Here is a 979,687-nt window from a genome sequence, read left to right as displayed (position 1 = left end):
AGGCCAAACTACGTGTGTAAAAGTTTTCTCACAAGAATCATGGTCCTTCATTGGAAGGTAAAACTCAAACTGTGACCCCGTTAACTTAATGCAGCTCTTGATGGAGGGTCTGGGTCATGACTCTCTTCAATGTTTCCTTACTGATGTATTTCGAGTAGCTGATCCCTAGCATAAGGACATTACCACGGCTGCGTGAAATATAATTATGCAAACCTACTTCAGACAGTCAGAAATGATAACGCACAGTGTAAGGCTTTAGGGATACAATCTTTTTTTTAGTCTGAATTGTTGCTGTGTTATGATGCAATCGTGTTGTTCTGCTTACACTTCTCTTTCAGATAAAGATAACACCTTGGTAATAAAAAAGATGCAAATTCACTCAGATACTCTTTGATCAAAATATTGAAGTACCCTTATCCATACTTTGTGGTGTTAGGTGATCATTTTATTTCATTTCTTGCTATTCCAAGAGATTTATTTCATATATGTTACTTCAGTGTATTTCACTGAAAACGGCTATGCACTACCAAACCCGGAACAGAAAAAGAGCTATCAATCTGTCACTCTTTACCCTTCCATTAGATTTTTCCCACCTACAAAACATCTGTTCTCGACTTACACAGATTTTTATACACTGTTGATCCTCTTGCTTAAGCAACATCAGATGCACCACTGATGAAGGCCTTTGCTTATATCCGCCTTGTAATATTGATCATCCCTACACACAGTCTGTAGAGTATGTACAAAAACATTTTTTTTCACATTCTTAACCATGGGAAACAGATAGATTATTTTTTTTTTTTAAATTAATGATTTGAAAAACAAAGCCTAGTGGTATAGCTGGACAAGGGACTTGAGTCAGAAGGCTGTTTCTTCTCTTTTCTACTTATCTGAGGGTTTTGATGAGTATTTATATGTAGAGATAAGTAAAAATACTTATCTCTACATATAAACATACACTTACTTATGCCTTTCAAACGATAAATATGAATGAAATTGTCTATGTTAGAAAACAAATTATTTGTTTGTTACATTTTCAAAGAATCAGGATTTGATTGTTTTACGTTGATGGGATTGTTCATATGCTTAAAGTTAAGCAGAGAATTCTGAACCCTGTTGAAATTTTAGGTACGAAAAAAAACCCAAGCTAATTTGTAGTTCATATTAAGCCCTCATTTAAAGTGCATTGACATAATGGAAAAAGAAAAATTTTAAGTTCTACTACTGCAGTTGATATCCATATACATTTAAAAACTACCCTTAGGGCTTTTTCAATGTGATAAAAGCAGGCTCAAATCAGGTGATGTGTTTGTTTATATAGATGCTTAAGCAAGTTTGGGAGTCTTTTTGGGTAAACATAAATCAGCTGTAACCACAACTTACCAACAGAATCAGACCCTTCAGTTAGGAAGTGGAATTTTTTCTGTGAATGTACCACTTACTACTCTAGAAGCAGCATGACAGTTCTGGGAGAAAATATTAAACATTTTAATGATCAGATATTAAAAAAAAATCCAGTGGAGCCTTCTTAAAGCAGAACTGGTGCAACCTCTCTACATAGTACAAGTCCATATCTAAAGGGAATGTTTCTGAAAACTAGAGAGACAGAGCAAGGGTTGCAATACAAAATATAAGGAGATATTTGCACACTAGAAAAATCTTCTCGGTGGAGCAATTTCTGGTTCATAACCTCTATATGGATTTGAAAAACCAACAGATATGACAATTGCCACATCCATCAGATTCTCACAAATAGTTATAGTTAAGATCTCATCTTGTAGTTAAGATCAATCAGAATAGGTTTTCCATCCCCAGGGATCATAGTGAGACCTTCAGGTAAGTTTATTGATGCCCTGCCTTCAGAGGGGCAGGATTACTTATGCAGAAATCCTCAACAGTCCTCCCTGAGTATTTCAAGCACAGGATTGAGGACAAAACCCCCTGTAACTAGGGTAATGATTTGCTGGTAATGAAGGTAACAAAAATGGCAAATTCAAAAATATTTCACAGCTGTACAAAATGCAAGTGACAGCTGGGCCTACTGAGAATCTCAGATTTACTGGAAGTTTATGCTGATAAAAGTTACTTTTTTTTTTTCTTTTCTTTAAATACAGAGAGATATTTTAAGTACATTTAAAAAAAAAACAAACTAAAAAACATTTCAAAAAAATTTCAATAATTAAATTCCTTTACCATCACCTTTGCAACAACAAGAGATCCTTGAAGAAGATAATTAGATCCAGACAGTTGCTCTAGACTGAAAATCAACTGCAAATCTCAGGCCCCTCAGAAAGCGCAGATATCCACTGTCTTTTCTACCACAAGGACTCAGTATTATGTCCATCGCAGCAGATACACAAGCTGGACAGATCATCATTGAGGAAGCAAGAGCCAAACAGAGAGAGTTTATTAGGTCAAAACCAGCACATGGCATTTTTATCTTTAAAAAAATAAATATTAGCAAGATATGTTCTGCAGCTGCTGAAATTTCCAAATGGTCTTAGAAGTGCTCTATGTAGGACATGTTAAACTCAGTTTAAAGGTATCATGGTCTGCGTGATTGGAGTATGTCCTTCTCATAAGGGATCTCTGCCAACTTCTTGCTGACCAGAGAACATTAAAATATATCCTGGAAATGATGCTGTGTGTTTCTCCAATCTGGGAGAAGACCTCCACTGTTACTTTCAATGTACTTTTTCACTCAATACTGCCTACTTCATCTAGCACAAGCTTCAAACAGCAATATCTCCTCCAGAAAAAAATCAGGCCATAGGACATTTCATTAATTAATGAGTTCAGATATAGAACTTACACTTTCGAAACACTACAAACATCTGTAAGAAGACTCCCTTAGATTTTTTGCTCCAGGTATTTAGTTCAAAGTTTTGTTGGAGGTCACTGTTACTCTACTGGACTTCATTTATGACCAACGTAGATATACAAAGAGTTTTGCAGGTGTTTTTTGGTTTTTTTTTTGCTTTTGAGCATGAAGGGGAAAAAACCCAAATACATGTGCTATGGATCATGAACTGGCATTTTTGCTAGGTCGAATCTTTTCTTGCCTTTTCTCTAAACCTGGAAAGATTTCTGAATTCAGAGATCTCCTATATATAAACTGAGACCAGTTGGATTAAAGGCCACAATCTCAATCGTCAGGTGACTTAGTATACTCTAACTGAAGTCAATGTTGTACTAATCAAACCAGTGGAGACATGGCACAACTGTTATGTCATATAAACTACAGTACTAATCTGTAAATAACTTATTTTTATTAGTTTGCAGAGGATACTGTGTATTTAACAGTATAAAGTGAATCAGTTAGCTCAGGCAGAAATCACGGCTTCCAAATGGGCTTTTAGGAAAATTTTTAGGCAGTGACTGCAATGAACTTGTAGGACAAACATGAATATCCTAGGGTAAGCTTTCAAATGCTTATCCAAACCTCATGTGAACATTTTAGTCTGAATATACTCTTTCAAAATTTCCAGAAAAAAAGGACACATAAGCAAAGCCCTTCATTTATGTGGACATGTGTATTTTGAAATGAAAAGCAATAAAGTTAAAGGTAAGGGTCTGGATTAAAAAAAAAGAGAAATCTATTCCAGCTGTTTCATTTTGCGTATAAAGGATCAGCCTGTCTTTAAAAGGTAGTAGAAATTTATGTTGCAGGATGCTTTCAGATGCTGCTAATTAGCCTAAATAGAGGAAAGGTTTGTAGTAAGCCTTCTTGCTTTGGTGTGAACAAGCACACAGCTTGAACTTCATTCATGCTCACAATGTATACCAAAAAACCCTTCCCACTACTCTGAAAGCCAAATATAAGAACAGTACTGGACAAGGTTTTCCTTCCATCTTAATCATTTATGACCAGGGTTAGCCCTAGCATGTTATTGTATTTATAAACACATCTTGTAGAAGAACTCTAGTAAGGGAAGTAAGGGTAAGTCTAGAGATAATATACCATTTAAGGTGTGGCTCTATTAAATTACTAAAAAATATTTAGGGCACAGATCTAACGTTTCTTTTGCTAGGCGATTGTTTCAAAAAATGGAACATTGCTTCAAATGGAAACAGCTTTTCTTTGGGGACTTCCTCCTCCTTAAAATGCCCTCTCTCACACCAAAAAGTATGGAAGTAACAAGAAGCAATTTTCAGTAGAAATTTTACAGTTATACTTTGTTGTACAGAAACATATAAAAAAAGGAAAAAAGGTACACCCATGGAAAAAATAATAAGTGCCTTTTCCCCCTGGTGTCATGTCTTTGGATATGTACAGCCTTGGAGAAATGTATAAATCATTTCATACATGGAACTCTTAAAAAACTAGAGATTTTTAGTACAAAGGAATCCACTGAAAGAATGTCCACATGCTGTTGCTTTATGATTTACTATATACACGAGGATCAAACAAATGACCTCTGTTTTACAGTTACTGCTGTACTGTACATTAACATGTGGCTAATACCCTTCTCTGGGTGAGATTTACACTTAGTATTACAAATAACATAGCAATGCTGAAAATACTGATATAAAACAGCTTCAAGATGACATTTTAAAAATATCCCTCACTTTAATTGAACTGTTTTCTCCAGTTTTTTTAAGTTTCAGCTTTATAAAAGATTTTCCAAGAAAATAGTAGCATTTAAAATGTACTTTTTGAAATGTATAGATGGATTTTTTTAATAAAGTGTAATCCAAAAGTCTATTTTTCCAGGAAAAAAACAACTATAGATACAGTACATAAGTTAAAATTGAAGAGTTTTTTAGTTTTTGTTTTTTAATGTAGTATAGTACATTTGTATCCTGGAAAAAAAATTCCTTGATTACAGTGTATGTTAATTTATTTACAGATCTGAAATATAATTGCATACATCAACTCTTGAGATGAGCAAGACTGAAATGTATTTTTAGTAAGAACAAACTGTCCTTTCAATCTGCCATAACCTTAAGAGATTGCTCACATGAAATAGTAGTAGTGAAATTCTGTCACTAATATTTTTAACTTTTTTGATAGACTTTAAACTACGAGTTTCAATGCAGGACTGGAAGTCTTGAATACCCATAGGTAATTCGATCAAGCTGTGTTTGCAATTTTTTCACATTCTGTTTTGGCAGTAGCAACGCACACAGGAACACAAAGAAGTTTGGCAAATGTTTGTCTTGATTCTTATGTATTCAGCTCTGGATACCTAATATTACCACTACAGAATATGTAGACAAAACCTGCTCTCTTCAACATCAGATAATGTCATAAAAATTGCTCTATCCAAATTAAAATCCTCAATAAATAGAATCCTGAAAGTTCAGGCTGCTGAAACGGCTTTGCAGAATATCTGCCAAGCTCACAAACTAATTTTTTCTTAATCTAACCAATCCCTCTATTAATCCAAATATTAAGTAGTTAAGCAGATATATTTAACACTAGGTAAAACGTGTATAATTAATTCATTTTATATGCTCTATGTGACTTACCTTTTAAAAGTTACAGCATTTTTAGTGGCTACAGAAGCTTCATTTTTCATTGTATGCTACTTCAGTTAAATCACACTGGTTTGTTGCTTTGTGTGAGTATGTGCTGCGCCCTTGTCTTTTGTAACTAACCACCAGCTAAAGAGAGAGGTGACTTGTCTCAGATCTGCCTCAGTCGTACTGAAATGTGCCAGATTATTTGTAAACTACTAACTATATGTCCTATTATCATTCAAACAGATTACTCTCCATCAGAGAGGTTGTAAACTAAGTGTCATGTTTAGTATATGCCACATGTTTAGAGTAACTTGACTGAGATGCCTGTTTTCAAACCTTCTGAAAGAGGAAAACAGGATCTTTTGTTACTGACAACTCTACAAATTCCATGGTGTGATCAGATGATTTCATATTCCCATGAGACCAGCATGCTGCACATCAGGTAGCATTAGATTCATCTCACTTGTGTGTTAATATGTTCAAACTAGCAAACCCGCTGAGTTGGTATAAACCAGGTTGTTAAGTGCAGATGATACAGTCATCAGAAACGACGACTTGTACAGGTAATTTGGACTGGGTAATAAGACAATTTCTCTTACTTTAGTCTTTCACCCATTTTTGGTTTGGGAAGTGAAATGAAATTATGTGATGCATTACACAACACAGAATGTCACATTGTGTCATGAGTGACACAGTGCCTGTAAAGCACAAACATCACCACAACTTGACATGTCCTCATAGACCAAAAATACCACAACAAATATAGTCAAATAAAGGTGGGGAGACGGAAGGGAAGGTTGAGGAAATGAGTTAACACCCACAGCTTGAGACCCAATTGCTGACTCAAATACCTGGTGAGCCTCTATGAACCTTGCTGTTAGAGGAAAATTAGTCACTTCCTCTAATGCGGCATGAGGCATTCATGATATACATACAGCAGGAAGCGGTAATGTACCTCCACAAGCAAGCAAATTTCATTGCATTTTTTTAAAAAAAAAGTGTAAAAAAAAGGTCTTCAAAGATTTCTGACTCCTTATTTCCCTAGTCTCTATGAAATTCAAGAGGGTTTACTAATTACTTATCTATTCATTCCTCACATCTACTTTAACAGTAACATTATTAGACATACACAGTATTATTTAAGATCACCTTCTAGAACTTCAGGGAATGATAGTGGCTTATAGAGGAAAAATTAAAAATAAAAAAATATATGTAGCCAATATTGAACTAGCTATGCCAACCAAATGGTCCCATTTACTATGCCCATGGTGACTTTTGCATGACAAATCAATCTAGTTATTTAACAATCTAGTTCATCCTTTTGCCACAGTCCCAGATGGGAAAGTATGAAACCTACAGACAATAATTTTACTTTTTTTTTTTTTTCAGGTGAAAGTAGCAGCAGATGAAAACTGAAGACCGAGCTCTAAGTGAGCGTATGTTCCTCTTTAATCAATTCTCCTTCCATGGCAAGAATAGAAGCACCTTGTTACCCATCTTGTTGACCTAAAGTCTGTAGCTCTGCTGTGTGTAAATTGTGGTGGAGAAAAACATTTTTTCTGCTGTACATGTGTAAAGAGATGGGTCCCCTCGGAGGCTGCCCGAGTCTCCCTGTGAAAGTTGTATGCTGCCGAGGGACAGCAGCTTGGTCTTTTGGAGCTCCTGAGAACATTGGGTAGCTGTCTGCCTTGGATGCTGGCTTTGATGTACTTGATGTCATGGTTGCCAAACCATTCTGAGTGACCTCTGAAGTGAGGGTTTCGTATGTGCCTCTGGTATGCTTGATGACTTCCACAATCTCCTTCTCTTTCAGGAGGTTGCTCAGACACAAATTAGACAGCTGACAGCTTTTGCTTTCATAGGCTGTTGCTTGGTTGCCTGATGAGTATCTAAAAGGGTCCTCGGTGGGAGTATGTGCTGACTTTCTGTCCCTTGTGTTGAGATTTTGGCTCACCATTCTGTTTGGATATATAGCCTGGGGAAATAAAATTTAAAAAATGTATTAGTAACAGAACAATAGGAAAGTGGTGTAGAGTATATAAAACACTCCTCACTACAGATGTACAGCACATGGGGCTAGCAGATTAAAATGAAAGATGAATCTCAAATGCTGGTAAAATTCCCAAAGCACTGCTAGCATAAAACAGCAGCATTGTACCTTCATGTTTAACAGAACTAATATTGAAAAATGCTTATTATAGAAAATGATTTGGGCATTTTCTTTAAGAAAATAGCTTAAATCAAAGGAGAATTTTTTTCAGAACATAATAAATGGATAAAAAGATTCCATGAATTGTAAACAGATTTTCAAAAGCATTTCACACGATGAAACAACAAGAATTTTGATTGCATAGAGTTCAGCTCTTAATAATCTCAAATACTCACAAAATGTAAAGAAAGTCTTTTGTGAATATCTTCATGCCTCAGTTAAGCTCAGAACACACTCAATTTTCATTATCCCTTGAATCTAGGTGTTTTGTTGTGCACTTACAGTTAAATACATGCCAAAATGCTCTGCCAGAGCCAAGCAATAATTTTATTTCCTGTCCGGGAAAAATACAACGTAAGAAGGATTCCAGCATGTTAGTAACTTTTGATGCTATATGAGTTTGCATGCATTTGTATTTGTTTAGATAAGGGGAATTTATCTGTACACAGCAAGCCAGATCATTGCAGATTTCCAGTGTGCGCTTAGTGCGATGCTTCGTTTTGTCCTCCACAGAACACCCAGCTGGGGAGGAGATGATGGGGTTGTGCAACCTTCTCTCACACATTCAAAAAATATACCCTCAATGTATAAAGTAAAATAAGTAAAAAAAAGTGTTGAGGGGAAAATGCTAATACAGTCAAAGCAGAATTCTGCCTGTTCCATGACTGACTGTGCTAGGTACCTTCTAGAGGTGATGCCCAGGAACGCAGCTCACAGAGAGATGTGCTTGTGGCTGAAGAACAGCCACATTCATCAGCTGTGAATGTTCAGCAGTCTGGTCCCTAGAGGAACTTGAGCTTTGAGCCTATATAGCTTTGTAAGAAAGCTTCATCTCTTTATATATTGTTACGAAACATACATGACAGCAATTTGTCCAATAAGAATTAAATACCTGAAAGCTGTATGTGAGTTTCAAAGGTTGTTGATGTAACCTACTTAAACACTAAAGTCCTTCGTCAACCAATATTGGGGAGGGGGGGGGAAGGGTGGGTGAATATGTTTCATTAACTTCTCTAAATACATATCCATACAATGTTTCAAGGAAATCTTTAACTTACACTGCAATTAGTGCACCTCTGATTTTTTTTTTTTTTCTTTTGTTTTAACTAGTCAGGTTATGGTAACTAAGCTGCAGACATATGAAGAAGGATTCCAATAATAACATCAACTGTACTTTATTTAAAAAGTTATTTTGGAATTTGCCTGTCTTTTATCCCTGTGACACTTTCCCAGGTACTGATCAAAGCACCTGGTTCTGACATTCATTTATAACAAAAGTTCAATTTTAATTCACATAGGTGTTCTGCAATGGAACTCTGAAAAGACATAGTAGCAGCTCCTTGACATTTACATTGCTGTACAGGCTCTGATATTGCAGAACAAAGCTGAGAAAATCAAAAATGCTCCCAAGCTTTACAACAATACTTTGCTAAAAATATTTCAGGATGTTTCCATGATTCCATAGGAAACTTGTATATATTGTTTCAGGACAATCTGTATCACTTCACATGCATTTCTATTTTAAGCAACACAGTAGAATGATACAGTCAATATTCACAGCTTACATTCTTTTTTTTTAGTGCAGGCAGGCTAATGGTCACACTTTTACGCAGATTCATACGCAGGTTTGGATATAAGTATTGCAGTGCATTTTAGGCATCAGAGATGGCATTTTGAAAAATTATTAGTACCGGAGTACATTTTTCACACTTAATTCTGTGCTGATTGCATCCAGACTCATAAATGGGAGTAGAACACTCCTGGAAAATATCACTGAAGTTTTCATGCCTACAGCACATAGATTTTGAGATGAAATTCAATTTAATTCCTAGGAAATGATTCTTAGGGAGATCTGTCTGTAAGTTCAATCACTTTTTAAAAATTTATTTATTTCTATGCCAGTAAATAAAATCTTCCTACTGGGACAAGAAAGTCAAATTCAATACCTTGCCAAAAATCTCTGCTTTTGTTGTAAAGGAATGTTTCTGGAGTTACCATATATCGCCCTATGCCCTTAGACAACCTAAAGATTGATATCATAGAACTGGGAGGAACTTTATGATGCGACATCTAGTCTATTCTACGCTTCAGGTTAGCATCAGCTTATCTCTATGTTGTTCCTGACGTATTTTTTTTAACCCGCTGTTAAGGACCTTCATCGATGTAGTCTGTACCGCCTCCTCAGCTAACCTTATCCGCTACATTACCTTTACTTTTAGGAAAGGTCTTCCTAATGTCTAAACTGAATCTTTCTGGCTGCCAATCTATTCCTTCTATCTCTCTCTACCATGGAAATGAAGAAAGAATTGCTGTTTGATCTTTGAATACTTGTTTATGTCTTTGAAGAACGCTGACAAGCTACCCCTTCATCTTCTCTGCTCTAGAATAAAAAATACCACATTGATCTTTTTTCATAGGACTCATCTTCTAGACTTTGAGTCATTCACACTTGTCTTCTCTATAGACTCTCTTCAGTAATTCCACATTTTTTCTTGAAGTCGATGGCCCAGGAGTACAGTACTTAAGGTAAACCCTACCACTACCAAGGAGAAGAAACACTATTAATCTTATGAAGGATTTCTTCACCTGCTTCTTTTTAATTCACTCCAGTACAAGGTCAGTAATTTTATTTTGCAACAGCATGAAATTGTTCACTCATGTTCATCTGGTTGTCCACAATAGTTCCAAGATTCTTTCCTACAAAATTATTAGTAAATTGTTCAGCTGATTATTTTCACATATACATAATTCCTCATTTGCCTCTGTTGAATTTCATCATTTTTCCTCTGATCTTTTATCTAATGTATCAAGATCATTCTGAATTCCAGTTTTAGTCATTAACATGTCTTCCACCCCATCCAACTCCATGTAAGCTGTAAATTTAATGAAAATATTTTCTAGTCCATCACTCAGGTACACGAATACTATTGAACACTACAAACCCCTGCTTACTATAGCCTTCTAACATTGGGCCATTAGTAAGTAATTTCCAAGGACAGTTTTCCGATTTGGTTCATTTTTGTTATATGTATGTCCATTTACGTATGTTTATAAAACAGTATCCAAAGCCTTACCAAAAGCAAGAAATCTGACATCTACAGCATTTCTTCTAGCCAGAAGGCCTCTTACTGTGCTGTTGAATGAAATTAGGTGGGTTTGACAACTGGTTTGATTTGTAATCCATGTTGGCGCTTGTTCATCTCGTTTCTTCTATGTGCTTATAAACAGTTTATTTGCCTCAACTTTTTGTCTGAGAATTGAAGTTACATTGAAGTTATATTACAATATATTTAAGAGGAATCATAAGCTCCTCCCAACACTGACAAAAACAGACATTGATATTGCACTCTGATCAGTATATACTGGTGTTAATAAAAACGCCTCAGAGCTTTTCATGGTGGTACACACAGCTCAGCAAAAAGTCTAGGAACTAAGAACTGTTGTTCCTCATAGAGCTGCTATTGAAGTGCCAGCAAAAGCATATAATTTATCTGTTAAATCAGCAATTGCCCTTGTTCTTGTCTTTTTTTTCTCAGTGAGATTACTCAGTCATAAGCAGCATAACATGTGAATAATCAGAATATAAGCATGTTGCTGCAGACGTTTGTAGCCTTGGATACTGCGGCCACTTCAAGTGAGAAGCCTCACCATTGCTGGAGGTCTTGGATACAAGTTGACTTACTGTCTTAAGAATGGCTTAGCAGATACTTTTCTCTCTTGAAATAGAATAAAAAATAAAAACCTGTAGGGAAGAAATTCTTATGAAAGGAGTTATAACAACGAGGTAGGTTTTAAAGCAAATACAGAAGAATCAACGGGTTTTGAAAATGAGGAGTGCAGAAGCATGTTCAAAGTAAGGCATATTGTTGAAACTGGGTACCAGAAAAAGGTACAAGGCACGATTACATGATGTTTTATATTGCTATTTTAACTTAACCTTAATGAAATCCTCTGGTTTGACTATCTGGCACTGTGGTGTTTCTTTCCTCTTCCTTATCAAGGTTATATTTCACACGAAATATTTTCATTTTAGGAAATACATGCTGGGTTTGTAGGTCTCCAAAATAATTGCTTCTGTTTTTTGGCCAATGGGCAGAGACAGTGCGTGTGTATGTACCAATAAATACTTAATAATATATATGTGGCAAAGGAAGGTCTTAGCTTTGTGAAGCAGTAACTTGCTGAAATTTCCCTCCTATTGAATAATTAAACTAATATTAGGTGATGACAAATTAAGAGCTAATTTACCTAAATTTTAAAACATCAGTAGAAATTTAGAATATGCCATCAGTATTCTAAGACATTGGTTTGACTCTGTCTCCAGCAACAAGACACAGGTGGTTAACAAGGAGAGAGAGTCATGGAATGAACACAGAGTTTAACAGAAACATTGCCAAAAAGCAATAGTGTCACTGCTATCTACGACAATTTACTGAACAGTTTCTAACCAGTAAAAGACAGAACTGGTCAGATGGGATTCAAATCAACAAGAAATACTCTCCCCCCACCCCAGTCCAAATGAAATTATTCTTCCCAAAAAATATTGTCAATAAAAAGTCTAATGCTACTTTGAATTTCATGTGAGTTTTTCTTCGCTATAATTCAAACATTTTTATAAAAACTATGATATACAGATTTGAAAATAATTGTACGTTGTTGTTTATTTGCTGAATTCAAGTAGTTCAGCTTTAAAGAATCTAGTCCCACTGAGTTTTCTTCCTGGCCCATTTTACAGTTATTTAGACTCCTCGTGATCTGGTCAGAACAAGAAAAATATCCCAGAATGACATCCAGAAAAGCAAAAACCACACATGCAGCACCAACAAGAAAAATACTTTGGAAAAACTTGAATTTTTGTTTTAACCTATTTCTTATCTTCCTGTTTCATGCAAAATTTTCTGCTGTGGACTTTTAGGTACCAACTGCATTCTATGAGCATTCGACGTGAGCGAGCAAAGCCACAATCCCAACGCATCTGTTTGCCAATTTGAAGGCTGAGTCCTTGTCCAAAGCTGAAGGTGGCTTCATGCCAGTCATGTTCCAGCCTGGCCTAGAGCAGCTGCAGGGCTGCTGTAAACTGCTGCTTGGCAGTTCTCCAAGGAGCCGATCTGCCAGCTGGTGACTGCTGAAGCTAAAAATCCATTCATCTCTTTCCCTTTTATTTTTCAGTAGCTCAGCTAGAACCAACAACTTCTCTGCCCCAGAAATCCCCCAAAGCCATCCTAGTCTGCCTAATTGTGGACCCAGGAAATGGGCTGCAATTAGGATCCAAATGTGGCTCTGAAATTTCTTTCAAAAGTAGCCGATTTTAAATATATGGAGAGGAAAAAAAATAAAAAGCCTATTTTGTTGTTTCAAATACATCTCAAAGTTTAAGAAAATAACTGGATTTTAATTTTCTTGATCAGATCAAACATAAAAAAGTGCATGCTTCCTTGTGTGAGTCTACTTCTCTATTCTTATTTGATTGGCTGTAAAATTTTGATAGGTTTGTATCATGATCACTGGTGTTTTAAGGTACACAAATACGAGAAAGATCTAAATATTTTAGGTTTGATTATTCCACACTGGTGCTAAATACATGAAGACTGAACACAAAATGGGAACTTAATATTCTTAAAATATTTTTTTCCACAAATTATTTTGAGAGTTCCTCTCTGTGATAGTCATTCTGGCAAATTTTTCTTATATTAATAAAAAAAACCAAACCCCCTCAATGACCACTTTAAAGTAATGAAAACTGACTGCTCTTACAGAAGGCTCCAGAATGGGACATGTTATTAAAAAAACCACTGCAGCCATTCATCACTTTCCATTTTCAAACGCAATGAGTGAAATATGACAAGAGTTAACGACAAGACAATACTGCTGCAGGACATTAAAAAATGGATATTGCTGCTGACTGTCTTGTGATGAACTACTGATACAAAATGACAGAAAAAGACATGAATTACAAAAACACCCAAAAAAGGGTGCAGATTTTTAAGATGCCTGTGCCCAGAGGCATCTGGGAGTCTTAGATGCCTATAATGTAATTTTTCCAAGTAGAGCAACTTTCCAAAATATATCATTCTGACAATACGCACAGAGAATAAAATCAAACAAAACACTCTCTCACCAGTGTACCCAGTGCATCCTGACAACTGACCAACAGCAGCGTATTTGAAGAACAAGGTTTTACCACCCCAAAGGATTTTTTCTTTCGGAGGTGTTAATGGAAGCGCACTCTAGAGAGAATAATTATTCTGACAGAAACCTGAAGGCTTTCTGGATTCCCTCAAGTTTTCTACTGCTTAATTATTTTGTGTTTACAGGTATACGAGGAATGTAAAATGTGTCCTCTGATGTAAATTAACTATAGAGCCCAGCAAAGCTTACTTGGCCCTTGTCAGGTCTCAGCTGGACTGCAGCACCTTCTGCAGAACTGCCTCCATTTCCAGCCTAGCCCAGTATTCATAAAATATCGAGCAACATAAAGAAGTCCAGAAACAAAACAAGGTGCTATAGCTCTATATTTCTTTGAAGGCTGAAAACAACGAAACCTTGCATCACGCTTTTGAATTTATATCCCTTCAGATGCCTTTCACAGTTCTGACAGTTTATATAAGTGCAGATCTAATTTACCAAAACACAGGTTAACTCAGTAGTTTGGTATGCCACATCTGTCACTATGTCAGCTCCTTAATTTCTACACCTCCTCACTTCTGTGCTTACCAGCTTCCAGCCTAGAGATGATCCAACAAAAAAAGGTAATTTAGCTGCAGCAGGTAATTGTTCTTCATTCAAGTCTTTTAAAAAGCACTCACTCTTATTGATTTCACGAGCACCTGAACCATGAGAGTAGCTTTCACAACCTAGATCTGCACCTATTGATCAACTGATGCTGCCTTCTGGCAATATGCAGCACATGAAAGAAATAAAGCCCAGTGTGTCAAGATAAGGCATGGACTAGTATCAACAGGTTACGGGTAAGAACCAGCTGCTGATCAATTTGCAAGCTCTGCTGTCATCTGTTACAAAATGAATATAGTCAACATAAATCAGAAACATTTCTCTTTCTGCCTTTCAAACATATTTATTTGCTTACTGAAAGCAAAAACTAGTACATGCTAAAATGCATCCCTCTTCCCCATAACGCTCTTTTAACCAACAAGCCAGCTGAATACAAGTGAACTATAGTGGTGGGTTTATGTCCAAAAAGGATTTTTGTAAAGGATTTTGGTTTTAAGTAAACCAGAGGGCTTAAATAAGATATTAATCTTCTCACAAGAAAGAATTATCCTTGAAAAATTTAATTTATGTAAGTAATAATGCACAGTTAAAGTAACGAGGTGTAAAAGGATGTAATGCTATTTTATAAAGCAGGAAGAAAACAGAGAACTTCCCATTCATCTCTAGCAACTTCCAGTTAATCACTACACTGCATTCTCAATACTGCACTTCAAGGGTTAACTAAAGGATTTTTCTCATTAGTAAAGATAATAGAAGATTTTGCATTTTACAGCTGTTTACCATGCCTTCTGAATTAAACATTTGGAATTTTAGAGCTGTTCACCAATGTTAGTCATATTCTTCAAAAATGCTACAAAATTCATGTATATGATACTGAATACTCCTCGTTATATCTTATGGCTTAATTCTAAATAGCTATAAAACTACTAATGAAAATTAAAAGCTACTAAATAGTATGGATCTTTCAATGATGTGACTACAGAACAGCAGGACGTACGATGTGAGATAAAAAATCTTATTTTACTCAGTCTGTATCTAAGACTTCCCCAGATCAGAAAGTCAATCCAGAAAATACAATTTTTAGCAGATGGACTTTTCTTAGTTTGGACATGGGGACAAAATGGTAAGAAAGACATAATGGACTTTTACCCTCATTTAAAAAAATCTGTTAAATCCCTAATCTTGGAAACATCCTGTTTAGTAAAGACTAGATCTCCCACCTCCAGCCATTGTCATAACACCTCTATCTCTCTTGATGCCTTTGGCATCTTTTTTTACCGACCTCCTTATCCTCTCAGCTTCTTTGGGTAGCCACAGCTACTGCATCCAATGATGAGGAAAATATCTTCATTAAGCTTTCGTTTTACACAGGCTGCACCTTTGGTTACAGGCAGCAGAGCCTAGAATAAGATGCACAAGGCAGACTTGCTCATAGACCTTCTAGGCTCCGTTCAAGGGGACTGGATGGGCCCCATGTTCACCCAGCACTTTGGGTCTCGCTTTCTCTGTGCAACCCAAGAATTAATTGACACTTGTGCCATGCTTTTAGCTGCAGTCATATAGAAAGTCATAGGTATCTACACTTAAAGTCCTCTTTTGCATAAGTAATGCAAAATAAACTGATAGAAAATGGAGAAGTGGATCCATGGGAACATCAGGGTCACTTCAAAAGACTATAGTTCATGTGGTGTGAGCAGTAAAGTATGACACAAAGGTCCTGAGGAAACACTAAGGGAGCTTGCTCTGGAATTACAAGCAGGAAAACTGCACAAGTGCTAATTAGCCCTAACTCAGCAGACATTTATTGCTATGCTAACACAGGTGTTCTGGCTTTGCAAGACAAACTAGTATTTCTGTACAGCATTTGATGTGTAGACATAACAAGTTGTTCAAAGATCTCTGCCATGTGCCTTATCTTTTTTTTTGATGACCAGCTGCCTGAAAGCCGTAAAGTCCATTTCTAGCCTCAGGCCTGACATGTGGTCACCAAAACCTGATTATTATATCTGTAGATCATCTGAATTAAAAATGATTTCTAGATGGCAATTACCTTTGACAACTAACTTTTATTATATACATGTTTAGGTTTAGGTTATGTTTAGGTTATGTTTATATGTTTCTAATTATACAGTTATTTATCTTCCTACTCCAATGTCATCTAACATGATTTCCTACTGTAACAGAAATTCCATATGTAAAACGAAATTCATACTACTATGTATTCAGTCAGATAAGATACCAAGATACAGTTGTCTTAGACATAGTAGTCTCAAAAACATTTAAATATGCAATGTTCAATTGTCTCTATATTATATAGTTCTATATCTGAGACATACTTTTAGGAAAAGAAAGAAATATATAACCTCCATTTTAATTGCTTATAAATTCCCATTTAAGAAGTGGAGGAATGCATTAAACATCACACTTACAGAAGTATTCCTGTTACATTTAGAATGAGAATCTTAAACATTTTGACATATGAAGCTTTTGCTCTATCAGCTGGACAAATAGGAACTCAAATCTCTGCTGTGCCTCTGTATATTTTTATTATATTACCTCCTGTGAACAAAATAATTATATATACTTATCTTTAAGTTCAGGGTTTTCTTGTCTCACTTTCAATTAGTGAATGTCACAAATCAGATTTCTAATGAACATGTGCCTTCTGAAAAAAGGCACTGCTCGCTCTTTCATAAAAAAACCCACCAAACCCAGATGAATTGTACTTAGCCAACACTCATCTTTTTACATTACACTGTTTAATAACAACAAAAAATACTTCCATTAAACTGAGTTCCATAAATTATCATCCTTACTTTTGAAAACAATTGAGGTTAAACTCATAAGAACGGCGGGGGAAATTGCATACACTGACAAATGGTGTTCAGCTACTGTCATGTTAATCAGTGCCACTGTCCCTCTATATACAGTCTACAAAGGATAAATCCAAGGACTGAAAAACAGAGCAAATCTTATCCTGATGACAAGAAAAAAAATCCTATTTGCCCTTTAATTGACTTGACCTTTTATTTTTATAACAAGATTACTAAGACCAAGACATCCTTGAAGAGAAAGCGAAAATAGAATTTTTATTTTAATATATATTTATGTATGAGGACACCTGTTTTAGGAATGAAATATCACAAAGCAGCCAGATTCTTTTATACCCTAAAGTAAATTTGCATAATTGAGCCTTTTTAGTGGTTAGACAAAAACATTATGAGATACCTACACTCAATCCCTAGCCTTAACTGGTCAGGTTCAATGTGTTCAACAAGATGCAGAAATAGTTTAGACTCCTACAACAGGATGAAGCAATACTATTCCAGAAAGATATTGACTCCCAGCTGTAAGATTCAGTCAGCAAAAAAACCCTGTGTGAACTTTGTACCATAGAATGATGGTCAGTGAATCAGATTTCATTCATAATAGAGAAATGTCAATTATAATATTTTCTTCAAAGATCTTACTATCTACGATAGCTTTAAATCTATGCTATGTGAACCATTCCATGTCTAAGTTTTTCATAGATATTGACAATCTTAGAAATAGGGAAAGAACTAACAGTTTTCTCTTGGAGTAGGGAATAACTCTACTTTTTTTTTTCCTTTTTTTTTTTTTTTTTTCTGTTAAACCAATGACCCAAGAAAGTATTGCCTTTGTTAGTATGGCATTAGTGCATATAAATTCTGCTCTCTGATCTCCATCTATCAGTAGCAAATATATTTACAGTAAGAAATCTTGTCAGAGAGAGGAAGGAGGCCTACAGCCAAGAGGTATAAGTAGTTGTACAGGAAATGTGACCCCTATGAGGAATCCATGAAACTGATTTACCTGAAGGAGGTATTGCTCTAACAAAACAGTTAGTGTTTGTAGTTGAATGACATAATTTCCCTCATATTCAAAAAAAAAAAAATTAAAAAAAAATCCAAACCGCTATCTCCTGTCATTTCAAAATTGTGTGTAGTTGGCAGGGATAGAAATTTTCCCTTACTGTGTAATTTCAAACAAATCAAGTTTCACATAGATAAGATAGCCCATCAGATAAGTACACAATAACCTCTTCTCGCCCATACCAATGGCTTCCACAAAAGAAGAAAAATATTTCATAGCATCTTTACTCTATAATGGTCCATTCAGTTCAGCTCTCTTTAGAGTAACTACTGTAGCATGGTGTTCGTTACAAGATACACTACTTAGTGTTTGGGAAAGTTGGCTCTAACAAGGTAAAACTATTTCATATTTCACATATTTTAAGGTCAGTAAAAATCATTATTATGATAATCTTGTCTGACCTCTGCAGCAGAAGCCATAGATTCCTCTTGGTGAAATTCTGCAATCCAAAAAAGGGAGTAGAATTAAAGCATAATTTAAAAGGCTTAAAGTAATGGACAATGTATTTTATTTCTTCATAATCCACTAAAATACTTTCATAACAATGTAATCCAGGTTCTTACTGGAAATGTTGCTATATTTTGGTAACAAATCCTGAATTAGTATTTGAACAAAAACAGGCAATATCTGCTGTCAAAATTGTGGCTAAAATACTTGAGGAGATAAAGCGTCTTGAAAGAGCAGAGGAGACTAGTGTCTGAGACATTTAGGAATAGGCAATTCTTGGAAAGTGCTGGTTGGGTTTGGAGTTATCCCTGTTTGGGCAAAATTTTGGTCATGTAAGTAGTCACATGTACGATTTCAAGGTCCTATTTTCTTTTATAAATCATTATACAGGATGCATGACCATGAGCCCATTACAACCTGTCAAATGACAAAGAACCTAACATTTCATAAGAACCTTGTTCTACCAAGATCATATTACTTGGAAAAATAACTTTCTTTCCATCTTACTTCCCTAGAAACATGCAAACAATGCAGCTATTTCAAAATATTTGGCATACCATCTCCTTATTTCCTTCAGCAAAACTATATTACACAAACTTAGCAAGGGAAAACGAATGAAAGGAAATAGAAGCATAAATAAGCACCCACTGAAAGGAAGGATAGCAAGATTATATTTCTTATTATACCTCCAAATTTCTGTAACAATGCACTCAGGGAGGCATTTACCTACCGCCTGCTGCAGCATACCTTTTCTCTGTAAATGCAAGAGTTTGTATTTGTTCTTTACAGCTCATACTGTGGGTCTCTCACTTGAAAAAGTCACAGAAGATTATTTGCTCACTTCGGTTTATAGGTTATTCAGCTGTAAATTAATGCAGTATTGCTGACTTACCAGTTGCTGTGTAATAGCTGTTAAAAAGGTTCAGATTTTGAGGCTTCTTGTGACATAAGCATCAGCTCAACTCTTAACCTCTGCTGTTTGCCATTCTATTTCATTAAGCACCATTTTAATGGAACTCCTAAATTCTGAAAGGTTTAAGTGAAATCATGGTCCCCTTGAATCCACTAGCAAAACTTCCACTTGCTTTACTGTACTGTCTTGAGCAGAAATGAACTTAAGCATGTGTCTGAAGGCTATTTAGTACTATATAAATTAGGGACCAGTGTGGTTTTGCCTTGTCTGAGCACCACATGCTGTTGTGATGGCAGCCTTTCATCCCTCCCTCCTGCCAAGTTAAGGATTTAAGTTACTTTAAATAACTCATAACGAAAGTGATTTTTTCAAAAGTACTGTTTCACAAAAAGAAGATTTTTTAATACATTTTAAGAAAAAAAATAAAATACATCTTCTAATTAACAGTCTTGAAAGATAAATATCTGTTTGGTTAAAGCTATATAGACTCATAGAATGGTTAGGGTTGGACGGGACCTCAAAAGATCATCTAGTTCCAACACCCCTGCCATGGGCAGGGAAACCCTCCACTACACCAGGTTGCCCAAAGCCTCATCCAACCTGGCCTTGAACACTTCCAGGGATGGGGCATCCACAACTTCTCTAGGCAACCTGTTCCAGTGCCTCACCACCCTCTGAGTGAAAAATTTCTTCCTTATATCTAATCTAAATCTGCCCTCTTTCAATTTAAAGCCATTGCCCCTTGTCCTATCACTACACGCCCTTGTAAAAAGTCCCTCCCCAGCTTTTCTGTAGGTCCCCTTTAAGTACTGGAAGGCTGCAATAAGATCACCTTCTCTTCAGCCTTCTCTTCTCCAGGCTGAACAGTCCCAACTCTCTCAGCCTGTCTTATATATCAAAGACATTTTAAAAATACAAGGTATTCCCCAGGGATCAATACCAGCTCCAGTCCTGTTTAACATATTAATTAATGATCTGGATCATGGGGTAGACTGTATTCTCAGCAAGTTTGCAGATGAGCATAAAACTGGGAGGAGTGGCTGATATGCCAGAGGGTTGTGCTGCCATCCAGAGGGACCTTGACAGGCTTGAGAAATGGGCCAACAGGAACCTCATGAAGTTTAACAAGGGGAAGTGCAAAGCCCTGCACTTGACGAAGTGCAGTACCTTATGCACCAGTACATGCTGAAGGCCAGCATGGAAAGCATGTTTTTCCGGTTGGAAAGTAGCTTGGCAGAAGAGGACCTGGGAGTCCTGGTTGACACCATGTTGAATATGGGCCAGAAATGTGCCCTTGCTGCGAAGACAGCAAATGGTATCCTTGGCTGCCTTAGACAAAGCACTGCCAGCAGGAGGAGGGAGGTGATCCTTCCTCTTTATTCAAAGCAGGCGAGGCCACACCTGGAGTACTGTGTCTGGTTCTGGGCTCCTCAGTACAAGTGAGATATGGGCATAGTGGAGAGAGTTCAACAAAGAGCCTCAAGGATGATTAAGGACTGGAGCGTCTCTCCTGCAAGGAAAGTCTAAGCGGGCTGAGACTGTTCAGCTTGGAAAAGAGAAAGCTCAAAGGGACCTCAATGATGTGTATAAATACCAGAAGGGAGAGTGCAAAGAGGACATAGCCAGACTCTTTTCAGTGGTGCCCAGTGACAGGACCAGAGGCAATGGGCACACAATGAAACACAGGAGGTTCCCTCTGAACATCAGGAAACACTTTTTCCCTGTGAGGGTGACTGAGCACCGGAGCAGGTTGCCAGGGAGGTTTTGGAGTCTCCATTTTTGGAAAAAGCCATCAAAAGCTGTCTGGACATGATCCTGGGCAACTGTCTCTAGGCGGCCCTGCTTGAGCAAGGGGTTTGGACAAGATGAATTGCCAAACTCAGCCACTCATTCTGTGAAGGTATTTGCTAGTCTGAGATCAGAGTAAGAGCACAGGTGAGAAGCAAAAGTCTGAACAGGATAGGGTTTAGGAAGTCACATACACATAAAGCCTGAAACTCACTTTATACCTTCTCATTTTATTTACACCCTATCACCAGGGTTGAAGCTCTGAAGTCTGTTGATCCCGTGCTTTGGTCCTAAGTAAGATCAGAAGAGCTTACAGTTAAATCTGGCAAGATACACAATTTTTTCCAGGAGGTGAGTCCTTTGACTAGTTTAAGCACTGGCTTGCAGCCATGCCACTCCAGCAACAAATAGCTCTTAAGCCACTCTCAAGAGGAGAGATCTTCAACCCGACCATTACACTTCCTGTCGTAAGCTCAAATGCTCATGAAGCTGAACTCCTCATAGTATTATTAGTGTTGCAAATGTTCTTAGTGTTTTCCCCCATCAGCCAAAACAGTACTGTTTTAAAACTGTGATTTATCTATAAAGGATCCATTTAATATAATCCACAGGCAAAGAACCTGCCTATTGGTTGGGAGGGCCCAACGCAAACCGGCTAGAAATGTAGACAATGTAGCTAAAAAGGCACCAGGCTTAAAACTCATGAAAGCCCTAAAAGCAGGATATCAAAACTTTTCACATAGACAACAAAGCTGTCTGAGGCAACATAGCAGACACTCCAATTCACTGAACACTGAAAAATAAAAGACAGGCAATGTTTGAAATTCATGGAGAAGGACAATGTGCGCGCACACGCTCACACACACCCTGGGGATTGATAAAAGGTAGCCTCACATTTGACTGGCATCCTCCAACTCATAAAAGCCTACAAAGCACACACAAACAACTCCCCAGAATATCCCAACAGCACACCTGAAGTAGGCTATGTAGGCTATGCTTACAATGCATTCTAGGCGATCAATATTTGGGAGGGGATATGCTACAAGCTGCACATTTCACCTCTGGATTTCTGCCTCTCAGCCATTGGCAAATCTTTCCTCACACTTTCATAATCCTTGCAGGAAACAGGGAATACAGTCATAATTCAGCGCACACATCCACTCTGCTGCCTCCAGACGTCCAGCTAGTCCATGTCCTCATGGAGTTTCAGTCTCTCAAACATAATCTATCTTGTGATCTGGAAGACAGTTAGGCACTAGTTTGGCAGTTCTCTGCTCTGGTCCCAGAGAAAAGCCTTCCTCTCTGTGGAAAGAGAGATTAAGCAAGGTATCCTGCAGTTAAAACTAATATAGTGATGCCATTCATGCCTATACTGCTATGTGTGCTGAAAAAGCACTCTTGTCTCATTAGGAATATCAAGCAGAAATTTTGAAAACCCCAATTCGCACAAAATTTCCATATCAACCAGGAGTAAATATGAGGAATCAAGCGTTTCTTGGGCATTGGAGCACAACTCGGCATATTCATCCTAACACATACCTAATTTACTGTTGCCAGGATAGTCCCAAGATTACATTTCCCTGCAACTGGCTGAGCAATTGCATGCAGAGCCACTAGTAACCTCAGGAAGACTGGCAAGCAGTAGGACACCCACCAACTGCTACCTGCCACATGCAATAAGCAGCACAAAGCCACCCTGTCAGAGCAGTCTCAACAGTTCACCTCCCCAGGCCAAACAGGTTAACAGCTGCCTTGCAGCTTTTCATGTAGGAATAATTACATGCTTCCATGCTTCGCAGCAGAAAAACTCTTGTGCTGCTATGCTGCCTGTGTAGTGGTAGGGAAGGAAACCAAATGCAGAAGCTCTACACAAAGTCTGATTACTCCAAAACTGCAACACAGCCCTTTTTTTTTGTTTTCTTTTTTCTTTTTTTCTTCTTCTTTTTTTTTTTTTTTTTTTTTTTACCACAAGCAGTTGTCTCTTAGTGCACAGTATATTGCTGTTTGTGAAAATTCAGGTCCAAGCAGCATCTCTGTTTCATCTTTCTCTTCCTTGTCCTTCCTTTCTTCCACTTGCTTGTTTTCCTGGAAGTGCAGCTACAAGGAAGAGGAACTTACAGCAGTTGCTTCTATGCCAAAAAACAATTTGTCAAACAGTCACAGTGACAGTATGTCGAATTGCCAACAGACAGTGTTGAACATGCCTGAGAACCAGGCTGCAGTGCAGAGAACTGCTCCTCCCCTGAGCTCCAAAGAATTTGAATGCTGGTGCTGGAAAAGGAGGAGATTAACAACGCAGGAGTCATAACCTTTCTGCAAGCTTGACCTGTGATGTGGCACTCTGTGGTTCCCTTTCCATGAACTATCCTGCCTTGGAAAGAAGGAAACACAGAGTGGCTTCAAATCCTTTCACAAGACACAGTGACATACAGAGTAAATCATGTTGCAAAAAAAAAAGTTCCCTGACTGACTCCTTTGCAAACTGGTTTTGAATTGAAATGGGGATCTTAACTTTTCAGACCACTTCTCTTTAAATACAGAAAAGCATGTGTTAGAAAATAAATAGGAATTGGCTGCTATGTGGAAAGAAAAGCACTCTCCTTTCACTACCTGAAGATGAATGATGAAAGTGTGCATGAATATCAAGCTTTATATGGGAACAAAAATAGGTCACATGCCCATGCAAAATGAAACTGCTCTTAAATAGCAGAAATGTATGTTCTCCTTTTTCTACAGACATTACTTAATTGAAAAATAGTCCACATTTAACATCTTTCATTTTAAGACGGAGCAGCATTGCTTTCAAATCTTAATAGTGGATTTAAGAAAATCCATGCTGTAAGTTCAATACACATTGTTACTGCACTCTGTAACCAGAAGGTCTCATTATAAGTTCTCATTAATCTTAAACCGCATCCTCTCGAAAACTCTGATAAGGGCATCTAATTTTCTTTTTTTTTTTTTACCTTATAACATAGTCACAAAGCTTTGTTTTAATAGGATTTAAATATCACAATATCATCTTAAAATAAAATCAAGCAGACTTGTATGACCACATAAAGGAAAATAAAATTTAAACTTATACCTGCAGTACAAACATAGAAACTTTTCTCTATGTTCAGTATATATTTACACAGAAAAAATATTAATGATTGTTATTTACGACCCTATTTAATGAAAATATTTCTACTTCCTTCCATGGAGCTTTTACTATTAAATAATTTTCAAACAATTTTGCCTATAATAAATCTCACAAATGCGGAGAAGGAAAGAACTTGCATAGATATCAAAAAGCAAAAAGGAAAAAGGGAAAAACAAAAGAAAATCAACACTGAAAAAAATAACAAATTCCTCACCCACAAGAAGGATAAGAAAGTCAGGTCAGACTAGATCCACATGTATGTGTGCACATGTTTGGTCTTGTGTCTATGGCGTCATCAAAATACAGATGTCCCAATATGAAACCTATAGGCAATATTCCCATAACATTGCTAGAAATGTCGACATGATGTACTGGCTGAATTTGACCATTTCTGATTTACATAGCCAGTGCATACATGAAGGAAAAAGCACACTAAATCTAACTAGTCCACAATGCCACAAACAATACCTATTATACTTTATTTCATTCTCTTGGGGAAAAAAAAATACGGTAATTCCCTATGCTATTTTCACTTCATTCCTAACATTTATGGCTACTACTAGTAGAAAGCAACAACAGCTTGACTTTTTATCATGCAAAACGCTAGATCAGAAAAACACATATAAAAGAAAAATATGTGCTACTCTCCATTTGTACTGTGTCAGCAAAGCCTTTAACTAGGTATTCTTAGTAGAGTTTGCTAATTATAGGTGATTTCCAGTTCTTACGAATTGCCAGGGGAAGATAAGGAAATGAGGTTTGAGAATATGATGATTTATAGGGGTGTGGCAGTAAAAAAGCTAATGTCCCTGCCTTGCCAATGTTTTGCCTCTGAATTATGGCAAATGCATAGTATTCCAAAGCCTATTGCAGAAGTGTCCCATATTTAACATCTGTATCTCTATTTAGACTATATGTTGCTGTTTCACTGCGGTCATTATTGTTTCCTTCTCAAACATGAGGCAACAGGATGTCTACACTCTAGGGAATTACCTCAAGCTCTTACTAAAAAGCAGGGTATAACTTCCACAGAGCATTATTTAAACTTCTACCCTAAAGGCTTGGGGTTTTCTGCAGAATATTTCTCTTGGGAACCACGTTTTTGAAAACAATATCAAATAAAATGGCCACTGCTATGGTAGCCAATATGGAGCACAACCCCATATGTGCAAAACTTACCCCACTATGTTAAGTTTTGCACCTTTGTCATCTCTACTTTTTAACTTTGAGTAAATATTTCCTGCTGCTTCAGGGGAGAGGCCTCACTCCCAGCTATCCCTGCCTGCTAATTCCATTGTGCTGGTGTCAGGTTTTGAGTGGCTACACCGTGAATTAGATAAGGTAGCTGGCATGGCTGAAAACGACATCTTTCAAATCTCTCTAGGTGTAAAGCTGTTTTTTGACCAGAACAGTTCACTGATCAAGTTCACCGGGTGGTCGTACAAATGCTTTGGATCCACACCAGGAAAGCAGCCAGAACAATCAGTCAAAGAGGGAGACCAAGATCTCTTTTTTTTTTTGATGAGAGGGCAGCAATGTGGCAAGTGAGAGTGGGTTATGCAAAAAAGTTTGGTGGGGATCCATCTCCTCCTTTGCTCAAGCTCTGCTGCCAGATGCACAGTACTTCTGCTTCTGTTGCCCTGCGATGTTAGCAAATGCATCACAGCGAGACTCCTGTAGACAGAAGGGATTATAAAGCTCTAGTGAGGATGGATCCTGTCCATGTCCAGTGATAGAACTGTCCCTGTGCATAACTATAAGCTTCGTACTCCTAGTGCGACGTCACTGCCACCTCCACCCAGCCTGCCTGGCTACTCGATTTGCCACGTTCATCTCTGAGACTTATGTTCCTAGTTCTTGTTTCTCAAGGCACGGAAGTAGCTGCAAGTACTGGCTAAACTTTCTCCTACATGTGACATCAGTGGGAGTTATCAACTTTGCAATTTCACAAGGTCACCATCTAACTATTAATTTTGCTGTTGCTGTTAAAGAACTTTTTATTCCCTACTTCAGTACGAAAAAGCCATAAATACCAAGCTATCTTAGGTCCTAATAGGCCATTATATGAAAGCCATCAACATGGTAAATTTTCTTGCCTTCAAGTAAATAATGACAAAAGCCACAATCAAACCCGAAAACATATAAACAGCTTTTCATTTTCTTTCTAGCATGTAAATTATTAATAAACATATTCCATTGGAATAAACACGTTTGCATGGCTTTTGCATGGGTTCTACATCTCAACACACTAACTGGCCAATTGACTTCTGCTCTGAGATCAGATTTGTCCAAAGACAGCCAAACAACATCGTTCTGTATGGTGATTCTTTTTAAATTAAAAAGTTACCTGCAAAAGTGTAATATTCTTATATTTTCCAGGTTTTAAAAAGAAAATGTAAAGATAAAACTTATTACTAAATTTGAGAGAGAAAATGATTCAGTAAATGCTGCTTTGAAAACGTACTGGTCGTAGCAGGTCGTAAAACATTCTTATCCACGTCATGGAAATGTGAGTTGCAAGGATGATATCAGGAATAAAGTACTGGAATGCAGTTTGGCTTTGATCTTTTTTTCCATTTGAATTTTCCCTCATTTTAACTTCTCCACTCAGACAACCACTGCCCTCCTTTATACGATCATTTCACAAATATTAATACAATTATTCTTCTGACAATCAAGGGAGAAAAGGAAGAATTATCAGCTTATAGGCAAATGAAAGACAGAGGATTAATGATTTCCTAATTTTACACAAGGATCTTTTGAACCCAGGATTGGCTTAGGTTTTCTGAATTCCAGTCCAGAACAACATGGTTGTCTCCCCTTTGCACCCTGAGAAAGATACTTGTTTTTACACAGAGCCAATAAAAGGTTCATCATTTGTTATTACACAAAAGATAATGAAATTATTAATGCACTCTCATACTGCAACACCTGAGTTCATCTGTTTTGATTTGGCAGGCATTTGCTTATTTTTAAAATGTGACAGATTCTGTATTGGATTATTATATATCACCTTTAATGTTATTCTCAGACATACTATTCAACATAGGACAAATAAATCAGCATCACTTCTATGTCCTGTTACATATACTGAAAAATGTTTTTCCAAAATTTTTAAAACTTTCAATTCCTTCAATATTTCTATCTTGAGAGGGAAGATATTAGGTTTTTTGCTTATTCACATTGCTCACAATTGGGTGATGTAATGGCCCAGACAAAGCCTTTTTTCATAATTAAACCTTTCTTTTCTTTACAGATTTCTGGGAGGAGATTTTGAATTTAAACAAATGATTGCAGATGGTGACATAAAGCTGTACAGAAGATGAATGGTAGCTGTGGCTTTCAGGTGAAACTCTCTATTTTATACAGAGCCCTTGTAGGTCTCCAGAACACTTTATCCCTGAAAATAGAGCTTAGCTCAGATTTAAGTCTTTTGTACACACTTGTGCTAGCTACTTACAAAGAGCAGTTATTCAGTGGATCTATTTCTGTAGTCAAGCATACACCTACATGACTCTTGCTGTAGGTTTGGGGCTTTAAGGAATATGCTTAAAAGGCGTGGTGTGTTTTTTTTTTTTTTTTCCTTCTGATATCCTTTGAGTAATGGGAAACGTGAGAGATGTAAAATCCCACAAGTATCCAGTGAGAATTTATTGTCTCTGGCTTTATAGATAGCATGTCAGGTAATTTAGAAGGAAGAAATTATTTTCCTTCTTCATTATACATAGTGAAATGTATACATTCAGATTTTAGAGGTGGATATTTTTATCAAAGTATATTTTAAGCACACAATCATAGTTTTTGAGCTTTTAAGCAAGGATGCAAAGTGGAAATTCTCATTCACCCCCTATATTCTGTGTTATGATGGAAGCTCAGACACTGCAGTGGAGAAGTTGCCACAATACAAGAATCCTTTGCTCCTCATTTTTATTTCAAGTCTCTGAACTCTGCACAAAAGGCAGCAGAACAGTTTCTTGATCTTTGAACAATTACATCTTTTGATCTTTGAACAACTGTACAAGGTATATCTATTCCATAAATATATCCTTTATGCATTGCACATACTGTTTTCGAAACAATCCTACAGGCTTATTTTAATGCCACATGTTTAAGCTATGAATTTTCTGACAACCTTGTTTGAGACCTAAACTAAAGCTCTCGGAAGTCAGTGTATATCTCCATCAGTGGTCTGAGAAGATTTCTTAAAAACATCTTTAAACTTACTTCAAATTTCTAGTCGTCTTTGTCTTCCTTTCCCACTCCATCTCCACTCCCCCTTTTCTTTTAATGATTCATATAAATTCATAGCTAGTTTTACTGTCTCTTCATTCATTCAGGACTGCTTTCCTGTCTGAAATAGGTAACTTCTGCCCTCCTCAGCATTGCTAACTATCACATATATTAACATTAAAAAACATGCAGAAATAATCTCATTTATATTTCCAGGTGCACTTATATAAAATTCTTAAGCCAATTCTTAGGCTCTAGTTCAGCCCTTAAATGATATAACTCGGCAGGTTCTTATCAAGGAATTTACAAATTGACCCACTAACTTCAGAGTGCTCTGAATTATGCCCTTAGAAATTGGGATTTATTTCTGAATTTTTCAGTGTGTTTTAGGGAGTTCCACAGCGCATTATATCCCTGCTGGAAAGAAGGCTCATTAATACTATAATAATATATTAGACATTTTAAAAGAGAAGCTCATACTACTACTCTGATCCTGCAGTGATACATCTCAAGTAAGACTGAGTGCTTACCTGGAAATAAGCAAAATATCATTCCTCCCTTCAAATTGAGCTCCAGTATTCTTGCCAAAATGTACCATTATCATAAGGCAGGACAGCAGGCTGAATTTCAATGGAAATAATATCCCCACTAAAATTTATTACATAAAAGAAAAATCTCAAAAGGTTTCTCCAATGATTGAGGCTTGAGCTTTGTCATATGAAAGCTCTAAATTAAAATTTTGTACAAATCCTTAAAAAATGTCTGGAGGAATTACAAAGGACCTTTTGCTATTTCAGTATGTGTGTAACTGCAGTTGACCCTTTTTGAAAGGGAGATCATGGTACTTTGTCTTTTGAAAAGACCCAATAAAATGTAATGATGTAGCATTTAAATTCAGTTTAGGGAGTCTTTAAGTAAACACGTTTTTTTCATGTTATTATTTCCTGTTGCTGTTTTAATAAAAATTTAAAAAGGAAGCTAATTAATTTGTAACAGAAAGCCATTTCATTTTTGTTAAATTTATTCATGAAGCTGTTTGTTTACATTCAACCTAATTCCATCCTCATTGAAACAAATGAAAAAAACTTAATTTGATTTCACTGGGCTTTGAGTCAGGATCCCAGTGGGTTGTTGTAATTCAGCAGTTTTTGTTTCTTCCTTCTCCTTCATCACAGACTGCAATGGAACAGGAAAAGATTGTGTATAACGTGGAGCACAATCATCTATTGTACTCTCAATTTAAATCCGGGATCAGTATTTCACTGAAAATTGTCACAGTTCTCTAATTCTACAGCACATGGAATTTAGTTTGCCATGTTTTATACGGAAAAAAAGTTTTCATTAAAAAGACATTACATCTTTAGGACACAATGCAGGGGGTTTTGGCATATCCTAATGTCTTTAAAAGTAGACATCTCTAGAAATTTCAGATCTTAAAATTCTTTTGTTTGTGCTACCAAGGTAGGGATACCTACCCACCTCAGAAGTTCTGTTAAAGCTAGAAAGAACTGCCCATCTTAAGGTTGCAACTATTCAATGTCTGTATAATGACAACCTTAGCCACCGATTCTTCGTCACCCACATGACAGAGGATGGGAGGATGGGGAGTTGTTTAGATAGCTGTGGTTTATGAGCAGCTCCCTGTGGTCAACACTCTCTCTTACAACCAAGAATCAAAATCCAGCCTTTTCCTTCTTGAAGACAAGAGATTCATTAGCACTGAAAAGAACAACTGATTTAAAGCAAGAGATTTGGCTCTTTGAAACTGTTCAGACTACAAAGCACTGGAAATAGTACCAAAACATTGGAAAAGCAAAAAATGTAGACTAAAAACTCAAATTAGTAGCAGTCCCATGAAAAACTGTAGAATCATATGATTTAAGTTATTTTTGAAGTATATTATACATGTCAAACTGTTTTATGAAACACTAATTTACTAGTACAGCATTATACTGTACATTTCATCATAGATAACACTTTTAAGCTTCATTTTTGAAAAAGCTACAGAATATTTTCAGCCCATTTCTTTCTCAGCAAGTGCACAAAGTGTCTCATTCTGTTCATAAGACTGCTGTACAGCAGCGTAGTCAACAACCCTCAGAAGAAAACAATGTGGATTTTAATGGTAAAGTTTGTATAAAATTTTACTGTATTTTAAACAGTAAAGCTGCAAACCCATCATCTTGTGGGAGTCAAAATTAAATCTAGATTCAAACTTCTTCAAAACTGAGAGCTTTGAGCCCATATATCACTCCTAATATTCGTTATGAAAAGCAACATTCACATTTCCAGTTTAACATTATGGTTCAAATTTGCCAGGGGAAAGACTGAGAAACCACCTCTGTATTTTCAAGGAAACACCAAGATAGACTGTAACTTACAGCCACTTATTTTGCTATTTTCTTAATTTTGTTCACTTGAGTAGTAATGAGAAACATATTGTAATTCTTATAACTAATCAATATCCTGTAATGACCTCATTCAAAAAACCTCACAAGAAACAGAAGTCCCAGTTAGCTTACACTGTGTAATAAAACGATCAATGCAGGCGTATTTCCATTTCCAGCCTTATAACGACGCATTACTAACAAAGCATTAGTAAAGATTACATTACGTTGCATTCTGCGATTTCATTAGGGAACATTCATCTTTGAATCAGCAGTCCTCAGGTTTTATGCTTTTCACCAGCCAATGAATTAGAAGCTAAGAGGGCCACACCACTGGGAAGTCTGAAGGCGCTTGTTGCATCCCTGCATGGAGGGAGGGCTTTGCCTACCTCTACTATTCCATGAGAGGAAGCAAACAGGAAGGCAATGAAGCTTAAATGGACCCTGTTTTGCAAAATCCTTCTGCCTGTACTGGGTGCAGTTATGCAGGTTTTGGTAGCAATGGCGGTCCTACAAGGTAGTCTCTGTGAGAAGAGGCCAGGGCTCGTTCCAGCCGATTCCAGCTGACTCCCTGCAGGCACAATTGAGCTCCTCAGCCAAGATGGTGGTGCCTCAGGGAAAGTGTGTTTAAGAAAGTGCAGAAAATGCTGGGCAAAGAGAGAATGCCCCAAAAAACCTATAGTGTTCAATACAAAGGTCAATATCATTATGGGAGGAAGGGAGGGAGGAAGGAGAATGAACAGAGAGACGGACAGACAGAAGGAAAGAAAGAGGGAGGCAAATAAGAGAAAAAATTATTAAGTATCAATAATTCAACAGAACTTTTTTCCATCTCTGTGTCTGTTCATAAAGCTATGAATAAATATGCTTTGCATAGCTGTGCTATTTACATGATGCACAAAAAGACACTAAAAGCTGATCTTCACTGGGCATGTTCATCACTTGCAACGAATAACGAGATGTACTTTTTTGGTGTATCTAAATTCTAGTTGTTTTACTTGAATACATTAATAACATTCAGAGAAGGAAGTGACTCGTAGTACACTCTTTGAAATTAAAAAAGTCAGCAGAGTATTAGCATGAAATAATTCCTTTAGAGGTATTTTCAAACTATATTTCACTGAAGTACATTACTTACAGATCTATTACCAGAACCATAGCAGCATTTCAAATCTCACAGTTTCCTTGTTTTATCAGTGTGATTAATAAAACAACAAATAAGCTGCTCGTAAGCCTTCCATTCCTGACTTAGTGGTTTTTTTCGTCATACTCGTAGAAGAACAAAGTCTTGCAGCAATGTAAGTACATAGGCCTTTGTTTTCCAGATTTGTTGCCTTAAAAATGTCGTTTTTGTTCTTAATCTGAAAAGCAGTCTCAGTTTTCAGTGGGTATGAAAATGATTCATAAAGGAAAGGAAAACACTCTTGGGATATGAAGTGCTTCAGGGAAGAGATGTAATATACATACAAAAAGTAAATAAATTCCCTCTTGCTACCCTCTGATGTGAATTTTTGTAAATATCTACAACCTGTTCTGTCAATTCTAATGTTCAGAACATGTATCAAGCATGCGACACAGAAAAAAAGGAACCCAAGTAAAATTCATTAAAAAGTCTATTTTTTAGCCTAGACCAAGGAAAATGAAGCAATGGCTTTCTCATTAACAGAGACAGCAATTCTCATGTTGCTCTGGTAGCTTCTCATTCCAGTGAGTCGTTTCCTGATCCTCTACAAAAAATAACCTTGCTAAACAGACTCTGGTTATAGATTCTTTTTAATTCTATTTCCAAGACGAAGCAATAACAGGAGTAGCATTGCAAATTGTCTTTGCAGGTTCTAATATTTTCACGATAAGTCCCACCACAACATCTAATACATTTCCCATCACAACATACATTCATATAATGCTTATGCAAAATAAAGCTAAAATTGATGCAAATATAGAACAATCAATTCACGTTAGTTTGCCACATTTGATTTAAACAAACAGTTTTTATATGAATCTATGGGACTTCATAATCACTTAAATAGCACATACTCAAGAAGTTTAATTGAATAATGACAGGACTAGGCAGATTTTTAAGGCAAGCTTTTGCTAAAATAATTCAGTATAGCAGGACCATATGCAAATACAGATTACTTCTCATATTATGAGGGTCCAATACAGTAGGTAGTCATGTGACATGACTTGACACTGAAAATCACATGCATGAATCTTAGGGATTTCTCAAAGCTCCTAACTCCATGGTTACTATTAGGAAACCATCCAAGAATTCACAAAGACTCACAGTGTAACATTATATCTGTTCTATACACATATGTACATATGTACTGAGCACTGAAAATCAGTACATAACCAAATTTGCTTGTTTCTTTATCCTCCTCCCCGGTTTCTCCTTGTAATGTCATTTGCTGAAAGCAGCGGTCTTAGTTTTTCATGGTATATGTCCACTATTTTAAACGGCCTTATACCTAAGAACGAAGTCAGCCTGCCAAATTTTAATGAAGGCTATAACATAGAGTGACAAATAGAGGTGTAAGGACTCCAAAGGGCATATGAATTGAGTCTGCTGAACTGTTGTCATAAGCAGACATTTTCTCTTATTCTTACAATGTTAATTTGTTGGCAGCATCACAGTCATTAAATTATTTTATTAGAGCTAAAAACACTAATAAAATTAATGTCTTCTACCTTTAGAGCTTTTTGCCTTTTAGTACAATTTTGAAATTTCTCATATTCCTCTTGTAAGACTGATGTTACTCTGTGCTGCACCAGAAGACTAAAATGTGAAATTTCAGTCTGTTGATTTAATGGACTGTAGGTAACACATTTTCATATTAATGTTGCTGATATCACGGGGTTTTTTCATGTATTTTTTGTTCCAAGTCAATCATTCAACAGAAAAGTTATTTTAAATTTGATACCTAAAAACTTACTTACTACTTCTCATTCCTCCCTTTACTGATAATCATTTGAATGACACCTATACTTCTGCAAAGACCCTTCTTTAAAATACCATACCTATGCTGACATTTTCTACATTCTTCCTGTTGGATATATATCTAATTTAAAACCAAGAAAGAAAAAATAATAATTTTGGCCATCACTTCTGCAGCTTTATACATCATAAGACCTCTGTGAATCTTCAAAACTGTTTTATAGTGCCACATTGCAATGAGTAGATAACTAATGACTACATGAATGTAAATAAATCTGATTCCTGAAAGCTCACATCTAGAGACTACAGGTGCATTGCAGTATTTGATTTGCATGTGCTTCCTAAATACAAAGTTGTAGGTAACATGGGCATGTTAACATAGGTAGACAGGTGACTCCAATTTTGAAAACCTGACTTAATATGCAGGAAATACATTGATGTCCACTAGAGACATGTCACTCTCAGATTTTTTTTTTTTTTTTCCCACGGTAGCTCTGCCAGAAGACAGAACAAGAGCATTACACATCCCAGAGAAGAGCTACAGTTTATTTGGATTGCAACAAAGGTTCCAATCTTTCAGCCTTCACTAAAGCTAAACTTGCATTTCTTTCAGTGAGTCATGATAACAGAACTGGATCAGACAAGAGTGAAATTGCTTCTCATTAGTAAAAAAAAGGTGCTCATTACAAGTTCCACATACAGGTTGTCAATATTGAGATGCCTTCTCAAAACACAAGCAACTCTTGAAGTGATAAGGAGAGTTGTTTCAGTATTTCATTTCTATAATAGATTAGGCAGATCATAAAGATCTCTACAATAAAGAAAATCAAACTATGCAATCTTGTTGAGTTGAATAAAAAGAGACAAAGAAATCAAAGTAATGAAACAGTAACATGAAAATTTCTAAGAGAAGAGTTTGTCTAGTTCCTGACTGTTTAAAAGATGTGTTTCTCTGAATTCTTTTGACTTTTTGAATATACAGCTTTGACAATAGCAATCTCCTTACAGAAGTGAGATCCGTCATTTTTGCTGAAAGACTTCTGCTTAGCAAAACTGAATTTTCACCTTCAAGGGCACTGTGAAATATTGCCATAGAGACCACCTATTTTTAGAAAGAACTATCAAACGTGCATCTAGAGCTCTGCACTTGCTTTTTCTTGATCTGCATAATGTGGAGAATAACATTTTGGAAGCCAGAAGGGAAGTATTGTTGATATTAAGCACTGAGAGAAAAACAAAACAAAACAAAAAATTCAAACCCAGAAGGGGAAGGGTATAAAGAGCAGGGAAGAGTAGAATGGAAGAGAGATATTTGTTTCATTGGGTTTTAATTTTAGTGGCAAGCTTTTGTCTTCTCACTAGTTTGGAAAATGTTACTTTCCTCACATGCAGAATTTTGATGTGTGTAATTAAAGTTCAGCTCATTCTAATTGCATAAATGGCAATCATTCCCTTGAAGGGGATGAACACCAATACTACTCCTTGTATGCTTGAATGCTAAACCAGTGGAATATTTGCCATCATTTTGTGCTTTTGCTTACTTATTTTAGCAAGTAATTCCTTGACTATAGACTTTTTCATCAGCTTTTCTGGCATCCATTCCACTGGAGCTTGGTGAAGGAAAAGCCACAAAAGACTTAGCAAGTATTAATAAGCAAACCTGTAGTGCTTGCAACCCCTGCAGTTTGGAACTAGCACAGCATGATTAATTAGAAACAGCTAGGCATTGCAACAAGCCCCTATCTATATTGCCCTGGTTGGGTTAGCTTTGTGGATATGAGGATTTTCTGTAGCTGAAAATCTCCTCTAAGCTGATTTGTGTAACTACTCTAGGTTGATTTTGGAAGAAAAGTGATTTTCCACCACCTATGCCATCAAAGCGTAACTTCATATACTTCCCCTTCTCCTGTTCACCAACAACGCCAGCAAAGCCAAGAATAAATGGTGCACATGATAGAAAGAAGAGAAAAAAAGATGACAGAAAGTAAGGAAAAAACTCAGAAATCTCTTTTTGCATTTTGTTCTCCTAATAGAACTTGTATTAGATGCCAGCTATGCCTTATGATTGGTCTGAAGACCAAAGGCTTTTTAAAGATTCATGGAATAATGAATCAAATCCATCTGCTCTATCGTAAAGGTCTATTAAAAAAAACCCAAACCTTCCTCTTTCAAATTTTATGTTTTTATCACCTACATATGTGGCATATTAACATCTATTTCTTGCAGGAGATAAATACATAAAAAGATAGACTGTTTTAGTAGCCCATAACAGCAAAGACATGAATTACTACTAATGTGACTTACTGTTCATGGTCCAAAATAAATTCTAAATTATTATATTCAAAGCTGTCTTCACTTACTGTTGTTTTTAACCACCATCATATGAATTGCCTTTTATTGTTTCAGATCATTCATAGACCAATAACAATTTTATTAAACCTATCCTCTCTTATGTAAAAATCTTTTATAGTAATTTTGAACTTCTTTACTGTCTCAATGAGTGTCATTAAATTCTAACATATTGAGTAAGGTGTTATTTGATGTAAACAGAATATTAGGCTCCAGCTCCAGATTTTTCTTGTTTCTCTACATATACCATGTTCATCAAGATCAGATTTTTATCTTTTCTTTACTCCTCTCCCGTTCCCACACATACTTGTCTTCTTGGAATCCAAGAGAAATAGTTTCAATACCAAAAAAATCACAGTGCACGTTTCTAACAACAAGCAATATCACTGGAACAAAAATTTGTAAACTGATGGGGTAAGACCAGGAAGACTGATTTTTTGATTTTTTTTTAGATGAAATTTCATTTGCCACAATTTGAATGCATGTCACACCTGGAACAGGCAGTGAACTTCACACCAGGTGCTGGTTCTGGTGAGTGGTGCCCACACAGAGGAAATAAGGTGCCAGAAGACCCCGTCTCCACATTGCAAACAGCCCTTGAGCACAAAATCAGCTGCAGTTACACCAGGAGGAAAGTCAGCTCAAACACACCCTCAAACATGCATCTCAAGACTCAGAGGTAAGACTTAGACACACAAGACAAAATTGTCACTGCAGGAACTCTTGGAACTTCACTCTTGGGAATATGAGGTTGCTTTGGGGTTACTTTAGCTTAGTATCAGAGGTATAATATAGTCTTGCTTAAAAAAATCATTAGAATTCTGTTTTTTAAATGACACAAATGGAGATGAGGCACCTGGAACAGTTTTTCCACTGTTTCTCAAAATTTTCTTTGCAAGTTTCTAATGCTGAATTGATTCATCCAATTCAACTGTCAGTGTGTCAGCTACAAAATTTCCTTAACAAAAATTAAACAGCATGTAGCCTTTGTTCTACTATCTGCTTCTAGAGACAAAAAATGTCTCCTGTTCAATAATAAAGTCACAGGGAAGTTGGGAACTAACTTTTTTTCTTTTTCCTTTCTTTCTTTTCCTTGTAAAAAATAATAATAATCTTCTCAGGCTTATGTCAAAAATTACCCTGGAAAACACATAGCACATCAAGAGCTGTGGCAATGTTATTTATAAATCAGAACTCTAGAATAGAAAATAGTATTGCATTACCACTATTTATATATAAAAATGATATTAATAAGAAACCATGAAACATGTTATTTGGGAATTCAGCTGATGGTATTTGCATTACAGAACGTCCATTACAGGAATTCACACTACAAAAAGAGAAGGCGAGGACTAAACAGGTTGGCAAATAATTTTCAATCTATGGATAAATCTGCTGATTGATATTTTTGGGAGGGTGAAAGACAACAGCATCTATCATAAATAAAATTCTTCAGCTTTTCATCTGAAACATCACATTATCACCAACGAAAGAAATTGAAAAACACTACACTGCAAAGGCTGATAGCAATAACTCACACAAATGTCAGTGGTGTTGCGGCACAATGCTGCTCTGACTCGCAACCATGAGAAAAAATTCTAATGACACAGAACTGTGAAACCTGAAACACTAGTTGAGAACGCAGAGGTAAAAAACTAGGAAAGTTTTCTGTGAGGTGACAGAAAGGTACAAATTCAGAATCTGCTGAAAGAGCTTCCCAGGTGACAACACATCATATTCATAACAATGCAATAATAATGCTACAGATAAGAAAACCTGAAAGAAACAACTTTCTATACAACACAAAGCTCCTGAACAAGAAACACACAGGAAATTTACGCACTAAAAATAATAAGCAGTAAGGTCAGCATGGCAGAGCAGTAAATATTTTAAGTTCAATGTAATTAGAAATAACCATTTCATGTATTTTACTGTGTGGTTTCTAATATCCTAAATTTAGTATTAAATGTGGTGACTACTGGTAGGTATATGATATTTTTATTGGAGAGATTATAAAAGATGCGCATTTAAGTGTACCCTCTCCAGTAATGATATTGTGTGCAACATAACGTTTATTTTGGGAGATTACACCTTGGGTTTATATGGGGTAAGGCTGAAATCCATGGGGCTGGGCTCAGCAGGATGAACACACTGCCAAATTCGTAACTCTCTGTGGAAGATGAGACAAACCCAGCAGACTGGGTTTTTTTCCATGGCAAATAATAATTTATCATGAAGGAGTTTTGAGAAAAATGATCCTTCAGTTTGCATTAGTGCACATGAATATGGAGTGTTTCATGCTTTCCAAATGCACTCTGTTTAGTTCTCATGCTTACACCAAAATGATCACTTCTTTCTCTTTCAGTACAATTTCCACCTGCATTCATTGTTCTGTGATTAGAGACAGAAACAAATACAATGTAAATCATATCACTCCCACTGCATGAAGCATACTGCACAATACTAATAACAATAAAAAGAGATAAGAGTAAGCAGAAATGGCAAGACTTTGAGAAGTCATTTAATCTCTGTGCCTAGGAAGGAAGATTGGTGCTTAAATCATACTCAATACTGCTAACATTTTTAATGGAAGCTCTCAGTAGAGCACCACACTCTTGAGTGACTCCTCCCACACATTGATAGGAATTTGCCAGTGCTGTGAAGATGTTTTCTTGTTTTCTGGGATTATTCAGTATTTGGAACTATCGTTTTGTACTGAAAGCTTCTCTGAATAAAGATTTTCTCTCTTCCTTCCCAGAGTATCAATAAAGATTCCACTCAAAATATTTTATCTCAACAAGAAGATGTTGCCACTACAGCTCTCCACCACCAGCAGTTCTTGTGCCTTTTGTAGTCTATAGGTAACAGTAACAACTAAATTGTATGGTCTTTGAAAGTAAAGTAAGAAGAAGCCATTACCCTCACTCTGTAACATTTGCTCTTCCTTCTCCAATACCTGAAGCCTTTATACAGTCTGCTTAGGCATATCACACAGGGACTATGTACTTCTCTCTTTAAATAGAAAACCTGAACAACTCATTTCCTTCATGACTGAGGACAATTATGAAGGCACCAGAAAGCAAAATTAGATAGTACATGTTTAGGCCTCTGATTTAAAATAGATCAAAATAATTTAACCATTCCACATTTCAAAACAAATAGCTTTCAACTATTTATTGCTGCCTTCATGAGAAATCACTAGACTAATGATATTTTCTGATCAAATCTTTATTTCCATTTCCAAGTCTTTTTAAAAGCCTCACAAGGAATAATCTCATATAGCTCCAGTGAATTCATGATGCTTCATCAAACTCATACAGGGGAGAATCTATCTGGGCCACAATTTTCTGGTAACATTGCCTACAGTTTGAAGACCAAAGCTTATGAAAATTTCTTATAATTTCAAAATTTTATCAGGCTTCACGAAGCATGTTGAGTTATGATAGCATCTGACGTTTGAGAATCTACACAATATAAAGAAGGAGCTTATTTATGTACCCTACCTGTCACATCTGAGGGTCTTGAATCAAGGCAATCTTGAGTGGTAGAACACTGGAATAGGTTGCCCAGAGAGGTGGTGGATGCTCCATCCCTGGAGACGTTCAAGGCCAGGTTGGACAAGGCCCTGAGCAACCTGATCTAGTAGGAGATATCCCTGTTCCTTGCAGGGGGGTTGGACTAGATGACCTTTGAAGGTCCCTTCCAGCCCTAACCATTCTATGATTCTATGATAAGGCCCTTCTTAGTAGCCAGTAACGAGGAGTGTTCATACAGCTATATATGTGGTTATAATTTGCAGAAAAAAACTATAGCCAGTCTTGTCCTACACTAACCTATCTTAAGGTGATTTGCGACCACCATCTGCTCAAATACTAGGACTCATATCCACAGAAATTCTTTCATTTGCTTTGATGGAAGAAGGAATTGACCTCCGAGAAGAAATAAAGATAATGATGTTCAAGGCAAATTCTGAAGAAAAAGAATTCCATACAAGACGGTAGAATTTTGTCTCAATTTACTACTAAATCCTTTAATGCAGATCTTAAACATGAACCACCTGGAGTAAGAAGGTAGAGTTTTCTGCACTAAGATTTCCTTTCAGGTACATGGTACAAATGCAGGACAACATGTGACCACACAAAAATTCATACTAATGGCAGAATGAGGTGAAATAAAAAATGAAAGCAATGATTGTTTGACAATTGAAACACGATTCTCTAGAGATAGTCAATTCATTTCATATCTATGGAAAACCCCTTGAATTTCCATCCCACACTTCGCATCCAGCCATCTGTGACTGCCCAAAGCTGCAACTAAATATGCCACCTTAACAAACTGAACAAGAAATATGATGATAAAAGTAATTAATAGTGTCCATACAAACCACCATGCCACATAAGAATTAATTCTACTCACTGGCTCTATTACGCTAAATTTTGCAGTAGTTCTCTTGATTTGTATAAAATTGTTTTTTGTTTAACATCCTACCAGAGGACACTATCAATAAAGAAGTCAGTCACTGACATGGTGATTTGTACTGGATTATATAAATGAAGTTTCTCTTCTTATTCCTCTTTTTTTTTGTTTTGTTTTTGCTTTAATGTTCTGTGTGAGATGTGTGCTTATACAACACACTCCTGAAATATGCAGGCAGGAAGACAATCTTTCTAGCAGCTGACAAAGACCTATAGGAGAAAATTCATCATACATGGAGGCTCCACAGATGGGGACGTCATCTATGATCTGGTACATTTTATGGGATAAACACTGACAATGACATAGTCAAGCTGCTAAGGTTACGTCAGTTCTTCAAACGTGATGAATGTTTTTGTATTCCTACTGACAAGATGGCTAACAATTCTCTGATGATTTTTTTTTCATTCCCATAACAACTGGGGTTTTCTCTTAGTGTTGTATGTTCAGTTGCTTATTTATTGTTATTGTTAAACAAAGCAAAAAAAGAATGCCAAATGAAAAAAAGGATATGTTTGATATTGCAAATAGGGAATTATCCCAGTAGGGTGATGCTGAAACAGTGCATTTCAGATGCCACCGTAAGAATAAGCCGACAAGCTGCAGAAGTCATATGAGAACACAAACACACTGAACAAAATGTTGTTTTTATATACGCATGCATGTGTACACACGTGTATATACATACATGAGAGAGATCTTATTCACAGTAATTATCATAGATCTGGAAATAATTATTTTGAAGCTATAGTACTTGCTGAAAGAAGTGCTAGATTGCTTCATGTGTATTCTTATAAGGAAAATTTTTATTTAAAAGTCCTAGGGTTTTACCAAGTAGACTGCACATTAGTCCCTCATATTTACAGGTAACACTGCAGCTTCCCATGCTAGAAATCATTGGTAAAAATACTTTTTTCTATAGGCGTGCTGTGATTTTTGAATCCTCATACAATCTGTCAAAGCAGAACCATTTTCCATAAGAAAACTTAGTGGCGACTGTCCTGCGCAACTGAGATCTGTGACCTCTGACTACCAAGCAGCATCAGTGACACACTGCCATGATTGGGGCTCTGTTTCACAGCAAGCTCCAGCAGGCTGCTTCCAGGCAGTTTGATGGTGAAGCTGTTGGCAGAAATGATATTTTTTTTCCTTTTCTTTGAAATGACAAAAAGGTTTTTCACTTTCACCTCTCTTCAAAGCGGATGACACACATTTGGCCAAACATCTTGTAAAAACTTGAAATAGCAGATTCACACATTACAGAAATCAGAAAAGCCAAAATGGAAGACAAGATAGTTTAATTTTGACTTGATTTTCAGAAGGGTGGTGTAAATGGGAAGACTCAATTGAGGATGTGATTTCATATATTGAATGCGATGAGTGGAAATGAAAAGTAACTGGAATATACTGAAGAAGATGAGACATGCAGAAACTAAGGGACTGTCCAAGAGAGTGGAAAGCAAGTGAGTATTTTAGATTGACACTTATGTAACGGATATATAATGTAGGAAAGTGTGTAAGTACTGCTAAGGCAGCAGTCACAGAGGGTAAGACAAGGAGAACTCAGGAAGAAGCACTTAAGGACATTACAATGGACTTAAGCTAGGAGGAGGTGATCTCACATTGTCAATCACAGAAAAGTGAATGAACAGAAGACAGGAACAAAAGCAAGATAAAGCAGTAATCACAGCCTCAAGACAAAGAGCTGAGCTTTAACGATCATAAATGCTCATTTTGGGGAAAACTTTCAAACTATGTCAATCCATAGGCATTTCCTATCTAGAATCAAGTACTACAAATAATGCGTTAGTGGAGAGAAGGTGTTCAGAGACTGTATGCGATATTAGATTAAAAATCTTTTGTACTGCAAGAAAAGGATTGCATCTGCATTGTATACCAGAAGCTGAAATTATGCAGATATTACAATTCAACCCATTATCCTTAGAGTTCCTCATATAGAGTATGGAATATAGAGTTTCTCTGTGAAGATCAACGTGACAGTGAGTTATCACCAGATACTCTGCACGGAACACCAAATTGTACAGTACAGATACTGTGTTTTTCATATAGCAATAGCTACACTTTGTTCTTAAAATATCCTGGAAAATGCAGACTGCTGTTGAAAAGTGCTGCTCAGAAATTCACATATATGTTTTTTCTCAGACTGTCCTTTAAAATGAGTAAATTCAGGGTAAATATTAAGGGATGCTGTGCCTCTGGCAAACTTAATCTGCAGGATTACCAGACGTTGCTTATTTGAAAGGGACTCTGTGATTCAGAGAAGACCCTAGCAGAAGGTTATCTAAATGAGTTATTAAGAAAACAGACACTAAAATGAACAAAATTAATGCAGGGAGGGAAAAATATAAGAGTGATAATTCTAGGCTTGTATTGCATCTGGGATTAAAGATGAAAATGCTTTAATAACAGATTTTTGGTGAAAATCTCATTCTAGGTTAAGGATTTAATATTTAAATCTTCATCTCAACTCAAAAACTAAGTGCAAAAGTTCAACTCGAACCCAGCCTTGCTCTCCAAACAGTTTGTGTTGTAAGACAGCAACTGGATTCAGCAGTTCAAAGGCAGTGTTTTGTTGCAGAGGCATGGCTGCTGGCGAACGGGTTTTCCGAAGAAAAGCAATGGACTGGAACGGAGGCCTAACACGCTGCCCTGGCAGCTTGATTAGCCATGAGATCTTGAGCAGTAATCAATTGCTGCTTTGTAATGATTCTTATTAGTACCCTCTTCAGGTTCCAGCCTCACTCAAAACTAATAGGATGCAAATTCACCTGTTACTTTGTATATGTAACTATAGCTGCGCAAAACACTGTTTCCCTTCACCTGGTTTAATTATATTAGAAGATGAAAGTTATATGCTATTTTCAAGTCTGTGTAGCTTTATGCATGAGCAGAAACGTACCCATCTGTGAATTAAGCAAATGTTTTAACATCTAGTTGAATAATTTAGGGGGAAAAAGAGTCAGGACAGAGAAAGGGAGGTTCTCTCATTAATACTGTTCTCATACTTAAAGAATTGATATCTTCTAACTGAATTAAGAGCTAAGTTCATCCAATGAGGCTGGTCTTGCTCCAAAATAAAGGAGGTAAACGATTAGGAAAACAAGTTCAAGAGTACTGCAGCTTGAGTTTGGCAATTGGAAGTAAATGTCACCTGACATCGTGGTCAAACAAAGAGCTTGACTTGTAAATTTGATTTTGTCTGCAATTGTGGAAAAAGACATTTCTGGGGCATTAGAAACAGCCTAAAGTGGCTTGGGGAAAGTGAAGATTGACTGTTCCCTAGAAAGCCTTTAGTGCAGAGGAATAATTTCAAGCAAATGTTTTTTCCTATTTATTTGTACAAATGTTTGGCAGGTCTTACTGCTGTTGCCCTAAATTCTTCATCTTTTGCTGTGCTCTCCTTCTCCAGAAAAGTATCACCTTTTGAACTTACAGATTCTAGTGCATTTAGGAATGCTCCAGGTTTTTAGCATCCCTAGCTACCGTAAGGAAAGCTACAATTGCTTCTTATTTCCCAATTACCCAACCTCAGTTCTCATTTAACTCCTAAGGGGCATAGAAAATTTTAAATGCAAAGTCAAACCACTGACTTCTTACCATCATTGCTAACGTACCTTCCCTCTTAGAAGTTACTAAAAATAGAGCCTATACAGAAAAAAGGAAAACACACATTTGTGATCTCAAAATACAAGGTCAGTGCTGCTTCTGAGTGTTATCTGGAAAATGTGAAGGGCATATGCTGCGCTAGGGACGTGTTGCTGGACAAAGATTACAGTAAACAGGTGAGGAAGTGAAAAAGAGCAGATGACCGAGTCGGAGATAAGGTAGGTGTGCTAGCATCTGCTAACCTTGTAACACCAAAGCACTAACAGACTATTTCTAAATAAAATTAACACGACATAATAAACCATCTGCTCAATGGGAAGACTAAATGCAGCCTTTTGCCATTTAAAACAAAAACATTATAGGCAAGGTGAAAGAGCAGGCAAGCTGCTGGCAGCAAATCTAAATGTAAGATGCGCAAATAAGCAATGTATTAAACACAATTTATAACTAGATAGAAGAAGCCAATGAATACCATAGATTTTACAGAGAAAATCATATACATAACTATAATGTTCATATTTACAATAATTTCAGGCATCCACTAAAAAATTGTCTTTTCAAAGGTAATGAACACTGAAAACATTAAAAAGAGGGTTCTGTTTTCTTGCAAGAAATAAACAGGCCATTAAGTAATTAAATATAGACACTGATTTGACTGTGGGGTTTTATAAACTATTCTATGATCATCCAATACTGGTACTAAAAGCAGCATTTCGGGAAGCCAAGAAGAAAACACATCTGCAGATTACTTAATAGAAAAGGCCACAATTCTTATAAACAGAATCCATCTTCTTAGCTACCAAAAAAAAAAAAAAAAAAGCCAAAATACTGAGCATCAAAAAGGACAATGTATTCGTTACACTGGGAATTGCAAGACCAGGGTTTCAAAGGGAGACTGTGAGCATACACACCACATACACATGTGAAGTACATAAAGGTTTTGCAGTTCAACCTACTGTTCCATTACATCTCTTTACAGAGAGAAGGGGACTGGACTGGCAGAGCAGGATGGAGTTTAAGTTAAAAGCACGATACAATTTTGGTCCAGGTTTCACAATCTGATATTTAACATCTGTAAGACATTCTGCCTCAGAGAGGCAGATTCTTATGATTCTATGGCAGGGGGAAGCTTTATGTTTCCTTTTAATTTATGATTTATTGCTGTCTTTAGTAATACATTCATTAGATCTGTCCTAAGCCACTTATTTCTCATGTGCGAAGGGCAGCAAAAAGACAGAAAAAATAACTCAAAGAATAAACAGCCTCACTACTTGGGCACCATAACCTGATGCACCACACACATAACCTGAAGTGCCACACTATGGGTGTTAAAAACAGGCTAATGGATAGAAACACAGAGTTCAGTGCAAAAGTCTGGATCTAATACACACACTATCAGCAATAATCCACTGCTTTGGCACAATCAGAGAAATTCCATGCACATCCTTGACAGAATCATGCAATAACCGCTAAAGACAGAAAAGTCTTCTTTCTAGAAGCTCAGTTGAACACAGGGATTTAAAGCACAGGTTAGAACATTATCCACTGCAATAATATAAGTGAACTTCTTAGTCCAATTGCTAAATAAGCTTTTTTCATGTTTTGCTTTTTTAATTAAAAAAATCAAGAAACAATACAAAAGGTGTTGCTTTCCCCTCATAATTTAAATAAAATATACAGTGGAATATTTTTATTTGCAGACAATGTGGGCTTCTCTCTCTAACCTGAATGTATCTACTGAATTTGATCTATCTGCATGAACTGAACATTTGCTGAACTTGTTCATTGACATTTTGTCAAGTTCTACTTCTTATGTAGGGCTTTTATATTAAGTTGAATCATTTGCTGAGAAAGTAGCATGCTTCTTGTAGCATTTTCTCACCCTTCCTCCCCCAGCTAAATCCCCACTTCTGTCAAGATGCTGAGCTGCACCACGTTAGCTGCTATTACATAAATTCTTTTTGTAGGTATTTTTTATAATGACTTCTATAAAATCAGTCTATTTTTCCTGATCTGCTGTGCATTAGAGGTTATATATGCCTTGTTTACTTTCATTCTTCTGAAAACATATTTGTTTAACCAACATTAGTTCTTTTCTGGTACATAATTAATTATTAAAATTAAATATGTATACAAACATTTCTGCATAAGTATTTACTACTGCAAATAAGGAACTTTTCAAGCAGAAGCAGTCAAAGATTATTTGTTATCACTACATCTCTATCTACAGATAGCTGAATTATTTGAACAAAAATAAACAAAAGTTCATATGAAAAGTTCATTTTAATTATCAGATGCTTATTTGTTTTTAATGGTCATCATGGGTCTTTTATTTCAGATGTCCTTTGGCATAAAAATAACAAAGATTTACTGTTTGATGGATATGGTGTCATGCAATTTAGTAATGACTTGTTCTCCTCTAGAAACGCACTTAAACAACAGCCTTTATCTGAAGCATTTTAGCAACTGTCATTGACTTCAGTGAGACTACCTATGTGCTTAAGATTACAGTGATATTAAGAATTGTTGAACTGGGAACTTTCACTGATTATTTTACTCACAGAAAACCAAACCAAAATTCATGTTCTTTCTAAAACTTTATGAAATGCTTTTGAAATCTGGAAGTCCTGGTATTGCTTCTAATTGATAGAGAAAAAATTCAGAAAAGCATTTAGGCAAGCTGAAGGTTTTCTATGAGTTAGCACTGTGTTGAACCACTGTTATGCCATATGAGAGTTCAGCTCTTCCTAAATTAAACTTCTGCCAATGACAGATCAAAAAGAAGGCAAAATCTTTTGATTCTTCTGTAATACAGGAAAAGAAACCTGCAATTCCCTGTCCTTCATATTAATAATTCTTTAAGCTGTTTGTATAATTTGACACTTGACTGAATTCCATGTTAGGTAAGTTAGCTGAAAAACAGGGCCAAATCAAAAGGACTGAAACTCTCTTCGTTAGCATTTGCCTGTATAATAATCTAGTTACTTATCATGTCAGAACAGTTCACCTCTGGCTTTTCCCATTCCCTGTATATTTATTGGTTTGCATGTAGATTATGTAGGAACATTTTCAAGTTCTATTCACAAGAGAAGAATATGTCGTAGCAATTTCTGTATCTAATGATTGCAGTAGGTGTACTACTATTATGCCCCTTAGTTCCCAAGCCTCCCTCTGGTATTTTTAAAAGCTGCCGTTGCTAGTAACCAAAAACTCTCTTATGCATTAGTGGAAAGGAACTATGAGAAACCGAGGTAGAATTTTTTAAATGCTGCAACAAAGTGAAAGAAAGCTCAAAGGAAAATAGTGAAAGATAAGAATCCAAGCTCCATTAATAGCCAAATAAAGATAGTGGAAGTCTGCAAAAACAATGGGGTCCCTTGCTCAAACAGCTATTTTTAGGGGAGTTTAATTAAAAACTGACACGGTCTGCTTTGAGCACAGCTTTGACTTGTTTCAATTTCAGTGGCACAGCATTCATTCATGGCATAACTTTTTAGAGCAGATTAGCTCCAAATGACATGGCAAAATCCATTATTCTATTTCTGCTGCAGAAAGGCGCAGAAATTTCAGACCAAAGCTCCTTCCACGACGATCTTCTTACCCTTTCAGAGTCTAGAAGCACTAGCTCAAGCAGATAGCTAAGCTAAGGTACCTTCTTAAAAGAGATAGTGGAACCGAAAACTATTCTTCACAGTTGAAACGCCCGTTATTGCACACAGAAATGCCTTATCTAACACTTTGTTCAGTATCCCCACTACTATCTCTTTGGACTATGGCTTGCAGATTTGTATGTTAAAGAGCTCTTGCCAGTCTCCCTTACTTTCTTGCTAAACACAATCCTCGTCATTATTTAAAGAGGTACCAAATAAATAAATAAAAGTTAGAACAATAAAAGAATATAAAAATTAACTTCTCAGTGAATGATGTTTGGGGAAAGCAGAACATGTACTTGCAGTGAAAGAAAATCATTTAATGTACTAATTGTGCTAGATGTTGGAATGGTTCCAATGATCAGGACCATTACAGCAAATAAAACTGCTTCCAAAACACCAAAGAAAAGGCAAACATATTACTTGTTACAGTACTGCTAAAGAGTCACTGGAGCATATGAAACTGAAGAGTAACAGCTAAAGAGTAGCACACTATCACGCTTAGTGCATAGTATTTTTCTCCTTCTTCATACATTAAAAATGTATTTGTCAGAGTTGCCCATGACTTCATGAAAATATAGTTTCACTTTTCCCTATCATTTTGTAACAAAGATGCAAGCAAAAAGGGGACAAATTTATTAGTTAATATACGGAAATATTTAAGCTATAAATCTGTCATGATTCAGATATGTAAATTCACTCCTTCCCATATTGTCCCATTCCCCCCACAATCCATAGCTTTTCTGAGCTTGTCAAATCATCCTTTTGTCCTCTAAAGTATTCTGGAACAATATCTTCTGATGACAGTGACATTTAGTGATGACAGTAAAACTGATAAACTGATTATTGGGTTGCTATCATTTCCTATTCTCCTCCTCCACTTCTATAAAGCTGGAATAAAGAAAGTCTAGTATCTGTGCTGCATTAAGTAGTCCTCTCAGCCTTCCCTGTAATATTAGTCTCAGTAAAACTGAGCCATCTACAGACTGAAGAACAATGACGCTACCATGAATTGTTGCTTCTTGTCCATGTAAAAGTGTACTCATGTCTACATTATATCAAGGAGAACACTGTGCTGCTAATATTGGAATTCATGAGCAAGAGGTTCAAAGCTGATTTCTGTTATTTATAATGTACACGTTGGTTATCTTGGTCGTCAAGGAAGAGACCTTTTTAATGCTGCAACTTGACTTGGAATGGAATAGAATGGAACAGAAAAGAACAGAACAGAACAAAACATTTCAGTTGGAAGGGACCTACAATGAGCATCCAGTCCCACTGCCAAACCACTTCAGGACTGATCAAAAGTTAAAGCATGCAAATGCTTATTAAACACTGACAGGCTTGGGGCATCAATCACCTCTCTAGGAAGCCTGTGTCAGTGTTTGACCACCCTCTCAGTAAAGAAATGCTCCTTAACATCCAGCCTAAACCTCCCCTGGCACAGCTTTGAACCATTCCCACACACTCTATCACTGGATACCAGGCAGAAGAGATTGACACCTTCCTCTCCACTTCGTCTCCTCAGGAAGCTGTAGAGAACGACAAGGTCACCCCTCAGCCTCCTTTTCTCCAGACTAGACCAACCCAGAGTCCTTAGCCACTCCTCAAAGGACATGTCTTCCAGCCCTTTCACCAGCTTTGTTGCCCTCCTCTGGATGCATTCAAGGACCTTCACACCCTTCTTAAATTGTAGGGGCCAGAACTGCACACAGTACTCAAGAAGAGGCCGTGCCAGTGCTGAATACAGCGGGATAATCACCTCTTTTGACTGGCTGGTCGTGCTGTGTTTGATGCACCCCTGGATGTGTTTTTCTGTCTTGGCTGCCAGGGCACACTGCTAACTCCTGTTGAGCCTGCTGTCGACCAGCACTTTCAGATCCCTTTCTGCAGGGCTGCTCTCCAGCCACTCCTCTCTCAATTTGTACTTGTGTCTGGAATAGTTTCCTGCTAGTCTTTCCTCCAAAATCCTTCTGTGTACCAGTGAAGACCGAAATCTCTTGTACCTTTTTTGCAACTGCGTATCATCGTATCTTTGACAAGTATTCTTAAAACAGATAAAACAACATGCAAGTCAACTACTTTTAATTTCTTTCTGAAGACTGTTAGTTTCATACTTGCAAATGTTCCCTTTTTCCTTCTACTAAGCTTAAGTTTCATCTTGTTCATAGTCAATTAAGTGTAGTAGGTCACAATCTAAGTTTTAAAGTCAAGTTAAAATGTGGCAAAAGTAACTGTTTGAGAAGGCATGTCTTACCATATTTCTAATAGTTCGGTAAATATTACTTACTCTTCATAAGGGAAATGCAGGCAGAAGGAGAATCTGACTCATCCAAAGTAGCCTGCAAGTCATTAGATCATCTAGGAACAGAACAAATTAATCCCAGCTCCCCACTGTTTCCAATCTACTATATAATACACTGGTTAAGTTGTACTTTTGAAGTGCTTGATTAATGAGCCCATAGGCAGGAAGACTTAATCAAATCTTCCCTTTTCTCCATCTTATCCTTTGGCTAAGTGAACTTTTTTCCTCCATGGAGCATTGGGGAGGAGAGTGAGAAAAAAGCTGCAGCACTATTTGGCATTGTTCTCTTGCGCATCAGAAGACAGTATTTCTCATGCATAGTTCTAGAAGCCTGACTTCACGGTCTTCTTGGTCGGTGTGTATGCTTTCTAAAGAAAGCACATCAATTTCTATCAGTTACTAGTCTAGTCCACTCCATGAGTTTAAACAGAAAAGAGTCTTCTACATCTTCTCATGGTAAGAATCCTACTTAGTATGAGATCTCTATGTAATGGGATGTCAATTATGGACTCGTGAAAGTTAAAAGTAAGTTTGCTGTCTTCTGTGGAAGCACATCAAGACATCAAGAGATCCTACTTTACGCTTCGACACCTTTAACTCTTGTTTCTGTAGCACTATTGACTTCAGTGGAATGAGATACAGGTAAGTATAAGTCAGGATATTAAATCTGGTTCTTATTTAATATGTATCTTCTAGCTATACACCTTAGCAGTTCCTGTATTTCAAAAATGCTATAAAATTTTATGATGTCATTTTAATCAATTTTAAACTTAGGAAATGACAATAGATGTCCTACTTCTTTCCCAGAAGATCAAAATCAGAAAAGTAACATGTACTTGCCCTGGCAAAGGTGAATCATCAGGATGTGTCCATCTGAGTGAACACTGAATGGTCAAAACTGCAAATAGCTTTTAACATACACTTGAGGCTTGGCGAACAATGGAGACGGTATTCCATTCCTGTAGTCTTCTCTTGTGTGTGTACTCTGTCCCAGCATCCCACTTCAGCTTTCTGGAATTTTCACACTTTACGTTTCCAACTTGCAAGTTTCCCTTTTTCTAATAAAAGTATCAATGCTGATAACTTTTTTTTTTCCCCAAGACTCTCTTCTCTTGACAAATACCAGAAAAGGAACGTATTCTGTTTCTCAAAACTTGGATCTGTCTGTTAGAAAAAAACCACATCTTTAAGCTTTATTTCCCTGTTCATACAAAACATAACTGGTCCTGTCATGAAAGATGATGTAAACACACAAACATGAATAAAACCCTACATGACATTTACCACTGCTTTCATGCATCCAAGAAAATCCAAACATCTTGCTCCTTTCTCTATTTATTATACCTCACTTCTCCTCAAATCCCTTCTTCCCTTCCCCTGCATATGCATAATTTTTCAATAGTTTTCAGTATTCCACGTTTAATAACCAGCATGCAGAGAATTTTGCTTTCTCAGAATTGCGCTATTCCTTGAGTGACTCAAACTACTTTTCTAATGACTGGAAGATCCTCCATTAATTGTTGTAAATACGATTTTTTCTACCTACTTTATATTCTTCAACCAAAGCAAATTGAATGAGAGTTGTCCTGTGTTTCTTTCCCTCTCTTTGTCTAATAGATTGAGACATATAAATAACGACTGGTGTGATGTCTATAACTGTGCAAAATAACATTCTTAGATGTACTGCCAGACATTAAAAAAAAAAAAAAAAAAAGCAGTGAACTTGCAACTACTTTGTGAAAAGTGACTACAATCAAAACAAAACTGTTCTGGTGGTATTGGCATCCTTTTTTCATTTAATTCTTTAGAGCATTCATTCACAACATCAGACACACACTAGAGTAAGACCTCAAAATTTATCTCTAGATAATCTAATTCATTTTTAACAACACTTCAATAAAATAAAAATAAAGTCAACATAGCACAGAGACTAAGAGTGTCTAAGAATTCAATGAAATTATAATCTAGTAATGTTTTTTAACCACAACCAATACCCAGCTCTTCAAAAATGTTTGAAGATGTGAAGGCATCCTGAAAAGGGTCAACCAGTCATTCCTGTTTAGTGGACAGATAGAGAAGCTGAACATAAAAGTAAATCGGATTCTTCATCCAGCTGCCATTTACTACGTGACCTTGCCAACTGAATGTTGTACAAAGTGTAAAGTGACTGAATATTCAGACTTTCTGAAGCTGAAGCACCAGAAATTGAGATGGGAATGGCAGAAGTAAATGTAAATGAATCTCTTTTTCATACATGTGGGTACACATAATGTACCTGCTCTCCAATGGATCACAGTATACGGATCACTATTCTAGTAGTCTGAGTCCATAGCTAAGGAAGCAATCGGCCTTCTTGTTCCCACTTCAATCCAGTATTACTCAGTACTGCTCATTTTGAAGCTCTTCAACTAACTCTTGCAGAAAAAGCTTTATATTGGTATCCTGATTATGCTTCCACAGAAAAGGTGAATGAATTAATCTAAATGACTAAAAAAAACCCCAGAAAAACAGCAAAAAACAAAATACAAAGAACTGCAAGTAAAATATCAGTATAAAGAAGACCATGTACCGGGCATCTTTTGTGAATGTTCCACTAGCACTTTGTTCAAGCAAACAGCACACTAAGGAAGTGGCTGCTTCAGAAGGCCTGGTGTAGGTTTTCTATGCACAGGTAAATTTGCACATCAGAATAAACAGCAACAAATATTAAAAATGATTTTTTTAATAAAGTAAAATATTTCCCTGAATGTAGTGCTGAATTTTATTTCTGAATTGCAAATTTTACTCCTATCTCAAAGTATCATATAAGAACTTGACAGGGCTGCCACAAAGATGACCTGACTTGGTAAACATACTGACAAAGAGGGACATGTCCTTAGCTGGGAGCCTGAGAGATCCCTGATAAGCTCTGCTGAAACCTTCTTGACAGGGAGTAGCTGGCAGGACCAAACCTTGATGGGTGCAGGACAAAGAAACAGTGATAAGGACCTGACCTTCCAGGAAAATAGGAGTCAGCAACAATTATTCTGGGAACTGATGTCCTACATTACACCAAAAGGGATAAAAAGTAAATAGCTACCTACCTGAAATGAGCTTCTGTGCACAAGATCTCCCATACAGCCCAGACCCCGTCTGGGGACACCTGGCTGACTCTGGACTCCGAGAGACAGGTCATCTTTGAAGTGAGACTTTTCTGCCATTGATAAGCCCCACTGCTGGGAGCGGTCTGGTCAATGTCATACCGGTAACGCCTCATGTAATATATTTATAGGTGCGCACACAGGTATACGCTTGCTTCACTAGTGGGAATTCTGGAATAACTTTTAATAAACATATATTTGCTCTCCTAGTGGTAATTTTATAATGACTTGTAGTGTGAATACATATATATTTACTAACAGTAGCTTTGTAGTAATTTATAATAAGGAAATTCCCAGAAACCCAGACCTCTGGGTCCTTGTATATTGCAGACTCCTGAGAACCCCATGATCTTTACACACCTGTGGGTTAAGCAATCCTCACAGACCAAGTCCATGACCACTACAGAGCTAAGAAACTATCCACCAACAGTTCGGCATCCATTTATCTCTTGGTACTCAGGGCCAACATTTAAAGCTCGTACTGACTATCAATGTCCTGTCCTGGAAACATAAACAGCAGGTCTGGACTAAGCATTTCACTTTCACCAGGGATGTGGATCTTCTGCGAACTTCACTGTCAATGCTTTAGCAGACATTTTACTACCTCTTTGAAAATCTGTAGCATCATGGCCCTACAAAAAGTCCAATTATCACAATTTGACTGAGAAACCCTGAAGTTAAAATTACACAAGTTGGTAAAGTCAAAAATTGTCCAAATATTATGGAAAAGAAAACTAGCTAAGTGAATAAATACAATGTCTAAAAATGCAGAACATCTAAATACAGATAGTCATTACATACTGAAAAAGTATTTGTCTGAAGATGATTATAAAATATGTCACTCTCTTTTATTACTCAATAATAAACCAGACATGGCATAATAATTACTATTACTGTTGACTGTTTGAACTGCTTTTATTCTGTGCTGACTGTATGTAAAATAATCCTGCCTCCAAGAATCTCTTCACTCAGAAGTCAAAATAAATGCCACTTCTGTGTATAGTTACTTATCCTCTCAAATCTTTTCTTTAGCCTTTTATCCATCAAGGTCCTGAGCAACTTTCCAGGAGCTTCTGTACTCCGGTCATCTCCAACACAATGGTGGCTCTCTCCCTCAGGCAAGCTCCCTCTCTTGTATCCTTTAATTTAAAATACTCTTTATCCATATTACCTTTTAAGCCTGGAGCTTCTTGGTTAAACTCAGTCTGGAGTAAGGGTTTGCAGGACCAAGTCCAGGGACCACACACTGGACTAGGGCAATGACTGACACGTGTTTAATTTTTTGTGTGTTCATTATTGTCTTTTCATAGGTTTGATACATGACATGATCAGAAGCTGTGTTATGAAATTAGAGATAAGAGAACATAAGTAACAGAAAATATTAATTCCCTTCATCTATTTGTGTAAAAAATGCTATTTTCTATACTGGAGATTCTCTCTTAGGCTTGATGCTATTACCTGGGTAGGTGAAAGAGAGAAACTTGCCAGATCTCCGATTACATTTATCATGTCAGCCTGCTTCAGCCAAGATGTTACCCTGCACTTTTCTCACCAGAACTTCCACATTTCTTCAGGAAGACGTGTTTCTTAATTTCAGATGGATTCAAGACACTCCTTCCATCGTTCTTGTCAGTGGTTAGTGGGTTAGCTTTCACTCAGCCTTCCTCCGCACTTCTCCAATCTTCTAAGAATATTATTTCTTCTTACTGAGTCAGACCATGCCTTCTGTATTTCAGGGATAAAAACCTGATGCAAAAGCCCTAAGTAATCATTCTGCATGTAAACACAATATTCCTAGTGCCAGTGAAAAAGAGGTGGTACAAGAGATGTATCAGGAAAAGAAACACACCTTGAATATAAAGACTTCTGCATTATTTTATGAAGGATAGAATGTAATTAGAATGTAATTAGCAAATCCTCAGCTATCTTTCCTGAACTTTCTGTTCTTCATTCAGTCATATTAAAATTCAGGAGTTTTCTTCTCCCTTGGAAGTAATGTAAGATTCCCTAGCAAGTGATCACACATCCCAGCATGGTGCATGTCAGCCCTATAGGAGATCACTACAAATTAAATCCATTTAATTCTGCCTGTTCTTTTATTTCCCTAAACACTTAGGGAAAAAAAACCTCAACTCTGCCAATGGAGGGACAGTATATTGATAATTTCTTGGGAAAGTGGTTATGGAAATAATGATGGTTACTGTAACTGACTACAGTTTTTTGTTCTCGGGGAAGTCAAGGAAGAATGCAGTTGGATGAATTGCCATAATGTTATGGTTTAGGTGCATTAGGAAAGTCTTCATATGTATGCAAATTATCTTCTTTCAAAGCATGTAAGATATAGAAACACTTCTGTACCCCAAAATGCTCTACAGAGTTGAGCAAACAAATAATGGGGGAGGGCAGCACAGGGAGAGATGATAGAAGAAAAACAATTTCTACAATGCTGATTAAGAAAAAGCTTAATTTGCATGTTGTCCAAAGACTCTCTAGATTGATAGGAAAAGACCTCAATCAACTTTAGCAAGAACTTTAAACTTCTACAGCTGTCTCTAAAAGAAGGGAAACAAGTTGCTGTGAGATAAGCAGTGGTGCAGAGTATAGAAAGGAAAGAAAGTTCTACAATACAGAGAAATACTCTCATGGTTGAGAAAACTATGTTTGAACCAAAGTCTGTCTGAAGCCACAGTCTTTTTTATGCCACATACAGTTATTTCTACCGATGTTTCTGTATTCATGCCAGTTACAGTCAAGTATTTACTGCAATGTCTTTCAATGCTGATAACATGCCAAAGGCTTTTAAAGTTAATGAAAGTCTTGCTGCTAAAAAATGTAATTTCTGTAATTACTTACAACTGTTAGTAATAATTGCCTTCATGCTGATTTGAAGATGTATATCTGACATGTTTTCAAAGGCAAACTTGAATTAAAATTTGACACGAAATACAGATATTATGGAAAAGAGGATTTTTTTAATCTAAGACTAAGAAGTATTTTACTATATTTTCCATAATCATTTCAAGAGAAAAAGACTTTAAACAAAATATTAAGTAATTTATCTAATTAACAATCATTTTTTTCTTTATTTTGAAAAAAATTGAGTGTTTTGTACATTTTGATGCGTGAAGATTGTTCTTAAACATAGTAATCATAAATTTCATCTTTTAATTAGTTTTCCGCATTCTTTTTGGTCAGAAGTAAACTTTGGCCATAAATTATGGACATACCTGTTTAAGTTGTGCGTATGAAGAAACAGCAATTTTTTTAACAATTACAAATAATACTTTTTTTAAATGTTGAGCTTCTTCAAACAAAAAAAAACCCCTATTCATTACTTGCAGTTCAATATTGCCACACGGACAATTTGAAAATGAAGCTGTCTATGAACAAAAATTGATATTTGATTATCATCATTCTGTTTCTAATGAAAAGACTCACATAAATAAAATGAACACATATTAAATTCAGCCTAAACAGTAAGTACACTTGAATGCAGAAAACCAGTCTATTTTAACAATACTGGTGTGAAGTGCATGTAAAATTAACTCTGAACTGCCAAGTTTTTCTAAAAATGAACTTTGTTGTGGACAGCTTTCTCTAAATGAATAATCATAAAATGCTAAGTAATTTATTTGTCAAAGCAAAACAGAAAAAAAAAAAATATTCTGGTATCTTCTAACTTCTGATGCTTTACCTGATCTTGTACACTTCCTGAAACCAATGTTACAGCTACCATCCTTAATAAGAGGCATCAGAATGTGATTCTCTACCATTTTTAGTCCAGATGCTATCTGACATACATACAGTCCTGTTTATTTCTACCAATATTGGTCAAAACATTAGAAAAATGATTCACTTTCTTTTAAGTTCTTCCTTAGGGTGTTATTTTAACAAACCAGATGTGAGGCACAAACAAATGTTCAACTTTGCCTTCCAGCTGCAAGTAAATTCCCATTGAGTCAGTTTTTTGTCGTATAAATGAGGCAAGTAGGTGTTAAATACAAAGAATAGCCCAGATGAACAATTTCCTTCTCTGGAAAGTCAGATTAATTGCAATTCAGCAAATTTATTATGCCTATAACAAAGGTAGGGCTATTTAAGCTGACTGGGAAATACTATATGTGGAACATAATTTCCTTCCACCATTGCTTTAAAGTTATATAAAATATACATGCCAAATTCATTTACTCTAAATGATGACTCACTGCAACCCGATAATTCTTCTGACCTGTCATTTAGGCAGTATCTTTCCTTACTCCCAGCAGTATCTCAAAAGCATGCTGTGCAATGGCCTATACGCAGTGATGCTTCATCTTAAACGTATGTTGAATATCGAAGTGTTTCACTTCTTTGGTACAAACGAAGCTGAAAATTTTATTTACATAGGCAGTGCACTGCTTTCATTGTAGATCTGGAGAGAACAAGACGACACCTACTTTTCATGCTACCACAGCACAAACCTTAGCCTTGCTCCCTCAAAAAAGTTTTCCTTTAATGCACTGTGTTAATGTGATCCATTAAAGTGTAAGTGTTCTGGTTTTACCTATTTAGCTTAATATCATGTGAAAAAAAGATATATTGAGGTTGAGCAAATTGATTTAGTCTCAAATTAATCTATCCAATGGATAGATTTAATGCTGCTTATGCAAAAACAGTAGTTATGTGCGTCAGTGCTGAGTTTATTTTAGTCTGTTCCCTGCACCGATATAAAAAAACTCCTAGAAGCCTACATACTATTTACATAGCACTGAAGGAGATAGTAGGTAAACAATTAGAGGGTTACATTTTTAGAAGTCAAAGGGTAACTGAAAAAATTTAGAAACTTTGAAATAGGCTTTCTTTCTGTTTTTCTTATAGCAAATTTTTTTCCTTTTCCTTTTTATTACTATGAACAAAAATGTAAGCATCGTTTTGATAAAAACGTTCTCTGTTTTTTTCCTATCCACGAGACTGTGTATATTTCACCACTAACGTTTGGATGGAAACCAGAGTACTTTTCAAGTTTTGTTAAGAACTGAACAAAAAAGATCCATATTTGCTGAGCTTTATAAATCACAACTATACTCTAGTAGTGTACTTAGCTGCCCAGAAAAGTATAGAAATTGCAACTTGGAGAGAGGTGAAAAAAGAAGAGACTGGCAGTGACGCTGCATTGTAAATACACAAACTGGAAATAACACAAATATTTTTCCACAGTAGAAAAAAAGTTCAGTCACTGTTTTTTCAAAAGTTACATCCCTTACGCTCTTGCTGCTACCAAACCAAGTGTAGACCCCATTTGGCTGCCCTGTACATGCTAAACACATGGATCATCTTAAGAAATGACAGCAGGGAAACGAACACAGGTAAACGTGGTGCAGGTCAAGCAACAAATATTGGCAGTGGTTGCAGAGAAGTAGACAGGAGGTAGCAATCATGTAAACATAATTAATAAAATAAAACATGAAAAAAAGCATGTACTTCTGGTTCTTTAAGCCTCCCATCTGGCTTACACAAAAGAAAAGGGCTATTCTAAAATCACAAGGAAACCTGTTTAGACAGAGGTGTTCCCATTCTGTTTGCACACAAGCATATCCTTGGGTCAGCACAAAACTTTTGTGAAATACAGCCATACTAAACACTAAGTCCATTCTGAGTCCTGTCAAGTACATACTGTCCTCATAGGACTTCACATTATGCCTGCTGGTGCACCCATACTTAGAAAAAGTGCTAATACTTTATATAAAGTAAATATAATGTGTAAATTCTACTTAAAAGTATGCTTTATAAGTAAATCAGTCAAGTTCAGACTTGAAAGTAGATTATTACATTTATTTTATAATGGAAGCATCTGATGCTACAACTTTGCTACGGAAGGTGCTCATCTTTGAGCTCCAGAAATGTGTCTGTTCAACTGGTCTCTTTTATTTCCATTGTCCCTCAGTGCAAAGCCTTTTATAGACTACAGCATGCAACTTATTCTTAATGAGCCACAGCTCTGGAGCTAAGACCCTGTTAAATCACCACATGTATTTTCCCTAGATGTACTGGTTTTGGCTGGGATAGAGATAAATTTCTTCACAGTAGCTTGTACAGTGCTGTTTTGGATTTGTGACCAAAACAGTGTTGATCAAACAAGGATGTTTTGGCTATCACTGAGCAGTGCTTGCACAGCATCAAGGTCTTTTCTGCTTCTTACACTACCTTACCAGTGAGTAGGCTGGGAGTGGCAAGAACCTGGGAGGGGACACAGTTGGGACAGCTGACCCCAACAGATCAAAGGGATATTCCACACCATATGATATTGTACTCAGCCACAAAAGCTGTGGGGAAGGAGGAAAGGGCAGACATCTGGAATCATGAAGTTTGTCTTCCCAAGTACCCGTTAACGCATGATGAAGCCCTGCTTTCCTGGAGATAGCTGAACACCTGCCTGCAGACAGGAAGTGGTGAATGAATTCTTGATTGTGCTTTTCTCACGTGCATAGCCTTTGCTTTACCTATTAAATTGTCTTTATCTCAACCCATGAGTTTTCTCACTTTCACCCTTCTAATTCTCTCCCTCATCCCACTGAGGGGAAGTGAGTGAGCAGCTGGGAAGGGGCTCAGCTGCTCATTGGGGTTACACCACGACACTAATGCTACCACTAACAGGCTGCATTCAGTCAACATGACAGTACTTGTTACAGCAATTTTTAGTATTTATGATACTGGCTCTAGGTGGTTCCGAGTTTTGTTATAGAGTTTGAGTTTCTCTTAATTGAAGTAAATAGTTCAAATTAGTATCCTCAGGTAACTAATTTAAACTATTACAGTGACAGTGGAATGCCATAAAACAAAAGTTGAAGCTACAGTGTGATTTCACTAACAATACTAGATGTACAACCCTTTATTTAAGCCTTTCTGCTCCCGCCCCTTAATAAAACTGCAGAAATTACCCTTAACCTTTGATATTTCTATGAGAACAAATCAGAGGAAAGCACGACCTGATTCTACTCAGCACTCTACAAAAAAACATCCTGAAATGGTTTATGCCTTAAAGATCTCATAAATTTGGATGTTAAAAAAGTGCAACAGGAGAGACCAGTAAATTGGAGGACAGCCACGTTAAGTACTGACATCCAAGCAACCCTGTGTCAGATGGCAGTCTGTCAACAGAACAGGAACAGAATTGAAGTACAGCGCTAAGAATTACTCTTTAGAGAACAAATGAGTAGCTTTGTGATTTCTGATGTAGAGAGAAAGATATGAAAAGGAGTTGTTGGATGTTGACTTGAGAGTTATTCTAGCACATTCTAGAATGTAAGATGATCTGAGTTTCCACTCTTGTTATCATGCATAGCCTAGGTCTTACGCAGAACAGACGATATTTGAATTCCCTTTCCATTCAGGTACGTTGACTTCCCAATTAAAAACTGCAAGGATTTCAAGGATTTCTCTTTATCATATGATGACAAAAACTGTCTGGAAGATACTCAGAATTATATTCCAGAAAATCGGAATATGGATATATGCTACATAGCTAACAACAAAGAAAAAGAGAGAGTCTGATTTATCAAGGAGGATTTAGAAGTCCTTCAGAAACGAACAGCAGAGAAATGAGTACAGAAAAGAACTAGTATGGATGGTGGCTGAATATGCTTCAGGTGGAGAGTTAGTTATAGGGATAGATTGTTGGTTTAATTCTTGGCAGAAAGAACAACTGGACTATGAACTGACTGTACTAATAAAATAGCATTTTAAAAGGTTAAAATGACAGCAGTGTAAAATTTAAATTATCCAGAGAAATAGAGCCTAGATTGCATCTATTTGAAGTAATAAGACCACGGGGCACAATATGCTAGACTATCTGGAATGTGACTAAATTCAAGATATACATCAAATTGCAAGGGAATAGAAAGAAAGTGACAGAATAGGTGTGATTTAGGTAGAGAAGAATCTCAGCAACACAAATTTGATTTAAAAAAAGTTAAATTGGGAAGAAGACATATACTGTCAAGGCTGGGTACAGTCAAAACCATACAGAAGTAAACAGAATGAGGCAGAAAAGTAAGAATAAGTGAAAAGGAAAAATTGAGAATGATTAACTGAATGTACAGATAGTATTGACACTGATTATAGGAGTTGGAAAGTAAATAACACATTGCTGCAATGCCACAGCTCTGTGACATTTGGTTGGAAAGGTAGATTGACAAAAGGATTGAGAAAAAGTCTTACTGGAACTTATAAATATCAGTGAAGGAGGCTGAGTGAAAGATATACAAACAGAAATTAAATTAGAATCTCAGCATGGATGAGGAGGAATAAAAGCAGCCAGCGAAATAAAAATAGCACGGAAAATAAAGATGAATTGCAGGCAAGTCTTTAAAATACACAGGATATAAGCAGCTCGATAAAGAGACAGTGGGACCATTAAGGGACAAGAGTGACATCACGGTGACAATCGAAATCAAGCTGCTGAGAGGTTGCATGAATTATCTGCCTGTTTTTTAAACACCAAAAGCTGATGCTGATCCCTGAGAGACAGATCTTTCTGACAGAGAAGTGCCTTACTTAACTATTTTCATTGCCACAGGGTAAAAGAACACTTGATAATGGGGCACGACTTGAGGCATAGAGTAAATATTTAATATCCTGGAATGAATTAAAAAGTTCAGCGTGCTGGTAACCAAGACCTGAAAGGTGCACTGAAACATTCGTAGGGCACAGGCCCAAAAGTTAATGAGGGAAACACATAAACCTTTGGTGGATGGTTTTGTCATTCACGCAACACTGAATGAGTTCTAGGAGATGGCTGATATGTGCTGATTTCCCTGAAGGTAAGAAAAAAACCCAACAAGATCAAGATATGATTTTGTCTTCAGCTGCAAGGACACACTAATAAGAGAAAAGGATTATATACAACATGCAGTGAAGTAAGGGCCAGCCAGCCTAGATCCATGAAAAGAGGATGTCACCTGTCAGGCATGCTTGAGTTCCTCCAAGCACATTATTGAACTGGAAGGCAAAAAGTTGAAATAATGGATATGATTTGTCTGAAGTGAAAAACAGTCCCACAATGTAATGTCTCTTCAGTGAGGTTTGATTGCTTGTGTCAGAGTGCCGCAGCAGAGAAGAAATATTAAAACGAATTAAAGCCTACTTACAGAGAAAAGAAAAGGTCTTAGCAAGAAGTAACTATTAGCAATGGACGAAGATAAAAGGTGAACGTACCTGTGCCACAAAACTTAGTCTTTGGTTTGGGTTTTTATACCTTAAATATGAGCAATCTGGGAGATAACATCATTTCCAAGTACAATGGAACAAAGGAAATCCTTTCAAGAAGTGAATGCAATACCTGCATTGGCTAGGCAGGGTTAAGAGGTGAAGTGAAAGTCCTTCCTTACCTGTCAAAATATGTAGATGATAGGTCTCACAAGAAAATGTGCAGTAAATCAAAAATTATTAGCAATGTAAGAAAAGAGAAAGTGACTGACATAGGAACGATGAAAGCCCTCTTCAAAAGAAAATATAGGTGGTACTGCAAATGAGATCATCTTTCTTCTGTCAGTTATAAGATAGCAAACAACCATACATATGTACCCTTCCAACCCTCACACTGATAATTACTTCCAGCCCATGCAAGTGTTACAGAGAACGTGATCCTTCTCAAGGTATTCTTACAGAATAGTCAACTGAAACATTGCACTGAGTGTAGCTTGTTTTAAATATCCAAGATACCCTTAAATTAATTAGAACAAGTATCAGTAGTTACACAGCTACTGTTTTCCTTAATCACAATTTGAGCTGCTCCCATCCCAATGATCCATGTTACAGTTACAAACATGGCAATTAAAGCTGTGTGTGTATCTCAGAGAAATGTAAAGTCAAGGGTTATCGAAACTCGAGTCCATTTTTTAATCTGGTCCACAAGTTTTAAACCACATTGTAATTCAACTTCATTTCAATCACAGCAAAACTTTCAGTGCTTCATAGACAGGAAAGTTAAGGGAAAAAAAAAGTAACAAAAGAAAAAAAAGAAAAAGAGAAAACATCAGCTGCAGCAGGTTCTTGACTTTCACTTCTCATCCTTCAATCTTCCACGAAAAGTTGAAGGAAAGACTGATTAAACTGTTTGCAACTAACTCTTGCTGATTGCTGTAAGAAAATAAGATCAATTTTTAAAGAAGAGAGCAAAGACTCAGATAATATAGTAAAAGAAGTGATCCTGTCCTGACAGCAGGAAGGCCCATAAGACCAGATAAGCTACACCTTTTATTTCTGTAATACTGCACTAAATTTATCCAAAGCACCTTTGAGAAGGGTGGATGTCTCAGGCAAACTGGAAAGTATAGCAGGCACAGATTTTCTTCTCTATCATTTACAGGCGGTTATAATTTTTGTAACAGAGAAGTTAGAAGTTAGATTTTCATCAGAAAAAAAAAATTAATTCCCTTTTTCTGATAATGTAATTTTTTTCTGATAATGTAATTCTGAATATTTAACCCATCATTTAGACATCATTTTTGATAGCTGTAAAAGATACTTAAGTGTAACACTATTATGATTTTAGCATAATGTAAATGTGAAAAAAAAACCAATAAAAAATAACCATTTTCAGTTTGTGATTAAAAATAGTCAGAAGTTTTATTCTGTAGAAATTTTAATCTTATTTTTCCAGTTTGGAATGAAAATTAAAGTTTTCTGCATTTGAAATCCCAGGCATATAAAAAGCACCACTTCTTCCTTGAAAAGAATGCAAATGCTCACATAAACAGCTGTAAGAAAAAGCAAAAAGTATAGGAAACAAGAGCGAGGGAAAATAAATAAAAAGAGGCATAGCACGAAGATGAACTGAAACCAGTTATCAAGTACAGTAGAAAGGGAGAAAGAAAAGACAGCATAAGATCAGTCAAATGTGAGGAGAGAAAAACAAGTAAAAAATGCATATACCAAATAATGACAAAAAACTTCCCATCTTCATCACTCATTAAAAATTTGAGGCCTAAATCATTTATAAGAAACTGTTCCCATCTGGTTTTCACAATATCAAGGTGGAATTACCACTTTTGTTTCTCTTTATTTATGCCAGCTTAAGTAAGAGAAGAATTTTAAACGCTGAGCCATGAAATGAGATCACCTGACTGAAATCTCAGTGCAGAACTGTAAAAATATAATACATAACTCTACGTTTATGAAAAGAAAGTTATATTTTGTTTCTCTGGATTATCTCTCCAACTTTATTTTAAACCCTGTATGTGAAATTTGTCATATTTTTGTTCTCACAACCCCAATGAACACAAGTGTGCTGATTTTAAACAGGTGAAAGTGATCTAATTTGACGTTCTCCTGCATATCCCTTAAGGTAAAACACACTGCAGAACTCGGATGCAATGCTCACAAAGTGCCTACTTTCTGAAAAGAGAAATTAAATCCTAGTACCACTTTTACATTAAGTAGATAATTTTGCTATGAGCTAGATTTTTGTGTGAGCTGTATCCCTTTATAAGGTCAAAAGAAATGACCCTCTCTTAAATGCAGAGTAGTACATATTTAGCAAACAATTGGCATTCTGCACCTGGGCTGTTCAGCTGGCATTTGATAATAGATATCTAACTTTAGATTAGATTTCTATTTATTTAGATAAATCACAGTATCCAAACTATCTGAGCCAGCAGTTTCTTTAGTAGTGATGCTGCTGCTATACATTGGCCCCAAAATCTTGCTTTGCAAAACCAGGTGAGACTGGGAAAGGATATAAAACCCAAATTCCTTGGAACACTTCTAAAGGCCACCAATGTAGCAAAATCTGATCTTATACTCTTGTATAAGAAGGTCATTCATACCTGTGAACGTTGACTGACCTAATACGCTCAAGCCGTCTAGAATTAAACTATAAATCTAGGCCCATGATGCTCATAGCAAACCTCTCCCTACATCACTGGCTTTCATCAACACACGATGACACTGAATCATCCGAGGTGCCTTTTCGCGTCATGTTGGAAAACATTTAATGTTCACAGCAACATGAACGCTAAAATACTACTACTGAAAATACACAGTATGACAAACAAATCAAAAGCACACTAGTGTTTTCTACTTTATGTGGTACAGTTATAATAATTAAATATAATAAGCCTTTGTATATTATTTTCCAATGACTTCTGAACATGATGTTTGAAGAATTTAATATTTTCAAGAATATCATCAGCTTGAGAGCAAGTAAAGCTACATTAATGGCTGACATTCTTTTTAAGAGAAAAACAGCTTGTGTCTATATTGTTCATCACTCCTCATCTGCACAAGCCTGGAAAGAAGCATCATTTTCCAGATTATCACCCTGTCAGCACAAGGAAGGAGAAAGCATAATGTATCATAGATTATAAAATATAATTAAAGCTTGCACAGAAGAAACATCATTAAAATTATGTCAGCCTGCTGTAAAAAAAAAAAAAGCCCATTAATTATAATGGGGTGGAGGGATGAGAAGAAAGTGGCAAGTAACAAACTTATCTTTAGATGCTCCAATTAATTTCACCCATAAAACTGTCAGTACATCATGGCACATATAAATTCCATAAATACAATTTGGATGACTTTGCAATGATGGCAGTCATGAATAATGTGAACACTAAGTATCCTACGACCGCATATGAAGATTAAAGCCTAAGGTCACAAGTTATGATCATGGACCAAGTACTGAGTGTGGTATTTGCATAAATGCTAGGTTCAATTTTGAGCCCCTAGAGAAGAGACTGAAATGAATATGGAGATGTTGTTACAGAAGAATACCTGGAATAGGTAAAAATGTCTTTTCTGGCATAAAAGGATTTTAGGCAGACGATCATAGATTCTATACTACATTATAGTATGTATTAAATTACATACAATCTATTCTTGTATGCAGCTGAAAATCTTTATGCATTTTAACTTCCAGTAGAGCACTACAAAACTGGAAGAAATGTACACAAGCATGTTATCTATGGATGAATGCATATAGCCAAGCTTCCTTTCTTCAAGGAACGAGGAGATCTAACATAATGGAATAATTTCTTTTGAACTAGCTATGAAAAAATGTGGCACAGTTTTACAAATAACAAATAACTATAATAATCAAAAGAAACACTAAGGTTCAAGAAAATGAAACATTCTCACATAAGCTAAAACATTTCTGAGAGGAAATGCTCGAATATTTTCTTTTAAATGCTGTACCACGAAATCTATTAAAACCTTGTCACTCTGCACTTTGATTTCACTTTTTCTACCTAGTTAAACTTATGTTAGGAAGTCTTATCCAGTTCTTCATTACCATTTCCAAACATACCAAGAATTTAATCACATACTCTGGTGAAATGAGACACAAATATCATAGAAAATGTTGAACACTGTATAAAGTATTTATCTTCATGGTAGCCTTATTTATCTGAGAAACTGTAGCCATGAGGGTCCCTATCAGAGACAATACTCATACTTCAACCTTGGAGAAAGGGAAAATAGTGGTTTAAATTTAAAACCAAAAAAACCAACCCTACATATCACTTCAGGAGAAGATAACTTCCAGACACTTCTTTTGTTCAGCACAAAACATTTTTTCTGAGAATAGTGGAGAGTATCAAATAGCTCCAGCTCAAGATAAAACAGATTTGAATCTTTATATCAAAAAGAATGAATGTGAAGTCCCATATCTGAGCAAAGGTCAACCAGAGGGCTACACAATAGTCTGAGATAAGACTCATCATTTTTTCGTGTTGGTATTTCTTCATTAAAAAACTTGAAAATGTGCTGAAATAGGGACTGAAATACAGGCATTACTTTCCAAAGTTTTCACAGCCACTTCTATACCCTCTTTTTCCTTCCTCAATGACAAAAAGAAATCCACACCAAAGCGTGCTTGCAATAGCCCAGAGAAAAGAATCAACAGGAAAACCTGAAAGTAAGTCACCCCATAATATATGATAACTCTATAGCTAGGATGGAAGAAGGAAACTGTGATTTCAAATTTTTCAGTCAAGTTAAAAATTCAATCCCGGTGCCAATTGCCCAGGCTGCACATTACCTAAACTGAGAGCATGATGTCCTCTTGCTTTCTGGCACGGTGACCAACTTTAAAGGTTAGCCCTACATTTCTGTTGCTTTATTTTTATTAAAAAAAAAAAAAAAAAAAAATCTTGAAATGAAAAAAACTCCCACAATTCTATTTTAAATAAAATTAACATTAGTTTTTAATTAAAAAGAACATAATTTCAAGATTTTTACTTCAAGAAAAAAAGGGAAAACATTCATTTTCATTGGATTGAAAAAAAGTTAGGTTTTGTCCCAGGGGAGCAAAAAAGAGTACACTTTAGGCTACAAAGGCAACCCAGAAGGTAATGAAACAATTTCTAGAGTAATTATAAGGACATGTTTTTACAGCATAAAATGTCATACCACTAAAGAGGTGTATTGGACAAAACAACCAATGCGCACGCACAGAAACAAAACATAAACATAAATACGTGATTTTAAGCAAACTTTCAGAGCAAGGAAAAATACCGTAAAGTTACAAAACCCAATCTTTATTTTGTAAAGAAGTGAACAATGTCCTATTTCTGTCATGTGATTATTCAAGTTCTAAACCACTGATCTCTCCCATACAAACTTTTATCTCAAATCAAAATGTTATTTATCAAACTTGTATCTACAAACACATTAAACGAAACTTGAATTGTGATGCACAGCGCACTCTTCTGTTCCAGATTTCCTACTCCCAGAAACTCAAAATGATTTTCAGAAAATCTGCTATTTATTTATTTTTAATGAGGAATATGAAAGTGCTAACATATGCTCCTTTAAAAGAGTTGAGTAACAGGGATCTGCAGGGAGGGAATTAAAATTATCTCCTCTGGAGTAACACTCGAGATAATATAATCATTGATAATATAATCTAGATAATATAATCACTAGATAATAATCACTGCTAGAACAGTCTGCCACGCAGGTTAATGCTGAGCAAGACCTGTCCACAGAGGGCCACCTGCAGCACATCAGTACCTTACACATCACGATCTTCTCCAGGGAAACATGGGGCAACACATCATACCAGCACTACATACCTTCAGCCTCCTGCACACCTCCATAACCAGGATGAAACCAGTGTTAAGAACTGAGGAAGATACCAATGTGAAAAACTACAATGTTACACATTTACGAATGCAGTATATCCTGAGTATTGCTCTATGATGTCACATTTCCCACCTCAGAATTTGTCTAAATTTAAGTAAACTCTCTGTAATATCCTTGAATCTGTCCTTATTGGCCTGCCTCTGTCTCCTCTGACTTGAGGTTACACTATGCATGGAATCTTCAAACACTTGCACAATGTAACACTCCAAAATTATGAAAGTTTGGAGTTAGTATCTCAATTTCAGCATGAAAAAGAGCAACCCAGACAATTAAGGAAGTGATTTTAGCTGTTTGATTGTGCCTTGCACACTAAACACCCATCATTTTTGGAGTGCACTGAGTTTATAAAATTCAAATTGCCTGTAACCAGGAGTGTCAGAGCAAGGCAGCCAGTGCCATTCTAGTCACTGCGTTGCTTTGAGTTTCTGCGATGGTACCACATGCTCAATGACCTTCATATGACCTCAGGAATGATGCTCATACAATAAATCACTTGCCCAAACAAACACAACTTGTTATTGCTATACCAAAACACACGGCAGCCAAAAGCTTTGCTCTTCTTTCACGCTACACCCAAGGTTAGTATAGCTGGCCAGTGAAATTAGCTGCAGAAACCAGGGCGAGAGATACGCTACATAACCACTCTGAGAGAAGACTTCGGTTCATTTGGAACAACTTCCTAAACATAGGTAATTTCAAATCCCTGAAGAAGATCTGAATGAGCAGCAGGCAGCATTTTCCCCTCCTCCTTTTCCTTGACATGCCTCCATACAATCTTCTTTCTCTTTTTTTTCAGTCTATCAAGAACTTGGCATCAAGATTCTTTTCTACTAACAAAAGTCAGAAATAAACAACAGAAAATAAAAGGGATGCAGCTATATCCGAGGACGACAGATAGAACAAAGAGTACTAGAGCAATTATAAATGGCATCTTCATTTAAAAAGGGACCTCTCTAAGTCAGGAACCAATCATAAGTAATGAAAGATGAAATCTCAAAAGTGTCCTCAATTGCTGTTAACTCTTAATTTACATTTTAACACTGAGCACAAAATATAGATGTTTAGGAGTAAATAAAAGTAATCAAAAGCTTAACTAACTCTCTCCTTTTTACCAGGCTGTATGCAATGTATTTCAGTTTTGCTTGCAGGAGTAGCCTTTTATTGTGCTATGTATACTTTCATAATGCTCTCATCACAGCAGTATCCATCTATATTTACACTCTGTTCCAGCAACATTTGCTCTACAGCAAAAAATAAGAGTCATCCCTCTATTCTCTACAGTGCCTCACAAGAGTTGGGCTTCAAGTACTTTAGTCAGGGACAGAAGAGAAGCTCTTACTACTTGAAGACTTCTGCAAGAGCTAATGAAAACTAGAAACAGTATAGCAAACAATATCTGAAGTTCAATACCAGCATGTCAGTGCAGGGATGCAGCCATGTGAACTTCTTTTGCTTCAACAGAAGGAAATAGCAATACTTCATCTTCTGACAGCATCTTTTTTTCTTGAAGCTCTTATGTGGTCTTCATGGCACTGAGATTTGAGTGGCTAACATATGTTGCACAATTGTGCCTGTCAAAGGATAAATTTTGGCTCAAGAATTAATGTATTTATTGTCAAATTAAAAAAAAAAAAAGAAGAAAGAAGTTGAGCTGGAGAAACAGCATCCTCTTAAGGAGCTGTGAAGTGAGAATGACTGGTTGTCCCACTGCACGTCTACAGAAAGAGAAAAGGACCTTTACCAAGGAGAAGAATGAATTTCTCTAATTTGTACCTGTATTTCTAACATTATATCAGAGCATGCTAGAAACACCATGCACAGATGTCCCTCCAAAAGTCCACGCATCCACTAAGGATTTCTCAGTACCCGACTGCTTATCATTTGATAATGAAAGAGCTTCAGTCATGTCAGATGCACTGCATGATGCACAATTTCATACATACTACTTGAAGACTTCTGCAAGAGCTGATAAAAAAAGTTCAAAGCAAATCTGTGTTGTACACTCTTCTACTCACACCATAAAAATAAAATGCTAGAGATCACCATCGCCATTAAGGATGCAAATAACAATTTTGCAGCTAGTGCTAGTGATCCTATTTTTGAGTTGAGAACATCTTATACTCAAACATCTAATAAATCATAATGTTTTGCTACTATCATCTCTAACTCCTCAAATAATTTTTAAAAGTGGAAGGGATTTTCTAGCAGACTTCTGCCTAACTAAAAAACTTTTCTTTAAAGCACAAGCTTCCACGATGTACTCTGAAAGTATTTTTTCCTGAATAATGCTATAATCTAAAATTTTATTGCTGTGCTTGTACAGCTAGGCTATAGCTAAAAAAAAATGAGGAGAATAGCTGGTTAAGACCTTTCTACTTGTCTCCAAGGCATCTCTACTAGAAGCCCTAGTCATGACAAAAGTTTTTACTATTTTTTCCTTTAATAACTGTGAAATAAACACAAAAAATGCTTAAATTAGCTGTCAAACAGTATGATGAACCTAATTTTGACTGTTTTCATTGTACTCTTACTAGCATTTGGCAATCAATGATACTACATTTAGTGGAAGACTGTTAAAAGAATAGCTGAACCATATATGAAGGAAGTCCAGAAACACCTCAACATTAAATGTCAGTTTTACAGCAGCTTATCGAGTAGATTTTTTTTTGTTTAGCTAGAAAAATGCATTCAAATCAATTCTTGTCAAAGTTTTCCACCTGCTATTAGATGCAGAATACGTATTGAAAGTGCGGTTTAGCAATATGGTGTTTTGCTTAATTTCTCTTTATATTTTACAATATTTTGTTCAATTGCACAGATAGACTTCCTTTTGTCTGGCCCTGTTATTGCTTATGCTGGTAACACAGCCATCCTCTTCTAATATTGTGGAGTCTGACTCTTTTTCACTAATGCTAATTGACCTAAAAAAAGAAAAAGCACTAGCTTATTGTACCTGGTACAAATCATTGGTAAGGTGCATCACAGTCTCATAACCTCATATATTTCCTTCTTTACAGACAAAGAGTAAAAAATAATGCTTACCTCAAATGCTTGATTTATTCCTATTGGCTTTACATTACATAGTATCAAGAACAATAGGAAGCACTAAATTAAATAAAAAGTGCTAAAGTTTAAATGAGTTTGTCACTTTTTCTGGTGTTTTTGGAAGACGACAAGAAGATCACCTAAGGGGCTGGTCAGGCTGGGTTTTTGCTGGCTTTATTACCCAGCAGATGGAATGGCAAATGTGTGACATACGGAGAAAGCTATCTTATATGCCAGTTTGTTAAACAGATTGTCTTCATCATCTGACCACTGTTAGAAAGGCAATTGAAAACCACAGGCTTCTAGCTTCTCCATAATGAATGTTAAAAATGCAAATATGGAGCCATTTCTCACTCTTCAAAACGACTGTCAAAACTACACACACAGTTAAAAACTCTAGACAAGCCAAGGTGAGCTGGTATCGGCAACAATCGCCATCCTGAAATCCCTCCACGGGACCTGGTGAGAATCTAAACCTTAAGAACTCCTTGGTTCTCTTTTCATGGCTATTCAGTGGGAAAAGCCTTTAAAAGTCTGTAAGTGCACACCAACAATTAACACTGCTTTCAGCTTAAAAAACAGAAAAGGAAAATGTTCTTTGTCTCTTGTCCTGCACATCAGATTTCAGTGCTGGAAAATCAGGGAGACAATTTCTATTGCATTGTATGTGCTTATAACGTACAAGTTGTGGTGGTTTGGGCCACTCCAGCAACTAAACTCCTCACAGCCGCTCGCTCACCTTCCCCCACCCCCCAGGAGCGAGGAAGGGAATTAAAGGAGAAAAGGAAAAGAGACCTGTGGGTTGAGATAAGAACAATTTAATACTACTACTACTAATATATGAATATTTACGTATATGTATGACAAATACATACAAACGAGTGATGTACGGTGTAATTGCTACCACCCCTTGACCGAGGCCTGTCTCATCCCAAATTAACGATCCCGAAACAGATAAATCCTGACACCGCTTTCCCGAGCAAGTGACCCGAAAATAGAGAGTGAGACAGAGCGAGCACTCTGAGAGTCCGAGAGTCCCGGAAGAGCAAAAGCTCTTCATTCCGGCTGTCCCTCACTTTTATACTGGGCATGATGCTGCATGATATGGAATACTAATTGGCCATTTTGGCCCTCAATCCTAAGTGTAAGTACAAATCATAAGGAGAGTTGTGGACCCTCCGTCCCGGCCATGCTCCCCCCTATCCTGTTGTGCTCCTGAACACTGGCAAGAACACGGCAGACTGAAAAGTCCTTGAGGCCTCGGTGCCAACTACGAACATCAACTTGCTATCAACATTCTTCTCAGAGCGAGCCTCTGAGAAAAACCAAAACGCAGAGCTCTTCTAGCTGTTAAAAAGAAAAGCTAACTGTCCCAGCTGAAACCAGGACACTAGTATACCACACTGACAGGTCCCATGCATTAAACAGGCTGCACCACTATTAGCATTCCTATTATTATTATTAATAACATAGCTTTATATTATCATATACATATATATTCCCTTTTAGTTTTTGCAGTTGGTATGATCAGGTGACAACTGCAAGTGAAATGACAGTGTATAAGTGGTCAAATACTTTGATACACTATACACAGTCTGATTTTCAATGTACTAAAACCAGTTAGTCTTGCAATATATTTAGATTAGAAAAGAGAAGAAAGGAGATTTGGAACTGTCCTGCAAACAGCGCAGCAAGGCAGGAAAAATTAGCGTTTTAAGTTGGAACTTGAGAAATTCATGGGAAGAACAGTGAAAATCTGTACCACGTTTTTGTTGTATGATTTGCACCTGTCTTTATTTCTGCTGGTTCTGCACAGGGAAACATGGTGGTGGTAGGAATTAATACTTTTCCCCTTTCTGAAGCATAGTTTACCTTCAATTGCTACAACAGCTACAATTGCAAACAGGATGTAAAGCAAGGTAAACTTATATGAGTTAGTGGTACAAACATTTCTGGGGTACTTGATGCATACCTGCTCTCACTCTTGTCAAACCAATTGCTAGTTTTGGGGACAGCAGGGACTCCTTCACTCCCATCAGGTCAGCAGCATCACTGGGGCTTTGGTACACTCCATGGGGTTACATAAGGCAATTTTAATTAAAGCAGGCAGTTACACTGCAGAGAGTCGGGACATAAGCGAATTCTTGTCCTCTCACCTAGGGGCATGTTAAAGGTTCTGCTTTGAGTATTCTACTACAAGTTTCGAGACTGAGACAGTTGCACCCGTCGTACACGCAGAGTTGGGACTTTTTGGGCATCACTAGCCTTTCCCAGGGCACTGTGTTCAGTAGCAGACATATTCAGATATATTCACAGATATGTTTGTGCCATTGCTGAAATTAACATTGATATTATTTTTTAAAAAAAGACATTTAAAATAGAACTCTTTATCCTCATTAGTGAATTTCATCTTTAAAGCTTCCTTCTTCCCATTAAGCCCAGGGAGCTGACAACTGCAAGTCCTGCAAGAAGGACAAAATGCACAGCTATGCTCAGAAAGGTACTTGGAAATATTAATGTGTAAGAGATGCAACTTTCCTGTGAGCCTACAGCAATCTCTCTAATGCATGTGTTGCTTAGCATGTGAACAGTTGTAATACACTTTAAATCAAGAGAACACTTCCTTTCCCTCGAGGAATCTCAAAGGTTAGCATTGGTTCAAACACTTGCAAAGCAAGCTACACACAGCTTACAGCCACTTGGTTCAAAGCTGAACATAATGCTGGCTTAAGTGTCAGTTAGATGTATTTTACTGAGAAATGTACCATTTCTTTCTAGCATCATTAAGCTACAAACGCAAACAATTAGCAGAACTACAACTGCTAGAATCATGCTGTCTTACCATTTACATGAATAGAGCCCAACGTCGTGATACAGTTACAGCCTGTTCCACTGGAAGGTATTCATTAATTTTCACTTCTATCCATTCACTCATGCTCCTAGATAATATAATGAATTTTTTATATTTTTATTTTTTAATTTTGATATAATTCCCACTGTGCTTTCTTTGGCACATATTTTAACTGAACCTATACCTTCTGAAAAAAATGAAATAAACAATTTGTCAGTTTGAAACTTGAGCTTTTACTTTATGAAGACATTTAAAACCAAATTATACTATTTACTGCTTTTAAAGATCCTTCCTTTCAGCTGTTTTCTGATTCCTCACAATACTTTGATACAATTAAACCTTATTACTCTGCCTTTAAAGAAGGGGGAAAAGACAAAGAGATTAAGGGAATCTCTCAAGGCAATGTCAATGGGAAAGAAGGAATAAGAATGAAGGCTAATTAATATCTTCAAAGCTTTTTTAAAGGAAAACCTGGTTTTGATTTTTTCTTTTAAAAAATATATTTGCTTCTTTTGAGTTTTTCTTATAAAACTAAAAACAAGACATTGCTTCTTCCTTTGGTTTCAGATGAAATATTTCTCTTTTTTTAATGAGGTGGCACAATTTTCTGCTGTGTAATGAATACAGAGATATTTTCTGTTCAGCTATGTTTAGATTTGTAGTTCAGTACTCCAGCTTCAGCTTCACACTCGCAAGGTCTGAATTTGAGATGCTCCAGTAAAATGCACAAACACATCCAATGCCCAAATACCTTCTCTTTTGAATACTGACTGATGCTGTATTTTCACCTATTTCCAAGAACAAATGGAAACACTCTGTTTCAAAAACAAACCATGAGCTTGAGAGCTCAGCAAACGTGACAGGTGAATAAAAAAGCCCACTGAACCCAACAGGAGACTGCCAGGCTTGATGTGCACACTATGGGAATCTCTGGTACACTCTTGCAAACCACAGCATAGAAATTGAACCTATATGAAATCAAAGATAGACAGACAGACATTCTTAATTTAATATAAAACAGAAAGAAAAATAAATATTGTGTGTGTGTAAGTTTGGATTCTAACAGCCCAATCTGGAGAACTACGGAGAACTAGGCAATCAAATGCCATTTCTTATTTTGAATTAGGTTGAACAGCTTTTCAATGCTTCTGCAGTGTGTAAAATTGTTATAGTCCCATATCAGACTCAGATCAGAAATCCTTAGTGCAGTTAAGGCAGAGATTACTTCTCAGGTTTATTTCCACTGAATTTATTGAGATTATTTTGAAGCAAGATATTATGCACCATAAATAAAGATATCATAATATAAAATATTATCAACTTCATGAAGAATTACTCATTCCATTCCTTCTTAAGTAGCGTATGTTCATAAGCAACAAGAACCAATAGTGATCCCCAGGATTTGCATGAACAGTTTAAAGCATCTCAAAGACAGGAGAAGAAACTCAGAAGTAGATTAGTCTAATCTTCGATCCTAAATAAAGGGGAATTTCCAAAATCACTTACAAGCCTCGAAGTTTATCTTTTTATTTCATTTTCCTCCTTCATAGGTACTCTATTGTCCATGAATTATAACAGAAGTACTGCTTCCAGGTCACTTAGTTGATTTTGTAAACCCTTTCTAAAGGCTAGATTTTCAAAGCAGCCTGACAATCAACACATGTAAATCTCAGTGAAATAAACACAAACTACACCAAACTTCTATGGCTTCCTTCAAAAATCCTGTTAGAAAAGTGAAATGTCAAATGACACATGTATAAAACTTCATCTTTTCTAATGCATTTCAGTTACCCACTATAATGAATTCACCTCAAGAATAGAGTAGTAGTGGAGTTCACTGTCACTTGGAAAACCAGTAGTTGAGCCAATTGCTATTTGCAATAAGAGACCAGGTTAATCATGAGGGGGGAAATAAATAAATAAATATATGTTTCTTCTAGTATACTAACTTAGTAGAGGCCCCAGGAGGTAATATTCACTATTCCAAACGCATATAACTTTTCTAGAAGGCACTAAGGACACATGGTGTAACTTCGATGGCAGAAAGTGAAATACATCAATATTTGCCTCTCAGGTAAGCAGGCTTTAATATTTCCAACGCTAACTTTAACAGCATTACCTTTATTTTTAACTGTTAGTGAAATGTTTCCATCATAAATGCTGATCCCTGACAACTGATGCAGTTGCAAGTAAACCTCTCTTCTTGCTTTGAAGCTGTTAACATGTGCTATGTTAAAAGGATTAAGCTAAGATGCTGCGAAGAATGCACCCTCTTTTTAACTGGAATTTTAATTGCCTTTTGCCTCTTTAAAATTACATTCTACATATTTTCAAATGGTTTAAATTAACTTAAGGAACTACAAAAATAATTAACATCACTCAATCCATTCATGGATACACCTCCCACCTCCATGCTAAATTGCACAGATAGGACTGAGCAGAGCCACCTTTGCCTTAAAACGTGGTTAGAATTCACAATGATTTTATTAGGAGCTGAATTAGGTCAATGCTGAACAAATCTGGAAATCTGACCTCAATTATTCATCATCAGACTCAGTATAAATTGTAACAGAGGAGAGAAAGCAAGAAAACTAAATTCTCCCCATTTTTTTTTTTTTTAAATCCCATTGCACCTGCCAATGAATCTTCATAATTAATAAATATTCACTTCTCTGAATACTGTATCTTGGTCGAAGCTGTCATCAAAACCTCATGCAGAAGTTGTTAACCTTTAAAGTCTGCCCTTCAGTGCGGCTTAAATTACTTTGCTCATTGTTAACCCAAGGCGCTAAATATTACAAGTGCTTTAATCACTTAAATTAAAATCGTCCACTATCAGAAGACAAAAAGTTTTTTCTGATTTAGACACTTAGGTTCTTTTACATGTGTTGTTTATGAACAGATCAACATATCACCTGAGAGTCTTTTCTCCATTATACCTTCTATTGCTGCCGTAGCTGGCCATAGTAAGTAACAGATCTGACAGAGGAAGTTAAGAAAAGGTACTTACTACATAATGTCCTATGCTGCACTGGGTCCAGTGAGAAAACCAGCAATTCTGAAGTGAATGATACAAAATGGCACATTTCAAAATTAGCATAATTACTGTAAGATGGTTCCTATGGATAGCACGGATTACCAAGTCATGCTAACAGCTGCATTCCAAACAGCAGCAGGTCAATATAGCCTCACATATTTGTAAGTGTGTATTAGCTAACAAACTGGTACTTCTGTGCCCATTGCAATACTCTCTTTTTGGCCCTCATACCAATCTTCCACGGGATTTTATTGTTCTTAAGTAAAGGCATCAACTGAGTCAATAAAGCACCACTTACTGGATCTGCAACAAATTTTCAAGCATTCATCAGAATTCTATTAAATCAGGAGATTGTCTTTAAACTTGTATGGTTCTCACAGGAAAACAGATACAATAAATTTTAGGCTTATTCAATGACCTACTGTAACAAGTGAGCAGCTTGTGAGTAGGATGGAGGGTATGAATCTGATAAATTAATGAGAAAACTCTTTCTCACAAAACAGGAGCCAAGTACGACTCTGCCATTAGATCATTTATTTGTGTGTTGCTTTATATAAAACAGCTCCTTCTAAAAGGAAAGATCCTGAAAAGTATGTATTGGTGTGCAAACATTAGTGGTAGGCAGCTTGTTATGGGCAGATGCTATCAGGGAACAGACACATGCACTAAGGATCAAATCTGTATATCTGACTGGTGTGGAGTGAAATCCTTCACGCTATCTGATGAAAAATATAAGGATTTGGTCCAACAGACGCAGATATCCCAGAATAGGAACCAAGGACCAAATCTTAGACTCTTTTATTGAGTCTAAATGTAATCCTTGTAGCTAAGCTACCAAAGGAAATCAGGATACAGCTACCTGAATGGCTACCTGTTGATGCCGGAGACTTCCTCTCCTGTAATTAAGAGAATGAACAAATTCTGAAGATCTAAAAAAAAGTAATGTTATTTAAATAGTTCTGTTTCTATACAGAAATAGTAAGCTTTAAAAAATTAGTATGTACTGGCTACTGCTTTCTTCATATATCCTAAAAATTCTTCAAGATTTTTAAATTACGAGGAAAATAATATATTCATTTGCGTGTGGAAAATTGTGTCTTGCTGTCAACAGTGAACACGCCACAGGTCTCCTGGCTACTAGCAAACACTAAACCTGCGTGTGCTCTGGGGTTAACAGTGTAGAAGCTGCAACGCTGCTCTTTGCACCCATGTTAGTGCACTCACTGTTACAGGGATGCCACATTGCTATGTTACTAAAAAGTGGGACTTCTACAGTAGCAATGTTTTGTAATCAGCACAAGTATGGCTATCAACAACCAGAGCAATGGGTAATGGAGCAGAGACGTAACACAGATGAGAAAAACCAGACGAGTTAAAGTATGTAAGCATAATCGCTTTACTGAAAGTTACACTTTTAAATGTATACAAAGTTTTAGAGAGAAAAAACCCACAAACATGAGGCTAAAAACATGAACACAAAAGGAATTCATGCACTTACTGAAGAGAATCACTTCTGACTATTTTGTTGCATGCACGTTTGCCACTGACTCATACACAGGATAGGCGTTAAGGTCAGTAAGATGACACAAATCATGAGAAGTGAGGAGGTCATTACCATAATGTTGTTCTCCAAAAAGCTGGTATTATTTGGAGGATAAAAATTTTAAATAACCCTTTGAACAGAGATTTCACTATGCTTCCACTAAAGTCGTTAAACAAAAAATGGTTAAAGAGATCAATCACACAAAATCAGTAGCAACAGCCAGTGCAAAAACCTTGCAAAACTCTTTTTATTGCTATATGAATCTACTTTCTTTTATTTCCTCTACCTCTGAAGGAATAAAGAATGACAGTAAACTAACTATTTGTACTTATAAAAATAGTGACTTCTACCAGTTATAACTTGGAACTGGTGTCCCAACAACTTGCATGCTCGATGAGATATGATCAGGAGAATATAATTATGTAATGTGATGTTTAAAGTCACTTTTCACTAAAATACTTTTAAAATGCCCATACTAATATGCCAGCCCAACAGTACATGCTAAGTATACCCAGAGAATAAGAAGATTTGAAAATTTTTGGAACATTATCTGGAATATTTTTTCCACTTTGGAGAGCTCTAGAGGACTAGTATCTGAGCATTGCCACCCACAAATGAGAACATTACTAAGACAAGCAGCAAGGAAGATTTAATAGCAGATAATATTTAGGCAATGATATCAAGAGTCTGGGGAAAAAAAAAATACAAAATGAGAGTGCAGCTGTTCCCATTTTTAGCCTGAAGTATCTGAGCAAAAATTAAAAATTTCAGAAGTGATTACGTGACACCTCATGGCACCATGTATCTATATTTTTATGTAACTTTGATTTTTTTTTTTTTAATCTAAGTATCTATTCAATTATCCACTGCAATATACAGTCGAGACATTGTCAAAAGAAGGTTTCACTGAAAATATCAACCGGCAGACTGAACCATTCAATCATTTTCAGGAATATTAAATACACTTTATTCCTAAATAAGTACTTCTAAACTTTGTGAACTAATACACTAAATAAGTAAGCTTCACACTTTATCTTACCCTGCCTGATTCTTTCCATTTAGGAAAACCCTAAAAAATTAAATCTTTTGAGGCATATTGGGAGAAGTTGCACTGCTAGTATATAAATTGTTAAATTGCTTTAGAAAAGATTTTTCCTAGCAACTTGTCAACAATATTTTTTTTCATGTGGAAGAGGAGGAACAAAAACTTATATTTAAATATATCTTGAGCTCTAGCAAATAATTTAGCAGCTGAGGTCTTGTAGTGGTACTCAGAAAAAAACAGAACTTCTCACAAATCTGCAGACATGGGCAGCTCGTCTGTAGCCAGAAGTTTTCTTTAGTTAGGAGAATCAAATTCCATTGGTTTCATCACAGAGGAAAAAAAATATGATTTTAAGTTATACTTTTAGTACTTAATTATATTTCCTCTTCGATCGCTGTTAAAATTTATTTTTCCCAGAGAAGCAGCACTTTTGAAATGGATATTATCTTTTTCCTGTGAAAAACTCCAACTGTAAAATGTTTGTCTGACAAGTTGGTGACTGAGAAAAAGTTGAAATTTTAGTTTAAATGTCAACAGATTTTCAGCTTCAGAAGAGTCCAAATGATTGATCCACTGAAACAAAATTAATAGCAAGGAAGCCCACAGGAAATTATTTTTTAAATAATGTCTTCCAATATAGGAGCTTTTTTTTTATTATTTAATCATTGCAGGCAATTGCTCCTAACGAACACACTCGTAATTAAGGTAAGGTTAAGGTTAAGTAGCGTGATGATAAACACCTTTTATTATTCACTGAAGACAATAATCCCTTCTATTTGCAATTGTTTCAAATGGTTGTGGTTAACCCTATCACCCACTTTTCTACAAGAACTAAACCTGGGCTCAGAACATAACCTAGATCCCTAAATCCCACTGACTGCAAGGGTACTCAGGTTCCCAAATGCTTCTGGTATTCGAGGAAAAATCTCTGCCTTCTGGTGTAAAACTAGACTGAGAAATGAACCACTTTTCACACCATGTTGACTAAAAAAGTCCTCACTTTTCCAATGTGGACAACCCCTCTGAATAGAATGTTAAAAACCATTGCTTCCCCTGCTGACCCTTCAGCACATAATTAGCTTTTAGTGAATTAAAGAGTGTGTGAACTAACAAGTTGTAAAACCTTTTGACAATTAGAGGTAAGGTAAGTTTGTTCATATTTTGTCACACTGGACACGTTAGAGGCACATGCAGATGATCTACCCGCCTGCAATCATCCTAAGTACACCCATGCAGACATTAAGCCTCCTAAATGCAGGACTCAATGGTTCCATTTCTCACCATAATATATGCTTTATTTAGGTACATACACATGCTCATGACCTTTAAAGATCACACCCACAGCACTCTGTAACTTCGATGTATTTCTGAACTCTTAACCACACATTGACGGACATAGTTGTAACACAATAGGGCTTGCCTGATAAAAAAAAAAATGTAGACTCCTTTTAACAATCCATTTTAATTTAGGAGAGATGGGGAGGGCTTATTACACACACACGAGGTTTGCTAAAACAATTTGTACAGATATTTTCTTTCTTTCAGTCATTTATTTTTGCTTGTATGTATCTTAGGAAAGGCCAAGCATGAAATTGGAGCTGTTAAGCAAGTCAGAATTTATTGATACGACGCTGCTCTGAGAGCTCAATAGGTGTGCAGCAAAGCAAGAAGGGTAAAGGGGCTGAATTATTCATTGAACCTTTAAGCATCAACAAATAACACTTACAGTGAAGAATGCCTGTTTTGCAACAGTAGGTGTGAGGTGTACACATAAAAGAAAACAGATGTTCCAAAACCCATCTTATAAGACCATCATAGAATCTTTTTCTTATTGGTAATTCTGAGGGAAAAGAACACTAGCAAGTTATTTACAGGAGGTGCATGGCACAAATGGAGTTTTTATTTTACTTAGCATAACATCTTCAACACTGTACCTACTGTATCAGCTTAAAGAGAAAAGAAAAACTGATGAAAAATTGATAAAAGGAAAAGCCTTTCTTACCAAGCAATTACAGCGCTGCAATAAGGCAGCTATTATTAGCATAAACCTAGTATAACAAATGAAAATACGTCAACTACACCTAACAAGCTATATATACAAAAATATAGATAACAGATACTATATTTACTGCACGTAGGTTGGGGCAATCCCAAGCACACATACAGGCTGGACAGAGAATGCATTGAGAGCAGCCTGGAGGAAAATGACTTGGGAGTGCTGGTGGATGAGAAGCTCAACATGAGCCGGCAATGTGCAATGGCAGCCCAGCAAGCCAACCGTATCCTGGGCTGTATCAAAAGAAGCGTGGCCAGCAGGTCGAGGGAGGTGATTCTGCCCCTCTACTTTGCCCTCGTGAGACCCAATCTGTAATACTGCGTTCAGCTCTGGAGTCCCCAGTACAAGGACATGGAGCTGCCGGAGCGAGTCCAGAGGAGGGCCACGAAGATGATCAGAGCGCTGGAACATCTCTCCTATGAAGACAGGCTGAAAGAGGTGGGACTGCTCAGCCTGGAGAAGAGAAGGCTCTGGGGTGATCTTATAGCAGCCTTCTAGTACCTAAAGGGGGCCTACAGGCTGAAATTCAAGGGCAATACTCATGGAGCGGCATTTCTCATGTATCAGATGTTAGACCACGTGTTGGAAAGACATTTAAGACCCATACTGCTTTCTGTTTTCAGCAAAAACTTCATAAAAAATGTTTCCAAAACTATCTTTATTTCATCGTGGCACAGCTTCCCTCATGTGACAGAAGTAATTTCCTTAGTGAGTTATCATCTGTAAATACTCACTTGCTCTTTTCTTATGCCAGCCCCACATACCAACAAAAAGTTCAAGAGTTTCTAGTTTGAAGCTCAGAATAAAACAAGGTTGTGATGAATTCTCCTCTCATTTCCTAATAACTTATGTACACCTTTATATAAAAGAAATTATCTCTATTGTTTTGAAGTTTGTACAAAATAAATAGCGTTTCCAGAGAATGGAATAATTAAATGGTACTTCTACTTTCAATTAACTCCAGAATTATTTATTATTTTGCTCTATCACAAAGGATGAGAGCTATGTATGAAATGAAAGCCACGTAAAATTAAAGCTTTAAATTTAATTCAGTGTTATTCCTTCAGCACAAATTTTGTAAACTCCTGGATACCATTGTGAAAACAAACAATTGGCTTTTACAGAAAGATTCTGTAAATGAAAGTAGTACCTACACATCTCAAGGAAGACCAGAGTCCTATTGTCATAGGACTTGTGTAAGTCATGGCAAGGAGCCGTCTTTATCTGAATACCTTTCAGTTTGGTAGCCAAGACGATACAGATACACAAAAGCGCAAAGCAAAATCATAAAGCAAGTCAGGGGCAAAATAGCCATGGACAGCTGATTTACCATTGCATCCACTGAAATGCTCTGCCCTCCTGCTCCTAGCCCTCACTGATAAGCCCAGGATTGCTTTTAAAAGGACCAGCTCTTCCTAGATGTTTGCCTGCTGCTCAAGATGATGCTTCAGGACTGTACTGCCTTAAGAAAGTTTATTACAACAACTAAGAGAACTGGAGCAGAAACTCCCAGGGAGCAAATTCTGCTTTTGCGGAAAGGTGTGAATGACCTATCACTGAGCCACACAGCCAGGTGGGCACCATGTGGACCCTGCTATGCCTCAGGAATCCTTTTGGAATAAACTGAACTGGAACTAAACTGTAGGAAAAGGTCATGTGAAATTACTTCATGAGGAAGTATCGTGCTTTCCCTCTTTTCTTTATCTTTGCACTCTATGTAACGCTTCAAACATAAGTCTCCTCTGCTAGGAAGAAGCCAAACAACGAACAATCTGTATTAGAACTTATTTTCAGCCAGCAGTTAGACCCACAAGGAGAATGCAGCCTCATTACTCTTTCCTCTCCACAGCACAGGGATTTTACAATTGCGTCTACTCCTATCTCGAGATTGACATCCTGCTCAATATTTATTAACTTCTGGCTAGCGAGTGCATGTTCCTCTTTGATGTCCTTTATCCCATGCTATTGTTATTCTATATTTCTCTATGTGGAACTGGAAATCCATCTATCCAACTTGAAGCCAAGCCTGTCTAAATCACTCCCAAGTTCATTGCTTGCTTTGGCAGTTCCAGCTCAACAGAGGATTTCATCACATTTAAAGTTCTTTCTCTTAAGTCTTTAAACACATACCAAACAAAATCCTTCTTAATAGCTTCCTATCCAGAACACAATCAGTTCACCTCCCTTGTATCAAACTGTGTCCACTCATGTACTTTCTGGCTGCTAGTCTCTGACATGACCCTCTGTCCTCTGCTACAATTTCTAACTGTGGACTTCAGTTATTTCAGGCTGAATCTCAATTAATCAGATAACTTCCCCCGGTGTCAACCCAGAGAGAAGAGAAATCTTTTAACATCTCTCCACAAAGTTCACTGTATAAAATCCTCCAAAACTTCAGGGGAAAAAAAATAAAAATGGAAAAGAGGAAAAACTACATGCAGCGAATCGTTCACTGCCAGAGATGTCTATCAAAGGGATCACTCTCTAAGCTCCAGATGGCAGGTCTCCTACAGGAAGCAGCTGGTCCTTTGGCAGCATGTCCTCAAAAAGTGCCAATGGCTAAGTCCGTCTGTGGTAATTCAGGGCCACCACAGGAATTTTATGCTGAAACTATTTCAGCTGTACAAGCTAAGCCTTTGCTCTTCAGTGGACCAGAGATGGTAGCCAGACCCACTGCTTTATCACATACCACCCATCATGCCAGAGATGCTCTCTTCTCAGTGAGGGGGAACATGGGTGTACCCTGTGCTTTGAACTGCTTTTAACATAACCATAAAAGTTGGTGAACTTGATTTATTATTTGGGCCACTGTCTGCCATTTCTTCAAGCAGTGACATATATCACTGCACGTGTAAAATAGCTAGCAAACCTATGGTACTAAAGTGTGCAAAAAAAAGAACAGTATATCATCTTTTGTACATAGTGGATGATACCCTCGATTTCTCACTTGATTTTATTCGGCCCTTAAGAAGAAGAACTCATATACTGTAAGTTCAATACTACTTGATTCATTACCATTTCTAAACTTAATACATTCCATACCTAATAAGCTAACCCTAAATAGATTTTGTGTTCAAATTTCTCTTATTTCTAATCAGCATATTGATGCATAACTTCAGCTTATTTCCTCCTTTCCTTCACTCTCCCAGTCCTCCAGAATCTCCTGAGGACAGGAGGCAGGTAACTTGCTTTCAATCACACTTTTAAAGCCAGACAAAACACAGCTCCTCTCCCTTCTACGTAAAACTCTCCTCAACATTTTTAAGATGCTGATCAGCGATTCCTCATTACACTGTTGGTGAGATGACCACCTAACTTCTCCAAAGAGCAGTTAAACTCAGCGGGTGTTCAGCAGACTTTTTCTGCACTAGTGTGCAATACACTTATCGTTCATAGCCTTGATATTCCTACACCAGCTATATCGGTCGACAGAGAATGCAATTCCCTAAAAATTAGAACACCTTCTAACTTACATAATTACAATAATAGCTTAGGAAACAGACAATGACACACAATGTCAAGATTACCAGTCAGACTGCAAAGCCCTGCACGCTCCACACATCAATAGCACCAGCTGTAGCCCAATTAAACTCAACAGTGCACAGGTGTTCCCAGAAATGAGTAACAAAAGCACACTTTCCTTTAAGGTTCTGAACAAAATTAGAGTTCTTTAACTTTTTCAGGTCTCCAAGCATCGAACAGAATAAGGAAGCTGGAAAGAGAGAGAAAATTCCATAGAGAGGAATAACAATAATCTGAATTATAAATTAATTAAATTTAACATACATTTATACTAGAAAATACATACGCTTATGGTTTACCTGTATAAACCAAGACTCATGAAACATTTTAGGACTTTGACACAAGTGTCAACTTTTGGTTTAGCTCTGTGTTAAAGAAGTTCTTCCAACCTGAGAAAATAGCATGTATCATCCAAAAGACAAAATGTAATACATCTAAATAATATTGTAAAGCTTCATCTTTTATTGACATTTAAAGCTATCTACAGCAAAGACAATTTGGGATAAAAGTAACTCAACTAACGGTTTCCAATTTTGGCAACATTTCAGTGTGTCTGTGAACAGAGTGGAATTAATTCACATAAAAAATCAAATAGAAAATGTGTCCACCTCATTTTAAAAACTTGAAAAAGCTCACAACTGTAATATTCCAAAGAGCTAATTTAAAGATGAAAACAAGGGAAATAATTATCTGGAAAGGTATTAATGGAAAAAAACCCACATTAAATTCTCGTTAGAATAACCTGTATGATAAAAGAAATCCACTTCATTTTCATGCTAAGAAATTAATCAAGATTTAGAGAGTTTCATTCATCAGTAAAACATTATTTCATTATACCAATAAACTCGCTCTGACAAAATGAGCAAATGTATGTTTATTAATTAAACTACTAGAGAGCCAAGATACTACAGTACAGTTGTCAGCATGTAAGATTCATAGATTAACATTCCCTTATTAAAAATAAGAGCACTTATACTGAGTAATTGATTTTATTTTATTAATAGAATCTCTATGAGAAGCTGTGGGGCTGTACAGAGAGCACAAACAATAAAAATTTAATTATACTATGTATGACAGTCTTTTCAATTGGAGGCAATATTTACCTTTATTGATACGACCAGCCAATATCATAGAATATCACTGGCAGATGGTCGATTGTCTTATAAATTATTCTAATATACTAACTGGAAACACAGCAGATTTTCAGCTCATAAAAAGATATTCATTAGTAATATTGTTAATACTTACTCACTGAGGAAAAAATTTGTTATTTTATAACGTAACAATGGTCCTACAAAATCCATAGGTCAATAAAGGAAAAGTGGATGTTCAAAAACTCAAGACACTCAAAATAATAAAAGTCCATAATGCAGCTGCATTTGCTACATCTTGGGACAACATTAACTCCTAAAATAGTAATTACAACTGCAGCATGATAATGTGGGGTATTTTTGGTCCTGCAGTTTCTAAATGGGTAGATTTAACCATCTCATTCACAGATACCATTTTAAGTAGTTTTTCTTACCTGACATTTTATTGGTTGAGAAAGATAAAAGAAACTACAAGCACATTGCTCTTTAATTAATTAACATTGGAGCACAAAAAGGGAGCTGGCCCAAAAAGAGATTTTACAAGCCTTCAGAAACAGTTTGGAAAAGTTATGATTCTGGCTAATATATCTGATGTATTCAGCCAAACACTGTCATGTTTTACAGGTTTATTTTAAGTTGAAATTTAAGAATGAAATAAGGCAGGACAAACAATACCTTGTGAACTAAAGCTGGAAAATGGATCACTGAGTCTCTGGAATCAGAAACTTCAATCTTATACTATGCGTTTGTTATGCCAGTGTTTTTGACTGTTTACTGTCCCCTGTCTAATGCATCAAATCAAAGCACTTCAAAAGAGACAAAAAGAGACATAAAGTTCTACACATTCCATGAAAAAATCTATTAACATAAATTCGTTCTATTTACTCTGGAGAGAACGACTCAGAGACAGGATTGAAGCTTTCCGTGCTGAGCTCAGATCATATCCCTCCTTTGCAAATGGCTGATTCGAATCACAATACTGATACAGAAAAAAAAATTCAAAGCAATAGCCATTCATACTTTTTTTTCAAACTGCATGCAAAACTTATGATCCCTGTTTCTCATTCTTAATAGGATAGCAGATGCTGCTTGATGACAATTGCACTTGTGAAAAACTTTTTTTCCTTTTTTTTTTTTTTTTTTAAATTAGAGTTGCATGGAAATAGAAACCTGAATGTGAAAATCTGCGGTTTGTCTGCAGGCTTTGCAAGACTTTGTCCATTACATTGCTGATACAGTCTGAAGGTCAGTTAGGGAGCTGGCTTTTCAAGAAGCATTTCATAAGCTTGGCCCTGTTCCCAGTCAAGTGCCAAACCAAACTGCAACCTTACAAATTATGGAAAATCAGTGCTGTAGACACCCCAGAACTTCTGCCTAGGTCCAGTTTGAAAAAGTCCCTTTGCAGGGCTTCTGTGCTTTCACTAAGACTCAAATGATCAAAGGCATGGTAATCAATCACAACGGTGAAAGCCAAGAGATGGCCACAGGATGCCACGACAATTGTCGTAAGTAGTGACAGTTTTGCTATTGATAGTTTGGAAAGGCTGGTACACTGCTAAAGAAATGCAGCGTTGTAAGTCTGCTTTCTGAAGCCACTCTGAACTAAGAGTTGTGGGACAGCTCTTTTTTAAAAACATGCTTAATACTGGGGAATAACCGTACAAAAGTGACCAAGAAAGAAATTAATTTTTTTCAACCTTTGAACTCATTACTTTTTTTCTTGATGCCCTGTTAACCTAATTAATGCACTCTGGAAAGTGCATGGAGCTGACATTTTCAGAGAAGAAAATGCAGAAACTTCATTTTCCCTCTTTGCTAGTTCGTCAGATTTTGGTAAAATGGCTGTAATCAAATCTAGACTTCGCAGACCTCAGATTAAAAAACTCTAGGTGCAGATGTGCCCTTTGACATTTTCACTACAAATATTTTTTGATAACACTAGTAAAAATTCTGGAGAGATTACATTAGGATGAGAAAGTATTTTCCGAAATGTTACAAGCTTTAGGAAAACAAACAATAAAGAAAAGCTACAGGTAGCCTTAAGTATGTCGCACTTGTTGCCTGACAAGTACTCTACTTGTTGTGATATGAGCACATGGATTATATAAAAGTTGGATTATATTTTCACAATAAATTTAAGGCAACAACTGTCAGGTAAACACTAATTGTTCTGTGGTTGCTGGTTTTTTTTGTAACAATCCCTGGGCAAGAGGCTGAGGGCAGATAGGAGAACACAGCTCAAAACAGTTCAGTCATAACACTCCTAGGCACGAGAGACCAAGTGATTAGTATTAACCTTAACTGTGCTACCAAAAATTTCTCAATAAGAGAGAAAACAGAAGTAAGCTCCACCATTATCTGCTCTCCTGAGACCCCACCTGGAATACTGCATTCAGCTCTGGGATCCCCAACACAAGAAGGACATGGAGCTACTGGAACGGGTCCAGAGGAGGGCCACGCAGATGATCCGAGGGCTGGAGCACCAATCCTATGAAGACAGACTCAGAGAGTTGGGGCTGTTCAGCCTGGAGAAGAGACGGTTCCAGGGTGATCTTATAGCAGCCTTCTAGTAATTAAAGGGGGCCTACAGGAAAGCTGGAGAGGGACGTTTTACAAGGCCATGTAGTGATAGGACAAGGGGCAATGGCTTTAAACTGAAAGAGGACAGATTTACATTAGATATAAGGAAGAAATTCTTCACTCAGAGTGGTGAGGCACTGGAGCAGTTTGCCCAGAGAAGTTGTGGATGCCCCATCCCTGGAAGTGTTCAAGGCCAGGTTGGATGAGGCTTTGGGCAACCTGGTGTAGTGGAGGGTTTCCCTGCCCATGGCAGGGGGGTTGGAACTAGATGATCTTTGAGGTTCCTTCCAACCCAAACCGTTCTATGATTCTACGATTAAACACAAATCTTGGGGAACAAAGGAGCCTTAACAGACTCGTAGATTTTTCCAGAGACATACAGTAGCGTGACAATTTGGTCCTTAATTTCAGGAACACCCTACTAGTTTCTCCTAGTTTCATTCCACTGGTCTGGAGGGCTTTTCTACAAAGGCTGGAGATGAAACAGAAATAAAAATATAAAAATCCTTCTGATTGCAAGTATAACCAAGGGAGAACTCAATTTCAGAAAGCCTTGAAAGGCATTAAAATGTTATAATGAGATTTCTTTTCCCTCTTCTCATACAACAGTGGATAATCCTCTGAATTACAAGTCTCTTTTTACATATAGCCATAAATTACGTTGTTAAAATATTGATATAGTCAGACCTGGTTAATTCAAGCCAGTTTTGCTTCTCATTAAGATTTAACAGAGGCTGAAGCATTTATGGTATAATGTCATGCAGACTTTGGGACACAAAGAACACAGCAAGCGTGAATTAGACGGGAATATAACAAGAACTGAATTGCATTAGAAATAAAGAGAATATTTGATGGGGAGAAAACAATTTTCTCTTGGGCTAATGGTAAGGGATGGAGACATGGCCAGTCAACCTCCACTGAGACGTTACACACGAGTAAGACTTCGGTGGCTCCTTCTCATCTGCGACCTTCTTTGCCCAGTGGGTGCCACCAGTGCTTATCAGAACACCTCCCTGCATGTGAAACAGCCCGTTTCGACTGCAGTCATCCATCACGGCTGCGTGACAGGGCTTGGGCTCTAGGCCATGCAAACAGACAACGTGGTAAATCTAAATGTACTTCTAAACCTATTGTGAAATAAAGGAGCAGTTCAAAGTAACTGCATTAAAAAACACTTTACAAAGTCATCACTTTGCAGAGTGACAGTACATGCACTGTAGCTTTAGATTAATATAAGATCCAACTTTATTTAATCCAGAAGAAACACCAGCATGCAGTAATTTTGACAACGATAACAAATGTGTTCTTGAGAAGTGTTGAAAAGATGTAACTCTTTCCAGGCAATTTTAAGTTGTCTGTACTATCAGAAACTGCAGACCAGCCAACAGCAGCAAAATATCTTTTGAGTAAGAAGTTCAATGAGGAAAAATAAGCAAAAAGATTCAAGAGCTCAGACCTAGTCCCAAGATATTCAGCTGAAGCATTACTATGATGATGGCTGTTATTTACTATCAGAAAATTGCCTAACCTGAGGCTAAGTGACACAATATGAACTTAGGCAAAAAATAACAATTTTTTCGGTCTTATGGAATCCAAGTTCCCAATGGTGAATAAACCTCTTGTAAAGAAAATTCTTTGTTACAAAATATCTAAGTTGGAAAGTCCAGACAATTGCAAAGAAAAAAACATCCTCGATCACATTCCTACAACATCACATGTCTTGACGAAAAATATCTGTTAATACAAATCAAGCATTAAATATAGTAGATAAGAGAACCTACTACATTGCAACCATGTATTATTATTCCCAAGTAGTTGGGGAATATCAAGAAGGAGAAGATAAACATTCCTACTAACATTTTGAATAAATGATTATTAAATTCCAGAGGGAAACAGCAAATACTATCTTTAACACCAGGCAAGCGAAAACGACAAAAATTTTTATTTGGAATTAAATTACTGCGTTTATTTAAAAACAAAATTAGATAGAATAACTTTTCTTAGTATTTCTGAGTTCTTGGAAAAGACACCTCTTTCTGGGTTCCAGCAACAGGAGTCAAACATGCAGTAAATCTTACACACAATGCTTTAAATTTGGAAAATCTGTGATCAAATCCAAATTTTTCTGTTATGGCCAGTTATAGATCTGTGGTATAGAGTATATATGTATGTTGGGAGCTTCACGGGATTGCTTAAACGAAATGACATAGCTCCAGGAAGACAGAGGCTTTCTCCACAGCTGAAAAGTCTGCTCCCTGTCTGAAATGACAAAACCAGAATTTCCCTGATGATACATTTATCCTTCAACTGCCCTGTTGCCTTTTTACCAGCACAGATGATGAACACATCCTCCCATAATGTCAGACTACACCATCCGTCTAACTAATAATCAAAGAGCGGACAAATGGTTCCTTTTTTACTGTACATCAGAACTAGAGTTCTTAAAAATGAAAAAATCAAAGAATATAACTCATACTAGCCATACTAAGTCCAATTACGTTTGAAGGTATTTCTGGGCCTTACAGCAGAATTAAAACGTAACTCTTCAATCTGTTTCACAAAAGGAGCTTGATAATATAACTCCATCATTTCCGAGTGTGGTAGCACTGCACAGTTCTACAGAGGTTAAGAGAACTAGAGAATAAAATCTTGCAAAATTAAGCAAAAAGCTACACTGCTGCTATGGTTTAACTGTGATGAGGTAAAGAAAATGTTATGGTGACACAGGACTCTTCACTTGCACTTTTACTTCTGACAAACACAGAGTATATAAATAGCAAATAAATCATAGGTCTCTATTATTTATCATGCAGCAACCTGGAACTTCCTTCTCTGACATCAACAGAAAAGTAACTGAAATATTCAGAAGTGTCCTAGTTTACAATATTCACTACGATTATAGTGTATAACTACAACTGCAACTGAACTCTGCTAGTCTTGCTTAGAAGGTGCAAGTCTTAGCCTGAGGAATCCTGATGGTTGGTTCCCTCAGAGAGAAGCAAGGCACCATCAGAGGAGGGGCATTCTCCATGAAGGCGCTCTGCTGCCCAGCTATTTGCACTTCCTCTGGTTTTACTGGGTAGTACAACACTGTCATGGGATTAAGCTTTCTACAAACCCTCCACCTGGTATTTCAGACATCGAAATAAAACTACAGTTTTTCACTACGGTTACAATTTGCATTTCTATCATAATGAAAATGGTAACATGTTTGGAAGCAGAGGTCTAGCCTCATCAAGAAACGTGCAAAGATACTTACCATCGTATGCTAAGCAGTATGTATGTATGTACGCAGTAAAGGAAGGGCTATTTAAACCTTAGTTACAATACATTCCCTATCTGTGTCTAAAACTGTTGCTGTGAGATGGGATAGAAAGTCCAGAGGAGATTCCAAAGCAGATACAGGTCTATACTTGAAAAAAAAGTTCCCTAAAGTTAAAGCCTTATTCAAAATTAGGTTTTCTGACTGAGTGACCATCTTGTATCGCTTCTTTGAGAAAGTGGCACAAGATAAGTTTAAACAAAACCAGGAGGCAATATCTATTGTTTATTTCTTTTTCATAGACCTGAAAACTAACAACCCTTCCCTTCCTTAACTATGTGAGTGAGAGAAGAGAAAAAGGGAATTCAGCTAAATGGCAAAGAGACTCTGATACTAAAATACAAAGTAAATATAGAAGCTCAAAGATAATCGTAAAGAATCCCTCTGAGAAATTCAGAATTAAGGCTACAAATGTGGCCACAAGGACAATAGTGAAAGGTCCAGTAAATGGCTTCAATATACACTGGTGAAATTAATGAGAAAAATGTTATCACTGTCAAAATAGATTCCTACTACTTAGAAGTAATTAAGTGAAACACTGAGAGAACATATTCTTCAGATTTATGGGACAGACTCATTAAAAAGTTGTGAACAACACACCAAATTAGATGACAGAAATTACATTAAAATACTGAAAATACAATGTTTGTGGGTTTTACGGAAAGAAACTATCCATCACTGAGATAATCGTTCAGAACTGCATGTTCTTTTTACAGCTTCTTTGCTTAGTGACTCAGGCTACTACGTGTTAGGTGGGAGGACAGATCCTCCATCCAATTATTATTATTATTACTACTACTACTACTATTATTATTGTTAAATCAAACCTTGCTTTTACAAATTATCATTTGGTAGCAACAGAGGCAGCCTCTCAGATCTGAACAAAAGAAAGAGGTTTGTAGCCAATGAGCAATGAAGCAGATCTGAAAAAAAGATTAGCAAGTACTAAAATCCTCAAGTCATCTGTAGGAGGTTGTTGGCATGGGAAATCTCACAAAGCAAAGCAGACAACGTTATGGGACGTTCTGCTGAATCAGGTGGGCAAGCCAGGCCTCTTTCATATTGGATCTGGCTAGATTAGAGATGGTTAAAAACAAAAGGACTAAATTAAAGTTTTTGAATATCCTACTAAATGAAAATGACGAAATACTACTGACAAAGTGTCATCTAGAAAGAACGTCATTTATTTTTAAAAAAGCCAAGATTTTAAAAACGTATAATGAGATGTCACTTATTCTGCTTCAGCCTTTTTAGAAGAGGTTTATTCTTTTACCTTGGTTAGCCACATGAACAAAATGGCTGATGTAAACTTGGTGCTACCTGCAAGTCCCATTCTTAAGCCTCCCCTTTTGGTTCCCTGTAACTTTTCTTAACAACCATGACAACTCCCAGATCACCTAGTTATGCAAATTTGGTAAACACCTGATACAAGTCCAAGACCATATTTTAATTGAAATGCATAACACAGCAGAAATGGTAGTTTTAATATCTTTATGCTGGCTTTATATCAGTTAGGGTCAGGCCATGACTAAACCCACATAGGGCTTTCCAGGTAAAATTAACCTATCGAGATTATTTGAGTCAAACAGTGAGTTTATACTGGATTGGCACTTTACTAGATGTAGCTGTAACATTTCTGATTGGTATACTAAGAGGTCCATACACACTGCTACAGCTTTTCTAACTAGAAGTCCATAGTTCAGGACCTGCTTGGGCAGAGATGCTTAGCTCCAGATGTTGGCCACTTCACAAAAGGAATTTTCCTTCTCTGGTCACTACTGCCCCCAAAACACTCAATTTTCTGTCTTCCAGAGACAAGGGACTGCAAATGAAGAATGATTCTCCAATCAGTTCCCCCCAAAGGATTTAGTGGGATGAGACATGCAGAGGCACTAATAGACTGTGAAAGAAGTGTTGGATAAACTAATTGAGTAGTATTGATCCACTAGTGCCAGGGAGATTATCATGACTAGCTGCAAAGTCCTCACAATATGGAAGACTTCAGATGGAGTGAGCAAATCAGAAAAATTCAACCCTTCAACTGACTCTCAATCCTGTGTTTAGCAAGCTTGTTGCAGTAATACTTAACACACACATTGCATAGCCTGATTTATCTTGAGAGCTTCACAAATATTAGCTAATTAATCTTTCACCATTGTAGTTTCACTCCACAGCACATCTTAATTTTTCTTTTTAATTAAAGCCAAAGATTTTAACTGGCACAGAACTATGTACTATTTCTAAGGAGCAAGCTCCATGACCTCATCCTACCTAGTTTGTATCATATCGCAGTTAAAAAACAAAAATATCGATAGAGGAAATATACATATTTATAGAACGAACTACAATAATTTTTCTGATTACTATTTAAAATAAAATGCATGTTGATGGTCATAACAGTCAGTAATCCTGTTTTACTGGAAATTTAATGAGGGATTTGTGGTTGAAACTGGTACTTTTGCATTGCAGCCAGTTGAGGTGCTAGAATGTCAAGCACTGACTGACTGCTGTCTAATTACAGACCCATAAACAAATTTATATGGCTACAGAATTACTCCCTTAGGTCTTCACAGTGTTGTCATCAAGACTAATTTCGAGAGAGGTGCTTAACTTCTTCACTGTATTTGACATAAAATTTTCTTGTTGGACATTTTGGCATTAGCGTTGGTTAAAATCTGGATGAAGCTTTCCAAGCTTTGCCTCTAAAAATCGTTTATTCATTTAATTTTACTTCTAGCCTTTACTTGCCATTAAAGCTGAAAATTGCATCAGATATGGTGATTTTGTGAACATGTAAACTTTAGCTCAAGACAAGGAAGAAACCATTAATTCACTGCAACTCAGTTGTGAAGGGGTAGAAAGTGGAGTGTGTATGCTTAGTGTATTTCTTCTTCAAAGCACTCAAAAAATAACATAGTTTTTAATTATTTACAAATTTATTTGTCCCTGTAAGGGTGCAAAACCCTTCTGAGCTCCTTTGAAATCACACACGACCTCTGTCTTTTTTACAATATAGCAAATGGGCAAGGCGAAGTTTGAACTGCATAAAACTATGACTCTTCCCTCCAGCACAAAGGGGATATAAAAGAGGAAAGAAATAATTAGAATGAGCCATGAGTGAAAGGCACAAGGAAAATGGTTTCCCATGGAGGAGAAGAAAAAGGTAGATGTTTGTTTCCAATGGCTCGATTTTGGAATTATCTTATGAAATCTTTGCCTATAGCTTTAGATTGTCTAACTTCCTGAGATATAAATGACAACACAGACAAGCATAAGTTCATTTGGATGAGAATTATTAGAGGATTAGTGTGTCATAAAGCTCTGAAAATATAAATTGCTCTCAAGAACACAAAATGTAGGGTTTAGTAATAAAGAAGTCTCTTATTACACATTTTACTAACATTGTAAGTTATTAATACAATTGATATGATTCTTACTAATATCTCATCACTCATTGGAAAACTAATTTAAATGAAAAAGGACACACTGTAGTGCATCCCTCTTTAAGGACACTTCTTCACCTGTTTTACACTACATAGACTGATTCATTGTTTATTAACACATCTGTTACTTATTTCCAAATGCCTTATTAAACAGCCCATCTCATTACCTAAATACATCACACACATTTTAACACCACCACACCGTGAGGTCAATTAAAGACTTTGTTGAAACAACACAAGAAGTAAAGTATATGTTTTCCTTGGTGTACACTTTAAAAGCCAGTTTGATTATTTTGTGTTTCATGCAAATAAGCCATTAAGCTCTCAAGGAAAATTTAACATTTCCCAACACGCTTTCAACTCATTTGTCTAATCTGAAAGTGTAAATTTATTTTGAGAAGTGTATTGTTTCAGTACCACTACTGAGTATAATGCATTTCCTTCATATTGAAAGTGATTCTCCCTCATTTTTCTAATAAATAGCCTATTGTATTTATTACATATTACATTTTTGTTTGTATCTCAGCATATTTTACTTCACATAAAAATAACAACATTTTCACTGCCCTTTTAAGAGCTCAGTACATTTTCTTAAGAACTTGGTTGTCTGAACAGCTTAAGAAAATGCTGAACATTTGAAATAACATTGCTTTCTGTACTGCTGAATGTCCTGTAAATCTACAGCTTTCACTGTAAATTTGCACAGTTCAGTACATTTTTAAGATTTTACTGTTACGTTTGCTTCTCTTTTCTGCTCCCCCCAAAAGACTGCTTTACAACTCTGAAAAAAACCAAAACCCCACAACTGGTCTTGACTACTAAGCCCACTAAGACAGGTTTGCATTGAGTAGTAGCCTTGGTGGCCTGCAGTGCTGTCACAACACTCCTATTTCAGTCTTACTCAGTGTTTTAATCCTGGCAGCTTCACTGAACTCACATACTCACCTAAATCTCATACCTCTGCGGTCCTTTCCACAATCTTATTCTAGGTTTGTGTACACATAGTAGAGAAATACTTCTTCCCCCTTTTTCCCCCTCTGAGCATGTAAAATCACATTGGTTTTGTGACTGACAATGAAGCTGTTTCCTCCATTGGTCAGAGAATGCAGAGAAGCATTACTGCCAATAATAAGATACTCAACTGAAGGGCTTTTTAATCTAATTTGTAGAATTATTTAAATGCCATAGTTTTGCTTTTCCTAAGAGTAGAAAAGTGATCTTACTGGTTTTGTTCATCCTACACTGGAAATATAAAAAAAAATCCATCTGAAAACATACCGTTATCATAGATGATAGTATTATCACAGGTTCAGGTTATATTCTGAGTTTTACTCTTTTATTTGACCATTTTAATTCACCCTATGATTTCTGGGCCTTCAACATTTGGAATCAAATATGTACTTGTGAGCTCAAGATCTTTCTTTTGCTCCTCTATTACCTCATCTTCTTCACAACTTTTGAAATTTTTCCTTCCTGCTTACAGATATTTCCTTGACAGTAGCTAATAAATCATAGTCCCTTTAACAATTTGCTGCAGTTTCCATAAAGCTGGAGCTTCCTAAATTAGTATATAAATACACGTATCATCTTTACACTCTGCATGTCTGTTTCTGAAATTAACAGGAATAATGTGATAAAATCCTCTGAAGAGTATTGCAATGATCTCTTCTCCCAAATACCACCATTTTAACTCCTCAGCACTGATTTGCTGTCGAGTTCTGTACCACAGTACGATGCAAGAATGCTTGTTGAAAAACAATGTTCTTCATCCTAAGTGCTACAGAGGTGAATTTTACCCATGAATTTCCTTTTAGATTCCTCTCAGAATTCTTTTCACTCCCGTTCTTTCCTTCTCTAGTTGTTTTGCCTCCTGTAACTTTTTGCATCTGACTGCAAGCTAGTCTCTAAGAAAGATGGACAAGTTGGCAAGTCGTTTTCAAATGCCTAGCCCTGAAGAAAATCCATAATCCTTAATTAGGCACCCGGATTCCTTATTTAGTTCTTAAGAGTGCTTCATAAACTGCCTGCTGAAGGGGGAGATAACCCTCTCTCACACTAGGGCTGCTGACTCAGAACTGCAACATTCGCACCCATGGGGTACCCCAGGACACAGCATCCTCCCTGGAAAAGGAGAAATCCCCATCAGCTCTCGGAGAAAAAGGCAGAGGCCTCTCACTCTTGGTGCAAAACAGGAGGAGAAGGGAAAGGTAGACACCTAGGGGGTCATTTTTTTTTTTTTTTAAATATTGTTTTCATGCGCTCCTCAGCTGCGTGACTGAGGTCGCTCATCTCCAAACTCCTACTAAGTGGCCCCGGTACTGACAGAGGGTCAGAGAGAGCAGAACTCTTGCTGCTCACCCCAGTGATGCTGTGCCACTGCAAAAGGCAAGATTTATGGGCTCAGAAAGAATGCAGGTGATATAGAGCATAATTTAGGACCTTTGAAGTGAGGGCACTCAGTAGACATTAGTCTTAAACTGGCATTATAAAGACCAGCAATTGACTAAAACAAGAAACTGCATTTTCAGAGAGGCAGGCCACACTAGAGCCAAGTGCAACCGTGGAGAGAACAACAACTGCAAGGGGGAAGAGAGTAAAAGTTTGAATAATAGTATGGATGTTGAGATCTTGATTATACCTAAAATCCTCCTTAAAATACCTATAGTGCCAACTTTCATTTTGCTCCTTATGCTTACAATCTCTTCATATCCTAGGCAGGTCAGGTGGATTACCAATAACAACTTTCTCCCTATCCTGGTTACCCTCTGTCATATTCCTCAGTTAATTTTTTTATTTTTTCCCAATTACTGACAAATACATTTGACTACATTTAACTGTTACATCTCTTGTTGATTTCTCACCAACTTATTACTTATTTGAAGCAAGTGCTATATCTCCAAGCAGACATATTATTATATTATAGAATTATTATATTATTTCTATATGTGGGTTTTTTTCTGCTTTATGATTAGACTCGATGATCTTAAGGGTCTTATCCAATCTAAATGATTCCATGGTAAATACACATTAAAATACTTGAGGAAAATGAGAAAGCTTGATTAGACAAGCTAGTAGAAGCACATTTTCCTAGATTAAAAATCTGAAAAAAAACCCCAAATAAATAATGTTTAAGAAATGAAACAAAAGAAACTAAAATAAGACAGAATTTCAACTTTGGAAAGTTCTAAATATAGACAATTTCAAAGGCCCATCAGCACTCTGAGGATATTGTAAGTAGTGAGCATGGAAGAAGGCAGTACATTTCCCCAGAAAAAAGTTTTATTCATATTGATCCTGCTTAAACTCACTGATCCCCTCTTTCCAGGAAATGACCCACACTTGAAGGTGCACAAGTCCATGGGACCTGATGAGATCCATCCGCGGGTCCTGAAGGAACTGGCGGATGAAGTTGCCAAGCCACCTGCCATTGTATTTGAGAAGTCGTGGCGGTCTGGCGAGGTCCCCGATGACTGGAAGAGAGGGAACATAACCCCCATTTTTAAAAAGGGGAACAAGGAGGACCCGGGCAACTACAGGCCGGTCAGCCTCACCTCTGTGCCTGGCAAGGTCATGGAGCAGATTCTCCTGGGAATCATGCTAAGGCACATGGAGAGCAAGGAGGTGGTGACAGCCAACATGGCTTCACCAAAGGCAGATCGTGCCTGACCAACTTGGTGGCCTTTTATGAACGGGTGACAGCATCGGTGGACAAGGGTCGACCAACGGATATCATCTACCTGGACTTGTGCAAAGCTTTTGACACTGTCCTGCACGACATTCTTCTCTCTAAACTAGAGAGACATGGGTTTGATGGATGGACCACTCAGTGGATAAGGAATTGGCTCAATGGCCGCACTCAGAGAGTAGTAGTCAACGGCTTGATGTCCAAGTGGAGACCGGTCACGAGTGGCGTCCCTCAGGGGTCCGTGTTGGGCCTGGCCCTCTTCAACATCTTTGTCGGTGACGTGGACAGTGGCATGGAGTGCACCCTCAGCAAGTTCGCCGATGACACCAAGCTGTGTGGTGCCGTCGACACGCTGGAAGGGAGGGATGCCATCCAGAGGGACCTCGACAGGCTGGAGAGGTGGGCCCGTGTCAACGTCATGAAGTTCAACCAGGCCAAATGCAAGGTCCTACATCTGGGTCATGGCAATCCCAGGCACAAATACAGACTGGGTGGTGAATGGATCGAGAGCAGCCCTGAGGAGAAGGATTTGGGAGTACTGGTGGATGAGAAGCTCAATATGAGCCGGCAATGTGCTCTTGCGGCCCAGAAGGCCAACCGCATCCTGGGCTGCATCAAGAGGAGCGTGGCCAGCAGGTCGAGAGAGGTGATTCTCTCCCTCTACTCTGCCCTCGTGAGACCTCACCTGGAGTACTGCGTCCAGTTCTGGAGCCCCCAACATAAGAAGGACATGGACCAGTTGGAGAGGGTCCAGAGGAGGGCCACGAAGATGATAAGAGGGCTGGAGCACCTTTCCTATGAGGACAGGCTGAAAGAGTTGGGGCTGTTCAGCCTGCAGAAGAGGAGGCTCCGGGGTGACCTTATAGCGGTCTTCCAGTACCTCAAGGGGGACTACAGGAAGGATGGGGAGAGGCTGTTCAGGAGGGCCTGTTGTGATAGGACAAGGGGTAATGGTTTTAAAATAGAGGGAGGTAGATTCAGATTGGATATTAGGAAAAAATTTTTTACCATGAGAGTTGTAGAACACTGGAACAGGTTGCCCAGAGAGGTGGTGGATGCTCCATCTCTGGAGACATTCAAGGCCAGGTTGGATGAGGCCCTGAGCAACCTGATCTAGTTGGAGATATCCCTGTTCCTTGCAGGGGGGTTGGACTAGATGACCTTTGAAGGTCCCTTCCAGCCCTAACCATTCTATGATTCTATGATTAAAAGCCACAAACACCCATGGCACTATTCTTATCGTAAAATGAAAATTATTACTGAAAGACAGAATGTCCCATTGAGGAGCAGGAGACCTGGGGCCTTGGACACAGATGTTCTTGTCCCTACTTTAAGACCTCCTGTGGTGTCATGCACATGGATCCGTTCTTCTCCAGTGGAAAAAAAAAATCTCGATGGCTAAGTAGCAGTATGCATAAATAACTTCTGTGGGAGAGACACGTTTTGGAACTAGTACTTGACACACTGTCTAGCTTTGAGCTGCAGTTATATTGCATGACAGACATATGGCTGGAAAGAAGAAAACATTCACTGCCTCAGCCTGGTGTAGTATCTTCTTAAATAGCTCAGACGAGTGAAAATGGAAATAAAGTGATTATTCCAATCATCAAAGGCTCACAGGAACACACTGAGCCATGAGAAATTTACCCTCATTAAACAAACTCCTTGAAATTAGAACTGTAAAAAGCAGTAAGAGTCAAAAGCTGTATGAAGTTCAGCCGACCTAACTGCAGCAGCGCAGGGCAGCAGAACGTACCAAGCAAAGAGGGACACATTCCTCTTCCCAGTCTATGCTGACAAACACCAATTACGATCTCTAAAGGGCCCCGACTAGATTTGAAAACAACAAGAATGACATTTAAATTGACTTCAAATACCATCTATCTATTGTTTAGATTTACTGAAAAACACTGCCCTTTGTTTCTGTCCTCTGGTATTTGTCTATTACAGTGGTGTACCTAAAGTGAATCGTTTCATTAAAATCTGAAACAAAAGCGACCGATGCTTTGAGTTACAAAAACTTATCTTTTTAAAAGATACTACTTGTTAATAGAGGACATTTGATCACCATTATACAGCATCTGCACTTAATTCCTATAAGCATTCATATTCCCAGTGCATTTCAAATTCACCCACAAGCACACTTACAGAGAAACTCAAGTAGTATTTTCTTTAAAAAATAAAATTATAGATAGATTTTACTTCTGGCTTTTCCACAAAATTATAACTGTGTAGAATATCAGTTGCTTCATGAGTGGAATTATGGAGATCTCCTTTAACTTAAGTATTTGGGGTTTTGGGGTTTTTTTAGAACTTAATATATCCTGTGTAAATCTAAAACAGTCTCATAAGAAAGTCCTCTGTCAGATTTTTAATGATCTGGGTGAAAAATATTTTGAAATTTCACAATTTCATCACAAAATAACATCTGTATATAACCTGAAATATCAACATTTTACTTTTTAATAAAAAAGTACGTTATTAATTATATGGCATTCGATTGTTATGAACAAATATATTTATTATATGTCTTAGAAACTAAATAAAAGCAGCACTGATAAAAATATAAAGTATTTAATGTCAATAGTCATATCCATACAATCTCAGTAAGGTAGCTCAAATTGCCAAGACGTGACCAAAGAAAAAGGTTTTACAAGTGAAAACATACAGAACAAAAAGCTCAGGAGCGTGAGTCAGATACAAAAAGTACCCCTTGCATAACCTCATTTAGTGCTGATTATGTCTAAAAAGTGTTAGCCTATTCTACACAGCCATTTAAGGGATGTTTGTGATAAATAATATAATACTAACTAATATAATCAGAAAAGGCTTAGATTACCAAGATTAGAATTTAAACAACAGAAGCTAAACATAACTTTTCTTTTTCTCAACTCACTGCAAATTCATGATCAATACAGTATAATAATGCTTTTGCATGAATTGCTCTACTACCTTACTAGCAACATATGACGCAGAAATTAGGCAGAATTATTTTGTAGATTTTGTTACCACTGTTGTGAGCAGCGCTACAAGATGAGGCTTTGCTGTTCTCAGGCTGTTCCCAGGAACAAAATACAGACCTGCACTCCTCCTGCATTATTGTATATCTTCAATTTCCAAATGATTTTCAATACCTACAATTTACTGAACTTTGACCAAGAGACAAGAGGTTATGCTAAAAAAACCACACACCCCACAAATAGCTGCTGGAATTGTATAGTCCTCATAAATCAGAAAAAAAGCTGCTTGAACTTCAGGCGTGATCCTGAGATTGCAAAACCCCAGTGAGATTGGAATGTGTAAATTCACAAACAGATTTAAATCTTTTTTTAAGTACATGACAGGTATACTGTACACTTTTGTGACCCGAATACTGTTTATAATGCAGAACTGTCTCTACTAATTTGAATCCAAGAATGAATCCAGTGGGATTAGGCCCACAGTCATACAACTATTTGTATCTTTAGTTATCGCAGCGTTTCCAGTTCTTCCTTCTTGAGGAAGCTCACTGTTCAAAACAAATCAATTTTTAATTATTTAAAATCAAATTACATTTGTGCTTTTGCAAAACGTGATTCGACAGCAGGTGCCCCACGTGATTACCATAACTAAACCATGATCCTTATCCATTGGCTTAATTGAGGCAATTAATAGCTAATTTTATATCCAACATCTTTTACCTTACTAACAAGTAGGGAATCCATTAAGGTAATGTAATTGTACAGGTTGGAACATAACAAAGAAGCAATGATAGTTCATTTAGGTTTGACCTCACCACAACGTACCTTGCAGTTCGCATGCTACAAAGCTACGGCTTGCAGCTATTTAGGATCACATCTTCTTTATGGCAATTTACATTCTGAATACCTCTAATGTAAGCTTGGGAATGAGGTACTAAGACAAACCTTAGCAGTCCTATATGTTGTTATCAGTCAATGTAAGACAAAGTTATACACATCAATCCAGCTGTATCAGAGTATTACTTTAAAAAGAAGTACTTGCCACTTCCCTTTTTTGACTTCCTAATATTTATTACCATTTTACAGTCTGAAGTTGAGGGGATAGATAAAACAGCTCCTACTGTCCCAGCAAAAGAGAAACTTATACAGTAAGTTAATTATATTCACATAGGAAAATGATTATACTGTTAAGGTTGTTGCAGAGAGACTGGAGATGAGAATGGAAAAGCTGAGAGATGACTAAAAAGCCTAGAAATGGTCACAGCTTCATTTCCCAGATTTTTTTTCCTTATTCAGAAAAAGTTATACCTCTAGGTACACTGCAGCTTAGAGAGTCATAAGGACTGCAAGATGTTCCAATACAAATGTTAAATAGAAAGGACTGACATTTCAAATAGTCTGAGATATGTCACCAGCAGAAGCAACTGGGTTATATTCATTTTCACCAGCTCTGGATTTGCTAACTTGCATTTAGAAAGAACTCTTGTTCTTTCTTATTGCTTGTAAGAAGAATGCTTAGAAATACATCTTTCATGTTTAACATGTCTACGTATAATAAATGTGCATAAACTCATGAACTCACATTCATTATATTAATTTTTATTCTTGAAAAACAGGCTGTAAAACATGGTTTTCCACTATCACCAACAATAGTTTACTTGCAACAGCTCTTTAATGAAATTTTCTTCTGCCAATGTACAAAAGTAATCAAGCTAGAAGCCAGTGATGTTTAGAAACATCATTAGAAAGTTATAAAAACTTGCATGTAAATAAGCATCTTCAGGATCTTGCTACTTTCTAAAAAAAAATAATAAATAAAAAAATCAGCTAGCCATATAGCAATCTGCACATAGCATGTCTCTGAAAGCCACATAAACACTGAGGAGTGATAGTTTTGTTACATTCATCATGTTACCATAACAGAGGTGAAAACTACAGCTGACTATCAAGCATTTAATATAAACCACTCACAATCACAATAAAAAACTTAACTGAACAATGCAGCTCAGGGATTTTTCAAAAACGTAAGTTCATAGTAGATGTTAATCTAAAAAGATTACAGTACCTCTTTGTTCCAGAGCATTAATTTTTTTAAAAATAAATTAATTTTAAAAATCACTTTCCTGCAGAAATCTTAGTTCATATCCAATGGGAAATAAATAAAGAAAAAAAAGAAGTTAATGTAAAAGAAATTTGCTATGATGATGCACAACACTGGAAAGGTTTGAAAACACACATCCATGTTTCCAGAGACACATGACATCATACCTGGTGATGTGGTGAATTGCCTTCACACGGTGGTAACGACTACACAGACTGTAATCAAGAAGGCAATATGTGACAACGGATGGATGGAAGGAAAAAGAAAGGAAAAAAAGAGAGAAGGAATGAGAATGACATTAAAACAAATATAACAAAGATGAACAACTAGAAAACTTCATGGACGTATTGAAGAATGAAATGCCCCCTCCAACGCGCTTTTGAGTTCTAAACTAAACTGATCATCTTTACAGACCTCACCCTGACATTTGGTTTCTTTCCACTTGTAACTGCAGTAAAGAAAACTGGTCTCCTGTGGATATAACATTTCAGTTGATATTAACCTTCATTGTTAGAGTATTACAGACTGTGGAAACAAGTCCCACCACTGTTGCCAGAGTGCAATCAGATTTTTGTTGTTGAGTATCTTGACGTTACACATTATGTTAGGTTATGAACACATGGAGTGAGATGTTTAAAGCTTTCACAATCCCCAGAGAAAAAAAAACAAACCCTTGGTTAAATCAACAGAAGAGCTGTTTAAAATTTATCTTAAACTTCCAAAGGATAAATGATGTGTATACATATACACACATATAAACCATGTTCAAACTAAAATTTCCACTAAAATTTCACCCTCTGACTATATCTTCTGTTTTACAGCATCAGTCCCACTCTTTTGTGAGGAAGAAACAAATGAGAGGTAAGAGAAGCACAGATCACACCAAGTGCTGACTCTGGTTCCGTGTGGTACCCAAGGGGAGCTAAACAACAGTGGTGGGATTCATCTGCTTTCAGAAAGCCTAGTCCAGGTGTTATTTGGCCTTGTGTGAATTTAGTTCCTCATAATGTATTTTTCAGCCATACACCACTGAGGAGGTTCCTGTTGTTTCTTTCTTGTTCTTCCTTCACTGGTGGGCTTAGGATCTCTCCCCACGAAAAACGCCATAGCGTAACTGAAGGGAAGGGATCTGCTGCAGTTCGGAGGAGCAGGGATGTGACATCGCAAAGGGAGGGGACCTCTTTAAACCACTGTTGTCAACGAGGCAAGGGCAATCTTAAACAGTAGCAAGACTTCACAACTCCCATATTCAGCCTTTCAAGTGATACTCGGCCAGAAAAAATAAAACTGCAGATAACCTCAGACTACAGTAAACCAGCAATTTTAACCTGTCATTTATATGTAGTGTTTTAATTACCTCTGTCACACTGAAAATCAATGTACAAATTTTCTGACACTTGGTCTGCTTAAGGAGTAGACTCAATTGCCAAGATGTAATCACTGATGAAAGCCATTTACAGAAAGAGATATAAAAGAAATTACACTATAAGGATCTGTTGCTGTTATTTATTGTATCTTTCTTGCTTTCTTTCCTTCTTTCTGTAAGGGTAAATAGCCGGATTACAGACTGTGGGGAAGGAAAGGGTTGCATATTTAACTGCGATGCCCTCTAATGCATAGACAGTGCTCAATATGAAAGAAGCTGAGGGACCGCGTTTCACAATTAGAAATACAGCTGTAAGAACTGGGCTCCCACTATGTTCCTTTTTTTTTTTTGGATAGTATACACGTTCATGAGAAATTAAAGATATTAATATTACTTGGATTGCAGAACCTTTGAATCTTTTGAATAATCTTTCATTCTGATCATAGCAATTTCTTAGAGAGGAAAATACTAACCTAAATATAATAAAAAATCACTAGTGCACGTGCTAATAATAAAAAATTGTTTAATTGATACTCCTTTGTTTACCAATGTTATCTGTATGTCCTCTGTTACTTTCACGTTATTCTATGTGTATGCTATACATACATTGTATATCTTGTGTATTTTGTGTATACACAGATCATGTTCATTTTCTGAACATTACCTACCTATGACAATTTGGCAATGAATGTAAAACTTACGACACGGGTCCTTTAAGCTGACAAGCAAACAATCAATAAATTAATGATAAACAATTACACAATTCTATTTAGTAAGAACTGAGTTTGTATATACCTTCCGTATTTTTTTAAAAAATTATTTTATTTTTTAAGGAAACTATAATTTAAGTGCTTTGTAGGAGTTTTGGTTCATATATTCTACTAGTCTAATTTGAAAAGCATAACAAATGAATAAAACTGAGAAATCAAATACAAATAAAGCAACCATATAATGATGAAAAATAGCATCCATTTTTCCTGTTATTCAGCTGATTTATCTGAAAAATCATTAATACTATTTTCAAAATAATTTAAATTAATTTCTAAGTCAGCAATAATTAGATTATAGACTGAAATCCCATGCTTTACAGCAAAATTGCTATATATCGTGCAGTCAACCGCTGGTTCAAAGAAGTGAAATGTTGGAATAACTGCAAGTTGGTTCTTTTATGCTACTGTTCTCCTTAGTGCACCATCACAGCTTTCAATTACTGAGAAAATATGTCTAAAAATAAAATGCAGAACGAAAACCTAGGTTTGTGCAAAAAAAATATGTTCTAAAACTCCATATAAATCAATGAAGTGAAAGCGATTGTAATAACATATGAAGTTCAAGGCACCAGGATGAAACAGCAGTTGAATCTACTGATGCGGGCAGAAAAGTTACTGTGTTATCCCACCTCTTTCTAATATTTTCATCAAAATTGGGAAACTTGGCAGTAGTTTCAGACACAGATTCTGCTAAAAATTTGATGGTAGGTCAGTAAAGCCATAGTTTACTGATAGAAGTTAAATGCCTTCTACTACTAATTGGATACTGATAAGGACTGAAGGAAAACCCTAAACAAATGGTGTTTAAACCAAGACGCCTATTACTCAAACTAAAAATTCTTTTAAAAAATTCTGCTGAGGGCTGATAACACAGGTGATCCCATAACATGAATAAAAATAATCCTAAATGCAAACCAACACCGGAATCGAGATTCAGAATTTAGCAAACTGCTGAGCACAAGTGGTCCCACTGAAGCCACCCAAAGCTCCGCCACAGTTCACTTGGCTCCCTGTACAGTCGGGCTTCATCCTGGACTGAGAACGTAACCACAGGTAAACCCACTGTCATTTAAATACACATCACATTCCTAGCCTTTGGGTTCCACCTTAAGTTTTATTACAATTTCAATAAAAAGATGAGACCAGGGAATAATTTAGATAAGCGTCCATTAATCCCCCTATTCCTTCATCCTTTGCATGAGGACCTATCTCATATTCCTACATGGATATATCAATACTCTAGAGGGGCTAGGACATCTTTTTATGTGCTGTTGAAATTCACTCATAGAGAAGTTGTGCCATCTAATCGCTGGTTTCGGTAGTCTGGAGGAATAACCAGGAAGCCATTTTTTCCTCTCTCCCCACAGCCCTTCACAGTCTTGGGACAAACTGTTCTCACTGCTGATGTGGGCATAGTTTGCAGCTGTAAGATGTAAAAGGCAAACGCTGACATGAAAAGGTACAAAATGCTAAGGAAGGAGAAAAGAAAAATTAAAAAAGAGCAGAGGACCAAGGGAGAGCCACCCAGCAGCAGGATCAGCTGCTCCAAGGTGCAACTGAGGAGGACCTTCCCCCACCTGACTGGCCAAAAGGAACTGAAAACAGTATGGGACTGATTTTTCTGAGTTTTTTTTTTGTGTGACACCCTTTCAGCTCTGTCAGTAAGCAATGTTCTGTGTTCAGTGCATCAAGTGGCAACTTCTTTCAGTAATTTGTGCTGGGTAAACTCTGTTCTTCCACATGTCCCTTCCCACTCCCTTGCATTGATTCCCACCCATTTGCCTATGAATTAATTCAGGATCCTTGTTCCTACTGTCCTACATTGTAAACTACTTTTCCCAGATGAAACTCTAAAAGGTGGTTGTCTCAAAAATATACAGCTTGTTTCCTGAAGAAAGACAATTTGTTCTTTTCCTTGTATTTTCATGCAATTTCCCTCATGCATATCAGCAGTACTACATTTGTTGGTATATCCTAATTCCAACGGTTCACAGTTGTCTTGGCTATGTCTCTTTATTGGGGAAGCAAAATGTTTTTATCTGGAAACATCCAATAACCACTTGGAAACCTTCCATAAGAATTGTTGTAAAATGAATATTTATAAATGCTTTTGTGATATAAATAGATTTCCTGACACTTCCTAACAAACCTCCAAATTAAAAATATAGCCCTAAATAAATATCTAACAATTGGTAAAATAATTCGTATTATCTCTTCAATGGAGTATGTGTAATAAGTCTTTTGGCATGAAAGGGAATAGTTACAATTAATTATTCCTATGATGGTTAACCATCATGCAAGTACTGCACATTTAATCTTTTGCCAACAGATTTTATAGGGCACTGTAAGAGAGAGATTTATAGGAAGACTGGGAAAAAACTTGCATTAGTAAACCTTCATGGGGGTTACCTCCACATGTAGTGACATCACAGAAACAGAAGGTTAAGGGAAGGGATTTGTGAGTTTAGTTCCACTGAAAGTTTTGAATGCTTGGAGAAAGTGACAGGACACAATGTAACAGAGGCAGGCTCATGAGGATTTGTATTCATCCTCGAGACAGAATAAGACTTTTACATTTAATTCTCAAAGCAAAGGATCAAAGAATCTGGAGCAGTAACTCCTCATATATGTTATACTCAGGTAGCTTACTTCAAGAGAAGACATACCGATCTTATTTAATCAACCCATTTATTTCCAGTCATTTTGCTGACTGGAAAAATCCTCCTTTCCAAACTCACTAATTTCCTCCTTCAATTTGCCTTTTTACATAAAAGTAGGAGTGCTTTTGGCATCAGAGATACGTATACAAGATACCCTTTAATTACGCACAGCCTCAGCAAAACACAACAGTGATCCAACTGTCCTGTGAAGCAGGAGTCAGGTCCCAGATACCTTCAACAAACGACAAGCGAAGCAGGTAAACATTGTCCTTTATACACTGTTTCGGCAAGCACCCATGTTTGGCATCTTCTGTCTGGCCCTGTTGGAACCCACAGGGTCTGATGACATCGCTGTACTAAAGCTATATCTGAAATCTAAAGTTTGCTTAGCAGCTTTGTCAGCATAGTGATTAACGGTACTCCGGAGTTGTTCTGGGCAAAGAACAAACCTCAAGGCTGCTACCTAAATTCACTGGTCCGCTGAAGCAGCTCTTCAAGAGGATGAATTAGTTTTACAAAGACTTTTACAGGGATTTCATTTCATCAGAATTATTCCCTCCACCCACTTAACAATAGTACATACTTTCCTACTGAAACACTGTATTGCTTCTCAACATATAAAACCTAAACTCGACAGCAGCATAATTACAAAATAATATCTAATATTTCATCTTCCGCCAACCCAGAACATAAATGTAGAAAATCATATCTATCACTGGTTCATCCCAAACTATTACTGTTTTAATTTAAAAGAAACAAAGTTGTTATACCATCAGAAACAAGACTGACTGAAGAAGACAGGGATAAGAAAATAGGATTCCATGTGGACCCTGGTATACGTCAAGTCGTCCTTGCATTGCAAGGGATGATGAGTACAATTTTTTTTGAGAAGCTCAGCATTTTCCAGTGTGGCTAGACTCTCATCTGTGTTAAATACAGCAAATTCTTTGAAACCACTTCAAAATTTTCAGCAATAAAAGCCTGTGGAAATCATGAAAGACGCAGTTAGGTATTCTTGATTACCCTACGCTAGAGTAGTGGTCAGGAATTACTGCAAAATGCTACTAACAGGCTTGTGGGTTTTATTAAACTACTCAGGGGAGAAAGACAAAGCTGCAGAATAGCCCTCTTCCAGCTTCCACACTGGTGTGGTCCTACCACAGACCTGCTTACGAGAAACGTGAACTTTTTAAATAGATTCCGAAGCCCAGTAGAGCCTGTTGACCATTGTGCATTATTTGTTAATACATAAAAAGGACCAACTCTGCCATAGAAAAATGATCTAATGCAATGTAAATATATTAAAAAAAAAACAATGGTGGCGATAAGAATAATAATGGAAAAATAACAAAACACCTCAATATTTAACACAGGTATAGGAGACTCCAGCACATCAGCCTGAATGAACGTGTGAACTTCTGAGAGAAGACTTGAGCTAAAGCAAGGGATGTTCACCATCTCAATACCCTCAACACCTTGAAGAATTGGTCCTTGAGGGATTTTTGTTTGGTTTGCAGAAAATTCCTAATTGGGAGTGAATGACAAATTGGAGACACAAGGGACGCTAATGGGTGAATTTTGTACTTTTAACTTGTACAACATGCCTAAACATTCAGCTTACAACAATTATTTCATCACCTTTAGTACAAGAGCTTGTCTTCTTACTGTCCTAATGAGTTGAGCAGATGTAAATAAAAAGATATTGCTCAGAAATAAAATATGTCTCATTTGTCTCTGAGGATACTGATCCGAAAAAAACCCCACACCACCACAAACAAAAAAAAAACGAAACAAACAAACCAACCCAACCCCCCCTCAAAAGCTTTCCCTTTCACAGATTTATTCATCCTTGCTATAGCATAAAATCTTAGTTATGATTTTTAAGTCATAAAAATTTGCCAGGATTTTTTGATATTGTATTGGACCTTGCATTAATCATATGTAATAAGGATGGTTATGGACCAGTTATAGTTCTGTGTTCTCTAACCATTAAAAAAGAGAACAATAATATCAGAAAGAAAAACAGGAGAGCGTTATTCATAAAAACTGAAAAGACTTTTTTTGCAGATATCTTCCAAAAGATCATACAACGGCATACCATCGAAAACTATTAATCAATATCAACATGGAAGTGTCATGCATATACATTTTAAATAATTCCATAATTGTTATAACATTTCAATTTACATGTGTACACCTCATGTCCTCCATGGAGGAGGTCAGAACGTGACAATTAGTTAAATCTGTCAAACTGCGTGGCTTCATGTACAACAGCATGCCCTGTTATTAGCTCAATTATTTGTGACCTAGAAGGCCACAGTAGGCACATTTGCTTTTTTTTACTGAAAGAGATACACACTCACACGCTCTCTCTCTCTTTGAACTTGTCTTCCAAGTCTGGGCTTAAGAAAAAGCCATCTGGGTTTACAAAGTCTTTTAAAAGCTCACGAGGACTTCCTTACATAAAAATAATCAAGGTTGCTTACTGAATAACAGGTGGCACAGATTTGCAAAAATGCAGGTACAAACATTTTGAAAGGTATTCAAGTTTTTACTTCTAGATTTCTTACTGAAAATCATCCAAGAATTACGGCAATATGTATACTGTGATTTGTACCATCTTGCTAATTCTTCTGTTCAGCCTCATGGCTAAAGCAGAAGTTTTCAACACAAAAGTTTCAGAAATTGGCAATGTCCAAGACTTTGAAGTAAATGTCATTTTCATCCTTGATGATGCTGTCAGTTTTATGAGCTGTGGCACACACAGAATATATTGTACACTTAGAGCATGCTCAACAGTGTTATTTTGAAACCATGACAGATGTACAGCCCCAGCAGGATCTCACATTACAGAAGCCACAGCAACCCTGCCATACAGCTGATCCCTTTGTTCAAGGAGGCAGAGCATCAACCAGGAAAGCAAATTGCCCAAACCCATACAGTTCCTCCACCTATTAAGTTCCTACTGAATTCCAGCTCAATTTCTACATTTCATCCTGCAACTTGTAAGGTCTTCATGAGACTGACACAATTATTGGAGATGCTTTTCATTTACCAAGTGTTCGTCTGTAACAACAAGAACAAAAGCATACAGAGTAACACTGTTCATAGTACAGAAGATTGGTCACTTGACTTGGTATAGTATGACTAATTTGCTGAACAGGTCTGAAAAGCTCTGAAGTTCACCACCCTCAGAACAACTTGCAAACCCACTTCTTTCTTCAAGCCCATCCATGATAAAGGCAACAAAAAAGACTGAGTGGGAATCCACTCTATATATTTCCCATGAAAATTTGATGTAATCAAATGCCAAGGGTGATAAATGCATAAAAGATGAACTGCTATAATTGAGAGAACATTATGGTAGGATCTTTAGTTAGTGTCTCTCCCATACATTTTCTTTTCTTTTTTTTTTTAAGACATATGCAATCTTTAAAACAAGTTTTTAATATATCCAATTATACATCAAACAATAATCTCTCCATCTCCTGGTGAGAAAAATGAAATTGTGCATCCATATAAAACAAAAAGTCATATGAAAAGCAATCTAACCTTCTGAAATGACAGTTCTGTTATGACAAACTATTTATTCGACGAGAAGGAATTATTCTTTTTAAGCATTTTGCTAGTTTTTTCTAACCCAAGCAGACTTTCTTGAGCTGGCTTTTCACTTGTAGGGAAAAACATCAGCTGTCTTTGCAATGTTAAGAGGTGCTTTTTTTTTTTTTTTCTTCTGTTTTCTTCTTTTCTTTTTTTTTTTTTTTTCTCCATTGCTTGTTACATCATATGTCAGATAGCCCCAAGGATGTTTGTTCACAATATGGAACTTCACTTCTGAAAGCAAGAATTTTTGAACTTCCTATGGAGACAGCAGGACTGGACAGGTATTTAAAGTTATTGTAAGCAGAAGGATAAAATACGTTTCTCTTCAGGTCCCTCTTTCATGAAGGAGATGCAAATATTCCTTATCTCACCTATGAGCCAATGCAGTGGTGAGCGTTTCTGACCTATCAAAAGTATCACCGTTTATGCAGAAAATCCAAAGAAAATAGCTGTAGTTGTAGTTTCTTTTCTTAGAAAGAGTACAGATTCCAGGATATTTGGCTCAGTAGCCTACCGCCATAAACATCATTTTAACCCTGCTGCAAAGCTATTACTCTAAGGTAAGGTAGCAAATTAGACCAAGAATAAAATTGGTGAGAAAGGTGGTTCAGAGCTACATTAACATGTAATATAGACAATCTTAAAGACAGACACCTGAAGAAAGAAATTCCACTAGTAGCAAAACAATAGAATGTGTCTTATAACTGTCAGAGACAAAACAATTGTCCTGATGGACCTTATATCATTCTCACACCTAGAGTCAAAAAAGGCCAAATACTACAAGCCTAAGAGCTTAGTCACGTTTCAAGGCTTCAGTTTTTATGAAGTGAAACCAAAGCAGCTGTCATTAACTTCAGGTTTTACTCCATATTTGCCAAAAAAAATTCACGATAGAAAATTGAGATTTACTCAAAACTGAAGAGGAGTTGAAAGCACAGAGCTCCAACTGTAGTAGGAATATATTCAAACAACAAAGGATGAAGGGACAAGACTAGCTTCAGTTTTGACTCAGATGTATGTACAGAGAGATGATAAGGTTAGAAACTTCATATGTTAACTTTCCTCGAATTTGAGCAGCTTTCAAATATTTTTTAAAGTTTTGTCTTTTAGCCAGAATTGCCTAAGTTACATCCAGAAAGCTTCAGTCAAAGTCCTGGCACCATCTGCCATCACCTGAAATATAGCCAAGGTATAATATTATATAATTTCAGGTGTACACGGCCTGTCTTCATTAGAAACTGGGTCATTAATGCGCCTTTCAACTTTGCTGAACTACATTCAGGCGAGCTTCGTGTACTTCTGGGTTTCTTTGGGAATGATTTGTCCATCTCTGTTCAGAAGCTGCACTGGTTAATCGGATGCTCTCTCCTCTTCGACAGCAACCCTCAGCCAGCCAGATCTGCCATTTTATATTAGTCTTCCACTGAGTAACAAACACAAACAGACTTAATGGACCAAAGAATTTGCTCGATTGATTCCCAGACAGGGCTAGGATGGTAAGATGACAGCATACTGGCAAGGCCATGCCCAGGCTCTCCGAAGAGGAGATGGTTAAGTGGCAGCATTTATTGATTCAAGGAAATCCAACAGCATAAACTTATTCACATTTAAAGAGGAGAAATTATTTTCAAACTAAATTACCGGGCACACAGCAAGGAGTTTGCTCCAATTCAAAGACAGAATTGGAAATGTCTACCATAGGAAGGAACCGCAGAAGAAAGTTATTTTCAAAATTATTTTTCTTCCCAATACTATGTAGTGGTAGTTTGATGTGGAGGGGGGGTGTTCTGGTGGCAGGAGAGGGGATTTGCTCCCTGTGCCACCAGATCTGAGTCCCATCCCCCCTCGGGGGTTGAGCCAAATTGGCACCTCTGCGAATTGCCCTATTTAAGTTGGGACAAAGGGGTGGGAAAGGGCTTTTTGCTCAGGAGCGAGGAGAGAGCAGGAGGGTGTTGCCCTCGCTCCCGGCCGGGCGACTGCCCGGGCCCGGGCCGGCGCCATGTGCTCACGATGGCGCCGGGGAAGCCGCATGGGGGGCTCGGGAAGCACCTCGCTCCCAGGGTGCCTGCCGGGCCGATCTCCTCTAGAGGGGATTAAGATCTAAGAGAAAACAACCACAACGACCGGGTCAGTCAAGATGGAGCAGGAGGAGGTGTGCTGGAGCTGAGGTTTCCCTTGCAATCGGTGTGAAGATGGCAGGCGGCCCCCCTGCAGCCAGGGTGTACTCGGCGGAGCAGAGACCCACTCGTGGCCCGTGGAGAAACCCACGTCGGAAAAGAGATGCCTGAGCCCAGGAGAGGTCGTGGAGCAGGGGATGCGCGACCAGGTACTGTTAATAATGGGGCATGGAATGCACGACGAGGTCGTGGAGGCATCTGGAATCCGTGGGACGACCCACACCGACGCGAGTGGCAACAGCTCCCTAAGAGGCCGAGACTGGTAAAGCCCGAACTAGTACAATCCATAGGGAAGGATTGCAAACCTGCGGGCAGGACTTACGCTGGAAAAGTTTGGAGACTTTTTCCTCCTGAGTAGGGGATCCACCGAAGCAAGGGAAAAATGGTGTAAAGACTCCTTCTCCTTTAAGAAAGGAGCGGCAGTAACAACATGGATGAACTGACCTGCACTCCCCATTCCCTGTCCCCCTGCGCCACTGGGGGGGAGGTAGAGCCAGGAACGAAAGAAAATAGGGGGGTGGGGAGGTGTTGTTTTAAGATCTGGCCTTGTTTTCTCTTTCTCCTCTCAAGTAACCGGTTTCATTCCCTTATGTCTCCTGTTAAGTAACTGTTAATAAATTGTTTTGTTTTATGAAGAAAGCCTGAGTCATGTTTTGCCCGGGACCATGTTTGGTGGGTGCTCCCTTTCGGTTCTTGTCTCGACCCTCAGTCCAAAAACCACGACATATGTTGAAACAAAAGTTAGAGAAATAGTAAGTAGTGCAACCCTCTGTAGCTTATAAGTTAGTTTGAAAAGAGTACATTATCATTTGTAACTGCCGTAACCAACTTCTATTTTAATTTAGGTGCTGCTTTGGTAAACAAGTAAGTGGCTGACATGCCGTGACAGCTGATTAAGATTATGTATTGTACAGTATTCAAAATTCTCTTCCCAGGCTATCAATTCAAGCATAATGGTATGTGTTTCAAAAACATGCACACTTGGACAATTTCTTTGATAACAATAGTATCCCAAATGTTTATGCAGCTGTTTAGCAAAGATGCTCTTTTTGACAAGAATGACTGGTTAGACACGAGCATAGAGAGACAATTTCTTTGTGATACAACTATCCTTAAAGATTTGTTGAGTCAAAAAATAGTTTAAATGTGGGTGCCCTGGTTTTGGATAGGATAGAGCTAATTTTCTTCTTAGTAGCTGGTATACTGCTATGTCTTCTGATTTAGCATGAGAACAATACTGACACTACACTGTATCATGGAGTTTTTTTTGTCACTAAGCAATCAAGGACTCTCAGCTTCCCATACTCTACCAGGTGCACAAGAAGCTAGGATGGAGTATAACCAGGACAGCTGACCCAAACTGGCCCAATGGAATATTCCATACCATAAAACATCATGCTTAGTACATAAACTGGGGGAGTTGGCCAAGGGCAGTGCAGTCGCTGCTCAGGAACAGGCTGGGCATCAGTCAGAGGCTGGTGAGCAATTGTATTGTGCATCATTTGTTTTCTATATTCTTTTATTATCATTGCTATTTTTTTTCCCTGTTCTATTAAACTGTCTTTACCTCAACCTACATGTTTTGTTTCAATTCTCCTCCCCATCCCATTAGGCGCAGGGGGAGTGTGTGAGCATGGTGCTTAGTTTTGGCTGGAGTTAAACCACTACAGGGGTTTTAAAATTCAGACAACTTTTAGTTCAGCAAAAAGAGCTACATGTTATCAGGCCATAATTAATTTCACAAAATGTTTCATTTTGCCAAAAGATAAATTTAGAAAGATTTATAAAAACAACTAGTAAATATTATGTTAATAATTATGATAACATATTAAAAGAAAAATATACTAATAATTATATTTTTAGCCTATTGGACCACTTGTTTCTCTTTTATCTGTTTTGATAGCTTGCTTCTGAAATTTTTTTGTACAGCAGTAGGAGAATCAAGGTTACCCAAAACGCTTTATATTACTTGCTTTTAAATAACACTGTATACATTTATTTAATTCCTACTAGAATTTTAGTTCTTTATGACAGGACTGAAAATAATCTCCAAGTTTCTTGAGTTCTACAAAAAGTTGAGATTAACCTATTTGGTTTTTGCTAAAGTAAAAAGTAATCCCTATACATGTTTAGAAAAGTAAACTTTGTTTACAATATATTACAGAAAATATTCTGATGTTTGGATAATTTAGACCTTTGTATTAGTAAATTTACTTCAGCAATGTAACTAAAATGCTAAATTTGAAATCTTAAATATCACCAAAAATACAGTCTACTTATCCCTACCTATCAATATATCCTTTCATTTTGAAGTTTTTATTTTAAAATATAAAGCTCAAATACAAATATTTTTTGAGTTCAAGTAACTCCTGGTTATCTTTGTTGGTACCATTACCTGTTTCAGTCTGCAAACCTTGCAATGAGAACTTCAATCTAATCCTTTGAGATAAACTGACAAACTCTCATGAAAGTAAATAAGTTTTGAATCCAGTACAAATTTTCAGTTTTTCAAAAACTATCAGAAACACTTAAAATGCCATTTTTCCTCTTCTTTGGTCTCAAAATAGGAAAACTCTTTTCCCTCTGACTTAAGGGAAAAATAAATACGATCAACAAGAAACATGTCCAAGATCAGGTATTTTCATGTTTGTGATTGTCTTCCAGCCTCAACAAAGCTACCCAAATCAAGCTAAAGGTTTGGCATTGCATTTTCACTGTGAAAACATCAGGTTGTTTTATTTAGCACCAGCAAAGACAAAATTTGAATACATGTTTTTCTGTATTAGGGAGAAAGGTTCAACACCCACCAGCTATCGAACACTAACATACAAGGAAACCAGAACTGCAGCATCAGGTCTATAATTTCTATAAGACATAAAACCTCATAAAAAAAAGCATGTTCAGTGAAATTTTCATATCATATATGACCAATAAAATCTGTTGACAGTCTTTAACTTCTGAAGTATCTTAAATAACTAACACAGCATGGCTCCCAAACAATTGCTACACAATTGACCAGCATGAGTTAACCATGAAACTCCTTTCAATAGGAATAACCCATCTTTCTGCAGTAAGAGGAGGAGGAAACAGGCAACACTATGACTATTCATTAAAGACATGTGACTCATTAGAAACAGGCTTTCTGTTTGGAAAAAAATACACACCTACATAAACCCCCAAAACAACAAAAAAATCCCTAACAGGTAAGTAGTCTAGTAAGTTCGAGTATAAAATTAAGAAAAAAGACGGACATGGAAGAACATCTTGGGCAGAAGAAGAGGGGAAAAAATAACAGAGGCAGGAGCTCAGCAGCACTCAAGAAAACAAAAGATACACTGGGAATTTTAAGAAATGGAGAAAATCCAAAGAAAGGTAACACGGACTACCAGAATATGGAAAAGTTTCCTGTGCAAGGAACAACTGAAAGAAATTACAATAAGACATGGAAAAAGTGGCTAGGAATGAACTATCACTTAGGATAATCAAACGAACAAGCAAAAGGAGATGGCTCTTCACACAGCACATTGCAAGCCATAAATATGTCCTACACAATCAGTGGGAGGACGCAAAGTCACCCAGACCAATAGCTCGTAGGGAGGGGTCTGAGGAAAGCTGATCTTGCAATGTGTTTAACTCAACTCGGTGATAACATAAGCCAGATCAAGGCAGTTTGAAAGCTACAGCGAGGAGGTGAAAATGCGATGTGAGGGTTGACTATGACGCGATGGAACCTCTGACTGAAGGGTTATTTTTGCACAGCCCTTATATGCCTGTAAAAAGTGATGGATGCGTGTATGGAAACAAAGAGGTGGGAGAGGAGGAAGAAAAAAGAAAGGTCCTGACTTCACTACAGCAAAGAACACCACCAAGACCAAAGAAGGAACGTGAGGTCACAAATTCCCTTGTTAAGACACCTAAAATCTCATCAAGTCTCAACTATATCTACGTTTATCGTTAGTAGATACGAAGTTAATTTAACACAATCTGTAGTTGTTAACTAAGTCATAACTTCAGCTACAGGTAACATACAGAGTCCCTCTGTGCTGTGAAGCACCGTTCCAAGCCGCATTATTCATTTGCCCTCACTGTAGGGATTACTTTGCATACTGCCTTTGAACATGAACAGGATCGCTATGGAAAAAAAAATGACATAAGAGCACGCATGAATTGGAGGTGAAAATACCTGGGCTATGGGACAGTACTATTACCACCACTGGAGACAACACAGGGCAAGTTGACATTCATATGCCCTTATTTAGAAAAAAATACTGCAGAAAGCAGCCCAGAATTGGAGCAATGAGGTCCTCAGATCCCTTTTAACAATCAGGTCGAGTTGTATTCAGGGGGTTAAGCTGAGGAATACTCATTGCTAAGTCAATCCATGACTTTAAATAACATCAGACTCTCACACCAACACAGTAAGCAAGATTCTTGATATGACTAATTTTCTGCGTGTGTAGTTTAGCCAAAGAATTGAAAGCTCTTTTACGCAGCCTGAGTGAAGTCTTCATCTAGTTCTATTCTTCAACATAATTAGGTTCTATTGTTGGGTGTATGTGTGAAAACACTCTGCCCTTTTCCTATACACGACTAAGAATCACATACTAAAGACTTAGTTGCTTTTAGTGCAACTAGTTGCTCCTATGAAAGAATTCAAGTTTCTCTTGTACTTTTTCTCATATTTAGAGAGCTGGATTTTAATCAAAAGAATGTCAAACAATTACTTTTCAAAAGAAAAAAAATTAGATTAATTTCCCATTAAACAATTGATTCATAAAGTTGTGACTAATGAATAAACATCTCCATTTTCCAAGATAAAGCTAATGAATCATTTTCCCATCCCCAGTATTCTAGACTGTTAATATTTAATTGCGATTTCAGCTTGTTTTTCTTGTCTAGGACTGAAAAAGAAACAGAATAGTGCCAAGTACTAAAGATGTGCATGCACATTATTCCTAGCAAAGAAAAATTGAAGTAATAGAGGAAAAAGATCTGTGAATTCTCTCATGTACTAACCATATGGAGTGCTGCCAATGCAAGTAAGCAATGTTCAGCATAAAAAATGGGTGAGACCATGAGTCTGATTCGAGACATCACACTACAAGGCTCTGCCACGTACTTTAATCTCTGCTTTTCTGTGGAATGCTAACAACTCTGAAAGCAACCTTGACCAACAAAATATTTCTGTCATGGTCTTTTATCTGTCTCAAAGTTGATGATAAAAAAAGACTCCTCTGTTTTTACTGGAATCATAATTAAAAAGGTGACAGGAACAGCAGAACAGAGGATTAACTGAATAAAAGGATGGACAATCTAACTAAAGCATCGTTAATTTCTGTGGGCTGTTTTTGGTGCTCCATTGCTATAACACATCTTTGCATTTTAGCAGGAGGTCAAGCAGCATAATCCCACCCAACAAATGTCAGAGTTACTGTGGTAGAGCATTCCAGTAAGCTGAGTTTCAAATATACTTGGGATATAGTTTTTCCTCATAAAATAAACACTCTTTTCTAAATGTACAGTAGACCAAAAGCAGAAGTAGTTCATGTACACATTCATATAGCCTCATTTTACTTTTTTCAAATGTTATATTGTCTAGACTTCCTCTGTTTTAACTCAAACCACTAGGAAATACAGAAATAATTACTCGTAGAACCTGAGAAAAATATCTGGAAAGAACCACCATGAGCCAGTGAACAGCTTGGTGAATAAGCTTTCACTTTTCTCTCCAAGACATAGGAAATCAGCATATACAAAACAGTAATGAGTAAAGGCATTGCTTCACTATACCATGACCTACAGAATATCTGAAAAATCTTGTGCTCTGAAGTGGTTAGGCCTCATAATACTGTAAAGAATCTGGCAGGAACGAAAGAAGCAATCAGGTGCAATCATGGGCACTTAGGGGTACTAGATCATTCATGCAACTAGTACACCAGTGAAATAAAAATCAGATTTCAGCACACTGAGATGCCATGAATATCTTCACAATAAGAGCAATGACCTGCCAAGACAACTGGTAGGTAACCTTTTGGTTTGTCTCTGAAAACTGCCCTAAATGCTCCACAGTGGCCATTTTCGTTTTAAATATCATGTTGTTGCTCTTTCATCAAAACTCACTGGTATATATTGCTGCATCTCCTATTTAAAACTTTGCAAAAATGAGTTGAACAAATATTACTTATGTATATGAAGAGCTTCTTATTAGCTGTCAAATGCCTATTAGAGGCCAAAATGTATTAGTAAAACAGAGGCGAATTTTGGAACCAAAACTAAATGCTAACTATACTTGATCAGTGTTTCCTTTAAGTGTCTTTAAGTCTTTAACCATATTTTTTAAGCGTCTTCCATTGCTAGTAAAAACAAGGATGGAAACACTGAAACCTGAAATAACTGTCAGATTTTACAAGTTGTATGAAGACAAGCCTCAAAAGCATAAGCTTCAGGAATTATTGTCTCTACCTGTATCTGTACTTCACTTACTTGATTGGTGCTCAGAACTGTAATTACTGATATTTTCCTACCCTCAGGCCTATTTGAAATACCAAATTGCTCTGTTGCACCAGAGAGAAGAAAGAATGAAAATGCCCACTTCTACATTTAAGGGAGCTATACAAGAGACAGGTTAGCCTTTTTGCTGACCCATAATGAAGAAGCCATACATTGAAAATAGGTGTGGAAACAACATGACTATGACCAGCTCCACTTGTCTGTCCTATGGTTACCCTAGCTTGTTTTTAAAAGTGATAGGGGAAAATTAAGACCTCTGCTGAACAAATATACTTACAAAACATATTCCATTGTGTGTCTGAGACAATACAACCACATCAGACTTTTCAGCAGCGGGTTTGTTCGAATTCGGTCAATGTAGCACAGCGTAGCAGCATCTACTTTATGTTCTCCCACCACATTGTTCAAGACAAGTATACACTCAGAAACCAGCACATAGAAGGAATTGCAGTATGACGACATCAAGAAAGATCAATTATAAGTTCGATTATCTGCAATTTATAGCACAAACATTTGCTGACTACAGCCAGGAATTAACTGGTGTGATCTACCCCTAAGAGATGCACAACGTCGTTAATGTGCACGCCTGCTTGTGCCTGAGCACCTGTCTGCATGGTGCTCCATCCATGCAAGCAGGGAAAGAAAATGTTATTCTGGAAATCTGATATGCTGCGTGCGACTTAGATATTTTCAGTTGATTCTTATTAAGGAGCCTACCATTATTGGCACAAAAGTAGCAATAAAAAAAAAATGAGACGAGTGTGATAAAACTACAGGGATTCATATAACAAAAGGTCATTAAATGCCTCACAGAAAGTAGTCAAGCCATGTAGAAATATGAGATATCTATACAGAATGCTTTCACAGTCCTGACTTTCGTATACCAGAGTATACAATATCTCCATAATCCTCTTTTAAGGCTATGTAATAAAAAAGGTTACCTTTGTGATTTTTTTTTTCACCCTGATATGGAAGGATTATTTATATTTCAAGCTGCAAAACTCATTACAGTAACTACTTCTATGTAATCAGATACGTTTTATAGTAATTGATTACTATAATTAATAATTTCAATATAAGAAATTTATTATACCCATCTGAAAATAATGGATTTTTTAACATATCAAACAAACACTGTCACTGAAAATTATTGGTTTGCAAATATTACCATTACTTTATCACATTACTTTCTGAATTTATGATGAAGCAACTATATTTTTTTGAAATCAAATCTTTACAGAAAAAGTTCTCAACTGCCAGGCAAAAAGCCATGTTGTTAGTACTTCTGCAAGGCTTCAGAGCACCTGTACATCAACCAGCAATCACAGCTGGACTCCGAAGTACTTGCCAGATTTGGTACTTAAACTTGAACAAATGCGATTTTGTACGTGAAACTTGTCTGCATAGTTTCTGCTACTGTTTCATGGCCTGAATAGTCAGTTTGAAAAATTGAAATAGATACTATATATTAGAGAATATTCATATTCAGAATTTGACTGGAGCGCTGACAGTGTCCTTTTTTCAATGGAAAGATACTGTCAGTCACTAAGGTTTGGTATTTCCAAACCCATGTTTTTTCTTAGTAACAAATAAACGAATGGATTTCTGAAGAGTTGCTTCATGAAACTATTCCTAGGGCCTAATTAATCACAAAACAAATAACAGAAGGCAAAAATTTCTCAACTACATTGCTATGAGGAACAAACTCATTGTATTCAGAGGTGATTTTTTTCCTAGTCTTGAAAATACCAAGTGATTCCAAACTTATTGCTCCACACATGGAGAAATTAAAAAAAAAAAAAAGCAGCGAAACTGAGTTAATGTGGTCAATGCTTACTTATTTTTTCAGTGCCCTTAGTGTTTGAAGACTATGAAGTAAAAGAAATGGCAGTGTTCCTAATCTCCCTAGAGGAAGCAGTGAGGGCAGCAGCATCATCCTGAAACCTCCTGGAGTCAGGAGACATAAGCACAGGCTCTGCTTCCATTTCCTAGAAGCACAGCGTGCTGTGGGGACCAGAAACCAGCTCATGCACCTCTCCTGGCATCAGACAGGCAGGCAGCTGAACTTTCTGGCCTTTCTTCTGTCTTGGGTGTGTCTCACGACTGACTTCAGTAAAAGAAAATTTCTGTGTTTTCTTGTGCTATCTCTTGAGAAACTTGGTTCTAGCTCTCCCCAATTAACACCAAAATTCAAGAGGCTTCTAATTATTATAAAAATATTGCAGTATTATCTTCCTTTTACTTGTTAAGGTACAATACTTTTAATTTAAAAGATGAATGAGAAGTTTTTTATTTGTTTTTCATTATTATAATACAGTACCTCTTCCCCAAATTTTTTCTTTAATTTTATAGTGAAACATTTTTAATCCCTTAACACTACCACCACCTATAATGAATTTCTTAACATGTAATGAAAAGCTTAATCCAAAGGCTACAACATTCTGAAAGTCAGATAATACAAAATTATCATTGCATTACAATTGTAGACGGCTGAACTCTCACTGTTAGTCAGACAGTCCTCCACGAGCATGAAGGTAGCAGTCTCAAAGTGAAACAGCTCACCCCTGAGCTTTGACTATGCGTTTTAGCCCTACTTTCTTCTTCTTTCACGCTCTGGTATTCCACAGGCAATGTCTGGCACTGCATGTATCATCAAGGTGCCTATTACCACGACTTAACACTTTAATATATAATTGAACTCAAGTTGGTGAGCCTTATTATTTCTGGACGTGGGAAACTGCTCAGAGCTGACTCAGTCACTGGTTCCCACAGCACCTTATCCACTCCTCCGTGTGTGGTTTGCTTTATCCACAAAATGCAATCAAATTATGACATTATAGACTGGGAATAACTTTGTCCTAGAATTCTACTCTGTAAGATAACAAATTTTCATAATGTGCTCAGGAAAACCATGGAACAAAGGAAACATATTAGGGATGATTTATACATGCACCCTTTGTCTACATATGAAGCTACAGAACTGCATCCTACATCACAGCAGGAGCTGGGCACACAGGATACAGCTATTCATTTATCTAGCTATGCTACGGATGGACTAATTGGAATAATGCTAAGCAATAAGTAATATACTGAACTCTGCAGGCTTAACAACTTGCTGGAGAAGCTTAATCCTTCACAGGAATTTCTCTGTGAAAGGGGAGAAGTATAAATCACATTACCACGGTAAGTCTAGAATATAACATCCTTTACCAATTAAGATGAACTTTGCTGCATTCACTGTCCAAGAAATCAGAACCGATAAAAGCTTCTACAAAATGGGAAAAAAAAGTACCTGTATTTAACCCTTGCCTTTACAAACTAACATTTAGTGGTGGTGAAAAGATATTAAACTTTGGGTGCCATCTATATCTGCCACCCTACATTATAATTTTAAAAATGCAAATTATATAGCTTTGTGTAAATAAACACACAAATAATATGAAGCACTTCTGGTCTCAGAAGTGCTACCTTCACCCGTCTGAAGCACTCCTATAGGAGAACAGGTAGCATTTTTGTGAGAACCACCTGAATAACACACTGAAATTTACTGTAATGGACTGTTAGTGACTGTACACCCTGGATGCCATATATTATCCTATCCTAGCACCTATACCAAAAGTAACTGAACAATTACACCTAGCACCTGAAGATGTCTTCAAATAAACCTTCCCAGAGCCATGCTTTCTGTAATTCAAGCAGATCACTATCCTGACTAAGCTCACCATCAAAAGCATGTTCTGTGAGAACCAACATGCATCAAGAACAGGTAGGCCTTGAGTATTGTCTGTGTGTAAAGCCATATGTACATAATTTGTTGACCTTTTTCCTCTATCACTGGAGTAACTACTTCCCAGACAGTTCTCTTTCCTTTTTTCCTAGGAGAACTAATACACAATTACGACATAACGATCTCCTTGCTGTCTCCGTGGTGAATGAAGCATATAGGGTTTTTTTGTCTCTTTTCCTTAGACACTAAACATCTTACTGCATCTTTTGCTACTAACATCTCCTCTGCCTCAGAAGTACCAGTTACCATTCTACTCGCATAAACTGATGCGTCTAAATAAACTTATAGCAGCTGGTTTTAGGCTCATATATTGATTTGAAATTTGCTGTCTGTGGAGCCTTTCATAGACTTAGAACACTGTTGTTGAATATGATATCACCTATGACACAGTACCGTGATTCCAACAGAGAATAAATGCCACTCTCCGCTTCTCTTGCAAAACTAATATTAAATAAAGGTGTAATTTTAATGCTCAGGTTGGTATTTAAAAGGGCAAGCTCCCCTGAGAGATTGTCTTTCTGCTTTTCAGCATTAAAATCAATAGCGCCAGCAATCTGTATTGCTTTCCACAGATGAAGAACACAGCAGTTTATCAGCTAAGTTCACTCCAGGTTCAAATGATTGGCATTGACTTTGAAGCCTTTGAGCACTTAAGTAATGCTATCTGAATACCACCTAATGACTGTATTATATCAGAACCCACAATTTTCTTGTATTAAAGTTCACATATCACATGTAATGACATTCCTCAGACACTGAAGTTTTCTAAATATAAAACAGCGTTATTTCTTAGAAGGCAGCATGAAAAAAACAATAAAGTATGCTACTTCAAACATACAAGCACAAGTACAGGCTGGGTGAAGAATGCATTGAGAGCAGCCTGGAGGAAAAGGACTTGGGAGTGCCGGTGGATGAGAAGCTCAACATGAGCCGGCAATGTGCACTGGCAGCCCAGAAAGCCAACTGTATCCTGGGCTGTATCAAAAGAAGTGTGGCCAGCAGGTCGAGGGAAGTGATTCTGCCCCTCTACTCAGCTCTCGTGAGACCCCACCTGCAATACTGCGTTCAGCTCTGGAGTCCCCAACACAAGAAGGACATGGAGCTGCTGAAGCAAGTCCAGAGGAGGGCCACAAAGATGATCTGCTATGAAAACAGGCCGAGAGTTGGGGCTGTTCAGCCTGGAGAAGAGAAGGCTCCAGGGTGATCTTATTGCAGCCTTCCAGTACTTAAAGGGGACCTACAGAAAAGCTGGAGAGGGACTTCTTACAAGGGCATGTAGTGATAGGACAAGGGGCAATGGCTTTAAATTGAAAGAGGGCAGATTTAGATTAGATATAAGGAAGAAATTTTTCACTCAGAGGGTGGTGAGGCACTGGAACAGGTTGCCCAGAGAAGTTGTGGATGCCCCATCCCTGGAGGTGTTCAAGGCCAGGTTGGATGAGGCTTTGGGCAACCTGGTGTAGTGGAGGGTTTCCCTGCCCATGGCAGGGGGGTTGGAACTAGATGATCTTCGAGGTCCCTTCCAACCCTAACCATTCTATGATTCTATGATTTTATTCTTTTTTCCTCTCATTTCTTACATTCTTCTTGTGTTTACTTATAGTTCATACGAGAAAGATTGCAAACAAACAACTTCCTTTTAAATACCCAGATCATTCCAGGATCACATTCTGAGAGACACTACCTCACTTGTGCTTCGGACAAAGAGAATGCTATGAGAGGTTTGATCAGTTATTATAATTAAATGGAATTTACAACATTATGAATTCAGCATGGCAGAACGGCTTAGGTATTTTATAGTCTGTCATATAGGACTTGAACTTATGCCTTGAGGAGTTTCTGGTTTAAATCACAAATAAATAAAATAAACATAAAATAAAAAACCCAAAGCAAACAGAAGACAAAAAGTGAATGCTCAAAATAATACTGTGTTTGTGAGGTCTGTTATATTAGAATAAACATAATTAAATTCCTTGGGTTTTAAAGGGAAAAAAAATAGTGCACACCTAAAACTGAGAATACTGGTGCTTTAAAAAACATGAAAAGGGAAGATACATAGAAGTTAGGAGGTGATGCAGCAGATGAACTAGTTGTGATTTTGTTCTGTTTGCCTTACACTCAGACATACCTGAATGACCTAGGGTAGGAAGCAATGTATTTTGCAGTAGCTCTTTTTTTTGGTACAAAAATAGTAAAACTAACGTAATTTCAGCCTGCAACTGTTAAAATTAACCAGATGACTTGCAGTCAGTCAAAAAACACTTAATGCTGGCCTCAATGAGCCAGATTAGATCCGCACACAGGAGATAACACCCATCTGGACAAGTCCAAATAGCAGTAGTTGAGCATAAATAATTACTTGAGGTTTTGATACTTGCGAGGTGTCTCACTCTCAGAATACAGCCCTCACAGCAATGTCCAGTTCCCTACTAATAACAGCGGCACTAAAGATACTGAAAGAGTTAAACATGTTAAATTTATAGGTGAATGTACATTTCTAAAACACGTTAAAGGTTCAAATCCAATTCAGTCTTGTCTTAGTGGAAAAATGATACGCTCCATTTTATGGTGCAATAAAGGAATCCATTAATTTTTCTATATATTACTATTCTGCATTCTTTAACACTGTGCACAATGGAAAGCTTGTCCTGGAATAAGTCACAGCAAGAAGGAAAACTTTCACGAGAATATAAAGTACTGTGGCTTGAAGTTACTATGTTTTACCAAGAAAACTCTAAAACCACTGAGTCCTCATATGAATTATTTAAACTTCACTGACAACCAGAAATATTTCTTCCACTGAACACTTAAGTCCGCTTTACAAAACTAGTTTCTTTGTGATGCTAAATGTAAACTTTCATTGCACACAATGTGGCATGACTACTGCTTACACACACACTGTAGGTGGGCTAAGTGTTATCTCAAACAGATCTGCAGCAAGGATATGAAAGACGGTCTTTCATCTTTTTTCTCCCTTTTCATCTTGTTAAAAGACCCCAGGTTAACGTATGCTTAATGGCATCCAATAATTATATCAAATTATTTATAAGGGATTGGGAAAGTACTAAAATTATTTCTCATGTCAATAGACTTTCAAGACCAGTCATACAAGCATAGTCTCACTTTTTGGCTTGACCTAGGGCTGGGCACAACCTAGTAACATAGTTTGAAGGTGTTAAGCCTCATCCACAATTGTATTTAAATGATTTTATTTAAAATATCTTACCATTCATACTTCAAAGCTCTCCAGCTAAATCAGAAGGAGAAGAACATTTTTCTCTCTCCTTCAACTTAGTTGCTCAGTGATCAGAGAGTTGTCCTTGCACCATAATGTCATTGCATAAACTGTATACTAATAGCAATCCTATACATCATAATTTATTTTAAATCATAAGCTTATTCCAACTTTACAAAAAGATGACAATGTTTAATTACATTACTTATTATGAATCAAGTTGGTCTTAAGCAAGTAGGTGACTTCAAACATAGCAAACATATTTATAAATGTCAAGCATCTCAAAATTACTCCCACAGATGCAAACAATAAAGAAAAAATTATAATTAAAAAAAAAAGTAATAAACCCCTTGGTAAAGTCATGAATGTCAGTGGACCAAATGGTAAAATCATTTGTATCAGTGGGCCAGCATTTCAGTATCCAGGAAAAGCAACAAAACCAAGCACTTCAATTTTTTCATTAGGGAAATTATAGTTACACTTCTATTTACATAAATTTACAATGAACTTAAAAAATTCAAAGCAAAACTAACATCTCTGAGTCTATCTGATAAATAAAAGGTTAGGAGAATTTAAGCTAAGTCTGAAAAAAGCTGTTCATGTTTGTCTGAAGCACACAGAAGCATTTAATACTTCTGATGTCAGGATCTCAAGGTGAAACTAGCATGCAAAATTTTACAGTGTGGATCATCCTGAAACCTTTGCAAAATGTGTGTTGGAAACAAGATTGTAACAAATCTATCTGTTTTTACAGATCTGCATTCGTACCACTGATTTCAGTTGCAAATGCAAAACCACACGACGTATTTCATGTTTCCCTTCAGTTGTCTGACTGTACACTCTTCTGTTCACCTATGGGCACTTGCATTGTTTTCTGAGTGATGGCTGGTGATCAAGAAGGTTAAAAAAAAAAGCTGTGATAAGGTGACATAATCCAGTATTTGCCCAAGCTTGAGGAAGTCCCCTTTTTAAACTTGGCCCAAAAATACTTTAAGTGGAAGATTGCACTGTAAAATTACAGATCATAGAATCATAGAATCATAGAATGGTTAGGGCTGGAAGGGACCTTCAAAGGTCATCTAGTCCAACCCCCCTGCAAGGAACAGGGATATCTCCAACTAGATCAGGTTGCTCAGGGCCTTGTCCAACCTGGCCTTGAACGTCTCCAGGGATGGAGCATCCACCACCTCTCTGGGCAACCTGTTCCAGTGTTCTACCACTCTCATGGTAAAAAATTTTTTCCTAATATCCAATCTGAACCTACCTCCCTCTATTTTAAAACCGTTACCCCTTGTCCTATCATAACTGGCCCTCCTGAACAGCCTCTCCCCATCTTTCCTGTAGGCCCCCTTGAGGTACTGGAAGACCGCTATAAGGTCACCCCGGAGCCTCCTCTTCTCCAGGCTGAACAGCCCCAACTCTTTCAGCCTGTCCTCATAGGAAAGGTGCTCCAGCCCTCTTATCATCTTCGTGGCCCTCCTCTGGACCCTCTCCAACTGGTCCATGTCCTTCTTATGTTGGGGACTCCAGAACTGGACGCAGTACTCCAAGTGAGGTCTCACGAGGGCAGAGTAGAGGGGGAGAATCACCTCCCTCGACCTGCTGGCCACGCTCCTCTTGATGCAGCCCAGGACGCGGTTGGCCTTCTGGGCCGCAAGAGCACATTGCCGGCTCATATTGAGCTTCTCGTCCACCAGTACTCCCAAGTCCTTCTCCTCAGGGCTGCTCTCGATCCATTCACCACCCAGTCTGTATTTATGCCTGGGATTGCCACGACCCAGATGTAGGACCTTGCATTTGGCCTGGTTAAACTTCATGAGGTTGGTACGGGCCCACCTCTCCAGCCTGTCGAGGTCCCTCTGGATGGCATCCCTCCCTTCCAGCGTGTCGACGGCACCACACAGCTTGGTGTCATCGGCGAACTTGCTGAGGGTGCACTCCATGCCACTGTCCACGTCACCGACAAAGATGTTGAAGAGGGCCGGGCCCAACACGGACCCCTGAGGGACGCCACTCGTGACCGGTCTCCACTTGGACATTGAGCCGTTGACCACTACTCTCTGAGTGCGGCCATTGAGCCAATTCCTTATCCACCGAGTGGTCCATCCATCAAACCCATGACTCTCTAGTTTAGAGAGAAGAATGTCGTGCGGGACAGTGTCAAAAGCTTTGCACAAGTCCAAGTAGATGACATCCATTGGTCGACCCTTGTCCACCGATGTTGTCACCCCATCGTAAAAGGCCACCAAGTTGGTCAGGCACGATCTGCCTTTGGTGAAGCCATGTTGGCTGTCACCCACCACCTCCTTGCTCTCCATGTGCCTTAGCATGGTTCCCAGGAGAATCTGCTCCATGACCTTGCCAGGCACAGAGGTGAGGCTGACCGGTCTGTAGTTGCCCGGGTCCTCCTTGTTCCCCTTTTTAAAAATGGGGGTTATGTTCCCTCTCTTCCAGTCATCGGGGACCTCGCCAGACCGCCACGACTTCTCGAATACAATAGCCAGTGGCTTGGCAACTTCATCCGCCAGTTCCTTCAGGACCCGCGGATGGATCTCATCAGGTCCCATGGACTTGTGCACCTTCAAGTTCCTCAGATGTTCTCGAACCTGGTCTTCAAGTACAGTGGGCGGTGGTTCATCCTCACAGTCCCTGCTAGTTCTTTCCACAGCTTGGGTGGTAAGACAAGAGGCTTTACCAGTGAAGACTGAGGCAAAAAATTCATTGAGTACCTCAGCCTTCTCTATGTCCCGGGTAACCAGAGCACCAAATGTGCTTCCTGGTATGAGATGAATGGCGTTGCCACTATTCACATGAAAAAACCCCACACATTCTCTTAAGAAAAATTCCTGAGAGAACTAAGAGTTGATCCCAAAGCCTGTCTTTATGCTTCTAAGATGTCCGTCTCCATGTGTAACTTTAAGGTTAACTGTATAAGCTTTAGATTAACATCTTAAGCTTCTTTAGCAGGACTCAAATTTACATAAGTCTTGGTAGATGTAGTGAGCCAGTGAGTTGACTGCAGCATGAAGTTAAACAAGGAAATCTTTCTTTCTTTTTTTTTTATTTTTTTTAAAGTAAAATGGTCAGATGCCCCGTTTTATAACCTCACCAGCTGTTTCCACCAGGAGGAGGATTTGACCTTGCAAGACAAGCCAGTTGTGGAGCCAAAAGCACAGCCATGCAGATCTGGACTGATGGGAACAAGAAGTGGCATTTTGCCTCTTATCCTCCCTTTCACCCTAAGTGAAAGGGCATAGCTTAAACTATGCTCAGTTTAGATCAAGATGCAGTATAATGTAACGCAAAAAGAGCTTGAATCTGTGGCTTTGCCCAGAGTCCTGCAAGAAGAGTAACATCATGACAACATGGTTTCACCTCTCACTTTCGTCTTTGAAATGTAAAATGGTAATTCATTTCTAGTAACTGATATGCTAGTCAATACTTACTGGCTTGTTTTTTGGCAACAAATGATGCAGCATTAGTACCAACTGCTTTTTTTTTCTGGTAAAACTCACTCTTCTGAAAGAATTACCATTGAAGCCATAGAATTTCTCATGGTAACAACAAGAGTAAACAGATATTAACTTCCCTTGTGGCTTTTCTCATTGTTTTAATTAATTACGTATCTTCCCAATGCTTACTAAAATCATTCAGCCGGCGCACTAAAGTTATTTGGCCTACAAGAAAACGCAAACAATTACAAGAACATGGAAAGTTATTTCTTCTACAAAACGTATTTACATACCTACACTTTTCCAAACTATAGAAACCAAAGCTAAATTCTGTCAATCTGATTTTTTTATTTTTGCTGCCGATATAGAACAGTTAACATATAACGCACAATATCTTCAAATACATGAATGTCAAGTTGTACCAGAAAAAGAGTAAAAACAGCAATGATGTGTCATTTTGAAAGCCCTTGGTAAGGCTAGTAGGGTGACAGAGGGGAAGTAAACAGCCAAACTACCAGGAGAATATTTTGCATTCTGATTTTTTCCTTCCTTCCTTTTCATCTTATGAGGTCATTGGCCCAATATTTCCTCATTTTCTGCTCAGATTGAACTACTTAAAAAAAATGAATCGATTTTAACCAAGTTTTGATGTGTATTTTTTTCAAGAGTTCTCTAATTCTATTTCAAGTGAATATATTATCATAAAATAGATGTTTTACTCCAAACAAACCTATTTCGAGGGCTTGCATAAACACGTATTATGAATCTAAATGAAGAGGTCTGGTATTACATTAAGAAATAGGATAAGCAATAGTCAGTCATTTCAAGTTATTTTAACTGCTATGATAATAGTTCTTCCATATAGTCAGAAAGCCTTATTAGAGTAAAATTACTCGTTGCACTATGTTTGTAAATGTAGCACGTATTTTCATTGACATTTATTTTGTAATAACCTACACGTTTATGCTATAAATGAAAAATGAAGACTATTGTCATACGAGTTCTGATACAGCAGATACACTTTTAGAGATACTGAATGCGCCTGGGAATTTCACAGGGCGCAGGAACAAGCCTCACCACAGCTCACGCAGGTGCTGGACAGCACAGCTGCTTGAAGGGTAGCTGGACAATAGTCAATAGGCAACCAACAGTGTAGCACGGACTGTTGACTATCACAGTAACACAAGCACAACTCTGTTTGCTATATGAACTTAAGCCACTTCAAATTACTGGCGGGGGCAGGAATCCAGCTCAAAACCAAAACCAGCCATTGGAACATTCTACGAACTGATTTCTGCTTGCGCTTTATTTAGTAGACATTTCTGCACAGTCAGAAATGTCCATACACTGATTCCCAGTCATTGAATCTCTTTTGTATTTCCATACCACAATAGACAGAAAAACATTTAAAGAAATCTTTATTATCCTTTGTTAGGCAACCCTGATAGGTTAACCTAGGAGCCAGGAAAAGACTGAAATCACATGACGGCACGGCAATAAGTTACTTTTAAATACAATTATTAAGCTTACTTTGGCTTATGGATGTCAAAATAAACATATTTTATTCAATAATAGCTTTAAAACGGCTCCAGATAAGTGCCCTTTCAGAAAGGTTTAGTTGTTCACTTAAAGTCCAGCCAGATGAATAAAAGGATGAGCAAAATGAAAGAAGTATCTAAACTGAATTTATTTACTACTACGTCTTTAGATATCCAGGAAGCATCACTTAGCTTTAAATATTCGTTTTGTTTAAAATTTTCTCCATTTTACTTTACTTGGAGATCCTGTATCTATCTTTCTCAAGCAAGATTAACTTGAATGGCTGAAGCAGATTAGCTTAATTTCAGAATTAAGCTAGATGCTACACAGCAGTGTAATTTCATGTAAACTCAGTATCACAAGTGCGGAGTTTGGGGGAAGACAACATCTGACATATGTTGTTATTGAGATACTACAAACAAAAGAGAGCTTGTACCTTCAAAGTTTTACAAGAAAGCAGGAAAGATGATCTCACTTCTGAGAAAATAACTCTTTGTAACTTCAATATTCACTCTATCAGTAGCTGCCTACATCAAAACTATTCAGTTATTTGCTAGGTAATTCACTCTAACAAGAGCAAGAAATAGAGTTTGGCATATTTGCTTAATTAGCAATGAATGCATAGAAGTATTTTATAACACAAAGAGTGTTTTTCCCCCCCCATATATATAATTGGAACAAGTCCAAAATCCATTAACGACAGCGGAAAGTAAACATAGGCAACAGGTCTAAACAATCAAGGGATTAGCCTATAAAGCTCGTTATTATCTAAATCAGTCTTTGTAAAAAAATACTGGCAAATCCATATGAACCATATGTAGATTGAATTATTTTCCTCAAATTGGCTATTTAATTTTTATAATTTTATACCTTTTCTTTGCGAGTGTGCATTCTCAAACTACTGCTTATTTACTGATGAGTAATTGAGGTTGAGCTACTGCCTAAAATCCCAGCCAACAACTTCACACTGATCTTGTACATCTAGTCCTGGATTTTCTCTTCTGAAGAAAACAGTTTTGCATCTGAGCATCATCAGCATACTTTGCCCACAGCTTACCTCTCACTAGGACATAGAATCATAGAATCGTTAGGGCTGGAAGGGACCTTCAAAAGTCATCTAGTCCAACCCCCCTGCAAGGAACAGGGATATCTCCAACTAGATCAGGTTGCTGAGGGCCTCATCCAACCTGGCCTTGAACGTCTCCAGGGATGGAGCATCCACCACCTCTCTGGGCAAACTCTTCCAGTGTTCTACAACTCTCATGGTAAAAAATTTTTTCCTAATATCCAATCTGAATCTACCTCCCTCTATTTTAAAACCATTACCCCTTGTCCTATCACAACAGGCCCTCCTGAACAGCCTCTCCCCATCTTTCTTGTAGGCCCCCTTGAGCTACTGGAAGACCGCTATAAGGTCACCCCGGAGCCTCCTCTTCTGCAGGCTGAACAGCCCCAACTCTTTCAGCCTGTCCTCATAGGAAAGGTGCTCCAGCCCTCTTATCATCTTCGTGGCCCTCCTCTGGACCCTCTCCAACTGGTCCATGTCCTTCTTATGTTGGGGACTCCAGAACTGGACGCAATACTCCAAGTGAGGTCTCAATGCATGACCATGTTGTCCAATAAACATACATATGTAGAATATGACTACATGGTTGCAGAATCCCATGGGGAAAAAAAGAACAAAAACCTGCCTTTTGCATTTCTTGACATTTTGATTGAGATTCTAGGGGGGCTAAATGGCCATTTGTACTTGCACTACAGCTGTACTGCCATTGAGGAAATCAGTTAAGCACAGCAGAGTCCCTCCAGTGCCATTGATTCTTCTCCAAAAGCATTAATAAAAACAGAATGGGAAAAACACACTGTACCTGGGGTGGGACTCCACCTTGTCAGCAGTCACAAGGATTTATATAAATCATATAATATTCGGTTTGTATTATTTAGGCTAAGGGTAAGGCTTGATATGCCACTGGGTTGTGATTCCTGTTGTGCCTTCCCAAAGGGAAGCTTGCAGACTTCCTTTGTAGCAAAAGACTTGGCCACTGAAATCTGGACGTCCTAGAAATAGTTTTGTAGAATCTCTTGGCATTTCATATCAAATCAACACAGGAAAGTAACATTTTTACTTTGCAGCTGAAACTAGAATTAGACCTCATACCTGCTAAAAGCCACATTTGGATGGTGAGGGTCAGCGTATGCAAATCCCTTAGTGGGATCAGAATGTTAATTGCTACATGCTCAAATTATTTGCTTTCAGCTGCTTTAAATACATCATCCATCAAAGATAAATTACAGTATTTAAATTGCCTTCTGCCTGTTGTTTTTCAAAGGAAAAAAAAAAGTCTTCCAATAGTTACAAAATAAGCAATATGAAGATTTACTCCATATTTGCCTTTCTTGATTTTCTACCTATTTCAGAAGCAGGGCAACTGGTTAAACAGTATACTTGGAAAACTACAATATAGCACCTCATTCTGTAATTATTTAGTTAAGTATTTTTAGGGAATCTTTGTTCCATGACATAAGTCCATTAGGAAATAATATTATTAGTCTGCTTCCTGCAGTGGTTCCTTTTGTACTTTATAGCTGAACACAGAATCTGTAGCAAGGCATCCTACGCTTACGGCAATGAAACATACATTTGGCACACAGAAGTACTCACACTCAGTAGTTTTCCTTCTCAGACGAATTAATACTGTGGGATATTTTTCACACTATTGTTTTATTCCATATGACTTATTGCACGAATTGCTTTTAAATTTACTTTAGTGCTGAAGTCAAAATGAACTGTAAAGTACCCAGATGCGATTCTCATTTTATTCCGTGGCTATGTTTGACAGTTCCTTTAAAAATATTTGAAATACTTATACTACCATAAACATAATCTTTAACATCATATTCAATAAATTCTAAAAGAGATTGTGTTTTCATCCAAAGACAGATTACAGACTCCAAAGATGAGCAGACAAATAATTTTTCAAAACAATCAAGACTTGTTCTCATATTCGACCTGGACATCTAACTGAAATTATTCTATTGTTGAAGCTTTCAGTAAAGGAGCAGCTGCATTGATCGTAACAGATCATTTGGATGTGCAACTCGCTGGAAAGTTTGGCAGTTGGATGTGATCTTTCAAGTTTTTATAAGCCTTTCATAAATTAATAAAACTCTTCATTGTCACAGGAAGTCCTTCTAATTGCCCTGATCTTCCCGCTATGTGGTTAGTGCTGAGGCAAGGAAACAAAAAAAAATCCATCATAGGACGGAAACACTCCCACCTCTGCTCCAGGAAAACAGACACATTTAGTCAGAATTGGGAACAGTCTCATTTTGTTCCATTCACATTCATGAAGTTAAGCACTTACAAAACTGCCTGTCTGGCTGAAGGGCATGTTACCCAAAAAAAAGAATCTCATATGTAGAAGTTGAGATGGGAGACTCACAGCTCTCCAGGTGAGCATCTCACCTCTCAGGTCTCTGTGTTCTGCTCTCACTGAATGCTTGAGGTGCCAAGCCAAGGAGTGCCAGTAGAAAAAAAACTAAATACATGACTGCTATTGCTAGCATCCAGTCATTACACCTCTATCACTAATTCACATCCCATGAGGATGCTGACAATTTGAAACAAAAAATCTGCAACATTTTCTACTGTCTCAGTGGGGGTAATTTAAGATACAAAGAAAAAAGGAGGTACTGCTCTTTTTTTAACACACTCTTTCACATTATGCTAAAGAATACCCAGATTGATCCCAACCTAGAGTAGCAGTTGCTTTATTTTGTTTTAATTACCTTGGCTTTTTTTTTTTTTAAACTATTGGAATGCTATTTACATTGTAATCCAAAGAATAAATGACCAAAGACTTTTTTTAGACCTGAGTTAAGATCAAACATTTTAAGTATAATTTCCAGCTTATGAACAATCACTGCTGCTGAAAGACAAACTACAGGTGCTTACAGTTAGGTGATAGAAGCCTAGCTTTACCATTTTTTGTATAGTATGATTAACTTGCAGTCTTTGGAATTTCACAGCAAAGGAACATGAACAGGCCCACAGAAATCTTTAACTGAGCTTCTCCTACCAAAGTCAGTATATGCTCACACATCATTACCTAAGAAAGGGTTGACATAGCTGGTGAAGCTAAAATAACGTCTGTAATTTTACTTACAGCCATAAACTGGAAAGCAAGAGTATTATCCAGTATGCAGGCATAACCATACATGCCATAGTTGAGGGCTACCAAACAGTGTGAGGAGACAAGAGATTTGGTTCACTCAGTCACCTCAAGATCAGAGGTCATCACCTGGCAACTCTTTTCCTTCTCAAGGCTAGCCCTGGCTGCTAGCAGAAAAGTAAACCAAAATCCTGTTTGGCCTCAACGTGTATGTTCTTTACAAGAGTCTACTTCACCCTTTCTAATGAAGGCTGAGTAGATATTATGTTGTTTATAATTCATTCAGGTAGGAGTGAGAAGAAAGGTTAAGCTGATGCTAGCAGATACGCTGCACATAGCCAAGATAGCCAACACCCAAATAACTTCAAAAGCTTTCTGCAAGCCCCAGTGAGAAAAATCACAACATGGTGAAGATTTTCGTCAAGGTTTTATCTATAAAAGGAGTAGCTTATGGGGTGGAAATTCAGATGCAAGTTGTAAGCTAGTAAGGTTTATTAAACACTGGCTAGCGACAAGTACGGACCAAGCTGATTTCCTAGTAGTACTGTTTCTTTTCTCAACCTCCACAGATTTTGATTTCTTTTTTGAAAAGATTCTATGAATAAAATAAATACAATAATAAGACTTCACATCAGGAACTATTGTTGATGTTATAGGAGATACAACACAGCCAGATAGAATAGGTTGCATTCAAAGGACAACCCAGAAGCTGGCAGGGACCCATGGTTGACACGGAAAAAACGAGGATTATTCTGTACGTAAACCCATGACTAGTGCAAGCTGATCTAGCCTCAATCCTCCTGGAAGGAATACCAAAAGTCTCGAACTCATATGTCTGGATCACTTCTATATCTAGCTAGAGAACCACATATCTTTGTACTGCTGTCTATGCTTGTCTTCCAAACACCTGCATTTGTGTGCATGATGGCATTTTTCTTGTTTGAAGTCATGCTTCAGTTAGCTTAAGTACTTGATTGCTTAATTTCAATGTCTTAAACCTACACGTAAAAACTAAATATAAGCAGCCCAGAGGGTAATGATGATAACCTGATGACTAAAATATTAAACACCAGCATATGGCTGAACTTACACGTATACTCACTATCCTAAAAAACAATGGTCTCTGTTAATCCTTCTTACAGGTTTTTACCTGTAAAAGCCATGGAATACTGTATATCCTTTTGTTAGAGAAGGAGAGGGAGACTCAATTACCTGTACAATACAAGTCACAGAGTGTTTCTACTTTCCAGTTGCCCCACTCAGGTCTGGAGTCATTCCCAGAGTAAAGTCGAGAGAGCTGGCAGGAGACTGTGGTAGAAGAATGAAAGTGACCACAGGACTCCACAAGTAAAATAGAACAACTCTTTCCACCAGGGAATGACCACTGGCTTTCTTCAGCTATCTTGTTATCACAGAGGATGAGAATTTTCACTGCCCAAACCTGTGATCTCAAAATAAGTAATAAAATCCCAGTATATCTTTACCACGTATGGTAGAGTTTATTTTTACTACATTAATTTTTACATCTATTTTCTTTAGAATTATGGTCTTTTAAAACCCCAAAGATCAGATATGCAGACAAACATTAACAAATATCAATTATTTTTTAAATAAAATTCTGGAAGCAGTAAACTTAATATAATATGCTATTTTAACAACAAAACTAAGGCAATTATCAGCATTTTGAAAAGAAGGGATGTAAAAATTATTGTTGCTTTATAGAAAAGCTTAATGAGGTTTTGTAGTGAGTACTGCTTTTATTATATTTTCTTATAACAAATGCTTGAAATAGCTTCCAGAAAACATTCAGCAGATATTTATTTCCCAACAACAGATGACTAACAAAGCACATACAAACCTCTCATTCTCTTCCCATATGTTTGAGCTTCAGCAACATGACCATATGACAAAAATGAATTGATTTTTCCTTAACAGTAAAGCAGTATACACTTTTCCAGATGTTAGAAATGAGTGGATGAAAAGGAGGGAAAATTGATTAGAAAAATAACTGAAAGAGGAATGAACTTGAATAAATTTAGTTGATATATAAAGTATTATATATATTGCTACTTAAAATTGCATGATACCAAATGTTCACTTTCAACAAACCATACCACATTATTTGTATCTATAGTTCCTATGGGTGAACTTGATAAATACCCATGAATAATTAAAGCAATAACAATGTCTTGGGTCGTCACTACGTAATTCTAATTAGTGGTCTATGAAGCACATAAAGTCCATGGATTTTGTGAGAAAATGACAAAATGAACAACAAAGGGAAAAGGAGAGGGAACCACAGAGTGGATCATTTATCTACTTCTCTCTAGAAAAATACAGATTGTCTTACGTCTGCAAAAGAGAGAACAGCAAAGGATGCATTCACAAGCCTGCTCACGTGGCACAGAGAAATAGTGAATATTTTTAGTCCAATTTCTAACTCTTTTCAATCATCTGAAGTAAAACGTCTCTCAGTCTGCTTTTCTCCCTGTTGCATTGTTTGCAGTGATAAAATGCAAAAGTAATTGCAATAATTGCACATGCCTAATCTTAGAAGGGAAGTCTGGAAAAAAAAAGTCATGTCTTCTGTACTAGGAGTTGATTAAAGGCAGCACTTTTTAACCTATCCAAAGGATTTAAATACAATACAGAAACCTTTCAATGGTTTAATAGCTATATCAGAAAAGCAAATGGCATCATTCATTATTCAGCCTATACACATCTGTGGTTATGTCAAAGCAAAACATGATCATGATATCTCTAGTCATATATGCAACAAACAGCAGTATGCCAAAAAACAGCTTCATAGAATTTCTCCACTGTGTTTAACATACTCTAATGGGAATGGCTTGAAAACTTTTTAATATTGACTTGCCTATTAAGCCATTCAGTAATTTAAATAACCACTTTCAGCAGTCCCAAATTTCATTAATCCCCTGAAGACACAACTACTGCCCAAAACAATGAATACAATAGTTTTTAATTTAACTACATATGAGAGAAAAGCACTATCCATTACAACGATGAATCAAAAAGCAAATTCAGTCTCTGCGATTGTAAATGCTGAATGTCACCCAAGGTAACTAAATACAAGGTTGCAAGTCCTCATCATAAAATAATGTTATAATTCCTCATATCATGAAATAACTTTTTTTTTTTCAAGACTGGATATATTCTAAAGCAGAAAAACATGGGTAAATATTGTCTTTATTTTAAATTCTGCCTGAGACTGCTTCACTTAAGTCTGTTCTAACATCCATGATAAGATGAGTACCTGAAGCCGTGAAGTCTCTTGACACTCACATGTCCTGAGAAAGAGTCTTTTAGCTGCAGGTTTTACATTTTCTCAGCAGATAATGTTCATTGTTCATGTTCACCCTAATGCAGATAATGTTCATTGTTCATGTTCATCCTAATGCATCCTTTCTCTACCACAGTCTCTTTCACTGGAAGCTTTATCTGTAACTGCTATGTACTTTACTACCCTACTATACTCATTAATGAGCTATAGCATCATTTTTTCTGCAAGTAATTTTTCTTCCTTTTCCTGACGCTTTCTGAATAAAGACATCTGGTAACTATGCGATCAAGAGATTATTTACAATAATCGAACAACCAAGCTGCTGGTAGGAAAAGTTTTTACAGGAATATTTAAAAATAGTGAATCTGAAAATGGGCATCATTATTATTATAGCACAGTAGATGGTCAATTGTGGGAAACAAAGGGGTTTTTTTGTCTGGAAGAGTCCAGGAACAGAAGCAATATTATAGTGGTCAGAAGGAGAAGTACTGAATGAGGGAGATTACTCCATTGACAAAGCATAAGCTAACATATCTGTATACTCATAATTCATTACAATTCCAAAATAGTTAAAAAAATCACTGTCAGGTTTTAGATAATTCACAAATAGGAAATAGGATCGCTTTGACAGGTAACTTATTCAGAATACATGAATCACTGAGTTTACTCCTGATGGAGATCTATCAGAGACGCAATTTCACTACACAAAATAGAGTTAGGTAAATAAGAGACTCTTCAGTTTGATGCCTGAAAGAAAAAGATCAAATCAATCAGAAATATTTTGTTAGGCCTAAAATGAAATATTACTTTAATTCAAGAATTATTTACTGTATTATCCTTATTTTTAGGTTAAAAAGAAAAAAAAATTATCACCACTTTGAAAAGTCCATCCTATTTGGAGAATTAGAAGCCAAACTAACTTATTTTTTAAAAAATATAAATTAGTGTTTTTAGCAGCTGATGTTTCTCAGATTAACTGCACATTAATTCACAAAGAGAAAACAAATGCTAAAAGATGCAGCTTCAGAGGAGTGCATTTTTTCCCTTCTTTTCATTCTCACTAATGCCCCGTAAATTTCAGACTCGGAGAAACATTGGCTGGAAGGAGCCTCTGGAGGTCATTTTACCTTACCTCCTGTTTGAGACTTCCATCAACTCTAGGTGAGCTCAGTCACATCTCTGCCTGGCCAAGTCCTGACAGTCTTTGAGGATGGAGATTTTACAGCCCCAGAGACCTGTTCCAGAGCTGCACTACCCTGCCTAAGAAAAGTTCTTCCTAATGGTCATTTTGTACCTGCCAAGCTGTAATTTATGGCCTGTGCCCCTTGCCATATCGTCTGGCACTGTCAAGAAGATTAACTCTCACCCAGCTAGTAAGCTGTCACAAACAGCTTTTTAACTATAGTTAAAAGCCACCTTTTTGTAGGCACAAGCTCTAGCATTAGAGACAGGGAACTGACAATCCCCTGAGTTCATGAATTTTCCGAGAAAATATAGAGCTCAGTCTTTAAGAATTTGAATTAGGTATATTTTTCTAAGATGTTAAAGCAAGAGAGGTGTTACAGACCTTCTTTCCTCTTGTAGTGACCACAGACAGTCACTGCAGAAATTACTAATGGAAAAAAAAAAAAAAAAAAAAAAAAATAGGGTTTGAACAACTACGTTTGTTGGAGGCCAGACCATTTTGCCTTTTCTGGCAAATGGCCAGACCATTTCTGCTCATTTTCATAGGAAAAAAAGAAGCTTACAAAATAGCCCAGAAGACAAGGGTTTCATAGAAATTAATTTACAACATTTTTATAATAATGAATTATATTTTACAGATGTTTTGAAATACTCAGCAGAACTTCCAAAATCATACAATTACAGCTACTTGATGTATTTAGAGAAGCCAAGAGTAGAACACTTTCTTTTTTAAAGCATTAGACAACTTAAAATTAATTTAGCAAGAGTCTACCTAATTTCAATGGATTCCCTCAGTTTTCATCTTTTAATCTTCAAAAGAAGTGTAAAAGAACGTATCTCATTTTTACACACTATAATGGTAGTGAAAGTAGAAACAGCAAACAGAAGAAGCAATTCCTCAGCCTATGGCTTCTGTGCTGTGCTTTCCCTTGATTAAGGCGTAATCAAATCTGTGAACGTAAAGCAGGACAGGAAAAACTGATTAGGTCTGAATTTGGTGAATCTCACTCTGATAGACTATTCATTTCTATGATGATTTACTAGGGTTTTGAAGGGCTATTTTATTTAAAGAGGAATCAGTATCTGATTTTTAATAAAATTATGACCATGGTATTTTTTCTGAGCTCAAGGATAAGATAGCAACAACATATTTGCTTTATTTCTTATTCCATATTCAGGTGTAGTATGCAAACCAAACGTGAAGATTTTTAATGCACTGCTGTACATACTAGACTAATAAATACTATTCTCCCATATCAAGCACAAGCTGATGAAAACAAAAACTCATTTTTCTAAATTCCTCAGTGCTCCTAGGTAGAGAAACACATCCCTCAGTGTAATACCCTTCTTGGGGAGTTGTGTACTAGCACAATATAAATGCAATAAAATGCAATTTTTATTTTTTTTTTCAAGAAATGCTTCTTTTCAGTCATGGAATTAAGAAACAAAGACAAATAAAACTTACATGCTAAGCTATAACATAAAATCTTTTTATTACTGTTCTATAAGCTCCATGGTTTTTTGAGTGGGTTCCAAATTTGCTTAAATGAATTCTCCAGTCCCAAATGTTTTAAAATAATCACTTTTTAAAAACTTTCACCATGCTAATGTTTGTTTCCATAGAAACAGGACTGAAAGCAAGAGCTGCTGTTAAAAGAATTAGAATTCTCTCCCACAAATGAAAGACTTAAAAATAATAATATATTAATAAAACTATTTTCAGAATATATATTTTCTCATTTTGCAAAAACAGAGCATGATCTTACATCCAGTGCAGTTAATAGGACTATAACTTGTGATTACAATAGAATAAGCCTAAATCACTAAGAATGTATTACTGAGTTAAAAAAAAACTGATCAAAAGCCTATTCAGTTAAATAGATAATTTTATAATGAATTTTTAAATTAAATTTAGGAGGTGACTGTCAGATGAGACCATTTTTAGAAATAATAGAATGAAGAATTACGAACCAAAAATGTAAAACAATAGCTACTAAAGATTATTACTATTTACATAATTTATTTCTATTACTGTTGCTTAATTTTTTGAGACCAAATTATTTCGTTAGAACCTGATTGGAAGTCTTTTACAGTTAGTCAGATATGTTTCTAAACTTCAGCTAGACAGTAATTGAATCTATGGTCATCAGCCTGGCATAAATAAACCTAAACTTCTATAGGATTAAGAACCTATTAATTTCACAGTAATTAAGAGGTTTGTATTTTTCTTCACAAAAGCAGTTCTAAGTGCACCTCTCTGTGCACCTTGTAAACATTTAAACACCTCCCCCATAAGAAAATTAGTAACTTAAGAATAATTTACTTCCCCCAAAACCATAACTTCAGTCAAAATCTGGAAGAGAGAATCTATCCAAGACTCCTGAACTCACAAAAATCTTACCTCTGCAGAGTCCTACTGAGTTAAGACACAGAGTTATTCAGATGCATTGCTGCCCTACTATAATATTTTAGTCTGAAATAATAGACACAAAGACAACTTTTCCTCCTTTGTGTCAGCTCTAACCACTTCACCCTCTGGATCAGCTTCTGCTATACTACATTGAGGCAAACACAGCCTTTGATAGCTCAGGTTTGCACAAAGCTTGGGAATTTCCCATCTGCACAGCTTAGAGAGGCCCAATGAATCAATATTGGTCACAGTGACAGCAGCACCAGGGTTTAGCAGGATAATTGTCATCCAGTTCAGAAGGAATCATGGCAAAGAACTTCTGAACAGCTTCAGACTTTGAGCATTCTTCCAGACTTCCCACCCTTGAGGAATGAAACACAGTCATTGTTGCAGCTCTCCTACACAAGGTATTACTGTGTACATAGTTTTTTTCTGGAGCAGATCAAAAATGCCTATTCTGTGACACACCAAATAATTTAATCTCCTCATTATTTACAGTGCAGTTCTCAATAATCTGCCATCCTGCTGCACACGCCTGGTAAAACCTCTCAAGTTCTCCTGAAGCCCCCCGCCTAGTTAGGTTGACTAACTTGAATAGTGCTGTAAATTTTACTATGTGAATACCTTTGTCATTATGCTGAAAGATGACAGGTTTTTGCATTATTTCAAGCTGAAAACCATCACACAACTGATACCAGTCTTACTATAGACTTTGAGAGCCACTACCGAAATTGGTGGCTCTGCATGAGATAATAAACATTTAATGTTTAAAGCTCAGTCAGCTGTTCAGTCTGGAGAACTCATTGCATCTGGCCTATGGTTGTGGGGAGAGTTTTGCACCCTTCTGTGAGGGTAAAACTTCCTTAATAAAGCTCAAAATACACCAATTTATTTTCCCATGCTCACAATTTTTATCATAGAGAGAAGAGAATTCTGATAGATAAAACTTGGCAGAAAACATCATGGTTGGACTTTTACAAATGTGCAGGCATTATTTTAACCAAACTATTACTTACATCTCGACTCCATGTATTTTGATCAACTCTACAAGAAAATGACTACAAGTACTTTTTCTAAGAGAATCTATTTTCACTAGTAGCTTAGTCTGCCCATTTCTAAATTCCTTTAAAATTCTGAAAGAAGACATTTTAAATCTCTTCATTCACAACTTACATATTTACCATTACCACCCTAGGTTTCTCTCTACATTAGAAAACCACTCCAAGGAAACAGGTTTCTTCCTCCCTATTGCATCATGATTCAAGAAAACAATTAACTTCTCAGTGTTGAATCTACCTTCCTTGTTTTCACCCTCTGGTTGACCAAAGAAGCCATCCACTCCGTTGAAATATCTTGAGAGTGGGCAAGTATTTCTTTAAGATTGTTTTATCACTTGAACTGTCTATGCTAGGAATTTAACTGTTGTAATTACTATCCTACATATTTCTACTGTAATTTATGTAATAAGAAAATCACTACAGCTGAATTTAAAACTCTGAAGTATTTCTGTTTGGCTCAGCAATTAAACTTTGCTTGTGAGATCATAACATTAAAGTGCCATTTATCGACAAACTAAGGATTTTGCTTCCTTTAATTTTGATTTTAGGTTGGTTTATTTTTAACAGTGAATTCTTCATTGTGTGAAATCTCCTGCCTAAAGGTTAGTTTAACTGCGTTAGATTTTGGCACTTTTCTTATTAGATGGGATGAAAATCTTTGGATATAATACGGCTATTTCAAGTGTCTGATCCAATTTGTTCTGTCTGTTAAGTTGACTGTCAGGTACCACATAACTGTATTGATTTTTGTTGAGATTCTACTGTGTTTCACCAACATCTATTACAGCAAGGCTATTTCTATGATATTTCTTCTCATTGATTTCTTCTTCTAAGTAGTCTTAATCAAAACTGGTAAGCATATTTCATTCCCCAAATTACATGTAAATGATAATACGTTTTCTTAAAAAGTATTGCCCACTATCATCCTCAATTAGCAATTACTCAGTTTGAAATATTTCAGGTTAAACAATGAAAATGTTTGGAATAAAATCTTGATAAAAAATATCATCAATATAAAAAAGTAAAAGCTTTGTCACTTGCTGCAAGGCCTACTAGCTTAATCTGATAGTTTAATAGAGGATATAAATTTTAAACTCTAATACATACTTTTTCAGGAGAAAAGCGCAGTTTAAAAGAAGTCTGGCAACGAACATGTGTATTTTCAGCATTGCAGGGTTTACTCTTCTTCATGTAATATGCAAATAAAATATTCCAGCAGTATAAATTGCACAGTATACCAGTTTCACTGGTGTATTTGTTATCCTGTTCCATGTACTGGACAAGTGACAGGAGAAAACATGACAGCTTTTTTCTACCGAGGGCAATGATATTGCAATTCCGCCCAAAAGTCTGGAGCTGGTTTTTGTTTTGATACAACATGGGATCAAGCGCACCCTCAGCAAGTTTGCTGACAACATGAAGCTGTGCAGTATGGTCGACACGCTGGAGGGAAAGGATTTCATCCAAAGGAACCTTGACAGGCTTGAAAGGTGGGCCTGTATGAACCTCACAAGATTCAACAAGGCCAAGTGCAAGGTCCTGCACGTGGGCCGAGGCAACTCCAAGCACAAATACAAGCTGGGTGGAGAATGGATTGAGAGCAGCCCTAAGGAGGACTTGGAGGTCTTAGCTGATAAGCTAAACATGAGCCGGCAATGTGCGCTTGCAGCCCAGAAAGCCAACCATATCCTGGGCTGCATCCAAAGAAGCACGGACAGCAGGTCGAGGGAGGTGATTCTGCCCCTCTACTTTGCTCTCGTGAGACCCCACCTGGAATACTGCATCCAGCTCTGGAGTCCCCAACATAAGAAGGACATGGACCTGTTGGAGTGAGTCCAGAGGAGGGTGACAAAGATGATCCAAGGGCTGGAGCATCTCTCCTATGAAGACAGGCTGAGAGAGTTGGGGTTGTTCAGCCTGGAGAAGAGAAGACTCTGGGGAGACCTTAGAGCAGCCTTCCAGTACCTGAAGAGGGCCTACAAGAAAGCTGGAGAGGGACTTTTTACAAGGTCATGCAGTGATAGGACAAGAGGGAACGGATTTAAACTGAAAGAGGGTAGAATACGATTAGAAATACAGAAGAACTTCACTCTGTGGGTGGTGAGGCACTAGAAGAGGTTTCCCAGAGAAGTGGGGGATGCTCCATCCCTAGTAGTATTCAAGGCCAGGCTGGTTGAGGCTTCAAGCAACCTGATCTAGGGGAAACTGTCCCCATCTATGGCAGCAGGGTTGGAACTAGATGATCTTTAAGGCTCCTTCCAACGCAAATCATTCCATGATTCTATGATTTTATTTAGTCATAACTGTATTTTGTACATCTCTATTTGCTTTCAGATCAGCAGTACTCCAATGAACAAAGCTGGGCCATATAGCTATTGTAATGGACTTCTAACAACATCTATATTCACTTTGGACTCCCCATTCAGTTTTTCCTCTGTCTTTGCATCTTATTTTGTTGCTAATTACAGACAATTTCATATTTACAGTCAGTTTGGATTGTACGTTCCTTTATTTCCACTTCTGTTAGTATCTTCATTGTAAACCAGAAACAAAGTCACAATCTACTCAATTTCAAAAGGCTAGTTTTCGTCTTGTGGAAAGGAGTCAACTCCCACACTGGAATTTTTTATTTATCCTTGTACTCAGTGTCTCAGTCTATAGCCAGAGTGTTAAAATGCCCCATTAGTAGAAACTTGTTATTTTAAAATGTTATATGAACAGCATCTTAGTTTCAATCACTCATTACTTTGCCATATTTCACCAGCACTTCTCTAGATCCGGGGCTACAAGAGGATATGTCATAACACAGCATTGGCACAGGTGCCACTCAATGTCTATGACATCTTCAGATGCCCAGAGGTGCATGACTTTCCAGTGAGTTTCAACACCAACATCGAGCCTACTCTGCTCGCTCTGAAGGTGAAGCATCCACAAGTCCTCATTAGTCTAAAACATCTCACATGAACTCATCAAATTAATCTTGCCTCTTTTACTGCAGCAGCCTTATGGTAGGATCACTGGTAACATCAATTGGAAGTAAACAGATTACCTTTGAGTTTCTGTTTGATAGGACACAGCATTTGTCCAGTAGCATTCCCATTCCGGATTCCCAGACGTCCTCATTTCCCACTTTGTACGTGAACGATAATAACAACATTCAATGCTTTGCAAGGACCAGAAAAGTTACCACCAATGACCAGAAGACAAGACTAGGAAGTTCAAGCTCCAATTTTAGCTTCCTGTTAGAATGTGCCACAACATATTCATAGTTCCATATAATCTTTCCTCCCAGTGCACATAAAAGTAGAAAATCGCTGGCTGAAATATTCTTTTTCCTTTTTTTTCTCCAATGTTACAGATTCCCTTATTAATGTATTTCTTTTACTTCTACCCACTTTACAGTTCAGCCGCTGACACACTCTATATATGCAGTTTTAAAGCTACTTCTCCTAACTCATCATTTCAGTGATGTTAGTTTTACTGTTATTTCATCAGCTAATCAGAGATTCTGACCACTTCTTCCAACCCATTCATCCACATATTTAACCTAACCATTATTCATTCTTCTGTTTACTTCACAGCTCTGTCCCTTCATTTAGGTACACAAACTCTATTCTGTTGTTCCCACACCTTCCCTTATGTTCAAATCCCAGACACTTCATCACATGACACTTCATCATTCATCTGAAACAGGGACTCCATACGAGGAAGGAAACTATCAACAGCGGTACCATGTACACTTCTGATTATTTATAACTAAGCATGCTAAAGCATGTTATCATGTTGGTGTACTTCCAAAGTCTTCACTGATTTTGTTAATCATGTAGACCAGTGCCAGAATTAACTTCAATGAAGTAAGTCAGACAGCAATTTGAATTTTCATTTTAGCAGAGTGCTAAGTGTCATACGTATTAGATAAAAAAATAATAACTTCAGCATTGTTTTTCTGAAGGATTCAATAAGAATATTAATTCATTCCACCATACCTTAAATAATAATAATTGGAGCACAATGATATTTCATGAACAGTGTTTCATCTTGATATTTTTTGTCCCCTTAGATAACCCCAGTAGAATAGGAACATCTTAGATAATTGCACAAAAGAAAGGACAGTCATATACAGATAATACTTTTTGTTACTTCTGCAAGACCCACACTCATAGACAAATGCTGTATGTTTTCCTATGAATACACAAGAGCAGCACTGGTGAATTTACGCAAGCAACACGTTTCAAGACTGCCAACAATGAAGCATCATTCCAACTGCACTGTATTTTATGAATAAGCCCGTAATGTTATATTATGATGAATTTATTTGACATTCAGCGGTGTGATGCAGTGCATAGTAATTATAATAATGCAGTGCATGGCTGTAGCTTATTATATGCATATGGAAGACACCAATGCCTTTAGGATGGATATTTAACTCAAGGTAGGAGGAGACTCAAGGAATGTAAAAAAGTCCTCATCTCAAAGTCTGATGGTATTCTGAGAATCTATGCATTCAATATACGCACTCACACGCACACACTGTTAAAGCAGTAGAGAGATAATCTTGAACTAGAATGTAAGCCTTTCTCTTTTTTCCAAAACCAAAATATATATAGATATATATATAACATTATGTTTGTGATTTCACGGAGTTTTGGGCAAACAACAGGGGGATTTTTTTTTTATTTATTTAAAAGAAATATTATCTATTGTCAATATTTCCAATGGATTTAAGGAAAAAAAATTAATGAGATTCCCCTATAAAAGTTCCCTTTCCTCTCTAACGCAGGGGATAAACTTGTTCTTCAGATTAATTGGAAGGAAAATCTTACAAGAAATATAGCTGGTCTCAGTAACATCTACCTTACACCATATTGTTTCATTTTCCATTTCTTAATTTATTGAGATCCAGATTCTTTTTCATTTGTTTGCACAATGGAGAGATAAATTTGAAGAATAGGAAAGAGAATTTCTTTGGTTTTAACAATACTACTCATTAACATGTTGAACGCATGATCTGAGGATATTCTTATTCCCCTCCAGACTTTGAGTCATTACGGTATTTATTTCCTTTCTTGCAACTCTATAGTGCACAGTGCAGCCCCAATTTATGACGTGTTGAACAAAACACAACAAAGAAATAGAGAAGGGGTCAATAGAAGCTGTTAGCTACAAACACGTTACAGGCAATATACAACACTAGCGGTTGAATATTGACCTCAGGGCATTAGGTCTATATTGGCATGCCATGCTACAGCACATGAACACATAGTCATCTTTACAACACAGAGTGGAATTTAAGAGACTCACATAATTGCCTGCGAGAAGGTACAGGAGCACTTCCAAATGCTGTGCCCTGTAAATAAAACACATTTTTTTTTTGGAGCAAAGGATGTCAGATTACAGTAGCAGCAAATGAAAAAAATGACAAGACATGAAGAAAATGAAGGCAGTGAAAGGAAATAGAGACTGTTTAGATAGAGTAGCTTGTTACTATTAAAGAACTGTAGTTTCTATTTTCAGATAAATGTAAGTTGTAGCGAGGAACGTTCTATGAGTAATCCTCCCATCAGTGGATAGAATGAACCAAAAAGGGAGAAAAAAGAGAGAAAGAAAGAAGACAGAAAAAAAAAGTATCAGCATAAGACAGGCATGCTCACACTTGTCAGAAATTAAATTTGATGGAACAGACAACATACGGAGTATATATTAAAATGAATTCCTTTACAAAAATAAGAAGACTCAATTACATCAATGCCTTAGCTGATACTATCACTGAAGGTAAAGTACATTTCAAAGAGGAAGGAAGGAGAGCGAGTGTAGTACAGTTTGGTTCCTGCCACTTCCTCCTCATCTTTCCCAAACTCTTTAACAAGTCCTCACTGGGTCAGTTTGATGACAGGTGATAGGAAGCAGCTTTATTAAATCCCCTGTCAATATATGCAGTGTGCTCTTTCAGTACATAGAGTGCTTCATCTTTTGTATATTATGCCAGTAATTACCACACATCTCTGAAACACCAACTGTGCATGTAAAGAAAATATAAATCAAATGCCAAGCAAGTCACACTGGTTGGAATCAGTAGTTAAGCTTCTTCCCAATGCAATCTCCTATCTCCATTCTCCCTCCCTCCAAAAAAAAACAAAAAACAAACCAAAACCATAAACCCAAATCGCAGAAAAGCAAACTAATAACCAAAAGAGATTAAGAGGATGACTAGATAAAGAAAAACTCTAGAGTATAAAATTTGAAGAGGAGTGTTAAAACAAACTACTTTGTCTCATTCTGAATGTAGATCATGAATCACAGCTTTGTTTCAAGTTTGTGTTCAAGACTCTATCCTCCTTCCCAGTGTAAAAGGGCACACTGATCATTTGGACTGAGTAGTCAAGGATGACTAATTACAGTAATATTTAGATTGCACTTATTGCCTTAAAAATACCACAACCAAAAATTTCCCAAAACAATCAACCACCTGAAACTTATGAGACTTGAACGGAGCTTGGCTTCCTTTGAAGTCATTTTGACTCCCACCATCTTTTTGAATTCAAGGCTAGGAACTGATTTACCAGGCATTTAGACAGTGCTAGGCATTTATTCTTTGAGATAATTTTCTCTTTCAGGTCTTGTAAAATTCTGATTTCCTTTACCTAGGAAGAGTGAAGCATATATATGCATGTCTAGAAAGCCCCACAGAGAAACCAGCTTTACACCACTGCTCCCATACCACTTTATTCAAAGAAAATCAGAATAATTAGCATTATTCGTCACTTCAGATGCTGTGGCTGTGCCTATGAGACCACAGCTTGCTACCTTGCGGCCACATGCAGTGTTGGGTAGCTCGCTCTGCAGAAGCCATTTGTATCACTACGCCCCAAGCTTGTCACTCTCCGACTAACTCCTTCCTGCAACTGTAGTAAGAAGTCACGGTCACTGCAAGTAGCCAGCAGGGCAAGCTGCAGTCAACTTGTGTTGGGGTGGCAAAAAAACTTGTCTTGAGGCAGCAAAAAACCCACTAGCTGCATCCCTTGTTTCCAAGGTTGCATATGATGTCAGGAAAAGGCAGTAAGCTCTTCTATCCACCAGGAAAACAACAGGCAGCATGCTCAAAGCCCTTTCCTTCAGGACACGCAGTGCCTCGCAAGTGCACTATCCCCCCAACCCCATAGTTATTTGTGGAGTTATTTCAGCACAGCCAAAGTCCACTTTATCTCCAACTAAGTTCTCAAAAGAGCCAAAGGACAAGTTGGTTTGGGTACCAAATCTAATTGTACATTTGGCACTTAAACCAGTTCTTCAGTGACTACTAAGGCTTTACCAATTATTTCCAGTGCTCCCTGAAGTCTTTTGGAAACCAAACACAGTTATTTGAGACACTAAGAACGCACGTATTCATGTAAGGCAAAGCCAGAGGTATTGAAGAATACACATTGCACGAGGGCAGGGCCACAGCCTCCGCAGTCTGCCAACTATATGCTATTCTGATTTGCTTAAAGGCAGCTTTCTAGCAAAGCTGAGGTATGCAGTGGTACCTTAATATAAGGCACCTCCTAAAATTATGTTTTCAGTTCATCATTTAAAGACATTTGTGAAACTGTGTATAAAAACCAAAAGCACAAAGTAAATTGGTCTGACAACGGTTAGCTGACTCCTTGCTTATTTAGTCAAAAGCACTTTTTTCTACACTTTGTATATGTAGCATCTACGTATTTTCCCCCCATGAATCAAAAAGAAAATATTTAAACCGTCTCAACTTACGCAAATCCATCAACCAAACAACTGGGAATTCAATTATTCATAGTTAGTTATTATTATTACTACCGACACCAATTAAGTAATGTATTTCTAATGACATAATGCTCCTTTGAAAAGCAAGATGCCAATGAATTTGATTGCACACTTCTTCATGTTTCTGATTTTCAGAGTAAATGGCTTTTTGGGAGGTAAAGGGATATATGTCCTTATCTTTTAACAAGCCTTTCCTTTCCTTTTTTCCCCTCCTTCTCTAGAAATAAACATTATCCTTCAGTATCATCTGGCACAATGATAAACAGCATTTTTCAAAGTTAAGCCAAGTTTCAGACATTCTCCATGGAAAATCTGGGCTCTGCTGGAAGTTTTAGTAGTTCTACAGTTTTAATCAAATACAGCTGTTTTCTTGTTCTGTTTTGTTTTGTTTTGTTTTTTTTTCTTGTTCCCCCACCCCCCACCCCGTCTTCTCTGTGTGGTATAACACCTAATCCTAAAGGTGTCTAGGCTTCTATGATAGCTTCAGTGGTAAATACTGTGTTGAGTTTTCCACATGCCCTGTGATTCCTAGTAATGTAGGCTTACACAGGGATAAGATAATGCTATTAATAATGTAGAGTCATTGCAGCTGACTAGTTATCTTGTAGCTACTAAGTTAATGATTTATAAAAGCATACTCATCTGAAGCTTCTAAGGGGGCTAACCCTTCGCAGCCTTTTTGCTGCGTAATTTTAACTAAGAGATCACTTACAGAATAGCATCTCTCAAAATACTGCTCTTAGTGTACAGAAAAGTTTGAATTTGGATTCATCTTTAAATACTGTTGCGTGCATCAGGTTCACCACAGGACACTGATCAATGTTAAGCATTTCCATACATTTTAAATGTATGTAACTCATTTTCATTTAAAACGTTTTGAAGTTCTTTTAGAGGGTACATAAAAAAAATGTTATGGATGGCATATTCTAAACCTTTATTATGTAAATGTACAGAACTGAGGTGCAGATTCAACATCTTGGGATCACTGTGCAAACATATTTTTTTTTTGGTGATCACTGACTGTATCAGCTCAATGTCACTTCATTTTTCAATGCCAAAATCTCAGCAAGTCCATGCTATCGCTGACGAGAAGAGGGAAAAAAGTTTTCATGACTGTATATTTTTTTTTTACTTTTTTCTTTTCCACTTCAATTAGTTCTAAAGATCTTTTTGACTTAACATACATGAATAAATCTCTGTCTAATTCATTTAACATGGAATAAATTTTAAAAATTATATTCTTGGTATTACTACACACATTATGCTTCCAACAAATACCAGAATAGTCTAATAAGCGCATTAAGTTACACTTCCTCATCCGTCAATTAATGTGCCAGTGTAACGAAACTGAAAAAAAAAAGGGTTTTTTTTTGTGATCAGAGACCTTTCTGGAAGAAAGGTCTAAAAACAGACAGCCTCTACATTTGACCTCTGAATATACAAGTGAGGAGAAAACAGTCATTGGTACCTGAAAAGTCAGAGCTTGGCAGCCAAGAAAGAATTCGTCAAGATCCAGAAGCCCCTAAAAGCGAAGCTGTCAGGATGCCTCATTTACAACACCTGGCCTAGTCAGTGGACCGATGAGGGAAACAGTTTTTAGAACTGCTTTGCACATGAACAGAGTATGATGAGAAAAAGCACCTGCTCAGGTCCTCATTCCTGTCTACTTCTTACATCCCGTGACACAAAAAACCAATTTTTGACATTTCAGTCGGAGGTGTTGCTGGCCTGCTTGTCCTGGGAGGGTCACAGCACATCCTCCAGGATTGAACTGCTAAACCAGTCAGCATTTATTTACCTGCAGTATCTATCCACTCTGTCGATGCAAGGCACATTCAGACACTTTCTGCAATTTAAAAAGAAAAAAACAAACAAACAAACAAAACCCACCACCACATTCATTTGTTTAATATTTACCATAGCATCCAATGCTGAACTAAGCACTAATCAGACAGTTAATTCATGCTTAGGATAGATTCTCTAGGAGGTAGGTTCCCTTTTTAAGCAAGGCACAAACTAATTTTTCTATACATTCCTGTGTCATGCAATTCAGTGCTACAGTCTCTGTTCCTCACGAGGAAAAAATGAGAGGCTTTTATTTTATCTTTTCCGCCTCCATATAACATACCCTCAGCATTCTCTCATTGTTAATGCGGGAATATTTGATTACTCAAGACATCTCTGAAGTGAATTTTATGTACCAGGCAAGCAGATACACTGTGGTTCTGTTTACATTCCTTTGGTCAGTCATTTATAATTTCTTTACACTTAGCTTTCAGAAATGCAATCAGAATATTACAAAACTCAGTTCTTTTTGAAAACACTACCAATTTTTAATCTTGGCGAGGTAAGAGTATAGCATAGTCTCTGTCAGAAGTCACAGTTAAGTATTCACTGGAAGCTCCAATGAACTCACCAAGGGAATCTGGCATTTAGTTCCCACAGCTATTTTATTTCTCACATCCCCGCATTAAACAAAATCAGTTTCTGTCAATTTTTTAAAGTAATGACCACAAATGCCAGCCAGCCTAAATGTTTGTGACTGTAGCTATTCTGAGACAACAGTAGCAAGGAAGTCTGAACGAAAAGGGTTCATAACGCAACCTATCCAATGAAGCAAAACATCCAAGTACGATGTACTAGTTTGCTGTTCAAATGAAGCCTGTCAGTAAAAATACTTTAGCAATTGCATACATTTCCTACATCTCTCTGAACTCTGCAGTTATGAGGTCATCTGTTATTAACTGTATGTAGTGACTGAAGTCCTCTGGGTTCACCTTGTGCAACCTCGAAGTCTGGGTACTGCAACGTATGAAATGATCAAAACATTTCAGCTGAACTGAATACTCTCTCTGCAGCATAACTACAACAAATATCGCTGTTCTTTTTGTGCCACTTTCTATGAGGAATCTCCTAAAAGATGTGTATTGACAACAGACCAATCCACGTCAGAAGAAAGTAAGAGTGCTCCCTACTCAACAAATGATTGTTTTTCCAATAAATGCTCTCCTTTCTCTTAGAGCACAAAACCTATCTATTGCATGGTTAAAAAGGCACTAATTAAAAAAAAAAACCACCAAACTCAAAACTCCAAAACAAACCCTACCCCACTCAACACCTGATAATGATTTTTAAAGAGGCTTCTCATGGTAGGCAACATTTGCCCTAGTCAAAGCACATAGTTCTTTGACATGAACTCTGAAAATGAAAAAAAGGGATATGTTCATCATAGACATGAGACTGATACCTCAGAATACTAAGAATAAAAAGCACAGTCTTAAATGACAGACTATACTGAAGTCTTAGTTATTACCACATAGGAAACGTTAAACTGATCTCTCAAGAGTTCTGAAAGATAACTCCTTCTCAATACACAATGCCATAATCAATACACTGATGCATAAGACCGCCCAGAGACAGAAAAACTTGCTGGATCACTACCACATTCTCCTGTAAGGGCAAAACAAGTTTCTTGAACAGAGTAAATATTAAAACAGGAAAACGTACTCTGATACAATAGCTTTCACTTGTATCACATATCAGTTCACTAGTCAAGTACATCAATGAAATGATGCACAGAGTAGCGTGCTGCTACTCTGAGTTCAGTAAAGACTGACTCAGATCTACTATTTTTCCAATGCAATAGAACTTCTAAATGGTTCTAAAAAAAAAAAAATTAATTCAATATAATGACATTAACATGTCTCCAGATATCATGGTGCCACCATCTTCTAAAACATGCAGACTTCTACCAAACTTAAGTGTTCTTTCTCCAAAGTTTCAGTCTTGGTGCAAGAAACTTACTCATTAATACCTTCTTGATCACTGGGTTTTACAGTGCACACTCAATCATCCTGAGCACAAACATCTCAAAAGGCCTTGAACAACTAAAGACCTATGTCTAGCTCTCTAGTATCTCCTCACTACCTCAATATGATCCACAGCCCCCTTGACGTAAGTATTGCCTCTTCCAACTACAGTTAGAAAGCAGCTTGAAACAGCTGATTTTACCATGAGTCCCTACTCAACTCTTCACCTTGGTAGTAATGTCCCATCATTTATTCTTCCATAAAAGCCTGAGATACCTGCTGTAGGTTTCTTCATTTCAGGTCATGGAAATTCACTCATTTTGGTTTTAAGATTTTTAACATTTTGATAAAAAACCTTGCTCTTTGTCACATCACCTATTTTCTGTAAGCTGATTCAATGGGACTATGTTTGTTAGGATAACCCCACCTTGTTTTCAACTTGAAATTCGTATACTGTGTTTTAGCCTTCACTTGATTTCTCATTTAAAAAAAATCTCATTTAAAATTTTACGTTGAGACCATTTCTGCTTATGTAGAACTCATCTATTCTTTAGGCTCATTTTGACAAGTTGAAGAAATGATCATTTGAATATAGAAAGGTGGAGAGTTTGATACTTTGGAAGAATAATTATCTGCATAAATATAAATGAAAAATGCTAGTCAAAGTAGTAGTACTAAAGAGGAAGACCAAGGCTTTAAAGAAAATTCAAGCAAAACAGGAATTCTTACTCCTTTTGGAAAGACGGAATAAGAAAATGCTAAAAACATGCAAGCAAACAAAACCCGCACTACTTTTCACAAATAATTGTTTACAACTTAATGTCTTTTATAGCATTATTCGACTTTAATACAGCCAATATTGTCTTTACAATCCCTCTGATAAAAAAGTGATTATCATTTGTGTCTTTTTCCTTAATTAGATTTCAGATTTCATAGATTTCATAGATTTCTAGGTTGGAAAAGACCTTTGAGATCATCCAGTCCAACCGTCCCTAATCCCCATTAAACCATATCCCTAAGTAGATCATCCACCCTATTCTTAAACACATCCAGGGATGGGGACTCAACCACCTCCCTGGGCATCCTATTCCAGTGGCTGACAACCCTTTCAGAGACTTCCTAACATCCGACCTGAATCTCCCCTGACTAAGCTTATACCTGCAATGTTTTTTACCTTAAATAAAGAAGAAAAAATATTTTGCTCCTATGGTGGCCTGAAATAAAAAAAGGCCTTCATACAACTCCAAAATATTTAAACCTACGTGCAATTGAAGATGATAGTATGGTAATCACACATATTTATTTTCCTTTTTTTTTTAAGCTATGCCAGGCATGAACAAAATTACTAAATGAAAATAGCCTTAAGAGCAAATGCAGTTCCATTGTCTATAGATATATTAATATAAGTATGTTCTTCCTCCAAACGTCTTCCAAACTGAAGTTACAGCTCAGTAAGAAAGACATATTTCCATCTTAAAGTTATCAGTAAATATTTTACTAGCAGTCTCTTGGCCCATTTTCAACTTTGAATCACTATTTACATGCACTTTTCAGCAATCTGCTTCCACATATAAGTGAAAGATCCCAAAATACACTTTCACACCACAGTTTGGATTACAATCTCATAAAGCCAAATTAAAGATAGTATGTAAGATTTAGATACAATCAAACACAGTAGTAACAGTCTTGCTGGGTACCTACAGTCCCTTACGTGATAACAATAGGATGATTGTTTCAAATGGATAATACAACTAATGTTTCTGTATAGCTAGTTTGCATTTGTTAATTGGATGCTTTCTCACAACTATCTTACTAGAGACAACAATCTGCTCAAAGTGCTTAGGTAGAAGTTTCTTATAAATCGTGAATTCCTGCACACATTAATATCTGCTGAAATACTGTTCTCCCCTTTAAAAGAAAAAAAGTATTTGTAAACTTAAAAAAAAAAAGCATGTAACAGGAAAATATTAACTCATTTGCAGACATCTAATTCATAGAATGGTTTGGGTTGGAAGAAACCTTAAAGATCACCTAGTTCCAACCCTGCTGCCATGGGAAGGGACACCTTCCCCTAGATCAGGTTGCTCAAAGTCTCATTCAGCCTGGCCTTGAACACTTCCAGGGATGGGGCCTGATTCACAATAGAGATGTTATGTCACATTAATTTCTTGATCACTTTATGACCTGTCTGATTCTTATCCTCTCAGTGGACTTGACTTCAGAGAACCTGAATTTAGGTACCCCTGCCTTCAAGCTTGTACAAGTTATTTTAAAGCCACTCTGCTTTGCTCCTTTAAGTCTTTCATTAACTTGGTCTTACAAGCCTCTTAGTGCTCTTGCCTACGACATCTTTCATTTAGAGCATGTTAACTGTTCAGTAAAATTGTTTCTATTTCAGGGCTGAGCACTGGAAATTCATACTGAAACTGCTGGGCAGCCTCAGTACTTAGTCAACTTCCACCGCTTCTCATGTTCTCATCAGCCCCTTGTTCCTGACAAAATCCATCCTTCTGCTGACAGTGTGATCTGGGCTGATACCATACATGTAGGTCCTCTTACTTGCACTGTTTTCTACAAATGACCACTTTTTGTCTGTTTGTAACTGGTTCGTAACTATGATATCCAGCCTGCAAAGTGATGCTCAGCCATTGTTTGGCACGCATAAAAGATCTCATTAAAAACAACAACCGAAAAAAAAGGAATTCATTGCATTATATAGCAAGCCAATTTGGCATACGTTTTAAGGACAAATAGAAGACTTCAATGCAAGACATTGTCACATACATTAGACATTGTGTCCCAGATGAATAAAAGAAGCACCATTTAAGGTTGTTTAATGTCAAAAAAACCCCAAACTTTTTCCTGATATTACATTTAGTACAGGACTGTAAATGGCTTAAAGAGTAAAGGGTGCCTCACCACCTCTCAGAGTCTGTTAACTTTCCAAGTGGAGTGGATGTCATTTCTGATGTGAACAATTTGGCAGGAAGCAACCCCTGGGGTGTTTCTGATCTTGTTCAGGAATACGTGTAATGATCCTGAGACATGGCTATACAGGGGGTGTTCTTGAAGACTGGTCTTATTTACCCCTAAATTACTCCCTACTCCAACCATAGGAAAATTTCTTCACTAGATTCAAAGGGAGACAAAAAGGCAAATGATTCCGTTCATGAAGGTAATTCTTTTTGCTTCCTATTTTTAGCTGCTTTTGCTTCTCTCTACACAACTGTCTTCATATATATGGATACAGATGCAAAATGTGTCTGGAAGCTACAAGTTAACACTTCAAAAACACATACAGAGTAGTTATATATGCATCCTATTGGCTGATTATCACAGATTCAGCACCATTCTGTTTGGAAGAGACCTCAGCTGGTCACCTAGTTCCCCTTCCTGCTCAAAGCAAGGTGTCAACAATGAATTCTGATAATTATCCCTAAATTAAACATTCAATACAGAGAAGGGCAGAGACCACTGGATGATTTTATCTAGATCAGAATATAACACTGCAGTAAATGTTTGTAGAAAGTTAAACTGAATGCCTAGGGATTCTCATTCCAATTTTAATTTAGAGTCAGAACCTAATACTGAAACACTTGTTTACCACTATCTTTTCAACTCATATTTCCACTAGATCTCATTTATTTCTTAAGAAACCCTCTTGCACTTTCATAGAAAACAGTGTTAATACTAAAATGAAATATATGCCAATGAACAAAATGCATGAAATTCAGACTTTTCTCCCTATTGCAAACTGTAAATCTATTCACATGCTCAGAAAGTGCAGACCTGCAACATTTGTTTTGCCACATGAAATAAATACTTCCACAGTTCTGTATACTATTCCCGTAATGGTCTCTGTTTGAAATATCCCAGCAAGCCAAAGTAATTTTATTTTTAAGCGACGAATATTAAGTTCATAAAAAATAACCATGAATGCAATTTAGCACTGTAGGTTTCAACGTGATTACATTATAGGTCTGACCAAAAGTCGCTGGAAATCTTTCACCTCCCAAAGTACTTTCTTCTTGTGTAAGCTCAAATACAGCATGGAGCTGTCTACATAGTAGTTGTCCACATGAAGTCAGGCATCCACATTCCTCAAGCTGTATGAGAATATTTTAAAAACTTCTTGCTTAAATGAGTTTATTTTAATTTTATCTGTCACAAATAACATCAGTAGATAACATGAATAATATCATAACACAAACAACACAAATCATTTTTTTAGGTGAGTTTTTGCTTAATTAAACTGACTTTACGGCTCAATCATAGAATCATAGAATGGTTAGGGCTGGAAGGGACCTTCAAAGGTCATCTAGTCCAACCCCCCTGCAAGGAACAGGGATATCTCCAACTCGATCAGGTTGCTCAGGGCCTCATCCAACCTGGCCTTGAACGTCTCCAGGGATGGAGCATCCACCACCTCTCTGGGCAACCTGTTCCAGTGTTCTACAACTCTCATGGTAAAAAATTTTTTCCTAATATCCAACCTGAATCTACCTCCCTCTATTTTAAAACCATTACCCCTTGTCCTATCACAACTGGCCCTCCTGAACAGCCTCTCCCCATCTTTCTTGTAGGCCCCCTTGAGGTACTGGAAGACTGCTATAAGGTCACCCCGGAGCCTCCTCTTCTCCAGGCTGAACAGCCCCAACTCTTTCAGCCTGTCCTCATAGGAAAGGTGCTCCAGCCCTCTTATCATCTTCATGGCCCATGAAAATGAGGATTATCCTGAAAAATATATATCTATAAAAAAAGAAATCACATGATTGTACACAAGAAAAAAGTGTTTGTCAAGCAAAAAAAAAGGAATAGTTATTAGAAGCTGTAGTTTTTATCAAGAAAAATCTCATTCGGTATGAAAGCAATTGCCATCAAATCAATGCTTGATGGCTCTCATGAAATGGTGTTAGTACTCCTGAATCTAAGTGGTAAATGCTCACATTACAACAAAACTCTACTGCAGAGGGGTGGGGATGGGGGAGGCAGGGAGGTTGAAAACATTGCGTTTGCTTAATAGAAAAATCAAAAATTGATTGGACACAAGCTCTCCTCTTACATCCCAGAGCTGAAGCAAACCATTATTTGAGAAAGATTTTGCTCTTGAGATCTATATTAATTTGTATCACCTTCAAACAGAAGGCTTCTTTTTTTTCAGACTGGTGATTCAACTTTGCTTCAAAACCAAATTAAAATATAAATAAAACACACACCATACAAGAAAAGGGACATGATTCTGGATACATCACATTTTGATTTTTATTTTACAGGCAGCAAGACAAGCTCTCAGAATTTAATTTCAAACCGCCTGGTAGCAAATGTCTTATTTCTTAGCTCCTGAAGACAGTTATCTTTCCTGTCTATTCTTTTCCCTTCAAAAGAAAATCTCTTTTTGTTTTCGAAATAGGTAGATAAGAGCATCTTGGCAGTTGAACCTTACAAAGAATAATGAAAAAAACCCAACAGGTTAATTAAAATCACAAAACTTTTTATGATTCCCACATCTAAACCATAGTCTGATTGATGTGTTCATGGTTTGGATCCACGTCTTTCAGAATCTGAGCTTCTGAATGGATATAATAAAACATGATTTTTATTGAATGGATTGTCAATCGTGGACTTTTGCTATCAGATCTAGCTTTGCTATCTGTTTCTTGTCTTTGTTTTCAGGTAGTTATATATATTATATATATATAAAAATAGGACCTATGTCCACCTGAGCAATATAGTATTTCACCTTTTTGGCATATGATACAGGCTAACCATCATCTTTTACAGAAGCCTTTTAGCATAGTGTTTCAGTAGCATCTTAGCTGTTCAAGGAGTTGACTGCAAAAAAACCACACAACCTTTAACATGACTGCAGAGAATTACTCTATTAAAAACCCATGTGGTGCTATTACTACCTGAATATTTCTGTTGCTACTTGATTTTATACTTTGTTCAGTACTAAGGGCTGGCACACCTTCCAGAAACACTCTATTCTATTTAGTCCTGTCCCTTCCTCAAAATTCACCTTGAAATTCTTCAGTTGAATACTATTTTATCTAACCTCTTATAGCAAAGTGATTTCAAAAAAGTGAACGCCTTGTAACTACATAAAACATTCTGAATGCAGCTCAGTCTCTTGCCTTTGTTCCTTATCAGATGGCCTGACATCTTATAAATGCATATTTCCCTAAGAATACAATGCTGCATGCCTCATGCAAAGGGTGTGTGGCATAACAAAACTTAATTTGACTCCAAATATTTTTTCCTTCCCACACTCTGCAATTGAACTAATATTTTTACACAATTGTAATAGGGAAAAGTCTTTTTACCATTTGATGGATTAAAATTCATTATTATAATTAGATTTACTGGTAGTGCCATAATAAATTCCTACTTTTTCCTGAATGGACAGTAGGCTATGAGAGGAAAAAAAAATAAATTACTAAATACTTTCATCAATGAAGAATAAAAAAAGAGAAAACTAAAGGCAGGGGAGTGAGGACAGAAATGGGGAAACAGAAGAAATGGGGAAAAATGGGTAGAAGTCGATGGACTAAACGTCTACTTCTCTTATCAGAATCACTAATAATGCCAATGTCAAGAAAATCTCAGTTATAGCATATGGATGATGCCAGTAGCTATGTGGAAGTTACTTCTAATAAACATAGCTTCAAATATGACTAAAAATAAAGCAGGTGACATTTCTACTTTGAACTCCAAACTGCTGAAGACATTTTGGATTTAGGTTTGGGGATCTTTGAAATTCACATTTGATTGTGGCTGATCCACAGTAACATCTAACACAGCTTTGTGCATCTGGAGATATATTCAAGCTGTGTCTAGTCTTCTAATTGAAGACTACTTCTAACTGGTTACTACTCAAAAAGGAAATTCTGGAGGCACAGGAGCGAGCTGTCCCTGTGTGCCTGAAATCGAGCCGCCGGGGTAGAAAACCGGCTTGGATGTTTTGGAAACCAGTTGGAAACTGGTAACTGCTGGCCTGGATAGGCACACCCTCCTTTGGGTTAAAAACTCGCTGGATGGCCGGGCCCAAAGAGTGGTGGTAAATGGGGCTAAATCCGGCTGGAGGCCGGTCACCAGTGGGGTTCCCCAGGGCTCAGTGCTGGGTCCAGTTCTGTTTAACATCTTTATGACCTGGATGAGGGGATTGAATGTACCCTCAGTAAATTTGCGGACGACACCAAGCTGGGAGGCTGTGTCGATCTGCTCGAGGGTAGGGAGGCCCTTCAGAGGGATTTGAACAGACTGGATCGTTGGGCTGAGGCCAATGGCATGAGCTTTAATAAGGCCAAGTGCAGAGTCCTTCACTTGGGGTATAAAAACCCCAAGCATCGCTATAGGCTCGGGGAAGAGTGGCTGGAGAGCTGCCTGGCGGAGAAGGACCTGGGGGTCTTGGTTGACTACCGGCTTGATATGAGCCAGCAGTGTGCCCAGGTGGCCAAAAACGCCAATGGGATACTGGCGTGTATCAAGAATAGTATAACCAGCAGGAGCAGGGAAGTGATCCTGCCCCTGTACTCGGCACTGGTGAGGCCGCACCTGGAATATTGTGTCCAGTTTTGGGCCCCTCGCTTTAAGAGAGATATTGAGCTCCTGGAGCGAGTCCAAAGAAGGGCAACTAAACTGGTCAAGGGGCTGGAAAATAAAACTTATGAGGAGCGGCTGAGGGAGTTGGGGCTGTTTAGCCTAGAGAAGAGGAGGCTGAGGAGAGACCTGATTACAGCCTACAAATACTTGAGAAGGGATGGTGGGAGGTGGGGGAAGGGCTCTTTACATTAGTGTTGGGTGATAGAACAAGAGGAAATGGGTATAAGCTTAGTCAGGGGAGATTCAGGTTGGATGTTAGGAAGTATTTCTTCTCTGAAAGGGTTGTCAGCCACTGGAATAGGCTGCCCAGGGAGGTGGTTGAGTCCCCATCCCTGGATGTGTTTAAGAAAAGGGTGGATGAACTACTTAAGGATATGTTTTAATGGGAGATTAGGGACGGTTGGACTGGATGATCTCTAAGGTCTTTTCCAACCTAGAAATCTATGAAGTTTCATAACTTTCCAAAGCATATTTATAACTACAACAAAACAGATAGATGAGACTAAATATGAAAAAAATAGTAACTATTGGAAAGGAGGTTATTACACACGGTAGAATTCAAACCTGAATGACAAGGCAAGATGTTACAAGGGGTCTTTTGGTGAGGGGAGTGTTAAGACACATGCTTACACATGGGATTTCATACCATACCAAAGTTTTCAGAAGTAGCACAAAACCGACAGTAAAATCTGTTTGTTTTCAGTATCACTTACAAGAGTCACCTTGACTTTTCCTTATTATTTTTGGATGTTTTGTTGTTTTTACTTCTTTCTTTCTTTTTTTTTTTTTTTTTTACATAGCCTTCGGGCTATGTTACTCTCAAAGAAAGGAAACCAACTATTAAGAACTAACGATGACAGACAAAACTGTCCTAGAGTGATAGTTGCAAAGATAGTGACAAACATGGGTTTTCAAAACATTTTCTCTCTCCCTTTAAATAATGTCTACTATAGTAAGAAGGAGATGTTGCCAAGAGCATGAAATATACATACAGCAGCTTGTCTGGGGTTTGAGGACACGCTTTTTCTGTCTCTGATTTTAACTAACATTTAAATTGAAATGTAAAGGAAAAATCAAAGAAAAAAACCCTTCCTTTCACTTTGAATACGCTCTATGCATCAGAACTCAAAAGTTTCTCATAACACCACCAATGAGCTATTTGTCATCCCATCAAAGAACTTTTAACTCTGAGTACTTGTCAGATTATGCATTTCATTAAAACGTAAGTTTGACTATTATAAACAAACAAAAATTATAACTCCAAAAGCTATTTTAAAAGATGTCAAGGAGTAATTAATTACTAATGTCACATTTAGAAATCAAATCCTCATTTACAGATCATCCATTGCCCAAATGATAACACCTCCAAATAGAGATCCCATCTTTACAGAATTGCTTTTTTTGAAGTGAAGGCCATAGGATCAAAATGGCTTATTTCACTACTCACTACGAATGCTTGAGAATGAAAAATTATTAACAATTTTATGGCACATAGTACTTCAGTATTTTGACATACAACTACATAATTAGCTCACAGTGAAAAGTGGCCTGGCTCTAAATGAGCTTTGTGTAACTTAAAGCCTTCACGAACACCCACAAGTGAAACTTCTCTATGTGGCTCATGTACCTAAGCCTACAAAACCAGAATATTCTTTCTCTCCAGCAGAATACATAGGGCACACTTACACTGCCACTGTGCCTTCCTCAGACATATAGCAGGGAAATATTTCCCACTATCCTTGCTTTGAGAAGCTCTTCAACTTCTTTTTCAGAAACTCAAAAAAGCTCTAACAGAGAAAAGGCAGAGGATGGATACTGAAGAGATAACACCTGCCAAGGAACCATAGTTACTCTTAAGCAACCCTTCTCTCCCTTTCACATAGTACCTACAGTAACAGAACAAAGAGTGGATGGAAAGGCCATCTAAAACGTAGAGGTGGGCAGGGGGAAAGCAAGGAGATTTGAAACTGTTGTTCATTTTCAAAGTCTACTAACCTCCAAGACTTCAAAATCTTCACAAAATCCAGGTCAAGTAGAGAAGGAAAGAAAAAAAAAGAAAAAAAGGAAGAAAAAAGAGAAGAGTTTTGCACAGAAACCTCTACCTTTCAAAGCTCAAAAAGGGAACAAGGTGGTTAAAATATGAAAATCCTCCAGTTTGCAGCATGTCAGTGGAGCTCCATCCTACTGTGAAGCTGATGCAAAGAGGCACTGAAAGGAAAACCTAAATTGCCCAGAAAATAAATGTTACATTGTACATGGATGTAACTTCACTGACACAAGTCTCAACAAACATTCACTGCAGAAATCAAAGGAAAAAGCAGAAAACACGTCAAGGAAAGTGGAGTTCAAAGGTTTTGGAGATAAGCAAAGAAACACATCACCCACCTAAATATAAGCAACAAAGAGAGTAGATTGAGCCAGTTGCAAAGCAGTCTGAAAAGGAAAAGCACGTGAGTTTGTTGAACCTGCAGCAACCGATACAGTCAAAATAGAAAAGAAGAATGAGAACTGAAGGACTGGAGCTCAGAATTTCAGCAATTTCCTGTTTTCTTTCGCTTCACTAACATGGATGAGGCCACCAAGGTCTCACTTGTGCTCCCAGAGAGAATCTGGTTTATGCCCAGGGCCACAAAGGTGGAAGGTTAATGTACTGACTCACAGCATCAGCTCACCATTTCCACACAAACCTTCACATGTCTCATTTGAATAGCTTTGTGTCTAGCTGAGCTAGTGCTAGTTAAAAAGTGCCAAAACCAATTAGTGAATAAAGATGCTGCTATAGCAACAGCATCTAATTTTCCAATTAGTAATAATTGCTGAAACACCTGCCATAAAATATAAATACATTTGGATTAAGGGTCTCTGAAACAAACTTTAAAGCAAAGTTTGTTGTTTGTTTTTTTTTTTTTTTAAATGACCTTTGTCATGATAATGAAAGAGAAGAAAGTGCCAGTTCTCTTTTTCCTGCTATCAAATGTAACACAAATAGACAAAGTAGTACTTATTTTTAAGAGAGTCCAAAGAATGTGTCCTAAACTCTTAAACTAATTAACTACACTGTGCTTAGAGATTCCCAGGGCGGAAAAATTCCAGATGGCAGTCAGTTACAATGAAGAGCAGTGTCATGAATGCAATATTGAAATACCACCTCTAAGATGCAAATGCTCTGATTCGCAGAGGAAAAGACAAATAATATAGTAGTGCTAAACAGTCATGGCATCAGGGAAGATATAAATGACCAAGTCCACCCTAGGTGTGTTCTGAACTATCAATATATATATCTTTACATGTGATTTTGAGTATATATGTACTGTGTGTTTCCAGTCACAAATGGAAACGGGACTCATATTTGCCCTATGTGGCACCTAGAATGTTTTTAGCACTCTCATAGCAGCCGCTATCCAGCTACGCACTGGAAGTATCTTAAGTCAGTAAACAGATGCTTATTTCCTCTCTTAGATAGCAGCAGTGGATAAGAATAAATTCCCATGGCCTTCACATATTTAAATATTCTGTATTTCCAACATGTACCCTTGCTCCCCACCTATGTAAGCAGGGATCATATAGTTTTCCAGTATTACTTAACATTTTTTTTTTAAAATACCACCTTGTTTTCCCCACTTTTTGATAGGATTCATCTGATTATATAGACTTAACTGTGATTGGCCCCTAAGTACATTCTCATACACACTGAATTCAGAATAACATGAATAATGCAATGGAAACACATGGTCAAAACACACTGATATTTGTAATTTTTTTTTTAAACACACATTAAGTATGGGCAACATGCAACCCTTGAGGAAAGAGGAGAAAAGTGTGTGTGGGAGTATTATTTACTATACAATAGCTGTGCCCCAACTTTTTTTTTTTTCCCCAAAGAACTCTAAAACCCACAGCAACTCTACTGTTAAGAAATACTAGTTGTTTAGCTTAAATCAGTCAGTTTTAAATAGAATTAATCACTCAGAGTCAATCATTTAGCATGAGGATGCAGGGCATACTACTATTGTGCAACGTGGTGTACTGTTAGTCTAGCATTACTTAGCATGAGCAGCTAGATTTGCTGAAGCCTTAGGCTGCAAGCTGTGAATTTTCACCTACATATGCTTTTAGCTTGGTCAGAGTTAATTTTCTTCTTAGTAGCTGGTACAGTGCTGTGTTTTGGATTTAGCATGAGAATAGTGTTGATAACACACTGATGTTTTGGTCGTTGCTAAGTAGCATTTATCCTAAGTCTAGACTTTTCAGTGCAAAGATAAGGAGGCTACAACCATCAGCAGAAGCTGCAACTTGGCAAGATAAGAACAGTTAAGGCCTGCCTGGAGACAGAGAAAGAATCCAATAAGGTGTTAGAAGACTCCAGACCAGAGGTCACCATTGAACCAAAAGGACATGTGAAGAACATGTGAAAAGCATGTGAGAGGCAGGTGCACAGATTGGAAGGGTACCATTGTCCAGGGATTTCTTTGTTCAAGATCGCTCACTGGAGGCACATAGCTCAAGTTGTGGGTTTTTTTGTGTTTGTTTTTTTTTTTTCTTTTTCCCCAGCTGTACCATCTGAATAAATTATTTTATTTTAATATTCGATGCCTGAGACTCTGCTACAGGAAACTTCAGGTTGAGCTTGAAAGAAGAGTAAGTGCCCAAGTGTGTTTGAACGAGGAGTCAAAAGGGGCACCCGTCAGCTCACTGGAGTCACCTGCTGTGAAGGGATTCTGGTCCTAGCACCCAAGTCTCAGCTCCTGTGTGTGCGACTCCTTGAATGGTGTGTGGATGCTTGGGCAGCAGCTTCTCCTTTAACACTATGATCAAGCTCTTATAGGTTTGAAAGAGGGAGAAGAAAGCGTGGTATTTTCTCCTCCATAGTGAAATGCTTGCTCATACAACAGAGCAAGAGCATTTCATATTCATCAGATTGTAAAAGACCAGCTACACATCAGTCCCCAGCTTCTAAAAGCCTAAAATCACACATAAGGATTCCCATTTAAGCCTCTTCAGAGATCCTAATCAGTCTGCACATAAGCAGTTAATCAGAAAGGCAGGTTCCACAACAAATGTAATAAATTCCCAAATGGTCAAGCCCAGCAGTGCTTCTTGAAACAGCAGCAGCAGTAACTGCAGCAAACAGATGTTGTTGTTTCACAAAGATAAGTTTTAACAAACACTTTAAGACACGGCTCAAAACCAATGTTTCTATATCACAACAGAGTTTTGACTTGTTTTTTGATTTGAACAGAAAAGGAGAACAGTGGGAAAGACAAATTTACACTTTTAGTGATGTACATTGCTCACTGTATTTACATTTGTAAACTGGTTATGCCATCTGTTGAGACCAACAGAAACAATTTGTAGCTTTTTTTTCTGAAGGTTTTTAACTTACAAAAATAAGTTGTTTTTCATTGCATTTTTTTTTTAATAGAAAAGAATAATTTAGCACTTTAAATTCAAGTATTTGACATAGAAAAAACAGTTGTGACTACAGCGGATAGTCAAGTGCAGGAGAAACTAATGGTGTTTTAACATTCTATTTCTGCAAATGACCTAATTAACTTTTTACAAAAACGTCCTCTAAGTTACATACTAGTATACTGTGCTTCAGAATTTCCGTAATGTGTTAATTTCAATAATTTATACAAAATCATGGTCCTTGCCCAGTTATTATTCCTGAACTCCAAAGGGACATCTTTGGATAGAGGGATTTATCTAAAAATTACTATTTCATTAAACAATTCACTTTCATTTCACCTTTGAAAGGTGATGTCTCAGTAACAAATACATTTTGAGAGAACAAAATTTGTGATAAAGGCTCTTGCAGCATTAATTACACTCACACTCTGAATGCTTAAAAATAAGATATGCTTCCTTTATAAGCCTAAGCTATATTAAGGCACATAAGATGCCACGGAAGCTATCAGAAATCTTACCATTGAAAGGAATGTAAAATTATGTCAAGATTGAAGAAAAGCCTCAATGGTTCCACTAAATGGCATGAGTTTGCAATTTTTTTTGTTTTGTTTTTCCTGATTTATTTCAGCCTCTGCAGAACGGGTTTTTCATCCTGATGCCAATTCCTAGGACTTCTATGTGCCAAAAGAACATGTAGATTTTAAAAAAATATAAAAAATAAAAAAAAACCCCAAGCAAACAAAAGACCTCCAAAATGGCCAGCTTCAAACCATCAAATCATCCTATTATACAGCAAACAGAACCCTCTACACCATAATTCTAGTTTATGACCAGCTGTTCATAGAAGATCTTCCTCCTGTATTTCTAAATCAGGTAGGAAACCAAATATGCTTGAAATGCCAGGAGAACTCCTTCAACTCATGTTTTCTGATAGTTTTTAAAATAATTGTATTTACAATAAAATACATAAAAACATTTCCGGAACCTTCACACCAGTGTAGGACATAAGTACGCTTGCTTTTAAGCACTGGTAATCTCATTGACACTGATAAAATTATTCATGCTTTGAAACGTAAGTGATTAAGCATATTCTGAATTTTTTTCCTGGGCTGGACCTCTAGGTAATAGACTTAACACACTGCACAGGCTGCACAAGGCTTTCACCACAAAATCAAGTATACTGTTTATCTCTAGTCCTTTTGAGCATGTTAGTCTTTCAGGGGGACAATTATCAACCACGGTCTCTGGAAATGACCAGGCTAGCATGAGAATTAAAGGAGGTAGAAGATATGCAATTACTTCACAAAAGGACAGATCTACAAAGAATCGACAACAGGCTACACTGCAGGGAATGAGCAGAGTTAAGATTTGTATTGTGAATTAAGGTTTAATGAATCCCAGGGCAAGTTTCATCAAAGAAACTAAAGGAAAGGGAAAAGAAAAAGAAGACTGCTTGATCATAGATTAGCTAAATGAAAACGCTATGTATGTTAAAAATAAAATCCATCCAAGACAGAGTGACCTTGAACATTTAGCTATAGCACTAATCATCAGGAGGTAAAATGCTCTGTTATTTCAAGGTAATGATGAATTGACTGCCATGAAAAAAAACTATGTTGTAAGAGTATTTAAAAATCACAGTGGCATAGTTCTAATATGCATTTTCTGATAATAACAGATTGCAAAATATGTTTCTTTCTTTATAGAAAGGTTAAAAAAGGGAGCAGCCTTCTAAAACAACTAAAATGATCAATTAAGTGTACAAAACTTCCAGCAGAACCCCTCTCTCTCTTTTTTTACTTATATTCCTTCCAGAATCAGTAATCTTAAATTAGACGGGCACTATATCATATCCAATACACAAATAACTATCAAACACAATTATCTAAATGATGGTAAGAGTTCACTGCAGAAAGTGATTTTTTTCCTTTGATAACTATGCTAAGGAACTGTTTTTCAGGACAGAGCAAATAGAGTTTACGGACTGATGCAGATATATTATAGGCATAAAGTGGTTATTTGGATAAACATTTCAATCAGACTGTCACAGAAGTAGTTCCATTTCCTATTCCAACTGATGATAATTTTAAATGTAATTGATGGTAAATTATTTGTGGTGCTGAGAACTAGAGCTTTCAAAATCGTAAGTTTAAGGGCATTTTTAACAGTTTTTATTCTACATTAGACAAACTTCCACAAAGAACTGTGGGGAATGTTCTGTTCCTAACAAATTGAACTTGACCATGCAAGATGTAATCATAGCCCTAATCTCAAGCACCAAAATTGCTGACTAAGAATGCAGCTACTAAGGAGAAAAAGTGTGATCCAATGTCTTGTGAAAGAGCTCATCGAACATTGCACATTCCACATAATAATAGCAACAATAGCGATTTTATTCTGTTTAAGAGACTCAATGTTCTTCTGTAAAATTGCAGGACAGAAAGCTCCCTATGGGAAGGCAAAGAATTTCAAAAGACTCAATTCCTGTGACTATGGTCATAGTCAAAGTTGAGGCTGGGGCATAAACCCGATCAGAAGCATTACAGTTCATCCCCATGACTTGATGGAAGCCATAGGAGTGTATTTGATCATGCTCAAGCCCGGATTAGCCAGAGAAGACTAGGTCCTCCCTTCTGTTCCTCAGTAAGAATCATGAAGATGCAACCTCTACGATATCCTTGGCATCAGCAAGCATTTAAGGCTGCAGAAACATTTTCAGAAACAAAGTATTTCATAGTTTTAAGGATGGATCTCTCAGGATCTCTCACAAATTATTACGGAAAAGAAGATTTTTAAAATGTCTGATTTAAGTAACAGAATAGGCAGAATCTTCACTTTTTTTTCCCCTCAGAGTTTAGTTTTTCTTTAGAAATGAGACCCTAAGGGATTAGCTCCTTTGTGCATTAAACAAATACAAAATTTTAACATTATTGAAGCTACTTTTCTATTGTATAAACACTGTATTACTACACGATAGTATAATAACTAAAGTTACAGTAATGAGAGAATAGCAGAGGACTGAAAATGTCTATCTACAAATGAGATAAGAAAGAAGTAGTAAAGAAAGCGGCCATCTTCATAATTTCATGAAAAACACTACTATTAGACTACATCTCAAATTCTGTATTTTGTTTTCCTTCATCTGCACTTGAAATAGTCAGAAAAAAAAGCTCATTTTTAATTCTTATGAGAACCATGGGCCAGTAAGCTAAGAATTCAAAATTCCCACTGAGATATGGCCTACTAAGAATAATAAAGAGCTTAATCCCTTCCCTAAAATGATACTTTCTCAGTACACAAGAATATAGTTATGTTTCTCCTCTATTCAGAACACATATTTACTAGTAAATGAAAAAATAATTCTACTCATTCAATACAAGAAAAATACTTTTTAAGGCAGTCTTCAAAAAACAAGAAATACTTATGCATGAATAGAGTTAGTAATTTGTGGCCTTGATCTAAGTCCTTTGGCTTTCAGCTTTGCCTTCTGCTTTCTATCTTCATAAGTAGCTGCTAGCAGCTGCCCTTTATTCCAATACACTTTTGGGTACGTATATATCCTTCCTGACAGTCAACATAAAAACTCTTTAGAGGAAGACAAGGTGGAATCACAGAATCACAGAACGTCAGGGATTGGAAGGGACCTCAAGGGATCATCTAGTCCAATCCTCCTGCCCGAGCAGGACCACGTAGATCAGATCACGCAAGAACACGTCCAGGCGGGTTCGGAACATCTCCAGAGAAAGAGACTCCACAACCTCTCTGGGCAGCCTGTTCCAGTGTTCTGTTACCCTTACCGGGAAGAAGTTCTTCCCCATGTTTAAGCGGAACCTCCTGTGTTCCAGCTTATATCCATTTCCCCTTGTCCTATCATTGGATGCCACTGAGAAGAGCCTGGCTCCATCCTCATGGCAGTCACCCTTTCCATATTTATAAACATTCATGAGGTCCCCCCTCAGTCTCCTCTTCTCCAAGGTAAAGAGACCCAGCTCCCTCAGCCTTTCCTCATAAGGGAGATGCTCCACTCCCTTAATCATCCTTGTGGCCCTGCGCTGGGCTCTCTCAAGCAGTTCCTTGTCCTTCTTGAACTGAGGGGCGCAGAGCTGTGTAAAAAAAATGTCGAAAAAAGAGAGAGTTTTGTTCTGGTTTATCTCCCGTGGTCAGGGAGGGTGTCACATCTGTGCAGCACAATGTAAACTGACTGTGCCAAACTGCAGCGCAGAAGCTGACTGGTTTAGCTTGAATCAACTGGAAATGGAAGCGTGAGAAAAATAAGCCATTCTTAACGAAAAGGGCCACGTTCGCTGAGCCGTTTTTTTTGGAAGAAAATCCAAGCAGCATGAGAACCACTGATGTCAACAGCAAAACTTCTATTTCTGTGTGTCCAGTGCATCATCTCCATGAGCTTCCCGAGAGAGAGGTAAAGTGGTCTAATGGTTACACTGCAAGTCAGAAAATGTGCAAAACTGCCAGATTTCAGGTATGACACTGAGCAAACCACACAGCTGCTCTCAATTTCCTCATTTGTAACAGGCAGATAATAAAACTGGCAAAAATGTAGGCTGCCATAAGATAACTAAGCATGATTATTGATTTTTGCCCTATAAAAGGCAACAGTACAGATCCCAAATTAAGAACATTGTCGCCCAGTGCTAGTGAGCAGGAGAACCTGGGAGGAAGATGATTGTCTCCTTTTACAATTATTGATTTTTATAGGGTACATATCACTTTATTACCTTGACACTCTTTAAATATGGAACTTCATAAGCAATTAACAAACCAAATACAAGAACAAATGGATCTCATATAAATGCCAGCAGCAGACCTGCTCTAAAGGACAAAAATTAAAGAAATGCTATTACGCAGGCTCAATGTCAGAGTGCTTACACTTAATTAGAGGCAGACATTGTTTTAGTAACATATTCTTAATCTAAGAGAGTTCATAGTTAGTTTTATACCTGCGAGGAACAATCTCCATGGATTTCTGAATTCCTTAAGTATAAAAACTGAAGGAGGCTTTTTTGTGTACATCCTATCGGGGAGATGTGTGAAGAACAGCTAAACACCTTCCCATATATATCAAACTTAAAAACTACTTTTGGAGCTTCTCCTAAAAGAAAATACAGTTTCGTAGTTAGTAGTTTGCCACTGGAACTTTAATCCCACAAACTTCGCACAGAAGCTCCCACTGCATGTCACCTACTTATACTTTACCTACATTAAGCTCATTATTTATGTGAATAGGAGACCGCTGACTAGGAAAACACAATTCGCTGAGACTCTTCCAACCAGCTAGCAAGAAAAATACTAGTAACCGTGTAAACTGAACTCCTGGTCTTCTCTCTCACAGGACTGCAATGATTAAGGACAGTACAGAATGGAGGAAACCACTGAGGACTGCCAAAACAACTGTTAAAGGGGAAAAAGAGTAAGACTGATCAACAGATATATTTTTTTTTCATGGAAACTAAGGTATAAACCACACAATAAATCATTTTACAACAGATTATTTTTAAAAAGTCTACTGATATTTGCCCCTAGCTCCACCTTGTTCCAGCCTCTCACCACTCCCTGCATTTCACCATTTAAATCATGGGTGGCAGTTGTTGCCACTGTAGCTGAGACAGGACCTGGTAACAAGCACAGGAAAAATGCAAGGGACCATAACCTTTTAGATCACCCTTTTCAGAAGCAAAATCATGATACTGCTAGGTACTGTCAAATATAAAACATCTTTACTGCAAAACACCAGAAAGGTTGCTGCTTCTACCGATCATAAAAAAATAATCAGCAGCACTGACACTTTATATCTCTCTGTGGCAAGCCAAGGATCAACAGTGTTTGCCACCTCATGGACAAACTGTAAAATACAGACAGTGTGTACTCATGACTGGCAGCATCTGAAAGCAGGATTAGAGGCTTTCAGATGAGAATTTGTTCTCTTCAGACGAACAGGATTTGTAGTCTTCCACAACGCTAGTGAATATTGACTACAGACACCTGTACTTGGATCTAGCATTTTCAAATCCCTTGTAAGTAGAGGAAAATTGTATCTTCCTAAACACACTTGTTTGTTTCAAAAGGCAAGGTAGAAATAATAAGAAATCAGAAAAAGAAAAGAAAGGAGAGACATTATTATCAAGTCTTCTGGATCAAAGATGTTTCTAATGTGCAATTTATACAACGAGTTTACTTGCATATGGCTTAACAAAAGTAAAAATCTTCCATACTAACACAGAAACTAATTTTCACATACACAACACCACTGTTCATCACAGACCACATTTATTAGGGAAACTAACATGCATTATTATTGAATATCACAATAGAGCACACAATGGGAGTTTCTCTCCCTCCTCCCTCAACAATGTTTAGTACCATTGTTTTCTTTCAGTCTAACATATTTGTGATTTGTCAATCAACCAGCTCCAAATTCCCAACCCTTGCCCTAAGAAGTTCCCAAACCCGACCTGCCTCTCCTCATTCCAGTCACTGTGACTATGTAGAACATTTGTTCAGCCTCTCACTTTTCTTCTCAGTCTGTGACTAGTTTGTTTGAAAAACCCATTGCTAAGCTGCGAATTTCTGCCACTTGTCTTAAGAGAGGTGTTAACTTTAAAGGCCAAGCTCAGCCATTTGAATGCTAGCACTGTTAAGCTACTAGATGAAATACAAAGACTCAACCCAAGTCATTAAGATTTCATTATTCAGAAAATGTTTAGACTAATTTCGTTTTAAATCTCAGGACCAATATACAATAAAAATCAACCATACATTCAGTGATATACCAATAAACCTCACATTTTCAGGGAGACAAGCTAGATGGCTTCCTTAGTCTCTACCTTATCTAGGGTTCTCCTCTCAAAAATGAGCAAGTGTCTCATTTCGTATGATATTCAAGTAGTATTTTGATTTGTATAAAAACTGGAGTAAGAGAATTGAGGATTAGTGAATGTAAACTAACAACTGTACTCTATAACCTAAATTAGTTGGAGTTCTTAATTTATTCTCACTTCTAAAACTTTTTAGAAAAGCTAGTTGGAGAAGGGAGTCAGACACTGAAGTCCAGTCTGGTTAGGTACTGTCCCAGGCAGAGTAATCGTACTTAGCAAAGTGTGTTGGGTTTGCTTGGCAAGGTTTTGGTAGCAGAGGAGTACCAGGGGTGGTTTCTGTAAGAAACTGTTAGAAGCTTCTCCTGTGTCTGATAGAGCCAATGCCAGTTGGCTGCAAGACGGACTCGCTTCTGGCCAACGCCGAACCTATCGGTGATGGTGGTAGCGCCTCTGGGATAACAAGTTTAATAAGTTTAAGAAGGGGGCGAGGGGAAGGGGGGAACCTGCACAATGGCAATTGCAGCCAGAGAAAGGAATGAGAATACGACACAGAAACAACTCTGCAGACACCAAGGTCAGTGAAGAAAGAGGGGGAGGAGGTGCTCCGGGCGCCAGAACAGAGATTCCCCTACAGCCCATGGTGAAGACCATGGTGAGGCAGGCTGTGCCCATGCAGCCCATGGAGGTTAAAGGTGGAGCAGAGATCCACCTGCAGCCTGTGGAGGACCCCATGCTGAGCAAGCGGAGGCTGTGATCCTGCGGGAAACCTGCACTGGAGCAGGATCCTGGTAGGATCTGCGGGCCTGTGGAGCGAGGAGTCCATGCTGGAGCAGATTTGCTGGTAGGACTTGTGATTCCATGAGAAATTCCACACTGGAGCAACCTGTTCCTGAAGGACTACACCCCATGGAAGGGACCCACAGAGGAGCAGTTTGTGAAGAACTGCAGCCTAAGGGAAGGACTCACATTGGAGAAGTTCATGGGGGACTGTCTCCCATAGGAAGGACTCTATTCTGGAGCAGGGGAAGAGTGTGAGGAATCCTCCCCCTGAGGAAGGAGGGGCAGAAACAACGTGTGATGAACTGACCGCAACCTCCATTCCCTGTCCACCTGAGGGGAGGGGGAAGAGAAATGAAGAGCAAAGGTGATCCCTGCAAGAAGGGGTAGAAGGTGTTTAAAGATTTAGATTTTATTTCTCATTATCCTACTCTGATTTGCTCGTTAATAAGTTAAACTAATTTCCCCAAGCTGAGTCTGTTTTGCTCATGACACTCGTTAATGAGTGATCTCTCCCTGTCCTGATCTCAACCCATAAGCCTTTTGTTATATTTTCTCTTCCCTGTCCAGCTGAGGAGAGGAGTAATACAGCGGCTTTGGTGGGCACCTGGTGTCCAGCTGGGGTCAACCCACTACACAAAGACAGAATAAAAATATCCACTTTCAAGTGCAAACTGTTATTTATAATGCATGTTAAAAACTTAAAAAAAAAATCTTAAATCAATAAAACTTAAACCAAATCTTAAATCAAAACTCTGCAGATCTTTTTGCCTTACTTTTATATTCTGGCAGTTCACTGCACTTGGTTATACAATTCTCTTCAGCAGGTTTCAGCAGTTTGGAGATGGTTAGAGTGCCCAACAGCTGACTGTCCAAGAGACTGTGGTTTCAGGTCTTGCTCAGAATCAGATATGCAGAAGTTGGATAATATTTATTTTTTTTTAACTAGTAACTAATAAATACCAAAGCATATCCCTTCCTGCTCAAATCATAACACTAGATATTACATTTAGACCTTTGCAGCAGTGTTTCTTCCTAGAACTCAATGGCATTGCAACTCAGTGAACTTTCCTCCAGCTGAAAAGGGAAAACAAGGACAAAATCATGGCAAGAGCTGCATCTTGTTTTTTAAATACAGAGCTTAATCAAAGGGAAAATACTCCATGAAGAAGGGGAGAATGAATAAGAGTAGAACAAAAGCATTTATGAGGATTCGGAACAGTCTGCTTCAGTGCTACCCAGAATAAACTAAACATAGAATTTAATTTGTAGCAAGATGGTAGAATTTATATACTGCCAATAAATCAAATCTTCCATCCTTCTATATAAAAGAGAAAAATCAAGAGAGTAAACATGATATATTTTATACTCATTACCTTAAAAGCCAGCCTTACAAAACCCATCAAGAAGGAAGGTGAAACAAATTCAAGACCTCTCACCAAACACATCTCGCCAAATTGAACAAAACACCTGCAAGCAAACGAGCCTGCAGACTTGTTCTGATGGGAGCAGCATGTAGACAATTGCACTTTTCCTCCTTATTTTACTCATTTAAGGCCAGCTTACTGATGTTGATACAGAAACTCCCATAGAAACTCCAGTTCCAAGCAGAGTTAAACTATTGGCTATTAATCTTACTTTCCTTTGTATTTTCCCACTTCCTTTAGATATCATGTGAACTATTTCATTAAAAGACAAAATGAAACCAGACTAGATTTATGTAAATTTGTTTCTTCTGAGAAAGAATCCAAAAGGCTGACTGGCTTTTGTGCCATGAATAACGCTACTTTGCTTCCTGCAACCAGCTAGTTTGAGACCATGAAATTTGAGAAACACCATATAGCAAAAATAGGAAAGATCTTTTTTCTTGCAGTCCTAACGGTTACAGCGTTTTTTCTGTCTATTAGAGCTACTGATTATATTTAACTTTTTTGTTTTTCAATTGAAAGTGACAGGAAGGAAAAAATATCTTCATAAAAATCAGCATAATCAAAACAAATTAACCTAGACAGCACTTTTTCCAAGTGAGTTGCTAGCACATTAGCAACAATAGAAAAAAGAAGATCACAGTCACAAGCCATCAGCCTGTATTGGAAATGGTTAGAAATAACTGTCCTCCAATCCCATTTTGCAAAGAAATCCACATCAAATGCTCTCTCATGCGTTGAAAAAAAACGCAATATCAGGACTGAAGTATTTGTTTCCTTTCTGTTTCTAAAACTCTCTGACACACTCTGCAGGTCACAAGGCATCATGTCATCGTGTTACATTCTCAGTGGAACAGGGGAAAGTGCATCAGGACCTAAGGGAAGGGAAAAAGCCTCCTCAAAAGGGGAACAGAAAATAATTTAAAAAAAAGTTGTAAAATGCAAAAAACTTCAGCAGGTATAATTCAAGAGTTTGCTCTTCAAAGATGAAATTTCCTGCTTGCATGGAAATTTAAACAGTTTTGAAAGTTTTCTCAAATATGTTATTTTACTGCTATATTAGAGTAACAGCTTTCCTTTCCATGGCCACATCTCTCTCCTTGTGTCAGAGAAGCACCAGGATAGTGATGGAGCCAGAGGCAAGGCCGGGGGGGATCAGTGCAGAGGGGGCACAAAGGCACTCAGTAGAGCACAAGAAGGTTTGCGAGAGAAAAGACGGGCAGGAAGGAGATTCTCCAGCTTCCAAGCGTGGTGACCACATCCTGGCGGCCTGGGGATCCGCTCCCGTGAAAACACTAACAGCCATACAGCAACCCATGACCCTTGCAATTACACTTGCACTGGCCCACGTAAAGAGCGCTTTCTTCTATCCCACCAGAGCTTCCTGGTGCTCCTCCACCTCTCTAGCTGGCTGTACAGTATCAGAAACTGGATAAGGAGTCTATTGTTTTGCCAAGTATGCTGCTGGTGTCCACTCTCCCACGATCAAACTGGCTGCTAAAGAAGGAAACAGAAAGATGTGCAGCACAATAACATACACATGGTTTACAGATTCGAGTAATGAGTAGAAAGAGGAGAGACTGAATCAAACTCCAACATGTCTTGAAGCTTACATTTGAGAACAGAAACAAATAGTGAATTTAACCACGTGTGTGTGTGGGGGGGAGGGTGGAGAGGAGAAGTGAACATCACAAAGCAGCCACAACATTCAAATTAAACAGTTCTGCGATACCCACAAAGCCTAGAATTACTTCCCGATGTAATTCCCGATGCCAATTAGCACACTGTAGGTGCTGCTAGAGTAAATATGTACTTTCACATGCAGGTGTGAGTTTTAAGACCACAGGCTATGCCACTGCTTCTTTCTTGAGATGAGCTCTCTCAACCATGACAACTGGCTCCTTGTACTATCTATAATTGTTCTCTCCATATAAGTGATGTCTGTTCCACATCTCAACAGAAGCGACTGCCCACGAATACGGAACAAAGAAGTCAAAGTATTTTCAACTTCTTTAGTAGTAATGGAAAAAAATTTTCCAAGGGTTTATTTTACATTTCTAGCTTACCCAGCCCCTGGAAAAGTAAGCTCAGCTACAAGCAGCAATGTTGCTTAAAACTTAAGAGTCCTTAAACCAAACAATCAAGTTTTACAAGCGTGGCTGGTACTGGTACCTACTGATTCACCAATACTGATTTTCATTTCAGAAGTACAAATTTCAAAGTGTTCATAACTGACTATAAATGCAATTCATTAACATTTATTTTAGCATGACATTTTCTAGCTATGAGAATTGGTCTGCCCATCAAAAATATCTTGATGAGACCTACTGAACAGTGTCTTCCCCCAGTGATTTCAGTAAGACACCAGATAGAAAAATCGCTATTAAAAAGGTAGGCACAAGGTACCCTTATGCTACAGCATTCCTTGTTAAAAACTCTTTCCATGTATATCCTTCTCTCAGAAATGAACCCTTGTGCATGATGTATCATTCACAATTTCAGAGATTAGTTTATTGTGGGAGAATCTTGGAGGCTGGTTAAAAAAATAAGATTGACATAATGGAAAGTTTGATTCAAGCTTAAGTATTGGGATAGCTACTGCTGCATTACAATCAAGATGGATGACTGGATAAAGAAGTACTGAAAAAATGCAGAAGGGCTTTATAAGAAGGCAGTCAAACATTAATGTTGAAATAATGGAATCTAAGTCCTGCTGAACTACTTGAAAGGATAGGAAACTTATCATTACAGAAACAAGATAAATCTAAATAATAAAGATATATTAAAATGCAGTAAAGCTGTCTCGTTTTAATTCTTCTTCCAACACTGACAGTTTTATGATGTATATGTAATCAAAAAACGTTTGTTTGGGTTTTTTTTAAATTCCAGGTTATTTGATTTGAAACAACAGACACATTCAAATCTTGTCATAATATTTCTTCTTCCTTCCAAGTCCATCATGACTACATTTTGTGAATATATATGTAACAAAAATATTACTTTTTCTAAATGAAAGAAATAAGCTTTGAGCAATCAAATTATATAACAACTGACATATCATTTCAAAATACCATATTTATTATATATTATGCAGCTAGCTTAATTAGACTAATTAGTTAAGCTGACAATCATTTAAGTAAGGATGAGCTAAATGACTTGGTGATTATGTTCACTAATAAACATGCCTTTTTGTTTGGGTTTGGGTTTTTGTTTCGGTTTTCTTTCTGCCAGCTTTCAGTATTAACTTCTGATGCTAAACTCCTCCAGAGAAATCTTTACAAAAGTAAGCAAGCAGCTGGCAGCTAAAAGCTACCTTCTACTAAGCAATTATTTACACCAAACAGCTAAGAAATAGAATGTAAACAGTATTTCAACCATCTAAGTTCCTACACAGAATTACATACAATGCTCCGATTAACCTTTTATGAGAAAAAAAATTAATGATTAAAGAACTCTGTGAATGCACACTATCTCATGCAGCAATAATATTGACAAGGCAGAGCACAAGCCCTCTTTGGAAGCACGTTCCTGATCTTTAGTCATGCTGTCCAGTGTCAAATCTCACGGATGCTGAGGAAATTTCACGCTTACCTGGCTATGCTGGGTTCACAAACACCGTAGTTCCACCCTTTACTATCCATAAAGCACTTTGCAAACTTTATTGAGTCTTTAAATGCACTGACTTCTATGGAAAAATCACAACTATAATATTTCTTGAATACAGTTTATTTGTACTAAATTTTCAAGTTTGGTGGGGAAAATAAAAAACAAAACTATGGAGCAATGTCTTCTTTTGACTATTTAATAGTCAAGCAAAGAAACGGGTGTGTGATTTAGCAGTGCCATAGTTACATAAGCATACATTTGAACACACATCCAATTCAAAACCTCTACCCTCTGGGAATCTGTGCCCTAGTTTTCCTGGTAGCCTACAGCACATGCCAGATTTGAAATTGAAATATTTCCCTAATCAGCTAAATCTGGGTCAAAACGTCAACTCAGTTTATGTCCAAGTCATTGCCACTTGTGATCTCTAGAACGGCCATAATGAATACTTGTGTGGCATGAGGGACTCCAGACATCAACGGTGGGGCACGGTCTCCTAACAGCTACTACAAAGCAAGAAATATATATATGCTTATGCCTTCCTTTGGCACACATGGGTCTGACTGCTCATCTTAGGAAAGTAAGCAGCAGGACAGAAACACTGCACTTGTCTCCATTGCCTTTGTGCCCTGTCAAAGCCTACATGATAGTTCTCATTCCATAAAAAGGCACTTTTCAATCACGATTCTTGTTGGGATGCAGCTAATTTTCACAGTAGCAGCTTTTGCACTGCAGCTATAGCAAAATAAAGGCACTTAACTTTTAGTCAGTCAACTAAGCTACCTTGACTAAAAAACATAATATACCTAACACTTCCAGATAAAAGCCCCCTTGCAAGGAAGGGGCAGACACACAATACTTAATGGGAATGGCTCAACTGTGCTGAAGAGGAGGCTGGTGCCAATAGCCAAACTCAGGGGTAAGCAAGTGGTTCTCTCACTGACAACTACTGAGCCCCTTGCCATCTGTAGTCAGCAGCTACTGATATTTTGCAAACTAAGAGAGCACAGACATTATTAGCTGTTCCTGATCAATTACATTTTATTAAAAGAAAACAACAAACAAAAAAACTGATATCAAAGTAGAACACTACACAAGAAAGTAAGGTCTTCACTATGCAAACTGCTAAAAAAGGTGGTGATTCAGTAATTACTGAAAAACCCTGTGCTCATGCAATTATTATCTTTAATGAGTTATACAGACCAAGAGGACAAAACTAACTCCAAGTCTTAAAGCTAGTCTATTTTACTAGGCTTATACCAATTTACACCAGCAGCATGCTAGCTCTTCCTTATGGCACTTCCATTCTTTTAAGCCACTAACGCATAATATCAGCATTCATTTCAGATAATCTTTCTAGTTTGTGGAAAAAAGCTACATACATTTCATGTGTATGAATACATGCACATACATGTATTAATTGTACTATAGATGAAGATATGTTACAGAAATTTTAATTAAGTTATAATGTGTTCAAAACCACCTTCCCTTACTTTGCAAACGGTTCCCATTTTGATCTAACTGGCCCGTTAGTCAACAGAAAGCAGACCCAGTACAGTAAAACTGCGTTACATGATTGCCTAGGACTACATCATTACATAGTCTGGAAGTAAGACACCAAAACCTATAGAAGGCTATGCCCTTCACCTAAACCTGATGTTTTTGCACATTACGTATCTTTTGTTGAAAACTGACTTTTGTGGGGGGATATCTTCTGCACCTGAGGCAATCCTCCATAAGTTCCTGTGCTCCACCTAACCTGGTGCCAAGAGCAGGCAAGCAGCTTTCCTTAGCCACGGAGAGTATTGTTTCAGGGGTTAATCATCAGGGATTGTTTAAACAGAGGGACATCTGGCACACCTCTCCACAGAGACCAAACAAATCATTTCTAATCTCCCTCTACTGTATCAGGGTCTGGGTTTCATCCAGTGCTAATTTGCAATTTTACTGTGCATTCCATCATTTCCATAATACTGTGTAGTAAAAAGACCCAGCTTTACATTTATTCCAGCAGAGAGAAAAAACACAGAACTGTAACCAGAAGAGCTTTAAACTGCCAAAAGACAAAAGAAAGTTTATTTTTCTAAAAAACACTCATATAGTACTGTTGGTATTGTTTTTAAGAATACATTTGTGGTATTTGGCAAAGCTCCTGAATTGTGCAAAACCAAGAGTTTGAAGAATAAACAGAGCAAAATGTGGCAATACAAAAAGTATGTAATTTGAGATAATAGAAAGGGTGAAATGAAAAATGATTCTCTTAGAAGTACCAGTTCTATAAAAATTTCAAACCATCAATTTTACGTAGTGAAATGAACAAAGCAACTCTACAAGCAACGCAATTAGTTATTTCTCTTTGTACTAAATGGAGAAGAAATGGAATTAAGTAGAAACAAAGTTTTTGCACTGAGAACATAAAAGCTTGAAGTTTCACATGTGAAAAGACTTTAAGCCTTTTTTCCTCCTTTATTATTTTTTAATTGTTCTACTCTCACTTTTCATCTGAATACTTCAATGTAAATGAGAAAGAGGATCTCAGGTCTTCCACCAAGGGGCCTCAGTAGTGGAAATACACAGGTGGAACTTTGACTAGGATAAAATCCATTACATTCTATTTGAAAGATGAAGAGGTATAAAGAAAAAAATGATCCTCCGAGAAGTATATCGTAAGGCATCTGTGTCAAGCAGGGTACGAAATATGACTATATTACCCAGCTGTGCTAGGCAGAGTATCATAAAACAATTTGAGATTCTATCTTTTAGTTTCATCTGTTAGCAATATGTCCTGTTTTTCAGGGAATAACCTAATACAATACAAGTAATTTAGAGGTAATTAACTGTAAAAGCCTTTGAATGGATTATCACTTCAACAAAGAAATCAAGTCATTATCTATAGTCAGATATTCAGGGACTCTTTCATCATAGAGCAATATTACTGCTATGGATCTTGGGAGGTAAATTGCATTTTAAAACCTCTCTGCATATTTCAGCCTTAGGACAGTAATCTAAGATTTATAATTATATTCAAATTATCATTTTAAGTTGTTTTTACAGACTGACAATGTTATAAAAAAAAATACAGGGAAGGTGTGTCTATCAAGGATTCAAGATGTTGCTGTTCTTAAACTGGACTTATGTGATAGTGAAGAAGCAGGCTGAGGGCCTCTGCTGAATCGCTAAGCCATGGCAATGCCATCAGTCAATAAACAAAACTCCCTAGCCTTTCTGAAATTTACATATTTTTGCTACCAAACCAAGCAGTAATCAGCCTGGGCAGTTTAAGTATGGAAGATAAGTCAGTGAAACCTCTAAACTCAGTTTACTTAGTTTGTATGCATATGTCCTCATGCCCATTTTGTTAGTATGAAGAAATGATGATCATGGTAAATATTATGATACACATAAAGGTCATGTCTGGCAAAAAGTTCTGTTGTAGCCCAAAATATTTAGTAAATCCTAATTATTTTTCAGGAGAAAATGTAACTGGCCTTTTTATCTCCACCCTAACAGCTGCAACAACCCTACCTTCACCTTCAAGAGACCTAAACATTAAGAGTTAGTTATGCAAATATTACTGAACACAATTCAAGCCATTACTCACACTTTAGACTAAGAAGACTGAAAAAAGCTATAATAATGTGATACTAAGATTCGAAAGTCGAAGAGATAAATGACATTTACTCAGCAACACCACAGCCTCTGTATATTTAATGATACACATTAGAGAACCCGCCAACATCTGCCAAGGAAGTGATGTATTAAGCAAAAAATCACTCAAGTTAATATTACTAAGGGTTTGTAATTTAACCTTTGAAACTTCGCTATTACTGGAAGGCATTTATATACAAATAAATACATACACACATATTCCAAATGGGCCCATACATAATGCTAGGCCATACTAGTGCTTGTCAGGGCAGCTAAATTATACAGTATCATTTCTGTGTAATTGTCTACAAGAAGAAACAATTTACACCAGAACATTTACATTTCTATTGATTTACATATACAGCTTATTCACACATTATTAACTGCGAACGTCCCGATGTTTATAATTTTTTCTGTCTATGCAATTATATCTCACATTATTTTTACATGTATGTGTATCTATATACATCCTGTAGACTACAAACACATATATATTATAAATAAAAATATGTACAAACAAAGACAGCGTGTATTTATGTTTTATTGCTAATTTGATGTGAGCCAAGTTTCTGATAGTGCAAACCATTTAATTCTCACAAAAAAATTCCATCCTGAAATCTTGGCATACTTAAACGAATGACAGTTTATCTTCAGTTCTTTAACTCTTATTAATATGATTTCTACATATGTTTAAACTAATTATACATCATTCTGACCTAAAGCTTTTGAGCAAAACCATTTCAGATCAATTCCTATACCTAGTGATATCTTGGTTAATAAGTTGCAGTAATGTGGGGTCACTTTGTTCTGAACTGGAGCAGCCAGTGGAAGGAAAAGTCAGTTTGGCACAGGGACATTTCATTCATCCTGCCTCGCAGATATAAAGCCTCAGTCATTTCAGCCACACTTCAAATTGTCTTATGTATCAGATATCTATTTAAATACTTTACACTATTGAAAGACATTAGCATTTTAGCCAGGTTGGATGAGGCTTTGGGCAACCTGGTGTAGTGGAGGGTTTCCCTGCCTATGGCAGGGGGGTTGGAACTAGATGATCTTTGAGGTCCCTTCCAACCCTAACCATTCTATGATTCTATGATTTATAATGACTTTAAAAATGCCTGTATACACTTGGGAGCAATAAATGTTAATTAACTACATTTCTAAGACTGTACAACCTCTTCTTGAAAAACAGTTTCCATTTCCTGGGGCTTCCTAAGCACCATCAAAGAATATGAAATTATATGTCTGCATTTCCTCCAATATAACCATTCTACCAGCCCAGTTGTAGCAGGGAATGGGTTTGATCCATTTAACAGTCAGTCTTTACACTTTCCAAAAGACATGCAAGAGCCCTGGAAAAGGCAGAGTTAATGGTGTAATAATTACAGGCAGGATTTTATTTTCTAGGAACCGTCTGGAGAAGATCCATATGCACGATAGACAGCGACCTCAGACTGGGCACCACATGCTAGTAATCAAGTTTGGCATCTCATTTGCAATAAATGCTACATATACTGGAAAAGACCAACTCACAGTCCCTAAATGTGGTTCATGATGTTAACATATAGATTGAGAACTACTGCAAATTTTTTTTAATAGAAATCTTTTTATGTTTAGATAATTTTAATTTTGAATGATTTACATTTGGAAGCATAGTAAATTTATTCTGAAATCTTTGCATGCGTGATGACCTTTCAGATGCTGAAGAGCTAGTATAAATACAGTGTTATAGATGTAATAATCAAAAAAACAGGCATTTGCTCTGAAACTGTAAACAATTATTTTATTCATAGTTTCAAAAGATTCACAAAAATTTAAACTTGCTGAAAACAATTCACAGCTATGAATGATAACTGAACAAATACCTTGCTAATTTGTTAATGCGAGATGGGTTCAATGTGCTCTAGAGGATTTTTGAAAACTGTAGAGTAAGTACTTGGAATGTGCTTTGTTTTTTTGGTTTGGTTTGGTTTTTAAAATGCTGCCTTTTGAATAGGAGTAGTTTTGGGTTTAACCAAGATGAAAATTTTGGCAGGTATTTCCACAAAAGAGATGCCCCTCACTGTCACTGCCTTCCATTGCTGCCTCCAAGTCTGCACGCAGCAGTCGTTACTATGGACTTTGAGCACGCTGCGTACTCTGTGAGTGTCCAGTTAGGAAACCAGATAACCAAACCAGAGCCTAAAGTATAAGTACAGGGTATGTCTTGCTTATCTTGTTGCATCTCAAAGGCCCACGGCTCTTGCTTCCAAAAAGCAGGAAGTATTAAAGCCTAACACCACCCATTTGAGAAAGATGAAAACAAGGGAACTTTACTTGGTTTTAAGCCTCTATGCAAAAAAAAGTAGCATAGGAGCATAGTTAAAAATCAAATTTTGGACTACAGAACACTGATCTTATCTAATCACAGTTTTTCATTAATACTATATTTACAAGTGTCATTTTTATCATGAAATTATATAAAAATAATCCCTGATCAGCACTCCTTAGGTCTTAATAGTGCCAAACAAAAGCACTTCAAAATAGAAATATTTGTTGCCACTGGCTGGTACATGTGAACTTGTATTTAATTGTATTGGAACAGTTAAAAATGAGTTTTATTTCAATATCAGCTTCTTTTTCTACCATTTACAAATAAACAGGAATAGCCAAAAGTCAACAATGCTTATAAAGTTTTCAGAAGAGAGACCTCTTTTCAAGTGAATGCTGCATCCTTTAAAGACTGTTCATGGTTTCTAACCCGACATCACAGCAATACTTCTCATACTCTGTAAGATCTTAGCACTACAGCATAGAATGTAACAGAAGGAAAAAAAAAAAAAACCAAAGACAAAATGCATGTTCATGAAGGAGCAGATTTTTTTTTTTTGGGTGGCAGCTACATAAAATAAGAAACAGGAATGGAGGTAGAAGTGAAGGTAAGAACTTAGATGAACTGCTCAGGTGAAAGCTGAGCAGTCACAAAAATGCTTAGAAATAAAAATCTGTTTTGTTTACAATACAGAAAATATTTTGGTAGAGAGCTGTACTTTAGTCCTGTGCAGCCAAAGCTTCAACTCCTAAAATGGTGTATGCTGTACTGACTGAAATGGAGTGATGTCATGTTACGTTGCAGAAATACCTGCCTGGTGTATTTTTAGATACCTATGAAGTTCATTGTTGCTAAAGAACAGAATAATGATGGTATATAAAAGGAATACTGGTTTACAGAGCAACATTAAGATGAACTTTATATAATCACTGAGCCCTATGGTATCATATACAGCATATAAATATAATATGCTTATTGCTGGAGCTATCATTTTAAAGAAATAATCACTCAAAGTGTTTTAAAGTTTTTCAACTGAAGCATTTCCATTTTTATCTCTGAAAGATAGTGTTTCAAATATGCCATTTTTAATATCAAATTTCAGAAATTTTGTCAAGAAACAGAAAATTTATTTCATATTAAAAAAAAGGAAATGCTTGCAATGCTTTTTTTCAAACTTTAACTTCAATATTTGCTATGCAAATAGTTTTATAATGTGATTTTTTTCAGTGTTAAAAAGCAAATGCTTTACTTTGTGAATTTCTCATCTCTCATCAGAACTGAATCATACCGTTACCTCTGTGACCTCCCTCATTCAGTCATCTTTTTGACAGTTACATCAGCAAGCATCGGTATTAAAGTATTCCAAGTAAGGCCATAATACTCATTCACAGATGTAATATTTTCTGTATTTGTCTTTACCCTCTTCTCTTCTGGAAGAGGGTAGGGGGGGCTTCATACTCTATTTCAGACCTTTCTCCTCAGTGTCTGTGTTCTGAGTTCTTGTACAGTTAGCAGAAAGAGCTAAGGTCCAAGTTTACGTGATGAGGACAGAAGGCACACAGATCTTAACGAGATTCAAAATTATGACAGGAAAAGCAGGCAAACAAATGTATTTTTTCTAATGCTCTGAATGACAATAATAAGGTTAATGGCAATACAAAAATCTTAAATCTGATAGATAAAATAAACCAAAAATGACTCTGCAAATCATCAGAAGGTGTTTGTGCTATAAAGATTCTAAATACAGTTTAATTTTAAGCTTAAGACTTGGAAGTCCACAAAAGCACCAGAAAGACACTTCTATGACCTTCCATTATTTCCTTTACTGCTCTTTCCAGAGAGCACATGCAAACTGTAACATCTTCATGCAACTATCTTCTGTTAGTTGTTTACTACACAGGGGTCTCATTTCAATTAGGATCTTACTGTTTTCTGCTTCTTGAAAGCAAAAGTAAGAAGCAAGATTGTAGAAGATTCAAGAAGATCAGTGTGACATATCCTTACATCCCCTGCTTTGTTGCTGTCTTTGGTCTTGTGTTAGTTACCTATTTACCTCCATAGGGTAACAGGGCATCCACGGAGCACCCAACATGCCAAGATATGATAATGGCATGAGTCACACGCATCCTAAGAGCATCTAATGACTTGCATCCTAGGAGCAGTAGTAGGTTGCGAGACGAATGTAAAATGCACTTATTAACAAAGTACAGAAGCTGCTTCTGCGAGAGGCAGAAAGCCACTCGTCACATCTACTAACGCTAGACAGGAACAATTTTCTCATTTCTAGGTTCTGGAAAATGCCTTGTGAAACTACAGGGAAGGCATGTCACACAGACAGCAGGTACATCAACTACATCTGCCCATTCCTGGGAGACTCCTATTGGGCAGATAATACACAAATAAGTAGCAAAGGCTAACCACTAAAAAGCCATCAAACCAGCCTGAATAAGCCTAAAGAAGTTGAATGTTCATTCCAGTACCATACTTTGAAAGGGTACAATTGCTGGGGAGACCAGTCTTATATTAGCCTTGAGAAAATATTTTAATTGCCTTTTGTACGGGAAACTTAGCATTCTCAATTCTGATGAAAAACATGTCACAAAACCACTTATAAACAGGCTAACAAACAAGCTATTTTTTTCCAGGAAGATTATTCTGCCTAAAGCTAATTTTAATATGAAACTTTCTCTGATATAATCCCACGAATTATACTTCTTGTTTAAAACTAAGAAGGAAGATTACGTACTTTTTTTTCTTCAAGCTTGATACATATGTGAAGATTTTAAATATCTCTTCATCTAAAATTCTATCTCTGTAAAGGGCTGAACTGCATCTATTCTAACAGATAACATTGTTTTCCAGACTGAATGTGTTTAACTATTGCTCTACAGGTGAGTGTTTGGGTTTTTTTTTTTTATTTTCTGTGGCACATCTGTGTGGGCTGAAATGGGATTTAGATTGCTTAATCAATAACAGGTTATAAAAGCACTTCATTAGGAATGGAGTTTACTTGAAGGGAGGAGGCCATCAAAAGCTACTAGTATAATAGCATGGTCAGCTGCTCACCCTCTTGGGGCTAAGACCAGCATCAACTCAAATAATAAACTACTTCAAGGGAGAGACACAAATAGCAAGCACAGCAAATGGCTCTATCATCAAAATGCTGGATTACTATATATTTGCATTTCATGAATTCTGGGCTTTTTATTATTATTATTAGAAAAACACAAGAGAAGAGAGACCTGCTGAGAAAAACAAAATTGTATTTCACAAGTTGTAATGTGAGAGAAAACAGCAAAGACCTTCATTTCCAAAACAGAACTCAAACCTGAAGAGGAGAATTACTAAGCTATACAGCATGCATCTTTTACCATGTATAATACATCTTGTTAGCAGATTTCATGAAGAGCGAGAAATGACTACTAAAGCTGGGAAAACTCCTTCATTTTGCAGTCTAAATTTGGAGGATGTAGAGCAAATATCTGAGACCAGCTACTCTGGTATAGCCTATTTTTTATTTATTGAGAGCAGCCCTGGGGAAAAGGACTTGGGAGTGCTGGTGGATGAGAAGCTCAACATGAGCCGGCAATGTGCGCTGGCAGCCCAGAAAGCCAACTGTGTCCTGGGCTGCATCAAAAGAAGCGTGGCCAGCAGGTCGAGGGAAGTGATTCTGCCCCTCTACTCTGCTCTCGTGAGACCCCACCTGAAATAACTGTGTTCAGCTCTGGAGTCCCCGACACAAGAAGGACATGGAGCTACTGGAACGAGTCCAGAGGAGGGCCACGAAGATGATCAGAGGGCTGGAGCACCTCTCCTGTGAAGACAGGCTGAGAGAGTTGGGGCTGTTCAGCCTGGAGAAGAGAAGGCTCCGCAGTGATCTTATAGCAGCTTTCCAGTACCTAAAGGGGGCCTACAGGAAAGCTGGGGAGGGACTTTTTACAAGGGCACGTAGTGACAGGACAAGGTGCAATGGATTTAAACTGAAAGAGGGGAGATTGAGATTGGATATAAGGAAGAAATTTTTCACTCAGAGGGTGGTGAGGCACTGAAACAGGTTGCCCAGAGAAGTTGTGGATGCCCCATCCCTGGAAGTGTTCAAGGCCAGGTTGGATGAGGCTTTGGGCAACCTGGTGTAGTGGAGGGTTTCCCTGCCTATGGCAGGGGGGTTGGAACTAGATGATCTTTGAGGTCCCTTCCAACCCTAACCATTCTGTGATACTATAAAAATACTTCCACATACATAAATACCATATTTTATAGGATAAAGCTTGAACTGGGTCTTTAGAACACTGCAGCATTAGCAACAGCGTAAAGGCAGCCACAGAAAGTAGATTAACTCTCCTATGTTTTTCCAAAGTGAGATTTTACAATACTGTGACACTCCAAGTCTTCTAGGGAAGGAAAGTGTGTGGCACTGAAAATATTTTGCGTGCCACCACAATAACAATACCAGCAGCAAAGACTTTTGGACTCAATCCAAGTGACAGGTTGAACTATCTTCTGAGTGAGAGGAAATCTAAGCTTTAAAGCTTAACATTTGCTCAGATAGCAACAACATTAATAGGATGTGAACTTTCCTTCTGAAAACAGTTTGTAACTGCTTCAAAAATAACCGTCTCAGCTTCATCTCAGCATTCATCTGTCAAAGCTGAATAACATTAAGAGAAACACACACTTGTATTGTATTATCTTTTAATTACATGGACAATGTTTACTGTCAGAAGGTACCATATACATGAGGCTTTTATCCTCTTCCAGAGCAGGACAGCTTGCAATGCATTTGACAGCTGCAGTGGGATGTTCCTGCTCCACCTTTTCTCCTCTTCCTTTCCCTTTCATAGGTAAACAAAGAACAAGCGGAAAACTAAAAGTAATTTTAGATATAGTACCCTCAATTGACCACTTGGAGAACACAGGACTAAATAATTTCACGTAGAAAACAACTGGAGAAATTGCATCCTGACAGGGCTTCCATTAGTGTTACAATTTGCTTCTACTCCTTTCACAAGCCTGTTTACACCTGCTGAATTTCCAGCTGATTTCATATTTTTAAAGCAATTCCCAAGTTTGATTCATTGCAAAAATCTTCCACTCATCTTTGTTTATGATGTCTGTCTTATTTACTTATGAGGTCTTCCATAAATATTTTACTAATGCACAACAATACTAAACTGTAATGGGACTGCCTAAACTCATTTCTTCAGGATAAATTTCATCAGCACAAGGCACTTTTATAGGTAAAAGAAAATATTATGGCATGTCTTAATGACATGCTGCACACTGCTTTGATCTCTTAAAAAGGCATTTCAGTATAATGACTCCTGTAACATAAAACACATTTGCTAAAGCACTACAAAAAATTTGAAAGGATCACTAAGTGATCTTCATTGTTTTAAGTGGCTGTTTCTTCTCACTTTTGGGTAGAAATATAAATACACGTAAAAGCCCTTCTGTTCTATTCTGGACAGAATCTAAGAATTTCTTGGAATATGCGTTTGCCTGTTTAACCACAGCATCCATTAAGGTAATGAGAAAAACATATTTTGGACCTGGGAAAACCACAAGGTGTATATATGAAAGAGAGAGTAAAAAAAAAACCCACATAAAAAGTCCTAAAATAACTGAAATGTTCCTAAACCATAATTCTACTACTGTTCTTAAATCCTAGCTCCCAGAGGAAGTGACTTGGATTTAAAATTATCTGTAATATAAACTGATAATTTAAATTGCCTCAGCACTGGCTTATTCTCTTAAGTAATTACAGCAAACTGAAGCATCCTTTAGTGTTTCTCAAATAAGAAAATAGTTTGTAGACTCAGCAATTCTGTTCATCTTCAGTATAGAGTAAACCAGACTTGAATTAGAAGTAATTCCTGAACACACGAATAATTTTATCTACATCTTACATATAAATGTATTGTATCATCCTTCCTCAAAAAACATACAGCTAAAAATACATTAGGAGGGTATTCAGACATAAGGCTTACCCTGGCCAGCCTGCATTTTGATACCAACAGAAGTAAATTTATGAGCTCTGTAGAATACGTAGAATACTTACTACCTTTTTGGTGTACATACACACATTAGAACTAATCCTTTAGGCTGAAAAACAATCTATAGGATTCTACAACCACAACATAAAGAGAATAATGAGGGCTTCGAAAGGCTCTTTTTCAGTAGAGAAAGACTTCATATAACTGAGAAAAAGAAAATTGTCTTAGCAGAACACAGTGTTTAGAGTCAAGTCTTTTATTTCATCTAAGTAATTTATTAATATATTACTCTTCCTCTGCCTCATGAACTACTCAATAGTTGTTTAGGAATGTCACTGGATTTTCAAGTCATCTAACTTTCAAAATTTCACAACACTTTCCTTTTAAAGTAAGTAGGAGAAAAATAGGCTGATCATCCTCAGGAGGAAGACAGGAGAGGGGGGCCAGAAAAAAGGATGTAATTGAGGTTATAAGCGAAGCTGGCTGCTACCCAAGAATTCTACCAGCTGAACCACTGAATTAATTGTTGGCCTGAATTCTCATTATATAGTGCTGCAAAATTATACTGCCCAATTAGGCTGGTAATCTAATATTCTAACTACACCTTAGATTTTTTTGTACAGTACCCAGCAGTGAATTCCAAGAACTAATTAGATAGTCAATTTGAACCCTTGTTCATAGTTTTAATAACTTTTAATTCAAGTTTTTGTTATTTTGCTGCTGTCTTAACTCCCCTCCAATTTGAAGAAACACGGCGGGAGGATGGCATACGAGCGATATAAAAACATTTTGACATAAGCTACAAATGATTCATTAATTCTTGGTCAATAATTCAAAGTGAAGTTTCCAAGCTAATAGTCACAAGTTTTCAGATTTTATTGGAAAACCACTCAAATTAGAGATGTGTCCAATTATGTGACGCAGGCCTGGTAATTCTTAGCTGCACAACAAGCAATCTAACACACTTTTGTGAACAATCACTGGAACTTTTTCAGATTGCATTTACTTTAGTACCAGCCCATCAGCACACCTTTCCACCCCTCAAATAGCTGCCTGTTAAATAATGGTTTAGTTCAGCATCTGGGCAGAAGTTAGACGCCACACATTAGTCTGCTAGGCCAACATGGTTACAAATGTGTTTCCAAATGCTTGCTGACAACATGGCAAATGTCTCAAGTCTGTTAGGTACCTTCATCAAAGAACATGAAGGTTCTTAATGGCAGTGGAAATATAAGGTAAATGAAAACTGTCAATTCAAAATGACTTTTCCTTTTATAAATTAAACTCTGTATGAATGAATGGATTGGTACTTGCTTTCTTTCTTCCACACTTAGTCAACAACTGTACTTCCATGTTCTGGGCTGTGGTCAGGCTGAAAAGAGTAGCAGTGGGGAAGAAAGGAAAAAAAAAGGAAGGGTAGGAAAAAAGACTGCAATAAAGCAGTCCTCTAAATACATGGCGAGTAAGCCTTTGTCTGCTAATGCACCTGCTGTGCATTGTTCCTGTTAGAGGACAACATGTATCAGAAAAAAACCAAAGTTAAAGACACATTTTAACCTAAAAATCTAAAGACAACAATGCTAGAAAATCCACAGAACAAAGCAAAACCACGTAACGTAGATATAAAAAGTCCTGGCTGAGTTGAAATCTTGATTTTGGGAGGTGTGAGATCTAACCCTGATCAGCAGATCTGATCTGGCCCTAGTCACAACCTCTGCATATTGTGTGACAGACTAGCTCAGAAATCCCAAGGTACATCAGTAGGTTTCTTGTAGTAGTAGTAGTTTACACTCAAACAGTACAAGTAGGGAGCAGTAAGGTCCCAAAAGAGTCTGCCTAGTCAATTTTTACTGGAGTTACCACATTCACAAAGGACCCCTCAAAAAGTGATCCTTAAAAGCAAATTTTAACCTCTACAAGAATAGAACAGGTCTTTTAGCGAGCTGCTTTAATAGCTAAATCAAAACTGAACTTGCTGTCTTTTTTTCCAAGACTGACTGATATGTTGCTCATCCTAATATCGTAGTGTTTAGAATTAAATCAAGATGTCTTTCATTAGGACATCTACATAGCAAGGGAGAAATAAAACAATTTGTTCTAAAATAAAATAGACCAGACAGATAAGTACAGAGATGACACTTTAAGCAGAAAGCAAAGTCTGTAAATGTGATTAGCTCCTCATAGAAGGAGGTTGGAAATTTAAGTAACAACATAAAGCCAAGGAATTATGCTTCACTCGTTTAACAGGTCCAAACTGACAAGCCCAGAAATGAAGCAGGTTTGTTTCCTGGTGCACATTCTGCGTAGAAACACAGAATTCCACCACGGTCTCTTGCACTGTTGCGACTTGTCTCTTGGCTACTTTAAACTGCACTCTACTGCTAAAACAAAAGAAGAAACCGAGAGCCTGGCATAAACACCAAAAGCTAAATGAAATAATCAGCATTTATAGAGGTTTAACACTAGTGATGCCCCACCTAGACATTGGCAAGAGGAAATATTTCCTTTTGATGCATTTGGAACTGTTGAGAGAGAGACTGGGATTCCAAATCCTCCATAATTTTCCTGCCATCGATGGCTTTCCAGTCATCCTGTGAAGTCAGTAAACTTTCACAGGCCTACTAACAATTGAACAACACATTAAAAGGAAATAACATAACTTCACAGAACTTGCTCTCTGCTTTGGTTAAGTAACATGAAAAGTATATTCCACTCCCTAACATAAGCACAAAAGCAGTAGTATGTACAAGACCACTGACACAAATGTATTTTTATCACCCTACTGATCAAACATAATGAAATCTGAAAGAATTTAACTGGAATTAAGAATTTTACTAAACAGCGTGTGCTTAGTAAGAGGATCTGGTTTACAGTGTTTTCTACATCTTTAAATAGATTCCAGTTCTTCTGTGTCCCAAGTAGAAAGAGCACAGCGCTCAAGATTACACATAACAACTACTCCTTGTTAAATAATCTCTATGTTTTTGTACACACTGTTCTCTTAGAGGTCCACACATTTCAGTTATAAAAGCAGCTTTCTCTGGAAGCTTTGATCAACAACCCTATTGGTTTTTGGTGGTTGGGCTTTTTAGGGAGCAAAGGAAGAAAGCAGTTTCGTTTCCAAACCAACAATATAAACCACTCGGCACTCGGTGCTTTACTTGAAGCTCATTCTCACTCTAGCTAGTTTGAAATGAACTAGCATGGGTACCTGAGCAGCGTCATTAGCCTCACAGAGGCTACCCAAGCCCATTCAAGTGCCTGCATACTCAGACAATGCTGATACTCCCTAAAATGTGAAATGATATCTTGTAGTCCCAGAGCAGCACCTAGTACAAATAATTCACCATTCAGATTTACTGTATCAGCTCCTGTATATTTATTTTGAATAGAAACCTAAAGATGCATAGATAATACAAATCAGTTCCCTGCCTCGCTTCATATGCTCTCCGATATCACTTCAGGTGGATCCTAGATGCGACTTTCCCCTGGAGCCACTTGCAGCTCTACCTTCAGCCTTGCCCTTGAAAGGGAGGCACAGTTTAATGACCCTGCTCACCTTTGCTTCCCCCACTGCAGCTGTGCCTCTCTGAGGCAGCTTGACACAGCCCCCAGCAACCGAGGTCAAGTCAGAGGCCATGTTCCGTTAAATGCTGCATCCCCTGGGGCCGCTTTTTGGGGCTGATGAGGACTCTGAAGTTGGAAAATATGGCAGTACACGTACCTATACATGTGTCATGGTTTGATGTGGAGGGGGGGTGGTTCTGGTGGCAGGAGAGGGGTTTTGCTCCCTGCGACCTCCCCGGTTTTGGAACCGGGTTAGGCTTAGTTCTGGCCACCAGATCAGACTGCCATCCCCCTCGGGGTTGAGCCAATAGGGCGCCTCTGCGAATTGCCCTATTTAAGTCAGGACAAAGGAAACGGAAAAGGTGCTTTGCCCAGGATCGAGCAGAGAAGGGAGGAGGGCACTGCCCCTGCTCCCTGGCTCCCGGCCGGGCAGCTGCCTGCGTCGGGCCGGCGCCGCCCACGGAGAATGGCGGCGGCGGAGCCAGCTGGGGAACTCGGGGGCACTCCACTCCCGGGGTGCCCACTGGGCTGAGTTCACCTGGAGAGGACTGAGATCTGAGAGAAACAGCTGCATCGACACCAGGTCAGTGAGGATGGAGCGGGAGGAGGTGTGCCGGAGCTGAGTTTCCCCTGCGGCTGATGGTGAGATAGCAGGCGGCCCCCCTGCAACCAGGACGGCCTCGGTGGAGCAGAGACCCACTCGCAGCCTGTGGGGAGAAGATGCCCGAGCCTGAGGATGGTCGTGTTGGGGTGCACGGCAAGGCGGAGAGGCATCTGGAGTCTGAGTGACGACCCACGCCGGAGCGAGTGGCTACAGCTCCCTAAGTACCCGAGACTGTGGTAAAGCCCACACCGGAGCAATCTGTGGGGAAGGATTGTTTCTAGTGGGCTGGACTCACGCTGGAGAAGTTGTGGATTTTTCCTCGTGGGTAGGGGATCCATTGGAGCAGGGGAAAAGGGTGTAAGGACTCCTTCTCCTTTAAGAAAGAAGCAGCAGTAACAGCACGGAATGAACTGACCTGCACTCCCCCAGTCCCTGCCCCCTGTGCTGCTGGGGGGAGGAGGTAGAGCCGGGAGGAAAAGGAGGCGGGGGGGGAAGGTGTCGGTTTTAAGATCTGGTTTTGTTTCTTTCTGTCCTCTCGAGTAATCGGTTTTTGTTTCCCTTTGTCCTTCTAAGTAATCATTAATAAACTGTTTTGCTTTGAGAAAAGCTCTGCCTGTTTTGCCCAGGACCATGGTTGGTGGGTGCTCCCTCTGTTCTTGTCTCAACCCTCAGTCCCTTTGGTTTTTTTTTCTCTCCACTCTACTTTACTGGAGAAGGAGGGACTGTGTGAGTTTTAGTTGCTGGATCAGCCTAAAACCACGACAACGTGTGCGCGCATGTGTGGATATACCTGTGTACAAGCGACATGCAGGGACGTTAGCATGGCATGAGCTGGTCGTGCACCGGCATCGTGAGACAGTCAGTGTCACTATCACTTGTTGAATTTGTGCTTTCCAAGCAATCTCTAATAAGAATTATCAGCTTTCATCTAATCTACGGACGAGATGAAGCAGGTGATGGGGGAATTGTCTATCCTCTTCTTTTTGGAGGAGAAAAAACACACCCCAGAGTCTATAGTCTCTCTATTACTATGAATGTAACCATGCACCTGAGACTGGCATGGTCCTGCTGTTTGGGGCAAAGGAGGGAGAGAAAGCACAGTGAATTTTAATTTTTGTGCAGAGGCCAAAGCCATGCTTGGAAAAAAATAATCTAGTCTCCCAGTAAGATTTTTTTTCCTTGATAATAATACTTTGAGTATTTGCTCTTTGCTGTCCTACTGAATTTATTTAGTGCATGCATTGGTGAATTTATTTTAAATTTATACTCTTCTACTTGTAGTCTGAAAGCAGGAGAGTATTTTTCTATGTCGATCATGTCTTTTTCTGAGAACATAAAAAATAAACATTGAAGTTAATTTGGAATAAACAAACACTGAAAACAGGATTCTTAATTTCCTTTAAAAGATATATTACCCTAAAGTACAGAAGCTGAATTGAAGCACATTGACTTTTCCCAATACTACTATAATTTTGAAAGTTTTCCTACTGCTACACACGAATAACCTTACACAGAAGCCAGCTATGGCATTTCATACTGTCCAAAACTCCTTCACAACCAATAAAAACGTTGTAACTATGTTCTTTCATTTAAATAAAAAAAGAAAGAAAAGGACCTTGTGATGTAGGTCCATGGCTACCTTGCATTCCACTGCAGAGCATATGTGTCAAAAATTCAAGCTTAGCTGCTCAGTATGCTTTCCCTTGGAAATCACTCTGAACAGTATCTAGGCCTGGACCTTCCACATGGTGAAAAGCTCCTCTCAGGTTTGAACTTGCTCAGTTCTGGTGAAAGACAGCAAGTTTTGAAAAGCTCAGGCTTGAGGTTAAGTTCCCACTATGATACAGTGACAGATCTGCCACACTGCAAAACTCACAAGGTCTTCCAAGTGGGCAAAGTTACCTGATGGCATGAAGTAATTTCTCTCAACTAATTCAAGCACTTTAAAGCCAACTGGACTCTTGGGGAAGAGAGGAAGAGGAGAAAAAGGGGACAGGGGTGTAAATTCTTACATGACTATAATGGAAACACTTGCTATTTTCCTGATTGGTTCAAAAGATTCCATTGAAAGCAGGAAAAAAAAAAAAAAAAAGATAAGGTAATTATCACAGAGACTGCCAACAGTGTTTTAAGAAATAATCGGAAAAATATGTTTAAGAAAAATATTTGCAAGTGTAGCTCCTTCTAGGTTGGTACAGTTTGTGTTTCTCCAGGAACAAAGAGGATACAAGCTATGGCATCGATGAGAGAGGAAATTAGTGGACTGGGCAAACAATGAAATGTGAAACAATCCCAAAAAATGAGAAAACCATGCAGTCTTGGATGCTGATCTAGAAGCATGGCTATCTGTTACCAACTTCTTGATTCAGAAGCAAGGCTAATCTGGCCAAAATTGGGCTCAATTTGTAAGTTTTGCTGTTCACTACGCATTCTGGGCTGAATTAATTGCTTTCAAGGGCATTGGAAGGAAGCATCAATCACAACTGGGTCACACTTGGAAAACCCAAGGGATCACACCTCGGAACTCATCTTTACAAGAGCCAAATAGCTGGTTTCCATTTTGAAAGAGCTGCAGAAAGCCCATCCTGCTATACATGTGAAACGGACATTCAAAGAGATCCAGGGCAGAAACTCATTTGAGGATCCCCCAGCACATTGCACGTAACAACTGAAGACAATTAGTTCACTAACCTCAGTCCAAAATGTCAAAATCATGTTTATTACGTGATTTAGAAAACATATGTTAAAAATCTCACATAACTAAACCTATTTTTTTGACCCTATAGATCCTACTGCACTTTCTTTTATTCAAAACCAAGCAACTTATCATATTCATGTCCCATCTTATGAAAGTTACTACCTAAGGTCAGGGCTAGCTTCTGAGGTAGGCATAGCAGGTAGCAACCCAATAGGAAATGAAACCAGCAAAAGGTCAGCTAGCCTAGACACCTTAACCCCAGCCATGGCTCAAGGTACAAAATACCTGAACCACTCCCCAGGCCAAGAAACAGGCAGCCAGAGCTCTGCTAGAAAATGGTCATAGCAACTTTCACTTCAGTTACATCTTCAACAACTCCCCAAAAAAGCCTTGTTAAAACAGTAATAGGAAAAGAGTTTCTTACACACAGGACTGTAATAAACAAAACAAAGCAAAAAAAATTCAGAGCGAAAATAGAGTTTATCATGTCTGTCTTCTTTTCCTTTTCTGATCTGCAGTTTTGCTGGTGTCACCACAAGGTCAATTCCTATTTCATCATCACATAGCATTTTCTCCTAATCACTCTGCCCACTCCCCTACCCCCACAACAGTATTATTATGGTGGGAAAACAGGGAAAAAGGGGAGCAGGAGCCTGAAGATGTGACTGGTATATGTCAGTAGTGAAGATACAGACAAGCAGCCATCACAGGAACTGTTGGTAGGAAAAGCATCCACACAGACTAACATTCATCCACTGGTCATCCCACTCAGGCTGTGCCAAATGAAAAATTGTACCTTTTGTAAACATCTGGCTCTGAAGCATAATGTTATGGGAAACTTCTGCCACAAAACACATGCAGACAGTAAACAAGTTAATGAAACCAGTACAAAGCCACGGGGACCGTGTTTTCTCTGCAGTGTAAGTCATGCTTCCATTAAAAGGAACAATAAAATCGCAATACTTGTTGCCTGTATATCACCTCTCATCAGACATCATTTTCAGTAAATGAATTATTCAAGCTCCACAACACTCTCGAATTCCAGAGTATTCAAATTGAAGCTTGTTTTGCCACTGTAAGCTGATTTGACCATTTCCACAGCTAGTTTCTCAAGAGAATCTCATTGCGAATTTGGTCCCAAATTTGATTTTTTTTTTATTGCTTAAGATCATCATAAATGAATGAAGAACGCTTTCTCATATGTATTTGTGAGACATGTTCATAAAATTCAAAAGGAAACAGTTATGTAAAATAAATATATCTTCAGCAATAGACAACTCCAAAATTTGAGCTTTGTACAGGAAAACCTGAAATCAACAAATGTATCTCAGTATCCCTGTAGATGAAGATGAAGGAAATAAATTAACTACATATAAATGAGGAGAGAAACAATAGATTATGGTTAGAAGAAAACTCTGATGATTAATTATCCATATCTAACCTCGATATGGCAACTTTTCTGCTGATCCTAAATATAAACATATTTTGACTTAAACCGAAGCAAAATATTTCTCTGGATTAGTCTTTGAAAATGTTTTATAATATGACTACACAGTAAGAATAGCTATCACCTGATTTGCCTGTTTCTTTTAGATGAAGGAAAGAATATTCAAATGCACATGAGAAATTATCCATGATGGAAAAAAATGGAAATTTTTTTATTACTCAAATCAGTTTATTCTTGCCTGAAGAGAGTCACAGTATCAGATGATTATGTTCAGTTAACTCAGCAAAAGAAAAATTACTAAATTTTAAACTTCTATGCTATTTTTAACCTCATATTCTTAACATGATGTATATAAATCACTGAATTGATCAGTATAGTAGCATCTTTTTTGAAGAAAAAACCACCAAAACTAACAAATCATAAAAAGTAATTATTGTATGTCATATAAAGCGTAGCAAATACTAAGAATTAGTCATTTATATCGAGAGAAAATATTCTGGAGATGCATCTCTATGTAAACAGATAAACAAAGTAAAAATGTACTGATGTGGGCACTTAATTATTTCTCTGTATTCAACTATAGAGACTAATACATGAATGTCAACTCAAATATATTTGCTTTAACTTAGTTTAGAAATTTCAGTCTCTGCCAGTTACTACACAACCTGATTTAAAATGTACTAGATAGAGAAAGCACGTAAGTAGGAGATCTCGTTGATATTTTTTCCCCACTAAATTATAGTACTTACATGTAGAATATATTATTAAAAGGATGCCAATTTGAGTGCTAGCTCCACTTAAAAAATGTCAAAGTATTGACTGTTTTACAGCGCTTCAAAGGAAAAGAAATTTTTTAAATTATTATGCTTTCATCTGGTGGTTTCCACAGTTAACTAAAGGTATTCCCTACTGTAAGACAACTATTGTGTGCAGAATTAAGTTCATATTAGTTAGATGGCAATGTTTTTAAAAATGACACCAACCACAGAACAGAAAAAAGTTATTGCGCTTCATGAGAAGCTACTCCTTGCAAAGAAACTCTGTTGGTTTCCCTAACACTAAATAGGCATTTGCTTTGGTAGTAGCAGGAAGTAAACCACCCGTAAGTACAAACCAGCATATTAGTTAAAGTGAATTTCATGAATCTTGTATACATTTTGGTTGTTGTTGGCATAGGTATGCCTAATAGGGGCAGGGGAAGCATTTTACAGCTAAGCAGCAGTTATCTGAGTCATTTCAACAGCATAACATAGATGTGGGGAGAATGAGTTAAACTGTTTCTCATGTATTCCATTCTCTCCTGCTTTTCAGTAGGAATTTTAACCTTCAAAGAAATCAAGCAGATATAAGTGGCAAGAGCTTAACCTATATCCACAAACATGGAACATTATCCTCTATACTCACACTGCAGAGTACAAGCAGTGCAGCTTAGATGGACCTTAAAAATGCACACGTTGCTTTGGTTATGCAGGAGGAGACCTACAGTAACGCTACAGAAGTTCAAGAATGATTGTAACATTATCACGATGCTATGATCAACGTGAAGACTATGCATGCTTTCATCATAGAGCTACTGGTATCTGATACTACAAAGAACAAAAGATTTCAAGAAAAAATTTAAGATATTAACATGGTAACCCACGAATGAACAATTCGCTACCCATACAAAAAAAACCCCCACCAAAACCAAAAAACGAACAGAAGCTTGTTAAAAAGAATGGTGTAAGATATAAAGGAAAAAATGACATCAAGCCCAGAATTTGTGAAGGGCTTTTACTACATTTACGGAGCTCTTCAGGGAGAAGGGGTGGTTTACACTACGAAATAGGCAGAAAGGCAATGCCAGTTTGCAGTTATCTATAAGTCTGCAGAATACAACAGTACAACTGTGGCAAAGAAATTCCTCTGTTAACCCTGATTTCTTGCTTGTCTGAAGAATACAATCGAAAAATTCAGTATCCACAGCAAGATGGAAGGGAAAGAAGAGTCACTGGTTTTAGGGCTTAAGTTGAAAGCCTTTACGTTCCTAGGAAGAATATTTTATTCAACCAGCACATCCAGATGATATGAATAATAGAATGGTTAGAGTCGGAAGGGACCTCAAAGATCATCTAGTTCCAACTCCCCTGCCATGGGTAGGTGTCATGGTTTGATGGGGGGGAGGGTGGGGTGGGGTTCTGGTGGCAGGAGAGGGGCTTTGCTCCCTGTGACCTCCCTGGTTTTGGAACTGGGTTAGACCTGGTTCTGGCCACCAGATTGTACTCCCATCCCCCTCGGGGTTGAGCCAATCAGTGCCTCTGCAAATTGCCCTATTTAAGTTGGGACAAAGGAACCGGAAAAGGTGCTTTGCCCAGGAGCGAGGAGAGAAGGGAGGAGGGCACTGCCCCTGCTCCCCAGCTCCTGGCTGGGCAGCTGCCTGCGTCGGGCTGGCGCCACCCACTGAGGATGGCGGCAGCAGAGTCGGCTGGGGAACCCGGGGAGCGCCCCGCTCCCGGGGTGCCCGCTGGGCTGGGTTCATCCGGAAAGGACTGAGAGAAACAGCCACACTGACACCAGGTCAGTGAGGATGGAGCGGGAGGAGGTGTGCCGGAGCTGAGTTTCCCCTGCAACCGGTGGCGAGACAGCAGGCAGCTCCCCTGCAACCAGGACGGCCTCAGTGGAGCAGAGACCCACTCGCAGCCCGTGGAGAGGAGATGCCTGAGCCTGGGGACGGTCATGTTGGGGTGCACGACAAGGCAGAGAGGCATCTGGAGTCTGTGTGACGACCCACGCCAGAACGAGTGGCAACAACTCCCTAAGAATCCGAGACTGTGGTAAAGCCCACACCGGGGCAATCTGTGGGGAAGGACTGTTTCCTGTGGGTAGGACTCATACTGGAGAAGTTTGTGGATTCTTCCTCATGAGTAGGGGATCCACTGGAGCAAGGGAAAAGGGTGTAAGGACTCCTCCTCCTTTAAGAGAGAAGCGGCAGTAACAGCATGGGATGAACTGACCCGCACTCCCCCAGTCCCTGCCCCCTGCGCCACTGGGGGGAGGAGGTAGAGCCGGGAGGAAAAGAAAAGGCGGGGGGAGGAAGGTGTCAGTTTTAAGATCTGGCTTTGTTTCTTTTTACCCTCTCAAGTAACTGGTTTTGTTTCCCTTTGTCCTTTTAAGTAACCGTTAATAAATTGTTTTGCTTTGAGAAAACCGAGTCTGTTTTGCCCAGGGCCATGGTTGGCGGGTGCTCCCTCTGTTTTTGTCTTGACCCTCAGTCCCTTTATTACATTCTTCTCTTCTCCACTTTACTGGAGAAGAACTGAGAGAGTGGATGTGTGGAGTTCAGTTGCCGGATCGGCCTAAACCACTACAGCAGGGAAACCCTCCACTGCACCAGGTTGCCCAAAGCCTCATCCAAACTGGCCTTGAACACTTCCAGGGATGGGGCACCTACAACTTCTCTGGGTAAACTGTTCCAGTGCCTCACCACCCTCTGAGTGAAAAATTTCTTCCTTAGATCCAATCTAAATCTCCCCTCTTTCAGTTTAAAGCCATTACCCCTTGTCCTATCACTACATGCCCTTGTAAAAAGTCTCTCTCCAGCTTTTCTGTAGGCTCCCTTTAAGTACTGGAAGGCTTGAAGACAGAGAGAAACTCTTTTTACTCCCAACCCACGTGTATTTTTTTTTTTTTTTCTCGAAAAGTTGAAGATCACAGTGCTTAGTACTGTAATCCAGCATAGTTCTTAAAATACTACCTGCGGGTATACAGAGACATAAAAATACTTGCATATATTTTTCAAGACCAGGACAATACATTTAAATGACAAATGGAGTCAGTGAAGAGGCAGAGATTATGATTATATAGTCTACTTCTGACAGAAAGTTTTGCATTTTTTGTATCATAACAAATGCCATGGAAACATAGCATATGCTGAGAAACAAAACAAACAAAAAGCAACAAGCGTGTAACAATAAAGCCTACTAATTTGTTGCTAAGGGAAAAGTCTCAGCCAAGGGGCAGAAAAATTGGCTGAAGTACTCAACGAGAGACATGCGACTGTAAATTATCCATTTAAAAACAGCCCTGAGTGACGCTGTTAGCTAGATTTTCCTTTTTGCCACACAACGCCTTCTCTTATAACGCTATTTACACAATTATCACTGGAAAACTGTCTGGGAAAGTCTGCTAAGGACTAATTAAAGGGATCACTCATCAAAGACGGCACAACGTCAGTTTGACCTACCTCCTCCATTTTTACACTTCCCTCCCAAAAGTTGCTGCTTTTCTGATTTGTGTCATAATCATATCATTTAAATATAATTACATATGTGAAAGTAATCTTTCCACATCATGTATAAAGAAAGCATAAATATTAAAAAAGCAGATGATTGCAAATGACTTGAAAGAGTAAGTGATTAAGCTTAATGCTTGTAATTTACAAGGCACAGGCAAAGCACATTCACCTACACACTTGCAGAGCTCTCTTGAGCAAATACAAGCCAACACAGCTCACTAGGCAATTTTAGTGTTATTTATCCTATCAAGAGTACTACAGAAGGGAAAAAAACCCACAAAACACCACCACAAAAAAACCCAACAAAACAAATAATGCCTGCCTCCTATGGTGGCCAAATTTTGATGGCATATGTTCACGAGTATTACATGGATAGTACAAGGATCAACAAAAATCAGCTTTGAACTGAGTATATGATACACAACCCTTTTAGGTTAGGCTGTTATTTGAATATGTTTAAGCAGTACTTGCACTGAATTCTGTATGTTGTTGTTATGCAGTAAAATATATTTAAAGCCTTACATACCCTCTGAGAGTAAGAACAGCAGCATTCTCTTTCTTTTTAGTACAGAATATAATTTCACATATCATTATGCATATTCAGTGTTGGATATGGTTTTCTGTCAGCATTTTTCCTTTTATTTATGTTTCATATTTTTCACTTGCAACATCCAGGTGTATTACATGAATCTGGTTTGCATATAGTGTGGCAAACATTCTGCTTGTTAACTTGCTTTGCCCTGATTATTGGCTGCAGCTGGTCATATCCCTCACTTAGTCCCAGCAGAATAGTGTGGCAAAAGTGCTGGAAGTCATAGCAATTAGTCACAGTTTGATAAGAGCAAAAGATGCGTTTCTTTCAAAAAAAAACCCACAACAAAACAACTTTTTTTTTTTCTTAATGGAAAACAAACTCCCAAACACAAACTGCAACAAAATTCTCTGCATTTGGGAGTTAGCTGATTATCTCTGGGGAGATGCTGAATATAATATTCACATAGCACACTTGGAAAGAAGCTCGGAGCTGGCTGCAAAAAAAAGAACAGGAGAATTTCAGTGCCACATAGAGGCATGGATCTGAAAATGAAGTTTACTACTTCACCTCAGCTTGTCAATTCTCTCTGAAATAAGAAACAATAATGCAGACTATACTCCAATTACAGTGAGTATTCAATAAAGAGAGAAGTTGGCTTAAGTAAATGTGTGTGTTTAATTGACCATTTACAACTTTAAAAAAGTATTTATCTCAGCTGCTTCCTCTGAATGAGTTCTATGAATAGAATAGCCCCGTCTGTAAATGTAAAGGGTTTGAATCAGAATAAATTTCTCTTTAATGGTTAGATTGCAGGTTTAGACATATGTGAAAGTCAACAGGTTTGATTGAAAGTGCTTTGATTCAGCTTTTACATCCTCATCATGAGATTAATAATGAGCTGTTTTGTTTACTACTGATCTAACTGTAGGTGTCTATGTAGAGGAACTGAAATGTCCTAATCAGCAGGAGAAAGAAGCCAATTACTATGGCAGCAAAGCCTCTGAAAGCATTCCTCTGAATTTCAAATTACATATACAGTTGAAGTTAGCAGGAGCAATTGTGCATTTTTTTTTTTTTTTTTTTTTTCCTGTTTTAAACACTAACCTCTTGACTGGCAAATGAGTGAAGATGTGCTCTATTATAGACCTTTCTGACATGCACTGGAGAGGTTCTTGACTTTGCTTGGCCAAAAGGAACTACTGCCTTACTGGAGAGTGGTTCACCTTTTTTGGGGGTGATGGTCTTTAAGATTCTTGTTGCATATGTGAAATAGAAAATCATGCCTCCTTACTCAGCCTTCACTGGCTGGTAATCTCTCTCTCTCTCATGCTTGACATTTTCCTTTTATTGAGTACTTGAGAGTATTGCTGACATACAGTTTTAGGATGGGTCAAAGAAAGTGGTTAAATTGCCAAAAACATTGTCACTGATATCTATGTGCCCACAGAGATGTTCAATGTTACGTACCAAAACTCGACAGCCTTGAGGCTTAAAGAATTTGTTGTTCTTTTTCTAAAGAATTCCTGCTTTTCCTAGTTATCATTATCTTTCTTAAACATCTGTCACACTGAGGATATTCATGCACAGTAACACCATTATGGAAGTGTGAAGCATTGAACTATTCTTCTGTACAGACAGACATCAATTAAGGTCTGATCTGGGGACATCATGAGCACACCTATCTTCCACCGAGTTCACTAGAGTTTTGTAAAGCAGGAAGCGAGTCAGAACAAAGGGACAGATTCAGATGTCAACAGATTTCACATGAATGCCTGTGATCTCAAACCATTCTCAGCCTGTCACTGAAATATATAAAGATCCACACCTCTGAGATCATGGATGTTCCTTTAGAAGAGTTTGGGGAAGAGCAGATCTCAGCTCCAATCACAAGCAAAACATCAGTCAGTGAGTAAGACTAAGTTAGTTAAAGCCATTTATCTTGCATAGGAATATAATATTAGGAAAGAAACTGAGAAGCTTTTTTTTTTTTTCCCCCATTCTCCTCTGGAATTAGTGTAACTAAATAGTTATTGTGTATTTAATATAGGCTTTTTATTTTTATTTTCTAATCTTTGGGAAAATCCTTTTCAGTAATATATGCTAATGCACAGGATAAAACAGATTATACGCTGAGCTGATAGTTCATTTCTATGTACTGTTCTGGTTGCTAAACACTTCCTTATATAAAAGTTTTTTCAAGCACTTACTGCTAAATTTTAAACCGTCTTGGGCTGATACTTCCCATCCCTTAAGCTGACTTCTTAAAAATGTGAAGTTGAAATAAGTTGGCTAAGTTTGAGAATGGTGTCAAAGTAAAACTCTCCAAGATAGAGTTCCCAAATCAACATCATTTATCTCAAAGTTTTAGTGCCTCAGAGTTAGGAAGTTAGAGAATCCTTCTCTCGGTTTCTTGGGTATGTCCTTTGTCTTTCCTACGGACAGGAATCCAAACTTGGGCAAATTACAAGCAATTGAAAAGCCTTCTTCACACAGCTTCATGGTAGGCACAATGGTATTTGGCCTCTATGTTTTCTTAATATTTTTTCTATGTGCAAAACAAACCCTACTTTCTCATGTTCCAAATATGCCCTCCAATGCCACAGGCAGCTGAGGAGAACTTCACTGGTACTCACTCCTCCCACCAGACATCCAGTTTTTTTTCTGCAGTCCTTAACATGCTGTCAACCCCCTCCCTAACCCCCAATTATTCTTTTACTCTGAAATGAAAAAGCACTTGGTTTAAGTACAAGAATCAAGGGGAAAGCCAGAAGACAAGCCACAAAGTTGAAGAGAAAACAAAAAGAAGATCCTGTAACTACTGGACTCCCTATTCTGGGACAGCAGATCTGTGAAATTTCTTTATGCCAAGCAAATTTCTATTTTGTTCCCTGGTGAAATAAAAAGTTTCATCAGAAGTCACTGGCATTACAAAGTCAAACTTTGTCACTAGAGGAGATGCTGAATTTTAGGTACTTGGTATAGCCTCAATGTGCAGCACATTGAGGTGAATCATAATGCAGAACCTGATAACGACTCACCTTTCCCTGTACCACCTCTTTGATTCAGTGCCCAGGGCAGGTACTGTCCAGTGAATGATCACATCGTATAATGAATGAACCTCTTATCTATAACTATCTCTGATAAGCAGCAAATTGACGATGCAAAATGAATGAGATAATGAAATTACTGAAGAGTACCTATAGAATCAGGTCCTATATACCCCAAGACTTCACTTCCAGCTACCCAGGAGTCTGTACATTCTATATTTTCAGGGTTACATGAGGCATTTAGAGTTTGATTTGATACAGTACAGAATACTGAGGATTGCAAATTAACTCGGATCCATGCTTTGAAAATTACAAAAGTGAAACCAAAGAACAGTAAAAAAAATTGTTCACATACGAAACCTATGCATTTTTGACAATTCGAAATGTCACCACCCCTTTGATTCAGCTTTCTACATGCGAAACAGGCATACAGCATGTTGTGATAAAGTCATTAATTTTGGGTTACTACAGAATAGCATTAGAGGACCAAGTTATGGTTGCAAGAACTCTAATTCCACCAGTTCTAACCAAATTCGAAGCTGTAATAATCTTTTAATATTAGTTATTGAAATGCAATTTCTGAACACATTAACATACTAAACATAATAATGTGTCATTAACTTTTGTAATCTAGGCATATTAGATATACATGCATATTCTAATAATGAGCCCTAATATGATAATCATTATGTATTACTGGAATCTGCAGACAGGAGTTTAAGCTAGTACCTAACAACAACAACAAAAGTTTACTATCATAAAATGACAAAAATTCATTCATTTGCAACAGGTTTCTAAATGCATATGGCATATTTCTACCTAACATTTTCAAAGCACTGTGTTGATTGCATTCTGAAGCCTCAGAATGGAAATAAAAGTGATGGTTTATCTTTTGGCAAACTTGAGTTTTGTGCAAACCAGCACACTTTCCAGACTGCTTAGGAGAGGAAAAAGCTGATGTAATCTGATTAGAAATTTAATGAGGTTATATACGCACAAATACATATGATTTCTATTTAACTGAGGGGAAAAAAAAAAAAGATATCTATCTTGCCACTAACACCTATCAATGAAAAATAATAAAAAATTATTTTCTGTGTGCCCTTCCAAAAAGCAATCAAGAATGAAATCATGTATCTAGCTGCAACTTCTACTAAAGTACAAAATGACAATAAAATAAATAGCTGCTCTGGCTGTCAAACTAATTACACAATTTGCCTTTGTGGTAGCAGCATCAAACATTTGTCTGTATTTCCCAAGAGCTATCAGGAAGGACAGGTAACTCCAGAACTTCAAACTTACCATTGGCTTAATGATAAAATGCCAGAGGTTTGGAGCAAAAATTTCTTACACTGCCTTTACAGTGTCATCTGTCTGTGAACAGGAACTGGAAATTAATGAATTTTCTCACTGTCCTAATGAAGGAAGATGAAGATGGAATTATGTTCTCTTGGCTAATGTTTTAGCCAGGAGGCACTGTTTCTAATGACAAAAGTAAATGAGATAGAGCCCCAGAAAAATCTAGTTTTCTCTTCGAGCAATAATCAGTGCAACATCATGCTAAAAAAAAAATCCTAAGTCTGAGGAGGAAAAAAAAAAAAGGCAATTAGCACACATTAAGTTTCTTCATGATTCTAGTTAATGATAAAATATAATGACAAGAAGTTGAGTATGACAGGTAGTATCTTAATTCCCATTCAAAAGCATTACAAATAATTGGGGATCTAAACAATCCAAATTCAAGACTTGAAATAAACCTAAAATAAAAAAATCTAACTTCCTCAAAACGCTATTTTTCCCATTCATTTTACATGAATACCACACCCCAAACATTTCATTGTTCACAGGTGGTCTTGACTACACATTTCAGCTCTGATCTATTTTTCCTCAAAGCTTCATTTTGTTTGCTTTTTAGACAAAGTTTTACTTCAACCCTATATAGAAATAAGAGTTTGTCATTCGTTTGAGATTGCGCAAAGACTAAGTAATGTTTTGGTTTTTAAAAAATGTTAGTTCTGCTCCAACACTAAATAACAGCGCCTTAAAAGACACGGTTTGAAGTCCACAACATGCTTTGAATTCCCAAAATTTCACCTTTGTGAAATTACACTTTACTGGTTTTATTGCAGATGGGGAAGAGAAGGAAATAACATAAAAACCAGTCCAGTCCTAATAGTTTATGCCATATGAATGATTCTTTGAACCATGGTTTCCCTTTGAATCCTGTCGGAAAACAGTCAATTCAGAACAGTGTTCAATGAAAATAAACTGGGGTTTTATTCCTCTTAAAGGCATATCAAATTGCAAATTATAGTCAGAGAAATCCAATCCCTTGAAAATGGAATTTTTAAATATTATTTTTAAAATCGATTTGCAAATGCAACTAGAGTATCAAGTACACTCTACTTAAGGTGCTGGGAAAGAAAACCATAATCATGCATAAAACATTAATATTCAAACTAGTACAGTGATGACAAAATGACACAACATAGTTCTAAAACTAATTATTATCTAGTTGTAAAATTAATGCTACAACCTGAGGCCACCACAAGATCAGAGCACTTTCAAGTCTGAACTGAGGTAGTAATCCACATCTCTAAAATCACTTGCAAACCTTGCATGATCCAGCAGCCTCTTTCAAGGCTGTGGATAGAAATCTGCTTTAGATGATCACAGCTCGTCAAAGATCGTGCTTCCTGTAACAGAAAGTATTTTCTGAGTGGAATAGACAGGTGAAATATTTGAAATCTTCTCTACACAATTCCTTGAGAATCGGCAGCTAAGAAGCTTCCTCAGCTATGGAAAAGCAACTGTTTCCACAGCACTGCTAGAGAGCTGTTCAGTGCAGCACAAGTCTTGTACACTTGTATCTCACTTGTAGATGAAGACATTTTCTACCTTTCATGACAGCTCCATGAAAGATTTTCATTCATGCTTTGTTAGCTGAAAAACTCACTGCATATTAATGAAAATACATAGCGACTGTTTGAACGGACCAATATTTATCATTACCCACAGAAAATTAAAAAATGCTAAAATCTAAATAAAAACCAACAATGTGACTACTATAAGCACAGTCCTCGTATTTACATGAAGTACAATATATTATGCAAGTCAGTAGCTTTTATATTTGAAGATTGTTTGCATAATCCCTTTCCTAGGTATCCGCTAAACTGTCTCACATAGCCACTACCAAAAAACATCAGGAACTTCCACTGACTATAGATATAATGTTATTACCTTTCAAACTATCTTTTAGATAGCTTATCACTTAGAATGTCAATATAGTATCATTATATATTGAAATCTGAAACCTGGTAAAAACAGGATTACTAAGGATGGGCAAAGACAGATGGCCATGAAAGGTACTAGTTGTGTCACAAAATTTTATTACCTATTCTATATTTTAGTCCCCCAGGAATCTGCCCAATTTCTGAAATCACCACAGTACTTTGGACACAGCAGACATGACATTAGGTAAAGAAGGATGCAGGCAAGTATCTTTAGCTTGCACTTTTACTAGTATTGTCTTTTTTTTTTTCATAAAAAGTAAACATGTTACCTTGCCTTCAGTTTGAAATATTATACTGTTTAAAGCTGTTCTAGTCCAGTTTTTATTTCTAAATTACATCATTGTGCATTTATAGTATCGAGAGCCAGCTATTGGAACCTAAAGCTGATACAAAATAACTGCTTTATTCCTAAAATTGTATTTAGCTTGAGTTGATACAGAAAAAAAGTACTTGTTAAAACAATGGATTGTCTCAAACCAAAACGTATTTTAAATTTGATTCCTCTCAATGCAAGGGCATCAGATGTTCTGCAAATAGGCCAAGTAAGTATTTTATAAAGAGAAACACCTCTTTAAAGCACAAATACCAGCCAACAGTTGATCCAAAGACTATAGGCATTTCTTTGGCTGGGCTGAATTGTCATGCACTTACACTGTAAATTAGCAGTGATACGCAGAGAGATCTTTAGGCCAGAATCTACAAGTTTCCAAGGAAACTTTCAGCTTAATCCATCTGAATAGAGACTATGCCAACCCTGAAATCAGAAGAGCAGTAACAGGGTGTAGATACGTCCAAACTACCATTCACTTACCTAGCACATATATGCATAGTAATTAAAGAACGGCCACACTGACTGTAGCTTTCATTGTGTAACTAGGGTGTGTCAGACATTTACTGCTGTTCCAGCTCTGATAGCAGGAAACACACAGTGGCTCAAGCTAGAAATCCAACTTTGGCACAGTGTACAGTCACCGCTGAGAATTAGTCATATTTCCCTGGATGAAAAGGACTCGCAGAGTATTAAATATAATGGACCTGAATAGTAATTTTTGAGAAAAAAAACTGGGCTTCCACTAACATCTGTCTTGGTAAATAACAGGCAGTAATAGGAATTTTTGATAACATACATGAAAGAAGCTTTTGACTGTCCTGTGAAATATTCTTTGAAGAGCTCTTGAGAATAAAAAAATCTGTATGAGTTTTTAAGTAAGAGACAGACACAGATATTGAAGAGGAAAAAACGGCAATCCAGAGAGTATGTGATCTTAAAGTTATTTTAGAATTTTTATTTTGCACTGTTTTTCAATTAAAAAAATATGTCTAATTTACAATGTGACAATAAAACTTTCAGGGTGCAAAAACCTATGCCCTGCTAAATCACTGCAGATTATCTTTCTACAGCTCCTAGACACAGCACAACAGGAAAACTCTTTCTCTTATAAACTGGCAATCATCAGAAGAAGGTATCAGTTCCAAAGAAAGCATGTCCACTTAAATGTTACTTTTATTATTTCAAGCAGGAGAATAGTAAGTTTGCCTGTATTTATCACTTTTCCTGGAAACCCCAAATACCTCTACGAATGTTACCGGAAGGGAGTAAAAACAGAAAGTCCTACAAATTAAATTTTCTGAAGGTTTTTAAAGTTCCACCTAAACTTCCACTTTTACTTGACTACAATTCATACAATACAAAGTGTTACAGAACTTGTATTTTAGGTTAAATATCTTCCTCTATTAAAATCAGTTATTTTCAGCTTTGTAAGCATCACTTGCTGAAGCAAAAATGCTGTTGAAACCTAAGTAAGCTTTCTAACCTCCCACTTATGCAGCTGATAAAGCTCATTCTCCTAATGACAACACTTAAGTATGAGTGTCAGCGATACAAAGCCAATTAATTGGTTTTCCCTGTAGCTTGTTCCCCCTCTCCTAACTCTGTTTCTGTCCTCTCCTCTCATTTCTGTAGTACTAGTGCTTTGCTAAATAACTTGAGCTCTGAGTACGTTCTGAGCTTTATCACAAGAGCTGATACTTGAACTTAAAACTTTAATGGCACACTTGCAGTCTTATAATTCAGAGATAATTTCATTGAGCGTAGTTCACTACAATCAATCAGATCTAAAAAAAGATAGGGTGGGGAAAGAAAAAATGAAACCACCAAGCAATTTACCAATGAGACACTCTTTAATAGAACACCTTTCATTAATGTGTATTTCTAATTAACCATTGAACACCTGCAAATCATGGACACTAAACATTTACCAATGAACTAAAAAGAAAAAAGCCACTGAGCTTGCCAAGGAGATCGCCTATTAGGTTGTGTAATCTGACCTAATATACTATATGCAGATGTTTCTGTGTATGTAGGAACCAAAACTTGAATGTCAAGCATCACCAAAGCTTTGGATTCTCATTTGTCATTTTTCATGTCTGTATTAACTTTCTTCTCTAAATTATCCCTCTGCGTTTACTGTAAGTTATGCAGAATGACTTCCAAATTGAAACAAGCTCAGCAGTTTCCCCGCTGGTTTCGCCAGAGGCAGGTTTTGTTCTGGCTCACCTGGCAGAGCTGTACTGATGCCTGCGCCTCCGGACAACAGCAGGTCTCAGTCTCCGCTCTCGTAATGTGCAAATCCTATACTCTGAGGAGTTTGTGAAGGATACTGTAACCTAAATAATTACACGGTCAATCATTCCTCAGTAATCATCAAAAAAGTGCTTAGCATCTCACTTCTCTATTATTACTTTACTTTGCTTCAACAACTGTAGCTTAGATTTTACCCTCGTTTTCCCCTCTTGCACTGCCTAAAACCAAAACACCACTAATATCTAGTCTTGACTTATTTGAAATTCAAAATATGAAAGGAAAAATACTCAGAAACATGGACTGGGCCAAGGAGAGGGTAAAAGTCCATTACCCAAGTGTGAGAACACATCCAAAGTCATCACAAAAGCAACACATCTCATTACACACAACAAACACGTAGAGCACAGGCTCTTCGTGCTACATCCACCTGGGAAAAAGAAAGTGGAAAATAACATTCTTGCTCACCTCTTAAGAGAATCTTTTGCATAGATGCAATTTTTCCTTTCTCTTTTCTAGATGGACTTTAGCAGAAGACACAGCAGTTAGCCTTAGGAACCAAAACTGGAAGCATCAATGGAGTTTCACAGTCTGCCCTTTGATTTCTGATCCCACAAAGTAGAAACAGAAGCTCACAGTCATCCTTTATACCTGATATGTTTCAGCTGAGAAGGCTTTTCCACATGCTTGCATAATGGGATAAGGATACTTGTAAATAGTGATGTTTTCATATAATAACTAATGTTTTATTAGAGAACTGAAAATGATAGGAACTACAGACTCTGCATGGTAAGAAGCAAACTGTTGAACTGTTGTATTTTTCCTAAGGGAAGAGAAAGTTGATGTGTCCTATAATAAATAAAGCACCCAGCTGTTAAGACCAAGGATGATTTAATCTTGTGGTTTTTTTTTAAAAAAAAAAAAAAACTTAAGAGAGAACAGGTGGCACACTGATTTGCAATGAAGTTAACTTCATAAACCTGTGCAGTTCCCTCTCTCTGCAACAGTGCTGGAAGGTCCTTCCCCACACCCACCCACACCAGTGGCTTCGCTGCTTTTGTAACAAGGACCCTGGTTCTGATAGAGCCCAGCTGTATCACCTTGATTCAGGGAGCTAAACCAGACCTGTAAGAAAAATCTGTAGAGAGATAGGAAGGGTAAAATTACAGCCAGAGGACAGGCTCGTTGAGAGGGGATCACTGTCGACTTTGTGATTCAACAGGGAAAGCACCAGCACGGAAAGGACAGCTGGGTCTGGTGGGGATGGAGTCAGCCCTTGGTCACAGCAGCCCATATGGTGCCGTGCTTCACATCTGTGCCCAAAATGGTGCTGGTAACACACCAGTGTTTTGGCTGTAGCTGAATAGTGCCAAGGCTTTCTGCTTTCTCCTAGTGAGTAGGCTGGGGGGGCACAAGAAGTTGGGAGGGGACACAGCTGGGTCAGCTGACCCAAACTGACCTAAGGGGTATCCCATACCATAAGACATCATGGTCAACAATAAAAGCTCAGGGAAGGAAAGTGTAAGGGGGGATGATGACATTTGTGGTTATGGTGCTTGTCTTGCCAAGCAAGCCTTATGCATACTGAGGTGCTGCTTCCCAGGAAGTGACTTGACATCTGCCTGCCAAGGGGAAGCAGTGAATTAATTCTTTTTGCTTTGATTGCATGCACAGCTTTTGCTTTCCCTATTAAACTGTCATTATTTTGATCCTTGAGTCTTCTTGCCTTCATCCTATTTCACTTTCAAGCAAGAAAATGGCTGGGGTCAACCTGTCACAAAAGGAATAAAATCCTCAAAAGAAAATAAAAAACAAAGCCTATTTGTCTCTGCCAATGGAGCTGGAGAGATACGGCAACTCAGTAACCTGAGGATGCAATCCAGAAAGCTGTGGAAGCCAAACCTTCCCTGTCTGACTGACACCTTCCTGGTCAGCAAAGGCTCTTTGGGTGCCTTATTAGCAGTGGTGAGGTTACGAGCTCAGTAAATCCTTGCCATCTTATTTGTGTGTCAGCTAATAAATAATTGCTTTAGCTTTTAAAAGTTGTGCATATCCTGGTTGTAGAAGACTCTGCATCAGGCCAAAGATGCCTGGATAAACTGACACATGCTGCTATATAAATCTCAGATATTTTGACAAGCTGCACGCAAAAAATTCACACTTACATGTACAGATACTACGTAGGAAAGCTTGATCTGTTCTGTGCAGGCAGTAGCTATTGGGCATTCTAGCATCTCAAAAAAACATATCCTACATGGCCAAGTTATGCTCTTCCAAACCAACCAGTTTATAAACAATAATGACGCGGTGCGCTGCAGGTCTGCTATGAATGGAGTAATGGACAAACTACACAAGAATATACCTCGTGAAATTCTGCTGCCAATATTCCACAACTCACTCCAGCTAATCAGACTGCTCCGCTTACTATCGCACCAACGCTTTTCACCAAGGGGCTAAGAATGAGATAATTTTTCCATTATGTCAACATTTGTTTTATGTCAGCTAAGAATCTCTTAATGAAAAAAAGAAGGCAAAAGAGCTTCATTTGGATACGCAACAGCTGAGGGTTCAATGCTTCCCTGGGAAATATGAGCACAGTTCCAGATCTGCTGCCTTGAGACAGACACTGGCTTTGCTGCCACCCACATTGCACAGCAGTTCCCTGGGATGCAGCTACAGGATACTCCAAGGAGAGTCCTAGTTTCTCCTGAGAGCTCATTGAATATGTAAATGAATATTCATTAGAATAGATAACTGAATCTTGATCTCTCACTTTGTGGGTGACTACCGTGAAAAGCAGGAGAGAGTCACACCTCTCTCCACTGCTCTAGCTGTTCTTTTACATATAAATAATTAGAAAGTAATTTTAAAAAGCTTTATCAGAATATTCCTACCTGTTCCAAGTCATTAGCCTTCCACTGCCCCCACCAAGACTGGAGTTTATAACTGTTCCTGTCTCTCTGGTTTACTCACTCGTAACAGATCCATTTAATCTCCTGAGCCCACGGAAAGTTTTAGTGGTGAAAGGATGGGGGAGAAAGAGGTTTGACAAAGGCAATAGTAGAATATAACAATTTTGCAGTTGAGATTTTAAAACTTTTCTATGGATTTGGACACTCAAATCCCTGTTAATTTTTACAGGATCTTAAGGAAAATGGAAAGCCTTTGGAAAAGCATCATCTAATTTTCTAGATATGCAGTTTGCACCATTTAATCAAGCTCATAAGAGAAAGAGTGCTGAGATGAACAAGGAAATGAACTAGAATTTACTTCCTGATTTATCCATATGTTTTCTGTGAAAGCTACTTGCATTTAAGCCTGAACATAAATTTACATTTTCCCTTTTATAGATTGTAAATTTAAGCATAGGATATATTTAGTAATTTTCTGCAGACTATGTAGTAGACCTGTAAAATAACAAAACCAGTATCTTACAGGGACGAGGAAAATGATGGCACTCAGCTTTATGGTGATGAAACAGGTAAGTTATACCATAACATAAATGATGTGATTTTAACAAATTACATTTGAAGGTACAATAATAGACTAACAACACCATTCCTCTCAGATACTTAAGACATTATAGGTAATACTTATTTTCGTAAAAGACATCGGTAATATAAGGACACATCTTTCTACTTACAAGTTATAATGCAAGTGACACGGAAAGCACCATTTAATGTTATTAAAATTGATATGCTAATGAACCAATGTACTATTCTCCACTTCTAAAATAAATTAAACTACATTTTAATATTTTCTTCTTAATTTACATTGGAACTCAGCACGGTGTGTTCAGAGTTTGATATGCTGTCGAGTAATTGGTTCTCTAGCAGTATTTACCAGTTAGCTAATAGTATACTACTGCCTGCTTTTATTTTCCAAGCTTACCTCAACTGTTGTCATTTCCTCCAAAAAGCAAACAGAACTTCTTTTTGCATTGACAGTCAGCAGTCATCTTAAAACCATCTGCTAATAGATGCTTTGTAATATACCCAAGACTGTCCCATGGGAAACAGCTGCAGTTTGAACTAGAGTGAATCAGTGCACCATAACAGGCAATTATTGCGACAAAGCTCTGAAATTAAAACATACAATTCTACAGTGTGAGGTTTGGCCCAAGCGCCAGGCCAGAGTTGCATGCTGTTCAGCTCAACGTCTCTCTATCAATCCTGAACCTGGGGCACATCTGGATGGTAAGCTACAAACCAACTTACTGTACAAGTCAGTCAGTGTCCTGAAAGGAAATCCACAGACAGACCTTGCTTACAGCAGGCCATGAGGAACCACGGCTTCTCGTGGAAAGATTTGGGCTAATCAATTTTTTGGATGTCACACTTGATGCCACTCTCTGTGGATGTGCATCGTGAGCCACGCTGTCAGCTACCACAATTACAAATCACGGCTGGTCTATGTAATCAGTAAAGTACATCCAACTAACGGCCATTCTATGATGAGGTTCAAACTCGATAGGACTTCTTAGGATCCTACCAGGTGGGCAACAGACTAACTTGCTTTTCTGACTCCTTTCAGCAAATCTACCCAGTAACCATACAATTTCTTGATGTTACATACCAGCATAATCATTACTAATTTCTCAGAATGGAGTCCCATATCTTCTTCAGAGTTGGTGTTACATTAAGGTCTTTTCCCCATCAAATTTAAAAATCAATACATGGCATAATTATCAGTCATGAGGATGTTATGGATAATATCAAAAGAAATTTTTATCAAAATGGAAGCAGTGACTTGTGGTATCTTTTGTAAGCCAGTTTTAGGCTGAAAGATCATATCCATGCTATAAAAATATCTTATGTCCTATAAAAAAGCATTTATGTGCTAGTCTTGCATGTGTTTTGTTCCCATGTTCACTAAAAGTCACCTCTATGATAGTACGTGATTTCCCTTGTACCTAAAATAGTGGCAAAGAGTGTTCCTTTGCCGCATCTGAAAGTTGGACTGAAGTAAAATGTCAGAGAAGCTTACACACGTAGTTTTGGCTTACATGTCCTTTTTCTTCTTATCCTTTCTCCTGACCTATTTATGGCCTTTCTTGCAATAAAGTTTGAGCTACCTGTACAGCTACACTTACCTCATTACCAAGATAGGTACCACAGATATTTGTACCCTTTACCAATGGCACAAAAGGGACAGTTAGACCCAGGAGAAGCAGCATCTGCAGTGGCCTGCTGTGTCTACACTGGGTTTTGAACTAATGTTACCTGCATTACTGAAACACTTTGAACAAGAGTATAACTTGTGAGTATCTATCTTTTGTAAGTAACTATCTTCCAGCAAAACAATGACAGTCCATATTTTAATAACATTTCAGCTGTAGAAAGAAATCCAGAAAATGTCAAAAGCTCTACTTAAGAAAAGCCCTGAATAAATTTGAATCTATCTTTTTTGACTGCATCAACATCATCCCACATTAATTCTCCTGTAAATGGATTCTGTGTGTCATCTGAACCATCTTCTATGAAAGCCATATCAGAAACCAGGCCTTACCTAGTTATTATGAGAGTTATTTCACCAGAAACATCCCCATCTCACCTCAAGGCACTTGGGTAAACTTATCAGAAAAAAAAAAATCAAGACAAGAAGTATGTGTGTAGCTTAACGATAGCACTCCCATTACAGTGAGGAATGCTATCATGTCAGTTCCTGCCTTCTCCCTGCTCCAAATCTATCAATCAGAGATGTCTGGTCCTTCACATAAACTGGGACAGAATTCAATGGGTTTGTGTTTGTGAAACACAGACTAGGACATTAGTCAGATCTTCCCGGGTCTTATTTTAAAGGAAATTAACTATAAAGGAAAAATACATATCTGAAAACCTGAATATAAAGTATTTTTTAAAATTTCTATTACAACACCAAGAAAAAAAGAGAAAGGCAATGTAGAATTTTTCACAGCATATTTTAAAATGAACTAGAAAAATTGTGAACAGTCTAAACTCAGGAAGCACTAATTTTAAAAAATATTATTGGTGTGACTTTTTGAGGCAGTAAGATTCTACTAAGGGTAACCTAAGAAAGGTTCATGTTACACTGCATATTAAGATACAGGGTCTAGATGCTACATATGACAGTGCACAAGTCAATTGAAAACCAGACTACTTTGTTAATGAAACAAAAAACCCCATGATGTCCAACAGTTAAATAATACAGACTGTTCCACTTCTGTGCAATTTCACAGAATGCAGTGCAATTTATCATTACTCTGTCACACTCAGCCCACAGGAGAAATGCCACATCTCATCAAAATAGACTACTGAGATTAAATAAAATATCCAAAAAACGTAAGGAAAAAAAATTCACATATCATTATCATAAATAGATCTAGTTAGATAACGGGGCCCAGAAATACTAAATCATCTGACCAACATCACACAGGAAATCTATGGCAAATCTGGGACACTAACACAGATATGCCAAATCCCAGTTTGGTATCTTACCACGTAAAAATTTCCTATCACTAATTTTATACCTGTGCAAATCTTTAGAGAAGTAGTTTAACATTAAGAGAAAAGGCAAAAAATATATATTAAGTTGTTCAGCCTGGACAGTATTTTAGACACGCCTTAACCTGCTTTGCTTGAATACTTGATATCTTTTGTTTTAAAACACCTGTTTCGGGAAGACACTATTTTCACAGTAACTAATCAAAATTGGAACCTGTTCAGGATGGGGTTTTATTAAATAACTCTATTAAAAAAAAATACGTATTACTCAGCCTGTCTGCATTGATACTTCTAGCTCTCTGTTTAAACAGGCAGGCAGAAAGAACTGTTCATACTTCTTATTCAGTGGGAAAAAGAGAAGAATGCTAACTTGTGCCAAATATTTTAAGTGTTATGAATTTACATCAGCTCAGAAGTATATGCTTTTGAACGCTGAATTTTAAAGTGGGTTAGATTTTTCCTCTGTTCTTTAAAATGTTTTTTCTCCATAAAAAAAAAAAAAGAAAAATATGATGTCACAGTGTGAAAATGAAAATACAACAGACTGACTTATAATCCAGTATGCATGACACTTACATCTTCATGATGAAAGCTGCAAACTGCTGTCTGCTTATGCTTAAATTTTTCATTAACAGAAAATGACTTATAGGTCTTGTCTGTGAGTAACACCAGTTCTGGTAATTCTGAGACAGGAACATTACCTAGATGAAAAGACAGATACTGAGATGTTCCTTGTTTCTCCTCCCATTTTTGTCTCCAAAATGAAGTTATTTTTATCTTGCTCCATCACAATGAAAAAAATAAGAGTTTGCCTATTGTGTACTCTACAATTCCTTTTGCAATCAATACCAAAGATTCAGTATGTCAGTCATATGAAGAGATCCAACCATTTTGAAAATGACAGTGTTTAAAAAAAATATATATGCACAAAACAAACCTGGCTTTTAGCTGGCATCTTTGCTGACAACATTAAAAAGGTAAACATCAGTGTGGATAATGGATGAACTAAAAATAGCACATACTGGGTGCCCAAAACACCTACAGAGCCAAAGAGAAAACTGAGAACTCAAACCAAAGAAATAATTACAATATGCAGTCAAAAACGCCAAATGGACAATGAACGTAACATCTGACTGGGTTAAAACGAGCTTTGATTCCAGAGAAACATATTGGCACAACAGTGATATTTTATTTATTTATTTTTAATTTTTGACTACTATATGAAGTCTTTCTATATGAAAAAAAATAAAACAAAATTCTAGGTAAGTATGGAGAATACAATGCCCAAAGAAAAACATCATTATATAGCTGAGATTTTCTGTACTCTTTTAGTATTTTAGTTTCACTTATTACAAAAGCCGTTCTTACAGAAAAAAAAATGCAGTCATACATAATAGAAACCTTCTATGTTTTTAATAGCATAAATAATCCCAAGCTTCAGCTCACTTTCTTGGGCAAAAGGGGATGGCAGGCAGCAATCCCTTCTGCACATTGCTTACGTTACAGAACATGGGAACTGCATTATGTCAGTTGTTTTGCTCAGGAATTCATAGATTCATAGATTTCTAGGTTGGAAAAGACCTTAGAGATCATCCAGTCCAACCGTCCCTAATCCCCCATTAAACCATATCCCTAAGTAGTTCATATTGATTGAATTAATCAATATTGGCAGAAGGGTCAGACCAGTATATTGAGATAATATTTATTCTCCTATCTGTCATTCTCCTCTCTACTCTCACATAGCCAAACCATAGAAAAAATGGTGAATCGCAGTGAATTTATGCACGAGGCTGATGTTGCCACCAAATGATAACTCAAAGCCAAGGCAAGTGCTAAAGCAGCATTGCTCACTCTGGAAGGTGCCTTCGGCTGCGGCCCCTCTCCCTCCCATACCCACACCTACCCAGTCTAAAGGAGATTCCATCCATTTCATTTTCAGATGATCTGGTTTCTGAGATCGTAAGTCAGAGCAAACGAGGCTGGCACTTAGGTTAAATAAGAGTATAGAAATGTTTTTTTTCTTAAATTGCTTATTTATTTTTTAAATTGCTATGATGGGGGGATTACATGCTTTGTTGATCTGTCACATTTCTATTTGTAATATTTTAATGTAATTATTTAATGGCCTGATGCCAACAGGAGATAAGTTTGCATGCAAACACAGCAACACCCACAAACAAAAGTACACAACTTGCCTTGTGATTTTATACGCTTAAAGCCCAGCAAAAACTGAGTATTCATTTCAGTAGCATTTTGATGTTAGCTGAATATCTGTCTTATTCCCATTTTATAAAACACGATGCCACTTTGATCCTACAGGGTGACGGAGACCGCAACCCCAGATGCTCGCTTATTTGCAGGGTTAAAAGTTTATTAACTTCTGTTTCTACAGCTCCACAGTAAACAGGCACAGTTTACAGGCAGGATAATCTCCCTGCAGATGCCTGTTGCTGTAGCAACCTGTTGGAACAGCCGGGATGTCCAAGTGACCACACCATGCGTGCACACAACATACAATAGTTCCAGGAGAACTGAGTTGAAACAACAGAACAAATCCAGCTGCAGCACTACCGAATGGAGTATTTCTGCCGTTACAATACTGTTTAGGTAGTTAAATCCACCTAGAATTAGTCTCTTTGTACAGGTGAGAACGTCCGAAGACCTCAAATATAGATGGAAATTGGCATAAGTGCAGTTTATTCACTTCTGGTGAGTTTCTCCCTACTACAAAACGTAGTCCTGGATTCATCAGAGACTACCTAAACGTGGGCTTATTACCCCGCTGACTCATTTTCAGGGCAGCTGGCACCTAGATACTCTTGGCAGCCAGGTCTTAAAGTGACCTTGACTATGTCATAGTTATGGCATACTTCCAATGCTAAGTTTGAACGTTTGGGTATTTACTATAACTATTTTCTGTTACTAATGAAATACCAGTTTAATTTGTACTTTAATAAATTAAACACAGAAAAAGGATAGTTACATGCTGATAACTGGGATCAGTACAACTCACGTGATAAAAACCCCCATATCCTTCATGTATTAGCCAGTGTAGTTAAAAATTCATATTTATGTATTTCTCAAATTTGGTAAACCTAGATACAAAACGCTGTCTAAAACAGTGTCTCCTTACAACTTTTGGCAGCAGTCTTGGCTTTGGAAACTGCACAACCTCACTTCCCTGACTACAATCAACTCTAGTAGTCTTCTAAGAAACATGCAAAATATATTAAAATACATAGAGTTACAATATTTATACTGACTGCACATGTAGGAACAGGGATATGATCAAATATGTTTATTCAAAGCAGAATAAAACTTTAGATATAATTCCATATTGAAACTGAGAGAGGAAACATATTTCCATTTGCAAGCAAGCAGACATACCAGGATGCATTTAACATGCTTGTTTTCTATGTGTGTATTAATTACGCCTTAATTACAGAAACACAGAGTGGTTGAGGTTGGAAGGGATCTCTGGAGGCCATCTTATCCAACTCCCCTGCTCAAGCAGGGCCACCTACAGCCAGTTTCCCAGAACCACGTTCAGACGGCTTTTGAATATCTCCAAGGATGGAGACTCCACAACCTCCCTGGGCAGCCTGTGTCAGTGCTCAGTCACCCTCACAGGTAAAAAAAGTGTTTCCTCGATGTTCAGAGGGAACCTCCTGTGTTTCAGGTTGTGCCCACTGCCTCTGGTCCCGTCACTGGGCACTACTGAAAAGAGTCTGGCTATGTCCTCTTTGTGCTCTCCCTTCAGGTACTTATACACATGGACAAGATTCTCCCTCGAGCCTTTCTAGGCTAAACAGTCCCAGCTTTCTCAGACTTTGCTCATAGGAGAGATGCTCCAGTTCCTTCATCATCTTGGTGGCCCTTCGTCGGACACTCTCCAATATGTCCATGTCTCTCTTGTTTGGGGGGGCCCAAAACTGCTCCCAGCACTCCAGGTGTGGCCTCACCAGTGCTCAACAGATGGGAAGGATCCCCTCCCTTGACCTAGTCAATAATTTGCCTTAGGTGGCCCAGGATACCATCAGCCTTCACTGTGGTTAGGGCATGTTGCTGGCTCCTGGTCAACCTGGTGTACACCAGAATCCCCAGGTCCTTTTCTGCAAAGCTGCTTTCCAGATGGCACCTCTCCCAATTGTCATGATGATTCAAAAATTAACCGAGAGTGGCCTCACAGTGGTAACCGCCATTTCCCCCAGCACTTGTGAGTGCATCCCATGAGGGCCCATGGGTTTATCTATGTCCAGTCTGCTTAAGTATTCTCTAACTTAATCCTCTTCTACCAAGGGTAGCAGTTGTAGTAAATTAGTTACACAGAGATAATTAGTGGATGTATACGTAATTAGTATCTTTGTACAGATCAGAAACCAAATCACAGGTTACAGAAGTTATCTAAATTTAAAAAAAAAAAAAACAACAACCTAAACCAAAACCAGAAGAGGAGTTTTAATCCTAAAACAGAGTCCCAACCTACTGCTGCTATTCTGTTCTTGAAGGCACTTCTTTCCAGGCAGCAGGGGTCCTTTCTTGCTTAGAACATTTTTCTGTATTTGTTTAATCAATAGATTCATTTTAAGTAACAAAACACAATCTGTACTTTTCTGCAAGCTGATTTAAGATCCTGCTTCTAATTATAACCAGATAAACAATCATAACCACTGGAAGTTAGAGGAGGTATAAAAGATAGCCTAATTTGACTCATTTTCTTCCTAAAACAAAAATGTTGTATTTTCTAGCTTATCTTGCATTGTATCAGCATCAACATCTGTACATCCAGTACATATTTTCATGTCAATATTTTAATAACATTAAAGTCCTTCTTAATTACAACAGCACAGATCAGTTTTCCCCTGATTTGTATTACCAAAAATGCTTCTCAAACATCGTTGCCAAATGGCTTGTTCAAATCTCTACAGAACGGGCACTGCTCATTGAGAAACAGTGTCAGATCTTTGCTGTCAAAATTACCCACAGGGGACACATTTTACCATCTCATAACGTTTCTAAACCTTTTGAAACACTTCTGTGGTCTCATAAAGATTTCCCTTGATACCCTGTAAACAAAAGGTCAGATCTGCATTTACCCAGGTTCCACAGTTATGGGAGATTTATCACTGCAATATCTAAAGATATGGCATGGGCAAGCAAGCTACAGCACTGTATTTCATTTCAAGCAGTTGAGGCCTCCAGCTCTTATTTTGCCTTTTTTTGGTGTGTTTTGTTTTTTTTTTCCTCTTAGCAGAACTGAAAACAAGGGTTAATAGAACATTTTGGTTTGTTTTCTAGATCACCTAAACCATTCAATAAAAAAATTAGAGATAAAACAAGGTATTCATGTAAAGAAGCACTAGCAAGAATTTTTTATTCTTTTGCTAGGTTTGGCTGATGAACAGTCGTGAACTAGCTATCTGCAGATACATTTTTGGCACAGAAATTAGTCCTGATTATCAAGCACCGAAGGAGCAGTAACAGTTCAAACATCATTAGTGAGCCTGGAGAAGCTTTACATAGTAGAGTACAGTTATTCTAAATCAAACAGCAAAGAAACAATATTTGTCCTTTCCCATTTGTTTACTTTGGGCATTTGACAGAACTTTCTGTGCAGTTTGTTTTCTCTGCAGTGTCAATTCTCTTCGCTGTCTCTACCAGCAGCCAGCACCAGGCACAAGCGAAAGACCAGTAGCTATTTTTAAGTTTTTCCTTCCATCTCTCAACCCGCTTCCCTTAATTGGCTAGGTTCAGGTCCACATTTTCCCTTCAAGCTAGAAATTGCTTGAGTTCTTAGTGTTAGGTTTTAGCAACAGATGGTACACTTCCCTCTGAGTTAATTCTGAACCAGTATCTCAGGGTTGAGATTGCTAGAGGTGTTATCTTTCAGCAGAGATCCTGATTTTATAATCATTACCAATCCAAAGCCTACTTTAAAGAAAAAGTTGTTAAGCTGTGCTGTGGCATTATTCTGTGTCAAACAGCTGCTTCAATCCAAGAGAAAGATGCTACCAGAATGCTGAAGACGCAACAGTGAAATAAAGTATTAAATGAAGAGTTCTTTGTTATTTGCTGTGGAGTAAAACATCCTCTCCCAAACTCTCTCACAAACAACCAAGTTTCTGCAAGCTCTTTCCAATACCAATGAAGCAGCTTTCCTCAACCTGGGGTGCAGGCAAAAGTAATAAAATAAGACTGAAATTAAAAATAAATAAATAAATGAAAAGGGGTAGAATCTCATGGAACGGGGAAAAGCAGGAAAGAAAACTGGGTAAAAAAAAAAAGCATTGAACAACTGTGAGGGTAAAGCTGGAGAGAAGGTTAAGACAATCTGATAAAGTTAAAAAGAGAACAGGAGACAGCTCTTAGCTAATAAAAATGGGGAAAGCAGCATAAGGAATGCATGGAAGCTTGACAGGGTGAGTGAAACTGTGAAAGGAAGGGAGCAGCAATGGGAAGGGCAGAGAACACAAAATCACCTAGTCAGGAAAACATCACTAGACCGAACTGAGAAACCAAGATCTGATGTTAGGAAATTCAATAAACTCTAGAAAGATGTCAGGAATTCAGCAGATGGGTACAATAAATACACATTTTTAATTTAACATGTTCTTACAATAACTCCAGTATTAGCACCATGGGTCATGAATCTATTAAAAATATGGAAATAAAGGGAAAATGAAAGGAAATGAGCTTGGCTTGCAGTACTCTTGATTCCTTGCATGAAGAGCAAAATTCAATTGAAATGTTTCCTGGGGCAGAGAAAGATTAAAAGAAAATTAATGGTACTCTATGGGCATAAATAATGTTTCATAGGGTTTGTCTATGGTTATCATAGCTAAAGGCTAAATAAAATATTAAGTTTGAGTGAAAGCTCAAATCAAACGACATGCAGCTGCTCTTACTTCTTGTTGCCTAAATAAATTCCATTGCACCAATAAGTTAAGAGCTGAAACTTTAACCTCTTGACAAAAATCTTTATGTTTAGGTATGAAAAGGTTAGATAACCTGTTTGATGGTTGTGTTCGGTTTTTTTTTCCCTCCAAGAGATGCTCTGGATGCTTAGTTTGCAGAGATCTTTTATACAGCAACCTCTGATTTCTCCCAAAGGCAAACTCATTTGCCCTTCAGCTACTGTCTTTTGAGCATATTGACCTTTATCCTTATTTATGCACAATACTTTCAACCTAGCATAATGTTATGCAGAATTTATTTTGTAAGGCATCCTTAAATTTGTCTGTAAGTAGGACATTTCTCTACAGTAATTTCAAATCAAAATTCAGCCACTTATTCCCATTAATTAGATTTGTGGAACAACTGGGAACTATTAAAACATGTATGGCATGATGAATAACCTTTGCGCTAAACATTACTCTTTGGTCTCCTTTACTCCTTTCAACCAAAAATTCACCATGTCATCACTACTCACTTTAGCAGGAGTTCTCCTTCTCTTCCTCCCTCCCTCCCTCCCTTCCTCCCTCCCTCTCTCCCCTGCTCATATATCCTCTAATTCATCCACTAGCTAAAATTCTGCCTTTTTTCTACACGACATATAATTCAGGAGAAAGTCCCAATAAAACACACACAGAAGAAGAAAATAAAGATATTGCTGCTTGTAGTTAGTGTGCACCTGATTGCTAGCTTGTTTTCTCTCTGGCAGAGCCTGATATTTTCTAAGAGGAATAACGTCTTTGTATTTGTTGCCGTTTCATAATGTAAAGTGTTAAAATAACTATATTCATATTCTTGTATAAAAACGTACAAAAATGAACAATCATTGTCAAAAATACAGACTATAAAACAACATTACATCTACTGTACAAAACCAGGAGGCATTCAAACATGCTTCTTTTGTTTAGGCAGATAAGCTCTTGCTCCCTTTCTCACTAGACAACATGAAAATCAAGGAGGCTTTTTCTGGGGAGGAATGGCATATTTTTACTGATATAACATACAATTGCAACACCCTGAAGCATATAAACTCCTGGCCTTGGAGGACAGGATTAGGAACACACCATCTGTCTGACAGCTGATTCCCATAGGAGGAGAGCGGGGCACACAGGCTGGAAAGCAGCTACAATTCGTTGTAAGAGGGTCTCCACTCAGGCAAACCAGGACGATGGTAGCATGGCACTGTGCATGTCCTGCAAGCTAGACACAACCTCAGACACCCAAATTATCTGCTGATGTTTAACAGAGATGTTCCATCAGTAAGTATTTTGCCCAGAATTAGTTCAATAGTTTTCTCCAAAGATGTTTGCAAGACAAATAGGCTAATGGCTAATTAAATCAGTATTGATAGTTAATACTTGCTTTTAAATCACTGCCATAGCCTGTACTCCAGTCTGACCATTTTGCGTCTAAAATGCAAAACCTTTGGGAAATAAAAAAATAAATGTCAGAAAATGTGCAGCATAAATTAATTAAAACTATTTTTCCCAAATTCAGTTCAGCTTTGACCTCCCTGTTTATCTCCCTATTTTATTTCCTAGTTAGCTACAAATTGCACGATTATATACTTTGAACACAGAACTGCATTCATGGAGAACCAGACACAATGCTCCAGTCCCATTCCCTGGAAGTACTTAAAGGCTATTACACAGTACACAATATTAAAATTGAAGGGTTTCCATTTCTTTCCTGTATACCCTATCATAGCACAGCTGAATAAGGCTGTGATCCTCTTCAGAAGATCTCCCTAGAAACCAGATGTTTGTTGAGGTTTTTAACTGTTACTTACCGTACTGGACTGAAAATATCATGCTATAAGAAACACATGTGCTTATGCCCTGACATTTACTTACTGAACCAGGACCTCTAAATATGTTCTTATTAGCATTTACTTTGGAAACAGCAGCAAGAAAAATAACACACCCCTTAATTCAACATTTAGGATTAAATGGATTAAGGAACACTTGTGTTTATATCTGATCTCCTTTAAAGACATCTGGGCCAAGTCCTGTTGCCCTGCCCAGAGCTAGCAGATAATCAGGAGGACTAGAAATTTTCACTGAATAAGATCCCCGTCCCGGGCAGGAATTTCCTTTTCCGAAAATATATGTTTTCATACAAAAAAAAATATATGTTTTCATTCATACCTTTGAATGGGCAAGTTCTGACCTCTCTTCTACACTGAGGGTCTGATTTAGGGTTAGGGTTGACAGTGTCTGGCCTATTTTAGTCAATACAGTACAAGAGACTAGACAGAAATGAGAAGTCTTCCGGAATTATGAGCAATTTATACTGTCCACTGAACTATATATGATGCAGTAAAGAGTAACATTAGACTTCAAATCTCTTTACTTAAAAGCAGTAGGGTGTGCATGTATCCATGCCTATCATGGATTGTAACAGCCTGTTTTAAAATAACTTTGTTTTTTGAAGTGGAGATATAGGAACAGAGCAATGCAGGTGCACAGACAAACATCAGCCAAGATGACTTCAGTCTGGTAGAAAATATCTCACAAAGTTATAAAGTTAAAAACTATTATTACTGAAAGTGGATAATGCTTGTTTACTTTAAAATAATGTCTATTTATTCTAATAGCAGATAACCACAGTATTCTGGAAACATATTAGTGTAGAATATCTTGTATAACTTTTCCTTGCATACGGAGAAGATTTAAGAATCAGTACAGCTTCACCTCCTCTCCACCAAAGTCTTAAAATTTCTCATTTTGGACATTGGACTGCTTACCAGCCAGCTTTGGTCAGGTAAACAACATAAAGCTCCCAGTGGCAGCCCTCTCAAGGCTGACTATCTCTCCTCCCTGTACGTTGAACTTTTAGGTCTAAATACACTACGAAGAGTTCTGAATATTTAAGCAGAACAGATAACCAACGTGGAAGACATGCAGTGCTTAAAGTCAATTTTTGCCTCTGTAGTATGTGCAAAAAGCTTATTCAATCTATGTGTAGTGCTGGCCCATTTCTAAATGGCTCCAATTCTGGAATGAACTCCATCTCATTCAGTTGGTGTTTCCAGAACTTAACTAGAAAAATCATTATGATGTTTAGAATATATACGAAAAAATAGATTAAACCATAAAAAATGTTACTCAAAGCTCATACACTTGGAACCCAATCTGGACTTAAATTTAATTACACTCACAACAAATTATTTCACCCTTTCATAGTTTGGCAAAGAAGGTGAGATCTACAAAGTGTTAATAACTAGAGAAAAGCCAGTATAAAGAAGAGAGGAATGTGACATCCTAGATCAAGGAGAACATCTTGGAGAATGTCTCCAGGCTGTTTGGATAGTCTTTGCAAGCTGCAGTCAGATTGCATAGGATGAACAAGCTCAGCTTTTTAAAATCAATCTCACTATTTTTTGTAACAAGGCCACACTTCTGAAGATGTTTAGGTACTTCATTCCCAGTAAAATCATAAATCACAAAAGTGCTCAAAATGCCTTCGAGGATGTCACCAGCAACCTAACAGTATAAGCACATAGGCTTTTTGTTGAGGGCGTGAACATCTGGAACATCTGGGTGGAACCCACAAAAGGCAGGGTGCTGAACAAAAATTTTCCCCAACAAGACAGCAGAAACAGAGAGGCTTTAGCCTGAGCCCTAAGAACTCATAACCAAAAGTTAAGTTGTTAGAACATGCACCCAGAATGTGAGAAAGCAGTTTGTTTTCCCTGTTCAGCTTCAGGAGATCTGATTCTCCCAGCAGGGTGCTGTAATTAGCAAGCTGTCCCCTATTGCGGAGTGGGAAGCTTTGATCTCTCCCACTGAAGCTATTTGACTTTTTAGAGAACAGGAACACTGCTGTTGCACTGTGCAGAGAGACTAGAGTTCCTCCCCCCTGGTCCAATGGCTGTTCAAAACACCTGAAAGGCATTAAAGAATAGACCAGATCTTTCACTTTCTCTCCCAGGCATGTGTCTCAATGGCTATATTCATAGAATCGTAGACTCACAGAACGTTGGGAGGTTGTGTTGGAAAGGACCTTTAAAGGTAATCTAGTTCAACCCCTCTGCAATGAGGAGGGACATCAACTAGATCAGGTGGCTCAGAGCTCCCTCCAAACTGACTTTGAATGTTTCCAGGGATGGAGCATCTCCAGCCTGTCTGGGCAACCTCTTCCAGTGTTTCACCATCCTTATCGTAAAAAATGTCTTCCTTATATCTAGTTTGAAATTCCACAAATTCTCCTTACTGGTCAAACAAGTCTTTCAAATGCTATGAAAAATACAACAGCTTCAACAGAGGGATTGGCTGGGAGCATCACAGGCATCCAATAGGGTGGCAGGTAGGTCACCTTCTGGGAGATAAGTGATAGGCAGTCTCACCTCCACAAGCAGAAAGGTGCACAGATACTTGTTTTCCTGAATCCTGGGGGACAGCTTTATTTCCTGGAAGAGGTAGCAGCAGACTGTGAAAAAGAGGGTCACAATCCAATGCACATGCTGCAAGAATGACCGCTGCAGTGGTTGTTGCAGGAAAGATGGAAGAACACTGCCTAATTCATGGGGCATGAAAGAAGAGAAAGAATGAGTAAGTACCAGGCTCCTCAGAATTGCATCCCATAATATCTAATTTCAGAAATGTATCTACCCCTCCAGGAAATAACAAAACAGGCTTTTGAGGATAAACCTTGCACTCAGATGTACAAAGAAGCTTTTAAAGTACTTGTGGCTTTTGTGGATCTCCCTTCCCGGCTCCTAGACCTCACGTGAGAATTTACATTAAGTGTCTGTCTATCAACTGCTGCTGGCACAGGAGCAGACAGACCAACCTGTTAAATACTCGGTATCTAAGAATATGAACCCCTGAAGTTTTTATTTAAGGGTTGACTAGCCAAGGATATAAGAATGGTTTCAGACCTTTGATGGAAGATAAAAGGAGACATTTGCATTCGTTACACTGATGCATAAACGTAAATGTCCCTTTGTGTTTATGAGGCAACACAGATATTACATGTTTACAAAATTGAAAAGAAGGTTCTCATGTTAAAGTCCCAGTGACAGGTATGAAGCTAAACATGCACACGCATGACCGTATGATCATGGCCCTAGGGAAACTACAACAAAGAAGTATTAACAACTAACGTAACTCCTGAGTAATAAGCAAACATCTTATATATGATGATGAAAACTTTTAAACGTCATCCCGTGTACTAATATTTTTGCTTTGCTTTTCCTTTTTGCATTATGTTCTTTCTTTTTTCTATTCTAAGATATGGCACTTCAATATCGAAACTTGTTTTGTGGTTTGACCTCCAAATAGCCACCTTCAAACTTCAATTCCATTAATTCTTATTCGACACGGTGGGAACCAACCTGGTTTGCAAAGGAGGCCAGGTGAATCCCGAAGGTTTAGTGTTCTGTTTCATTTCTATACCCAGTCACTAACTGTGAGAGCATTTGGCAGCAGCAGTCTTAAAGCCTTCAAATAATTAGTTCTTGCTAAGATAGGCGGAGATTGTAGGAAGAACATAATATGGAAGACTATAACCAAAAAAATCCCCGATCAACCCAACAACCCATACTTCTGCAATGTGCCCTACTTCAAAACAGTTGAAGAAAACTTTGTCAGCTAACTTTGTACCTCTATATATCCTTATATTCCAACTGAAAGTGGTTCAAGAGAAAGAAAAATCTTTCAGAACTAGGATGTGTACAAAGGAAAAAAAAAAAACAATTAATCTCAGCAATTAAAACTGGCAGTAAACAAAAGAGAATTGAGGAGGGGGCACAGTTTTCTCTTTAAATGTTCTGTACAGCTCCACAGTAGTATTTTCCCAGATCACTTTGAAGAAATGTTAACATAGAGAAATATATTTTTAAAATATCTTTTAAAAACTCTTGCTTGCTTAAAAAAAAAAAAAAAGCTGTAATATTTTTCCATAATCAGATCTGTGGGTTTTTTGTTTGTTTGTCTGTTTGGGTTTTTTTTTGATCAGTATTTTCAGTTCTCATTCACATCTAAGAAACAACACAACTTGTCTGAAATCGACAGGAATTTCCCTGCTGGCATTGTCTGGAGGCAAGATCTAGTACCTGTATCTTAGTTTTCTAGTTCTGAAGAAAGTGGTCTTCAATGACACTAGCCACTGAACTGAGTATATCTCAATGTCAAACACACAAAAAAAGAGAGGACTGGGGATGACAAGAATAGACAACCCACTAGATGACCTTTACATCTTAGAAATTACCTGTGAGACTGGGGAGCGGTAGCTAGACCCTGTCAGCAACTAAGAGACTGCAGATGGGATAAAGGGTCTTAAAAAGCTACAGATCTACCTAGAAATGATGCCAGAAATGGGGAGATGTTCTTCAGAACTGACTATTCCCTTGTTTGCCTGCTAACATACATTTCAACTGTACAGCTGGACACAGCATCATGCTGAGTATAAAAGACTCTTGGAAGATATTCCTCTCCCACACAATTGACACTCAGCATGTTGACAGCTTCTGTCCACCCCTGAGCGTTACCAGTCAATTACCAACGTATTATTTTTTTAAGTAATTCAAATCTAATTCCTTTCTCTGCGCTCACCACTGTTTTTACTCCCTTTTTCATCTCCAGAAAGTAGAAGTATGATAATATCTATAAAGTTAGATAACAGTTATTCCTTTTTTCATTTTCTTTTTTCTTTTTTTTTTGTTTGGTATTAATATTTGCCTTTTAAAACTATTATTAAAATATTTGCTTGTGAAAAATCAGAGATAGTGAGATGGAATTGCTTTGATGTGTCACCAAGCTGGAAACTGATAACATTCTCACAGCAACAAGCTGTCCTAATTTTTCTGTTTTATGTGAAAGATAATGGAAAAGGTGAAAGGACAAATGGTCAAAAGTTACTCTTTCCTGCTGTCTCTCAAGTGTAAATCCGTGCTTTGATGCCTCAGCTTCTGAGTTGTCTCCCTGCCCCTCCACCCCACTGGTATATCAAAATGCAGAAAGAGCCCACAGTTGGAAGTGGCCTTACTGGTTCCTGCCGGTGCTATTTACAGTTTAGATAAACTGTTTCCGTGGGCAAGAGCATTGTCCACCATCTTTCAGCTTTCCTGTCTGTGTTTGAACAACATCAAAATTCACGAAATACACAAAATCTCAGATGATTTCTATGATATACTCAGCGCAGCAGAACCAAAAGTCCAAGTTTTCCAATGACCTTTTCTAGAATAAGGAGAGCAAGATATTTTTCTTTTATAAATAGCTGTTACGTATTCCGTTAACTTCATATTCCATCTGGGGCACGAGACCTAAAGGTTTTGCCAATGCTGACAATACTCGAAATACCGATAACTTCACTATAATAATCTAACGTTATTGATAACTTTGGGACGTAAAAACCAGCCACACCCACAAAGACACTTCCTCAAACCCCTTTGTCTGTTGTGACCATCAAGGTACAGGAATGAACTTTGGAAATAAGCATACAATGCTGACACTGCTATGATAATGAGATGATTACATTATAATCTTCCTCTTACACTTAATACAACAAATTTCAAGTCTCTGGAGAAAAATAATGCACCTGTAAAAGAAAACCCCAGCACTCCTCCTCTCACATGATCCTTCTGCACCTAAAAGTCAGATGTAATTTGACAAACAATTTCTTTTAAGGCACACACGCAATAAAGAACAAACTAGCCCATGCCTGGAGGGGGTGGGAAGTGGGGGAGGAAGAGAGAGAGAGGAACACACAAAAAATAATGATGCTGCAATAAAAAAGTTGTTCATTTAAAACTGTTGGCTGCTGCATTATCAACAGATGGCAATCTACCCATGTCAAACTCATCCTGCTTAAGTCCATTACTTATATCTCCTTAAGCTCTCATTTGCTATTCCACATAGAGTCAGATACTTTACAGAATCATGAATGTGGGTTTTAAAAATACATAAAAGATATTTTAGGTATTCGAAATTTGAGTCATGATTTATGTTTAGCTAAGTTTAGGTAATGAAAATATTCCACGTTGATGTTTGGAGCTGGGAAGTAGTGAAAAGCTATCTCTTATGACATAAGTAGTCAGAGAATAGTTTCAAACTACTGATTTGGGGATGTTCAACTCAGGACATCATGTTATTTTCAACGTTTTGTAAAATCAGCTAGAAGTGAAGGATTTTAAACAACATCCGGGAAATCACCAGCAACCCTATAGAAGTCTCCGATTCTGCTTGTATATCTACACAGCTACAAAGTCTCAGTTTAGAATTTTGTTATATTTATATAAAAACAGGAGGATGTCATTGGTTCAAGCTTGCACATGGCCACAGGCGGGAAAAAAAAATAAATTAAAAATATTGTTCTGGAAATTGTTCTTTTTAAAACAGGTGAATAGGTTTTTGCTTTAATAACCACAATGAGCTCAGAAGAGTGGTCAGAAATATTGAAGATCACATCACATATTTTCCACAGTGTACATCTCAGTTCAGTGTGTGCAACATGCCTACACACAAATATCCCCATATACCTTGTCTTTATATGAAACCATTCAGTATTGTTTGTAGCCCTGGGCAACTTTAAATACAGGTTTTAAAAGTGAGAATCAATTTAACAATAAAATATATAGATATGACTGAATTGATTATCATCTACAAAATAATTAGCTTTCCAACTTCACTTTAGGAATACTGGAATACTCTTAATATAGGCCAAGTATAGTGGAGGAGGATTTTGTCTGTTTGATATAGCTGGTCAAATTCTTTCCCATAAAATGCCTGAATTATGATATTTATATAAATTAATCCTTCCCATATATATCATAGCAGCTAATAGTCAACTATACTATTATATGTTCTATGGGTGATATAATAAATATTAATGCATGTTATTCAATTACCAACTAATTAGACGTATTTACTGTGTTTAACTATCATACTGTGTGATAGCAGAGTGGTGATTTCAATGAATGCATGAACATATTTTATTAATCATATGGTAATTATTGTAATAAATTTAAATAAAAATTATATTAGGGGATTATAATTCTAATCACCAGCCTTTATTAAAAGTCTTGTTCGAATCAGACAATTATCAACAATCAAGAGGAGATACTCTGCTAATTGTTCATGGTGAAAACATAGTATGAGTCCACAAAAAATCAAAACACATCCCCTGCCTCTATTCAGAAGTTTCTGAGGAGGAGACAGCTGTTGTTGGTGACAGCAGCCGTGAATGAGACGGCTCCTGCTCCTCAGCCCTGGCAAAGCCAGCGAGCTCATCAGAGCAGGAACGAGTCTCGCAATAATTACACACTGACATTGCTACTCTGCCAGGCCCGCAAGAATATGACTCTCAGGAGTCACTACACAGCTTTATTTGCTTTATGTTCATTTATATCACTGCTGTTAAAAAGCACAACAAAAAAAGGTCACAGAAGTGGCTAGGTAAGTAACTCTTCAGGTTCATGTCAGCAACAAAAAGTAATAACCAAAAATTATGACTTTCAGCAACTTGTTTTGGTAGCAAACTGCCCATCTCCATGTGTTATTTATTGTTTTCAGGTGAATGAAACAACAGATCTGGCCGTAGAGTTGTGATTTTACCTTGCTTTAGAGATGGCAGGCTCCAACAGAAAAACTATAGTGCTTTTAAACGAGATGAGGGTTACACAGGTTGCTGCTACAGCTCCACACAAAGCTTTCATACAAACAAATGCAAACCATCATACTTATGGAGCCGTTCCCACAGTCTTGAAGCTGTTTGCAAAGCCAAGCATTTGTATGCTAAAGTATCTGATGGGCCAGCATCAAATTTTGTCAGTTTGATGGCACTTGCTTAGTTGCAAGTAGTGGGACAGTTTGGTTCAGGTAGATTCTGCACCACAGAAGAAGGAGGAAAAAAAAAAAAAATTACTTGAAGGAACAACATGAGCACATCCTGGCAAGTGTGTACTATGGTCTTCCAGAAACCACAAATAAATACATGCAGGAGCAATTTACACGTGCAATTTGTCATTGGCATGCTTTGTTTCCCACGCATCCCAGTCTCATCACCTAGCAACTAACTGAAAATTATCGGATTTCTGCATCATAAATTATTATAATACCAATATTACGTAAAAAACTCTTAAAAACCCTACAGTTGCCTGATACCTCGTGGTGTAACAACTATAGGCTGGCAGGCCTTCACCAAAGTTAATGAAGTCAAAACAGCATGGAACTGGTGCAAAGTAAAGGCGAATGATGCTCCCTTTTAAAATACAGCAATCCAAGAACTTGAAATGCTCAGGAGAATCATTTTAGGAGCTGAAACCACAGAGAACAGTCATTGTGTGCACCAGCCTACAGGAGAAGGCTGCAGCAGCCTGCATTAGCATTTTAGAATTCCTCCAGTAGAAACAAACAGCCTAGTTTGCATGCTAAAATTAAAGTCCAGGATAGCAAACAACACATAATTTACCCAGCTGAAAGTCAAAAGGCAAAAAGCCTCAAGGAAGTTCTATAATCACAACCTTATCAACTAAGAAACACAATTTTATGAGAAATATCTGTGTAGGTGTTCACGGTTTCCAGAAGAGGAAATAATGCAAGCTATTAAATAGATTCTAGAAGAACTATACTATGCAGTTTGCATAAAGCAGGTAATTTTAAAACAAGACACTAATATAGTGAGTTTAGTTTCAAATAAGGTAATAGAACTTTTCCTCTCCTATATCCATGAAAAATAAAATAAAATACAGCCAGGATTAGGCACGCAAGACTGATATTGTACTATAATGAGACATTCAAAAATCAGTTATATTTTAGTACTCATTTTGCAGTAAGCATTCAAAAAGAAACACCAATATATGACATGGCTTCTATACTATGGAGCTTATAAAAGCCAGTAAAAACTCTGCCTGTATATTTGCAGCAAAACTAGGGAATAAAAGAAGTGTTCAATTATTTACATGTTCCAGGAAAAGCACAAAGGTTGACTTAGAAAAAGAATCCACATCTTACATACTTAAAACATTGTATTAGACATCTATTTCATGAACATACTGTATTTTTATCTAAAGTACATTCTAAGCTGCTCAGTTTTAAATTAACATAGTTTTAAATTAACTTAAAGCTTCACTTTCAGGAACTTAGCTAAATCTCTCTGTTGTTAGTGAGCAGATGCAACATACTTTTATTAAAGAAAAAACAAACATTTTCAACCTATGTTATATTTCCTCTGTACTGAAGCAAATTATCTAACCCTTAGCTACACAGCAGCTGGGATTTACTTTTCTGAACAGAAATTTTATGCTGGCAGCATCAGTTCTGCTTCATTTGTGAGAGACCCACAGATTTATTTATTTTGTCTATGAAAACAAATGGAAATGGAACACCTGGTAGCTGTCATGTCAAAACAGTGTATTTCAACCCATCCTCTATACCTAGGGACTTCTTGCATAACGACATGAGAACTCTTCAGTTTTACTCTTCTAGTCCTCCTCCTGCAAGAGCTCTGCAATAGTCTGCTGCTCATAATTTTATATAAATACTAGGCTATTATTGCCTCACTATTAAACCATTCTGGATTTTCATCCAATAACAAATGAAATTGAGAAATTATTCTATTGAATCAGATCCTTGCAATCCTTGAAAAAATTGGTCTCCTACACCTTTCTATTTTTGTGTTTACTAAGTTTGCAAAAACTACTTAAGAATATATTCCTACCTACAACTTCTTGCCTCAGAAAACATCCTTTTTTTTTTTTTTTTTCATTTTAAAAACATACAGACTTTCCTGGTCACAGAATACAAGAGAAATTCTCCAGAATTTAGGTTACCACAAATAAGTGACACTCAAGTGGTTTACGTTATTATTTTAACTTCTTGGAGTTTTAACTTTGGAATTTTACTCCTTATTTCTCTTTCTATTCCCCCTACCCCCACCTCCGCAAGAGCTGATCACTGGCATCAACAGCAGCAACTTGTGTTTTCTAACATTTGCGCTAAGTCAGCTCTATTGTTGGCCAGTAACAGAAAGCTGCCATCATTTAAGTGCTCTAGGTCTGGGAAAAATACCAGATAACATCCTTATTAAGGTTTATTAGTTATTAAAAAAAATGTATCTCATTCATTCATGAGAAAGCATCATTAAATCACTGAACTCACTTAATTTGTCTAAGTAAGAAAGAACAAGTACTGTGGATTCTGACTCCAGTTGTAAAAATTGAAAAAAAAAAATCAACCATAAAGGGACAGTGTTTTATTTTTGAGATCACAATCTACACTTTAAATACTGTCTGCTACATTTCCTAGGAATTTAAAACAGCAAAGCATTTTTAGTGACCCCTCCCTTTCCAAGCTTTGCACAAAATAAAAACAATCTTGTACATATGAAAATAAAAACAATCTGTTTTTCTTTGATAGCAAACTTTATAAAATACCATGAAGAAAATAAAGAGATGGCAGCATTTCTAAAAGTATCAGTGTAACAGCCAGCAAAAAAAAAAATGCTGATAGTCAGATCTATAATTGCTATATCCTTTTGTGCTCCTACTTCTTTCTTACAGCTAAACTTTGGACCAGTTAAACACTGACACCAGTAGCAATTTGATAATTTACTATGAGAATTACAAAGACACATATCTTCAAAGACATTGTAGAAACACAGCTAGCTAGTTTGAGAAAAATATAGATGTAAATAGAAGTGTTAAAGAGCTCTGTTATATTTTTCCATTTTTCTTGGACTATGTCCCTCTCTGCTCAAGCAAACCAACAAGCATACACAACACATGCAAGTACATTTACAGACAACAAAATCATAGTCAAATTTTCCTAAGTCACTCAATGTGAAATCTGGACTCAAAAGCTGGGAAAATACATACTGTTTTGAGTAAGATATTTCTGAGAACTGAAAACAGGTTTTTTTCCTTTTTTCTCTAGTAGTGTCTGACTTGATACAATGCAAAACCAGGCAACACCTTTAAAGTCTTCTTTAATAGGACTATTAAGATTTTTGAAGTAGAACATTTATCTGTTTTTCAGTAAGTTATGAGTAAATAAATTAAAAATACATTAAACAACATAAGGATTCATCCTAACCTGAGAGGATAGTACAGTTCAACTTTGCAGGAAACCTCCACATAAGAAATTAGAAAGCTAAATTCATAGCAAGCAAAAAGCAAACTGCCTGTGCAGAGCAGTAGCAATCAGCTTTCCAGTTCTGCTTGGATCTGTAAGTCACCAATGGCTAGGTGACCTTCACAGGTTCCTTCCCAAGTTAATTTGACAGTGATTCTAGGGAGCCCTGGACCCAGAAGTCACAAGAACACCAAGGAAAAATAGATAGATAGTACATGGACTTTAACAGCGAAAACTGCTGAGATTAACTGTAGAGTGTTGAAAGACAAATTTCTTCATCAGGCTTTTAGAGATAACTGCAAACACATTTGAAAGGGACTGTCCCATGATCTCTCCAAACAATTCAGCAGCAATAATTGTTAAATGTGCTTTAAAAGTAAGCAGTTTATATTACTTTTTTCAGTACTAGAACAATACAATCTGTCTTTAATTTAAATTCTGCGATGAAATCCTGAGTCACATTAATGGATTGCTCAGCCTGGAATTTAAATTCCTAGTTCTCATCCTTTTATACCTTCTCTCTCTGGTATTTTCCCCACACGCAAGAGAGAACATCTTAAAATGTGTTTGCATAGCGCAAAGAACAAGTCACAGTACAAAAAAGAATCAGATTCCAAAAATCAGCACCACCATCTAAATTCATTCTTATATTGAGAGCCATCAGCACCCCAAGTCATCTTCACTCCAGCGTGCCACCACTCTGACATCTCACCTTTGATGTTCCCTCGGATGCTCTTTCTTGCTTTGATGTTAATGTAATTAGAGTTTCTAACAGAATAAATGTTTCACCCGTCACTGGGTCTCAAACTCCCCTTCTCCCCTTTGGTATATACGATTTTTTACATCCAAAATACAGTAGACAAACCAGGGGAAATACTGCTTCTCCTAACTCATTGCTGAGTTCCTTGTGATGCAGGACCTGTAACAACACTCTCTTTCCAGAATGTCTCTATTGGGCACGGAAGAAGCATTCATCCACCTGCCTCTGGCAAAAAGTCAGGCAATTTCACTTTCCTTATTATCCTAACATTATTTTGCCAGAACCGATTAAAAAAAAATCCCTCTACCAACCTGTAAGTGAACTGTCCTACTTAATTTTTCTACATAAACACTTAAAGAAAACACCTTCCGCTCAGAAGATGAAGACTTTGAGGAATACTGTGTATCCCAGACTCACTGTGTGCATTTGTAATACAGGTGTGCTTTAGCCTCATGACTTTACCGGGGTCAATCACCCTCATATAAAGCCACTGTAAAATGCAACACCATCAGCAACTTCGTAAAAATACATGTAGCAGTCAGAAAAAGTGCTTGAATGATATCATGAGATCCCAGAAATGGTGCCTCAGCTACGCAGCTCCAGCAATCCTTGTCTAAAGCAGAAATCCATTGATCAATAAAGTATTTAAAGAAATAGTATGAGGTCTATTCATTACAATTTTTCCCAGGAAATGAAGACAAGGTCAAAACCACCCATGTAACATACTCCACCGAGTGAGACCTCATTTAGATAAGATGAAAAGAGGAAATCTCTTAAAATTGACAACTGCATGTGCATGTTGAAAAGGAAGTCTAATAAACTTCTTTCTCTAACATATACATCAGTCTTTCTTTAGCAGGCTGCTACTACTAACATTTAATGTTACTCTGGTGTTCTTCTGAATTATTTCACACCAATGCCATTTTTAAGTGGCAAAATTTCCTGTGGGACAGTGGTACGAGAGATGGCTTTTGGTTGTATTACGGCAGTATTTCAATTTAAAACAAAAAAAAAGATAGGGTAAAAAAAATATACATAGGGCAGCATTCTACACTAAAAATAGCCATAGCTCATGAATAGATTCATGATCTGACAAGAGATTTATCTGCACTTATGAAGACTGAGTAACAGATGGGATTACCCTCTTCTGTTAGACTCTGAAAAAAAGGGCAAAAAAATCTTTTATTTTTTATTTCAAATTATTGCTGACATGTGCCACTAGCACTATTTAGCTTGGCACAATATAACCTTTATTTTAATGAGGAAAAAAAAAAGAACATCTGTTGCAGCCAAAGTGTTAACAGTAAGGAATGTGTATCAGCGAATATAAAAAGAACACTGTCCTTGAGATAAGAAGGCAGGTTGAAGCTGTGAAAAACACACTGTCCCTGGGAAAAAAACAAGAAGGATGAAACTATGAAAAACAAGATTCTGAGCAAAACATACTAACTGCAAAAATATTAAAATATTGTAACAAATATAGAAATCTGTATCCAATCACCGTGTGTATCATACTCGTGCTTGTCGCGTGAACAGTAGTGCTAGACCAATTAGCTTGCTAAGTACAGCGCATGAAAGCGTGCACAGAACCGAGCTATGCTATAAAAAGAGCAGTGTCACAGAATAAAGCGGAAGCCTTTTTACTCATCATATTGATGCGTCTTGCTTCCCCGTCCTCGGCCGCAACATCTGGTGACCCCGACGTGATCAAGAGGGTTTTCAACGACCACAACGCGGACGAGAGAGAGGACGGCCATCCCGGCGCCCAAGAGAGGCGGATAGCCCGAGAGAGGCGGATAGCCCGAGAGAGGCGGAATAGCCCGAGAGGCGGACGACCCGAGAGAGGCGGAATCGTAGCGCTACGGACTGACCGGTGAGTCAGGCAGACCGAGGTCTGGTTCGGGATGGGGAATGCTTCAATGACAGCCTGGGAATGAGATGATGGAATGGGACGTTGCATTGTCGTTGTTGAAAAGCTTCTTAGAGGAGCGTGGACTAAAACTTGGAAAAAGATATTGGCCCCTGATTGCAGGGGGGTATGCAAAAGAAGTAAGCGACTGAAAAACAAAAAAACAAAAAAAGAAAAAAAAAAAAAAAAAGAAAAAAAAAAAAAAAAAAAAAAAAAAGCAACAACTGCCTCAACAGGAGGAGGTAAGCGACTGGGACAAAGTGCTAGAGAAACCAGCACTACTAACAGTTCTAACTTGATAAAACTCCCAGTACTCCTGGTTTGGGTATCAGCCCATGTACCGGAGGCAAGCTCTTCAAATACATACCTGACAAGGACTTGGGACACTATAGACGTTAAACTTTGGCGTGCAGCCACCTGTGAGGATGCTGCCGGCCTGGAAAAGTCATCATCGAATCTTTTGATCCAGGGCCCCGAACGAAAGACAGACTTATTGCTTTCCCCCTCTTCCAACGAAGTCGGTACACCGGCACCCCCGCGCCGCGCCGCCCACCGCGCCCGGCGGCGCCCCGGGAACGCCGCTGCTGCTGCCGGCCGGGGCCGCGGGCAACGTTTGTTTCGGCGCTGCCGCCCGTGTGCAGGAACGAACCGCGGCTGGAAAGGACGGAGACGCGCGGCGGGCCCCGCTGCGCCGGTTCGTTCGCGGCTGATGGTCTCCTCGGCGGGAGGGGGCGGCGGCGCTTACGGAGCGCGAGCGGCCGGAGCTGCGGCAACAACAACAAGAGCAACAACAACAACAACAACAGCGACAACAACAAGGGGGGGGCGGCACAGGACTGCTGGGTCGTCATCGCCACCCCGCCCCCCCGCCCGGCTGAGGCGAGGGAGGGCTGACCCCCCCCCCCCCCCCCCCGCCCGGCCGCTGCCTGTGGCCCAGGTTGTACCGAGAGAGAGCACATCGTAACTTGGATCGTCTCGATCAGCATCGCGGGAAATAACTAATCCTCTTTTGTTCCAGCAATTTCAACAGTTAATATCAGTGTTGCAAAACCGTAAACATGCACATTCCATTGTACATCTGCGAGCGCACACCACGCTTCCAGGGCCTATAGCAGAAGGGAACAGGCGAGCTGAGCCTCTCACGAGTGCAGCTCTTGTACCAAACTCGTTAATACAGGCAAAATCTTGCAGGACTTCTACCATCAGAATGCTAATGCTATTAGGTGACAATTTGGTATAACAAGAGAGCAAGCCCGCTCAATTGTACAATTGTGTAGTACCTGTCAAAATACGATCCTGCCACCAGTGAATGGTGTTAATCTTCGTGGTTTACGCTCGCAGGAAGGCATACACTTCTTATCAGACATATGTATTTTTGTCATCATAAAGTATTGAGCATGTTGCTGGTATTTCTTACAATCCTACTGGGCAACCGATCATAGAATACGCACATGGTACTTTGGAGAATATGCTTTTGAAACAAGAAAGAGGAATGATGGGGAAATCTCCCAATGAAACAATAGCTAAAGTGTTATAGGTGTTAAATCTCTTAAATTGAGAGCTAAACATTTTGGGATGAATAAAATGTCACTCATGTCAAAATTAGGCACAGGCAGGGTTACAGCAAGTAGCTTTCCAACAGCTGACTGAATTGGCTACGAGAGCATTAAGACGTGTCCCTGATTTTTGGGACAGGGGAGGCTTCCTTTGCTTCCATTCGGCAGGGAGCACAGGAACCTTATGAGCATTTCTTTGATCAGCTACAAATGGCAGTTCAGAGATAAACAGAAAATCCGGCTACTGCAGATGTGTTGGTATTCCAGTCAGCCATTGAAAATGCTAACACAGACTGCCAACAAGCTCTTGATCTTATCAGAAATCGGGCAAAAACGATTGCAGATTTAGTAAAGGTGTGTCACAATGTAGGCTCGAAACACTATAAACCAAAATTTTGGGAACCAGCTAAAATCATTGCAGCTTCAATATTTGCACCAGGAGTTGGAGTGGCACAGGTGTTAACTACACTGAATAAGTTGGGTTGTTAGCTTGCAAAACAAACTAATGCTACAGCTTCTGCTTTATCAATGCTCTTAATTGACAGGATGGTTAAAATCTTTAATAAAGCAGACATTATATTGCTAGTAGTTCTTTTATGCATAGCAATAATCACCCCCTGCCTATTGTCACAATCCCAGCAGACGGTACAGAGTACGGTTCATCAAGTAATGATCACAGAAAAACAAAAAAGGGGGGAGTTGTTGTGGCATCATACACACAGCTACAGTTGAGGTTTGACCTTGATGATTTAAGCCTGTGCTCTTTTCTGAAGTTGGGAAACACCGATAAAGAGGATGAGAAAGAAAAGGGAGTGTGAACAGCTGGTGCAGGGAGTGTGAGAAGTTGACATGAGGAGTTTGGGAAGTTGATATAGAGTGTGTGAGAAAATGATGTTTAGTTTAGCAAGTAAAAAATAGCTCCTTTTTAGGCATAGCCAATAGTAAAATTAAAATAGGTGCGTGCACTATTGTTTGTAATCAATCACAGTTGGGTGAGGGCCGCATAGACACATCGTGGCCAGAGTAATAATCTATAAAAGCTGCGTGTATAACAACAATAAAGGTCACTCTGCTATCACAAAAAAAAAAATTTTGGACACAGACAATCACAGCTGCACAGCCTCCTTTAACAGTAATCATTAATGGGAAGGCTTTTCTGGCCTAGTTGACACAGGGGCTGATGTATCTATAGTGAAAGATCCTGACTGGCCGCCCTCTCGGCCTCTGATCAAGCCCTGGCAGCTGTGATCGGAGTAGGTGGAACACAGATCCCACAGCAGAGTGCACAGATCTTGTTAGTAGTAGGCCCAGGTAACAAACAAGCTGTTTTGAAACCATATGTTTTTGATGTCCCATGTACATTATGAGGTCGGGATTTGTTGAATCAGTGGAATATGAGGCTAACCTCAAATTTTTAGCACGTCACTGATGTCCAACCCTGACTCAAGCTGGCAAGCCGGTCTGGGTCGATCAGTGGCCATTAAAAAGCGAGCGGCTGGAGTGAGCTCAAAAATTAGTCGACGAACAGCTCAAATTAGGACATATAATTCTCTCCACTAGCCCATAGAATACTCCAAAATTTGTTATCTCAAAGAAATCAGGAAAGTGGATATTTATGTTAAAAGATTTAAGAGCTATTAATACAATCATTTCACCAATGGGTGCATTACAACCGGGTGTACCAAATCCTACTATGATTCCAGAATGTTAGCATTTGATGGCGATTGATTTAAAAGATTGGGTTATTTCACCTTTTTACTTTTTTATTTATTTGCACCCTAACGATTGTCCTAGATTTGCCTTTTCAGTTCCAGTGCTTAACAATGAACGACCCACGCAACAATATCATTGGATTGTACTGCTTCAAGGAATGATGAATAGGCCTACAGTTTGTCAATTGGTAGTAGATGATGCTCTCTGTCAGGTCAGACAGTAAATCAAGCTTAGCAAATTGTACGTGCCTACCCTGACCGTCAACGTATTGTGCCTTCAAATACTCCAGCAGGAGTAAATCCAACAGGTTTATGTGCCAATGAATTATGGCAAACTGATATTACTTATATTCAATTGTCTAATTGATCTAAATATGTGCATGTAACTGTTGATATGTTTTCTGCCCTTGTTGTTGCTACTGCTCACACTGAAGAAAACCATGGGAGTACCAAAGAAAATTGGGACAAACAGTGATCCAGTATGGTGCCTTTTTACAGGATTGGAGAGTGACTCACACTACCGGCATCCCTCATTCACCTATGGGACAAGCTGTTATTGAACGAACTCATTTAATGTTAAAACAAATGTTTGATAAACAAAAAGGGGCAGTCTTCCGTATATTTCCCCGCAAGAATCCTTGGACAAAGCCACATATGTTTTAAATTTTCTTAATTTGTCTGCTTCTAGGCAACATACTATGGCTGTGGATCACAATTTTAAACCCAGTGCCATTTTTGCAGAAAAATCAACAGCATGTTATAAGAAGCTGGACTCAACTCATGGGATGGCCCTGCGCCTCTGCTTACATGGGGAAGAGGGTATGTTTGTGTTCTTCCCACAGGTCCATACTGGTTACCAGCAAGAAACGTAAAGCCAACCAGGACTTTTGAAACTACAAATAGAGAAGGGGAGATCCAAGAATTAGCAGAGCAAGCAGAGATCACAGAAACACCGAATGAAGAGAATGGTTCAAATGGACAGACTTGTAAGATTTCATGTTAATATATCAACTGTTCTTATGTTTCTCATTGTTAGGTATATTATGTGTGTGAAAGTTGCTTGTATATATGCTTTGTGTCTTTTCTCCGATCGGAAAGTGTATGGATTCCACCCGTAGCTACTGGAAGGAAAAGAATTAACTGGTACCAAATTAATGACAAAGAATTACTAACTGGACTTAGTTGTAAGCACGTAACTTTGAAAAGAGAAGCTAGGAGGATTGTTATTGAACAACATGTTGCGATTCGCAAAAACCGCTGTTAGCCGGCAGAGCATATACTGGGCAGCCTTGTTGCACGCACTGGCCACGCGTGCGGCAACGCCGTGTCAGTACCTTTGTCGTAGACTCTGCTAAGGGTGAAAAGAGATGGCTCAGAGCGGAGCTGAGGGAGGCTGCAGAGCACACTGTGTGGATAAACAGGGGACGCCCTGAAGGTGCCGTGCCTGCCTCCCTTCTCCGCAACGACCCTGCCGATTGACACCCTCCTGCTCAGCGAAATCTTGGGTATAGTGGAAATAGTAAGGCCCTCGGAAAGGGAAGTAGTATACTAGAAACTGCTTTTGCAAGGCTGTACCAAAACAATATGCTAGTAACTGAAATTGCCAATCTCCTACACAGAGTTTTATTCGTGCGAGAAAAAAAAAAGGGGGCAACGCTGTCACTGATCGATCACACAAATTTTTTCACCAATCTGCTCGACCTCTTCAGAAAGAGTTTGCACTGTCGCGAGCACAAGCCCGTGCCATCGTCGCTGCAAGGCACCAACCCTCGAGGATTGCAACCAAGAGGAGTGTGGCAAACTGATGTAACTGAGTTTCCCACCTTTGGTCCACTGCGCCATATCCACGTCACCGTGGACACTTGCAGCAGAGCTGTATGGGCAACACCAGCGCCTTCTACCGCCTTCCGATGTGTAAAACAACATTGGCTTTCAGCATTTGCTGCCCTTGGCTTACCACAAGTCATCAAAACAGACAATGCTCCTGCATACGCAGGAACAGCATGTGCTGCATTTTTAGCAGATTGGGGAATTGAACATAGAAAAGGTGTTCCGTACAACAGTGCGGGTCAGGCTATTATTGAACGGTGCCATCAAAATGTAAAGCGACTCGCTGCCATTTTGAAAAAAGAGGGGGAGATGTCCCCCAACGCGCGAACTGAAAGGCGAAGGCAATCCAGGAGTTCCCAAAGACTCGGACCTTTCTGCAGAAGAATAGAAGAAGTGCTAAATCTTCCAAAGAATATATTAGACGACTCTGATCCAGACGAGATAGATTTTGCCTTTATCCGTAGTCTGATACGCACGCGCAAAGCTGCAAAATTATACCCGCTAACGCACTGTAGGGGTAGATGTAGAAATTTACAGGCTATAACTATAGAGTGTGGAGGTTGTAGTCGCATATGTCATGAATCGCAACGTGATGCAGTGCAAGGCTGTACAGATTGTAGACACGCTTTAGATATTAATCCATACCAGGCATTCGCTACTTGGCTTAGAATAGAGAACGCGTCACGACAAAGGTTAACTGCGTTGTTTGAGAGTGCAGAAGAAGCTATATTAGCACACGCAGCTTTTAGGTTACAAAAACTATTGACTGTTGTAGAAGTAGCACAAAAGACACAAGTGTTGGGTACCAGATATCAGAAGCAGTGTAGACATCATGACAGGGATGGAGGAATTTATTGGTAAGATAATACCTATAGTAACAGGAATCTTAGTGTGGTGCCAAATGGCCTACGGAATCAACTCCATTAGCCCGAGAGACAACATATGGGTAACCATTGCTAACAAAACAAACCAGTCATCAATTTGCCTAGCCCTGGGTGGTATTGGAAACCCATTCCGTACCTGTCTCATAGGAGTACCAACATGGAAAGTGGCAGCCTTTAGAGGGCTAGTAAACACCACTAACCTAACATATAGCAACTTCAATACCACAACGATCTATAGAGCGACCCCTCAACAGTATGACGGAGCAGTACAATGCCGGCTTATTCATGCACTTGATGCTTCCCTCCAGTCTGACTCCCTCCAGTCTGATCTAGAAGAACTAGACCTGCTTGTTAGTGTGCATGCAAACACTACCGCTGGGAAAATAGGAGGATGGTTTTCATTTTTGCCATTAGACCCAAACAACTTGAATAAAAACAGGAAACTATGGGCAACCTTAGATTCTAATCTTGACAGCGCATCGGTACTTCGCTTTCTATACTCGAGCTGCAATGGCAGCAACATTACTGAACCTCGAAGGTTGCCCGAAGGAATTTTCTTAATTTGTGGAGACAGGGCATGGAATGGCATTCCAAAACAACCAGAAGGAGGTCCTTGTTATTTAGGCCAACTAGCCTTATTCCATCCCAATATATCCCTATTAAGAAAATGGAGTGAAAATCACACCAGGAGAAAAAGAAGCCTACATGATCTAGACTGTAGCAGTGTAGGCAATCCCACGTTTTGGAGTGAATTTGGACGAGTAGTTGCCTCCACACTTTTCCCAGGGTTAGCAGCAGCAAAAGCGCTTACCTTAGCAAAACAACTAGGTTGCTGGGCTCGCGACGAGATAAACTTAACATCCAGCATTCTAGATGAATTAACGAAAGATGTAGAAAGTGTCAATCATGCAGTATTGCAAAACAGAGCAGCGATTGACTATTTGCTTTTAGCCCATGGGCATGGTTGCGAAGAGATCGAAGGAATGTGTTGTATGAATTTAACAGGTCCAGGAGAGTCAGTGCATAGAAAACTTAAACAACTAAAGGACAAACTACATGCCTTGAAAGAGGTAGATGGCATCAATGGATGGTTGACTTCCTGGGGAATAGATGGTTGGGTGAGAGATCTCATCAAAACGTGCTTGGGGCCTCCTTTGTTGTTAGGCTTTCTCTTGCTTTTTGGACCATGCTTAATGCAATGTGTGACCCAACGCTTGTCAGCTATAGCGCACGCCGTTTTTGAAAAAAGAGGGGGAGATGTTGCAGCCAAAGTGTTAACAGTAAGGAATGTGTATCAGCGAATATAAAAAGAACACTGTCCTTGAGATAAGAAGGCAGGTTGAAGCTGTGAAAAACACACTGTCCCTGGGAAAAAAACAAGAAGGATGAAACTATGAAAAACAAGATTCTGAGCAAAACATACTAACTGCAAAAATATTAAAATATTGTAACAAATATAGAAATCTGTATCCAATCACCGTGTGTATCATACTCGTGCTTGTCGCGTGAACAGTAGTGCTAGACCAATTAGCTTGCTAAGTACAGCGCATGAAAGCGTGCACAGAACCGAGCTATGCTATAAAAAGAGCAGTGTCACAGAATAAAGCGGAAGCCTTTTTACTCATCATATTGATGCGTCTTGCTTCCCCGTCCTCGGCCGCAACAAACATCAGTTAGAAAAGATTTAGTCACACTATATACAATTGTTCTTGAGAAGTTTAAGTCTATGTAATCAAAGAAAATCAAAGCAAGTGTTGAAGTTACTCAAATTATAGTAACACAGCCTTTGTTTCACAGATAGCTAAATATCTCTTTTCCACACTTTTTTTTTTTTTAAAGCTCTCAGTATGGATCATGTTCTCTAAGTAGCAATCTGACTCAGTGCCAACCTCATTAGTAATTTATATGTTCCTTTTCTAAAGAATCCTGATTTCTCCATCAGATTCAATGAAATGTATATACCTTTCATAAGCTTCCATTACATGCTTATGAAAGACTTTTGATTACATGATGAGAAGTAGAAAACATCACACGATGTGTAGGCTAGAGATTAGAGATAAGAACTTACTAGAAATAAAGAACTCTCTTCATCTGCCATTGATCTAGGATGAATAATTTACTTTATCACTATTTACCCATATGTAATAATGTTTGTCTGTTTCATACTCACAAGTTTCCTTTCATCTAACCGTTAGTTTTGCTTCACATTATTTGGAGACACCTCTTACCAGTGATTTCCTCCCCCAGGCCTATTAATTATTAGAATTAACAAAATATCTTAAGAACACTGCTAAAAAAGAATTTTTTGTTTCTACTGGAATGGAAAATGTAAAAATTCAAATAAACATATCAAATCATTTCCCTAGTTAAACATATCCTTAAACTTGTCTTACTTAAGAATAGGATTAGGACAGGATTAATCAAGTCACAGAATCATAGAATCATCTGGTTGGAAGAGACCCTCAAGATCATCGTGTCCAACCATTTACCCTGCGCTGTCAGGGTCCCTAAACCATGTTCCTCAACACCAAATCCACACGGTTTTTAAACACTTCCAGGGATGGGGACTCCACCACCTCCCTGGGCAGCCTGTTCCAATACTTCACAACCCTCTCTGTAAAGAAATTCTTCCTGATATCTAACCTAAATTTCCCCTGGTGCAACTTGAGGCCATTCCCTCTCGTCCTATCATTCATAACATGGGAGAAGAGACCGACCTCCATCTCCCTACAACTTCCTTTCAGGTAACTGGTGAGAGTGATAAGTTCCCCCCGAGCCTCCTCTTCTCCAGACTAAACAGTCCCAGCTCCCTCAGCCGCTCCTCACAGGACAAGTTCTCTAAACCCTTCACTAGTTTCGTTGTTCTTCTCTGAACCCGCTCCAGCACCTCAACGTCCTTCTTGAAGTGAGAGGCCCAAAACTGGACACGGTACTCAAGGTGTGGCCTCACCAGTGCTGAGTATAGGGGCACAATCACTTCCATGCTCCTGCCAGGATTCCGTTGGCTTTCTTGGCTGCTTGGGCACACTGCTGGCTCCTGTTCAATCGGCTGTTGATCAGGTCCTTCTCTGCAGTGCAGCTTTCCAGCCACACTTCCCCAAGCCTATAACGCTGCAGGGGGCTGTTGTGGCCCAAGTGCAGGACCTGGCACAAAGTCACTCAAACTAATACTTTAATGCTTTTCTGAAGCATCAGTGCAATCCAATGACATGCCATGGAATCTCATCACATTAATACATCATTAGTTAATAAAAGTATTCAGTTAAAGAGATCTCACCTATCATGCATATGGATTTGAGGTTTCAGTCCTCAAATGAGGATATATAAAATCCAGATGTGCGATGTGGTTTACATCGTTTCATTATTGTTTTTTTTTATTGTTTAAATAACATTTACACAGTTTACAGTGCCATCTTCAACCAGAACAAGGTTAACAAGAACTAGCCTGTGAAGTGCTTTCTCTTTGAGACAGAGGTTTATTTTTATTTATTTTTATTTTCATGTTGTAATACATCTTGAAGAATAAAAATAATATTTGCTAGATCACAACTAGCATGTGCCACTTTATTTTGAAACAGGTCTGAAATGAAATAATTGCCTAATTTACCTCCTAAACCATAATTTTCAACTTCGGGTGATGCAGTTCTTTACAAACACACAGTATTCATGACACAGGGACTATTCATGTGCTTATGGACAAAATTTCTTGCAGATATACCCCCCTGCTCTCCAAAAAGGATGGATGCACGTGCAGGCACATGCGCACATACACCACCACCCACCCCCCCCAAGTAGAAACGAGCTGACACCAGGGGACAGACTAAATTTGAGCAAAAATGACAGGATAAAAAAAATCTTATACTAGAAAGTCTCATGTAACAAAAAAATAATGAACTTCCTTCACATCCCTTCAAGTGAAGGACAGTTTTACAGTTCCTCATACTCTCCTGTCCTTGTCCTTCCCTTGCAGTCAGCAATGCAGCATCACCTGGCAGAGGCTGGCACCACAATGCTGTCTCTAACTGAGCAACACAGATTTATATCTGACCTTTTGCTCTTCAGTTTCTTTCCCTGTTTGGAGTTTTAATTATCACTCCCATGCTCACAATTTGGAAAATTCAGCCCTTCTCCATCGCCACTGCTTGTACATTATTTCTCCGTGTTTACAGCTCAAGCATAAATTTTATAAACATCCTGCCACCCAACAACTGCACTAAATTATAACAACATTGCAGTATGTATAGAAGGGTGAAAAGAAGCACTGCATAAAGTGTTCATCTGCTAGCACTATATGATCTGAAAAAAAAAATAATCTGAAGAAACTGAATGGAAAGAATAAAGTTATTTTAATCCCAGTCATCAATAAATCCCAAATTAAAACAAGTTAGGCAAAAAAATGCTCAGCCTTCTTGCAAAACATACTAATAATCTGATCATTCCTTTAGTTGCATGGCATACAATTCAAGTAATTAAATCTCCCCGTTTTTAAAAATACTGCATTTCATTTTTTTCTGTTCTAAAATAATTGTAAAGTAAGCCTTGCCCTGAGTTACTATTGTGCCTGGATCTTTATCATCTTCCTATTGCTTGAGCTAAAAATTGTTTCTAACACATTAATAATGTGCATTAAAGACTCTTAGATGCTTAAATGATTTGCTGTGACACTTTAAAAGCATTCCTCCTAGACCAAACTCTTATCTTTGCAAACAACATCATTTTCAGATCTTTTGGGAGACAATGCACATTACATTCACGGGGACTGGAGCTTTCTGCCTTCATTTTCTGTGCACGTATAAATAATCGGAGACTATTTACATGCGTGGAGAATACAAACAAACAAACAAGATGTTATACTACTACACTGCCTAATGCGGTTTCAGTAGTGAAAAAAAAAACATTTAAATAAATAAATAATCTCTATAAGCAGATATATACTTGTGTGTGCTATTTTTTTGTAAGCTATTTTGTAGTTGCTAAAGAATTTCTAGCTCAAATGCAAGTATTGAAGAAGTACCACTCTTTTCCCCCCAACAAAAAAACCCCACTTTTCATTTAATTTCAAACCCTTTTCTAGTGGTTACCTTGGAATTCATTCTGCTGTGTTCTTTGAAATATGTTCATGAAATGGAACAAAACATAATGAAATAAAGACCCTTTCCAAAAACATGCTGAAGGATGCCGCTTTCATGAGTTCTTATGCTTGACACACCACTGCCAGCTTATTTCACAGTACATTAAAAGGACACATGTGGAAATGCAATTACAGTGTTTTATTATAAAAGAGAGAGTTGTTTGAATGCAAGATGCACTGTACTAAAAGACTGCACTGCAAATCCATATCAAAGGGTGCTTACTAGTCCACTAGAAAGTGATGTCAAGAACTGGAACAAGCCCTGCACCTACACAGAGTTTTGTGGGATATACTGTGCTGACAAAGCTAGGCCACCTTTCCCTGAGGAAAAGAGGTGACAAGGAAATCGTAGCAACATCAACAGCACTGGGAAGGGACTCTGATCTGAAATCAGGTTCACACAAGCTGGGCTCTGGCTACAGGCCAAACACACGCTTGAACACTTTTTCCAGGAAACTAGAATAAATATCTTCTTCTTCTTTCATCATTATTGCCCAATAAACTATACTTTTTATTACACATACCTTCCAGCTAATGGTGTGCAAAAACATGGCTTCGCACTTCAAATAGGAGAGTTTAAATCTGTTTAATAGCCTTTAGAATTTTATGATAGGTATTAACTCAGAAAGTACTTATAAAGTTTTATATTCTTACAAAGTCAAGTACAACTGAGGCAAAATTAAAAAATTTGACCAGTCACTATATTTGACACTGGTTGTTTGTTTCTATTTTTTAAAAAGTCACATATAGAATTTGCAGCACTGCAATCCCAGGCTATCAGGCCAGCAATGCTTTACACTTATGGATTGTAAGGCCAGGAGGACACAGTGGTTTTACAGTGAGTGTTTAAATAGCTACTATCATTTCAATATATTGAAGAGAATACATGCAGTAAGAAAAGTCTATGTAATTAATGAAATTTCTTCCCTGACATATCTCAAATAATCTAGTATTGATGCAGATCTATAAGCATGGTATGGTCAAATTTCATATTCATATGAATATTTCATATTCATCTCTGTTTTGGGGACAGAAGTTCACAGTATGTAAATGGAAGGTAAAAAGACACAGTGCCTGAAAGAAAATTAAAAATAGATCTTTTCTTTGGATAGTGCATCTTGGGTAATTGTCAAATAAAGTAAATGAGATGGATGATGTTTATCTCTTAAGACCCAGGATACCATTTTAAAGTATTATGGCTACATTTCTAGCTCTTCTATAAATTCCCTTTCTTGCCTTAGGATGGACGGTTTAGTGTCTCCAATCCAACTCAACAAAACTCCAAAGAGTGTGTGCACTTCTATCTAGGTTATGTTTCTACCAAATGAACACAGCTCACAAATACATTAAATATGTTATTGAATTACAGGCTCTGATTTCAGACACCCCTCCTACCTCTCTGGGCTTCTTAAGGGCTTACCTCAACGAGCAAAGATAAGTGTATACCCTCAACTCATGTAAGTTTTCCTACATACATAACTGAATAATCAAATTTCTTGGAGAAAGACAAACATTTAACATATATCTATAAGGTGGAGAAATACTGCTAACTCTTTCAAATTTAGAAAGCTAAAGCTGTTAGAAAAAGTGGAGGAGAGAAAATATTTTAATAATAACTATATATAGAAGATCCATACATAGATGCAGGATCAACGAGACCTATTTTAATCACTCCAATTTCTTTTATTTAGGAGAAAAAAAAGCCCTAGAAATTCTCTAAACTTGGTTAGGCTGAATCAAGGCACAATACTTAGAGAGAAAATAAGCATGTGAGTGAGGTTCTTCATCTTCCTGTATTTTCTTCGGTAAATACTTGGCTTATTAGTGTTAAGACAGCAAAAACGGACCACAAAAATTTAAAGATGGCCAAACTAGAGTCTCTTAAAATAAATTAATTGAATTTAATCTCTTTATTCATCAAATTAAAAATAAACCAATTCAGGCCATTAAGTCTTCTAATTACTTGAAACTTTCGAATTACTGACAACCACAAAGAGCTTAAAAAGTATATAAATGTAAACATAATTTATAAATATATATTCATAGTCACAGACAAGGAACTTTTGTGCTGCTCTTCTCCAGTACTACTTTTGTCATTTAATACAGAAGACAACACTGCTTCTATTCATGGTACATTTAAACCAGATAAATTGAGATACACGCTTTGAATACTTCTAAGGCAGCGTTTAGGGTCACTGGATCTTAGACTTTGTTTGTTTGAAGATTTTTCTAATCTGCTTTCTGTCTAACTGGATGCTTGTAAAATGTTTAATTTTCACAAGTCACTTAAAAATATGTAAAAACGTATGGAATTACTCATGTTCTTGATCTGAGACATTTTATTACATTTAATAAGCAATATAATGTGACTGGTAAATCATGTCAGGAAGTTTAACAACAAAATTAAACTAACTTGGCTTGAAAATATCACTAGATTAATCACAACCAGTGGCAAACATCAGTAAAATTGATCATAACAGAATTCCATCTAGTGTAGACGAAAAACCTACTCCAGTAGTGGCTGGAGTAGGAGTGTTAAAATTTCAGCAGACTTATGGCAAGTAGTCATAAAATGAAGAAGTCACTAATTAAATCTGCAAATGATGCAACACGTGGGAAGACAGTTAAGTGCTGGACACATGAAAAGAAAAGGTGGGCCTATGTTGGTAAGAATTACCAAAATGAGAATGAAAAAAAATTCTACTTAACATCTCTAAGGGAGAAAAGCTAAACTTTACAAGTATAAAAGGCATTAGATTTATGTTTCTATATAAATGCAAAGTAGCATCAACAATGCACTGAAAGATCTAAGACTGAAAATGGAACCGATAGCTAACCACCTCTCCTCCTAAATATTAAAACTCTCAAAATCCGCAAAAGCAATTCTGAAAACTGAAAAGCAGGGTGATGCTCTATAGCAGAGACTGCTCCTTGGTTTATAGCATGGAATATATTGAAAAGTCTCCCTAGAAAATTTGGTAGTATTTCACAAGTCACCTAAAGGAAAAAAGTTTAGAAAAACATTAGTTGCTCTAGTTCACCTCTAACTTATTCAGACAGACAGACTCATGTTTATCAGTCTCTGGGGTATCTCAAGACTCACAGGGTACAGTCAAAGAAAAACAGCCAGCACAGACCACTAGCTTAGCTCTCAAATTCCTATCATCACCAGAAATTTGTATTGTTATCGTCAGCTAATGAAACTTCAATAAAAACCGTGCTGTTTTTATGCTGCCCTACTGAGCAAGATTCCAGTGATATTTCTTTCTGGGAATGAAGTGAACTATTCTGATATACGGACAGGCTCTTGCTATATCTCCACACAATCAACAAACCTATCACCAACTGGCATGAATCAAAATTGCTGTCTTTTCATATGGTCAATCAGTTAAATGTTTGGGTTTGTTCTTTACAGAATACAAGTTACAGGATCAAAGTAAACAAATGACTGTAGCATAAACAGCTATCTGTTTATAGTGGGGTTTCATTGTACCCTTTTTTTTAAAGCAGAAGTAAAAATTTCTTTCATTTTATGTTATTTTATGTTAATATTGCTGTTTCTTTTATGGTGTAACTCTGATTTTATAGGACATTACTATTCTGTGTTTCAAGAATAGCATCCAGATCTTCACCAATCCCCCACAGTGTCTTACATAAAGCTGCATATTTTATTCCATCTTACTTGCCATTCATGCCCACCCACATGAGACACATTACTGAGATTCAAAGATTATAGCATTGTTATGCTGATGATACCTAGATTTATTTCTCTATTAAACATTAACGATGCAGTATCCTGGCATAAATTTAGAGTGTATTTTTAGATGTATAAACCTGAAATACCCATGAAATACTGTTCTGCGAAACAAATTTTATACTGTCTATATATAGTTAACTGTTACTATTTTACCTTTTTACCTATTTCTACCAAATAATTAACCACAAAAAAACCCACATTTCTGTCTGTATTTTCAGCTTGTCTTGGTAACACTGTAAATCAGCAGAAAAAAGTGACCAAAATATTTTATAGGAATTAATACTTCTGTAAAGATTATATAGAAATTAGTTATGTACGGCTTATTGCTCAAGTTCGCACTCATGTTGGAACATTAATTTTCTAATATCCTTTAAAAACAGAATTAGACTTTTGATAGACACTTATACAAGATGACATCGCATTGCAAAAAAAAACACCCAACAACTCAATTTTTGCATAAGAAATGACAATTTTCACAATGAAGTTAAAATTGAAACCCCAGACTTGGTCAGACACCCGAAGGACTAACCAGTACAGTACTTACCAATCCTTCACTGCTGAGTACAGAGAGAGAGACACAAGACATGTAAAACAGTGCAAGCTGGTTTTGGATATCACCATTTCTAGCCTTGTCAATAGAGGACACTTAGTAAGATGATTCCTGTTATCTATCATTCAGCACATCTCTCACAATTAAACAATCTGCTGCCTCAGAAAAATGGTTTACTTGCAGCTTGCTGGCTCACTTTCACAATGTAGCTCATGTTCTCCACCATGGGATCTATATCACACTGAAAAAGTAGAGGTCCTTCCAAAGACAACAGCAAACTTTGAAGTCAAGTGAAGAAAGTGAAATAGTTGCTGCCTTTCCACAGCATTCTGCATTTTCTTTATCCCCAACAATGCTGTTGCAGAGGTCAGTTTTAGAGTCACCGCTTGTTCTAACGAAACCGGACGCTTTTTTGGAACAGTATTTCAAGCAAATGCTAAACTTCTCACTAAACTGGCTGCTACATTAAGATATGTACTACATCAAAATATTTTTGAAATACATAGATAGAAATTGAGACCAAACACCCTACCGTTCTCTATATAGCGTGTTCTTGAAAAGAACCAGGCAATAAGACATAAGCGCAGGCTTTAGGTTTTTACAGTGTTTGCATTTTAGTGGAGTGATAGTAACACAGACTATTTGAGGAAGGTGTGATCTGAGTTGGGCGTGTTTGAAGACAACGAACCTTTCTACACTTCAAGAGGAAAAAGAAACTCAAAATACTACCACAAAATGGCCTGCAAAATTTAAACATAGTGTCCTGAAATCTTTACAAAGTAACACAAAAATGTGTCTATCTGCAATCAGAAAGTTCTTAATTAATATGCCAAGTTATTTTGCTGAAATATTGCAGAAAGCAAACAGCACACCTTTAACACAAATCCAACAGAAGGGTAGAAATGGAAAAGTGCAAGCCAATTGACTGATCATCCATAACAAAAAACTAGGACTCACTGGTTACAAGCAAATTCTGTCTTTTTGAGTTATATCTCACTTTTCCATTAAAGTCTGATATTTTAGAAGCTCACCCTTGCTATGCAATAGTAGGCTATGGCAGCCCACAGAGAAAATAAGACACATTACATACCGAAAATGATGAATTTGAGAACATCATAAAGCTCATGAGGTAGGTTGCTGCCCAGCTGGCCCACATTTTGTGATACATTAATCAAAATAGTGTCAACGACAGTAGAAGTTAATCTTATCATAACACACTAAGGCAAAACAAGCTGCATTCCTGTTCCATGCCATGCTCACACACACCTTTGGTAAAATAATACTACACACAAAGCCGCAACTATTCTAAACATTATATAACTCTCCGCATGTGCTTGTAACAGTAATTCATACTAAAAATCAAGGGATGGGTGTCACAAATGTCAATAGAACTTTTTGAGTAATAATGCAAAAGTTATTTCTGCACATGCACTACTCTTACTGGAGAAAAATTCACTATGTTTTCTGTTGTGCTATGAAACAGCTTATTCATTAATGAAAATTTTTAAAAATTAAGCATTCAAAACCATATAGGCAGTAATCTAAATCAAAATAAATTCTGTTTTCAGAAACCTACTCTCGTTTTTCTGTAATAGATGAATTTTGTCTCAGCAATCAGTATTAGCTTGATCTAATCTCAGCACTACAGAATGTTCTTTTGAATGAAAATCCTCTAGGTTTATGAGAAAATAAATATTTTGCCTACAAGGGAGAAAATAACAAACCATATTGCAAAGTGTTCATAATGTAGCTCCATGAACCCCGTTGTGTGTCGTGTCCCCCTCAAAAAAACCCAACCGAAACAAAAAAAACAATCAACAAAAAACAAATAAACCAACCAACCAACCCAGAATACCCACTAAAAACTGCTTTGGTTATATAGCATGTGAATCTTTGATAAACATTCCAGTTGTGCTGGTTTGGGCTGGGATAGAGTTAATTTTCTTCCCAGTAGCTACTATGGGGCTGTGTTTTGGATTTGTGCTGAAAACAGTGTTTGATAACACAGGAATGATTTAGTTACTGCTGAGCAGTGGTTGCACAGAGTCAAGGTCTTTTCTGCTTCTCACCCCACCCCACCAGTGATGAGGCTGGGGGTGCACAAGAAGTGGCAGGGGACACAGCTGGGACAGCTGACCCCAACTGACCAAAGGGATATGGCACACTATATGACGTCATGCTCAGCATATAAAGCTGGGGGAAGAAGAAAGACGGGGGGGGACGACATTCTGAGTGATGGCATTTGTCTTCCCAAGTATCTGTTAGGAATGACGAAGCCGTTTTCCTGGAGATGGCTGAAAACCTGCCTGCCAATGGGAAGTAGTGAATGAATTCCCTGCTTTGATTCACTTGCATGAACAGCTTTTGCTTTACCTATTAAATGGTCTTTATCTCAGCTCGCAAGTTTTCTCACTTTAACTTCTGATTCTCTTCCTCATCCCACTGGGGAGGGGTGAGTGAGCAGCTGGGTGAGGCTGAGTCACCAGCTGGGGTTTAACCACAACACAGTTCAAACAGAAGGAACAAAATTAGGGTAGCTTTAGACTAGATCTAAGAAGAAATTCTTCACTCTGAGGGTGGTGAGGCACTGGAACAGGTTGCCCAGAGAAGATGTGGATGCCTCATCCCTGGAAGCGTTCAAGGCCGGGTTGGATGAGGCTCTGAGCAACCTGATCTAGTGGAAAGTGTCCCTGCCCATGGCAGAGGAGTTGGAACTAGATGATCTTTAAGGTCCCTTCCAACCCAAAACATTCTATGATTCTATGAAAAATAATTATCTTCATCCTTCCATTCCTGCATTTTTGAAAATACTGTCCTTTTCAGAACTGAGGGTTTTCTTGGTTTTGTTTTGCAAAAAGTTCCAATTTGTTCAAACAACCTTGCACAGTGTCGTGGGTTAGGCTGACCCTCCCACACAGCCGGTCACTCCCCCTCCCCCACCCCCAGGAATGAGGGAGAGAATTAAAGGATAAATGGGAAACCCATGGGTTGAGATAAGAACAATTTAATACAGATGATTTAATACACAGTGTAGGTGCTCACCACCCCCTCATATGCGAAGCCCGTCTCGTCCTGAAGCTGCAATCCCGGATGAACGCGAGGCCCCGAAATAGAGAGGGGCAGAGAGAGAGAGAGAGCACTCCGAGAGTGGGAGTACTGGGAGACAGAGGGGGAAAAAAGAGGCAATAGAGCAAAAGCGCAGCAAGCGCAAAAGAGCAAAAGCGGTGAAAGAGCCAAAAGCGGCGAAAGAGTCAAAAGCGGCGAAAGGGCCACAGCGCAAAAGCCCTTCTTTCTGGCTGACCCTCACTTTTATACTGGGCATGACGCTGCATGATATGGAATACTAATTGGCCAGTTTGGCCCTCAATCTTAAGTTCCTCCACAAATCACAAGGGGAATCGTGTTCCCCTTGTCCCAACTATGCTCCCCCCTTATCCCACCGTGCTTCTGCACTCCGGCACACTGAAAAGTCCTTGGAGTTTCACGTCCAACCACAAACATCAACTTGATATCAGCATTCTTCTCAGAGCGAGCCTCTGAGTAAAACCAAAACACGGAGCTCTTCTAGCTGTTAAAAAGAAGAGCTAACTGTCCCAGCTAAAACTGGGACACACAGGAACAGCTATACTAATTCTTTTATATACTACATTACTGTCAAAACTCAGTAATTCTCTCTTCTCATGGTATAGGCACGATACAGATGTTCTTAACAGACAATGGTGGTGGTGACAGGTACAGTCCAGTGACACATACTAAACAGCAGATCAATTTCTGTTTCACGGTTTAATAGTAGCAGCATATAAAATTAAGAACAATGGCATTTAAACCATGCCAATATATGATCCACTAAGAATCTCTATGTGTTACTTTTCAAACTAGGTAAAGACAGATAAGGGTTTTAAAATTACCTATTTAAACTGTTAATAACAATCTGATTAGCTAATGGCTTTTGTGTTATGGACATTCATTTTTACTTTGAAATGTTGATAGAAAGCCATCACACTTGTTACCAGTACAAACCAATAATGCAGTATCACAAATTTAAATATTTTATGCAAATATTAACAAAGAAAGCTGATATATTTTCCCAATAAAGAATAATTCTTGATTTTCAGACAATTAGAAGCACTTCGATAAATGGCAAATAAGGAAACCAAGGTACAGAAAGGAAAAATGACCTAGGTGAGATAATACAGAACATCAGTGGACGCATGAGGTCAGAAAACACATTTTCTTATTATGAATTCAGAAGTTTCACTGCTAAATGATACCATGATGAAAAAAGAAAAAAAAAAAAAAAGTGGGTACAGAAAGGTAAAGCAGAAATTCCAGAACAATCCTCAAAACACTGAGTGACATTATAGCTACATAGACATCATAAGATGGCAATGACACTGAAAAAGCAAAAATATCAATATTAAGATATCATCAATTCATTGCTCCCTTCAGGGTTGTAAAATATATTACCGCATTTTATCTTCAACAAGTACCTAATTAACATGCAGAACTACTTCTGCATTTTTCCAAAAGCTATCAATTGATTTGAGTGGTAATTCTGCACAAATGGCAAAATGAAAATTTTGATATACTTTGGTAATAGCACCTACCAGCCAGGCATGGCCTGTTTCTGTTTGAATATGCTAATTTAGACTTCTGGATCATTTTGAGATGAAAAGAAATGCTCTTGACAAGACTGAACTTCAATTGCAGTATCCCTATGTAAGTTTTTCCCTCTTCTGATACTTTCTTTTCTTTTTTTTTTTTTTTTATTTTTCCTTACCACAAATAACACTGTGCATGCTCTTTTTTTTTTTTTTTTTTTTTTTGCCTGGTGGAGTGTAAGGATTGTTTTTTTTAAGCATCACACTTTACAGAAAAGAACTTTTAATGTTTGCATGTCTCAGACAGAATTATCGTGTCACCATTCTTAAGGTATTTACACCATTGATCACATCATCAAGAACGTGGGCTGTCAACTGCTAGTGTGTCACTAGTTGCACCCATCAGTGGCGCTCAACGTTTGCAGCATGGCTTTCTAGGACCACGCTTGCAGCATTCCCTCTCCAGGAAGGTCTGCACTAGCATGAGACACATTCTCTGGGAACTCTGGGTATACCAGCATGTTTCTCCAAGACTTGCCACACATGAGAGTATTCTGCTTATGACCATCCACCAGAAAAAAACTTTTGACTCCAGTGAGAAATTTCATTCCTATATTGCCACTGGCTCTTGACCCTGCCCATGGAGCATCTCTGTTAGTTACCACTGACAGTCACACTCTGCTGACTGTGCTGGGAAGCTGAGTGTCAGCTTGCTTCAGTCTGTGTTTTCCCTGTCACTACTCAAGGTATAGTTTTTTCTTTAGCCACAACTAACCTGCTGCAGGGGCATGCTGCACTGAAAGAGAAGCCAAAGGCTTCTTGCATCCTTCCACCCCTTTATGCCAGCTCTAGAGATAAGGACGCTGCAGAACAAGCTGGTGCAGGTGGACCTCACTTGTCATGTCAATTGACACACTGTGGCTCCCTGATCACTATACTCAATGCCACATGGAAAGCAGAAACCATTTCAGTTAGCATCTTGCAGTTAGAGCACCATAAGCGTAGTGTCATGATACTATTATTAGTTACTACTTCTCTTCCCTCCCTTCCTTCAGCCTAAAGAAAAAAAAAAATCCATTCATTCCATAAGGTCTATAACACTTGACTGAATAGCTGTCAAGAAAAGAAAGAAATCAACATTTGGAGCTCATATACTATATAAGCATCTTCTTACTCCTATACGTGGCGATTTGCAGGATGCTAGATTAAGGATAGAACACAAAGACACTTCCGTTGAGTTTGGGGAATATATCTAAGGATGAGTGCTTCTGAAAACATCAAGATAAATTTGTCTAAATGAAATATTGATGAGTAGATATTTATCTCTTGTCTGCCTTACATTAATAGCATTGAGTTTTCTCAGCAAACAAATTACATCTTTAAGGCTTCCCTTTCAGTAGCTTCAGGGTTTCGGCACTATGGTACATATGGTAACTGAACTATTTTTAATGACCCAGTAGAAAACACAGTTAAAAAATTACTACTTTGACTGCTGTTTATTTAAAAAAAGCAAGTCTATCAGCTAACTACACTACATGGAACTTTGAGATTGATTATTCAAGGATTTAAAGCATTAGAAAGGCTGGCAAGAATATATACTCACCCGTACACAAACCTGAGCACGCACATACTCTTGCCATGGACTGAACTCAGACTATTTGCACCACATTTAAAATTCAAACTGGTTTCCACTTTTCCCTGTGAATTCACAAGCCACGGTCAGGACTCTTCTGACCCCACATTTAAAAACCTGTTGGATCAACAGAGTATCAGGTTAAGCTTGAGTTCAGTTCTTCACTGAAGATACCAATTCTCCACAGCACATGAAGTTGGTCAAAGTTTCAGCTCCACAGGGTTCATGTTCTGCAGCCCTACTCACTCTTACGCAAGCAGCAGCGGTTGTGTCAGAGGTTACTGGCGTGATGAGCTCTCTGAGACAACGGACTACCCAGACATCTGAAAAATCACTGTCCACTGGGGGGAACATAGAAAAGCTGCACAGTGAGGACTATGTTGTCCCTGGGCCCTCTGCATTCATGGAGACCTGAAGTGATACAGCAGCCAGCTGCAGCCTGCAGCAATGGTCTTGTTGGGCCTCCTGCTGCTCCTTTCTTACCAGCACTGGCACATCTCTGATACCTCAGGAACCCAGGTCAGGAGTTCAGTCAGTGGCAACCAACCTACAGAGAAGTGAACACCTTCCTGAACTGGCTCACCAGGCTGTCTGGTGAGAACTGGTGCAAATTCTGTTGCAAACTGCCACTGACAGGCTTAGCTGGAGTAAATCACATCTTTAGGGAGGAGTTAGGCTTCCCTGTAATCACCTACTGTTCCCAATTGCACGATATCACCAGCCCTGGCACTAAACAACTCTAGAGTAGGGACATCCATCAGAAAATTGTTCACTTTTTGCAGAGTTAAGATGTAGGTCCGTAGTACGAGTGAGCGGTTGAGCACCACTGAAAGGGGCAGCAAGAGAACACAAATCTGTTCTGTGATGGAACGGAATCCCAGGGGTGACACTTCTCAGGTAACCTTAGCTCTGAATCATTGAAGGATGCTTTGCTAATAAATCTTCTTGTTTCCCAGGTTCCTATTAATAAAGAATTATTGATATTTTTCTCCTTTCCACTTAGCTTCAATTAACTATGTCAAATTCACCGTTTCTTATATGCGGTATCCAAGCTGCAAAACAACTGATACGCAAACAGTTTTTGTAGAAACCCTTAGCTTAGAGATCCACATTGAACAGTTTCTAACATGGCTTCTTTTCCTTAAGCTATCCAGATTCCAGAAAATTCTCTGAACAAGAGATGGTTTCTAGACTTTTGCTCATCCCTTTCTGCGTCCTTCAGACTTTCACAAATTGATTCATTTCTGGTCTTAAAACACAAACCCAAAACACAGCAGCAATCTCAGGAGGCTTTACCAGCACCAAATCATAGAATCATAGAATGGTTAGAGTTGGAAGGGACCTTAAAGATCACCTAGTTCCAATCCCCCTGCCATGGGCAGGGAAACCCTCCACTACACCAGGTTGCCCAAAGCCTCATCCAACCTGGCCTTGAACACTTCTAGGGATGGGGCATCTACAACTTCTCTGGGCAACCTGTTCCACTGCCTCACCACCCTCTGAGTGAAGAACTTCTTCCTTATATCTAATCTAAATCTGCCCTCTTTCAGTTTAAAGCCATTGCACCTTGTCCTATCACTACACACCCTTGTAAAAAGTCCCTCCCCAGCTTTCCTGTAGGCCCCCTTTAAGTACTGGAAGGCTGCGATAAGATCACCCCAGAGCCTTCTCTTCTCCAGGCTGAACAGCCCCAACTCTCTCAGCCTGTCTTCATAGCAGAGGTGCTCCAGCCCTCGGATCATCTTCGTGGCCCTCCTCTGGACCCAGTCCAGCAGCAACATGTCCTTCTTGTGTCGGGGACTCCAGAGCTGAACACAGTATTCCAGGTGGGCTCTCATGAGAGCAGAGTAGAGGGGCAGAATCACCTCCCTCGACCTGCTGGCCATTCTTCTCGGGATGCAGCCCAGGACACAGTTGGCTTTCTGGGCTGCCAGCGCACATTGCCGGCTCATGTTGAGCTTCTCATCCACCAGCACTCCCAAGTCCTTTTCCTCAGGGCTGCTCTTAATCCATTCTCCGTCCAGCCTGTACTTGTGCTTGGACAACAAGTATAGGCTTGTACTTGGACAACAAGGATTATTTTGAGTGTCTTACTGATAAATTTCTGATTCACTTGTGTGTATATACATATATACAAATTAAAGTGACTTCTTACTGAAATCTGTCTGGTACATGCAATCATGCCGATTTATCTGAACTTTTATCAAGAGGAGGAATAGCTAGGGTGGAAAACGCTGTAGTGATCCAGGTTCTGGTGGTAATTCAGAATCCCTCCCTGCAGATAACTGGTGTTGCCACTGCAATCATTCTGCTTTCTTAAGGCCTTGGAAAAGATGAAATGTTTAAATGTGACATTCAAGTAATTATGACAACACTAATGAATACCTCAAATGAGGACACACAGGGAGACTCAAAGTGCCTTAGCAGTGATTGCTCCTGGCTCTCATAAGTCTCTGGAACACGTTATTATATAAATTACCTTTGGATCACATCTTGTGGACAGTCCTTGATGTTCAATAGCGACATCACTTTAAGAATAAATTACATATTTTAAGTTTTAAAAATAACGGAGAAATAGGGATCTACTGAATAACTGTAATTTATCTAAATTGAATCCCCGTGAAGGGAAGGTTGCTGTATTTATTATGCAATATGCTTTGATTTTTTAAGACCTTTTTTCCAGAAAATCTTTAAACAGACAAAAATAAATAAATTTTAGAGTAACAATCGTCAGTACTTAAAAATCAAATTTGCACCTGTGAATAAGATCTATCTCTTAGTTTTCAAGCTAGGACTTTGAGTAAATGATACACGTTATGTGAGGTAGGCAACTGAACAGAAAACTGTACAAATTTCAGCAACACAGCAGTATCACCACACATGAATTTGGATTAATATGCTTTTCATGGACCAGGAAAATTAATATAATGTTAAGAGCAAAGGGTTTCATTTCAGAACTTAAAATAAGGGAAGAAGCAGGAAGGCTAAAAAGATGCAACTAATAACAAAAACTTACAAGCCAACGATTAAGTTCAAGTTTTCTGAAATAAAGGTAAACAAAAACCAACCAGTTTATTAGAATCATAGAATCGTTAGGGTTGGAAGGGACCTTAAAGATCATCTAGTTCTAACCCCCCTGCCATGGGGGGGGGCGGTATTTATTAAATAATAAATTATTTAATAAATTTAATTTATTTATTAAATAATTTGAGAGAACCTTGTCTTGCTACTTCAATCTCAATGTTTTGTTGCTGCATACAGAATCTTTGTCGTTTTCTGGCCCCAAAGATGCATTAGATCACAAACTTTAAAAAATAATGTGCATACACAAATGTGATAGTGCCTCAACAGTTACAGATGGATCAAGAGCTACTAAGAAATCAGACCTGGAAATATCAGGTCAGTCTCAGTAAGTAAAATAGTTTTTGCTTTTGCTGTTATCCATTCAATTCTTTTCCCACCCTCTTCAATAACGATTATATTTGTTTAACATCTAAAGACTCACCCTCCAATGAAAGTATCTCAAAAGCTTTCCTTGGAGACTTTTTTCAAGCAATTAATGAAGAAATAAAAAGCACATACATGTAAATAGTTATCATATTCATGAAAATCCTACAAAAGTAAATCTGTTCATTACAACTGATGTTCATTTTTGATTCAGGAGAATGTATAAAACACATTATAACCTGAAAAATGATAATAAAAGTGGCACTTTTTAAAATATTAACAAGTATAACTACAAGCCCTTCAGTATCATCCCTAAGTTGAACTTCATAGACAGACAGGAAAACGGTCCAAGGAAAAACATCGTATTGTCATCATATCTCTACAACTAAGGTTATCCTGAAACAGATAAATTCTGACACCTCAATCCCAGACGAGCCAGAGGCCCAAAAAGAAAAAAAAAAAAAAAAAAAAAAAAAAGAGAAACAGCACTCCAAGAGTCCAAGAGTGAGAGCGCCAGAAGAGCAAAGGCTCTTCCTTCCGGCTGACCCTCATTTTATACTGGGCATGACGTTGTGTGATATGGAATACTTATTGGCCAGTTTGGCCTCAATCCTAAGTGTAAGTTCAAATCCTAAGGGGAGTTGTGGACCCTTAGCCCTGACAATGCTCCTCCCTATCCTGTTGTGCTCCTGCACGCTGGCAAGAACACGGGAAGCTGAAAAGTCCTTCAGACCTCAGTGCCAGCCATAAACATCAGTGCGCTGTCAGTGTTCTTCTCAGAGCAAGTCTCAGACTAAAACCAAAACACAGAGCTCTTCTGGCTGCTAAAAAGAAGAGCTGACTCTGTCTCAGCTGAAACCAGGACAACAGGTTACATCACTGACCTGCATTCCATCCCAGTACGAAACCCAGTGGCAGCGCTGTCAAGATCTTGCGTGATCTGGAATCCTCTACTTATTTAAATTAGAAACTCACACTACTATTGTAGAAAATATTATAACTGTAACAGTTTTTAAAATGTCTGAGGTGAAATGTATTTGCAAGTCTTCCCCAGTCATAATGAAGTGAGTTTTTTGTTATGACAGCAGGTATAACCAATAAACAAAACAACAAATATTACACTAAGCAGCATAAAATCACCAACTACTGTTAAGTGGCTATCATTTTATGAGATGGTTGTAATGTAACTCTTTTATAACTATTATTAGTACATGTTTATGAATAACATTTTTTGACTCAATGTAGGAAACAAAAAAAAAGAAAATTATTCAAAAGTAGTCAATGGATTTAAATAAAAGATAATAATTAGGTTTCAGGCTATGAGTTTTACTTTAATTTAGAAAGAGGTAGCTTGTAATAGACCAACTATATAAATAAGATCTGCTAAATTTTATTTTTAGCTTATCATGGTTGAAAGTTAAAACTTAGCTTAAACTATCACATTATACAAATTACATATTTCATCACAATGTGCATATGTATTTTTTAATCTGCCTCTGAAAACAGAACTAAAATTAAAACCTCCAGGAAATTTTCTTCTCTTTCAGAATTTTAGATTGCCCAGATTTTAAATTCTGCTCGTACATAGGAACAGACCAAAAAAAAAAAATCAATTAAAATCTTAAAGATATTTATTACTATTATTAGCACAAGAAATTTGTTATATTGTGTACTGACCCATACATTATTTGTAAATCATGATCAAGTTTACTACCACATTAAGATTTAGCCTCCCAAGAATAAAAAGGAGATAGTCATCAAAATTGTAAAACGAAACAAGAAATTCCAGAATTCCTCTTCCTTTTATGTCCAGGTAAATTTAACTGAATTAATAGTGATTGCTAAGTAAAACACCACTAACTAGTTCAATTCATCAAAAGACGAATCTACATTTAAAATCAGGTTTAAGATGTACATTTTGGATCTGTGCCAAAAATGGGATGTTATTTTCCTCTGTTCACAGAGCACTAAGTTGAGTAATGAGAACAAAACCTGTTTGCAAATGTAAATACAATGAAGCAGTCCCTAATTAGCACATGCAAATGTAAGTTCAGAAAATTGCTTATTATCTACAATGTTCAAAATTATAACTTGTATTTATACAAATTTAGAGATTATATTCTGTGTAATTAGGTGTAAGTTTTAAGGATATGCATTAATCATAATTTGTCTTTGCAAATAGGATTAATTAGTGTTTGTAATAGCATATGCAAGTGGAGATTAACTGTGAATCACACTCGTTCAAGTAATAGACTAAATGAAGTCAGTATCACCTTTTAAAATTTTTTCTTTTTTTAAGAAAGGGAACTACATACTCCAGTGTCATTTCAGAAACTTTGATAGTAAAAAGAAAATACACAAAAGCACAGACCATACCCACGCAAAAGACACTGCAATGCATGTTGCTTAAGATGGACCAGGACACCGTGGTGGGGTGCTATTGATTTGCACAGATCAGGATCCCTCAGTTCAGTGTGCTGAAGAGAGGTCATAAAAAGTCAAAAAGTGAGAGAAAACTGCTTTCTGATAAAACTGCATCACATTGTACTTTATGTATGGTTACCACACTATACTTAACATTTGAATGTTTTCCTCGAGCGCTTTGTAGGTAGAAAAATTCAGATTCATTTTGGCAAGATAATAAGATTTTCTAAATTCTGAATGAGCAGTCCCCTGCTCTCCTGTCATAGCGCAAGGAATAATAAAAATGAATATTACCTGTTTATCTCATCCCGACTGAGAATGTGGCCTTTAAGCTCCATGGAAGAGAAGCAAGGCATAACTTTTAAATAATTTCTGGATTTGGAGAGCTAAACTAAGGAAACAGCAAGCAATTGCTTCCCCCCCCACCCCCTCCCCCCCACCCCCGTAGTTCTCACAATTTATAAATAGCTTTTACTTCAATCTTGATAAATGTGTTCATATGAAATGTGCAAGAAATGTCACACTATTCTATTCATGCCTCACAAATGAATGAACAATATATTCAATTTCTAATCTCATTATTAAAAAAAAATATTGATAGATGCCATCTCTTACACCTTTCACGACAGCCTATCTGCACCTTTTAAAGGCAAAGCAGACTTCTGTTCTACCAATGGTGAAATATCTTCCAGGCAGGTAGGGTGGAAAGTCCTTGCTTCTAGGATGCAACAATTTCATGCATTCATACAAAGTGACACAGCAATTAACAGTCATTAGTAGAAGACTTGTACTAATTGTACTAATACATTGGAACATTTCACGTACAAAAGGTTCACACTGGAAAACCTTCTTTATGTCAATTGAGAATACAATGGTGGAAAAAGGGAGATGCACTAATGAAAAAGAGCTCTATTAAAACAAAAAACCAAAAACAAAAAAAACACCCAAAAACCAAACACCAAAAAACAAAAAAAAACTTTAAAATAATTATTATTTCTTCCACAAAACCTACCAGCTCCTCATATTTGCATAAGAAGTTGTGCTTGGGTCATTTAATAACAAAGATATTTAAAATTCCAACAGTTACCTTGATCCAAATCCACAAAATATATTATTTTTTTTGAGTATATTGCTTGCAGCTGATACTTCATACTTCTCTGTATTTGGACCGATGTGTTACAAAATTTATCATATTAAGGTGTCTCCTAATAAGTTCCACGTGTTTGCAAAATCATCAGGGAAGATCAGGATCTGTGTACTGATCTGACCCTATTCACAAATGTCTGTGCTGATTGGTTTTAGAAACCAATTTAATTATTTTTGAAGATACTGTTCAAGATGTTTTTTTTCACGTTTTGTTAAAATGAGGCTCCAGATCTTAAACGAGCCCACTGGTAGAAGTGTACTACATTGCTCAAACTAATTGTTTTCCTGAAACAAGAAAATACAGTAAAATGTTGAGGTATTGAAGTTAAAATTTGTTGCAGGAAGCAACTTAACCTTTTTGAAAAAGGTAACGTTATTAAAACATATTAAAAAAACACTTTGGATATTTCACATTAACACTATATTAGCCTTAAAGATCCTTTTCCATGGTATGTTGTGATTTGTATTTTGTTTCCATTTACGACCAGTGATGGAATTGTAAACCTCATGCAGGTAGTATAGCCATGTAAAATCATAAATTAGTTTGCCAACTATGTCTAACTAAAGGCATCATAAATAATTTAGACAGACACTGCAATTCTATGACAGCTATACAATTATCAAAAACTGGGCTAACTGGCAGAGCTTTTCGCTATAGTTTGAGGACCAAAGCAACACCAATTTGAAACATTGCCTCCAGAAACCTCTATTGTAGAAGTTTTAATTTGAGTCCCAGGTCTGCCATGTGGATCCTCTAGTTGCCAAACGTAGCCAAAACTGTTGGCACAGATGTTGACTATGTAGTCAGATGTTGCCTTCTAAAGACAAAGCAGGTGAAAGTGATAGCAAATATTAGGGAAAAGTGTCAGGACATTTAAATATTCTTATTTCTGAAGTGCCCATGCACTATCTGAAGCTTCTTGCATCAACTAACACTAGTGTAGTAATTCAATATTCATTGAGGAAATCTGCAGCTGATACAGTAACTCAAGAATAACCAAGAGCCTTGGTTTTGGGACAAAAAAAGATAAAACGGCTAAGGATTTTGTGACAATCCTTGGATTTAACTTATTTTCTTAACATGGGCATACAGCCTATTTTGTGGTAACTGATACAGATGTTTACTAACATATGTCAGTAAAAATTAAGCAATAACTTTTTCCAATTGAAAATTTTATTCTACAGCCAGAAGTTTTCCCTTTTGACTTCACTGGTACCTTCATATAAACTTGCACACCCAGTTATTGATTCTGCACTATCAATATGACTACAAAGAAAATAAAAAAGAGGAAATTTCAAGGAAAGATTTCAAACAAGAATAAAAATTGCAGATGGAGAAGACAACGGTTCACAAATAAGCACAGAAGTAGCATGGAAACCAAAGCGCTGACAAAGAAAAGGTCTGGGAACTAAAGAAATAGGAAAAAAAATACAGGAAGGAATAGAGACTAGGGATTTAAGGAACTGTAACGGGCCAACAGGACAAGTTTGCAAGAATAGAAAGTGAAAGCACTGAAAGTTTTCAGAGAACATTTCAAGGAAAGATAGAATAAAAATATGAAAAAAATGAACATTTCATTAAAGATATTGTATGGTCTTCATTCCTGCTCCCCTCCCCAATGCCTCCACCCTTGCCTCTTCTAAATGAAAATAAAGTTTCCTGTAGGTAGCAGACCTTTTTCAGAAATAATGTATTTGTTACTCTGTACGAACTGACCTAGACTCCAGTCTTGGGAGAGGTGTAAGAGTGAATAATTGTCACGTAGTGGGAGGTTTCTCTACTACTTATTTGAAACATCATCTCTTACAAACACACAGAGTGGATCAAATTTATGCAACTACTAGTTACAGAATAAAATGTCATATTACTGTTGTGGTAATATTTAATGAGTTTTGGCAATGTGCTTAGCAAAAAGGAAAAAAAATCTAAAATCCATTATGTTCAAAAGAAAACCCAAATACTAAGAAAATGTGCAGAAGAGATTTTGAGTGACTCTAATGCCTCAGCATAGTTCTACAGAATGTTCTGGTATCCCAAATTGAACATTGAAGTTGAATCAGGCTGTCCACACTTCCTTGTTTTTCAATGAGAACACAGCTTCCCCTGGCTATAGATATTGAGCTGTACACTGTAAATACTTTTGTAGAAGTTTTCTCTATGTCTGATGGCTAAGAAAATCTGAAGCAGCAGCATGCTTCCCCCGGGCAAGAATTCTCTAGACAACAGGGAGTTCAGTGATTCCTTTAAACTGGCCTTTAAAAAGTCTTCCATTAAAAGAAGGTGAAATCTTGCCATGCAAAATCTCCAATGGGCATGCTTTCCCAAGTGTATTTAATAAGATATTTATTTGGTCCTGCAATAATCTACTCAAATTAATTCAGGAACAAGCTGAGTATTTTATGAGCACATGGCCTCAAGTCTTTGAACATGTTTTTTATGCTTAAGCAGAAATACTGGTACTAATCATAGATTAATTAAATTTATCAGAAGTAAAGCAGCACATTACATTCATTACCTACAACCAAAGAGCAAGGGCAAGCAACAGCTGGAACAATGCACGATAGAAACAAAGCTGAAATGAGTGTCTTCAGCAGAAGGAAAGTTGCTGAATATTGTTAAAATACTAAATTCTCCTATCTTTGCCATAACAGTAACTCACCTAGAGTTTTAAAAGTCAACTTTAAGAATTTTATAGGTATTTGTATTTAACAACTATGAGATCTGTATTGAAGAGAACAGACTAGCAATATGGAAGAGGAATATATCACGTCAGTGCTCTCTCTGCACCCTCTAATTTACTACGCTAGGATCTTCCACCAATGTGTCACATGATAAACATACAAAAACCATTCTGTTTTTAGAATGGTGGCATGTGTGTTCAGAACAGTGGCACAACCTACTGAAAATTCATTACATTATGAAATATCCGGTACTGCAAAGCACTAATGCAAAATAAGCCTTCTGGTAGTCTAAAGTTTTCTGTAGATGACCAAAAGAATTTATAAGTATTTTAAATATCATGATTATTATTCCTGTCCCAGTTGACTGGAAGTTAGCAAATGTGATGCCCATCTACGAGAAGGGCTGGAAGGAGGATCTGGGGAACTACAGGCCTGTCTGTCTGACCTCAGTGCCAGGGAAGGTTATGGAGCAGATTTGCTTGAGTACCATCATGTGGCACATATAGGACAATCAGGTGATCAGTCCGAGTCTGCATGGGTTTATGAAAGGCAGGTCCTGCTGGACTAACCTAATCTCCTATGACAAGGTCATTCGCTTTGTGGATGAGGGAAAGGTTGTAAGTGTTGCCTACCTAGACTTTAGTAAAGATTCTGACACTGTTTCCCACGGCATTCTCCTGAAGAAACTGGCTGCTCATGGCTTTGATGAGTGTATGCTTCGCTAGGGAAAAAACTGGCTGGACTCAAAGAGTTGTGGTGAATGGACTTAAATCCAGTTGGCAGCCAGTCACAAGTGGTGTTCCCCAGGGCTTAGTAGTGGGGCCAGTGCTGTTTAATATCTTTATTGATGATCTGGATGAGGGGATCGAGTGCACTCTCAGTAAATTTGCAGATGACACCAAGTTGGGCAGGAGTGCTCGAGGGTAGGAAGGCTCTACAGAGGGATCTGAACAGGCTGGATCGAAGGGCTGAGGCCAATTGTATGAGGTTCAACAAGGCTCAGTGCTGGGTCCTGCACTTGGGTCATCACAACCCCATGTAATGCTATAGGCTTGGGGAAGAGTGGCTGCAAATCTACCCAGCGGAAAAGGACCTGAGGGTATTGGTCAATAGCCAACTGAATACGAGCCAGCAGTGTGCTCAGATGGCCAAGGCGGCCAACAGCATCCTGGCTTGTATCAGACATAGTGTGGCCAGCAAGACTAGGGAAGCAACTGTCCCCCTGTGCTTGGCACTAATGAGTTGCACCTCAAATACTGTGTTTGATTTTGGGCCCCTCAGTACAAGAAAGACATTGAGGTGCTGGAGTGTGTCCAAAGAAGAGCAATGAAGCTGGTGAAGGGTCTACAGCACAAGTCTTACAAGAAGTGGTTGAGAGAACTGGAGTTGTTTAGCCTGGAGAAATAGAGGCTCAGGGGAGACCTTATCACTCTCTACAATTACCTGAAAGAAGGTTGTGGTGAGGTGGGTATCAGTCTCTTCTCTCAAGTAACAAGCGATAAGATGAAAGGAATTGGCCTCAAGTTGCATCAGGGGAGGTTTAGATTGGAAATTAGGAAAAACATTGTCACTGAAAGGCTCGTCAAGCATTGGAACAGGCTGCCCAGGGAAGTGGTGGACTCACCATCCCTGCAGGTATTTAAAAGACATGTAGGTGTGGCACTTAGGGACATGGTTTAGTGGCGGACTTGGCAGTGTTAGGTTTACGGTTGGACTTGATGATCTTAAAGGTCTCTTCCAACCTAAATGATTCTATGATTCTAACTAAACTGTATATCTGCATGGTCAGCTGAAAATAGGTGTTCTTTATGCAGTCCAAGTTGACAGCACGTAGTCAAGCTCTTGATATTTGCCACCCAAAACCTGTTACAAATAGTTCAAGAAAATGAAAGAGTGGGTAAACAAGTTTTATGAGATTTCTTACTTGATACAAGATGGAATAAACCAATATAATTTTCTAGACATTTAAAAAGTTATTTAAAGTTACCTTAACATCCACAGAATTGAAGGTGGCATTATTTTCTTTTTACATGTTTTGAACACAGCAGCTAGCATTCTGAACTACAGGAAAAATATCACTTCCTAGTCCCGGAGAATTATTCAGTATGGGCAGTTTGTCTTAGATGTCTTTTTTTTTTTCTTTTCCCTTCCATTTAAAAACAAGAAAAAGACTGAGGAAAAACAGAAGTTAAAAGAAAAAGTGTGACTTCCTGGTTTCTGTTATTGTTGAAGTTTTAGAAGCATGCTTTATGGGTGATAAAAATGATGTTTATAGAAAAGAAAGAAAGGAGAAGATGAGTCAAATGGGACTGTAATGTGGAGACAAAACAAAAACAGTATAGCAAGATAAAAGGAAATGCGCAAAGGAGCAACAGCAGGGGAAAATAATGAGCCAGAACAAAAGCCCCACCACTAACAGTTTGCAAATCTTCCCAACAGTAAGAGAAATTTGCAGATGTGGCAACATGAGATTTGAGAAAGACAGACAGAAAAATCTGGCGTTTAGGAATGGAGTCAGCTAACTAATTTCTTCCCTTCCTGCTTAGGAAACTATAAAAAGCTCTTAGATTCAAGCATTTGGCACCTTCTTTTGGCAATATATGCCCCATTATATATAATATCCACTTAATCTGTTTCTCAGCATAAATATGTTCAACGAAGACCTATAATGGTAGTGAACTACTGAAAAAGACCTATAAAAAAATCATGAACATTGGATACTAGTTTTATCACCACTGTAGATGGTGAGAAGCATGTTAATTAAATTAATATCATAAAGAAAATAATCAAACTAAACCCAAAACAGAACATGTTCCTTTAAGGATGTTGTCAGCATAAAGAATCATAAGGGAAATAAACTCATAAAAAATAGGTCTATCAGCAATTTCAGGTTACGGAAATCCCTAACCTCCTTTCATAAACTGGCATGTTTACCAGTAACATCACTATACACTTGATTTTCCTTTTACCTTTTCTCTACTACTGGTCAATATCAGGAAAGAGCATTAAGCTACAAAGACCTTCAGAAGAAAATCTATTGCTCTCCCTGGATATTAGTTGAAAAGGGAAATTTTTTTAAAAAAGTAAAGAAAATACTGGATGGATACAGGTGCAGGCTGATAGGTTCATAAAGGGTTTGTTTTCCTCCTTGTTCTCACTAGTTTCCTTCTTGTTTTGTCTTTCACACTACTTGTCCATGCTATTTTATCAGTTAGATCACTTAAATCACATCTACGAATTCCGTAACAAGAAAATTTTTAAAGGTTTTCTATTTAAGTTACTGCTGAGTTCACACTTGTACTTTTTTAAAAAGATTAGAAAACTTACTTCTCAAGCAGTATAAGAGCAGGTATACACAATGTATGTATATAAATTTTACTCAAATTTCTATAAGAGAGTATTATTATTTTGCCAAGTACTTTATTCTCACAGATGAAATTGCTATTGTTCAACAGATACTTGTGAAATGGCTATCACAGAATTTGTTGCCCAAATTTGAAAGGTAAACTCTATCTGCTGTTCAACTCCTATTTTGTTGACATCAAGTGTGCACACTCTCAAGTGTTGTCTGGATTTAACAGAAAACTTGATGAAGAACCTGGACTGCTAATGAAGATGTGGCAGACCACTTGGTCAAAGATTTTCCAAAACAGTAACACTAAATGCAACACTAATCCACTGCCAATACAAGGACAGAATTGCCACCTTAAAAATATGCTATCTTTAATTTGGTCTTATTTATAAAAAATTTGATTGCTAGAATATTTTGAATGAGAATAGGGGAAGGCTGCGTCCCAACAGAACATGGAGTAAATACTGATTTCTGTATTTTTTTAAATTAGGCCTTTACACTGACATTGAAGATCACTTTCTCCAAATAAATTTAACCCAGTCTCAGTTGCACCCAATGACCTCTAATCAAAACATTTGTTCTTAACTCCATACTACCAAGAAAGAATTCCAGTATTAATGCAATTTAATACAGTATCCCAATCAATTTATTGATTTTTCAGGCCAGCTTGCAAGCAAAACTCCAATTTTTGTGTAAGTCACGAAGGCTAATTGTTCTGAGAATATAATTAAATAGGAACAATGCTATTTGTAAAGCTTCTTTTTGAGGCTTGGACCATCTGTCTGACACACTCAATGCAATGCCCAGCTCCTGTAGCAAAAAAAGGGTCTCTTGGCCCGAGGCACTAATGGAAATTCTGTCAACATTGTCTCTCTCACTCTAAGGATGAAATCACATAGTCATCACCAACACCACCAGTCTCAGTGTATCCAGGTATTTTAGAACAAAAGTTATGCTAAGTTTCATCAGTTTCTGAATTTGCTACAAATCTAAATTCACACATCTAGTCAACCTTTTTATAATACTCACTCCTCACATTAACAGATCTGTAAGTCCAGGGAAGTATTTTCCTAATGTGAAAAACAGTTATAAGATTATTAACATTCATCCCATTTAGGTCAACTTTGAGGCTGTGCTTTGGTTTTGTTTGCTTTTGCAAAGAGTTTATGTGACGACTCTCTGCAGGAGAGCTGCAGAGTGGCCTCTGTGAGGAGAGATCAGGGGCTGCCCCGTGCCAGACACAGATACTCCCAGCCAGATCTACAATGGACCCACCATTGAGGTGGATCCACAAACATCACAGTGAGCATCAGTAAAGCCAGTGGCACCTCTGTGAAAACATATTTAAGAAAGAGCAAAACACCACAGAGCAAAGGAGCAAAGGAAAAGAAAGTGACAAAAAGCCCTGTGAACATGAAGGTCAGTGAAGAAGGGAGAGGAGGTGCTCCAGGCACCAGAGCAGATATCCACACTGTGGCCTGTGGAGAACACTGCTTTAGAGCAGGTGGATAGGCCCTGAAAGAACTGCGGCCCACGGAGAGCTCAGGCTGGAGTAGCTCCTGGAGCATAGTCAGCCCCTCAGCTCCAGATTCCAATTAATAAAAGAGGAAAGAACAAATGAAACAATCTCATAGTCCTGCCTCAAGTTCACTGAGATGCTCTCATCATTTCCAAAGAGTCCCTTAAATAACATTATCTGTGGCTTCAGCTCATCTTATATTTAGTTTTGCAATTCAGAGAGCTTTTCACATAGAAAAAGTATGCTCACTTCTGTCCAGTTACCGCAATGATTAAAAATTCATGGATTTATTTTGCTATACACATATATAAAACAGTCTTTGGCAGGCAACTAACTTGTTGGCTACTATTTTTCTAGTAATCACCTTCCAACATCAGGGAACAATTCCACAAGCCTTCAAAAATATTGTGAGACCAGGAGTATGAATAGATATGGGACAACATCTGGAAAGGCAATTTTTCACCGTTAGTCTCAGGACTTTTATTCATGTTCTGCAATTATTTGTGGTTTTTTTTAGGGTACCTGGATGCTTGCAAAACATACAGAATCTTAAAAGCTGACTCCACTGGAGCCAAATAGAACCACTGAACTGGTCCTTTCACAAACTTCCACTCTAACCAGCAAAACTTGTCTTCGTGTTGTCTTTAATTCTGTAATACCTGAAATTTGTAAATTTCTTAGGAGTCCTCTTTGAAGAATTTATTCATAACCTGACAGGACTCCTGTAGTACATTTGTCTCTGTTTTAATCTTTTCTTCTCAATCATGTAACAGACTGGAAAATGAAATACAGATGTACACAGATGCAGAAATATATATTCACATGGATACCTCATAATATTTGCACATTCGGAAGCTCATGTCTCTGATGTGTGCACTTAAAATTGTTTCATATGTTTAAGGTATGAAGAGCATAGTGCCTCTATCATCTATACCTCTCATGCACTTGTGCTTTCCTCATTTTTCACTTAAAACATAGTATCATGTCAGTGAAGTTGTTGGCATTTGTCTCCAAATATTGGATAGAACATATGCACCATTACACAATACAGGTCAAGCCCTCCTATTTTAGCATCAAATACAAAGCTATCACTTAATTTCATCATGATAGTTAACATTAACAGCACCACCAAGTTTTTCCTGGAGGTTTTCAGATGAATAAAAATTTCCCTGAAAGTAACGAAGCTGGTACTGAATATAAAGTTGTGATATGGTATCTAATTCATGTGTTTTCAAATTCAGCGTGATTTAATATATGTGCACACAGAAATATATCTTTGCAAGAGTTTTTGCAGTGCATTTGCTAGTAACCACAGAACTTTTTTTTTTCCTTTTATTGCCAGTATCCAGTAGATTCTGTTTTCAATTTAATGCCTTTAATGCTACTACAAAAGAAACATATTACTATTCCCCAAATCTCACTTATTATCCTTTCCCTTCGTGTTCCTTCTTGCTGTTTTATCATTAATGTTAATATTCTATTGACTCTTAAGAAGTAGAAACTTCCATTACTAAAAATGAATAACTGAATACTAAAAGAGCACTGTAGGGTACACAGCCTGGATGTAGCTTTCACTGCATTTCTATTGAAAAGTATTAGTAATAGGTCAGGGATAGAAATGGCATTTTCTATTATTGGTATAACATAGGTCATATATTGTATGCTAACTTTTTCCTCCTAAGCTCTTTCAGTTTTAATGCTTATATAAAATTAAAAAGCATATTGAAAATTTTAAATGGTAATCTAAATGACCAGATAGTGTACATATACCTAAAAAACACTGGTTAGCACTATGTAAACTCAGCTCCAAAAGATAAGCCACTGATCTCCTAACTATTTAAAACCATTTCCAGCCTTTTCACCATGCTCACAGTACCTATGTCCTCAAACAGTCTCAACGATTATGTTTCAAATTATTTTAGAGACATGTTGTTAACATTGTAAGTTATAGGAATTCTTTATTGGCCCAAATGCATAATGAGGTATAGTAGAATAATTTATATGCCAGTATTTATAATGTTCTGCATGTTTCACACTGAAATTACTTCAGAAGATTAATTTTTTTTAAAAAGCACTGACATGAAAAAAAATCTCAGTTCAATTTAGCAGGATGTAACCTTTCTGACTCTCTATCCCACCCCAGGCTTTCTGAGACTTGTCTGCCTCTCTGACTGCTTATAACTGTTAAATTCACTCGTGTTCCTTCTCGGCCTCTCAAGAGTTACAACAGAATATTTACTTTAGCTATAACATTTTTACACCTGTGTTAATTTTAAATCCAGTGACTCAATTTCTACTTTTTCCTCTCTTACGCTGTATCAAACAGCACTGCACTTGCACATTTGGAAATCCCTGGAGGAAAGCGCAGAAAGCAAACTCAGGTTATCCAGTAGCACTTGCAAAGCATCAAACGGAGAAAGAACAATGTGTGCTAGTTAAAACAACAAACCTCTGCACTCGTTACATGTCAATGCTCAGAAAGAGAACAAAGTATTTTGCCAATACTGTCTTACTACTGTATCCCAGTTAACACAGTGTTGCCATTGCTTGTAACGAGTAACAAGACACAGGCTTTGGATTAAGCTAACAACATAGGCATCAGGATTTGTTTTTGTCTGGCCTGCCTGGATATTCGCTCTAGCTCTTAGGAGCAACTATCTAATGACTAGGTTACCATTGCCTTTTCTGCACCAGCTGTTGTTCAGCTTTTCACAGCAGCATGGCCTAACACTGTATTGGGCTTACATGGCAAGGTTTTGGTAGGAGGAGTGTGAAGGGGTGCCCTTGTCAGCCAAATATTTATTTATATCTTACTGATATCGGTAACAAGCACTTACTCTGTGAAGAATAATCTTCCAGTAATGAGCAATCCAAATAATTATGGGCACCAGAGACCCCAGGAGTATGAACAACTCACCATCAAAGGAAAGAAACGGCTGGAATGTGGTAAAACCAGTTTTAAGAATAACAGAGATGTCATGTGATCTTGAAATCAATGATAAAGAGCAAGGTGTACAACATGTTAACAAACATATCAGTGAGATCTCAAATGGATTTCAGAATGAGGAGAAAGAAATCATCAACATTAACATCATATTCCTGCCATGGCGTTGTGATACCAGATTTACTGTAATTCTACCACTTCCGTGACTGCCCTGAAGCCAATGACCTTCAGATCACAAGAGGATGTGCAAGAGTGAGCAATACATCAAAGAAAGGGGTAGGTACTAGGAACTTTATGTACATTTAATTTTTGACTGTTTGAACTAGATGTGCTAGTATCACTGTAACTGGAATAATAATTAAAAAAAAACCCACACTTTGATCAGACTGTTAAGACTTTAATTAAACTAACATTAAGTTCTTGCTTATGCATACAAAATGTGGGCTTTGCCCACACTGATCATGTCTCCTTGAAGTCTGAATAGTACTTGTCAATCATGATTTTCTTCCAGACCATCCGAATGCTACGTGAGTGAAAAACCAAACCTAAGTAATTTCTTATTGGTTCATATTGTTTTGTAAAGTTATTGAAAAATGAAAGTAAAACTAGTAAATTGCAAAACAGGTATTGGAAATAACTGAGTAACTTCATGGGGAAGTTAAAATCCCAATTCTTACACACTATACCTCCCAAAGTCCAAGGGCCATATTCAGTTTTGCACGGAAATGACAGCTGCTAGCAACATGTCTATCAGGTGACAGGTTTAGAAATACAATAGCTGTTTGAGCATTTTAAGTATTGTTTTACAGACTTGGGAGGAACAGGTAAAAAGGTTGTTCACTTAGGAAGTGAAACTAGTTTTCTTCCCATTGGAATCCTGAAAACATTTTTTTTCTTCCACTTCTTCTTTCCTGACTTACATAGTTTTTTCACAACCATCTCCATTCCCAATACATATTTCTTCAAACAAAATACAGATCTCTCTGCCAAAGCATCACAATGAAAAATGTTCTATCAACTTCCAGATAACAGTATCCTACAAGGACTGGAAATATTACCATAATAAAGACAGTGATGAAAAAAGCAAGCATGACAGACAGCAAGAGGCAGACATTTCTGTGCTTGCCAATGATCACAAAGAAGGATTTCTAGCACCAAGGAAGAGAAAGAAGAATGGTAACAGATGAGGTTCAACAAAGAAGGTGAAGTTCAAAAGGATAATATTCACATGCTTATTTCAATTAGTTTTTTAAATTATGTAGTTGCTACTTAATTGGTTTTTCAAGATACTTCCAACAAATACAGTAAGAACTATGCAATTACACCTGCAACGAAGTTTCAGGAAGCCTGACCAAAAGAGCGAGAGAGGATGCTGAAGATATCTGTTACAAACAGAATAAGGAAAAATGATATGAAGAGTGATTAACAGTAACACCATATTAAGTGGTACAGCCAACACAATGCCAAATCACCTGTGCAGAAGGTTCAATCACTTTAAAGACCTGCATGAATATTTAATTGATAGCTTTTATTTTCAGTTTAGATCCATTTAAGAATAACTGTTGAAATGTTATTTTTAAATGAGAGTTGTATGTCCTCTGTTTGAAATCAAAGCTACAGGTGCTAAACAGCTGCTTCAGTTGAATAACTGTTCTTATTATACACTATGAGGCCTGATCGAAATGGCTTAGTAATAAGGTTTAAGTATCATCTGCTGTTAGTAAGAAAAAGCATTAGCAGGAAAGTTTTAAAAATACTGCTGGCACAAGCACATTATCTTACCTCGTAAGGGTGGGTGTAGAGTGCATCCTCGGGTGAATGAAGTCAATCCTGGGTAAAGTAACTAAGAGGGGTGACAGGGTTTGTGCTGAACTCTCCAGTTTGCTTCTGATTTCTCGCTTAATAAAGCCATAAACCAGGAATTACCTCCTCTCCACCTCCCGGCCCTCCTTTGGACAAAACCAGCTATCCACTCAAGTAGCACAACCACATCCAGCAAACACAATATTTTGCTCACATTGGTGCTGTCTTAGCAATGCCTCTTAGAAGCTGAAGAAAACAAGATAAAAAGTAGAGCAAAGCTATGATTCTAATAGATTAAAAAATCAGAGTGTAAGTTTTTAGGATCAGATCTCCTATTTCCTGGGATAAAGTTGGGTAAATTCTGACCTTGTAAAAGCTCACCAAATTCCCTGCAGAAACGTCCCTTGAATCACACATAACAATTACCTACATAATTATGAACATTCATCAAATAGACCACATATTGAAAGGTGCTGACCCTGTATTCACCATTGGTGCAAAAGTATTATTACCAGAAGATGAAAAACACAGGTTTTAAAAACTAATAGTTTCCTTAGGTCTCCAGATCTTGAGGACGCATTTTTTCAGTCTCAGAGAAAAGCATCACTGAAGGATTTTCTTACTTGTAGTGAATCACCAACAGATGATTATGTGCACAAAATGGTAAGAATAATTGAGTTTTATTTCAGATAATAACTTTGAGATAGCTTGCTAATAATTTATTCATAGACATATTTAATAATAAAGACATTACTGCCAAAAAAGTGATGTTTGACTGTCGATAATACAAATATTATGTTAAGTAGTAGAATTTTGCCAGTAATGGTAACTTGCAGCTCATTTCATATACAGCAGTATTTAATTAAATCCATAAGTGCAGGGCATCCAGATGTTGTTTTTTAATTTAATAATGATGGAACCAATGAGATGCTGATAGGTTTGTAAACTAAGCCTTCAGAACATGGAGAATTCCACAGGGCCTTTAAAAAAAACAAAAAAAAAAAGAAAAAAAGAAGAGAAAAATGAAATGAAATGAAATCTTAGAGATGCATGGTTTGATGGCAACACAAAGTCAAATGAAAAATGATCATTTCTGCTGTATGCATTCATGCAGGCAGCATGTAATAATAAAGCTTCTTTCATGCTAATGATCAACATAACAAGGAATTAAGTGACAATGCATACAAATACAGAAATACGACTCATCAGCTTGTGCATGACACAGTTCTAGTTAGAAAACAGTTATTTACAACAGATGCCATGTCTGTACAGGGAAAAGGTCATCAGAGTGAGCCTGTTTATGCTAATATAGGGTATCTACATGCAGCATGCACACAACATGACAACATTTCCATATTATGATAAAACTGGGTAAGCAGATCATTCTGCATTAAAAAGCACTCATTATGACAAAAAGCACATACGTTGCTTTATAATAAAGTGGCTTTCTTCAAGGTGAATCCAAGTTTTTATCATTTTTAAGAAAATATGCTGAAAGCCTATTGCAAAATATTGCTATGTAAGAGAATTTCTGATTGTTATTGAAAGCACCTTACTAAATTCTTAGTTCTTTTTTTTTAAGAAAATTCAAAATATTTCAGTGCTGCTATGATATCCCCAAACCATTCTCTGGCCTTACAAATAAGACTGCTAGTATTCAGCATAATGCATGAACAGTCAGCAAGGTATAATCTAGTGGGACAAGGATGGCTGCTTAATTTCAATCAAATAAAACCTATTGAAAAGTCTTGTTTCTAAGTGTCCTACTTCCTTCTATCCTTAGTGTAACAGGTCAGACTGGATGTAGTAAAAAGATGTTATTAATTCCAGGGATAACTGCTCATTTAATTAATACTTAGAGTATGTCATGAACTGGCTGGTAGCATCTTTGTGATAGAAACAATGTAACTATAACATGCTGAAAATATACTACTGCAGTAACATTTTGGTAAGTCATACTCATGACTACTACACAGAAATTAAAATAACAACAAGAAATGAGACAAAATATCCAGATGGATATGCTCGAGTGGAAAAATATACTTCTGGAGAACTCTAAGGAGAAGACAGTGACAGAGCTGAAGTAGAAAAAGTGGGAAAAGCACTCTTTTCAAGAAAAGAATTCCTAGGATGAATAAGTAGTAATAACTAAACACTCTGCTTTACTTCTTCCCTTTCTTCTCTCCCCCATCTCAAGACATCTAAGCAAAAGTTGGTGACAGTAAGTCTGGTCAATATTTCTAAGTAGTTCATATTTTACTGCACTTTAAAGGCAAGATAGCAACAGCGTAACGACAGGTATAACTGCAGAAGTAGTTTATGACAGAGAAATGTAGAGTAAGTAGAAAGAAAACTTAACAGGGAAGAAAAAAACTATTGCACTGTTATAGCAGAGTATATTACAGGAAAGCAATATTTTTAAAGATACAGAGACCACAGTGTTACATTAAGTTCTGGTCTATGAGGACACTCAGCTATTATATCATCAAGCCACATATTACAACAAATATTTAAACAGCACGCAGTTTATTTATACAAGCAGCCAGAAGCCAACTTGCATTCCACAAATCAAAACTGAAGATCATCAATACTAACTGAGCACTACTAAAGAATGTAAATTTTACTGTTCTTTATTCTTAGAGATGGCAAAATTAAATGTATAATACCTGTTGATAATCAGCCACAGAATTAAAGTGGAAGTCTATCTTTTCCATATGGCAAGTCTCAGTTTCCACCCCAGAACCCAGCTACTTTTGAAGTTCATTTATGTGAAAACCTGTATCACTTTTTGTATAGTCCCATAGGCACCAAACCCTCAGCACAAGCAAGCATCCTCTGGCAAGTTCAGCACTGGCAACTTGAACTGCTCATCCCTGTAATCAAGCAGTACGAGGTGTAACGATTCATTCATGCTTATGAGTTTGTGGCTCAGTGGAATTCAAACAGCAAGTACCTAGGGGTTTGATGGTGACGCAGTATGTTTGGCAAGGGTTGGTGGGAGGCAGTCATTAAATTAAAAAAGTTTCAGAATAATGTTTCACTATTAATGAATGAAAAGTTTGACAGAATTTTCACATGTAGATTCTGAAATGGTATTTTTAAATTGTAAACTAAAAAAAGAAAATTGGACATGAGAAGAAGAGAAAATTATTGCTAGAGGAAGCGGTGGGAAAAGAATTAGCATGCCAAGAACAACTTGAATATCCAGATATGAATAGGTACACAGCAGCACAAGCAAAGCAAAGACTGAAATGGTTAATGCAAGGACCACTAAACTGGAAAGGATTCTCCTTAAATGGGGACTGAGTTAAGGACCAATTCAGAAACTGTTTACATCAGCTTAACTCTCAGTATGAAAGACAAAGAACAAACAGAATAGTAGTTTTGAGATGTGAAACCTATAATATCAGCAAAAGGCAAACATAGAAAAGCCATTGTAGAAATCCTGTCAGCTCTTAGGAATTTCTACTCTGTGTAGAATAAAATTAAGTACAAATTCTGTTCATCTAAAGACTGATAAAGATTGACAAAGTGGTGCTGAGTTGGACTTCTTTTGGTGACAGAAACAGAACGCTGTACCGTGATTGTTTAATTCTGCTTTTGAGACACAATTTAATGAAAACTCATTAGCAATAGCACGTGCTGCGGAGCGTTTGGATTGCAAATACTTTGGACCACCTATTTAGCTAGTGGCTGTTACTAGACTTGTATCATTTAACAAGATCTTGTAACCAGTTGCAATGCTAGTTGACTGTATCTATTCATCTTCTGGTCTGTTTTAGTAACCTGATCGACATGTAATTAATTATTCCTTGATTTCTCACTAAAACAAGGCTTTGAAAACAAAGGAAGGTGAAGGAGGTTAAATTGGCATTGATCATTTAAGACACATTAATCATTTATTATTTAGCAGTCTGCCACATCAATCTGTTGCGCACATGGCTCTTTCTGTAAGTCTCCCAACATGTTTTAAAGGATTCTCAGTACACATATTGGAAAACAGAATAAATTTAGAACTATCATAAGGTGGAGATCCCTTGACATTCTGCAGTTGAAAGCAATTTGCTTTCTAAGAAACCTGGATTACTTTCTAATGTCTTCCCTTGAATACATACAGCAGCTGGCTTGGTATTTTACTTTCAATTTAGTCAAGTGGCAAAGCAGTCATGTTAATCACTTAAGGAAACTGCAGCATTTCTCATCATGGAAGACCTTTTTCCTCCTTATCAAACCTTATTTTAAAATTTATGTTTTAATTCCGTAATTAATTTTGTATTAGATTGTTGTTATACAGAAAAGAGATTAAGCAGTGTGCTTCCCAGTTCAAACAATTCTTTATGACAAACATTATCTTTACTGCTATAGACCTTAGCTTCCACTTGCTTGCTAATACAGTACTCTTAACGTAATTTCAGTTGAAAAATCTCAGCATGCCACATGGGAGAAAATAGAGGAATCTATCAGAAGTAGTATCCAAGAATTTACAGCTATTGCACAAGATTGCGCGATCTAAACTTTGCTGTTCATTTTGATAGCCAGAATCTGACTATAATTATGTTATATCCATTAACATAAAATACACTATATTAACTTCCATTCTGTTAACCTCCGAAATACTTACCCAAAACATTCAGTCCACGTTGTTTAAACCTTTTCAGAGCAGCTCCACAAAGACAAGATGACCTCTTCCCTTTGAAACATTGCATTTCTTCCTTCTTCACTCATTCCTTCCTAAACATAGACTAGCCTCTAGCCTTTTTTCATTACTGTACATCCCGTGGACGAAAGGATTAATTCCTCATCTAAGTACAAGTCAGAGCTTCCATTTACTTTTAATGACGCATCTAAATGAACTCCAAGGCTATAGAATAGTCTCTCAACTACTGGAGACAATGTCCAGAAGTCAAATAAAACAGACTATTTTTAATAGTGCTTTAATTATGGGGCTAACCTGTCTCAGGTTTTTTTGCATTGCAAAATAGACAACTATTAAGTTTCTACTGAGAAATAAAAGAATATGAAAGAATATAAAACAATTTACAGAAGTATTAACTGAAGGATTTCTGAAATACTACATTCTGAAGTGTATATCAATATTTGTACAACATTGATGAAATAATGCTATGCAAATTCCTGATAACTCTTTAATCCGACTATTGCTAGATTCTAAAGTTGCATTAAGGAGAAACAAAACAGGTGACTTTTTGTTTGTTTGTTTGGAATTACAGCAGAAAATCTGTAGTGATGAAGAATGAACTTAAATTTGCTGCCTACCTGTTAAACTAGATATTTCATGTATTCATTGTATGCTATTCTCAGAATGTGTGACCAATGCGGGGAAAATTTTATCTAGCATTCTCTAATCTATTTTGTGTTTTCTGTTTTATCCAATTTCACATTAGCACAATATTCTTGTAGTTATAAACATACACATCCTGAATAAAATGACTTACAGATACTACTTGCCAGGGTTAAAACTTGCTCTTTAAAATCTCACAAAAAAGCGACAAATACAAATGTAATTGCCACTTGGTTTTCAACAGAAACATAGTTGAACCTATCATTACCTGTAATAGCTATCCTTTAAAGAAAAGCTACACAATCTAGTAAGTGACCAGAAGTTTTTAACAATATTATGAAAAGTGTCACTGCTATTTATTTGCATGTTCTTCTTCACTGAATTCCAATCATGATGATTATAGTAAGCATGTCTTATTCCTGTAGATTAGTTCGGCTTTCTCTGTAATCAATTCCTTGTAATGCAAATTTCACAATTACTCTGTACAAGATAAATACACACGGATGTGTTGCTCCACACAAAAACATTCCACACTTCTGCATTGCATTATACTATATAAGAAAATATATGACTGCAATCATGATATGGTAGAAGCATTTTACCAGGGAAGGTTGAAAAATGTGTTCCACTAATGTTGAAGAGAAAGTTGCTAAAGAAGATTATTTTTAAAAATTGTTGTTACTATTATCCCAACCCTACAAATTGCTTATTCTCATTTTTAGTGGAAGACTTTTATTTAACATCTAAGATGTAATAAAGCAGGTTTTAAGAATAATTAGTCCCAAAAGAAAGGGATATAGCACTGCAACACACAAAATCGTTTTCAAGTATTTTTGAATATCATAGGATTTTCACCATTAATATATGCACCTCACAGTTTAAGTAAATTCCAATAGACATTATTTCACAGACACAGTAGAATTTAAGGGTTCATATTTGGCGGCCCATGAACAAGAAATTAGTGCAGACAGGTGCACCGAGTAAAAGTACTGACTGACTTGCCCAAAATAAAAAAAAATTCTAAAGAAAAAAAATCCAAAACAGCCCACAAGTGTTGAGTAATGATATAAAAAATAATAATGATAACTACATTTTTCTCTAAAGTGTTTTACTTTTTTAAAAAAAAGTTAGTACTCCTGTTTTGAACCATCTTAAAAGACAGTCTGAATAAACACCAAAGTGTAGTTTTTCTCAGGAACTTTTCAGATTAAAATGTGACATTTTTATGTTTTTATTTTCAGAAGACTATCCAGAGACTCAGATGACAAAATTTTAATGATCCAATGATACAAAACATCCTGAAAGGAAGGTTTCAAAACCTGCTTTAATTATGTTCTATTTATAAATTTCAAGCAGCATGTTGATACATACACACCAATGCAGAACCACTGCCTTATTTCGCAGAAGAGTCTTTGGTAAGAGCTATTATTAGGTTTTACTCAAATCACAGAACAGAATCATGCTAAATATTCCACATCGTGGCATTCTTAATCAAAGATTACTCAAGAAAGCTCATACAATACAAGTGAATCTCTCAGACATGTTCAACCAATGTCTCACAGACAGAATACTTTCATTTAAAAAAACTGGGGAGAAAAAAAATGTATTTCTACAGTTAAGGAATCTTTCTTGACTACGTTCCTGCATGAGGATACATACTATCAATTCACCTTCTAGCAGAAATTCTGACAGATGCTCTTCAGGAAACAGAATTTTAATATCACTTGACAAAATGATATTTATTCCATTATCTTCCAAAATTCAAATATTGTTTGGACAGCATATGGTGATTATAAACATAATAATCTCAGTAAATTGTCAATAAGTGTGTAAATGAATACTAAAAAAAAAAAATTACAATCCACTAATATATATCCTCCACATTCACTTAGGCTAATTCTCAGCTCTTTATAAAGCTTAAAATTAATAGAGCATTGGTATGTTGGCAGGTAGTTGTAATTATCTTCTCATGTTTCAGAAGTTATTATAGAATCATTTAAGAGCAAAGGATGAATGGTGTTCCAGTAAGTCCCACTAAACCAAAGCATGGACACAACAGCAGCAGAGGCAGACAGGCTGACAGAAGTCTGAAGACCCACAAAGATGATAAAAAGTATTGTTCGATACAGCTACTTACATCATGGCCGACGAGCTCTGTCTGCGTGGATTTATCTGCTTGGGAAGCCAGAGCCTTCTGAAAGCACTGAGCCTTTTCCTGCAAAACAAAATAACATATCACAGGTGAGTCATGTTTTTTCTCACTGGCTTTCCAGAGTTCAAAACTTATGCATGGAGAGCTGTTCAAAATAGATTTCTTATGGTGCTGCTCTCACTGGGAGGATGATTTCCTTACTGCTATGTCCTTTTATCATCTTTTCTTTCTTTTAGACAGTGGACTCCAAAAGCCTGACTATGTGGTAGAGCTGGGCCCACAAGAAGAATACCACTAAAATGTGATGCAAAGCAATCTTCTTCCACAGCAGATACAGGTACAAAGCACTGAGCAGCAGCAGTGACTCTTGCAAACACCAGCACTGTTTCAACAGCAAATAAACCACCTGTTTAAGAAACGTTAAGGAACATGCAAACTCCACCACAGATCACAACACTGAGATGACTTCCCCCTGGCCTGATGCAAACACATTAGCAAAGCCTAAACATTCCTTGGGTATTGTACTGACTTCTGCTTTTCCCATCCTTGTCTCTCTGTACCTCAATCATTTTTCGAACTGTGGTGTGGAATCTCTGAGACAAGCTTGAGCAAAGAAATCTGGATGCTTTGACACAATTACGCTTCACCAAAAAAAGGTATTTTGATACTTCATTTGAGACTCATCACTAAGTAGAAATGTTGATTCCCACCAAGCCCTTACACATACGATATTATTATCCAGGAGAAAGTATACAATGAAACAACTGTAAATACATGGAATAAGGGAGGAAAAGGCACACATGAGGTTCCATGAATAGAGAATGCAAAGTCCTTTACTACACTGATTTATGGTTTCCTATCTACTGATTCAGTTTTATTTTTCAGTTATATCCATAGAAAATTCTTACTTTTGACTCAAATTCCTCAAGACCTACAATGTTACTCATATGTATTAAAGTAAAACAGAATTTGTGTAAACTGAATTTCAAGTTAATTGAATCTACAGTTGAATGAAACTCAGTTTTTACTGAAATAAAGACTTAGAAATGTTATTATTTTCAGCTATTTTCTGAGTTGTGTTTTCCTTTATAAATATATCCTCTATGTATTTTAAAAAACAAATGTTATTCATTTCAAGGCAATATGCACATACCACGTTAAGTGAATTTTGGCCAAAAGCGTGTAAACAGCAGGAAGAAGAAAACACCTAAATGACTCTATCTCTTGTATTTCAACTCTTCAAATATGGGGGTGGAGGCATGTTGAATTCAGACTGATCACTTCATTGGTATGAGACAGTTGGCCCAAACTTGCTGATGTAACTACTGAGCTAAAACTGAATTCATAGCAAAGGTAATCTCAGTTCCAACAGAAAAGCTTCATCTTCTCAAGGTTTGAATTTACTAGTCCACTGCCCACAGCATTTTTACACGTTTAGAAAACAGACATTGTTATATATCTACCTTCTTATTTAGACAATTACATTTTACTGCTCGGAAGCTCCATAAATTTTCTAGTTACAAACCCAGACATTCACAGAGACTGAATGTTCATGTAACACTATGATTGGATCAAAACCAGTATTAAACTATGTATCTGATCAAATTTAACATTTGCATACTTTCTCTGTGGATTCACAAATATATATTTTGAAGTAACTGGGGAAAAACAAACAAACAAACAAAAAAAAACCAACAAAAAAACCCCAAACAACCAGCCAAACAAACAAAACCAGAAATCAAAACCTTCATTAAGGCAACCAATTAACTGGGAAAGCTAGGAAGGTTGGAATAACCAAACCATTTTTTTCTGTGAGCTACTCATTTAACTGTGTATTTGCAGTGAGATTCCTTTTTAAATCATCCAAGTTCTGATTTCACATTATCATCTTTACCAGAAGAAGTTAAACATATCCATGTTGACAAGTAGTATCTTCTCTTTACTCTACAAAAAGAATACTTTCAATTGTGTTGATATGACACAATATTCATAGTATGAATTACTTATTTTCAAAATTATTAAATGTAATAAGAATACAGTATATTTTATCTTATTTCCAGTGATGCAGCAAAAATCTGCAAAAAGTTTAAAATCCTGGAGGTAAATATTTTTCATGCGGTAATGTAGACAAATTACAGTTTGTCATGAAACAGCATCCTACTAGAAGAGGCTACTTACACTTAAAAGTCATTCAACTTTATCTCAGTTATGTTTCTCTAACTTGCACTACTTTATTTCTAGAATTCTTTTTGTCAAAGTAGCTGTTCCAAAAGACATACCTTTGTTTATGAAATAATTTTAGTAGTATTAAAGGTATTAGATATCAAAAACAACTATAAAATGTTCTTTCCAGTATAAAAACACTTATTAAAATTATAAGTTGGTACTTTAAATATAATTTCATGCTGCATTGATTATATCAATGCACTTTATAATGAACTAAGGTGGCAAAATGCTGGAAAAAAAAAGTTACACTACAATGTGAATTTTAAATCTATAAAGTATAGCATACTATACAAAGCAAGATAAATGTGAAACTTCAGTGTAACTGTTTCTGTAAAACTGTCACATAAAAAATCATATTAAACCTACTCTACACCAAAAAAAAGTATAAACAGACTTTTTTTTACTACATAATAAACTATTGTAAATATTTGGCAACATCTGCTAGATATTTACAAAACTGTCTGCTTTTGGCCACAGATTTACTGTTCCTATGCATGTACAGGACAACACTCCAGACATGAATCCCAGCTCCTAGCTCCAACGCAAGGAGGTTGTGTTTTCTAAGGAACAAAGACTGCTTCCAGGAGATTTGCATCTTTGCCCAAATACTTTCTTTTAAAAAATCTTACTAAGACTAGTCGCTTTAAAAGAACTGATGTCCAGGTATCAATTACTTTTGATTCTGCAAATGTGTTGCCTAGTATGCTGCTTGATATGTCTGAGTCCACACAGTTACTTTGGTCTTCGGCACTGGAACAGGCAGCAACCCAGCAGTGCTGCCATGAATGCAACAGCCTGTGGCACTAAGCAAGAGACAATCTGAAAAGGAAGGCAATCCTTTTTATTTGCTTTTTATTAAGCTAACTAAGAAAGCAAATGAGAAAGACTGACAAACTTCCAGGTGCCCAGATACTGGAAAAGGACTTTCGGAAGTAAAAACCTTTCCCTTTTTCTCAATTATAGCAAATCAGCCAAATACAAGATCTTTACAAGTAGCACGCTTTAACATCAATTCATAACAAAGAAGTTACCTGGACATATACTCCTTAATTTGCCATCACATCACTACTCCTAGAGACAGTTACTATTATAAAGTGACATTTTAAAGCAATTTTTCAAGTATTGAAACTTCATCGAGACCTGCCTGCCATTTTGAAACACCAAAGTTACCTTCTTTCAGATGGTTCCTAGTGAAATTGAATAATTAGTGACTTTCTCCATACATGACCCAGTCTTCATAGTACTAACTGCATATGCTGCACCGTATCACCTTCTCAACTACTAAAAGCTTCCAAAAACTTTTTCATAAGTCTATGTTGAAATGTAAGGATTTTAAGAAAGTCAAAATGCAGCATAGGTGCTTCCTTAATGCTCCCATTTTTCGTTTGAGATACTTCATAGAATCACAGAAGATTAAGTAGCCCATCCTCCTGTTTTCTGTCTTTTGATTTTGCATATCTGAGAAGAGTTGGCTCCACCTTCTCTGTAAGATATTAGACAGCAAAAAAAAAAAAAAAAGTTCCTTCTTTATCCTCCTTCTTTTCAGGGTAAACAAAACAGGTGCCTTTGCCTCTCCTTGTAACATCATATGGTCTGGCCCCCTAAGCATCTTAGAGGTCCAGTGAAAGGAATCTCTCTAAAGACCAAGAAGGGACCAAATAATTTATTTATGAGATACTTTTAGATTTTTAAAATCAGACAAACAAAGTACTTCCAAGGCCACTTTTAAAAACAGAGCATAAACGAACACCTTTTCTTACTCTTCTGTGTGTTGCTATTCCCTCTGACTAAAACAAATAGCATTAAGAGTACACTTGCAAGGTGACAGGGATAACAGCATGAAAAATTTTCATTCCCTGGTTTCATCCTCATTAGTGAAAAGGCAAGAAGAGCTGTTGGTGATTTTTAAGTCAGATAACTCACAGCAATGTTGCTTGCAACATTCATCGTAACTCCTCTTTGCTGTATGTGTGTGTATTGGTGGAAGAGAGCTAGAAGCTATGTGGAAGGACATTTTCTCCATCATTTGCTGTTGTTTAAATTACTGAGATTACTAACTGAAGTATCTAGTGAAAAGTATTAGACCATGATCAATAAAGCCAGTCTTCCACATGGGCGTAAGTTCACACGCTGTTTATATCTCAAACCACCAATAGTACAAGAGTGTCGCTATTTATATACGTATTATTTTGTTACTACATTTGTAATAAGTCACTGAGAGGTGCTGAAATAGGAAGATAGCAGGCATCAGCTCATCATATGTGTGTAAAAACATTACAGATAAAATAGGTAAGTGAAATATAAGATAAAATAGTAAGTTAAAAATGGGGTTAGTCTTTTCCACTGAAAGACAGCTAGTAGACAAAAAGTGGAGTCAGTTAATACCAGACTACACATATTTAGGGCGTCAGTACATATGACTGGCTTTTTACAACATTCCTTCTCTGAACATTAAAACAATTTTCATAGCTTTGACTGTAAACAGGTGAAAGTTATTTTTTGTGACCATTCTCTTACCCAGTTCCCCATCAGTGACAACACGGTGACCACTTGTGGTGCTTTGTTTAATTGCAAATTCCAAAAAGAAAATGCTTGAAAATTACCTTAAACAGTCATACTAAATCAAACAGCAAAACTTACCATTCCAGCAGTACTGGAGGAATCAGAAGTCTGTTAGCTAGTACAGTGTGGCTTTCATCAAGGAATCTATTTTTTCTAGTTGATAACATATCAAAGATTATTTTTTTTCTAACAGCTGTTTCACCTTTATTCTTACTTAGATTTAAAAAATCTCACAACGTAACTTTTTGTGTTACTCCTATAGTCTGTACAGATTATTGTATGACCTCATAAAGACAAAACTGTTTTGTGTGGGTTTTCTCTCAGCATACATTCAAAACAGCTACGAGTGTCTGCATCAGCACTGCAGTCAGACTTACAATTTATTTGCAATTGCTTCCCTTGCTTCAGGCATTTACCCCACTGCAAATAACAACTTATGTTTGTGACAGAACTCAGGGAGAAAAGCCTTTCTTCAGAAGACTTATAAAAATGCTAAGTCTTTTAATTCTGATGTGCTTTGGGTTTAAATTTAACCAACAGCAGCAGTTAAGTAGTGAGAGCAAGGGGATAACAAGTAGCATAAAAAAAACTGCTCTCCAACATCTATTCTATCTAATTTGCAGACTACAATAAGCTACAGAATTGACTATATGACAGCTATTTCCATAGAAATTGAGTCCCTATTGGTTTGAATCTCAGTTTGAGAAGAAAATATAACATATATAGCATAACTCTAGTGATCAGCTGTGGTACAGCTGAACCACATCACACTTGAAAATGCTTTGTGAAGCCCAGCAAAGAGCCCAGCTGTCTTTTGAGCACAGGCTAAGAAAGCAGCTACAGCATGGTCCAACACTCAACAGATAAAGTTCTAAGAACTAAGGTGCTAAAAAGCCACAACAAAATTTAAGGCATTACTTTGAAGTCACAGTGGTGAATGGGTGCAACCATCCCCAAGGGGACTACCCAATCATTATGGAGAAAAACAAGGGAGAACTTGGTGGGAATGTACCCAGGTATGCCCAATTAGAGGTTTCCATGAGGGTTATAGTTCTGTCAAACCATTGTAAACAACAAAGACCAAAACAATATGGAATTTCAGTGAACGTTTCATAGCTTTCACATAGGACTCTTATACAAACCAAAATAGTTTTTCAGTCATTATATTATAATGTTTTTGAAAAACACAAAAGCAAAGTCCCATGCATATGCTAAGTACGGCATCTGGAATGAAAGACCATGTCCCCTTCTGCTTTGATTTCTATTAAAACACATATTCAGGTGTGAATCACAAAAGACTAAGACAAGCCTGTCTCCAAGTAGCTTGCAATACTTTAATAATTAGTTACTGTCAAAGTCTGAATACGTTTAATAAAAAAAAAAAAACAAAACAAAAACTTCAAAGAGCTACGAGGAAGTGTGACACTTTTAGAAGATGAACAATATTTAGGAAGATTGCAAATCTTAATAGAATTGCAAGTCCCACTATAGCGATGCCAGCTATCTTTACTCACAGTAACGCAAAGGTTTACTAGATCCTAGCCTGAGAAGTTTATTACTATGACTTTTTCTTAAGTTTTGAAATCCTTATAATCCCAAGTATTTTCTTAAACTTAACATCCTCAAACTCTATAAGAGAAAAATTCTGTTTTGCCAAGTGCTGTACGACCTTACCAATAAAAAGAAGACTCCAAGCTTTGAGAGCACAGGCTAACTAATCAGGAACAGGAAACACGAAGAAGTGAATCTCCTAGTCCGCTGAGCTGATGAATGCCAGACAGGAAAAGAGCTTTAACAATTGTATCCTCTGACTCCCATTTATTTGACCAGACCATGCTGCATCCTAAACATTACCATTACCACTTGTGTATGTATTGCAAAATTAAAACTAAATGTTTATAGGGACGTGTGACCACCACATAATTTCAGGATGAGGATTTAGTAAACATATCTGAGCTTTTAACTTTATTTTTTAAAAGCATCTTTAGAAGATGCTTTAAGCTATAGCATTAAACAATGGCAGATATCTGTTCATGCTATATTAAAAAAATAACATTGCATTTCTTGGACTAGGGGAATTTTTTCAAAAAAGAAATGTATCTTGATTAATTATTTCCTGTTTTATCTTTTGCATCAACAGAAAGTAAAAGACTCAATTTCCAGGTGGTATTACAATTTATAATTTATATTTTAAAGCAACATTTGGTTATTGTTTATTACTGTCATTCACTCATTCAGTAAAGCTGTATAGCAAGCAATTCTTACTGACTATGTTACCCATAATAAATCAATACTACTGTAAGACATAAGATTATGCACACACATCACTGAAAATATAAAGGAAATTTTTCTAGTCATCAAATCTCTGAAATAAAAAAATCACAAGTCACATATTCATATACAGCCCAGACATGGCCATGCATGCTTTGAATAATGCAATACAATAAAAAAATTTATATGGTCACACTCAATGAATAATACGGCCACAAGTGATGCCAATCTTAACACCCTTTTTCTCCTAACAACAACAACAACAAAAAAAGAAAGGTATTGAAAAGGAAGAAAAAACAAGCAGTAGTGCAGCCACGAAAACCGTCGAAAGGCTGACACATCAAGTGTAGTCATTCCTGCAGAAATTATTTCTGCAAGTACAGTTTTGAACTTTTAGTAAGCAGTGTTGCTAGTCTTAATTTCTGTTATGGTTATATTCAGAAGTCCAAGAAGACATCCTAAGTCTTACACTAGCTTGTCTAATAAAGATTTAGCTCTCTCTCAACCCGTGATTCTATATGTCCTTAGATTATGACTGCTACAGCTTTGCTAGGACCACCTAGACAAATACAATCCTGTCCCAAAATGGAAGACATCCAACAGACAAGTCTAGGAGACAATATTATCCCAGTTTGATAATGCAGAAATTGTGATGTAGGGACACTAAGCCTTACAGCAGCAAAACACAAAGAAACAGTAGCGCTATTGACTTGATCTTCCTACAAATATTTGAAGAAAAACAGTCAACAGGTGATTTATTTTTCAAGGTCATGCATGAAGTCACCTGCACACTTACGGAATGCTGCATAGATCCACAGCCCAAGTCTTATGTCCTATGCACAAACACAGTCTTTCTCATACCTTTAAACTTCAATATATTCACTTTAGATATGAATTTCTGGGCTCAGAGAGATATGAATTTCAGGACTCTTCTCAGAGTCCACAACGGTGAGCAGTATTCAGTATAATTATGTACGAGATTACTGCAAAACAGGACTAAACGTTTGGGTTCAAAAACCCAACTCCAACACCTTCGATTCATAATATTTCAGCATTTTTTTCTCAATGGACATCACAGACACCAGTGAAATCCTCTTCAGTTAGAGCTCTCATTTGCTTGACCATACAGTATTAAATAGCCCCACTGAAGATGTGAAACTGGTTACTGTTCTTTTACACAGCAATTGTTAACCCGCACGCTGTAAAATACTTGATCATCAAGAATAACAAGGTTTTACCTCATTTAAGTTGTGCTTTTCCTAAGTTTACTAACTGAAAATGGAGATGAGACATGTAAAGTCTCTAATTAAATTGCTTATAAGCCAAGCAAACCTGTGTTCAGTTTTTTTCAGAAACAACTACAAGTTAGAAATTTACAATCTTAAATGTTAAATGAGGATATAAACGTTTTTATTTAAAGTATTTGTCTCATGGGAGTAGCACACTACCTTTTTCATAGTATAGTTAGAATTAACTCTTCCAAGAAAGTGGATTAAATAAATTAATCCTGCATTTCTACTTTCATTAAGATATACTGCCACAACATCGCTTCTAGTCGGTATGCTCATGATTCAGACGGCAGAGTTGTGCTGACACACAAACACTAACATGAAAAGGAACACAACCCTATAACTCTGGTAAACAAAGGAAGCACACAGTTTTTATAACCCTGGGTTTTTTCCTTCCTTTATCCCTTTTTAGAGCAACCACATTTATCACTTTCACAGCACACATTATTTTGAATGCTGCCACGTTCTGGATTGGTACATGAACAGAATTTCCCAGTCTGTTCCAAAACATCTGTGTTGGAAGGCTTTTTTTCTTTCCGTGACTTTTTCCATGTTTTTTTGGTGAACATCAATTGAAGGAAAAACTCTCTGGTTAAACAAACACATTACAAAATAACAGCCATATAAAAATCCTGTAGCAATAACTAACAGAGGATTCTGCAACACATTTAAAACAAAATTTTACTTAGGGAAATTATTTCATTAAATTTCAAAATTATCAAAGGCACTCCTTAACTTTTTGTTATGTTTTTCTTCCCTGCCATGTGAAATGATAACCTTAGGCATTTTGTCCTTTAGGCCCCTAAGTGGAGACGTTTAAGTGCATTGCCTGTCAAATGTTTCTGTTGGATTGCGGTCTCCTTTCCCTCTGCGCACGCAGGGACATTCGTGAGACGTGATTAATGTCAGCGCCAGCCACTTTACACACAGATTTAACGGCACGTGCATTAGGCAGAGTGCAGGAATCATTAACTCAGCACATTCCAAATTGCAACTGATGTTTATTGAAGGCTTCTGGCATTAATTAAACCTCACACAGCTAAGTGTTTACAATAATTTTACAGATCACTGTCCTGAGCAATGAGATTCATGATTGTGTCATTAGAAGCGTATACTACAAACACAACCAAAGAGTCCTTTTCAAGTTGTCCCAGCAACGACTGCGTGGGGCAGATTTTGATCATTTGTTGGTCAAATGGATAGAAAAAAACCCCAAATCATAGCAATCAAATAACTGCTGCCACTATAGAAATCAACGAAAACCACGTCCCAGTCTTTGTGAGTAATAAGGCTGCAGTTATATTCACTGGTATCAACAACATACGATCCCTGTATCACTGTAAATTTACCTAGCAATACTGAAAACAACCCACACCTGCCATTCTTTGAGCTGTCCCTGTGTCACACAATGCCAATTACTCAATAAATTATCTGTACGTGTTGGCAAGTATTTTGGATACAATCATCAGCTTGGGTTTAGCACTGCCAGAACAGGACAACTATGTCATTTGCTTTTGTCCGGCACTCATATGCAGCCTGTTCAGCGTGCATATTCATGTGCACGCACTGGAAGTGATCAGATTGCCTGTCCATCTATTTCTCAGTAATATTTTTTTAATACAATAGTCAACACTAACTAGTCCAAGCAAAAGAGTTAGAAAAGTAAAATTTCTGTAGGAAACAGGAGGCCAGAAGGATGTTTAGGGACTGTATGGGAAAGCAGAGCAGGTAGAATTACAGTGAAACAGGCTCAGAGAGTTTTTTTCTTACTATTTCTAGAAGCATTACAGGATCTTAATTAAAGAGTACTGAAAAAATGTCTCCTTTTTTCTCCCTTTAAAAAATACAATCTCTCACTAAGGAAATGGTGACTAGACCTTTATTTCCCACTGACATATATCATAAGTAAAATACATTGCTATGGTCCTCTGATTATTGCTATAATGGAATCAAAAAGATGACTTAGAATCGTGACCACAACCAGTTGTCACATAAAACTGTTTGAAGAGGGGAAATAACAACTCAAACTATAATATATTCATAAAAGCATAAGAATTATGTTATACAAGTCTAAAGAGATACTCTGATACTATCGTATAGAGTTTTCATACAAAACAGGAATAAATTCTAATTTTGCCTTAGAAAACAAAAAGTGAAAAAGAGATAAAGTTGAACCTATGGCACTTGAGAAACATTAATAGTCAGTTTACACCATAATATAAATTCAATGTACCGAATAAACCCTCTTTATTGGCTCATAATCAGCCTGTTGGCACATTATTGTTGATAAAATTCTTGCGCTAAAATTTTTACAAGTGTTCTTTAATGCTGCCCCAGTGCTTTTTCAGCTCATAATGTGTACCTACTATCAAAAATGGATTTGTTTGTAAACACTGCTTTTAGACAAGCCAGCATTCCCTAGGAAGATGCCTCCTTTCTCAACACATGCTACATCCTATAGTATGCTTTAAAGATCCAGAAGAGAGCTGAATCCAGAGACCAACGGCTCCCTCTGATCTCTAAGTGTAAACCAATAAAGTCAGCTTTGAAACAAATGCACTTTGAAACTGGGCTTGTTAAAAGATGCAACCAATGGCTGAAGTAGGAGGTATAAGACTACAACCATTGTAAAATTGGATCAGCTAAGTGAGCAGGAGAGATACTTTGGGAGTTAACAAATTAACAGGTTACAAGCAGATCAGGAGCTTCCTTGAACTGCAAAGTGTTGGACTGGGAAAGCATTGAGGAAAATATCACGTGCTTTCATGTACCAGCTTTTTTGCAAGAATCTGCTTGTGGCTGCCAGTGGAGACAGACAGCTCAAGGGCTGGATAAACCCTTGCACGGACCTGGTACAATTTTTCTTATTTCATATTCTAAAGTCTAAACCAAATCCACCCTGTTTTGAAATAGTGCAATAACAGCCTCCCAAGTACCCAGCTCACACTATTTCAATGGACAGGAAAACTGGTTGCTTATAATAACATTCAGTTATTCCTTGTTGCTTAATAAGGAAAAGATACTTCGTGTAGAGTTATCCCCCTCCTTCAGTTAAGCTTGTAAAACTAGGAGCTGAGGGAAAAATAAAAATGAGCAAAAGCTACCAAATGGCACATATTGGAGAGAACTTTGTAGTGAACTAATGTAAGCTCAAAGAAAATGGTAATCTTTGTGATTATATTTCAGTAATGTTTGCAACGTGGTCTAACAATGGTATATATTCTCAAACTGGACATTATAAAAATAGTCTACACGGTGTTATAGACTTTGGAAAATAAGCCTTGTCTACATATTTTTATATACAAATCCAAACCTGACTATACTTTGAAGATCCAGAATCCAGAGCTTAAATCAGGAATACTTAAAAACATAGGAAAAAAAAATTAAAGATTACCAGAAACAAAGACTAATGTGGCAGATAAGGGTGTATTTTATGATTAGGTGGTGGGTTGTGGATGGGAAGGGAAGAGGCTACACTTCAGTAAACCAAAATTAATGGCAACGTACAGTGAGAAAGTACTAAGTCAATGTTATAATCCATTGGTGATTTTACCAATGTAAAATGATGTCATGTTAAAAAAAATAGACTGTCAAAACTAATACTATTTATATCATCATAAAAACACTCAAACACTCAGTGGATGGTTTGAACTTGAGTTATAAATATTTAGAAATCACACAACAATATCCAGGGATAAGTACTTGCTAACACCTTTAGAATACAACAACAAACATCTGTTTAATCTAAAAAAACCCTAAACAACTTATTTTAACATACAACTCTTTGTATTAATTTTCAAAATTTCAAACTGAACGAAAGTTATAAAACATGCTAAAGAAACAGGCATTTTATTAATGCAGAAGTGAGAAGAAAGTCTACAAGAGCCTCTAAAACTAGTGGCAAAAGCAATTTAGAATTTACTTGTGACACCCTGGAGTAGGGTAACAACCTGTGCCTCTAACCAGACTTCTGCTACTTGGATTTCTGTTTTCTTCAGAAACTTCCTGCAGTGTCCACTGTAACAAGATATCCATGGATTTAGGAACCACTGTAACCCAGACAGCACCTACCATCATCAAGCATAAGCTGTGCAAAAAGCTCAGCCCTCATTTTTGTTTATTGCTTATTTAACAAAATCAAATAAGGCAAAAATCCCATTTTGCTCTGTTCATTAAACAGGTTTTGCAGAACGTAAATCTGACAAAGTTTTTTTGTTTGTGTTTGGTTTTTTCCTTCTACTAGGACATCAATCCATTGTTTCCCAGTTTCCTATACATTTTCTTGTAACTGAACCTGACTCAACAGACTCAACAATTCAGAAAATCACTGAGCTCTCAATCAGGTGTATATTGACAAACTGGTTTAGATTGTTGCATATTTGATAATCAGAGAAGGTTTGCAGTCTTCATGTTGAGCATTTAGGGCATGTTATTCCATTCACGGTAACAAAAAGCCTCATTCCTCCGAATTCAACGATACATTTACAGTAGGCCATCACGTCTATTTTGAAATTGCATAAAACATGAAATACAAAAGTAAAAAATAAAACAGAACTGAAAAAATATAATTTCAAAGTATAGATATTATCAGAATTGGTAGATGTATCTTGTCTTTTATGGAAAGATAGCTGAGTTTTTCACGAGTTCCACAGAAATTCTCAAGTAGGTCATCTTAAACTTTCAGGTTATCCTAGCTATATATTCAAGAAATACTGCAGTCAAAATTGACTTGTTATTCACAAGCATCACTCTATGTCAAAAGAGTGGCAAACTTCTTGAAAAGTGATGCAGTGCTCAACATTTTTAGGAAGAGATGCTCAGTTTATTCTGTATACGTTGACTTTTCTAGCATCACTTAGAGAGGCAGCATTTGCTTTCCTATCAGAATTTGCACACAAGTGAAAGTGAAGAAAGACAGACACTATTTTTTTGAAGTGCCAAAACCGCACCAAACCTGTGAAAGGCTTAATTGTTTTTGGCAGTCTAAGTCTCCAATTCTACCACAGGGACTATGGTAGACATTACAAATAGATAAATTTTCCTCATTTGTGTTCTTCTGAGTGCATTTAATTTATATCCTAGTCTTAGTTTGTTCTCCTGACACACTACAGAGATCTTCCATGGCATCTGGTCTGATATAGTCAGCTCAGCTCCATTCATCTGCAAAGTTTTATCTGCTGCTCAGACTATAATGTTCCATTAGTTGTTTATTTTATATTCATCAGTCCTGATGGCAGTCGCTACATAGACTCTCAACTAGAAGGAAATCGCACCACACAGACACCTAGCCAAAGTACCCACACACAAAACACACAGCAAAGGAAATAGGCAACATGAAGGGACCATTAATGTCTCAGCGGATATCAAAACTGAGGTTATAAGAGGACTACATCCAAACGACCACCTTTAGCCCAATGGCTGGTCTCCCAGAGGCTCAGGTGGTACCACTGAAGCTTTCCTTGCTTAGGCTGGAAATGGTATGTGTAATCTTTACCTGGCTATAGATAGTAACCCAATAGTGCAGTCTATTCCACTACTGATATGAACCAGGAAGTTTCATAGGGAAAAGACAAAAAAAACCCAAACCAAAACAAAACATAAAAAAGTCAAACAAAATTGCCCAGACAACTTCTTTATCATCAGGATAGCGAAGAATACGACCCAAACACTACAAAACGAAACTTCTGAAGCAAAATTCTCAGTTCTATCCAGCTAAGTTAATCTCCTCTTGTCTTTCTTCATCAGCATTAGATTTGAGATAACCACCTTTGCATTCTTTCCTTTCCACTCACATATTCTCCTAGTAGATCTATTTATTCCTTATGTGAGATGTTTTCTGGTCCTTTCCTTCCCTGCTACAGAATGACTAAGAATCTCTGTTCTTTTTCTGCCAGAGAGATTTTGTTCTTCCCTTTGGACTTTGGCTTCCAACACGCATGATCCAAGGTCTCTCCTCATTGCAACAACTCCAGGTTCAGGAGCACTCACAACAATTGGCTGCTAAAGTGCCGGGGCTGGTACCTTCTTCAGAGTTCTTACTGAAGAAGAAAAGATGTCACAGGGAGGACAAAAATGGAACTCACTTCACTGTAAAATTAATCTTTGAACTGATACATTTATGGCCTTAGAACATCCTGACACATGAAAATACAAATATATAGCATCTTTGTTAAACCTCTTTACCTTTTTTTTTCTTCACAGCTAGGGAAGTACTAGTTTTCTCCATCACAGAATAACTTAGAAACTGCATACACTTGCTTCATCCTAAATATTCATCTAGACTTTTAAGTCAAGGTCAGCGATCCTCCAGAGGGTGGGATGATGCCTCTCACTTTCTGCTTCATCTTCCAAACACTGTCTCACATAGGATGTTTCTGTTTCTCCGTCTGGCTGCACTGCAACCAACAGTGAAGCTGCAGCTAAGTCTGTTTCTGTAGCTGGGACTCCATGAAATCACCTAGAATACAGGACTTCCTAGTCAGTCTAATGGCAGAGCAGTACAGCCTCACCACACTGCATGGCACCAGTCTTCACCCTACTTTCTTACACCTTCCCTGCCTCCAGAACTCCTCTGGTTCAGCAAAGCAGCCCAGACAGCTCAGGAAAGCTGAAAAGACTGGGTTGTTAGACAGGTGAACGTGGAGGACATAGCTAATGTCACTTGTCAATACACACACCTGTATTACCAAGTTCTCAAAAGAGAAAATAAGACGACTCTTTTCATTAACTTGCCATCCCCACAGCTGGCACATTCAACATAGCGGGCTGTCAGAGACAGGTAAGAATGCTTTTTGTGAAAGGGAAATTTAGCTTATCATGGCAAGAAAAAATACAGCTCTATGCTGCGTGCTGACCCTGCATGGTGCAGAGTGGACAGGATTAAATTTGTTATAAAATTTTGTTAAATACATACATATATATGTATGTACATTAACACAGGTGAAAAAGATCACCCCTCTGATGGCGGGTGACGGGTAGTGCCTTACATTGATCAAAGTCATGCACCATTACATCTTCCTGTACCTGATATAACCAAATGTAAAGAGAAAACCACTCCTGAAAAGATCCAATCCAAATCTCTTTCAGCTGCAAAGACACCCTTAGACAATCCAGTTGCATATGTATTGCAAGATGACCTTAGCTTTCAACAGTTTTGCATCCTTCTCACATGATGAAAAATTTGTTGTCACTAATTACTCAGTCACTATGAGCCAGCAGGAGATACACTCTGCAGTTGAAGTGCCTCTGGACAAGTGGAATGCATGAGCAGGACAAAAGTGTATTGCTGCACTGTGCCTTTACTGGTCGAGGTTAGAATTCTGGAAAATTTAGTTGCAGCCAAAGAAATGTTGAAAAATCTTATATGAACATAACATCATTATTACAACAGTCTCAACTACTTTAGTTACACTCGCTAGAGTGTAAGTATCTATTTTGCACTCTAGGAAAAGCCCAAAGATTTTAAATTTAACTTAACATACGTTTTTAGCAGTACATTCTCAAGGGGGGAAAAAAATGCTCCAAAGCATTGGCTTTGATGCTACCTTTCCAGGGAAATCTTTAAAATGGGCATAATGAGATCCAAGGTCGAAAGGGAAAGAGGGAGTTGTGCTGTACTGTACTTCTCTCATGCACCCTTTCCTCTTATATTTTCATTCATTTTGCAGTTCAAAAAGGTAGTCACTAGAAATTCAATGTTCTATACCAATGATTCTTACCAAATTGCCTTGCAGTACAGGTCACACAGTTCATATACTCCCCTCTGTTAGATCTGCTCTTGTGTTTTGACTGACTGCTTTACACAGATGGTTTCTCTATCCATCTCTGAATTTCTGTTCCCTACAGTTACTGACTGGTAGTATCAGGATGCTATTCTGCAAAGAACAACAATTCTGATTTCCCCAAGTGTAGTGTGTCGTTACAATCTGCCAGGTTAGCATATCCAGCTCATCACTTCATTCCCTGTCCAAAAAGGAAGCTTCAAAATCACATATACCCTTTAGACTTCTTTTGCAAATGAGAACCATGAGCACAACATCATGTTTTAGTCACAAGCACAAATGACAGAATACTTCACTGCAAAATCAAATTAAAAACATTTGTGGAAAATCTGGAGAAAAACATGAACTTCTTCCTGCATGCTTGAATAAATATAATTATTTATACAATTCAGGATGTCACAAAATTAGTTGTCTAGGCCTTGTAATCTATTGTGAAACTCTTTCATAGCAATGTGGTAGTAGGAACATGTTCCTTAAAATGCTTTGGCACCTGTGGGCAATCAAGTATAGTCAGACATTAATTCACATGAAATATCCTGGTGAATCAGGTAACAAAGATTACATGCAACAAAAAGTAATTTTTTTTTTTTAAACAGAAGAAGTTCATTTATACTGTAGAAAGTTATAAGAAGATTTTTGTAGGTGATGGACAGAATTTTTAGTATTATAGAGATCACTGCTTTCTAAATCCAGGTTTTGATTTGTTTTTTTAATTGAACACCACCATATAAACACATATTTCCCTCTTATTTTTTCCTTACTAGTAACAACCTTACAAAATGCTGGGCAATCTTTGCTATATCTCAAAAGAGATCATTTTTCCTCAGCAATACCTTCACTGAAGTTCAACTTTCTCAGTGTTTCTCTTACCAGATATTTTGTTTTGGGACCTAAAAAAATGTGTTTAATGTGTTATCAAAAATTAATCCATGTAAAATATAACTTTTTGATTGATTTCCAAGGCCTTCACGCTTCAGCAGCAACTTCTGGCAGCAAGGCGGAAATTTCCAAGGCTTAGACATGCTATTCCAAGGATTTAGCTCACAAGGAAATAAATTTTGTGTTTGGCTGAAAAGAGGAAACAAAACCTGAGCTGCATAACAAACAATGACTACATTAAAAGCAATAAACTCTCATCAGAAGATTAATTTCTCCCTCTTTTGGGGGCTGGGGTGAGGAATGGGGAGGCAGGAAGGTGGCTCATGTAACTGGAAATTTTATCACTGCCAGCAGGAACATGAGCAGAAACAAAGGCAATCTTCACTGCGGTACTTCCCACGGGAGCGCTTTATTTTGCAGCCTTCATTTTCCTTCAAGGTTTTGTAATTATATTTCCATAATTTAGTCATATAAACAATATTATGATTTAGGTACTTCTCCTTAATTTTATCCCATAAAAAGAGCAGAATTGAATTTTTCACTTATCGGTGTAATAGCTGGCTTATTAAAATAAAAACATGTGGCAGAACTAAGTGAAAATAGGATATCCTTGCTTTCCAATATTGCTTTCAGAAACAGCTTTTACATGTCTCCTTGGGACAGAGCTTCTTGAACAATATGGCTCTCTTCATTGTAAAGTGATTATATCAAATTGAAATTCATATATCTGGTTGGTGGACTTGCTTGTAGTTCAACAACTACCTAATGTAACTGTTGATCTTTTAAATAAAAACAAATTTGTGGTGATCACTTTACCCTATTACTGAAAACAGACTGTTCTCAATCATATTTCCCTGTGATCAGCACAGAAAATACTGATGTTCAGTCTCAGAGACCAGTTTTTATAGAATTAAAATTTATTTCTTATGAATTACTGTCAACTAAACTATTATTCCTGATGAGGATGTCTACCACTAGCTCTCCAAAGCATCCACATCTGCACCAAGACTTCTGAAGTGCTTTATTTAACAGCTGACATACTCACAAATTTTCGTGGGGATTTTTTTGTTTGGTTGTTTTTTTGTGGGGTTGTGTTTTGTGTTTTTTTAATAGAATGCAGCTCTAGATTAAGATATTAAGCCCATAAACAAACTTTTTTTTCACATGCTGGAAGCACCCAATGGTTAGTACTGACTTCTGTGAGACTCTCAAATACCATTTGCATTCAAAGACTCATGCAATTTTCAAGGTAAGGACCCAGATGCCTACCTTTAATGAGAAGAAAAAAAAGATGAAAAACCCATTTAGTCTCTGAAACTTGGCTGTATGACAAATTCATGCCCTCAAACCAAAAGAGAAGAGGACTTAAGTCCTTTACTTTCTACAGCATCAGATTAAAATAACATTTACATATTCACAGCACAACATACTGTCACCAGCTGAATTAAGTTTTCAAATGAGCAACAATTGTTGCTGTCAACTTGTCAAGTAAGGCTAAATTAAATGAAAACCTGAAGCACTAGCACAGAAGTAGAGCCATTAAAAAAATAAACATGAATACAAAAAATTAAGTTGCAGGAAATGAAGGATATTTTAAAAAATATTATGAAAACCATATCCTGGAGATTGCAGAAGAGGTGCTTTGTGGAAAAACTAATTCTAATGAATATAACAGGCTGTTTATTTTTATTTATGTAAATATTTAGGAGATATTATTAGAGGTATGTAACTTTTCTTTTATAGATCGAAGTCAATCAAAGAATTACTTAATTAATGTACCTTTTATTTCTTATTAAGACAGTAACTTTCAATGAAATTCTCTATGATTAAAATGGTGGAAAGAAACAGAATGAAAATGTTTTAATGCCACATTACCTTAGGTCATTAATTTATGTTATGGCAACAAGTCTTGTATCTATAAATGTTGAAGCTAATTAAGGTTAACATATTATAAATACTGAGTTTTCACCACATTTGATTTTGGGCACCACAGTATGAATCCAAACATTATGAATCAAAATCGCTAAATCACAACCAGAGTTTTAAGTGTAAAACAGGAAAAAAGGTATGCTTCATTTCACACAGGTGACAAGTAATTTAAGGACCATATTCCTAATATGACATCAGTATTAAAGTGGAAGGATAAACTTGCAAGGACTTGCAATTTAATAAACAGAGGCTTAACTTTACAGTCAGAGGGATTTAGTTTCTCAATAATTATTCCTGCTATGCATTATTACACAGCATTAATCAGCTAATCACATGATTTTAGTGTTTTCTTGAGTTCCTTTTAAGATGACATATCTGGAGAAAAAGGAAAACCATACTTGGTTATGCAAGAGCAGAAAAATGAGAAAGCTGAAATAAAGTACAGAAGTAGCAGAGAAAAAAAAAAGCCATTTTAACGGTATAGGAAAAAAAGCTTTACAAAATTATTAAAGCACATATCTGGAAATTCAGGGAACCATGGAAGATGGTAATGAAGGAGATACAGTTATTGCTTATTAACTGAATGCATAAATGTATTCTACCAAGAACACTAGCTGCTAACTGCAGAAAACCTATCAGCAACAGTACTTGTATGGAATTTCCTTAGTAATAAAGAGTTGCTGTATGAACTGGGATGTTTCCACAGATCAATACATGTATCATAGATGCAAGAACACCGACAATTTAGATCAGAAGACCATATAATGAGAAAGGCATGATTAAAACTTTGATGTTGGGTGAAGGAAGAACACTGAGTAACTTAACTGGATATTCAAAAAATTTGAATTCATTTAAATGTATAACAATACATTTCTTACAAGAAATAACACCAGCACGAGCCTCAGTTTCTGTCTCAGACAAGCAAGGTAGTAGCCAAATGAAAAACAATACAGACAAGCAAACTGAACCAACAGATTTCTAACAGTATTTCTTCAGTCTAAAGGCTCCATAGGGCTTGCTTCTCAAAGGACAAGTCATTACCTTTGGTATAAACCAGATCAAACTCCTAAAGCACATAAAAGTTAGAATTATCTGCTGCTTAGGTGAGTGAAAACTGCTGGATAGTGTTTTTCAGCTTCCTGTAGAGGTATGTACACCAAGTATGGTTACAGATGAATTACCAGCTATATGGATTTTGGGTGTATATTAAAAAGAAAGTCTACAGAGGATTCCAGTATAAGTATTAAACATCCTGTATTTTGAGGGATGCCCAGACTTCCTTCATTTCCTTTGTGGTAGCTCAATACAATGTTTTCTATTACATAGATATGAATTCTCAACATTGACTCACATTGAATAGATAGGGAGCAATGGCAGCTGCTTTGCATTCCAGGCCTTTTTGAATACAGAATGATGCATTTTCTCAGTCAGCTTGAAACACAGCTATAGATTAGATACCTCTAGATGCTTAGATTTCTCGTGTTCTACTAAAGAAATCCCCTAAATGTGGATGGGATAGCAGCCATACTGACTATGTTACAGAATCAAAGACTGTTCTTAAAAAGCCATAGTTGAATGGGATAAATTATACGAAATACATATTTCTATACAAACATGTTTGAAAAAATCCAGAAGGACTGGCTATCCAGAAGATATTCTGGTTTTAATTTCCTTCTGAAAATTTGAGACAGCTATACTATTTTGTACTTCCTTATTATATTGTATTATTTTTAAGAGAAACTGATTGAACATCCTTTGCTAATCTGTTCTACTCTGTCAAATTCTATTCCTCTAAGATAAGTTCCACAGAATACATTTAATATATCCAAATAAAGAAAATTTGCAAATCACTAGGCACCATGTGCATTGACCTTCGCTCTTCTTTTGAATTTGCAGTATGGTTCATTTTAGTCAAGCTGTTGAAACATTTGTGCTATAATGCATCAAATTAAGGCAACCAGCTGTGATGTTTAATTTAAGCTAAAAGTTTATGATCTACAACTACACAATACCTTAGGGAATAACTGATATTTCATGTTACTAAACTAAATACAGTTACAAAATGGTTACAATCTTCCCCACATTTTACTCAGAGCACAGTCATTTAAGCTTTGGGTCTATAAAGAGCACAAGCATTCAGTCGAACCTGTGTATTATACAGAATAAATGAACACCCAGTTCTAGCCTTTGCTGAATACACAGATTCAAAGCCGCCTTTGTTGTTGTTAGATTACTCCTATATTTTATCCTTCATTATGTGTAATGGAGTTTCTCCATTTGTGAGAAAGTGAGAATTAGGAAAAGGCATTAACTACTTTGTAATAATGCACCGTTTTTAGCAGATATTTTGTCCAAACAGATACCGTACAGAGTTGAATAATTGGAACAAAACCACCACCACCAACAAGCAACTCCTAGCATTTTCTACCCATGAAGCACTCTTGAAAGAAAATCCCCTCCAGCAATGGTTAAACCATTGTACTGTTCTTGACAATGGCAATGTATACAAGGAGAAACAAATGACACTTTACGAATGATTAAGTAATGGTATCTTTTGGAATGTCTTGAGAGATTAATAAAGGTGAGAAAAACTAAGGTATGGCTATATATCAGACACAAAAGAGTGCGAAAGCTAATGTAATGGAAGTTGAAACTTCAGGTTAACTGTCTAGAGAGGAAAAAAGTCAGCTAGAATATTGATATATGGCAAAACCATCATGCATAGTAACTAGCTTACGATTTTGCAGGAGTTGGCTGTTTGTTTAAAAAGCGTAAGTGATAGATGTGACGGTTTACAAACAAAGGATACACAAGGCACATGCTCCAACTAGAAAGATACATTGATAACTCCTACTGACATTGACAACGACAATGTGCCTCCAGTAAATTTAAAGCTGATCTTCCTTGATTTTGATTTCTTAGTTACAACTGACTTTAGCAATCTTCTGCAAGAGTCAAAACACCCAGACAATATCAGCAAAACAAAAGATAAGATCTTTGTGCTTACTGCAGCCTTCTGGTAGCAAGTTATGTCATGGGCAAAGAGGTTCCAGTATAAGGATGTTCCATAATGGACGCAGCTCCACCATAGGGGTGCACTGGAGCCTCTAGTTATTTCTTTCCTAGCACAGGTCCTATATGAAGGCAGGCAGCTATAAGAAATCAAAATGTATTAAATGAAGCTTTTTGTAGATTCATTCTATGTGGGTTAGTGCAGCTTTCCTTACTGGAAACTGGGAAATTACTACTACATCAACAAAATATCTCTAGTAGAACTTGGTTCGACTAAAAAAAAGAGAAAAAATTATCTATTATCTATTTTTCTTATTACTGCAAGAACAATGAGACAGTGTCCATCTTTAACATCCAGAAACTTCCAGAAATTTTAAATACATGTTAATAAAATAGATTCACTTCTTAATTTTTCTAAATTCATTTTAATCACCACCCTGCTTCCGTGCCATATTTCAATCTTGCATGATTGCAGTTAGCAATTTCATCAAAGGGTCACGCAAGTGAGAAAGCCATGCTGTTTGAAAGCTGATTGCTACTGCAACATCCTTGTGATAAAAACTATTAAGATCTAGTGAAGGATAAAAGCAAGCACAGAATCTGCTGCTTTCAACTATATGATGTTTGATACCTCTCTGGAATCAGAAGAGTTTGCTGTATTATCATTTGAAAACTGGATATTACCTAGTACAACATAAATGTCTGTTTTCCACAACAATATTTCAAAGTCTTTCCTCAAGAGTCAGGAAAAAACTCACAAAACTCAAAATGAAAAAAAAAGTCAATCTTAGCCTAAGGTGGTTTATAGTGTTCTAAACAATTGCTTACAGGATTTTAAAAGTGAAAACCTGCTGCTGAATACTTTGCTCTATCTTTAATAACACAATTATGAAGTGACAATCATTAAAACACTCATATAAAAGATTATGCAAACCATATGCCATCTGTACAACTTTAAACAAGCACTATAATTTCACAGTGAGAACTAGAAACTGTGAAAACGCTAAGTACTTTGTAGATACAAGATGTTGGAAGGTATAGGTCTAATATCTACAACATTTTCAACTGATCTCCTCAGTTCTTCAGACTTCTTAGAGTCTTTCATTCAAGCAGACACTAGTTACAACCCAGACAGGAAGAAAACCAACCCAACAAACAATAAAACAAAGATCCACAGATCCACAATAATTACACTCAAACACTAAATACTTGACAGTCAATTCCTCCTTTGTTTGCCTGCCAAATACTGAAGTCAGAGTTTTATGTTACTCTGGCAACAGTGAATTAGATCAAGTGACTGTAAAAGTAGGCTTCAAATTCTGTCACAAGAATACACTACAACAAGAGTTGCAAAAAAAAAGAAAAAACAACCCAGAAAATGAATCCATAATTTACAGTTTTCAAGGTAAAAAACACCCACATTGAAGCATTTTGTCTTAAAATGCAATTTATTATGCTTAACAAACACTTAGGAAATGCTAATCATGAGTGATTTTGTTATGCTTTTAACAGTTATTGTACAGTATTTCAACCTCAGTAGCACTTATCTTAGTAGCCATGGGAATATCAGCAAAAAATACTGAAACAACAATGCCAATTTCTCTCCCTAAGAACCAGCTGTGTTAGACACTTCCTGGAGACACTGGCATCTTTAAAATTCAACCAGAGTCTTGTCCACAGATGACCATGAATGATTTGAGACTGCTGTTGCTTCCACAATTTTTCTACTATTTTCTCCCAAAGATACTACAATAAAAAAGGTAAATGTAAGCATAGTTACCCGCATGCTGAGAAAACAATTTATTTTATTCCATACTGGGAATTCAGATGTGCAAGACTGTTGCATGCAGAGCTAAACTCTTGCTACTACGACTAGACAGTGTTCTTTGAGTTAGTGGCTTCCCATCCATCAGTATAATTGCTCAGATGTTTGCTCTATTTTTTGATCCATGTAATTGAGTTCCTACAAATATTACTACTTTATTATTCCAGGTTAGCAAAGTAATAAAGCATGTGTTTAACAATTAACATGAACATACACCAGAATATCACTTGAATTTCATTTTAGAGTTAACTTTATCTTTCCTCATCTATGCTGATGACCAAAATTGGAGGAACTTGCAGGGATAAGCATTTGAAAATGTAAATCTCACTTCTGTGTATCAAAAATTATACATGCAGCATGTAACACTTAAGTGTTGCTAATAAATGGTGAACTTGGTGGAGTATCACTTGAATTTGTATTTTGCAGCAACATTATAGTGTGTAAAATGGTATTTTCTGTCAGAAGCAACTGAGAACTTGCCAACATTGATAGATGCATGTTTGAAAGACTGGACAATGCTACAGAAGTATGCCTTCAAGGGTCTTGATATATCTGCAAAAGCAGTATTATACAAGTTGTTCTTGTGGAACAGAAAAAAACACACAAGAAAGTTTTCTGGAAAAAGTTAATCTTCTGCAACTTTTACTGTAATATTTTACTAAAGTATTACCTATCAAAGAACAGTAATGTTCTGCATTCTGCTCTGTAGCAGCTTTGCTGACTACGGGTTTCCTACATACTATTCCCTGATATATTAGTTCAGTGTTTTCCCCCTTTCTGTTTCTCTTTTACACTCTAGAAAGACAAGGGTTTTTATAATTTTTAAGATTTACCTTGACGTTCATTTTTACTAAGCATATGCATACAACTTTCTCAAAAGTTTTTATTTTTGACAACCCAATTAGGAAAAAAATACACATGGTATTTTGTAAGGATAACTATTAAATATCAACACCTAAGATTTGAGCCTAAGATTTTTGGAAGGGAAGACAGCAAGGGAAAGAGGGTGGCAATACTTAGATTTTCCACTAATCAAAACATACCTGCTTTACGTGAAACAACAGGGATGGTTCATGAAAATGTAAGTTCTGGTAATACCAAGAATTACATAGTCAAAGAGTTTGGGGTAAATTCATATGAAAAATATTTCCTTTTCTCACCATGGACTATACTACAATCAGAACTGAAATTATTTATATCATAATCCATACAATCTCTTTCTAAAACACCTTAGAGCTGTGTTCAACAAAATCTTACATCTACACATTTAAAGTTTTTGTAGAAAATCTCAAGAAACTAGTAATTCCTAATAACTCTCATGTAAATCTGGCCAACAGGATTTTCAAGCAGACACACACATGGATTTACAGCTTTAGAACTGTATCCTGCCGAATAAATTCCTGCAAGGAAAATCCCTTTTATCCTAAAGTTTCAGGACACTACCAAGTGCAAAAGTACTTAAGCAGTTTGTACATTCAGTAAAAAGACCCACAGAATAATGGAAATATTGTATTTTCTCACTTTCAAAATAAAAGCTTTGCTTGTCATTGGGCTTTTATTTCTGTTCAATAAATTAATAAATTACATTTTAATTACAAGGAAGGCTACTGTTTGGTGGGCATGGAAAATGTTTTTTGAAGAAAATCATTGTCTTCATGGCAAGTTTCATTTGCATGGCTGAAAAGCCCTTCTGGACATCAAGTCAATAATTGCCAGCAACTGCAGAAGTGGCTTGCCAAACACAGAAACATATGGCCAAACACAGAAAGCACCTACTCTTCTAGAGAAAAAGGATTTGAAAGCTTCAAGACCTCTTACTGGCCAGTGTGTCATACTTCCTCTTTCTCTAGTTCAAGGAGAGCAAGAAAGCTCTGGAAAGGAGTGGGAATCAGCTCCCTGCTTCACTAGGGACAGCCTAGGAGACCTCCAGCAAGCTTCTGGGGAAGAGGGCAACAGAACTCACAAGCCCTGACACGAGCAGTGTTGGTTTTACACACGAAACATTGGCACTCCAATGTATAATAGACATTTCCAAGCCTAATTTAAATGCACAGCCTAATCAGCCTATGAGAGACAGATCACAGTGAATTGCTAATACTGATGTGCATATTTTATTCTCATCTACACATCTGAAGGAAGATTAAAACTTTATTGTGAGAACATATGAATACTTATGAGACATATTAGTACATATCATTACCCGTGGAGTCAGTGTTAATTTCTTAATTCCACGTTAATGGAAGCAAGGAAATGGTAAGTGACACAAATTAGTCATGCTGAATATTGATGGAATTTGGGTAGGAATATAAAGTAATATTGAAAATATTTGCATATGTATGTAAATAAATAAATATCCACATCTAAGTTAACAATATAATAGATAGAAGGATCCAAAAGGAAGGAACTAATTAGATTTCTTTTATACAGCTTATAAAATATTAATACCTTGTCAATATTTTAGTAAATGAACTTTGTTTGTATTTAATTCTATTATGCTCAAAATAGAGAAATACATTATCTTCAGTCAGTAGAAGTCTAATTTTTTTTTTTCTTTTGTCTTAGGCAAAAACAAACAGTGAAATTACCACAGGAATGTTGGGTTTTTTCTAATTTATTTTGGTAGACACCTCCAAAGAATATATCTAGAAACAAATTTTAAGACAAAAAAATGTTTTTTAAAAAGTCTCTAATTCACCTGAGACAATACTGGAGACCTTGAAAGGTGACCTCAACAAAGAGACAATTTCTTCAGTATCCAGAATGTTAAACAAACACCATGAGTTGAAGATTTCTCCTAAGCACAGGAGCATCTTGACACATACCAATTTGGTCGAATCCAAATTTCAGACAAAAGACTGGCAATCTATAAATGTCAATGTCATACTAATATAAGATGCTAATACTGGCTGCATACATGTGCATATGGGAGCAGAGAATTTATTCTCTCTAGAAATCTGAAGTTTGTATTAGCCAGACTAATGGTTGAACTTCACATTACACCTAACCTGTAAGAGGCATCGTTATCTATCCTTCCTCTCCTCCCTCAAACCTCCACTGTCCAGCTGCTCATTTCCACTGCATCTCTCGCATCCCATCTAGCACTTATGTGACCATCTGATGAGGTGATGTGAGAGCAAACTCATAATATTTATTTTATTTATTTTTTTATTTTATTTCGGTTTTGTCAGATCAGTTTTCCATTATATTCAGATCAATGCTGTTCAGTTACTAGCCCTTACATTGGAAAGGAAGAAGGAAAATGCGCAAAGGCACTCCTCGCAGAAGCAGATTCTGCAGATTCAGTGAAATTGACTGACAGAAGTGTGATACCTACAGAAACCAAGGATACATTTGGAAGGACTGGATATTATTCTTTCAACCCCTGGTCCATTCAAAAATTGGGAGAAAGGCTCAGGTGGGAAGCAAAATGCAAAGGAGGGTATTTCTGCACACACGTTGCTAAACAAAGTCACTCATGGATAGGGCATATTCTGGATGTAAAAAGTGTAGATTAATTCAAAGATTTGTTTGGCAGATTTGGAGAAGGAAAAAAATATAAATCCATCAGTGTTTACAAAACATAAAGATAAAACTTCAACTCAGAATGCTCAAATCCAGCAAATTACTGTAAAATGTGAAGCTCTGCTAGGAAAAGCGGTAGCGTGGCGTCTTTCGCAAGGCATCTGCTACTGACCACTATTAGAGATAGGACTCTGTGAGACAAACGGTTCAGTTGAACAAACTGATGATGGTTCTCATATTGCTAGAAATAAGTGATTGCTCTTTAATTCTTATATTTTTATGACCTTATGGAGAAAGCTGCAAGCATTACAACGGAGCAGGCAACATAGCTCACAATGAAATTTCAGAAAAATTAAAGCCTAATTTCTGGCCAAGCATTTAAACACATGCCTAATTTTAAAGTCATGTATAATTCAGGTCACTTGAAAACCCCTATGTATTTAAATCACACATAATGCTCAAGCACTTTGCTGCAGCAGGAAAATGATCCAGAGGATGGTCTCAAACTGCTCACAACCATCCTTACTTTTCAGTTTTCAGTGAACCTCTGGTTTCTTATAAAGAATAGTTTTTGAATACAATTGACTCTGTCACTGTCTTGGAGATGGGATGCAATTTTAACATACTGACAACACCACTAATGCTTTTTGAAAACTAAACCCAGTAATTTCTGTCACTTTTTAATAAAGATAAAGGGGGATCACTGAAGTCATTAAAGGAGAGTATGAAATGCATAAATTTGTTCTAATATCGTTAAAATAGTCATTTTACAGATGTCAGTCTTTAAAGGGGTTAGAGTTAGGCTATTTATCTGGAAGATAGCATTTCCTATGTAGCCTGTAATATGAAAATGAAGTCTTACTGGTCCCTCACATTATGAGTGTGCTGTGCTTAAACAAAACCGGTCTCTCTGGTGCCATCTCCTAAAGACAGGGCTAACAAAACATACAAAGAAAACCACTTCTCAGTGAGCAAAAATGGGGGAAATCTCTATTGCCAGCAAGACTGAAGAAGCTCTTAGACATTGATAAGGAATTGATCAGATCCAAACTTCAAGTTAAACAGAACCTTAGGCAGCCTGCAGCTTCTAAGAGCAGAAATTTACCCCACCTGGAATACTGCATTCAGCTTTGGAGTCCCCACCATAAGAAGGACATGGAGCTGCTGGAGCGGGTCCAGAGGAGGGCCACGAAGATGATCCAAGGGCTGGAGCACCTCTGCTATGAAGACAGGCTGAGAGAGTTGGGGCTGTTCAGCCTGGAGAAGAGAAGGCTCTGGGGTGATCTTATTGCAGCCTTCCAGTACTTAAAGGAAAGCTGGAGAGGGACTTTTTACAAGGGTATGTAGCAATAGGACAAGAGGTAATGGCTTTAAACTGAAAGAGGGTAGATTTAGATTAGATATAAGGAAGAAGTTTTTCACTCAGAGGGTGGTGAGGCACTGGAACAGGTTGCTCAGAGAAGTTGTGGATGCCCCATCCCTGGAAGCGTTCAAGGCCAGGTTGGATGAGGCTTTGGGCAACCTGGTGTAGTGAAGGGTTTCCCTGTCCATGGCAGGGGGTTGGAACTAGATGATCTTTGAGGTCCCTTCCAACCCAAACCATTCTATGATTCTATGATTCTATAATTAATGCATGCTTGGAAGTAGGTACTTCCACTTCGGAAGAGGAATAAGCTAGTACAACAGATGTTCACTTTTGTATGTTTCAAAGGAGGTTATTTAGCTTGGTCCATAATAATAAGGTCTTCAACATCAAAATGTTATTTTCCTTTACATTACAAAAAGGTAGGAGAGTTACAGAGATGTAAGAAATTTAAGTACCCAGAAACACACTCACTAGATAACTTCCTTGTGTTTCTGTACTCGCCTCTCGGCGGTAAAGTATATTTGCTCTCTCATTCATGGTCTTATAAACTCTCCTTCCCCACATGGCAGTAACTTTATTATCCCCGTTAAGACAATAAGGAGATGTTCAAATACCTCCCTTCAAAATCAGTTTGATCACACTTAACTGGCCATTAATTATCCTATTTGGTAATTTATTAAACTTCCATAATTGGGTAAGCCTTTAAATAGGGTAATTGAAAGAGATATAGCACACCTTGGCAAAAACAATGAGTTCTGATGCTTCAGCTCCTCAGAATAGAGGCTGTTGATTGCTGCACGTCTGCACTCTAACACACTGTCTACTCTTAGATCGCCCCTTTTAAAGTAACACAAATAGATAATAACAAAGTTTTCTGTGGATAAGCTGGCAAAAACAAGATTAGATGCTTGTAAAACCACTGTAAAACACAATAATTTCTGAAAAACCTATTTGAATAGTTTTGCTGTGGTTATTTTATTTAATAAAAACAGTTATTCATGTTGTTCAGTAAATGGGAAAATTTATGGCTTCAAAACATGGATTTTCATTTCAGAAGTTGTTTCCCAACAACTGAAACAAGGAAAATAAGGAAAAAAAATAAAACCAAGAACTACATAATTACATGTGTTCATCTGTACAAACCACAGTCAAGAAAGAGATCTTGATTTCCAACACAGATCAGCTGTATCTTGATTTCCAATGTATTCTTTCCCTTATATCACAGAATCATGGAATCATTTAAGTTGGAAAAGATCTTTAAGATTATGAAGTCCATCGGTAAACCTAACACTGTCAAATCCACCACTAAACCATGTCCTTAAGCACCACATCTCCATGTCTTTTAAATATCCCCAGGGATAATGACTCCACCACTTCCCTGGGCAGCCTATTCCTGTACTTGACAAACCTTTCAGTGAAGAAAAGCAAAAAAAAATCTAAACCTCCCTTGGCATAACTTGAGGTCATTTCCTCTTGTCCTGTCCCTTGTTACTTGGGAGAAGAAATCGACCCCCACGTCACTACAACGGCCTTTCAAGTAGTTGTAGAGAGAAGTAAGGTCTCCCCTCAGCTGCCTCCTTTTCTCCAATCTAAACAACCCCAGTTCCCTCAGCTGCTCCTCATAAGACTTTTTCTCCAGACTCTTCACCAGCTTCATAGCCCTTGTTTGGGCACGCTCCAGCACCTCAATATTTTTCTAGTAATGGGGGGCTCAAAACTGAACATGGTATTCATTAAACATCTGTATGCTACCATTTCATAAATCATACAACCATAGAATGGTTTGGGCTGGAAGGGACCTCAAAGATCATCTACTTCCAATCCCCCTGCTGTGGGCAGAGAAACCCTCCACTACACCAGGTTGCCCAAAGCCTCATCCAACCTGGCCTTGAACACCTCCAGGGATGGGGCATCCACAACTTCTCTGGACAACCTGTTCAGCCTCACCACCCTCTGAGTGAAAAATTTCTTCCTTATATCTAATCGAAATCTCCTCTCTTTCAGTTTAAATCCATTGCCCCTTGTCCTATCACTACATGACCTTGTAAAAAGTCTCTCTCCAGCTTTCCTGTAGGCCCTCTTTAAGTACTGGAAGGCTGCAATAAGATCACCCCAGAGCCTTCTCTTCTCCAGGCTGAACAGCCCCAACTCTCTCAGCTCGTCTTCATAGCAGAGGTGCTCCAGCCCTCGGATCCTCTTCTTGGCCCTCCTCTGGACTCGCTCCAGCAGCTCCATGTCCTTCTTGTGTTGAGGACTTCAGAGTCACCAATGAATTACATTAATTGTCATGCATAGGCAATTTCCACAGTAATTCTTTGTGTAGAGTATACTAAAAGGTCTTAATCCCTAAGGTACTTTATCATAAAAAGTGTCCTTAAAAATATATATATCTTTTTTTCAGTGCTATAAAATGCTCTTCCCTTTGAACCAGCAGAAGACAGCTACTGAAAGCGTTTAAGTCCTATAAACAATCTGTATTCTGTGCTATGTTTAGACACATTTCTTGTAATAAGGAAATTTCTCCCGATGCATAGAAAACCAGAAGTAATATCGGGCAAACAAAAACAATTTAAAAATTATTCCACTTTCTTTGCTTGTTACGTTAGTTGCCACCTCTCTGAAATCCTATTTGAAATCCCAGTCAATGGGAACATTAGAAGAGACACAAAAACTTCAAGGTTAAAAATTCAGCGGCAACCAACTAAGCTGTTCCTCACCTACACAGCGTGTTAGTTAGGCAACCTACTTCTTACTGAAGCAGACAAACCTGCATATTGTGGCTTTTCTTACAACTGCATTTACCCTGATGAGAAAAGCCAACTGCTTCGTTTGGGTGCATAAAATTTGTATAACTCATACCATAGTGAGAGCAGCAGGCAGCCCCCGCTGACAGAACCTGCACTCGTGAAGCTTATGTGTACCTGGAACATAAAGGAACAACGGTTGTTTTTAAAGCACCGATTAGTTTGCTGCTGTAGGTAGAAGCCAGCTGCATCCAGCAGCTCTGTCTCTCAGATGTACTCTGTAGAGACTTCTGCACACTCATGCTGCAACAAATAAACTCTGCTACAAACACCGCTCCGCTCAGAGAGCAAGCTCTGCTGGCATAAGAGCTTTTGAACAGCAGTAAATGGATCTGAACTAGGATTTGTATTGTATAAAATTAAGTTTAATGATTTTTTAGAGAAGAAACTGTAGAAGCACAACAAAATTTCAAAGCAACTGTAGCTTCTATATTGCAAAACACATCTGGAAGGGTTTAAGGGTACACCAATTTGAACTTAAATTGACTGAACTAGATGAGTAGATCTACACAAAACACAGACTAAGGTTATACTCTGATGCCCTTGCTATACTTTAACTCCACAATCATGGCCCTTCAACTTATGGAGCTAGGTAAAAGCACATCCCCAGAACCTCTCCAGATATGGCTACATCCTGGTAATATTCACTCATAATGAAACAGTCCATTCAAAGCTTTGCGGAAAAAAAAAAAAAAAGCTACTTCCCATTCTAACAAAGAAAAACATTTGCAATCTCAAAGTGAACATCTTACATTTTACACATTAAATTAAACACTGGAACAGTGATGATAGTCAGCTCTGTTTTGTAACAGGTGGCTTAATGGAAAATCTTACTTAATGAGAAGACAATTTTCTGTCCCACTAACTCATTTTTGCAGTAATTCAGGACCACTGTACATACTTAATAACAGTTGTCATTAACAGTTTCCCATCTAATGTCAATTGGAAAATCACATATTTCCTGCTTGTGATAGCAGGTACTACATGTCACACAGATACCATTTTTAACCTTTCAATAAAATATATGGAGTGCATTTACAGCTTCATTCAAGCTGTTCCAGTGAAGGACAATACGAAATAACAGCTTCAAAGAACAGGATTGAGAATAGCACTATATAGTGACAATGCCTCCATAACCATACTTATAGCCTGAGAAGAAATAGGCAATTAATAATCCTGGATAGCATAAAAAAATAATTCTACAACAATCAGCAATTCACTTCAGATTAAGGAGAAAACTTAATTTCCTCAACCTTTTATGAAAAGAAATAACTCATAGCTACACAAGTATTTTGACAATAACTGCAAAATCTTGGGGAAAAGTGAAAAAGCTTATCCAAAGGACATTTCTGAAAATTTTGTTGAATTTTATTTAGGCTAATATGAGTTGTCATAATGGCACATCAAAAACAAGAACATCAAAACTATGCTAATGTCTTTAATGCACGTGAGAAACAAAAACGACTGTATTTTGAAGCACTTCCCTCAGTCTTCCTTCAATTATTGGACTAAAGCATATGGAGGTCTCATAAGTGATATTAGGACATAGTTGTCCTGTTCATTATTAACACACAAGTGATTTCACTTTCTTCATAACTGAAAGTTTGTAATGTTTGAGAAAATGGTCAAAGATTTAGCATAACCTGTCCTGAGTGTGACCTCCCATTCCAGAGCTGAGAATAACACAGTGAGAGACAGACTTTCAACAAAGCTCTTTAGGTGCCTGCAGATTCGGTTAAAGTTACCCAGGTGGAATAAACTTAACTGCCAGATGCGTCATTTCCCCAAACTTTTAGTAAATATAATGCCTGCGAGAGGCTCAATGACTTCCCTAAAATTATTGTGCTTTATCTTAAAGAGATTGTTCACTCTGCGAAGTAAAGATTGAAGGCAGACATTTACACTTGGACGTCCCATTTTTAAGTACCCTCTATCAAACTAAGCAATGTTTAGCTATTCAAGGTTTTAATTTGTTTTCATTATTATAATTTCAACACATAGCTTTAAAAATTTATTCTGTATAGCAACATATTCTACACACAGTATCAATTTTGGAAGTAAGCATCACTCAGTATAAATACAGAAATCAGATTTGAACTTCTGAGAGATGTAAACAGAATAGAGATACAAAAAGATCTATTTAATCAATATATTTAGAGGAAATGTACAATGAGAAACAACATTCAGTGAGACAGAAGACAGAGCTATCTGCAGGAAATTGAGTTTAAATGGGAGCAAAGTCCAATAATCATCACAAAATAGCAGCATCAACCTCTTCCACAGCCAATTTGTTTTCTTTGTATCCATAATCACATGGGACAAATCTGACCTAATCAAAAATAACAGAAATTTTGTCATCAACTTCTAGAAGCGACTGATATCTGCTTGCTTGAAATTGCAGAACTGCAGAGGTTTTTAATATGATGAATCATTCAGAGATAATCAGAGAGAATTAAATGAATTCTGTGCTAGTTCATTCATTAACAGCAAAACTTTATGCTATCATTCTGCATTGAAGACCTCATTCTCTCTTTAGATTTAGACTGATGATATCACAATGGCATAAATGCCACAATAATGGGACTAGCAAGACTTTCATAAACTGATTAGGTGCTGTAAGGGAGGAATAACAATTTTTCCACTTGTAACCTGTGCAGTTTTCAGTGATTCACAGTCACCGAAAAGCAGCAAAACATGGAATTCAAGTGAACATTTCAGTCACTTCTTAGAGAAAAGAGGAGAGTTCAAAACACTAACAGAACACTTCATGGTGCTTTCTTCAAATATCAAAGAAATAACATTTTTAGTGCTTACCGAAGTCACACATGACATGTTAAAGTTGTGCAAACAATCCATTTCAGACCACCTTAAAAAGGAAATATAACTACATAGGACATTACAGCACTGGTTGATGTGGGTAAAGCAACGGATGTCATTTTCCTGGACTTGTGCAAGGCGTTTGACACTGTCCCACATGACATTCTTGTCTCTAAAATGGAGAGACATCAGATTTGTGTGATGTCTACATGGAGACCAGTGTCAAGCGGTGTCCCTCAGAGGTCTGTTCTGGGTCCAGTGCTGTTCAACATCTTTGTCAGCAACATGGATGACAGCATTGAGTGCACCCTCAGTAAGTTTGCTGATGACACCAAGTTGTGTGGTGCTGTGGACTCACTTGAGGAAAGAGATGCCATCCAGAGGGACCTTGATAGGCTTGAGAAATAGGCCAGAGCAAACTGCATGAGCTTCAACAAGTCAAAATGCAAGGTCCTTCACCTGGGTCGGGCCAATCCTAGGCACAAATACAAACTGGGCACAGAGTGGGTTGAGAGTAGCCCTGAAGAGAAGGATTTGGGGGTGTCTACAGATGAGAAGCTCAACATGAGCCAGCAGTGTGCTCATGCAGCTCAGAAGGCCAACCGCATCCTGGGATGTATCAAGAGAAGCGTGGTCAGCAGGTCAAGAGAGGTGATTTTCCCCCTTTACTCTGCTCTTGTGAGACTCCACCTCAAATACTGCATCCAGTTCTGGTGTCCCCACCATAAGAGAGACACAGATTTATTGGAGTGTGTTCAGAGGAGGGCCACAAAGATGATCCAGGGGCTGGAGCACCTCTGCTACGAGGACAGGTTGCGGGAGCTGGGATTGTTCAGCCTTGAAAAGAGAAGACTTCGGGGGGACCTAATAGCTGCCTTCCAATACCTGAAGGGAACCTACAGGAAGGCTGAGGAGGGACTTTTTACAAGAGTGTCCACTGATAGGACAAGGAGAAATGGGTTTAAGTTGAAGGAGAACAGATATAGATTAGATCTTCGGAAGAAATTCTTCAGTACGAGTGTGGTAAGACTTCGGAATAAATTGCCCAGAGAAGTTGTGGATGCCCCCTCCCTGGAGGTGTTCAAGGCCAGGTTGGACAGAGCCTTGAGTAGCCTGATCTAGTTGAGAGGCATCCCTGCCCATGGCAGGGAGGTTGGATTAGATGATCTCTGAGGTCCCTTCCAGCCTATGCCATTCTATGATTCTATGATTAAACAGCTGCTCATATAAGGCGGCCCTTGAATATATCCAATTCATATCATATCTCCAAGATGAGAGGAAAAGTTTGTAGTCTTTAAATCTTTTGACAGGAACCATAGTATCCTCATGGTTAAGAGTCAGTAGAAGTCCACTTCCACTTTATTCCATGATTCATACTTAGTCCAAATCCAGAATCACATGCAAGCCATTTAGCTTAATCCCACAAAACAAATCACCAAAACCTGAACCCATCTAGGGGTGCATCCATATAGACATTCAAGTTCAGATAGGGACTCTCCTAAGAACTTTTGATTCATGACAGATAATAGGCTCTGAGTGCACAAACTCAACTCCTTTCAGATCAAACTGAAAAAAAAACTTGTGCTTGAGGAACACACTAGGTATGCTTCAACTCCTAATGAGGGTCCGATCCAGAGGACTAGATTTAGGATTGAAACTCCATGAAACTGCATAGAGTGGATACTGGATCATCAGAACCAAGTGCTATAATCTTCAGATCCATTCCTACTCACGCTGGTAAGTACTACCTGATAGTACAGAAACAGCAGATATTTACAGACTCATGAGATAAGCAATGCAGACAACTTCCCTGGCTACAAATAACTGTTCTAAAAACAGTGATTTCAATGCTGCCTATGTTAAGAAGTCTTTGTATCTTAGCATCATTTTTCTTTTGTCAGGTTTTTAAAAAATGAGAAAAAAGAATACAGTGCTACCGAAGTTAATTCTGAAACTTTCAAACAACTTCAAACAGAAACCACAAATGCATTTCCTTGAATTTGATTTGGAATTTAATCCCATTTCTGACTAACAAATTATTTCTGTCTTGAAATAAGAGAAGTTTGAATCTTTAAGTTTTTCCTCTTTGAGACCTTCAAGAGAATTTTAAACTGAAATTAGCTGCCTTAATTTGGTCATAGAAGTGAAACCAAAGATGCTTCAAGTCACTAGACCTGCCTTGCCCTTGCTGACCTGGAGGTAATCTTCTGGATATTCATTTGAGCAGAGTCAAAACTTAGACATACTCCCAGAAATGTGATAGAAGTCCTTAAAAAAAAAGGATAGCGTGTAATGGATAGCCTTACAAAGGAGGCCCAATAAACCATCAGTTCTTTCTGGTTCTACTTGGAATGAAAGTGAGCCCTTCTGAAACCCTCAAAATGACAATAAAAAAATATTTTTGATAAAAATTGTCTACTGCATAAAAGGTTGCACTAATTTTTTTAGAATCTAGTGCCATGACACCAGGGAAAGAAAAAACTTCTCACTTTCACTTTCAGAAGTCATCTGCAGAAAAGTATTAAACCCCTGTAGAACTGCACACAAAAAGCCTAGAACTGCTGAACTTTCATTCCTGCTGAAGAAGAGAAGTCCCCACAGTGGTTTAAATGGAGTTTACCACTATTTTTAACAGTATTTTAAAAGAATGGCCTGAACGGCATGGTATGTTCAGCCATACTTTTTTAAGAAGGAATAAAAAATACTTGAGTTAAATAGACTGTAGGGGCTTCTCTGATGATCATTTGGAACTCGTCTTCTAAAGCTTAAACGGTAATGTACTGTTTTAAACCCCTGTGACATCGTGTTGCACACCTCTCCTTACAAAGCTAGCTTTATATCTCTCTAGGTACTCAGTACAGTATATTCTGTATATATACAAAAAATGCCACCTATTAAACTACAAAACTGTACTCTGCTCTTAGTGATTTAACTGTCTCTGCCCCAAGAGAAAATCTCTCTTGGGTTTTTTGTGTGGTTTCCCTCCCCCCCGAAAATAAAATTGCAGTCTACCAAATTTGTGAAGACAGTAATACAATTTTGGTAGGGTGAGACTCCTTTGGATGACCATGGAAAGTTAGAGATATGAAAGAGTACAAATGTTCTTTCTTTCATTCTTGTTAATCTCCCTCAAGCCTCAGTGGACATAAATATATGTAATTCTCCTATTTCATCAAGAGAGTCTGCAATAAAAGTAGTGTCTGATTTCTTTTCACAAAAACAAATCTCATACCATATGTAGCTCTTTAGTAACCCCTCTGTCAAAGCTAACATTCTTACTTGGTAAAACCTTTTTTTCAGTACAACTGAAACATCCCTTTAAGCTGATGTCTAAAATCTAAGTGGTGTCTAAAAACCACTCCAAGTAATTTCCTACCTAAGTTTCCTTAAAGCTCATATGTGTTTTAATGCATTTCTGATTCCTCTTGGTGACAAAAATATTACAGGATTCACAGCAGTTGCAGTAAAAAGGACAGTAATAATCACCTCCAACAGATGACCTTGTGAATAGAAGAGAAATTTTCTCCAACGTTCACGCACAATTTTTTCAAATCTTCCCTAAAGGCCATCTGCCATTCTCCTTGATTTTGAGATTGCGTTCTTATAGCTGCTATTGTGTACTTCAGCTACCATAGAACAAAAAAGTCTCAGAAAACAAAAAGAATTACTAAACCTTCAAAATTATTCTCTTGTCTTCATTTTCACCATGTGAAGTCTGAGACACACTGTTGTTATTTTACTTCAGAAAGATTAGCTTTCCATATTCTAAACAGCTAAGGGGAGGGGGGTGCATGTGAGATAGCATATGGCATAATCAATCTTATCCTTTCTTCATTTCCACGCTGATGTTAAAAATAACACCTTGTTCTTTTGGTTATTTGGTTAAGGAGGTCACACCATTAATCACAAGGAAGACATGCAACTTAGTTAACAGTGGCCTTTTTTGCACTCATCTATTTCCAGTGCAATACACAAATCATCTTTAAATCAAAAGACACAATCTGATCTGATGAATGACAAAGTAAATTGCCAAAAATCTTCACCATGTGAGGTATTACATTAATATACCTGTCCATCAAAAGCATGTTATTAAGTAAATTAGGGATTCTATTATTCTCCTACAAAATGGACACTTACACTTTTCCCCTCTAGGCATACCACAGGACTTGCTGTAAATCAGCACAGCTCATCAGCACATCAAGTAGCTCCGTTTATGCACGCCCGCTAAAGACCTAGCCCTTATTGACACATAAATCATCATGCACAGAAATTAAAGATTTTTTTCCTTTTATCATTTCACACTGAAATTTTGCAGAGAAAAAGCATAAGTCACAAAAAAAATACATTTTTTTCTACATTATAAAATGGCTCAATTATGATTACAGTAGACAGACTCTCACTTAGAATTTGTTTTGTTTATTTGCCTATTTTTTTATAGACTTCTTGCCTCTGCTAAACAACATATGTGTTTATTAATGCAACCAAAGACGGTTGCCAGAAATGAAGCCTACACACAAGAGCTTTCACGGCACGATTTCAGGTGCTTCCCAACATGGCGCGAGAAACAGAAAACAGTTACTCTGAGGCTGGCACAGGGGAATGAGGAAAAGACTGCATTATTACTTCAAGTCCTACAAGGGAATAAGAGATTACACGGCTCTAACCTTAGACATGAATGAGATGCTATCAACTTGTTTTCTATACCACATTCAAGTTCAAAGCAGACACAATAGGGAATCAAGTTCAATGTTCACGGTGACACACAGTTGACAACTGGAATTGTTAAATGCTATTTTTTTTAAACAGTAAAGAACCATGGATAAGCCTGTCCATGCAATTCTCTCACAATAATTACATATGAAAAATCAAAGCAGCCAACATTTCACAGAAAAAGGAAGGACAGTTATTTTCCCTTATTTTAGCATAAAAACAGATGAGCTGTGAAAGTTGTCTCCTTGTACATGATCACTCTCAATTGCATTAATTAGTCATAAGTATAAAATTCTGCTCCCATGCCTTCTGAGAAGTATAGCACTATTTATAGCACAATTCAGGAGCTATTTCACTTCACTGAGTGTCTAGTGGGAGACTAGTAACATTACGGGGCTCTGGAACATGATTCTGTGCTTTATTTACTCACATCAGTGTATACAAGTATAAGGACTCTAGCACTACAAAACACGAAGAGAGATGCTAATGATTAATAGATCTCTACCAAAAAAAGTGAAAATGCTAAGGAAATGTTAATTAACTGGATTCGACACTTCTTTTAACATTTTTCACCAATAAACACTTCTAATTCTGCAGCCTGAAGTAATTACCAAGAAAGCTGATCGAGAAACGCTGCAGCATTGACAGAACTAAACTCATGTGATGAGTAAATGTGAGGCCCTTAAGACCCCTTTGAAGATGCTGTTCCAAAAGTTAGACATATGGTACAATACTGTTACGAAGAGATCTTCAGCAAACTAAATGAGCAAACTTTTATTAACATTTTATGCTGACACTTTTAATGCACACTTCTGCAAGTATACATAAAAGCCTGAAAAGTATTCCAAAAGTTACCTCACACAAAAGCCTCTTCCCGTGTACTAGTAGCTACCTGGGCAACGACTCTCCAGGGAGAGGTAAATAACTTCTTATCTTTCTAAACCAACTTCTTTGTGTTGATCAACTCTATTAGCATGAGATGTCCCTTCTGTTAATTACATTATGTCAAGTCAAAAAAGGATTAAACTACAAAGCATTCTGTGCAAATGGATGATGCTGATCACAAAAATTGTAACAGCAAGACATAACCATCAAAAACATTTTTTTGAGCCGGGCATTAATAACTATCTATACATACTGAATAAAATGGTAAAATTAAAGCAACATCAACAACAGTCCCCAAATTTTACAAATTGTATTGGTCAAAGCTGTGGAAAAAGAAAGTAAGAATAAGTCTGTCCTGAAAATGGATCCCGTAAGCCTTCAGTGCCTTACTTTAAGAAGGAATAATTATGGAGTAATTGTATCCTGGTTTAACTGTAACAAAGCACAGAAACATCTAGTTGGTGCATTGCAGGGCAACTTGAGCCTGCTGCTTATCTGAGTTGCATGGTCCCATGTAGTTCTGAAATTCTGTGCTGTAATCACTAATCACTGTAATACAGTCCTCCCCTTCCTCCTTCTTATTCTTTTTTATTATTTCCATCTACTTTAGTTTTATACTGTTACATGTCCTTGACATGAAAAATATTTTCCACAAACTAATTTTACTCAAAGTCTTATTCTTAAAAATATATCCTATTTTCTTAAAGATATATCCCATTTCAACGCTGCATACTGTAGTTACTCAGGCATTCCTGAAGATTAAACTAAACAGAGGCGATGATGGATTCTCAGCTCTATAGGACACCTTCTACTAGGTCTTTGTGTGATTAGCCCAACGGCCAGCGTCTGTGCAGAGATTTTTTAATATATATATATATATATATAGTCTTCTTGGGATATTCACTTACAATGCCTACCCTCAAACTGGAGTTCACTGAATTACTCAAACTCACAGTTAAGAGTCCTTGCTTAAGAAAAATCAAATTGATGCTCACCAGCCTTTTTACACTTAAAAGAGACAGAAAGAAGGAGGAGAAAGGAAAAAAAAAAAAAAAAACTAAACTAAAAAAAACCACCTCAAAACCCCGTAACACAACATAGAATCATAGAATCATAGAATGGTTAGGGCTGGAAGGGACCTTCAAAGGTCATCTAGTCCAACCCCCCTGCAAGGAACAGGGATATCTCCAACTAGATCAGGTTGCTCAGGGCCTCGTCCAACCTGGCCTTGGACATAAAAAACAAGCTTCTCCATGGGTAAGTTTCTCACATTTTAAGAGGTAGAATACTAGACAGTAGAAACACTGAAGTATTTCACCGGTACTTCATCAAATCAAATCTAGCTCAAACCCACAGTGAGTCAAAGCCCTTACTATCTAGTAGATGATTACTACCTCATGTAAAACGAGCTAAATCCTGCTCCTACTGGGCAGGCATCACCACCAAATCAACGTTTGTCATTAATGTCCACCCTTCATACAGCCTAAGCAACCTGATGAAAGATTAAATGGACAAGCAGGCTGGACTTGACTCTTCCATGTCGGGTGATAATCCTCAGTCCAGGGCTCAGTCATATCAATAATGCCGTATAGAAAAAGACAGAAGAGAACACAATTAAGACACAATTTTTGGTGCTTTTGATAAACAGGTTGATTTTTTTAATCTATATTCGTTACTTTCCAAAGGCATCTGGATGGCTAAGTAGAGCTAAAAATACAACTGTAATTAAAATTTGCACAAATACCAAATCAATACAACTGATAGATGCTTCCTTGAAGCAGAACTCCTTTCTCATTATTTAATCTCTCTTTACTCAAATTTTCTCTGATGTGCCATTGATCATTTCATAAGGTATTTTTTAAAGCAGATCTTAATATTGAACACATATGCATGAAAGAATAGCTCTGTACTATTAGGGCTTATTTATATTTCTAGACAGACTCTTTTTTCTATTTTACTTAACCGTATATCTAACAATCATAACACTTTGTACTTTTAACCCTTTCCACAGGCACAGCAGTACATATAGGAGAATGCAGGCCTGTCTCAAGTCTTCATTTTTCTGTGTTTGTTTCATTATGTTAAAGTACATGAATCTATTTAGAGAAGGAAACACTATGGCATCTGGTAGAAAAGGTGGTGCTTGTGGTGATTGTTTCTGGGAGATGTTAATGCCTCAGTCTCACAGTTAAACATTAATCTGGATTTCAGGCATCTTTCCCAAGTGAAAGAGAAAGTACCTTATCCATTAACAGGCAAATGTTATTCAGTAATACGTCACACATGGTCTCAATTCCCTATCCTGGCCTGAATCCATATTTTGCCATTTCTTAAATAGTAAGTTCCTAAATAGTAGTTTGACATCTGATATCATCAGAAGACATGCTAGGAATCTGATAAATAGTTAGATTTTTAGATAACACCCATACAAGAGAAAGATCATGATTTCAATTAGCTCAGCATTCCTTCAAATACAGTAATGTAAATAATAATTTGATTATGATATTGAATAATAATATGATTTATGGTCAGACTCTAGGACCAGAAGTTTAACAGTATGCTGGGCTACCATGCCAAGAACACAACCAGAAAATGGCTCGAACTATTTTTTCCCCTCTAATCAGTGTTGCGGAGGCTGCATCGGAAAATAACACACATGGTTTTGAGGGCCTCAGTATAAGAGGTGGATGCAAACTGGAGAGAGCGCAGGCCACTAAGATGGTGGATCAAATGAAATACAGGGAGAAGCTAAGGGATCTAGGTATGTTTAGTTCAGAGAAGGAAGTCTAAAGGGTTATCTATTCGCTTTCTTCCACTATCAAGCAGGGTATGGAGAAAAAGCAGTCAGATCCTTCCCAAATGAGCGTACAGAAAAGCAAAGAGCAACAACACATGCCACGATGACAGAAACTCCTGACGGACACAAGGAAAAAAAAAAAAAAGATCTTCACAGGACTGATTAGATGGGTCGTCCAAGGAGGCTGCAGAATTGTCCCTGGAGAATTTTAACACATGGCTAGAAACGGCCCTGAACAACGTGGTCCAACTTTGAAGTGAACCCTTATTTGAGTCAGGAGGTAGGACTAGAGCACCCTTGAGGTTCTTCTCACCTAAATTACCCATCATTTTAAGTTACTTGCTTTTGTTCTAGTAGTCTCTACTAAGAAGCTCGTGTGGTAGGATACACACAGTTTTTATTTGCATATGTTTTTTTGGTACATTTTTGAAACACTGTTTCCAGTCTCTATGCCAACACATACAGAGTATTAAATGCTATACAATATAACGTACCAATAAATAGCGAGATGACAGAGAGGTAAAAAAATGAACATCAGAAGACCTGGACTTTAGAATTTGCTATTTGAGGCTGTTGGAAGATGTGAGAGCTAATAAATTGCCTTATGTTTCTATTTATTATGTTCTGCGACTGGTTTTCCTGGGCAACAGCGGGTTTTCTTTTATGTTATTTTTTTATCTCAGTAGGCCTCGGATAAGGATTCATATTCAACTGAACACAGTAATTGAACAAATAGCGCATGGGAAAAGATGGATCAGCCCAAACTTTAAATGTTTGGAGCTCGGCACTATTCACAGGCAGAACTGCAAATTAACAGACTGCCTGTACTAACAACTCTCTGGCAATATGGCCACTGCTACTCCTGTATCTACTTCTTCTCGTGCTGGATTTTATGTACTGGTTATCAGACCAGTCTCTCTGTTTCATTAAATTCCCTATCAGGGACTTCATGTATACAGGAGGTTTTAATAACTCATGAATAATGAAAATAAAGTACCAAAAATTAATAAAAACGGGGAAAAAAAAAGCTGAAATGAATTTAAGAAAACACTTTCTAAGATCCTCTTTTCTGAAGACGTGTTTCCCTGCTGATTCTAGGCATTATTAAAGACATTACCTCAGCTTTGCCACTCTTTTAGGGTTCTCTCTTTCTCTGCAGACAAACAGATAGCTGGATGAGCATGCAATGTGTAGCTTCCCAATTCCCCACAGGTTATGTATATTTTGCACTTCCCAATTGTCACCTTACTAGTTAAGAACTAGCACTCTCTCTCTCCCCTCCTCAATCTGTTTACACGATTTTGCAGAAAAAACTATTTTGGTAATAACATACATGAAAAAAGCTCTCTGCTTGGATACTTCTCAAATTTTGCTGGATAAGTAGAATGGGCCGTGAATTTTAGGTTTAAAGATCAAGAGAAACTGACATAGGTTACTAGCTCTGATTTGACAAACAAAAATCAAACAGTACTAGAGAAGACGTCTTAAACTTGTCTAGTAGAAAGAAAGGGAGAGAGAAGCATAGAGAGAAAGGAGCTGATGAACCACATCATTCCAGTGTTTCTGTACTGGAGGGGAGAAAAAAGGCAAAGATCTTAATTCCATTTCCATAAATTAAATAAGATGTAACAAAATAAAATCCAGAAGATTCCAGAAACTGATCTAAGCTTCCTTATTCACACTGGCTAAGTGAGAAAGGATCATTTGCACAGCAAGTTCTATAGGCTGAGCACACCTCTGTTTGCAGTGATCTTAAAAGGTGGGTCTAGTGACAATTTGAAAATTCTCAGTCCTCTCTATACCACCCTTCCCTTCAGAATCAGTCACCCTGCTCTTGAAAGTAATACAATATATAGGCAGTTCAGCTGAAAAATAAAATGAGGTCTCCTGGTGCTTTAGATCATCCTTTAATTGCACCACTTTTTATTTTTCCAGCCTATTAATCTGAACTCCTCCAGAAGCACACCAACCACACTGAAGCAAGTTCACATAAAGATAGTTTAATTATATTTCCTTCTCTTCACCATATTACTAGCACAATAGCTCCACTTGTTCTTTCCAAAACCATAACAATAGAGTATCCTATTGCCCAACTAGCATTGTTTGGTGAAACCTTCATTTGTAAGCTGGACTACAAATATCCCACTGTGAGAAAGTCTGATTTTATAAGAGACTGTGTTGATAATCGGTGAATTCTGATAAATATTACAGCCTGCAAACTCCATTGCTCTTCTGGTAAATCATGAGAGCTCCCTTTGAGAAAAACAATCTCATCTGTAAATCAAATTGGGAAATGTAAGATAAACGTCTTGCATTATTACTAGAAAACTCCAAAATATGTTAAGTACATTTCAAACATACTGAATAATTCATAAACAATAGCTCTGAGAAAAAAAAAAAACAACAACCAAACCTGGAAAAAAGTATTTTCACTCTATATTCTGAATTCAACAATGAATAGTAAGAAACAGTTTATTGCTTTTATTTTACTAGCCATAGGGAACAACCTAATGAAAAGATATTCAAAACTGAACACTCCAGATAAACCAAATAAATGTAAAATGAGTGAGATTAAGTTAATTTACTATTAATCAGTACCTATTTTCTTTTCCTTGTAATTTAAACATAATATATGGTTAAAAGTCAGTAAGATAACTGTTTTTTATTTGATTTTCTAACAATGTCCATATATTACCTTTCTATCTTCTTCTAAATCAAGAAAGAAAGGAGTATAAAAAGCTCATCCAGTTAAACTGTCAAAGGAGCCAAAATATGAGAGGAGATTACTTGAGCAATATTTTTTGGAAAGAATTTACCAATGGAAGTAGAAATTTGCAAGCTAGCTTTCTGCTAGAACACTAGTCAGGCTTTTGTATATTCTTGTAACACGCTGTTTATCAATGATATCCCATATGGCACTTTTTATTACCTCTCAGCATGAACACATTAGAGCGCTTCGGTCAACTGCCTCCTTCCTGAAGAGTGGTGAAACACTTGTATAGACCACTGTCTATCTCACCAAACCACCAGTTTAAATACAGGGCAATAAGCAGGTCATTTATGAAAGCTTTGCCAGAGAATCTATCCCCTTCTTGTTATATTTGGATACTGGTGAAATCTCATCGAGAATCAAAGGTATTACAGCTGAACATCAACCTGAATGACAGAGCTTGAAAATAATAGTAACCTCCACCCTAAAACCAGAATCAGGCATCAAGTCAAACTTCTCAAACAATGGATAAAACATGCAAAGGACATTAAAAGAAATGCACACCGTGTGTAGTTTCTATAGAAGGAAGAGGAAACAATATTTCAAAACATGAAGAAAGACGCAGGAAATCAAACCAGCGAAAGACAGACTTGAAGTGAAGCATTAAAGAGCTGGATGTAAAACAGAGGCTTGGCACGGTGACCAAAACCTACCTCTTGCTGTCAGATTTCTACTATGCACAAAACCCACAGGATTTTATCTAAATTCTCTAAAAAAATGGCACCACTTCCAGTAGCTAGCTATCTAGCATCAGCATCCTTCTCTCCCATCTTAGCAAAAACAACACAGGACATCCAAGATGTTGATTAGCTACTCAAATCTAGGCGATCAATTACACTTTATTCTATCACTTATGGGAAATGTATCACCTTGATCTCTCCACTCCATCCACTTCCTGGCCTCTAGACCAAATCAACTTAAAACAGCTATGGAAAAGGACATAACAAAAACACATTCTCAATTTCAGAGTTAAGACTTCACACAGACAAATTTGGTATACAGCAGTACCCTCTATGAAAGTTACAGTAAAACTCCACATCCCAGCTCCAACACAACTTAAAATCACTAAAGACTGTGTCTCAAAGAAAGCAGAGCACCTGAGGAAGTGTTCGATCACCCTTTGAACCATGCAATATTCATAATGCCACAGTATAAAAAGTATCTTCAGTCATAAAGTGCTCAGTCTCTGAAACAGAGCTTAAATGAAAACTCTTAAATCTCTTGCATCTCAAATAATACTTATTCTTTACATACAAACTGAAATTAAGTAATAAGAGAACAACAAAAAAGCATACAAAACTTGGAGAGAATCTACGGAGTCAGCTTCTGTGAAGCAATATTAGTGAGATTTAACAAATACTTCAATATAGCTAATTTCTTGTTAGGTTATTTATTTAGGAAAGGACAGAGATTGCATTCCGCTTTTCAGTGTCTTAAGAAGTTTCCCAGTCCTTACATCAAAGTATTTACAAATAAATGTTTACTAATTTTCTTTCTAAAAATTCTCATTTATTAACAAAAATATTAAAAAATATTTACTGTCTTTAAATGCTAGAATATACTGTGAGTGAAGGAAAAAATATTTCACAAAATATAAAAAAAATGATTATGAAAACTGTATAACACTGCTGTTTCCTTACAGAACTTCACTAGAACGCAAACAAAAATGATGTTTTGCTATTAAGATACAGATGATTCATTATTTGTGATGTTTGCTCTACCAACATGTATACACAGACTTTTCTGTGAATCATGTCCACGTACAGCAAAGAAAACTGGAGAAGACACTAAATTATAACCGAGGAAAAGAAAAAAAAAAAAGGTAAGCAAAATATTATTCTTATATTAGATCTCTAGTGAATTGCACAGACAGACATCCCCACATCTTCAAAAGCAGAAATATTTCCCCAACCAGAAAATTAATTATTAGAAGAAACAACAGTACCAGTTGATTCATTAAACATTGCTGCGTAGAGCTGAGATTAAAGCATTTATTAATCTGAAACTCATCCACATCAGATGACTACAGTAAAAATGTCACACAGATGCCTTTAACAACATACTGAAGTTGTGAAGTCATACAAATTAAACCGCTGATCTTCAGGAGCAGAACAAGCTCTCCAGCATATGTGCATTTGTTTTTAAGCAACATTACTCTTCTTTTTGCTTGTATAAACACACATAACACAATAGCACGTCACTAGATGATACTGACAGAAGCCATTTTCACGCAAGCCAAACTCTTAAGTACTTCTTTGAGAATTTCTCCAATATCCAGAATTTAGGGCCATGTCAAGTAACAGCAAATTTCCATATTTTTAGCCAACTTTCCTTTTATAACCTTCTTTATCATAAAAATGTTTGCAATTCTTAAGTAACTACCAAGAAGCACACTGAATAAGAGAGACAGTGCACACGTGTGTGAACACGTGCATGTTTCTGTGTATCTATATATACCTATTTCTGTCTATACATATTTATACGTGTGTGGACACACGTGTGTATATACAAAAAACGGAAACTGAATTTTTTTAAAAATCCAGGATTTTGAGCAATCAAAACTATACAAAAAACACACTGGATCTTTGCTGCCTTCTTCATATATTTTATTCCTAGCACTTATAACACAACACAGATTTTCCTTTTCCTCAATTACCCAGCAAGCCCTGGTACAAATCCTGTTTTGCACCATGAAAACTCCTTTTGCAAGTCTTAGGTGAGAACTGCTCCAGTGAGCCCCTCAGGCAAGGTACAGCAACTTAGCTCCACAGAGCTCCAAGGACATGAGTTAATGCTCTAGTTTGACCTTGACACAGTCATGGTATAAAATGAACACTATGCTATATGCTGCTTCATAGGAAATATAATCTACCATCATTCATCTAAGGAGAAATTTCAGTCTCTAAAAATATATGTCAGTCAAATGTATGTAACATTTACAAAGCCAATGAACTACAACATACAAAGTCTTCCTTCCCACCATGCCTCCAAGATGCTGCCATTTCCATTTGTCCTAACATTGATCTGTAGTAGGGTATCTTTATATCTTGATTAAAGTTAAAATTGGTTAAAAGAAATAAAGTAAAAAAAGGAATGGTGACATTGAGACCTCTTTTTGTCTTTCATATAAACCCAAACCTGAAGTTCTCTCAGATTTCAGAGTAAGTCCTGCTTGCACTAAAAGACCTGTCAGTAAAATGCTACATGTCTCACGAAGCCAGCAGTCTACAAGTGACACTGCTGCCAAAGACAAGCACATTCAGGGCATTACTATTAAAGGAGCATAAGCCTCAGCACTGTATCTCAAGGGAGACTTAGGACAAATTTTGTATTTCAGATTCGCTCGTTTCTGCAGTGTTATTTTTATGAAATACTCAGGAGTAGAATCTTAGTGAGATCAGGAAGACACTGTTCTACACCAACGACATAATAGTTTATCTAGGCCAAACATTATGATACGACAATGGTTTGTGGTAGGGGCTTAAAGTCATAGGCAGAATGACCTCCACAGGCACCAAGGAATACTAAAGATGCTATCTGACTGGCAGCTTCTCATCGAGGGACTGGTGTAGAGGAGGAATTGGAGCCTAAGCCCCATTGTGTGTCATAGGATATTGCTACTTGCACACTCCATGTCTGTGTCGTGGAACTGATTCAGAGAACAATTACAGCTCAGACAAGCATTTTCTGGAATAGTGCAGTTAATTCTTCTGTAAAAAGGAGGGAAAAAAGTCTGACACTTTAATAATGTTTCAGTACACCTAATGTATTTCTGCTCCTAATTTTCCTAAACATGAGGAAGAAAGGGTATTTGAAAGTATTAACAACTGCCTGTTCTTATGTAAATCATCCATGGGTCTGTAGTATCCTCTCTTAAAATAGCCAACATAGCTACAAATCAGCAGAATGTAGAGCAAGTGGGTAAAGATTATGTAGATTCTGTTAATTTGTATTGTCTTTAATATAAGGACTATTATTCCTTTCAACTAGGAATTACCTCATTTCTTCAAAATTTCAAGGACAACTTTTTTAAAACTTTGAAAATAGACTAGACTAATCAAAATTTCTCTTTTTCCTAACAATTCAAAAAATGCTATTCACCATAAGTTCACTGATTTAATTTTCCAAATCTCATTGTCAAAACAAAACAAGTTGTGATTCTAGGACTACACAATTCCAGGCATCTATACGGGCATAACTACATTTCAAGGTGATTTTTACACTTAATCCAACTGTCTTTCATAAACAGTTCATCAGCAGGACACAAGCGCATTTCAGGCTTTCTGTTGCACTTCAAAGCTGGATAACAAGTACTCATCTTCACAATACTTCTAAACTGCAGCAGTTGACTAATTGCCCATCATTGACATCAACCTACAGAAAAGAGCTATGCTTGCCATCATTCTGTCCTCCAGGAATACACTATATTTAGGGGAAAAAAAAACCAAACCACAAAAAAACTCTGAAACACCCCTCCAAACAAACAAACAAACAAAAAAACCCCACCAAACCAACATAACCAAAAAAAACCCCAAAACCAAACCCCACAAATCATTTAACATAGGTTTTGGACAAGGAGGTAGAACTTGTTTATGATATGCAGACAAAAAAAAAAAAAAAAGACAAAAAGAAAAAAAAGAACAATTTTGTTTTGCTGAGCTGATCCAGATTATCTAGTCCTAACACACTAATTTCTACAGCTTGAGGTAAAGCTCACTTACCTAGCTATTCCAGAAACATAAAAAGTCTAACATTTGATAAAAAGCCACCTCCACAGCAGAAAAATATCTTCAACAGCTGGGCTATTAGGCGGATTCATTTCCTGACCTTATTTTGCCTCCAGTTTCACTCAGAATCTACTCAAACCATCTCACTACATTTTTTATTTCGATAGGACAACACATATGACTCAAGTTACACAGGGACATCAAGGCTGAAAGGATAATGTTGTTAACACTCATTTTTCAGTGCTAATGTCGGTGTTCCAATGACAGCAGTAGAATAAATGTTACTGTAAGCAGCACTCAGTTATTTTTGTCACTATACCATGAAAATATTTCTGCTTAAACTCGTTTTAAGTGCTCACACTGCAGTGGGGAAAGATTGATTTGGAAAACATACAAAAAGATGCAGTGTCAGGTAGATCTGAGTAGGAGACAGCTGATATTTCAAACGTCTTTCTATATCCAATGAAAACTGAGACTTCCATTTATTTTGTTTATTTTAGGGGGAAAAAAAAGAGAACAAGAGCAAGCAAATGACTCCTACCACCAAACCCTGCAGAATGGACTTACTTCGTTTCTTTGATCTTCTGGATAAAAGGACCTTTTCACAAACAAGTACAGCACAGAGACAAAGCAATGCTTTGAACCCAAATTCTAAGTTCCTGCTCAGGTTCATCATTTCCAAAGAAATTTAGAGCAGTTTTGGGTGTCTGACATCTTGCAAGTCAAACTCTCCACCAATTCCTGAAATGGGTATTTTCAGGAGATAACGAGAGAATAGAGGAATTAATCCCACTACTCTGTCTACCTATATTTATTCCTTCAAAGAAGACAGATACACTGCTGATGACCAAGGCAGTCAATCTAAAATTATCACTAAAAAGAGAACAAACAAAAAAAATTGTCGAGGGAGTACTTTTCTAAGGTCATCTTTGTTTGCTCAGAGGTAGATGAGGGCTCTTTGCATTTTATCTTTTGTACCTGGGTCTTGTAACTGAACATCTAAATCCCTGTTTTCATTCCTCAAAGATTTACCCTTTTCTCCCTTGAAGAGTTAGGTAGTACGAGTGACCAGGGATCAAGTGAGGAAGGCTAAAGCCCTGAAGGAATTAAATTTGGCAAGGGATATAAAAAGCAATAAGAAAAGCTTCTATAGGTATGTAGGGGACAAAAGGAAGTCCAAGGAGAACGTAGGCCCCCTCCGGAAGGATACTGGTGCTCTGGTTACCCGGGACATAGAGAAGGCTGAGGTACTCAATGACTTTTTCGCCTCAGTTTTCACTGATAAAGCCTCTTGTCTTACTGCCCAAGCTGTGGAAAGAACTAGCAGGGACTGTGAGGATGAACCACCGCCCACTGTACTTGAAGAGCAGGTTCGGGAACATCTGAGGAACTTGAAGGTGCACAAGTCCATGGGACCTGATGAGATCCATCCGTGGGTCCTGAAGGAACTGGCGGATGAAGTTGCCAAGCCACTATTGGCTATTGTATTTGAGAAGTCGTGGCGGTCTGGCGAGGTCCCCGATGACTGGAAGAGAGGGAACATAACCCCCATTTTTAAAAAGGCGAACAAGGAGGACCTGGGCAACTACAGGCCGGTCAGCCTCACCTCTGTGCCTGGCAAGGTCATGGAGCAGATTCTCCTGGGAACCATGCTAAGGCACATGGAGAGCAAGGAGGTGGTGGGTGACAGCCAGCATGGCTTCACCAAAGGCAGATCGTGCCTGACCAACTTGGTGGCCTTTTATGATGGGGTGACAGCATCGGTGGACAAGGGTCGACCAATGGATATCATCTACCTGGACTTGTGCAAAGCTTTTGACACTGTCCCGCACGACATTCTTCTCTCTAAACTAGAGAGGCATGGGTTTGATGGATGGACCACTCGGTGGATAAGGAATTGGCTCAATGGCCGCACTCAGAGAGTAGTGGTCAACGGCTCGATGTCCAAGTGGAGACCGGTCACGAGTGGCGTCCCTCAGGGGTCCGTGTTGGGCCCGGCCCTCTTCAACGTCTTTGTCGGTGACGTGGACAGTGGCATGGAGTGCACCCTCAGCAAGTTCGCCGATGACACCAAGCTGTGTGGTGCTGTCGACACGCTGGAAGGGAGGGATGCCATCCAGAGGGACCTCGACAGGCTGGAGAGGTGGGCCCGTACCAACCTCATGAAGTTCAACCAGGCCAAATGCAAGGTCCTACATCTGGGTCATGGCAATCCCAGGCACAAATACAGACTGGGCGGAGAATGGATCGAGAGCAGCCCTGAGGAGAAGGACTTGGGAGTACTGGTGGACGAGAAGCTCAATATGAGCCGGCAATGTGCTCTTGCGGCCCAGAAGGCCAACCGCATCCTGGGCTACATCAAGAGGAGCGTGGCCAGCAGGTCGAGAGAGGTGATTCTTCCCCTCTACTCTGCCCTCGTGAGACCTCACCTGGAGTACTGCGTCCAGTTCTGGAGCCCCCAACATAAGAAGGACATGGACCAGTTGGAGAGGGTCCAGAGAAGGGCCACGAAGATGATAAGAGGGCTGGAGCACCTTTCCTATGAGGACAGGCTGAAAGAGTTGGGGCTGTTCAGCCTGGAGAAGAGGAGGCTCCGGGGTGACCTTATAGCGGTCTTCCAGTACCTCAAGGGGGCCTACAGGAAAGATGGGGAGAGGCTATTCAGGAGGGCCAGTTGTGACAGGACAAGGGGTAATGGTTTTAAAATAGAGGGAGATAGATTCAGATTGGATATTAGGAAAAAATTTTTTACCATGAGAGTTGTAGAACACTGGAACAGGTTGACCAGAGAGGTGGTGGATGCTCCATCCCTGGAGACGTTCAAGGCCAGGTTGGACAAGGCCCTGAGCAACCTGATCTAGTTGGAGATATCCCTGTTCCTTGCAGGGGGGTTGGACTAGATGACCTTTGAAGGTCCCTTCCAGCCCTAACCATTCTATGATTCTATGATTCTACTTAGGAGACAGAACAGTTTCAGGTGCTCTTCAACTTCATCAGCTTACAGCAAGCCAGCTCACACTCCATCCATGTATTCCACCCTGAGCTCCATTCAAGGTCTCTTTCAAAATGCGCTCATATGTGGTAGAAATACTTTTTAAAAAGTATTTGAAAATTAAAAAGATCAAAGGAGGGAGGCAAATACTGCTAGGAAACTCTAGAAAAAAAACAGAGAAGAGAAACAAACAAAAGCTCCTGAAGAGTCAAAACTTACCTGAAGTTCACTTTAGGTTAGTTGCAGGGTCCTGCAGAAAACTAATTAACCAAGCATTTTAAATCTACATGTAAGCATCCAATTTAAAGGAAAACCACAAGGAAAATACAGATTTTCATATACCTCTCTCAAGAAGTACAAAACCGACTCCCACACAAATTGATTTTTATGTCCAAGTGCTATCTCTGAATTAACATCGTGATGTCAAGATTTTAAGGCAGGCAGGTTGTATTTACAACTACTAAATTTCTGTATTCAAAATGACAACTTTCTGAACATGGGTTGCCCTAAGATACAAGAATAAAAATGGTAGTTATCCGTCAAGTGCTATATCCACAGTATATTGTAGCTAAGTGAAGAAGCATATAGTTTCGTTAGCCAAAATTACTGTTTTACTTATCTTTTGTAAACATTCACTTTCCTAATATTTACAGTCTTACAAACACATAAATAACTGTAGGACTTTATTAAAGTATGTTTTGCAAGAATTTTTGGCTGATTTTCTATCAGTGAAGTGAAGAAAACATTTTTATCAGCGTTTTCTAGCAGTCATTTCAAATTTACTTCATTCTTAATAGCTCTAAGTAGAGAGCTTCTATTCCCTGAATAGTCCACTGCATCCAGCTCCTTAAATCACCTCAAGCAATGAGGAGCAAACTGCAAGAAGCTCCTGTTGGGAGGACAGAGAAACGCTAAAAGAGGATTGCAACAACCACCTGGCACCTGGAGTGGCTTCCTTATAGCCTGCAGGATGGTGGGCAAAGCTGCAGCAGGGGCTTCCCCCAAGAGCCTGGGGCCCTGCAAAAACCCCAGAGCAAACCAGAGAAAGGGAACCCCAGATGTGTTTTTTGGTGTGTCCCAATATTCAGTAGCGCCTAGTGGCAGTGCCCAGGGCACCTTCATGGACACTGGATGCGCAGTGTGAGAGGTGGTGGCCAGGGGGACTGGAGCCCTGCTGCTCTTCAGAGGACTTCAAGTTGCATCCTCAGCCTCATTCAGGCTTCTTATGGGCACCAGGGAAACAACAGGGGCTCCCTATAAGCATATTGAGTCTTTTTAGGTGTTTAATATGTTTAAGATCAAAACCATGGTTGGAAAGAGCTGTTCTGTAGCTGCCTAAATTCAGAGAAGCCTAAGATGAGTGGGTGCTTCCCCTGTTCAACTGCCAAGGTCCTTGATTAAGTAAACTTTAGTGTAGTGATCCCCTGGACGCTGACAAAGCGATACAGTTGCTTCGTTGTGGGGAGATTGTCAAAATGTTCAGTTCTGGCACAAGTTCCAAGTGTGTTTCAGGAAGCTTTTTTACTAGACTGACACTTTAATTCTATCTTCTCTAGAAGCCCTGGCAGCTCTCACAAAACCGCATTCTTAAACAAACCAGCTCCCAAACTTTTTACAGATAAATAGTATTGCAGAAGAATACACAGTAGAGATTAAAGAGTACACAGATGGACGAAGCTAGCGTACTGACTCCATGCTTACACACCTCACACACAAGAATCTTTTATTCCAATACTGTGGGCACCTACTAATTATTTTTTTAATAAGGTTCATAATCTTAAATCCAGCTTCTGTGATACTCACCTCCTAATCTGGCTTTATTTACATCAGTAGAAGTAAATGAGATATACTGAGTCTTTTCAAAGTTTAATTTCAAATGACTAGATATGGTCTTAAGACTCTCATCCATCCTCTCTTTTACAAGTCCTACAGTATAAAAACTGAAGTCAGGTAATCACTGATAAAATCCATGATACTTACTTTCACTCATACGGAAATCCTTATTTCACGACCCTAGGAAGATGTACTTTTCCGTCTATTATGAGGTACAAGAACTAAATTCCCTGTGGGATTTTTTTCTGTAACTGACATATACAGATGAACTTTGACAGCAGTTAACAGCAAATGAGCTACAGCTCGTTGTATCAATAAGGATAATTTTACACTGACAAAATTGTTGACCAGTCAAATAGCATATGTTCTGAACCTGACTGACATAAAACTAATGCTCTAGGACTGTGCAGAAGCTTGATGTTCCCGGTGTCCCATTTTGTCATTTAATTTTAGATAGTAATTACATAATATATCATTTCTTAATGTAGCCAAATATGAAACAAAGAATATTGATGACCTGTATTTATTTTGCAGATGTTAATATAGCAAAGGAATCTTTCATCCTTGAGCAGCATTACATTTTTCCCAAGCAACTTGAAACTTAGCTATTTGTGCTGATGCAAAAATATACTGGTGGTTTTGGTTAGTATATAAAAAATGCAGTAATGGATACACCTGAATTCATTCTGCCCAAGTTCTGAGCTATCCATCAGGCATAAGACAGAAAGGTACAAAAAGCCCCTGAGCTGGGTCAGCTAATTAGGATCTAATCAGGGAAACAAACCACCTCCTAAAGGATGCTTATATAAAAATCTTAGGTGCCTGCACACTTGCAACTTCCATGGAAGCAATGTACGTGCTGAATGCCTTCCCGAATGTGGTAACTCTAAATGTTTTCTCTGTAGAGTCTTTAAGTTCTCTGTTTGTAAGAGAGGATGTGGAAAAATCTCCCTCCTTTAATTAAGAATACCGAAGACATACATGCTTTAGTCATGTTCCATCAGAAACGCAATGTTAAAATTGTTAGTACAGTCTGAACAGCAAACTAAAATGCATTTTCATGTGCTTAGTTTTTTTAATTGCTACGTCACATATTTTACCTCACTCAGTGACTTGAGAATATTCTGTCTATCCTTAAAATGGTACTACTCAAGCACTAGTAGCTCATATGCTAAGGAAAGGTTCAGCAAGCATAAGAATATTATTTTTATTTAAATTAAAGACATCTATTATGGAGAAAAAAGTATTTCATTTTCTTCTGAACAATCTTGTAGATGTGAAAAGCAGCTCATGGGAGAAGTATTCACAATTTATCAGGACATGTGTGTGGCCCTTCAAGATTTCTAGCATATGCATACAGTGCTGTGCTACCTCTCTGCCTCTTTGATACTGCAAGACAACTGTCAACACAATCTTTTAAAAGAAACTTCTACTAGCAATGCATCTAGATGGTAGCCGCTTCAGAGGCTGACAAGTCCCTGGAAATGCACAGTCAGTGTTATCAGTGTTTATCAAAATGATTAACATAGCCTTAGGCCAGCTATTCTGTAGCGGGTGTGAAATTGTATTTCTTTAGTTTCTGTTCTTGATGACTGACATTATCAGGTAAATGAAGTTAAAAAATAAAAATTGCTTCTGCTTACCAGCTCCTCACGAAGTTGGGCTATGAGTTCATCTCTCTCCTTCAGCTGCAGCTTCAGGACCGAGCATTCATCTTTTATTCCATCCTATAAAAACATCAAAAGACATAATAGACTTAATGCTTTTATTTTGCTGTTGACAAGAAAAGGCTGTTTCACATAGCGTGAGATAATTACATTCAAGCAATGAAACTCAATTCTCCTTTGTCATGTGTGGTATTTTCAACAACATTTTAAGTTGCTGCATAAACAAATTAATGCATCCAAAGACATTACATAGAAATGTGAATAGCTCCCTGCACAGAAGTCCATTTCATTATTTTCTGAATCTTTGAAGTCTTTTTACTGAAGATCCTATCAGGTCATTCCTTTTCAGTTAAGAAACGGCTATGAAATGTTATAATTTTACTAATACAAAACAATATTGGAGAAATATCAATTTAGAAGCATTACTGTAGAGCTCTTGATCTTGGAGAGGATGAAAAGAAAGCACAACAGGAATTCACAGAAAAAGTAAAGCACCCTTCCCATGCATATGTCTTTTGTCTCACATCAGCCAGAACAGCAGCAATTCTGGTATTAACAGGGCGGAGGAAAGAAAATAGTTACCACTTGGCAATATAACCATTGACTATAACTCAGTTTGACTTGCATGAAAACGAACCTAATATCTAAGGCTGTAGCCAAACCCAGGTTCATGAGACACCCTGCAAGTTGTCCCCAGGCAATTTGTGAGTTCATGTAAGTCTAAACACCTTATTTGGAGACGAAATGTCAATCACATATTTTTGTCTTGTTTTGATAAACATCCAAGAGGAGAAACTCAAATGAAATGACTGAACTGTTGAAGAACAAAAAACCCCAAAAACTAAGCAGCCAACTGGCTGGTCGTACAACTATAAACGAAGCACTGTATCTTTACATCCTTCTTGTACAGAGACATATTAACAATGTTTAGGAAACAGACTGGTTTGGAGTACTGCTATTTTCCAAACTTGCACAACGCTTTTGTTCTTAGTTTAAAAACAAGAAAATTGGACCTCTAGCTAACAGATAACAAGTGTAAAAGTGCAGAATTTATTCAGACCATGAAGAGCTCAGGCTTTCAAAAGGGTATAACCAGTCTGATAAATTCTGTCAGTACTAATGTGCTTATAACTCTAAATGAACACACAAATATAAGACAAAAAAGTAGAAATCCATTCTCCTCAGTTAAATGTTCAGTTACAATAATTACCTTTCAAAGTAACTATATTGCTCATCATCCACTCTAACAGAATTGGAAGAAGAAACAAGAACATATAAACTCCCAAATATTTACAACTGTAATAAAAAGAAATACTGTTTCTGGCACACAGATAATGAACCTGCTGACATACTACTTCAGTATTATGTACAGATCTCCTGAAATATTCAAGTTTACTAAAAATCCAGGACTTGCACTATATCCTTCAAGGAAAAACTCAAAGGAATAAAAGAGAAAAAAGTACTCAACTGCAGAAAGGGTGATTTCAATATCCCATACATCTGTCTGAACGTAATATTAGCAGAACAAAAAATAAATCAAAAATGTTACAGAACCAACTATCTGTTGCCAAAATGTGAACAAGACATTTGTTGAGAAAAGTTTCTAAAAGTGAATGAGGAATAGGAGACACAGTCCAATGGGGAATTATAGTTGTACTGGGTTTATTTGGCAAGGTTTTGATAGCGGACAGGCTACAGGGTGGCTTCTGCAAGAAGCTGCTAGAAGCTTTCCCCATGTCCAATAGAGCCAATGCCAGCTGGTTCCAAGACAGATCTGTTGCTGGCCAAGGCTGAGCCCATCAGCGATGGTGGGAGCACCTCCGGGATAACATAGTTAAGAAGCAGGGGGGAAAAACCAAACCATGCAATTGCAGCTGGAGGTAGGAGTAAGAATATGTGAGAGAAACAGCCCTGCAGACACCAAGGTCAGTGAAGAAAGAGGGGGAGGAGGTGCTCCAGGTGCTGAAGCAGAGATTCCCCTGCAGCCTGTGGTGAAGACCATGGTGAGGCAGGCTGTGGCCCTGTAGCACATAGAGGCCAGCAGTGGAGCAGAGATCCACCTGCAGTCCGTGAAGGAACCCACACCAGAGCAGGTGGATGCACCTGAAAGAGGCCGTGGCCCCATCAGAAGCCCACACTGGAGCAGGCTTCTGGGAAGACCTGTGCACCCATGGAGAGAGGAGCCCATGCTGAAGCAGGTTTGCTGGCAGGACTTGTGACCCTATGGGGGACCCACGCTGGAGCAGTCTGTTCCTGAAGGACTGCACCCCATGGAAGGGATCCACGGTGGAGCAGTTTGTGAAGAACTGAAGCCTGTGGGAAGGGCTCACATTGGAGAAGTTCATGGAGGACTGTCTCCCATTATTTATAATGCTGGTTATGATAACATATGCAAAATATTTCTCATGTTTTTGTAGCCCTTATAATATTATATTTACAGAGCAGAAGAGAATATCATATTAGCATGTAAGTATAGCTGAGTTCAAGTGCCATCCAGAATCAATTATATGATCATAGACGTAAAATTCTGCTAGGTAACATTTACCATTTCTAGTTACTAAGTCAATATCCTTGGACACTCTGGTTCTTTAGTGTTCTGCAAAATGAGTTTACACCTGTACGTTTTATCAAGCCTATCAGTCCAATGAGAATATGGATGTTACAAAAATATTAGTCACCACTGCAAATAATTGAATCCTATGCTCTGTAAATGTGTCCATAAGGTATTTGCATACACTATAGCTTTGAGGCCATTTTGTTTTGCTTAATAAATTATTACATATAGCACTAGGTATTATAATGATATCATAATTATTGTTGTATTTGCATTGATCAGAAAGGTAAGAACTCGGCTCTCCATTGCAGTGAGCATGTTCATAACAGGCTTGTCCAAGACTCTAGAAATACTTGATAAAAAGAGAAGTTAATTAACAGCTCATTCTTAAAGAGAACTGTTAGACACAGCATACCCTGTAAATAAAATACTGTGTCTTTAAACTACTTTCTTTTATTAAATGGAGGTAATCAAAAAGGTTTATAGCCTAAATTCCAGTTGTACTTCATAAAAATGCAAAAGCAGACGTGCCAAAATGTCCACTGTATTTTCCTCACTTATAGTATCTGATATTGTAAAAAAAATTCCAGGATTCAGCTGCACATTCACTACAGATCTGCTGTTATTATTGTACATGTTTATGGTCAGAATGTTCTTCAAATAATCATCTTTTTACTTCTTCAAATTATCACCCTTTTACTTACTTTCAGTTGTTGGCTATGACAGCAATTGCTATGTCTCAGTGCTATTATTTTCCTATTTTACTTTAATTCTGTCCATCTGGGAAAATGCTAAACATAATAGCAAATCTGTTTCTCATCGGATCGGGTCACAAGATGACAAATTGTACTGCGTGTGTGAAGACAGCTGCAGCAGGTTATGGGTAAGTGCCAAAAAGCATAATCATTTCCATTTTGAAAACTTACTTTATACCTCTTCATACTTCACAACAAATAGGCATATTGTGCTTACTGTAATCTAAGTGCTATAAACAGAACTAAACAAGTATTATGGAAGATAAATTCTCTGCAATTTCACTTTGATAACAGATAAACAGAATATGCTGCCAAAATGGTACCATAAAATTAGAATTTTATAAAACTCATTTGATAAATGTGCTGAATTTCAGACGCGAAGCAGATTGTTTACCAACTTAGAGTAAAGTAAGAACCAGCAATTACTTAGAATGTAGTTTCTTTAAAAATATCATCCTGGAACAAAGCAAACTAAGAAACAAAACTGAATATCGGGGCCAGAAAGCTACATAAATGCCATAATAGTTGAAGCTTCCTTTAAGTTATGCAGAAGATTCATACAGCAAAATTAATAAATTTCTGGATAACTACCTAGAACATTGAAAGAAAACACAGGTTATTTTAAAATGTGCAGGATTTTTATGCCAGCAGTGTAGGAGTCTAGGCTACGTACAGGGTTATGGATGTCATCTACGGTTTACTTTATACCACCTGGCATCTGAAAAGCCCCAAGTGCTTTTGTGGCTCTTGCATGAAATTTGTAGAGAAGCACCATTATCTGTCTCCCCACTTGTGTTAATAGGTATCATGTTGACACACAGAGTTTTATTAAAAGGAAAAGCATCTGCATATTTGAGATTACTCATGTGAGAAGACTTCTGGATATTACAGACTGTTTTCAGAAACAGGTTTTTTGTCACATCATGAGTAGTTTTATTGATTATTGTTTTAATGACAGTCTTAATGATTTTAGCATGAGGCAAAGAACCTGAGGCTGCATAATTTCCTTCAGGTGTCAAAATGAAGTCACTGGTCCATCTTTGAGAGATGGGCCCCTGATGTATTTACACCATGTTATTGTATATACACGGTGTGACTGCTCAGTGTTTTATTTTCCCTTTCTATGTTCGCTCTAGTTGTACACACTGTACCAATTTATATTTGTCATGTTAATTCCTTTCAATCATACCAAGAGAGAAATGAACTGGCTGGCTGCAATGCTTCACGTGTGCAAGGCACGTAGATTTTTCTTCTTTGGCTCATCTGTTGTTTTGGTGCTGTGCCAGTCCAGTTAGCCTTGGCTGGAATCCTGACAAGGCTCCCAAAGAGTGGCCGCTGACTGCAGGCAATGGTCATACTTAACTCCCCTGCTTCTCACCTCACACTGCCGTGCCAGCTGTTGCTCAAGCCCAGCACAAGGGCGAGGGCAAGTCCACGCTTCAGAAATTCTCGTTAAAGTATAACATGGCAACAAAAAGCAATCTCCCAAGTCCACCTCAAGAAAAACAGAGTCTCACTACTGGGTATCTTTCCAAAGGAACAAAACAAATCAATAAAATCCTGAATCAGCTTTGGAAGCTTTGGTCACATCAGAAAGAGACGGCATTACGTACATCGTTTTTCAATGCAACTACAGCATTCAAACAACACATCTAAAGGAACGGCTCTATGTTTCATTTCTTGATCATGAAATCAAACGGAGTTTGGAGAGCACAGGATATGATCTTATGATGAGAAATAAGGGTGATTAAGCATCATAAAACCTTATTGCAATTCTATATCATGTTCTACCTAAGTTCAATTACATAGAATACGTCAATAAATATTCTACTGGAACAATTTAAGGAGGCTATATCCATGAATGCTAGAATTCAACTGATATTTTACTATGAAGGTAACACTCAAAAAGACTATATAGGCTATGCTACTTAGCCTCAGATATTTATGAATACAGAGCTAAACAAATGTATTCTTCATAAATGTTTTCTTCATAGTGATGCAATTGTCAGTTAACTGTGAAATACAGATAGAGCGAATTAACAGGTATTTTTTTGCTTCAGCTGAATTTTGCTCTCTTCAGCAGCAATGAAAAAAAAAAAAACCATGGAGTTTAAAGGAGTGCAGCTTGATCAATAAACTGCAAAACATAAAACTGAATGATCATACCAAGCGAAGCCCAAGATGTATCTAACCTGCAGCGATCGTGAACGGCAGCCAGGAGCGGAAACGTCTGGCAAACATATAAATCCATTTTTCCAGATATAACCACTCCATTTACTCTCTCCTTACGGCTCTTCCTGAGCCAGAATTCAGATTCACAGTACCAAGCCTTCTTTGGCGATATTTCTAAAAAAATTATACATTCATGAAAAGAAAACAAACCAAGCAAGCAAAACAAAAAACCCAACTCCCTAAACCTTCCTTTTGTTTCAAACACACTGCTGAACAATGTCATTCTTGCTATCCTAAGAAAAGGCAGGAGTGTTTCCTATTCATCTTCCCTGTGTCTCCCATAGTTTGACATGTCTGCATGATTACTGTGCAACTCCTGTCATCTCCATTTGAAGCTTGAGAATCGTTGTCTATATAATCTTTCTCACATAAACCACCTTGTATCCCTGAGCAAAGCCTGTGATCCACCTTTTCTAGTTGAACTATATCACTCATTCGAACTGGGTAATCAGGATTCCACGTGGCACTCGAACAGTGGCTTAGCCATCCATTCACAGAACTGCACTATGATATTTTGGTTTGTATTCATTTTTAAGTACTTAGTCAAAATAATTATTAAGGCCTAGATTTAAAGAAAAAACCCATGTCATCTACGTTTTCTAAAGAAGAGGGAAAAATTCCATCACAAGCCCTTCTGTAAAACTAAAATCTTGGTCACAAACTTCAGAACAAACAGGCTTTGGGAACAGTGTCCTTGTATCTAATTCATCAAGAGCTCTTGAAGAACAATTAAGCATAACTACTCAGCTGTATGCACCTTTTTTATTTTAATAAGTACTAAGCTGGTTTTCAGGGAACTATCCACAATGTCTGAAAGATCTCTTTCCTCATTTAGAAAAACAGGTTTGTTCTTCCCCATGTGTATTCCTCTGTGTCTGCTGACATTGAATCACAACTGCCTTTCATCTTTAAATCATTTGGTATGATGAGATCTTTCTGTAATGTTTCACACTCCATTTTAATTCTGATTATTCTACACCCTTCTGGAAATAAAATTCTTCCTTTATTAAATGACTACTTACTCACATCTTTTGTACTCTATACCTAATCTGCCATTAATCCGAGAGAAGACTTCCCCACTCATCCTCTTATTTTTTAAAAGCCTTTGATGAAAGGCCTTGTTGAAAGCTTTTTGGAAATTATGTTAACTACACAAACAGATCATCCTTATTCACATGCTAATGACTCTTCCAGCAGACTTCTGAGGTATGATTAAAATCTCAGAAAGTCAAGTCAGCTCTTCCCCATTTATTATATTTATTCATGGGCCAACTAAATCTGTTTTCCAGAACACTAACTAGTAATTTACCTGGTAATGAAGCCAAATTAAAAGAACATTAAAAAAAAAACAACACACAAAAAATCTCCACCTAAACAAAATATCCCTACCAAAACTCCACACCCTCAACTCTTATTTCTATCTGTCATTTCACTAACAAGAACATTTAAACAACAGATAATGGGCAAGAGTTAGTAGTTCAACGATTTCTTGTATCAGTTTCTTTAGCATATTTGAATGAGTAGCTGGCACAAGAGATTTCTTATTTCTATGTTATTCTATTCTATTTTCAGTTATCTTCAACTGACATTTCAACACTCATTTCTCAGACCAGTTATCCCATTGCTGCTGGTGTATCTACTTATGTGGAAGTTTATTTTACGATAACTTTATTAGCCAGGACTTGTTCCCTACACAACAATTACCTTTCAGCATTGCAAATTCTCTGGAAGACATTATGCCACTTACTAATTTGAAGAAAACCTTTTATAATCAGAGTGCGGATTTTGTTGCTTGTTTTAGTATTTTGGCCTTGCTTATTGTAAACATGAAGTTCAACAATTTAATATTCTCCTATTAACTCCTATTATCAAGGGAAAATATCCTATTCATATTTAATTTTTCTGCCCTAGTACCAAATCAGCAAAACCAAAACCCCTTCACACTCTTACACACAAACAGCCTTAATCACAAAATACATATAGACTGATTCACGCCAAAGAATATCCATAAAAATCTATAACCTTCTACAGACATATACTGGGTTTGCGTGGCGGGATCACAGGGCGGCTGTCCCAGCATTGATCAGGGGCTGTCACTACCCTGAACTGAGACTGTGGAGGATCCCATGCTGGAGCAGGCAGATGCCTGAAGGAGGCTTTGGCGACACCAGAAGCCCACGCTGGAGCAGGCTCCTGGCAGGACCTGTGCACCCATGGAGAGAGGAGCCCATGCTGAAGCAGGTTTGCTGGCAGGACTTGTGACCCTGCGGGGGACCCACGATGGAGCAGTCTGTTCCTGAAGGACTGCACCCCGTGGAAGGGACCCACAGTGCAGCAGGTTGTGAAGAACTATGGCCTGTGGGAAGGACTCACATTGGAGAAGTTCATGGAGGACTGTCTCCCATGGGAGGGACCCCATTCTGGGGTAGGGGAAGAGTGTGAGGAGTCCTCGCCCTGAGGAGGAAGCTGTGGCAGAGACAATATATGATAAACTGACCGCAACCCCCATTCCCCATCCCACAGCGCTGCTGTGGGGGAGGAAGTAAAGAATTCAGGAGTAAAGTTAAACTCAGGAAGAAGGAAGAGGGAAGGTGTTTTTAAGATTTGATTTTCTTCCTAATTATCCTACTCTGTTTTGATAGGTAACAAATTAAATTAATTTTTTCCCCAAGTCGAGTCTGTTTCACCCATGATGGTAACTGGTGGGAGATCCCTCCCTGTCCTCGTCTCGACCCCCAGCCCTTCGGTTGTATTTCCTCCTCCCCGTTCCACTGCGGGAGGAGAAGCCAGCTAGCAGCCGCATGGTGCCTGGCTGCCGGCTGGGCCTGAACCATGACAAGAAAATTCCACTCACAATCGAAACGCAGCCACTTTTTCACTGCTATGTCGCAGTTTCTTTCTGCCAAGCAGCGTGACAAATGTTTTACGCCAAGAAGTAAAGTAAAAATATCTGCCAACTGCTGCATTTTTGTAAAAGTTCCATTACCACCAAGCCAGTAAATGCATTTCTTCATATTCAGAGAATAATGCTCTACACAAAATCTCATTTCTCTAAAAGGAAAGAGACTCAGCCCAAATTAGACCCTGGTTCTCCTGAGAGGAGATCAACAGCAAAGTTCCTTCTGGCTCCAGCATAGCACAGGCCACTGAGTAGGTCTCACCCGAGTCCACTGTAGTCTTCTACCATCAGCTTGAAAATGTGACAGCATTTCCATTACCTTATGTTGAGTTCAACATTTATGCTTTAAGATGTTCTTTCTCCTGCTTCTTGGAATCACAAGAAAATTTTCAACAGAAGCCAAGCCTTAAAAAATAGTGAGTTCAGCTTTTCCAGTTGTGAGGAAAAACATGACAAAAACATCTTGTGCACAATGACCAAAAGACTAAATATATTTTATAGTGCAGGTCTGGAGTAGAAGTGAGAAGAATGTGAAAGCTCATGGTGGCAGGGTACCTGGTTCACTGCCATGTAGTTAAGAAAATTATTAATTATCCCTATTTACAAATACTACGAAGTCTTCAATTTATATAAGTAAGATGTTTTCATGAGAAAGACTAGAAATTTTTCATGCATCACGTTTTATCTTTGTATAAAATTGAAAATATGCTACACAGACAAATGCAACTTCTGAGGAAAGAGGCGTCTAAAGAATATATACGCTAGTAGAACAGCAGAGGACACACAAATATACTTTGGAAATAAAAAGTTTACTCCATATTAACCTCAATGTTTCCTTCACTATTTTGGACTCTAAAGTTTCATTTGACTGCTAATACTTTATGATATTAAGAGATCAAAATTATTAATTCTAAACACCACCTCTATTCTGGCAGGTAGACTGGGGAAAAAGATGATTTAGAAAATATCTATTCCCTAATCAAGGTTAAGCACACTACTATATATAAAGAATAGTACTATTTTGTAGGTAGGCACATGTCCATTTGTAATTTTGAATAAAACTTTTATTTTGACTGTACTTAGACCACCTTTAGTCCAAGTGGCTTTTAAATTGTCCATCAAGAAAAGGATGAAAATAAGCCTACTATTAAATAGACTACAAAGGTTCTGCATCTTCTTTGGTAAATGTTTATAGGAACCAATATTTATTTCATTACTAAAAGAGACACCTAAAAATTTCCCCTTACTTTATTCTACTAATCATCCTGTGTAAATTCCTGCATTCTAGTTTAAATATTGTGATTTCAGTGACTAACATAGGCATTCTAGAGTAGTGATGTTATGAATGAGATCAAACTAGTGGCAAGATTGACAATTTAAAAAAAGGCATCAAATCCAGCAAAACTCTATTTCTGTGTGTCCAATCTGAAAACAATTTATTTCCAGAGACAGTCAAGTTCTGGAGCAGTGACCCAAACCAAATTTGAAGAAATCAGTACCTCTAAAAAGGTCGTAGGTTTGTGGGTTTTTTCCTTAATTGGGGCCCTATTAAAGGATGAATAGATCAAAAATTACTTTATAACACATAATATAAACTAAATTTTCAAAAGCATATTTATTTCACTTTGTGCAATGTTTTTGTTCTTATACTGTTAAAAGAATACTGCAAGTATTGAGGCAGCCATGTATTTTTAAGTATAGTCAATTTGGTAATTTTTTTACACTTCAGTGGATTACAAATTGCTTCTTCATTTCCCCTTCTGCCTCCCAATTCCCATGTATACAATATTTTGAACTATGGGTACTGTAGATTCCAGATAACTTCCATACAAAGAGCATCATGCCACTCCCATTTTTTTTATATTTTTTCAGAGTATAAAATTCAGACTTACAAAAGGGAGGTAAGTGTTTGCCTGGGGTACCCAGAAGAACTTGCAATAGGTGAGAGGTTTCCTGAGCTTTGTGCCTACCAAAAACAACTTCTTTGTTCATATCACACGAGATACCATGTAAACATGAATTCGTGTTAATGCCTAATGACATGTCTACTTATGGGCACATTCATTTAAATTGAAAAAAAAAATTCAAAACATAGTAGCTTTTCTTTGGCAATTCTTAGAGTACTTTCATGCCAGTCTAACTCCGTTTATTTCAAAAGGCTTCCTAGATCTATAATGGTAACATAGAAAAGACCCTCATATTTAGATAAAATGAGAGTACAGAAGTACCATAGACTGTGTTTATTTTTATATCATATAAGGGGCATTAAGAGAGGACATCATGTTCTCCACAAACTATATATAATACTTATAATTTGCTACTGCTTACAGACTATCAAATGTATGATTCTATCAATAAACATACTACATAATATTACTGACCAACTAAATAAAATAGGAGTGAATAGGAAAATGAAGCACAGCAGGTGAGCAAATCAGTAAATGATTTTGATATTTCAGAACATCTTGCTACACTTTATGTAAAACTTGCAGGTATAAAGCATGAAGATTGTTTCCTGCCTTTATCACACTTGCTAAACACAGCTGTATTCATTTCTCTAGATGAGGAATTTTACAAATTATTGACAAATCCTCTTTCACCTACTGCCATTTAGTATCTGGAGGTCTTGGACATTCATTTCTTCTATAAAAGCACTGAGATTTTTATCCTTTCTTACCAGGCAGGCAAGAGTAGATTTTGAATTACAGTGAACATACTTCTCACTGAGTACAGAAGTATAAAGTCAATCACTAGGCCCCTCACATACATAAACATATATAAGAAAATTTCATGGTAATGAAAGGATGTCATTTTCAATACATATCTTAAAAAAAGGATAATTGGCTGTGATTAATTTTTATTGAAACTATCCGTATTACTCATTATTTTGATGCTTTCAATGAAATATTTTGCCTTTTTTTTTTAAACACTTCAAGTGGTTACATATCCATCAGCTTCTTAGATTCTCGAAAAGAGAATCCTTTATTTTGCACGTCCAGTCAATGTTCAATCTAGGTGGTCACGGAAAAATTAAAACAAAAGTCTAAGAAGACTTAACTAGATTATACATTCAGTGCGACTCCTTCAAAAACTGCATACCTACTTATTTACTGATCTTAATTGAAAAATGCATTTTTTATTCAAGAGTAAACCTCTGTTGAACCACTGTGACATTTTGCTGGTAGTTTTCATGCAGCTGTATCAATCTTTAAATACCACCAAGTTTGTACACATATAGAAAATCTAATTTCTGGACTGACAATACAATCATTGCAAAAGAAAAGATGTCTTTATCTTAATGAGTTTTTAAGCTAAAATTAAATAAAAAAGGTTTTGTTAGATAACTGAGACACACTAAACTCAGCTATGAGAAGACAGCTATGCTGCCACAGGACAATTACAAAATTTAAGTCTGTTAAAAGAATACAGTACCAACTATAAATATTTACTTAGTTTGGCCAGTACAGAAAACAATACAATCTAATCAGTACAACACTCGTTGGCATAATCAACATGCTAACACAGAACTGCTCTTCATGTTCCTGAGCTACTGTGTATGGAGAGACATCACTGCATTATACCAAGCAGAAAACAAATTCTATTCATAAAATAGAATAATACTGAAATAGAAAGGATTAGGTTTTGTTTGTGTGTTTGGTTTGGTTTTGGGGTGTTTTTTTATACTTAGATCGCTCTACATTGCATATTTTAAATTGGAATATTTCAAGTATACACCTTCGCCTTTCTTTGTTACAGAGAAGAAAAGAGCGCTGAGTCTGCAGTGGTGAAGACACCGATGGAAGTTTAGTGTTACGTATGGCTGCTGCCTCTGCTGCGGAACAGCATATTTATTTTAACTTCTTTGCATATGCTGCGAGCATATGTTTTGCAGAACCTTTTATTAATATTAAATACTTGAAATGAACGGAGGTAAACTAACGATTAATTTGCCTCGCAATAACGTTGTAATTATGCCTGTGGGCTTTGAATTAAAAGCATCCAAATGCTAATAAGAACTAGTTAATTCCAGTGGGTAGCTGTGATTAGCTATTACTAGACTTGATCTTCTACATATGGGGAAAGTTGCAGGGTTAAAATCTAAGAAAAATAGGTGGTACTTCTGTATGGATATTCATATGAGTCATCTCTTTCCTCTCATAAATCCTACCATTTATTTCTTTAATATTTGTCATTACAGAATTGGGAAGCCTAACCTTGCAACCTCTTCTCTGCTCATTTTGAACAAACAAAGAAAAATGCCAAGAAACTCAGCCAAAACCGAGCTTGATGTTATTTTCTTTAGGCAGCCTCCCAGAGATCCAGTTACTATAACATTATTTGTAAGTCATATTTTAAGTTAATTATGTGTGCCATAGAGGCATGAATTATGCTGTCACTTGCAGGACAATACTACACCTAGTTAAGTTCCTGCATGATTCTTCCTTTGCTACCGTGGCAGGGTCTTAGCTATATACCCTTTCCCATGCTGACCATTAAAAACGATATTCCACTTAGAGCAGACTTCTGCTGTTGCCTGGTTTTGGTTTGTTTGTTGGGTTTTTTTTTTTTACAAAAAAAAAAGGAAAACATGTATTTCAGTGTCCGTTTTTTCCTGAACAAGAGTTCTATCCCGACATACGCCCAGAGAAGTTTAGCCAATAGATGTGGTGAGTGAGACCGGACAGATTAATGAGCTCATTATAATTCATTAAAGAGTGATGTGGGGATGACTGCCCACTTTAATTAGCTTTATTACTGCAGGAAATTGTTTCATATGCCAAGCTCATCACCAAGCATGCCTGGAAAACATTAGAGTGGTAATCAGACTTGATACGAGAACCTTTCATTAGCCTGTAAGGCTAAAGGCACTTATAATGACAAGGAAAGTATTAAAAAGATAGACATGAGAGTGGCTAGCATGAAATAATTTATCATGTCTAATAATTCAGTGATACACAGCACAATGGTGATTTCAAGTTAAAAATTTGGTGGAACAGCTGTGTTGCTATGGCACACCGTGTACTCTTCCTGTAATCATGACATTAGCTGACAGTAATACATTTAGAAGGTTTAATAGGTCAGGTTTGCTCAGATAATAAATCCTAATGCAAATTAACTATGACTCAAATATTTTAATGAAAATGTTAATTGGTGACTGGAATTTCTTCAGAAATATGTGGGCCTCTTCTCAGTCATCCCCGAGATTAGCAAACACATTTCCACACATTTCTTGACAATTGTAAGTTGCAGGTAACCAACAGGTGAACATTTTTTGCAGATAACAACAGATTAAAAAAAACAGGTAAAATAATAGTAGATTTGGATGGAGAGAAAAGGAAAATTAGCTTAAGAGCTTTGTTTGGTCTGCAAAAGTCCGACTGAAGAAAGGATTATGCTCTAGGATCCATTTTTTCAACATTTAAAGGCCTAGAACATATTCACATTTAAGGTCTCTTCATCATTACACAAATGGTTTAAGGTCTAATCTCTGTAACCTCAGTAATTTATTACAATCATGACTACCTTATCGTCATTTTAATTACACTCTCTTTCACTCTAAGCAACAGTAAATCTTCCTAAACCCTAAATTCCTGATTAGTTGTATTTTGAATATAATGTTTAGTATTATCAGGCTCTATAAATTAACAAGAGTTAGGTACAGGTTTTAATACAAATGTGAAGGGAATACTTACAAATGCCCCTGTTCTATTCATGAGCAGAAGAAGGTGATAGAACTATAATCTAAATTGGTCATTGATAAGATCATGGATGATCAAACTTCTCAATAGTAGATCATAATGAAGTATGGCAAATTATGGATGAGCATATCTTTAGTGATAGGAATTCTTTCCACTTTGAGATCATTTTCAGGTGGTTTTAGGGTAGCATAATATAAGATTTTTTTCCTTTCCTCCCACTCCCCCAAATACATGAAGTAACTAAAGAATGTAAAATAAAACTGCTTCTAAAGTCATCTCAGTTCTCAAACATAACATTGTATTTTCACAACTTGCATTATTCAGCCGCTCCAAACACCTACTACCTCAAAGCCATTCTTTCTCCTCAAATTTTCACAAACAAATCACTGGTTACTCTTGAATTTTCTAGTGCAAAAGAGCAGGTTTAATTCTGATTACACAACAGAACAACTGTTGTGATTACACATCAGTCCACTGTTATTTTGCTACTTGTAAGAAAATACGTGTCACTGGCACCTTGCTCCTTTGCATGGGCTTTGCAACATTTCCCTTGGCAAGCAGGCCCCCTGGTTATTACTTGAGTATGAGGCTTTTGAGATTGACAGGGCCACAGCATCTGGCTGTCCGATATTTTCACATTCCTATTGGAAATATGGTACATACAAGTATCACAAAAGGAGGGTTAACAAAGACAGATAGCAAACACGCAGATTTCTGTTATGTCTTCTGCGCAGTTCTGTGTGCTATTATCTTAAGGGCTGTCCTTGCTACTGAGCTGTGGGTCATGGTACTAGTAAAATAAGTCTTACAAAAGTCTTCTGACACAGGTTGTTGTTATGATCTTACAGAAGGGGAAGCTGAACAAAAAGGATGATGAAAAATCTCTGAATAAAACTCTTGAGTTTTTTATTTTCCATTTGTTGCCATGATCATAACTCAATTCTCTCTTTTGCTTGTTATTGCTCTCAGACCCCTTAATCCTCCTTATCCTTGTATTACACCAGGGCTAGGCATAATTAAGGGTGTATACTTTTTCCAAGCCACACTGATTCTGAGCCTAGGACTTCATATTCCTGAAAAATTTCCAGTTACTCGAGAGTGGGTAGGATGAACCAATACTACCAAAACAAAATATTTACCAATAAGATTCCTTGGTATACTTTCAATCGTTGAAACAGATGGAGGGATTTTTGTGGGTTTTATTTCAGAAGTGATAAATACTGATTTCCCAGTCAGTTAGTATTTGCATGTTTTGTCCTCTTGTACATAATCTTTTTGAGGCTCAACAGTATCCTTAGCAACTGAACTGGAATACCTAGTCCAACATGTGAACTGAGAATCATTTTATATTTTAATAGTTCAATGTAAGGAGAAACATCTTCTGCAGTTTAAGCCATGGCACAGTGAAAAGAGAAATAAAACAAACCCACCCCAACATACCACTCCTCTTTCAAATCTAGGTGGGAGGATTTGAGCAGATTTCAGCATAGTCATTTGACAATTGTATGCAGTGGATTTATGGGAGCTACAGAAAAAAGAGTAATTTCAGCAATGCAAGATACAACAAATTCATCTATTCAAGTAAAATTTGTTGAACATCACCATTGTTTATGTATATAGGATAACGCTAACTGTAGCTTAACTAATCCATGCAGACTGATCATTCTGCACATTTTGATGACTGCCAAATTACTGTCATCTCACCTCGTTCTCACTTGTATCACATACTGACTATTTGCAGTTTTCCGGGAGCTGTGGAGTGGAACTGGGGTTAAGAATCAAATCGAAGCAAGGCAGTAATATAAAAGAGACATTGCAGAGCAGTTCTGTCTTGCTGCTTTGAGTTGGTTCTCTATGAAGTACAATTGCCCTTGACAGGACAAAATTAATGTAAAGGCTGGTTTTTGTCTGTTTGTTTGAAAAGCCACTCAACGTACTAAAATGTTGTGTTTGCTCTGGAGTATGACCTCTTTGTTTGATTTCATAGTTTTCTTTAGCAAGGAGATTATCTTGCCTTTTAACTCAAAAGGCTTATCACTTATCGGAATAAGGCTCCGTTTGGTGGAAAAAAGTCTAAGAAGATTCTGGAGTTTGAGATTTTATTTATTTATTTATTTATTTAGTAAAGAGAGAAAAGAAGTAGAGGAATACTGCATGCAAGCGAGGACACTTCTTGTATCCTTCTGGATTACAGTTTAAATACTTGGAAAAGTTTCATTTTCTTTACTAAGTATGCTTTATTTATTGTTGTACCATAATACTATCTTAACACCATTTTAAAGCACTTCCCTGAGATATTACAAGACTGATTTGAATGCCTTCCGTTTTCTTTTTATAAGGCTACACACCAAAACCTATTTGTACAGCTAATGCTTAAAATTCTTACAAGAAACCTGTTATTTAGATGTTTTATAAATTACTACGTCATGCACCATAAAGACAGAGTAGGAAAATAATTTGTTTACTTGTGAAGAGAATACTTTGAAAATCCCTGTTGAACCGGTCACTGAATCTGTAAATGATGCTCATGTTGTTCTTTGTCGTCTCTGAATATTCTACATATACCAGTCTGGCTGTGGAAAGAGTACAGTCATACTTGTGCCATTCGCTACGAAAACTGTTGCTGAAGTACTTGGCCACATACACAAGAACCTTAGTTTAGTTTTAAAAACTAATAGCAATGGGATTCTTCAGATATCCAAAATTATACATGGATCTACCAAAACACGAGCTACACTTTCAAAATAAATGTACAATTTCAGTTCCTTCACTTTTTGAGTACCTGACAGGTACTCCAAACAGGGCTCCAATTTTGAGAAAACACTTGAAAATCTTCAGTGTGAATAAGCAAGAGTCACTGAAAATTATGGTGACTTTTGCTGTGTTTGGACCAATTGTATTAATCAAACTACTATGTTCGTAAAAATAAATATTTGTTTGAAGAAACACAGTCCAACTCATTTAAAACCAATTATAAATGAAAGCACAAATTAAATTTCCCTGTTTCTCAAGATCTATTTAGCTTTAATAACCAATTTCAATGTCTTTTAAAGATAACACATTCCTTCAGCATGTTATTAGCACTTTATTCACTGTAGTTTATTTCATTATATTTTCTATAGCATGTGTTTCTAAAATCCATATTGAAAGCCATGGAATCAATCATACCATTCTCCTTGGAGGAAAAATAAACCTACATTTTTCATCAGTATAACCGGTTCATGACAAATGACTTACCCCAATAACATCAGTGATCTTCATCAATCTATTGTCAAATTCAGTCTTTGGGACTCCCACTTCAAAGATGTGCAAGATCTCAGTCATTCACCGCTATTTATTTTTAAGAAAAAGTACTTACTGTCCTATACTTCATACTCTTTCTACACACATTTTGAAAAAAGGTCAAACCCAAGCACCAGTCCCATCCCTGAAAAGCAGTAACAAGGCAGAGAGTAACATATTTAGTATGACCACATATTTATGCATCTAAAATAAGAAGCAGATTACGCCTATGTCCTGGTTTTGGCTGGAATTTAGTATGAAACTTGTTATGAGAAGAATGTTGACGACGCACTGATGTTTATAGTTGGTAATGAGACATCAAGGACCTTTCAGTGCCCTGCAACAGGACATCAAAAAGGTCTGTTGGGGTTTAAATCAGCCAGCAACTAAATACCGTACAGCCACTCACACATCCCCTCATTTCTCCAGGAAATGGGGGAGAGAAATAAAGGGGAAAAGGAAAGGAGACTCAGGGGTTGAGATAAGAAAAAAAGAAATAGTTATAATAATATAAAAATAAAAGTAATAACGATGATAATAATAATATATGAATATATATAATGACATATACAAAGAAGTGATGCACACTGTCATTTCTCATCAATCACTGACCAACACCTGTCCCATCTCAGCAAGTAATCCCGAAACAGATATATCCCAACACCCCAATCCTGGACGAGTGAGAGGTCTGAAAAAAGAGCAAGAGCAAGAGAGACGGAGAGTGTCGCACAGAAGAGAGTTTTCCAACTTCCCGCTCAACCCTCATCTATATACTGGGCATGATGTCACATGATATGGAATACTCCATTGGCCTATTAAACCCTTAATCCTAAATCTCAATTCAAATCATCGGGGGAGTTGTGGGCCCTTTGTCCCGGCCATGCTCCTCCCGCAGCCTATTGTGCTCCTGCACACTGGCAAAACCTGGGAAGCTGAAAGGTCCTTGAGGCCTCAGTACTACCTATACACATCAGTGCGCTACCAACATTCTTCGCATAACAAATCCCATACTAAATCCAAAACACAGAGCTCTTCCACCTACTAAAAACTAACTCCATCCCAGTTGAAATCAGTGCAGCCTTTTAACCTAAACTCTGATTTTTCTAGCACATATGTTTAGCAACTTTTAGCATTGACTTGTATAGCTAATTATGTGTTTTCAGGCTTAAAAGTTCTCTGTCGTCTTGCTCAATTTAAATTACACACAACAATTACCTAATGTCAGCAAGTTAGAAATGGAAGAAAGGGTTATTTCCTTCTCAGTTAGAGATTAAACAAAAATACGAACGAAAGATGATGGCTCTCAGGTTAACTCTAGCCGATGGACGCTGGCAGACTGTTCCTGAGAGTGTATCTGCTATTGTCAATGCTTCGAACACTGGGTATTCAAAGATCTTCAGTTTGACAGAAAAGCAAGTAGAATTTAGACTGAACTATTCTTTCTCAGCTGCTGCTATATTCATGCACCATTGGAATTAACTTTGTCCTATAAAAGCCAAATGCTGTCTCCTGAAAATACAAAATTGCTGATTTTGCAGCAAAATAACAGAAGTTTTAACTAAAATTAGCAGAGAAAATCATCTGAGTGTAAAACTGCTGTGGAAATACACATGAATACACATAGTTTCATCTGATTATTTCCCCCCTCCAAGGAATTTATGTATGTGAAAATCCTATGACAACAATTACAGAATGACTTAAAAATGATGTAGTCCTGGACATCTTGTCCTTCAGTGCCTTTCAGATTGTGGACAAGGAGTTTAATTAAGGCTATAAACTAGGGATAGAGATGATTTCCATATCTATATATATGATTAAACACCTGTCCTAATGAGGTCCTGATCTTTAAAGATGGTATTAAGCACTCTATCTCATGGGTTAAATCTTTGAGGCAAACGTCAGAATTTACTGTCATTGTTGATCGAATGACTCATTTTCACAGGAAGTTTTCATCATGTTAAAAGTACCCCAAAGAATATCTCCTTTACTCTATGGAGAGACACTGCTTTGCTTCCTTTGCCTGCCATATATACAACAAGAACTCATACAAAAAGCTACGAAAACAGTAACACCACATCTGGAGTCTATAACAAAGAAGCCAATTACATCTGATATGGGGCATGCTCACACTTCGAGCCAAACTGCAAAAAATTAGAAAATTTACTATCGTTCTAATAAGCTTACGTAATACAAAACCAAGCAAAAGTCATGAACTTTTAACTTTTTTTTTTTTTAATAAACTTGAGAATTTGCAGTTAAACAAGTTTGCCGGTGCATTTAACAGATACAGATGTAGTTTCATGCAATACCAGTAGTGCTGCAGCACAGCCTTCCTTCCATGTACGTGGAAGCAGATCCTGCCCAGATAAAGACTGCTGCATGCACTGTCACTAACAAACCAAAAACCAAAACAATTACTTTTGCACAAAATTCACCCTTCTCCCCTCCATCAAAAGACCCTTGCCATGATATTCATGGAACTGGATTCTCATCCTCTATATACCTCCTCATTTGTATGGAGATGGAAGATTTCCCCACGTATTTGCCCAAGAGCTGTTCGTAACTTCAGTCACTGATAGCCTGAATCAGTAAAAATAGGCTTAGTACTTACTACTAGGTGTTACAAAAATTAATGGGAGTATGCAAAGTAGTAAGCCTGTGTTATACACCTACAGAAGTGAGCAGTAATTTTTTATATCCTGCAGAGAGATGACTTCAGAGAACAGAAAAAGCCAGACTGATTTTGCAGAGATATCAAATAGGATGAAAACCCCAGAGCAGAACTCCATTAAAACACAGGCATAGATTTTCTTGATTCAAAGGAAAGAAGCAACTTATGGGAGAAACACAATGGTTTATGCTATCGTAAAAACCAATCTGGGCAACCCCTATTTTGCTCTCTACAAGAGCAATGTGTGTTCTACTAGGCATCTTATTGCCTGGCTGGGTTATAGTTTTTTACTCTCACCCCCCCAACTTTTAAAGTTCTTGGTATGTAGCCAAACCTGTCAACAAAAGGATGAAGTTATTTCACTCTTCATAAAACATCAGATGAGTTATTTATTGTTTAACCCTATTGTCAATTTTCTACTAAACCTCACAACAGGGAAAATCCTTTTGCACTAATACAAATCAGCTTTGTAAAATCAGCTATTGTAAAATGCTTTAGGAATGCTATTAGCCTTTGTAATCCAGTCCATTAAAAGCAAAGTAGCATATATGCATTAAATATGAATGAGATCAAAAGGCATTAAACTTCTAGTCACCAAAAGTAAATCAAATTCAAATTTATTAGCAAAAGAATCATTTGCTGACCATTTGCTGCACAGCAAGTTTGCTGACTCAATCACCTTTCTCAATGATAAAGAAGGTGCCAATACATATTAGAAAAAAAAATATATATGGCAACTGAAGAAGAAAAGATGTATAAACCAGCTTATTTCTACAGAGCATAACCTGTTATATACAATACAAATTTATGCATTTGAATGCGGACATGAAGTAGACAATCCTCTCCAGTGGTTGTAACTGAAATCTTACATTTCTTCCAATAAAAAAAAAAAAAAAAAAAAGAGTCCATGCAGTTCCTTACTGGATATAGGTGACAAAAGATGCATCAAGTAAGGATTGCCTTTTTTAACTTACTCTTATCTTACATCTTTTGATAAAAAAACATGATTTAAATGAAAAAAAGAGTAACAAAGAATAAATGCCACAGAAAATCTGAAAATAACTTTTTCAGGTATAATTCATAATAATCAACACCAAAACCTATACAGTAATGTAAATAGTGCCTTATTATGTATAAGCAGAATATAATTTTCTTGTACAAGAACCCAAAATTAATGTTTTATCAAGTGTCCAAACTTTTGATACTTAAAAAAGTAATTTGCTGGAAGACTGTATGCAGTATTCATCTTTCATTCTTGCCTTGGAAAGAAAGGCAATCCTGTGGAAATCATCTAGAAGAAATAATGACCTAAGGAATGAAGTCAGGGTTACGTCGAGAAATGTCCACGGTTGGAAAATTCTGAGTATTCAATAATTTTTAAAGAGGCAGCCCCACTGGAAAATCGCTGTTCCAGCAGGAAAAGAGCCTCAAATCAATGAAAAGACAGCAAAAGAAAGAGTTTGATGTTACAAACTATAAGAGACAAGACTTTAATGAGTTAGAAAAAAAAAAACAACCCAAAAATCAACTGGACCTTGAGTTGACAGCGCATCTGGACAGGAACATAACCTAAGAATCATTTCCCACTGGGGGAAGTTGAGAAATACAGACAGAAAATAAAAGGCCCAGAGCAAGTGAGGCAGCACGAGGAGGTGAGACAGCCATAGCACTGGATGCTGGGTGAAAAGTGTGAGGTTTGATGGAAAGGCAAATATGCCTAACACTTTTTAGTCTTTTTTTTTTTTTTTTCCCCAGACAATGCCATGATCACTATACATTATTTCTGTATCATTTCCAGTCTCTGGATTCAGATAAAAGTCAGCCCCACACACGGCTCACAGAGCACTTCTTCACCTATGCCTCTTCAGTTCAACCCGTGTCTTAAAATAGTCGTGCATTGTGCTCATACTCCTAAGACAAAAAGGATGGATCACCATCTCATACAAGCTTCACTAGTTGAGATTTCATAAATGTTTTATGGCTTTATATGGTACCTATTTCAGTATCAACAGAATGGTAATCATAATGAATGTGATTTAATGAAGGAATGTGTATATCCTGAGACAGATTTGACAGAAAATAATAAAAATTTACTCTAAGCTTGATATAATAATCAAAATTAAATATCAGATTGTATTATTTTTGCACCGACAAAAATATTCTATCTATGCTTTATGTCACTATAATAATCTTCTTGATAGAAAATAAATTAAAATATTGATTTTTTTTTCTTTTAATGCTGGCAAAACTATTATAAGATATCTGGTTTACTTTTAAACACAGACTAGCCAGAGCAATCTAGCTGATCAGAGGACAATGCTGAGATGCTCAGCCTAGAAAGCAAGAAGGGGGTTACACCTCATTTTATTCCCTTCTCAAGCTTTTTGCTGTTGAAAGCCAGGACGATGTCATTCAGGGAGGGCTATCAAAGGGAGCACAGCCATGAAAAACACACAGGCAGCTAAGAACAGGGAGCAAGGGACGACATTAATCCAAGGGGTGGTCTCCTATTTCATGGGAGAACTAGCTAGGCAGCTCAGTAGTCCAGTACTAAAAAAAAAAAAAAAGAAAAAAAAAAAAAAAAAAAAAAAAAAAAGGACTATTATTACTCTGTCCAGAAAGAAAGCCAATGGGCAATCCAGGTTTCAAAAACAGAAGTAACCCTGAAAACAGTTAAGCGTGGGAGACTACACGCCTTGGTATTTAGGGTTTCCAGAGCTCAAAGCTCACAGTGGAGGCCGGTACAATTGCTTATTTCCCTTCACAGAAAAAATGTGGCAACTTTTATTGCAACAAAAAGGATAAGAGGTTTACAAAGATATGGAACTTGGGTCCGGAAAGACAGGTCCACAAAGTTCCTGATGTTTCAGCATGGATCTAGGAGCTTTTTACCTGTCAGGAAAGCAGCCCTTGTTAGAAGGTGAGGAGGATTCAGGGACTGACTCACGCTGAAGGTGGAGTGGGTTTCCGTAAACTTCTGAGGGATAATATTATGCAGATCAGATTGAGTGCAGTGCCATCTCACAGTGAGGGATGCTCTGGATTACATGCTAATACAGTCAGATATATGATATGACAACTAATTTCTAAAAATAACGAGTTTATGAGCAGCCATAAAACTTGGATCTTTCATTACTTGAGCTACAGCTAAACTGTTCTTAAAAGTACATGTAAAAACCACTTTATAATTCAGCTGCACAATAAAACATTTTAAAATACATAATTTCAATATATAATTTCAACTTTTCAAAAAGCATTAATGCTATGTAACCTTGGCTAATAAAGTCATAATAAACAGAGGATCAAAATAGGGAGATGCCAGTATGGCATATGTGAACAAATGCAACAGGAATCAATCTCTAATGATATCATTTTGAAAAAGTTTGGTAAAAATCAGGGTATTTTCTTAGTCAAAGTCACCCGACTCTAATCAGCATTAAATTAAAACAATTTATGCTCATTTATACTGTTAAGTCAAGCACTTCTTGAATCTAATTTTTGTTTTTGGAAATCTTTAGAAATTAATGAGGATTTGACAGATCTTTTATCTGTATAACTACGTTCCCAGGGTGTAAAATACATGTTATGCATTACTCAAATTAAATAATATTGTATCCCAAAGATCTATTAATCATGTAACTTTTCATGAATTAAAAAGGAACATGTATCTTTTTTGAAATATTAGGTTGCAGTTGTATCCCTATCAGAAAGGTTAAACAGATTTATCTTTCAAGTACAAATAGGATGGTCTTGATATTCATCAAACATTCCTTTTGGGATCACAGGTCTGCGCTTTCTTTCAGCAGACATTCATTACTGTACACTCGCTTGGCAGATGCACAATATCCAAACTGTCTAGTTGCCATGTTATGGCTATTCATTCTGATACATCGAGTTTGTTAAAGTTATTTCCCTACATATCCGAGGGCATGACACCACTTCAGCACTGCTATTTTTTTAAGCTCTGTTTGTACAATAGCGCTCCCAGACAAAGATAGTGGCAGTAAAGATGGCATATTATCACATTTTCTTCTGAATTTGGCATGGCCATATAATAAAGGAATGCTAGATAATCCATTTTTCTTTAAGGGAAATAATTACTATTACTACAACACTTACAATCAGAATATTGTTATATTATAAACATGTAAAAGATTTTTAGTTGCTGAATTGTCTGAGTGCTGGTGAAATCTGCTTTTATGTATCATGTTCCAATTATTAGGACTCTTCCTCAAGAATGCACTCCTGTTCAGTATGGCTGCTGCTTTTGTTTTGAAGACCACACTTTTAGTGACTCTTCAATTTCATTTCTCCAGCACTGAAAATGCCAGAGGTAAGCACTAATGAACCCAAGTATATGCGCAAAAATAAGCACATGCTTATATTAGACCTACTTTTAAGACCACGAAAGGAAGTTACTGCAGTTGAAGTTACATTTTTAAAAATATTAATTGAAGAAGTGTAGTATGTCAAAGTGTCTTCAAAGACCATGTGCAGAAAACTTCTTATGTTTTAAGTAAGACATCAGAGGTATAGAAATAACTTTTCATGAAAATTGAAGGTTACTTGATTAATACATCTGGGGGAACTACTCTAAAATCAATATATTGACAAAGACACCACGGTTATATGGACATTTCTAGCAGCCTCTTATAATTCAGTTGATAAATTTATTCAGTAAAATGAAGAAAGTGATTTACATATTGTGATGGCTTTACAAATCAGGAAAAAAATACATGAACTATAATGAATATGGACTTGAGCAAGTCTTTTTTTTTGTACAGGAGATGCTTACCAGTGACTTTTAATTAATTTTTAATTTTAGGTACCAGCAATTCTTAAAAGATCTGACTGGCAGAAAGTGCTGATATTTTGCACTCAAAATACCATTCTTTACATGTCTTATGCTAAGAAGCACAAAGTAAGGAGCTTACGTCAGTGGGCACTCTTGAGAACTTCAGCTAAAAACAGTTTTGAGTAACAAAACTACATCTGGAAGAGCTACACTTAAGAAAGAATCTCCTTCTTGAAATCAGCAAACCATTCCTGTCTAAACTTTTTCACTTTACACACACTTAGAAATGGGGGTGGAGTGTCTGTGAGAAAAAAAATAAAAAAACTCATGTATTTCTTTTAATTCTGATAACCCTGAAACTTCAGCCACAGCTATATTCTTCTGATTTATCTTAGCATTGAACTGAATATTTGACTCTAAATACTCAGTTACTCTTCTGTCTCTCTGCCCCTTCCTCCCCCATGGAAAATCCAATGATGAAGTATATTTTCAGGTTAGAAAATAATTTAGTGATATTCATATGATTGGGCAGAACTTTTTTGTAGACACTGCTGATGCATCCTGTTTTGCCCAGGTAGAATTTCACAATTCAAATACAATGCTTTCCCAAGAGCAAGAGAAAACAAATGTTTCTGCAGAAGCTTACTCTCTAAAAGCTCTTGGAAAGGGACACTGAACTAATTTTGGTTTATCTTCTTATTAGGGAAAAGAATATCCCAAATAATTTGGCTGGAAATGGACAAAGTGCTGAGGATATATTATTTAGTGTCACTCTCCACTCAAAGAATTTAATAGATGCAAGCTGATGTGACTATAATGGAAAGACAGAATTCTTCCTCCCTTAGCATCAGCACAAAGAAAAGAATTGAAAAAGACAGCTGCAAGTATGCTGTTGATGAACCCAGGAAAAACACAGCAGTTGGCTTTGCAGCTAGCTGAAACCTTCACGTCAAGTAATCTTTCTCCTTTAATCTTGATTGCTTAGATCAGGGTTGGCCAGCTTCTGTTCTGGAGTCAACTTGTATGTTCAGGTGAATTTTGGACAACCTATCGTTTCCCAAAATATTAAGTAGGTCTAGCATACTCCAAGTAATGGAGAAAATACTGGGTACTACAGGACCCATCAGTGAGAGAACCTGCAGCTCAGGGAGGTCTCAGGGACCCTGCTCAACCCTCTGCCCATGAGTGCTTTTCTCATGTTAATACAGACCCCCAGCTGGAACGATCCTGCTCCGAGCGCAGGAGCATCTCCTATGTAGCCATTCTTTTCCACAGAAATGACCAGAGTAAAACTGCCTCTGCATCACCGTTCTGAGTGACACTGCCCTCCAACCCATGCAGCAGCTTCTCACTAGTCTCCTTCTCCAAATCTAGTCCTTGCTGCCTGAAGGGGTTCCCTAGCCCAGCCCAGTCTCTACCAGTCCCTGCACAACAGAGCCTGGATAGAGGGGAATTTGGCAGCAGCAAGACAGCTACTTTCCCATATGGACGAAACTCTGCATCAGAAAACTAATCTTGCTCCTTTGAGTCCACAGATACAAGTCAGTCAAACCAGCGTTATCGAACTGCTAAGCAATGCCATTTCCATACAGATCTGACAACTAGCAAGAGAACACCAAAGCCTTGACCTCTCCTGCCCCTGTTCAGACTTCCTTGCAGGTGCAGTACAGCTCATCAGCCATTTGGTGACTATCATTAATTTAGGTATCTGCTACTACTCTTTGCCATGTGGCTTTCCTGCTACTTAATATCTTTCTGCTGTTCTCAAAAAAACATTCATGCCTTATGTAGTGTATCATCACCTCATATCTGTAATCTTTCTATTATGACACATTTAAAGTTTTCTTTTTTTCCCTCTATCTTTTTAATTGCTTTACTAAAATTTAATTTTGCCTGATTAACTGAAACATTGTTATCACGCTGCAGAAATCTGATGGATATATTTAGGAGTAAGAAATTAGTGTCACTGTAACAGAATTTGAACATGGATCTAGCTGTCTTCACAGGCAGTTTCATCTGTCTAGTGATGTACTCTTGCTTTTCATACAAAAATTATCTTTTCCTTTTCACTTCTGAGTAAAGCATTAGCTCCAAGCTTATTCTCTACTGAAAATAAATAGTACCAAGTTTGAGTTGTTTGTTTTTTTTGTGTTTTTTTTTTTTAAATGAAGTTGTTGGAAAGATGAAACCATATGTCATCCTTACTATTATGTGACATCTCTACCCCTCTGCCTGTTCCTAGCCTCTCATCCACCTGGGTGACAGGAAAATGAAGGGATAAAACCAGTAATTTGCTTAATGGATTTTTCATTTGTATTTGAATTTCATATTCATTATCATTATCTGTTAAAATGGAGAGAAGTGTTTGCTTCCTCTTGTGATATGAGGGGAAGGGGAATAGACTCGAAGAGAGAAAAACTGGTAATGAAATGTTGCTTAGAATTAAATGTATTAAACAACAAAGACTCTTATCCTAAACTTTCAGACTTTATGTACATAATGTAATAGATGACTACTAAGAATTTAATAAACAAAAATTTTAAGATTAGCAGTCTTTTTTCAAAATTTATTCATTTTATGTTATTTAAAGCAGCTCTCGATCTAAATGTATTCATGAGGGGACAATGCTACTTAGCAGGGAACAACCTAATTTTCACTGAACCTGTCAAATAGGCAGATTTTTTATTCTCATCATATGCATGAGATTAAAAAGAACTAGAGCAAGGTGATTCCGTGTTTCCTGTAATGTAAGGTCTCAGTCCTTCTGAAGCTCTGTTATGTTCACGATAGGGAAGAACTAATTAAGACATAGCTGTATTAAAGAAGACATTGCTTATCCCTCTCATGCACACCAGATCTAATCTTACCAGTTTGATGGAACATGCTCAAACCTGCCAAAAAGCAGTAATTAAATCACAACATTCACAACAGCCAAACAGGCAGATGCCAGTCTGGACTATTTGATGTGAATTAATGTTCTTATTACCAATCAGCACTCCCATAGTTTTCAGTATGCAGCCTGCAGTATCATGTTCACTGCCCTATTCTTACGTATTTTTGGCATCTAGAATATTTGCGAGTACTAATATTTTACACATCTACCACAGCTGCCTTCTGAGCACTTCAAAGGATTAATAAAATTAGTCTCACTATGCCACTAAAAAGAATAAACGTACTCTGGCAGTTCTGCAGATAGAAATTAAATCACCTACATTATCTCCCCTAAGAAGACATGCAGCTTCTGGGACAGAAGTTCCACATCCTCTGATTTTCACTTTTGTACCTTAAACCCAAGGCCATCTTTCTCTATAAATAATCTACTAAAATAGCACAAGGCTTGCACTCGTTGCAATTTAAACACATTTTTGTAAACAACAAAGGAAAATTCCCACCCCTGCAATCTTCTCCCTTTTGTCCACCCAGAAAGAGAAAGAAAAATCCAGTGCTACTTTTGAAAAAAAAAAAATCACAGGTAAATGCAGTCCTTTCTTCTTCTGAGGCACTTGATAAGAACCTTTGATTGACATTTGATTTACTTTTTTCCCCCCTTTTCCTTTATTGCCCTTTTCTCTCATGAATCAAAAGGAGAAAGAGAGGATGAGTAGGCTGCTGTTCATCAAGAGCTACACAGATGCAGCTCAGAATAAGAGCAGGTGTAATTAAAAAAAAAAAAAGCCTAGGAACTGACAGCATGTTTATAGTAAGTACTTCTGCAAGAAATATAAACCTGTATCTGTGGGTGGGTATATATCAGAGCGAAATCAGCTCGCAAGTGAGCCTGCTAGTAAACTATATAGTAAAATAAACTTTATATTAAACTTCTGAAAAACTCCCTAAAGAGGTCTGAAGGGCCTTTAACTCACACAACCCAAAGGCTCTGTTAGGATTGAAACAAGAACACATATTTTCTCAAGACAAGAAAACTGAGTTTTCTAGGGAGAACTGAATGAAACCACAGTCACTTCACAGCTGCCCCCATGCCATGGGAGATATCTTTACCTCTTTGCTGGCCAGCGGCCCAAGAGTGCCTGCGGAGGCCAGCTGGCCACCCTCACTATAGCCCCCAGATCCCTGCGACCTTCCTCATCTGCCCCTGTATAATGCTTATTTGTTTATATGGACTTAGGTAAAAATTGTTCTGTTTTCTTGAGCAGAAAAGCATCAGTCATCTCACACAACACTCGACTACCTCCTGCACTTAGTTATTACATTGCATTTGCTCAGTGACAGTGGTGCAAAGCTGAACTCTCAGTGCCTAGTCCAGTCCTGCCACCTATAATGCTTCTCAGGTAAGTCTTCTGGGGCTTCTCTTTATGTACCAGAGTCCCATTGTCTGAGAAACTACATTCTCATTCCTGGCATCTTTGCTCTCCATTGGTTATCATTACACTGGGAGCATATTCTAGTCGAAGCTGGATGCTTAGATGATCTTTCTTGACCAGACCAGGTCATTGTCACCTACAAAGTTACTGAAAGTTGTTTCATTTAGATAATTTTGCTCAAGCTTGTCACACAAGGAAAAAGAAAGTCTTGTTTAACTGATGACGTAAAAGACCGCCACTTACTGTAAGTGACTTGTCTCGGGTTTACAGTTCAATTAATAGCTTACTGGAAAGAGCAGGTCCTGCGTCCAAGAGACACGGTCCTGCCCTTTCCTCATCCCAGCTCATGTCCCACCTGTATGCAAGCAAGTAGAGTCAAATTAAAACAGGGAGCTCACATATAAACAGGTGTGAAGGCAGAAGAGAAGTGAGGCTGGGAATGTGACTGCCTCTTCTGGGAGCTTGAAATTATACCAAGTTTGAAATGAGATTAAACTAGAGAAGCACCAAGCAGCAAAGTGAAAGATCATGAGATGTGGATTTTCTTTCACTGACAAGCTGTTTAAGTCACTTCTTCACTGCTCTGTGGCGTAATTTCTCCTTTTGCTTTATTACTTTAGAGAATTTTCAAACTCCTGCTCCCCCTTAAATCAAAGAATGATAATCTATTTTTAAAGAAAAGAACTAGGGAAGTTCACACCTCCTGAGTGGTTTATGACCTTGAAAACATTCAACAACTTCATGCCTGCCCAACAGAGCACAGCAGACCTGACAATCTGTATTATATATACATTGTTGTGGTGACTTTTTTTTTTTTAATACTTTTAAGAATTTCACACCTGTAATAAAGATTGGCAAGCATACGATTCATTCTGAAGGTCATCTGCTACACAGATGTATCTTCCATTCCTCCTCTTAACAACTTTTTTTGGTTAAAACAAGGTCATTTTGGATTATCAAATTCTATTCTGGATTAAGTCATCTTCGCAGTTCAAATTATAATGGACAGTATCAATCCCTGACCTTCACATTTATATATGCTTTCAGAATGTTTTTCACACAACTCTCAAATACAATGAAGAAAGCAGCCATATTCCACCTCTACGAGAAAACAGCATAGGTCTTTCACAAAACTGAGGATCCTTGCTCACATACCAAGCATCCACTGTTGAATAGAGCTCAGCAGAACTCAGAACATCAAAAAATCTGCCTAAATTTGTTACGTGCATGAAGTTTAAAACATAAAAAATTACTTCAAGGCTAATAATTGTAGCCTAATAGTTATTTAAATAAGCTCTAGCCTAATAACATATATTGATTTGGTTCACAAATGCAAGAGATCTGTTGCCCTAAAACTACGCATTTTTACTTTTCCTGGATAATTCTTGTTTGTCTGCAATTCATTGAATAACGACTTCTTTCAGTCTCTGACAAGAAAAGTAAATTAGCAAGTTCAACCAAATGGAACTTCAGTGCATACAAAAGACAAATCAGAAATGAGTATCATGTTAGGACAAATTGTCACGTCATGCTAGCTTTCTTCTAGTGACCATATGTGCTGCCCATCGGAATATGTCTCTTAGCTTTTCTTGGCTTATCGGCTTGTTCTTATAATGCTCCTATCTGGCATATAAATAACAGTTGACACTCCTAAAAAAAAACATGTAGGAAATTATGCAGGTACAGTAATGCTTGCTGTATCCTTCTTCAGATTAGGAATGAAACAGTTAACAATATGAACTTTTAAATTGAATTTTAAAGTGACAATGGGTGTCCTCAGTTGACTCTTCACAGTGAGATGATAGCTGTCATAAAAGTAATAGCATCCCTACAAGTATATCATTTTGCTAAGGCTGTAACACCAATGTATTCCTGGATAACTGACTAGGAGTTTGTACCTTTTTAAAGCTACTTTGTAGTCATTTTATCTATCAGATTTTTATTCAGCACTTTTAAATGATTTTACAGATAAAGTTGCAGCTTAAATAAATTTCCATAATTTCTGTAAGGTGTTTCTTTGGAGTCTGTTGCATTACTGCTGTTTTGTTTATATCATCATGATACCAGTAAATACTAATTTTCATGCCAAATGGTTTTAATATCAGAAATGGCTATCACAATTCGTCAAGAGCAGTGAGCATGTTCCTCTTTGCTGAACAATACCGTAACAAGTGGAGTTCAACCTCCTCTGCAGGAGAATCCTAATGACACCACCGGGAAAAAGGCTACACTGTGGCCCAAAGAACTGCAGTCTGAAATATAATTGTCTCTCCATAAAAATCCCAACAAGCCCCCAAATCATTACTTTTAAAAATTTAATTTCCTAAAAGATTGCAAAGGAGTACGAGTCAATCTACAAGAAGCTGGTATGACAGAGTAAAATCTCGTAAGATGCTCATATTTCTCATGATCTCTTTTTTCCAGGGGTGCAAAAGAAATCCTCCCCTCTATGCATACAAGCAGTGTTTCTCTCTCATCATATTGTGCATAAGCATTTTTATTTATAAACAGGACTAACATCAACTGTCACATCACAAACTGTATTTGAATCCTTTTTTTTAGGTAAAATATTTATAGGGGAGAGCTTTTCTGGTGCTAGTCATGTAGTATTTTATGCAATAATTTTGCTCTGTTACAATTGATATCACAGAGTCAAAACCAAGTCAAGAGGGTGAAATGATGAACATGTTATTTAAGACAAGATAGGAAAAAAAAAAACAGATGGAAAGAGTCACCTGATAAACAGAACTCATGCAGGGCAAAGAAAGATGGCTTCTGTGTTGAGTTAACCTAAAAATTGGCAAATTCCACTAAACATCTTGGTTGTAAACAGTTTGGTTATGCTGCCAAATTCTTGGTTTTGCTCAACAGCCTAATGCTCCATTAGCCACAGCATGATAGTCAGGTGGTTTTGCTTTTTTTTTTTCCATTCTAATAACATCCACATACCAAGGAATGAAGATGTTACTTGATTCATTTAAAGAAAATGTACTTCCTTAACCCAAGAGACTCGTAGGTAACTTCCTTTAATCATTCTTAAGCCTTAATTGAGCCTATGAAAACTACATCTCAACTGAAAAAAAAAAAAAAAAATTGCTGATAACAGGCCGGTATGGCTGAAAAGCAGAATAGCACAGCTTATGTATATTGTATATCTGCAGGGATATCTTTCCAGCTGAACCTTTTGATGAATTTCCCTAGCAGCACTCTAAGTTTTGTAATGCAGAAAAGTCAGGTTAAAAGTATCTCTTTTACATTAATCTGCCTTCAGACTAATTTAATGCAGGTACAAAGTACAACATTAGTCAAATTGAGTAGGATGGTAATTTTAATTGCTGCTTCAGTCACTGGTCCAAACTATACGTCAGTGGTGTCCCACAGTGCACATATTACGCTTTGGAAGGGACCTGGGAGGCATCATTCCTTCATTACACAGGAGAGAGTGGCACGATCCATTTGACATTATCTAACATCCACCCATCTGTCCATACATTCACCCATCTATCCATCCATCCTGAATTGTGCATTTTTGGCAGAACTGATTGCCCAGAAACCCTGCAACTGCAGGACTTGGACTCCCTTTGGCTTTGGCTAAGTGAAATAACAAGCCTCAAACCTCTGGCCTGCAAGAGCCTACAGAATCACCATACCGAGCTCTTCAAACACACAGAGCAGGCACTTCGTTTGCTTCTGATCTTCTATTTGACTTAAGTCACATCACTATTTCTTGACTACTTGTTTCTCTGCCGTTAGACTTGCACTGACATTAAATGCTGCCTTCGTTTGCAGTCATATATTTCTTACCTTTGTCCTGACAAGTCACCTACAATCAGAGTGATACAAGCACCTGACAAAGTGATCAGCTGCACTCTGGTTCGCAACATGTTTAGTCATATTTTTCAGCCTGCCAATACAGCCTGAAAGGATGAAGCTGCTGCAATTGGACAGTCAAATAACAGCTTCTTAGATACATCACAAAAGAACATTTGATGCACTTTAAATCATAAGCATAAGCCAATTTAACTTAATCTGTTCCCTGGTGAGGCATGCTCTTGCTCAGATTCAGTTAGTTTTGACTTTTTGCACCCTTCTGGGAATACTCTTTTAAGCTAACTGCATCACAAAGCTGCCTGCACTGTTGATCTGAATGATTCATGGAGGTATGCAAGATATTCCTATAAACAGGTGAGCAATTATGACTTCCATAAACCACAAAAAAAGAATTATGAAAATATTAGAGAAGGGACTGAATACAATTGGACATTTATACCTCATCTCATCTCCTTGTGGCAGAAAAGTGACTAAATTTTTTTTAGCAAATAGTTGCCATTTTTATTTCCACACTTAAAGCCCTTGGTGTACAGACCAGAGGAGAAACAACATAAAACAGAAAAAAATATGAAACTCACTTCCATAGGACATGAGAAGGACTCTGTAGATAGAAAATAATAAGAACTGTACAAAGGAATATTTAACACTCTACATTTCCCATCAAATAATATGATGCAAACTTGAGAGTTTTTACAAGCTATCTTTCAATTCCTTTAAGCATTTTTAGTATTATACAGGGAACAGACGTGTCACATAGTACCAATTACTTCTCTATTTAATGCCATACTGAATTGAAAGTTATCTTAAATGATAATCAATATCCTTCTCATACCACTTCTTTATTTAAAGAATAATTCTCATTTCCTACATATGATTGTGAATGGGAAAATACGTTTGCAGAGAGGGCTTGGCTCCCCTGTTTGGGTAGCAAAGGAGTTGCAGAATTCTTGTTTTAAGTGGGAAGATTAGCCCTTTGAGTTAGATACAGTTCAGTGAGGAATAACTAACAGCTGGAAATTGAAACCGGGAAAAACAGAATCAGTTTCCCAGCCTGAGACCAGGACAGCATGCAGTATCACCAAAATAGTGGAAATACCTCGAGCCTCTTTCTGTGAAAGGAAGATAACGCCTCTTCATCCTATAAGACTGTTGTGAGGATTAGCTCTTGCAAGAGCTTCAACACCTCAGAATTAATGACTATTTATGATGATCAGTCCCCTGCATGCTGAAGATATCTAGGTGATATGTGAGTAGCATTTATATGATTGCAGTACTGATATATATAAAAAAAAGACAGCTTCATAACATTTGTTAATTTTTTCCCAATTAATTTCATTTACTCTAAGGACCTCTTTATGTCTCAGATATAAGTGGATACTGCTTTATAAAGCAGTTTAAACCCAATAATAATGTTGGTTTAATCTATTGGCAGATATCGGTGTTGTTTTTTTTTTTCTTGTAATGATAAGGAATTATCATTTTGCTAACAAATTTGCATTCATCCTTATGCATCACATCACTGAGAATAATTATGGAAATCAGATGAAGACTACTGGAATCAACCATTCTGTGGTTGTAGAGGGAGAGAGAATAAAGATAGTCAAAAGAGGAGACTGAAGCAAAAAGCTTAAAGGATGAATAACTTAGAGGCCTGTATATATTATTCATTCAAAATGCTTGTAAGCATACTAATAAACATCAAATATGCAAATTTGCAATTAAAGGAGTGTCCTCAATAATATAGCAGAGTGTTAAGCAAAACAATGAAGATACGAAGAAGCCACAAGTACCATTCTGGTCATTTCCAATTATGACAAATACCTTACTATCACAGCTAAAAGGTTTGACGCTTATAACTAAGGGTGGGCAAACAACTTAGTTTATAATCTGCTTGTTTCATGCCTGTGCAAAACAGAAGAACGTCTGAAGTGTCTGACATTTCCATGGGACAGAAAAAACGTTTCTTCTCCAAATTTAATTCTATATCAATATGACGACTAGAATTCAAGTGGTCAGGTTTGACAAACTCCTTTCCTTTCTGCAAAATCCCTTCTCTTAGTGCTTCTCAGTGAGCAGAGCACACTGTGGACAGAGCAGCGAATGCATATCCAGAACTGCTTGCAGAAAGACGCTGGGCTATCGAACTTGCAAATACTGGAACACTTACTTTATGTCCAAAGACACTGAAAATTCGATCAAACAAAGAAAATTGACCTATAGCAATCCAAACAATCACACAGAAACAATAACAAGCCAACTCTACATTCCGAGCTCACCTTTCAAACAGTATCCTAACTTCATCCTACTTCACAGTTGCAATAACAGCATGAAAACAATATTTAGTATCTTCAGAATTTTTCTTTTATAGTACAAAAAAAAGTTAATTTGTGCATGTGTGTGTATTTGTGCGTGTGTAAAAGGTGAGGGTCCAGGAATTTTAGCGAAAGGTAAAGAAAAAACTTCAGCAATAGTATTTGTTTGATGTTGCTTGTAAAAAAAAAAAAAAGAAAAAAAAGATATTTAATTGCCTTTGAAAACACCTCTTTATTCCTCAGACCCAATCTTCCCTTTGTTCAGTTTTCAGATACACCAATTTTCTTCCTGAACCATACTTCTAGTTACTGGTTTAAAGATTCGCTCTATAAAGTCACATAAATATGAAACTTCACTCTGTTTTGGAAGGATCCTGCCATATGGAAGGGAGAATAAAAATAAATAAAACCAATCATGCTTTTTCATTCTTTTCTTGGTTACTGATGACATCCAGAAATGTACCAATTACAGCAAACAGAAATGTTGATGTCAAGCAACGGAGATAGACGCCAAAGAAACAAAACCATTAGGGGATGAAAACACTGTCTAAGGTGACTTTAATCAAATTATGATTGGGACTAAAAAATACTGCTGAGAGTAAATACTAAAAGAACTGGCAGGGAGGCAGAGGAGGTCCCTCTCATTCCCAACTCCTAACACACAGCAACCCTGCTGCTGACAGTGATGAACTTCATTATCTGCTGCCTGGGAACTGAACTGAACTACTCATCACCAATGGTAAAACATTTCTCCTATCCTTTTTCAAATCCTCAGTTCTGTACTTAAGGATACCTATCCATTCATTGGTCATACATCTTGATCCGCGATGTCCTTACTAATCTTAATCCCATTAAAAGCTACAATTATTTTGAGATAAATGTTCATTGTTTTTTGCTCAAACCAAGATCAAAAATTGTTCAGAATTAACTACAAAGCCAGATCCTATGAAGTGAAATTATAAGCTAGATCCTGTGAAGTGAAATATTCATTATCCTATGAAGTGCCTTTTATGAGAACAAACAAACATCAAATTTTACAGATACAGATCTGGGAATCAGACATGTCTACAATCTGTCATGTACCTAAAGAGAACTTTTTTCCACTAAGCCCTCATTAGCCTTAATTTAATCTTCCAGAACTCATTTAAAATTCTAAAATCTATCACAAGGCTACGCGTAACAGTGTACAGCTCTTCCCCTCATAGCTGTGCAAGTTTAAAACACTGAGAAAGCCTTATCCAAATTAAAATTGGGTTATTTCTTCTCATCTATAGGACTCATCCTTCCTATAAAATATCAAATCAAAGAGAAAAAAAAAATTCTTCCTTGGTTCATGTGTTCCTCATGAATTCATGTCAGACAATCCACTGAATATTTTGTTCCTTAATAACCTGACCAGAATCAAGTGACTTAGTCCATTTACGGGCTTTTTTCCAACCCTTCCATTATCAACTCCTTTAACCACAAAGGCAGTGCTCTTTTTTTCCCTTTGGTCTTTTTTCTTTCTTTTAAACAGCAATTTGTAAGTGAATCATATCCACACCTGTTTATGAAAAAAGTGTTTAGAAATGTATATAATCTAAAGATTACAGTATTTTATAAAATTGTCAGTTACCTGTAAGCTTCTTGAAGTAGGAATGGCATTTTCCTATACATGTTCCCCATGACACCAATGCAACATACCCACAGCCTAGAGACTAGATTTTCGACCTTTTACAAAGAAATAAAACTGACACTTTCCATTATCTCCATCCTCAATATTTTTCAGGACTCTTATCAATCTCTGATAAATGAAGAAGCCTGAATAAAGAGATTACTTATTCTACACATCTGATGAGTCTTTCCTGGACTACTATTAAGAGCCAGATCGTTCAGCCATATATAAGAACCTTACAACAAACAGATAAAATGTCTTTTACTTGTCCTATTTTTAAAAAAAATTGTGTTAAAAAGGCAAAAGACAACTTGATGATTCTCAAAAAAAAATGATGAGGCATGGAAAGGTCACCTTAAACACACAAATACATTTCACTACCAATCATCAGTGTACTGAACTGTACTGGAAGCAAAGAAAAGGGCAGAGAGTAAATGAAATGCACATTATGGGTTAAAATCAGAGTACATCACACCTTTCAGAAACAAGAAACTTACCCCAATAATACCAGAATCATATTATATTTTTAATATTTAAATACAGAGACTTTTTTTTTTTCTCCCCACAAAATTAGCTTCAACATTATACAACCACACAAAGGTTGGTGGGAAGAGGAAAAGCATTTGGAAAGTCCCAACCGAGCATTGTAAGTCATCTAGATCAGTTGTATCACACAATCAAAGCCTCCCATACAAGCCAGTTTCCTAAGCAAAATTAAATAGCCCAGCATACACGCATGGCTTGCAACAGAGATTATAACCTACCAAGAGACACAGCATAACCAAGGGACAAACTCAAAGAGGAAAAAAAAAACAGGAACATGACAAAAATCAAACTATAGCAATGCAGCACTCACCATATCTCAATACTTTGTCTGCTCTACTAAAGAGGCAGCAGAAGAAAAAGCAAGATCTAGCTGCATTTCTGAAGTGGCACAAGGTGTCTGTGCTTCAGCAGTTAAATCTTGCCTTTAATTTCAGGTGATTAAAATTAACAGAATATATCCCACTCTCCTTAATGGCAGTCTAAATTGCTCACCAAAATATCTGTCTCTCTAAACTCTAGGAGAGCGTTATCAAAATCAGTCAGTAATTTTTAGTGTCATACTTTTGAGACATCTAACTTGATAAGAATTTCAAAACGTGAAACCTGTATTTCCCACAGTAATGGATTATGTTTGAAAACATGTAGCTGGATCATTAACATTACTTATTCAGACACTGAGAAATTTGTTTATACTGTTTTAATAGAAGAGTCAAGGAACTTTTTAACAGATGTCTTCCATTTGAAAACTTTTATTTGATGAAGCTGATTTTTTAATTTTCCCAAAAACATGGTAAGTTTCCATGCAAGTGTTTTTGAAAGGTTTTCTAGGTGGAAAATGCAATCACTGGACAGAAAGAGAGAAAGAGACCAGACCACCTGTTCCTGTGAGAATACTTATCTGAGATGTAGGAAATCCATTTTTAAGTCCCTGGCTTGTTTATTTAGTCTAGGAAGAAAATATCTATCGCTCTAACACATATTGGAAACTGAATCATTACTATTAAATAAATTCTTGCATTGCAAACAGTCCTACCTTTTAATTGTATTGAATGACATTTATTCGAACACTCCAATTTTATCTTATTTACAAAAATACAACCATAAAAATACTCTTGGGTTGGAATGGTCAATATAGATTTACATTTTCACCTCTAAAATAATTGATGGGGTTAAAACGGTCAGTAGAGAGTTACATTTTCACTTCTAAAGTAATCAATGCTTCTGACATAATTCATGACCCGAAGGTACATGCCACTGTAGTCAGTGGGCACTGTACCATTGATTTAAACAGAATTTCTCTCCAAAACCATTGGAATAATTCTGCTCACTAAAAGAATGTTCATCACATTTTCCAAATGCCAATGCCCTCTCCCAGATTTACTTATGTATATCTGTCCCTAGCCAAGGAGGATTTACTATCTGTATTGAGATTATTAGGATGAACTTTTAAGTGCTCTTACTGGGGATATCCTGAGCTTCCATGAAGCTTCAAGAAATTTTTTTTTCATAGTTGTAGTGATAACATGTTTTCAGCAACCTATAATGCTACAGGTTTTATGACTTTTTAATCTTAGAGTACTCAGCAGGAAAAACTTACCCTGCAGATATGTATCAGAATTCATTGTGTGATTGTGTGTCTGCCTGAGGGAAGAAACCTCAATGAACCTAATATTTTGTAGTACTGATTACATTAATTTTTAAGTTATGCTGGAAATCCTGTTAACTGAAAAAAAAAAAAAGTAATGATACTTACTCTGCATGCTTTTGGTTGAAGTATCATTTGAGTTTCTGGTTGCTTTTGGAGATTTTAGTAAGACAGACACTACTCCTTTTTCTGTATGTGCCTTGCTGAGAAAATAACTAAATGTATAGCATTAAAAGCATCAATTTTTGCGTAAGCCAATGGCTTCCAATTTTGAAATATTGAACGAATCCTCACTCTAAGAAGAAAGTTTCAATAAATTAAGGAAAACTTACTAAAATAAAAGAGAACGCATGTTCACAAAATTCGGGAAAGGCAGGCAGCTATGATCAAGGAATAGAGGCAGAAAGAAATCAGGCAACTCAGGCGTAGTTCCCAGTCTCATTCTTGATTTTTTCAGTAATTATATCAGTGACAATGGGAAATTACATACATTGTACCTGCAGTTCCCGCAACAACAATTACTTTTTTTGAAAAAAAAAAAAAAAAAAAGGAAAAAAGAAAATTAATAGAGGGGGAAAAAAAGCTAAATCTTGTAAAATGTCCTCATACCAGGACAAACGTACTTCTGAGCTCACACAGGTTTTCTTGAATGATCCCGCATTTCGGGTGTTAGGGCCTTCAGCTATTACCTCCCTTTGTGTATTTTGTTTTTCCACCTAACTTGGAGCTGCAAGCCCTGAAGGAAATGGTAATCTCAGGAAATAGCATCTTCTGTTCAGAATGTGTAAATATTTGTCTGTCTTCTCCATACATGAAACCTGGCAGGTATAGTTACCCACAGGCACTCAAGACAACTTCTGTCTTGGTCTGGTGATAAATTCTTCCTTAACTATAAGTCAGTCATTCAGAAAAGAATATCCATTGACGGGTTCTTTGTGTTCACTCTCTTCTACAGTCTGGTTTTTAATGCTTCATTACACTTAGATTGGTTAATTAGTGCCACTAACCAAACAAAGTTGGAGCCCCAGCCTTGGAGGCAATCTTCCATCCTGATCTTTACTCTGCCTTGGGAGATAACTTATTTAGTCTATTTGTTTCTTCTTGCTCATCCCATTTCCCCTAAGAGAGGTAAATCAAATACTTTCACGTAGGGAAGTCTAAACTGAAATAGTTAAGCAGTAACATTACCTGAATGATTAACTCACATACAGTATTCCTAAAATTGTATAGCAGTATTTTTAGATTATACAGTAGCTCCATTGTCTTCTGTATCTCGTCCTTTCAAAACTTGCAGGAAGAGATAGACATTTCTGGTTCCACAGTGTACAGGACAGCTTGTTCAATGGACACTTATAAGGTACATACAGATGTGTTCAAATTTGGCCACAAACATAGTGTATTTTCAACACGAGCAAGAAGTCAGAATCAACAGCAGACAGAGGGCCTGTTGGGAGAGAGACAACTTGTTTCCTAGACTCAATTTACAGGCCAGGATAAACAAGACTTGAAAGAAATTATTAGGTCAAGGGAAAACTGGGCAAACATGATTTTTTAAAGCTTCCATTGAGCTCTGTTTTGATGATGTTTTTCTTTGTCACTCTGTTTCAGGTGAGTCAAAGCTCAGGAGGAGAATTTCCCAGCCACATCCCCAGCCTGCTGGATGAGCTGATCCAAATATTACTGATGAAACAGGTGATGTCGTTCTACTCAAGACAGACTTGCTGGCAGAGCCCTGTTCCTTAGGAAAAGTGCACAGAGCTGCTGAGCAAAAGGAAAAGACAGCAAATAGGTGCATAGATGCTTCTTACAATAGGACCCATAATACCTACTTCTCACTCCTACCTTCAGAAAAAATTCAGTGCTTCTGCAGATCTCATATACTACAATGATAAACTGTGAAAAAAATCAGATGTGTAAGTCTTCCCAGAAATTACAAAATTGAAGGCTTTCATCAAAGGCAGAAAGCCGCTCTGATGACGTGACTTTTGAAAGTCTGTGCTACACCAGTAAGACATAAGGAGTCATAGAGAAAAGTGAATACTGATACAGGAAATAAAAGTAAGAGTGGGAGGAATCGATTAAACCACTGAGGAACAATGAGACTGGTTTAAAATAAGCTGGAGATCAGGGCGGGTAGATTAGGAGAGGTGGGGTTGACTGAGTCATACTTCTATAACTCCATACTCCTATAACACTTTAATAAAAATACAAAAATTTCTATAATAAACAAAACCCACAGAGGTTTCCGATCCTACGTGCTACTCAGTGGAGGCAGAAACTCACATGCAGGGTGGAATGAGAGGGACAAGAGTTAATGAGGCCTCCAGCCTATGGAGGAGGATCACTGAACCTGTATCTGCCCATGACTCATAATGTCTATGTGATTATTACAGTCTGTTCTGAAAACAAAACGAAACAAAACAAATCGTCTTATTCAAAGAAGTGCCAGCAAATACTTAAAATTTTGGAAATAATGTATTTAAGGAAGAGGGAGTAAATAGGCTGGCTATGTGTCAACTAGTATAAAAAGCTTTTTGAACTACAGGTGCAATTTGCTGTCATCATTGCTCACTAATTTCGGACAAGACTTCATTCTCTATCTAGATATGTAAAGTCACAGTCTCAACAATAACTTGCCTTGGCCAACCAGCAATCATTACTGTGACTGTCATATTGATTATTCCAAACATCTGCCCTAAAAATATTCATCTGATTATTGACTAGACAGAAATTTTTTCTCTTGTTAAAGTTGTATGCACAAATGTAATCAGCTGCCAGAGAGTCATGCCCATTATTGACTGCAAAGATCCGTGTTTAAGGAGCCTGTAGAGCTACAGGATGAACAGCAGAACTATTAGTACAGGCCTAATTTAGTAGAGATCTATACCTTATTAGACCTACAGCAGTGGTAACACTGCTAAGGTCTGTTAGCTTTTGCTACTTGTGTCAGCACTTCCATTTCTTACTCAGGGAATTGGCATCAAGAGTATTAATTACAGAAGGCAGAACACAGTAAGATAATAAATGCTGAAGGAAATTCTCAGCTCCCTCAAAGTAGAAAGGAAAGAATGTAAGGATTTTTTTTCTTATCTTTAATGCCAATTAGTAAAGCCTGGTTGAGATCAATCATGGAATTCAAATGTAATTAAACATTGCTACAATAAATTACTATTATGGTTATTATTTACAACTTGGTCGTGGTTAATAACCAGTGAGACCTGTGCTCATTATAACAGATAATGTATAATTAGGTAACATTAGATACCTTATGCACTAAATGGCTGTCACAGGTACCTTCTTAAAAGTGCCTGTCACTATATTTTAGAATAATATAAAAAAAAATACTATTATAATAAAGCACAGTATAATGAGTAGGAGAAAGGAACAGGTTCTAAAAAACAGATGAGACATTGCTTGGTAAGTTGACATTTCAGAAATGCCCTCCCCTTCACTCATCTTCTAAATGAAAGGCAAGATTACTTTTAATTGCATCTTATGAGCATAGATGTAAGTAGTCGTAACTAAAAGTCACCACATTTGAGCCAGCTACAGTTTTGCTATTACAATGTAGAATAACACTTGAATTAAGGTTGCATCACAAATACCATTCTGCTCTGTTGCATTTCAAATTCTTAATTCTGAAATTTTTCAACTGGAACATAACTTTTTTGCCCCAAGATAAGGCTCTAATTCTTCACAAAATATTGTACAGGGACAGACAGATAAAGTGCTGTTCAAAGGAAGTTTCCTCCCTATAGAAAAGTTTAAGTAAAAAACCACTAACAAAGAAGATGTTCTTTTGTGAGAGAAGAAATAAACTTTTCCCATAATACAGAAAAAGATCTTGCTTTTTTAAATAGCTTAAACCACCGAAAACAGCAGAGGATTCAAAGCTGAAATTTGACATAAAAATAACCCTCACTAAAATGAAATGCCTATGAGTGTTTTATCAAAAATTGGTTTAGAAAAGCTTTTCAAAAGTGCACTGTCTGCATACATGTCTGAACGGGATTTTTTTTCTAAGCTTTTTAAGAGCACAGCTAGGGAAGACTGCTCCTAACGCGTGCGTGTCGTCAACTCCACAGGGAGGAAGAAACCCGAAGCCACACGAAAAATTGCTTATACTTCTGGTACTGTGTGAAGTTGTTTTTTCCTCAAGGAAAATCAACTTCCATTGCTATTTCACTATTTATAACAGTTCTGGAGCAAAGTTGCTGAATGGCATTAATGGTACTTTTATGTTTTCATTTTCTCAGGGTTGCTTTAAGGATTCAATAGCACTGGAGTTGGCTACTCTTATTTCTTACTCAAAAGTTTCTACTCCTTTTGCTGGACAGCACTGACACTCCTTTAAAGGTACCATCTTAACACAAAAACCCCATAAAGATTCCATGAATATAATAGTATACGATGGACTAAGCTGGAGTATCTCTTGCTGTACTGGAAAGGACTTTCTTTCAAATATTCCCGAGTACGGTCTCAGATGATTTGGATCTTCTGGCAGTGCTGCATGTCACAGCATGCACAATATACTGTGAAAACAGTAGCTGAGTTCAGTGTTACCAGAGCTAAGATGCAACATGCAGGTACTGTCATGAGAATCTTGCTTCTGACTTTTTTCAGATTAAATTCAAAATCTTAAAAATGTTATTGAACAAGCTTAGGTTCTCCTTCATATTTATAGAACACATACCCTGTGGGATTAAAAATCATAAGCATCTGCTTCAGTGAAGTTGGATGTAATAAGAGTATGATAACAGGATTTGGATTCTTTATGCAGAAATGCAGACTTTGTTTTGATGACGAATTGATAAAATCCAAGAAAGGACAGCTCTTTTTCTTTGTATAAAACCAGGTACAATTGAGAACAGGGGCTTGATTTCATTTCACAGTCTAATATAAAAGCTCATTAGCTCAGCGATCTTCAACTATCCCAAAGAGACGCAGCGTTTATACTGCCCTGCTTCGTTACATCTGTGTTTTCAGAACCACAGAATGGAATTTCGTTTTCAATCTTCATTTCTACAGCAAGGAGGTGTGAAAGGTTATTATCGTGTTGCTAAGGGAAATGCATCATCCCGTCATCAAAAGCCAATATTATAGACTGACAGTATTTGGAGAGGGTTATGGCTTGTAAAACTAGTCATTCACATTACTTCTGGAACAATATTGCTCTCTCTTGGAGTGAGTCGGGGAGAAATAACAGAAACTGTTACATTTTATATTACTTTCCTTTCTACTTCAGGGCATTGGCTGTAAGATGTATTTGACTTTTTCTTGGTCTGGCCTCCATTTTATTTGAATTCCAAAGGAAAATGTTTCCCGTTTTGAAAACTGACCAAAACCGAAAGATGAAATAATGCTTCCTGCCCTTTTTTTTCAGTTTCTTATACCATTTTCTACTATAAAATATAAAGGAAAGAGACTTTTAATATGAAGCCATACCTCCGTTTTTTTGTATTAGAGCAGCTATTCCACTTCAAAGAAGTAATTTACAACCCATTTGAGTTATACAACCACCATTTCCTTTAAAAATAAATAAAGGCTCTATGGTGTATTTGTCAGAGTGCTCCTAATGCAAATAGAACAGTGTTTACTTACTTCAGCTGATAAATTAAGCATGAGAGTTTATTGTAACTATTTCAAGTTAGATTTTCGTACCTCTTACACCTTTACCTGAGCAGAGCAGCCTCTTTCTTTGTATGTGATGTTTCTTAGGGGTATCCCAGGCACAAGGAGAAACAGTAACTACCGGATCTGCCTTATAATGTTGAGTAGACTTCAGTGTGCATTTAATGGGGTTTCCCAAGGAAAAAAGACAAGTGGGCTCTAGTATCTTGGCACACAATTGCTCAATTTCAGCCATATCTGATTGAGAGCTAGGGGTCTTGAAAACATTAAACCCCAAAAGTGGTATAAGAATCAGTGAACAGCTGACCACGGATATATCACCTGTATCTCCATTGATGAAACCCATCGAGCAAGCACAGTCCTTAACCGTTCTAGTAACAGGAATCACACAAATATGGGAAAAAGAAGAAAGAAAAAAAAAGTTTTTTAACGAGGTTGGCCCAGTCTGAAGGAGGCTGGTATTTTCTGTGCTGGATGCATGTGCAGGAGAGATGCAAACTTTACATTATCAAACTTCATTAATTCTACTTCCTCAGCCTTAATTCAGTGTCACCACAAAGCTACTGAAAACGAAACTCGAGCTACGAATTGTTTTCATACAGTAGGTGGAAAGTTACTGGGGAAAGGGCAAGTTTTAAAAGGGATGTTCCTGTGAGTGTAACTTTGTCCATATTATGACACACATTTAAGACAACAGAGCTGAAAACCCAACTTCCTTCTTCCTTGTCTGAGCAAACAACTGGCAAGGAAACCACTTTGCTTGCAGCCGCAGCACCACTCTGAATACCCAGGTGGCCTCAGGAGACCTCTTCCAAGAGTCAGGCTCTGCTTAAGGCCATTGAATGTCCTGGCACTGCATACCGTGAAGTCAAGAGAAAAAGTGACACAGGGCCACCACTTGATTCTCACAGCTTTAACCTTACGAAGTTACAGATATTGTCCCATCATTTATTATTAAAACTAACTGCAATGACAGGCCTGTGGTTTACACTGTATTTAAATCAAAACTGTTCTTTGACACATCTTTAATATCACCTGTATCCTTCTGGTAACTAATCATTGTTTCTTAAAACATGTACTTGAAATGCAACATAAAGAGAAATCTGTTGACCGAAACTTACATACACGCATATACAGGAATGCACACATCAAAATGTATCACCAACAGATGAGATGGATACACACAGTCTTATTAATGGTTTATAGCTCTAGTCTACCGGAAAAATAATCCTCTCAATACCAATAATGTTTTATTCTAGGTATTTATTGCAAAACGCATGGTATATATATAAGAACATCTGCTGAAATCACAGTAATTTAACTAAAAGGAAGCAGCAATAATAATACTTCATACTATGCCAGATAACATGATAAACCAAAATTCATATGCAATATTTATTATGAAATTAATTAACTGTACCTTGAAAAATAATGGCTCCTCAGGAAGAGGGCTAACAGGGAGTGAGGTGGTACTACTAGCTGGACTCATGTCCGTACTCTGAAAGAAAAGCACACAGGAGTTTGCATTCCAATCAAGTTCTGCAGACATCTTTTTACATTTTGGGGAATAAATAATAAAAATAAAAAAACAACCTCAAAACCAACACTGACAATCCAACAGAATTAGACTGACAAAGCAACTTCAATTAGCAAAAGTATTTCACTAATGAGCAAGTACTTTGCATTTTCTTCACTTTAAATGAACTCCCCATTCAAAGACTGAAATATATGCACAAATACTAAAACATGCTGTGTCTACAAGAGTAATACTAGAGGATAACTGAGAACACAAAACTTTGTTCATATAGAATAAACTATGATATATATATTTTTTAAATTTTTATTATTTATTGGATGGCCCAATAGTAAAGTTTGAAGGCAAAATTAACAGGTAAGAAATATATTGCAGGAAAGTATTTGGATCAAAGTTTAAAAAAAAGATCACTTTCATATGAGTCAATATATCTTACAAATGAGCATTACTATATGAAAAGAAACAGTGAACAACAAAGTTAATGAAAATAAGTCAGTATACTTCAATGGATCTATCCAGTCAAAATGCTTGAAAGAATGATCTAAAAACCTACATAACTTTTTTAGATAGTATTTCAGTAACCTGTTGATTAGCATGGTCATTACTTCTATAGATGTGACAGATATGAAAAGAAGTGTGGAAACTCTAAATAATTTGGAATGCTAATAATACTAAAATAATAAAATCTGGATTTAAAAAAAATACACAAACAATACCAAGATTGTTCTGGAGAAAACTAGAATATATGATACTTCTTGGGAAATAAGTCCTTAAGTGCTAAAATTTAAAAACCCACCACCACCAATAAAACAGAAAAGATGTAATGGAGAATATAAAAAAAACAAGTTTGCATGGGCCAGAAGTTCACTTCCTTTTCACACTGTGGCATTGCAATGCAGAATAATTTAATGAATTCAAATTATGCAATTAACTAATCAGATATCTGGTTTTGCATTGCTATGAATCTATTATGACCCCTTCGATAAGCCCAAATTCTGCAAGTGAAGAATACTGCTCCACCCAAGAAATTCTAACAGTTCATTCATCCGAAGATTTTTATGCAGAGATATCATATTTTATTCAACCAACTGGTACAGGATGAAAATTGAGACAAAAGTTTGGGTACAAAATCCCTGTGTCAGATCTCAAATAGAGGGCACAGACTTCAAAGTTAAGACCCTCTGAGAAAATCGCTGAGTTTAATTCGATACATATCAGTTACACCATACCTGAAAGAAAAGACAACAGTTACTTCCTAAATAAAAGGGACGCAAGTAAAGGAGAAAGGAAGAGGCCATGGTAATTATTTCCTAAGGGAAGGAGAGAGGCAGGTAATTTATAACCTATGAAACACAGAGAAGTTGTTGAGGAGCAAGGGAGATTATAACACGTCAGAAAGCCAGTATCCCTGTTGAATCCCTCGCTTTGGTATTCATAAACACTACAGATTTTAACACGGACTCCTGCATTTGATCATCAAGGAAATTGGCTGATAATATTTACTAAAAGGAAGTGACACATAGCTCTCAGGTTAAACTCAGAGTGCAGACAAAACTGGAGACCTCCTCTGTTAGAAGGTTCTGCCTCAAAAGCCAACAGTTCAGCTGAGGACTATTTATCTTTTAATTCACACACAATAGAATAAACCTATGAGCGAAAAAAAAAAACCAACAAGTAGCTGCTTTCTGAACCAAATCAAGTGCCCTGTGGCAGGAAGGCAGTCCAATCTTTTAAGCATTGAAACAGCACCAGTATGAAAATCTGCAAAGGAGATCAGTACCTGTACGCTACATGAGCTGCAAGTTCTTCAGTGATAGCTGGAACCTAAGAAATGTCGAACAGCTCTGAGGATGATGAAATTGCTTTGACAAAACTTCTCAGGGCACATCCACATGACGGCCTCAGGAAAACACCCACTCTACCGTGATGACTGGACACAAGCCAGCCGAGGTCGGGACGCCACGCTGATGTGGCACCGTGCCTGAACTAGAAAGGCTGCTGAGAGGTGGGGGATATTAGTAGGGGCATCATGACTATATAACTTCTGGATGCAAATAGTCTGTGTCTGGCCAGATAGGAGCATTGGCAGAAGAGCCCATGTCGGGCTACAGCTGTCCACATATACATACCCTCAGTGGCCCCTCTGACAACTTCAGTAATTTTCCTCTCTAAGAAATACAGAGCAGCTTCTCTCTCACTGTAAATTAATTAAATCCAGTGGCGCTAACAGTTTATTACAGCAGAGAATTTAGTGAGACAGTACCAAAAGGGTTGTTTCTCAACCTATTTAAAAATAACCTTGCAAACTAATCACTGCTTTGAGAGATGTTGTCAGCTTGCCCTCCTGAAGGGACATATTAACAATTTCAAACAACATCACACCTCCCACCTAAATTTACTGTCCATGGGGTATCTGTCATAATCACACTTTGCAGTTTAAAGCCCCCTATACACAAAAAAAAAAAAACCAACTACCTCTGTGATGAATTCACCCAACAAGGACTTTTTATTTGATGCTGCCTAAATCAACGCTGTTCTCATAAAAGCAGCATTCACTTGAAGTCTGGCTTAAAGTTGATAGATTTTAGTTATAAATTAACTAGAAGATGCTACACCATTCAGCTATAATCATATCTTACAAATTGTAGTAGATGTTAAACATAATCTGTACCATAATTATACATATTAGGCAAAATTAGGTAAATTAGGACATTTCTTAATTTTGCACTACCTTGTGATGCAACTGTAAAATTTTAAAATGTATTTTTGATGCACAGAGATACCATAGCTGGGTTTTGTAGACTGAGCCTTTTCCCTGTATCGCTGGAAACCTCTGAGTGTTCTGGAGGACACAGAATGTTGCAAAGCTTTAATCACCTAAACTCCACTTCTGATATGTCTGAATAGCAGGCAATTAAAGTATTTCTCAGAAAAACAGTTTAGAAAATAGTGTCTTGCCCATGTCAAAAACAACCTTGTGAGCTTTGCTTTCAGTGTTTCTAGGCCATTTTTTAATTTGGAGCAAGCTGTCAAAATCCAGCAAATGGACATTATTAAAATTTTGCCAATAATTGCTGCGTGATTACAATGATCAATGCTTAAGTTTCCTTCTAATTTCTAGAGTAAGTAAACATCATCCTCATTGCACAACTGAACACGTACCATGGTGTCCTGGTTTCAGCTGAGATTGTGTCAATTTGCTTCCTAGTAGCTGGTATAGTGTTGCGTTTCCAATTTAGAATAAGAACAATGTTGATAACACACTGATGTTTTAGTTGTTGCTAAGCAGTGCTTATACCAAATCAAGGACTTTTCAGCTTCCCATGCTCTGGCCAACGAAGAGGTGCACAAGAAGCTGGGAGGGAGCATAGCCGACGCAAACTGGCCAAAGGGACATTCCATACCATATGACGCCATGCTCAGTATATAAACCGGGGAGAGCTGGCCGGGGGGAGTGGGATTGCTGCTCGCGGATGGGCTAGGCATCGGTCAGCGGGTGGTGAGCAATTGCACTGTGCATCACCCGTTTGATATATTCTAATAGTAGTAATAGTAGTAGTATCTCTTCCTTTGCTGTCCTATTAAATTGTCTTTATCTCAACCCATGAGTTTTACTTTTTTTCAATTCCCCTCCCCATCCTACTGGGCAGGGGGGAAAGAGTGAGCAAGTGGCTGCGTGGTGCTTAGTTGCCAGCTGGGGTTAAACTATGACACATGGAGTCACTACCAGGCCATGCTCATCATTTATCTTCAAGATTAATGTTACAAATATGATTAACTATCAGGAAATTTCTTGACAACAGGGCAAAGGAAGAAAAGAAGTCTAAGAGAAAAAAAACTTTTCCCATTTCTGCATCCTGTTTGGAGACCAAGGATCAGGATCCTGCTTGAGGACAGATTCCCATCATTTTAGTCTGTCCTAGTTTTAGCTGGGACAGAGGTTTTTTTTTTAACAGCTAGAAAAACTCCATGTTTTGGTTTTACTCAGAGGCTCGCTCTGAGAAGAACGCTGATAACAAGCTGCCAAGGACTTTTCAGTGTGCCGGAGTGCAGAAGCACAGCGGGATAAGGGGGGAGCATAGCTGGGACAAGGGGGACACGATTCCCCTTGCGATTTGTGTGGAACTTAAGACTGAGGGCCAAACTGCCCAATTAGTATTCCATATCATGCAGCGTCATGCCCAGTATAAAAGCGAGGGTCAGCCGGGAAGAAGGGCTTTTGCGCTTTTGCTTTTTTTTTTTTTTTGCACTTTTGCTCTTTTGCACTTGCTGCGCTGTTGCTCTGCTGTTTTTTTTTTTCTTTCTTCTCTCTCTCTCTCTCTCTCAGCCCCTCTCTATTTCGGGGCCTCACGTTCGTCCGGGATTTGCAGTTTTTGGGACGAGACGAGCTTCGCATACGAGGGGGTGGTGAGCATCTATACTGTATTAAATCATCTGTATTAAATCATTCTTATCTCAACCCACGGGTTTCCCGTTTATCCCTTAATTCTCTTCCTCATTCCTGGGGGTGGGGGAGGGGGAGTGACTGGCTGTGTGTTGGGGGGAGGAAGTTTTCAACCTAACCCACGACACAGTCAAAGAGAAGGCAGCTCTTTCTGAAGCTGTTTTAAAGTAGTCACAGGCGTGGTTTTGTTTTCTTTTTTTCCAGTTGTGTATACCTGCCTCAAAACAGAATGCTTCATAAACCTGCATACTGATGTAAATTGTCTAACGGCAAATCGGAGAACGTAGTCAGTGTTTTTCCAGCAATACAGAAGATCACGTACATATAAATGCACATTGTTAAACCCATGCTCCTTTGAAAACAATAGTCATCTTCCAGTCTTCAGCAACTGTTCTTTAAATGAAAACAGATTCACCTCACCTCACAAACTGGGATTTTTCTTGCTACGAACCCTTGTTGTTAATCTGATTTTCTCTAGGAAGAGGCCTATCTATCAACCTTCATTAATTGTACCATAAAATACGGACCATCCACTGTATATTACCCACTGACAGAAGCCAATTTAATTCACTACAACTGCTTTTCAACAAGGGTAAATACTGCAATGATAGTTGGCAGACATTGACTTCTCAGGAGATCAGTATCGCAATTTATTGATCTAAGAAGTTAATACTGACAGAGAAAACCTTCAGCAGATATTAGAGCTAGAGATCAAATAAATCTTTATAATAACTGAAGAAAAGAAAAGGAAAGACAAGACAATCTGTGTACTTTATAGCTTCTCCTAAGAAGTAGTGGATGAGTGTTGAACTTTCAGGGTGATAGTTTTAGTCGTATCATAAGTTATGCCACTAAGCATCATTTTATATTCTAAAAGTTGAGTAGAACTAGGAAATTAAAATAAGTGCAGTCCGCAAACTCAGTGACATTTTGATATACTGAATGTAATTATGGCCTGCAAATGGATTTATTAATGGGTCTGCACAACACTTTCATGAAATGTTGTGCTTAAATATTATTATCCCGTTTTATCCACAATAGTGAAAAAGAAGGCAAAGTGATTTGCTCAAAGCTATGAAGGGCTGTTAGAAACAAAGATAGAAATCAGGAACTCACAAGTCTAAGCACTCCAGTTGTTCATGTAGAGTGTGCAATGCTCCCCTGCATACTTTTGGAGTGCTGTGATTTCTATAGTAGTTTCTATATTATTTAACAACATAAAGAGTTTTTGCTGATACATACACTTCCTGTAAATAAAATTACTGTAAACAATTGAGGCCAGCAAAGTCAAAATTAATTTTGGTAACTAAAAATAGCAGACACACTAAATGAGCTTTCACCTCCCATACCCCCCCCTCCGCATTTTAGTTATTTTTTTCCCAATATGTTCACTCTCACTCACTAAGCTTGGAAGTGCCTCCTTACAATGTGTTTAGACCTATTTTCTAACACATTTGAATACAATCCAGGTGGTTATTCATAAACCTACTTTATGTGTCTTTTATTAGTAAGTATAGTTAATTATTCTTACTAATCACTACTATGTGCAATTATCAGCTGAGACATTTGATTATTGTTTTCAGGTACTTGCCCGGTACATCGCCCAGGGCTTGCAGATCCCGTAACTTAGAAGGCTGCGGGAGTCTTGGATCTGACCTTAGTTACTGTAGCTCCAGTCGCAGGGGAGAACCATAAATTACTGCTTCTTGCTACCTCTTTTTATGCTAGAACATGAGGTGTGGGTAGCAAAATAAATTTATAGTAGTTCAATTATCTACTGGTTCTCAACCAGCACTTACTTTACAGGCAGAGAGATTAGCCTTGATTCCTCTTACGAACTAAGCAAAACTAATCAGCTGAGCTGTCAAATGCCAGCAGGAAATTTCACCTCATTTAGGATACAATGCTGATCTGTCACTGAACAGCATTTGTATGTCTCGTACTGTTTATTTTAGAAGACAGTGAGTTCTCAGGAACTCCGAGCAAACACATTAAATGTAATATTTGGCACAATAATTTTTTTCAGTGAGGAGGGATCGGGATGAAGGATATTTCGTTGACTTCTATTTGTTTCTACTTTGAAAAGTAGCTGGAAAGATGCTCTTTTAGCCTTTTAATTAGGCTAAATTAATTATAAATGCCATAATCAACAAGCAACATAAAGAGTGTATAACCAGTCCATGGTTTGTTGCAGGGCTACAGTGTTTGAAATAGTTTAGATTCAGATTATACTTTCACATCGTTTACTTTAAATTTAATATATATTTAATTTACTTAAATATTTAAATTTACTAAGCTAGATATCTCTCCTCTCCTTACATTAAATGCAGAAGTGTAAGAATACCAAAGTACCAGACACAAATTGCTATTTTTATCTGCTTTTCAGTTTCTAAAAGTGGCAATATGAGAACACTTAACATATAAAACATCTGGTAGCTGGCATAAGGACAACACCTTATTAAACATGTTTTTAAACTTGTAAACAAAGTAGAAAGCTGAACTAAGCCTCTAAATAGAGGCTCAAGAATTGGAGGTTGCTGGTTTGCAATTGAGTACATAGAGAGGGAAAAAAATGGTCTGTTTTTATAAGCATATAAATGTTACATTTCTCATAATAGAAAATGACATATATATCACTACATAACTAGCAGATTTATTTAATGGCAAATGTCCCTTCCTTTCTGCTGTTTATTTTCGCCTTGATTTTTCATTGCTCATCCTTCCAGTTGGTCTTTATTCCCCACTTTGCTTCACAAGACTCATAATAAACAGAGACACGAGTTTCCTTGGTCAGATCACTCCCCGGCACACAGAGGTTAAGTGAAGGGTCCATTCATATGTAGGAGAAAACCACTTTCACCTCCCCAAACAGTAAATTCAGCTGGAGTTTATCTCTGAAAACTCCCTTCACTTCTATCCGCAAGCAGAATGTAATTTCAAAAGTAATTTGGACAACGACTTTGGGGTTAACATGTCTTTGTGACGAGTACCACAGGATCACCAACGACTGTCACTGTGTGAGTTAGGACTGCTACTATGACACATTATATTAAGTGCAACTCCAGCCATATTTTTACCCTAATGAAAACCAGGGGGTTTCTCTAGCAGATGCAAACGCTTTGTTGACAACACAGTGGAGAAATGATTTCCTTGAGCAAAACTCTACTCCCTCTTCAGTTTCTATTGTTTCTTTCATACTTCATTGACTATACTATCCAGCCTTGACATTTTGTTATTGTATATTCTTCCCCAATAATATCATATAACATCAGCTTTTTCTGCTCTTTCAGCAGTCAATTGAGAGAACCAAGTACTCTCCTGGGATTTTAATCTGCAGGCTGCCTATTTCAATTGCTTTTCTCTCCTCGCAGGAGATCTTTCAGGTTCAAATATACACTTTTTTTTTTTTTCTCAAACTGCATTCAGTGTTTTAGTAAATATGACAGTTTGTACTGGTTTTGGCTGGGATGGAGTTAATTTTATTCACAGCAGCTAGTATGGGGCTATGTTTTGGATTTGTGCTGAAAACAGTGTTTATAATACAGGGATGTTTTGGATACTGCTGAGCAGCACTTACACAGAGTCAGGGCCTTTTCTGCTTCTCACAACACCCCAGGCTGGGGGGCACAAGAAGGTGGGAGGGAACACAGCTGGGACAGCTGACCCCAACTGATCAAAGGGATATTCCACACCATACGCCGTCATGCTCAGCATATAAAGCTGGGGGAAAGAAAAAGGAAGGGTTGATATTTGCAGTTATGGCATCTGTCCTCCCAAGTACCCATTATGCATGGTGGAGCCCTGCTTTCCTGGAGGTGGCTGAACACCTGCCTGCCTATGGGAAGCAGTGATTGAATTCCTTGTTTTGCTTTGCTGGCGTGCACAGCTTTTGTTTTACCTGTTAAACTGCCTTTATCTCAATCCACAAGTTTTCTCATGAATCATAGAATCGTTTGGATTGGAAGGCACTTTAAAGATCATGTAGTTCCGAGTTACAACATCCTGCCATGGGCACTTTTCTGATTCTCTTCTCCATCCCACCAAGAAAGAAGTGAGTGAGTGAGTGGCTGTATGGTGCTTAGTTTCCGGCTGGGGTTAAACCACGACGTAGTTGTCTTATACAGCAGGTTCAGTGACTTTTTTTTTAACTCCAGTCACAAAGACATTTTCTTTCTCCAAAGCCTGCATCACAGCACTAAGAGTAACGACGCTGATACTCCATACTACAGCCATAGCCTGAATCTGGAAGAAAATGTCTGTATCCACTCAAAGAGTCTATCAGCAAAGTATCTCCTACATCTCCCTGCATATAGATCCATCAGTTTTCTGTCTTTCCAAATAGAACACTTAGAAAAGAAGTAAACAATTCATTAAACTGAGAAGGATCAAATCCAATAATAGAATTGCCCCTTCTCTCTCCCTTACATGTTCATGCATGTTCTGCATCATTACTTACAACATACTGAGACTGAGATATAAGCTGGAGCCAAAAAGATATTGATACAAACAACAGATGCACCTACAATTACAATTAAGAGGATAAAAACATACACAGGATACACCTACATGTGCTTCTGGATATGTGGAAATAACTGTCTTGAAGTGTTAGGAAAAAAGTGCTCCTGAAAACAGGTTGCTCTGTAAGTTCATCTGAAGCATCCACAGATGGCCACTGTTGAAGCTAGAGATGGATTTAGGCGCCAATTTCAGCAAAACAGTTCCTATGCTCACATACTCATACAATTAACTGTTTTCCATGAAGCTCTAAAAGATGCTTATGATCTCCCTACAGCCTGTGTAACAACTTTTTTTAGTCTACAAGAGAAAGACACAATTCTTTCGAGACAAACATCTATTTGCATTTGCTATTAACAAATATTATTCTTTAAGGTATACATTTTCTCATACATTACACTCATGTCCAAAAAAACAACACTTGCTTTACTGTTCAGTACATCCCTATCCCATATTTACGTATGGATATCAGTGATATCTCAAGCAAAACTGTGGTCAATTTCCTTTCCAGTTTCCAGAACACATATTTTTTAACATGAATGAAGACAATGTTTCATAACAGTAATAAAATTTATTTTTAAATGTGAACATAATGAAGCCAGCCTGATTTTGATTAATAATTTGCTGCTCAACTGTCCAGTTGTTTTTTACCTTTGTTTTACTTTGTAAGCATCACGAACAACAATACTAGATTTTCACACTGGGGTTTTAAATGTGAGGCTATGCTTTATTTTTCTGCATATCTCAAAGTTTCAGATGCCTTCAATTGCTATGCATTTCACTGAGGTTTTAACAAGCCACTTTGCACTTTCTAAATGTTGTGACTGCAATTATTCTCACTTCTTCATTAGTTCTCAGAAGAGTTTTTACAATTTCAGCACTGAACCACTTCTGACAGGGTATTTCAACTTATTTTGATGCAGAGGCTTCACTCTCAAAACTGTCTTGAATTCCCAATAACAGCTTAAAGGAAAGATGTTAAACATCTGTATGTGTCTGCTGCTAAACCAAGGCAGACAGATTTTTTTTTTTTTCCCCACTGCAAGAAAAGAAGCAAGTGACATTTAACAATTTGAAATACACTTTCCCTGGCTGCAGCACTTCTGTATGATGTTGTTAGAAATAAAAGGTAAACAATCAGTACATAAGTTTTACCATATTACTTGATTCACAGTGTTTTTTATAGTAACATTCTTTAATGCTTTTAGCAAGTGCAATCCCATTGTGTAAAACAAGGCAATATTGCAGCTTCTGAAATGTAGCAATTCTGATTACCTTAGACAGTTTCAAAGCATGCTAAGCTTGCTTTTTGGTTCAGCAAGTGGGTTTCATGGTGGCATCGGCCAAGGCAGAACAAATATCCCTTGATTTTGTAAATATGTGGTACTTTGAGTTTCTACCTTCAGACAGGAGCTTTCATTCTGAAGGGAAAGATTAAGAAGGGTAAGGCACAATGGGAACTTTAACTCCTGCCTTGGCAGAGGGTTCAACTGAAACTACCCCAACTGCAGTAAGCTCTCCCCAGTCTTTCTAGCTCTACTTGCTCTTCCTCCCTTCCCCACTCTAATATTTACTTCTCTTCCCACCCGCTCAAATCAAGATCTGTCAAGATTGTCTCCTCTTTCTGACCTCACAGGGTAACTGCACAGCATCTTCTCTTCACCATGCTTCCCACTCCCGCACCCGTCCTCTCACCAGTACTACTCCTGTTGTGCCATCCATCTGAACCTGAAAGTCTTCCCACCTTCTCTACCTTTCTCCCCTTTTTTGGTCCATGCCCATCCCCTTCAGCCCATATATATAGGCCGATATACATAATATTAATATCTATATATACAGTACATGGAATACCTATTACTATATATTTTAATACCTATTTACATACAAAAAAACACACAGAAAATTAACTGAAGGAATCTCTTTATGTAGTTGCTGTGACGCCGCAGCCATACAATTGGTTTGCTACTGAAAAGATACACAGTGAAGCTGGTCAAATACTGCCCGTCTGAAAAATATGTCAAGTTTCTTTTCAGTGAACCTTCATTTTGACAAAGCTTCTCAGCCTCAAGCTCTGTACAGTCTGGGGAGGCCATAGTGTGTTACTTAAGAAACTGATGCAACTTGCAAAGGAATGGTGGAGTTAAAGTTGCCTGTACTAGTACTTAAGCATTGCATTATTGTTATTTTTAGAGCTCTCAGCTGAGCATTTTTCTTTCATTTTTGTGTTTTGCAATGGAATTATATACTAAACTTGCTGAGATATTTGCAATGGAATTATATATTAAACTTGCTGAGATATCTGAATAGCATTTTATAAAGCCATTAGCAATAAAATATTCATTTTTCATTTATATTATGTCCAGGAATACAAATGAGTATAATTTCTTCCTACCCTTCAACATTAATAGGGTAACCAGGGAGAAAAATTGAACACACCTTTCACATACATTTAACTAAAATAAAATATAAAGAGCTTTTAAAATGAAAAAATACTTAAAAAAATGAAATACTGTTTTGTTTTCTTTGGCAGTATTGTTACATGCATCTCCACTATTTATCGATTTTATTTATTTTCCAGTTTGGTACTTCTACAAAGCAAGGTTAAGGTACTGGCTCAATCACCAATGTGATAAATCAGTACTCCTTGAAATAGTTTCAGTAGAACTATCACAAAAATGAATCAGCAAGAGTCAAAGCAAATGAGGAGGCATGTCAGAAAACTCCAAGGCTCAAGCTACAGGCTAGGAGTTTATTCACATTCATGTTATTCCACGAAGCAGCTGGCACCCTGGCTTATCTGACGGCAATCTCTCTACATGGCTCCATTTAGGTTCTTTTATCTGCTCCTTTTCCCTTCCCCTTGCATCCTCCACTACAATTTTAGCTCTCAGCAGCTGCCACTGCTTACAAGAATCTCTGTAGGCTCAGTTACAGTAAAAACAGAAGTTTTTCTTGGCGTCGTCATTGCATCTTTCACTCCTCAGCACCACAGAGGTGATGGCAGGTGCTAACACCACTTGGCTGCCGCAGGGATGCTGTGTGCTTCTCACTGCACCAGCTGCTTCCAGAGGCAAGCTCGTGAAGAGCAAACCACACGTGACTACCTCGTCCCAGGCCTGAGCTGTCATCTCAGTTATAAGCAAAAGCTAGTTCCCCAGCTTCTTCCTAAAACGCCCAAGAACTCCCAGGGAAATTGATATCTGAAAGGATATAAAACAACACCCAGAGAGATCATAGGATCTGCAAGCAGGAGACACATTTTGGGTGTAAGCGACGTCCCTCAGCAGAGCTGGGCTGAAAAGCCTGTCTCATGTTATTCCTTTTGTACTCTGGCTCTTATCCTACTGCTGCTCCCAACCTTTCAGGGGTGCTAAGTTCAGTACAAAAACTCCATCAGTCTGCTTTTCATGCCTCTTAAAGTTGGGAAAATTTTCTATTCGTCTGCATCAGATACTGCATACAAAGGACAATCTCGGAAAGGACGTTGCTCCGAGAGAATAGACACGAAGGTTTTTTGGCAAAGAGTTTGCACTGGAATACAGGAAATGAACAGATCAAATATAAGAAACTTTTAGCACATACACTGCAGATGCAAAAACGTAGTTATGGAACACCGTATTTTCAACAGAAGACATCAATATTGAGGGAATGCTGAAATTGCTATCACCCATGACCATCTATTTTATTATACCTTTCGATTAAAGACCACATGCTTTTCTTGCCAGAAGTTCTGCTTCAGTCAGAGCACATGATGATGGCTTTAACATACAATACTCATATTGCAACACTGGGATGTTGCAAAGGGTCTGGAAGCTGCCCACAGGATCAGAAGAAATTTCTGCTGTCAGGTTTTAATCCTTTCTATTCTAATGGCTCTATTTCTTTCACTCAGTTATGCTTGTCCTTCAGTAGTATAAAGTCTAATTGGTTTCTGTATTAGAAGGGTGATGGATAGGTGCCCAGAAGCAGTTTTAACCCTTGTCGTAGCCAGTGACACAGAGTTCAGTACCAGGAGTCCAGGGAAATCCTACATTAAACAAAACTACATTACTACACTTTTTCAAAATAAGGAGAATTTGCACCTTTTACTGATGTCTCTTGAAGACAATATATTAACAGTGAATATAAATGGCTTGTACATCACTTCTCATTTGTTTTCTGCAAAGAAGTTAGAGAATATCATGTCTAGTAAGAAGGGAAAAAAAATGCCATTCTGTAGCTTTTTAATGGATGCATCCAAAAATCCAACAGAAAATTTTCATTGTTTCATTCATGAATGAGAACAACAATTTTCATAGCACTATTGCCGAATGTTTTCTACTGGTTATTGAAGGCAGGTACCTAAACTTAAATTTAGGTAAAAGTACTCCAGTTAGGAAAGCTAATTGCAGGCATATATTTTCCATGTCTACAACATCACACAAACTAGAAAATAATGAATACCATTATTTCCATCTGTTTACCCCAACTTTCCTAAAGCAAAGAATTTTGTTTTTAAAACATCACTAGTAAACCCTTATATTGGGAACATGTGAAAAATGAGCCTAATTGCCTGAAAGTCAGACTGTGTTATTTTAGAAAATATGATATCCAGCATCCCAAAACCAGGAACTAAAACCACCCAGACATACAACTGTATGGATTTTGTAGGAAAACGATGGACTATGCCATTCTTCATGAATTATGATCCGGCCATGCCAGAAAGGAACCATCTCACCAAATGCAAACTGAATCTAGGTCAAATACATGTATTGAATATATGTAGTAAAAGTAAGAAAAATCATAAACCTGAACTCAACTATCAATATTGTTAAACTGTTTTCAGGGGAAGCTAGCACAGCTTAAAGCTTAATTAGCAGAAGGAAACTGCTCTTCAACGATTGCTAGAGCCCCAGAAGACACCTCCCTTCCCAGTTTCCAGTTTGGAAACTGGCTTCCAAATGCCTACAAATGTCTTCCCGATGTCTTGTTTCCACATGGATTTCTAACCAATCCTAAATATTAGAAAAGAAAAAAATGCACAAGATGTCCAAGTATTATATGAACAAGCAAATAATCTCAATCTATTTTGAAAACACACTCGTTCCACTGAGCAGCAAAAGTAACAAACCTTTTGAAACAATTCTGGCGAGAAAAGGGAGTTTTTCTTTGAACGTAGGATGTCATATAATGCCAAATCATCAGACACACATGTATTGGCCTTCAATAGATTCACATAGCAGTGAATTACAGCCAACAGTCACAAATTTAAGTGAATGATGTTCCTGTTTTGCAAGCCATTTCAGGTAGATGAAGGGTACTGCCTGCGTGGAGTGTCATGTAGAATTGGGGCCTGAAGTAGTGGATCACAGCTAATAAAGTTCAATTTATGAAATCAACACCAATGGGAAAAGACAAGGAAAAATTAAGTGGGGAAAAAACGTAAAAATGCATGAACATTAAAATAGCATTGACAACTTTATTTTCTTCTTTGAGCAGTGTGATTGTCACGGACCGCAGGTATCTCGTCTTCAGGAATCAACCCAAAAGGCCGTTGTGATTCCCCTCGTATATCAGAAGGCTCTTTCCAACAGAGAGCTTCAACTCACTGCTCTCCAGCTTCGCTGAGCTTGAACTCCACCGCAGTTCACCTTGCGGTCCAGACGGTTCGCGTTTCGACAAATCACATCGGGGTCACCAATTGTCGCGGACCACTGGTATCTCGTCTTCAGGAATCACAACTCAAAAGGCCATTGTGATTCCCCTCGTACATCAGAAGGCTCTTATCTCAATTCTTAAGGGGCTCAATCCCAATCAAAGCCTATCCAACAGAGAGCTCTGACTCACCGCTCTCCCAAGGCTCCTACCTCTCCAATCTCCAGGAGGGAACTGCCCCACTCCCAGGAGGCAGTGGCCCACCTTTAACCACCCATGGGTCACGTGGTCTCCGGCTGACCAACGTGACTCACAGCACCTGTCTTGATGAGGCACAGGTGCTTTCTATTCAGCCCATGTAGCAGCCAGAAAACTTCCCCGACATGTGATCACTTCTACATTCACATTTGAATTAATTTAGAATTAAAGCGAATTAATGGTTTATAGTAGAAAATGAATACAAATTTCAATTCTCACAATCATTTAAATATTTTTCAAGAGAAACAGGGCTTTCTTCTGCTGCTTCTCATTAAAATCTGTGCCTCGGGTGCACAAATGTTATGTTCACCTTACAGCCGGTTCCTCCCTGACTAAAGTATCTTCTGCCCTATGGACTGTCCAGGCAGGATGCTACTACACAGTTGGTTAGGACATGAACATACTCAGTGAATAATCTGTTCTGGTCTAACTTCCCACACGAAAACTCTTCACACAATTGCCAGTGTGAAATATAACTAAACTCTATTTTAAAACTGGGAGAAACCCATTGCTCTGTAAACGCAAATTGTAACTGTGCAGTAAGCATCTCTGGATAAATCCCAAGTTTCTTCTCATGTTTTACATTTACAAAGCAAAACAGGAAAACTGGAGATTTGAAAAGGTCAAAGCCTTCTGTATATCATCATGCAATTCTCCAGCTAAGAGTACTGTACTCGTAACAACTCAGCTTAAAGTCTGCTGAGTGATTATTATCAGAAAAATTTCCTAAAATAGCACCAATTGCTAGATGCTGGGAGGAAAGAGAACAGGGTGTGAATGCTGAAAAACAAGCCTGAGAAAAAGAACCTATGTCTTTTGTGCTTATTTTGACACGAGCCTTAAAGTATTTGACTTACTGAATCTCAGCTACCTACACAAAGATACACCACTCATTTGATGTATTATGTTTAAAAGAAACGTTCCATATTTTTACACGTTTTGTGAAATACAGAATCTGTTTTCTTTATCCTAAGCAGTCAGACTAAAGAATAAAATTTAACAGTATGTCAAGCAATAAAATAATAAGATATTGTGTTGCTATAGGAATCTGAGAAATTCTGAGGACAAAAGTCGTATCTCTCAGATTTCCATTGTATATTAAATGTTAAGAGTAATTTGCATAAAATACTGTATTGTTTTTCATGCATGAAAAAGTCACAGATGGAATGTGAAATAATTCACATCATACAAAAAAAATTGCCTTACAACTCGATCAAGAGCTAGAATAAACTGTTGATTAATAACACTAACTCTAGAGATCTACTTTTTGTTTACTCTTTGTGACGAATTCTTTATGAAGAATGGGTGGGAGTGGTCTTCTAATGTCGCCTGATTGTCTTGCGAAACAAATGACTTTTCAACTGTGTTCTTGAAGGCCATCAGACAAGAAGGGATACATTTTGTTTCTGGTTGCCAGGGGATACAGAAGATCATTTTCACATAGTGAATCATCACTGCATTTAAAAAATGGTGTTAGCAGGAATTTCTATCACCAATGTGTGGATGAGTCTGTCTGTCACCTTCAGTGATCCTGCAGTGATCTACAGTCCTGATGTAGGATGAGATACTTGGGGTTTTTATTTTCAGTAATTATCATATCCTCCTGGCCTTTACAAAGTGTCTATTGCCATTAATACATAGCAAAACTCCTAAGCATGATTACGCAGGGGCTGAAACACTTCTTTGGAACAACATGTTGTACAATTCACTATCTAATCAATTCTATAATAATGTATACATTCAGAGTAAGGTTTGGTACGACTAAAGCCTCGTATGACTCGATTTTCACCCAGTTAAATGACAGCTGACAACTTTGCAGGCAGTGGGGAAAAAACAATTGTATCTGATAATTTACTCTACTGTAGTGATTGGAATTTGCATTCTGACGCATGATTTTTGTGCAAATCCATTTGTACGCCACATATGGAAGTCTCCATAAGAAGAAACATCAGTTGCAGTTAATTTCCAATGAGCAACACAGCCTGGAGGAGGGAAGGGAAGCCTTCAATAGGTAAAGTCTCTGACATGAAAAGTACTATGCTATACATAAAAAAAATGTTGCAGCTTACTAAAGGATTGCCTCAATAAAATACAATTCTTGAAAAAAGTCCCAGTGGTATATCATCAACAAGAGTTTTGGTATCTGATTTCCATTAATACTTATGTAGATTTTGTATATTTTGTTTTAAGAAAGAGGAATTACTATATTTCTAAATGTAAACATTAACGAGACAGTCTTTGTTATGGCCTCAGTTCAGCTGATGCCTGAACTGTTTGCTGTGATGAGATGTGCTCCTGAAATGAGGAATCACTCAGAAGAACTTTGAACTAAGGCATTTTACTGGAAGATTTTCTTGAGAGGGTGAAAAATCAGGAAGCCAAATGCACCCAGTTTATCAATAGTGTCTGAATGCATTTTCAAATTGGTCAAAAAATGCCACTTCAGCAATGTGGAAATGTTACCAAGGCAATTTTGCACATAAAAACTAATTCCATAACTTTGTAAATAAATAACAAAACTCTTGAAAGCATCTTAACAGTGTAATTGATCCCAGAAGAAACTACAACAGTGCCATAAGTAATTTCAGAGGTATGTTGCAAGGTATAGTTAGGCTGGATTGATATTGATATGAGGGCAATAACCATCACATGTGACTATACAGGAGTTTTATCTCTGGACCTACTCAGGTTTAGTTTGATCAAAATGAAACATGTCTGGAGAAGATTATGAAAGCTCTGAGTTAACATTTTATCCGACAGATTAATGTAGTCAGATAAGATAATTCAATGATGTGTGAATGAAGAAGAAAAGGACACGAAAGCGATTGATGGCATCCAACAGCATGCTGATGAGAGAGTCAGGGCATGCTGCACTGAAGAAACCACCAAAGAATCAGAAGCAAAAGAGTCAAATACCCACTGATGCCAAAAAGGAGAAGACCTAAAGAAAAATGTTTCGACATAAGTGATTGGGTCTAAAATAAAGGGAAAGGAATATTGCTTGTAACTTGTTGCTAGGAAACAGTCATTAGAAACTGAAGGGTTTTGAGCAATGGAGATGAAGGATGGACTCTAGGAAGAGTAGGACTGGAGAAGCAGAAGTCTAAGCACAGTCTAAGAGGACTTAGTAAATCTGAAAGAAGTCATTAAAGTGGTACCAAAGTTGTCTTCAGTTAAGACAGAACACATTAAAGAAGGCTTGTCTTGTGACAAGTAAGACATGGAAAAGGTTGATGAGGACAAGTAGGCGAAAGGATTTACATTAGGATTTCTGACAAAGGCTAATTGAAATACAGTGGGCTGACTGGGGCAAGTGAGGAGACTGGAGAATAAGATCGAGTAAGGATCTTGATATGGGCTGAACAAAGAGAAGGATGGAAGTGTCAAAAGAAAGGAATTCTTTGGAAGAGGGAGGTAGAAGAAAGTAATGCACAATTTCTTCTCTCTGAAGGGGAAAAAAAAAACAGCAAGAAATGAAGCAACACACCACCCTCACTATTATTTAGTTTGTTCCAGGGATGGCCTTTTCCTGTTTCAGAGTGCTACACCAACTACAATCTGAGGCCAAAAAAGAAGAAACTCATACAAGAAAAGAGAAAGGTCTTGCTATTCCTGGTTAGATAACAGTAGTTTTCTTTTACAGTTCCATGCGTGTGCTCTAACAGGGCTTTTGCATGTAACTGTAGTCTTGTTATATCTACTAGTAAAGAAAAAAAAAAAGCCAAAATAAAATAAAATAAAGATAAGCATTGAAATCAGCCCAAGCCACTACCCAGAATGAAGGACAAAATCATTTCATGTGCTTAGAATTAATACAAAGAAAGTCAAACCAAACCAAATTAAAACAGACTACATCAATGCACGAAACTGCTGCTTTCCACCTTGACATACAATTTTTTTGACTGATAAAAAAAACCATGGCCATCTGTTTGTCTGTCTATCCATTCTCAATACATACACTCATGTGAAGCATGTGTGCTTCACTATCCACTGACGTTCAAACAAAGCAATAGAAGCGTTTTCACTTTCCTGCAGGAGCATTCTATAAGATAGATGATAAAACAGATGAAATACGATGTCTTGTGAGACAGTTTACAGTGTCTAGTGCAATATACAGACAAATGTAACTAACCAGGTAATTATAGATCAATTTCATTTCCCAGCAGAGCCCACTGTTGTTTTTTTTCTCTCAGTTAATGCGTTGATATTATATGCAAACCACTTAGATTATAATACATATGAACATGGATTACAATCTTTTCTCCAAACTCAAAAAAGCAAATGAAGTGTCAATTTAAGACCAAAAAGTATATCACAGAAAGCAACAGAAAACAGAAACCATGATAACTATTTGTCCAGGTATTGATATGCTTAGCAACATAATCCTATTGAGATCACAAACCAAAAAAGCACAAGTATTATGTAAAAGAGCTCTTCAGCATCTTGCAGTATAACACTAAACCTGTATTAGACAAGTTCCCCAAATTTCATTTACAGGGTTTTGTTCTAACAGCTGAAGGGAAACCTGTAAATGAAAGTTCTTAAAAATGCTGAAAGACTTCCGTTTTTCTTATTGATTTGTCAAGAGAACAATTAAAGTTACTCACATGTCTGCACTTAATTGTTTAGAAGATTAGGCCTCCTGGAACACACAAGACAGCTTATAATGACACCTACAGGCAGCCTGCCTAATGTTTTTCATTATAAAGAATGCCCGTGACCTTTTCTTCAAAGCTTTCATGCACACCCTCTTCTCTGCAGGTCTTTTATATTTAGTGCAGAAAACAGCCTTGAACTGAAGAATTGGCTTTTCTTTGTCTCAAGAAATCTTGCTGAGGTATAAACCACTTTAAAGTACAATTTCTCTACGCTTTTTCACATTCCTTGGGAAAATGTTGGCAGTCTATCTAAAACAGTAACCCATCAAAGCAAAAACCATACAACTTAGCCCATTGAACTACTAAACTTGTATTGGGTGCTACTAAATCCACAAAGGAATAGCTGTGAGCTGCCAGTGAGAGGAAACTGTTCATTTGCTGTATGATACAAAACAGTTTCTACTGGGAAATAAAGAACCTTTCACCTGAATTGAACCGTAGGGAGAAATTCATGGAAGCAGAAAAAAACTTTAACATGAAATTTCAACAAACGCATCACCCCTAGAGTATATGGACTGACATGTGACTTTTATCACCTAGAACTGCAGTAGCACATACTGGATGCAACACCTACTTACAAGGAGAATATTCAAGACAGTCATTCTGTATTAAAAAAAAAACACAACCTGTTCAGGTTCCAGTTGTGCTCGCTGACTGCTGAAGTAACTGACTGTTAACTACAAATGTGGGCACCTGCTGTGAGAGAGCAGGCAGGAGACACAGGAAATTTCTGAGAACCACGCACTACATGTACAAAGAGGTTAGAAGCAAAACGTGCCCGCTGCATCTGCCAGCAGAGCTATCTGTCCTTATCTGATGGGATATAGAATGTGTTTTCTGATGCACATCTGGGAACTTAGGAGGAAATTCTCTGAAGATGAAACGCTATAGCAGTTTCTCGTGGGTTGGTATGGAAAGACACCAATGCTGCCTTCAGTTAGAGACTGTAGTTTGAAGGGCAGCCGGGGAAAAGGCAGCAGTGTACTGAAGTTCCCCTGTGCCTTATTACTGGTGACCCTGAGATCAATAATGGCAAACAGAGCAGTTTTGTCCTAATATCCCCTGCTTGTTTCCTACAAAGCCACTATTTCACAAAAAAAAAAAAAAAGTGTTGGAAAGTTACGTAGACACCTCAACTATCTGACAATGTTCTTTCAGTCTCAAAATGTGGGCAAAATAAATAAGACTAGCCTCGAGAGATCTCACAAAAGATACATAAATGTTGTGAAAGCATAAACAACAACCATAAAGCTCTGTCTACTACAGTTTAGCATTATTCAGGAGTCACTAACAGGCTCATTTATTCAGCATCATAAGTGTTCTTTCTTTCATTGCTCTTTAATATACAAAAGAGATTGGCTGTGATTCCTTTCGAAGACAAAAGCGGTTACTATCAAGACTTGTCTGGTGATCCGAAGCCAGATGGTGTTATTGGTGGCTCAGAGTCTCAGGTCTGTGCTGGCTGGAAAGCAAAGCTTCACCTGATCGCATCATTTTTCATTCCCAAGTGACAAGCTTTCTGGAAGCATCACTGGGGAGAGAGCGAGACATAGGAGGACAGAAAGGAAGCCGGCACCAGGGAAGTGATGGAGATTGATGGCGGTTGCGGCAGACAGACCACAGTTCAAGGTGGTTCACACGCTTCTTTGCTCAGGCAGACCTCACAACTTGGTAACATATAGTCTGTTTGCCATGGGTATGCTAAAGCTATGGTTTTCATTTATAGCAGAAGAACTAGAAATACTTATTGGTAACAATACAATCACGGTGCTAGCTTTCTGTGTGATTAATCCTGCATATTGCCTTTTCTAACCACCATCCTCCTGCTTACACTACAAACAGCAATGCACAGCTCACAAAAAAAGAAAAAAAAAAAAACCAACAACGCAAAAACCTGACTGCATGTAGCATGGAAGAAACGTTATATTCGTGCCATCTCTCTTAAAAGCATAAACAAAAGTTGCCTTCACTTCACAATTTATGCAAATGGAAAACACCGTAATGGTGAATCTAACTCTCTTGTCTAAAAAACGGCACCTCTTCTCAGACATTTTACTGGCATCCTAAGAAAACCCTCCTCCAAAATCAGATACACCAGCAAGTATAAGAATGATTTTCAGCAAAACATTTCCTCAGTTTTGCAAGTAGCAACATAAAGTAAAACAAAAGACAATGTAACACTGCTTTAAAGTTTGTCTATAAACCTTCTATTTTCTTCTAAAAATACTCCTCAATCTCTCTTCTTTCTTTCCCCGAGACATTTGTCACAATACCTTTAGCATCTCCATGATAGAATATATACCACTTACGCATGGCATTGCACACATATTTTTAAGTGCAGATGTCTCTCTGAACTGGTCTATATAACAGATGTGCGGGATATTAATACGCTGTTCTCATTTAAGATGAGGTTTATATTTCACTGCCTTGAAATGAGTATACAACTTCAGCAAAAAGCATTCAAGATGAACTACCCCCTTAGTGGTAGCTGCAGGGAATCAAAGAAACTGGGAAAGAATTAGTAGCAGTCTGCAATCAAAATGAAAGAATATGTAGAATTATTTCTGTATTTTTTGCAGACTATCAAGAAGTTACAGGGCTTTTTGCAGAATCAAAAGAAGTCAAGGAAGGAAAAAAATCAAAGTTAATTCAGTAAGCCTTCATAGCAAGCAGTGTCAAGTAAAATAGCACAAATCACAGATTTTGAGAGAGGTTTTGCTGCCCTGTTGGTTTTGCCCCATAGAAATTGTGAGGAACGAAGAACTCAAAAGAGGGTAAGTTTAGAATTGAAAAGAAGCCAAAGACCTGAAAGTCTTTCTCCTTTGACTGATTCCTACAATATGTCTGAGCAGCCCTTCAGATCTGATAAATGAAGATTTAGGCTCAAGTATCAATTACGTGGTGCAGATTCAAGCACTCTTGGCTAGTGCCAGGGAAACGGAGAGAGTGTGCCAGACTCACTGTCCTAATCAACACATATCAACTCAAATAAACTGAATAATAGCTGCTTATGCCACAACTGAATTGAGCAAATACCTTCAGACTGCTTCTTAGCTAACCAGCACTTACTGGTTCTTGTCTGTAAGTATTTCAGAGACTCAGAACCAATAACCCTTATCCTACTTGTTATCCTTTTGATTAAGACAGGGCTAACTGCAGTATAACAAAAACAAGGATAATTGAGTCTAAGACCAATTCAGTCATTTTCACAACAGTCTATGACAGTAAGATGCAAAGAGTAAACAGATGGCCCAAGAGTTAAAGACTCCATGGCTGATGCAGGCACTAATCTCATATTTGCCAATATCTCAAATTTGAGCTTCACCCACACAACCTGCTTTCATAGACTCATAGAACGGTTAAGCTTGAAAGGGACCTCAGAGATCATCTAGTTCCAACCCCCCTGCCATGGGCAGGGACATCCTCCACTACACCAGGTTGCCCAAAGCCTCATCCAACCTGACCTCATCCAACCTGCCCAGGGATGGGGAATCTACAACTTCTCTCGGCAACCTGTTCCACTGCCTCACCACCCTCTGAGTGAAAAATTTCTTCCTTTTATCTAATCTAAATCTCCCCTCTTCCAGTTTAAATCCATTGCCCCTTGTCCTGTCACTACACGCCCTTGTAAAAAGTCCCTCCCCAGCTTTCCTGGAGGCCCCCTTTAAGTACTGGAAGGCTGCTATAAGGTCACCCCGGAGCCTTCTCTTCTCCAGGCTGAACAGCCCCAACTCTTTCAGTCTTTCACCCTTATCTGCTTTAATCACTTGCTCATTGACCATAAACAAAGAGCTTACCAAGAAAAATAAACAATAAGAGCACTGCAAACACATTGCTATAATATAAACAGTTTCTCCCTGACAACAAAGTATTTCACAGAGATTACAGGCTAAAGAGAATTAAAGTAAACTAAGAGGCTGAGTGGAGAAAATGAGAAATACAGAGGCAGTACATATTTACTACACAGCTATCATGATAATATACTTTCATATTCTACTATCTCAGTAGGGCATTAGAGTTTTCTGTAAGATATTGGGATGTTTTTTACTGAATTTTGAAAATTTTAATATGATAACTAAAGCTATTGGTATTTTCTAAGTAGAAAGACTAAATCACTGCTATCTTCCCCTGAATTGCCATGGACAAGAAAAGAACCAAAGAGGAGGGATTATAAAGCACAACCCCTTCATCTCCTGCTCAGCTCACAAAGCAGCTTGCTCAAGAAGTAGTTAGGGATAGTTAATGATATGTCACACTCTTCTGCAGCAGGTATGGCAAAGAAGTTTTACGAGCTGACAGATTTTGAGATCCCAAACTCAAACACACAACCTACAAGCAGTAAAGGAGGACCATGCTGATTCTCATCTCGGCAAATCTAGGTACTTGTAAAGCTAACATGAAGTGTGCAGCCTTAACTTGTAAAGGGTGATTAGTTAGCTTTAGCTCTTTCCAAATTAATATTGCATAATATTGCAATCACACCGATTTTCTCAGGCTTTGGCATGGCATTCTGCATGGTTCCTCTCAGAGCTTGGCAGTCTTTCCTCTGGCAGCCGTTTCTTGCAAACTGTAAAACTCCTGTTCTTCTCCACTCTCCAGGGATGGTCAGAGCCGTGTTCCAACCATTCTGGGTGGTCATGGATGCAGCAGAGCCCTTTTCTCATAATTCATCCTCATTCCCACCAAGTTTGGATTTTTAAAAATTCCCCCTTCAGTTAGACACTAATGGTACTTAACCACTAGAGCAGAACCTATTCAAATAGCCCAAATAAAAAATTTCTATACAAATACACTACAACATAAAAACAACGAGTTCTATTGACTTCTTGACATGATGCAGGTAGGTCTGAAAAATGTACTGACACAAAGGGTAAAACCACAAATAGCTTTCATTACGGCAAGTTCCAATGTCCTGGAGTCTCTCTCTCCACTGCTTTCAACTGCTGATGCCAGCCATAAGCATGTATTCAAATTGTTGTGAATTTCAAGGATGGTGTGAGAGGAACACGTATTCAGGTTTTAGGTGTCTTGGACACAAATCAAAAGCACAAATATTTTTGTTAAGACAGGTGTTTCAGTCAAAGCTTTTTTAACAAATACATTAAAAAAATACTTTACTTCTCAGTGATGTCAAAGCCATTTAGAAACTTCTCTTTCATCAAAATTCCCTGCTCAACAGGCCACACTAGTTGTATAACAGAAATAAATGCAGCACAATTCAGCATACATACCTGCACAAGGGGTGCAATATCATATTAAATAGAAACCCACAGCTGTGTGTACTTAGTCTGAGGCTCTACACAAGCCATTCCATCACTGACTTGTGTTTAGGGATACTCTTGACACAAGGTCAAGAGTAGTACGTAGTCTGACTGAAGTTCCTAAATGCAGAAATTGACAATAATGTCCTAGGGAAGAAGGGAAAGGGCTGGCGAGAAAAACAGAATACAAGAAGGAAAGGAAATCAAGCTCCAGACACTTCATACCTTGAAGCAAAATTCCATATGAAAATAAAAAGTTTATAGAAGGCAGCAGAGCATTGATTCTTTTAATTAAACAGCTTTGCCCCCAACTGTTTGTAGCTGCTAATATTGTTGTTAATATGGTATTTCCCTCCATCGTACATCCTGATTTTTTAATACTTGTATTGGGTTTACATGCCAAGGTTTTGGTAGTAGAAAGGGAGCACTGAAGAAGCTGCTCCCACGTAGAAGAGAGCCAGTTCCAGATGGTTCCAAGACAGATCCACTGCTGGCCAACGCCAGACCCATCAGAAACACTGGTACTGCCTCTGTGATAACATGTTTAAGAAAGGGTAAAAAAAGCTGTGCAGCAGCTGTGAAGGAGGAGTAAGAACGTGTGAGAGAAACAACTATGCAGACATCAAGGCCAGTAGAGAAGGAGGGGAAGGAGGTGCTTCAAGTGCCAGATCAGAGATTCCCCTGCAGCCCATGGTGAAGATCATGGTGATTCAGGTTTTCCTCCTGCAGCCCATGGAGGACCACATCAGAGCAGATATCCAACCTGCCCACCCATGGAGGTCTCAACACTGGAGCAGGTTTCTGGCAGGACCTGTGACCCCTTGGGCAACCCACACTGGAGCTGTCCTTTCCTGAAGGACTGCATCCTGTGGAAAGGACCCATGCAGAAGCAATTCATGATGAACTGAAGCTCGTGAGAAGGACCCATGCTGGAAAAGTTCGTGAAGGACTGTATCCCATGGGAAGAACCCTATGCTGGAGCAGGGGAAGAGCGTGACAAGGAAAAAGCAGCAGAGAAGAAGCGTTAATGATCTGACCACAATCCTAAATTCCTGTCCCCCCATGCCACTTGAGGGGAGGAGGAAGAAGAGTTGGGAGGAAGTTGAGCCTGAGAAGAAGGGAGGGATAGAAGGAAAGTATTTTTAGTTTTGCTTTATTCCTCACTATTCTACTTTGTCACAATCAATTTCCTTGAGTCAAATCTGTTTCACCTGGACAGTAATTGGTAAGATATCTCTCTGCCCTTATTTTGACCCACAAGATTTTCATTGCATTTTTCTCCCTCTGTCCTGTTGATGGAGAGGGAGTAACAGAGCAGCTTCATGGGCACTTGGCAGTCAGTCAAGGGCAACTCACAAAAATATTGCACCATGTCAAAAAAAAAAAAAATCAGTATTAGGAATCTACAGAGCTGAAGAAATTCAGAATTGCTGTGTAAAGACTGGAATAGGCCCTCTTTATTTGGAAAGATCTTTGACAAAGCCTCAATTGACAGATGTCTGCTTTCACCATCAGCTACACTGTAGAAAACAACAAAATAATATTTGAAAGGAACTATGTCCAAAGTGGATGCAATGTTGAGCGTCATTCCAAGGGAGAGTATCTAGACAGATGGCCAATTGTACTTGAGTGAAATGGACTGGCAACATGAAATCATGAAGGGGAACATGAAAATAATATAGATAAAATTCCAAAGACTTAAAATGCTGTTCCTCATGAAAAATTAAAATTAAAGTAACTATTTAAGGAGCATAATGTATTAAAACTAAACATTAAAATGATGACGTTTAAAGAAATGAAAGTGCAAAAGTGTGTTTTCACTAACTCATCAACTGAATCAGCACTCACTTTCACCAGCATACTTCAAGATAGAAATCTTGAAAACTAATTTTACAACTAAGGACCTCAAATGCATGTTGACAAGGTTCTGTTGTTTGATGCACTGAAAGAGCAGCAAGAATTGACTGGATAGCGGACATAACATTATTACATGAGGTCTATAAAAACAAAATGAAAAGATCAGGCCCTACGGCTGTTAGCTGTAAACTTGTGCACACAAAAATGCTTTTAAATTGTGTCTTGTTTTGAAAATTCATTTATTTTATAAAGAGTGAAATAATCCTGCCCTTTCTACCTGAAGTTTATTCACTACTATAAATGTTGAAATTTTAGCTTATTTCCCTAGCGCAAGCAGGATCAGTAAGCGTTCTCAGACAACTGCAGCCTACACACAATTTATAGAACACGTACAACATATATAATCATTAAAAAAATAATCAAAATGCATGACAATGTGTAGTTATATGTTCCATAACTTCCATAATTCATATACCAAACGAATAATGGGACCAAACTAATGTATAATGTGACATTGTCTTGACTCTGCCTTAAAAGAATAATGAACATTCTGGTTCATTTTTTCTTGTTACATAAGCACATTTGCATCGCATTTATAATCTGGCTTCTACATATAAATATGTTACTGCCATATTCCTACTACACATTGTACATCCTAGGGTACATAGCTTATGGTTATTATTTTTAATTGTTCTTTGAAGTACAGTACAGTCATAAGACTTCCCAGTTTTTACTAGTTACAGAAATAGACCCCAATTCCTAGGCAGGTCAGCTTTCATTTCCTCTCACTCTTGAACTGTCAAGACCAAAGCCTTATAATGTTCTGGAAAGAAGAGTGCAGAGCGAATGATGTAATTGTAGTTAGACTACTTTTTTTTCTTTAAGACATCCAAATACGCTACAGCTGTGTAGCAATGTAACTTTAATTGTGCAAATGCCCCAAACATTCCATAACTCACTTAAAGAAAATGCCTTATCTTCACCAGAAACCTTATTTGGAGAAAAGGTAGAGTTTTCCAACAGAGCAAAAGGAAATTTTATTTCTTTCAACGACATAGGTCTTTTTCAGTGGACATCTAACAATGCTTACACATGTCAATCTTTGGTCAAGGAGGGTGACCTTAATAACCGTGATCAATAAGACAACAGAAAGATCGATAGAAGAGGGGAAAACTATACATCAGATGAGTAAATGCCTCCAGGTTATGGGAACAAAACAGGGGCAGTGGCAGCGAGGGAAGGAAGGAGAGAGTGAAGCTGCTGCCAGCAGCTTTGAGGGACATAAAAAAGACAAGAAACTTGATCTTAAAACTGATCTGCTTTAGAACAAGAGAGGAAAATCAATAAAAATAAGAACAAATGCTTCCACAGAAAACGCTCCTAGGAACTGTGGACTATACAGATTCCCTTGGCAGGACACATCAGATCAGTAAGAGGAACCATGAGTTTCAAATCACAGGGTTTAGCACAGGGCCACTCAGGAGGCAGACCATAAAGGGAGGCTTTCTGCTTCTTTTCAGTTCTGCTTGATGCCAAGCACTTCTAGAAATTCCACTGACAGCCTCTGCATCTGTATTTAATGCATTGCAGGATGGTTTCCAGTACAGTACTGTCAGGTTTCATACATTTTTTGCCCACAAAATGAGTGTGTACTTGGGGAACAGGGAGAAGGTGCTATGGAGATTCACATTTGATCATGGAGAGGCTTAAGGGGATTATAAAGAAGTAGGGGAGAACTGATGCTGAAAATGCAAAGTTGTGCACAGTTAAGATAGATTCTCACTCTTCCTGGTGAGGGGAAGTGAGGAGACTCTTCAAGAAATTTGTATGCATATATTACTTTATCTTCCTACTTCAAGTCAATTAAATTGAAACCTTAAGTCCTGTGAGTTGTCCATTTCCTAAAACCTGTATATCACTACTACATCAAAATAAAGGCTATGACAAAATCTCCGCCAGTTAGTACAGAAACTACACATTATGGGATATTTTTCACTTCTTTAGGAACCTGAGATTCAATTTCAGTGACCAATTTAATGCTTCAGACCAGGAGAAAAAGCAGTAATTCTCCCAGAATTGATGAAACTGCCAAATGAATGAGCGTATCAGCTAGAGGCATCTCTCCTTAGGTGGAAGTTAATGAAGTCGAGATCCTGACTTAGGTATTAGACTATGTTCATAATACATGACCCGCAGTTAGCGAAGTGCCAAGGGAAAACCGGAAGGCAAGACAGACCAAAATAACAGTTTCTAAGATCCTTGCTTAGGAAATAGGGAACTTAAAATTGTTCTTCTAAGAACTGGATTTCTGAGGAATTTTTTGCTTTTTTGTTACTCATCTCACTGAAAAAGGCTTATTAACTTCCAATGCCAATATATTAACATTTTACTTGAAGCCAGCTGTCTGCTTTCCACATTAGTCTAGTACAGCGATCCAAAATAATTTCTGCAATGAATTAAATTACTTCAGTATTTTTATAGTAACTCTTCTCAATATGTTAGCCATTCCTAAGAACATAATTTACATAAAATACACTGCACTAAATAGAGATAGTCCCTGGATCCAAAACCAAAAAGACCTTTCCCCCCTAGACAAGCGTTAACAAAGACCAACGCAAAATCACACTCATCAATACTCACATGATACTCATTGTTTTGTTTTTTTTTCTCTCTCTGAACCAAGAATCTTGGACATTTTTCTGCACAGAGGAACAATGTTGAAAGGAGGAGTAGACAGCATTTGCCTCCTGCCTTCATGAGCCACTTGCCCAGTCACCAGAAGTGGGTCTGAATTTTCTTGGGTACAAGAAGGACAAAAATCACAGGCTTCCAGCATCCCTCCCACCCTGCTGTTGTGAAAAGAGGTGCTACTGCTACCACTTTCACTGGTTGCTTACTAAAAAGATCATCAATGGGATTATTGAGGAGACCTATTTTATTGCTGTTTGGCAAACACAGGCACGGAAAACAGGTATGAGAGGCCTTTGAGTACAGTTAGATGAAGACGTGCTTCATTTCCCAGCCTTGAGCTAGGCCTTGCATGAACAAGGGCAGCATTCTGGCAATCTCATAATATGGTGGAAAATATTTGCTAGATTTCAGTTTAGCATTTCAGCAACAAAATTCCCAAGTCACTCTTAAATGATTTAAGTTTCTTTGAATCTGGACCATTAACAGTTCTGCACAACCAGTAAGAGCTAGCTTTATAAACACAGAAGTGCTTACAACTACATAAACATATCTGGAAATGGTGAAATATATATGTAAATATCTGTCAACACCTAATCAAATAGAGATTTTTGCTTTTCCACATGACTAGCAAACTGTACTAGCCATTTGGCAGGGCACATGCTTGATTCGAAATATGCCTACATAATCCAAACTCAAGTATGCAATAAAAATAAGTTTAGTATTATTCCCAGTTACAAAGTTACCCACTTAAAATGGTTAATAATTTTAGAGCCAAAATGTGATTTTCTAATACACCTACTATACAAGCAACAGTATACACCTTGCTCTGTACTGTATTTTGAAAGAATATGAGTAATTTGGTGAAGAGAAGGCACCAGAGTGATATTCTAGCAGCCTTCTAGTATCCAAAGGGAGCCTACAAGAAAGCTGGAGAGGGACTTTTTACAAGGGTATATGGTGATAAGACAAGGGGCAATGGCTTTAAACTGAAATAAGGTAGATTTTGATTAGATATAAGGAAGAAATTTTTTGCATTGAGGGTGGTGAGGCACTGGAACATGCTGGCCAGAGAAGCTGTGGATGCCCCATCCCTGGAAGTGTTCAAGGCCAGGTTCGATGAGGCTTTGAGCAACCTGATCTAGCGAAAGGTGTCTCTGCCCATGGCAGGGGTTTGGAACTGGATGATCTCTGAGGTCCCTTCCAACCCTAACTGTTCTATGATTCTATGATTTTGCATGCACACACACTGATGCACATGCACAAGCTTTAAACATGTTTTTCACACTTTGAGCTATATGACATATAAGTCAAATATTACTGTTCCTTTATTTTAAAACAATTCAGAAAATCAAAACACTTTTTTGTTTTGATGTTAAATTTTATAACCTTGAATACAGCTAGTTATTCTTATTGCCAGCAATAGCCATGTAATTAAACTGCTTTGAAAGTCATACAATTGCATCTCAAAATAGACATAAGATTTTGTGTTTTGGATTTTAGATTCAACTTAATGAAGTTTAGATTAAAATAATTTATTGAAGGTCCAGTAGGTGTTCCTATAAATAAGTTACCTACTTACATATCTGCATCAAATTTCTGTTTTACTTTATGCAGACACGTTTTGATTTTACTCTTTTGTCGAACAGTCAGCAATAGCCAGGATAGATCTGAACCCTGTATTCTTTAAAACAAATCCAGAAATGGAGAAAAATCTTCTTTCTAATAATGGCTAATCACTGCATCACATTCACATCATTCATATGTGCCACAGCTAAAAACAACTCCTTCACAAAAATCTCACAGTCCTGGAGGGGCATGCCAAGGTTAACTTCATCTCCATGCCATCAGATGGCACCACAGTAATATGGAGACCTGGTTGGGCACTGTTGCAAGCCTACTTTGGCTTGTTCCAAACCCCAGATTTTAGGACAGCAGCTACTTAGGCAAGGCAGTTCAGCAGGAAGGAAGCACTCCTCAGGCACCAGGGAAATCTGTAACAAGCACAAGGCATTCTCCAGGCTTGATTAACAGACACGCATGAAGCTCTGCAGAGAACACGGATGCAAAGATCACTTTTATACACAACTGGCAAAACAGAAAGGCCTCCAAATCTGCCTCCTTTTTTGGAGGGGAGTTACATAACAGTTTTTAATTCCTGACAAAAGTGTTAGTTATTTGAGAAGCAGAAGCGAGATGCATTTCAGGGCTAAAAAAGGAAGGGCCACTTTTACCTGGAATATTAGCATCACAATAAAGAATACTTTTCATTGCCTTCAAACATTAACCTCAGGATAGACAGGATAGGGTTTGGTTTCTTTCTTGAATATACTACGGTAAAGAGGGACAGGTTAGGACAATTTTTTCCTGATTTTCTGGAGGTTTCACAAACCACAAGTAACTCCCTCCTGTTCCAGGTAAACAACTATCAATTTTGCGTCAGTACTTTACAGGTAACTCTTCAGACGCAATACCAAAAAATACCTAATACTAAGGTGCAGTCACTAATGTGACTGCAATATTGTCATATTTTGACATCTTCAGACAGCACTCTTAATTTTTAAGATACGAGTAGATTTGCCTGTATTAACATATTTATCTTAATTTCAGATAATCTTTTCCTCAAAAAGATGCTTCATTATTGACTTTCTGAACTTTAAAGAAAGGAAGAAGAAAATACAAGACTCTACAGAGATAATGAGACCAATAAACAGCACGTCCTTTCTTCCTTGTGGTACATTAATTCCTGCAGGCTGAAGTTAAGATGCTTATAGTATCAAAGTTCGCATAAACAGGTTCCTGGTTAGTGGGCAGGCCCTTCCTGTATGAAATCATAAACTGAGGTCCCTGTTTCAGAATAAGAGTAAAATAATGATTAACATTACTCCCTTTTCAGATAAACAAATTAAATCTAAGCAAACGTTTGCATCCCATTGACTTCCAAAAGACCTTAAAACATGTTCACATACTACTTTAAACAAAAGCATTTTTGAGAATTGCGTGGAATATACATGTGGCCATATATCTGGTAAAGGACACAGAATTGACCTCTGTAGTGTTACCTAGATACATAAAGATCATGCTCTATGTAACTCCATGAATTCCAGAGAAGAAATCTGAAAATAAGCCAGGGTCTGAGTAGTTATTCCAAGTCTAGCTCACTATCACCGTTGCTTTGACTTTCCATCCTCCTGTCTCATAAAGACAGTGGAATAGACTGTTTCAAGTTAAATTCAGCATGACATTCAGCTCTGGCAATCAGTAATTTATAAAACATACTAAAAAGGATCTTTGGGACTTAATTCTCTATTACATAGGCTTTATTTTCAATAGACAAACAGAAATCAAAAAGCATTTGCCTACTTTACTGTGACATTTATAATGCAGGAAGGTGAGCTATTAGATCTCAGATTAAAAGGTTGAGAAAAATACATAAAATTAGTAACAAATATGTAAAATTAGTAACTACTACACACTTGTGTTATCCAGAAAAGCTACTGAAAATTTTACTTCTGATCAATTTGATGGACTGGCTTGGACCAGCTGCTGTCATTAGCCTGTATACTACTCAACACTAATAGCACACACTTATTCTAATCAACCAATGCCATCTGGTTGCTGGAACAATTCAGGTTAGAGGAGAATCTTCGTTATAAGCACACACAAGGAGGAGAGGTGAGCTGGCATCACGAGGCTCAGAGCCTTGTCCAACCCTACGCCCACTCCCTCCTCCAGCAAAGAGCCTGGCTTTGACTTCAGCACTTGAACATAACCCCAGAGAGTCTGAGCCAGTTACAGTTTGCAGATCAACACCCCAGCTACTGCGTAATTTCAAGACTGGATTTAGGAGACTGGTTTGGGTCCAATTCTCAGAATAAATTTAAATAACTATGCATAAGTGCAACTTTCTTGCTTTATATTACTCACAGATAAATAATCATGAGAGTGCCTCAGAATAATTCAATACTAATTTCTTTCCATAAAACTATTTTAATCAGATGGCAATTGTTTGCATATTTAGAAAGACTAAATTAAGCAAAGTGGTTTAAAAGACAAAGCAAGAGGAGAGGTACTTAGGGATCTGTAAGACAGACAATGTGAGTTTATGGGCAGCTGCTGAGAGTCTAGACCTACATGTCCCATAAAACTTGCAAAAAGTTAGCACTTCCTCTTGAATAAATATAAACCACCACTGAACTATGTTTCCTCTTTCAGAATTCAAATTTTAGACTTCTAAATTGCTGTAGACTCCTAAATTATGTTTAAGAAGATAACTCACACTACAAGTTTCTTTAGCATGAAAACTCTATACATTATTTTAAACTTTTTGTGTTTAAAAAGCTTTGTTGGCATTTTTCTAAATGCTGGTTTATGCCACACTTTCACTCAAAATGTAAAACATTTTTGCTCTTCTAGGAAAATGAACTGAATATACAAGGACTCTGTTGTTTGCAAGATGAAAAGTGAAGGTATAAAACAAGAGACAGTTTCAGGTCTTCTTGACAAGCAACACTAAACCCATAATTTCTTAATTTTCCCATATTGCAAATGGTGTAGGCAAAGTGAAAGACATCCAAGCTATTATTATGTCACACTGAATGATAGCAAAGGGCACACTGGCAAGCTGAACATAAAATGCATCCTTCATTTCAGCAGATGAGCCCTGTTCAGTTAAGAAGATAAGATATCCTAGCACAACACTAAAAATGAATGAAAATTACACTTCTTTTTCAGGATCAAGAATAAAAGATGCCATCACAGGAACACAGCATCTTCTAATTTACAGTAATTTATACCCATAGCATCCAGATGGAGGAGAAAAAAGCTTTTCTATACACATGCAAAGGGAAATGTCATTGCCAAATGCTTCCAATTTGACTTAATTTATGGGAAAACATTCTATTATTTTCCAGGAGCCACTATCCTGAAATATTAAAAAATAAACTGTCGAGGATATCCATCTCGCCTACATAGACAGCAAGAGCTGTGAGACAGATCTAGTTTTTAAGAAGGAGGGAGAAAAAAAAAAAAAAAGGCAGCAAAAACCACTTTAGGGATTGATCTGAATTAAGAGAAAACCCATAATCTGCATCACACCAAGAAGTGTTACTCCTCGGACTGTTAATTCCTCCCAGGTAGCCACCAGGTAATGAGAATGAGAGGGGAAAGGAGAAGGAAATTAGAAAGGAAGATTGATTGTTGGCAGTCTGCACTTGTTTCTTTATTAATAAAATACAATGAAAACCAGGATACTTAATTTCTTTTAATGCTTTTAAACACTATGAAAAATCATTGCCAAAAAAAGTGATACTTCCCATGTCAACTAAGGAATAGTAGTGAGTGTCAGAGCACACGTGGGGGTGTGTGTGTGCATAAATGTACACACAGAAGATACATTGTGGATTCACACTGCCTAAAGGCCTATTCGTACGGCACAGATCCAGTTTTCCTCACTGCTGGGGGAAGCAGAGCATTCTGAAACAGAAATCAGGGGACGTACCAGTGTTCAGACTCTTAGGAACAACACGTTAGCATGCTGTACGTCATGGTCTGATGCTTACCTGCTAAGCCACGGTACCTGGAGGAGGGGAAGGTTGCCCTTGGCTCCCTTTGGATGGTACCAGCACTCAAACACAAACCCATCACAGCTCACAGGCAGCAGCTGGGAGACCACGTGCCTTTGCAAAATGCCAGCTGGTTGGTTTAAAACCACTAACTCAACTTAAGAAAATAAAGGAAAAGAGACAGGAGCTTCAGATGTGACAGGCAGAGGATCGTACAAGCCAATTTACTTCTTCACTAGCTTGGATTTTGTTCTGATTTTTCAGTTATAACTTTTGGCCTGATTTGTGGCCTTCACCCAAGCTAGAGGCATATAAGCTATTTTAGACATAAAATTACTTTGCACTACAGGCAATTAGTGAGGCCAAGAGGCCACCAGAGAGCTGCATATGATGAATGTAATTGCTAGTGGGAAATCTTGGAGCGTTTTTGACCTTGTTGCTATCTTTTTTTTTTTTTTCTTTCTTTCTTTGGGAATATCCTGAAAAGATCACACTGCTGGGACAACACTGGTTCCTCAGAAAGAAACAATGAGGCAATTTACTTACTATGGAATTAACAGCTTCAGAGGCTAAAGAGTTTATGAACAAGAACATTAAAAGGATCTTAGTACCAATACATAGGAAATTGTTAATAGCAGTCTGGCCAACTTAAAATCTAGTAGGCTTTATGTCCTTTGCAAAGAATCCCCAACATTTAAATCTCTCAGAAAGGAGGACTCAGCCACATACATTACCAGAGAGCTGCAGAAACACAGACCAACGTGAGGTGGGGAGCACCTGCTGCATTGCGAGTAACATTGTTCAACATAGATAAAAATAACAGAACTGAAAAAAAACACAACACGTTTGTATGCTTCGCTTTCATATTTCTTTCCAAAAAATGAAAAGGGAAGTTCCTTAAAGCAAGACAGCATTGAAGCCATCGGGAAGGCTGCGCTGAAATCACTGTTGCTCAGCAGGACGCCTCCGCCTCCAGCATTCAACGAGCTAATGTGGGCACCACCAGCAAGGAGGCTGGAGCAGCCTGAATTTCACGCCTGCGCTACGGCTGCCTTAGAGCCTTTTCAAAGTCTCCGGCAGCTTTTGAAACTCACGTCGTGCTTAATGGTGCAGCAGCTACATTACGAGATACTTCAAGTTTAAAACAAGCTCCGTTGCGTCTACCCCAGCTGCAGCCACTGCACTGCAGACATATCCTACGTCTGCTCCTCTCCAGTTGAGCGCTGACAGTTCTTTTAGACAGGTTTGTAATTTTTGGTGAGCAGGGAGCTGCTCTGAGGAGGTTACGCCTCCTACATAGGAAGGAGGATTAACTGGCTAAGAGAGTGCTCCTTCATTTGGTGTAGAGAGAAACCGATAAAAACAAGTGCTAGACAAAAAAAAAAAAAGCATCAAAGGCTAACCGGAAATGTAGTAACGCCACTCCTTGGGTAACCACGAGGAACGCTCAGAGCTTCACTGGAGCTTGTCACCAGACACAGTGATAAATAGGTATTCACATAAATCATTATGCCCGCACTGATGGATAATACTCTACTCCAGCTGCCTATTACACGGAAGGTATTTCAACATCCTCTTGCAGAGCCTCAGTAAAAGGAGCATCAAACGGAAGGTTTAATTTTTCATCATCGTACGAACACTCTGATTCCCGCGGGAGTGCTCTCTGCAAAGGCAGGCGGATTGTGCAGTCGGAGAAACGCAGCAGACCTATGCCTTGTAATGAAATCAAACAGCTCACTAAATCTAATACACACTCTAGCTGAAATTTGAGCTTCAAAAGCAACAGCCCACAACTTCAGAGATTAAATCTAGCAGAAAAGCACTGATGGTGCTGTTAGATGAACTATTTTAGTGTCATTCTTGCCTCACACGAAAAGTTTCTTCTGAAAGATAGCGCCAAGCTGTGTGGGCTTGATACTGTCATTAAGGCTAGTAACTGCATTATTTTACTGCATGCTTAACAATACTGAAAAATGGAGATTTAGCTTTTCTTGTCTAAAAGGTAAGGAGACTTCTACGTAAACCGGACATGATTTTTTCGCTTGCGCTTTTTCGTTTTTAGGGTTTGATTGTTTTTTTTAATGTCTGTTCAACATATTTTTCTTTAAAAAAAAAAAGGCTACAATGAAAGGGAAAACATAGAAGAGAAAATAAAGGAAAACAATTATCTCTTTCTTTTTTTGTATATGGAAAATAGAACACATACCTCCGTGTGAGTAGCCCTATCACAGCAAACACATTTAGATCAAACATTACTCCAGCTTTATATTCTGTTGCTCTCTACAGTACTACAAAAATACAAACACAGTAGGATGCAGTTCTCTTGACCTGTTTGGTTTCTGATTTAAGATTCTGGAGCATTTCAGTTGCCTAAATAAAAGCGTCTCTGAGATATCCTAAGGTATTTAAGACATTTGCTTAGGCCGGCAGATATGACATTGGACCTGTAGGAGACTCATGCTCTTCAAGAGCTGGAGCTAGAAGGTAGATAGATTACCGTAAGACATCTTAAATGGCACTCAACATCTACAGTAAAGGAACTGAATCAAGCCCTTTCAATATTTAAAAATATCTACTTTAAAAATAACTACTTTATGCCTTGCTAATGTACATAACTTCAAAGAGTGCAGTTTATGATAAGGTAGAAGTTTGCAAGAACCTTTGTGGGAAGACAGGGTTCTTCCCCTAAAACATCCTGAACTTGGAGTGAGGTTTTGCCGCCTCAGAAGGTGCACCTAGGAAGCTCTCCTCAAAACTGAAACAACGTGGGAAACTATGACACTACCTACTTCCAAGAGAAAACTTAAGAATAGCTAATCAAAAAGAATAATACTCACTGAGGCTTATAGTATATTATTCATTATGCCTTTGTCTTCATCTATTCATTTTTCACTGCCTGTTGTGTAAGGAATTATGAAAATATAGCACAAAATCTCATTTCGCTCACGCTCCCTCTTCAATCCTTATACACAGACATGCAGGGCTCACGTTACACTCCAGAAGCCAGTGGAAGCTCTGGACTTCCAGAAGAAATTGAAGGTGACTGAACCATCAAGGTGTTTGTTCAAGTTTATGTATTCTTGGTTACAGCAAACCAGGGTAATTCCACCCAAATCTGTCAGAGTTCCAGCAGGACCACAGCCTAAAAGCAGCACTGGCATAGCATTTCTCACAGAAGGATGAACTCAAAATGCCATTGTCACTCAATCCTGTAATACGTTGGTTTTTACTTACACAAATCATGCGAGAAAGCCTGAGGACACACACTACCACCCCTAACATTGTGTTTCTCAGAATTCACTTTATTATGTCTGAATATAAACAAATGGTTCCACCGTTGCTATTACACTTTAATACTACTCAAAAAAATCTCTTTCAGTTCTTGTATTCTCATTTTCTTTCCATGTACACATTAGTGAACTGCTCCAGGAAGGATGGTTCCTATTCTTTGTAGTCTGATACTGATAGATATATTTAATTTTCCATTTTCCACACTTTAGTACTCCTATGTAGTGCCTATAACATTCTCTTTCCCCTCACATGCACTTGGGTATTGTCCTCTCCATTCTCTCTGATAAATGGAAAGTACCATCTATCACATTTAAAATGAAACCCACCTATCCTTTCATCTTTGGGAGACTCCTCTCAGTGAGGGAAGCAGCTATAAGAAGAGCTTTTACTGTTCTTGAACCTGTCATTAAAAACAGCCAAAGAAGATCTAATTTTATTCTTTTTTAGGAAGGATAAAAAGTTTGTCTTCCATTTCCTACCACAATTTTGATTTAGTATCAAAATTAAATATCCTTTCAATAATCTTTCACATAGTCTGCCAGACAGCAGTACACATTAGTTATTCTCTATCCTCCCTCACTGTACTACTTTATTAATGTGAACTCAAGGTCTCTTGCCCTCTTTCATAATTTCTAATTACCTATAGGCAATATTATAAGGAATGTCCATTAGCATAAAGATTATTTTTGGCATGATAAGACACATTTTAAGGCTATCAATCTTTCTCCAGACTGAAAATGATATATTTTGCCACCTCTGGGTTTTTCCTTATAACTTTTAAAAAGTAGTATTCCATGCAAAGAGTTTAGATTCACTATATTATGTTTTAATTCTATTCCGAGCTATTTTTATTCCACTATGTTCCAATTTAAAGTTGAAACTTGTCATCACGTGTAATGACTGACAGAAATTTTAAAAAGGATAATTTCATCTTCCTTCTATGTTCGGCAACAGTGTTTAGAGTTTGGTCTGTCATGCTGTGAAACTTGCTTGGCTCTGCAATCTGCAAATGCGCTTCTAAGTACCAGAAAATGTCTGTGTGAGCATCAGGCAGAAAACAAGTTCACCATTTGAAAAGGCTTGTCATTTGAAAATACAAGTAGGACATATGTGGCTCGTAAACGCTAGCCCTCCTCGTAGGAAGAAACGTCTAGTCAGTTGTCTGTTCTAGTTCATGTATTCTTCAATATTTAAAGGTAAACTTGCATGTGAAAAATATGAGATCATTCACAGAGGCATTGTAAAACACACACATATTTATATTACACATTGAAAGGTAAATGCAAAAAAGCCGTCTTTCTTGTTATATGTGTTTGCAAAATGCTAGTAAATGTTGCCTGATTTGAACATAAAGACAGGCTTTTTTTAGTACACGGAAACCGCAGAAGTCAGAATTTGCTGATGCACTCTCAGCCCCATAAAAGAAAAAATTACTTCCTCCTCCAGCCTTACTTGTCCTACTCAGAAATTGCTCTGGTCTCATGACTCCTTTGGTGACTGCCCTGTGGATTCTCCCTTCCTGCCATAGAGGTGTTGAAGCTATACATCAAGACAAAGCAGAGGTTTGGTTTTCCTGACTTGCAGCCAGTGCAGCAGCACAGGTGCGAGGCAGGAAATGAGATTCCCTCTTTGAAGAACTGTACTAGTTTCTTTCTCTTTCCTGATCTTCCCTTGCCCAAAGAAGAGTAAGGCAGGAAATGAAACATCATTTCTTCCTTGGGCATCCTCTAAAAAGAGCAGTTACCATCTGCTGCTTGTGTTGACACGTGCTGAAAGACTGATGCTATCCCAATTCATCTATTGTGGTCTTGGTATAGAGCAAAATGTATTTTATATGAAAGAATAAGAAAGCACTAGATGAAAATCTCCTGGGTTTCTATCATCTTTTCAGAATGAAAAACTAAGACTACAGGAAACATTTGCTAGAAGTTTTCAAACAGAAAGAAGCAGCAGCTCGGCAGAATAAATCACCAAAATCTTGCCATTCTGTATATTGTTTCTAAAACAACTGCTTCTGCTCCCTAAAGGCGTTTAACAGTGGACATATTTTAACAGTTGCTAAGCATGTAAAACTGTCTACTCAAAAATGCCTCTTGGAAGTTTTATACAACTTTCTCATCTCCCACACAAACGTATTTCATTTAAAAAAAAAAAAAAAACACAAACAAAAAAAACCCCAACCTATTCCCCCAAGAAATCAGCTCAGAGGTAATCTCAGGTAATCTGAGAAGCCTTTTCTTCTCTGCATGCTATAACTTTTTCTTCCTTCTTTCCAAAGTCATGTTTGCCTTTTTTTTTGCAGGTCTATTGCTTCTTAAAATTATTAGCTGGTTAAGTCAGTCTATTAAAAAAAAAGCTAACAGTACACAAAGACAAATAAACAACTGTACATTTTTCAAGCAGATTGGAAGACTGAACTTAAAGGTATGATTTCATTTGAAACTATATATTAATTCTGAATACATACAGCAGTTTTTATCGTGCTTTTACTGGAACTTAAGACAACCTTGTTTCTACTTCCAAACGTCATTCTATATATATGCATGCACTTTAAAATCACCGCAGTTTTGTCTTTGAAAGCAATCAGTGTTACCATTTCTATACAAAACTATGTGAATGTTTTGGCAATATGGCTTGCAAAACCTAAAAACCGTAAATATTTTACAGGGTGTAGGATTGTTAGGCACACAACAGAGCTGTATGACCTTAATGACTGATCTGTTTCTGTCTTCTAACAATTAAGTTGAAAACATCATAAAGCCAATGTACGAGGTTCCACAGAAAATGCTACATTGTTAATACTCTTTCAAGTCCTACACAACTCTATAGTAACTGTACAGTAATCTATTCATTTTTAGAGGAAGATAAAAAAATCTTAACAAAGGCTTATCATCTACATTAAACCCCATAAAATTTCTTTGAAAGGAGATGGAAAGACTCTTTTGGAGTCTCTCTCAATTGGCATCTATTACAGTTAATGGAAAGACTTGAACTGATGTTCTATATGCCAGATAGTCACTGAAAAAGATGGATATTACAAAAAGCGATATGCATACGCAGAGCAAGAGGCCACTGATACACAGGAGTAGAAATTTACTATGAATAAATCCATCCTTGGATGGAGTAAAACAAAAGAAAAATATTGATATCTTGCAATCTTCACAAAATATTCACAAACTTTCACAACATCTAGGAGCATTCATGGGAGAAAAAAAGAAAAAAAAGGAACGTTTTAAAGCACAGATGACAAACACAGATCAAGAACAGCATGATCCATATGTCTGAAAGCACACTTAATGAGACTTTTGTCCAGTCCTATCTGGGATGTAGTGGAGCATTAGAAGTACAGGCGAGAGCCACATGATCAACATGAACTTACATTTGCAAACATTTAACTTTTGGAGTTGATTTGGGTTGAGAAAGTCTTAAGATTACATTAAGGCATGACAATTTGTACTCTAGTTATAAGCAAAGATTGATTTTTTAAATAGAATTAGCCTGTGCTAACTTGTACTGTATCACTTCTGTGCTATAATCAATCAAATGACAACAGCAACAAAAAAAGTTTTTTAATTTTCACAGCCAAGGATCTTTTCATGGTATAGTCAACTACAAAACAATTGCAACAGGCAGACTTCCAAAATGAAACTGATGACTGCACTGTTCTCTGTTAGCATGTGAAAGAATGGAGTTATAAACGTAGCACCACTCAGAATACATCTGTGCTGCAAAGAGAAGTAGAAGCTTCTTGTTGCCCACAGAGGGCTCGTATGTGAAAACTCTGTCAAGCTGTTGAGATCCCTAGCTCTCAAAATTTAAACTAGGTCTTCAGTGCTTCTTAAGAAAAAGTACCTTTGGGGAGTGGAGAAAACATTTAGCAGGAGACCAGTTAAATTAATGTAACTGTAAATTCATACAGCCATTATTTTCTTTTTATCTACTGCAGTAGAAGTTGAAGTATCACAATCACTGGTGTAAATCCACTATTTAATGTTACTGAAATCTAAGTTGCTTCAAAAACAATATTTTCTAGATAGATAGAGTCTATGCAGAAAAACGTCACTGTTACCAGAAAAGCCAGTGCATGCGTTTTCTTTATGTACAAGAACGGACGCAGGAGGTTTTGTCAGCAGAAGTGCCTGCTGTGCAGCACCCCAATTATTTCATGTCATGGTCCAGCTTGGATGGCTGGTCCAGGCAGGCTCTACAGGCCCTTCTAGATGGTCAGTGCGTGAGGAGTGCCTCCATCTGCTGTGCACTGGTTATTTTACAACTTGCAAATTCAAGTTGCCAGATTGACTTCATCTGTTTCATGAAGGCCTGTACATCATCCTGCGACTGAGCTGATGTGTGTTGGACTCAAGCACAAAACTGGAATTCAGGCATCCATGAGAAAAATTGCACTAGCTATTTGATCACTTATGCTGGGAGACCATGCCATAAGGCAGACTCATATTTGAAACTAAGAAGAATGGCAGATTTCAAATTTGTTGATTTCAGTGAAAATTAAGAATTGTTGGAATGAGTTCACATAAAAATCAGCAACATACACAAACTACAATAGAGTTTACTTTAAAATTTAGCTCACTTTTCATTAATGTCATTACTTTAATTTCAGCTGTACTTTGTCAGTCTCAGTGTGAAACTAAACACTGTGCTTCGGTACAAGCACCTTCTTTGCTGGTATCCAGCAGTACACAATGCCCTCTCCTCTAACAGCCAATATTACAAGTTATCAATGCATTCTGCTGGGCAGAAACCTCTTTAAATAAAGCTCTGCCTTTAAAAACCTAATATAGGAAAGGAAAAAAACACACATCTCGTTTTAAGTTGATTCTCACATCTCACTACCAGCACCATCCCAATCCAGAATAAATCCTGTATGTTATATAATTGTAAACACCTCTTTTTTTTTTCCTTGCTCACAACTTCTAAGATTTTTTTTTCCTTCAAAAACAGGTGAGTCAACTTGTTATCGTAGTGCTGATGAACAAGAAGAACCTGAATAATATCATGGGCCAAAGCATACTTTCAGGATAATTTGAGAATTTCAGCAGACAGTATATTAATATCTTTATGCTACTGCTCCAAAAGCCGTCTGGAATAATGGCTACTCCAAGCCTTTGTCTCCTTGCTTTCTCTTGCAGTTGGAGTTCAGAGTCTTACAACAGGAGACAGTATTAAGGAGAAAAAAAACCCAGTCCTTGATATGCTACAGTGATAAAACTTTAAATACCAGCGGTAATGGGGGCAGCAGACCAGAGGTTCAACTCTCCCATGATGCAATGTTGCCTTCTCAAACAAAAAACAAACAAACAAAAAGGACTTCAGAGAGCTAAGAAGCTCAGCTGCTAGATCTGATTTCTGGAGCTCATGAAAAGCATCTGCTAAAGCGTGCACATAAAAACCACAGCAAGACCAGTTAAGACAGATGACAAGATCCAGAAACAAGAAATAAAGCATATTTGTTCTTAGAAACCAGGGAGAAGGTGTTAATCTTATTGAAATAGAAATCCTACAGTACTGGCAAAGTTACTGTCAGGATAAATTACTTGCTTCAGCAAATAGCAAATAGAGAAGCAGGCCTGTCAGGGTGCCAGACTAGCTCAACCAACTGCCCTTCCAGTGAAGCATTTCTATTGCACACATTTAGTTCATATTTCACCACTTTTCTCCTGTTCCTATTTTTGCGTCTTTGCTTCATGACCTCTCCTTTGTGCAGCCATGTTCCAGATCACAGCAAGAATTTGCAATTTAACATTAAAACCAAGATGGATGCAATGAAGGGGTTTTTTTTGGTCTAACTTGCACAGAATACTTTCCTGAATGAAGTACATGAATAAAGCTATCACCGCTGGTACTGCATTTCCCAAAAAGAAGATAAGAATAGACAACGGCTATGTAAATTTTGGTTATTCTGACACATTGAAACAACTCTAGAAGAACACACATTTTCAGTTCCCAGTATGTCAAAAAGGTTCATTTCTATTTTATTCCACTGAAAATTGAATGAAGTTTTAAATTGTAACCACAGCACAGACAAAACTAAGTGAGATCTTAAAAGATAAAATTCAGCACTTGAAGACTCACTACATATTTATTTATATCCTGGTCCTACTACACGAACAAAGACAAACAATGAAAGAAAGCACTGGCTTTGAAGACCTCGGGTGATTCTGCCACCATACTACATGCTCCAGGTGCCGCCTTCCAACTCTGATGAAAATATATTCCATAAGACACTTACTCTATCAAACTGCCAAAATCTCAATTGTTTTCCAGTAGCATCTGAAAGACCACACTGCATTTCAGCTATCTGCCCACAGTTCTGAAAATCACTTATAAACAGTGTCACTAGTATTGTGGTATGACAGTATTACAGGACCAAAGTTCATCCAAGTTTGCTTAAGGATACAACGTGTTTTGGTGTTTATACAATTCAATTTTTTCTATCTTTAAATGCTGTCAAGATACTAAAAAATGCTTCTCTAAGATCCTCTACAGTATTCAGATGGAAATGTATGGGGAGAAGGAACCAAAATGATATCAAAATAATGAGAAGAATATTGTGTACTAGTTCTAATACTAGTATACTAATTCTTACTAATTCTAGCCAATTAACTTGCACATAACACAAGTCCTAAAGTGACTAGAACACAAGAAAATAATTTATCCAAATAACACTACATAATTATATTTCCAGAAAAGCTGGAATATAAATAGTAAACAGTTATATTTTTATCAGATAAATTGTTCAAGAAGCTGCCAAAACATGCCATAACCATGAGATAAACAGAGAGATCGCTAAGTTGTGAAAAAAAGGTTCAATTATATGAACATATAAACAAACAGTCAAATATTGTATCCTATGAGCAAACTACAGTATATGGTAAAATACAGCCTCCAAAACTGCCAGACAAAATATACTTATGAAGCCTGCATGGTCCAAATATAATGGTATCTCAATAAAAAAAGACATAACTAAGAAAGAAATTAATCACAAAAGTGAAAAGAAATATTCACATTCTTTAGAAAAATCAGTTATGAAAGACTAGTCCTATGAGAGATGAAATGACGTGCAGTAGGAAAGATCAGTATCTGAACAACAGTCTAAGAAACACAGACAAGTAGAAAGACTTCCTACTTGGAATTATGTTGCAGGTTTTTAGTATGGTTTCAGTTTTTAGCAGCAAATTCAGTACTACCATCAATGTAATTAGCAAGAGACAGTGGGCTTATTTTAGGTATATCTGTAAGAACCGTATGCTTACATGTGCATTATAATGGCACATCTATCTTCTTCACTAATTTATCGTAAAAATATATAAATAATATACAGCTATATATCCACATTTTACCCGCAGACACGCACACACAACCACAACAAAAAAAGGCAGTTCGGCACCACCAGGATGTGAATTATAACGACAACCACACACAAATAGAAACTACGACTACAAATTCCTTTTGATGTCACTGTCTTCAGGGAGTTATCCAAAGCTCACTAGCATCAACGCGGAGCTCTCCATTGCCTCAATGAGCTTTGAAAGAGATCTTTAACAAGAAAGAGAACTAGCCAGCAGATACTTATGACAGTTGACTGGTTTTACAAAGGTTAGTATGATTAGCAGTATTTTTACCCTGGGTTATCTTAAACTTTACCTCAAATGTTCATTTTGAGTCCTCCAAACAAGCTAACCTTCTGTTTAAATGTCAAAGTAACCTACACAAAGGGAACACAAAGTTCTTCCTTCTGATGGGGCAAATCAGGAAACGTCCCACATGCGTGCGATCAAACAGTTAAAAACTCTGATTTGCTTAGATATCAAGTGATCATTTTGGTTAAATCTTTTATGCATAAAATATCCAGACACATTAAATTATGTCTGTCTACATGCACCATGCTAGTCTTATTTTGAAAGCAACCGTTGCTCCGTAGCACTGTGCATGAACGTGTTGGGTTTATGCTGTGGGGTTTTGGTAGCAGAAGAGGGGCTGCAGGGATAGCCCCTGTAAGAAGCTGCAAGAAGATACCACAGCTCCAGGCAGGACTCACCTCTGGCCAGGGCCAAGCCAATCAGCACCTCTGTGAACAACATTTTGGACAAACGTTATACAAATTTTTTTTTTGACAAAAACTTTGCACCTGTGCCATGTGCGAAGTGCAGCAAAGCGAGCGGGAAGGTGAGGGCAGCTGTCTGTGCTGGGCCACCCTGTCCCCCTTGTCTGGCAAGGACAGGGGGGCAGCAGGGCAGCTTGGAGTGCTCCAAAGCTCCTCACTCCCAGGGTGACCACTGGGTGGAACTTATCCCACCAGGGTTCATTGGGCCAGTCAGGCCCAGTGTGGCTGCAGTGAAGAGAGAAGTGGTATGTGACAGAAACCACTACCAAGGTCAATGGAGACAAGAGTGGGAGGCGGTGTGCTGGAGCTGAGATTCCCCTGCAGCCCGCAGCGAAACAGCAGGCTGTCCTCCTGCAGTCCGTGGAGATTAACAGTGGAGCAGTCCATGCCGGAGCAGGTGGCTGTGCCTAAATAAGGCCATGACTCTGTGAGAAGCCCATGCTGGAGCTGGAGATTAACAGTGGGCCACTCCCTGAAGATCTGAGGCCATGGAAGACCCCATGCCAGATCAGGTGGCTACACCTGAAGAAGCCATGACTCCATGGGCAGCCCACGCTGAAGCAGTCTGTTGCTGAAGGACTACACCTCATGGGAAGGATTCACATCGGAGAGGTTCATGCAGAATGGTCTCCCATGGGGAAGGACTCCACGTTGGAGCAGAGGAAGAGTATGAGGAGTCCTCTTCCTGAGGAGGAAGGAGTGGCAGAAACAATGTGTGACGAACTGATCACAACCCTCATTCCCCATCCCCCATTCTCCATCCCTGTGCGCTGCTGGCAGGGAGAAGGTAGAGCCAGGAGAAAGGGAGCAGTGGGGGAAAGGTGTTTTTAAGATCTGGCTTTATTTCTCATTATCCTCTCCGATGTGATGGGTAATGAACTAAATTTTTTTTTTTTTTTTTTCCCCCAAGTCGAGTCTGATTTGCCGGTGACCATAACTGGTGATCCCTCCCTGTCCTTGTCTCGACTCTCGAGACTTTTGTTATACTTTCTCCTCCCCATCCCACCGGGGGCAGGGGAAGAGTGAGCAAGGCAGTTGCATGGTGCTTAGTTGCCAGCTGAACTAAACCACAAAAATGAGAAACTAAAAATCAGACAGGCTAGGAGTTCAAGTTTAAAAAGCTGCATCACTAAGTATAGGTGGGGGAAAAAAAAAAAAAAAAGAGACTGCTAGGTCTTCTAACTCAACAGGGGGTTGGGGACTGGAGAGAAAAAGAAATGCTCATTCTCCTCATAGCAGAAGGACTGACAGAAACACTGCTTGTTTTCTTTGCACTATTGCCAGAAGTTTAATAGCAGCAAACATCTTACACAGATGAGCAAGGCTGGCACAGCTATACACAAGAGATTCAAGCATTTATTTCATCACTGATCTATATTAATAACATAGTTTAAATCAAAAGTGAAGAACAAGTTTTAGAAAAGATTTTGCATGGGGTGGCAAGTAATAGAAACCTGGTCTTTTTTTCCATGGTGGCATTTTGTAGCTGTTACCTAAGAGCTGTTTTCCTCATATATTAAAAAAAAAAAAAAAAACAACAACGATTTGTCCAATAGGAACAGGAAAAATAGAGCCACATAAGAGAAATAAAAATCCTAGAATATAAGTGATCCTTGGCTAGTCGTTCATTCTAGTTATCTCTATCCTTCTTAAAAGGGGTAACCTGTCAAACTGTATCCCTGCTTAGCTGCTTTATGATGTGGCCAGTTTCTACTGAGGCAACATCAGTTATTTCTGAACATATCTTTGTTCCTATCTAGATTATCTTCACACTGACTTGACATTAAGAACTGTTGATAAACAGAAAAATACTCTTTTTTAAGCTCATAAATTAGGATACTGCTTTTACCTGACAACTTCCCTTTTTTTTTTATTGAGTCCAGGAGTGAAAACCGAGGAGAGTTTCAATTTAAATTAAAAATAAATAAATAAATAAAGCATAGGCTTGAGCTAACATTGCAGTTTTCATCCATGAGCTCTTAATCACATGGACAATAACTGTCTCTGTAAGGGGAACTCACCATGAACGTGAAAAGCTAACAAGAAAGAAAGATGAAGAAAGCAGCTTTCTGAGAAGGCACCAAGTACCAGCTGGATTAAATGGCTTTATGCTATTTCACACCCAGCTGAGGCTCTGACCGGAGGCACAGAAGTGCCATATTTATAATATCAGGTATACAAAGGAGAGAAATACAGATTGTTGGACACACAATGTTTCTGTATATATATACCAAGTGTTCATGAAAAAAATACATGTACCTACCAACCGGCTCCGGACAATTACAAAACCTGGTGTAGGATATGTCCCTGATGCGTGATTTCTAAATCCTTTTCCAAAAAAAAAAGTTTCTTTTTCTGTCACTGGGAAGCATCATGTCACCCTTGAAATAAATCACTTCATCTTCATGAGTTACAGTGGAGCCAGACTGCACGAAGTCAACTGCATTATTTTGGCCAAAAATCACATGATCTTAGAATGGTTTGGGTTGCAAGGGACCTTAAAGATCATGAATTTATGTAAGCATGCTATATCAACAGTCTTCATATCTTTCTTTCTTCCACTAGGAAAATGATCAGCACTGTTCTGATAACCTGGGCTACAAAGTAACGGCATGCACTGTGCAGAGAAAACATTAAATAAATCTGTAGCATAGAGCTATGCCAAGATCCACGCTGTGAACTGTGAGAATTCCTCTGCAACTATACTAGCACTTGTTTCATAAATTCTGGCTGATCAAGGGTAAGGGATAATTAGTTAAGAGATTAGATTTAAATTCTGCCAAATCATCTATATGCTCATATACAAACAGAAATATTGAAATGCGTAACTACATGCACAGTTGGCACTCTGCTACCTGAATACCAGACCTACATTTTATCTATTACATTTTTACTCTTCTTGTACAATCATTTACAGCAATAGTTGCATATCATCAGTTTTACTGCTTTATCTATACAAACAGTCATTTTCCCAAGTCAGGAAATTCCTGAAACCTGTCACAAGGAAGAAAAAAAACTCAACAGAGCAGGAATACCGGACCGTGAAACTTCAAAAGTTGAGAAACTATTTAAATGAGGATAATTCTTTTTGGTTCTAACCTACTGGACTTAAAGGCAATGGCACCAGCTTTAAGCCTCATAACTAAACATTCCTTTGTAAGTTACAAAACTGTTTGACAAGTTAGTACTTTCATATCAACCACCTCAGTAGATTTGCAGAAAATTCAACTATAGTGCTGCTTGGGTGGTGTGCACTCATCTTCATCCCACTCCTATTTCCAATTGCTTTGTTAAAAGAACTAGATAACTCATCGGGAAATTTGTTAGATCTGGCAGTTGTATCCATTTTCTTACCAGAAACTCTTCCATCTACCCTCTGTAATAAATGCACCATTTAACTCAAAATTACTCATGAGCTCTAACAACTAAGTATAATCAATTCCTTCTATAGACTTTTACAGACGTTCTGGATTTCTTCCATTGCTTGCTCATTATTTTGCAATGCACTTTTCAGTATTTGCAGATTTATCAGAAAATGTAATCGGTGAGATCAGCTCCATTGCCAAGGAGTGTTGGGTGGCATTTAGCTGACTGACCTGCAGCAACCAATCAAAACCATGGAAGTACTAAATGGGAAAATGGTTTCGTTTTTGTAACTGTTAATTTTATGGTCTTCAGTCACAAGTTAATCACAGCCCATTGCACAGAACTGCTGACTTTGGGACATTACATATTAATGGGGTTGCTATTTTTAATGCTTCTCTGCAAGGTGCTATTAAGACTTGGCTGTTGAGGAGGCCAGGGCAGCACGCTATGCAAATCCGTGCTGACCTGGAGCACGTGACACTGTCGTATGAAAACGTTCCATTCAGGCAACCATGGGAGAAGTAAGAAAGCAGCTAAACAATTACCTTCTGGATACATGGAGTAGACACATGTATCAGTGTGTATCAGTATAATCTCTACATGTGGGAGCACGTGTTTCATGGTGAATCTGGTTTCAATAAGGCTGCAAGATGGACACATGTAGTCTACAAAGATTAAGCCACTAGTCAGCAATGGAACAAACAGAACAAATGGAGGAGAGAAACTTTTCAGTTCTCAGTATTAAAAGTTAAGTGTATTCGAGACTGATAATCTCAAAGTGTGGCTCAAAAACTCTCTGAATGTGACCGTGGACAATGACATGAACTCAGAGCTTTTTGTTGAGCTGAGATTAGTGTGACTCCGCAGGACCCCGGGGCTGTGTGCCAGTCCCAGCCTGTAACCTCACACTCGTTAAGTGTACTTAGAGTGTCAGGAAATGAGCACACTGTCAAGAGCACCTGTTGTAAAGTATGAAGATCCTGAAGAGCAAAGGAGTCCAGGAAGGCTGGATGTTCTTCAAGAAGGAACTCTTAAAGGCACAGAAACAGGCCATCCTCTTGTGCTGAAAGGTGTCAGTGGGGGAAGAAAAGTGGCCTGGCTGAACAGAGAGCTTTGGCTGGAACTTGACACAGGCTGGGGAGGTGAAGAGAGAGAGCTTATGACCTTTGGAAGAAGGGGCAGGCAACTAAGAAGGACTACAGGATGTTGTGAGGTTATGCAGGGAGAAAATGAGAAAGGCCAATGCCTGGCTAGAACTTAATCTGGCTACTGCCATAAAAGACGATAAAAAATATTTCTATAAATACATTAGCAATAAAAGGAAGGCTAAGGAAAATTTCCATCCTTTATTGGATGCAGGGGGAAGCATGGTGACAAAGGATGAGGAAAAGGCTGAGGTACTTAATGTCTTCTTTGTCTCAGTCTTTAATAGTAAGGCCAGTTGTTCTTGGGGTACCCAGCCCCCTGAGCTGGAAGACAGGGAGTGGAATGAAGCTGGTGAAGGGTCTGGAGAACAAGTCTTACGATGAGCAGATGAGGGAACTGGCATTGTTTAGGATGAAGAAAAGGAGCCTGAGGGGAGAACTTATCACTCTCTACAACTACCTGAAAGAAGGTTGCAGCAAGGTGGATGTCAGTCTCTTCTCCCAAGTAACAAGCGATAAGACGAGAGGAAACAGCCTCCAGTTGCACCGGGGAGGTTTAGATTGGATATTAGGAAAAATTTCTTCACTAAAGGGTTTGTGAAGCACTGGAACAGGCTGCCCAGGAAGAGCCACCATCCGGGGCGGGGCGGGGGGAGCGGTATTTAAAAGACATGTAGACATGATGCTTAGGGACATGGTTTAGTGGTGGACTTGTCAGTGTTAGGTTAACAGTTGGACTAAATGGTCTTCAAGGTTTTTTCCAACCTAAATGATTCCATGATTCTAAGACACAGACATATACAACCTTTTTCTTCACCCTTCATCTTTAAAATCATTCTCCTAACTGCTCAACTTCTACCAAACAAGGCCTGCTAAATGAATCAGTGGTGAACACACCTCCATCTGCCAGGTAAAAGGATTTCTCAAGTACCATTAAAATTTCTTGTAATTGTTAACAGTTGTTTAAACATTGCACACACTGAAATCTATATTGCATGCACTGAAATAGTATGAGAGCTCTCCAGCACCTTTTTTATTATCTGAACTAAGGCTTGTTCAGCTAAGAAACCTAAGCAATAGGATTGGGACTGGAATGACAGCACTACAACCTATTTCAGAGTACTATATATGCTAAGTTCAGCACACATGATGACAATGTTGGAGACGGTATTTGCCCTATGAAGCTTGCCTAAAAAACACAGGGGAAAAAGGTTTTCTTGCACCTTGAGAATGCCTCGCTAAATAACAAACACTGGGTTTGTTTGTTCCTGTTAAATACCTTACAGTGGATAATCTTAGAATAAAACATCTTCACTGCCAAAGAGAAGATCTGATTACATCCACCAGCTCCCAGTATTCTCCATTACCCTGAGATACACTCCTAGAAAATACACATAAAATGTGTCAATGGAGCGTTCTGCTCATTCTTTGCAAGCAGCTGGGCAAGGGTATGTCCATGTATACTTCCAACTGAAAAAGCAGTTTAATACGATAAAGTTAAATCCTATTACTAAATCTAGTACATTTTTATTATTATTTAAATTTATGGGTATATGCAGTGTCAAGAAACCATGAAATGAAGGAATTACCAATTTCCAGCATGAATTACTTGATAAAAGGACTGCATTAAATGTAGAGTTGTTGAATAAATCAGTAATGCTACAGTGGTTAATTACAAAGTTACTTAAAGGAAGAAAACCTGCAGTATTTTACAGTGTATTAAACTTGCAATTGCTTCCTAAGTGGCTAACAGACAATATTAGTAAACACAATACATTTCATAGTGGACTCCAGGAAACACTTTAATGTCTTTAAAAAACACAGTTTAAGGCCAATTCCATATTGCCTAGCAATCAGGCTACGAAATATCGCGAACAACACTTAGCTTTCTCTTAGTGCTTTCCATTAGTAGATTGCAAGTGCAGCATTAAAGACAACTCTATAATTATGCTCATTTTACTGATGAGGTGAAAGATGCATGGCAAGAAGTAATGTAGCCAGTGATATCTGGCAGGCTAATTGCAGACGGAGTAGTCTCACTCTGTCCCCCAAGTCTCAGGCAACTGTCATGGCCAGTGTCACAGTGCTTTTGACATAATTTTTCACATTTCTCATTTCTTCAAGTGCAATCTCAACCCACTGTATTGGGCACATTAAGTTTTAACACCAGCCACAGACAGCTGCAATTTCCCTCAGTAAAACAAATGATTAATTAGTAAAACACAGTATGCAATACATGTCCAGAGTAACTTATCCCTATTGCTAATCATAGCAATTAGCTTCAATTTCTAAAGCTCCACAGCCTGCATGGTGTTTTGCAGAGCTGTGGAAGAAGCATGGGCATGCACTGAATAATTTATATTCTAAATTTCACAAACATACAGACAATGTATCTTAATTTTCTAGATTAGTAACCACTAAGGTCACTTCTGATAGCCCCATAAAAATATCTAAAAGTAGACTTATGTAGTTGATAACCTATGTATTTCATAAAGGACAGAGGAAAAATGTGACCTGTAGAAATAAGTCTAAATGTGGGAAAGATTTTCTTTTTACTGAGACATTCAGTAAAATTAATCAACAAGCTCAACATCTAAAGCTTGAACAAAAACTGATCACCACTGACTAAATGGATTTCTTCCCAAAATCGCTGTATTTTTTCCACTATGCTTATTTAAGTATAAAGACCATCTCTTGCCAGGCACAAAACCAAAACCGTATTGAGTTTTCCTCATATGTCTCTGCCTGAAATGTTCTACCAACAATTTCAACAAAGGCAAAGTCCTTAAATGTCCTCTCAACTAGCCAGCCCTCGAAATTGCCTCAGTTGGCTATAACTCAAACTAAAAAAAGTTAATAGATGGAAATACTTTCAGTATTTCACTGAAGAGTGCAGAAAAGCCCAAATATTGTTTGGGAAAAAGGCATTATATATTCATTACTGTTGATAGCACTAAGTGAGGAGGAAGCTATAGCCTAATTTTTAGAAGCTCATTGACTACACGCATTCTATTAGTGCCCAGAGATGTAATAAAATGCAGAAAGTACAGCACAGCATATGGGAGAGAAAAGACAACACAGACTCTGAGTTGGAGACCAGTTCGGAGCAGAAAGGTCTGTCTGAAGTCAGAAAGCCAAGAATTCATTTCTTCAGAGAGGGCAAATCTACCAGTTTCATCCATCCAACTCCCCATTGTCTTGTCTTTTTTTTTTGTTATTACCGAGAAAAAGGTCAACATCAAGTAGACTTTGAGGGGAAAAAAAAGTTTGATAAACATCAGTGAGATGGAGAGAAAAGGGAGACCAAGATGCACTTATAAATCACAGACAGGCTGCATGACAGCTTGTATTGGTTTATATGCCAGAGTGGCTTTCATCAAGCTGCCCACACTGCTAATCTCTGGTCACACTTTTACATGAAACTTTGCGGCCTACAAGTCTTGGTTACTCCATTTATTGCAGATTTGTCTGTCAGAAATGGAACACTCATGAGAAAAAACTGTTGAACAGATTCAGACATACTTTCTGGATCGATTTCTAGTGGATCACTGAGTTTCCTCATGTGCCAGGGTCCTCCAGACTACCTTCAGCTTGGTTCAATGAGGTTCTCAAACCATTAGGGGACAATCTGCCTTAGGAGACTTGCATGGCCAAAGCTATAAAGAATTATTAGTAGACATTTTCAAGGCTTTTTCACTGAGACTGAAATGGTAATTAATTCTCTTAATTGAACAATCATTCATTAGTCTTTTACTAAATACATTACCTAATAACATTCTCAATCTTGCAAGTTACTGCCATGTCTTCAATTTCCCTTTTCATGATAAGACTAATAACAAGCTAAACTCACAGCTTTATAAATCTACAGCACAGTACAGCAAATATTGTATGCAGTTTTTCCATTTAGATTCTTCAATTACAAGCAACTGCAAAAAAAAAAAAAGAGAAAAGCGTATTGTACTAGCTAGTATTACACTTTGTCAGATCATAATTAAATTATTCCTTAGAAGCAGTGCTCAGGAAGAAGGATTATATTGAATAACAGGGCTAATATTTTAACTCAATTAACACGTTATTTTTCAATAAAGAGGTACACAGTACTGGAATTTCTTTTTCTATGGGTAACATCAGCTATAAAACAGAAATACTGCAGCTTTTTTTCTGATAACTTCTGTGTAATTTTACTCCATGTAGACTGTATGCTTTGTATATTTTTAGTAGTGGATGAAAACATGTGACATTTTCATAAATAAATATACTTTTTTTTATACTGTTATAGGCATCAAATATACTTCTATACCATATAAGCCTGCTAGACGTGTTTCACTACATCTAAAAATACATGAGCTTTCCATAGTTAAGAAAATAATTTTTTATTTTATGTCTTAATTCTGTACTGTTTTGAGTTTGATTTATAATATTGGTTGCGGCGGAAGTGACTTTTGGATGAAGAAATTACATCTACTTACAATGGAAGCAGAGTACCTTCTCTGTGGAAACTGCCTGCCAAATATGCTCAAATGACTTATTTATCAGATTCTTCAACACAATATTTCAATTTGATGGAATTATATTTTCCTGGAGTCATTCACTAATAATTTAAAAGTGACATAAACTTTTATTCACTAATAATTTAAAAGTGACATAAACATATAATTGTCTGTATTTCTGATGATAATCAAGTTGTATCACTCCAATATCAATTTGTAATATATTTCAAGGTCACCTTCTCTTTGGTTGTTCAGACTAGCTACTCATGGTTTTTTGATTCATATTCTCATTTTGATTTCATGCCTAATATTTTAACGTGTTTTAAAGACAGTTTCTGAATACTTTGCTGTTATTGGTCTTTCACTTTCTTGCAATTATACACTGGATGAAGCCCACTGTATAAAGGACAGGTTTGTTAAGTTTTTATGGAGATAGGGAAACTATGTAGTTTAACAATGACTTTGAAAAGTCTTTTTTTTTGTTGTTTCAAGAATCACTAAGTGTATTTGTATCAGTAGAACTGGAATACTACACTACATATCAAACAGCTATTTCTCAGATGGGGCTACTAAAAAGTACACCCCCATCCCATTTTACAGCATTCTCCATGTCTTTTCTGTCATTGATGTTATACAAATCGCTAATCAAAAAGAAAATACAAACAACAATAACTCAAAGCAGCAAAAGTTTTCAATAATAATCAGATTAGTCATTTCATAGGAGTCATGCAAGAGTTTTGATTAGCTGTGTACTAGAACAATGTGTACTATTACTAGGATATTCCATCTCAAAGGTGCTGAAAAACAGGAAGGTAAGTTACAGCACATAGATATTATATCCACATCGTATACCGCATCCAACTGTAGAAGTAGAAAATGGCTATTTTGGTTTCATAAGGAAGGCAAGACAAAAAGAAAAGGAAAGGACAGAGGAGGAGATGGAAATTATATGGTACAAAGGAACAATTAAGTAGAAGACTGAATGATTAAAATGAAAAAATAAAATCAATATGAGCTACAAATGGAGGTATAAGTTACTGAACTTGAAATTCCAGTGAGTCGCGTGAAACATCTTGTGTTCCTTTTGTGGAGATCACCTGATGAATGTTTTTAACAATGAAGGACTATAAGGTGCAACAGGTCTCCATATAGAAAAATCACAGCTGATTCTTATACAAGTTTAATGAACTTGGTAAGATAAAAACAAAATTCTTAAGCTTGCCATCATGATAAGAATGAACTTTTCTGACCAAACATAGAATTACTCACACCAGAAGCAACAGAGCATTCTACCAATGTTACAACTGCTATGTCATGTAATATTATAATTCTTATTATTTATTTCCATATATAATAGGGTTACAAATCCTTCCCAGTGGACAAGAACCTTTAAATTCACTCTATATTCTGACATTATATAAGCAGGAACTGTTGCAGAATTAATGATTTCAATTCCGGATTCAGCAAAACAGAAGTCCATTAAGAAGCCCAACAGCACACATAAAGCTTCCAGTGAACTGAAGGAAACTGAAAGGGATGAGGCTTGCCACCCAGCAAAATCATGCTATTGAGGAGGACTAATGGATAACTATCATGGCTAAACTTTTGACAAACCTTCTCAGACAGGACAACAATTGGTTGAATTTAGATACAGACTATCAAGAAGCAAGTAGTCAAAAAAACAAACTTGCCAAAGCCTTCTTTTGGTATTTAAATGCCTCAGTTAAGTGACTAGCACTTCATCATACAATGAAGGGAAATTCTGATTATAACTTAGGGAAAAAAAATTATAATGATGTAGTCAAATATTGGAACAGTTGCCCAGAGACGATCTGGAAATCTCATTAAGGTAACAAAAACTTAAGTGGACAAGGACCTGAGCAAGTTGGTCTTGCTTTGAGTAGAGTGATTGGACTTCCAAGGAGCCCTCTGAAGCTGAGTTATTCTGTAATTCTATGAACTTACAGATAAAAAATGAACCAAAAAAGTTATCTGTCTTGTAGATCTCAAAGAAGATGCACGCTGCAGTTCACTAACACGAAGATGAAAGCTTGTCAAAAAAGTATCTGAGTCAAAGCTCCACAGCTGTAAAGTGTCAAAAAAAAAGAAAAGAACCCAATATTAATTCATTTTCTTCTAAGATCCTAAAGGGAACTGGATGTAAAAGAAAATTTTCAAAGAAACACCAGCAATCCATGGGGGAAGCAGGAGAATATAGCAGGACAGGACAAGTCAAGACTCTTGAAATTGTTAGAATGGCCTAAGAAATCTTATTTCTGTCATTGTTTACAAACTCAGGCTAGTAACCTTTAGTTTTAATACTGTTAGTTAAGAGAACTTTTTTTTTCCTTTGCATCTCTCCTCTGAATAAATTGCATGTGACTTCATACCAATTAACAAATGTAGTAGGAAAACTGAAAAGCTCTAAAATACTAGAGGAAAACAATACAATTTATTTTGATCTAAAGCAGTCGGGTCTCCCTTGCCCTCTTTTCAGTAAAAGCTCAAGAGAAGCTTTACGCTCTGCACACCAAAATGGCAGTATCAGTTAAATTCTGCTATAGTATAATCTTTCTGACCTCCACCATGTTGAGGCACTACTATTTATACTTAGACATCAATTCCATATATTCAAGACATATTAAAAGACATAAAGTCCATAAACTTTTCTGACCCTTTTCTGCTGCTTAGCTCATTAATGCTGAAAGCTATCAATTTAACAAACGAGTGGGTGATTACCTCTTGAAGAACCCTCTTCATTTTCAGAAGCAATGTCTTCACGGCTGTGCAATCTTGCAGCATCAATCTGAACGGCAAAGATTCAATTCCTCCACCTTCTTCCAGACCAGTAAAAGGCCACTCCACGGATGGACTGCCAGCCAGCTGGCTAACACGAGGGTACCTGGCTTCTCCTTGGTCTACCTCCTTCGACAGCTTCAGAGATAGGTTCCTTACAAAAGAAAACAGAGATCAATACTGAAATATGAAAAAGTCAATAATTTTTGGCTTTTAATTCCTTTGAGTTTAAAGGTACATTACACATTCACTTTTTGAGCCTGCCAGCATAAATGGCCTTCATAATGTACATGAAGACATATGGTGCTAGCAATAAAATATGCATTTATAAATGTACCATTTTCTACAGGAATTGAAACCATGCTCTACCCCATGCCCTTCAAAATAAAAACATTTTCTTAAACCAAAATATCCTATGGGAAAAACTTATTTCAGTTCAGTTTTATGAAAAAATGAATGTCATGCACTCTTGAAAGCTAAATCACATCTTCCATATGCTTTGACTTAGAACTCAAAAAGAAAAGAAAAGAGAAGCAAACTGCCAAAGAAAATACTCCCCGCTTTGGGCTGTCCCAGTGACATAAGATGAACCTGCTATTCTATAAAACAGAATTTGAAATGTAATTAATCTGTACTCACTCTGAAATGTAGTTACTAATGAAGCTATTTAAGCAGAACATGAAGCAAAACAAAATTAAGTTGTGGTTGAGAATCCATTAAAGACAAGAGAAAGATTTGGAAGGATTTTGATGGACTTTGGAGGTAACAGAATACCATTATTTTGCTGCATACATACTATCGTTCATAGAATCATAGAATGGTTAGGGTTGGAAGGGACCTCAAAGATCATCTAGTTCCAACCCCTCCTGCCTCCACAACATCAGATTGCCCAAAGCCTCATCCATCCTGGCCTTGGACACTTCCAGGGATGGGGCATCTACAACTTCTCTGGGCAACCTCTTCCAGTGCCTCACCACCCTCTGAGTGAAAAATTTCTTTCTTATATCCAATCTAAATTTACACTCTCCCAGTTTAAAGCCCTTGTCCTATCACTACACACCCTTGTAAAAAGTCCCTCTCCAACTTTCTTGTAGGTGCCCTTTAAGTACTGGAAGACTACAGTAAGATCACCCTGGAGCCTTCTCTTCTCCAGGCTGAACAGCCTCAACTCTCTCAGCCTGTCTTCATAGCAGAGGTGTTCCAGCCCTCAGATCATCTTCATGGCCCTCCTCTGAACCTGCTCCAGCAGCTCCATGTCCTTCTTGTGTTGGGGACTCCAGACCTGAACGCAGTATTCCAGATGAGGTCTCACGAGAGCAGAGTAGAGGGGCAGAATCACCTCCCTCGACCTGCTGGCCGTGCTTCTTTTGATGCAGCCCATGACATGGTTGGCTTTCTGGGCTGCCAGCGCACATTGCCGGCTCATATTTCTTCAATATTAGAGCAAAATACGTGTAAGACTTCGTGATGCTGGAATAAGCCCAGCAAAGACCAACGAGATGGTGAGGGGGCTGGAATGTACAATAAATGAAGAGAGTCTAAGAGTGCCAGCTTTGCTCAGGTTTCCACCAGGAAAACAAAGGCAATCTCATTTCTGACCAGAGCAATGTGTTCATTTAGATGGTACAGAGACAATGGAGCTAGGCTATCCTTAGGGATGCACAGCAGCAATAGCATGAAAGGCAATGGAGAGAAGCTGGAATACAGGAAATTGTGACCAGATGTAAGAACTTTATTTACTTACTTACTCATTACCATAAGGGTGGTCAAACAAAGAAACAGGGGCTCAGATATGCTATGGGACATCCATCCTTGGAGATATTCGCAATATGATGGGGCAAGACTCTAAGTAACCTGCTTTAATTGGACCTGCTTTGAGCAGAGCTTGGAACACAGACCCGCAGAGGTCCCTTCCCACTTGTGTGATTCCATGATCTAGAGGTCAGAGATTCAATCAGCCAAAATCAGCCACAATCAGCCAACAGTTTAATAGTAGAAAAATAATTTAAATAGAGACTGCTTGACATTTTGGTGGAACACAATGTAACTGAAAGCACTAAGGATTTTTCTGGCATGAAAGCATTCACAATTTAATGTTGTACCTATTTATTTTCTCTTCAACTAGCAAGGAAAAAAGAAGAAATCTGCATGGAGAATAAACCTGAGAATATGGCTGGACCATGCAATAGTAGTATATTAATTACTAGTAAATTACCAAAGTGTTGTAACAGCAATGCATGAATCCAAATTCATAATAAATTAATTCACTACAATTAAAGATGTTAGTATAAGTGGTGAATGAAGAAAATGACAATTATTCATTTAATGTATAGTTCCAATTTTCTGTTCCATTTGAATTTTCATGCAACACAAAACTCATTCTGAATTTTTATCACGGCCGTATTTTGGAAGGACAAAGAATATTTTCCACGTGAAAATTTCCTTAGTTAACTTTGGTTTCACAGGAACCACATACAAAAGGGATTAATGCGATTTCTCAAGACAAACAATTCCCAATGCCATACTAACAAATTGGAAATGATGCTACTAGAATCATCTTTTACGGATGGTTCACTTCTATATTTTGCAAGCTATGTAATGTGCAGCAGGGACATGTTAGATCAAGCAATGTACCACAGAGATCACGGATATGGACAGATGCTCGTGATGGTCAATCGAACCAAATTTTCTAATCCAGGCTTTTCAAGACTCTTCAAAAACAATGAAATCAGTCCGTTTCTATTTTTAAATACATCGAAACAACTTTGTAAGTAGAATATCTCGTATCCTTTAAAACAGTAATCTGCGGTGGATGGTAAAGGTGCTCTTGACTGAAAGATGTTAAGCCACTGCGGATTCACAGCCTTTATTAAAGAAGTCTCAGGTATAAATGAAAAGAAAAACCAACTTTTAACTGAAGTTTCATAACATAGGCAACCTCTAAATGTTTACAAAAGAAGCCATATTCAGACCATTGGAATCTACACTTGAATAAGATTTATGTAGCCAGAAAAGCATATTTAAATCGAGTAAGATGAAACAACAAGGTCCTCTTCTTTCCTGACCAGTGCCTGCAGGCTGGGAGGTGAATTATTCCTTAGAATATTCTGCATGTTCACTTTGCAAGTCCTACCAAAGTTTCATCTTCCTCATGCTCCTGAACTGGCATCTTATGTGGGTAACATCCTAACACCAACTCAAGATGTAATGCCTCCCTGAAGGAGTCTTTTTCAGCACATTATCAGGGAGAAGAACTTGGTATCAACAGCAATACCCTGCTGCCTCAGTGTCAAGGAAACAAGGAGTCCTCTTGGAGAGCTATCATCCTCCGTTACATGGAAGAGATACCTCGTTTATGTATAAGCTATAAATATATTGGAAATACAGCAAATTTTAATTTCAACTGAAAAAAATATCTTCAGTGACTTCAGTGGGCTTTATGTTAACATCACACTGCTCAACACACAAAATTACCATATTTTCAAATACAGAACCTTGTACTAAAGTATGAAAAGCACCATAATAACGTATCACCACTCACAGTCATAAGAGTTTAAAATCCTACTCAATTGCTACTGGAAAATGGCGACTTCGAGTTGTTACAGTGAGCACTCAGATCATACAGTACCTCTCAGCTATCTGAAAAGAATATAACTGATCTGCAACAGAAAATCTCTTCACTGTCTCATACAAGTCCTTCTACTCACTGCAGGAAAAAGCTCATTTTAAATTCATTGCAGAATTGATATTTCATCAAGTTCATTATTAACAATGTCCAGGTGGTCTATTACAGTATTATTATGGTAATCCACTGCAATTCATCTCCAAGCAGCAGTAGGGATTTAGAAAGGAGAAGCAAAAAAGTTCTTACTAAAATTAGAAGTTTCCCCTTATGAGTAAAACACCTCTTTACCTCTGAAGTTGGAGAAGGGGCTGGTTTCTCGACTGGCAGTGCAGGAGCTCTTTACAGGTGGCCAGCCCCTTCTACCTTCCAAAGATGCTTTTATTGTAATAAAAACATTTCACAGGCACATGTTATCTATGACAAACTTCTGAAACTGTGGATAAAAAAAACTCAAAAGGTCTATTTTAATGACTAAAGACAATGTATTTCATTTACATGGCAATATTAATTCTATAATATTATCAACATAAAATATTTCGGAAAAGTAATTTGGTCAATTTTAGATATACGGCTCCTGTCTGAGATCTAAATTTGCCTGACACACACACACACTGAGTCTATCTCCCTACTTTAATAAAACCATACCTGAAATTATTCCTGGATACTCGAAGTCAGTCAGTGATGAAGCGCTTTTGAAACAGCTTGACCCAACCCAGGTATCTCTCTTTCAAATGACTCCCTGGCATGGTTTGGTTGTCAGAATAGGAAAATTGGATGAGACTGCTCCATTCTGGAGGATGTCAGTGGTGCAGATGCACACTAAGGAACCATCCCATGTAGATGTCACCTCAAATCTCTGAGTATGGCTATGGAGCCATGAAGCTCCAAGCTTGAGATGTGACTCCTAGGCAAGAGAAGAGCCAGTCTGTTTTGAAATATCCGAGGTGAACTGTGGATGCAGTGGCAAATCACAGCTGAGAAGAGTGGTAGGAAGCCACTCTTAATTTTCTCCTAGGTATTACAGACTTTGCTTCCCAGATAACAAGTGGTTCTCATGTTCTGCTTGATGAAGATCAGACAAAGTCTGACAGATGATATACTTGAAACTCTGCCTAGTCTTCTTGATCAATGTCATAGGGAAACAGGGTAATTCAAATTGCTCAAGTGATGTCAATCTAAAGCCTGTGGAATACTTACTATACAGCTGCATGTTACATTTAAGGAGACTACAAATGACAGTAGAGGAAAACAAGCTTAATGTCAGTAGAATTACTGTCACCATAAGGTCTGAAAATCCACAGAAAATTTGTTACAAATTTTTAAATGTTAAATAGGGTGAAAACCTGTGTAAGCTGATGGTACTTAGAGCCTGCTGGCTTGTTTCTGTTGTATCCGGGTATATCCCCTGAACACCGTGAATATATTTCCTCATTTCTAATGGATACAAAAATCAGAAGCTACAATATTCACATTTAGCAAAATGCTACTGCCATTAAGACACAGTTCTATTTCAAAAGCCATCTTTATTGAAATAGTGAGATAGCATTAAAATAATCAATCAGTGACTTTTAGCATTTTAACAGCCTCCATAAATCCAATGCAACTGCATGTTAACTGATGAAGAGACACAATTGTGCAGCTCCTTTTTTCCGAGCTTCTTTCCCTTAAGAAGGTAGAACAAGAACAACTTTCTAATTCCAAAGCATCTTTAAAGGGTTTTACTAAAAAAAAATAAAAGGAAGAGGGAAAAAAAAAAAAAGACCCAAAGATTTGCAACTTGAGCTGGTTTGAGTTATCCTTTCCTTCTTACTGATCCTCAGATCAATGATTTGAAGAGCTTATGGTAATTTGAACTTCACTTACATAAAGATCCCCAGATTATGTGGAGTTTAATCTTCTTAGTTTTCATCAGCAGTGCTCAAGATGTTGCTATAGCAGAATTAGCCTACACTAATACAATTGGTCCCACAGAGTCTGCACTTCTTGATACCAGCTTAGCAGAAGAGAATCCATGTAACACTGTGGGCATCACAAAGGCTCTGCAAGCAAAGTAAAAGACCCCAGCCTCTATGGGAAGAGCTGAAAGTTATCTTCTTTCTTCCCTGAGGGCTTATCTTCTAAAGCAGGGTCTTAGAAAAAGCCTTAAATCACTTATTTTCAGTGTTTAAGAGTGCAACTGTAGGTGTATATATTCACAAATACATCATGTAAATACATACACACATATATTTTTATATCTGCATAATTATAAAATTCATATATACAGTTATAAACACATAAATTTGATCTTCATAATTCTTTCAGAAAAGCAACTCTTACTTGTTCATAACTTGGCCCACCAGGAAACATATGCCCTTTTACACTAGAAAAACATTATTAGCTTCATACAGAGGTTATGTCCAGAAATTCTTTTTCATACAAATCTAGATAGCCTTCAATCCATGCTTTTTTTCCCCTCACATCCAGAATTTTCTTTTATCTCACCAACAGCAAATAGATTAAAGGGATCCTGTATTAGAACAAAAATCACTAATTACTATTTTGAGAAAGGTCCCTCAGCTGGACCATATAAGACACTTAAAAACAATTACTCCTGACATTTTAGAGAAAAATCTGCCTGGCTCAAGCACCTCCAAAATTCAGTTCAAAGCACTCTGTGGCTCTCTTACAATCATGTACATTATAGTCAAGCCCTACAATCATCCCAGACTGAATCGTCATCTCTGAGCAATCTCTTACTAATCTCATTTATTAAGAGACATGTTATATCCCAAACAGTTTACAACTGGAATATATGGACACAGTTGGGGGGAAGAAAAAAAAAAAGCCTTCCCCATATCTAGTAGAACTGAGGCATAGACTTTTAAAAGCATGTTCCTAAATATTCGAATGGGCATATCAAATAACGTACGCTAGGTGCCTGAACAGTCTCAATCTCTGGTCAAGGAGAATAAAAATTGCCAGACTCCTCACTCAGTTCTGACAACGCAGCCTTTGCAATACTGAGAAGATAAAAAGGTAATCGGAACATAAACATTTGGCTAATCACCCATATTAACATACTTTGGCATCAAAATTTATACCTCTCTCTGTCTCATACAATTTCTCAACATTATTTCTGTTCTAACAGAGAATGCTTCAGAAGTTATAGGGATGACATCTCAGAATATTAAATCGCACCATGTCATAAGGTACATATTGTTTGACATTTTACAGCTTTTAGAACTGTGTATCATTTATTGGTACTCTGATGCTATGATTTTTCAAGGTCAGCCTTTTAGAAAAATGACGTTCAGTATCTGCCACTATCACACTATGTACCCACACAAAAATGTGCACACAAACTCTAATGGCTAGTGCTACCATAAGTTAAGAGACTGTCAGCCTTTTCCATTATAACCCCTTTTCTTTCAAGGTTTATATCAGAGCCATAAAGATTTCCTTTGTGCTAGAACCTGGTGATCATGAAATACGGAATAAAATTGAAAAAAAGAAAAAAGGCAAAAAAAAACCCAACCTCTCCATTTTTCAGCTGCTGGTAAAGCACAGCTGATAAGGGCATGTCAAGTATTTCTTTCTCTAAATTCTACAAGAGTCAAGAGCTCTGTGTTTATAGCCCCTGATCTAGCACACAAAAACACAACACTGGAGATTTCAGTCCTTTTCCTCCTCCTGGAATCTATTAGGAAAATTTAAATGTGATACAAATAAGATAATGTAACATCATACAGTAATCAGATGATGTCAAAAAAAAATAGCTACTTGGAAAGGATCAGCAGCGCTTATTTAATTTCAAGTACTTACAGTGTAGTAGTAAATAAGGCATTACAGACAAACCAGAAAGAGTAAATGATACTGTCTGGGCATCGAGAGTTTGGTAGAGTTTGAGTCTCTCTTTTTATTTTTTTTTATTTTTTCAATAATTCAGCAGGGTATCATTCTTGAAACTATTTTACAACTGGTATATAAATATGAATTGCAGTCTAATTATCCACAAAAGCAAGCAGTAACTCACATTACATCTCTGGTTGGGATTTAAACACAAGGAGGCTTACCTTGTATTTGGACAAAGGACAAGTCTACCTGCAGTCTGACTGGACACTGCCTCAGCACAGATAAAAGCTAAAGGCACTTGCCGTCCTCTCCAAATGAACTCCATGGAGCTGACCAACTCAGCTGACCCAGGACTACCACAACAAAATTTTGATCTAATCTATTAAAGACAGGCATTCAAGCGTGCCCAGCAAACTTTGTAGTATTGGTGGAAAGGAGAAATATAAATCTGTTTTGCCACTGTCACCTTCTAGATCAAAACAACATTTCTCCTCACCTTCGCTCTCTGCTATAAATGCTTGAGGCTTCTTTTAGAAATTGTGTAAATGGAACATAAAAATCTCAAGTTTTTACAAGGTTCAAAAAATGTTAAACAAACCTGGAAAATTGCAATGGGTATTGGATATGATGACTGCCTTCCAAGAAGCACAAGAAGTGCACTCCTTCAGTTACTAAAACAGTTTCCCTCTCAAAAACAAATTGTCAAATACTTCCTCCTACAGGTCAGCATTTTTTTGCTACTGAGACTTTTCAAAATTCTGCTCAAAATGATGTATATTTCAAATAAGAAAGAAAAAAAAAAGCTTTTGTTTTTTTCTGTGCCCAATAAGAAACTACAGAGCTGTTAGTATAGGCTTCATTGGGAAGATAGGTATGTTAACAAGTAAGGTTAAATCTACTAAAAGACAAAAGGACAGTAGGGTTTGCAACTAATACTTGCTTAGTGCCTGGCAGAATTCACAGACAGGAGTACAACGGACTTCCAATGAGATCAGAAAATGAAGTGAAAAATTCATGTACTTTATAAAGGAGACATGCTGCTCGCTTCTGCCTGGCTTGGTTTTTAAACATTTGGAAGCACCTAACCACATTACTACTGTGTAAACCAATATGTTATCTTCTGATGAAGCTATTAAGCATTAAGAACACTTTTGTGAAGCAAGCAGGCAATTCATTATACCTGTGTTGGCTGAGAGGTTCATCTGAGATGCATAACAGTCAGTTTTAAAGATCTAATTAATATTTACTAAAACGCTCAAAGTGGAATACTTTCCGCATTCCGCTTGCTTCCCTTACATCCCAACCCCTACCTGCCTTCATCCTGGGCAGGGATTCAGTCAACTCTTTCTGGATTGGGTCCAATTATAGAAAAGTTCTGTCTTCCAACCATGCCAGGGCTTGATAAAAGATACAGACATCTAAACAATCATCCTGTAGGCCATCATGCTATAGGCACATACATTCCTCCAATAGCAAAAAAAACGCACATGCCTACAGGATTAGATAGCAGCTGAATGCCAGCGAGTACAAGAGGACTAAAATATCAGTGGAGCTGAGCAGTTAGACCAATTAGGTAGCAGTACAGCAATTAGGTAGCTAGAACCTGTGGGTGGTCAGAGATTTCCAACTAGCAATCCTAAAATGTATCACTAGCTTTGTACATTTCCACACAGTGAAATATATAATCAGCAATATAATATAATCACCAAAATAATCAGTCATTACAAACACAGCTTTCCAAGTGAAGATAACATTCAATACTCTTTAATGGAATCAACATAATGGACCTTCATTTTGGTGAAAGTATATGATTAAATAAACTTATCCCTTCCCATTGCCCTCTAACAGTTTAAGAATAATGAGTAGAAAAGAGTTGTGTTTAAATTCAGAGGATACCTTCCACCTGCTCTATGTAGGAAATTTGATTAATAAGTCAGGAAGAAACCACAACTTTAAAATCCATCCCATTTCATTACCACATAAAGTAGTTGGAACCTAATGCTATTGTTGAAAGAGCTTTCATGTTAAATCCTCTTTTATGACCAATAACTGAAAGCATGTAATGGATTTAGGGTCATAATTTATAAAGAAATCCAGAACATGCATGTTACTACATACCCATTCTTGAAAGACAGCAATCTACTAGAGTTTTTTAATGCTTAAACTGGATTCTTCTATAAGATTTTTCAGGAAACATTATGGAGTAAATCTTTTGTAAAGTTTCCAATTCCAATGGCAAACATATGAACAGCCACAGTGACTTCGAAAGCCTGATTTAAACAGAAGTAAGGAAACAACATGAGAAATCCAGCACCAACGCTAATTAAAATACACCTGTTATTTAGTGAAGTTTGCTGATAAAAACCTTCAAGCTGTTCCTGGCACAGCAGTTGCAAATAGCGTGTTTTCTTGCTAGCTATGTGTCTATGTGTGCATGTGCATACACATATTTGTTTTATATTATCAAGGAGACTCATAGAATGTCCCGAGTTAGAAGAGATCCAAGAGGATCATCGAGTCCGATGCCTGACTCAACACAACGCAACCTAAAAGTTAAACCATATATCCAGAAGTTGTTGAACTTCTAAAAAGCAGTGTTTCCAGGCAAGAATGAGAAAGAAATCTTCCTCAGTCCATTCACTGATGTGAAATCTGTTGCTTCATGATTAACAGTTCCTTGCAGACCTGGATGCAAAATAATATGTATTCTTCACACAGTTAAATAATACACATGTTCCAGGCTCCAGCCAAAATTGGTCGTTAAGCGAAGCATATAGAACAGCACAAATACAGAAAGTTCCTTTTAGAATAACTGCATAAAAGCTACCCAAGAACTGCAGGTCTAACACTCTGAGCTAAAGCATTAGCTGAACCTCGTCTATGATGAGTGACAGATACCAACATGAAATAAGTAGCTCACATCCAGATGAATGCCACAAGCACAAAATAGTTTTAGGAACCACTCACCTTCCAGAGGCTCAACGCCTCCCCTTCTCTCCGAAATACTGCACAGCTTGACACATCAACTTACAAAAACTGCCACTGGCATAAACAGAGGCTAATAATTCGCCAAGAACAAATTCCCAGCTATATATGGGGATGAAAGTCCTTCAGGTGTTATTTCCTTGTGAGTGTCCTCTCAGACTACCAGAGGGCTTGTATTCATTCGGATGGGTTTCACTTACCAGGCAGGTGTTGCAATGTGTGCACTCGGATTTTAATTAGTGAAATTAAACTCCTCCAAAAGCACATGCTGGATTTTTTAAACAAAGGCATTAGAGACCAAACAACAAGAAAGCAATAAACTAATTAATGTGCAAATTAACCTAATTGCTTTGTTCTTACATGACATAATCAATCACTAAGTGCCACAGCAGAAATGTGTTATTTTATCATATGGTGAAACTTGTCCACCTATAGGAGATTTCTCTGCCTATACTAGTATGGTCTTCCATGTTTTTCTTTTTGATTGTAAATAACTCGTTAAAAATAATCAGAATATTTATTTTAATTTGAGTAACACACTGCAATAGCATTTCCATACTGCTCTCTTATAGAAGAAAACAGTCCTCCTCCCTCCTTTCCCCCATAATGTGACCTGCGATGAAAAAGTAAATGTAAAAAATTGGTAAACTGAGGCCAGAGGCAGATGAAAAAGAAATGCCTGGTTTGGTTGACTATGAAGGACCAAAGCTTAGATCTCTGAATCATAGAATCATAGATGGTTAGGGTTGGAAGGGACCTTAAAGATCATCTAATTCCAACCCCCCTGCCATGGGCAGGAAAATCCTCCACTACACCAGGTTGCCCAAAGCCTCATCCAACCTGGCCTTGAACACTTCCAGGGATGGGACATCCACAACTTCTCTGGGCAACCTCTTCCAGTGCCTCACCACTCTCAATGTAAAAAATTTCTTCCTTATATCTAATCTAAATCTGCCCTCTTTCAGTTTAAAGCCATTGCCCCTTGTCCTATCACTACACGCCCTTGTAGAAAGTCCGTCTCCAGCTTTCCTGCAGGCTCCCCACCGAAGGAAGCAGCATGCTCAAACTTCAATACGAGCACTGAGCTGTTTGTTGCTTACAATATTTTTGTGTTGATGCAGCGTTACTTGATACATAGGTGCTTGCAAACCATGCCCCCTCGGAAGTTTTATTCTCTCTACGATCCTTCATCTCCCTCTTCACTTCCAGGACACTAGGTCCCCTGCCTTTTAACTTTTTTGGGTCGTTACACTAAAATTCAATGTTTATTTCAGTTGTTTACTGTCTGGTTGTTATATTCTCTACTTTGGGGACTCTGCTTGAACCACCTGAATATTTGGAGTTACTGTAACTGCCTCTAGTTGAAGGTTGAGAATAACATGAAGATCAGTATTGTGCAAAACTGTGCAAGTTTAGAAAAGGTGCATCTCACTAAAAACATATGGCCCATGATTTGAATTTAATGTCCAATGTCTGAATTCTTTTACACTGCACATACTCAAATTTTAAGCAGTAAATAACAGTAATATTCAGAATACAATTTATTTTAACTTAAGAGCAGTGTTCATTTATTCAAGGTTGCAACAAATATGATAATGAAAAAACACACTTGAAAATGTGGCTTTAAGGAAGTAACTAAAAATTCAGTAAAATTATTAATTTAAAATAGAATTCATAGTATTTCCTAGTTCTATAGTAGTTCCTGTACATTACATAAAAGAGTAATTAATATTTTTAGTTACTAGTTTTGCAAACTCTTTGTCAAGAGATCATGAATAACATGCAGCCTTGATAACTGTTGGAGTGTGTCCTTGCTATCCACAGCTCCATCTAGACTGAGAATAAAACTGGACTTGCCAACTTATTTATTTCCAAAGCAATATCACTCCAGCTTTTGAGATAAGTTGAATGTTTTAAAATAAGATGAAAGTTGCACAAAATGTTGATTTCTGGCCTGCGTTGTTGCCAGATACAGCTTGAAATTTTGATTTAATAGATTTTGAAACCAGAAGAAGACAAAGAACTCAAAAGATATGCCTGTGCACATACAGACATCGTACAATCCTTGAAGTTTGGTATCACTTGACTTATGACTCTGAACTTTCCGTGCTGCTAATGCAAGGCCAGTCTCCCGCCTTTGCTTTCAAGGATCAGAAATCCATCAGGCACTTGCATTAGCACACATACTACTGGCCAGGCTGTCTGTCTCTACATCTGACACACAAAGCCTCAGGAACACTTTAGGGTGTGCATGCATCGATAGAGAAGATGTCACACAACTATGCATTGGACACTGGCAGAAGAGAAAAGAAGAGAGACACGATTAATTAGGAGGGGGTAACAGAAGGACGAACAAGAAATTTGTCTACTATTACCAGAATGTTTTTTCTTTATTTTTTTCTTATCTTTTTTTCACTTGAGTAGGGTTTTTTTTTTATTTTTGTGTGTCTTTTTTTTTTTAAGAAAAGAACTTTGTCTTACGGATTTGAACAAGAAATTAGACATTTTGAGAAAAACTGTAATAAAAAGACAAGCAGAAAACATGCCTAGAAATAAAGAGGCTTTCTCTGGGCCTGTAACTAGGCATGTAATTAGTCTGGAGCGTCTCAGCTTTAAGACTAATGTCACAACTTCAGTACAATATCAACAGAACAGACTGTGTTCAGAGATGCTCTCTGTGGGGCATTTGGGGTAGTGTCCTTCTCAAGGCCTGCACAGAGGTGTGAATATCCATCTCCTGGAGCCATACCTCTGTTTCCAGCACCAGCCTGTGTGAATGCTATCTCATCTTCTTTTTGTGTGCACTGAAGGATACTTGACATTTAAAACCAGATAAGGCTGGCTGGTAGCAAAGGGGAAGGTTTCTATTCATACTAAGCTGCATAAACACAGATCACTATCTTCGCTCAATTGTCTTTTAAACAAAGCCCAGAACCAAATACTGCTCTGTCCAAAGATGGTAAAAATGATAAAAGTCTTCCTCTCCCCTGTGACATCTTCCAGGAAAGACAATCTCATTCCGGTGAGTAAAGTGAAGGCCACTGGTCAAAAAGGGATAAAGTTCATTTTTTCTGACAAGACTGAAAAATATTATCTATTTGACAAATATGGGCTGTTTTCACTTCCTTTGCGGGGAGTTGATAGACAAAGATGAGCCAGATATCAAATTGCCTCTTAAAAAAATCTTGATGTCACAAAACCATAGGGAAGCTAGCAGCACTCACTTAAATCTACAGCTCTTAGGCCCCAAAAATCAAAATGTCATGCCTTTGAGTCTGCATCTAGCCATTTAAGGAAATTTTTTACCACCTAACTAAAAAGTTCTTTTATTGGTTAAAATAGGAAGTTAAAGTGTGGTCAAAGTTTCAGACAGTGAAGAGAGCACTAAAGGCCTATGGCATGCAGAACAAATATTTTTGGTTGTTTCTTTGAGTGGCCAGAAATTGTTCATATTGCTGCAATGCAATATAGAGGAGTAGGGATATCTGTCCTTGAAATTTTTGATTCCATCTCACTTCCTTGGTCTCCTAATATCCCTTCTCCCTCAGTCTGTGCACCTGCATCTCCCACACTTTTCACTCCTGGCAGCAACCTCTCAAAACTACTACAGAGATATTTCCACAAAGGAAAGAGATTATCTGTCTACACTCAGCCCCAAGAAGCCACTACCCTTCTTCTTCTGGAAGGCTTCCTGCAGCCAGCATAATAAATTGACATAATTAAGCACAGTCAAGCTAAACTGAAAACAGACCCATTTAGAAGATGCTTTGACCGTCACTAGTACCAGGGTTTCAACAAAACTAAGTTTTACTCCTCCCCAATAGAACCACTGTCTATCTTTTGCTGAAATAAATGTTCATCTTGGCCAGGGTCATACGGCAAAACACAATGTTTGCCAGCAAAATCTGGCAGCAGACAATTAAATAAATAAGTCTTCCCTTAGAGACATTTTTATTAGTTCTAGAAGCAGCTTTTTGAAATTTTAGTATCATCCATCAGACAAAATGAACCCTGATGGGCTGCAGCCTGCATTTTTTCACACAACATCATTTGTCAAGCTTTCTGTTTAATTTTCAAGAACAAATGCAATGTCGGAAAAAGACAAGGAAACAAATTCCTGGATCAGAGCACAATGTAAGTAAAAATAACTTTATAAGTCCTGTAATGTTAAAAATTATCTTCACAAAACAGAAAACACAGTAAGAATTCATTAACCTAATGCAGATGCTTCCTCCCTCATCCCATCACTCCTCAATAAAGCCCTTCACAGGAATAACTAAGAGACAAAGGAAGCACCTCATCTAAATGAAGGCAAAACTGTAAGCAGACAATTAACACCTTTATCTATGTGTCAGAAAACAGGGAAGAGCCAGTCCAAACCTACTGGACCTCTGATTTGTGCTTGCAAAGCTCTCCAAAACGCATGCTGAAAGGTAGGAGATCTTTACTCTTGCTCCTCAGGGTAAGACACTAAGAGTTTTTGACATGCAAAGCTTGCAGGTCACAAGCCATGTGCTCTTGCCACAGCAATAACAGAGAGAAGAGAAAACGTGAAAACCTAAAGCAGAAGGTACAGGAATATTAACTTCATTTTTAAAGGAAATTAAGTGAGGATAACCAAAGAAATAACTGTGATTCTCTAAACCTGCTTTTTACAAATTGTGATCAGCTCACTACCAACAGAGAGGAACCCTGTGGATCCTACAAGGACGATTAAGCTACACAAGAATAAATGATCGTCCCTTCAGAACACGAACCAGAGAAGTCACTTGGATATTTACCGCAGAGACTGCAGTATCAATATAATTGCTGAGGCAGCCACTGAAACAAACAAAAGTTTTAAGTAAGAAAGTTTAAGATGGTGTATCTTTATTAGTCTCTACTATTCTTTGTTTTCATCTTGCTTGGCTGATTAAGTGAGACAACTGGTAATGTTATTTGTGTAGATGACATTTTTCCCCACAGCATCATCTAAAACAACAGGCTGAGCATTCTATACTTAATTACCTTATTTCCAGTTTTTTATGTGCTACACTTTTTTTTTTAAATAAGTTTGGTATTTTAATCAGCATTAAATTCCAATGCTTCAAGACACACACTGCATAACTACTGTTGAAAATGGCAAGGAATAACCAAGGTGACAAAACAGCAATTCCGCACCTTGATTGATACGTTTATGCCTGTCTCTCTATATATCTCTCTATACTCATCTCTGAAAAACCAGTGAGTACTGTGGAAGGTTGGAAAAGACATACATACACAATCTACAAGATTCCTGGAATTTAACTAAACTAAACTCAATTGAAAGTGCTTTTGTTTATAGGCCTACAAGACTATCAGTAGAAACAGGCACAAAATGAGTATTGGAGATGTGTGGTAGCCAGCAGTTGTGTCATTTTGTGAATAACTGGTACATGCTCCCTCTTTTATTCTTGATATTGGCAGCAAAAGCAATTGAAGCCTTGCATAGGTGCACTGCTTATTACAGTACATGTAAGTTAAAACACATAAACCTAACTTAGGCAAGAATTCTACTTTATATCCCTGCTTTAGTTGGCACATTTTATCATCATACTAAACTATTCCTTAAATGTGAAAAGAAAGTACTGAGCCTCTCATTAGCACTCGTGGCTACAGGGGCAGTAAACTCCATGGCAGTCATACGTCCCAATGTTGGTAAAAACACATAAAATATGTCCTGATAAGTTTTTAGAGGGGAAGAGAAATAATGCAGAGTGAATGTATAGGGAGGTACTGTTGAAGGACATCCTCTTCCCAGCCCAGGGGATATTATTTCACCTGTGTTCCAGCAGTATACCTCTATGCACATTCATTCATGTTCCAATTCAGAAGGAGATCAAAAGCAATTTCATATTCTGCTGAGGCATTTCAGAGCTTATCACACCACTTGTGTAACTTCAACTGTGGTCTCTCCTAACTCTCTCCACTGAATTTCAAAATTCAACATCTAAGCAGAAAAAAAATTCCATTTTCAGTTAGCTTACCATCAGCATCAAAGCAGGGGACTTTCAAAAAAAGTATCTTCTAAAAAGCCCGAAAAGTAGGGGCAGCTCTTAAACTGGGGATTGCAGGGTCCATCCCTACCAGAACATTAGCGGGTCAGCTTGGTCAAGTATTTTTCAATCGTTTTGTTCGTGTATTAAAGGCCCAATGGAGATGCCAATGCCAAACCCAACACCACAGTACACCAGAACCAGAAGCGTATTGTGCCTGCGCAGTAGCTTCAGGGCAGGGGGAGGTAGGGACAGGGTGAAGCCATCCCAGCTAAGAAGAATGAGCTACTCCCGCTCTAGGAGTGAACTAATCCTGACACATTTTTGAACAGATATTCTGAAGCTCTAGAAGAGTATTCCTGCTAAAATATTTTTATTGCGTCCCTCTATTTCATAGTTGCAAAATTAGGATAAAGATTTAGATATGTAAGAGAAGGAGCTTCATGTAGCAGAACACTGGGATCTATCTGTTATGTCAAAGGCTACTGCTAATGAATGGAACTATTGAGATGAAAAAAAAGTTTCACTTATGTAAAGGTGTAGGTTTTACCACACACCATCTCAACACATTGTATTCACTGCATGAGGTAATTAATGCTGTTCTCGGCCAGTCAGATTCCTGTCACAGATGAACAAATTGCACTTAGGTAGTTGAGAGTAGGAGGAAGCACTCAGCCACCCACAGCAAGAATGCAAGAGCTCAGGCAAAAACGTGCAGAATAGGAGAAAGGGCAGATAATAAAAAAATACTCCCTTCCTCAAGGACTTGTATGTGAAAGCAGAGGGTATAGAAAAGAAGTTATCACCTCATTTCATGCAGTGAATCCCCCAAACTATCCTTCCAAATGCATTCCAGTAACACCAGACAGATGGCAGAGTGATTTCAGTGGTTCTAGGTGAACACACCTGACTAAAAGCCTTATTATTCATTTGCTTCCTCGATCCTTTCAAAGACATTCAAGAACAGTTTGCCCTGCTAATGTTTTCTAACGCTTATGAATACTTCCCCCATTGCACTTGTTTTCAAGAGACAAAACCTTGCAAATGGACAAAGGATAGGAAGAGGCTTCTGCATTAGAACTCACAGGAGCAACAGAAAATATAAATGTCGTTTGAAAATATAAGTGATATTTTTTTCCTACTCTTTAGGGAGAGCTGCTTGGAAGCAAAGAAGGGCAACAACGGTGTCTATTCTTTGCTGCCTGAATACAAAAACCAGGGAACACTTCTTCTGTTTCGGATAGTATTTCCAAATCTGTGATGATAAGACCTGTTATTGCTGTGCTTTGAAAATCCTACCAGGCGTCAAAGTCCAAGAGCCACACCATGTCACCAGTTCACTACTCGCCACTGCTTCTTAGTAGAACTAATGACTGGAAAGAGAAATAAACATGAAGAAAGGCATCTCACAAGGAAGTGGAGCACAGAAGCTGAAATAAAAACCCTGAAATAAATACATGATGAACCATTCATGGAAAAGAGAATCTATAACTGAAAGGTGAAATTTACAGTAAGAGCAGTTTGACTGTCTAACACAGAGAATGACAGCTCTGAAGAGCAACAGAAAGAAATTATAAATATGTACAATACACTGAGTACTCAGTGATGAGAGACAACTGGAACAATACTCAAATCTGTGCTTTACTTTATCACTCATGATGACCCAAAATCCATGAAGAGTGAACGACGATCCTGCTTTACAAGCTACATACCCTGGCCCTGCAGTCCAAGCACACGTAAGCGACGGGATAAAGCAGACTAAATGTAGGTATTTTAGGCTCAACTTCAGTTTAGCATTACCTGTGATATTATATAGTTCCAGGCAGCCCAAGGGAGAACTACAAGGTAACTACACAGCTGAAGGCAAGCGCTGACTGACAGCCAAGAAAAATGGTGAATTACTGTCACCCGCATACAGATGGAAAACTCGGGCACAGACAGATTATGTTTCTCGTCAAAGCTGACTTGAAGAAGTTTGATGTCAGACCTTGAAAAAGAAATCAAAGTATATCAACAAGACAAGCAAGTTAATCAGTGAAAACTAGTTCACAGAATTTATTTGTGCTCATTTGCGTTTGTACTTCAGAACAAACAAGGGGAGAGTTTAACTGGCATGTTTATACCTTTTCATCCCTTTAGGAAAAAAAAAAAGAAAAAGTAAGAATTCCTAGTAAGATCCTTAAGTTATCTTCATATATTGGGTTTGTGCGGTGGGGCTTTGGCAGCAAGAGAGGGGCTACAGGGGTGGCTCCTGCGAGAAGCTCCTGGAAGCTTCCCTGGCTCCAAGCGGGACCCCCCTCCGGCCAGGGCCGAGCCAGTCAGGGACGGTGGTCATGCCTCTGGGATAACATAGTTAAAAAAAGGGAAAAAAATAAACAGCAGTGGAACTTGTGGCAGGGAGAGGGGGCCCCCACCTGTGCGGGCTGCTGCCTGCACTGACCACGGCCCCTCTGCGCTGGACCACCACCCCACCACCCACCCAGATGCAGGACAGCAGCTGCAGCGCGGCCGGGCTCCCCGCGGGCCCACGCACAGCCCCGGGCTGGGAAGCGGCTCCTCACAGCCCGGCGGTGGCAGCCGAGGGCCTTCACTCCCCCTAAACCGAGAGTCAAGGAGTCCAAAACCCCCTGCTCCCAGAGCGCCTGCTGGGGGGAGCTCACTGTCCACGGCCACCAGGGCACAACGGGCTGGCCAAGTCCAGCATCACCGCAGCAGAGAGGAGCGGGACCTGAGAGGAACAGCTCTGCAGACATCTAGGTCAGTGAGGGAGGAGGAGAAGAAGGAGCGCTGGAGATAAGACTCCCCTGCAGCCTGTGGAGGACCCCATGCCAGAGCAGGTGTCTGCACCAACGAAGAATGTGACTCCGTGGGAAGCCCATGCTGGACCAGTCTGTTGGTGAAGGACTGCACTCCGCAGGAGGGACCCATGCAGGAGCAGTTCATGAAGAGCTGCAGCCCATGGGAAGGACTCATGTTGGAGAAGTTCAGGGACAACTGTCTCCTGTGGAAGGGACCCCACAGTGAAGCAGAAGAAGAGTGTGAGGAGTCCTCCCCCTGAGGAGGAAGGAGCACCAGAAACAACATGTGACAAACTGACCACAACCCCCATTCCTCATCCCCCTGTGCCGCAGCAGTGGGAGGAGGTAGAGAAATCGGCAGCAAAGTTGAGCCCAGGAAGAAGGGAGGGGTGGGGGAAAGGTCTTTTTAAGATTTGGTTTCATTTCTGATTAGCCTACTCCAATTTGATTGATAGCAAATTAAACCGATTTTTCCCCAAGTTGAGTCTCTTTTGCCCGTGACCATAATTGGTGGGTGATCCCTCCCTGTCCTTGTCTCGACCTACGAGTGAGCCTTTTCTTGTATTTTCTCCTCTACATCCCACCGGGGCAGAGGGAGTGAGTGAGCGGCCACATGGCGCTTAGTTGCCAGCTGGGCCTAAATCATGACACTTCAGAACTAATTTATCCAGGTTTATGGCTTTTATGAAACCTTCAGATTCACTTGATTTCAGTATACATTCTAGAAAATTTACAAAATAAATAAGCCTTAGTCTAGAAAACCAAAAAGTTCTCAAATACATAATCAGGTAATATATTAAAAAACCCAAAAGGCATGAATTAGGAAAATAGGGATTTGAACTATGCTAGGAATTAGCCTTTTTCCAAGCTGTCAGTTAAGGTTTTTCTAAGGCAGCTCTTCCACAGATAAGGGCCACTATGATGCACTCATGCCTCAAGGAAGGTGCCTTTGGGAAGGGATAAAGATTTATTTTAATCTAGCTGAAAGTTTATCTGGGCTACAGTGTTTGAAAATAACTCCTGGAACCAAAACCTGAAACTCTTACTCTTCCTGCTAATTAATTTAGCTAAATTTTAATGCTTAGGTCAAACCGCTTGTAAGAATTCTAAATTCACTCTCCTGCCTACAAAGTTAATTAAAACACAGTCTCTCAGACTCACTCTTTCCCAGACAAGCTTCGTAGTAACTTGCAACTTGCATGCTATAAATAATAACATGAATACAACTGTTACAATGTTCTCAATTAGAGAAACAAAACATTTGACATATTAAAAGTACACTACTGACCTGACATTTGGCATGTGTAGTTCCTTCTCTATTCTTCCTTTGTTGGTTTGTCTGGTTTTTGTTTGTTTGGTTGGGTTTTTTTTCAGATTACAGCCATCACATTAATCTTCTAAATACACTGTAATATGTTTCATAGAATCATAGAACCATAGAATGGTTAGGGTTGGAAGGGACCTTAAAGATCATCTAATTCCAACCCCCCTGCCATGGGCAGGAAAATCCTCCACTCCACCAGGTTGCCCAAAGCCTCATCCAACCTGGCCTTGAACACTTCCAGGGATGGGGCATCTACAACTTCTCTGGGCAACCTCTTCCAGTGCCTCACCACCCTCTGAGCGAAAAATTTCCTCCTTATATCTAATTGAAATCTGCCCTCTTTCAGTTTAAACCCATTGCCCCTTGTCCTATCACTACATGCCCTTGTAAAAAGTCCTTCCCCAGCTTTCCTGTAGGCCCCCTTTAAGTACTGGAAGGCTGCAATAAGATCACCCCGGAGCCTTCTCTCCTCTAGGCTGAACAGCCCCAACTCTCTCAGCCTGTCTTCATAGCAGAGGTGCTCCAGCCCTCGGATCATCTTCGTGGCCCTCCTCTGGACTCGCTCCAGTAGCTCCATGTCCTTCTTATGCTGGGGACTCCAGAGCTGAACACAGTATTCTAGGTGGGGTCTCACGAGAGTTGAGTAGAGGGGCAGAATCACTTCCCTTGACCTGCTGGCCACGCTCCTTTTGATACAGCCCAGTATACGGTTGGCTTTCTGGGCTGCCAGCACACATTGCCGGCTCATGTTGAGCTTCTCATCCACCAGCGCTCCCAAGTCCTTTTCCTCAGGGCTGCTCTCGAGGAAATATGTTTAGCTCATATCTAGAATGACTCAGTCATATATTTGTTTATTTTCTTTAAATACCCTCCTACATAGTAAAAACAAAACGATGGACAAAACATTATTCTCACAAATGGGACAAAATGGGCAGAAATAGCCACTCAACTGAGGATTTTTTTTTTTTAATAGAAATAATATGGAGGAAGAATAGAAGAAATATCTACATGGGAATAACCTTAGAAACTTCAACAAATAGCTAATTGCTGTTGTAATCATAATTGTATTATCAGTAAAAGATTTTAATTTGATGAAGAAATTAATGGAAGACTCTCTGCCACACAGTGTTTCTTCACAGAATTGACATTTACACCTGTCTTTTTAAACCCTTGTAGTGAAAGTGCACAAAAGCAATATGTGACACAAGCCACTCTATACAATCTCATTCTGAATAAAATCCAATTATTTTATTTCACTTAATGTGAAAATCCTTTCTAACTGTTAATGTTTTCATAAAGAGTTCAGTTTCCACTGTCAGAAAAATTTAAACCCCAGAGGGAACTTCTGAAGCATAAACAGGATTAAGATTTCTTGATGCTTTTTATATAACATATTTCATACCCCAAGATGAAAAATCTCAGTGTATGAACAGTTCCCATAAGCCTTTTCTATGCAGATGCTATTCTTTTTTATCCCAAAGCACAAATACAGTATAAATAGCAATGACAGAGTTTCAGCCTTCATAATGTTAGCTTATAAAATAAATATTAAAGATCACATAAAGGGACACTTCCCATTATAATAATGTACAGCAGACAGCAGGCTTTGGTTCACTCCCTGTGGAAAATGTGCCAAACGTGCTCTTCTGTATAAAGTACATAGCTGAGAAATTCAAATTGTGAAACCTTTGTTCTCTTGCATGTAAATTGCCTTCTCAGTATTGTGTGCCAGAAGGGCTTGCTACGCCAAAAAGAAAGCAGTCGGGAGGAAAAGGAAACAGCAGGAAGCAGAATGTGAATTTGGTGTTACTATAAAATGTATAGAATGCATTTAAAATGTGAAAATCAGTAAGACAAAGAACTGAGTAAGCTACTGCTGCGGCTACCAGATGTGGCAGGTATCTCTGAAACTCAGGCAAGCTTGGCAAAGTTGTTGCTATTCTTCCAAACGTAGGTTCACGGGGCAATAACCAGGCTGACCTGCTGGCAAAAATACAAGAAATGGCTTCCTCGTGGTGACCTCCTTGCCTCCTTCAGCTCCGTGAACAGACATGGTCACACATCTTTGCATGAACCATTTTCACCAGAACACGTTCTGATGGACCTCAGTTCTCCCAAATATACATGGCTGTCTGCACTTAAAAGGGTCCTCTTTCAAAAAAGTTCAGCTCTGGGTCAATCTTATCGGCCAGGTCAACATTATCTTTGAGTGCTTTCTTAGAGGGGAGGTGAACCGTTAGCAAATATACAACACCTGAAATAGTCTGCTGTTTCATTTTTCTTTCTTTATTGCTCAGTTGCAACAGCAGTTGTTTAATACTACTTGAATTAGCTCATTTTTCACTGTAAAAGCAAGCGTTCAAGTTGGTGTTGTAATTAAACAGTTGGAGCTAACTTTTTGGAGCCTCTGTTCCATTGGAAATGTAAAAAAAAGTTTTCAGTATTGAATCGGACTAAACATACACTGAAGAATTCAAGGCAACCCATGAATGGAGTCTGCCATGTTCTGCCATCATCATTGCTCTGGTGATAAAGAAACAGCAATTTAATTGTGTGAACTAAGTTCCAGCTTTGGACTAGTATAAGGCCACTGGAGCAAGCAGGGAACACACTTCAGAGCTTCCAACTCTTCACTCAGCTTTGTTTCCTGCTTTTTGCAGAGAGATTTTGCTTTCTTTCCTGGACAAAAATATTAGTATTTTCTAAACTGAAAGCTGTCTCCTTGACTATACAAACATTTTTAGAGTGTGTTTACCCCCACAAAGCCTAAATTTTAGTCAATGGCACAGGCATCACTTTTATCGCATCAACATCCTATCAGAAACACACTCACAGCCAGACAAAAGTATAAACTCTGCTGCTCTCAGCTTAACGACTCTCAAGCGTGTTCAAAATACGTATATTTTCTTGGAGTGCTTAGAAAAAAATAAAAGATCTTTATAAAAATCTGTCCTATATTTGCAAGAATGAACACCTTTGGCTTTTTTATTAATTCTCTTTTTGCACTAAATCTTTGTCATCACATCTGTAAGACACACATGAAGAACAACTGAAAATAACTTTGTTCAGAGCAGAGTCTGTATGAGTAGGATTTGTGTTTCGCTGTCAGCAGTTACTCATTCAGTACACAGAAAAACAAAAATAGAATAGAAAAACCAAAGAGCAATAGCCACTGGCCACACAGGATGGCTTTGTGTGCTACAAAATCTGAAAACCCTTTACAGGTGATGACATGGCTAAAATTCTAATTGCTCACAGAATTCATAGAACCACAGAATATCTCGAGTGGGAAGGGACTCATAAAGATCATCGAGTCCAACTCCCTGCTCCTCACAGGACAAGCTAAAATTAAACCACATGACTAAAAGCATCAACCAGACGCTCCTGACAGGCTTTGTGCCTTGACCACTTCCCTGGAGAGCCTGTTCCAATGACTGGCCACCCTCTGCATGAAGAACCTTTTCCTAATGTCCAACCTGAGCTTTCCCTGATGGCAGATTCGTAATATTTCCTCATGTCCTATCACTGCTTCCCGACAGGGGAGTAAAGCACCTCTCCCTCCACTGCTCGCCTTGAGGAAGTCACAGACTGCAATGAGGTCTCCCCTAAGAATTCTATTCTCCAACTTGCACAAATCAAGTGAGCTCAGACACCCCTAATTCACCATCTTGGTTGCTGTCCTCTGGACACACTCTAATAGTTTGATGTCCTTCCGATATTGATTAGCCCAAAACTGCACACAGTACTTGAAGTGGGGCTGCACGAGTGCAGAGTGGGACAAACACCTCCCTCGGGCATCCAGCTCCTTCTTGTTTATTCCTCGTGCTGCGTGGGTTACTATAGAGACATTTCAAATGTGCTCCAGTGTACTCAGCACATCATGGAGTAGACTGAAGGAGCTCACTAGCACACTGTCCCTCAAACACTGGCATGCCATCCCATGGCTTATCACTAGCGAGCCTGGTTTTACCCCTTTCTCCCTTCAAATCTAGTTTCAAGCTCTTTCAATGAGCCCTGCTAACTTTTGCATGAAGATCCTTTTCCCCCTTTGAGTAAGGTGTACACCATCTGTTGCTAGCAAGCCTGGTGTCATGTAGACCATCCGTTATCAAAAAAAAACAAATTTCTGCCACTGACATCAGTCACAGAGCCAGGTATTGATCAACTGGGTCTGCCCGTTTCTTCCAACATCATTTCCTGCAACTGGAAGAAGAGAGAAAAACAATATTTGTGCTCCTGAATCCTTAACCAGTCATCCCAAGGCCCTGAAGTCTCTTTTGATTGCCCTCAGACTTGTTGCAATTTCATCACTGCTTACATGAAAAAGCAATAATGGACAATAATCTGAGTGCCATACCAGGGTAGGAAGTTTTCTCATCACATCTTTAACCCAGGCCCCAGAGAGGCGGCAGACTTCCCTAAGAAGTGAGTCAGGTCAGCAAACTGGGCCTTCTGTTACCCTCAGAAGACCCCTATGACAATAACTCACCTATTTTTTCTTAGGAAAAGTGGTTTTGATGCAGGACATAGGCTGACTTCACCTTGGCGACACCTCCAACCTAGATGGACCGTCATCCTTGTCATTGTTTCCTTCCGCTTCCAGAGTCTCATCTCTATCGCACCAGGGCATTTGGGAAGGTGAGGTAGTCACAGAGGAGATGAACCTGCTGTGCTGGGCAGGAACTCGTGACCATGCTCCCTCCCACTGTCCCTTAACTCACCACCTTCTGCTGGGTGGAGAGAGGATAGGGCATCCTCCGTATCATGTCCCAAGGACTGTAGGGTGCAGTTCCAGTAGTCTCTCTCCTTCCCAGACTCCCTGATACTCCTCAACCTACCCACCTCCTCCTGGAGCTCTGTCACTAAGCTAAGGAGTTCCTCTCCTGGGGCGCACCTCCCACAGGTATACTCACTGCTGCCATCAGGTCCTGGCACAGGAGTTGGGCACACCCTGCAGCCTGACACCTGGCTGGCAGCACATTACCTTAGGAGCTCTGTCTGGGAAGCTCCATCTGAGAAGCTGCAGACCCAGCCTTCTGCTGGGTAGATCCCTTCCTACCCGCCGACTGCCCCTGCTCGCGGGTGCTCCCCGGTGGCTTCTGCCAGTGGTGGGTATGGCGAGAGCTGCGGGCTCCTGTCAGGTGTCCCCGGTTCAGGAACCCACCTCCTACACCATGCTGGGGGCTCTGCTGACAACGGTGCCTCGGCGACAGCTCCCAATTTGAGTGAATTCACCGAATAAACTCAAACCATATTTCTTCACCCAGGAAAACAGCTTGTCAGTATTTAATATTACTTTAAAAAAAAAAGAGGAGTGAATCGCAAAAATCTTCACGTCCTCTCCCCGCCTTGTCAGCAGTGTGAATTCGCACCTTGAACGATGTAGCTGCTTATTGTATATGTGGGAAATGAATAATGAAACCCTATGTGCTGTACAGTAAAATGTAAGCACCTCCTAAATAAGAGCCTTTACAAAGCCACTTAGGATATGCACATTACATGCCTCTGGACATACGATAAAATAAAATTTTATAATGTGAGAATAAAACTTCTACCAAGCTTTATCTCTACCAAAACGGGGAACAATAAAGCGGTTGATGTTTGAGATTTTCAAATCCAAACATATTTTGCCTGGGGAGAAAAGGCCATCCCTGATACTTTTGCATTATGACTGAGTTGATCTATTTGCATCCTAGATTAACCCTCATGTCTTCAGATGCCCCCTGTATTATTTCTGAATTGAGAAATGCATACACCAGTGATCGTTATTACCTCTGACAGACACCATAATTTCAGGAAATGAACCATCAAATTAGAATTTATTTTTTTTTTTTGCAACTTTTCTATGCAGCTGGTTTGGTGTGAAATGATGTGTAATGCTCCAAGAATGAAAGTAATAATGAACCATTTATATTACATATCAGGAAGGGTAATTTTCTCAAATTCATAAGAATGAAAAAGTAAGAAATTGAACATTTACTCCAACATAGACACAATTGTTGGGGGAGTTCCTGGCTACTACAATAGAAAGCACCTGTGCCTCGTTAGGACAGGTGCTGTGAGTCACGTTGGTCAGCCGGAAACCACGTGACTCATGGATGAATAAAGGTGGGGCACTCCCAAGAGGGAGTGGGGCAGTTCCTTCCTGGAGACTGGAGTGATAGGAGCCCCTGGAGAGCAGCATCTTGAAGCTCTCTGTTGGAAGCCTTTAGTTGTGACAAGGACCTTTGGAGTGAGTGTGACAAAGCCTTCTGATATACGAGGAAGATCACAACAACCTTCTGGGTTGTGATCCCCGAAGATTGAGACACCAGTAGTCCGCAACAATTGGTGACCCCGACGTGATTCGTCGGAACAGGAACCACTGGGACTGCAGAACGAAGCTTGAGAGCGGCAGGAGCTGCAGACTGACCAGTTCTGACTTAGACACCTGGAACAAGGTGAGCCACTGGGAGTGAACATGGGTCAGAATTTTGTAAAGGAAAGCCAGACCTTCACCTTTCTCAAATCTGCAGGAATGGCTGCGGGGCTCAGTATAAGTAATGAGGATTTATATTACCTACTCAACTGGGCAGCGGGACATGAAGATCTAGTCAACCTCACCTTTACCTTTAACCTAGAACTTTGGAAAAGGTTGGGGGATAAGTTACTCTATGAAGCTGTGGTTAAGCAAAAGGGCCGGACCGACCTGCTGTGTACATGGGAGGCCCTAGATAATATAATTCAAAAGGGGTCAGCAGAAGAGGAGGAAGAGGAATCAACAGATTATGTATCTGCAAGCAAGGGGTATGAAGGGAACAACGAACTATCTGAAGGAAGACTAACCCCAGACAGCGTGGACAGCGAGTTAGACGTATCCTCGCTGTTCACAGAGATCAATAAAGTTGCGGGGACTATGCAGGGACTCTACCCCACCCTGTAGGAAATATTGGAGCGTCCCCCACCCTTTGCCCCAGCAACCCTCCCTTCCTCCTCAGGATGCGTTATGCCTACGGCTCCGCCATTTGAGCAATTGGCCCCACCCTTGGCAACTTCATATCCCGCGGTATCTGGTTATCCGGCCCAGGTACATTTGGCGCAGCCAGCACTAGTGCGCCAGGCCGTGACAATGCTCCAAGGAGTATCTCAGCAGCTAGCAGCTGTAGTGGAGATACTGCATCAGGCTATGACCCCCCCTGTAGCAAAAGAAATCTCCAAAACAAGTAACAGCCCAGCTGAGGAGTTACCACCGAGGGAAAAGTAACTAGAATCTGTCTGTTTATTAAATCCAAACCCCTTGGGAACCCCTACAGTGACAGTTCAACGCCGTGACCCGGTCCGTTTTTGGAACGAAATAAAAATGAAAGCAATAGAGGCTGGGGATTGGGACTTGGCTCAAGTCTTGGGGCTGCCAGTCAATAACGAAAAATTATCCATGATGGAAATAGGGGAAAGGCCAAATGTATTCCCTGTGGAATTGACCCTCCCGGGTTCTAACCAGCCCAATCAATACCTGGGCTGGTCATGGAAAGTCGTACGAGACATACAAAAAGCGGTAGCACAGTATGGGCCAAACTCCCCAGCAGTAACACAATTATTACGATTACTAAACTTGGAAATATTGGTGCCGTATGACTTTCAACATCTAGCTCAGATTATGTTCCAGCCGGTACAACGCTCCATTTTTATGAGCACATGGAGGCAGTTGGCTGACCGTCAGGCACTACAAAATATACAGTTACCCCAAGGTGACCCATGTTATGCCGTAGGTGCAGATGTCCTGATGGGAACGGGTCAGGTATTTAGTAATCCGGCGGTACAGGCCCAATGGCATCCCCAAATTCTTGGGCAGATCAAACAAATAGGAATGCAGGCCCTCATGCGGACCACAGAAATGGCGAAACCCCAAGCGAGGTATTCCACAATTAAACAAGGAATCAAGGAGCCTTTCTTACAATTTGTAGAAAGATTGCAAGGGGCTATAGAAAAACAAGTTTATGACGGCAATCTACGGGCCCTGTTGACAAAACAACTCGCAAGGGATAACGCCAACGCTGACTGCCAAAGAGCTATTGAAGTACTCCCAGGGGACCCCTCCCTAGAGGAGATGGTCATTGCATGTGCTAAGGTCGGGTCCGTGGAACATGAAATGACCGCGCTAGCCACCACCTTGATGGCCTCAGATAATAAGAAACTGAAGTGTTATAAGTGCGGGAGAATAGGTCATCTCGCAAAAAACTGCAAATCCAATGGCCGGCCGAGGAGCAGCAGAAAGAGAAAGTATGCACAGATGTCTTATACTCCAGGCAAGCCCTTTGCGGGAACACTGCAACAATCGCAAACTAATCCGGAAAAGACCCCTGAAGGAATGTTGCGTCAGCCGCAGATTAAGCAGCCAGAACAACCAGGGTGGATGTATCCAACCTCATCAGAACAGTGGATATATCCACCACCGACGTGGTATGACAGGAAAACATAAGAACGACTCCCCCACGGTTTTGTTCCAAGGCACCTGACAAATGGCAATGAAAAATGGAACTGGAACATTAGAAAGCCCTAAATGCTATTAGGTATTTTTTCAAAAAAGAAAGGGGGAATTGTTGGGGGAGTTCCTGGCTACTACAATAGAAAGCACCTGTGCCTCGTTAGGACAGGTGCTGTGAGTCACGTTGGTCAGCCGGAAACCACATGACTCATGGATGAATAAAGGTGGGGCACTCCCAAGAGGGAGTGGGGCAGTTCCCTCCTGGAGACTGGAGTGATAGGAGCCCCTGGAGAGCAGCATCTTGAAGCTCTCTGTTGGAAGCCTTTAGTTGTGACAAGGACCTTTGGAGTGAGTGTGACAAAGCCTTCTGATATACGAGGAAGATCACAACAACCTTCTGGGTTGTGATCCCCGAAGATTGAGACACCAGTAGTCCGCAACACACAATGACAGATAATACAACAATATATCCAAGAGAAAAGAGACATACATGACTTATTTTTACTGCAGGTGTTTGAACTACTCTTCCTATACAGGAGCCTATTTAAATGGAAGAATACAATGCATGTAAATTCTGCAGTCCACAAGCTTTTTTTGACAAATGAGAACACTTCAAAAGCTTGATTCAGTGCAAGGAAATACATGTAAAGAAGACTAGAAAATAAAGGCTAATATGTCAAGTCCACACTATATTCATAGCAGCAGTCTTCAGGAGTACCATTTGTAAGCAGTTACAGTACTAGATTTCATAGATTTCTACGTTGGAAAAGACCTTAGAGATCATCGAGTCCAACCGTCCCTAATCCCCATTAAACCATATCGCTAAGTAGATCACCCACCCTATTCTTAAACACATCCAGGGATGGGGACTCAACCACCTCCCTGGGCAGCCTATTCCAGTGGCTGACAACCCTTTCAGAGAAGAAATACTTCCTAACATCCAACCTGAATCTGCCCTGACTAAGCTTATACCCATTTCCTCTTGTTCTATCACCCAACACTAATGTAAAGAGCCCTTCCCCTACCTCCCCACCATCCCTTCTCAAGTATTTGTAGGCCGTAATCAGGTCTCCCCTCAGCCTCCTCTTCTCCAGGCTAAACAGCCCCAACTCCCTCAGCCGCTCCTCATAAGTTTTATTTTCCAGCCCCTTGACCAGTTTAGTCGCCCTTCTCTGGACTCGCTCCAGGACCTCAATATCTCTCTTAAAGTGAGGGGCCCAAAACTGGACACAATATTCCACGTGCGGCCTCAGTTTGTGGAAGAAAAAAGTTCTCTTAAATAAAAAAAAAAGAATAAGTTTATGTGTGAATTCAGCTGAAAATGTTCTGGTAACAAGATTGGAGTTAGTTTGCTTTTAACAAGCATACCATAACAACGGCTTCAAAATTATTACTTTTTTTTCCCTGTCAAGTAAATTTTGTTGTTTCTTCACAGGAGGTATTAGATCCTGGATTGAAAGGGATCATGGCAGGATGTGGCTGAACAAAGCCCAATGAGAGACAGTAAATCTCTCACATCCCATTTACCATTTTGAGGCTACTGAGGAAGGAAGGAAGATGAATTTGTGCCAGGTAAGAGGTTAATCCTTATCCTTATCTTTATAAGTTTAAAATCCATTTCTAGGCTTATTTCCTTAGTTTTTGATTAATCACCTCTGCTCTAAAGCATTTTTTGTGGTTTTATTTCCTTTCCTTTTAGTTCCTTCCTCTTCACTTCTACCAAATCTTCACTGTCTACTTCCATCAATATTCTTTTGATTTCTTCCCTCATTTTCTTTCCCCAGTTCTACCTCATGAAATGCAGTGCTGTTCTTTACATTGCCAATCTTGTGTCATCTGATACCTTTCAAGACAGACATTCAGCCACCTAAGTGGCAGCAGAAATTTACTGGTCTTTGTTTCAGAATTTCTATCAGGTCTCTGACATTTTCCTAGGCCAGACTGTATCTACAATACCTAGTGACTTTACAATCTTTAATTTCACCTTCTGCTGCTGTTCTTCTCATAACTAAATCTTTCCGGTTTAAAGTGCACAGACACTTTTCAATTTTAACTTGATTCCTCTCCTTTCATCACTGTATCCTATCCAACCAGTATCATATCCCCTTTCCACTTAAGACACCAATTCTCAAGTGTTTGCCCTGCTCTACCTCTTAATATGCCCTGGTTGCACATTCATACCTTCCAGATTTGGTCTCCTTCCTTCGGCTTCCAAAAATGCTTTTGTATTCCAAGTCTTAGAAGAAATGTACATCATTTAATGTACATTGTCTTTCGATGACTTTGTATACCATTTACTACACTGCCTTTTTCCCACAGTACACCTTGTATGTATGCCTGTATGCATTTACCAGTACGGGGAAAAAAAATTCCCCATGCCCAACAAAGCCCTAGGTGTGGCAGTGGAATATCTGACCAACACCTTCATTCTACCTCCTAATTACCTTTACCTTTCATTCTACCAGATTCCCCTTACCAAAGACTTCTATAAAGACCTTCATTTTCCCAAATGACAGCCATGTTCATTACAAGCAACTGTCTTCCCCAACTACGTTTCCCCTAAATGCCAAAATACTCCCAGCTTTCCAGGCTGGAGACTGCACATGCCCAGTTAAACAGAAGTATCATTTAACCTCGGAGCTTTGGCCGGAAGAATTCCTTAGAGATATAAGTGTTTCTAAATTAATTTGGATGAACAATTCTGTACTGATTTTAAATAATTACTTTATCAGTAGCTAATTTATCTAACTGGATTGAGAAAGAACTTCAATTTAACACTGATTTGTGACTGTCGTGTAACCAGTTTTCCCCAAAGAGCTGTTTTCAGATAAAAGAGAAAGACCACCCATTTTGGTCTGATGCTAGTTCATAACTTTAACATCGATATTTACTTCAACATTCAGCTAATCTGTAGCTTCTTCCCATTGTGTTAACAAAATCTTATTTTTCTTCTTTATATATCAATAATATCAATAAAGTCACAGGGGAGAGATTTTACAGAACGTCTATAAAAAATGCTTTCTTACATTAACTTGCAATTTCACATTTCAGAAAGCTCAGCAATTTATCTTTAAATAGAAAAGAAAACCTAATCTAAACAAGGAAACAAAAAACCTATACAGCACTTTGTAAAGAGATGCTTACAATAATACAATTTCTGTAAAAAACTATGACCAGAAGTGGGTTTCCATAAGCAGCAAAATAGCAGAAGTTTCGAATGGATTTTCTTACCAATATTTTAAAGGCATTTAAATGCTGTTGATTATATCATTATAACAGTAAACATTTACACAGCTATTTCCTTCTCAGGACAAAACACCTCTCCCAAAAAGCCCAGCTCCTCACGAGTGATCTTTCTTTCAAAGTTTACACCATGAAATGGAAAACTGAGTTGAATTCCAGGACATGCTCCACCAACAAAGTTCAATTAGCTGTTTATTATGGATTATTTTTTGATTCTTGACCCTTGTTCCCTCTCTTTCTCCCATATTTTTCCTTACCACAGTTTGAAACAAGAGTCAGATGTTTCCACTTGTAGTACTCTGTTACAAACAAAATCCACAATCACGACACACCTTTTGGATCTCTTCACTTTTCCCCCATCATGAGCTAGAGGATTACAAAAGAGAGTAAAGAAAGTGGCTGGTGATAACTGTTATAAAGAAAGACAAAGCATCCGGGACACCAACAGTTTTAAATACTTCTTTTAAAGCTTAGCTTTCACTGCATTTCCCTCATAAACTCAAAATCAGTGCAAAAGGGGAAGATTTGCAAAGGCTGCAACTAGTTCTTATTAAAAATAGAAATTAAATGCCTAGATTTTTTTCCTAGACATCAGTGTTTTACAGGATTTATAGAGTACTGCAAAATAGTTCTTTATTTCTGTTTCATATTGCAAAAGACAATCCACCTTTTCACAAGAAATTTGAAAATCGGGTCATGGAAGGAATTACTACTCTTGTTTCCAAATTACTTCGAATTAATTTTCTGCCTCCTGATTTCTAGGTTCCCAAAGGTGCCACTTTGGATACTGTAAACTTATCTGCTTTATTGATAACCAGGCACACATTACAGAACCATGCTACTTATCAGTAATTTCTCCTTTTTTTTTTAATGCATCCACCAATATACTAATAGAACTTATCACAATGAACTATAAATCTTCTCCAGTTATTGTAGAAATCTGAAAAATTGCCTGGAGTCTACATGACATATTTGGGATATCATCTATCAAGTATCAACTTCATCTACCCAAGTTAATTTCTTTATAACTTCTAGAGTTACTGCCTCAAAGCAACCCATTTCAGTTGGCTTTTGTAACAACATGGGACTCACGCAGCAACAACTAACTGCTAATTTTTTGAGCAGTTACAGGGATCTGCATTGAATGCCTTGTGCTATTACTTTTTAATATGACATGTTGGAATACCTGCAGCTCTGCACAGAAGGAATTTGGTTAACTGTCTCATAGTTGATTTAAAAGAACTACAATAGATGAGAAAGTTGGTTCCTAAAACATGCAATCCCAGCTTGTAACCTCATTATTACAAACTTAATCAATCTGTTCCTAGCCTTGTTAGATCAGCTTCCTGATCTGTTCACATGAAACTAGTTGTTCTGCTCTTCATTTGCATTGTGACAAAATCAGAATCATGCCTAATATTGCAAGAAAAAAGCCTCTCCATCCCATCTTGTAAATCTGGGGGTTTCCTATCTTTCTAGGCTCTTAGTACTGGTCTTTTAGTGCCTGCAGGTGTCAGTGCTTATTTTGACTTACAGGGTAAACCTGGCTATTTTCTACAAGCAGTGGAATGGGTTATTGCTAAACCTCTTATCAACTGCCTTCTGTAACAGTCCAAACCTTGGCCAAGTCATTCATCTTCCATGCTCCCAGGCAATGGCTTAGAGAGGGAACCATAATCTTGGAACATTTGGTGTCATTTTACAAAGGTCATCTTGGGTTTCCCCAGACTTTCACAGCCCAACAAGTGTGTCTTGTTAGTGCCATCGGAGAATGCCCCAATTTCTGTTTGTATAGATTCTATGGACTTAAAGAAAAAGCGCAAATTGACTACAAAAAATTTGCGACAGTTAATTAGGCTTGGGTCTGATTCACAAAATGCACATGCCTCAGTTTCTCTGTTTTGACTGTGCTTTCTGCTTGCAATTCAGTGCTACGGAGCCATATCACTTAGAAAGAAGCACCTCAAACAACATGAGAGCACTGCACACATTTTCTAGGTGCATCCTTGTAAACTGGCAATAAATTCAGTTCCATAAACTTTAAATTGACTGGAGACAACAAGTACTGGAAGGGTCTTGCCACAGCACTGTAAGAGCTTGAGGGAACAATGCCATACCCCACGGTGTTCAGCAGGGAAAGCAACAGCACTGCTAAGCGATACCTCCCATCTTGGAATTTTCTGCACAGAGAATGGGACAGCAGAGGCTGTAGCAAAGAAAATATCTGCAAGTCCTTTAAGATCCAAACAGTATTCTTCTTTCTGATCACAGCTTTAATAGACCAGCACTTTTAGTCTTGATAATTTATAAGTCAAGCCCAACCTGGGCAAATAGAATTCATGTAGCCATGCCAGCCATCCCAGTTTTACCAGCTGGTGTAAGTCAATGAATGCACACACCTACACAATTGAGGAAGGGGCACCTGGAAGACAGAATGATAAAAGCAAACTGAATTCTGACATTATTAGTTCCAGTAATGCTTTTTAGTCCAAAAAATCCTACTCATCTTTTAAAAAGTCTTAACAAGTAGTGTGCACATATTTCAGGACAGATAGAGAGAGAGAATGAGAGGCAGAAGGAAAGATATTGATTTCATTATGAAGTTACCACATATATAGACTTAAAATTAACTGTCCTTTTCTATGAAAAAATATGCTTTGGGTGGTTCTTCTAGTAAATTTTTTCTGGACTTTCTCTTCCAACTCTTCCAACTTCCAAATTTTTAATGTAAAACCTGAACACTTAAGGCAATATATCTTCATGTCATACGCAAATAACATACATCTTACACATTCTGTCACACAGTCACGGCTTTTCAAAATTGACACATCCACACAGGCACACATGCATGTATGTAATGAATAAATTTAATGATTTCACTTCATCTAAGTTCTATTAAGGCTAATTGTACAGAAGAATTCAGAACCAGTGGAAGCACACCCATCACTGAGATCAAGCCTCCGCTATAACTGATAAACCAATTCTGTAACAGAAAACAGCTACAGTAAGGACAGGGCAAAGGATGAATTTTAATGACCACCATTCTGCAGTGCAATTAACACCTTGCTGTGCTGGGTTCCACAGTTACTGAATTGGGCTCCATAATTATCGACATGGCATGGTGCATTATCTTACCATTATCTCTCGCATACTGGTTAAGAGACACAGCTCAAAATGTGTGCCCAGAAAACTCTTCCATTATGTATTATCAGCACAATCTGTTCCCTGTCTATCACCAGTCAAGAGACCGGATTTTCACAAAAAGACAACCAGGCAGTATTTAGTTTTATGGATGTACTGTGTCTTACCAAAGTCTAGGGCCTAGGATGAAGGCCATATGTTTATTTTCGGTTAAGCACTCTTACCTCAGCTAATGTGGTCATGTACCCTTGTGAAGCTGAAGAGTGCTTCCAATAGCAATTTTAAGCATTGTATATAAAACAATTCATTCCACACACCTAGCAATGGTACGTAATATTCTGAGCTTTTAGAAAGGGAATTGCTTTCCTTGTTTTCTACGATCAGGGTGAATAAGTAGGTTCAAACATTCGTTGTCTACTTAGCAACCTATTTATAGAAAATAGAAAAGGTTTACTAGCCACTAGCACAGAGAATAGAATTTAACTACAGAAAATTCATGACACTAAATCTGACAGAAGAAACAAATGAAATTAACCCAGGAAGGGTCTCATACGTATTACAGAGGTCAATTTTGATTTTAAGTGCCATACAGTGTAACAAGTGCTTTTTTGGCAGATCTCTGCTAGTTTCTTAAATGGCATCAAGTGCCTTTCTACAATGAAAAGAAATTAAACAGCAAGAAGCACAGAGTAAGTTGTACCAACAGTTTGTGAGAACCAATCTTCCAGAAGCAGTTTAAGTTCTTCAGCTGCTTATCAGGAAGCAACAAAAATTTGAATTAAATTGCCTAACACTAGTTCTGACTCATGCCTGAATGGCAACAAAAACCCTTTAAAAAGCAAACTTAACGCCCATCTAATTTCGACTAATTTTTTTCATACTCTTGTACCAACAATACTAATTAAACCAAATGGCTGAATCATGGTTCACTTTTGTTTTAAAAAACCTTCATGTAAATGATGATATAAAGCCAAATGTTTCACAGTTAGAAATTTATGGCAGCATATCATTTTATTGGCACAGTAAAAGACCACAGTCATGTTAACATCTCTGTATAAAATGCTGATCTGCTTTTTAACGTCCATTCTCCTCTACCCCCTTCTATTGAGAACCATGAAAATCAGTCTTTTGCTGGCTTTTGGACAATCGTTAAGCTCCTTTAGCTCAAAAAATTTAATTTACTTCCCTTCTCTCCCACATTTGGGGCCAGCTATAAGTAGTCCAGGAGCAGTTATAGTGCAGCACTTGAAGGGTTATGAGACTATTTATTTACTCATTTCTATGCCTTCTCAAAATTTGTGTGCCATTACTAAGATATAATGGGGGCAAAAAGGTGGTTTAGCAAAACTGAACAGTGTAATAACAAACGTCTCAAGCATCCACAGCACAACGAAGGAAAGATAAGAGCTTATACTGTTCAAGTGACTCAAAACTTGATTCTTCATCTCCAGAGCTGATGCTTTTTCCCTATGCTGTGCAGTGGGAAGGGCAAAGTTGCTGTCAGCCACACGGACAGCATTACACCCCCAAGGTCTACTCCAGACGGCACAAGTACTCACCAGAAGTCAATTTACACTCCTTCCCTCCTCCAGCTGGGAAGAGTCATTCTGCTAGACCTCTGGTAAAGCACTCTGTCTTTCAGCTCTGGCAGCTCAGCTGTATGAACTAAAGAGGTTTCACCTGATCTACAGCTACAAGAAGTACACCATAGCTTTTGACCCCAGCACTTCACAAAAACTTTTATAGCTACTGGGGAATATCTTACCTCCCTGTCACTTCCGACAGTAACTGAGCCCCTTGTAGACAGAGCTCATAAGCTGTGGCGGAAATGAGACTGTGATAGCAATGATCATAAGAGAAACGATATTAGAAGAGACTGATACCACAGGCAGTAATGCAATAATGTGCTGTGCAGAAGACACTGCATGACAATTCCTGTGTGATCAACTAAAAAGGTCAGAAGATGTAATGCTAAAATTATACAGCAATTTTCAGTTGCTATTAGTAAAATTATTGCTTTAGGAAAGTACCTCAGAAACAACCATTCAAAAAAATGATAAAAAATTATGGCCTTGCAAAGCTGGAATCGCACTGCTCCATCTGTCCTGGAGGGAATTGGAAGAGGACACATTTTACAGTCCAAGTCTGAAGTATCAACAGCCTGGAAAGCACCATATGGAATTTAGCATTCCTTAGTTTAAAAAAAAATAAAATTGAGAGTATAAATCATTAAAAAGACAGACCAATGTTGTTGGGGTTTTTTTTATTGTGAAAAAGTACATCTATATGACTGAAAATGTTTAAAAATAACAGAAATTTTCACATACCACAGTTACTCTGAAAGCGTACCAGAAGCCCTGAAATTTTCTATTACCTTTTCTTAAATTTCTACAAGTATTACAGTATTTGCAACAGAAAATGGCAATTGCCAAGTAAAATTGACTAGGTTATAATATTTGGTGTATAAATAATCTTGTCATTAAAATATAATCTAAAGACATTTGTCTTTAGAATTCTATTTGTATTGAGCTTCAAAACAGTAAATACCGAGATACGATTCATAGATTCATAGATTTCTAGGTTGGAAAAGACCTTAGAGATCATCGAGTCCAACCATCCCTAATCCTCATTAAACCATATCGCTAAGTAGATCATCCACCCTATTCTTAAACACATCCAGGGATGGGGACTCAACCACCTCCCTGGGCAGCCTATTCCAGTGGCTGACAACCCTTTCAGAGAAGAACAACCTTTGCTCAGAGAAGTTGTGGATGCCCCCTCCCTGGAGGTGTTCAAGGCCAGGTTGGACAGAGCCTTGAGTAGCCTGGTCTAGTTGAGAGATGTCCCTGCCCATGACAGGGAGGTTGGATTAGATGATCTCTAAGGTCCCTTCCAGCCTATGCCATTCTATGATTCCATGATAATTAAATTCTCTTCTCTAAGTAACAAGAAAAATGTAAAAATTATTCCAGGCAGCAATATTCAAATGCACAATTTCTTCTTTTTTTCCTTTTTTTTTTTTCCAAAAACAGCCTAAAGCTAGTAACATAGACAATTTTTATTCCAGTGCATCTCTTAACACAGTGCACTACAGTATGTATTTTTGAAGCAATTCCTGTAATGCATTATAATAGATGTTATTATATGCTATAATCAGAGTACAGAATAGAAAAGGCACTTTGCTTCATTATCATTGTTTATTATTTATGGAGAAAGAAAATTAAATTTGGAAGAAAACCATGATCAAACATGCTGAACATCACAAATGTATGTAAAAAAGAGAGCAAACAGGCAAAATCTTCATTCTACAGCAGTAACAACGTTCATGATGAAAATGGTAAACTGGTATAATTTGAATGCTTTTCTTTTGCCATTCTGCAGTAAATGACACTTCTTCAGACACAAACTATCTTTTACAAATAAAACAGAGAAGAATTTTAAATGCAGATTTTTTACATCTCAGTGCAAAAACTCATCCTTCATTAGAGATGATACTGGCATCAGAAATGATAATTATACGACCGAGTTTCTTGTTTATGTAGCATCAGAAGTTCGGTATTTCGTGGAGTTGTTTAGCACTTCACAGGCATTGATGTCAGGCTGCCTAACTTCTTCATAAAGGGACGTGAAGCACTAGGCACAGTTGCCTGATCGTAAGTACTAATATGAAACAATTTATATATAAAAGTAAAAATATAGACCGACTTATTCATTTGTGTTCATTAAAGATAATGTTATTGGCATCCTCATGCACTTCCAACAGTTTGTATTCTCCACTGCTAGCCTTCCTTACCCTGAGATAGCACATAGAATCATAGAATCATAGAATGGTTAGGGCTGGAAGGGACCTTCAAAGGTCATCTAGTCCAACCCCCCTGCAACAAACAGGGATATCTCCAACTAGATCAGGTTGCTCAGGGCCTCGTCCAACCTGGCCTTGAACATCTCCAGGGATGGAGCATCCACCACCTCTCTGGGCAACCTGTTCCAGTGTTCTACAACTCTCATGGTAAAAAATTTTTTCCTAATATCCAATCTGAATCTACCTCCCTCTATTTTAAAACCATTACCCCTTGTCCTATCACAACTGGCCCTCCTGAATAGCCTCTCCCCATCTTTCCTGTAGGCCCCCTTGAGGTACTGGAAGACCGCTATAAGGTCACCCCGGAGCCTCCTCTTCTCCAGGCTGAAGAGCCCCAACTCTTTCAGCCTGTCCTCATAGGAAAGGTGCTCCAGCCCTCTTATCATCTTCGTGGCCCTCCTCTGGACCCTCTCCAACTGGTCCATGTCCTTCTTATGTTGGGGGCTCCAGAACTGGACGCAGTACTCCAGGTGACATCTGCCCAGCAGAACGAATACCACAAAAATCATTACTCATCTTGCTTCCAACTATTTTGCTCATCTAGAGGAAGCCTGTTAGAATGTAGTTTTGAGAATGAAGTATGGTATATGCTGCCTAGAAGAGCTAACTGGACAAGAAAAAATGAGCTAAACAAAAGTGAGGAGGAGAAAAAAGCTAAGTGTCTTTTTTTTTTTCCTTCTTCGATTGACATTAAATAAGCTTTTGGAGCTAGATATTAAAATAGCAATTTAACAAGGAAATATCTCATTTGTTGAACTCAAACTAACAAAGCCCATTTCCAATATAAACCAGCAGTATTACTATGTCTCAAAAAGGTGAATTTTAATATTGTAAGCTGATATTTTCTTTTTTCTTCCTGTTCTCCTTTTTTAAAAAGAAAAAGGAGGGGAAAAAAATAAAAGCAAAAAGGACTTGGAAGTAAGACAGTCACTGAGTCTTCTAAATAACCTGTTCATTCTTGCCTAAATTGACTATTTTGGTCATAGACATATCTTTACTTTGGAAGTGACATAAAGAAAAATTGGATTCTTTTCCTCATAATGGCTGCGCAGTCAACCTTTATTTAGTGATAAATATCAGGCAGAGTTGAAATTAAGAAAAATGCTTAAACTAATTCAGGGTTTGAGCTATTATTATATACAGTATGTAATGCATGGAACTTCAGATAAAATGGTCATGAAGCTGTAAGAGACAAAGACAGGAAATACTATTTAGTAGGAATAGTTTGACTCTCTCACTTTACTTTCTTTACTCCTACCTGCATTACTACAGTTCTTATCTAGCAGTTTTATTCATGCTAGACATCCTAAAAAAATAGATTACTCACTCAAATAAATCAAAGATGATTAGGCAAGGAATTACAGGCAATAAACTAGTGAAATTATAACCTCATCAAGCCCTTTAATCCACGCAAGTTATAATCTACATACATACTTAAAACACTTCAGGTATTTTTAAGTATTCCTTAGGAAGTCTACTTTAGGTATATTTCAGGTAAACTACAAAAGTTCCTCTAGTGAGCTAAACTAAAGAGACAGTGAAATTGTAAAATGTGCTTATTGTCATCATGAAGCCAGAAGCAATTCCTGGCACCAAAACGCAATTTTGATGACATGAATTCCAGTTTCCACCTATGTCCTATAGAATAAAAATTGGAGTTGGCCTGAAATTCTTTTTTTTTTTTTTAAAGGATTATTCTGCTTTCATATGCATATGACATATCAGGCAAATTAAATTCCTGTGAGATTAATCATGGTATAATTCACTCTACAACATACAAAGGAATGTAAAAGTAGGCTTTTTGTACATGCTTCCTTTTCCTGGCAATACACTGTCAGGATTTTAGTTAGTTTAAATCACCATTTGCCAGTTTTAGATGTTTTAAATCCGACTTTTTCAGACTACGCAAGGATATTTCCTATCACCTATCTAGCTGCTTAGAAGTCCTCATACTCTCAAGGATGGTAATAAATCTAAAACTGTTAGATAAAAATACCTGACAGGATGGATTTCTACTAACATAAACAGAAAAGACTCCAGAGCTTTCCAATCATGGCATCTTAGAGTGAGACAGGATTCAGTAGCAGGTATCCCAGTAGGGTGATGAAGAGGCAGCCTGAGTCTACCCAGTAGACTGTCTACCTAGTACCCTCAAACAACAATTATCATATACTCAGCAAAATCAAAGTAATACATTCTTTAGTAATTTCATCATCGCATTTTATATCACGTTGAAACAGGAAGTATGTTTTCAGTTCAACAAAATCCACCAAGTAGGTGGTGTTGGCAAATTGTAGGGGCCTTCAATAAATCTGGATATTATAGCCCAAGAAACAGTAAAAACCTTCAAATATAATTAGATCATTACTCTGCCAACAGCTCCCTAACTGTTTCAAAGAGCAGGATCCAGTTTAATCACTATCAGATGCAAATAGCGGAGGTCCTCAAGCTCATGTAAGACTTCCCAAGTCATAAGCAAGTCTTTCAACTCCACACAGCCATCAGTAGGAAATCAGTCATGCAGTATGATTGCACTCAAGTTGCTCTAGATACTGTAATTTGGAATTTCTTCGTATTTATATTTTTAACATGACACTGGAAGAAGAAAGGTTAACTTGGGCATCTTGAGATCATCTTTTACTATCACATATTTTTACTTCACGCTTTTACACAGTGAAATGCACAAAACACAACCTCAATAACAACTTCTCTGGAGGCTTCTAAGGTTCAATTGTCCAGGCTGTGGTCATTTTTTCAGCTTTTTCAAAAATACACTCTGAAGTGCTTTTCCTCTGTGACCTGCCAATTTCAACTGAAGCTCTTCAGATTACCATTTGTAACAAAAGATTTCCCAAAGTGAATGAAGTTTGATGCAAAGAGGGAAATTTTTCTTCAAATGCAAATGTTCTTTATATTCTTCTTCCTCAGAATGGCAGATGCAGAAGCAAAATAGCATAAATTATGATTGACCTCAGCAGGAATAATTTATGCTCCTGAGCCACTTTATGTGTGTAGCCAGGAGGGAGCTGTCTGGCTGTATGAATTTTCACACATCTTTCAGCTAATTTACCGATCCGGTGTAAAATGAAATGCTCAAGGACATCATAAATATTTGTGGCACCCTCTAAAGAACTCTGGGTTCATAAACCAATGAATCGATTACACCGATCCATAAAAGTATTCCCTTAATCTCTGACAGCTACGATCTTCATTTTATTGAAGTGCTTCAGAGCAACACAAGAGAGGGCAGATCAAGCAGCACTTTCATGGCACAAAATATGAGTGTCTCAGTGCAACAAGAGGAAAGTCACATGCTGACCTTTTCTAAGACATACCAAAGAATTTGTAACCACCCCTGTCAAATACTGGAAAACAGAGTAGGGGCATATATTACTTATGATCCACCATAATTATCAGAAAGTTAGTATCTACATATAGGTCTCCATCTGTTAATGGTACTACATCTTAACTGTTTTCAACTTTCTAACTTCCAGAACCTCATTTATTTTTAACAATCATTATTACATCCTTCTTAACAATTACTAATGAATCATTTTATGAACAATAATGGATATCTTGAAAAAGAGGGTCAGAACCTTACATGGCTGAATTAGCTAAGCTCCATTAATTGTCATTTGAAGAGGCTGATTTGCATTACCAGAAAATGTGGACATTTACTTGAAAACACAGCATGATGATAAAGATCCATTTTTGATACAGGTATGTTGCCACAAAGAAACTTGTCCACAGATGGCAAATTGCATTTACTGCCATCTTCTTACAGAGAGTCCCATAACCTGACAATTAGGGGAATAATCTTGAAAGGAGCCAAACTCTGCACTATACGTTAGCAAAGAGAATTTAAATGCCTGTAGTAAATATGTTATCTCATTTTAGATTCTGAGCCTCTCTCCTTTTCTATTTTTTGAATTATTTATGCTATATTTAATTTACTAAGCAATTTACAAAGCAAAACTGCAATGTTAAGAATACAGCAAGTAATATATAATTAAAAAGAAAATAAATATCTTTATTTTCTTTTGCAGTGCCTTTAAAAATTGCCTGTAATCATATTAGGTTAAAACATTTCAGAAAATTTATTAGCTTAAACTGCCCCACTGAAACCACTGAAAAAAATCCCACAAACAGTTTACATTTTTGTTAACTCTGCTGCTGGTAGTGTTCCCTTAAAGCCTGGAAACGAATATTATTTCCGTCAATATTGCCACTCATGTTTTAGCAGTTTCACAAACATTTCCCTTTTCCTACACTGTCTGTGTAGTGGAACAGAATCCATCAGTGTTGCAGAAGAAGGAAATAGTCAATTTAAAACAGAATTTTCAGATGAGAAAAGTGGGAAAGTATCATACAAACAACACCTCAATCACCATATTAGATTAGTAGGGTAATGCAGTGACAGTCTACATTCATTACGTGGTCGCAGTGTAATTACACAACACACTCAAAAGATCCCACAAAGGGCCACGCTGCTGAAGCCAAGGTTATTAAAAGAAATAGCAGCATGTGGTTGTGGGAATGTAAGGTGAAACAAGTTAATAACTTCCTATTATCTACTGGTAAAGCTGCTGCCTCTGTATGTGGAAATAAATGACATGAGAAAAAAGCTAAATTAAACAACGCATAATTTATGTGAGGTAGCAACAAAGTACAGATGGCGATTCTAAGCTGCAGATATCCCGGCAACAGCAAAAATCACGTCCTCCTATTTGGAAAACACTCATTTAAATGGCTTCTTTAGTGAAAAGCAGCTAAGGTAGAAAGGGCTTGAAAGCATTAGAATCACAGAATCACAGAATGTTAGGGATTGGAAGGGACCTCAAAGGATCATCTAGTCCAATCCCCCTGCCTGAGCAGGACCACCTAGACCAGATCACACAAGAACGCGTCCAGGCGGGTTTTGAACATCTCCAGAGAAGGAGACTCCACAACCTCTCTGGGCAGCCTGTTTCAGTGTTCTGTTACCCTTACTGGGAAGAAGTTCTTCCTCATGTTTAAGCAGAACCTCCTACGTTCCAGCTTATATCCATTTCCCCTTGTCCTATCATTGGATGCCACTGAGAAGAGCCTGGCTCCATCCTCATGACAGTCACCCTTCACATATTTACAAACATTAATGAGGTCCCCCCTCAGTCTCCTCTTCTCCAAGCTAAAGAGACCCAGATCCCTCAGCCTTTCCTCATAAGGGAGATGCTTTCTTATGAGCAACATCATAGTAAATATTCACACATATCAATGGACAAAGAAATCCATGAGGTGCTAAGGTTTTCTGTTCCAAAGCCTGATAATAAGAACTTGGGAGAACACTTAGAAGTCCTGGACACAAATCCCTCCTCTGCCTAAAGCATTTTTGACCTACATGTTTCTACCCCTCCTCATGATTCAACCACAGAGCTACAGGGAATTTTTCAGAAAGTACTGAATGCTCCACTAATTTTCTGGCCATTTTAAACAGAAGCGCTCCAACAGAAGGGATTGAAATACCTTCAGAATACTAACTTAAGTCAAGGAGCTCTCCTTGGATGTAGGGCTTCACATTCTCGATGCCAGGACTGAAACAGAGGTTTCCTAAATGCAGTCCAGTTTTCAAGTCACTGACCTACTGGATAAAGCAGAAGCCTAGGATTTATCTTTTCCAAAATCTTCTGTCAGGTCAGTTATAGTGTTCTTTTCCAGTAGAAAACCAGTGTATACAAGTGGAGAAACATTATGAGACTACCAAAACATGAAGCAAAGAAACCAGAGGAAATACTTCTGTCAAGCTGAAAGATAATAAGAGAGTCAACAAAACCTGAAGCTGCTCCTTGGTATTTTTCAGTGGCTCCTTGAAAGAACACTTTTAGCATCTCTCTAACATCTGGTTCCACAGGTGAGAAAGTCAGAGCAATGCCTATTCTGTGAATCCCAAAGGAGCTGAAAAAAACAGCCAGATGCAGAGCAATTCATGTCAAAATTAACTTGCTTTGAGCATGCCTAGAGGCATAAAAGTTGGGCACCACAAATCAGACAGATTTTGTGACTAGTGGAATTGCCTGGAAATTCTGTTTATGTTTTTTGAAACTATGAAAGTACCTACACCTCTGTAGTCACTGTCTGAAGTGGCTTTCTTCCTACACATCTTTTCTGACTCTGGTCAGAATGTTATCGCGAGATGTTATCGCAAATAACATTTTTTATTCAGTTCTATGGGTCATTTGTCAATTCTGTAGAAAAGCCTTAGTTCTTTTCCAAATTCTGCAGGAGGTTACACAAAATTATGCACCCAAATATAAGAGATGTTAAACATTCTTTAAACCCTGAAAAATATTATCAGTAGATTTGCAATAGAGTATGCAATGTTTTCACTAAACTATTTCTCAAAAACTGTGCAAATACCTACAGGCTTCACAGTTCAAAGCCTGAAGAGACTGCAATTCATCTTGTCTCCATTGTCATGTAGGCCAATTTAGAAGAGATTCATTCATGTAGCACTAGGTTGAAAAAATTCCTTTGTCTTGGAAGCAGCGTGGCACGAATATAACACAATGTACCTATTCAACTAACACAAACTTTTTAATGAGAAATTACTTTACATAAATGCACAATGAAATAGCTGCATGTTGGTGATGTATATGTATGTCAAGTTTTAAACTAGTTAAATTCAATATCATATAGGCCTTAGCATGGGCTGCAAAACACAAAAGCTGAGTATATACCTAGTAAATATTTAACAGGGAATGTAATGGAGAAAGCAGGGTTGAAAAGAAAATGGACCATGCAGATAGCACCAGATGGTGCTAATACAGGAGGTATGTTCCCTCTTCTTACCGTAAGACTCCAGGTGTTGTTAGATACACAGCTAGCAGTCACCAGACAGAGTAGTTTACACTTATCCCAGTCACAAAACACAGACACCTTCCCTGCTGCAAACTCTTTAGGTGATGTGCCCTATCTTAATATTGTATGCTGCTTTCATACCAGCACAGCTGGGTCCTAATCTTTGACAAGGAGTTTTGTCTGTGACCTGTTACAGTACAAGGACAACAAAAATTTTCCTCAAATAGATCGAAAGAATTATAAATCACCATTTACAAGTGAGAGCAGCAGCAGAGATATTGTATTTGCTTTCTAGGAGCATAGAAAAAGTCAAAAAGTCAATCCTTAAATTCAATAATTTACACACTAGGCAAAAAAAAGGGCTTCCATTTGATAAGTAGTATTACATGATATTATAGATATCAGCACAGAGACAAACGGTCTGTTATCATGGTATTAAGAATTAAGGACTCTAGAAAACATAGGAAAAGTTAAGAAAAACCATAATAATTTCTCGTTTAAACAAGCAAGAACAGGTATTTTCATTCTTTGTAACATTCACGAAGATGACGTTTACAGAATAAGTCATTGGCTTGTTGAAAGTCTCCGAGAAATTTGGTCAAAGAACGAGGCCTTTGCCTTCTCACTCCCTGAGAATAATCAGACACATCAAACATTTTTATCTCTGTCTGAAAATCATGACTGATTCAATGTCTTACACACAGTCTTCTCCCACAGCTTTCACATCACTAAAACAACAACAAAAAAGGTATCTGCTAAAAATCAACAGCATTCTACACCCTTTTCAAGAAAACAGCCTAGGTTGCTACTGCATGAGTAGGTTCGCACTCCATCTGCTCTAACTTAGCTGCTTTTGTCAAGATTTATATACCTCTTCATGTGAACTTGATTCCTTCTTTCTTAACTTGCCCTAATGCCAAAAGACTAGGGAATAGTGTCTACAAATTAATCTAGCACTAAGACAACTGTGTTAAAACCCCATCACCTATAGTGTGGAAGTTTTCTGTGATGTTGCTGGGAGCATCTGCCAGGAAAGCTGCTCTAGATTTTCCATTCCAAGCTGAATTTTATACGCCAAGCTTTTTGAACCTTAAAGCTGACATCTACAAAACGAGTTGTCAAGTTCCAGAAGAAATTTTCAAAGACATTCAGAAAATACTGTGCTGGTAAAAGAGTTGCTTCCAGCATTCAGAAAACCCTTAGCATCAACTAATTCATTCCATCATCCATTTATTCCACCTCACTTCTGATTTAATTGCCAAATACTTCTCCCTCTTATCTTAGTCAGACTTTTAGACACCAAGTCCTTGTTCTCAAAGATGAAATAGTATGCCTTTCCCAACTACCTACTAACAACAAGAGTCTTTAAAAATATTACTAAAAAATTAATAGTCATAAACAAGTGATATCCTGATTTTAACTTCCATCATTGATTTATTTTCCTGGACACATACAAACTATGAAACTAATATTGATCTGAATAATCTTATTAATTTTATTCCCTGACTGCTCCACTGTTTGTACGTTATTTGTCTCTTGGAAACAGTAACAGAGAAATTAAACCTCTGGTAGCATTTGCTCTCAAATACACAGTGCAACCCTGTACGCATTATTAGGACTCAAAGATGCAGGTTCTTCTTAAAGAACCTACTCGCTAAATGGGTTTGGGGAAATCACTTACTGGGCTTCTCCATACTCACTTGAAAAATAACAATCAACTATTTGATAGTGTCTAGAGACCTACAAAGAAAAACTGATCTAATACCTTGTGCAGCTCTAACAATGTGGTGAGTTTACTAGGGTTGAGCGTGATCCACTTTTGCTACAGAGATTTTTCCATGGAAGCACTATATCCTTTCAGGACTTGAGTAACTTGATGCTGCCAATAGCATTTACAGATGAGAGAGGTGTTGAGGAGTGGCCTGAAATACCTAGAAATCTGCTTTAATTATCACTTTGTTTATACTACATAGATATCAAGCAAATAAAGAAATAAAATGCAAAAGAAAAATACACAATGAGAATCATAAAACCCCCAAACAAATTCCATTCTATAGCCTTAAAAAGTAGTACCACATTCTTATGATTCTTGTGGTTTCTTTTTCTCTGGAGTAATGCTGCTTTAGCACTCCATTCTCAAAGCTCTCATTGCTGGGATGTAGGTAATAACAATATTATCACAACTCAAATCTGGGCTACCCAATGAAATGTCGGCCTTACCTTTTTAAATTTTGCCCCTCACATGCTCCCAGATTTTCATCAGCATTTTTAAATGTGTACTGTAGGGTTTGAGTTCTTTCAAAAGGAAAATCACAATCATCTCTCTGGCTGCAGGTCCTAGCTGAAACCAGATGTAGACTTGCTGATACAGCATGCCTAGTCAGACCTATGTTCCACAGTCACACCTTTCAACAGTTGACAGCAGTATAAGACTACACAATAAAAATGTTTTGCTGGTAAAAATGATTACTAGTTGTGAACAAAACTACTCCGTAACACCTTGTGATTGGTGCCTTGACATTTCCCAAATCACTACTCTCCATAAGCCCCAAATGATTCACAAAAATCAATGGCTACTGTCAGAACAATATTTTACAAAGGTGACAGGCAACAGGCAGTGTAATGTTACCCTTTTTAACCCGTGTGGCAGTACAGATGATATTATTGTTGTATTTTTAGGCATACATAGCTCAACATATATAACCGTACATAAAACCATATATGTTTAAGTAAATAAGTAATAGTTGTTCAATCAATGAGATTATAGACTCAATGCATGTATACCTCAGAGGAATAACAAGGAAAATTAGGTGGAGGCTAGAGAGAATAAGGGCTACTCAAATATATGAAAACATAACTGCTTTTTTATTTATTATATTTCTCCACAGGAAAAAGCCAAAAATAGGTTTCACATACATATAGAATGCTTGTTTACATAGGAAAAAATTAGTTATCTATACTTGTTCATAGAATCATATCCCAACACGAAATCTAACATTCATCAAGAAAAGTAATGACTGCTTCAGATTCTGTTGAAGACTAAGCCTCTATTCTATTATATTGATAACCACACCCTTTTAGACCTTATGGTTGCAGTAAATAAAGTCAACTGTTTCATTTGTTAGAAACATAGACTAGAAGAGGTAGGAATTAATTGTAGGTTTGTGGGTTTTTAAAAGATTCAGCATATTGGAGAACAGTAGTGAGATATGAAAATAGTAATTTCATAAATATTTGAAGAAAAATTGGTAAGATAAAGGATAGCATAGAGTAAATTAAGACTGTCTGGCAGTAAGAACTCGAAATTGAGTAGCAAAGTACAATTTGCATAGGCTCTGATTTTCTAGGATTCTGTATCCAACTTATGCTGTTTTCCTTTGGAGTTAGATGCCTAATTCCCTTATTGCCTCTAAAAATATCAGCCGTTGATCATATAGTGCCAAAATAATTTCCAAATTTGAATGGAAGCATACCTGAACTAAGGATCTAAACAGTTCTTGCTACTTCCAATATCTCCAAAGCATCTATCAGCACAGTGAATAAGTTCTAGCAGTATAGCAGCATTTTGAAAAATAGAAGGATGAAAGATTTGTGCTTCAAAATTCAATCATTGACCCAGGAAGGAGCGAGTTTGTGTTGTGAAGTCCAAGGAGTTGTACATAAAAGAGAGAGTAACCGAGAGTGGTCAAGACTATTCTAGCAACCCACGCTAGGCGACTTAGAGTCAGAATTATATTCATGGATTAACTGAGTCTGGAAAGTAAATTCAGAAAGAGAGAAGCTGCAGAAGCACTTTTTGTATTATGGTTTCTCCAGCTTCTCTCTTTTGGTTACTTTTTATTTTACACAAGACGTAAGTTTTCTGTGGATTTAATCACCTATGAAAACATAACATTATAGGTTTTTAACATCCTCAAGCTCCAAATGTTCCTTCTTAGCAAAAAAGTTTGAAAATTTAATAGATGTTACATTGATGTCAACAGAGACCAAGTAGTTCAACAACAAACTGGAAATCTGTCAAGGCAATAAATGAATGGTTTTGCATATAAAAGCACTTGGATAAATTCTGAACCTGATTCCCAGGTTCTTTGAGAAATTGTCCTCTTCTGGGTTTGACAGTGTTTGTAGCTTTAAGCTGGTGCCATAAACACTTCAGTTGTCTGCAAGGTATTAGCAGTATCTACACTGACATAGCCATATGTAATTCAGGTAATCAATCGTCTTGTTGGAGTTGCTCACACATTTGTCAGTCACAGCAATGTTTAGAGTATCATGAAGCCTTGCACATATCTTCCTAACGCAAGCAAAACTAGAAATGCATCAGAAACCCATCTCTTTCCTGTAGATTTGTAATACTCTAATCAAGGAAACATTTTAACATTTCAAATGCATTACTGTGCGTAAATTACACATGTGCGGCAGAAAGCGATGCTGAAAATTAAGTAAGTAAAATAATTTTATATGAGCCAATAGTTATCTGATGCTCCAAGATTAGTGTAGATAGTCCGCCTCAGATTCAAATTCAAGGAATATCAACCCACAGCAGTCATTCAGCTGTTAAACTCCAAAAAGTGTATTCTCCAGCCTTTACTTTGGGATAGGCTGGAAATGGGATGAAGGGAGGCATGTGTGAGACAGAATAAAAACATAGCATCAGGGAACATTTGTTAAACCTACAGAGCTCAAGTCAAGCTCAAGTCAAATAATTGTGTTTGTGATACACACAATATTAAAAAAAAAAAAAAAAAAAAAAAAAAAAAAAAAGACAAAAAAAAACCCACAACCTACCCTGGTCTTTCTGACTATTTTCTCTTGTAGTTTCTCTGAATGAAATACAGACAGATGGAAGAGCATTTTGCCCCATGAAATGGTGAAAAAGTGTTGCAGGGCCAGGAGGGGGAATCCCCTGTGCCAGAACTACTACAATAAAATTGAAAAGCACTTTTGCTCCACATGCTTTTCAGTTTAACACATACAAAACACAGGCCCTGACCACTTGCGATCTTCAAGATTCCCAGAGCACAGGCTGTGAGAAATAAGGGGTAAAATTTAGAAGGTGTCTTAAGTAATTAATTTTCCTATATTGTATAATTTAAGACAATTAGATGCTCATCCTAAATCTCATTAATGGTTAATTGCTTCTAAAATATTAAATGCATAAGCTTCTTCTGAAACTAGGATTTTTAACTCAAAGTGCTTGACAAATTATGAGCCTAGTGATCTGTGACTTCTCCCAGCACTTTCTTCCCTAACCAGAGTATTGCTAATTATCTTCCCTTCCTCAAGCCCTTCATAATGTACATTTTACCCCAGATGCAGTCTAAGCTTCCTGATGATTGAAATAAACTCCTACCTGTTTCACATATGGCTTCATTATGTAAGGAAAAGTGATCTGATCCACTTTGATTGGAGTAGCAAATCCAGTACAGCTAGTTATAAGTATACATAGCTATAGTATTCCTAGTAAAAGAGTACTTGAATGAACTTCTTGAGCTTATTTTAAGGAAGAGGTCAGAAATGACGACCTGCTGCTCCCAACTGGCTCGAAGAATCCATGAATTATTTACTATCTTTACTACATGATCAGAATGTATATTTTCACATGATTTGTACTATTGGCCTTGGCTTATTTTTGCCAAATACAGTAACAATGAAACTCGACATATTGGGGTTTTATACCAGCATAAGCAGTAACAAAATAGAACAAAAATACGTAAACTGGAAGAAAACCAGGTCGAATGCCAGGTTTCTGATCAGGAATTAAATTCTTCCGTATTTCGAGCTCATAACCTATAACATAAAATCCTATCAATATTCAGTAATCTTGTGTATGCACATGGGAGGGGGAGAAATCTCAAAAAAGGCTTAATCTAATCAAGATTTTTCTATTCGGTTTTCCTGAAGCAGAGAACAAAGATAGCATTAAAAAGAAATAGAAAGCTGCCTCTTAACTTACAAGATCTAACCAAGACTTCTGATTGAAAATGATGCAAGTGTGCACTGACTTATTTATACAAGTAAATCCTTATCATGTTTCATCAAATTAAGTTCTTATTTCTAGAGAAGAAATACAAACAGTTTGTCCTCCTATTGATATTTCGTTGAAAACAGAGCTATTATGAAGAAGGAAACAGTATGGGAAGTTTGTTCTTCACACAATTTTCTTCACTCTGAGACACAGTTATTAAGATAATTTAATTGAATCCCGATACATTCAGTGCTTGTAGCCCTCACTGGCATCTGTGAGAAGCTACAGACCTTTTCAATGGCAAATACTTCAAGAGTTTCTAACAGATCTCATCTGCAATTTTGGCAAATTCCCTTCAAACCAATGACTCAACATTTGTATTTGGTCTCACTCAACTGCATGGGGAAGTTTATATTCTAGTCTGTACTTGAGGACTGTTTCTCACTATTTAGGTAAAAGAAAACAAACTGATAAACACAACAACATAACTATAGCTTTAATTTCTTGCAGTGCAACTAAAGCCTCAAGGGTTTACTGCTCAGCAAAGAGTACTGAAAGCTGCAAATTAATCTGGCTGAAACTTCCTAATATTACAAGTAGTAGGGGTTCATTAAGCTCTCAGCAGCCTAGGGTGATACATGGATTTTGTAAACTGTGACAACCAAATATAAACCTGGAAGACCTTATATCACTCAGGGACTGCTGGAGTAGAACAGCCTGCCAGGGCTTCTCCACACAGGTATGTATCTCACACGTGTATAAATCTATGGCAAGGAGATACATGTAGGCAACCATTCCAGAGAGAAGCGTGGTTTCCCTGCAGTCCAGTTAGATGCATGCATAGTTCTACCCAGGCATAACCCAATAACCATCGATTTAACACTGACCATCAATCACACCCAACTCTTTTCCTGGAGCAAAGCCCAAGATCTATACCATATTTTTGAGAAGAATACTGTTGGAATTGGTATTGGATTCCAACACCTTCAGAAAGTTCAGCATTACAGGAGAGCAACTGTGAAGAAAAGCTGACTGGTCAGAAAGCAGACATGGATAATACCAATTCTTCCCATGATAGACTTTGAGTAAAAACTAATTTATCAGAAGAGAATATTTTTATGAAGGAATCAGTCTCACTTTATTAATATACAACAATAATTTTCTCTATCCTCGCATTGTCAAATATTTAAAAAAGGGGTTGTTATATAAGGACTAAAATACCAATGGCTTTAATGTGTATTGCTAAAAATAAAAATAGGGGTATAAATTTTACTGCTCCATTGCACCTTAGTTGATACAAGCACAATCCACACAACTATCTCACCTCAAGATCCACCATATTTAGTAAACAAAGAATTACTTCGCAAACTTGTCTTTTTGCAAAGAAAATCAATACCATTTTACAATTATTAGATTGATTTAGTCACCTCTATATTCAAACACTATCTATATTACTTTATTTACATAATTCATTACAGCATTGAATTTTCCTCCTTTCAAACAGCATACTACATATATAAACATCCTACTCTTCCTAGACATTTCAAGCACATCTACTATTATTTCATAAATAGTGAGTGATTTATCATTTCTAGTTTAGGCAAAGCACCATGTTTAATATGGTATGTCAGAATAAGCTCTATTCCACATGCCATTACTTTCAACTATTTTTCCCAACTCTTTTACTAGTCAGTCATAATGAGTTTTCTTGGTTGTGTTTCACTTTTATTTTATTACTTTCTGCTTTTTTCTGTGTGGATAACTTCAGTATCCCAAGAGAATTACTTATTTCCTTCCACCTTTAGAGTGGTGCCAAAGTCATATTTGTTCTCTTACGTTTTCTTATCCAGATTTGCTTTTCTTTCAAATGTTCAACTTTTTGTTCAACATTAACCTGTGAACCATCATGCCCCAAAAAAGCCTCTAAGTAAAATAAAAAGTAGGGCACTATATTACTTTATGTTGTTGTAGCCCAATGTACCTTACATCTCACAATTTTTATTTCTGTCATATGATCTAGTACAGATGAATGTACAGAGAAAAGACCTCTGCCCTTCACATAAATGTAATAAATACTTCCTTTACGAAATAGCATTTGCCTCTGTCTACTGGTTGACAAAGATAAATATTGCCATTTTTTTAACAAATTGCAAATGCTTTAAATCTAAACTTAACAGTAGCTAAGTGAAGACTCATGGCAAAGGTCAGAGGGAGATCCCAAATCACCATCTGTACACATATTTGCCTACTAGTCCTCCCCAGGAGACACTACCCGCACATTTTTAGTGAAACATTCTCTCAGTGATGTTAAGTTTTGTCTAGATTCAGGTTTCATAGAACATAAAATGTGTTCCTTTTTTCCCCCTCAAATTTGCTTCTTCATAAATTTGGACAGTAATGTGCACATGTGTAATAACACTGAATAACACAAACACTGCATTGAAAAGATTACTGAATTAACAAAGCCATGCTACTGCTGGCAGTGTGTCAAGTAAAAGACTGTTGTGGCTGATCACAGCACACACGAAGACAATCCCTACTTCAAGGAGATTACAATATCTTCTGTAATGATAAATGAACAATCAAAACAATTATTGAAGTCTTAGGAGAAAAAGGGGTTGAAAACTTCATCTTTTCTTTGTCCCTCAATATAAAAACAAGTGAAGGGATTTTCTGACAGTGGTTCATGTCTCGTGGATTAATTAGCATCAGAGCTTCTGTGGGAATAATTCTGACACTTTTCCTGTGTCATGGTTTAGCCCAGCCAGCAACTAAATGCCACACAGCCGCTCGCTCACCTTCCTCCACTCCCAGAGAATGGGAAGAATTACAGGGGAAAAGGGAAGAGACTTATGGGTTGAGATAAGAACAATTTAATATTAACAATAATATAAAATTAAAAGTAATAATGATTATGATAATAATATATGAATGTATATATAATTATAATAATATATACAAACAAGTGATACACAGTGTAATTGCTCACCACCCTGTGACCGATGCCTGTCCTGTCCTAGTAAACAATCCCAAAACAAATAAGTCCTGACACCATAACCCCATAGAAGTGAGAGGTCCAAAAAAGAACAAGAGAGACAGAGCACTCTGAGAGTTCAAGAGAGCCCTCCCGAGACAGCTGGGAAGAGCAAAGGCCCTTCTTTCTGGTTAGCCCTCATGCATATACTGGGTATGATGTGGCATGATATGGAATACTTCATGGGCCAATTTAGCCCTCAATCCTAAATCTAAGTTCAAATCATAAAGGGAGTTGTGGGTCCTTTGTCCCAGGATGCTCCCCCCAATCTGTTGTGCTCCTGCACACTGGCAAAAACACGACCAGCTGAAAAGTCCTTGAGGTCTCAGTACCAACTATAAACATCAGTGTGCTGTCAACATTCTTCTCATAGTGAATCCCAGACTAAAATCAAAACACAGAGCTCTTCTAGCTGCTAAAAAGAACTAACTCTGTCCCAGCTGAAATCAGGACATCCTGGTTGGCTCTTGGCCTGGCACTAGGCTGTTGTGCCAGGAACAGGGATTGGTATCTAGGAAATCCAGAAAACAGATTCATGGAAAGGATCAAAATACATTTCCATGGCATCACTAACAGCATACTGCAGGGGAAATTCATATACATTTTGCATATATCATACAGTTAATAAATATATATCATATACCTACATAAACTCAAACTTATCTATGAAAAAATCCATTTCTTTGAACACAAGCCAAGAATTTCACACAAAAGTTTTTAGAAGTCTGACTTTACTAAATACAGTAAAGCTGTATTTAATTTATTATTGATGTACTTATTTATTTTATTTAATTCTGCTGAATTAAAGATTCACGTGACAGTTGTTTTACAAATTTTGTAATACTTCCCTCTGTGTTTCTACTTAAGACTTTAGGCATAACTTTCATGGATTTTCTTTCTATTTTGGACTGTAACTGTATACATAGACTTATATTAAACCTAGATAAAGATCAGTGTAATTAAATTAAATTGTTAATGTGTGTTATTAAACACACGAAAGAGAGTTCACAGGATCAATGCCTGAAGGTATGATTGGACTGTGAGACACAACGTTAATACAGTCCCAATGCAGGATTTACCCAGATAACTTTTAAGCTACCAGTCTGAGTACCAGGGCAGCACAGATTCCAGTGCCCGCTTCATCCAGGTTTTGAGTGTCTCGTCGTTAAAGAGATACCCACCATGCTTTCTATTGGCATCCTACAGAGTGCACCTTTCTTTCAGACTTGTCTTCTTTCATGAATTTTAGGCTTCAAATGACACAGAAATTTGTCTAGGGAGTGTTAAAATTACTTTCATACACTTTTTGCTACTTTCATCCTGTATCTTCAGTGTGTTTTTAACCTGTTGTGATCATCTTTCCCTGTTTTATGCTTGCTTTTTCCTTTGCAATTACAATCATCATCTTGTTTGAAAAAATCCTGTCTCCTGATTTATCAAATGTATTTTTCAACCAAATATAAAGCTGACAAATAAGCCTTTATACAGTCTTGTGAAATGTCCCCAAGATCTCTAGAACAGACACTTTATAAGTACATTTTTTTAAGCTTCGTAACTTATTACAAACCTATTGCATAGAACAGGCATTGAGCTTTCATTTAATGTATTTTCTTATCAAATACAAATTAGATTAAAGGTAAAGCAACACTTCTCCTTGTCTTCCTTTTGCACCTCAGTTTTGGAGGATGCACTATACTTTCTAGCAATCTTCAGCTCTTTTGAAGATGTTTAAGTGAAGAGGCCCTGCTAAGCTTGGGAGAAAAAAAGATTGAGAAATTAGGAAATCCATAATTAGAATTAACGGACAGAGAATTTCTCCCTCAATCACAATTCCTGCCAAGGATCAAGTGCCAAATGAACATCCCTGACAACGTTCCTATTTTTCATTCAAAACTATAGTCATCACAGAGCTAGTGAAGACCAGGTTAGCTATCTAGTAACTATCCTATGAAAGTCGGTTGGCCTCAGTGAATCACATAATGGTCATCAACTTGGCCATCGTCATATTCACAATGTCCTTTACACATCAAGAAAGGATAAGTGGAGTTAGCAATAGCTCAGACAGGGATCCTTGTCCCCAGAAGGAGAAGGGGTGTCAGAAACTTTCTTGTCCCATGACCCGACATTTAATCTGCTGGTATGGAAGAAAACAGCAGAACGTGGCACAATTTATTGACAAATTGAAGACTTATAAGATGAAATAATCAGACAAGCACAGAATGTGCTGGTCTTTTTCCCACACTTCTTTGTTTTACAGGGAAAAATTAAGAAACTTAATGTTGTTGTGTTATTGCAGATATTTAACAAAACACTGTATTAAAAAAATTATTATTTTTACAGCTTCTGATAAGCGTTACGTTACCAGCTCTCACACTCCCCTGAATTTTCCTTTTATTTTCAACAGGCAAGATAAAGCAAAGAATAACAATATTGTTGGCCTGGAATAAAATTTTAAGATATAATGAACACCAAGGTCTACTTTAAATCCTCTTCATTTGAGGTGGTGATGACTGAAGTCATCTTCCCATGAGCTGCAGTTTGGGATTGCTCCTGAATTCTCATCCACAAACATGTTACATCACATACATTCAAACCAGCTGCCTGACAGGCACAGATTTGTGCTATGGTTGATTGCAAAAGCAGGCAACGTATCGTACTCCTCGCTGAATAGAATCAAGCCATTAATCTTTATTAGGTAAACAATCTCTCAAAAAACGGTGCTCCTTCTGCTCAGTAGAAAACTTACAGAATTTAAGATAAACACAGCAGTGCCTCCAGATAACCAGTAATGACTTTAAGGCTCATTTTACTTTATTACACAAAACTCTGCACAACTTATGCTGGTTTCAACAGGAAAGAGTACGGGGGCGGGGGGGTGGGGGACGGACAGACGCGGGGAGGGGTTGCGGAAAATCCATCAAGTAGAATTTTTTTCTTATGTTTCCCATCTTGTACATCCATCCATCTTGACCAGATGCACACAATCCTTTTTTTCCTACTGAAAATTGCATTTGTGGGTGGTAGAGTGTTTGGGCGAAGGAGGGAATACAGCCAGGATTTCTGGATTTTTGACCAAAATAAATCAGTCTATGTGGACTTACAAAACATTCAGAACAAATAAGATTCACAGCACTCACACTTACATAGGGGATACTATGTGCTTCTATGCTAGCCAACAGAATTTACGGGTAGACAAGGTCTACTTTTGGAAAGCGCATTTTGGCAGCTGCAGTCCTGAGCAAAGCTGTGAAATATTCCATGTCAAATGGAAGAGTAAAGTAAGAGTAAGTGAAGTTCCATTAAAAGAAACAAAGATTCAGTATAACTAGTCTGTTAATTCCATGCAACTCATTTCAACAATTACCTCCTTATACAAATGAAATTCTGTAAGCTTATTTATTATCACTCTGACCTTTCAAGTACTACATACAAATACAGAAATTTGATATGCTTCTCCCTCAAACAAAATATTAAGTTTTATATGTAATCAACATGTCAGATCCATGTTCAGATTAAATCTCTGAACAGCTGCTTATAAACCCTACAAGATTTTACAAACCCTCTGTCTGAGTAAACAATGTCAATTTATTGTTTGGGAGAGAGGGAGAAGCTAGCAGGAAGAAACTAAGAGTGCCAAGTATTACCAGAGGTAAAATATGAAAAAAGAATATCAAAAACTTTGGAAAGAAACCTGACTAAGGCTTTCTGATACGTTGTCACAGTATGTTGAATCCATCAAAAGAAGCCTCACACTTTCATTGCTGTAAAGAACGTTATATTCAACATTTCATTTGCTCCAGCAGTTGCAACACCCCATGATGTGATTTAGAGTCAGTCACAAACTTAATATTATCCCAAAGCAATTGATTACCACTGGGTCTGGTCTCAGTCCAGAGCTATTAATAGGCTTTACACATTAATCCAATTTAGATGTTTGTGCCACGTAGAGTTGTTCACTTTATAGGTTAATACACAATATAATGTTCAAGCAGTGGAGAGACTTTATAATAAGGTGTAAATATTGAGTCATCCAGAAACAGGGGAAGAAGGAATTTTTTACTCTATTGAGTCAAGGAGTTACTAATAGACTGTGCAACTACAGTAGACGACACCTGATCACAAAAAAGGTATTTGTATCTCCATGGCAGTTCTTCATTAAGCACTGTCAAACCATCCCCTGAGGTAACAGTGATAGAGCTCTGTGGATGTGCAAATGCATTTAAATGGAGGCCCTGTAAACCTCCAACAAAAAGGCTAGTATACATTTCAGGGAGATGAACTAACTAACGGAGAAAGAAAAGAAGACATAACTCCTGATTAGCTAGGAAGGACCTAAAGAAGGTCCAAAAAATACAGGGAGACAGATGATGGCTTTAGAATTTGATGTGGCATAAAGTAAATTAAGCTTTTGGGTTTTTTTTATTTCCTTCCTTTTTTTTTTTTTTAACAAACATTACCACGGTCTTTGTAAATAAGGACAAAAATGAACATTTATGTTTTATCTGAAATGTACATGAATTAAAGGTTCATGCTATTTTGCTAATATCAAGCCTTTGAAATCTACAGACATGGCAATATTAAAAATTATATCAGTGGGGAAGAAGCATTTTACAATGAACAATGATTGCTAAAAAAGCTTTTGGGCATTGAATAAAGTAAGGAGAAGCTCACCTGAACTCTGATGTAGTCTTTGAAGTCATCTCACTTTTGATTTTATCTAGATGTTCTTTACAGCCCAAAGCAACTGTTTGTGGCTTATCACCTTTATAGAGCTGATCTCACAGGACTCAGTCCTCAAAATTACTGTGACTGCATCTGGGTTTTTACAAATGTTATCTGTGCATCTGCCTTTCTCTTAACAATGGCAATGGAAAGAGAGGCAGGCAACACTCATTTTTGTCCCCAAAAGATGCAAGTGAGAGACAACTGTAGCTGGCAGGCTTACTAAATGCTATTTGGGAGAAATTGCCACCTGCTGTATGAGGAAGAGGGAACAACTCTAAGAGAGAAGAAAATACAAGAGATGATAACTTGGAATTATCCAGAAATTTGTCATGGGATTCATCCTGGAAGGTCACTCCCCAAAGTACTGTGTAATCATTTCCCAGATTCACAAGCAAAAGGACAGTCCAATCAATGAAATACAAAATTGATTGTGCAAAATTTCAAGCTTCTCCTTTTGTATAAAAGCTATTCACAGCTTCCTTGAACACGAGAGAAGACATAATAACCAGTGGACCTGGTGCAGCTCTAACAGCAGCTCAGGAGCATGCGATGATCTCTTTCATTGTTATTGCAGGTAACGGCCAATAACTGAACAGGTTGATGTAAGAAGAGAAAGGAGACTGCTCTGCGGACAGGGACTCGAGCACAAACTCCTGCAACCAGTACAATGCTCAGAAAGGAAGGATCCGACTAAGTAAGCTTATATATGCAGATATGCCTACACAAGTACATGTTCCAACCTCGAACATGCAACCTCGGTATTTTAAACATGCAGAGAAACCAAGAATTTGGCTCTTTGCTGCAGATTTATAACTCTAAAGCTACTGCAATGAAAGCATTTTTTGTCTACTCATTTTATCTCCTTAGTCTTCATTAAGAACAACAAATGAAAGGGAAAAAAAACTGCTCTAACTTTACTTGAGTGCAAAATGGATTCAATCAAATGAAAAAGAATTACAGCTCTGAGCTAATTTTATTGGAAATCCTTTGCAAAAAATAGAAATAGTTCTTATAATTTCAAAAAAAATATAATTTTTTGTTGGAAGTAATTCTTGTTAGTAAAATTGCATTTTAAGAAGGCCAAGAAAAAAACATTAAAATTTGAAACAGAAACAGAAATCTTTTGAGGATATCCATCTTACCCTTAGTTCCGCATCTGTCAATAACAGCTTTAATTCCAAATTGGAATAGTTTTAAACTGCCAAGTAACCAAATATATACTCAAGGTTTCTGAACTGTTCATACAAATGCTCTAAGTTGACTATGAAGAACACTAAGTGTTGTAGAAAGCAATGAGAGTTAGGTAACTCAGATATTTAAAATGGAACTCTTACAATGAAAATAAATTTGATCTCACTGTGCAAATAAAGCTATGTATGAGCCCATAATATGGAGGTTTAAAAACTGTATTATTTATAGGAAAACTTCACCTACAAGCTCTCAGTTTAAGTATACACAATGAAGGCAAACAAAGGCAAATGTAAATTTCTAATCATTTTTAATGCAGAGTAGATCTAGAAAAAGAAGTCAACAACCTGACAGTCCACTAGTTTAAATTCAGAGTCCTGTCTTAATATAACGCTACCCTCTTCTCATCTGTCTTTACCCCAGTGCTGTCTGCCCAGTTGTTTCTGCTTCTAAAACTGATAAACATGAAATAACAGTGTTATTTTTGTCAGAGAGAAAGTAAAATACTAAGTTTCTGGATTTTAACTGGAGCGAAGACTTAAACAAAAGTGATTCCTCCATCTCCAGAGCCTTGTAAAGTCTTTTACTGGAAAACAGGTCTGAGTGTCAGGCCAGCCAGCGCCCAGTATGATACCATCTTCACTGAAACTTCTCCAGATGCAAAGGAGAATCCTGCAGGCCAAAAAAGCAGAAATTTGAACATCACTGGCACCATACAGACACATTTCCTTCTGTGCTCAACAGACAGTCTCCTTTAGTGATGTGAAGATCCATGCTGCTGACGTAGACTTTAACATTGTGTGATTGGCTACATAAAGTGACTATTTACTACGCAATTCTCAGGTTCTTTCTTCAACTTCACTAAAGACTTGAAAAGTTTCTCTTCATTGGATTTTGTACACCTATTCTCTATCTGAAACTTCTAATAGCGAGGAGTCAGCCAGCAAGTTAGCACTGGTGACCTGTATATATAAGAGCTAACATTTGTATTCTCCAGAACTGTAGAATGATACAGCTTAGCCCATTACAGTCTCCTGGGTAGAAATGAAACATTACACAAACACAAGTATGAAAAATGAAAACTTCGATTTAAATAGGTGTGAAGCTGGAGGAGAAACCCTTGGAAGCTCCTTGTTAGAGCTGTGCCAACGGTTAGAACATTATTTTTTTCCTGCCTACAGTGAAGTTTACTGTCTTTCTACATATTGTTAAAACCATCCTTGTCAGAAAAGGATAAAAATAAATAAAAAAAAAAAATAAGCCCAAAGGTCATTATGCAAGGAGGAATTCTACTTTTTTATCTTGCTTTACACACTTACTTTCCAGCTTTGATTTCATTTATCAGGTTTGTTGCTAAAGATTGTCACAAATGAGAAACTAAAGAAACTGAGCCCTATTTGCATCAAAAACAACTTCACTGCAGTGCATGAAACTTAACTCGATAGCTTTCCTATTATTGATGCAATTGTTACCAGCAATGGGGAAAGAAAAGAGGGGAGGGTGAGAGAGAGCAAGGAATAAAATGTGTGAGAGAAAGTACAATGTCTGTAAGCTTGATTGGCATAAATGCTCTTTCACTTTCTTCCTGCTGCGTGAAGACTTGTTTTCATCTAAACTACAGAATATTTCAGAGAATCTAATGTGATCTGACAGCTAATCTTAAATTGTGTCATTATATATAAAAAGGAGAAAAAAAAAAAAAACCACAGACACTATATTACCTATCATACTTTCAGGAAGTTGCATTTTTCTCCTTTTCTTTTCAAACCTAATACATAATACAAGCAATTCACTGAAAAGATTACTTGATAATTTCTGCAATCTTTCTTGAAATCTATCCTTTAGTAATGAATTGGTATTTCTGGTGCAAAGAGTAATTATTGGGCCTCTTTTCCATTTTGTAGAGCATATTTTCAGTGATCTCACTATCACATGAAGGGATCACCTAAAGCCTTCAGCAAGACACCACACAAATGCCTGTGTATGCACTGTGCCCCGTGGCGTGCTGGGGTCACTTCCCCCTGAACTGCCTGGGGGGAGAATGATTTCCTAAACTGAAAACTCTGCTGAGTACATCCTGCCTTCAATCTTACAGGTTTTTATTTCCAGAATCGAGACAAAAGCACTTGAAGGGATGTGGAGCACAGCGACAGACATTGCTCCTCTTGAGCACTGTACCTGTAAACACGAACGCTTCAAGAGCCAAGTTTGACAAGCGGCTGAGGGACTACCTAAGTCTCCTGTGCTTTATGAAAACCTTCTAGATATTTTGGTGCCTAAAAATACTGGTCCCAGGTTAAAATCTAAAAATTATCCTAACTTCTTGCCCACACTAAAAATAGTAAAAGGTAAGATTTTTAAAATCCTATACTTTCTTTAAAAATCTGCGCTTTTTTATGCATCTTTAATAAGTATCAATAAGACTGACCAGACAAACAAAACCTTGGAGATGGATTTTCTATTTCCAGATACGCTTAAGTAGGGTAGTCAATGACATTTACACACACCTAGAAGCTTGGATGCTTTGGCAACCTCCCATTAAGCTCCATCATCCATACAGCTAAGTATACACTCTAATTATACACTCAAAAATTTCTTAAAAAAATTACAATCAATTGAGATTTAAGTTATGTCTGCACTGTGCACTTCATTGTGTGCAAAGAAACCTAACACGGTATAAAATAGTTCAACTATTTTAAGCAGACTCATTTATTGTTTCTTGTACTTCCAGGTACATTACCTCTAGCAACTGTAAAATATGTTTTATTACTTTATTTTAGTATCTGATTTTAAAAGAATTTTAGAAAACAATATGTTTTTTACATGAACTTGTTGAAAGAGTTTTCTACATCAGACCTTTCTGGAACTGATTTTGCAATCACAACTCTTTTCTGGCAGAACATGCTACTAAATACACAGGATGCAAAGGTAGACTAGTAATAATAACAAGGGTTTTGCACATGATAATTGCATGTAATATAAATCTAAAGCCAGATTAAGAAGAACAAGGAAGAGATCTACAAATTAAACATAATTTTCATTAATATTGTATAACGAGTAACTTTATTGTCATAACCAGTCTTTCTTACCTAGGTACCTGTCCATCAAAACATCCTCTTGTGCTAACCAGTTTTGAACACTCCTGTTCCAAAGATCCATTTCAATTAACGCCAAGTACTGGTAAGAGCTGTCACAACATAACATACTAACTTTACAAAATGTGTTTTTCTCTAAAAAACTGATAGGCAACCTTATTAAGCAGCAGTACTGTTTACTAACTTTTTTTTTTAGAAAAGCTAAAGCATAAAATACAAGCTGCTTTTTCCACAGAGCAGTCTCAGTCTCCAAGAAAAGGTAAGACATTTTGCCTGTTTGCCAGCCTAACATTTTGCTTCCAGTAGATCTACAGATATGCTAAATTAACTTATTTTAAAAACTTTTTTTTTTCAGACTGCCCACAGTGACACATTTCATCTCCAACCAAAGATGGAAATAAATCAAAAAAAATGATCAAATACATGCTGTAGCTGGCATATGGACTATATCCTAATTGGTGACCATTTAGTTTTCCTCTGAGATGCACATGTAATATGTAAACTGCAGGACAGGAGTGATTTGCCATCAGTCCTGGAGCACTCCAGCCTCTGTGCTTAGGTTTGACTTCCACAAAAACCATGGCACATAGGGTAAGACAGGGATGATGTGCACACAGTTGCTACCTCCACACAGAGACAGGACACAGCTGGAGAGCATCCTTCCCAGGAAAGCACTTTCTTTTAAACACAAGCTTCTTCTTTTCATATCCTTACCCCATCATTCACCACTAACTCTTCCTCGAGTGTGTATTCCTACATTTTTGAGAAGCTTGGGTTGCCTACTACATTCAAAACAGGGATAGAGAGAGAAAATAGCTTAGATAAATGCCACTCCTCCTGGCATCTGTTGCTGGAAGGCTCTACATTTCCTCAGGGCTTTTTTCATCTGTTTTGTGTTGCGTTTTAGAGGACATGGGAAGTGGTAACTGTTCATATATTTTTTCATTCTTATTTTTTTAAGAAACTGTACCTTAACAGCACTGTCTTCTCAACCTCCCCCTTCACTTTATACAAACGAGTATTTCTGTTTATCCCTCTACCCCTGACCTCAAATGGGACTTGGAGATCCCCTTACATTTCAGCTCTCCCTTGGGACAGAGAATGAGGAAAATAAATGTCTCCTGGTTTGGATCTGTTCTTACACCTTGCTTATATTCAAAACCAAAAACAAACAACACGAAAATTCCCCACGAAAAATCATCTAAAAGTCAGTATTTTAATATGCAATAGCAAAACATTTTAGTATCCCCAGCACTAAAAGGGTCTAACAAGGTGCCCTCAAATTCAGTTTTCTTTTATCACTTTGCAACTATAACCTTGGCACTTTTATATATATACAAACATTATGATATACACTATAACTGTAAACAGAAGCTATGGAAAAAAAAAAAAGCCAAACAAAACAAAACAAAACAATCAATGAACCTGATCTAAGGCAGGCAAAGTCTATTCACGTAAGTTGTGATTCAATATAATTTGTCAGCACCTAAAAAGCACAGTAATTCTTGTCATATCAGGTTATTAGTCTGACAGTCAGCTCTGACTTATTTTCCACTAGCAATGGCAACAACTGGATTTTGAATGTATTTCTTATCCTTTGATAGCTCTACATACGCACTCATATGGCAACATATTAGTAAAGAACAAAGAATGAAATCTCCAAACTTATGTTTAAAAAAAGAGGTAACGTTAAGACATATTTTTGTGAGGAATACTGGGCACTACCCTGTCTTACTAGAGAGAAAGAATAATTTACTCTACTGAAGCATCAGCCAAATCTCACAGGAAATATACTATGTTAGATTATGGTCTTCAGCTTGCAAGCAGGGGAAGTATTTTAATGCAGTAAAAGGAATTTAAAACATAACAAAAGGAATAAGAACAACTTGGCAGAATAGCACACATTTTGAATCTGGGGTACAAATTTCGTACATATTAAGCCTGTGATTTTAAAGCCACTGGACAAAGCCATTCTTTGAGGCTACTAAGATATCTCATCTAAAATGTATCTCTTCACAAACATTAAGCCAGAAAAACAAGCTAAATATGTCAAGTAAATTATGCAGAGTGATCCAGTCACTTGTGGCGAGATCCACAAGATACTTAAAGGTTGTGACATTGAACATGGTAACAGATGCTGAGAACTCGGCTCCTGGAGCAGAAACCACAGTCCTAACTCGGGCACCTAAAGTTATTATAAAGTAGGTGGGAAAAAATAAGTTGCCTAAAAGAAGAACAGGTTCTGAACAGGAACGGCTAAGTAACCCGTGCGAAACACTCACGGGAGGAGACTGCCTTAAATCTTTTCCATTTAAGGACACTAAACTAGATGGCAGAGACATCCAAAACTGAAAGATTGCAACCCACGCTGCCCAACAGCGGCTCTGTTACAGATTACAATTGTCAGATCAACACTCATATTTTTTATATTTAGACATCTAAACCATCAGAATGTGCTCTGCCATTTACTTTGTCATATGAGTGCAAGCCAGAGGGAGGAAGCGAGAATACAGCTGTTTTCCCACTCCCGTGATTATGCCATGCACCAGTACAGAGTGGGCACTGACTAGATAGAATGTAGTTTTGCAGAAAGAGACTTTAGGGTCCTGGAGGACAACAAGGGAGCAGTAGTCAGAGCATGCCCCAGCAGTGACGAAGGCCAACCACATAATGAGGTGCAATGGTAAAGCCAGCAAGCTGAGGGAAGTGGTTCCTCCTATCCGTTCAGCACTGGCGAGATCACCACTGTGGTACTCTGTCTAGTTTTGGGCTTCTGACGGTAAGACAGACAGGTATCTACTGAAGCAAGGCCAGTGGGTGGTCACTGGAAGCAGGGGCTGGAATACCGTGATGTATGAGGGGAAGCTGAGAGAATAGGGTTTGTTTGGCCTTAAAAGGAATCTCATTGCTGTCTAAAACTACCTAATGCCAGGTGCAGGGAAGATGGAAAACATAATAACATGCAGATACAGAACATAAAAAACTCCTAGTTTCTTATGGAGGTCGTCAAACACTGAAAGAGAGTCTTGGAGACACTGTCAGACCTCCATCCTTGGAGATACTCAAAACTGAAATGAACAAGGCTTGGAGCAACCGGCTCCAAATAGACGTGCTCTGACCAAAGGTTTGGACTAGAGAGCTCCAAAGATCCCTGCCCTCTTAAATTATCTATGATTCTATGATTGAGTTAAGGGATTTTGGTTTTATATTATTATTATTATACATAGAATGAATGAGGTACCTAAATTCTTCCTAAACCTTTTTTGCGGATATGAACGTAGTTCTGAATACCCAGCTACTTCTCACTTCACCGATAGTTCTCTCCCTACTGCCTTGAGCACTCAGCATTCTCTGCTGGAAGTTCCACTGCCTGATACTCTTGATCACTAGAAACCACAGACACTTAGACTTCACACACTTTGTGTTCTTTCCAAAAACAAAATTATATTCAACTAAAATTCTGGATTGGAAAAATCCAAAGCCACTTATCCTTTCGTCGTCTGGTTACCTTGTCAGCTTCTCTCTCCTTCTGTCTTCTTTATTACCTTGTGTCTCTAGTAATTTCTACTACGTGAGAACGTTAAAGCAGATAAAAATTAAGAGCTAACTATTCAATAGCTTATAGTCTGTACTGAATTGCTAATAGTGAATATTAACTCAAGTATTTTGATTAGCCTACTGGTTAATATGAGCACATACACCATATGTAACCACCAGAATAATCCTAGAAAATTGTCTAAAAAATGACACTTGAAATAAGTTCATAGTGTCAAATAATAGATTAATTTACACACTGATGAAATATCGCTAGGTTGCGAAAATATTCCTGTTCTCTCTGTTACACGAACAACAAAAAAATAATAAAGCAAGGACACAAAAACAACTGAATAAAACTTTCTGTTTCGTCTTTTTTAAATCTGCAATTATCTGAATCCTTTCTAAAATAAAATTAATAATAAAATATATTATATATATAATTAATTTTAGAGGTTTAAAATCACTACGTGTGAATACAATTTCATTCTTCTTACAAAAAAAAAAGAATTGGTGCAGAGCTGAGGGAAGAAGGAGAAAGGTTGAGGAGCATCAGGGAGTCTGAGAAAAGAGACAGACTGGTGGTGTCAGGCTCTGCCCAACCTGCGACAGCAACAGGAAGAGCCACCAAAATAAATAAAAAAAAATGTGAAGAGGATTCTGTATCTTCCTCTCACTTATACTCATCCGACAACAGTAAAATACTGACAAATTAAAGAAATTACAGATTAAGAACAGTGAGGAGAAAAAAAAAGAGACAAAGACAGAAAAGCAAATCAACATGTCACATAAGCCAGCAGAGTTGACATAATGATTTATTTCACAGTTTTCCCTTGCAAGGAATGCCTTCTTATAACACCCTTAGGTTTTGAAATTGATGACTCAAAGGCTTTCTCCACTACTAACTGCTATCAACCGAGACTCAATAATTTAGCACTGGTTTGTCATATGACTCTGACAAGTAATGTTTGATCTTCATCATCCCGTCACGGGATGCCATGCTGCATGATGAATTGGCAATAATACGCTAAGATGTTAAGAAATGACAAACACTTCCCTTTGTCCCAAGTCCAAAGGATCTTTACCGTGATAGTGCACAAGATGTAATCCAAGAATATGGAAAAAAGAATACAGCTACAGATTCAACTCATAGCTGAGGACAAAGACAGCACCATTTCCTCCAGCTCAGGGCTGTATACCACTTGAACGTACAACTCTGTACAGGCATCAAAAATAACATATGTGAGGAAGTTCTGGAGTTTTGATCCAATGGGGCAAGTTCGTTCCACCAATCCAAATTGTTCTGTTTTCTGAGTTATGGCTGCTGAAGTCAAAATGTGAGACTAAACCATGAAAGAAAAATAGCTGACTTCAGAAAAATCTTGACAATTTCACTCCCAGAGGAGCCATCTAACCAAGAGGAAGGAAATATACTGTGGTGGGAGCAGGGAAGAAGATGAGTTATTACACTTTTTTCTAGCTATTTTGACACATACTAAAGTTTTCTCGAATGGTAATGCCAAAGCATTTGAAGCTCATTTCCTAGTTTCTAGATCTCTTTAAATCTCTCCCCCCCCAAAAAACACCATGCATTTCAGAAGAAATTCTTCTCCATTATTAAATCTTGCTTTAAAAAAAAAAAAAAAAAAATCTAAAATGCCTAGTTCCATAGCTGAAAAAATCCAGGATATTAGAAAAGCCCCTCTATTTCATTGAGCTAAATTTTATGCTGTTGTGAGTTTGCAAGATAATAGTCTGTTCAAGATTTACAAGAGGCAATGACAAGCCTTTTCTTTAAATTATTGTGGCAGATTAGGATTTCTGCTTGAGTATTTCTATTTTCGTAGTCTACATTCAGTGCCTCTAATTATTCAAACAACTGATGCATATTGTGCAACAGAGACGTACACCTGCACGAATCATTAGTTACATATATATACCCTAACACATAGTGAGCTCAAAATGAATTTAAAGAAAATTGCTAAAAGATATGGCATTTTCCATGTGATGGCAACATCGTATAAACCACATTAAACTGGTATTCAAATGTATGTATTAAAAACAGTTCAACATGCAGAATTGCTTGACTGGATGCTTATGGTGCTTCTGTAGAGATAATCCAGCCAAGGCACAAAATTATTATTCATTTCATCTGAGCAGCTAAGCATAAGGTAATATAATGAGGAAGCTGTGCTAGCAGGCTACTTAACATTTCTTTCTTGAAGCACTGAAACCCCGATTAGATTTCTGTACTAAGAGACACAAGAAAAAAATCTAACTCTAAATCTAGGCACCTTATGATTAACTGCTGCTTGCTAGGAAAGGCACTGCAAAATCACCAACTGCGGTGGCGCAACAGATGAAGGCTTTAACAAACAAACAAAAGAAACCTGCAGCAAGAGCAACCACATTTAGTCGAGATCTGCATGCACAGGCAAAGATCAAATACAATTTTCTCCTATATCCTTCATGCAACAATAACAATTGTTTTTTTAGGATGTGTTTTTTTAGGATGCTATTGCTTTCTCATAAGGTACAATAGCATTGACCTAAGGCCTCACTTCTTTAAAGTGTACAATTGTTGTAGCAAAGGCTGTTTTCTTCAGTAAGCCTTTTTGGGGAGCACTATATTAGATCAATATTACTGTATAAAGCACTGCTCACAGATAAAAGGAGTTGGTGGAGTATGCAAACTAACAGCAAAAAAAAGAGTGGAAAACACAGGTTTGTTGACAGGAAAGCTAATTCACAATGAGTCATCTTCAGCTATGACTACTGAATGATTAATTTTTGTCTTCAACTTTCAGCCATTCATTTCTAAGGATATCATCCTGGTCAGGACAGCTCCTCAGCTGAAGTAGCTTGACATCATCCTTCTGACTGGTGCATATTCATACCATTAGAAGATTTGAAACCACATGTATTTTACTGATATTAAAACATTTTCCCTGTTAGAGAATCCCAGCGATGCATTTTCTGTAATCCTAGACAAAGCCTACCAGCTCTCCAGCATCCCAGGGGTCAGTCTCCAACAGAGCCACCCCAGGGCTGCTGAAGGTTTTGTTGGTCCACCCACTTTTGACTGGACACCTGTAAAATGAAGCCGTTTTGCTCAACAGCTGGACAAAATTAGCGCAGGCAAAATATTAGTTTTGTATGGTCATCTGCAAATCAAGAGGAAGTACACAGGAGAACAGAAGAGATCCCGAAGCATCACAGCTTGTTCATCTGAACCTCTAAAAATCCAGCTGCTAGTTCCTATCTTTTCAAAATGATAAAATTCTGGCAAAAGATGATTTTCTATTTAAGACTCACATTGGCACTTTCTGTCTCAGTACTTGCCAGGAACACCAGTAAAAGGAAAAGACAGCCTCACCACATTTTGGCTTTTCCAGTTGTTGTCCCAGCTAGAAAGCAACATAACATGGTACAGAGTAGTTTCAGATTTTTCAAAGAATCCATTTTACCAATGTTTCTCAGAAACTTATGACAGAGATAGGGCATTCATTTTTTCCCCCTAAATACCAGCTAAATAAAAGCATCTAGTGACATCATGAGGAATTCTTCAAGTGGGATGGGACAGCAGAACACAAAAGAGATGGAAAAGAGAGTGAAGTTAATTCCACCGGTCTCTCTCCACCCAAATCCTCAATGGCTGTGCCAAGCTCCCATTTATTGTAGCAGACTAAATTCTGCAGGCAGAGTTTGGCCACTGTGTGCACTTCAGGAAAAAAAGAAAAAAGGAAAAAAAAAGAGGGGAAAAAAAAAGCCAGAACAGTTAAATACCAACTTGGCTTTACAAAGGAATTATCATTTCTGAGCAGGACAAGAATCTGTAATTGCATTATCTACTACACAACGGTATCCAGTTTTGCATTTATCTTGTCCTTTCTGCAGTGAGCAGCCAAACTTTCATGCTTCAGTAACAGGCTCATAAAAAGTGTCTGATGGACTGTAGAAGGTATTTCTACTGCCCTGGAAAATCACATAAATCAAATGCTGAACGATTGCCACTTTCCAGCTAAATGCTATTATAAATAACTGTTTGTATGGCCTTATCATTTCTTTCTACCTGTCAACTACTGATAAAGATTCACTCCCTAAATCACAGTAATTTCCTTTTAGCTGTCAGAAAGGAGATTTAATATGGTGATAAAGAAATTGATGAAAAAAGTGTGCTTTACTTTCGAAAAGAGTTATATAATTTCTTGTAGTTTTGTCAAACGCATTGTGCTTCCATTTTTTAGTTCATGTCCAAACAATGACATCAATTTATTGTGACATATGATATTCTCTTTGAAAACTTTGGTATAAATAACTTGATAAAGTTTCTTCTACCCACTCAAACTTAGCACAAAAACTTCAGTTTGGAAATAATGTCTATTATCAGGCTGCTTTCAGATTTTTTAAAGCAGAATCACAGAGTCAGTCACTTATAATTTTATTGGAATTAGCATTCAAAGCTGAACACCCTTCCTCATCATTTGTAGGATCACATAGATTATCTTAATGCAATTTATTCTGAGTACCTGAAAACACAGATTCTGTCAGAGACGCAAGGATTCACACATTCGCATCTAATATCATAACAGTATTATTGCACAGACTAATGTGTGAATGGCAGAATTAACATATAAATTTGGGGAGCAAAAACTAGGTAGGCTATGTAAGATTTCATTTTAAGAAATTAAGTCCTGCTCACTACTATAGTTTTGCTTCCATATTCTCATATGTCATCATGCCAACGGCAGTAATTTATAGTATAGAAGCTGATATTTTTTTCATTCCCTAAAATAATATTATTTTTAAATTTAAAAATACTTTTCAAAGTAACACTGTGAAAAATTAATTAGATTATGAACTGAAAATAGAAAAAGGAGACCCTTCAAACTGTGGTTACCAAAATTGAATATACACAATATTCTGTTAAGTCAAGAGTTTTAAACTGAGGAAGCGATATATTTCTACGTGTAAATAATACCTTTGAGCTGCGATCATCCTTTGGCAGCACAGAAACGGCATATGTATTTGCTAAAGTCAACAGATTTTCTTCAAGAGCTTTGCTCTTATGTTTACTATCCAATTTTACAGAGATTAATTTCACAAAACCTGATTTTTTATGTGGCAATATCCGCAGGGGTATGCAGTCATCAGTTCGCATAATGATATTTTAGTAGATAGAAGAATAGCTCCAAGAGTCTTACAAAGAAATACGGCTCATCCTTTTTAAAAAATGCGCACAAAAGAAAACAAAAAAAATAATCCAGAATATATTAATCTTCACTTCCTCCTTTTTTGAGAGCTGAAAACAGAAATTTTCAACTGTGCTGGTTTTGGCTGGGACAGAGTTAATTTTCTTCACAGTAGCTAGTATGGGGCTATGGTTTGGATTTGTGATGAAAACAGTGTTTATAATACAGGGATGACTTAGTTACTGCTGAGCAGTGGTTGCACAGAGTCAAGATCTTTTCTGCTTCTCACCCCAGCCCACCAGCGAGGAGGCTGGGGGTGCACAAGAAGCTGAGAGGGGACACAGCTGGGACAGCTGACCCCAACTGACCAACAGGATATTCCACACCATATGACATCATGCTCAGTGTATAAAGCTGGGGGAAGAAGGAAGAAGGGGGGGCACATTCGGAGTGATGGTGTTTGTCTTCCCCATTACCCTTTACTCATAATGGTGCCCTGTTTACCTGGAGATGGCTGAACACCTTCCTGCCAACGGGATGCAGTGAATGAATTCCTTGTTTTGCTTTGCTTGCGTGTGCAGCTTTTGCTTTACCTATTAAATTGTCTTTATCTCAACTCACAAGTTTTCTCACTCTTACTCTTCTGATTCTCTCCCTCAACCCACCAGGGCGGAGTGAGTGAGCAGCTGCGTGGTGTTTAGTTGCCAGCTGGGGTTAAATGACATTACCCACAAATGTTACTTCCAATTTTTCAGTGAATAAAATGGTCCTCCTGTGGAATTATCAGAACTAAAATATTCATCCTCCAAAACCACACGTTTTTGTGTCTGGCTGCACAGTTAGAAACGAAAATAGTTCACTGCTGCTGTGGTAGATAAAAACAACAGTGCATGCCCTGTGCTGCTCCAGGTGGGACTTCTGGGGTGGTTAAAGTGGCTATTTCATGTTAGCTTCTTTTCAAATCTCATTCTTTCCCAAATCTCAAATATGATACATGACAACACAGTTATCACCTGGTTTTCACACCAGCACTCGGAAATGACTGAGAACTGGTTTCAACATACACCTTAATTCTCAATAATTCATTATACCTGATGCAGGTTTATAAACCAGCTTTTCTTGCAGTGTCTTCCTTCACTTCAGATATATTCTCCCTTCTTACAGCCAGGAGGTGATGTATGGCAGAGGGCAGCCAGGCAAACTCTGGGTTTATGAGGACATTTTCACTACTGACTTCCCAGGTGAACCATTTCAGTCATGAAAGAAGAACGTTAAACGAACTGACTGACAGATCCCAACAGGCAGAGGTAAGGGCAACATATGTCTTTCCAGCCTTTACTTGCTCAAATCGTTTTTTGTCCTTCCAGCCGCCCTCAGCTTTACAGGATACAGAGTTCTTACAAAACTTCTCCCTTTGACAAATTATCTTCTTTCCTGGGATAGGGTCAGTGTTCTTGTTGCCCCCATGATGCTGAGAAAGATATATGGACCTGACTTTTAGTGTTTTTTAAAAGATACATTTTCATCACGAAGGAGTCACCAGTCATCAATTTAACCAAGTAGATATCACAGGCCATATCTGAAGAGCCAATCTTTTAGTGTGCAGAATTTATTGGTATTTTTTATTGATGGCAGCAATATAAACTTCGGCTAGGGCATGAAAATAAAAATCAAATGTTACGACAGCTCTTCTTTTTCATTGTCCTTGTAAAACCATTCAGATTTAGTATTTAGGCATTTGTGGTAATGAATATGATTCCCGTTGGACTTAATTGATTTCACAGACCTGAATGGTAAATGAACAAAATATGTGTGAATACAATGTATGTTTAGTAAACATTTTCCTGGCAGGCTGAGGAACAGTGCTTTGAATTCCGTTCTAGATTCTGTGAGCAAAGAGTCTACTATTTCTAGTGACTTTTATCCAACAATGATAATAAACATTTTTCTAAGCAGAAAATAAATTACAGATTTAAACCAGATTTTCCTCTGAGAACAAAGGACATAAGGAAAAGGGCCGAAACCAGATGGATGTCAACAATACTGTTTGTTGCTTCTGTTCTTTTAGTCTTCTGGATATTTACTGAATTCCTGAGAATTACAAGAGAGAAGTGCGTCCTGTTACTTTTCCACACTAAAATCAATTAAGAGTCTCACATCAAACTCGTTGCTTTTCAGAACAATAACCAGTTTTTCCTTAATCAATAACCAGTTTTTCCTTAATTTGCAATGTTTCCTTTTCATTCCTTTTCTCCTAATGCTAGGAAAATATTTTAAGATTTCTGAATCCAACACTGTGGCAATTTTCTGTATTATAATATTGTACCGCAAGAAGCAAAGGGTCCACATTACTTTCTATAACATCAATTTAATGTTAAAAAAAAATAAACCACTCTCCCAAAAGCACAAAGACTTCTCATGCCATCAAAGGACTATAGACATAATTAAAATGCTCCTTTAAACAAATACTTTGGTAAGATTTGCTTTGTAGTACTTCAAGGATAACCTGATGTTTGAAACAACCCATTTGAAATGGTTGACTCTCTCTTTACGTTTCCTGTCATTCAAATGATTCAGCCTGTGTCCATATCAGAATCTGTTGGGAAAGGTCTTTTTGAGATGACGTGTTAAAGCATATACAATTGCTGCACTCTGACAGCATTCTGTGATTTCCAATGTCACCATGAGGCTTTCTTCCCTCTTCAAGTTTGAGTATCCAAAGGTTGATTAAAATCAAATAAAAACAATCGTAATGTCAGATTATAAAAGGAAGGCAAGAAGACAGCAAAACAGGTTTACAATAATAAATTTTTAAAAGTCGTGTAGTTCTCGAGTTCACTGTATCCATCTGTCATTAGTAAGGCATAGGTACTGTGGGCTAATTAAATGTTAATGAAATATAAATAATCTGCTGGTCCCAAAGCATTAGCTAAGGAGCAGTAACTGCACAACAGCTGCTGCAGCTCATCAAAAGTGCTCATGTCAGCACCTCAAACAACATCTAAAATCTGGCTTCAAAACATCTGAATGAAATAATAATGACTTCTTCATGTAACTCATTTCAGAGGACCCCTGCAATTATTTTTGCTTAACACAGAGGTGAAAGGTCCAAGTGATAGCAACAAAAGCTGAAGAGTTTCATGAAGCAATACAATTAAACACAAGATTTTTCATCTACTGTTTTGTTAAAATCTTCTTAAGTAAAGCACAGTGTCTGTAAAAGCAGCACTGTGTTAAGATGCTAACAATATCAATAAAAGAAACTCATGCCAGAAATATTCATGTTAGATACACAAAAGCTTTACTCCTCTTCCATAGCATCATGGTCAAACAGTGCATTTGGCACAGCTAAGATTTAAGCTCACTCCCCATTTAAAGCCTGATTTCATGCACAAGCTTCCTGCTAGCCAGAAAGAAGGCTTATATCTTGTTGCAGTCCAGGAGGGGATACAGAGGAAAGACAGGAAGGACTGGGATGGCAAGTGAAACGTCACAAACAACAGGCAGGAAGCTAAGCTAGAGCTTGAGGTAGATCACAGGATGTGCTGAGAACGAAACACACCACACCTTATCCATAGCAAGCAATCTAATGGCCAACCCCAACAGCCTCACATTTAAATCATATCCTTAAAATGGGAATCTTTCTCAGGAGTGTTCTCTCAGCTCAGGCTGCATGCACTCTTACAGCCTCCTTCTCAAGCTAGCCACTTGGGGGTTAGGCAACTCATCCGTTTGGGGGGTTAACTATGGGCACAGTTCAGAGGGTCCAAGACAGGTGCCTGTGCTCTCTGTCTGCTCTTAGACGGAGAGAGATGCCATCTACAAAGAGGGGATTCTGAATGTCTTGCTTGAAGAGCTGAAGTGTCATAAATTAAAGAAAATTACTGTTCTCAAAAATCTCCAGTTATGATGAGACAAACCCTTTTCCTCCTAACATTTTGTCAATCATTTCACTTCATCCCAAGTCACATGAAGTTGGCATTCTCAAGTTATCAAACCACTTCTCCCCATCTATAGTAACGAACATTTTGTGTTCTGTTGGAATTCAATATATTTGGTAAAACCACCTTCAGTTTGAGTGTTGTGTGCCAGAGTTTATAGCTGCCAACTATCCCGTGTACCCACTGTATCCTGGTCTTCATGGAAAGCAAAGCAAGGCAATGGTTGGAAACTGCCAGGGTAGACTCTGGTCTTCAGTTTCCAGTCTTGATGGCCAGGGGACACTGTAATTTCTCCTGCTCCACTGCCTAGACACAGGCCGTGAGATATAGCTCAAGGCTCTTCCTGCCAACACTGAATTAACAGAAGCACTGTCACCAAACTACTTGAAAATAAGCAGATCCATCATTATCTGCATGTTTACAAGGACAGACACAAAATTAAGTATAAATGACTCCACAAAAAATTCAGGATGCAGTAGTAATGCAAGTGTGTTCCTTTGTGCACGCAAACACGCATCAGCATGCATTACAAAAACCACACCTAACAACTAGAAAAGGTTATTGATTGATGGTTTCTAGGGACCTTCTAAGCAACCTGTAAATATGAGGCTGTTGTCTGAAGCTATTCGTATCAGTGCTGTAACAAGAAAAAGGATTTCCACTCTGTACCAAAACCCATTCACCCCAAAGATACACACCATCACTGCAAAGAAGTAATATTGTTTGGTAAGAGGTACAGCAAAAACATCCTTAAAAATACAGTGCGACGGTACAGAAACTCTCTTTGCTAAATGTCAACAAAGTCCATTTGACACAAACTGTGATTCTGGAAATATAAGGGAAATGTTTTACTCTGTTGTTGAGTAATCTTGTATCTCTTCAGCAAGAAAGAAAATTGCTGGAAATGAGTTGAGAAACTTGATAATTGGTATGCTAGTCACATTCATCCCTTTCAAGTAACGCAAAGGAAAAATAAACAAATTACAATATTACAAGGAGACAGTGTCAGTTAAAAACTTCAGATTCTTTGGTGTTCTGAAATCAGGGGAGTTCTTGTTATACCCTAAACAGAAGTAGTAATACCGTTTACTACAGACATAGCACATCAATGTTTGTAAAATCCCTTTATACCAGGCGGGCACATGCATAAACACCGGCATTTGTCATATAAGAAGTCTGCACTTCTGTATTTAAAAAAAAAAAAAAAAAAAAATCAAATACTGTTTTTGAACTATTAGTAAAGAGTTTTCCAGCAGCTTCTTACCTTTGGAAAATACAAGCTTTTTTCATCTCCTTGACTAAGATTAGTACACACATCACCAGACAGCATGTGTGGTGTGAGTCTATTGTCAGAAATATGGTCACCATTTTAAAGAATCTGATTTTTAATTAGAAGAGGTCAAACATTTTCCTGGCATATGAAAATTCATGCTGCCCGTGCTGGTGTTGAGACTGTGTTTTCTATCTAGCAAAACCACTCTTCCAAGTGACTCAAGGACTTCGTAAGTGAATAGCAAACATGAAGTGCGCTCTGCCACTTGGCTCACTGCTGAACTGCAGTTTCCTTTAGGCTGAAACCTATGGACTAAGCAACATTAAAGCAACTCACCCAGTGATTCAGGATGGGAAACAAGGAATGTCACATCTAACTGAAACTATAGGGAGAATAAGGTAGTCACTGTGGAACTAACCAAAATGAAATTTGGCCAGGATGTTTTTTTGCCAAAAGCACCATGGGATCTTTAATGACCATAAACGGTCAAAATTATGATTTTACACCTTATTCAAAGCCAAACACCTCATGACTCTGAGTCCTTAAGATTTCAGTTTGCAACTAAGTTGTAGAACAAACACCTGCTAAATCACCAGCATCAATCTCCTGTTTCTTTAGGGATGACTTTCCTAAGTATACATCCAATCAGAATTAAAAGTCAAACAAGATAATATTTTTAGTCATTATGGGAAAAAAAAAGTAGAAGAAAATCTTGTTTATATTGTGCTTTATATTACAATTTATGTAGTCCTAAAAGCCATTATTACGTGATGCACTCATTCCAGATTCCAAAATGTGTTATTATGAAAAAGATGAAAAACAATGGCATATTACTGTCATCTTCAAAGTTCTCCTACTTAACTTGGGGGAAACACAAAGAGATTTCAAGCTTTTCTCAATTATTTTTCTTAACATTTAGATCATATCTTTCATCTTTTAAATATGTCATTATGCTCTTAATCTTTTCTATTTTTCTTCTTTTTAAGCTCTTGTCCACATGCAGGGAGGCAATTAAGGACTTTTTGAATGTGTGTAACTGCAAATAGATAGGTTTAATGAGAGACACTCATACCACCAGCTTTTCTGATGGAAGACATGTTCAAGAATGCATTACCCTTCGCATTAAGCAATATCTATGGACCATTAAAAACAACGCCCATGACACATTTCTGTAGAAAAAAGGCAAGAAAAGAGGTAAAATCCGTGTTTTAATTTAACTCTGCATAAATTTCTCAAGAAACTCCATAATGCTTTCCTAACCTTTCCCATCAAATGAATCAATAAGGAAAGTCATCACAGACATGACAGGTGGGAAGTTTCCATTTATTCTCCTTACATATGGTGAAAATATATTTTATCCAGCACTCTGGAAGCCAGAAACTGACTTTTAGCTTTTTACCTCTCAACTTGCAATCTGAACTCAGATTTTGATTCTTCTCTTTGCAATTAAATGAACGCCGTGTATTAGACTAAAACATTAGTCCTTCGATTAAAAAACAAATCATTTTGAAAACAGGATCCTCTTTATTTTAATTGTGTGGGGTTTTTCCCTCTCTCCTTTCCTAAGATATGTCAAGATTCCTCGACAGATCATCACTGGAGACTGAATCCTGGATGTACGTCATGAAGCTCTGATGCCTGTTCTGAAAGGATAATATCAGGCAATTTCCAAGGAGAGACAGATTCTTAAATCTTAATATGTTGTCTCATCATTAATGAAGACAAAACATTTTTTGCATGATCACTGTACAAACCAGAAGCAGGGCCTTCAAAAGCAGTGCTAAAGTAGACTTTTTGCAGTATTTAAGTACCACATTAATCCTGACAGATTTAAGTGATGAACCAGTGTGCCAAACTCCATCCATGCTCAGCACATAATTTCTGTGTCATACTTGGCACAGAAATATGAACATGAACACCAAATAGTTTAAAGCAATATATACAAATAGGCTTGAGAATGCAGTGGGAAAAGGGTCAGTATTTTCTGTAGAACCTCAGCTGGTCTAATCACTGCTCATTAATTCATGCAGAAAATATAAAGTTAGCTAGTCTACGTTCTTTTTCTCCAAGATAAATATTTTTAAACAAGTCTCTATTAACAAAACTTCTCCCTTTTTTGCCCATGTTGTGTGTTTTTCAGTTTATATTCTTAGTTATATTTCACATGTGTATTTTATGTGTAGAGGTAAGGCAAACTGAACTATATTGCTGATATACAGCCAGTGCCATGAAGTAACATGTGGATAGGAGCAAGAAGAACCCTGGCCAGCAACTCAGATACAAAACTGGTGTTTCACAGCATAAAGTGGTGTATAAAACAGCACAGTGTCACATGAAGAGATGGTACACAGATATTTATAAAAGCTACATTAAGCAGGCAACATTTGACTCCAAATTTATCCCTCTAGTTGTTGATTCCCCACACATAATTTACAAAAGCATTTTAATTAGTTCAAATGAATAACAAGAATAATGAAAGCACTGCCGAACTGTGGGCCTTTTCCAGCTCTTGAGGTATTGTTTGTTACTCTCTTTCTTTCATCAGGCTCATGTAACTGAAGAGTCTGTTTAAAAAAACATGACAAAGGTCTTCAGAATTCTTTTCTTTTCCAGCACTAAAGCTTGTAGCTTTCTTACTCGCTATTAAGAACTACACGGCAACACAAAGCAGAGTACCATAAAAAACCTCTTTAAATTCCAGCATACTGTGAGATTAATCAACTACAGAAATCTGACATTACTGCACATGCAGAGCATTAATTCCTTCAGGCAAAGCTCTAAAAAACATATTCCATAAAGGTATAGATAAAATACTTCATTTTATTTGGGGTAAAGTGGTGGTATCAACTGTTGACTTCAAGTACTTGTATTTCCTGAAATGCTACTCTACCTATACATTTTTTTGTATTTTAAAGTAATTATAACAAAAATCATTAGTGAAAAAAAAACAGTATGTCCAAGTCAACATATTTAGGATCTGCAGAGTATCAAGACCGCTCCCATAGCTCTGCCAGCATGCCCATTGTGTTACAACGTACTGCTGTGCCGTCTCCAAACATCTCCTGCATCACTGCAACCCAGCTATGGTAACTGCTCTCATCCACTTATCCACACCATCTACACCCTTCAACATTTGCTACAAATTTAGCTTCCATACACCATATGGATGGTTGCTGCCCAGTATAATTAATTTCCTAGGCTTCTCTAGGAATCCACCCTATCATTTAGCAAAGAATGCAGCTTTCCATCTGACTCCTATCATGAAGCGAGATTATAGTGCAGGGAAAAGAGTTTACACTTTCATACAGAATATTTTGAAATATGCAAACCAGCATGTTGATCTTCAAGCAAAAAACCATCATTGACATCCTTTGTAAATTGTGACAACATACATTTTTATATCAGGGTTAAATTTAACCACCACTACAAATTATAAATATCAGTGTATGACAAATATCAGTTCAATGGTAAAAAATTCTACAGGCACAATCCTTTTAACCACCAGGGTCCTCACTGCAAACTTAGCAACAGGTGGTGCAATTTCACAGCATCGGTCTTATCAAGATACCCACCACAGCGGAAGCTCTGGTAAGGCTGCTGCTGTCACGAGGAGGGTCTACCAGGACAAAAGCACAGGTTGCATGTATGCATTTCACTTCCATTCACACACTCCTAGACACGCACTATAATTCCTTTTATGCCCAGTGACATGAAGAGGACCTGTATGAGCTAAGTTTACCTTATGCTCTTCTGGGAAAACCTACACCAAAATTAACAGATAGACCAGTATCAACACAGAGAACATCACACTGCTGTAACAACATCAGTTCAGCTAAAAAGATCTGACTTTCTAAAACTTGTGGTGCCTTCAAAAGACAAAGCACCAACTGAGAAATTCTGGACAAACACTCAAGCAACACTACACTCTTTGCAGACAAGTAAATTAGCTTACCCAATATGTAATCTTTGCATATTTGTAAAATATTTATTTGTAAATAACTTTCACACAATCTTAAATTTTAGTAATACATTCTGGCCAGATCAGGAGCATATGAGAGGCAAGAGTTAACACAAAGAGTTAACATTTGTGATGGGCAATGCAATCTGGTGGCAAAATAATGATTTAGAAGGACAGACATAAAGTTAAAAACATGTAGCTTACATCTATGATTGGCATTACTTCAAAGAAGAGGTCTGTGAACAGGAACTGGGGCCACGTAATCACAAGAGGTATGAAAAACTAGTCAATATGAAAACAAGTTATTCTCATCAGCAAGGTTTTACTATCCAGAGGTAAAGATCCAGCTATGTACCTGCAGTGAGAAGACAGCTTGAACACGTTAGAAGTGGACATCGAGGCATTAGTGACATATTTTATAACAAAGCCTGGAACTTTTCATTCATTTTTACTAGACTATAACAAGTACTATCAATTGTAATGGCACAATCAAATGGCAATGTGCACTAATGTTTATTAAAGTAATATTAAATTGCCTGGCAATACCATATTTTTTCATTTCTAGAACTTTGCAGTATTACAGAAATACTGAAGCAACATAAGAATGCAGTATAATACATTATTCAAATAGAAATTTAAAAGCAATAAAATGTTTCAAGAACAAAATGAAGTTTCTTGCCCAATCAGAGATTTCACAGTGGAAAAAAAGTAATGGTTTATTTATCTTGTCTGATGTTAATCTTTGTTGATATTCCCTAAGGTCAAATATATCCACATGAGCTTATGTTTTTATATGAAAATATGATTATTGCACAGGAGATGATTTTTTACATTACTTTCATAAGGGGAAAAAAATAGGCCGATTTTGATTCTCAATCACTCAAGTGAATCTTCAACAGTTTCCACTGCATCGCATATATCTGAACAAAAGCTGAATTTACACCAAGAAGTTTTATCTGTGTAGGCACATGCATGCCTGGCATCTAAAAAGGCAAAAGCTATTCTTCACATGGTGTATCTTCTCATCATACACATGCAACTTCTAAATTCAAGATATATAAACTTGGAAATATTAATTTTACATTAGATGTTAGTGACAAATCAGAACAAAACATATACAGTTTTCCAGAGATTCCAACTGCTTACACTGCTCAGCATCACTTTGGCTTTGAATATCCTAAACATATTTTGCCCTGCTCAGAAAAAAACTAAATAATTCTGGAGAAAGGATTTTTCTCTAGAGCTATGCTAGGTTATACAGATGATCATTTCAAATGACTAGAAAGGAAATGCTGGATTTCCACAAAACACTTCCCTCAAAACTCTTCAGATGGACAGAGCAACCCTACAGCAAATGTACCATATCCTCATGCAAGCAGGTGAGCAAGCTAAAGGCACTGCATTATAAGAACCAACTTCCATTGGCTGGACAGAGGGCACTAAAAAGAATCTGAAAGCAGCTTTTTCCAATATAACATTTTTATAAGTATCATATACCATCTAAAAATCTTATGCAAAACTAATGAGCTTTTTATATTTTGCTATGTTGGCAAATGACTTCTCTGCTCCTCAGATCTTGCACACTCCTGCATACTAACAATACTAAAATCTTTCAAAGGGAACATTTTAACACAACTCTTTTCTTTCATGGCGATATAATCCAAGCAAGACTTTTTTTTTCTTTAATGTGTTTATAATAAAATGCTCACAACAGTGAGAAAATTGAGATTTAAAGCAATATTGTTAGGCTTCAAACAGCATGAGTTCACTGGAACAAGCTAAAAAATATCTTAACACAATCACTTCGCTTCAGCAAGCACTTCATGATTTCTGGATTTAAAAAAAAAAATCAAACAAAAAAATCAAACCCAGAAGTGACTCTCATTTCTAGGTTGACAATGACAATGGGTTACAAAAAAAAAAACAAACAACAAACAACCCAGGTTTAAGTAAGCAAAGTATTACATAAAATCAACAATCTATAAAATCAGTGTCCCAGTATCCTTTTTTGCTCCAAACCACATTTCAAGTCTATAAATGAAATTATACATTTGTATTTCCCTATGTAGGAACATTTTAGGAAATTCTAATTGTGCAATTACTGCCAAGCACATTGGACATCAACTGGTGTTTTGACTAGGCTGTCATAAATGAACCTATACAGAGGAAAAATTAGCAAAAGTGATAGATCTACCCTTCACAAAGCATGGCGAAGACGACATAACAGCTATAGCTCCAGTACCACTGGTATAGAAGTGGAAATATAGACTAAAGCGAAATACATTCCAGAGGAGGTTAAGAAAAAAAGCAGCCATATCCCAATCCTGCAAAATCCCAAAACTTTATTACAAGGATTTTTCTGCAGTTATTTGGGTAAATCAATTATGCTAGGGAGTTTAGCCAATTAAGTGACTGCCAGCCTTAACAGCTAAGGGGAGGTCTCTGGCCTGAAACAAACCATCTCTGTTCAAATTGCCTTTTGGTTTTGCCTGTGTATTGTCAAAGTGACTGCATACAGATGAAGAATAGGGAATTTTAAGACAGAAAATGTGGCTTCACAGAAACTTTAAAAATTTTTTAAAAAGTGTATTTAATACTGCCAAAACAGCTTTGATAAAAACTTGAGTTGTTTATTACCTGCCTAAAAGGATGCCATGGAAGTTTCCTTAGAGGAAACTTAGAAGGATTATTCCTAACATTAAGAGTACAGATTAGTTTCCATATTCTCTGAGCTCAGTAGGAATAAATATTCCCTCAGGTTACTTCTTAGGATATGCCAAATACAGAGTATGATATTTCAGAATAAAATCTGGATTTTGTTCTGAAGAAAATCAGCCTTGAACCACCTGAAAAAGATGGCATTATTTGGGTTAAAAGTATCACTATAACTTTAACAGAAAAAGATGGCATTACATTGCACGTTGCATCCTTTAGAAAAACAGTGCACAAATCATGCTTTTATATATCAGATATCTAATCAGTGAGTTTCCAAGAAAGTCTCACTACAAAGCTAAATAGATATGAAAGGAAAATATTAAGCTTTTAAAACATTAGCAATATCTAATATAGTTTTAAATGCTTATCTCGAAACTGAGTTAACACAAAGGCGTGATGTCTTTGGCTGATGCTTTTTGTGTGGAGCCATTCTTCCTCACAACGGTGTTCTATTAATTTTAGAAATTCATTGGTACCCGAATCTACAACTCAGCACTAATTAAAGCTATCTATACGATTTATTATTGGTGTAGATGAAGCTCTGGTGTTAGACATCTAACAATACCTCCAGCTCCTTAGATCCCACATAGTACTAGATTTGCTCATTCCTGCATTGTAACAGGCAGAGATTGGATCCGGTTTGCACTCAGACGACTACATTTAATTAAACATAAATGGTTCATACTCTGCCCGCAGGTATGCGTGGGTAACTCTCATTCAGCTGAGCCCCTGATTTCAACTCCCATTGACCAATTTCCTTTTATTTGAAGAACAAAACAATGACCAACGGTTCAAGTCCATATGAGGCGGAGGTGGATTTGGTGTGTGGTGAATGCAAACAATGTATTCAGAAGTCTAGATTTTGATCTAGAGTAACTAAAGGACACTTTAGGATTTTGATGCAACAGAATTTTTAAAAGTGAAGATTTTGTTTTCATAAAAAATGTATCTCTAAATTGTCAGCATTAGTATCTTTTTCTGAATGAAAAAGGTGAATAGCGAATATACATGCAACTTTTGAGTTTCCACTATATGGAATCGTATCCATGCACAAAGATTTTGGCCTGACTTGACTCAACACTTCTGTAGTTTTCTTCCAAACAGTAGCACAAAAAAATCAGCTAAGGAAACACTTTTGTGGGCAGCTGTGGTATCATCAGTTCATGCAGGACCAATGAATACATTTAATCCAGAATTCAGCAGGTAGGTAACAAGATAAGGACAGATACAGAGATTCAGCAGATAGATAAGGAGCCTACTTTCACTGAAATGTCCTCATCTTCTGTTTTCAGCCGGTATACCAAAATTCCTAGTGAGCTGAGATATATTATAATGATTATTGAGATTTTTTCTTAGTTATTTTAATGATTGTCACAGAAGGATTAGTTTTACATAGGAAATATAAAGATGTGAAGAGCAGTGGACTCTCTTGGTTAATAACTCTGTTGGTTATTTTGTTTTGTTATTCAAGGGTGCTGACTTTGACAGGGATGAGCCCTTACAAAAATTCCATTTCTTACTAACATCTACTGTAGCATGCCAAATTTTCCACACCATTTTTCAGAACGTCGTAATCCATGTAAATAAATGTTTGAGAACAGTAAATACTGTAAACAACAACTTGTGCTACACCTTGTAGCCTTAAAAGATGTTAATCAACTTAAAACACATCTGCTACCATGTCCTCACCAAAGCATCTCCTTGAAACTCAAAGCTATAAATCAGCTACATAGTGCTCAGCCAGGGATTTGGACTGTGAGGGCAAAAAACTCCTGAAGCAGATTTGCTGTTAAAAAAAACATTTTTATTCCACTGATAGCAATTATGCTTTAACAAGTTTCTGCTTCATTCCCTCGTTCCAGATATTCGCTCCTCTCCCTCAGTTGTCTGCTTTAGGTTTCTGTTCCCGAGTGATGCTGAAGCAAGTAATGGGTGGTCATATCCTAATTTCAAGGTGAGGCTGTGATGAGGGATATGATGGAATAAGGAAGGCACGAACCTCACTTTTTATCATCCATAGCTGAAAATAACTACAGTGTAAGTAGATGCTGCACAAACTCAGAACACCACTGAGAGTTTTCAATTTCCAGTTTGAGAAAACTGTACAAGCATGTAGAAATTTTTGCCTAAATGCTCGGGTACACATCAACACTACAAGTTACACCTCCTGCACTGCTGGAAGGTTTCAGTGCAGTTGCAAAGCACAATGAACAAGGTTTGGAGCTTGCAGAAGGTGACACTTGCCTGGGAAAGCTTCTGTACAAGGTGTAGAACTACTACCTGATTCAACTAGAATACCAGGAATAACTTCTTTATTTTTTCAAAATGTGATTTGGAATCTTTATCCATCAGAAGGGGTTAAGATCCAGATTAAGCATCCCCATCTGGAAGAAGTAAGATTTTAAGTGTCTAATAACTAATACTTAAGTTAGAACTCTATTACCCTGAACGATTTAAGCCTTCCCTACTGGAATCACTATGGGTAGCAATTGGATTTATAAGTATCATTAATATCCAAAGCGAATTTTAAATGTGCACGTAATGAAGGACAGAAAAGGTAAGAGATCACCAAATTTCTTTTTAGTGGTTAAACCCGTACATTTTTTCGCTCTACAATCTTCACCTCAAAAGAAAGAAACAGTTTAAATTATTCAAAATGAAAAGAGAGTCCACTCTTTACAAGGACACAACCTTCACCTGTTTAAATTACAGCTTTGTGCTTTGTATCTTCCCATTGAACAGCTGAAAATTTCTGACTAGTTCTTTTGGAAATATGAATGCTTTTATCTTTAATTTCTGTTTTTCTTTCAGTTTTCAGTACTTCTTTTCCTAAAGTTCTTCAAATATTGCCATGCAAAAGTACTTATATTTACATTTCACAGACACGTATCTTCCCAGTTTGCTTTACTGCATGAAAGAACACTGGATAAAACAGCACAAGCTTGCCACAAAGACTTATGCACAGGCTTAAATTTCAATGGATCAGTCATTTGCTTAAATTTGAATAAGTATGCAGATATTCACAGTACTCTAGTTGATTTTTTTTAAATATATTAACTTCATTATGACACTTTCAGGCTTCAGATAAAGGTGCATTTATGGTGAGTTTCATATTCTGCAAAACTGAATGCATCAAAATCTGTGACTTTCAGACATGGGAATAATACGGAAGAGAATTTTCAAATAATATTCTATATCTATTTTTCACACTTTTCAGTGGGGGATTTGAGCATCAAAGCTATATGAATCCAATTGGCTCCCATGAACTTTTGTAATGTTCTACTGCACATAGCCATTGTATTTTAGCCAAAAAAAAAAATCCCAGATGGAAGTCAAAAAGCAATGGCTACTTGATTTCAAAAGGCACTATTCATACATGCTAGAGGCCTCTATTTTAGAGTTAGAGGCACACATATGTATAAGGACACATGTTCTCTACTAGTTTTTGGAAGCCGGAGCAGCAGCATTACTCTTGGACAGTACAAATTACTGGGCAAAGCCACTGAGCATTAACAGTGTCCAGCATTTTATCTTGAATACAGAGACCTTTTAAAGTCAGGAAATTAAAGTCTACAAAGTGAATCTCAGCTGTTCAACTGCTTTACCACTGTATTTGCATTAATATAAGAAATGGAAAGAGAGATTGTAATTAGTCTTTTGAAGACAGTATAACAGCTGCTACATGTTATACTTATCTAGCTATATAACTCATGGTTTAAAGTTGCTACTTTTAACTACCTTACTGCATCACTGTCTGGAAGAAGAAGCAACCTCAGGATAGGCATGATCTTTAATCAAAGTTTCCCTATAAATTTTGGCTGACCCAAGGTTTATTCTTTATTTTTCCTTTGACAGATGGATAAAGCTGTTGTGAACTGAATTTTAAAAAATACAGCCTTTGACCAATATGTGATGTGATGTGCTCACATAGCCACCACTATGCATCCAAGGTGACAGATCTTTAGAACAGGCATGAATTTTTCATAGGTGTGCTTGAATGAACAAGTTTATCCCTGTGTCATCAATATACAATGGGATTCATAACCCCAAGAAACCCGAGAAGTAGACGGCAAGACAGCAAATCTGCTCTCTGCTCATCAGCATTCATAGGATAGACAGGGCTGAAGTTCATGTTTTCAGCAGCAGTCCTGATCACAAAATACATATGCTTGTTGGAAAAGAACGTCCTAATGTAAGCAACTACAGATTCAAGATTAGAGGCCTCACAAAATGTAGTAGCTCTAACAAAATGGTCTACAGCTAACCCCTCTTGTAACAAAAATGTGATGATTGAACAAAGATTAGCATCTGTTCTTCCATTCGCTGTTAACAATGAAGAATCTTTACATAATATAGATATAATAGATAGAAAACATCAAGTTCTTTGCCTCCAACATCAATGAAGGATCTAAAGAGGGTTAGAACGTAAAAGAAAAAAAAATCGAGATCATACTTGATAAAAAGCATCTTGAACACTGATCAACTATATCAATCAAAAAAAAAAAAAGTTAAAAATAATTAACCTGCTATCATTTCCAGGTAACTAGTTAGCAGTACATAACAATTTTCTTATGCCAACAGTGATACGCAGACATACTCCAATCACGTTACGTTGCATTCAATTCAAGCTAAAATATGCGATTTTTCAGTAAATCTAACAAGCAAACAATAAAATACTAAGCTAACTGTTGCTTCCAGGGTTCAAGGAAGGTTGCTTAGCAGCTATTTTAGATTTCTTGTCATGGCACTGTATTGAACCACTGACACCTGCACGCATAGTTGCATATATTAATTCTTCAAGAAATATCTCTGCAGCTTCACTGTTACGAGACAAGACACCTCTGAGGATAAGCAATGGAACCGCCTTGGACAGCCTGATTTATTGGCAAGGTACAAGAGAATCCAATGGGGTTGGCACAGGCATCTTATTTCGTGTGAAGTATTTCTCTCCATTTTCCCCAATGAAAATGCAACAAATGAGTAGAAGAAATTCTTTCTGCATTACCAGGAGTCCCCTAAGGCTGTGTCATTACTCTGGTTTTACCCTGGTAAAGAAAACGTAGGCTTTGACACTGCTGAACCTCATGTATGCTTAACCGAGCACCCCCAAAGATACATTGCTTATACTTGTTTCCTAGTAGATTTGAAATTTTGCCTGCCTCCAATGGCTACTGGTTTGAAGACGATCACAAAGAAGTGTCATGTATTATTAAATTCATTTATAATCTCTACTGTCAGTTTTGACTATTTACTAATGATTATATTTCATTGCATATAACAAGGAGGAATATTTGGAAAATATTTTAGGAAGTATTCGGTGTCTAAGGAAAATCAGTGGGGATTAAGGAAAATTGCTTTCTTCACCCACATCAGGCTAACTTTAAGCAAACTGCAGCTTATAAAAGTAACTGACTGCCACACAAACACATTTATGAAAATCATAGATACCTGTTTTCAAGACAAGATTAAAAAAAAAAAACAACAAATTAATTAGCTAGTCCCATAAGAACCTGTATCAGACCTTCCATTAGACGTATGCTTCCTCCATAGTCAGTGTTAGCAAAAATAGTGCACAAAAGTAAGCTTTCTGAAAGATCTACTTTTCCTGTTATTTACTTCGCAAAGGTCAGTTAAGAAAACAGGTGAATGTGGCAAATCAGGTCAATGCCACCTACGAGAATAAGGGATGCAAGGATGCTTTGGCTTCATCGAAAAGAAACTAATCATTTTATGATCTATTGACTGCCCAAAATCACTGGAGGACCTGTAACCCCATTTGTGAAGCCTTAGTGATGGCTAAGTTTGAGTTAGCTTGCTCCAACCCAAGAGAGGAAAGCAAGTTACAAAAATGTACTCGTTATCTTTTCTTGTCTAAAGCTAGACTTCTTGTCTGTCTTTTATTGCTTTTTTTGACATGTTCTGAGGTCATGTTTGAAGCAGCTGTCAACAAGCAAAAAAAAAAGCCAGCCCTTGCTTTCTCCCAGTGCCACAAAAGGTATCGCCCTGCCAAAGGAAGTATATTAGGAAAAGCTATCCATTCCTCCCGGGCATAGTCTGCGTCCAGACTATGACACAGCCGGGCTGAGCAGTGCCTGTACTCGCGCTGTTCCCTGACTATCAGCAATGCTACTAGGCTAGGTGACGGGAAACAAGGCTCAAACAAGGAAGTATTTCCAACAGATAATGCTGAGCCCTAAACTCATTTCAGTTCTGTTAGCAATTTGTCTGCAGGCAGCACAACAGATTTGTCTCAATTCCCATTAAAGGCAATTTCATCAGCTTTTCAATACGGCTTTGGACAGGCTCGGGATGGTAATGAAGCTGTGCATAATAATCACGGCAGCTATACGTTTGGAGCGTGTGGCCTCTGCAGCGGTGCTGGGTGGCAATTTCGCAGAGGACCGCTAATAGGGATCAGCACAAAACCACCAGTAACACAACCGACTAGCTTCACAGCCCCCAAATTCTCCTTCCTTATGGAAGAGGATGTCAAGGTCAATGAATATTTGGGAAGTTGAGAAGGTCACTGAGCTCAATCGTACTCACCATTATCTAACCCTAGCAGTTTTCAATTCATTCGTTCTTGACAGCAATTTGGAGTTAGACTGAGAAATTTAAGGTTATTAAATGATCTAAACAAATGAATGTGGGTGAAAGTGAAAAGCAATTGTAAAGATATGTCTTTTCTTTCCCCAAAATGCAGAATCCAGAAAATTTCAGTTTATAACACTGTGGCTGCAAGGTATAAAACACTTCCTCACCTTTTAAAGGTGATCCATACAAGAACAGGAACTGCACACGCAGGCACAGAAAAGGTCCCAAAAGAGCAAAAATTAGTCTAAATCTCGACATCTTCCCCTCACTTGTGATTGCACGCACATATGTCAGTTAGTCTCAGGTCTCTTGATAACGATTTTCCACAATACAGAGTCTTTCTTTTTTCTCACATACAACTGTGGAAAATGCTGCATATCAATCTCATAGCAAACACTTCATCCAAAACAAGAGTTGAGACTTTGGAGTACACACGCTTAGTGCCCCTACACGTGTGTCTCAATGTTCAGTACTCTTACTTCAGTACTAAAACCAAACAAGCTGTAAGGTACTTGGCATCATCAGGTAGGCACTCTCACTTTACGAGTAAGCACAGAAAATTTGATGACATATTTAGCAGAGTTTGTGTAACTGCTGGGTTGTAGGTCAACGTCAACACGTTCCCATATCTGGAATTTGAAAGAGACACACAGAAATAACACAGTATTGTTTAACACATATTTCAATAATAGTTGATAATATATTTTCCGGACAGATTATTTCTTTTAAAAGAAATCAAAGAACCTTCTCCTTTATAAATTCATTGTCATATCATGAAAGTAAGGGTGCTAATTGGCTTTAGCTACATTTTCCTTTACTTCAAGGGACAGAATTTCAGATATTTCCAACTCTTGCAGATTGCGCCAGTTTCAGTACAAGACTGAGCATTTCTCATTACTAATCTTTTAAATCTTCTCAACAGATATATTAAAACTCTGATTTAGATCAAGTATACAAGATGTTTTAAATGGTTTTATTTAATATTTGCTCTATTGCAGACTTGATGCTATAAGTATTCCCCCTTTCTGGCGTTCTTTCGTCTAACATATACAAAAATTGAGGTATAGATGATGTTTAGAGCCAAAAAAAAAATAATAAAAATAATAATAAAGTTAACACTCAGCTTCGCAATATTAAGTATAACATGCATGTGACTGTGCAATCCTATTTGAAAGCAGTTAAGCTTTAGTGAAATACAAAACTGATAATTTTCCCCATTCCTTCCTCCTCTAGCTTGTGCATTCATTACTTCCAGGTTAAGAGAATAAAGAGGAAAGCATGCCAAAGAAAGTGTGAAGCTATAGCACAGATGCCCCAATCTAAGTGAGCTTTATGAGACAGGATGAAATCTCTTGTAAATGGACCCAGAAAAAAAACCATAACTCATACACATTGCTCTTTCATTCACCAATGCTCTTTGCGAAGTGCTTTTTGTCACACAACTCAAAATCTCTTAACTCCAAAAATTGGTGGTAGAAAAATGGGGGAGGGCAGGAAGAAGGAACACAAAAACACTGACATATTATAGAAAGATATTAAAAAGCTTCTGCTTCAAACATTTCATGTTATTTAGTCTTTTCCTTGGAAAGCTTTCATAGCTTCTTTGACTCAGAACATAATCATTTCTCTTGTGTACACACAGCGGTTTGTAATGCTGAAAAATCTTTCTTTAACTGTTTCCATAGTAACCAAAATAGTTCTATTATGTGTATTTAATTGTTCCTTTTTCAAGTATAATCTGTTATTGTAGCTGAAGTCAGTGTTCTGTTGTCATCTAAATTATGGATTCCCTGAAGTTTATCAGACATTCATTATAAATTCAAGTTTGCTTTCAATAATTCAGAATTTAAAGCATTTAGTGTATTTTATTATGTAGTATCACATTAAACAAATAATTCAGGAATAAGTATGTAGATAGCACAAAGCTGGAATCATTAAGTATTATTTTGAACAGGTGAATTTTAGTCATTTCAATTATAAATATGAGGATAAACAAGCCTTGCTAGAGCTCATATCACAATTCTCCACCTGAACGGGGATATGACTCCTTTCTGAACTATGGCTCAGCTTTGTGATTCATTCCTGTAACGTTCTCTAAATGTGTTCCTGGTTTTAGGTGACATCTTTAAAAAACAGAAGTAATTTCTGGGAGAATAAATGAAAAACGATGATTTGCCTACTTAAGCTTTCTTAAATAAAATAATCTATTTGTACCAATAATATATTTATTCTCTGAATTTTAATGGCAGTGTATGATTTTCTACTGCAGCACAGTTGAAGAGCAGAGAACTTGAAAACAATTACAGGTAGTATTTATTATTACACATCATACTTGCATTATGCCATCTCAAGTCCATCTGACATTAAAGTAAAAAATATTTTGTATGCTATTTACACGTATATTTGCTCCCACAACACCAGCACAGGATTTAGAAAGTAATGCGGTAATCCTACTTCCGAACACTTGTGCTTCCTCACTGACACATAAATGCTATTTTCTATCTTCTCCATTAGTTAACCCAGAGTGTACTGTTCTTTTGACACGAAAAAAAAACATTCTTGGTTCTTGCAATGTTTATTCCAGGTTGTTTTGTGGCTCTGATTTGGGGTCTCTGTCACCTCTGCACCTACTCTCTGCCAGGAGAGATGAGTCCTTTTCAACTTAGTAGCTTCCAAAGTAGTAACCTGGGCACATATTAAAATTATATACAAAGATGTATATTATACAAAGGACATAATAAAACAATCATTGGAAGCAGGACTGGAATACTCCTGAAAAATCAGTATTAAAAAGTTTGAATAAAGGGCTGGGAATGGAGGACTAGGTCAGTACAACTGTTAAATGATCATCATTATACTTTCGGGTGAATATCCTATAGACTTTCTGCATAAACAAACAAACAGATAGATAGAGAGTTTTACCAAGAGTATGGGTTACAAACATGACTAATGAAAACATGGGAAAGTTTATCTCAAAGCTATCCCTCTTTTTCCCCTGTCTGTGCTTCCCTTGATTCTTCCCAACAGCTCACTCCCAGTAACATCTTAGCCGTGTTTCCCCCCTCCTACTTGTCTTGCTTATCCCAGGAATCCTCCTGGGATATGGCGGATTCACTGAACATATAAAACAGCTGATCTTGGAGCAAAACAGAGAGGGAGTTGCAGGTTGTGGCATATGTCATACTTTGAAGTATACGTACATGCTTCTGAAAAAGTCACCTCACAGTTCTGATGCAAGCACTGCTCTCTTTTTCTTTCCCTTCTTTTTTTTGAAGATATTTTTTAAAGATTTTTTAAAGAACAAGCTGATGTTGTGGGCTGTTGTGACGGAAGATCTAAATCTGGATTATTAATAGGTGGATATATTTGCAATACATGCTGTTACGTATTTAATCAATGTAGCAGCAGCAAATCTCTTTCATGTGCAACAAAAGCTACATACTACTCCATTGTGTACAAGATGAAGAGAGGATTAAAATACCAAAAGCAAAACAATTTGTAATCAAAACAATTGGAGTAAAATCCTACTATATCTCTAAATACTTAGTAAATGAACCTGGTGCAGGAAGCACATGAAATACTGGTATGGCACAGGAAAAGAAAAATGAAAAATTTTTTTCCCTCACAAGCATCAGTGAATTTTTACATGGCTACTGCAGCTACTACTGATGAAAAGCAGTTTGGCCAGTTGATCTCCTTAGTATAACACAGCTTAACCCTGCTCCTGGAGCACAGAAGGGAGAACTTTTATTTGTACTCCTTCATAACTCCTTCATAATATAGATAATATTCACTGTTGCTTGGTACAATATTTTGTCTTTACAGCTAAATTTTATTGCAATATAATTGCAAATGTATGTCTCAATCCAACTGCAACAATGCTGCATGTGTCTTAATGTGTTGATGCATGTCCTTTTGCTTTTGTCTCACACGCTTCCTACCTCCCTGTTTCCAGCTTGCTTTTTCTTTTTTTTTTATGCTGTGTCTTGTATCTTGCATATGGTGGGAGAGGCTAATACAGCCACTATATTGACTGGAAAAAGCCAGGAGTGAGAACAGGAGCAGTAGTACCACCTCACCCTTTTAGCTATAGCCTTCCATCTCCGCTATCAGTAGTATTATTCACACAAACAAATCACAATATATTCAATACCCAATGTAAACATAGGTTTTGATTGATTACTAAAATCCCTGCTCCCAGGGCTATTCCTAAGTACATTGAAAATGTACATACAGGAGTAAGAAGGATGTTGCCTCCATATCTATGTTAACTCCAGAAAAAATATATAAGAATAAAAAAAGGAGCTGGAAGTGGGGGTAAGGAGATTGTTCTTAAAATTATTTCTGTCCTTTCTCTAATATCTCTTTTTTTTCATGCTACAAAACAGAGCAAATATTATTCTTAGAAATACTAATATTTAGATTATGCACACTTCTGGAGCCTCTTTCCCCATTTAGTTTTGCAAAATAAAAAGTGAAATCCCACTGATCATATGTGAAACATAGCACGCAGGTATGTATATCTCAACTTGAAGCACCATGGAGCACTTGCTGTATTTTTAAGGAGTATGCTGACTGAACTTAGTTTGGTCCAGCATTGTTCCTAATTAAGTCACAACAATGTGACTCAGAGTAGTATATTTTCTTAAAAAGTTAATTCTAATACAGTCACGGCACAAGATGATGGGTTTTAGGAATGTTCTGCAAAATACATGGTTCAGAAAACCCCTCAATAAAACCAGTAACAACACCATCACAACACTATTGTTTTTCACTGATTAGATTCAAAAGACTACTTGATAATGTTTTAACTAAAAACATACAACGAGTTATAAAACAGCACACCATAGTCCAATAGCTACACCCTGTAATCATAAATGCAAATCTACATAGTTTTTTCCTGGCATCTCTCCTTTCCCCCACCTTCCAGTGACAGTAAGAAATTACCAAGAAATGTTGTTCTTTGTTATGCTTCAGAGATATTACTAAATTACTGTGAAAGTGAAACAAATACATCTCTGCTACATACTTGATCTGTTTTTTCTAGTTTTAATCCACAAAGCATTTGTCTAATCAAATTAAGTACTTCACCATCCCAGCATTACATGTACAAGCGTATTTCCTTCATATTTGTTTTCCATTTTACGGTGCTGTAATTGTTCACAAGTAATAACATAGTTGATTATTTTTTATATTTGAGCTGCAATTATGCTTTGAAATCTAATTTGTAAGAACTGAGGTTTTATTTTAATACAAACACCACAGACTTCTAAACTACAAAACAAATTATCCCCCGGTCCCTTCTCCCCCACCATCACCACAGCTCCCCGCCTCTTTAGTATTTAGAGAATGCTACCTCAGACTGATGTTTCTGCTGCACAAACGTTAAGGACTCAAGCTTGACTTAATTTCCTTGTGAGATGATAAAATACAACCACCGGCTGTGGCTCAAATACAACTTTAATTACGGTTTAGCAACAGCTGATGCTTTTACATAGCAGAAAGTATAATTCTGTTTCTGGAGCGGTTACCTAAGACTAAGCACTTCCACTTAATTTTGTGCAGGTTTGAATCAAAGAAGTCAAGTTTAACAAATATTTTTTGTCCCCATTTTACAGCAACGTAACTTCTGTATCCTTTCAAGATTTTGGACACACTAGCATACAGGAAAAAGGAATAAATGGGCACAGCTGGCACTTCTCTCTTTCTCCCCATTTGAATTAAATGCGCTTTCTCCCAAAGCCCTCAGTTCTGTCCTTTAAAATCATGTTCCTTCAATGAAGTCTCACAGTGACTCTAAATTCTCATTAGGTAAAACCGGGCATCGAGGTTAACGATGGGATTTAACATTGCCTTCCCAATTGCTGCAGCATGCTACAAGAATTGATTATTGAAATACAAATTTAACAACCACTATACAATATAAGTGCATATGAACTAACTTTATGCTTAGACTGTCATAAAAATGGCTTTTTTGAAATGAGGAAAAATACCAGACAGCAAGACCACAGCATTTGTTTTGAGGTTTCATTATGTTGTCCTAAAATCAAAGTTCTTTCAGCCCCTTGGATAAGTACCCGCTAAATAAAAACTTTAGATCTCCTTTAATATATGAAGCTGAGAGAGTAACGATGCTTGTTGAACAGAGTGTCTCTGTTGACATGAATTTAGGCTGGATGAAAATGAAGTCTATTTTCCACAGGGAACTACTTTTTTTAAATCCCAAGTAAATGAGTGAGTCTTTTTCCACATGCCCAACTGTGACCCTGGCTCAAAAGCACATTATGTCTGAGTGGTTTTGTACAGTCATCCCAGCAGATGATGGGTGTGCTCTACAGTAGCTGCCACATAGGATAATGGGAAACACCATAATTTTATTAGAATAACGAACCCTGTAAGTGACTAATGCTACAATTTAGAACAGCAGCTCTTCAGATGTGGATCTCCAGATAAAATGATTGATGTTGAATTGCCTAAGTCTGTTTCAGTGGCTGGGCTTCCTAGAACCTCTCAACCATCTCTGCCTGCCTTGCCTGCAGTAACCATTCTTTTCAAGGAACCAGGTAAGATTTCCTTTACTTCAACTAAGTCTCCTTTTAGACTTGCTCCAGAGGTTAAGGAGTCTTGGTATACATGTAATCATTCCCATTTCATCACACAATAAAAACCTTAGTTCAAAATTCAAATTCAAACAAATGTCCTATCTAATCATAACTGTGTCTTATGGTTCATTGCTCTAATTACAACGTATATGCCAAGAATATTTTTCAATGATTATTCAAGAGCATTAGCTTAGAAGAACTCTTGGCTGCTGAGCGTCAGGCTGCCACTTTGGGATTCAGTTGATATCGGTGGTCTGACTCATATTTCTCAGTAATTTAAACATAGTAGAAACTTCCAGACACTACAGTACACACAAGATAAAATTTCCATGCTTGAAGCAAGTGCATCTTTAGCACTTGCCTTTATGTATCTATCTGACTGACAATCAGCATCTTTTCAAATAAGATCTCTAACTAAATACTGCAAAGTTACTTATATCAAAGTATTTATTTTCGGGAAACTTCTGGACATGAAGAATGAGCAAATCAGATGACTAAAGCTTCCACTATCGCAGAAGTGTCCAGTGGAGAACATCATGATTCACAGAGAACAAATAAAAGAAGGACGCACGGGAATGCACAGATTTTAATTTATTTTAGGAATAAAAAAATTGTCTCGGGTCTGACAAATAAATAGATAATCTTACTCTGAAGGGCATTTTTATTAGAGTGATGGCCAAAACCGGAATGACATTATGGTATTATAAAGATATATAAGTTTAGGGATGTAAATGGAACAAAGTGATCTTTTATTCTTGCTTCGGGCTAAACCAGAGCCATTTTCTAAATGTAACTGTGATTTAGTGACAATGTTTTTCTTATAATGACTTCAGGTCTAGGTAAGAAATTATAGTCGTTGATGCATTTATGTTGTCCCAATATGTTGTTGCTGCCGAAGCAGGGGAAATTTGTATTCCAGATGACTGTAATTGCATTGTCCTTAGTTTGTACAGTCCAACGCTATAAGTTAGTTTTGGTCATACTCCCTGCCAATGTAAATTACAATAACTATTTTGACTCCAAAAGTTCTACATGAATTTTCACCATTTGGAGCTCAGACACGTCACTTTTCAGCAAACCTGTATTATCCTTACACATTTTTATTTCCTGAATTTTCTTTTATTAATAAAGACTAGCTACACAATGATAAAATGCACTAGTCTTATGTTGAAATTACAATTATCTCAGCTTGGAAATGCCATAATGTTCTTGATCCTCCATGCTTTGATTCAAAGTGAACTCATTAAGCCTCTTACTTAGTGTTCCATCTCTATATCTTCTCATGAAATGCCATTAATTTCAGTCACATCAATAATACTTTAAGGGCAATGATTGAAAAGCTTATGGTTGATTGTCCATTAGAAACTAAGTCTCTTCTCAGAGGGGAGAGGAAGCTTTCCAAACAGTGACCATATTTGCAAAGGATCGGAGCTTTTTTGGCAGGGCTGTAGATAAAAACTACGTTAACACTTTTCCTCCATAGGACAATTGCCATCATTCCTCTGCCTCTTGCACTACTAATGACCACACAGGAAAAGACAGGACTTGAACTATAAAATACTGAAAATATTAAGTGCTGTAATTTCAATTAGTTAGTAGCTCTCAAAAAACAGCTTATTCAACATTTGCAACAAAAGATCAGGTTAAGCTGTACAGAGCTTCTTAATCCTTTGGTTGCAAACAGTTGCACAACTGTAATTTCTGTTACACTTGTTTGTACAGAATTATTTGCGTTTTGGCACTGGCCAGGCACAGAGAAAAAACAGAAACACCAGAGCCTGGTTTACTGTTTTGTTTTCCCTCAAAGCAAGCAGAAAGAAGAAGTTACCAGTTTGAGCAGCTTAGACAAGCGGCACTGTCAGGTAGGAGTTTCAGCTACTTAGGGTTAGGGAAAAGCAGACAATAAAAGAAGTGTAAATATTATATTTTTCATATTTTCTGAAATGTTTTCCATTTCAGAGAAGACATGAGTACAGTAAAATAACTCATTTTGCCCTTATGTGTAAAAAACCAATACAGGATGTACAAGGAGACCATGGAATTGTTAAGCCATGGGCTACAGCTACAAGACCTCACTGCCTGAATATCACAGAGGGCTGAGACTCAGCCCTCTGTGATATTCAGAGTTTTGGGGTATACAAGTTAAGACTATTCAGGTACACAAAGATAAGCATAAAAATCAAAGCATCAATGTCATCTCCAGTAGAGGTAATTATGAACACAAATAATTATAATTCACCTGTGCAGATCAGCCCATACATGGACTCTGCACTCAAGTAAATGGAATTCAACATGGGCCAAGGGTGTCCTCTTGTTTGATGTTTACATTACAGAGAAATGACACTGGAATATTTAGACATAAGAATTGGGATCTGTTTTGCTTCAATTAAAACTGGATATGAGGCAAACTATCTACTTATAGAAAGCACAGAGCAAAATGAGAGAAGTGAAAGGTACACATTGCTTGAGATTTTCTTAAAGCCCTCTGCAATTACTTTGAAGATTTCTACAATATATACTGAATTCTAGTTCTAACAACACACAAAAGTTTTCCAGAAACTGTTTCATTTCCAATATAGTTGCAAAAAGCGTTGATTTAAAGATACTAATAAAATGATGCTGTTCCATGTGAAGAAGTTCAAATATGTTTAATCTGTTTAAGCACAAGGTTGTTTCTTTTGGAAAGAATTTCAGAGCCACAAGTCATATTTTTCAATGTGAAAATTGGAAGACTAGCAGAGGTCAGAGCATGTTTCTGAGACCTCTCAGTACACAAGACAAGCACAATTTAACTCTATGTGCTTAGAAGATATCACTAGTGAGGAAAAAAAATTTAAAAAACGAGCACACCAGAAAAGCACATGCTAAACACATACAGGAGCTTTCTTACTTTGAACTCATAAGGGACTATGAAATGTTGAAACTGCTGAAAGCAGAGGAAAAAGCCAATCAAACAACAGTGCAGGCTTGCCTTTTAGTGGAGAGAAGGTAAAAATGTACAATGCTGTTTGAACTAACCATAAAAATTATTCTGGATTTCAGCACAGTGTTTCGCAGCCCATTGCCTTTTCCAGTCCCTTAGTATTCAGAAAGGCATATGACTAAAACACTAAAACAATTAGATGCTAAAAGTATATGAAACATTAAGTCACTGTAATGATACCTAGATGATAGGCAATATACTGTGTTAAACGTTTAAGCGCAGGTAGATTAGGATGAAATGGGTTTATCATCAGCTTGAAAAAGACATCACAGTTAGATACAGACTTAAGCCATAGAACTGTACCAAGATCACATCTCGTCTAATCTAATCCACTAGTGGTGTTTTGGGGTTTGTTTGGGGCTTTTTTTGACATTTTTTTTCAACTAAGCATGAATGGCAAGGACCAATAATCATCTCCTATTATCCATTGTCATGTTTTTACCTTCCACACCTTAAAATGCACAGGCCTCAAGTTTGTTTTGTGATAAAGCAGTTTCATTATATTTTCTTTCTTTTCATGAAAAGAGTTATTTTCATTCTCCAAGGACACTATTGTAAAGAAACAACCATCCTGCCTGGTGTTGCAAGACAAACGTTACTACGCGTGCTGTGGTTATGATTCTCATCTAATGCAAGATACCAAATTACAGTCTATTTAATGAAACAGAATTTCCTTGGAAGACCACTACCACGCTTTTGAAGATGCCATCATATCTCATATCACAGCAGTAAAATAGTCACTAAAAAATACTGAAATTTCTCAGATGAGCAGAGCATTTTGAAATTATGTTCTTTCTAAAAATCAACTACTGACTAGAAAAACTGTGCAAGAATGAAAGGACTATTTAAACAAAAAGAATTGTCTTATTAAGCCTGTTAAAAAGTCAATTTCTCAGAGTAAAAATGCCCATTTCCTCTATACACCTCATTACCAAAAGCCTTGGAAAAATAAGTAGGCTAATGAACAAAAGCAGCAGCCTGTCCTCAGGCCAATTCCTGCTTTTGGAAATGTCTGTGTAACCCCGATGAAACAGAACGGAGGTGTATATGCATATCCACAAGACAGAATCTGACCTGATGTTTAAATTGCACTTGTAAAAGATCATGCTATTTGAATAACTCACTGTTTAGACACATCAGGCATTATTGTCTGTTCCTTTCTGCTCGTATCCACTGTCGGCTCTACAGGAGTAAGTACCACAGCAGCACACGAGACTATCGACTGGTACGAGTCTTCCCGGCAAACTGTAAAGATAAAAAAATCTCATTGTTAAAGAGCGAACTCGGTTTGTATTTTAAATGTTTAAAATAAAATAACAAAACCAAAAAACACCCAATCAAGTCATATTGTGTTGAACAAAAATGCAAATGATTAACCAGACTTCATTGTGGTCACCTGCAAGGAAAACTTCACCGTTTTTCACATTTCCTAAAGTGCTTGGCACTTTTTTTGCCATTGACTGATACTCCCATCAAAATTCACTGAGTTTCAGCTAGCCCAAGATCTGATGTCAGTCTGCTCTAGCTCATTGGTCTGAGTCCTAAAAGGACTCATATTTCCATAAATGACATCAGAACATGATGCATTTCTTTTTTCTTTTTCATCATAATCTGAAAATGAAAGTGGAAATTATGGACAGTTTTCAGGCAAACCTTCCACCTTCAAATATTTCAGACTTCGTAAGAAACAGATTTGAGAAAATCTGATTAGTGATTTTTTTGTCTTCAACCATTACAACTCACTTTAATCCATAAAGGCCAAATCCAAATGGTTTAGGAGTGGGATCTGATATATTGATTCATGATTTCCATTAATACAAATTATTTATGTATTACTTTGCTGGATGATATGACTTAGAAGATATTTAGAAGTAAAAGAATGATCATGTATTTCAGCTGAGCATCTGGCTCAATTAGCACTAATAAATGAATACTCAAAAGTTCCTGACCTCCAAACAGACAACAATATTTGTTAAAAGTTATTCTAAATTGTGTCACTAGTAATTTAGCACTTAGCAGTCACCACTCTCACTGATTTTGAAGGTATAGATTTCCTTTACAGCCAAGGTGCACCTTTATGAGCCAAATAAAAGCTGGAATTAAGAGTTGTTTGTACTGAACAAAGCATGGCAGCTTCTTATCTACATTTATGGTACTATTAAATATCATATATAAACAAGAAGAAATGTAATGACCTATCTCTTAAGCAGAAAGTCACCCAGTATTTTATATGTAGAATATACAGAACTATTTTACAGAGTGAACACATGCACATATACAGTCAACAACAAAGACTGTAAAACAAGGACGACTGCTACAAATTCTCAGCAATTCAAAGCCAGAAAGAACCTATTTTACAAATACATTTATGCAAGATTGTGGCAGCTGGGAACGTTGATCAGTGACAGTTATCAATGGAAAACTTGTTTCTGAAGACTTACTTACCTTTCATCCTCCACAATCCTGTGTCTCCTTCTCAGGACCCACAGACAATGCACTTTTTGCCCAGTCTATGCTCCTCTTACAAGAGCAGCAAAACTGGAGTAAAATTTCATCCATATTGTCTTGACTGGGTGAACAACAACTAACTGTGGTGCTTTACCCTGAGCACTCAAATTACATTCAGCATGAATTCAGCACATATCAACATGGTACACTTCATGCCCAACAAACATGCTGGAGCAGTAACTGGTGCTATAAGGTAGCCAGAGAGCAGATTTTAAAGAAACAGGTCAGAACAAGATTGGATTTTTCTACAAAAGTCGGAAAAATTCAAAAGTCTTTCTTTTCAGAGCAATTCTGAACCATTCAGTAAGCAACACAAATGACCAGAGCACAGGTAGGTTCTGGTAGGAAGAAAATCTTTTTGCGGAGTACATATAATAACGTTTAACGCATTTGATGTTCTCCAGTGTTGCTCATGCTTGTGTTTGTAAATACTAATGTGCACATTGTGCAAAGTGACTAAAACACGTAAGATGACCAGTACTGAAACTTTACCTTTATCTTTTTTTGGAACCAGCACTACTCAACACTTTGTCACTATCATAGACATCCATCTCCAAAACACGGTCATACACAAAACCAACTTGCTATGTTGCCTAAAGCTATGCAAGTAGGATATACGTTATAGCTTGATGCATAACAAATTAAGGAGGGAATCAATGCAAAATACATTGAAATAGTGAAAGACTACATAAGAAAAAAATAATTTTAGGTGATTTTTATTCTACTATGTTACATGCAACCAGCAGACCATCTACTAGTAAGGTGCTATTTGGTAGGCACCAAGTAACGTGCAAAATAATATCTTCTAATTACAACCAGTGACTGCATATGCACAAATAAGAACATTTATGTCTATTTGACTCTTCATTTACAGTCAAATAATTGTAAAAATATATGGTTGTCAAAGGGTGATACTGATATTCAGTGCCAGAATTTTAACCTGAATTGCTGATAAAAAAGGGAGAGTAAAGGAGGAAGCAAATACCTATTTTTCTTTAAAAGATCTGTGGTACCACTTGAATATCTAGTTATTACCTTAGAACTTGTAAAACGTCTGGTGACTATGAAAGCATCATGAGGTAGGATTTTCCCTGGATCAGCCACTGTTTATCAGGGCAGTTACGAAGAAAGATAAAATAGGAAATCACAGGTAATAAAGGCGATAAGGCTAGTCTCCTACCCTTTACAGAAATTTCACGAATAAATAAACTGTGAAATTGCTTTTGTTTAATAATTAATGCTAAATAGGAGTTGTATAATCCCTTAATTTACAGCTGAAGACAAATCCAGCGGTCATCTGGAGCTCATGTCCATTCTAGACAGCAATACGCTTTGGTCTGGCTTTTGAAAACCTCTACAATTTCTCCTTTTTATCTCAAGTCTCTGTGCACACAGTTGTAAGTCATTATAGGACAGTATAATTAACTAAAATGTCATGAAACAGCGACAGCACAGCAGCAAGTAATTTTCACCTACTGGAGTATATTCTCTTATTATCTGTTCATAACTTGCATTAAAATAATGAGAATGTGCTTGAACGTGGGCTCTCAACTTTAACATTCATGGGGATAGGCACTGTTTTACTTAAGGAGACTGTTTTCATCTTACACTTCAGATTTCTCTTAGATGCAGCTTCTTTTCTGCACCTTCATTTTTTATGTACAAGTGGCTTATATAACCCCCAAAAAGCTCATTAGTGATGTCCACGTATCATACTCTTCATGAGTCCAAATCTTTTAGATCCTTAAAATATTCCAAACCTCAGAATACCAAACAATTATATTAAGGGATTACTTTTTTAAACATAAATCCTCTCACATGTCCAACTTGCACCTTAACAGCCAGCAAGAACTTTACAAATTCACTCTCTGCTCATCTAGCCTATACATCAACAGCTCGTACACAACAGGAGATGGTGTTGAAAGCCTTACTGAAGTCATGCTACAAAATATCCACTGCTCCACTAAAGAAACCAACAAAGAAAATTTTCCCATCTATTTGCTACGTTTTTACAACGGCACACAAACGTTAAGTAAATGCTGTAGGCAGAGGTTCATCATCACCCTTGCTGTTGCATACCTCCAGAACTGTGGAAAAAAAATGTACAAGGAATCAACACCAAGGGAAATGATCAGCTAATTTTATACTACCTGTAGCAATTTCTTTAAGACACTAAGTAATCTCAGAACGTGTTATACACTGAATACCTTCTGAAAAAAATAAGTAATTTGCACGCAAGCGAGATGGTATTTTTCAGTACCATTGCATCTTCTTTTTTCACAATTCAACCATTACATGAACCAGCTAATAATTGTCCTGAAATAATACAATTGGAAGAATATCTGTACTATCGCGTTGTCATTAAAGAAACATATTTTCCTTAGTGAAATAAAAGACACTGCATACAAACTACAAGTCTAAAGGACAACTACAGAAACAGAAAACAGTCTAGCTTCATATAATACTAATACAAAAGATCTGTCCTGCTTTTGAAGTTGCATAATTTCTCCCCACATTCTTCAGTTTATGCCTTAATGATGCATACAGTTTGTTTTCTTCCATTGCCAAGTGTTTTACTTATCACTGGGAGTGCTGGCTTGGATTTACCCTAGTTATTTTAAGCAGTCCTAGAACATCATTCACTATCAGAACAGATCTCTATGTCTAGAGAAGAAAAACGTTAGCTGTTTTTCTGCCTTTGTTGTTTCTTTCAAGAACAATGAGAATGACTAAACAGGTTTCTTCTACTTTGAGCCAACCAGTGAAAAATCTTTAATTCCCTAAATAGTGGGTCAGTAAGAAGCCTTCAACAGCTACTGAATATAATGTATCTCTCTAGAGAACAAAAACATTTTTAAGCTCTAGGGGTGTCATTTACAGTGTCTTTTTGAAACACTGTTAATTTTACACTATTTTTTCTCCTTCATTTTTCTTGTTTTTTGGTGGGTTTTTGTTTTGCTTTGTTTTGTTTTTTTAAATAGAGAAGAGAGAAAATCTGGCTATCACCACTCGCTATCAAAAAAAACGTCTCCCTTGACACAAGATGCAAGTGATGGTTAGATGAAATCCGCAGCAAGTACTACCTGCTTCGAGAAAACAGAAGGGAAATGTTCATATGCAGTGTGCAATGAAGCATCAGGGATTCGTGACACAGAGAGACAAAAACAGTGAAGAATTTCTGGATTTAAAAAAGCCGGACAGTTATTCTGACAATTCAAAGTATTTACACTTGTGCCTGTAAAGTTTAAAATAATCAGCTCTCATCATTCAAGAGACAGATCAAGTCTGGAAACAACTGCTGTTTTATACCAAAAACCTTCTGCTTTGGTATAAAGCTAGGCAACCAGCCAGGAGCATGGAAGGTGCTAAATACCTTCCCCTGAAATATCTGTCAACTGCCACTGTAGGAGACAGCAGACTGAAACATGGAGGAGCAGCGTCTGGACCTCAAAGTATCCAATCACACATTCCTTTTACTTCTGAAGGTCAAAGATATGTTTTAATTACACCAGAGCCCCAGTTCTCAGTGTGGGCATTGCCATTTCGGCACACTGTTTCCTAAACACGGCTCTGCCATGAGGAGGCTCAGGAAATGAGCCGCCCTCTGAGGCGCTCTGAACAAAGGACAAGGAAGAGCTGCAAGATACACAACCCATAGGCAGGTTCTTCAAATAAGGCAAACACAGGAGCATGAAGAACTGTTACACGAGACAGAGGTTTTGCTAAAAAGAAAAACAACACAAGTCTAACCAATCAAACAAAAAGGATTTACTATAAATTTCTTCAGTAGTGTAATCTTATTTTGAGGACAAGAGAAGAGCTGAGGGAAGAAAAAGGAACATTTGAAACATATAACTGGATCTATTTCCCCAGGAAAGCTGCTGACATTAGAAATAATTTCTAAGAGAGGATCTTGAAATCTAGTCTATTAATTCTAATATCTCCAGTAAGAACCGTGGTTGATCACCATGCCAATCCCTTCCTCACGGTACAGATGTGTCTTCTCATAGTCTTGGTCCATTCAGTAGGCTCAAAAAACAACCATTGTTTAAACCCGTCTCTTTGTCATCTCCAGACATCACCTGCATGAAAAACTTCAGCAAAACCAAGTGTATGATTTCTGTTCCATACCTTTCTCTCAGACCCAGAAACACAACAAAATCTTGTAATACTTTGTTATTAAACCCTAAAGTCCAAGGAGACTTTCATTCTCTTTAAAGCAACACAAAAGGTCAAGGTACTTTTGAGTGAAAGGCATTTTTACCCATCTACTTTAAAAAAAGCCTAATATTAAAAACTAAAAATAAAAAAAAAAGCCTAATTCTCCTGCTGTTTGATTCTAGATTTGATGATGGTCTTTGGGGAAAAAAAGGAAACTAAATGGATCTCTATTTTATTATTACTTCAACAGTTATTCCAAGGCCTCTTGTCCCTTAGAAACATCTACATTTCACAATATTGGCCGAATGAATACTTAAGAGAATGAGACTATATTCTCAGTGTCCCCAAAGGGTTTGCTGTAATAATCCTGCAATAAAACCACAGGCCCAGTTCTTAAACACAGCATAGTCGCAATCAGAAATTTTGTAATAGCAACAATTACAGGCCCATTACAGGCAAATGAATTACTTTCTATCAGGTTCCTCTGTTTCCTGGCCCTTCTTTAGTTTTTACGAAGGCTGCACACACACATCTGCTTTGTTCTATCCACACTGGCACCCAATGGTGAAGGGTACCTAACGTGGCGTTAAGCAGGAGCCAGGGATTTCTTCTAACACACCAGCCGTTCTGCAGTGATTATGTGCACCCTTGCTTTTGTATCCTAAATTTGCTTGTCGTTACAAGCCACTGTGGGAATATGGTTACAGCCACATGTGAAATTTGAGCCTACTGACTTGTATTCATACACTATGCATAAGAAATTAAACTATAAGAAGCCGTGAATGGTGCCTCTTTTAAAGTTAATGCTTAATGGAATGTTGTCATTAGTGTTGATACTGAATGGAAGTGTATGCCCAGGTCACTCAAGGACCCTACGGAGGTCGTAAGTGATGGAAACACATTCATAAAACAATCACCTAGCTAATAATGACACTGGTGGCCCACTTCTCACACATTTTCTGTTAAGTATGGACAGAACAACTGCAGTTTGGTCTCTCTCAGGACAGTATAGCATCTTAACTGCTGCTCAGTCTTCTCAAGCATCCTCCCCTAGCTTACAACTTGCAGACTTGCTTAGCAACAGAGGGACTCTGTCTGTATTTACTAATTCCTCATTGATTTTATGAATTTGTTCAGTTACTTCTGAACTTGCACAAACTTGTAGCATCCACATCCTGTAGAACTCAAAGCCCAACTACAGGTTATGCAAAGACATGTTTCTATTAGCCCATTTTAAACTTGCTATCAACTCGTTTAATTTGACTCCCCCAATTTTAGTATCAGAAAAGACAATGCACAATTCTCCCTTCACTTTCCACTCAGGATTTTACAGACTTCTTTTGCATGCTTTGCCAGTCATCTCTCTTACAGGCCACAGAATCTGTGTTTGTTCCTGTACAAAATCTGTTCCACACCTCTGGCCACTCTGCTGACCTCTCCATGAACAACCACTCCTTGTTTCAGTTCCTGCTGTGATGGGTCACTATAGCAATATCAGGAGAACTATAATCGCATTCACAGACAATTAAGTAGGTTAGTTTTTCAGCTGTAACCACTGTACACCTAAAACATTCTAACTATATCTATTTATGCTTGAGGCTGCTTCTAAAATACTTTCTCAGTCACAGTGAACTACTTAAAGCAAATATTGTTCCAAGCAGGCTACACAGGAATTGAAAAAACAGTATTCAAAAATAAAAGCATATTCTAATAGGTAGGTATTGCTTTTTAATATCAAAAAGTATTGGTTTAGTGTTAACATTAGGACTTCCAAAAAAACAACTAACTTTAATTAGCTTTTGGCAACAGTATCAGTCAGGGTGATGTCACAGGCTTGTATTTTTAGCACTGTAGCCTATGACTTGTTTTGTGACACGGACATGAATAAAAACCACGTGCAGAAACGCGGGAAAGGTTGTGATGAAAGACTTATGATCTGAGCCCCAACAGTCATGTCTGATTCTGCCAAATTGCAGGAAGTCTCATAATTGAATGATATGAATATCCATTAGAATATAAAGTGGAGGCTTAGTCATCCCATCTAGGATGCATGGTAATAATCATCATGTGGTCCAAATAAGTGCATCGGTTTATTCACAAAGAGGCTTTGAAGATAACTGATTAAATTCATTTAGCATAGAAAACAGTCTCAGGTAGGTTCATGGGGCAAAGGAGGCTCACCCAGACCTCTTCTGCCGGTAGCGTATCTGCCGTTCTTGGCCTATACGCAAGCCTGAGCTCTCAGATCCCTTGGTTTTCCTGGCTTACCAATGGAGCCAAAGTGTGAGGCTGCCTGCAGAAGCTCTCACTGGGAAATAAGAAAGGAAAACACTACAGAGTCCTGGGTGATGGAACGAAACAGAATAGTCAAAATCTCCACTTTCCCAGTAAGAATACAAAAGATATTACTGAAAGTGCCAATTTCAGATGGAAGCATGAAGCCACTCCCTGGTAACAGCCATAAGGTACCAGAAACTGGGAAACCCTCATCTCTCTTAATAAAGGACATGGAGAAAATCCCAACAGGGATTTCACCAGCCACAAGAGCCAGCTGCCTCCAAGTTGCATTTTCAGCCAAGAGAGGAAAACTAGTTTTAGTTTTGTTTTTGATCACGTTTGGGTCCCTGTTTAAGCTGTGCGATGCCTTCAAGAAAAGAAGAGAAATAGGAGTGACTGAGACACTGGCATCTTAAAAGGAAAAGAATAAAAAGACCTGCAGGGCATTTCTGTAGGCACAATACAAGCCCCTGAAGGAATGACTACTCTAACAACAATATCCTTGACTGTCATTCACCGCAAGTAAAACTGTCAAAACTCAACAGCAAGCATTTTCAGGAGCATAGTCTCTTGGCTTCAACTATTATTCTTGGCCTAGCTGAAATAAAGACTGACAGGCAAGCAAAATTAATTTATTGTTGTTTGTATTGAATGGTTGTAGTCACAAGAAATTAATTTCAACAATTAATACACAGATAAACATCCAAAACCAGTTTCTCCAGAGAAATTATTAAATAAAATTACAATGTCAGCTCTCCTTGCAGTTTCTAACAACAAAAGCTCACGAGGAAAATTATGTGAGGTATTTTTGTTTTGCAAGAGTACAAGGCTACTTGGCTTTCTATTATAACCGTATTGGCACCCGCTAGCAGGAGCATGAGGTACAGCTGCCAGTAGAGCTGTACGTCTTCTCAGTCGCAGAATGACAGCCTCTGTCAACCTCAGTGACAAGCAACCCAGTGAGCAGTGCCTACAGCAGCACGTTTGTCACAGCTATTCCTGACTCATTCATTCTTTCTTTCATAGAAGTCACTCCTGTACTGTGTATTAGAAATTTACACCGGATATTGGAATGATTAGAGGATCCGTAACAAAAACGCACTCTCTCTTCTTGGGGAACACATCTTCCCTTCCATATTTATTATAAAATGCAAACAATATATTTCACACTTTTGCCCTCTCTACAGTGGGTGGTTTTTGGTGTTTCTTTTTTTTTTTTTTTTTAAACTCTTGAGGGAGTTTTGCTGTTATTGTTTTTGTTTAGTGATTAAAACTGCCCCAACTCTGGAACCTTGCTTAGTTAATAACTCCAATATTTGCACATCTCCCTTGAGAAACTTCAAGATCACTATGTGCTTAACTAGTATTAAGGTTTGGTTTTGTTTTTCTTAGGGCTAAAATTGTCAAAATTGTATAAAAACAGTTTCTGGTACTATTTAATAAATCTAACAACATATCAAACAGAATCAATCTCTTCAGAAAATAGAAATAATCATATATTGGGGAAAGTTAATTCCACCTTATTCTTCAGACTCTTTCTGGAGTGGTTACAGACCTCTCCTGGGCCAAGCTGCAGTCTGGCCCCCACACTCATACAAGATTCTACAGGAAAGTAAATTCAACTTAAATGTCTCTGCAGTCACTTAATCTTGCATATGAGCATGCATAAGCAAACAGCTGGCTACTACTCCAGTTGACTGCTCCAGTGTGACCACAAAGCAGCAGAGAAAGGAGGGAAGTGGGTGGAGCATCACCCACAGTCCTACCACTCAGTACTCCAGGAGCAAAGGGACAGGCCAGCAGCATCATAATCATCTATTGATATACCTCTGAACCAAGAGGGGAAATGGAGAGGCTTTAAGGAACAGCAGGTTAAATCCTGGGATGAGAGAGAATACACCACACCTTCCTCCTGTGGGCATCTATGTCTAGGCACCAGGGAAGCCTGTGTGTGAAGGAAGAGTATTTGCATGTTCACAGGATCGGAAACTGAAGGCTCTTGACTGGTATGTTGTGACAGCAAGCAAAAGAGGGACTCCAGAAGACAACCAGAATAAGATTTTCCTGGGCTGCTCACACAGTTTTCATGTAGTACCAGGGAAAAGGCGTTCACAGGTTTGCTAGGTGACAAGAAAGGTCAGTGGCAGCTGTAGGAAGAGAATAGTACAAAGTATCCTGTACCTCAAAGAAAATTGAGAAGCAGAGTATAACCATCTGTCTGTCATGCCTACACTTTTAAAATTTTACCCATTTACATAGCTTGCAGATTTTTCTATGTTTTGTCACATATAAGTTTCTAGATTTCAAGGCCTAATGAAACCACTGTGGTCATCTGATCTGACATGTGGCATAGGTACATGCTGTGGTTCTTTCAAAAGTTCAATATTGCAGTCCTGATGCAAAACTTTGAAGGGTAGAGTATCCAACTACCAGTGGACATGGCAAGCAAAATAACATTAGCATGTACAGAGGTATTTTGGAGGCTGTTTTCCTTAAGAAAGTTATTTAAATTATTTTCCCCTTCCTGTAATTTTCAAATCTGATAGTGACATTTATGTTGCAGCCTCACAGAGATCAACAGAGTGAAAGAAGAATCATGTATCAGAAAATTAGATATAAAACTACATGGTTTTAATTTCTTCCAAAATAATTTTCCTCTGCATAGGCCATAACTCTGCATAACACGCAGATGTCTGTTAGCTGACCATGTGCTTGGCACCGAAGTGTAAATATGTCTGACAAATGAAGCATCATGCAGATAGACCGTTACTGGAAGCAGAATAGTCAGAGCTCAGTGGTCTCCTTCAAGCCTGCATTACATATGCTCTAAGCTCGACGAACATCAGAAAACTTATCAATGATGAGTAATGAAAATTCCTAACATGAATTAAATAAAAAACTTAACTTGCAAAGAGATTCACTTGCTTTTCTTCTTGTTTCGCGTTACATGTGAAGTTCTTCACAGGATGCAGTGACACAAACCTACAAACCAATGCAACACCTCAACGCACGCCACCGCAAATTCATCAGGGTCTGTTCAGATTCTACCAGCCATAAGAACTTGAAAGCAAAGAATTAATAAATAAATCACTCAATTTATTGGCAGCCAACGATTTGGAGACTAGATAATAAGAAAATACTGTTTGCATATTGTCCCTCTACCTTGATTTAAGCACCTTTCCTCTGGTTTCAGCTCTAAAAAGGAAGGAGTGCCATTTAGTGGCGAGGTAGGTTTACTGCACCTTTTAAACAATGCAATGCTGTACACTGGTACTATCAGTAAGATGGCACAGTTATTAACACTGTTGGTTCTACTTGATGAAATACTGTAAATGCTTTTTGGAAGGGAAGGATGGTATTTTATTTAAAGCATGATTTGGAGCCTGCACTAAATCTTTTTGTGCCTCGTCTCCCCCAGCAGCAAAGAACTACATGCTCTTTCTCCTGCACTCCACCAGGTGATAATCTAGGCTATAAATTTTATGAATTCAGAAGAGGATACAGGGAAATTCTGTAGGTGCTGGCAGGAAGATAACTCGAAACCCTGTTCCAGAGAAAAAGTCATTATGTTCTAAAACAGCAGAAGATGCACAGGAAATAGAAGTAAAACACACATAACTGATTTTCACAGGATAACTCTCCAGCTGAAGATAAAAAGTAAATGGCCAAATTCACCTGGAGCTTACTTTGGATTAATCAGCCTCAGGATTTCAGAACCCAAGCTGAACTGGTTAAATCGAAGCAAAAAGATGAAAGCTCAATTCTCGAATTGCACCATTTGTCAAAGCAGATGAAGAGTGTTCATGAATATGGAAGACTGGTTGTGCATCTGTGAATCCAGTAGAATCTGGCCTAATGACTATTTAAATAGTGAGAACACATTCACAGCCCCACGTTCCATCTTCCCTTGGGAAATCTTCGATCTCTACTTCAGATGTCACACCAGAGGCATCTGAGGAACCAGTCAAGTACAACAGATCCTTTTGAAAGTTAACGGAGTGCAAATGGAATGGATATGGGTTTCTGGGCATACCTAAAGATGAAGATAAACCACTTGTTTCTAATCCACAGTGATTCTGGAGACATCTTTTACCTACAACAAAATACCAGGGAATCTGGCCTTAAATAAAATCAGCTATATCCATCAGTGTCCACTGCTTGTTTCCAAGGCACAATACTCCCATTTACTAAATATTTATGTAGCTTGCTCCTAAAGGATGGCACACACAGACACCTCATGCACACAAAGATCCAGGCTCTAGAAAAATTGCAACCTACATAGCAAAGCTGGATAAATTCGCTCCCGAGTTTCTAAACCATAGCACACGTAATGGCACTGCTCTATTCTCATCCAGATGTCAACACCCGTCACCTCCACAACATAATTGAAAATCCTAGCACTCACTGGAAGGAGTCTTGCTTACTTCAGGAATACTCCAGACACTAGGGCGCAAAGGTTATCCTTGTCTCCTCAAAGCAAGGTTGACTAATGTGATCTTAAGCACACAGGGTGTGTACTTGCATTTTGGAGCGCACGACCAATTCTGGAACCTCCTCCCAACTAGTTCTTTAAGCCACTGTGTGTAAGAAGGTAATTTACTTCACTCCCTAGTGAACAATTATGCTCTTAGCTGATTAGAACTTAAGAGCAGGCCTAAGATTAACACTTGACATTTGTTGAAAGCTCTCCAATTTAAAAACAACAATTATTTGGAAGTTACCCAATATTTTAAATATCATATGTATCAATCAAAATAAAACTTCACTTTGACAAAATCTTAAATATGAATGTTATATACCGCATTTAATCTACAGTTAAGATAACAGTCAAAATATAAAGACCCAAAAATTGAAGAAAACATACTTAACACATCATCCTCCTTAAAAATACCTCTTATAACTGCCCTATATGACTAATTTGTAGCCATCAGTGGCATTTGAACCAGTTAGATGCTTTACACAGTCAATAGCATAAAAAAGCTGGAAAATCAGCTATCTAAAGTAGTATTATTGCATTTGAAAGAGTAACTCCTGTTTCAGTCAAAATGTACTTTTATAGCTCTGCAATAAATATATATAAACCACCACCACTCACAGATGTGAGATGCCCTGCATAAAACATGCTAAAGTTACTGCGCTTAGGCCATTGGCACTCATTTAGATTTAAAAAGCAGGTAATGTATTCTCTACTCAACAAAGATTTCTCACTATATGCTTTTAGTTTTCTATGTTCAGTTTCTCTTCATTAGCTTTAGTTTCAGAGGTACTGTCTGGTGTTAACGATATAAAGCATAAAAGACTGATAGGAGATAGCTGCAATCCCCTGGGATTAAACACTTGACCAAGGTTTCATTTGACTATCATTCCCTGTCTGCCTCTGTGCAACGGTACAAGCAATGTGGATAGCAATGATTATATACAGAACTGCTACCCACAGATGAAAAATGCTATGAAAAAGCAATATATTAAAATTTGATACTGATACTACTTCTGAATTCTGAGCATCTATTTTGATTTTTAGATCTACTAATGGGTTTGTTGCTGAAATGTGTTTTTAATACGAAGTAATATATTAAAAATTTTGCAACCTGTCAATGCTGAGACTGTAGAGAGACTGTCAATTTAACTAGCAGATGATTCCCAGAGCTGTACTGTCAGTACTAATGATGTCAGGCCACAAACATGAAAGAAAGGAATGATTACTAACTTTACAGAACCATGATTCCTTCTGATAGAGTAGGAAGCAAATATTGCACAGTGAGGTATGGTTCACTGAAGCTTCAGTTAGGATATACATAGTCTCCCACATCTCCCAAGGAAAGTCAAGATTGACAGAAGGACCAGCTCTTCTCCTCAGTCCCTTGAGATTCAAAGACGTAATAAGCAGCTAAAGACTGAAAACTAAGTTTGAGACTCAGTGTGATTGTGGGATCTAAGTTGACCATGAAGATCTCAAAGACGTAACATTTATTGTGAGGTGCATGAAACTTTTCTTCCTTAGATAACTATTTTAACTATTTTATTTATAAAAAAAAAAAAAAAAAAAACAGCCAACAAGTGGTGTCTTTTTGGAACAGTGGAAGTCAAGACTTCTGGCTTTATCAGTCAAAAATAACAGGCCTCTGACCTAGCAGCTAAAACCTATGGGGCAGGAAGTTTTAACAAGTTCTGGAGGTCACACTAATGTCACTCTTTGCGATTTTTCTGATGTTGGTTTAGTCCTGAAGGAGCCAGAGGAGGTAGCCTGTCTCCTAGTTGCAAGAAAGAGAAATGTAAGTAAAGCAGAAGGAAACTGTGAGATAACATACAATCTCCACTTCAGTACTCTTTGTGCTGAAACAGCTTAATGTTAAAACCATTCAGTTATGCCTCTAAATAATAAGGAAATGCATTGAGAAAACATATACCAAGTGAATCAAAAATACAATCTTATTTAAAGTCCAGGATATAGCTAATGTGTCCAGCAGCTGTTCTCAGTAGGAGTTTCCCACACCTCAATTAAAGACTATAACATGAAGATGTGGATCCTGCTGTGAAGGTTAGCAGTGACGAGGTCCTTCTGCTGATGTACGGAGGGCTGTACCGTCAATTACCACACACATTAGCTCTGTTCTCTCTTCCTTGGTCATGGAATATCTAACTTGTCATGAATATAAAGAGAATGAAGAAATATTTCTAAATAAACTAATCAAAACCCGTTTGAAGTTCAGCACACAGCAACGTCTTAGGCAGTCTCCAGGTTCTGCCTTGCTGACTCACGGAAAACAAGGGAAGTAAAACACCATTTTGGGGTTTATAGTTTCCCTTAGCACAATGAAACATCACAAGAAGCGTTTGTGGGCCAAGATACTACTACTAAAAACAATCTGGTCACAAACATTTAGAGAGCACTTGCACAGTCATACAAGTACATCCCCAGCGACACGTTCTTGAAAGATGGCAAAAGGCCAGCCACCTTGTATGAATTTTTGGGTAATATTCACTGATACCCACACGTCTTTCATACACGTAAAAATAAAACTGCAGGAAATGATGAGCTGCTTAAAAAGAGAGCTTGTCAAATGAGAGTGGGTTCCTCTGACAGGCTCCACAGTGAATGTTTCAACTAACCAACCAAGATTCAAGAAACTAGTGGGTTAGTGCTACCTTCCAGTCTCCAGCTCCTGGCTTTGAAATCTCAACAGGAATGGTGTTTCACTTCCTAGAGCCACTGAAAGGAATGGCAGAAAAACCTCTTGGCACCTTCCCCATTTTTCTAGTGAATATAAGGCATTAAAATAAGTGAGTTTGTTTTTTAAAGTGCTTAATACCAAACAAGTATCATTTTTACTGTCAGAAACTGAGTATATTTTCTTTTTTAAAAAACAGTCCATTTATTTAGGTACTCACAAAGAGATGCACAAGTGTTAGTTTAGACTCACTAAAAAAACAGAGAAACATCTACATCCAGAATTTCAACACTACCAGATATACTCCTGGCACAAGGCTGTACTGCTTTATTTCTTATCCCAGAAGAAGTCCCAACAAAAAATGAGGCTTGAAAGGGACTGTAGGCTCCACCACTTGCTACAGTGATGCTCAGCTTGATACGCAGTGCCTGGGCTCTGGAAGGGAAGATGCTCCAAGCAGTTACTGCCTGCTCTGGCTGGCAAGTAAGGCAGAGGTGGGCATGGTCCTGCCAGCAGGTAAGACCAGGCAGCCCCAGCCCCATAAGCCAGCTGCCAGGGCCATGGTGACAAGGGCTACAGGAAATTTCTCCACCCAGTCAAGCAAAGGCAAATAAGAGGTCAATTCTAAGTCAACGACGCTTCCCAAGGCACCTTTGGAGGAAATATAAGCACTGAGCTGCTTTATTACATCCGTCTTTGAGTGAAGACTCAGTCTAGCAGTTCCTGATTTTTACAGGCTTACTTGAGACTCTGAGCAAAGTCTGAAAATATGACATCAGAATATCACTGAAACAGGAAGGTAAAGAAAAATACAAATTTTCTGCATTTTAAAAATCTCAGCACTTACAAACTAAATTATTTTTGAGTGTCTGAAGTTGGCCATATTTTGTTGAGAGCCCTGCCCTCTGAATAAGGTATCTGTGAAAGACAGAGAATCCTCTCTCCTTCATCCAGAGAGTGGATGAAAACAATATACTGAATTTTAAACTTATCAACATTACTTCCTCATCGTTAATGATGAACATGAAACAAAAATTTACAGAACTGCTACAAAAGTATACGCAAGATGTTTAAGCATTTATTATACTTAATGTAATAATACTTAATAATAGCTATGCCATAGCTTAAACGTCTGTAAGCTTTTATGAATTCTACCTAAAAAAAATGAACAGGAAAGCTTTTTTTAAAGTAAGAATTTCCTGAAATTGTAGATACAGTCTACATTTACGCATGCATATTGTCATTTGAAGGCTAATACTGGGCACTGCTGTTAATAGCATACCACAGATGCTACCACACATCTAAGAATAACAAACACACTGAACAGAAAACATTGAGCCCAGTTAACCTCTCCTTAATGTTAAAGGGATAAGAAGAAATAGGTATATGAGAAACCTCACTGCTGTTAAGCTTGTTTGGGAAAAAGCCTGTCTAATGCATATCGTGTACGTTGCTTAAAATACTTAACAACAAAAAGAAAATAATTTACTGCATGGTCGAGTGGCTCGCTCCCTCCCATGTGTCATTAGCTTTACAAGTAAGTGAACCAGCAAGTTGCAAAACACCAGTCCTGACGGGAAGCTTCGGCCCCTAATTTCCTTTTAGTCTCTCTTTCCGTAAATGCAAGCAGGAGACATTCAATTCCCTAAACTGTGGTACAGCCACTGCTATGTCTATCTACTAACCAGAAGACCTTTCCCTTCCCAGTTACAGAGTGTCTCTGCCCCTGAGTTTTAGGAAAACATGACTGCATGTTGAAAACAAATTTTCCATTTCTCACTGAACAAACAGCAAAGGCAAGGGCTGAAATCAATTTGGATGGAATATCTTAGAAATATTACTATAGAGAAAATAAAAGTACTTCCTATATTACAAGCTCTGTGTGCAGGTAAACTATTACTGTGCTGTTAAACAGGTATTTCACAATTTTAACTATGGAGCTGTATTCCCTTGAGAGGTATTTTCACAGTTTGGTTACCATTATTACAATGTGAGAACGCTAAAATCCAACATAATAGAAATTACCCTTGCATATCATTTGCAGGAATGCTTTGTCATGTACATAAATTAGTAATGCTATTAGGATAGAAATATTCAGCAACAGTAGTCAACTTTAAAAATTTCACATAGTAAAATTTATATTAACACAGCACTAACTTTGCATTTTTAAGAATCTGGTAATCAGTGATGAAGAAGTAAGCAATCCATTTAAGTGGCTTACGCTGTGTATCAAGGTGCACATTCAAGTGGGCAGTTATTTCGGAAAGCTCTAGTTGGGTCAAATCAAGTGCAAAATCTCACTAATAGTAGCAAAGAAAAAAGCACACTGAACAGGCATGCACCGCATTTTGTATGCTGAATAAAAATAGGCAAGAAAATGCTCATTTCTCTGGAGTGCTGTGGACTACTTTTTCATGTGAACATGAAGAAAAGTTTGTAAAAGCATAGAAAAAAGGTTTAGCCATTTATTTTCCTTGTGCCTTTGAAATTCATCCAATATTCAGTTAATTCATAAACTAGCTCTCAGGGCCCATATCTAATCAGCAAAGTTACTGCTAATGCCAAAAAGCATTTTGACCTTAAATTTTAATTATTTTTCTAATCTTTTAAGTGTCTAAATTTCTTAGGGGCTTCAGATATGCACCCTTGTCTCCCTGATACAGAGCATGCGTATCATGGAGATCTTACACTGTAAAACATTCCCACAGGGTCTAGCAAAGGCGTAAGCAGGCCATGACTGTGATGTATAATGGGATTGCTGGAAGAGGTATAGTTTGTAGAAGAATTTGCTGTTTAAGAATCTGATTAACCTTTATTAATTAGGCACGGGATAGAGCAGAATTATCATTCAACTTCTCTGTATCGCATTGGTTTATTTTACAGTTATATGACTAAATCTGTAGTTGCTCTAAATGCAATACTCTTTTTGGATTTTGTTTCCATTGGCATGGATTTTCAGGGATACTGATAAACATTCACTTAAAAACCACAGTCTCTATAGACATAATTACCTTATTACCAGGTTGCTAATTACTGCTGAAATTAACAGTATCATTTAAGATTTTAAGATAATTATGTAACATGCACGCAAAGATTAAATTTACTGACACATAAGCAAATAAACACAATCAGAATTATTCTGCCTACAGCACACAACAAACCGTCCCATCAAGTTTTGGACTTTGCCGGCTTCAGGTACATAGAATCATGGAATCATTTGGATGGAGGAGACCCTCAAGATAGAGTCCAACGATTCACCCTGCACTGTCAGAGTCCCTAAACCATGTTCCTCAAATACATACGAATAACAGTTTTGATAGAGGGGCTGGGGGAAGGTGGGGAGGAGGGCACAGAAGGATAGGATACAATTTCTGCACATTTTATGGTACATCAGATAATCAAACCAATCGAGTTTTCCCTAATGCTTAACAATACCATCAGGGTACAGAAAGTTATAGGAGGGATTAATTTGGCATTTTGTGCTGTTATCTTCTTTGTGGTTTTGAGTAAAAAAAGTTTTGAGTCATATTCTAAAGGAAATACATTACGTTCGGCAAGATCTCGTCTACAAAAAGATGAGTTTCTCTTCTCTATTGCTAAGGTCTCTGTCGTGGTTTTAGGCTGATGCAGCAACTAAAACTCACACAGTCTCTCCTTCTCCAGTAAAGTGGAGAGGAGGAAAAAAAAATAAAGGGACTGAGGGTTGAGACAAGAACAGAGGGAGCACCCACCAACCATGGTCCCGGGCAAAACAGACTGGGCTTTCTTAAAGTAAAACATTTTATTAATGGTTACTTAGAAGGACAAAGGGAAACAAAACCAGTTACTCGAGAGGACAGAAAGAAACAAAACCAGATCTCAAAACTGACACCTTCCCCCCCCCCTTCCTTTTCCTCACGGCTCTACCTCCTCCCTCCAGCAGCACAGGGGGCAGGGACTGGGGGAGTGCAGGTCAGTTCATTCCGTGCTGTTACTGCTGCTTCTTTCTTAAAGGAGAAGGAGTCCTTACACCCTTTTCCCCTGCTCCAGTGGATCCCCTACCCACGAGGAAAAATCCACAAACTTCTCCAGCGTGAGTCCAGCCCACTGGATGCAATCCTTCCCCACAGATTGCTCCGGTGTGGGCTTTACCACAGTCTCGGGTACTTAGGGAGCTGTAGCCACTCGCTCCGGCGTGCGTCGTCACGCAGACTCCAGATGCCTCTCTGCCTTGTCGTGCGTCCCAACACGACCATCCTCAGGCTCAGGCATCTTCTCCCCATGGGCTGCGAGTGGGTCTCTGCTCCACCGAGGCCGTCCTGGTTGCAGGGGGGCCGCCTGCCATCTCACCACCAGCCGCAGGGGAAACTCGGCTCCGGCACACCTCCTCCCGCTCCATCCTCACTGACCTGCTGTCGACGCAGCTGTTTCTCTCAGATCTCAGTCCTCTCCAGGTGAACTCAGCCCAGTGGGCACCCCGGGAGTGGGGTGCCCCCGAGTTCCCCAGCTGGCTCCGCTGCCGCCATTCTCCGTGGGCGGCACCGGCCCGACGCAGGCAGCTGCCCGGACGGGAGCCAGGGAGCAGGGGCAGTGCCCTCCTCCCTTCTCTGCTAGCTCCTGGGCAAAAGCACCTTTTCCGGTTCCTTTGTCCTGACTTAAATAGGGCAATTCGCAGAGGCGCCCTATTGGCTCAACCCCGAGGGGGATGGCAGTCTGATCTGGTGGCCAGAACTAAGCCTAACCCGGTTCCAAAACCGGGGAGGTCACGGGGAGCAAAATCCCTCTCCTGCCACCAGAACCCCCACCCCCTCCACATCAAACCATGACAGTCTCCCAGGCAAAGACAGAAAAATGGATGAGAACAGACATAGCTCTAATCCAGAACAGAAACTCCCAGGTTACCATGTTATTCTGGCCTTTTTATTACAATATCTATATATAGGAATTCCCTGTACTTACAAAGCAATTTTTCTGAAGCAAATTATAACCTCTTTACTGAATTTTAGATAGATAGATAGATAGATAGATAGATAGATAAAACTCCTTATATCCCAAATGTAGGTAGACTATAGTCATAGGTACAGTAAGAAATAAAATAATTAAAAATTCCCATCTTCTACCAAAGTGTACTTTTACAGTAATTTTTCTTTGTGGCCTTATTTCACATATTTCAAGCACTTTATAGCCACTGAATTGCTGCTTTCCTTAATTCACATGTTCCATTCAAGCACTTTGTAGCCACTGAATCCCAGCTTTCCTTTGTATCTTTGTATTTCCCATCAATGCTTGTACATAAAATACTGTTTGCAGGATCATAAAAGCACATTCCTTTATAAAGTAAAAAACTGTTTTCAAAGACTATTTTAAGCTCTAAGGATTTTTATATGGACTTAAACATACAAAATATCACAGTTAAACTGAAAGCACATTTTGAGTGAATTTCAAAATAACCTTTTTCAGATAAAACTGGAGTGCAGATGAAGGGCTAGACATAACAGAAAATTATCATCCTTCCTAAATCCATCACTGCTATAGCAAAATTCCAGTAAGAAGATCAGTGCACTGCGCACGTTTTCTGAGTTCCAGCCTTCCATTTTGTCTGTCATGTGAGAAGGTAAAGCTAAGGCCCAAGTTTTTAACACAGATGTGCATGGTACTTTGCTTAGGCTGTAGGGCTTAACTGAACCAAGCTTCAGTAGATCCAAAAGTTTTAAGAACTACAAAAGACAACACCTAGCTCTTTACAGACTCTGGACTTTGGTCTGATTTCAACAGTCCATCAGCCTCCTGAGAGCTTGTATCTCACTGAAAGTCAAAGGAATAACCAAGTGCTTTTATAAAATAAGACTCTGAGGTCAGTTAGGTCCTGCAATGCGAAGCACAACAATACCTTTAAAAACCAGGACATATACCCATAGCTGAGGAAAACTGGGATAACTCAAATTGAGTGCTAATATCTTACATATACGCATATTTTGACACGGCTGTTTAATCAGTCCTCTTGATAGATCAGGAACACAAGCCATATAGAGCATCCATGTACTAGAAACAGAAATGGTCTCTCTCGCAAGCTAAAGCAGATATGTACAATAATGTAGCCCCTGTGCAAGACCAACATCTCTTCACAGACACATAAAATTGGAGGGGGGCGGGATGGGGACTTATCCTTGCTTCCAGTTATCCTCTTAGCACTAAGAGGTTTTTTGAGTAAATGTTAATTTGAATTTTAAGTAACGCCCTCTGAAGCCACCATTTATTACCCAGCTCTATAAAGGACATCTAACACCTTAATATGCTACAGCATTAATTATGTATATAAATCACTACACAAAGGACACGCAGTTAATTTTAATCATTAATTAATTGTTTGCTGTTTTTGTTACAAAGACTCAAGGCTTAATTAAGTACCACAGGAATAGTCTTTCATGTTTTCTGACAGACACTGTCATAGATGAAAGTGTTCAGAGACTTTCTTCCTCCTCCCAATTAGGCTTACATCCTCTACAGTCATCCTACCAATTCAAGGCACTATAACAAAGCATATTAAGAAACACCTGCAGGGAGATACGTGTGACAGATCCAGCTACCTGTAGTTGACCACGTACCCCTAGAGCTCTTCCCTTAAAGACTCTGAGACTCTATTGAGTACTCACCCAAAAGAACTGAACACTATCGTAACATTATTTATGCTGCATATAGTAGAGTTATATCACTTATTTTCCAGCTTCTCTGACATTTACAGAGACTATCAGAGAGTCGTGCATGGTTGAGACTGCTGTTACAGTTAAAATTCATTGACTTTGAAGACCTACACACTGCCAGAATCTCAAGTCGCACAGTGCTGTTCAGGTAACACTAAAAGACGTTGCAACTTCTTTTGCTGAAGAGTAAAGGATAAAACTGTGCAAATAGCTATATACGAAAAACAGCTCCAACTGCAGAAGTGGTAATTAAATTAAAATAAACCAGTGAGGGACTGTTAAACCAAGGAAAGAGTGTGTCCATGTATGATAGCAGTTACGCTCCACCAGTTTCTAAACCAATATACTTAAGCTGGTACAATTTGTCACACAAGCAGTATGATACAGTCTCAGATAAAACCTTTGCCTTCTAACTAAAAACTTCACATAAGCAGTTAATAGATACAACTGTCTTGCTCTGGATCATCTGGAAGGAATCTTACTTCATTGTTTTGCTTTTACCTTTTCCACACTTGACTTGTGAATGCAACCCCTTCAGCTGTATCTGAATTCTCTCTTACAACAAAGATTACAAACACAGACTCAAATAAAACAGAGGGAATTCTTTCTTATTTCAGAATATTATTATTTATTTTACCATTTCTTAGCAGTAGTATTCATCTAGAGCAGTTGATATCAAACAGCAGATGTGAAGGATAGCGGCAAACAAATCTACATGATGATTTCTACCACAAAAGCCAAAAGCACATTAACTGACACAGTCTTGAACAAACAATGAGCTGATGAAGGTGTGCTCCTGACCTACCTGGGCACGGATGAGGGATTTACACTACTCAGCTACTCATCTTCACCATTAGCCCTGGAAGAGTGATGATGGTTCTTATCTTTAACACACTCTTTCAGGATCTCCACCTTCATGGCATATGCAGGAGTCTAAGCTTTTCTCCAGTTCTCAGATGGTCAGTTGAGTTCTGTTGTTATTTACTTTCCATGTAAACATGGAACACTTTGGGAAATACAATTTATTGAATGACGGCAAGGCTGAGAAGTTTATCTTTTGAGAGCAACGTGAGCACTAAAACCAAATTATTGACGTTGGTACTATTAAAGTTTATATTTAGGCACCTAATAAGCATTTGTGGATGGTCAAACATAGAAAAGCAAAGACTAAGTGCGGATCTGAAAGTCAAAGGCAATTTTAACTGACCAAAGCCAAGCCACTCATCTTCTTCGAGAATTCTATTTAAACACCAAAAGATATAAGAATATTTGTATTATTTTGGGGACTAGTGTATGTATTTACTGAAAGCATTATCTCAGCATGACCATGTACAGGAGAGTCTCAAGAGGTCCTGTATCTATTCTCAAAATGATTATAGAGCAAATATGCTCCGCTTATTAATAAAACGTTTTTCTTTTCCCTCGTGGCAACACCAGAATGCTTAAGGTAGCCTCTGGGTTTCTTTTTAGGCTAATGAATCATCACTAATAAAAATCACAAGCAGATAGTAGCTCTGTTGATTGAAAAACCTGTTGATTAAGACCAAGACGAGAAAAATAGTTGACTTCCTCCTTTTTACACTCTTTCCTCCACTAATGAAGTAAAAGATCAAACAAAATTTAAAAAGTGTGGAATATTTAGTTTTTAAGAAAATGAGCTGATCAGAATCAGAACGCGCAATAGAAGCTAACTTACTTAATAAGATGATATTCACCTGGATGTTTTCCTACTACAATGAAGAAACCATATTGCTTCACAGAAGTCATGGATGAAAACAAATACAATGTGGTAATTGCTGCATTTATAGCTCTGTATGTACTAAGTATAAGAGTCTGAACTAAATCTCTGCGGCAATGAGGTTTAAACTGTCAGTTGATTAATAATACGGCAGTTTCAAGAGCATCTCTTTTTTCTTCTTTTACATCACTTAAAGAACAGTTTAAATAACAATGATGCCTACATCAGAAAAAAAATAGTTTCTTATTTGCTACCCACATCAGGAGAAAAAAAAAAAAAAAGAAAAAAGAGATTTGCATCTTAGATCACTATTTGTTAAGTTTAAAATAAGTATCTGTTACAGAAAATCAAAAAAAAATACAATTTTGATTAAGTATCAGGGCCATAGAGGTAAGAAACGCAACAACGGTGGAACTCGAGGCACATCTGTTCAATTCCCTCATCTCACCGTCTATTTTGACTCTGCATCACTTCCGGCATCACTAAGATCTACGAATGCTAGATATGAATCAAAATAAGGAAAAAGCTGAAACGTGGAAAACTCTCAAGGCAACTGGCCACAGTCTCATAACTGAGGTAATGGAAAGCTGATAGAAAACACACCGTAGGAAACAGCCTGTATTGGCAGGAAAAAAGGAAGAAGAAAAACAAACAAAAAAGAACAGACCAGATGAGGTAATTAGCTTCTTCCATCTGTAACTTCCATCATCCAGCCCTTCTAGGTGAACTGAATGCTGAAGAGATTACCAGAGAAGACATAAAGCTGGCAAATTTCAACGGTAAGCTTTACAGTTATTTGCCTGCTGCTGTCAACGAGCAGCTTATACTATTTGGAGCAACCATGACGAATTCGTTTTCAAATACATTGGCTTTCACTGCAGGTATTGGGAAACAACCCAGTAAAATGGGGCTTGTTAGACATAGCTGGAGATCAAGTTTATCTCATATTTAGGAAGTCATGTCTATAGCTGTTGAAGTTAGCAACTTAATTTGCTCTGAATTTAAAAATTAAAATTAATGGCAGCAAAAGAAAACAATTTTCAGCTCAATTTGAGCATAATGAACAGGAGCTGCATATATAAATAACAAAAGTGGTCTGCATTTTAAGATTACATAGTGAATTTGATTCTCCAGCAGTTCTTCAAATGGAATTCCCATTTCAGTCAATTATAAACTGTTTATTCTATTGCTTTTTGAGCCTTCAAACACCACTGGGTTTAATTAATTAAACAAATAAACAACATTTTGATTAATCAAGTGCACACGCAAAAGCCATTGAAAAATCAAGATCAAGGAAACCTTCCCAGCAAATTCAACAGGCTTTGTGATAAGGCTCTGCAAGACCATATCAATAATGGCCTACCAGGAAAATAAATAAAAGACAAATAAGAGAACTGAGATTCTGCAGATTTGCATCTATATGCATGTGACTACAGCTTTACCACAGAACCTAAGAGGCATCTAGCACTTCTTAAATAAAACTCAGTTGTATTTGCAAGCAAAACACAGATTGAGCCCTCATATTTGTTTTAAGAAGCCAAGATTGAATCTACAAAAACAACAATAGGATTCATGTCAGCAGGTATCTACACCTGGGTTAGTGGTTTAGTCTCCTTTATATCCCATGCAGAGAAATGGGCACATCTGAAGTATGTCCCACAACAAGCAGCAATGCTCATCATCCACCAAGTCCTTGATGATTCAAAAGTAGATTTCTAAAATTAAGCAATATGAATATCAGTTCCGATAGAGAAAAGTACAGAGAGAGCAACCAGGTGCAGAAGTAACAATTTGAAGTTACCTGCACTCATGTTCTGAGGACAGGGAGAGACACTGCAGGAAAAAGTGATACATCTCTGAACGTCAACCTAGACACTCAAAATGCCTGCTGTTGTCTTAACTGCAGCCCTTGGTTAGTGTTAAGTCTTAAGTCCTAGGGACTTAGCTTCTGCCTGGATATTTAGCCAAACAAACCGAAGGCTGAGTGAATAGCACCAACAGCTTACTTGGGATAGCTTGCAAGATCACCACTATCGGTCTGCTCATGCAGAAAAAACGTCTGGGCAGCGCCTAAATCATCTCCTGAATCACATTTTAAGGTAAATTGCCATTTATCTTGATTTGTCTTAAAACGTCAAGTTCTAAACTGCAGAGGCTCAGGAATTGGTTCACTAACAGCTCAGACATCCGGGCAGGAGGCACAGGACAGTTGTCAGTATTAGCTAAGTCGTAGAGTAGAACCAGCATTCTAAGTAGACACAGTGAAAGGCGTGTTTCCATGCCCTTCAAAGCCTTCAAATACGGGAAATTCCTGCAAGTCATATGCACAACCAAGGCCAACCCTATGTGGGCAGATACATGAAGCAAAAAAACCAAACTCACATGCCTCTAGTAGAAAGAAGATCGCAATTACACATGACCAAAAAAAGAACTGAAATAATTTAAAATGCGGAATACAACTGGTGGTGTAAGAGTGACATGGAAGGAAAAAAAAAAGGAAAAAACCTCTCAAAATTACAGTTCACGTAAATGACTAACACTAATTATGACAATGACATGAAACTACAATGCATGAAGAAATATTCATCCTACAAAAATGTTTCACATTAATATAATTAGGCTACATTCATATATCAATAATTGACAACATTTATTTCTTCCAGCTAAGTGGTTTTAAATAACTTCATATGAAATAAAATGAATGTAGGTTACTATGGTGATCAGTATAACTCAGGAATAATTGGGTTATATTTTAAACAAACACATTTGATTCTTCAACCTGAGGCTCTGAAAACATTTAGCAGCTGCTTTGAACTTCAGTTTTCCTGCTTAAAGCCCATGATGCACTGAGGAAACTACGACCTCCTCAAAGTGAATAATGCATTAAAACAATCAGTCCACGATGCTCAATTATGTATAAAACCATATCATTCTGTCCTTGGTTTCTGTCGAGTCATAATATTTGAAACTTATCACAAAAATTATCACACAATTCACCTCTAAATTGATGTGACTGCATTTAACTGATCAGTTTTCAGGCATGGCATTCCAGGCTGCGACCTCCTCATCACGACACAGATCACATTAGGCCAGACCAGTATTTAGATAGGAAACTGCTGGAAGAGCAGGAAACACCTGTGACTTCGGGGCTGGTTCTGTTGCCATGACAAGAGCCGTGGCTCCCTGTCTCAACACTGTGCAAGGCAATACAGTGCCTCTTCCTAGTAACGGCACAGAAAGGCAGATGCTTAATTCATTCACATAAGCCAAAAAACACTGATTTTTTTCCAGAACTGAAGTGATGTATAGTGGTTCATAAAATCTATGCTTGTTGACTGGATGAAAGACGTCAAAATATTTTTAATGCAAGTAGGGATGGTCAATAATGTGTTCTTCCAAAATTTCTGTATTTTCTTCTGGTTTTGAAAGAAAATATTTTTCCAATTCTGCAAATAAACAGACGTCAGCAATATCATAGTTAACTTCTATAGAAGAAGCATCTAAACTCTCTAATACTAGTGGATGACAGGAAAGAGTACAGAGGAGAAGGTCTTATAACCACAGGATCCGGACAGTCACAAAACAATCCAATCTATGATTGGGTGTAGGACATACTGGTAAGCGCAGATGACAAATATGTCTCAATTTTGTCATCTTGGTAGTTTGGAGGGTTCTTCTCTCATTGTAGTTTGTTTTCAAAATTGAGTTTTAAACTAAGAATACAGTTAGTGATATAATTCCATTAATACTGCTTGTAATGCCATGAAGTGTTTTGAGATTCTTTACGATTAAGAGCTTCAGTTAAAATATGGATGCACGTATGAAATAAATACTTGTGAACTACATGCATTTTACACGTTGGTACAGTATGTACAACGAGAGCAAACCTATAGATCTGCCAAAGGCATAATGACAGTACAGAGCACTGGAGCCCTTGGACAAGCCCCTTCTTCAGTCCAGGCTGATTATCACAACCTGAGGATGCAGCTCTTGATGATCCTTATTCCTGATACTCCAGATCAGAATCTCCTGTTTGCTTCCATGCACTGTCAATCAAAAGACCAAGCTCCCTGTAGAGCATTTTGTTTCATCATTGTCAATTTTAAAGCTATTTACTTTCTCTTTTGTTAAGAGTAAACATCACTTGCAAAATTACAGAAAAAAAAAAAAGGGTAACAAAACATTTCTCAAATAATCAAGCTGGTATCAGAATCTTATTTGCAAAACACTTAATGTAAGTTGTTAAGCTGTAGGATGTATTATAGCACTTGGAATCACAGTATATAAACACCTACAAAACAAAGAACGTATCCCAACAGGATCCTTATGTGAGGGAGAAATACTGATAAGCAAATAAAGTACGTATCTTGCAAAAGATTATACAGACAATCTGTGGCACAGATAGAAGCAGATCTGAAATTTCCTGAAACGAAACTACACATTTTTCCTGTAAACTATTTGATTTATTTCTGCTTATCCAGAGTAGGGTTGTAATTCCATTACAGTTTCTGGGAAGACCACAAAACATAACAGAAAGGCAGCTGGTCAGAATAAAAAAGGCTAACATGTAAGTGGGAAGTTAATGCAAGTTTAATTAATATAAATAAAAACAGTTTAAAAATATATTGATTCTTATTTGTTAATGTTTACACAGCCTCTACTTGTATTCAGTTTAAAAATAAAATAAAATCAAAACTAACATGAAAGATACTTCTCCCCTTCTCGCCTACTCTTTCGTTTCTTCCTCCTTAAATCCCAGAAATCCAACAACCTAACCTACAACATTTCTGTGTCAGCATAATTATTGATTTCTGGACCAGAGGTACTACAGGGAATCCACAAATCTGCACAATGCCCTTGAGTGCTAGATGCACTGTTAGAATCTCTCTGAGTTATGTGAAAGATATACGAGATCTCACGTTACCGGACAGTTCCCTACTGGGTACAAATGTGAAGAGGAACATGAATCAAATGTCACTCTCTCCAAAGTCACTGGAAGTAAATTCTTTCATCTGACTCAATAGTCACCACTTCAAATGACAGTTCTTAGACCAAATTAAACCAACCAATGATATTATACATTCACTAGTTTTAGTGTATGTAATGCATAACATCTCTATGGGATCACATCCACAATTTCTCTGGGCAATCTGTTCCAGTGCCTCACCACCCTCAGAGGGAAGAATTTCTTCCTTAGATCTAATCTAAATCTGCCCTCTTTCAGTTTAAATCCATTGCCCCTTGTCCTGTACTTGAAGACCAGGTTCGAGAACATCTGAGGAACTTGAGGGTGCACAAGTCCATGGGACCTGATGAGATCCATCCGCGGGTCCTGAAGGAACTGGCGGATGAAGTTGCCAAGCCACTGGCTATTGTATTCGAGAAGTCGTGGCGGTCTGGCGAGGTCCCCGATGACTGGAAGAGAGGGAACATAACCCCCATTTTTAAAAAGGGGAACAAGGAGGACCCGGGCAACTACAGACCGGTCAGCCTCACCTCTGTGCCTGGCAAGGTCATGGAGCAGATTCTCCTGGGAACCATGCTAAGGCACATGGAGAGCAAGGAGGTGGTGGGTGACAGCCAACATGGCTTCACCAAAGGCAGATCGTGCCTGACCAACTTGGTGGCCTTTTACGATGGGGTGACAGCATCGGTGGACAAGGGTCGACCAATGGATGTCATCTACCTGGACTTCTGCAAAGCTTTTGACACTGTCCCGCACGACATTCTTCTCTCTAAATTAGAGAGTCATGGGTTTGATGGATGGACCACTCGGTGGATAAGGAATTGGCTCAATGGCCGCACTCAGAGAGTAGTGGTCAACGGCTCAATGTCCAAGTGGAGACCGGTCACGAGTGGCGTCCCTCAGGGGTCCGTGTTGGGCCCGGCCCTCTTCAACATCTTTGTCGGTGACGTGGACAGTGGCATGGAGTGCACCCTCAGCAAGTTCGCCGATGACACCAAGCTGTGTGGTGCCGTCGACATGCTGGAAGGGAGGGATGCCATCCAGAGGGACCTCGACAGGCTGGAGAGGTGGGCCCGTACCAACCTCATGAAGTTTAACCAGGCCAAATGCAAGGTCCTACATCTGGGTCGTGGCAATCCCAGGCATAAATACAGACTGGGTGGTGATTGGATCGAGAGCAGCCCTGAGGAGAAGGACTTGGGAGTACTGGTGGACGAGAAGCTCGATATGAGCCGGCAATGTGCTCTTGCGGCCCAGAAGGCCAACCGCGTCCTGGGCTGCATCAAGAGGAGCGTGGCCAGCAGGTCGAGGGAGGTGATTCTCCCCCTCTACTCTGCCCTCGTGAGACCTCACTTGGAGTACTGCGTCCAGTTCTGGAGTCCCCAACATAAGAAGGACATGGACCAGTTGGAGAGGGTCCAGAGGAGGGCCACGAAGATGATAAGAGGGCTGGAGCACCTTTCCTATGAGGACAGGCTGAAAGAGTTGGGGCTCTTCAGCCTGGAGAAGAGGAGGCTCCGGGGTGACCTTATAGCGGTCTTCCAGTACCTCAAGGGGGCCTACAGGAAAGATGGGGAGAGGCTGTTCAGGAGGGCCAGTTATGATAGGACAAGGGGTAATGGTTTTAAAATAGAGGGAGGTAGGTTCAGGTTGGATATTAGGAAAAAATTTTTTACTATGAGAGTGGTAGAACACTGGAACAGGTTGCCCAGAGAGGTGGTGGATGCTCCATCCCTGGAGACGTTCAAGGCCAGGTTGGACAAGGCCCTGAGCAACCTGATCTAGTTGGAGATATCCCTGTTCCTTGCAGGGGGGTTGGACTAGATGACCTTTGAAGGTCCCTTCCAGCCCTAACCATTCTATGATTCTATGATTCTATCACTACACGTCCTTGTAGAAAGTCCCTCTCCAGCTTTCCTGTAGGCCCCCTTTAGGTACTGGAAGGCTGCTAAAAGGTCTCCCAGGAGTCTTCTCTTCTCCAGGCTGAACAACCTCAACTCCATCAGCCTGTCTTCATAGCAGAGGTGCTCCAGCCCTCGGATCATCTTCGTGGCCCTCCTCTGGACCCACTCCAACAGCTCCATGTCCTTCTTGTGTTGGGGGCTCCAGAGCTGAACACAGTACTGCAGGTGGGGTCTCACAAGAGCTGAGTAGAGGGACAGAATCACCTCCCTCGACCTGCCGGCCACACTTCTTTGGATGCGGCCCAGGATACAGTTGCCTTTCTGGGCCGTAAGCGGACGTTGTCACCTCATGTTGAGCTTCTCATCCACCAGCACTCCCAAGTCCTTCTCCTCAGGGCTGCTCTCCATCCATTCTCTGCCCAGCCTGTACTTGTACTTGGGATTGCCCTGACCCATGTGCAGGACCTTGCACTTGGTCTTGTAGAACTTCATGAACTTGGCACAGGCCCACCTCTTGAGCCTGTCAAGGTCCCTCTGGAAGGCACCCCTTCCCTCCAGCATGTTGACCACTCAACTCTAACATCATAAAACACCAGGCAAAAGACCACAGAAGACAGCCATAAAAAAATAAGCTGTTTTGCATTTTATAACCGGAGCAAAATTAGACCTTTACAAATCTATTTGTTAGAGATACTTTCAAAAGCAAAACAGAGTTCTGCATTCATTTGGAAATTGAAACCAAGTTCCTAACACAGGTATTTCTTTAAAGTTTACAAAATTATACAGAGAACACAAAACATTTTTTGCTGCTCTCAAAGCCAATACGCATATAAGAAAGCTTATCACCTCCTTACCAATGCAAGATTTTCTTTTACTGAAAACATTGAAAGAAATCATCTAATATAAATAATGTATTGAATATCATGTTCCCTTCCGAATTTCTCTCCAAATACTCAGCAAGAGCTACGGGGCATGAAGAGATCCCTAGATCACGAGCACAAAAACCCATTTACTACATTAACAGGAAGAGAAAACTTGTTCCTTGAAGATGAGTGAAATTTAAGGCTACTCCTTTATTAGAAATTCTAAATAACTCTGACACTATCCATAAGAACTCCCTTTTAAAAACGTCTGCTGTATCATTTCTACAATGTGAATTGCTCTTGTTCCCATTTTAAAGTCACGACGCGTACAACTATTAATAAGTAGTGACCAGCAGCATCACTTTGTTGCCACCTGAAGAATTAAGAAAATAAATAGTTTCTGGTATTTTCAGAATGCAAGGGTTTCTGTAATGTTATCTCACACAGATACATTTACATTTTCTCAGGGTAGGACATGATGATTTTTCAGAATGAGTATCAGTTAAAGAAAAGTGGTTTGAAAAAAATAATCATAGGAAACAGTCCAAAGCTGTAAAATAAATACAGTGTAATACTCCCTATGGTATTTGCTAAGGAAAATAAAACTAGATGTTTTAAGCTACTACGTTAAATTCTAAGGTGGACAACTCGGGGCGGGGGGGGGAGAAAAAAAATGACAAAAAAAAAAAAAACACAGATAAATATTTGCAAATCCAATACTCTGCTCAGACAGCACACTGGCTATTACTTTGAAAATACTTAGTTACACTAAAAGGCATGAAAGGTTATTAGCTTTTTCTGGCAACCGAGATAGCTATACTACACAGAATAATGCATATGAATAGCAAGAGAAAAAAACAAAACAAAAAACAAAACTACTGACATCATTAAAGTGAAGAAGGCCAAATCCAGCTAAGTATGGAAAGCTGCATCAGCACATGAGAAATTACAGCTCACCACATTGCTAACAACCTTAAAGAACAATGGCTTCAGAGATCTATTCCTTCTGTAACTAGTCTAACCTACTTTATTTTTGCATCCAAAAATATCCTATTTACTGTATGTATGCACTGTGCTAGATAAAGAAAATACAGACAGTATTTGGATTTTTATCAAATCATAACATCTGACACTTGAACAGTGAGTGCTTCGTAACTCCAGAAAACCTCTTTGCTTCTACTCCTTACTCTTTCAGTTAGGTACTAAATAATCGAATCACTTAAGGAGGCATCACACGCTGATTAAAGCACTTAATGGCACAAAACACATACTCAGGTAGGAGCTGAGATGCCATTAAAACTGAGCAGATCCAGTCTCCGCTTGTTGAGAAAAAACTGCTTTTCCAGAAACTGTGATTTGATTCTACAACACACAAGCTCTTTCAAAATAAACTCATTTAAGCCTTTCTCTGGGTTTTGACTCATTTCTTCCCAGCAGAGGTATTCTAGATGTTCATATAGGTCATGTCAGAGATGGAAAATCCTGTAAAAATTCTGTGCTCAAAAAATATTTTTAAAATGTATGTGGAAGAGAAGAAAGCAGGAGTATAGTTTTAGTCACCTACTGGGAAAATACATGCTTAATATACAAAATTCAGAAAGAAAACTGCGAGACCATGGTCTTTGGCTCAGATAAGAAAACCCAAATATCCCTGTTACAAATCCCCTATTCAGACTAATTTAGTTACACAGGAGCCTACATATGTGACTAAGGCTGCCAAGAAGGACAAAGTTTCTGTTTGGGAGAAGCTCAGACTGTAGCACTTTCTAGGCTGACTCAAAGCAATTACTAGTGGAAATTACTACAAAAATAATTGACATCGGGCCCAACAATTCCTTCTGTTAGATGCAGAATATTCAGGCACTGTCTTTATGGAAGAGAAACAAAATGAATTTATTTAAGAGTGATAGTGAGGGACCTAATCTGCTTCTTATCTATTTCTACTTTATTAAAAAAACAATCTCACATCACTTCTTAAACAGAAGTCTAGTGAGTTAAAAGGTATGCTGAGATTTTAAATGAACCTCATCTAAATGAACCTTGAATAAGTCATTTTTGCTGTGGGTTTTCTTTCCCCCTCTACATAATTGTTTTCAATGTCTCTACAGACTACTGAGTATAGAAAATTGGCAGTTATAAAAAAAAGTCTATCTGTTTGAAGAAAATATTTATTGGAGTAAAGTCTTCATATTACCTATTTCTACACTGCTTAGATGATTAAGAATGATCATTCTTAAGAGCAGGAATGATGCTCTCATTGTTTTGGGAAAATAGCAGTTTGTATGGACTGAGCATCGCTAGCAAAAACTACCTTTTGAAGGGTTATTTTTTTTCTTGAAAAGATATTAACATTTTAATTTAAATAAGCATACTGTACTTTGCTACCAACCCTAATTTTCCTTGCAATATAAACAAAAATTTTGTGGTATCTTCAAATCTTTTTCTTTCACATCCATGTCTAAAAAACACATGAAATTAAACAGCTAGACATCATCCTCAAATTTATTTTAGGAAAAATAATCATTACTCGTTCAATATGTCCTGGTTTTGACCGGGACAGAGTTAGTTTTTCTTTTTAGCAGCTATAAGAGCTCTGTGTTTTGGTTTTAGTCTGGGATTCACTATCAGAAGAATGTTGATAGCACATTCATACTTACAATTGGTACTGAGACATCAAGGACCTTTCAGCTTCTCTTGTTGTGCCAGCGTGCAGGTGCACGAAAGGCTGAGTGGGAAGCATACCTGGGACAACGGGTCCACAACTCCCCTTATGATTCAAATTTAGACTCAGAATTTAGGGCTAAATTGACCAATTAAGTCTTCCATATCATGCAGCGTCATGCCCTGTACATAGATGAGGGCTGACTGGAAAAAGGGGCCTTTTCTCTTCTGGAAACTCTCTTCCAAGGGCTCTCTCAGAGTGCTCGTGCTCTCTCTCTCTCTCGTTCTTTGTTCGGGCCTGTCGCTCATCTGGCATTGTGGTGTTGGGATATCTGTCTCAAAATCATTTGCCAGGATGGGACAGGCGCTGGTCACTGGGTGGCAAGCAATTACACTGTGCATCACTTGTTTGCACATATTATTATTATTATCATCGTTATTGTTGTTGTTGTTATTATTAATATACATATATACATCATGTTATTATTAATATTATTATTAAATTGTTCTTATTTCAACCCACGAGTCTTCTTCCCTTTTCCCCTTTAATTCTCTTCCTCATTCCCCAGGGGTGGAGGAGGGTGAGTGAGCAGCTGTGTGGCATTTAGTTGCCAGCTGGGCTAAACCATGACACAATAATATAACCTTTTGTTCCTCTAAACTATGCTGCTATTAGCACCACAATTCAGAAGAAATTAGTCCATATATTAGCTATCTGTAACTATACATTTCCTCAGCTGGGCTACACTGGTTAGTCTTCTACCATATCAGTTAGCAATACTGTACTTAAGTATACTTTTATCCACAGCATAATTATATTTAAGGCAATTGATGGCAACTGAATAGCTGTAAAAATTCAGTCTCGCAGAGGGCTCTATATGAACTGAGTCCAAGTTCCTAGTACCAAGGTCACTTATGAATGAGCTTAAATCTGAAGTGTATGATCCCACTGACTTCAGTGGAGATAGTTACATGCCTTAGGCTAAATACATGCTTAATGCCCCACTGAGACACTTTCACAGCAATTTCTTGAAGCACTGAACAATTCCTGTTTCCCAAAGGAAAGATGTCTTTCTTCTAAGTACTCTTTGATACACTAGTAATGTATTTCCCACAAACTAGCGAACATGCATATATACAAGTGAGTAAGGGCATAGAAGAGATCTGAATCAATAATGAACTTTAAAAAAAAAAATCAAAGGGATAAGTGGTATATGCAAAACATGCTGAATCATCCTTGATACAGATCAGAATTTGAATAGAACAGTAAAGGCAATGACCTAAATCCTGATGAGATATCAAAATTTCAAACATATTTTTGCAGCTGTAAAAATAGGGACAATTCATCCCCACACATAATTAGAAAATAGGCTGATCTCCAAGGAGTTCTGCTGACTCCAGAATGCCTAAACTATGATTTATAAATACAACTAGCATTATTAAATAATCACAGTAATTCTATTCTACAACATAAGAAACAAAAGAGTCTATTGGGAGATAGCGTTTTCCATTATTATATCAGTAACAATACAGTAAACTTAACTAATGTCTCAGTTGTGTAGACTTTTAAGCTTGGAAGTAAGCAAGATTTACCATCTTTGACCTACAGTTTCAAAATATACTGTTACCTGAATACACTGTTACCTGAAATCAAGAACTAACTGAAGGTTGAAAAGATACAGGTTGTCTGCATTGTACCTCAATATGAGACTTGAACAAGAACGTAAAGGAGAAAGAAGCCCATCAAAGTACATTTCTTTAATAGAAAGCAAACAGAAATAGGTCAAGAGAAGGACTAAAGACGACTAAGTAAGATTTTTTGCACGACACCTCTAAAATGAGCTGAATCTGCAAAAGAAGTAGCTGATTTTACAGGCTAGAGCTGCAATCATAATATATCCAAATGTCAGTTAAGGTAACACAGGCTCCTGCATATTCCAGAAAGCACAGAAATCTTGTTAGGAGAGAAGAGAGAAGGGACGTGCTAAATATGTCTGGGAGGAGTGGAGTAAAACAACCTCACTCATATTAAAGAAGAAAGTTACACAACTGAAAGTGTCTTCTTTTACTTACAAAATCTGGGAAATATAAAATCTCACACTGGAAGAAAACAAAGCCTTTTCTGTCGTCTCCCCTGGCTTTGCTGCGTTCCCTTTGCCACCCTTCTAGCACCTGCCACTGAGCTGATTCAATGGCTCATTATTCCTGTATGCCAAGAGAAGAAATCCTCAGGAGCTTTTCTTGCAAGTTAGATAAGAGTGCAGGCTATTGTGAGACTACATATACCATGTAACACACCTCTCCATCACTTCTTACCATTCCCTGTGTTTGGTGTGGGGAGCAAGGGAAGCAGCGCACACAACAAGTATGCTTGTATTGTGGAGAGCGCCTGCTTATGAGCCCCACAGCTTAAAGAACACGCTCCTGGATTTCATTCAGCCTGTTGATTTCCTTCCAGAATAGAGGGACAGAATAATACTTCTGCTGGTCTCTGAAAGCTGGGAGAGTTTGCAAAATTCTTTTAAGCTGCTTGCCATATATCTTAGTTCTAAACCAAATTTAAAGTAACTTCATCCCAAAGCATGTTATTTTCCCACAAGCTAAAGGTGACATTTTCCCACATCATTTTTTCCTTCTTACCTCTATTCACTTCTTTTCCCCTTTCTATTTACCCCTACTATTTACTACCCATGATAACTCAGTGTCCAAGGATCATGATACTAGATTCCATAAAAACTCAGTACAAGGGGATGCCTTTTGCCTGGTGAACCTCCTTCCACAGCCAAAACCACCTCAGCCAGATGCAAAATGGTAGAGTTACCAGTTTCTCTGCATGAGCAGCTCCAGACAGCTCTGCACAGCCCATCTGTGAATACACACATGCTGTATTTGCAAATTGAGGGGCTTGATTGAAAATCCTCAGAACCAGGAGCTATTTACATTTAATCTAATACACACTGACAATAAGATGGTTAAGTAACGTACATCTGTCATTCTAGTCTAAAGACCATAATTTACAAGTACATCGTGTCAGTAATGTTATATTAAGAAGCATAAAGAATACCTTCTCTTGAACCCCTAATCCTGCAAAAATCTCCAAACGAGTCAAGCAAACAAATTAAAGATTGAGTAGGGAAGAAAACGATGAAATTGAACCTTAGAAATAGAGTTATTCCATGTTTTATTCATGGAGAAAATGTATTAGAAATACAGAGGCTTGTCAAAACTGTTTTCAGTGAAATTAACAATTTTGGGAAAAAGCACAAAAATAATATTACAACACAGCTGTACTTTCATTTTATCTACTGCCTACTTTTCAACCTCCGAACAAGTATATTTTTACAGTAAATTGCTTTTTTATAAAGAAAAACTTCTGGAAGAAAAAAATTGGTCAAGTCAGGAAGATCTTCAACAGGTTAATCATGTTGCCTGGGCTTTTGACAGTCAGCAAAATCATAATCTATTATAATAAAGAGAAGTTATTACCAACACTTTCTTCTTTTTTTTCCACAAGGATTTCTGAGGCCCTTAGGCCTCTCTGGTTTCCTTAACCTTTGCAAAGACACCGTTAATCCTTTTTCCTTAAAAATACGTGAACTGTGTTTGCAGGGCTGGAAACATTCACAAAGGTAAGAGAAAATGAGCACGTTTTCCATCCTGCAACCAAAAAGCACTACACTCATTTACTCATTATTTTCTGTTTCATTTCTCACCCTTGCAGTTACTGTGTTACAAACAAAACCTGTCACTTGTTCTCAGAAGCTGAGTGTGAGGAATTAAAGCATTTAAAACCCTGAAACAGCTCACAGACATACCTTTGGTTTGTCAGGTACATTTTACATACACGTATGTGCTGCTACAAGGTACCCACACGTACATACACGCCACTTTCAGCACACACACGCAGCACCACAGCCCGAGGGATGCTGCACGGGGCTACCACCTCCGGCAGCTCCCGGGCTGGGGAGATCCCTCCTGCCCAGCCGCAGGGGCTCAGGCAGGACGTCTCTGCTCCAGCTTCAATGACGCTGATGCCACTTGCCCGTTGGCAGCTTCAACCAGTCGCGAAAACTCCGCTCATGTGCCAGAGACACGCACAGGACGCTGATGTGGCCAGATACACAGACAGTCACAGACAAGGTGCTGCCTGCAACAGCACCGATGTCCAGGCCTTTCATAAAATGCAAGCACAGACAGCCAGGTCCCCCTCTCCTCTTGGGCTGGTGAAGACAGGTGGTCACTAGTGAAAGCACACGCCTCTCCACTCTCTGGACTCACACATGCATTTGTGGATCCCTCGAGTACCAGCACAGTCCCGCTGTCTGCCTGGCATCCCTGCCCACATCCCAGTCCCTCTCACCTCTTACGATAATCCTATTGGAACTAGATGATCTTTGAGGTCCCTTCCAACCCTAACCATTCCATGATTCTATGCTTTAACAATTGCCTAATTTGTTGGCAGCTTAAGTGATCTTAACACCTTACTACTCGCTACAACTACCTGCAACCTCTCTTCGCCAGAACGCAATGCACTGCCTGCACAAATATGCTGATTTTTCTTTTTTTTTTTTTTGTGCAGATGTGAAAGAATTTCTGTTTCACCATTGTTTGTTGTCAAAGAGAAACTTTTTCGTAGAGCAAGATTCAAGGAGCTCTCAAATTACCCATTCATCAGACTATGCTCTTGGAAGTTGAGAAACCTTCGTTGGCAATCAACTTTTCACCAGCTAATGCATGGTTCAGCAACTCTCTATAAACATCAAACTGATAAATGCTTAGTTTTGTGAAAAAAGGTAAATGATACGGAAACCTACAGATTCACTGTAATACCAATTTGTGCATAACTTGCCACGTGCAGATCCATCAGCGTATATATTATCCACCCTGCAACAGATCTCTTGTTTCTTGTTCTCAAAAGTGTGTTCTGAATATTTTCCACTGCAACCACACTTTCCTTTCAATTTTAATTGGAAACAGACTCTCTCTCCTAAAGATGTTACAACATTATGGAAACAGAGGGGAGGAAAAAAACCAAAACCCAGTAATACTGATGTTATCCTCAGCAGGTGTAATGAACGCATTGTCTTTTGCAGAAGCTACTGGAGTGGTGGCAAGCTGGTGCTTTGACGAACTTTAAGTTTAAAGCTGTTTCCTGCAGTAAGGGTTGCACGGAAGAATTTTGAAATCAGGTGTGTGAAAAGGAGATGGGCTGGCATTATTCACTTTGGGTCAGATGGAACAATCTTAAAATAAGCCTAAGTACAGAAGATAAAACCAGAAAATTTCTTCAAGATCTCCTTTCAGAGTTTACCTCAAATCATTCCTTTGGCAAAGAGAGGTGTATGATTTCCTTTTTACAATATGCTACAAAAAACTGTCTAAGCTACACAATCCAAAAGAACAGACTTCTGAGGTCTCTAAGAGGCCAAAACATCCTCAGGAAGCCCATGTACCCCTGACCTACCTCCAAAGCATTTGCTACCTATTGAACGCCCTCCTAAAGCTGAAACTAGGCTGTAACAAATCTCACGGCTTACTTACCTGCGTGGCATTTATTTGTGAATTCCTTCCCCCTGAAGGGAAGCTGGAGGTAAAAACAGAAATAAAAATTGACCAAATCCAAACAATATTAAGTATTTGACAGAATCCTCACAGGAACAAAAGAAGGGACAACAGGTTCTCTCATCACAACAGACTTGGGTACAAGACATACAACAATAAAGTCAACTAATATTTTCAAACACTGCAGCAGATATGACCCAATCTTTGAGTAATGATGGACGGTAGGTACAATTTTGGAAAGATTTAAAAAGTAATTTATTTTTGAGCCCAGGCTTTAGTTGATGAGAGGCTTTTGCAGTATTTTTTTTTCTTCCTGTTATAAAGAAATGTGTGTTTTGCTTTGGCATTTTTTCAGGAAAACGAAAGACAAAAACAACAGAAGAAGTAACAGTAGTGAACACTACTGTAGGACACTACAGCAATGGTAGTGTCTGCCTCACTTCCTGGAATGACATATGAACATAATTGCCAACATAATTGGCCTCTAAAGACTGTCATGACTCTAGCTATTAATGCAGCTCCATCCCAACGATATCTTGAATATCTCAAAATTTGATGCTAAATCCCCACGACTACGGGAGTACCACTTTCTACATACTAAAACTAAATTAAACAAGTAGCCCACAGTAACACTGGAAATCTGCATCAAAGAACTCAGCTGAACCCAGGAGACCTAGACTCAAGTTTTAACTATCAGACCACGCTTCCTTTCCTTACCTAAGACTGGAGGTACAAGGATGCCAGAGATAAATATTTCAACATATCAAAAGCTATCACTAACTCACACTTTAGACACACAGTTTCAGTCTGACCTCAAAGTAGGATCATTGCAGAAGTCGTATGGAAGATGCAGCTGATTTTCTATAAGCTGAGTTATGGCTGCTCTGCATTGTGAGCTTGTAATTGTTCCTTTTAGTCCCTAAATCTCTTGGTTGTACTCATGGAAAACTGAGAAAGAAAGCATGCTACACTCAAGTTCTCATCGCATTTCCATTTTGGCAAGACATCCAGTTCAGATCTTTGTAAACACACAAAGCAGGGCAGAAAAGCAGCACTTGGCATCCTACTTAAACTTTGACATCTACACACGCAGAATTGCTCTAAATAGGACAGTATGCTTTGATTTGTCATAATGTTTATTATTGCATTTATTTTCTGCCTGCAGATATTATTAAAGATGATGTTTCATCTCAATGTATGTATAAAATCAAAGGAATGAAGAAAGGCAGTATGCCTAATTTAATTACTGTCCTGGTTCTTTCAGTAAATGATGGCTGAGCATACCAATATGAATAAGGATTTGTATCTAAATGTTACACTATAATTATGAAAGAGCAGGAAACTGAGATACAGACTCTGATTCTAATTGCTCCATGATAACCATACAAATGCATTTCACTCAAAGTATTCTTTCATGACCCTGGAGTTCAGGACTGTGCTCTTTGGTCCTTCTTGTCTATTTATGAAGGAAAAATCTCTTAGAATCTAATTTATGGCTGTGATGTTCTGTGATGCTAATCTTCCAACTGCTGCATTTAACTGAATAGGATTTACAAGTACATATCATTAATAAAATTTGTATCAGCGGGAAAGTAACATAACTTAAACCCACCACTTGAACATATTGGTCCTTCACTCTTCTTCAGACACAAATAAAAGAGCTAAAAATACTAATTTGCTCAGGAAACTGAGTATTTTCCTTGATCCATTGAGAACACACAGCACAGGCCAATTATCTATAATATCTCAGACACATTTTAAACGTGCTCTGAGGGAAGCACAGCTAGAATCTAGTGTTACATGCCTCCTGTGGCTCATCAACTAGGCTCGTGCACAACTCAATTTTTCAGGTAAAAAACACTAGAAGAGTTTTAGGATAAAGATAAACTGGTAGCAGTTCTGGGTTGTGGGGGTTTTTTTTCCTCAATTAAAATTGGAATAAGATTACACTATTCATTTACATAAATAACAGAATAGAAACAGGACTCTCTACTTGTTTTCCAGAATATGGACCAGGGTGCTCCAGGATGCTGGAGGACTCACCTTATATTAGCCTATGATTTCTATTGAGTTTCATTCCAATACTAACTTCTTCCCTAGTCATTTCTTCTTCTTCTTACTTTCATCAACACACCTAGCCACAAGCATGCAATGGTTAATTTTTGACTAACACAAATATGCTCTTTTCATTCGATAATGCTACACATTCTTCCACCACAAAGCCAACAAAATCCCTTTCCTCTGTGCCTAATGCTCTTTCAGAAGCTGTAGATCATGGTTAGAAGAGTTTACAAGACTAAAACTTTTATTTCATTTCCCTGGAGACTTTAAATTACGCCATTACTGTGCCAGATTTATTAAACAATGCTTCAGGGGAAAATGTGTAGCTTAGTAGAATAGGTTATTCTGAAAATACAAAAATCCTTCTGTTTCTAACTTTTCTAGCTATGGAGAAACTAGTTGCATGTGACTCTCCACTCCATACTTCAAAGCCATGCTGGAAGTCAGATGCACGCATGAAATCAAGCTGGCCACAGTTCTGGTTCGTGGTGCTCTCCCTTCACAACAAGAAGTTTCATGGAGGAAGAGCACACGTTTATTCACTGAGTCGTCTTCCCTTGTAAAATTATTACCTAACATGAACATCCCCTTTTAATTGCTATTAGGATATCTATATAGTGTTGTAATTAACGTAGTGAAGTCACACAGCAGTATTTGTTAAGTTCATTATTAGTACTGCTAACTTTTTAATTATCTTGTTGTCCAAAACCTGGAGTGACAATGCAAGATGCTACTGAGCTAAATAATCTGCAAGCCTCCTTTTTGGAAGAGACATGGAGCTCTTTGTTACTTTACTCTTACAATGCTTATTTTGTTCAAAACTGAACAAATATAAACTGAAATGTTATTACAAATTTCAAGTAGAAAACTGAAGAGATGCTGCCCTAGTTGAATCTGATCTGTAATATATACATCTTTAAAGGTGACATTTGGGAACGGTGAAGCTTTCAAAACAGCTCAAGGAGTTGGGTGCCCAGTTCCAATTAAAAATCAAAATATGTCATTGTTTTTAAACACAGAAACATAATTTGCTGCCAATGATACATTCATGAATAAAGCAATATACTACCATTACTTAAGTATCTTCTCTGGTCCTAAGCAGTTGTCTGACAAAAATACATAGTTAGGATACTTTTTCCCTATTCTCTATTTAAAGGCAAATTAAAAACAATGAAAAATCTGCTTTCCTTGCATTGACGAACACGAATGGATTACATGGGCACATCGCAGACTTTCAGAGACAACTTCTGCTTGGGAGCAGGTCTGCTTTGCAGGAAATCTCAGGAATAACACCCAGCAAGCGGTATTTGCCCCTTTTGAGTTTCTGTGCCGGTGTCACTGTCTTACAAAACAAGATACCATCTACCCAGCCAACAGTAGTGCTAGTGCCAAAGCTCACTGCCCACGCACACTGCCCACGCTGTCCTCCATAGAAACTGATGCTGACCCCAGGCTTCTGACAAGAAACAGCCTTTGGCTGGCTGAGGACTGGCCCCAGGGTCAAAGGCATCCTACAAGCCCCCTGCTTTAGGCACGCTACCAGCAACCACTTTTGATTTCAATGAGTCCCAGCTGATTCACCGTAGCTGAGGAGCTGGCTTTCAGTGCTTTGCTGACAAAACAAGCAGTATAATTTATAAATACAGCATATTTTTCTATTCCTTCATTACATTTAGATGATGTTTCACATCTCAAAAGCAAGTAAATTTATTTCTGTTCTACGGTTTGTAACTACCTCTGTTAATAACTCACTATAACCACTGAGTTTTTCTGTACTTTTTCCTTAATAGTGTTTGTATTTCTCCCACTAGTGGTCAAAAAAACACCCAAAACACCAAAGCAGTTTCAGCTCAGCTCAGCACAGTGCTCCTACCCTCCATTAAAAAATTAATAAAAATAATTAGTACATTTAATTAATAGACACAGGAGGAGCTCCAAACCCATCACAGAATTTTCACACAGCTTGTTCATCACATTCAAAATCACTCAGCAACTACCTAATTAATATCACTGGGTCATTACACCAACGGTTTAGTTTGGCTGGGTACTGATAGCAATTGATCTGCAGGCTATCTGGATTTAAAAGAAATACAATAAAAATTCCTGACTTGTACTTTCTAAAAAACAAGTGCACTGCGTTTTCGTTGGTGCAGCTGCTAATACCTAATGTAATTATGTTGCAAAAAGATCATAATCTGATATGATGACTGTAATCTGACATTTAAATAGGTGTATTTAATTTGTGCATCCATCTCAAAAACCGAAACACTATTTCTACCTTGCTCTTGGAAGTCTGTAAAACCGATACAGTAAACAGTCAAATCAATAATTTTTTTTTAATTACAAAAACTACCTAATACAAACACATGACAAAGGTTAGAGCCTATAGTTTCCAACCACCTCACTGAGATGTGCCTCTCCCTGTTCATGACTGACGGTGCTACGCAGACATATACCACAGCATTACATTTTAAACATAAAGAGTATCTATTTAATAACTATTTTTCTACTTTTGCTAGCTATACACGAGCAAGTATTACATACTTGCGTACTACATACATACACAAGAGTGATACTGCTCCATCAAAACTTCACATGCTCATTCCTTTCAGTTATATTAACACAAAGCTACATTAAGAACAGGCCTTTCTTTCTCAACATCCACTAATACAAGACAATATACATAGGGAACATAAAAGCCATTGCCATCATGTCAAAAGTCATTTTGTCAAGTCACATATAATCTTTTTCATTCATAAACGTCAAGCAAGTACCAAAGCGTGCATTACCACATACTTAGAATTAATCACACCCTCAAAAATCTTCTAACAGAGATGGTTTTAAGCCGGAACAAAATGTGCCCTATCTCTGAAAGTCTTTGGTTTTTAAAAGTCGAACAGTATTTAGATGGATGCTAAAGTACATGTTCATATTTCCACTTTTAATTCTTTTTTTTTCAGTAAATAAGACAAATAATTGCATTTATGAAGTATACTGGGTGAAATAACTATGCTTTACATGTACGTTGGATCACTGCTTTACAGATGAGGCTGAGGCACTAAATCCAAAATGGCTAAAGCTCTGGCCAAAGACAAATCTCTTCTAAAATTCATAGCGAGCCACATTATTCAAAACTATTCAGCAAGCATTCAAGCAACAGCATGATGGATGCAGCAGGCCGGTCCGGGTACACAGCTAATCAATATCACACTCGTGAACAGTCACTGCATAGTGTGGAGCCTGATGTGGAGATGACACATGCATGTGCTTAACGTTTGGTACCACGAGCAGTCCCCCCGACTTCAGCTGGACCACTCCCTACAAATCCCAGGTACACACATACGTCTTTCTAGAAACATGCAGGGCACCTATTTTATGACATCTATGGCAAATAATTAAGATATTACAAAAGACCTTGGATAGCTATGCCTTTGTGAACTTTTGGAAAAGGCTACTATTTACTGCAGTCCTGATTTAATGACAACACTAACCACGTAAACCCAAGTGTTGGGTTTTTCAATAGGCTATGGCACAACCCAAGTACACAACTCACCCTCATTAACGTGCATTACTTGAATAAATCTCCCACTCCTTATATCACTGAATATAAAGGTCTTCCTTATATATTTGAATAATCAATACTTGGAATCAAATAAGTCATGTTTCACCGGGGAAAAGAAAAATGAATGAGGTTAAATTAATGCTGTCACTTTCTATAAACCGGCAATGGTTTCCCGCTACAGAAACCACTAACTTCAATATTTTACAACAGGAAATCAACACTGTAGCATATTTTTAAAGTCTAATTTACCTAGAGTAATAAAAAGGCACCCTCAAGGCTCATCATGTATGTCAAATTACGTTTAGTTTTAAACATTCCAGCTAAAGAACAGTATGCAAAAATCTCAGTGAATCACGTTGAGTAATATTTTGCATTTGCATGCAGTAGTGCTCTCCACTCACCAAGTACTGTATAAATATTATTTTATTAAATTTCAAAGTAATTGTGTTAGGTGGGATAATAAAATGTGTCTTGCATTCTTTATTTTGGCAATACAGTCTTTAAAACAGAAGCAAAAGTAGTAAATTAATGCAGTAAACTTACTTACGGAGATAAGGTCAGAAATGAGGGAATTCCAGACTTCTAAAGCCATGCTAAGATGAACAGGGCACAAAAATCTACATTCAAAGTAGAATCATCTACATGAGGTTTGCTCCTTATTCTCAATTGTATAGTTTGAGAAAAAGATACGGATATTTTTTAATTTTCTAATACCTTTCTGCAGGAACCCCATTTCATAAGGGCAACCAGCTTATTAGGGAAAAGCTGAGAGGACAGAACAAGAACAGAGTAAAAAATGAGTTGCAGTAATAAATAAATAAAAAAATCATAAACAATGAAAGAGGCAACAGATCTTTGTCTCTTTCTCCTTTCTAGCTCTGTATTTTAATTAATACAGCATTCTATTTTCTGGAACAATGTCTCCTTGCCTGCCAACTGGCTCCTAGCTCCTCTTTTAAAACTCATTCCTTAATATCTATTTCTCCCAGAAATCCTTCCAACAGTATCTTATTTTCTATTCATAAATGGTCTCTAAAATTATGGTGGATCAATACAATACAATTATTTTGTTAAATTATTATTATATTGTCAACTTCAATAGAAAGTCAAAAAACCATATCCTAACCCTAGCAAATCCTGTTCTATTCAACCACAGCAGCTAAAAGAAGAAGTTATTGCAAATCGGGCCTTAACAAGTGTCTCAAAATCTGAAGCTTCTAAGGGCAGTTAAGAGACCTTCTCAATTCGCCATCAACCAATACATCAACCGTATTCATTAACTGTGGCACTACACTTCAGAATTACTACATTTCAATTATGCACCTTGCTGCATACAGCCTCCTGACCAAGGAATGGCTTGTGACGACGTTCAAGTCGTAGATGCGATGTTAGCCCTCGTACTCGTGTAATTTGTCATTTTAGAGATTGTCATAGGTTCTTGAAGAATAGGAACTTGCCTGATTCATTAGTTACCCCTCCATAACAACTGAAGAACGAACTGAATTCTTTTCCAATTACACCTCTTCATATTTCAACATATTTGTTAAAATACTGAACAAAGATTCTCTTGGAACATTTCCCCCTGTAGTGATTTCCCACAGAATTCCTTATAAAGAGCCAAAGTGAGGCACAAGTGAGTTGTAATATGGCTTTAGGACTGATAGCCTTAAACAAACAAATGCTATAATCAGCATCAGTATGTAGAACATCAACAAGACTTTTATCGCACTACAAACAGTCACAGTAGTTCCAGAAGTGAATAATTTTAAGGTTTCCATGCAAAAAGCAGCATTTTCTGTCATAATTTTACACTCATAAACATCTTCTTTTGACAACAGACCTCGTAGCACATGGATTAACTGCCGGTTGACTTCAGTATGATAGACATTGGAATGTCAGATACACAGATCAAGTATTAGAGAAACATAAGGAACTTGTTAGGAACCTAAACAAACATTGCTACAAAAGTGCTTAAATATGTAAAGCTGACATAACACAGGGCTGCCTATATACGATGGGCAGCATGTACCAATAGGGAAGAGGAGACTCACAAATCTGCACGTCTGGGATCGTCTTCAACAACTTTTGGTGAAGCAAGCCATAGGTAAACTATCAAGCCCATCATCTTAAAGAAGCCTTTGTAAAGAGTCCAACACCAGCTACTAGCAAACACTATGGAAATTCATCTGCTGTTGTTTTAAGGCTGGTCACATACTGAACGAATTAAATAGCCCCTTGGTTTTATTAAAATTCAATTGGAATAACAAATTCTACCATAACAGTACTGGCTCGTCCTCAGTGTATAATCCATTGTCTTCTTGTTTATGAAGGAGGAAAGATTAAAGATCTTTTTAAAAATATATATTGCTTCCCAATTACCTGTAATAGTTTATATGCACATGCCCAGAAATATAATCACTTCCAATCTGATGAGTTTACAAAAGTCTAAAGCTCTGCATTAAACTAGTTTTATATCTTCAATGTGATCACTTGATCACTTCTGAATTCTGGTGTTTATTAAAAAAAATTGCATTAATAATATTTGATAATGTATTTTAAAGGAAAAACTTCAGAAGAATTCTATTTAGGTATGAATGGACAAGCTTATTGCAGAAAACAAACAAGCCCAAAAGTAAAAACAGAGAATGGATTGATTTGGAATTACTAAAAAAAATTTTGGCTGAAAAGTCTTAAATCTTGGAAGTGGGCTACAGCTTAATACGGCAAACAGAAAAGCAATTTGTCAAAAATGTTTAGATACCGGTATTTAACTCTAGGGTTTTATTTACTTCACTGGTACATATAGAAATGCTAAAACACTGAAAAATCAAGTCTCTTATCTCAATATCTTAACATGAATTAAGACAATGACTTAAAAACAACCACACTCTAACCATTTGGTGCCAGATCCTAACCCAGTATAAAGACATCAGCTTTATTTGGTGAAATTGTGTCAACTTATACTCAGACTCCACCCTTCCAACTCTTTCTTCCAACTCAGTGACTCAAAACCAACAGTGACAACTAGGCAAATATCTAAATATTTTGCAGCTAGACCCACCACCCAACAAATAAATCAAAGAGTAAATATTAATAAGATAAACACCTTTATATTTAAAGACAATGTGTATACTGCAACGTGTGTCTCTACATTACCGCTCAGAACAAAAATGTTCACCATTCTTCAAAGGGCAATGTAGATCTGTCTGGCTTAAAAGCATCTCATTTGCTCTGGATAATGAGCCAAGAGTAGGAATACTATGTGTCATATCACATCTCCATCTTAATTACTTTCCTATCAAGTATAATGTCATTTAGGCATTATACAACATAAGAAGGACATGGAGCTGCTGGCTCGGGTCCAGAGGAGGGCCACGAAGATGATTTCACGCTGGAGCACCTCTGCTATGAAGACAGGCTGGGAGTTGGGGCTGTTCAGCCTGGAGAAGAGAAGGCTCCAGGGTGATCTCATTGCGGCCTTCCAGTACTTAAAGGGGGCCTACAGGAAAGCTGGGGAGGGACTTATTACAAGGGCGTGTAGTGATAAGACAAGGGGCAATAGATTTAAACTGAAAGAGGGCAGATTTAGATTAGATCTAAGGAAGAAATTTTTCACTCAGAGGGTGGTGAGGCACTGGAACAGGTTACCCAGAGAAGTTGTGGATGCCTCATCCCTGGAAGTGTTGAAGGCCACGTTGAATGATGTGGAGAAAGCTTTTGGCTGCTGCAGCATCCTGTGAAAGTTCTTTCCCTATGCAGGCTAACTAAGAAACACCTGTAGCTCGTTACACTGGGAAAGTTACCTTGAAACAGGTGCTGTAGCATTCAGCCAATCACTCTGGGAGATGGATGGTCAAGTGACCAATAGCCTTGACCCATCTAGCAAACCATGTGACTCCTGACTATTTAAGGCGGGGCGTTTACTCTTAAGGGCGAGGCATTTCCTCTTGAGTCTTAGAGGAGTGTGGGCCTTCCTTAGAGTAAGCCTGAAGCCTTCACATTAGAGCATTGGTCTACTTGGAGCCACCTGAAGCCTTCCAGCTGTGATGACTGGTGACCCCGACGTGATCCAGCCACAACTAAGATCTGAAGGTACGTGCTTCCGTACACGGGGCTCCAAGGGACGAACTGCAAATTAGAATGATGGGACAAAGCTCCACAAAAGAAAGCATGATGTTCTCCATTCTCAAACCTGCAATGACAATCGCAGGTGCCAAAATAAGTGATGAAACTCTCTGTGAGCTGTTAGATTGGGCGGCAGAGCATGAATGCCTGACCGACCTCAACACCCCCTTTAGCTCAGAAGTGTGGAAGCAGCTAGGGGATAAGCTAATCTATGAAACAGTATTTGGACGAAAGAACCTGACTGGTCTGCTACGTATTTGGGGAACTGTATATGATGTAATGCAGACATGGACAGTAGAAAGGAAGGAAAAAGTATTGCCAGATTCTGATGAATCCACAAGTGAAGTTTCTGAAGGGGATGATGAATTATCTGAAAGGGGACTGACCACGGGTAGTGCACCAGTTGTGCCCCCGCTGTCCTCAGATATGGAGAAAGTTGTGGGGACTGCACAGAAGCTTTACCCCTCCCTGCGAGATTATGTCCAACCCAAGTGTCCTCCTTGTGATTTTTTGCGGGAATGCTCCTCCGGACAAGACAAAGCATCGGAGCGTCCCCCACCCTTCGCCCCAACAGCCTCCCCTTCTTCTGCATCTCAACCGGCTACTTCAGCCATTACAGCAGAACATGTTCTTCCTACTGCTCCACCATTGGCCCCTCAACCAGATCAGGCACCACAACGACAGTTCCCGGGCATGGCACCCTGGTTTACCGCAACTTCATGTCCTGCAGCATCACCCATAGCGCCCGGCTATCTGCCACGGGCACAAATGGAGCAACCCCGAACAACGCATTTCATAATACAGCAGGTTATGGCAGGCTTGCAAGGAATGTCGCAACAACTAACGGCACTGATGGAAATGTTGCGGCAGGTTACTGCTGCCGAATCTGTACCGGGACAACCTGGGCTGGCCGTGCCAACCGGCCCAGCAACGACCCCGGAAGTGGCGCCAAGTATGCCACTGACAACAGCAGTGGCACCTTCACAGACAGTGGTGCCGACACAAGTTTCCGCAACCCAGACTGCATCTCCATGGACTGTTCCACAACCGGCCCCAGCCTCCGCCTTTACACGACCCATTGGCCCAGCGTCTGCATCCTGTCAGAAGCCATTGGACACACCCCTGCCTGATAATGTTTCATCACTGCAGGAAGCCGTGGCGACAGTCAGACAACAACAAACATGGCCAGCCCACAACCGTCCCTGGACGCTTCCCGAATGCAAGGTGACTGTGCGTCCAAAAAATTCAAAACGGTTCTGGGAAGAAGTCAAGAGGCGGGCTCTGGAGGCTGGCGACTGGGATCTAATAGAAAAAGTTGGGTTGCCTGAAAAGGGGTCTGAGCAGATTGTTCAGGGATGTAATGAACGAACAGAGGATCTGATCCAAGCCTTTCCAGTACAAAAGGCGCTTCCCAACTCAGGTCAAATTGACAAACATGAAACCATCGCCTGGAAGGTAGTCCAAGACCTGCAAACCAAGGTAGCACAATACGGGTTAGATTCTCCTCAGGTCATGCAGATCATCAGGATATTAAATACTGACCTACTCTCACCATTCGACATTAAACATCTAGGTCAGGTATTATTTCAACCAGTACAATATACGGTCTTTGAGGCCAATTGGAGAAGAATGGCTGAGAGAGCTGCAGCCGGAAACATGCAATTACCCCCAACTGACCCCAAATACGGAGCTCCAGCAGATGCTCTACTGGGAGCCAATGCTTTCACTGACCCTGATTTTCAAGCTACATGGCACCCCCAAGTTCTTGAGCAAGCCCAAAAGATCGGCGTGGGAGCTCTATTAAAGGGCATAGATATGGCTGCCCCAAAAACACGGTACGTGAAGATTTATCAGGGGCAGAAAGAACACTTTTTATCTTTTGTAGAGAAAGTTGCTGCAGCCCTCGAAAACAGGTCGAAGATGAAAACCTGAGACAACTACTATGTAAGCAGCTGGCAAAAGACAATGCCAATGAAGAATGTAGAAAAATCATAAATTCCATGCCAGGGGAGCCTACACTAACAGAAATGATCGAAGCTCTAAGCTAGAATCTGAAAGCTATAAGTCTGCTCTGGCCACAATTCTACGGCCTATGCAACCCAAAAATGCTGACCCGGAACCGAAAAGACAACCTAAGAGGGACAATAGACAAAGACAGACGAGACAAAGAAGAAACAAGGATAACAGGAGACCTGCTCGCTGCATAAGATGCGATAAGCCAGGCCATTCTGCAAGATATTGTGAATCGTTATACCATGCCAATGGCCGACCCCTGACTCGTTCGGGAAACTTCCCCAGGAGCGCAATGGGGATGTGCGCTCAGACAGAAATGTTTCCCCAGGGCATGATACCAACCCAGGCTTACTCAGCCAGCTTTCAGCCAGCACCCAGGGATCAGCCGGGGTGGATGTATGCACCGCAACAACAGTCGTCTTAGAATCCTGTCGGGTCTATAAGGTTCCCTTGGATGCATTTGGGCCTCTAGGACATGGGCTAAGTGCATTATTGGTGGGAAGATCTAGTACCACCATTCAAGGGATCTTTGTTCACCCAGGAGTTATTGACGCTGACTTCACAGGACAAATCTGTGCGATGATTTCCACGCCCACCCCCCCTGTCACAATACCGGAAAAGACTCGGATCGCTCAACTTGTACCCTTCAAATCAAGTGTCCCTAAGGCAAAACGACAGAGTCGTGAAGGTGGTGGTTTTGGTTCCACAGGACTTCCGCAAGTTTACTGGACTGCGGATATCTCCAGCCAAAAGCCACAGATGACTTGCACCTTAATATTGCCAGATGCCCAGCCGTCCAGGATTCAGCTCCGAGGTTTGATTGACACAGGGGCTGATGTGACAATCGTCTCCTTCTCTGCATGGCCTCCTACATGGCCTTTAGCCCCCGCAGGGTCAGCCATTGCAGGACTGGGAGGAACCGCACAGAGTTATCGAAGTGAACGACCTGTGGTGGTAAAGAACGCAGAGGGTCAAACAGCTACAATTCGGCCCTATGTCACTACAGCTCCACTCAACCTCTGGGGGCGAGATGTCTTGGCAGCCTGGGGAGTACGTATCGGGACAAATTTTTGATGGGGGCCACTATACTGAAGGGCGCACAATATCCTACGTTGCCTTTGCGATGGTTAGCAAACAAACCCATCTGGCAACCCCAGTGGCCCCTACCAAAAGAAAAATTAGTCGCCCTTCATCAACTAGTTAAGGAACAATTACAACAGGGACACCTTGAACCTTCTACCAGTCCCTGGAATACGCCTGTCTTTGTAATTAAGAAGAAATCAGGAAAATGGAGATTGCTACAAGATCTCCGAAAAATCAATGCAGTAATGGAAAGCATGGGGGCATTGCAGCCTGGTATGCCCTCACCCACCATGATTCCAGCAGGGTGGGAAATCTTGATCATTGACTTGAAGGACTGTTTTTCACGATCCCCTTACATCCTAATGACAAACCAAAATTTGCCTTTACTGTACCTGCGGTTAACAACGCTGAACCTGCAAAGAGATATCAATGGAAGGTCCTACCTCAGGGCATGAAGAACAGCCCGACTATCTGTCAATGGTACGTTGCTCAAGCTTTGTCCGGAATCCGTAAGCAGTTCCCTGAAGCATACTGCTACCATTACATGGATGATATCCTGGTAGCAGCATCCACCCAGGATGAGCTGCTGAAGATACAGCCTCGGCTACTCACTGCTCTGCATTCTTATGGATTGCAAGTGGCTCCGGAGAAAGTTCAACAGCATCCTCCTTGGAGATATTTAGGAGTCAAAATTTTGGACCAAACTATACAACACCAAGAGGTGCAATTCTCGAGTTCTGTTAAGACCTTGAATGACGCTCAGAAACTGTTGGGCGTCATCAATTGGTTACGTCCCTATCTAGGGCTAACCACGGCGCAACTTGCGCTGCTCTTCAATATTTTAAAGGGGGACCCTGAGTTGAATTCACCTTGAAAATTGACTCCTGAAGCGCGACGGGCACTAGAGGAGGTTCAACAGGCCATTTCTGCTCGTCAGGTTTACCGAATAGATCCCTCCATTGATATTACCGTTTTTATTACCACTCCAGATTCTCATCCAACAGGTATCATTGGCCAATGGAACAAACAGTGGTCTGACCCCTTGCATATTCTGGAATGGGTCTTTTTGCCGCACCAACCAAAAAAGACAGCATCTACGCTATTTGAATTAATTGCTTGTCTGATAATCAAATGCCGTCAGCGCTGTCTACAATTGATGGCAGCAGATCCTGCAATAATTGTTCTGCCAGTACAGCAGGAATACTTTGAGTGGAGCCTTACTAACAGTGCTCCTCTCCAAAGTGCACTGGAAAATTTCTCAGGACAAATTGCATACCATCTGCCTAGCCATAAATTGCTGCAATTGGCAAGATCGACAAGCTTTACCTTGCGGCCAAAAAATAGCCGAGTGCCAGTACAAGGACCCACCGTCTTCACTGATGGGTCTGGGAAAACTGGGAAAGCTATTGTTACCTGGGAGGAGGAATCTGAGTGGCAGGTGCTGGAAGGCCATGAGTCAGGCTCAGCCCAGTTGGTTGAACTAAGGGCTGTTGCCATGGCCTTTCAACGGTTCTCGCAGGTACCTTTGAATTTGGTCACCGATTCTGCTTATGTGGCTGATATAACGCAACGCTTAGATTGTTCACTTCTGAAAGAAGTGAATAATGCGGCTCTGTTTTCTCTGTTAAAAACCTTATGGTGTGCAATTCAAGATCGAGTTCACCCATATTACATCCTGCATATCCATAGTCATACTAATTTGCCAGGCTTTATAACGGAAGGCAACGCCAGGGCTGACATGCTAGCTAACCCCGCATGGGTAGCACCTCAGCCCGATAAGATCCCACAAGCCAAGGCATCGCATAATTTCTTCCATCAAAGTGCACATACCCTGCAGAAACAGTTCCACTTAACGCCCACTGAGGCTCGGGACATTGTCAGCGCTTGCGCTGACTGCCACGGACTTGCGGCACCTCTGCAATCGGGGGTAAACCCCAGAGGCCTAAAGGCCCTGCAGCTTTGGCAGACGGATGTAAAGCATGTTCCTGAATTTGGCAGGTTTAAGTATATGCACGTGTCTATTGACACTTTCTCCTCAGCTATGTGGGCAACTGCTCATACTGGGGAGAAAAGTCGCGATGCCATTGCCCATTGGAAACTCGCTTTTGCGGTCTTGGGCGTGCCTTCCTCTATAAAAACCGATAATGGCCTGGCCTACGTCTCACAGAAGACGCGGCAGTTTTTACAACTATGGGGTGTAAATCATACCTTGGGTATTCCACATTCTCCTACTGGCCAAGCCATTGTTGAACGCGCTCATGGCACCCTGAAGCGTGTTTTAGAAAAACAAAAAGGGGGAATGCATGGAGAAACCCCACAGAGTCGCCTAGAAAAAGCGTTATACACAATTAACCATCTTACGGTGCCATCAAATTCAAATAATCCCATTATTTTGAATCACTTTCTTTCGTTGCAGTCTTCAGGCGAGACGCACCTGCCCCGAGCAAAAGTCTGGATACGGGACCTACTCACTAAGACGTGGGAAGGCCCATATGAGCTTATTGCTTGGGGTCGTGGGTATGCTTGCGTTTCCACAGATACTGGGATACGATGGCTACCCGCAAGATGCGTCTGCCCTGACCTGCAACATCAGAAACAGAACAGGCAACGTCCGAACGATGGCCAGAACGGAGATCATCCATCAAATGACCCTTCTAATGGAAATAATGACATCGGCCATCAACCTGTTCCTTCCACGAGTAGAGACTAAATTTCAAGTCTCCGTCGGAGTCAGAATTAATAACTAAATGTATGACTGGTTTGCTAGATGTATCTCCCATGGTATTGCTGAAAAATCTCCCTGCTTGATTTAAACTAATCTTAAAACAAAAAGGGGGAATTGTGGAGAAAGCTTTTGGCTGCTGCAGCATCCTGTGAAAGTTCTTTCCCTATGCAGGCTAACTAAGAAACACCTGTAGCTCGTTACACTGGGAAAGTTACCTTGAAACAGGTGCTGTAGCATTCAGCCAATCACTCTGGGAGATGGATGGTCAAGTGACCAATAGCCTTGACCCATCTAGCAAACCATGTGACTCCTGACTATTTAAGGCAGGGCGTTTACTCTTAAGGGCGAGGCATTTCCTCCTGAGTCTTAGAGGAGTGTGGGCCTTCCTTAGAGTAAGCCTGAAGCCTTCGCATTAGAGCATTGGTCTACTTGGAGCCACCTGAAGCCTTCCAGCTGCGACAGAATGAGGCTTTGGGCAACCTGGCGTAGTGGAGGGTTTCCCTGTCCATGGCAGGGGGGTTGGAATTAGATGATCTTTGAGGTCCCTTCCAACCCTAACCATTCTATGATTCTATGATTATGATCTTAGCTGTTCCAAAAGCTGCTACGAATCTTTATAATAACATACTGGACATAACTTTTTCATCACTGTTAATTCAGTGTTTTAAAAATATTTAAAAAAAAAAAGACAAAAACACAGGTGAGGCCAAGTGTAACATGTTAGGGTAGTTTATTTAGGGAAAATGGCTCTGCCAGTTAATTTGTTTCCAACAGGTCCAGGGAACGAACAAGTCTAAACACTATGATTTCTCATAAAATGTAATGTTTGGTTTTGAAGCTTTTTGACTCACGTTTCTTCACCCACGAGTTGACTTTCTATAACCAGTCAACAGCATTATTCAGTACTGGTTTGAAAGGGCCTTTTCTGTTCAGTTAATTTGCTGCATCCCAGTTCCCAGTAATTTAAGAAACTATGATCACGCACATATTGCTGTTACAACCCTCCATACTCTCTGGCTACTTTGCTTTCTACCAAACAAAACAGAATAGATGTTTTATCTTCTAAGTAGAGAGGCAAACAGGTTTAAAAAGCACAAGACAGTGGTTAAACAGAATTATCACAGAGATAATTCAGATACATTCACAGAATTATCATACACAGAACATTTGAAACAGGAGAATAATTCAAGCAGTTTATCTGCAATCATTGCTAAATTTGCATCAAAGCAAGGACCAGAATCGAGGACACTGGCAGGCACATGTCTCATAAACCCCACTTCCACACGAGTCTGCATGAATGTGCACTATATGCACCGAGGCAGGTGGATGAAGAAAGAGGGGTCAGAAAACAGCAAGAGAGAGTGCTTTAAGAGCATGTCACTGCCTTAACAGTGTATCACAACAGAGTACAAACTCAGAGCTCTACCTGCGATCAAGTACAAATCTCACGTATGTTTTAAGTCTCTCCGAACGCCGTGGAGCTAGCAGGACCCACACTGTCCCACCTCACAATCAACGGAAACGCAGGATTCCCCAGTGCAGGTGCCACGACTTACTGAGACTTTGCATACTCCTATTACAAAATCGTTCCAAACGCACCATGGGTTGACCTTGGTTATTGCCACTAATCAGGCAGTGCAACAGTGTCTTAACCAGCCATGACAGAAAGGATCAAGTTACAAACAAGTCGCAAGTCAAACCTTCTTTACTTGAAGCATATTATGCTGGCACACACAAAATGGGATCGCAATTACATCAGCAATGGTCTTTTTGGTAACTGTCTAGGGCAGGCAGCAGTCATTTTAAGTATCCAGAAAACCAGATGGGTCTGCCCTTGGTGCTGGAATTCTTCTGTAGCTGTGAAAATCACTTCCATTTCATAACTGACTATACAAAGTCTAAATGCAATGTAAGTAGTATCTTTCTGTTAAATGGCAAGCACATTTAGAAATAACACTAAAAAATGTATGCTGCTCTTCCAAGAAAATGAAGAACTTTTGTATTTCCAAGTAATTGTACTGAGTACATTTACTTCACATTTCTAGACTAATACTACCTCACTGAAGATACTCAGTATTTAACTGACTTACCAGAACGATGGTGATGTTGTTCTTCTAGGAACTCCAAGTCAAGCATTAGGTCATCTTCATCCAACTCACAGGAACCCAAGTTATTCAAAACATCCTAATATATATTTTAGAAAAAAAAAAAAAGAAGTATTTAGACAGATGTGTTGATCAAACTGTTCTGCACAAAATAATGAGCAGTCAGATCTGGGAAATATATTTAAGCAGGAGCTACAGAAAAATTTTCTACTAACATTAGACCAGTGAAAAATTGTATAAACCAACTAAGTAGAAACGTACCTGTCACCACCCTCTGTTTTTACAGGATCTCGAATATTTAACAAAAAAAAAAACAGAAGTACAATATCATCTATATAACAATTTTTTTTCTGCTGTTCAATCATGATTTTGTGTGTTTCTAAGTTTAATCAGAACTTTTTATAAAGCATAAAAATATTATTCTTAGCACAACATGAAAGCATCAGTACTTGTTTTTCATTAAATTTTGGCATTCTAAGCACTGCCTGCTCTTACCAATATACTCTGAAGAGAGATTTACTGTTACATTTAGCCAAGGGATAAAGAAACACAAATTTAGGATAAACAGGAAATTCAAGCACAAATGATCAACTCGTGAATTTTTAAGCATTAAGGTGGGTGGTAAAGGCTTACATGTACAGGGAAGAAAGCCTGACTGTGAAGCGTAGCTGCTTCGATCCTCATTCCCTCTTTGTGATTCATTTTGTTTGCCAAGTTCTAACCACAGACAGATAAGGCAGCTTTATACAACGCATCCTCTGGAAGGTCAAAAAGGGGTAGGGGGCTACAATCAAAAGAGAGCAAAATAGCAACTTTTCGCACTACGTTTTTCCCTACAAAATTAGCTTCTCGAGAGACATTTTAGTTATGTCTCAGGTAGACATCTTGACTCTGTAAACTCTGAGTACAACAATATCACTATTTAGACTTCATTTGGGGTCAAGAAATGGTGTTCAGCTCAGCCATTGTGAAGCCCTGCCTGGAGAAGCACTGCCTGCAGGCAGACACAGGAACGACCATCAGTCTCATGACTGTCAATCGAGAGATACACGGTCGACAGCGGACAGAGCCGCACACAGGGAGCCGTGGCTGAAGAAAGCCTCTCCTCTCTGACATCCAGGGAGAAACAGCAACAGGGAGAAGGCAACCCACACCAAGACAGTTCACTTCTTTTTTGTTCCCCATTCTTATGCTCACCACAGGCAACTTTGGAAAACGAGGCCATGAGGCAACCGTTTTATCTAGCCCCTACCAACCTGAAGTTGCTATACTCAACGAATTAAGAGATATTCATTCACCATTTTCTTCCCATGTATATTTTATTCTATTGTCATTTCTTCTGACCTGATAATATAATGATTTTCTCCACAGTCACCAACATCTACTCAAAGATAATTCATGCATTCTCCAGCTGGCATTTTGTTTGCAAATCTATAAGTCATATTCCAACAGGCTTAACTCTTCAGTCCATTCACATGCAAAAAAAAGTCGGTAGATCCTGCATGAGATGCTGGCACCCCATACATCTCGTATGCTCCCTACTTAAGTGTAACCCAGAGAACACGGGAATTCAGTGCGAAAGAGGCCAGGTGATCATCCCAAAGTGTAGAGCTGTCTGTGAGATCTCTGAACAGCAATCTGCTGTACAGGAAGCAGAGAAATGTAAGTCGTATATATTAAGACAGCAAAAGCTTCAGTTCCAGCCATATTTTATAATGCTCCTTCTAGTTCTTTGAAGCATTTCCCCCCCCATAATAGATGCCAATTCTTATTCATGCTCACAACTTACTATTATTCAACTCTTTTGAATAATTACTTCAAATTCTGCTCTCAAATCTTTCACAAACAACACAGCCAACACAAGGACTTTCTCCTGCATTCTTTCTGACTTACCATCAGCATGAGAAAATCCTATCTGAGATGCAGAACCCACTGCTAATGCTGTTACTATATTTACAGATGACAAGGACAGAAAGTGACAATTGTCAAGTGCAGAGGCCTCCACACAAGCAGCGAGCAGTGTTGTACAGAAGGAAAATATACATCACGTGAACATTACAGTGACATCAAATACACAATATCTCATTCCCTCTATCTTAACTCAAAGAGCTGTTGACAAGCCTGCGTCAGAGCCACTTTTTCTTTCCCTCATGTTGACAAAATGTAGATGTTCAATAATCAAATTACAGAACGGGGAACAAACAAATTAAAGCAGCCACCGTCCATCATGGTGAGAATGAGGGCTTGGCAGAGAGAGCTGCTCTACCTGTCAGGGGTGTCAATGATGTCACTCCAGCTACTTGCCTGCTCTCATTGCCCACCTCTGCGGGTGGAGTCCTTCCACAGATACAAAACAGAAACAAACTATGAATGCATAAAAGCACACTCAATCAGAGAGGGTTAGTTAGGTTCCCAGGGCTGTCCTAACTAAGTAATATTTTCTGAAAACGTATAATTAGAAAACATAATAAGAGAAAATATAATAATAAAAGGGCTCTTAGAATGACTTGCCTAATGCCACAGAACGGCTTAGTGGTACCACTGCGAGTGCACGCCAACGTCCTCTGTCCCCCTGCCTCCTCCCCAGGATCCATTACTTCTTTGTTGCTATGACAATTAGTAACAACTGTAACTTCTTTTTAAGTTGAATATCTCTTGACCCTTTCCCCATTCTCCCCCTCACCACTGCTGCTGCATTCTTTGAAGAATAACACAATTAAATTTAAAAAAAAAGAAAAGAGAGAGAAGTCAACCCCTAAAGAGCATTCAAACTGAATAGTTTCAAGGCTTTGCTACATAAAGAAAAAGAAATTAATGCTTCCATCAAGGCCCCAAGGAAACATTTGTTGTCTATCTATGGTGGCATACCTTTTATTTATTCCAGGAGGCAAACCGTTTATTTAAGGCAGCAGCTCTGCAGCAAAAATCTCTTTCTTGACTCTGTAACAGCCTTTTAGAAGCCTTAAGATGTAATTTCCTACTTCTGGCATCTGCTTGACTTCTACCACTATTTTGCCTTTATAATAGACCTGACACTAACGCGATGGTGCCTTTTTCTTCCAGTTGATCTGGAAGTTGATCATAATCTGTGAGAAGAATATGTGAACAGACTGAGCCAATCATTTGCCCATGTCTCTCAGTTTTTCCTGGCTAAGAGAAGCTGCGGCCCCAGTTTACCTACCACTCTTTCCACCTTTGCCTCAGTGAACTACCACTATTGTTCATACTAGTTTCTATTTAAACAGGAGTTTAACAGTGATATTTTAAATGTTACTAACTCAGAATAAAAAGCAGTAATTTTTACAATTGTTCAGGCTGCTTTTGATAACTAATAACGGCAGTAGTGGAACAGGATGCTAAACTAAGAATATTTCAGGGCATCAGTAACTTTTCAGTAACAATTTACATAATTAAAATTCTTTCAGCAACAACAAGTAGTATAAACTGCTGTTTTCCATTCAAAAGCTAGGTAACTTACTCAAAGCTCACTGAACTGAATGGTACACAATTTAGTTGCAACTAGGCCCAGACATTCTTAACATTCTTAAGAAACATGACTTAAAAATAGTTTTATTATTGAAAGATATGCAGTGATTTCATAGAATCATAGAATGGTTTGGATTGAAAGGGACCTCAAAGACCATCTAATTCCAACTCCCCTGCCATGGGCAGGGACACCTTCCACTACATCAGGTTGCCCAAAGTCTCATCCAACCTGGCCTTGAACACTTCCAGGGATGAGGCATCCGCAACTTCTCTGGGCAACCTGTTCCAGTGCCTCACCACCCTCAGAGTGAAGAATTTCTTCCTTAGATCTAAACTAAATCTCTCCTCTTTCAGTTTGAAGCCATTGCCCCTTGTCCTATCACTACACGCCCTTGTAAAAAGTCCCTCTCCAGCTTTCCTGTAGGCCCCCTTTAGGTACTAGAAGGCTGCAGTAAGATCACCCCAGAGCCTTCTCTTCTCCAGGCTGAACAGCCCCAACTCTCTCAGCCTGTATTCATAGCAGAGGTGCTCCAACCCTCAGATCATCTTCGTGGCCCTCCTCTGGACTAGCTCCAAAATGTCGATGTCCTTCTTATGTTGGGGACCCCAGAGCTGAATGCAGTACTGCAAGTGGCGCCTCATGAGAGCAGCGGGGCAGAATCACCTCCCTCAACCTGCTGGCCACACTTCTTTGGATGCAGCTGAGGATACGGTTGGCTTTCTGGGCTGCCAGCGCACATTGCCGGCTCATGTTGAGCTTCTCATCAACCAGCATCCCCAAGCCCCGCTCCTCAGGTCTGCTCTCAATCCATTCTCCACTCAGCCTGTATTTGTGCTTGGGATTGCCCTGACCCATGTGCAGGACCTTGCACTTGGCCTTGTTGAATTTCGTCAGGTTCGCACAGGCCCACCTCTCCACCCTGTTACGGTCCCTCTGGATGGCATCCCTTCCCTCCAGCATGCTGACCACACCACACTGCTTGGTGTTATCAGCAAACTTGCTGTCCCTGTTGCCAACAAAGATGTTAAACAGCACCGGCCCCAATACTGACCCCTAAGGAACACCATTCATCACTGGCCTACACTCGGACATCGAGCCATTGACCACAACTCTTTGAGTGTGACCATCCAGCTAATTCCATATCCACCGAGTGGTCCATCCATCAAATCCATGTCTCTTCAGTTTAGAGAAAAAGATGTCATGTGGGACAGTATCAAATTCTTTGGACAAGTCCAAGTAGATGATGTAAACTGCTCTTCCCTTATCCACCAACACTGTAACCCCATTGTACATCCACCAAATTGGACAGGCAGGATTTGCCCTTAGTAAAGCCACGTTTGCTGTCACCCATCATCTCCATTTTTTCCTTAGCGTAGTTTCCAGGAGGATTTGCTCCGTGATCTTGCTGGGCACAGAGGTGAGACTGACTGGCCTGTACTTCCCTGTCTTCCTTTTTTCCCTTTTTAAAAACGCGGGCTATGTTTCCCCTTTTTCAGTTAGTGCGAACTTCACAGGACTGCCACGACTTCTCAAATATGACGGATAGTGGCTTAGTAACTTCATCTGCCAGTTCCCTCAGGACCAGCAGATGCATCTCATCAGGTCCCATGGACTTGAGCACCTCCAGGTTCTTTAGATGGTCTTGAACCTGATCTTCTCCTACAGCAGGCGGTTCTTCATTTTTCCCAGTCTCTGCCTTTGCCATCTGTTACTTGGGCAGTGCAGCTAGAGCACTTGCCAGTGAAGACTGAGGCAAAGAAGTCATTGAGAACCTCAGCCTTCTCCATATCCTGGGTAACCAGGTCTCCTGTTTCCTTCCGGAGAGGACTCACATTTTCCCTAGTCCTCCTTTTATCACTGACCTATCTATAGAAGTGTGGAGGAATCTTTTGGCTGCTGCAGCATCCTGTGAAGGTTCTTTCCCTATGCAGGCTAACTAAGAAACACCTGTGGCTTGTTACACTGGGAAAGTTGCCTTGAAACAGGTGCTGTAGCATTCAGCCAATCACTCTGGGAGATGGATGGTCAAGTGACCAATAGCCTTGACCCATCTAGTAAACCACGTGACTCCTGACTATTTAAGGCAGGGCGTTTACTCCTATGGGTGAGGCATTTCCTTCTCAGTCTTGGAGGAGTGTGGGCTTGCCTTAGAGTAGAGCCTGAAGCCTTCACATTAGAACATTGGTCTGCTTGGAGCTGCCTGAAGCCTTCCTGTTGCGACATATAAGTTTTTCTTGTTGCCCTCAATGTCCCTGGCCAGATTTAACTCTATCAGGGCTTTAGCTTTCCTAACCTGATTCCTGGCTGCTTGGACAATTTCTCTGTATCCACTCCAGGCTACCTATCCTTGCTTTCACCCCCTATAGGCCTTCTTTTTGTGTCCGAGTTGGTCCAGGAGCTCCTTGTTCATCCATGCAGGCCTCCTGGTGTTCCTGCCTGACTTCCTCTTTGTGCGGATGCATTGCTCCTGAGCTTGGAGGAGGTGATCCTTGAATATTAACCAGCTTTCTTGGGCCCCTCTTCCCTCCAGGGCTTCATCCTGTTGTACTCTACCAAGTAGATCCTTGAAGAGGCTGAAGTCTGCTCTCCTAAAGGCCAGGGTAGTGAGCTTGCTGTCCACCCTCCTCACCAACCTAAAGATCTTGAACTCTACCATTTCATGGTCGCTACAGTCAACGCTACCCTTGAGCTTCATGTTCCTCACCAGCTCCTCCTTGTTGGTGAGAACAAGGTCCACCATAGCACCTCTCCTTGGTGGTTCCTCTATGACTTGGCGAAGGAAGTTATCATCAACACATTCCAAGAACTTCCTGGATTGTTTCTGCCCCACTGTGTTTTCCCTCCAGCAGATATTGAGGTGTTTGAAGTTGCCCATGAGGACCAGGGCTCATGAGTGTGAAGCTGCTCCTATCTGCCTATACAGGACCGCATCCACTCAGTATTCCTGGTCAGGTGGCCTGTAGCAGATCCCCAATATAACATTACTTGTCTCTGCCCTCCCTTTAATCCTGACCCATGACCTCTCGGTCAGCTCCTCATCCATCCCCAGGCAGAGCTTCATGCGCTCCAGCTGGTCTTTGACCTAGAGAGCGACACCTTCTTCTCATCTCCCCTGTCTGTCCTTTCTAAAGAGCCTGGATCCTTCCATTCCAACACTCCAGTCATAAGATTCATATCCCACCACATCTCCGTGACGCCAATAAGATCATAATCCTGCAGGCATGTTTATTCCCCATCTTACGTGCGTTTGCATAGAGACATTTAAGTTGAGTCCCCAGTGAAGCTGACTTACTGGCTAGAGTGTCTGGAATTCCTTTCTGCTGCTCTTCAAGTGTTCTCAGTTCGTCACAGGCAAGCCTGATATTATCCCACTCCCCCTTCAAGTCTAGTTTAAAGCCCCACCAATGACCCCCAGTAGCTGTTGTGCTAAGACCCTCTTCCCCCTTTGAGAAAGGTGAATCCCATCTGGTGCCACGTAGGCGATCCCCATCAAAAAACCCAAAATTGTGGTGGTGACATCAGCCAAGGAGCTGTGTATTAACAGACTGGGCACATCTGTTTCTTCCAATGTTGCTGCCCACAACTGGAAGAAGAGAGGAAAAACTAACCTGTGCTCCAGATTCCCTTATCAACCACCCATATATTTGCATGGATATAGTTCAGAAACAGCAGAACATTACAAGGATAGAGCTGTATTAGACATACAGTTCCTCCTAGCCTGACAGTGTGTATCCGGACAGTAAGTTTACTCAGGGCTGCTGAAGGGGGCTTCCTTCCTACCTTACTTCCCTCCCTATCTCTGTTTTTCTTCCCAGCTTCCCTTCTTATAATCACTCAAAGGAAATCTATACATAATATATGAATTTTCAGTCGTTTTCTAGAACAGTCAAGTATTTCATTGGGTTTAGAGCTGTTCCAGCTCAGAGTCTACAATACTTAAAATGAATTCAAAAGCTGGAATAAATAAAAACAGCTTTAGTAGTAAATACATATAAAGTGCCCAACATAACAAGTCTCAAATCTACCATTAGGCTTTATCAAACAACAAAAAGCAAATAACATTTCTCTATGAAGTCCCCTTTGGTATGTGTTTTTTGAATTATTATTCCAAATAACCAACTTACATACATAAATACCTAGTGAAATTATTGCTTACGGAATTATAGCATACTCCTCTAAAACTTGCCTATTCTGGTATTCAAAAATGACACTAAAACAGACATATGAATATACAAATATGATAAAGCACATTATTTTGTTAAGCAATGCAATTCAATTCCAAAACGGACTAGCAAAATCATATCAATTGCACAATACATATAAACAAAGCTGGGTAAATCCATGTAGAACTGAGCATTTACAACTAATATGCAAAACCAAGATGAATAATTGGGTTTAGGTGACAAATTTGCCCATTTGAAACTGCCAGCAATCAGTGGCACCAATCAAAGGATTCATTTCTTGATGTTTTCACACATTTTTATTCTAGACTTCTTGCTCCCATACCATTGAAATAATGAAGTAATAGCAAGGTCCTAAAGGCAGCAGACAGGTTCTCTATCATTACCGGCATCTTTGGAGAGTTGTGTACGTTATTTTGTAATTTTATTCTAATCAGCATGCAGTCCCTAGTCAATATGATGTTCAATGGCTTCTGTTTCTTTTTCATTTTCTATGCTGGTACCTTGAGAGAGATTCAGCCCTGACAAATTTTGTCTTCCCGAGTAAGGGGACGCAGATTTTTTTTCTGACCAGTGCTTTTGTGTATCCACGCACAGGTTGCCTCTAGGGTCTGGCATTTTCCAGTGTTTTTCAGCATTCTTTTACACAGTTGACTGAGATTTCCATTTCATTACAGTGTAGTGATACTGCAACAAAATCTTGACTCTTGCTTGGAGATTGTTCAAGACCTTTGAGAACTTGAGGTCCACTAAGCCACTTAACGAAGCTATAAGACTGAAGCACTGCCATGTTTGCAATTCCTCAGTTCATAAACATTTCTGTCAGACACATACATGGCTGAAGATAGTATTCACGGAAGTCACTGAAAGTTAACTCGGGTTATATATACATTGATACAACCTTACCATCATGAATTTGAACATATTGACTACATTTTAATCTACAAAGTATTTTTTGATCAAGCTTTGCTCCTGTGCTCATCAAACACCCTATTTCTCCTGGAAAACATTCTGTCACTGTCGTTCCTCTGATGCGTGCCTACGTAAAATCCTCACCACTGCTGCAATTCAAAGCAAACAGATAAGCTTTGGTCACAGCATCCCTCTTTGAAACACCATTCTTCATCATCACCTATGATGTATACAGATCCATTTCTCCTCAAGAATCTGTAATCCTACTTCACTGCCACTTTATACTGTATCAGGAAAGCCCTAAAATCTAGGGGGAAATAATTTTTTAAAGCTTTTTTTCTCCCCTGACATAATAGCCTATGTCTCATTTGCATAAGTGATTACACAGCAATCACTGGATTTTCAAGGATATTTTTAGAACTACAAGTACAAAATTTTAAAAACTCACTTTTCAAAAAAATGCTTTGGATTCTGTTTTGTTTTCCTGTCTCCCCATGTTGGCCTCTAGACATCTTTCTGATCGTCTTCCTCTGTCTTATTGTTTTTAACTATTTTTTCAATACAGATTCTCAGTATCTTACTGGGTTGGCATTTTTTCCAAAATATAAGAATTTCACATTTATGCCTCCCCATTGAAATGATGTACTAAATGTGATTTATAAAATTCCCTTCAGATAAAATAGCCTAGTATTGCATATATAATAGTATGTTAGTATTTAATATTATAGATTCCTTTTTTCCTTCACTGTAGAAATACATGTGGGAGGCTATTCGAGATGAATGCTTTTGCAAGAGCACATAGAAAACACACTCAAGGGAGAATAATTTGATGCTTTTGTAAGTCGCATGTATGACAAATCACCTGTATCTACTTAGGGTCACTGCATATGTGATGCTGGAAAAGATCAGAATTAAATACTTATTTCAAGTCTGAAATGATTTCTAGAGATTGCCAAAAGATAGTACTTCATCAAAATTGTATTCAGCAAAGGAACATGGCATACAATCAACATAAGAATGAAAACTGAGATATACTCAAGGAAAAAGAAAGACCTTGAGCTATTTAAAGTAATGTTAACTCCTAGAACTGTACCTGAATAATTCATGGACATAATGAAGTATTTCCCCTCCTGCACTCTCCCACACACTTCAAAGGGAAAACGAAAGTACATGAAACCCAGTGAACAGAAAAACCTTTAAAAACACAAAATTCATGCCAACAGCCTAAAAAATCTCTGTATCAAATGTAAAGCTTAGGGATGCCTTTCATATACCAAGAGCAGCTTAAAAGCATTCTTTTCTCCTGAATAACACCACCCAAAAAGCGTATTATTCCCTACTGGAATAAACTAGAGACTTTAGAAAGGAGAAAATAAATCTTGTAACGTTTGGTAAGAACATTTTCTGTAGCTAACGTGTGGAAATCCATTTATATTACAAATTAATGTGCCCTTAAGAACCAAAGACAGAAAATTATCAGTGGAGGGAACTATCTAACTGTAGAGCTCAGATCCATCATGCTATTCTTCAAAATATTTTTTACATGTACGCTTTCGACTGTGTAAGAGAAGCACGGTATTTTCCATCCTATTCTTGTTTCTGCCCTTTCAATTCTCTCTGTGCATTAAATCAATGTCTTCAATGATGCTCCTTTTGCCTGACTGATTACAACTAATGGACTCTCCTAACAGGTCTCAGTTTGCACTCACCCACACAAGGTTCATTCTGCTACAATACAGTCAGCTCACTGAAGCCATAGAAGTGCAGTACAGCAAAGCCCAAGCACTGCAGGTGGCAGGAATGGGAGCTGACTGTGCTCCTGCCTGGCTACGGCATCAGTCAGGATCAGACAACAGGGGGAAGCGGCACCTACCTTCAGAAGTCCACAGGTAAATGCACTGAAGCAAATATCACGTTGATGCACAGCACCAACGTTCACTCTCCCCATGTTAACCAGCTTTCCCGTCATTGGCATAGGGATCACATGGTACTCTGCCACCCAGAGGTCACTAGTCATGGAATCATAGAATCATAGAATGGTTAGGGCTGGAAGGGACCTTCAAAGGTCATCTAGTCCAACCCCCCTGCAAGGAACAGGGATATCTCCAACTAGATCAGGTTGCTCAGGGCCTTGTCCAATCTGGCCTTGAACGTCTCCAGGGATGGAGCATCCACCACCTCTCTGGGCAACCTGTTCCAGTGTTCTACCACTCTCGTAGTAAAAAATTTTTTCCTAATATCCAACCTGAACCTACCTCCCTCTATTTTAAAACCATTACCCCTTGTCCTATCATAACTGGCCCTCCTGAACAGCCTCTCCCCATCTTTCCTGTAGGCCCCCTTGAGGTACTGGAAGACCGCTATAAGGTCACCCCGGAGCCTCCTCTTCTCCAGGCTGAACAGCCCCAACTCTTTCAGCCTGTCCTCATAGGAAAGGTGCTCCAGCCCTCTTATCATCTTCGTGGCCCTCCTCTGGACCCTCTCCAACTGGTCCATGTCCTTCTTATGTTGGGGACTCCAGAACTGGACGCAGTACTCCAAGTGAGGTCTCACGAGGGCAGAGTAGAGGGGGAGAATCACCTCCCTCGACCTGATGGCCACGCTCCTCTTGATGCAGCCCAGGACGCGGTTGGCCTTCTGGGCCGCAAGAGCACATTGCCGGCTCATATTGAGCTTCTCGTCCACCAGTACTCCCAAGTCCTTCTCCTCAGGGCTGCTCTCGATCCAATCACCACCCAGTCTGTATTTATGCCTGGGATTGCCACGACCCAGATGTAGGACCTTGCATTTGGCCTGGTTAAACTTCATGAGGTTGGTACGGGCCCACCTCTCCAGCCTGTCGAGGTCCCTCTGGATGGCATCCCTCCCTTCCAGCGTGTCGACGGCACCACACAGCTTGGTGTCATCGGCGAACTTGCTGAGGGTGCACTCCATGCCACTGTCCACATCACCGACAAAGATGTTGAAGAGGGCCGGGCCCAACACGGACCCCTGAGGGACGCCACTCGTGACCGGTCTCCACATGGACATCGAGCCGTTGACCACTACTCTCTGAGTACGGCCATTGAGCCAATTCCTTATCCACCGAGTGGTCCATCCATCAAACCCATGCCTCTCTAGTTTAGAGAGAAGAATGTCGTGCGGGACAGTGTCAAAAGCTTTGCACAAGTCCAGGTAGATGACATCCATTGGCCGACCCTTGTCCACCGATGTTGTCACCCCATCATAAAAGGCCACCAAGTTGGTCAGGCACGATCTGCCTTTGGTGAAGCCATGTTGGCTGTCACCCACCACCTCCTTGCTCTCCATGTGCCTTAGCATGGTTCCCAGGAGAATCTGCTCCATGACCTTGCCAGGCACAGAGGTGAGGCTGACCGGCCTGTAGTTGCCCGGGTCCTCCTTGTTCCCCTTTTTAAAAATGGGGGTTATGTTCCCTCTCTTCCAGTCATCGGGGACCTCACCAGACCGCCACGACTTCTCGAATACAATAGCCAGTGGCTTGGCAACTTCATCCGCCAGTTCCTTCAGGATCCGCGGATGGATCTCATCAGGTCCCATGGACTTGTGCACCTTCAAGTTCCTCAGATGTTCTCGAACCTGGTCTTCAAGTACAGTGGGCGGTGGTTCATCCTCACAGTCCCTGCTAGTTCTTTCCACAGCTTGGGTGGTAAGACAAGAGGCTTTACCATTGAAGACTGAGGCAAAAAATTCATTGAGTACCTCAGCCTTCTCTATGTCCTGGGTAACCAGAGCACCAGTATCCTTCCGGAGGGGGCCTACATTCTCTTTGGACTTCCTTTTGTCCCCTACATACCTATAGAAGCATTTCTTGTTGCTTTTTATATCCCTTGCCAAATTCAATTCCTTCAGGGCTTTAGCCTTCCTCACTTGATCCCTGGTCACTCTTACAGCTTCTCTGTATTCCTCCCAGGCTATCTGTCTCCACTTCCACCCTCTGTAGGCTAACCTCTTCATTTTCAGTTGGTCCAGGAGCTCCTTGCTCATCCACGCCGGCCTCCTGGTCTTTTTGCCTGACTTGTTCTTCGTCGGGATGCACCTCTGCTGAGCTTGGAGAAGGTGCTCCTTGAATGAGGACCAACTCTCCTGGGCCCCTTGTCCCTCCAGGGCCACCTCCCACGGCACTTTGCCCATCAGGTGCTTCAAGAGGCCGAAGTCCGCCTTCTTGAAGTCTAGGGTACAGAGCTTGCTGAATGGTTTCCTTGCTGCCCCATGGATCTTGAACTCCACTGTGTCGTGGTCACTGCAGCCAAGGCTATCCTTAAGTTTCACATCGCCCACCAGTCCCTCCCTGTTGGTGAGCACAAGGTCAAGCATGGCACCCCTCCTTGTCCACTTCCCATCGCAAACCTACAGGGGCTTCTCTTCCCACATTGCAGCCATAGATGCTGCCAGCTTGGCAGCAGATGTATGCAGTCTTGGATACATTTGCTGCTGTTGAGTCACCTGAACACAACAGCACTGGTGAGGATAACATGCGGCTGAAAGCCACAGGTTGGCAGCATTGATCACAGTGCAGTAGTGTAACCCGCCTCTAAGAGAGCACCTGTGAATGCCAACAGATTCAACTTCGCAGGAGTAACCGAAGCCACACTTAGTATTTGCTTGCCTTGAACTCAGACATATACATGCTAAAATGGAGGGGCAAGCCAGTGTTCTTGTAACACAGCAGTGCCACTAATAGTGTAACTGGTAACAACATACAAGTATTTTATCACACTGCTAAGCACAGGTTATATAAGTAACATGCAACTCCAAAGACTCAAACAGAGGATGGTGGCATATTTGCACAAACAATGTACAGGAAAACACACTAGCAGAAAAAGGCTGGGAAGATGACAACAAAGGTGGTATAGTAGGCAGGAAAGGTATGTGATGGAACAAGAATGAGTCCTGGTCCCAAAAATAAGATGACCTATAGGAGAGACAAACACAGTTCCCTCCCTTTCCTTTTGAGAAGGAGGCTGAGAAGCACAAAACCACCAAGGATGAGCGAGCAAAGCAGGAAGCAGCAGCGCATTTTGGCTCTGGTTTCCAACACCTGAGAGCACAGGAGCTTGACCTCCACAGCCTTAGTGAGGGCGAGGACCATCACCATCACCAGTACCCACACCTCAGCGAAACTGGCCTCTTTTGTCAACCTCCTACACAGCCCCATCACAGTCACCTTAAATCCCTACACTTACACAGACATATGTGTGTGTCCATGCACCCACTTGCAACATGCAGGCTGGCAGCACAGACATACAGCTCAGAGAGCTGGGAGGCAACAGGCGCCCTCAGCGCTTATGATTTAGCAAACTTATGCATCTATTAAAGTATTCTCATAAATCCAGGTTCAAGCCATGCCTAGCTAAGGGTCAGCTCCTGACACAGCTGATAAAGACAGTAATCACCTAACCTTGAATTCACTATCCAGCAATAGAATATCAAAGTAAAAGCCACATTTAATATGTGCACAAGCTTACATGCACCAAAAAGCTTGAGATTTGAGTCTATGAATAAAAGAAAAAACAGTATCATTTCAGAGAGGCATTTTGCTGACTGTTTGCCGTTCTTTCAAATAATTCTAGAACTCTCAGATTCACTTTGGTTGTAAACAGAATCCAGACAATTGGATTTTCTATGTTCAAAAAGAAAAAGGTGTATATGTCTTTCACACATCAATCTAAAATTTCATTAACAGAATCCTAGGAAAAAAATTTCTTCTGTTAAGAAAGTATGAAAACACAGTCTAAGAAATGCAATAAAGCTTAAAATGACCAAATAAAGCCTCCTTTAATAGATTTTTTTCCCCTCACTCATACACACATTTGCTTTCCTCCCAGCAGAGGGATACATCTGCAACACATAATTTGCTTGGTAGATTAGTTAATGTTTTTACAGCTTTTGTAATAGGCAAAGCACTATGCGCGCGCTCTAGTGCAGTCATTATCATCATATAGCTCTGGGAAAGTTTGCTACATCTCATGTGCCAGATTTTTCTGCCAAACACAGAAAACGCTCCTTGAGTATCTCTATCATGCATTTATATAGGATATAATTTAGATCATTCTGTGAAGCTTATTTGTATATACCTTAGAGATCTGCACAGGTTATTCAACACATGGACTGGTCAGGTAAATTCTTCCAAAACCACCCAAATTAAACACATAACTTATGCCTAAATCTTTTGGAAATTGAAACTTTGGCAACTAGAAACTTCTGGCTCTGTCCTGACAGCACCCAAGTCAATGCTTCCGTGAACATTTAAAGGGTCAGAAATTGCTTTATGACACGTAATCGATATTCAATTTCATTATTGCCTTTTCTTGACCAATAGTACATAGGGGGTGGCAAAAAAAAAAAAAAAGGATATAACCATACAACTAGTGAGGACTTGGCTGCCAAAAAGAAGAAACATTTAAATTCAAGGGATATATGAGGGAGAACCTTATAGTGTATAAGCTTGATAAACCACTACCACTCCTAAGGGGCGAACCATGGCAATCTCTTTAAAGCATATTATTCTTCTGACAAACCACATCAGAACAATTCTCCTTCCAGCACCAGCCACCACCAGCTACATTCATCTGGCAGACACAGCTGAATTCAAGCCCCGTTTCCCCAAACAGGACTAACATTGTTTAGCAAGTTTTTTTCAGTATTTCTGAAAAGCAATGTAGGAAAAGGGACATGTACGGTACCAAGCTCAAGAACAGATTGATTCTTCTTGCAAATAACCTCTCCTCAAAATGTCCCAGTTCTAGTCGTATCATCTCTACTGTTGGAGTCAGCACTTTTGGATGCCAAATGAAGATAATCTATTTTATGGCTTGAGCATTATTTTATTTCTAAGAAAAGATTAAGACCTTGCTACAAATTATGTGTTGCAGATGTATCCCTCTGCTGGGAGGAAAGCATATGTGTGTATGAGTGAGGGGAAAAAAAATCTATTAAAGGAGGCTTTATTTGGTCATAGGAAAAACTCAAAATTCTCCTAGACATATGATTAAATAAATAAAATATTTTTGTCTAGTAACAGGAAAATTTAATACTTTTTCTCTCACAATATTATCATAAGGCAATTCAAGTCTGAACCTTCTGTTTCTAATTCTAATTTGTAGCCTGTAATATTGGTGATAAATCACTAAAAAGTGAGCCCTGTAAATGAAACCACAAGTGACCCTTTACTAAAGCATCGTTAATGCAATATCATAATAGATATGCCATTACTAATATTATTTGAATTCTTTCTGTTTCCATGGCAACTTTGGCCTACGGCTGCTCTGGTAAACAGGGTTTTAAATCATTCTTTGAGAAAGGCTTCTGCTCAAATGTCATTTTTCCACCAGTGCATACTTTTCTCCACATTCTTTGTTTCGTTCTTTTTTTTATAAAGAAAAGCTGTAATGACAGTTACAGATCTGTAAAGACAGATTTTTTTGGTTATTGCAGTTGAATGGGCAGTGAACTGGCAACTTGAGGAAGAAAGGCAACCTGTAACCAAGCTCTGACTAACATCAGCAATACAAAATACAACATTCCATCATGGAGAGATATCTCACAGAGACTGAAAAACAACCACCCCTTGCTGGAAATTCTGTAATGCATGCATACATTTACAGGCTTAGTTACTTCTCCCTATACCTTCAAAACTATTTGATGCTTAAAACTACTTTCTCGTTCAGTATCCACATGTGCATTTTCTTCTAGCAAATATTTAGCCCCCTAGACAACAGAACTGAAGAACAGCATGAATGCCTACAGAACGGTGTCCAATTCTTTCCCATGATTTACACAGGCTCTTAAACTGAACAGAAAAATTTGGTTTACCAGACATGCTCAGCTTAAGAACAGAACCGTATACTGGTATGAGAGGTCACCTGGCTTCTATGTCTGAATTCAGAGACAATCAAACCTTTACATTCAGCTGCCTGTTCACCTTGTCTACCACAAATTAGGATAACCGACCTAATCTGGTTGTGTCACAGCATTCTCCTCCCAAAAAAAAATAAAATCCGTCCAAGAAGTCTGTATGCCATTAAGGGAATGACTTCCTTGTAGGAGCAAAGTGGAAATACCTGAGAAGATGGCACTCTTGGAGAGGTATTACACTCCTTGAACTAAGGCCAGGGAGTTCTTAAGCTTCCGGGCTTCCTTGTCTGTTCAGCCTGCCTCAACAATAGCACTAATTTTATTACCGCTGCACAGCCCGAAGAAGCTAAACATGATTCCCTTTGTAAGGTAATGAACTCACAGTCCATTTTCAGTACAACAAATCCCTTAGTAACGTTAATTGCATCACAGGCTGTTCATCTGCTTGCAGGACAACCAACCCTTCATTAATTTGTGTCAATATAGCTGTTTACAAATCAGACTGATACCAGGTTTATTAGATCGGGAAAATGCAATTGCTGATGCATTCCAACAGTGAAAGCCCAAATAATAATATTCAATATAACATATATTATATATACATATATATATGGAGCACAAATAATGCTATACACATATTGCAGATATTGGACCAGTGTCCGGTTCTTCAAAAGAAAAGAGTACTCTAAAAAACTATGTACTTGATTTGCCACAAAGTGAAGAACAAAACCTGTTCTTCCTTCTGCTTCAAGTCTTTTACCATTTTACAGTTCTGCTTCCATTTATTTCTGTTCACTGTGTAGCTTTGCAGTTTAAATGGCATCCACAGTATTTCTTTGACAATTCCTGTTCCTCCTATAAATTTAACAGAAATAATGTGCATATGATAAAGAACAGCAAAGAAATAGCACATTTTTGGTTTAAAAGGACAATGAATGAAAATATGCACTCACTTAATCGGCAACTTACTTGTTAAAGGCTCTCTGGTTTGCCATTAAATATCATATATCAAGTCACAGAATTCTTCATCCTGAGCATGTGACAAGCCTGCTATTTGAATAATTTGGGCAGCTTATTACACTGATAAGTTAGACCTCAGACAGTCAGGAAAGACTCTGCTCTGTTAGAAAGTACTCTGAAGACCTTTTTCACTTATCAATGTTTATGTATCTTCAGTGTAGAGAGCAATTGAAACTCTTTGAGGTCATGGTGACACTGTCAGAAACTTTCTCAAATCCTTACCAAAAAAGACTGTCATTATAATGATTTTCACTTGCCATTAATTCCCAGCTGCCTAATTTAGTAGGGTAGAAAGCAGTCCCCCCAGTACTAATTGGAATAAATTTTTAATTTAATAGTCTAATGCGCTCCAGTTTTGAGGGTTTTTTTTCCTTTCATCGCATCAATGCTCTCATTATTTGTTAACGGCTAGGTGCTCAGGGCGCACTGTTAAGAGGCCTAAAATAAGATAGCCTCTTGGTCAAAAGTCTAGATTTAAAAAGAATCAGCAACACATACATCACAGGGCAGACTTCTTTAGTACAGTTATGATTTTCTTTCAGAAAGAGGTAAATCACAGTCTTCTGTTTTGAACAGGATGGAGGCATTTATAGGTTCAGTTAACAAAATGTTGCTGTTTCATTCCCACCCTGAACAGGCAACACCACAAAAATCCAGACTTGCTCAGTGCTAAGAACAGGTTTCTATCCCATAATGTGAATAAACCAGATCTTTATGGACAAAGCTTCAGTAGGGCAATCACAATAAACTCATCCAGAGAGTACTTACCACAAAATGTTCTTCAGCATATAACAACACATAAACTTAATGCTCAAATTTATGCTAAGAAGAACTTGGACTCTTAAATGAGACCAGTGCTCAATGTCTATGTAATCAGGATCTTACAGAATAAACTCAAGTATTACATAGTAAATATTTACCATCCTAGAGACAGCAGATTGCCATTGTTTTCAAATGTTTACTAGAATGAGGAAGTACTTGTACTATACTTTTGAGTATAGTACTTCTATAATACTTGTACTATACCAACATTAGTGACATTAAAACTACTTGATTTTCTCCCATGCCTTGATTTTCATCCAGATTCAAATCTCACTTCAGTCAACAGGTTCTAATAATGCTTTTTACAAGGATTAGCAGACATCTTCACACATCCACAGTAGAGGGAATTGTTCTTTTTTGGTCAATATCCCTAATTTTAAGATGCTTTGCAGCGTGTAAGACGCCTTCTGTAGCTGCTTTTGCTTTTAGTGTAAGATAAGAGGAAGTACAGAGGTAAAGAGGTTTTAGAAACATGCAATAGAATCTACATAAAGATTAGATACTATTGGATGTACTGAGCAAAAGAAATCTGATCAAACATCAAAGTCTATACCTCCTACAGCCTTAATTCTATATGTATAGACGGCACTAACTGAAAATTAGTTTTGGTTTTCTTTTTCTTTATTAGAGTCATAAAGTGAACATAGTCATTGTGATAAAGCCAGCACAGGTAAACACGGTTCTGGTGTTAAGTACTACGCAGTACTATTATTCCCAGCTCTGTAGTGGAAACGTGCATGTACTTTTACAAATGACAACTTATTAGCCTACTTTACTAAAGAATTAGGTTGATGTCACCCATTGTCTAGGCACAAACTTTTTTTGTTCTTTTCTCAGGAACCTCTTTACCAACACTAACTGAATGGGACAGAAAAGTAACAGCCTTAGAGGGAACATGCGGAAGCTAAGCAACAGCAGATATTTGGATGGCAGAGTGAGATTCAGGCACTGCATATGCTATGAGTCAAAGTGCTGTTCAAGCTCACACCTTACAATGGTAGGTATGAAATATCCTTTTTGCCTCGACTGCAGGAAATTTCAGCCAAACTCTATGTCCTTCTTTGATATTGATGTTGATCCATCTGTCCTAAAACATAAATTCCCTTGCAAGTCAGGTTTCCCTAGTTCCGGTGCTCATAAAACTCATTTGCTTGCTACACAATCAAACAGTGAATATTCTATGATTACGTTCCATACACTAAGTAATACAGACCAACTCAACATCCTATTGCTTTTAGGAGAGAAATCAGAGACAGGTGAAATTACTGCACAGAATGAGACGGTTGCGCTGCTGGGACCAGAACGCAGAGTCTTTCGTTTCTGCTCCTCCCTTATTCAGCCATACCAGGAAATTGCTTAACTTCATAGCATCATAATGTGAGCAAATGCCCACTCAGTGGAACTGACTGAAAAAAAAAGAGAGAAGAGTTCTTAATTTACCAGAGTTTCTTGAACAGGTTTGTCTCTGCTGCCATACTAGCTGTTAAACCCATTTCCATTCTTACAGGTCCCGAAACAACGAGCATATAACAGCATAATCATAGGTAGCCTGCTGTTACTAACAGAAGGGAGAGGTTTTTCCTCCTTAAATCTGTATTTACTTCAGACAGGTGAGCATCCTAAGCCATTAGAGAACTATATACAAATTATTGTAGTCAGAGATATACTGAGTTAAAGGTTAGGTCTAAATGCTACAGTTGTATTATTTGTAAATATGTGATAATACAAACTGACTGAGGAACAGGCATGTCCCTTCAGTATAAACACATACAAATACACACATAGCACACCAGCTCATCTGCTTCAGCAGCACCTGTCACCACAAACACACCATTTCAGGATCTTCCTCCCTGCAGGTAATAAAAGGTGTAAGGAACAGTTGTATCTGAGAGATGATCAGTTATTTATAACTTTAACCTCCTAAAATAGCTGTGTCACATAGACACAACAGCCCTGCTGCTCATCTGGCAGAGATTTAAGAGTGCAAGAGGCAGACGTTTGAAAGTACTGGGCCAGAACACTAAAAAAAACCCCAAACTAAACCATATTTGCTCACAACTTGAAGCACCATGAAATAATTGCAGTTTTCATCTGTTCTTTCAGGGGATGAGAAAGGAAACAAAAATTAAAACTCTTCATTTTCCTTCTACTGGTCACTACCTAGGCAGCACTTCTTCACAGGTGTGATAAGCTCACACTGCTCTCAGCTCCAGTCCTCCACTTCAGCCCCAAGGCAAGCATCGTTCTACACTCCAAACAATTTGACAGTGTGTGCTTCCTACTACAAGATGAAGATTCAGACTATTCACGAAACTATGACAGAAGACATAGGAGGCTGGCATTGCAAAATTCGACAACACAGTGTCTCAATGAAAGTTTGTCATTCTGATCCCTGGGGAAAAGTCCAGCTTAATCTATGAGAATGTAAACATTGCATGTTCAAAAAACACATCTTAGTGTGCAAAAATACTTGTCACACAGTGTTCTTCAGGTACCGCTCATGAACAGAGCAACAACTGTTCATCCATAGGATTTTCCATGTACAATCTACAAAAGTAAAATATGATACTAAACATTATTATGTCATTTATCAAATACAAAGCAGAGAAAAGCTACCAATAGACACATATAAAATAGGTCTCCAAAGTTACCTATCTCTCACAGTTTGTGGGCCACAAAAATCCTGGATTCCAACATACACCTTTGAATATTTCCCAGTGGAAGATACGTTTGCATTGACGAAAATAGCATCTTTCATATGATCCACTTACTGAATGGGTTGGGGTAAGTGTTCAAGGAAAAGTAGATTTCATGGGTTTTTTTTAAAAAAAGCATGTGATAATATGCTTTTACTCAATGACACTGTCGTGGTTTTTTGGACTGAGGGTCGAGACAAGAACCGAGCGGGAGCACCCACCAAACATGGTCTCGGGCAAAACATGACTCAGGCTTTCTTAATAAAACAAAACAATTTATTAACAGTTACTAAACAAAAGACAAAAGGGAACGAAACCGGTTACTTGAGAGGAGAAAGAGAAAACAAGGCCCGATCTTAAAACAACACCTCCCCACCCCCTATTTTCCTTTCGTTCCTGGCTCTGTCTTCCCCCCAGCGGCGCAGGGAGACAGGGAATGGGGGAGTACAGGTCAGTTCATCCATGTTGTTCACTGCCGCTCCTTTCTTAAAGGAGGAGGAGTCTTTACACCATTTTTCCCTTGCTTCGGTGGATCCCCTACTCACAAAGAAAAAGTCCCCAAACTTTTCCAAAGTAAGTCCTGCCCGCAGGATTGCAATCCTCCCCATGGATCGCACCAGTTCGGGCTTTACCAGTCTCGGCCTCTTAGGGAGCTGCTGCCACTCGCGTCGGCGTGGGTCGTCCCACGGTCTCCAGATGCCTCCACGACCTCGTCGTGCATTCCATGCCCCATTATCAACAGTACCTGGTCGCGCATCCCCTGCTCCACGACCTCTCCTGGGCTCAGGCATCTCCTTCCCGACGTGGGTTTCTCCACAGGCCACGAGTGGGTCGCTGCTCCGCCGAGTACACCCTGGCTGCAGGGGGGCCGCCTGCCATCTCACACCGATTTGCAAGGGAAGCCTCAGCTCCAGTACACCTCCTCCTGCTCCATCTTTGCTGACCCGGTCGTTGTGGTTGTCTTCTCTTAGATATTAATCCTCTCTAGAGGAAGCTCGGCCCGGTGGGCACCCCGGGAGCGGGGCGCTTACCGAGTCCCCCATGTGGCTCCCCGGCGCCATCTTGAGCACATGGCGCCGGCCCGGGCCCGAGCGGCCGCTCGGCCGGGAGCCCAGAGCGAGGGCAGCGCCCTCCTGCTCTCTCCTCGCTCCTGAGCCAAAAGCCCCTTTCCCGCCCCTTTGTCCCAACTTAAATAGGGCAATTCGCAGAGGCGCCGCCTTGGCTCAACCTCCCCCGGGGGGGATGGGACTCAGATCTGGTGGCACAGGGAGCAAATCCCCTCCCCTGCCACCAGAACACCCCCCCACACATCAAACTATCACAGACACTCTGCTTTGAAAAAGGCATTTGCAGGAGAATCGGAGCAAGTATATGATTTGCTTTGTTACATAGCTTGCAAAAGCCTTCTGACTTACTATAACTACTATTAAACTTGTATCTTTATCTTGTTTGGATATGAAACAAGAGAAAAACTTGACATCTGATTGTATTTTGCTTTATTTTTTTGTGTTCAATGAGTCTATAAACTAGAAGGACTCAAATATTACACCTGAAAGGCACCATAACATAAAGGAACATCAGTCAACAGAGAAGCTGTGAGCTTTGATACACTTTCTCCACTTTCTGCTTCATTACATCTGATAATCTCTTCAACCTGAAGCTACTGTCTCTCCACTTCTACTCCATATCTGTCTAGCTTATTCAAATAGTAAGTCTCAGAACAAACAATTCTATAAGTTATTTTTTCCACTCACATTCAGCAGCAGTTTCAGCAGGGACAGCTGAGGGGATCACCAACCCCATCTCTCTGCTCAGTGTCTCCTCTACTTTATTGCAACCTTACAAGGACACGTGGAACAAGTATTCAGTTCTGAACTTCCACAAGTTACCACTAAGTAGTGTTAAAATAAATTTATTCAAGGTAATTTATCTTAATAGTCTGTGATGTAAACTCTTGTGACCCAAGAGCAGTCACACATATTCTGCTTTCCCAGACAGAAAAGGAGCCATGTGGAAAATGGAAAGCTGTAACTGCCTCAGTCATAATAGTTTCTTTCACTTGCAGCATCCTATGCCTATGTAGAAAGCCAAGCGTGTCTTTTGATCAATGTCTTTACGCCAGTATTCATATACTAAAAAAACAGAAATAATGACAATTTAGTGCAATATTAAACAAAGAAAATTCACAAGATATCTTTACCTTTTTTTGCATGGTGTCATACCACATGAAATTTGGCTCTTTCATTTGCAAAATCTTTCTTTTCTGAAATGTCTTGAGACAATTTATAATAAAAAGGAAACTAAGCCTAGCCTCTGTTAGGCAGCAATACAGAAGGATTTTATTTTCCCTTTCATACAGTACTTGCATTGCTACCGAGAAACAACTTGTTTGAACAACTGGATACTCTTAACTCCACTACTCAAAAAGCTGTAAATTTCTTTTTCAGCCTCTTGCTGCTTACAGAAGCAGAGTAAAAGCATGCTGACCCAGCCTGTCTAGCACTTCACTCCAAGCGTTTCTCCACATCACAAGGAGAACTGCTTAGTCTACCAGTTACCTAGAGCCTTCAGGCATCTCTTCCCCGCAGGCCACACCACGCGACTCTGAAGTTGAAGCTTGGCATCTGACCCTGCAGAGCTTCAGCGTAAGGGTTTGACTTGCCATGGTAATTTATCTGTCAGGCTTCTTCACTGCTCAGCAATCTCAGATACTTCCAATCCCAAGGACGACACGCTGCCAATTTCATAGCGTTATAGGGTTACTGCTCCCTAGTGATGACAATGGTGTCATCAGAAATAGAAAGCTCAAAGAGGTTTCCTTGTCACGTGCCTCACCTGCTGAGAAACCAGAGTATTCTCTTGCTTTGCTCCCCACTCCTCAACACATTTTTCTACACTGCAGAGTGGCACGCTTCTCCTAAATGCTTCCAAAATATTATCACATCGTTATTTGTATAAAATAAGGAAAACATAATTTCCGTTTTAATCAAAAGGTTTAGCTGTCATACTACACAAGAAATGGAGCAGCCTTCTACTCGGAAGCACAGGCCCGTTTTACATCAGCGTTCATCGTTGCAAAGAAGCCTACTGCCACCGAGTGGAGAAGAAAAATAAGCTTCTTGGTGAAATGCACTGAGTCTGAAGAAAGCCTGTAGATCCTAATTTTGATGCACTTCCCAAAAGAATTGGTTTGAATTGCAGCTGGCGGTCTGTTTGTGTTAAGAAAACCAGGCAATCAAAAATTAATATCTCGGCACAACAATCAACAGACGTCTTCCTGGATCTCTGAAAGAGACAAACAGTACATTGATGCTGCAGCGTAATTGCCTTCAATTTTTGCCTCAGGGTTCTGTATCATAAATTTAAACTGTAATAGAAAGGTATACGAATTTAAATATTAATGCTACCCAGAATTCAAGAAGTGCATCGTTATTGATGTTATCAGTGGCAGACCTGATAGCTTTCTGGCATGCTTTTATATTAACTCTGCATGCAGAAGTTCCAACCGCGTTCTCTGTTATACTTGGATTTCAACCAAACACACACGTGCTTTCTTTTCAAACTAAAAATAACAGGATTACATGGTACTGCCTTCTGCCATTTATATATAACCTTTATATTTCAAAATTTCCCTTTAAAAAAAGGCTTTTAAAAAGTGAATTTAAAAACAAATTATGTCAAAAGGATTTTTTAAATCCTCAGAACAAAATCCCACTTAAAAAGAAAAAAAGCACCTAAGTTGTGACTGGCAATCACTTGTCTCACTGCTTATTTCTTCAGAGGAGCTCTTAAACTGGGCCTAATCTTGTGATGGGACTGTGGCCCACTCCTGGTGATTTTAAGGTACTACGAAAGAAGACACTGCAAGTTTTCCAGGTGTGACTTGTCATTTCTCTTACTGATACAAAAAACCAAGTATAACAATTGTAACAACTTTCTATATCCATATACATCACAAAGTTATTGTGGAAAAATAACCAAAATGGGGGAAATGGGAGAACACTGTTCTCCAAAGTTCAGCTTACAAGCTGTAATCTTAAAGCAGCTTTGAGGGGAGACTCAGTTGCTGCTCCCAGGAACAGAACACGGTTGGCATGGACAAGGCCTGCCCTGGCCGAACAGAACGTACAATAACCTTGAAACAGGGAGTAGAGTGGTATGAAGGTGCCACGGCTTGTCCCTGTTACCAGGGATAGAGAATGGCTGGCAAAGGGAACCACAAGCTGGCAAGAAAATGGATCACAACTGTTGTCTCAACAACGGTGGTGAACGGAGTTAGGACACCAAGACCTAGCCAGGCATTTACCTAGGCAATTTGGCCATGTTCATGTTTAACAAGTCTCAAAATTCTTGTCCTTTAGTTGAACATTGCTCATTATAATATCATTATAATTCCAAAACACACCTCCATCCCAAAAGCTACCCTCCTCTGGGCTGCGACCACCCCTCACTGAGCAGGCACCCTGAATTTTTTTCTTGTCTATACCTTTAAATTGAAGTGAGAAAAATTTACACCAATCCTGACAAAGCCATGCATGACTAGAGTCACTCAAGCTCCACCTGAAAGTATAAAAATGGCTTAAGAGAAGGGGGTGTTGGGGGAAAGACCTCCATCAGAACATCTGGGACCAGTCCACAAGCTGGACCTCTCTTCTCCCCCCCACAGGGACACCTATTGGGTAAGAGGTCTGTGTTATGCGCATTTACTTACTAACATCTTACAAGCTATTAAGTATTATGGATATGCATCCAGCTGGTATGAATTTGTAATTATGTACTTAATTAAGGTTTAGGCCCTTCCTACAAAAGGCAGGCCATTTCCTCCTGGCTGTGGGAGATGTAACAACCTATCCTGGAGCTGCAGCTTATGTTGGTGAGTAACATCTAGTGACCCTGATGAGATTGAAGACGAGACTGTAGAATAAAGAGACCTCAACTCCCTTGCCAGAGTGAGAATTCCTTTGACAAAGAAGGTAAAGCTACTACCCCAACAGAAAGAGGGAAGTGAGAATTTATGGAGTCAGAATGTTCAGAATGAATAAAATGTTTGAAGCTATTTAACTGGGTCTCTGCTCACCTTAAAGCCTTAAAAAAAAAAAAAGGCAAACAAAAAGGGGGAATTATGGATATGCATCCAGCTGGTATGAATTTGTAATTATGTAATTAATTAAGGTTTAGGCCCTTCCTACAAAAGGCAGGCCATTTCCTCCTGGCTGTGGGAGATGCAACAACCTGCTGTGGAGCTGCAGCCTATGTTGGTGAGCAACAGAGTATTATCACTGATAGGTATTGACTGCGAAAGCAAAACTTATCACCATCTATCTTTGAATTTGTATCCTGTCACGAGTGTATGTAATAAAACTTGTCACATATAAATAAAAATTTCTGGAAACTTCAAAAATTGATGCAGGGGATATAAGGGATTTGGCCCGGCGTGCTGCCCCTGAGGGTCCCTGAATAGGTTAGACAGACACCATCTGAATTTGCAGGCTGTCCAGAGGGATTTGTCCCAGTGACACTGTCAGCGCAAGCCTGACAGACCGGTCAAATTGTAAAGAGCTGGAGGTAACAGACAGGGGTCTGCTAAGGAAGGCAGGAGCCTCCCTTGAAATGGAAAATGCAAACCCCCCTCCCTCCGAATTACTAGAATTTTGAAATTAAGGGGCTCTCAGGCAAAGATATGGGAGTAGGAATAACAGTTCTTTACTAGGAAGATTAAAGAGAAGGAAAAAAAAAAAAAAACACAACACAAATGCAATAGTACACCAAAGAAAATCCCACTGACAGAGTCAGAATACGACCTGACACCCTGCTGGTCAGGGTGCTGGCAGCAGCCCGATCGAATGGTGGCTGCAGCCCTCCTGCAACGGCAGACGTGGCTCCATGGAAGCAGCGATCCCGCAGAAGGGCGCGGGCCCCCTCCGAAGGGCCGGCGGTGCTGCCGACGGGCCCGGTCTTCCTCCGGGAACCCGGCGGAGAAGAAAAACCGCTCCTCTGCAGTGTCAATGCCGACCGGCCCAGGCCTCCCCGGTCTGAGAGGAAGGCACACGGCGAGCCTCAAGTGGCTGCGCTGTTCCACCCAGCAGCGAGCAGTGCCCGCCTGCCCCGGTGACTGCCAGAGCTCGACCGCCGCCGCCGCTGCTTTCCCGTGCGCGGGCGCAGCCGCGAGGCGCCACCTCCGCCCCTGGCTGGAGCATCTGCCATGGGGCGGATGTTCTTCTGTGAGTCTGGCGGGACATCCTTGATCGCCCATTAAACAGAGATGGCTCCTGGAGGGAGTTATCCATGAGTCATGAGGCAAGGCATTGATGGGCGCATTAACAGAAGATAGTCTGGAAGGAGGAGGCAAGGAAAACATTGCCCCACCTGGTCTCAACAGTTCATGGAGATGGTGATAGAATACATACTTTTGGGCACATCTTACACTGTAACCTAGGACAATAATTCTAAATTTCTCTGCTGCATTACCAACAAAAATAATTTTGTTGTCAGGATAGCGAACACTGTCTTCTGTTTCATGCGATACATGGCACTAGAAACACAGGTAGTTTCTACTACTACCTGATGGTTTCAACTCAAGCACAAAGCAATGAAAATTATGTCTTCAGATTCATTTTTGCACACCTGAAACTCCTTCCACTCAGGTCAGAGAAAATAACAGCCTCTGACATAAGCAATCTTCCTGTACTCTAAGTCAGCAAGAGGCAAAAGGAAAGTTTCTAAAGATTGCATTTATTTTTTGAATACTGAGAGGCGGTTACATTCCATACGAAGATAACTCTATTCATAGATTGTCTGGGCACTCAGAAAAGAACTCCTAGTTTAATCTCTACAGTCTAACTAAATAACCCTTGCTGCTTTTAGCCGATAATACAGCCCTTAACATGATGTGATACAAATGGAAGTAAAAGAAAAAGGCTCCAGGAGGAGCGAAAAGCAGCCTGCCATTAGGGTTGAGAAGGAAGGTAAAAGAAGCGACAGGCTCTTCACAGCAGTGCATGGCACAAGGACAAGAGATAACAGAGACATACATTGAAACAAGAGGTTCAGACTGGATATAAGGAGAACTCATTCCCCGTGAGGACAGCCAGGTACTGGAACAGTTCCTTGAGGCTGTGCACTCTCCAGCCTTGGAGGCTTTCAAGACCCAGCTGGATCAAGTCTGGAGCAACTTAGTCTGATCTCACACCTGGCCCTGCTGCGAGCAGGTCATCAGACCAGCAATCTCCCAAAGTCCCTTCTAACCTGAATAATCCTGTGATCCTACAAGAAACTGTATGCATAAGGCTTATAAAGACAAGAGATCTATCTTCCTATTAAGTATTTTAAATTAAGCTAGTAAGAAAACAACAGGAAAACATCAGAAGCACAAAACATCACAAAGGAGATAAGGCATTTCAAAAAACAATATTAGGGAAATAAGCTTGACTGAAAATAGCAAAATAAGTATATCACTGTTTATCGCAGGCAGTAATTTTCCAGTACTGATAAGGTAATCAGAGTTCTGTCACAGACAACTCTTCTCTTAAATATATACTCAAGCAAACGTTTCCTCTATAAAAGCCTAAAGACTGTCTTGGAATTTATTTGGGCAAGTTAGATGGGACTTCTTACCACGTAAGGTTGTCCTCTCAATAATCTCCAAGAAAAAATTTGCAATCTTCTGGATATCAAGTATTCATCCTACTCTTTCACTTGCCATCACCAGACTCTGTTTGTTACTTTTTTTCTTTTTTTTTTTTTCAATCAACTTAAGAGAAGTCCTTCCTTACCTACTCGTGTGTTGTCATGGTTTGATGGGGGGGCGGTGGTTCTGGTGGCAGGAGAGGGGTTTTGCTCCATGTGACCTCCCTGGTTTTGGAACCGGGTTAGACCCAGTTCTGCCCACCAGATCAGACTCCCATCCCCCTCAGGGTTGAGCCAATCTGCGAATTGCCCTATTTAAGTCGGGACAAAGGAACCGGAAAAGGTGCTTTGCCCAGGAGCGAGGAGAGGAGGGGGGCACTGCCCTCGGTCCCCGGCTCCTGGCCAGGTGGCGGCCCAGGCCAGGCTGGCGCCACCCACTGAGGATAGCGGCGGCGGAGCCGCTTGGGGAACTCGGGCAGAGCCCTGCTCCCGGGGTGCCCACTGGGCCGAGTTCACCCAGTGAGGACTGAGATCTGACAGAAACAGACACACAGACACCAGGTCAGTAAAGATGGAACGGGACGAGGTGTGCCGCAGCTGAGTTTCCCCTGCAACCGGTGGCAAGACAGCAGGCGGCCCCCCTGCAGGCAGAACGGTCTCGGTGGAGCAGAGACCCACTCGTGGTCCGTGGAGAGGAGATGCCTGAGCCTGAGGACGGTCATGTTGGGATGCACGACAAGGTAGAGAGGCATCTTGAGTCTGTGTGATGACCCACGCTGGAGCGAGTGGCTGCAACTCCCTAAGAATCCGAGACTGTGGTAAAGCCTGAACTGGAGCAATCCGATGGGGAAGGATTGCATCCTGCAGGTAGGACTCACGCTGGAGAAGTTTGTGGATTTTCCTCATGAGTAGGGGATCCACTGGAGCAAGGGAAAATGGTGTAAGGACTCTTTCTCCTTTAAGAGAGGAGCGGCAGTAACAACATGGGATGAACTGACCTGCACTCCCCCAATCCCTGTCCCCCTGCGCCGCTGGGGGGAGGAGGTAGAGCCGGGAGGAAAAGGAAAGGAGGGGGAGAGGGAAGGTGTCAGTTTTAAGATCTGGCTTTGTTTCTTTTTACCCTCTCAAGTAACCGGTTTTGTTTCCCTTTGCCCTTTTAAGTAACTGTTAATAAATTCTTTTGTTTTGAGAAAGCCGAGTCTTTTGCCCGAGACCATGGTTGGTGGGTGCTCCCTCTGTTCTTGTCTGGACCCTCAGTCCCTTTATTACATTTTTCTTCTCTCCACTTTACTGGAGAAGGAGTGAGAGAGTCGCTGTGTGGAGTTTAGTTGCCGGATCAGCCTAAACCACGATGTGTAAAGCCTGCGAAAGCTTGACTTCTAGTCAGGGGGCTGTTGAACCATCTTGGTTCCCAGTTCATGGCTGGGGGTTGACACACAGCAACAATAAATACAAATCAAAAGTAACTATTTCCCTGAGGACACTGTACAGAAGAAGAGGTTCATTCACACCATTAAAATAAGTGACCAAAGCATCTTCTCCATTCTGTGGTTGTTTGATATACTGAATATTTTTCTATGACTGTGGAAAAAACATTCTCCTTTCCAGAGTTAGACTTCAAATTTATGAGTTAGGAAATTACTTTATGACACCACAGTTTCTTATTATAGTACTGCTGAAATTTTTCTTCAAACCCATTTGCATCTGCTGATACAATATCATAGGATTATGTTTTATGCTGACAAACTACTACTGAATTTTAAGAATAGTTAGCAAAAAATTAAGGATGATAAGTTTGTGTAATTCGTTTTGAAGCTTGATTTCAATCTCTGGACAGTAAATTCTAATGAACAGCAAAACTCTCTATGTGAAATCCAAGTAACTTGTAGTCTGTCTGCAAGTATACTCAGAGCTCATATTACAAGAAGTCCACAACGTAGTAGGTGCTCTGCAAATTTATCCAAAAGTGATGTAGAGGCACTAACTGACTTGCTCATTTCTTACAAAACAACTCATTGAATCAACTGATTGGCAAAAACAACAAAGCAGTCAGTCCCTCAGACTGTCCTGCCATCCCACAGACTTGCAAATTAATCAAACACCGTCCCAAGAACATTTTCAATTATTCTTTATCCACAGACAGGAGCCATGAAACCCCTTCAAACAGAAGCTGGCTTTCAGAACATAGATATTACACTTTACCCGCTTAAAATGCAAGGCTAATCAAATTTCAGGAAGGGCTTTTGGACTGGAACTACGCATTGACTAACAGGAGCCAGGAACAAGACCAAGACACAGCACTTTGGAACTTATATACTCACGACTGAAACGACTGCCCCAACAGTGCCGTCCCCAATGAAAAATACTTCTATCATTAAGGAGTAAGTGGGCAGCAGAAATGTGCAACTAACAGCTCAGCTCAAGTGTGATTATTTCAAAGCGCTTATTCTGCGCAGGTCTGTAACTGAGCAGCTTTGCCTCTCCTAGATGTTTTGGATGGGCCCTTTACTTACTCTTTTAGAGAAGTCTGTTGCCTGGCTTCAGGTGGGCTCACATCAGTTGGGAGCTCTGTTTGAGTTTTACTGTGCAAGGGAAAGTGCTCTTCCCGCTCTTTAGAATTAAAACAAAAGCTTAGTTGAAAGGATTTTTTAGTGAAAGAGACACTGATGAACACTTTCATTAAACTCCCAGAAGATAAAACTACCATGTAAACTCATGTAAAGTGAAGAGCAGGTTCGGGAACATCTGAGGAACTTGAAAGTGCACAAGTCCATGGGACCTGATGAGATCCATCCGCGGGTCCTGAAGGAACTGGCGGATGAAGTTGCCAAGCCACTGGCCATTGTATTTGAGAAGTCGTGGCGGTCTGGCGAGGTCCCCGATGACTGGAAGAGAGGGAACATAACCCCCATCTTTAAAAAAGGGCAACAAGGAGGACCCTGGGCAACTACAGGCCGGTCAGCCTCACCTCTGTGCCTGGCAAGGTCATGGAGCAGATTCTCCTGGGAACCATGCTAAGGCACATGGAGAGCAAGGAGGTGGTAGGTGACAGCCAGCATGGCTTCACCAAAGGCAGATCGTGCCTGACCAACTTAGTGGCATTTTATGATGGGGTGACAGCATCGGTGGACAAGGGTCGACCAATGGATATCATCTACCTGGACTTGTGCAAAGCTTTTGACACTGTCCCGCACGACATTCTTCTCTCTAAACTAGAGAGGCATGGGTTTGATGGATGGACCACTCGGTGGATAAGGAATTGGCTCAATGGCCGCACTCAGAGAGTAGTGGTCAACGGCTCGATGTCCAAGTGGAGACCGGTCACGAGTGGCGTCCCTCAGGGGTCCGTGTTGGGCCCGGCCCTCTTCAACATCTTTGTCGGTGACGTGGACAGTGGCATGGAGTGCACCCTCAGCAAGTTCGCCGATGACACCAAGCTGTGTGGTGCCGTCGATACGCTGGAAGGGAGGGATGCCATCCAGAGGGACCTCGACAGGCTGGAGAGGTGGGCCCGTGCCAACCTCATGAAGTTCAACCAGGCCAAGTGCAAGGTCCTACATCTGGGTCATGGCAATCCCAGGCACAAATACAGACTGGGCGGAGAATGGATCGAGAGCAGCCCTGAGGAGAAGGACTTGGGAGTACTGGTGGACGAGAAGCTCAATATGAGCCGGCAATATGCTCTTGCGGCCCAGAAGGCCAACCGTGTCCTGGGCTGCATCAAGAGGAGCGTGGCCATCAGGTCGAGGGAGGTGATTCTCCCCCTCTACTCTGCCCTCGTGAGACCTCACTTGGAGTATTGTGTCCAGTTCTGGAGTCCCCAACATAAGAAGGACATGGACCAGTTGGAGAGGGTCCAGAGGAGGGCCACGAAGATGATAAGAGGGCTGGAGCACCTTTCCTATGAGGACAGGCTGAAAGAGTTGGGGCTGTTCAGCCTGGAGAAGAGGAGGCTCTGGGGTGACCTTATAGCGGTCTTCCAGTACCTCAAGGGGGCCTACAAGAAAGATGGGGAGAGGCTGTTCAGGAGGGCTTGTTGTGATAGGACAAGGGGTAATGGTTTTAAAATAGAGGGAGGTAGATTCAGATTGGATACTAGGAAAAAATTTTTTACCATGAGAGTTGTAGAACACTGGAACAGGTTGCCCAGAGAGGTGGTGGATGCTCCATCCCTGGAGACGTTCAAGGCCAGATTGGACGAGGCCCTGAGCAACCTGATCTAGTTGGAGATATCCCTGTTTGTTGCAGGGGGGTTGGACTAGATGATCTTTGAAGGTCCCTTCCAGCCCTAACCATTCTATGATTCTATGATTCTATATACTTTCCTTTAAAACCAACAAAATTCAGAGTCTTCCTATCTCCATCTCGCTTTAGCTGGATATCAGCCCTGTTTGCCCAAACGCCCGACAGTCTGATACAACCATAAGCATATGCTTTTCTTTCTTTACTATCACTGTCACATTCTCCTTGCTTGGTTTTTTGGTTTTGTTTTGGAATTGTTTTGGGGTTTTCTTCATTTCAGATGTTCATTATAGTCAGCACAAGCATCAGTTCCCGCATTTCAAAAGTGAAATCGTAGACATACTAGGCAAATCCTGCATGAACACAAAACAATTCTATATCATTAGGAACCAGATCTTTTGCCTTTTTTAGAAATGTCCAAGGTTGTTATAAAGAAAACACAGCTGCCTTGAAACTTCCACAACAAGCATAATTTGACCATATGGAACCATCTGTAAAAGTTCCAGTTTTGACTCAGCTGGTTTGATTACCATCCAATCCTAGGACCAACATCGACACTCTCAACGAAAGCAAAGCTTAGCAAGCATCCATGTTTTGCGCCTCTTTCATTTGTCGTCTCAGGATCCAGATAACTCGGGATATGCACTACAGTAACAAGGAGACAGAAATATTGTTTTTCTCAGCCTCCCAGGAGCTTTTACTGATACAGCACATTAAAAATTAAAACCAAGGTCTCCATTCCTGTGCTACAGCCAATTTTCCCCAAGAACACAGTTCTATCAAAATGGGCCTCTCACCAAGATTTTATTTGAGTAAAGAAAAACCTTCAAGCATTGTATTACTACTAGTTCTGTAATGTTAGGCTTCAGATCAAGATATACCACCCAGTGAAGATACAGCATTAGTATAAAAAGCTACACTTTCATCAGTGGTCATTGCAGATACAAAAATAAGACAAGGACTACCTCAATGCTCAGCAGATGTTTTGGGGCTGGGGGAATGAATGACCCACATACAGTATTACATCAGCACATCATTAAAGTGAAGTTCTGATCTGAAATTAATCGCATTCTCATAAGGTGGCACATTGACTAATAAGAAAAAGTACTTGCTGGAGGCTGCAATTTTTTCCTGTTAGTAATGCTTCTGCTCATCCCAATTATTGTCATGAGCACCACAGCACAGTATTTAATCAGGGGCAGAAAGCAAAAGGGAATAGAAAATGAAGTGGCAAATGGGGGCGAATGACGGGACACCCTTAGCAGAGCTATCTCCCATCTTAAAATACTGGGTATTTTACTTCTAAACTGCAGATAATACATTCAGTGAATACTAACACATTCTTTCAACTATCTAAAATGCAAGCTGCTTGATAAATTTATTGCTGCAGGACTTTCAGACAATTCTATAAAATAAAGATGATAACCTTACACAGCACTATTTTGTGTATGAAGGGTGGGAGAGTTTAAGACAATACTTTGTTCCTTGAAAGATTTGGCAATGTTTTTCGGGAGGATAAATAATGCAAATTCTACTTCTGAACACAAAGCCAGTTATCACCTTTTCCCCTCATTAAGAAAACTACAGGAAAAAAAAAAAATTCATACTCAGGCTCAGTTTCAGATTGCTTCAATTCCATCAAAGTCACTCTATCTAGTTTTTGCTGTTGCTGGTTGGCTCAAGGCTCTGCAGTAGCCAACAGGATGCACTAAAGGCAGAGGAATTTAGTGGAATTTAAGATGACTGATCCTGCCAGTACCACCTGAAACATTTGAAGCCTCAAAAGAGAAAACTTTGCTCCTGGAAAAAGAGAGCAGGATTACATCAGTTTGGTGGACAGAACTGTCACTTAGTTTTCCACCAGTTTGCTGGTGTGCTAGCATATCTTAGTATGTGTAACTGAAGGAAGCTTTTTAAATGTCACTGTAGTAAAGTTCCTAAATGGAACTGGTCGCTAAAGTTGAAAAAATCTCTAAGACATTTCTAATGTAGTTTTCCTGAGTGACTGCAACAGAGACACACGCGCTATGACAGCTGTTACTTCCGGAGGTTTGAACTCATGACAAATTCATGTAATTAAATGTACATATATGCACACATGAGCTAATATAAAACTCTTAACTTCACACACAAATACTCACTCCAGAATCTCTCTCAGACAGAATACATGGGCCCAATGACTTAATAGCAATGACTGCTACCAAATGGGAAAGATACTTTCAGTTAATGGTGATGTAATAGTTCTTTCAATGAGTACTTCAGGTTCTTGCTGGTTCTCTGGTGTTGGCTCCCCTAATAACCGCTTTTTCTTCCTCCTCCACTCCTGTGACACATGCAGAGAATAAATGAATTGTCTGCAGAAAATCCTGCCTGTTTTGACTTTGCACCTTCTACGTACATCAACCTTACCTTCTAGCAAGTCATGCTGAAGCTTCACGACTGCCCATAGAGTGCCAAGCGCATAACGCAGAATCACGAAAAGTTGTAGAAAGAATAGACCAGGATAAAAGCAGTTACCAAGTCAAGTCTGCTAACTCAAGGCAGTAGGAAAGACACATATATAATTTCTATCCACTGCTTATCCAAGTTGTTCTTAGAGACTTCCAATGATGGAGATTCCACAATACCCTTAATCAAACTACCTCTGGTTTTCACCACCCTTACCACCAGAACGCATTTCTTAATACACATCCTGGACCCTCCTTAATGCAAAGTAAGACAAATATTTCTTGTCCTAACCATTCTGAATACAGAGAATAGGTTATTTCTTCCATCTTTCCAGCAGACTTTAACTTATTTAAAAGTAATTATTAATTCCTCCTCGAATTTCTCAGGCTATTTGACCTCAAATCATTCAAATATTGCCCAAAGTTTTCCTTAATCAGTTCTATTTCTTATGACCATGCTTCACGGATGTTTGACATATGGGTGCCTAAACTGAACACGGTACTCTACATTCATAGAATCATAGAATGGTTAGGGCTGGAAGGGACCTTCAAAGGTCATCTATTGAAAACTGAGTTCATATTTCTGCACCCCAGAATTAGGAAGTATCTCTCCCACATAAAAAAGGTTTTCCAGTAACAGCTATTCAGAGTTATGCAACTTTCAAAACCACGTTAAAGTACTGCTGCATAGTATACTCTATGAAACAGGATATGGATATTAAGATCAAGATATATCCAAAATAATGTTTTCAACAGCTTCTGAACTTATGGGTACTATGCTGAATTGGGGTCGTGTAGCACCACAAACTGAAGCATCATCCCCTTAAGCTGCTGAGTAAACAGGCACAGTTTTCAACACAACTTTTATCACTATTGCTTCCCAATCCCAGTGCTATACTGGCTTAAAGAAACTGAAAACTATCTTCACTGAGGGAAAACATCCATGATATCTTTATGTTCTTCGTGAGCATACCAACACATTACAGTTATTCCTGTGTTCTCAGCAGAAAGGGGGGGGGGGGGGGGGGGGGGGGGGGTGGTGCGCAGGGCGGAAAAAAAAAGAAGAAACCACATCAAAAAGGCCCAGAAAAATCAAGAACATTAAAAGGAAACCCACAAAAAAAACACAAAGGCACCAACAAACTGGATGTGCTGGAGTACACATAAGCTGAAATGGAGGTATTAAGACATGAGGGATGATAAAGACCAGTTCAAGATGCATAAAGGAATAGCCATGGACAGGTGGCCAATCATTTGCCTTCTGCTGGGTATTCCTGGGCTGCCACCTACGAATCTGATCACGACTGTAACACCAGTGACACAACAGAAAGTCAAGTTTTAACTATTTTCATTTTAAACCCTTTTCTCCTGTCACTAGTAACTTGCCCATGTCTTTCATAGTCAGAGATAGTTCTTCCTAAACTCACCTTCACTTTAACATAACCTTATACCAAACTAACTTCTTGTTAGTTCTGGAAGAATTCTGGAATTAATGAAAGTAATTTAGTAGCTAAAACCTAAATAGATACATTTCAATACAAAAGGAGAATATAGAAGGGGTATGGGAGTATGTACCAGCAGAGGAGCTTACTTCCACTGCTCTCTTCCCCTGCTGCTACAAGCACAGGACTGGGCCTGGCTTTTCATATTTAGACAGGCTCTTCTCCTGCATATAAGTACAGCCCATACAGCCTCCAAGGGTTCACATTGCCCACCAGCAATGTGCTTTTTTTTTTCTGCTAGACCAAGTTTAATATAACTGAAAAAGTGTGTTCTAAAAAACACTATTTCATGACTTGTGCCTGAAGCATCAATATTTTTGTAGCACTTTATTTACCTGCGACAGGCTATATGGAGCTCAGCATTGGTATCTCTTAATCTATGAAAGTGTACTTTATTATTATACTGGTGAGTGAAAAACTAGCTACTTCACAGTATAAGATACTCTCAGTACTGCAAATCCAAACTCGTGTTTCTCATCTGCAGTTCTGCAGCCTGTGCTGATCTGTAAGATTAGAGCAGAGCCCAGCCAGAGAAAATTGTTCCCCTGGTGATACAGAGTTTCGTTAACTTGATCAAGGGTTGTATTAAAGCATTAAGTAAAACCTTAAATCACTGCCTGTTGCAGCTCTTGCACAGACACTCACACCCCTAAAATTTATTAGTATGGGCAACCATATTGATAAAAAACAACATAGGAGCACACAACAGCAAGTAAAAGCATATAAAACTGCAAGTTATAACAAGTCCTGCACCTCTCAGTGAACACACAAAATTAACAGCAGATTATTCTCCATCCTCCATGGAGAAATTTAAGGGTTTTTTTTTCTCTTTTTTGTTAACATTCTCTTCGCTTTCTTTTTATAAATAAATACATAAAGGGCAAGAAAATTAACACCTGCAGATCTATACACTGCCGTAAGAAACTCAAATGCTCCCCCCTTCTGCCTATCTGTCCTTTCAGTACAACTTGGATACCATTATTTCATGTCCATAGGTAAAATTATATAAACAATTGAAATTTAGTATTGCAAGGGGAAAAAGTAAAACTCGCCACGCATACTTGCCACTAAAGTACTGCTTGCAACACTATCGTATCGCTACTGATCATCAATTCAAGTTATTGAAGTGGGGAAAAAAATTTGATCCAGTAATCTGGAGAAAAATCACTGTTCCACTTTGAGCATACAGAATCAATCAAGCCTAAACGCAGCATTTTTCACACAGGCTACTAAACAGTCCAAAAGTGGGGATGAGGAGAGTGATTGTTTTTTAGTTATATTAATAAAACCATAGAATTTTGGTCCCCTGACATGGATAGCTGCTTCCCTACTCATATTTGACATGTAGCCAAAATAATACACCAAGGTTTCCAGAAAAGCAAAATTCATTTGAAAAAAAGCAAAATTTCATATAATAATACTTTAATGAACTTCGATTGAATGTTCCCAATGGTTCCACTGAACATCATGGTCCCTGATGTCCCAGCGAGCTGCACTGTCAAACCACATCTGAAGTATAAAATGCAATAGGCTTCAGAAGCCTCCAACTAGTTTCTCTGGAGGCATCGTTCAGGCAACACCTTTTTTTTCTTATCAAAACAGAATATTCATTCTCATGCTGAGGTTTTTTACACCCAAATTTTTGTATATTCTAAGTGACTATCATGTGCTTCAATATAGTACCTGTCTGATTAATAGTAAACTTCAATATTATATTTATACAGACAACAAAAAATACAAAACTCAATAGCAGATAACTCTAAAAAACAAAAAACTGGTGCACTCACAAACTGTACCTCTGAGACTAGCGTGAGAGCCTCTAATTGCCAAAGAAATAGATTATTAGCTAATCTTCCTGGTACTTTGCTAAATTTCTCTTACAGGTCTGCTTTATCAAATTTATTCTGCGTACTTGCAATTTTCTGTTCCAGACAAATAGCTCAGGTTCATCGTATAACAGTTCAGCCATGCCTGCAGGCTAACTGGAGTCGGAGTTTTCATTTTCAACTTAAGATTGGATGCGCTTGGCCAGTCAGTACACCACAACCTCTAGTAATGTAAACGCAATAAAGCCAGTCAAGTTAACGGAGGTTTGCACTACAGTAAAAACCAGGAGAACAGGGTTGGCTGGGTAGATAGCTAGTTGGTTTTTAAATGCAATGAGAAGGAAATAAAATGCCATTTTTATTCCCAGATTAAGGAAATCTGAGATTTTCCTTAAACAAATCACACAAGTATCTCTCTCACCCATGAGACTATTAGTACTTGAAATAGATGTTTTACTGAAATAAAAAGGAGGTATCTGTTTATTGCTTGTAAGGCTAACAGGAAAAAAAATTTCTTTTCTCTTGACAAATGCCACTGGACTGAAATGTCAATAGCCTCATAAAAGAAACATACCTATAAATTACCTATGACTTTTTTAATGAGTGGAAAATGAATTCTGAACAATGTGAGAGTAACTTTTCTTGCTGAATCAACATTTTCAAGTGTATTTCCAATCTCAAAACCACCAAAAATCTGTAGAACTGTATCAATAATAAAATGAAGAACATAACATGAAGTAGCTACCTCAGAATTACAAGCATAAAACTTTGTTTATCCTTCGTCATGCACATATACACAGCTTCTTCTGGTTCTAGTCACTACAGCAAAATCCAGAACTCATACAGGTTCATGCATACCTTCAGAAACTAACCTGAAAAGGACAGACTAAGAGATAGCAAACCCTCCAGTAAAACATCTTCTATCACTTTGTGCTTCTAGGGAGATAATCTCTCACTACATCAGCATCTTCACAGCCAGTAAAATGACTGTATTCCTTATTTTTTTTTTCAGATGGGGAGAAAAAGAAGGCATTTAAGCAACTTGGCTCAAGCTATGCAGCAAGCGTATGACAGAGGCTAAGGGAGAGCCTCACAGTTAACAGCTCCTCATCATTTACCAAACTACTGTTCCAGGCACAGCAAATAAAAGTCCTTCTCCAAGAAATATGAGCTCAAAAAATCTCTCCAGGTTCTATTACTATCCCTTCACCATGGTATCTCAGAAAAACAACAAAGACTTTCATGCCATATTACACCATACGTACATAGAGCATAACTAACATTATTATAAACCACTTTCTATTATGATAAACAAACCTGAACTACCCAAAGATCTAGATGAAATTATCACAAATATTTTAACATTTGCACGGCATTCCAAGCATGCCACAAGATTTCTACAGATATTAAGGCAATGCTGTGACTGTAAAGAGTCTGCAAGCTAGACCGATCAGATAAACAGGGCTCTCCATCAGTCCAGGACACAGAAAACAGAACTGGAAAATAAACATCAGCATGACTGAAAATGTTCCATTACAAACCATAATGGAGGGTTCCAAGTGAGAAAGCTGTGAATAAGGAGAACTTAAGGGCACAATGATTACAGGAATTTCCAAAAAGCAATGTAATACTTTAATAATCAGGCTGTAACTTTCTTCTTACAACATTAAGGTTCCTATTTATCACGTATGTACTTGTGTTAAGTAGCCAAACATCTGCATTGTGTTCTCAGTGAACTGTAACTGGATGTAACGCTATGTGCATTACTGAGGTAGCCATCTATGCAGATTGACTGGCAATGTACCTTTTTTTTAAACACTTTTATTTATAATTACAGTGCATTATTGATCTTTCTTCCCTTCTTCTCACACTGTTTTTTTACTGTTGCAAGGAAGGACAGAAGGAAGGAGCCTCTAATTCCTAAAGGTCCTATTTATGAGTTGTTGACTTGCAAAGACCTACAATCATTTGTCATTCTTGAGAATGCAATGGGTGAAATGTAGTGTATCAAGCCTAAAACAGATTGCACCCTGGAATCAGTAAGCAGGAACATTGAAGTACATGATATAGTACTATATATTACATGTGTATTTAGAAACAAATCCCAAAGGCAGCAGGAAACAAATTACCCTAATACATCAATCAACAGAGGGAAGCAGATAACGAAAGAGTAATATTTGCTCTCTAAATATTAAGCTGTTATCTCTTTATCTGTTATTTCTATATTCTTTCTTTTTATCTCCATCTGTACTTTCAGCTTATTGGCTAAATAGAGATAAAATTCATTCTGCCTTAAAAAGATATTTTAATACCTGCATGCAATCCTAGTAATCTCTTTCCTAGTCCTGTTGCACCTTTTTTCAACCCTCTGTGCGGGGCCAATGACACAGCAAGCATTTTTCGTAACTGATTCTTTTTCCAGCAGTAACAGCATTTACCATAACAAGTTCTTGTCAGTCTTTTTGCAAAAACGAGAAAAGAAAATCCTTGTGCTACTGCAGACGTTTTTAAGAGCAATGCTACTTCTTGCTTTTCCTGACCCTTTTTTCCTAGGGAGTATGTTAAGGAAAAAGAAGCTTGAAGTTCTGTTTTGAACGCTTTTTTTTTTTTACTTTCTCAGGCAAAAAAGAATCTACTTACTTAGTGACTGACATTTCTAAGTTGGTGACATTAACGGTTTATTTACACATCACAGAAATCTAGTGAGCTCTCCCACACATTTCTCAAGTCTTCAATTCCAGCATTCTACAATAAGAGGGTACAGTATTGCTTCAATTCATGTAAGAATTGGGAAAAATGTAACCTCATTAAAAAGAAGCCTTTGACGAAATTTATATTATTTCTTTTCTGGACTTGAAATAAAAAAGCCATACTGAGAAAGAGGACTAAATGGAGCATAAAGTAAGCAATCTAAACTGCAGGTGTTTTCCAGTATTTGACAATGCAACTTACATTTGAATGTCATGAAGAATAATGGTATGATCCTTGGCTATATCCAACCTTTTACATCCTGTCTTTTCTCATGCTAAATTTCAATTGATTTTATTAGGAGTTCCCCAACACATTACTTCTGTTCTAATAAAACATACAATCCTAAGACAAAACATCATATACCGTGTATACTATGATCCTCTAGGAAACAAAAAGGGAGGATATATTTTTTCCAAGGTTACAGAACCTTATTTCAGATAACATCAACAACTAAACCTCTTTGACATGCAGTCTGACATATTATTAAAAAATGCTAATCGATCTATGAATTTCAGAGCAACAATTGTAGGTCAGCCATAGTTTCTTCTTATACGTCTGCAATGAAATATTAATGTGTCTGATAGATAACAGACTTGAGATGTTGCTGCTGAGACCGACTGAGATGGGTGAGGACAAAATGAACAATATGTAAGTGCCCAGTAGCTGTACGCTTTTTAGATTGCTAAATTCAAATGTGTTTTCCGGTACGAATATGGCCTCCTGACTTCAAGGATCACAGACTGAAGGGAGGAAAAACATCCTGAAAAAAACTGCCGTAATTTGGTGGTTTGTTTCACAGTTTATAGTTAACCAAAATACTGTTTCTACCATGTCTGCTAATGATGAATTACATTCTAGTGCTGGACCCTGGAATTTCTGGATTACATCTACTCTCTAATAAAGTTGTCTTCCATTTCCTCTCTCTGAGTCTATCCCTCTACCAAAAGGCCTCTGAAGGACAGCAAATCAAATGAAAACCTGAAAGGAATGATTTTCACGGGCTTGCTGCAACTGTTTGTGATGCCCTCTGATACGCTTCTAGTCAGGATTTTTTGATAATTTTTTGAAAACATTTTGAAACAAGGCTAAGAAGACTGCAGGATGCAAAATCTCCTGGCAAAATAAAAAAAAAAAAAAAAAAAAACCAACACATTTCCAGAGAAAACACAGATCCAAAGTAGGGCAGCATAAAAAAATGCCGGCTCCCATCTATTACACATGGCAGCACCAGTCAGCATGTACAGGAATAAGACCTATGTAAAATGTGACAGAGTATTTATTTACCTATATTAAACCAATTTCCATTTAATAAAATGGGAACTACTGTGTACAGAATCCCAACCAAACCTCAAACAATATCAACTGGCTTGGACCAGATAATGTTAAAAACCTGTCTCATTTATGTAATGAGCACCAAAACACCCTGCAGATGCTTAAGAATCCAGCTAATCCAATAGTCCAGAGAGGCAAGGGGACAAACGCTATCAGTTGAAACATAACTATGCAGCACACTCAAAAATTGGGCTGGATCATCATAGCACATGATTTACCATCACAGAGAACAAATTACCAAAACTGGGTCAGATGCTTTAATAGTGAGCCAGACTCTCAAAGACAAACCAGTCCAATGAGGCTAATCTGTTGAGGTCCTCTCAGCAGTCAGCAGAGGAGAAGAGTGAGAAAATTTACACATAGTTTTGAAGGGAGGTTGAAATTAGCCACTGTTAGTCATCTCCTGAAGGAGCCTTTTTCTCCATTGACTACAAAACACACCAGAAAAATTAATAATAAGTTGAAGTTAAGTTTCATAAATAGGTCCTACCAGTTACATGCTATACAAGATCACAGAAGACAAATGTCTAGTGTTAGGAGGTGTTGAGTCAGATCAGAAGACTTGAATCCATATGCAGTAGAAATAAGACAACATGTAAGTAATGTATTTAATACACTAGAGTTAATACAAAACATTCTTATGGGTTAGCTAAAGTTTGTCTTCCTTTAGCTCTAGGCTCAAAGAGATGCTCAGTAAAAAATCAGAGATGTAATCTTCAGTATATAAATGGGAAGCTATGCAAAATATAATCAACTCTGCTTGCTAGTTGCAAGACAACCTTGAAGGAATGAAGTTGTTTATGCCAACCCTTTGAAGCACTTGGTTAAGGTCAGATGCACCCCACAAGGGAAAAAAAGCAGCCAGGGAAATACTTTACTATCTGAAGTCCTATCTGAAGAAAAAGCATGAACAGTCCTTTAGCACGAAAGAACCACCAAGGTTAGTGATCTTTTATGTCAGAGAAGGAAAATCTGTGGGGCTGACACAGACCTTGAAGAGACAGCAAATAGGTTCTCTCTTAAATGGGCTTGTGCATTCACATAGGCTTTTGTTGTCTTAAAAGGGGGGACCCTTCTGGGTTCACAGAAAGAGAACTAAGCTAATGTGCCACCAGAGCAAACCAAAGCAAGTGCAACATCACTGCAGCTACCAAACAGGAATAGCTCTACTCGCCCCCTTCGCAGGCCTTCTTTTTTAAGGGAAGGGAAGGAATGGCAGCCAAGCATAATAAGAAATTCAGTAGATAATGTTTTTGGTCTCTAAAGAAGTAATCAGAAACAGCGCAATAAAACCAAATAGCCCACAGGTTCTCAACAACAGCTGGTGCAGAAAGCTTCATCTCCAGGAACCATAAAAGGTTTAACTTGCTATCTTTTTATACGGCAATTTGTTATAAGCTTTCTGTCTTTGTGGTCTCTTCTTAGCATTTATTCCTGTGGATAGCTATCTAATTTTTCTACTGTTACTAAATAAAAGGAATGATTTTAAAACACAGCCCTGCAGCCATCCCATCCACAATCGGGATATAAGGCTGAAGACAGGGTTTCGATGCTTAATCATGAGTGACGTGCGTCTGATTAGCAGAGAAACTAGCAATCAGTGCAGCTAGACCACGTACCTGCTCAATTGTTCTCTGCTGTCCACATCTCTTAGGAGAAAGGACCCTGTCAGACAGGATTTGCGAGACGGCAGCAGTCTCTGCAGCTATCACACTAAGATATACAAAGCATCGTTAATTATAACGCAATCGAAGCACAAGTCCCTGAGCTCATCACTTCCACTGCCTACAAATGAGATTTTCTGTTACCACGAACACCTTCTATTAGCTCATGTCACCTCCTACAGCACTTCATGTGCAAACGTTATAAGAGCACTTTATAGGTTGACAGTTCAAGTTAACAAGTGTAGAGAAAATAACATGACAAGTGTGTGGAAATGACACAAGTATCCCCCTTGTCAGCTTAGCCCCCTAATACAGCTTGGCAGCTTTCACCTCACAATGTAAATGATGAAACTGCCAAATTAATAAAGGCACCATCTTTAAAAAAAAAAAAATCAACAAAACAAACATGAAGAAATAGGAGTTTGCAGTGAATAGCTGCAGCAGATGAATGATAGCATCACCTTGTAAAAAGTGGCTGTACAAAAAAAGCTGATTAACCAGGTATATTTTTAATCTTCCTGATGTAGTACTGCTTTTCCAGACTTTTACATGTGTGAAAAACATATAGCTTATATTCTGCTTGTGTGAGCTGAAGGCACATAAAAGCAGGAAGATGAGAAACCGAGAGCTGCTGAAAAACTACATTAGCAGAATTCTTGCAATCATGATTAACTAAAGATCTAGGAGAGACAAGGTTTATTAGAAGAAATAGTATCTTTTACTGGACCAATTCTATAGCTAGAAAAAACAGACGTGTTCCCTGGATACAAACACTTCTTCCAAGATAATTACTTATACTTCTTCCAGGATAATTACTTATTACTTAAGGAACAGGCCTTGAAAAGGATTTATGAGACAAAGGCTTGTTCCTTTTTTCTTCTATTTCAATTAGACTAATAAAATATATTACCTGTACTGCTCACATCTTTCTGCACTGTGGTGCAGCACATCTTTTGACAAGAACAAATACCTCCTCACAATGCCTTTGGAATTCAGTGCAAGTGGATGATAGATGAATTAACTGATGAAGAATATTCACTTAAAGGCTGACAGACAAGCGGTTATGATCGGCAGCTCTTCCAGAAAATATACTTTTAGCCCTCAGACAAATAAAAACCATTAAGAACAGCACAACAGCTGAAACAAAGAAAATTCAAAGTCAATTATTTCCCATAACACACTGGGATAACTTCATATGTCATCCCACTGAGCTACAACAGGACTTCTACTTCAGTGAACACACTGATAAAACGAAATGTATGTTGCTGACTGCTCTTTATTTTCTTTAATGCATAAATAGTTGCATCAGCTGTATAGGAAACAGCACAGTGGAAAATTGCCAGCTATGCACAAATATAGAAAGAGCTACTCCCTTCACTGAGCAAAATGCTTTATGAGTAACGTCTAGGTGAAGTCAGTATACTTTGCAGCAAAGAATTCATCATCTTGGGAGGTGCTGTGTATATTACTCTGCAGAATTAAAGCATTCACTGCTAGTGTAACTACCAAATACATATACAACAGTAAGACAGGAATTAGGTGGTAGTTTTTGTCTTTCTGTACCAGTTATTTTCACAAATGCTTGACAGGGTATTATTATTATTATTATTATTACTATTTTGTTAGGATCAAACAGATTTTTGCTTAACCCACTCTACTCAAAAAAATTTCATACAGCCAAGTAATAAGCCATAAAGGCAATAAAAAGTCTCAAAATCTTCTGCAAAGAAAGATATGTAAAGACCTCAATCTGTTCAACTGAAAAGAAGAAAAGACCAATAAGGTAACTGTTTACAATTTACAAGCAGCTTTAATGGATAGAAAAATTCCAGGTACTAAAAGATGCCCTTAATTCTAGGTACGGAAGACAAACTGAGGTCTAATGGCCAGAAGAAAAAACACAGTTACCATTAATTTAGGAATTAGGCATGTTTTTCCAAATAATTTTTGGGTTTGGTTTGTTGTTCTTTTTTAAAAAAAAAAAAAAACATACACCCTTGGAATAACCTAGCAAGTGAAAGCGCAGCTGTTCTATCTCTTCATACTTTCAATATCTCTACTCCAATACTACGCATTGTCCTTGACCCAGAGGTAACTGGCAGGGTTTTATGACATGACCTATACAAAAGGTCTAGCCAGAGGATCCAAGGGTCCTTTCCAGCTCTAGAAATCTTTTTTTTTTTTTTTTCTGTTGAAACCTGTGGCTACATATGTACCAGGAAGTTGTTTGATATCACCTCCTGTATACACACAAGCAAATGCTCTGTTCTCCTCTACTCTGTGACTCCATCATATCTGAAGTTTTGTCACACCACATGGATTGATACTTGCCTCCTGCTTGGATACAGCACTACCTCTTACCTTAGTAAACACAAGTATGGGAAAGAACAAAATAGTCTGGTTTTGGTCTAGAAATACTGTTAGTAAAAATAATTTCCAACAGTTTGTCAAAGGAAAAAAAATGCTAAAATAGAAGGGATTTCAGGCAATAACACAGATATTTTTTTCTTGTATTCATAGATGTATATCCTTTAATTTATACTCAGGAATATCATTATGTACATAGTTCTATTCAAGTTCATAGTTATTGTGAAGCCACTCATAAGAGTGAAAACTTTTATGATTTCAGTCTTTCTTTACATACTGTTTGAACTTCGAAGTATGACCATTCCCTACAAACACCTATTTCAAAACCTAACATTCTGTGATTCTGTGATTTCACAACAGTAGTGTGCAAACCCTGTATGGAGCAACAGCATTATCAAAATAGAATTCAGGTCTGAAACAAAATCCTAATTCACATTAGGATCAGTTAATCCTTTCTGCTCACCTTGAACATGAAAATAACGTGCAGTACATCTATACAAAAACATCTGAGCTGCATCTTTCTACCTTTGAAATATGTAGAATGAATAAAAACGGAAATTTCCTTTGTTATTCACTAAATAATTCGAAGTTTGAACAAAGCCTTCAACAGAATCTGTAGTATTTGTTGTATTTTTGATAAACAAATACTGTTTGCAATCACAACCATAGAGCTAGAATAACAAGCGATGAGTTTGTTCACCAACTACTAAAACATGTAATAATGATTAAAGCCTCCAATCATGAAAAAGTTTTTACTTACCCATAGGATCATCGGCTTTTCTTTCCTCAAAACAACAACAACCAGGGTCATGAACAATTTAGCTTTGGCAATTTCATGTGTTAGCTCCAAACAGGAGAGCTCCATTAAACAAACTGAAATGTGCATAACAGGGAGAACAAAGGATCCTAAAACCTTTTATTGGACACCCTGCTGTATGGATTTTTTTTAAATAAATATTGTACAACAAGGAATATCTTTGACTTCTCTAGTTAACAGACCTTACAGGCCTCCTACAGTGCAGCAATAAATATGCCTCAAGAAATCAGCGCATCAGTTCATACCATTTAATAATGCCACAATTGCCTTTGTTATGCAGACTGTATAGAAGGGTGAATGCTATCCGAGTGCAAAACCATGCCTTTCTTTCTTGTGTTAGTAAGCATAGCATCCCTGCTTCAATTCTATTCTCTTCCACCTGTAGGTCCTTCCAGTAGACAGCTGAGTCCACTTAAAGTACAGAGTTCAGAATAGTTTGGCATCCAGTTTCCCAATTCAAGTTATTAAAACAAGAACTGCTGTGATTCATGAACCATGGCAGAATGGCTGACTGTTCCTTTCACTTAAGTTCAAGATTTTTATTCATGTAGCTGTATCTCTTTGAAATAAAAACCTCACAAAGACACCAACATGCTGAGAGATTCAATGTCTCATCTTATCAGTGCCTATTACAGGCAATGAAGAATCTGACATTCACAAACCCCCATCCTAAATCTGCCAATTCTGAAGATTTCGTTTGCACAAATAAGCTTTCTAGGTCACTACTCACTTCTCAACGGATTATTTTACTCCTGATTTTGCATGTGGGCACAGAAAAGTAAGAAGAGCATTTCATTTTCCTGTTACTTCCTTACCTTAGAAATACCAAGATAAATAAAAACATACACATTCACAAAACTTAGGAACACTATTTCATGTAAATGTACCAGTTCTGAACGTATCTTCTTACTAAACTGTATTGTTTTGAGGAATTAAATTTACTTCTGCCTCCCTTCTGCTCTTAGAAACCTGAAAAGCAGTACGAATAGCTTGACAGCTTGTCTCCGAAACAGAGGTAGTTCTTTGTCATTAGTGATGATTCTTGTTTGTTTGAAAGACATACAAACTTTCCTACTGTGGTCAAATCATACAATATAATCCTCTTTCTTTTAACCTCTTCCTCCAATAGTAAACTTCAGAAGTGATTCAGTGTAAAAACAAGTTAACCTACGCATTTTTTTGTAGTTGATTGAGAACTGATTTACATTAAGTAGACATTGTGTTACATAAAACACACATCCTTAACACGTGCCTGAGAGCAAGTAGCATCTGAAGCCCAGCCATGACTCTGTCTTAATTTCCTTTTTTTTTTTTTTTTCCCACATAATCTTTAATGTTTGTACGCACTTCCTCTGGCATAGGAATGGGGAATACAAAAAACAGCATTCCAAGCTATGGGGAAAGCAAAATTTCTCAAAAGTTACCTTTTGTCTGACATAGGGGAAAAAAATTGTCCTGACTCCGTATCTCCGGTGATCAGTTGCATAGTGTAGGTGTGAACAAGGAATACTAATTAGGCATCTTGGAGAATCTTTGCATCACTATGAGACCCACCTAATACCTCATCACCAGCAGCAGTCAGTCTCTAATCTCCAGCACAGGGCTGTAGTTTGACAGGCACTTTCAACTTAACAGTGATGCCAAAAAAGATGTCTTCTGTGCTTGCCACCCTCAACTAGCAATTCCCCTACACACTCCCTACAGCATGGTGCCATGACTACAGTGAACCAAACCAGGGTCAATTGATCCAGCTGTTGCTTGGTTATTTTTGACCACAGAATTTTCTGACTAGCTGAAGCCCTAAAGCATCAAGTTAAAACGGTAAAAGTACAGGATGAATGAACAAGTGACACCAAAAGTTTTGGTAATTGCCTTAGAAATATCAACACATTAGACATACAGAATTCATTTCAGAAGCTTACTTTTTTATCTGCAGGTATTCACTATCTGCACACAATTCTGTTCCTTAGTAGTTTGTGATCTCTGCTGACTGCTTTTTTTCCTCTTTTTGTTTAAATAGACTTACTACAGCCTCAATCGAGTTCTGAAACTGTTCATAAATCTGTTTTAATGTGTTTCATCTATATTTTTAGATATCACTCTGAAGAATGCCAAATCATTTAAGGAAACAATTCATCACATAAGTCTTAAGCACAAAGTTAAAAAAAAAAAAAAAATATTTCCCATGTTCTGTGCCTGCTAACTAAGGAACACAAAGGTGAAGTATAAACAACAGCTGTGAAAACGGTTGCACCTGGTGAATACCAGGTGAAAGAAGAAAAAGATACAGAAAAAGAAATATTGTGGTCTATTGCAAAAAGAGTGCATAATTGTCACATCAGAAAGGAAAAAATTTGACTTGTATAAAGACTTGAATTAACAAATTAAGGAAGATATCAGTGCTGGGGATACTTTGTGATTTAACTTTGATCAGAGTTCACATGAATGGAAGTTATAAGCATAAATCTCTACGAATCAAGATGCAAAAATATTCCTTTTCTTTTTTTCTTTCCCCTTTTACAGGCTCAGAGAAGGTAAAGAGTTTCAAAAGAAAAAGTATAGCTTTGATAACAAGATCAAATTGCTTTCCATGTCACATCTGTCCTTAATGCATAAAGACAAAAACGACAAACTTATTCTCATCTAGAGGAAAAACTGTTAAAATGTGACTAATGAAAATATGATAGGACTTATGCTACCTTGCACACTGCCACATTTACAGCAGGAAAATTGCATTATTTCCCTCTTTCAGCTAAAATGCCTGACAGGTTGTTGCCAACAATGCGTATTTTACAGGCTGCCTTATTTTCCTCTGAAAAACGTCCCTTAGAGGGAATATTCATAGAAAATAAGACTAACCCCTGGATTTCAGTATTTCAGGTAATAGAAAGGTTACAAATTTTTCTTGGCAACCCAGATTCTGTCAGATCTTGATCTGTTCCCAGCTTCTCCCTCAATTCCTGTTTGATTTACAAAAACATAGAAAGTTTCTCCCCTCTCTCCAGCTCCTTCCACTGACCTACTTCCTATCCTCTTAACTTTCAGAGCTCCACTAGCCCCAAATTTCCTCTAAAATTCTTTCCTTCTCAATGCTTCATCACTTCCTGTTCCACATTACCACCGCAAGCTTAATCCCAGTTTTCTTACCTTCAACCCTTCCTCTCTTATCATCAACACTTCATAATCCTCCCCATTTTCTAATGGGAACATAGCCCATCCTTCAGTAAGTCCTACTCCCTTTCTTTATCCTCCTCACTCCTCTCTGGATCAGGTCCTTACTTTCCCCATTCCCACTTCTTCCACTCCAGCAAGGAGCCAGATTCCAAAAGCTGGCAAATTATTGATAAAGACAAAAGTCTGCCAGGATAATAGTATGCCAAGTCTGCAGATTTACAAAGACAATTTCATTTAATTTCATGTTCCCTCCCACTATCTACTCATTTTACATCAAGCAACAATGCTTATTTTGAGATAATTTCTTCAAAATACATTCCAAACACTTAAAATCTGATCATTTCAGGTTAGAGTACCAAAGTCAAACTGGTGGGTTTTACTTTTATCACCTACAACATGTCAAAAAAAAGATGACAGGAGACTTCTTATACAAATGCAAACTTCTGATTTTCGAAGCAGTCAAAATTAACCTCATTTCCTCTGATATACTCCAAAAAGTTACCCAGTGAAGAATCTTGTAGGACTCATTTTTAGGAGACAACATGAGTTCTGCTACAGTGCTGCCTGTTTTACAGGATCAGACATAAAAGGGTGGGTATGTGGAAGTAACTTAAAACATGCCATAGGAATAAAAAATAAGAAAAACCAAAGCCCTTTTTGTCCAAGACATCCGTCTGAGCAACAGAAATGGACTTTGGTGAACAATCTTCCATTAGCCTTGGATTGAAAAAATTGATTAAAACTCCCCATCCCATTGCAGATGCTAAAGATCCTGAAGCAGGCTGTTACTAAACATTTTAACTCCCCTCCCTAGATTTTCTTTGGTATCAAACACCGCATCTTAAGTAAGTGTCATGCAATGAATTGCTCCAGCTATTATTAACTACTACTTCTCAAATATCAATGTTCCTCTGACTGCCAATCGGCTCTGAATCATAACAGCTATCCAGACTGTTTATGTTACTATAAATCCTAGACAGTTATCTGACACTAATATTCTTCAAAATCAAGAAAGCTTCTCAAAGCACAAAAATGCAAAGTGTTTGTATCTTTATCAAGAATTAAAAAAAAAAAAATACACATTCCTGTCCTGAATTTCAAGTGCATTAATTTCAGAAAGATTTGTGATTTTTGGGGGGTTGTGTTTTTTTAATGAAAACATATATTCAGCAAGTTATGAAAATTTAAAAAGAAAGATATTAAGCTATTCACCAGGCCTATGTTATTTCAATGAATTTTACTAGTTTTACTGAATGAATGCTATGAATACAGAAAATTATCTCTGAGGCAACAAAATGTGGTTTAACATCCATTCCTTTCCAGAATGATATGTTTTTTCCTGTTCCTCCCTTCGAAGGTCAATTAACCTAGATTCACATTCCCAAGCCTGATTTCCATATATCAATCAGTAATATAGCATGCAAAATGTGATCCTGAGTCTTAAATAGGCTAGCATGCACTTGACCCTAAATCAGAAAACAGTCTGGTTCTAAATGGCAAGCTTTCGGGATCTGCAGGTAGTTTTCCAGCCACTGCCACATCCTTAACCCAGGGCTCACTTAACACTGCCTCCAGCAACACACTGGCAAAACAAGAAGGACTGCAAATACAAGGACTGAACGAGTGACCCAACAACATTTCCATTTCTCACTCCATTACCTTCTTTTTATCAATCAAAAGGATCAAAGGTCTGGAAGAAGCACCCAGAATTTCTATAGCCTAGGGAAAAAAATACTGTAATTATTCTGAGTTTATTCTCACATAAGCAAAAGAATACAAACAGGCAGCTGATGGGAAAGCACTGCAGAACTCTGACCACAACACCGTTCCTTCGTCACACTGTTTAAGAGACCCGCACGGCAGGAAACGATGTGCACAAGAAAGGACAGGAACCAGTCGTTCTATGAACAAGACCTGGCCAATTTTCAATCTTTATTTTCCTAAAAATCAAGTGAGCGCAAACTACCTGTGAATCATCTGACCTACATGATGAAAAACCCAAGACACTGTTTAATTCCTATTCACTAGTCATAAATTTCAGCTTCAGTGAATTTGCTCTCCATCAACGCTCTCCCTCAGACAAGTCATGTAGCAATTTCTGTTTTCCTATTGTATGAATTCTTTGCATGTGCCAACCTGAGAAGATATACCACAGCTGCAAAAGTACTGCCAGCACTAAGGTCATCTCTCAAGATAAAAGACACGACAGTGATCTTCCAGTGAACAGAAGAAATTAAATTAAAACCATTTACCTTTATTTATTAAGTACTTTCTGTTACCAATACTGGATAGAAAGATTTTTCCACTGAAGTATCTTACTTATTGCATAAAATCTCCTGTTTTATTTAAAATTCAATTGTAGTAATTGAAATATGGACATTAGATCAGCCACACTAGGTCACATTACCCTACAACCTATGTCCACCAAAGATAACTCTCAGGTTCCCCTGACCTGTGTCCCTTCTACAGCGAGAAAGGGATCCCAGCATGCAAGCACACCAAGTACAGCAGGTTGTATGACCTCTTCCGATTCTTTCAGAAATACTTGTTAGGGTTCTGCTTGCCTCCTCCCCCCACCCTTACACTTCTACCTTCGCATCTGCTATCATAGCATGTCAGAGGAACTCACTGTCAACCACTTCCAGGGTACACCTGGCCCACACCGCAGGACGGGAAATGTAAGAGGGTGTATGTACACATGGGTACAACCACAGTTCCTGTGACTTTACTGTTTCCACTCACCCCATCACATCTGCAGGCAGAGCATGACTCAGCAGAGCCCACTGGCACAACAAATGAGTTGGGAGCGCAATGGGAGGTGTCAGAGGAGCTCTGCTCAGTACTCCCTGCAGCTCCCTGTCCTTGCATTTCAACCTTGAACTCTCATCTATTCCCAGAATCAAAGGGCTTTCAGCATCTGACATATGAGGGTGGTTGTGGGGAATAGCAAAGACAGAGCCAGACTACTCTTTGTGGTGCCCAGTGAATAGACAAGAAGGTGCAAACTAAAATACAAGAAACACAAGAAAAAGCTTGGTGTTTTTTTAAACCGTAAGGCTAGTCAAATACCTGGACAGGGTACCAACAGAGATTTTGGAGTCTCCACCCTCAGAGATATTCAACACTCAACTGCACACATCCTTGGGTAATTCCTAGCTATCCTCGTTTTGAGCAAAGGTGTTGTACCAGACAAATTCCAGAAGGTTCCTCTCCTACTACTGATTATTTTGAGACACAGTAGCGAGTATTGCTTATATTAGTCAGAGAATTGTTTAATCCTTGGTAAATCCCTGACCTCTCTCATCTCCACAGTATGACAGTCATTGAGCAGAACGTAAAGGTCTTCATCACAAACAAGCTGTTTCTTTGGATGTGGCACATAGGTGGTGACATGCAGATTTTTGTGGCCCGCATGCACAAACAGACTGAAGACCACAGAATGTTTTTTTTTCAACAACACTGAATAACAATTTTGCTACAGTACTCGCCTGTACTCAGAACCTGTTGTGCTTGTGGAAATCATGATAATGAATAGGAAAGTAAAATGTAAAAGCCAATATAAAATGGAAAAAGAACAAAGCTGCTTTTGCTTGACAAATATGGTTATCTGTTTAAACAATATTGATCATTATTGCCAATCACATTACCAAATCTTTCTCTGTAGAAGTACCTTCATGTGGTAAAAGAAATCCTTAAAAACAATATCAACTCAAAAGATGGCAGCTTTGGAACAAGCTTTCTCTTAACATCAACTGGAAAAAATGTTCGGGGGTTGTAGTGAGACTAGCACAGAAGTATGTCTTGTTAGAAAAATCCATTAAGTGGGTGTGTTTTACACTTACATTTTTGAGTCTCAATAAACAGCTAAGTATTCCAGAAAAATACAAAAACAGAAAAACAAACATAACACATTACAAAGGACACCTATCTTTAGTTTTAAAAATCCAGTTCCCTTTATTCATTAGTTCAGGCAATACTTAAGTACTCCTATATTAGGACTTCAGAAGATATCAGATATCCAACTTGTACTGGTTGTGGCTGGGAGAGAGTTGTATTTCTTCGTAGTAGCTGGTATGATGCTATGTTTTGGATTTGTGACCAGCACAGTGTCGATCACACAGGGAGGGATGGTTTAGCAATTGCTGAGCAGCAGTTGCACAGTGTCAAGGCCTTTTCTGCTTCTCACCCCACCTCACCAGCGAGTAGGCTGGGGGTGCAGAAGAAGTTGAGGGGGGTACACAGCTGGGACAGCTGACCCCAACTGACCAAAGGGATATTCCACACCATATAACATTGTGCTCAATAAAAGCTAGGGGAAAGAGGAGGAATGGGGGATATTTAACAGTTATGCCATCTGTCCTCCCAAGTACCTGTTACATATGATGGCTTTTTTGGAAATGGCTCAACACCTGCCTGCTGATGGGAACTAGCAAATGGATTCCTTATCGTGCTTTGCTTGCATGTGCAGCTTTTGCTTTACCTAATAAACTGTTTTTATCTCAATCCACAAGTTTTCACACTTTTACCCTTCTGATTCTCCTCCCCATCCCACTGAAGGGAGTAAGCAAGCAGTTTCACGGTGATGAGCTGCCCACTGAGGTTAACTCACAAAACTAAAAGAACTAATTCTGTCCTATTTTCACTATGTAACAACACATCCCTCCACTACCATGATTACTCTGAGATTTAATTTTCCTAATAAGTCACTCTATGTTCCACCTGTAGTAACACAACTCTAATCAATAGGAATAATTACACCAATGTTAGAATAACAGTTTACCCTTTTTTGGGCTATAATGATTATATCCTTGAAGAAGTGCACAGAACATTATAGCATAAGCATTAAGTCACATTTAAATTAATTTCTGTTAGTTATTTGATCTCAAGAATTAATTCAAAGTGTCTAACAACTGCAATCTGATTTTTACAAGCTCTTAATATGTTAAGAAATGTATATTACACTCCAGACATTAATTTCCCGCAGGGTATTCAGCTGAAAAGCTTCTAGTTGAGTTGACCTAAAAATCACAGACAAAATGCTTAAATCCCAATTTGCCATTTCCTTTTTTTTTTATGCTAATAGTATGTGAAAGGCACTTTCTCCGTGCTAGATTAAGAATATAAGGCCTAAATTACTACTTACCTACAATCAGCAGTTTAGTCCTATTTAGATAGCACTGTTCAGCCTTATACTATCAAAGTAGTTCTGACAGTTCTTACTTTAAGTGGCTTCCACAGTCTCTTTCCACAAAGGAGCAAAATGCCAAATTCATTGCAAAAGGGGAAATTTTGTTACGTTAGTACAAAGCTAGTTATAAATGAATGCTGTCAAGTCCACTTCACATGAAGGGTGATCCACTGCCTTACAGGGTTTGCTTGAACAGTTCAATAAGAATTGATGTTCCTAAATATTCTCCCTTGAGAAGCCCAGCATAGCAGAAATGAATTTGAATTAAGGAGAAATCCCATAATTCAGTGACAGAACAAAACGTAACATCTATTTTAACTATGAAAAAACTTCTGTGAACATCACAGATAACAGAGATAATACATGTATAGCAAGTTAACAACAGGTTGCAGTTATTCAGAGAAAACATAACCTTGCTATTTCTAAAGAAGGTTGAGCAGAGGACATTAAAGGAGTGTGTGCATTTTGCTTACCTGGTTCATATTTTTTTAACAGTTTGGGTATATCTGAATAAAGTGGTTTTGTTTGTGGTTTTTTTGAACCTGAACTGAAACCCTGAGCACTCAAATCCTTTCCATAACCTCTCATTCACTGCCTTTCCAGTGCAGGTTATCAAGACAGAAACTTATCTGCTGTTAAGACATTAGTCATCAATGTGTCTCCAAGTCTGCAGTTGAAGAGGGTATCCCGTAGGATTTTCTCAAGCCTCTAAAGGTCATATTTACAGGTCATAAAAACAGCCACCTTCAATTCCACTTTTAAGTCTACTGGTCACCCCCTGAAATTCATAAACCATTCAGCTTGTGTTTTCAATAGCATCTTCCACCTCATGTGTCGGCCAGAGATTGCATAAAAATCTCAGCTTCCAAATGGACTGTCAGAAGGCATGAAGAGAAGATCAAGTCCATACTCAAGGAGAAAAGAGCAGGATAAAATGTTAAAGCAACCTGGAGCAAATATGAAAATCACTCCAATACTCTCTAGACTAGCAGCCAGCCTAGTGGTACCCACGCTCAGTAGTGCGTCAGACACCAGCAAAATATCATAGTATTCACCATAGAGAAGACGAACATAAAAAGCATTTTAGCCCTTATTCGTGTACATTCAGCGAAGTCCATAGGGGCACAGGATCCTGTTTCTCTCATGATGGAGCAAATAGGTGCTCGATAATAAGACTACTGAGGAAACATCAAAAATAAAGTCACCTGTGAGAAGCACTGATCAGTGTGATCATGAGTTGCAGATTTGGATACTGCTTCATAATGTATAATATCAAACACAAGGATAGATTTGAATACGGTGGTTTGGATAATTGCTTCATCATTGGAAGTACCATTTCTGAAGTACACTAGAAACCTGACCATTAATTGCTAAATCACACTAAATCACTTAGGTAACAAAACCTCACACAGAATATCCAGGACACCTAACTAAAATTTAGACATCAGCTGCTAATTAGATAACTATCACAAACAGACATTCCAAGCAGGGGCCATAACATTTCCACTAAAGTGACCTATGTTTTGCCTTTCTGCTCCCTCCAGAGATACAATAGGAATCTCAAATACTTGCAGTTAATATCGATTCTGCTAGCATCTCACTATTTTTGCATCAATCATTTACCTTTTTTATGGCTTCCCAAAGATTCAGATAGCACTCTCTACACCAAATTAGTCACTTACGAATTTTGCAAATTTTATGTTTAACTGACATATTCAACCCCTCCCATTATCAAACTGAACCCTGCAGTAGCCCATGGAATATTACCCTGTATCCTAACACTGTTTTTTGCATATACTGTTCTTAATTTATACTGTAAATATACTTACTGAGATGTTAGGTACTCAGAGTATCCCCACATAATAAGCATGGTATACAAGCAGGAAGAAAAGGGGATTTTGCCTAAGTGTCAGCATTGGATGGATAAGCAAAAAGACCTCAATAATACAGTACTGGCATGCATCTTGAAAAATTATCTTAGTTCAGTACTGTGTTGTTACTCACAGGTAAGGTAAAAAAAATAAAATTGAGAAAAGAAGAAAATTGCGGTAACTGCAGATACTCTAGTGCATGATAGGCAGTGTGGGACAAAACATGAATGCAACTATTTGGCAGTTTGACAAGTAGGCAATGAAGACTTGTATCACTGTCAAAGCTGAAGGAAAAGAGCTGGGATGACCTTAGGCCATGAAAGTCCTTTAACTGGCACCAAGTAGTTTTATCCAATATATTGGAACCACAGGAAAGATGCAAAGAAAGAAATGGCAAAGTCAAAGCAATTATCCGGAAAAATAAGTTGTACAGCTTTAGTTGGACTGACACAAGTAGGCAAGGCTGCCTTGCTCTAGGCAAAAGGAGAGGACGATGCAGCACTGAGGGCAAGCATAAAACCTTTTACCTGCAAGGATGAAAACTGGTAGCTGAATTTAAGAAATGAAAAACAGGCAACATTTAAAGAAGACTCAAGTATGAGAAACTAAAGAAAAACCTGGGCTCAAGAGAGCACCCAGAGAAACGTGGTGCTGCAGAACAAAAAGGAGAGTGGTACTGTTCTCCTACTGAGAGAGGAAAAAGCTGAAAAAATGATGTTTCTTTTAGTTATGTAGGACATATACTGAGAGCCAGCTGTTGGCAAGGGAGCACTCACAAAGGCAGATAATTATTTTCTTTGCAAATAATTGCAGAGAGGCAGAAAGGCAAGTCTGTGAGCCCCAAATGTAGGTGGGCAGTCTCATTCTACTGCAGGTATGCAGTCATGTTTCTAGAGAGTGTAAAAACATGTGTGCATACAGCACAGTGCAGCTCATGTCTTGAAGCTGGGCAGTGTGGTCTAAGAGCTCCAACAATCCTCTGAACGTTTTTTTAACTTGCAGTAACATACAGCTACTTACATTCGTATCATCTTTCATGATGCCGTGGGTTAGGCTGACCCTCCCACACAGCCGGTCACTCCCGTCCCCCACCCCCAGGAATGAGGGAGAGAATTAAAGAAGAAACAGGAAACCCGTGGGTTGAGATAAGAATAATTTAATACAGATGATTTAATACACAGTGTAGATGCTCACCACCCCCTCGTATGTGAAGCCCGTCTCGTCCTGAAGCTGCAATCCCGGATGAACGCGAGGCCCCGAAATAGAGAGGGGCAGAGAGAGAGAGAGAGAGAGAGCACTCCGAGAGTGGGAATACTGGGAGAGAGAGAAAAAGAAAGAAAAACAATAGAGCAAAAGCGCAGCAAGCGCAAAAGAGCAAAAGCGGCAAAAGAGCCAAAGCGCAAAAGCCCTTCTTCCCGGCTGCCCCTCACTTTTATACTGGGCACGACGCTGCATGATATGGAATACTGATTGGCCAGTTTGGCCCTCAATCTTAAGTTCCACCACAAATCACAAGGGGAATCATGTCCCCCTTGTCCCAGCTATGCTCCCCCCTTATCCCGCCGTGCTTCTGCACTCCGGCACACTGAAAAGTCCTTGGAGTTTCACGTCCAACCACAAACATCAACTTGCTATCAGCATTCTTCTCAGAGCGAGCCTCTGAGTAAAACCAAAACACGGAGCTCTTCTAGCTGCTAAAAAGAAGAGCTAACCCGGTCCCAGCTAAAACTGGGACACATGACTATCTGGTTTTAATGACTGGCTGTAATTTGTTAGCATTTCAAAATCTCTATCAGCAAGGGTTTTTTTAAAAAAAAAAATCACCTTTTTTAAAAAAAAAACCCACTTTCTCTTTAGTACTGGTAAAGGTGATCTTTAGGATAGTTATCTTTCCACGTTAGCCATTATTATGAGAAGTGATGGATCATTTTCTTGCTCTCACACACCTCAATTTCTACTGTTAACTCTAAGTACTGTAGCATACTAACTCTTTTTTACTGCTGTCCTGTCTCCTAATCCTCTTTAACTTATTTACAGTGATTTGGGGGTCTGATCCTGTTTTTTTCAAACTACCCAGGTTTGAAAGTTTGAAAGGGTTTGAGCTACCCTCTTTCCATTGGTCTTGCAGGGCTGCATATGCCACATCATTCAGGTCTTTTACCATGGTGCTTTGCATATCTCTGTCTTTCTTTTTGCCTCTCTTATACATTGGGAAAGAAGAACCACCCAGGTGGAGAACAGGGAGGTCAGCCATAGCCTCTGTCAACCTTCTGAGACATTGTTAACTGGTCTATATGTTATGTCTAAACAGTTAAAGTTGTAACTGATGTTGGAACACTTGAGTGACCAGAGTTTCTCTAGAAATATGAATCTCTTTAAATTGCATCGGTATCAACTATAGCCATTTGAAAAAAGCCTGTTGTACTGCACGGGCTAATTAACATGAAACTGTTCCAAAAACATGTCCCGAGCTGCAGTTTTCACCTTTTGTGCGACTACATAAGACTGACGTCTAAACCATTTTTAGTGAAATGGTGCCATCTTGTGGCAGAAATCGGTCACTGCAAGAATCGTGGCTTTGAAACTTCTGATGAGAAACACATAATCAGTAACAATCTAAGCAGTTAATCTCAAGCATGTGTTTCATTATTTACACTACTACGAAATTGGCACGTTTGCAGAGTTATTTTGAAAGACTTCTTTCTTTCCCTACATCTCATTTACAGGTACCATTGCTCTTGTCCAGGTTATAAATTACTTTCAGCGTCTCACAAGTGAGCTAGTGCCAGACTTGGGGGAGGCAGTGACCACCTTTGTAGGTCTAACACATATTCTCAGTATTTAGGAGATTAACCTATGCAAGCTTTTACCTATTGCCTTCAAAGAGAGCACTGCCAATCATGCAAGAAGATTCTGCTGAGCAAGCTGTTCAGGATGAAGAACAGTTTCTCAGGTCCTAATCTTTTTTTCCTCTCATCTCCTGTGAAAATATAGGATCCCCTCAGCTCTTCTGGCTCCTCACTCCCATCAGCCTCTCAGCAGAAGCAGCCCACACTGCCTGCCAACAACAAAAACACAGTAAACAGGTCTTGGAGGATTTTCTTCAGTTTGTGAGGAAAGGGTATGTTTCACTCTACAAAGCTTTTTCAGCGTAACACGACATCTGGATGATGCCAAAAAAACCAGCATCTGCAGATACTACCTCTCACTCGGTGCCACAGAGCAGAACTGAACAGCAACGCTGCCCTTGTCAGAGGGGCCTCAGCAATCCCCCATGAACATGCCCTCCCTTAAACGCCTGTGGTTCATTTTCTTCCAAAACTGAACAAATAGATAGCCACAGAAGAGGGATTAATGATTATCTAGTACACAAGAATGTTAGGTTAAGGTTTTTAATAATACTTAGTTTAGCGACACCAATTCTTTGTCTAGTATTTATTCTTCATTAAGATCATTCACTGGCAACAGCCTGCTACTGTGGTGTTAAACATTAATTGCTTGTGACAAGTATTTTGCAGAGGCCTTTTTACTGTTATGTATTATTACAAACAATCAGTGTCTTTAATTTTTAATTTGTTTTCCTCCCAGCTAACTCATACTGATTCTTTTGCCTTCTGGTTTTTTGAGAGGGAAGGAGTTAGTTATGGTTTTGTTTTGGTTTAGCTTTTTTTTACTTCTTAAATCTCACTTTTTACTAAAAAAGCTTTCATCTCGCATTTTCCTTAACGTGTGAAGATATGCATTGCGAGGAAAGCAGGAATAATTTTACCTTCACTCATGAGTATGCACAGTAATCTCGACATAAAAGTTCTTGATCTGTGACTGTAATAAAAATATGCAGGAGCAAACACTTGTGAATCTGTGGACAGTCTTGCTAATGGAAGTGGAATAAAACCCCACGGATCTCATACACAAAACATGAAGAGGAGACTCAAATCAGCACCTATCCCCCATGCACACTTTGCTTACTTCCTCTTGTTACTGTGTCATCACCTTCCATTAATAAAGGGCTAAATGGAATGCAGTGCTATGGCACCGTCTAGCTCAGTATTTCAATGAACACAGAGATCTGCCTAATAGCTTGGGTCTAACAACCCAGATAAGGTTTACGGACTTGAGCCAGGGTTAACCAGCTTTTTAGGGCAGGAACTACATCTGTGTAATACTCTGGATGCCTACGTGAAATTGCGTCTTTAAATGTCATCAAGACCTTTCTGGCTTTGAAAAATAATATGCTATTCACTGATATTTGGATGCGAACTTCCCACAAAAAAACAGAAACACGCTGTAACTATACACTTTAATAGCACAAAAGTTTCTTTTACTATTTAGCAATTCTACTTCTTTATTTCCATGCTGCATCTCTGGGTGCAATAATCCAGCGGATTAAAAAAAAAAAAAAATTTTTTTTAAATTATTATTTTTTTTTATTGAAACAAAGTGTGCATTACTGTATCTCACAAGTTAGCAACAACCTAGAAACAAGAAAGGCAGCTGTACAAACTCTTCTCCTTCCTAAAATTAATTTGCCTCTTGCCCTTTCAGGTAGTATAAAATTAATCAGTGAATACTGATAAATCTGCACAATCTGATCCTGCAACGTAGAGAATAATCTTTTCATTGACATGTAGGTAATCCAACCTGCCCAGGTTACACAAAGTGAGCGTATAGGCAAGCGGTTTTGTAAAAGACTTCAGGTAACTCCATTTTAGTTGAGTGTTTTCAGTGACCATCGCTTCCGGACACTGATACCCTGGAAAATGTTGTGCGTGGGCCGTACATAGTAAGAATGTGCTCAGCACTGAGGCAATTTTCACCTGCCATGCACAGCAGCATTTGTGAGCCCAGGCACAAAGGAACCTTTGGGTGATACATTCAAACACACGGGTAAGATTTACCAAGACAAAAGACAGATTTCACAACCTCTTGAGAAACCCCCAAACCTCAATTTCCTGCCACAGTTTCTGTAAAGGGATTTCACACTAAATCAGGTCTTTCTCTGGGAATCTATTTTTAAATTATTAACCAGGAACTAGTATACGCAAACCTCACAGAGGAAGACAATTTTAGCCTTCCTTGACTTCTCGGGTGAGAGAGAAGATGTTATGTTTAGCGGAGGCCAAAGCAGCACACAGTCATAAAAGTTGTCTAAGTAATGGTATGAGTTGTTGAGTTTTGGTATTAGCCTGTAAAACTACACCAAAAGAGCACATAACTGGAAATCTAATGTCAGATTGCACCAAGCAGTTTCACAGCTCCCCAAAACTGCAAAAATTCTCTGTTATAAAATGTCGTTTGAATTCACATCTGAGTCTCTCAGGGATGTGTTCGATCCTGCATCATTGTAACACAATGGTTATTATGTATACCTGAAAAGGAAAAGCCCCTTTATTTAAACATCTCTTTAGCAACAGTGGGCAGGGGTGGGAAACTTGCAGCTTTTTGGTTTCCACGGAAAGCTGTTTTCAGATACAAGTACAAAATGAATCCTCCATTTTTTCAGCTAACACATTGAGTAAAATATTTCAAACTAATAATGGCCATAAAACTTGCTTTAGTGATTCCTGTAAGCTAAAGAGTGGATGCCACTGTTGTAGATTTTCAATCTTAGCATCTTCTTTATTGCTCTCACTGGAGAGCACATGCCTAAGTACAAATTACACTCATCTTAAAATGTTTTTTCTCACTGGCTATAGCAAAGCATAAACTTGCCAATTAGCCAGTTCCTTCTACTATTGTTTCCCTAGTAGTTTCAAAAGTACTCTCCTGCAGTTATCTGATCTGCCTTAGCTTTTCCAGTCCTCAGGACCCTCAAGGGTTCTCAGAAGAGATCCTTTCCTGTCCTCCTTATCTTGTGCTCAAGCATTCAAATCTGTCACCAGCTTTGAAAGGGACCGCTCAGACCCTTTCAAACGAGCCTCCTTACAGACAACTTCTGATCTGAATCTCTTCTCACTCATATCAGACATAAGTCCATGAAATAACTAACACAATAACAATAAAAAGTTGCTACAGAGTAGCCCACTGTACTCAACCTCAGAAACAGTCATACTGAATTCTGCTGCAGTTCCTCTCTCAGTATTGTTCTCCCAGGAAAATCAGCAATGCATGACAACAAGAATCTCTTCACAAAAAGTATGCACCTTTTCACAATGTCACATCCTGGAAAAAAAAACTTTTAATATCTTTAGCTGAGCCTGGATTGCAGTTTGGAAGGCTGAGACAGCTTTCGCCTCTCCCCTTCCTTTTATTACCATCCATTACTTGAAAAGTTGCTGCTTCTCATTATAGTTACACCTATCACAGAAAGACAAAACGCTTAGGACATATGGGAATACAACTCACCAGGCTGTTCATTTTTGAAGAGGAGGAGCTTGCTCTCTGCTTCCGTAGGCTATTAAGCTCTTCTGTATTTCCATCCTTTGGTTTTATGATCAGCCGACTGCCTCCAGCAGTACCTTCTGAAGACGATCTCAGTCGTTTCTCAACAAATCTGCCTTCTCGGTACGGACTGAAGCTATTGGCAAGATCAACTACAAATAGAGAAGCAATCAGTAATCATTACAGAGAACTACTCTGTACAAGTATTTTCTTAATGAGAACACTGCTTTGCTTGAAATGCTTACATTGAAAGGCAATGGCATAAGAGATATTCTGCAGAAAGCAGATCCTGCTTACTTAGATAAAAGCGTCATCTGCGCCACCAGTTCACTGTTCAGCCCTCAACGATCAGCATACTCAGCACGCAACAGCCCAGTGCATGGCTCCTCACAGAATCCAGACAGGCCTTTGCTCCATCCTTCCCTTTCTCCCCTCAGTTTAGGCCATTTCCAAACCACTGTCCAGTAAAACCCACCAGAGAAACTACCGCTGGTCCACTGGTGCCAAAACTCAACCTGCCTTACCCTGCGTCACAAGGCAAGTCCAGCTTTTTCTGGGCCAGGTCACAGCTTTGTTCTCACTGCATAGGACAGGGATGCACATTGGTTTCAGTTTCTGTTTGGCCTTCCTAACTCACCTCTGTATCTGCACCCTCAAAATCCAGTCTGCAGCCAGCAGGCTGAACCCCAGTCCCCAACTCCAGTTAAACAATAACACATCAGAAAAGAGGAGAAAAATTACATTTTGAAGTGTTTTTTAGGGAAAATTTAGAGATGGGGAAAGAGAAAAACATAATAAATGTAACACAGGAAATCTTAACTTCTTTTGATTTTTGCAAGAGAACAGACGTTTTCTCTAAGGCTTTTCAAAAAAATCGATATCACATAAAAATATATAAAGGCATACTAAGAAATATATGGCACATCAAACCTGCTCATACAGTAATGTCACGTTCAAGATGCTATCTATAATGACATCAGCTATGAGACCAGGTACAGAAGAGAAAACATCTATTACCAAAGAAAACGCACAGAAATATTTTGCATTCACATCTGGTTTTAAACACTGGTTTTGCAAAATCAAACGTTCAAACCAGTCTGTTTGTAACAGATATAACTACTTATAACCATATCTTACTGAATGCCACCTAAGCTTTTTCTATATTTGTTTCATTTCATATGGCAGGATTGAAAACCTTTTTTCAACGGTCCCTCTGTATGCTTGGCCAGTTTCTAATTTTAAATACATTCTTCATCACACAAGTTAAAAAAAAAATGCATTTTAAACAGCGCTATAAAAACCTTAACAATCAATCATCAACTTTCATATAGTGCAGTATTAGCTCTGGTGTTTCTGTGAACATGAATCCCATTTACAAAAATCCCTCTATCACGGTTGCAACTCCAGTTAGCTGCCTTCCAGAAATACAGATTAAACACACAACTGCCAATGCATGAGTTTCAAACGTGCTGTGTATCTCTAAACATCACCTCAAGCTGCTCACTTGCTGTTCCGCAGTACCGACTAGTTAAGTCAGATTCAAAAGGATGAGCCCATTCACACGAGACACTGTTGCAAGGAAGACCAGCTGAGTGCTCAGGATGGGTACCATACATCAATGGAAATATTTTTTCTCCCAACTGACTAAGGTTCTGAGGGAAAGAGGTCCCTTCTGGTGAAAGCTAATTTAGTGGATTAATTTTACTTTATATTGTAAATTATGTACAAGACATCCAATCAAGCCTTGCAGTGATAAATATTTCAAAAAGTGTCCTGGTTTCAGCTGGGACCGAGTTAGTTCTTCTTTTTCGCAGCTAGAAGAGCTCTGTGTTTTGGTTTTAGACTGAGATTCACTATGAGAAGAATGTTGACAGCGCACTGATGTTTATAGTTGGTACTGAGACCTCAAGGACTTTTCAGCTTCTCATGTTTTGCCAGTGTGCAGGTGCACAGCAGTCTGTGGGGGGAGCATGGCCAGGACAAAAGTCTACAACTCCCCTTGTGATTTGAACTTAGGATTGAGGGCTAAATCATACAATCATATACATACAATCATACATATGATGTATGAGGGCTAAATCATACAATCATTAGGATTGAGGGCTAAATCATACAATCATATACATATGTATGTAATACATACAATCATCGTATCATACAACGTCATGCCCAGTACATAGATGAGAGTTGACCGGGAAGAAGGGCTTTTGTTCTTCTCGGGGCTCTCCCTCTCAGAGTACTATCTCCCCCTTGCTCTCTTTTTGAGCCTCTCACTGATCCAGGATTGTGGTGTCAGGACTTACTTGTTTCGGGACTGTTAGCCAGGACGGGACAGGCCTTGCTCATACGTGGTGAGCAATTATACTGTGCATCACTTGCTTGCACATATTATTATCATTATGCATATATATTCTATTATCTTTATTATTATTATTAAATTGTTCTTATCTCAACCCTTTTTCCCCTTTAATTCTCTTCCCCATCCCCGGAGGGTGGGGGAGGGTGAACAAGCGGCTGTGTGGCATTTGGTTGCTGGCTGGGCTAAACCATGACAAAAAGATTGCTTTTGATTGCCTATAATCTACGTGCCTAGATAAACATCCAAGCAAAAAGATGGGTATGAATTCCTATGAGTTTACACTCATTCATCTTCTAATACAAACACTAAAAATGCAGTCTTGTTAACTCTCACAAATGTTGGCCCTCCAGATACAGCCTCAGGATTATGTGAGAAAGCATCAGTCTTTAGGTCGGTTTGAGAAAACAAATTGTCAGAGATAAATGTCTTCTGACAGGTGTCCTTCACTCAAGGTCCTGATGCCTTTATTCATCTGCATCTGTATAGCCTGGGATTTCTAGGCACAGCCTTTCCACTTAATCTTGTTAATATTTCCAAATTCCTTTTCATAAGCTAAAGATCCAGTGTGAAATTTAGATGGTTGTTAACTCTCTCCGTTTCATAGATTACATAATGAGGACACGTGCAATGTTCTTTCAGATGAAAGCAGAAATAGGATCTCTCATACTCTGCCATAGAAACGCTCACTCCAAGCTACACTACAACATCAGTCGAACAGAGCAAGCAAGAGTTGGGAAATTTTGAAATCCAGATCAAGATAAACTGTGCTATTTTTTGTAAATAGACTAAACAGAGGTTTACTTCTCTGCGATGTTTCCATGCCAAACAATGCAACTCTTTGGCTCCAGTCTAAAACAGGCATGCCTCAGAAATCCCAGCTTCAGTTTTCAACAAGAGGCGAGAATCAATACTTTCTTTCTTAATCGATTTTCTACCACAGCACAGCTAGAAACAGCACTGATGGGTGTTAGCAAACTGTAAAATGCCAGCTCAGAAAATCATAGACTTTTGGTTTAATTCCTACAATTTTGAGAAGAGGCTTGCAACTCTGCAAAAACACTTCATGACCAAACAATTCTCACCGAAGCACTGAGGCCAAAAAAAACCCCACCAAACCTAACAATGAAAAGACCATGAGACATACCTTTAGAACGGTTCATTTCATAACCCTGTTGTGTTTTAAAAGACTGAGGTTCAGAACATGGAACAATCTTAGACTCCATTACAGGAATGGTCTCTCTCGTGTGCTTGGACAGCGTGATTTCATCTTTGTCCCCACTCAACCTCTGTGCTTTTGGAGACAGTATCACTGTTTTTTCTCTACGCTGTAATTCAAAGGTTTCTAAATGTGCATTTGTCGAGTCAATTTCTCCTATGTGCCTGGCATCATTAACATGTAGTTCATTGGCTTGCGACAATACTTCTGTTTGATTAGCAGCTGAGGTTCTGAATAAGGTCTTAGATTCAACACTACACGAGCTTGCATGACTCACAGGAGATACACCAGCAGAACGGCCAGTACTTTCCACAATATCCATATCCCTCGCAGGAGCAGCAGCAGGATTAAAGAAGATCTGAGAGGTAGAGACATTGTGTCCAAAATCCTCTGCAAGCAACACTCCAGTCCCGCTGCTGGGCAGAGCATCAACCTCCGAAGCAGAATCCTCCGTCAGGGCGACAAAGTCGGAGGGGGTCTGGGCAGCCGTGAGATCAGCTGAGAGCAACGGGGACTGCAAGGAGCTTCCCATGCACTCCGTTGTCTCAGCTGAACATGGAGGGGAGGACTTGGCAATCACAGGTTCACTTTCCACATATGATTTAACATCCAGCAAGCACCTGGACTGCTGCACAGAGGAAACTGACTGACTCTCCGAAACCGGCTTGGAAAATTTGTAGTGCGATGAGAAAGATTTAGGGAGAAGTTTTCGAGTGGATTGTTTGACAGAACATCGGCTCTGCTCCTCTGCAAAGCCTGAGTCATCACCCTCATTCTTCCCAGAGCTTATGCAATTTATAAAGACATTCTTATTAGTTGAGGGCTCCTTTCCCTTTTCAAAGTCGTCTGTCAAAGACCTTGTTATCTTCTTGCTACGCGAGCTGCCAAAGCCAACCGAATGCCTTCCTCTGCTTTTAATGTGTTCCTCTAAGCTCAGTTTTTGAAAAGTGCTGAGAGAGGTCTGGGCACCATTTGAGATGTTAACATTTTGACTAGACGAGTCAGGCTTCTGCTCGCTGCCTTTCTTGTTATGGAAGCTAATGGAAGGAGTGCGGAAAATACTCCGGCGCTTGCCTGTGCTCCCTGAGCTGGAGTTAGTGCTGGATGGGGAGGAGGTGTGGACACCAATGGCATTAGCAGAAGAAGGTGAGGAAGGAAGGGAGTCGTGTCTCCGGCTAATGCTTCTCCTGAATATTGGCAATCGAGATACTAGAGTAGATCGTCTGGATCCTGAGTCCCCCATGAGGGCACAAAGTGTCCGTGGCTCTTTGCAGCCAATAAACCAATCTGGGATGAGGGGAAAAAAAAAAAGAGACATGATTCAGCCTCAAAGTCCACTTGAACAGGTTTTAAGTCAGCCTAAATATATGAGACGCCAACATCAATTTTAGGTATAACTGCTAGTTGTTGCGTATGCATTATTGAAGATTTTTAGAATTTCTAAGTTATGTTCAATAGGCAACACTGAAAATCCAGCAGCTGAGAAAAGATGTGGCTCAAAACATTCTACAGATCAGAGATACAGTATTACATATATTATACAATGCAGATCACACTAAGCAACAGTATAAAATCTACATGCCAAAAGATATACAAATGTATCACCCAAATGTCCCTGTTTTTGTAAGTTCTTGAGACAAGCCTTCTTATAAACTGTAAGCTCTCTTAGAAGAGACTTGATTTTTCATGATCTCAGTAAAACAAGACATTATTTTCTAAATACTCAGATTTTTGCAAGAAAGAAGTGGATTTAAATTATCTAGTCTTCACTGCACTTTCAGTTGGATTTTCAACTCCTTTATGTGCTCTTGCTAAAGGCTGTATGTATCATCTTACAGCAGAGTAAATGCTGGCATTGCAGTCAAGCTAAAATGTGCACCACCAAAAATTCTTCCTAAGGAACTATAAGTTCTAGGAATTTACTGTCAAAATATGGGATCGTGTTTCTGGACTTGAATTTTAATGTTTCCTTTGAAAGCTTCTCTGAAATCCCCTTGTAGCCTACTTGCTTATAATTAGCTATTTTTGCAGGTTTTTTTGAGATTAGTGAAAACTTTCATACACAGACACTTGGCATTTTTTATAAAATTTTAAGCAATAAAAACTTATTTTGATCAGCACAGCAGGCGTACTAGAAGAAAATCTTTACGAAATATATACCAGTTCTATCTCCTTTTGTTTTTGTTATAACAAACTACCTCTGTGAGAGACAGGACCATAGAGAGAGCAATAAAAACGTGATATATAATCACAAGAACAAGGGAGGCTGTAGGTATAATGCCTGAGTGCAACTTCATGAGCTGCAAGTGTTCACCACATAGGAACAAAAGTCAGGTCATTTATCTAAATAATGTTTCTACGTCAAGTGCAAAAACAAATTCATTCATCTAATGAGAAATTTAATACGTGTTATGTGGCTACAACAAAAATCTATGAACTATATATATATTTATACAGTGTGTATGTACACACACGCAAATATATATAAAACAAAAATGGAAACAGAATATTTAAGGAGTAATAGAGCTACATATATGTTATATTACTGTGAAAGAAAGGGTAACAAGTAAGTTGAGACTATTTCTGACTAGACATTGGACTATACGTTCTGTATTGTTAACATCTTTTTAAAAAAAGCTAGTGCAGTTCCAGTCTGAACATGCACTGCCAAGCAGCCACAATATTCAGAAGCACCAGGAATCAATAAGCAATTTCGTAGTTTAAGATGAGAGAAACAGCTTGGGAATGGTCATTAATTCCTAGAAGTCACTGGTGATATCTGATGACAAGCTAAAATCCGACCTAGACAATACCTAGGTTCTGTGATTGAAACCCAAATCTGAATTCAGCCTGATTGAAACAGAACTGATGGCACAGGCACACACACAGCTTATCAGAACAACTTTACATCCACCAAACCAACTGATGCACAGCTGGTTGTTCCATTTCGCTGACACGTAAGGTACTCTGCATTTACACCACTGTGTAAGACCCAAAGCAGAGGCAACAACACAGAGAAGCTGAGGTCCTGTGAACTCACACAGCGGCTTATGTTACACCAGCTTGTTCGTCTGTCCACAATACAGCCTACCGAAAACGGACTTTGGAAAGCCGCATGCAACCCTCTCCACCCTCCCCATACAAACCCCTCTTGGTTCTTTCACTTCCAGACCTATCATGTTGAGGTTTTTTTGCTTTTGTGAACATGTACTTGCAGGCATGTCGATATTTACGGATACGCACACACACACACAAGATTATTTAGAGATTGTGAGGGTTCTTCCTTGTATTTTAAGAAGACATCGTAACTGTTGAAACAAGACTTTAGAAAGCAGTTTTACAAATGCAGTAGATGAGCAACATATTTTTAAAATACATTAAGTTACTATAGGCATTTTATGGTCAAACAAAACATTTGCTCCCATCATTCACTCTCCTGCCCACACCTTAATTCAGTCCAGTGGAGAATAAACCATCCTGGTTTATAATTATGAAATCCTCTGAGTTGAGAACAGAGGAAACAGAAAACTGAGCGAAAAGAAGGTACAGTAATTTTTACTGGAAATACAAAGGCTGTGTTTAAATAATAGATTATTCCTGATAACTGACCCGTGAATATAAACAGCCTTAGCTTTCCAGGTGGAAACAATTTTTAATAGAATACATTGCCTCCAACCGCAGATGAAACGAGTGGCATTTATTCATTCATTCTCCTTCCTTGCCTTTTGATGGAAGAACACAAATAAACTGTCAACATTTCTCTTATTGTCTAAGCAGCAGAAATCCTCTCCCATAAAATATGAATTAATTATAATATAGCCTTCTTTCTAGGTCTACCATAGCTATCAGAGGACTCCTCAAAACACACACATCCATGTACACATGGATGTATATATGCATATATGAATGCTTATGTGCAGATACAGTTTGAATACTTTTAATACTGTAAAAATTTTAATAGTACTTTGAATATTATTTACTTATGTCTTTTATTTTATATATGTACACATATATATATTTTGCAGTGTAAAAGTGCCAAAGTTTAGCACTGAGTTAAAGTGACAGTACTACTTGCAACACAGAAAAAAAAAATACCTATTTCAAGATATTAATACCCTCAGATATTAATGAAATAAGATCTTTAATTCATTTTTTCACTTATTGCCGAGGAGTTATAAACTGCAATACATGTCCTATGATGAACAAAATAGGAGGCGTTTCCTTTCAGCCTCCACATTTAACATATTTACTCATGCTTACCGCTTTACAGCAGTAACCCTTCCAGAGTGAAATTCACTCCAGCTACATATTCTCTACAAAATCACTAATTTTCTGTATCTAACATCCTCATCCATGTTGGCACCATTCTTAAAAGCTGCAACAGAGGGAAAAGAAAAGAGCAGAGAAAGACACCTTTGCAATGGTATCATGCCATTCCAAATTCTTCTAAATTTAAACTGGACAACAGTTCTGATCCAACACAGTCTGGGACCTAATACAAAGTCTTGTGCATCTTTAAAGAAATTATTGGGTTTTATAATACTAGCAAGAAGTCAAGGAAACAAGAACAATCAAGGAAAAGTCACAGTCTAGGAAGGTTTTCAATTAGATCAGGCTCCTTGTTTAGGACAAAATATGTTTTGCATCATTATCACATAACGTGAACAGTCAAAAAATAGTCTACACAGTATTCCATACACTGGTCTGAATCTTGGTCAAAAACATAAACCACTGCTTTGTAATACTTTTTAATTCTAAAATCCAATTATTGCTGAAACTGAAGCATTTACTCAGTGTTGCAGTAGACAGACATTCAAATTTCACTTTTTATGAAACAGATTTCTGATGCACATTTCTGCATCTGGAACTACACAAGACAAAGTTCGATATACTAAAGGAAAATAAGTAAACTATTTTTTTAATTGCAGCCAGAGTAACAGTGGATTATTTCAGGATCTGCTCTTCCTCAAGAGTTTGGCTACAGCTCATAGTTCCTGAGCTCCTGTGCTGAAACCAATGCAAATGAGAAACAGGGAAAACTCGAACAAAACATTTTCCCTCTTATTAGCAATTCAAAAAGTTAATCAAATGAGAATAGTTTCCTTCCACATTGGTCTGCACCAAGATGTCGCAAAATGGAAATTAATCTCAAAAATATCTTGAAGTCATGTATTTAATTTCCAGAGAAAACAGAGAGGTCAAGTTTTTTATACTTGGGCTTATTCTTTCCACGCAGGAGTTCTTCAGAGGAATCATGCAACTGTCCAAGGTTAGGCCTTTATCTTGCCTACAGCAGTTCTATAAGTATAAAATACAAAACCTGTACACGGTAAGAATTGCACAACGAGCTCTCTATTTTATATATTACTGTATCTTGTCAAAAGAAACAAATTGCTCAACTTTAAGACAGTGAACATAATGATGGAAAAAAAAACACAAGTGTTAAGACAGGTAAAATTGCCAAAGCATTACACCAATGTCTCCAGAGGCATCTACTCCACCAATCCACTAGCTGAAAAATAAAACCTGGTATTTTTTATTTCAGCTTCTGCCAAGCAGTTACTCACACAAGTGTGCCAGAGCCCAGTGCATTCAATAAAAAGGAACCCTTGCTGGTGGTTTTGAACTCCAGTAGATGGAGCTGGGGATCTATTTTTTCCATTGAATGCAGGCATGAAAAAGAAAGTCAGTGCTTTTCACAGTTCTCATTGCCTTTGAGGTAAAATTTAGGACTTGATAACATGATAATGGTAGAATTCACAAATAATTACATGTACATAACAGAAGCTAATATATGTTTATTCAACAGAGAACTGCAATGCCAGTACAAACACTCCCTTTTATAAATAACCAACCTGCTACTATCTCAACACTTTTTAAACAAAGCTTTCCTCAAGATGTTCTCTTTAAAGATGTACCTCCTAGAAATATCAAACAATATCTTCCATGCAAAGAACAAAATTGAATTAGCTATTTAAGTGTGAACTGGGAGCTGAAAGGTCCCAACCTTAAATCAGAGCAGAACATCAATACTCATCTGCTCCCTACCTCTCTCCTCCACAGCAGTACAGCTTTTAGTCTGCACTCATACTTTAAGGAAGACGATACATTTTCTTTAATGCTTTGAATCAGAAGCCATGTAGTAAAGCAAAACACACAGGACTAATGTGAATCTTAAACTGCAAACACACTTCATCCCTCACGTGAGCACTACCATACAGCAGGAGTAAAGGACCACATGATAGACATAGTCTCTATAGACTAGCTGGCTCCAAACTTACACAGAAATTAAATTTACCCCAGGATACTACGAATATCCACAAAAACACAGGAAAATAAATATTTTTAATTGTTAGTGGGTCAACAGAAATCCTAATGCAGCTGATGTACTTGTAAGGAGTGGTCCTTTCGCCCAGTGGGTAACATCATAGCCTGTGGCTCCCATCTGAATCATTACATTTCCATTATTTGGATTTCAGCATTATATTGTCCTCAGCATTTTAGTATTACCGCCCTCAATATTGTTCCAATTTTATTGCCTTATTATTTGTCTCTCTAGTACATTTGTGGCTTGTTATTATCTGCATAGCTCCCAGAGGTCACTGTGTGTGAGCAATCCTGTCCACAAGGAGAACACAAGAGACTAAAAAAGCCATTAAAATATTGTTTTACATTTAAAACAAAAGCAAAAAAGAAACATCTGCATATAAATACTTAGGGCTTTAGTTGTTATCAAGGATAATGTAACTGCATTATTGAAAATACTAGCAAACGCAAACCCTGTACAATAGAAGGCACTAAGAAAGGTGGTATTGTTGATACTGAAGCAATTTGGTTTTTTAAATGAAATGAGGGAAATTCCTTCTAACACATAACAGCTACACTTGCTTTTGTGAATAACTCTTCCTTTTTCTTTCCTTGTGTGTGTAACCCTTGCAGCATGGTACAGAGCTCAAAATGTATCCCATGGAACGGTCCCATGCGACTCATTCTTTCGTTCATTATTACTGGGTATGTAAATTCATCTCACTTGTACCAGGTGAACTGCAAGTTTACTAAAAGAGAACCAGGGAAACTGATGTCTAGAAACCTAGAGGCCTCCTTCTCTCCTACCTACATTTAAATCATCCCCTACTCCAAATGCCTCTGCGTCACACCCAAGGTTATCTCAAAGCACTTCAACACAATACACAAAATACCAGGACCAGTGAACCAGTCTTGCTGGTAATCTTTACATACACCTAGCAGCCAGCTACTCTTCGGTAAGAGCTCGGATCACCTACTAGCAAAAAGCTGACTGTGTGAAGAAGTTAAACAACTAACTACCGTCTATTCAACACTCAGACACAAACAGGTCAGCGACAGGGCAAGGACCACAGTGAAGCAGCAGTCACATTCGTGTGATGGGGTTTCAGTGTGTTGCATTGGTTTTTTTAACAGAGAAGAAACTGTATCTCTCGCCTCTATCACTTATCTGGCTTCTGGAGCACTGCACAATGCTTTTCTTACAACATCTAGTATTCCCAATGTTTATAGCTTAATTAGAAACAGTTGCAAGCATAAATAATAACGTAGAAATAGAAGCATAGAAGAGTATATGCTTTCTTTGTGATTCAAATGCCATGGCATCCACTCCCCTGATTACTTAACATGTTTGGAAGCAATGAATTACTCACTTTTAACAAGTGAAGTGGACTTACACAGGTTCCTGAGTGCATGTGGAAATTATACTGTAACAGGACAAAAAGACACTGACTAATGTTGAGTCATCTTTTGTGGACACAGTGATGGCAGTCTGCAGACTGGGTAGGATTCAAGGAAAATCATTATGTTTGGACTTCACACTGTATGTGAGGATTTAGTCATAAATATAGGATATGTTCGCTTATAGACCGCGATCTGACCGTCAGCTGCATTTTATTTTCACTGAAAATGAAAAGCAACCTAGAAAGAATCAAGGATCTTTTTTCTTCATGCAGGAAAAAAATATATGTAACATGCCCACTAGAGCACTGACTCATCTGCACATTGGAAAACAGCAGATATAGCATTTGCTTCAGCCCAGGACATGAAGAGACAGAGAGACTCCTTGCCAGACATTTCTTCTGGAATTCGAGTGGAACAGATCACTGTTGTGCAAGCCAGCTGGTATTCTCACGAGGAAAATACTGGGAATAACACAGCCCTAGCTCTGTACTCACAGTGCACTGTTCACTGCATAAAATTTGTCAGTAGCATGAAGCAAAGCACCAATACTGGCTACAGCTCCCACAGGCATTGGAAGCATCTCTATCAGCTCCCCCACAAAAAAAAACCAAACAACTTCCTTAAAATATTCTGCTGGCTTACAAGATGTCACAAGTGTCTCTAAACCACGATCTGGTTGATTTGCATGGTCAGTAGTGAATTCAAGTTCTACTCTAATATGTTTCTTCTAAAATCTGTCCTTTGATGTACTGCAAATGTGTCTCTTGCTCATTTCAAGCAACCATCTCAGTTCTCATCATTACTCGGCTCCAGCAGAACTGTGAGTCTTTGTTCTGTGCTCTCCAGTGTCTCTTCGCCTTATCTTCCAGAATCACAACTTCAGTGTCATCAGCAATTTATTTTTTATGCTAAAGCTTCCTGCACATTTTCCAGTCTGACTGCTTTTCAGTCTCAAGTGCTGCCTGCTTCTGCTGTGTGTATGGCAACCACAGTGACAACACGAGCCAGGGTCATTTATTACCTCTGTCACCGGCTGAACGCGTGACCTTAACTGCATTAAAACGGACCAAATCCTCATCTGTTGTAAATTCATGGGGCTCCACTGAAGTGAATCGGGCTGATTTAAACCATTTGGCCTTTCATCACTATACGCCCCACTCACCCCATCTGTAATTCTTCTTTAACTCTTGCAAAAGCAACGCTTGGACACGAATGATCTAATCACTCCCAGTACACAGACTCCCAATTTAAGTGGATGAAGCAGGATTTTGTTTGTCTTTTTTTATGCTGACCAAGTACAGAATCCTTAATGGATTATAATGAAAACTGATAAAACTCTTAACAAATTAATCATGCACTTTCAAAGACCTATACACCTGTGCTCCATTCCTACTTCTCCATTAAGTGTCTGCTTAGAGACAGTGCTGAAAACAGCACTGAAATAGAGAGATCCACAGTCCACTTTACATCCTCAGAGTGAAAAGGACCAGGCAATAAGAACTCTTCCAGGGCATCCAGATAAGCAACTGGATTTTAAAAATAAAACAAAATAAATCAATGTGACTAACAGTATTCATGAAAGCAAACTGTGAAAGCAAACTGTGAAAGCAAGGTACTCAGAGATTACTAAACTCTAATGAAAGGGAACCACATGATTCCTGTTCCCTGCAGCTTTTACCACACATAAGACGCGTGCCTCGTGGGGCTGTTTTAAATACATTCATAATTACTATCTCAAATATTGTGTAATTTTATTATTTTAATTGCAAACTAATTGCTTCAGTTTCTTTACATGTAATGTACTCCACTGGACACCACTGATAAGAAGAATACATTTTTAGGAATCAATCATACTACACTTAGAAATAAATCACAATAATCACATTCTACTTAAGACTTTGATGAATTTTAGCAAAGACTCAGGCAATTCCCCTTTTGCTATATTGAATATATAATTATTTCTAGATTAGATTTGCAAGATTAATTTCAATCTATCTTCTTACAATAAAAACAACGAAAGAGAAGAAAACTCAAGATTACTGAATATATTCACATACTCAAATTCTGATAGTGAGTTGTTATTCAAACATTGAAACACCGTGGGTCACGTTTCTGTGGCAATGAGCATAACACACTTTAGGAAAATCAAGTGCCATAGCAGTAACGCCCAAAACCACATACGTGAAGTTTAGACACACATACTAAAGATCTGTTTTGTGGTTTTTTGAAAGCTGAAGGTTAAGAAGGTCTAAGCATAAAACTGAAGCTCTCAAAGCGAGCACAAAAAAGGGTCAAAGCAACCAGCTTGCAAACTCAGAGCTGCCTAACCAGAAAAAAACAGAATGGAAGTTCATAGGAGTCTTAGAAATATAAACACCTAATGTCATTTGCTTTCCCCGGGATTTAGGAACCTAACTGGAAATTCACAGCTTGTAGTCACACAACCATGCAGACTTCCATTAATGTTAGGATTCAAGCCAAAGTTCAACACAGAAACGTTTACAAAAAGATGGTATATCACAGTCTCCATTTACCCAAAGTACTGAATAAACATCCAGATGTTATGTGGAAGTCTAAGGCTCTTTGAAGCCATCAGCTGTGTTCTCCCTACTTAGCAATGACCTGCTCTGTGACCAAGGGACCCATGAGAACCTATCCTTCTCATCTAACACATGGATCATACTCAGTTTTCATACTGTAGTTTTGTCCTGCAAAAGCAGCTTGAGACCAGATGGAAGGTTACAGAAAAGTATTGCTGCATTATCAGAGAATTATGATGTATTGTACCAAGAATATTTTAACCTAGTAGATACTTTAACTTCATGTTTAGAATTCATATTTTAGAAACAGCCAAATAAAACCTTTGAATGATACCTAACATTATTTAGGAGAATTTTATTAATTCAAAAGTAAGGAAATAATTTGTCAAATTAATTTTCTATAGCTTTTTCACATAAATTTTCATTAATATTATTCACATCAACATAACACCTTACAAACTCAAGACAATTCTGATAGTCAGCACTGTATGAGAACGAAAACAAGCGACCAGTCCGCAGTTACTGTCAAAACCAGGTTTCACACTCAGGTCGGTACTACTTGGGCATCAAATACTAAATTTGATTGCCAAACAAATCTCCCAGGCAGCCCCATTAATACAAAGGATGTTGTAGCAAGAAAAGGCGAAGCAGACAGTGAAAAGCAACCCTTTGGGAAGAACGCCAGGCAAGGAGAAATACCGATGATATTAAAGGAGACTGTTTCCTGAGAAGGAAAGCTGTATGGTGGCTGCTACGAACAAATTACTAAGTTTGTTTCATGCAGCTTGCTCAAGAAACAAGAAAGCGTACACAAAGGTCCAAAATGGATGAAAACAATTCTTTCAGTTGAGATATTCAATTAATAATCTTTTACAACTGCCTTTTGTTTTAAAGTATATTGTTTTACCATATTGCCTCTCACAACTGATGGAACTGCCTGTTACTTGACCTTCCCTCCACCACCATTTTCAACAGTTTTGAACAATCATCCCTCGAACCGATCAGAGCAGTGACAGTTAATCTGCTCAGGCAACTTTTACTGGACCTTCCTAGATGCCTCTAGTGTGCCTTGTCATTGTTAACCAAAACAAAGCTGTACAGCTTTGAAAAGTCTTTGATCAAACTCCATCATTACGTCCAAGCTGGTATCATTTGCTACCCTTTATCATCAAACGTAACTCTCAAAGCTAGTGCTTTTCTGAAAGATCAGGGACACTTGTGAAGGCATTTTGATAAAAGTTAGTGTTTTAAGTTAGCTAGAAGTCCAATCAAAAAATTAACTTCTTAGCAGGGTACAATCCATTTGTACTCTGCCTCCTGGTTGGGATGACAGAGAGCAGAGATGACTACACCATGCTTACAAGTCTGGTAGGAAGACAAATTCCTATTTCTTTACAACGTGTTCCCTCACATCTATGAAACACAGATCTGTAGCCCACATTTTGCCTCCAACAATTTTCAGCATATAAAAAGTTTAGCAAATTAAAAGAGACAGAAAATTGGTGATCAAGGATGCCAACAGCAACAGAGAACTGATGACAGAAATAATCTCTCATGTCAATTCAGAGTGGGCAGTCTGGAGACCTATCTCCAGGCAGAGGAATGTAGAGCACAGATAAGGCAGCACCCTAACAGGAGAGATGCCTATTGATGTACCAAACTGCTCAGAAACTAACGGAAGAAATTCAACTTTCCTCGTAACCTAGAGAGAAGACAAACGTCTAGAACAGGCAGTCAGCTAAAGTGGGTAGAAAATGTAAAATAAAAAAAGTTAGTAACAAAGATGGAAAAAAAAAAGAAAAGTTTGGTGATAAAGCCATGTTCGAACAAGGCAGAGTCCTAAAGTCATCCTGATTATTTATTTTTTTTTAACTCCATTGAAAGATATCAAACAGGAGAGTTGACTGACGTTTAATGCTTAATGGTATTATCTCAGAGCAGGTCAAGCTCAACTGGAACTTACAAATAAAGGACCTTCTGAACAAGCCTGCTACAAGGTTCAGTTTTCTGTGCTAACTCATAGATGCTAACTAATTCAATTCCACCAAGCACTTAAGCACATGCTTGACTTTAAGAATGAGAATAATCTCATCCCTGTTCAGCAAAACACTTAAAAGCACATACTTCACTTTCAAAACATGAGTGGTCCCATTGATTTCAATGGGATACAAGCACAATGCCGAGTGCTTTGCTGGATCAGTGCACAAGGACATAATTTAGCCCCCTCTTCACTGGATGAGTTGGGCATCCTGTGTCGTGCCATTTCATAATAAAAGACAGACTAATAAAACAAACTTTAAAGGGTAAAACTAACAATATAGTAACTGTAAACCAAATTGCCCTATCCTGAATGCTTTTTAGAGTTATCGTAAAAGCTGAAACGAATTCCCAGTATATTTTATACAGTAAGAACAAATGAACGTATTATTTTCTTAAATTTATGCACAAGCCTAATTGCTATGCAGGCACAATGAAGAAGATCTAAGAAACACAGAACCAAGATATCGTATGGTTCTCAGTTCCAAAAATCAGAGACATAAAAGCAGATTTCACACACTTCTGTGTGAACACAAAACTCCAATTAAGAGACAGCTAAATACAGCAGGTCTCCATGCTTTCCCGAGTTTTTTAAACACAATTTTGAGTGCATAAAAGAGGCGTCAAAAAACAAGCCTGGGTTGTCACTCTTAATAAGTAAACAGTTTGCACACTAATGAAAGGTTAATAATTTCAGACAAAAAATGGATTCAGAAGCAGATATTACTCCATTTCTGCATACATACTTATGAGACACCAACATTTGTATATCACTGACTCTACTGATCTGAGGTTTTGCTGACTTAGTTATGCTCTTTTGAGATAACTCAGAGAAGTAATTTTGCACATTGTTCATTTTACACAAGCATATTTTGGCAGCGTTAGTAGCACTGGTGAGTTTGAAGAAAGTTGCGGGGGAAGATATTGGCAAACAAGAGGGAAGATTCAGAAAATTAAGCTGTATGTATGACCTCATTCACTACGTAAGCACTCGCAACTGAGTAACTACAAGCCCACAGCTAAAAGTTTTGGACAGCTTTAAGTTTTAGCTCATGATCGTGTCTATTCATGACTTACTCCATCACACCCAAGCTCTACAATGAAGGAGAGCTCTGTTGACGGAAAACAAACTGCCAGCTTCAGAGCAAGCAAACAAACCTCTCTGCTTTAGCAGAGTGGGATGTATTTTGTATGAGATTTCTAGAACTTAAAAAGTGTTACCGAGAAACTGAACTAGTGACAGCGCTGTGCCATCTGCCAGCTTGGATGAGATACTCAAAAATATCTGACACACAGTAGTCTTAACTAGTCAGTCTTACTGAGATCTTCTGAAAAATCACAATTCTGTGCAAAGGGACAATAAGTACTTTTAAAAATCTATTCTATCTGACTATTGCTAACTATTTTGTCATGGTATGAAGTTTTCTACTGTGGTTCTAAGTTAATCTTACAAGCAAGAATTATGGATCACATAGACCCCTGATGGAAGTCAATAGAAACCAGTCTTCCTTCTTTATAACTTTTTCAGTTAGCCACAACCTCTTCTTTCATGTTACATTAGGTTTTCTTTTTATCACTTTTAATTCAAATCAGGATTTCTTAGGTCTTCTATGGCCAACCAAAAGGCTTAAAGTACAGACGTCTCTTGGTTAGCGCACCTCTTGGCCTTTATCTTCCTATCTGCATTCACTGAGTACCTGAAGTCAGTAGAGTTTCACTAAATTTCCTCTGTTTCTTCCCGTTGATGATTTTTGTCATTTCCCACCAAATCTGTGCAGATCACAGTCCCTGAGGGATTCCAAGTATCACTTCAGACATGCTTTTAAAACTTGTAATCCTCTATGTTGCTTCTTAAGCAACATAGCCCAATTATCAAATCAAAAAAAAAAAAAAAAACCACATTGGAGTTGTTTTATGTGTATGAAATTTAAAGTTTTGGTGCATATTTTTTGAAAGATCATGTATCTTAGATTTCTTCCTCTCTCTGTCTTTAACCTAGCTGGAAAGTGGATGGATCCTTGAACTTCCATCACACACTGAAAATTACACTATTGCTGTATTACTTTTCCCATAATGACACCAATAAAATTAACACCTCTGCTTTAGTCCTAATTCCTGTCAAGGGGGGCAGAGACTGCAGTCTGTGTTACCTCTTAAGCTCACTACTGCTCTAATAATTATGGCCAAGGTTACAAAATTTTTTGGCTGTGGGTCAAAGGTCATTCTGTAAAATCCTACGATGCATTTTCTTCCTGTCTGTTCTTTTTATCCAACCACAAACTACTTTAGAAGAGACTGCTAGCTGAAAAATAGTTGTAACTGCAGTGAGCAGCACCATCCCTGTGCACGGAGACATCTCCAACAATAAATGTTTTATATGAAACTGAATCCAAGCTAAACGCACCACCAACTGAATTTTTAAAGATACAGAGTCAAGTTACTCTGCACAGGGATGTTGCAAAGTGCCTCCCAAGCCAAGAGAAATCACATTCATGCTAGCTGTTCCAGGTTCTCCAAAGAAAAAGCAGGAAACAAGGAGGACTGTATCAGCAGCAGTTACAGCATAGTCACAAAAATCCCTTCCCTCCTACAAGGCCTGTGGACAACATTATTCCTATAATTAGTCCTACAGGATTAAGTGAGGCTGCTCTCACCTTCTAAGTTAAATATATCCAAGTTCCTGCACAGATCAACATAAAATTTTACTTCTTACTAGTTCCACTGCCAAAATCCCTCTTTTGTTCCTATCACCCTGTTACACATTCCTCTTCATTCACAGAGAACATGCTCTCATCCTCAGCCAAGGTCACGGGTATTGTAATCGTGTCTTTGACGAACACTTACCCAATTTAAGCTGTAATAGCTGTGACTTTCCACTGTGAAGAAGGGAAAACTGCCTGATTCAAACACATGGGCACAGGAACCAAATGAATGAGAGAATGCAAGAGGTAGGAGGCAAATCTGACAAAATTAGTGTTGGGGCTTGAGACACCTTGGTCACTGGCCAAGAATGAACTGCCCAGAATCTAGCCTGAAATTCCACCATTTTCAGATTTTGGATATGTTTAATGAAGCCAGCACACTCCCAATGAGTTATATACAAGCATGCCCATGAATGGATGATTGGTTATGTGTATATACAAGCAAGTTTTCTGGGGAGACTACAAGCTGTAAAGACCATTCTTTATATCACCATAATTTCCCACTGTGAGGCACGTATCAGCAGCAGCAAAAATATGCCATAATGCATATTCCACTTGTAATGTTACCAGAAGAGGAATCTTGCACTAATCGTAATTTCTAGCAAAATATCTCTCAGGACTTCTGAACAGATTTTTTCAATGCGACACAGTAGCTCTTCATTAAAAACAAACATATATGCAACACGCTTTGGTTTTAAGTGATAATTTTACCATATTGACAGCCTTCTGCAATCGCTTCCCTGACTGAATTACTGGTGTTAATGTACAGGTTCACTGTGCATCCCAACACAGAAGAAGTCAAGCAGAAATGCCAGGAGGTACTTCTGTGATAAAAGGAGGACTAGGGAAAACGTGGGCCCTCTCTGGAAGGAAACGGGAGACCTGGTTACCCAGGATATGGAGAAGGCTGAGGTACCAAATGACTTTTTTGCCTCAGTCTTCACTGACAAATGCTCTAGCAACACTGCTCAAGTCACAGAAGGCAAAGGCAGGGACTGGGAGAACGAAGAACCGCCCACTGCAGGAGAAGATCAAGTTTGAGACCATCTAAAAAACCTGGAGGTGCACAAGTCCACGGGACCTGATGAGATACATCCACAGGTCCTGAGAGAACTAACAGACGAAGTTGCTAAACCACTATCCATCATATTTGAGAAGTCGTGGCAGTCCAGTGAAGTTCCCACCAACTGGAAAAGGGAAAACATAGCCCTCGTTTTTAAAAAGGGAAAAAAGGAAGACCTGGGGAACTACTAGCCAGCCAGTCTCATCTCTGTGCCCAGCAAGATCATGGAGCAGATCCTCCTGGAAACCACGCTAAGGCACATAGGAAAAAAAGGAGGTGATTGGTGGCAGCCAATATGGCTTCACTAAGGGCAAATCGTGCCTGACCAGTTTGGTGGCCTTCTACGATGGGGTTACAGTGTTGGTGAATAAGGGAAGAGCAACTGACACCATCATCACTGTCCCGCTTGACATATTTAACTCTAAATTGGAGAGACATGGATTTGATGGATGGACCACTCGGTGGATAAGGAATTGGCTGGATGGTCGCACTCAAAGAGTTGCAGTCAATGGTTCGAAGTCCAAGTGGAGGCCAGTGATGAGTGGCATTCCTCAGGGGTCAGTAATGGGGCTGGTGCTGTTTAACATCTTTGTTGGAGACATGGACAGTGGGATCGAGTGCACCCTCAGCAAGTTTGCTGACGATACCAAGCTGCGTGGTGTGGTCAACACACTGGAGGGAAGGGATTCCGTCCAGAGGAACCCTGACAGGCTGGAGAGGTGGGCCTATGTGAACCTCATGAACTTCATGAAGACCAAGTACAAGGTCCTACACATGGGTCAGGGCAATCTCAAGCACAAGTACAGGCTCGGTGGAGAATGGATTGAGAACAGCCCTGAGGAGAAGGACTTGGGGGTGTTGGTTGATAAGAAGCTCAACACGAGCCAGCAATGCACACTGGCAGCCCAGAAAGCCAACCATATCCTGGGCTGCATCAAAACAAGTGTGGTCAGCAGGTCGAGGGAGGAGATTCTCCCCCTCTACTCTGCTCTCACAAGGCCCAACCTGGAGTACTGCATTCAGATCTGTTGGAGCAAGTCCAGAGGAGGGCCACAAAGATGATCCAAAGGCTGGAGCACCTCTCCTATGAAGACAGGCTGAGAGAGTTGGGCTTGTTCAGCCAGGAGAAGAGAAGGCTGCAGGGAGACCTTATAGCAGCCTTCCAGTACCTAAAGGGAGCCTACAAGTAAGCTGGAAAGGGACTTTTTACAACGCCATGCAGTGATAGGACAAGGGGCAATGCCATTTTATCGAAAGAGGGCAGATTTAGATTGGATATAAGGAAGAAATTCTTCACTCTGAGGATGGTGAGGCACTGAAACAGGCTGCCCAGAGAAGCCGTGGATGCCCCATCCCTGGAAGTGTTCAAGGCCAAGTTGGATGAGGCTTTGAGCAACCTGATCTAGGGGAAGGTGTCCCTGCCCATGGCAGGGGGGCTGGAACTACGTGATCTTTAAGGTCCCTTCCATCCCAAAATACTCCATGATTCTATATCAAGATCTTTGATTCTACCTCAAGTTAACTTATTTAAATCCTTCATCAATTACTTCAGTAGTTCAGAGCAAGAAATGGGTCAGGATGAAGTCTCAAACATTATTTTTAATATCTATTTTCTTACTATAAGCCTAATTCCAGAGCTGAGTATTTTGAGATACATCCATTTCAGTTGATTTTAGAGAGTATACCATTACTGGAGACAGTTATCCTAAACAAGAAAGGGGCTCTTTTTTCTTCTGTGCAGGCCATGACCCAAAAGCACTCCAGTATCATTTTATATCCAGTGGTCAACAGAGTGAAATTTTGAAATATCACTCCCGAATATAACTGATACAGCTGTAACAGAAATGTGTGTGGTCTTTCAAGGACAACAAAAGGGTCCTTGAGGGTAAAGTATTTTGAGAGGTATTTCATGCTAGTGAGGAGAGTAAAGCACTGAAGCATGTGAAAGCAGGTTACTCTAGCTGAAAAGACAGGACATCATTTCTTAAATAAACATGGTTTTAAGAGAAGTTGTTTCATACTTGTAGGAGAGCTGGTTGTCTTCAAATCTGAAGCCTAGGAGCTTCACTTTTTCATACAAAGAAGGTGATTTAGTCTTAGAAGAAAAATGGACATGTTTCAGAGCCCCAGCTACCTGACTGTCCTGCTAAAATGAAGATCACAGCAAAAGTCAAGTCAACAGATGCCTTTAGCAGACAGGAAAGTCAAAGACAGAGAAACTCTCCTCCTCACAACAAGTTCAGCTTCACTAAAACTGACCTTCATTAAACTGCACTTTTTCTACTGATGGTCAGAGTTAAACCTCTGCAGGGCCAGGATTTCATGTTTGCATCTAATACAAAGTCAGCTTAGATCAGCAGCGCAATTTTTGTATGCTACTTGCACTTTTAACTCCTCTAGGGACATTAGAGAGGTTGAACAAAAAAAAAAAAAAAAGCCTTTTGAGAAGTAGAAAATGATCATTCTCTGAATGAAGCTGTAGACAAATGCATAAGAACAGAGATACTGAAGAACAACCCCTTTAATTTTGGTGAACCTCATAACTGCACAACTCTAATGCCTGAGGTCCACATGCCTAGAGATAGCTACTGGATAAGTCCAGGGACAAAAAAACCCCAACCTAACAGCATGGTGTATGCTTTGGAATTATATCTTACTGGGAGATGATTTGGAACTGTGTCAGGAACTAGACCTAAATAGGAATGACTTTGGGAGGCTACTCCTTCAGCTCTGCTATAAATAGCAAGTGAAATAGCGGCTGAGGGAGTTGGGGCTGTTTAGCCTGGAGAAGAGGAGGCTGAGGGGAGACCTGATTACAGCCTACAAATACTTGAGAAAAGATGGTGGGGAGGTAGGGGAAGGGCTCTTTACATTAGTGATGGGTGATAGAACAAGAGGAAATGGGTATAAGCTTAGTCAGGGCAGATTCAGGTTGGACGTTAGGAAGTATTTCTTCTCTGAAAGGGTTGTCAGCCACTGGAATAGGCTGCCCAGGGAGGTGGTTGAGTCCCCATCCCTGGATGTGTTTAAGAATAGGGTGGATGATCTACTTAGGGATATGGTTTAATGGGGATTAGGGATGGTTGGACTTGATGATCTCTAAGGTCTTTTCCAACCTAGAAATCTATGAAATCTATGAAAGCCCAACAAGTAAGATGTGCTGAATGCTAAACTTAATGACTGCCTTCCTAGTGAAAAAAATACCCATGCCTCACCACCAGAACTACAATCCATATCTCAGGAAAGTGCAGAATATTAGTGCAACTAATGCAGTTTTACAAAGTTTTATCACTCATCCAGATATCATCAAGAAATATCACTGAACAACAGAAGGATTTTTCGTTTGTCTTTTATCCTCAGAAGACACTTTAAATACCACAGTGGCCCAATAAGGCAAAATAACCCTCGATTCAACAAAGAAATCTATTAGAAATCTGTTCACATACAAAAAGCATGCCATTTGTTCCCATTTATTGCACTCTCGATAACTTTGTGCATAACGAAGGAATAAGTATTCAGCCTTGACTCGTCCTCTATTAGATAAGAGAGAGAGATCAAACATCTACAGCCTGAAAAATTACTACCAAGGAAAGATCTGACAATTATTGATTGGCTTAAGCAGAATTAAAGAAAAAAACAAGAAACAAGTCATAGACTTCTAATGCACTGTAAATAAATTATAGAAAGAGACAGTAACACTTTGTAGGGAATAGAACAAGTTTCACACCTGAGAAAACTGCTGAGAGAGCTTTTACAGTTAAAAGAAAAAATTGAACAAAAGGGAAATCTTTCGCCTTTTCTTACAGCTTTAGTACTATTTCCAAGAACTTAAGAATCAAAGTCCCATAAGACTACATATATGTCTAGCAAAATGCTATGTAAGAAAGTCATAAGATCATCAGATTTCTGCTGAAGGAAACATTATACACATTTCTACATGTTATTTACATATTACACATTTTTCCATAGAACTGTAAGGCTGAAATGGAAAAAGGAAGTTAATGCATTCCTCAGGAGGTTAATCTGGCTTTTTCCCCTGTTCCCACTACCTTGCATCCTTTCAGACATAACTTTATACCTACTTTCCATCTCCTCAGTATCCAATGGTATTAGAAAGCAAGCACCTTCCAACAGCAGTGAAAACTGGAATTAACATCCAGTACCTGGAATTCCTTTTATTAATGAAATATACAGTATTCAAAAGGGGTAAAGAGACTGAGGAGGCAGTGTCATTCAGCACTGCTTCCAAGTGGGTCCGTGTCATGTAAAAGGTGCTATGCTCCCCGGCAGCTGCCCACCAAGCCTGCAGCTATGGCTGTCTTTGCAGAAACATTAGTCTTCAAGACACCTGTGGTGTGTGTCCCCGTCTCCCCCCCAGCATCTCTGTGGTGCCTTATGTGATCTTGGGGAAGTCACCTAGTTATTCAAGCATTAAAACGGATAATCCTTTCACGGTTATTGAAAAGGTTTGCTGCAATGTCTACATAATAGCTCTAAAATCTTAAAAGTGGCAAACCTTTCTCAAACACAAATAGGCACAGCAAACAGTGGGGCCAAATAGCACCAAAAAGAAAAACTGCCTTACAAATGGAACACAAAATAAGTATGAATTATTTTAGTGTTATCCCAAACCCTCAAGTGGGAAAGTTCTGTTGCTAATTGTTAGACCGTACATCTGCTGTTTGCTGAGAACATATGGCGCAATTCTAACGGGAACTGCTGACTAAGGGAATACAGCACTTTATTTGGATAATAAAGCATAACTTGAGAAGCACTTGCATTGTTCATCATCTTGCATTAACCACATACAAGTTACTCTGCCACTGAATATCAGGATTTGGGCACATGTTTGCTTGGCCCTGTTTTGAACTCTTCACTCTATATCTATATGTTTTCCTTTCTGAATATGTAGCTAGGACCCGAAGTCACTCAACAGACCAAATCATACAGGAGTAAAGGACATCTCTCTCTCTGAGTTATTTGGCAATAGCAGGCTAACCTCTAGAGAAAAGAAATATTTTCAGAACTATCTTTGCTTTTTTTTTTTTTTTTTAAAAAGTCTCTGGGTGACAGCATCAGATTTATGATCTACCCTGAAAGTCTGTACCAAACCTACAACCAAAATATGCCCATCAAATACCTACTAACTAATTTTTGTGTGCTACTCAATTTGAAATGTATGAATGAGCATAAACGATTTCACATTTACTTGAACTTCTTATTATTCCAGTGCTCTACCACCACCCATTCTTCTGCACGCAAGACAAGCCTGTGTTTATGTGAACAGATGAATCATCTAATTTGACACAAAAGCGAGCGGACGTATTAGACACTATGGATTAGTCCTACTGTGTTTCATCTGCTTTCAACAGACAAAAAAGATATTCAGCATCTTACTGCTCCTTTTACTAAGGTTTCTGTTTCGCTTACAAATTCTTGCAATGAATTACAAAATGTGTGTTTTCCTCTTATGCAGCTTTGACAGATCAGCAGTCGGAATTTGCCAAGCACAGGAGTTCAGTGCTCCACAATTTACTGAATGAGGAAGTCATTAGCAGGTCAAAGCTCAAATGCTGGTGTGCCTGTTTAAAGTTATTTTCATTCTTACACAAATACTTCATAGGCATGGAATGCACATGGCACTTCCACGCACTTGCTCCTGTCTGATTTGCAGAAACCGTATACAAGGAAATATTTGCAATATTCAGGCCAATAGGTTACATTAACTGTTATGGTCTCATGATTATCCATTACGACTGCAGCTTTAAGAATCTCCTTTTCTCCAGATGATCTGAAAAAAGCTAGAAACAAAAGGCAGACACACCCATGAAACTGATAAAGCAGCCAACTACTCAGACTTTAAACTCTGCTCAGGAAGATGGCTACTAGAATACAAGGAACAAAATACACAGGAATTTTAATTGGAAAACACAGGAAAAGTTAAGTTCAGGAACAAGGTTACTAAAAATAGATGTGGAGTCAAACTATCAAAGTGTTCCTAAAGATACGTAGGAGATATTGTCAGGCAGGAGATTCAGATTGTGCTGAAAATGTAACTAAAAGTTATTTAATACAACAGAATATTATAGATAGCGTATTACAGCCCAACACAAAACTTTCAGTCCACAAAATAAAGCATTCCTGGGAATTTCCACACCAAAATACTGGTAAAAATCCGGAAGCTTAACACCAGCCTTTCTGTAGCTGATTTTTAACTATTACATATATCTATGCTTGCAATACACGCAACTCCACTGCTTTAATCCAAACCAACTGAAGTTACATGGCAACAGCAAATCACTGAGTGCTAATCCCACCTCTGATCAGCCAATTCCTACATGTCATCTGCAATCACTAAAGGTGCTGTGGAAGAATAAACTGTTGTTTGAAATAAGAGGTGAGTCTATTTTTTATTCCTCTCTGCTCCCACAACTCCTGCTCTAATCTTCTGTCATGGTTTGATGTGGAGGGGGGGGTGGTTCTGGTGGCAGGAGAGGGGTTTTGCTCCCTGCGACCTCCCCGGTTTTGGAACCGGGTTAGGCTTAGTTCTGGCCACCGGATCAGACTGCCATCCCCCTCGGGGTTGAGCCAATAGGGCGCCTCTGCGAATTGCCCTATTTAAGTCAGGACAAGGGAACCGGAAAAGGTGCTTAGCCCAGGATCGACCAGAGAAGGGAGGAGGGCACTGCCCCCCGCTCCCTGGCTCCCGGCCGGGCGGCTGCCTGCGTCGGGCCGGCGCCGCCCACGGAGAATGGCGGCGGCGGAGCCAGCTGGGGAACTCAGGGGCACCCCACTCCCAGGGTGCCCACTGGGCTGAGTTCACCTGGAAAGGACTGAGATCTGAGAGAAACAGCTGCATCGACAGCAGGTCAGTGAGGATGGAGCGGGAGGAGGTGTGCCGGAGCCGAGTTTCCCCTGCGGCTGATGGTGAGATAGCAGGCTGCCCCCCTGCAACCAGGACGGCCTCGGTGGAGCAGCGACCCACTCGCAGCCCGTGGGGAGAAGATGCCTGAGCCCGAGGATGGTCGTGTTGGGGGCACGGCAAGGCAGAAAGGCATCTGGAGTCTTCGTGACGACCCACGCCGGAGCGAGTGGCTACAGCTCCCTAAGTACCCGAGACTGTGGTAAAGCCCACACCGGAGCAATCTGTGGGGAAGGATTGTTTCCAGTGGGCTGGACTCACGCTGGAGAAATTTGTGGATTTTTTCCTCGTGGGTAGGGGATCCATTGGAGCAGGGGAAAAGGGTGTAAGGACTCCTTCTCCTTTAAGAAAGAAGCAGCAGTAACAGCACGGAATGAACTGACCTGCACTCCCCCAGTCCCTGCCCCCTGTGCTGCTGGGGGGAGGAGGTAGAGCCGGGAGGAAAAGGAAGGTGGGGGGGGGAAGGTGTCGGTTTTAAGATCTGGTTTTGTTTCTTTCTGTCCTCTCAAGTAATCGGTTTTTATTTCCCTTTGTCCTTCTAAGTAATCATTAATAAACTGTTTTGCTTTGAGAAAAGCGCTGCCTGTTTTGCCCAGGACCATGGTTGGTGGGTGCTCCCTCTGTTCTTGCCTCAACCCTCAGTCCTTTTGTGTTTTTTTTTTTCTCTCCTCTCTACTTTATTGGAGAAGGAGAGACTGTGTGAGTTTTAGTTGCTGGATCAGCCTAAAACCACGACATCTTCTCTTCAAGCTGGTTCATGCTGGTTTATGGCAGCCCAAGGCCCACAACTGCACAGCTGCTCCTGGTCTGTCCCTGACACTCGTCTGTTGCACCAGCAGAACTCTTTTGCACCATGCCCAGGGACCTGCTCCAAAACGACTCCCCAGCTTCAGCGCATAACATCTAAAAGACCTCCAAAGGCTTTACAAGTGAATAGCCAAAATGACAGCTAGAATCCTCAAGCTGTGACAGAGACAAAAATGACAGAAGAACTGACTGAATAGCACAAACCCAGGTTTCCCTCTGCAGTTTCTGAAGCTGAGACCAAAATAAGGCAGCACAGTGAGTTTCTGGAAAGGCAGTAAATGCAGAATGTGCTGTAGGAAAGCAAAAGCAATCCTTTGAGATGCTGAAATTTCAGGGCAATATGGACTGTGTCCAGGCAATACCAATATATCATAACGTTAGCAGCTCATACTGCTTTTCTGTGAAGATTCTGAAAATAGCAAATCTCGGTGCTGTAAACAGAAGTGTTGAAATAAGTGAGGCAGATCAAGTGAAAGACTTGGTCAAGATATTATATAAAATCTATCTTTTTACACAACTATGAATGCTTAATAGTTTCAAGAGCTGCTGTTGACAGACATAAGTAAAAGCAATGTTCAATGAGAGAGAGGAAGGCTTTTAAGTTTGGCCAGGAATACTTACTTGAGTCATTCCCCCATTTAGGAATCGGCTGTACAAGAACGCAATACCAAATAGGAAGCATTCCCAAGGCAAAAACTAGAAAAGAAGCTGGCAGTAATTCCCTGATGCTCTGTTTTGGGCTACATGAACTATTTTGTCTCTCTATTTGAGGGAGGTAGAAATATTCGAGAGAAATAAAGTCCCACAGACAAGCTCCTATTCTGATAACCTCTCTTTAAAGTGCATGGGAAAAGTCCATTGGAAAGTGTAACCCATTAAGCTATAATTATTAATTTGGACAGTAAGAGGTCAAATCATCCCCTATCTCTGAGAATATATGCACCCCTACCATGAAGAAGGAGGAAGTATTTATTGTGCAGACAAACATCTGAGAAGAACAGGGCAGGTACAGTGATGGCACAAAGGTGCCAACACTCCCAAGAGACGATGGCTGCAGCCGTGCCACAAGAAGACAGCATCAGACATCAACTGAAACAACATTAACCTGGCAGGATTCAGCAAAAGGGCCCTATGATACTTCATCTGTACACACAGTCCACAATCAGAACTGCCTGAGGTGCAACAGGACAGACGATAACAGAGTGCTCAACTCACACCACTTTATACAAGGACAGGTGAATTACACGCCATTATGCCTTGCGTGCCCACCTACTCACATCATTTAAGGTTACTGTGTTATTGTATCACTTCCACTTCAGAAGTGGGAGAAGCTTTGTTTTGCACCCATGCTTTAAAAGTTCAGGTACACCTAACTATCCGAAACATAGATATGAATTATCCAATAGTTTGGATCTTTCTATTACATAGAAGACAATAAAATACACCAACATCTTTTGACCCAAAACCAGCACTTTCTAGTGTAACAGTGGCTATGACTGCCAGTACACTCAGGAACAAGTCAAAGACCTCAGGAACTAAAAGAATGAATTTCTTTAGAACAAATCCTTTGACTGAAGTTTGGTCTGATGAGCCATGCAGAAATTCAGCTCTTGCACATAGGAACTTAAAACACATGCTGACAGCTACACTTGCTAGAAGTAACTCCCTCACTCTGCCTCACTCAGATTCTAAAAATAAAAAGACAATAGCCAAAAAGCTCTCTAATTCCTTGTACTAAATATTCTAAACATGACTTCAACCAATATTAGTGTTTAGATATATTACATAGCAAGGGATAGGCCAGCATCCCACTGACGGCAGCATAAGGAAGCAAATGCAAAACAGGCAGCAAACGAATCAAAGGTGCCAAGGTTTTGTCTAGACCAGAGAGGAGCATGACATTTAGCAGCAAGCCCTCCGGAAAGCCTGTACTGGAGCAAGAGCCAGAGAAAAGACCCCAGATGCACAATTTGTCTCGTCAATGAAATTTCCATTGCCAATCACCAAGTGCCGAAAATAAGACTCATTATCTCTTTAAAACCAGGATCTGAGCATAGCAGAAAGCAATGGGAAAAAAATGAAGATCAAAAAGATAAAAAGCCCAGTTCCAAACTGGAAGCATGGAAAGTAGGAAAAAAGTGAGGCTAAAGCTGGTGAGGGGGATTGGAGAGAAGAGATAAGGGCAAGAACATACCCTTATCACCTGGACATTAACCATATTTGCTGTTTTCTTCTAGTTTCATTTCAGCTACCTTCTCTATCATAGATCGACAAAAGAAAATTAGCAACTTGGAACAGAACGCAAGGGAAAATAATCTGAAATTTGAATCCGTTATGTTTGAAAAGTAAGATGCGACAGCCAAATCAAAATTAAGAACCTTCACAGCCTCATGGATAATCATCAACATCTCAAAGTGAACGTTTTTTAAAAAATGAGATATTTTAGCCAGAAGTGTTGAAAGAAACTGAGACACTCCTATTCTCGTGTTTTTCTTGCTCTGATCCACCATTAAAGGATGAGAAATTTTGTCCCACCACATTACCACAATGGCTTGTCTGCTGATTAAGTGACAAAAGAAGTGGGTTTTTGCAACATCTTTGTTTGGTTCTGGTTTCACTGGTAAGATTTAAATAGCACCCATCACGGTACCACAACCATCAATACACGACAAACACAGAAACAGTAAGAAAACCGTACAGCAGTTGTCAGTAAGTGGCTGTAGGGCAAAGCGTAGCTTTTACTTCAATGTCTCTATCTGAACTGCAATTTTGGTGATATCGGGATGAAAGCACTAGAAATGACTGACTGCTATCAAATTGAACTGCGCAGCCACACACGCTCCCTGGCACCTAAAAATCAATACTGCTATTTAGGTTAGCAACAATGAACTGCACACAGTGCTCCTAGGCTAGACTCCAGGGGTAAACACGGTTTTCCCAACGGCTTTTATAACAGCATAAAGAGGGTTGCAAGTCACAGGTAGCTTACTGATAGTTCAGAGGTGCTTCCTCGGAGCGTTTCTCAACGACTCGATCTAAGCAAGCAGCTGTCTATAGGAATGTAATCCTATGGCTTCAGACCTTAAATTCTTATTAAGCATTTTCCAGACATTTTCCCACCCCCAAATGAACGTTAGCAGGAGAGGGCGTCCAGTAGCATCAAAACCAGATACTGGCATTTGTCATAATTTCTAACATAAAAGAGACTTTGCATTATTAGACGTTATAGCCATGTTTATGAATCCACCTGCAAAAACCAACTTGTTCCTTTTACCTCTAAGAAAGCCAAAGAAATTGAACTATGTTTCAGTTAGTACTTAACTGCCTACTTTCAGGGGAAAAAAAACACAAACAATTTTCCTCATTTTTTTTAAAAAAAGTAATGCTAATTTAAACTCTATAATTAGTAAATAGCAAATAAAACTGATTTTTTAAATATCAGTGAAGTCTTGTTTATTTTTCCCGACATTACATCACTTGAAAAATAACACTGAAGTTAATTTTATACATGACTATTTACCCAAAGTATTCTCATAATACCATGGATCAATGCTTGAAGCATAGTGTATGTTTCAGTAGCACTGAAGAAATCAACATGATTGGTTTAACAGCCATCAGAAAAGCTTATTTTTAATAAAATTAGCTCCTTGAAGACACATAAACACTATCATGACTGCTATTTCAAATGTCCCATTTACTACACAAAATTATTCTAAAAAGGTATTTTTTCATCCCATATTGAGAATATATTTTAAAAATCATAGGCAAACACAGAAGTTATTTAGTTTTAGCAGGAATCTTTTCTATCTTTTTCCTACTCTAAAAGTCTTGTTGCAGATGAGACTGCTAGTTAAGGCTCAATTAGATCAATTCTTGGACAATGAGAAGAGAGATTTCATCATTAATCAAAAATAAAATATTTTTAGAAACAAAGAAATATAATCGCTAATAATCACATACATGCTAGTTGTTCACGTATGCTTTTTTAAGTGCTAGCAAACCTAATTGTTTAACATCCACACTAAAATGTCTGGTTTGGCATTATCAGGTATTGTACTGGCAATGTGTTCACGACCCAGAAAAACAGTCCAAATATCTGTTCCTTGAGACTGAAAATAACTGTGGTCTACTTACAGTAATCAGTGCTACCCAGTGCTCACTTCTGGATGGCAGCTTACTCAGGAAAGGATTTGTTCCCCAGATGAACTTTCAGCACTGGACATGCAATACCAGTTCAAGGCCCTTGCTCTCACCGAGTCCAACTTCATTAACTATTTTCTATAATCTAAAGTAAATAAGCTGGAAAAATCTTTAGCTTATGACACAGCAGAATGGAAAATGGACAGAACTTGAGAAACCGAGTCACTGGTATATCAGTCTTCCACACTCTGTGAGCAAGTATTGCTATGAAGACTTTGCCACTATAACCTATGCATAACTGAACTACCAGTGCTTCAAAGTAAAGTTTGCCTTAAAGAGCTTCTTAACAAAAAAGAACAATAACTATTTTTATTTTTAACACTTCTAATTCTTCCTCAGTTGCCTAGAGTAACACTGGCTTTTATCTAGTCTAAGAATGAAATGCTTTTCTTTTAGAGAAGCAGAGATAACTGCAAATGTGTCAAGACATACTTTCAGCAGCAGGCCCTGCAGCCGTAACGACAGGAAAACACCGTTTCATACGTTGGCCAACACACTCGCTGAGAACAGCGGCCACAAGCCGCCCTTGAATGGCATCACTCCACGTTTCCACTCAGAAAGGGATTTTTGTGAGCCTGGGTTCGACAGCTGACACAGCAGCTCAACAAACATGGGTGCTACCTTATTATTACAGGTTCTATTAGGATGACTGTAATTAAGGAACTGTCAGCACTTCCATTATGAATTCTTTTCCAGGGGTTAATAACTGAGCTGTAAAATTTGCTTTGGGATGGGATTTTGCATCTAGGTGTGAATGCCTTTTTCAGTGCAAGAAAAAAGGGCTCTGGGTTTTTCCTCTTTTCTCCTAACATAGACAATTATAATGCTTAAAAATGTCTGAAAGCATTCTGAAATACAGTGCCTGCAACAATAGAGCAGCGCTTTCAGAGTTCTTCAGAAAATAATTCAATACAAATGTCTTACTGTGATTCCATGGACATAACACGGACAAGAGATTTACGAGATGTGGAGTCAGTTCCTGCCAGTGGACTCTCTTGTGACTTCAGGCAGGTAACTTAATGTCCCTGTGCTTTGCCTTCCCTGTCTCTGGAAGAAGGATAATTGGCATAATGATCTACACATGAAATGCACTCACTGAAACCCAGGGAATACGCTGTGTAACTGACACGTCGTTTTTAATATAATTAGCGACTGTTGACCCTTGCACATCTGCAGACCTTCCATGCTTCACATGCACATAGATGCTGTGTGTATGACAAGTCAGGCCACCTACGGACATTCAATGTCAGCTTCATAAATGTACTTGTCCCATATCATCAACGAGGGCTAATATCAAAGTTTCAAGATCTTGATGACATCTGAATGTTGGAGGCTTAATCGCAGGAGTCTAGAGAGCTTAATACGCATGTTACAATGGCCTGACCTCCTGGTACTACCCACGTAACTCCACCAGAAGATCTTTTTATGTTCAATTAAACATCTTAGAAACATGTGAACAAGGCTTTTATTTATTTTCAAAGTTATAATTGTCGGAATTACCTTTTGTATATCTGATCAGAAATCTGTGTCACAAAAACTGATCTTTTTTAAATTGTAGATATCTTTTTCACTTGTCAAAAGCAGAATATCCCATATATGAAATGTAAATCAAAAACAGAACAGCTTTTGGAGGCAGCACAATTAGGAAAACCGTCCTACTTCCAAAACTCTGAACAAATTAACTCTTCTAGGCAATATTCATCGGTATGAAACCTTCCCTGAGGGTTTTTAAACAGAAGGACTCGAATCAAGAGACCTGAAGTCTGATGCTGCGGTCGTGCCATCAGCAGAATCTCAGGCAGTTTGTGAAAAGAGATATTGCAGTTATCAGTCTCTTCAACATTGTATTTTCTCTGCTTGACTTGATTCACAGCCAGTGGGGACTGTGTTATCACTATCCATGGCATAATATTGACCAGAACAAAGAACTGTTATATCTGTACAGGGAAAGTGAGCTTTGGGCTTTAATCCTCTGACACTACATTCACAATCACTTAATACTTGCAATGTTTCTTCTCTAAGAGTATAACAGTATCCTTCCTAAAAATAAGGAAAAAAAAAAAAGAGGCTGTTCCATAAGTACTGAAGGCACAAATTAAATCAGAACAGGTGAAACAGTTGAAATTAACACTTGATCGTTCCAGTACCATTTATAATGTAAATACGTTCTCACTTCAGATAAGAAAAATATTTGCCTATGAATATGGCTTCAGGAAACATGTAAAAAAAATGCCTCTGAATCACTACTGTAACTACATAACTGTCCTTCATATAAACTTGAACAAGAAAAGAAAAAAGAAAAAGAAAAAAAATCCTAAGAATTCCTTGTCTTACTCCAGATAAGTGTAAAGATAAAACACACAATTGAGTACTCCTTCCTATCACATAAGAGAATCTGAATATCCATATTGCTGGCACTTCTCAGAAGCCTGGATTCACAGGAGGCAGACAGGGAAACCACCAAGTGGTATAACAGTTAGGGATGCTTTAATACATAAAACACCCCTGTTTTCCTTTACATCTTTGCCTTCTCATAACTACAAAAAAGAAAAAATCTCATCTAAGCAACAAAAATCTACCATAGGTGTAAGTATTTTACTGAGTAGAGATCGACTTGAAACTAAATCCACAATAGAGCCACAATTTAGAAGACAACGTTAAATTGTATCTCTTTTCCCTCGATAATAAAATGACCACATCTATCTTTCCTGAAAAAGCTGAAGGGCCTCTTTCTGTCCTCTTTTGATTGAAACGCCAAGTATTTTAATGAAGTCTTGTTGATGTTAATATGCCACTCCATCACTACATGATGAAAAATTCTGCACTTAACAGATCGTGTGAACTATATTGCAGAACCTGGGAGGCCATTACCTTATGTGAGCCTCCTTTACCCAACCATCAAAATAAAAAAGATGGGAAGTGCAGCTCCCAAAGGTCTTGTCCACAAGAGACACCACACTGTCTCTCTCCCTACTTGCTCTAAAGCAGAATTAACTTACAGAGTTTACCAAACACTTGATTTCATATTATAGTAAAATAAGATGATCCAGCAATTTACAGGAACAAACTAAGGCCTCATGTTTTACAACTGAATTCAGATTCAGCTGACATAAAGAATGAACTTTGCAAGCAATAAGGAACCCCCAAGACTATGATAAAAAAAAAACAAACCACACACTTAGAAAACTGCACAAGGCCAGAAGAATAATTTGATTACAATTTTAAACATGTTTCAAGAGGAGATTTAAAAAATAAAAAAAAGGAAAACAAAAAAAGCAAACTACAACATTCGAACCTCAAAGTGCTATTTTACAAACTACCTTGTAAAAATCATCATTCATTCAAAGACTTCTCAGAATTTTTTCATCCATATATCCTGAGTGGTTTGTAGGTGTTATCTAAGCCACGCACCCACCTTACAGATAATGACATTACAGAAGGATACACTGAGACAAAGGACACAGGTTCTCACTGTTGGTCAAACATCGAAACAGTGTCAGAGGTGGAAGCAGTCTCCCACTGTGGAATTTGGGGGAAGATTTCAAAAACTTGGGAATTTTTAGAATTAAATTCATTCATTGTTAAAAATGATGAGATGAGCAAAATTTCAATAATTCTGTTTACGTGTAAGTGTGGATCTCCTAAGTTAAATTTACTTCTTGTACAGCAAAGTACATGAAGATCTCAATTTTTCAGTATCTTCTTTCTTCTAAGAACTAGGAAAAAGCTTGCTGAATCTTATTCAGGGACAGCAAAGTTCAGATAGCTCATTTAGGCTGTTACAAACCTCACTACCAAATTACAACTGTAGTTTGAATGAAGGAATGGGTCAATGTGTACTGCTTAGCCTCTTCCATAAGCAAATAAAAAAAGAGGTCTATCTCTCCAAAATCAATATTGATAAAGAAAATCCATACCAGCAAAGTTAATACACTGTGGATTTAACCAGGTGAAAAATTACTGTATCTTCATTTTGTACCTGAAAGAAAATAAACCAATTATTTGCAGAATGAGTTGTCTGCAACTGGCATTAGTCAGCTGCTAAATTTTGTATGCTGCTTCACTCTCTTAGTAATATACAGATGTGTATACTCAGTACTGCTAGAAGTGGTAACTACTCCATTGTTCTAAAGAAGACAATTTCCTAAAGCAAAATCTTATTCTACTCCAAATAAGAAAAACAGCAAACCACCTCAAAGTTTTATTGTAAATACTGTCATATGATACTCGTTCAAGTTACAAAATCTTGTAAAACAAAGAAACAACTTTTGAACTACCTGGCCTTACCTGTATTTCTCTTAAGCAAGTTGCCTGTCATAAGATTTGCTATAGAATTTAGTTGAATAGGACAGTATATGAAGAAATGAGTGTAACTGGAATCTAAAAAAAAGACATGGAACAAACAGTCTTGGAAGCAGAGGTCTAAATTTAAACATAATTAAAAAAAAAAATGAACCAGCAGGGTATGGAAAATTATGCTGCTGCATTTTTGGTCCACACAAATTGGTGTGCACACTTAATTACTTAGGGGTTTTTTTTTTACAATGAAAAAGTGTTTCTTGTTCAAGTTCCACCAACTGTGGTCTCTTCATAGCCACCCTAAGGCATCCAGGTTTCAGCTCCAGCCATTCAAAGGTGCTTCTGGGTGGTGTGAGACAGGTTTGTATAAATTAAAGAGTATGCATCAGAAGCACTGTCATCAATCACAAGACAGCAAGCAAAAACAGCAGAGGTAGTAGGAAAGGTTACAGCTAAGAACCCTACAAGAACCCTGAGGAAATGAAGAGGACTGAGGAAGAAAAATAGAAAAAAGATGATGATAAGGGAAAACAAGCTTTGTAGACCTAAGTGAGCTTACAGAGAGGAGAGTGAGGAATATTAGAAGAGACAAAGACTACGGCATTTGAGAGAGGAAAAAACCTTACTGCTAACAGAGAAGTGCAGAGGCAGAATCTTGTTTTACGTCACTATTTTTGGAAGCTCAACTATCTCCAGTCTGCCTCCTTTCAGCTGCCTATGCACAGATCCCAGCACTTACGTGGAGCTCGCAGAAATTTAACTGAACACTGCACTTTTACATCTGTACAGATTAGACCAAAGAAACAAAGCCTGATTCACTTTCTAAAGTCCTCAGTAATTTGATTGATTTTAGGGGCATAGAAGGTATTATTAAAACTGTATTCAAACATTACTAAAACAGCATAACCTCACTCCACAGTTCTATATCATCCACCTCCTTCTTGTTCACCTGCCACATAAGCCCATTCCTTCTCCATCCCAAGCCGCATCCTCACAGTCCATTAGCTTTAATTTGTCTTTCATTCCTATGCCTTTAAATTCCGTATCCAAAGTGGTCTTCTGAACACAGCGAGTGCTTCGCTGTGTAGGCTGTAATCTGTTAAACTGAAAACCGATAAAGTAAAATCCTTTTTTAAAAACTTGTCCACTGCCTAGCAAGAAAAACAGCAAGCACTGCTCATTTCACAGACCTTCACCTTCTCCAACACCCATAAGAGTTCACTCATGCTCTATGGTGAGCTTCCTATCCCTCGCCTCTTGGTTTTCATGCAGCATCTTCCCTGATGAATGCAGTTATCCTCCAGGTGTAAAGAATCAGATGACAGAAGGCAGGCAGAAGGTGAAGCACAAGCTGGCCCTTGGCAAGGTTACAACAATCTGCCATGAAGAAGAGTGTAATCTGACTGCCAGGGGCAGGGAAGACTCAGGTTGTGGTTTCCCACTGCACGATTCCTCACAGAGATGTGAGCCCAGGACTGATTCCCAGGCAGTGCCTCACTCACAGAGTGTGAAGATCCTGCAGCGGTCTCTCCTGCCGAAGCAATTCCATTTTTGTACCAAATACGTACATATGCGCTCAGCAAGAGAAAAGAAGGAGAAGGCTGTCCCACTGAAGTGAGCGATCCTAGAGTCACCACCTACCTCACAAAAGTCAATCAGGACACCTGAGGGAGAAGAGAAGCATCAACAGTCCTGTCTTTTGCCGCACACTGCAGGGAATCTTAAATCTTTTCTTTTTATTGAAAAATGTCCAAAAATCGGAATAAAACAAATTCATTTTGTGTTTTAACAAAACAGTTTTTAAACTAAATTCATTTATTTCAGTCTGTCATATATTGAAGCAATAATCTTTCTTGGCTGAGCCAATTTTTTTTTTAATTTGTTTTATAGTTCAAACTCCAAACTAAACATCAATTAAATTTCAGACCTCAGACTTTTTGTTTTAGTACCTTAGTAAACTCCTACAGCTCTCAAGGATGAAGACATCTAGAAGCTGAAGATCAATTACTTGTTGAAAGCCCCACCTGTGTAATAGCATACTAGACTTATTTTTTTTTGGCTCTGACTTAAGTATTTTTGGAAGAAGCACATTCTACAATAAATGAAATGAGTTAGAACAGACAGGCATATACGATGCACAGAAGCATAAGGAAGTATAAGCAACATTGCTGCACCAAATAGTAATAGAAACAATTCCACCTCATTCTTGAAACCTAGCAATCATCTTATTCAATCTTTAAAAAAGACAATGCTCATTATACAACACGTAAGTATGGTCAGCATTTGTAAAAATACACACATTACGTTCTAAACGCATATACTAAACGCATTCCTAATAAACTCAAAGCAATCACTATCACACAGGCTGAGATAAAGCACTCTTCTTACTGAAAATATGTTTTCTAAAAGAGAGCAAAAATCTTAAATAAAATTAAGTGGAGAAGGTCATGTATCATTTTTACATGCAATTATACTCAACAGGGTTCAACATGCAGAGCAATACCTGTTCATCTAACAAAAAAAAATTAATCTTAAATTAGGTCCATACATACATAGAATACTTAGATTAGCAAAACTGCATGTGCTGTACACTTAAGAAAGAAACAGAAAACAATCCTTGCTCTTTTCCACTTCTCAGTACAAAGTATCACTTATTGTACATGCATCCATGAAGTTGGTTCTAATGAATTATGGCATTAAGGCAAGTCAAATCAGTAGAAGAGCCTGGCACCAGGAGAGTTTCAATACACACATACGAATTCACTTTCCTACCCTTTCTAAATAAACCTTGTGTTGAAATACACCTTCCTGTTAAACCAGTAGACCTTGCACCAACAACTACCGAAATCATCAACTGCCCTGACAGATCAGAACTGCTATATCAGTTTTTAAGTCTTCAAATTGATTGTGGCGCATTTGTACTCCCACTACAAGGCTCCTAATGTAAATAAACGTGTAAAGACCTGAGGCAGTGTGGACCTCACCTTCATCAGCTACACTGTCAATTCAAAAAAGTTACACGTGTTAGGTAATACATGAACACAAAGAGAAATCTACCCCAGAGAGCGTCCACTTCTGGCTAAAGTGTAATGATTTTGAGATCTGGTCACCAGAGCTGGGATCCAGACTTCTCCCAATTCAGGAGTTACTGTATTTCCACAGATGGGAACTGCTTTTAATCTTCACATGGAGATTTTGTTTGCTGAACTTAGGTGGCACCTGCAGCTTTGAGTTGTAATAAAACTGTATGTAGCAGGAGCATAAATCACCTCCTTCCTAGATACATTCACAAAAGCTGGAAACAAAGATTTGTCACACATCAGTGAGCAGGAAATACATATTGTTAAGTGTATCGCTGTAATCCATCAGTAAAAGAGTCGCATTAATGATTAAGGCAAGAATTATTCGCGTGCCAAAAACATGATGTTAAGAGTTCTGCCTGTCCATTTGTGGGATCTTTTACATATTTTTCAAAAACCTATTTTTCTCCATGCCATGTATCATTCATGCATTCAGAAAATTGCTTTACGAGTTTTAATTTGGAATCTGTAATAGGGTTCAAACAAGAGACTCTGACTATCATTTATCAATTAACATTTATCATCGCAAATCACCATGCAGCTGTGATTCAGAAAGAAAGCATTTCCATGGATGAGAGAAGTAGCAATTTCAATGAAAAAAATTCATAAGTATCACCACCAAGCTTAATGTACGCTCTGAGAATGCAATTAGAGTGATCTCAACATAGAATAGGCCTGAACTATTGAACTGTAATTAGCAAAACCCTTTTCAAACGTGCTGTATGGACAAAAAAAGATACAGAATGCATACCAGATTTAGAAATGGACAGTGTAGCTGTGCTTAATAAAGTACTAAATTAATTGGAAAAATACAGGAGCTAGCTCAAGGGCTCATTTACCAGGTGTTAAATACATTTTATACAACTTCACTGGGTTGTTGAAACAGAGTCCTCAAACGAAGAAATGGGAATTCTACCTGGTTGCAATGCACGGGCCACACAGAAGAAGGGTTATGTGCTTGGCAATGCCCTAAAACACAAAAGCATAGGTCAGACAAGCCCTGAGGTCTTAAAAAAGGAAATTCCCATGGAGCCTTACATTCCTCTGCTGTAATCTTTCACATAAGGTCAGCTGAGGGAGGGAGTTTAAAGACCAGCACTTAGGAGTGCAGTCCAGTCTGGAATTGCAGAGGGAGTCAGAACATCTGGAGCAGGGGGCACAACCTGCATCTTAACCAATTTACAGTACTTAGCTGGTGCCCCAGCATATTCTGCACCAGCTGGAAATTCCTCCTGGCTGTCACACTGCTGTCCAGACACGCTGCTTTCCATTAAGAAAGCTTATCAGTCATAGATGTGTGTGCCTCAATAATATTCAAAAAGTAAACGAACAGTGATTGCAGACCAAACCTGGTAGTATGAATCTGTTCCTTGTTTTCAGTACTGAAAGGAATGTGTTGTTTTTCCTGATTTTTTTCCTTTTTAAATATTCCTTTCTTCACAGCAGAAACAAAATATAATGTTTATTTTCTTTTTTGTTTGTTTTCTGGCCTGCCAAATTCCCTGGTGAACAGCTGGAAGACACTTCAACCCATCCTGCCACCGCAAATGGGCTCTGGCCTCTTCTCCCATCCAGCTGGCTCTCACTGCCCCCTCATCTGTTCCTGCTGGCATGAATGCTATTAGGGCACAGAATAAATCAAATCAGAGAACTTAACTAGTTGAAAACTAACCAGACAAAAGCAAAGTGAATTCTCAACAGGCTTAGTTATGATGCAGCTAAGGTAAGGAACAGCCACACAATGCTAATGCCTGGAATAGGATCATCCCTCTGGTGGCAGTGTGGACATCTGAGGAATTTAAGTAACTCTGACCATGGCTGGAACACATAATAATGCCCAACAGTCAAAAATAAAGTGGCAGTACACTGTCTTGTTATAATTTTGCTCAGTTAGTTTAAAACATGTCTCAAACGGTTTGTTCATCCTCACCCTCTAGGGGATGACCGAAGTAAAGCTGTGTCAAAAGCACTAAGGATCAATATTCTTTGCTGCTAATTTGCTACTCTTATGAAAAGCATCCCCATCTATCTTTAGACTCTGTGTCAAAGAAAGGTTTTGTAACAAAACGATTAACACCAGTGTTAGAAATAATCAGTGTACGCTATGTCTGAAAAGCTGCTCCTTACTTCTCCAACTGTAAGCCTAAGAAAAGCTCATTCACCTATCTGGTTTCAGAGAACACCCAAGGATATGCAAAACTGGATACTAATATATGGGTATATTGCATTCTATCCAGGAAACACCTGTGTACATGTAAAGGAACTCTACCATTTCCGCAGAGTTTCAAACAAATTATTCCTTCCTTCCTTTCAGAGTGAATGGCTAAAACTTGTTCTCTTGCAAGACAAGTAAAGGATAACATTTGAACTGTTACATATTTCCAGATTTTTGCAGGAAGCTTTCCACACTGCTCCCATCATGTCTTTCCTGTGACTGCAAGGCTACACAAAGACCTGTCTCTCCTTCACAAGTATTCTGCAACAGAGAGATTTTTGCAAGCTAATCTGTGCTGTTTTGCAAACAGAACTGTCAAATCTTATCCTACATTTACCTTAAGCCCTCAATAGCACTGTGAGTAGTTCGAAAGGGGGAGGAAGGAGAAGACTTAACAAATTTTCACATCATTTCCTGTTTAGTCTAGTATCTGGTTATGCTACCTCGAGAGAACGGTATTTATCCCCTTAAACAGTGTTAAGAACCAACGTACGAGGCTTTGTGATACTTACTATAAGCCTTCCATCATTTAGGGATGAACACGTGAGAAATTTGCATCTGCCAAGTCTGATTTGTGACTCATTTCTTGTGCTTCCTCTACATGAAGGGACTCAGGAACTACCCAGAGCAGTTCTGCTCCCGGGATTTGAAGGAAAGAAAAGTATATTTAATGCTTGGATATCATTTCGTAGAAAAAGTAAATCTCTGAAAAGCTATTAGAGATACTAATTCCTCTAGCGTCTTTAAGTTGTCCATAGCACTGGTTTTTAAATCTTGAAACAGTAATTTCCATTAGTCAGAATGGATAACGAAACTGTTTTATTACATGATACTTGGTAGTCTTTCAAAACAATCACCTTTGTGCTTCAGGGAAATCAGCTGTCTAGAGAAAAAGGGACACCACAACGAAAAGCAATATTTTGTTATATATATTCTTAAAGAAAAAAAAAAAAAACAACAAACAACAAACAACAATAACAAAAAAAAATGCAAATAAACAAAACCAAAAAAACACTCTTCAGTTTTTTTCACTTGTTTTTTTACCTCCTTCCCCACCTTCCACTGTGCTTTGATAACAGATGGATTCGATGAATTATGTGCTGGCTCCAGGTCTAAAGCACAAATGAAGGCTATTTCTTTGAGGGCCATTTGCCAGAGAAAGTCACAGGGAGAAAAAACATGCTCTTGCCAAAGCTTCAGCTCCCCTTGGCCCACACTGAGGATGGCGGGAAGAAGGCACAAGAAAGATCAGTCTCAAACAGAGATGTCTGGAAGCTTTTATCACGTAACTGTTGGAAGTATGGCAAAAAGGGTCGAAAATTGCACGAAAAAGTCTTGAGGATACATCTTTCTCTTCTTGTTCTTTTAGTACTGCTGTAATAAAACTTCCCCACACTTTTACTGAAACTTTAAGGATAATCAGTGCATGCATGTTTCTACTTACTGTTTTGAATACTTATTTCCATAATATTTTCAATAAATTAGAACAACAGAATCAAAACAAGACCAATGCCCAGCCCTATGACCACCTCTTAAATGCTTGCCTTGCTTTTTTAGCCATGTTTTTCACTGTTTTTTTCTTTTTTTTTTTTTTTTTTATTCTAGATCTATGCTTTTAAGGTTTCTACTACAATTACTTGAAAAAAAAAGTTACAAAAATTCTACTGCATTCTATTCTTTCTTAAAAATGCTCTGATATTCAAAGACATTTTGTTGAAAACTAGTGCAATATGAAGTAATAATACAAGACTCCCAACCATCATCATCTAATATACATTAGAAAAGAAGTCCCTGAGACAAGATGCTTCTGTTAAGCAGGTATTAAGAGCAGATGCCAACAGAGATATTAAACAGCACAAGCTTAACTCCATGCAAAGAAACACACTAGGAGCTCATTTTATACTGGTCACCGAAAAGCTGGTAAGTGGTGCCAACTACAGGTTGCTGTTCATGAGACTTCAAATAAATAAACATACCCAAATTCAATAGTAACGTATAAATAGCTGCCTGAACTAAACACTAAAATTGGTTCCGGAAGCAGCACAGCTTATTATCAGCGTGCCGAATCCTACATTTTCTGATCTAGCCTCTCCTCACACACACACACACACACACACAAAGGCACCCATGCTAGGTTTGTATTATAAGGTAAGATTCTTATAAGTATTTCTTTTGACATGTTCAGTCCTGTTTACAAGCTACTTTTTATAGCTCTCATTAAGAAGACAGGAGTTTATTACACTTGAAGTCATTTACCTTTGAACACAGAATGCAGGAAGGCACCAGTTGTCGGAATATTGAAATACGGCCCATGAATACCTTTGAAAATATGCATCAATTAAAACAAGTGTTTTAAATAGCAGATGAACAATACTCCACCTGCGAGACTCCTTCTTTGTACAGAAAAGCTGTATCTGCTGTAACAGTGCCTTTAATTTCAACATTCACCGTCTTTCCGAAGGCGGGTTAGCAGCCTCATGACTGGAGTGCCTGTCACGAAGGAACTTTTGGTAAAGTCGGAAACTGAGAGTCAGTTTAACCCCAGCAAAGCGTTACAGGGAATTGGAGGATCTTGCTTGCAAACACATGCCTTTCAATTCAACACATTTCAGTGAAATAAAAATATTACAGTGATGCTTGAGAAGCCTGGTGCTTCCACCAACTGGCTATCAAATTTGTATCATTAGCTACACTTGATCAACCCCCACATCTCAGTGTATTGTGCCGACAGGACTGACACTGTTTGATGCAAATGCTTCTTTGAGGGGGAAAGAATCCTGCAAAGGAGTGGGTTTGGAGTTACAGGGCCAAGAACTGAATACTTAACACAACCTGGGCTCTGCAGGGATAATGTTTTAACAGTTACCTTGCTAGTATCTCTCTCCTTGATAAGCCAGACCCTGGCTTTCTCTTGTCTCAATGTGGAAACACAATGCAGCCAAACGGCAACAGCTGTAGCTGATTTTTGTTGATTCTGCACCATTTCACCATCGCATCTTTATGTTCAGACTGTATTTCAAATACATATTTCATACAATGTATATATCTTTGTGATTGATTCGGAGCACTACACAGAATGCCAGAAGGTCACAACCTGACATTCAGTTTTCACTCATTCGTATCTTACGAAGCTGAGAAACTCCATTTGAAAGAAAAGCGACTTAAATTAATAGACACAGCTTTAAACTAAATGAATACAGAAAAAATTAACTCAGAAATAGATTTGAGTAAGGGGATTTCAAAATGCAATTGAGTGATTTGTGAGTTCTCTCAACCTCATTACTGGCTACATAAGCTTACAGATGTGATCTGATCTGCCACTTCAAGGAGGGGACAGATGCCCTCAGGGTACAAACACAGTCTCACCAAGTATAATTCAGGCTTTATCAGAACCTAGCCATCGCTCTGGGAAGGTCTGGTCCTACACTGCATAGAGAACACACTTGTAGAAGGTGGACTCGTCTTGTTGCTTGTCTCTCTGCATTACAGTTCAGAGGCCTTACATAGCATACCTACACAGGGGTAAAAGAGATTTAAAAACTTCCTTGAGAGAGCAAACACTTGTTAAACAACTTGTAAAAATGGGCTAAACTCAAGACACCATACTGGGACATGATCATCCAATTAGATTTAATTAAATCTGCTACTCGTCAACTTTTTATGCAAGCAGTATCTGAACTAGTTAGTGCACAGTAGTGGCAAACTGAGCATTCAAAACTCTTATTAACAGCTAATCTATAACAAAATAAAAATACTACACATTATGTTGAGAACAATCATACAATAACTATTAGAAGTTCTACAAACAGTAAGATCCAAGAAAACTTTCCTATAAATTGTGGGACTCCCAAAAAAAAGGAAAATAAAAAAAATTAAAAAAAAGGTTCACTTGAAAAAAAAAAACATGCCAGCTTTCCAAAACTCTGGTATCTTCAAACAAAAAGCAGAAAAAAGTTTGCACACTTTTCATCCTCCCTGCCAGCCCAGTTTTTTTGCTTTTAGAGTTGCCACAGACAATCAGTGACAGACCCAAGTGATTTTGCAATGTATTCTTTCCACTGATTTTTTCCAAAATTTCCCAAGTATCTCTCACACATATTTAATATTTCTGAGCAAATATATCTTTAGTGAGCGCAAGGGAATGCACATACAACAGCTTGAATTTTACACTTGCAAATGTAAGCATATGTGGATGAGTAAGCACGAGAGACTATAATTAGCTCTGTCTTTCCCTGTTCTGTCTTCACAGATTGGCATAAAATCAGGAGCAGTCTATAGAATTGAATCTTATATAGACAGACTAGTTTTGCAAATAATGAACAGAAAAGAATACTCTCCAGACATGGGATGAAAATTTCCATTTAAACTTTCTCAAAGCAATGCACCTCAAAGTCAAAAGGTGATTATTTGCAGAAAATACCTGTTCCCAAGAAAATACTAGTGTTTCAAACCTGAAGACAGAAAGGACTGCTAATCTGCCTTCACTTATATTTAAAAAAAAAAAAAAAAATCATTTCAATCTAAAAATCTGGTTTTCAAGTAACGGATGAAAACATCCATAAAACTGTTTTTCAAAAAAAAAATAAAGATTCCATCAAAACATTCTGCAAATCATCACTGCACCCCAAGCCTACACCCTGTTTCACGATCCGATCTAGCAGACCATGGTATCAAGCCGTTTAGAAGAACTGCGTAACACGCTGTCCTTCGAAACACAAGTGGTGTTTGTGGTATGAGAAACAGATACTTACAAACCAAACAGCTTGACAACTTGTTTTAATGCTCTCCGAGTAGCCCATTTATCTACCAAGTATCTTAAGTAAGTGCACACTTGTGTCTGCACAAATGACACAGAGTAACTGTTAAGTCTGACATCCGACATCATTAGTAGGCAACTTTCCAGCAGGAGTATCTAAGTCTGTAGACATAATTTTGCGAGCTTTGCTGTCTTAGGGCTTACATACATGTACAGTGAGACCAAGGATGTTTTTGTCACTGCTTCAAAAGCGAAGCGTGCCGTGTCCAGCATTACTGGGTCACTAATAATCCAATTCAGACGGTCCTGTGAACTTCTAAGAGCTGCTTTTATGAACCTGTAGGAAGCATTGCACAGAAGAGCCAGCTCCAGCCTGAGCCATAGATGAAGCCAAGCAAAGGCTGTGCTGAGCTGGAAAGGGTGTTGATGCCTTACTGAGCACTGACTGCCAGATGAAGCCCCGCTCCCAAGCTGTGAGGGTCTTCTCTCAGCTCCAAGGATACTACGGGTCACTGCTATGCTGCTGTCTGAGCTCGCAGGCCCTTGGCCAGCGTTACACACCTCAGTTTTTTGGTGCAAAGTATTTCACAGATTGGAAGGAAGAAAAGAATAAAAGCCAGAGCCTGTGCAGTCTATAGTTAGCTCAATATTCTGAATAAGCCAGAGGCTCTCTTGGTTTGAATTCTCTAATTTTGCAGATTTGTTCTTCTGACAATAGGACAGCTCCTAAAATTAGTCATTCAGACACTATAAGTATTTTATCTCCAGATATATGTATGTACTATCCTCTGAAGGGATGAAGCCTTCAAAGTCCACTGAGCTCACTAGCTTAGCATCATGTAAATTATTCTAAGAATATTTTATTTATGTTTGCTTCTACTGTAAACCCAAATATTCCCTGGAAAGAGTTATAGTTCATTAAAATATTTTTCTATTTTATGTCCTTTCTGACAAGCCACACTTGCCAACTGAATGTATCACTCTCTGATTTATATATCTGATTTTACTTTCATTATAGGATTATAAAGAGATATAACTCCATATTTCAAACAGACTACTTAGTCTTCTAAACATTCTCTCATTTAATATTGTTGTTGAATGTCAGCCAAAGTGTCTCTGGCCATTCTGCTGCTCTCCATGGCATATTTCTCTTGCATAAAAACACCAGCTGTTTGATCTAGAGCACTAAGAATATGCTACTGCAAGAGACAGGAGCAACAGACAGTATAAATATTGTCAACTTGGGACTAATTTTTAACATTTCTTATTTCATATGAAAATCACTTAAGCAAGAAGTTCCAAGAATATATGTTTACATTCAGTATGTTTTGTTTTAGCTTAGTGAGCGATTATTTTGTTACACCAAAATAACTGAATCAAGATGCTTGAGTAACTTGGTGATCTTACTGCAGCAACTTTTGGGCTCCCATCCCAGTCTTGGTCAGCTGAACACTGCCTCCTTGTTTCCCATTGCCTCCTATCAGGCTGCAGGTCCCTGGGGCTAGGAACTTTCTCCCGGTACTTAGGAAACTTGGAAAAATCTGAAATAAACTATAAGTGAATGCCTGACACTGAGGTGACCTCTTTCAATTCCTTTTTTTTTTTAAAAAAAGAAAAAAACCCACACACCACCACCAAAACATGTCCTCCTTAAATTGGAAATTATAGAAAGACAGAAAAATAAATTATGATAATAGAGGTGAGATCCTTTGAGGAAGTGAACATGCTGACCCTGATCCAACAAAGCACTTTGCCAATGATTAACTTCAGGTACACGAAGTGATCCTACGCAACTCACCAGAACTATTAAAAAACTGCTTAACTGTCAGATGGGGAGAAAGCCTGACTGCTTACACTTATTCTTACAGTGGTGTGCCAATTCTGCTGGTCAGTGATGGAGATCCAAAAGCAATATTTCTCCTATACACTGTAAACGTCACCACTTTAATGTATTAGTAAGTCATAGATTCATAGATTTCTAGGTTGGAAAAGACCTTAGAGATCATCAAGTCCAACCATCCCTAATCCCCATTAAACCATATCCTCAAGTAGATCATCCACCCTATTCTTAAACACATCCAGGGATGGGGACTCAACCACCTCCCTGGGCAGCCTATTCCAGTGGCTGACAACCCTTTCAGAGAAGAAATACTTCCTAACGTCCAACCTGAATCTCCCCTGACTAAGCTTATGCCCATTTCCTCTTGTTCTATCACCCATCACTAATGTAAAGAGTCCTTCCCCTACCTCCCCACCATCTTTTCTCAAGTATTTATAGGCCGTAATCAGGTCTCCCCTCAGCCTCCTCTTCTCCAGGCTAAACAGCCCCAACTCCCTCAGCCGCTCCTCAGAAGTTTTATTTTCCAGCCCCATGACCAGTTTAGTTGCCCTTCTTTGGACTCGCTCCAGGAGCTCAATATCTCTCTTAAAGTGAGGGGCCCAAAACTGGACACAATATTCCAGGTGCGGCCTCACCAGTGCCGAGTACAGGGGCAGGATCACTTCCCTGCTCCTGCTGGTCACACTATTCTTGATACACGCCAGTAAGTCAGATGAACTCAAACACTTGTACACACATCCTTAAAACCTGAACACTAGAAAAGTTTTACTCAATTCAGTCAATTAATTACTTAATATAAAAACAAAAGGATGCATTCTTTACTTTCAAAACAGTCTTTCTGACCATTACTCCCCCTCAGCTGTGAAACATCCAAAACTGAAATACATGGATCATGGACAGCATTAAGACTATTTTTGCGGAGATACAATCACATATTCCTTAAAATTGTTTAAGTTCTTTTTGCCTCTCCTGTCATAATGAGTATTTTCAAGCATGTAGCACAATATTGTATTTTATTATCCCATCTTGAATGAGATGTTCAAAACCATCTGCAGCTTGTTACTTCTGATGACAATATAAATCCAGTAACATTAAGAAATTTCAAAAGCACTAATTTATAATAATTGCAATATTTGCTGACTACTTATCACCAATGTTTTATGGAAAAGTTTTTCTAAAATGAAATGGAAAGGCTTAGTGTCATGATACTAAATTTCAAGTGGTTTTCCACCATCTAATACAAATACATATCACTAATGAAGCTGAGTAGAAGAATTCCACCATATCTAACTCAAGAGAGCATATTCTGAGTTTAGCTTCCCTAAGCTCCCTCTATGAACAGTGGGCTCCACCAGGGAGCAAATCAGGGAGGTAATCCAATTTAAATGCTCTGAATTGCTTTACAGAGAAGCCTCTCTGTCCCCAGTGACCACAACAGAAAAATAGGCTTCTAACATAAGAATCCAAGTTACATGACTGAAGTCAGATGATCTGGATCCTTCTTCCCCTCAAAAATGCACATCTTTAAAATCAAAGCACATTCAGAAAGATGACCAGTTACTGCCTTATTCACAAAGCTTGAGACACGTCTCGAAAAGATATGTTCCTACATCACGCCTCACCTTTGCAGAAGAAGGAACCAACTGGTCCAGGCAAGTCACATCTCCCTACCAGTGCCAACGGGATCTGCGGCAATCGCAGGGACCCAGTTCTGCACTGTAACGCTGCAATAACTCAGGGGACCAGTTCACTTGCTGGCTTGTAAGCCGGTTATGTGGCAGTTGTCACATAAAACTCTTGCTTTCTTCTCCAAGCAGGTAACCCAGAACAAGGTTTCTTCTACACACACTCATCTCTCACTAGTAACACTGGCAGAAACGTCACACCTGTTCCTCACTTCAAACCAACCCAAACAACACAGCAGAAATGACAAGAAGCCCCCTCTTTGCCACAAACTTTCTGCCTGAAGTTGTACTTTATTTTAGTTCAATGAAGCTAAAACACCAACAGCAAATTCACTGCCATTGCTCTCCTGGCTGAAAAGTATCAAAATTATTCTAACGTTGTAGTTATCATAAAGCATCACAGCCCCAGAGAGGTGGAAGCTGGTAGCCTGCATTTACTGGCACAGAAGATTAGGAAGGGTTATGGAGAAGACATCGTTTCCAGGAGGTTGCTCAACTAATCCCAAGTTATTCTTTATCTGCAATGCTACACAGATATTATTTTAGAAATCTTACAAATATGGCCCACCATAACCTGAGGGTAGCAGGACATACTCTGCAAGTTTTCTGAACAATATTAGGGGATTAAACCCAGAAAATTAACTCGCTTGGCCTTATGAAGCTCAGCTGGCGTTAAGCTAACCACCTGCCCCTCACCAATAGAAAAAATTAAAAACAAATTAAAACGTGAAAAAACAACATCTGTACTCACTGTTTTGCCAAAATGTAACAGAATATAATACAGCCCATTGCATAAGTTTGTAATTGTTGCCCACACACACACAGAGAAAAGTATTTTAAATAAAGTTATTAAAATAGAACATTTCTCCTGCCAAAACATTTCAACTAACATTACAACTATCAAAACAAGGAAACCAAATTCCCTGGTAGGAAATTGTAAAGCTTTCTTTTGGAGGCTGTTTCCATGTAAATAACACACAAAGAACCTCATGCCAATTTTCAAGTAACAATTTCACTTTATTTATTTTTTTATTTATTTATTATAAAGAAAAACACAACAGCAGATACTTTAGGAGGAAAAGAAAAGGCACAGTGGGATTGAGTGCACCCTCAGCAAGTTTGCTGATGACATCAAGCCATGTGGCATGGTCGACACACTAGAGGAAAGGGATGCCATCCAGAGGAACCTTGACAGGCTAAAAAGGTGGTCCGGTGAGAACCTCATGAAGTTCAACAAGGCCAAGTGCAAGGTCCTGCATATGCGTTGGGGCAAGCCCAAGCACAAGTACAGGCTGGCTGGAGAATGGATTGAGAGCAGCCTTGAGGAGAAGGACTTGGGGGTGCTGGTTGATGAGAAGCTCAACATGAGCCGGCAATGTGCGCTGGCAGCCCAGAAAGCCAACTGTATCCTGGGCTGCATCCAATGTGTGGCCAGCAGGCCGAGGGAAGGGATTCTGCCCCTCTACTCTGCTCTCATAAGATCCCACCTGGAGTACTGCCTTCAGCTCTAGGGCCCTCAATGTAAGAAGGACATGGACCTGTTGGAGTGAGTCCAGAGAGGACCACAAAGATGATACGAGGGCTGGAGCATCTCTCTCCTATGAAGACAGGCTGAGAGAGTTGGGGTTGTTCAGCCTGGAGAAGAGAAGGCTGCAGGGAGACCTCAGAGCAGCCTTCCAGTACCTAAAGGGGGCCTACAAGTAAGCTGGAAAGGGACTTTTTACAACGCCATGCAGTGATAGGACAAGAAGCAATAGATTTAAACTGAAAGAGGGCAGATTTTGATTAGATATAAGGAAGAAATTATTCACTCAGAGGGTGGTGAGGCACTGGAACAAGTTGTCCAGAGAAGTTGTGGATGCCCCATCCCTGGAAGTGTTCAAGGCCAGGTTGGATGAGGCTTTCAGCAACCTGATCTAGTGGAAAATGTCCCTGCCCATGGCAGGGGAGGTGAAATTAGATGATCTTTAAGGTCCCTTCCAACCCAAACCATTTATGTTTCTAACCAAGATCTTTCAAGCACTTGTTCTTGCCTCCCTTACTTTAACTTGCATGTTTTATCATAATTGATTCTGATCTAGCCAGTGCTAGCCAGAGTTTTTACTAGCTGTACCCACTTTCTAGAAGCCAGTTTGTTTTTCCTTAAGTGATAATTCCTTCATGCTGAATTCAGATATCATATGAGCCACTAGAAGGCAGACAGGCTTCCTTCCTGCCAGTGAACTTGTACAGCATTACAGTTTTTATGTTCGAATGCTAGGCTGTTTCCAAGTGTGGCAACCATCCAGTAATTTTAAGCTGTGATCAAGTGAGAACTCTCTCTTTTGTCATCAGTATAATTTCCAAGGAATGAGCACTACTGCATAGAAAGTTTCATAACCATGCTCACCAAATTCCAAATCATCTGCTGATAGCCATCTTGCACACAAGCCTTCAGCTGTGATACTAGACTTACTATTTTTTATTGAAAAAGACTTTATGTAAACAAAAAGCACATCATTACCTATTCCAATAACTAACAGAAGTTCTACTTAGTATTCTTCCGACATCAATACCATAGCTGCAATAGTAAAAGATGTTTCACATCATACTGCAATACTGTTTCACATACTTAGAAGTTACACCTAGCACTATACATAAATATACCTGTGTTTTGTTCTTTCCAAAGCTATGCAATACTTTTGTTAAAGTAACTTCACTATTCTTCCTGGATGAATCAGTAAGATTCTCCCTTCCTGAGAAGGCATAAGGCACTTGAAAACCTTTTCAATTTTTAAAAGGTGCTCTTTTGAAAAATAATCATTCTTTACAACAAGTTTTCATAAATTAAAGAGAATAAAAGTACAAAAGTTTATATTCTTGGAGGACTGACATATACCAACGCAGCCACACTCAAAAACAAGCATTCCTTCTGTCTTCTATGCCTCTAATCTAAGCAATCAGATTTAAAAGGTCTCTGCAATTTCAAAGACTTAGGTAAAAATCCCTGCTGAAACCCTGATTTCTGTGCATTTTCCTGACATTTGACAATGGCATCAGACAAAGCACATACTCTCCGAGAGATCAGTCACAGCTACATAGGGAGTCATTTACTGTGTCCCATAACAGACCGATAAACCAATTTCAGTACATGAGAATTACAGTAACCTCTAGAGTGAAAAAGGAGTTAGAGATTCAATTAGTTGAGTGGATTGTTTTTTGCTCTGCAGATTGTGGTTGAGAAGGAGGGAGAGAATCCCTGTTATTAGTAGGCTTGAGGAATCTGCACATCCCTAGCTTTTGTGATTATTTTTTGGTGTGTGACTACAGGATCAAAAAAGGTGGAAGAATGGGGGTGAAAAAAATACCTAAGTCCTTCTACAATCCTCTACCAAATTTTTTGTAAAACAAAACAACAACAAAAACTATGCTAATTTTTTCTTCACTTATCCATTAAATGTGTACAGTGTGAAGCTTATCTTATTCATACACCAAGTCTCCTTGAAGTATCTGTTAATCAGGACAGTGAGTGATGGTAAGTAAATGCCTGTAGCCCCACTGCGCTAAATGGTTAAAACAGACAAACCGCTCTGATCGAAGTGAGGGTATTGGGCTCAATAAAACATCTCAGCCCAAGCAGGTTCCAATTTTCCAGTTAAACATACAATGAGAGATAAAGTTCAACTCTAAATGGCTTGAGACGGAACACAGATGTGGTTTTTTGGGTTGCTGTTTTGCCCTTTTTTAGTAAGAAACCCTGGATTCATTTTACTGCAAGGAAAATATACAGTAAATAATAATTTAATACTTCCAAGATTCTTTCACCTCCGTGTTAATTAGGGAAATGTACAAGAAAAAAGGAAAATCTAAAGAAGGAAAAAGATTTCCAACACAATGTGAGGGGAAAAAAGTAGCAAAGCAATATAAAGAGGGAAACAGACTAAAAGAATAAATATTTTGAGTGACAAGGTAATTATATTGGAGGTTAACAGCTCCCCTCTCAGCATTAAAAATCTAACTATAATGAAATCTTCTATATACCCAGACTGCTTATCAGAGCATAATACATTACAGCACATACTCAGTTGCTGAATCGTAGTGTGTTTGAGCACCAGCTGATAATATCTCCAAAAAACGCGCTGTCTTCTGTTCCATACTCGTTCATAAAGTCCAAATAATCAGAGAATATACTTGAGATGGCTGCAGCCAGTCCTGAATAAAGAGGTACTAAGAAGTAGAATTTTATTTTTTTTTCCTACTCGATTGTATCTGGCTCATATATTGTGCCGCCTTCTCTCACATCACTAATTGACTGCAAATTTTTTTTTATAAAAAGTATGCTAAATCAACAAACAAGAAACATTTTACTCACTTTTAAATTCAATTTTTATTCCATGTTTCCTTGTGTGCACTCTTTCAGTAGTAAACAAACAGATTAAAGCTGTTCAGCTCTGATTGGCTTTTATAATAGTCTCAGAATGGCAGTTCTACACTTCTTTTCCCAAAAGCTTACCACATTCTCTCTATCAAGGTATCCATCTGTACTGACATGGAGATTAAGAGTCCCTAATCCACTTCCAAATTACGGAACTCATACGAAGTTGCTCCTATTACTTTACTGCCAAACCCAATATTAGTTTAGAGTCAGGCACAGCGTTTTATTTCCCCACGGTGCTGCTCCAGCCCTCGTGTAACACCTCAGCGTTGCAAGCATCTCATTGGGATAGATGAAGTGATGCAACATTCATTATGTAAGTTGAGATCACTAAACTTTTACATTCACTGTCTTTCTTTTTACAAAGATGATTCGGCTGTTAGAAAAAAAAAAAAAAAATCATTTCATGCCTTTAATGCCACTAGCTGTTGCACTGGTCTAAAGTGAGTAGAGGAGGGAAGCGGCACCACAGGTCCCTACAGCAATCAGCCTACAGAGCAAAGCATTATGACCTTTATCTTAGCACGCATAACTACTAGTGCTGTCATGGGTTATTAAATTACCTGGCCCTGTTAGAATCCAACTCCAATATTTAACTCTCTGCAGTGACATTTCCTAATAGAATACATGCCACAATGTAAATTGCAAAAATTGTTTGGGTATACAGTGTTTACTGTATGTTTATGCTTCCACAAAAATATTCCAATACAAATGAAAAACACCTAGCTCAGCCTTATACTCAGTAAGTTATACTAGTAACATCCAGATAGCTAGAAAAAAACAGGCTGCTCCTATCATTCATCTTCCTATATTCATTCAATTTTGGTTATTTAACATGGATTTCAACATCCTCAACAAAGCTAAACCATTCAGTTCAATGGTTTCTAGTCTTTTTCTTTTATTCAACTAGTTGGAGACTCATCTATTTGGATATAAACACAGAATAACCCTACTGTCCTTGGCAGAGTTACTGCAGGCTCATACTAGCCTAAATTTGAGATCAAAATTTTACCCATCATCAGTCTTCCCACTACCTGAGGTGTTTCAAGTGACCCCTGACGGACCAGTGATCATCACCATGCCTACTTAAATACTAGAAAGCATAACTTTACTTGCATATGCTCAAGCCTGGTTTTTGAGATCTCTAATACTCTACTACTCTGGAATATATTTTTAGGCTGCTAGGGCTACTGTTCACAACACTAATTTGATAATTTTCTAAAAATTCGTACAAATATATCAGACCTGATATTTAGATGATTAAAAACCTTAGGCTTGTAATTAAGAGATCTCAGCATCCTGTCACTTTTTTTAAATTCCTGTTGGCTAATATGGAAATTCAGCTTTCTTAATAAGCAGCAATCAGGAGCTCACATTTTCAAAAAACTTCCTATTTCCTGCTCTGATCACAGATATTCCAGGAATGGTAAATCCTAAGCTGCCAAGAAAAGAAAGAGAAAATCCTATGTATTCAAGCTAAATTTCTCAGTATGAGCAGCAAGAAAACAAAGCAGAGTTGCTCCTCTGTATCAAGAAAAGTCCAAAAGTATAGGCCTATGTGTGATACTGAATTGCTAGTACTCATATCAACAATGCATTAACTCAGTAATGTAAATATCAACTTAAGAACTTCACCACCGATCAGTTCAGATAAAACGTTCAGATAACATGTTAATCAAGTGTCACCAGACACAGTGCAGTGAGACACTAGAACACGAGTGGAATTCCTGCCTACTGAGGTGACAAACTGGGTGTTTAATTACACCTATTTAGACTGGTCTTTTAATAGCTGCTTCAGTCCTATTTCCCAAAAAAATCCTAAACTTTAGTACATACTATCATAGAGAAAGCTGCATGCACAAAAACGGAAAGGACTTGGAAAGAAGCGGAGAGCAAATTAAGCAAAGATGTGCACTAAAATTAAAATCTGAAAGACAAAGTGAGCTTTTACTCACAACTAACTTGTGCATATACATTAACTTTCCAGGTCATTACGATATTTACTACGACAAGGTGACTCTAACAACAGATATTCATCCATTCTTAGCTGACTCTTGAAGTGAGAGCACAAATAGACCAACACTGAAGACACTCTATGCTGATTACGCTGTTAGGGTGTAGCTGTCTTTTTGTACTTAAAAATATATATCTATATCTCTGCCATTTAAGGGTAATCAATATGCTGCACACAAGGATCAAAATCTGTGATTCCGTGGGATTTTAGCACATTCATAGATACTTTACAACACACTGATTCATGTTCCCAGCTCTTATTTCTTGAGAGGTACCATGGATTGCAGATACCTGGCCTGTTATTGGTTGCAAAGGCTAGATTTTGGAACGAAACAAAAACTTTGTTCAATTTAACGGAGAAGATGTTGATGACTACAGCATTTAATGTCAACATCCTATCCAAATATTTTGTTAAATCTTAGCTTTCAGGGCTTTAGCAAATCTCAAAAGAGCAAAGAATAAAAGCAATGCATATGTAAGAGTCACATCTGCAGCTCCTCCTGGAACCCTTGCTGCTCTTCACTGTGCAAGGCAGGACACCGGATTAAATAGGAGCTATTCTATTTCAGCCACATCTGTGTTCTTACTTTACAAATTGCCTAATAGAAAGTCTAAATCTTAATTAACATGTGCAGCAAAGAATAGCACAGAGAGGTAATAACGTAGTGGACTGATTATTTTTAGGTAACAAAGACGATAAAAAATAATTTAAAAATAATCATTATCTCAGTTGAGCCTCTGACTTCTCAGGAAATAATCATTTATCATAATCATCAGCTAATCAAGTTTCTGCTTCTGGAAGGTCAAAAAAATTGACTTTAAATAAAATGAAAAGTAATTGAAAAAAAAAAAAAAGTTTAAATGCCGGTATCATTTCCTGAAACTGTAGCATACATTGCTCTACAAAAACCTAACACCAGGTAAAAAAAGAAGTCTGACACATTTGAACACAAATCATCTTTCCCAATTTTATCTGCCTTTTTTCTCCTTTCTTGACATATTCTTCCCTTTCCTATTCAATTTCCCAACTCCAAGCCCCTGTGGGATCACTGGATCTGACATTCTGTTCTCCTTGGACAGGATGGGGCAAAACGCACAAAGAACTTGGCAAGCTGCAGTCCCAGCAACTACTGGACAAGCTCGGAGAGCTGCGGGAGCCCCGGGCACACATTATCATGGTACCTCACCACAGGCAGAGGAGCACAACACCAAAGCGATGCCTATAATGGGCAGCTGGAGGTGAGGAAAATCTGTAACAGCAGTGGTCCTGGTTTTGATGTACCAGTGAAAGAGCACTGGAAATAAGTGTTTCAGGGCTCCTGAAGTGCTCAGGAGGAACATAGTTTAATGTGCTTTGTAACAAAACTGTGATTTAAACAGAGATTTGTGTCAGTTCCTCTGCTGGCAAAAATCAACATAGGTCCACTAAAATACATGGAGTAATGGTGACGGGTGTGGTCTGAGACAACCTCTTTTACTGTCGGCAGTCAGTTACCTTGCTTGGCCATTGTAATCAAACTGCTAATGAACTTAAGTAACGATGGCAGTAACCATTTTTCTACACAAATTCCCAGGTGTACGCACTGTCTTACTGTGAACTCAATTCGATATGCATGGATAATACTGGCTTTTCCTTTCCCCTGACTTAAGCATGGGATGCAAAATATATTGCACCTCTGAAGTCCTGTAATCTTGTTCTTTTTCATAATTGAGTATTTCTACTTTCCATATTAAGACAGTCTTATTCATTCACTTAAGGAGAAGCTATCTGTCAGAAGACAAATATGCTATTTCCAATTCTGTCTTCTCTGAGCTTTAATTTTTTTATATATCTGCAAAATGAGGAAACGCCAACTTTGTTAGACTCCTCGAGATAACTATTTGGAAGGTACCACACAAACGCAGATCACTCCTAGTTTGAGCCATACTAAGAGGATCTAGCTATATCAGCTATTTTCCAGTGAAAACATCAGTGGGCCTTTAAGTATATAGGAGGCAAAACTTCCTGGTGTATTGTCAGAGGAGAGAATCGTGAAGAAATACGCAGGGTGGACTCCTCAAGATAAGAGCTATCAAGAGGGAAGGACGATGAAAGGCAGCTGGCACCTCTGACAATAGTCTTTACAACAGGAAATAAGGTAGTATAGCAAGATGCACTCTGCTCTCCTGGCCGGGCTGTCCCCACTGCTCCCGTCCACATTCTGCACTATGTGGCTTTTCAACCTCAGAAAACAATTAATTAATATTTGTAAAGTGCTTTGGAAAGGTCGAACACTGTGTAAGCACTAAACGTTATTGCTATGGTAAGGAGATAGAAAAGGTTTTAAAGTAGTTGGAAAATATACGCTATTAGTTTTAATAAAGCATTATTTGTTCTTATAGCAGAACAGATATTTGTTCTTAAGTTTTAATCCATCTTACTTTTACTTATACCACAGTTCATGGGGAAAAACAAATCAGAAAAAAAAATCATAGAAATTTAAACCAATTTTTAAGATCATCACTGCTGCAGAAATCTCTCAACAAAAGCATTTAGTCAAACAGAGCACACAACAATTTTCACCAGGCAATAGCGAACACCTTTATCATAGAAATCACGTATGCAAAAGAATGGAAGCTTCTGTAAATATTTATGCTTGACACAGCATATATACACAAACACTGTGTGTGTTATGTTTGCTCAGAACGTGTTTCAGCAAAACAGAGAAGCAAATCAACAGCTACTGTCCACTTAACACTGTTGCTGCTGCCTTTTCTCTGAAAGCCTCTTCTGGTCCACAGCCGAACAGGTTCATCCAAAAGAGCACATCTGTCCAGCTGTCATATGGCAAAAGGCGCATCGTTCAAGGTCATCAGTCCTATTGTCATCCTCTATCATCAAGCTTCTGGCACACAACCTGCACAGGTGCACATAAAACATCACTCCTTCCTTGACAGCAGATTTCTCCGTTCCCCCCTCACGGGCCCTTAGTGCTATCCTTCTACCTATATCACTCATTGTCCACATGTTCCACGAGGGCACATTTCCGTTTCTGATGCAGGCACCATCCAAGTCCCGAGGATCCCTCTGATCTTGTGCTATAACCAAAACCTGAACATGGTATTGAAGCAGTGGACACAAACCATTCCAGAAGTTTGTCTACCACAGCTGACTGGGCAGAAAGAAGAAGAGTCCTTAGAACAGAGCATCTCCATCCAAATCCTTCAGTCACCAAACGCTTACAAACAGTGCCTCAGTCAGCAACCAGTGCTCCCACTATAGCCTGTTACTGTGCACAGCATCCCAGGAGTTTTAGCTGATGCAAAAAGGACAGCCTTTGAATACGCCCTTTACTTGCAATATCCCAGATATCTAAGGTTCGGCTTCTCCACAGATTTTGTGGTTTCAATTTTTATCATATTTCATTAGCACAGATTTTCTCATGATTAAGTATTAAATAACATTTTTAATAAAGAAAGAGACACGGCGGGGCTTTATGCCTCAAAGTAATTAAAATATTGAAGTTCCCACTACGTCATTAACTGTGTATGTCTGCTGAGTCTTTAATCATATTTTGAAGAACAAGAAATCACAGACATGGAAACCACATGAAAGAAATGGCCTCAATCCAAAAGGAAATAATGTATCATCCAAAACTATATAACTCAGTAGTAGTTTAATTATAGCTTGTCTAATTATGCCTGATGACACTACTCTACAATATTGTAGTATAAAATCAACTCTCTCATATATATATACACACAAAACTTACATTAAAAAAGCATTATGTCTGTGCTATACACAAGAATGTCAGAAGTTCATAGTTAGCCAAGAAACATGCCATACGTCCTCCATACACTTCACCCCATGAAATGCTACCACAACAATCTTCTGAAGAATCCAGCTGTGGCAAAGTGGTGGACAACATACGCTATGCCTCAACTACCTATGACCTTTTTCGGTTTGTTTTCCTCTTGAAATGTTCATGTATTTGAATATAACACTTGGTATAAAGATTTCTTTGGAGAAGTACCATTTCCAAGAAAGAAAGTAAAAATATCATACACTAAATTCATAAAAATACAAAGTCTTTTATTGCAAGAGAGAATCACAGTGAAAATAAATGAGAGAAACCAGGTTAAATTAGGATCTTTGTAGTGGACAGCTCAGACAAGAGTGGTAAAGCTCACTTTCACTTTCTGTGGGTTCATATTTATGGGTAGGGTATTTAGATATTCACTAGAGTCCAAGAAAATGCCTATATGGAAACATGTCCAGAACAGTTTCAAGCTATGTACTGACTGCATAACGTGTCTTATAAAACTCCAGGACAGCATCAAACCCCTATAGAAATCCTGAGCCAATACGCTAAGATACAGGAAAGTATAAATATTTCCCCCTTTAATCTCCAGATGATGATGGACTTTATTACACAGATGCCACCCAGCCTTCATTTCAGTTAGCTGAAAGAACAAATTAGATGCACGTTTTCATAATGAAAATGTGAATTCAATGCAAAGCTTTGTTTAACAACAGGCTTGTACAGCAAAGCCTAAGCAGAGTTAAGCCACGGTCTCTGAGGGCTCCTCCTGGCACAGATTGCTAATGGAGGACAGGGGGTGATGGTAACTGCGTGAGTCCACGGATGTAAAAGGCAAAACGCCAGCAGATAGCAAGGAAAACAGCTGCAGTCATAGCGGGGGGGTAGAGGGAAGTAACACAAGTTTTTGGTTAGTGAAATCCACAATCCTTCCATTTCTGAGTTAGAAAAATGCCCGATATTTTTCATTACGCGTTCTCAAGAACACAAGACTTTAAACGTAGTCTTGCACAACAGAACTGCAAGCTTTTAGAAAACCCACGTTCGCTACCAGGAGAAACGTAGCATGAGAGCTGTGAACACTGGCTAGCCATGTGGACCATCCAGAGGACAGCCTGTGGGCCACACCGGGCACAGGGGACACTACCATCTGGCCCGTCACCTGCAGGAGACGCAGAACAGCTGCTCAAGCAGTGATGCAGACCTACCAGCTGAACACCTCCTCTTGAACACCGTCTGGCATGTAACATAGATGCCACTTCTGCAGTGGCCTGGGGGATGACATTTGCTGCCAAGGATGAAGGGAAGCACTTTTCAGGTCCTGGATTCCTCTTCTTACCCCAAAAATCTCGAGCCATCCTAGCCCTTAGGCCATATCAAAATAAGTTCCTCCAAACAGCTTTTAAGCCTAATTTAATTCAATATGCAGGCTTACAGAAAACAGCCTTCTGTGAGAAAATGAACTGTATCCATATTTATTTTTTTAAGTCCCATGGAAACCAATTACATTAATTAACCTCTCTCCATCAACTTTCTTATTAGGTTTGTCCTAGTGCGCAAAAACAAGAAGATGGAAGAGGCTACATCATTTTCCTACTTTAAGCTGTAAAAAAATTAATGGATAGAATAATCAGCAGGAGCAGTGAAAAATGTTTCCATATTAAAAATACTCTAGTGTTAAAAAGAAGATACCTGGACTGCCAACTCTTCGAAAATAAGCACTTTTTTAATCCATCCATCACAGAGTTTTAAAATAAGATTTACCATGTGAAATTGTGCATCCCAGGACTAACTCTATTATTCTGAGATTTTAAGAGACGGAGCAACCAAGATGAGCATCACTTCACATCTCCTATATAATAGTCTACACAAATTAGTTCCTTCAAATTCAGATTCCAGGTTTCATAAAAGCTCTTCTTGTACTTCCAACTACTAAACTATAACTAAATACCACCCTACTTCAAGAAGCTTCCTCTTACCTGCACTTGTATTTCCATATTTCTAGTTATCAAGTTCCCTTTTTTTTCCCCTGTTAACTCAAAGAAGCAGACCTTGTTTAACCCCTCAGGGTAAAACACTTTCTGATTCTTGAATAGGCTTCCCTCATTTTCTTTAAACTCTCCACAAGCTGACACCATATTTTTCAATGTTAGACACCAAACTAACTCATTCCAGCAAGCAGTCTCACTAACAAAACATTCAGCAGGGAAAACACTTTTAGTTCTGCACAGTACTCCCCCGTGCAGAGATATATTGTACCTCATCCTCTGTATTAAATGGAGATCAGTTACCCACTGCTCAGTCAGTCACTGTTTTTCCAATGTAGTTTAAGGGTGACCTAAATCCTGGCTTCATGTGATGTTTCATTTAGCTTATTAAAATCAATCCTGTACAAGTAAGTTCATTTTATTATGCAGCATACATCAGTCTTTGAAATTTAATTCCCCTTATTACACACTAGCAACCTTTTTGTTCATCTAGAATCTGAAAGTTTAAGAACAGATTTTTGAAAAGAAGTGATGCTACTCATGGCATCGGTGCTTTTCACACCATTACCTGTTAAAGGGTCAAACTGTGACACACACAAACACTACATAAAAAAGTAGGGGAGATCAGATTTAAAACACAAATATCTCAGAGAGGATTTTTTCTTCCTATGAATTGAGTTGAGAGGCTAAAATACCATTAACTACGAGAAATCTAATGTCAATCTGAAGTCATGTTACAGAACCTGAAATTAATTCAGCTGCCAAGAAGTTGTTGCCATCATTGGCTACGCAGAAAACAAGATTTCCTTTGTTTGGCTACATGGGACAGTGGATTATCAAAGTTCAAAAAAAACCAAAACAAAACAAAAAGTAGACGAGTAGCACTCCCTTGGCTCACGGAATAAGATTGTTAGCTCATACAATTTGCATTATCTCAAGCGCTGTGGACTTCACTAGCTCTTGCAAAGACTTTCAATTCTTAATTTCCACAACTGTAAACACTTAATTTGAGGACACTTTGTGAATGCAGAACTTTGATCTGGTGTGGCAATTCCCAAGATGCAGCCAACCCACACACCTGCCTCAGGCACACGCAAAATCTTACATCCAGGAAGAACACAGGATACTGCATCCCAAAACTATTCTTCCCATGTCTGACCATTTTCATGTCAGGATTTCTGCGTACTTGGTTAACACTCATTGGATTTCACTTCCAGCTTGTCCTGCATTCCCTTGAAAACACACAGACTTTTAACTTTCACCACACACTTTGGCACGAAGCTTCAAGTTTACGTACCCATTGCATCCATTTTCACGTTAAAAAAATTTTTTTAAAAAAAACCAGCTAGACCAAATTGCATTTATCACAGCCAATGCCAATCAATAAACACAGATAATACATTTTAAGCATACAAAACAACTTACCAGTATTATTTTTGACTGCATTTTTCACATCACAACTGATCTAGAGAATGTATACATTGGGGAGGCAAAAATCCATTAAAGTAAAAATCTTTAAAACTTGATAATCGCAGAGTACTCATTCCTCCCATCAAGTTGTGTGAATAATTCAAATTAAGTGCAGCCTTCTCTCTTAAATCCACAACTTTATTTTAAGAGATTACCAACATGAAATTTAAAATCTTTTAGGTATCTCTGTCTTACTGTATCCAAGAAGTGACATCACCAATTTCACATCTTGAACTAATAGTTCATTTCAGTACAGCCTAAGGGGGAGAAATAACAGCATACCTGAGACCTCGATCAAGAACCGAAAAAATTAAAAAGAAAAATCCAAAGAAGAGACAGTTGCTGAAATGATGTTTTAAATACACTTCAAATATTTAAAATATTTTAATAAATAAATAATCTAAAAATACAGGGATTAGTTCCCAGATTTTGCATCTATAGATTATTATCTTGATCTCCATCTCTCGACCGGTCTGTGCTTTCCAGGGAAGAGTGCTGAAACCACAGTAACAGCCTGAATTACTTATGGATTTAGGGAGAGATTAACCCAGCTTTTCAGTAATGATAGCATTTTCTCAAAAGCCTATGGAGGTCATGACTAGCTTTAATGACATATTGTTTATTACATTCAGGACGTTGACAAAATGTGATTTAGATGAATGAGGTACTTCAGCATGGAAAACATTGTTGTGAATAGTACGCCTTACTCAGCTCTTCAAAAGATGACAGCCTGTTCCTCCACAGCAATCACAAGTAATCATATTCCTTTCAACTACACTAACTCATACACACCATAAAGTAGGCCAAGAGCTGCCAGAAAGCTATTGTCTTGCTGAAAGTATAGGCCATTCCCCTCCTCCTGCGGTTTCAAATCCAGCAAGATCTGCCCAACAGATAGAAACAGTGAAGTGTCAGATGACGATGAAGGATGAGCACAACCCAGCCAGCCAGCTGAAGGCTACAGTATTTACACCGTACAGATTGTGAGACGCAGTCAGCTAACAAGGCATGCAGGGTAAAACCAGCCCATGAGCACTCAGATCCCAAGGATAAACAAGCTGGAAAGCACCCAGTTCCTCTGGGTGGAATAGACCTAGGAGACCTGTTCCTTGTGAAAACTTCACTGCGCAAGCTGATGTTTCAGATACAGTACAAAAACAAAGTCCCAAATCCAAAGCTGCTAGGCTGAGCAACCAAAGCAAAGGATCTGAGGATCCACATTGTTCTGGTGGAACGGAAGACCCACATGCTGCTCCGTTTGAAAAGAGAGACAGAAGGTAAAAACACATGAAAGGCTGTAATACACGGGAAGCCTGTCAAGCTGCTCACAATACACCTTACGGTGAAGGAAGGGTAAGAACCAGGACAGATGGCAGAAACTTTCCAAGCCTACCGGTGGCTTTTTTTTTCTTTTGTAATCAGATGTAGCTGTAGAGATTACCACAACACAGTAAACAGTTTGAGGATTACACTGAAATGCATCTCTGTATGTATCTACTCGTAGACAAATAAACAAATATGAAATATATTCTGTTTCATCTCCAGCCAGGATATGATTGCAATTTCCATCAAATCTGACCTCTCCAGCAAATGCCACTCAGTAGGAAAACCCTCAGGGTGTTAAATGGACGAAGTGAGGCATGCAAACACTCCATTCTCGCAGACCACACGTCTCCGTGGGTCTTCAATTGATTTTGAAAACTAGACTCATGACAAAACATTGCACCCTTTACAAAAACCTTCCCAGAATGATACGACAGGCTATGACCTAACATTCATTACAGGAAAAACACCTGTTCGTTTTTCATGCATTGATTAACTAACGGTAAAAATCTAGTTAACAGAGAAAAAAAGAAAAACAACAACAATACAACTTGTGGCAAAATATCTCCTGAAAAAATTTCACCAATACACATTGCAGTGACTGCCGTCTTTCCCTTAATACCAGAAATGTATGCAGAGTATTATTTTGCTCAGTTATAGTGACTTCACTAGGAGCATACTTCAAGTAAGGATTGTAGGACAGGGAATAAAGAGAATTACATTTTGTTCATAATAGCTTTTGACTTGGGAATCCAGAAGATATCTAAGCAGCATATTCTGGTTAATTTACTTTGATATGTGAAGATTAACTCCAGGGAAATAAAAATAATACATTCAAGGAATCTCTCCACCACCCTTGTAATTGTTTCTATTGTCACAGATTCATTAAATCTCTCTGGTAAACCCCTAAGTGTTATAGGTCTGCGGTATTCAAGATAATAAAGTAGCCCATGAAACGACTTTCCTGAATAACAATCATTCATGACTGATAAACTACCAAAGGTCTTTCTAACACACACATACACTAACCAGAGCACAACTGAAGTGAAACCAACACTGACCGAAGCACAACCAACCCAAAGGTGAAACCATCACAGTGCCAAAGCAAGAATCCCAGCTTAACAAGGATGCTTCACCCTTGAGTCACTTCGTTGTACTCTGCATACCAGCTTATCTCAGTCGAAATTTTCATTCCAATAAACAGGTGCATTTTCTGCACACAAGCTCAGCAAATGGTTTTACAGGAACACAGCAATGCACACCTGCCTGACAGAGCAAACCAAGCTCATTTTATATGTAAACATGCTCTTGAACAATCACTATAGTGCCCTGCCCAAACTGTTTTCCAAAATAAATAACCACATGAACATGAGGAGGTTTTTGCTGTTGTTACTGGGCCAAACACTCACACCATATTGTTATTTTTCATAGTCACCCTCTTCAATATTTCTTTTGTATGTTCTTCACCATAAATTGTGATCATCTGCAGTTCAGAAACATAATACGCTTTCTAAATCTTAGCATAAAGACTAAAGCACTGAAACTTACTGTTCCATATGTCTGTTAAGCTTCTCTTGACACAAAGACTCCCTTGCTTTATTTCTAAGCTCATTTCCTACTAGAGCAACAAACCACTTAAAACACTTTGGTAAGACTGCACACTATTTGAATACAAATATTCAGATTTTGTATTCACTACTAATTGGTCAGTGGTTTGCTATTGCACAGAAAAACACATGCCTTTATCTGAAGTTTTCTCCTACTTCTTTACTTTTAAACATACCTCCTTAAACCAGAGGTACCAGAGGGACGTTGAATGGCAACAGAGCATAGTTTACTACTTTCCCATCCTTATCTGGGTATCTGTAACTGGGATCTTTCCTTCAGTTACTTACGCTATGGTCAGCCCAATATGCAGTACACTATGTTGGCATGGCTTCTGTTCTACCAGGCACTTAGGTGCATTAGTTCAAAGGAAAACCAATTAATCTGCACCTTCTTAACAGTTTGTTTGGGCTTTCCCCATCCTTTTCTGACAGCACACAACAAAAAGAAGTCAAGTCTGGCCTTCTTTGCGTGTGCTGATAGGTGTGCTGAATGTCAGTGAAAACAGGCTAACTTAAAAAAACACAACACCTGTTACCTTTTCAGTCAAAAGTTGAGCTTAACAAATGCCCCATACCTGCAACATGCTTCATTGAGGACTTCAGGTAGGTCAATATTAAAAACAAAACCAAAGCTAAATCTTCAGGTGGTGTAAACAGATATAGCATATGGGCTTAAACAAATCAATTCTTATCAGGCAGGCGTCAGTCCAACACCCTGAATGAGTGCTCCACCTTAAGCTTTGGAAAAGTTGATGTAAAAATAACCCAGAGGGAGGCAGGAAGACCATTACCACAAAAAAAAAAAAATAATCATCTTAAGAAAGCCACTCAAGCTGTTTTCTCACATATCATTATAAGTACCAGATGTAACAAGGCTTAGTTACCTACAGATTTGCATGTTGTGGTTAGTTTATTTTAATGTCTAAGAAGCTCCCAGCAGCCAGGACACATACAAGGCTCCTCTCCTAGGCTGACTCTTTGATACTGATCACAGAATGAGCTCACCAAGCGGCTTTTCTCTCAGCCAGAGAACTTAAATGAGTCTGTCTCTCTCTCTCCTCCCTCTGCAATTTCTCAAAACTTTTTAAAATTTTAATTAAGTTTTAAGACTTCTATTCTGCTGTCAAATACTACTGAAAGCAACCAACAAGTTCAAAAATATCTGGTGCAGATTAATATGCAAACAATACACCAGGACTGTAGAATAGCAAGTATAGTTTCCATAGGAAATCAATATAAACTGTTTTCACTGTATTGTGTTTCCACCTATCCTCTGGTGACAACTTACCAAAGGTTCACAAGCTTCCTTTTCGACCTCCAGGACAGCAAACCAGTTTAAAGAGGAATGGAAGAGAACCAACAGTACACCAAGGGAGAGGAGAAAAAGGCACTGTCGCTCAAAAGCTATCGCATTGTCTGCCTACTCCATCCTTCTTTCACTCAGCCACGGGCAGTCGCTGCTCAGCCTGACAAATATGAGCCCAAAGAGGAGCTACAAGCAATAGGTGCGTTTGGCTCCCTTGAAGGAAGCACTACTACAACAGTAGCTGATGATCTAGACCCATAGAAGCACATTTGTAAACAGCTTTTAATTCCTTCATCATTTATTACTAAAAAATCTCCATAGATTTCATACAATTACTGGTTTTATTACCTAAATTAGAAAGAAATAGTGGTTTCTAAAAACTAGTAGCAAAACCCTGGGCAACAAAAAAAAACCTAGGCAACAACAGGAGTTCAAACTCCTGCATCTTTTTTTTTTTTTTTTTAACTGGGGGAGTGGGCCATCTTCATTGTGCTTTCAAGCCTTCCTCAAATCCTTGACTTGAAACAGTTGTTCAGTTCCTCACAGCTCCTCACCAATAGCTCTCATGCTTCTCTCAAGCTGTTCTGTGTCATGTCAAGTCTTGTTTTATTTTAACTATACAAACTCTTTATGACAAGGACTTAGTCTATATTTAGAAAATGCTGCATAAAGATATAGTGCTGTGTAAGTGTTTCACAATTTCTCTGGTGTTCAACTTCAGCAATTTGGAAGTCACATGCATTGTCCTGGGCAATTGCAAACTATAAGAAAAAAAAGAATCATTAATGTGAGTAGAGAATTGCTTCCTTTATACATACTTTTTTTTCCCCTCGACTATTTTCAAAGCATATAGAATCACAATAGAATAGCTACACTGTAGGATCTCAATCAAATTCAAATGAAAGCATGAGAAAACAGACAGAAACTTTGAAACTCTCAGACCCTTCTCCAATAGTAACTTCTTGCTTACCTTCTCCAATGAATAGTATCATCCTGAGGCTCTCTTAAACTAGGGTATAAATAACATGCATTGCCGATATACAGCTTTCAGAAACATCTTGCCCACAATACATTAAACTCCTTAAAACCAAGATGAGCAGTATTTTTTTATTCTGTTATTTTCTTCCCCTCTGGTTATTAAGTATTTAGAGATCTGAGAGTAGATTTTAAAAGCTGTGAACCTATGTTTGGACTGTGCTGTACTAGAGCAAGCGAATGAAAGAAATCCTTTTTTCTGAACCACTCACTATCCCACATCTAGAACAGAGCGCAGCTTTCAACTGAGAACACCACAGCTTACTTTCTAACTTCCACCAAGAGTATTTGTAATTTTACATATATATATATACTTATGTATGCAGTATTTAACCCAGAAAATTGATCCCTACGGTGTCTAGGGAATATTACGCATCCCTGCAAGCAACTCACAGGACTCATTCAAGTCTTTTTAATGCCCTAGTCTTCTTCATCTGCTAACACTCTTAATTTGAAACTATTATAGGTATAAATGATATGCCTCTCTTGACAAAGAAGATCAGATGCATAATCAAGTTATTAGGCCTGTAGCTATGCCACATAAAGTGGCTGTTTGCATGCTCTTAGCTCATGTCAAACACTAAATGAAAGAAATTCAAACTAACTTTTCTATAGATTAAAAACTTAATCTGCAGAGCTGCAGAGCTGACAGTCTAAAACAGCCTTGTAGCTTCTGGCTCTGATTTCTGCCTGTTAAAAGTTTAATCTAGAATAAAACCTATAATTAACAGACAACTGTACATTACTCCTTTATTAAGGACCATGAGTAAGTACCAAAGAGTGGTGTGAAATTTGCTGAGACCCTGCCACAGACAGTCAACCACCAAAAACATATTTGACCAAGATCAGGATGTTAAAATGAGGGCTTAGAGAGGACAGAGGTTACCTGTAACTAATGCGACTAATCACTGAATTTTTTCGAACAGCCTTTTTGTGGTAGAGTAGAACAAAGGCACGGAGCTGGGAGAACGCAACAGCTCATTTTTCTTTCATTCCCCACCAACTCTCCTCTACATCTTTTTCTTCCCCTATCTCAGCAGATGCCCCAGAGTTTACTAGCTATAAGATAAAGGTTAGCAGACAAAAAGAAGCCATTAGTGGTGTCAACTCTCAACTGCTGACAAACTAATTTCTCTATATTCCTTTTACTTCTTCCTCATATACTCTATATGTATGTTTTCCATAACGTTCTCTTCTCAATTTCGTTGTGAAATACAGTTTTTCCAAATCTTATATTCTTCCTTCTACTTTCCCATTACTCATCAAATTCTGAATATTTAAAATCCAGGCAATCACTTTAACATCCCTGGTCTTTTTAACCTCTGTTCCAGCTGAACTTTGTAAAAACTCTAAATGCCTTGTTTCCCACCTGATATTGTGCCCTTGCATAATTTTCATTAGTATAGAATACTATAGGTACAGAACAGTTTCTTTTCAGACATACTGAACTTATTCATACCAGTTGTATTTGCAGTGGCTTGCTCATTCTGAAATTCCTATTCCTATTCTTCTGGACCCTCAACTCATTGTTAGGAAAATTTTGATAACCTAATTTTTAGAGGTACTAAGAATTCAATAATGTAACAAAACGCCATCAAAACAGTACATGCTTCGTAACTTTTGAAAAATCAGTCCTTGACAAAAATAAATGCTGCACAAAGCAAACTGACACTAAAATATTATTCAAGAGTATGACCAAGGCCTCATTAAAATCAGTAGCAGTTTTGGCACTGGCTTACAGGGCCAACTTTTACTAGAGAGCTTATAGCTGCTACGTTTAAAAAAAAATGGGTTCAAAACACTAACAAATTCAGACACTTGAGCCTAAGTAAATCACTGCACTAACTATAGCTACAAAACACTCGAGAATTCACACAAAACAAAACCATGTTATTTTGCTACTCGCAGTGAGGGCGGAGCCTGCCTCCACCTTTGCACACCACATTCCTTATACCACATCTCCTTTTACACTGGGAAACAGCAAAACCAAAAGAGAATAGAAGATGCCTACATGGTTCTCCCAACCCAGGATCCTTGGCTGCTCCTTAACCTCTAACAGGAGGAACGTACATGGAGCAATTAGAATGCCTTCGGAGACTGCCTCTGCAAGACATACAGGTGTGCTTTCACATACGACAGGGTTTTTTTCCAAATAGCCAAGTAGTCAGGCAACAAGGGATTATGCCACAACGTTTGCATTTCTATATGGATATTGAAACTAACATTTATGTTACGTGCTATCAACTTGTAAATGCCATTTGCTACAGACGCTGTGTGTCCCAACAACGCTTGTTTTAAATATCAAGAAACATTTAAAATTCCATATGTATTGATATTTATTATTATAGCTACTTTATCATTTTAAGCAAAATTAATACCTTGCATTCACAGCTGCAGGTATGATTCTCTCAAGGTAGTTGAGAGGTCTGTGAACCTGAAATAACACACATCAACTTGCAGCATCACTATACTTTAAATAAATACAGAGAAAGCCACATCATTCTCCTTATTGCCATTTTCTGCCAGTCACCTCTCTTCAACAATATTGACAGAAAAAACATGAATATATCATTGGAAGAACCTGCTTACCAAGGCAGCTTATTAATATTTCTGAATACTGAAAATGAAATTAGCTTGTTAGCACATTCATCCTTTCAATACATAGATTAAGTTCTTATTTAAAGCTTCTGTGTTAACAGCAGAATAAATACTACTTTTCTTGCACAGACTAAAGTCGTAAGCATGGTGACAATTAATAAAAAAACATGAAAGGCAATCTTATTTTTGTCAGGACTGTTATTCTATTTCCATTGTACTTGTGCCATAACATGTTCAGTTGGTCATCAAGAATCCAGCCTGCATATTTTAAAGTTATAAAACCTGTTAAAAGAGTCACCAAGGCTCTCATTCAAATCAGTAGCAGTTCCACCACTGGCTTAAACAGCCAAAACTTCTCCAAGAACTGATAGCAAAACTTCATTCTTCTCTTTCTCTCTCCTCACCAGTCATATAGCAAAAAATTAATATAAAACATTTTAAATAAACAAATAAATTAGTCAGGACCATTCAGAATTATACCCCCAGTGTAGTCACTACAGAAAGCTGCCATTACCATCTTAGCCCAGCACACCCCTCCTACCACCTTCTGGCTGTACCAGGTGAATCCACCTTTCTCAGGGTCTGGGATTTTGCTGGCATGGCTAACGATGACAGGTTAACATAATTGGAAAGTGACATTTGCACAAATGTCATTGCTTCACAGGTTCTGCTTCAAATGACAGGGCTTAGACTACAACACAAGCAACATACAGATGAGGAACCTGTTGAACAGTTCTATACTCTCACCCAAATCTAAATCTCACTGTACTGTACAAAATCAGTGAATCATGTGACAGCTGCTATTTTCACATTAAAACATTTGAAGGGAGCACATCGAGATGGCACATCAAAGAAGGAGCAGGAAAGAGGCCTGAAAACAAGAGTGAAAGAAGCAAAAACAAAGAAGAAGAACGCTGGAGCTGGAAACACACTAGAACTAATAATTTTCAGAAGCAATGATCTGCACTACCAAAATGTATAGGCAAAGAGTAATTTTTAAAGTTTCCTACCACTCTGTCACAACTGGTTCTTCACACTGGAAGACAGCTGTGACTCTCAGAAGCACTACTGACTGAACTGGATCTCAAATTCCTGATATGCTAGAGCATTATAAAAAATTAAGTGGTATTTCCTTAAATAATGTAAAAGCATCATTACATTCTAGGAACACTGAACTGCTTTCAAAGTTAACAATGAGACGAAATCCAGGAAAAGCTTTTTCTCCTAGACTGAAAAAAATAATCTGCTAGTAATTAGCCTTTACAGAGAAAATGCTGCTTAACTTTACATCCAAATCCTGCAACTGGATCTGTAGGAAGTTTCCACATCTACGCCAAATTATCAAAAAAACTATACTAACACAGTTAAGTTGTTAGATAAGACTGTGGGACTTGGGATGCAAATTCCAGTTCAACTGCCCTTCTCTATCACAAATCAGCTGTGTGACTTCAATGCAATCACTGCTTCAATTTCCCATCTATGAAGGAAACAACTACACATTCATACTTCAAAAACTCACAGGGGCTTTCATAGCAATAACCAGGGGAAAAAAATAGTACCGTCTATTGTCAACTTAGAAAATTTGGATACAAAAACATCATCATTCAGATCTTATAATAGATCTCAATAGTGTATTTGGGTTCGTCATCGGGGTTTTTTGTTGCTTTGAGCTTGTGGGGGTTTTTTTAGTTTTTGTGCAGAATTACAAAATGCATGCAACAGACTACAGTACACATTATAAAATTTCTTGCTTCTTCCACAGCGAGGACTCTTCTGCTCTTACGTATTGCTTGCCTGTGGTTTCTTTCCCCTTACACTATCACTGTACTTTATTACAAAACAACTATCCTGTACAGATCCTATCCAGATCACATTTCACGTAAAAGCAGCAGACTTCATAGGAAACATTAACATTTTGTTGCCATACAGTAGAGAAACGATACTACAGTCTTCAGTCACAGAGTGTGTGAGTTTATATCATCCAAGCAATACACTCTGCCATGCAGTGCAGTGAGAACAAGTCGAAAAGCAGTAAGTACAAGCAATCACATGTTTAACTAGTGAGCAGCTAGTTACATACAATTTTACATACAATACAATTGTATGTAAAATATATGGCTGCATCTTCCTCAAAGATGCAGAGGCCTCTGCTGAAGCACAGAAATATACATGAAATGTTACCAGTACAAATCAAGCTATACATTTTAAGTGCTTACAAGTTCTGTATTTTAAATGCCATCTCACACAGACAGCACATTCAATAGCTAAAGTCTAATACAAAAGTGTTTTTACTTTATCAAGGTAACCCAGTTTACTATTTTTGCAGAAAACTGCCAAATAAATGCAGTAACGAGAGAAAAACCTGATGAAGCTGCATAGTTACTTCTCAGGAAACAAACCCAGCTTACTATTATTGCAGAAAACTGCCAAATAAATGCAGTAACGAGAGAAAAACCTGATGAAGCTGCATAGTTACTTTTCAGGAAACAAACTCAGCCCCTACTTGCCATTATTTATGTATATGTTTCCTTTTGTTTCCCTCCCTGTGTCGAGCCCCTCCAATTGCAGCAAAAACACAAGGGGAAGACTTGAGACACTGAATCTTGTAACAAGCAGTAACTTCTGCAAGACAGAGGATATAGTTCACTTCTTCCCCCTAACAAGCTGGCAGTTCTTCCAAAAATAAAGTATGTACCGCTTATTAATTTGATTTGAAATGTCTACAAGGTTTCTTTTCCATCAATACTTTCACTAGCATACAAATTCTATTTCATCTCATGCTTTACCTGTATTAATTGACCTCAGAAGAAACAACTGTGCAGCTTCCAGTTCCTACCTTGCCTCAAAGTTCTGTAACACCTGGTAAACATACGGCCTCCTTATATTAGGACACCTCTAGAAGTACTGTGAAAACAATCCAGGAACTTGAAGTCCATGAAAATGTCATGTCTTCCAAATGTGCAGATTTTTATGTTTTTCAAAATCTACTATTAAGTTTATTTCGACAAAATACTTTCCTCAGTGACTTGTATCTGCACAATTCACAACACGGCATAAAAAACATACATTGACATCATGCAATTGCGACCTTCCAACTACTTCAGACGGGCTAATCCAACACTAGTCATAGTACCTTCCATGAACCTTCATGGAAGAGTAGGAATTTGTCCAGACGGAGCAACACCTCTGCATCTCTCTCGCAATTTATGAAACACTCCATTTAGCGAACAAAAACATTGTCAAATTTAAGTTGTTCAACGTCCAGCTACTAACTACAAAGGCTTATGTGAGGCATTAGGCTTGAATCAGGAAGAAGTTCAACCACATACATACAGCTTACGCAGCATGACAGATCGTGCTCTCACAGACCCATATGCTCAGACCTGAGGATGTAAGATGCTTTTTCAGCATCTTCTGTGACTAACAGACTTAAATACCAAACGCTGTCTCTCGTAACCCACGCATGTTACGCACCCTATGTACTGTTCCAGGTCCTCCTTCTGGTACAGCTCCCCATCTCTATTCCCCTACTCAGGCCTGCATTAAGCTCTCCAGAAAGCAGGCCTTGCTCAAGCCAATGTGCACCAGCTATTCCAGAAAGTCCTGCCAGGGACCACAGCCAGGGCTACAGGACTTCCCCACTGAACTAAATTTCCCCACCGAACTGCCTGAGAAAGCTGCTGCACTCAGTATTCCTCCAAGCCACACTGGGGAAGTCCTTCAAACTACCGGGACCATTGCAACCCAAGGGGTAAGGGAACTCCAATGAGTAGAAAACATCCCTGGTTTGTATGACAGACTTTCAACAGACCCCTGGAGAGCCATGCCTCCTGAGACAGTGTTGCTTATATAAGGGATGTGGCTCTCCATTTGGGAAACTAGAGTTGAATAATAACTTCAGGGTGAAAAAGAGTCATCATCATCACGTCTCTAAGAGCACTTTCTAAGGCTAGCCCTTCCTCCGGGTTATTCCAGGACTGAGTCAGCCCTTCCCATTTCCATTTCTAAGAAAACATTCTTGAAATATTTTTTACTGTTTCTGCAATAACTCTTAAAAATCATGGCTAAAGCAAGCCACTGCAGAGACGATCACCAAAGAAAATTATGTTTTAGGTACTATTTTTAGCTACACAAATACAAATATTGCTGTCCTTTATACAAATTGTAATAGAGACACATACAACGAGGAGCTGCAAAGAGGACAAGAACCCTCCTGAACGATTAGGCGCAATGTCTTTGCTATCTAAGCTTTTCCAGTTCATTAATATTTCACTTTTATATATTCCTCAGCTGCTTTTACAACATGTTCCTTTCTCTCCTTCTTAAGCATGAGCAAAGAGAATTGTTTGAAGTAACTAGTAGACCTTGCCTCACATCCGCACCTCCATGCCCCCTGAGAGTTTAACACTTCAAGTGCAATATACACGAGATAGAGAAACACATCTGGCATAGAAAAGGATAAGAGGAGATTCCGAGTCTCCCTTCTAGTTACATTCAACTACAAAGATGCGCAATAAGAAAATAAAGCGTACCGCAGTTTCTCTCTATGCTGATACACCTACTATTGTCAATCTCAAAGGCGAGAGGGAGACATAAAGCTGAGGGGGGGTTTCCCTTCTCTGTGGAAAAGCGGAACTCCCCACTCCTTTGCAAGACAACTTGGCGCAACTTTCCTTTCCTTTCCGTGAACGATAACCTCCTTCATCCAGGAGAAGCAAAACGAAAAATATCTAGAGGAAACACGGGATTTTCGTGAACTTCTTCCATAATAAGCACTACCGTCACCATCTGCTCCACCTTTTAAGCATGCCATGCATTTTTGGAAAACACAGGCAGCATCCTCCAGCTCCTGCCTCCAAATTCAACCCCACAGCAAAGGTGACATATGACATGACCACCAGTGCCCTGGCCCAACCCATTCATTCACGTTTCTGAACCCACTTCTCCCTGTCATCCCCACAGGTTGACTGCACACTGCTTAATAAACACAGAGGAGAAAAAAAAAAAAAAAAAAAGAAAGAAGAAACGTCAAAACCAACCAAACAGAAAAGGATCTGCTCTTCTTCCCCTTCACCTGCAGCAGCGAGGTCAGAACTGACTCCCAGAGAGCGGCGCAGCCGCCGCGGCACCGGCTCCCGGCCGGAGCGCCCCGCCGCAGGCCGGGCCGGCGGCCCCGCAACGCCCCCGGCCCCCCCCCGCCCGGGCCCCCCCTCCAGCGCCGCGGCCCCGCGGGCGCTGCCGCTGCCGCTGCCCCGGGCCCACGCGGCCCCCGGCGGATACCTGCGGGCGCCGAGCGCCTGCCCGCCCCGCCACAAAGGCGCCCGTGAGGGTGTCACCCCCCGCCCGCCCCCGCCACCCGCTCCCCGGCCGCCCTCGCTAATCCCCGCCGCCACCGGAGCGCGGCTGCCGGGGATCAGCGCAGAGCTGCGGCACCGGCAGCCCCGATCCTCCGCCGCCGCCACCGCCGCCGCAGCCGCGCCGCGGGTCGGCGCAGGGCGGCCAGGAGCCACCGCCCCGCCGGCGGGGAAGGCGAGGCCAGCGGAGGGGAGGCCGCCGCTGCCCCGGGGCGACACCCGCCCGCATCACCTGGCGGGCGGGAGGCGAGACGCCCCCACCGCCAACCGCCCCCCCGGGGTAGCCGCACGCCGGGAACCCAGCGGCGCCCCGCGGCCTGGGCCAGCTCCCCTCTGCGCCGCGCCGGCAGGCTCAGCCCGGGGGGGACGCGCTTACCTGGCCGCGCTCCTCCAGCGCCCGGAGCGCTGGCCGTCCGCCGGCGGGGGCTCGGCGCCCTCCCGGCCCCTGCGGCGCTGCCGCCTCCCCGCTTGCGCCGCGCTGCCTCGCTGGGCGGGCGGGTGGGTTCCCGCGTTCCCTCGGCGCGGGGTGAATAATCCGTCCGGAGCGGCGGCGCCCAGTCAGGCAGTCATGCTGCGGCCGGGCGTGTGTGCGTGTGCGTGTGCGTGTGTGTGTGTGCGCGGCGGGCGGGGAGGGCGGGAGGCGGCGGGCCGGGCCGGGCCGGGCCGGGGCGGCGCTTCCGCGCGTGTGCCGGTGCGGAGCGCGTGTGCCCGCGGCGTGATGCGGGGCGGCCGCCGCGTGCGTGTGTGCGCGCGAGGAGTGTGTCCGCGCGCGTGGCGTGGTGCGGCGGTGGGTCGCGTGCGTGCGTGTGTGTGTGTGTGTTCACGCGTGTTGCGGAGCGTGCCGCGCGTGTCCGTGCCCGCGCGTGTCCGCCTGTCCGTCCGTCCCCCGCCGCGCCGCCACCTGCCCCCCGCCGCTGCGGGACCGCGGAGGCGGCGGCCGGGGGGGGCCGGGGGCTGGGGGGGGGAGGGGGGCGGTCTCCCCCCGCCGGGCTGAGGAGCAGCGCGGGGGCGCGCCGGGCGGAGCAGCTTCCCCGGCCTCCGCGGCGGGAGGCGAGCACGCGAAGGGGAGGGCTTGGGAAGTCCGAGTCTCCCCGGGAGGAATTCAGCGGCGCTCCGGTGTGTTTACGCTCACCATCTGCTGGGGATTTGTATGTGTTCCCCCCCCCCCCCCCCTTTCCCGTAGGGCGGTGGAGCCGTCTGATTTCACTTCCTCATCCTCTTTTCAGATATGCGTTTTGTAATTATTTTTCCCGCTGCTCGGTCGGCATCCCGGCGCGTTGCCGGTCCTAAATGGGAACAAGGGAACGGCCGTTTAAAGAAGTAGTCTCCACACCGAAGGCAGGTCTCGTCTGCACCACTGTAAGAGCAGAAATGATTCCTCTGGAATACTGGGTCAGGGCAGAGGGCGATTACATGGCATTTAAATGTAATGAATTAAGTTCCTCATTCAATTCAGAAAGAAAAGGTAAAGCAGAGGAATAACCAAGTTCTCTGCAACTAACACTTGAAGAGTATGACTTGAGTTTTCATACTGGTTTTCCTCGGCAATTTTTACAGGATCCTTGCCGCATCACGTACCAAAGTGAACTATCTTGCCTCGGTAAGGATGTCATTTGAGTAAAATGAATGACGATTCACGAGTGACAGACTGCAGATATGTGCTCTGGCCCCTCGTATTACAAAAAATAACATGCATCATTCAGTCCGCTGAAGAAACAGGTTGACTTGGCAGACTGAAGGCTCCACAGGAACAAAGCCTGTTCTCCATTCTGTAACGGTGTTGCTTAGCCTGAAACCGAAGAACCCAAAGAACTTTTAACTATTAGGCTTATACAGAGAAACGCAAATCAGAAGGGAGTCAATGAGAGTTGTGAAGAATTTCAAGTAAAACACATTTCCACAAAATACGGGTACAACTTAACAGCAACGATGAGATTCTGATTAAATTCTGAATCAGAGTTGCGTGAGAGTGCAGAAGCGACTGTGTCTGTGCCACGTTTAATATGAAAGTGTCAGGAAACTGAATGCTCATAAATATGTCTTTCAGCTAGTCTTCAGACAAGTAAGTTTACTATACCTAATTAGATTTAAATATAACTGTGTCAGTCGGTCCAACATGTTCACGACTGTTCTGTGAGACATAATGACCAAACCTAGGGGTGTTTCTGTTTCTTCTTGGGCCAGGTAATAAGACTAAAGCAGATAAAACGTTCTACAGTCACAGAGGAAGGTTTGGCATACGGAGCACACAGTAGTACCACAACGATGCCGCGTGGACAAAAATAGATTTTTAGTAACCTGTCATCCACATTTAAAAGGCAAAAAATCCCATGTAACACCACCTCAAGAGCAGATGTTCATTATTGGAAGCACTTAAGTTCACTATTTGGGAGTTTCAAACAAGAGTGCGCAGTAACCAGAGACCATTTTACTGTTCACAACCCAGCCAAGCACTAAAGCGTGTACTCAGCTCTGTGTGCATGAGCCATCTCAACGAAGACTTGGGTATTTGCCGTAACTAAAATGATGGCTCTGCTTAGCACTTTATTAAGCTCAGCCAGCCCTGAAGTTAGAGGCAGAAGAAGAATCGGTGTTTTGCTGAATCAGGGTTCTTCTAAGAGTCTTGCATCATTTTCAAACTCCGTCTCTCAGCCTCCTCCTTCTTCCTCATATTCAGCAGAAGATTCCTAGAGCCTCCGAATGGTTAATAACTCCAACTCTCCAGCACATTTCTATAAGTTGTCCTGCCTGCGGTTGCCCTGAAAGGTGAGTCCCTGTGATTAAGCAGCACTTTCAGACATGCTCACAAGTGATGCTTCCAATGAAGCTGGCAAGGCTTTGATTAGCCCAGTGACACGGAGACAAGCAACAGCCAGCAGCCAGAGGTTGTAGAGAATAATGGCAGCTTTTCCAACACTAAATTGCATCCTAGTGAATTGAGGGGGGGGAAGCCTCAAACATTGTAATAAAACTAAGCATCAAGCAATACCTGTTTTGAAGTAGGTTTGCTGAGACCCCAGCAAATAGCTGTGGGAGCTACAAGAGGAGGAACACTTGGCACCACACCCTGGGCCTGCCCAAGCACATATAACCCAATTCTCTTCTCCCACCAGTTTCCTACTGGTACAGCCCCGGTGACTTCAGCAGAAAGGCTCTCTGTATGACAGGGTATTTCACCAATATCTTCATTAGGTTTCACTAGCACAACAAAGCCTTAAGAGGATATTCCAGATTCAGAGATGAGGAGATTCACTCAGGAACAAGACATCCTTGTTAACTGAGAAATAGATGTCCTGAAAGTCACTACGACTGACATGTCTGATTCCCTTGCATCACTTGTCTGCTTTTTCCATTCCCCCTCATTTTGTGTTCATTCCTTGTTGCCTGACCAATGATTCCACATGATCCCCCATGCTTGATGCTGCCTCCTTCCTGATAAATGAGGGATGTGTTTTTGTCACACTTTTATCACTTTTTTTCCCCCGACACACGTATCGGTGTGAATCTATCCCAGGGTAGGCACAGGGGGAGCTGAGGCATGTGAGATCAAATCGATTTCGACAGCGATGTCCATCAGGGTTGAGCGTGCATTCCTGTGTAACCTTCTTCAAGGCCTCAGCCCATCACCAAACAGGCGCCTCTGTATTCCTGAGACAAGCCTTTGGCACAGCAAAACGTGCTATTTTGCCTTAGTCAGCAGACCAGACACTCGGTGGTTGTCTACATGAGTGACCCTAACTGCGTGGAGTTTGAGGCTGGCCATAGCTATACACGGTCTTTTTGGGGTAAAACAGGTTCATCTCTGTTTTGTAGGAGCATTTTATGAACCTCAAAGGAACTGGTTCTGGGAGGACAGCTAAGCATGCCAAGCAGTGACTCATGACCACAGGCTGGGAGAGTAACCTAACCTTGGCACTGGCATACTCTGGGACACCTTGGGAGGTCCAGGGAATGTGTGGCTGTATAGACTTCACTAAAGGTTTTTCTCTAACAATACTGGTTCATCTATGTTGGCATTGGGGGTGTTGCTGCTCCACAGCAACCATGAAGCACTCTGGTCAGGTCCTGTTTTACCTTACCATCACAGGAGAGGGCAAAGGTGGCCTCCTGCACCGAATCGCTTCCCCCTGCCTTTCAAGAAACATCTGTTCAGGGGAGCGTTGTCATGTGAATCAATATGTATTGGTTTTGTATTGCATACAATCATACCCACTTACGCCTTTGGAGCAAGGATTAATCAAGTGACCTTCCACTTGCTGTATAGTGCCACGTACGTGCAATGTACTGAATAAATACTGTCACTAAGACTGGGCAGTTTGTTAAAAGCAATGAATTTTATCATGCTAACACTGAAATCTCAAAGGAGGTCGAAGTCCACTTTAGTTAATCATAAAAGAATAGTAATCTGAAGCAGTTTTTGAATTAATGTTCATGGGTTTTGTCGCCTGCTTTTAAACAGACTGTAAATTGATTTATTGGTCTCCCTCGGTGCCAATGGCACAAACGACACCACTTTTTAGGAAGATAACCGTCTTCACCGCTGAGGCCAGAAAGAACAGTTACAATTGGAAATGGAGAATTTCTATTAATTCAAAAAGAGAATGCTCCTTACGTTCTCCAAATTTTGTTTATTCAATTGAATAAAGAAAGGTTATGTGACTATCTCTGTGGTGAGATAACTGACATGAATTTGATGAAAAATCTCCAGCTCAGCATTAAAAAAGGATCAATCCCCATGCTCTTGCTTTACTCCTTGTTTAGTTTAAAATAGCTCAGTTTTGGCTTTGCTATTTCTCTTCAAACAGATTCAAACAGTTAATGCAGATACTGTCATCGTCCATTGCTGGAAATCGTGATGCCAGTGAACATGTAACTGTCCCACAGAAGGGCAGTAAAAAGATTTCTCTTTAACAAAACAACTTTGTGAATACATTTTTTTAGCTAGTCCGATTTTCAGCACTATCGCTATTCAAGCTTTGTGCTTTAATGTTATCTTTATAATCAGAACAGTTAAAATCTTATCAGCTCAAATATTGGTATGAATTACCTTAGCGGTATAGTTTGTTTACATTTCTGTATAGCAATATGCCATAACTGGAGTTATGTATAAATGCAGTTATGTTACGTGCAGTTTTGTATAAGCATATGTCTATTTATTTCAATGTTTCACTGGCAAAACTGTCATGGTGAAGAATTTAACAGTCCTAACTCAAAGGGATATTTTCCCAGTAAAATCTGTGCCCACTGTCTGAGGGCCCGATCCTGCAGTAGGTGTGCAAACTCCTGGTTATCTGTTGTAATCCCTAAAGCTCCACACGGGTACGTAAATCTGAAGGACTCCAAAGGACTTGTGCATTATATTTTTACAAACAGCAGCTAATAAAAGCATCAAATGGCTGCCTTCTGTGTTTGCATGCCTTTTCATCTGGCCAACAGAAGTATGCATAAAGTCAGTTTTACTTTTCATTCTGAGCTCTTTCACTTGGAGGATCTCCATGGCAAAATATTTTGGTTCTCCAGGCTACCAGGGTTTATTTGCTTGTAATTTGTCTGTTCGGCTTTGTAATCTTTGTACTTAAATTGTGGAAATATTTTGGTTTGTCTGGGGATTTTTAAAAGGTTATTTTTGTAACGTCTACAGGCTTGGCAAAATTGAAGTTGACAAGCATTCTTTTCAGCCTTGTTTTTTATCCATTGTACAAAATGAGAATAGGAAGAAAACCTGCCGAAAGGGAGAACTGTATTTCTATTTGAAACGGATCGAGTGTTAGCATTGAAAACACGGTCTGAGGGTGGTATTCTGTACCAGAAAATAGAGGATTAAAAAAGAATAATGTATGCCTCATTTTATCATATCTATGACTTTAATGCATCATCACAGCAGGAGCTTTCCACAGTACCGCTGAACCTGGGGGCTGAGCAAATTCCGCATTTAAGTCTCATTAATTAGGTTTGCCTTAGGCCTAAATAGCTCCTAAAGTAGTTGAGTTCATATAGAATTATGAAAGTTTTTCTCCTGTGTTTAGTGAGCAGCAACTTCTCTGCTTTGCAGACAAAAGACCCTACATGAGACGAAAAAAAGAGTTGGACATCATCCGAGATTCTGCAGAGGAATGTAGGATGTCCAGGTGTATATATTAATACATGGAAACATATAAGGTGTGCCCATATACTACGCAGTGTAACACCTAAAAGACCAGTTAGTGAAAAGTCTTCCAGATAGACTAAGGGCCCTGCAGTCCGTCATCAAAACTGTTACAGGCACTCCGTATCACAGGTTTTGCTCAGTAATGTTCACCCAGGTAGAGCAATGCCAGCTTTCCAGCAGTCCCTTCCCAAATTCTCCTTTTCACTTCTATTGCTGTAGATCTAACTTCTGTCCTGAAATGCCTGTTCTTCATGAGCCCATCATTTGATACCAACTTTTCAGAGGATAAAACATTTTTTTCTCTACTTCTTTAGCTTGGTAAATTAAAAAAAAAAAAACAAAACAGTAAGAAGATCTGGTTAAACTTTCAATATTGGTCAAAGAATTAGCATAAAACCCAGAAGAATATGTCACGTATTTTATATTGTTCAACTGGCTTGTATGGTCTATAACTAGAATCTTGGCAACACTTAGAAAAATGTATAAGCTCTTTGGGTTGCTGATGTTCTTCCCCACAGCCTTTCAGTTTGATCTTCAGTAGGAGAAATTGACCTGGAAAAACATTGTGGAAAAAAATACGTAGTAACATTTGAGTTCCCTCAGTGCATTATCTCAGCATATCCACTATGAGTGGTCACATTGGCAAGAATTTGGAAAGCTGTACTTGGATGATCACCAATGCTTTTTCAGGAAGGCAAAGGATTTGGTCTTCGTATAAAACATATTTCCTCAAGCGCAGGAAAAAGCACGTTAGCTTTTAGATCTTTAGTGGCCACACAATCAAACCTGTGGCAGACCTTGAACGGCTATATAGCAGTAAAGATGTACCCAAGTAAAAATTAAATACTTTAATTGGTTTAGACTTTAATTGGTTTAGACTTAACTACCAATTTGAATTTTTCAGTCCTGGAGGCAGATTGTTTATGGGCTACTATAATATAGTGTGTCTGGATGCTCAGTGAGCACATTCCTGTGCCCTGTCTGAGGCTGCGGCTGGAGAGTGGACGTGTGGGACTAGAAGAACTGACAGTCTCGCGTTGGAAGCTGCTTGCTGAGCTGAGGTTAGAAGAAAGCTTTCTCAGTCTGACCCTGTTGCCTTTTCCACAGCGCTAGCCTTACTTTGCTATTTGCTACCACATGCAATACTGTCTCAGACAGACGTGTGTAAGTGTGAGATAGTGGTTTTATAGAGTAGTACTTGCACGGAAATTTGCAAATTTGGTACCAAAATCTGCAAGAGGTTGGTGTCTTGCGTTTCACTTCAGATTGCTATTGTGGCAGGGACACTCGATCAGCTGTTGCACCGGTGCGTGTTATCACGAGGCTCCAGGAGACCAGGCGTCAAGCCACAAGCTCTCACAATGTGCAATCAAACTGAGATGCAAAGACGTGTTAAGATGCATCCATTTTGACATTCATGTCTATTGTGCCTAGGTTCATACTTAGTATTTATAGAAGAGAGGGCATTTTCTTTATTCCAACATCTCATTTTAAAGTCGGATTCCGAAGATATTCTAGTCTCTATCAGAGACGGACAGTTGCTGAAACTCATGTTGTGATTCTGATTTAAGTGCAAGGTCTGCAGCTAGTGGCTGGAAATCTAGTCTGCTTAATGAATTTATTGGGCTTTGGCTCACATCCTAAAGGATATTTATTACTCCATTGCATACTCCACTATTACACAGTATTATTGTGATGAACGTCACAAACACCCATGATGTATAGCTCTATCATAGTCAGTATAAGAAAAAATCAGCACGCTTCCCCAAATATAGAAATGTTCAGTGTTGCCTCATGCGCTGAATATTTGAACAGGCTTACAGTTTGGCTCAGGTCCCTGAAGCACATATCCCTTTCTAGGGAACATGCATCTGGAAGAGAGGATCTATGGTAACGGGACAAGTCTGGCGTTCAGCAAAAGGCACCTACCGCTGGCAACTGCTCTTCTCCTGGGGAAGTTTCTTTCCCAGTAGGTGATCAGTATAAATGACCTGAAGGATGACACCAGAAAGGTCTGTTAACTTCATGCTGGGTAATTTAACTATTTATGCTATTTACAGTTACATAAATGTGATAACTGGCATTAAACAGTCAAATTTTCAGTAGTGTGAATTTCAAAAGCATAAGTAAACACAGCAGCATAAAGGATGTGGGTAGAAAGGTATCAGAAAATTGTGGAGCTTAGCAGTGCCCGAACATTGCCAAATACACACCCTTCACAACTAAATCAATAAGAAAAAACTGTTCAAAACACAGAACTTGTTTCACAAATATATAGTAAAAATAATTCACGTGTCAGAACGTTTCCTGACTTTTATATGCCTATTTACTCTTCCCTTGAGTAGATTTTTATATTTATCATGACAATCTTTGAATAGTATACAGATAATAAATGGGCTCCTTCTGAGATACACGTACAGAGTAGTTATGAAATAAACACAGATATTTGTTACCAGCTCTGTTTAAAGTAATCTGAAAAAACTCTGAACATTAACTTCTCTGTGCCTAGACCATAAAAAATTAAGCGCCATTGGAATGGACGTTAAATAAAAACAGAAAATGAAGACCTCAGTGTCGCGACAAGTAAAACGTGCCAGTGTATTAAATATGTGTTCATTAACACACACACACAAATGCAGTGTGTCTTTCCTTCCCAAGGGCAACAGTAAGTTATGCCTCAACAAGCAGCATGGATTTATGTCCCTAAATGCTTTTCTCTTCAATAAACATTTGTATACCTGCCGTGAAACCTGAGGAATCATACGTCCTTTATTTAATTCCAAGATACTGAATTAATATTTTAGGAAAAAAAATATAGTAGATAATTCTATAAATTAAAATATGATATTAAAAAACACTAAGGCAAGTCAAAATATATTTTCTTTATTGTAGGTGTAAGGCATTTTTACACAAACCTGTAGTTTCTTTTCTTTGACTGGCTCCTATGTTTGAAGTGATTACATATAGGATCCTTTCAGGCAGGAATTGTCACTTAGTCTGTGTTTTAGCCCAGCAGGATTCAGGTCTTCATTGAAAATTTTGAGGAGTAGATAAGTCTGAGATATTCTGTAGACTATATAGGAGCTAGAGACCTAAATCCTATTAAAATATTAGAAATTTGATACCAACTCCCACAGACTTCCTCAAATGTTCCATCCATTGCATGGATGTGCTCTCTAAGACCACACTTCCTTTTGAGTCTATATGAAAAATTTCTTTTGTAAAAAGTGAGACCTCTGAAAATACCAGCTGGTGCCTACAGATTTCATTTAGAAATTATGATTATCATCTGCAAAATGTAAGACCACAAAATTTAAGCCCTTGTAGAAGATATACTGACTCAGTGAAAGACAAAGCTTGCTACAGAAGCTCATGAGTAAATATACATATATTTTGCTAATACTTAAAGCAAAGAGCACAAACTTGTATGTGCTGACCTTGATGGCAAAGGTCCCAGTAATTTTAATGGGAGCAGCTCTGGAGTCATATCAGTGGGTAAATTATCTATAACCACAGTACTAAACACATCCTCTATGTAAGAATGATGCTTATATTTAGAGTCCCAAGAGTTTCTCCCTGCCTTTTTGCCAAAAAAAGAATTTAGGCATTAGCTGTTAGGAATGTAGCAGGGCTTGGAGCTGTGTATTTTAAAGCATCTATAGCATTAATAGCCAGAACATAAAATCCAGATGGGAGTACGATTACACTCTAATAGCTTTGAAAAGAGAAAGGTAATTACATGTATTTGGGGCTTGATCTAAATACTGTTAAAAAATATATCGAGAAAAAAGCCGTTGTCTGCAGAAAGCACCTAGAGTTACTGAACTGCCATTCCTTAACAATTGCTCCCATAGTGGTAGAGGTGGCAATAAAGATGAAATATTAAAATTTGTTCTTCTATAATAATGGCTTTTTAATAAAAAAGATAGTAAGGTATAAAAATCTTTTTAAAACTATAGGTATTCTAAATTTACAAATGCATAGAGCACATTCCTGTGAGCACAGGCAGAATTTTATTCTGTTCCAAATTTCACCAGCTAGCTTTTCCACAAAGACACACTCTCAGAAGCACTAAACAGAGCAAATGATTTATTATTTGCAAATGGAGAAATGTGTCTTTAAAAATTACTTAAACTTGCCTTCAAAACCCATGCAGAAATTTCTGAATTATCATTGATAGTATATGCTGTGTTCAAACAAAACTCGCTGTTAGGCTCAACTATCAACACCACTCTGCTTTAGCTTTTAAATAGTGTGAAAAAAGAGGGTGGGAGAAGAAAGGCAGCAGAAGTGCTAATGCAATTGTTTGATGTGTGTATGTGAGAGGCAGAGAGGAGGAGGCAGGCGTTCTGCTATGCGGGCTGCCGGCAGTGGGAATTGCTGTGCTTTATACGTCTCTCCCCCACCCTTTTTAGTGGAAAATAATTACAGCTGTACATAAAAATCATACCACTAATTTTATTGGTCTAATCATAGAATGGTTAGGGTTGGAAGGGACCTCAAAGATCATCTAGTTCCAACCATTGCTATTGCTTACATCTCCACCGAACGGTCCATTTTTCACTGCTCTTTTTTGTCTGACCCTCGCTGTACGCTACAGCCAGCGAAGGGGGCTGCGAACGCGCCTGCCCCCACACTATTCTGTATGGCAGTTTGCCAGCGGAGAGTGACTGACTTCACTTCAAAATGTTTTCCGTTTAATTAGCGTGAAAAAACCCAGCAACCCAATTATCTAAAAGGACCATGCAGGTTCTCTTCACCGTGAGGAAAATAATGCCACTGATGTCCTCCAGTGCAGGAATATCTAGGTTGTTTTATCAGAAGACTGGTCAGATATTTAGCAGCAGCAGCACAATATTAGAATAACAGGTTTGGCTATAAAGCCTTGAGTTTCATGACTGGCCTCCTAGGACGATGCTATGTTAGAGTTTCAACCCTTAAAACCTGGGTTCAATTATTCCCCCAGCAAGAAACTTTCCTCCCAGCCTACTGCCGGCACCTTCCCCCTGGCCCTGAGCAGCTTCAGGAACCCTCAGTGGGACACTGAGTTAAACACTGAAAAGAAATCAGGACTTAAGGGCTAGCAAATAGGTGGGGAAATCTGAAGTGGGTATATCCTCAAAACAGTGCTAGTAATAGAAATAAAGTCAGGTTTTGCAGCATCCATCTTGGCTCCAACGTACTGTACCTACCAAAATCAATTGGAAAATTACCTTTGACTTCAATGTTGAGTCCACCGCAATCTATTTATTCCTTGGACCTGATCCAGACTCATATTTCAATTCCACTTACAGTAATCTAACTATGCATTGAAGCTGGGCTGAGAGCTGAAGCTGTTTTTGCAGAGCAGTTTCTTTCATTGTAATAAAATGCCTAAAATATACTATTTGTACATGTTGTATATAAACCAGTCTATTGATTTATGATTAAAGTGCATAATTTGAAACGCACACTGAAATATTTTAGTTCTACAAGACAGAGGCAAAAAAAAAAAAAATTCCGTGGCAATAGAAAGCCCCATTACATCAATAGAATTTTATGTGTGCACATGTATAGAAACTCAGAATTTCACACAAATTATCAGGATCTTACTTATATTGTGGGAATATTCTCTGAGTTAGTGCAGGATAAATTTCTAGAAACTCAGATTCTAGTATTTACTCAGCACTTAAAGGAGAGATGATGTTCAGTGCCGGTCAGAAAACTCAATTGTGCCCATTATTGCAGTATTTATAGAAGAAACCTTGTGGCACTGATTGTAGAATGAGATTTTCTTGAGAAAAAAAAAAGAACAGGCAGAAGGCCTCCGGAGTCTGGAGTGTGGTCATGCCAAGGGTCAGATTTGCAGGAAAAACAAGGACACCTTTCAGCTCCATTCAGGGACTGCTGCTGTCCCTCAGCATTGAGCTGGCTGCTACCAGGGACTGCTTGTAAATATGGTTTTGGCATTGGTATGCAGTTAACTGCATAACTAGGAATGCCACCCAAAGAGCTAGAAAGCTGCTTGAAGCCACAGCAAGAGCCAAAACATGTACTAGTGTGGGAAGAAGGTCAAGCCAGAGGGTCAGAGAATCACACTCAGATCCCCACTTGTCGCAGACTGCCTATATCTTCTCACAGTGGGTCACAACCAAACGGCTGTTGCGACCACGACGTATCTCACAATCAGAAGGCTCTTCTAATCTCCAACAGAGAGCTCCAACTCACCGCTCTCCAGGGGCTCCTACCACTCCAATCTCCAGGAGGGAAATGCCCCCCTCCCTGAGGCGAGTGCCCCACCTTTAAGCCTCCCATAGGTCACGTGGTCTCCGGCTGGCCAACGTGACTCGCAGCACCTGTCTCGACAAGGCACAGGTGCTTCCCATGTAGCAGCCAGGAAACTTCCCCGACACCCACTCAAGCCGGCTGTCTGACTTTCAGGTAAGAGTAGTAACCTGGAAGCTATTTTATATTCTTCCCGGTCTCCACTGCGTAAATAATGCCACATTTATTAGTCTGGCATTTTACATCTGCAGACAAGCGCAGTAACCCATGGAGTGAACATCCAGTTGTCTCTTTCTCAAGCTACATGCAGGTAAACGCCTCCAGAAGAAGAAACCTAGGGACGCTTCAACCCTCCAGAGTATCTACTAGTCTGTTTGTCAGGACAGTCCCTCTGAGGAGTAAATCATAGGGATTCGTGGTTTTGCAAAGCAGGCAGGACAGGAACGTGAACGTGGGCCTCTCACATGAAATTGCTTTAATCACAAGGCGTTGGAAACCGGGCAGTGTTGTGCTATGTCCCTCCACCCAGTCCCCACTGGGCAGGAATAATTTAGGTCAGAAAGGATCTCAGGAGGTCATCTAGTCCAAGCGCTGCTCAAAGCAGGACCAACTTCAAAGAAGTATCTGACTAATGTCACATTTTGGACTGAACTCCCGGAAAAGGGTCACACTTTAGATCCCAAACAAAGGGGTGGGTGACATGTACATAAACTCCAGTTCTTTCTTCTGATGTTCACTTCCGAGCTGTTCCAAGCAATATGGGCTTTTCTGGTTTCAGAGGAAAAAACTGCAGGTACAGTAGAAGAAAGTATGACTCAATATCAGTCACCGTAACACATGACAGAGCTTGTGATGTGGTAGAGAGCTGTGGGCGAAACGCTGTGGATTAACCAGCCTCTTCACAAGCTGACAAAAATTCTGAGGAAAGTAAGAAAAAAATGAACAAATAAAACCATTTGAACATTTCAATGGTAGCTGTATAATTAATTAATGACAATGGGTTAGGACCGAGGGGCAGGAAGTTTTGAACTCTCATATAAACTCTTTTTTTTTTTTTTTTTTCCAGCTGCAGAGTCCAAGCAACACTGAACTGGTCATGATTCACCGGTCGGTTATAGCTACAGTTAGATGTAGCTTAAACTCTAAGCTGAATCAAACTGTTCATTATGGCACAACCTTAGATGAGTCTGTTGATCATCTTGTTTCACAACTATTACACCTGGATGCCTGAAAATCTGGCATGATTTAATCCATAATGCAACTATCAAAAATAAATATTCAAGAGAATTTGATATGTCTGGACATTACAAACTAATTAATAGGGAAAGTTGTTCTGGGATCTAAAACACTGTTTTCCCAACAGGGATGATGACGGGTGTTGAAGTCTTGGTGTGGCTGAAGGGAATGTGATGGTCAGAGAGCTCATCCATGCTCTGCTGACATACAGCTGCAGGAATCTGTATTGGTCTTGTGTCAGAAATAAATATGCTTTGATCTTTTCAGTGAATAGACCATATGAACCATGGCAAAGCCAGATATTCAAGTTCATCCACCTCCTGGGAAACCGAACATCATCTCTTTGACCTGAGCACCTCCTCTGCCCGCAGGAGAGGCCAGGCTGGGTGCACAGATGGGTGCTCAGGTGGAGAGGAGAGGAGGGTCCTGGTCAGCCCAGGCTGAAGAGCTGCCTTGCCCTGGCTGTGCTCTTGGTGCTTGCCTGCCTCTCAGGCATCCCTCTGATATAAGAGTGTCTGAGCACAGTTTCTCACTGTCTTGCCTCTTCCTTCACCCTGGGGTGCGGGTTGAAGAAACACGCAGGGCAAACCCTCAAAACAGAGATCCCCAAAGTTTCATGTTGTCCCTTTGCAGCATTTTCAGTGTACTCGCATTTGAACTAATGGCAAAATCTTATGTACATGGGTAAGAGCTGTTAAGCAATGCCCTCAAACTAATCAAGCAGCGTGTAATTAGCACCCGAATAATTTCACATCAGCAGGGAGAAGAGGTGCATGCGCAACACAAAGCTCAGCATTTCTATTCACACTATGACAGCAGTGTGTTGGCAAACCTTTTACAGCATTTTTCAGTTGTTCCCCAGCCCCTCTGCAGTTGAGGAATAAAGACAGCAAAGCCCTTTGTGTACTGGAGCTGGATACCCGAGGAACACCCCTGTCCCACTCGACAGGCTCTCCCGTGAGCCCTCCAGCCACAGAGCAACAAGGAGGTGACCTCACGATTGGAGGAGTGAGGAGCAAAGACAAGGAGGCCCTTCAGGAAACCCTGGGAAGAGGACAGGGGAAAAGCTCTCATTGTGGTAGTTTTTTTGTTACCAAACCCTAAGGATAGGGCTTTAAGAAACAGTTCAAGCTTACCTTTTAAATGAGGTAAAATTTATAACATAACATGACCTTTCCATAGCATCTGCTCATTTCTTCTTAAATGGTGTACAACGCGTACACTTGAATTCCATTTATGAAAAAAAAATAAACCCTTTCTGAATAATATGTCTTTTTTAGGAGAAAGAAAACATTTTTAACAAGTACTATGTCAGCCCATCAAATTAATGCAAACCCATATTTATAAGTAACAGCTAGTAATAACATTGCGCATCTGAGATGTTTCCTTCTGTCTGCTAAACATAATATAGAGAAAAGTGAAATTATATTCTATGACACAAACTGAAAATACCCTAGGAAAAGAAAGACTATGTATTTAATTATTCTTTGCCACTATGCGTTCAGTCAAATCTTCTATCATAGTTGACAAGGCCAACTTTGCACCTTCCTGTTGTTTTGTCATAGAAAAACAGGATGTCATTCCACTGGGGAAAATAATTGTCAACAATAAAGAGGTGTTTTTTGTTGATATTTGCTAAGATATTGCTGAAAAATCTCTTTAGTATGGATCACTTCACCTCACCCAGTAGGCGAACTGACTGGAAACTAAGCTCTAAAGCCTGAGGCCTGCCATTGTACCTAATATGAAAATGCAATACCTACATTCCCCTTAGCTTAGAGAAAGACGTACCCCCTGCCAGGCAAAATACACATTCATGTACTCTTCTCTCTCTGCCTCAACTTCATGCTGCAACCTAACAAATGGCTGTTCACAGATACTTAAATTCCATTTCGGGGAACGAGAGGGGCAGCAAAGGAAGAAAAGTAGTGCTAAGATCAAGATGGACATGTCTACAACACCAGCATAATTTTTAGGCTGGTTCAGAAAGATAATCTTGAAAGTCTAGTTGTAGTGAAACAGTGGTAGTTCCGTATCCATAAAGACATGGAGCACTTTTGGTTAAAATAGTCTGTGGCATGTTACTGATGTCTCAAGGATAAATAGGCCTTAGGGGCAGAGGGAGAAGGAACCTCAGTTAGAATCTCTGATCTGACTCTCGTTTTCCAGCATTGCACATAACACGTTTCCAAACAAAAGACACGGTTTTGTAGGGATCTTAAATTTCCTTAATTTCATGAGAAAATCGTTACACATTAGACTATGAAGCACATGGTTAGGTAGTTTATCAATGGTTATCTGATAACACATGACAATTTACAGCGATTGTCTACAGAGCTAAACACTTGCAGTGTCATCGAAATTATTCGCTGAGGTTTTATTTGACATGCAAATTAAGAAGCCTCAAGAAATTAAGAAGAAAGATACTGAATTTTTTTTTTGAAGAATACTCAGGCAGATGCAAGAAGAATCTCAGAATGGTGTTTCATCTTTTCTTTTTTCTAAATCAAAAACATGATTACATTATACATAGGCTTCTTCAGTCTATGCAAGAATAACTTAAATAACTGAGCTATTATATCTTAGTGCCTCCAATGCAGTACCAGGTGGGCTGAGTCAGCTGGTACTTAGAAGGAGCAAGTGAGATGGCTCCCTTTCCTTCAATCTTCACTGGCATTTGAGGTTGTCAGAGCCAAAGCTGTCCTTGGCTTCTGCTGCAGGTCGTGGGAGGTGATGATGGTTTCGAAGCCTGTATGATTTCCACTCACAGCAACTCCCCTTCAGCCCAACCAGCTGAAGCACCCTTTGTGCCTGCCTGGAAGGAGCAGGAGTAACTGCAGAAAAAACATGGCCCTGGTATCCCCTCCCATTCCTTGGCAAAGCAGGAGCTGCTTTGTATTCCGAATTACAAAAACCAAAACTGCACATTGAACTTTGTCTTTCGTTTTCCATCTGTTTTTTTTTTTTTTTCGATTTGCTACTTAAAACCATTGCCTTATTAACAAAGGCCAAGTACCAGTCATGTTTCCTTTAGCACTTAAAGTCCTACCTTTTCCAGCAAACTTTATTGCTCAGCTAGCCTTGGTTAATCTGAAATAGCTGCTGCTGCTTCTGTATGCTGCTTTCTTCACTTTAAAACAAACCTTGCAGATACTGGCTTAGGAAGGAACAGCATTTACTATAATACGACCAGAGTTGGACCATGCACCAGGTGTCTCTTTTTAAGCTGCGTGTATGTTTAACTGTCAAGTGTTGCCTACATCACTGTAGATTAATAACAAAAAAATGTTTCTGTTATTACTTTCAAGTCACTTACTTTGCTGAAAGCTCAAGTCTAATTTTTTTTTTTCCAGAGAACTACCCATCTATATGCACTTATTCTAAATGCCTGTGGTATGCAGAAAGCTAATGCCATGTTAGCAATAGTTCAAATGAATTCCATTAGTTACAATGGAATAGAATAAACATCAATAGTAATATGTCCATTAAAATACATTGCCAATAGCTGTGTGCATTTAAGCACTCATAAAGAGCATCAGAGATTTCTTGTAGCTGTGTGTGGATTTACAACCTAAGCAATTCACAGTATGTGTGAATTCATGGTAAACTATTTTAAGAGTGCAGTCATTAATGCCACTAGATAATTGCAGAGCACAAATGGCAGTACAGCCTGTGTCCGTGTAAGCACTGGGGAAAAAAACCCATCATAATGATCAGTGCTGTTTCAGAGCCATATCAGATTAATTCAGAAGGGAGACTTAAATTGTTATGCCTTATTTATGATTTAGATACAGAACTCACAAAACAAATGAATGCTTATCCTTGGAATTCATTCTACTCAATACTCTGCTTTTCATAAAGCCTGCAGCTTGTCTTCATTCATGAACTATCGCAGTGTAAATCAGATGACACTTGACAGGGCATTTTTGTATTTCATCTTTCTAGCAAAACAGAGCATCAATTGCCAAAGATCGCCAAGTCAATATGAGAATGCACATAAATGAGAGCAAGTGTATCCGCAGAAAATGCGGTCAACTGCTTCTATTGTTATTTCGAGCACATGAGGAGACAGACCTGTATTTCACTCAACCCATTTACACTCCTTTTTATATTTACGAAATTGAGCTGATGGGTGCAGATGGCTGCAGGGTGATTTGTGGTTACAAGCGCAAACAAGAGTCAGGAGCTCTGGGCTCCACATGTGGATCTTCCACTGGAAGTGGCAGCAACTTTCATGCACTCAGTGTACTTGTATCTCTATTCAAAATTGGGCAGAGATACTGTCTCATCTTGGCAAATCTTTTTGTGTTTTTAATTAAACAATAGGCAATATATGTTTAAAATAGTCCTGTAAGTGGCAATTTTGCATTGATCAGATTAAAGTAGCAGTAAAAAGTAAAATTCGTATGATTTTACTCTTCTCGATCTCTACGTGGCTAAAAAGCAGCATAAAAGAAAGACAGACAAGGATCAGATAATCATGTTACTAACTCAGGTAGTCCCAAGTGCTAATGAGTTGGAAATGTCCCACCATACAGACTGAACAAGTAGAAGTAATGGTACAAAAAGCTTTGAAAGTTTTACCAAGAGTTGGAAAATAAGAAATATCCTCTAGCTTGTTTTTCCCCCAATACATTTTTTCCTATTGCCGACTACCAAGCAGTTTCATTTGTATCTATCACAAGAAGCCATCAGGATACACAGAGGGTCTGGAAGTCCCTGTGCCTGTTAACAAGCCTGTAACAGATAAATCCAGATGTGCCCACTCTGCTTTGGCTATGAAACCACTGTGAGGCAGTTTGGAAGGGAAAACCAAAGCAGACAACTGCAGTGTCAGATGAAGAGCCTCAGTTAAAGTACTGATCCAGGAGAGCAAGCTCAGTGGAAGCCATTGTGAGCTGCCTGACTCTGAACTCAACCAAGAGCAGCCTGGGAGCATCGCGATGAGCCTAGGAGCCCTCACGTTTTGAACAAAAGTCTCTTCCTTTGCAATGTCAGTCATTCTTAGACTTCGCAGAGCAAGCTGACTCCCAGCACTCTCCAAGGAGGGGAAAAAAAGATTAAAAATTGCATCTTTATCATTATATCAGGCTTCCCCAGGGCTCTCCCAGAGACCAAACTTGAAGACTGTACAACAGCGCTGCCTCAAGCATGACCCCAAGCATAGCCAGAGGCCGTCCGTCAGATCTCCGGTGACAGGAGGCAGCTTAAGACAGACACAGACGGACTTTTGCAGACAGACCATCAGCATCGAGGTGCTGGGAGGCTGCGAGGAAGCCCTGTGCACGGGAGGAGGTTGAACATGGAAGATGCGAGTCTACAGCCATTCTTGCTTCTTCCTGCGATTGCTGTAGCTGTATGTTGCTGGTGTGGGCTATCAGAAGCACATATGTTTGCAGAAGCATTAGCAATAATAAAACCCCTCAATATCTGCGATTCAAAGATGGTTGTGAGAAAGGGGGAAGGGTCTCTTACCAGTTTTGTCACCTTTCTGCTGCTGAGCTCTACCCTCATTTTCATGAGCAGCGCAGGGTTGTAACTACAGTCCGTATTAGTAGGAATTGCTGAGCACTGACATATCACAGAGTAAACTGATCCCTTTATCTTCTCAGCAGACTCCTGTTTTATATTCTTCCATGATGAAACAGAGATTTTGTGTAGCCTACATTCTAAAGCTAATTTCTAAGCTATTTATTCTAATACTTTCTTTTCAGAGAAGTGAAAATCTTCCACAATAAATAGTTAGCAACACCAAAGGGCAGAAGTCTTTATTGATCTACAGAAATTGTGTTTGCATTAGAGACCAAAGAAGGGGGAGATTGGCTTTGGGAGGCACTTTGTGTCTGCAGCTGGAAAGTGTGGGGTGGGGAAGAATTACGTTTGTAGTAAATACTTGAGTCCAGTTGCAAGCTGCTTCATAAGTGGGGCTCTGCATTACACTCGAGACAACCCTCTGCTACAGGGAATACTATCGAAAAGGAAAATGGCTCTATGCCCTTGCTACCTCCCTTCTGCCAAAATACACTCAGCTCCTTCAGCCTATCATACAGGAGTAGGAACATCCGTGCTGCTCTCACTGAACATGCATTGAGATGCCTTGGATTTATTTCACTCTTTCCTGACACATTGAGATATTACTCTAGTCTACCAGTCAACAGAGGACCACGTCAGTCCTAACTATAGATGTTATCATCTAAGCCTGCGATAAACCAAAAATTTCCTTAATACAGTTCTTTCAGTAGTAGACAGTATTCAGTGTTGAAAGGAAGTATGAAAAGAATTACCCTGAGCCTGACTGCGTTGCTGGATAGAAGTATGCAGGGCACCTGTGAGTCTACACAAAGAGAGCTTTAAATCATTTTCGCGTACTGCAGTAGCTCCAGATTGACTCCCCAAGTCCGCTCTCTTCACATAGCTGTCACAGCACTGACTCAGACTGAAGGACATGGGGAATTTCAGCACTGCACCTCCTCTGCCCACTCTCAGAGAGGTCAATGGCACACAAAATACTGTAGTGACAATGTGACATACAGTGGTGTCTGCATGACACAAAGGAGACTTTGCATCTCATTCTACAGGAACAAACACCAAATATGTTAAAAACGCCCACCACCCTGTCTGAGCTGTCAAATACTCACTGATTAACAGGGTCTCATAACATTAATAAAAATGTATTTGTCAAATAGTGAAATGTTTCAACTAGGCAACACAGTTAAATCATCCTTTCTGAACTGCAAAACATATTTCAGATTTTGTTATGATGCCTCTAGTTCCCGAGCTCAGGAAAGGCTCCGGCCTTAGCTAAAGGCATCTCACGCAATACTTCTTCCTAAGTGTTGCTGAATCTTGGGTTCAGATAATTGGTTCTTACGATGCGTTTTTATTGACCACAGTAGATGACTCCACCTTTCTGAAAGCTGTTGTAGCTAGAATACGAAGCAGCATTTAACCCTGCTCCAAGAGTGCAGACTGGTTGTTCCCTTCCCGTATCAAAAAACATAACAAAACATTACCTCTGGTATTTTTAAGTTCACTGGTTAAAAGGAGTTATTATAAATATCTTGTATGAACTCACATACTTTATTAGACTAGGTATTAAAATCTAATCTAGAAATGTCTACATTAAAACTAGCCTTTGCTTGAGCAATAGTTTCTCTTTTTGTAAAAAAGATATCCAGATCTAAGGATGTCAAATGAAGGAAAATTCATCTTTTCTCCAGGCATTTTTATTCCAATAGCTAATTGCTTTTAAAAGTAAATATTGAAATTCATAATTAGCTTTCTTGATTACTCAGAATAATTTGACCCTTACGCTATTCATTTTTCATGTTGCTTTTAGTAAGCAATAGGCAGGGGGCTGGGGAGGGGAAGGAATCTATGTTTTCTGCAGGAGGAGGGGGGGTGGAAATGACAAAACCACAGGAAAACACAAATCCACCACTGAACGGCAAAATTTTCACAACATGAAAACCTAGAGAGTTCCACTGAGCTCACTAATTATACCAATTAAGACTAGTTGCTAACCAGATTTTACTTCTAATGCTTAAATCTTTCTGCATTAACTCATTGGAGCGCCTGCAATTACCTATCAACAGACAAAATACCTCAGCAAAATCTAGAAGGCTGCTTGCAGCTTTTCTATCGATACTTTTGTAGTTTTCATAGAGACTCTCCCAAGAATCACTTAAACTCACTCCAGGTTGAAATTTTATATCTAGATCTGCAAAGGGCTTTTGTTCTAATATGTAGAATATGGATGCTCACACGAGATACATTCATAATCATAATTCGAATCAGCTTACAGAGCTCTGAAAATGCAAATGTGACTTCACAGGTTTGAAATCTTGTACTATTGAACAGTAATTCTCTCCCTCCAACTGTCCTATATAATTAAGCTGTACGCCACTGTAGAACCTGAAGGCAGCAGGGAGGTTGAAAACAACATTTACCTCCCTACAGCAGGAAGCTTGTGGACGAGCGGGGAGAGGATCAGCAGCTTTGTCACTTACCAAACCAGAGGTACTTGCGATAATTAATGGTTGGATATTCTTCGGCTTGAGCAATCTTTCACAGGCCAGTGATAAAAAAAAAAAAAACAAAACAAAAAAACAAAAAAAACCACATGGGTTTATTTCACAGGTTTCTGTCTGTGTATGCGCCTGTCATCAGAGGCGTGTTTTTAGTACGTGCTCGCTAGTGTACAGACAAACTCATGGCATTGCCGAAACAGGAATAGTATTGTAGCAGGATCATCAGCAGTAGATGCAAAGCTGTCTGTTGTGCCCAATGTGGCCTGACTTTTCAAAATGAGCAGAAAATGGCGAGTTCGGTCCAACTGAGTTAGTGGCATATTCATTTTTTGTATCTCAGAGTGACAAGACGTAGCAGAAAAGTTAAAGTACTTTTATGCCAATTGATAGATGAGTTCAGGCTTAAATCCAGATTGGTAGAAGCAGTTACTTTCTAGCTCTTTTTTCTTTTTGGTGCCTAGAGAAAAGAATATATTTTCCCATATCAGCTTAACAGATTGTGAGCATGGGCAGATGTTTGATACTCAGTTTTAGGAAACGTTCATCATCTGAAACAAGGAGTTTGATTTTTAGAGCCAGCATCTTCAAAATGCCCAGCCACTTGGTAGGAAAGTCTCATGTTTGCTGCTTAGCTCTTTACCTAAACTCTCTCCCAGTCTCTAGAAGGGCAACCTGGCAGCAGCAGCGTGTGTCCCTAAGTTACTATCCCTGTGCTCTCTGAAAAGGCTAAGAGTTGAGTTTGCCGGCATTAGTAACCCCTCGGACCCACATGGCAGGACTTTAATTTTCAGAAACGCTGAATTAATAATTCCCTGGATACACCTCATGATATATTGGTTTATTTTTTGTTTCTGACTCTGGATCTACAGGCTTCAAATTAAAACAATAAAACAATTGGTCTTTTTTTTTTTTTTAACTATTTCATTTTTTCCAAAGAAGTTGCCATTTCCTGAAATTCATTCTAAAACAGTGGGAAGAAATAATTATACCAACATGTACATATTTAGCTACGTAGAAAGCAGACATTGTAAATTTTTTAGGCTAAAGAAATGCTTCTGCAGAAAGTAGATTCTATCATCCACTCCTAATTGCTGTGCTATCCCATAGAGTATGTCACCAGATTTACAGACTAGTTCATATTTTAGCTCAGAAGCTAAAATTGAAATCACTAGAAAAGCAAGTCCCAGTTTGCCTGCCTAGTGTGGTTTGGTGCACCTCTAGCTTTGGGCATCAATGACAAAGGAGCTGCTACAACACAGCAATACAGTAATTCTGAGGTCTGAGAAGTCCGTGACAGAATATAGGAAGACATGCACTGCAACACCTTATTTGCTGACTTCTTGAACCTCATACACCCTTGGAAAAAAAAAAACAGGAGGGAGAGGGAAAGGACAAAAGAAAACATTTCCACCTTTCTGTAAACAGTAACACAGAGGAACTATTTTCCTGTCTTCTGTACATTCTCTTTTTGTCTTAGCAGTAAGTTATATTTGTGCAGTGCATCTGCAGAAATAATCTTGAAAAAGGGCCATAACTTCCTAAAAAAAGATGCAAGAACACATACTAGTGACCCCTTCATTACTAGAAATTGAATCTGCTACTTAAGAATTTCCATCCCTATCATAAAATACGCATATATCAGCAGAAAATACCCCTTTTCAACCTAGGTGGAACATATATATTTCATTCACTAAATTCCTATGAATATCAAGTTTTGTTACCCAAAACCATCTATCTTCAAAATAAATTTTAATAGGTGGAAACATTGCACATCCGAAATAAAGAAAAGAGCAGAGTTTTAGAAAGAGTTAGTGAACATCGTCTTGTCAGTTTTCTGCAAATGTTTCTGCAGAAAGCAATGCCTGTCCTTCATTTTAGACTTCATCCCCCACTGCATACACCATGGGAAGGGAGGACAAATCAAGTGTGGAAAGGAAAGGAAATCCGTCAAGACTCTGAATGGTAGGATAACTCTTCTGCAAGAAGGAGTCACAGGTTAGGTAAGGAGATACTGAGGCACAGAGCCTGTCTTGAATATCGTATTTAGTGATGCATACAAATGATTATCTATATGTATACACATTCTACATGGCAAACATATCTTGTACAGAATTGATTTCAAGAATAGTAATATTTTAATTCCTTTGGATTATGGGATGCGAGAACAGTCAAAATATTTGTCATCCAAAAAGCATGAATTCACAACTACTTTGTCTTGTTAATATTCGTTTGATTAACAAGTGCTTTGAGTAGGGTGGTTGCATAGACACAAAGAACTTCTTTTTCTAGATCTAGTTTTCAGATCTACGATATCTATATTAATAGTCTTAACTTCACAGGAAAGACTTCATAATTACTTCTGCAGAGAAAGGAGCTTAAGCAGCTCTTAATGCACAGCCATTCTCTGAGCTGACTTTCCAATACCTAGATTTATCTGCTGTATTTCAAAAGCAGTTTATAGAGATGGATGCTAAGGGGCAAGACTTTTCACTATATCTTTCTTCTAGTTTTCTTCTGTATTCTCATTTTGGTTCCTTCAGATAAAAATGCATTTTAATTTCATATTCTTTTAATTAGCTAGTATCATAACCAGAATATTATGGATCAAGCTGAGATTATAGTGTGAAATTTCACATCTCCTCAGTGTACCAATTTGAAAACTCGGCAGAATATAAGCACGAGCCTGCATGGCAACTGCACAAACACTTCAGACTGAGAACAGTTTTATGTACATAACAAAATGAATGTGAAAAGTGTCTTTAAGAAAGGGTGTTAAAAAAGGGTGGTTTGTTAAGAAAGAATCTTAAAAAAAGTCTATTTGCTATTACCTTTAGTTGTTTTGCTGCAGTTACAAGCCAGTCCATGCAAACCAGTGGAACTCACCATCTCTTCCGTGCTCCCTCTCTGCTCAGCTGAAGAAGCTGTTTTCTGATCATGACCCTTTGGATTTACCTCTGCGCTGCCACCTCAGTCCTTCGAGCTGTATCAGGAACGCTCCAAGAGCAGCGGGGCAAAGCACTCAGCTGCTTGCAGTTGAACATTCTGGATGCTGAGAGCAGTCATAGGGGCTTCTTCCCGGCTCTCCTGAGTCTCCTCCTTGGGCTTTGCTTGCAGAGGGCACAGGTACGTACAGGCAGAAGCAAGGTCTGCTCTGACTACCCCATCACATGGCAAGTGGAAGATCCCTGTCCTGCACAGCAGCTCAGAAGCAATGAAGAAGAGCTAGATCTCTTTCAGCTGGCATATGCAGTTAATGAAAGACCCAAAATGTAGCCATGTGTTGTTCATAAAGATGGCAGTCAACACCTTAGAGCCCCTTGAAGAAACAACACTAAAACACAATTCCCATTAAAAACATTATAAAACAAAAGAAAAACCTCTTTTTAAGTTGGATTGACTTTTTCTAGGCATCATAAACTGAGTAAAGGTGCCATGTTTCTTCCAGGACTAATAGTTCTATTTCCTTCTATCTGATATTTGTCAAGGCTCTTAACTACTACAGGGCTCTAAACACCAGAGCCAGGCTGCTTAGCCAGACCTTTTCTCCACAAAATAAATAATAAGCAGTAATACAGCTACACCTGCTAAGAAAGAGAGAGGAAGGAAGAAGAAAATAAGCCTTTTCTTGTCCTTAGTCAGGCTACAGTAGCCCTCAAGTGATAAAGTAGAAACTCTCCCATGAGTAAACCGTAAAGCAAGTCTCAAAGATGACTTCTCACCTGAAGCAGGACCCTGTTTAAATCTCTCAGCTGAACTGATTCACAGCACTCAGGGCTTGTTTTATTACAGCACAGGGCTAGGTACTCTGTTGTGGTCATTTTTAGCTTATGTCAGGAATAAAATGGTCTTTGTGCCCTCAAGTTGAATTTAACAAATGCATTTGTTGTAAAATAGATGAGGAGGAGGAGAAGTTTTTTGGTAAAGATAAAAGTTTTCAGACCATTTTAGATTACTATAATACGTTCATCTCACAAAAGATGGTTAAATAAGCTGAAAGTGGAAATCTTTATGCTGTGTAGAAGAAATGTTTGATGTTGGACAACACTTCTATTATTAATTTTTGTCTGGACTTCTGAACAAGTGCCTTTTGTTAAAGGGATGAATGCTAAGATCAAAATAGGAATCAGTAAGAGGGGAAGGAATCAAATATTACAGAAAGTTGGGGGGGGTGAGGGCTGAAATCTCATTACTCTGTTACCTGGGTGTATTGTAAAAATTAATTTTCATTGCACTCATTGTGAGAAGAAAGGATGATGGTATCTGTTATATAGCAAAGGAACTGAAGCACAGATGGCAGAAAAAAAAAAAAAAAAAAGACACTTTCACTGTGGGGATCTCATTTGACCAACGTAGCACATGATTTTTCAGAGCACAGAGTATAGCTAAAGCCCAGCCTTTACACACTAGTTTCTGTTAAAAAAGTAAGTACCAGATGATCAATCAGCTCTTGGAAACAGTGTATTCAGAGCACTCGCATGCCAGAGCATGAATCAACAGTTACTAACAGAGGGCTTCGACTTGTTCTTAAAAAAAAATTAAGATGGTAAGAATCCTCCCCTAGTTTCTATAACACCTGAGATTATAAAGCACTTAAGACAAATTGTTATAAGAACACAAACTTTTGCAGATAAAATAGTCTGTATTTGAATTAATGCCGAGTGGTCTGTTCTTGGTGTTGGCTAGCCTTCATTTCCTGAGATCTATATCTGATGTTAATGACAAAACAGAAGCTAATTAGTGAATAGTCAAGTGTGTGCTAGAGAAATCCTACCTTTTTTCCTCAGGTTTCAACTTCAAACTCATGGCCATTCCCTGTTAATTGCACTGTATGGATTACTTAAGTGACAATGTAAGCTGCATGAAAAAGATAACACTAACCTGGGAGATGAGTGAAAAGGATCTGACCTTCTTAGTCAAGGTCATTGATAGTGTAATTATTCTGATAAGCTGGGCATAACGATCTCATGTGCTATCAAGACACCCAGGCTATTCAGTTCAGCAAAAATACATTGCAGTTTCCAGTATACAACCCACAAATATGCTTTTAAAACGTGTATCATAGGTTAAAGCTGCTCATGCTGACCTGCCTGAACAGAGGATTGTGTGCCAGGATGATGCTGCCAAAGGAAGAAAAAGAGGTATTGGAAGAGGCTGTCGCATGCAAGGTTGCCCTAGACAACCCTCCTACCGGACGAGTGAAAGCAGGAAGAGCTGAGTTTGAATTTCTCAGATCTAGGCAGGATCTTCTCCACTGTCTCCTTCTCACAGAGCTCTGGGAGATCAAGGATGTGAGCGGTCTCAGCCACTGCTGAGGTGTGGGTGTGTAAGGTCTGGGCGGCACCGTCCAGCTCCCTGGAGGAGGACGCACCAGCAGCAGGACTAAGCTTCAGCCACTGTGCTGCATCGCCGGACGGGGACAAAGCTGAGAGGCAGACACCTCACAGCCCCGCCAGAAATCCTGGATAAATCAAACCCCTTGCTCTAGCGCAAGCTACAGCCAAAATAAAAGAACGAAAGAGAAATCGCTTGATCTGTGCAACTGGCCTGTGTTTGCAGAATCAGATGAAACGAGCCCACGTGGGTTTACTGTGGGGCATAAAGTTCAGAAGGAATCGCTCTCACTTTCCCAACAAACACTGGGTTGAAAGAAAACTCAGCCCTCATAATAATCCCTGAATTTAAAAAAGCCTTAATCTTTATTCACAAGGAAATCACTTATGCATGAGCAGTTGACAGGACAAAATGCAGTTTCATTGAACTTCAGGCTGGCTGCGCTTTTTTCTTTTTCATTCCTCAAGCTCTACAAATAAATTTCAAATTATCCAGGAAAAACGATGTTATATCATGCGAGTTCCTAGAAAATCAAAGCAAAGATTTTCAGCACATAGAAAGCACACTTAACACCTGAGTATGGCACTTAAGCAACATCACACAAAATATCGCAGTGCTTGCAAAGACCCGTGTTTAACACATGACTGACCACCGCGGACCGTTCTGTGTGACCGGCAGGAAATTATGTACCCACTGCACTAGGATGGCTCTCCCCAACAGAACAAAAGCAGCCAGGGAAAGGGCTGGGCAGCCAGTGGAAAGGCAGCCAGCCAGCACGCAAAGGGCTTCAGAAGGAATCAGCCCACCGAGGGCGTGCAGAGCCTCCCAACGGAGCTGAAAGCAGAGCTATGCCTGCGTGGAGAAACAAGGCTGCAAAGAAATAATTCCTTGGAATTAAGAGAAAATGAAAAGAAGTTGATTCCAGCAAACAAAAGCAGAGATTCATGTTTCTGAAGTTCTACCAAAGATCAGATGTCTTTTGGGCTCCTTTTTATGCTGCAGTAATGGCAGACTATGTATTTGATAGGAACAATGTCTTTCCACACTCAGAAGGAAATACAGAGTTTCCCATTGCAGATATCAAAATTATATGCTGATCTGTGACTTGTTCTGTGCATTTACTGCTCAGTAATATAATAAGACCTGCTCAGTAGCTGTGGGCTGGGGTAGATGTTTGTGCTGCCACACTTAATCTTCTGATCAGCACTTAACCTTCTCCCTGTTTGTTTACACGTGTAACATATCTCTAAGTAAAGCAACAGAGATTTAAATAAATTAATCATAAAAATCATCACACTGTAGTGGAGTGGTTTTCCCTCTGTGCCTTTGCATTTACTTTGTGATCTTACTGGCAAAGTCAAAGTTCAAACATCCACAGAAGTGCAACACATGCATAAAATACACAAATTGATGGACAGACATTTACAATGGATAACATACAACATACCTCCCTATTCCAACGTAGCTCCTAAATAATATTTTGCTTCTATTACAGATGATTTTCCTCTTCGTGAAACTACTGAGTCTGGTTTAAGAGTTGAGACTCAACAGCTCACGGATAACATTGGAACGACATTTCTATCTTATTCCCAGGTCTAGTTCATAATGAGTACAAGGCAAGAAAAGTCCAACAAGCACTGTGAAACAATGAGATTTGGGAAAATAATCCCGCTGATGATTTAATTTTCACTTAACTGCAGTCCCAAAAGACAAGACGGAACGTGGGTTTTTCCCTCAGTGACCTATCCACTTTAATCCTTGGCTACAGTCTATCAGCTATTCTTTTCAAGCCTAAGATATTTGTTCTTTGACTCCAAAATAAAACATTCTATCATCTGATTCCACACAGGTACACCCTTTCATCTTCATTTCAGGTCAAGGAAGGTGCTAACTACACTCTACACAATAGGAGTCACTGAATTGCTATGTAAGCTGTTAGGAAAATTAATGTATTCAAGTCTCTGCAAACCTCCTTCTTCCTTAATCCTCGTTTCAGAGTTAGCAAATCTTCTTTTCCTTGGTGACTCTACCTCTCCCGTTGAATATGTATCTTTAATTACATTTTGCTATACATAATCCAAGCCATCCAATGTTATCTATGTGACAACACAGAAAATGGCTTCATAGCTAGGATGGCAGATAGGCAGAAGGAAAGCCGTCAGGAATACAAAGAAATACTCTGTTGTTTCCTGCATTTTGAAAGATTCAAAGTTGCAGGTAAAAACCACAAAAATCAGAAGTGTTTCAGATTCCACTAGTTTCACATAGTTATGTTTACTTGATAACGGAAAAAAGCAGCAAAAAGGACTTAAATTTACTGTGAAACCTGTCTTAAAATTATATTAGCTTTCTCTTTAGATTTCTACAAATCACTTTTCTCCTGTTTTGCTTCTCAGACAGAAACCTTTCCCTGAAGAAGAAATAGCTTTTGCTATGTGTCTGCACAGCATACTTCACAAGGTCCACAGCAACTGGGATCTGTCAGTGGTATGGAAAAAGAATCATCTAAAAACTGTGGCTTTAACAGGAAAAACACACCCGTAGGCTTTCATGCAGCAATCACCCACCAGGACTAATTTGAATATATGAGAAAACAAATGGCTTCTGAGGGCTGCAGTAGTAATCAAAGGACTTGCCTAGGCTGGATAGGGAATCAAACGCAACAGCGTGCGCTACATGATGGGCCACTGCCCACACAGGCCAAAGATGATATCCGAAAGTTGCTTTTACAGCTGCTAAGATGATGAAAGACTGCTGAGATAACATTTCTGGAGTATCACTCGGGAACAAGCAGCATCTGGATTTACCTTGTCATCTGGCTTACACGATATCCTCCTCCAAGAAAGTCCAGGGTGCCTTGATTTTTTTGAGAGTGTACCTTGCTCTACCTTACAATAATTACATAGTTACTGTACACAGTCGTCTAAACATCATCGCCTTTGGAGGTGTTGCAAGTTGGACAAACAGAAAAATCAAGATATTCCTAATAACTAATAATTTTCAAAACTGTTAGCTAAAACACTCTTAAAAGCAAATCCATGTTACAAGTGTGTTGGCAGTGCCAGGCATTTTCAGAGCTGCCTCAGCTCCTATATGACATTAAAACATTTGACGGAAGGTGGTCCTCCTGTTATACTGTCTGTTGCAGTATTTCTGCCCGACATAATTAAGCAAGAAATTTCCTTTTTTTCCTTGTCTTTTCTAAATTAGACTCTGCTCACATTAATCTGCTCCATATTGTCATTAGCTGAGTTATATTTCATATGCAGGATAATAAGATGGGATTTATTGTAGACATCTCCCAATTCCAGATGTGGCTGCATGGTCATGGGTTGACAAAGTCAATTCCCCTCTCTGCCCCCACTTCATTCTTGTGTCAGATATTGCTTCTGAGTAGCCAAGTGATATGCCAATGCAGTCTGACAGAGGGCACAGAAGAACACACACCATAAATGCCAAATTAATAAAACTGGTGGTTTTCTCTGATGAGAAAAAAACTGTAAGCTTATTTTTCAGCTATGGGGAAGCAGATATAGCCCAAGTGAACAATAGGCATGGATGGAAGGATTACAAATTTCTCAGTTCCAAACAAATTGTCTTAATTAGACAAGTCTTTCTTCTCTCTTCAGCTCTCCTTTTTTTTCTGCAATTATTTTGCTCAACAATGAATACTATGTTCTGTCTGCTACAGAGTAATGAAAAAGAACAGCTGTGTGTCTATGTTTCCACAGCAATTGGAGAAAATGGCAAATAGCCTTTTTATTTTTTTTCTCCTTCTTTTGCAATCACGCACTTCTGATACGAGTGGTGGGTTTTAGGCATCCAGCCCAGTGGATGTCAAGAATGCTACAGTGATAAAATATAATCTTGTCACATCTGTTTAGAAGCAATGCATAACTAAAAAAAATCTAGGTCATGGTAGCTTATTAGCCACCGATCTAGACTGGCAAGATACAGTAACTTACATGAGACTAAGACCCGTGCTGGAGATGGAAAGTCAAGGAGAAATGTGGGAGCTGTTAATGAGAGTTCTGGGAGGAAATCTTGTATTTGCAAATAGAGACCTCCCCCCTGTCCAGTGCAGTGTCCCAGCTGCCATGCGAGTGGGGTTTTAAAAAAAGAGAATGAAAGGGGGAGGTGGGGAATCACAGTGAAAGGATTAAGCAAATAATGATTCTGTTATGAGACACATGCAGCCATGTCGTGTCTTACAGTATTCTCCAGGAAAAAAATTAGAGAGCAAGACACATTTCTGATAAGAGACAGACTGTGGGAGCTCTAGGTTAAAGTCTTTCATATGGACAGTTTCTCCAAAGCTGTTCTTCTATGAAGTAGATGCAGTAAGATTTTCCCTATATGGCTGAGGTCTACTGACAAGGCAGTACAAAACGAAGTTATTGTCTGATCCTGATGGCTATAATGTGTTGAAAAGCATTCTTCATTATAAAACTTAATTTGCTTGGAATGGAAGCTGGAGGTATATTCCCCATGACAACTAACATCCATGCATTAATGAGCTGTCTACGTATTCTAGATTACCTTACCAATCGCGGCACCCTGTGAACAATGAATACAAGTGTTATAGAAACATCAGCTTCACAGTGTTTCAGTTTTGAGAGGGGGCTATTTTTTGTTTTCTGCATCTTTCCTCTGCAGCGTCCTTGCATTCAACAGGGTGAGTGGACAGCTGTTGCAGTGAAAATAAGAGAATTCAAGGACTGATGAGCCTTTAATTGTCTCTGGTCTGTATTTCCAGCTGTCAGTATGGAAACACTTAGAAGAGACAAAGTACTGGGTATGGAGAAGGCTATCATGTTTTCTGTGTCTTTTTCCAGGTATATGGATTTAGAGATAAAACACTGGATGACTCCTTGTGCTTTACAATCCGCATACCCACAGGTCAGGTAAAACTGTGCTTGCCAATGCCTTCCTGGGAATGGGCTTCTGGAAGGAGATGCCAGCTAGAAACCAATGTAGCATCCTCACATCAGTTTAGGCATGCAATCTTTGCATATTTATCATTAATGCCAATCTCCAAGTTAAATTTTTACCTCATATTTGTCAAAGCCTCTTCAATCTTCCCTCTGCTTAAGCTACGATCTAACAAGTTTGTGAAGGTGGAATCCTGTGCCTCAAGAGTCTGGATCTATATGGAGGGATGGCCTGGGCTGGAGCCAAGGACTGTAAGCTGGGCCTTCTTATTTAGTTGTGCAGCACCTTACACGCTTTGGATTTTTGAGGTCTTGCCATAGAAAATATTAACAAACAAAGAAAAATACAGTAGAAAGTAAAGTAAGTGCTTTGGAATAGATAAATTCATCGTTTCTACAAAAGTGAAAGGAACCAGCATTTGCCTACTTGGTTTTTAGCCAGTAATTTGACTCAGAGTAACTCTGGATAAACACAACACTCAGAAATCTGTGCCAGTGGTACATATTTAAGTAGAAGATGCTGACACAGATCCAGCTGATATAGCTGTACGCCTGCGGGTTTTTCTTCCATTTCAGTTGTGGGGGTTTGTCTTACTTCACGTTTTTGTGATTTGTTCTTTTCCAGCTACCAATTTTAGAGCTTAGGAGGTTTTAACATGATGAGGGCTCTAGGGAAATAAGCAACAGAATTTCTTATGCCATTCTTTTGGGACTACTTCTGCATTTTTGCTCTAATCCTAGTGTTTTGGTCACATAAATGGAGATTACGTGAAAGAACACAAAAGATGTTAAGCTACAGAATTTCTCTTGTGAGCACAGACTGGCAGCACCTTGGCTGGAAATCTTTCAGATGTAGGAAATCAGGGGAGGGTAAAGAAGATTTCTTTTGAGTGATGTAGGCTGGGCTCCTTTTTTGGATTTCAGTCTGATCACTCAGGTTAACAGCAAAGAATTAGCAGCCATGAAGGGAGCAATCTACAAGGGTGACTTCAGCAGCTGCAGTTCTGCACCTTGTATGTCGTGCAGTACCTGTCACCGGTATTCAGTAAAAACATACTGGAAGACAAAAACTCAATTATGCACTTACTGGAAAGGACGTGTGAACTAATGGGGTGTCAGAAGACAGACTCTGTACCTGGTTGCTGGTGTGGTGGCAGAGTTGAAGGAAGAGCACAGGCTTTCCAGCTGTGACTCCATCAGTGGCAAAGCTAACAAGACCTCCCTGTCCCACTAAAACTAAAGGCAGTTTTGCAGTTTTACTTGAATGAGAAGCAGGAATTTCACAGAAGAAACTTGTGCAACAACATGTGATATGCCACCAAACATGGTATGCCAAAACCAGAGACAAGATACTGAAATACTTGGGAATTTCTTCTTTCCTCCCGCCAGCATAAATGTGCCTCTTCTGTAACCTCATCTTTGCAGTTCTTGATTTATAATGTGAACATGTTTTCAGCAGTAAAAGCAAATCAAGCTCACGTTTTGTCAACAGTAGAAACATCTTACTCCTGAGCATGATGTGCTGGACCTCTCTAAGGGGAGGTAGGCTGAAGAGAGAGGGAGGTCTGCAGAGGAACATGTCCCAGGTGCACCTCGTATCTTCTCCATACTTTCAGAGCTGTCCAAAGAAAGGGAAAACACCACCGTATCACAGGTGGCTTGCTACAAACATGCATGTACCACTGCTTCACAATGAGCTGAAAGGAATACACACACCTGAAACAAGAGGGAAAAAAAGAAGAGAGCAGAAAATAGCCAGCAGTGGACAGGAGAAGGTGGAGAAAGGAAAGATGTGTAATGAGTTATTGCTAGCTGGCAAAGCTAAGGGGGATAATAAAAGGCTGTTTAATAGAACGGACATAAAAAGAACCAGAGAAAAGCAGGTCCACTGATAAATGAGGGGGATAATCAAATTAACAAGAACTTTATAATGACAGGGTTAATGAACTGTTATCTTATATCAGTCACTAGAAGAGAAAAAAGGTGAAGAGATATGAGAGATTACGCATTAATGAAGACCTCGATAATAGGGAAGAAACGGTTGACTGAAGTAACAGAATAACATCATGGAATTTTTAGGAGGAGATTTTAGTTAAAAGATGGGAATAATAAAAATGTGTTGGAATCTCCATCTCCATTGTTGTTCAAATTCAAGCTACGAAGCATTCAGCAAAGCTAAGAAAAATTGCTGCCATGAGAGGGCCCGATTCAAGGGCAGATGGAAATAAGAGTGTCTGTTCACAGCAAGACACCATTTCCTTGCCTTCAGCGGATTTGGATTCAGACCTGAGCAGGCAAGCAGGTCATGCAGGGTGCTCTGTCCTGCAAGGTGGAGATGCCTCTGGACTTTGTCCAAAAAAGCACTTCAATGGGTGATAAAATTTTAAGTACAAAAGTTCCTTTCTTATCTGCCATGTGACTCTGAAGTTGCTTATGGTTAAGCATGTGCTTTGTTCAATCTGGGCCTGATTGCTCTGCAGTGTTCAGGACTGACCCCATCCAAATTTGGTATTTTCATCTTCCCAAGCTTTGTCTGAACTTGCTGGTAGCCAAAGCACCAGAGCTGCTGCATTCTGCAATATGCCTTTCCCAAAAGGGAAGGAGTGAACTAGATCCATAAATACGTTGTTAGGAGAGAAGAATTCAAATGAGGGTTATTTGTTTTGCAGAGGATTTATCCTTCCCCACCCCTGTGTCCATAGCAGGAGTAATCAGCTTCTGATCAATGCAAAATGCAGTAAAAAACAGTAGTGTCTGGTAATTGGTTCTTTTAGCAATACTCTGCAAAATAGCTGGAGTTCTTGACACACACTATAATTGAACACTGAAACTGTGGTTTCTGCAGACATAGGTTTATATTTGTGTTAAAAAGAAAATACATTGATGCTGGGTTTAGTGATCTTCACACAAAAGGATTTCTGTGTTCAAATTACAAATGCAAAAAAGAGAAGACTGGGAACTACAAGACTGGTTTCTAGCTTGGTACTTACACGTGGAATTGACAGACAGATTTGTGATTGCTAATTAGGAAAGGGACAATTCCTTAGCTAGGAAGACATTTCTATTCTAATTCATGTATTTCCACATTAAAAGAGGATTATAAAATTATTAACCTTTTTATGTTTCAGTTAGCAATCATATTTCCTAGCATCTCAACATTTAAATTGAAAAGATTTTTAGACACTGTCTGGAAAATGATTTGTATAAATATTTTTTCTTTTACAAGCTGTATTGAAAATAAGGCAGTCAGACATTTTGCTGTTGGCAAGAGGCAATTCAAATCGTCCCCCTCACGGTCCTTCTAATCCAGTCATGTGATTACAGAGGGAAAAGTGCACTTGGACACCTTGAGTCCCCAGCAGACTAAGGCTGCTAGAACTGGAGGATGTTTTGTCTATGGATTTTGGCTTTTCCTAGAACTTGGATTTTCCTGCAATGCGTTGCAGCTGTTTTTGGTAGGAAGACTGTAGGGAGCTCCCTGCCAAAGGAGAGCTGCATCCAGCTGTGAACATTTCAAGGGATGCTCTGCGGCCACTGGCACTGCTGGCTGGCAGTCAGCAAGTCCCTTCCCTCTGCCTATCACCATCCCCTTGGTCAGAAGGGGAGCTGGAGACAACCCCCCTTTCCTCCAGCAGAATCAGCTCTACTGGTTGTGCTATATGATTTCCTTTTGCTCCACAAGTTTATCTGGAAGGCCTTGGATTCATGCCTAGAAGTCTCTGGCTCAGTCACTGTGCTGTAGAGCTGCTCTGTCACTGGATCCCTGCCATGTCTTCAGTGATGAAGGACTATGCATATAATACAGTAAAATAACACCCCAGTCCTGCAAGCCCCTATCATCCTTTTCCCCCTCTTCTTTCATTTCAGGGAACTCAGTGAGATAAAACAATATTTCTTGCTTCCTGTTTTCAATTACTGTAAGGGAACTTTAAATAGTAATTAGGTCCACTAAGGTCATGGACTAAGCCTTCCACTGGACTTGAAGGAATATTTTAGTTTGTGCTTACTGGGCTCAGAAACAAACCCAGCCCAACAGCCCCATCCAAGAGGCAGTCATGCTGAAAAGTAGAAAAAAAAAATCAAGCAGTTTTTTCAAATGCCAGAGAGATTTGCAGTTTTTCTGAACAGTAGGATGCTTGAGAAACAGATTTCATTCTGTCAGAAGTCTCATGTTAGTTTAATGTTAACTTCAAGTGAAGTATGAGCTTTCTGAGATTGGGCAAGTGGATAAAAATTACATAGTTTTCTATTTGAGCCTTTTTAAAAAAATCATCTAATGATTTCACTCTGTTTCTATGTGTTAAAAATGTCGCAAAGGACAAACTCGTTTCCTATCAGACTAAGAGAAATGGGATCATTTAAGTCCATAGTATTTCAAATGAATGACTGTTCTTCAAAAACCTGATCATCTAAGGAGCTATTCCTTCCTGCCCAACAGGCCTTTTATTTTTCAAATGGTTTCCTCATAAAATGAATGTATTATTTCTCTGTATGAAATACTAATTCATTTCAACTGACCTGTCTTTCTTTTTTGTCACAAGTGCTGTCAAACAGACTCTCAGAAATTACTTTCCTTACCAGAGAGGGAAAAAAGAGCTTTCACTGACACATGCTCTCATTCTTCTGAAATCTGAAAGCAAAGTGTTATTAGAAATCTTTAAAATAAATTTTGAAGAGGATTTATGTATTAGTCTCTTTTCAGTATGATTTGTAATCCACTCAGGTATATTTCTGAAATTGTTCATACATAATTATATATATTATATATATATATTATATATATATAATATATTATATTATATATATATTATATATATACATATATACAAATTCAATACAACTTTTTATGTGAAGTCTTATTTTTCTATTCCCCCTGAAGACACTTGTAATTTTTGCTGTAGGCCCTGTTTGATGGTACTATGCTGTTATTAAACATATCAGCACATTCCTGGGCTCCAGACTCATCAAGTGAGACATTCAGATTGCCTGGCAATACGAGTGAGATGGACACATTGCATTCATTCATAAAACCCATTCATTAAAATTTTGGTGGTTTTCTACCCACAATGCAGGACACCGCTCATTTCAGCACACCATGAAGACCGAGTATGGAATCTTAAGCATTGTTGAAGTTTCTACTAGTTAATTTCAAGGTAAAGTTTTTCAAAGGTAGAATGGATGCATACACTAGAACTCTCATCTTTGTTTTTGAAAGTCCCTACGCCCAGGCATCACTTGCTGGCCTGATTCTAAAATATTCGAGCCCCCCTTAATTGGATATACTGAATGTGTTACAAACACCAAATTTTCTGTTTCTACTTGGAAGTAGTGAAATCAAAAGTTTAAGCAAAATTCCTAACACACACAAAAAAAGGCAGTATGTACTATACATCTAGTTTTCCATTTCACTCATTACAATAGTTCTTATGCAGATAATTTTCATAATCGTGGTTAACAATTTTATGATTTCAGAATATTTTCAAGGAGTCCTAAATACAATAGAGTAGAGAATACTAAGGCAAGACCTCTGTGGAGAGATGCTAGTAAGACAGCATGTGTAAAATGCTCATATATGCTCACATACAGAGACTGTATTGATCACAGAAGATCACCTTAATCATAGATGAAAGAACGCCAATACGAGTTAAATACAAAGAATGATTGGTACGGAGCAGGGATATGCATATATATATATATTGCATAAATGATATATTAAGAGGGCTGGAAATTTTATGTTAGGAAGAGAAGAATTGCAGAACAGTGGTACCAAGCATTTCCAAAAGTACCTCCCATGAGAACAACAGCACTGTGATATTATGCTGCTTCAGTATGGTTTTTGAGCCTCTAGGGAAAGAGAAAAGGCAGGGCTGTGATAATAACGTAACAAAAATAAACCAAACCAGCACGGAAACAAAGCTACAGGCCAAGATGAGGACACGCACTCTTGTTTACAAGTCTTGCATAAGAGTGGCAGGGATGAGTGTATAATACAAGATTTGTTCTGCTGCTGTCTTGCTACAAGTCTGAACTAGACCTGGCAAAAGGATGAAAATTCTGTTTGGCAAAGGCTTCAAGTAATTGAAAATCTGTCTTGGCTTCAATATGAGTTACAATGGAACATAGTAATTTTTAAGTCCCTGGGAAAGAAATATTCTGGGAAGAAAATTATGTTACTTGGGATCTCTTTTTTTGAATAAAGAAAACATTTGATACCAAAAATATTAGAGGTTACAATAATAAAGAACTGGAAACTGAAAGAAAAGGAATTACAATTATAAGAAATTCATTTCACAATGTCAAAACAGCATCAAGTCTTGATCTTTTTAGAATCAGTATTGGAGAACAGGAGGGTTGCAGAGGTTTGGGAAAGAGAGAGAGCACCTCTGCTCTAGAAGAGGAAGGTACCAAGAGGAATAAGAGGGTTAGAGGGCTTCTGACCATGCCAGCTGAAGTGGGTGCTGCTTGCTTGGAAGGTCAGGGCTGCAATATCAGAAATATTGCCAGATGTCCTGGTTTTAGCTGAGACAGAGTCAGCTCTTCTTTTTAGGAGCTAGAAGAGCTCCATGTTTTGGTTTTACTCAGAGGCTCGCTCTGAGAAGAATGCTGATAGCAAGCTGGTGTTTGTGGTTGGAAGTGAAACTCCAAGGACTTTTCAGTGTGCCGGAGTGCAGAAGCACAGCGGGATAAGGGGGGAGCATAGCTGGGACAAGGGGGCCACGATTCCCCTTGTGATTTGTGGTGGAACTTAAGATTGAGGGCCAAACTGGCCAATTAGTATTCCATATCATGCAGCGTCATGCCCAGTATAAAAGTGAGGGTCAGCCGGACAGAAGGGCTTTTGCGCTTTGGCTCTTTCACCGCTTTTGCTCTTTTGCGCTTCTGCTCTATTGCTTTTTTTTCTCTCTCTCTCCCAGTACTCCCACTCTCGGAGTATTATCTGTCTCTCTGCCTCTCTCTATTTCGGGGCCTCGCGTTCGTCTGGGATTGCAGCTTCGGGACGAGACGGGCTGCGGATAAGAAGGGGTGGTGAGCATCTACACTGTGTATTAAATCATCTGTATTAAATTGTTCTTATCTCAACTCACAGGTTTCCCGTTTCTCCTTTAATTCTCTCCCTCATCCCTGGGGTGGGGGAGGGGGAGTGAGCAACTGTGTGGGGTTTGGTTGCCGGAGCGGCCTAACCCACGACACCAGATGAGCTCTATTTGTTCTATTTTCCCCCAAGTGTCTCTCCCTGCCACTTCCCACAGCCGCAGGGTCAGCGTGCGTGGTGGGCTGCTTTACCTCACATGTGCTCATTAACCAGATCTTTGGTTTGTGCTTGCATCTCTCACTTAGTATAGTTACTGTCACCAATAATATATTCTCTTTGATTCCCTTCTTCACTTTCTTCCCTCCATGGCCCTCCAGAACACATCAGGAATTTGCATTTCTGTCTTAACTGTGCACGACTCAGGAACAGCGAAGATAACTCATGACACACGCAACTGGGAATGGCATCACAGACAAGTGTTATCTGACATATAGGCAGGTGTGCCCTACATAGCTCCTTTGGCAAAGCACTGGTGCCCAGTCAGCCAGACTCCTCTTGTGATTATAGCCATTCGGTTAGGATTTTCAAAGCAATCTCTGCATACCTTTAGTGAAATAGGAGAAATCAGTACTCCTCCACTCCACTCTTCTCCCATTCCCCAGCAGAGAGATTTACAAGGAAATAGTTTTTTTTTTTTTTATATAAGCATTAGAACAGGCAAAAAGTACTGGAAATGTCAGTGTATCTGTATCACACATGCTAGCGTACACTTTAGGTCAAAAGTGGTTTCAGGCATGCCTAGGTTGTTCTACATGAGACACTTGTTACTTGGAAAGGTAGTCTTTGGTCTCTTTTGGGTTTGTTATTTTTTCAAGAGAAAACTGGTGGCTTTGTTTCAATGTTTAGTTTTAAACCGCTTCATGAGTGAGTGTTTTATTTTGATACATGATTTGCCTTGGAAGACCTTCCAGACTTCGCTGGTTGCGTCCAAGGGTCTCCTCAGTCTGCCAACACATGGCTAAGGCAAGCAAAGCATTTAGTCAGTACAGGACAATCGCAAGTGCACCTAAAATTAAGCTTGTGCTTCAGGTTTTTTTGTGCCTAAGCTGATGACTGAGCACAGAACACTTGCAAAGATCAAAGCCACAGTTTCAATGTTCAGTCTCTAACAGATGTTGCTTCTTAGATTATTCAGTAAAATAACAGACTTGGCCGCTATGTTTCTCTGGTGCCTGCTGATGAATTTTTAAAATAAAGATTACTAGAACAACGTAATTGTACTTCTCAGACTCCTATTAATATAATGGATTACTTGTCAGCAGAAAGGAGCTGTGAGTCACAAATGGTGTGACAATGGAGTAAACACATCAGCTTTATAATGAAGGGATTAAATCTTAGGTGTGACCATCTTTGCCATTCAGAAGGCTTTTATAGCAGGTGCCGCTCAGATTAAAAATATGACCTTATAAGAAAGCAAAAGACAAAACACACTGTTAATACAGCCTTGAGTTCACATACAGATATCCAGTGTTCAAAAGGTAAAAATCTAACTTCAAACGCTGTAGATAAAACAGTAGCACTCAGTGAAATGTAATTATGTCAATACACATAGACCGCCAAAGGACGTCAAAGAGAACTTTTTGATCACCAACAATTAGCAGCTGGCTGACATCCCTCAGCAGGAAGACCAGCACCCTTTTTTACATTTTATTCTAATGAGTGCCACGTGGAAAAGCATTATTATTTACGTAGGCCCCGGTCCAAGACAGCACTTAATCTTATCAGCAGGAATTTTAACCCCAATATACGGCTGAGGCAAATAGGTTAGTAAGCTTAAAGAGCGATTAGTAGTTAGCAGCCACGGCTCAAGAAAGCATTTGTGCGTGCAAAGAGCACTTCGCTGAGTAGGTCCTGGAGATGACCAGCTCAAACTTTCTTGTTGGCTCCCTGGGAAGAGCGAGGGAGTAGGGATAGCACCTGCCAAAGTGGGCGGGTTCCCCAGGACACTGCAGCCTCTCTTGGAGTAGGAACAGGCTGAAACAGCACTGGCCAAACCAGCAAGTGACACGATACTACTTTCCTTTGCTTCTCCCTTTGTTTGCCCTGCAAAGTCCGGCTTGGTCATACCAACAGCAGCTTCAGCGCCTCAAGAAGTCGTAACTCAGGCTACACAAGCTTCATGTCTTTCTCTCACTTGCCCTTTGGAGGCCTTGCAGCAATGCAAAGAAATCACCAAGGAAATAAAGTGATGCGTTTACACTTTGGATATGTAGTGTATTTATTAATCTCAGCAGGAAACCTGGTGGGAAGCAAACGAGAAATGCAAGGGAAGACATCTACTCTGCAAGCTCTCAAAAGGGTTTTGGAGGGTTTTTCGGTGAAAGCTTGGTCAGCAAAGCTCAGCTTTCCCTTCTGTGAGTCAGTATCTCCTGGAGCGTAGCATCTATCTGTAATAGCTTCAAAAATTCTCTCTGCTATAATAGCTGTGCCTTCTAAGTTGTGCTACAGGTCTCTTTTTCCCTGAAATGGTAACCTTTCATATCCATTGTTTGTTTCCATCTCCTGTATGGCTACCTTTGCCTGACCATTAGGTCTAGCTGAAATAATACAAAAAAGTTGTACTCATTAACTCCTTACGCTTTCTTTTAAAATTTTTATCCTTATATCCCGTTTTTCTAAATGTGTTTTGTAACTGCAGTATTACACTTTCACAAGACTTTGAGAGTCCTTAATTTTGACCTTGGAAATTTCTTAGTCTTTTGTTTTAAGGTTTTGTTTCAAGGTATTTTTTCATTTTTTTACGTAAGGAAGAAACAAAATGAATGCAAATAAAGGGGAAAGTCTTAAATAAAGCATGTGTCTTGCTACTTTAGCCTTCTTATACAGCTCTGTTCTACTATTCAGTCTTTCATCTGCTTTATGAACACTCATGATTATTTTGGAGCGGTTTAGAGAGTTGCTGCCCGGTTACTTCATTGCAACATCCCAGCTAAGCAGCTTTTCTAGGCTGTGTGAAGGCTCTGAGTCCACTTAGAAAAGTTAGCCAGATTATTCTGAAATGCCTTCAGTGGTGATTTAAATTAATTTGGCCAACTGCCTTGAAACCAGCTAAGAAGTTCCCTGAATCCATCAGGACACGCTGCCTTCAGGAAGGCTGGCAGCACCGACTGGCAGAACAAACTGCAGTTTAGCAACACCATCACAGAAAGACAAGTAAAACTACCTTCATGAAACTATCAATATTCCTGTTCACAGATCCACCCTGAAATGGCTTTCTACTGCTATCTTTGTTCCTTTTGTCATCTGGGACTCTCTATTCTACTTTTTGAGAGATATATGTTTGGCATACAGTGTTTGATAGAGTTTTCATTGGACTTTATTCATCTCAAGCCAAAGAATCCTAGTAAATAACCTGTATAGTTATGTCTAGGTCAAAACAATAATTACAAGCCCATAAAAGCCTGAGGCACATACGCAGGTCCACAACACAGTATTCATCACCACAATAACTTATATAGAGCTGCCTGTTGATTCTACCTTTTTTCCATTAAAATACACTGAGACATCTGTCTCTTTCTTTTTCCTTTTAGACACCTATGAAATCTATAGGCCTGCTCTAGGCTGGTGTCCTCTGTGTTACTCGGACTCAAACAGAAGATCACATTTGTGGGGTCCTAAGTACTTGGTGTGCATTACTTATGGCTGATGTTACCTGAAGGCAGGACAAATTTTAATATACACAGACTGAAATATTGCTTCTTGCATAGCCAATATTACTTAGACATTAAAGAAATAGTATACCAGGCAGGTTAAAGCTCCTCCTTGATAAGAAAACTCAAATAGCCAAGTTTGGTGGCTGAAGTGCTGTGACATTATATATTTGCGCTTTTTTTTTTTAATGATATAGTCCATAATCCTTAACTCTAAAATACAGCACATTATCTTATCTTTTTTTCCCCAAGATTTGAACGGTATATGCTGTTCTGTGCTCTGAAAAGGCTAAATGCCATTTTTTAATCAGTGATGTAAGCACCTTTATATTCTCATCACCTTGAGAACGGTTGAAGGTGCACAGAAGCCTTGGCACACCTTCCCATATCCTTGCGGCATTTTACAACAAATGTTCTTAACACAAAGAGCCAGTCACATGCTGTAATTGCTTAAAGGGTGCAACAAGGTGTGCCAAAAATTTAGTGTTTCTTAGAGCAATCCAGCCCAGCCCAAAGGTATTATTTAGTACACTCAGCACCCTATAAGATTCTTGCAGAGAGGTTACAATGGGTTAAAGATGACCCTGTGCAAAGCACCTGTACAGAGAGGCAAGTTTAACCCAGACGAAAATGTGATTCAGTTTCCTAAAAGAAGAATTTGGCCTGGAATCAGAAACACAACAGCACAAATTCTCGCCTACCCACCTCACTGACCAAGAGACACTTTACCTGCTGTTTGCAATACAGAACCAATATCTCATGCACTTTTCCTGCCAACAAAGTTATCAATCCAGTTTTGGTATTTATTGTTGATGATGTAAAAATTACAAACACTCCAAAACAATTCTCTATCTCAAACTCAGTTTGCAGCACAGGCTGCAAAGTTCACAAAAGAAGCCACCCTTTCTTCCCTATGGCAAATTGAGCTCCTACTGCATTTCTGGCATTTTCTTTCCTCCGTTTCAGAGAAGTAATGCGGTGTGTCTCCCATATCTCCCATGAAGATTATTTGTGCAGAAGTTCTCATCTCCATGAGAGCCCCAGCTTTCCCTTTCACTTGGTTAAAGTCCCCTTGAGCCCCAGCTCTGGGGGATCATGGAGGAAGCCCTGTTCCAAGCTGAATATCTTCCTCATGGGATCTTCAGAAGGACAAAGGAAAGAATCCCTCTAAGAGCCTGAGTTTCAAAACTCCCCTGTATGCTCTCCAAAGTGATTGCCCTGGGTGGTTTTAAAAGACAAGGGTGATGCTGAAGAGGTAACAGAGCCTTGTGAAGGGAGATTTCTGCTTTCACCATTGGTGGCTATCATGGTCCACAGGGCAACAGTTTAATTCAAACCACAAATATGAGCTACTGCAGGCTGAGCTGAAGTGCCCATAGTGACCCTGTAAGATTTCTCTCTCTCCTAGGTATCAGTCAACAAAATCTGTAAAATACACTTAGCACAGGACTACGAATGTTTTAGGCCTTACTCTGAAAGCTACTGAACACAGGGTTTGGTCGTTGGGTTGGGGTTTTTTTTGAAAGAAGATATTTTACTGTTAATACACATATTAATGATTCTAAAAAATGATTCTAAAAATCATGATTCTAAAAAAAGTCTCAGGTCTCAGATTCTTAAAAAAAATTCCCCATATTGATCAAAGTGTGGCAAATATTGTAAGAAGGATTCATTTTAAATTATGCAGTGTAGAATCAACTTGAAAGTTTCAAAGCACGTCATGAGAGGCTTTGAAAACATTTCAATCAACCTTCTCATGGCTCAAAAATCTCTCCATTCTGATTTCTCATAAACAAGCTTGCCCTGTCCTTACCGATGCTGCAAGGACTACCAACAAGGTGCTAATGAGGATTTTTTTCGTGTGTGCGAATAAGGATGTATCTCTTAACAAAGAGTTTGACTAATCTGACAAGGTCACTTCTATATAAGCAGCCAAACATCTGTCAGCCTGTAATGACTTCTTCTGATCAATAGTGACACGGCCAGATTTGAAACTGGCAACCTGGAGGCAAAAGGCTTTGTACCCTGTTACTAATATCCTGAGCTTTCCAGTCCCTCTGAGGTGCAGCTTTCTAATGAATACATTTTACATTCAAAATGACAAATGGCTTCAATTAAAAAAAGATCTTTGGGAAAACATTCTTGATGTTGAGTGAATGACCCAACAGTATTACTCACTTATTCTTTTAGGCCACTGGAGTTAATATGTCAGTTCTGTAAATTAAATGTTTCTGTGTGAATCATGAAGAAGGATGTCTGGGAGCTGCATTGCCTTGGGATGTGAGCTGTTCCTCCTGCGCTCATGATGAGAAGGGAAGCATGGGCTGGTGAGGGCCAGGATCAAGAGACACGTGTCCCCAAGAGCATTGTTGGTATCTATAGAATTGAAGCCCTACCTCTCTTAAAGCTTTGTAATTGTTACAGGTGCCACTTATAAAAGACAGCAAGGATCACAGACACTGCAACAGTGAGGGAACTGGATGAGCTCCGTTACCACAAGAGGGAAAGCCCACTGTTTCTCTAATTACTGTGAAGCTGTAGGAATGAGGTAGAAAAGCCAGCTTCTGCAAAACTAAGCTTTTTGCAAGGAGTTTTTGCTTCTTTGCTCTTATCTCAGATTATTTTTCAGGCTGTTACCTGCAACACAAGCACTTTCTTTCAGCCTTGGTTGCTGGCAACAGATGGAAAGCTAACACGGGGTCTAAGTACACAATAGCCTGCTTTGTGTGCCCCACAGACCTTCTGACCACTTCGATGGTGCGCTTTTCAAAGTTAAGCCTTTAATTCAGATATTCAGGGTCTGATCCTGACATTCCTCCTGAAGCCTGAGGTCAAGCGAAGGCTGTGCAGACCATAGTGTTCCTCACAGATCTACATGCCAAGCAGTCCTGACTCCAACTGGGTGACAGAACAGCAACTTCAGGAGGGGAAGAGGAGATACTATGCTAAAAGAATTATAAATCCTTGCCTTGATTTTGAGCAAAACATTTCAGGAACATATCATTGCGGTAAGGTAACAAGAAACACAGCAAAGTTTACTGGCTCACATAACCCGGTTAAGCTTAAGCTTTGCTGCTTAAGCATTCTTGAGGGAGCTGAATGGTGACAGAGGCAGAGACTCTACAGCAGCACTGAAGCTTTTTGGCCTGAGCTCTTCACTGCTGAGGCTTATGAGGGATTTGCACCCACCCTGCAGCCCCCAAATCCTCATAACTAGTCAGGCTGTGATCAGCTATCCCTGCATGATTTCAAGCAGCCCCACCTATTCACATCACCCTCTTGTCTCACAGCTGGATGCCACAGGAGCAGCTAACAGATCACCCAGCTTCACTTGGCCTGTGCTGCCCTGAGCTCTGCTGCGTAAAAAGGTCCTCATCTTGCTCTCTATCTTTATTACAGCTGCCCTGGGACTGCTCTATCAGGTCACCATTTGAATCTCTGATGGTTTGCACCCTGCTGCCTGTGCATTAAATTCCAACAGCGTCTTAAACTTGGTCACCAGAGGCAAACTGGGCAGGACGTGTTGCCATCTGAACTCATCTGAAATGGTCCACAATTTCTTCTACTGGCATAAATGAAACAAAGCAGAAGGCTGTGGGAAATTAGACTAGAAGCTTTGAAGTGGCTAGAAGTTGATCCAGAGGGTTATGAAATCCATAAAAAGAGGACTCAGTGACAAGAAAATCACATTACCGCTTTGGAGCCTCTTCTACTCAGGACATTGCTGTGAAATATGAGCTTTCCCTTCCACTCTCCAGACTGTTGGGAGAGTTTTCTATGACTTGACTTTACTGAAAGATCATCTAGATGGTTGAGTCCAGCAGTTTCCATCTGTCTCTCCTTTTTCGACTTCAAGGGTTACAACTCTATACTCATCTGAGCTCTTTGGAAAGCCTTCAAATATTATCATCTTCAATTTGGACCAGTATATTTTTTACCAAGTGAACTCCAACAGAAACAAGTTGGTTGCTTCATAAGGGAATACTGAAAGGACGTAAAGATGATTATTGTTTTCCACTGAATAACTGAAAAAAGCCCTACACACCTGAACTGCTGTAGTTCTGGCTTCTGTCTGTGTTCACTTCCGTAGGAACCCAGAGTATAAAACTGGCAGTTCAAATGAGAGCCTGATCAACTGGAATCCTCTAGACCTGATTACACTTCAAATCTAGGAAAATTAATATACAGGCCTTATTCATTAGCAGCGATGCCACTATTAAAGAGACTGTATAAGGCAGGCAGCATTTATGAAAGCTGAATGCCTATGATGACCCAAAAAATCAGATGTTACCAAAGCATATCCTAAATGCTCAGGCAGTACTATACAGTTTCCTTAAATGTGAAGTTGCCTTCCTCGAATTTCACAAGAAAATCTGTAGCTATCATATAATCAAATGGCAAAAGCTGTTAGTACTAAAAAGCCAAGAACTAATAGTAAGAAGCCGCACACCATAGTCCTATCTCAAGCGTATCATGCTCTGTGGCTTGAAACTGTAACAAAGTCAAATCCACAATAGTTTTTCATTAACGATCTAAGATGCAACACGGCTAGGGGATAGTTGGTTTGGCTTTTGGCTAAACTCTTAACAAATTTTTAGGCACACTGTTAGTCTACTGTACATTGTACATACACAGAAGTTCTGTTGCATACATACACGGTGATTCTACACACTAACTGAATCCAGGATGCCCAACTCACTAAATATCACTCTGCATTTACAAGAATCCTTTTAAATGAGAATTTCAGAGGTCCATCCAGCCATTTAGTGTATCACTCTGTTTAAAGTCTACTACCCAAAGCGTATCAGTAGGCAGATAAAAAGCCTGAGGAGTTTTTTTGGCTCTGATGTTGAAGATCTAAAACTCAAAATACACCTTAGCAAGATATCTGTGCTATAATTTATTTTAGCTTTGCTAGAAATTTGTATTCTCTGATGCTTCTCATCTACTGTATGAAATGCTGAGGAGTCTGTTCAGATTTACAGTTCACTGATCCGTGCTGAAAGTATCTATTATAATGAGCAGAGGAATGAATGGAAGGGAAAATCGTCTATCAGCGCTCTCAGGGAGGTGAAATTCTCAAGATCAACAGTCATGAAAGTTATAAAACAGCTACGTATTGCAAGTGTAGATCTGAGAACATTTCCCCATCAGCTCTATTAAATTGCATCATACTTGGGTGTATCTGTCAGTATATTAATGTCACCATTAAACATCTGATAGAAACAAGAGTGTCTGCAGAATGAGAGCAAGAGAAAGGAACACCAGCAGTAGGACAGCAATTCAGTGGTAAATGCCTTCATTTTCAGCTAGAATGCAAGTATACAGAGCAATCTGAACTGTAATTCAGAGGTGTTAGGAGCATTCAGAAGGCTTTAACCTGAAGAAGTGTCAAATGTCACTACAGTTACTTACATAGCAGTTCAAACTGCTGTGTAAGAAGTCATTTAAAGGCTTAAGGTAGTTTAAGGATTTTTTTGATGCTTACATTAATATTGCCATGGCACCTGTTTTATAGTTTGCTACTATTTTTTACATCATTTTTATAAAGAAGATTTAAAGCTCTAAACCATAACCTAAATGAAAAAAAAAAAAAAATCACAAATAAACAAACAAAACCCACCCACATTATATATCTCAGAAAAATCTAGAAAAACTTCTGTGCCAGCTTCAGTCTTACAGTTTTCTAGCTCATGTAACTGGTATGATTTGAAATACTAAGAGAAAAAACTCACCTTGTTAGTTAGCTTGTCTATATCTCTGAATACATTCTCAGAGTCAGGATCTAAAGGGTTGACGCTCTATGAAATTGCATTTTATTCTTAGAAGTAAATGCAGCAGAACTATCTTAGAAAAAAAAAAAAAAAACCACGAGGAACTCCCCTAGCTCCCACATCACATCAATGCTAACCAAGCACTATCTACAGAATCTTCATCAAGCCCAAGTCTGTACCTCAGCTGCACCTGGGATCAAGATTATTGGCAACGACTGCTGATTTATTTGATTGTTATCGTGCTTGGGGGTGGCACTGACTCCTTCCATGTCTGTCAGCACTTAACAGACAATACTGGTTAATTGTAATTAGTAACCATCATGAAACCTGTGCCAAAAACCAACTTGACTTCAGATTCCTGGCTGAAATACTAATAGCATGTGTAAACTGTACAGATTTCTCTGCTCATTCCTCCAAAAACCAGGGAGGCTTTCCACTCATCTGGGCAGGATCAGCTGGAGGATCCTTAGTTGTTGTGGGATATGCTGTGATATTAGAAGAATGGAGGAGGAGGAGAATAAAAGGAACTAGATCTTATCTGCCCTTCCTCTCTTGCTGAGAGTGCTAAAATGGCTGCACCTGAGTGTCTTGCTGTCCATGGCAGCTACAGCTGTAAATAGGGAAGTGGAGACTTCAACCCGGTTTCCAAAGGAGAAATGTCAGCATCACAAGTGATCATAACTAGTGCTGAGTATTTTCTATAGCCTACAAAGCCAAAATCAGCTCAGAGGATCTGCAGTGCAGGATTTAAAGTGCATCTCTCCTTTGCAATGACTTACGTGTTGAAGTGTCTCAGGGTGTTGGCCCAGGGCGTTGGCAAAGCAGGGCTAGTCACCACGGCAAGAACAGGGCGATGCTCTGGCTCTCACACACCTCCTACTGAAGGCCTGTCAGTGGCATGAACAATAGTTAGTGTCAGTAACCTACACTTGAAACACCCTGGCTTTATAGGAGTAGCTGTCAATGCCTAATTAAAGCTCCCCTCCTCTCTTCTGTCCACTTAGGAAGTATCTTGGGAAAGAAAAAATGATGCAACACAGCTGCTGAGGCAAGTGAGGACATTGGTGGACTCAAACAAAGAGCTGGAACAAATGGAAATGAAAGGTGTAAGAGCAAAATGTTGCAAACCGTTCAGACTTAAAAGTGCGTGACAAACTACCTCTGGGGAATCAGGCAACACTGCCTGTCTAATATCTGCATTGTAACTCAAGTATCAGCACCTCCACAGATTCACAGCTCATTCAGAGATCACTGGGTTTACTCAGAATTTCCAAATCACAGTGGGAAAGCAGTAGGTGTACAGCTAGTTGTGAACTGATTGCTATCCAAAACGACAACTGGGAAACATACGACTCAAAGACCACACAGGTGGAGGCTGGACCACTGGAGATACACTTGAACAACTTGTAAGCTAGCTGGCTGGGCGAGGAGTGCTGCAATGAATGGAAGAATCAACTCATTCTTCTGAAATCTCAGTCAGAGGCAAGGAACCTACAGCAAGCTGGAAACGTCAAAGTATCTCTCATCTTGTTTAACCACAGCAGGGGAGAGCAGCCTCCCATTTCTGTCGCTGTTTCTGGCCAGATGCGCTCAGCGCTTCTCCACCTGGAGTGCTGGTAGCTCCTGGAGGAACCTCTCAGCTCCTCCAACTCCAAGCACTTGTGGCAATTGCCACACTCCCACTCAAACATCTAGTGCTGATTGCCTGATGTGATGCCACTCCTCCTCTCTTTAGCCTTATTGAGAGTGTAAAAGGGAGAACTTCTGTCCACAACCTTCTCATTACGACCCACAGTGTGGTGCCCTTAAATAGCACCTTTTTTGTGTAGGTCTAATTGGCCAATACATAGTAGCTGCTGTTGGCTCCTTTGAGTACTCACACGGCACACCGGGCACGCACGCATGCAATTTATCATGTCAAACTCATTTTCTTTTACATGGCGTTGTGTCTGCCTTTCTTCTTCCAGAGAGTTATTATTCTGGGTAAATTTCCTTTGTAATTAAGTGGCTTGGTTGCCGTTCCCAGCTCTGGAAAAATGACAAAGGGAAAAACCGAAAGAGCCGCCGCCTCAAATTGGTTTGCATTCAGCAGGGTTGCCTGCCATTTGCGGAGACCAGCAGATGTCAGCCTGAATTGAAAAATGGCAAAGCAATACTGTATCCATAATGTTAGCATCTCCCATGCCAGATGGGAGTCTTACACAAGATGGCAGGAGCAGTTAGCCAGCAGTGGTTAAAATTCAGCGTTGGAACAAGTACGGTTACACTGCACGCACCGATAGCGTATTTTGATTATAGAACTTAATTGTATCATAGATCAATGATAGTTTAATTTATGAGGATTGATTTTGTTAATTCAAGCAGTTCAAAAGGCACTGTTAAAGCTTCAGTTCATTTAACTGTATCTGACTTAAGCTTTGCTCATGATATCAGAGATAAATGACTGTATATAAACTAATACCATCACCCCGCTATTCATATATTTATTCCAGCATCTGTCACTAACTGCGAGTTACATTTAAATGCAAAGTGTTAGTTGGGCAGGATACAGCACTGGGCTTTGAATACTTAAGATCCAGTAACAAAAGCATCACATGATTATTCGCACATGTACACTGAGTGGTTCTTCTGACGCTTTATTATTGCCATACTCCTGCATTTCATAATAGGTGATTGTCGCACTTACTTTAAACAGCAACAGGCCAGTCGTGAATGCTGTGACAGAAGAAAAAAAGGACAGGTGAGCCCATTCAAGACATGATTTATGTAGACCACAACTTACCAGCTGTGATGCACAAACCTCACATCCAGTAAAAGCAAACATAACGTTAAGTTTCCCAGAGTCTCACAGGGCTCTTTCTTGAAGGTCCTGATCACAAAGCCAGAGTTTACAGGAAAACCTTAACATTTACTCAAATTTGACATTTCCCACCAATCCACCCTGCACGCATTTCTATCCCTGATTTTTCAGGTAAAAAATCTGAGTTAGAAAATCAGGCAAACTAAAAAAATAAGCTCTTGTTTTTAATGCAAGTACAGAGCATTTTTTAAGCCCTGAGTATTCTCACCCTAAACATGAAAGCACTTTCCCAAAACAAGTCACAGGGAGGGACTGGTTTGTCAGCTTTAAACAGGCTGTTTTCAAGGAAAAACATTCACAGGCTCACCTTAATTCCACATTGATTCTTGCTTTTTTCTCAGTTTTTTTTTTTGTTTTTTGTTTGTTTAATCTATTAAAATTAATCAATGCTCACTCCACTCTTGTGCTGCCTGTGATGAGCCAAATCTACACAGGATGCACCTTGCGGCAACCTCGGCACCTTACAGTGAGTCTGAGCAGACTTTTGTCACCACAACCAGGCAATCCATATACATGGGTTTTCACTTCTTTGTTTTAGTCTTTAAACCCATGCTTATCCTGTATCAATTGCAATGGCGTTGGAGGAAGGAATAGAATCATAGAATCATAGAGTATTTCAGGTTGGAAGTGACTCATGTGTTGATCTTATGAAAAAACAAGAAAAGGAGATGCATTTTTCTACAGAGACCCAGTGAATCACGAAGGTTTCACCATGTGACAAGTGTGAACTGTGCAGAGATGCTGGAAAAGCAAATAAATCACCTTTCAGTCAACAAAGTGTCATAGTACAGGAGATCAGAAAATGGAAAGCTTCCCTTATATCTATTCTGATTCACTGGCATTGGTCAAAAAATGAGAACAGAATCTTATCTATCACTATTAATTTTGTATTGTAATGTTACGGGAAAGTTCCTCTTCTCTCATCCTCCTGCCATACCTGCCTCTTAAGCCAGCTTTGCTTCACCTATTTTGAAATCAATGGAATAGTGCCAACTCAGACCATCTGATGCTTTCTTGAGCTTTGGAAAGAACTGCAGAAAAAAATCATTATATAGTTGACAATCATAGCATCGCCAAAAACACAACTTACAAATGAAGCCAGAGTGTGAAGAGAGAATGACACACAGTGAAAGACTAGCCCGTAAATTACAAGTTGCATTAAAACCAGGAATAACCAGTAAGAGGTTAAAAGCAAAAAAAAAACAATGGTCCAAAACATATTGTTTGTGTTCATTTCTGTCTCCTGTCTATTCCTACAGCACATCTTCAGCAACTAAAGTCAACACACTCATAGCCAAGTGATCGCTGCTCCAAGGGTCTCTTAACCCTGTACGGATCATCCGGCTCATAGATCTTAATCAAGTTTCTGGCAATGTCCAGCACACAGGCGACTCAATGTCTAGCACACAGGTGACACAGGGAGTTGTAGAAGGAACCCAGCCTTGCATTGCCTTGAAGCAGAGACGACCCGTGGGGAGCTGTGTAGATAGCTCAGCCTGAGTTGTCCGACGAGTCCTAAACTAAACAAAGCAGTGCTGCATTATCCGAAGTACCGAAACTGGATTTGAGCCTTGAAATCCCTCAACAAAGAATATGCCCTGAGTCTCAATCCAACCATTGTCCAGTTGCCTGAGATAAGGTAAAGAGAAGCTGGAAGGTTTCCGTTTCAGACGACAACTTTATGTACTCAGACAACTTTGTGTTTTCAGACGATCAATAAGGGGAAACTCCCTGTCACACCCCCAAAGACCCCCTCAGGCATGGTACCTACACAGTCACGTAAATCAGGCTATAAAAGCCCTATGATTTCGGTTGGGAATCGGGAGTCGCTCCTCCAACTACACAGCTGGTCTGTGAGGAGATTCTTCCCCCTTGATCGGGACACCGGCCAAGGTAACTTCCCTGGGATTGAGAGCCCTTCCCTGGAGGGGTAAGTGATTATTTAGCAGCTTTCAGTCTAGTGCGCTTGAGTGTTGTCTCTTTTGTGTGCTGTAATCGTGCATTCTGTGACGCTATTGTGCTGTAATCGTGCATTCTGTGACTCTCTTGTGTGTTTCGATAGTGTGTTGTAATAGTGTATATTTTGTTTTTAAATTGCGACAGTGCATTCCTCCATCGCGTCTGTAAAACCTGCAATAGTGGCGTATGGAATCTGCAAGTGCAGTTCAAGTATATTGTTAGCCTGAACCTCACAGTTAAACCTGTAAGCGCAGTGCAAATAAACCATTTGCTTGAACCTTGTAGCCGAGACTCTTTTCACCACAAATCCACACAAACAAGGTCCATCCAAACTTTCTCCAGGCATGTCAGCCGTTGGCTTTTTCCCAGGCCACATGAACCCAAACATGCCATGCAGGGACTCTCCTGTCCCCTTGGATCAGGGAGCTGGACATGCCCTCACCAGGTCTTCACTTCCTTTACTGATTTCAGGGTTTCTCAGATGGATTTTCTTTTTACAGGACAGGTGGGAAGAGGCAATCGGACAACTCAGAGCCCCCAAAGCATCATATCTCCCCTTCAAACCACCACAAAGAAGTGGTCTTGCTGATGGAGAACAGGTCACGCTCACGTCCCAAGCAGGAGCTTCTTTCCCCAGAAGTGGCAAATTGGAGGGTACAAAGCAGAGCAGGTGGGCTGATCCTCTCACCAAGTTTTCCCATTTGAGTTGAGACACTTTTTCAGAACAACCTTCATGGGCTCCTCAGTGTTTCATCTTTTTTCAAGCTTTATCTGTAAGGAAGACTGTCTTGCTCCACTCCACTTCCTCCAAGACTCACCTTGTCTCTCCCTCTCCTGCTTCATGTAATGCAAGCTATAATAGCCTATATCTGTGGGAAAGGAATCAAGCAGTAGTGAGTTGTAATAGGTTTCTGTGGAATAGCACAAGGAGAAATTGATCTGGCTTAAAGAAACCCTCATGAATATAGGAAAACATTCTCTGCTCATCATAAAAATGCTTCAGTTCTTCCTTTCATGGCATTAAACCAGCAAACATGACATAAATGCTTCATTTCAGTCAAAGGGGTGTACTGACTGGCTAAAATGGCACTGCCTAGCTAAAGAACGGCTTGAGTCACCCAGAAGGAAAATCAGTGGTGGATCTCCCCATCCCTCTCTGAAGAGCCAGCACAGCTAACAGCTGGAATACATTAACAACACTGGACAAACTCTAGTATAAAACAGAAGAAAGCTTAGACTCACTGGTGTGGCCAAAGGAAACAAAAGATAGCAAGAGCCATATAGCTGCCTCTGCCCCATTCGCCACGCAGAACTGGGGACACCGGAAGTCCTTTCCCTACGTCCTGCACCATCAGAATAACTGAACCCAAAGTCACAGGGTGCCCAGGTGCTGCGGCAATAGGATGCAGGTGTAGATTACCTGTGGTCACCTGTGAGTATGGCAGTAGGACAAAAATACTTTCTCAGTGTCTCTCCTGACCTTTATTTTGTCTTGCTCACCAGCTGGTCTCATTCCCCCTTCCTTGAGAAGACCTAAGTCTGCTCTGAAACGCACCCTGAGCCAAGCTTCAGACCTCTGGAAATCACACAGATCCCATGAATGCCAGCTAATGACTCACCTCCCACAACCGTTTTTCCCTTGTATTTGCTTTTTTCTTAATCTTACTTCTTTTTTTTTTTTTTTTTCCCCTATCTTTTCCTCCTCTGTTTCAGTTTCTCTTGTCAAATACTGCTTTTCCCTTGTAGCTTGCTGCTTTTTAGTTTTGGATGCTCTCCTCCAGCAGCACGTCAGACTCCAGCTCACACAACAGCTTCTTGCCTTTCCCTGTGAGGCATTTCCCTCAATGCTGATTCCTCTCACCCCAGTAACATACTTTCTTCATCATTATGAGGACGTATCTCACACATAGGCTTATAGGGGTTTCTGTTGTACATTCTCCACATAGTTTCTCCTTTTCTCCCCTTCCCGCTCTCATTTTCAGGTGACATTCCCAGGCTCGGATCCTGCCATGCAGCCACCTGTTGCAAAGCAGAGAGCGGGAGCCTCTGGGGAACAGACTGTCATATTTATCTGCTCAGCGCTAAGTTACGGTGGTGGGCAGGTGGCGTGCAACTCATCACAGCCCGAGCACGAACGTATTAGGCTGGCAGCAATGCACAATCGTTTAAGGGGCACAGATCCTCTAGGAGAGAGAAATTGGAAATCTGAAACAGAAGCACATGGCTAACAGAGGAACATACGTGAACCCTTGACAGTGTAATGATACTCGCCAGAGCACTTAAAAATAATTGCTATCCTTAAGAATCAAGCTGCTTGTTTTAATCTTAGTGGGGAAAACTGTTTTAGATAGCATTGGTACCAAGGAAGGAGAGGCCAGACAAGGCAAGATGCTTTTCTTTTGTTTTCATTGGGTTTGTCTTTAAGTCTTGAATTGTTACCATTCTGTACAGCAGCACAACGTGATAATAATCAAATCAGCCACTGTAGATCCCAAACTCATTCCATATGGTCGAATACAAAGATCATGAGGACACATGCATGACAAAGATATTTAATTTGGAGGATTTTAGGTTTGCAGGAATATCTGGCAATTCATGTAAAACTGGCAACATACAAGTAAGTCAGAGTGAGTTTCCAAAGCAAAACATCGCTATTCTCTGAAAGATTACAGCAGTTCAACAATCTGGATAGTTTTGCAGAGGAATTGCCTTCACAGCTCCTAGGAGAACAGGAGGAAGGTTTGTGACTTCAAAATGCGCAGTTTAGATCTGCAAGCTGCAAGGAGAATTAGTCTTGTAACGCAACAGCCTGGGAAAACGAGGGGATTTTTTAAAAAGGGTTGCAACTGTTTCTGTGAAAGTATTTCTTGTATCTCTGTGCTCGAGCAAAGTCTCTTTGAATTTTAAAGTGTTTAGCTTCAAATGTTTTGGGAACTCCAGAGGAATACATAGTTTCAGGTTAACTGTTTGAAATGCTGTGACAAGTAGTCCCATCTCAACAAGAAAGTATGGGACATCAAAGCCATCCCAGGAGGAGAGAAAAACAGCATCGTTCAATGTATTTTAAATTACTTTTCACAATCAAAATGTATAAAGCCATAAATGACACCAGATTAAGAAGCTAGGGTTTCTACAGTTACCAGAAAGCGTAGCTCTACTGAAGGCAGTTTTTATGCCAAGAGACTTGGAAGTCTCTCATTCATCTTTCACTCTGGGTGTTTGTGGGACTTTCTGGTTTCATGTGAAATCCACCATTTAGAAATTGTTCCTCTTCACACCACTCTCAAGCTGGGAGTCCCCAGGCCAGGTAGGAAAGCCCAGGTTGGTGAAATGGAGATTGCAATTGCAAGCCCTGTGTCACAGAAAGAGCCAGGTCTGCGAGAGAAGTGGGGAAGGGAAAGCTATGCAGGTGCTGTCCTGGTGGGAAGCTACCTTGAGAGAAGAGTTTAATTTCCTAAGGCCCATGTGAATCAACTTACTGGGAGTGACTGAAGCAGCGTGTTCACAGACCGGACCCCAAACAGGTGCATGGGAACCCAATCGTGTTTGTAAAGTTCATGAGACAAAAATGGATCAGAGATCATGCAACATACAGTCTTAAACACAAAGTTGTAATGAGGTAGTAGAGAAAGATACTGTTCCCAAGGCAATTTTTTTACACTCCTGGATTATGGAAGTAATAGGATTTGAAAGCAAATTCCTGAGCACTTGACACATAAGGCAGTGAATCATCAACATAGTAATGACAGTGGAAATTATGTTGTGTGCAGCCTGCTCCAAAGAAACGTAGAAGCTCAGAGCAGCAGGGATGTGAAAATTGAGCCCTCATGAGCTTTCGCAGTGTGTCTGGAGTGAACCGGCAGGAAATAAAAAACAGCTAAAAGCACGGGACTGTATGAGATTCACTACAGAAAGACTGAAATACTACAGAGGTATCGACCGCTTCAGAGGTGAATTGCTGTGATCAATTCTGTCAGACACGAGAGACAGGCCAACGGCATCAGCACACATGAGCACATGGCTGGTGCTGTAACTCTGCAGAGGACAGGCATCGTGCTGAGGGAGAAGATCAAACACCCCCCCCCAAATTTCTTACTAAGGTTTTAGCTGGGAAGCAGCTTCATAACCAAACTGTCATTGTCAGCACTTTTGAAAATAATTATGGAAAGAAAAGTAGCAAATTGGATACTGATGAAAGATTACTCCAAGACAGTCCTTTTGCCACCAGGCATCATTATTTTAGTCAATAGTTGAGAAGCAAGAGCTATCCAATTTACAAAGACAGCAGCGTAACATGTTATAGGCAGCACTTCATCCTGAGGTCAGCGATCCACCCTAACGTTCAGTGGCTCAGGAGCGAGTTACCAGCGTTCACTAGTTTTGGTCACACTCTTTGCAGGTGGCAAACAGACACTGCTGTTCATAATAATCGCACTGGTTGCAGGCTGTGAGGCTCACAGTCATATCCTCTGTCATGAGGATGGAGCCAGGCTCTTCTCAGTGGCATCCAATGATAGGACAAGGGGAAATGGATATAAGCTGGAACATAGGAGGTTCTGCTTAAACATGAGGAAGAACTTCTTCCCAGTAAGGGTAACAACACTGGAACAGGCTGCCCAGAGAGGTTGTGGAGTCTCCTTCTCTGGAGATGTTCAAAACCCGCCTGGACGCGTTGTTGTGTGATCTGATCTAGGTGGTTCTGCTCAGGCAGGGGAATTGGACTAGATGATCCTTTGAGGTCCCTTCCAATACCTAACATTCTGTGATTCTGTGATCTTATAGTGGTCTGAGGGCGAACAGGCACAGACACAACAGGAAACTAGAAAGAAAACGACTTGAGCGGGAACCTGGTTCTTAACTTGTCAATGCTGTCAGGCACTTCTGTTTCTCTGAGACTTCAATTTTGTGTATGCCTGCTGTAAATGTTAATTTTCTTCTGTCAAACGCATTGCTCTTTTCAACATCATTGCAGTAAAGTACCTGCCATGCACATGTTGCTCCATATAGCTCTATTCCACCAAACAGGGAGAGCTACACATATACAACTTGGTATTTATTCATTGCTGTAATCATCTAAGCCTGAGGTTTTAAAAACTCTGCTATCCTAATAGTGCCACTAACACTGCTCTGTCTGTGCAGGAAGAATAGCTTTCCTCCCTCTGACAAGTTCAATACAGTTAGCGGAACTACAGGGCTACAAAACCAACTCCCTGTTTTCAGCTTCCCTCAATATATACTGAAAATTGTTGGACATTCTTTGCTACAATTTTTAAAGTCTATCTGGGGATTGTAAACTGCAAAATGTAATCTCATTATTTTCTTAAACAAATATTTTCGTAATAGATATTGCTTGTCTTAAAATTGACTGGGTGGTTCTTATGTAGGAAAAGATTCGATTTTTCCACAGTAAGTGATTGCAGAAGTGTGTTCAGAATTGCATGCAGCTGACATCAGGTAATTTGACATGAGATAGACACTTCACTCAATGAGTTTGTTTCTATCAGTGCTCATAAGCCAAGGAAAGCTCTGTACATCCCATAACAATGCACAAGCTGGGGTTAAACATGTTACACTCCTGCTTCTAAGTTATACTTCAGTTTTGATCTAATACTTGGGAATGACACAATAAGAGCTGAGATTGCCCATGATGCCTCAGATGCCCCCAGCTTAATCACATTCTTCCCAGTAATAAAGCGAGCACACTGTTCAAATCCACTCAGATTCAGTTTTGCTTTTCCTGCCAAGAGCTGTCCTGTCAAGTTTCAGAAGTCGCATGACTCTTCCTTCTGTACCTACCTTCTCCTTGCAGGCAAACATCAAGACTTGACTTGTGTTTAAATGCTGTAATTAAATCTAATTTTACAGATCCATATGCTTGCCACTTGCTACCTTCAGTAAATAGGAAGTTTTTCTGATCAGCACAGAAGACAATTTTTTCACCAGTGGTAGAAAGGTCTACAAGTCTATCCTACGCACCGGGCAACAAATTCACATACCAGCTCTTCCTGCAATGTTTTGAATCATTGTCTGGTTTTCACTGTCCTCTTCCACCTTCATATCTTTGAACCTGCTCTAATCCTGTTTCAAAACGTAGATCAATGTCTACTTGCTGGCTACAGCGTTCTGGTGGGCAGCATTGCCGGGTGAGCAACACTATATCTTAACCTGAAAGGATCTCCAAGTGTTTTTATAACAGGTCGATTATTTTTCTCTGCTGGTACAGAGCCGTTGATGTAAACACATTGTCTCATTCGCAGTCACTGAGAAAATTGCCTCAGAATAATTTGCAGGCAGAGGTTTGAAATAAGCTACCAAATGAGTGGTCAAATTGTATACACCTCTGTAAAAATGAAAAGAATGACACCAAATTTAAAACAGGACCACTAGACAGCTTTGCAGCCATGTGCACTTCCTCCTCTAACAAAAGTGTATATCACCTGGTTGAAAAATAGTTTCTACCAATCAGATTTTTCTGTTATTGCCTGAAAAAAAAAAGGATACACACACACAAAACAACACAGAAATATCGTGTTTGTGTACAAATAGATTGGAAGAATACTCTACCCTTTCTTCCACATGAGCTTTTGGGAGTTTTGTAGTGTACTATAATAGAACTAAAATTACAGTAATTGGGGTGCCTGTAGGAATCAGCAAACTAAAAATATTTAGGAAAAAAAAATAAACTTGGGCTTATTTTATGGCTCAAAAGGAGTCTGGTGCAAGGATATCGCATCGTAAACAGTTTCCAAAGTCATTGCAGTCTGGTCGTTCTCAAAACCAACGCACATGTAGGAAGAAATGCAAGGTAGAAGACAAGAAAGGCTGAGAAAAGGCAGGGCTGTGGTTCAGCTCAGAGTCACAGCAAACACACATGGGCACTGTGAGAGCCTGAAGAACAGGTGCTGAGTCCACCTGGCATAGGGCTTCACAGGAGCAGTGGTTCAAGCTCTCAGCCTCCACTGAAATTTGTAGTGAGGCTTTGTCCTTGTGTGGTAACATTGCACGCCCACCAAATAAGCCTCATACCACAACACAGAGGTGAAATCCCACCAGAAAATCTACTTCACATAGTGAAAGATGGAAATTGGTTTCCTAGACAACAACTCCATGAGGAAAGTTAGTTTCTATTTCAACATAATTCAGAATTAAGCCTTTCTACGCCATAGGGGAGACTGCTATAAATGCTCGCCTTTCACACAGCCCCTCTCAGCTGGGCATCCTATTTGTCAATGAACACTCTCCCTCTTTGGCCAAGTATATTAAAATATCTCAATTTTCATTCATTTTTCTCTTCATCCTTATTTAGGAAGGCATATGTGCTGTTACTTATACATTTTCTTTAGAGCTTTCAATTGTTTAGTTATGCAGATGTTTACTGGATAAAAAAAAAAAACAGACTTGTGGACTGTTTAATTCGTGGTTGGTTGTAAGGTACCTCCCTTTGGGGAAAATGGCTGTATGTACTAGTTAAGTCAAACTCCAAACCTATGCAAACAAGACAAGCCAACAGACAAATTGGAGAGTGGACCTAGATTTTTATCTTCTGCTCTAGAAGCCAGGAGTTCCTCATAGCTCCTATCATGTTTCTGTTTACCTCACACAAATTATTCAACAAGTAAAGAGATGACCTTTAGCACTTTTTTTTGGCCAAGATAGGCTGTATTTAATGCATCGGTGACAGCATTTCACAGTTTCCTTTGGTGCCTTTTAACTTTTAGTGAGATCTCTCTCCTTTTACGTAAGCATAGTTTCTGTTTTTCCGGAATTAAATGTATTATGACAGTGTGTACCTATTAACAAGCTGTAGTAATGCCCAGGTGTTGGGGTCAAGGTAACAGAGTGATCAACTTAGGCCCTAGAAATTATTGATGAAAACCATACTTGAGGTACACTCTGTTCTTCTAGAATGTGTCTAAACACTGAGCCTGAAAATTGTCCCTTGCTTGTACAAGCTGGTAATGGCACTTTCTTTGTCAGAAGTAATCATAAACAATTTTCTCACACGTATTTTTTCACTTCAGTAAGTAGCACTAAGTAGCCTAGCAATGGGTGGCTGAGCCTTCCGAGGCAATTTGCAGAGGTGTCAGAGCAGTCAGATAGAGCAGAGGATAATTCTCTGTCTAAACACATCCATCATTTTAGTAATCTTTTTTTAATTGCCACCACACTTGACTTGGCCATTAGATAAGAATGAAGGATGCTCCAGTACATGTTTAGTGTCAAATGTGTGATTTCATTTGAGATATACAAGCCTTCATCACACTAAATCTGTGTGGTCATGAGATATACTGGTTTCCAATAACGGGCTCAAAAAGCTTTCAAAAGGCTTTTGCTATTTATAAAGAACTTCTGAGCACTTCAGATCATTTGTATGTTATCTCCCAACTCCTGCAGATCGGAACAGCAAGCTTTCTGGATGTACTTGTACCCTGTTTGCAAACAGCCATGGTCTGTTTTGTTTGTAACTTGCATTTATAAGATAAGAATCTTCAACAGCAACCACCACAATAAATATTTTCAGAAACACTTCAGTCTGTTTACATGGAATATGTGAATGCAGAAGACTGTTTTCAGCTAGCAGCCACCACAGATTTCTGAGGGTGGGGAAGCAGGGCAAGGAAGTTCATTGCAAGCCTGTGTGTTGGTTGTAACATATCTGTAGCAACTTCAGCTAGGAAACAGCTTGCTGATGAAGTTTTCCTACCAAGTGCTCATCCAAAGATCGTGTTTCATTGTATCTCACACTTGAAAACTCTCCTGCCAGTACCACAACCGTACAAAAAGGGAGAACGGCAGCTTTGCAAGAAGAAAATTACTACGGTGGGTCTTATACTGTATATTTTAAATACAAAGCGGCCATAAATACTTGTACATCTTATGGAACTCTGCTGAAAACATCATCACACCAGGAAGATTCAGTAAGTACAAAAACTTCCTCCACAGTAACTAAAGAAGATTCCTGCATTCTGCTTTTGACAACACTCTAGCATAGGAACAGGAGTACGGGGCTCGGGCTTCCTAGCAGTCAGCTTCATGTACAAAGAGATATGAATTAAGCAAATTAAAACTGGATGAAAAAATGTAAACCTTGTTAACACTGTGATATATCTGGTGACGTGAAGGGGTTAATGAAACCCATGGAGCTGCTTGGCGATGGTTCCTGCACCCAAGTAGCAGCCATCAGTGAAAGATGTGTAAAGCCATGGTATGTATTTTTGTATACAGCTTCTTTGGAAATGTCAAAAGTGTTTTGCTTTGTTTTGTTTTTCTTGTTTTGTTTTTGTTATTTTGTTTTGCACTCTTCTGCTCACCTGACCGAATTTAGCTGCTAGGAAGATTCAGCTTTGCAAGTATGCTCATGGGTATAAGCTTAGTCAGGGGAGGTTCAGGTTGAATGTTAGAAAGTGTTTCTTCTCTGAAAGGGTTGTCAGCCACTGGAATAGGCTGCCCAGGGAGGTGGTTGAGTCCCCATCCCTGGATGTGTTTAAGAAAAGGGTGGATGAACTACTTAGGGATATGGTTTAATGGGGATTAGGGACAGTTGGACTGGATGATCTCTAAGGTCTTTTCCAACCTAGAAATCTATGAAATCTATGTCTCCAAGCCTGTCAAAGATACTTAATCATCAGATACCTACTGATTTTGGTGGGGTTTAGCTGCAGTGTTGCTTCTAATAGACGCATTCAGGTGAATACCTGAATTCAAAACCAATGGCTTTCTTCCCACTTGCTGGCAACATAGATCTTATTATCTCAGAGAAAAAAAGTAATCAAAGAAAAATATCCCAGATGTATGGACAGACAACCAGACAACAATACTCGTAAGTCAGCATCAGGCAGGCATGTGTTAGCAGGGAAGTTTGGGGTGAGCTGGAGCGAAGCAGGGTTGTGCTGGTTATTCAGCTAGAAAGGGAATGCGAGGAAAATAAACCGCTGATCTCAGCATGAGTGCTAAGCATATGAGGGGCTGGGGAATGCGTTCAGTGATAACTTGGTTGGTGTAGGTAAGGAAATGACAATACAAGCTCTGGAGTAAATTGGATGGGCTTGTCAAAGCCAAACCAGATAAAATGTTGCCATGGTTATTGAGTCACCCAACTAAAGAGAACACCACTCACTCTGAAGTTCAAAGGCCCAGGATGGCTTTGTGGCCCCTCACAAGGGCTGTGGGTAGAAATGAATGTTCAGATTTGCTGCCTGCTATCATTAGGGAATGCAAATCAGAGCATGAAAATGAAAGCAGAGGGGTGACAGGGTGCCTTGGGAACAGCCTTTCCAGATTGATGCCTAAAAAGTTCTCCTGGGAGTTCGAACTGATTGCTGTCTCTTCTGCATAATGGGTAGGCTGACTAATTTTATTGATCCTCAGTTATTTTTCAATATTGTTTGCTTCATTAGCCCAGGCAGCCCAGGTGCATTTTCACAGGCCCATAAATAAGCTCCAGTGGCCAATGCAAACCCATCTTCACAGTGAGGAATCTGCATTTTAGTTTTTAACAATCATCAAAGCCAAGTATACTTAGTTTTAATACTTCCAGGAAAAGATTTGAATGGATTATTGCACAGTATAAAAAGGGGAGTGTACATTTATTATATATTTAAAATATTATTTCTTCCATATTTTAAATAGTACAATGAGAATTAGCTTCAGTACTGTTTTATGTCAGGGAAATTATTTTTCAATGTGTTACTCCTACAGATGTGGTTTTAATCCGAATTCTTACTCTACCACAATGAATTTGGAGTCTTGTGAGAAAAAAAAAAAAGAGAAAAGAAAAGAAGAAAAAAACAGTACCATGACATAGAAAATATCTGGCTGCTGGGGAAAAACAGTGCCTGCAAAGATGAGGACCTAGCTTGAAGAATTTAGTGGCAAGGGCAGCAAGGGCAAAGAAAGTCACATTAAAACAGAGATGCAGTCTCTGGTGAGTCATTTGAATTTCATCTGCAGAGTAATTTTCACGCCATTTAGCCATAGTCACAGCAGGAATAAAGAGGACTAAACACATTAAAATGACAAAATCATACAAGGAAGAATTGGGGATTGTGGTCATTATATTTGATAAAATTCAACGATAAAGCAGGCTGAGTTAGTGCTGTATCAAGGATTTTGAGTGTTTACAGAAAAATACAGTATGCAACAGGAGAAAGGTCTGTAGCGCACTCGTTCAGAGTTCACGGTACATTAAGAATGCATTAGGTACAGAGAGGAAGGGATTTCTGGCCTCAGAAAACAAAACAAAAATACAAGCAGCAAAACATTCCAAGCTGTTAACAGGATTTGTAGTTGACCCTTAGAGTGGTGGGTTTGTTTTTTTCAGATTCTTCAAGGAAACATAGGATATTTTAATAACTATTTATTTGCTGCAAGATCTCTTAACAATTAATTAGTGGATTTAGGGCCTCAGAAAATGGGCTTGTATTGAAAGCTTTCATCAATTCTCAGTTGCTGTCCTTAACCACAAACCATGGTGGGATGTCCCCCTGAAGCTGGGAGAATGCCCTTCAGTGCTGCAGGCTTCTGTAGGTCAGCCAGCCAGTGCGCGCAGGCACACGTCACAGACACGCTGCACTGCCAGTGCTTCTGGTGGAGAATGTGCATTTCCGTCTGGAACAACAAAGTGCAGTTTTATGTACCCGAGGAAAGATGCTGTGACTTGTCTTATCCATATAGAGCACAGCAGAATTTAGTCATTTCGTACATACTCATCTTCAGATCTGGTTAGGCACGTTAAGTAATACTAAGAAGAGAGCTGAAGATTCTCATATATTTTCAAGAAAAGTTCCTGACAGCAGAAAAAAAAAATAATCAGGGAGTTCCAAAACATTCTGGGCTTCAATAAATTGGCATAGGATCGCCGGAGCACATCGATTAACACTAACTGAATGTAAGGGCCATGGAAGGAGAGTGCCTGCTCCTTTAAGGGTGGCTGGTCAAAGGAGCCATAAACAAGAACATGCAGAGACAAACCTGGCTGACACATGGTAAGTGATGAGAACAAACCTGGCCCGTGGCACTAATTGGGAAGGACATGTGGAGCGTGAGAAAGTTTATTTTTTAAGCTGAGAGGGTAAGGAAAGGGAGGGAGACAAACACAGAGAGACGTAAAACCCGATCAATTATCATTAACAAAAGCAATAACCAGAAACAAATCTGTTACATCAGTTGATGGGATATCAAGAAACTGCAGCAACCCAGGACTTTGCAACTGATAAGGAGGCAAACCTTAGTGTTTAGCTCATGCTATGACTGCCTAAAAAATAAAAATACCTTTCTTATTGGATCAGTGCTTGAAAATCACATTCTGGTTTATGCAGATTGAAGTTCGTTTCATCTTGCCTCAGCAGCTAGTGAATATAATGTAGAAACAAACAAAATCCTAGATTTATAGAGCTCAAACTTAGAAAGGACTACTCTGATTATCTCATTTAACCTTGTGTACTTTATAGGCCACAGTTTACATTCTAAAATCTGTGTGAATCCAATATAGCCATGTTTGCTCAAAAACACACCACCTAAGGAAAATCCAACTGTGGTTTAAATGATTCAAGCAACAGACAGACTCCACCAAATTCATTATAATGTTTTTCCCCTGACTAATTATAGTCACTGCTAAAAATGAGCACATTGTTTCTAATATGAATGTATCAACATGCAGCTATTAAATATTCCCACTTTGTTTTTTTTCTGCTAGATAAAAAAAACAGTTTGTTATCATACTGATTATATACGAAATCATGAATCGATTACACCCTGACATATCAAGGTATGTGGTGAATAATGTCAGGCAAAATGAAAAAGAAATATATTTTTTCCAAACAGAATATATACACATGATTATTACTTGATATAGTGGGCTAAGTAGTGACCCAGCATCCGAGTCATCAAAATCCGCCCATCACCTCTGGAATGCACTCAGGTTATAAAGGAATAATCAAACCCAGCTTTGATTTGTCTTGAGAACTGATTCTCAGATACCTTGTGTAAGTATGTTCATGCAACGTAAATGTAGAACATAATTAGATTTGTGCTTCCCAGTCATGCTTATACAAGGAAGATGCCTATTTTTCCCCCATGTGCAACCTGTGGATGCTCTTTATAGTTGTGCACATGACTACAGCCAAGCAACCTCTTGGAGAATCAGCACTTCAAACGCCATCACACTGGTTACTTTGAGAAACTTAATGCTGTTAAAAGAAATAAAGTATTTAAAGGCAAAGATAAATTCACATGCAGGTTGCTTCCTTTGATGGTGACTGTTTACATTTCAAACTGACTTAGGTACGATACAGTAAGTAGCCACTAAATGTAGTTACTGGTGGATACTTGGCTGGTATAGAGCCAGTTGCCAGTCTGAGCCAGACTTCTTGACCATAATTTAACTCTAATAAAGCATTTCCAGTAATTACTCTGTCAGTGTACTTGTTACTATTAATATTTTCAGCCTGAAAACTGAGTTTGTCTATTCCATCAATGACCAGATAACCAGAGGCACGTGGACTAAATGATTCAATGGTATATTCAAACACATAAACCCCTAGATATGGAACATGGAACTTCCCAGTTGCTGGGGCAAACGAAGCTCCATAGTTGACATCCAGATTGTTAAATCTGATGGGTCCTGGAGTCGTCATTCCATACGTATGAGAGGCAAAAAAAGCCACCATAGGTGCATATCTGTATGATCCTTTTGAAAAATCTGGAAAGGAATAAAGAACAATTTCAAGTAATGTTTCATTGTATAAAGGCAACTTGCACCAGTCAGAATATCAGAAGCAGCTTTTCTGAAGTCCTATCATCCAGTAGCCGAACAACAGAAACATAATATTTCTGCATAAACATGGAGTTTTTCTGCATAGTGTAAAAAGTAGTTTTCTTCACAATTAGTGCTAGGCATACCCACAAAAGAAGAATTTTAGAAACAGCAAGGGAATTTTATGTTGGTCTATACTGTTATCATTAAGGGAGCTGTTATTTTTCTTTTCTTTCTCACCCTGTCCCCCCCCCGAAGTTTTTCCCACCCCAGGATCTCTTCCATTGTTCATCTGCGTGTGCTGAAGTGAATAATTTTCTCCACGAATCTTAGACAAACACTGGAAAAGTTTAGCACTCCTGATGTTAAATGAGGGAATAAAAGTCTACGTTTTTCTCTTCAGGCTGAGCATGCACGCTATGATTCCCTGCCACTGTACAAATTATTTTATTCACTATTCATATGCTGTCATGAGTAAGAATCAGCCAAATGGCTGCTGAAAGCTGCATAAAATTCACATTCCATGTGGCCTGGATGTAAATTATTTGTTTTCTGGACTGAATAAGCACAGTTTTGCCTTTTCTATTTTGAAAAATCTTTCAAGAGCTGCATCCTTCGCTGATGAAAATCAGAGGCATGCCTAAAATGACTCCTTGAGGCCATAGTTCCACACATCATGGTAGCTACTGGTATTTATAAAGCATATATGGCTGTGCTGAAGCTAGTATGTCCCAGTGATGTGATTTTACCTCCCCCGTCAAAATCCATGATATCACCTTCAAATACATCTATTGCACACCCTCCTGCTCTGCACAATTCAGCAGGGAGCTTTCCAGCTATTATGGCTGGTCCCAGCCCGATTTAATACTATCGTCTGGTCATATTAAAGAAAGAGAACGTGAGTCACCCACAGGGATTGATGTCTACGGCATGGAAACACAGGACACTGCTAGTTGAGTACTCACTCATTAAAGTGAAACGTGAGAACTTTGACCAGCAAATGCCCTCTAATTAGGCCCCGGGGCAGAGGCCTATACAGCTAGCATATTGCACTACTGAATTCTTTACTTGCCGACGCTCAGAGAGTTGTCGTTCACCAGCTTCGTACTGCAGTTGACTCCTCCAAAGGGGTGGCGACAAGCACAAACAAAACTCTGTCTGTCGTTGACACAGGTTCCTCCGTTCTGGCATGGGGAACTGACACAAGCTGAATACTGCCCTGTGATAGAGAGGGAGGAAAACCAACAACCTCAGTTGCAATGTCGTTATAGTGACACTTCCCAAGTTTTCAGTATTTTGGAAAGCCTCTTTGTCAATTCATAAAACTGGTGGAATTTCTGCTGAGCTTCTGCGTGAAGGCCAGCTTCAGACTTGGTCCAGGCTGTTCGGAACCTTTGCTACTCCAGCCTCCCTCTTTGCCTGGGCACAGCATACCCTCAGCTAACCTCCAAGATATTCAGAATTACTTATAAATACAAGTTCTTCTTGTCTCAGAGGGTCAAACATGTAATAAGATGAAAGACGTTACAAATTCAATTTATTTGAAGCATGTCACTCAACAAATATTATGAAAACCATCAAAAGATTGGGATATCTGAACAGCCGTGATGGTACAGACCAAGAGATCCCTGTCAACAAACACCAACCTTTCCTTGCTCATTTCTTCCCTCCTCTCCTCCTTAATTTAACAACCTCTCTCCCTAAAACGTAAGTTTAAAGCTAGCAATGCCTGGCTACAGCCAAGCGTTAGGAAATTCTCCTTCAGCTATTCCCTACACAAGTCTTTCCATAGTAATCTAAAGCAGGGTGGCCCTACAAGTGGTCCTCAGAACATATTCAGTCTGGAGGATACTCATTTCCACAGCAGGGGGTGTGGTGTGAGAATCCACCCCTCCTTGCCACAGCCTGACACAGAGACCTGCAGTCCACCCAGCACCAGCTGCTCACTTCCCTCTTCCAGCAGGTCACAGTGGCAGTGGACTTTTTGTGCTGACCCCCATACAGCTGGGGGGTCAGCCTCCTTCTTCACTTCTTGCATGGTAGCCCTCAGATGCTACAGTAAACAAAGACACAAGTGAAAATCAGGCAGTCTGCAATCATGCGATTAAAGAAATATGTTGGATCAGCTAATTAATCTTTACTAAGAACGGGAATGTACTGAGAGGCCTGGAGCTGACCATACTGCTGGAGCCCTTCAGAAACAAACAGGAAAACTTGGAAGAGGCAATACTGATATATCCAATTTTATTTCCTCCTTTTGGTGAAACAAAAGAAACAGTTGTTTTCCTGCTGGTCCAGGCAAATCTGTGCTTTGGTTTGGTTTCATGAGCGCAGGCACAGAATGCTGCTCTTTTTGGAGAAAGCCAGTTTATCCTTAGGTGTACAAAAACAGATTTTGTACTGCTGGTGTACAGGCTGGACTGTCCTGTCTATGACATATTCATCCAGATGTGTCACAACCACTGCAGGAGAGTCTGGCTACTGGTGGTGAAAGATCTTAAGTGCTATCCAAACCACTTCCAGTACTCGTCCTTGCCCATCAGTAACTCAATTGCAGGATTTCTACCAAGATTGTTGTAAAAGTTTTGTGTTGCAAGCAACAGAAATTATACCAAACAGGCGGTTTTGCAGAGCACTGAGTATATCCTTGCCTCTCTTCCTGACTATGTAAGAGCTGGCCAGACCATGTCCAGCCATTACGGAGAAATCTGTCAGTCCAGTGCTGCTGAGCTCTGAAACAGTAACTACTGAGTATAATTGTATAACATGTTGTCATTGCAGTTTGGAGGGAAGAACGTTCAGGCCACATTAAAAATGAAATATTGCTATGAAAGCTTCTGAACACAAAGCATTCCAAAGCCATATATTTTTCCTTTCTCTTGCCTTAGTCAAATGAGAGTCAGATGTCTTACAAAATGAACCTTTTCTTTACCAGGAGCTACCAGCAGAGCTCTGGAAAAAGAACTCCACATAGTCCTGTGATGGTAAATCTAGATTGGTAGGTGGGAACTGAAAAAGTCTTTCATAAAAGAGTCTATTTATTGCCAGTGAAATGTAGAACTGGATCTTCACATAGATATTTCAGTAATGCCCGTAGTTATCTTCAGATTCCCATCCAGCCATTTCACAGACTATTTCTTTAAGGCAAACTATTTCCATGAGAAATTTTAGTTCAGCGAGCAGAATGCTAAAGCACATTGTACGGTGCCACTTGAACTTGCACTGATGGAAAACATGGACTCAAAACCACAAGAGTAATTCTTTTCACAGAAAATAATGTCCATTCCATAGTGCCTGAAATAAAGCAATTTAGGACTGTCACGACTGGGGTCACAGCACAGGCAACTGGACACAAGGAAATAATGTTTTTCTCTCAGATAATAGCTTTGCTGCACACTTAATTGAAGTTATTTTTCACTCCTGTTTACCAAGCATCCACAACATTTCACTCATATTTACCAAGCATCCACATATTTACCAACTGTGAAAGGAAAGCAGAAAAGGAAGGAAAACAGTTGATTGTGCTGGCTGTATCATATTCCCAAAATACAAAAGCTTTGTGTAAGAACATGGCAGCCTCTCTGCTAATTGGCCTCTGCTTATCATAAACAAGAAGTAAATCCAAGAAACAGGAAAAAGATCACAAAAAGGAAATGACAATGAGATAGAGACTAGTGTTTTAACAGTCTGCTGAGAGATTATTTTGCCTGAACTTAACCTTGGAGTTACATAAAATTCAGACACAGCTTTACCTGCAAGAAATTAACCCTCCAGGTACAGCATCGTTTAACAGCAGCTGGGGAGCCTGTTCCATTTGCCAGAACTAGGAGAAGCTGTGAAGAGGTTTGCATCAAGTAAGGATTTTCAGAGAAAGAAGCAAATGCCCTAGATCTCCAGTGAGCAGGTAATCTCTGTGTAACTTCCACGTGGTCTTGCAACAGCATGGTTTTGCTGTCATTTCTGGCTGAGGCTGCCCCTCTGCCCAGTATTTTAATTTTCTTTTTCCTTGCTGAAGGGCATCCTGAGACACTATGTCTGTATTCTCTAGTTGGGGTAAAGACGCCAAGAGGTTAGGAAAGGATTTCCTACTATAGAACATATCCTATTTTTAATTAATCTTTCACAACTTAGTAGTGTAGGTGAGTAAAAGAGAGAGACTTCATAAATTAAATTAAAGGCTTAAATCACAGCTATTAATAGCAGAGAATAAACTGAATGCAGTTGTTATTTACACTCAGTATGGTAGGACTGAAGAGAGCCAGTTAACGCTGAGTTTTGCTACTCTTCAGGAGGGCAAGCAGCCAGAAGCTCTTTTGGAAAACAGACTACCAGTGCTATACAAACAAATCTTCAAACAAATAATGAAACTCCGTCAGTATCCGCTGGGGTGTTGTTTAGAAACAAATCAAATATTGAGCAATTTAATGGTCTCCTTACAGAAAGAAGTTACTCCAGTGGTTCAGTTTGGAAATGTCTGAACAGGAAGTAACTTACCAATATTTTCTAAATATTTAGTTATCAGTAACAGTCTCTCAGGAAGCCCTGGGAGACTGGAAGAGCCTGGGAAACTGCTAAACCACCTTGCTCACAGAGGGGCAGACTGGTTGTCAATCCACAATTATTAATCACCTCCGACTTAGTGCTCTTAGTCTGACAGTGACAAAAGTACTGAGCATCCCCAGTAGCCTAATGTGAGAGAAGTGCCAGGGAGCAGCCCCGCTGGGGCCAGCAGCCAGGAACTCAGAGTGACAGCAGGGCTGGTGCCTCACCTGGAGATGTGACAAGAAAAGCAGGGCAGGTTGATCATGGTAACCAGGGTTAGTCACAGCCCAGCACAACTCAAAAAGCCTGGGAGTTTGGTTTGAGCTGAAACAGGGATCCCAAGTGCATAGGCAGGGGCTAGGTCAGGACGCCCAGGGCAGTTGAGGCTATCAGTGCACAAGGTTCTGCCAGGGAATTCAGGCAGAAGTGCTGTGTAGGGTGTTCATGGTGCGAAAAAGCCCGAAGACTCACCTGCAGTGCCTTTGGGCAAAAAGCAAGGAGGAAAGGTGCCTCAGCTGTGCTCTCCCATTTTGGGTAAGATTGATCTGAGCTACTTGGACTCTGACAATTCTGCTCCTCTGTTAAGCAGAGGTATCTAATACTTACAGTGCGATGATTTCAGGATCGCTAAATTTAAAAAAGTAAAAATAAACCCCAAAGCATTTGATCTACCCATTAGTCTAAAGAGTAAATATGAAAAACTGAAATGTATGTCATAAAACTGAACTAGAATAACCATCAAACTTGTACCATTAAAACACAAGATGTAAAATATTTAAGTAGATTAATTCTACTGCAGGCTTGAATGATTGAATGATAAAGCAACAATAGAAGCTTGCATTTCTGTCAGGAGTCAGAAATTATATGAAAACAAAATCAGAAATAAGACATAGAGAAAATGAGAATGAAACTACCTCTCTCACACATGGATGCATTGTTTTAAATACATAAATATAACACAGCTGCATTCTCAGATATTCATTTTGATAGGAGGATGGTGTAACCTGAATTAAGCAAAACCACACCTAATACACGACACGCAACAAGAGAGGGCACTCACCTTTGGAAAGCGCAGCAGCCTCTAAGTTCCCTAGAGAGCAGACACAGGACTAAACAGCAATGGGAAAACGGGAACAGGGCTAAGTTGCCTTTGCACTGCATCACGCATTTCTGCAGCAGAACAGTGCTTTGGAAGGTAGGACCAGACGCAACACATAACCAGGACTAATGAAGAGTTTACTGTTTTTTTTTTTTCTTTAAAGGCTGACATCTCCCCTACGTCAGCTACTTGAAGCTGCCTTAAGACCATCTCTTCTTCTTTCACCTCGAGTTGCTGTTACAGTTAGTAACAGGTAAAGTGTTAGATTTTTTTCGTCCCTCATACACAGATTGCAGCTTCTAACTGACATAAACCTTTTCTTTTGTTCATTCCACAACATGGGAAGTCTACAAACCCGTATGTCCCTGGCATACATAATGCAAAGTCACACATTTCCCCTTCATTTCAAATGACTACTGAGGAAAATATTACCTTAGGGACAAACCCTGAACACATTAAAACCAATGAAAATCCCAATCTGTTAGAGTAGGATCCACCATTGAACAAATTGGAATCAATGAGATTTGTCATTCACCTCTTTGTAGAATTTTATTCTGACCTTTTCGATTAAAAAAAAATGATCTAAGATCAAATACATTTTATAATTAACCAATTATGCCTTAAGGTTTTTTCTAGAAACTTTAGTAGAGCTGGCATATATCTCCGAATGGTCCACTGGAAAGAAAAAAAAGCTTTCCCGGAGAAGTAAAATCTGCCCAGGCAGAAGATGGATACTCGTTAATCGGGATAATGGTCTTACTTCTTTACCTTACAGATCTATAATGTATGACTTTGCTAGGCATGAAATATCACTGCGTGCAAAAGCTTGTTACTGATGGAAAAGTCTGCATAAACATTGCTATGTGGAAACCTTGCTTAAAAACAGGCCTTCTCAACATCTGCAAAGATCTGCACTTTCTGTAAGAGCGAGCATACTTTCAATGTTATCAAGTAAGATATTTGTTAAAATTCAGCATGAGATAAACCATAAATAGGAAAGACACTAATTCATCAATGTGGAGTACCTAGGACAGGCTCTTACTACTTCTACATCTGCTTGCAATAACGACCAAACATAATTTCAGAAATGTTTGTAAGTTTAAGAATGCTTCACAGAAAATATTTAAGTCTGGGTCTTCAAAAGTATATGGACATTTATGTGTCATTTAGGAATCCGTCTCATTTATTTTAATGTGAATTAGAGCCCTCTGACGATTTGTAGTCACCTAACCACTCTTCATTTTCTGTATTTTCCCAGAAATGATATTTCCATGTAACATTAGCTTGTGCTATTGATTTTCACTCAAGCCTGATTCCAAAAGTCATAACTCAGAGTTTGTATTTCTGTGAATTCATCCATGTGAATTCATTTCGTATGATGACATTTGAATTTAAGTTCAGAAGTGAATCACATTCAAAATGTCCTTTTTAAGAATGGCAGCTTCCACTCAGCTAAGCTGTTCTCCAGCTGGACTCGAGTCAAACCCACTTTATTGGCTAGGCTCCTGATTCTGCAAGAACACACTGTTGTAACTGTAACTGCACTAATAATCTCAATGAAGTACTGAAGGAACCGGCAAAAGCCTCATTACAGACGTTTAGTGTATTCGCTTGCTTCAGGTTTGTGATGCTGCTGATCCCCACTGACACTGCAAAGTAACTGATGCAACTCCAAATTTCTCTCTCAGCTTGCATGTTTTTTTTTACTGAAATTGCTAATTGAGATGCAGGCACAAAATTCTTGTAGTTTAGACACTGTCTAAATTGTCAGTTACATTTGAAAGGTCAGGTTCTCAGCCGAGTGTGTGTGCGTGCACGTATATTTTAAACTGATCAGATGTGAATTTACTGAGGAAAATAAAATGAAGTTTTCTAGATGCCTTAGTGCAGAGTGTCCTCATAAGAAAAATACATTCTCTTGTAAGCAAGAGAGTGGAGTAGCCTCAAGCTCCTCTGAAACACTCTATGGCAGCCTTTGGACTTTTTATTCACCCTCAGTCAAGTTCTGCCACCTCAGCTCATCACAACGGTTACGCAAGCCTTTATTACAAAGATCCTAATTTTTAGTAGAGTAAAATGCATTACCTGGATCTATAGTATTATCTGCGTTTCTCTGACTTCGGCTTGCCAGGCTCATGGTGACATTTGCTGCTCCTTTTTTCGCTGGAGCTGGTTTCTTTACAACTGGTTTCAGCTGCTTCTGAAGTTTGGTGATGTTGTTCATTGCACTTGCCACCAATACGTCAACATGTTGTGTTAAATTTGTCAAGATAGTTCCTGCTTTTATTTCGAGCACAGATTCAACGAGCTCTTTGAGGCCTCTCTGCAGCAGGGGGATATCTGGCTGAGCAAGTTTAACTAGGACAGGTATACTCGCGTTCACTTTTTGGATGCGGCTATCGGTATCCTGACACAGCCCCCAGGCCTCCTGAGCAGTCTTGTTCAGAAGTGGAATGCTGTTTGAGAAGCGGATTGACTTGGCTTCCAGGGCCTTGATCCTGGAACTCAGTGTCTGGAGCTGAAGCGAGATCACTTGTTCTTTCTCTGTTGAGGTAGCTTTGTTTTTTTTCAGTGAGACACAGTTGTTTGCCAAAAACTTGGAAATTTTTGACTCTACACTCAGAAGGCGAACCTCGTGGTCCTTTGATTCCTCCACAGAGTCAAATAGTTTTTCTTCCAGGCGGCTGATATCTTTTCGTTGATTGTCCACTTTTGAAGATGTTTCATTTAAAATATAGAAAAATCTTCTGAAATTGTGGAGGATACTATTGTCAGACTCTTCATGTGGAAGATCAGAAAGGGATGGAGCTACTTGTGAAGGGAATTCATACTTCTTGCCAATAAGCAGCCTCCAGAGGGATTCATTCAACTGTTGGAACTGGGGAATGAAAGCCAGGAGGCTGTCCACTTTCTCAGCTCTGCCACAGCAGATTTCAGTCTCATTTCTTAGAGCATGTAGTGTATCTGTCAGTACATAGTTATCTTGAATAGAATCAATAGCGCTGTTTATTACTGCCATGGTCTTGTTTAATCCATCTTCTATTTCCATGGAACATTCATTAACACGACTCTCAAACAGATCCCAATAAGCCTGAGATTCATTTTTAAGTCCTTCCTGAGTTTTGGAAAGTTCCTTAATTGTAGAACTCATTCTGTTAATGACAGTCGTGAGGTTTTCAAGCTTCTCATTGATTACTTCAGCTTGGATTTGTTGTTCATACTCTGAAGTCAGACTAAAAGGTACTCCTTGCTCAATCAAGGGTTGCAGGATCTCCATATCATAGCACAAATCATTAATTTGCTCATTCATTTTGTCCATCTTATTGTCCAATGGAAGGACTAGGTCAGAGAGACTTTTGTTTAGGATAAGCACATTCTCCTGGGCTGCTGCCAGCTGCATTTGGAAATCCCTTCTGCTCTCTGACAACATGTTGTCACAGACTCCCAGAACAGAGTCTCTCTGAATTTCCAGTGCAACACTGAGATTGCTGATCTTGCTATCCTGGACTCTTAAGTCATCATAGATCTGCAGCACCATCAAACCCTGTTTCTTTACTTTCTCATGCAGTGTGAACATGTACTCTGTAACATTGTACTCTGTGACTTTATCTGCTGAAGGGATGTTTTGGCTCGAAGACTGTTCAGCTGATAACAGTTGTTCATGAGCATCTTTCATTTCAGAAAGAGTCCTATTTAAAGATTCATAATAAATGACACTTCTTGACTGTTGATACTCCAAGTTATCTTCCAAAGATTTCTGTTTTTCCTGTAAAGCTTTCATAGGCTTGTCACAAGTGAGGGTCATTTCCTCTTTCATCTGCACCATATGACTCTTTAGCTCCAGAATGTCAAGTTTTGTTGGCCCACTGTCTTTCTCCAGAGCAAATTTTTGTTGTGTTTCATTCAGATGCTTGACTAATTCTTTTGTATTTTCAAGATCATGTGACAAACTAGACACAGTCTTGAAAATTTGAGCCATGCTCTCTTGCATTTCACCTTGAAATTCTTTAAACTGTTCTCTGACAATGTCTTTGATTAATTCATTAATACTTCTGGATTTCAGACCTTTGAGAAAAAGCAGAAATACGGAAACAATCAAACCAATTGTGTTAGCAACATCAAAGTTTTTCCCACAAAGTTAGCAAAAACAGTGCCGTACAGAAGTGAAACACACACATCCCTGCCCTGATTTACCCACCCACAGAGCAAAATTTAAAGCAGAGTAAGTAGAGGATGGCGAATAGTGTTTGAAGACTCAGCCTTTTTTCTACTGAAATCAATGGGAGTTTTGCTATTATTTTGAAAGGGCAAATTCATACTCTGCATACCTGGTATCAGCTTTGATCTCCTAGCTAAGCTGTTTCTGAGCACTGAAATGAGAAGATCTGTGTGCTTTTGTGGCTTGCTCATAAGAAAATGATGCGTCCTTTCTCCACTGGGAAAGCAAGGAAAAACCACCTGCTTTATCAACATTATGGTCAAGAAGTGAAAGCAGACATTATTACTTTCCTATTGTGTTGCATGTGGTGATTCATACAATACACTATAGTAAGAAAAGCAAAATAAAAAGAATAGCCTTATCGAATATCTGAAGTTAGTAACATGACAACTGCTGCAAAAGGCAGACATTTTAAAGGTACAAACCTTTAGTTAGTCTTACATACTACAACTCTTTAAATAGCTCCTAGGAATACTGATCCTGAAGAGCACTAAGCAGAAGTGACTGTTTGGGAATTTTGCTCCTGTGAATAACATCAAAATATGTCTCCCGTATAGCCTTAGCTGGGTTAAGACAGTCATAAAATAGTGTTTGTCACGAGTGCTGCATAACATATTTGAATTATTTAGAGCAGTAGATTTGCTCTGGTGTGAGATTAAAAGGATTTTTTTAATTTATTCTCCAGAAGAAGCCCCTATACTACGTCCAGCTAAAACACTGAAGCATTCTTTGCATGTTTTTTCTAAAGCCTATGAACACTTGCAGCCAGCTTGTGATATAACGGTTAAAACCTTCAACCTCTACAATGCCTTGATGACCATTGGTTCTCTGATTAAAATTGTATTGATAAAGGCAGAAATTCTCTGTTGCCTTTATCTGTTTTCCTCTCATTTACTTATATAGCCTGAATTTTATTGCTTCATCTTTAAAAGAGCAAGGTATGCTCTGAAACCTTATTTGAAAGTACATTCACATCAAGAGAAGCAAAATGGCAGGAAATGAGACCCACGAAACCCAATGCAACTTTGGGCTCAAAGTGTGCAACAGGATTCCAAATAAAAATTGTTTTGTTCACTGAGCTAGAGAGAAGCACAGTACTTTTTCTATTCAGGAAATCCATTTGAATTGTGTGTGTTCCAGCTGGAAATAGAGATCTAGTTGATAATATTTGCTTTTTATGAACTATAAATTAGTCTCAGTCTTCATTAAGTCCAGTAAAATCATAGAATGGTTTTGGTTGGAAGGGACCTCGAAGATCATCTAGTTCCAACCCCCCTGATGTGGGCGGGGAAACCCTCCACTACACCAGGTTGCCCAAAGCCTCATCCAACCTGGCCTTGAACACTTCCAGGGATGGGGCATCAGATAGTAAACACCTCTGATGCTTAGGGGAGAAATCTGTCACTTGTTCAGATGATTTTTTTTTCCAAGGCAGGATATAATAGGCAGGTGCAATACGTTTGCTAGCCTAAAAAAGAGCCACTTCAGAAATATAGCACGAAGTTTCCTAAGCAATAAACTCAATAACTGTCAACTGCAGTCACAGATGTCACAGCAATTTTTACACAAACTATAAAAGCAACAAAGTGATAATACTGAGATTGCCTTTATTATTTTACTTATTACTACCTGAAGTGCAAGTAAATGACTAAACAGATATATACATATGAATGCGCACACTTATAGAGAGAGCTTTGTCAGTGAACTTCAGTGAAGGAAAAACAGTATAAGATACCTGTCCTGGTGGCCGAGATGAAGAACCAAAATAGGAATGCAGAGTAAAATAACCAGAAAGAAACAAGATTATTCTACACCTTCTGTGAGGAATTAATTAAATTTCTTCATCATAATAGATCATCCTGCTGAGAGCTTTTCCACAGGATCTATACTGGCCTTTTCCGTGGCAGTCAAGAAACTGCCAGCCTAGCTGTCTCCCATTCTGCTCTATTTAGTTGGATCGTGGGTGTTGTATGGAGCTCAGCTCTGGTTTTCAGGTGTTCTTGTTACCAAGGGAGTGGAACCTGACAAAACAGTTCACAGCTTTGGGTTTCTCTCTCCCTTACTTGCTGGCTGGGACAACTAAGTACCTGCTAAGTAAGTGCTATTCCAAAGTTCGCTAGACGCTGTGGGAGCTTGCTTCTCCACAGAAAGACCTGACTCGAACTTGTGTTGTAGGTGACAATTGGGTTTATTCTTAAGCTTGATCTGAGAATACACGAGTACATTCATGGATGTAACTCAATTTCTCTGTTGCTCATTTTGAAATAGAAAGGTCCAAACTACCAGTGCACATTAAAGATCTCTTGCACTTTTTATGAGATTATAAATTTTAATTTTAACTCCCTGGCTGAAATCCAAAGTGCGTAATTACTTTATGTCAACATATACTCCCTCTGCAGTTTCAATTATTTGAAGAATAATGTGCAAAATAAATGTATGTACACGGGAGACTGAGTTAAGGTTATATATCTACCCGTAAATTACATTTCTGACTTGAAAGTGATTAACACTCCATTGTTGAGTTCATTTTTAAAGAACTGTACATTTTAATAATGAAGAGGAAAGAAGTCTATAAAAAGCCTTGATGTGGAGTGAAAGGACGAAGAAAGAATAGCAAGAAGTAAGCAGAGTTTATTAAATCAAAGGGAGAACACCAAACTATTTTCTCTAAGTAAAAAGTAGGAACAGTCCTCTGAGTATGAAAACAATTTTAAAAATGCACAACAGGTTTCACTAGTCAAATTCTAGGAGGGTATCAGTTACTCTGGTGAGTGTTGCCCTGTATCAACAGATGACAGGTTTGTGGGACCAAAGACCACGTACAGGTGAAACCAAGAAATAAAGACTTAGTAAACTGTATTAAATTGTTTGTTCACAGAAACAAACCCCAATTCTATTAAACTCTGATACAAAGCTGGAGAGCCAATAGAATTTCTGTGAAAAGAAAAAAAGGCGATTAATGGATATGAGCAAAGGACCTGAACACCATGGGAAGAAAATGGAAAAGTAGAGGAAGAAGGAAGAAGCCAGAATAGCATGAAGCTGCTACAGACTTAACTGTGCTTCAAAAGCATGTTGCTTCAGGATGGCAGTGGGGAAAGTTGTGTTTCTAGCAAGTCTGATGTGCCTATACTGCACATCTGTACCAAGTTAGGGGACAGCATGGAAACTCTTTCCAGCTCCTGTTACTTTAGGATGCTCTTTGCCCACTTGGATTATGACTGACTGACATTCCTTGGACAGAAACTGCAGTTGCCTGTTGACACTACATATAAAAGCCATGAGAAACACTAACCTTGTTCTCTCTCCCCTCCTCCACTCATCGCTGCTATTTACCTGTGTACAAGCCAAGAACAACCTGTATCGGAGTGCCCATAATCAGAGACAAGCAAAGTAGTTGATAGAAGCATTTTCATTAGAGCTACTTGATTAAGAGAGAGATTGAGAACATAAATCAAAAAAGGGACAGCAACTGGAGATTTCATCTAAGCAAGTATAGTAACAGCATTACAGATGAAAACAATAAAAGCTTGAAACACATTTGCAGAGAAACGTGAAATAATGAGTTTTTTTGTACTGCACATTTTAATTAGGGCTTGGACCCTTAAATACAGATAAGGAATGGAAAAGCAGGAGCACAGCATGCAGGAAAAGACCCCTTGGAATAGCATGAGAATGACAGCTGGAATGAATGGAATATAAAAAAGAATGAAGAGAAAGAAGAAGGGAAATGGGAAATATTAAGACAAATTAAATGTATGCCCAAGGGTCAAGAATGTCATCTAGCAATATGTGGAGAGGTGAAAGCAGGTCACTGAGCGAGAGGTGGGATAAACTTGATCCAGGGTACAAGAGAGCCATCTAGCATGTAGCACGAGCAACTCAGGAGACAGAGGGCTGGAAATACAAGAACTGGTACCACACTTGATAAATTTAAGGGAGATATGAAAGTATTTATTGTTTCATTTAGTTTTAACTCAGTGTTAGAAGCTGCAGTCCTCTCATTCTACTCAAACAATAAAAAAGTCCTCTAGATTCTAGAGTGTAAAATACAAGCAGTTTGGGGAAAATTCCTGAAAAATGAGAAAAATATTGCACTCAAGGAAATGAAAGCTTCAATTCCAACCTGTTTGTTAAGCACCATTTGTAGCAGGGTAACAAACAGATCTTGCTGCAGGATGCATAATTCTGCTGGCAAAAGTCTGCCCAACCTCCTGATTGCTGGCTCTTTCTCATCTACCGAACATGAGTACAGACGTTTATCAAAGGTAGCCTAATACGATCAGAGGTAATTATTCAGAAGGATGTTTGCCATGCTGTGAATACAACCATCACAGAATTTCTTATACATTTCCCCTGCATATGTGAATTACGTATTAAATACTATTACTTAGACTTGGTAGCCAAGCTAATACTACGTCCTTTAGCAGCTGTCAAATAAATAAAAAACAGAGATAAGAATATTTGCAGAAGCTGTAAGTACATGAAAATGTCTTGATAGTGGCTTAAGTTACCATGTAGATGATGTAGTAACCAAGAAAGTAAATTTTTTGTCACTATAAATGACACCATAATAAACATTGAAACAAAAAAATCCCTCTATTATGAAATGAAACTAAAAAAGAATTCTCCCTATAAATGTTGAGCAATAGAATAGGATAGTCTATGAATGTTTTTAGCATTTGTTTTTTTCTGGCACCTTTAACTGGGTGAGTGATTACATTAATTTATTTTTCTCACCTTTTAGAAAAGACTGGAAGTCTCTGCCCTTATCTTCATTGATTTTGCCTTCCAGAGAAGAAAGTGTTTTGTTCACATCATTCATCGCAGCAGCAATGCTGTCAACCTTCTTCTGTAGAAAAGTCAGTTTCATCTCCTGGCTGCTAATCTTCTCGTTCATTTTTTGTGTAAGTGCTTGGTCAGAGAATACAATAAGAAAGGAAAAAAAAGTGTAAAAACATTGGGAGGTGGCAGGGGGAAGAAAGCGTAATGGACTTGAGACACATTAGCTGGAAGTGGGGTGAAAAGTTTCTGAATTTTTCGTCTTGAGTGAATTATCTTGATTTTTGTCATGTATCATGCATGTATTAGTGACGTTCAGCAGCACAGCAGTAACTAATTACTGAAGCATCTGCATCCATTATAAAGTATTTATAATTCCACAGGAGTATTTTGAATGGTTAGCATATTTTAATCAGCATCATGTCATTCTTCCTCCACCTAGCACCCTACAGGATATTCAGTTAACTCTCATTTAGTCTATCATCTCCTTTAAAACAATCACAAAAGCTTTGGTTTTTACTTACCATTTATAACATAACTTCATGAATTTGCAAGGCTTGTGTCTGAAGGAATACATCATCTTTTCAGTGTTGAGGTCAAAACAAAGACTTGTTCAACATAGCAGCAAGGCAGAAAAACAGCTAATAGATACATGACTTTGGAATAATCATTAGTCTGTCATTAAGAAAAGATGCCCGATCTGTGAAGTCAAGCTTATTTTAAAACCTGTCCAATTTTTTCCTGGTGCTTTCAGACTCTTCAGGTTTAAACAGGCCTAGTTGTGTGCTTTTAAGATAGGTAGTGGTGAAGGCAGCCTTGGTCTTGCAAATTAAGACTCCCCATTACTTCAGCTAGACATCTGAGTTTCACAGGTGACAGGAATGAGACTTAGTCCGCGATTTTTCAGAAGATGCTGATAAAATTAAATGTTCTAATTGCTGCAAGCAAAGCTACAAAATCTCTTTAGTTCCTTCAACAATTCAGCCCAAATGGCCTACCTTAGACACATGATATATTACTCTACATGATCCAGACCATACTATGAATTAATTAACTGCTATCAAGAGTTTCTTCAGCAGTACATACAAATATTTATTAACGTAAATGTACAGTATTGTTATTGATCTTATGTCATTTTTCATTATGGCATCAGTGTCTATTCCTATAGCAAGAAACAGTTATCAGAAATCATGCAGAAGCACAGGGGCCTAAAGACTACAACAACAACAAAAACAGGTTATATGTAAAAGGGCATACTCTTCTGACTAGACTTTTATTCTTCAAAATTCTACTATGTAAAAAGATAAGTGTGTCATATCTAACTCGGTAACATTTGGGAAAATCCAGAGAATTCACTAAGTGCAGCCAGTCAGTGCAGATGAAACATGCCAATGCTCACGAGAATGCTCTCCTGTAGAGGTATGTTGGTTGTAAAATTCATAGTTAGTAGGGCCTAGTGAACAAGGCTGGCTGCTTTAGGTTAGGATATTAGTATCTCCGGGTGCTTACTTTGCTCATGGTGTCTATTTACACAGACACAAAATTGTGTTTGTAACTCATACACCTATTTCAGAGTGGCAATTCTCCCCAATAGCACTGTGAAGACAAGCCATTGATGGATCTTCTTTGATCGAATACTCTTCACCATAATACTACTCTGTGACAGGCAGACAGGTCTGGATACTTCTGCTCCTGATTGAATTATTTCTATAAGAAAATTATTTTAATTCATTACTGGCTCGTGCATAGTCACCCAAACAGATAACTAACCAGCAGGGTGCAATGCTTGCTTCAGTTCTCTTTCTGCAAGTTCCGACTGAAGGGGGAAGACAAGCTGCATAGATGAACCTGGAAGTGAGGTTTATCAGTGGCACAGCTGCATAATGGGATCCAGAAACAGAATCTGGCTTGTAGAGTCCTAGCAGCTGCTGATAGAGGGACAGACCAGGGCAGTCGGTCCTGGCCCCAGGTCATGTTTGCGAGGTTGGCAGCCAGAACAGGTATCTCTCTCCTTCTAAACTGACCCCATTTGGTTTAAAAATAACTGAAAAGCAATCAACATGGAGCTCTCAGATTCCAATTTCAGAGTAATTTTTCAGAGTAGAATTCCTACTAAGAGAAGTGGCATGTTTTAATGCTCTATTGATCAAGCTCACTTTTTCATATGTGTCCTGTTGGCTTTACTAGACAACATGCTCCTCCCTCCAGCACTGGGAAACTCAGTTGCTCATACAATATCAGCAAGGGGCAACAGCACTCTCCTAACTTCCATTTGAAAATATCTTTCCATATCTCCATGCCAGATTCAGTCTTTCCCTCTCCTTCCTAGGCTTTCAAATTTTTCTATTTGTCTATTACAATTTGAAGTAAAACACATATATGGACGTAAGCACATACATGCGTACTGTCTCCATAAAACCCTGTGGCAGTCTGGATTCTAACACCGTTCTCCCAGCATGAGTGAATACTCCAGCACCAGAACATCATATCGACAACTACAACACACAGACGTGAGAACATATCTTGCCTTATTATTTGGTTCCATAAAATATTTTCGGATAAAATAAAACACTCCAACTGTGTGAGTGGCAATAACACCGTAGTAAGTTACAGCTGATAATTACACAAACAGTGTAGACACCCATAACTGAAACATCAACAGATTCAAAAGAAAAGGGAGGTACTAGGAAAGTTCAAGGAACGCACCTTCTTTACACTGTCTTTCACATCTTGTCCATCTTTTGGCTCCTCACCATGTAAACTACAAGCTCATTTGACAGTAAGCAGAGAACACTGCCAAATAACTTGCATGTAATTTGCCACCGAAAATTTACTGATAAATGCAGTCTCCCTTACTGCTGGGTAGTATATCACAAGCAGAGAGTAATTTGTTCAAACGACTTCCTTATTCAAGCATGTTTGTTATATTTCTTTTGTTGTTATTTAAACATGATATGCTGATTGTTGGCAGTTCTCTGAGTACACAGACTTTCTAAATAATTCTGCATTACCAACATCTCCATACCCTCAAAGGCATACACACCTTCAGGTGGTACACAGTAGAATACAGTATAGTCTGTCAACTACTCGAATACCTCTAAATCACAAATATCTTTTCATGTTTCTTTATAGTGAACACTTAATATTAGAATTCATGGTTAATTGGAATGATTTGATAAACCATGATTGTTTCTGCTCCCGGTTTAGTGAGTGTGCAAACCTGCCTGGCATGAATAAAATTCCGTTCCCATGAATACTTATGCAGACAACTATGAAATTAATTTTCTGGAACATTTGTGCTGGTAAAATTTAAATCATGCAGATGGTAATGGAAAATAAATGTAAAGGGAAGTGAGTACACCTAACAACTCCAGAGACTAAGAGGTGGTGAAGCTTTTCATGCAGCAGTCACCTAAGGTAACTTCTCAATGTAGATCACTATTTGAATAAAAGCATTATTGTTACTAACTAGCTCTTGTGATGCTGAGGTCTGTACATACCCTTATAAAAAAACACTGACATTATGTTCCAAAACCTTATGGTCTAGATAGGCTGAAGTAAACACAGCAGTGAGCAAATGTATGGTGCAATAGGAAAGTCTCAAACATCTGTGGTATAAAGCTGTAAAATGTTCCTGTGTTGCTTAGCAATTTGATCATCCTAGATGGAGTACCTTAAAACACACCCAAGCTGCCCTTGCTAAAGTTTGAAGTGTCATTGTACTGATTTTGAATAAAGCAGCAACTTTTATAATCAAATATATAACAATAATCATGCATTCAGATAAAAGAAAATGTGGTTATGTTAATTGTGTTATGACCAATGCTGACCTATACTACTCCTAGGTTTGGTTTGGGATTTTTTGGGGTGTGTTGGGTTTGGTTGTGGTTTTGTGTTGGGTTTTTTTTCTGTTAATTCATCTATTTTACTCAGTAATTTAATAGTATAAATATTTCTATGCAGATTGACTTTCCTGGTTTTAGTTTAGCCACAAAACACTCTACAAATGCTAAGCTACTGGTACCTTTAAATTCAGTTTCTTCTGCCTGTCTTTATCAGAGAAGTGCACCACAGAACCATGACTGCTAGAAACTCTAAGGGTTCATTCAGGTCCCTTCAGCAGACACAGATTTTTCTCAAACTGTTTTTGCAGTGATCTTAGTGAGTCACATGGTCAGTGACTGGGCTAGAGGAGATAGTAATAGTAGCAGCTGACCTGGCCCACTGGGGTCCTGAGGAGCTCTTGGTGTCCTCTCGCTGACAGTTCTGCTGCTTTCAGCCTGTTTGCTGTGTATAAGTGATTGTCGTTCTTGAGCTAAAAGAAGGAGAAGAAGAAAGGATGCAAGTGAAACATGGAACATGACAATCAGGATTCCACAACAATTGCTTTCTCCCTCTATTCTATACCAACTTTACTAATCATCTGTAGTGATTCTTACTATCTGCTTATTCCACCTATAACACGGTGTGGGACTGCATTAAGACAGTGAAAGGCTTTATAAATGGCTTCCTGAGATTGGCAGGGGTTGGTGTTAATACTAAAATGTCAAAACTTTGCCCATAATGAACAGAATTTTGAAATCTCCAGGGTTAAAAAATTCTAGATTAATATTTTACATCAATATAAAACAGCAGTACAAAGACAACAGAGAGATTGTCAGCTGTTAAATTAATTAGGTTTCTCTATAGCTACAAAATTAGTCAGGTTTGTCGAAACAGATAGTTTTTTTGACAGATCACACAAATCTTCAACCACAGAAATCTTCCCACTAAAGGCAATGGTGATATTACATTGTTGCAGCACCCAAAAAATAAAAACCATTTTAAAACATAATCAAATTTCAAACCCCAACAAATATCATCTGAGATTTGTGACTGGTACATACACTAAAAATCTTCATGAAGGTGATAAGTTTATAAATATTTTCTCTGGCCATGGTAGATAGGATTTCCTGTGCTTATTTTACATATCAGCCCAAAGACCCCAAAGCAACTCACAAAAAGCTAGACTAACATGATTATTATTATTATTTCAATATTACAGTTGGGGAAACCGAGGTCCACAAAAGTGCCTTTACTCACAAAAAGTAGGAAACAACTGATAGGGATACCTGGGAACTGAGATTTCTACCTTCCTGACTTACTACTTTAGCTATTATGCTTAACAGTGTCATTTTCATTTCATTATTGTTTTTTAAAAAATGAAATATGTATGAAGTAGGTTGTAAATTTGCGAGTGTAAATTCATATCCATCTTTATATGCTTGCTCAGTTCATGAAGCATTTTGAAGTGAATGTTGCTCCAGCTGGAGCACATCTAAGGAACATCACTTATGTGGCACTGATGCGATTCACAGTCTTTAGTACAGTACAAGCAGAATAACTTGAGTACGGCGACATTATTTTCTAGTTCAAATACTAAAACCTAGTCTGACCATAATGTGAGTATCCAAGGAAACAGGATAAAATGCTGAATCAAGAAATTCCCTGCTTCATCAGCCTCTTGGTACAAGAACAACAGATTACATTTAAGGATGATAAAAGGTGTTTTATGTTGTAAATTAAGGGAGGCAGGAAGTAACAATTAGGACAGGAACTCAAAGGAAAGTATCATATGGACTGGAAGTTTCATAGAATTTATTGAAATTGGTTAATAAGAAATACAAAATCCTCAAATAGTTTTAATTTCAATAACTTCTGTTATCTTTTTGTGGCATGGTTATTGACAGGAGTTAAATACTTGAATTCAGCCCAACTCATTACACGGGATTTATCAGGTGGCAAAGTGATGATATCATCTATGACAAGGGATTCAGTTACTTGCCTGTGATAAAGACCAGCTGATCGATATCCTTTTATTCTTTCGTTTATCAGTCTTTCTGTTGCTCTACATGTATTCACTGCCACTGGTACTGCTATGGACACCAGATTTTTTTTTTTATACTGTCAAGATTCTTATCTTTCATCCTCCTTGTTAAATCAACTGCCCTACTCACAGCTTCACATTGTGGAATACCCAAACCCTTACAGTTTTATTCACTTTCAGAGTTTCAAGGACCTATATTTATCCCTGTCTGCTTGTTTTACTAATGCTTTAAACTGTTCAGATAACTTAATCTCTGTAAGACTCAGAATGTAGTATCACTGTTGGAGCAAATCCGCAATGGAGTAAGCCAATAGTGCATTATACTGCTTCTAAGAGCAGCAAGGACGGTAGCCAGTGATGCGCACACACACACACAACACTCACCCAGGGACAATACCTCATATTGTACAATTACTAAATTTCATCGCTGTATAGGAAAGGTACTTCTCAGGCAACATTAGAAATTGAGGGTTTTCATTTGTGTAACAAATTCAGAAGAGTGACTGGCAATATAGCATCTCCTACATAATTCTACCAGCGTGGCTCAGTTCTTTTCCAAATGAACTACTCTGACACATGAAATGGTGATTAAGCCCTATGTGCTCCTTCGTCCCACAGATGAGATGCCCCATGCTAGATACTGAATAGCAGCAGATGTGATGGGAGCACCAGACTGAAACTCTAATACATGTACTCTTCAGGGTAGAAATAGCCATCAAATGACTCACGTTTGAGACCTTCTAAAAATCAGATATGCTATTCTCAGTTAAAGCTAAAAAGATAAAATATAAAATAAAAATCAGACTGCTAAACTCACCTTACAGGTGCCATTTACAACAATAAGGCAACACCAACAAAAAAAAGCAGCAATTCAAAATGCTGAGCAATGAGTTCTTCCAGTTCCTCAAGGAGCTTCAGAGTCCTCAGCACTTCTGAATATCAGGTAACGCACACAGGAATTTAACATTATGCTCCCATCATTGAATATATTGGCCTAGATATATAATTTATTGTCCCATGTATTTTTAAACATAGCATGCAAAATGATTTCAGGGAATATTAAAAATATGGAAATTGGATCTTTTTCTCTCAATATATTTTTGATTAAGCAGGAGTGGCTGAAGGGGAATCCCTGTGGGGAGTCTGGTAGTTTCCTCCCATTCCCTACGTTTCAAGGTGGATTGCTGCCTTTTGTGTCTGCACCTCACCTCAGGCAGAGGATTAGCACTCACTTCTGTTTGGAACATTTTACAGCCATCTGCTGGAGAAATGACATCGCTACTATGTGAAGGAATTCAGGGTTAACAATGGCTATGGCATTGTCAGCAACCCTGAGAACCAGCTGTTTGCTCTAAACCACAGCCAGGGCAGATGGAAATGAATTCGTGTACATTAAGTCACCTCAGCCTCACTCCACAGCAAAGCTGAATTTGAACACAGCATGATCTATACATTTGGAGATGCATCTTCTGGGTTTTGAAATAATTTGTGACCATAATGTAGTGTTCAGGGACCATATGTGCATGAGCAAACTGGGATTTCTTCCCCTCAGACACGCACATTATCTTCTCCAGCTTAAGGATGAAAAGTTGCAAGAAAGCCATGTTTAGTAAAAATAACACGTCATTAACTTTGCAACTCAGAACTTACAAGCCCTTACATTTTAGCAGTTTTGCTCCTAATTAAACCTTTGATATTCCCAAATGAAAATAAAACATGATTATTTAAATTGTCCATATTGCACTGTTTCATGAGACTTGTAAGAAACGATGTCCACATTTTTCCCTTCTTAAAAAGTTTCTTGTAAAATTATATTGTCCATGCTGGACTAAGATCCGTGCCTTATACAATTTGGTCATGTGTTGCCACATGGGAGGTATGGTTAGAAACAGTGATCTGGACATGTCTCTTCCCAGAGGCTCTTCTGTGTCATCGCTACTACATGACCTTGAGAAGCATCTGTAACCAAGCAGTTACAACAGGGCTACCAAATATGGTTTACAGATGTCTAGTAGTAACTATGAGTCAGTGACAAGTGCTTCCTCCTGCCTAGACGATCAGACTGAAATTGTTATGTATGGTTTCACTTGGTTTGAGAGAGAAGCTAAACCAGAAGGCGTTTTGAATTAGCACTTGCTACAAGCAACCCACATCACACTAACAGTGCCTTCACAGGATCTAAAACATATTGTCAGAATATCCCAGTTCCCTTGGCACAGAAACCCTTCCATAACAGTTCGGTTGTTGAGCAGATCAAGCGCAGAGAGGCCAAGTGGAGGGTTCAGCGACTCTGGAGAGCCCCAGCCAGAGCTTAAAACGTCTTTTCCTCCGCCGTTGTAGAAATGGAGTGCCTGAAGACAAGGCTAGCAGGCTCCCAACTGTTCACGTTCATTAGCTGACGTCCCTTCATGGGAATTGAATAATACAGGCAAGGCTTGTGCTGGTGGTCTGCTCCTCCTGGGAGGCAGGATTCCAGAAGCAGGGAAGAAGAGCCTTTCTGACATAACATCTTTCATCCCAATCTCTTTAAGCACTCCTACAAGCATTAATTAATTAAATATCCCAGTGCCCCTGTGAGATAAGTGTCAACTCAATTTTCTAGATGGGTAATCTTGGGTATGCAGATTATAAGTGGCTTTCCCAAGTTATTCAGCAAGCCAGAAGAGGTTTGAAAAGAGAACCCAGGAGACATAATTTCAAATCCGCTCCTGTAACACTTGACAACATTTTCCTTTAGTCTTATTTTTGCACAGATGCCACTACAAATTGAGCTATACAGCTTTTTTTCCTGGTCAGTGCTTCCCTGTTGTTTTGATGCCATTTCAATTTTGTCAGCTGTAGCCTCCCCCTTCAATAAGTATTTTTTAATCTATTTCTGCTAATGTTTGCATTTTTAAAAAGCAAAGGTTTAAAACATCTTATCCATGCTCACTGGACAGCCTCACTGACTGACTGTGTCCTGTGTTAATATCTGACTCCACGCTCAGCTGCACAGAAGAGAATTCTGTGCCTGCTGAGGTTCTGGCTCTTCAGCATCAAAATTTCCCTTCTGGATGTGAACAACAGTGATTTCTCTTCATTCCTCTACATTAATTTTTAATCACAGCCTCTACTTTACCACTGCTGATTGAATTCCCTACCACATCTAATGGCCTTTCTTGTAATATTCATTCATTTAAAATATGTATGCTGATGCCATATCCTATTTTTCAAGGGCAACTTGTTTAAGGCCAGCAGCAAAGAAATACCCATTATACAGATGTTAAACTACAGCACATTGCCATATGTTTGATCACCAGGGCAGAGGTAAAATACTCTATTCTGTCAAAAAAGGGCACAATTATACAGGGATCATGTGTAATACCTAGTAAAATTCGGTCACTGTTGAAATGAACAACAAAAGTCCTACTCAATTCTGCAGGACATAAAGTTGATGATACATTATTTTATTGAGTCTAGAACATTCTAAGAGCCTGAAACTGAAAGCCCAACGAGTCACAGTGCTGTAGATTAATTTTACAGCAAGTGTTCAATACAGGACCTGGATTTAATATCCCCAGCATTGAAACACTCAAATAACTAACAGGTCTAAAGCAGAGATGCATGGAAAGTAAACTCTGTATTTTAGCAAATACAGAAGATTTTGAGTTTTATGTAGAGTGGAAGAAAGGAAAGGATGTTCTGCTGAGCTGCTCTGGAAATTCATGTGCAGGGAAGAGTCAACATCCCAAAACATTTTAGTCTACTGTGCGTTTTTCGTGGTTTTAAATTAACAGGAAGAACTGTATTGATTTTCAGCAGAGCCATTTGCTCACAAATCAGATTGCATTGCTTTCTTTTGTTGAAGTGAACAGCTTCAAATCCTTACAACTCTACTCACCTTTGGGTTGGCAGTTTTGCCCACTGTACCCAGGACAGCACTTCCACTCCAGCGATGTTACAATTTTATGTTTGATTCTGTAGGCTTGGTGTGTTGATGTCTGGGACCTGCACAACAAGACCATTTTAAATCTATTTCAGATGACCAAACAGGAGTTATAGGATACCCATATAAGTACATTTTGTAATCTTACATGTCAAATGTATCCCCAATATCTGTTATGTTGATATCAGCACAACAGGGCATAAGCAATCCAGGAGGTTCCTAGAATGTGTTGATGATAACTTTCTTCTCCAAGTCATAGAGGAACCAATGTGGAAATGTGCTATGTTAGACCTTGTTCTCATCAACAAGGAAGGCCTGGTGGGGAATGCGAAGCTCAAGGGCAGCCTTGGCTACTGTGACCATGAAATGGTGGAATTCAAGATCCTTAAAGTGGTGAGGAGGGCGGACAGCAAGCTCACTACTCTAGACTTCAGGAGAGAAGACTTCAGCCTCCTTAGGGATCTTAGTAGGGTACAAAGCGATAAAGCCCTGGAAGGAAGAAGAGCCCAAGAAAGCTGGTTAATATTCAAGGATCACCTTCTCCAAGCTCAGGAGTGATGCATCCCAACAAAGAGGAAGTCAGGCAAAAACACCAGGAGGCCTGCATGGATGAACAAGGAGCTCCTAGACCAACTCAAGCATAAAAGGGAAGCATATAGAGGGTATAAGCAAGGACAGGTAGCCTGGGAAGAATACAGAGAAATTGTCCGAGCAACCAACCAGGGACCATGTTAGGAAGGCTAAAGCCCTGATAGAATTAAATCTGGCCAGGGACATCGAGGGCAACAAGAAAAGCTTCTATAGATATGTCAGTGATAAAAGGAGGACTAGAGAAAATGTAGGCCCTGTCCAGAAGGAAACAGGAGACCTGGTTACCCAGGATATGGAGAAGGCTGAGGTACTCAATGACTTCTTTGCCTCGGTCTTCACCGGCAAGTGCTCCAGCTGCACAGCCCAAGTCACAGAAGGCAAAGGCAGGGACTGGGAGAATGAAGAACTGCCCACTGTAGGAGAAGATTAGGTTCGAGACAATCTAAAGAACCTGAAGGTACACAAGTCCATGGGACCTGATGAGATGAGATGCATCCGCAGGTCCTGAGGCAACTGGCAAATGAAGTTGCTAAGCCTCTATCCATCGTATCTCAGAAGTTGTGGCAGTCTGGTGAAGTTCCCAATGACTGGAAAAGAGGAAATGTAGCCCCTACTTCTAAAAAGGAAAAAAAAAAAGAAGACCCAGGGAACTACAGGCCAGTCTGTCTCACCTCCGTGCCTGGCAAGATCATGGAGCAGATCCTCCTGGCGACTATGCTAAGGCACGTGGGAAATCAGAAGGTGACTGGTGACAGCCAACATGACTTCACTAAGGGCAAATCCTGCCTGACTAATTTGGTGGCCTTCTATGATGAGGCTACAGCATTGGTGGATAAGGGAAGAGCAACTGACATCATCTGCCTGGACTTATCCAAAGCATTTGATACTGTCCCACACGACATCCTTGTCTCTAAACTGGAAAGACATGGTTTTGATGGATGGACCACTCGGTGGATAAGGAATTGGCTGGATGGTCGCACTCAAAGAGTTGTGGTCAACGGTTCAATGTCCAAGTGGAGGCCAGTGACAAGTGGCATTCCTCAGGCGTCAGTACTGGGACCAGTGCTATTTAACATCTTTGTTGGTGACATGTATAGTGGGATTGAGTGCACTCTGAGCAAGTTTGCTGACAACACCAAGTTGCGTAGTGTGGTCAATACACTCAAGGGAAGGGATGCCATCCACAGGGTCCTTGACAGGTTTAAGAGGTGGACCTGTGAGAACCTCATGAAGTTCAACAAGGCCAAGTGCAAGGTCCTGCACAGGGGTCAGGGCAATCCCAAGCACAAGTACAGGCCAGGTGGAGAACGGATTGAGAGCAGCCCTGAGGAAAAAGACTTTGGGGTGTTGGTTTATAAGAAGCTCAACATAAACCAGCAATATGCACTTGAAGTCCAGAAAGCCAACCATATCCTAGGCTGCATCAAAAGAAGCATGGCTAGCAGTTCCCAGGTGAGGTGATTCTGCCCCTCTACTTTGCTCTCATGAGACCCCTCCTGGAGTATTGCCTTCAGATCTGGGGCCCCCAACATAAGAAGGACATGGAGCTGTTGGAGCAAGTCCAGAGGAGGGCCACAAAAATGATCCGAGGGCTGGAACACCTGTTGTATGAAGACAGGCTGAGAGAGTTGGGGTTGTGCATTCAGCCTGGAGAAGAAAAGGCTCTGGGGACACCTGATAGCAGCCTTCCAGTACATAAAGAGGGCCTACAAGAAAGCTGAAGAGGGACTTTTTACAAGCGTGTGTAGTGATAGGACAAGGGGCAATGGCTTTAAACTGAAAGAGGATACATTTTAATTACATCTAAGGAAGAAATTCTTCACTCTTAGGCACTGGAAGAGGTTGCCCAGAGAAGTCATAGAATCATAGAATTTCTAGGTTGGAAAAGACCTTAGAGATCATCCAGTCCAACCGTCCCTAATCCCTCATTAAACCATGTCCCTAAGCAGTTCATCCACCTTTTTCTTAAACACGTCCAGGGATGGGGACTCAACCACCTCCCTGGGCAGCCTATTCCAGTGGCTGACAACCCTTTCAGACAAGAAAAATTTTTGGATGCCTCACCCCTGGAAGTGTTCAAAGCCAGGTTGGATGAGGCTTTGTGCAATCTGATGTAGTGGAAGATGCCCCTGCCCATGGGAGGGAGGTTGGAACTAGATGGTATTTAAGGTCCTCTTCAATCCAAACCATTCCATGACCCTTTCATTAGCTGCTCGAAACTGAAAGTGACACCTGACTAGGGTTGGGTGTTTCAATAGCAATCACAGTGTTAAATATTTCAGCCTTCAGATTATCTGCATGGATTTTGAAGGAATCTAATGTCTATTTAGTGCTTTCAGGCTTCTTCCCTGAAAATCTTATTCAGAAGTCAAATACTATGGCAACCAATCATTATTACGCAGCTGGACTGAGTTGAGATAATGAACTAATTACTAATCAACTCAAGGTACCGACCCTGCCTACAAGAGGCAGGCCATTTCCTCCTGGCTGTGGAAGATGCAACAGCGTCCTTGGTGCTGCAGCCCAGGCTGGTGAGCAACAACTGGTGACCCTGACGTGATACATCCATGAGACCCTGGGAAGCCCCGACTCCCTCGCTGGAGCTGAGAGCCTGAGCTGAGCGCCCGAGCCAAAAGAGCGGGAGCCCGAGCGAGAGTCCTTCAGAGAAGAAGGTAAAGCCACAAGCCCCAACGTGGTATTTGTGGGAGGGAAGCGTGCTGGAGTTGGATGAATGGGCCGGGTCTCTGCTCACTTTAAAGCCTTTGTGAAAACAAAAAATGGTAAAACAAAAAGGGGGAATTATGGCAACCAATCATTATTACCCAGCTGGACTGAGTTGAGATAATGAACTAATTACTAATCAACTCAAGGTACCGACCCTGCCTACAAGAGGCAGGCCATTTCCTCCTGGCTGTGGAAGATGCAACAGCGTCCTTGGTGCTGCAGCCCAGGCTGGTGAGCAACAAAATACTGCTAACTTCTATGGAAGAAATTACAATTAATATCTACTAAACTGGACAGAGTGAGCCAAAAATATAATTGGAAATACTATTTTCCTTGAAATTAGTGAAAAAAACATTCACAATTAATTTATGCTGCATTAGTTCACATTTAGTGCACATTGGAAGTCTTCCGTTCTGATTATTTCAAACAAGATTATACAAACATTAATCCAATAAAGTCTAAAAATTTACACTCTGCAAGCCAATGAAAGGAGGGTATGGCTTTGTAACTGGGATGCCTCAGTTACTGCTGTTCAAGTACGTAACTGCAGAGGCAGCAGCAATTTTATTTCTGTATTCCAACATATGCTACATGTCCTGGCTACCTCATCACTTCTCTGTGACGCTAAGAAAGCTAAAAGAAGTCAGTTTAGAATGAACACGCTGCAGTGGGGCATACAGAAGAAACTAGCTACAGCGACTCTACTTGCCTCTTTTAGTATGTTAAATACAAAGTTTGAACAAAAGGAATATCACATGGTTCTGCTACTTGCTAAACACTACCATAACGTACACCTCAAATCTCAGAAAATACAATGATAAAATGGTTACGGAACTCTTTTGGACACACAATCACTGTGTAAATCATTCCAGAAGGGGAAACAAATTTGAAGACTGTCAGACCAAAAGATATTCTCCCGATAAATTAAAAAATGCTACCTTGTTTTACACTGTAGTTAATCTTGTCACCCCTTCATAAGGGTTGTAATATTATATGTATTAAATTCCTAAGAGCTGACAGGAGCTTTGCATGTGTCCCCAACCAGCTTTGCCTCTCAGAAATGGCTTTTTCAGCAGCAATAACTCAATAAAGATTAAGGTGAACGGAAGTCAAGAGACTGCTCAGTTCTTTTGCTGTATGGATGTTCTTATTTTATCATAAAACTACCTTATTGTGCATTAGCATAATCCATTCCTGAAAGCACTCATAAAAATGAAGTGTCCATGAACAGAGTTAATTAGGAACAGCTATTTCAAAAATAACTCTCCACATAGACAAACCCCAGAACTGTACATAGTAGAGACTTATTTACAGGAGCAGCACAAGGAGCTAATTTTCCTACAAAAAGAGAAATCAGAGTTATTGTCAATCTTCTGGATTGAATTAGGGGGGGAAAAAAGGCAATATTTCAAACACAGAGTCCTTTCCACAGTTTTGCAAAACCATTGACTATTTCAGAGTCATCAAGTCCTAAGGATGCTCTATTCCTTGCTTCATCTCAAAGCTTTAAGCATGTTCTGCCATACCACCTAGAGGACAATTCTCAGAACAGTCAACCCGACTTGTAAGATGCTTTTGAAATTTTTCAAGGGAAAAATATGTTACGACCTCTGTTGCAGTTTGCCATTTTGCAGGCCGATGCATTAAACCCCAGTTTAATTTACTATTGAAATCTAATGTTTAGAGAATACAATAAGGCACTCAAACCACAAAGGATAATCTGAATATGTTTAACAGGGTCATTATTCACAAGTCATATCCAGGCCAATTACTTTTCTAGGTTCACTGACTGACCAAAGCTGTGCCAGAAATAAACACTCAGCTGTGGTGGATTGACCCTGGCTGGCCACCAGATGCCCACCAAAGTTGCTCTATCACTCCCCTCCTCAGCAACGAAAGGCTCATGGGTCAAGATAAGGACAGGGAGAGATCACTCACCAATTACTGTCCTGGGAAAAACAGATTTAACTTGGGGAAACTAGTTTAATTTATTACCAATCAAATCAGAGTAGGGCAATGAGAAAAAAACCCCAAATCTTAAAAACACCTTCCTCCCACCCCTCCCTTCTTCCCAGGCTCAATTTCACTCCCAATTTTCTCTGCCTCCTCCCCCTGCACAGCACAGGGGGACAGAGAATGAGGGTTGCGATCAATTTATCACACTTTGTCTCTGCCGCTCCTTCTGCCTCAGTGGAAGGACTCCTCACACTCTTCCCCTGCTCCAGCCTGGGATCCCTCCCATGGGAGACAGTCCTCCATGAACTTCTCCAATGTGAGTCCTTCCCATAGGCCATAGTTCTTCACAACCTGCTCCATTGTGGGTCCCTTCCATGGGGTGCAGTCCTTCAGGAACAGACTGCTCCAGCGTGGGTCTCCCACAGGGTCACAAGTCCTGCCAGCAAACCTGCTTCAGCATGGGCTCCTCTCTCCATGGGTGCACAGGTCCTGCCAGGAGCCCGCTCCAGCATGGGCTTCTGATGGGGCCACAGCCTTCTTTGGGCACAGGCACCTGCTCTGGCATGGGGTCCTCCATGGGGGACAGCGTGCCTTACTATGGTTTTCACCTTGGGCTGCAGGGGAATCTCTGTTCTGGTACCTGGAGCACCTCCTCCCCCTCCTTCTTCACTGACCTTGGTGTTTTGCAGAATTGTTTCTCTCACATGTTCTCACTGCCCTCACTGCTGTTGCTGTCGCACAACATTTTTTTCCCCTTCTTAACTATGTTATCCCAGAGGTGCTACCACCATCACTGATGGGCTCAGCCTTGGCCAGCGGTGGGTCCATCTTGGAGCCAGCTGGCATTAGCTCTGTCAAACGCAAGAGAAGCTTCCTGCAGCTTTCTCACAGAAGCCACCCTTGTAGCCCCACTGCTACCAAAATCTTGCCAAGCAAACCTGATACAGCAGCAGAGAGATAATAACAAAAATATTTATGCCTCTTAGGGGAAGTCTTTTGCTCCAACAAAACACAAGCTTGGAAAACTGCACGGAAAGGATTTTCTTTCCCACGTGTGCTTTAAAGCTTTGTACATGTGCACCTTTCTGTGCAGCGAGTGGGTTTATCTGAAGACTTTGAACAGACTAGAGGGTGCCAGAGGGAAGGCATGCCAAGTCTATGTTGTGGAGCTCGAGGACACTTTCCAGTCATGAGCTTTTATGCTTCCTATAGAGACATGTGAAGATGAGACCTGGAAACATCTAGTCTGCTCCCTCCTGTTTTCATTTTAATTTTTAAAATCATGGTTGTATTAATAATGCTGCAAGTACTCTTTCGTCCTAGTTCTACACACCTCTGAGCACAGGATCCAATATGCCAAGTACAAGGCTTTGCTCTGCCTGAAGAGAAGGTTTCCAGGTTGTCCACTACCACTGTAGGTAAGAGTCTGGTATGGATATAAGCACACCAGTTCCTGTAAGAGACAGAAGGTAAATATAATTAAAATTACAAATAACGTTTTCCGTAATATGTATAGAACAGAATAGACTATTTCAGCTGGAAGGGACCTACAACGATCATCCAGTCCCACTGCCAGAACACTTCAGGGCTGATCAAGTTAACCATGTTGTTAAGGGCATTGTCCAAATGTCTCTTAAACACTGACAGGCTTGGGGCATCAATCACCTCTCTAGGAAGCCTGTGTCAGTGTTTGACCACCTTCTCAGTAAAGAAATGCTCCTTAACATCCAGCCTAAACCTCCCCTGGCACAGCTTTGAACCATGCCCACACACTCTGTCACTGGACACCAGAGAGAAGAAATCTGCACCTCCCTTTCCACCTCACCTCCTGAGGAAGCTGTGGAGAGCAACAAGGTCACTCCTCAGCCTCCTTTTCTCCAAACTAGACCAACCCAGAGTCCTTAGCCACTCCTCAAGGGACATGCCTTCCAGCCCTTTCACCAGCTTTGTTGCCCTCCTCTGGATGCATTCAAGGACCTTCACACCTTTCTTAAATTGTAGGGGCCAGAACTGCACACAGTATTCAAGGTGAGGCCACATCAATGCTAAATACAGAGGGATAATCACCTCTTTTGACTGGCTGATTTTACTGTGTTTGATGCACACCAGGATTTAGTTTTTCCTCTTGGCTGCCAGGGCACACCACTGACTCATATTGAGCCTGCTGTTGACCAGCACCCTCAGATTCCTCTCTGCAGGGCTGCTCTCTATCTACTCCTCTCCCAATTTATACTTGTGCCTGGCTTTACTCACTTCTAAGTGTAGAATCTGACATTTAAACTTGTTAAATTTCATCCCATTAATCATAGCCCAATTCCCCAATCTATCTAGATCCCTCTGCAAGGTCTTTTGGCCCTCCAGCGAGTTAACAGCACCTCCCAGCTTGGTAACATCAGCAAACTTGCCAATGGTGCATTCAACTCCTGCGCCTAGATCATTGATAAATATATTGAACAGTACTGGCCCTAGAATTGAACCCTGAGAAACACTGCCACTGGCCAGCCACCAGCCAGATGTAGCCCCATTCACTACAACCCTTCGAGTTCTGCCCTTCAGCCAGTTCTTCACCCAGCGCACCATGAACCTGCACATCCCACAGCTGGGCAACTTGTCCAGAAGGATGCTGTGAGGGAGAGTATCAAAAGCTTTACTAAAATCCAGAAAAACTACATTTACCACTTTTCCTTCACACACTAGGTGGGTGACCTTATCATAGACGGGTATAAAATTAAAAAGCACTTCCTTTTGTGAACCCATGTTGACTGTGCCCAATGATTGCATTATTCTTTAAATCCATTTCAACAGTACTTAGTATAATTTTCACCATAATTTTTCCAGGAACTGGGATTAGACTAACAGGTTCCCTGAGTCTTTCCTCATGCCTTTTTTGTAAATTGGAATAACATTGATGATACATGGATGCATATTGGAATATGAGGATATATGATACTTAAAGGGGAAAGTTAAACCCATAATTTAGGGATAGGACTAAGTTATGAAAGTTTGGTTTCTCAGACTGCCAGTGTAGTCTTGGGCAATTACCTAGTCTTTGTGCTTCAGCTACTCATTAACAACAAAGAAAACAGCCAATAATTTCTCCACCTCTAGAGATATTTATATTGCAAATCTAAATTTTTCTTTGTAAATGTTTGTGGAGCACCAAGTGCAAAGATTTCTAGACTGCAGTAATGACAGGTCTGAAGATACACCTACATTTCAGATTATAGAAACTGCTTATCCAGAATTCAAAGCATTGTTTAGTAAGGATTTTAACAACTCATAACTTCCCTTTTATAGATGGGCATTTATTTACACTCTTCCTCCCTTTCTCGAGCCATCGTGTGAGCACATGTAGACTATATTTTGCAGCGCACTTTGAGGTCAAGGCCACGCACAGCCATAATGTGCCACAGCTCCACACTTGCCTGTGCCACTGGCTACCCATCCAGAGAAGGAAATCACACTTGAAATGATCAAATTCTTGATCACTGCAGCACAGGACATAGGAGCTGGCAAATGCAAGGCCAGGTTTGTTTTTTTTTTTTTGAAAAGGATTTTAGGGAGGTTGCAAGAAACTGCAAACTGTTAAATAGGACTTTGAAACCAGGCAGCTTGGTAGAAGCTACAGTAGAGAACAGACTTAAGCAGAAATGATAAACTGAATAATGGCTTGGGACAGATTTGTACGGGGAAATTATGCCTCAGAAATCTCTTGGCATTCTTTGAATCAGAAACAGGAAGATAAAGGAGTGATTTTCAGAGGCTTTTGGCAAGGTCACTCACCAAAAGCTATTACAGGGGACAAAAAAGCAATCTGTCACATAGTAGGAGGATAGATCCTGTTATAGATTAATAAGGCATTAAATCAGAGAGGTGAAAGACTAGTTAGCTTTCTCAAGGAACAGTTTATCAGCAGAATCCCATGTGAATCTGTAATAGACATGATATTTATTAATGAGGGGAAAAGTAGGTGAATAGGGAGATGACAGTTATACAGAGCTACACAAAATCATTTTGTGTAATAAACCTAAAGCTGATCTTGAAGAATTGTGGAAATCTCATGATACTGAATTTCCAACTAATTAAGTGTCAGAAAAGGTTCTCATAATGCAGAGTCAGGCACAAATAGACAGCTTTATACAGACAGTATGACTACCTAAATTAACTATCATCAAGAAAAAGATCTTGGAGTCATTGTGATTAAATCTTTGAATACGCAAATTTAGTATTTTGCATTAACTAAACTAGTGAATCAAATAGATGAAATTATTAGGAACAGACTAGAGAACAAACAGAAATCAGCGCTGTTTCAGTACATCAAATCCTTGCTGCTGTATATGAGTTTCTGGTTATTCCACAGTTTGAATACAGAATTCAGGTTTGTTCCCGCATCCTAAAGAGAGGTAACAAGAAAGATACAAATAGAAGATGAGGAGCAGGAGGGATGGGAAGTCATGGTGTTCATTATTCAGTTCGTTTTATGACAGAGGCATCAAAACCAAATAGGTTTAAATGTAAAGAAAAAAAAAAAAGAGTTGGGGTGGTGTTGCTACAAACATAGATTGTGCCAGATTTGGAAGTTTAGGAAGCCAAAATAGATTTTTAAAAGCAGTTAAATGATTTCATGAAATGACATGCCATTAGGGTGTTGTTGGTTTGTTTTTTTTTTTAAATACAAAGTTGTAGCTGTAACCTCTGTCTCAGGAATTCCCTCAGCTACAGATTGGAAAGCACCCTGAAAAAAGTATTATTGCATTTCTGCCAGTGGAACAAATGTCTGTTTGGTCTAGTAGTGATTTATTTTCCCCTCCTTTAAATAATACAGCCTTTCCCAGGGTCATACCTTACTCCCTTGTCCATACTGAAACATATTTTATTTTTAATTTAGCAAGTTAGTGACAAAACATTGCTTAAGTTGTAGGGCTGGTGGACTTGCAAGTACTTCCGTACCAATATTTGTGTATAAGAACTTAACATCCATTTCCCTGGGTCATGTTCTGCTGCTAACCTTTGCTTCTGGTTGTAGTCGTTCTGTCAGTGTTTCATAATCCAGTAAGGAAACATATATTTACCCCTGAAATCAGTGTCTTGCTATGGGCTCCTTACTGTAAAAGTCAAAATACAATTAACACCAGATTAGTTCCATTTACTTAAGCAGCATTACTACTACTGAAGCACAGTACAGTGCTTCAAACAAGAACAACAGCATGAAACACAAAATAATATCAATGTCTGTCCTTAAGTGACTGCTTTTGTCTACTGAGATCCTACTAGTGCACTCACATTAAGTTCAGTAGTGCTTTACTTGGAAAATGATTCCTGAGAAAACAGCAGGATAAGCTAGGAAGTAAGATGCTAAGTAAGGCCAACAGATTGAAGCTCTCAGAATTTCTGCTGCCAGTTTTGTGGTGGTCCCTCACACAACACATACTGTTTAATCAATGAATTATGTGTTTCATATAAAACAAGTTCTTATTAAGTCTCTTTGGTCTGATTTTCCTCACTCACTCTCCACTTCCTTGAGAGTTTTCATTAGGATAATATTTCTTTTTAATTTGGTATAAAAAGGCTGTGCTTGTGTTTGATGCTTCCTTTATGTTCTGTCTCCTCTAGCTATAGCCTTTTGCCTGTATGTGCAAATTAGAGACTCCATGAACAAGTATTTGCTAAAAATTAAATGCAGCTCTCAAGCACAAGCTGAAAGATTAGGTACTCTTCTCACTACCTCTGTGGAAGCCGGGAGCAACTCTACGCAAGTTTGAGACACATAAAATTGGCAGAATCAAAAGGAGACTTAAGTCTTTCAAGTTTTGCAGAGGGATCATGAAGTTACTTACACCACCTCTACAGCTGGGAGACATGGATCCTTTAAAGTCTCCCGTATCACACAGGGACTAGCAGTAGTTACCAAATAATGATATTTACAGTTAAACATTGCCAATAGCTGGCAAGAGAGAGCACTTGTAATTCCATCCCTCCCAGCACACCTCTGCAGCAGCAAGGGATGATAGGCATCCCTTCTTGCTAAGCTTTTAGTAGGAGCAGGACATGGCAGAGCACTTAGCTCCCTTACAAGCACAACTAGAAAGACAGCTCTTCCATAGGGCTTCCTTGCTGAGCATCAGGGAGCAGTAAGAGCAGGGTTTCTCCCTAACAGAAGGTAAGCCAGGAAAAGAGGGGTAACCACATCAGCAAGTGACTGACCTCACCAGCAGCATGCAGTACCTCAGCACCAGAGACAGGTGAGCAGCAGTAAATAGGGTGACAGAAACAGGTCAAATAGCAGCCCAGCAAGCATCAGAGAGAGACTAAGTAACAAGTCAGGCCCAAGAGGACTGCTAGAGACAAGCACATTTATAAGGCGAACAGGCTCAAGCCTGTGCTTAAATGGAGCCCCTAGCCCATGAGTGAGGGTGGAAGTTTTAGGTGGGGCTGCTCAGGGCCAACTAGAGTTCCCAGGGTACCACTACTGAGCTCCTTTCTTGCTACAGGCATGAGGTCTCTTCCATTCCTCAGCTGCAGTGAGGGTTCTGCATATTCATACCCCAGATTAGAGATCATATTTTTCTCTGAAGTACAGCTCAGAGATTAAAAAACAATAAAATCTTTCAGCATATGCATAGAATACTAAACATTTCTTAACAGAGGCAGAAAGTGATACTGGGCCACACTGACAGCGGTCTATTCAGGAGGAGCTCTGACTAAGCATGGGGGATTTATGACAAGGGAAACCTTCTAGCAGCCTTCCAGTCTGAAAAGGGGGCCTACAAGAAAGCTGTGGAGGGTTTTTTACAAGGGTGTGTAGTGATAGGGCAAGGGGCAATGGCTTTAAACCGAAAGAAGGCAGATTTAGATTAGATATAGGTAAGAAATTTTTTACAATGAGAGTGATGAAACACTGGAAGAGGTTGCCCAGAGAAGCTGTGGATGCCCCATCCCTGGAAGTGTTCAAGGCCAGGTTGGATGAGGCTTTGAGCAACCTGATCTAGTGGAAGGCATCCCTGCCCACAGCAGGGGGGTTGGAACTAGATGATCTTTCAGGTCTTTTCCAACCCAAACTGTTCTGCTTATGATTTAAACTTGGTATAGAGAGTGTAAACATCTAAATTCCTGAATAACACTCAGCAGTTAACGACATATAAACTCTGATCAGAAGACCTCTGAAGTGATAGCACCATCTCAAGCAGTTATGCAGTACTGCACCTCTGTTTCCAGACAGCAAGTTAGCTGTCTGGAAAGTGAGGAGCTAAGACCTAACACCTTGGGCAGCTGGGTGCTAAACTTGCCACCTCTGCAAATCGAAAACCCAAATATAGGAGTCAGATTTTAAAATCTGTGCTACAATGAGCCAGCAGTGAGGTTAGCCCTTGAGCTTGTGGCTCCCCAGCCTGTGCTCCACCCTCTCATGCAGACTCAAAAGCTCACCAGAGAAAGGGATTAAGCAGAAGACATAGTGATGCTCTCAGAGCCAACATTTTCTGCAGTGCATACAGTTGGAGTACAATTTCTGGTAAATGGATTCTATTTTACATCTGAGCAAATGTGGTCAGTGAAAAGACAAAACAATGAAAACAGGCATAGAAAGCAGTTGTAAAATTCCTGGAATGCAGAGAGTTCAGTCAAAACAATCCCAACTACTTTTTAAAATTCTTAACGTAACTCTACTAATTATTATTACTACTGAGGGCAGCTAGCTTCAAGAGCTATTGGAACTTGCCAATTTGGAGATGCCCTCCAAAGGAAAACATGGTATAATACATCACAAATACATCAGTTAGGAACTGCGCTTTGTTTTTAAAGATAGTCTGAACTCAGCTTCTGGTCTCTACTAAAAATATAACACAACTTGAGCAGATTGTTTCTATTTAAAATATTTAATTAATTCTTCAGCTACATGAGTGCAATGTCTGAAGCTGTGGTTCTCACCTGGCCCAGCAATCTTTGATCAGGCTAAATTGGAGGAAATATTCACAGCAAAAGAGCCCCTGGTGTGATTCATAATTAGGTTTACACTGCCAATGAAATAAGCTCATTAAGAGATGTTAAGAATGTAAATATAATTTTGAAATCAAATTGTCTGAAAAAATGTACATTTGGAAATAGAAGATGAAGCGTGGCAGAAGAACTATGACAGGCTGTGTTAATGCGAAGGCAGAACAGAAGACAACTGATTTGCATAACAGGACTTTAAACCTGAAAATCATCTTTACACTCCATGGAATAATATATTCCAGATCAGCAACACAGGCTTCTAACATGCATATTTTGTTGAGAGTTGCAGGAGCCTGGCGTTTCATTTGCATTGAGCCTGATTTCAACCAGGAAAGCTGCATTTAAAACAAAACAAAATCCTCACAACCTACAACAGAAATCCAGCCTTGAGAGAGCAATGCAAGCTCCGACTGGCATAAAGCCCACGTGACAGATTTCAACTTCCTCTTGCATGTACTAGCCAGGAAAACTCACTGGTAGCAAGGTGTGGGAGAGGACCTTTGAATCCTCAGGCCTTTGAGACAGCCTCTTTGCTTGTGATATTTGCAGCAGTATTTCCAGCTCAAATCAAAATACTGCTACCCCAACTCTGTACCAAGTGCAGTTTGACCGTATCTGAGAAGTAGGGCATAGTACGAAGATCAGCATTTGTTTCTTTTGCAACCAGTAAGCATGTCTACACCGCAGCCTCGGCAGGCCTGAGTCCTCTGGGGTTTATGGCCACCGTGAATTCAAAGTCCTGAGCAGCTAATGGGCTGTGGAGCCTGCCTGTGCGGCTGGAGGAAAGCACCCACAGCCAGCAGGTCACTGGTGGGACCCAGGCGATGCCTTTAAGCCAGTCTTCAGCTTTTGGAATACTACACGTCCCGTACAGCTTATTCAGATTTTGTGTTAATACTCTCCTGGAAAAGTTTTTCTTATCTTCTTCTTATAGCAGTCCTGTTTCTTTTTCGACAGAGAAAACATTCCCGTTAAGCATTTCTTCATTTCCACAACTGACCCGAAAATAGAACGGATGCAGCCTGGAGATAACTGTGAAACAGATACAGTTTTGGGGCAATTGTAAGCAAGGACTGCCCGCACTGTGTCCACAGCAAGAAACCCAATGCCAAGTCTACAAGAATATGTACCACTGATCGGGGTGTTTCCTTCAGCTGGGAAAAAAGATTATTCCTGTGAGCGTAAAACATTACTGTAGCGTTTCCCTGCGTTCAGCTGACTCACCCTCAGCAATGTGCGTCAACCTCATGACCAGGAAGGTGCATGTACGGTGTGGATTACTGGGTGACATCTTGCAACTTCAAAGGGATGCGATTCGCAGCAAAAAGCGACTTCCCCACCTGCGTCACGAAAGCAGGCGGCCGAAGGAGACGCACCCTGTGACGCACAGCTAGAGGCCGAACAGCCGGTAACGTCTCCGCAGGAGTTACTTACTTCTTGCTCAAGCTTTCATAAGCAGCAAATATGGTTTCTTAAGTTACGGTGCAGATTTCTGAGGCTGGACTTGACCCTACACGGTGAAAACCGCCCCGCTTAGTTTAAAGCAGCTGTCTAGGTGCGTGCTTTCACATACAGCCCAGCTCCTCATCCAGGGGACGCGTGCCTGACAACACACGAGAGCCCTTAAACTCATCGCGGCTCCGCTGGCGTGTTGCCAGCGCTCTTAAATCCCTCGTCTAATTCGCCATGAGCAGAGCCGACACGCCGCATTACCATCTCTTCGGTGGCAGCCCGGGAGGAGCGGCGGGAGGCTCACCCCGTCACCGCCGGCAGGCTGTCGCCACCGCGCCGGAGCCACCGCCACTGCCCCGCCGGCGGCCGGCGCCGGGCTGAGACCTCCCCGCGCCCTGAAGCACAGCCAGGGAGAGGGGCGGCAGGGGCGAGGCGAGGCGGGGCGGTGTGAGGCGCTGCCGGGCGAGGCCGGCAGGTGGCGGCCGGTGCCCGCCGTGGCGGGAAGCTGCCGGTGACGGCCATGGCGCCTGTCGCTCCGCGGCGCCGGCGGCGTGCGGGGGCTGTGCGTGCTCCTCTGCGGGCCACCGGCACTCCGCTCACGCCTGCTGAGGGGGCCTGGGCGGGTGGGTGCTGTGGCCGCGTAAATTCGGGTACAGCCTGGAGCGGAGCTTCGTAGTTCCGTACGGCTCACCGGTACCAGCGGTCAGGGAGAGCTCCGCCGCCTTCTGCTGAGCTCCCCGGGGATGGTCAGGGAGAGCAGAGGGCCTGCAGGCAGGTGGGCAGCAAAAGAAGAAAATAAATTTGTTTAATTTATTTTAAGCGCCGTGACTGCTTGCTGGTAAAGTTATTTGGTCTATGACAGGATTGTTCTCAATACATTTGCCGTCAATAGAAACGTTTTCATTTAACTTCAGCAGGCTTCGAACCAGTCCTCTTGACGCTGTGGTACCTGATGTTGAAAAGTGAAGTAAAATTTACACTAATATTGAAAAATTCTGATTTTCTTAGGGTGAGAAGGTGAGTGGAAGTTTATTAGACTGCAGGGACCCCTTCCACAGCACATTTCCACTGCAAACAGTTCTTGCGGTACATTGCCAAGAAAAAAACAAACCCTGACAAAAACTGCCAGCTACAGAGTGTCAGGTGTATCTGTACACAATTGCTTCCACTTGCTTGTAAGCACAGATCCTTGTAAGTGGTCCTAAAGCCACTCAACAGGAACACCGGTAGCAGTCGGACCATAAAGAGTATAGATTGTGTTCTACCCCTTTCATATTATACCTGAAAATGAGTTATTTTTAGCCATGAGTAAATTAGATTACCTGGATTTTAATAGAAATTCTATTGAATCAGTGCAGCTGAACATCGCTGAATCATGAAAATGAGATTATTGTGTTGCTGAAGGAATACAAAAGGCCCCGGAGCCGGAGCCGTTGCTGAAGTCCCTGCACGGCTTGGTGATTGTGCCTCATTCACATTGTATGCGGTCTATTTGTACGTCACAGAATAGTTTATGGAATACTAATCTCAATTCTACACCTGTTTTCACTTTGTATCGTCACATACACCTCAGCAAAGGGGTTGTAGAAAGATGCTGCTAGCATCTGGAGCCAGTGGGTACCTTGGGAGGAGAGGCTGAGGGACCGGGGCTTGTTCAGGCTGGGGAAGGGAGGGCTTTGAGGGCACCTAAAAACAACTCCCCAGGTCCTACAGGGAGGCTACTGAGAAGTTGGAGCTAAGCTATTCTCAGCAGTACATGGCAGGAGGACAAGAAACAGGCTTACATTGAAACAAGAGAGGTTCAAACTGAGTATGAGAAACTTGTTCCCCATGAGGACACAAAGGCACTGGTGCAGGCCCAGAGAAGTTGTTTGATCGCCAGCTTGGAGCGTGGAGCTCAGCACCTGGCTGGATCAAGCCCTGAGCAGCTTGGTCTGATCTCACGCCTGGCCCTGCTGTGAGCAGAAGGTCGAACTAGTGACCCCCATAGGTCTCTTCCAACCTGAGGGATCCTATGGTTCTGTGAACCTATAGTCTTATATAGGTTGCTTATATATCTGCCTCCTTCGAGTGATATGACTATTCTGAATACGGCAGGTTAAGTGCATTCATACATAAAAACATATAATGTCATGGTGTGGAAGAAATGAATATTTTCTCTTTTTTTTTTAAAAAAAAAACAAACTAGGATCTTTCCCAGTCTGAAAAACTGTTACACAGAGATCAGAGTATAGGCCCTGAATTTAGGTTGTATAAAAGTACATTGCTCTGATATATTTTTGAATTTGCTTCAAGTAACCTGCCAAGTCTGGGTGAGGAGAGATAATGTCAATTGACATGATGTAAACACTCAGATTTTAAGGATAGCAAGCACCCTCACAGTGTTTTTTTGCTCTTCCATGGGAGGCTAAGTTTTGGTTTCAGCAACTTCCTTTTTACTCCACTAGGTGACTACAGAGACCTTTCACCTTTTTGATATTAGTGGTGCAGTAAATTCTGTACCTTTGAATGAACACCAGTCATCTTTCAAAAATATAAGCTCTAGTTCAAAGAGAAATTATAAACCTGAACCAAAATCAGTTAATTTTTTAGGTTCACTGCCTATCTTCCTTTGCTCTGAAATGCATGAGCCTCAGCTGGAATAAAACTTCAGTAGTCACTAGGGACTGACCTTAAAAAAATCAAATTGGGAAATCTGTTTTACATGCTGATTGGAATGGAAAACCTGGACAGCCTCTGAAAAGTGCATTTGATATGCAATATAATTTAGTATGTGGTGGTAAAATATGTTATAGGATATGTTTTTAGCCCTGAGAAACAGCTGACTTGTTGACACTGAAGTATCAGGTGAGGGGAGTTATACCATCTGTTTAATGTTTGTTTTTTTTTTCCCAGGACTCAGGGTCCTGACATTTTGTCCTGTCTATTACAAAGCACAAATTCTACTCTCATCATTCATTTCCTTTTTTTGTATGTACAGTGCTGAAGCCTTGGACTGTGAACACCCTTTTTGTCTTACCCAAGTTTTTATTTACTTTTGTGACAAATTGCGTGTCCTACCTCATGCTGCAAAAATTAATTCACAACCTCCACTTATCTAGCACTTTGCCAGTCTATTTTAGCATTTAAAAAGTTGTCTTGTTGTGAACGACATCAGATCTTTTAGGCCTTATCTCCCTCTCTGTGTTCAGAGTCCTTCAAAATAATCAAACTTTCCCACAGGTAGAATTTAGACATTTGAGAAGATATCCATTAATCTGCTTTGAGAATCATGCAGTAAAACACATTGAAAACCCAGACAAACAGGTCTTTAAAAGGGTCTTAATCCTGCATTTTTCCTCTGGAACATAAATTTATTTTCCATCATCTAAATGACCTTGAATACAAAATTCTTTAAACTAGTTATGGTCTAGTTTACTGACACTGCTTCTCAAATGACCTTCAGTAGTTCTGTTTTTTGCTGGTTTGTTAGTCCTTTTCTAATCTACAGAAAAGGAGATTCCAGTATGTCAGTAATGGTTTCTCCACTTTGAGAGATGCTGACCAAAAAAAAATAAAAATCCTTTATAACTGACAAAATGAAAATGTTAAAAAAAGAAGATCCATCCCAATTATAGGGATGAATGTTGTTCTTTGATCTGTTTATACTGTTGTTTTGGGCAGCTTCTATTTTCTTATTTAGGTTCATTAAATGGTTAAATGCCTTGCCAGTTGCTTTGCGCCTGATTTGCCACTTACTAATGCAGAGCAATATCTTTACGCTGTCACTGATGGATTTCTTAGGGGGCTCTTGAAAAAAAAGATCTGAGCCAAAGTCCATGAAATTTAAGGTGATTTTTTTCCAGGCTTTTCCTCATGAGCTATAGTGTTACTTACAGGAGTGCAATACAGAATAGACGCTTTGAGATTTGGCAGAAAAATTGACTTTTGAAACACTTACGTTGTCTAACTGGTAACACAGATAATGCCTTTGGAAAAAATATGGGGATACCTTGCTGCTCTCCTTTTCCCTGCCATGTCTATTCTAGGAAATAGTGTCAGTTTTCTAAAATATTAATTATATTCAGATTTGTAAGAATGCTTATTTTCTGTGCTGGCTTGAGCAGGTGTTTCTGGTGTGCCTTAAATGAAATGCTGCAGGGTCGAATGTTTGCAGTGGCTGGGAGGTTAATTCCTAACACTGCGCCCAGTTTGTTACAGTAATCCCAGTCTCTGCAGAGGGGTGAAGAGACATTGGTAGGATGGAAAACAGTCTGTTCCTAATCCTCACTGTTCCCATGGCAGATGAAACAAAGAGCAAGAGCAAAGAGAAGCATGAGCATTAATGCAGTAGTTAGTGTGGTGGGGTGAAGGGAAATCTTTATTATATTCAATAAAATGTTTCAGAAGTCATCTGCATAGTAGTGCTTTATCTGAATCTGGTCACAGTAAAACTAAATAACCAGACTCCGAGGAGGCTAAGAGAAAAAGATGCTGGGGCTTTTTGTCTTTTGTAAGTACCTTCTGAGCATCTCAAAAGCAACCTGGATGGAGATGCAATTTTTTTTTTCCCAGTGCTATGTTTCCTGTGCTACTGAAAAGAGTCTGTCATGACTCTGCACTGCCATCGATGCTGAAAGGCTGTCTCAGAAAACCAGAACTTTGGATTTTGTCATTTCCTGAATTCTTGTCTGGTTTTCAGAAATTATTATTTTGTCTCCTACAGCTCATAATTGTACAGACATGCGTTTGCCATTTCTTCTCTCCTTGAAAGACAAAACATCCTAAGGATCTCTCTGGGAGATAGTGCAAGCTGGGTAAATCATCTCCCACAATGACTCCTTCCCAACCAGGAACTGGAACTGCTTGAAAAATGACCACCACATGTGAGCAAACAGATCCTTTAATTCATTCTGTGCATGGGACATCAGCAATGAAAAATATTTCCCCCATGCACAGCGTGTAATAGCACTGATACACACAAAAAGTCTACAAATCACATGGGCCTTGTGCAGCTCTTGCCCTACACCACTGCTACTGTGCAGTGTGCAATAGTACGTAACCTGCACGATGTAGTAAGGTGTTTTGCTACTTCACATCAGCAGCCTCAGTGAGCTGTTAACCATTTTACTTCTGTACTCAGCAGAAGACAGCACTAATCTCTAAATACTTGCATTAAAATTCTCTTTGGATGGTTACATTTTCTTGGTACCACGCCACGTGTATCCTTATGGAACTGCATAATTATGTCCATTTCCACATTTATTTTGTTGAAGAAACGGCCATAAAGTAGTGACTTCCAGCACTTGGGTGAACAATTTGCTTCGGCCTTTAGGACTGCAGTGGGAGTGGCACTGCCTTCAGCATGTGTAGGAAAATTAGACTGTGGGCTTACAGCCAAGCATCAGAAGTACATTCAAGATGCTGCTGGAGAAGCGAAACTCGTTGCAAAGGTCTCCTGCATGGCTGGAATACACTGCTGTGAGGGCAAAGCAAGTCCTGCTTGGCAAACATCCTCTGACACTTAGCCACCAAGGCAACCTAAGTACCAGTGTAAGAGGTTCCTCCTTCCAGGTTACAGTGACTATATCAAGTGAGGCAGAAACTTAAGCCATGCGTGACTTTATTTATTGTAAATGCACAGTGATGCAAAAATCTTAAGAAATTGATTCAAGAATTGTTCTGTCTGCTCCATTAAAAACTGACATGATCAAAAGAGACTGTCAACCTTGCATTAACTAGGCACTTAAATCAAGTTTCTACGTCTTGTGTATTTGAACCATCTGCTGAGCTTAACCATCCATTTTAATTTGTCAGTACACTAGAGCTGTACCGACTGTACCAAGCTGATATAGGCAGAAGCGATTTCCGAGGAGAAATGCAGAGGTATGGTCATGGGAATGAAATATTTCAGCACTCCTACCACATGTGACAGCTAAGCAAATCTGTCCCTGGTGCTGACTTTATTAAACCCGTTTATGCTTAGTAATAAAATACTGCTTCCTCACCACTACCCAAGGTAATGGCAGAGGGAGTCTGTGAAGATCCTTGGTGGATTCATGATAATGGGAAAATGTGTAATATACACATACTAAGAGAAAAAAAAATAATGTAGAGCCATCCAACAATGTGGAGATAATGTGGTTAATTTACAGCCTGAAAGGCATTCAGGAAATGCCTTGAATAGCAATTAATAAAATTGGGTTCTGAATGGAAAGATGAGTTGCTAGTCTCAGGACCCAAACTCAGACTTTCATCATAGCACCACTGTTATTTAAGCTGCTTTATACAGTGAAATGCTACAATTCTCTCTCTCCACAGGCTAAAAAAGATGTATTTCACATGAACACAATTGAAAAGAATGTATCATCAATTTTCTTCTTTGACACCAAATTGGCGTTCACATTTAATGTCACTGAACTTTGGAAAAGCTCTCTGCTGCTGAAGCACAGCTCTAATTTTCCAGCATTTCTTTATTCATTGATATGGATAGCATGAAAATGTGGAGATAGGTAGAAATGAAAAAAAAAAAAAAAAGATGCAGATTTGCCTTCATTTCAGTGCTTAAGTCAAATTTATTGCTAGGAGTGAAGAAAGGAATTTTTCTTCAGCTCAGGCCGTTCCAGATGTGCTTCATCCTATGAAGTTTCCTTATCCTTCTGAAAGCTTACATGCAGGCCCTCCCAGAATGGAGGATAGTTCACCAGAGAAACTACATTTCTGAAATGGTTTGAGAGAAGGTAGCTACAGAATTTGTAAATTGTGTCCTCCTATATCTATTCTAAGATTAACTATAAAATTGTTCCACTTCACTGCAAAAGAACAGATTTTCATTGCATTTTCATTCCAGTGAAAAATAAGGAAAAGTTTGATGGGTTTAGAGATAAAGATACACCCAATATTTAGCACTTAAAATACCACATCGGATTGTGATATAGAGAGGCTCAAAGCCAAGCTTTTCCCTAGTAACAGCAGAATCTTGAATCTGGAGCCTTTAGCCCTACTGACTGTACTCCTCATCAGGGGACTGCCTGTCTCTGCCCACAGAAGTTCTACTGGAACCTGAAAAGCCAACCTGAGATGAGTCTTTAAAATAAAGTCATGGTCTTCAGCAAATATGGTTCTGTTTTGGTAGGATAAAAAATATGAATTTATTCTGACAGCTCTAATAGTGCATGTCTTCCAGTAAAATGAAATGGAAGGACTCTGATGGCATTTGTGGGTCTTACACACCCTGACCACCCTGGTTTGGGGTCTCCACCCACACACCCTACCCATGGACTCAGGAGCCCCACTAAAGTTCACCCCAGGGCTACACTGGGCCTGCGCTAATCCTGACCTGCAAACTGACATCCTGGCCAGACTTTGGCCTTGCTCTATCACTATGGACTTGCCCAGTGATCACTGGGCTGTGCCTTACCCTGATCACCATCACCAGGCCTGATCCCGACTCACTGATTTGCCTTCCTGGCTTGATCTTGGTACTGTGGCATTACCGCGGCTACACCCGGCGATTTGGGCTCTAGAGTGATGCAAGCTGCCATATCAGGGTCTGTCCTGCCTGTCACACCTGGCGGTTGTCAGAAATATTCTTCAGGTGCAGACTTTTAAAATCCATGGAATATTTCCAAATCATGCTCTGCTGACATTTTAACAGGAATACTGCAGAAATAGAATGAACCAGAAGAACTTTTTTCTAATCTAGTTCTAATATGCATGTGATATGTGTACATAATATTGTCCTTAGATAATCTAGGATAGAGATAGCGAGGGAATTATCTTTGTAATTAAGCTGGTAAGGCACATGACCTCCTTCAGAAGAGGGTATTTGGGTAATTAAGCTTGTACAACTGGCACATATTGTACCTTGTGGGTAATCTGACAGCCCTGGAGACGCCCTGGAGACTCCAACAAAGTATATGTATTGCTATTTTTTAAATCATAAATATATTAAGAACAAATACTCATTTTGGTGGGTTTTTTTTCCTTCCTCTTGTCTGTCCCTGACCTCTCTCTATTGTTCCTTTTCTATGAAGCCTCTCAACATCAGCAACTCCGCACATACGTTAGCACAATGGGTTGCCATAAAGGATTACAGAGTCACGCAGCTCTTACAAGGTCACTCAAAAATTCACATTAGAATATAGGCTATAACCAAAGAGTTGCTTTAATTCAAAGTAAAACCAAAAAGCAAATTGTGCTTCCAAATTTCCTCAGAGGTAGTACACTTTACAATTATGAAATCTGCTATTGAGTCATTCATGCTGTGCTCAGGCATTAAACGAGTAAAGCTCAAAGAAAGCTGTATGACTTTATTGGAAGTTTTACAGCATCTCTTTCACTTTATTTGCAATAAAGATGCAAATTTTTTTTTAGAAAAAGAAAATATATGCTAGAAACGGATTTAGGCTGTAGTTGGTAACGCCTTTACATAATAAATAAAAATGCTTGTGTCCTTATGCATGGTTTCCCAGCAGTAACTTTCCAGGTGTTTCACAGTGGTGATCGGTAACATCGAGCAAACTAGCTTGGCAGGTTTTCATGACTTTACTGAAAAAAAAGTCAAAAGCGACCTTATTATTCATTTAGGTGTAATTCATAGGGAAAGGGAGACAGAATAATGAAGTGACTTAAGTCACGGTCCAGGTCAGTGACAAAACTGGAAGAAAAGCTCAAATCACCTTACATGATGGTAAAAACACTCATATGCGGTAGGAAGACAAGGCTTGTGACACAAAAATCTTAATCTGAAAGGGATTGAGCCACACCTAGAACTGCAGACTTTTACTAGAGAGAGGCTACATAGCCCAGCAGTTTGAGAAAGAGAGTGGGGGTTCGGCGTTCTGCACTATGCCGGGATTTCATTCCTATAACTTGGTGTGCAATCCTATCTTTATCTCTAATTTGTTCAATAGACTCAAAAAAAAAAAAGACCTCTACGCATGCTGCACAGCAGGTTACTCCTCCACCACCCATGAAATAAGGTGTGAGCCAATACAAGATTTGCTTATTTTGCCTCTCTGCGATTCAACCACATCCCATTGTGATAAATGAAACATGAGACCTTGTTCACCAGAGTCTAACTTTTTGCTTTCTATATTTACATCTTATGTAAAAGAGAGAAACAATACCTCCAATTCATAGCGTTTTTCTGGAGATTAATCTCACTGGAATACTATTCTTGACAAAAGCTGAGAAAGCTAGAGACTCTCAGGTTAGCATATGTTAAAATCTACTTTAAGGGAGATGCAGTTACCAGCTCTCGCATGGAAAGAGTTAACTCGGACCCTCTGCCAAACACCTTAGTAAGCTGTTGTCACAGATGACATTCACAGCTGGAGGAGTCTATCAGGAAGGCTATCTGGAAAACACAGCTCCTCACTGTGGTATCGCTTGCAGGCTGAGGCAAAGGACACCTTTCCTTTGAGTCTTTGTGCACCATTTCACTTACGCATGATCCAAAAGATGCTCAGGTCAGTGGGAATCTTTTCTTTGAGTCGAAGGAACATTAGCTCAAAGCCACACATGGCAAGATAATTGTAGGAGTATTTCTAAAGGTTGGTTTATTTTCCTTTGTGTGAATTTAAGAGAAAGAGTTTTTCCTCCTTTTGGATGCTAACGTTTGGGCAAGTATTATCAAAAGAAGCAATCTATATTCTGAAAGCCCATTCTCTATAAATACTGTGTAAACCAACTGATCCTTTGTGTCTTTGATTTTCTACCAGTATCTGAATACATATCAGCAATTAAGTGAACCTTGCAACATCTCTAAAGTCAGTATTAACATCCCTATTGAGAATTGAAGGTATTGGGGAACAAAGAAAATAATTGAGTGTTCCAGAGCTATAAAACTAGACAGTACAATCCAATATACTCTGTTATGCACAGCTATAATGTATTAAGTTATGCAGAACTGAATGCATGTTCACCTGCAACGCTGCTTTCCATAAGTTTTTATCACAATAAGATGTTTCAAATTGTCAGACATCAATGCATTTTGTACGTTTAATTGCTTGTATTTTCAATTTAGTGGAGAAGTTTGCAAACACAATCATTTTTAATAGATTCCAAATGAAAAAGTGCATTTGCAATTTCTTTTACTCGAAAGGAAAGAATCCAACAAAAATTTACTGTGCATAAAACAGGGAGGCATCTATTGTAGTCCTTTCCTATCCATATGTGATAATGACTTTCCTATTGGTTTTGAGATAACTACCCTGAAGAATAAAATATTGTAGCATTTACTCTGGTACAAATTCGTGGTTTTGACTAACTAAATACTGCAGGTTTGGTCCCTTGCTTGTTTTAGATGACCTTCTTTAAGCTCAGAAAACAATTTTACTGAAATTACTAGAATTATTGCCAATTATTTCACTGGGAACAGGAAAATAACCATTCCTAAGCAGTATATAGCAGACAAGAAAAAGTATGTAACTTTCCTTACTTTCCTCTGGTAGTTTCAAAGTTGGATGCTTTGGAGTTGGCATCCTGCTGGACGCTGGTGATACCAGTGCTGTGGGATGACTGCTTGAGAGATCTGTTCCCTGTAGTTCTATCCCAGCTTGTAGTGACTTCTTGCTGGAGAGGGACCTCTTTATCCTTGCTCTGTAGAGAAGTCCCTTTGTTGCTAGATGAGCTTCCCATCCTGTCTTTGTCAGAGTCACCATCACTGTGTCCATTTGACCGGCTTGCAGGGGCAGAGGTTGTAGGATTGGAAGTTTTCTTCACTGCGTTCTTTCCCAGAGTCTTGCCTGAAGATGGAAAAGAAGGTTCCTGTGAGGCACTTACTTCGACAGCTTGGATCTCAGAATGGGGTGACCCCATGATGGTGGTCGGAGATGGGGTCAAGTCTGAGTGACTTGTCCAGGTTTCACCACCCTGGCCTGAGATCCAGAGCTTTCCTGGAGCATTAAATCCAATGCTGCCACTCTGTAAGTGCCATAGAAGCAACAAGAAGATTATCTCCTTCATTCTGCTGGTTTGTAAAGCTACAAGTTCTCTCTCGTTTATTTCCCAAGCAAAAAATCCTGTAGCTTCTCCCTCCTCCCTCCTGAGCTGCTGCTCATATAGTGAGCCTACCCAGAGGATGCCCTGACAGGCTTTATTTTTGTAGAAAGGAAACAGGTTTTGGTGTTTCAAAACTGACAGAGGAAGCCTGGTTTCCTGTTTCTGTGGATTCCTCTGCAACCTGTGACCCCATGGAGAGCAGGAGGCTGGCAGCCTTTGTGGGAGGAAAAAAGAAGTTTCTGCAGAAGGCACAGGATAAAGATTAATGGCACAATAGAAATGTGGAAAAATATGTACTGTGAAATAATCCTGAGGGATAAAACCTGAAATTATTAGGTGATTTTCCTTTCACATGTACTTGTACAGAGAACAGATGTGACTTGTCACATGTGCCCTTTGGATGATTCGTACTCGTGACCTTGTTATTGAAAAGAAGGGTTGGCAAAACTGATGTGCTACATAAAGCTGAAAGTTTGCTGTGTCTTCTCTTCCCGTTTGAATATTTAAACATACTGCTGCCAAAAGTGGGGAGATGATAAGGAAGAGTTTCACACTGTATTCATCTTTGTACCACAAGCCTTCAAATGTAATCATTTACCTGTAGGTCACTGGCCATTTATGCCACATCCTATTTCTGTAGTTCATACAACAATGTGTATGAACTATTTCTATAGCATTGCCCATAGGTGTCTGGTGTCATTTCAGATTCTCTAGGGTATGAGAAATACCTGTGTGGGCCTGGCAGAGGTGGCATATGATCTATGGGAGACATGTGGCCTTCTGGGGCAGGATACTTGAGGGCATTTCAAATGGTGTTAAAAGCTTACATAGGGGCAACTGAATCCTATTGACTGTAATTGGAGTTTAGACACCTAGTTCACATGCAGATCCATATTTATCAACCTCTAAATCTGTATCTTTAAATTTGCTAGCTGAATCCCACCCATAGATAAGACTGAAAGGAATATCCTGAATCACGCAGTCCTTCTCTTAGAATCATAGAATCATAGAATGGTTAGGGCTGGAAGGGACCTTCGAAGGTCATCTAGTCCAACCCCCCTGCAAGGAACAGGGATATCTCCAACTAGATCAGGTTGCTCAGGGCCTTGTCCAACCTGGCCTTGAACGTCTCCAGGGATGGAGCATCCACCACCTCTCTGGGCAACCTGTTCCAGTGTTCTACCACTCTCATAGTAAAAAATTTTTTCCTAATATCCAACCTGAACCTACCTCCCTCTATTTTAAAACCATTACCCCTTGTCCTATCATAACTGGCCCTCCTGAACAGCCTCTCCCCATCTTTCCTGTAGGCCCCCTTGAGGTACTGGAAGACCGCTATAAGGTCACCCCGGAGCCTCCTCTTCTCCAGGCTGAACAGCCCCAACTCTTTCAGCCTGTCCTCATAGGAAAGGTGCTCCAGCCCTCTTATCATCTTTGTGGCCCTCCTCTGGACCCTCTCCAACTGGTCCATGTCCTTCTTATGTTGGGGGCTCCAGAACTGGACGCAGTACTCCAAGTGAGGTCTCACAAGGGCAGAGTAGAGGGGGAGAATCACCTCCCTCGACCTGCTGGCCACACTCCTCTTGATGCAGCCCAGGGTGCGGTTGGCCTTCTGGGCCGCAAGAGCACATTGCTGGCTCATATTGAGCTTCTCGTCCACCAGTACTCCCAAGTCCTTCTCCTCAGGGCTGCTCTCGATCCAATCACCACCCAGTCTGTATTTATGCCTGGGATTGCCACGACCCAGATGTAGGACCTTGCATTTGGCCTGGTTAAACTTCATGAGGTTGGTACGGGCCCACCTCTCCAGCCTGTCAAGGTCCCTCTGGATGGCATCCCTCCCTTCCAGCGTGTCAACGGCACCACACAGCTTGGTGTCATCGGCGAACTTGCTGAGGGTGCACTCCATGCCACTGTCCACGTCACCGACAAAGATGTTGAAGAGGGCCGGGCCCAACACGGACCCCTGAGGGACGCCACTCGTGACCGGTCTCCACTTGGACATTGAGCCGTTGACCACTACTCTCTGAGTGCGGCCATTGAGCCAATTCCTTATCCACCGAGTGGTCCATCCATCAAACCCATGACTCTCTAATTTAGAGAGAAGAATGTCGTGCGGGACATTGCATACTTTTGCAATTGATCAACTACAGTTATACATTGCATACATCTTTTATTGCATACTTTTGCAATTGATCAACTACAGTTAATATTATTCTAAAACAATATTAATTGCAGCCTAAACATGATATTGGTAACTTTACATGCAGAAAACTTTTGGAAAAGATGAATATTCAATATAAAGAGTAAAGACAATTTTTTACACCAGAAGGACAGACAAATACTGGAGCGGGTCACACAGAGAGGTTGTGGGATCTCCATGCCTGGAGATATTCAAAACTCAACCAGACAAGACCCTGAGCAATGTGATCTAAGCCCTGCTTTGAGTTGGGTTTTGGCTCAGATGACCTTTGGATTTCCTTTCCAATCTATATTACTCTATGAAATTATGCTTACTAGCTGCAAAATTGAATATTGCAGTCAGTGAAGAGAAGGAGTCTTTTCTCCTCTATTGCCATAGTCCAGCTCTCTGAGACTAAGGAGAGTTAGCTTCTTGTTGAAGGAAAAGAAAGGGAAAAGGTAATTGCTGAAGATATTGCTTAGAGAAAAATAATGTGAAATTTTAAACTAAGGACAAACCAGTAACAGAATAGACCTGTCAGGAGACAAATAGATCTGAGAGAGTATTGTCAACCAGTTCAAAAACCCTCTAGCCACTGACACAAGAGCTGCACTAAGGACTATGGACAATGCATGTATGAAAGCAACCTTACAGACCTGGAAACAGAACAGCATCTCCTAGACATGGTTCATATTATTTGAGGATCAGTTTTTCTTAAAAACAGAAGCAAAATCTCCATTCCATGGAAGTTTGATGGTTAACAGTGAAACCATGGAAAAGCTGGTAAATGACTTGTAGTTCTTTTCAGAAGATGCTTTCAAAAACAAAACAAAACAAAACAAACAAACAAACAAATAAATGTAGAGCATAAGCCACTAGCTCTTATTGCAGTCAAGTAAATCTCTGTGATGGCTGTTCCTGTTTTGAAAGATTTGGATAACGATGCCTTGCTTTCCATTTCCAGGTGATAGTCTGGCCTTTTAGGTGTGCTAAAAGGTTAGTTTTCCATTTGCTATGATTTTATTTTTCTGTTTGATTCTCTTAGTAAAATGTAGACTTCTACTATGCAAGAAAAACAGATGCAACTTTGTGATACAACAGGTTAGAAGAGAAATGCAGTTGTGCTCCCTTTTGGAGGCTTTATTTCCCCTCTCTTATTCATAGTGAAAATCTGTAAATGCTCTTTGAATGTAGGACACAGGAGACAGTCTGACAAACAATCTAATTTAAAGGCTAACATAGCTATTTCATGTAAACACTTCTCTTTTTCAGCTCTATATTTGAGATTTTGAATTAATAATTAATACCATTACCTGAATTAGCATTCATTATCCCATATATTTTAGAAATCTCAAGACAAAACGAGGGGTAAATTAATATTGACCATATTTGCAAATGAAATGCAAGCTGGCTTTTTTAAAAAAAAATTACAGCAGCTGCATACTGTGTTTATTTATGCAGAGTGCCTAATAAGAAACAAAGCTTGGCTTCTGCTCTGAGTTACTCCACTGCAAGTGTTAATTCTATCTCTAAAGTCGGGGAAGCAACTGCAGGTTTCCACCAGTGCAGAGAAGAGAAGTGTAGAAGAGTCTGGCTTTTGTTGGTTGGTATATTTCATTACAATCGTGTTTATTTCCCTGTTTGAATACTCCAAAATGAAAATTTATTGTTAATATGATTTTATTAGTACGTCTGGGCTGTTGATTAAAAGATAAAATTGTTTGAAGCTGTTTTTATTTAGCGAAACAATTTCGAGACTGTAAGAAACTCAGGATATCCATTTTCAGATTGCTGCATGCTGGATCTGAATCCAAAGCTCATTATAGGTTGTATTTCAACATTAGTTCATACCCAAGTGCCACTTGTCTCAGTGCAAATTGAACCTAGGAAAAGATAAGCGCTTGGATGCGTTTGGTGAAACTTAGGTAGAAATAGGTTCGAAATTATCTTGAAAATTCTCACTCAACATGCTGCTTAATCAGAGAATTGGAGAATCATAGAATGGTTTGGGTTGGAAGGGACCTCAAAGATCATCTGGTTCCAACGCCCCTGCCATGGGCAGGGACACCTTCCACTACACGAGGTTGCTCAAAGCCTCAATGCATAAACCTATAGGTTATTTTACTCCCTTATGCCTAAACCTATAGGTGCCACATTTATTATATTAGTTGTGTATCAGTGTTAGCTATGTATCAGTCCCTGCATGTTGGGATGGCCTCATGGGCTTTTATCACAGAATTTAAAAGTTGGCCTCAGAGGAGAAGCTAGATCTCAAGTTCCCAGTCTATATTAAGTGCCCATTGTGGAGTCTACACTCATGCTTGCTGTTGTACAGATATCCTTTCACTCAATGAGTCTTAACTTTTATATATTTTGTTGGCACATTCAGCAGGAGGGATGAAGAGTCTCTCATCTCCCACGAAAGCAAAAAGATGATAAAAGAAATAGTTTCCTGGGAGGTGGAAATGGAGTCTGAATACGCAACTGCACTCCTGGGGGACATTTAAATCACCAGGCTACGTTACATAAAAAAGAAGTACCCTTCTGCTCACAAAAGAGTTATCCCTGTTTGGTACTGTGGAAGAAAGAACAGTATTTATTTTCAGGTTCAAAACTGTGGCTCTTCAGATAAGACAAGCACTGTACTGAAACCTGAGTAAACTGACCAAAGGCAGGGATTTTAGAAACACTTTTACGTTTAACATCTGCTAGTGGCACACACTCAACACTGTGACTTCAGCCAAATCCCTGCTGATCTCAATGAATAACTTGAATCATCTTCAGGGACTTTCAACTCTCCCCAGGCACTATAGTGGGAGCATCAGGTTTGCTCTCTTCTGCAGTCATTAGACTGCATAGCCACTTTGGCAGAGCTATTGTTGATTCTTCAGATGATTTAATATCCTCTGTAAGCTCACCTTTGCTACGCAGCCACAATCTGTCTCACAGCTCTCTAACATCCTCACTCTTTGGGGTTTACCAGTAGCACAGCTGTCCCCAGTCTTAGTCAGAAAAGTCCAAATCCACAGGGTTTAGCCACTCCCAGAACTATCCAGGCCAAGGACTGCACAGCCAGATCGTCTTCTCTACCTGTCCTGGCAGCTATGACAACAGCTCTGAAATGCTGCTGAGACCATGGGCTGTATACCTGCTTAGCACCTAACATCTCAAGTGATACGGTAAAAAATGGGAGTTTCTACTGTGTGAGAAAGCTGTTACTGAATAGTACTTTATTCTACTGACGTGCCTACTGCTGGGAGAATTTGTCTTTCCCTTGCCCTAGGCAAAAAAACATTTGTATTTGAGATATTTTTTCACACTGCTTGCAGTGCCTCTTGGTGCTAGCTGAGCTGATCCAGTGAAAAAGCCACTTCACTTTCTTCTCTCACATACAGATGGGATAGAGCAGTATTAAAGACAAGAAAATAGGCACATCAGGATCAGGAAGAAAAAAAAAAAACACAAAACCTCAAGATGAAAGGGATTCTGTATCTGTCTCTCTTGAGGCTGAAGGCAGTAGCTTAAAGGAAAGGACTGAATGGAGGCAAGTCCGTGCTCAGGGCCATAGGTGAACCCCGTCCTTGCCCACCTTGCCTTCCCGGGTGCCCCTGTACAACAGGTATGAGGCTCTGGAGGTGGAAGGCCCATCAATTGCTGATGTGGACGATGGTCCATCTACATCGGAGATGTTGCCAAGGTCAGAAGCACCTACCTTCCATATCACAACCACCTTCATGAGAAAGAAAAGACGGGTAATAGTTATAGGCAACTCCCATCTAAGGGGAAGAGAAGATCTATGATTCTATGAAATACTTACGTAGTTCACTCTGCAATGACGCAAGAAATTCTCATCAAGTTATATGAAGAGCTTTAACACCTTTCTATATCAGGAGAAAAAGTCTCTTGTTCTTGTCATAATGTTTCCCCTGTAAGCTCCAAAATCATACTGAAGGCTTCTGAGCAATTCTGAATTCCCTTTTTTTTTTTTTTTTTTGAGATAACAACTCGTATCATAGAATCATAGAATCATAGAATCACAGAATGGTTTGGGTTGGAACAGACCTTAAAGATCATCTAGTTCCAGCCCTCCTGGCATGGGCAGGGACACCTTTCACTAGATCAGGTTGCTCAAAGCCTCATCCAACCTGCCCTTAAACACTTCCAGGGATGAGGCATCCACAACTTCTCTGGGCAACCTCTTCCAGTGCCTCACCACCCTCAGGGTGAAGAATTTCTTCCTTAGATCTAATATAAATCTTCCCTCTTTCAGTTTAAAGCCATTGCCCCTTGTCCTATCACTACACCCCCTTGTAAATGTCCTTCCCCAGCTTTCTTGTAGGCCCTCTTTAGGTACTGGAAGGGTGCTATAAGGTCTCCCCAGAGCCAATGTATATGCTTGGTTAGCACGAATTAAAAGCATACTATGTAAGAGATGCTATCACACTCAAAGTGGCTACATTTTACTGGTTACAACCATTTGTGCTTAGACAAAAATATTTCTCCATAAAAGTCCATCCAGGAAGTTCAAATTTTACATCTAAAATAAGATTCAATGAATCAATAAGATCTCTTTAAGTTTGTTTTTATTGTGTGATACAGACCACTATGTCTCTCACAAAAAATAACTCCTTTGAATCTTGCTTTGCTTAGAACAGTAGTAACAGGGAAAATCATTACTTTGTGTAGAAAGGGCGTAACAGTAGAGGGATTTTCCAATTAAAGGTCAGTGTGTGAAATTTGCATAGTTACAGCATGAAATCTTAGTGATTTTGATGACTCAGCTGCAATCTGGATCCAGCTAAGGCAGAGCGTCGTATTCCATCACCAGCATCACTCTTGATCAAACTAAGCAGACAAAATACTCTACAGTATTTGAGTGTACCTTTGCTGAAGTATCATGTAACAGCTATGATTTTAAAGTGTATTCCAAGTTATTCTTTCCCTTTGCCTGTGGGCAAGTTTTTAGCCTTCAGAGACATTTATGTGTTGAAAACACCTTTTATGTGGGAACCGTGGCAGCCGATGAAGGAGATGATTGCTCTCTGCTTCGCTCTAACTTCAGCCCATCCTTAGGGCAAAGTTGACGTCAGGTAAGTGGGAATTGGCAATGGTCTGGGTTACTTTTTTAAAAAAAGACCTGTGAGCTGTTCCTGGTGTTTCCTTTCTAGAAATTATTTTTATATGCAAACATACCAGAGAACACTAGGATTTTTCCTAGAACAAAAGAACTAACTCGTTGGTGCAGAGCTCTAACTGTGGCCATTTGCTTTCCTGTACTGCCTCCCAAGTGCGATGGAGGCATGGTTCTTTGGTGAGCATTGTAACCTCGTTTAGTAGCCTCTAGGGGAATGTGGTAAAAGACAGTTTAGCTTAGGGAATGCTCACATTATTCTGGAGACCAAACCATTCCCAAGTGCCAAGAAATCAGCAAAAGATATAGGAAAAAAAGAGTTACTTATTTTGCCTTTAAATACAACACTAAGAAAACCTTGGCTAGGCCCAGGAGTCAAGGCTTTACCTTGAGGAGAGTGTGGCAAGCTTGGACTAAGTAATTATTTCTGAAGGACAGAAACTTCCTGGATGCACTTTTCATCTGTTGGATAGCGTGAAATTCCCATGCATATCTGCTACTGACAAAGCTTCATTAGCAACATCCCATGAAAAACAAACTGGTGCTGCTAGAGATAAGCACTGAAAAACTCCCATGCTAGCTCATTCCCTAGAATATTGATCTATTCTGTGGAAACTAGAAGGAAGCCAGAGCTGTGACAAAAGACTAGAGCAGTAAAAACTTCCTCTACGGGTAGCACGCATTCACCTCTGTCCTGGGCTGCTCTCTCACAGCTGAAGGTGGCTCCACGAGGAGCGATCAACCTTCCTGAACATGCTGCAAGTGACTGGAAGAGCAGTGTTTACTCGGACACTGGAAGCAGTCAAACCCCTCGGCGTTCTTATTATGGGCAGGTCATCAAGTGCTGCTTATTCCTGCGGAGCGGCAACCATCTCTGTTTTGCGGAGTCTGGTGCTGGCAGAGTGCGTTCAGCATGTGTGTCTCTTTCGTCTGGCAAAAACTTGGTTTGACTGGGGTTTTGTTCACATCAGTAGGGAGGAGAAGGGAGGTCGGAATGCCTCCACTACAGCTTTGGTAGGAAAAAAGAAGGGAATAATGAAGTGAGAGAGAGGCAACTGAAGGGGAACAGGGCATCATACGGAAAGGAAACCGGTAAGAAGTAACGAACAGAAGGATGACGATTACAGAAGTAGTGACAGTTCTGGAAAGGGAACCCTGTGCTAAAATTTGGATTTGCAACTTTGATTAAGCTTTCTCAGAGCTTGGAGATGCTTTTAAAGTCAAGCTTTTCCTGGCAAGGAAGAAACAAACAATTTCCAAAAGTAGAACACCAGAAGAAGGCCTGCACTGGCCAAAGAAGTCTCTCTCCTTCCCTATGCTGTATGCATGGGCCAGGATGTAAAGAAGCAGACAGATGAGAAAACGAAATGTGCATCAGGGCTACTGTTGGCCTCACGAAAATGAGGTGGGAGTCCAGTGTAAGGTGAGAGCCCTTTCCATTCTTGCTTTCTCCTCTACGTTTCACTCCTCCTATTTCCTGAATGTAGTAAAGGATATCTAGGACTTTTCAAAAGTAGCAGCCAGAAACAACCCATAATTAATAAGCTAATAAAACTGGTGAGTCTATCAAGCTGCATAAAGAGCAATCTACAGTTTGCTATGTCTGCATGCTGGAAAAATCAGACTGAAGTGATAGTTGATATTCCTCCCATCGCTTTGTTTCTTATAACTGCTGTTTCCATGGCAAATATACAGACTTGGCTTTCTACAACCACACTCTTTTATCACTTTTCTTGTAGTTATGTATTTCATGGGAAAATAGATTTCTTCCCCCCTCCCTGAGCAGCTCAGTCTGGAGTGAGAACCACAGCTCCTTTAAGGGATAGTAAGAAGCCATTTGTTTTTTTTTTTTTTTAAGCAGAAGGAACACAAGATACCCAAAGAGCGAGTCTTAATGGATACAATCAAGATAAAAATCCACTATAAAAAGTCTGCATGTGATTTCCTCAGACCACAGGAGTTCTGCTCATGATGTTTTGTTTTTCTGCATTTTGCTCATCTGAGGCACCTAATGGGTTGATTTCATTTTCATCATTTTATACACAGAGTTGCTGTTTCCGTTTTCCAGCACTGAGGCCCCAGCATTGCAACTGGTAGCATGCAGATAGCTGTGAAGTTCTTCCATTACACATCAGGCTATGGTCTGGTGCCAAACTCTGCCTGGGGCATTTGGAAAGGCTTAGTGGGATAGAAACCTAAAAAGGAAGGTGATAATACAGCTGTAGATATTTCAATATACAGAAAGTTATATCTAAGTTTATCCATAATTCTGTCTCCTAATTTTTGCTGTTGTGCTAGAAACTTGTCCAGGTTTGGTTGGATACATGACTAGAGCTTGTTGCTGTTATAGGGTGGGTGTATGTACCGCACACACTGTATAAATGTGTCAGTCTCTAGTTTTTATAGTAAGCTTTGGTTTGATAACGATGTTCCAGTTCAGTAGGGAAAGAAGCTTGATTTGCCTCAACTGGCATCTCTGTGGCTTTGAAGTATATTGGGTCAGGCTACGGTAGTGTCTTAATTTCATTCAGATATGACTCAGAGGAAAGTTGAGTATCCCAGAACTGAACCAGTTAGCTGCGCAATGCAGGAAGATCTGTAAAAATAGCTCTCTCTAGAATGGAGCAGTCCTGTGGCAGAGGGATGTTTTGTCTAGCGGGATATGTAAGCATGCGAATAGGCATGGTAGAAGAGCTGAGGATGCTGAATGAGATCAAGAGATCAATCTGATTTGCAATGACTGGCTGGAGCTAATTTGCAACACTGATTTTAATTTAACATGCTAAATTTCTTTTATAGACTTTGCTTTATCATGTTCTTCTCCTTATAAACATGTTTTCCTCTACTTATAAAGATACTCTATGTTCCTTAAGATTCAGCATTTGAAGGTAAGGCAAATTACCTCCAGATGTGTCCGCTGAGATCGTGTTTTAACTTTCCAATCAGAAAATGTTGTACAGCCATGGGGAAAGCTTAAAAACATGGACTTGTCAGAAAAGATATTCCAAACCAGCTGAAATGTACTTTTCATTGTAGCCTTTGACACAGAGTTCAAAAAGATCCTTTCCACCCAGATTTAAAATCTCACGTTCTGCTGCTGTGCGGATTGTTATTGCATAAGGCCATGCCTTGTCTTCCTGGAAACCTTGATAATATGTGAAGCTTATCTGTATTGAAAGTTTCTCGAAGTCCTCTCATCTTGCAAAAGAAGAACATTGTTCCAAGCTCTAGAAGTGAGCCCTCTCCTGTTTGCAGAGAAGCTTTCCCCATCACATGGAAAATAGATTTGAGAGGCTTTTCTCTGGCCCATGTGATTAATTCTATTCCTAGAAAATTAGTTAGCAGTCTTGCCATGCCCTAGGAGAAAAACAAAAAGAGGGCAAGAGGAACCTCTGTGTGTAATCTCCAATTTGAGCCATTGTAAATTTGTTGTAGTGACTCATTTTTTCCTTGAACCAAAAAGCAAAGGAGAGTTGACTAATGTGTTATGCAATGATTGCTGCAGATGGGATTTGAGAGTTGGACTGGAGCCTGAAGGATCCTCATTTAGAAATAATGAGCTTTGGGAGGGAGTACTAAATCTAAATCTAAATATATGTATGTATGCTCATGTATAGTAGCCATGACACAATAAGTGCCACATGAATGCTTGGATTTGAAAAGTGTCTCTTCCTTAGCTGTGTCAATAAGAGGAAAACTGGAGGTTAAGAGAGGATCACAGAAGGTAACAGCAAGCAGCAGTGGCCACCAGCAGCTGATTTCAAATGGAAGAGCTAGAAAACCTTGTACCAAGTGTATCAGCATGATTTCTTATTTCTCACTCTGGCTTCCTTGTTTCATTCGCATTTCAGATTGAATCTTCAGGAGTATGCCAGTAAATCTACAGAAGAGGTTTATTTTTTTTTTAAAAATAGAAATAATAGTAAAGTCATATTTCATCAAAATGTTCGGAGTTTGTTGTTAGAAAATCACCAAACTAATAAAGTGCGTTTTTCATCACCACGCCAGTCACTAGTGGTGAAAAGATGAAAAGGAAATAAAAGGAAAAGAAACAAATTCAATGACTGAGAAAAAGCTTTCAGAATAAAAATCTTTCACAAAACAAACCAAAGCAAAACCCAAAAATGAATGTAACATTGCTCCACTTTGTTAGCTGAGGATTTTAAATTTCAAAGCTTCCTGTGAAACCCTTTTCCTCTCTTCTGTCAGATCCACTACAGAGCTAGAATGGCGATACATTGAAACTCATACATTTAATCATGTGTAGCTGAAGGGTAGGACCTGCTACCAGCTCTTTTAGCGACTGAGGAATGTAAGACCACGCACAACACTTCGCATGGTGTTCCTACAGGAGGTACAGCAGTGTGAGCCTGTCTGATCTATCTTCTGGAGTACCTTTAAGTGCTTATGGAAAGATCAGGCAGCCTCCCGGAGTCCTACCAGGAAGGCACTGAGACTTTCTTAAGCCCTCTACATAATATTCAGACACCAAAACAAAAAACCAGAGAAAGATGTTTTCCAGGCATTGAGCACTGTTTGAACTTGGTGCAGGAGCAGCAAAGGGGCTTTGGGAACACAACCTCTTGGAGTGCCCAATGTGAACCCATTTTGGACTGGATCACCAGAAGAATTAGGAGTGAGCAAGACCTCACCATTCCTTCAAGATTAAACCTTAATCCACATTTCCCTTTCTAGAGGGAACAAGAAATACCTATTAAGGACGGCCCTGGAGTTTCATTGGAAGTCACACTGATGATCCCTAAGCACCTGGATCTTTCAGAGACCTAGAAACAATACAGCAGCTGCTAATTTAACCAACGGCTTCTTGGCCTGGGAGGGAGGTGATCTGGACTTCATATATTGTATTGCAGTGAATATCACTGATGAGAAAAGCCCTCTAACTTTTCCATATGATTTTTAAGCTCTTCCAACCTAATTTTAATAGAGGGAGAAATCCTGTCCTGCTCTTTCAGCATCTGCAGTTTTTCTTTCTCCAGCTGACCCTACTACATGTCCAAACTTCTTTCCACTCCTGGGGAATGCTGGAGCCCTGAGCCCTTTGGGGGCTAATTACTTCTATCTCCCCTAGCTCTTCTTTTCTATTCAGAGGAGGGTGAGCTAGATGCTTCTCTACTCTATTTGTACCAAAAAGCATTTCTGGAATATCTGAACTTGTTTTGACTCCCTTGAAGCATTGTTTTAGCTTGTTTGGTTGTAACAGTAATTAGCTAATGACCAGGTAACTATTACTGACCTTGTTTTAGTGTTTGCTTAGCTTTGTACAATTGTGTGACGTAACACTTATTTTTATCTGTACTTAACACACAGCAATAGCAAGCAGCTATTATGTGTAGAATGAATTATCTGTGACCCTCAAATAAAATGCAGCATAAAGGACCACAGGCATGGAATCAGAGCAGGAGCTTTAAAGCGCAGGCAAAGGTTCATATCAGCAGACCCACAACTATGAACAGCTCGGCACTCATCAATTATTGGTTATCAAAGGAAAGCAACCTTGGCACCTGGGTGCAACCAGTTCCAGTGGTAAGGGAAGAAAACAAAGAATTAGTATACAACATATGTTAAACACACAAAAGCAGTTGTAACGTGATATCACAGACCAAGGAAGAAAGAGCAGAGCATAGATATTAGTGAACATAAAAATTACTCTAACCCCAGATCCTGGTGTGAGAAGGAAGAATCAACATCAACAACGTTCCACTTCTCCCAGAGAGGAGGTGCTGATTGTGCAGTACCTCCCTGTCCATGACTTGAAACTGTCAACCTTCATAGCCAGAGGAGTAGCGTAATGGGGAGCATAATAACAGAGAAAGAGGCAGGTACTAAAAGCTTGTATATATATGTCATTTTTAACTCTGTTTCATTTGAACTGTGTAACTGGGCTAAAAATAGTTATTTGATTACACGGCATAGAGTTTAATTAAACTAAAAATAAGTTCTTGGCATAGAAGATGTGTTTCCCTTTTTGCTCATGGATTTGGAGTATAAAGATAGAGAATTCAGACCATCTAGTCTTTCATATGGATGCAGAAAACTGGTAACACAGTACAGAGCAGAGTCTGTACTGTGAGAAGCAGACTAGAGGTAACAGGGGAAAAACATCAGTGTGTGTTGCAGTCCAGCAAATGCCTTGCCAGTAACCGGGGCTGTTAATCAGGAGCATTTCCAGCCACTGGAGGAGGGATTGCAGTGGATTAATTTCTTGTAAAAGGACTCACTGTCAATGACATGTATTGCTGGTGAAAATCCAGATAAAATGCAGCAGAACAGGGCAGGGAAGGCCAGGCTGTGCCCGGCTTCCTGGGAAGCTCCATGGTTATATAAAATGGGTTATGTGGTCTGCTGGGAAATACAGGCTTGACAAATTTACAAGGCACAGTAAAATGAAATGACGATGGCTTATTCCTGGCTTTTCAAACTGCTTGAACTGAGCAGCGCATTTTACTGCCACGTGACAAGTCGGGGCCTAAGATACTTGTTCACGGTCATGTGTAAGCTGTGCTCACCCTTTGCAATAATAAAATTTTCCCTCTGAGCGCCATTTCAATTTCTACATGTTCTGCTTCACTGTCAGTTTGCCACCGCCTGCTACATTTGCTGAGTTTCAATCAGTCCTAACTGATGAATTTGCAAGACAGAGGGGTGGAAAAGATAGCTGTACTTTGGGATGGTAGCTGTTGCTGTGCAACAAAATATACGTATCTAAAGCAGCAGGCTACAGCCTTCCTAAAGCCACTCAGGTAGGCGTTGTGGGGTATATAAGAATATGGGAACATCTGACTGAAGGTGCATCATGATGTTGAGTAACCCATAGTGGCATGCATGTAATGAATTCAGATAATACACAGAATTGTATGTACTCCCTTCAGTGTGTCCCAGCATTCAACCTCACTGTTGTCCAAATCAGGTGCTGGGTGGCAGAGCACCACGGCTCCCCTAGCCTGAGTGCTGGGTCTTCCTCTTAGGGCCACTGGCAAACTGGTGGATAGACTGGGAGATGACTAGGGATCCCTATTTTGACCAGGTTACATTTCAATTTCCTCCCCCCGCCTTTGTATGATAAATTTTGTGTTGGTAAAAGAGGAATGAACCATCTCTTTACTCAAAGAGAAGTAGGAGGAGCCTCAAGTACAATCCACTGTATTTTAGTAGTATGTTTTCATGGGATTTTTGAACTCTTATCCTTCATAATACATGGAAAACCATTTAAAATTAAAGTGTGGTTGGTCTTGTAGGACTGGATGGAGAAGAGGGGTATTGTAGACATGGATATGAGGGAAGCATTAAGTAAATATATTTTTGTGTAAAACAAATTGTAGTGATTGTTGGCAGGCTTGTGTTACCATTATTTTCATTACTCATTTAATTTCATCAGGTTCTCCTCTAACCCTAGTCTACTTAACCTGACTGTGGTCAGTCTCCTGTATGCACAATCAATGGGGCATTTGGCTTAGAGCAGTGATAATGTTAGTCCGATAATATGCCTTCAGATTGCTCTGGCTCAAATTATAAATTCAGTGTAAAGAAAACCTTACTCTCTCTCAAGGGATCTCAAAGTTCTTTTATTTTTAGTTTCCTACAGAAGGAACACTGTTTCAACACTGTTTCACAGAGATTTTCACTTTTTGCCCCCACAAAAATTATCAAGTCTATACATTGTATCACTACATTATGATGTTCTGTCTTTAAAGTCTACGTCTCCCATTCTGAGTTTCAGCCGACTTTGGTGGCATCAAGACTAGTTGTGAGATAGGATATTATTTTAAACACATATCAAAAGGAGACGGTAAAACCAAACTTTACTAATGTGTTTCTTATGGTTACCTCAGTTGGTTAGCTGCTCGTAGGCCCTTTTCTCTATATTGCAATCATTAGGCTCCACTCTGATGGGACAATACTCATCATGAAGATGAGACCACATCCTGTATGCAACTTTTAGACAGTAAAACAGTTAATTGGAGAAATCATTTGCAGAGAAAGTGAGCCTCTCTATTTCTCAGGGTCCCAAGGGCACAAAATGGCTTCCTCTGTCCTGAGCAGCCTCACCTGACCCCACTGAGAACCTGTGCCCCAGCCGTAACCCCAGCCCCCTGACAGGGCAACACAGGCCACCCTTGTTCCCTTGCGCTATTCCAGTTGTCCCTGGGCTGACAGGAACCCCTTGCTGCCACCAGCCCTCTCCATGGCCGGGGCCATAATGGAGACCCCCGGAACCTTGTCCCATCCCCGCTGTGCTGGGCAGGCGCCCTCCCTGCTGCTCCCTCACGGGGAGCTCAGACAAGGCTTTGGAGCCTGGGACCAAGCTTAAAGAGGACTCCTATGCCCTTGCATAGAGCATATGGAGTGGGGTTCCCAAAGAAGTTATTGAGGGCAGTTAAGGCTGTTGGTGCCCATAGGGCCATGACGCTATTCTCATTAGCCATGCAGATGTTCATACAGCCCCTGTACGCCACCCTGAGATCCAGCGTGTCTGTACCACACCCTGCTCAGAAGGAGTTTTGTTGCAGAGAAGAAGCTGTGCCATGTGCACCCTTGTAAATCTGGAGATACTACGAAGTTCGGATACTGAACTGAAACCCCCCGCTGAAGAAGGTGACGGTCTGAGCACGTACAAAGAAAATTACATATTTTAGCATGGAGCATTGACCCGACAGACACTGTCTGTCTAAACTGTAATGCAGGATTTGAGACTTTTTTCATCCGCTATTGCGATTACAGATTTCAGACAGTCAACCTATGTATGATAAAGGGAGAAAATTGGGAGAGCCAGAGCTGCTTGAGAGAACAGGGCTTCCTGAGAGAGCAATTAATTTAGCATTCATGGTAGAAAAAGCAGAATAGCGTTAAGCGACAGAACAGCAGGATCCTGTTGCTGTATTCCTTTGTAATTGTATGGGGAGTGGAAGATAGTTCTTGCAATAATATTCTATTGATATAAATCCACAAAGACAGGCTTATTCTTTCTAACTGAGAATCTGGTGAAGATCAAATGTGTTTTTCTCAACATGTCTGCATAGGCACATGTAGAAAGATCTGAGTCGCTGGGAAGAGTGAGATCTGTCCAGGAGGCTATATAGCCTGCCCTGGACAGATCTACCCTGCCAAGAGGCTCGGTGAGACACATGGCTTCCAGATCTGAGTAAGCATGCACGGAAACAAAAGGCGCTCTCTAGCCAAGGGTATTCTATGTTTGCAGGCTTAGCTAGCAAAAAAGTTAGCTCGTCTATGTTGCTGCAGCCTGTATAAAACTGTTAATGAGTCTCATTTACTGAGCATATCAAGATTTCAGCTAGCTGTCCTCCTGCATGTTAGTCTTGCCAAGCTTTGCCTTAGTGTCATGGTTTAACCCCGGGGGGCAGCTCAGCACCATGCAGCCGCCCACTCACTCCACCCCATGGGATGGGGGAGAGAATCGGAAGAATAACAGTGCAAAAACCAGTGAGTTGAGACAAAGATGGTTGAGTAAGTAAAGCAAAAGCTGCATGCACAAGCAAAGCAAAACAAGGAATTAGTTCACTGGTTCCCATCGGTAGGCAGGTGTTCAGCCACCTCCAGGAAAGCAGGGCTCTGTCACACATAGTGGGTACCTGGGAAGAAAAATGCCCCCCTGTCCTCCTCCTCCTAGAAGCTGGAGGAACAGCTTTTATTGTTGAGCAGGACGTTGTACGGTCAGGGATATCCCTTTGATCAGTTGGGGTCAGCTGTCCCAGCTGTGTCCCCCACTAGCTTCTCGGCACCCCCAGCCTCCTCACTGGCAGGGCAGTCTGAGGAGCAGAGAAGGCCTTGACTCTGTGCAAGCACTGCTCAGCAATAGCTAAAACATCCCTGTGTTATCAACAGTATTTTGGTCACAAATCCAAAACATAGCACCATAAAGCTACTATGAAGAAATCTAACTCTATCCCAGACAACCCAGTACACTTAGTTATGGTCAAATTCTCTTTCAGTCTGGTTTGCAACCTTGTAGGCTTCCTTCCAAACACGAGAACTGCTGTTACCATTAGAAGCTCAACTCTATGTCTGTTTACCAGGCTCTAAGCTCTGAGATGCTCTGCTGTGTCACTACATCTCCTCTCCTCTATTATACTTTGTGAGCTACAACCTCGTCCCTCTCTTTTTTAATGCAGAAGACTCGCATGGGGGACATAAAGAGTTTGTCATTACAATGTGGTTGAAGAAGTGGTTCAATAACTTGAGCAGACTCATCAGGTGTTTTCTCCACAGGATTAACATGTCTTTGTATTTGACCTTTTGCTATTTTTTTTTTTCCAGTTTTAAGATGCTGAACTCTCTAGTCAGCCAAAACGTGTTAAGTTTAATAAGAATTAGGTTTAGATGAAAATTTCTAGTGTTTCCTTCTTCTGTTACCTTAACAACCAGTATGTATACCTCACAAGTAACATTTTTATCCTAAGTGCCTCCCTCTTCCACATGCATTTCCATTCTGAATATTCACTGAAGAATGACACTAGAAAACAAGTATTACAGAAAATTTCTGTGTGCCTGTTTTCCCATAGGCATCCAAAATGTCAGGTATCAAGCAGCTCTCCTGCCAAGTTGTATTTTGGAATTTACTCCCACCAAAAAGGGACAACATCTTGTTTAAGCAATTCAACACCAAAGACAAGATTACAAAATGGATGAGATCAGTGGGAGGTTGTCCATTTTCTCCATCACACTTAGGATAAGGATAAGCAGGTAAGTTTCAGAAATAATTTCCTTGAGAAGCAACCAGTAACCAAATCAGAATGATGCTCAGTTTCTTCCTGAGAGAAAAGTTCTACCATGTGCTACATTAACAGCTCCAGGAATGGTGGTTTTCAGTGGAGGACTGCAGACTTTTTAGATTTAAAAAAAAAAATTCTTCAAAATTCAGTTAAAGCTCTAAGATTCTCAATGATTATACATGTAAAAGTGCCGCCAAATATATACTAGCATGTAGTCCCTAACATTCTTCAATATGATAAGGCTTAAAAATTGTTACATTGCAAGACATTTTCTCTGGTAATATGCATGTGTGAAATAATTTCTCTGTATGAGAACGATGGTAGTTCAGACTCCTCAATTCAACGGTACACATCAGTACGTTCTTGAATTTAAAGTACACACAGGAGCAACCCAGACTTCACGTACGACTAATACTCAGTTTGCTGACAAGAGTCCCGACATTACTGACCATATTCTATACGTTTTCTATAGATGGCTGTCTCTAGGAGTTTTAAACTGTTGTAATACTAAATTTACTTTAAACTCTATTATGATGCACTTTAAGGATATAACTAATTCGTATTATGCTTGTGATTTTTTCATCCTTCAGTACGGTGCGCATATTTTCAGTACTAATAATTCTTTTCTGACAAATCAAAACCTCCAAGTCATCACATTAAAATGTCTTGCAATGGCATTATACTTTAAAAAGTTACATTTCAAAGTTCTTAAGGCCTCAATCGAAAAAAAGGACTTAACCCTTCCTGAAGTACATGTTTAAACACACTCCTCCATCAAGCTGTAAAAGAGTGTATTTGTAATCTATTTGAAATGTGTCGGCAAGGTACAAAGTGGGGAAAAAACAAAACCAAACCAAATCCAAAATGTTTCTACTACATTTGTTTTGAAATTGTTACTATTTAGTTCTATTTTGTCAGCAGGATAAATTACTTCTCTCAAAATTATAAGGAAATTTTTCTTGGCAAGTGCTTACTGACAGCTTAGTGCTGCTGGAAGACCCTTGGCTAAATTTGTAATGTTTACTATGAAATAGGTGACTGCACTTGCAGTTCTTGCCCTGATTGGCTGTTCTGCAGAAGGCAGGTGGGCAGGTTAAGACAGACAATCAGGTTCCTTGCTTTCCCCTCTCCCCTCATCCCTCAAGCTTGTTAAGTCTCAGATTTGCTCATGGGCTGGAGTTTCTAGTTTCATCTTCAGAGCTGATCACACTCACCTCAGTCATCAAACCAGAGGTGTTAAATGTTTCTGAGTATCTTGAAATAAGAAAACTAATTAACAAAAGAAAAGTCCTCAACCTCCTCCTGTTTTGCTGAATACAACAACTGATATTACACTAGGAGTACCAGAATTCCTATATCATCATGGGGAATCCCAGTTTACTGTTTTTAGATTAATTGGGATGTGTTTTACACAATACTTGAAGCTAGCAATAACGATCATCTTTAAAACTAATCCCTATTTCGCTCTTAAGAGTGGTAAAATTGACTTAGAAGAAGAGGTATTATTGTTGCAGAATTTCAATACAACAGCTCTGGTTTTTTACGGTGTTGGAAATTCCCCATTAAAGATGTGCTGAATTTGTCGCTCAAGGTAAGAACATTATCTTCTGCAATACAAGTTCCACATTTTTAGCAACAAAATAGATCACAAAGAGACATTCTCTAACTGATGACCCTTTGCTCATTTGATAGTTCTGTGCGTTTGTACAAATCAGAAGAAAACAAAAATGAGTTGTACAAAATGCTGTACAATTGATGGACCCATTGTTTCATTGCTCAACAACTATGTTCAAAATTGGTTTAGGCCATATGAAAATAAATTTTTCCTTTTATTCACAATTGTATTAGGGGAGATTGACCTCAGTGCATCTACATTACTGTATTAGATCGGATCAGGAGAGTACTTTTGAAGCAGACCTCCCACTCTGCCTAAATTGCTGGTTTGCAGCACAGACCAGTCTCAGAGTATGCAAATTTTTCCTTCTGGATGAAAATAAACTGAAAGCTGTGCTCATTCCATTCATGGGTAGTCTGTCCATGAGACCATGTTAGAGCTACTCTAGAACATCTTTGTTCCATGTATGCATCTTGTGGACACCACATGCTAGCACCGATTGTTTCTACAGATCTTTCCTTACAATACCTCACTGCTTAGAAGTGTAGACATGGCCCAAGAAGACTAGGTCAGGAAGACCTTCTAGAAGACAGAAGGAGATTGTAACGTCTCTTGTGGAGCTACTGTGTTAAGAGAGAGAAGGTCCTACGGCAGGGCCATACAGCACCACCCACAGCCAGAAGCCCATGGCTCACACAGCCTGCAAAATTGCACTGAAGAGCTCAGAGCAGTCAAGAGGCCTCAGGTGAGGCTGAAGAACATCTCAAGAACCAGAGGGGAACATGCAGGGCTTGCTTGCCGTGATTCAGAATGATGACGAGTTAATCTGAAAGCAAGTCTGGAAGGAAGTGCTGCTGCCAGAGTGTGGCAATCAGGGAGGAAGTCGGGTATAAGCTAATTTTGTTTTCTGTCAGCGTAATAGTTTGGGCTAATCTAATTGGACTTCACTAGTAAGTTGGGGTTTTTTGCCTAGATTTTACTCAGATCATACCTGGCTTTTTGAATGTTTTAATCTTCTTTAGGGAGGTTCTTTAGGGAAAGGGACAAGGCAGATCCACCTCTAGGCTTTGGCTGACTCAGCGTCTCATACCAGGCCATGTGTAAAGTTGGTCCCTGCAAGGAATCAGTCTTCCACAGAGCTGCACTAAATCAGACAGGTAAAGTAAAATGGAGATCACTGAAGTCAAAAGCACAACGATTGTTTTCAGTAACTACACACTAGATGTGTCAAAACTGCAAAATTAGAACATTCTGTTGAGAAGGTGCTGGATGGGAGCAATATAGCAATATACTAATAACACTGGAAATGCTGTTCTCAGAGTGAGATGGCTTAATAAAGTGTCAAGGTCTCATTTTCTCATTGATGCTGCTAGTACCTCGCTACACAGATGACCTCCGCAGAGTGAATGCTGTATTATTCCCAACAGGCAAAAGTAGCAGTGACTGAAATGCAACCTTTCAAAATCACTAAATGGAAATACAACACTCACCATTTCTTTCAGATGTTCAGCGCACTGATTTTAAGTGAACAATGTTAAAGTTCTTTTAGGAAGCTGAATGTTCAGTTTAAAAGTCTGTCATCCGACACATTTCAAATTGAAACGCAAGTTTGCTGATGATGGGGAATACCTTCCTTGAGCAGAGCATTCAAGCTAGTCATAGAATAGTGAAAGCTACATTTGGCTCATGAATAGCAAGAGGAAATTCTTTACCAATCCAAATTATGCCCAATTATGAATTTAGTCTAATTTGGAGAGACTTTCATAAGTACCTAGTAATATGGTTATGAGGATGCCGGCAGAAGGTAATACTGATGAGTATATGCCACAGGTACAAAAATTTACTGTTTGGTTAGGTATTAGCAGTGAATAACAATTATTAACAATCAGTTGAAACATTGAAAACACATTAGCCCTTTATAAACAGTTTATATACAAAAGCTTAACATAGATTGTAGCCAAAACATAAAACCAGCGTTACTTATGAGATGGCCCTGATTAGGGACGATAGCAGTTGGCATCTGCTGCTCCTAATCAGAACAGCTCTGTACCTGGCAGCATGGAAAAGAAGAAGATACTGAATCGGTTTGTGTGTGGTGTATAAAAGGATGCATCAAGTTCAATGCATAACAGCATAACCAGGAATCTTTTAATTGTAGAGCAAATCGGGTCACTCTCAGAGAAGCTTGAATTTGCAGCAAAAAAGTCAGGATCTTGGGCGTGCTAGCCACAGGCTGAACACATGTGAACCTTGGCTGAACACAACAGAGAAGATCACGGTGGAAGCTGAAGAGAAACAATCCGTTTCATATTCTAAGTTCACAGCTAAAAAAGCTACTGGGATGCTAAGCTCTCATTTCACCGGGCAGTTGGTATCCAGGCAGGCGATGATCTGTGAGTATTGGTTACTGTGAATGGTTCACCTGTTTCACTCTCACCACTCCTCACATCATTCATCTGTGCTTTATTTCCCTGTTCGTATCTTGTCATGAAACCAATATAATAAGTCCCTTTGAGCAAAGAATATTGTTTGATCATGGCAGTAAAACGTCCAACACAATGGGGCATTCATCAGCAGTTATGAGCACTAATAAGAAGTGAATGCAAAAATATCCTAATAGGGAAAACCAATTGAACTTTGAGAAGATTTTGAATATCTCCTGTAGATCAGGACCATGAGGAATGGCTAAACTCCTGAGACACACTGGTTCCACACTAGTTCTGCATCTGTGCTTCAGAATACAAAAAGAAATCTCTATTCTGGCCTAGGGAAAAATGCAGATGCCCAATATGAAAGCAGACCAGTCTTTTAGGATATTTTTCCCAGAGATAGAGGGAACTGACAACTTGTTTTAAAAAAGGAGATTCAGCTGTTTCAGGCAAGATCGTTTGGATTTCTTACCAAGAACATATAGCAGGAGACTGACTACTGAGGGGTCTGAGCCACAACATTGGGTATTGAATGCGCCTTCAGGACAGTTCAAATCCTTAATTGTCTAAATAAAAAAGCCTATTTAGATAAACTAAATCAGTAGGCCTGTTTTGGGGGGCAGCAAATTTTAGGCTGTTACAGGCAATAATGCTGCAAATCTGGCCACTTGTTTAGCTGTTTTGAGTGACTGACTTCACTCACCCAAGCTTTAAAATCTGAGTGTCTCTCAGTCTGACAGTGAGTCACCTTAGAGTCACTGACGGTATGAACAGCCTGGGAAGCAAGAACTCCTACAGCCAGGATTTATGAACTTTTATCCCAGTAGATAGAGGCAGGACACGATTGCTGTAACTCTGAGCTGGCTGGCTTACAGCATTTAAAATGATCTGATCTTCTGACAGCTTGTAGGCTTTGGCCAATACTTCTTGGCTTAGCTTCTACTCCGACTTCGGCAAATACAATCTTTATCCGGTATCCCCTCAATAAACTGCTGAAGAAATAATTTTCCTAGTATATTGCTTCCATCATGTCACCTCTCCTTTTGCGCATCCTCACCGTCCTTTCTTTTCCCTGGACAGCACACCTCAAGGCTCCCTGTGGCCTGTTCTTACCCAACCAACCACCTCTTGTCTGCTGCCAACATGCCAGTTCTTGCCTCCCTTCTGCCAGGTGCCTGGGCCTTCTGACCACTTAGCAATTGTTCGGAAACGTTTCACACCCTCTCCTCATCAACCTTCATACATGAAAAGTAATTCTCCAGAAACCTCTGCATAGTCCACTGACAACTTGCAATTCCCTTCTGGACAAACTCCTTGTTGAGATGCCTACGCAAATTTGACTTGAGTTTGACCGTGGCCTTTCATTGTGACTACTGCCACCACATTTGCTGCTTTGTCCTCCCTTTGTCCCTTGCCTAACTAACTTGTCCCTTACTTAATCAATCTTTTGAGTCTTTTTCTTCTACCTCCTAGGCATCACTGCAAATGTGAATGCTTCAAACTGCTTGTGAATTGAAACAAATTGGACTGCCTAACAGAAATTAAATGTTTCTAATGTAGTTTTTTTTTTTTCACGAACTGAGCTTGAGGCTCAGTTACCATTCCATTACCTGGAATGGTAATTTAAATTAAATTAAATTTACAGGTACATTTGTTTTGTACATGAATATGAGGAAGAATAATCTTTTCTTTTTCCATCAGCTGTCTACAGTGCCCAAGCCTGAGTCTACATCCCTTTGTGAAGAACTCTGAAACAGCTACATGAAGTCACTGTGTGCCCTTCTTAGTGCTGCATATAGATAAATCTTAATATCCTAGGTGTTGCCTTAAAATTAAGAATTTTAAACCAAGACAGTTTTGTGGCAATAAAAACACAGGCAATAAGGTACAGGCCTGTGAGTTGGAGATTGAACCAAGATAGGATCTCAATCAATGATTCCATGTAATAAATAATGGAGCCAAAGAAACCAGAACACATAATAGTGTCCTTATACAGATATTTCTTTTGTTATTTTTGATTCTCCCTGAGACAGCCTCTGGATCAACATGAATGGGAGTTGACCTGGACCTGTAGTGGATGTTATAAAAAAAGCACTAGGAACCAATGACCATGTCATGAGTTTTTGGTGATTGGAGCAGAACCAGCAAACAGTATCTAAGGAATCTACTTGGCTGGGAAGCTTGCATGTAGGAATCAGAGAAATGATAAGCGAATGATGTGTTGCCTCTTCTGGAGAAGACTTTAGGTTTTCCTTATGGGCTAATACAGCAAAACATAATAAAGCGAACCGTGTAGTCTTTATGTACTTATTCTGTATATCGTTGTTCATAGATATAATTTTTCCACACACTGAATGTCCAGAAAAGGGGTCTCCTTCTCACCACCTAGCAAATGTTGGTGAACATCAGATACATAGAACTTTTGTTTATTAAATGTATCAGATAATAGACTTCTAGCAATAAAGCTACAAGTTTGTTCACAAGCAACATGAAAAAAAGAAATTTTTGTGTGAAGACGCAGTCATGTGTTTGGATTGCTCATACGCTTATGACCTCTGGTTTACTAATATCTCGGATGGCAAAAGTGCAATCTAATTGAAAACTGCCATTTTTCTTATGTGTGATGTCTACTTTACCTTAGAAATTGTAGAAGACAGTTTGATGGAATGAAGTATGCACCTGTCTGGGTTTTGCACTTGTTTAAACAGTTTGCTGGTGACTAACTTTAGTATCTAATTAAAGCTGCTGCCTTCCTGGTGTATCTCTCGAGAAATGCCGCCATCCAGGTAATTAATGTGCCGTGCCTGCGCTGGCTTAGATACCTATGTTTGCAGCAGGCTACTTTAGAGCATGCAGTCTTATCATTGACCTTGGAATCATCTGGTGCTGGCCTCTCACTTAAGCAGAATTTGGGACAAGACAGGCGTCAGACCTGACCCTGCATGACAATTCCCACTTTTCTAGCATCAGCATTTTCAGTTATATGAGATACTCCTAACATGTTCCATGACATGTGAGGAAGATGATTCCTTATTTCAGCTACTATCAACCCATTGGTGCTGTGTAACAGGAACCATCTTAAAAAACAACCAACACTGATTTTGCCAGGCACCCATAGGTCAGCCTCTTCTGATGTACTGGGTGTCCGTGAGTAGACACATGCTGCCAGATGGCCTCCTTGACACTTAAGCAGTTGCTTTTCAGAGTATAGCATCGCTTTGGTCTCAGGTGCAACAGACAGAGTTGCCTTGCCCTTCAGTATGGAATTTCAAGCCCAGATAAATGAAATTTATGAAATGTTATCATTGCCTACGCAAGATGTGATGTCTCTGTATCTTCAGCCTTGACTGTAAGAAAAGGTGGTGAAGCTCTGGCAGGTTTTGCCAGTAACAGAGGTGGTACAAAGCTGAGAGATCCTTCTTTCTGTTGGTTAGAGTTATGTCAAGATTAGTGTAGTTGGGCTGATATTTACCAGATAAGAGACGTACATCAGCCTTCTTTAAATGTATGCCTCCAACATGGTATTTTGGTATATATGTCTGTATCAATTAAAACATTTTTAATATATATACCTTGTAAATATTCTCTCATATATACGTATACATATACATGTATATACACTAAATCACCCAAGGTGGCTGAGCTATGCCTGAGTAGCTTTTGGGGAGAAATCTTATGTTTTACCTATGTTAAAATATTCTTTTGTGAACTTTTCTTTTGAGAGTGTTTATACTGTTCATATTTCGAAGAGGAGTTTGAGGTTTAGCGACCTCAGCTGAGATATACATGTAGGTTTTTTCATGTGTTTTTTTCTTTTTTTTCAGATATGCTTTCAGTTCCAGCCTAACTTATTCAAATATTAAAACTCAGGGAAGAAGACCTCCGTCTTCCATGGTCTCCATCCATGCACTTGCACTGGACATGTTTTAGCCTGAAGCTAAGCATGACTTGGCCTGTAGTTTGCAGACACGAGATAGTACCTGCTGTGCTCTGTGCAGCTGAGCTGAGAGCAGGAAGGACTAGACTGGTTGTCTGATCTGACTATGTCAAACATAAGGGCTGGCACTGCAGAGAAACAAGATTTCAGAGAAAGAAGCTGATGCCAGAGAGGAGCAAGTAAATCAGAAGCAGAGGAGAAACAACAGGAATAAAGGCTGGAGCTAGGTCTGGTCATAGAGATTTCTCTCTTTGAAATGTTCTGTCCATGCTCTGGTTTTGATCTGAGATGAAGAACACTTTATGCACAGACATAGAGAATGTCAATCTGAATTTCAAACAAACCTGCTTCAGCTCTATTTGTGTCTCCTGTCAATGGTTGCATGGCAAGACAGTGGACATCCAGTGACCCAGCCCATAGTTGGCACACAGTTATGTCTAGCAAAACAGTTCAAGAGTAGAAATCTTTGCAATAGGAATTAATTGGAAATGGCAACGACTGCCTTATAAGGGATGTAAATTTTTAGTTAATAAAAAGAATGTTTCCACTGGAAAACTGACTCTGAAATGATAACTTGCAACTTGGTTGCATGAAGGCTTTAATACATGTGCTTAATTTTCAGTTGAGTAAACATCACTGGAAACACCACGCACGTGAGGCATGTGCATGCTCTGGAGTGTTACATCACAAAACTTAAAAGCACGCTAAGTATCAAGATACCAATGTGCTAACCTCAGGCTCACCTGTAAGCAAACAGAGGTCAGACTCAACTTTTTTTGAAATTGAGCATGTTTTTGAGTTCTCGAAAATTGCTAATGCACACAAGTAGTTACAGCATGGTCAGTGATGACATCAATGGCCCACACAGGGACCTGAATGGGAACAGAAATGCAGATGCTGTGGTGCAAGAATCTATGAAAATGGTCTGAACTCCCAGCTGCATCTAAAGCATTGCACAGGGTTAACTCTTCTGTAAGAAATCCAAAGACTGGAATATATTTGCATAAAAATTGCACTGCTTCACACAGTTAACGGATTTATCAAATGAAGACCATTTTCACATTATCTGCAACCAGCAGGAAGAGCCTGCAGTGGGATAATCAATGTTACTTGTGAATAGTGTGCCCTAAGACAGCTTCCTTTCCTACTGCACCTTTTCAGGATTTCAAAGGTACCTTTCTTGTGAGCAACATCACTTACAGGTTCTGTGGTAGCACAGAGAGCCTCTGTGAGTCACTCTTTGAATAAACAGGGGAAAGCTTTCAATTTGGTATGTAGTGTTCAGGGTGGAACACCTTTCCAGTGTTTTCACATGAAGAGTCTTACGTTTGAATTTTCTAACCTAAAGATAGTAAATTCTGATCCGTTTTACCCTGCAGCATTGTTCAATTGTCAATAATTGTTCTTTTCATAATGATAAAGTAGATTTACTTGGTCACTAGTAACTAAACCAGTAAGTTAGCCTGCAATGCAAGATGGATTGAGGGACTTTTTATTACTACTTAATTAATTTTTGCTCTAGATGCTCAAGCAAAGAAAACAGTGTCATTAAATAAAGATTTGTTTTAAATGCGATCAGTGGGCAATCTGCTTGCCACTATCCTTTCTTCAGACAGGAAAAGCTCCAGGGGAGAACTTACTGTGATACTAATAGTACTGAGGAGACAACCTAAAAAAAATCCACCCAGCTGTTGTAGACAATGTGGTTTAAACAGGAATTACCTTGGAGATGCAATGCTAATTCCCTACCATATTTCATAGAATCATAGAATCATAGAATCATAGAATCGTTAGGGCTGGAAGGGACCTTCAAAGGTCATCTAGTCCAACCCCCCTGCAAGGAACAGGGATATCTCCAACTAGATCAGGTTGCTCAGGGCCTCATCCAACCGGGCCTTGAACGTCTCCAGGGATGGAGCATCCACCACCTCTCTGGGCAACCTGTTCCAGTGTTCTACAACTCTCATGGTAAAAAATTTTTTCCTAATATCCAACCTGAATCTACCTCCCTCTATTTTAAAACCATTACCCCTTGTCCTATCACAACTGGCCCTCCTGAACAGCCTCTCTCCATCTTTCTTGTAGGCCCCCTTGAGGTACTGGAAGACCGCTATAAGGTCACCCCGGAGCCTCCTCTTCTCCAGGCTGAACAGCCCCAACTCTTTCAGCCTGTCCTCATAGGAAAGGTGCTCCAGCCCTCTTATCATCTTCGTGGCCCTCCTCTGGACCCTCTCCAATTGGTCCATGTCCTTCTTATGTTGGGGGCTCCAGAACTGGATGCAATATTCCAAGTGAGGTCTCATGAGGGCAGAGTAGAGGGGGAGAATCACCTCCCTTGACCTGCTGGCCACGCTCCTCTTGATGCAGCCCAGGGTGCGGTTGGCCTTCTGGGCCGCAAGAGCACATTGCCGGCTCATATTGAGCTTCTCGTCCACCAGTACTCCCAAGTCCTTCTCCTCAGGGCTGCTCACCATCCATTCTCCACCCAGTCTGTAATTGTGCCTGGGATTGCCATGACCCAGATGTAGGACCTTGCACTTGGCCTGGTTAAACTTCATGAGGTTGGTACGGGCCCACCTCTCCAGCCTGTCGAGGTCCCTCTGGATGGCATCCCTCCCTTCCAGCGTGTCAACGGCACCACACAGCTTGGTGTCATCGGCGAACTTGCTGAGGGTGCACTCCATGCCACTGTCCACGTCACCGACAAATTTAATTCTGTTTTCCACTGAAGTCCCATCTGTTTTCAGAATGAAGAATTTCTTGTGTCAACATTCGTACTCTTTTTTTTTTTTTTTCCTTCTGTGCCTCTTACCTTCTGATTTAGAATTTAACAGCTGCCTATTTTGAAAACTGCAGCTGAAATTTTAAGCTTTATTTCTGCTGTGGTAACTGATCCCTCTTGCTTTTACCTCTCTATTTCTAGCTGCATGATTTTATTAACTGACAAGCTGTTACTTTGTTTAACAGCAGAACATAATGCCTCCCTTTGATAAACACAAGGCAAAAAAAGAACACTTGCAAAAGCTAAGAGTTGCAAACATCTGAGGTCTTCTTTTTAAAGTTTTCAGAAATAGAGCCATAAATATTCAAGGATATTTATCATACTAGATTCTTTGTTATTGCTAACATAATTGAATAAAATAAGTCTATCCAGATTTATATCGGCATAATAAAAAGAAACATTTCATGCTCATAGCGGCTTGCATGCTAGAGAAACAAAAGGCTTCTTTAAATCTAGAAGATAACACTTACATAAGGAGTGCAATATTCAATTTAATTCTAACTTAGGGTCTAAATTTTCTGACCTAGGTATAGAGAGTCACTGAGGAAGTGGCTTTCAATGTGCCAATTTATATGCTAAGGTGTATATATATAAGGTTGCCCAGAGAGGCTGTACATGCCCCTCTCTGGAAACACTCAAGATCAGGTTGGATATGGCTCTGAGCAACCCGATCTAGTTGAAGATGTCCCTGATCACTGCAGGGAGGTTGGACTAGATGATCTTTAAAGGTGTCTCCCAAACCAAACCATCCTATGATTCTATATAAATTGCTAGGTCAGTTAACAACATGTGGAAATAATATGACTTTGATTCACTTTGAATTACTGTCTGAAACTATATCCATTCTCCTCTCCCTCAAAATGGGAGGAAGTAGAAATACCACATCTAGTTCTTGCTCTATCTATGAATGTGCTACACGGAATGAACAAGATGAGGAACCTTAAGTAATGTAATTCCTAGGTGCTGCTCTTTCTTTTTTTTTTTTTTAAGGTTTTATTGAGGGTAGAATTATAAGAGAATCACTTGAATTCTTAGTCTACACCTTCTCACACAAAAAAAAAATAAAATATATTGCTGAATGCTTGGTTGATTAAAACTAGTAGTGGAATGAACCCAAAGAAAGTTTACCAAACAGTGTAGAAATGTTAAGGCTTATGAAGAAACCTGACAAGAGGAAGACGGCACTACGTGTTCAGAATGAGAAAACCAGGGATGCATCAGCTGTCTACATGAGGTGATGGATGAAAGATGCTCCTTGCAGCTCACAACCTTGTACCTTATCTATATCATGTTCTGTTTCTCCTTTTGGACTGCAATAAAAAACAAATTGTTTCTGTAGGTCTTGCAGGATTTTATATAGCACCTGAAGTGATGTACGGAAGCTGAAGGTCCATCTGTTCTAATACCTTGCCTCCTACTGATTTTGGCTTTTCTTGCCTAAATTCTGCTACCAAAATAGATAGCTTTCCTTTTTTATGAAATTTTGATAGCTTTCCTTTTCTGGAGAAAATGTGACTTCCACGCATTAGATTAAGACTGGAATAGCAAAGGCCGTGGAGTATACAGTGGAAGATGCTAGCAGAGGTGTAGGAGGCAGGCAAATCCGGCAGGAGTGAGGCAGGGCTTCTCATAGTGTTCCTGTTTTGGAATGAAGATTTTTCTGTGTGTGCAATAGGGTTAAGACTCAAATTACTCCTGCAAGAGCATCACCTCCCATGCTTAAAACCGAGCTGGGATCATGAACCTCGTGAGAACACTGGCATCGAACTCCAGTCACTCAGGGCCGAAGATCTGAAAGAGAAGAAAAAGCAATTAGATGCCTGGGGAGATTTTCTAAGGCTCTAGTGAAGTGAAAGGTGAAGTTAAACACAGCTGTATGCGGTCACCATCAACAGCTTCCTCACATTTCTTCTAAGATTCGGTGCTCCAGCCCTTTGAGCGAGTGGTGAGCGCGCGGAGTCACAGGGGATCCCAGTTGCCTGATCTCCCTTTTACTCTTGCCCCTCTCTAGGTCTGCGCCGATGGAACAAGCGCTCCCACCTTATCACGCCTCCCGCTTCGCTCCCACGGAGGACGCGAAGGGGTGGGCGCAGGAGGCCGGGCGGGAAGCGCAGCCCCTCCGCGCAAACCCTGCACAGGGTGGGCCGGGAGAAGGCGGGGGAGCGTGGCGGGAGCCTCCCTGCCTCCCTCCGCTCCTCCTTCCCTCCATCCCTCCTTCCCTCCCTCCTTCCCGCGGCGCATCCTCTCTCCACCCCTCGCCCTTGCCTCTCCCTCACACTCGCCGCCTGCGGGGCTGCCGTCGGGGGTGGCTCCAGCCGTCCCGGCCCGCGCTCCCCCGCCTCGGGGATGTGCTGAGAAGGGGCAGCTCCCCTCGGCCCCCCCGCGCGTCGCCCTCCGCCTCCCCGTCCCCCTCTCCCCCCACCGCCCCACCCCTCCTCGGAACGGGTCGGCCGCCGGTGGCGGAGGAGCCCGGCGGTAAGTGGCGGGGCCGGGCGGGGCGGGGTGGGCGCCGTCTCCGGTAGCGGCCGAGGGGGCCGCTCCGCGGCGGGGCGGCGGCCCCCGGGGCGCTCCCGGCGCGGCGAGGGAGCGGCGCGGCGGGTGCGGACGGCTCCGCTCCGCGTCGGTGCTGCCGCGGGCTCGGCTTTCTGTGTCTGTGTTGCCGTGGAGGTGCCTATATGTGTACGTATATATACATAAAAAATATCTAAAATATTACATATATATATGTGCGTGCGTCCTGTTGAACGTCCTCTTGTGGGCACGGGGGAGGGAGGAGAAGCCGGGCGCTGGGGCCGTCTTGTGCCGACGGCGTGTCAGCTGGAGCCTGTGGGTGCCCGTAGGGTCGCGTCGCCCTGCTCTCCTCGGTAGGTGCTTCTCTCTCTATACGTACGCATGTATATATGGTCGCGACGCCCTGCCCTCTCCCTCCCTCTGCAGGTGCCTGTGTATTACGCGATATACATCCGCGCCGCACGCCCGCGGTCCCCAGGTGCCTGGGGACAGGCCCGGGGACCCCCTCGGTGGAGGAGCCGGGGGGCCCGGCGGGCTGGGACGTGCCGCCCCCCGCCTGTGGGTGTGTAAGGCACACACCCCCCGGCCCCCGGCCCCGGGGGCACAGGGACTGTAGGCAGCTTTGGCTGGAGCGCAAACGCCGCCTTTCTTCACACGCTCATCACGAGTTAGTAGAAAGCTGCAGCAGCCCGGCTGCCTTCCTAGACATCCCTTCCTCCTACTCAGCCTCTGGCAGAGAAAAGAAAACAGGCAGCACCTCTTTCTGTGTGGGTGGGGGAAGAGAAAGGACTATCGATAACCGATTCGTTGAAGGGACGCTGACTTCTTGGTATTAATTATTATTTTAGTAGTTTCAGTGTAGCGCTGGGTTGTATAGCTGCCACAGAACTCGCTTTAGTGCAGTGCTTTTAAAATCCTGCATTCTCGCTTTTGCTTTTTAGTAAAATCTTTTCTCGGTCCTGATACATGCAAAGAACCCGGTTAGGAAAACTCAATTTCCAGATGAGTGACATGGACTGTACACAAAATGCTGGGCTGCTGCAAAAGCAGCATTTTCTGTTTGCTCCAGTCCGTCTGGGTTGTAAGGACAGTTTCATATAACAAGTGGACATGTGTCTTTTAGAAGGTGTTTTGGGTTTTTTTGGTAAGTTGCTAGTGTTTCTTTAAGTTGGCTTTTTCCTCTGTATGAGAGCTGGAGTATCATCAAATCATGAGGCTAAATCTTGCAATCAGCAGATGAACAAAACTGTCCTTTGGAGGAAATGATGCCTTGGTAGGCAAGGAAAGGACTTGTCGTATCACTGTATCCATCTTCCAACCACAGCTGCAATATCAGCAATCTCTCTGTAGGATTCTGTGGAAAGAGGATCCCCAAACCTTTCTTGGATTGAGGGAACTGCTCTTGCAGCGCTGTTTAACTTACTATGTATGGCAGCGTGTGAGAAAGTGTAAAGGTGATTCATGTAACGATACTCATTGTTTTTCTAGTTATTTAACTGTTCTTTCTATCTCAAATACTGAGTGCAATCTCATGTACAGAGAGGTGTTTGTGTATTATTAATAGAGATGTGGATGAAAGCTACATAACATGGAGGTATAAATAATACAATTTTTAAGTAATCATGATCCCATTTGGTTTGAACAAAATTTTCTTCCCTTTCTGGGATAAGAAGCTGAAAAAAATCTTACTGAAAGTGTACTGTCTGTTTTTTTCTCTAGAGCTGTGTGAAGAAATTCTTCAGCCATGGATGTGTTCATGAAAGGACTTTCTAAGGCAAAGGAGGGAGTCGTAGCAGCAGCAGAAAAAACCAAGCAGGGTGTGGCAGAGGCGGCGGGAAAGACGAAAGAAGGTGTCCTCTATGTGGGTAGGTGGGCAGCGGAGATCACGCTGCTGGTCAGTGTACCCTGACATTCACAGCTGGATCCTCATCAGACCTGTTCTTCTGAAAAAAAAAGATATGTGATCACGCATAGGATACCATTGCAAAACAAACAAGAGGAGAGCTGTGCCCTCCTGTGCTCCAGTTCTTTGAAGCCAAATGTTGGCTCTTATCTCACTGTGTTGTGCTGGCCACACATTACTGCTCGGTGGAGCCACTTCTGTAACACCATACAGAATGAGGTTGTGTCATAGGAGGTTGCCTTATAGTACAGGTCACTAGCTGGCACTCTATTTCAGGAGTTTGCTAGGCTAAGGCTGAAGGGGTTGTTGGTACAGTAAAAATAATTAAAAAAAAAAAAGTAAAAGCTGAAGTGGAAGGTAGCTTCACAGCATCCCATTGAACACATGGGGTTTAAGTGGGATTTTAAGAAAAGAAACTTGAGAGGTTAATTCAGGAACTGAGCATAAGCCATGCTGACTGTTTGGCCTGTCAGCAGTAGCATTTTGTATGGCAAAGTGTCACCTCCCTCATCTTTTGAAAATAACTTCATGTTCTGCACTTACTATTGCATATCCACAGCAGATATTTTCCATGACCTCTCAAGGAAGAGCCACTGCAGTCAATGAGGTAGGGCAGGTAGACCCCAAGGTAGCGAAGCAGCTGTTAAGTGACCTATCTAGACCACACAAGAGTCTTGCACAGAGCCAGAGATAAAATTATTTTCAAATCCCACATCGGTACTTTGATTGCGGGATCGTCATCTTCACTTAGCAATTATCAGGCTTTAGAGGACTATCTTGCAAATGCTGCCATGCAAAATTCACAGGAAAAGAATCTCCCAAGACCATATGAATAAGTGGCCATTTAAAAAAAATAATTTTGGATCTATTTCTCCTATTCATCAAATAAAGTTGGTCTAAAAAAGGATAGAGGGGGAAAGAGACTCTTTTCAGCAGGTCCTTTCTTTTTTGCTGATTTGGTAGCAGGTTAATTCCATAATGGATGCTGTGTGTGCCAAGGGAGATGGGCACAGGTATCAAAGAGAAGTTAAATGGAGTTGAAAACTAGAGGCATTTCTTTTAAATGGGAGCACTGAGGTGTCTGTAATTCTGATGTCTTTTCAGGATTTCCTCTGCCCTTGCAGGCTAGTGCCAGTCTGTAGCAAATTATTTCTGCTCCAGATAGTTTGGACTACTCATTTGGAATACACTTTTCTCTTGCTGAGCCATAGCAAAGCTCGGTGCTCTTGCCAACAGAGATGGCAGTCATTTTGAAACTAATTGTAAGATGAGTCTATTTTAAAATGAGTGTCTGCTCGTTTTCAATATATCAAAATAGATGTTCTTTCACTGTACACTGTGCTTGATATGGGAGGGTTTTTTTCAGGGGTAGGGCTTTCTTCTTTTATCTTCTTTTCCTGTAGTTCCCAACCATGCTTCTAGAGCCATTGATTTATTTATACTAGAAACCTGCATTGTGTGCTGAATTAATCTTCGTGTCTGACTCGTTCTCCAGACTGTAATAATATTTGAACCTAGTTCTGCTCGCAAAGGCAACAGATTTCCTATTGTCTTCAGAGATGCTTTTTGCTGAGGTTGAACTTTGGAGGGCAGGCTTGCCATTTGTTTCAAGAATAAAATACTGAGGACAGCAGAGCCCTGATAGGGACTCATGTAGTAATGGTGAAGGATCCTTCCCACAGCAGATGCCTGCTTTTCAGGGAGAGAGAGCTATATGCACAGTTTCAGTTGTGCAGGTAAAAAAGCCCTTGGTTGGAAACTCTCCAGGAGCTCTGGCAGCTCATGTGTCCTGGCGTGTGCCTGCCCGTAGCCACTGTAGGGAGCCACAGTTTCCCCAGCTGAAGTTTTGACAGGATCGATTAGAGAAAGGGGGAAAGCAGGATCTGAGTATTTCTCTGTCTACTTCCCAAGCACACAGCAGGGGTGGCTCTTCTCAGCACCGTTAGCAAAGGCTGGCATGATAATCTCTTGGTTTTGTAGGCTGATAATGGTTGCAATGTAAAAGGTGGTGAAACTCCTTTATGAACAGAGGAGAGAAGCAGCACGCTGTATCAGAGCTCCTGAAGGTTTATCTCTCCCTTTTTCAATAGCTGGGTTTTCAGATGTGAGTTTCACAGCCAGATTGTGCTGTGAAAGCTGCCTGACATCTTGAAGAACCTAACAGTATGGGACTGAGAGGGACCTGTTAATTGTTTTCAGTTTCGGCAGTGAGCTCCACAACATTCAGCCTTCCATTGCTGCTGGGGAATTAATAAGATGCAAAGTCTTTGGTCCAGATCCCTTAGGTGATACGGTCTCCACTATGAAATTAGTGGAATTTAAGTAAATATCGAAAGCATCTGGAATTTTCTGTCCAGGTTGCTGTTAGCTATTATGTAAAATAATGTAACATAATCCTATCTGGTAAAAGAAGCTACTGCTCAGGATGAAATGTAGTTGTTGTAACTTATTTCTTTTCTTTTCTTTCCTTTTTTTTTTTTTTTTTTTTTTTCTGGCACAAGGAAAGTTCCCGTTGGCACAGGGGAAAACTTAGAGCTGAGGGAGAGCAGCGTATTTGAGAATTAACCAGGACTTCTTTCCCTCTCCATGCTGAAGTCTGTTCTTTCTTCCCTCAGTCCGCTGTCTTTCTCCTGCTTTTTAATACCCCAGATACTGTTCGATACAGCCTATAGTGTATTTTTATGCTTTCAGTTATTTTTTCCCTAAATTCCTCTACTGAGGTACTTTAGCATTGGGCAGCTGAAATCAGTGGCTGTGTCTTGACTCATACAAGCACAGCATCAGAACCTTTCCCTATGTCAAAGAATGGCCTGATCATTGATTAGAAAGGAGTACTGAGACTCGGCAGTCTTGTGCTGCATCACGTATGCCATCAATTTAAAACTGGGTCTATATGTGTCCTTCAAGAGCTGTTGGTGAGAAGCAGCAAGGAAACAAGTGGCAATACTATCCCCTACTTGCTTTGAATCCAGGAACTGAGAGTAAGAAGGATGCTCTTGCATGCTCTCGGTGATGTACTGCTCAAGAGTTCCTCTGAGCACTGTGTTGCTACCAGGGAGCTGAAGCTTTTGCTCAATTGATTCTTGACTGCATGTTCAGTGCTCAGGAATGGAAGTTTCCAGTCTGATCATTTTTGATGTGTTGCACCCTAGCAGAACAAAGGAATAGTTTATCGGGAGCGGAGTGGATAGCGGATGAGTTGTTTACTACTCCCTGTGCTTAGCTGGCACATGGCTTTAGACTAGAATAGTGCAGTCATGACCTATTTGGCAAGACCATCCAGATTCCCCTGCTGCACTCTCTTGTTACAAGGTTTCTTATTTTTCTTCGGTAATAGAAGAGCCAGTGGAGTAGTCAAGGGACTCCAAGTGTGTCTAGTGGAATAATGGGCTTCAGCACTTAGGAGCAAGTGTTTTCCTTAGACGATGTTTTCTCCTTCCCCTAATTTGGGTTTATGTCTCCCTGTCTTTAACCATCTCTTACTACGTGACCCAAATCTCAAGGAGGGCTTACTTGGAATAGTCTGTTCATCTCTGATAGACACTTTTTTTTCCCCTTTTTTTAAATAATGACAGTAATGATAATAAATAATGAAATGGAGAGAGTCTATTGTATATTTTTTTGTAATGACATAAAAGCAAAAATTCTGGTTTTGGCTTCTCCCTCCCCTCACACAAACATGTATTATAGCAAGGAAAAGTAGCATTACCACGTACTACTATTGCTCCTGCATCGCCTAAGTAGTGTAGGTCAGTGTTAGGCTCCTTATCTTTATATTATCCCTACTCTGATTCTTCTGTCCCCCCCTGTTACACAGGGTATAATAAGCAAGATTATTGATGTTTTGGGAGTGCCAGAATGAAAGACAGATAGTTTCTCTCAGAAAAAGTGTGGATGGCTAACCTTCCTTGCCAGCCAGAAGTCATAGAATCATAGAATGGTTAGAGTTGGAAAGGACTTCAAAGATCATCTAGTTCCCACCCCCTTCCATGGGCAGGGACACTTTCCACTACATCAGGTTGCTCAAAGCCTCATCCAACCTGGCCTTGAACACTTCCAGGCATGGGGCAGCCACAACTTCTCTGGGCAACCTGTTCCAGTGCCTCACCACCCTCAATGTAAAAAATTTCTTCCTTATATCTAATCTAAATCTGCCCTCTTTCAGTTTAAAGCCATTGCCCCTTGTCCTATCACTACATGTCCTTGTAAAAAGTCCCTCTCCAGCTCTCTTGTAGGCCTCCTTCAGGTACTGGAAGACTGCTATAAGATCACCCCAAGTCGTCCTACAGAATTCAACTGTTGTATTTATAGGCCCATTCTGGCAGATCCTAATGTACTTCTAGATTCTGTTGTAGCTGTGACTGCAGAAACAGCTACTTCCATGCAAGTGTGCAGCAGTGGGGCAAATAGTATTGAGCTCTAACATCGCTGTAAGGTCTGGACCACCGCTTAGCTCGTTGCCAATTAATGGATTTGGCTATACATGTCTCTGTTCTATAGGCGTCTGTGAGCCAAGCTCCTGCTAAAGAAAAGCCTATCTTCCACTAACAGAGCAAGACTAGCATTTCTATATGAGTTGTGGTTATAGCAGTGTTACATCAGGGTAAGGGAGGTAAGATTCAACTTGTATATATGTCCCTCTGGAGATACCTGCATTGCAGAAGTCCTCAGGGAGTTCTGTCATACCATCCATCTCGTACCAGCCCTAGGGTACTGAGTACTTGCTATTCACATGTTTCCATGTGTTAGTGGCTTGGCTTGCAGACAATAGCTTCAACAAGATGAATGAGATATTGGCCAGGTCTAACAATGTGTTTTAAAAGCATATGCTTAATGTGAGGCATTCTGATAGACACACTATAAGCCTGAGATGATGTTTAGTCTCTTTCTAGAAGTTGGTAGAACCATCATCTGCTTAGATTCCAGCATGTGTTCAAAGTACTTTGCTTCCCTAGACCTCATGGTGCCACAAGGTTGAGAACCGAAGTCCTAAAACAAGTCCTTAGACATTAACACCTTGGAGTTAATAAAATGGATGATATTTTCAATGGTAAATATTTTCACTGAGATAAAACAACCTTTTTTAAAAGAAAAAATCGGAATAGAGGGGAGAAAAGATTTCTCAGCTGTTTAACCTCTTCATTCACTAGTTAAAGGGACGTGTCATTTTACTTGATGCAACATTTTGTTTCCTCTTATTTATAATAGATTATTGTTATTCTGCTCTAACTCATAGATAACAGATCCTTTTAATGCTGTAATCAGTCTGATAGTGCCATAAATACATGGCTTAAGTTCCATAAATTTGTACTAGCAGCAAGTAAGACATAATGATGAACGAACATATATTTTATTTCAGTTTTTAATTGCATTATTATAAAGAATTGTGGACAAAGTTGCTTTCTTCCAATATATTTCTGCTCATGCATTTTCTTCTAATATATTTCTACTTATATCAGTTTGTATATTGTTTTATACACAGTCTTAATCTAAAGTTATATAGATTCTACAAGTGTCAAGTCAGAAGTATAAATTATAATGTCTCAAATGCTAAATGACATCAGGCAAAAAATTGCATTACAAATAAGGCAATTTCTGTTTTGATAATAAAAAAGAGTCATCCTATCTCAGGCAGACTAGGGTAAGATGATAAACTAGGAGCCATACACTGTCTGTCTAATGCTTAATCACACATTGTTAACCATCATAGTCCACAGATGAGTACTTATCCCTGAAATGTAGCCAAATTATAAAACATGACAAGGACAAGTAGAGTGCTAGTAGGGAAAAAGACACAGAGTTACGTTTTCAATAGCAATATGTGCTAATTTGTTTATTTTCCCGTTGAAGACAGAGATTGTTCCCTCTCATGCAGTGCCGTAAAAAGTCATGGTATTTTTACATCGGTGTTCCAGAAATCAGTTTGGTCTTCAGAGTCACAGTTACATTGCTTACACAGGTCTCAGACTAGTGCTAGCTGTAGGTTGCTGTCTCTAGAATCTTTACCTAACTTGTCGCATAAGCCTGTGACAAGGAGGACACTGGATGCAGTAGACATTGGGTTTGACCCCAGTGGCATGTTCATGTTTGAATCCTATCTACTGTTTAATGTTTCCCTTTCAGGTGAATTTTTTTTTAAATCTGGTTAGCACTACCAGCTCTTCATGATTTTAACCTCTAGGTCTTTCTGTAGTTGCATAACAGTTGTAAGCCCCTGCAAACTGAGATCTGGAGAAGAGCTGTAAGACGAAATTGTAAGGATTTTCTGCAGACACATGCATGAGCCTCCTTAGGACGTTAACAGTAACATGATTTCTGTGCAGAGTCACCCATGTGAGTCTGCAAAGTGAGAGGCTTAATTAACACGGCTGTTAAGAAAATGGCAAGGAAGTCAGTACGTACAAGAAATAAACTGCAGGAATGTTTCCAGTATTATTCACCTTTCCACAGTCAATATACGTTCATGCAGTTGCTCTTTATTGATGGTTTTGCCTTGTCCCTTAGATTGACTTTAAATAATTTTAGTAAAGTACTGTATGCAACTGTATGTATTCTGTATATTCGTCCCTCTTTATCATCCATCTAGTCTTTACCAGTACTTAAGAATATGTATTTTCAACCTAATATTGTTCTTTGTTTAGGTTCCAGGACCAAGGAAGGAGTTGTTCATGGTGTCACAACAGGTAAGACAATTATTTCTTGATTTCAACTGCTTCCCTACGTTTGATTAACCAACCATTTAGCTGTTAAAAATTCTGCGTACTTTTTGAGAGCACTCCAATTTGTGGGTGATAGAAAGACATAGAAAAATTGAGAGGCAGAAAGCAACATACATTCATTTTGTCAAAATGCATACACTGTTTCACAATCAAATATGTAAATTTAATATAGTTGTTTCTATGTGAGAAGGTTTTTTTGAGGGATGTTCTGAATCAAAGTCAAGCTGTACTAGTATGAGCCAGGAGGCTAATGAAACCAGATTCCTAAACAGAAGGAAATAACTTGCTTTTGTAGAAATAGATGAATCAAGGGTCTTTCTGTTGCTTACTTTTTGCCGACGGTGAAATATTCTGTGCTAGGACATTATAAACTAGAGTTGGCATAAAAAAGTGAAGTCTTTCTTAAATTTTTAATTTTTTTTCATGAGGAACTTTGACCTACAGAAACTGAAAGCCTGGCTTGGCTGCCTAGGTTTGTCTGCTTGTGGTCTGAGGAGGTAGAAAAGCGGGATGTGGAGAAAAGGAATGCCACTGGAGGAGGACTGTGGAAGGCAAAGCGGAGAGGGACTTGGGCAGATGTCAGCAGGGCTTCAGTCTCTGATCTAAGAGCTCATAGTCAGACAGGGCCGATGCTGATGGAAGAGATGGGAATTACTGCAACGAATAAAGGAGGGAAAACAGTGTCGAAGGAGCCTGCCTCATGCAGTAGGAACTGTAAGAGCTGGGTAGAAAGGAAAAAACGCAGGGAGCGTTTGCAGTTAAGGCAAACGTGGTCAGCGGCAAGTCAGTGCTTAAGTCTTTTAGACTAACCAGAGTGATACGAAATGGAGTTTCACCTGCGCAGTCGGTACCTCAGTCCCGCCGAACGATCGCTGCTCCGCACTGCAGCCTGTGTGATTGCATCCGCGCTACCGCTAAGCCGCAGCGGCGCAACTCCAGCGCGGCGCAACTCCAGCGCGGCGCAACGCGTCGGGAGCGGCAGCTCGGCAGGGGGCGCTCTCCGCGCCGCTGAGCCCGGGCGCGCTGATTGGACGAGCCGGCAGGGGGCGGGGCCTCGCGGGTGATTGACGCGGGCTGAAGGGAGCCCGTGGCGGTCCGGGGATGGAGGGCGGTAGCGAGCCGGCCCGTGGGAGGTGTGAGCAGGTGGATGGGCTGCTCTGCCCGGGGGCTGGGCTGCAGCAGGAGGTGGGCAGGCTGAGGAGCGTCTGAGGAGATGATCAGTCCGTGGAGCTGTGCTCTGCTGTATCTGGTGCATGAAGCCAGCTCAGCATGGCTGCTCCTGAGGCAGGTTCAGGATCTGGTTTGTGCCAGGAGGAAGGCAGCGTTATGGGGGATAGGGACGGGCAGAAGCAGGTTACTGTGTGAAGCTGAGAGAGGAACCCCTCCTTCTCCTTACCCTCTCAGACGCCTCTACAGAAGAGGGATGAGGCTCGAGGTATGGGAGATGAAGTGTATAATGAGATCGGGCAGGAGGAACCCATGTAAGCACCCACACCAAGGGCACAGCAACAAACCGCTCACAACAAGACCAGCGCTGAGAAGGAACAACAGCAAGTTATGGTCGTCAGTGGCTCTGTCCTAAGCAGAAGAGAGACACCTGTCTGCAGGCTGGACCCTCTTTTTGGGGAAGCTTGCTGTCTCCTTGGGGCCCCAATCAGGAATGTCACCAGATTACTGACCAGCTTAGTACAGCCTTCAGACTATTACCTGCTCCTAGTCTTCCAAGTGGGTACTAACAAGAAGTCCAAGGTTGAACAAAAGAGACTACAGGACCCTGGGAATTCTACTGAAAGGTTCAGGAGCACAGGTGATGTTTTCCTCAATCTTCCCAGTAATGAGCAGAAATTCTGGAAGAAACAGGTGTGCCCAAGGCATTAACTCCTGGCCCCAGGACTGGTGCTTCAGTTCTTATAACCACGGAAGAGTCTTTGAGACACAAGGTATGCTGTGGCCTGACAGGATCCACCTGTCCCAATGGGGAAAACGTGTCTTTACTTGTAAGCTGGTGGGACTGATGGAGAAGGCTTTAAACTGGTACAGCTGTGGCTGCAGAGAATTCCGCATAAGATAAACAACCCAGAGTCACCTGTGCTCTTAGTGGTTCTTCATCCCAGCCTGGGGTCTGTTTCCAACAACACACAGACAGTGCAGTTTCAGAGAAGGTGTGCTCGCTGCACCTGCAGTTGTGCTGCCACTGCAGTGTGGATATGCCCCACTATCTTCTCCATTCCTAAAAGATTCTTATGACTCACCAATGTGTCATGCTAGATCTGGTTGGGTGGGAAGATAGAAGGGAAATGGTGTACACGACAGAAACAGATTTCAGAGTTTTGATAAATTGATTTGAATTTGTCACAGTTATGAGTGTTTTAAAATGTTTTTTAGAACTGCCTAATCTCTCAGTAGCAACAGCACTTCCAAACTTTGAAGTTATATTATATGTATATTCATATTAGCATTTCTACACTGAAAGAGAGTAAATTAGCATTTTAAATGGATTTGCAGGGATTATTTAGTATATGAACTGCAACCAGTAGCCAATAATTGTAGTAAGTGGCAAAACGAACAGAAGTCTTTGATCTCTACAGAGTGCAAGAAAGCCTCAACTGACCGTAGCGCTTCGAATAGAACGTGTAATTTTCTGTCGTAGAACATAGGGCTTGTGGAGATGTGAAGAAAATGCGTGGTCAAGGTGTTTTTCCCCTAAGAAATCAGTAATCAAAAATTAAGGGAGTAGAAAAGGATTTCTTCTTTCTTTTTGTTCTGTGTACAGCCAGTGTATCATTCACTTGTGCTCACGTAAGCTAATGCAAAGGATAAACAACTGCAGGTAGACTTAACTTGGCAGCACTTAATATCACAACCTAAATAAATGATTGAGAAGTCAGTCAGGAGTATTTTTAGTAACTAAACCGAACAGAACATCTATGATAGTCCTCCAGAGTTTAGCCTCAGGCTGAACATGCGTGCTGTTGTTACGAGGTTTGAAATCTCAGCTTGTTGGAGCTCAATTAAGAGAAATATTCAGAGGGATCATTACTATAACCAGTAGAGGATTGCAGTAGAATGAGATTTGAGACATATGTATCTAATATCATCACAGATGTTGGAACAGTAACTGAGAGGACTAGTGAGCAAGTTAATAGAGGTGATGTTCACCAAGCTGGACTGTGGTAGAATAAAAGTCAAGGGCATTTGCACATGTATGAAACTTGCTGAAGCACTGGAACTCTATAGTAGGCTAGTTTAGTGGGAAACTTCTTTCCCTCCTCAGAGAAACAACTGATCTTGAATGCCGCAAGTATCCATCTTGATCTGATTGCAATATGTGTAGTGAGACAGGAAACTTTAAGTAGATGAATAGAATTTTTGACAGGATTGAATAGATATTAAATTTTGTTCTGGAAGATACAAAACAAGACTACAAAGCCAAACATGAGGACAGCATATCGGTTGCCCACTGCACCTATGAATAGAAAATTCAGAAAAGTTACTGGGCGTTTTAGGCAAAACAATGGTCGCACCTCACCCATCTTACGAAATGGGTGACACAAAGTGAAACACTCAAAGCTTGAAAATAAAGGGTGCTGTGCCACAGTTTTCTTCCTTCTGGCCTGTTAAAGTGTTTGAAGGGAGTTTGGGGGTTGAATGAAAGTGGAACATGAATAGAGGACATGCAGGTTAAAATGTGGCAGTGAGAAGAGGAGACCTAATGCACAATCCAGAGAGCAAGGTTTCTAAAATGAAATAGTATGAGCTTGGTAGTGTAAGAACAGAGGAATTGCTTGGGCACATATTTAAAAGAAAAAAAAATTGTAAGTCTGTGAAGAGTTGTTCTGGCAGGCAGAGAAGGCAGGTAAAAACAGATTTGGGTTCACTATAGTGATGCAGTGAGATATAATATGAAGACACAGAAATGCTAGTGAAGTTATCTTAAAAATCAAATCCATTTAAATCAACACCATTAAAGTTTGTGTGAAAAAACTACCTTTTAGGACACTTGTAAAGACCTACTTGTCTCTTTTCATAGGACTAGGAGTTTGCCAGTTCTGGTGGTCTTATGACGCACCAGGGTGTTAATATGTGAAACCCGAGGTGAAATAACACGTTTTGTTATGTGAATAAAAATGATTCAAGATTTTGGAGTCAGTCAAATGCAAACTAGAATCACAGATCAAAATGAGTGTATGTTCATGCAGTCAGTCCTTTCTTACCGAGTTCCAAGGTTTTGCTATTTTTGAATAGTTTGTGGTTTAAAACCCTTTGTTGGTGAAGGGACTTGGGAGCTGACACACCTCAAAGTGCTGAACAACTAAATACACTTTTCAGCTGGCTGCTTTCCAAACCCAGAAATACTAGACTGAGATGTTTCTTGCCTTAAACAAAGTATGGCCTGATTGTACCAGGTTTAGTGGCATCGAGACACTGTAAAATGAGGATACCAGGCTGTGATTCACAGGAATATGGTGAGCATGTTATTTGTCAGGTCACTCTTCCTCAGAACTTCTGAAGATGAAACAGCTTTGCTTATCGGTTTTATGGGGTGTTAACTTGTATATCTGACTTGCTTGCCTAATTAACATCTCTACTGGCCTTTGACTGTAAATGCATAATTCGCCCATCTTGTCTCCTAGGGATAAGTGTCCAGAAATGTACAGTATCAAAGATGACATATTTACAGTCCGTCTCCTGATAATCAAAGTAAAGCACTGGTTTGTACAAAAGGTCAGGACCAAAAAGCCCTTGATAACTTCAACCACATTGTTTGTTTCCTGAAGCTGAGTCAAGACACTGTATCAACAGTTAGGAGCCATAGTCAAGTGTTTTGCTTAGTTCTTTTACCTCATCATTCTTGTTCTTCTTAACATTCTTAGTCATTGGTATTCCAGTTGTGTTTGTTTTAATGCCATCAGATATCTTACAGTAAATTGTATGAATTAAAGAACTCCCAGTGTATTTATGGCTTCTTTGTAAATGAATTCTTCAAGTACCTAAGGCAACCTTATTGTCTGAAACACATATTCAAAAGTATATTTAGTGCAGCAAGAGTAATCTCAGTAATTCAGAGAAATCCTATGGTTTTCATCTACTTTTATTGTTCAAAATTGAAAGTAACTGAGTCATTTTGAAGTGCTCTGAAGGTTTCACATTGATGTTGTATGTTACCCCCTTGTCTGTAATAAGTAGGGAAAAGAAAGCTTCAATGCTAATCGTTTTTGCATAGTGCTATAGTCAGTATTAGAACTTCAATTTCAAAGTTAGCCTTGGCATGGTCATTGTACACAATCCCAGAGTCATTTACTGGAATGGACAATCTCTGCATAAATGGGACCGAAGTAATCAGGCCATAGCATGACAGAGCTCTGCAGAAGCTGATTTCCTCTGTTTCTCAGCAATGTGATGCAAAGCAGACATCAGCTTTACAAAGACTTAATGGCTTAAGATCATTAAACAACCTGGTATTCAGATTAATTTAATTAATTGGTATCAACCCCCTGCGTTCTGTACTGATTTGTTTGTGTGCACTTAATGCTTCTCCCCTGTTACTACTTAGCGTAAGCAATAAAGTACAAGACTGGAAACCCATTCCCTTTTTTCTTCTCCTGTCACTAGGCTTCCAGAGCTGAAGGGTCACCAGGCTGGAGCTTATTTACAGAGTCCCTCTGGTAACAGGAACTTTTATAGTTTGAAGCATTCCTTAGAGACAGGAAGGAAGACTCTCTCTTTCTCCTTCAAGTATAAATGCTTTTGCAAATCTGTGCTATGTGTATAGTTTGCTGGATTTATCTTCATGGCTCTGATATCTGAAGCAATGTATGAGAGATTTTTCATGGCACCTCCTGTGACAGTTTGCTTCGGATATGTCTGTAACAGATTTAATCTTACATATACTGCTTTTGTTACCACTTTCATCAGGTATCTTCTCATTATGCCAGTAACAGTGTTAGTGGCCTGATTCTTTGCTTCTTCATTCTCTTTGCATGTACTGAGCCTTTCCTAGGGTAATGTCTTTCAGGGAGGAGAAAATAGGCTTCAGACAGAGCTTTCCCAAAACATTCTAATAGTGAGAACAGCAGCCGCTGGATAGTTGCTCTTGGTTGGTGGTTGTCCTTGCCATGACAATGTAGTCTGAGATTTGTGAGTTTAATAATAACATCAGGAATTGGGTAGTTTATATTGCAGCATCCACAGAGCACCCAATTTCACTCTATTTCTTGATATTTTGAGGTGCAGCATTTTAAGATCTTGAAATGAAACTAATGATGACTTTTGACAATGAAGACAGTGCGACCATGCTTTATCATTTTATCAGGAGGGAGGAGTCCGCTTGAGAGCAGCTGGGCGTGTGATCCTTTGCCAGCATTAAGCCTGCTGAATTTGTTTCTCTCATATGTTCTGCCATTCAACATGTTCTGGAAAAGGGAGTCACCTCCATCCAAAAAAAACAACAGAAGAAAATGTATATAAAAAGGACCTTGATTTATATATCTCCTGTTGGGTTTGTTTTCTTTTTTTCTTCTCTCCCAGAAAAGGAATGAAACAGAGGAAAACTAAAAAGCAATACTGAAACTTACCCAGAACACATCTCTCCTCTTTTTAAAAAAAAAATAAAAAATTGTTAGAGAATATCACTTACTTTAAAACTTATTTTTGCAAGATGATACTTTTTTTTTTTTTAAATATCACTGTTTGAGATTTCTTCTACTGTTCTAAATAATATCAAAGTGTTAAGAAGCTTCTTTCTGAAAGACTCCATCTACAATCAGATCTTAATATTCTTTGGAAGATATAGTGGGTTACAAGGACGCATACCTTAAGATATGTATTTGCAAGAACTAGTGAAAAAACTCCCTATATAGGTTTCATGTGGAGGATTCAGAACTTTCGTAGTCTGTAGCTGGTAATAATCAAATGGGGCATCTTCGTAGATGTCTTCCTGCACTTGCTAGCATTAATGTCAAACCTTCCCTGAGGGCATTGCTTGCTTTTCGGTAAAACCCACATTTGATCTTTTTTCTGGAAAAAGTATGGCAACAGAGTACTGGAGCGATACGGCGAAATTCCTCATGAATTTGTATCTTATTAGCATGTATAGGTTGGAAGGTCTTTGGAACAGATGGTTTATCTGTTTCTAGTTTCAGACAACATATAGCCTGTTGTTGTCCTGCTCTACAACAAAAGCTTGTGGTTTTGATCATAATAGAGATAATACTCAGTCAGTTACTCATTTTTCACTTTAAATTAGTTAGAATGAGCATTAAATGATCTGCCTCCAATTTCAGTCAGCAGATATTTATTATTTGGATCTTTCAATAAAAAGTCACATTAGGCACATTGTTTACCTTTCTAGCTTTTTCCTAATTGTTGTTATTTGATGTCAATCATAGCAATCTATGCTGTATGCCCTGTGATACAGATAGATGATACTCTTTATGGAAGGAATTAAAGAAATTTAGTTTATCCATAGACAGTCTTCTCTTTGTATGTGCTTCCCAAAAAAGTCTCTGAAAGGCTGGCCTATCTGCCAAGCAGAATCCATCCCATGCTCATAAAAGGTGCAAACAGAGCTATGAATACGTTTCATTGATCAGATAGGATTTGGGCTGGAGGAAAGTATAAGATTAGTTAGAATTACAAAGCTGTATGCTGGGTATTTTTGAAGAATAGTCCAGTCCCTTGTTTAGATGAGTAAATGTGTTTTTTTCCAGAAATCTGGCTGTGTAACTTTAAGGCGTGAAGTCGTCCCATCTCTTTTCTTAGAGCAGTTTCATTATAGTGCAAGCTGCTGTCAGAAAGAGCCCTCGGGGATGAATGAGCAGAAAGAACCAGTAATATTCCGAAAGGTAGAATGGCAACCACTGATGTATATGTAGGCTAAATGAGTTGTTGTTTCCCTGGGGCTTTGAAGTTAGCTATTAATTCAGTTTGCTTTGGCATCTTTGGCATTCAGTCTTTTTGTAGATTAGTGTGTTATGGATGGACATATCAGCAGTAGGGCAAAAATCTCAGAGAACCAGATAAAAGATTCTATTAGAAGTTCTCTGAGCCACAGTGGCTCTACTTATTAATCATGTATATTAAAAAAAAAATAAATAAAAGAATAATCAATGACTTTTGAGTCTAATGTAAACTATATTGTCTTCCTTGCCCTGTAACATGCAGTGAGTGTTTAGTGGACTAATTGGAATGCATTTCCAAACTGGGATATATTGAATGCAATGATTATACATTACACAGTGAGTTGGGCATGATAACAAGGGCCCTTAAGTAATGACTTTTCTTCCCTGAAGACTAGACATGAAATTCCCATTCAGCTAGACATGAATGAAAATGTCAAAAGTCTTTCATGTGAGCGGCAAATAAGGCTTACTTTTACCTCTGCTGCTCCTGTGTTGCCAGATGGATAGTCTCATTTCGTCAGATCCACTTGGGGTGCACAAAGTGTAATGGCCTTATGGCTCTTCATGATGTTGGGCTGTCAGTGATAGATACCATTCTCTGAAAAACTTGCAGCTGCCAGAGCTGTAATGTGTTTTTCCATCTTCTGCTTCTCCTCAGTGGCTGAGAAGACCAAAGAGCAAGTGTCTAATGTTGGGGGAGCTGTGGTGACAGGAGTGACGGCCGTGGCCCAGAAGACAGTGGAAGGAGCAGGGAACATTGCTGCAGCCACTGGCTTGGTGAAGAAGGATCAGCTGGCCAAACAGGTTTGTTTATTTACAGACTTTTCCAGATGAAGAAGTGAACGATACGTGGCCTTATCCTTATCCTCATCTGCCCTGAACTGAGGGGCAGATGGAGTGTTTTGCTTTGTGTCTGTCAGTGGTATGAATGCAGGATGATTTGTGTTATGCTAAACAAATGAACAGCAAAGAAAACATCTGCTGTTTATAGCTTGTATTTTGAGTGACCTGCAGGATTTGGGAACTTGGGTAGGATTGAGCATCTAGCTTTACTGTTCTGAAAAGTCTTAGAAAATTTGAATCATGATTTGAAGTGTGATCTAGTGGTGCTTCTGAACTCAGCAACCTCTAGCCGGGGGGCCAGCAACTGTAGGATTGCTGTACAGTTTAAGGGGAAGAAAATTATTTTTCCAAATAACTCAGGATTGAAAGGCAACCCACTAGAGCTGAAAGGTCAAACAGCAAATTCCAGGTTTAACAGCACAATTTGTATCCTCTGCAGATGAAGAGCAGAAGGGATCATGTACCAGTCCACTGGCTGGTTAGATACGTTGCATTTAACATCAAGATCTAGCTGGATATTCATCTTCCATGAATATAGTGACATGAACTCAAAAATGCCTCTCAACTCCTCAGATTAAATTTGCTTTAGCTTGTCATATAAAACATCCTGTAGATATTTTCATTTCAGCGCCAAGGTGAACATTAAGTATTTGCACAATACCAAGAGTTACTAACTTTTGTTGTTTATACACTGCAGTCATAGTCTTCCACTTACCCTAGGTGAAAAGTGACTCCAAGTAGCTGATGGCAATGATACTTCCCAAAATGTGTATAGCGTTGTTTGGAGACAAAAATAACACAGAATAGACAAGTACGTCCTTTTGTACTGTTTTCTGTATGAACATTTAAGTGTTAGGAAAAAATAGGATTATGAAGCATGTTAGTATTTACATAAAAATATGGGTGTCGTATGGATTTAGCATGAAGAAGTTCTATGGTGTATCTTGTTTCCAGGTAGCATCCAGAGGAGCTGTTAAAATTGAGTCCTTAAAAATCGTTTTTTATCCTTACCTGTTATTGAAATGTATTCACGTCTGACAAATCCTATTGGTGCTTTCGTTCGGGGGGAGAAGGGGGTATTACATTGTGGTAGGCATTCACTCCACTGTGGTGGCTTGGTCTTGAAAACATCTCATGAGCGGCTTTGTTCTCTTTCAAAGCAGTTTTCCTGGGGGGACTTTTTGGTCCTCTTTTGTTCAGCTATAAGTAAAATGTTGCTTTTGATGTGGCTGTGGTCCTTTGTAAAAGCTATGTTGAAAATGTACCAAATCAAGTATCTAATGAACTACCAGGGGATACAAAATTATGGTATGGCCACAGTAGTCTGTACCCTTTGTTTCTGCTTACACTCTTTCGTAGTTTTATGCTGAGAATATTCTTCTCTATTCATAGGTCTTTGAACCCTTTACTCAGTGTCATAAGGATCATCATTGCTGTAATGTGCGATTGTGAACTTTAGTATTGACCATACTGAATATTTTTGTATTAATATATACATATATCTCCTTGTAATTATAAAGTATGAAGCAAATCTCTACTGACTTTCATTTCATTCTGTTCTATATATTGTAAAACTTAAATATGAGCCATGATGGCTGTAACAATAAAATCACATCTGTGAAATTAAAGAACATCCATAATGTACATGCATGTTATTCCACAGCCCTATAAATAGCATCATTATTCTGAACTGGTGCTTTGTTCTTTAGATATGCAAAACCATTCATTTGATTCTTGATACTGGTATTTTTAGACTGAGATTCTCAGTTATCTATGCAGTACGGCCATCCAGCTGATGAGTATCTATGGCTTCTAGCAGGCTGCTCTGCATCTCTGTCTCTTACTGGTTTTTGCAAGGGATGAGTACCCATTGCAAAAATGTTAACGTTGAAATTCTATCGCGTAAAGATATCTACAACCTAGTATTTCTACATTCCTGTGCAGTTCAGAGGTACACGAGGTTGCTTTTGCTTGGATTTTCCAGGTAAAATGACAATTGGATGGGGACCAGGTGTGGGTATTCAGAATACCAGTGGGACACAGGTCCCTTGTAGGAAACAGCGTGGGACTTTCTGAAATAAGAGAAGATACCAACCAGGCATACAATCGAAATATGAATGTAACTTTGTTTATTTTATCACTCTGTAAGGTTATGTCTCTTAACGCTGTGATACCTTGAGTCTACCCTAAGCTAGGATAAGAGACTACAACTACCAAATTCATTCTTTGAACTTGAGCATGGCTAGCAGTGCCTTTGGCAGATATTCTTCCTATAGACATCTATTTGGGATTGTCCGAAAGCAAATGACTGTGTATCCCATGTGCAAGATGAACACCTACCTTGCTTACACAGGGTAAGCAAGTCATGGGATTTGACAGAGAATTGCAGATGAAGCTTATCTGTAAAAGTGGATAGAAGCATGATTACAGAATGTTTTTCCACAGAAGACTAAAAGACATTATCCAATAATCTGTTATTTTAGCAGGCTTCTAAACTCGTGTCAAATGATTTCTTCCATTTCACATGAACTCACATAAGTGAGTTCAAATCCTCCAGCTGAATGAGGCAAATAGTGACCTTCTGAGGCCCATTCCAACCTGAATTATTCTGTGAACTGCTATAAACTCAGCCTTGGTGCACTGGAGGAGTTTGCTTATTTGTCATCAATTACGAGATCAGGGACTGGCAGATAAATAGGATCAGCTGTTTTGAAACATGTGTCTGGAAGCCCATCTAAACTAATGGTTGTTGCTGGGATCTGCTACTAGTGATCTGCTTGCCTGTGTGGGATCTGCTACTAGTGATCTGCTCACCTGTGTGAAAGCCTATAGTCTTGCGTGGTAACTGGGATTCTTGTGCTGCGCTGAAAGTCTGGCTTTGACTTTCCACTCGTTCAAATCAGCATTTCTTTACCTCTGGATACGACAATATTAATGCAAAGGAAATACTAAGCAGATTCTGGGCAAAATGCTATCTCAAGAGGTTTGTCCGAGGTTGCCTTAGTGTAGCCTTTAGTACCAGCGTGCCTTGGACCACGAAGAAGGGGTTTAACCGTCCAACCGAGGCCAGGCTGGAGGGCTGCTGTCTCACCACACTGTCACTGGCCCACCACGGAACCGATGGTACAAAGTGACAGCGGAGACTAGTGAGCAAAAGGGCTGGTTTGATAGTGCCCATCTGAGGACTGCCTTGGGGGATTTATGCTGTGGCAGAAACCCACTGCTTAGCACAACAAGGGTGGTGGCAGCTAGTAGGCTTGTATTCGTTTTAAAAGGGTTAAAATACTGCAAGTAGTGTTTTAATAAATAACAAAACCTTAAGATTATTTGGATTCCAAAAGTTCTTTCATGCACTGCTAGTGTGCATCTACTCAGAAATTATTTCTAATGCACACTAGCATTTAGCATAGAGCCTATTAAAAATGGAGTAACTCTTCATAAACTAGTTGTAAATTTGAGCCTACTTTTAAAGTCTGCCCATAATAATGCTTTTATTTGTAATCGCTGGGACTTTTCCTGGAAGCAGAAAAGAAGCTGCTTCTCTTTTCCATGCTTGCTTCTCTCTGTTCAGAGAAAACGATTAACTGAAGTACTGGGTTATATAGATAAAACATTTGTTTTAAATTTATTCTGTGCCTGTGCATGTTTTATTTCTGTGTACAGTTTGAGTGTGCTTCTAAATAGAGTAAAAAAAAAAAGGCAAGATTAATGATAATTACATTTACTGTAGAAATGAACATGTTTTTTTTCTAAGTTAAGCAAGCTGTGAAATCCTTCGAATGTTCAATTTTTGGCTTAGCATGAGCATGCAGATCCAGATAGTATGGAGAGGTACTAGCTAGGGAATATCTAGTGTATAATATTGCCTGAGAACAAAGTATGGATTATAGAGTTTAGTATTTTCAGATAGGTAATTAACTAGTTGGAAGTTCTTAACATCACTGAATTCAGGTCATTTGGTTCTCTAGCATCTCAAGAATAAATGTGTTGGTAAGTTTTATGATTTTTATGGTGAATAATTTTATTTATACTCTTCTAGCACCAAAATCCCCAGTCAAGCTGAAACATCAAGGTACTTCGAATACCATGCAAAGATGTAGTTAGACAGATTTTCTGTGCTGGAGATCTCACTAAAGTAAATACAGTAGCAGGCTTTGTCCTTACCGTGTTTAAGGTCTAAATGGATCATATTCGGTATCTGTATGTGCTAAATACTTTTTTTTTCTCGAGCATCTCTTAATTTAACACATTTACAATAAATAGAACTGTAAACACAAACATAAAATTACAGTAGCAGATAACATATAGATAATACCCTTACAGAGCAGGTAATATAACTCATTGGTTTAATTACCAAGCTTTCAGGGAAAAATAAGACTGTAAGTGGGAAGACTGTCAATTTAGGCATTAGGCTTTTGTTTTTTCATAGAAAATATTATTTAACTAAAAGCCCTTGCTAATTTAATTTAATATAAAAAAAAAAAAGAATGAAAGCAATGGTAACTCTATTATATTTTCTTCCCTCCATCCCAGCCTGTATTTCTTGAGACTCCTTAGAAGCCAAACACTTTGTTAGCATAAATATTCAGTGCAGCGGACCCCACAGGTGTAGCATATTTCTTGTCTTACTACTTTTCTTGATCAGAATATCTAGTCTTGTGAACAACCAAATTTTTCCATTGGCCATTCATTATACGTTGCTTAGAGCCAGGGTGAATCCACTTTGGGGAATCACCATAATCAAATATACCAGTATGGAGGAGCCTTTTCACCTTATTACAGGGAAGCTCCATGAGACATTGTGCACTGCTGAGAATAAAGACGTGATGAAACACCTTTTAATTTTGATTAAAATGAGAGAAATGTAGTTTTGATTAAGATGCCAAGCATCAGTGTACTCCAGCCAGCTATTATTTGTTTATTTGGGCAATCTTACTGGAAAAAGGGATGCAAATCCTGTAAGTGCCTTTGAAGAGTTGTCTTTTTTTCAGTGGCAGAATGGGGGTTTCTTTTCTACTTTATTAAATTCCCATTTGAAATGCAAGCGATACCTCATCTTTCAAAGATTTCTATTCTGTCTTTTTGCAGACTAAGATTCCCGAGCGTTCCCAAAAAAAGTTATAATTGCTGCCTGTAGTTTAAAAAGGAAAAAAAAGCTGAATAGGAAATCTTTATTTTTTGTGCTTTACATTTTACACTTTAAAAATGCAGAGATCTGTTTAGAAATCCTTCTATAGAAATCTTGTGTGAAAATAACTAGAAACTTAGCGTTGACATTTGGCTTTTACTAAAGTTATCTTCAGTATCAGTCTCTGAAGTTTAAATGACTCACATTAAAGTCCCCATCACTGTTTTTGTAGCCCCCTTGCTGCCTGCATATGATATAAATGCCTTGCTTAGTACTTGAAAAAGCTTAAACAGGTGTTTTCTCATTTTGTCTCTTTTTATCTTTTTGAGATATATTTTGCATGTTTTATTTCCTACCGTGCCATAATAATGACACGCCGCGTGGAAAATTCTTAAAACGTAAAACTGATATTTTAAATGCACTTTTTTGTAAATAAGTTTCCAGAAATAGCAAAATTTTGTTTTAGATGGAACCATGTATTTTGACAGAATATAAATAATCTCCTAGTTTTCTGACCATCTTTACACTCAGTATACTCTGCAGAATGCTTGGCTCATTGAAGGTTCATTGTTCCCTATCTTCTTTCCAGTCCGTAGGTGAGTTGATTAACCTTGAAAAGCTTAACAAAGGAAAAGCTACTGAGCAGAGATATCCAATTTACTCCTTCAGAAAGGGAGTTAAGGAGTTTTTCCACCTTTCCATTACATTTTATGCTGTTAGCCAGCTGATGTCCCAAAAGGCTAATAGACCCCAATGAAAAGCAAGACAGTAAGCGTGAGTTACATGAGACTTAAACTGTAGTTCTTCTATGGGCATAAGCAGGTTTATTCATCTCCCTAGAATTTATTATGAGGAAAAATTCAAGTCTCGAATTAAGCAAAGAAACTTTAATAAAATTTTGGTGTTGCAAATGCAGAAATAGCCTCCATCCTTAACTTCTGGAGTTGATGCTTTTCTATAGACTCTGTAGAGCAAGCAGGCTGCAGGGGTGCAGCAACATCTACTTGTCCTCAACTACTTCTTGCTGTTTATGGCTCTAATATAAGATCACAGTAGAGAATGGGTAAGTTTATGATTAAATATATGTAATCTAGATCCCTAGCAAGCCTGCCAAACAGCCAGAGGTCTAACCTTCTACACTTGAGCCAAGCAGTGCCAGTTCTGCCTTGTGGTGCAATGCAGAGGGGTGGGATTTTTGGTGGTTCAGGTTCTGAATATGGTTCATGGTGCTGACCATGGTTCTCATGTGATACTCTTCCTTGGTTTGTAGGAGCAATTACAGGAGTGGTTTGGAAAGCTTACATACTGTGGCTTCTGGTAGGATAACTAGTAGGCAGTAAATCTTCAAGGAATCCTGTGTGTTTTAGATGATATGCAGAAGGCAGCCTGCTCATGTATTCACAACTGAACATCAATCAGACAATACTTGCTTTCAAATTTCTATTTAAATCATAGCACGTGAAGAGCACATAGTTTGAGACAGGTTTTACTTTTTTCCCTTAATGTTTTATTTCTTGATCTATGCATAATGTATAAGTGACTGCTGTGAAATAGAAAGGATATTTAGCAGCAATTAGCAATGTTTCCTTTTTTAATGTATGTAGATGGATTGAGAGTGGAAGAATGAGGAGAGAGATTCCCCATTAGAGGATCCATATTGCTCAGGAGCTGAATCACCCCTCTGAAGAGAAAGCATTTGTCAGCTGTTTCTTTGAATTCATGAGGAAGTGGCACTGCCAATGAACTGACAGATCTTTTCATTCTAGCGTAGCTGGACTGATTTATTTTGGTAGGGCCTTTCTTGCTGATGTCAGAATTAATGGTGGCGTATTTTATTAAAACATCTGTAACAAATCAATTCTGTGAAGCTAATCCATACTCTTGAAACAGGAAACTGCTTTCTTATAAATCATGAGGCCCATAGGTAGGTGGTATTAAGGTTTTGAATTTGCTTTATGTACATAGTCGAATCTCCTCCTTGTGACTGTGCGCATGTTTTTTGGATGGAAAAGCTCAGGAATCATCTAGGTTGTACAGAAGTACAAATGTCAGTAGACTTTTGAAATTGCGTTACAATCTTCTATGAATGCTCTGTATTGAAATGCAAGTGGCTTTGATTCAATGATTTGTAATTTGTTTTCAAAATAAATCCAGCAATTACAATTAAGGCCATTTAATGCAATTTCATTAATACAGTTGTTTTCCTGCAGTGTTTCCACATGGGCAAGCCCCACGTATGTAGCTTAGTATGTATCGATACTGCACAATGACAGTGCAAAGAACAGTACAGAGTGCTTGAAGAAAACTCTGATGTTTACAAGCAATTTTATTTAGTGAAACATGCTAATGATGTCCACTGAAAACAGGTTAATAAATAGGAAGGCCACAAAAGTTACCAAGCCAGCAAGGAAATCCCGTGTTTTTCTTTTACCTTTCTTTTGCTATTAGATAAGATCTTAGCTGTCACTTCCTTCTCAGCAGGTATGTGTGTGTTCTGGTAGCACTTCTGGACATGAGTAGCTTTATTTTATTTCACTCTGAACACTACTATTAGAAATATTTAAAGTTAGACTGGGCACGATAGAGTTAAATATGCATGGAAAATAACAATACTCAGGGAAAAAAAACAGGTGGTAAAAGATGGATGAGTCCAGGTAGAAGTGCTAGATTTTCTGTCTTTGTTGAAAAGTGTTGAAGTGCTGGGAGGATTTTGAATAGTAACCTGTGCTGGGCCTCCCTGCTTAGCAGAGAAAATGCCTTTCCTGCTGTGGGCCATGTTATCCGTATTTTTTCTGAGGGCAAAATAACAGTATTTAAAGGAAGACCATGTTCTCTGTGTCAAAATATTTCCATGCATTGACGTCTGTGACTCAAGCAGAACTTGAGGTGAATCACAAGGGGAAAAAAACTTGTGTGGTATTATTTAAATATCCTGGAGGTTATTGCTCTTCATTAATTCAGGAATAAATATGAGTTCAATATAAAGGTCTTGTGAGTTTTCCTGGTTTCCTAATGGCTTTCATGCTGTGAGATGGCATTTTAGTGCAGACTGATGTTCTGAGTCTACCTCCTGCCTTCATTACTCCTGACCGTAATGTATTCTGAATTAGCCGTTGAAGAGCCTTTGTTTGGGTGGCATCATATTGCTCTTTGTTTTCTAGCAATTGTTCAATCACAGATTTAACTTTGTCCCTGGAGAAATAAAATGTCCCCATCCTTAAACTGAATGTGCCTATCTCCCTTGGTCTCCAAGAACAAGAATTGTTTGCTAGCTGATAGAAGAGTGAACACATTCTCCACTGGGAATTGTTCATATGTCATGATAATGAGATAATATTTGTAGTAGCTACAAATAGCAGAACACAATTTTTATTTTTATTTTTCCTTGACTTGTGAGGGAGAAGCAAAAGATGCTCCCCACTCTTTTAACAGGAAACTGATTTTGCATTTATTATAAGGGTTTGCTTGTTTGCATTCTATGCTCTTTTTCCTCTGTCTTGTGTTCCTTCTACCTCCTGTATCCTTCATCTCCAGTTTCCTTTCTAACTAACCTAATATGCCCCATAGCACATTCCAGGCTGCTGTGTTTGTCCCTCCTGTGTGTGTATGGCCATTGCATTATGCATTCCCAGTCTAATGTGAGACTGGTTCCGTTTCACAGTGTCCCAGTCTTTCCTTTGCATCCATCTGTGGGATTTCATGCAGTACTCACAGAAATGTTTGGGGTTTTTTTCCTACTCTAAATAGTTGCCAGTCCCATGTTAAATATTCAGGAAGGTGCAGCTTGCAGAGAGGAGTATGTTTAAGTCCGTTTGGGGATGATTCATATTCATGCCAACTATTCCTGTTCTTGCCCACTGTTGCATGAAAGATTTGGCTGTTTCAGATGGGAAATAGTTTTATGGAACCCGTGACAGTTAGGCAGACTTAAGAGTGGCATTTTTTGTGCAACTTAAGATATGGGTTTTATAAGCTTGCAAACATTACTGGGTTACAATAATGATCTCCTTAGCACCTTCTGCCGTGTTTCAGTGTTCCTTTCCTCTGCTAGCCAAGATGAAGTGTGTAAGCCTTGGAAGGTAAGGAGCTTAAATGTGATTAATTCAATGCATATCTGGAAGTCATTATCTTTGGAGGATTTGTTATGATAGCTTCAGAGGATTTGTGAGTGATATCAGCCATTTGCTGATATTGTAAAAGCCAAACATTGCAGCTGGCAGGTTTTTTTAGCTAGCAGTGAAAGTTTATGATGCTGAAGTGATGCTCTGGCAAAGCACTGCAATGTGTGTTTATGTCTGCCGGTCTCTATTCAGCAAAGCATAGCAGTGGGATGCTTAATAGGTACAAGTGGCAAACCGAGGTCCTGGACTGCTGTGGTGATGAGGGTTGTATAAACTTCAAAATGATTCAGGACTGAAGTGTGGAGGAAATAGCTCTCTGTGGAGAAATAAATTAATCTGTATTTTCAGAGTATCAGTCCATTGTCTTCTCCTAAAAAAAAAAAAAGCACCAAACCGAAAACAAATAAACCCCTCCTGTAGGTTGAGGAGAGGGAGGAAGAAAGAAGGCAGAATACTTTCATTAGGATTACCTCATTACTGGCAGTGCTGTTACTACTATTAGTAGAAAGGAAGTTTGTGTGAGGACTAGTGATAACCAGCAAGTTATCACTGATGGCATATGATATACACCATTTTGATGGCTATTTTGACCACCGATAGAACTTCCTAAAGAATCTATGGGTTAATAGATAAAAGCTTGTGCATAGCCTGTGGATTTCTGGGAGTTCTTAAAAGCTGCTAGCACATAACTAAAGAGAAGAGATGAGCCATCTTCTCTACAGTAAGCTATCATTAAACTGGCTCTCACCTGCTTTCAGCTGTGATAAACATGTCCCTTAAAGAAAGGTAAGTGGCCTATGTAAAGATTATTGGTAATAATTTTTGAGTTTTTAAGTACTTGTCTCAAAGACTGTGTTTCAAAAGCTTCTGCAATGTATCTGGAGACTGGAATTTGTTACTGGAGAAAGCTACATTGATTGTCTCAGAAATGCATCTGAAGATTTAGATTGCAAACCCTTTTCTGTCAGTGGCTTATCTAATGCAAGATATTCCCTGTGAGGAAACTGGAGATATAAACTGTTAAAGTTGTCCTCTAAAAACACCTGATTTTTGCAAGAGTGAAGCAGGCGGAGGGCCCAATGTTGAAATATATTGGACTTATTGATTGCCCTCCAAGCTTTTAGTGTCAGCTTACAGAGCTGTTTGCTTGTGCTTTGTTAGCACGTGCCCACAAGGTTTGCCAAGCTTGGGTCAGAAAAGTCAAAATGATGAGACAGAGCCAATCTGATGAGACAGATTTGTGCCTTTGAGGCTGCTTAATCCCCCTGTCCCACCTCCTGCTCCATCTTGTGTGGAAGAGGCATAACCTAGAGCAGCTGATAGCTGGCCAGTATTATGTCAGCCACTCATTTCTTCTCTGGGGCTGTGGGACAAAGCAAAGGCTCTAGGCTTTTTTTGACCGGCCTTTGCTACACCTTTTCGTTATGAAGTGTAATCCTTTCTTCATGTTCTATTATATAGAAAGAAGATACAGAAATCTTTCTTACTAATTCCCTGTGATGGGTTTAGGGCCCAAAGGATGCACTCTGGTCTAAATGGATGTACACAGCCCTGGAGTGGTGTGAAAAAGTCAATTATAGTGTCAGGGTGAGTGTCATTAGAGAGAAATCTGTTCTTATCTGTAGAGACAGTATTTCTAGCAGGGAGTGTCCATTCAAGCTGAAGAAGGGTAAATGCTAGTGGCTGAAACAAACTATCACATCTAAAGAAAGCTATTTTTACAGCTAGAAATGCAAAATACGATTGGGGAAGGAAATTACAAGGGCAGCTGAACTAGAGTAGAGAACACATTTAAGACCTTGGAGCTTTTCTTAATTTTTTGTGAGCTTTTAAGAAGGAGACTGGAAGCTGTAAAACCTGTTAGCTGCCGTAGTATTGAGAACTGGCTGCTGCCTTCTGATTGCTTCTAATGTGAAGTATTTATAATTAATTAAGTTAATAATTTATAGTCAGTTAAAACTTCAAAAGTGTTAAAACGTGTGGTTTAATTCTAAGCATGTATGCAGTCACTGGAACTGTTCAAAATTCCAGTTTGATAGAATTTATATCCCTAATGCAGTTTATAAAGGATAATGTGCACATGAAACTCTTCAGCTTTTTCATAATGAATATACTTATGGCAATTAAAAATAATAACATTACGCTGTGGCATCAAACACTTCAGCTCATTACTTAACACACGACATACCTTAGCCATGTGAGAATTGCGCTCTAAGATGCTTGTTTAACCCCTGTCTGACATAGCTAATGCTTTGTGTAGTTAATCTGAACAAATGCTTCTTTTCAGATTCCTAGTAGCATCAGTTTTAATGTTTGGGTCACTTTTAATTTTGTGCATGCGGTATTTCATCTTACAAATCCCTCAAGATATAACTGACAGAGTTCAGATAGACCCACTGTATGGAAATGATCTTGTAGAGAAAGATCAGAGATCAAATGGAGCTGGAGGCTGAATTAATTTCCCTCTCTGGAGAAAATCATTCTAACAGGTCAAGAGAAAAGTCACTGGAAAGGTGATGTAAATATGAATGTGTTTCGCACTGATCCTCAGATGAAAGAAAGATATCCCCCTTCTCCTCATCCCCACCTTAGCAAATGCACTTCAGACAAATTTCTGTTTGGTGCTGGACCAATGCATTTAGCATCTAAATGCTCTTCCTTGTCCTCAGCATGGAGAGAGGGTACGTACTGCCCTGTTGTGAACACATACTTGCATAGCAGAAATTGGAAGGGCGAGGGCGGGAGGGATTAGTGATGGCTGCTGTGATAGTGTAGCACAGGGCTGTCAGATCAACAGATGGAAGATGGAAACTTCTACTAGGAGCTTTGTGTCAGTTGTTTCCTTTTGTTAGCTTGGAATTTATAAAACAGCTTTTCGAAATGAGGATTAGTTTTTTCAAACATCATTATTTCCAGTAAATTTCATGTGTTTACTTTTTTTAGAAAAGTAAAGTAGTAGCTGTTCTAGTAGCTTTGAAGGAGGGCATGTGGTAGCGTACATCTGACCTGCTGTCTAAACCAGAGTAGTGAACTTGCTTTTCACGATCATCAGCATAATGCTTCCTTCATAGTCTTATTTTTGGAAGGGGTGGTGTGCTCATCATTCACAGGAAAGGTAACAGATTTAGCAGTGCTTCTTTCCACCTCCTACACATCATCTATGCATCTATGAGATGGGGTTCTGAAGTCTTAGTTCTCTCTGCAGATTTTTTTTCCTGAGGTTCATTTCAGAAGCGTGATTTATAATGCAAGTGGTTGGACTGCTGTAAATGCCTGCTGTTGCCCAAACTGAGAAACGGGGGAGACTGGGAGAACTAATGAAACTGGTTTAAAAAGCAAAGCTTAGACCTTGCTCTGCAATCTATTTGGAGTGGTATAAATGTCTTGATGAAAATTAAGACGAAGGTAGTGGATTTGTTTGTTCATCTTTTCCTGGCTTCTTTGTTCCTTAGCTCAGTTTTATGCCTCTAGATTTTGTGTGGTACATAATGGGAAGGGAAGCAGCTGAACAGAAGTCTTTGCTGGCCTCCTAAAGGAGAATCAAACTTGGCAATTCATCTTGGCATGCAGGGTACGAGAAGACAACAGGGAGAACCATCAGTTGTACTTGAAATAAAATCAATGAGCATAGTTTGTTAAGCTCTCATCTCCAAGTTAGCATGTTCTACAGACTGTTAAGGACATTCAGTTACTTCAAGTTTTGTCTGTGCACTTTGAGGTTTAAAATTGCCCTGAGAAAAAGGTAACTGTTTTGACCAGGACAGACGGTGCTAAACCCATCCTGGCAGTGTCCATTGACAAAATGCTGTTGAGTGTCCATTATTGGACACAATGCTGACGCTCAACGCAAAAGCCAACAATGTCAGCAAAGTGTAAAGAATATCCCAAGTGTTGGTTCTTCTCTTAACCATTTCTTACTGTTTCAGGAGTGCTTGCTATTCTATACCATGGTTGTAACCACTTCTTGTCCTTGAGCTCCCAAGTAGACTGGTAGGAGGTCAGAACGGGATTGATGCTTTCCTGCTTTTCTTACAAATCATCAACATACGAGTGAAACTAGTCTTTTTATTACCCTAATACTTGGGTTTATTATTTAAATCTATCTAAGACATCTTGCTTGTCCAGATATAAAGAGGTACATGATTTTTATGCAGCATGGCTATGCAGGAAAAACTAAAGATGTTTGGATAGAGACATTTTGGTCCAAGGGAAGTAAGACTTCAGGTTGACTTTTGGGCTTTTCTTTACATTTAACTGAGCATATCTGGCATTCAGAGAGAAAAACACACCTGTTGCAGCATTTACTAAAGGTTTTTTAGACGGAAGAATAAATATATGTTTTTGAAATAATTTGTAACTTTTGTTTTGACATGAACTGTCCCTTTGCTTGCAAAAATCACTTCAGCGTGGCTGTTAAAATCCTGTCTGTGTTTCAAGCTACTGTATGTAGTATATTAATGAAGAACTTTTGTGTTACAGTGTCTCATCTGTTATGTCCCTTATTGTAAGACTGTCATGTACTTTCAGACTTTGTGTTATCCGAGATGCATTGGATTGTTTTGTGATTTTGTTTTTTGGGATTTTTTAAATCTTTTCTGGAAGGGAGGAAGGAATTTGGCTGGCTCATCCCCAGACATTGTAGCCTGTCTTTCACAACCCCCGCATCTCTGTTGATGACTGACTCTCTTTGTTAGAAGAACACGCTGCGCTTTGACAAAATGTCAATCTGCATGTGCCACCGTTTGAGAGGCTGGAGGCAAAGAAGTGCAGAAATTCCATTTATCTTGGCATCAGAGGAGCTCTCTTCCTCACAATGAGGCAATGCATGAAGTTTCCTCGCTTGTTTCGGAGTAACTGACAAGTTCAGAATGTCTGCTAGTAGGATCCAAGCTACTCAAGCTTAGGAGTGAGGGAGCCTTACCAAGAAGCTCCTCTTTTGGCTGATGAATTGAGCTGTGGATCTCAAGAAGCACAGCCTGCTTCAGTCCCCAAATCAAAGAGCGGGAGACCAGAGTCCAACATTTGTACGGTCTGTGGACTAGCACTGGGGAAGACTTGGGACTCACATTTGCCAGGGGGTTGTGCATGTGAAAGAAGCGTTCACTGAAAAAACATGCTCGTGCTTGAGTGCATGCTACTCATGGTCATCTTTGTCCAGGAGTGCTAGACAGGCTTGATTGCTTTCAGGCATTAGCTTTAAAACTAGCAGTACATCAAGGGAAAGACTCTTCTATTCTTCAGCTACTCAGTAGTGCTTTGGTGAGCAGGTACACTGAACTGTGGTCACTGGGGCTGCCCAAGGAAGAGTTTCGGCCTTCCACAGATGGTTGCAGGAAAACCAAGCAGAAGTGAATGGGCATAGTGAGAATGTAAAATAATCTAAGCTACGTACACAGATGTGCCTATATGCATAACTGATGAAGTGTAACTACAGTATTTAGCAATGACAGTATATTGGTTTGCAGTTGTTCAGATTAATAGTATACTTTCAGTCCTGTCTCTAAGTAGATTTGCTACAGAGGCATAGTTTCTTTAAGCAAAGTCAATCCTTAGGATATTTCCATACAGAGTTTTTGCTGGGTTTTTTTGGACTCTGTGTTCAGAACAGTTGTGACTCATTCTTGCTTAGCTTTTACTGTTGGAGCAATGCATGCTATAGTGTTCAAATTTTTATTAATAATCTCAACCATCATCTGGTAAAGTGGTATATGAGAAATTATAGTAACTGTCCTTGACAAACAAAGAAGAGAATTTTGCCACCAGGCATTATTGAATAATGATTAGAAAGGAGTCTCTAGAGGACAGGGATAAATGGGATGTGTAATTTTTCTGGCTTTAAAACACAACATGAAAATATTTTGTTGTTCTTTTGCATTGTTCTTGCATAGCATCTTGAGTGTCATCTTCCCTACTTTACTGTGGGAGTCAGCATTAGTCATCTGGGCAGATGCTCCATTCCAGAGACATCAAGCAATAGGTGGATAACATCCAAATAGCACAGAGCAGCAAATGACATCATATTCTTACCTTGCAAGAATGGTGCCGAGGTCTATTAGATTCGTCCCTCAATCCCATTTGATGTGTGTCTTTGGCTGCATGAAGAAGGGCTGTTTTGAGCCTGTTTGACTGTTAATTCCAGCTTGTACCATTGTTTCTTTGATCAACCTGGTATGTCTTGAAGATTAACAAGATTTTAAAGAAACTAGAATTTATTAGGGACAAGTGGGTAAGGCTGGTATGGTGGCAGCTGGGCAAAGGTGGCAATTGAGTTTTCTTAATTCCTTGGACAGTAAGTTTTTATTTCCTAATTTTCTCGGCCACCTTAGCACAGACTGACTCTCTGAGGGTTAGTAGAGCAAGGAAGGATGGGGCAAGACAGGAAGGGATGATGTCAGTAAAACCTACTCAACAGAAGAACTTGTGCCGCGTTTACTTGGTGTTTGCTTTCTACTCTATTTTCTAGCCAAGATTGTTCTGGTCTTTGAGTACTAAAGTATGTCATATAAACAGTTTTGGGTTTTGAGACTGTGCAGAGACTGAACATCTGAGAATCTGAGATGATTTGGTGCATGGCCAGATTTCTTACTGAATACTCTATTCCACTTCTTGATCATCAGTACTAATATAATTGTGATATTAGTAAAATGATGAAGTGCAAAAGCCAGGGAGCAGGATTTTCTTGTCAGAGCGGAACTGTTTGATTATTCAGCTGTAAATATACAAAATAATATTAAATCAATTATTGCACAGAAGTAGCTCACAGTAAAAAAAATAGCACAGATGTGAGTTGTGCTATTGAGCAGATTATCCAGACTGCCATGTGTTTTGCTTTCCCAGAGTACTATTGTATGATTACGTATTTAGTCTATTGTCTGTGCCATGGCCAGTGGAGGCATATACTGTCTTTAACTTATTTTCTTTTATGAAAGACCAGCATATTTCCTACTCTGTACACTGACTTTTTAAGGCTGTAGAAAGTAACAATAATTTAGAACTATCTTGTCTTTTCTTCTGCTTTCCTCTCCTTCTTCTGCCTTTCCCAACCGAAGCAATTTGGGTCTTCATTGCCATATTCTCTGGAATACAATAATATATTAGAGCCTTCTTCAGATTGCTAGAGGAGGAGACTATTTTTGCAATGCAATGGGAGTTTTTGATCTGATACCAGATAGAGCAATTGCAAAGCTGGTGATGTTTGGGTTCTCAAGCAGTTATTTTATGAGAACAGAATGGTAGAACACAGTATATTCTAATCTTTGCCCTTCCTGTCCATTACTAGAAGGAAAGGAGTTTAGGCAGAAAGGGAAGAGAGAGAAGTTTTTGTCTCCTATGGAGTTTGGATTCTTTGAGAAGTCTTCAGTTGTGTTAATGGTAGTGATCACGGATGAAAACATGTTTACAACAGGGAGACATTTCAGAAGAATAGACCTACATCTATTAAAATTTCGGTGAGGTTTCTGTGAAATTTTGCACCAAAGTAGTTACCCTTTAAATTTCAGAGGAAGAATTTTGCCTTGCTTATTTTTGCTGTACCTTCTAGTGCATACTAACTCTTTCATCTTTGTGATTTAATTATTATCTTAGTACTTGGGTGGTATTTGAAGTGTTTCCTACCAGAACACATATGCAGTAACATGAAATACGATAGCTGTACCATTCTATGCATGCTTTTCTTGACAATGTCTGTATTCTGTGTCACATAATTTAGACAGGATTGGCTCAAGTACCACATATAAATGTCTATTTCTGTTTGAGAAGAGAGATGGAAAACTGAATCAAATATTCAGTGCCAGTTAGCATTTAAAGATGCAGTTAAAAAGTACATATTCAGACAGCCTGAACTGGCAACATTGAGATCATATGTGGTTTGTTTAGCTCAATTCAGACATGATAGATGTCTGCCGAAACAACTGGATTTGCATGGTCCTACTCCATTTTAGAAGATAGAGAGCTCCAGGAGTCCTATTCAGTCTCTCAGCGTTGATTGCATTAGCTTCCAGATGAATCCTTGGGGAGAGCGAATCACTTTACCTCTCCCATGACTGAGAAGGAGAATGCCTTGTGCCTTCATGGGTCACACTTGGGGGCAGAGGGGTGCACACAGGCCAGTGTTGGCCTGAAACTGATCGGTGTTGATACTTCTCTTTCTGTACCTCTAATCCTGGACTAGACCAACCAAAACCACATTCCCCAAAGAATTATCTTCTAAGCACCCACAGTGCTTTCCTCAAACCCAGTATGAACTGAAATAAAAGCTTGTAAGTAGAACATGACATGGTTTTACTAATCTCTGGGTGAAGAGTCCTGTGCTGTTGCCTGAAGTTACCCTGTATACTGAAGAGTGTAGTTTGAATGGATGGAGGAATACAGTTCTCCAGGCTTTGTAGGTGTAGTGCTTTTTTGCTTTGGGAATTTTTTGTATTTTACCCAAGAAAAAAATGCAACAGACATGTAGCTCACTAGCATAGGAACCTCAAACTTTTTAAACTGACAGAAATCATTAGTTTTTACACTCTGAAAAGCATGCAGATTATTTCAAAGAACTTAAAAGCCAAATGTCACTTTTCATCTTCAGAACAGATGCTTCTAGTCTGTTGGAAATGTGAGGCAGGAAGCTTGGATTTCTCTTGCTGTTTGGGAGGCAGAAGAATATAAGCTACATTAATTAGCTCAATTAGTAATGTTGATGTCAGAGGTGAGAACCTGAACTGGCCAATTGTCCAGCAAAGGTAGACGTGTGTAAGTAGATTCGCTGCCTCAGTATCAATTTAGGTACCTACAGGTAGTGTTTAGGTGGCTTACTGGAGCATCTCCTGGGGCTTTACCAGCAACTGTTTACATTGGTTAAAATTTTTCAGCACTCCTAAAGCATTTTAAAAACCCTGCTGTCAACAGTTTCTGAATGCTGCAGGAAATCTTGATGCCATCTGTCTAGTCAGGCACAGCCCAACCCTGATGAATCGCTTGTCCTCTTAAATTTAAACTAATTAAAATTTTATTTGTTTGATGATTGTTTGTCTTCAGCTTTTTAAAGATTAAGTTTCTTACAGCTACAGGAAAACAAAGCTTGGTAGCAACATCTTTGAGCAACATTTGTATTTAAAAGCTTCTAATACAAAGGCAAGGGGGAGTCTCATGGACCAGCATGAAATTCAAACGTGACATCGAGTTGAGTTGTTCAGACTCAGAGCTGCGTCTTTTGGTATTGCCGCTTCAGAGTGTTCAGCGTTGGGCCAGATTTGCAATGTAGATTTAAATTGTTCATCATGCTTCTTGAAATTATAACCATCACTGAAATCTTTGTAGTTTCTTATGGTTGTAATATTTTTGTGGATTTTGGAAGGAAAAAAATGGATTTTGGTCTTCTGCACTGTCTGCTGCATTAAAAGAAAATGCTTGAGTCAAACCAGACTCAAATGGCTGTAACCTCAGTTAATGTGTATTGCCGTAGCCTAATTTGTTTCTCAGATCCAAAATGTCTAAAAATGGTTATATAATAATATCAGCTGTAGTTCGTGTGTCTGGAAACTATTTTGTGTAGTTGCCATTGGTAATTTTATTTGAATTTTTTTTTTTTTTCTGAGATGAACCAGATCAGAGTGAAGATATGTTCAGTTGGGATGTGATAGTGGGCTGAAAAATCCCTCTGTCTAAAATGATGTTTTATAACATGAGACATGTTTCATGCTCAGCAGGCAACACCATCCTGTTGCTATAGAAGAGCAAGTGATTTAACTCCTGATTATAAACACCCAAGTTAATTCCTGGGAATGACAGCAGTGAGCATTCAGTATTAATGTTGACAGAAATAGTTTCCTCCTCAGAGGGAAAAGGGGAGAATTTTGAAACAAAAACAAGAAAAAAGAGGGATAAGCATACTGTAACTTCTCTACCCCCAGTAAGGGTATTTTTCTCACTTAATAGTAGCACTTTTTGTGCTTTCAGTTGCAGTTAACTTGAGTAGACATTGATCTTCCAGTAAAAAAATTAGAGAAGTCCTTAAGGACATTTATCTACAGGATTATTCACTCTCAAGTGAATGAATACTATGAATATTTATAGGGATGTTCACCCTCAAGGAGATATGATAGGCATCAGGAACAATAACAGCCAAAGCAGTCCTTACCTTCTCAAGAACTTCCCTCCAACATACTGAAGTTAGTCATATGGTGGAGGTATTTGTAGAAGCCGTAAGGGTGTTGATCATCATATCTCTTTTCCTATCCACAAAGGACAGAAATGGCCTTTGACACATTCTGAGTTCTTGTTCTCTCCCTTCCACATGTGTAAGATATTTTGAACACATTACTCTGTATACGGGAGCTGTCCCTGGCCACTTCCTTTTTTCCCTTCCTTGTGCTTACTGACTGAGAGAACTTTTCCATCTTTAAGGAGTCACATGGATTTCTTAGGGGCGTGAGTAGTTGCTACAACAACTATCCATCCTCCTCCACCTTGGAAATTAGCATTAGTTGTTTTAGTCCCTTTGCTTTTAAATGCATTATCTATAAGAACCTAAGAAGAGCTATAAATGTTGGTGTGACATGGGAATCTCATCTCGAAGATGTGGGCCATGCGTGGCACAGTCTGCCTCCACGATATTCTCCACTTGCCAGCAGGGATTTGCAATTGATGGACTTCCTAATGCAGAGGTGCCAGTAGACTCTATGAAAGGTGCCATGTTTCTCTGTGATACCCCTCAATTTGTCCAGCAGGTATCTGAATGCATGTAACTCTCTGCAGCCACAATGTCCTGTGGTAAGGTTTTGTTCATGGCACTGGTGATTTTATTTGATGCCTTTTAGTTTTCATCTGTGAATTCAGCTGACCTATTATTCCTTATCATCTCTGTGCTGTTTAGCAGGTAAAGGTCAAGTTGATGATCAAAAAAATATCAGATCTGAGCTCTTTCAGTTGCTCTTGGTAGTGATATTTTTTGATGTTAACTGGGTTTCTGTTTTTATTTGCACTTCCTGAAAGATATTCATATTGTAATAAAATGGGAGAGAAGGGGAAATCCTACTTTTTTATCTAACTTACTCATTCAGTAGAGCTGTGTTTTTGTTGTCATAGGCTGAATGACTGTAAGAAATGGGAAGAAAAATTATAATCCGTCCATCTTGGTCCTAGTAGCCATCTTTTTCCTATAGTGTGTTTTCTCATGCTTATTTTGAGACTTTGTTATGCAGAAAAGAAATTTCAGCTGTTGTGTCCACAAATGATGTGTGAACAGATTTCAATTTCCATGAATTTGCCCATTATTCAAAATTATTTGGCTGTTCCAGCTTATTGATTGCTCTGTCTGTTATTTGCAATTTGTTATTTGTACTCTGCATTTGGTCACTGATTACGTGTAATGTTCCTGCTTTAGGATAGAAAGTCTTATAAGCTCACAAAGCCTTTCTGGAGGGACTGTGCAAATACTCCGGCAAATACATTTCCGCACGTATATTTGCAGTAGCTTTTCATATGTATGATAATAGAATGTAAATAAAAGGAATGGTGAAAGCAATTGAAATGGTTATAAGAATTCTGTTTCTATGAGTGTTCTGGAATATTTTGTGATGAATTAGTGTTACTGCAGCTTCTCTTGGATACCTTTAAAAATAGGTGTTGTAAAGACACTGTCTCCAAACTACTCTTTCCTATGCACCCTTGAGATAGAAAGTCATATTGGCTATTTCTACATGATAAGCCTTAAGTTATTTTATACTTCAATGTAAAAAAAAAAAATTTAAAAATCCATAAGCAGAAGTACCACTTAGTAGCAGTTGCGTGCAATTTGTCTTGGACTGTCTCAGGAATGCTCTGGTGGAATAATTTGGATATCTACTTATTTAAAAAAAAAAATTAAGACTAAGCACTGCATTTCTGTGGAGAGCATCATCACAGCTGATGTTCATAATTTTGGTGAGAAAGGGAATATGCCATTGTGGATATATATGGGCATTAGGTGGATGCTTCTTTTGTAGTGAGACTCACTGAAATAATTAGTTGTGCTGACCTTTAAACTGTTGCCACTAGGTTTCAGACTTAACAGCCAGAAGGGAATGACATCTCTGAGCTGTCATTTGGGTCTTTCTGCAGTTTTGAGCATACATGTATGTAACAGTTACACTTGGCTCATGTTTTCAAGATTTCTTGCTGGAAATAGTTGGGGTTTTTTAAAGTAAACCTTTAGGCTTGTGAACAAATGCAGATATGGCTTCTGGGATAAATTCTGCAGGTTTTGTGCTTGAGATTCAGTTTCTAGATTTTTTTTTGGTGTTCCTGTTCTGCTGCCAGTATTCAGAAATTCTTCCACTTCATTACCACTTCTAAATTTGTAACTAGTACACTGTCTTTTCTGTCACAGATCTTTAAGGAAGGTGTTTTAAAAAAAACAACACATCCCTTTAGTAACCAATGAGGCATCCTCCTTCAAACTGAAACACCTGTCATTTATCAGTATTCTTTCTTTTCAACCTCTTGGTTTTAATTCACAAGGCTTTGTTTTTCTTCAAATACATTTTAATGAATTTTTTAATTAAGATTTTGAGGTACCACACCAGCTACTTCATTAAAATCTAACTATATTGATTCCACTGTGCCTCCTTAATCCACTAATTTTGCAATTCTGTGCAAAAGAAGCAATCTTTTCAGATAAGATTGGCTCTTGTGTTTTCTTGTTCGTGGTTCTGTTTTCCTCCAGCCCTGGGATTTTCAGCTGTGCATAATGTTGACCTACATCTCTTACCACTGCACTCAGTGGGAGAGTGCTCTCTTCTATGAGAGCAGCTTTAGGAACTGTGTGGTGTGGTTCTCAAATCCCTACCTTAGATGTCTAACTTCTGTTCATAAAGAGCCAGAGTGCCTGTCTGTGGTTGTGGGTTGACTTTCATTGATGCTTATTTTGGACCACCTGAAGATCTAGTCAAGTATTCAATAGAAAATTTGGTAGGAAGGTAACTAGACTTTCAAAAAAATATGGTATTTCACTTCTAGGTGTTTTTTAATTTTGTTTTGTTTTTTAGTTTATGTAAGCTTTATGGTCATTTTATTCCCTCCTCTGAAGCAACTGGAGGGAAGGTTGTCTTCAGTTGTGATGTTCTCACTCTGTCTCTAGGGTGAGGAAAAGCAGTATTTGCTTAAGGAAGTGAAATAACATACCCATTTTAGCTTTTTAATGATGCAATTCCCTCTCATCAACCTCTACTATCTGGGCAGTGGGAGCCTATCCTTGGCAGTGGAGAAGGCAATTCAGTGAAGATTTATTTGCAAGTAACTCTACAATTTTGACTATTTCCAGCTAAGGGAAACTTAAATTGCTAGTTGTCCTGTTGTGTTTTAAAGAGCACCAACTAATTACTATATTTCCTTCTCAGCAGCAATAAAAAAGTGACGTCATTTTAGCATTAAAAATTAGGACACTGTCCAAGGCAATTGTTGAGTGACCTATAATTAGGATTCTAACTTCAGGCTGTCTAATTTGAGATTAATTGGAAGTGCCCTAAAGTAGGTGTTTCTAAAGTGCCTCCAATTGGGCTCCTCAGTGTTATTAATTCTGAACCACTCCTAAATGAACGTAGACTTGGCCAAAAAGTCCAACAAGAATTCCCCAAGCCAGTGATTAAAACCCTGCACTCCACCCAAATGCATGCCATAAATAAGTGGCATACTCCTACCCTGACAAAATTAGTTGAGGAGAAAAAAGGCTCGTGCTAAAACTCAAATGTCATCTTTGTTAGCCTGGCACGCGTGGGAGCCTTTTCTAAAAAGGAGGGTTCAGGACGATGTGAATAGATGAGTACAGTATGTTAAGGCTTGCGAAAAACATAGTAAATCTCCGAGTCTTGCGTTATGCAGAATGTTGCTGGGAACACTATTTCTCACTGTTTAATTTGTAAGACGTACTGTTCCACGAACTACAACACAGCCCTGAAAGTATTGCTTCTTTTGGGAAAAGGAAAGGAAATAAGATCATTGATTTCATTTGAGCCTCTGAGAAAGATAAGATTCTGTTCTGTTCAAAACAAATGTGCGAAAGATTTGGAGAGTCTGGGGACTCCAAGTGTGTAACCATGCGAGTACAATTTTGGACAGGTTGGACAGAAGCTTTATTAACTATGAATGTCAGGATGGCGTCTCCCCCTCTGCACCCTGTCCTTTGCCAAGGGATTGCAGAGACTCAATGTATAGACACTTTCAAGAAAAAAAAAAAAAAGAGGTAAAGAAAAACAGTCATTCCCATGTTAAGAAAGCCAGGTATCTGTCCCTGGGAGAGATGGACTCAAGTCGATCACGGACTGTTAGCTTTTAGTCGAAAGGAATGTTCTTTTAGGATAAACTTCTTAACCAGACCTCTCAAATACTAATAATTTTACCACCACAGGTGACTGAGAGAAAGCAGAAATAATTTAAAACTGTAAGATTTTTTTTTTTTTCCAAAGGCTGTAGCTATAGTCACTAAAGCAAAAGGAATAATCTCTACTTGGGAAGTTCAGAAGATGTGTTGTTCACTATGTTGTCTTAGTAATTTCTCTGTACCTTTGCCAAGAGTTCGGCACCTTTTATGTTTCAATTAACTTGTTCTCCATTAAAATACATTTGATACAGAATTCTGCAAGGCAGTGATTTTATTATGGTTCTGAGTGATTTCTTTGAACAACTTGAGAAACACTAAGGATTCTGACTAAAAAAAGAAACAAAAGACAAACAGAACAGGGGTAGCAGGGAAATGAAAATCAGCTACAGTGCATGTCAGATGGATGTTCAGAGAAAAGCTTGGTGAGTTATGACTCCTGCTGGACTTTCACTACTGGAGCAGTCACTGCACCACTAAAATCTGGGATTGCATGTTCTCCCAGCATAACTGCTGTGGACACCTGAACTTGGCATTAGCTACCCAGTGAAGCCTTCCTCTATAGCTTTGATTTGGTGGCATACCTACCAAAGCTCCTGAGGAGAAGCCCACAAATGGCAAGCGATCTGCTTAGCTACACTTCGAGGACTCGGCTTCAGATTTTCCTGCAGGAAAAGAAAGTAAACCAAATTAGTCATTTGAGCAGAGGAGAATCCAGTACTATTGCACGCTCTCCCTGTTGTTTTTTTTTCAAGGGCAATGAACAGAGGTTCATTGAACAGGGCCTACAGAAAGAATGACAGTGTACTTGCTGCAATGAGAGACTGGAGATAATTGGTGGGCTATGTTTCTGCATTTGAAAGATCAACATGGGGGCTGAATGAATGTCAGAGTTTGTAACCTACTCTAAGTAATGAGGGGATGCAGCCAAAACAGCTATACGCCACCTGTGGCTTAAGGTAATGATGGGAGCAGCATACACTGGGGGAGCAATCTACGCTGTTTCAAAGGACAGCATGTGAAAATAAATAAAAAGCATTAGTTCAACATGCAAAATGGTAAAAGCACTGACAGCATTGATCAGGAAAGACCCAGCAAGGTATCCAATTCGGAGAAAACGTGGTTGAAAAAACAATTTAAGACTTCCTTTTCCAACAGCAATTGATGTTTTGGAAAAAAAAAAAAAGGAATGTTAATCTCAAACAGCATTATTTGATTGATATACTTTCATATAGCTTCCGCTAAAAACCTGTTTAAATAAGGAATTTTTTTTCTCTATTTAAGATTTGTGTCCTTTTTCCCTGCTGAGGACTGGGAGGGTGCTGTGTATGTTCAGCACATGCAGGCAGTTTTTTGCCACAGAAGACAAGAGAGTTGAAAGAACAGTTATTCATAGGATGAAACTGAGGAAGATGGAACATGTGAAGGCTTTGTCAAGGCATCTTAACATCTTTAGTTGAATTGAGGGATAGGTTGGATGAGGCTTTGGGCAACCTGGTGTAGTGGAGGGTTTGCCTGCCCATGGCAGGGGGGTTGGAACTAGATGATCTTGAGGTCCCTTCCAACTCTAACCATTCTATGATTCTATGATTCTATAGTTATGAAGCTGGTAAATTTGGGGAATGTAGTCATTAACAATTAGATGTTTTGCCCTTTGAAGCAAGCAGTCAGAGAACCGAACAATAATGAATGATAACCTGCCTGATGGCAGATAAGCAAGTAGTCAAGAGAGGCTCCACAAAAATTTGAGAAGTGACATTTGCAGTTGTTGACGTCATAGGGAAGTCTGTGCATCCTCCCAGGATGTCAAGAGAAAACCAGAAATGGATATATTATATTGTGCTGTAAAAACCCCAAGTAATTTCTATGACTTGCTGTTCTAGTGGAAATTGGGACAGTGACATTCAGTTAAGGATTAGCATAGGAAGCAGGGAAGAAAATTCAAGGTTGGATTGATCAAATGAAGCTTCTTCCAGGTTCTTCCAGTACCAGTTGTAAATGAAATGGCTGATACTGAACACTAGCTGTTTGTATAGGGAAGAGGATCATGGAACTTCCATGAAAGTCAGATGCCTTAAGGGCATGTTGCTAGGCAAAATTAATTTCTAACTCTTGAGCTTAAAATGCCTGGGATGCATTTTGAGCTGCTCTGAAATTTGAATGAATGGACATGGGCTGCTGCAGAAGTAGGAGGAATGGTTCTGCTTTATCATAAACTTCCTATGGCTTTGCATTGAATCGCCGAAAATCTTAAAAGCCCCCTTTCCCTACCTGTAGGACTTGCAGTAAGTTTCTGCCTTGTCTATGTTAGATGTAAGAACTTGGCATCCTGTTGTGAGGACAGTGTGCGAAGCATTCAGAACTTAAAAATCCATGAATATGGTTGACAGTGGTGTATAGACTATGTTGGATCTCACTTCAGTTTCATGGCAGACCATGAGCATCATTATTCTCAAAAATCATACCTGTGCAAGACAAGTTAACACAGGATATTTTGTGCTGTGTGATCTATGAGGCTCTACAATGGGATCTGGACAGGCTGGATCAATGGGCCAAGGCCAGCTATATGAGGTTCAACAAGGCTGAGTGCCAGGTCCTGCACTTGGCTCACCACAACCCTGTGCAATGCTACAGGCTTGGGGAAGAGTGGCTGCAAAGCCGCCTGGCAGAAAAGGCCCTGGGGGTGCTGGTCGACAGCCAGCTGAATATGAGCCAGCGATGTGCCCAGGTGGCCAAGAAGGCCAACAGCATCCTGGCTTGTATCAGAAATAGTGTGGCCAGCAGGACTGGGGAAGCAATTGTACTCAGCACTGTTGAGGCTGCATCTCAAACACTGTGTTCAGTTTTGAGCCCCTCACTACCAGAAAAACATTAGATGCTGGAGTGTGTCCAAAGAAGATCAGTGGAGCTGGGGAAGGGTCTCGAGCACAAGTCTGATGAGGAGCAGTGGAGGGAACTGGGGTTGTTTAATCTGGAGAAAAGGAGGTTGAGGGGAAACCTTATTGTTCTGTACAACTGAAAGGAGGTTGTGGCGAGGTGGGTGTTGGTCTCTTCTTCCAAGTAACAAGTTATTGGACAAGAGGAAACAGTCAGGTTGTGCTGGGGAGGTTTAGATTGGATATTAGGAAATATTTCTTCACTGAGAGTGTTGTCAAACACTGGAACAGGCTGCCCGGGGAAGTGATTGAGTCACCATCCCTGGGGTTATTTAAGATGTGTAGACATGGCACGTAGGAAAAATAAAAAATTGAAGCATTACATGCAAGTGACGGGAAGAGGGGTTGAATGTAAGAAGGTATCTGAAGCTGTCTTATTAGCTTTTGGGTCTTTTTCTCTATTTCCTTATTGGTTTTGAGTAGTTGAGCGATCTGTTTCCTCACTTAGTTTGTATATTTCCCATCAGAAACTTTAGAGGAACAAAGCAGTCATAAGCAAGGACTTCATAGTTTCATCAACACTACCATGAGATGTTTCCTTTCATTACACCGTGGAAGTTGAATTAGTGAGGATACCTTTGACCAGTTCATTCTTTTTTGTATTGACTTTACACAGTAAGATCTTGAGAGTGTTTCCCTTGCTATCTGCACATTTTGCTTACATGTGTTCTGTTCTTTGTTTTTATATCAAATTCTTAGATGCCAAATAACATAAATAGTTCTATTTTCCATATTTAAACAAACAATTCATTGTTTTTAAGAAGGAAAAGAAAAATAAATCCAAACTACTAATTTGCACAATGCTGTAGAAGTGTGAATGCCAGGATAAATTTCTTTTGAAACAATTTTTTTTTTTAGGTTGATAGGTTGAGAGAAAAGAATGCTCTTCCCCTTTTACAGGTGTTACTGGGAAGTGGCTTTGTAGGATCCTCGATTGTTTCCACTTTGCAGGCAAAGAACAGCAGGACACTTGGCTTAACTTTGGCCTCAGGAAAAGTTCCTACAAAGAGACAGGACCACAGGTTTTTGCCTGTGGCAGTGACTCATTCTTGGGTTTTTTTGCAGTTCTTCTGTAGCCATTTGCTAGTGGTTTGTGGACTCTGCTTACATGTTCACTCTTAAAAAAACACTACTTCTACACCTCACCTGTGCCTCCTAGAACCAAGGATGACATTTCCTCACAGTTCTCCACAGGGAAACTGGAGGCTTGGGAATGTGGAGAAAGATGCTGCCACTGGCTCTGTCTACAGCTGCTGTAGGACTGTTTCCTGAAATGATGACGCTTTCCAATATCACTGCTGTTTCCTAACTATTTTCACCTGCAATTTTGTGGCCATGCAAGAATGTTGGTAATGTTAGAGGAGTCTACGTGATGCAGATAATATGTGATAAGGCTGAAAGCATCATATTTTGCTTTTTATTATCATTTCTAAGCATCTAAGAATATAAGCCTAAGAGACAAGTGACAGCTCTAGTCCTGAAAAACTTGCAACCACAAAGATCAATCCAAAACTGACTGGGCCTTTGAAAATAATGCCACTGGCTTTGGATCTGGGTCTTTTGCTTAGTGGCAAGCGCATTAGCTTTACGTGGTTTTGATCAGGTAAAATATAAACTTGAAAAAGTGCCAATACAATAGATGCTTGTTTTCTTCTTAGAAAGCTGTTGTGGTGCGGTAGCTCATTAATTAGTTCACCTTCTGAACATGTGTTGGTGACCGCTATTAGTAGCAGCTATTGAATGCTGCCCAGGTGGTCACTTGATCTGATTTGTAGTAACTTAAGATGATGGATTCCTGTCTGTCAGACATATGTCTGCTCTCCCCCAACAGCTGTACTGGCAGTAGCAGCCAGAGATCAACCAAGCAGGTCATCTCATGGTCTCTTCTTTTTCTTCTCATTCTTAAAATTAACAGTTAAAAGGTAAACATGATTTAAATGATTGTTTTAGATGGTCTGCACTGACAGATATATAAATAAAAATCTGTCCTGAGTTTCAGAAAGGACTAACTAAATAGGATATTCTTTGAGAAACAGGTTTCTAAAAGCTGTCTTGTTTTGAATATCCAGCTACCCTCTGATAATTCATCTGAAAGAATTCCTTACGGCCAGTTACAAATTCTTGTCTTCACTAGCAGTTACTTGTAGTGGATAAGCTATAATGGTAGAATTGTCTAACACTTAGGCATTCTGCTTTACCCTTGAATTATATTGCAAAACATAATATACCTGATAACATTTCAAATTTTCCATTTCTAGTATACTTTACACATTTTGTCTATATTTTCTTAATCTGGTGTGAAATAAGTAGGAAATCCTGGGTTTGGTGCTGTAAGTTTTATTTGACATATCAAATAAATGTTTTAATACTAATTTTAAGACTGCTGTTCTATCAATTTCTTCATTTCCTGTTGTGAAGAAACATGGATTGGCCCATGTGGCGCCCAGGAACCCTCTGTGCACGAAACTCGGTAATAAAAATGAGAAGAAAAAAAAAATTGATAATTGGAAAATGGGCTGAGGCTTGCAGCTGTTCAGCAGGAAAGCACAAAATACATTTAGTTAATGAGCTCAGTGGTTTTAAGCATGTGGGAGGAATGGCTTTGTTTTACTGAGGCTGGAGTCTCAGCAGTGAAGGAGAGAGGGAGGTGACTTTAGAAGAAATATTCAAATGTTCTGAAATCCTGGTTTTCTCCTGGCTCAGTTAAGGGAAAAAACCTGTGACTGTTTTAAGGAAATTACTAACTGCACTATTTCATGTTGGAAAATACAGAAAGCAAAAGACAGGCAACTCTGAAAATTGCCTCCCACAAATCACACTGAAAGAAACGCCAGGACTTGGTGCCTGTAGAGGACCACATGTATGTTTGGGTTCTTTCATCTGTGTGGGTATGTGAACTTAAGCGTGTGTATGCAAAAATCCTGAGCAGGATCAGGACATGAATACTGTGTCCAGTTTTGGGCCCCTCACTTCAAGAAGGACGTTGAGGTGCTGGAGCGGGTTCAGAGAAGAGCAATGAAACTAGTGAAGGATTTAGAGAACTTGTCCTATGAGGAGTGGCTGAGGGAGCTGGGACTGTTTAGTCTGGAGAAGAGAAGGCTCAGGGGGGACCTTATCGCTCTCTGCAGTTACCTGAAAGGAAGTTGTAGGGAGATGGGGATTGGTCTCTTCTCCCATGTTATGAATGACAGGACGAGAGGGAATGGCCTCAAGTTACGCCAGGGGAAATTTAGGTTCGATATCAGGAAAAGTTTCTTTACAGAGGGTTGTGAAGTACTGGAACAGGCTGGTGGAGTCCCCATCCCTGGAAGTGTTTAAAAGCCGTGTGGATTTGGTGTTGAGGAACATAGTTTAGGGACTCTGACAATGCACGGTGAATGGTTGGACTCGATGATCTTGAGGGTCTCTTCCAACCAAATGATTCTATGATCAGGGTGCTGTTGTTAAAATAAGTTGAGCCGATGGGCGATGGGTATCATTAGTTGAAACTTTCTCATGGAAACCCCAGCGCTTTGACTGAGTGAAGGTTGTGGGGATCAGGGTCATATAATGTTCCTTTGAGCCTGCTTGCACCAGCTGACTAGGCTGGTGCATATTTCTTCCTTAACGCATATGGCATCAAAATAGTTTCGAACCTGTTTTCTGACCATGATGGATACTATTGGTGATACAGGCCTGACGTGAGTCAGATACTAGTCATGGAGTACTTGGCACTTCCGAAGATGCAGGCTGTAACTTGGCGTGCAGAGAACAGGGTGGTTTTGCTTAGTGCAGCCCCTATTTCCAGTTCAAACAGATGAGCAGGGTGACAGGGTTAAAGACTTGGGATCTTATTAAAGGCCAAGGCTGGAGCTGAGGCTTTGGTTGGCACCTATGCCAGGGATGCAGTGGGGAGAGAGCAGGGGTACTCTGCATTTCCCAGGTGCCAGCTACTCCTAAAGGGACCCAAATCACTCAGGTCCCAGCTCAGCTGCACCGGGTCTGATGAAAAGTACCTGTGAGCAGTGCTGCTTGGGCTGCCCTTTGCCACCTGCCAGCCAAGGCTGTGCTGGTACCTCTCCACTGCCTACTGCACCCTGGTGTCAGCAGCCAGCGGTCACGACATACTTTCTGTTTAAGAATAGCAGAAACCTCCTTCACTTTACATAAAAATAAAAAACGTGTGAAGCAGCTGAGTAGCACGTAATCCTGATAGCGTAAAGTTGGCAAGAGAGGCAGAGCTTTCATTCCTTGCTCCTAGATGCTAACGCAGGCTGTGCTTGGATAAGGAGGGATTGAGACTTGTGATCGATGTGTGGTTCGGTGTTTGAACATTGCCTGACTTCCAAAGGCAGAGAGTTCAATTGATTTCTCTGTCAAGAGCTATGCCAATGTTAAAGTAGGACTTGCAACGGGATTCTTCAAATATTTGGCAGTCATAGTGAAAAACAGATTTTTGAAAGACTCAATACACTACTCTGGATCTTAAGTCTGTTTATCCCTTTGGTACCCCTGTGGAAGCTGAGCAGCTTTGAAAAATAGTCCCTAGAGTATACTTAATATTGTAATAAATTTACCAGTCCCAATCTGTCTAAATAATTTTAACTCGTTTTTCTGAACTTCTGGCTTGCACTAGTTTTCTCAGGCATCAGGTCAATTGGAATTTTATTTAATTATTTTAAATAAAATGCAATTGTGTAAGTTTGATTATGGGAGCTGAGAGCGTAAGAAAAACACCCAATATCGTGAGGAGGGTGACTAATGTTGGCAACACTGGCGATGCTGATAGACATTAGAAGATAAAGAGCAGATGGCGTTTCGTGACTTTTCGAATGCTTTGCTTATCTTCGTATCTCTAATGTAGCCCTTTGAAGAACATTACCTGAATTTTAACCTTTTCCTTCTTTCACAAAAAAAAAGTGGTGGTAATCATAATTTTTTCAAAGCAGAGACTGTTATGGTCACATCTGGTAATGTCACAGCATGGTACCTAAAGTGTCTCTACATGCATACAAAGATTTGTTTGCACTTGGAAGGCACTGCTTTGTATCAGCAGTGAGCATTTTATTTTCAACTTTTCCCTCCAAAACTTCCCGAAGAAAACACAAATTGTAAGTACACGTGGCACGTTCTTGAATTCAAAACCATAGCAAGCCTCTGGGATTATTTGACTTTGTAGCGGTGCAAAGCTCATCACTCCACTCTTCAAGTGAACTTTGAGAAGCAGCCTGGAAAACAGAGAGATTGTCCAGAGGAGGAACTGGGAGCCAGTTCCTGCTGTGCAGTTTGTAAAGACCAAGCATCAAAGGTCGTGGTTTTTTTGCTTACGAACTTTACAGACTTTGAAATAGGCTCTTTCTCAGCAGACATGTGGCACTGGGAGGAGACTAACTATGCAGTCTAATAATCCATGGAAAAGGAAAGAAATGTTGTTGGAGAAGTGCTGGCAGATCTATACTATCCCAAACCTGGCAAATACAGAGTTAAATCTGTCACCGAGTGTGTGGAAGGCTTGAGCAGATTCTTTGTGTACCATGAGAGGTATGATAGATGTCTGAAGAAAGATTATGTTCAGAAGGCAGAGAGATACTGGTATAGATCTCTGAGGAACTTCATCCCAAAAGTCAACTCAGCTTTAATAATGGAAAAAAAAAAGTTTTCATTTAAGGAAGTTTTTCAGAGCATGCCATACCAGGGGAGAGCTGCAGCCATACCGGTGAGAGAACTGCGTTACGAGAGCTGATGCTTCTATAGATGTATCAGTAAAGACAGACTAGTTTCATGATCTCGGTATGTACAACTCATCCAATGAAGCTTTCCAGTGGAAACTCAGTCTGGGATTTCTGCAGGGTGAGCACACTCAGCGTTTTGGCAAGCTCAGCAGCTAGAGTTAATTACTTTATTAGACTCCTATGCAGAGAGACAAGTTTTAATTTCCAACTGGTTAAATATGGGCTATTGAGCAGCACCAGATTGCCGTGACTAAAGCAAAGAATTGTGTTGTGGAAGGGGACAAAAAGTTGCTTTATCTGATTGGAAAGCTCCTTTAGTATTTTGATAAGTACTCTTGCTGTGCTGGGACACTTGAACACCTACTGGACAGTTTACTGAGATTTCAAGTCTCAGGGTCAGTTAAAATGTAGAATGGAAGCTGTGGAGCAGCAGTAACAGCAATGTTCCCTGAGCTGGAGTAGGTCAAGACCAGGTCTGGTCAAGGGCTGCGTTTTGGTAGTCTTCAACCACCAGGCCAGCATGCTGGAGTTGTTGTGCTGACAGTCATCCAGCAGTGACCGTAGGGCATGGTGCAGCATAGGTGCTCCTCTCAGTATGTGGAGAAGAGAAGCTTCATCACTTCCAAAGGTCTGGGCCCTTGGTCCAGGACATCTTCCTGTGTAACGTCAGGGGACTGTTCCTTGCAGCAGGTCAGTGCTGACTGGCCTTGGAGGACTTGAGAAGGGATGGTGGGGAGGTGGGGGAAGGGCTCTTTACATTAGTGATGGGTGATAGAACAAGAGGAAATGGGTATAAGCTTAGTCAGGGGAGATTCAGGTTGGATGTTAGGAAGTATTTCTTCTCTGAAAGGGTTGTCAGCCACTGGAATAGGCTGCCCAGGGAAGTGGTTGAGTCCCCATCCCTGGATGTGTTTAAGAATAGAGTGGATGATCTACTTAAGGATATGGTTTAATGGGGATTAGGGACGGTTGGACTCGATGATCTCTGAGGTCTTTTCCAACCTAGAAATCTATGAAATCTATGACCGCTCTTACCCAAGGTGAAAAGCACAGTGAGATGGGGACAGTGAGGTCCTCACTGAGGGACCATCTGCCAGAGGAGCTGTGACTTTGAGGGGCAGGCAACACAAAAAAAAAAAAGTCAAAAGCAGAAGGGGAAACAAAATGTATTTCAGGCCGAAAAGCAAAGCTGCCTGAGACATGAGGTCGGCTGGGCTGGGAGTTTTGTCAGCTGTGGGCTGCTCCTTGCTGCACTGAGCTCAGGCTGTTGTTGACAGTAAAACATACCGCTTGTGTGCAGCATGTAAAAACGTCAGTGGTTTTCTGTGCCCGGCCACATCTGTGGCAGAAAGGGATTTATTGAGGCAGGTAAGAGGAGGAATGAACTTTAGGCTAGCCACAGACACTTGTCCTGTGGAAGGAAATTCAGAGTGGTGTTTCCAGGACACAAGTGCTAGGAAATTACCCGCTTAGCCTGATGCATCCAGTCTTAGTGGTGTTACAGGCTTTTGTGGGTCAAATCTGGCATCTGCAGTCAGGAAAGCAGCTTTGCCCTTCCTCTGTGAAGAGACCCATACATGAAGATCTGTGCTTTTGGCTTGGCTGAAGCAGACCACTTGAGTTGAAGCTAACTAATTCTGTGGGAATCAGCGCCCCAAAAGAAGAAAACAAGTTTTTTTTTTTCAGTTGATGTCTGGGTAACTTTGTTGATTTTTTTTTTTTTTTTTTTTGAATATACACAGAAGGTCATTTATTTCCAGTTTTCTTGCCTGTCACACCACAGAGAAATATGCCTGAAATTAAAAACTGCTAGTTTCTCATTGCAAAGTGACAACTGAGTTGCCAAATCAGTCGGTGCTGTAAAGCTTTCAGATAAAGCTGCAAACATTCTGCCTTGACTGTGTGAAGGAAGCAAAATGAGTGAGTATTAATGGAAGTCAGAAATACATGAGAAAATTTTTGTGGTTCAGGAAAACTTTTCCGCAAGGTTTGGATCAGATGCTCAGTGACACTAATTTTGTCCTGGCCTTGTTCTTATGAAATCTGCATCTCTCCCAAACAGATGTATATTGCTATAATATTTTCTTTTCCTCTGAATTTATTCTCTGAAACTTCTAAAACAAGCATTAGCACTTTAAAAGCTCAGTTTTGTAATTTGGAGGTGGGAATTGCTTACCAGATTTAAACCAAAATAAAATAAAATACAACCATTTAAAACTGTCTCAACGAAAAGCAGTTATGATGGATGGGAAGCAAGAAGATAAAAATAAGGAATGATTACCAGGCCACACAAACCCAAAACCTAATATCCAAATAACTGTTCCAGCCGTGGTTACTGAGAAGGGAGAGACCAGGTTTCCACATGATGATTATTTTTCACAGAGTAAAGCCCAGGAAGTGACGAACAGCTGCAGTATGAGCCCTCACAGATGGACAAAATGAGCGTGTTTTCTCTCCTAGGATCACTCTCATCATTAAACTTCTATTACTTGAAGTTACTTTTCCTTCAACATTGGAGAGGTTCATCAGCTTTATAATATTAAGAAAATATTTGCCTTTTTTTCGTGGCTCTCTCTGTATTTATTAATGTGGACTTTGGTTTTTATGTTAATAATGTTCCTGGGCTTTTGTATCATTTTCCATTAGCATGTTCACTGTATAAACTAACTGGATAAATTTTGCTTTGCATACAACTAAACCTCCATCAGCTGCTGTGGGGCAGATTCGTTTTTTCAGAAGAACAAGTGGGATCATTCAGAACCAAGTCCCTACCGGAATTATCTGCCTTCACACGGCAGGGTTGAACAGTTTTGCCTAATCAGGACCGTATCAGCTCTTTAATGGGTACGTGCTGGGAGAATGCAAATGACACTGTGACTGTATGATTGACCAGTCTTCCTCTGAAATTGTATCAGTGTTTTATATTCCAGTTAATTAAATCCGACACCTGAGTGTTCAGTTAGAACTGTGTAAAAGTCCCTCCAAGAGGATTTGTAGCTTTAATGAGTTTTGCTTTCAGAGTTGCAATGATATGGGGTAAATTACAGTCTTGACGGATTTGTGATCTGTCATGGCAGGTAAGTGATCGATCATGGAGTCTGCAGTCAGCGCGACTGCTCTGATATACACCTGCCAAACATGTGGTTCTAGATACCTAGAAAATGTGTTTTAAGAAAGTGATATGTCAAGGAGTGGTACCGTCTCGATGCATCCCTTAGATATCTATCAAGTTTCTTGTGCTACTGTGAGCTCTAACCTCTGTATCAAATGGTACACTTCTCAGTGCAAGAAGTTAGAAGGGAGAGTTACTCTGTTGGTCTCTGTGATAAAGCCTCATGGGTTGACTGCATGATTGACAGCGATTTTGAAGTGTTATCAGAGAACAAATTGATGGGCTAACTGATGGGTGGACGTAAATTTACATCAGTTACGCGTCGTTAGTTCTTGTGAACAGTGCACTTTGTCCTGGTGTTTGTGTGCAAAATATGTTTTCATCTACAGTGTGAGGCCAAGTTACTTTGTTGTTAGCATAAATAAAAAAGGTCATTTGTCAAATGGAACAAAATTAAGGTGTTATAGAAATAATTAATAAACAGTTAATTGAAATTGAAAGGGATGTAAAGAAGGAGCTGTGACTCTAATCTAGTGGTGGCTGAGATACAGGAGAAAGTGGCAATAGTCCATCAAAAGTCAATGCTCCTGCCCACAACCTGAAGTTCTTCTCAGTGGCTCATTCTTTGAATGCACCCTCAGCAAGTTTGTGTCGTGTTGTGGACACACTGGAAGGAAGGTATGCCGTCCAGAGGGACCTTGACAGGCTTGAGAGGTGGGCCTGTGAGAACCTCATGAAGTTCAACAAGGCCAAGTGCAAGGCCCTGCGCATGGGACAGGACAACCCCAAGCACAAGTACAGGCTGGGTGGAGATGGATTGAGAGCAACCCTGAGGAGAAGGACTTGGGGATGATGGTTGAAGAGAAGCTCAACACGAGCCAGCAATGTGCGCTCACAGCCCAGAAAGCCAACTGTATCGTGGGCTGCATCCAAAGAAGTGTGGCCAGCAGGTCGAGGGAGGTGATTCTGCCCCTCTACTCTGCTCTTGTGAGACCCCACTTGGAATACTGTGTTCAGCTCTGGAGTACCCAACACAAGAAGGACATGGATCTGTTGGAGCAGGTCCAGAGGAGTGCCACAAAGATGATCCGAGGGCTGGAGCACCTCTGCTATGAAGACAGGCTGAGAGAGTTGGGGCTGTTCAGCCTGGAGAAGAGAAGGCTCCAGGGTGATCTTATCGCAGCCTTCCAGTACTTAAAGGGGGTCTGCAGGAAAGCTGGAGAAGGAATTTTTACAAGGGTGAGCATGTAGTGATAGGACAAGGGGCAATGGCTTTAAACTGAAAGAGGGCAGATTTCAATTAGATCTAAGGAAGAAATTCTTCAATCTGAGGATGGTGAGGCACTGGAACAGGTTGCCCAGAGAAGTTGTGGACGCCCCATCCCTGGAAGTGTTCAAGGCCAGGTTGGATGAGGCTTTGAGCAACCTGGTGTAGTGGAAGATGTCTTTATCCATGGCAGGGGGGTTGGAACTAGATGATCTTTGAGGTCCCTTCCAACCCAAACCATTCTATGATTCTCATAGAACATATAACGCCTCTTGCGCAATATTTCAAGGGAGGTTTTTTTCTTCCCCTGAAGAATAAATCAGTTTGTAATGCAGTGCATTCATTATTTGCTCTAGGTTTTTCATGCTGTCGAACAAGCTAGTCAGTGCTTTTTCTACAGGAAACGTAGGCTGGGCTATGGTACAGTACTAATTCTCCATGCTAGCACATCACTGGGAATGTACCAGTGGTGACTGCCTGGCCACTTGCGCAATTTAACAATCACATTTCAAAGTGTTGTGGCTGGTAATATATATCCAGGAGAGACCCAACACTGGGCTGAAGAAAAAGGGATTACGACTGCAAGATATTTTCTGTGAGGTTACAAAGTCATTGATGAAACAGAAGGCCTGACCCACAAACTCCTTCCCTGTGTTTGAAAGGCTGAAGCCTGAATTATTCATAGAGCAGGGACTCGGAGCAAACTGCAGAAGCCATCGTGCTTAAGATGGTTAAGGAAGAGTCGGAACTGGTGCTTTACAATGTAGATGAGTCATTAATATAACAGACACACTAACAAGGGCGGGAGAGGGTTTGTGTGGGAGGGCAGGTGGAGGAGCCAGCTCTCCTTAGGGTGCTAACAGGAGATCCTGACCAACAGGGCTATCTAAATCTCAGTGCTCCCAGGTGTTTCATTTCAGCTCATCAGTTAGAGACACGTATTCTAATAGTGTGTGATTAATATCACAATGAAAAACAATCGTGTGCACTTCAATGGGATTAACATGTTCAAGTGCTTTAGGGTGTCATTGCCCACAGGACTGGCATCCTACACCTTTGAAGAGCATAGTGTTGATAATGCCTTCAATGAATTGAGCGTGTCTCCAGCCACTATTCGCAAGGCACTGAGCTTTGAAAGGTAAAACAGTAATTAACGTTTATTTCGTAGAAGCTCCCAAGATGTGCATATGTTCTGTGCATACAGATTGTGTAGCTCGTGGGGTTCACAACCCCGTTTTCTGTCTGTTTGTATTAATTCTGTCTTCTTTTTTCATTAAAGTTTAGGAGGCAGATCAATTTTTAATTCAAGGAAATTTTTTTTCTGGAGAAATGAGCAAATGGTGATACATTGAATTCACACGAAGGAGTTAGTATTAGATTTGAAACCAGTTAAACAATCGTGGAAGGAAAAAAAATCCTGTCTTCCTGACTGATAAATATTTAACAGGCTGCTGAATGATCAAAGGTCTCTTTTAAGATTTTAAAATGACAAGATAAAAATGAGTTTAAATTCTCTAACATTTGCATTTGTGACAGCAAGAATATGAGAAGCAGTGTCAAATGCTCAAAGTCCTCCCACTTGCGCACTGATCACTGAGTCACTGTGCCGATCCAAGCCGATTTAGAATACTTCACCCCTGCTATAAACGTTGGGCCTAACTCAGTGGGGAAATGGGAGCAGCACCCACACAACACAATGCACTTGAGCGTTTTTCTTTTGCATAGAGTAATCATCAGCAGGATAAAAAAATAACTTAAGTGCTGAAGGGGTTCTGTTTCTCCAGTGACTAATCGTTTGGGGAATATTGTGTCCAAAGATGGCTTTGACTTACATAAGTCTTGGTTTCTACAGGGTTACTGGAACGTGTATTAGGAACATACTTTGCTTGAATGTGACTCTTAATGCTCCTATTGCACTGAAGGTAGAGTAAAAGAGCTCACTCGTCACTGATTTAATTTGGGAAATTACAGATGGATAAATGCTGAGTCTATCTGTCTTGCTGGATAAAAATGGTTTGCATCAGATTTCAAAGACGTCATACCTTATCAAATTTAGTACTTTGTCCTTTGCCACTTGAAACACTTAGGATTTCTGAAGTTAGTTGTTGATTCACTACAGTATTATTTTAGTATTAAACCTATGTAAAAGCTTTGAGTTCCATGCAACTTACTACTTGCTTAAGTATACGCTTGAAAATCTTTTGCTGAATCAGGGCTCACATGAATTTAAATGTGTAAAAATAATTCAAGTTCAAGTAGATCAGTTTTCAAGCTTTCATTAGTAATGTTATTTTAAGCTTCTCTTAGCAGATTGCTTACATATAGTATACATTTGTTGTATCATCGCAAAGAATGTGTTGAATTCCTTTTCGGCAAGAATCCGTTCAGAGAAATGCTTCGGAATATTTGTGGTACCAGCTATTGTCCTGTAAATAGCTTTTTGAGGATGCTAGGTCGTTCAAGGCACATCCTAGCACAAGTGTCTCCTGTTTAGGTAAATGTAGCCCACTAAACATCCACACTTTACAAATAGATGTTTGGAATGTTGCAAGTGTAGGAAAGAGATTAATAACATTAGAGCAGTCCCTGTTGAAATTTCCAGTGTCACTGCCTTCCTTGGATAATTCTTGGCAGATGGACAACGGCACCAGAAAATAAGAACCATTTGATTTGCTGCCTGCTCTTACAGAATGATGATACGTGTATATGATACATATATAAATGATACGTATATATAAAAAGAATCACCCTTGTTTTTCAGTGTGGTTTCTCATTGAATCTGCTTGTTGAACAATACTTATTATGAAAGAGTAAACATTTCAACTGGCTTTAGGATAAGCTACTACAAAAATGGTCATATCTTTATGACAGCCATTGGAGTACCCCTGTGATGGGAATGCACAAATACTTATCATCACATATCTGAGACAAAATTATTTGGAAACCGTAATTAAAAGATGACAATATAGCATGCTACTGAATTTCATTTACTTTGTTCCTAGCAAAGTACATTTACTTTTAGCCTCATATTCCACCGAAGTACCTTCTAGCATAGCTCATTCCTAAAATGGCATTCGCACATAAATTCACCAACTGGTGTGTCCAACTGATGTTGCTTGAGCATTCGCAAACATGTGGGCATCCGGCTGTGGCAATCAGGCGAGTTGTTTGTGTTCCCGTCTGCATGGATGATTCTCAAGACCTGGCTCTTGTTCTTATCTAAGTGTTCACCAAGCAGCACGTGTAGGGAAACATCTTTATGGCTGGTAGCAGATAGGTTTTTGTATTGTTATCAGACTACAGGGAGTCATATTATAAATGCACCGTCGTCTTCTGAAGCGTGGACTGATCCTGTCAGTCTTTTTGTATCATCCTCAGTACTGAAAATATCAGAGCTCCACCTTAGTGAGAACCCAAATGCTGAAGATGTATTGCTCTGTATGGCACCATATCAATGTTCATCAGAGGAGCTGAGAACGTGACTTGTAGGAGAAAGCACTGTAGTGACTGTAATTGATTTGCCATGTGTTCTTTCACTTCCTCCTCTGTTTTAAGTGAGCACCCTCATCTCTGTAGAATAAGCTTTGATAATCATTCTCGTTGGGATGACGTGCATGAAATTATTCTTCCTCAACTCCATCTGAACTTCTGTGAATCACATGTTGCTGACTTTTATGTGATGAATTTGAAGAAAAGTAGTTTGGTTTTGTTTTTTCTATTTGTCCCCAAAGTAAAGGGTGTAATGAATGCAATTGCTGTGCTAGCAGTATTTCACAAAACTTCCTGACAGAAACATGATTTTACCTGCTGTTCTGGATGTCGTGAACAAAACAAACGCTTTGCCTCAACTGCTTTTTTGTGTTTTACCTCTATGGTGTGTATGCATCGCTTTTTCCTCTCATGTGCTTGAATATTAATGGGATGGTGGCTGGAGTATGATTAGTCTCCCCTCTTTCAAGCCATAAAAGCAGCTGTGGAGAAGAGGATATTTCCCTTTCATTATGTTCCTTGTGGCCATGGAACCAACTGCTTCTTGTGAATTGTAGCAGTTCATGGTGATCACTCTGCTGTGACTTCAGTGCATTCCTGGGTGCAGAGGGCAGACCCCTGCTTCGCAAGTGAAGTTTGGGGAGCTACTGTGATTAATAATAAGAAAAGGAATTAATAATAATAAGAGGGATAGTGTTGTTCTAACAATTCTGACAACTACCATTCTATGCTGCTTTGATCCTTTAAAAGCAGCTCTGCATTTTAATTTCAAATGGTTTGATGGCGTTTATTAATAGAAGGCTCGTTCTGCAGTAACAATTTCTCTTTGAAGCTCCATCTATGGCTGAGGAGACCATCAGGCCACGCTTGTTCAGGTAGTTTCTGACGTTGGACGCTGCTGGATCTTGCCCTCCTTTTCCTCTGTTAGGAGCCTGATGAGCAGCGTCTCCGCCCTGCTTGACTCTGCTCCAAACACCAAGCAGTTGCGTCCCGACTCTAGCAAGGCCTACCTTGTGTGCAGTTCTCTTTTCTATATATGAAGAAGTAGTGAAGATTTTTAGGGTGTGTATCCCTTTTGGAACAGCAGCAGATGTCTGAAAAGAGGATCATAAAGACAGGCTGCTCTCGGTGGTACAGGTATGAGTACAAAAATGGCCTGGTGAGGGGAAGAGTTACACCAGGCTTATATTGACATAGATAAGAGCAGAATCTGGCCTGGGAAAAGGTGTTTTTCTTTGAACTCCACTATCACACAGTGTAGAGGATAGCAGACTCCAGTCTGATGCTTTCCTTCATCTAAAGCCAGAAATAAAAACCCAAGATAACAGTAACAGTGGTGGAGGAGGAGGGAAAGAAAACATATATACTCGAGTGTTGCATATTTAAGTACTAGTCTTTAAGAGTTTCCTTACTTTCTACGCTTTACTAAGTAAACTTTATTAAATAATTCTTTCCACTTAGTTAAAAAGAATTATTTTTTCTAGAGGAGAAGAATAAACTGAAGAGATGTTTTGTGTTTCATGCCAGAGGACTGAGAAGTAATCTTTCCCAATGCAAGTGAAAGCTCTGAATAGTTGTATACTTGCTTCCACATGAAGAGAGATACTTCAGGAATATAAATTTTAACATGCAGTCTGACTCTCTAGTCTTTTGTAGTGTTTGATCTACTGCTGAATAGATCACAATTGCAGGAAATACTCTGAAACCTTAATAGCTCAAATAATTGTTGCAAGTGCTTCTCAGAGCAAGTGCTGGTTTTTTCCTTAGAAGAAACGTATTTTAAAATTCCCTAGCTAGGGAAAATGCTGTAATAGACTGGAATTGAAGGAATGCTTTAGAGACATACTCACTGATCATAGCTGAAGTGTAACCACTTCACTAGCAGCACGTCCTGTCAATCAATTACAGCCTTTGAAGGTGACCGTGCTGCCACTAGCTCTCTCGTCAGCCCACAGCTCGATGTGCTGGAGAGTTAAAGCAGCCGAGTCAATGCTGATTGCATTAGCTTGTCCACTCACACTCAAAGGGAGAAAACCCTGCCCTCTTTCCACTACCTGTAGAGAGCTCTCTTTCTTCAGAAAATTTCTGGGAAATGAGTAAAGTTACCTCATTGCTTTGTGAACACACTCCCACAAGACGGGGTACAGAACTGAGAGGTGTGCTGTCTCTGGAGCTATGTGTAATGGACTGGGAACTCATGCTGCTCATGATGCTAGAGGGTGGCTGGTCCTGCAGTTCTGTATGGGGGACTTTTTCTAAGACTAGGAGAAATAACTATAGTTTAGAGATTGCTCTTTTAGATCATGCAGCATTGAATTAACTGTTTGCATGAGTGGAGGATTCTTTTGTCTCTTAGGAAAGAGAATATATACTCATGGAGTCTATACAATAACTTCTGGAGTTATTTTTTTCATATAAATATATATAAAATATATTTTCATATAAATAACCTGGTCAAACAGTGGACCAGGTTATTCAGTGAGATTGTGGAGTCTCCATCTGTGGGGATGGTCAAAACCCAACCAGGCACAGCTCTGCTCTAGGGCACCTTGCTGGGAAGTTGGACTAGATGATCTCTGGAGGTGCCTTCTGACCTCTTTGATTAGTGGAAGTGACTTTCAAGATGATCTCTTGCCAATATAAACATTTTAAGAGCTGACACTTTGATAGCCTGGTTTATTTATCACTGAATATGAAATCACTCCAGAAGGAATTAGTCTCCAGTAATCATGAGAATATCTATGACTGTAAGACACCTTCAGCATTCATAATAGAGAAAAAGTGTTACTGGCCAGAGAGAGAGTAAATTATAATGCTTAGATAGCCACTAAATTACAATTACAATGCCTTCTTTTGAGGTTGCTTTGTCTGTGACTTGAGATAAAATAATTTATTTCTGATGGCGGTAACTTGGCATTCAAAGTCACATCACCGAGAGGACTGAATGCAGAATCCTTAAGGTGACCAGTTTGCTGACATCGGTGTGCTACCATGAGAAGACCACTTGGTCTGTTTTCCATGCATTAGAGGATCTTAAACAGTGTCTACCCTTCCACCAAGAGTGTTGTGCGGTGGAAAAGAGGGTGAGGGGAAAGAATGCGGTGCAGTTTTCACCAAAACCACCGAAATGAGAGAAAACCATTTGGTGATGTTTTTCTAGTAAAAGGAATAGGCCTGAAGTTTTGGCAAATGCTCTATAATTTAAACTGGGCCAGATCTTCAGGAGGACTTTCTAATTAATTTGATGAATATTTTGTTGCAAAAGTGAGTCATTTCACATTGTCACGCACACTACGTGGCAGGATTCATTCCCATAGTAAAGGAGGAGGAGTCAACATTTTGGAACCCTTGCAGCAAATAAAATCGAAATTCTACTTCACATCTTATTTTTGCCACTCTTGTATACCAGTAATTTTATACGTGTTCCTTGTGTCGGAACTGGTGTCTAGGATGATGCAAACATGCCACTTTACAGTGATGGAACCCTGGCTCCTCTTCTTGTATAAACTGACAGAAGCTGCTTGACAAAACGAGAGCACAGCACGATTTGTGAGGGTGGGTGTACGCTGTAGCCCTTCGTTCCCAGGGAAGGTGTGGGTGGGCTTGTGAGGTAGCCTGGTGGCACGTAAGTCTTGGGCTGTACAAGTCTGATGGTTACCAAGCTTTGTCAAGGCAGGCAGGAGTGCTGACAGCCCAAACTGACACCATAATGGGTAACTGGGAACAGCAATGTGGTGTGCTCTGCTCTGGCTAGCTGCAAAAGCTTGCTTTCCATATCCAAGCGCACAAGACTCTGGAAAATGCAGAAATACAAGTTTTACCCAGAGTATCCATGCTTCAAATCAAGACATAGGCAGACATTTGCTTTTTCTTAAGGGAAGCTTCAGAGGACAAGCAGATGTCCTCACCTCACTATTCTTTTAACACCTTGTTTATTGCATGAGTTGTAATTTTCCCTTTTTAAAGTGTTTTCCCTGCAAAAGAGCTCATGCTCCGCAGTTAAAAACTGACTTCATCTCTGAGAAGCTTTTGTTTAGCTTTTCAGATCTTCTAATATAAAGCTTTCCCTCTGGAAGTGACCTTCTATATGGTTTAAAAAGAGAGGTGGCAGTTTCAAGAGAAAAACATTGTTTTTCATAGTGAGAGAAGAATTGGTCTATTGGGTGTTTTTCCTCTTTCATAACTGAATTAGGATATGAAATTATTGATCATGAGAACGTAAAATTGCATTTCTTTGTTTTAAAGGAGGTAAATAATGATACAAGGTGTACCTTAGATGGCTCTGTGTTACTGGGGGTGATTCTTAACTTTTCTGATATCCTAGCTTTGGAGAAATGGTGCGTCAGAAGCAGAGGGCACCACCGTTAAAAATTATGTGGTCACTTATGCTACACATTTAAATCTAACAAATGTGACCTTGGGTAATGCCATTCTCATCTGCACTGTAGTGACATCAACATGAAAGGTGGTGTTTGGGTTACTGTTTGCAGCTGTACAAAGGTGATAAGCCTTTCCCAGGTAAAAAGTTGCCTTGATGGTTTGGTTTGGCTTATGATTGGCTTCATTTGAAAAAATACTGGTGTTGTGATTGATGCTGTATTTCACTAGTGCTGCTGATTGTTTTATTTGAAGCTGTAGAGGAATCTCCATGCTGAACTCCCTGGAGGAACTTGGAAAGATGATAAATGCAGCCTTTTTTAGGCATTGTGTCTCTGTAATCCTGATGGGCAGTCCAGACTCGTGGCAGAGGTTCCTAACAAACAGCATATGAGCTTTGAAGCTCTTTGAAATTCGGCTGGCAAATCTTTTTCTTCGTCGTTACTAATGGTCCTGGCAGTTTCACTTGCCATCTGTTTTCCTGCTACAGATAACATAAAGCTGCATCCTTTCTTACTCATGCAACTTCAAGGCTGATTTTTGGGCACAGTTTTACTTGATCTACTGATTGTTAGCCGAAGCTGTTTCTTAATGATAGGGAGAAGCAGAAATTAAATTATGTTTTGGATTAAACAAGAGAGCAGTAGACTGGAGCTGTAGGTCCTTAGAGCTGATATGTTAGGTCCGGTGGACAGTAAGAGCTTTAAAATTTGCATTGCACACACTGTTTAGCTATTTCAGTCAAAGCTGATAAAGATTGAACTACTTCTCATTAAAGTAAATAGGTATAAATACTCTTAAAAATTTGTTTAGAAGCTAGAGTAATTGCATATTGCACATCAAATAATATTAAGAGCTCGAGTGTTTTGATAAGCCAGGGCAGAACTGTAATTGCACCCAGTTTTTATGACAATTTCATGCTTGAAAAGTTACCTGTCATGTTGAACATCCAAAATTATTAGTCCTTCTGGAAGACACAGGCCTAAATAAAGATATTAGCAACCTTATTTATTGATGTCCCTTGACTTTTGGAATTTGTCCATGTTATGTATGCCATAGAGCAGCTCACGGTGTTAACTGATAGCAGGCACGTGCATGAAAGGAGCTTGCAGAATAGTAGGCATTGACTCCACACAGACTATACAGTTTACCTCTAAAGGAGAAAGGATATCTGGCCCCACTGAGAAGCAATGGGACCAGATATCTTCATATTGCACCTTTTAAAGTCTGAAGTAAGACCTAGAGAAAAGAGTCCATATTATGGAAATAAATTCTGTGTGTCATGGTCTTTGAGAGTGAAAAATGTATGTACATGCACATGCAATAGTGCCAGAAGCGGTGAGTAAACCAAGGAAGAACAGATTTGTTTCTGGCCAATAAAGTCACAATTTGTGCATGAAGAGATGCAGCAAGTGAGGAACAGAGTATTATGGCTATGGTCACCTGGTTAAACCACAGAGGAAGCTAATACATGGCAAATGGTGAACAGCAGAAGTGTGATAAATGCACCTGTTTTGCATATTATTTTCTATTTTTTGTTAAACTCGCAGAGGTGAGTTTCAGGTTTAGGTTCTCTTATGCTCATTTTATCTATACTCTAAATTTAATTTAGCATCACTGTCCTGTAAATTGCAGACTTTGAAGAATTACCTCATTACTCTGGTTTGTAGCTTACTTAATTTTGTATTTCTGTCTATGCTACCAGCCTGCAGGGGTTTTTTAAAGTGAATTTCTTCCTGAGTGTCTGTAATTTGTTTTTAGTTCATTTCTGTCTAGATTGGCAACTGTTATAAATCAGCATAGTCATAACAGTTCCACTGAGCTAGTCTGCCTGTTTTCATATCAATTTTCTCACAGTTCAGGATGAACTTCAGCCATCTTCATTCTGGTAAAACTCATGTTTCTTCTCTGTGAACTTCTGTAGTAACAACTGCTAAAGGAATTGGCCTGATTTGAATGTGGGGTTTTTTTTTCCTTTATAATTTGTGTTTGATTCAGATGGTAAATAGTATCTATAGTTCTAGGACAACACTTAAGTAATCCTACTCAGCAATTTTTTCCTTACACTGTTGCGATCCTGTTAATTGCAAGAAGCTCTTATGAAAATTGCTATTTAAAATACAAGCACTTCTATAACGGTCAATAATAGATGCCCAGAGAGAAAGTATAAAAAGCTGGGTATCAGGCAGTGCCGTGTGTCATATACTAATACAGCGTAGAGTAAAATGCTCGTTGACATAAGAAAGCATATAGATGTATGACTCATTCAAGGAAAAAAGTTTTTCCCAATACAGTTAGGTTCTAATACTGAAGGAAAAAAACAGCATGCAATAGTCTGAATTGGAATAGTTCTCCCTTTTTTAGCCACTTCGAAATATACTGTGAAAAGGCAAAAACTGAAGTGAATAATGATTTATGAGAGGATCGATGTTTCTATAACATTAAAAAATACATAATTGAATCACTAGCATTAAAAAAACCCACAAACTGAATTACTATTTCATTTGTGTGTCTTGATACTACCAATTCTTTTGGCCTGCCTTTACGACTACTTTCGCATACCTGTGACTGTATCCCCCAAGTAGTTGAACAGAAATTAATGCACGAACCTACTTAAACAATTTACATGGGACTGTGTTTCCCAGATCAGCTTCTTAAGAAGCAAAAAGCTTGTTTTAGTTTGCTTCATGACTTGACTAAAGCATTTGCTGTGGAATTAAAATATTTTCCAAACATATTCCGCAAGATGGTGGTGGTACAGTTCTTTTGTTCAGTTTGACTTCTTGGCTTATTCACAACAAGAGAAAAATGAGATATCAGCACTTCAGCTATTCAGAAAGATGATAGTAGCCATTTCCATGAATACCCCTGTGGAACATGGAGAAGATCTCTCTGGAGCTGACGTCCTCTAGCTCTTCACAACCCCTGGCAACATCCCGCAAGCAAAGGACAGGTCACAAAGTCAACCACTGATGGGGAGGAAAGATGCGCTTTGATGTAAGTGCTGACACAAGCAGTTACAGTCTGTCACTTTTCTTTCTCTGTTTTAAATGTAGAATGAAGAAGGTTTCCTGCAGGAGGGAATGGTGAATAATACAGATGTTCCCATGGATCCTGAGAATGAGGCTTATGAAATGCCTCCAGAGGTAAATCTGTTGTGGTGTTTGCTGTGAATGCATTTAGGAGAAGGGCATGGGAGGGAGTGGCATGCTGGAGTTACGTTAGCCTGGCACAGGCTGATGCTGTGGGCTGCAAGGGCCCAGCAGAAACATGGTCTCTTTGGCCAAGATCTCCCAGAGGTATAGTGCTGGGAATCAGAAAATCTGCTGCTTTCTCGATAATGAGGAAGTTTAACGGGAAAATATTGTGTGTGTTTTGAAACACTTGTGCCTGGGTACCTGAGTAATCCATAGTAAACTTGTATCTTTTTCTTACATTTGATAGGGAATATGGGAAAAACTGCATCTTCATAGATTGTTTTAATAGCTCAGCCATTTATCAAAGCATCATGCTTTGTAAAACATGATAATTCATTATTAGACTCTTAATGCAATTATGGGAGTAAATTATTTTGTTGGTTTTCATGAACCTGCTATCTAAAATATTACTACGATGTCTGGCATGATGCATTGGTAGTTGGAGTGGCAGCTCTACAATAGTGCAGATAATTAGGCTGAAAATGAGAGGTATAAAACATCCAGTAAAAGCCTTAAAGGCACACTTGGTTGCTAACACCTTGAATATCACTGAAATTATGGGGGCTGCTCACATACCCGTAGTTAAACACACATTTAAATCATTTACTGACTTGTACGAGCATCCACAGCACCTAGTGCGCTGTTCCACCCAGAGCAGTCTTCCGCTCTCTCCAAGTGCATTGCCACGGGTGGCCTCCTGGGTTCCTGGCAACATCACCTGAATAACATATTAACCACTTTAAAAGCCTAATTATCCTGTAAATATCACAACTTGTAAGGTACAGTATCTGGAAGAATAATAATAAATGGTAAGATCCTGATCACACCAAAATCCATAATATTTTGGCATTGAATCCACTAGGACTAGAACAAGCAATGAAAGTAAGATGTGTTTATCTAAAGTGCTAGTAGTGCTGATTTCTGCTCTCCTCATTAGGAAGAGTATCAAGACTATGAACCTGAAGCATGAGAGTCCTTTCCTTCCTTTGTATCTCCTGAAATCTACTAACTACTAAAGACATCCCATCCTGTACAAGTGCTGAGTTCCAATGTGCCCAGTCGTAAAATTTTTTTACCGTTTTTAAAGTGTATTTTGAAGTCTTCCATCAGCAATGATTGGAGTATCTGTGACTGCATCCACCTTGTTTCAGCATTTCCCTCCTGCTGAAATGAAAGCTGGTTGGCGGGGTCATTGTTGTGCTGTGGATATTGTGGCTTCAAGTTTAAAAGTTAAAAAAGAAAATATTAAATAAAAACACCTAAGTGTCTACTGCTTATTTCTAACTCTGTACATGTTTTGTTGATAGGCTGTCAGTAATTTGATATTGTTTATGATACAATTTTTATTTGTTTCCTATGACTATTCTTTCTGTGCAGAGATGACTTATTGTGAGAGCTTTATATATATGTGTATGTATTATATATATAAAAAAGTAACTGAGCATGAACTATGCACCTATAAATATTAGCTGTTGAAATTTTACTGTTTTGTCATGTGTTTTATTAACTTGTGTCTGTAAATAATGGTGTTCAACCGAAGCGAATAAAATGTAACCCATTAAAAATTAACTTCTGAATTAGTGATGATTTATAACACCTTCTTTCCTCTTCAAGAGCCCCTTGCTAAAGCGTTCAGACTGTGTTGCTTCCTGTGAAGGGACTGGAGGAACAAAACCAGCAAATGGAAGCCCAGTCTGTACAAAAACAGGATGAAGAATGAGCGTATCAGGGCTGGTACTTTGGCCGGAGTAAATCGTTGACAAAATAGATTCATTTGTAGCGCTAAAAAACTCTCTGTTGTGAGGAGAACCTAAGAGTGAATGAAGCCATTAATAATGGTCTGCAGCAGATTATCAGGAAATCGTGATGCCCTTGGAAGAATTACTGGCTTAAGGTTGTAAAAGTGCTGGACTATACAGAAGAGTGATGGATTGGTTGCAATCAATTTGTCTTGTATGAAGTCTTATTTAGCAAAAGTACAGTCTACTGTACTGTCTGGTTTTAGACACGGTAATTTTAGTTATTATGTGGCGTGGATACTTTTCCATATAGTAAAAGGATTTAAATGTGACATGTTTTTACTTCTCTCATGTTTTATTATCTGTTATTTTGGATCAAATGTTACCTCTAACCTGGATGATACAGTGGTTTTTTGTTTAAAGTTCTCTATCCTAAGTAGGATTTTGAACTTCCCTTACAGCTAGTCTTTCCAATATTCTGGGGCATGGATCTTAAAGCAGATAAATATCATTGTCTGGTTTTGTAAATGGGGAAACTTAGGCACAACCACATAATGTGTGTTACTGGTATGTACAAAAAGGCTTTGGTATGTTTGTACTGGTATGTAACCCAGAGGCTTTGGAACTCTCCAACTTGTTCTTGAACTGAGCTCCTTTCTGGCTTTCTGCAACCTTCCTGGTATCAGCACGCCCAACATGGAATAGATCTTTCCAGGTATGTCCCCATCCCAGCCATATACAGTGGGAGCTGGCGATGTAATACTGTGAGCCAAAATCACATTAACGTGTCGGTTTCACAATGCTTAGAAAACCAGTGCTTCGATTTCCCATGTCATGTCCAAGACCCGACCTCATATTTCTAAGGAATTTCATTTATTTCAGAAGAATTGCTGTCCAGTTCTTTTTAAAAAGCAATTAAAAATCTCCTGTATCATTTCAAATAATTTGCAGATATTTTAATCAATAGTTAAATTGCTTAATGGAGCCTGAAGTCCTGTGCTCTTTTGCAGAAATCTTTCATGTTAACCCACTAACTGTTTGCAGTCCCCTTCACAGGTGATGTGTCAAAAGAATCTCTTGACCTGGACATCTCAACTGTTAAAATTCATCTTAATGCCTCAGTGGCAAATCTATTGAAAATGAATATCAGGACAGGGCACAACCTAAGATACTTCTTTTTTCATTATTAATGTTGTTTAAGGATCTTTCTGTACTAGCAGAAAGATTTGGGAAGAAAATCCCAGTGATGTAGTGCGATTTTTTTTTTTTTTTTTTTTTTTTTTTTTTTTATTTCCCCAGCATGGTAGCAAGGACTTATCCACCAAAAGGAACAGCTGAGAGCAGTCAGATGCCTGATACTTCAGGAAATAATACCGGAAACAGCAGCCTAAGTAGAACACCTATTTCTGTTGTTCGTCTTCTCTTCCACAGCCCACAGGTCTTGATTGCTCTATTGTTTCTCTATTAGGGAATCAAATTAAACTGTTTGGTTGCTCGCATGTTGCAAATAAGTCATGCAATTCTTAAATAAGCTGTGGGGAGCAGTATGTCATAAAAACAGTAATAAGAATAAATTGACTCCTGAGAATGGCTCATTGTCTGAGCATGTAGGAGTTAATTATTTTCTTTCATAGGTTAACATCAGCAAGTCATTCAGAGTTTTCAGGTCGTTTAAAACGTACCATAGGCGAACAGTTTAGTTCTTGTGCCTCTTGCAAACATGCCCTGAAATGGCCCTGAAAGTCCATGGGACCCCTGGTTACTATGGCAGCACAGTGTGATGCACTGCTCTGATAACGAGCTACATTTTAATTAGATTCCTTAAGGGCTGACTGACCATCCTTTCCAGGTAAACTAAATGCCATTTTGTCTTATTTTCTGCAGTGAGATGAATAGTGACACACAGATTGCATATGTCGGAATTGTGTTGGATGCTGAAGCTGAACTAAATAAGTACTGCTGTATTCAGATTTTTTTAAGTGTCTGTCCTTGGTATTAGAAAACACTTCTAATGTTATGATAACATTTGCTTAAGCAATGCCTGCTAGAGAGGAATATGCCTCAGAGCTCTCTTTTCCTTAAAAGCCTAGATTTCAACTCAAACCGAAAGCAATATTCTGTCCTCAAATTACGGCTTACTAATGAGTCTCACCATATCCCAGTCCTCCAGGGAAAAAACACACGTTGCTTTTTTGTTCCATTTTGACAGCTTTAATTGGTCATATAATGGTTCCTAATTAGACACATTGTAATCATGTTTTTATTACTGTAAATCATAGTGTTAATACTTGTGTTACATGCTTTTCATATAATGACTTTCAAGTCATTGTATTTGTCTGAGGGATAAGGCAAGAAATGCCCTCCTACCCCCACCAAGACTTCTCTTCATTCCCTTGAGATAGTTGTAGGCAAATTAAGGTAAATTACAACGTCCTAAACTCAGGAAAAAATAACATGCCTGCATCTCTTCAGGAAGGACAGATTTTATTCATCCTGGCTTTCATAGTGTGGGCAGTCTAGGCTCAGCAATTCTCATGTGGAAGCATCTGACATGGACAATCAGCTGACATGCGGCAAACTCGGAGTAGACACCTCTGCTTCCAAGAGCTGGGAGACTGGAAGATTCAGAGTTGTCCATTTAATGGCTGAAATGCTTCCAGGAGCGCAACGGAAGACAGGTAAAGAATGGCTGCCTGTGCTTATTCATAAAATCTTAATATACCAAGTAGAACTACTTAATTGCTTCTAAGATTTGATCCAAAGTTCATTGAAATCAAAAGAAAGATTCCAACTGGTTTCACATGAGTGTTTTAGGACACCCACAGCTCCAGTACACATTTGACCTCATACAAATTATGGGTGGCAGTGTGTACTGATATGATGAGTTTCCAGTTCTTTTTTGTATGCTTTTTAGGGAGAAAATAAGTGCTGAAACCCTTGCTTCTAGAAATTTCCTAACGCACTGGCTGTACAGTACTTTTTTTGTCAGATAGATGGTGTGCAGCAGAAGTGATGCTCCAGGGCTCTGATCCCTAATTCACTGAAAATAAAGGGAGTCTTTTTGTTGCTTTGTGTGGGTGTGGATGATTCCTGGTGCCTCTCTTAAGTCTATGTAGAACTGAGAGAATGCAGAGATCGGATGATCAAGGTCCCTCTGCAGAATATGCAAAAGTGGCAGAAAAAGAAAGATTACCATAAAATCCCACAGCTAAGTCCTCACCAGGCTTTTTTAGCAGCACTGCAGTCTTACATACTGGCAAATACCATATTGTAAATACTGCATGGTACAGCATACCTCAGATGTTGGGTTTGAGTGGAGTAGTTGCCCTCAGGTATTGCAACCTTGGAGGTAATTACTCCTTCAGGTAATTGATATTTAATAACATATTAATGCAAACTAAATCTTCTGTTGCACTCTGGAATAGCTTAGGAGGTAAGTGGCAGAAGATAGATGATTCCCCGATACTGGTTTTGGGTTTGATTTCAGTCTACACAAGGCTTCCAGTGACATTGATTTTATTATCTGATACTTCTTGGCCCCTACCTTGAGGCTTTCAATACTACTGGAAAAGACACTAATAATGGTCTTCACAGGGTATCATCATTCTACTTGGATATACACAGGTCTGAACTAGAAGCATTAGTTTTCACATAAGCAGACCTGTTCTTGAGTTACAGTAACCAAAAGTAAACAAGATCTTAGACTTTAGTGTCTCCATGCTGCATTTTTAATGGAAAATATAATCTGTTTAAATGCAGACATAAACAACTCATCTCAAGCCTATCTGACATTTAACGTGTAACTCAGAAGGTTCCTCTGATCTAAAAAAGGCTGGCAGATGGAGAAACAGCAGGTGGAACCTCAGATGAGACAGCCAAGAGGTAACAAACAGGATAGGAAACTAGGTCAGATGAGATTTCTTCCACATTGGAAGAAATGCTTTGAAAATGCTTCCTCTAGTGGATGTATGAAAGTGGGTTTTCAGCATTTTCCATTAGTATTCGCATCTCTGAATAGGTCAGAGTCTATCAGCATCTGATACATCTATAGGGCATATTCCTGTGGAAAAGGTGAACATCTGAGATTTACAGGTGTACTTTTTTCAGCTTCAGCATTGGAGATGTCTTTATAAGAGGCCAGAGCACCCATGTGTTTCTGATGATCAACTTGAGATTTAACAGGGAGAATGTTGTTACGAAAAGCCAACTGCTGAGATACCTCAATTTCTTTTCTTTATCTCTCTACTCTTCCATTTGTCTCTTTCTCTCCGCTAATCTGCTAGATTTTCAGAGGGTTAGACTGTACTCTGTCCTCATTGCCGAGTGCCCGTTTTATGGCAAAACCTTATTCCAGCCATTATGTATAGTACATTGTGATGAGGTTGCAAGCATGCCTGGAGAGTTGGGATTTAGTCTTTGACCCTCCCTCTAAAAGGAGGAAGGCTCGCAGCTCTCCTTCTCCTCAGGATGCTCCCATCGCTGCTGTATCCAAAGACATGGCAAAGCAGAGGCACTGCCCGAAAGCACTGAGTTGGAGAGGTACAGTGGCTGTTTAAGGAAGGCAAAGGAGGAGGTTGGAGAAGCAAAACAGGCATGAGAGCCTTGCTGAGAATTGGCTGGCATTCATCCTGCCTCTCTCCCCCCAGCTGTGCTCCTGGTGTCAGAGACTAATGATAGAAAATAGCCCGTGGTTTTACAATGCTTCCAGGAACAGGCACCTCAAGGAGCCAGGTAAATTCAGAACAGGGCTGCTTTGCTCTCCGTGAGGCACAATTCCTCTGCTGTTTGAGGAGACTTGGCTTTTTATGTTGAATTCCCTTTTTGACTTTTCTGTCACATGAAGTCTCCTGTACCAAGAAAATAAAGGCAATTGACTGAGGAGTGTTCTAGCTTATAAAACAAAGTATGAAAGCTGATTTTTATCAGTCTCCTGCGTAGAAAAAGGAATTGTGCAATGCCCATAGGGCTATTATCCTCTGTTGTTTGATGGAGTTTTATTCATGTGAATTTCTGTTGTAAAATTCTGTGAAGCTTTGCAAAAATAACAAAGATGGTCATCTAATGTTAGCATTTGGTAAGATGGCATCCTGCTCAACTGGTTACATTGCCCACTTCCCAAAACCAGAAAAATCTTACAAGGAGCAGCCTTAGCAAGAAAACAAGACAGTGCTGTTGAGTAGAAGTGAACAAACATGCTAATAGTGAAAATGTAAAGAACAATAATTTACTAATGCTGTGTAATAAGGCCAAAATTAAATCTGTTGCCTCGATCAGCTGAGCGACAACTTTCATTGGCAAAGAAAAGTGATGGCAGGTCCCAAGAAACACTTGAAACAAAACTCCTATTTATTCAGCCCCCTCACTCCAAAATTGAGTTCCGTCCTGGCCCAGATTTGCAGCGAGACTGTGATATATTTCCGTTGAATAACTGGATATTCTTAGGTGTGAAATAAATGAAAGTGAATTCAAAGCCTTCCATTTTCTTTTTCGTTCTCAGTTTTATGAAAGCTCAACTAATTTAAATATGATAATTCCAGTCTGTTACAGTCTGTACAAAAGGCAGTTGCTGTGCATTAAAGGGACGGATCTCCTTTATTAACGTATTCCATGGACAGATGGGTTTCTCCTACCATTAGGATTTGCTTAATACCTGCATGTTTATAATCCAGGTGTACTGTTAACTGCATCTGATAGAGACTTGCTATTTGGAAAATGCTTGAAGAAAGGAAAGGAATTGTCCTCTTATTTTTTTCAACATTCATACATTTTATAATGTCTGAAACATGATTTTACACATCCTTATGAGGACACCATCTTGGATCACATTGGATACATAAAAGTATACATATGTATGTTTTTTTTAATGGATATTCTCTATGGGTAAGTACATATGGGCATTACCATCAAGTAGAGTGCTACTTCTCTAATAATGGTCTTCGTTGGGGGGGGATTATCCCAAAAACAAGGAATGTATTTTTAAGGTGTTTTATTATAAATACTAGGTAACATATTTGAAAGCTTCCAGATTCTAGCCTCACAACTAACATGCCAAGTCTGCATTAGTAGAGTTTTGCAAATGTAACCACACAACTTTACAAATCCAGATGTGGCTTATCTTAGCTACGGCGTGGGGTTACCAACATTGTTTGGTCCCTTACAGTGAATTACGCTGTATTAATAAAGATGCACTGTTGCTGCTACACTTCTGGACTAGCTGTTCCTGATGATACAGCTACATCAGTCGAGAATCGTGTTTATTCTCGCCCATGTTGTGTTTAGTGCTCTTTCAGGGGCTGAAGCACTTGTCACAGTGCCAGTTCCACTTAACTGAGCGTGATAATAAAAGCACCCTACCCAGAAACCTTGGCATCGCCTAGTTACACAATGGATTTCTTGGCAAACCTTTATTATGTGGCGTTGACCTTCTGCTCCTAGGAGCAGCGTGGTTTTTCTGAACCCCTGACTGCCAGTGGGACGTTGGCTGCTACGTGACCATGAACAAGATCTTCGTATCTTCAGTTCATTGTAGAGCATCATGTAAACAATCATGTCAAGTCAGGGTAGTCTGACTCTCCCTCATGAACACATAAGCTACGCTGCTTAAATAAAGGGAATTATCCTGAGCTCGAATATACCTAAATAGAAGAGTGCTTAGCACAGCAGCTCTGACCTGGAGCAGCTTGATGGCAAGGCAGCTCCAGGAGGACGTTAGCTGGCTAATGCAAGTCAGTCTAGAGGAAATGAAAGCACAAGCACACGCTCCCTCGGGAGAGTGGGTAGATCTGAAAGAAGAGAATTGGTGGTGAGAGGAGTGCACTTTAGGGAGAAACAGCATTTAATACATTGATAAATCACCCATTCTCTCTCTTTAATCACTTTGTCTTGTCTTGCATGTCACAATGTTGCTGGAGAAAAGGTCATTGCCTATTCCATGACAGTTCACTCTCTAGTACAATGAGACCCCAGATATTACTGAAATATAAGTGAAGTGTGAGCATAATACTGTCAAAATGGGAGGTTCATGAGTCAGGTGTGTTACCTCAAGAGACCCTTTTGAAATCCACAGGAGAACAGTACAGGTGGCATTGGAGCAGAGTTCAGCTCTCAGCCCCTGCGGGCTACTTCGACTCTTTGTAAACACTTGCCTGAGTTCCTGCCAGCCTTCTCATTACACAAAACACAGGTGCTGCCATGGAAGATCAAGTTTAAGTTTACTCAACAGCAAAGAATTTTGGCATTGTTTAAAACAGTGTACCTGTGCCTGCTCAGCTCCCATTGCTGAGCATCTGAACCAGCTCTACCTATGCCTAGCTGACAGGGATGTAGTTTTCGGAGAAGGTGCTGACTTAAAAGTGAGATTTACGTTATCTCGTCGGGGAAACTGGGAAGGAAAGGAAGAAGAGCATGTGGCTGCACTTTTGCAAAAAGCGGATCCTTTCGAGGGTTAAGTGGGAAGTATTGCTTTGCTGTTTCTTCAGTACCTGCAGAAGTAGTGCACCCAGTGTAGGGCTGTGCCTTCTGCCCTTGTGTCCGTGATGGGCGTGAAGGGTTGCCATTAGAAAATTAAATCAATGGACAAGTGCAGGTCCTGCAACACTGTAGCACAGCAAGGGCATCCTTTGGTAATGTAAGGTATAGAGGCAGACTTGAATTCAAATTCTGCTAATCGTTAATGGTACTGTGGTATGAAAGTCAGCCCAGCTGAATTTATGACCCCAACTGTAAAACAGAAATAGCTGCACTTGTAAAGTGCTCACAGATCTGAGAGGTGTTGTTATTGCTAGTTCTGAAGCTAATCTGATGCCCTTGACTAATATGGACATAATATGGCAGAAGATAACTGGAAATTAATTTGTAGCAAGTTGACACAGTTTGATGTTTCTTCTCCTCTGCCTTCTCCTGTCACAGGTTTTTACATCTTTTAGCAGAGCTGAGTGGCTGTCTTGACTTTAAGAAACACAGCACAAGATCAAGACAACTGAGCTGAATGAGATAGCAGACTTTCCTGTGTCATGGAGGTATTACTGCTAAAGTGTCCATACCATACTGTTCATAGAAGTCTGACTTTTAAAAAAGGAAGCATTACTACAAGGATTTTTTTTTAAATCTTATTTATAATTCTACTGGTGGCAAAGACCAACAGCAGGTCTTTTCCTCCAACTTCTTAATTTAAACTGAAAGCAAATAATGACTTGAGTTAGATGTAAAATGGAAAAGAATAATTTCTAGTTTTCTCATTAAATAAGCTGAAGCATGAACGTTCATATGTGTATCATTAATTCGCACATCAGCTTCCAGCGGAGGTACTTGAAGATTGTGTGTCCATCTTCCCTGGCCTGGGGTCATGTCCCAGCCACATCCTGATCCCAAGACCCGGATCCCTACTGTAGTGACCCCTGGGCTAAAGGAGAGCTGTGACTTGCTCTGATCAGCTCTGAGCTTGTTGATGGGGGCAGCAAGACTCCAGTTCATGCTCTGGTATTGTTGTGCCCAAATGTTAGGAATTGGAGTGCATCCTTCCTAGCCGCTTTTTTACCTCCAGGATCT

At 38.9% G+C, this 979,687-nt stretch overlaps 3 protein-coding genes across 5 annotated transcripts; 1 reads left to right on the top strand and 2 right to left on the bottom strand.

Annotated features, from left to right (window-relative positions):
* Positions 1–6,955: 6,955 nt before the first annotated feature.
* Positions 6,956–684,376, bottom strand: CCSER1 (coiled-coil serine rich protein 1). Of its 3 annotated transcripts, XM_086612211.1 has the most exons (11): positions 683,026–684,376; positions 679,487–679,674; positions 615,327–615,420; positions 558,303–558,423; positions 456,196–456,406; positions 398,050–398,127; positions 351,778–351,861; positions 295,123–295,200; positions 167,502–167,518; positions 151,618–151,663; positions 6,956–7,441 (listed from the first exon to the last, which is right to left on the bottom strand). In XM_086612211.1, exons 1-11 carry the CDS (start codon positions 684,338–684,340, stop codon positions 6,956–6,958), a joined length of 2,718 nt encoding a protein of 905 aa, XP_086468337.1. In that variant the 5' UTR covers positions 684,341–684,376. The 3 variants fall into 3 exon arrangements, with proteins under 3 accessions (XP_086468337.1, XP_086468338.1, XP_086468336.1); XM_086612210.1 differs by lacking the exon at positions 167,502–167,518 and having other exon boundaries at positions 7,356–7,441; positions 683,026–684,340; XM_086612212.1 differs by lacking the exons at positions 151,618–151,663; positions 167,502–167,518 and having other exon boundaries at positions 683,026–684,373.
* A 138,035-nt stretch (positions 684,377–822,411) lies between these two features.
* Positions 822,412–872,985, bottom strand: MMRN1 (multimerin 1). Its single transcript, XM_086612233.1, has 8 exons — positions 872,459–872,985; positions 853,925–854,044; positions 847,276–847,382; positions 841,746–841,844; positions 837,488–837,661; positions 830,614–832,593; positions 823,960–824,106; positions 822,412–822,833 (listed from the first exon to the last, which is right to left on the bottom strand). The coding sequence occupies exons 1-8, from the start codon at positions 872,983–872,985 to the stop codon at positions 822,412–822,414; spliced, it is 3,576 nt and encodes a 1,191-aa protein (XP_086468359.1).
* A 33,115-nt stretch (positions 872,986–906,100) lies between these two features.
* Positions 906,101–970,371, top strand: SNCA (synuclein alpha). Its single transcript, XM_009979349.2, has 5 exons — positions 906,101–906,221; positions 912,901–912,942; positions 921,538–921,683; positions 969,261–969,350; positions 970,339–970,371. The coding sequence occupies exons 1-5, from the start codon at positions 906,101–906,103 to the stop codon at positions 970,369–970,371; spliced, it is 432 nt and encodes a 143-aa protein (XP_009977651.2).
* Positions 970,372–979,687: the final 9,316 nt, after the last annotated feature.

The sequence above is a fragment of the Tauraco erythrolophus genome, chromosome 5, assembly GCF_009769465.1.
Source record: "Tauraco erythrolophus isolate bTauEry1 chromosome 5, bTauEry1.pri, whole genome shotgun sequence".
NCBI classification, from domain to species: domain Eukaryota; kingdom Metazoa; phylum Chordata; class Aves; order Musophagiformes; family Musophagidae; genus Tauraco; species Tauraco erythrolophus.
This window is presented reverse-complemented; position numbering and strand designations above follow the sequence as displayed.

Coding starts and splice junctions, on each gene's coding strand:
- MMRN1 (XM_086612233.1), bottom strand. CDS start 872,985: ATGAAGGAGATAATCTTCTTGTTGCTTCTATGGCACTTACAGAGTGGC. Junction 854,045..872,458: donor TTTGAAACTACCAGAGGAAA/GTAAGGAAAGTT, acceptor TGTCTCTTACAG/GAACTGGTGTGCTTATATCC. Junction 832,594..837,487: donor CTTCCAGTCTTTTCTAAAAG/GTGAGAAAAATA, acceptor TTTTTCTCAAAG/GTCTGAAATCCAGAAGTATT.
- CCSER1 (XM_086612211.1), bottom strand. CDS start 684,340: ATGGGGGACTCAGGATCCAGACGATCTACTCTAGTATCTCGATTGCCA. Junction 558,424..615,326: donor ACAACATCACCATCGTTCTG/GTAAGTCAGTTA, acceptor TTATCTTTACAG/TTTGCCGGGAAGACTCGTAC. Junction 398,128..456,195: donor TGAAGAGGGTTCTTCAAGAG/GTAATCACCCAC, acceptor CTTTTCTTTCAG/AGTACGGACATGAGTCCAGC.
- SNCA (XM_009979349.2), top strand. CDS start 906,101: ATGGATGTGTTCATGAAAGGACTTTCTAAGGCAAAGGAGGGAGTCGTA. Junction 906,222..912,900: donor AGAAGGTGTCCTCTATGTGG/GTAGGTGGGCAG, acceptor TTCTTTGTTTAG/GTTCCAGGACCAAGGAAGGA. Junction 969,351..970,338: donor CTTATGAAATGCCTCCAGAG/GTAAATCTGTTG, acceptor TCTCCTCATTAG/GAAGAGTATCAAGACTATGA.